Source organism: Periophthalmus magnuspinnatus, chromosome 20, assembly GCF_009829125.3.
Source record: "Periophthalmus magnuspinnatus isolate fPerMag1 chromosome 20, fPerMag1.2.pri, whole genome shotgun sequence".
Lineage (NCBI taxonomy): Eukaryota > Metazoa > Chordata > Actinopteri > Gobiiformes > Gobiidae > Periophthalmus > Periophthalmus magnuspinnatus.
In genome coordinates this window covers 23,564,031-24,519,030 of record NC_047145.1, presented here as the reverse complement: position 1 = coordinate 24,519,030, position 955,000 = coordinate 23,564,031, and the positions used below count along the sequence as shown (strand labels likewise).

Below are 955,000 nucleotides of genomic sequence, written 5' to 3'. Positions count from 1 at the left end.
CACAGCTGTTGTGCGATGGTGGTCCTTCTCGCTTCTCCGACCTTCAGTCTTTCCTCTGCGTCTCGTTCGATTAAAATGCTCTAATTATGCAGTCGGCACGCTGCTTTAAAGAACAAACTTTACTACAGAAACTGGTCAGGCTCCTTCGTTAAAGGCCCTATATTAGGCAAAATTGTCTCTTGTGAGTTTTAAGCTGTGTTATAATGACGTTCCTCCATCAAACACATATCCGGAGTTGTTTTGTTTCATTCACATATCTTTGAGTAATCGTGTTATTAGGCTGTATGCATTTCCAAAGCTCAAAATGCTCTGTTCCACCTTGTGATGTTATGAAGCAGCAGTTTTCAAGCTACTTTTTACTTTGTTTAATAGTTTGGCAATTCCAGGGCTAAGGAATTCTAATGAAGATGTAAGGAGTTTTTAAAAACATAGTGGAGCACTTCTGTATAATCACATGACATCAAAAGGTGGAACAGAATGTTTTCTGTTTGAGAAGAACACAACTTTAATATACAGGGTTTGTGTGTTAAACATGTGTGAATGAAACAAAACACAACTCCAGGTATGTGTTTGATGACGAAACAACATTATAACATAGATTAGAAAACGGCGTAATATGGGCCCTTTAAATCCCACTTATATTTTTTCTGCCTCTCAGCTCCTCAGCGTGTTTTCCAGCAGAGGGCGCTGGGGCCTTCCTCTCTGGCCCCTCCTCAGAGTCTCCATCCTCGTGTGGTTCTGAACCCTCAAATCCAGTCTCAAAACCAGGGCCCCGTCCAGTCCTCGGCCCAGTCCGAGGGCCAGGGGGACCCCCAGGACCCCTCCAAAGCACGGCCTCTGCTCCTGGAGGAACAGCCCCTCCTCCTCCAGGACCTGCTCGACCAGGAGAGGCAAGAGCAGCAGCAGCAGAAGCAGATGCAGGCGCTGATCAGACAGAAGGCCAGCACCGAGCAGCCATTTCCCAACATGGGTAAGACCATGAGCAGACAGAGCCCGTGCCAGATACAACCAGGACAGTGCCAGAGTGCCAGTGTGCCCAAGCTAGGACTGTAGTCGACTAAAGAAATTCTTGGTCGACTAAAGACATGTTCTGCCGATCGATGTCAACTGAAAAGGGGGCGTGGCAAAAGCTCTCAAAACTGACCCAAACTGCACTCACAAGACTTCAACTGCACGGGCGTTCATCCAAAAACAGCTATACAGAAACAATGTTACTTTATGCAAAAAGTACAATATATTCTAATGTAAATATATGAAGACTTGTGAATCATGAGTTTAATCTTCTTTTTTACATATAAATATTAAAAAATACCAAATTTTCAGCTAAATAACACCCTTACTCACTTTTTTTCTGCTGTTGTCTCAGATAAATTCTGATCTAAATAAAGTGATTAGTCAACTAATACGTCATCGTTCGATGGATGGATTAATAATCGACTAAACAACTAAAGGACTACAGCCGTAGCCAAATTCTAAACCCATCAGGTCAGAGTCGGTGTCCTATTTTTTCACCATTTGAAACCCATGGATACAATTGTCACAAGGAACAGTTTAAATTAGGCTAAAAACAAGAGATGATACGCTTGAGGTTAGCTGTGCACTGAAGGCAGTTTGAGCTGAAATGATCATAATGAGTCCGGTGAAGGTGTAGACTTTACAAATACAAAGGAGCACTTTTGAAACCACCTGATGACTTCATGCAGTGAAACCAAGCACGTGTTTAAGAAGCAAAACAGCCATGGGTATTTTTGTTTGATGGGGAAACAACATGATAACATGGTTAAAAGATTTAAAAAGTCAATTTAACAAAATACATTTATGTTCAGGACTACTCAAGACTATAATAAATGTTTTTGGACTAATCTGGACTAAACCAGGTCTAACTCATGACTAAACCAGGTCTTACAGTCCAAGTTTGAACCTTGTCATTGTGTATTGACAATGCTGTGTTTGGTCCCTCAGACTTTGACTCGATCTCGGACCCGATCATGAAGGCCAAAATGGTGGCTCTGAAGGGGATCAATAAGTTCATGTCCCAGGGTCCTCTGGGGCTGAACCCAATGGTGCGACTCCAACAGCAGCCTGCAGTGCCCAGCACTGCTCAGGAGGGGGCACCACCAACTCCCCTGCCAGGCTCACAGGTAAACACATTAATACTCCGCAACTAATCTCTACTGAAAACTAATGTCAAAAATAGATGGTAGATTCTCATTTGAGCAGGTACAAGATGCTACTAGTATTCAGTGTTCCTTTATACAGATCACACAGGCGAACAGTTGTACTATGATCCTTTGGCCCAATCAGTGCTGCCAACATGAAGAAGTGACTGATATTGAAGTGGGCCTAAACACCTAAACTGTCCACAACATTTCAAACAAAACTGCTAAACTGGGCAGTACCTGGAGGACTAAAGGGGAAATCTTTAACACTTTTAGAGCTAAGAATGATAAAAGTCACATTTTCTGTTTGTAGGATGGAGTACTGAATCCTCCGATGGTACGTCCAACTCCTCCAAACTTTGGCCCAGGTTTTGTCAGTAAGTATTTTTATACTACCACTTTTTTCTTTCACTCTTGGATATTGGCTCAAATAGAGCAAATAACCATTACAAGTTGGTTATTGTGAAGTTTGGTCACTCTTCATGAATGTGATCTAACTCCAGATGTATTCTTCTTCCCCTGTAGACGAGGGCCAGCGGCGACAGTACGAGGAGTGGTTAGGAGAGACTCAGAGATTGCTCCAAATGCAACAGCGCCTGCTGGAGGATCAGATTGCAACGCACCGTAAAACCAAGAAGGCTCTGTCGGCCAAACAACGAACAGCAAAGAGGGCAGGACGCCCCTTTGCTGAAGAGGATGCTGCTCAACTGCGTTATGTGACTGAACAGCAGGGGGCAGTGCAGAAGCAGCTGGAGCAGGTGAGGAAGCCTTGGTTTTAGCTTTAGTTTATCCTCTGAAATTAAAGGAAACCTGTCTGCTTCATTCATATAATTCTGTTTGTCCAGATTCGAAAGCAGCAGAAGGACCACTCTGAGCTGATCGAGGATTACAGATCTAAGCTTCAGCCGCGGTCATTGCAACCTCCCCCTGGAGCCCCCTTGATGCCCACCACTCCCAGTCCCGGGCCACTGGTCCCTCCGGGAGCTCCGGTCGGGCCTGGGCTGATGCAGCATCCTCCTTGTGTTCCTGGTTTGGGCCCTGGCACTCCAGGATGGGCCCCAACACAGGGCATGGGTCCTGGAGTGATGCCCCAAAGGATGCCCCCTCACATTCCTCCACAGATGGGCCCCCAGCCTCCAGCCCAGAGACCAGGGTTTAACACGGGGTCCAATGGCTCTGCAGACGCACCCACTCCTCATGTGAGCGTTGAAATATAATAAAAAGATGTGTTTCCTCTATAGCTGTTACTAGTTACTTTGTGCTAATATCTTTTTTCTGTGCTGCCATAGGTGAAGTTTGACGATAACAACCCGTTCAGTGAAGGTTTCCAGGAGAGAGAGCGGCGCGAGCGTTTGAGAGAGCAGCAGGAGAGGCAGAGAGTTCAGCTCATGCATGAGGTACAGACACAACAGGCCCCTTTATAACACACATATATCCTGCCTTTTATGAGACTGCAAAGGAGTCTGAAGGAGTACAGATATAACACACTCCCAGCTTGCTCTATTGGAGAGTCACGGTCAATGTGTCTGATATGAATGAAACTCATAAGAATGATGGCGATTATATCAGAGTGCACAGTGGGTAATATGTTTGGGGCTTGTATCCCCAGGTGGAGAGACACCGCGCTCTGCAACAGAGGATGGAGCTGGAGCAACAGGGTATGTTGGGACCTGGCCCCAGGCCGCCTCTCCTCTCCTCTAACCCACCCTCAGACGGCCTGTCTCAGATGCCCTTCTTCAGCTCAGAACTGCCCTCGGACTTCCTCCAGTCACCTCCCTCTCGACCACCTGCTCCACACCAGCAGACCTCTCACCACCCAGGCTTCCCCGGTGCACAGCTCCACCACCAGATGGAGCTGCAAAGCCGGGCCCGACCCCCCGGTCCCGGAGGCACTCCTGCCCAGCCTCAGTGCGGTCCGGGGGGGATGCCCCCCTCTCTCCCTGGAGCTCAACGCTTCGGCCACGACTCCTCGTCTTCCTCACCATCGACACCACGAGGCCCTGCCCCCATGCACCAGCTCTACTCTGACATTTTGCCTGACGACAAGCCCAAGAGCCGCAAGAAGGGAGAGGGAGGAGACAGGACTCCACTGTCGTCGCACTCTGATGACATCACAGCCCCTCCCACTCCTGCCCACTCTGACACGGCCTGCTCCACGCCCACTAGGCCTGGCGCTGACCAGTCAGAACTCTCCCTAGCTCCATCATCAGAGCTGGAGAGGCAGCTGTCAGTCACTGCTGCGGCAGAGGAGAGAGGCTCTATTCTGGGGAGGGACTCCCACAGAGGGCCCTTGTCTGCTGGAACTCGCCTGGAGGTCAAGGTCAGACCTCTTCATTGGCATTTCCTGCTGCCACAGTGTGGCACTGTTCTGCTTGTGACTCTCATGGTGGTTCTTTTTCAGGAGGAGCGTGTCGAGGGCGGAGCTTGTTCAGGCGGAGTAAAGATGGAGGACTCTGAGGCAGGAGACAGTGGTAAAGAGCTACTGCGACATTTACTAAAGGAGAAGTCCCCCTCTGCCACGCCTCCACCCTCCACTCCACACGGGGGCGCAGTCAGGCAGATGTCTGTTGACAGTGCGAGGTCCGAAGAAGAAGAAGGATATCCCAACAACTCGGTGAGAAACTTTTTCTACTATAATTTCTCTTACTCTGACTTTGAACTGGATTTGGTCTAAAATGGTTGTATCACCTGTGTTGTTGTAGGGGCGCCTGGACAGTCCTGGGGGTGACCTGGATAAAAAAGCTCGGTTTAAGAGACTGAACCGTCCAGAAAAGGAAAAATCTCAAACTAAATACAAGCGCAGGAAACGAGACGACGAGGACGTGATCCACTCCAACTCCACAGGGACAGACCCCATCATAACACACCTGCGTCAGGTAAGACATCTGAGCCTCTGCATCCTCTGCTCCATTTGATCCTCTCTTCTTCTCTGCATCTTCTGCTCCTCTGACGCTTTCCTCTTCTTTGCATCCTCTGCTCCATCTGACCTTCTCCTTTGCTCTGCATCCTCTGCTTCTCTGGCCCTCTCCTCTGCGTCCTCTGCTCCTCTGACTTCCTCCTCTGCTCTTCTGACCCTCTCCTTTGCATCCTCTGCTTCTTTAATTCTCTCCTCTGCTCCATCTGACCCTCTCCTCTCTGTTATATCATTGAGTTTCTGTCTTTTCCACAGCTGTCAGTTCTTCCGCTGATGGAGCCAGTGCTCAGGGTGGACCTCTCTCTCTTCCCCCCATATGGCAGCTCGTCTCTGGGCTCAGACTCCAGACTCTCAGGTTCCTTTGGAAATGCCTGTTTGGACGGAGTCACAGACTATTACTCACAGCTCATCTACAAGGTAAGCCAATCAGGGCTGTTTAAAGTGCATGTAATAGGATTGCATTTCTTATTTTGACTTAATCATAATTTTATAGTTTTACATTAATTTAACAAACTAAAGGTGTCATATTTTTATTTGTTAAATCTATATTGTGCAAGTCAGTTTTGCCCTTTGTTTACAATACGGTTTCTCAGTACAGAGCTGTACAGTGTTCTCTCATTTATCGCGTTGGTTACATTCCAAAAATAACCTGCGATAAACGAAATCCGAGAAGTAGAAAACTTTATTTTTTACAATTATTATATATATTTTAAGGCTGTAAAACCCCTCTCCACACACTTCATACACGTTTCTCGACAGGCATTAACATTTCTCTCTTGTTTAACACTCTAAAAGTTCAAACCTTCGTAGATTTTAAAAAATAAGCACAGTATTATAGAACAAAACCAAATACTATACTGTACTGTAAATAAAAATGACAGCTTTTAGAAATACTGCTACAAATACAATTTTAATGATCAACCTACGAGGTTGGACACATAAGAAAAGATTAATAGTGACTCACGCATATTTCACAGTTCCTCTGACCCCGCCTCTTCGTCCTGGTGTTGCTCTGCTGTAATGTCTCATAATGTTCTTTTTCCTGTAGTCACTGATCCACAAAGCTAAAGCAGACTCCATCTGCTCAATGGTTACAACCCTTTATGCATCCGTATTAAAACTTATTGCTGCTGTCGTCCTTATGTTATTTTCTTCCTTCTTTATGTTGAGTTCACATGTAAAGTCTCTCGTGGTTGCGTGTCTTGGCTGTCCTGCATTTCTGCAGTGTGTCTTCAAGCATCAGAGCAGTGCGAATCTGGCGTTGACATGGTGCGTCTTGAGCATTCAGGCATCAGACGCTCTATTCACGCTTCCAAAAGCTGAAAAAGCGGAACTTCTGCCGTTTGACAAAATTGCACAAAAAAAATCTGCGAAACAGTGAGACCGTGAAAAGTGAACCACAATATAGCAAGGGAACACTGTACCTGATTCTGTTTTAAAAATGTGAAACAGAACTAGTTCATTTTTAAGGGTTTGCAGTGGTCCAAAGTTATTCCTCACTTAACTTTACCATGTTGAATAATTAGGGTGCTCAGAATGCATAAGTTTATAAGCGCTTCTGAGATCAGTGTGAAGTTTTGCCGTGGAGGTAAAGGTAACAAGAACATTCTAACACGCTCATCATCATTATATACGTGTATATAATCAGGACATATTGTGTATATATATATTGTGTAATATACATATATATACAATATATCTGTACTGAGGTGAGACTTGTTTTCCTCAAATACATGAAAACAAATTTGGTACAGGCTCTTTTATGATATAAGTTATTGTGGATGTGTTACGATGTGTCCTGTTGGATTGAGTGCATGTGTGATTAAAACATCTATGTTTGCCTTTTTTAGCAGAACAACCTGAGTAACCCACCCACGCCCCCGGCATCTCTGCCCCCGACCCCTCCCCCTGTGGCCCGACAGAAACTCGTCAATGGCTTTGCCACGACTGAGGAGCTAAGCAGGAAGGAGCTCAGCGAGCAGGAGGGTATGGACACTATAGCACTGACACCACTGTTCTGCTACAGCAGATCAGATATAGTAGATTTGACAGGTTTTCATGAGTTTCTTATTCTTGGTTGTGGTGGATAGTTCCTGTGCTAAATATTTATTATACTTTAACAACACTTTAGTGGCTGTTTGTGAGAAAAAGATGTTCTGACAGTTTAAACCTTCATTTAACTAAATAAAGGTCTAAATTACACAATATCTATGATGATACTACCATATTAATTTTAAAAGATGGCACAAGTTTTGGTTCTTGTTTGCATTAGGGTTGTTAAGTAAGTTACGGAATTATGTCTATGCATGTATATGTCACATCTGTTGCCTGTGTCCAACCAAGAAGTAAAATTATAAAAGACTCTAAAATTAAAAAATAGAAAACAATTGTTTATATTTGTAATAAAATAGTGGATATAATGTAACTGTTTTAGTGAAATGAGTCTAAGCTGTCATATGCACTTTAATTTCTATATTTACATTTGATTTTATTCACAGTGAAAGCAGTTAAGCAGAAAGGGGAGGAGCTTCTGACTCTAACTCATGCCTCTAAAACGGTGGATGTCCCAGCCTCTCTGCCCACACCACCACACAACAACCAGGAGGAGATCCGGTAAGACCTGATTCAGTCCTTGTTGAGTCCTTGCTGAGTCCTTGAGAGGTTCGGTCTTGGCTCAGTCTTGGTTCAGTCTTTTGTTAGACCTGGTCCAGACCTGATCCAGATCTGGTTCAGGCACTTTTTTAGTGGTAGTTTAATGAATTAGTGAATTTGAATTGAATGTGAATGTGTGTGTCAGATGCCCTCCCTGTGTCTCCATGGGGTCTTATTCTGTAAAAAAGCTGCTGACCCTGTAGTTTAGATCTCTACAAACACGTTGTGAAATGCATGGGATTCTTGAATTAGTTTAAAGTTCAGATTTCAGTCTGTAAGATGTGAATGCTCCTGGACGAGTTTTGCAATACACTATGAACTGAATGGTGATCTTATAACACCTCATCTCAAATTGAATTCACAATGTAATATTCTAAAGTCACAGAGTACCACACTGAGCCTCTTTCTTTATTTTGCAGCGTCCAGTTTTTATCTGAGAGCCTGAGTCCAGAGGAGTATGTCCCCTCTTCATCTCCTGAGAGTGTAGCAGACGCAGAGATCAGCCGATACCCTGATCTGTCCTTCATCAAACTAGAGCCCCCCTCGCCCTGCCCCTCACCTACGGTTCCCATCATGCCCTGTGCCTGGGGCAAAGGTCAGATTCCAGTTACATGTTTTCAGTGGGATAAGATTATTCTGATTGCACAGGGAATTCATTGCATTTGTATTTAAGGCTTTAAATACAGGAAACATTTTTTTGAATTGCCCATTGAATATGGTACACTTCTGAAAAGAACTTTTTGTCTTTTGTTTAGCTCATTATTTTACATGATGTCAAATAGGGTTATCAAAAATATAAAAAAATCAGATACTAATCAATACTTAAGTATCGAAAATAGATATTTGACCAGGTATAGACACAAAAAAAAAAGTTGCATTCATAGGACAGAAATGAACCTTTCTTGAATAGCTTTAGAATGACCTTGAGCTGTATCACAACAAATATAAGACACATAGACTAGTATAGTCCTGTTAGCAACAGGTTTGATTGACAGCATTGCTAAGCTCCCCCTGCTAAATCAGCAGTGTGGGTGGGAAGGGATTTTACCTTCTACAGCCTGTGAAAGTAAACAGACAATGAAGTGATGGAGTTAGTTGATATTTCTATAAAACACTTAAATGCTGTGTACTTTTTAGGGTCAGCATTGAAACAGGAAGTGAAGTCAGAGCCGAACCTCCAGGCCCCGCCCTCCTGCTCCAACACCGACCTTGTGACCATCTCAGTCACTCTCAACCCTCTGGCAGCTCAGGTAAGAGCTGGTTTAGTCCTGGTTTAGTCCCGGGTGTAGACCTGGATTCAGACTCAGACTCAGACTCAGGTTTAGACCCGGGTTTAGACCCGGGTTTTGACCCGGGTTTTGACCCGGGTTTTGACCCGGGTTTAGACCCGGGTTTAGACCCGGGTTTGTCCTGTTACTTATCCTTCTGGCACCTTAGATGGACAGCTCTTGAGGTGATGTGTATTTGTGTTTGGTCCAAGTTTAGTCCTGGTTTAGTCCTGCTTTTGTGCTGGTATTGTCTCTAGTTCTGTCCAGTCCAGGTGAATTTTAAACCATGATAAGCTCCTCTCTCCTCCTCACCTGTTCCTCTTTCCTTATCTCTCTCTCCCACTGCCCTCCTTCTGTCTCCTCTACCTTGCCCCTCTACTCCCTCTTGCTTCTTTCTTTCTTCTCCTCCCTTTTTCTCCTCTCTTCTTTCTCTCCCTCTCACGCTCTTTCCCTCTTTCTCTCTCTCCTCAGAATGTCCCTGGCGTGATGGCTGCAATGGCTCAGTTGCTGCGTCTGCCTGTTCCTCTGGATTATCAGCTGCACAGAACCGGACCAGAGCGTAGCAATCTGGCCCTGCTCGCCGGGGTCCGAGTGCCCATGATGCAGGTGAGGGGAGGGCCTCTAAAACAAGGATACTATGGGAGGGCATTGACCCACAGGGATACAGGAGGATAAGAGGACATCTGGGACACTATATATTTGGGTGGGAGGATATCTGACACACAGGATGTAGAAGGACGGGAGGGCATCTGACACACAGGTGAATGACACATGTATTTTTCAGGGTCCTCCGGGCATCAGACCTCATCGGCCTCCAGCTCCTGCAAACAGCGGTCAGTTCTTTCTGAAAAAGCACAATGCATTGTATCAGTTTAACATATGACAGGTATTTTCATACTGAACTAAAAATCATGAAAACCTAAGTTCTAAAATATTCATTATTTAGGTTCAAAACAAAACAAAACTCAAACGATACAAGATCTGACAATTTGAACATTTACGACACCAACTAAAGATGTCATCTCATTTTATTTTTCATTTCAAATGTTTTTGTAATTTAGACAAGGCTTTGGTTGTTAGCTAACAGAACAGCCTTCTTATTCCACATATTTTTCCAACCAAATGTAATGCAGAGTCTAACAAATGATGCAATTCTCCTCAGTGAGGATGGAGTTGCACCCACAACCTCCTCCTCGGCCTCAGAGCTGCGGCTTCTGCAAGGTGCCTCTTGGAAATGGAGTGCGTGTGGTCAAACAGGTGAGCATTTCTGTTGTGCCTGTTCCTGTCCTGCTATTCTCTTACATGCTTTTAGTACCACTGTAGTGGATGTGTTTACATTCTGAGTATCTGCACTTGTAACAATGACAATTAATCTTTATTCTGAGCGAAAGGGGCTGATCTAAATGTGTTTTCAGGAGGGACAGTCCAGACCTCAAGGAGGCGCTCTCGTCTTCTGTTCCAGCTCCTGCTCGGCTCAGTACGCAGCTCATCCACAGACCAATGCAGCCAATAAGGTGAGACACAGATATATTGAGTAGCTCAATCACACGGAAGAAGCTCGGAGTAGAGCCCCTTCACCCTCTCTCCATATCTCCCTCGCTCACTCTCCCTCTGTCTCTTTCTCTTCTCAGCTGGCATCTCCTCCCAGTAAAACTCAGCACCGCTACACAAACAACATGTCTTCCATTGCGGTGCACACTCTGCCCCTGAGACCACCCTCCTCTGGCTCCGCCCCTTCTCCACCACTTGCTTTTCCCCCTGCCTCCGCCATCACCATGGAGACACGCCGTACCGACAGCCTCAAGGTGAGCTCTGCCCCTTCACTTTTTAGTGCTCTTTTAATCCTGGTTTAGTCCTGGTTTAGCCATTCTTTAGCCCTTCTTTAACCCTGGTTTTATCCTGGTTTAGTTCTTAATTAGTCTCTGGTTTAGTCCTTGGTTTAGTCCTGGTTTAGTCCTGGTTTAGTCCTTGGTTTAGTCCTGGTTTAGTCCTTGGTTTAGTCCTGGGTTTAATCCTGGTTTAGTCCTTGGTTTAATCCTGGTTTAGTCCTTGGTTTGTCTCTGGTTTAGTCCTTGGTTTAGTCCTTGGTTTAGTCCTTGGTTTAGTCCTTGGTTTGGTCCTTGGTTTAGTCCTTGGTTTAGTCCTTGGTTTGTCTCTGGTTTAATCCTGGTTTAATACTTGGTTATATTCTAGTTTTGCTCTGGTTTAGTCACAGTACATCCCTACTTTAACTGTGGGTTTTACTTATTCAAAGCTGTTTACTTTTGTCCTGATTTAGCTCTGTTTTTACCTAGTCATGCAAGAATGTGTTTTTTCCTTTTCCTTGAGAAATGTCCTTGATTGTTCCTGGTTAAAGTCTTAAAGTTAAATTATAAATTATAAATACAAGTTATGCTTTTACACCAATCAAGCAGCAATTTGTGAAGAAAAGTTGAAAAATATGTTGACAATTACAGGAAGTTCCACATTGATGTCATCACTGTGGGAGTGATCCAAGTTTGTCACATTTTTCTGATACTTAAAACATGATATGAACAAAATAAAGGTCTTTTATTTGGCAAATAATGATTCATATTGGTAGGTAACATTTATGGAATTCCCTCGAGTGATGTCACGATTTCCAGCCGGAAGTAAAATTTTAAACCTGAAAAATGGCAAACTGGGAAAAGATTTTTAAAATTTTTTGCAAAATCTTCAACTTAACTGTGTTTTAGTGAAATGAGCTGTCATATTTCAAAGTCAGCCTGACTTTAAATACTGCACAGATAAGAGAGTAAATGTGTTGATGGTTGGTGCTGGTCATTGGTGCAGGTGAAGGTTAAACTAAAGCCCAGACCCAGAGCTGTTCCTGGGGGAGAGGAGCCGAGACACGGGAAGAGATCCAAGACCTCCAGGTGGAGACGGTGGAGCCTCAGCATCACACTCAGCAGGTAAGACGGCCCCTACCCCCTCTGCAAAGCCCCTTTCCCCGCTGCAGATGAGAGAGACAGGTCCTCAGCATCTAATCTAATGCCTTCACCTGTCAATAATAATGAATTGTTAATTGCTATGGTAATGGTTGTAGTTTCATCATTCTGGAACCCATGGATAGGCAGCGTATTCAGCAGCTATTCAGCACATTGTAGAATTCCTTTAGTTTAACCTGAGTTGAAGGACAGGGCAGAATTCTCAGGTGAGTATGCTATGTAACTGTCAGATTACAGATGACCTGGTTTATGGTTCATTTCCCTGTAATTACTGGACCTATGTACATGGAACAAAACTGGCACAGAGTTCAACATCTTCTGTCAGTATAAATTAACAAATGTGAAATGTTAACGTTAACAAATTAACAAACATGATTTTTTTTCACTATTGCTTCAGAAATTGGTGTCATTATTCACCATCAAAGATGCTATTCAGGAGTCAGTAGGAGCAGTCAGGAGGAGCAGTGTGGTTTTCGTCCCGGTCGTGGAACACTGGACCAGCTCTATACTCTCCATCGGGTCCTCGAGGGTTCATGGGAGTTTGCCCAACCAGTCCACATGTGTTTTATGGATCTGGAGAAGGCATTCGACCGTGTCCCTTGTGGTGTCCTTTGGGGGGTGCTCCGGGAGTATGGGGTCCGGGGCTCTTTGCTAAGGGCTGTCCGGTCCCTGTATGACCGGAGCAGGAGCTGTGTTCGCATTGCCGGCAGTAAGTCAGACCTGTTCCTGGTGCATGTTGGACTCCGCCAGGGCTGCCCTTTGTCACCGGTTCTGTTCATTATATTTATGGACAGAATTTCTAGGCGCAGCCAGGGGCCGGAGGGGGTCTGGTTTGGGAACCACAGGATTTCATCTCTGCTGTTTGCAGATGATGTTGTCCTGATGGCTTCTTCGAGCCAGGACCTGCAGCAGGAACTAGGGCGGTTTGCAGCCGAGTGAAACGGCTGGGATGAGAATCAGCTCCTCCAAATCCGAGGCCATGGTTCTCGACCGGAAAAAGGTGGTTTGCCCTCTCCGGGTGGGTGGTGAGTCTCTGCCCCAAGTGGAGGAGTTCAAGTATCTCGGGGTCTTGTTCACGAGTGAGGGAAGGATGGAGCATGAGATTGACAGTTGGATTGGTGCAGCGTCTGCAGTGATGCGGTCGCTGTATCGGTCCGTTGTGGTGAAGAAGGAGCTGAGCCCAAAGACAAAGCTCTCGATTTACCGGTCAATCTACGTTCCTACCCTCACCTATGGTCATGAGCTCTGGGTAATGACCGAAAGGACAAGATCGCGGATACAAGCGGCTGAAATGGGTTTCCTCCGCAGAGTGGCTGGGTGCACCCTTAGGGATAGGGTGAGGAGCTCAGTCACACAGGAGGAGCTCGGAGTAGAGCCGCTGCTCCTACACGTTGAGAGGAGCAGCTGAGGTGGCTCGGGCATCTGCTCAGGATGCGTCCTGGACGCCTCCCTAGGGAGGTGTTCTGGGCATGTCCCACCGGGAGGAGGCCCCGGGGAAGACCCAGGACACGCTGGAGGGACTATGTCTCTCTGGCCTGGGAACGCCTTGGGATCCAACCGGAGAAGCTGGAGGACGTGTCTGGGGTGAGGGAAGTTTGGGAGTCCCTGCTTAGACTGCTGCCCCCGCGACCCGGCCCCGGATAAGCGGAAGAAAATGGATGGATGGATGGAGATGCTATTGTTGTCAGTTGAAAGGACTTTAAGCTACAAGATTTAAAAGACAAGTCTGTGGAGCCAATCCCAAACAAATTATAAGGTTCAGCATATGTGGATCATAAGTTTGGAGATTGACTCTCTCGTAGAGTTATACAGGCTCATGCTCTACATCTGAAATTATGGCGTCATCACATTCTAGCACGTGAATGCAGTGTATTGAATATTTATCCAAACTCAGTCGGTCCTTCCTGTAAGTGCTTGTATGGACTTGTTTTAACCTGGGCACCCTGCCTGATGTGTGTTTTTACCCAGAGGGCCATGTGTGCCCCCTGAGCCACTGTCGGAGGAGGACATCCAGACACTGGGGGCATGTCTTCGTGGCGATCCAACACCCAAAGACCTGCGACGCTGCTGCTTCTGTCAGCAGCATGGAGACGGCGTGACAGACGGCCCAGCTCGTCTCCTCAACCTAGACCTGGACCTATGGGTCAGTATGGAGATCTGTCGTGTGTGTGTGCGTGTGTGCGTGCGTGCGGGCGGGCGGCAAAGAAAAGTGGATATAGGAGTAGCATTTCATCCTCTGAACCGTTTGGACAAAGTTTGAGGAAGAAAAACATACAGAAAGGATGATGATGTGATGTCTTTTACAAAGCCATGTGCTTTTTATTTTCGCTTTTGATGAGCAGCCGTTGAATATAATTATAGCCTCAAGAGCACACTTTCTCATTGCGAAAGACACATGTTCCACAGACCCTTGGCCCTTATTATAGACTTAGTAAATGCATGAAATTAGTGGGATTTCCAGCCTGTATATGCACTTGTGAGTGAACGAGTGAACTCTGTTGATGCAGTGGAAAACCATTTGGTGCAGTCAGAGCGACTCTTTACATGGACACTCTATCAGCTCTGAACTTTTATTATACTTTTAATAGGCTAGTGGGTTAGCTCTTAACTCTGCACGTGTTTACGGTGCACATGCTCCATGGCATGGTCCTCTTCGGCACAAGGCAGGCAAGCGATAGTCAAGCAGGGAGCGGAGGATACAACACATAAGGACTCATCAATAGCATGTTAGGGGACTAAAATGGCACTACTGTGAGGAGCACTGCTTTATCCACAGACCCAGTCAAATAAATTATGTGTTAGTATCGTCAGAAGCCCATCCTCAGTATTGATACCACAGCATTTTAAGACACTACAGACGGTATAACTTGATACCAGTTATCGTCCTATCCCTATAGAGGACACATACAAGTGCTTTTCATTCTTAGTATATGGAATTCACTCATTGAGCTGCAGAGGCTACACTAGCACTGATGGATGATTGGCTGCAAGTTTTGGGGTTTTTGTGCAAGCCAAGTGTTTTTAGTTCTTTACATGTCACTTAAACTCCCATTTGACCCCGCCGCAGGTGCATCTGAACTGTGCGCTCTGGTCCAGTGAGGTGTACGAGACTCAGGCTGGAGCGCTGATCAACGTGGAGCTGGCCCTGAGGAGAGGCCTTACGCTGCGCTGTGCTCACTGCCAACAGACCGGAGCTACCAGTGGCTGCAACCGCCTCCGTTGCACCAACACCTACCACTTCACCTGTGCTATCCAGGCGCAGTGCACCTTCTTCAAGGTAAGGGCATGTGAGGCGTGGGGCGGCATCTGACACGCATAGGGATAATAGACAAGAAGCAGTTGTATAACTCACTCTCTCGTTCCAGGACAAAACAATGCTGTGTCATCTGCATAAGCCGCGCTCACTTGCCCTCAGCCCTTCGTCCTCACCCTATGACCCTGCTCTGACCTCTGACCCGTACGACTCTGAGCTGCGGTGCTTTGCAGTATTTCGGCGTGTGTACGTGCAGCGAGATGAGGCACGGCAAATTGCGGCTGTAGTTCAGCGGGGAGAGCGTCAGCACACGTTCAGAGTGGGCAGCCTCCTGTTCAGAGCGGTGGGACGTCTCCTTCCCTCACAGCTGCACGCTTTCCATAGCAACAGCGCCATCTACCCTGTTGGCTACCACGCCAACCGCCTGTACTGGAGCATGAGGCACAGACACAGGTAAGACTCAATTGTATCGGCTGTACTGGGGATCTCTGACTGTTAATGATCAAAGTTGATGAGAAAGTGTCTGTAATTGAGCATGTGGGGCCCAGTGGTACAGAGTTGTTACCATAGAAACATTGAGTAAGATTCAAAGTAGAGTTGGGCAGATTATCATTGATTTTTTAATTGATTATAACTGGTTATTTTTATTGGGATACAAATTTCAAAGTTCATTTTTGCCAATGTAACCCATCCTGTACCTAAGTGCTTTTGATGTAAAATTGAAGTAAAGTGGATGTTTGACTTTGTATTTTGCCTTGTGTGTACAGGAGGTGCAAGTACATGTGCTACATTGAAGAGAAAGACGCTCAGCCACTGTTTAAAATCAAAGTGGTGGAAAAGGGCCACGAGGACCTAGTTCTGACTGGATCCTCCCCCAAAGGTACACATGTGCACTAATACATGCCACACTATCTAATACACGCTGCACCAAGGACCAGAGCAGGGAGACTAGACTGGGGAGTAATCCAGGACCAGGTTACCTCCCCTGAGAGAATAGACCAATTCTCTTATTTCTGGCTGTAGTTTAGATACGTCCCTCTTGTCTCTGGCTGTAGTTGAATGTCAATATTGAGCAAAACTACACGGAGACAGTGTAATCTCCCTGTTGTTTGTGGTTATAGATTATTGTAGTTTGACTCTGTTCTCCCTCTGTTGCAGCAGTGTGGGAGCAGGTCCTGGAGCCCATTGCACAGATGAGAGCGTCCAGTGCAAGCCTCAAACTGTTTCCTGTTTATCTGAAAGGGGAGGAGCTCTTCGGGTTGACCACCTCTGCGGTCACACGCATCATCGAATCAGTACGTCTGCTTCTCCAGCACAGCACCCCCTATGTGGGGCAACGGCTCACATGACAACACCACAGTTTGTCTGTCAGATTGCAGATTTGTTGATCTGGTTTATGGTTAATATCTCTAATGACTGGGCCTATCCACAAAAACACAGTTTATTTTATCACAGTAACTTCAGAAAGTGGTGCCATTATTCAACCCCAAAGACGTGATTGTCGTCAGTTGAAAGGACTTTAAGCCATAATATTAATATGACAAGTTTTCTGAGCCAATCCCAAACAAATGAGAAGGTTCAACATTTGTGTTTCTGAAGTTTAGAGATTTCTTTCAAAAACAGTGAATCTCCCATAGAGGTGCGTAGACCCCCTGTGCAATATCTGAAATTATGACATGTTATTATTTATTTTATTCTTATTTTATTCTTATTTAAATGACTTTTTATTCTTATTCTTAAATTCTATCCTGTGGTTGTGGCATCGGTTAACTAAGAGAATTTCCCTTCGGGGATCAATAAAAGTGATTCTGATTCTGATTCTGATGCAAATTCTATAACATGAACCCGACCTCTACTTCAAATGAGTATCTAGTTTCAAGTATCCATTAGTATCTGGATATTTTTTGGACAACCATTTTGGACAACTGTGTACAAAACGCCATAATAGTTAAAAATGTATAAGCCTGGGCATAATTTATTATATTTTTGTTAATATAATCAAAATGACATTCCTGAGCCAAATGCTGCTACAGCCCTGTTTCTCTCTCCCCTCAGCTGCCCGGGGTAGAGGCCTGTGAGCAATACACCTTCAGATTCGGGAAAAACCCTCTGATGGAGTGGCCCCTCGCATTCAACCCGACCGGCTCTGCACGCTCCGAACCCAAAGCATCACAGGCCAAAAGGTACATGAATCTAACTCAGAACCTCCTCACTGATAGGAGACAGGATAACCTCTGTGCCACAATAACACAGGATATAACACAGGATAACCACATGTTTATCCTGGTTTATGGTTAATATCTCTGTATTCATCAGGCTGATCCACATGAAACTAAAATTGTCTCAAATCTCAGTGCGTGTGATGTTTTGACCCGGATGCCCTCCCTCTCCAGGCCAACTTTCCTGACCAGTGTGGCTCCGCGGTGCCAAGGCTCGGTGGGCTCCATCGTGGGGCTGGTCCCTGGGGTGCTGTCCCTGTCTCCAGGCGAGTCTGTGTCCAGTGGCCACCAGGGGCGCCACTCCAAGTCTGCCCAGTACAGACGCATGAAAGCAGAGTGGAAGAGCAACGTGTACCTGGCCCGATCACGCATCCAGGTGAGACTAGACCAGGTCTGAACCAGGTCTGAACCGAGACTTAAGACATTTAACTAGATTAAACCAGTGACAAAACCAGGACTTGAAACTGGATCAAAATAGCCTTAGTTCACTGCTGGTCCAGTTCTGATCCAGTCCTGGTCTAGTCCTGGTTCTGTGGTTTAAATAGGGTCTAAACTGGGTGTCTATGTGGTCTCTTTAGGGCTTGGGTCTGTACGCGGCTCGGGACATAGAAAAGTGCACCATGGTGATCGAATACATCGGGACCATCATCAGGAGCGAAGTGGCCAACCGCAAAGAACGCCTCTACGAATCCCAGGTACTGTGTCAGATGCCCTCCCTGTGTCTCCATGGGGTTTTATTCTGTGTAAAAGCTACTAGCCTTGTAGATCTCTTAAAAACATGTTGCATTAAATGCATGGGATTCGGATGGATTAGTTTAAAGTGCATATTTCAGTCTCTCAGATAAGTTAATGCTGTGTAAGTTGAGTTTGTCCCACTCAATAGTTTAAATCCTCATTCTTTTCTTTTAATTTTAGTATAGTGGTTTCCTTTAGTTGATAAAAATGTGTCTGTTTTAGAATCGTGGAGTTTATATGTTTCGCATTGACAACGACTTCGTGATCGACGCCACCATCACTGGAGGACCTGCCAGGTACCACCTACAGAACCAGGACTAAACCTAGATTTGACCTAGACCTAAACCAGGGACTAATCCCTATAGTTAAACCTGAGCTGGTGATGGGTCAGAATTCTCAGGTGGAATCTGTTGTGTAACTGTCAGATGCAGATGTGTTCACCTGGTTTATAGTTAATATCTTTGTAATTACTGGGCCTATCCACATGAAACAAAAACTAGCACAAAGTTCAACATCTAACCCTCTCAAAACAGCTTCAGAAAGTGGTGCCATTATTAAACACCAAAGACATGATTGTCATCAGTTCAAAGGACTTTAAGCCATAATATTAATATGACATTTGAGAAGCCAATTACAAACAAATGATAAGGTTCAACATTTATGGATCATAAGTTTGGAGATTTTTTTTTTTTCCCAAGCACAGTGACTCTTCCATAGACTTGTATTTAACTCTGTACATGTTTGCTCAGGTACATAAACCACTCGTGTTCTCCAAACTGCATCACTGAGGTGGTGAGCATCGAGAAGGAGAACAAGATTATCATCAGCTCCTGTCGACGCATCCAGAGAGGAGAGGAGGTACTACTACCATACTACTATAACTACTACTATTACTACCATTGTTATTACTACTTTTACTACTGTTACTACCACTGTTACTACTACTACTATTATAACTACTACTGCTGCTATTACATCCAGTGAGTTTTCTGACGCTGTAGAGTGACTAATGTATTTACAGTGACCCAACAGTTTACCAGGTTGTTCCACTTGGCAGTTTTTACTTTTTAATGTTGTTTTGGCTAATCTATCTCTGAGAGTTCTGCACTACTGCCACAAACATGGCAGATTTCCATAGTAACTGACATTTTTTGACGTTCCATCCCAAGCTACACCTTTGTATGAATAAGCGAACAGAGTGACTGGCTGCAGGTGCAGAATGTCAGCAGATTTACAGGAATACCACAAGACTGAACAAAATTATTCACTTTACATTCTGTGGTGGAAACCTACTATTGTCGCAGATGCCCTGAAGCAGACTAATGGCAGTGAGACTGCCAATTTGCACCAGCTGCTCCTCCAACCACCACCAATACTCATAGACACACGCAATATGGAATCTACTACTACTGCTCCTCTGTACTGATAATTGTACTAAACCTTGTGTGTATTTTCTTGTTGCAGTTGTGCTACGATTACAAGTTCGACTTTGAGGACGATCAACACAAAATCCCATGTCACTGTGGAGCCGTGAACTGTCGCAAGTGGATGAACTAAACGACCTCGCTCCTAACATGGACGCCTATAGAGCTATGTACAAACAGATTTACGCAGATTCATAGTAATAATATTATAGAGTCATATGGAGGGGGGCAGGGTCAGGGCTGATTGACAGCTCGGTGGGCGGGCTTTAAGAGGCTGGTCCTCTGTGTAAAATGTGTAAAAAGCAGCAGATGTAAAGTACGTTGACTGTGGTGCTTCTGAGGAGGAGCCAAAGCTGTACTAAACATTATTCTAACGGTGCATCTTTCCAGCGCCTCAGACGTCGCTAATCTGTAAAATAAGACGCGTTTTTGGTTTTTGTTTTGTATTTATTAATGAAGATATTTTCTAAGAATCGTGAAGGGTCTGGAGCCTGTAAATATGTGTACTATACAAATGAAAGACTTACTGATCAAGCTCATCCCCACCGGCCAATCAGAGGACAGATCCACCCACTGTACGTTCTTCTGCCCGGCAACGCGGCTCTGATTGGACAGAGTTTGGCTGCAGGAGCGTTGCTGTGGCAATTGTTTATTTTAGTTTTTGTTGTGATGCTGAGTCTTTGTAAATATGACGTTTCCTCCAGACTCCGCGTGATGTACAGTTCAACATGAAGCCTTTTGTTTTTTATTCTCAGAGTGTGACTATGACAATGTTTTGTTTTGGGGAATAATGGATCTGATTTAGAATCATTTACAGAAAATAAACTATTTTACATCCTGAACATGTCTGTCTGTTCAAAAACTGAAACTAATCTATGTAGAAATGCTTGGATTTCCCACTCCCCAGACACTTTCTCCACTGACAAGATCCTGAGTCCTCAGTCCAGACTGGAGTTGTCAAAAGTATCAAAAATCTGACACAAATTGATAAAATTAAAACTAGTACTGAAACTAGATACTTATTTGAGCAGGTATCAATACAATAAAAGTCATATTCACAGGACAGAAATGAACCTTTCCTGAATATTTTTAGAATGATCTTGAGCTGTATCTTTCATAAGTATAAGACACATAGACTAGTATACACCAAGGACCACGATGAACCTACTGGACACTGAGGGAGTACACAGTTATAAGAAACATGGGAATAGAACACAAAGTACTACCATTTAATGTGGAAAATCACATTCTGATGTCTAAAGAGTGTTTTTATCATTGTGATCAAGTCTATTCCTTAGTATTGAAATGGAGTTTGAAATTTTAGTATCGAGACACTAGTCCAGAGACACAGTCCACCAAACACTTTACCTTGATCATTAGCATAAGTTAATAAGCTCAAATGAATACATTTTGGTGCTGTGTGTGAAGACAAAGAGGACCCCAAAATGAACAAACACCTGTCCAGCTCTTGTGCTTCGGACGCGTCAAACTACACATTTCACTAAACTGCATTTAACATAATTATGTTTTTGATTAAGATGTTGCTTACTGCAGTTAGTATTCTTGAGTTTGACCATTTTTGGCCAACATTTATGTTGTTTATTTCCTGGTTTGACATGGGGCAGCACATGTGACATATGTAGAGGTCATTGCAGTTGTTATCAAGCACCATAATGTAAAAAAGAGCCAAAACACGGCACAATACAGTAATACATGGAGCCAAGTTCTAAATAATGATGTGTATTTTAAACCAGTACACATAGAATGCCAGACTTGCTTAGCTTATTTTAAACAGTAGCACAAGAAACATCCAACTCAAACCCAAATTAAAAGCAGAGACACATTTTAAATCAATCTTTATTTCTTCAGCATTAAAAGCAAAAAATCAAAATTATACCAACAGATAACAGTTAAAAACATGGATTTATCTGAGTAGAAGTCTGAACATCTCCCACCACCTCAACACTTGTCTGAAAAAGGTTTAGGGATAATTATGAACTGTGTTCACAGGAGCAGACAGGTGCAACATCAGACGGGTAAAAAGGCCGACAGGTGCAGCCCCAGAGACCTGATGTCGACAACGTGAACCTTAAAGCTCCTATATTACACAAAATTGACTCTTGTGAGCTTTAAACCCTGTTACAATGTTGTTACCTCCTCAAAAACAGACCTGGAGTTGTTTTTTTCATTCACACGTCTCCAAAGCTCAAAATGCACATTGTGAGTTTTTAGTTAACAGCTCCTTTACCTTTAGTTCAGTAGAGATTGGATCATTTAACGCTGGAAATGTCAAATAATTCCTCAGTGATTAGAGCAGTAGCCCCCCAACCTGAAGCTTAGAGGATTGATTCTCACTTGGACCAAGTTCTGGCATTGTGTCCCTGGGCAAGACACTTCAACCGCATTTTCTAGTATGAAAGTGGAGGGTGCGTGAGTGATTGCACCACTGGCTCACATGACATCACAAGGTGAAACACAGTGTTCTGTTTGAGAGAAGAACTCAGCCTTAATCTGCAGGGTTTGTGTGTTAAACGTGTGAATGAAACAAAACACAACTCCAGGTTTGTTTGTGATGAGGAAACATAACAGAGATCAGAAAACGGTGTAATATGGATACCTTAAACTTCTTCTCTAGAACACAAATCTCACAATGTTTATCCTAAAAATCCTGCACCCCTTGAACACATCGTCTTTAGACCCACGTTAGACCTGGGTTAGTCCTGGTCACACACTGCATTAAGACTCGTTTCAAGTTTCTGCCAGTGAACAAATTACACTGCCTATTTTAACTTATCTGTACCACCACCAGGTCATGTTATGTGTCAGATCTGTGAAGAGGCAATCCTGCTCACAGTAAGAATGCATGTTTTTCAAAGACTTGCATCAATAAAAACACCTGTAATTGAATAAGTCCGATTAATGCTGTACTGTGGAATATTCAGTCTGCTCAAAACGGAACCATCACTGACGCTGATACTGTCCCCTGTGGGAAGAAAATATATTAACTGGACTGAGAACAGCACCCTCTAGTGGGAGTTTTACGAAGTGTTGACTCTAATAAATTAAACCTTTTTGTTTTGCTCTTTGTCACCCATATTTACACCAGTGCTTCAGACAGTTCATTAAAAAAAAAAGAAAAGAAAAGCAAAACCAAATCTAGGCACAAAATCGTTTAAGTCATAACAAATGATTTTAAGTGAACACTATTCTAAAGCAAAAATGAAACTGCGAGTTTTAAACTGGAACTAAACACAGAATCCACTTTTCTGCTACTAAACTCTTTATGGTGTTTTAATGGCATTGTCTACTGTTCCTAGTCATTTTTTGGCAACTTTAGTTCAAACTAGGCCTCTGTAATTTCAGGTACTACATGACATCACACAGGACTGCCCTGTTAACCAGGTTTTCTGATCAGAAATACCGGACTGCAAGGGCGGAGTTTGAAGTGTGTTAGACCAATCACACTGTTCCTTATACCCCAGACCCCGCCCCTCCCTCTCACTCTCCCCTTTAGTCCTCCAGACCCCGCCCCTCACTCTCCCCTTTACACAGCCCAGTTCAGCAGCTCTATTTGAAATGTGGTTGTGAGCGGAGTTTAGGTGTTCAGTCCCACTGTAAATCCTGTTCAAGCCAAGGATCAGATTGTTATCATTTTGGACTTGCTCCATCGTGTCATATTAATCTTAAGTCCTTTCATCTGAAGTCACGCCTCTGGGGTTGAATAATGGCACCACTTTCTGAAGCTGTTGTGAGAGAAAACGCTGAACTTTGTCCCAGTTTGTTTCCCAGTTTAAGTCATGTGTGATCTGAAGTTATGGAGTGTAACAGTTGGGCTTAAATATGAATTTAAAGAGGGGGTATTCTGCAAAATCGACTTTGAGCTTTCTACCATGTTATGATGTCGTTCCCTCATCAAAAACATGAAGAGGTTTAATGTGTCATTCATGCATGTTTGAGTATTTTGGCGATTCAAACCCTCCTTACAGTTCACTAAGATTCTGTACAAGGCTCCACCCACAAACCTACGTCACCCATGCTCCCACATAACATAAATATACAAAAACATGATACAAAACTGTACACAGCAACTCGATAAACTTGATGCAATGTGCAGTAGTTTCATTATTGGGATGCACGCTTATTGTGTTGTTTTCAGCAAATACAGCCTTTTCAAAATAAAGGAAACATGATGATCTAAATATGTTCTGTGTTAGCAGTTAATACTCCATAAAAGTAAAATACCCCCTCTTTAAGTATGGGAACATTTTTATTAGAAATTTGGTTGCTAAATAAAACTTTGTACTTGTAAAAAATGAAAAACCAACAGTTACCAAACTTACACAGGGGTGAATTTAAACCAAAACACAGATGCAAAGACATTCAAAACTGGACGTGATGTAAGCGGTGGACCCACAGCGTTCAGAGAGTGAGTCCTCAGTGCCCACAGCGTCGCCCACAGTGAAATCAAACCCACCCCTCTCTGCTTGGCACCGGGCGAGAGTTCGAGAGGAGTGCTTGGTTTTGGCGCCCGCGTGGTCCTCAGTGGCGGGGGGCGGAGTCACTCATCTGAGCCCGCTGAGCGCTTCTGGTTTCGTTTCCGCGGTGATCGTCTTGGAGAAGCTTTGTCTGGGGGGGAAAAAAAAACCCAAAGTGGACATTTTGGAAAATGAGACGATTCAGAGTTATAAAGGTTTGAATTTTAACAAGAGAAAGATGGAAACAACTGGACATTCCCCGAATGACAAAACAGTCAGATGCCCTCCCCCTGTGTGTCAGATGCCCTCCCCGTGTGTCAGATGCCCTCCCTGTGTGTGTCAGATGCCTTCCCCCTGTGTGTCAGATGCCTTCCCCCTGTGTGTCAGATGTAAAAGCTGTTAACCCTGTAGCTTATACGTCTACAAACATGCTCTAAAATTTTCATCTCTCGGATGTTAATACTAATCAAGTCTCGTTTGTGAGATTGTCCAGTTTCCTCAGTGAAAGTGAAGCAGGCTCACCTCTGCGGCTCTGCACTGTGGACGCAGCAGCGGAGGAACAACAGAAGAAAAACAGAAGAAAAGAGTGAGAGAAGCACAAGAGAGCTGTCCCCACCAGGGGGCAGCAGGTCCTCACACACACAGAGGACCATCTACATCTCATAAGGACTAGGTCTGAGCCTGGATCCCGTCAGGAGTACCTCGATGAGGTTTTTTGTGCATGTTTTAGGTTGATAGAGGGTAGGGCTGTACCAATATAGATACTTTGACTTTAAGCGTCTGCCGATACCCGATATGCCAGAGTAGGAACTTTTGGCACTTAACTGTGTTTTAAGGAAGTGCCATGTCACTTTTTACATAAGAAATCCAATTGTGCTATGCAGCTCAAATAAATCTTTTAAATCACTACTGAACAGTTTTGTATGAATGAAAGTTCAAACATTTTGGGCCATGATCATCCTGTAAATAGCTTTATTACGTCCAATTAGGCCCAACCAGGAAACTGGACAGATATCGGACCCAGCCAGTTTACCACTATCAGCACCCATCTAATTAATACCAGTATCTGTGCATCCCTAACAGAGTAGATTATACAAACTCCACATTCTCGATGTGAGAATGCCAACTACTCTGCCAGTAGTATTTAAAGCTGCACTTTGTAACTTTTTTTAATCGCTTTTGTCTAGGATTTATACAATATTAAACTCACCAGTGTTTCAACGTATATCCTGAAAAACGTGTATTCTTTATTGTGGAGAGGTGAGCCTCGCTGACAGACATACGGACATAGCTAACCTGCTAGCAGTCGCGTCGCCAACAGGAAGTGACCATGGGTGCACTTACGGCTCCATCGTCTCTGGATCCAATTCACTCGCTATTGAAAAGCCGTTGCCCCTCTCTCTGTAACTGCTGTTGTCAGGCTCATCATTTTGGTTTTAAAATGTTCGTATTAACCTGCTCTACATGATCCTGGTATTTTTATTTTGCTATTTTGTCCTTAAAATCAAGATGTGAACCTCGCTGCCAAAACAGCAACTTGAGCAGGAGGGGACATGTAATTTCATTCACCTCACTCCTGAGTGGCTCTTTGGTTTCATGCTGGGATTTGCAAATATGGTCCCTGGTAGCAGATTAGCCGCTACAATAGTTAGCATCGGTGAGCTTCATTTTGGCAGGAGCCAAACACTGAGTGACGTCACACTCTTAACCCTTTAAGGACTGAGCACACTATAGACCAGTAAAGCTCGCATAGACTTATGTTAAAAGGAAGTATCAGAATGTACTGCATTTTTTCACACAACTACCTCTATTTTACATATCGATCCGTATTTTTTCTTTGGCGCATCAAATAAGTGACTGGGAAAATCCCCGCGGCGCCTGCTCTCTCATTTGTCACCTTCGAGGGACAGCGGAGGCAGATTACCGTAATGACGTAATGATACCTTAATGATATTTAAATGGCCTCATGCCTCTGCTTTGAGGTGCCGTTTGAATTTACATGACGCACAATTTGCTGCGGAGTGATGGTAATGGAAAGTCTGCAACCGCGCTCTAACAGTATGACAGCAGCCACCACTATAGGGTTAAGTCCACTTCTTTATCAAGTCGATAGATCTGACTCATAACTGGGCCATTACTTGCTTGTTCTAAATCCCAAACTGTGAAATATTCAAGGAAAAGCAGTAACATCTCCATGGAGACAAGGAGGCCTCTCCACCACCAAAAATGTTTCACAGTGTAACTTTAAGTACAGCAAATGACAGAGGGTTAAAGGGGTCAGAGTGACACTAGGGAGTGCTTTACTCACTGATCTGGTTGAGGGTCTCTTGGGGGATCCAGCTCAAGTCAACATCATTGTGAGTTGACGTTCCCATTTCCACTTTAGGAGCAGGACGCCTCCTCTGAGAGACAAGAATCAGACAAGATGAACTTTAATAACATTGTAACAGTGCTCCTGAGACAGCCGGGCTGTCAGAAGTATCAAACATCAGATAATCAATACTAAAACTAGTACTGAAATTAGAATCAATACTAAAAAAGTCCCACTGACAATTGTGGATAATTGTGAGAAATCATTAACGTGATCAGTGTCTTCATATAGATAATTATCATTTACCATTATTAATAATGTATAACTAAAGGCAAACTGAGCAAATTTGTTATTTCAGAAGAGCGTCTCAAACTGTAGCCCTTCGTTTGAAGCTGAGATCTACTTCATGGGCACTGAGTCAAAAAGGTTGGTGACCCCTGCATAGACTAGTACACACACATGGACCACTGTGAACCTACTGCACACTGAGGGAGTACACAGATATAACACACATGGAACAGAACACAAAGTACCAATATTTAATATTGAAAATCACATTCTATTGTCAAAATGTTTTCATCATGGTATCTGAATTGGTATTGAGTATAGAGTCTATTCCATAGTATCATCGTGACAATACTGGAGCCATAAACACAAGACCCATGTAAAAGATGCACATTTGAGGTTTTTAACCTTTTTAACTACTGTCGTTGAATTTAGATTGATTCCTGCATGTTTGAGTTATCAACAGGGAAAACTGTCTCCTGCTCTGAGTATCATCACAGTTGAGGATCTGAAAAGCCCCAACAGTTAAACAGTTTGTACCTTTCTGGACTCGAGCAGCTGATGCAGCCCAACGACCACCAACAACCCCAAACCCGACAGGAACACGTACATGAAGATCCTGCAGGAAGGCAAAGGTCGCTCATGTTTACATTTTAAACATTTACAATCTTTAGAACAACAACAATAATGATGATAATAATAATAATAAAAACTGCAAGCAGTGATAAAGGCCCTCGCCACCCCTTGCGACCGCGGGGTATATGTCACCGTGAAGATCCTGCCTTTTGTTCCTGCTTACATTGACCCTCCCCCCAAAATCAGCGACTGAGTAATACTACTCCATTCATTCCAATGGGACCATTTCTGACATTGTCACACCTGCACGGTTGGAAATTGAGGCATGTCTTCATTGGATTTTTTGTTCAGTATGATGAGAGGAATATGTGTACCAAATTTCAACATTCTATCCCAAACAAAATTTTTCATCTCAGTTAACCAAAACCCATGTATTTCTATGAGACATGTCAGACATTGCCATGGCAACACCTTTGCAAATAGAGGTATCTTCTCATTGGCTTTTTTGTTCAGCATGGCAATAGGGATGTCCATGCCAAATTTCAATTTTTTGTGACAAAGTAATTTTTTTTGAGTACCATTCAAAAGTTCAAGGGGGCGCTGTGGAGCAATGTAATATTTCACATATGTAAATTGTATATCATTTCGTTCAGATCAACAGTTTTAACAAAATGTATATTAATGCCGGGAAATGGGACACTGCATGTTTGAGTTACGCACCATTTAAAACTTAACAAAACTCTTTTCTTTGCAGGCTGGCCACACCCACATTTTATGACTGAAAAATTCAGGAGAGTCGCCTATATTCCCACATGGATCTAGTTCATTTTGACTAATTTGCAAGTTTCTTGAATGAAAATCCTTTTAATGAATCCCTTGCCGGGACGTTGTCCAAGGCTCAGGCCTAATAATAATAATAATAATAAAAATAATAATAATAATAAAAGAGTCTCACGTCTCTCCGTCGAGTCCGTCCTCCTTCTCGGTGATGGTCACAGTTTGGTTAAACACTGCGTCCTGAAACACGTTTCCCTAAAACAGAAAAGAAACCATGAAACTGTTCTGCTTTCATCTCCGTTGAGTTGTTACCGCTTTGCCTTAAATGTTCCACTGTAAAACATTAGATTTCTCTAGATGAAGACAAGCAGAGTCAGTTACGAGTCAGATCTGTGGTGAGGTGACCCTGCTGACTGAATGCATGTTTTCCAAGGTAGATTTACCATGGAAAATTTCAGGCAAAGCAAGAATATCCCCATGGAGACAACAAAGTGGCAGACCCTCCCCCTGAAAAGTTCCACAGTGCATCTTTAATGACTCACGTTGCTGTCCTTGTAGTTGAGGTTGACCACCAGACCAAAAGGGCGCCCCCCCATGGGCTCTGCGGGGATAAACGAGTACTCGAATGTGGCCTGACGGCTCGGAGGGACCACCGTGTTCAACTGAAGAGCCGTGAAGTTCTGAATGAAGAACTGATAATCCTGAAATGGAGAGATCAAACCATGAGGAGGAGGAAGAGGAGAGAGGGAGAGGAAAGAAGAGGAGGAGAAAGGGAGAAGAGAGAGGGAGATGAAGAGAGAAGAGGAGAGAGAGAAGGGAAAGGAGAGGAGAGCAGGAGACAGGGAGAGGGGAGGAGAGAGGGAGATGAGGGGAGAAGAGAGAGGGAGATGAAGAAAGAAGAGGAGGAGAGAGGGAGAGGAGAGAAAGGAGGAGAAAGGGAGAGGAGAGGGGGACAGGAGGAGGTGGTTACCTGAGGATAACGGAATGATGCGTCCAGAGACTCCACAATGAAATTTTCTGTCCCTTTGTTTGTGAAACCGAGTAGAAACTTCACAATGTCGTTGGCAGGAAAATCTGAAGAAACAAGAAAATACTATGAATAAAAACAGTGGAACAAGAGAAAAAAACCTGTCAGATGCCCTCCCATCCTCCTGTCCCCATGTGTGTCAGATGCCCTCCCATTCTTCAATACCTTCTCCTTTGACGAAGAGGATGGTGGTGTCTGCATTTGGAGAAGCCTTCATCTCCCCGACTAAAGCCTCTTCCTCCTCATCTTCCTTGTCTTCTGCCTGGAGAAAAAAAAAAAATATAATTTATACTTCCAAAATCCAAATCTGAATGTGTCCTCACCAGCTCTGCGTTTTCATCATCCTCCACTTCCGCCTCGTCATCTTCCTCATCCGCTGTGACATCATCAGTGACATCATCAACCACGTCTTCATCCATGTGTTCAGCCTCTTCATCCTCAGTCAGGTCCTGGGCCGACACCAACGGGTCTGAGGAGTATATATACATATCACCGCTTCATCTGCACTGTATCCATTCTCTTGATATTGATACTTTGCAGTGAAGTCACACTTGGGGTGTTCTACAAGTATCTCTATGGTGGAATGTTCAGCAGTTACCATGGACACATGCCCATATTAGCAAACACTGTCAGATAAATTTTAAGATCGTCTGAACAAACAACAAAAATACAAAATGGATTTAAACAGCACATTTTCAGAAGTCTGATCAATATGAGTGTTCATGGTCCTGATTTTCAACAAAAAAATTAGAGTGACTCACTGAAAAACTGTTGGCTAATGCTAGCAACGCATGTGACTGTAATTTAAATGTGAGAGACTTGTTTAAACACACAAATCCTCTCACCTGTTGTGACTGCAGCCAAGTCAGCTTTTTCTGGTTAGATTGTGTTAAAACACAGCTCAGATTAAAGTCCAACAGAGCTTCAGACAGAGCAGTGCCTACAGTTAGCCTCACACCCTCAGTGAATGTTGATGACATGAGCTGTAACGTATCAATATTTAGAACAGATTTATAATTATATAATAATTATAATTATAATTATATTGTACAAATCTGTATATTTGAGCCTTATATATTGTGTCTTTAACCATTTTTACTACTTTTATTATTTTGAATTTTACTACCAATTATAACCAGGGGGACCAGAGTGAAATAGAGACACCGGAACGAATTGAAACGAGACCGAAACGGACCGAACCAGGAGAACCAGACCAAACCAGGGGAACCAGACTGAAACCAGGAAGACCAGACCAAAACAGGGGGTCCGAACTGAACCGGACTGAACCAGGGGGAACAGGTGAAGGTAGACATGGGCAAACTATGGCCCTGGGGCCACACATGGCCCCAGGGCCACTAATCCGGCCCAACGAATGTGACTAGATATGAAAATAGCTAAGGGTAAAACATGTTCAATTTACCTTTTTAACAAGTTGTTGATCTTTTGGCACTTAATAAAAGTGAATTTGAGTTTTTATTCTGTGTTTATTAAACTAAAATTGAATAAATTAATTATTTAATTAATGCATATGTAAAAACGATTTTTGTAATGAGCCTGGCATATTCATACTTTGCTACATGTCACAGAACAAATCTATAATGATATATATATATCTCCTGGCCCCGGTCTCTGACAAATTTTAGAACTGATTGTGGCCTGTGTGTCAAAAAGTTTGCCCACCCCTGGGTTAAGGTCTAAACCAAAAATATAAATAAATTTAGGACCAACCCAGGACCATATCAGTACAAATCAATGGACTAAACCCAGGACTATAGGAGACTTAACTAGGAACTAAAGAAAATATTCTGCCGTCATGTTATGACTTTTAGCACAAGAAAGGCGACACTTAATCACACTTACATTACATTAAAATACTAACGAGTTACCAGGTGAATAGGGCATAATAAATGAATATCAAAAGACATTCTACAAAATAAAAACAGTTTATTCTGAATAGAAAAATCTGTGTCATATCGTTATAAAAAAAACTATTATACATTAGGAAGGCATCATCCCATGTTACCCCAGCACGTCCCCCGGTCTGATTTACACTCTAATAATAAGCCCTCAGGTGTAACTTTCTCCAGCACAGTGTTTCTCAGTGAACAGACAGATGTACGGAGGCTGGTCTTAGCTTAGCCGCTGATGCTAAGGACACGTCAGTGTAACACGCCGCGGGACTGAGGCGGTCCGGGGCCATGTGTTTGTGTTGGCTTGAGGACAGCGGGTATTTCTAAGAGTCTCATGGAAGTAATAATATGTCCGATGTGTTTAAAGTGTGTGTGGTAAAACGCCTTTCTGTAAAATGATCAGATCACAGCTGCAGGCACATGTCAAAGCTCGAGCGGCCTGTTCCAGCAACTAACAGCTAACAGCGCCTCCTCAGACACAATCACACCCGGTTAGGATAAGGGTTTTACGGGCTTAAAGGACTCACTTCGGACCAGAAGCGTCGCCGGGAAGGCCAGCAGCACCAGCAGCAGCAATTTGGGCCCAAATCTCCACATTTTCAGTGCGTTTTCAGGGCGTTTCATTAAGCGTGCAGCAGAATGTGCGCTTCCGCTACTGGACGGCTGCGCATGCGCACACACAGCTCTCTTTAGGGTTATTATGTGGAGTTTTATTTTGTAGAGTCTGCGCCATGAGGCTGCAGTGGCGCCACCTGCAGGCTCCAGACCGTGAGCACATCTGCACGGTTTATTCTTCCTCAAACCAAAATGTCTTTATGTGGAATTAAATAAATTCGATTCGAAAATCGATTAAATAAATTACTCAATTTATTTATATATTTATTATTCATATATTTATTCTGTTAGGTAGTTAAGTTGGTAGTATTGTTAAAATGCAGATTTCCGTTTGCTTCTCTCTGTCAGTAATACAGGGAGTTCTGGGATTTAGTCACTAATAGAAATGAGGTATGACATTTGTGAATTTACTTCGTGGATATTTCATGGCAAAGTACAATGTACTAAATAAGGAAAAGTAGCCCCTTAAAATTCTAAATTCCAAAAAGGAATCAAAAAAGTGAAATATTATAATAATTTTGTGGGATGGGGTTTGGAGCGTCCACTAGGCTCACTTTGGTACAGGGGGGCAGGTTGCTTATGCTCTTATGTTTAAATCAATAAATCCATCCATCCATTTTCTTCCGCTTTATCCGGGACCGGGTCGCGGAGGCAGCAGTTTCAGCAGGGAAGCCCAGACTTCCCTCTCCACACACACTTCCTCCAGCTCTTCCGGGAGGATCCCGAGGAGTTCCCAAGCCAGCCAAGAAACATAGTCCCTCCAGCGTGTCCTGGGTCTTCCCCGGGGCCTCCTCCCTGTGGGATGTGCCCGGAACACCTCCCTATGGAGGTATCCAGGGGGCATCCTGAACAGATGGACGAGCCACCTCAACTGGCTCCTCTCCACGTGGAGGAGCAGTGGCTCTACTCCGAGCTCCTCCCATGTGACTGAGCTCCTCACCCTATCTCTAAGGGAGCGCCCAGCCACCCTGCGGAGGAAACTCATTTCGGCCACTTGTATCCGCGATCTTGTCCTTTCGGTCATTACCCAGAGCTCATGGCCTCAGGTGAGGGTAGGAACGTAGATTGACAGGTAAATTGAGAGCTGGGTGGGGGTGTGTTAGTGTCTCTGTGATGGTCTGAGGGGGGTGTTCGTGCCCATGGGGAACTTGCACATCTGTGGAGGCTCCAATAATGTGACAGGTACATACAGGTTTTGAAGCATCATATCCTGCCATCCAAGCAACGTCAGGGACGTCCCTGTTTATTTCAGCAAGACAATGTCAAGCCACATTCTGCACGTGTTACAACTGTGTGGCTTTGTAGTAAAAGAGTGCAGTACCAGACTGGCCTGACTGCAGTCCAGACCTGTCTCCCACTGAAAATGTGTGGCACATTATGAAAAGCAAAATACAACAGAGACCCCGAACTGCTGAGCAACTGAAGTTGTACATTCAGCAAGAATGAGAAAGGATTCCTCCTGCAAAGCTTCAATAATTAGTGTCCTCAGTTCCCAAATGCTTATTGATTGTTGTTAAAAGGAAAGGTGATGTAACACAGCGGTAAACATGCCCCTGTCCAAGTTTTACTGGAATGTGTTGCAGGCATCAAATTAAAAATGAATTTTTGCATAAAAACAATAAAGTTTATCAGTTTGAACATTAAATATTATGTCTTTGTAGTTTATTCAGTTCAATATAGGCTGAAAAAAAATTGTAATTCATTGTAGTCTGTTTATTTTATTTGTCTTTTTTTTTTGTTTTACACAGCATCCCAACTTCACTGGAATTGGGGTTGTGTATGTGTGCATATGGAGCACATGGTCACAGCAGCCAAACTCCTCTTGCTGCACACAGTCTGAACCCGTCAGCCCAATAGTCTCTACGTCCACCACAGCGCTTTCCCAGTGCGGTCATTTACCAAACAAGGACAGCAAGTCCTGATGCATTAGTTTTAAACACACACGACCTGTACAACAAATCCAGATTGTAACTCCAGCAAAGTCCAAACCTTTAGGGATCCACGTTGTTGTCTTTTCTTTTAATCCAGTCTGGGGTTGTTCTTTTCTCTCTTCTTTTGCCAAAAATCCTCCACAAAATGGAAAAAGCGATATAAGCGTGTGGCATTCAGGTTTAGTTTACCCAGATTTCTTTAGCCAAACAGTTTATTGCAGAAACGATTTAATAAAGTAAAAATAGAAATGTATTTAAATACAAAAATGTGAACTTTTAGAATTTGTTTATTTTGATCTTCTCTCTGTTTAGGAATAGATCTACTTTTGCTCAGAGCAGATCCAACAGCCAATGGGCCTTCTGGCAGCTCCCTGACCCTTACGCAGAGGGTGCTATTGCACCCCCAGCACCCCTAGGTCCCACAGTTATGAATGGAATGGAAGTAAATGTTAAAAATAGATATATTTATTATACATATTTACCTGTTTACACACACTTTTCAGCTTTATATGAGAAACACAGAGGACAAGGTTCATCTAAAGAACACTTATTTTCATTAATCCACAGTCCTGAGTTTCTGGCAGAGGTCTGACTCTGAGTCAAGTGTACAAAAGGTGTGGACCAAGACTGAAGCTGCTCCTTGGCCTTTCTTTAGCACGGTGTCCACCAGGTATCGGGCTTTGTCTGCTCTGTGCCTCACTCTAATGCTCTCTGCTTCCTCAGGGTTCAGGATCTTCTCCTGAAGTTTGTCCAGGAGCTGGTTCAGCACCTCGTTAGACACATTCTTCACAAACTCTGACCGCAGCAACCGCAGCCTTGTAGTGGGATCGTACTGGGGACTCCAGTCTTCACTCATAGATGCCTCTGAAGATGTTGTCTCCCTCAGGAGAACTTTGTCTTGGGACAGAGCACCGCATGCTTCAGCACAGAAACATACCCAATCAGCTTCATTATACACTATACAGACACAATACAGATATGATTATGTCATCTGCTTTACTGTACTACATTTAAGTGTACATATTTACATACAAAGGGGCCTGAATCGTTGGATCTTATTTTTAAGCACTCTTCTCTGTTGTTGTAAAGTGCTCTATAAATAAACTTTAATTTAAAATTTTAAAGATTTCACTGACCTTTCAGATCCAACTCGTGTCTCCAGACCTCAGCCTCTGTCTCCTCTGTGTGGCGCTCTTCTCTCACTGAGATGGAGACTAAACCACAGTCTGGAGGCAGGCGCAGCTCAAAGGATGAGTGGAAGTTGGGCTCATGGTCCATATCAAAGGGCGCCCTCTGGAGGAGAGCAGTAGATTTCACTGCTGGTGTAAACTAAATTAACACTGGGTGTATACTGACTGCAGTGGGGGACCCATGCGGGTCCCACACACTTAGAGAGTCTGTAAAGTCAATGCGCCCTGTTACACCAACCTCTGACCTCTGCACCCTGCCACACTGACCTCGGAGCAGCGCCGGTCTGTGGAAAGAATTCAAAGAGTCTATTTTTTCGCTGACATCACAGCGATGATGGTGTGGTTTTCAGGTCATTAGATGTGTGTTATTGTGCGAAACCACCCTGCTTTGGTCAAACACACAGCAGTCGTCGTAGTTGGTGTAACAGGCAATTTATCTGCAAGTAACCGGCTCACAGTATGTGCCGTGCAAACCCAGCATAAAGCCAGTCTGAGCTGGACTCACCTTAGGCTGGATTTTCTCTGCCCTGGGACAGACCACAGTGTAGTGTTGGTCTATGACCAGTCTACATTTGGAAGGAGCATCAATGTACTGCGTGGTGCTGCGTTGTTTCTTCTCCACCTGAAACACATTGTTTATTAAGGAGTATTCCAGTGAAAGGGCTTGGGGACATATGTGTGTAATGTGCCTCAGGAGGTTGAGGGTTCAAACTCTGCTCTAGTATATGTTGCCACTGTGTTCTTGGGCCTAGCCTCTCCAGTGTGTGGCACTGGTTGTTTTTATAAGATTTTACTTTAGTGGTGGTTCTTCAGAAAGTTGGGGCCAAATTTGCAGAATGGCAGCCACATCTGTGCCAATCTGCTCCAGGGCAGCTGTGAGGCAGAAGTAACTTAGCAACACTACTGATCAATGAATAATGAACGCTACACACCTGGTCCACAGAGATGTTCCTGGGCAGGAGGAAAATATTGACTTTGAGTTTTTGTGGTGTGCAGAAGAGCAGCACCTGCCCACTGACCACCTTAGGTTTGTCGAAGAACTTCCACAAGAGCCCAAACACAGAGAGGCCAGAGACACAGATCACCACATGGCTCTGAGTGATCCGCTCTGGCTCCATCAGGCTCAGCCCACTGTCACTGATGTGCGCCACAGACAACTGGCTTTTAGACTGGTCCACTGCAAATATACAACAGAAAAAGTAAGGAAGAGGATGCAGAGGAGAGTCAGATGGAGCAAAGGATACAAATGAAAGGGTCAGAGGATGTAGAGGGTCAAATTGTGCAGAGGAGAGGGACAGATAATGCAGAGTATACAGAGCAGAAGGGTCAGACGGTGCAGAGGATACAGAGGAGAAGGGTCAGATGGGGCAGAGGATACAGAGGAGAAGGGTCAGATGCTGCAGAGGATACAGAGCAGAAGAGTCAGATGGGGCAGAGGATACAGAGGAGAAGGGTCAGATGGTGCAGAGGATACAGAGGAGAGGGTCAGATGGTGGAGAGGGTTAGAGGAGCAGAGGATGCAGAGGGTCAGCCCATGCAGAAGAGAGGGTCAGATGGTGCAGAGGAGTACCATGCTCTGGTTCACAGTGTGGCAGGTGCAGCTCACACATGGCCCGTTCTGAACACTCAATGTCATACAGAGGTCCTGCAGCAGTTCTGCCTGATGACTTCAGCAGCGCCTCATCCCATTGGATGATTTTGTACTGAAGCTCCGCCTCCTTTGTCACCACAAACACCAATCCAGTGGAAGAACAGCGGAAGGCCCCAGAGTCAGGACACCTGAACCTGGAGAGATCAGGAGTCTAACCCACAACCTCCTTACTGAGAGGACAGAGACAGCATAACCACTCTGCTACGACACTGTATACTTTTACCTGAAGGAAACATGCTCAGACTTCATTGACACTTCTGGGAGGAAAACAGTTGTTTCCTGCAGAGTTCAGACATCAGAACAATTTGTGTTGCATCCGAATGTTAAATGAGGACTATATATACCCTGTGGTGGGACGGTCCAGGCTCAGGCTCCTCGGGCACACTGATGGACATGCAGGAAGATGTGGAAGTTTCTGAGAATGCAGAGGAGTCACTCAAAACTACTCAAAGCTTCTCATGTAAAAGTTAAAAAAACAAAAACATAAGTTCTGGAACCTTCTATCCCACTTTAACCTTCAAAAGCCCATTTGAACATGCCAGTTTGCTGTACTCTAATGAAGAAATGTATTTCAACCGTTTGTATTCGCCTTGTCTTTTCGGCCATTACTCAAAGCTACAGGTGAGAGAAGGTCCGGAGATCTAAACCAGGACTAAACCAATACTTGACCATACTTGAGAGTTTCACTGTTTAATTTCCTAACTGCTGGATAAATCAACTATTTTACAAAACACTGAAAGTCGTGATTTTTGGCTCTACAAAATTAATTTAAGTGAGTGAAATGTCTGGAAAAGTCAATAAGACTCCAGTTTGAAGGTGCACTATGTATAAAAATAATGAAGACAATTCACCAGCCTGATCGCCAAGTTGTTAATGTTGTCATTTAAGTTGATAGAAAAGTAACAGTTTGGAGTCTGATTTTTACACCAATGCAAACATGTCCAATAGTATACATAATAATAACAGATTAAGTGATATAGTAGAGACTTACGTGAATTTGATATTAAAGATGCTGTGTACTTTATTGTACTGTAGAAGAAGCAGAAAAACAGAAGTTAACACTCTGAAATGTGTTTAAATGTGGAGTATGTTTATTTATCATATCAAACCTATCTTTGCCCACTTCAACTATCCCCTCCCACTCCAGGAAGCATTGGCCAATCATGAATCCTTGTTTATTTTACATTTTACTGTGAAACTAACTGAAATATGTTAGTGGAGCAATTATGGAAAAATTCCATTTTGTTTGTCAGGTTTAACTTGGTTACATTTTCAGTTCTGTCCCAGATTTTTCATAGGTTTAGAAAGTCCCCCTCATTGCACAATAATCCTCCAGCTAGGAACTTCTGACTAGGATCCTAGCTAAATACTCACAAGGGCACAGTGAAAGAGCCAAAGTGTCCAGCAGACGTCACATTTGTTTTCCGTAGGTCTAGTTCCCTTAGATGAAGTGAAGGATGGGCTCTCAGAGCAGAGACCAGGCGCAGACAGCTGAGGTTCGACAAACCACAGGACTTTAAACTAACCAAAATAAATACAAGACTTTGGTTTAAGGGCCAGAGAAGATTATCAAAAGAATCAAATCAAAGTGATCAAATGTCTGCTTCTTTGCTGAATTCAGGTTTATGTGCATATACAAAGACTTATCACTTTGTCATGCTCTCAAAGTGGATTTAACCAATCACAGAGAAATGTGAAGTAGATGCCTTTTTATAACCCTGGAGCCCTCAGGTCATTTGCTTTTTGTGGTGTTACTCTCTGTAAGATGCCAACAGACCAAAAAAGAGTCACACTTCTATGCTGAAGTGTGATCAAAACTTGTAATGCAATTTTGATGTTTTTGTATCTTTCGTTCTGTTGTCTGTTTTCAGTGTGTGTAGTAACTCAAACTGTTGTCGACTGTTTTTAAATTTCTTGTGAAAATGCACATCAGTACAATGAAGAACACTCAGACATAATATGTATACACAATAGAAGATATTTTCATGATTGGAAAGGAGCAGATGTGAAGAGTTAGTCTGCCCCTTTATTTAAACATTTAAACTATTTGATGATTTTCACTTACTCTCACCTGTGTAAACCATAATTCCCAATATGCATTTGACAGTTATCACTCAGCCGGACTGTGAATCTACAGTATGCCAACCCTGATACTAAAAACAGGCTCAAGGGTGAAAAGTATTTGTGTGGAGCAGTGGCTGACCTCAGAATTTCCAGTTCACACAGTGGGTTCTGTAGAAAATCACACAAATGCTCCACTCCAGGATCTTTTAGCTCAGGATTTTTACTTAGGTCCAAAACTCTGAGGTGGGAGGGGTTCAGCCGCAGGGCTGAGGCCAGAGCAGAACAGCTGGACTCAGTCAGACTGCACCGACTCAATCTGGTGCAAAACAGACAATAAAATTGTTCCATAAATCGTACATGAAATAATTATCTGAAAACAACCGTAGTATTTGAGAATCTTGGCTTAAATTTTGGAGACGTTTTAGAGACAGACCTCAGAGTTTGCAGCTCACAGTCTGGAGTCTGCAGAAATGAACAGAGGAGCTCCACTCCAGAGTCAAGCAGGACGTTGTCACTCAGGTCTAGGGCTCGCAGATGGGAGGGGCTCAGGGCTGAGGCCAGACTACAGCAGCTGACTTCTGATAGCCGGCAATATATCAGTCTGTGCCCAGAAATAAATACATTACATTTATGTTCAAGCAAATCATTCATTCATATATTCATACATACATACAGGTATCTTCATTAGATACCATATAATACAGTTATACTTTAATTTACTTTTTTAACTCGAGTGACCTAATAACCGTTATATTTGTGTACATTTTCAAATTTTCAATCACTTTGCATAAAATAATGTCTTGATCTGTATATAGATTTCTAACTGTGTTTAATGGGGATGTTTATGTTACCACAGGCCAGACGGTACAGAATAAAACATATGCCCAACAGTTACAATGCATCAGTTTTGATGCATGCAATTAATCCTCCAAGTTTCGTGCCAATTATTTACATGAACGCCCTCCACTGCCTGGACTCACTCTAATACAGTGACACACAGACATTCTTCCTGGCCTCTATCGTAGTCACAGCTGTCCTGAGCAGACTGATGGAAGTGAGGCTGCCACACTGTACCACCAACACACACATTCATTTATGTGGGTGAACAACTGTTTTGCTACTGGTGCCTCCCTGTGGTACCCCTGATATTCCTAGTGGACTCCCATCCAAGTACTAAGCAGACCTAGCCCTACTTAGCAAAAGAGATCTGATAAGATCAGGCTTTGACAAGGAACTACGGCCATATTACAATTTCAAGAATCATCAGTAGCTGATTATATAGAACAAATGTGAGTAACTTCAGAGAGAAATCACTGTAATTACACATATATCTTCTCTTCTTCTCTGCATCTGAAGGACAGTCATGAAGAAACAAGGTTTTGGTAGTAGTAACTGACCGTAGAATCTGTAGTGCACAGAGTGGATTGTGCAGAAAGTGGCAGAGCACCTCCACTGCAGAGTCCTGCAGCTCATTGTAGCTCAGATCCAGCTCTCGCAGATGGGAAGGGTTGGACTGGAGTGCAGAGGACAGGTCAGAGCAGCCGAGCGCAGAAAAACTACAGCAGCGCAACCTGAGCAGAACAAACCATAACAGCATTTATGTCATCCAGTTAAAATTACTTCAGGTTTATAAATCTGGATGTGAGTAGTTATGAACTGATTTAATTGCTTTTTGACCTAGAAGAAATTATTTGACTTATTCACTTCTTTCATTTTAAACAGAATTATCAAATAAGTATATCAAATGAACTGAGCACTTCCTAAGAGATGTATGTTGAGAGAGAAACAGAGTTAAGCCAACAAAGATCCAGCCCTGAGGGCCAAGTCTAGGGGCCAAGAAGCCACCAAGACAACCTTAGAAGCCCAGCTATGTCCCTGTCCGCTCCCCGACATTGAAATGTTCTTGCCTGTCCTGTCCTGTTTTGATCTGGGTGATGACAGGCAGGTTAACCAAGACTGAACAGTACAGATTTTTTGAATGATACAAGGGAATTCAACTTCAGATTTCAGAGATTTGAAATCACACATGATTATATATACACGATCTACGAACCACCAATGCGGTTTGTTGAAATCATAAATGCTTTTTAAGCATAATTTTATATGCATTTGTAAAAGGACCTCATGGAAAAAGATCTAATGGAAACTACCCCAATAGATTCTGTTTTCAAGTCATCTGAGCTTATAGTATATCCATGTTTGTACAAAAACTAATAAAACAATAATAACAACCTGAGGATCTGCAACCTGAAGTCTGGATTTTGCAGTAAGGAACTGAGATGTTCCATTCCCAAATCACGCAGGAAGTTGTCACTCAGATCCAACTCTTTCAAATGAAAAGGATTGAACCATAGGGCTGATGCCAATAAATAACAGCTGCACCATGTTAACATGCAGTCTTTTATTCTGAAAGCAGAATTGAAAGTGTTAATATGCAATAATAAGGCCTAAAAACTTACGCAGTTTTACAAACATAGCCAGGTATAACGAGGCCTTTTGTCTTCGTCCTGATCTGATCATTCAAATATATACTTACTTACCTTAAAACCTCCAGGGCACAATAAGCACTTTGCAGTCCCGTTAAAAGGCAATTTACTCCTGAGTCATTCAGGAAGTAGTTTTTACTGAGGTCCAATTCTTTTAACTTGGACAGGTTGAACTCCAAGGCTGAAGCCACCACTTCACAGTGAGTCTCTGTGAGTTCACATTCTGAAAGGCTGAAGAAAGTAAAAACAGTTGATGAGAAGGACGCTCTGTGTATGGTCCCAAATATGATCCAGTTGTCGTCCAGTATTTTTTAACATTGCTGATTCCTGTGTGTCCTTTTAGAAAACATAGTTGCCACAAAACTATATTGAAATTATTAGATTGGCAGGCTAAGGTTTAAAATCGTGATGCAGCTCTTAATAAACATTGTAAACACAGGGATAATTGCCAACTGAGACTTTAAACTAATCCAAGAATCCAATGCATTTTAGAGCATGTTTGTAGAGGTCTCAACTACAGGGTTAGCAGCTTTTACACAGAATAAGACCCCATGGAGAAACAGGGAGGGCATCTGACACACAGAGACATTTCAGAAAATGTTTGTAGAGGTCTAAGCTACAGGGTTACTCACTTTTACACAGAATAAGCCCTGAATAAGACCCTGTGTTCTCTGTAGAAGACTAAATTACCCAAGTAATTTGTGATCTGTTATTATACAAACCATTCAAATTGTGATTTGACAGCAATAATCTTGCAGTCCTGGGAACACCTCATAAAATCACTAGCATACTTACTTGGCCTTCTTGCAGTTCCTCACAGCTGGGATGAGTCTCCACCTTCCCTCCCGACTGGTGTTGTAGTTGTTGAGGTCCAGCTCCTCCAGGACCTGCTCAGACATCTGCAGCATGTAGGCCAGAGCCGAGCACTGGATCTCCGACAATCTCCGCTTCTCTGCCCCCTTGGTTTTCAGGAAGTCCTGGATCTGCTGGTGGACGGACTGGTCGTTCATCTCGGTCAGACAGTGGAAGATGTTGATGCTTCTGTCTGGAGACACGTCTTTCAGGTTCAGCTCCTTCAGGTTGTCAATGACCTTTTGGATGGTTTTTTGGTCAGTTTTGTTTGGACCCAAAAGAAGCATCAAAGATCTGTAGTTGGACTCCAGACTGAGGCCATGGAGGAAGCGCACAAAGAGGTCCAGTTGCCCTGTGGCTACTGTCAGGGAGATTCTCATAGCTCTGTCTAAGAATGCGTCCAGAGGTAAGTCTGTAGTGAATGAATGAAAGACACTGTCTGAGTCATAGCTCTCTGCATCCTCTACCTCATCATCATCATAACCATCTCCCACATTACTATATTCTTCATCATAGCTCTCTATATCCTCCTCATCATCCCCAGAACCATCTCCCACATTACTATATTCTTCATCATAGCTCTCTATATCCTCCTCATCATCCCCAGAACCATCTCCCACATTGCTATATTCTTCATCATAGCTCTCTACATCCACCTCATCATCGTCATCTTCATCATAAGCATCTTCCACATTGCTATATTCTTCATTATAGCTCTCTACATCCACCTCATCATCGTCATCTTCATCATAAGCATCTTCCACATTGCTATATTCTTCATTATAGCTCTCTACATCCACCTCATCATCGTCATCTTCATCATAAGCATCTCCCACATTGCTATAATCGTCATAGCTCTCTACATCCTCATCATCATCCTCAAAACCATCTCCCACATTGCTATATTCTTCGTCATAGCTCTCTACATCCTCCTCCTTTTGATCTTCCTCCTCCTCCACTTTTTGTTCCTTTTGTTTTTCCTCCCCTACTTTCTGTTCCTCCTTCACTTCCTGTCTCTCCTTTTGTTTTTCCTTCTCCACTTCCTGTTCCTCCTTTTGTTTTTCATCCTCCACATCCAGTCTCTCCTTTAGTTTTTCTCCCTTCACTTCCGATCCCTGCTTTTGTTTTTTCTCTTCCACTTCCTGTTCCTCCTTTTGTTTTTTATCTCCCACTTCCTGTTCCTCCTTTTGTTTTTTCTCTTCTACTTCCTGTTCCTCCTTTTGTTTTTTCTCTTCCACTTCCTGTTCCTTCTTTTGTTTTTTATCTCCCACTTCCTGTTCCCCCTTCTGTTTTTTCTCCTCCACTTGCTGTTCCTTCTTTTGTTTTTCCTCCTGTTGTTCATCCTCTACTTCCTGTTTTTCCTTTTGTTTCTCCTCCTCCATTTCCTGTTTCTCCTGTTTTTCCTCCATTTGCTGTTCCTTCTTTTGTTTTTCCTCCTCCACTCTCTGAGGAGGAACCTCTTGTTTTTCCTCCTCCACTTGCTGTTCCTCCTGTTGTTCATCATTTACTTCCTGTTTTTCCCTTTGTTTTTCCTCCTCCTGTTCCTCCTCTGACTCCTCCTTGTGCTCCCAATATTCCAGAAACTCCTCCAGCACGTAGGTCATGTTGTTGTTGAAGCAGTGGTAGATGTAGACTGCAGCCATAAACTCCTGCACACTGAAATGGACAAAGCTGTAAATCTTTTCATTGAAGATGACACTCTCTGGTTTGAAGATCTCAGAGCAGAGTCCGGAGCAGAGTGAGACCTGGCTCAGGTCCAGACCCACCTGCTCCAGGTCTTCTTGGTAGAACATGATGTTTCCTTGGTACAAATGCTCAAAGGCCAGTTGGCCCAGCTTCAGCAGCAGATCACAGTCGGCTGTGCTCAGCTCAAGAGCGCTACTTTCTGCTTTGTACTTCAAGTTCCTCTGCGTCTGCACCAACAGGAAATGAACATAGAGGTCTGTGAGCGTCTGGGGTAATGCTCCGCTCTGAGTGCGTCTCAACATGTGGTCCAGGACAGTGGCTGTGATCCAACAGAACACGGGGATCTGACACATGGTGTAGAGACAGCGAGAGCCTCTGATGTGGGACAGGACTGTTCTACACTGGTCTGCATCAGAGAACCTCCTCCTGAAGTACTGCGCCTTCTGCTGGTCAGTGAAGAACCCTCGCAACTCAGTGATGCGCTGAGCACACTCTGCTGGGATCTGACTGGCTGCAGCCGGGCGTGAGGTGATCCATATAAGGGCGTTAGGAAGCAGATCACCTCTGATGAGGTTGACCAGCAGTGGGCCAACCTCTGACCCCTGTGTGATCTCAGAGATGACTTCACAGCTGAAGTCCAGAGGGAAACGGCTCTCGTCCAGGCCGTCGAGGATGAACAGGACTTTACTGTGGAGTGGAATCTGAGCTGAGAGAGGGCGCAGGGAAGGGTGGAACACATGTATGAGTTCCAGCAGACTGTAGCACTCAATTTTGACCAGGTTCAGCTCCCTGAAGGACAGAGGCAGCACCAGGTCTAGGTCCTGGTTCTCTGAGCCCTGGGCCCAGTCCAGACTGAACTTTAGAACTGAGAATGTCTTCCCCACTCCAGCTACACCCAGAGTCAGCACCAGCCTGATGGGCTCCTGCTGCAGAGCCTCCTGCTGGTCTTCAAAGGGTAGTGGTTTGAAAATTTCTTGGCACTTAATGGGAGTTTCCTGGATGTGTTTATGGGAGTTGGCCTCCATCTGAGTGTACTCGTGCTGGGTCATCACCTCCTCACTCAGGCCCTCTGTGATGAACAGGTCTGTGTAAATCTGCTGCAGCTGAGTGGATCTCCCCATTTCTGTTCCTTCTGACACACTTGCACATTTTCTCTTCAGACTGTCTTTGTACTCAGCTAAAGCCTCTTGAAGACCTGGGAAGTGAAAACAGGTAAACATAACATATGTTGTGTTAAGATTAACACAACGTAAGATTAAATTCTGATATTCCATCCATCCATTTTCTTCCACTTTATCGAGAGCTGGACCGCAGAGGCAGCCATCTGAGCACTGATCACTGCAGATGCTCCATCAATTTGTCTGTCAATCTCAGGCTCCATTCTTCCCTCACTCGACCCCTCGACCCAAAATACTTAAACTCCGCACATCTGGAGAGGACATCATCTTTGTCTGGTCGAGAACCATGGTGTCGGATTTTATAAGTGCTCATTTTCATCCCAAATGCTCAAATCACCCCAGTACATGTTGCAGGTTCTGATTCAGAGAAGCATCACCTGCAAACAGCAGACATGAGATCCAATGGTTCCCCAACTGGACCCTGTCCAACCGCTGACTGCACCAAGAAATTCTGTCTATAAAAGCAATAGAACAGGTGATAAAGGGCAGTCCTGGCGAAGTCCAACATGCACTGGGAAAAGGTCTTACTGACTTACTGCTGTCAATGCGAACACAGCTCCTGCTCCGGTCAGGCCTGCCTGTTATTACTCTCTCCGATACAGTGAGGTGAACTGCGCCTAGTCTGATCCGTCACGTATGACCTGTTTGCATGAGAGACCCTATCAGGGGAATAATGCAACAGAGGCTCTGGGCTCCTAGGATCATTTGAGTATGCAAACTCCCACCACAGTAAGGTGGCAATTCTGGTGAAAAAGGGCACTGGGAACAGGTCTAACTTGCGAACACAGCTCCTGCCCCGGTCATACAGGGACAAGACAGCTCTGACCAATAGGCCCCGAATCTCATACTCCATACTAAGGCATTCGACCATGAGGGACCAGGTCAAATGCCTTCTCCAGATCCACAAAGCACATGTGGAATGGTTGGGCAAACAAGTTGCAACAATTTGGTCGGTGCACTGCACAGTATCCCTCCCAGGGACTCCAAGAAGACAGGGTACTCTGCACAGAGACCTGTCTCCAACCCGAAGGTGCAGCAATGCAACCCTCTCGTTCACCTCACACGAACTGAGGTGAAGAGCTATAAGCCCGCAACAGTGGTGTTCCACATCATGTGTTTGTGAACTGGGTCGCTAGGATCCGTCTCATCTCCTGCACAGTATGGTTCTCCCTGCTGGTGGTGAGCACACAGGAGGGTGGGCCCATGTTGTCCTTTTGGGCAGACCACCAGGCACTTGCATATGAGCATCAACCCCAGGTCTGGCTGCAGGGTGGTTATTAATGTCTCCAATAGAATATGGTGAATTGCGCCTAGTCACCCAGGACCTGTTTGCAATGGAAGACCCTACCAGGGCCATGGTGTCCCGGACAAGAGAGCAGATTTAGTGCTAACATAAATGGCTGTTTACAATTTCATTTAATGAAACTTCTAAATCCCAAAAGCTTGTTTCTATTCATTGCCAATGAAGGAAGCCCTCACGTTGGAAAATGATCATCAAACCAGGTGAACGACCACATGTATGAGCTATTGTGTGTAGGCTTACTTACTATAGAGACTGTGTGGACATCCTGCGTCATGCAAGAGAGTGTGGGCAGATAAAGGTTGGAGGTATGGCGGTCTCCATGGATAAAGTAGCCCGGGCTCAGGCTGCATTCAACAACATGAGGCAGCAACTTCAGGGCATTGACAGTGTTTGTTATGGTCTATTCTACCCTGCTCGGCTTCGCATCACCCACAAGGGAGTTAAGAAGAGGTTTGTTTCTGCAGAAGAAGCCAGGTCCTATTGGTAAATGCTCCTAAATGTATATCCTCCTTTTGATTTATTATTAAGTATCTATTTTGATAGATTATTAAGTAGCCTTTCATTTTTTTAATACTCATTCTATAATTTGACCTCAGGTTTAGGTGACCTAAACTGTATTTTTGACCCAACTTTAAATCAATCAAATCCCCATACCTTGACGCCATATGCTATGTCACAAGTATTCTCTGACTTTATGACACATGGTCTTGACTCTTGGAGATCCTCTAACCCATCTGATAAGTAATATTCATTATTTTCCGAGGTACAGGATGTTTATTCTAGGATTGATTATTATTTTATTGACAGTCTTAAATTCATCCGTAGTATATTTGGACTATGAGTATAACAATATCTGATTATGCAGCATTACTACAGTATTAGATTTTCAGTGTACGTCCCAGATGCCATGTCAACCTTGGTGGAAATTTAACTCTCTGTTTTTGGCAGATATGAGGTTTTGCGACTTTATTTCTAATTCAGTTGACGAGTTTCTTTTGTTTAACCAGAATGACACTAGAGATACTTAAATCCTATCTTATGGGACAAATAATTTATAACTGTAATTTATCTAAAAAATATCAAATTTTTGACTCAATGAGTGAACCACTGCTATTAGTGACATTGATCAAAGATATGCTGTGAGCCCAAATCCAGAACTGTTTAAACAGCAGGTAGATTTGAATGACTTCTGTCTACCAGTGAGGGAGAGCATTTGCTACTACAGAGTTGTGGTACATATTATGAATATGGTGACAAGTACAGCTGTCTTTTGGCCCAACAGTTACGATGTCAGAATAATTCACATATGATACGTAGTATTAATAACACATCAAGACACTGTTATTATAGACCCTATTGAAGTCATTTTATTTTTTCCACTTTACAAATCTGAATTTCCCGTCCCGTCACAGTCACCTCCAGTCTCTCTCTCTAAAACCTCCAAAATCAGGCCAGAAATCTAGGGGTAATGATGGACTCAGACTTGAACTTCAACAGCCACATCAAATCAATAACATCTGCAGATTTTTACCATCTAAAAACCAAAGCAAAAATCAAAGGTATACTGTCAAAACCAGACTTAGAGAGACTTATCCATGCATTTGTGTCTAGTAGGTTAGACTACTGTAACGGCCTGCTCACTGGCCTCTCCAAACGAGCATTAACACAGCTGCAGTACATCCAGAACACTGCTGCTCGGGTCCTGACTAGAACCAGGAAGTACTTCACACATGTGTCCTGTGCTCAGGTCTCTGGCTCCTGTGGCTCAGAGAATAGACTTTAAAGCAGCTCTGCTCCTGCACAAGTCTCTCCATGGACCAGCACCAAAGAACATCTAGAGCCACATGAACCATCTCACAGTCTGAGGACTTCAGGGACCGACCTCCTGCTGGTCCCAGAGTCAGGACTAAATATGGGGAATCAGCATTTCAGTTTTATGCAGCTAAAACCTGGAACAGTCTTCCTTAAGATGTGAGACAGGCCTTGACTTTGACAATGTTTAAATCCAGGCTCAAAACACTTGTTTAGCTGGGCATATGACTGAAAGGTTTTTATTCTGCACTTTTCTCCTTTTCCGTTTTTCAGTTTTTCCTATTTTATGATGATTTTTTATGTTTTGATTTGTTTTATTGTGGTTTTAGTGTGTTTCTTATTCTGTAAAGCTTTGAATTACTTTGTGTACAACTTGTGCTGTACAAATAAACTTGCCTTGCCTTGACTTGCCTAGAAGATCAAACAGTCAAAGTTAGATGTTCGTACCACTGTTTGGACAGGACTTCTCTGAGTGTGAAGTGATGCATTCTCCACAAAGCCAGTGTCCACAGCTGTGGGGGATGGCTTCCTCCAAATCACGCAGACAAAAGTCACATGTGGATGGTCGACTCCTCTTCTGCTGTCTGTGCACAAGACGAAGAATGCTAAATAGAGCCTCATAGGACTGTCAATGACTTTACATTTTGCTATTCACCTTGATTACAGTCACATATCAGATGTTACAAATTCTAGTCTTATGCCTTTATGCCCTAAGCATGTATAAATTAAGGCATAAAAAAGAAGTAGAAAATCTTTTATCATTTCTTTTGCCCTCCCATCATCCTGTATCTCTGGGATAATCTTGTTTCACTGAGACTAAGAAAGACGTCGAGAGGAGGCAGCTGAGGTGGCTCGGGCATCTGTCTGCCTCCTGGACTCCCCTGGGGAGGTGTTCCAGGCATATCCCAACATGCTGGAGGGACTATGTCTCTCGGCTGACCTGGGAACGCCTTGGGGTGCCACCGGAGGGGCTGGAGGATGTGTCTGGGGTGATGGATGTCTGGGAGTCCCTGCTTTGACTGCTGCCCCGTGACCCGACCCCAGATAAGCAGAAGAAGATGGATGACTAAGAAAGACATTGAAGCGTCCATGTTACGCTATTTTCTGATCTCTGTTATAATGTTGTTTCCTCATCACAAACAGACCTGGAGTTGTGTTTTGTTTCATTCACACATGTTTAACACACTAATCCTATATATTTAGGCTAAGTTCTGATCTCAAACTGAAAACACTCTGTTCCACCTTGTGATGTCATCATGTGGTAATACAGGAAGTGCTCCACTGCGTTTTTAAACTCCACACACCTTCACTAGAATCATTTGGATAATTTTAGCCCTGGAATTGCCGATCTCAACTGAACATAAGGTAAAATGTAGCTGTTAACTTGAAATCTACCACTTCATGACATCACAAGGCGGAACTGAGCATTTTGAGCTTGGGAAATGTAGACAGACTAATAAAAGGTAAAAGCAAAAGTAAAATCTGTCACAGATTTGATAGATTTAACTTTTGCTTTTACTGTGGATCAGACCTACATGACTGAGGGATTACACAGACAGACTAATAAAATGTTACTCATACACGTGTGAATGAAACAAAACACAACTCCAGGTATTTTTTTGAGAAGGTAACAACGTGGCTAAAAGCTCACAAGTCAGTTTTGAGTAATATAGGACTTTAAATAGAACACAAAAAGTACTACATGACAATTTTGGTAAATTAAAAGAAATCCTGGAGTCGATAGTCTGCTACAGGAAGGGCTTTTAGTAACAGGGTTTATATAGCACCGTTCAACCCATTTACTCCACAAAAGGTTCACACAATACTTATTTGTTGTTGTTAAAAACTATTGTTCGGAGAATCATTAAACAACAGTCTGAATATGAACTGCTCCAAACTGACCTTTGTGGAAATTCTTCAGGGCGTGGCCGCTTTTGAAAAGTGCCCGTTTCTTTAATCCCCTCCCGTTTTCTCTCAGTGTCAGTCATGTTTTCTTCTTCTACACTAAAACAAAGCACACAACACAAGCAGTCAGTGCCACGGTCTCTCCCTGTTCCAGCGATAGAGTCAAAAGAACAATGACTAGTACAGCACAGTTTATTGAACTGTGTATCAAACATCAAATAATAATCAATACTATCAACAGTATTGAAACTAGATACTCATATGAGCAGGTGTCTATACTAAAAAGTCACATTTACAGGACAGAAATGAACTTTTCCTGAAAATCTTTAGAATGATGTTAAGCTGTATCAGAACAAGTATAAGACAGACTAGTATACACACATGGACCACTATGAACCTACTAGACACTAAGAGATTACACAGAAACACACAAGGAATAGAAAAGAAAGTACGAACATTTAATATGGAAAATCACATTCTGTTGTCTAAATAAAGAGTTTGTTATTATCATTGTGGTATCAGAATCGGTCCTTAGTACTTCATAGACAGCAAAGCTAACTAGGGGCACTGCTCTGTTAGACTTTGTTTTAACACACCCTGACCATGAAGACCTGATTTGAACTACTGAACTAAAACAGGTGAGCAGATTTGTGCTGTTACAAAGTCTCTCTAAAATAATATTAGTTACTAGCTAGCTTGTAACTGTAATATTATTATAATATTAGTATTTATTTTCTCTTTAGTTTGCAAAACATGTTAAAAATAGCTTAGCATGGTGATGTGTGTGCATTAACACACACTGCCAACTGATGACTAATGATAAATAAATCAACTACTACAAACATTCCTATGCTCAGCTGATGAGTCTAGACCTGTCTAATCCAGGCAGTCCTTTAGTTTTAAGCCTCCTCTATGTAAAAATATATAGCCTATAATAATAATAATAATAATAATAATAATAATAATAATAATAATAATGAACCCATATGTAAATCTTACTCACGTTGTTAGTTTGGAGCCCTGCTACTCACAAAGTGTGATGGAGGGTCTTGCTCATGGGCGTAATGGCAACATTAGCGGGGATCAAATCGTCAAGCCCCAGGTGTTTCTTCAAGGGGCATATTTTTAGACTCAACACACCAAAGCTGAGCAGAAATGATTTCCACAAAACCATGATACTGCACCTGTGATGAGTGTTCTCTATCTGCACCTGTGACAAAGTTCAGGGCATTAAACATGCCATCAATTCCACAACGCAAATAACAACCCTGCAGCCACCTAGACACTTAGAGCTGACTCACTTTGCATCTGTAACTAACAAAACTCTCCCAAGAGATCGTCACCAGTCTGAGTTCATCTATATCAGAAGTATCAAACACATTTTCACCGAGGGCCACATCAGCAAAATGGCTACTCTCAACGGGCCAGATGTAAAATAAATAACTACTTTTTTAACTTGTTAATTAACTGTTTCTGTATTCATTACATATTCAAGTTACAAACATTGTATATGCATTTGCCTAGATGTAAAAATATGGCTGTGTAACTGTGTATCTCCTGATAAAAAGACATGTTAAGATCATCATACCTTTTAATTTACCCTGACGAGGGCCGCATAAAATGATGTGGAGGGCCACATTTCGCCCGCGGGCCTTGAGTTTGACACATGTGATCTACATGCTGCCTTGATGCGTTACCTGCGAAATTTCTAAAGTCGGTGCTCAACAGTTTGCTGTCACCACTTGCTTCCATAGTTAACATGTCACTTCATTCTGGAACATTCCCAAGAGCTTTGAAAACTTTGGTTATCAAGCCTCTCCTAAAGAAGAGCAGTCTTGATGCCACAATATTGAACAATTAGCGATCAATCTCAAATTTGCCGTGGAAGGGTATATCTAGTTACGACGGAGTATAAGGGTCACTTAAATTAAAAAAAAATATGCGGGTGCTAGTAGAAAAAGTCGTAATATTACGAGAAAAAAGTTGTATTTTTATGAGAGTATAGGCTGCTGTGCGTGAATGAGTGACCAGTGCGTTATACGTTATGAAGAATTTGGAGCATTTTGTTCAGATAAACTTTCAACTGGAGTTTACGCACAACGAAATACTGTGTCTTTTAGCCCACCATCACCACACTATCATCAATTTAAGTACTTTGAAGGGACACTGCCAGCATTTGAGTTTGTTTAGTCAGAGGAACCAGACAGATTTAGAAGAAATTTCTATATCTGAACAAAATGCTCCAAATTCTTCATAACGCACTGGTCACTCATTCACGCACAGCAGCCTATATTCTCATATAATTACGACTTTATTCTCGTAATATTACAACTTTTTTCTCGTAATAATATGACTTTTTCTGGCTTCGACTTTATTCTAATAAAATTACGACTTTAATGTCGAAATGCTACGACTTTATTCTCGTATTCTTGCCCGCATATTTTTATTTTATTTTAGTGACCCTTATACTCCGTCGTATATGGTGATAAAGCTTCTTTTGCATCACACATATATATCAAAACCTTGAATTCATACTGTATATCTGTTTGAATAGTGTTTCATGAAGTCACATGTTTGATTTGAACACTGTTTTTATACTGAATTCATATATTAATTTGAATACTGTTCAATGAAGGTACATATTGGCTTGAACACTGTTTTAATGCATTAGCACTGAATTCATGTATTCATTATAATAGTTCCCTTTAAAGGCAGCATTGTGTGTTCTGAATAATGGGAGGCAGTTGGGTGCTTTGAAGAAACAGACCAGTGCAGTCGGGGATGTTCGAGAGGTGAATGTGGCCGGAAGGAGGAACAAGGCGTCAACCTGCTCAACATAATATTTGCATATTCATGTTGTATTTTACCTTTGGGTCAAGGGAAAGGCAGGCAGTCAGAGCGCCTGGCTTCAGTCCTACATACGTAGGCTGTTAGGGACAACAGTCTGACCTCAGCTCTGTATTAGGATTGTATTTGTCAGCATTTTTGTGATTTGAACTGATCGAATCCAGTTGCCATTTTTGATAGAACATGCCCAACACCATTTTTGGGTAGTCCTTTCTCCAAATGAACAACTCCTTTGATGTTTTCCAGTCATGTTTTAGACCCCACCACAGCACTGTGACTGCTCTTATCAAGGTGACAAATAACATCTGCCTGAACACTGATGCAGGCAAAGTCTCAGTCTTGATCCTGTTAGATCTGAGTTCTGCCTTTGACACTGTGGATCATGGGGTCCTCTTACAGAGACTAGAGGACTGGGTGGGCATCTCTGGTACGGCACTAAACTGTTTCAGGTCCTATCTAGAAAACAGGGAGTACTTTGTTGAAATTGGAAAATGTGTCTCAGATAAAATGTTGACCTGTGGGGTGCCCCAGGGGTCAATCCTGGGACCCGTGTTGCTGCCTGTACATGCTGCCGTTAGGCCAGTTAATACGCAGCAATAATGTGTCCTACCACAACTCTGCAGATGACACTCAGATCTGTGTCTCACTGAAGGTGACCAGTGGATTCACTCACTGCATCCAACAGATCAGTGTGTGGATGCAAAACTTTCTCCAGTTAAACTCAGACAAGACTGAAGTCATCATCTTTGGCCACAGAAACAAAGAGAAAGTGTCAACAGTGACCTCCAGTCTCTCTCTCTTAAACCTTCAAATCAGGCTACAAATCTAGGGGCAATAATGGACTCAGACTTGAGGTTTAGCAGCCACATCAAATCAATAACATCTGCAGCTTTTTTACCATCTAAAAACCAAAGCAAAAATCAAAGGTATACTGTCAAAACCAGATTTAGAGAGACTTATCCATGCATTTGTCTCCAGTAGGTTAGACTACTGTAATGTCCTGCTCACTGGCCTCTCGAAACGAGCCTTAACACAGCTGCAGTACATCCAGAACACTGCTGCTCAGGTCCTGACTAGAACCAGGAAGTACTTGACACGTGTCCTGTGCTCAGGTCTCTGGCTCATGTGGCTCAGAGAATAGACTTTAAAGCAGCTCTGTGTGAACAAGTTTCTCCATGGACCAGCACCAAAGAACATCTCCCACATGAACCATCTCACAGTCTGAGGACTTCAGGGACCGACCTCCTGCTGGTCCCAGAGTCAGGACTAAACATGGAGAATCAGTGTTTCAGTTTTCTGCAGCTAAAACCTGGAACATTCATCCTTAAGATGTGAGACAGGCCTCTACTTTGACAATGTTTAAATCCAGGCTTCTTTTATAATGTAACTTTTATAATGATTATTTGTGATTATTTATGTTTTGATTTCTGTGATTTTAACGTCTTTCTTATTCCGTAAAGCACTTTGAATTACTTTGCGAACGAATTGTGCAATACAAATAAGCCTGCCTTTGAGTGTTCTCTGTCTGCACGTGTGATGAGTGTGATGAGTGTTCTCTGCACTCGTTTAGTGCTAAATTTCCATGTACTGTACTGTTTTTCTCAGAAACAAAATTACTACAGACAAAGCGATGGATTTCCGGTGTAGAAGTTGTATTTATGACTAAAGACAAGAGACAAAAATACAATAGCAAATTAGTGAATTTAAAACACGCAAATAAAAAACACGTCTTACCTAAAACAGAAGTACGGAATAGTACTCAACAAATCAGTGTGGGTTGGTCCGAGTCAGAGGATTTGTTTTTTCCTAAAATACCAGGAAGTTCTGTCCTGTCATGCAAAGAGCTGAACAGTGTCTGCTCACGGTGTGTCTATTTACCATAGACTTTTAGAAAAATTCAAATACTAAGAGTTCAAAGGAGGCTAACAGCTACATGCTAAATAATGCCCATAATGAGGCTATTTTAAATCCAAAAAGATGTTTAAAATGCAAGATTGTGTGTTTTAATAAATTCGCGGTTGACAAAGTAGTTTCAGAAACAGATTTTAAATAAACTTATAGGTCTTGTGATCAGTAGTTAAAATGTAGCTGATTAGCCTTAAAGCTTTCCAACTTTATGGTCAGTTATTTTAGTAAATTCTATGGGGAAAATGAAAGGTAAAGTTAGTTCCGGAGCGTCGGGGCGGTCTCTGCTCCGGGAGGATGGCTCTGATTCTGGTTGGTAAATTAATAACACCTGCAAAGCTTGTAGAAATACATTTTTAAAATGGTGTCTTAATGTAAAAGTTAAAAGGTAGCCTTAGTGATAAGTAACAATAATTTAAAAATAATAAGCATAATCTGTGGTAATTGTTACTGCTCTAACAAAGTACATTTATTTAAATTGACCATATACATATTTATGTAAATTAATCATAAATCACATTTTCTTACTAAATTTCAAAATGTGGCATTTTAATGGCACTAGAGGGACATGTTGGTCAGCTATCGACGTCATAATGAATAAATATTGTCTGTTCATATTTTATTCACAAAGGCTGACGTCTGAGAGTCCAGTCACGTGCCCAACATAGATGGTTTATGCGCTAATAACTCACACTGCGCAGCATCGGATTCTTCGCTTCAGAGATATCACAGTTTTATTTATTGTATTTGTTGGCGCTATACATTAATATATTGCACTGATCCTTGTCATAATTCGCCTCTTATTTTGGATATGATGCTATGGTTAGTCATTTGACACAGAGTGAGACCGCTTTCTCCTTTTAACGATCACCGCCCCCGTGAGATAAAAACAAGGCTCTGGGTGAGATGTCCATAGGCAAACACAGGAAGCTCAAAGTCCTTGGCATTTCGTCCGGGGGCGGGGCTTAGGATAAAAGTGGGTTGCTGTGGTTGCGAAAGAATTTTAAGTCCCGCCCCCGGACGAAATGCCGAGCTTTCAGCAAGTCCCCGACTCACTGACGCACTGACGCAGAGAGCAGAGTTTTAACGAACAAAGAAACCTTCAGAAGCCGTGACAGCTCTTCGTCCGGACTCCAGGTGATTTTAGAACCGAGAAACAACCCACACAAACCCACAAAACAGTGTTGTTTTTGTGATTTTTACGGCAAAAGATAACGAGTACTAACAGTGACGCTCGTGTCTAAGCTAGCACGCTGTTGTTAGCCACTGGCTCTCAACAACATGAGACTAAAACGATTGATATAACTATATATATACACGTGTATGTTGTTTAATTGGATCTGTGTTTAGTTATTTTAACACGCGTTTGAAACATTGAGTCTGTTGTGTTCAGCGTCACTTTTATTTTACTGTATCTAGTCTGAATATTTCATATTTTAGCCAAACGACAGTCCTGGTGTTATGTTGTTTTTGTTAGAAGTGGGAGGCTAGTATTTAAAGCTGTAGTCGACTTGGTCGTCTTGGCTGTCTTGGTCGACTAAAGGCGTGACTTTGTGAGGTTTAAGCCATGTTATAATGTTGTCACTTCCTCAAAAACTGGAGTTGTGTTTTTCATTCACACATGATAATAAAGGGTTACCTTTATTATTGGTCTGTATCCCCAAAGCTCTAAATTATTCAAATAATTCTAGTGAAGGTGTATGGAGTTTAAAAACACAGTGGAGCATTTCTTATTTTGCTCCATGACATCACAATGTTGAGTGCCTAAATATGCAGGGTTTGTTTGTTAAACATGTCTGAATGAAGCAAAACACTACGCCAGGTGTGTTTTTGATGAGAAAACAACATTATAACATAGATCAGAAAATAGCGCCATATATATCCTTTAATTGAAAGGGCGACATTACCCCACACCTGAGACTGTATAAAGTAGAATATATACACTCTGTCCGGCACTGTGTCCGGCACTGTGTCCGGCACTGTGTCCGGCACTCTGTCCGGCACTGTGTCCGGCACTCTGTCCGGCACTGACGAAAGTGCTCAAATATATTATATATATTATGATATTGCACAAAAACTACAGTCAGTCCCAAATTTCAGCTAACTCACTGCATACATCTCCTCCTGCTGTGGGCCATATAAACCTTTATAATCCAAATAAGATGATAAAGTTAGTTGACTAATGAAAAATGATTGTCTTATTGACTAAGAACATCAACTGCTTAGCTGCTCAAAAATGTGAGAGTGGCTAACTGAAAAACTGTTGGCTAATGCTAGCTACAGTGGCTTGCAAAAGTATTCATCCCTCTGGAACTTTTTCACATATTGTCACATCACAACCACAAATTTAAATACATTTTCTTAGCATTTTATGTGAATGAACAACACAAAATGGCACAATTTTTTTTTAAGTAAAAAACTTAAAAGTGCAGTGTGCAAAAGTATTTAGCCCCCCTTTTTCTTAAATGCAACCAATTGCTTTTAGAAGTTGCCTGATGATTTTGGAAAGATTGAATGTTGACCTAATTACTAAAAAGAGTCCACCTGTGTGTAGTCTTGTTCATTCTGTAAGTTTTGGTTTTAGCATTTATACTGAGACAAGAAGAGCACTCATCAGAGATGCAGCCAGGAGGCCCATGGTGACTCTGGAAGAGCTGCAGAGATCTACAGCTTAGGAGGGGGAATCTGTTCACAGGACAACTGTTGTTGTCATGCACTGCACAAATCTGGCCACTCTGGGAAGAGTGGCAAGAAGAAAGCCATTGTTGAAAACCATCCATAAGAAGTCTAATTTACAGTTCACTAGAAGTCATTTGGAGGACACAGCAAACATGTGGCAGAAGGTGCTCTGGTCTGCGCTACGTGTGGAGGAAAACTAACACTGCACATCACTCTGAACACACCATCCCCACTGTCAAACACGGTGGTGGCAGCATCAGGCTGTGGAGGTGCTTTTCTTCAGCTGGAACAGGGAAGCTGGTCAGAGTTGATGGGAAGATGGATGGGCAATCTTGGAAGAAAACCTGTTGGAGTCTGCAAAAGACTTGAGACTAGGGTGGAGGTTCACCTTCCAGCAGGGCAACGATCCTAAACATAAAGTCAAAGCAACAATGGAATGGTTTAGAGCAAAACATATTCATGTGTTAGAATGGCCCAGTCAAAGTCCAGACCTAATTGAGAATTTGTGGCAAGATCTGAAAACTGCAGGTCACAAACAGTCTCCATCAAATCTGACAGAGCTTTAACTGTTTTGCCAGGAAAAATTGGCAAAATTTTCAGTCTGTAGGTGTGCAAAGCTGGTGGAGACATGGCCCAAAAGACTTGCAGCTGTAATTGCAGCAAAAGGCAAAGTATTGACTTGGGGGGAATGAATACTTTTGCACACTGCACTTTTCAGTTTGTTTGTTTTTTATCTGGAAATGATGTATAATTGTCTTTCTACTTCACACGTATGTGCCATATTGTGATACTTATTCACATAAAATGCAAATTAAAAATATTTAAATTTGTGGTTGTGACTTGACAAAATTTGAAAGTTCCAGGGGGATGAATATTTTTGCAAGCCACTGTAGCTTGTGACTGTAGTTTTATGTGTGAGAGATTTGTTTAACTGCACAAATCAGCTCACCTGTTGTAGCTTCATCTTAAGCCATTTTTTCTGGTCAGATTGTGTTAAAGCAAAGTTCAGATTAAAGTCTAACAGAGCTTCAGACGGAGCATTGCCCACATTAGCTTCAAACCCCCAGGGAATGTTGATAACATCGGCTGCAAAGTATCAGAACAATCTAGTGATGTCACACCAACACTAAAATTTCAAAACCGATTTTGATACTAAGGAATACAATACTCGATATAGATACCATAGTGACAATTTAAAAAAAACACTCTTTAGACAATAGAATGGGATTTTCAACATTAAATGATACTACTTTCTTTTCTATTCCCATGTGGAATAGATCTCCGTGGACCAGGTAGGTTCTATAGTGGTTCATGGGCGTATACTAGTTTATGTAGTTTTATACTTGTTCTGATGTAGCTTAAGATCGTTCCAAAGCTATTCAGGAAAGGTTCATTTCTGTCCTGTGAATGTGATTTTTTTTTTTTTTTTTTTTTGTATTGCCTGCTCAAATGGGTATCTAGTTTCGATATAGGTTTCAGTATCAATTAGTATCTGAAATCCCGTTAGTGTTAAATACAGTGTCATGTAATCGCAGATGCCATGGCCGAGCAGAACATTGAAGCAAAACTCAAGATCCTCCTAAAGCAGCAGAAGATCCAACTGTGGAACCCCCCGTACACCCTGGACAACCGACCCAGCCCCGAGCACATGCAGGTGAGACCACTGACCCCAGTGTTTTCCATAGATTTCTTTCAGACTATGGTGGTACAAATACTATCTATATGAATAATGTTCTTTCACACAATTTGTGGAGTTTAAATGTCACTTATTGCCTTATTGCTCTTCCTGGATCCATTGACTCTGACTCTAGTTCACTTATTGAAAAGCTGTCGCCCCTCTTTCTGTAACTGCTGCTATCAGGCTTGCCATTTTGGTCTTAAAATGTTAGTATTAATCCACGCTGCATCATCCTAATGTTTTTATTTGGTTATTTTGTCCAACACTCCCTTAGTCCACTTCTTTATATAGTCTATGGTTTAACCCAGAGACGATGAAGTATCAGATTTTGATTGAGATTCAGTCATATCTAGCGCTCTGTGATCATTTTGGGTCTACAGCCAATCCTCTGTCAAGCATGTGGTTTGTACCTTGGAGGGGGAAATGAGTGGTTTTGTTTTGTGTTTGCGCTAATTAAAAGTAGCCTATGTATTGTTAGTGTTCAAAAAATGAATATTAAAAAGACATTAAATGGAAAAGTGGTGCTTTTTTGCCATAAGTCCTGGTGTAAAGTCATTGGCCTTACACATGTTTGAACTCGTTGGTCAGGAGCTGTCTGAGCAGTATGCCCCCCTGCTGGGCATCTCTGCATTGGAGGTAGGGGGCGCTCTGGAGTCGATTCGCGCACAGGCCGTGAACAGGGGCAAAGGAAACCAGATGTTCAGAGAAACCAGTGTGGCAACGCTAGAGCTGCTGCTCCCCCGAGATGCCAGCAAGGTACCAAACATGTACAATTACAATATCCCAATAGTCTAAACTGAGCTGGAGACAGGTCAGAATTCTCAGGTGGAATTTGCTCAAGATTGCAGATTTGTTGACATGGTTTTTGGTTAATATCTTTGTAATCACTGGGCCTATCCACAGGAAACAAAAACTTGCACAAAGTTCAACGTCTTCTCTGTCAAAATAAATAAACAAAATAAATTTTTTGCAGTAGCTTCAGAAAGTGGTGCCATTATACCCCAAAGACGTGATTGTTGTCAGTTGAAAGGACTTTAACATGAATACAAGTTTTTGGGGCCAGTCCCAAACAAATAATGAGAAGTTTCAACAAACGTGGCCCCTGCCCTCCATAAGATAGTAGAACACAAACTCAGCCTGTTAGAATATTGAGTATATCGACTATCAAATAAATTCTTTCCTGATCTCTCAATCTCATTTGAACTTTGATCTCTTCCTTTTGTGTCTCAGGATCCAAAGACGAAAACCTTCTTTCAGACCAAACTGGACGTGTCAGCGCAGGAGCTTGTGGACAGGTGGTGCTTTAAACCTGTTCTAATGTGACAAAATGTTCTGCGGTGTCCTTAAAAAAAAAAGAAGTTAAATATAGATCTTGTGTGTTGCAGAATCAGAGAAGATTATGGACTCAAATCCATCAAACTTATCCTCAATGGGAGAACTCTTAATGTGGGTAAGTGGTACTGAGCCAGGGACTTGAGCCGGATGTTTAACTAAGCCAATTTTATGACTTAGATAGCCAAGTCTCATACAACTTCTCTCTCAAGTGTAGAGAGGCTCCAGGCTTAGTCAATCTAACCACTTTGGCAAGAAACACAAATCGCAATAAAGATGAAAAATTAAGTGTAATTTTAAACTAGTTACACATTTATCTCGTTACACCTGGACCGCTGTATTGCGCGGTTAATGGTATCAACTAAAATAATTAATACATTTTTTTTTTTTTAAAGCAGACCTATTATGCAGTATTAAGTTTTCAGAGTTTTTAACCATGTTCCCCTCACCATTTACCCACCCCAAGTTGTACTTAGAGTGATTCATGCATGTCTGAGCAATCTTTAATCGCTTATTTTCAAGACACTATTTTGTCGATCAACTCCCATTTTCACGTCATTGGCGCTTTGTTGTGGTGGCATTTATGGCAACGTCAGCTCCCACTGTGCCCCACAGTTTTCTAACGCAGAGATCAGCAGACTTGTTTCTTTTAATAAGTTGTTTTAGATCATTATAGTGATTTCAGATACCCAGATTATAACAATCATCCTTGGGTATCATAGATTATAACTATAGAGTACAATATGTCTGCTTTAAAAGCTTTGAATGGACAGGGACTACAACTTCACAAGTGAACACTGTGGTAATGAGTGTGTTTGGGCCAGAGAATGGCCATTATGAAATGGTCTTATTGTTGAATTGTGTACTTGCATTGTGTAATTACTGTAAATTAGAGACTACAGTTATAATCTAAGGATGGGACAAGATCTCATGCCACAAGAGTCTCTTATGAGACAAAAAAGACATGAGGAAAATTATCTCAGGCGATTAAGATTTAGTGAGTTGGCTAGATATTTAGATGAGTTAGTTGAAGCTATAGTTCCAAAACAACAAAAATAATACCAAACTGACCTTTTGGAGCTTTCTATCATGTTATAACATTCCCTCATCAAAAACATGCCAGAAGAGGTTTTAGATTTCATCCAAGCATGTTTGAGTAACTTAGCTGTAAAATTTGTCCAGTGCCCCGCCCACAAGCCTACAATTCTCCGTAAATATACAAAAATATGATACAAGAAACTATACACTACAGCTGATGCAATGTGCTGTAGTTTTATTAGTGTAACACATGCCGATCGTGTTGTGATAGTGCTCAGAAGGAGGAGTGAGTTTTGTCTCAGAGCATCAAAAACAAACAAGTGAAACATAATAAAAATATTTATATATTGTTTTGAATGAATATAGCCTTTTCAAAACTATTTAAGGAAACTAAAGGCGATATAAAAATGTTATGTGTTAGCAGTTAATACTCCAAGAAGTAAAATACACCCTTTAAATAAAATTAATACATTCTGAGGCCAAAATGGTGAACTGGATTGCACAATTTATTTATTACAAATCATATCAAAATCTTGTCTTGTCTCTTTCTCGTGGACCCAGTCTCATATCTCGTGGGAAAACCCTACTATAACTAAAAAAAGCTACAATATGCATATTTCTGATTTCATTCACGTTCACCCCCACATTTGTCCTGACTTTAACCTGTTTCCAGTCCTGGTTTCAGTCCTGGTTTCAGTCCTGGTTTCAGTCCTGGTTTCAGTCCTGGTTTCAGTCCTGGTTTCAGTCCTGGTTTCAGTCCTGGTTTCAGTCCTGGTTTCAGTCCTGGTTTCAGTCCTGGTTTCAGTCCTGGTTTTGTCCTGTTTAGATCAACGTTTGGACGAGCAGGGCGTGAGGAACCACAGTAAGATGATGGTTCTTCGAGTGAGCGATGCTGAGGAACTCCAGAAACAACAGAATCAGAACCAGAGTCTGCAGAGAACTCACAAAGGCTTCCAGATCCTGTCCGAGAGAGGTACCAGATATCCTCCCAGCTTCCTATATCCCTTTGCGTGCGCATCAGATGCCATCCCATCCTCCTGTATCCGTCTATCAGAGTGTCATGTGATGTGTGTCATCACTGCCTTGTGTTTTCTAGAGGAGGACCTGGACTCAAAGCCTTTCCTGGAAATCGCAGACCAAAAAGGAAACCCTCTGAACATCCCTCACCAGGAGAAAAAGGTTTGTCATTATTTCAATTACTGACTCCTGCAGGCTCCTGTTGTGAATGTCGTTGTTTTCCAGGCTCTTATTTTGGCGATGGGCTTCCATGAAAAGGGGCGGTCCCTGATGAAGAGGAAGCAGTTTGACATCGCGTTGTGCCACCTGCTACAGGCCGACCAACAATTCAGGTGCAGTACAGTTCATCACATTAAGGAGAGCGTATTATGCAAAATTAACTTTGTAAAAATCTTTCTACCATGTTTAATGTTATCCCTCATCAAAAACATGTCTGAAGAGGTTTTCGATGTCATCTATGCATGTTTGAGTATTTTATTTTAGCGATCTCTCCTGGGCCCCTATCCAAACCCACCTTATGGTTAAGCATTCAGTCCAATGTGCTGCCCACAAGTCTATATCACCTATGACATACGCCTCACACATGACCATTTTCCATAAATATACAAAACAATACACTATAGACAAACTTCATTAGCGCAATGCACACCGAATGTGTTATGATGGCGCTCTAAAGGGGGAGTAACTTAGTGCAGGGAGCACAGGAAGGGGAGGACTCCGATCATCAAAAACTAAAGTGAAACTTTATTAAACATGTTACTACGTTGTTTTCGGTGAATATAGCATTGATAAAAAAACATGTTATGTGTTAAGTTAATGCCCCATAGAAGTGTAATACCCCCTTTTTAAACCAGGTCTAACCCGGTTCTTTTTGTGGGTCTTTGCAGTAAGTGTGGGTCGGCGCTGCTCAGCTCTGTGGATAATTTTGCAGTTCTGCAGTTGGACATCGTGTGGTGCTACCGTGCCCTGGAGGCTCTGTCCTGTTTAGAGGACGCGAAATCTAGACTGCAGCGCGCCGAGTCAAGTTTCCTCCAAGTGTACGGGGAGCAACAACAACGTCTGAGGATGATTAAGGTACTGCGCCAGGCGACTGCGCCACTTGCTGCACTTCTTCTCATTGAGCTGTCCAACCTACCCAAACTTGCGAGTTATAGGTCAACTTGTGAAGTTACGCCCGCATGAACGAATTTCAAACAAATGACGCACAACAGCACACATTGAGATGGACATTTTCTTGTGTTGATTTAATTTTATTTATTTTGTTTGTTTCCAGGGTAACACAGGTCGAGAGGAGGTTCTGTTCTTGCGTCTGTATCTGCTTCAGAGTCTGTTAGCCTATATCGAAGGCAATGACGCTCAGGCCAAACAACAGCTCTCAAAGGTAAGGACTGAGCCAGGACTGAAACGTGGACTGAAACCAGCCATAAAAACACAAGTTTTATAAATGCAAGATGAATATATAATGCCACTGTGGAACATTCTAGACAAAGCAATAACCTCTCCATCTGCATTATGCACCTTTAACTTCACCTTGATGAATTTGTAAGAGTCCACATATCAATCTGGGGTGAGCCAGGTTATCCCAGGTTAAAGGTTATATTTTTCAGTTGGGGGCAGGAGTCAATAGTGTCTCAATAAGGAGGATGGGAGGGCATCTGACACACAGGGATACGAAAGGATAGAAGGGTATCTGAGTATTTCTGTGCTTCAGGTGGAGGCTCTGTACAGACGTCTGAGTCCAGACACAGAGAAAATGGAGCAGCTCATGACTCTGGGCTTCACCGAGAGAGAAGCTCGACTGGGACTGAGAGCTTGTGAGGGAGATGTCCAAGAAGCAGCACTACACATCAGCAACCGGAGACAGGTCTGAACCGGGGGGACTGAACTGGAGACGGGACTGAACCGGGGCCGGACTGAACCGGATACTTTCTGTTCCAGGAGCGTGAGGAAATGAAGGCAAGGGAGCGTCAGAAGCGGCGTACTCGTCTTGAAGCTGTTACAGTTTTAACCGGTTTCGGCTTTAACCGAAAAGATGCAGCTCGAGCTCTGAACCAAACCAAAGGAAATGTAGATCAAGCCTACACTGTGAGTGACCTCCTCTGTACCATATATTTACTGTTCCTCCTCTATACCTCCTCTATAGACTGTATAAAAAGACACATATGCTTTTTTTTTCTCATGAAATCAGACTAAACGTTTCCCGTTTTAGACGCTTAGGATGACCAAAATTATTTCTAATACATCCACAGGTGTCAGAAGCTTCCAAAGACATCATCTGGGTTTTTTTCCAAATGATTTAAATGTGTAGTGTGTGTGATCTTACTGTATGTAAACTTCTAACTTCTAAATTGTCATAAAAAATCCTTCTCTCATTATTCTGGCATTTAGCAAATAGAAATAATTTTGGTAATCCTTGGCAAAGTTTATTCTGATTTTATGCCAGACAGTGAGGGAAAAAAAGCGTATTTGTCTTTTATATAGTGTATGTAAACTTTTGGTTTCAACTGCATACACTGTTCCTCCTCTGTACTATATATTCCTTGTGTTTTTCAGATTCTCTTAAACTCAAGTCAAATCACTGTGGCCACAAACAACAATTCTCTGGAGGCAGTGAGTCCAGACAAAGTGGAACAGGTTTGAACATTTTAATTTTAATTTCAATACATTTAAAATTTCATGTTGAATTACATGAAATAAAAAAAAAACTTTTTAAAAATGTATTTGTTAATGATCTTTTGTGGGAAAACTCTAATAAATATTGATTTTTGTGTCATTTTAATGTATATATTTCCCTGTTTCGTTGCAGCTCCTGTATCTGGGCTTTGAGAGGCAGCACTCTGAAACAGCGCTCAGACTCACTGATGGAGACGTTCAGGCCGCTGCACAGCTCTTACTGGAGAACCAGGGGGAGCTCCCTCCGGATCTCACCCAGGAATCAAGCTCCTCAGGCCCCACGCAAGAGGAAGCTGCCCCCTCCGCCTCCACCAGCACCTCCAGCACCTCCACAGGTAAGAGGCATATGACAGAGTAGAAGAACCAGAGGAGAGGGTCAGATGGAATAGAGGATGCAGAGGAGAGAGTCTTGCTTACTTTGGTTGTTTCTTCAGAGGATGATGAGGTGGTGAGCGAGGTGTTGGAGGACATCTCTCGACATGAGGAAGATTATCTGGACCTGACTCTGGAGGAGGAGAGTGAGCTCATCGCAACGCTGCAGTCCCACCTCAGCCGCCCCACGCAACTGCTTTAGATGCCACCCACTGCTTATGAAGGGCACTGCACCGTGACACATTTTGAAGGAGGCCTATTCTGCAAAATGGGATTTTCATAGCTTTTAACCATGTTATAGTTGTTTCCCCTCACCATTTACCCTCTCCAAGTTGTGTTTGGAGTGATTCGTGTATGTTTGAGCAATCATTAATCACTTTTTTAAAGACCGTATAGTTCCCATCAACCCTCATTTTCCCATTGCTCTGTAATTACTTCATTTTCCAATTATATTTTCTTAATCTGTGATACACATAGGATTTGGCAGCGTTTTGGTACAAAAAAAAATCCAGTGCTAGCAACTATCCATAGGAGGGTCCGACAGCATGCTGCGCTTTGTTGTGATCACAATTACGGTGATGTCTGCGTTTTTTTTATATTGCAATTTAAAACGTGCAAATTATAACATTATATTAATTTATGTCATTAATCAATTAATAACTTTGAAAAATATTGATTTAAAGATACAAACATGTACGAATCATTCCAAGCACAACTTTGGGTGAGTAAATTGTGAGGGTAAACAACTATAACAGGATTAAAAGCTCTTGGCAGACTAGGTCTGATTTAAAGGCACTGCACCATGACAGAACAAGTTAGTTCATTTTAAACTAACCAGCCCAGTTCTAACTGCATTCTTTGGGGTTTGTAAAGTTCATAAGAAATGCTTTATAATTAGAAGTAAACAGGTCTGAGACACGAAACACAGACAAAAGAAATGATACCGGTGACAGCTCCAAACAGCTGTCAAACGCAATAATAATGTATGCAAACGACACTGCTCTGTGTTACTGTGGCACAGTGATCATGTCTCCTCTCGGTGAGGAGGTTGTGAGTTGGACTCCAGGACTCAGACTGGAATGTGCATGTCCTCCCTGTGCTACCGTGGCAGTGAGTGGTTATCCTTTGTATTGTGTAAGTGCCATCTTTGATTATATTACATTTACAAAAAATTCATCTGTTTCATTTCTCTAGTTTTAAATTATTCCATATACAGTCATGTTTGTATGTGGGTAATGTGTCAGTTGTTCCTGTTTTGAAACGTTCTGTGTAGACCGTTTGATGTATTAAGTTTCTAAAAAAACAAAAATATTTTCTTTGTGAAGAAATCATCTTGTAAATGATATTTTCTGACTTTGAGTCAATAAAGACGTTGAGTTTTCATGAGTTGTTTGTGTCCTTGCATCTGCTTCTCTTAGTTTAATCACCTTCGTTCACCTTAGCTCCTTTTTGTTTTTTGTTTCATTTAATGTTCAAGGTGCCGCTGGTCTGTTTGAAGGATATCTCCGTGTTTCTATGCAGAGGGATATCTTTGTAAAGTGGAGAAGTGTGTACTGTATTCTGGTTCCTAGGCACAGTACCGTTTAGTGGGCTGCTTCCTGGTTTGAGCTACTTCACGCCGAGTTTTTCTGCGTGACGCCCGACACAGGAGTGAGACTACAGCTGCAGGCATGAATTGTTTTATATCCTGAAGATAGAAAATACAGAACTGTTTTTACAGTTTAGAATTAATGACTACACAATGTGATGGGGGTAGAGCAGAGGGAGAGAGGGTGGGGAGAGGAGAGAGAGGGTGGGGAGCAGAAGGAGAGACCAAGGAGCTGAAAGAGAGAGAGGGAGGGGAGCAGAGAGAGGCCCAGCTGAGAGAAGAGAGGAGCCAAAGCCACATGCCTGTTTGTGAACGGTCTGTTTGTGAACGGTCTGTGTGAGCCACGTCTGTCTCGGCTTGCACCAAACACCCCAAGTCTGGCTTTAGTTCACCTCTAGTCCTGGGTTTAGCCCTGAGTTTAGTCTGGCTTTAGTCTGGTTTACGTCCTGCTCTAGACCTGATTTTGACTGCTTTTAGGCCCATCTTTAGTCCTGGCTTAGTTTGGCTTTAGTTCTGGTCTCGATCTGAGTTCTGGATAACTCAGGGTTGTCCTGTGTCTGCAGGTTTACTTCAAGTTTAGACCTAGTTTAGATCTGTCTCTTCAGGGTTTATTAACACCACAATGAATGAAGCTGTCAAATCATTTACAAAATGCACACACACACATGCATGTATAGGTGAAGTGTCTCTGTCCACACACATACACCCCCCCCCACACACACACACACACCCCCACACACACCCCCACCCCCCCCCCCCACACACACACACGTACGTACAGGTGAAATGTCTCTGTCCACACACACACATGTACAGGTGAAGTGTCTCTGTCCTCACACACACATGTACAGGTGAAATGTCTCTGTCCACACACACACATGTACAGGTGAAATGTCTCTGTCCTCACACACACATGTACAGGTGAATTGTCTCTGTCCTCACACACACATGTACAGGTGAAATGTCTCTGTCCACACACACACATGTACAGGCGAAGTGTCTCTGTCCTCACACACACATGTACAGGGGAACTGTCTCTGTCCACACGCACACACATGTACAGGTGTCCTCACACACACACACACACACACACACGTACAGGTGAACTGTCTCTGTCCACACGCACACACATGTACAGGTGTCCTCACACACACACACCCACACACACACTCACATGTACAGGTGAAGTGTCTCTGTCCACACACACACATGTACAGGTGAAGTGTCTGTAAATGTCCTCTCTGGGGCCCTGGTTAAATGTTGGTAGCAGCAGTTTTCTTTGAGCTGGTTGGTGGCTCTTTGTTTCTGGCTCAAAGGGAATCGCCGACGCAGCGTGGCCCACAGAGGCGTCTCTTTTGTGGGGAAAGCTCTGCACCCCCCCGCATCCCCTCCGGCCGCTCCCCAGTGCTGTATAAATATCCACGTCCAACTTTTTACAGTGACACTGAGCGACCCACGGACACGCACCATGTCACAGTACTCTGGGAAGGTGAGTTTTTTCTACTTTTGTAATTGTGGAGAAGTATGTTACCTAGCAACCATGATGTTAACAAGGGCCAAAACTTGTCTAACTTACATAACATGATGAGTATGATTAGACTAATACAAATAAATGACAGCACCTTTATTCAGTTAAATGAAGGTGTCAAAGATGTTGATGTCATATTCAGATTCTTTTAACCTGTATTTTACAACTTGTGTTCTACTTTTCTTGCTGCAACTGATGTAAAACTATGATAAATATTTAGCACAGGAACTATCCACCAAACCACGGCAGAATTGGAAAAATATATGGCACTGTCAAATGCACTTTAGCCGCAGAAGGGCTCAAATTTAATTTGATAGGCTAACACTGTGGTCTAATGGTAATCAAAATACAATTTAAAGCTTCTATATTACATGGCTTTAAGCCATATTAGAATGTTGTTTACTCCTTAAAAACAGACCTGGAGGAGCACTTCCTGTATTACCTCATGATGACATCACAAGGTGGAACAGAGTGTTTTCTGTTTGAGAGAAGAACTCAGTCTAAATATGCAGGGCTTGTGTGTTAAACATGTGTGAATCAAACAAAACACAACTCCAGGTCTGTTTGTGATGAGGAAACAACATTATAACAAAGATCAGAAAATAGTGTAATATGGGCCCTTTAATTTTCTGACAAATGGTACCAGCCCTAAAGTACAAGGCCATAATAACAACAGTAGAAGTACTAAAGTACTACAGTGGTTTAGTCATAATTTGGACAATGTACACACAATATTGGTGCGACATATTTAAAAAAAATACCTCCAGTGGTCAGTGTGCTGAATTTGCATATAAATGGAATGGTACTTCTAGGAGTCCTGGTTTAGTCTTAGTTTAATTCTGGTTTGATCTTGGTTTAATCCTGTTTAGTCCTGGTTTTCTCCTGGTTTAGTCCTGGTTTAGTCCTGATTTAGTCCTGGTTTAATCCTGGTTTAGTCCTGGTTTAGTCCTGATTTAGTCCTGATTTAGTCCTGGTTTAGTCCTGGTTTAGGCCTGGTGTAATCCTGGTTTAGTCTTAGTTTAATTCTGGTTTAGTCTTGGTTTAGTTCTGGTTCTCTCCTGGTGTAGTCCTGGTTTAGTTCTGGTTTAGTCCTGGTTTAGTCCTGATTCTGTCCTGGTTCTGTCCTGGGTTAGTCCTGGTTTAGTTCTGGTTTAGTCCTTGTTTAGTCCTGGTTTAATCCTGGCTTAGTCCTGGTTTAGTCCTGGTTTAGTCCTGGTTTAATCCTGGTTTAGTCCTGGTTTAGTACTGGTTTAATCCATTCTTTACTGGTGTGTTGTTTTTTTAGATCACTTTTTACGAGGGGAAGTGCTTCACTGGGAGGAAGCTGGAGGTCAGAGGAGACTGTGACAACTTCCAGGACAGAGGATTCATGAACAGGTCTGTGACTGGCAGAGTGGTTAGCCTGTCTCCTCCTCAGAGTGAGGAGTTTGTGGGTTAGACTCCTGATCTCTGTGGAGTGTACATGTCCTCCCTGTGTTACTGATTGGTCCTGTCTCCTCCTCTCAGGGTGAACTCCATCCGTGTGGAGAGTGGGGCCTGGATCTGCTTTGACCACCCGGACTTTAGGGGACAGCAGTACATCCTGGAGCATGGAGAGTACCCCGAGTTTCAGCGCTGGAACTCCCACAATGACCACATGGGCTCCTGCAAACCCATTCGCATGGTACGCTTTAGGCTGGTTTAGTCCTGGTTTAGACTTGGTTTTGACCTGCTTAGGATCCTGGTCTAGTCCTGGCTCAGACTCTGATTTAGTCTTGACATACTCCTGGGTTACTCCTGGTTCAGACTCTGGTCCAGTCCTGCTTTAGTCCTGGTTAAGACCTCTTTTAGTCCTGGTTTAGTCCTGATTCAGACCTAGTTTAGTCCTGGTTTAATCCTGGTTTAGTCCTGGGTTAGTCCTGGTTTAGTTCTGGTTTAGTCCTGGTTTAGTCCTGGTTTAGTCCTGGTTTAGTCCTGGTTTAGTCCTGGTTTAGTCCTGCTTGTTCCTGTTTGCCACTGGTTGATTGTGTCCTCTCTGTAGCATGGGGAGCACTATCGCATTGAGATGTTCGAGGGCTGTAACTTCTCTGGTCAGTGTGTGGAGATCTGCGACGACTGCCCCTTCCTCCAGAGCCGTGGCTTCTCAAAGAACTGCATCAACTCTGTGCGCGTCTACGGCGACGGAGCGTAAGTGTACTAACATAATCTCTCACAGATCTATGATTCCATCTTCAGACCCAAAGCAAACATAAAGAAACAAAAGAGAACAATAGGAGGGCCATTAAGGGTTGAATAAGGTTGTTAAGGTTGAAACTGGAGGCACTAGCTGTTTACAGTTTCAGTGTAGTTAGTGTCCAGCAGCAATCTGACCAGAACTGAAGAAGAGATTTGGATGAGCAGCAAAACTTCTTCACTCTTACAATGATTTGTCCAATTGACAGATTTAAGTACACTATATACACAATATACTGTATGCGCAATAGTACACAACAGTACACTATACTTTACACATAATTGTACACACGAGTACACCATAATACAGAGCTAACAACTGACCTGCCAACACATGGTTATAGTACACACTTTTCCATTCATATTTCTTCTTAATTTCCATGACTATTGACATTATAGATTCTCTCTGCTGTGACATCACTTTGTGGGTGCATGTATGTCTATGGAGGAATGTTCAGCGGTTACTATGGGGATACAATGTGCACATTAGCAAACACTGCCTGAAGTTTTTAGATTGTCTGATGAAATACAAAAATGGATTTAAACAGCACATTTTCAGGAGCCTGTGATCAGTCCGAGCGTTCATGGTCCTGTTTAGGAGTTTATTTTACACTAAAATGTGAGCGTGACTAACTGAAAAACAGCTTGTGACTGTAATTTGAGAGGGACTTGTTTAACAGCACAAAACAGCTCATCTGTTGTAGTTCCCTCTATGTCAGTTCTTTCTGGTCAGATTGTGTTAAAATAAAGCTCAAATTAAAATCTAACTTGAGCAACAGAGATTCAACAGAACAGTGCCTAAAGTTAGCATTACACTCCCAGAGAATGTTGATGACATCAGCTGCAAAGTATCAGTATGACATAGTTGGTTGATCATTTTTGGTTGCTAAATTTCAGAGGAAATTTGAGAGAAAATATATTTGAAATGACACATGGTGTTGAATGGTGACCTGGCTGCAGACGCACAACAGCTGAGCAGAACGACATACACATAGACAACAGCAGAGTGAGGGAGAGTAGAGGGGAGGCGGCGTTGGGCACAGTGCTTAGTCTCTTCACTGTGAAATGAGATGCGAGACACTTCTTCAGTTCTGGTCTGATCACTGCTGGACACTGCCTTATGTCTATCTGAAGGAAGGAACTAACTACACTGAAACTGTAAACAGCTTTTGTTTACAGTTTTTGTATGTAGGGTAGGCTATTAGCTCCATACACAGCTGAAGATTTAGTGACACAAGTTATTTCATTTAAAAGTAACTCTCATATGATTTAACTACCTCTATTTCTCTGCAGCTGGGTGATCTAGATCTGGTTTAGTCCTAGTTTAATCATGGTGAACTCTGGCTTCATTCCTGGTTTAGTCCTTGTTTAGTCCTGGTTAAGTCCTGGTTTAGTCCTGGTTTAGTCCTGGTTTAGTCCTGGTTTAGTCCTGGTTCAGTCCTGAGTCATTTCTGGTGTAGTCCTGCTTTAGTCTTTGTGTAGTCCTGCTTTAGTCCTTGTGTAGTACTGGTTGTATAGTCCTGGTTCAGTCTTTGTTCAGTCCTGGTTCAGTCTCATGTCTGACCTTTGACCTCTCCACAGCTGGGTGATGTATGAGGAGCCAAACTTCCGTGGGCGCATGTACATCGTGGAGCGTGGCTGTTACTGCAGTCATAACGAGTGGCAAGCCCAGAACCCCAACATCCAGTCCATCCGTCGCGTCGTCAACTACTTCTGAGGCCCTGACCCTTCACCTCTGACCCCTCCTGACCCCGCTGACCTCTGAAACATGTCGCACAAATAAAACGGACTCCAAATATACTACAACTTTTCTATCAAACGCTTCTCTGTGTCTTCATTCACTCACTGTTTAGACATACACACACATATACACGTACACGCACACACACACCCCAACACGTACACACATACACACACCCACACATACACCCCCACACATACACACCCCCACACATACACACACACATACACACCAACACACACACACATATACACACACTCTGCAAGTAGGGTTGCCCACACAAATTCTACTATAGTCCTGTTTCACTCCTGATTTGGTTTAGTCCTGATTTAGTCTTGATTTAGTCCTTGTTTAGTCCTGGTTTAGTCCTGGTTTAGTCCTGGTTTGGTTTAGTTCTAGTTTAGACTTGGTTTAGTCCCGGATTAGTTCTGGTTTAGAATTGGTTTAGTCCTGGTTTAGACCATGGTTCAGTGATGAACCAATACATGGTTGTGAACCATTTTTTTTTTCCTAAAATTGGTTTACTGTATTGCAAACCAATAGAAGTGGGTTAATCCAGTTCAGTCAGGGCTGATACGCACAGTCTGTGGTTTAAACTGAGCTGTTGGAGCTGTGGAGCACATTTGGATTTGGCATTTAAAACATTTCATTTCTTTCTCTGTTTTTATTTTATTTTATTAACATTTAAAATAGGACATGATCTGTTTTACTCAAATACTAAATAATATATCCTAAATTCCCTCTGTAAATGTTTTGGCATCTAATATGGCATCAAACTGAAAAATACATGGGCATTTTTGCATTTTTACACATAAAAGGTCTTATTCTTTAACTATTCTTTTGTTTGTTAAAAAAACAGAAAACACCTTTGTTTTTTTCTACTCAAACGCAGTGCTTCGCCTTCATATAAAAAGTGCAATAATTAATTTGAAATTGTAATCAAATAAATCATTCAAATAAATGAATTATATTGACCCATTACGTAAGGTCTTGTGACCAATGAGAGGGCACGCTGATGCGGAAGTGTGCGTGTAAACAGAGAGGGTCTAGGCTAACGCTGCTAATGCTACCTCTGTACTCCCCTGCTCCTCCTCCTCCTCTGCCCCTCTTGGCTGGACTTTGCCCGCTCCCATGGCCGGTGTTGCCCTAAAAACCTTCGCTGCTCGGCGTTTGGTCCATTTGTCGCGGTAAGAATCCAGAAAAAGAGACTTTATAGGAGTTTGCTTGGTTCGACTGAGATTTAGGGCTTCGGACGCCGGGGCAGAGAGCGTCTTGGGCAGTCGGGGTGACTTTGGAGTTGGACAACACTCCTGGGCAAGGGAGGGCATCTGATCAGCGTATTACTGTTGTCTAAAGCCACTGACACGGTTATGGAGAGATTTTAGGCAATATTAGATCACCTGGTCCTTTGACAAAATAAAACCGCTATTAATATTTCAGTCAGTATCTTCCTTTGGCAGGACTTAGCAGAGTTCTAACACATTATAAACTCTGCACATTTCTTATATGAATGACATAATGATAAACATGATAAATACAGATACTTTATCGTGCTTGTGTATTCAGGTGAATGTAGTTTTCAGAAATGTAAATCTAATTTGTCACATAAAGTAATGCGTAAGTACAATGATCTTACGCTTGAAAACACTGTTATTGTAATCGTTCTGTATGTGACCTTTACCCTCCATTCTTTTTTCTAGTAACCCAACAATCAAACACGCAGCAAAGCCTGCTTACTCCAGTCCAGAAAGAATTTGAATCACAGTATAAAGATTTATTGGTACTCGATCTGATGCTCATTTTCGATCTTATCACTTTAATTTCTAAAAAAAAATGTTCTTCCTCCCAAATTCAATCAACTGTTGTAGGTAATTAAAATATTGTGTGATTATTTTACCTTTTAGAAATCACTTGGTTTTGTATCAAAAACTCGTTTGGTTTGGTAGTCAAAGACAGTGTTAGAAAGTAAACCCTTTTGTTCCCTTATGGTTGCTAATCTTGTTAAGATGTGTTTGTAATATAAGTGAAGGTAGATGCAACTAGATCATACAATTGGCTTTCAGATCTCTCTCTTTTTGAAGTGTATCACACCTTGTATTGTTTTACCTCCACATGTTACATGAGGTGATCCAGCTCATGGATGCCTCCAGAAGCTTGTCTGACCACACCTCAAGAGGCGTGTCACATCCTTACTTTCAAATGTGTGTCCTCTGGTCATCTCACACTATATAAACGTGGTGATTTTCATCATTTGGGTCCTGTCATTAAGGATAGATGCTGTTGGACCTATTTCTTGTAAGAAATAAACTTCGTCTTTGCTTCAACATTCATCAGAGCCGGCAAAAGGAGTCTTATTTCCGCAATACTGTGCACAAATATGTATTCTATAAATTACATTTTAGTTTCAGAATGAAACTGTGCTTCATTTATTGGTATTTTAACAAAAAACATTACAATGTCCTGCAGTGTGACTTTAAAACATTCTAGAGTCTCTTGTGTCAGGCAGTTTGTGAAGGTGCTTTCATAAAGTGACGCATATATACATCTTTCAGTAAAATTACACCTTTATCTCTATTTTAAACATAAAAATAGATATACAGTATAACAGTTTAATGCTGTAATCCAAAGGATGTCCTACAGTGTGACATGAAAAATCACATATTTAGAACCACACTTACACAAAAACCAGAGGGAACTCATCTGACATGTATGCAAGGGGGAGGGGTTAAGGGTTTAAGATACAGGTCAAGTGTGTTTTGCTAAAAAGGAATGGGAAAAAAAGTGTTGCACCCTCAAGTACCATATACAGTCTGATTTGAATAAATGAATACCTTACAAATTATTTCTTTTTTCTCCTCTCCATTAAAACCTACTGAAAAGATTTTGTGTTCAAGTGATCATATTTAACCCTTTGGCCACTGGGTGTTGGTGATTTTTGTAATATAATAATTGTTTATTCTGCCTGATTTGCAGATTTGCTCGTCCGTCTCTTGTTCCCTGTTTAAAGCTTCACACATCAGCGTCTCCTCTGAGGATGGGTAAGTTACATCAACTGATTTATTAAAAAGGGCGTAATATGCAAAATATTTTTTCCCCTCCTTTGGAGCTTTCTACCACGTTAAAATGTTGTTTCTCATCAAAAACATGCCTGAGGAGGAGAGTGACTTAGAATGGGGAGCAAAGGGAGAGGGGACCAAGAGTGTCAAAAACGAAACTGAAACATGTTAATATGTTGTTTTGGGCGAATATAGCATTTTCAAAACAATAAAAGGTGATGATGTGATGTGAAAACATGATAATCTAAATATGTGTTAAGAGTTCATAACCCATACAAGTAAAATACCCCCTCTTTAAATGTTTACTTACACAATAGCACGTTGTGAAAAATATGACAGTTTCATGGGTTTGTGCAGGAGCATCGGTAGAGCAGTTTGAGGAGGCCAAGTCCAAACTCTCGACTCTCAAGAACGACCCAGGAAATGAGGCCAAGCTGAAGATCTACGCTCTGTTCAAGCAGTCTACAGTGGGATGCTGCAGCACTGCCCGGCCTGGCATGTTAGACTTCATCAACAGAGCAAAGTGGGACGCGTGGAACGCCCTGGGAGACATCTCACAGGTCTGTGATTAAACCAGCCCTAAACCAGGTTTACACTGGGTCTACACTAGGTCTGAAACATAAACCAGGACATCTCACAGGTCTGAGACTAAACCTGGACTAAACCAGGTCTGAACCAGGACTGAACTAGGACTAAAGCAGGACATCTCACAGGTCTGGGTCTAAATCAGGTTTAAACCAGGGCATCTCACACGTCTGGCACTGAACCTGGTCTAAACTAGAACTAAACAGTTTCTGAACCAGGACTAAACCGGGTCTGAACCAGGACTAAACCGGGTCTGAACCAGGACTAAACCGGGTCTGAACCAGGACTAAACCGGGTCTGAACCAGGACTAAACTGGTTTCAACTGTAATTTTGGTCAATCAGGATTCACACCCAATTCAATTCAATTCATTTTATTTTTGTAACACCCAAAATCACAACAACAGTTGTCTCGAAGGGCGTTCATGTTTTGGTTGATGGGGGAAACCGGAGTACCCAGAGGAAACCCATCCAGACACGAGGAGAAACATGCAAAACTCCACATTGAAGTCCACCCAGAAGTTTACATACACTATAAAAAGACACATAAGCTTTTTTTCTCACTGTCTGACAAATCATAAGTTTGACAAATCATAAGTTTAAATACATTTCATAAGTATTTGGTACCATTGCCTTTACACGTATGATTTGGGTCAAGTGTTTTGGATATCCTTCTCACAATAGTTGGCAGGAATTTTTCCAAATTCGTAGGCCGCCTTGCTTGCACAGGTTTGCTCATACATTGTCAATAGGATTTACATCAGGGCTTTGTGATGGCCACTCCAAATGATTGACTTTGTTATCCTTAAGCCACTTTGTAAGCAGTTTGACCGTATGCTTCAGGTCTTTGTAAAACTAAAAGACCCATTTGTGCCCAAGCTTTAACTTCCTGACTGATGTGCATTTGCAAACTGTAATCTGGCTTTTTTGTTTCTTTTGGAGTATTGGATTCTTCCTGCAGAGTGGCCTTTCAGCCCATGTCTGTACATTACTCGTTTCACTGTGGATAATGACACACAGCTTCAGCAGCATCTTCACAAGGTCTTTTGCTTTTGTTCTTGGGTTGATCTGCACATTTCAGACCAAAGCACATTCATCTTTGGGACACCGAACCCATCTCCTTCCTGATGGCTGTACATTCCTATGGTGTTTATACTTGTGTATAATTGTTTGAACAGTTGAACATGGCACATTCAGGCATCTGGAAATTGCACTGAAGGATGAACCAGACATGTGCAAGTCCACAATTATCTTCCTGATATCTTGGCTGATTTCCTTTGACTTTGCCATGATGTTACATAACGAAGCAGTGTGTTTCAGGTGTACTTCAAATACATACACTTTTGTGTTTCTAATTAACTGAAATGTTGTCAATAAACCAATCAGAAGCTTCCAAAGACATGACATCATCACCTGTTTTTTTCCCCAACTTTTTAAATGCATAGTAATCTTACTGTATGTAAATGTTTGACTTTGAATTAACTAATGAAAAATTGTCCAAAAAATCCTAATTGACCTAAAACAGGAAAAGTTTAGCATAATTTCATGTCAGACAGTGGGGAAAAAAGCATATTTGTCTTTTTATATAACATATGCAAACTGTAAATGGCTAAAGTAAAACTAGACCATCCATCCATCCATTTTCTTCCGCTTATCCGTGGCCGGGTCGCGGGGGCAGCAGTCTAAGCAGGGACTCCCAGACTTCCCTCACCCCGGACACGTCCTCCAGCTCCTCCGGTGGGACCCCAAGGCGTTCCCAGGCCAGCCGAGAGACATAGTCCCTCCAGCGTGTCCTGGGTCTTCCCCGGGGCCTCCTCCCGGTGGGACATGCCCAGAACACCTCCCTAAGGAGGCGTCCAGGAGGCATCCTGAGCAGATGCCCGAGCCACCTCAGCTGGTTCCTCTCAATGTGTAGGAGCAGCGGCTCTACTCCGAGCTCCTCCCATGTGACCGAGCTCCTCACCCTATCCCTAAGGGTGCGCCCGGCCACTCTGCGGAGGAAGCCCATTTCAGCCGCTTGTATCCGCGATCTTGTCCTTTCGGTCATTACCCAGAGCTCATGACCATAGGTGAGGGTAGGAACGTAGATTGACCGGTAAATCTTCCCCACAACGGACCGATACAGCGACCGCATCACTGCAGACGCTGCACCGATCCGCCTGTCAATCTCCCGCTCCATCCTTCCCTCACTCGTGAACAAGACCCCGAGATACTTGAACTCCTCCACTTGGGGCAGAGACTCACCACCCACCCGGAGAGAGCAAACCACCTTTTTCCGGTCGAGAACCATGGCCTCGGATTTGGAGCAGCTGATTCTCATCCCAGCCGCTTCACACTCGGCTGCAAACCGCCCCAGTGCCTGCTGCAGGTCCTGGCTCGAAGAAGCCATCAGGACAACATCATCTGCAAACAGCAGAGATGAAATCCTGTGGTTCCCAAACCAGGCCCCCTCCGGCCCCTGGCTGCGCCTTGAAATTCTGTCCATAAATATAATGAACAGAACCGGTGACAAAGGGCAGCCCTGGCGGAGTCCAACATGCACCGGGAACAGGTCTGACTTACTGCCGGCAATGCGAACACAGCTCCTGCTCCGGTCATACAGGGACCGGACAGCCCTTAGCAAAGAGCCCCGGACCCCATACTCCCAGAGCACCCCCCAAAGGACACCACGAGGGACACGGTCGAATGCCTTCTCCAGATCCACAAAACACATGTGGACTGGTTGGGCATACTCCCATGAGCCCTCGAGGACCCGATGAAGAGTATAGAGCTGGTCCAGTGTTCCACGACCAGGACGAAAACCACACTGCTCCTCCTGAATCCGAGGTTCGACTATCGGTCAGATTCTCCTCTCCAGCACCCTGGAATAGACCTTACCGGGAAGGCTGAGGAGTGTGATTCCCCTGTAATTGGAACACACCCTCCGGTCCCCCTTCTTATACAGAGGGACCACCACCCCGGTCTGCCATTCCACAGGTACTGTCCCCGACCGCCACGCGATGTTGCAGAGACGTGTCAGCCAAGACAGCCCCACAACATCCAGAGACTTGAGGTATTCAGGACGGATCTCTTCCACCCCCGGAGCCTTGCCACCGAGGAGCTTGCCAACCACCTCAGTGACTTCAGCCAGGGTGATGGACGAGTCCGCCTCTGGGTCCCCAGTTTCTGCTTCCTCCTCGGAAGACGTGACAGTGGGATTGAGGAGATCCTCAAAGTATTCCTTCCACCGCCCGACAACATCCCCAGTCGAGGTCAGCAGCTCTCCACCCGCACTGTAAACAGTGTTGGTGAAGCACTGCTTCCCCCTCCTGAGGCGTCGGACGGTTTGCCAGAATCTCTTTGAGGCCGTCCGATAGTCCTTCTCCATGGCCTCCCCGAACTCCTCCCAACCCCGAGTTTTTGCCTCTGTGACTGCCCGAGCCGCGGCACGCTTGGCCCGCCGGTACTCATCAGCTGCCTCAGGAGTCCCACGAGCCAACAAGGCTCGATAGGACTCCTTCTTCAGCTTGACGGCATCCCTTACTTCCGGTGTCCACCACCGGGTTCGGGGATTGCCGCCGCGACAAGCACCACAGACCTTACGACCACAGCTACGAGCAGCCGCATCGACAATAGAGGTGGAGAACATGGCCCACTCGGAGTCCATGTCTCCAACCTCCCCCGGGATCAGGGAGAAGCTCTCCCGGAGGTGGGAGTTGAAGACCCCCCTGACAGAAGGCTCTGCCAGGCGTTCCCAGCAGACCCTCACTATGCGCTTGGGTCTGCCAGGTCTGTCCGGCTTCCTCCTCCGCCAGCGGATCCAACTCACCACCAGGTGGTGATCAGTTGACAGCTCAGCCCCTCTCTTCACCCGAGTGTCCAAGACACACGGTCGGAGGTCAGATGACACGACAACAAAGTCGATCATCGACCTCCGACCTAGAGTGTCCTGGTGCCACGTGCACCGATGGACACCCTTGTGCTCGAACATGGTGTTTGTTATGGACAAACTGTGAGATCGGGGAGGCCGTTCCTCCCAATCACGCCCCTCCAAGTGTCACTGTCGTTACCCACATGGGCGTTGAAGTCCCCCAGGAGAACAACGGAGTGAACCCCAACATGCAGCGGCTGAGCTGTGGGGCAATGAGCAAGCCCACACCAGCTCGCCGCCGCTCCCCGCGGGCAACGCCAGAGAAATGGAGAGTCCAACCCCTCTCAAGAAGTTGGGTTCCAGAGCCCGAGCTGTGCGTGGAGGTGAGGCCGACTATATCTAGCCGGTAACGCTCAACCTCCCGCACAAGCTCAGGCTCCTTCCCCCCCAGCGAGGTGACGTTCCACGTCCCCAGAGCTAGTCTCCATGTCCGGAGATCCGGTCGTCGAGGTCCCCGCCTTCGACTGCCGCCCGGATCTCTTTGCACCCGCCCCGCATGGCTCCTCCCGCAGGTGGTGGGTCCACGGGAGGACGGCCCCACGTCGTTCCTTCGGGCTGGGCCCAACCGGGCCCCGTGGGGAAAGGCCCGGCCACCAGGCGCTCGCTGCCGAGCACCCACCCCAGGCCTGGCTCCAGGGTGGGGCCCCGGTAACGCCAGTCCGGGCGACGTAACTGGCCTTGATCTTTTCCTTTTCATGGGAGCTTCTGAACCGCTCTTAGTCAGACCCGTCTCCCAGGACCTGTTTGCCATGGGTGACCCTACCAGGGGCATGAAGCCCCCGACAACATAGCTCCCGGGATCATTCGGGTGCTCAAACCCCTTCACCACGTTAAGGTGGCGGTTCGGGGAGGGGTAAAACTAGACCGTCTGTGTTTTTCCAGGAGGATGCCCGTCAGCAATACTGCGATCTGATTGGCTCTCTGGTGGCGGCTGAAGGAGGAAGTGCCACTTCTGTCGGCGCACAGCCTGCTGGGAGTTCGAGTTCACAGTACGAGACTCTTCTGGTGACTACAGAAAACAACATCACAACCATCAAACTGAACCGACCAACAAAGAAGAACGCCATCACTACAGAGGTACTTTGAACATGAGAACATGACTAGTCACGCTCTAGTCACGCTCTAGTCACGCTCTAGTCACGTGACCAGACCGGGACCAGACCGGGACCAGACCGGGACCAGAGCGGGACCAGACCGGGACCAGACCGGGACCAGACCGGGACTAGACCGGGACTAGACCGGGACTAGACCGGGACTAGACCGGGACTAGACCATATAACTCTTTCTCTGTCTCAGATGTACAATGAGATCATCGCTGCTCTGGAGCAGGCCTCCTCAGACTCCTCTGTGATCACTGTCATCACCGGTAAAACCCAATCTCTTATTTTAAACTCAACTTTACATTTAAGTTTAATTTGATTTTGGTCCCAGGAGCGGGAGACTTTTACTGCAGTGGCAACGACCTCACCAACTTTACCAAGATACCTGAGGGAGGACTGGAGCAGATGGCCAAGCAGGGAGGAGAGCTGCTCAGGTCTGGACAAAGACTGTGCCAGGACCATAGACTGTATATATAAATGGAATTGCTAACCAGTTAGCCACTGCATTTCAAATAGGAAGTGAGCATGGGTGCGCCTCCGGCTCCATCAAAATCCCAGCCTCTCTCTTGGTAACTGCTGCTGTCAGGCTCGTTATTTTAGTCTTAAAACATGATCATGGGGCTTTTATTTTTCTCTTTTGTCTTTAAATCAAGATATGAACATGCCTCTTTCAGCCCTCTTTCCTGCTAGCATTGGCAACAGTTTGGATTTAACGTGTTGCTAAGCGCCCGCCCCCTGCCAAATCAGTGATGCGATTGGAAGGGGGTGTTCAACAGCCTCGCTCCTGATTAGCTCTTTGGTTGCTATGATACTTGCAGTCGGAATTCCAAATATGGATCTTGGCTCCAAATTCTCCGCTATAACTGCTGGCCTTGATGAGCTTCATTTGGCTGGAGCTGAACGCTGTGGGTGACGCCGCTCACTTAGGCCACTTCATTATACAGTCTATGGCCAGGACTGAACCAGGTCTGGACCCAGGACTATCTCAGGTCTAACTTTTTGTTTCCATAGGCAGTACATAAAGACGTACATAGACTTCCCAAAGCCCCTGGTTGCTGTGGTGAATGGTCCTGCCGTTGGGGTGTCCGTGACAGTGTTGGCACTGTTCGACCTGGTCTACGCCACAGAGCGGGTACAAGGACCGTAGTCATGATGTGTTTATCAGAGGAGATCGGGTTTGTTCATCATTGTTTTGTTTTGAAGGCGACGTTTCACACTCCATTCAGTCAGCTGGGCCAGAGCGCAGAGGGCTGCTCCTCCTACACCTTCCCCAAAATGATGGGACACGCCAAAGTAAGTGCTCCTATTTTCTCTTCTCTGCTCCTCTGCTCCTGTCTGCTCCTCTGATTCTGCTCCTATCTGTTTCTATCTTTTGCTCTTCTGCTCCTCTGCTTTTCTGCTTTTCTGCTCCTCTGGCTCTGCTCCTCTCATGTTGTCCTCTGGTTGTAGGCCTGCGAGATGCTGCTCTTTAATAAGAAGCTGACTGCGGTTCAGGCCTGTGACTTGGGGCTTGTCACTGAGGTGTTTCCTGATTCCAGTTTTCAGAAGGAAGTTTGGACCCGACTCAAAGCCTATGCCCAGCTCCCCCCAAACGTGAGAAATACTATCACTACTATTATTATTACTACTACTATTACTACTAATATTATTCCAACTACATACTGTGGTTGGATCTGTGAGTTTGAATGATAAGGGGTTTTCACACATGTTAGAGCACCCTCTCTGGAGCGTTTCCCGTGGCACTAGATTTAGTTACATTTACTTCACTGTTGGATTGGTCCTTTTCATCATTCACACCAAACACAGTGCACTACTTGAGGTACATCAGCTGATCTCCATGGACACGCCCACTCCCTGGTGCGATACGTGGCCGTCGTCTCTTTGACCTGTGGTAAAAGTAGTGTTAATAGACTAGACTATGGTGGCCTTCCATTGTCTAAAACTCTCCTCTATAGTCCAAAAAGAACATGGACTAAACATTGGAATACAAAATCTCTTTTTTGTTCTCTTTGTTGCTCCTTGTCATTCACATAAAAAGTAAATACACTGTTCAAAAATACTTGGATATGAAATACAGGCAATAAGTGACATTTAAACTCCATAAAATACATGAAAGAAAATTATTAATATAGAAAGTATTTGTACGACCACAGTCTGAACCAGATCTGTGGGAAACACTGATGAGGACGCCTCCTGGTGGAGCAGAGTCAGAGGAGAAGCTCATTATAAGGTGATCCTCTTGCATCGTCGGACACGGCGTCTTCAGACACCGCGGTCTCAGACAGATTTAAACCTCTTTTATTGACCGAACACTGACAGTTTGAAGACACCCTTAGTCATATTGAAACTACATAATATTGAAAACATTATCTGTAAAAGTACAAATACATCTATAACAATATGAAGTGGAAACATCCTCTGTAAACTTCAAAATAACATGTTGCATATTTCTGTTACTGTCTCTGTCCCTGCCCCTTCAGTCCCTGTCCCTGTCCAAGCAGCTGATCCGCTCTACAGAGAGGGAGCTTCTCCACCGTGTGAACGACGCTGAGGTGGAGCGACTGACAGAGCGCTGGCTCTCAGATGAGTGCTTCAACGCCGTGATGAACTTCTTCCAGGGCAGGGCCAAGCTCTGAGACCAGAACATGGACTGAGACCAGGACTTGGACCAGGACTTGGACTAGGATCAGGACTCTAACTAGGACCAGGATTGGACCAGGCCAGCATTGGACTGGACTGGACTGGACTAGACCAAACCAGGACTGGACTTTGACCGGGACTTTGACCGGGACTTTGACCGGGACTTTGACCGGGACTTTGACCGGGACTTTGACCGGGACTTTGACCGGGACGTGGACCGGGACGTGGACCGGGACTTGGACCGGGACGTGGACCGGGACTTGGACCGGGACGTGGACCGGGACGTGGACCGGGACTTGGACCGGGACTTGGACCGGGACTTGGACCGGGACTGTCCCCCCTCTCTATCCAGTGAAATGAAAAACCAGTTTAATTGTGCTGAGTTTTTCTGTGTAAAATGAAGAACTTGTTTCTCAGTTTCACAAATGATCCTTTGGTGTGGCATCACTCTGGGAGTGTTCCACATGTATTGCTATGGTGAAATGTTTAGCAGTTACCATGGTGACACAATGCACATATTAGCAAACATAGCTTAAGATTGTATGAAAACTCAAGAAAAAATAGGAAAGTGATTTAAACAGCACATTTTCAGGAATTTCCAAGAACACTCAGCACATCTGAGTGTTCATGGTCCTGTTTAGGAGTTTGATTTTTCAAGAAAAAGGTGAGAGTGACTAACTGAAAACTGCTGGCTAATGCTAGCTATCTTTTGACTGTGATGTTATTTGAGAGAGACTTGTTTAAATCAAATCATCTCACCTTACTGTTAGCATCACACCCCCAGGGAATGTTGATGACATCAGCTGCAAACTATCAACCTTCTGATGTAATGACTTTGTTCCAAGGTTATGCACTGACATCATTTTATTTAAAACAATTACCTTCATCATTCAGACTGAGGTAGAACTTTGAGCAGCTCATCAGACAAAATGTGAGTCTTTGTGTTGGAAAAAAAAGAAATAGGACAAAAAAGACTCAAATCAGGAGAAAAAGGTTGAGTTGATCTGTGTCTGATCTCAAGTCTGTGTCAGTGATAAATGTGAGTGTGTCTACAGAGACTCTGTTGTTTCAATCTGGTTTTTTTTGGCTTGATTTTCTTTTTTCAGGAAAAAACTAAATATTTCAGAGTTGTAGACTTTTATATTTGTTCTTAATCTGTTGCAGCTCTTTCACATTTTAAATGTAGTATTTGGAACTTTTACAGAACAAAAGGGGGCTCATAATGTTGCCGCTCTCTGAAGTTCCAAATGTCATCTGTATCACCTCTGTACTGAAACTTTAATCTCACAAAAGCCTCGTTCTCAATGTTTACAGAGATTCTGTTTAATATTTCTGTAGAATTACAAATGGAAAAAGTTTGTAAAAGTGCCTAAACTCTGACGTCACATTTGTGTAATAAAATAAATATTTGGAAAGATTAAAATTGTTGTTTTAGTATCATCTGATTTTACGACTTACTGTTCCTGCTTATTACAGTGGCTCAAAAACATATATTTCTTTGGTAACCATTAATAAAACAGTACTTCTCAGAGTGTTTTTAGACTCCATCAGAGGAAGGTGGAGTAGCTAAACATTGTACTCAAGTAAGGGTTACCTCAAAAATATTACTAAGGCAGAAGTACAAGTGCATTATTATAAATTATAAAGAACAGACCCGTGTGGTCTGTGCAGACGTCCTTGTGGGAAGAGGACGCACAGCTTATCAGCTCATACACTTGAATAGTATCAGTTATAAATGATCATTTATGTCATTATTTCAAGAAAAAAACCCAAAAAAAAAACCATACAGTCCATTCATTTGTCTGGCTCCCCTCACTCATCGGGGTCAGTAGCAGCAGCAGCACATACTAATGTCATACACACTCAACTCAGCCCTTTGTCTCACAACAGGTGATGAATTTAAACGCATCACTGTTCACTCTACAGTGAGTTCACTCTGTGGAAAAGTAGGTTAGCACATGTATTTATTAAATGTATTTATTAAATGTATTTATAAGGGACTAAGACGATGGACTGACTCAATATCTCACTTGTTTGTTGAACTTTGATACGGGAACTCACAATAGTTGGCAGGAATTTTGGCCCATTCTTCCTGACAGAACTGGTGAAACTGAGCCAAGTTTGTAGGCCGCTTTGCTCGCATAGGTCTTTTCAGCTCTTCCCATACATTTTCAATAAGACTGAGGTCAAGGTTTTGTGATGGACACTCCAAACCATTGACTTTGTTATCCTTAAACCACTTTGTAACCAGTGCAGCAGTATGCTTTGAGTCATTGTCCTTTTGAAGGAGCGATTTGTGCCCAAGCTTTAAAAAAAGTCCTGTCCTGTCTAAGTCCTGTCTAACTGGGAAAGGTTTTGTTTGGATGTTTAACTCAAATGCAACTACAAAATGCCAGTAAATCTGACTCTAATAATGAGGTCATAGTTTAATGGGGTTTATTTTTTCTGTATGATCACACACTGGACTCGTGTGTTACATGTGAGTCTATGTTTATTTTGTATAAACCTGTTTGACTTTTTAAAATAAATTTGCAGTTTGTTAAAATATGTTATTAAAGTTGTAATATTTTTGTCTTTACCATTGCAAGTGTGAGATTTAAAATGTTCTAAAGAATCCTGCCTGAGAATTTATTTGCAACATGGTCATAATTTGAGCAAACAAAAATATACAGATAAATATAGCTAGAAAAAGAAAACAAAAAAAAAGTTCCATTCATTTGTTTCTGTTGAACAAAATTCTTCTCAAATCTTTATCAAAATCACTAAATCTGAAGCTTTATAAGATTTCAAAACCTGAAAACAGTTAAATACTTTTACTTTTTAATCTTTAATTACACTTTTAAACAGGTACTTTAATACTTTTACTTTTGTAATTTTTGTATTTTTACTTTTACTTCAGATTTTACCAATATCCTTCATAATAGTGACCAGTTGCACGGCTGCATGTCATTCAGGTTTGAACTGTAAAACAATAAAACACAAATAATAAATATTTATAGATTTATAGCTTTGACGAGCGTACCTTTCTGGACAGCTCGTCTTTTTCTGTTTGTAGCATCTTCACCAGCGTTGACGCTTGTTTTGTTGTCCCTCTGCTCGGCAGCCCTAGTTTTGCCGCTTGTGCTCTGGACTGTCCCTTCACGGCTGCAGACCTCTGGATCAGACCAGTCTTGTCGTTTCAGGGCAGCGATTGCAGTGTCCTGTTCTTTAAGTGTCCTGCTCATTGCTTCCATGTTCCTTTTGGCAAAGGTCAGTTCTTGTGTGAGCTGTGTTTTGTCCCTCAGTGCACTGTGAAAACGCTGTCTGATATTGTTATGTACACTGGTGACACTATCCAGCTCTTTCTCTTTCTTCTGGAGCTTCTTCTTGACGTTTTGCAATTCTAACTCCATTTTTGCAGTAATGTTTTTGGGGTTGCAAAGCTCCAGTTTCAGCTGCATGTTCTCCTGTCCTGAGTAGATGTACAGGTTTCTCAGTTGTTTATGAACACTGATTTGTGAAACCATCTCCTTCTCTTTCTCTTGGAGCAAAGCAGTGACTTTTTGAAACTCCAAGTGTGTCACATTTGTTTTTGTTGTGACCTTTTTGATCTTGTGAAGCTTCTTTTTCACCCCCATCTCCTGCAATGACTTGAGATGCTTGATACTTCTCTGGCAATGGGCATCAGTCTCTTGTTGCAGTTCTTTGTCCTTCTCTTGGTCAGTCCTCTCCTGAGTCTTGAGCCTGAGGTTCAGTGATTGGTTCATTTGGACCTGATTTGTCATTCAGGGGTACCTCGTTCAGGAGTACCTCATCCAGGGGTGCCTGGGCCAGACCTCTTTCCTCTGGGTTTGAGGAGTCGTGGATGGTAAGAGACTCCAGTTGGGTCTCCTTTACCTCTGTTGTTGTGGGACAGAGCAGATCCTCCAGGCTGAAGTCGTAGAGGTGGGTGTCGTCCTCAGATGTGCACAGGTACCAAGGCTTCATGGTGAAAGTCGTGGAGCAATCATTATTTAAAGGGCTCATACACCGCCTGGCCAAAAAAAGTCACCACCTGGATTTAAATAAGCAAATAGGTCCTCTCCTCCTGCAGTCGGTCAGGTCTAGGTTCAGCATCAGTCTGTGCTCAAAGAATGAGGTCAGCTGACACCTGAATATACTGAATGACCAGGTTATTCCATCAATGGATTTTTTTTCTTCCCTGATGACACGGGCATATTCCAAGATGACAATGCCAGGATTCATCAGGCTCAAATTGTGACAGAGTGGTTCAGGGAGACATCATTTTCACACATGGATTGTCCACCACAGAGTCCAGACCTTAACCCCACTGAGAATCTTTGGGATGTGCTGGAGAAGCTTTGTGCAGCGTCAAACTCTACCATCATCAATGAGGTGAAAAATTAATGCAACACTAGATGGAACTAAATCTTGTGACATTGCAGAAAATGAAACAATGACACAGCGAATGTGTGACATAATCAAAGCTAAAGGCAGAACAACCAAATATTAGAGTGTGTGACATTAGTGTGTGTGACCTTTTTTTTTTTGGCCAGGCAGTGTATTACTCAAGTAAGTACTGCGACACTGTACCATATAGTGCTCAAGTAAGAGTACTGTTACTTCAAACTAAATATTCATAAGTAGAAGTAAAAGTATGCTGCTAGAAAAGTACTCTGAAAAGGACACTTTCTTTAAAAAGTGAGTACACCTGTCTATCATGTTTCTGTGCTTTGGCCATTTGTCTGTAGTGTGTAGAGTGTATTGTGCTGTGTGTAGTGTGTATTGTGTAGAGTGTATTGTGCTGTGTGTAGTGTGTATTGTGTAGAGTGTATTGTGTAGTGTATAGTGTATCGAGTGTACTGTGCTGTGTGTGGTGTGTTGTGTGTGTGCTGTTGCTTAGTCACTCATCTGTCCAAAGCTCCAAGAGACGCTTAACTTTAACCCAGTCTCTGTGTGGATCTGCAAAGCCCACGGTGAGTACAATTTAAAACTCTACTAATATCAAACTAATATCAAACAAACCCTGATCGTGGGCAGATGTGACTTTCTGTTAGACCAGGACTAGTCTGGGTTTAGGGATTGTTTAGTCCTGCTTTACTCCTAGATTCTTTTAAACTGAGCTTTGTTTATTTATTCCTGGTTTAGTCCTGGTTTAATCCTGGTTTAGTTCTGGTTTTGTCCTGGTTTAATCCTAGTTTAGTTCTAGTTTAGTCTTGGTTTAGTTCTGGTTTTGTCCTGGTTTAATCCTGGTTTAGTTCTGGCTTAGTCTTGGTTTAGACTTGGTTTAGGCATAGATCAGCTATATTTTAGAGCTCAAAAATGAAAGAGCCACCCTCTTTTTCAAAACAAGGCACCTGTCCCAAAATGGACCAAACCGACCAATCAGAAAACAGGAATCAGGGGGACATCAACCAATCAGGAGAAGGGAACCTAGGGATCATCAACCAATCAGGAGAAGAAAACCCAGGGGACATCAGCCAATCAGGAGAAGGGAAGCTGGGGGACATCAAGCAATTAGGAGAGGGAAGCCAAGGAAATGCAGACAAATCAGAGGCCTCCACTCATGGTCAACAGGAAGTGGACGGTGCAGATGACAAACCCAGGCCTCAGACTCGGCTGCGAAAAGGTACTTTTAAAATGTGAACACTTTTAAAACTCCTTTGTGTTTTTAAACTGATGTGACCTCTGACTCCAGTGCGACATCGCCGAATCGGAGGCCAGAACCCCAGAGCCAATCAGGTGTCTTCTCCGACTGTGGCTCCACCCCCCACCACCGCGGTGAGTAACAGCAAAACAATCTAATAATACAGGTACAATCCAAACAAGTAGAACAATGTATAACAGTACATGCTTTTTCCAATTTTTAAAATAAATTATTTTTCAAAAGTGAAACACGGGAAAAGTCCTATATTATGTTAAATTGTCTCTTGTGAATTTTAAGTCATGTTATAGTGTTTCTGATTCACTAGAATCAGAGTGAAACCTTCATCGCTCTCTTAAAATGATAAAAAACTTACAGTTAAGGAAAAAACTCACATTCAGTAACTTTAAAAAAGGAAAGTGTAAACGTTTCCAGTGTTAGTGTTTGTGTTATGTTATGATGGAAGTGGAAAAACACTGACCTCCTCCACTCACAATATAACACATTTAAGTCTATGGAAAAATTATTCTTTTAGTAGTGGTAGTCATAGTAGTTGTACTAGTCGTAGTAGAAGTAGTAGAAGTAGTAGTTTATCTGTCCCGCCAGGACCACACACTTTGCCAAAACTTTACACAGACGAGTGAGTCTGGTAACATATCCTGCCTCCCCAATTCCAGTGTGATTGACAAGTGGATTAACCAATCAGAGAGATGCATGCTCCATTTCTGTAAAAAGCTAACAGTGTAATGTTAATGTTATGTTAAAAAATTAAACAAAAAAAAAAAACCCCACACAGATCAGATGACTGAGAAAAAAACTCAGAAACTGAGAGACAGCAGATTTCTGCAGAATCAACAATCAAAGCACCAAACTGTTATTTATGTCAGGTAAAAGGAGTGACAGGTTTAGTTCTGAATGAGACAGAGGAGATGTGTGAGAGCAGAGGACAGACATGTGATAAAATGAGCTGCTGAGGTTGGACCAGAGGACGGAGGTTTGTCTCTGTCTATGGTCCCATTACAGACCCTTCTGGATTCAAACAGAAGAAGAAGTAGCAGTAGCATTACTATTGTTATTATTCATAGTATTAATTGTGGTGTATGCTGCAGGTGTCAGAGAAGAGGGGGGTGCTCCTCTCAAACGAAGCCCAGAGGGAGCTCCTGAAGCAGGCTCGGGCCCTTAGAGATGAGCGCAGAGCTGCTCTGGACCCCCGACATAGACACCTCATCTCCTGCCTGTGTGAGGCCACTGAGCTGGGGGAGAGGGAGGTGGAGGAGGCCCTGGTGTCTGACAACAAGGTACAGCCCCCTGTAGAGTGGATCTAACCATTCATTATCTCTAAAACACCTGTAAAATGACCCCAGTTCAATCTGCGTCTGTGTCTTAAAGTGGACTTATTCTGCAAAATTAGCTTTTAACCATGTTAACCATGTCTACTCTCATTATAAGAGTGTGATCTACTCATTATAAGAGTGTGATCTACTCTCATTATAAGAGTGTGATCTACTCATTATAAGAGTGATCTACTGTCATTAGAGTGTGATCTACTCTCATTATAAGAGTGTGATCTATTCTCATTATAACAGTGTGATCTATTCTCATTATAAGAGTGATCTACTCTCATCATAAGAGTGGGATCTACTCTTATTATAAGAGTGTGACCTATTCTCATTATAAGAGTGATCTACTCTCATAAGAGTGTGATCTACTCTCATTATAAGAGTGATCTACTCTCATAAGAGTGTGATCTACTCTCATTATAAGAGTGTGATCTACTTTCATAAGAGTGTGATCTAATCCCATTGTAACAGTGTGATCTATTCTCATTATACGAGTGTGATCTAGTCTCATTATAAGAGTGTCATCTAGTCTCATTATAAGAGTGATCTACTCATCACAAGAGTGTGATGTATTCTCATTATAACAGTGTGTACTTTGGGGTATTTCTAATGACTTGCTTGGTTGTTATTTCCAGTTCTCAATGATAGAGGAGTTCTTTGGTACAAACGGCTCCAAGCGACTCATGTTCTTCTACCAGAACGCTACACCGGTAATAGCAACGCCAGTCCACCACACCAGGGGGCGCTACACACTTAGCTCAGGATGTGATATCAATGTCTATTTCTCAATATACCTCAGAAGTGGGACCAAATGCGTTGCTTTTGGATCATTTCTATTGACATCATGCTGTGACATCATGCTGGGGGTGTTCTACATGTATGTCTATGGCAGAATGTTCAGTAGTAACCCAATGCACACATTAGCAAACACTGCCAAAAAACTCCTGTTTAGGTGTTTGATTTTCAACAAAAACATGAGAGTGGCTAATGCTAGCTAGTCTGCGACTGTAATGCTATTAGACAGGGATCTATTTAACAGCACAAATCAGCTCACCTGTTGTAGTTCCAGCTAAGTCAAAGCGCAGATTAAAGTCTAACCTGAGTATCAAAGCCTCAGACAGAGCAGTGCATCAAGCTAGTTTAACCTCTCATGGAATATTGATGACCTCAGCTGCAAAGTATCAATTGTCTACTTTTTATCTCTCAGCTGTCTCCCACTATGGTCATAGATTTACTCTGCACTGAACAGTAAGAGAGTGGGGCCAAAATATACAGTTTTGTTTCTACAGTAACAACACATTTCATTAGAATGTTGAGTCCCATTTCCTCACTTCACAAACAGAACGTGATCAAAGTCATTTAGGTGTAATCTTTTTATTTTCTATTTGTTTCTGACTCTCACAGACCCCTTCATCGTCCCACTCCTCGTTTATGGACGTCGCTTCAGCCGCTACTCAGAAGAAACTTTTCATCACAACTGGGATGGAAGAGGTGAAGTAAAACAGGACTGAACCAGGATTAAACCAGAACTAAAACAGGACTAAACTAGGACTAAACCAGGACTGAACCAGGACTAAACCAGGACTAAACCAGGATTAAACCAGGACTGAACCAGGACTAAACCAGGACTAAACCAGGATTAAACCAGGACTGAACCAGGACTAAACCAGGACTGAACCAGGATTGAACCAGGATTAAACCAGGATTAAACCAGGATTAAACCAGGACTGAACCAGGACTGAACCAGGACTGAACCAGAACTAAACTATGGTGACATCAGCTCTCGTTGGGCACCGCAGTTTTCTAACACAGAAATCAGCTGACTTGTTCCTTTAAGTCATTTTAGATGAATATTGTGATTTAAAATGTCCAAATTATAACAAAATGATACACAGGTGTCATGGATTATAATTGTAGAGCTTTTGTTTATTCTGGTAGCCGCTGTTAGGTCTGTGCCTGTTTTTCATCAGAACCACTGAAAAAGCCATCACCCCATCCAACATGCACCAGGTAAGTCCTCCTCTAGACCTCCCCCCTTTGTACCCCCCTCTGTACCACACTGTCCCTCCTCTGTACCACGCTGTACCTCCTCTGTACCACGCTGTCCTTCCTTTGTACCACGCTGTCCCTCCTCTGTACCATGCTGTCCCTCCTCTGTACCACACTGTACCTCCTCTGTACCACACTGTCCCTCCTCTGTACCACACTCTTCCTCCTCTATACCATGTATTCTGTTCCATGTGACAGCACCCTCTTGTGTTTCAGGAGGTGAACTTCGGGATGCTGGACTGTTCTAATGGATCTCTGCTTGACAGTTTGCATACTCTCTTCTCTAATGTCATGGTCCCAGCGCTCAAGTGCCAGGAGGTGGGTCTAAACCATAGACTGTATATATGAATGGACATAGCCAGCCCACTAGTGTTCCATATATTTAGTGAGTATGGGTTCTGCTCCATCGACTCGTTCCACATGACCCGCTCTACATGACCCCGGGGTTTTTATTTCACTATTTTGTCCCTAAATCAAGATATGAACATTAATAACAGACCAACCAGGTGCCTGCTTTCCCTGAGGTCGCTAGCGCTAGCAACAGGTTTGAATGACAGTGTTGCATTTCCACCCGCACTTTGCCAAACCAGCAGTGCAGGGAGAAATACAACACTGTCATTCAAATCTGCTGGGACCTTACCTTTAACAGCTTCACTTCTGGTTGGCTCTTGGTTTTGCACTCGGATTTCCAAATATGGTCCCAGACACACCAAACCAGTGCCAGTGAAAAGGGCTTTAAATCTTTATGAATGTGTTTTGATTATGTTGTGGTTGTGTTTTCATTGTGCTTTGCTTGTGTTTTCATGTTTTCATTGTGTTTTCATTGTGCTGTGGTTGTGCTGTGGGCCTTTCTGTTCCAGTCTTGGGGCTGTGTGCAGGAACCCTCTTCGTCCCCTGCTGTTCAGAACTTCCTCTCCTCTCTGGACCACTTCCTGTACAGTCTGAACTCAGTGAGACTAAACCTGGACCAGAGATTTCATCTGCAGCAAGTGGAGCTCCCAGAGGCCATAGAGTGCCTCTACACGCCTGCAGACTACACCAGAGCTGGTACTAAGACTAAACCAGGACTAAACCAGGACTAAACCACAACTGAAACTGGACTAAACCAGGTCTGAACTATTGCAGTGACATCATGCTGGCAGTGTTCTACATCCATCTCTATGGTGGAATGTTCAGCAGTTGCCATGGAGACATAATGCTCACATTAGCAAACACTGCCAAACAACCCCCAAAAAAACCCAAATGGATTTTAACACATTTTCAGGAGCCTGATCAATCTGAGCGTTCATGGTCCTGTTTAGAAGTTTGATTTTTAACAAAAAGGTTAGCAGTTAGGATCATGATGCAAAGTATAAATTAATAATGAACAAAATTTTAAAAATCTGCTTTGATCAGATCCCTTTACTCCCTCTGTGTTCACTTCCTGTGTTTCAGCCAATAACAGCGACGTGGTGGAGTGTCTGGAGGGTGTGGTCTCGCTCTGGACCAATCAGATCCAACAGGTTTTGATTGACAGCGAACAACTGAGACGAGAGCCAGACGACGCCGGTCCAGCCACAGAACTGGAGCACTGGAAGAGACGCATGATCACCTTCAACAGGTACTAGACCGAGACTAAACCAGAACTAGACCAGGACTTAACAGGTATTAGGCCAAAACTAAATCAGGACTAAACGTGGACTAAACCAGGTCTAAACCAGGACTAAACTGGGTCTGTCTCTGCAGTCTGTTGGAGGAGGTGAAGCGTCCTCAGGTGAAGAAGACTCTGGGCGTTCTGCAGATCGCCAAGTCCAAAGTCCTGCGCCGCTGGAGGAAACTGGTAACATGTCATAACATGTGGTTTGTGTCATATGGGTCTGTGTGTCCTCCTCCTATATCCTTGAGTGTCAGATGCCCTTCCTGTGCGTCAGATGTCCTTCCTGCCCATTCTGTGCTCTGATTGGTTGTTTGTCTACAGGACGCTGACATCACAGTTGTAGCGAACGAGGCCAAAGACAACGTGAAATTTCTCTACACTCTGGAGCAAACCTTTGAGCCTCTGGGAAACCGCCCTCCGGTAACTCGCCCCTGACACGCCCCTGACTCGCCCCTGACTCGCCCCTATCTCACCCTCAAATACAGAAAAATCTGAGGGATAGAGTTTGATCCTCTCTCTCCCCTCTCCTGCCTCTGTCTCTCTTTTCTCTCGTCCTCCCCCTCTCTCTCCTCCCCTCTGTTCTCCTCCTTTCCCCTCTCCCCCACTCTGTCTTCTCCTCCTCCCTCTGTTTCTCAGAGCGGGGTGATGCAGCACTTGTCTTTGCTCATGTCCAGTCTGAAAATGCTCCACTCTGTGTCTCCGTTCTACAACACGCCTCAGAGGATGACGTCACTGCTGCTCAAAGTGACCAATCAGATGATCAACACCTGTCGCAGCTACCTGTGTGGGGGCGTGGCCAAAGTCTGGGACCACCCACGGTACCCACACTGCATCTATTGTTACTGTACTGTAGAAGCAGTAGTACTTGTAGTAGGAATTATTGTAGCAGGAGGTGTAGTAGTAGTAGTTCTAGTAGCTTTAGCACTAGTAGTAGATGTTGTAGTAATTTTAGTAATAGTTGTAGTATTAGTTCTAGTAGTAGTTGTAGTTGTAGCTGTAGTTGTAGTATTAACAGTTATAGTAACTGAAGTTGTAGTAGCTGTAGTAGTTGTAGTAGTAGTCGTTGTTGAAGTAGTAGTTGTATAGTAGTAGTTATAATAGTAGTAGGTGTAGTAAAACTAGTAGTAGTAGTTGTAGTAGTATTAGTGTTATAGTAGTTGTAGTAATTGTAATTCTAGTAGTTATAGTAATAGTTATAGTAATAGTAGTAGTTGTAGTAGTAGTAGTAGGTGTAGTAAAACTAGTAGTTGTAGTTATAGTAATAGTAGTAGTTGTAGTAGTAGTTATAGTTATAGTAGTAGATGTAGTAAAACTAGTAGTTGTAGTTATAGTAGTAGTAGTTATAGTAATAGTGGTAGTTGTAGTAGTTGTTGTAGTTATAGTAGTAGGTGTAGCAAAACTAGTAGTAGTAGCTGTAGTAGTAGTTGTACTAATTGGGTATTTGCAGGCCCGTGTTGTTGCAGAGGATCGCTGAGTGCTGTCAGCTGAACCGCGAGTATCAAAGGAGCTTCCACGTCGTCCGAGAGCAGCTCAAACAGAACCCAAAACAGCCACAGTTTCACTTCAGGTCAGAGCTAACACAGCAAACTACCACATGGGGGCGCCACTGCAGAGAATTGATACTTTGCAGTGAAAATGGGGGTGCTCTGCATGTATCTCCGCTTACTCCATTTGAGCATTGTACAAAACTTGGGATTTGGGTGTACACTGTTTTGTTTTTTTGTTTTTTTTTTATTATGTCTGCTCTGCTCAAATAAACAATATTCATTCATTCATCTCTGTGGTGGAATGTTCAGTAGCTAGCATGGTGTCACGATGCACACAGATTCAAGTCTACGTCCAGTAACTTCAGACAGAGTAGTGCCCCCGTTAGCATCACACCCCCAGGGAAGGTTGTTGACATCAGCTGCACAGTATCAATAGGCCCCTGTCCTCCATCTGAAGTTATGACATCAATGAATTTGAGAACGTGAACACAGTTAGTACTAGTAGCATTATACTGTGGTAGTGGTGGATGTATTTGTTATTGTAGTAGTAGTAGTAATAGTAGTAATAGTAGTAGCTGTAGTAATAGTAGTAGTAGTCGCGGTACAAGTTGTCTGTCCTGAATGGCTTTCCATCTGCAGTGAGCACTACATCTTTGGGAAGTTTGATGCGTTCTGTTGTCGTTTGGAGAAGATCTCTGGGATGGCATTGACGCTGGAAAATCTGTCAGCCCTCAAACACATTAAGGTCAAAGGTCAGATTTATCATAATTCTGTCTCTGCTCTGTGTCTCACCTCATGTTTCACTTCCAGGTCGAGGGAGTTGAGAAAATCTACTCCAACTACCAAACTATTGTGTTTACAACCAAGTCTAAAACCTATGACGTCCTGGACCATCGTAAACTAGAGGTCAGTCCAACAATGTCCTCACACACACATACAGGTGAAGTGTCCGTGTCCTCGCACACACACACATACAGGTGAAGTGTCCGTGTCCTTGCACACACACATGTACAAATGAAGTGTCCTCACACACACATACAGGTGAAGTGTCCATGTCCTCGCACACACACACACACACGTACAGGTGAAGCGTCCGTGTCCTCACACACACACATGTACAGGTGAAGCGTCCGTGTCCTCACACACACACATGTACAGGTGAAGTGTCCTCGCACACACACATGTACAGGTGAAGCGCCCGTGTCCTCACACACACACATGTACAGGTGAAGCGTCCGTGTCCTCACACACACACATGTACAGGTGAAGTGTCCTCACACACACACATGTACAGGTGAAGCGTCCGTGTCCTCACACACACACATGTACAGGTGAAGCGTCTGTGTCCTCACACACACACATGTACAGGTGAAGTGTCTCTCTTTCAGTTTGACAGTGATTACTCGGATTTCCAGTCCCAAATCCAGTCATTGTTCGTGTCTCTGGAGTCTCTGCTGGACTTCTGGTTTCAACAGTCTCTGTCTGTAAGTAACTGTCCCACCGCCCTAACCCAAGTTTGGACTAATCTGGTTCTAAGGAAAAGTGAACGAGGGATTAACTAGAACTGCGCCGCAGCTAAACAAAGACTATAAATAAAGACTATAAACCAGGTCTGAACCAGGAATAACCATGTGTAAATCAGGTCTAAATCCAGCCTTAACCCAGTCTAAACCTAATCTAAACCCGGTTTAATATTGGTTTAAACTCGGTCTAAACCCACTCTAAACCCGCTCTAAACCTGGTCTAAACCTGGTCTAACATTGGTTTAACATTGGTTTAAACCCAGTCTAACTTTGATCTAAACCCCAGTCTAAACCCCAGTCTAAACCTGGTCTAAGCCCATTCTAAACCCCAGTCTAAACCCCAGTCTAAACCCCAGTCTAAACCTGGTCTAAACCCTGTCTAAACCCGGTCTAAACCCAGTGTAAACCCTGTGTAAACCTGGTCTAACCCCAGTCTTAACCCAGTTTAAACCCGGTATAAACCCAGTCTAACCCCAGTCTAACCCCAGTCTTGCCCCAGTCTAATCCTGGTCTAACCCCGGTTTAAATCTAGTCTAACCATGATCTAAACCTGGTCTAACCCCAGTCTAAACCTGATCTAAATCCAGTCTAAACCTGGTTTAACCCTGGTTTAAACCCAGTCTAACCCTGTTCTAAACCTGGTCTAACCCCAGTCTAAATTCAGTCCAAACCTGGTCTAAACCCGGTCTAAACCTGGTCTGACCCCAGTCTAAATTCAGTCCAAACCCAGTCTAAACCTGGTCTAAACTCAATCTAAACCTGGTCTGATCCCAGTCTAAACCTGGTTTAAACCCGGTCTCTCCCTCTTGCAGGTGGAGCGGTTGTTGGGTCTCCTCTCTGAGTTTCAGTCGGTCTCTGGTTTGGAGCTGAGGCCGTTTTACCTCCAGGTGCTTCAGAAATACCACAAAGAACTGGAGCAGATCAAGAAGACCTACCAGAGGCAAAGAGAAGGCCCTCCGCTAGGACGCAACCTGCCCCCGGTAAAACAACCTGCCCCCAGACAACCTGCCCCTGGTAAAACAACCTGCCCCCCAGATGACCTGCCCCTCAGACAACCTGCCCCTGGTAAAACAACCTGCCCCTCAGAAAACCTACCCCAGTAAACCAGCTCCACACAACCTGCCCCCGGTAAACCGACCCCACACAACCTGCCCCCCGTGAACTAACCCCAGACAACCTGCCCCAAAACTTGCTGCTGGTAAACAAACCCTGATACAACCTGCCCCAGGCAACCTGCCCCTGGTAAACTAATCCTGATGCAACCTGCTCCAACAACCTGCCCCTCACAACCTGCCACACAGACAACCAGCCCCTTCACAACCTGCCCCCAGAAAAACTCACCCCGGTACACCCTGCCCCTGAGACAACTTTCCCTTGCCCCTCAGACAACCTGTCCCCAGTAAAACAACCTGGTCCTCCAAACAACCTGCCCACAGTATGCAACCTGCCCTATAAAAATGTTACAGATCTCACGGAGGAAATGAGTAATTGTCTTTGTAGTAACACATTGGTTTTCAGTGTGTTTTCAGACATCTTTGTGAATAATACATGGCGATCTAGAGTCCCTTCCTCAGAGGGATGTCCACAGTATTCATGCTGGTGGTCGTAGAACATATGAAGGTGGTAACGCTGTGTCTGCTGCAGGTGGCTGGGAGGGTCCTCTGGTGTCGACAGCTCTTCAATAAAATGGAGGCTCCAATGATGGTCCTGAAACCCAGACTGGACTTCCTCAAGGTCTGGTTGTGTACCAGGATTCAACCAGACCGAACCAGGATTAAACATGGACTAAACCAAAACTGAACCAGGACTAAACCAGATCTAAACATGGACCCAACCTCTCCCCCCAGACAACCTTTGTCTTTTTTAATAGGTTGTGTTTACGTTTTACAATGTGATGGTGTCATAATTTCAGATGTTGTGCAGGGTCCATATGTCTCTGTGGCTTAAAGTACTGAATTACACAAAACGTATTCTTGTGAGCTTTAAGCCATGTTTTAATCCTTTTACCTCCTTAAAAACATACCTGCAGTTATGTTTTGTTTCATTCACACATGTTTGAGTAACACTTTATTATTAGTCTATCTACATCTCCAAAGCTCAAAATGCTCTGTTCCACCTTGTGATGTCATGAAGTGGTAGTTTTCAAGTTAGGACCTTTTACCGTTACTTCAGCAGAGATTGGCAATTCCAGGGCTGAAATTATCCAGATGATTCTAGTGAAGGTGTGTGGAGTTTAAAAACACAGTGGAGCACTTCCTGTATTACCACATGATGACATCACAAGGTGGAACAGAGTGTTTTCAGTTTGAGAGAAGAACAAGAAGAAACAAAACACAAGTCCAGGTCTGTTTGTGATGAGGAAACAACATTAGAACAGAGAAAACACTGCACTTTTTGTCAGTTTTAGTTTAATGTGGTCACAGTGGTGTTCTGTTCGTGTTGTGTGTAGAGTCCAGAGTTGAGTCGTGTGGTGCAGCTCTACAACAGAACCGCCACAGCACTGATACAGTACGAGCTCCTCCACCTGCAGCACTGGAGCCAGGCAGTAGAGGGCGCTCCACTCCTGCTCAGAAACACACTGCTGCAACGACTGCAAAACCAGGTCTGGAACATGGATCTATTAAAATAACTGGATATAAAATAACTCTGGACCAGGACTAGACCAGAACTGGACCAGGACTGAACCAGGACTGGACCAAGACTCAATCAGGACTGGACCAGGTTTGAACCACGATTGAAACAGGACTGAACCAGGACTGAACCAGATCTGGACCAGGACTAACCTGTGTATATCTCAGGAATAACCCAGGTCTATCTCTGGACTAACCCTGGTTCTGTCCCAGGCTCTGGTGGTGAACCTGCACCCTGGGGTCCTGGAAGTGCTGGAGGAGGCTCAGTGGATGAAGAAGATGAAGGTGGAGGTGCCCAAACCTGTGGAGAAGATGATCTGCAGAGAGACGGAGATCCGAGCGCTGCACACCAGGTCCATCACTGTTTACAATAAGTGTACTTTATTAATGCAACCGTCGAGTGTGTTAGTGAGTATCAACCAGAACTGAGCCACAACTCAACTCACTAAACAAAGCTAATTAATCAGGTTTTAACTAGGTCTACACCAGATCTAAACCAGGTCTAAACCAAATCTAAAACAGATCTAAACCAGGTCTAAACGAAATCTAAACCAGATCTAAACAGGACTAAACCAGGTCTATATCAGGTCTATACCAGGTCTAAACTGGATCAAAACCAGGTCTAAATCAGGTCTAAAGCAGGTCTAAACCAGGTCCTTTCTAAATGTGGTTTAATCTAACTCATCTAGAGTATTGTATAATCCAGACTCACTTTCCTGCACACCAGGTCCATCATTGTGCATTCACTTTGACTCAGCACATCTCTATATTGATACCTGGTTTTATTATTATTTTTTTATTCTATAATTGAGAGGTGTGATACTAACTAAAGGCACTACATTGTCAGAAGCGCTATTAGACTTTAATCTGAGATTTATTTGAACACAATCTGAGCAGAAAGAACTGACTTCGTTTGAACTACAACAGATCTGTGCTGTTAAACAAGTATCTCTTTAGTTTCATTAATTACTCTTAGGAATTTATTCTCAAATCATTTACATTAGTACATCCTCAGTAACGATCTGTAGTCCAGAGTTGGTTTATGATTACCAAAGGTCATTACTTGTTTTGTTTAGATTTAATGACTATTTATCCATTGCTTTATCAGTTATCAGTATTATTAGTCTCACAGCTCATTATAATCTAAAGTATTATAAAAATGTTAGTGTCATCAGCAAAGAGAAATAATTTTAATGATTGTCATACATTAAGTGTATCATTTATGTAGACTTTTAAAAGCACGGGCCCCAACACTGACCCATGGGGGACAACACAAACAATCAGGACTGACTGATTCATTTTGTCAAATGCTTTTTTCAGATTAATAAAGATTCCAGCAGCATGCTTCTTTGGGTCCAGTGCTTTGGTGATTTCCTCTACTGCTTCAGTTATTGCAGTGGAAGTACTTCTTTTTGCTCTGAAGCCATATTGATTATTGTTTGAGCAAATGTTTTAGCTTCCTCCGAGGTCCCCTTTAGTTTAATGAAACATTTTACAGAAAGTTCAGAAGAGACAGTCTTCTGACCTGTGTCTCTGGTCTGGTCCTGTTCTTCAGACTGGTGGACCTCCTTCAGGACTTCGGCTCAGTTTTGGATCAGATGCCTCAGCTCCTGGTGCCTCTGCTCCAGCCCTTCATCTCTCAGGTGGACTCTGCTCTCTCCCCTGGACTCACCATTCTGAACTGGAACAGCCTCACTGCCAACGCCTGTGAGAACTAGGACTAGACCAGGACTGAACCAGGACTAGAAAAAGACTGAACCAGGACTAACCCAGGATCTAGCTGTGATTATGACAGGACTGAACCAGGACAATAACAGAACTGAACCAAGACTAAACCAGGACTAAACCAGGACTAAACCAGGACTAAACCAGGACTAAACCAGGACTAAACCAGGACTAAACCAGGACTATATCAGGACTGAACCAGGACAATAACACAACTGAATCAGGGCTAAAGCAGGACTAAACCTGGATGTTAACAGGACTGAAGCAGGACTATAATGGGACTGAACCATGTGTGAACCGGGGACTGAACCAGAACTAAACCAGAACTGAACCAAGGTTGAACCAGGACTGAACTGGGACTATAACAAGACTAAAACAGGATTGAACATGGTCTTTAGTTTGGTCTGACTGTAGTCCCTGTCTGTGTCTCAGTTGTGGACTCTGTGCAGCGCCCCCTGTTGGAGCTGAGGCAGGTGTGTAAATGTGTGAGTGACCTCCTGGAGTGTCGTATCGGGCGTCTGCTACAGCGCATGAGCACCTGCACGCTCCTGACCCTACCTGAGCACACACCCGAGCACTCACCTGTGACCCCAGAGGAACTACTGACCGCCACCGAGGAGGGACTGAAGGAGAGAGCCACGACACTCAGCTTGTAATCTAACCCACAACCTCCTCACTGAGAGGAGGAGACAAGATCATCACTCTACCACATATTACAGTATTGTTTGTTGTGTCCAGGCAGAGCCAACAGGTGGAGCGTTATGTTTATGAACTCATCGAGGAACTGAAGAGGAAGATGAAGTCGTCAGATGCTGTGAATCTAGAGGTAACCCAGAGATCCTCCAGAGATGTGCTCCTGACCAGGACCAGCATCCTGGATCAGGACTTGGATCCAGATTAAGACCTGACTGGACCATGTCTCAGGTCCTAAGCTCTGATTCTCATTTTTATCCATTCTTGTTCCTACCTCTCTCCCCTCCCTCTCTTTCTTTCTCCATCCCTCTCTCTTGTCCAGGATCCGTTCTCATGCCTTCAGCCTGACGCCAAACACAAAACACGCTGCACTTCCTGTTTGCCGTGCTGCTGCTTCACTCTGATTGGTCAGCTGTGCCACAGGAACACAGAGGCGCTCGTCAAAGGTGAATGTTTAAATTAAATAAATCTGATCAAATTTAAACCAGGACCTGCCCCAGTGTTGAATCAGACCTATTCAGCAAAATGGACTTTTCAGCTTTTAACCATGTTGTAGTTGTTTCCCCTAATCATTTACTCACCTGAAGTTGTATTTGGAGTGAATGTGAATGCTTGAATATCTTTAATTCCTTATTTTCAAGACGCTGTATTGCTGATCAACCGCCATTTTCACCTCCACTGGTACATGCCCACTGCTCTCTTCTTTCTTCCTTTTCCAATTTCTGCTTTGTTGTGACGATGTTTATGGTGATTTCGGGTCCCGTTGAGCACCGCAATTTTCAAATGCGGAAGTCTGCAGATTTGTTTATTTTTTAAACTTCCTTTAGATGAATATTGAGATTTAAAATGTCCAAATTATAACATAATGATCCACGGGTGACACAAGTACAATGTAATGAATGTTTTCCTGATCTGTCTCTTCTCCACAGCCACAAAACTCTCCCTAGACTCTCTGAGGGGGAGGCTGTTTGTGCACAAGCTCCACAGCGCCCCCTGTGCTCCGCCTCTGTTCAGGACAGACATAGAGCTGTGCATCCCCAACGTGGTGGTACGGCCCAGTCTGGACCAAATACAGGTACCTCTTGTCAGTCATGACCATAGTATAAAAAAGTGGACTAATGAATTAGTGAAACTTCATCCACAGTGATTGCTTGCAACCAAATAAAGCTCATCGAGGCTAATAGTTGTTGCAGCTAATCTGCAACCAGGGACCATATTTGCCCCCCCCCCCCCCCCCCCCCCTCACCTGCACCGCTGGTTTAGCAGGGAGCGGGTGCTTAGCAATGTGGCTGTCAATCAAGCTTATGCTAGTGGGGACGACCTCAGGGAAAGCAGGCACAGGACTGGTCTGTTAAGGTTGATGTTCATATCTTTGTTTAGGGACAAAATACAAAAATACAAACACAGGACCATGTAGAGCAGGTTAATATGAACATTTTAAGACCAAAATGACAAGTCTGACAGCAACAGCTACAAAGAGAGGGGTGAAGTTTTTACAATAGGAGTCAATTGCAATCAGAGCTTGAAGTAACCACTTAACGCCCATGCTCACTTCCTATTTGGAACGCAGTGGGCAGTCTGTTGTCCATTTATATACAGTTTATGGATGGTCTGGACCAAACACAGGGACCTCTCCTCAGTGTGGACCAAACACAGGGACCTCTCCTCAATCTGGACCAAACACAGGGACCTCTCCTCAGTGTGGACCAAACACAGGGACCTCTCCTCAATCTGGATCAAACACAGGGACCTCTCCTCAGTGTGGACCAAACACAGGGACCTCTCCTCAGTGTGGACCAAACACAGGGACCTCTCCTCAGTGTGGACCAAACACAGGGACCTCTCCTCAATCTGGATCAAACACAGGGACCTCTCCTCAATCTGGATCAAACACAGGGACCTCTCCTCAGTGTGGACCAAACACAGGGACCTCTCCTCAGTGTGGACCAAACATAGGGACCTCTCCTCAGTGTGGACCAAACACAGGGACCTCTCCTCAGTGTGGACCAAACACAGGGACCTCCCCTCAGTGTGAACCAAACACAGGGACCTCTCCTCAGTGTGGACCAAACACAGGGACCTCCCCTCCGTCTGGACCAAACACTGGTACCTCCTTCTCCTCAGGGATAGACTGCTCTGGGAGTGTGTGAGGACTCTATCTGAGTGCTGATGCAGATCTGACCCAGTACTCCTGAAATGTGTTGAAAGGATGGGTTACTGCAGAGGACGTCACAAACGTCCCTCTTAAACCTGGACAAAGTGTCTAATGTCCCGCCTCAGGGCCCAAGTGGCTATGCCGATGCTCAGTTGTTGTTTTTGTTGTTTGTCACTGTTGATGTTATTCCTTTTTCTGCCTCCAGAGCTCCGTGAACAGACTGGTGTCTCTACTCCTGTCCGCAACTAAAGACATCCCTCTGTGGACCTATGCCCACCTGCACCACCGACAGCAGCAGGTACACGCACAGACCCAGAGGTAGACCTGGGGTAGATCTGGATGAGTGCTGATTTAGACCTGGGTTAGACCTGGATGAGTACTGATTTAGACCTGACTAAGACCTGGATCAGAAGTTACTTTAATTTTTAGGTGGAGCAGGCCACAGCAGAAGATGTCCCTGTGATGCCTCCTGTTCTGAGGTCCATGGAGAAAGTGGTGTCAGAGCACAAAGACATCAGCAAGTAAGTCCTGCTTTAGTACTGGTTTAGTCTTTGTTTAGCCCTAGTTTAGTCCTGGTTTAGTCCTGGTTCAGTACTGGTTTAAACCAGTCTTAATTGAATCCTTGTTCAGTCCTCTTTAAGACATGATTCTAGTCATGGTTTAGTCCTGATTTATTTTTCTAGTTTAGTCCTGGTTTAGTGCTGGTTTAACCCTAGTTCAGTCCTGGTTTAGTTTTGGTTTAGACCTGGTTAACTCAGGATTTAGTTTTGTATAGTTTAGTGCTGATTTAGTCCTGCTTTAGTTCTGGTTTAGTCCTGTTTTAGAACTGTACAGTGAGATGTTTAACTAAAGCATACCGCCCTCTTGTGTCCCAGGTTGGTGCTGCAGTTGGGTGCAGCGGTCTCGTCACTCAGATCCTCCACAGCCGAGACTTTAAACGAACTCAAGCACTTCTCCTGCCTCTGGCTTCAGGTCTGTCTATGAGAACTGCACTGGCATCTAACCACAAACCCACCTAGCCACCAACCCCTGGCATCTAGCTACTAATCCCTACACAGCTAAAGATAAACAAGGACTGCCACAAATTTGAATCACTTCTTAAAGGTCCTATATTATGCAAAACTCACTCTTGCAAGCTGTAAATCACATTCTAATGCTGTTACCTCCTCAAAAACAGACCTGGAGTTGTGTTTTGTTTCATTCACACATGTTTGAGTAACACTTTATTATTAGTCTGTCTACATCTTCAAAGCTCAAAATGCTCCCTTCTGCCATATCATGCCAGAAAGAAGTTGTTTTCAACACCTTTTACCTTTAGTTCAGTAGAGATTGGCAGTTTCAGGGCTGAAATAATCCAAATGATACTAGTGAAGGGGTCGGAGTGCAGCACCTCCTTTATTCCTGACATCACAAGGTGAAACATAACGTTTTCTGTTTAAGGGCAAAACTCTGCCTAAATATGCAGGGCTTGTGTGTTAAACATGTGCGAATGAAACAAAACACAACTCCAGATCTGTTTGTGATGAGGAAACATTAGAGCAGAGATCAGAAAATAGAGTTATTACTCTATTTTCTGAAATAGAGTAATAGAGTAATAGAAAGAGAAATAGAAAATAGAGTTATTACTCTATTTTATGAGCCCTTTAAACTCTATCCAAGTCACTTGGTTCAAAAAATATTTTAGTATTAAATGAAGTTTGAGTTTGTTAAGCCTGAGTTTGTGTCCAGGATCCAGAGGAGCAGGTCCAGGTCTTCCTCGAGACTAGTCCGTCTCTGTACGAGTTCAGCGCTCAAATCCAGCATTACTCTGTGAGTCCTGGTTTAGTCCTGGTTTAGCCCTGGTTTAGTCCTGGTTCAGTCATGGTTTAGTCCTGCATTGGACTAGTCTTGATTTACTTATTGTTTAGTCCTCTTTAAGACATGATTTGAACCCTGTTTAGTCTTGATGTGGACCTAATTTAGTTCTGGTTTTGTCCTGATGTAGGCCTGTTTTAGTTCTGGTTCAGTCTTGGTGATTTAAAGACATTCATGTTTGTAATTATGGCCTCTCCAATAATGCTTTACTACAGGCACTAGAGTCCCAGATTGAGTCCCTCCCTGGCCTCTGGACCGTGGGCTGGTTAGTCCTGGACTCGGAACAGTTCAAACGGTCCCTGAAGTCCGAGTGCGCACAGTGGAAGCAAGCGTTTGGCTCCGCCCTAAACCACAAAGCGTCTGCACAGATGGACCAAGTCTTCTCATTCGTGGACACCATGATCAAACGGCTGCAGCGTCCAATTACGGACCTCGAGGATGTTCGCACTGCCATGGCAACGCTCAAAGAGGTATGCTCTTATTGGACAGCTTTTTAAAGTTGTTTTTATAAATGTTCATATTTATATTTGTATATCTAAACACGTTTCAGATCCGAGACGAGGAGATCCACATTGACGCCTCCATCGCTCCCATCGAAGAGTCCTTTTCTCTCCTCCACCAACACCAGCTGCACTTCAGCAACATAGAGAGGACTGACGCTCTGCAGTACCACTGGAGCCAGCTCCAGACCCTGGTGAGACCAGGACTGATACCAGGACTTATTCAGAACTGAACCTGGACTTAGACCAAGACTGAACCAGGACTGAGACCAGGACTGAATACAGAGAGGACAAACAGTCAGCAGTGCCACTATAACTAGCTCCAGACCCTGGTGAGACCAGGACTAAGACCAGGACTGAACCAGGCTTTAACCTGGACTGAACACAGAGAGGACAAACACTGCAGTACCAGTGAAGACAGCTCCAGGCCCAGGTAAGACCAGGGCTAAGGCCAAAACTGGACCAGGACTGAACCTGATCTGAACCAAGACTGAGACCAAGACTGAAATGAACCAGGACTGAACCAGGACTGAACCAGGACAGAACCAGGACTAAACCAGGACTGAACCAGGACTGAACCAGGATTAAACTAGGACTGAACCAGATCTAACCCTGGTCTGGTTGTCAGGTGGTCCAGACCCAGGACTCTCTGATCCAGATGGAGCCCAGAATGAAGGCCGAGCTGCTGACGTCAGTGCAGAGCTTCCAGAACAATCTCAACACCTTCTGCCAAGACTACAACCAATGGTAAAGCAGGACTAAACCAGGACTGAACCAGGACGAAACGAGGACTAAACCAGGACTGAACCAGGACGAAACAAGGACTAAACCAGGACTGAACCAGGACGAAATGAGGACTAAACCAGGACTGAACCAGGACGAAATGAGGACTAAACCACTAACCCTGTGCACTGGTCCCACAGTGGGCCTGGAGTGGAGGGTCTGGCCCCATCTGAAGCCTCTGACCGTCTGCAGAACTTTAACAGAAACATGGAGGAGCTGTGGAGCCGGTTCACCACATACTCTGGAGGAGAAGAGCTGTTTGGACTCACCGTCCACGGTAACAGGACCTGGGTGAGACCTGGGTTAGTCCTGGGTTAGTCCTGGGTTAATCCTGTGTTAGTCTTGGATTAAACCTGGGTTAGACTTGGGTTAGTCTTGGTTTAGACCTGGTTTAGACCTGGTTTAGACCTGGGTTAGATCTGTTTTAGACCTGGTTTAGACCTGGATGTAGTCCTGGTTTAGTCCTAGATTAGACCTGGTTTAGGCCTAGTTTTGTCTTGGTTTAGACCTGGGTTAGACCTGGATTAGACCTGTCTTTCCTCAGAGTACCCGGAGCTGCAGAGGATCCGCAGGGAGCTTTCTCTTCTCTCTAAACTCTACTCCCTGTACGACTGTGTGAGCGCCACCGTGAGGCAATACTATGAACTGCTCTGGACACAACTAGACATCGACAAAATCAACGCTGAGCTGCAGGACTTCCAGAACAGGTCTGGACTCAGCCAAGACTGAACCAGTTCTGAACCAGGGCTAAACCAGGACTAAACCAAGACTGAACCGGGACTGAGACAGGTCTAAAGCAGGACTAAAGCAGGACTAAACCAGGACTGAACCAGGTCTACACCAGGACTAAATCAGGACCTAGACAAGACTAAACCAAGTATAAATCAGGACTAAACCAGAACTAAACCAGGACTGACACAAGACTCAACCAGGACTTAACCATGACTAAATCAGGACTGAGCCAGAACTCTACCAGGACTGAACTAGATTGTGGATGGTGGTCAGATCTTATTTATTTAGTGTCTTGTGTCTTGTTCAGGATCAGGAAGCTGCCCAAAGCTCTGAAGGAGTGGCAGGCCTTTAAAGACCTGAAGAAAACCATTGATGACTTCACCGAGACATGTCCCCTGCTCTGCATGATGGCCAACAAGGTATGGTCCTTTTACACCTGGTTTGACCTGGTTTTACCCGGTTTAGACCTGGTTTAGCCCTGGTTCAGACCTGGTTCAGACCTGGTTCAGACCTGGTTCAGACCTGGTTCAGACCTGGTTCAGACCTGGTTCAGACCTGGTTCAGACCTGGTTCAGACCTGTTTGTCTCCTGTTTGTCTCCTGTTTGTGTGCAGGCCCTGCTGCCTCGTCACTGGGAGCTTCTCTCTGAAGTGACTGGTCACAGTTTCCAGATTCAGTCTGAGTCATTTAGTCTCAGAGACATCATGGAGGCTCCACTGCTGCAGCACAAAGACGACATCGAGGTGAGCATAGGTCCTGGTGTAGCCCTGGTTTAGTCCAAGTATAGTCCTAGTTTAGATCTGGCTTACTCCTGGTTTACAGGTACTTGTTTCTGGTGTTTCTGACTCTTCTCTGTCTCTGTAAGACATGTGAATGAGTGCGGTCTGGTTTAGTCCTGTTTACTTGTACTTATTAGGACATGTCTCCCTCTCTGTAGGACATATATGTGAACTGTTTGTCTCTCTCTGTAGGACATATGTGTGACCTGTCTCTCTGTAGGACATATGTGTGACCTGTTTGTCTCTGTCTGTAGGATATATGTATGACCTGTTTGTCTCTCTCTGTTGGACATATGTGTGACCTGTCTCTTTGTAGGACATATGTGTGACCTATCTCTTTGTAGGACATATGTGTGACCTATCTCTTTGTAGGACATATGTGTGACCTGTCTCTCTGTAGGACATATGTGTGACCTGTATCTTTGTAGGACATATGTGTGACCTGTCTCTCTGTAGGACATATGTGTGACCTGTATCTTTGTAGGACATATGTGTGACCTGTATCTTTGTAGGACATATGTGTGACCTGTCTCTCTGTAGGACATATGTGTGACTTGTTTGTCTCTTTCTGTAGGACATATGTGTGACGTGTTTGTCTCTGTCTGTAGGACATATGTGTGACTTGTCTCTCTGTAGAACACATATTTTTGACCTGTTTGTCTCTCTCTCTGTTGGACATATGTGTGACCTGTCTCTCTGTAGGACATATGTGTGACCTGTTTGTCTCTTTCTGTAGGACATATGTGTGACGTGTTTGTCTCTTTCTGTAGGACATATGTGTGACTTGTCTCTCTGTAGAACACATATTTGTGACCTGTTTGTCTCTCTCTGTTGGACATATGTGTGACCTGTCTCTCTGTAGGACATATGTGTGAGTGCGGTCAAACAGAAGGACATTGAGTCCAAACTTAAGGAGGTGCAGGACGAGTGGAGCGCTCACTGTCTGAGCTTCGCCCCCTTCAGGACCAGAGGGGAACTGCTGCTCAAAGGAAGTGACATCACTGAGAAGCTGTCCAACATGGAGGACAGCCTGATGGTGCTGACATCTCTGCTCAGCAACAGGTCAGTCTGACACCAAAGTGCAGTTAAAGCAGACACATGATGCTTGTGTCTGCTCTACAGTTATAATCTATGACACGTGTGGATCATTACGTTATAATCTGGACATTTTAAACCATACCCTGCTCTGCATGAAAAACAACTTAATAAAAGAAGCAAGTCTGCTAACTTCCGAGTTAGAAAACTGTGGTGCCTAGTGAGAGCTGATGTCGCTGTAAACATCATCATAACAAAGCGCCACATGCTGTCGGCACCTCCTATGGATAGCTGCACATCACACTAGTGAGCAGCATCTTTTTTCCTTTGTACCAAAATGAGTACAGTACACCATACTGCTGCATTGTGCTACGTGTCTCACTTTGGAACAACTGGAACAAAGTAATTACAGAGCAGGGGCGTGTACCGGTGACCATGAAAACGGGGTTGATTGGCAAAATGCCTTCAGTGCTCGTCTCCCTGTGCGCTCATCTCCCCCCTCCGCCCTGGTCCCTCCCCCCTCTGCCCCTCACTTTCTGAGTCTGAACTTGTAAAACCTACCCCACAAACTGCCCTCTCATTAGGTGATATAAAGCAAAACCTGAGTAAGATAAGAAAAGATAAAATAAGATATGCCTTTATTAGTCCCACAGTGGGGGAAATTCCAGTATTGCACGGCACAGTTAAAGAACAGAAGGAAAATGGTACATGCGATAAAACAAGATAATAGATAAATAGCTTAAAATAATTTAAAAAATAAACTTAAAAATAAACTAAAAATAGACTCTAATATAACAATGTGTGGTGTGTACATTTCCATCGCCTCCTTTCCACTTCGATCCCTTGTGCTTCATTGTAAATGTGAAATTATTACATCCCCACTGGCTCCATATGTCCCTGGGGTCCCTCACCTATGTCCCTGGGGCCCCTCTCTTGTGTCCCTGGGGCCTCTCTCCTTTCTCCCTGGGGCTCCTCTCCTGTGTCCCTGGGGTCCCACTCCTGTGTCGCTGGGGCCTCTCTCCTGTGTCCCTGGGGTCCCTCACCTATGTCCCTGGGGCCCCTCTCTTGTGTCCCTGGGGCCTCTCTCCTTTCTCCCTGGGGCTCCTCTCCTGTGTCCCTGGGGTCCCACTCCTGTGTCGCTGGGGCCTCTCTCCTGTGTCCCTGGGGCCTCTCTCCTGTGTCCCTGGGGTCCCTCACCTATGTCCTCTCTCCTTTGTCCCTGAGGCTCCTATCCTGTGTCCCTGGGGTCCCACTCCTGTGTCCCTGGGGCCTCTCTCCTATGTCCCTGGGGCCCATCACCTGTGTCCTTGGGGCCCCTCTCCTCTGTCCTTGGGGCCCCTCACTTGTGTCTTGTGTCAGGTACAACACTCCATTCAAGCCACAAATCCAGCTGTGGGTGCAGAAGTTGTCAGGCTCCGCAGAGATCCTGGAGAAGTGGCTCTGTGTCCAAAACCTCTGGATCTACCTGGAGGCCGTGTTTGTGGGAGGAGATATTGCCAAGCAGCTCCCTCAGGTCCTGCTCTAGACTGGCTTCAGTCCTGGTTTAATCCTGCTTTAGTCCTGCTTTAGTCCTGCTTTAGTCCTTGTTTAGTCCTCGTTTAGTCCCTGTTTAGTCCTCCTTTAGTCCTTTTTCAGTCCTAGTTCAGTCCTGCTTTAGTCCTGTTTTAGTCCTGTTTAGTCCTGCTTTAGTAATTTTTCAGTCCTGCTTTCGTCCTTTGCAGTCCTGCTTTAGTCCCGATTTAGTCCTGCTCTAGTCCTGCTTTAATCCTGACTTAGACCCGGTCTGGTCCCTCAGGAGGCGAAGAGGTTCCAGGTGATGGATAAAGCGTGGCAGAGGATCATGCAGCGAGCTCATGATATGCCAAACGTGGTGCAGTGCTGCGTGAGCGACGACACTCTCACTCAGGTACTCCTCAGGAGATCCATATATATCCATATACATAGTTTGCAGCTGATGTCATCAGCATTCCCTGGGGGTGTAATGCTAACTGTAGGCACTGCTCTGCCTAAGGGTTGTGAGACTTTGATCTGAACTTTTTTTTTAACACATTTGACCAGAAAGAGATGATTTAACTGGAACTAGAACAGGTGAGATGATCTGTGCTGTTAAAAAAAGTCTTTCACACAAAATTACAGTCCCAAGTTAGCTAGCATTAGCTAACAGGTTTTCCGTTAGTTGCTCTCACCTTATTCTTGAAAATCAAACTCCCAAACAGGACCATAATCACTCAGATTGATCACAGGCTCCTGTGCTGTTTAAATCCATTTTGTAGTTTTCAGACTACTTTTTTTGCAGTGTTTGCTAAAGTGTCATTCTGTCACCATGGTAATTGCTGAACATTCCGCCAAACACATGCATGTAGAACACCCCCACGGTGATGTCACTGCAAAGTATCAATAAGTGATTTTTAGGAGGTGAGCTAATCAGAGGAGAATTTTTGATACGTAAGGATGAAGTTAAACCTCCTGAAAAAGAGCGACCAACGGGCTTGCTGGAAATTCAAATGTTTAGCTGACAGTATATAAGCTAAACTTTTATGGTCAGTCCAAATCAGGAAAGGACGCCCAGCCCCCTCCAGCCAGTGGCCCCACTCCTCCAAGGCAAGCTTAACCGCCAACTGTTCTCTATCCCCCACATCGTAGTTGCTCTCTGCTGGTGTTAGGCAACGTAAAAAAAAAGGCATAGGGGTATAACCGATTGTGTGGGTCAAACCTTTGAGAGAGAACTGCTCCAACACCAGTGAGGCATCCTCCTCTTGTCGTAACGACTGACAGGGGGGGACCAAAGAGTCAGAACTCGGGGAAAAAGTTTAACAATGTTTATTTACAAAGTGCAAATGAAAAGTGCAAATTTCAAAGTGCAGATTAGATTAGATTGATCAGTGGGTTGAGAGCGAGTTGTTTGCTGTGGTTCAGGGATAGAGTCTGAGACGAGGTGAACAGTACCAGTAGTGAAGAGCAGGGTCGAAGGCAGAGGAGCTGAGTGGGTCCAGGGAGCGGGATCACAAGGGATACGCGGACCATCTGGCACTGAGTGTGAGGTCCTGGCTCCCTTTATCCTCCCCAGGTGCAGCAGAAGGGAGGGGGAAAATAGTGCAAAAAAGGGCAGGACAGACTGGGATCATGACACCTCTACAATGAACTGGAGAGAGGGATCAGGCTGACGTAAGACTGGGGCAGAGGTGAATAGATCCTTCAGTTTATCGAAGGCAGACTGGGCTTCTGGGGTCCAGCAGAACTGTTTGGAGGGAGAAGTGAGTTTAGTTAGTTTTAGGGGAGCAACAACACGGCTAAAGTCTCTGGTGAATCGAATGTAGAAGTTAGCAAACCCAATAACTGCAACTGTTTTCTGCCGGTGGATGTAGGCCACTCCGTCACCGCCTTTACTTTCTCAGGGTCGGCCTTCACATGTCCACATCTCACAATAAAACCCAGAAAACTGACCTTGTCTGCATAGAACTCACATTTCTCCGCCTTCATGTAGAGTTGGTTCTCCAGGAGCCTCTGGAGGACCTGGTGCACATGGTGCTGGAGTTCCAACTGGGTCTTTCAGAATATGGTCCAGATACACAAACACAAAAACATTATGGAAATCACGTAGAATGTTGTTGATTAGAGCTTGGAACATGGCTGGAGCATTGATAGGCATCACTAGGTACTCGAAGTGTCCCAGAGGAGTTTTGAAGGCTGTTTTCCATTCATCCCCTTCACTTATGCACAGCAGATGATAAGCTCCAGATAAGCAGATGGTGGTCATAATTGATAGTGAGGGCGATCGAAGAAGAGTTTAAACTCTCCCACAAACCCATCAAAAGTCACATGGTCTAACGCGATGTTAGAGAATTTAGCCTCTGCCCACTGGAGTGCTCTCCCTCTCAATAATCCACACATGTACCATATCTTTGCAGCGTCTGATGTAAAACAGGCTGTTGAAACATAGGAGCATTGAAAAAGAAATACCCGTGGTTGTCCCAGAGATGACAGCAGTGGCCGCGAGAGCTGAAGACGGAAGAGTGAGCAGAGCGGAAATCTGATTGGAGAGCTGGGTGGCTTGCTGAGACAGGGTGTGGTTGCATTCAGGCAGGGTCCGGATGGTTTGTCCGCTCGGTGTAGCGTTTAATCTGGTCCCGAGTCTGATTGGTCCATGTTGGCCATTCTGTCCTATCGACTGACAAGGGGACCAAAGACTCAGAATCGGGTGAAAGTGTAGTTTAATTTACATAGAGCAGCTCACCTGTAATAGTTGCCCGGCGGTCCGGAGTGGAATGTATTCAGGAAATGACCCAAAAGACAAGCTCTGATAGTGTAATGATATTTATTACAAAACAGAGTATATGCCAATCACAGACAGAGTCTGGGTATTTTCTGAGCCAAAGTGAGAAAGACCCAGAACAAAGAAACTCACCCATATTTATACCTTACAGATCTATAGAATGATAGGACAGCCCCTTGTCTGTTCAGGTATTTGACCCCAAGGCTTGACAATTACCATACAGTGCACCCATATATTACACCCAGTGTAAAATCATGACCTTTGCCCCCTCTGAGCCTAACTCTCTGGGCCTTAAACTTTAACAAAGAGGAGAGGAAATTCTTGGACCAGATAACAATTGGCAGGCCAGATACCACAAAAGTTTAAACAAGTTTATCTGCAGAGAAGGGAATACAAATGAAGGTTGATGGAGCGGACAGTTGAGAGCGGTGTCATATGCCGTAGTCTTTAAGTGGATCGTGGGTAGCAGGGTCAGAGGCTAGGAAGTGCGTATCGGTTGAGGGGAACTGGGTCGGAGGGTGAGATGTTCATACCGGTCGTGGAGAGCTGGGTCAGAGGCAGAGGCGCTGCGTAGTTTCAGGGAGGGGGATCTGACAAAGAGCAAAAGATAGCTGACACAGAAGGGAGGGGGAAAGACAGCACCAAAACACAAGGCAGACTAGGATATTTATTTATTTTATTTATTTATTTAAATGGGACAGTGCGTATTTATGAACCTATAAATGTAAATATGCCAGAATTAGCCCGAAGGCTATTTTACATCTGTAGTCCCTGGCAGGTTAGAGAGATAGAAACAACTTCAACAAGAAGTTCATACAATAGACATAAGAACAGATTGTCAATTACAATTCATAGGACAAACAGGGATGAAATAGCACAATGAAACACAATCATAACATACAACACTGACATGTACCTAGTAGCATAACATTAATGATCACAGTTCTGATTCCTCTTGAGCCATCGTTTCAGATTCATTTTAAATGTACTGAATGTCGTAGAGTCTCTTATTTGCAGCTAAGATGTTGTTCCAAATTTCTGTGCCCTTGACTGATAACACCTGCTGACTAAATGTAGTGCGTGTATAAGGTATTACACAGTCACCTCTGGTAAAGGCTCTTGTTACTCTACCACTAGTACTGGTTTTGGCCATAATGAACTCACCCAAGGGTGGTGGAGCGAGGCCATTTAAGACCTTATATACTGAACAGGCTAGTTTAAATTTTCTAAAATTTGCAAAACTTAAAATATTATATTTCTGAAGTATGAAACATTGATGAAAAGATAAAGATTTTCTATCAAATATTTTAAAAGTTTGACAGTTAACGTCCCACTGCAGAACATTTCCTCACATTAGAACAGGGTTAAAGCCCAACTGTGTTAGTCCTGGTTTAGTCCTGGTTTAGTCCTGGTTTAGACCTGGTCTACTCCTGGTTTAGTCCTGGTCTAGTCCTGGTCTAGTCCTGGTTTAGTCCTGGTTTAGTCCTGGTTTAGCCGTGCTTTAGCCCGTTTCTCTCCGCTCAGATGCTGCCTCACCTTTTGGAGCAGTTGGAGCTCTGTCAGAAGTCCCTCTCTGGATATTTGGAGAAGAAACGTCTGGTCTTCCCCAGGTTCTTCTTCGTGTCAGACCCAGCACTGCTCGAGATCCTGGGCCAGGCCTCAGACTCACACACCATCCAGGTATGGGAGGGCATCTGGCGCACAGAGAACAAATCTAATGCACAGGGAGTGCCTCTGACAGACTTGTTGTCCTCCATAGGGCCACCTGTTGAGCCTGTTTGATAATGTGAACCGCGTCATCTTCAATGAGAAAAACTACGATCAGATGTTGAGCTTTCAGTCTCAAGAAGGAGAGAGTGTGGAGCTGACCCAGCCTGTCATGGCTCAGGTACAAAAACCTGGTTTAGACTTGGACTAGACCTGTCTTAGACCTGGCTTAGACCTGGTTTAGTCTTGGTTTAGACCTGGTTTAGACCTGGTTTAGTTCTTGTTTAGACCTGGTTTAGACCTAGTTTAGACCTGGTTTAGTCTTGGTTTAATCCTGGTTTAGACCTGGTTTAGACCTGGTTTAGTCTCCTCCTGTAATTTTCACAGAAATTATAATTTGACAAATAGAATTATAAGAAAAACACTTTTATCTTGTTGAAATCATGTTTATATATATATATATACACACACACATATACTCTGCCCTACCAGATTAAGTAAAAATTAGAGTATCATGTATTTTGTCATAGGCACTTTAAACCAAAGACCTGCTGGTTTGTGGCTGTCTTAACCCAAACACATGCAAAGACAGTGGACTAACGGGTTTGTGCTTCAGGGGAACGTGGAGGTGTGGTTGGGTCAGCTACTGTCCGCTGTCAGACTGACCCTCCACAACATCATCCGCCACGCCCACGTCACCATCTCCGAGCCAGGACTCAAAATGGTGGACTTCCAGAGCCGCTTCCCCGCTCAGGTTGGATTGCTGGGAATTCAGATGATTTGGACCAGAGACGCAGAGAAGGCACTGCTTCTCAGCCGATCTGACAAGAAGGTACGGAGCAGAGCCAGAGGAGTAGAGCCAGAGGAGCAGAGTCAGAGGAGCAGAGTCAGAGGAGCAGAGCCAGAGGAGTAGAGCCAGAGGAGCAGAGTCAGAGGAGCAGAGTCAGAGGAGCAGAGTCAGAGGAGCAGAGCCAGAGGAGCAGAGCCAGAGGAGCCTTCCTGTTGTATAATTACATGTCATATTTCTCTGTGTGACTGGGGGCAGGTGATGGCGGTGACCAATCAGAAATTCTTGGACCTTCTGAACGAGTTGATCGACATGACGACTAAAGACCTGAGCAGAAACGAGAGGACCAAATACGAGACCCTGATCACCATCCACGTGCACCAGAGGGACATCTTTGATGAGCTGGTCTGTTCCTCATCATGCTCTGATTTTATTTTCAGAATTTTGTAAAAACAGGTCAGATAGACACAGTGTTCTCGGCATAATTGGGATTCCAAAACTACCATTAATTGTCAATTTAAGGCCTTCAGTCACATTTCTGGCCTTATTTTTATTTTTATTTTTTACAGTATTTCATTCATCTCTCTCTGGTCCTCTGCTTCATTCATTTCTCTTTGGTCTTCTTACTTCAGGTGCGTCTGAGCGTTCGTTCTGTGGCCGACTTCGAGTGGCAGAAACAGTCTCGTTTTTACTTCTCTGAGGAGAGTGACAGCTGCCTCATCCACATCACAGACATCCAATTCTGCTACTGCAACGAGTACCTGGGCTGCACCGACAGACTCGTCATCACACCCCTGACCGACAGGTAACACACCTGTCATCACCAGTCATCACATCCTGACAAGTAATGCACCTGTTATCACACCCCTCACAGACAGGTACACACCTGCCAGAATGCCCCTGACCAACAGGTAACAAACAACAAAAAACTGGTCAAACTGCATATAATTAATGCCTGTAGTACTGTCTTAAACATATAGAAGATGTAGAAGTACTGTCTTAAACATGTAGAAGTAACTATATTTGATCTGTATTTAGTCATGTTTTTATCAGCAGAGCCAAATGTCACATTATTCTCCTTATATTGTACTGAATAAATATGGACCTCTTGTGCCACCATAGTCTCAGTGTAGACTTGAGGGAAACACTGGTTCATGTCTAACCTGAACATGAAGTCTGTGATATCTGTTTAGTCTCCTGCTGGTCTGAGTGGAAGTTTTCAATTTAAGCGCCCCCTGTCTGTGTGCAGGTGCTACATTACTCTGTCTCAGGCTTTGGGCATGAGCTTGGGAGGAGCTCCTGCTGGTCCTGCTGGAACAGGTATAATATCATGTGTGTCAGATGCCTGCCATTCTCTTTGTGTCCCTCCCATTCTCCTGTATCTCTGTGTGTCGGATGCCCTCTCATCCTGTCAGATCCCTGTGTCAGATGACCTTCCTTCTCTATCTGTCCCTATGTGTGACAGAAGCCCTTTGATTTTCCCAGACCACTGTGTGTCAGATGCCCTCCCTGTGTGTCAGATGCCTTCCATTCTTTTTGTTTCCAGGTAAAACAGAGACGACCAAAGACATGGGCCGCTGTCTGGGGAAGTACGTGGTCGTCTTTAACTGCTCTGACCAGATGGATTACAGAGGCCTGGGCCGCATCTACAAAGGTCTGACTCAATCTTGGTTTAGTCCTGGTTCAGTCCTAGTTCAGTCCTGGTTCAGTCCTGGTCTGTTGCAGGTCTGGCTCAGTCCGGGGCGTGGGGATGCTTCGATGAGTTTAACCGCATTGAGCTGCCCGTGCTGTCGGTGGCAGCACAGCAGATCTACATCGTGTTGCAGTGTAAGAAGAATAAGAAGAAGACCTTTGTGTTTTCGGATGGAGACGAGGTCGAGATGGACCCCGCCTTCGGTATCTTCCTCACCATGGTAACCAGTCCTTCAGGTTTAGTCCTGGTTTAGTCCTGGTTTAGACTTGGTTTCATCCTGTTTTAGACTAGTGATGCACTGTTCCCCACACTGATATCGAATATCAGCAGCAATCCAGAAAAAAAAAAGCTTGATCTGATATCGGTTCCATGATTTCACTTAGCTCTAATAACAGCATGTCTCCAAACTGTTTGTACAAAGCTGTTCTGTAGTTCTTTCAGGATGGATAACAGCTGCATAACACAAATGGATCCATTTTGTAATAGGTTAATTGTATATATGCCAATTTGATTAGGGATCAGCAGATACTTGAAGCCAAAGTATCGATATCAGTATTGGAACTAACAAAGCTGTATCAGTTCATTCCTATTTCAGACCAATAGACTATATATATAAACCTACTAGCTGCGTTCCAAATAGGAAGTGAGCATGGATGCGCTTTGGCTCCAGTTCAAACTGTTGTCCCTCTCTGGTTGGCTTCATTTGGCGGGAGCCAAATGCTATGGGTGAGATCACACTCACTTAGTCCACTTCTGGGGTAGACCTGGTTTAGAGCCCAATTCACTGCAGTATTTCCGCAGCTTTTGCTTCAGTCTGAGCTAATCTCAGCTGAGCCTTAGTTTCATCCAGGCTTGTGCATCATTGGTCCATTTGTCTGTCCACTGTCACCACTGCAGACTGGTGTATTTTAGTGAAAACTCAACTTTTCTGATTGATTCTCATGTTGGTTGTGTCATTGTCGCTCCTCTCCCATCAGAACCCGGGATACGCCGGGCGGCAGGAGCTCCCAGAAAATCTGAAAATCCAGTTCCGGACCGTGGCCATGATGGTCCCGGACCGGGCCATCATCATGAGGGTCAAACTGGCCAGCGCCGGCTTCAGAGAGAACCAGAGCCTGAGCCGCAAGTTTTACACACTCTACAAGCTGTGTGAGGAGCAACTGTCCAAACAGGTACCACACTCGACAAACACACTAGAAGCAGGTACCACACTCTACAAACAGGTACCACACTCTACAAACAGGTACCACACTTTACAAACACCCTACAAACAGGTACCACACTCTACAAACAGGTACCACACTCTACAAAAAGGTACCACACTTTACAAACACCCTACAAACAGGTACCACACTCTACAAACACTCTACAAACAGGTACCACACAGGACAGACAGTGTGAGAAGCTGGGTCTAGGTCTAAGGTCTAATCTCAGGTGTGACACAGGTTGCAGGTTGCAGGTCTCACAGTGAGACAGGGACAAAAATCAAACTTGTCATACAAAAACGAGCTCACCTCAGCACACCTCACCAACTTGACTTTATATGAATTTAGTGTTTGTGTGAGAGATTGGCCACAGTTAAAGGATCATATTTCCTTCAAGCAGCTGTGGAGTGAATAAAGACACAGTGTGGAGCTTTATAATGTACATTACAAATGAACGGTCCTCTTGTGTGTGTGTGTGTGTGTCAGGTCCATTATGACTTCGGCCTGAGGAATATTTTGTCTGTCCTGAGGACTCTGGGCTCCGTGAAGAGAGCCAACCCCACAGAGCCAGAGAAGACTGTGGTCATGAGGGTGCTCAGGGACATGAACCTGTCCAAACTGGTGTGTACAATGAGACTGGACCAGGACTGAACTAAAACTAAAAGAGGACTAAACCAGGACTAAACTTGGACTAAACCAGCACTGGACCCGGACTGAACCGGGACTAAATAAGGACTAAACCAGGACTGGACCAGCACTAGACCAGTGATTTGTGTTTTTTTTTCAGGTGGATGAAGACGAGCCTCTTTTCATGAGTCTCATCAATGACCTGTTTCCTGGAATCGGTGAGTTTTTTATTCATATTTCTGACCTCTCTGTAACCTCTCTGTGACCTCTGTTTAACCCCTGTCATACATGTCTTCTCCAAACACCAGCCTCTTTGCATTGGTGTGATGTTAGCAAATGCTCATTTTTGACAATAGTTTATTTCAGATTAAGGTTAGATTTAGGAACAGGGTATTTGCTGAATTGAGAAAAAATGAGGTCATATCTCGATGACCTCTCTCTCACACCTCTCTTACCTGTGTGACCCCTACATGACCTCTGACCTGTGGAGCAGTGGTGGACAAAGCAGAGTACCCTGAGCTGCAGAGGGCGATCCAGGGCCAGTGTGAGCGCAGTGGGCTGGTGCCTCACAGCGCCTGGGTCCTCAAACTGGTGCAGCTTTATGAGACACAGAGAGTCCGGCACGGTAAACACACGACTACACTCCATAACGCCAGCTTTGATATTTAATGTGTTAAGACTCCAAGCTTTTAGCCATGTTATAAAGTTGTTACTTTCTCAAAAACAGACCTGGAGTTGTGTTTTGTTCCATTCTTATGTTTGAGTAATCCTGTATTATTAGTCTGTCTGCATCTCCAAAGCTCAGAATCTCCAAAGCTCTATTCCTCCTTGTGGAACAGTTGCTTTTTACCTTTAGCTCAATGGACATTTGTCTTTTGGTTTTGTATCATCTCCTCCTCCTCTCCTCCTCCTCTCCTCTCCTTAGGCATGATGGCTCTTGGTCCCAGTGGATCGGGAAAGTCGTGCTGTATCCGGACTTTGATGGGAGCGCTGGGAGAGTGTGGAGCTCCTCACAGAGAGATGAGGATGAATCCCAAAGCCATCACCGCGGCTCAGATGTTCGGGACTCTGGACCCGACCACCAACGACTGGACCGACGGCATCTTCTCTACTCTGTGGAGGAGAAGTCTCAGGGCCAAGAAGGTCTGAGAACTAGACCAGGATCTGGCCAGGACTAGAACAGGACTAAACCAGGACTAACCCAGGGCTGAACCAGGATTAGAGCAGGACTAGATTCTTTCTCATGTTGGTTGTGACATTCAAAACACAACAGAATCAGTGCATTCGATAGTTTCATATATTTTTCTAATTCTGTCTTGGTTTGGTGGATAGTACATGTGCTAAATATTTATCATAGTTTTACATCAGTTCAGTGGCAGTTGGTGGGAAAAACTTGAGAAGAAAAGTTGAAAATGACGGAAGTAAAACAGAATCTCTCCGCCTATGTCATCAACACAGAAAATGCCATCCAAAATGCAGAGACAGTTTAGGCTCACTTGTGTAAATTACATGAGCTTTGGCCCTTGTTTACATTCGGTTTGCTGGGTAGCAGTTGTGGAATTACCTCTATGTGCCGCAGACATATAATTGGCATTAGCATTTGTTGCTAATGCTGTCATCCACTTTTGGCTAGTTCAGGAAGATTTGAAACACGGGAGCCAGTCCCCTGTATTTTTTCCTACAGCTGTTAGCGTTAGCCTGCAAAAATCCCAAATTATGAATAATCCAGCGGGTGTCAACTGGTACTAACCATCGACCACACATAGGTCAGAGCCTCATTTGAGCGTTGAGTGTGTAAACCTTTTCATGTCATCTGAGCTAACGGCTAATTGACTTTCTGAACTTGCATGGCTCTAGTGACGCTAAACCTCCTCCTTTACATGTGACTGTGCAGAGCAGATAAATGACACAGTATTATGAAATAAACAGGTTATATTCTCTAATATGGGGACTGGCTTCACTATTTATCTGTATGTGAGGGAGAGTTTACTTTGATGTAAGTCTGGGATCATCGACGCCAAGTGATCGAGCTGTAGCAATGGACAAAGAGAGAGAGATAATTTGGCGTCTATCAATGTCTGTGATATCTGCTGTGTCAAACCAGGAAGTAACATGATAAACTTCACCAAAATTAGAAAACTAAATTATTTGTAAAAAATAAATAAATAAATGTAATTTTCTTTCTCTAACCTGTCATATGCACTACTAAGATAGAACCAGGACTGGCATAGAGCAACCAGGTCTGACCTTGACCTCTCCCTCAGGGCGAGCACATCTGGATCGTCCTGGACGGTCCGGTCGACGCCATCTGGATCGAAAACCTCAACTCGGTTTTGGACGACAACAAAACTCTGACACTGGCCAATGGAGACCGCATCCCCATGGCCCCCTGCTGCAAGGTCTGGACCAAACCAGGACCAAACCTAGACTGAACCAGAGCTAAACCAGGACTAAACCAGGGTGAAACCAGGACTAGACCAGGACTAAACCAGGACTGGACTACAACTAAACTAGGACTGAACCAGGACTAAACCAGGACTGAACTACAACTAAACCAGGACTAAACCAGGACTAAACCAGGACTAAACCAGGACTAAACCAGGACTAAACCAGGACTGAACTACAACTAAACCAGGAATAAATCAGGACTAAACCAGGACTAAACCAAGACTAAACCAGGACTAAACCAGGACTAATACAGGACTGAATAAGGTCTTTCTAATCCATCCAGTTTCTGTTTGTCTCCAGATTGTGTTTGAGCCCCATAACATTGACAACGCGTCCCCAGCCACAGTGTCTCGAAACGGGATGGTGTTCATGAGCGAGTCGGTGCTGGGCTGGAGGCCTCTGCTTCAGGCCTGGACCCAGACTCTGCCTGAAGCCCAGAGACAGGAGCTGGAGAGAAGCTTCTACGCCTGTTATCAGGTCTGACACAGCAAAATCTAACATACATGGAGTTAGTGAAACATGACTTTTGTGGACTTGAAATGCATTGATTCTAATGGTTTTGTTGGAACATGCTTCATAGGCTTGGAACATTGGCTTCTAGGATTTCCATGACCATTGTCACACTGAAAACCCAACACTAGTATACTAGCTGTAGTACCTTTGTGTGGTTCCAGGATGTGCTGGACTTTGTCTGGACCGCGGTCAGTCCAAAGATGCAGGTGCTGGAGTGTATGTACATCCACCAGACCATTGACCTGCTGCAGGTGCGACAGGACCACCCTGGACAGGGTCCGTGTTTAGACCACAGCCCTGTCCCTCCTCTATACCATATATTCACTATCCTCTGCACCATTCCTCCTCTGCACCACTCTTCCTCTGTGTTTCAGGGCCTGTTGATGTCAGTGGAGGAGAAACAGGTCTGTGCTGATCATCTGAGTCGTCTTTTCACGTTCGCCCTCATGTGGTCACTGGGGGCACTGCTGGAGCTGGAGGACAGAGCCAAGATGGAGAACTTCCTCAAGGTCTGAGCCATGTTTCATCTGAGAAATGTCTTCTTTAAAGAGGGGTGTTTTACTTCTCTGGAGTATTAACTGCTAACACATAACATCATATTTAGATGACTTGTATTATTTTGAAAATGCTATATTTGCTGAAAACATATTAACATGTATTATAAGTTTAATTTTTGACGCTCCAAGTCTCCCCTCCCTTTGCTCTCCACACTAAGACACTCCCCCTTCAGAGTGTTATTGTGAACCAGTGGGGTTAAAATACAAAATGAGGAGTAACACCACCTAGTTTTGGGTTAAAATAGACTAGAAGATGTTAAAATACCATGAATATACAAAAAGGTTCAAATGCTCTAAAATAAGGTGAGCAGTGTAAACAACCATAAGAATAAAACCACAATATCCCACTAATGAAACTACTGCACATCACATCGGGTTTGTCAAGCTGCTGTGTACAGTTTTGTACCATGTTTTTGTATTTTTATGGAGAATTGTGTGGGAGCCTGGGTGACATAGGCTTGTGGGTGGGGCCTTGCACAGAATCTTCAGCTAACTGTTTTTGAATGGGGCCAAGAACAAGTTGCTAAAATACTCAAACATGCATGGATGACGGGAACAATGTTATAACAAACGAAAGCTCAAAAAATCAAATACCCCTGTCCCCTTTAACATGTTGCTTATGTTCCACAGTAAAGATTTCTTCACTATTTCTGTTTTTTAGAGTCACTCTTCTGCTCTGGACCTGCCCCAGACTGAGCCGGACCAGACCATCTTTGAGTTTACAGTCAATCAGCAGGGCCAGTGGGAGCACTGGGCCAATAAGGTGTGTCAGATGCCCTCCCTCTTCCTGTATCCCTGTCTGTCAGATGTCCTCACATCCGCTTGCATCCCTGTGTCAGAACACCTCCCTGTTTGTCAGATGCCCTCCCATTGTATTTTCAGGTCCCAGAGTACGTCTACCCCAGAGACCAGGTGCCAGACTACAGCTCGATCCTCGTCCCAAACGTGGACAACGTGAGGACAGACTTCCTACTTCAGACCATCTCCAAACAGAAGAAGGCCGTGCTGCTGATCGGAGAGCAGGGGACCGCCAAGACCGTCATGATACAAGTGAGTCCTGTTAAAAGTCTAGGATAGTCCTGGTTTAGTCCTGGCTTAGTCCTGCTTTAGTCCTGGTTTAGTCCTGGTTTATTTAGATCTGGTTTAGTCCTTGTTTAGTTCTGGTTTAGCCCTGCTTTAAATTGGTTTAGTCTCAGTTTAGTCTTGCTTTAGTCCTGCTTCAGTCCTAGCTTAGTCCTGGTCCAGTCCTGGTTTAGTCCTGGTTTAGATCTGGTTTAATACTGGTATAATTCTACTTTACACATGGTTTAGCTCTGGTTCAGTCCTGCTTTAGCGGTTTAGTAATGGTTCAGTTCTGGTTCAATAGTAGATCAAATCTGGTTCAGTCCTGGTGTATTCCTGGTTTGTTCCTGGTTTAGTCCTGCTTTCTCTGTGGTGCGTTCAGGGGTACCTGGGGAAGATGGCCGCTGACTCTCACCTGTGGAAAACTCTGAGTTTCTCATCTGCGACGCTGCCGGTCATGTTCCAGCGCTCTGTTGAGAGCTACATTGACAAACGCATGGGCGCCACCTACGGGCCGCCTGCAGGACGCAGCATGAGCCTGTTCATAGATGACATCAACATGCCCATCATCAATGAGTGGGGCGACCAGGTACATAGGGGTTATACTCAACAGACAGGCCTGTTTACATGGGCTGCATGTTCTCTCTGTGTCTACGAGCTATTAAATATTCTATATTAATATATCATCTCCAAAGCTCAAAATGCTCTGCTCCACCTTTTGATGTCATGAAGTTGTAGTTTTCAAGTTTTACCTTTTGTTCTGTAGAGATCTCTATGGAAATTATCCAAATGCTTCTAGTGAAGGTTTATGGAGTTTAAAACAACAGCAACAACAGTGGAGCACTTTCTGTATTACCACATGACATCACAAGATGGAACAAAGTTTTTTCAGTTTGAGAGAAGAACCCTTTAAACCCTATATATATTTATTAGGTAATTGTTTTGGTCTCCTGTTGACTCCTCCTCCTCCTCTCAGATCACCAATGAGATCGTGCGTCAGCTGATGGAGCAGGAGGGGTTCTACAGCCTGGAGCGTCCCGGGGAGTTCATCCATGTGGTTGACGTACAGGTCTCTGTGCTACTGATACTTTGCAGTGACATCACACAAAGTATCTTGCAAAGGGCACATTTAAACATTTAAACAGCACATTTTCAGGAGCCTATCAATCCGAGCGTTCACGGTCCTGTCTAGGAGTCTGATTTTCAGCAAAAATGTGAGAGTGACTAATTGAAAAACTGTTTGCTAATGCTAGCTAGCTTGAGACGGTAATGTTATTTGACAGGGACTTGTGTAACAGCACAAATCAGATCACCTGTTGTAGTTCCAGCAAAGTCAATTCTTTTGTATCAAATTGTGTTAAAACAAAACAGATTAAAATCTAACAAAGCCTCAGAGACAGAGCAGACAGAGCAGTGCCTACAATTAGCATCACACCCCCAGGGAATGTTGATGACATCATCTGCAAAGTATCAGTATGAGTATGAGTGTCAATGGTGAGTCATGACATTTTGTTCTGTAAAAGCTCCAAACACTTAATCTAAAATGTGAAAGAGCTGCTACAGATTAAGAACAAATACAAAAGTCTACAACTCTGTGAAATATTTAGTTTTTTCCTGAAAAAAGAAAATCAAGCCAAACAAAGACAGTGATTGAAACAACAGAGACTCTGTAGACGCACTCACATTTATCACTGACACAGACTTATATCAAACGCAGATGAACTGAACCTTTCCCTCCTTAAATCACATGATTCTGAGTCTGTTTGTTGGCGAAATAATTATTCGGGGTGAGCTGAAGTGTCCTTTATCTCTTCCTATTGTTAGCTAACAAGCTAGCAAAGCTCTGCACAGCAAGAGCAGAGAAACTACTTTCAGTTTCCATTTTGCTGTATAAAGCTAATTTGAGCTAAAAACAATAGCTTCAAAATGTGGCCAAAAAAGCAAAGAAACACATTTTGCCTGTTCAGCTGCCCATAGATCTGCCTCAGTGCTGCTCACACAGAATGTTTAGGTTCATTTTTCACATAAAAACAATGTCACTGCATAACCTCTTTACTTACCATTGAACCACTGTGAACAACATATTTGCAGTTGTGTTCATTTACACATGCTAGAGTACCACAGCGGGGACTTTTTATTTACAATGTTCTCAGCTGGTGGGGGCCATGATTCACCCGGGCGGAGGTAGAAACGACATCCCACAGCGTCTGAAGAGGCAGTTCTCCATCTTTAACTGCACCCTCCCCTCCAACGCCTCCATCGACCGCATCTTCAGCACCCTGGCTCTGGGGTACTTCTGTCCAGAGAGGGGCTTCAGTCCTGGGGTGTGTGCCCTGGCCCCTGCCCTGGTGCCCACAACCAGACGAGTGTGGCAGGCCATCAAAGCCAAGGTACAAGTCACCAGCTACACGTGTTCATATTCCTCCCACTAGTTCAGACTCAAAAAGAACTGATTGTGACGAGATCAAATCTAGTTTTACTCATAGACTGTACAGAGAAGTAGACTAAGTGAGTAGGATGTCACCCACGACGCTCGGCTCCAGTCGAAGCTCATCGAGTATAGCAGTTTTTGGGGCCAGTGTGGAGCCCAGGTCCATATTTGGAATTTTGACCATGAATATCATAGCAACTAAATCAGCATCAAGGATGTGGAAGGTAACGCCCCTTCACACTTGCACCTCTGGTTTAGCAGGGAGCTGGCGCTTAACAACGCTGTCAATCAAACCAGTTGCTAACGCTGGCGGGCATGATCTTGAGGAAAGAAGGCCTGTCATAAATGTTCCTATCTTGGGACACAATAGTGAAAAAGAAACACCAGGATCATGTAGAGTGGGTCAATACAAACCTTTTCAAAAACAAAATAAAAATGTCAATATTGATTTCCTGAACATATCTTTGCTCCAAATGTTTTTACTGACAGGATTGGCTGTAGCAGTCGCTAAATCTGGTACAAATCATCTTTTCTTTTTTTTTTTTTTTTTTGTAAGATTAATGCATTTGTACATGGAATTGTTCCTGACAAATAAAGGATCACTGACCATTAGCCATAACTGATTCTTGATCTTAGTTAAAATGAGATGAATTCTGTCTCTACTTGGTGATGTCAAACCCAGGGCAGCTCTAGACTGACTGTTAAAAAGTTCCATGATAATGGCAAGGTAAGGCAAGGCAAGTTTATCTGTATAGAACAATTTGGGTAATTCAAAGTGCCTTACAGAATAAGAGAGAGATTAAAATAACAATACTACAAATCGAAACATAAGTAATCACAAATAATCATCATAAAATTAACATTAAGGGAGAAAAGTGCAGAATAAAACCCTTTCAGTTGTATGCACAGATAAACAGAACCGTTAGGAGCCTGGATTTAAACATTGTGAAAGTCGAGGCCTGTCTCACATCTTCAGGAAGAATGTTCCAGGTTTTAGCTGCACAAAACTGAAACTCTGATTCTCCACGTTTAGTCCTGACTCTGGGACCTCTGAAGTCCTCAGAGTGTGAGATGGTTCATGTGGCTCATGTGGGAGATGTTCTTTGGTGCTGGTCCATGGAGAGACTTGTTCACACAGAGCTGCTTTAAAGTCTATTCTCTGAGTCACAGGAGCCAGAGACCTGAGCCACAGGACACATGTGTGAAGTACTTCCTGCTTCTAGTCAAGACCTGAGCAGCAGTGTTCTGGATGTACTGCAGCTGTGTTAAGGCTCGTTTGGAGAGGCCAGTGAGCAGGACATTACAGTAGTCTAACCTACTGGAGACAAATGCATGGATAAGTCTCTCTAAATCTGGTTTTGACAGTATACCTTTGATTTTTGCTTTGGTTTTTAGATGGTAAAAATCTGCAGATGTTATTGATTTGATGTGGTTGTTGAAGTTCAACTCTGAGTCCATTATTACCCCTAAATTTCTAGCCTGATTTGGAGGTTTTAGCGAGAGGCTGGAGTTGATTACTGCTAATTCTTTAGTCTGTATTCTGTGATCTTTCAGATGCTGCCGTCTCCAGCCAAGTTCCACTACATCTTCAACCTGAGAGACCTGAGCCGAATATGGCAGGTACTGAACCAAGACTAGAGCAGGAGTTGTACGGGCCTAAACCAGGAACTAAACCAGGGACTGAACCAGGATTAATGAACCAGGGCCTAAAGCAGGGCCTAAAGCAGGGTCTAAAGCAGGACTAAACCAGGACTAAACCCGGACTAAGCCAGGACTAAACCCATAGTCTTGCTGTGTCTTAGGGGATGCTGACGGTACAGTCGGAGGTGTGTGTGAGCGAGGAACTGCTGTCGGCTCTGTTCCACCACGAAGTTTCCAGGGTCATCGCCGACAGGTTCACCGACCAATCGGACAGAAACGCCTTTAGTGACATCATCAGCAAGGTCAGAGTCTAACCCTCAGGAGACAGGATAACCACTGTAACACAGGGAGGACATGCACGCTCCACTCAGAGAGAGTGGAGTCTAACCCACAACCTCCTCACTCAGAGGATGATGCTTCATTCTTTTCTCAGATCACTGCTGAGGATCATGGGAAGGCTCTCACTGAGCATGCTCAGTGGAACAGCAGTTTTGTGGATTTCCTGCGTGAGGCTCCAGAGGCAACTGGAGATGAGCCAGAGGAGGTGGAACTAGAGGCGCCAAAAGTCAGTTGGAACGAGGACTTAACCAGGACTAAACCAGGACTAAACCAGGACTAAATCAGGACTGAACCAGGACTAAACCAGGAGTAGACCAGGATTGAACTAAGACAGAGCCAGGACTAAAACAGGACTAAACTAGGACTAAACTAGGGCTAAAGCAGGACTGAACCAGGACTGAACCAGGACTGAACCAGGTTTGAACCAGGACTTAACCAGGTCTGAACCAGGTCTGAGCCAGGACTAAACCAGGACTAAACCAGGACTGAGCCAGGACTAAACCAGTGTTAAATCTGTGTGTGATTTACAGCTGTATGAGCCAGTCTCGTCACTGGAGGCCTTAGCGGAGCGTCTGTCGTTCTTCCAGCTTCAGTACAACGAGGCGGTGAGGGGTGGGGCCATGGACCTCGTCTTCTTTAAGGTAAAACAGATCTGAAACCTAAAGAACATGGAAAGAACAAGAACAATAGTGAATATTCCACCCATGTATATATGAGTGTTCATGGTGAGAAAAAAAGGTGAGAGTGACTGAAAAACTGTTGGCTAATACTAGCTAGCTTGTGATTGTAATGTTTCTTGAGAGAGACTTGTTTAACAGCTCACTTCTTGTAGTTCCAGCTAAATCAGTTCTTTATGGTCACATTGTGTTAAACAAAGCTCAGATTAAAGTCTGAGCTTTGTTGAGATTCAGACAGAGCAGAGCCTTCAGATAACTTCACACCCCCAGGGAATTTTGGTGACAACGTATCAGTAATATCACCATGTCCTGGACCAAACTGAGACTTTACTTCACCATCTGTTTGTGTCTTTCCCTTTTAACGCTCCTGTCCCCTCGGAGGATGCGATGGTGCACCTGATGCGCGTGTCTCGGATCCTTCGTACGCCCCGGGGGAACGCTCTGCTCGTGGGGGTGGGGGGGTCAGGGAAGCAGAGTCTGACCCGCCTCGCCTCCTTCATTGCTGGGCACCAGACATTCCAGATCACCCTCACCAGGTAATAACCACACCTCAGGTCATGTGGGGGTTAGATGCACTCTCTCTCTGCTAATGTCTCTCTCTCTCTGCACCTGGTGCAGTTGCGACTGCAGTGTTAGAGGTGTTGTAGTGGTGTCACACTCACACTCACAGAGTGTGACACCACTGTTTATATAAATGGACATAGATAACCTTCTAGCAGCCGCATTCCATAGAAGATGATCCTGGGTGCACTTCTGGCTCCATCGATTCGCTCCAAAAGCCATTACCCCTCTCTCTGTAACTGCTGCTGTAAGACTCGTCATTTTGGTCTTAAAATGTTTGTATTAAACCGCTCTACATGATCTTGGGGTTTTTATTTAGCTATTTTGTCCCTAATTCAAGATATGAACATTAATGAGAGACAACTCACGAACCTTCTTTCCAGAGGTCACTTCTGCTAATGTTGTTGATTGACAGTGTTGCTAAGCACCTGCCTCCTGCTAAACCAGTGGTGCGGGCGGGAAAGGGTGTTAGCGTCAACAGCCTCACTCTTTATTTGCTATGATACTCATGGTTGGAATTCCAAATGGCTCCACATTTTCCCCAATAACTGCTATCCTCAGTTGGCTTCATTTGCCTGGAGTCGAACTGTGGGTGACGTCACCCCCCCTCAGTCCACTTCTTCATACAGTGTATGCTCACACACAGAGGTGTTCTTCTGTGATGTTGTGTCACCATCCTTGAAGCTGCATACTTGTTCAGGCCATAACCTGACAATCTCTCCTCAGGTCATACGGCTGCTCTAACCTCCTGGATGACTTTCGAACTCTGTACAGACTGAGCGGTCATCAGGGTCGAGGAGTTACCTTCCTCTTCACCGACAACGACATCAAGGACGAAGCATTTCTGGGTCAGAACCTCAGTGTTTCACTCTACAGTCTTCAATTAAGGATTAATCAATTAGACTTGGTCTCTGGCCTGGATCCTGGCTCAGACCTGGTCCCTGGTCTCAGGTCTCAGACCTGGTTTCAGACCTGGTCCCTGGTCTCTCGTCTCTGGTTTCTGGTCCCTGATCTCTGGTCTCTGGTTTCTGGTCTCTGGTCTCTGGTCTCTGGTTTCTGGTCTCTGGTCCCTGATCTCTGGTCTCTGGTTTCTGGTCTCTGGTTTCTGGTCTCTGGTCTCTGGTTTCTGGTCTCTGGTTTCTGGTCTCTGGTCCCTGATCTCTGGTCCCTGATCTCTGGTCTCTGGTTTCTGGTCTCTGGTTTCTGGTCTCTGGTCCCTGATCTCTGGTCTCTGATCTCTGGTCTCTGGTCTCTGGTCTCTGGTTTCTGGTCTCTGGTCTCTGGTCTCTGGTCTCTGGTCTCTGGTCTCTGGTCTCTGGTCTCTGGTCTCTGGTCTCTGGTCCCTGGTCCCTGATCTCTGGTCTCTGGTTTCTGGCCTCTGGTCTCTGGTCCCTGGTCTCTGGTTTCTGGTCTCTGGTCCCTGGTCCCGGGTCTCTGGTCTCGGTTTTGGTCTGGTCTCTGGTCTCTGGTCTCTGGTCCCTGGTCTCTGGTCCCTGGTCCCTGGTCTCTGGTCTCTGGTCCCTGGTCCCTGGTCTCTGGTCTCTGGTCTCTGGTCTCTGGTCTCTGGTCTCTGATCTCTGGTCTTTGGACTATGGCTCAGACCAGGTCTCTGGTCTGGACTTTGGTCTCTGGTCTCAGATCTGGTCTCTGTTTTTTACAGAGTACTTGAATAATGTTTTGGCGAGTGGGGAGGTGTCAAACCTTTTCCCTCGGGATGAACTCGATGACATCACTCAGGACCTGATCCCTGCCCTGAAGAAACACGCCCCCAAACGACCTCCAACCCCGGAGAACCTCTATGACTACTTCCTGTCCCGAGTCCGAGCCAACCTCCACGTGGTGCTCTGCTTCTCTCCCATCGGAGACAAGTTCAGGTCCAGGGCTCTGAAGGTAAACCTGGACTAAAGCAGGACTAAAGCAGGACTAAAGCAGGACTAAAGCAGGACTAAAGCAGGACTAAAGCAGGATTAAGCAAGGATTAAACCAGGACTGAACCAGAACTAAAGCAGGATTAAGCAAGGATTAAACGAGGACTGAACCAGAACTAAACCAGGACTGAACTGGGTCTAAACCTGGACTAACCCAGGACTAAATCAGGTCTAATCCGGGTCTCTGGCTCAGTTCCCAGGCCTGATCTCTGGCTGCACTGTGGACTGGTTCCATCGCTGGCCCAAAGACGCCCTGGTGGCTGTGTCCCGTCACTTCCTGTCTACGTACTCTGAACTGCGCTGCCCCCCACAGGTCAAAGAAAGTGTGGTCCTGTCCATGGGAACCTTCCAGGTACTTAACCAGAACTCAGCCAGGACTAAACAAGGACTTAAACAAGGACTAAACTAGAACTCAACCAGGATTTAACAAGGGCTTAAACAAGGATTAAACCCAAACTCAACCAAGACTAAACAAGTTCTTGAATATGCACTTACCGAGAACTAAACCAGTACTATACTAGACTGAACAGACGGACTGAAGATGTGTCAATGACTGAGAAATGTAAAGATGAAAGGGAGGGCATCTGACACAAAGGGATACAGTTAATTAATGAATTAACCACTGGATTTAGACAGAGCCTTTCAAGATGCCATAGAGCTTTACTGAGCATTATTCATTCACTCCACACTGTAGTGCTCAGTTAATATTGTAGCCACAGTTGCCATGGGACAGTCTGATGGAAATGAGGCTGCCAATTGGACCCTCTGACCACCACCAACACTCACACACACACCACATGCATACTAAGCAGTGTGGGTGAAGTGTCTTGGCTAGGGACACAACAACTAGAAGTTTTTGAAAGTGGCGTCCCACTGTGGCATCTTTTTTTTAATAAGCTGCTATGACTGGAGGATGGGAGGGCATCTGACACACTGATAGGGCATCTGACACAGTTATTTCTCTTGCAGGATGTGGTGGCTGAGAAATGCTCTGAATACTTTGAGCGTTTCCGGCGTCAGGTCTTCGTGACTCCTCGCTCCTTCCTCTCCTTCATCAACAGCTACAAACTCATCTACACAGAGAAGATCCTCCACGTGGGGACCCTCATCCAGCGCATGCACACCGGTCCTCCTCTGCTCCATCTGACCCTCTGCTCTTCTCTATCTGGTCCTCCTCTGCTCCTCTGACCCTTCCCTCTGTACCCTCTGCTCCTCTAACCCTCTCCTCTGCATCCTCTGCTCCATCGGACCCTCTGCTCTGCATCTTCTGACCCTCCCCTCTTCTCCATCCAGTCCTCCTCTTCTTCTCTGACCCTTCCTTCCGTGTCATCTGCTCCTCTAACCTTCTCCTCTGCTCCATCTGATCCTCTGCTCTTCTCCATCCAGTTCTCCTGTGCTTCTCTGACCTTCTCTTGTGCATCCTCTGCTTCTCTGACCCTGTCCTCTACTCCTCCTGGGTCTCCTATGGTTGACTCATCTCTTTTCCTCAGGTCTGAGTAAACTGTTAGAGGCTGAGCAGTCCGTCTCTGAACTCTCTGAGCAGCTGGTCCTAAAAGAGCAGGAGCTGGCCAGTGCCTCCCAGAGGGCAGACACAGTACTGCAGGAGGTCACAGAGAAGGCCCACGCTGCTGAGAAGGTCAGAGAAAGAAATGTATGGTGTTAAACATGGGGCATTATGCTAAATATTTTTTTAGCTGTCTACCATGTTATAATGTTGTTCTCTCATCAAAAACCTGCCTGAGGAGGTTTTAGATGTCATCCATGCATGTTTGAATATTTCAGTGATCTCTCCCAGGCCCTATTCAAACCCTCTTTACAGTTAGCTGTAAGATTCTGTGCAAGGCTCTCCCCACAAGCCTAGGTAACGGCATGTTCCCACACAATAAATCTCCATAAATATGAAAAAAACATGATACACTGTATACAGGGGTCCCTCGCTATATGCAATTTTTCATGCTTTTTTACAGTGTATGAGCGTGCATTGTGTCCTGCGTCCTGATTGGCTGTTGGACTGTAGACCATTGTCCATCAGTCTCCTCCGTGCCGTGTCTCCTGTACAGTACAGAATGTGTTCAGACAAATTTACATAAATGTTGGATCGCAGTGTGACTCTGAAGTGCTGTATGTTTGCAATTTGTTTGTTTTCAAAACCCACAATGTCGATGAAACGTTCTGCACCGACAAAGGCGCCTACGAAGGTTTGAACTTTGCGTTTAAACAAGAGAGAAATGTGAGAAAATGTTAATGCCTGTGTGAGAAAAGTGTATAAAGTGTGTGGTGAGGGGTTTTACAGCAAAAAACATATAGAATAATTGTAAAAAATAAAGCTGACTACTTTGCAGATTTTGCCTATTGCAGGTTATTTTTAGAACGTGACCCTCGCGATAAACAAGGGACCACTGTGCTACGACTTGACAACGTGGCAGAATGTACAATAATTTCATTAGTAAGATGCATGCTGATTAAGATTTAGTGCACAGAGCAAAGAGAGGGAGGGACTCAAGAGTGAAAAACAAAACTGAAATCAAAGCAATAAAAGGTAACATAGTGAACTAAATACGTTGTTCGTTATCACTGAATACCCCATAAAAGCAAAATACCTCCTCTTTAAAGTAATTTGAAAGCTCTCCACTGTTAAAATGCTCAAAACCATACAACAAGAGTCCAACATGCATTCACAGTCGGTCCATTGCTGTTGATGTGGTCTTTATAAACCCCACATGAATCCTGTGCTGCTCTGTGTTCCAGGTGAAGCAGCAGGTGCAGAAGGTGAAGGACAGAGCTCAGATGATTGTGGACGAGATCGAGGCTGATAAGTCCATCGCTGAGTCCAAACTGGAGGCGGCTAAACCTGCTCTGGAGGCAGCCGAGGCCGCGCTGCAGGTTACAGCTCTACTCTGTGTGTTAGTCTGGGCTCATAACCACCACATAACCACAGGGTCCTGAGTTCAAGTCCCCGAGTGTGCAGACTCTCTCAGTGTGGGGTTTACATGTCTCTTCACTTGTGCAATTTAGTTTTCTCTGGTTTCCGCCAGTTCTAGCTCAGGCATTGACGGTATCGATAAATGGACATAGCTAACATGCTAGCTGCTGCGTTCCAAACAGGAAGGGAGCATAGGCGCACTTCCGGCTCCATCGACTCTAACTCTGATTGACCTTTCCCTCTCTCTGTAACTGCTTCTGTCAGACTTGTCATTTTGGTTTTAAAATGCTCATATTAACCTGCTCTACATGATCCTGGTGGTTTCATTTCACGTTTTTGTCCCTAAATCAAGAAAGGGGTGATAATAACCAATGAGCTGGCACAGGTCTCCTGCCAGGTGACAGGTGCAGAGAGTTAACTCTGTTCTTCTTTGTCTCTTTGTTTGTCTCCTTTTTCATCTCCTTGTTCATATCCTTTTTTTGTCTACTTGTTTTATTCCTTGTTTGTCTCCTTGTCTCCCTGTTCATCTGCTTTTCTTCTTGTCTTCTTGTTTGCGTCCTTGTCTCCTTGTTCGTCTCCTTATTCGTCTCCTTATTCATCTCCTTGTTTGTCTCCTTATTCATCTCCTTGTTTGTCTCCTTGTTTATCTCCTTGTTTGTCTTCTTGTTTCCCCAGACGATCAAACCAGGCGACATTGCGACTGTTAGGAAGCTGCAGAAGCCTCCTCATTTGATCATGAGGATCATGGATGCCGTGCTGCTGCTGTTCCAGAGGAAGGTACGGCTCACCACAGGTCAGGGGTCAGGGCCGAGCTCCTGCCACACAAACAGTGTATCTACACTCAAAGCAGACTCATGTAAACAAAAGAAACACAATGTTGAAACACCTCCGCCAAATGTCGGGACCTCCGCCAAGGCACCATTCGTGTCTCTCAGATGTAGTGCCCAGACCAAGCTTCACATTCTAAAGCCCACTACACACTACAGGACTTTTGAGACAATTTTTAAATCTGAGATAAAAAGTGTGAGATGAGATTTTAAATCTTACGATCCTCGGAGCACAAAGACAACAATGAAAGCTAAAAGTAGTGAATGCTAGCACTGTCGCTTTCTGTCTCGAGTAAAGTGACTCGAATATTGCACTTACAGATTATATGCACGTCAAATTGTGTTATTGTTTTGCACAGACAGAAAGCTGTCTTTTGTTTATTATCGATGGAGCAGCCACCGATCCTTAGAACGTGGATTTATGTAAACATGAGACATGTGAGGAACTGCTCTCACCTTTTTCTCACTTTTTCCTTTTTAAAACAACACTTCAGAGTGGATTATTAGTGCTGGTTTGTAGACTGGGTGCCCAGGATTTGCAGAGAAAACACTAGGTTTTTTAATATAAGGACATGTCTGAACGCTACAGTTTAACATCAGTTTTACTGTGACTAATAAAGTCATCATTGTCCTTTCTGCTCTTTCTCGTGTTTTTGTCCTGCACTTCTGAGTCTGTCGATCTGAAGTCGGGGAGAAGGAAAACGTGGCCGAAATCCAGCAAATGATCCTGTAGTGTGTGGCAGCTTTAGGCTCTTTTATCCCACAATGACAGAGGGTAAAATGCATCACCTTTTATATTATCTTTGTATCTGTTTAAGAATCTGTGTGTTCCTCAGATTGACCCGGTGACCCCTGACCCCGAGCGCCCCTGTCCTCGTCCTTCCTGGGCTGAAGCCATGAAGCTGATGCAGAACGCTGGCTTCCTCAATTCACTGCTCAACTTCAGCAAGGTTATCACTGCACGACAGCATTTTTCAAACTTTTAGACACATATAATTTTTTAGAGTATTTTGGTCACATTTACTCTTGGAATGCAAACTGTTTTACTGATAAATATTTCATGAGAGTCTGAAAACTGTGTATTTAAAGGGCCCATATTACAATATTCTCTGATCTGTTCTAATGTTGTTTCCTCATCACAAACAGACCTGGAGTTGTGTTTTGTTTCATTCACACATGTTTAACACACAAACCCTGCAGAGTTCTTCTCTCAAACTGAAAACTAAACTCCATAAACCTTCACTAGAATCATTTGGATCATACTACTTCATGATATCACAAGGAAGAATGGAGCATTTTGAGTTTTAGAGATTAGACAGACTAATAATAAAGGGTTACTCAAACATGTGTGAATGAAACAAAACACTTTTAATCTGTTAATAAAGGTTAGAAAACAGAGCAGAGCTGAGTAAAGTCTAACAGGAAAAGCCCAGATCTGCACCAATTTGAGCCAACACCAACAGCAGCAGCTACTGTATTTAGCCTCATTTAAACTGCAGCTTTTGCCAACAGAGGGCGCAGGAACTATCTGAGTAGTGTAATTGGGGCTGAATGTGATGATGTCGTACTCTCAGAGGGGAAAGAAACAGATTTCCCTTTTGATTACGTTGTACTTTACCATGAAATATCCAAAAGGTAAATGCATAAATATTGAGCCTGATCCTTTCTATTAGTGACTAGACCCTAGACCAGACGAAGGTGTCCGAGGTATTTTAAGCCTGAACAAAGCTTCATAAAGGAGCTTTAAATAGTGTCAGGACTCTTTCACCCACATTCAGCTGTGGGGAAGTCCCTCCATTCAAACAGACCCTGCAGCTGTTCAGAGGGAGAGTGATGCTGACAGAGCCGATAATCCACAAAGACCCTGCAAATCCCGAGATCCCATCCAAGATCCAGACCAAGACCCAGGTCCTAGTCTGGTCTCAGCTGTAGGTCCACATTAAGAACAGGCCTGTCTCTGGAGTAGGGCCTATTCATAACTGCTGCATCTTTTACTGCCTTTTATGGAGATGTGCTCTGCTGCTTTGGGCCATAAACGGGGGGGCAGTGCCTTTATTAAACTTGCATTATTCATTCATTTATGATGTGGGCTCATGTACAGGGGGAAATTAGAATCTGGTGAATAACTTAAAGAGGGTATTATGAAAAATAGATTTTTTGAGCTTTCTACTAACATGCCTGAGGAGGTTTTAGATGTCATCCATGCGAGTATTTCTCTCAGGCCCTATTTGAACCCTCCTTAAAGGTTGGCAGTGTGATTTTGTGCAATGCTCCCCCCACAAACCTATGTCATCCATGCTCCCACAAGACAATTCTCCATAAATATACAAAAACATGATGCACAGAAGTAAAATACCCCTCTTTAAAGTTGCACTATGTAATTTTTCTGGTAGCTCACTTTATTTCCCTAGAATGTCCCTCACTATGGCATTAAACTTGTTTGTATTTTGGATTTTTTCAACTACTGTTGTTTTTATTATCGTTTGTCTAGTGGTGTGGCCTGCTTAGATAGGTTTAATGCTTCACTGTGGAACGTTCCAGATAAGCAAGTGGCAGACCCTCTGCTCTGAAAGTTACACAGTGCAGCTTTAATAAATATCTCTCACAGGATTCGATTACGGAGGAAATGGTGGAGCTTGTCGCCCCCTATCTGCAGATGGAGGATTACAACATGGACTCGGCCAAGAGAACCTGTGGTAACGTGGCGGGACTGTGCTCCTGGACTCAGGCCATGGTCGACTTCTACGCCATCAACAAGGAAGTGTTGCCATTGAAGGTGCAGTCCGGGTCTAGTCCTGGTTTAGTCCTGATTTAGTCTTGTCTTAACCCTCTCCTCTCCACAGTCTAACCTGGCTCTGTACATGTGTTTAATCCTAGTTTAGTTCTGGTTTAGTCCTGGTTTAATCCTAGTTTAGTTCTGGTTTAGTCCTGGTTTAGTCCTGGTTTAGTCCTAGTTTAGTTCTGATTTAGTCCTGGTTTAGTTCTGGTTTAGTTCTGGTTTAGTCTTGGTGTAGTTCTGGTTTAGTTCTGGTTTAGTCCTGGTTTAGTCCTGGTTTAGTCCTGGTTTAGTCCTGGTTTAGTTCTGATTTAGTCCTGGTTTAGTTCTGGTTTAGTTCTGGTTTAGTCTTGGTGTAGTTCTGGTGTAGTTCTGGTTTAGTCCTGGTTTAGTCCTGGTTTAGTCCTGGTTTAGTTCTTTTTTAGTCCTGGTTTAGTCCTGGTTTAGTCCTGGTTTAGTCCTGGTTTAGTCCTAGTTTAGTCCTGGTTTAGTCCTGGTTTAGTCCTGGTTTAGTCCTAGTTTAGTCCTGGTTTAGTTCTTTTTTAGTTCTGGTTTAGTCCTGGTTTAGTCCTGGTTTAGTCCTGGTTTAGACCTGGTTTAGTTCTTTTTTAGTTCTGGTTTCGTCCTGGTTTCGTCCTGGTTTAGTCCTGGTTTAGTCCTAGTTTAGTCCTGGTTTAGTTCTGGTTTCGTCCTGGTTTAGTCCTGGTTTAGTCCTGGTTTAGTCCTAGTTTAACCCTCTCCTCTCCACAGTCTAACTTGGCTCTGCAGGAGGCTCGGCTCCTCGCGGCTCAGGTTGAACTGGCCAAAGCTCAGGAGCAGCTTGACGCCAAACAGAAGGAGCTGGACCAAGTTCAGGTCAGGACACACATGCTGCTACGCGATTATCCAATCAGAGAGTAGAATGAGCCTCGCACAAGGCTCTCATTTGGGTTGCTACTTTCAATTCAGTTGAGGAAAAAAACATTTGTAGATTAGATTTTTGGAGATTTCTGATGAAGGAACCATAGAAGATTTAGATTAATGTTATAATCTGGTGTTTTGGTTAAATCCAGTTGTTTTAAACCTAAAATGTCTCTCTCTGATCTGAATGGTCATGAGCTAAACCCCAGCACCTACAGACAGTCATGACTCAGGGCTAGTGCAGCCTCTGCAGCTCAATGAGTGAATCTGGAGGTTCTGAGCTTTCACATGAGGCCTGTCCATATACTGTACTGAGAATGAGACACGCTGTATGTGTCGCAGGTTAAGGCTCTGGTCTGGTCTCTGTTCTCTCGTCTGGTGTCTTGTCTGGTTTTTGGTCTCTAATCTCTGGTCTCTGGTCTGGTCTTTGGTCTCTGTCTTTGATCTGGTCCCTGGCAATCCAGGTTCAGTTGTGATTGTTGGACCTTCTAGATCCCAGTTAGTAAAATAAAGTGTTTTTGTCCAAGGCTCTGTACGACGCAGCGATGAAAGAGAAGCAGGACCTAGAGGACGACGCTCAGAATTGCAGACGAAAAATGTCCAATGCCACTGCTCTCATCGATGGACTAGGAGGGGAGAAGGTACCGGTTTAGTTCTGGTTTAGTCCTGGTTTAGTCATGGTTTAGTCCTGGTTTAGTCCTGGTTCAGCCCTGGTTTAGTCCTGGTTCAGCCCTGGTTTAGTCCTGGTTCAGTCCTGGTTCAGTCCTGGTTCTGTCTCTCCAGGTGCGGTGGACCAGCTCGTGCTCTGGTCTTCAGGCTCAGATGGAGAGTCTTGTGGGAGACGTGCTTCTCTCCTCTGGGTTCCTGTCATACTCTGGGCCCTTTAACCAGGAGTACAGAGGTCTGCTGCAGGAACACTGGAAGAACCTTATGGAAGCACACCACATCCCCTTCAGCCAAGTGAGGACAAGGCTGATATGCAACTGGAAAATAGTTTTGGGCTTAAATTGAAAGGGAGGGACAGGTGTAGCATGTGACTATAGCCTGTATATATAAATGGATGTAGCTCACCCATAAGCCACTGCGTTCCAAACAGGAAGCTTTTGGCTGCATCAGTTCTGGCTTCAATTCGCTTTCTTTAAAAAAAACCGTCACCCCTCTCTCTGTAACTGCTGCTGTCAGAGTTGTTATTTTGGTCTCAAAATGTTCGTATTAACCTGCTCTACATGATCCTGGGTGCTTTATTTTGCTATTTTGACCATAAGTCAAGATATGAACATTAAAAACACTTCAATGTGCTGGCCTCTTTCGCCAAGGTCATCATGGTCGGGCTATCATAATTGCGATTGGAATTCCAAACATGGATTCTGGCTCCAAATTTGCCCCTGTAACTGCTAGCCTTGCCACTCCCTCAGTCTAATTTCTTTATACAGTCACGAGCAATACAGGATAAAAAGTTCAAAGTAAAGGAGCCTCCTACCAGACACAGAGCATGGGACGGTGTGAGAGGACGCAGGAGTCAGATGAAGTGAGGTGTCAGGCTTTGCTCGACTCTGTTCATAGCTTGCCATCTGACCTGGCCTGCATAAGAACAAGATCAAATCAATGGTCTCTGGTCTTTGGTTCATGGTCTCTGGTCTCTGGTCTCTGTTCTGGTCTAGTCTCTGGTGTCTGATGTCTTATACCTTGTCTCTCTTTAGGACATTGATGTCTCCTCTCTGCTGGTGGACACTGGGACCGTGGGGGAGTGGTCTCTTCAGGGACTTCCCACAGACGAGCTCTCCGTGCAGAACGGCATCATTGTGACTAAAGCCCCCCGTTTCCCTCTGCTCATCGACCCCCAGGGCCAAGGCAAGACATGGATCCAGAACCGCGAGAGAGAGCGCCTCCTACAGGTCAGAGCCATAAACTGTATAAACAAGTGGACTAAGTGAGCATGACATCACCCATAGCGTTTGATTCCAGCCAAATTAACCTCATTGAGGCTAGCAGTTATAGCGGCTAATCTAGAGCCAACTTCCACATTTGGAATTCCGACGACGTGTATCATAGCAACCAAAGAGCCAATCTGGAGCGAGGCTGTTGAAGGTGTTGTTTAAATCCAGGCTCAAAACAGTTCAGTTTAGCTGTGCATATGACTGAAAGGGTTTTATTCTGCACTTTTCTTCCTCTTCTTCCTTTGATGTTAATTTTATGATGATTATTTGTGATTATTTATGTTTTGATTTGTTATATTGTGATTTTAATGTGTTTCTTATTGTGTAAAGTACTTTGAATTACCTTGTGTATGAATTGTGCTGTACAAAAAAGACAAGCCTTGAAGGTAACACGTCTTCCCACAGGGCAGGTGCTTAGCAATGCTGTCAATCAAACCTGTTGCTAATTCAAGTTATTAATGTTCATATCTTGATTTAGGGGCAAAATAACGAAATTAAAAAGAGGATCATATAGAGCGGGTTAATATAAACATTTTAAGATCAAAATGATGAGCTTGACAGCAGTTACAGAGAGAGAGTTGACGTTTTTTCAATAGAAAGTGAATTGGAGTCAGAGCTGACGGAGCTGGAGGCGCGCCCATGGTATGCTTCTAGCATGTCATTCATACTTGAGTATTTTAACAACAAAACTCTACACTGCAACGTGACAAACCTGATGTGATGTGCAGTAGTTTCATTAGTGGGATGCACACTGTGTAGTAATAGAGCTCTGAAGGAGGAGTGACTTAGTGCAGGGAGCAAGCACTTTGTTTTCTGTGCAACGTAACATGATATCTATCAAATAAAAGGTAACATGGCGATTTATGTTATTTGCAGTTAATACTCCATAGAAGTAAAATGCCCCCTCTTTAAAGGGCTCATATTACACATTTTTTTTACCCATGTTCTAATGTTGTTTCCTCATCAGAAAAAATACCTGGAGTTGTATTTTATTCACACATGTTTAACACACAAACCCTGCGCATTCAGGCTGTGACATCACCTTGTGATGCCATGTGGTAATACAGGAAGTGCTCTACTGTGTTTTTAAACCATACACTTTCACTAGGATCATTTGATAATTTCAGCCCTGGAATTGCCAGTCTCTACTGAACTAAAGGTAAAAGGTCACTTCATGACATCTCAAGGTGGAAGCAGTTTGAGCTTTGGAGATGGAGACAGACTAATGATAAAATGTTACTCAAACATGTCTGAATGAAACAAAACTCAACTCCAGGTCTGTTTTTGAGGAGGTAACAGCATTAAAGCAGTAAAGTAGGAGCTTTAAACAAGCACACAGACACTCGGATCAGGATTCTTCTTTTCTAAGTCTTGTGGTCCTTGTACAGGTGACGTCTCTGAATCACAAGTACTTCCGCTCTCATCTGGAGGACTGCCTGTCTCTGGGGCGCCCCCTACTGCTTGAGGATGTGGGGCACGAGTTAGACCCGGTGCTGGACAACATCCTTGACAAGAACTTCATCAAGTCTGGCTCCTCCTTCAAAGTGAGTCCTGCCCTCCTTCTCAAAGGAGACCTATTCTGCAAAATGGACTTTTCAGAGCTTTTTACCATGTTGTAGTTGTTCCTCTTCTCATTCACCCTCTGAAGTTGAGTTTAGCCTGGCAGATCCAGACTGCAATCTCGTGTATTTATATTAATGGCATTGTATCATAGAACAATAAACATAAACTGTGCGCCGTTGAATGTTCTGCCTGTACTTTTGTTTATTTGTATCCCTGTGTCTCAGGTGAAGGTGGGGGACAAAGAGGTGGATGTCTTAAAGGGCTTCTGTCTCTACATCACCACCAAACTGTCAAACCCTGTGTTCAGTCCTGAGGTCAGTGCGCGTGTGGCTGTGGTCGACTTCACTGTGACTCAGAGAGGGCTCGAGGACCAGCTGTTGGGACGCGTCATCCTCATCGAAAAACAGGTAAAACCATAAATCGGAGCATAAAGGGAGTTAGACGTGAATAGACACCTAGAGTAACAAACATCTTGTGTGGTTGTAGTTACAAACAACTGGGAATTAAGGGAGTTTGGGAGTAGACTTTTTTATTTGTTATTAAATTGTAGCATCTCTTTCACATTTTAGAGGTGTTTTTATATAATGTTCCCACTCTGTCATCTGCATCACTTCTATAATCACAAGATGTTCGCCACAATTACCATGGCAACAGAATCCATGATCTCTGTAACTTTTCATACCTGGATGCGTTTCAGGAGCTGGAGGGGGAGCGGGTGAAGCTGATGGAGGAGGTGACCACAAACCGCAGGAGGATGCAGGAGCTAGAGGACAGTCTCCTGCTCAGGCTCAGCTCCACACAGGGCTCTCTGGTGGAGGACGAGTCACTGATAGAGGTGCTACAGGTCACCAAGACGACGGCCCACGAGGTAACAGTACTACTACTGCTACTACAACTAATACTGCAAGTACAAACCATGGCTCATGAAGTAACAGTACTGCTACTACAACTAATACTGCAAGTACAAACCATGGCTCATGAAGTAACAGTACTGCTACTACAACTAATACTGCAAGTACAAACCATGGCTCATGAAGTAACAGTACTGCTACTACAACTAATACTGCAAGTACAAACCATGGCTCATGAAGTAACAGTACTGCTACTACAACTAATGCTGCAAGTACAAACCATGGCTCATGAAGTAACAGTACTGCTACTACAACTAATACTCCAACCAAGACCTCGGCTCATGAGGTTACAGTACTACTATTGCTACTACAATTACTGCTAACTCACATGGCTCTTTCTATGAGTTTGCAAAAGATGAAATGTTTTATGTTTACACTAAGACGGTGTGTTGTGATTTCTGTCACAGTGTTTTTCTTGTATAATTCACTTTCTGAGGGAAAAACAAAATTATTTTCTGAGGAAAAAAAGTTTGGTAGTTAGGCTTTAAGGATGCACTGCTTAACTTGTTTGTATCTATGGAGATATTATTGCTTTGGGCTTGAACGTTCTACTACAATATGGCAATAAACATATGTATCTCCATGGAGATGTCACAAGGCCAAGTTACAGGTCAGATCTGTGTGTTTTCAATGGAATAAATGTTGGATAGATGTTTAATGCTATACTGTGTAACACTGTAGGTAAAGTAATAACATCTCCATGGAGACAAGCAGGTGACAGACCAGAAAAGTTAGGCCCTGTACCTTTAAATAGACAGATGGCATTGATAATTTGCAAGTTGTTGTTAAATCTAAAACCCACCCACTCTCAGTAAGGTGGCCGCTTCATTGTCCCTGACCTCTGACCTCTGCAGGTGAGTGAGAAGCTGTCCATCGCAGCTGAAACAGAGATGAAAATAAACCGGGCTCGTGAGGAGTACCGGCCTGTGGCCACCAGGGGCAGTATCCTGTACTTCCTGATCGTGGAGATGTCCATGGTGAACGTGATGTACCAGACGTCGCTCAGACAGTTCCTGGGACTGTTTGACTCATCCATGAAGAACTCCGGCCGCTCTCCAGTCACCTCCAAACGCATCACCAACATCATTCAGTACCTCACGCAGCATGTCAGTCAAACAACTACTGCCAAAGACATCATATTCAAGTGCTATTAAAGCAAAGTTTCTGCAAAATTGACTTTTCATGTTATAGCTGTTTCCTTCTCATAATAATCTTCTCCTGTATTTAAAGCGTAATTACTCTGTTTTAACCATTTTCACCTCCACCAGTACATGCCCACTGTGACGTACTTACTGTACTTCTGTTTTATTTTCTTAATCAATGACATGTGTCGGCACAAATCAGCAGACCGGTTTGTTTTATTAACTTGTTTTAGTTCAATATTATGATTTAAAATGTGCAAATTATAACATAATGATGTTGTGTCATAAATTATAACTATAGAGCAGACACAAGCACAACATGTCTTCTAAACCAAGTAATGACTCCAACAGTTCCCAGACCCATATTAAACTATTTTCTGATCTGTTATAATGTTTCCTCATCAAAATTGTGTTTTATTTCATTCACACACCCTGCATATTTAGCCTAAGATCTTTTCTTAAACAGAAAACACTCCACTGAACAACAGGGAAAACGTATCTGTTAACTTGAAAACTACCACTTCATGACATCACAAGGTGGAACAGAGCATTTGGAGCTTTGGAGATGTAGACAGACTAATAATAAAGTGTTACTCAAACATGTATGAATGAAACAAAACACAACTCCAGGTGTGTTTTTGATGAAGAAACAGCATTATAACATGGTTTAAAGCTCACAAGAGTCCATTTTTCGTAGTATATAGCAGCTTTAAACTATATTTGAAATAGATTTAATTTCCCTGTGTCTGTTTAGGTCTTCTGCTACACCTGCAGAGGTCTGTATGAGGAGCACACACTTCTCTTCACTCTGCTCCTCACTCTGAAGATCGACCTGCAGGCAAGAGCCATCTCCCAACAAGAGATCCTCACCTTCATCAAAGGTACAGAGCCAGAGGAGCAGAGCCAGAGGAGCAGAGTCAGAGGAGCAGAGTCAGAGGAGCAGAGTCAGAGGAGCAGAGTCAGAGGAGCAGAGTCAGAGGAGCAAAGTCAGAGGACCAGAGCCAGAGGACCAGAGCCAGAGGAGCAGAGTCAGAGGAGCAGAGTCAGAGGAGCAGAGTCAGAGGAGCAGAGTCAGAGGAGCAGAGTCAGAGGAGCAGAGTCAGAGGAGCAGAGCCAGAGGAGCAGAGTCAGAGGAGCAGAGCCAGAGGAGCACACAAGAACAGAAGAGGCAGAGGTGATATTTCTCATGTCTTTCAGGAGGAGCGTCTCTGGACCTGAACTCTGTGGAGCCTAAGCCCAAACGCTGGATCCTCGACCAGACCTGGTTAAACCTGGTGCAGCTCTCCAGCCTGCCACCCTTCTCCCACATCCTCCAACAGGTGAGGACGGACAGATGAGACTGGACAGGTGAGAGTGGACAGGTGAGAGCGGACAGGTGAGAGTGGACAGGTGAGAGTGGACAGGTGAGAACGGAGAGGTGAGAGTGGACAGGTGAGAATGGACAGGTGAGAATGGACAGGTGAGAATGGACAGGTGAGAACGGACAGGTGAGAGTGGACAGGTGAGAGTGGGAAACTGGGTGGGAAACAGTGTCTTGGTTTGAGCCCAGAGCTGCATTAAAGGGCCATATCACACTGTTTTCTGATCTCTGTTCTAATGTTGTTTCCTCATCACAAACAGACCTGGAGTTGTGTTTTGTTTCATTCACACATGTTTAACACACAAACCCTGCAGATTTAGGCTGAGTTCTTCTCTCAGACTGAAAACACTATGTTCCACCTTGTGATGTCATGTGGTGATACATAAACTGCTCCACAGTGTTTTTAAACTTCATACAACTTCATTAGAATAATTTACAGTTTTTCCACCATATTACCCAGCCTTACCTGGTGGACACTGATTGGGTGTGGTCAGTCCCTGGTGGAGTCTGATTCACTGGTTGGCTGTGCAGGTGAACCAGGGGGATCGCTGGTGGAGGGCCTGGTTCGACCAGCCTGCGCCTGAAGACGCTGCTCTGCCCGAGGGGTATGAGAGCCAACTGGACCCCTTCAGGAGACTACTTCTGGTGCGGAGCTGGTGCCCAGACCGCACCATCGCGCAGGTCTGTGGACTGAACCAGGAATAAAACAGGACTGAACCAGGACTGAACCAGGACTGAACCAGGACTGAACCAGGACTGAACCAGGACTGAATCAGGAGTAAATAGTGTGTGTTGTCCCAGGCGCGTCGGTACATCAGCTCCTCTCTGGGTTCCTCCTTCACTGAGGGTCTAGTCCTGGACCTGGAGGGTCTGTGGTCAGAGGCGGACTGCAGGACTCCTCTGGTGTGCCTGCTGTCGATGGGTTCTGACCCCACAGAGAACATCGAGAGACTCGCCAAGGCCAAGGTCTGGTTTGAATAAGACTCACCAGTATTCATCTGATAATTCATTTAAACCATGTTACCATGTTAGAACATTGTTACCTCATCATAAACATGAGGAGGTTTTAGATGTCATCCATGTATGTTTGAGTAATTTAGCAATCTCTCCCAGACCGTTCAAACCCTCCATACGGTTAGCTGTACAAAAACATAATATGCAAAAACTTGATACAGAACTGTACACTATAACTTGACAAACTTGATATGATGTGTGTAGTTTCATTAGCGGGATGCACACTGATTGTGTTGAGATAGCGCTCTGAAGAAAGAGTGAAGTATGAAATATCTTAAACATGTAAATACATTGTTTTCGGCAAATGTAGCATTTTCAAAACGATAAAAGGTAACATGGTAATCTAAATATGTTATGTGTTAGCAGTTAATGCCATATAGAATCAAAATATTGCCTCTTTACGCCTTGTTTCACCAAGCTGTCTTGTGTGTAGGGGGCAGCGTGCCGGCCTGTCTCCATGGGGCAGGGGCAGGAGGTGCACGCGCGCAGACTGTTAGCTCAGAGCTGCGCAGACGGAGGGTGGCTGCTCCTGCAGAACTGCCACCTGGGCCTGCACTTCCTGGAGGAGCTGCTGGAGAGCATCACCTGTGCACCAGAGAGGGAACTGCACCCAGGCTTTAGAGTCTGGATCACCACCGACGTCCACGACAAGTACAGACAAACACAGGACTGAACCAGGACTAAACCAGGACTAAAGCAGGAGTAAACCAGGAGTAAAACAAGACTAAACACGGACTGAACCATGACGAAACCAGGATGAATACTATGTACAGTTTGTGTTTGTCTGTTTGTCAGGTTTCCCATCACATTCCTTCAATCATCCATCAAGTTCACAAACGAGCCTCCTCTGGGTGAGTCCACTGCCCCTGTCCACAGCTGCAGATGGATGGCAGAGCCTGTGGGACTGTGACGGGCTATTGTGTTCAGGGATGAAGGCCAGTCTGAAAAATGTTGTTGTGTTCAGGGATGAAGGCTGGTCTGAAAAGGACTTTTGGGGGACTGACCCAGGAGCAGCTGGGTGTGAGTGACCTACCGCAGTGGAGACCTTTGCTGTATGCTGTGGCCTTCCTCCACACCACTGTGCAGGTCTGTTCTAGTGCTGCTTAAAGGTAACCTGCATCATCTTCAAAATAAAGATTAAGTAAAGATTGCTCAAACAAACACGAATCACTCCAAATACAACTTCGGGTGAGTAAATGGTGAGGAGAAACAATTATAACATAGATAAAAGCTCTAAAAAGCCAGGGTTCAGTCCTGGTTCAGTCCTGGTTCGGACCTGGTTCAGACCTTGTTCAGACCTTGTTCAGACCTTGTTCATTCATGGTTCAGTCCTGGTCTTAACTCTCTTTACATCAGGAGCGGCGTAAATTTGGAGCTCTGGGCTGGAATATTCCATATGAGTTTAACCAGGCTGACTTCACCTCCAGCCTCCAGTTTGTGCAGAACCTCCTGGACAACATGGACCTGAAGAGAGGAGTGGACTGGGCCTGTCTGAGATATATGCTGGGTCTGTATCCGGCTTTAAACCTGGTTTAGTCCTGGTTTATTCCTGGTTCCGTCTTGGTTTAGTCTTGGTTCAGTCCTGGTTTAGTCCTGCTTTAGTCCTGCCTTAGTCTTGGTTCAGTCCTGGTTTAGTCCTGGTTTAGTCTTGGTTCAGTCCTGGTTTAGTCCTGCTTTAGTCCTGCTTTAGTCCTGCCTTAGTCTTGGTTCAGTCCTGGTTTAGTCCTGGTTTAGTCCTGCTTTAGTCCTGCTTTAGTCCTGCTTTAGTCCTACTTTAGTCCTGCTTTAATCTTGGTCCAGTCCTGGTTTAGTCCTGCCTTAGTCTTGGTTCAGTCCTGGTTTAATCCTGGTTTAGTCTTGGTTCAGTCCTGGTTTAGTCCTGCTTTAGTCCTGCTTTAGTCCTGCCTTAGTCTTGGTTCAGTCTTGGTTTAGTCCTGGTTTAGTCTTGGCTCAGTCCTGGTTTAGTCCTGCTTTAGTGCTTTAGTCCTGCTTTAGTCCTGCCTTAGTCTTGGTTCAGTCTTGCGTTTCAGTCCTGGTTTAGTCCTGCCTTAGTCTTGGTCCAGTCCTGGTTTAGTCCTGGTTTAGTCCTGCTTTAGTCCTGCTTTAGTCCTGCCTTAGTCTTGGTTCAGTCCTGGTTTAGTCCTGCTTTAGTCCTGCTTTAGTCCTGCTTTAGTCCTGCTTTAGTCCTGCCTTAGTCTTGGTCCAGTCCTGGTTTAGTCCTGCCTTAGTCTTGGTTCAGTCCTGGTTTAGTCCTGCTTTAGTCCTGCTTTAGTCCTGCCTTAGTCTTGGTTCAGTCCTGGTTTAGTCCTGCTTTAGTCCTGCCTTAGTCTTGGTTCAGTCCTGCTTTAGTCTTGGTTCAGTCTTGCGTTTCAGTCCTGGTTTAGTCCTGCCTTAGTCTTGGTTCAGTCCTGCTTTAGTCCTGCTTTAGTCTTGGTTCAGTCTTGCGTTTACTGCTGGCTTAGTCCTGATTTAGTCCTGGTTTAGTCCTGGTTTAGTCCTGGTCTGACCCTCTCTCTCCAGGTGAGGTGCAGTATGGCGGCAGAGTGACTGATGACTTGGACAAGCGTCTGTTGAACACGTTCACTCATGTTTGGTTCAGTGAAAACCTCTTCACTGAAACGTTCTGCTTCTACAAAGGCTACACCCTCCCAGAGAAAGTCTCCAAAGTCCAGGAGATCCTACAGCATGTGGACGGACTGCCAGCGGTCGACTCCCCAGAGGTCAGAGTCAGAGGAGCAGACAGGAGTAGAACCAGAGGAGCAGAGGCAGAGGAGCAGAGACAGAGGAGCAGAGGCAGAGGAGCAGAGACAGAGGAGCAGAGGCAGAAGAGCAGAGGCAGAGGAGCAGAGGCAGAGGAGCAGAGACAGAGGAGCAGAGGCAGAAGAGCAGAGGCAGAGGAGCAGAGGCAGAGGAGCAGAGGCAGAGGAGCAGAGGCAGAGGAGCAGAGGCAGAGGAGCAGAGGCAGAGGAAAAGAGCCAGAGGAGCAGAGTCAGAGGAGCAGAGTCAGAGGAGCAGAGTCAGAGGAGCAGAGTCAGAGGAGCAGAGCCAGAGGAGCAGAGCCAGAGGAAAAGAGCCAGAGGAGCAGAGACAGAGGAGCAGAGTCAGAGGAGAGAGAGTGAAGAAACAGTATTGTTATAGCTATTACAACTGTAGTTAAATGTTGCAGGTTTTTGGGCTCCACCCGAACGCTGACATCACATACCAAACAAATTTGGCCAATCAGACGCTGAGCACAATCATAAACATCCAACCAAAGGACAGTGGGGGAGGGGCCGGAGAGACCAGGGAGAGCAGTGTGCAAAGACTGGCCAGCGAGATGCTGGAGAAGCTGCCACCTGACTACATCCCACATGAGGTGCTACTACTACTACTACTACTGTTACTGCTACTACTGCTGCTGCTCCTGCTACTACTACTATTACTGCTACTACTACTAATAATAATACTGCAACTAATTTTAGTCCTAGTTTAGTCCTGGTCTAGTCTTGGTTTAGACCTGGTTTAGTCCTGGTCTAGTCCTGGTCTAGTCCTGGTCTAGTCCTGGTCTAGTCTTGGTTTAGTCCTGGTTTAGTCCTGGTTTAGTCCTGGTTTAGTCCTGGTTTAGTCCTGGTTTAGTCCTGGTCTAGTCCTGGTCTAGTCCTGGTTTAGTCCTGGTTTAGTCCTGGTCTAGTCCTGGTCTATTCCTGGTTTAGTCCTGGTTTAGTTCTGGTCTAGTCCTGGTTTAGTCCTGGTTTAGTCCTGGTCTTGTCCTGGTCTTGTCCTGGTTTAGTCCTGGTCTTGTCTTGGTTTAGTCCTGGTCTTGTCCTGGTTTAGTCCTGGTCTTGTCCTGGTTTAGTCCTGGTTTAGTCCTGGTTTAGTCCTGGTCTTGTCCTGGTTTAGTCCTGGTTTAGTCCTGGTCTTGTCTTGGTTTAGTCCTGGTTTAGTCCTGGTTCAGTCCTGCATTTAACTTTTGTGCTGGTGGTTGCAGGTTCGATCCCAGCTCCAGAGGATGGGTCCTCTTCAGCCAATGAACATCTTCCTCAAACAGGAAGTGGACCGCATGCAGCGAATCATCAGCCGAGTTCGGAGCACACTCAGTGACCTGCAGCTCGCCATAGATGGTGAGCGGCATGTACCCCTGAACCAGAGGGTCTGTGGTTCTGAACATGCAGCCAGTTGCAAGTACTACATAGTGTCAGGGTCGGTCATGTCTGGTTTAGTCTAGCTGGATAACTCCCTCCCTCTTCCCTCTCTCCCCTCTCTTCCCCCCTTCTTCTTCCCTTACCCCTCTCTCCTTCTTCTCTCTTTCTCTCCCTCCTTCTTCCCTCTTTCTCTCTCCTTCTCTCCCTCTCGCTCTCACTCACTCCCTCTTCCCTCTCTCCCTCTCCCCTTCTCTTCCTCTCTCCCTCCCTCCGCCCTCTTTCTCTCTCTCCTTCTTCCCTCTTTCTCTCTCCTTCTCTCCCTTTCGCTCTCACTCCCTCCCTCTTCCCTCTCCCCCCCTCTTCTTCTCGTCCTCCCTCCCTTCCTACCTCCTTCTGCCCTCTCTCCCCTCTCTCCTTCCCTCTTCCTGTCCCTCCTCCTCTTCCTCAGGCTCCATAGTGATGTCGGAGGAGCTGCGTGATGCTCTGGACTGCCTGTTTGATGCCCGTGTCCCTGGGGCGTGGCTCAGGTTGAGTTGGGCGTCTGCGTCTCTGGGCTTCTGGTTCAGTGAGTTACTGGAGAGGAACCTTCAGCTCTGCTCGTGGATCAGCTCTGGACGTCCTCACACTTTCTGGCTCACAGGCTTCTTCAACCCACAGGTCAGGCTTTATATGGGCTCCAGCTAGGTACTCCTGACCAGGACTATGCTCAGGTCTGGCTATAGACTGTGTATATCTCTGTAAACTGCCAACCTGCTAGCCGCTGCATTCCAAATAGGAAGTGAGCGTGGGCCACGTCCAGCTCCATCAACTGGCTCCAATTCACTTTCTATTGAAAAACCTTGGCCCCTCTCTTTGTAACTGTGCTGTCAGACAGTGTTCGAAAATGTTTGTATCAACAAGCTCTGCATGATCCTAGTGTTTTTGTTTCACTGTTTTGTTGCTAAATCAAGGCAAAGTTTATTTGTATAGCAGAATTTACACACAAAGTAATTCAAAGTGCTTTACAGAATAAGAAAAAAAAATGACAATACAACAAATCAAAACAATCACAAATAATCACCATACAATTCACATTAAAAGAGAAAAGTGCAGAATAAAACCCTTTCAGTCGTATGCACAGCTAAACACAACCGTTTGAGCCTGGATTTAAACATTGTCAAAGCAGAGGCCTGTTTCACATCTTCAGGAAGAATGTTCCAGGTTTTAGCTGCAGAAAACTGAAATCCACTGCATCCACACACTGATCTGTTGGATGCAGTGGCAGAGTGAATCCACTGGTCCATATTCACCTGCTACAGTGAGACATAGACCTGAGTGTCATCTGCAGAGTTGTTTGCTGCATATATATATATATATATATATATATATATATATATATATATATATATATATATATATATATATATATATATATATATATATATATATATATATATATATATATATATATATATATATATATATATATGTAGATAGGTAGATAGGTAGATAGATAGATAGATAGATAGATAGATATAGATATATATATAGATATATATAGATATAAAAACTGATCTAACGGCAGCATGTAGAGATTGAACAACAGGGGTCCCAGGATTGACCCCTGGGGCACCCCACAGGTCAACATTTTATCTGAGACGCATTTTCCAATTTCAACAAAGTACTCCCTGTTTTCTAGATAGGACTTGAAACAGTTTAGTGCCAGAGATGCCCACCCAGTCCTCTAGTCTCTGTAAGAGGATCCCATGATCCACAGTGTCAAAGGCAGAACTCAGATCTAACAGGATCAAGACTGAGACTTTGCCTGCATCAGTGTTCAGGTGGATGATTTGTCACCTTGATAAGAGCAGTCACAGTGCTGTGGTGGCAAATGAGTGGTGACAACAAACTGTTGAGCACAGACTTTAGAAATTTAGTGGGTAACACATCGAGGCAGCGTGTAGATGAACTCAGTCTGGTGACGATCTCTTGGACAGTTTTGTCAGTTACAGGTGCAAAATGAGTCAGCTCTAAGTGACAGGGTCAGAGGTCGGCAACCCGCAGCTCTTTCAGCCTTATACTGCAGCTCTGCGTGGCTTGGGAAAATACATTTTAAGTATTTAATTGAAGTGTATTTTATTTGTGTTAGCTCTTTTTGTTGTAGTTTAAATTGGAAGTTTATTATGATCTTGAAATAGTATATAAAAAATACAAAATTATATTTTCTTATTTTTCGTTGCTCAAAATAAGCATCACACTTTTAACAATGTTAAAGACAAACACTGCTCACGCCTCACAGACACAGACACAGCTCACGGTCCTGCGTAAAGACACAGCCCTGATTTTCAGACGCTGTGCGCACAGGGGTCAGGAGCAGGAGAATCTTCCCTAATGACGCACTAATAAACTCGTTCGTAGATGTATCATGAAAATCCTGCTGGAAATCGCCACAGAAATCTATTTGATGTAGTAGCAAGTATATTATCTGCTCTTGTCTCCGCGATGACGTTTCACGTATAACACATCAGACACGACGCCCAAAAGTAGAGCCACAAGTGAGTGAAAATGAGCCAAAACAGCAGTCTTTGGAGAGCTTTTTAACAAATGGGAAAAGGTCAACTGAGGAGCCAAAAGAGGAGCCTACGACCTCCAAGAAAAAGAAAGATCAATTTAACAGACAATGCCTACTTAAAATCTGGGTTTGTCTCTACAGGTGACTCATGTGCAGAGTCTGCTCTGCGTAACATGCGGGAAAAGCAAATGAAGCAATGAAACCTTCAAAACTGCTTTGGCACATGTTGAATAAGCACCTGGGATTAAACGATACGCTTTTAGAGTTTTTTGAAAGAAACTGTGGAGCAGAGTAGACATAATCACATAATCAGCGCAGAGCTCACACTGATGCAGCGGTTTGGTGAGTTGTATTTTTTTATGCACTTAACTTATTTTTGCCATATTTATCTGCCACATGTAGAAGGCTTGTCTGCGTGTTAAAGGTTGCCGACCCCTGGCCTAGGTGGTTGCTGGGTTTTTATTTGTCTTGTGGAATTTATGGCATTTTTAATGCCCTGAACTTTGTCATTAAAGTCACTCCTCCTTCAGAGCGATACTGCACATCACATCAGGTTTGTCAAGTTGTAATGCCCAGTTTTGCATCATGTTTTTGTATATTTATGGAGACGTAGACTTGTGTATTGAGCAGAATGTTACAGTTAGAAGAGATCGCAAAATTACTCTGACATGCATGGATGAAATCTAAAACCTCTTCAAGTATGTTTTTGATGAGGGAACAATGTTATAACATGGTAGAAATCTCCAAAAAGTTAATTTTGCATAATACCGCCTCTTTAAATGGACCAGATGTGAGCCTGTTCCAGGTCAGGAGCATTATTCTGCCCATAGTTTAAGATTCTGGGACCTCTGTTCACTTTGTCCAGGGTTTTCTGACGGCGATGCGACAGGAGATGACCCGTCTGAACCAGGCCAAAGGTTGGGCTCTGGACTCTGTTGTGCTTAGTAATGATGTCACTAAACAAATGAAGGAGGATGTGTCAGCCTCTCCCCCTGAGGACGTGGGTGGAGTGTACATCTACGGCCTGTTCCTGGATGGCGCCGGGTGGGACCGACGCAGCGCCAAACTCACAGAGGCTGCAGCAAAGGTCTGTCTACTGGGGACACAGTACACGTAGGAGGATGGGAGGGCACCTGATACAGGGATACAGGAGGATGGGAGGGCAACTGACACAGGGATACAGGAGGATGGGAGGGCAACTGACACAGGGATACAGGAGGATGGGAGGGCATCTGACATACAGGGATATAGGAGAATGGGGCATCTGACATATCGGTGATATTTTAGAGTGATATAGTTGAGCCCTAACCTGTCTCCCATGATGCCACAGGTGCTGTTCACTCCTTTACCTGTGGTCCACGTCTACGCAGTCAACTCCAGTGACAGTTCCAAGATGGCCGACAACAGACGGTCTGTCAGCTCGTACTCGTGTCCTGTCTACAAGAAGCCACGCCGCACCGACCTCAACTACATCTTCTCCGTGAGTCTGCGCTCCACCCAGCCCCCCGAGCACTGGACCCTGAGGGGCACAGCACTGCTCTGCGACTGCAAATGAGGAGTCAGGATGGGGGAGCCAGATCATGATTTAAATTTTATCACGATTCATGTACACTTCATATTTTTTCTGCTCATTTGCTTCTTCTAAAAGGTCGTGCTTTACTGTGATTGGTTAAATCCAGCTATCATTTAGCCAGAGTTTACAGAGGCTGACCAACAGGAGAAAAGGGTGAGAAACAGTGTCTGTGTGTGAGCAGAGAGCTGCATTAAAGTGGATCACAACATGAGGATTTCACCAAAATAACAGATTGTCACAGCAATGAGATCACAGTTAGTTTTATCACCATATCGCCCGGCCCTAGAGGAGGGCACAGAGGATAGGAGGGTATAGGGGCTGGATCTGTACAGTGGGGATGGGGGCTGGGTTGGTACGAAAGCCGCCTCATTCCAAATTGGAAATTAGCATGGGACCCCTCTCTTTGTAACTGCTACAACAGTCTATGGTTGGTACAGAGGGTGGGAGGGTATGGGGTCTGGGTTGATACAGAGGGTCTAGCCACAGTCAGACTGCACCTGGACCTGCTGTACCTGGTCTAAGACTCTGGACTCTCCACAGCTCAGTGGTTAGACTCATTTAACATTTTTCATCTCAGTCAAACTTGATCCTGAACAACACTAAGTTTATTTTGATCAACTCCTGAATCGCTGCCAAAACTGTGACTTACATGATTTAACCAGAACTAAAGTGTATTTAGTAATATATGTGTAACAGTACTCTTACTTGAGTAATATTTGTATTGAAGTAACAGTACAGTATTACAGTAAAAGTTGTGGTTCCTCGCTCCACTGTGAGTAAGTCTAAAGTGACTTGAGCTTTATCTTGACAATATGAAATAAACATTTGTGTTTCTTACAGCTCCTTCAGATATGATTTAGTTTGGCTCATTTTTGTGTCTCTTTGAAAATAGCAGATTTTGTACATTATTATTTTGTCCTTTCAATTACATTCACTTCAAATTATAAATCAGATGTTACGTCCCAACAGTTTCTCTTTGAGTTACTCTTACTTTAGTACTTTTCCCAAATACTTTTGTACTCTTACTTTTCTTGGATCACTATTGTGTACTTGTACCTGAGTAATATTATTTTGAGGTAACGTTAGCCTTACTTGAGTAAAAGTTTGTGTACTCTACCCAACTCTGGTCATGACTAATGTTAATATTAAACCATTGGGCTATATCAGCTCTCACTGTGTAACTAAACCATGCTCCTATCAGCAAGTCTTTATATTCAAAAACCTTGTCTTCTTGCGTTTGTTACATATTTTAGTGGTTTTCTGGATTTATCACGACTCTTTCCACCCAAAAACAAATAAAAAAAAACAATCCAAAATGAATTCAACTTTATTTTTTCACCAGGACAAGCACAAACTGGCCATGCAGCACTCACGCTAACACCACCTCTAACGCCAACACCATCGCTAACACGCTAAAACACCACTGCTAACGCTGTCATCAGAGGTCATCAAAGGTCATTCAAAAACTGGGTGAGGTCAAAGTTCAGCCTCTCTTTGTTTCCAGGTGAAAAAGTCCCAAAGTTTTAATCAAACTCAAAATAAACTCAAAAGTGAAGACCACAGCCATCACCTCATCCAACACCAAAACAGCATCACAATTACAGACTTAGACTTCACATACTTTACTAATACTATTACTAAAGTAATAATAACACTAAGGACACTATACTATTACTACAGTATTAGTAATACTAATGATACTAATACTATTACTACAGTACTCACAGACATCTTGTGTGCTCTGCTCATTCTAGCTTCATGCTTTTCCTGAACTTTTGAAGAATTCTAACCCCAAGACACAAAATGTACTCTCCAACCTAAGAGCAGCGTTTCCACAGAATCCTGGGAATCTCTGCAAGTCCTAGTTTAGTCCTGGCAGAATCCGGCTTCAGTCCTGGTTCAATAAGTGTGGTTAAGGTACACTTTACTGCCCACGTAGAGAAATGTGTCCTCTGCATTGGACCCATTCTTCAGTGTCTCTGGGTTAAACCTGTCAGGAGCAGTGGGACCATCTCTAGATCTTGAGCTGGTCTTAGTCAGGACCATCTTAGTTGGAGGATTTGACCGATTGCATATGTTTTGGGTTGATGAGAGGAAACCCACACAGACATAGGGAGAACATGCACACACATGACTCCACACAGAAAGGCCCTGAAGTCCAACCTTGAACCTTCTTGCTGTGAGGACAGAATGTTAGTCTGGTCCAGTTCTGGTTCAGTCCTGGTCTACTCCTGGTTGAATACTGGTTTAGTTTATGACTCACTGTTGGAGAAGTGCAGAGGTTTGTTAGGTCTTGTGGTCAGAGGTTAGTTGGGTCATGGGTCTTGAGGTCAGAGGTCACTTGGGTCTTAGGGTCAGAGGTCAGTTGGGTCTGGAGGTCAGTTGGGTCTTGAGGTCAGAGGTCAGTTGGGTCTTAGGTCAGAGGTCAGTTGGGTCTTAGGTCAGAGGTCAGTTGGGTCTTGAGGTTAGAGGTCAGTTGGGTCTTAGGTCAGAGGTCAGTTGGGTCTTGAGGTCAGTTCATCAGGGGGAGTTGTATTTCTTTATGATACATTGGCACATGTTGTTCTGCTCCCTCAGACTCTATCACATTTTAAACACGTAACATTAGCACCGTTTTTGTAAATTTCTAAAATCATTCGTCTCTCTCCAAATAAAATGCGGCTCCTCCTTAAAGCACGTCTCCACAGCCCCATGATGATTTCACTTAAACAATTGCACAAAAGTCTCTCTTTAACTCCTCCACGTAACATTCCTGCTTCGGTGGGTGTATTTCACACTTTAATATTGTGAGTCCAAAACGACAAAACTCAAATGTGCATCGGACCAGGTTCATGAGAAGATGAACGTAAACCCTTTGTCCATAAATAAGACCATCTTGGTCCAGTCACTGTGTCTCTCCATCACTGCCAGTGAAAAGTCTGATCCACCAGAACCTCCAGAACTTTATCCCTCAGACAGCCCTAGTAAAACATCAGTATTGTCTGGCTTTGTTGTTGCTGCAGCCTGTTCCTCTTGCCTCGTAACCATTGGGTCTCCAGTTCTCGTCGGTAGTCCGTTTTACGACAGTTGTTTCATGTCGTAGATTGGGACTTCTGCCTCCTCTGCTTTGCCCTCTCCTGCGGCTGCCTCGGGGGTCCCTTTGCGGCCTTTAGGGGGAGCTACAGGCTGTGCGGTGTCGGCTGCCCCCTCTGCCCCCTCCTGACCCTCGGCTACGGTCCTCTCCTTCTTCAGGGTCAGTTTTTCCTTCAGCCTCTCTCCAGACTGTCGGATCTTCTCTCTCCTCTCCGCCGTCACGATTCGCTCGCCCAGCTTGTTGACCTTTGACCCCAGGTTCTCGCGGGTCTTGCTGAGGTTTTCTTTGGAGAAGGTGTGTTTGATGCTCTCGATGCGCGTCAGACCACTCTTCTTCATCCTGGCAGCAGCAGAGGAATCGGCCTCCTCCACCACCATGTACTCCTCATCCGACTCTGGTGGGAGGTCGAACTTATCCGGCTCCACGTGACGAGGAGGAGGAGCGGCTGCACCTCCCTCCACCGGCTCACTGCCGGCGGCAACCGACTTCAGCTCCTGATCGCCCTGAAAGACACAGAAGGAGAAAGATCATCTAACAAGTGTCTGCAACTTCTGACCCTAACCCTATCCTCCGCGTCCTCTGACCCTCTTCTCTACATTCTCTGCTCCATCTGGCCCTCGCCTCCGCATCCTCTGCTGCTCTGACCGTCTCCTCTGCATCCTCTACTTCATCTGACCCACTCCTCAGCTTCCTCTGCTCCATCTGGAGTGGGGGTAATGTGTTTGTCCCATAGACACAACAGCAGAGCCACAAGGATCGTTAAGCCTGGGCACCAGAAGTTCCTGGATCCTGGAGCACTATGCAGTACAGTAAATATAACTGTTTTTTTCAATACAATCTGACCATAAAGAACTGGCACTGCTGGAACTACAACAGGTGAACTAGTCTGTGTTAAACAAGTAAAATTACGGTCACAGCTGTCACTAGCATTAGCAAACAATGAAAATCAAACTCATAAACAGGACCATGAATGCTCATATTGATCACAGTCTCCTGAAAATGTGATGTTTAAATCCATTTTGTATTTTTTTCTTGAGTTTTTAGACCACATCTTAAAACTTTTTTGACAGTGTTTACTACTGTGTGCATTGTGTCTCTATGGTGACTGCTGAACATTCCATCATAGAGACACATGTAGAACACCTCCAGTGTGATGTCACCACTAAGTATCAATAATAGTTTAAGGGTTATAATGGTCATCGATTCTAAGTCTAATTTCCTGGACATTATAACTCCTTATTTGCAATTCCCAGAGCACTTACATGTTTTCATTTTTTCCAGATCATACCGGGACTAAACCTGGACTTTCCCTGGTGGTCAGATGTTGCTCTGGTTAAAGTAGCTGGGCTGTTAGCTGTTAGCCTGTTAGCTTAGTTACCCCATTGCCCTGGTAGCTCCATAAATACCCTGCAGCTGTTGGAGCATCTCAGCTAATCTTAACTGGAGCTCTCAGCGCAGAAGTCTCACGTTACATAGCTCTGAGTCCATGGGTGACCCGCATCACGCCAGAAACACGCCAGAAACATGCCAGGAACACGCCAAGAACACGCCTGGGAGCTGCGTTAAAGTAAGAACCAGGGCCTTCTGTCACAGCTAAACTCAGCTCTGAGGTCCATCTCAGAGAGGAGCACCAGAAAACCAGGATTGAACCAGGCGTAAACCCAGACTGAAGCAAGACTAAACCAGGACTGAACCAGGACTGAAGCAGAACTAAACCAGGACTGAAGCAGGACTGAAGCCGGACTGAAGCCGGACTGAAGCCGGACTGAAGCCGGACTGAATCAGGACTGAACCAGGACTGAAGCAGGGCTGAACCAGGACTAAACCAGGGCTGAACCAGGGCTGAACCAGGACTAAACCAGGACTAAACCAGGACTGAACCAGGACTGAACCAGGACTAAACCAGGACTAAACCGAGACTGAAGCAAGTCAAAACCAGAAGTGAAGTAGTACTGAAGCAGGAGTGAAGCTGGACTAAACAAGGACTCCCTTTTATGTGGAGTTTGCATGTTCTCCCTGTGCCTACATTGGTTCGCTCGATCTCTTTAAACATGAACCATATGCTCCTCTGGACCCTGTCAAAGTGGTTATGAATCAGCTTTAACAGTTTAGTAACATTTCATAATATAAGAGTGTTAAGTACTGGGTGATTTGGGACGTGCGATACACTGGCAGACAAAAAAGAGTGAAGGAAAACTAGGAAGCTTTGGAAAGGCAGAACTACACTTAGTGTAGTGCCTGGTTCTGTTCTTTTAAGCTGGATGCCCTTCCTCAAGACTCTAAGCTTCCGTTGACTATAAAACCCCAGGAGGCTCTGATGTAACAGAGGCTCAAAGGTCACAAATTACATCACCCAGACCTGATCAAGACCAAGAGGGGTCTATATTTGGAGTCCCCAAAAGGTTTGGTTAACAAAGACTTGGACCGAACTAGAACAAGGACTAAAGCAGGACTGAACCTGTGCTGAATCAGGACTAAACCAGAACAAAATCGGGACTGAACCAGGACTGTACCAAGACTAAACCAGAACTGAGTCAGACTGAACCAAGACTGACCCAGGACTGAACCAGCCACTGTGCAGTGAGAATAGATTATCATATTTTTGCCCAAACTGATCTGAGCCGTGGTGTTACCTTTCTGAGATGGAGCCGCTCCAGCTCCAAAATAACCACAACAGCTGCAGCCAAGGCCCAACAGTAAAACCGGGACTAAACCAGGACTAAAGAAAGACTAAACAAGGACTAAACCTGATCTAAATCAGGACTAAATCAGGATTAAATCAGAACCAAACCAGGACTGAAGAGAGACTAAACCAGGGCTAAACCAGGGCTAAAGCAGGACTGATTCAGACACATTTGCTCTCCAGAAGGTCTAATACCTTGCACTAAACAAGGTCTAATCTAAATATAACCAAAAGCAGATTTAAACATAGTTCTGTTAGGTCCCTGCCAGATCCAGACCAGGACTAAATCAGGTCTATATCTAGACTGAAACCAGCATCTATGGATTTATCGATTAAAAAGTGTTTTTAGGCACTGTCTATTATGTTTCTCTCCTTTGGTTTCAGTCCTTTTAAATACACCATAATCTGACCCCTGTTTGAATGCACTCTCTTTACCAAGGGGATGCTGTGTGAGCATTGCTGCTTAGTCCTCAAATTAAGACGTTTTTAGGCATTTCTGGTTTAGTTCTCTCCTCGACCTGGTTTAGATATGGTTTAGACCTGCCTTAGGCCTGGTTTAGACCTGCCTTAGGCCTGGTTTAGATCTGGTTTAGGCCTTGTTTAGACCTGCTTTAGTCCTGGTTTAGGCCTGTATAAGTCTTCTGTTTAGTACTCACTGACCTGGTAGATGACCACTCTGAACTTGTTCTTGGCGAGTAGGTCTCCTTGTGTGGCCTCCACCTTCTTGACCCTGAGGTTCTGGCTCTCCACTCGGACCCTCACATCCTTAATATGGCGGCTGACTTTGCGTGTCTTCTCGAGGAGACGTGTGACTGTGGCGCTGCTGTTGGCGTGCTCGTTGGTCAGTTTAATCACATCGCTCTGGATGCTCTTCACCGTGTTCTCCAGCTCCGTTTGACGCTCTTCCATCCGGCTCTGTGCCGCTTGCACACCATCCACCAGGGCGGCGATGCGCTCCAGCAGCACCATCACACCCCCCGCCTCATCACCGCCCGCAGCTTTGTCTGCCATCCCTGGTCACCGCCGAACGGCCCACGCCAAAGACCACTGACCCACCCCAAAGTCCCCTGACCCACGCCAACGACCGCCGCTCCACGCCAAAGATCACCACCCCACACGTCCAAGAGAGGAGCAGAGACAAGAGGGATAACACCAGGAGACTTCAGCCCGGCCAGAGGAGAGGTTTAAAGTAAATAAAAAGAAGACGTAACCAAATTGGACAGTTCAAGGATAAGAAAAAACTAAGATGTATATTTTAAATCCTTAAAAGTTAAAGCAGGACTGGAGACGAGAGGAGTAGATCCGACTTCAGGGGCAGAGGTCTGAAATGAGCTGAGGGAAAGTGACACCACACAGGCTCAGGAGAGGGTGGAGGGGGGTGATCATAGGGGGGCGGGACCTGAGGGGGGACAGTTTTAGTTCTGCTTCAGTCAATCCACACTTGGTGGTGCTAAGCTAATAGCCACAGCTGCCCTGGAACAGGCTGACCTCCACAAACACTCACACCACATTCATATAGGAAAGGTGGGTGAAGTGTCTTGCCTAAGGACAAAACGACAGAACTTGATCAAAGTGGAATCAATCCTCCGACAGTGGACGAGTGCTCTAACCTCTGAGCCTCTGTCAGCAGGTCTTCTCTGGGTGCTCAGGTCTAGTCTTGGTCTTAGTCTGGTCCTGATCTAGTCCTGCTCTGGTCTTGGTCTAATCCTGGTCTGGTCCTGGTTTGGTCCTGTTATAGTCCTGTTCTGGTCCTGGTGTAGTGTCCTCAGGTGCAGTCATAGGTGATATTTTACAGCTGATGTTGATGACAACTGAAGACGCTGCACTGCCTGAAGCTCTGTTACACAAGTTAGACTTTAATCTAAGCTTTATTTCAACACAGTTTGACCAAAAAGAACTGAATTAGCTGAAACTACAATAGGTGAGATGATATTTACTGTTAATCACGTCCCCCCAACATGTCTGAGCACAAAACCAAAGCCAATCAGGAGCGAGCAAGTGACCTCGGGAAAACCAGGGACCGGATTTGTCGATTATTAATGTTCATATCTGAATTTAAGGACAAAATACTGAAATAAAAACACCAGGATTGTGTAGAGTGGATTAATACAAACATTATACGGTCAGAATGACGAGCCTGACAGCAGCAGTTACAGAGAGAGGAATGACTGTTTTTCAGTAGAAGTCAGTTGCAACCAGAACTCAAAGGAACCACTTGGCCCACATGCTCACTTCCTATATGGAACATGGCAGCTAGCGGGTTAGCTATGTCCATTTATATCTACAGCCTATTGCTCTAACATGCACACTCCACTCAGAGAGATCAGGAGTCTAACCCACAACCTCTTCACTGAGAGGAGGGCTAACCACTCTGCCACAGTTGAAATGAGACTCACAATCACTGATTTAAAACAGGTTATAATTTAGTTTATTGATCTACAGCACTTAACGACACGTCATGCATCACGCACATCTACCGTAAACATGTGACCCGCCCCGTCGCCATGGCACCCGCCCCTGTCCGATAGCGGCACGGCGGCTACAGCTTATCGAGGTCTAGCTTCTCTACGCGGATAAAAACAGCCAAAGACATCATATCATACCAGCAGTTACAACCACGACCAGCAGGGGCAGCACTTACACAGTATACAAAAGAGTGCAAAAGTCTGGGTCTGTTTCATTATTAGAAAATCTTTCTCTGAACTCTCTGCTGATCTTTGTTTAGTCCCGGTTTAGTCCTGGTTTACACCTGGTTTATCCTAGTTTAAACCTGGGTTTGGCAGGGTTTATACCAGGTTTAAACTAAGAACTGATGTAGACCTGGTTTAGTCCCTTTTAATGAGGTTAATATGGTTAATATGGTTATATGGTTAATCAGTCCTTTTGTCCCTGGTTTAGTCCTGGTTTAGTCCAGTTTTAGAGTGAAGCCTGTGAGGCTTCGACCACTGGTTCTTAGACTCAGTCCTGGTCCTGGTCCAGTGGGAGACTGAGCACAGAGCCACATTGTACATTTGGGGGTCTGAATTTTACTTAAAGCTGCACTACGTAACTTTTTTCCTGGAGGGTTTACTTGTCTACTTGTCTCCAGGAAGATGTAATTCATTTGCCAGAAATGTTCCACAGTATGCATTAAACTTGTATATTTCCATGAAGACAAGCAAGTAACACCACCAGGCCAAATTACAGGTCAGATCTGTGGAAATCCGCTCACAATAAGAATGCAGGTTCTTCAAGATACTTCTGTAGTAATACAAACAGCAAGATACATCAGTTTAATGCCATACTCAAGAACATTAATGCCCAGGCTGTTGAACACTAGACCAGCTTGTGACCCTCTACCAGAAAAGTTTCACAGCACAGCTTTAAATTCAGTGTCTTTTTAGAAACCTCTGAAATGGTAAAGTTGTATTGCTTTGCTGCCCCCGCTGGTCACATCTGGCATCTTTAAATTAGCATTAGCTTCAGTCAAAAACACTTAAAACATTGCAATCCATTACCGGAATGGCATCTGTATCAGAAATCTTACAAAATCATAAAAAAGAGAATTCAAATGATAATTATTACAACCACATGGGTAACTGTACAGGTTAGCTCGTACCATAGTATTAATACACAGTAGAAAAGACAGCATTATTTTGGTTTTCGGTGCATTTTTCCCATAACAAATGTACAAAAACTTAAACTATAACCCCATGAGATGCAGAGTGTGAGTGAACGCTGGTCCCTGATTGGTCCAAACTCGAATACAAAGAAAAAAAACATCCATTCTCCATTGAGAAATAAATACAGTGGCTTATACGCTGCAAAAAGTTTAAATATTTACACAAGAATTCAGAACCTGGACACAAAGGGTTAAATATGGCATTTAAAAAGGAAAAAGTGGTGACGCAATCTAGACCTGGTTTAGTCCTGGTTTAGAACTAGTTTAGACCTGGCTTATACTTGGTTTAGTCCTCGTTTAGACCGGGTTTTGTCCTAGTGGTTTTGCCTTGGTTTAGTACTGATTTAGACCTTGTTTGGTCCTACTTTAGACCTGGCTTAGACTTGGTTTAGTCCTGGTTTAAACTAAGAACTGATGTAGACCTGACTTAGTCCTGGTGTAGTCCTTGTTTTGCATCTGGTTTAAGCTCAGAACTGATATAGACCTGGTTTAGATCTGGTTTGGTCCTAGTTTAGACCTGATTTAGACTTGGTTTAGTCCTGGCCTAGACCTTGTTTAAACTAAGAACTTATGTAGACTTAGTTTAGTCCCTTTTTATCCCTTGGTTAATCAGTGGTTTTGTCCCTGGTTTAGACCTGGTTTAGTCCGGGTTTGGTCAGTGGTTTTGATATGGTTAAGTCCTGGATGAATCCCTGGGTTCATCTCTGATTTAGAGCTGGTTTGGTCCTGGTTTAGTCCTGGTCTAGCCTTAGGTTAGAATAACCTTTAGCTGTAGCTGCACTGTTGTGAGTTGAAATGCGTTAGAAACAAGATGGCGGCGGTGGCGTCCTTGCTCTGCGTCTCATGGGTCAGATCCACAGTGCCCTAAACAAAAAAAACAGCAAATAAGGCCTCGAAGGAACCAATCAGAGGAGGGGAAGCAGGCACCGCGCGAGGTCAGTCTGTGGTCCAAAACACGAGTGTAAAAAACGTCACAGGGACAGGAAGTGACATCATCCGCAGGCAGGGCATTACATCATCCGCGACGAGGTGCCCGAGGGGAAATGGCCGAGGTGCTGCTTCTGTCGACGTCCACGTTTGGATTTGTTACACCGTCTGAAAAGAGATGGACTGAGGGTTAAAAGAATGGGAGGGCATCTGACATACAGGGACACAGGAGGAGTACGGGAGGGCATCTGACACACAGAGACACGGGAGGGCATCTGACACACAGAGACACGGGAGGGCATCTGACACACAGAGACACGGGAGGGCATCTGACACACAGAGACACGGGAGGGCATTTGACACATGGGAGGGCAGCCGAGACCGGAGAGGTATTGTGGGTGTGCAGCAGAGAAAATATGACTGTGAACTCGAACCTTTTCCAGAGATTTATAATTTAGTGCATTATCCATTCACTCCACACTCAGTGGTGGTGAGATACCATTGTAGCCACAGCTGCCCTGGGACAGACTGACATAAGCGAGGCTGGCAATCTGCGCCATCAGCCCCTCCAACCACCAACACACACCACATTCATACTAAGCCATAAGGGCGATGCTACATTCCTTTTGTCCTCTGAGGTCAGATTTTCAGAGTTCCGACTTGTAAATTTACACAGGTACACACTGCAATCTCGGAATTCCCACTTGGAATCTCATTTCAGAACCCCAAGCTGAGTTCCGATTTAGAAAATCAAACATGGCTGCTCCCTGTGTGCCGATAAAGTCTGATATCTGAGAGCTAAAATATAAATAATACTTGTGTTATATTGAGGCTTTAGATGCTCTGTACTGTCCACCTGCTCCTGTGACCCCTCACCTCTGCATTTATAAATGGGCTGTTACGCTCCGTGACGCTAATGAGGCGCAGCTGATGTCAACAAAAGCACAAATTCACTCTGAGACGGGATTTATAACTTATTTTTTATACGATTGTAATATCCATATCCACGTTAATACTTGAATATATTTTTCCCTCTGCAGATTTGAGCATTTTTTTCATTTTTGTTGCTAGTTTTAAGTCATTATTGTACATCAACGCTACAGGGCATTGTTTTTCTGATGTGGCCACTGGAACACAGAAAGTTCCAACCTCCGAGGAGAAACTGAACGCAGCATAAGGACATGAGGACAGAGTTTGCCACTGCGCCCTCCTGTGGTACCTGGTATTCTCACCAGTCTCCCATCCAAGTACTAACCAGGTCTGGACCTGCTTCTGAGATCTGAGGAGATCAGTCTTTGACAAGGAGTTTTGGCCAAATACAACTACATAGTCCATGATACTTTGCTTCGTGTCATTGAAGCCAGTATAAAAGGTGAAATGTTGAATCGTGATTGAATGCAGTGTCCCTCTGGTGGTACGTGAGGTCGCCAACACTCAAACTGCAAATATACCGGTGTATTTGTCTTCATTTGGGCTAATCGTTATCTAGAGCAACTTATCCATGGTTTTGTTTCACATTAGGCCTGGTTTAGGCTCATTAAAGCCCAGAGTTAAATCTGATGGTACTTGGTGTAAAATGTTTAAGAACCACTGATAAAGCAGGCATATTATGCTTGTGTGTGCTATATATTTATACCTGTATACTTACACCCGAGGATCATTTAAGATCATCATTTAAAATGTAAAACATCTTAATAAAACAAACAAGTCCGCTGACTTCCACATTAAAAAACTGCAGTGCCCAATAGGAGCTGACCCTGCCATAAACATCATCACAACAAAGCGCTGCATGCTGTCGGCACCTCCGAGGGATAGACGCACATCACACTAGAGCAGCACAAAATGAGAACACAATGCTGAATCCTACGTCTATCACCAACTAAGAAAATAAAACTGGAGATAGAAGTGCATAAATGACAGTGGGTGTTAGTTATAAGACACGTGTGGCACAGCCAGGGGAAACCTGTATTTTACATATAACCCAGTATTGGTGCATGTCACTTATGTCCATGTCATATGTCAGTGGTTCTATGTGAAGCCCCAGCTCTCTGCTGCCTCCCTGCGATCCACCCTCTGCTGGTCAGGAGTACATAGTTTGGTGGGGAGAGTACCTGGTGAAGCACATGACAACGGCCACGATGACAGCGATCTGCACGGCTCCAATGATGGCAGCGATCAGGACGTAGTGCAGCTTTTGGCCACTAGGGACGACGTAGAGAATGTTAAAGTCCAAGAGCTGATCGCACTGAGGCCCTCCATACGCCGCTTCACACCTGAAGAAGAAGAGACCGGAGTTAGGCCTGGTTTAGTCCTAATTTTAGTTCTGAGTTAGTCCTGGTTTAGTCTTTGTTTAGTCCTGCTTTAGCCCTGATTTAGTCTTTGTTTAGTCCTGCTTTAGTCCTGGTTTAGTCTTTGTTTAGTCCTACTTTAGCCCTGGTTTAGTCCTGGTTCAGCCCTGGTTTAGTCTTTGTTTAGTCCTACTTTAGCCCTGGTTTAGTCCTGCTTTAGCCCTGGTTTAGTCTTTGTTTAGTCCTGCTTTAGCCCTGGTTTAGTCTTAGTTCAGCCCTGGTTTAGGCTTTGTTTAGTCCTACTTTAGCCCTGGTTTAGTCCTAGTTCAGCCCTGGTTTAGTCTTTGTTTAGTCCTACTTTAGCCCTGGTTTAGTCCTGCTTTAGCCCTGGTTTAGTCTTTGTTTAGTCCTGCTTTAGTCCTGGTTTAGTCTTTGTTTAGTCCTACTTTAGCCCTGGTTTAGTCCTAGTTCAGCCCTGGTTTAGTCTTTGTTTAGTCCTGCTTTAGCCCTGGTTTACTTCTTACCTGCAGGTGGGCAGGTTGTGTCTCATCTCACATTGGCCGTGTTCACAGAACTGGGCGTAGTCTTCAGGACAGGGGGTGGGACTCTCAGCAAGCCCCTCCCCTTCACCAGGTTTAGATACAGCTAAAAAATAAATACATAAATAGAAATCAATAAAAAAAAAAACAATGAATAAAGGAAGATGGGAGGGCATCTGAAACACAGGAATATAACAGTACTTACCGTAAACATCTGGTTTGACCTTGGAGCTGTCTTCTTTTCTGTTTTTATCTGAAAAAAAAAAAAAAAAAAACTTTTATTGTGATGTAATGCACATACTGTCTAGTAGAGGGCTGCACTATCATGTTTTGGAACCAAGGAAAAACATTTGGGTTAGGCATCTGACACACAGCGACACAGGCACATGGGAGGGCATCTGGGTTAGACACACAGGGACATAGAAGGAGGACAGGAGGGCATCTCACGCAGATGGACATGGGAGGGCATCTGATTCAGACCTGAGCAGCGGCCCACGTGGCGTATGTCGATCTTGGTCTGTTTGAGGCATGAGGCTTCTCTGACGTGACACGGGGTCGGGTATGTCTCTCCATCACTGCCACACACTGGGTTGTCATTGTGTCCGTTACACACGATGTTACACATGCATCTGCAAAGAGACCGGGTTTAGACCTGGTTCAGTCCTGTTTCAGTCCTGGTTTAATCCTGGTTCAGTCCTGGTTTAATCCTGGTTTAGTCCTGGTTCAGTCCTGGTTCAGTCCTGGCTCAGCCCTGGTTTTGTTCTGATTTAGTCCTGGTTCGGTCCTGGTCTAGTCCTGCTTTTATCATTTTTTAGTCCTGGTCTAGTCTGGGTTTAGTCCTGGTTTAGTCCTGGTTTAGTCCTCACATCATGTCCTCTGAGTCTTCGTCACACTCTGCTCCGTATTTGCAGTTTCCACATTTAGAGACTTTTTTTCCACGGCCGGAGCCTTCGTCGTCTGTGGAATCAATAATGAAAATAAACATTACAGATTTTATTGAACAAAACCAAAAAACATTTATTTAAAATATTTTAAAGTCTAAAGTGTCTCACCTCCATCTGCAGATCCTGACCCTCCATCTGAGAAACACAGACACAGTTACAATTATAAAGTCTGGACTAAACCAGGACTATCCCCGGTCTAAACCCAGTCTCAGGTCTAACCTCGGTCTCAACCCAGTGTCAGGTCTAAACCACGGTCTAAACCCAGTCTCAGGTCTAACCTCGGTCTAAACCCAGTGTCAGGTCTAAACCCGGTCTGAACCCAGTCTCAGGTCTAAACCCAGTCTAAACCCAGTCTCAGGTCTAACCCCGGTCTAAACCCAGTCTCAGGTCTAAACCAGGTCTAAACCCACTCTCAGGTCTAAACCAGGTCTAAACCCAGTCTCAGGTCTAAACCCGGTCTAAACCCAGTCTCAGGTCTAAACCTGGTCTAAACCCAGTCTCAGGTCTAAACCAGGTCTAAACCCAGTCTCGGGTCTAAACCCGGTCTAAACCCAGTCTCGGGTCTAAACCCGGTCTAAACCCAGTCTCGGGTCTATACCAGGTCTAAACCCAGTCTCGGGTCTAAACCAGGTCTAAACCCAGGCTCGGGTCTAAACCAGGTCTAAACCCAGTCTCAGGTCTAACTCCGGTCTAAACCCAGTCTCAGGTCTAACTCCGGTCTAAGCCCACTCTCAGGTCTAACTCCGGTCTAAACCCACTCTCAGGTCTAAACCAGGTCTAAACCCAGTCTCAGGTCTAAACCCGGTCTAAACCCAGTCTCAGGTCTAACTCCGGTCTAAACCCAGTCTCAGGTCTAAACCCTGGTCTAAACCCAGTCTCAGGTCTAAACCAGGTCTAAGCCCAGTCTCAGGTCTAAACCAGGTCTAAACCCAGGCTCGGGTCTAAACCAGGTCTAAACCCACTCTCAGGTCTAACCCCGGTGACAGGTCTAAACCCAGTCTCAGGTCTAACCTCGGTCTAAACCCAGTCTCAGGTCTAAACCCCGGTCTAAACCCACTCTCAGGTCTAAACCAGGTCTAAACCAGGTCTAAACCCACTCTCAGGTCTAAACCAGGTCTAAACCCAGTCTTAGGTCTAAACCAGGTCTAAACCCAGTCTCAGGTCTAACTCCGGTCTAAACCCACTCTCAGGTCTAAACCAGGTCTAAACCAGGTCTAAACCCACTCTCAGGTCTAAACCAGGTCTAAACCCAGTCTCAGGTCTAAACCAGGTCTAAACCCAGTCTCAGGTCTAAACCAGGTCTAAACCCACTCTCAGGTCTAAACCAGGTCTAAACCCAGTCTCAGGTCTAAACCAGGTCTAAACCCAGTCTCAGGTCTAACCCCGGTCTAAACCCACTCTCAGGTCTAAACCAGGTCTAAACCCAGTCTCAGGTCTAAACCTGGTCTAAACCCAGTCTCAGGTCTAAACCCGGTCTAAACCCAGTCTCAGGTCTAAACCCGGTCTAAACCCAGTCTCAGGTCTAAACCCGGTCTAAACCCAGTCTCAGGTCTAACCCCGGTCTAAACCCAGTCTCAGGTCTGAACCAGGTCTAAACCCAGTCTCAGGTCTAAACCAGGTCTAAACCCAGTCTCAGGTCTAAACCAGGTCTAAACCCAGGCTCGGGTCTAAACCAGGTCTAAACCCAGTCTCAGGTCTAACTCTGGTCTAAACCCAGTCTCAGGTCTAACCCCGGTCTAAACCCAGTCTCAGGTCTAACTCCGGTCTAAACCCACTCTCAGGTCTAACTCCGGTCTAAACCCACTCTCAGGTCTAAACCAGGTCTAAACCCAGTCTCAGGTCTAACCCCGGTCTAAACCCAGTCTCAGGTCTAACTCCGGTCTAAACCCAGTCTCAGGTCTAAACCCCGGTCTAAACCCAGTCTCAGGTCTAAACCAGGTCTAAACCCAGTCTCAGGTCTAAACCAGGTCTAAACCCAGGCTCGGGTCTAAACCAGGTCTAAACCCACTCTCAGGTCTAACCCCGGTGACAGGTCTAAACCCAGTCTCAGGTCTAACCTCGGTCTAAACCCAGTCTCAGGTCTAAACCCCGGTCTAAACCCACTCTTAGGTCTAAACCAGGTCTAAACCCACTCTCAGGTCTAAACCAGGTCTAAACCCACTCTCAGGTCTAACCTCGGTCTAAACACACTCTCAGGTCTAAACCCAGTCTAAACCCAGTCTCAGGTCTAAACCAGGTCTAAACCCACTCTCAGGTCTAAACCAGGTCTAAACCCACTCTCAGGTCTAAACCAGGTCTAAACCCAGTCTCAGGTCTAATCCCGGTCTAAACCCAGTCTCAGGTCTAACTCCGGTCTAAACCCACTCTCAGGTCTAAACCAGGTCTAAACCCAGTCTCAGGTCTAAACTAGGTCTAAACCCACTCTCAGGTCTAAACCAGGTCTAAACCCACTCTCAGGTCTAACCTCGGTCTAAACCCAGTCTCAGGTCTAAACCAGGTCTAAACCCAGTCTCAGGTCTAAACCAGGTCTAAACCCACTCTCAGGTCTAAACCAGGTCAAAACCCAGTCTCGGGTCTAAACCAGGTCTAAACCCAGTCTCAGGTCTAAACCCAGTGTCAGGTCTAACCCCAGTCTCAGGTCTAAACCAGGTCTAACCCCAGTCTCAGGTCTAAACCCAGTGTCAGGTCCAAACCCGGTCTAAACCTGGTCTCACCTTGGTAGCAGGCTCCCTGGGACACTGCGGTGATGGCTCGTTGTTTTTTGCAGGCGGCACGTCGCAGGAAACACTCGTTCTGATACGTGTCGCCGTTGGAGCCGCACACCGGGACGTACTTTTTATGGCACTGAGGAGAGAGGCACGGTTACTACGGCAACAGAGCCATGTCACTATGACACTGTGCCCTGGGGCAGACTGACGCGGGTGTGGCTGCCGATCGGGAGGTAGCGTTGGTAGCATGTACGGGGTATGTGTGTGAGTATGTCTGTGTGTATATCTGTGTGTGTGTATGAAGGGGTGGGGTCTACTCACATGGAACTGACAGACACATTTGATCTCGGCTCCATTCTCACGACAGGTTCCTCCAAAACGACATGTCCCTGAGTCGCACACCCTCAGGTCACTCTTCTTCTGAGACAGGTCTGAAGAACAACAGGGTTACACCTGGTTTAGTTCCGGTTAAGTTCTAGTTTATACACAGTTAAGACATAGTTTAGTCTTGATTTAGTTTAGTTTCGGTTCAGGCCTGATTTATTTTTGGGTCAGTCCCGGTTTGTTAATAGCTGTAGTAAAGCTGTTGCAGCCAGAGGGCATTGTGGGTAACGCGGTCTTTAGACTTAGCTGTGGTATTCACTAATGAGAGACCCACCGCCTTGTAATTACACACCGTCGACCAATCAGAGCAAAAGAAGACAAGCAACTGCCTCAAACCAGCCAATCAGGAGGTAACAACAGTCAGACCAACCAATCAGAGCCCAGGAGGAAATGAGGACTATAAAAACTAACACAGACCTCAGATTTAAAGCACTAATCTGTCAATTTTCTTCCGGTGTGGTGGGTATGCAGGTGCTATATTCTCTGAGACATGCATTTGGGAAAAATACCAAACTGCAAAATGCTTCAAATCCAAAAAATGTATTAGACTCATCAAATTTGAGTTTACCCCTTGATCTAGAACTGGTTCAGTCCTGATTGGGTCCTGGCTGGTTCAGGTCTGATTTAGTTTTGGTTTAGTCCTGGTTTAGTCCTTGTTTAGGTCTGGTTCAGTTTTGGTTTAGTCCTGGTTCAGTCCTTGTTTAGTCCTGATTCAGTTCTATTCAGAGTGTTTTGTTGTGGTGCTTTAAATGTGAAGGTCGAGGTTTTAACAGTCGCCTCCGATCTCCATGGAAACACCCCTCGAGAATTACCACAAAACAACCAACCCCAAAGACTGGGTTTAGATTAGGTTTAGTCCTAATTTAGCCCTGGTCTACTTCTGGTTTAGATAAGGTTTAGTCCTGGTTAAGACAGGGTTTAGTCCTGGTTTAATCTTGGTTTAGACTGAGCTTAGATTAGGTTTAGTCCTGGTTAAGACTTGGTTTAGATTAGGTTTAGTTCTGCTTTAGACCGGGTTTAGTTTAGATTAGATTCAGTCCTGGTTTAGTTTAGGATTGTGTCTCTCTTTAAACAGTAGCAGTCTTGGCCCTGGTTCTGTCCCAGGTCCAGACCTGAGACAGGCCTCAGACTGGTTCTGCATCACAAACTAAGTGTAGCGGTGCAGTCCTGGTTTAGTCCTGTTGTATTAGGCCTGTTATTATAACACAGTCTATCCTGGGACAGTTCAGATCAGAAACTGGACTAACTCGTCTATATATAGACCCATACTGGACCAGATCTGAGCCAGGATCCTGGTCAAGAGTACTTCGCTGGAGAATTATTGTGTATGTTTTAGTTTGATGTGCTCGTGCACGTGGGTCCTGCTTGTGCATGTGTGCTCATGCCCGTGTGCTCGTGCACGTGGCTGTGGCTCTTGTCTGTAATTATCTCTAAATAGAGGCACTTGGGCAGAGGAGTGGTCACATCTGGAGCACAGGCTGCTCTCCAACTCCAACAAAGTCCTGGACCAGTCCTGGTTCAGTCCTGGTTTAGACCTGATCCTTTTGCTGTGGTTCTCTCTGTAGTGATCAGCATTAGTGACAAATCCTTGGTTAGGTCTGGTTTAGTCGCACAATTCACTTTAGTCTTGGTTTTAGTCTGCTTTAGTCCATATCTGCCTTGGTTTAGACCTGGTTAGGTCCACAATGTCCTGGTTTAGTCCTAGTGCCCTGGCTCAGTCCTGGTTTCAGACCTGGTTTGGGTGCAAAAGACTTCTGCAGAGTGAATAATAAATGAGAACCTGCTGTGTCCCTGAGCAGGACGCTGTAAACACTCAGGCTGTTCTGGATTTGTTCTGCTCTTGTTCTGGTTCAGTCCGTGAGACGCTGTTTCTCTGGTTATTACATGTAAATAGGTCTGTTATTAGAGCCCCAGTTCTGTTTCGGTTCAGAATAGCCCCTCTTAGTCTTTAGTCCTGGTCCTGATTTATAAGGTCTAGGTTCAGTGTGATGTTCCAAGCCCCGTCAGGTGCACAGTCCGGGTCTTACCTGTGCACTCCGAGGCCTTCCCGGGCCCACAGTCCTGTCCGCTGCGGGGAAAAGAGCTCCATGCGGCGGGTAGAAGCAGCAGCATCAGCCCGCAGGAGAGCCACGACCCTCGGAGCGGAGGAGCCATGATGGAGGTCGAGAAGAAGCGAAGGACGCGCGGAGAGGAGGGGCGAGCTGTGGATGAATGAGCCGAGGAGGCGCTGCTGAAAACGGAGCAGAAACACAGGAACACTCCGCTCCAATAAACGGTTGGGTCCCGGGAAATCAGGCGTCAAGCCCCAGCTACCAGTGAACCGGGAATCAGAGTGGAACAAAACCGAGGAGCGGCGCTCGGAGCTCGGTCAGGAAAACAAAGCCTGTGCGCAGGGCCTGGGGCTTCTGTCCGACCCCCACTCCCCCTGTTCTTCTCCCTGAGTCCGTGTGTGCTCAGCCGGACCCAGCGACCTCCATCCCCCACCGAGCCCCCTGTGTCCCCGTAACACTCCCAAAATCCACCGCGAGAAGCTCCGGAAGCACAGCGCGGCGAGGAGTGAACCCGAGCCGAGAGAGAGCGAGGGCGCGCCGGGGAGAGAGGCAGGGCGCGTCGGTGCGTCGGACGGTGCGCGGTGGGACTTTTTTTTGTCCTGTGCGTCTCCAGTGAAGCGCATCAACAAAGGGCCGTGTCACGTGACGGACAGGCCACGCCCACAGCGGAGACACAGAGCACAGCGGGAGGTCCGTGCGCGTGACACCACGGAATGAGCTTAATTCTCTTTATGTTAATGAGACTAATCAAGATCAACGCGAGAGAATGAGCCTAAACGTGCGCCAGACTGCAGCAGAAATCAGCCAGTCACTGTGGAACTGTCCATAAAGCTGCACTGTGGAACTTTTGTGGCTGAGGACTGCCACCTGCTTGTCTCCATGAAGACGTAATTAGAATATTTCACTGCTGTTTTAATTACTCAAAAAAAAAAACACCTTGGAAAAAAGCATTCTTACTGCAAGCTGGGCTACCTCTCCACTGATCTTACCTGTAACCTGGCCGGATGCTTGTCTCCATGGAGATAGATAAGTGCCATACAATAGAACTAAACATCAAAATAATAACATTTTCACGTAGACAAGTGTCAGACCCTTCAGCAGAAAAGTTACACAGTGTAGCTTTAACTTATCCTGGTTCAGTGCACAAATCTGCAGTTCAAAGGTCAAATGTGGGATTTATTTAAAGGGCCCATATTATGCTATTTTTAAATCTCTGTTATAATGTTGTTTCCTCATCATCACATCACAAACCCTGCACATGTAAAAAAAAAGTAAACACTCCACCTCATGATGTCATCACTCAATCAGCTCAACTACAACATCTGTGCTGTTAAAGTCTCTCAAATAACATTACAGTCACAGGCTAGCAACATTAGCCAACAGTTTTTCAGTGAGTCACTCTCACCTTTTTGTATAAAATCAAACTCATAAACAGGACCATCAACGCTCAGAAAATGTGCTGTTTAAATCCATTTAGTATTTTTTCTTGAGTTTTTAGACAATCTTAAAACATCTTTGGCAGTGTTTGCTAATGTGTTCATCATGTCACCATGGTAACTGCTGAACATTCAGCCATACACATAAATGTAGAGCACCCCCAGTGTGATGTCACTGCAAAGTATCAGTGCACTTACTCCCACCATCAGGAGGATCAGTGAAATTAAGAAAATCCCCTGAAAATGATGGACTTACAGAGTTAAACACTAGAGTTGTTTGTTTTGGGGCTTCATCAAAAAGCAGTTACTCCTTGTGTTGAAGGAATGTATCAATATAAGAAATGTCCACAGCCATGAAGCACAGGCTGTATCATAACAGCTTCTCTGGCCCTGTCACACACAGCCAGATTCAGGAATGAGGTCTATCCATCCATTTTCTTCCGCTTTATCCGGGGCCGGCTCGCGGAGACAGCAGCCTGACCAGGGAGGCCCAGTCTTCCCTCTCCACACACACGTCCTCCAGCTCTTCCAGGAGGATCCCAAGGCGTTCCCAGGCCAGCCGAGAGACATAGTCCCTCCAGGATGTCCTGAGTCTTCCCTGGGGCCTCCTCCCGGTGGGACATGCCCGGAACACCTCCCTAGGGAGGCGTCCAGGACGCATCTTGAGCAGATGCCCGAGCCACCTCAGCTACTCCTCTCAATGTGGAGGAGCAGCAGCTCTACTCTGAGCTGCTCCTGTGTGACCGAGCTTCTCACCCTATCTCTACGGGAGCCCCCAGCCACCCTGCGGAGGAAAACCATTTCAGCCGCTTGTATCCGCGATCTTGTCCTTTCAGTCATTACCCAGAGCTCTTGACCATAGATGAGGGTAGGAACGTAGATTGGCCGATAAATTCGCCTTCCGGCTCAGCTCCTTCTTCACCACAACGGACCGATACAGCGACCGCATCACTGCAGATGCTGCACCGATCCAACTGTCAATCTCATGCTCCATCCGTCCCTCACTCGTGAACAAGACCTCGAGATACTTGAACTCCTCCACTTGAGGCAGAGACTCTCCACCCACCCGGAGAGGGCAAACCACCTTTTTCCGGTCGAAAACCATGGCCTCGGATTTGGAGGAGCTGATTCTCATCCCAGCCACTTCACACTCGGCTGCAATACAATTCAGGAATGATGTGAAAAACTTTATTTCTGCTGAACTATTACACCAACAGAGACATTATAGCACACAGTCAAATAAAACACTGCTGTTAATTACAACTAATTAAATATATAACTAATCTAAATATTTGAAAGGCAAAATTCCATATCCACAAGATATTCTAAAAGAAAACTCCATATTTAGTCTTTTTGTTTTAGAGTTAAACACAAAAATAAAAAAAGCATCTGAACCATACACCACAGACTATGTACATCACCAATCAAATAGAACCTTTAGAACACATGTGTCAAACTCAAGGCCCGGGGGCCAAATGCGGCCCGCCACGTCATTTTATGTGGCCCTCGACAAGGTAAATTAAAACATATGTCTTAAAATATATATATATATATATATATATATATATATATATATATATATATATATATATATATATATATATATATAATAGTTTATCAGGAGATACACAGTTAGACAGTCATATTTTTTACATCCATGCAAATTTGAGGGCAACCATTTTGCTGATGTGGCCCTCGGTGAAATTGAGTTTGACACCCCTGGTTTACAATATCTTTATATAACACCATCCCTGTTCTTTGTTTTGGTGTGATTTAATTATTTTGTTGTATTGTGATTATTTATTTTTTTGTTTTCTTTGTCTTCTTGTAAACTGATTTAAATGCCTTAAAATGGATATGTATTCTGCCACTTGTTTTATCTTACATCTGACATGTCTCTTAAAAAAATAATAATAATAATAAATGTGTGTCTGTGTCCTCTGCCCAACAGTGAGTCTGTTTAAAACACAAATACACCATGAAATACATTGTTTTATGTTGTTTTAGGTCTGGATGACATGTACACTTTAGTCTCTCTGGGATAAACTAAACGTCTGCATCACAAAACAGACTCTTGTAGCATTAAGCCATTTTATAATGTTGTTGTTCACACATGTTTGAGTAACACTTTATTATTAGTCTATCTACATCTTCAAAGGTCAAAATGCTCTGTTCCACCTTGTGATGTCACGAAGTGGTAGTTTTCAAGTGAACAGCTCCTTTTACCTTTAGTTCATTAAAGACTGACAATTCCAGGTCTGAAATGATCCATATGATTCTAGTGAAGGTGTGTGGAGTTTAAAAACACAGTGGAGCACTTTCTGTATCACCACATGACATCACAAGGTGGAACAGAGTGTTTTCAGCCTAAACATGCGGGGTACAACTCCAGGTCTGAGCCAGAATCCCAGTCAGGAGTACCCCGCTGGAGGAGGTCTGTTCAGACTGTGGGGAACAGATGGTGATGAATCTTGTCTGGAACAAAAGGAGCCACACATCACTCTACCCTGACCCGCCCATGTGACAGCTCCCATAGAGACAGGGCTTAAGTCCAGAAGACACTATTATCAGAGCAGAGGAGCAGAGGAGCAGAGGAGGGCAGAGGAGAAGAGGAGAGGGTCAGAGGAGCAGAGGAGAGAGGCAGAGGAGCAGAGGAGAGAGGCAGAGGAGCAGAGGAGCAGAGGAGAGGGTTAGAGGAGCAGAGGAGCAGAGGAGAAGGTCAGAGGAGTAGAGCAGCAGAGGAGAAGAGGAGCAAAGGAGAGGGCCAGAGGAGCAGAGGAGGGGGGCAGAGGAGAAAAGGTTGCAGAGGAGAGAGTCAGAGGAGCAGTGGAGAGGGTCAGAGGAGCAGTGGAGGGGGGCAGAGGAGAAGAGGATGCAGAGGAGAGGGTCAGAGGAGCAGAGGAGAGGGTCAGAGGAGAGAGTCAGAGGAGCAGAGGAGACGGTCAGAGGAGAGGGTCAGAGGAGCAGAGGAGATGGTCAGAGGAGAGGGCCAAAGGAGCAGAGGAGACGGTCAGAGGAGAGGGTCAGAGGAGCAGAGGAGACAGTCAGAGGAGCAGAGGAGAGGGTCAGAGGAGCAGAGGAGACAGTCAGAGGAGCAGAGGAGAGGGTCAGAGGAGCAGAGGAGAGGGTCAGAGGAGCAGAGGAGAGGGTTAGAGGAGCAGAAGAGAGGGTCAGATGAGTAGAGGAGGAGTAGATGGTGAAGAGGAGGGGGTCAGAGGAGCAGAGGAGGGGGATGGTGAAGAACAGTGTAGATATTTGACCTGGAAACTGAATTATTTATTATTAAGGCCTATAGAGAGAAGCTGTGTTTCCAGTCTGTGTCCAACAGAGGGAGCTGTGGCTACATACAGCATACACTGCTGCTGTCAACAGACTCTGCTTTTGTAAAACAAAATATGAGTGACATGAACTCTCAGGTAACGGTTTAGACCTGCTTTAGTTCTAGTTCAGTTATAGTTTAGACCTGGTTTAGTCCTGGTTTAGGCTAGTCCTAGTTTAGTCCTGGTTATGTCCTGGTTTTGTCCTGGTTCAGTCTGGACTTGCTGCTCTGGGACAAGTTCAAACTTTTTTCTTTATCTTTTCATCAGTGACAAACGACCAACCAGACCACAGCACACTCCAAAAGAACCACTCCTAAAACCCAGGACTGAACCAGGACTAAACCAAGACTAAACCAGGACTGAACCGAACCTGAACCAGGACTGAACCAGGACTAAACCAAGACTAAACCAGGACTGAACCGAACCTGAACCAGGACTGAACCAGGACTAAACCAAGACTAAACCAGGACTGAACCAGGGCTGAACCAGGACTAAACCAAGACTAAACCAGGACTGAACCGAACCTGAACCAGGGCTGAACCAGGACTAAACCAGGACTAAACCAGGACTAAACCAGGACTGAACGAGGGCTAAACCAGGACTGAACCAGGACTGAACCAGGTTCAACCAAATCTTAACTGGGTCTGAGTCAGGCATTAAATAAGTCCTGATGTTAAATGCATCAATCATGTTTGTGAGTTTTCCACCTGGTGACAGGCTGTCAGTGGCTGTTAGAGACAAATGAGTGAATATTCCATTAACTTCATAAAACACTGTGATTTTTGCTTTGTTGACAAAATCAAAACAAAAGAAAAACACAAGAGCCTGAATTATGGATGTGCTTTTGGTCCAGCATTAAACACCCTCAGTTTAACACGCTTTCACATTTAAAGTCCCCAGTCTGAACTTCACCAAGTGCACCTGCCACCTATTCCCTGTGGTCAATATTTAGATGTTTTACATCAGTTAAGTGGCAGTTTGTGAAGAAAATTTAAAACAAAATGTTGTAAACTCCATCCAAAATGCAGACACTTTACGCACACAAAGACATTTCTCTGACTTTAAACCTTCACTCGGCCTAACCAAATAAAGGTGCTGCCGTTTGTTTGTATTAGTCTCATCATAACGGCATTACGTTATGGTTGCTAGGTAACAGTTATGGGATCACCGCTCTGAATGTCATAACTGCCCCTGTGTCCAACCAGGAAGTAAAATTATTAACTTCACTAAAACTGGAAAAATCTGGAGTCTAACTTTGTTCTAGAGAAATGAGACGTCACACCTGCCAGAGGCTTCACTCTCACATGATTCACTCCCACATGCTTCACTCCTGTATGCTTCACTGTGATGTGCTTCACTCCTGTATGCTTCACTGTGACATGCTTCACTCGTATATGGACTTTAAATGTGTTTATTTGTTGTGTTTCATGTTGTTTAAACAGACTTATATTTGACACACTGAACTGTTGTGATTTTGTCCTGGTGAAGTGTGGACTTAAACTCAGACCTGTCTCTAAAAGGACTTTTCAGAGCTTTAATCATGTCATCTCTAATCACTTATTTTCAAGACGCCATTTTGCCCTTGAACTCTTGTTTTCACCTTCCCCTGGCTCAAGCGCACTGTGACATACGCACGTCCTTCTCCAGTTTTATTGTCTTAATAGATGATACGTGTAGTATTCGTATAGTACTCGTAGTCATTTTGGTACAAATGCAGCTATCCATAGGGGGCGCCGACAGCGTGCGACACTTTGCTGTGATGATGTTTACAGTGACATCAGCTCCCACAGGACACCACAGTTTTCTAACGCACAAGTCAACCAACCTGTTTCTTTTATTAAGTCATTTTAGATCAATATTGTGATTTAAAATGTGCAAATTATAACATAAGGATCCACGAGTGTCAGAGATTATAATTATAGAGCACACACAATCACAATATGTCCACTTTAAAAACACAGAGGAGCACCACCTCATGATGTCATCAGGTGTATCAGAGTGTTGTGTGCAGAAGTGTGACTGACACTAAACACAACTCGAGGGATGTTTCTGAGGAGGGCACCACATTAGAACAGGGTTAAAGCCCCACTGCGGAACATTTCCTCACATTAGAACAGGGTTAAAGCTCCACCGTGGAACATTTCCTCACATTAGAACAGGGATAAAGAGAGAGAGAGAAAGAGAGAGGGGAGGGAGAGAGAGAGGGAGAGTGAGAAGAGAGAGTGGAGAGAGATAAGAGAGGGAGAGAGGGAAAGAGAGAGAAAGGGAAAGAGAGAGGGGGGAGAGAGAGAAAGACAGGGGGAGGGAGAGTGAGAAGAGAGAGGAGAGAAATAAGAGAGAAAGGGGGAGAGAGGGGAGGTGAGAAGAGAGAGAGAGGGGAGAGAGTAGAGAGGAAGAGTGAGAAGAGAGAGAAGGAGAGAGAGAGAGAGGAGAGAGGGAGAGTGAGAAGAGAGAGAAGGAGAGAGAGAGGAGTTGAGGATTAAGTCCCGGGCGGGCGCGGGGCAGAGGGCGGGTTCAGGGGCGGCTCTGAGGTGCGTTGTGTCTCTGCTCTGTCTCCGCTCCAGTCTCGCTGCACTTGTGCTCTCTCCTGACCCGCTGATGGAGCTCCGTCTGCGGCACTACACTCTGCCTCTGCCCGCGTCTGAGCGCCTCTGAGCCCGGCACATGGAGCGGACAGCCCGGTCCACCTGCAGAGCTGCGGTGCTGCTGCTGCTGCTCGCCCGCTGCTGCTGCGCGGAGTCCGACCGCAAAGGTGAGCCCGACCCGGTCCAGAAAGAGACCCAAGTTTGGACCTGCGTTAGTCCTGGTTCAGACCTGATACAAGAGTCCACTGTCAGGTTTACTTTAGTCTGATTGGTTTGAATTGACACATATTTTAGTCCAAAATTAGAGACCCTGTTTGATTCTGGTTCAGACCCAGTTTTAGTCCTTGTCTAGACCCAGTTTTAGTCCTGGTCTGGCCGGGTTCAGACGCGTGAGTGCGTGAGTGCGTGAGTTTGCAGTTGACAAAGTGGTTGGACTCGTTTTAGTGAGTTTCGAAATCGTGTCAAAATTCACTCACCGGATAATTAACAACAACAACACGCCAGAAAATCACGGAAACACACGGAAACATCCCGCCAGAGGGGCCCGGGAGTGTCACTATGAAATCACTACTCACAGCCATGACACGTGTGTTTAGAATGAGTTTAGAATATAATCAAGAAAAAAGACTAAAGATCGAAACAGAAGAAATGCAACTGAACCAGGACTGAACCAGGAATAAACCAGGTCTAAACCAGGACTGAACGAGGACTAAACCAGGACTAAACCGGGACTAAACCAGGACTGAACCAGGACTAAACCAGGACTAAGCCAGGACTAAACCAGGACTAAACCAGGACTGAACCAGGAATAAACCAGGTCTAAACCAGGACTGAACGAGGACTAAACCAGGACTAAACCGGGACTAAACCAGGACTAAACCAGGACTAAACCAGGACTGAACCAGGACTGAACCAGGACTGAACTAGAACTGAACGAGGACTAAAGTGACAGTCCTGGTCCTCTTTGGGTCACATTTGTAGACCTTTGGTGTGTTTGGTGTAGATTTTAGTCCAGCGTGGGTCTAAGGTCCAGGTCTGGGTCTGGGTCTCAGTACAAACATCAAAGTCCGAGTCTGGCTCTGGTCCAGGAACAACAGAACACAACCAGGATTTATCAGGATCCAGAGTGATTCTTTAGTTCTGAAATTCCCTCCATCTGTCTCAGTCTACGAGGCCCTAGGGAGATAGTCCTCAGTCGTGAGTTAGTCCTGGTTTGGTCCTGGTTTGGTCCTGGTTCAGTCCTGGTTTAGTCCTTGTTTAGACCTGGTTTAGTCCCTGTTTTGTTGGTCTGTGGGGGCGATTGTTTTGACTCTTACAGTGAATAACCTTGAAACTGTTTGTTTATGGCAAAGAGACTGATGGAACTAAACCAGTACTACATCTGGACTAAACTTGGACCAAACCAGGTCTAAACCCGCACCACTGTAGATCACTATCACAAGATTTATTTAGGCCTTTCTAATAATAATTACCAATGTCCGACTGACACACTGACCTTTTCTAACTGCACCAAGGACATTGTTCTAAGATATAGTAGATCTCACCAGAGCAGGCCCGCTGTGACAGGACTAAAACTGGATTAAACAGGACTAAAACAGGACCAAAGCAGGAGTAAAGCAGGATTAAACTAGGACTAAATCAAGACTAAAGCAGGACTAAAGATGGACTAAAGCAGGACTAAAACAAGACTAAAGCAGGACTAAAACAAGACTAAAGCAGGACTAAAACAAGACTAAAGCAGGACTAAAACAGGACTAAAGCAGGACTAAAGCAGGACTAAAGCTGGACTAAAACAAGACTAAAGCAGGACTAAAACAGGACTAAAGCAGGACTAAAGCAGGACTAAACTAGGACTAAAACAAGACTAAAGCAAGACTAAAGATGGACTAAAGCAGGATTAAACTAGGACTAAAACAAGACTAAAGCAGGACTAAAACAGGACTAAAGCAGGACTAAAGCAGGACTAAAGCTGGACTAAAACAAGACTAAAGCAGGACTAAAACAGGACTAAAGCAGGACTAAAGCAGGACTAAACTAGGACTAAAACAAGACTAAAGCAAGACTAAAGATGGACTAAAGCAGGATTAAACTAGGACTAAAACAAGACTAAAGCAGTACTAAAATAGGACTAAAACAAGACTAAAGCAGGACTAAAGTAGGACTAAACTAGGACTAAAACAAGACTAAAACAGGACTAAAGCAGGACTAAACTAGGACTAAAACAAGACTAAAGCAAGACTAAAGATGGACTAAAACAAGACTAAAGCAGGACTAAAGTAGGACTAAACTAGGACTAAAACAAGACTAAAACAAGACTAAAGTAGGACTAAACTAGGACTAAAACAAGACTAAAGCAGGACTAAAACATGACCAAAGCAGGACTAAAGCAGGACTAAAACAGGACTAAAGCAGGACTTAACAGATCTAAACCAGGTCTAAACCAGGTCTAAACCAAGTTTAAATCAAGTCTAAACCCATACTGCTGATGAAATCCCAGTTCCCAGAATGCCGTGCTGTTGTTGTTTGTCTGAAACAATCACTAGACTTCAATTTAGGAAAAATGTGTCAGAGTCAGCACCTTGGTCTGACCTGGGACACTCCGGACTGTCCAATAATACGGTTACTGTTTAAGTAGTTATACTACTAACACTACCTCTACTGCTATTACTACTATTGCTGCTGCTACTACTCATACTACTATTACGACTACTATGTTGCTACTACCTCTACTGCTACTAGTACTACTACTATCATAATTATGATATTTGAACAACTCTGGACTGTCAAATAATACAGATATAAGTATTTATATTATTCTAATAATACTAATACTACTAGTACTGCAGCTGCTACTATTGCCATGCCTACAACATTTGTAATAATGATAATTTACCATTTTGAAACTAATCTAAACCAAATTTACACCAGGACTAAATCAGGACTAAACCAGGACTAAACCAGGACTAAACCAAGACTAAACCAGGACTAAACCAGGACTAAACCAGGACTAAACCAGGACTGAAGCAGGCTTCTGTGGGATTTTCTCTTACGGAATTTCTGGAATGTGAACAGGACTTAACAAGATCCCAAATCCAAGTCCAGCACGTGGTCCAAGTCCACAACATGTATGCTAATGATCCATGTGCTCCTGTCACAGCGGCAGAGTGGTTATCCTGTCTCCTCTCAGTGAGGAGGCTGTGGGTTAGACTCTTGATGGTGATAACTCAGTGGCATTTCCGTTCTCATTGTCTCTGAGACCTTGAAAGAGTCACAGGGAAAAACAACACGTCTCTGCACGATTTTAGAAAAAAATCTAATTGTGATTGTGATTCGATTTGAGATAGTTGTTTAAGTGAGATTCTCAGGGCACACACAGAGAGGGCATCTACACACAGTCTTTGCATTACTGCGTCCTAGTGTACTCGTAGTTTGGTCTTGGTTCAGTCCTGGTTTAGTCCTGATTTAGTTCTAATTTAGTCCTGATTTTGTCCTGGTTTAGTCCTGGTTCAGTCCTTTGTTGATCTGTGGGTGATTGTTTTGACTTCGCGGAATAACCTTGACACTCTACTTTGAGATAGAGTCCAACATTGGAACTAAACGAGGACTCCACCAGTACTAAACAGAGAATTAAACCAGGACTAAACCAGGTCTCAGTCAGCACTAAACCAGGGTGAAACCAGCCTTTCCAAACTCTCCTATACCGTCCAATTCTACAGTCAGACACGCCCACCCTCTCTGCTATTGGTCAGCCTCTGTGTCTGAGTGAATGACAGCTGGATTTAACCAATCACAGTGAAGCGTGGACTCTCAGATGAAGGAGATAGTTGTAATTTTATCTCCTTCATAGAGTTCCAACAGGATGTTCTGTGTCTGCTGTTGTTTAGCCTGGAGTGACCTTTCCAATATGGCGTCAGGGTCAGGGGTCAATGGTCACTGTTGTTCCACCTGCAGCAGACTCTTTTTACAACAACAATAAAGCCAAAACACTTTCCCTTTAAGCAACACCTCTTCAAACATGTTCTGAAATGTCCCTGTGTGTCAGATGCTCTCCCTGTGTGTCCATGGGGTGTTATTCTGTGTAAAACTACTAACACCGTAGTAAGCGTCTACAAACGTGAAATGTATGTGTTGTGAAATGTATGTGTTTAAAGTTCAGATTTCTGTCTCTCTCAGATTTGACTGCTGCTAGACGGGTTTAACTGAATGTGGATTTTAGAACGCAAAGTACAAATCTAAATCGACGTAAGAGTAAAAACATTTTCAGACATTTTGAAGTTATTGTAATTTTCAGTCAGCAGTCTGAACTAGGCTAACAAAATTATCTGCTCATGTGGACGTGGACTTTAAATACGCAGAGGAGCTTCGTGACATCATGCACTGCGACTTAACCAGGACTAAACCAGGGCTAAACCAGGACTAAACCAGGACTAAACCAGGACTAAACCAGGACTTAACCAGGACTAAACCAGGACTAAACCAGGGCTAAACCAGGACTAAACCAGGACTTAACCAGGACTAAACCAGGACTAAACCAGGACTAAACCCTCTCAGAGAGTTAGTGCAGTTGGTGCGGAGACAAGAGGAGCAGGTTGGAGCGAGATAATACATGTCTTGAACCGCCTCAGATTCCACTAAAATAACTTCATTCACAAAACAGACATCAGGACTAAACCAGGACTAATCTAGGACTAAACCAGGTCTAAACCAGGACTAAACCAGGACTAAACCAGGACTAAACTAGGATTAAACTAGATCTAAACCAGGACTAAACCAGGAGTAAACAAGGACTAATTCAGGACTAAACAAGAACTAAACCAGGTCTAAACCAGGACTAAAAACAGTCTAAACCAGGATTAAACCAGCTGTAAACCAGGACTAAAACAGGGGGTTAACCAGGGACTAAACCAGGTCTAAACCAGGACGTCTCCCTGAGCTCACAGTCTGTTGGTTTACAGTCTTCTCAAGCCAGTTTCATTCTTGGCTCATAAAGTTATGATTAAACTTCTGAACCGATTTGGTAGATTCATTGTATTACTCCAGATCATTAAGTATTTAAAGCACAACATACTTCAGTCCTGTTTCACCCACATGTCCATCAAACACAAAATACATGTTTGAACGTCTGCAGGGGTTAGACCGAGCCGGTGCAGCCTCATTCCACTCTCTGACGTTAGACAGCACCAGGAAATACAGGGCTGAACCAGGTCTGAACCAGGACTAAACCAGGAAAAAATAGGACTAAACCACATCTGAATTAGGTTTGAACCAGGTCTGAACTAAGTCTGTTTGTAGAAGTCTTAACTACAGGGTTACCAGCTTTTACGCAGAATAAGACCCCATAGAGACACAGGGAGGGCATCTGACACACAGGGAGGGCATCTGACACACAGAGGACAAGAGACCATTCAAACAGATGAGTCTGTGCTGAGAGCAGAGGATTGTGGGAGATGTGGGCTTGAGTTGTGCAGTGTTCTGTGTTACCTCGCCTCCAGCAACCCCCCCCCCCCCCCCCACCCCCCCCACCCCAGGCTAAAGCAAGTTTGGAACAGACCTGGATCAGACCTAGATCAGACCTGGTTGAGATCTGAGTTAGTCCTGGTTGAGGCAGGGATTAAATGTGTGTTAAGTGCTTACATAGATTTGTATTGATTTACATTTAAAACATTTTCTGCTTGACTGTGTGGAAACAAGACAGGGTCAATGTGAAAGGGAATGTTACTGTGTGTGCTTTAGTCCTGGTTTAGTCCTGCTTTAGTCCTGGTTTAGGCCTGGTTTAGTCCTGCTTTAGTCCTGGTTTAGCCCTGGTTTAGTCCTGCTTTAGTCCTGGTTTAGCCCTGGTTTAGTCCTGCTTTAGTCCTGGTTTAGGCCTGGATTAGTCCTGGTTTAAGCCTGTTTTATTCCTGCTTTAGTCCTGGTTTAGGCCTGGTTTAGTCCTGGTTTAATCCCTGGTTTAGTCCTGGTTTAGTCCTGGTTTAATCCCTGGTTTAGTTCTGGTTTAGTCCTGGTTCAGTTCTGCTTTAGTCCTGGTTTAGTCCTGGTTTAGTCCTGGTTTAGGCCTGGTTTAGTCCTACTTTAGTCCTGCTTTAGTCCTGGTTTAGGCCTGGTTTAGTCCTGCTTTAGTCCTGGTTTAGGCCTGGTTTAGTCCTACTTTAGTCCTGGTTTAGGCCTGGTTTAGTCCTGCTTTAGGCCTGGATTAGTCCCGGTTTAGTCCTGCTTTAGTCCTGGTTTAGGCCTGGTTTAGTCCTGCTTTAGTCCTGGTTTAGGCCTGGTTTAGTCCTGCTTTAGTCCTGCTTTAGTCCTGGTTTAGTCCTGGTTTAGTCCTGCTTTAGTCCTGGTTTAGTCCTGCTTTAGTCCTGCTTTAGTCCTGCTTTAGTCCTGGTTTAGTCCTGGTTTAGTCCTGGTTTAGGACTGGTTTAGTCCTGGTTTAGTCCTCCTTTAGTCCTGCTTTAGTCCTGCTTTAGTCCTGGTTTAGTCCTGCTTTAGTCCTGGTTTAGTCCTGGTTTACTCCTGGTTTACTCCTGGTTTAGTCCTGGTTTAGTCCTGGTTTAGTCCTGGTTTACTCCTGGTTTACTCCTGGTTTAGTCCTGCTTCAGTCTTGCTTCAGTCCTAGTTAAGTCCTGGTTTTAGTCCACTTTTAGTCTCTGATCAGAAGGTTTCTCAGCTTTGTGCCACATTCCAACAACAGGACTGACTACAGTTTGAGACCAGGACTAGACCAGGACTAGACCAGAACTAAACCAGGACTAGACCAGAACTAGACCAGAACTAGACCAGAACTAGACCAGAACTAGGCCAGACCTAGACCAGGACTAGACCAGGACTAGACCAGGACTAGACCAGGACTAGACCAGAACTAAACCAGGACTAGACCAGAACTAGACCAGAACTAGACCAGAACTAGGCCAGAACTAGACCAGAACTAGACCAGGACTAGACCAGGACTAGACCAGGACTAGACCAGGACTAGACCAGTAATAGACCAGGATTGTGGGAGATGTAGTCTATACTACATACTATTATATTGTATTTCTCACCTGCTCAGGGACTATAGATGGAAACGAGCTTCAGCTATAATCTGGTGTAAAGCATCTTTAATGTTTTTGCACATTGTCCCTGTCAAATAAACTAATAAAGAAAGAAATACTGTACTTTTTGAGCTGCAGTGTGCCAGGGCAGCAGTAACCAGCTGAACCAGCTTGGGGACCGAGAGAACCACTACGCCAACCTGGTCCGGACGTTCTCCAACTGCACCACAGTCCTTGAAAACCTTGAGATCACCCACACCCTACCCCACCATGACCTCAGCTTCCTCGAGGTGAGTCTGGCTTTAGACTGGGTTTAGACCTGGTTTAGTTCTGCTTTAGACCTGGTTTAGTCCTAGTTTAGATCAGGTTCAGATGCGGTTTAGACCAGGTTTAGTCCTGGTTTAGTCCTGCTTTATTCCTGGTTTGGTCCTGGCTTATATTTTGTTTAGTCCTGATTTAGTTCTGGTTTAGTCCTGGTTTAGACTTGGTTTAGTCCTGGTTTAGACTTGATTTAGTTCTGGTTTAGTCCTGCTTTAGACTTGGTTTTGTCCTGGTTTAGACCTGGTTTAGTCTGTGTTTATAGTGAGGAGCTCATTCTGCATTCTGATTGGATGTGGGTTTGGTGCATTCAGGGACAGTGGGAGATGAAGGACACATCTAATCTCAACACAGCCCACACAGACTGAGCCAGGGTCACAGGGACTGAGGGACCGGAATTAGACCGGAACCAAGACTAAATCAGAACTAGACCAGGACTAGACCAGGACTAGACCATGACTAGACCAGGTTTAGACTAGGAATAGACCAGGATTAGACCAGGACTAGACCAGGATTAGACCAGGACTAGACCAGGACTAGACCAGGACTAGATTAGGAATAGACCAGGAATAGACCAGGAATAGACCTTGGACTTTAATATTTACTTCCAAAATGAGCCAACTCTGAGAAAAGTTTGTTTTGAGTATTTTGTATATTTATTCAAAGGCCCTGTACCTGATTTGTTTCCATGTATTTAACCCAAATGTGTGTGGCCCTGTACAGATGTATCATATAAGCAGCTCCTGAGGTCAAAATAAGTCCACTGTGTGCTGTCTGCATCTAATTATAAAAGGTTTTATTGGGAAAGAATCAGGAAGTGCTCTGTTTGCATGCTAGTTGTTAGCTTGGTCACTGAGAGTCATGTTTTTGTTTGTCCTGGAGGAGGGCCTCCTGCTCGTTTCCATGGAAATGGCTGTAATTCAAATCGATTGAAATTGAAAAAGGACTTTGTTGTGGTTGTTGCACACACACTCCATGAAAACAAGACGAGTGGTGCCATAGACTGAAGCACACAGAGATATGAGACGTGTGCAGTGTAAAGCATTCTACTTAAGTAAGAGAAAGGCTGGACTGGACTGGAGGACTTGTCTGGGGTGAGGGAAGTCTGGGAGTCTTAGACTGCTGTCCCCGCGACCCGGCCCCGGATAAGCAGAAGAAAATGGATGGATGGACACACAATCCAGCTCCGATATCAATTTTGATATTTTAGCTTTAAGAATCTGCCGATACCCGATATCAACGATACCAGTGTAGAGTCTGATAAAAGCTTTTTTTTTTTTTATTTAAACAAAAATAAGTCTAAACTGATCCAAATGGGTCATGTATCTGTTATTTCTCTCTCAAGTAGCCACAGAACAGCTTTGTGTAAATAAAAGTTCAAACATTATGAGACTATCTGGTAATAGACTAATAGTACGTCTTCATTATCAGCACTGTTTTCCGATACCAGTATCGTACATCTGTAGTTACTTCAAAATAATATTACTCAAGTACAAGTACAAAGTAGTGGTCCAAGACATTACTCAAGTAAGAATAACTGTTGGGATGTAACATTTGATCTATAATTTGAAATCAATATAATTTGAAGGACAAAACATTGAAGCACAAAATGTGGTATTTTTAAACAGACACAAAAATGAGACAAACTAAATCAAATCTGAAGGAGCTAACACAAATGTTCAAATCATTTCATATTGATACATAAAGCTCCTGTCACTTTTCACAGTGGGAAGAGGAACCACAACTTTTACTAAAGTACTGTACTGTTACACTCTACAATGTATTACTCAAGAGTACTGTAACTCTAAAATATTACTCAAGTAAGAGTAAAAGTATGCTGCTAGAAAAGTACAGTTTTTTTAAAAAAAAGTTATGCAAGAATTGCACGTCAGTAGGGCAAAAAAGTATTTATTCAGCCCCCAATTGTGCAAGTTCTTCCACTTAAAAAGATGAAAGACGTGTGTAATTTTCATCATCGATACACTTCAACTATGAGAGACAGAATGTGGGGAAAGAATCCAGGAAATCATATGGTAGGATTTTTAAGGAATTCATTGGTAAATTCCCCGGTAAAATAAGTATTTGGTCACCTACGAACAAGCAAGATTTCTGTCTCTGACAGACCTGTAACTTCTTTAAGAGGCTCCTCTGTCCTCCACTCGTTGCCTGTATTAATGGCTCCTGTTTGAACTCGTTATCAGTATAAAAGACGCCTGTCCACAACCTCGAACAGTCACACTCCAGACTCCACTATGGCCAGACCAAAGAGCCGTCAAAAGACACCACAAACAAAACTGTAGACCTGCACCAGGCCCCGAAGACTGAATCTGCAATAGGTAAGCAGCTCGGTGTGAAGAAATCAACTGTGGGAGCAATTATTAGAAAATGACCACTGATAATCTCCCTCAATCTGGGGCTCCACGCAAGATGTGGGGTCAAAATGACCACAAGAACAGTGAGCAAAGATCCCAGAACCACACGGGGGGAACTAGTGAATGACCTGCAGAGAGCTGGGACCAAAGTAACAAAGGCTACCATCAGTAACACTACAGCGCCAGGGACTCAAATCCTGTGTCCCCCTGCTTAAGCCAGGACATGTCCAGGCCCGTCTGATGTTTGCTAGAGGCATTTGGATGATCCAGAAGAGGATTTGGAGAATGTCATATGGTCAGATGAAACCAAAATACAACTTTTTGGCAAAAACTCAACTTGTTCTGTTTGGAGGAGAAAGAATGCTGAGCTGCATCCACTGTGAAGAATGAGGGTGGAAACATCATGCTTTAAGGCTGTTTTTCTGCAAAGGGACAAGGACGACTGATCCGTGTAAAGGAAAGAATGAATGGGACCATGTATCGTGACAGTTTGAGTGAAAACCTCCTTCCATCAGCAAGGGCACTGAAGATGAAATGTGGCTGGGTCTTCCAGCATGACAATGATCCCAAACACACCGCCTGGGCTTCGTAAGAAGCATTTCAAGGTCCTGGAGTGGCCTAGCCAGTGTCCAGATCTCAACCCCATAGAAAATCTTTGGAGGGAGTTGAAAGTCTGTGTTTGAGCTCGGTCATTGCCAACAAAGAGTATATAACAAAGTATTGAGATGAACAAATACTTATTTTCCATCATAATTTGCAAATAAATGATTTAAAAATCAGACAATGTGATTTTCTTGATTTTTTTTTTTTCATTCTGTCTCTCATAGTTGACTCATAGTGAACTTGCACAATTGGTGACTGACTAAATACTTTTTTGCCCCACTGTATAAGTGAGTAGTGCTCAGCTCTGAGTATAAAACATACGAGGAGTATTTAAACAGGCCCATAGACTTGTTATGTTGTGTTGTTCAAAAGTCTTATAGAAGTTGACACAAAAGTGGCATAAAACCTCCGGAGTATGGTTTTAACTTTATAGTTCCATGGAATCAGGCTGGCGACGGGCCACCTCCAAAAGTTACATACTGTGTCTTTTAAAGGGGAGCTATTATGCAAAATATGTCCCCTCTCTCGCTGTCCTGGTCTCAAATATGTCCCCTCCCTGTCTCTCTGTCTCTCTCTCTCTCTCTTTGTCTCTCTCTCTCTCTGTGTCTCTCTCTTTGTTTTTCTCTCTCTCTGTCTGTTTCTCTCTCTCTTTGTCTCTCTCTCTTTGTTTCTCTCTCTCTCTGTCTCTCTCTCGCTCTTTCTCCCTGTCTCACTCTCTCTCTGTCTCTCTTTGTTTTTCTCTCTCTCTGTCTGTTTCTCTCTCTCTTTGTCTCTCTCTTTGTTTTTCTCTCTGTTTCTCTCTTTCTTTGTTTCTCTCTCTCATTGTTTTTCTCTCTCTCTGTCTCGTTGTTTTTCTCTCTGTCTCTCTCTCTGTTTCTCTCTCTCTCTGTTTCTCTCTTTCTTTGTTTCTGTCTCGTTGTTTTTCTCTCTCTGTTTCTCTCTCTCTGTCTCTCTCTCCCGGAGCAGTCGATTGAGGAGGTCGGAGGTTACGTCCTGATCGCGATGAACGAGGTGTCCACGATCCCTCTGCCCCACCTGCGCCTCATCAGGGGACACTCTCTGTACGATGGACACTTCTCTCTCTTGGTGCTGTCCAACTACCACTTCAGCACAGAGACACAGACATACAGTAGCGGAGTGACCAGTCTGCAGCTCAGCAACCTCACAGGTGACGCAGAACCGGACTAGACCAGGACTAGACCATGACTGGACCAAGACTGAACCAGGATTAGACCGGGTCTACACTTGATGACAGAATATTGTAATTTCTCTGCTTTGAAACTTCAGCACTCTCAGTCAGTCTGGTCTGGACTCGGGCCTGGCTAACTGTAAGCACTGCTCTATCTAAGGCTTGAGTTTAATCTGGTCACGAGATTCAACATGGCGGCACGTTTAAAATGAAACTGCGTCAGATCTGAGCTGAAATCTGTGCCTCATGTTTTTAGTGATGATGAGTTAGTCCTGATTCTGGCTTTGGGCCAATTCTTTCTGTCATCGCCTCAGGACTTAGACCGCACCCTCCAGGTCTGACAGGCAACGGTTTAAAGCCTGGATTTTAACTACTTTACTTTTGTTTATGTTGGAAATGTGTCAAAGTCACTCCTCACGTCAAGTGAAAACAACCAGTCTGAAGTAAACTTGAACCAGAACTAAACCAGGTCTAAAACAGGACCGATCTAGGACTGAACCAGATCTAAACCAGGACTGAGCCATGACTGAACCATGACTGAACCACGACTGAGCCAGGAGCCGAGTGCACCAGCTGGTTCTAAGACTGGTCTTAACCCTACGTCCGACTTAAATCTGAAAGTTATGACCGGCCTATAGTTACGACTAGTGCAGCAGAGAGACTTAAGCCATCTGCACGCTACAGCCAGGTGTAACTTTTACACCCAGTGTGGAGCAGGGGTAAGCCCCAGGAGAACATGAGAAACAAGCGTGCAGCAGCTGATGGAGCAGTGAGCGGCAAGTGCCAAAGGCCACTGGAGCTGTGTCTGCCCCATACTCTCCCCCACCACTCTGCCCACTGCTCTGCCCACCGCTCTGCCCACTGCTCTGCCCACTGCTCTGCCCACTGCTCTGCCCACTGCTCTGCCCACTGCTCTGCCCACCGCTCTGCCCACTGCTCTGCCCACTGCTCTGCCCACCGCTCTGCCCACTGCTCTGCCTGGTGCTGTGTCTCTGATTCAGTGGGGCTGCTGTGACTCCCCCCACTCTCTTGTGTGTGTTCTCTTGTGTTTGTTCCCTTGTGTGTGTGTGTTCTCTTGTGTTTGTTCTCTTGTGTGTGCTCTCTTGTGTGTGTTCTCTTGTGTGTGTTCTCTTGTGTGTGTTCTTTTGTGTGTGCTCTCTTGTGTGTGCTCTCTTGTGTGTGTTCTCTTGTGTTTGTTCTCTTGTGTGTGTTCTCTTGTGTGTGTTCTTTTGTGTGTGCTCTCTTGTGTGTGTTCTCTTGTGTGTGTTCTCTTGTGTGTGTTCTGTTGTGTTTGTTCTCTTGTGTGTGCTCTCTTGTGTGTGCTCTCTTGTGTGTGTTCTCTTGTGTGTGTTCTCTTGTGTGTGCTCTCTTGTGTGTGTTCTCTTGTGTGTGTTCTCTTGTGTGTGTTCTGTTGTGTTTGTTCTCTTGTGTGTGCTCTCTTGTGTGTGTTCTCTTGTGTTTGTTCTCTTGTGTTTGTTCTCTTGTGTGTGTTCTCTTGTGTGTGCTCTCTTGTGTGTGTTCTCTTGTGTTTGTTCTCTTGTGTGTGCTCTCTTGTGTGTGTTCTGTTGTGTGTGTTCTGTTGTGTTTGTTCTCTTGTGTGTGCTCTCTTGTGTGTGTTCTCTTGTGTTTGTTCTCTTGTGTGTGCTCTCTTGTGTGTGTTCTCTTGTGTTTGTTCTCTTGTGTGTGCTCTCTTGTGTGTGTTCTGTTGTGTGTGTTCTGTTGTGTTTGTTCTCTTGTGTGTGCTCTCTTGTGTGTGTTCTCTTGTGTTTGTTCTCTTGTGTTTGTTCTCTTGTGTGTGTTCTCTTGTGTGTGCTCTCTTGTGTGTGTTCTCTTGTGTTTGTTCTCTTGTGTTTGTTCTCTTGTGTGTGCTCTCTTGTGTGTGTTCTCTTGTGTTTGTTCTCTTGTGTGTGCTCTCTTGTGTGTGTTCTCTTCTTGAACCAGAATTAAACCAGGACTAGAGTAGAACTGATCCTAAACATGTCTAACATGTTTGATTGTTTTTTTTCCCTTCAGAAATCTTGAACGGAGGAGTGAAGATTACCCACAATCCTCTGCTGTGTCATGTGGAGTCCATCAAATGGTGGGACATTCTAGACCAACACACCAACCCTTCCATGGTCTTCAAGAATGACTCGCACCCCAAGACCTGTGAGTCCGACTTCAGACCAGGTTTAGACCTGGTTTAGTCCTGCTTTAGTCCTGTTTGAATCCTGCTTTAGTCCTGCTTTAGTCCGGCTTTAGACCTGCTTTAGTCCTGCTTTAGTCCTGTTTGAGTCCTGCTTTAGTCCTGCTTTAGTCCTGTTTGAGTCCTGCTTTAGTCCTGCTTTAGTCCTGCTTTAGACCTCCTTTAGTCCTGCTTTAGTCCTGTTTGAGTCCTGCTTTAGACCTGCTTTAGTCCTGCTTTAGACCTGCTTTAGTCCTGCTTTAGTCCTGTTTGAGTCCTGCTTTAGACCTGCTTTAGTCCTGCTTTAGTCCTGTTTGAGTCCTGCTTTAGTCCTGTTTGAGTCCTGCTTTAGACCTGCTTTAGTCCTGCTTTAGTCCTGCTTTAGACCTGGTTTAGTCCTGTTTGAGTCCTGCTTTAGACCTGCTTTAGTCCTGCTTTAGACCTCCTTTAGTCTTGCTTTAGTCCTGTTTGAGTCCGGCTTTAGACCTGCTTTAGTCCTGCTTTAGACCTCCTTTAGTCCTGCTTTAGTCCTGTTTGAGTCCTGCTTTAGACCTCCTTTAGTCCTGCTTTAGTCCTGTTTGAGTCCTGCTTTAGACCTGCTTTAGTCCTGCTTTAGTCCTGTTTGAGTCCTGCTTTAGTCCTGTTTGAGTCCTGCTTTAGACCTGCTTTAGTCCTGCTTTAGTCCTGCTTTAGACCTGGTTTAGTCCTGTTTGAGTCCTGGTTTAGTCTTGAGTTAGTCCTACCATCCCTAGAGGAGGTAACTGTGTTTCTGACTCTCTGGTTTGTTTCAGGTCCTAAATGTGACGTGAGCTGTGTGAACGGATCCTGCTGGGGCCCAGGGCCACAGCACTGCCAGAAATGTAAACACACAACTACACTAACAATAGCTTTAGCTTTAGCCTTAACTTTAGCTTTGGCTTTAGTCTTAGTCTCAAGCCTGCTGTCCACTGCACATTTTTTCATCTGATAAGATTATTGGATGTCACTCTACACAAATTTAAATGGTACAATAGCACACAGTCGCACTGTGCGATGGTGCACACCATCAGCTGTGGTGACAAAAGTTTGTCTGAGCAAATATCAGGCTCCAGACTCAGTGTGGTAACATCTCCTTAATTCTACAGGTTAGCTGAGGCTAGCACTACATGCTAGCAGTGTTTCTGCATTTGTAAAAGTAAGTACATGAGAGGTCAAAGGAGAGAGATGGTCCCGTTCACGGTGGAGCTTCTGCTGTTACTGAGGAGTGCTTTTGCTGGTCACAAACACTGGTTGCAGACACAGTGAGAGGATGTTCACTCTGCACCAAGACAGCTCGTCTTTGGTTGTATGACAGTTTAGTCTGTCCTCACCTCACTGAGAGTTACCACCAATGATTTTTAGCCACAACTCAAGATTTTCTCCATGATCTGGAATCTTTCGCTGCAGATGGACAAAATCGTGCAGTGGCTTTGGTTTAGTTGTGTCATTTCCCCCCAAATGCAGTTCTGCCAAGACAAACGGGGAAAACAAATTGTGCTCCTTTACTTTAGGATTAGCTTTAGCCTCACACTTATATTTGTCTGTTCTCCTCAGCCACACTGCTACTATGTACTTTAGCTTTAGCATTAGCCTCACTCTTGCATCTCTCTCCTCAGTTACCCGGCTGCTGTGTGCAGACCAGTGCAGTCACCGTTGTCGGGGCCCCACACCAGGAGACTGCTGCCACGAGCACTGTGCTGCAGGCTGCACTGGGCCCCTGGCCTCAGACTGCCTCGTGAGTCCCACTCAGACACATTAATTCACACCGAGTTACTATGACTTACTCTAAATTACACCAAGTTACTCTTAAGTTACACCAAGTTACTATGAGTTACACTGAGTTACTTTGAGTTACATTGAGTTAGTCTTGAGTTAGACCGAGTTACTCTGAGTTACACGAGTTACACCAAGTTACTCTGAGCTACACTGAGTCAGTCTGAGTTACATGAGTTACACTGAGTCACACCAAGTTACACTGAGTTACACAAGTCACAGTGAGTTACTCTGAATTACTCTGAGTTATTCAGAGTTATTCTCTCTCCTCTCCCTCCCTCTCTCTTACCTCTCTCCTTCTCTCTCTCTTTCACCCCTCTCTCTCCTCCTCTCCCTGTCTCTCTTCAGGCGTGCCGTCTTTTTAACGATGAAGGCACCTGTCAGGACTCCTGTCCCCGCCCCATGATGTATGACTTCATCACCGGAGAGGTGGTCCCCAATCCTAAGGCCAAGTTCACCTTCGGGCCCACCTGTGTCAAAGCCTGCCCACGTGAGACTCGCTAACACTTGCAGCTTTAGTCCTGGTTTAGTCTTGGTTTAGTCTTTCTTTGGTCTAGTTTTAGTGACCTGACATTTACGGAGATTTTTCAGTAGAAGTCAACTTGAAGGAACCACTTTGCTCCCACGCTCACTTCCTATTTGGAACGCAGCAACTAGCGGACTAGCTATGTCCATTTATATATAGTCTATGTCCACACCCACACGTCTTTATTGTATAAGTGTAGGCTAGACAGGCAACCTGGTTTAGTCCTGGTTCAGTCCTAATTTAGTCCTGTTTTAGTCATGGATCGGTCCTGTTTTAGACCTATTTTAGACCTGTTTTAGTCCTGGTCTGGTCTCTAGTTCCCTCCTTTTGCAGATAACTATGTGGTGACTGATGGAGCGTGTGTGCGGAGCTGCCCCCCAGGCAAACACGAGGTTTTGGAGGAAGGAGTTCACCGCTGCAAGGACTGTGACGGCCCCTGCCCCAAAGGTACCAACAAGACCGGGCTAGTCCTGGTTCAGTCCTGAACTGGTTTGGTCCTGGTGAATTCATAGTTTATTTCTGGTTCAGTGCTGGTTCTGACCCTGCTATTATGTTCCAGCGTGTGATGGGATGGGAGTGGGAGCTCTCGTCAAGACACTGGCTGTAAATTCCACAAACATTGACTCGTTCAGAAACTGCACCAAGATAAATGGAGACATCTTCATCCTCCCTGCCACCTTCACCGGGTATCACCCTCCTCTTCACCCTCCTCTGACCCTCTCCTCTTCTCCTCTGATCCTCTCCTCTGTTCCCCTGACCTTCTCCTCTGCTCCTCTGACCCTCTCCTCCACTCTTCTGACCCTCTCCTCTGTTTGTCTGTCCCTCTTCTCTAACGCTCTTGTCTCCTTGCCTTGTAGTGACCCTCATTTTAAAATCCCTCCGATGGATCCGTCTAAACTGGAATACTTCCGGAATCTCAAAGAGATCACAGGTTGGTGGGCTTGTCGTCCTGTAGTTGATGCTGTGCTGTCGGTGGTTCAGTTCAGTCCTGGTTCAGTCCTGCTGTAGGTGGCGCTGTGCTGTAGCTGTGGTTCATGTTTGTTTTTTTCAGGGTTTCTGGGGATTATGATGTGGCCCAAGGACATGACGTCTCTGTCTGTGTTTGAGAATCTGGAGATCATCAGAGGACGCACCCTCCACCAGTGAGTACAGAGCAGACAGGAAAAGAACCAGAGGGGAAACAGGGAGGAGAGGGTCAGAGGAGGAGAGGAGAGGGTCAGAGGAGGAGAGGAGCAGAGGAGAGGGTCAGAGGAGGAGAGGAGGGTCAGAGGAGGAGAGGAGCAGAGGAGAGGGTCAGAGGAGCAGAGGAGGGGCAAAGGAGCAGAGGAGAGGGGCAGCGAAGGAGAGGGTTAGAGGAGCAGAGGATGCAGAAGAGAGGAGCAGAGGATGGAGAGGAGGAGCAGAGGATTCCTTGTTATCTCTCGTCTCTCTTAGGCAACACAGTCTGGTTGTGATGAATGCCAGGAACATTCGCTGGCTTGGGCTCCGCTCTCTGAAGGAGATCAGTCATGGTAAAGTCCTACTGCAGCACAACTCCGAGCTGTGCTATATCCAAACGGACCAGTGGATGGCGCTTTTTCGGACCAAAACACAGAGCATCAGAGTCAACTACAACGCTCCAGAAGAGTACTGCAGTGAGTCCGGCTTTAGTCCTGGTTTAGAAATGTTTAGTCCTGGTTTAGTGGTGGTTTAGTCCTGGTTCAGTCCTGGTTTAGTTCTGGTTCCATTTTGGTTCTGTCCTAGTTTAGTCCTGGGTTAGTCCTGGGTTAGTCCTGGGTTAGTCCTGGGTTAGTCCTGGGTTAGTCCTGGGTTAGTCCTGGGTTAGTCCTGGTTTAGTCCTGGTTTCGTTCTGGTTCAGTCCTGGTTTAGTCCTGGTGTGAGTGACAGCAGGATTCAACCAATCACAGTGAAGTGTGAATTTTCAGAAGACTTAAATTTTATTTACCCCTTAAAGTTAATAGGCACACAGAGTTTACACCAATCATCAAATCAAACGTTTCTACCTTGTTATAACATTCCCGCTCCTTCTTTAAGTCTGTAACATGCTTCAGTGAGAGACCTCTTTAAGTCTCCTCTGTTCCTGTGGTTGTAGTGCAGCAGAATGCCACATGTGACCCTCAGTGCTCCGAGCACGGCTGCTGGGGCCCGGGACCTTCTCTGTGTGTGTCCTGTCTGCACGTCGATCGTAGGGGGCGCTGTGTGGAGAGCTGCAATCTGCTGCAAGGGTAACACCTCCTGTAGTCCCGAAGATCTGGGTTACTCCCGGTTTACTCCTGGTTTAGCCCAGCTTTAGTCCAGATGTAATCCTGTTTTAGTCCAGGGTTAGTCCATGTGTAGTCCTGGTTTAAATCCCTCCTCTGCCCTCAGAGTTTATATATGTTTTTGTCTCTTGTTTTGTTTTGACACATTTTTCTCTAATCGAATCTCAAACAAAAGGTCCTCAGTGCTCAGGTCAGACAGTCAAACTCACAGCAGCCCATAAGAAGAGGGCTATGTGTAGTCCTGGTTTAGACTCAGTATAGTCCTGGTTTAGACTCAGTATAGTCCTGGTTTAGACTCAGTATAGTCCTGGTTTAGACCCAGTATAGTCCTGGTTTAGACTCAGTGTAGTCCTGGTTTAGACTCAGTGTAGTCCTGGTTTAGACCCAGTATAGTCCTGGTTTAGGCCCAAGATAGTCCTGGTTTAGGCCCAAGATAGTCCTGGTTTAGACCCAGTATAGTCCTGGTTTAGACTCAGTATAGTCCTGGTTTAGACTCAGTATAGTCCTGGTTTAGACCCAGTATAGTCCTGGTTTAGACCCAGTATAGTCCTGGTTTAGGCCCAAGATAGTCCTGGTTTAGACCCAAGATAGTCCTGGTTTAGACCCAGTGTAGTCCTGGTTTAGACCCAGTGTAGTCCTGGTTTAGACCCAGTGTAGTCCTGGTTTAGACCCAGTATAGTCCTGGTTTAGACTCAGTATAGTCCTGGTTTAGACCCAGTATAGTCCTGGTTTAGACTCAGTATAGTCCTGGTTTAGACTCAGTATAGTCCTGGTTTAGACTCTGTATAGTCTTGGTTTAGACTCAGTATAGTCCTGTTTAGACCCAGTATAGTCCTGGTTTAGACTCAGTATAGTCCTGGTTTAGACTCAGTATAGTCCTGGTTTAGACTCAGTATAGTCCTGTTTAGACCCAGTATAGTCCTGGTTTAGACTCAGTATAGTCCTGGTTTAGACTCAGTATAGTCCTGGTTTAGACTCAGTATAGTCCTGTTTAGACCCAGTATAGTCCTGGTTTAGACTCAGTATAGTCCTGGTTTAGACTCAGTATAGTCCTGTTTAGATCTGTTAGACCTGGTTTAGGCCATAGACTGTACACAGTGTATCTCTGGACATAGCTAACCTACTTGCCATGGAGTTCCAAATATGAAGTGAGCAGGGTGTGAGTCGCTGCTCTCTCTGTAACTGTTACTGCCAAACTCGTCATTTTAGTCTTAAAATGTCTGTATTAACCTGCTCTACATGATTCTGTTATTTTTATTTCGCTATTGTGTCTGTAAATCAAGATCTGAACATTAATAACAGACCAATCAGGTGTGTTTTACTTACCTGTATTTTACACCATTTAGTTTTTTACTTTTCTTCACAAACTGCCACTTAACTGATGTAAAACTATGATCGATATTAGAAAAGAATTAGATAAAAATGAAAACTTCACACCATCACACACTCTCCCCTCACCTATGGGGTATCTAATTGGAGTTTGCTGATTAATTGACCAGAACCATATCTGGTTTAAACTTGGTTTAGACCTGGTTTAGTCCTGGTTTAGACCTGCTTTAGTCCTGCTTTAGTCCTATTGTCTCACAAAGAATCAAACATTTATGTGTTTGTTTGTTTGTTTGTTTGTGGGTCAGGGAGCCGCGGGAGGTGGAGGTGGACGGCCACTGTTTCGAGTGTCACTCTGAGTGTGAGGTCCAGGACAGCGCCCCCACCTGCTCAGGATCGGTATGCGCACTGTCAACATGCTACACTGTGCAGACTTGGTTTAGACCTGGTTTATATCTGGTTCAGGCCTGGGTTAGTCCTGGTTTAGACCTTGATAAGACCTGGTTTAGACCTGGTATAGTCCTTGTTTAGACCCGGATTAGGCCTGGTTTAAACCTGGTTCAGACCTGGGTTAGTTCTGCTTTAGTTCTGGTTCAGATCTGCTTTAGTCCTGGTTCAGTCCTGGTTTAATCCTGGTTCAGTCCTGGGTTAGTTCTGCTTTAGTCCTGGTTCAGACCCGGTTTAGTCCTGGTTTCTTGCTCTGTCCCTAGTCTATCATTCACTCCTCTGTGTTTCTGGTGGTGCAGGGTGCAGACCAGTGCTTGCACTGTGCTCATGTCCAGGATGGGGCTCTTTGTGTGGGGCGGTGTCCTCAGGGCATCCCCCTTCAGGACAACCAGCTCCTCTGGAAGTACCCTGACTCCCAGCACAAGTGCCAGCCCTGCCACCTCAACTGCACCAAGGGGTAAGACAGACTTTACCCCCATATTAAAGGTTAAAGGCTCAGGGCTGATCATCTGTATGGAGGATAACGCCCACAAGAACTATCAGTGTATTTAAAATGCCCATACTACTCTGTTTTCTGATGTTAATGTTAATGTTATAATGTTGTTTCCTCAGCACAAATATACCTGAGTTGTGTTTTGTTTCATAAAGTAGGACCTTTAAAGGTGCAAATGTAACTTTTCCCATGGAAGGTAAGCCACTTGTTTGTCTCCATGGAGATGTTATTACTTTGCCTGGAATGTCCCACAGTATACTATTAAACATATCAATCTCCATGAAGGTGAGCAGGGGACGCCACCAAGCCAAATCAGATCTGTGGAGAGGCAATCCTGCTTACAGTTAGAATGCCTGTTTTTGAGCAACAAAACCTCCCGTAATGAAATAAACCCATACATATATAAGCACCATTTATATACTGTGGAATATGCAAGGCAAAGAACTCACATCTCCATGGAAACATGTGCACCAGAAAAGTTACATAGTGCTCCTAAAATCTGTTTCAGAAACTTTATAAAACTTTCAGCTAGACTTTGAACTGTGTTTTTGCATGACAACAGTGGTATAGACATGAGATACTAATTAAACTTGTAATATTGAATGGGAAATGTACTTCCAGACACTCAGCTTTGACTCCATCGAATTTTGACTTTTAAAATGTAGAAATTCTGCAGAAACTCTGATATTTCTTCTGATTCTCAGGTGCACCGGTCCAGGGCTGTCCAACTGTATCGAGTAAGTCTCAACATCTGATTAGTCCTGGTTTAGTCCTGGCTTAGTCCTGGTTCAGTCCTAATTCAGGCGTGGTTTAGACTATACCCCTCTGGGACAGAATATGGGCTGGTCAAGAACAGCACAAAAACACACAAGAAGAACACACTCACATCATTACAACCTGCAGCAGTAAAGCATCTGTGTGTTCATTTAAAATGAGCTTGTCATGTCTTACTGCTTCATTTTACCAGTAACCTTAGAGTGCACTATCAGACTTTGGTCAATTCATTTGTGAAATGTATTAGGCCTATTGCACAAACTAAATAGCTTTGCTGCTATAGTTAGTGAACAGAACTACCAAAGTAGGAACTTGGGAACTTGCTCCAGTGTTATGGTGGAACTTAAAACAATGAATCATTATTTGCATGTTTTATGCAGAAGTTTCATTGTGTTTGATTCTGCTGCGTAGGTTGGATTCTATTACATGTGCTGATGTGTGATTTGCTGTGTTTCTTACCTATTATTTTTTGTGAAAATATAATCTTTGAGTTCCAGGTAAAGGCAACACCCAATGAGAGAGGGATGTTCAAAATGATTTATTTACAAATATAGCAACACTTTTTTACCATGCAAAAGTACTTCACGTTTGTAATGAACTCATACGAGCTACAGTATGTGTGTCCTCATATTTTCAGTCCCGGTTCAGTCCCGGTTCAGTCCCGGTTCAGTCCCGGTTCAGTCCCGGTTCAGTCCCGGTTCAGTCCTGGTTCTGTCTCTTACAGTGAGTCCCGGCACTCAGTCCTGGCTGCTGCAGTAGTTGGGTCTCTTCTGGTTTTGGTCATCGTGTCGTTGGTGGTTTTTGTCTTTCTGCGACGACGAAAAATCACAAGGAAAAGGACAATGAGGAGGATCCTACAGGAGAGAGAGGTCAGAAGTCAAAGGTCATCTCCACACATATTGAACCTTCATTATTTGACTCCACAAACATTTTATATTAGTCTTAAAGTCCTTTCAACTGACGACAATCACCTTTTTGGGGTTGAAAACTGGCTTCACTTTCGGGAGCTGTTGTGAAAAAATTATTTCACTTTTGTTTATTTATACCAGTGGTTCTCAAATAGTGGGGCGCGCCCCCCTGGGGGGGCACGGTGAGATACCAGGGGGGCGCGCATGACTCCGCGTATGACACTGTAGTACTGTACGCAGCGCGTGCACAGCAAAGAGCAGGAGAGAGTGAACAGATCGTGACACAGGGCAGTGAACAAGAAACACTTTTGCTAAAGAGACACTATGGAAAACATTTTAACAGGGATGAAAAGAAAGGCGGAGATAGACGGAGGTAAAGTCACCCGAAAAATAAGACGAGGAAGTCTGATGAAGTGTATTTAGCACTTGGCTTCACCGTGACTCCAGTGGGACACGAGGACAGACCGGTGTCTGCTGTGTCTGAAAATGTTGGCAGCGGACAGTATGAAGCCAAATAAGTTAAGGCGCCACCTCATTACACCTCAGTCACGCTGATAAGACGCTGGAGTTTTTTCAGCATAAACGTGCCAAATATTGCCAACAATCATCCCGCTTTGTAAATGTCACTTAAAGCAGCAAGCACTGAGCATCATATAAGGTGGTGTACCAAATTGCTAAATTACTTGTTTTAATTTGATATTTATTTAATTTTAATGCATTATTTTGATATTTATTTAATTTTAATTTATTCATTTGATGTTTATTTAATTTTATTTTTTTATTTGATATTTAATTAAATTTCATTATATCATTTCATTTCATTTATTTTTTCGGGGGGGGGGGGGATGATAGAAAATAATTGAGAAGCACTGATTTATACTGACAGAGCAGATGCTGAAGTTTGTGCCAGTTTTTGTTTCATGTGGATAGACTGAGTAATTACATAGATATTAACCATAAACCAGTTTAAGAAATCTGTAATCTGACAGTTAAACAGACCTGACCTGTCTCTGTGTGTCCCTCAGCTCGTCGAGCCACTGACCCCTAGTGGCCAAGCACCGAACCAGGCCCTCCTCCGGATCCTGAAAGAGACCGAGCTTAAGAAAGTCCGTGTCCTGGGATCTGGGGCCTTTGGAACGGTCTACAAGGTAAACTGGATCAAACCAGGATCATAACTCATCTCTGGTCTGGTCTCTGGTCTGGTCTCTGGTCTGGTCTCTGGTCCGGTCTCTGGTCCGATCTTTGGTCTGATCTTTGGTCCGGTCTCTGGTCCGATCTTTGGTCTGGTCTCTGGTCCGATCTTTGGTCTGGTCTCTGGTCTGGTCTCTGGTCTGGTCTCTGGTCTGGTCTCAGGTCTGGTCTCAGGTCTGGTCTCTGGTCTGGTCTCTGGTCCGGTCTCTGGTCCGGTCTCTGGTCCGGTCTCTGGTCCGGTCTCTGGTCCGGTCTCTGGTCCGGTCTCTGGTCCGGTCTCTGGTCTGATCTTTGGTCTGGTCTCTGGTCTGGTCTCTGGTCTGGTCTTTGGTCTGGTCTCTGGTCTGGTCTCTGGTCTGGTCTCTGGTTTGGTCTCTAGTCTCTGGTCTCTGGTCTCTGGTCTCTGGTCTCTGGTCTCTGGTCTCTGGTCTCTGGTCTCTGGTCTCTGGTCTTGACTCTGGTCTTGTGTTGCAGGGGCTGTGGTTCCCAGAGGGTGAGCAGGTGAAGATCCGTGTGGCCATCAAAGTCCTGAGAGAAGCTACATCTCCCAAAGCCAACCAGGAAATCCTCGACGTAAGAATCAACCAACACGAGTCGAACCCACAACCTCATCCACACACTCCACTCACTCCCACTAACCCTTTGCTCTGATAGGAGGCGTATGTGATGGCCAGTGTGGAGCACCCTCACGTGGCCCGGCTCCTTGGGGTGGTGTTGGCATCGTCGGTGCAGCTCGTGACTCAGCTGATGCCCTTTGGGTGCCTCCTGGATTATGTTCGACAGCATCAGTACCTCATCGGACCACAGAGACTCCTCAACTGGTGTGTGCAGATAGCAAAGGTGAGGACTGAACCAGGACTGAACCAGAACTAAACCAGGACTGAACCAGGACTGAACCAGAACTAAACCAGGACTGAACCAGGACTGAACCAGAACTAAACCAGGACTGAACCAGGACTGAACTAGGACTGAAAAAGGACTGAACCAGGACTGAACCAGGACTAAACCAGGACTGAACCAGGACTAAACCAGGACTGAACCAGGACTAAACCAGGACTGAAACAGGACTGAACCAGGACTGAACCAGAACTAAACCAGGACTGAACCAGGACTGAACCAGGACTGAACCAGGACTAAACCAGGACTAAACCAGGACTGAACCAGGACTAAACCAGGACTGAACCAGGACTAAACCAGGACTGAAACAGGACTGAACCAGGACTGAAAAAGGACTGAACCAGGACTGAAAAAGGACTGAACCAGGACTGAACCAGGACTAAACCAGGACTGAACCACGATTGAACCAGGACTAAACCAGGACTAAACCAGGACTAAACCAGGACTAAACTGGCATATTCTTTATAATCCACAACTGCCCTGTCCTTTTCAATGTTTGTTTTTATCTGAATGCTTTTAACTGTATGTTCATAAATGTTGATTTTAACTGTCTGTAAATTGTATATTATATTGTATTGTAAGGTGACCTTGAGTGCCCAGAAAGGCGCCCTATAAATAAAATGTATTATTATATTATTAAACCAGGACTGAACCAGGACTAAACCAGGACTAAACCAGGACTAAACCAGGACTAAACCAGGACTAAACCGGGACTGAACCAGGACTGTTCATAAACTCTTTGTCTTTCACAGAACATTATTAATTGGCTGTTATGAGCCCGACTCTGGAGGAAAGGAGGTCTTGGTTTTTGTTTAATCCTGGTTTAGTTTTGATCGTCTGACCTCAAGGCTGAACCTTTTCCCATCGTTAAAATAAGAGAGGAGGATTTTATGTATTTTTTTACATTTTTTCTTGTAGTCCTTTGAGTCTTACAGGCACCAAAGGATTAGAAAGTAACACTCATTAAACAAACAAGAGCATTGCCGTTAAAGCCTGAACTAAACCAGAACTAAACCAGGACTGAACCAGGACTAAAAAAGGACTAAACCAGAATTAAAACAAGACTAAACCAGGACTGAACCGGGACTGAACCGGGACTGAACTGGGACTGAACCGGGACTGAACCAAGATTTAAAGCTACCATCTGTAAGTTTATTAGATTTTGATTATATTTTTACCAGTAGATGGCTGATGTGGACCCTAAAAATGCTTTCTGGACTGGACAAGATCTTTTCACTGCAGTCCCTCAGATTGGCCACTAGTCCAAACTCACGACAGGTCTAAGCCAGCAAAACTTTACCCAGATTTAATAACAGATCCATGCTTAATCATGTGTTAATCAAGACCAAACACATTTTTTCACATTTTTTAGTAACCAGGACCACAACAACTGGAACCAGATCTAAGATAGGATTGAACCAGGACTAAACTAATACTAAACCACTACAAAGCCAGATTCAAACCAGGACTAAACCAGAACTGAGCCAGGACTAAGGTCGGTCTAAACCAGGACTAGCCTGCCCTTGTGTGTCCCTGTATAATGTCTTGCTGTTTGTTAGGGCATGTCTTACCTGGAGGACAGACACCTGGTGCACAGAGACCTCGCTGCTCGAAATGTTTTGGTCAAATCGCCGAATCACGTTAAAATCACTGACTTCGGATTGGCCAAGCTCCTGACGGCCAATGAGAGCGAGTACCACGCGGATGGGGGCAAGGTACGGCGACAGAGAAGTCAGGTCATAAAGGTGATTTTGACGTTCCTTAATTCGTCCCTCTGTGTCTCTGTAGGTGCCCATAAAGTGGATGGCGCTGGAGTCCATCTTACAGTGGACCTACACCCACCAGAGCGACGTGTGGAGCTACGGTAGGACACTGTCAATTTGAATTAGTCACGTCCTGCAAAGGTGTAGACACTCAGAGAGAAACCAGATTACTCACATCAGACGGAACATGATCTGAGAACTTCAGAAATCAGATCATGATCTGATTTTGGTGTGCATGTGAACATAGTCATTGAGTTTCTGTGTTGTTTTATTAGAATTTGATGATATATTTAAAAGCTCCGTATCCGAAAAACAGATCTAGTTCATTTTAAACAGTTTGCAGTGGTCTTATTCGCACCGATGAGTTTATAAGCACTTTTCACAACTCTCAGAGACCAGAGCGGTGTTTTGACATGACAATAAAGCTAATGGCAACTAGCAAGTCAACAGTTCCTGATTTTTGTACAATAGAACACTTTATAATTAGATGCACACAGTACACAGCAGACTTTTTTTTACCTCAATATAATAGACCTGGGGCAAGACACATTTTGCTCAGATACTAGGGGAAAATCAAGTACAGTGCCTTTAATAATATAGTTAATATAATGATGTTTCTGTCTGTCTCAGGGGTGACGGTTTGGGAGCTGATGACCTTTGGGTCCAAACCATATGATGGGATCCCAGCATCTGAGATCTGCTCCGTGTTAGAGCGAGGAGAGAGACTGCCCCAACCCCCCATCTGTACGATAGACGTGTATATGATCATGGTCAAATGTGAGTCTGAACCAGGACTGAACGAAGACAGAACCAGGACTGAACCAGGACTGAACCAGGACTGAACCAGGACGGAACCAGGACTGAACCAAGACGGAACCAGCACTGAACCAGGACTAAACCAGGACTGAACCAGGACGGAACCAGGACTAAACCAGGACTGAACCAGGACTAAACCAGGATTGAACCATGACAGAACCAGGACTAAATCTGGTCTTCTATTTTCAGGTTGGATGATAGACCCGTCCAGTCGTCCTCATTTCAGAGAGCTGGTCGGAGAGTTCTCAGAGATGGCCCGAGATCCTCAAAGATACCTTGTCATACAGGTGAGACCTTAGTCCTGGTTTAGTCCTGCTTCAGTCCTGGTTTAGTCCTGGTTTAGTCCTCGGCCGTGTTTCACAAAGGATGTTCATTACACCATGGGTTTAAGAGTGAACTCAGAGTTAATCTCCCCTGAGACTGACTCAGAGATTTCTGTTGGAGCAGAGTTAGAAAACACTGCGAATAAACTTTGAGTCCTTTATAAAAGGATCCCAGATGTTCAATCCTGTGTAGCTTAGTGAGGTTTCATGTTAATGTGCACCTAGTCCATCTGTGACTGTCCTATCAGAGCTCTCCTTCAGGAGCAGAATCTGGTTAAACTCACAAATAAGACCTGCTCTGGACCAGGTTAGGTTCACAGAATGAGTTACCATGAAGACTTAGGTTGACTCTCTCTGAAACTAAAAATTCGGAGGTGAGTTCTTTTCAGTTTGGACTGAGTTTGGACTAAACAGGGCCCTGGTTTAATCCTGGTGTGTTGATATGACTGGTTCCTGTGTTTTCCTGTAGGGGGAGTGCCCGAGCCCCAGTGACAGCCGCTTCTTCAGTCGTCTCCTCAGCACAGACGATGAGGTTGATGCAGAGGAGTACCTGACGCCCTACCGAGAGGGCGGAACCGGGCTGATCCACGGTCACACCTGTGTCACCCCAACAATGGTAAGTATACACTGTTTAAATCATTTCAACAGGGCTTTAACCCTGTTGTAATATACCTGAGTTGTGTTTAGTTTCATTCACACATTTCAGTAATCCTGCAGATTTAGACACTTCTGTCAGTCTGCCACTGGGCAGCTGTGGCTACAGTAGTATCTTACCCGTGTGGAGTGAATGAATGACACTGTGTGGCCTCTGACAGACAGAGTGAGATATTGTTGTTGTTGTGTAGAATGGAGGCCCGAGGAGAATGAACAGTGGGGTGCTCCGTTACATCACAGACCCCACTCTGAGAGAAGTGGACCAGGAGGTGCCCGGACACGGTCAGAAACACTTTTATTTCATTTTTACTCTAACTCAGCAAAAATATGACTCTTTATAAACCCTTTTCCTCCTCAGAGTACATGAATCAGTCTATGGACCAGGCCAACGGAGGCCCCAAAGCTTCTGACGTCTTCAACCCCAACTACGAGGACCTGAGGCTGGGCTGGAGCGGCCCGAGTCTGGCCTGTACTCCGGAGGAACCAGCCGGAGCTCCAGAGTACCTCAACGCCCCACTGATCGCAGCCCGAGAGCACCCCAAAACAGCCCCAATGGCCACCAGAGACCACCCCAACACCACTCTGGACAACCCTGAATACATGAACCTGGATGAGAGCCAGGACCAGCCGGACTATATAAACCCGGACTACGTCAACTCGGACTATGTAAATCCAGACTATGTGAACCCGGAAATCAGGACCACCTCCACAGTTACCCACAATGCACTGTTCCTCCCAGCGGCAGAGAACCTAGAGTACATGGGGCTCGCTCCGGTTCGCTAGTAAAAATCCGGGACCACAGACCTGTTTCAGTCCTGGTTTAGTCTAGGGATTTAGACCCGGTTTGGCTTGCTTTAGATCCTGTTTGGTCCTGGTTTGGTCCTGGTTTAGACCTAGTTTAGTCCTAGTTTAGAGCTGGTTTGGTCTTCATTTGGTCCTGGGTTAGACTTGGTTTGATCCTAGTTTGGTCCTGGTTTGGTCTTGGTTTTCACTCTGTCTCACGTCACATATTTTCTGTAGAAACGGGAGGACATTTTTTATGAAGAATATTTTAATCCACATTCGTCCATTTTGTGTTTTTGTACAAATTGTTCAGAACTTTAAACCTTTTTTGTGAATATAAAACATTTAATTTGCATTTTGTTTTATTTTTATCATTGTAAGTCTTTGAAAATTTGGGACCACATTGGTAAAAATTCTCAGGGAATAGAATTGATCTTTTTAACTTTATATTTGAAAACTGGATCAGGTTTGGTATTAATTTAGATCTAGTTCTGGTTTAGACCTGGTTTAGACCTGGTTTGACCCTAGTTTAGTTAAAGTAGACCTACCCAAAAGTCAATTTTGCAGAGCTTAACCATGTTATAGTTGTTATATTTCTCATTTACCCTCTGAAGTTGTATTTGGAGTGATTCATGCACATTTGAGTAATCTTGAATTGCTTATTTTCAAAACGCCATTTTGCCGATCAACTCCTCTTTTCACCGCCACCAGTACACACCCACTGGGACGTGTGTTCTCCAATTTTATTTTCTATGCGTAAGATTCAGCAGCGTTGCGACTCACATAGTCATTTTGGTACAAAGGTAAAAACTCTGCTGCTCACTAGTGTGATGTGCAGCAGTTTATGGAAAAGACCGACAGCATGCGGCGCTTTGTTGTGATGAATATTGTGATAATGTATTAGATGAATATTGTGAATCTTGTGAAAATGACACAAGCATTTAGTCTAGTTCTGGTAAAGACCTGTCTAGCCCAGTTATGTCCTGGTTTAGTACCGTTGTAGTCCCTTATCTAGTTGTGGCTTAGTCCTCCTTTAGTCCTGTTTTAGACATGGTTTAGTCCATGTTTACATTACAAAACAAAAACTATTTCAGTATTAAAGCCAACATTTTTAGATGTTAAACTCTTAATCAAATTTGGCTGCCTGGATTCTGCCCCCCTCTTGTACATAATTGTAAATATTTGTACTAATACTTTGTGGTACTGCACAGTAAAAGTATTTTGTGAGTAACTTGAACATTCCTCAGGAGCTAATGTGGATCTGAGCCTGGTTTAGTCCTGTTTATTCTGAAGGCTGCTGTGAGTCTGGTCTGGTTCTGCTTTGGATCTGGTTTAGTCCTGGTTAAGTTCTGGGTTAGACCTGGTTGGTTTGAACATAATTAAGTTAAATTTATGGAGGAGAGAGTCAGGTGGCGCAGAGGATGCACAGGAGAGGGTCGGATGAAGCAGGGTATGGAGAGGAGAGGGTCAGAGGAGCAGGGCAGAAGGGCAGAGGAGAGGGTCAGAGGATGCAGAGGAGAGGGTCAGAGGATGCAGAGGAGAGGGTCAGAAGAGCAGAGGAGAGGGTCAGAGGATGTAAAGGTGAGGGTCAGATGTAGTCCTAAAGGTCAGTCCTGGTTTTGAGACTCACAGCAGCCTCTGCACTGTTGACTGTTGAATGTTTTGAATATTTGTGTAGCATTGTGTTTGTTCAAATGTGAATGTTATCCTGTTTACAGCCACTGTGTTTCATTGGACCCTGAACAAGGATGTGTCATTTCTATTGACAATCGCCCGCTCCTCAAAATCATTCTTAAGTCAAATAAATGGCTTTAAATCATTGTTGGTACTTTTGGTCAAATCTGGTGCCATTTTAAAATAAGAATGGAACTAATGGTGTTTCAGTAATTTCACACTTAAGCTGAGAGTACTAGTAGCCTATTTCAGGAATATTGCAGTAGAGGCAGTAATACATCCATCAGGGATACAGTTTCTAACCATGTAAAGATAATAACCGGACATTTAACTCATAGGCTAATATAGGTCTCTGATTATTTTCTATAATAAATACTGTAATAACCAGTTTGTGGAGTTTTATGTTATGTTTTGATATGAGTATAGAGCCCGGGATAGAACGTCAAAAAAGGTCCGTTACCATGGAAATCCGCCATGTTTGTGGCAGTAGTGCTAAAAGTCCATAGAGATATTAGACAAAACAACGTAAAAAGTAAACAAAAGTGTGGTGGAACAACCTGATAAACCGCCGGACCACTGCTGGTGAATATCTGTCTCTCGACAGTGTCACAAAACATGTGAATGACGGTGAAGTGTATTATTTAGCATCTACAAATCTCCACTGGTTTAACATTGGACTCACTGAACGCTCCATGTGGTGTGACGTCTCAGTGCCGGGCTCTATAGCGCCATCTGCTGGCCGCGGGGATAACGGGGGAAAACATCTGATGGACTTGGTTTTACTTTTCAAAATGAATTTACTGCTGTTTGATCCAAAGTAGCGCTCGTAAAATGCTTTGAGTCTGTGTAGTCGTTGTTGAGGAGTACACTTTTTTCTCCTGCTTGAATGATATTTTTAATTAACTTCAATTTAAAATATTAACAATATTTTAATTAAAATATTGTTAATATTGTAATTAAAATATTAACGACATTTTAATTAAATATATTAATTATATTTTTAATTAAACATATTAATAATATTTTTATTAACTTGTGTTAACTATGTAACAATATGAAATAATTTGAACATTTGTGTTTCTTATAGCTCCTTCAGATTTAGTTTGTCTCATTTTTTGTCTAATAATAGATTTTGTGCATTATTATTTTGTCCCTCCAATTACATTCACTTAAAATTATAAATGAAATGTTACGTCCGAAGTTACTCTCTTACTTGAGTACTTTTCCCAAAAAGCCTACTTTTGTACTCTTACTTGAGTCATTTCTTGGAGCATTACTTTGTTCTTCCACTTGAGTTTGTTCTTTACTTGTGTCCCATTTTCTGGCTACTCCGCCCTCCACAGTCAGATTTATCGCATTTATTAAGAAACATCTAGATGGAAAATCTCCAGATGTTTTCCCTGATCATTTCCGTTGTGACCAGGTCCACCCTCGCGCTGCCTTCCCGCAGATTAATCATTTCAGTTTAACAGTTTTATTGTGTAAAGCGGCTCCAGAAGTGCTCAAAGTCATCTAACTGTAGCTTTATAACCTCAGACGTAAACATGCGCTCGCCTCTGCTCCACATTAAACCCGGGTTTTCTCACTTTTCTTTGTTTTATCGTGTTTTTCTACAGCTCCGGAACAAAAGTCTCCAACTGAGACGCGGCACATCAAACGCACACATGGGTAACTATGGCAACCGGGGCGCGCTAACGCTAAGGCTAATCTCTAAGCTAACTCTGCTAACTGCTAATCGATTAAAAAACTATGTCCGTGAAAAATTACACAATATAACATAAATGAAAATTGGTTCAGGAATTATTTTGAGATGTAAGAAATATTTATACTTACTGGGTAGGTTTAGTTTTACATAATTTAAGCGTAAACTTTTTCAATCTAATTGCACCTGTTGCTACTTCCGTTCGTCAAGTTATACGTGTTTATGCACTTTTTGCCAAATGAAGTCAAGAACATTTAGTATATGATTGTATTTCGGTTAGACTATTTTTTGATGCTTTATATAGTTGGATTAGAATACATAATAGCATACCTATACTCAATAGATAACATAAAATGTTCAATACTTGGTTAATCGTTTTATACTTATTGTTATATACACAAACGGAGATTTCTTAACGTAAAGCCTCATTTTATTGTTTTCAGGAATGAACTCATGTCCCATGACTCTTTGAAACGACTTAAGTACAGCGTTGTTTTGAAAGGAAAAAAAAAACTGTTAACGTTGGATCTTGTCCGGTTTCTCTGTTTTGTTTTATTTATTTATTTTAGTGGATGCTGCTTGGATTATTTCATTATTGCCACTTTGATTACTTGGGAAAAAAGTTTGCGTTTAACTATTTATCGGAAAGTTAATAAAATTAATCCGATATATATTTAAAGTCACTTGTATTTACCGGTGTAATACAACATTATTTCGAGTCATTTTGTGTTGTTGTTGTTATTATTGTTGCAGCTGCCTGTGTTCGTCCACTAGATGGCGTTAGAGTCTTGGATTTGACCAGGTAAACCTCTGATTGATGAAACTCATACGGACATTAAAAACATTAAAACAAAATACGATCTTTTCTTCCAGTCCAAATTATTCCAATTTCCCGACCTTGTAAAATATTATACTGTAATTATATTATTCAAAACCTTCAACAAGTTATTGCAATGTAACGTGCAAAATTTGAGAGGCTATGGAAATGTTATACTACCACTCGTAAAAGATTTTGTGTGACTGTATGTGGGCTGAAACTGTGGAATGCTCTGGATTTACAACAAAAGCAATGCCAAAGTATTCATACATTTAAATTTTTATTTAAAGACATGGTCTGGCATGAATACAGAGAGGCCAGTTTAAATATTAAGTCATACTGCACTTTCTCTGTACCAGTGTTGGTTCTACTTTATGCTTATTGTTTCCTTACCATTGCTGTTTTCTTGTTCTTACCATTGTTGGTATATTTTTTCTTTCTGTTGCAATTTATAAATGTCTCATGTTACTGTTATGGCTTTCTTTACCATAAATCTTTATTTTGTATTGTTATGGATCTTTTTGACCTAACCTTCATAATACCATCTGTTGTTATATATGGGTGCGTCTAGCGGCCTCTAGCCACGTAAGTGTAGTATAAATGCCTTTAGAAATTCCACAACATAACTCGTAGTGACCTTTTTCTGCATCTACTGTCATGACTTGAATGAATCTATGTGTGTGTGTGTGTGTGTAATACATATTTATACATATATATGTACATGATATGTGTACATATATGTGTATATGTAATAGATATGTATATATGACATTTATGTTTGTATATATGGTACATATGTATGTATATAGGAAGCTTAAACAAAGTATTTCATTTATGTCCTAGTGGAAAATAGGGGTGGGATTTAATAAGTTTTCTTCATCCCACTCCTTTTTCGAGCTTAAATAAGAAAAAAATTGTAAAATGTGCATTAAGTGTACTTGATACATGTGCTCGAAATAAATAAATGAAATGAAAATCAATGAAAAATGAAATGAAAAAACAAATATCACGTGCAGTAGAAAAGTTAAAGAGAGCCATATGTTCATGTTCATATGGTCATTTTTCTTTCCTGTAGAGTTCTGGCTGGTCCCTTTGCCACCATGATCCTGGGAGATCTGGGAGCAGAGGTCATCAAAGTGGAGAAACCAGGTCTGACCCCTAAACCAAATCAGACCAAAGCTAGGACTAAAACAGGACTGAACAGGGGATACACTGACCCAAAAAACTAACTAGGGTGTTACCATGGACTAAACCTGGTCTAAATCAAGACTAAACTAGGACTAAACCAGGTCTAAACCAGGTCTAAACAAGAGCTAAACCTGGACTATCTCAGCCAGAACTAAACCAGGAGTAATACAAATCTAAAACAGGTTTAAACCAGTTCTAAACCAGGAATAAATCAGAACTAAACCAGGAGTCAACTATGTGTAAACCCTGATTTCTCTGCCCCAGGTTCAGGAGATGACACACGAGCCTGGGGTCCTCCGTTTGTGGGATCAGAGAGCGTTTACTTCCTCAGCATCAACAGGAACAAGAAGGTGCAGATCATGTGAAATAAAAACCTCCAAATGTCCAAAAACAAGAATCCAAACCACATGTGGTGATCTAATGCTGTGATTTCAGAGCATTGCCGTGGACATGAAGAACCCACAAGGAGCCAGAGTCATCAGAGAGGTACAGCACTGTCTGGTATTCATCACTGAGTCTACGTAAGAGTTTATTGGCTCTACAAAACATTTACATCTACCAAACAAAGATGATATCAGGTCTGAAACTAAGAAAAGAAGGAAACATCCAGAACAACGTCTAGACTTAAGCAGTTCTGAGCAGGTTTGCAGATATAGTTTATAGATTGTCTAGACCAGGCCTAAATGCCTAAATCGGCCTAAATTATAACTAAAAAGGTGAATGTAAGATAACAAAATGCAAGGTTATTTGTAATCAAATTCAAATTAGAATGGACATAATTAGCAAATCACAAGGCTGCTGTATATGGAGTACCATAATATCCTCCTAAAACAACAAAACCTTGTGTCTTATTGTGCATAAAAACTACTAACCCTGGAGTTTAGATCTGTACAAACATGCTCTGAAATGACCCTGTGTGTCAGATGCGTCTCCTTGGGGTCTTATTCTCCATTAAACTGTCAACCCTGAGGTTTAGATCTGTACAATCATGTTCTGATACGTGATTTTTGTATTATTTTGTCAGATTTTCATGTTTAAAATGTGAACTTTGAAGAATCCCATTATTAAAACAGATATCGCAAATTTAATCACAATCATAATGCTTGTCAGAAAAATCCCAATCAGATATCGTTCAGACCGATTGAAAAGTAAAGCCTCAATGAGAGAATGGCCAATATGTGTCTGATGTATTTAATCAATTGTTTTTAAGTTGGTGTGTGTGAGTGACGTCCTCGTGGAGAATTTTCTACCAGGGAAACTCTCAGAGATGGGACTGGGGCCTGAGCAGCTCCAAACAGAGAACCCACGGCTCATCTACTGCTCCATCACAGGTACTGGTTTAGAACTCGGTTAGACCTGGTTTAGACCTCGGTTAGACCTGGTTTAGACCTTTTTAGACCTGATGTACTCCTGGTACAGACCTCGGTTAGACCTGGGTTAAACCTGGTTTACACCTGGTTTAGACCTGGGTTAGACCTGTTGTAGACCTGATTTAGACCTGAGTTAGGCCTGATTTAGACCTGGTTTAGTCCTGATTTAGAGCTGTTTTAGACCAGGCTTAGACCTGATTTAGACCTGGTTTAGTCCTGATTTAGACTTGTTTTAGACCTGGGTTAGACCTGACTTAGACCTGGGTTAGACCTGTTTAAAACCTGGGTTAGACCTGATTTAGATCTGAGTTAGACCTGGTTTAGACCTGGTTTAGACCTGGTTTAGACCTGGTTTAGACCTGGGTTAGACCTGTTGTAGACCTGATTTAGACCTGAGTTAGGCCTGATTTAGACCTGGTTTAGTCCTGATTTAGAGCTGTTTTAGACCAGGCTTAGACCTGATTTAGACCTGGTTTAGTCCTGATTTAGACTTGTTTTAGACCTGGGTTAGACCTGACTTAGACCTAGGTTAGACCTGTTTAAAACCTGGGTTAGACCTGTTTAAAACCTGGGTTAGACCTGATTTAGACCTGATTTAGTCCTGATTTAGACCTGTTTTAGACCTGGGTTAGACCTGATTTAGTCCTGGTTTAGTCCTGATTTAGACTTGTTTTAGACCTGGGTTAGACCTGATTTAGACTTGAATTAGACCTGAGTTAGACCTGTTTTAGACCTGAGTTAGACCTGATTTAGACCTGGGTTAGACCTGTTTTAGACCTGTTTTAGACCTGGGTTAGACCTGATTTAGACCTGTTTTAGTCCTGATTTAGACCTGGTTTAGACCTGGATTAGACCTGATTTAGACCTGTTTTAGACCTGGGTATGACCTTATTTAGACCTTATTTAGACCTGCTTTAGACCTAGTTTAGACCTGGGGCAGACCTGGGGTACCAGGGAAACTGTCAGAGATGGGACTGGGACCTGAGCAGCTCCGAACAGAGACCCCACGGCTCATCTACTGCTCCATCACAGGTACTAGTTTAGACCTTGTTTAGACCTCGGTTAGACCTGGTTTAGAACTTTTTAAGACCTGATTTAGAGCTGATTTAGACCTGTTTAGGCCCGGTTTAGACCAAGGGTAGACCTGGGGTAGACTTAGGTTAGACCTGAGTTAGTCCATATGTAGACCTGGTTTGACCTTGGACAGAATTGGTTTAGTCCTGTCTTGGTCCTGGTCTGGGTAGACCTAGTTTAGATCTAGTTTAGTAGACCTGGGTTAGAATTAGTTCAGTCCAGTTGTTGACCTGGTTTAGACATGGTTTAGATGTGAGTAAGACGTGGGTTAGATGTGGTTTAGTCCAGTTTTAGACCTGATTAGACCTTGCATAGAAGTGGGTTTAGTCTTGTCTTAGTCCTGTGTGGACATATCTTACTTCTGGTTGTGTAGGCCTGAGTTAGGCCTGGGTTAGTTTGGTTTTAGTCCTGGGTTTAAGGTAGACTTGATAGACTGGTTTAGTCTATTTCTTAGAATTGAGTCAGATCTGGTTTAATCCTGATCCTTGTCCATATTAGGATGTATACTTGTCACACTCGTTTTTAGATCCATATTGGTTCTGTCCTGATCTGTCTGCACTCTGGGGCTGATGTGCTGGACTCAGCGTTGCTCCATAAACTTATGACTCATAAATAAACAGCAGAATTCCCAGACTTTCACTAAAGCTTTACTCATGTGTGGAGGAAGTGTCTGAGTCCCTCTGACCCTGGGACTGCCTTAGATCTAATTTAGTCCTGGTTTAGTCCTGGCTTAGTCTTGGTTTAGACATGGTTGACACCTGGTTTAGCCCTGGTTTAGACTGTGTTTATTCCTGATTTAGGTCTGGTTCAGTCCTGATTTAAACCTGCATTACTCATGTGTGGACTAAATATCTCATTCCTCATTTGACCCTGTGACTGCTTTAGTCCTGGTTTAGTCCTGGCTTAGTCTTGGTTTAGACATGGTTGACACCTGGTTTAGCCCTGGTTTAGACTGTGTTTATTCCTGATTTAGGTCTGGTTCAGTCCTGATTTAAACCTGCATTACTCATGTGTGGACTAAATATCTCATTCCTCATTTGACCCTGTGACTGCTTTAGTCCTGGTTTAGTCCTAGTTTAGGCCTGCTTTAGTTCTGGTTTAGTTCTGCTTTTGTCTTGGTTTCGTCCATATTTATCATTCATGTTCATTCTTCTGTAGATCTCCCCATCTTTAATCCTCGGTTGATTCCTCTGTAGTGTTATCTTAGTCCTGGTTTACCTCTTGTTTAGTCTTGGTCTGGTCTTGGTCTATTTTGAGTAATAAAAATAGTTAAAGGTCTCATTGCTGTGTCTGAGTCAGCCTTCATCCGCAGACCCTCAGATTTGTCATGTTCACAGGAAGTGACTTTACCTCCAGACCAGTGATGATGTTTAATGTGGTTCTGATGTACTTCTGATGTGGTTGACCGGGCCCACCTGGGTTAGTCGCTGCTTAGTCAAGTGTTGTTGTAGTCCTGGTTTGGTCCTTCTTTAGTCCTGGTTTGGTCCTTTTGATCAGTGTCCAGTGAGACATAAAAAAACATGACATCATCCAAAGTCTGGACCCACACAGTCACAGCTGATTCAAACACAGAAGTAACGTCTGTCTGTGTGAGTCTAGAGACTCATCCATATTATTTATTTATTCCTGGATTACACATGGTTTTAGTCCTGGTTTAGACCTGGTTTAGACCTGTTTAGTCCTGTTTTGGACATGTTTTGTCCCAGTTTAGACCTGTGTAGTCTGGGTTTAGCTCTCTTTAGTCCTGGTTTAGACCTGGTTTATACCTGTTTAGTCCTGTTTTAGACATGTTTTGTCACAGTTTAGACCTGTTTAGTCTGGATTTAGCTCTTTTTAGTCCAGGTTTAGACCTGGTTTAGACCTGTTTAGTCCTGTTTTAGACGTGTTTAGTCCCAGTAAAGCTTTAACTGTTTCCGTTTACTCCTAGTGTAGTCCTGATTTAGTCCCGATGTTGTCCTGGTTTAGTCCTGATGTAGTCCTGGTTTAGTCCTGATTAGTCCTAATTTAGTCCTGTTTAGCCATGTTTTAATCCTGATTTAGTCCTGGTTTAGTCCTGTTTTAATCTTGGTTTAGTTCTGGTTTGGTCCGATCACATTTCTTTCCTGCAATCCCCTTCTCTGCCTCTTGATGCCCCCACAGCCCTCTGCTCCCTGTTAGACTTAATCTGGTGCAGGTCTGTGGACTGGCCCTGGGTCACCGTGGTCCGAACTGAACCAGGACTGAACCGGGTCTGAACCAGGTTTTACAGCGATCTAATGGACATTCCCTCCACAAAACCAGAATTTGGGTCTGGTTTTGGTTTAGATAAGGGCTTTGATGTGGTTTAGGATGCACCTTCAGACATAAACCTGACCCAGACCAAAGACCAAACCAAAGACCAGACCAAAGACCAGACCAAAAACCAGACTAAAGACTAGACCAAAGACCTGTCCAGACAAAAGACCAGACCAAAGACCAGACCTAAGACCAGACCAAAGACCAGACCAGGACAGGTCCAGTATTAGAGAAAATGTTTATTTGTTTTGGACAAAGTAGAGAATGCCTCAGAAGTAGAGACTGTTCAACAACACTGCCCAGATCACTACGTCTGAATGTGGGATTACTCTGTCTCATTTGTGTTGGACCTTTATTCAACATGAAAAGTCCCACTAGATTTGAGATCTCATTTTCAGAGGAGTCCTGGCATCGACACACAGGGAATTCCGCTGTTTCCCGGTTAAGACCTGGTTTGGGTTTTTTAAAAAGAGTTTGCTGAAAATGTAACCAAAACATAATCAAAATTGTGTAAAAGCTGCAAACCCTGTAGTTCAGACCTCTACAAACATGTTCTGAAATTGATTGGGATTCTTGGTAGATTAGTTTAAAGTTGAGATTTCAGTCTCTCTCAAAGGTTAATCCTTCTGGGCATAAATTCATTTAAAACCAATCTAATCATTAAAGTCTGTGTTGTTGTAGGCTACGGTCAGACCGGCCCCTCATCTCTCAGCCCTGGATATGACTCTATTTTGTCTGCTGTGTCAGGAATGATGCACATCACCGGACCTGAGGTAACACCTGTATGTGCGTGTGTGTGTGTGTGTGTGTGTGGACAGAGACACTTCACCTGTAGGGGTGTGGGTGTGTGTGTGTGTGTGTGTGTATGGGGTGTGTGTGGGGTGTGTGTGGGTGTGTGTGAGTGAAGACAGGGACACTTCACCTGTACGTGTGTGTGTGTGCGTGCGTGCATGTGTGTGAGGACAGAGACATTTCACCTGTACATATGTGTGTGAGGACAGAGGCACTTCAGTGTGAGTGTGGACACTTCACCTCTACGTGTGTGCGTGCACGTGTGTGTGGACAGAGACTCTTCACTTGTGCGTGTGTGTGTGAGTGAAGACAGTGACACTTCACCTGTATGTGTGTGTGTGTGTGGATGGGGACACGTCACCTATACATGTGTGTGTGGACATTTGGACCTTACCTGTCTTCTGTCCCATGATGCTTTGCAGGGTGGGGAGCCGGTGCGTCCTGGTGTGGCAATGACAGATTTGGCGACTGGACTTTACGCTCACGGAGCCATTATGGCCGCCCTCCTCCAGAGACACAATACCGGGACAGGGACACACATTGACTGTAACCTCCTCTCCTCCCAAGTAAGACCTAGGACTAAACCAGAACTAAACCAGGACTGAACTAGGACTAAATAAGGACTGAACCAGGACTGAACCAGGACTAAACCAGGACTAAACCAGGACTAAACCAGGACTGAACTAGGACAAAACCAGGACTAAACCAGGACTAAACCAGGACTGAACCAGGACTAAACCAGGACTGGACTAGGACTGAACCAGGACTAAACCAGGACGGAACCAGGACTGAACTAGGACTAAATCAGGACTAAACTAGGACTAAACCAGGACTGAACCGGGACTGAACTAGGACTAAATCAGGACTAAACTAGGACTAAACCAGGACTGAACCAGGACTAAACCAGGACTGAACCAGGACTGAACCAGGACTGAACCAGGACTGAACCAGGACTAAACCAGGACTAAACCAGGACTAAACCAGGACTGAACCAGGACTGAACCAGGTCTAAACCAGGATTGAACCAGGTCTAAACCAGGACTGAACTATTTATTTATTTATTTGTTTATTTGATTGGGACAGTGCATGTTAATGAACATACATGACAAAAGCACGAATGTAAACACGCCGGATTGTAGCCATACGGCTAATTTCCATCCGTAGTCCCACGGGTCAGGGTCACAGGGATCAAAAATACAACAACAATATAATGTACATTAAACAATGATCAGGCCTCAAATACAATTTTCCAACCATACAGGCTGGAAAATTGTAGGACAAAACCAGGACTAAACCAGAACTAAACCAGGACTGAACTAGGACTAAATCAGGACTAAACTAGGACAAAACCAGGACTAAACCAGAACTAAACCAGGACTGAACTAGGACTAAATCAGGACTAAACTAGGACTGAACCAGGACTGAACCAGGACTGAACCAGGACTATACCAGGACTGAACTAGGACTAAACCAGGACTGAACTAGGACTAAACCAGGACTAAACCAGGACTGAACCAAGAGTGAACCAAGACTAAACCAACAATAAACCAGGTCTGTACTAGGACAGTGCCTGGACTAAACCAGAACTAAACCAAGACTAAACCAGGACTAGACCCAGGACTGATCCCAGACTAAACAAGGACTGAACTTAGTAAGACCCATGACTAAACCAGGACTAGCTCCACTCGTGCTGAGACTCAAAAGGAGACGGTGAAAGTTGCATCTGTGTCTTGTTTATTTGAGCTCTTCATCTTTGTGGTTTCATTTCCCACAATGCACCTCTCTACAGCTCACCACAAGCACTAGGACTAAACCAGGACCAGAGGAACACTAAACAGAGCTACATCCAGAGCAGGGATTTGAGATAGTCAGACAGTGTTCATTTACTTTGTAGCTCAGGTTAGGTCCAGATTTATTTTTAGACCTTGTGCAGTTCTGGTTTTGACTTGGTTCAGTCCTGGTTCAGTCCTGGTTCAGTCCTGGTTCAGTCCTGGTTTAGTCCTGATTCTGTCTTCGTTCCGTCCTGGTTTAGTCTTGGAGCAGGTCTATAGGATATCCTGATCCTCTGAGCAGACCAACAAACACGTTTTTGTGAATTAAATTATCTTGGTTCTTTTTAACAAGGCTCAATGATAAGAGACAGAGAGACAGAGACAGCAAGATAGAAACAGAGAGACAGAAACAGAGACAGAGAGACAGAAATAGAGAGACAGAAACAGAAACAGAGAGACAAAAACAGACAGAAACAGAGAGAGAGAAAGAGACAGAAACGGAGAGACAGAAGTATCCCTGTCCGCACACACACCTACAGGTGAAATGTCTCTGTCCACACACACATGCGCGCACCCCCCCCCCCCCCCCCCCCCACACACACACACACAGACATGTACAGTTGAAGTGTCTCTGTCCTCACACACATGGACAGGTGAAGTGTCTCTGTCCTCACACACATGGACAGGTGAAGTGTCTCTGTCCTCACACACACGGATAGGTGAAGTGTCTCTGTCCTCACACACACGGATAGGTGAAGTGTCTCTGTCCTCACACACATGGACAGGTGAAGTGTCTCTACATTGTTTTGGAGCGTGTGAAAGTGTGCGTTTCCAGGGTCGGTCAGAGGAGGCGCTGACAGCTGTGAGTGGGACGTCCCAGATGAGACGGAGAGTCCCATTAAAGTGAAGAGGAAGAGCAGAGAGGAGACGACAAGACGATTTACTCAGAGGACAGAAGAAAAGGGAGGGAAAGAGAGAGGGGAAGGAGAGAGAGAGAGAAGAGGATTTACACAAAGGAGGGAGAAAAAAGAAGGGAAAAGGAGAGGAGGGAGAGCAGGATAGAATATAAAACCAGAACATGTCTTTGTCATGAGAAACACTACAGACTCAGGACTGACCTATGCACATTGATATACTGTTGATCCCCCCCACAGACCCTGCCCACACTGACTCCGCCCACACTGGACCCACTAACAGTCATTGCCCATAGTCGTTGTAATGTGTGTGTATAACTTGCATATTGAGCCCGTGTGTGTGCGCAGGTATCCTGTCTGAGCCACATTGCTGCAAACTTCCTCAATTCTGGAAAAGAGGCCAAACGCTGGGGAACCGCCCATGAGAGCATTGTACCCTACCAGGTACTACGGTGCTACTAATACTACTACTATTAATACTGTACTACTAATACTGATAATACTATGACCATTACTACTCATACTAGTGGGGCACGGCCGATGAGAGCATCATACCAGGTACTGCTACAATACTACTTATAAAGCTTGCAACGGAAACATCAAAAATGTCCACCTTGTTTGTGGCAGTAGTGCAAAATGTTCATAGAGATAAATTTGTCAAAACAATGCCAAAAGTAAATACAGCGCGGTGGAACACCCTGATAAACTACTGGGTCACTGCTGGTAAATATGTTCATGGTCCAGTTTAGGAGTTTGATTTTACACAAAAAGGTGAGCGTGATTAACTGAACAACTGTTGGCTCATGCTAGCTAACTTGTGACTGTAATTATAAAATCCTGTTGTAATTCCAGCTAAGTCAGCTCTTTATGGTCAAAGCTCAGATTAAAGTTGAACTTTAGCAACAGATCTTCAGTGCCTACAGTTAGTTTCACAGCCCCAGGAAATGTTGATGACATCAGCTAAAAAGGTTTGGTTTAACATGTTACAAACCCAAGCTGTCTATTGATACTTTGCAGCTGATGCCATGAACATTCTCGATGCTAACTGGACACTCTCCTCTGTCTGAAGTGCAATTACTCAAGTTATAGACTTTAATTTTAATATAGTCTGACCATAAATAATTGAGTTAGTTGAAACTATAGCAGGTAAGCTGATTAATGCTGTTAAACAATACCAAAGAATCAATACCACGGGTAGTGAGAATTCCAACGCTAACTGCTGTGCATTAATTTTGCATAACGCACAAGTAGTCAGGCAATGGTTATATCACTGCTCTATATCACTACTCTCTGGCCATCACTGTAACAACGGGTAAACAAATGCTTTACGGTGTGTTTGACTAGTGATTGACCATGGTCAATTCCCTCATCAAAAAACTGCCTGAAGAGGTTTTAGATGTCATCCATGAATGTTTAAGTAATTTTGCGACCTCTCCCCTGGGCCTTATTTGAACCCTCCTTACAGTTAGCAGTAAGATTCTGTGCAGTGCGCTGCCCACAAGACTACATCACCCATGCTCCCACAAGACAATACTCCATAAATATACAAAAACATGATACAAAACCATACATAGCAACTTGACAAACCTGATGTGATGTGCAGTAGTTTCATTTGTGGGATGCAGAGGGGGGAGGGATTCAGAGCATCAAAATCAAAAGTGAAACCTAAAACATGTTAATGTGTTGTTTTTGGCAAATGTAGTATTTTGAAACCAAGAAAAGGTAATATGGTGATCTAAATATATTATGAGTTAGCAGTTAGTGCCCCATAGAAGTAAAATACCCCCTCTTTAAACAATCTGCAGCTGTACATTATGCAGTTTTACAATTTTAACACACGGCGCACTGCTGACTATTCTGATGGTTGGTCCTTTTAGTGGTCTCTTAATGTGTGTGGTTTTGTGAATGGTTCCTCTGGATGCTCTGTCTCACAGGCCTGTATTGATACTTTGCTGATGTCATCAACATTCTCTGAAGGTGTGATGGTAACTGTGGGCACTGCTCTATCTAAGGCTTGTTAAACTTTAAGCTGAGCTTTATTTCATCGCAATCTGACCAGAAAGCTTGTTTAGTTGGAACTAGAACAGGTTAGCTGATTTGTGCTGTTTAACATAAATCACACATAAGATTACAGTCCCAAGCTAGCTAGCAACAGTTTTTCAGTTAGCCACTGACCTAAACAGGACCATGAACGCTCAGATTAATCCCAGGCTCCTGAAAATGTGTTGTTTAAATGCATTTAGTATTTTTTTTCTTGAGTTTTCCGACAATATTAAAACTTGTTTGACAATATTTGCTAATGTGTGCATTGTGTCACCATGGTAACTGCTGAAAAGTCTGCCATAGATATACATGTAGAACACCCCCAGTGTGACATCACTGCAAAGTATGGATATTTGCTCTTGTCTTCTCTCCTCTGTCACTATGGAGCATGTTCTGTCAGGTGAAGTTCTGAGCTGAGCTGTGGGGCGCCTTTTACGTCATTCTTTCTCCATTACTGTCACTCACTCCCATTATCTCAGGAGCAGGAAGAAAGCTGCTGTCAATCAAACCTGCACTTATTCAAACAGGCACAAACTAAAGGCTACACAGCACCACTCAGGTCTGACAGGAAACTGAGACGAAAGATGTCCAGAAACAGGGCTGAACCAGGTCTAAACCAAGTCTAAACCACGACTAAGCCAGGACTGAACCAGGTCTAAACCAAGACTAAAGTAGGTCTGGAACCAGGACCAGTGCATTAGGACAAAATGGACACAAATGTTGTCTAATATTTAATCGTTGTTTTATAGTTTTAAATGTAAAAAGGTCAAATTCAAGTATTTTCTCAGCCGTCTGTTCTTACACTTTTGTAAACGGGCCAATGTCGATGGAGGCCTCTGACTAGATTCTGTTGCAAATAAAGTTACAGTTTATTCCATCATAAATCCCATATTACAGTGTTTCAGAGCAGAAACCACAAGCCCTCTCTTTATACCCCGCATCAGAGGACTGTGGGTAGAGTCCCGGGGGATTGTGGGTAATGCAGTCTGCGATGTCGCCTCCACCACAGCTCATAAACCACATCCACAGATAAGACATAACATGCTAGCTGCTAAGAATACCATGTCCCTGTGTGTCAGATGCCCTCCCTTGGTCTCCATGAGTTCTTATTCTGTGCAATAACATGTTCTGAAATGCGTGGGATTCTTGGATTTGTTGAGCAGTTCATATTTCTTTTGCATGTAAATGTAAAAAAGACCTAATTTGAGAGTCATCTTTTTAAAGCGGATCTCTGGTGTCCTTTCTGTTTACATATTTGTTGTGATTCACCCCATTTCCTCTGGCTCTCTCCATTCAATGTCACTCCATTCATCCTCCCTCCCATCCATACCAGTACCTCTCACACCCTAAATCCTGCTGCAGTCCTTGTTTAGTCCTGGTCTGGTCCTGCCTCTAGTCCTGGTTTGATCTTGGTTTAGTCCTGGTCTGGTCGTGGTCTGGTCCTGGGTTGATCCTGCTCTGGTCCTGCTCTGGTCCTGCTCTGGTCCTGCTCTGGTCCTGCTCTGGTCCTGCTCTGGTCCTGCTCTGGTCCTGCTCTGGTCCTGCTATGGTCCTGGTCTAGTCCTGGTCTAGTCCTGGTCTAGTCCTGGTCTAGTCCCGCTCTGGTCCCGCTCTGGTCCTGCTCTGGTCCTGCTCTGGTCCTGGTCTAGTCCTGGTCTAGTCCCGCTCTGGTCCCGCTCTGGTCCCGCTCTGGTCCCGCTCTGGTCCCGCTCTGGTCCCGCTCTGGTCCTGCTCTGGTCCTGCTCTGGTCCTGCTCTGGTCCTGCTCTGGTCCTGCTATGGTCCTGGTCTAGTCCTCCTCTGGTCCTCCTCTGGTTCTCCTCTGGTCCTCCTCTGGTCCTACTCTGGCCCTGGTCTGGTCCTGGTCTAGTCCTGGTTTAGTCAGGTCGGGGTCTTGTGGGAGCAGTGAGAGTTCGGTCTGTGAGTGTGGGGAGATGGCTCTGTCTCATTGGGTCTTATAAATGTCTTGTTCTTAAGCTGCGATTCACAGCTGGTCTCTGGAGCCTCGTTTGTCACGGACCCGACTCGGCTCTGTGGACTTTACTGTGGGGCTCTAACTCCAGTTTAATCATTCTACAATATATCCTGGCTAATACACATACCATCATACAAAATTAAACATGTTTAGTCTGTTTCAGATCATTTTGTAATTGTTTTTACTGAAGACTATTCACTGTTCTGTGAATGTGACTTTTATTGTATTGATATCTGCTCAAATAAGTATCTAGTTTCAATACTATTTTTAGTGATAGTTAGTATCTGAATTTTGATACTTTTGACATCCCTAGAACTTAACTACAACTTGTACAAATTTGTAATCTCTATCATAGATTTAAAAAATATTGATGCAGACATCTGTAATATCAGTTATCAGTCACAACAGGTTAGGCCTGTCACAATGACACATTCTGAAGTGCAATACATTAGTGAAGTAAATATAAATGATAAACAATAACACTGAAACCACCATAAGGCAGAATTATCCCTCAAAAAATATTGTTCAAAAATATGAACTGCAATAAATAAAGAACAGAATGCAACACTTTAAATGGTTTGTGTCTGTAACAAGTCATAGAAGTTCATAATTCAACCTTACATAACTCCCATCTTATACTGTAGAAAAATAAACAACATTTTCCTACTAGTACAAAGAAAAAGTACCCCAATGAATAGTGACTCTAAAAAATATTGTTCCACCTGTCATGTACTGAACAATAAGTCCATATAGTTTTTATGTGACAGGCCTAACAATAAGACAAATATCAGATTGTACCGGCTGAAACATTCCACATAAGCCTCCCCAGAATGTCCAGGGCCCAACACTGTTTAAAGAGTCCGTCTGTCACTGTTGGACAAGTGTACTCCTCCTAACCTCATTCTACTGTGATGTAAGACCTGTTTGAGACAGACTTGATCTCTGTTTAAACATAGAATCCATAGTTAACATAACCTTTGTAACTCTATGCTACAAGCACATGTTTTATTACAAATAATATAGTCAAACCTGATTTAATCACATAACAGTGTGTGACTTAGCTCCTTCCAACATATAAAAAGTCTCAGTAATTCCTGACATCAAAGAGGTATTATGCAAAATGTCCATTTTGCATTTTGGAGCTTTCTACCATGTTATAACTTTGTTCCCTCATCAAAAGCCCTCAAGAGGTTTTATATGTCATCTATGTTTGTTTGAGTAATCTAGTAATAGTTGTAATCTCTCATGGGTCCTGTTTGAACTCCTTATGGCTTAGCCAAGTTTACGTCACCCATTCTCTCACACGACAATTTTAAATAAGTATACAAAAGCATGATACAATGCAATACACTACAACTTCACAAACCTGATGTGCAGTAGTTTTATTAATGGGATGCACGTGCTCTGAAGGGGTAGTGACAGGAGCAAAGGGAGGGGATACACAGCATAAAAAAAGAACAAAAACGTATAAACTTATAAAATAAGCTAATACATTATTTTCAGTAAATGTAGCATTTTCACAAAAATAAAAGGAACATTGTCTAAATATGTTTTGTGTTAGCAGTTAATACCCCACAGAAGCAAAATACCTCCTCTTTAGAAAAGTGATTTAGTGATTCCTGTATATTGCCCTGTTCCTCTAAGCGCTTGAGTTGTCCCGGACACTCTGTCCCCTCTTTGGTGTAGCCACAGTCCCGGGGTGGCTCACAGTGCCTGTGATGTAATACAGATGTGAACTATAGACTGTATAAAGAAGTGGACTAAGGGAGCGTGAGGTCACCTATAGCGTTCGGCTCCGGTCAAATGAAGCTCATCGAGGCTAGCAGTTATAGGGGCCAATTTGGAACCAATTTTCATATTTGGAATTGTGACCGCGAGTATCATAGCAACCAAAGAGCCAATCCAAAGCGAAGCTGGTAACGCCCCTTCCTGGCCGCACCAGTGGTTTGGCACGGGGCAGGTGCCAATCAAACCTGTTGTTAACACTAGCGGGAGCTACCTCTGGGGAAGAAGGCATCTGATTGGTCTGCTATTAATGTTCATACCTTGATATACAGACACAATAGTGAAATAAAAATATCAGGATCATGTAGAGCGGGTTAATACAAACATTTTAAGTCCAAAATTACAAGTCTGACAGCAACAGTTACAGAGAAAGGGGCCACAGTTTTTCAATGTAAAGTGAATTGGAGCCAGAGTTAATGGAGCCGGAAGCGCGCCCATGATCACTGTTTGGAATGTGGTGGCTATCAGGTTACCTAGGTCAATCTACATATACAGTCTGTGATGTGAACATGTGTTTTTGTTGCAGGGGTTCAAGACCTCAGATGGACACATTGTGGTCGCCGCGGGAAACGACGTGCAGTTTGTCCGAGTTTGTCAGGTAAAGAGCAGACTGAGTAATTGTTGTTGTAGTACTAATAGTATAATTTTTCACTGGTTCTATGTAGTACATGTGCAGCAGCAGTAGCAGTAGTAGTAGTAGTAGTAGTAGTAATAGCTGTAACAGTAGCAACAGTAGTAGTAGCAGTAGCTGTAGCAGTTGTAGTAGTAGTAGTAGCTCGAACCAAGTTCTGTCGTTGTGTCCTTAGGCAAGACACTTCACCCACATTGCCTAGTATGAAAGTGGTGAGTGCGTGAATTATTAGTGGTCGGAGGGGCTGATGGTGCAGATTGGCAGCCTCTCTTCCGTCAGTCTGCCCCAGGATAGCAGTGGCTACAACAGTAGCTTCCCATCACCAAGTGTGGAAGTGAATGAATAATGACTATAGTGTAGAGCTTTGAGAGGCTTTGACAAGCCTGTAAAGCACATTACAAGTGTAAGGCAGTATTACAAGTGTAAGGTTAGTATTAGTAGTAGTAGTAGTAGCAGTAGAAGTAGCAGTTGTAGTAGTAGTAGTAGCAGTAGTAGTAGTAGCAGTAGCAGTTGTAATAACAGTCGCAGTTGCAGTAGTAGTAGTAGTAGTTGTAGCAGCAGTAGCAGTTGTATTAGTAGTTGCAGGAGTAGTAGTTTGACTGGTGTTGTGTGGTACAGGTGCTTGATCTGGAGGAGCTCACAGAAGAGGCCAAATATAAAACGAACAAACTCCGAGTTCAGAACAGGAAACAGTTGCTGTCTGTGCTGTCACAGAGGTAAGAGCAGGTGCATGTTTAAATCCTCATTGGTCTCAGATTGGTGGGTTTAATTCCTTTCTGGTCTCTGATTGGTGGGTTTAAATCCTCTGGTCTCCGATTGGTGGATTTAAATCTTACCTGGTTTCTGATTGGCGGGTTTAAATGATTCCTGCTCTCTCACTGGTGGGTTTAAATCCTCCCTGGTCTCATATTGTTGGGTGTGTCCGGGTATGTCCAGGTTTGCCCAGGAGACGACGTCTGATTGGCTGAGAAGGTTTGAGGGGTCAGGCGTTCCGGTCGGACCAATCAACAGCATCCAGCAGGTGTTCTCCGACCCTCAGGTGAGTGCAGACCCACTTGGACTCACACAAGTCTGCAGGATCCACCTATAAGTGAAACCAGATTAAACTTTTCCTGTTTTAGGTCAAGGGATTACTAAAGTTATTTCTATTTGCTAAATGCCAGAATAATGAGAGAATGAAAAAAGTAAAAAAATCAAAGTCATAAGTTTGTATACATTTCATCAGTATTTGGTACCATTGCCATTAATCTGTATGGATTGGCTCAAACGTTTTGGATATCCTTCCCCAAGCTTCTCACAATAGTTGGCAGGATTTTAGGCCCATAGCTTCTGATAGAAGTGGTGAAACTGAGCCAAGTTTGCCAAGTTTTGCCTTTTGAGGTCTACCCATAAATTTTCAATAGAACTCAGACCAGGGCTTTGTGATGGCACTCCAAAACACTGACTTTGTTATCCTTAATCCACTTTGTAACCAGTTTGGCCGTACTTGTCTTATTATACAATCGTGGACAAAATTGTTGGTACCCCTCTGTTAATGAAAGAAAAACTCACAATGGTCACAGAAATAAAAGTAATAATATATAAAAAATTCTATGAAATTTAACCAATGAAAATCAGACATTGCTTTTCAACAATGCTTCAACAGAATTACTTAAAAAAATAAACTCATGAAATAGGCCTGGACAAAAATGATGGCACCCCTAGAAAAGACTGAAAATAATGTGACCAAAGGGACATGTTAATCCAAAGTGTGTCACTAATTAACATCACAAGTGTCTACAATCTTGTAATCAGTCGGTGAACCCATATATAGGGCTACAGGTCGTCATTGTGCTGTTTGGTGACATGGTGAGTACCAAACTCAACATGGACCAGAGGAAGCAAAGGAAAGAGTTGTCTCTTCTTAGTAAGCAAATTATAGACAAGCATGTTAAAGGTAAAGGCTATAAGACCTTCTCCAAGCAGCTTGAGTTCAGTTCTTGTCACTACAGTTGCACATATTATTCAGAAATTTAAAGATCCATGGGACTGAAGCCAACCTCCCTGGACCTGGTCGCAGGAGGAAAATCGATGACAAATCAAAGAGACTGATAATACGAATGGTAACAAAAGAGCCCAGAAAAACTTCTAAAGAGATTAAAGGTGAACTTGAAGCTCAAGGAACATCAGTGTCAGATCACACCATCCGTCGTTGTTTGAGCCAAAGTCGGACTTAATGAGAGACGACCAAGGAGGAAACCATTGTTGAAAACAAATAATAAAAAAGCCAGATTGGAATTTGCCAAACTACATGTTGACAAGGCACAAAGCTTCTGGGAGAATGTCCTATGGACAGATGGGACAAAAATGGAACTTTTTGCCAAGGCACATCAGCTCTATGTCACAGATGGAAAAAGACGCATATCAAGAAAAGAACACTGTCCCTACTGTGAAACATGGAGGAGGCTCTGTTATGTTCTGGGGCTGCTTTGCTGCATCTGGCACAGGGTGTCTTGAATCTGTGCAGGGTACAATGAAATCTCAAGATTATCAAGTGATTCTAGAGAGAAATGTGCTGGCCAGTGTCAGAAAGCTTGGTCTCAGTCGCAGGTCATGGGTCTTGCAACAGGACAATGACCCAAAACACACAGCTAAAAACACCCAAGAGGCTCAGAGGAAAACACTGGACTATTCTAAAGTGGCCTTCTATGAGCCCTGACCTAAATCCTATTGAGCATCTTTGGAAGGAGCTGAAACATGCCGTCTGGAAAAGGCACCCTACAAACCTGAGACAACTGGAGGAGTTATTTCTGTGACCATTGTGAGTTTTTCTTTCATTAACCGACGAGTACCAACAATTTTGTCCACGTGTGCATAGTGTATGTAAACTTCTGGTTTCTGTCTGTCTGAAACTCTTACACAATTTAGACTTTAATCTGAGCTTTGCTTGAACACAATCTGATCAGAGAGAATGGTCGTAGTTGGAACTACAACAGGTGAGCTGATTTAAACAACTCTCTTGAGTTTTGAGACAGTCTTACAACTTTTTGAACAGAGTTCACCATGGTAACTGCTGAACATTCCACCATAGAGATACATGTAGAACACAGACAATGAGAAATTATAAACTATTGATACTTTGTAGTGACATCAGTTTATGTAAAAGTGTACAACATACAAACGCCTGGGTTTGTCCTCTGCTGTTTGAATGAAACTAACCACAACTGTTTCTGAAGAGGACACGAGGGCCCATAGTCCATAAAAATCTGTACAAGTACAGTTAGAGAGAACTGGTTTAATCCTGTCTTGATTCTTGTGTGGTCCTGGTTTAATCCTTGTTAAGTCTAGTCCAGGTTTAGTCTTGGTTTAGACCTAGTTTAGTCCTGGTTTAGTCCTGGTTTAGTCTTGGTTTAGACCTATTTAGTCCTCATGTATTCCTGGTTTAATAATGGATGCTTAGTCCTGGTTGAGTCCTATTTGAGTCTTGTAGTGTACATTCTATGTCCAGTACAATCATGTGTGTTTACTCAGAGGATCATGGGTAAAAATGGCGTCCTTTGGCAGTGACCACATGAGAGGAGCAGCTGGGAACACTTTCTCCACCATGTTTATGTTTACGCCTCAAATCTGAACAATTAAAACACACCAGAGGAGAGCACTGTGAGGACCTGGTTTAGGCCTGGTTCAGAACTGGTGTAGACCTGGTTTAGTCCTGGTTAAATCCCAGTTCAGACCTGGTTCAGACCTGGTTCAGACCTTTCTAAAGTGCATGTTTATGGTGTGTTTAAACCCTCCCTCTCCTGGTGTCAGCCCCATGTTGTATTTGCACAGCTCGTCTTGATCCAGGCCGGAGCTCTCTCTTCTCTGATCACACGTCCTTAAATCTCTGAGGAACACTCCTCTGTTTGGACTGAGCTCACAAATTACCTTTATGACTCTATAACCGTCAAACCGCTCACAAATACAGTTCAGCAGCTCTGATCGTATGGCTGTGTGCGGCCTGAGGGACCCCACACAGAGAGACACACAGGAGACCGCAAAACACCACCATAGACCAGGAATATCCAGCATGTCTGATTTATGAACCAACAACCAGACGGAAGTGTTTTTATACAAGACATGAAGGAGACACACTCCACTGGACCATAGAATCAGAGAACTATGTCCACACTCCCACACACACACACACACACACACACCCCTACAGGTGACGTACCCCTGTCCACACACACGTACAGGTAATGTGTCCCTGTCCACACACACACACACACTTACAGGTGATGTGTCCCTGTCCACACACACACACACACACGTACAGGTGATGTGTCCCTGTCCACACACACACAAGTACAGATGATGTGTCCCTGTCCACACACACACACATGTACAGGTGATGTGTTCCTGTCCACACACACACGTACAGATGAAGTGTCCATGTCCACCCATACACCCACACATGTACAGGTGACGTGTCCCTGTCCACACACAGAGCTTAGTAATGCTGTCAATCAAACCTGTAGCTAATGCTAGCAGGAGCAACCGCGGGGGAAGAAGGCACCTGATTCGTCTGTTATTATTGGTCATATCTTGATTTACAGACAAAATAGTGAAATAAAAATGTCAGGACCATGTAGAGCAGGTTAATACAAACATTTTAAGAAATGACGAGCCTGACGGCAGTAGTTACTGAGAGGGGTGACTGTTTTTCAATAGAAAGTGAATTGGAGGCGGATGAGTCAATGGAGCTGGAAGTACGCTCATGCTCACGTCCTGTGTGTCCTAGGTCACGGTGGCTAGCGCATTAGCTATGTCCATTTATATGGACACGCGTACATGTGTCCCTGTCCACACACACACACACACACACAGTTGAAGTGTCTCTGTACACATACACACAGTTGAAGTGTCTCTGTACACATACACACAGTTGAAGTGTCTCTGTACACATACACACAGTTGAAGTGTCTCTGTACACATACACACAGGTGAAGTGTCTCTGTCCGCTCACACACAAGTGCAGGTGAAGTGTCTCTGTACACACACACATGAGATCGCTCTAACCTTGAGTGTTGGAGAGTGATGTGTCCCTGGATGGACTGAGGGGAGTGGAAGGATTTAGGAAGATAAATTTAAATGGTTATGAAGTTCAGCAGGAGCTAAGTCCACTGTAAATCCTCTGCTCCTCTGACTCTGCTTCTCTACCTCTGCTCCTCTGGCTCTGCTCCTTTGCCTCTGCTCCTCTGGTTCTTCTCTTCTGGCTCTGCTCCTCTGGCTCTGCTCCTCTGACTCTGCTCCTCTGACTCTACTCCTCTGACTCTACTCCTCTGACTCTACTCTGACTCTGCCTCTGCTCCTCTGGTTCTTCTCTTCTGGCTCTGCTCCTCTGGCTCTGCTCCTCTAACTCTGCTCCTCTGGCTCTGCTCGTCTGGCTCTGCTCTTCTGCTTCTGCTCCTCTGGCTCCATCTGCTTGTCTGGCTCTTCTCTCCAAATGTGTCAGAAATGTGTCAGAATAGTTTGAGTAATTAGTTAGATGACCTTTTGTTTTATGTCACTTCGTTCTCAATGTGGAAATTTTAATTTCAGATAATTCTACTCTTCAGTTCAATGTCACTTTGACCCACTGAAACAGCAGGTCCTCCCTACTGAGACTACACCAGGTCTGAACTAGGACTAAACCAGGACTGATCCAGGACTGAACCAGGTCTGCTCTACACCAGGACTGACCCGGGACTGAACCGGGACAGAGGAAAAGAGAGGAGAGAGGGAAAGAGTAGAGGGAAGGAAAGAGAGGAGGGAGAAAAAGAGAACAGTAGAGAGAGAAGACAAAGGAAAGGGGAGAGAAAGAGGGAGAAAAAGTGAGAGGGAGGGAAAGAGGGATGGGAGGGGAGGGAGGGGAGGAGAGCTGGTAAGAAGAGAGGGGAAGAGCTGAGAGTGGCTGCAGCAGACTTCCTCCGGCACATCTGTGAAACCCACACATCTGGACTTAGGTGCTCAGGGGCTCCTCTGCCTCAGCCCTGTCCGAATGTGATGAAATGTTCCACAGTGGGGCTTTAACCATGGTTGAACCCAGAAATGTCCTCCTCAGAAACTGCCCTGGAGTTGTGTTTAGTTTCATTCACACGTGTTTCAGTAATCCTGCAGGTTTAGTGTGTTTCCCTCTGCACAGCTCAGAATACTCCACTCCACCTGGCTGATGTCATGAGGTGATGCTTCTCTGGGTTTTAAGCTTGTACACTTAAAGCTTGGTTATTTAACTTCTCTGGAGTATTCATTGCTAACACATAACATATTTAGATCACCATTAGATCTACCTTTTATTGTTTTGCAAAATTTGCCCCAAACAGTGTATTAATTTCATTTTTGTTTTTGACACTCAAAAGTCACTCCCCCTTCAGAGCGCTGTCACAGCACAATCAGCTGCATCCCACTAATGAAACTACTACACATCACATCAGGTTTGTCATGTTGCTGTGTAAAGTTTTGTATCATGTTTTTTGGGATATTTTACAGAGAATTGTCAAATGGGAGCATGAATGACGTAGTCTTGTGTTGCTTACAGCTAAGAGGGAGGGTTTGAATAGGGCCCAGCAGAGATTGCCAAAATACTGCATGCATGGATGACATCTAAAACCTCTCCATAACATGGTAGAAATCTATCAATTCCTCCTTCAGTGTCTCTGGGTTGAACCTGTCTGCAGCAGCATTTCCAGATCTTGGTCTAGTCTTGGTCTGGACTAACTTATCTGGAGGATTTGACTTATTATCCATTGGGTTGATGGTATATTGGAATATTTTATGTATTCAGCTGTTAATAGCCAATAGAAGTAAATACCCCCTCTTTAAGCTGTGTTAGAACAATACATCTTTTAAACAATAAACAAAATGTGGAATAATGATCTACATATCATAGTGTATTACAAAATCCACCCAAAGAGCGTCTCCCTGAAGAGAGTCTGTGGTGTAGGTCCGACCAGCCCCTCTCTTATATTAAAGTCCAGGTCTCTGCTCTGCTCTGAGGAGAGTGGCTCGGCCTGCTCTGTTCACCATGATCAGAGCCAAAGGTGTGACTCAAATCTCCATTCCTCATTCTCTCTGAGCTTCAAGGCATGCACAACTTTAAAGGACCTATATTACACTGTTTTCTGATCTGTGTTATAATCACAGTGTTTCATTCACACGTTTAACACCCTGCATATTTACACTGAGTTCTTCTCTCAAACAGAAAACACCTTGTGATGTAATGTTTTAATGCAGGAAGTGCTCCCCTGTGTTTTTAATCTCCATACACCTTCACTTGAAATCATTTGGATAATTTCAGTCCTGGAATTGCCAATCTCTATTAAACTAAAGGTATAAAAGGAGCTGTTGAAAACATCACAAGGTGGAACAGAGCATTTTGAGCTTTGGAGATGTTGACAGACTAATAAGAAAGTGTTACTCAAACAAGTGTGAATGAAACAAAACACAAAAGTGTGTTTTTGAGGAGTAACAGCATTATAACATGACTTAAAGCTACATTTTTTTGTAATACAGAACCTCTAACTTTCCTCCATCCAACAATGGCATCAACTTTCCTATGGTTTTCATCTTTTCATTTTACTTACACATGTTTAAATAATTCAGTTATATATTATCAAAAAGTCCAAAAGGTTAATGCTCCAACCAGCCTCAGACCGGAGAAGGGTTCAGGAGCATTTACACCTAATAGAGACTGAAAGAATCCCGTGTATTTCAGAACATGTTTGTAGAGGTCTAAACCACAGGGTTAGCAGCTTTTACACAGAATAAGACCCCATAGAGACACAAAGAGGGCATCTGACACACAGGGACGGGGTCTCCACTATGGGTGCAGTCCTTTATTCGCTAAGTCTATAAATAGTTTCTTAGCCGACTGATTGTATTGTTACAGTATATATGGACCAAAGCAGAGAGGAGAGTGACTTATATGGAGCTTTGGAGTGAGTTTGCCTGGCAGGTCCAGACTGATATGTGTCTGTATTTTTATACACAGGAATATCCGTCTGGTCCCCCTCCCCCTGTCACAGGTTAAGCCAGAACAAACATGACTGTCCAATCAGATTTCTTTATTTCAGTGATGCATGTGAAACAACAGAGCTCATTAGTCACCATCATTTACAAACAAAAAGACATTTTCCTCTGACGAGTTTAGAGTTTTGCTCATTGATTCTGTAGAAATCCTCCATCCTCCAATCCAAGCAGCTATATTTGTTTTGATACGGATGGACCATGCTTGTCCCTGATTGGCTAATCCACCTCTCAATCATGCACATGTGAACTCTGTGAGATTCATCGGTGATCAGGCTTACATCTTAGTAAAGTATTGATACTTTGCAGCTGATAGGCTCTGCTCTGTCTGAAGCTCTAGTACTCAAGCCTCTCTCAAATAACATTACAGTCACAAGTGTCACTAGCATTAGCCAGCAGTTTTTCAGTTAGTGACTCTCACCTTTTTGTTGAAAATCAAACTCCTAAAAAGACCTTGAACACTTGTTTTGATCACAGGCTTCTTCTTGAGTTTCCAGACTTTTAAAAAACTGGTCAGGTTGTGTTTGCCCATGTGTGTGTCTTGTTACTATGGTATCTGCTGGACATTCCACCGTAGACATACATGCAGAAGTATCAATTGGAGTAATGTGTATTCTGTATCCCATGCAAGCAGAGACTGGACAGTTTAATCTGCCAGTTCACTTCTAAAGATGCTGTTTACTTTCACTTCTCTGTTTACATCTTTGCACAAAATCCATAAAACATGTGAGTGCTCTCAGTGAATTGATGCACAGGGAATGTGTTTCTCTGTAGGATTTCCCAGACTGTCCCTGACCCTGGTCGTGAACCTGGACTGGGCTTTTGTTTTGGTCCCTGTCAAGTCCCTGAAACCGGATCTTTCTGTAGTCCTGGTTTAGTCCTGGACTCTCTCATTAATCATGGTTCTGACAGGCGCTGAAGTCCGGACTGAATCAAGACCTTGTCCATCAAACTCACATAAAGCAGACACCCAGAGACAGGACTGAAGCCTCGCTCTCATCCATGGAGCTGGGTTAAACCTGGTTTGGTCCTGGTGTAGTTCTGGTTTGGTCCTGTTTTGGTCTTGGTTTTCTCCTGGTTTAGTCCTGTGCTAGATCGGGTTTAGACATGGTTTAGTCTTGTGCTAGACCTGGTTTAGTCCTGGTTTGGTCCTGGTTTAACCCTGTTTTTTTGGAAACAGGAAATCCTTATTTGGACATGTCCTGTTTTTATCATCAATATTCTAATTCTCCATGCACAAAACGTTCTTATTAAAATCTGGAGCTGCACCTGCCTCGGAGCCTTGTAAAACCCTCTGAAGTCCGGGTGTAGACCTGGTCTTCGTCAGTCCCACCTCACAGTCCTCTTCAGACCTGGTTTAGTCCCCAAAATCTGGAACTTCAATGTTTTTTCCACCCCTCCAGCATCTGTGGCAGCCAAGTCACCTCAGGACAGCAAGGATTACTTTACAACAACAGAGACTAAACCAGGACTGAACAAGGACTAAATGAGCGCTGAACAAGGACTGAACCAGGATTGAACCAGGACTAAACCAGGACTATACCAGGACTGAACTAGAATTGAACCAGGACTAAACCAGGACTAAAGCTGGTCTAAACCAGGACTGAAACAGGAATAAATCAGGACTAAACCAAGTGAAAACCTTTTATGTTCCTTTGCACAATCTTCGTGCTTCAGCCTCATCCCTTAGTCTTAATGAAAGTGGATTATTTCAGTGTGGTGCATAGCTCCTGTCACAGTCACAGCTGCCCTGAGGCAGACTGACAGCACCAAGATAAAATATATGTTATAAGTGTTAAAAGTTTCAACAACACATGACAGCTTTAAGTTGAGGCCCTGGTCCAAGTCTCAGTCTTGGCTCAAGTCCTGGTTCAGTTCTGGTCTGGTCCTGCGTTTCCTCCCTGAGGCCTTTTAAACATGTTCACTCCTACACTTCTCCCATAAAACCTGCTTTTACATCTGACACTCATTCACGTCTCCTTTAGAATGCTCTAGTCCTGGTGTAGTCCTGGTCCAAGGCCTGGACAAGTCCTGGTTTAAGCCTGTCCCACTTAGTGGTTGTCGTCCAGCTCTGGTGTAATTCTGGTCCTGGTCTGGTCTCTTTCAGGTCTGGTTCTAATCTGGTTCTGGTTCTGCGTCTGGTCCTGGTCCCGTCTGGTCCTGGTCTGATCTTGGTCTGGCCCTGGTCTGGTCCTGGTCTAGGCCTGGCCTGGTCCTATTCTGGTCCTGGTCTGTTCTTGGCCTTGGTCTGGTCCTGGTCTAAGCCTGGCCTGGTCCTGTTCTGGCCCTGTCCTGGTCCTGGTCTGGTCCTGGTTCTGGTCCTGGTCTGGTCCTGGTCTGGTTCTGGTCTGGTCCTGGTCTGGTCCTGGTCTGGTGTGTTTGGGAGCCACTCTGTGGAATATTAAACATACAAATCAGTTCAAAGCTGCAGTATTTTCTGTTCCTCTTGTCTCCACTACAGGGCGACTGAATCGAGCACACTGTTCAGACCCCAAGCCCCGCTCCAGACCCTGGTCCGGTCTGAGCTGTGGATCTGGGCCAGGACTGGGGCTGAAAGGACTTGGGGGGGGTCTGTTTGTGTGTACACAGAGTCTGCTCATCAGGTGTCCTCCCAGTGGGACAAACAACAGCTCCTGTGACCCGGCCCAATCCTGGGTCGTCCCGGTCCCAGAGCCAAGTCCTGGTCCTGCGTCAGGACCACAGTCCAGTCCTGGGAAGTTTTGGTCCTGGTCCAAACAGGGATGAGTTCTAGTCCAGACCAGGGCTGAGTCCTGGTCCAGATCGGAGTTGAGTCCTGGTCCTGGTCCAGACCAGGCCTGAGTCCTGGTCCCGACTGGCATTGAATCCTGGTCTTGGGTCCAGACCGAGGCTGAGTCCTGGTCCAGACTGGCGTTGAATCCTGGTCTTGGGTCCAGACCGGGGCTGAGTCCTGGTCTTGGGTCCAGACCGGGGCTGAGTCCTGGTCCAGACTAGGGTTGAGTCCTGGTCTTGAGTCCAGACCGGGGCTGAGTCCTGGTCTTGGGTCCAGACCGGGGCTGAGTCCTGGTCTTGGGTCCAGACCGGGGCTGAGTCCTGGTTCCTCACCAGATCAAGGCTGAGTCCTGGTCCAGACCGAGGCTGAGTCCTGGTCCAGACCGGGGCTGAGTCCTGGTCTTGGGTCCAGACCGGGGCTGAGTCCTGGTCTTGGGTCCAGACCGGGGCTGAGTCCTGGTCTTGGGTCCAGACCGGGGCTGAGTCCTGGTCTTGGGTCCAGACCGGGGCTGAGTCCTGGTCTTGGGTCCAGACCGGGGCTGAGTCCTGGTCTTGGGTGTAGACCGGGGCTGAGTCCTGGTCCTACGACCAGACCAGGGCTGAGGCCTGGCCCTGCGTCCACACCGGGGCTGAGTTCTGGTCCAGACCAAGACTGAGTCCTGATCCAGTTACACCATTAAAAATCAAATCATTCAAATTTCAAGCCAGACTGATCCATGACTCAGGAATCTGAACCAGGACTAAACCAGGTCTACACCAGGACTAAAGCCGGACTAAAGTGGGTCTCGCTGTGACTCTCGCCGTGGCTCTTTGAAACCATCTCCCTTTTTGATGTCCCTGGGCAGTGAAAGCATATGTGGGCTTTTGCTCGTTATCTTTAGATCCTCGGATCCAAAAATAACCAGGTCCACATGGTCCGGTCCTGGTCTAGAACCGGTCTTTGTTGGGTCTTTGTCTACTGTCCCGTTAATGAGCGGAGCAGGGCAGAGCCATGGGAAAGTATGCAGCCGACCTCAGCCGCTGTGACCACATTCCACACAACAGAAGACTGTGGAAAGGACTGGATTTATCTTCAGTCAGATGCCCTCCCATCCCTGAGTGTCAGAAGCGCTCCCCTCCACCTGTGCCCCTGTGTGTCAGATGCCCTCCCATTCTCCTGTGCACTTTTGTGCCAGATGCCCTCCCAGTCTCCTGTACCCCTGTGTGTGTCAGATGCCCTCCCATTCTCCTGTACCCCTGTGTGTCAGATGCCCTTCCATTCTCAGATGGTTGGTTTTGGCTGATTAGGCCAGGTGGTGTTAGCTGCCTGTAGGTCACAACTGCAAGAGGATCTCTTAATGACTGAAACTAAAACCAGGACTAAACCAGGACTAAACCAGGCTTAAACCAGGACCAGATCAGGACCAGAGCCTGTCCTCTGTACTGTACCAAACATGTCTCCATTTCAAAGCTCTCTTTCTCACAAAACACTTCCAGAATACACATGTTCCTTGACAAATTATGGTCAGGGCGAAACACGATGCTAATGTGAGACGGGTTGGGCCTGGGCTGGTCCTGCTCTCTTTTCCTGGTCTTGGTCTAGTCCTGATCTGGCTTTTAGATCCCAGTCTGGTCCTAAGAAAACGGATGTGTGGAGGAGCAGACAGGAGCGCGCGGACGAGCTAAATGCTAATGTACAGGTGGAACTGTTTTAGAAAGAACAAGAAAATTACAACCAGAGCAGCTTCTGAATAAGACCGCTGTAGAGACTAAACCAGGACTAAACAAGGACTAAACAAGGACTGAACTAGGGTCTAAACCACATCTAAACCAGGACTGAACCAGGGTCCCCGGGATTGAACCAGGACTATACCTGGACTAAATCAGGTCTAAACCAGGACTGAACCAGGACAAAACCAGGACTAAACCAGGACTGAACTAGGACAAAACCAGGGTCTAAATCCGGAGTAAACCAGGGTCTATACCAGGACTAAACCAGGTCTAAACCAGGTCTATACTAGGACTGAGCCAGAGTCTAAACCAGGATTGAACCAAGACTATACCAGGACTAAACCAGGTCTAAATCAGGGTCCAAACCAGGGCTAAATCGGGGTCTAAACCAGGACAAAATCAGGACTAAACCTGGGCTGAACCAGCGACTAAGCCATGACTAAACCAGGACTAAACCAGGTCTAAACCAGGACCAAATAAGGACTTAACCTAAACCAACTAAACCAAGGAAACCTAACTTTAATCTCCTCTTGTCAGTGAGGAGATTGTGGGTTAGATTCCTGGGTTAGGGGCTGGGTCAGGGCCTTCTGCCTCATTAGTTGCATCATTAGTGTAATTGGACGGAAAATAAGCCTGGCTCAAAAGTAAACTTCTTCTTTTCATCATTTAAACCAAACCACAAAACTCTTCATCATGAGGTGCAGGCTCCATCCGGATCACAGGTCTGGTCCTGGTCTGGACTCGGTCTCGTCCTGGTCTTGGTCTGCACTCAGTCTGATCCTGGAATCGATCTGGAATCAGTCTGATCCCAGCTCTGGACTCGGTCTGGTCCTGGACTCGGTCTGATCCCAGGTCTGGACTCGGCTTGATCCTGGACTCAGTCTGGTCCTGGTTTTGGACTCAATCTGGACTCGGTCTGATCCCAGGTCTGGACTCGGCTTGATCCTGGACTCAGTCTGGTCCTGGTTTTGGACTCAATCTGGACTTGGTCTGATCCCAGGTCTGGACTCGGCCTGATCCTGGACTCGGTCTGGTCCTGGTCTTGGACTCAGTCTGTACTCGGTCTGATCCTGGTTTTGGTCTGGACTCGGTCTAGTTCTGGTCCTGGACTATTTTTAGCTTTTCTGATTCTTCATCAGTTGATTCTAACCTGCCCTCCATCTCTCCTCCTTCATCTCTCTCTCCTCCACTCTTATATTCTCTTTTTGATTCTTCTTTTTCCTTTTTCTCCCTCTCTCATCCATCAGGCCATACTCTGGTTTTGACCTCCGCTCTCATTCATCTCTCTCCTCCTTTCCCCCTCTCTTTGATTCTTTGCTCTTCTTTACTTTTTTCTTCTCTCTCTCCCCTCCTCTGTTCTCTCTTTCATCTCTTGCTCTCCTTCTCCGTCTCTCTATCCATCATGCTCACAGTTGTCTCTCTCTCCTCTCTGTCCCTCTTTCCTTCCTTCTCATCTGTTCTCTCTCTTCTCCTCCTCTCTTCTATCAGACTATGCTCTGGTCCTGACCTTGGCTCAAAGTTCTCTCCTCCTCTCTCTCTCCCCTCTCCTCCACTCTCTCATCTCCTCTGTTCTGTCTTTGATTCCTCTTGCACTCCTTCTCTGTCTCTTCTATCAGGGTGTGCTCTGGTCTTGACCTCCGCTCACACTGGTCTTTCTCTCTCTCTTCGCTGTCTTTTCCCTCCCTCTCCTCTCTCTCCTCCACTCTTCTCTCCCTCCCTGTCTTCCCGCTCTTCTCTTCCTTTGTTCTCTCTCTCTCTTCTCTCCCTCCCTGTCTTCCCTCTCTTCTCTTCCTCTGTTCTCTCCCTCTCTTCTCTCCCTCCCTGTCTTCCCTCCCTTCTCTTCCTCTGTTCTCTCCCTCTGTTCTCTCCCTCCCTGTCTTCCCTCTCTTCTCTTCCTCTTTTCTCTCCCTCTCTTCTCTCCCTCCCTGTCTTCCCCCTCTTCTCTTCCTCTGTTCTCTCCCTCTCTGTCTTCCCTCTCTTCTCTTCCTCTTTTCTCTCCCTCCCTGTCTTCCCTCTCTTCTCTCCCTCTCTTCTCTTCCTCTGTTCTCTCCTTGTCTTCTCTCCCTCCCTGTCTTCCCTCTCTTCTCTTCCTCTGTTCTCTCCCTGTCTTCCCTCTCTCTTGCATAAGTCCCTGGTGTGGGTGCGTTGAAACTCTTCAAATAGCCGTCTCACATGTGTCAGGCTTTGAACACTCAGAGGGAGCACAGTTTTGATGTGCTCAAATCAAACGCACTCAAACTCGGAGCTGTCAGCGCTGACTTCACCTGCACTCTCTCTCCCTCCTCTTTCTCTCTCTCACTCTCTCTCCCTCCTCTTTCTCCCACTCTCTCCCTCCTCTTTCTCTCTCCCTGTCTCTTCTCTCTCTTCCCTTTCTCTTGCTCTACCTCCTCTTTCTGTCTTTCCGTCTCTTCCCTTTCTCTCTCTCCCCCTCTTTCTATTGCTCTGTCTCTTCCCTCTCTTTCTCTCCCTCTTCTTCTCTCTCTCTTGTCATCTTTTCTCTCTCCCTCCTCATTCCCTCTCTCTCCCTCCTTTTTCACTCTCTTTCTCTCTCCTCTTTTATTCTCTCCCTCCTCTTCTCTCTCTCTCTGTCTAGTCATCTCTTCTCTCGCCCTCCTTTTTCCCTCTCTCTCTTTTCTCTTTCCTTTTCTCCATCCTTCTCTCTCTCTTCTCTTTCTCACTCTCTCTCTCCCTCCCCCTCACTCTCCTCTTCCCTCTCTCCCTCCTCTCTCTCTCTTCTTCCCCCTTTCCCTCCTCTTTCCTCTCTCCCTCCTCTTTCTCTCTCTCCTTCCTCTTTCTCTCGCTCGCTCCCTCCCTCTCCTCTTTCTTTCTCTCTCTCTCCCCCTCCTCTCCCCCTTATTCTCTCCCTCCTCTTTCTCTCTCTCCCTCTTCTCTCTCCCTCTCTCTCCCTCCTCTTCCCTCTCTCTCTCTCTGTCTCAAATCAAACGCGCTCAAACTTTGTGGCTGTCAGCGCTGGTTTTACCTGCTCTCTGACGATGACTCATGTGAACTCTTAAGGACAAATCTCACCAAACCAAACGTCAAAGTCTAATGTGCGCTCTGCTAAACTACTGATCACCGGAAACAGGACACGCACACAGAGCGAGAGAGAGGAGAGAAAAAGAGGAGAGGTGTGTGTGTGGGGGGCAGACTGACTCCTCTCCATCATAGAGAGGAGTCAGTCCTGGTTTTGTCCCGGTTTAGTCCGGCTTTGATCTTGGTCCAGTCCCGGTTTAGTATTGGTCCAGTCCTGGTTTAGTCTTGGTTTAATCTTGGTCCAGTCCCGGTTTAGATTTGGTCCTGTTCCAGTTTAGTCTTGGTTTAGTCTTGGTCCAGTCCTGGTTTAGTCTTGGTCCTGTCCCAGTTTAGTCTTTGTTTAGTCTTGGTCCTGTCCCAGTTTTGTCTTGGTTCAGTCCTGGTCTGCTCCTGTTCTCCCCTTGTTCTAAACTTCAGAGCGACACAGATGTGGTTCCTGTTAAACTCTGGATCAATCCAACCCCTGGTCTTAAACATGGCTGTCGATTCAAGTGAATGGGCTGAGTTTAATGGCGCATATAAATAGATTAGCCTTTAGTGGCTCGGTACATCAGGTGGCTCTCCTGCTCATCGATCATGCAGTGTAGTGATCTTCTCCCACACGAGCACATGTCACATGACGTGCGCATTATGTGCACATGACGCGCACAATCAAACCAATCTAACCAATCAGAGTGAGAGCAGCTAGAGCGGTGCTGAAGCAAGCCGAAGCTAATGATTAAAATGCTTTTTTTAAGACAACTGAAGACAACGTTTGTATAAGTATATGATCAGTAAATACATTGAAATTGACATAAAATCCAACCTTTGCGAATGCTAGCTCCAGTTCACTCTACATTAGAAAACTGGCCCCTCTCTGTAACTGCTGCTGTTAGGTTCATCATTTTGATCTTAAAATGTTTGTATTGACCCGCTCTACATGATCCTGGGGGTTTTATTTTGTTGTTGTGTCTGTAAATCAAGATATGAACGTTAATAACAAAGAAATCAGGCACCTTCTTTCCCCAAGATCGCTCTCGCTAGCATTAGCAACAGGTTTAGTTGACAGCATTGCTAAGCGCCTGCTCCCTGCTAAATCAGCGTTGTGGGCTAGAAGGGGAGTTAACTTCAACAGCCTCCCTTCAGGTTGACTCTTTGGTTGCTATGATACTCGTGATCGGAAAAATAATAAGAAAGTTGGTTCCAAATTGAGCCCTGTAACTGCTAGCCTCGATGAGCTTCATTTGGCAGGAGCCGAACACTATGGGTGATGTCATACTGACTTAGTCCACTTCTTTATACACTCTATGGTGGCCACTAAAGCAACTCACGACAGCTAGTAATACCCTGTCCAGTTATTTTAATGGATCCATGGATCAAACACAGCCACGCACTTCCTGTTCACTTCCTGATTGCTACTTCCTGATTGCTACTTCCTGCTTCTGATCTGCTCCGGTTCATTTAAGACTTCACTTTTACTGGGACTTACTTAGATCTGGTTCAGACTTGTTTAGACCTGCTTTAATTCTGGTTTAGTCCTGCTTTAGTCCTGGTTTAGTCCTGCTTTAATCCTGCTTTAGTCCCGGTTTAGCCCTGCCTTAGTCCTGCCTTAATCCTGGTTTATTCCTGCCTTAGTCCTGGTTTAGTCCTGGTTTAGTCCTGCTTTAGTCCCGGTTTAGCCCTGCCTTAGTCCTGCCTTAATCCTGGTTTATTCCTGCCTTAGTCCTGGTTTAGTCCTGGTTTAGTCCTGGTTTAGTCCTGGTTTAGTCCTACTTTAGTCTTGCTTTAGTCCTGCTTTTGCCCTGGTTTAGTCCTGCTTTAGTCCTGCTTTAGTCCTGGTTTAGTCCTGATTTAGACCTGGTTTAGTCCTGCTTTAGTCCTGCTTTAGTCCTGGTTTAGTCCTGATTTAGTCCTGCTTTAGTCCTGCTTTACTCCCGGTTTAGTCCTGCTTTAGTCCTGGTTTAGTCCTGCTTTAGTCCTGCTTTAGTCCTGCTTTAGTTCTGATTTAGTCCTGCTTTAGTTCTGATTTAGTCCTGCTTTAGTTCTGATTTAGTCCTGCTTTAGTTCTGATTTAGTCCTGCTTTAGTCCTGCTTTAGTCCTGCTTTAGTATCAAGACTGTAGTGGTCAGTATAAAGCAAACGTTCAAGGACATGCTCTTATGAAGCGACTTTTTGTAAAAATTAAGTCAGAGGAGCAGACAGGAGGGTCAGTGTTAGTGGTTCAGTCCTGATTCAGTTTCATTTCAGTTCTGGTTCAATCCCAGTTCAGTCCTGGTTTAGTCCTGATTCAGTCCTGAAGACGGCAGCAGACGGGAGCTGAGTGTCGTTGCAGTAGCCCAGTTTCTGAAGCATGTTGAAACATAAACAGAGAGTGAGAAATGAGAGAGAGAAGAGAGGGGGAAGAAAGAGGGAGGATGAAAAGTAAATGTAACACGGATGGACAGATGTGGAACTCAAATAAACCAAAGACGTGGAAACTACAGCTGTGCAGCCAAAAGTCTAGGTCTGTACGGAAGAGCGAGAAGAGAGGGGAAGGGAGAGAATAGGTGAGAGAGAGGAGAAGAGAGGGAGGATGGGAGAAAGAGGGAGGTTGAAATAGGAAATGGAGAGGGGGGGAGAGACAAACAGATCTGTACTGAAGAGAGAAAAGGGAGGAAGAAAAAGGATGGAAGGAGAGGAAAGAGAGAAACAGAGGGAGGAGGAGGAGAGACAAGCATTTGTACTGAAGAGAGAAAGAAAGGAAAGTTGGGTCTTTACCAGGACTGGACCAGGATTGATGTGCTGATGTGCCCATGAGCAAGACCCGCACGACTCTGAACCTTCATCTTTAAAGGGCCCAGATCACACTATTCCTGATCCATGTCCTAATGTTGTTTCCTCATCACAAACAGACCTGGACTTGTGTTTTGTTTCATTCACACATGTTTAACACACAGACCCTGCAGTTCTTCTCTCAAACTGAAAACACTCTGTTCCACCTTGTGATGTCATGTGGTGATACAGGAAGTGCTCCACTGTGTTTTTAAACTCCACACACCTTCACTAGAATCATTTGGATAATTTCAGCCCTAGAATTGCTGATCTCTACTGAACTAAAGGTAAAAGGAGCTGTGAACCTGAAAACTACCACTGAATGACATCACAAGGTGGAACAGAGCATTTTAAGCTTTCAAGACGTAGACAGACTAATAATAAAAAGTTACTCAAACATGTATGAATGAAGCAAAACACAATTCCAGGTATGTTTTTGAAGAGGTAACAGCATTAGAACACGACTTAAAGCTCAGCAGGAACTATTTTACATAATATAGGAGCTTTAATAAAACCACATGATAAGTAACACTAGGACTACACTAGAACTAAACCAGGACTGAGTGAGTGAGCATAAGACTAAGCAAGGACTCAACCAAGACTGACTCTTCTCTACCAGTGTCCAGGCTCTTAAACAAACCTGTCCCACTCTCCATTTGTCACAGCACAAGTTTATCCATTCCTACTGCCCATCCCACTTCTGCTTTATACCAGACCTGAGTCAGGATCCTGGTCAGGGGGACCTCGCTGGTCCCTACTCAGATCTAGTTATAATGCTGGGACTGGTGCAGCGGAACTTTGGACTGACAACTTTATTTTATTTCTGTTTCAGGTGAACCACAACGGCCTGATCCAAAACATGGAGCACCCCACGGCAGGATCTATCTGTGTCCCAGGTCAGAGGTCAGACCGGCTCTAGTCCCGGTCTAGTTCGGGTCTAGTCTTGGTTTAGTCCTATTTTAGTCCTGGTTTTGTCCAGGTCTAGTCCTGGTATAGTTCTGGTTTAGTCCCCGTTCAGTCCTGGTCCAGACCTGCAGGTGAGAGTTGGCCGTGCGTTCTGATTAAAGACATATTTGACTGTTACATAATGTTATTTTGTTCATGGCACAGACTGAGGCTCGTTAATGCACTGAAAGGAGCAGTCATGCAAAGAGCCGTGCCTGTGAGAGGGGTGTGCACGTCAGAGGGGCGTGAACGTGCAAGGGGTGTGCACGTGCGAAGGGCGTGCACGTGTCTGTGAGAGAACGCCTCATTAATGAGGAATGAGGATGTTGCCATAAATAACAGTTTGTCAAATACAGAGACACTCGACACAAAAGACCAGGACTAAACCGGGACTGAACTGGGACCCAACCAGGTCTAGAGCAGGTCTAGACTAAAGCCAAATCCGAGGTTAGGACTGGCACATTCTCACTTGCCCACCAACCAGAAGGTTACGTGCTCCAACTTCACCTGAGCACAAAGCCCTTCGGCAAGACACTTTCCCTTCCTCACATGTGTGATTGGTGTTGGATCCTGGTCTCTAGTGTCTAATCTGGTCCCCTGTCTAGTCTGGTCTCCGGTCTCTGGTCTCTAGTCAGGTCCTGCTCCGGTCTCTGGTCTCATCTCTGGACTCTGGTCTGTGGTCTGGTCTCTAGTCTCTGGTCTCTGGTCTCTGGTCTCTGGTCTCATCTCTGGACTCTGGTCTGTCGTCTCTAGTCTCTAGTCTCTGGTCTCTGGTCTCTAGTCTCTAGTCTCTAGTCTCTGGTCTCTGGTCTCTAGTCTCTGGTCTCTGGTCTCTGGTCTGGTCTCTGGTCTCTAGTCTCTGGTCTCTGGTCTCATCTCTGGTCTCTGGTCTCTGGTCTGGTCTCTGGTCTAATCTTTGGTCTCTGATTCGGTCTCTGGTCCGGTCTCTGGTCTGGTCTTTGTGGTGTGATTGTCTTTAGTTCGGGGGTAACGAAGCGTTGGGGACATTCTGTTCTGACTCATCCGGGTCATGGCTTAAAAATAACCTCGGACCCTCACTGTCAACAGGCTCCAGTTAGACCGGCTATGATCTTGCTCTGGTCCTGATCATTCCCTTTGATCAGGGCTGAACTCTGCAGCGCCCCCTAGACCTGCTCAGCTCAAAGAAAGTCATGTTTTATTAAAGACATCAGTTCATTCATCTTCACAAGACCAGGGACCAGACCAGGGACCAGACCAGAGACCAGGGCCCACAGAAAGCAGCACTAGGTCAAACAGCACTCACTGATTTAATACTTACTTACTACATTTAGCTAGATTCAAACTAGGACTAAATCAGAACTAAACCAGGACTAAACCAGGACTAAACCAGGACTAAACCAGCACTAAACCAGCACTAAACCAGAACTAAACCAGGACTAAACCAGGACTAAACCAGGACTAAACCAGCACTAAACCAGGACTAAACCAGCACTAAACCAGAACTAAACCAGGACTAAACCAGGACTAAACCAGGACTAAACCAGCACTAAACCAGAACTAAACCAGGACTAAACCAGGACTAAACAAGGGTTGAATCAGGACTAAACCTGGGTTAAAGCAGGTACTGGACCAGGACTGAAAAAAGACTAAACGAGGACTAAAGCAGGCCGCTGTTTATACCCATAACCTTTTGCTGTTTAGGCCCAGCAGTTCGGTTCAGCTCCTTCCTGCCTCTAAGTCCCGTCCCTCCTCCTCTGATTGGCCAGCACACAATCAGCGTCCTGACAGAAAGTCTGCACTACAGTGAACAGGAAGTGACATCACTACTCCAGAGCGGCGCCGTGGCCCAGAGTCCTGACGTCTGATTGGGCAAGAGCCAGAGGGACCACAGTCCATTAATAGCACTGGAAGAACAATAAGAAACCATGAAATACCACTTTAAATCCACCTTAAATCTGTCACCAAGCTCATCATGATTAGACAATTCCACCTTAAAAACAAGATGAAAAATGTAAACATTTTGTAGATTCAGAATAATGGATTTTATATTTGAAAGAAATAAGAGGAAAAACTTTGGAAATTTTCAAACAACCCCTACCATTGGATTATTATTGGTCAAATTAAACTGTCAATCATTTCCTTTTAAAGGGGCATAATAATACGTAACATTATCTAAAAACTCTTCAGGCATGTTTTTGATGAGGGAACAACATTATAAAATGATGAAAAGCTCAACAAATTGATTTTGCATAATACCCCCTCTTTACAAAGCACAACCAAACACTCCTCTGTGTATTTATCCTTTTGTTTGTGAATCGAGTCTAAATAAAAGTCTGAGTTTCAGACGCTGCAGTCTCACACAGGGTCACTCAGGTGCTCATTATTTCAGGTTGAAATCAGGTGAGGCATCAAAAGTACACGAGTCCTGGTTTGGACATGGTTCAGTTTCTGTTCTGGTCTGGTTCTGTTCCTGTTTAGTCCTGGTTCAGTCCAGTATTAGACCTGGCTCAGACCTGGTTTTCCTTTCCCTTTTTAACCTGAGTCCATTGAGGTTCTGTGCATTCATCAACATGTCAGCCCCAAAACTGGGTCCAAATCAGGTTCAGACCAGGTTCAGATTAGGTCTGAGGATCTGGGGTCAGACCGGGTTTAGTCCTGAGGAAGTCCTGACAAAGAGCACCCAGGAGACCCAGGACAGACCCAGAACTCAAACATGAAAGGTTATGTGGTCTACCTCTGTCTGATTGGCTGAGCTCAGACCAGAGTTTTACAACGGAGTCTGTGGATAAGAGCAGGACTAAAACTGGACTAAAACTGAAATAAATCAAGATTAAAACAGGACCACAACTGGACTAAAAGAGGACTCAATTGGGACTTAAAATGGACTAAAACAGGACTAAATCAGGATTAAAACTGCTCTAAACCAGGACCACAATTGGATTATAACTGGACTAAACTTCACTATACCAGGACTAAGCCAACTGAACAAGGACTAAACCAGGATTGAAACCAGATTTATAGAGGGTCCAGTGTGTGATGTAATGCCTTTGCCGACGGCTCTGCTTCAGCACATGTCCCTACGGCCGATACGTTTGGACCACATACAGTAAATATGTCCCTTTGACTGATACGATTGAGTCAGATATGATCTTTGTGGTCCTTACGGGTGATGCATTTGACAACTCTGACAGATAAACGCAGTAGGAAAACACGAGTCCCTACGGCTGATACAATCTGAGTCTCCACTGACAAAAGCAGAGAAAACATGAGTCCCTACGGCCGATACATTTCAACCAGGAGAACCAGATGTACATAACATAGTAATGAAATACAGAGTCCTTATAGCTGATACTTTTGGACCACAGACAGTATATACAGTGCCCCTAAGAGTGATACATTTGGACTATGTTATCTGTTATGTGATACTGTGTGGAGCTAAATCATTGGTCTCTCCGGGTTGTATGTTCAGACCTGGTGTAACAGATGTAGTGTAGTAAATACAGTGGTCTTGCAGTGTCTGTCCCTCCGGCTGATACATTCAGACTGGGTGTAACAGATGTATTGTAGTAAATACAGTGGCCCTTACAACTTAAACATTTCAGTGTCTGTCCCTCCGGCTAATGCATTCCCTGCTGTTACTGATGGACAGACAAGTGTGAGAGGTGTTTATGTTCCAGCCATTGAGACGACCCTCCGGAGCGTACAATATGACCTCCAGCGGGACCCAGCTCCTCTGGAAAAATGCATCACAACCAAGCGGAAGCACCAGGAAACGAGTGTGTCCGGAAAGAGTACAGCTGGAGAGGACATTACACAGGGATTCTACAAGGTTCGACGTAAGACCGGGTTTAGACCTGGACCAGTTCTGGTTCAGTACTGGATCAGCTCTGATTTAGTCCTTGTTTAGTCCTGGTTCACTCCTGGTTCAATCCTGGCTCAGTCCTGGTTCGGTCCTGGCTCAGTCTTGGTTTACGCCTGGTTTAGTCCTGATTCAGTTCTGCATTGGACCCATCCTTCAGTGTCTTTGGGTTACAGCTGCATTTGACCAACACTTATACAAAGAAAATGTACATACAATAATATTAAGCCCAGAAATATAATGTTTCAGCTTTTATATATTGAATAATTGGCCTGTACTTATAGTGACAGGTCTACGAGGAAGACACTAGTGACATCAGAACTCTGCTGTCATCTTCGTTCCTTTTACTGTCGCAATAAAAATCCTTTTGGATTTTCCTTTTGTGTTTTTGTGATGAAAATGATGAAAATCCTAAAGTGGATTCAGTGTCACGTTCTGAACAAGACTCAGGCCACGGAATGACGTCACAGTGTCAGCCAATCACATCGCTCCGTCAGGTCTGCCATTGTTTAGACTGACACTCACTGACCCCTCACCTCAATTAGGACCAAGAGTCCTCTCTGAACCAGGACTGAACCAGGACTGAAACATATTTGAGCCAGGCCTGAACAAGGACTAAACCAGGACTGAACCAGACTTAATCAGGTTGGAGTGTGCATGTCCTCCCTGTGTTACAGTGGCAGAGTGGTTATCCTGTCTCCTGCTTGCAGTGGGAGGTTGTGGGTTAGACTCTGGTGTCCTGATGCAGCATGAGTGCTGTTGGAGTCTGCAGAGTGAAACTTTAATGTCTTGTATAAACACATGCGTCTGAGCGGAGCACGTATGTTCCTGCGTGACCTCATTCTCTCTCATCAGACAAACTCAAAGTGAAGCTCGAGCTGCGGAAAACTTCATCAAATATGATCAGCTTTGATGTAAAGGGCTTTTCAGGACGCCAGAGTCCTTCTGAGGCTGCAAAAGAAACGCTCGCCGCTTTATATCGGGCTGGACCAGGAGCTGAAAGTTCATACAAAACTAACATTTTAATCAGACCTATTCTGCAAAATTAACTTTTCAGAGCTTTTATCCATGCAATAGCTGTTTCCTTCCACCATTTACTCAACTGAAGTTGTATTTTCAAGTCGCCATTTTGCCAATCAACGCCTGTTTTCACTGCCACTGGTACACACCCACTGTGACGTACTTACAGCTCTGAATCAGTGATATACGTAGAATTCTGAAATGTTGTGTAGTCATTTTAGTACAAATGAAAAAAAAAAAATCCACTACTCACTAGTGTAATGTGCAGTTATCCACAGAAGGTGCCAGCTTTTTATTGTGATGACATTTATGGCAGTGTAAGCTTCCATTGGACACTGCAGTTTTCTAACATGGAAGTCAGTGGACACATTTCTTTTATTAAGTCGTTTTAGATCAATATTGCAATCTCCAAATTATACCATAATCATCCATTTATTGTTTTTAGCTCTGCTTTAACCTCCCTCCAGTCTATGCGCCCTCTACTGGCAATAGGAGTTCTGGATTGGATTCCTCCAACCTGATTTTTACACATGTGCTTCATGTCTCACATCAGATTTAGACCAGACTCAGGCCAGATTCAGTCCAGATTTAGACCAGGTCAAACTGGTGAGAGACCAGCCCCACTGTAACGTACAGAGGTCATCCGGGGATAGGTCTACTGTCCCCACAAGACCTGGTTTAGTCCTGATGCAGTCCATGTTCAGTCGTGGTTCATTTGTATGTCCTAAACTAAATCTGATGTCTGTAAATGACCTTTAAAAAAACAAACAGTTCCTTCACACATCGCCTGACCGAAACCGGACTACAGGGTTTAGGGGTCTGGGTGATCCTGGACTTGTCCTGGTTTTTTAGATTTAGAAAAACTGTTCAGATATAAACTTACTTTTGGTGTAACGCTGAGTTCTGGGACTTCATTCGTATGGTTTACTGATGTAACTGCCCCAGATCTCAGCCCTGAAACCATCTTAGACCGACTTCAGAGGGGTCTAAATCTGGACCAGATCTGGGGCCCTCATGTGGACTACCACTGATCCTAGCCTGGACTAACCCTGATCCTAGCCTGGACTAACCCTGGTCTTGTTTTGGTTCTTTTTGTCAGTTTAATTGGGGTTTGTCCTCACTGAATAAAGCCTTTATGTTTCATTCATAACAAAATGTAAGCAGCCCCATAGAGTCAAAACTAAACCAGGTCTGGACCAGATCTGAACCAGGACTGAACCAGGACTGAACCAGGACTGAACCAGGACTGAACCAGGAGTGAACCAGCGCTGAACTAGGACTGAACCAGGACTACATCTGGACCAGGCCTGAGTCCAGACAGAGACAGCTGTAGTGAAGGCTCATGGGAGTTTGACTTGGACTGGCTCTGAGGCTCATTGATAAAAAAGACTCATGATGATGTCATCATGTAGGAAGGCTCTGATTGGACAGTTACATGTGATTATTTTGTCAAACATAGTAAAATGAACACATTAAAGAATGTGTTCATTTTACTATAATTTACTTTACCCAAAATCTGATGGCGCAGATTTTATTGGCACTGTGCCCTTGAGCAAGACTCTGCATATCTGTAAGTGTTTGTGTTGGCATAGATCTGCTGCCACTGTTTGTCCCGCCTGCCCCAGGACAGCTGTGCTTCAGTGAGAGTCCATGTGAGACGCTGTGTTTGCCATGGTCTCTGCTCATCTGTGAAAAGAGCAACAAGAATGTTTACTTTAGTCGTCCTGAGGTTGAACTGTGGAGAGAGAGAGAGAGAGAGAAAGAAATGAGAGAAAGAAGAGGAGAAGAGGAGCGAGAGAGAGAGAGGGAGAGATGAGAGAGATAGGAGAGGAGAGAGAAGGAGGGAGGGGGCGTTTGCTTTTTCCACTGTCTCCACATGACACAGGTCCCTGATGAGAGGAACAGAGCAGACGGAAGAGACAAAAGAGGGAGGGAGAAGGAGCAGAGGGGGAAGAAAAGGAAAGAGGGGAATGGTAGGAGAAAGGAGGAGGGGAAGGGGAAGAAAGGAAAGGGGTAACCATCTTTGTTTGGGTCAGAGGAATCGGGGATTCCCTCATTTTTTTCCACAGAAAACAAAACACATGCAATAAATCTGAACCAGACTGTGGGGTCAGACCGGACCGTCAGGGACTAAACCAGGACTAAATTAGGACTGAAACAGGCCAGGCCATCGGGGACTAAACCAGGGCTAAAGTAGGACTAAATTAGGACTAACCCAGGACTAAATTAGGACTAACCCAGGAATAAACCAGGGCTAAAGCAGGACTAAACTAGGACTAAACCAGGACTAAACAAGGACTAAATTAGGACTAACCCAGGACTAAACCAGGGCTAAATCAGGACTAAACTAGGACTAAACCAGGACTAAACCAGGGCTAAAGCAGGACTAAATTAGGACTAACCCAGGACTAAACAAGGACTAAAGCAGGACTAAACTAGGACTAAACCAGGACTAAATCAGAACTGAACTAGGAATAAACCAGGACTAAACCAGGACTGAATTAGGACTAAACCAGGTCTGACCCAGCCTGGGCCATGCAGGTAGCCCTGTCCAGGATCCTGGCTCAGACCTGCTCCACTGTTGTTTTTCTTCCATTGTCTCACCTCAGTGCTTCCGCTGTTTTAGGCCGCTCCCACTCGGATCTTGGACTTGGACTTTGGGCTGGACCTTGACCCAAACCTTGGTCCCAATCCCGGACTTGGTTCCAGACGGACTTCCTCTGGTCTCTGTCCTTTTGTGTGAGGTGTGTCTGTGCAGAACTGTAATACTGTTGTTTATAAGGGAGCAGATTTTAAAGGGCCTGTATCTGATTTTCCCCATGTATTTGAGCTAAATGTGTCTGGCCACAGTACAGATCTATTATATAAGAGCTTTTGAGGTCAAAATAAGTCCACTGTGTACTGTCTGCATCTAATTATAAAGGGTTTTACTGTTCAGGAGGTGTGTGTTAGCATGCTTGTTGTTAGTTTTACTGTCACAGCAAAAACTCCGCTCTGGTCTTCAAGAGTTGTGGAAAGTGTTTATAAACTCATTGCCGTGAATAATTAGGATGTTCAGAATGCATAAGGTCAGTGAGGAATAATTCAGAACCACTGCAAACTGGTTTAAATGAACTAATTCTGTTTTTCACATTTTTTAAATCAGGTACAGAGCTTTTAGGATTGTTGTGCATCTGGTTTAGTGTTGGTTTAGTTCTGGTTTAGTCCAAATTAAGCCAGTACTAAACAAGGACCTAACCAGTCAGAGGCCAGACACTGATCCAAACCGGATCTATATGACGCAGGGCTCCCTCAGGACCCACTCTTCCATTACCTTCATTATCCGCCCTCAGTTCAAGTCTAGGTCTGGTCTTAGTCCAAGATTAGAGTCCAAGACCAAGAGAGCGAGAGAGATAGGGAGGGGGACTTTATGAATGAACTGGGGCTAAACCAGGACCAAAATAGGACCAGAACAGAACTAATCTTCAGCTAAACCAGGACCAGAAAAGGACCAATCCAGAGTGAAACCAGGACTAAACCAGGACTATTCAGATTCAGATTCAGAAAACTTTATTGATCCCAGAGGGCAATTCATTTGCAGCATACTCCGAGCAGTTCTCGCTCTAACATACACGCAAACACACAGTGTGTCAGTCCAAGCACAATATAGGAACAATATACATAAAAACAACAGTGCAAAACTTCAAGAACCACTACCCTTGGAATTTAGCAATTTAATCGCTTTAATCGCAGGGACTAAACCAGAAATAAACCAGGACTAAACCAGAACTAAACCAGAAATAAACCAGGACTAAACTAGGACTAAGCCAGGACCAAAACAGGACTAAACTAGGACTAAACCAGGAACAAAACAGGACTAATTTAGGGTTAAACCAGGAATAAATCAAGACCACAACAGGAATAAATCAGGTCTGGACCAAAAGTTGGTCTGAATCAGGGTCTGGACCAGAACCAGGACTGCTACTACTACTGCACTAGAGGAAGCCGGAGGTGATAAGACCTGGTTTAGAGCCAGGACTTTGGGACCTGAGGGATTTGAGTCTAGACTGAAGCAGGTCCAGGATTACGACACATCTGGACTTCCTGTGGACTGGGTCTGGACCGGGTCTGGACCGGGCCTGGCTCAAGACTCGGCACTTCTCAGACTTTATGAGGATTTGAGAGTTTGGCCCTGGGCTCTGCAGCTGGAGCAGCAACAGTAGGACAAATAGTAACTCTTATTGTTATTGTAGTACTAATGATAGTATAAATATTTTAACTAAACTAGTCTAAACCAGGACTAAACTACTCTAAACCAGGACAAACCAGGACTAAACTAGAACTAAACCAGGACTAATTCGGGACTAAACCAAAACTAAACCAGGACTAAACCAGAACTAGACTAGGACTAAACCAGAACTAAACCAAGTCTAAACCAGGACTAAACCAGGATTAACTCGAGACTAAACCAGGATTTAACCAAGACTAAACCAGGACTAAAAAAGACTAAACCAGGACTAAACCAGGACTAAACTAGGACTAAACCAGGACTGAACCAGGACTAAACCAGGACTAAACCAAGTCTAAACTAGGACAGAACCAGGACTAAACCAGGATTTTACCAGGACTAAACCAGGTCTCAACCAGGACAGAACCAGGACTAAACCAGGACTAATTCGGGATTAAACCAGGATTTAACCAGGACTAAACCAAGTCTAAACCAGGACTAAACCAGGACTAAACCAGGTCTAAACCAGGACTAATTTGGGACTAAACCAGGAATAAGACAGGATTAACCAAGAATAAACCAGGACTAAAATAAGATTAAACCAGGGCTAGACCAGGACTAAACCAGGACTAAACAAAGTCTAAACTAGGATTAAACCAGGACTAAACTAGGATTAAACTAGGACAAAACCAAGTATAAACCAGTACTAAACCAGGACTAAACCAAGTCTAAACCAGGACAGAACCAGGACTAAACTCAGATTAACTCGGGACTAAACCAGGATTAAAAAAAAGACTAAACCAGGACTAAAACCAAGTCTAAACCAGGACCAAACCAGAACTAAACTAGTACTAAACCAGGTCTAAACCAGGACTAATTTGGGACTAAACCAGGAATAAGCCAGGATTAACCAAGACAAAACCAGGACTAAAATAAGATTAAATCAGGGCTAGACCAGGACTAAACCAGGACTAAACCAAGTCTAAACCAGGACTAAACCAGGTCTAAACCAGGACTAAACCAGGACTGGACCAGGAGTAAACTAGGAGTGGAGCTGCACACGTGTCTGGGTTATTTTAAACTTCACTCCTTCGTCATCAGGATTACCCTGGAAACACTTCGTCAGAGAAGACCCCAAATTGAACCCAGTCTGAACTGAGATTGTACCAGGTCTGAACCAGGTCTGAACCTAGACCCAGAGACCATGATGCATCTGCTCACCACTTATTGTCTGGGTCAAATGTCAGATACAGCTCATAGTCACATGACCACGTTCAAATCTAAACAAAGCTCATTCACATCATGGGGACCAAGGGGCTGAAAAATGAACAAGAGACACGGGATGGGAGGGAGAGCTCGAGAGAGTGGAGACAGACGGTGTTGCCGGGATGGGCTTGTATAAATGGGGCTTCTGGGTAATTAGAGGTGTGGTTGAGGTGAGCTGTGGAGACAAGCAGGAGGAGGTTGAGGGGTGGTCCTGCTCCTGAAACTCAGTGAATCATTTTCACTCCATATATCGACTCTCATGAGCTTTAAGTCATGTTACCTCATCAAGTTGGAGTTGTGTTTTATTTCATTCACGCATGTTTGAGTAGCACTTTATTATTAATCTGTAATATCTCCAAAGCTAAAAATGCTCTGTTCCACTTTGTGATGTCATGAAGTGGTAGTTTCAAGTTAACAGCTACTTTTTACCTTTAGTTCTTACACTGTCCTCACACATGTACAGGTGAAGTGTCCCCCGTCCTCACACGTGTACAGGTGAAGCGTCCCCGTCCTCACACGTGTACAGGTGAAGCGTCCCCGTCCTCACACGTGTACAGGTGAAGCGTCCCCGTCCTCACACGTGTACAGGTGAAGCGTCCCCGTCCTCACACGTGTACAGGTGAAGCGTCCCCGTCCTCACACATGTACAGGTGTGTATATAAATGTTGGACAGTCGTACTGGTCGTGGACAGTTTGACAGTAGTAAAGTTGGTGAAGTCCTCAGACATAAACACAGGAGCAGACAGATCACACATGAGTCAGAGCTGATTCAGAGCGTCTGGGCCTGAGGACACGACAAAACACCACGTCCAAAACCAAAGCATTTTAAGCTCTTCAGATTCACTTTAGTCCGAGGACAGTTTAAAGGGCCCGTATTACACTGTTCTCTGATCTGTTCTAATGCTGTTTCCTCAGCACAAACATATCTCAAGTTCTAGTTCAATGAGTTTCCTTTGGTCTTCCCTTAATTTATTTAAATAGATTCTTTTTTCAGACCAAGGTTTAGTTTGTTTTCATACCTGACAGTTTTGACTGCTTACTAGCGCTCTTCCTCAGAGTGGTCACGTGATGTTGCTGTGACGTGTCTGGTCAGCTGATTTGAATAGGTTTTGGTGCTGTCTTCCTGTCGTGGAGGCAGGAGGACAGCGCCATCTGCAGTCTGACTTCTTCAGGACAGTATCCCAGGTGCGTGAGCCGCTGGGTTAAGGAGGCAATTGAAATACGGAAAAGTGCCCACTGGACTTTAAACCGGGACGAGGGGGCCTTTTTACTCTCACACACCTGGAATGCTGTCCTGTTGTCATGTGGTAATACAGGAAGTGCTTCACTGTGTTTTTAAACTCCTTACACCTTCACTAGCTCTATTTTGAGCTTTGGAGATGTAAACAGACTAATAATGAAGTGTTACTCAAACGTGTGAATGAAACAAAACACAACTCCAGGTCTGTTTTTGAGGAGGTAACATTATAACATGACTTAAAGTTCACGAGACAATTTTGTGTAATGGGCCCTTTAAAGTTTGTCAGACAGTAAATGTGTGTCTCTTAAACACAGATTCACTAGAGACATTTAACCTGCCCCCAGCTCAGTCCAACACTACAGGGAGGGCATCTGACACAGGGATACAGGAGGATGGGAGGGCATCTGACACACAGGGGTACAGGAGGATGGGAGGGCATCTGACACATTTATCCAACCACATTAGAGACATGTGACTAGCCCCCAAGAGTCAGAGGGAGAGAGGAGGGAGGAGGAGAGTGAGACAGAGATGGAGGCGGGAGGAGAGTGAGGGGAGAGGAGAGACAGGGAGGGGGAAGATGAGATAGAGAGGGAGAGATGGAGGGAGAGAGGGGGAGGAGCTGGATAGATGGGGGAGGTGGAGTGGGAGGGAGGAGGGGTGTGTGTGGCGGAGGTCTAGACGCTCCATCTGAGTTCTCACAGATGGTGCACAGACACAGGTCAGAGACGCTCCAGGACACGCAGCAAAACAAACCCACGTGACTCAAACTTAGACCCAAGTCCAGACTAAAGTCCAGACCCAAGAACTTTATTTCAACACATTCTGACCATAAACAACTGACTTAGCTGAACTACAACAGGTGAGCTGATTTGTGCTGACAAGTCCCTCTCAAGTAACTTTACAGTCTCAAGCTAGCATTAGCATTCGCCAACAGTTTTTCAGTTAGTCACTCTCATTTTTTTGTGTAAAATTAAACTCCTAAACAGGACCATCAACACTCGGACTGATCACAGGCTTCTGAACATGTGCTGCTTAGATCCATTCTGAGTTTTTAGACTATTTTAACACTTTTTTGGCAGCCTGTTTGCTAATGTGTGCACTGTGTCTCTATGGTAACATTCCAACATTAGAGATACATGTAGATGACCCCCCTGCGGGATGTCACTGTAAAGTATAGGGCCCCGGAGAGATCGCTAAAATACTCCAACATTTGTGGATGACATCTAAAACTTCTTCAGGCATGTTTTGGATGAGAGAACAATGTTATAACATGGGAGAAAGCTCCAAAAAATTGATTTAGCAGAATACCCCCTCTTTAAAAAGCTGCTAACATGCACCAACCTCCTGCATTTTTTTCCCTCCAGGATCCTGGCTCACATCTGGCCCACTGCTCCTGACCACTTTAACACAGAGACTTAAGCAAACTGTGGTAGAAGTCCATGTGCTGTAGCCATACCATTGAGCCACAGACCCAGGGTGAGCACTGCTCCCCCAGATCACCCCAGGCGGCCATCTTGAATCTTTTCTTTTTTTTATCGACACACTTACGAGGTCCAGGAGCCACTGTTTAACACTCACGGCAGTAAAAGTGTTTGGACCATTCTACACAACATTCCTGAGCAGGTGAGAGAGAGGGAGGAGAGAGGGAGGGAGGGGTGAGAGGGTGGGAGGAGAGAGGGGGGAGTGAGAGAGGGGGAGGAGAGAGAGGGGGGGGGGTGAGAGGGGGGAGGAGAGAGGGGGGAGTGAGAGAGGGGGGGGGAGAGAGAGAGGGGGGAGGAGAGAGAGAGGGGGGAGGAGAGAGAGAGGGAGGAGAGAGAGAGGGGGGGAGGAGAGAGAGAGGGGGGGAGGAGAGAGAGAGGGGGGGAGGAGAGAGAGGGGGGGGGGAGGAGAGAGGGGGGAGTGTGGGGGGAGTGAGAGAGAGAAGGAGGGAGGAGTGAGAGAGGGGGAGGAGTGAGAGGGGGTGGAGAGACGGAAGGACGAGTGAGAGGGAGGGAGGAGAGAGATGGAGGGAAGAGTGAGGGGGGGAGGAGAGAGGGAAGGACAAGTGAGAGAGAGGGAGGGAGGTGGGGGAGGAGGGAGAGGAGAGAGTAGTGGTAGAGAGCAGGAGAGAGGAGTTGGAGGAGAGAGGGAGGGAGGGAGGAAGGAGAGAGGGGATGGGAGGAGTGAGAGAGGAGGAGAGGGAGGAAGGGAAGGAGAGAGAGCAGAAAGGAGGAATGAGAGGGCGGGGGAGAGGAAAGGAGGAGTGAGAGAGGGGGAGAGAGACAGGAAGGGAGAGGTTGGGATGGAGGAGTGAGAGAGAGGAAGGGAAGAGAGAGAAGGGGCGAGGGAGGGAGATGGGGAGGGAGAGTGGGGGAGGAGAGAGAGGAGAGAGTAGTGGGAGAGAGCAGGAGGGAGGAGTGAGAGAGAGTCGGAGGACAGAGGGAGGGAGGGAGGGAGGAAGGAGAGAGAGGAAGGAGAGGAGTGAGAGAGACGGGGGAGAGGAGTGGGGGGGGGGGTGTCAGATGCCCTCCCATCCTCCTGTATCCCTATGTGTCAGATGCCCTCCCTGTAGTGTTGGACTGAGCTGGGGGCAGGTCTAATGTCTCTAGTGAATCTGCAGATGTTGTAGTTGGATAAACACAGAGAGAATGGACCTCGTCACTGATGGAAATGATCAGGGAAAAAACATTTGTAGATTTGACTTTTATAGATTACTCATAAAAATATGATGTAATGTCTTGTATTTTAAAGGAAATAAAAAGGTGATCGTCAGCCCACCGTCTCACCTCGTCCTGACCAATCACAGGCCTGCTCCTCTGACTGACAGATCATTACTTTCTCCCACCTCTCGCTCAGGTGACGTCTAAGATCTGCCCAGTTTATGAATGAGTGAACCCAGCAACCTGTGAAGCCCTCTCCACCAATCAGAGCCCTCCGCGCAGCCCGCCTCAACTTATCACAGACCTCGGTTTGACGTGATGATGACAGATGATGAAGAGTGAGAGACTGGAGGTAATGATCAGGTTTAACTCTGTACTTGAAATGGTCTCAGTCTCCAGAACCACTGCACTCTTTAAAGGTCTATTCTGGTTTATTCATGTGTCAGTTATAATGTGCTTTAATGTCGCTGAGTGTGTGTAATCAAAACCATCAGCAGAGGCCGCAGCTGCTGGTGCACTAAATTCATGGTTTAGTCCTGGTTAAGTCCTGGCTCAGTTCTTGTCATAGCCTGTGTAAAGAAGTGGACTAAGTGAGTGTGACGTCATCCATATCGTTCAGCTCCTGCCAAATGAAGCTCACCAAGGCGAGCAGTTTTCAGGGCTAATTTAGAGCCGAGATCCAAATTTGGAAATCAAATCATAGCAACCAAAGAGCCAGTGAGGAGTGAGGCTGTTGAAGGTAACGCCCCCTCCTGCCTGCACCGCTGTTTTAGCAGGGGGCAGGCACTTATCAGCACTGTCAGTCAAACCTGTTGCTAACGCTTGCAGGAGCATCCTCAGGGAAAGAAGGCACATGATTGGTCTGTTATTAATGTTCATATCTTGATTTCGGGACAAAATAGAGAAATAAAAACACCAGGGCCATGTAGAGTGGATGAACATTTTAAGACCAGAATGACAAGCCTGACAGCAGCAGTTACACAGAGAGAGGCCACAGCTTTTCAGTAAAAAGGGAATTGGAGCCGGAAGTTACTGCTGCTAGGTGAAAGCACTACTCTGTCTCTGTTACTCAAGTTAGACTTTAATCTGAGCTTTGTTTTAACACAATCTGACCATAAACAACTGACAACTACACTACTAAACAACAACAGTTGAGCTGATTTGTGCTGGTAAACAAGTCCCTGTCAAATAACATTACAGTCACAAGCTAGCTAACATTAGCCAACAGTTTTCAGTTAGTCACTCTCACATTTTTGTTGAAAATCTAACTCCTAAATAGCACCATAAACACTAAATAATCTCCTGAAAATGTGCTGTTTAAATGCATTTTGTATTTTTTCTTTAAACTTTTTTGACTGTTTGCTACAGTGTGCATTGTGTCACCATGGTAACTGCTGAACATTCCACCAATAGCGCTACAGTGCCAGTATCAGTATCAGTATACACAGGGTCTGGTTTGTAGTGGGGCTACATAGTATATTGTGAAAGTATCGATATGACTGACCCAATAATCGATATCATCACATACTCACAACATATATCACAACACCAAGGCTGTGTTTGTCTGTTACGTTGTTATTTTGACAGTTTAACTAATAAACTAAAGCATACCATTTTTGTTTCATCATAACTGAAATGATTGAGTCAAAAAGTATATTCAAATACTGCAATAACATGGATATCGCAGTTCTAACCGTATAGAATATCGCAAAATTTTCCAATATCATACAGCCCTAGTTTATAGTTCTGGTTCAGTCCTGGTTCAGTCCTGGTTCAGTCCTGGTTCAGTCCTGGTTTAGTCCTGGTTCAGTCCTGGTTTAGTCCTGGTTCAGTCCTGGTTCAGTCCTGGTTCAGTCCTGGTTCAGTCCTGGTTCAGTCCTGTTTCAGTCCTTATCTGAAGTTTATTTCTGTGCACATTATAAAGAGGAAGTGAAGCTCCACAGACAGATGTAATTTTACCTTTAATCATCTTTATATTTATAGATGTTTATGAACACAGATCTCACCTGAACCAGCAATGAACCAAGACTGAACCAGGACTGAACAAGGACTGAACCAGGACTGAAAAAGGACTGAACCAGGACTGAACCAGGACTAAACCAGGACTGAACTAGGTCTATTAGCCATGATTAAATCAGGATGAGCCAGGACTGACCCAGGACTAAACCAAGACTGAGCCAGGTCTAAACCGGCCTGAACTAGGATTAAAACAAGACTGACCCAGGTCTATTAGACAGGTCCAAACCAGGACTGAGCCAGGACTAAACCAGGACTGAGCCATGTCTAAACCAGAACTGAGCCAGGTCTATTAACCAGGACTGAGCCAGGTCTAAACCAGGACTGAGCCAGGTCTAAATGGTGTCTGTCTTCAGTGCAGACTGGAGCAGACTTTGCATCACTGTTATGAAGCACATACAGTTTAATGATAAATGTATAAAGTTCTTCCTGTTCAGACTCATAATCACCACAGTTATGCCTCGATCACCACACACAGAAAACACCAGAGGCAAAGGTGTGCGGCAGTGGCTCAGAGCGAGCGCCCTGTAATGGGATGCTTAGTGGTTCGAATGAATGTGTGCTTGAGTCCTGCCCTGGCTTGAGTCCTTGAGTACCTTGAGTCCTGCCCCGGCTCCAGGCTCAGGACACATCCAAAAAAGCCACTGTGAGCCTTCTGTGTGTCCTCCTCTACTACAGGCGTCTCTCTCTGTCCCCTCTTTGTCTCCCTCTGCCTCCACCCCTCTCCTCCCTCTGTCTTTCTGTCCAACTTCCCTCTGGCCCCCTTGTTTCATCCTTCTCTATCCCTCTCTCTTCCTCCCTCTTTCTCTGTAACCCCTCTCTTTTCCTCTCTTCTCTCTCTTTATCCTCCACTCTCCCTCCACTCACTTTCTCCCCTGTCTTCCTTCTCTCCATCCTCTTACTTCCCCCCCTCTCCTCCTTCTCTTTTCTCCTCACCTTTTTTCTCTCTTCCTTTTTCCTCTCTCCCACTCGTCTCTCCCTCTCTCTATCCTCCCCTCTCTGCTCACTTCCTCTTCTTATTGCTCTCACTCACTCCCCAATTCCTCCTCTCTTCTCTCTCTTCCTCTGCTAATGTCCTGACTCCCCTCTTCTGTCCTCCTTCTCTCTTTTCCCTCCCGCCCTCTATCTGCTCTCCTCCCTCTCTCCTTCTCTCATTCAGGTGCGCTCCTCTGATGCCTCTAAACTTTTATGGAGCGTGAAGTGGAAAGCGTTGACTTTTCGACCCATGCTGTGGGCTGAAGCGTTCCCTGGACTCACGACCGAACAGAACCCAACGCTCCAGAGAAAAGAGACAAAATCTGGACTAAACAAGATCTAAACCCGGATTTCAGTAGGACTAAATCTTGACTAAACCAGGACTAAATCTGGACTAATCCAAGACTAATCCAAGGCTAATCCAGGACTAAAACAGGACTAAAACTGGACTAAAACCAGACTAAAACAAGTAAACCAAGTATCAGGAATAAAATAAAAAAAACTGAATAATCATTAAAACCTCTAAACCAGATCTAAACTGGAACAAGGACAAAACCAGGACTAAACCTGTACCAAACTTGAACTAAACCAGTCCTAAATTTAGACAAAATCAGTATGCTACTAAACCAGGACTAAACCAGGATCAAACATAAACTAAACCAGGATTAAACCAGTACTAAACTTGGACTAAATCAGGACTAAATTTAGCCATTTAAACCAAGACTTAACCAGTACAAATGAGCCAGGAGAGTGTTGAGTTTGAGCTTGAAAACCACATTTATTCAGATGTACAGACAGTGCTCCGGGGTCGCTCCACTACACCTCCAACGGCAGAATAACTTAAGTTAAATAATAAATAAAATACAATTATTATTAATATTATGAATATTATTATTATTACGGTTTGAGGCCCTTTAAAGACAAGAGTCTTTAATACTGTCAACAGATTGTAAACCAAACATCAGGACAAATAATGAATATATATGAGTCCATCCTTTTAAGTCCCCAGACTGTAGTGAAGAGCGTAACACTGTTCAGAACTTAGCTACAGATGCTAATGTGCGTGTAAGCTAATGTTTGTCTCTCTGTTGGCTAGCTTTGAGAGTGGAAGTGTGACATTTTGACCTTAAGATGAACACACACATAATCTTTTCAGGATTTGAACCATATAATGTAAAAGAATTTGACACAACTTTTGAGGAGGCGAAGTGTCTTGCCCAGTGACACAAGGGCAGTGCTTGTAGAGGGCAGGTGATTGACTAAACTTTGAACATTTGTGCTATTAATGTGCTACAGCTGCTAACATTAGCTGGGGCTTGTTTTTACTAAACTTCTAATGTGCTATTCTTGGTAATAAATGAGTGTAGCTTGTGCTAACTGTAATCATTTAGGTATAATTTTTAGGTATAGTTATCTTTTCATAGCTAATGGCTTTGTCTGGGCAAAATGACCATTTTACAGTCATTTATAGTCAGTATTTAATTTAATTTAATTTAGTTTTTAGCGATGGTTGGACGTGTAGCCGAACTCTTGCCTCTGCTCCTTTTTTCAAACATCTTTATGAATACTGTGTGCTGTTGGTGCGTCGTGACAAATCAAAGCTAAAAATCTAAAACGCTAAAACAGTCAGAAAATCCCCACCTGGAACATCTTTAGCCACTGCTCTGAAGTCAGTGATAAGGAGCGTGAACATGCCAAACGTTTAGGCCTTTGACTTTTCAGTCAGATTAGATCGGCTGATTTTCTTTGTGCCACTCGGGCGAGTTTGGTCCCATTTTAGTCCTGTCACATATTTTGGTGATTTGATGATTTTCTGGCTGTTTGCGTCATTTACACCAATGACAATATTAACGTATATTTCTATAGGGGGCATTCACGTTCTGAGATTTAAAATCACAGATGTTTTCCTTGGTATTTGGGCTCCTCACTTATGCTGTCTCTTGTGTCCGCCTGTGAGAGGGAAACACTATGACGGAGAAGAACTTTGTGCCAGTTTTTGTTTCATGTGGATAGGCCCAGTGATTACAGAAATATGAACCATAAACCAGGTCAGACATCTGCGTTTCCCAGCGCACGTGAACACAGCCTATGAAGTGAACCTTATTCTCGTCTTATGATGCACTGCATTGACTCGAGGCTAAACTTCGCTATAGTGCAAAAAATAACGTTTTGAACGTTTAAAAAACATAAAATCAAGAACAAAAAAATGCAAAAAACATGAAACATTGACAATAATAATAATTATAAATGTTTGGTTCGAGCAGCGGGGCCAACTTGTTCCATTCAAGTATCTGTCGTCAACAAAGTCGATAAAGTTTAAACATTTGAAGGAAACAAGTTGCATAGTTTCAGTTTCAGTTTTGGCGCCTCAGAGTCCGCGGCGCTCGTCTCATAAATAATACAACTATTTTACAGCCTTCAGTTTGTCCGTAACAAAAATATATTAGATCTGATTTATTTACGTTTTGTCCTCAGTCTCGTCCTGCTCTCGACGAGCAGGTTATGGTTCATCGAGGACGTTGCGTTTCCATGTCTTAGAGTCATGGCACAGTTTGTTTATCATTTAGGTAACACAGTTTACGAGCAGCCGCACTCATCCACAATCATGTTCTGGATGTCCTTCTTGATGATCTTCTGTTCCTCGTTGTAGTAGAGCATGGACATTGCACGTAGCCGTGTGGGCACACAGCAGGACCGCAGGTTCTGAAATGGGCTGTAGCCGCGCATGCGGTAGTGTCCGATCACCGTGGAGTGAAAGGACAGACTGGAGCCCGTTATGCTGGCCACATGCGAGGGGCAGTCGCCCTCGCAGTAGTTAGCGTGGTAGCCAGGGGGCGCTATGATCCAGTCGTTCCAGCCGATTTCCTTGAAGTTGACATAGAACTGGCGCTTGCAGCAGACTCGTACTTTCCCATCACATTCAAGCCCGCGTTTTTTACGTCTCTTTGAATCAGAGGGGTCGTCCTGTCGCACCACGGCCATTAGAAAGGGCCGGTGTGACTGTTCACGTGCACTAACTCTGGAGTCAGATGCTAGCACAATGCTAGCCCCGGCGTCGGCGCAGAGCGGACAGGACACGCGCACAGAGAGCGTGGAGCTGTCGGAGCCTCTGGAGAGCAGGCTCTGCACGGCGGCAGTCACAGGGAATGTGTGCCAGCCGCTGCGCCGCGTGTCCACATTCTTCTGGGCGAGCAGCACGTCGTCACTCTGAGCCTCGTTACGGAGGTGGCGGTGGCGTGGCTGGTACAAGCGGATGGTCACTTTGGCACGGCTGCGGTTGGACTTGGACAAACGCAGAAACAACCAAACATTAGCCTGCTCCACCAGAGACAGACCTGAGGCTTCAGCAGAGAGCACGAAGTTCACCGAGCCCCCAGGGCCTCCTACAGAGAGGAGAGAGACAGACAGGGGTTAGGAAAGGCAAAGGGAGCAAACATGTACAGACTGCTAAAATATCAAAAGTAATCATTTGTTCAATGGGAAAGAGAGGGAAAGAGAGAGAGACACAGAGAGGGAGAGACAGAGAGATGGGCAGAGTGAGAGAGCAGCTGTGGGCGTGCAGCACTTTAAATCTCCATTCACACCGATCAGACACGACTCCTCACACCACGAAATCACCACAATGTTTGGCCTGGACTCTCCCTCCTCTGCACCACTGTCCCTCCTCTGCATATTAGCCTGCTCCTTCCTCTGCCCCCCTCTCCCTCTGCACCACTGGCCCTCCTCTGTACCATATAGTTATTGTTCCTCCTCTGTACCACTCTCCTTCCTCATTTGAACTGATGAAATAATGAAATAAATAGGACAAAACTGGACCTTTATAGGAGTCTGCTGACCACATAATAATATTAAAGACATTTGTAGTTTGAAAATATTTGTCTCTGGTCTTTAGTCTCTGGTCTCCAGTCTCTGGTCTTTAGTATCTGGTCTCCAGTCTCTGGTCTTCAGTCTCTGGTCTCCAGTCTCTGGTCTTCAGTCTCTGGTCTCCAGTCTCTGGTCTCTAGTCTCTGGTCTTCAGTCTCTGGTCTTTAGTCTCTGGTCTCCAGTCTCTGGTCTCCAGTCTCTGGTCTCCAGTCTCTGGTCTCCAGTCTCTGGTCTTTAGTCTCTGGTCTTCAGTCTCTGGTCTTCAGTCTCTGGTCTCCAGTCTCTGGTCTTTAGTCTCTGGTCTCCAGTCTCTGGTCTTTAGTCTCTGGTCTCCAGTCTCTGGTCTTCCGTCTCTGGTCTGGCTCTGGTCCGGTCTCAGGTCTCCCCCGCACAGACAGTAACATGGTGACACGTTCAGGGACACTTTTAGCCTGGTTGTTCTCAGCTTTCTCAGAATAGAGCGTCTGACTCACAGTAAACAAACTCAGAACGTTTGGGACATTTCACTTTGACTCTGCAAATACTATCAACGTATTTATAGAATGACAAGCATGGGTGAAACCAGGACTACAGCAGGACTAAACCAGGTCTGAATCAGGACTAAACCAGGACTAAAGCTGGACCTGGTTTGGTCCTGGTTCAAAGCCTGTTTTGATTTACTGGATGGTCTAGGGCTCTTATTGTGGCAGTCCACACTTTGTGCTTTTATTGTGGTGGTGTTTAACTTAGGCTCATAAATCACACACCATGTCATAATACACCGCTGGGAATGCTGGGAAATGCGGTCCGAGGGATTAGACTGTTTAGACCAAATGTCCTCAGACTGAAGTAAAGTGTGTGGAACAGCAGTCAATCCAGGTGAACCACAGGCCAGGTTTAGACCAAGTGTGGATCGGGTTTAGCCCGGGTTTGGACCAGGTTTGGACCGTATCTAGACCAAAGTCCTGATTCAGTCCAGGTTTAGTTCTGGCACAGTCCTGTTTGGTCAGAGACACACCCTGTGGTTTTGAAGATTCTCAAACAAATGATTTTGTTGTTCACTGACAATGAACTAGGGACATAGCTACAACTGCCATTACTACAACCAGGACTGAATCACAGCTAAACCAGGACTGAACCAAAACTAAACCAGGACTGAACCAGGATTAAACCAGGACTGAACCAAAACTAAACCAGGACTGAACCAGGACTGAACCAGGACTGAACCAGGACTTCACCACGACTAAACCAGGACTAAACCAGGACTGAACCAGGACTGAACCAGGACTGAACCAGGACTGAACCAGGACTAAATGAGCAAAGAACAAGGACCAAACCAGGACCCACCCGGACCCTGCGGTTCCCCAGTTGTCTTATGAAGTCTATGGTCTGTTGGACTTTTTAAGTTGTCATTTTCTCTCAAGTGCCCACAAGCAAAGCATTTACACTGCCCCTTGAAACGTGGATTTGTGAAGAACTTTACCAGGACGAAACCTGGACTAAGCCAGGATTGAACCAGGACTAAACCTGGATTAAGACCAGACTGAACCCAGGACTGAACCCATAAGTATTTCTGTCTACAGTTTGGTATTCGAAATTGTGGTTCAGACCTGGTTCAGTCCTGGTTCAGTCCTGGTTCAGTCCTGGTTCAGTCCTGGCTCAGTCCTGGTGTAGTCCTGGTTTAGTCCTGATCCAGTCCTGGTTCAGTTCTAGGTGTGGTTCAGGGGGAGGGCTGGTGCTTGTTTCCAGATAAAGGCTCTGTCTCTGGGCTTTGATCCGCCCAAAGACCACAAAGATCCACACTCCCTACAAACGCAGTACTACTAATACTACTACTTCTGCTACTACTTATACTACTTACACTAGTATTACTGCAACTAAACCAAAGGCAATATTATTATCCTATCAGGGCTTAGTATGACTAAGCCAGAGCTAACCATGGACAATACTAGGTCTAGATCAGGACTAACCCAGAATTAAACCAAGATCAGAGAGTCTCAGAGGGACAAACAGTTGCTTGGAGTTTCTGTTGGGGTTGAGCCAATTGATTCCATTAGTTCCACACATCCCATAATACTCCCCTCCCTCCCTGTGATACAGATGTTACCGAGGGGCGCTTCCAAAATGTGGCTTTCTGCTATAGCAAGGAAGGAAGGAGAGGAAAAAGTGAGGCATCAGAGGAGAGGAGACAAGGAAGGAAGGAAGGAAGCAAGGAAGGAAGCAAGGAGGCATCAGGGGAGACAAGGGAGCATCAGAGGAGAAGAGGCAAGGAGGCATCAGAGGAGACAAGGAAACAAGGAGGAAGGAAGGAGGCATCAGGGGCGACCAGGAGGCATCAGAGGAGAGAAGGAGGCATCAGAGGAGACAAGGAGGCATCAGAGGAGACAAGGAGGCATCAGAGGAGAGGAGGCATCAAATTAGAGGAGGCAAAGAGGCATCAGAGGAGAGAAGGAGGCATCAGAGGAGAAAAGGAGGCATGAGAGGAGCAAAAGAGGCATCAGAGGAGAGAAGGAGGCATCAAAGGAGAGAAGGACACATCAGAGGAGAGAATGAGGCATCAGAGGAGAAAAGCAGGCATCAGAGGAGAGAAGGAGAGGAGACAAGGAGGTGAGGAGATAGCTAGGGAAATAGGATAAAACTACTCCAGATGAAACAATATCTGAACTAGGACTAAACCAGGATTAAACTAGGTCTAAACCTGAACAAAACCAGGACGAACTTAGAACTAAACCGGGCTTAAACCAGGAATAAACCCAGTCTAAATAAGGACTAGAACTGGTCTAACTCAGGACCTGTTGTGGTGGGTGTGAGAATGGTCCTTATTTTTGGCCAGGCGGTTTAAAGTGGCCGCCCCGTCACCATCAGGCGCTCGGACAAATACTCGGACACTGGGACTAATTGGACCTGACTGGGACTTCATTAGCGGCATTCCTGCAAAGTCCGTCCAGACCCCAGAAAAAACGGACTTTGTGGGGTCTATTCTGGTCCAGCTGGCACCAACCCGCTGTGAACCCAAACACACGGCACTACGCAGCAGACCTCCGGGAACCAGGGACTTAAGCAGACCTAAACCAGGTCTAAATCAGGACTAAAGCAAGGCTACACCAGGTGTAAAATAGGACTATATCAGGAATAAACCAGGACTAAACTTGAACTAAACCAGGACTAAACTGGGAGTAAACTGGTTCTAAACCAGGATTAAACCAGACTAAACCAGCACTAAAGTGGGACTAAACCAGGACTAACTCAGGACTGAACCAGGTCTAAACCAAGACTAAATCAGGACTGAACAAGATTAAACCAGGACTAAACCAGAACTGAACTAGGTTTAAATTGGACTAAAGTGGGACTAAACCAGGACTAAAGTGGGTCTTAAGTTGGACTAAGTCAGAAATGAGTCAGGAGTCAACCAGGTCTAAAGTTTAAGTACCACTTAACTAGGACGGCACTAGGCGTAAATGGGGACTAAACCAGAACTAGACCAGGACTAAGTGGGACTGACCTCTGCTTATTGAATAGCTGGTGTTGCAGTTAGTCATGTTTTGATTGGCCGATGCAGTATTTGTTTATCCAATCAGGAGGCACTTTTACATCTGTGAGACTAGACTCTAAAACCAGACCAAGACCAAGTTCAACTCCAGACTGAGCCACCACAAGTGAATATAGTCAAGAATACACAAGTCTGTAGTAGTAGTAGCAGCAGCAACATTTTTAATTGCAGTAGTGGTAGTAGCAGTAGTGGTGGTAGTAGTGGTATTAGTGGTAGAAGTAGTAGCAGTAGTAGCACTTGTATTTGTAGAAGTAGTAATAGTAGTAGTAGCAGCAGCAGTAGTTTTAGTTGTAGTAGTGGACATGGTAGTAGCAATAGGAGTTGTACTAGTATTAGTAGTAGTTGCAGTAGTAGAAGCAGTAGTTGCTGTTGTCATAGAAGTAGTAGTGGTAGTTGCAGTAGTAGTCATAGTAGTAGTAGTAGTTGTTGTAACAGTAGTAGCAGTAGTTGTAGTAGTAGTAGTAATAGTAGTAATGGCAGTAGCAGTAGTAGTAGTTGCAGTAGTAGTAGTGCTGGGTTACTGTGAATATTTTGTTGTTTTTGTGATGTTGGCTCAGCTCCATCTCCTCCTCCTCTTTCAGCTGATTCATTCAACACAACCACACGCCACAAGATTTATAATCCCAAGTACTAGAAGATACACGCTACAGCAGTACTACTACTACTACTACAACTACTAATACTACTGCAACTACTACTACTACAACAATACTAGGCCACATGAGTAGTGATGATACAAGAGGACAAAAAACTAGTGAGTAGTGACTAGCCACTAGTCAATTTTGGTTTAAGAAGAGATTTGGACTGTGGTAATGAATGTAAGCCTCTGAATGAACAGGGCTAATCTAGGTCTAAACCAGGGCTAAACCAGGACTAAACCAGGACTAAACCTGGTCTTAAACAGGATTAAGCCTGGTCTAAACCGGAACAAAGCCAGGAATAAAATAAGAATAAAGCAGGACTATATGGGACTAAGCAAAACAGGTGTATCAATAAAAGTAGTAGTAGTAGTAGCAGTAGTTTTAGCTGTAGTTGTGGACATAGTAGTAGTAGTAGTAGTAGTAGTAGTAGTAGTAGTAGTAGTAGTAGTAGTAGTAGTAGTAGTAGTAGTAGTAGTAGTCTGGTTGTAGTAGTAGTTGTAATATTTGTTCTGTTCTATTTGTGACTGCAATGACTCAAAGTGACACATCAACCTCCACACAGGCTTCCCCCACAGAGACTGGAACTAAACCAGGACTAAACCAGGACTAAACCAGGACTAAATCAGGACTTTACCAGGACTTTACCAGGACTTAACCAGTGGCAAATCAGGACTAACCCAAAACTGAGGCAGGATCTTGCTCAGAAGTAGCTCATCAGCAGCAGTGCGACCAGATCTTGGACTAGTCTTGGTCTGGACTGCCCTGGCTGGAGGATTTGATGTATTGTGCATGGGAAAACTGGACACAGGGAGAAGATGCAAACTCCACACAGACAAGTCACCGTGCCTCAAAATGTTGATGGAGGAATATATGATAGAGAGCTAACCACTCTGCCACACACAGGCTAACCACTCTGCCACACACAGGCTAACCACTCTGCCACACACAGTCTAACCAGTCCACACTGCCATAGCACTGACCTTCAGCAAAGGTGATGATCTCAGTGGTGTCCTGGCTCTCTGCGTCTTTTCCGCGGCGGGCCTCTTTGGCACCGCCCTCTTCGTCAATGGTCACGCTACCGTCCTCGGCGATGCGCCCCACGTGCAGTTTGCGGATGGCGTTTAACATGGCGGCGCGCGGCACAGGGCGGGTGATGTTGGGACGGTTCGACAGGTGCAGCATCGACAGGATGTGACGTTTGACCGCCTCCACCACATCCAGCCCGGGCCCCGCCCCCTGCCCCGCGGCAGAGTGCAGTGCTGCCAGGGCACAGGACGGGCACGCCGGCTCCGCCAGGGCAGGTGTCAGGGCAGGTGTCAGGGCAGGCTGTGCACCTGACGCCCCAAAGAGAAGCAAGAGGGAGCAGAGGCACAGCAGCATGGTCTGGTTTGAGCCTGGGTCTGAGTTTGGATCTGGAGAGGTCACACTTCTATGGACAAATATTCTGGATAAAGTTTGTGACAAAGTTCTTCTGCTCTTCTGTTCTTATTATGTTGAAGATTAAACGTGTGTCTGATTTAAAGTTTGGAGACTATTTCGTTTGAGCGTTTCAGTCAGATGTTTAAATGTTCAGTTTTGTGCTCTTGTGCCCTGATACCACACAAAACCATCCACTAAACATGAGAGTATTAAAATCTTACTTCTAATTGTCAAACTGTTGATGTGCAGCAGAAGAGGGAGACTGGTTTAAAAATATTGAATGAAATGACTCAAATTCACTTCAAAAACGTCTTCAAAAATGTTTCTGAATTGGAGATTGAAAATGGTTGCGTCTTGTGTAGCTTTGTGGTGGCAGATGGAGCCGAGTCTGGAGGCGGTTAAACTCTCGACTTGAATGAACCAAAATCAGACCAAAAAAAGAGAAAAACTCCAGCCACAAACGGGAAAATCAAACAGTCTGGAAAACTGTTAGTGAAAAAGTCCGGACTGCATCTGAGACTTGCTGAAAAATGAAACACAGATCATTCACAATCTCGTTTCTTGTGTGAAATTGAAAAAAATGTCTTTAAAATGAGTCTAAATGTAAAAAGTACAAATGATCTCTTTCCATTTTTTTCAGATGACCAAAAAATGTAAAATAAAGACACTGTAGTTTTAAAATGTGACAAATCTCTACTTCACCTGTTCATGAGTTTGGAAAATTGGCCTTAGATTTTTAAGTGCTGTCTCAAAATGTAGCAGATCTGTCCTTTCTCAGTCTTCAAAAATCACTCTTCGAACATTGTAGCTCTTAGTTGACAAAAATGTTTTTTTTTAATGCCAAAATGTTGAGTTTGGTCTTCTTTTCCTCTCTGTAAAAACTCTTCAGTTCAAAAAAGGAGAAGGAGAAGTTGTAGTTTTTTGTTGAGTGAAGTGCAGTTCTGAACCCCTCTCTGTGTCTGCTCTGGCTCCAGGCTTCGATCTTGGTCCGGTTCTCGTTCAAGTCCTGGTTCTAGGTCTAGTTCTAGGTCTGATTCTGGGTCTGGCCCGGCCGCTCTGCTGGCGCTGACTGAGGATCCCGGCACCAGTTGAGCGCTTTTAGGGAAAAGCAGGCGGAGCTTGTTCTAATCTTCCTCCCTCTCCTCTCCATCCTTCCTCCAGTCTCCTCTCTGCATAGACCTAGTTTAGTCCTATTTTACTCCTGGTCTAGTCCTGGTTTAGTCCCTGTTTAGTCCTGCTTTAGTCCTGTTTCAGTCCTAATTTATTCTTGGTTTAGTCCTGGTTTAGCCTTTATTTAGTCCTGGTTTAGTCCTGGTTTGGTCCTCGTTTAGTCTTGGTTCAGTCCAGGTTTAGTCCTGGTTTAGTCCTAGTTCAGTCCTGGTTTAGTCCTAGTTCAGTCTTGGTTTAGTCCTGGTTTAGTCCTGGTTCAGTCCTGATTCAGTCTTGGTTTAGTCCTGGTTTAATCCTGGTTCAGTCCTGGTTTATTCCTGGTTCAGTCCTGGTTCAGTCCTGGTTCAGTCCTGGTTTAGTCCTGGTTCAGTTCTGGTTCAGTTCTGGTTCAGTCCTGGTTCAGTTCTGGTTCAGTTCTGGTTCAGTTCTGGTTCAGTTCTGGTTTAGTCCTGGTTTAGTTCTAGTTTAGTCCCTGTTCAAACTCAAACTAGTTTCAGAGGGCTCTGGTGTAAATTGAAGTTTGACACGTTCAGTGATGCATCGATGAGGATTCTCCCTACTACACTTCCTCTTCTTCCCTCTCATCTCTCCTCTCTCTCTCTTTCCTCCCTCATTCCCTCTACCTCTCCTCCTCTTACCACTCTTTCCCTCTCCTCCTACCACTCCCTCTTTCCTCTCTTCTTTCATCCCTCTCTTTCCTCCCCGCTCTCCTCTCCTCTTTTTTTCTTCTCTCCTCCCTCTTTTTCCTCCTCTCTATCTCTCCTCCTTCTCCTCTCTCTTCCCCTCTCTCCCTCCTCTGTTCTCTCCTCTCTTTTGTCTCCCTCTCTCTTCTGTTCTCTCCTCCATTCTCTCTTGTCTCCCTCTCTATCTCCTCTGTTTAATCCTCTCCTCTCTCCCTCCTGTGTTTTCTTCTCTCTCTCTCTCCTCTGTTCTCTCCTCTCTTTCCTCTCCTCTTCTCTCTCTCTCCTGGTCGGTGGTTGGTGACGCGTTGCTGATATTTTTGTTGTTTCCTATGATCATGTTCTCTCACGTTTCCCACTGGCTCGCTGCCTTCTGTCCCTCCATCCCTCCACTCTCCCTCGCTCTCTTTTTCTCTTGTCTCTCTCTACCGCTCTCTACCTCCCTCCCTCTCCCTCGTTTATTTCAGTCCAGCGTGGATTCCCTGTGACGTTCTACTCCTCCGCTCTCTCCCTCTCTCTCTTTTTCTCTCTCAGTTTGATGTCATATTTTCAGATGGAGAAAGTCTGTGATTAGTCCTGGTTTAGTCCTGGTTTAGTCCTGGTTCAGTCCTGGTTCAGTCCTGGTTTAGTCCTGGCTTAGTCCTGGCTTAGTCCTGGCTTAGTCCTGGCTTAGTCCTGGCTTAGTCCTGGCTTAGTCCTGGCTTAGTTCTGGTTTAGTCCTGGTTTAGTCCTGGTTCAGTCCTGGTTTAGTCCTGGCTTAGTCCTGGTTTAGTCCTGGCTTAGTCCTGGCTTAGTTCTGGTTTAGTCCTGGCTTAGTCCTTAAACCGTACCATATATTAATCTTATTGTTTAAAGTCCTTTCACCTGACAATAATCATGTCTTCGAGGTGAAGCTACTGTGATAAAATCATTTCACTTTGGTTTATTTACACTGACGGAGCTGATGTTGAACTTTGTCTGATGTGGATGGTCCCAGTAATTCCAGAGATAGTAACCATAAACCAGGTGATTACACAGATATTACGCCCAGAGGACAAAGGCGACACCGACTCATGCTCGACTTTGCTCCTAAAAATAAAACATGTCTAATTTTAAAATGGTGATTTTTTTCAGAGGAATCACTCATCGCTCACACCGACGACTGTCAGCACAACACTCACGTTTTCTGACACCTGCTCTGCTTTAGTCCTGGTTCAGTCCTGTTGTAGTCATGGTACGGTACAGATTTAGTACAAGTTCAGTTCTCGTTCACTCTTGGTTCAGTCCTGGTTCAGTCTTGGTTCAGTCTTGGTTCAGTCCTGGTTCAGTCCTGGTTCAGTCCTGGTTCAGTCCCGGTTCAGTTCTGTTTTAGTCCTGGTTTAGTCCTGGTTTAGTCCTGGTCTCTGGTGAGTGGGTGTGAGTGTGATTCTTCGGACCTTCACACGCCACATGTCCCTGTGTGCCGCGTGATGTCACTGTGATGTCACCAGACGCAGAGTTATGATGTCATCAGAGAGACAGATCTGGAAATGACAAAAACAACATCAGTTTGCAGTTTTAATGAAAATTTGATCCGTGATGGAAACGACTACGACTATTGAACCAGAACTAGATCAAGCCTAAACCAGGACTAAAGCAGGACAAAATCAAGAATAAACCAGGACTAAAGCAAGACTGAATCAAGAATAAACCAAGACTAGATTAAACCAAGATTAAACCAAGACTAAACCAGACCTAAAGTAAGGCTAAACCAGGATTAAACCAGAGCTAAACCAGAAGTAAACCAGGACTAATCCAGGACTAAATCAGGACAAAACTAGGACTAAACCAGGACTCAAAATCTCATAACGCTCCTCAGAACAGAAGAGCTAAAGTGCAGTCTCATGGTGAGTTTTCATTGGAATTTCTCACATAAACATAAAGTTCTGCTCTGAATCATTTATTATTATTTATTATAAACAAATTGTTAGAGATCAGGAGTCTAACTCACAACCTCCTCACTGAGAGGAGACAGGATAACCTCTGTGCCACAGTAACACAGGGAGGACATGCACACTCTACTCAGAGAGCTCAGGAGTCTAACCCATAACCTCCTTCCTGAGAGGAGGAGACACACGTAAACTCGATGTCTGTAAATTGAATTATTAAACAGATTATATAATTGATTTTTCATTAATTTATGACACAATTCACATTTATCGCACTGTCATCAGGTCAGTCCCTCTAAAGTCTAGGTCAAGACTAAACCGAGACTAAAACAGGACTGTACCAGGTCTCTGGTCTGGTCTCTGGTCTCTGGTCTGGTCTCTGGTCTGGTCTCTGGTCTCTGGTCTCTGGTCTCTGGTCTCTGGTCTGGTCTGGTCTCTGGTCTGGTCTGGTCTCTGGTCTGGTCTCTGGTCTGGTCTCTGGTCTTTGGTGTCAAACAGTGATAAACAATATTAACTCTTCAGTAGTTAAATAAACACTCATTAGAGTTATTAAAGAAAGACCAGAGTTAAACGTCCCTCAAGAGAGTTTACACAGTAAAAAGTATATAACACAATTAAATAGATTTGTAATTCAAAATGAATGATAGAAGCTTAAAGCTGTGATGTTTTGAATATTTATTTTAATTTTTTGCCATGTACCTTATAATTACATTTGTATGTGCAATTTTTCAAAAGTATGTTTAAAAAGTCACAACCATGCAGAATGTTTCTACTTGAACGATAATAACTTTAAACTTGTAAATTTAGGCTAAACTAACTCACGTGGAAGGTGCCATTTCAAACCCTGGTAAACCCAAAGTGTTTACTACTTTAATAATTAGTTTTATCATGCTTGCAATTGGTTTCAATTGATTCCAAACATGAACCATAATGGTGTCTAAAGTTTACACTTTCTAGAGCTAAGCTAGCACATGTGGCTGGGCTAGTTTTTGTACAGGTTCACATCACAGGGAGCTCTGTGCTGGCAGTGAGTCTGCAGTAGAGACAGATGATCAAGTGGTGATTTTATGTGTTTTTTATTCTGTGGATTTAATTTGTTCTTATTGCTGCTGTTACAGTGATAGGCATTTATTACATAACCTAGATACACAGTATGATATAAAATACAATTTTAAATTTTAACTCTGTAATTTTACTGTTTCTTTTGTTGCAGATGCGGCCATGCTCATCCAATGAGGCCCGGAAGAAGAGTGTTTGGATGAGGCCTTGAAGAAGAGTGTTTGGATGAGGCCTTGAAGAAGAGTGTTTGGATGAGGCCTTGAAGAAGAGTGTTTGGATGAGGCCCGGAAGAAGAGTGTTTGGATGAGGCCCGGAAGAAGAGTGTTTGGATGAGGCCCGGAAGAAGAGTGTTTGGATGAGGCCCGGAAGAAGAGTGTTTGGATGAGGCCCGGAAGAAGAGTGTTTGGATGAGGCCCGGAAGAAGAGTGTTTGGATGAGGCCCGGAAGAAGAGTGTTTGGATGAGGCCTTGAAGAAGAGTGTTTGGATGAGGCCTTGAAGAAGAGTGTTTGGATGAGGCCTTGAAGAAGAGTGTTTGGATGAGGCCCAGAAGAAGAGTGTTTGGATGAGGCATTGAAGAAGAGTGTTTGGATGAGGCCCGGAAGAAGAGTGTTTGGATGAGGTCCAGAAGAAGAGTGTTTGGATGAGGCCTTGAAGAAGAGTGTTTGGATGAGGCCCAGAAGAAGAGTGTTTGGATGAGGCATTGAAGAAGAGTGTTTGGATGAGGCCCGGAAGAAGAGTGTTTGGATGAGGTCCAGAAGAAGAGTGTTTGGATGAGGCCTTGAAGAAGAGTGTTTGGATGAGGCCCGGAAGAAGAGTGTTTGGATGAGGCCCAGAAGAAGAGTGTTTGGATGAGGCCTTGAAGAAGAGTGTTTGGATGAGGCCCGGAAGAAGAGTGTTTGGATGAGGCCCGGAAGAAGAGTGTTTGGATGAGGCCCGGAAGAAGAGTGTTTGGATGAGGCCCGGAAGAAGAGTGTTTGGATGAGGCCTTGAAGAAGAGTGTTTGGATGAGGCATTGAAGAAGAGTGTTTGGATGAGGCCCTGAAGAAGAGTGTTTGGATGAGGCCCGGAAGAAGAGTGTTTGTATGAGGCCCGGAAGAAGAGTGTTTGGATGAGGCCCGGAAGAAGAGTGTTTGGATGAGGCCTTGAAGAAGAGTGTTTGGATGAGGCCTTGAAGAAGAGTGTTTGGATGAGGCGTTGAAGAAGAGTGTTTGGATGAGGCCTTGAAGAAGAGTGTTTGGATGAGGCCCAGAAGAAGAGTGTTTGGATGAGGCATTGAAGAAGAGTGTTTGGATGAGGCCCGGAAGAAGAGTGTTTGGATGAGGTCCAGAAGAAGAGTGTTTGGATGAGGCCTTGAAGAAGAGTGTTTGGATGAGGCCCGGAAGAAGAGTGTTTGGATGAGGCCCAGAAGAAGAGTGTTTGGATGAGGCCCTGAAGAAGAGTGTTTGGATGAGGCCCGGAAGAAGAGTGTTTGGATGAGGCATTGAAGAAGAGTGTTTGGATGAGGCCCGGAAGAAGAGTGTTTGGATGAGGCCCGGAAGAAGAGTGTTTGGATGAGGCCTTGAAGAAGAGTGTTTGAATGCTACCACAGTCGCTATCTGACTTTTTACTCCAAAAATATATCAAGTCTTTTTAAAGAGTGATGTATTTTATTTAAAAAATACACTTAAAGCTGCAACAACTGTCTCAGTTAAGATAATGAGTTATTAAAAGAATCGTGTACACATAGAATAAGCCATTATCTGGACTAAAAATAAACTAATCAACTACATGAATGATCTACTAAATCCTTGAGCTGAATGGTTTTAGCTTAACAAATATTTTGTGCTTTATTGAAAGCAAGAAATCGTTTTTTTGTTTCTGACTCTTTCCAGTGTTGAATTAACTCTGAAAAAATAAGTCTATCTCAAGAGTAAACTCAACGCTCTAGGGAACAGGACCATATGTTCACTAAAGCAGTGTTGAAAATAAGTCTTAAAGTGTTAAACCTACACTTTATGTTTTACTGTTTTGTCTAGTCTTTGGTCTGGTTTCAGATCCAGTCTCAGGTCCGGTCTCTGGACTAACATCGCGGCTCATTTACCCATAATGCCTCAATGGACCTAGACTTCGGACTATTAGCACAGAAAACATTTCAAGTCTCACAGGAATCGAACCGGCAACCAATGGACCATCCCCAGCCCATTGTGACTAAACTAGGGCTAAACCAGGACTAAACCAGGACTCAAAACCCTACAACGCTCCTCAGAACAGAAGAGCTAAAGTGCAGTCTCATGGTGAGTTTTCATCGGAATTTCTCACATAAACATAAAGTTCTGCTCTGAATCATTTATTATTATTTATTATAAACAAATTGTTAGAGATCAGGAGTCTAACTCACAACCTCCTCACTGAGAGGAGACAGGATAACCTCTGTGCCACAGTAACACAGGGAGGACATGCACACTCTACTCAGAGAGCTCAGGAGTCTAACCCATAACCTCCTTCCTGAGAGGAGGAGACACACGTAAACTCGATGTCTGTAAATTGAATTATTAAACAGATTATATAATTGATTTTTCATTAATTTATGACACAATTCACATTTATCGCACTGTCATCAGGTCAGTCCCTCTAAAGTCTAGGCCAAGACTAAACCGAGACTAAAACAGGACTGTACCAGGTCTCTGGTCTAAGGTTCAGTTTCAGGTCCAGACTCTGGACTAACATCGTGGCTCATATGCCTCAGTGGGCCTGCTGGTCTATTACCACTGAAAACATTTCACGTCTCACAGGAATCGAACCAGCAACAAACAAACCATGCCCATCCCACTGTGACTAAACCAGGACTAAAGCAGAACTAAACCAGGACTAAACCAGGACTAAAGCAGAACTAAACCAGGACTAATCCAGGACTCAAGCAGAACTAAACCAGGACTAATCCAGGACTAAAGCAGAACTAAACCAGGACTAAACCAGGACTAATCCAGGACTAAAGCAGAACTAAACCAGGACTAAAGCAGAGCTAAACCAGGACTAAACTAGGACTAAACCAGGACAATACCAGGACGATATCAGGATTAAACTTGGCTCGTCTGAATCTCTTCCTAAACACTTTACATTCTTTTGTTTCAGATCCTTTGTGAAGCTATGTCCCCGACTCACCCCTCCTCCTTCCCTCTATCACCCCCCCTCTCTCCCTCACTCTCCCACTCCCCCTCTCATGTCTCTCTTTCTTCTCATCTCTCTCCTCCTCCCTGCCTCTCTCCCTCTTTGTCTGCCCCCCCCTCCCTCTCTCTCTCTCTCTCAGATCTGGGGCGGTGGTGTTTAATGTAAATGAATTAACAAACCGTGTCCTGGGATGACTTAGAAAACTCAGAAAACTTCTAATCGTCCATTTGATGAAAAGAGCATGAGAGAGAGGGAGAGGAGGAGAGAGAGGGAGAAAAGAGGGAAAGGAAGAAAGGAGGAGAGAGTGCAAGAGAGACAAGAACACAAAAAAGGGAGATGAGGAGAACGGACGCACCTGAGGATGAGGGAGGGCAAAGCCACAGCTGCCCCAGGGCTGAATATAATGTATCTACCAATCTGTGCCCTCAGCCTCTCTGAACACCACATGTCTTGCCAAAAGACACAACAACAAGATGGACTGATCACTGGTCCAGTTCCAGTTCAGTCCTGGTCCAGTCCTGGTCCAGTCCCGGTCCAGTCCCGGTCCAGTCCTGGTCCAGTCCTGGTCCAGTCCTGCAGTCCTGCAGTCCTGGTCCAGTCCTGCAGTCCTGGTTCAGTCCTGGTTCAGTCCTGGTTCAGTCCTGGTCTAGTTCTGATCCAGTTTTAGTCTAGTCCTGGTTCAGTCCTGGTCCAATCCCGGTCCAGTCCTGGTCCAGTCCTGGTCCAGTCCTGGTCCAGTCCTGGTTCAGTCCTGGTCCAGTCCTGGTTCAGTCCTGGTTCAGAACCATGTCCTGGTCTGACTCAGCCTCAGATCCACTGTAGTCAATATTTCCTCAGGTTTTGGGGATTATCCGGATTCACAGAGGCTCAGGAAGAGAGAGGGAGGAGAGAGAGAGAAGGGAGAGAGGGGAAAGAGAAGAGAGAGAAAAAAAGACATGGGGAGAGAGGGGAGAGAGAGAAAAGACAGAGGGAGAGAGACAGGAGACAGAGCCCAGTTTATTTTCTGCTCAAATATCAAATAACCGACCTGAGATCCAAAGGTCAAATATGGATCTACACCAAAGAACTGTCCAAGGTTCACCTCAGGTCGACCATTGCCACAGCCCCCTGGGCAGACTGACCTCCACCCATCACACCTCATTCACAGATGAGAAGAGGAAGTGTCTGGCCAAACAGCACAACAACAGTACACAACATGGACAAAGGGGATTGAACCACCAACACACTTGAGGTAACGCCCAAAGACACAAGTAGGATTTGAACCATCAACTTTAACTGTACTATGTCACGACTTGCTTGTCTCTCTGGTGAAATGTTTAATGCCATACAGTGGGATATTTCAGTTGGTTCACGTCAGACCCTCCTTTAGAAAAGTGATATGATGCATCTTTAAAGTCAGGAGTAAGTGTCATTGAGGTGATTTCCAAACACATGTGTCATAATAGAGGTTGTACTACAGTCATGTTTTTATCATTAAGGATGCATGTTTGTCAAGGCCTTTTTGAGCTACATTTAATGCCATGCTGTGGAACATTCCAGGTTAAGCATGTGAGCATCAACAAGAAGGTAACAGCCTCCTTCCAGAAAAGTTACAGAGTGCAGCTTTAAACTTGTGCGTAAGTTGTAGAGTCCTTGTTCTGACTTTGTCATAAATCGTTGAAATGGTTTGAGGCCGGAGCCATTACGTGAGGCCATTACAGAAGAGAGAAGCATGTCACCTGAGGACAGAGAGGGAGGGCATCTGACACACAGGGATACAGTGGGGTGGTAGGGTATCTGATACAAAGGGAGACAGGGCAATGGGAGGGCATCTGACATAAAGCAACATGGGAGGATGGCAGGGCATCTGACCCACAGGGATACACGGGGGTGGGAGGGCATCAGACACACAGGGACACAGGAGGATGGGAAGGCATCTGGCGCACAGTGATACAGGGGGTGGGAGGGCATCTGACACACAGGGATAGAAGAGGATGGCAGGACATCTGAGTCTGAGGGAGTAAAGCTTCAGGATGATCCGCTTCTGTTGCACTGGTGCCATCTTCTGGACTGTTACTGTAAGTGCACTCACAGGAGAGAAAAAAGTTAGACTTGGAAAAAGTTATTTCCAAGTCATTCTAACTGAAATGGAAAACTCACAGTTTGCTGGAGAAGTGTGGTAACCTGAGCACTGCCCTCTGTTTCAGTTCACCTGGAGTCCGTTCATTGCTATTCACAAGTTGTTCCATGTCCCACTCTTTTCTGGGGAGTGTAACTGTTTCAGATGCCCCCGTACTGACTGCCCAGTGATCACTGGACCCTAGATGCCCTTCCCATGCCCTGATCCTGTTCTGTGGCTGTGGATCCCCTTCGCGCACCTGTCTGGTAGAACCCTATCCTGGATAAGCCCCCTTCCGTCTCTTAATCTTGAGTGGGCTCTGTCCCTACAGATGGATGAGCGTCTGTCCTGACACGTCTGCAGCCTGTCTGTCCATGGGAGTGGATCTCTCCTTCGAGACTCTCTTTTTCCACATTTTTTTTTTTTTTTTGGAGTTGTTCCTGTAGAAGGAGGGCCTGAGGACAGGGGGATGTTTTAGGACAGTTGTTCTTGCAGGTGGAGGGTCTGGGGACAGGGGGATGTTCTGGGACAGTTGTTCCTGCAGGTGGAGGGTCTGAGGACAGGGGGATGTTCTGGGACAGTTGTTCCTGCAGGTGGGTCTGAGGACAGGGGGGTGTTCTGGGACAGTTGTTCCTGCAGGTGGGTCTGAGGACAGGGGGATGTCCTGGGACAGTTGTTCTTGCAGGTGGGTCTGAGGACAGGGGGATGTTCTGGGACAGTTGTTCCTGCAGGTGGAGGGTCTGGGGACAGGGGGATGTTCTGGGACAGTTGTTCCTGCAGGTGGAGGGTCTGAGGACAGGGGGATGTTCTGGGACAGTTGTTCCTGCAGGTGGAGGGTCTGGGGACAGGGGGATTTTCTGGGACAGCTGTTCCTGCAGGTGGGTCTGAGGACAGGGGGATGTCCTAGGACAGTTGTTCGTGCAGGTGGAGGGTCTGAGGACAAGGGGATGTTCTGGGACAGTTGTTCCTACAGGTGGAGGGTCTGAGGACAGGGGGATGTTCTGGGACAGTTGTTCCTGCAGGTGGAGGGTCTGGGGACAGGGGGATTTTCTGGGACAGCTGTTCCTGCAGGTGGGTCTGAGGACAGGGGGATGTCCTAGGACAGTTGTTCCTGCAGGTGGAGGGTCTGAGGACAGGGGGATGTTCTGGGACAGGTGTTCCTGCAGGTGGGTCTGAGGACAGGGGGATGTCCAGGGACAGTTGTTCCTGCAGGTGGAGGGTCTGGGGACAGGGGGATGTCCAGGGACAGTTGTTCCTGCAGGTGGAGGGTCTGGGGACAGGGGGATGTTCTGGGACAGTTGTTCCTGCAGGTGGAGGGTCTGGGGACAGGGGGATGTTCTGGGACAGTTGTTCCTGCAGGTGGAGGGTCTGGGGACAGGGGGATGTCCAGGGACAGTTGTTCCTGCAGGTGGAGGGTCTGGGGACAGGGGGATGTTCTGGGACAGTTGTTCCTGCAGGTGGAGGGTCTGAGGACAGGGGGATGTTCTGGGACAGTTGTTCCTGCAGGTGGAGGATCTGGGGACAGGGGAATGTCCTAGGACAGTTGTTCCTGCAGGTGGAGGGTCTGGGGACAGGGGGATGTTCTGGGACAGTTGTTCCTGCAGGTGGAGGGTCTGGGGACAGGGGGATGTCCTGGGACAGTTGTTCCTGCAGGTGGAGGGTCTGGGGACAGGGGGATGTTCTGGGACAGTTGTTCCTGCAGGTGGAGGGTCTGGGGACAGGGGGATGTCCAGGGACAGTTGTTCCTGCAGGTGGAGGGTCTGGGGACAGGGGGATGTTCTGGGACAGTTGTTCCTGCAGGTGGAGGGTCTGAGGACAGGGGGATGTTCTGGGACAGTTGTTCCTGCAGGTGGAGGATCTGGGGACAGGGGGATGTCCTGGGACAGTTGTTCCTGCAGGTGGAGGGTCTGGGGACAGGGGGATGTTCTGGGACAGTTGTTCCTGCAGGTGGAGGGTCTGGGGACAGGGGGATGTTCTGGGAAAGTTGTTCCTGCAGGTGGAGGGTCTGGGGACAGGGGGATGTCCTAGGACAGTTGTTCCTGCAGGTGGAGAGTCTGGGGACAGGGGGATGTCCTGGGACACACTTTGTTTTCTGTTGTTAGTCTGTCACTGTTGGATCAGTGTCTGTTTCACTGTTGTTTCATTTTGTGTTAAATCACTGATCGTGTTAAACCTGAGATGCAGCTGCTGTTTTGATTTTGTGATCTATAAAAATAAATGAAATTAAATTAAAGGAAGTTATAATAGTAATCGTAACTTCTCGTACTAGTACTAGTACTAGTACTAGTACTAGTAGTAGTTGTTGCTGTTGTGACTCTTGTAAACCTTTAGCTGCATTGTAATGTTGTTCCCTCCTCAAAATGTTTTATTCACATGTTTGAGTAACACTTCAATATTAGTCTGTTACGTCTCTAGAGGTGGAACTGAGTCTTTTCTGTTTAGGAGAAGAACTCAGAAAAAATCTGCATCGTTTGTGTGTTAAACATGTGAGAATGAAACAAAACACAACTCCAGTTTGTGATGAGGAAACAGTAGGACAGAGATCCCAAAATTTAGGATTGAACAGAGTGAGGACGTGGGGTTTTGACTTTTAGTATTACATCCAACAGAGACGCTGCTCCTACACCGAGGACACAGATAGGACACTGACAGGACACTGAGAAGACAGACAGGACACTGAGACGACACTGAGAGGACACTGAGAGGACACAGACAGGGCACTGAGATGACACTGAGAGGACACTGAGAGGACACAGACAGGGCACTGAGATGACACTGAGAGGACACTGAGAGGACACAGACAGGGCCAGTCGGGTCTTTTGAACGGTTCCTTAACCTGAACGGTTGGAACTGAATCTTTGTCTTTCAAATGTCTATGCATTTTTATTCTTCTGAATAGTGAATGAGCACAGAAGAAGCTCAGTGACACGAGTGAGAGCTTTTAGCACAAACAGAATATATTTGGAATCTTAAGAACAGTTACATTTAAAATGATTGTTCGTATCATTCTGCACGTGTACGTTTTATTTGGATTGCGTCATTTCAAAGGGTAAACACTCTCCCACTCTCTGTTTGAACCATTTTAAACAAATCATAGCCTTGATCATTTCTCTCTGGTCATTAGTTTGTAGATAATGATGAGTTCTCACATTGGCTTCTGTTATATAATTAAATATGAAAAGAGTCAGTCTTTTGAACAGCTCTTTGAAGTGAAAAGATGCAAAAGATTCAGATCCCATAAGAGAGTCGAAAGTCCCAACACTAGCATTAGAGAGACAGTTGTTTGTCATACTGTCCTTAAAGACGGGTTCAGAAGGCTGCAAGAACTGATGCATTATGGGAAATATTTCAGTGATGATTTCAAAGCAGGAGACGCAGTCACGTTTTATGAGTTAAGTGAGTTCATATTCTGTGAGCTCTGTCCAATCAAAGCTGATTTTAAATGTTACTAATTATAATTACATGGCTAGAATTTGACAAGTAGTAAGTGCAGGTTTAAAAATCTACTCAAAAAAGTACAATTACACCTAAAAATCTCCTCAATTACAGCGCTGGATATGCTAGACCCCTGATGTTTGGCTTGGTGCACCAACATAACGCCATGATGCCAAAGCCCACTGCAGAAATGTTCCACAGTAAAAACTTGCACCATGTTCCAGTGCAGTCTCCTCATCACAAACATACTGAACTGTGTTTAGATTCACAAGTTTCAATAATCCTTGTGTTTTTTTCCCAGCTAAATCAGTTCTTTCTGGTCAGATTGTGTAAAAACAACCTCAGATTAAAGTCTAATTTGAGTAACAGATCTTCAGACAGAGCAGTGCCTACAGTTAGCTTCACACCCCCATGGAATGTTGATGACATCAGCGGCAAAGTGTCTATAATGTTTGTGTCAGTAGTGCAAAATGTCCACAGAGATATTTTAGCCCAAACAACGTCAAAAGTAACGAGAGCGCAGTGGAACAACCTGATTAAACCCTTGTGTCACTGATGTATTATTTAGCATCTTAAAATCTGATGTCATCTACATTCTCTGGGGGTGTGATTCTAACTGAAGGCTCTCCTCTATCTGAAGCTCTGTCACCCAAATTAGACTTTAATCTGAGCTTTTTTAAAAACCACAATCTGACCAGAAACAACTGACTCATCTGAACTACAACAGGTGACATATCTCTCTCAAATAATATTACAGTCATAAGCTAGTTAGCATTAGCCAACAGTTTTTTAGTCACTCTCACCTTTTTGTTGAAAATCAAACTCCTGAACAGGACCATGAACCATGAACTTTAAACTTTCTGACAGTGTTTGTTAATGTGTGCGTTGTGTCTCCATGGTAACTGCTGAACATCTTTGGGGATTATCAGTTACGTGTAAACTAAGGACCACAAGACCTGTATGTTTATTTAAAATCTGTTTCTGAAATGTTATAATCCGCTAAGTTAGTAAAACATTTTGCAGAATCTTGCATTTAAATGGTCAATTTGGACTTAAATATATATGAGAAACAGAGCAACACACAGAGCAACACACAGAGCAACACACAGAGCAACACACAGAGCGTACACACACACACAGCACAGAGTGATGTCACTGCAGACTCCTGTTTAACTGTTGTGGATTTGATTATCCGGGGCCTGCACAGCCCGGACCAGTTGTGCACTTCACGTTTACTGTGGCTCCATCTGCTGGTCAATGTTTTGTTGACTTCAGTAGAAATGCATAATTATTTTGATCTGACTCAAAACAGTCTTATGAAAAGGTAGATTCATGTCTGACATTGAGAATAAAAAACATTTAGGCTGCAGGCCGTGTACGGGAGGCAAAAACAACCTGTGGATATTAGTGAGCACAGAGCTGGTTTGCCTCCGCTTTGAATTCTGATTTTTCGAGAGGTGTAATGGGCTCGACACATGGGAGCGACTAACGACAGCGTGCAGCGACACTCATCGCAGAGGCTTTAAAATCGAACACACGGGCAGCAACAAACTGCAGTGACTAGCGGCAGCTTGTCACGTCGCGCTCTGTTCCAGAGCAGATCGAGCCTCCTACACGTCTGATTGGCTGTTTATTTGGAGGGAATTTTGAGGTTAATAGCGGTAGATGGGAAAAAGACGCTAAAATGAAATCTCGTAAAGTTTTGCTTCATTTGACTAAAATATTACAATTGGTTGCACTCTACAAAACTTAAAAAAAAAAAAAGCGATCCTGGGTCCACCCTATTCTGCAGCTAATTCCGTTTAATGTAAAAACCTTAAATAAATATATTGTTTAAATGTTGAATCAGTCTTTAATACATTTGGTTATTAGCCTCCATAAATTTATCTGAATTAACAAATTTGCGCATGTTAACTTACCTCTCATATTCACCCTGGCACCAACGAGTTCCCAGGCAGCTGCTTTTTTGATATATCTCGGTAGTCTCTTTGAGATGTCAAAAAGAATTGGGAAATCCGACACCGTGAGTATAATTTTCTCCTCCATGTTTCTGAAGTGGACAGTGCATTGGCTCGTCAATCAAACTCTCGCTGATTGGATGTTGTGCGACAGCGATAAAAGTAGAACATTTTTCAACTTTCATTAGTCGCGTCGCAGGCCCGCGTGTGCACGTCGACATGCACGAGCGCGAGGTTTTCACGTGCACGACTTTCACTTGTCGCGGAGGTGAGAGACACGAGCGATTTACACAGAGTCGCACAGAGACCATTGGAAATAAATGGAGAGCGAGCGACGTCGCTCCCCGTGTGTCGAGCCCATAAAGGATGGGAAAATTAATGAAAAATGTACTTCCAGAACCAGAGCGGACGATCACCGTTGAGCTCCACAGAATTCGTTTTGTTCACCTGGCCACTTGCCAACAGGTTTTATGCAAATTAACAAACCAAGAAAATACATTTTAGAGCTTTTTAGAGTTTTTTTTTTTTTTTTAACCAATATCCTGCGTTTGGCTTTCTGCTGTGGCCAATAACCGATATTTGCTGATGCCGATATGTTAAGGCCCAAATTTTATCTTAACTTGAAGTAAAGATCACAAATTAACTTCTCACTTTTGTAAAATGAAAAACAAATGTATTTTTCTGGAATACAAAACAATTAGTTTGTGAAGCGCACATCCATATAACTCTTCCATTTCCATTTTTACTCATTACTCTGTTCAAAAGGGCACACAGGGAATGATATCGGCACAAATCGACACCGGAACCGATGTATCACCCTTCTCTACACACTAGTGGTCCAGGAGAAGGCAGATGTTGGTGCAGGGTCAGTGCTCGGGCACCATTTTGTCTAAAAAGGTGAGTTTCTCTCCTTCACAGGGTAAGAGGAGGGAGGGGCGGGGCCAGAGAGCACCTTGTACCTCTGACACACATTTACCAAAAATGTCACTCCTCAGGTGACAGTCTCTTGGTTTGTTCTGTGTCTTGGGGGTCCAGAGTCCTGTCCCCTCCTCCACCTGCTCCCATGACCTCCACCCACCACATCCCCACCCTCTCCTGCATGTCAAAGCCTCTATGGACCCTGTGATATCAACACCACGTCCCCCTCCTCCCCCTCTCTAACAGCCCGTGACAGGTGACAGAGCCAAGCGTCTGTCACCTGTTGACCCGCCCCGCCCGTTCGACAGGAAGCAAATGGATCCCTTGGGTGTCACTCCAATCAGATACTCAACCGTGTGCATTTGTTTCTGTACTGACAACATCTGGATCCGCACTTTATTGTTAAACGTTTTTTCTCTCAGAATCTCAAAATGGTCAGTGATGATGATCACCTTGTTTCCGAACGCCTCCACAGACTGTGTTTCATCCAGGATTCCCGGGCCACATAATCGCATGTTTGAGGACAGAATACAAGTGGGAGATGGTGTCCCTGAACGTTTGGTTCTCTGAGTTCTGTGAAACTAAAAACAAGTCAGAGAGAAGATGGACGGGTAAATCCATTTGAAGGCAGATTAAGGTCAGCAGGAGTTTTTGAAAAGGCGTAAGTGCTTTCTTGTCATGCGACATCAGAGGCAGCAGATCAGTCAGAATGTCAGTGAACGTGGTGAACCTTGGCAGCCTGGTGAATATCGCACCTTGACCGTTGTCTGCAAAACACCCATCGCTGAACTTAACCACGGCCAGCTGTTGTTTTAGAGTACAGTTTTCCTCCAAAAGTCAGTTGATTTCGTCTCTCCTCATCACGTAAAGGTCGCACTCTTTAGGCTCTGGTTGGAGTTTCTCGTGAGATTCGGGAGTTTGTTGTAAACCTTTGCGTTGTAACTGCTCTCTAATCTCAGGGACACTGGGATGTGAACAGGCCTCCTCTGGTTCTAGTTCTTCCTTCAGGTGTAGCAGTCTCTGCGCACATTGCTGCTTGCATCTGCGTCGCTGCTCAAACCGCGCTGGGTTTGACCTCCTGTATCCCAAATGTAAAGATGACACCCAGTCCGGATAAGTCTCCATCATCTCATAAGAGGGTTGACCTACAGAGACAAGACAGACTCAAGATATACCCCGCGTCACCAAAACAGGCTACAGCTGAACTAACAGAGGACTAAACCAGGACTAAACTCTGAGTGACTTCATAACAGATATAATGCCCCTGATTGACACGTTTAATGTTAGAGGTGCCTTCATTTGTTCTGAAGGTGTTTGTCTGTTCAGCTCACAGGCCAAACTCAAAACTGCATTATAATAACACAGTGTACACAGGTACACACACGTTTCAGTCTTTTGGATCTTTCAAAAGGTTATTGCAAAAACAGCACATAAATATACTCATACTCTATACAGTCTATTTCAAAAGATGAAGTTTAAATCTGTGTGTGTATATATATATATATATATATATATATATATATATAATATACACACACACACATATATATATATATACATATATACACACACACACACACATATATATATACACACATATATACACACATGTGTATACACACACAAGTATATACACACAGGGCTCAGACCATGGCTAGGCTAAATCTTTCAAAGCTAACTTTTAGACACTTTGAGGATTAAAAAAATACTAAATACTAAAAACTTAAAAATGTTCATGTTGTGAAAATACAGAAAAATCCCTACAAAATCCGACCTATTTAAAGGTGTGGGTGGCTTTTTAGCCTAATCACAAGCAGTTTGAATTGAGTTGTGGAACTTAATTTCTCATTAATTTTTCCTCTAGACTTTCCAGAAAAAAAAACAAAAATAAAACACACACATATATAAATAACTTTTTTTTAAGATTAACTCCTGTCCTCCATGAGTTTAATGATTTCCAATAAAAAGATAAAAGATACATTTTACTTTAAAAGGTATCTTTAATTACCAAACATGTTAAAACAAAACAACTTTTGATCTGTAAAGTGCTGTTGAGGCTCAGGCTTCTTCAGAAGTATCAGGCCAGTAACAGTCCACAGAACTACTTCCTGTCTGTGAGGAATCTGAAACAGTCCAAAGTCCAGAAGATCCAGTGGTCCCTGTACCAGAGCGCCGCCTCACAGCGCCCCATCTAGGCCACAGTAGGGATGAAGTACTGCAGGGAGACGTCTTCATGGAGCAGGATCAGGTGCACGAGCCGCTGATGGACCAGGTCTGGAACACAAACAAGTGGTACGTTTGTTCTATGAGGAAAACTGTCAGTATTAAACAGTTTGTCCCTGTTCTAGAGGGAGTTATGAAACATTGCATCTCTGTTCTAGAGGGAGGTTTTAAACAGTGCGTCCTGTTTTAGAGGGAGATACTCACTGCACAGGGCCTTGGTGGGGTTGACCTGTTGACCCATCAGAAACTGCTGCAACCTCCGGACGTCCAGCCGAGCCTGAGCCATGGAATCACTGTCTCTTTGAGAGCCATCCTCCCCTACAACACAAAACACAACCCACCATCAACCCCTCCGTGTGTCAGATGCCCTCCCAGTGTGTCAGGTTCAGGTTCAAACCAGGACTTACCCCAAGGTGGGTTTCCCAGGTCTTTAAAGTGAGTTGTGACTGAGACCAGGTCTGTTTCTATCTTCAGGTTCATCTCTCCGCTCATGTTCGCCTCCAAAACCTGAGAAACAAAATGACTTTTTAATGATTTGTAAGTGGATTTAACTGATTATCTAAACCTTGTAACAGAGGAGCTCCTAAAAAGGCCACACCAGGAAGTTGGAGAGGTTCTTCATTCTGTCCACCACATTTTTAAGGGTTTTGAGCGGCGGCAGGTAGATACTGACCTGAGAGACAAAAGGACATATGATAAAAACACAATAATACATCAAGATGGGACCAGGACTGAACCAGGACTAAATCAGGGCTAAACCAGGACTGAACCAAGTCTAAAACTGAACTCACATCAAAGTTGGGCATGTGAGGTTCCTTAAATTCATGCCACAGTTTTCTGGGAATGACGTCGACCGGAACATCGTGCATGACCACTCGGCTCACAGTGGAGAGAGTTGGCTGCAGAAAAGAAAGAAATAATAACAAAGGAGCAGACAGGTGCAGACATTAGCAGACAGGAGCAGGGTCAGAGGAACAAACAGGAGAGGACAAGAGCATACAGGAGCAGAGTGGAGCAGATGTTTGGTGCTCACCAGGTCAGCGGCGATGGTCAGGCAGGGGCAGTGTTTCTTGGTGAGCTTGACCTTCAGGGCTTTGGCATTTTGAAGCGTCTTTAAAGCTCGCGCAAGGTTCTCTGGCACTACCTCTAGGCAGATCTCGTTATCTTCCTGTGTTACACCCTCCATTTGATACTCGTCAAAGAAGTTTGCCTGAAAAGGCAAGGTCATTAAACAGGATTGAACCAGGGACTGAACCAGGACTAAGCGTTTCCTCGTGTCCTGATTCAGACTTGGCTCAAGCCTAGTTTAGTACTGATGGAGACTTGGCTAAGTCCTAGTTTAGTCCTGGTTTAACTTTAATTCTGTGAGCTGGCATCTTAAACTCAGTTCAGAGTTAACCAGTGAAACAGATGGAGACAGGATTTGTAAAGCCAAAGTTTGAGTTTTTCTGTGTGCGCTCACGGGGGAAAGGGCTGTGTGCTGCATCATTTGACCAGTTTTATGCACATAACAGGTCATCTGCTGAATATCAAGATATAAAACCTGTTCAAACCAAAGGGGACCAAAGGAACAATCTTGTAAAGGACTGAAGAGCTGTGTGTAAGAACACCCCCTCTGGTGAATGCTGCGCTATTGAGCTGTGGTGAGTCAAACCTCCGTCTACTCGCTTGTGTTTCTAAGTGATTGAATTTCATACAGAGGGTTTATCACAGTGTATAACCACTGCTCAGCGCGTATAACCACTCACACTCAAACTATAGCACTGATCAGTAATTTGTTTATTTATTTGGATCCCATTAGCTGAAAGCAATCCAATCGGCTAGTCTTCCTGGGTTCACTGAAATACAAATATACATTGATTAAATTTGATCCTTCATTGCAATGAAATCATATTTCCTTAAAAATAATCACAGCTGAATTCAAGTTCATCTAAAGTACACATTATACAATTATCCTTTATAATTACAATTACAAATAATATGTGCAGAATGTTAAAAGGGAGACAGATCTGTTCAAACTCTTAACTCAGGCTCTTAACCTGCTCTAGACCAGGTGAGGTCTGCTGACTGTTACTATAGTGATCTAAGCACAGGTGAGCTCTGCTTCTGTCACAATAGTGACAAAGTATGAAAGCCGCCTGAACCGCCTTCGTGATCCAGGGTTTGAGCTTGACAACACATCTTAGCCATCTATTTTGCTACCTAGTATATCGCTCTGGTGTATGTGCAAGTGTGAACGCTCTGCAAGCCAGCACTAAACCAGGACTTAATCAGAACTAAACCAAGAGTGAACCAAGATTGAACAAGAATTGAACAAAAATTGAACAGAGACTGAACCAGGACTACTCCAGGACTAAACAAGAGCTAAACCAGTCCTAAAACTCAGTCTTACTCAAGACACAAACCTGGGCCAGTTCGCACCACATGCTGCTACTCCAGGACTAAACAAGAGCTAAACCAGTCCTAAAACTCAGTCTTACTCAGGACACAAACCTGGGCCAGTTCGCACCACATGCTGACGCCTCCATTGGCCACTTTCTCGGACAGAATAAAAAACAGATTATCTGGAGTCAGGCGCAGCACACAGGTCTTGGTGAGCTTTGAGATGGTCATGATCACCCCTGAACAGACAAGAAAATGCATTTAACAACACAAAACAAACCTGTCACTCACACTTTAATGTCAGTTATAAACTTTCACTTGTTTTCTTTTGAAACTTCCCTTGTTTACCAAACCAGGACTAATCCAAGACTGAACCAGAACTAAACAGAAATGAACCGGAACTAAGGTTAGAAATAAAGATACTTATCTGAAACAATAATTTTTTTCCTTCAAACTTTGCTTTCGTCAAAGAATCCTCCATTTGCAGCAATTACAACATTGCAGACCTTTGGCAGAAGCCCCTCACACAAGTTGGATTTGCTGGATGGGCACTTCTTGCGTACCATACGGTCAAGCTGCTCCCAAAACAGCTCAATGGGGTTTAGATCTGGTGATTGCGCTGGCCACTTCATTACAGATAGAATACCAGCTGCCTGCTTCTTCTTGAAATAGTTCTTGCACAATTTGGAGGTGTGCTTTGGGTCATTGTCCTGTTGTACGATGAAATTGGGTCCAATCAAGCACTGTCCACAGGGTGGCATGGCGTTGCAAAATGGAGTGATAGCCTTCCTTTTTCAAAATCCCTTTTACCCTGAACAAATCTCCCACCTTATCAGCACCAAAGCAACCCCAGACCATCACATTAGCCCCACCTTGCTTGACAGATGGCGTCAGGCACTCTTCCAGCATCTTTTAAGTTGTTCTGCCTCTCACAAATGTTTTCTGTGTGATTTGTCCATCCATAACACTTTTTTCCAATCTTCCTCTGTCCAATGTCTCTGTTCTTTTGCCCATATTAATCTTTTTCTTTTATTGCCCAGTCTCAGATATGGCTTTTTCTTTGCCACTCTGCCCTAATGGCCAGCATCCCGGAGTCACCTCTTCACTGTAGATGTTGACACTGTTTTTTGGGCGTTTTGCGGGTACAATTTTATGAAGCTACCAGTTGAGAACCTGTGAGGCATCTATTTCTCAAACTAGAGACTCTAATGTACTTATCTTCTTGCTCAGGTGTGCAGTGGGGCCTCCCACTCGTCTTTCTACTCTGGTTAGAACCTGTTTGTGCCGTTCTCTGAAGGGAGTAGTGCATACGGTTGTAGTTTCTTCCGTTTCAGTTTCTTCGCAATTTCCCACATGGAATAGCCTTCATTTCTAAGAACAAGAATAGACTGTCGAGTGTCACATGAAAGTTCTCTTTTTCTGGCCATTTTGAGCATTTAATCGACCCCACAAATGTGATGCTCCAGATACTCAACCTGTTCAAAGGAAGGTCAGTTTTAAAGCTTCTCTAACCAGCTAAACTATTTTCAGCTGTACTAACATGATTACACGAGGGTTTTCTAATCATCCATTAGCCTTCTGACACAATGAGCGAACACATTATACCATTAGAGCACTGGAGTGATATTTGCTGAAAATGGGCCTCTATACACCTATGTAGATATCATTTGCAGCTAGAAGAGTCATTTACCACATATATGTAATAATGTATAGAGTGTATTTCTGATTACCGGTAGTTTAAAGGTATCTTCATTGAAAAACGGACATTTCTAAGGGACCCCAAACTTTTCAACAGTAGTGTAGGCGTTACTATAATTGTGTAATGTAAACTTGATGTTTTTTTCGTTTGTTTTTTTACCCATAGCAAATAACACGCTCCCTTTATATCTGGTTGTTATAAATTTTTAAGTCCTTTAAACATTTAAATATCACTCTCTTATGTAAAAGCAAAGTCTAGCTCCTCGTTAGCTCTTCATTATATCGTCGCTTCTCGAGAAAAATCCACAAATTTCTCAGTTTTGCCGCAGTTTTAGCGCAGTTTTAGAACAAATGTGTGACTTACGGGTGAAGTGGTTTAAACAGGCCACGTCAATTATCTTTCCGCGGAACTTCATGTTACCATTTAGCTTGAATTATGCCCCTTTTACAAAGGTTTTATGAAAACTGAGAGTTTTGAAGCTAGGCGCGTTGTGCATGTTATTGTCCCAGCGCCTTAAGCTTCCGACGTGAAACGAGAGCATCAGACAATAGTTCCGCCACAGAACACTTGTTTAGTCTTCTTTTACGTGAAATAGATGACAACTTGTATAATTATACACTATAAATTTAGATATCAACCAAATCTCTATATGTTTAAATTATTTCTGTTCATATTTCTATATTTAAGATTTTTTTTTAACCACCCGTATCCACCACTAGATGGCGTCAGTTATTGCAAAAAGATATATATATATATATATATATATATATATATATATATATATATATATATATATATATATATATATATATATATATATATATATATATATATATATATATATATCTCGTTATTATGATTTTTGTGCTAAAAGCTCTCACTCGTGGCATACTCTGCTACTGTGTTGATTCTTGTGTTGGTACAGAATGACCCTCTTGAACCCCCCCGAGGCCCGCCTCTGTCTCTGGGGTCCACATGGATCTATTCAAATATCAGTTTCCTGTTTAAAGGTTGTATATTTTAATTTGTCTTTATTTATACAGGGGAAGCCCATTAAGGGCTGGACTGTGCCCTTTTCAGAAACCCGACTCATAAGACTTAAAAATTGAGCATTTATTTAAATAAATTAATTGATCCGCAACTACCTTTTCTAAAACTTTGGCAAGACAATGTCATTTAGATATTGGCTTGAAAATATTTACATTTTTAGTTGTTCCACTTTTCTGTAAATCCATGTGCTATTTTCTATAATTCTGGCGTAACTGCCATTTGAATTTATGTAAAATTGACTCTGAAGACCTGGAGTTGTGTTTTGTTTCATTCACACTTGTTTGAGTAACACTTTATTATTAGTCTGTCAACATCTCCAAAGTTCAAAATGCTCTGATCCACCTTGTGATGTCATGAAGTGGTAGTTTTCAAGTTAACAGCTCCTTTTACCTTTAGTTCAGTAGAGATTGGCTGACATGATCCAAATGATTCTAGAAATGAAGGTGTGTGGAGTTTAAAAAAACACAATGGAGCACTTCCTGTATTACCACATGACATCACAAGGTGGAACAGAGTGTTTTCAAGACAAGAACTCAGCCTAAATCTGCACGGTTTGTGTGTTAAACATGTGTGGGTGAAACAAAACACAACTCCAGGTCTGTTTGTGATGAGAAAAGAGTGTAATATGGGGCCTTTAATCTGCGTATTCATGAGTTTGGCCTGAGCTCAGATGAAGTGTGCAGGTGAGAGCCATGAGCGAACACGAGACTCACGGAACAGGGTCATTAAAGGGTCCATATTATGAAAGAAGGACTAGGATCAACCAAGGACTGAATCAGGACTGAACCGGGTCTGAACCAGGACTAGACCAGGACTAAAGCAGAACTACCCCTAATTTTGAAGTTTTTGGGGAGTAAAGTTTTTTATTGAATTAGAAATAAACAAGAACTAAAACAGGACTAAACAAGAACTGTTGTAGACCGCCTTAAACCAGGTCTAAATTTTGACTTTTAGAAAAAATGCTTTGACATTTAAAAAGATATGCCCTACATTTGTCCTACTGCATATTAAAAGTGTGGCCTATAAATACAAATACATAACTGATTCTATACATTTAAAGGTCCCAAATTACATTATTTTCTGATCTGTTCTAATGTTGTTTCCTCATCACAAACAGACCTGGAATTGTGTTTTGTTTCATTCTCACATGTTTCACACACAAACACAGCATTTTTAGTTTTTCTCGCAGAAAACTGAAAACACTCTGTTCCACCTTGTGATGTCATGTGGTGATACAGGAAGTGCTCCACTGTGTTTTTAAACTCCACACACCTTCACTAGAATCATTTGGATAATTAATGGAATCACCAATCTAAACTAAACTAAAGGTAAAAAGGAGCTCTTAACTTTAAAACTACCACTTCATGACATCACAAGGTGGAACAGAGTATTTTTCTTTAGAGATGTCTACAGACTAATAATAAAGTGTTACTCAAACATGTGTGAATGAAACAAAACACAACTCCAGGTCTGTATTTGAGGCAGTAACAACATAATAGCACGGCTTAAAGCTCACAAGAGTCACTTTGTGTGAGACAGGAGCTTTAAAATGCTCTGACAGTAGTTGTGGTGTTAGTCTAACAGTACAGGAGATGTGGTGAAGCTTTAATTGCTGAGGTGCAAAGACAGATGCAAGAAAGTAAAGCCAATGTTTATGTTTGTGTGATAAGACTAATAGAATCAGAGAGAGGGGGGTATGAAAGGGAGGAGGGAGAGAGAGAGTAAGAGGAGAGGTGGAAAGAGGGAGAGTAAAAGAGGGGTGCGTGGAGCCGAGAGCAGACTGAAGAGCGGAGGAGGAATGAAGACAAGCCTCTGCACGAAGAGCTGGAGGAACTGAACTCAGAGAGGAAATAAACCAGGACTAAACCAAGACTAAACCAGGACTAAACTAACACTAATCCAGAACTAATCCAGCACTGAAACAGGACTAAACCAGAACTAAACCAGAACTGAACCAGGGCTAAACCAAGACTAAACCAGGACTAATCCAGGACAGAACCAAGACTGAACCAGGTTGGAAATGGATCTAAACCAGGACTGAAGAGTTGCATCTGGACTTTCTGCAGAAGGATTTCCTCAGGATTTTAAACTTAAATGCATATTTACTTTTATGGGTTAAATTTTGGAGTTTGTGGGGAGCAGGATGTTTCCCATGAATCTGAGGTGAGTCTGACATTTTTATTAAAACCATTATACTGTGTATCAGATGCCCTCCCATCCTCCTGTATCCCTGTGTGTCAGATGCCCTCCCATCCTCCTGTATCCTGTGTGTCAGATGGAAATGATCAGGGAAAAAAAAACATTTGTTGATTTGATTTCTGGAGATTTCAGATAAAAGACAAGAGAATGAGACTGATTAAATTGTTTTGTTTTGTTGCAGATTCCATGGATGTCTCTCGGCTCAAAATGAGTCTAAATCTTGAATGATTTCCTGTTTTTTACACAAAGTGCTATAAAATGCCCAAGGACAGAGGTCTGTTCCTCACAGACTTAAAATGAGGAGACACATTTATCACCAAAACAAACCATTCTTAAATGAGCGGAACTGTGGCTTCAACATAACCACAGTGCACAAAACCAGGACTAAAGCAGGACTAAACCAGGATTAAACCAGGACTAAACCAGGACTAAACCAGGATTAAACCAGGACTAAACCAGGACTAAACCAGGATTAAACCAGGACTGAACCAGGACTAAACCAGGATTAAACCCGGACTGAACCAGGACTAAACCAGGAGTAAACTAGGACTAAACCAGGATTAAACCAGGACTGAACCAGGACTAAACCAGGACTAAACTAGGATTAAACCAGGACTGAACCTGGTTAAAACCACTGCTGCTGAACCAAACCGCCTCTGTCCTCACTGGAATAAATAATTATTGATTATTTTATCAAGATTTTTCTTCTCTCATCAGACTAAACCAATTCCAAACCAGGACTAAACTCAGGTTGAAACCAGGTTTAAACCAGGACTAAACCAGATCTAAACCACGACTAAACTAGGACTAAATCAGGTCTTAACCAGGACTAAACCAGGACTAAACAAGGTCAAAACCAGGACTAAATAAAGACTAAATCAAGACTAAACCAGGACAAAACTGGGACCAAATTTCTGGATCCGCACTGGAATTTCATAGAAGATTTTTATATTTTGTGTCAGCTCATTTTGATTTTTCCCAAATGCACACATTTTTAAAAAATTTTATTTTGATTTTTGACATTTGTACTGGACAGATCTTGTTTTTTGGATAGCACATATTTCCTTCTGTGCTCCGACATGGTGACCCCAGCCTCGGCTCGTGTCTCCCCCGCTCCCCTCACCTCGCTTGGGCTGCGTGTGGGCGACAGTCCCTGTGGAGGCTCCAGGGGCCGCGCTCTGCTCCGCTGGCTGAGATCGAGGCTCCTTTCTCGGGGAGGCTCTCTGCTCTTCGCCCTGCTCTGGTTCGGATCCTGGTTGGTCTTGAACGGTGTAGTCCTGGTCCACAGAAGGATCACGTCTGATTTCTGCTCCGATGAACACAGCCGAGAGATTCTACACAACCTGGTGAGGAAATGCCCCACAATGGAGCTTTATAATGCTATTTCCTGATCTTTTGTAGCATGTTGTTTCCTCATCAAAAACATACCTGGAGTTGTGAGGTAACAACAATATAACATGGTTAAAAGCTCACAAGAATTTTGCCTAATATAGAACCTTTAACACTGCTCTAATGTGATACAATGTTCCACAGTGGGGCTTTAACCCTGTTCTAATGTGTTTAAACCAGGTCTAAACTAAGTCTAATCCAGGTCTAAACAGCACCAGGAGTTGGCCAGTGCCATTTATGGTTCACAGTCACAAACAGGAAGCAGCGGAGCCTTATCTGGTTCCCACGGTGATGAAGATAAGACTGCATTACCCACGATGCCTCAGGAGATTACCCACGCCGCACTGGGGCTCTGACCTCTGCTGGTCCGGGTCAGGTCCGGTTTATCTGGACCACATTCCAGGAATATTCCCGAAGTCTAAGAACCTATGTCATCAAGAGAAAACACTTCAGACCAGATTATATCGATTTAGTCCTGGTTTAGTCCTGGTTTAGTCCTGGTTTAGTCCTGGTTTAGTCCTGGTTTAGTCCTGGTTTAGTCCTGGTTTAGTCCTGGTTTAGTCTAGATAAAGACATGATTTAGTCCGGATTTATTTCTGGTTTAGGCCCAGTTTAGTCCTGGTTTAGACTTGAGCACTTTTGTTAGTGAAAACTGTAAAACCAGAACTAAACCAGGACTGAGCCAGGTCTAAACTGTCAGATCCAGCTCTGAGTTCCAGTCTGGCTCTGGTCTCTGTATGGTCCTGCTTTAGTTTAGTCCTGTTTTTGTCCTCATTCAGTCCTTTTTTATTCCTGGTTCAGTCCCGCTTTAGTCCCAGTTTAGTTCTAGTTCTGGTTCAGGGCCAGGTCTGGTCTCGGTCTCTTGGTCTGTCTCAGCTCATTGGTCCTAAATGAAGCAGCTCTGACAGTTCTTCACTGTCTCTCTCTCTCCTTCTCTCCTCTACCCCCTTTACCTTTCCTTTCTCTCCTTTACTCTCCCTCTCTCTCTATCTCACTTCTCTCTCCCCCTTTTCTCCTTTCTCTGCCCCTCACTCTTCTCCCTATCCCTCCTTCCTTCTCTCCTCTCTCTAGTTATTCATCTCCGTCGTGTTTGGACTCGTCTTTGCTTCATTCTTTCATTTGGATCTCACTATTTTCACAGAAGAGTAGATCAAACATCATCAAAAACACGCCTGCCACAGTTACAGATGCCCTCCCTGTGTCAGATGCCCTCCCTGTGTCAGATGCCCTCCCTGTGTCAGATGCCCTCCCTGTGTCTCATGTGTTTAAAACATGAGCTGTGGCTGAGTTGTGACAAAAGAAAACACGGCACATTTCTGTACAACATTGTGTACATGTTTGAGGTATTTTGTGGTCCTGTTTCTGTGGCGATTCCACGGTTTCTCGTTGCCGTGTCGACTGCACAGAGCCGCGTTGTTTAGTTCAGAATGGACCAAGTGTGACGGGTCGTGTAGGAGGAACAACTTTCCCTTTTATTCTCACTCAGACAGGGTCAACGTCTCAGATGCCCTCCCATCCCCTATATTTGTGCGTGTCAGATGCCCTTCCGAAACAGAAACTTAAAACTATACTTCATGGAGACAGATAACTTTGATATCATACTGTGCAATATTATCGCCAACAGAACAACATTTCCCTTTCAGACAAGCAGCAGGAGTGTCAGGTTTGTGGAGATGCGAGCCCGCACACAGTAAGGACTCAAGTTTTTGTGTTTAGTGCAATAAAAACAACCAAAAACATGCTTTAATTTCCAGTCTGTTTCTGGGTAAAAAATGGTGGTTCATACTGTGCATAATAATCAAAGCCATCAATGACTGTAATAGAGCTGAAACATTATTACTGTCTATCATAGAGCTGAAACATTATTACTGTCTATAATAGAGCTGAAACATTATTACTGTCTATCATAGAGCTGAAACATTATTAATGTCTATCATAGAGCTGAAACATTATTACTGTCTATAATAGAGCTGAAACATTATTACTGTCTATCATAGAGCTGAAACATTATTACTGTCTATCATAGAGCTGAAACATTATTACTGACTATCATAGAGCTGAAACATTATTACTGTCTATAATAGAGCTGAAACATTATTACTGTCTATCATAGAGCTGAAACATTATTACTGTCTATCATAGAGCTGAAACATTATTACTGTCTATAATAGAGCTGAAACATTATTACTGTCTATCATAGAGCTGAAACATTATTAATGTCTATAATAGAGCTGAAACATTATTACTGTCTATCATAGAGCTGAAACATTATTAATGTCTATCATAGAGCTGAAACATTATTACTGTCTATAATAGAGCTGAAACATTATTACTGTCTATCATAGAGCTGAAACATTATTACTGTCTATAATAGAGCTGAAACATTATTACTGTCTATCATAGAGCTGAAACATTATTACTGTCTATAATAGAGCTGAAACATTATTACTGTCTATCATAGAGCTGAAACATTATTAATGTCTATCATAGAGCTGAAACATTATTACTGTCTATAATAGAGCTGAAACATTATTACTGTCTATAATAGAGCTGAAACATTATTACTGTCTATAATAGAGCTGAAACATTATTACTGTCTATCATAGAGCTGAAACATTATTACTGTCTATAATAGAGCTGAAACATTATTACTGTATCATAGAGCTGAAACATTATTACTGTCTATAATAGAGCTGAAACATTATTACTGTCTATCATAGAGCTGAAACATTATTACTGTCTATAATAGAGCTGAAACATTATTACTGTCTATAATAGAGCTGAAACATTATTAATGTCTATCATAGAGCTGAAACATTATTAATGTCTATCATAGAGCTGAAACATTATTACTGTCTATCATAGAGCTGAAACATTAATTTAATTTCATTTCTCTTGGACAGTGGTGTTAAATTTAAGTATTTTCTAATATTTATTTACCTTGATTTTTGCCTATTTCTATTCACTTAGTCCTGGTTTAGTCCTGGTTTAGTCCTGGTTTAGCCCTGGTTTAGCCCTGGTTTAGTCCTGGTTTAGTCCTAGTTTAGTCCTCGGCTAGTCCTGGTTTAGTCCTGGTTTAGTCCTAGTTTAGTCCTCGGCTAGTCCTGGTTTAGTCCTGGTTTAGTCCTAGTTTAGTCCTCGGCTAGTCCTGGTTTAGTCCTGGTTTAGTCCTGGCTTAGCCCTGGTTTAGTCCTGGTTTAGGCCTGGTTTAGTCCTGTTTTAGTTCTGGGCTAGTCCTGGTTTAGTCCTGGTTTAGTCCTGGTTTTGTCCTGGCTTAGCCCTAGTTTAGTCCTGGTTCAGTCCTGGTTTAGTCCTGGTTTAGCCCTGGTTTAGTCCTGGTTTAGCCCTGGTTTAGTCCTGGTTTAGTCCTGGTTTAGTCCTAGTTTAGTCCTCGGCTAGTCCTGGTTTAGTCCTCGGCTAGTCCTGGTTTAGTCCTGCTTTAGTCCTGGTTTAGGCCTAGTTTAGTCCTGGTTCAGTCCTGGTTTAGTCCAGCTTCAGTCCTGGTTTAGTCCTGGGTTAGTCATGGTTTAGTCCTGTGTTAGTCCTGGTTTAGTCCTGGTTTGGTCCTGGTTTAGTCCCGGTTTAGTCCTGGTTTAGTCCCGGTTTAGTCCTGGTTTAGTCCTGGGTTAGTCCTGGTTTAGTCCTGGTTTAGTCCTGGTTTAGTCCTGTGTTAGTCCTGGTTTAGTCCTGGTTTAGTCCTGGTTTAGTCCTATGTTAGTCCTGGTTTAGTCCTGGTTTAGTCCTGGTTTAGTCCTATGTTAGTCCTGGTTTAGTCCTATGTTAGTCCTGGTTTAGTCCCGGTTTAGTCCTGTTTTTGTCCCGGTTTAGTCCTGTTTTAGTCCCGGTTTAGTCCTGGGTTAGTCCTGGTTTAGTCCTGGTTTAGTCCTGGTTTAGTCCTGGTTTAGTCCTGTGTTAGTCCTGGTTTAGTCCTGGTTTAGTCCTAGTTTAGTCCTGGGTTAGTCCTGGTTTAGTCCTGTTTTAGTCCTGGTTTATTCCTGGTTTAGTCCTGGGTTAGTCCTGGTTTAGTCCTGGTTTAGTCCTGGTTTAGTCCTGTGTTAGTCCTGGTTTAGTCCTGGTTTAGTCCTAGTTTAGTCCTGGGTTAGTCCTGGTTTAGTCCTGGGTTAGTCCTGTTTTAGTCCTGGTTTATTCCTGGTTTAGTCCTGGTTTAGTCCTGGTTTAGTCCTGTGTTAGTCCTGGTTTAGTCCTGGTTTAGTCCTGGTTTAGTCCTGGTTTAGTCCTGTGTTAGTCCTGGTTTAGTCCTGTTTTAGTCCTGGTTTATTCCTGGTTTAGTCCTGGTTTAGTCCTGGTTTAGTCCTGGTTTAGTCCTGGTTTAGTCCTGTGTTAGTCCTGGTTTAGTCCTGGTTTAGTCCTAGTTTAGTCCTGGGTTAGTCCTGGTTTAGTCCTGGGTTAGTCCTGTTTTAGTCCTGGTTTATTCCTGGTTTAGTCCTGGTTTAGTCCTGGTTTAGTCCTGTGTTAGTCCTGGTTTAGTCCTGGTTTAGTCCTGGTTTAGTCCTGGTTTAGTCCTGGTTTAGTCCTGGTTTAGGTCTCTGTTGATCTGTGTAAAGTGTTAGCCCACAGGACAGATTGAATCCTGGTTTGATCTGATTCATGTTGTAGCCCCGAGGCCTGAATGTCAGTCTGGACTTGTCTCAGATCTCAGTGTTCAGTTTAAAAAGCAATGAGGAAAAGACCTGGTCTAGTCCTGGTTTAGTCTTGGTTTAGTCCTGGTCTGGTCATGTTCAGTCCAGGTCTAGTCCTGGTCTTTTGCTCGCTCCACTTGTCACTGTAAATTGAGCTATGATGGATTCAAAGACGTTCTTTGTGGAAGTCTGGACCCAGTTTGGACTAAACCAGGTTTTTGAGGGATCAGAGAGAGTCTGGTTTGAGTACTAATTTAGGTTTTATGGTGTGAGCTAGGCCTGGTTCGGTCCTGGTTTAGCCCTGGTTCAGTCCTAGTTTGGTCCTGTTCAAGTTCTTGTCCAGTCCTGGTTTAGTTCTAGTCCAATCCTGATCCAGTCCTAGTATAGTCCCGGTTCAGTCCTGGTCTAGTCCTGTTTGGTCCTGGGCTACTCCCAGTTCAGTCCTAGTCTAGTCTTGGTTCAGTCCTGATCCAGTTCTGGTTCTCTGGTCTGAATCGGTCTTTGTCCCCTGCTGACAGTGATGAATGACTGGAGTCCAGGATCAGGTCTAGTCTGGTTTAAATCCGGTTTTAGTTCTGTCCTTGGCTTTTGTTTGGATCAGGCTCATACTGGTGCTCAGCTTTGAAATTGACTTTAAAAACACAGAGAAGCTTCAATTTCACACTAGATGCCCTGCTTCATGCCCCAAGACACTCCTCCTCTGGACTTTAAAGTATTTTACTTTTATGGGACATGAACTATAACACATAACATATTTAAATCACCAAGTTGCCTCTTATTGTTTTGAAAATGCTATATTCACCCAAAACAATATATTAACATGTTTTGTTTTTGGCACTCTCTGCGCTAAGTCACTCCTCCTTCAGAGCTCTATCACAACACAATCAGCTGCATCCCACTAATGGAACTACTGCACATCACATCAGGTTTGTCAAGCTGCTGTGTACAGTTCTGTATCATGTTTTTGTATATTTATGGAGAATGTCGTGTGGGAGCATGGGTGATGTAGGTTTGTGGGTGAAGCCTTGTATAGACTCTGAAACTGTAAGGAGTTTCGAATCAGGCCTGGAAGAGCTCACAAAATTACTTAAACATGTATGGATGACATCTAAAACCTCTTCAGGCAGGTTTTTGATGAGGGAACAATGTTATAACATGGCAGAAAGTCGATTTGGCTGAAAATCCCTCTTTAAACCTGTCCCTCATCAGGACCCTCACAGAGTCCCTCCCCCTGATTAAACCTGAGACCGGTTATAGTCTGGGTCTAAGTGGTCCTGGGCTGGACTCGACGACAGATCGCTCCTCCCTCTGCACTTCCTGTTTCAGAGTCACATGATCCATTGCCACGGCAACAGCTCAGATCCGTTTTCACTGAAGATCCTTTGTCCCAGACCAAGACCAGGTGTCCAACAAGAGACTGGGGTTAGACCCGGTTTAGACCTGGTTTAGACCTGGTTTAGACCTGGTTTAGACCTGGGTGACTTGGTTTAGACCCGGTCTAAACCTGGTTTAGATCTGCTTCATTTCTGTCATTTTTCTAAACATTTGGTGTAAATCAGGGGTGTCCAAACTTTTCTCATTAAGGGCCACATATAAAAACACAGACAAAGCTGAGGGCCGATTGAGGGCCATGGACTGGTCGCGAATACAGTGAATACTTCAAATCTGTGTTAGACTGAACCAGGACCACCCCAGTACCAAACTAAAACAGGACTAAATCAGGACTAAACCAGGTCACAAAGTCGGTCTTTCCCACATCTGTCAGTCCGGATCAGGGTCTGGAGCAGTGTCTTGCCTTGGTCCTGGTTTGGTCTCTGGGTGTGTTAATCCTGTGTCTGTGTTGGAATGTGTCTAACAGGATTTATTCCCATAATCCCTGTGATCTGGACTATAGCTGAGACCAGACCAGAGACTAGACTAGAGACTAGAGACTAGAGACTAGAGACCAGACCTGAGACCAGACCAGAGACCAGACCCTTAGGCCTTTCTGTGTGGTGTTTGCATGTTCTCCCTGTGTCTGTGAGGGTTTCCTCCAGCCACTCCGATTTCCCCCATCAACCCAAAACATGCACAGTAGGTCAAATCTTCTAGCTAAGTTAGTCCTGACCAAAACTAGCTCAAGATCTGGAGATGGATCACACTGTTCCTCACAGGTTTAACCCAGAGACACTGAAGGACGGGTCAAATCCCCCTCTCTCTGTGCAGTGCATGGACTTCTCCTCAGGGCTGGTCTCTGGGGACGTGTGTTTGGACCTGTGTGTTCGGCAGACGCTCCAGTATCAGCGTTGTCTTTATTATGAGAACGGGAAGAAGGTTCTGGAGGCTCGATGGAGGAACCGCCCTGTGATCCTCAAGTCCAAACACGAGAACTTCACCTCCTATGAGCCGCTGTCCGCTTTGCAGGACCAGGTGAGACCAAGAACAGGTTTAGAGTTTAAACCAGTCTTGGGTTAAACCTGGGTTAAATATAGTTCAGATCTGGTTTAAACCTAGTTTAGACCACTTTAAACCGAGGTTGGACCTGGGGTTAGACCTGGGGTTAGACTGGGTTTAAATCTAGTCTAGTCCTCGCTTTGGCCTGATTTAGCCTTGGTTTAGATCTGGTTTAGGTCTGAGTTAGACCTAGTTTAGCTTTAGTTTAAACTTGGTTAGTCCTGTTTAGAACTGGTTTAGATTTAGTTTAGACCTGGTTTAGACCTAAGTTAGTCCTGTTATAAGCCTAGTTTAGATTTGACTTAGTTCTGGTTTAGACCCGGTTAAATCCTCGCTTAGTCCTGGTTTAATCTATTTTTATTTTATTGTAGAACGCAGCAGAAGAACTTTCTCCTCTAGACGTGGTTTACTATGCAACTCTGGAGGTGAGCGGCAGAGTGGTTATCCTGTCTCCTCTCAGTCAGGGGGTTGTGGCAGAGTGGTTAACCTGTTCTCTTTCAGGTCCGGAGCTCCTTGGGGCTGCTGGAGGAGGAGGAGGAGGATCTTGGAGATAGTGCTTTAAGTAATGGTTCTTTGTGGAGAGTTTGGGACCAGAGGGCAGATCGTAACCGGACTTACTCCAGAGCAGACCTGTCGTCTCTCTGGGCTCTTCTGCAGCAGGAGGAGTACACGTTTCTACGGTAACAAACCAATCAATCAATCAGTACTTTTATCATTTGTTATTAATTCAACTGAACTATGCAATTCAGCTGTTTGAGCTTAAAACAAACTGCTTCACTGCACATCCCCCCTTCTCCCTTCTCTCTCCCTTTTCACCCCATACTTCTTCTCTTTCCCCATCTCTCTTCCTCCTCCTTCTCTCTTTCCATTTTCTCCTCCCCTACTTTCCTCCCTTCCTCTCTCCCTTACCCTCCTCTTACCTCCTCTCCTCTTTCCTCTATCTCCCTCCCTATCTCCTCCTCTCCTCTCTTTCTTTTTGTCTTTTTTCTCCCCTTTTCTCTCTGCCCTCCTTCTTTCCATTCTCTCTCTCCTTCTGTCCTCCCTCTCTCCTTCTGTCCTCCTTCTCTCCTTCTGTCCTCCCTCTCTCCTTCTGTCCTCCCTCTCTCCCTCTCTCCTTCTGTCCTCCCTCTCTCCCTCTCTCCTTCTGTCCTCCCTCTCTCCTCCCTCTCTCCCTCTGTCCTCCCTCTCTCCTTCTGTCCTCCCTCTCTCCTTCTGTCCTCCCTCTCTCCTTCTGTCCTCCCTCTCTCCTTCTGTCCTCCCTCTCTCCCTCTCTCCTCCCTCTCTCCTTCTCTCCTCCCTCTCTCCTTCTGTCCTCCCTCTCTCCCTCTCTCCTTCTGTCTTCCCTCTCTCCCTCTCTCCTTTGCCCTCTCCTTCTGTCCTCCTTCTTTCCCTCTCTCCTTCTGTCCTCCCTCTCTCCCTCTCTCCTTCTGTCCTCCCTCTCTCCCTCTCTCCTTCTGTCCTCCCTCTCTCCTTTGCCCTCTCCTTCTGTCCTCCCTCTCCCTCTCTCCTTCTGTCCTCCCTCTCTCCTTCTGTCCTCCCTCTCTCCCTCTCTCCCTCTCTCCTTCTGTCCTCCCTCTCTCCCTCTGTCCTCCCTCTCTCCTTCTGTCCTCCCTCTCTCCCTCTCTCCTTCTGTCTTCCCTCTCTCCCTCTCTCCTTTGCCCTCTCCTTCTGTCCTCCTTCTTTCCCTCTCTCCTTCTGTCCTCCCTCTCTCCCTCTGTCCTCCCTCTCTCCCTCTCTCCTTCTGTCCTCCCTCTCTCCTTTGCCCTCTCCTTCTGTCCTCCCTCTCCCTCTCTCCTTCTGTCCTCCCTCTCTCCCTCTCTCCTTCTGTCCTCCCTCTCTCCTTCTGTCCTCCCTCTCTCCCTCTCTCCCTCTCTCCTTCTGTCCTCCCTCTCTCCCTCTGTCCTCCCTCTCTCCTTCTGTCCTCCCTCTCTCCCTCTCTCCTTCTGTCTTCCCTCTCTCCCTCTCTCCTTTGCCCTCTCCTTCTGTCCTCCTTCTTTCCCTCTCTCCTTCTGTCCTCCCTCTCTCCCTCTGTCCTCCCTCTCTCCCTCTCTCCTTCTGTCCTCCCTCTCTCCTTTGCCCTCTCCTTCTGTCCTCCCTCTCCCTCTCTCCTTCTGTCCTCCCTCTCTCCCTCTCTCCTTCTGTCCTCCCTCTCTCCCTCTCTCCTTCTGTCCTCCCTCTCTCCCTCTGTCCTCCCTCTCTCCCTCTCTCCCTCTCTCCTTCTGTCCTCCCTCTCTCCCTCTCTCCCTCTCTCCTCTCTGTGATTGAGTGGATGAATCATTCTGGATCTCGTTCATAAACACAGCTCCTGGTTCAGTGAAATATTTGTGGCGGCCATGTTGGAGCTGTGATTGGAAACTCAAACAGTTTAGAGTCACAGTGATGCTGCGTCTGGAGCCTCGTGGTTTACAAAGATGTGAGAAGCTACTGTTACACTGCTGTTTTACACGCACACAAGCCAGGGACGCACAACTGTGAACTACAAACACTTATTCTATATATTCACATATTCATTTTACATATCCTGTAAAATTGACTTTTCAGAGCTTCAAACCATGTTCTAGTTGTTTCCGTGTCCTTGTATTTGGAGTGATTCTGTGAGTACATTTTACTGTCCTGTATTCAGGTCGACATTGCTCCAGTCTGATCTTGACTTTTGGTGAAACACATAGGATTCTAGTGTGATCTGCAGATAGAGTTTCCATGATCAGGGAGAGGGGCACTTTGTTGTGATGATGTTTCCACTGACATCAGCTCCCATTGGGTGCTGCATTTTTCAAATCTGGAAGGCTTGTTTCTTTTATTAAGTTGTTTTAGTCAGTGTTGAAATTTAAAATCAAAAGTCAAAAATAAAACATGATGACATGATCCCAGGGTGTCACAGATAAATATACAGCTGACACAAGCACAGTATGTCTTCTTTATGTTTTTGAGGAGAAAATTACATTATAGCCTGTTTAAAGAGAAGAAAGACAGCTAGGACCTCTGACCCTAGAGCACCTGACCCTGTCATTCACCATTTTGAGTCAGAGCTGAATTTGCCTCACAATTCTACAACTAATACAGACACAAACAACTTGTAATGTACTATTTATTTGTGTTATTCTGAAAATATGTTTATTTGAAGTTAAATTTGAGTTAAAGCCAAATTCAATGGCTAAAAAGCTCGAGCAAACAGATATGGGCAGAGAAACATGGAGGCCAAAAACTTTCTTTGCAAACTCTCTGACCTCTGACATCTGACCCTGTAGGCTGCTCCAGGACCTGACCCCTCACATGGGTCGAGTCCCGGGCTCCTGTGACCTCTGACATCTGACCCTGTAGGTCGCTCAAGAACCTGACCCCTCACGTGGCTCGAGTCCTGGGCCCCTGTGACCTCTGACCTCTGACATCTGACCCTGTAGGTTGCTCCAGGACCTGACCCCACACGTGGCTCGAGTCCTGGGCTCCTGTGACCTCTGACCTCTGACCCTGTAGGTTGCTCCAGGACCTGACCCCTCACGTGGCTCGAGTCCTGGGCTCCTGTGACCTCTGACCTCTGACCCTGTAGGTTGCTCCAGGACCTGACCCCACACGTGGCTCGAGTCCTGGGCTCCTGTGACCTCTGACCTCTGACCCTGTAGGTTGCTCCAGGACCTGACCCCTCACGTGGCTCGAGTCCTGGGCTCCTGTGACCTCTGACCTCTGACCTCTGACCCTGTAGGTTGCTCCAGGACCTGACCCCTCACGTAGCTCGAGTCCTGGGCTCCTGTGGCCACTTCTATGCAGTGGAGTTCCTGTCTGCGGGACACGCCTGGGACCAAAACCTCTTCTCATTGGCCGACCAGCCTCAGCCCGCACTCCCATTAGCCCGTAACAGTGGGCGGGACCACAGGAAGCCGCTCCCTTTGGCACGTGGGGGAGGACGGGACCATCGGATCGCGCTCAGCTTTCTGGATCTGGTCTGGCACTTTGAACACGACTTCAGACACACTCTGCACCTGTGCGACGTCAAACCAGAGAACTTCGGCATCAGAGAAGATCTGACGGTAACAAGATTGTTATAGTCCTGGTTCAGTCCTGGTTCAGTCCTGGTTTAGTCCTGGTTCAGTCCTGGATCAGTCCTGGTTCAGTTCTGGTTCAGTCCTGGATCAGTCCTGGTTCAGTCCTGGTTCAGTTCTGGTTCAGTCCTGGTTCAGTCCTGGTTCAGTTCTGGTTTATCCTCTTGTAGGTCGTGGCTCTGGATGTGGACATGGCGTTCTTTGAGCCCAAGCTTCAGGAGCTTCTTGAGCAGAACTGTAGCTCAGATGAAGACTGCTCCTTCTTCGACTGCTGGTCCCGATGTGACCTCCACACGCTGCGGTGCGCCCCCCACAGGAGCAACAGCAACCTGCAGGTGAGCACGGCCTGGGCCAGTCTGGATTCAGTCCTGGTTTAGTCCCGGTTCAGTTTGGGTTTAGTTCTGGTTCAGTCCTGGTTTAGTTTGAATTTAGATCTACCATTAGGTAAGGGAAGGTGGGGACTAGGGGTCCCACTCTGGACGGGCACCAATGACCCAAGCCTCAGAAACACGTAATATTCCTTAAAGCAGAGACATTGTGCTTATGTCTGATCTACAGTTATAATCTGTGACACTCGTGGATCATTAACTTATGATTTGCACATTTTAAAATCACGATGTTGACCAAAAATTACTTAATAAAAAAAAAACAACTGACTTCCACGTTAGAAAACTGCAGTGTCCAATGTGAGCTGACGTCGCTGTAAACATCATCACAACAAAGCGCCGCAGCCTGTCCGCCCCTCGTACGGACACCTGCACATTACACAAGTGAGCAGCGGAGTTTTGTTGTTTTTACCAAAATGACTATGCAACGCTGCTGAATCTTACCTGTGTCACCGATTAAGAAAATAAAATTGGGGACGAAGTATGTCACAGTGGACGTGAAAACAGGGGTTGGTGTCTTGAAAATAAACGATTAAAGAGTCACTCCAAATACAACTTCGGGTTAGTAAATGGTGAAAGGAAACAACATGATCAAAATCTCTGAAAAGTCCATTTGAAAGTACAGTATGTCACTTTTGACAGTGGCATGTCACCTGACAGGTTCCATAGAAATAGAACGTTTTAGTAGATCATTTTTTGCCACACTGCAGAAGATTATAGCCAAATGAACAACGTTTCCGTGCAAACAAGCAAGTGATGACAAACCAGCGGTGAGGGCGGGCAGGGCGTTACCTTCAACAGCCTCTGGATTGGCTCTTTGGTTGCTATGATACTCCAAATTACTCCGAGATACTCCAATTCCAAAAATGGAACTTGGCTCCAAATTGGCTCCTATAACTGCCCATAACCTCGATGAGTTTCATTTGGCTGGAGCCGAACGCCGTGGGTGACGTCACACTCCCTCACTTCACGTCTTTATAGGGCTATGGTCAAAGCATTTCTCCTTTCACATGAAAAACCCTGAAGAATCCTAAGCACCAAACTGCAGCTTTTCTTTATACTTCCACAGTCACAGCACAAACAACACACATGAGTCTTGAACTGCAGAGGAGTCATCCAGCAAAAAGATTTTACCATTATAGAAAACAGTCCCAAGTTCAGTCCTGGTTCAGTCCTGGTTCAGTCCTGGTTCAGTCCTGGCTCAGTCCCCTCTTCCCTCTTCCCTCTTCCCTCTTCCGTTGGTCAAAATCACTCTGTTGCGTGTTTCTGAACAGTTTTGGTAATTGTTCAGGGCCAAAATGATCCCAAAGAATGTGGAATATTTCAGATAAAAATCTCGAGTGATTTCAGGGTAAGGGTCACGTTTCATTTCAGGCGACGACTTCAAAATCGGCCCAAAGGTTTTCCATCGACAGAAAACTTCAACAACTCTTAAATATCCCAGATGCCAAACTTCCCTGTTCTCTGCCGACGTTATCAGGAAGAAAAACTGTAGTCTATAATTATGAATACAACTTTTTTAGGCTCTTATTTTAAAAACATTTTAATTAAAGGAAGAAAAAAATTTATTCAGCACAAATTTCACCCAATTTTCAGGTTTCAATTCTTTAATTTAATCTTCTGGATTTTACAAGTTTGTTTATTTTCTTGTCTTTATTTTAAAAATGTTTCAGTCCTTGTGAAGCACATTCTCCAAATATCAAAAACAAACACAGCTCTTATTGTAAAAAAAAAAAAAAAAAAAGAACAGTTTGAAGAATCAGTCATCATAATATAATAATGTCTTAAACTCTTCAGCACCGACAGAAAAGACTAATTAAACTTAACCGTCTGAGGCCTTTGTTTCAATCCTCGTATGAAATATTAAAGTCTGAATTCAAATGTCCAGGATTTATTTATTTTTTGTAACATTTAAATATTTGTTTTGGCAAAAAACCCCAAAAAAAACCCCGAGGTATTTGAGCCACGGCGCTCGAGAGGGCGACGACTGAGACACGAGGCCCAGGGAAAAAGAGCAGAAATCTCACACCAACTCAAACCAAATGAGCAGATTTAGCAGATTTAATTCTCACAGTTATGTATTAATCACATTTATAACATGAGAAAATACAAAATGTCTTTATGTAAAAATTATAAAATGTAAACAGCATAAAACACGAGAATATTTATTTATGTTTTATTTATATTTTATAATTGAATAATTCATTATTGATATAAATAATCCAAGAAGATTAATAAACCTTTTCCATTTATTGTATCTTTAAACTTTAACATAGGGCTGGGTGATGTGGCCAAAAACATAAACTCTAGATTTTTTTCACACTGGAGGATTATAGTTTAAACTGATCTGAGTGAAGGTCAGAGCAGTGACTTGAAACAGGAGAAGTACATTTACATTCTGAGCATTTACATTCACATAGATGTGTAATCTCATTTCAGAAGTTTAAATTTGAGTGTTTGTTTTATAATGGCAGTCAGAAAGTCAGGATTAAACTTGTTTCATAATAATCCTCGATTTCACGATTTTGCAACTTTTCAAAATCTTGATTATTAAAAACACATGATGAATTCCCAGCCCTAGTTTAATATAATCTTTTCTTTTTCTTTTACTTGGGATCATTATAAATGTGACTCATTTCACTGAAACATAGTTGACATAATTAGATTTAAAGTTTGACTTAAAATCCTGTCTATTTTCTTTGTAGTTTTTATTTAGTTTTATTGTGGTGAAGTTTATCGTTTTACTGGCTGAACAGGTATTTTCTGTTCCTTAGCAACCATAATGTAAACAAGGGCCAAAACTAGTCTAAATTATATAATAGTTATGATTAAACTAATACATAAATGCACACCTTTATTTAGTTAAATGAAGGTTTAAACTGTCACAAAAGTGTCTTTGTGTAAAGTGTCTCTGCAGCGGGGATGAGTTTTCTGTGTTGACGACAGAGGCAGAGGGATTCAGTTTTACAAGAGCACTACTTGCTGTATTTTTGTACTTTTATCTCAACTTTTTCCCACAAACTGACACTTAACTGATGTAAAACTAAAATAAATATTTAGCAAAGGTACTATCCTACTGAACCAAGTCAGAATGAAAAGCATGAAAAGCTGTGATGTGCACTTTAAATAAAACCTGCACTGTGAAACTCAGAGACTGCGCTGGAACAAACGCTGGTTAGATTTGTAACTTACTGTTTAAAATGTCACCAAAATGATTCACTTATTTTGATTATTATTATCTCCAAATGTTTCACACTAATAAATATACAGTTTATTTGACTGTAAATAAATAACAGTGATGACATAATGATTGGAGCAATGACATCTTGAATACAATAGAATAAAGATTACTCAAACATGCACAAATCACTCTAAATACAACTTCAGAGGGTCACTGAGAAAGAAACGACTATAAAAGGTTTAAAATGAGGAGCGGGAATCCATTCAAATAAATAAACGAATTAATGGAACATCTGGAAAACATTTAGTGAGATTAAAACCCACCAAAATGAATCACGATCAATCTGATTATTTTCTTGATTATAAACAGTGTCTGTAGCCTGTATATTTTATGTCATAATGAAAGTTAAAGTAGGTTTACACATATTTAAACTGTAGTCTATTTAACATGAAGGCCTTGTCCTTGTGTCCAAATAAGATGGTCTGCTCTGCCTGTCACTCATAAAGCTACAGTGGGACATTCATAGAGGAGAGTAGGCTCATTTAACCTCCGTGTTTGACTCCCTGAACAACCCGTTTAACGACAGAGGAAGATCATTCAGTGTGAACACAAAGCGCGAGTCAAAATCCCAACAGAGATGGAGCACACGGCCCTGCAGCGAGCGTGCGGGGCCTGGGACAAGAGGAGCGGGAGCAGAGAGATACGCTCAAAGTCTGCTCACTGACACAAAGGGCAAATTCAGCCTTTTGAAATTGATTGAATGTGATTAAAAGGTAAAATTAATACAAATCGTTGACACGTTCATTTTCTCAGTTAAAAGCTCTGAGAAGTCCATTTTGTAAAATATGTGTCCTTTAAACTGTCCGTGGTCACAGTCGCTCACACACAGGGAATGAAAGAACAAATAAAATATCGCCGTGACGACAGCTGTGACGGACAGGTGTGTCACATGACCCCTCACCTGAGACTCACCTGGACCAGAACAAAGGCATTGGACCAATCAGCTGTCAGCACCTCAAAGTTTGGACCAATCATGAACAAAGAGGATGTGACAGACCATGAAAAGCGAAATTTGGACTTAAATGATTGAAAAAGGCTCTAAAAATCTATAAAAGAAGAAGTATGAAGGTCACCAACAGATCAGTGTGTGTCTGAAGCCATAGTCTTTGGCCACAGAAACTGTCAGCAGTCACCTCCAGTTTCTCTCTCTAAAAACTGCAAATCAGGCTAGAAATCTTGGGGTAATAATGGACTCAGACTTGAAGTTTAGCAGCCACATCAAATCAATAACATCTGCAGCTTTTTACCATCTAAAAACCAAAGCAAAAGTCAAAGGTAAACTGTCGAAACCAGACTTAGAGAGACTTATCCATGCATTTGTCTCCAGTAGGTTAGACGACTGTAACGTCCTGCTCACTGGAACTGAACCAGGAAGTACTTCACACATGTGTCCTGTGCTCAGGTCCCTGGCTCCTGTGGCTCAGAGAATAGACTTTAAAGCAGCTCTGTGTGAACAAGTCTCTCCATGGACCAGCACCAAAGAACATCTCCCAAATGAGCCACATGAACAATCTCACACTCTGAGGACTTCAGGGACTGACCTCCTGCTGGTCCCAGAGTCAGGACTAAATATGGGGAATCAGTGTTTCAGTTTTGTGCAGATAAAACCTGGAACATTCTTCCTGAAGATGTGAGACAGGCCTCTACTTTGACAATGTTTAAATCCAGGCTCCTAACGGTTCTGTTTATCTGAGCATACGACTGAAAGGGTTTTATTCTGCACTATTCTCTTTTGACTCTAATTTTATCATTTTTATTTATGTTTTTAATTGCTTGTGTTGTGATTTTAATGTCTTTCTTATCTGTAAAGCACTTTTAATGACCTTGATCTGCCTTGACTAAACACGGACTAATTCGGGATTAATCCAGAACTGAACCAGGACTAAACCTGGACAAAACCACAACTACACCAGGACTAAACCAAGACTGAACCTGGACTAACCACAGTTCTGCTGCAGTAAAAACATAGAGCAGTAATAAAATGTAAAATATAAAGTGTTTTGTGTTTCAGGCGATCTGTGAGAAGATCTTCAGGCCCTGGTTCTCTCCATCTCTGCTCGGGGCCAAAGCAGGACACCCCCTGCAGGTGAGACAATAGCAGCTGAGTACGTCCAGTGCTCTCCTGCCCAGTGGAGAGTGGAGCTGAAGCTAACAATTCAAAAGCTGCTTTTAAGAGAACTGAGCTGAGCAAAGGTTTATGACCTGACCTTTTTAAAAGCTGTAGGTGCCTGTCAGCCCCTGTCAGCTCTATGAGAAAAATCCCTTCTGGGCAGGAGGGACTTTATCGCTGCAGTACCAATGAGTGACCACTAATCCAACTCAAGACAGCTCTAAGATAGCTATAGCCTCGTTATTTTAATAGATCCACGTACAAGGGTCAAGGCATGGGGTCAGGGGTCAGTTCTGGGGTGCAGTCATCTGATCGAGTGGTGTGCTTCAGGTGGAGCTGCAGAGAGCTGTACAGGAGTGCTCCGAGACCCACTCTGCCCCAGACCAGAGACCAGACCAGAGACCAGACCAGAGACCAGACCAGAGACCAGACCAGAGACCAGACCAGAGACTGGGTCCAGACCAAAGACCAGCAGGCAGCAGAGATGTGCACCAGCGCCACGTGCACCAGCGCCTCGTGCACGCTCTTACACGTCTCGTGGAAGAGGGCGGAGCTTCAGCTGAGCATGGGGGTGGGACTTGGGAGGAAAGCCATGCCCACACCGCTCTGAACTTTTGAAAATATATTAAAGGAATAAACCAGGACCAGACCTGAGCCTGATCCCATCCAGGAGCACCTGGCTGGAGCCAGGATCAGGGACCTTGTTGCTGTTGAAGATGTTAACCACTCTGCCACATCAGCTGCGACGGAAACTCGACTGAATGTAAAGGTTTAAATGAATCAAATGGATTTGTATAAAAATGTATTTTGTAAAAAACTGAAAAAACAGAAAGTTGAACTCTGTTGACTGGACATATCCTTGGCGAAGGACACTCTGGACGACTGAGGGATTACACAGATATTTTGTAAAAACTGCCTCAAATGTTTTGGTCCAAACTGGAAAAATAAACAGGTTTTAGTTTTTCTCTGTTCAAATATTTATTCTGTAGAGTTCAGTCCTGGTTTAGTGTTAAGTTCCTCATATAAATCAAGTTTAGATCAGGCCTTACTTTGGCCCTGGTTTAGTCCCAGTATAGTCCCGGTTTATTCCTGGTTTAGTCATAGTTTAGCCGCGGTATAGTCATGATTTACTCCTGGTATAATCCTGATTTAGTCTGGTATAGTGCTGGTTCAGTCCAGGTTCAGTCCTGGTTCAGTCCTGGTTCAGTCCAGGTTCAGTCCTGGTTCAGTCCAGGTTCAGTCCTGGTTCAGTCCTGGTTCAGTCCTGGTTCAGTCCTGGTTCAGTCCTGGTTCAGTCCTGGTTCAGTCCAGGTTCAGTCCTGGTTCAGTCCTGGTTCAGTCCAGGTTCAGTCCTGGTTCATATCCTGTCTTCTCCACATGTGCATATGAGGTGCATTTGATTTGAGTAAACTCTTGTCTGTTGAAGGTGTGTTTGATTCGCTTGTGTTCTGACAGTTGCAGAGAAACAGCTGGGCCTCGTCTAAGTAATGTGAGACGGATCCGGATCATTAGGACCAGATTTGGACTGAGACCAAGACCGGAACTAAACGGGACTTGTACCACCTGCTCCAATGTCAAAACCACTCAGGGAATATCAGCATTTATCCAGAAACTACTACACAATGACTCTCTGTTACTCCTAATGTAACTATGTATGATGCTGTCAACAGAACTAAACCAGGACTAAACCAGGACTAAACCAGGACTGAACCAGGACTGAACCAGGACTGAACCAGGACTAAACCAGGACTACAGCAGAACTAAAAAAAGGACATATGCAGATCTCTACCAGGCTTGGTGTAGATCCACTGTAGGGATTTAGTTCTGCTGTAGTCCTGGTTTAGTTCTGCTGTAGTCCTGGTTTAGTCCTGTTGTAGTCCTGGTTTAGTTCCGCTGTAGTCCTAGTGTAGTCCTGGATTAGTTCCGCTGTAGTCCTGGATTAGTTCTGCTGTAGTCCTGGTTTAGTCCCGCTGTAGTCCTGGTTTAGTTCCGCTGTAGTCCTGGTGTATAGTATTTTGACGTTCCTTTGGTTCAGTCTGTGTAAGTTTAATAAATATTTGCTTCATTAGTCGAGCTGTGAACTGAAAAATGAGCCCCAGAGTCCAGAGTTGCGTCTGCACCTCGAGGTGAGCAGGGAGCACTTGGTTTGTGTTATAGACGTCTAAGAGGTGCATTTGATTATGTCAAATCAGCACTGAACCAGGTCTAAAACAAGACTAAAACATATCTACACTATGTCTAAACAAAAAATAAAACAGGTCTAAACCAGGACTATACCAGGGCTAAACCAGGTTTTAAGTAGGACTAAACCAGGTCTTAGCTAGGACTAAGAACACTACAGTCCTGTTTGGTCCTGTTGTGAATCCCTCCCGGATCCTGGTTTAGTGCAAACTCCTGATCCAAGACCCCACTTTAGTCTGTCTCCAGTGAAATCCAATACACACCATGAGACAGAGCCACACGCAGCTCTAACCTGAATATAAACTACACAGAGACCCAATCCGGTCCTAATCAAGTCCAGACCAGGACTGAACCAGGACTAAACCAGGACTAAACCAGGACTACAGCAGAACTAAAGCAGAACATATGCAGAGCTCAACCAGTCTTGGTTTAGTTCTGCTGTAGTCGTGGTAGTCCACACCATAAGGCACCCACACACAGCTCTAACCTGAATATAAACCCCACAGAGACCCGATCCGGTCCTAATCAAGTCCAGACTCTTGGACAAGCTTTCTGCAGGTCTGATCCAAGTCCCAACCTCATCATTTTTCAGTGGCTCTGGATCAAAACCAGGAGAATTCTGGTCCAAACATTAGCTCAACATGGAAATACATGTCCTCATCTATGCGGCAAAAAGACCTGGTTTAGACCTGATTTAGTCCTGGATTAGTCTTGCTTCAGTTCTGGTTTAGACCTGGTTTTAAACCTTGTTTTAGACCTTTTTTAGACCTGGTTTTAGACCTGGTTTTAGACCTGGTTTAGTCCTAGCGTAGTCCTGGTTTGGTTCTGGATTAGACCTTAGTCATGGTTTAATCCTGGTTTAACAGTTCAGTCATGACAGTCCTGGCCCAGTCCTGCTTCGGTTCTGGTTTAGTCCTGGTTCAGTCCAGGTTTAGTCCTGGTACAGTTCGTGTTTAGTCCTGGTTTTGAGAAGTGTTGGTGATATGTACTGAGAAGGTTACATTCTTAGACAGAATCCTTGCTCATGGGCACAGGGGCAGATTAACAGTTTGGAGCTTTCTACCATGTTATAATGTCGCTCCCTCATCAAAAATCTGCCTGAAGAAGTTTTAGATGTCATCCATGCATGTTTGAGTAATTTTAGTGATCTCTCCCGGGTCCTATTTGAACACTCCTTACGGCTAGTTATAAAATTCTGTCCAAGGCTCCGCCTACAAGCCTACATCACCCATGCTCCCACAGGACAATTCTCCATAAATATACAAAAGCATGATACAAAAATGTACACAGCAACTTGACAAATCTGATGTGATGTGCAGTAGTTTCATCAGTGGGATGCAGTTGATTGTGTTGTGGTAGAGCTCTGAATGGGGAGTGATTTAGCACAGAGAGCAAAGAGAGGGGAGACTCACAGCATCAAAAACAAAAGTGAAACTTATGAAACATGTTAATATGTTGTCACCCACCTCCAGAGGCACTCGGACAGCGCCATCTCGGTCTCTTTCAGTAGATAGCAGCTCTGAACGCCACACGAGGGAGTCTGAGGGGACAAATAAATGTGTCAGATGTCCTCCCACCCTCATGTATCCCTGTGTCAGATGCCCTCCCATCCTCCTGTATCCCTGTGTCAGATGCCCTCCCATCCTCCTGTATCGCTGTGTGTCAGATGCCCTCCCATCCTCCTGTATCGCTGTGTCAGATGCCCTCCCATCCTCCTGTATCGCTGTGTGTCAGATGCCCTCCCATCCTCCTGTATCGCTGTGTGTCAGATGCCCTCCCATCCTCCTGTATTGCTGTGTGTCAGATGCCCTCCCATCCTCCTGTATCGCTGTGTTTCAGATGCCCTCCCATCCTCCTGTATCGCTGTGTGTCAGATGCCCTCCCATCCTCCTGTATCGCTGTGTGTCAGATGCTCTTCTATCCTCCATGTTTTTTCTGCTTAGATGAATTACATAAAAAATATCCCTCTAAAATAACTGATTAAGTCAACAGTTAGATTCATAGATGATCTCTGTATTTGGTAACTTACTCTGCAGCTGAGCCACTGTCGTGTCCAGGTTCTGGACTCTGGTCTGGAGTCTCGGCTGGGCCAGCGAGATCCCAGTCTGGTCCTGGTTCAATGCACCCAATCAGATCGCACACACAACCCTTCAACAGCACAAGCAGCGCAATAGCTTGCATCCTGGTGAAGCCCTGGTTTAGACCTAGTTCCCTCCTAGTTCAGTCCGGCTTCAGTCCAGGTTCAGCACTGGTTTAGTCCTCGTTTTGTCCTGGTTTAGTCCTGGCTTAGACATAGTTGAGACCTGGTCATGTCCTGGTTCAGACCTGGTTTAGTCCTGGCTTTGACCTAATTCAGTCCTCATTCAGTCCGGGTTTAATCCTGGTTCAGTCCTGGCTTAAACCTAGTTCAGTCCTGGTTCAGTTCGGGTTAAGTCCTGGTTCAGTCCTGGTTTAGACCTGGTTCAGTGTTGATAACTTTCCTGTGAACTTGGGGAGATAGACACTGAGGTTTGAGGCATTGAAGCTTTGACACACTTTACACAGGTGAGACCATGACCTGACACTCTTTGAAGGAATGGTCCGATATTCTTTTTCATCTGGTATCGTCTTGCTTGTGTGGCTTCTGTGAAGTTTTCACCTCATTTATAAAGTGTTTAACATGTTGTCAGTGACATGTCATCTGAAACCCTGTGATATACATAAATACTGCCTTCATGTGGTCCTTGAGAACTTAGAAAAAAAAATTTTCGCGTTGAAAAATGCACATGAACATTTGCACAAGTTGGAAATACAACTCGGGAAGGACGTCCACACCTGAGCTCACCTGCTCTGTGCAGATGAACCAATTGGCCACATATATTTGAGCTCTTTGACTAAACGTTATTACATTTAGGGGTTAACTGTTAGTTATCCAGATCATAAGAGCAAAAGATCTGCACCACAAAGAGCCAAGACTACAACTGCTTAATTAAATCTTGGAATCCAGAGTTCTAGAGGACCACATGAATGCAGCAAAAATCCCACATATCATAAAGCGGTTTATTGCAGAGATAAATCTGTCCATGACAGAGGAGCTCTTTGTCTTTTTCAATAACACTCGTGTGAAATTGTATTTGTCTTGTTCCCAGAAGCTTTGGACATCCTAAAGCTGTGCAGCTGTTACTGATCGTCATATGGCAATATAAAATGGCGGAGCTTCTATTACGCCCATCTTTCCCCAAGATGAAGGAATATTCCCCAAACGCAGGTCAGGTTTCGGCACAGGTGCATGGGACACAGCTGCCGAGGAGGAGGAGGGACCCTAAAGCAGGACTCCAGCCGCAAAAACAGTTTCATATCTTCTGCTTTTAGACAAAGCAATTTCACATTCTACCAATATTAATAATAAATCAAAGATCAGTTGTGCAATGAATCGCTGTCTTTCAGATGACATCACAACATTCTATAAGCCAATAATATTTAATACAGATGGAAGCAGCTAAAATGAACCCTGTTATACCATCGTCAGTGAGAATTCTACTGCTAACTGCTGTGCTTTATTTCTGTATTTGTGCTTCAGATCCTAGAATGTGATGATGTCATACTCTCTGGTCCTGATTCAGTCTTTATTCAGTACTGTTCTTGGTCCTGATTCATCCCCGGTTTAGTCCTGGTTCATTCCCGGTTTGGTCCTGGTTTAGGCCTGGTTCAACCCTGCTTTAGTCTAGTTCTGTGTTGGTTTAATACTGGTTTAGTTCTGGTTCATTCCTGTCCCCTTGGGCATGTAATATTGTCCCAGTGTTTACGCTGCTCCTCAAACACCTCACAATAAGAAACCACGAGGAAGAAACGCATCACAGTATAACACAATGGAACCGCACGACAGACGAACAAAAGATGAAGAGAAGACGTGGAAATTGAGACACTATTTTAAACAACAGAATTTTTAGAAAGTGAAAATTTGTCAAAATCAGGAGTCAGATCAGGAAGAAAAAAGTACAACCATTTAATAAATAAACTTTAAGATGTATATTCATATAAATATGAAGTTGTAATTCAAATATCAATATCAATAAATAATGAGTAATAAATATATCAGTTTGAACAATCAACAAGCACAACACGCAAAAACAAAACAGTCCTTGGTTTAGTCCCAGTTTGGACTTAGTTTGGTCCTGTTCCAGTGCTGGTTTAGACCTGCTTCAGGCCTCTTTTAGTCCAGGTTTAAACCTGACATAGTTTGGGTTCAATCCCGGTATAGCCCTGTCATAGTCCTGTTGTGATCCTGGTCTGGATCTGATTCAGTCCTCGTTCAGTCCTGGTTTAGTCCTGCTTCAGTCCTCTTTTAGTCCTGGCTCAAACCTGACATAGTTTGGGTTCATTCCTGGTTTAGCCCTGTCATACTTCTGTTGTGATCCTGGCCTAGATCTGGCTGAGTCCTGGTTCAGTTCTGTTGTAGTCCTGGTCTAGACCCAGTTCAGCCCAGACTTGCCTGGGTCTTCAGTTCTCTGCTAAAAAGCCCATCACTTTGAGCATGAGCTGGTCTTTGGGCAGTTTGTTCTGGACGTTCAACCCTTGACCACGAAGCCACTGCAGCATCTTCACCGAACTGACCCGGGACAGCTGAAGGAAACAAGGAAACGAGGAGTTAGGAAGGAGGAGACAAATGAGGAGACAAGTAGAAAGGAGACAAAGAGAGAGAAGCCGCTGCAGCATCTTCAGTGAAAGCACTGTGGAGAGCTGAAGGAGACAAGGACAGAGGAGTTAGTAGAGAGGAGACAGGGAGAGAGGAGACAAGAGAGGAGACAAGGAGAGTGGACGTAGGAAAGAGGAGACAAGGAAAAAGGAGAAGCCACTGCTGCATCTTCATTGAACTGACCCGGGAAAGCTGAAGGAGACAAGGAAACAAGGAGTTAGAAGACAAGGAGACAAATGAGGAGAGAACAGGGCTGGACAGTGTTATGTAATAATTGAGGCAAGAGAGCACCAAGAATAAGATATTATCAACAAGTTAAACTAAAACAACTTTTCAAGAAGCTGATGTTTCGCTCACAAGTAGGAAGCTTCATCGTGGCTTGAGATGATGACTGTGACTCCTGCCTTTTTGGGAGCAAAACATCAAATTGTGAAAACTAAATTCAGTCGTTTTAGATTAACAGTTGTTTTTTTTAAATTATGATTATTGGCAAGAATGAATCAAATAAGTTTAACAGGTTAGGCCTGTTAGGCCTCCGAGAGTTTGTGCCCCCAGTCTGAGCGCTAAAACACTGCAGGCTTCACACGTTTGTGTCACAATGAACCCATGTTTCATGTTACTTAGATAATAGATAATACAACTTTGCTCCTTTGCTGAAATCACATAAGAAATACCCTAGAGGACAAAGCAAATATGAGGCAATTCGATGTAAAGTAAAGACTGGTGTGAAGATTGAGGAGTGTAAAATGCCTTCAGGGGCTTAAACCAAAACCAGTGTTACAAAATGCCTTAATTTCAGTGAACTTTCAATGAACAGGATCAGTACCAGCAGCAGCTGGAGGCACATGGCCAGTACAGCCCTGGGAGAGAGGAGACAATGAGAGGAGAAAACACAGGACAAAGAGAAAGGATTATTTTCAAAAGCACCTTCATTGGTTAAACCCTTACTTTTGTTTTAGTTTTGGGGTAGTACTGGTTTAGTCCTGATTTAGTCCTGATTTAGTTCTGTTTTAGTCCTGTGTTAGTCCTGTTTTAGCCCTGTTAGTCCTGGTTTAGTCCTGTTTTAGTCCTGGTTTAGCCCTGTTTTAGTCCTGTTTTAGTCCTGGTTTAGTTCTGTTTTAGTCCTGTGTTAGTCCTGGTTTAGTCCTGGTTTAGCCCTGTTTTAGTCCTGGTTTAGTCCTGTGTTAGTCCTGTTTTAGTCCCGGTTTAGTCCTGTGTTAGTCCTGGTTTAGTCCTGTTTTAGTCCAGTTTTAATCCTGGTTTAGTCCTGGTTTAGTCCTGTGTTAGTCCTGGTTTAGTCCTGGTTTAGTCCTGGTTTAGTCCTGGTTTAGTCCTGTTTTAGTTCTGGTTTAGTCCTGTTTTAATCCTGGTTTAGTCCTGGTTTAGTCCTGTGTTAGTCTTGGTTTAGTCCTGGTTTAGTCCTGGTTTAGTCCTGTTTTAGTTCTGGTTTAGTCCTGTGTTAGTCCTGTTTAAGTCCCGGTTTAGTCCTGTTTTAGTCCCGGTTTAGTCCTGTGTTAGTCCTGGTTTAGTCCTGTTTTAGTCCAGTTTTAATCCTGGTTTAGTCCTGTGTTAGTCTTGGTTTAGTCCTGGTTTAGTCCTGTTTTAGTCCAGTTTTAATCCTGGTTTAGTCCTGTGTTAGTCTTGGTTTAGTCCTGGTTTAGTCCTGTTTTAGTCCTGGTTTAGTCCTGTGTTAGTCCTGGTTTAGTCCTGGTTTAGCCCTGTTTTAGTCCTGGTTTAGTCCTGTTTTAGTTCTGGTTTAGTCCTGTTTTAGTCCCGGTTTAGTCCTGTGTTAGTCCTGGTTTAGTCCTGTTTTAGTCCAGTTTTAATCCTGGTTTAGTCCTGGTTTAGTCCTGTGTTAGTCTTGGTTTAGTCCTGTTTTAGTTCTGGTTTAGTCCTGTTTTAATCCTGGTTTAGTCCTGGTTTAGTCCTGTGTTAGTCTTGGTTTAGTCCTGGTTTAGTTCTGGTTTAGTCCTGTTTTAATCCTGGTTTAGTCCTGTGTTAGTCTTGGTTTAGTCCTGGTTTAGTCCTGGTTTAGTCCTGTTTTAGTTCTGGTTTAGTCCTGTGTTAGTCCTGTTTAAGTCCCGGTTTAGTCCTGTTTTAGTCCTGTGTTAGTCCTGTTTTAGTCCAGTTTTAATCCTGGTTTAGTCCTGTGTTAGTCTTGGTTTAGTCCTGGTTTAGTCCTGGTTTTGTCCTGTTTTAGTCCTGTTTTAGTCCTGGTTTAGTTCTGTTTTAGTCCTGTGTTAGTTCTGGTTTAGTCCTGGTTTAGCCCTGTTTTAGTGCTGGTTTAGTCCTGTTTTAGTTCTGGTTTAGTCCTGTGTTAGTCCTGTGTTAGTCCTGTTTAAGTCCCGGTTTAGTCCTGTTTTAGTCCCGGTTTAGTCCTGTGTTAGTCCTGGTTTAGTCCTGTTTTAGTCCAGTTTTAATCCTGGTTTAGTCCTGGTTTAGTCCTGTGTTAGTCCTGGTTTAGTCCTGGTTTAGTCCTGGTTTAGTCCTGTTTTAGTTCTGGTTTAGTCCTGTTTTAATCCTGGTTTAGTCCTGGTTTAGTCCTGTGTTAGTCTTGGTTTAGTCCTGGTTTAGTCCTGTTTTAGTTCTGGTTTAGTCCTGTGTTAGTCCTGTTTAAGTCCCGGTTTAGTCCTGTTTTAGTCCCGGTTTAGTCCTGTGTTAGTCCTGGTTTAGTCCTGTTTTAGTCCAGTTTTAATCCTGGTTTAGTCCTGTGTTAGTCTTGGTTTAGTCCTGGTTTAGTCCTGTTTTAGTCCAGTTTTAATCCTGGTTTAGTCCTGTGTTAGTCTTGGTTTAGTCCTGGTTTAGTCCTGTTTTAGTCCTGGTTTAGTCCTGTGTTAGTCCTGGTTTAGTCCTGGTTTAGCCCTGTTTTAGTCCTGGTTTAGTCCTGTTTTAGTTCTGGTTTAGTCCTGTTTTAGTCCCGGTTTAGTCCTGTGTTAGTCCTGTTTTAGTCCAGTTTTAATCCTGGTTTAGTCCTGGTTTAGTCCTGTGTTAGTCTTGGTTTAGTCCTGTTTTAGTTCTGGTTTAGTCCTGTTTTAATCCTGGTTTAGTCCTGGTTTAGTCCTGTGTTAGTCTTGGTTTAGTCCTGGTTTAGTCCTGGTTTAGTCCTGTTTTAGTTCTGGTTTAGTCCTGTGTTAGTCCTGTTTAAGTCCCGGTTTAGTCCTGTTTTAGTCCTGTGTTAGTCCTGTTTTAGTCCAGTTTTAATCCTGGTTTAGTCCTGTGTTAGTCTTGGTTTAGTCCTGGTTTAGTCCTGGTTTTGTCCTGTTTTAGTCCTGGTTTAGTTCTGTTTTAGTCCTGTGTTAGTTCTGGTTTAGTCCTGGTTTAGCCCTGTTTTAGTGCTGGTTTAGTCCTGTTTTAGTTCTGGTTTAGTCCTGTGTTAGTCCTGTGTTAGTCCTGTTTAAGTCCCGGTTTAGTCCTGTTTTAGTCCCGGTTTAGTCCTGTGTTAGTCCTGGTTTAGTCCTGTTTTAGTCCAGTTTTAATCCTGGTTTAGTCCTGTGTTAGTCTTGGTTTAGTCCTGGTTTAGTCCTGTTTTAGTTCTGGTTTAGTCCTGTTTTAATCCTGGTTTAGTCCTGTGTTAGTCTTGGTTTAGTCCTGGTTTAGTCCTGGTTTAGTCCTGTTTTAGTCCTGTTTTAGTTCTGGTTTAGTCCTGTTTTAATCCTGTGTTAGTCCTGGTTTAGTCCTGTGTTAGTCCTGGTTTAGTCCTGGCCCAGTCCCTTCCCCAGTATCTCTCTTTTGGACAGTTACATTCAGATTTATGTTGTTTTTACTTTGCTGTCTGGAGTTTTTCCTCCTCATTCATCTCAGTTCTGGGATTCCCATTGTTCCTCAGACGATTAATGTGCTCTCCAACACTTTTTAGTCCTTTATAAATCTCAAATATCGTGTTTAATCTGAGCAAACCCACACTAGCCTGTAACAAAACACTTTGAAAGACTCCATAAAGAACCACCATAAATCAGCACAAGAATTCAACGTCAAATATGAAACGTTTAAGAAACATTTACAGGAAAATTAGTCCTCTGTATCTGCCCCATCCCTTAGTGTCTCTGGGTCAAACCTGCCAGAGCTCCACAGACATATATCTACACCCTCCTATTAAAGGACGTGTACCTCATTTTTACTGTCTTAAAAAGGCCAAAAAAAATTTTTGTCCAAAATTGCTCCTCACTTACCTTATGCATTCAGGGCATCCTACTTAGCCCCTTGAATTCTCACATATACCCCATTTGAATCTGAACATTCCAGACCATACACTCCACATGCACCTCCTTCACGGCTCTGGCAGATTTGGGCTTTTCTTCAAGACTGAGCCAGGACTAAACCAGGACTAAACCAGGACTAAACCAGGACTAATCCAGGTCTAAAAAAGGTCTAAATCAGGGGTGGGAAAACTTTTTGACACATGGGCCACAGTGGGTTCTAAAATTTGACAGAGGGCCAGGATATATATATATATGTATATATTGCATTTGAGATTTGGCCTGTAACATGTAGCAAAGCATGAATATGCAAGGCTCATTGTACAAATTGTTTTCCATCCATCCATTTTCTTCCGCTTTTCCGGGACCGGGTCGCGGGGGCAGCAGTCTAAGCAGGGACTGCCAGACTTCTCTCACCACAGACACGTCCTCCAGCTCCTATGGTGGGACCCCAAGGTGTTCTCAGGCCAGCCGAGAGACATAGTCCCTCCAGCGTGTCCTGGTCTTCCCTGGGGTCTCCTCCCGGTGGGACATGCCCAGAACACCTCTCTAGGGAGGTGCCCTGGAGGCATCCTGGCTCAGCCAGCTGGCTCCTGTTGACGTGGAGGAGCAGCGGCTCTACTCTGATCTCCTCCCATGTGACCTAGCTCCTCACTCTATCTCTAAGGGAGCGCCCAGCCGCCCTGCGGAGGAAACCCATTTCGGCCACTTGTATCTGCGATCTTGTCCTTTCGGTCATTACCCAAAGCTCATGACCATAGGTCAAGGTAGGACCGTAGATTGACCAGTAAATTTTCTTTACCACAGACCGATACAGCGACCGCATTACTGCAGAAGCTGCACCGATCTGCCTGTCAATCTCTTGGGAATTGTTTTCCAAATGCATTAATTAAATTAATAATTAATTTATTAAATTTCAGTTAAGTAAAGCAGCAGAAAACCTCACATTCAGTTTTATCAAGTGCCAAAAGATCAACATCTTGTTGAAAAGGTAAATTGAACAAGGTTTATCCTTATCAATTTTAATATAATTTGGTCATGTTCGACGGGCCGGATTAATAAGGCCAACGGGCCGCGTGTGGCCCCAGGGCCGTAGTTTGCCCATGTCTGGTCTAAACCCATTCTAACCAAGGACGGAATCAGGACTACATCAGGTACTAAACCAGGACTAAACCAAGACTAAACCAGGACGAAACCAGGACTAAACCAGAAGTAAACTCCGACTAAACAGGGACTGAATCAGGACTGAACTAGCCCCTTTAATCTTCTAATAAACCCCATTTGGACCTGGTTGTTTCTGGCCATCTTCTCCACATCCACCTCCTTGGCGGCTCTGGCAGGTTTGGGTTTTTCTTCTCCCTAAAACAAACACAATAAAAACATTTAATGAGATGTTGGACTTTACGAGACTGCTCCCGTTTAGAGCCGTAAAATCTCTTAACATAAACCTCATAACAAACTCATAACAAACCCATGGAAACTATTTGAGCCTGGATCAAGTTCATACAACACTATAAGACAGAGTAGGACCTCAGGGGTCTAACCTAAACCCGGACTGAACCATAACTGAACCAGAACCGAACTAAGACTAAACCAGGACTAAACCAGAATGATACCAAGACTAAATCAGAACAAAACCAGGACTGAACCAGGACTGATCCAGTAAACCAGTGTTATTCTCACCTGGAGGTTTTTAGTCGCTTGCTCCTTAATGGTAACCTTGAGAGCAGATTTGGTCTTTAACTCGCCCTGTGCCTAAAAACATTTAATTTATTTTAATGTTTTATCAAATGTGTCCTCTGCACTTGACCCATCCTTAAAGCCACATTATGTAACTTTTTAGCTAAAGTAGACCAAAATAAAAGCATGGTTGTGTTTATTAGACTGAAAAACACATGTCCTTATTGTGGGCTTGCATCTCCACAAACCTGACTCCTGCTGTTTTCATGGAAATGTTGCCCCTTTAGCTGTATTCGTCTGCAGTATGACATTAAAAGTATCTATCTCCATGGAGAATGTTCCTCGGTAAGGTATTAACTTTCTATTTCAATGGAATCATGCAGGTGACATACCATCTCCAGAAATTTGTATAATGTAGCTTTTAAGCCTTAAGTGCAGTAAGCACATCTGAGCCAGGAGTACCTCGCTGGGGGGGGGGGGATTATTCTGCATGCTTTAGACAGAAAACCAGGAAAACCATAGACTGCATAAAGATGTGGAATAAGGGAGTATGACGTCACCCTTAAACCAGGACTAAACCAAGACTGAACAAGCACTGCTCAAATACATCAGGGAAATCAGTTACAGCTCCTTTAATCCTCACATAAACCCGAATTGGACCTGTTTGTTTCTGGCCATCTTCTCCACATCCACCTCCTTGGCGGCTGTGGCAGGTTTGGGCTTTTCTTCTCCCTAAAACAAACACAATAAAAATATTTAACGAGATGTTGGACTTTATGAGACTGCTCCCGTTTAGAGCAGTACTCATAACAAACCCATGGAAACTATTTGACAGGACTAAACCAAGACCAAACCAGGACTCCACAGGGTCTAAACCAGGTCTAAACTAGGTCAAGATCAGGACCAAACTAAGACCAAACCAGGAATGCATAGGGCCTGAACCAAAACAAAACCAAGACTGAACCAGAACTGAACCAGAACTGAACCAGAACTGAACCAGAACTGAACCAGAACTGAACCAGGACTAAAGATATAGATAATTCATAGATTAGTCAAATTTAAATGTTCAGGATCTGTCACCTTTCTGTTGCATTTGGGCGCTGTCTTCTCGATCTCCTCCAGGTTGAATTTCACGGCTGCTTTGGACTTTTTCTTTTCTTTTCCTGCCTTCCCCTCTGGAGTCACGATCAGCGCTGGTTTCATCTGTTTTTTGGGGCTGAATGTCCGAATCCGCTTCACATTGAAAGATTTCTTCACCCCTGATGAAATCTTGGGAACAAACATCGGAATGTGTTTGGAGTTCTGTGCGTTTGGAGTAGATGTATGCAAGAGTCTTTCTATGTTTTGCTTTTTTGCCTTCAGAAGTGCGACATTGACAAGCTGAGATGGGGGTTTGCTCCTAAAAATTGGGACAAATTTAGTTTTTTCTTGCTGGAACAGTCTGGGAGAAGATGGAGAGGAGGAATTTGCCTCAAAAACAGTGAAAAATGTGTTGACAGATGACGCTGGTTTAAAGACGTCTGAGAAGTTTAGTGTGGGATTGGAGCTAGAACGCTGGAAGGAGAAAGAATCAGAGGTGAAGGAGAGAGGAGGAGCTGGGGCAGGTTGTGACCCGAAAACGGGCCTCGTCAGACGGGGAAGAGTTGGAGGAGGCGGGGGCAGCTGGGTCAGCACCGGTTGGGACATGGACAAGTTACTCAGGTTTAAAGGACTCGAAATCTGGAAAGTAAAACAAAGAGGAATAAAAAAACAGGACTAGCAGGACTAAAGCAGGACTAAAACAAGACTAAACCAGGATAAATGCAGGACTAAACGAGGACTCAACCAGGACTAAACCAGGACCGAACCAGGACTAAACCAGGTACTGAACCAGGACTAAACCAGGACTTAGTTTCAGACCTGTCTCGATGCAGGGTTGAGTGTTGTTGTGGTAAAAGATGATTTTGTTGAGATTTTTGTTGGAAAACCACAAATTGCAGGAAGTGTTTCTCTGACATCAGTCATGAAACAGGAGAGTGCCCCCTCATGGTCCACACGGGGACAGCGCTGCACCGGAGACAAGCGAATACAGCACAGAGGATACCTGAAGACACATGTCCACACACACATGTACAGGTGAAGTGTCCCTGTCCACACACACACACACACACACCCCAACAGGTGAAGTGTCCCTGTCCACACACACACACACCCCCACACGTACAGGTGAAGTGTCCCTGTCCACACACACACACACACGTACAGGTGAAGTGTTCCTGTCCACACACACGCACACATGTACAGGTGAATTACGTGAATAGATTTTGTCCCACAAGTTTGAAGTAGACGCTGCAATAGACGGCCTGGTTCTCCTGTTGTTCTGGAAGCCTGTATCCATACTGAAACAGGAGACATATTACTACAGTTTATCACATTTTTGTAGACATTTGCGTCACTATAAATGTGAGCTAGTACCAGACTGTTCCAGTGACTTTGCAGCGCTCTGTAGGATTTGAACGGTCCGTCTTTGGGAAGTTTCCGGCTGATGGAAATAATCTGTCCTTTCTTCATACTAAAAACACAAAATGACTCAGTGATAGGTTATGTTTTGGTGAATAGTACCTGTAGTAAACATTTACCATAGTTTTAAATCAGTTAAGTGACAGTATGTGGGAAAAGAATTGAGAAGAAAAGTACAAAAATACAGGAAGTAGTGCTGAGTTGTAAAACAGAATCCCTCTGCTTATGTCATCAACACAGAAAATTCCATCCAAAATGCAGAAACAGTTTATGCACAAGGATAACATTTTCAACCTTCATTTAACTAAATAAATGTGTTTTTGTAAAATTGCAAATATAATGAGGCTTTCTAACCTGTCATATTCATAGTATTACTATCATAAACCAGGGATGTACATTTTATTGTTATGCATGTAATAGTATTCAGTTAGAAACTAAATCAGCTAAATATACACAAATAGTAAATAAGAAAAAAAAAATGCACAAGAAATTCTAGCTAAAAAACAAAGACGTTTCAAAGTGTAACTATGGCTCTATCTAGTGGCCACTGATGTTATGACAATAGAGAACAGAGAAATGGAGGCGTGAGACAGAAAGAGAAAAAGAGAGAGAGGGGGAGAGAGAATGAGAAAGAGGGAGAGAAAGAGAGAGAGAGAGAGAAAGCGTGAGTGAAGGAATGAGGGAGTGTAAATAGAGGTTATGCAGATGACATCGCAGCCTTTGGAACTTTATTATTGAGTGGCAAAGGGGAGTAATGACATTTTCTTCTGTAAATGCTCCAAACACTAATCCTAAAATGCAAAACAGCTGCTACAGTTTAACAAAAGTCTGCACCTCTGATCAATATTTAGTTTGGCTCTGAAACAAGAAAATCAAGTCAACAGTAAAAAAAAAAAACAGTAAAGAGTGAAACCACAGGGACTCTGCAGACACACTCACATTTATCACTGATACAGACTTGATTAACTAAACCTTTCTCGCCTTACATAACATGTTTCTGAGTCTGTGTGTTTTAGAAATAATTATTTTGGGGAGAAAACAAACAAAAATGAGGAGATACAAAGCAAAAAAACACATTTTGTCTGTTGTTCTTCCCATAGTTCTGCCTCAGTGTCACTCAGTCGTTGTATTACCTGGGCAGTACGTGGCACCAGATGGGTCCTCCCATGTGATGTGGGTCTAACACTGAGTCCGGGTCAGAACAGAACCTCTTTAGAACCAGAGGAGACAAACCAAAGTCCTCCAACTACACCATCACACAAACACAGCCGTTATTACTCGACTCTGTGAATAGCCAGAGACAAATACAAGATTAAAGTATCTGTGTTAAAAACGTGAAACTGCAGAACTAGCTCATTTTAAACGGTTTGCAGTGGTCCAAAGTTATCCCTCACTTACATTATGCATCCTAATTATTCACCACAAAGAGTTCATAAAGACATTTCACAACTCTAAGAGACCAGAACTGAGTTTTGCTGACATGGTAGGGTTGTCAAAAATATAACAAATCAGATATTAATCAATGCTCCTTTAGTATCATGGGAGCAGGTATCAATACTAAAAAAGTCCTATTCACAGGACAGAAATGAACCTTTCTTGAATATATTTAGAATGATGTTGAGCTGTATCAGAACAAGACAAGTATAAGACACATAGACTAGTATACACCAATGGGCCATTATGAACCTACTGGACACTGAGGGAGTACACAGATATAAGATACATGGGAGCAGAAAACAAAGTACTAGTATTTAATGTTGAAAATCACATTCTATTGTCTAACTAAAGAGTGTTTTTTATTATCATTGTGGTATCGGAATTGGTATAGAGTATCGAGTCTACTCCTTAGTGTCGAAATGTATTGTGGCAACACTATGTCACAGTAAATCTAATGACAACTAGCAGGTTAATTGTGCATTTCCTGATTCTTGGACAATCAACTGCTTTATAATTAGATGCAAATAGCACATAGTGGACTTATTTTGACCTCAACTTATTTAGTCCTGGTTGAGTCATGGCTTAGTCCTAGTTTAGTCCTGGTTGAGTCCTGATTGAGTCCTGGTTGAGTCCTGGTTGAGTCCTGGTTTAGTCCTTGGTTTATTCTGGTTTAATCCAGGTTTAGTCTCAGTTTAGTCCTGGTTTAGTCTCTGGTTAGACCTTGTTTCATTCCTAACTTAGAGAGGTTTGAGACATATTTTGTTCAAATACACAGCAAAAATCAGGCACAGTGCCTTTAAGTAAAGAAGAAGGTAACTAAATGAGTTGGAGAGAGAATTTCATTTTCTTTTACAGTGGTTAGAGGCAGTCTGATGGTGTTCGGCAGCAGACTCATGCACAGTTTTCCATCACTGGTGCTAAACTCCAAACCTGCAAAATATATCAAATGTTTTAAATGCTTATGAAGAAAAATGCATTAAAGCTTGTGTCTGCTCTATCGTTATAATCTATGACGTCTGTGGATCATTATGTTATCATTTGCACATTTTAAATCACAATATTGATCTAAAATGACTTAATAAAAGAAACAAGTGCGCTGACTTTCATGTTAAAAAACTGCAGCGCCCAATGGAAGCTGATGTCGCTGCAAACGTCATCACAACAACAGTCGGCCCCTCCAAAGGAGAACTGCACATCACACTAGTGAGTAGTAGATTTTTTTCGTGTTTACCAAAACGTACGCATATCAGTGACAACAAAGTAAGTGCGTCACAGTGGGCATGTACCGGTGGTGGTGAAAACAGGAGTAGATCAGCAAAATGGCATCTTGAAAATAAGCGATTAAAGATTGCTCAGACATGCACGAATCACTCCAAATACAACTTGGGGTGAGTAAATAACGAAACTACTATAACATGATTAAAAGCTCTGAAAAGTCCATTTTGAACAATAGGTCTGCTTTAACTGTAGTGTTAAATCTCAGTAGCAGCTACAGGATACGTTACTTCATTTGAATACTTACTGACAGCTGTGAGCCTCCCCTGCTCTGACAGAAAGTCTCTTCCTGCAAAACAGTCTTGGGTTAGTTCCTGGTTTAGTCCTGGTTCAGTCCTGAATCAGTCCTGATTTAGCTTTGTGTTAGTTCTGGTTCAGTACTTGTTTACTTCTGGTTCAGTCCTGGTTCAGCCCTGGTTCAGTTTCCGGTTAGACGTTGTTTTAGTCCTAGTTTAGTTTTGGTTTAGAGCCTCACCATTAACAAGGTAGAGTCCGGCCTTGTTCCAGTTTGGGGAGAGTCTGGAAATTAGAGAGAAGGAGAAACAGGACTGAAGAATCCCAGGATAAACCTGCTCTGCAAAATTCATCTGGAAAAACAAGCAGAAATCAGGAGAAATAAATACTAGTACTCCAAATTAAACAATAGTTCAGCCCAGGCTGAGTCCTGATTTAGTGCTGGTCTAGTCTTGGGTTAGTCCTGGTTTAGTCCTGGTTAAGTTCCGGTTCAGTCACATAGTTATTATTATTAACAACATTGTAATTAACATGTTTTAGGTTGATGAGTACCACTGAGAAAATTAAAAGAGTCCAGTATTTAACCTGGGACCTCTTGGTGTGAGATGAGAATTCTAACCACTCTGTCACAGGCACAGAGGCATTTACCTGAAGGCAGTGTTTCTGGACAAAGACTTGAAGAACTCCTGACCGGAAGAACTGGATCTGAATCAAGAAATATGTTAAAATACATTTAGATGTAAAGATTGTGCACATTAGTGCCTGATTTAGTCCTAGTTTAGATCTGCTATAGTCCTGAATAAGTCCTGGTTTAGTCTTTTCCTCCATGCTCTGTTGCTTCCTATTGTTCTCTTGTACAATAGCCGCTCATTCACTCTTAGTTAAGAGGTCATGACAACACATATTTGAGATTCCCAAAAAGGTCCCTCTGCTTTATTTAACCCAGCTTCACATCTGGTTTAGTCCTCACTTGGTCCTGTCTTAGTCCTGGTTTAGTTCAGGTTTAGTCCTGATTTAGTCCTGGTTTAGTCTTGCTTACTTACAGCCATAACTGCAGTGATCTCGTTAAAGGAGTCTAAGGCTGGAGCAGCCAAAACATCAGAGAAAAGAAGAACCAACTCCCTGAAAAATACAGTGGAGAGGGTCAGATGGAGCTGAAGAGAGGGTCAGATAGAGTAGAGGATGCAGTGAAGAGGTTCAGAGGAGAAGATGCAGAGGAGATGGTCAGAGGAGCAGAGGACACAGAGGACAGGGAGAGATGGAGCAGAGGATGTAAAGGAGAGGGTCAGAGAACGCAGAGACCTGCACGTTGTGATCTGTTTGGTGCGTGGCTCTTCGTAGTTGTCTTGTAGTGTCAAAGTGACACAGCACAGAGACTTCAGATTGGGGAGAGAGAGGAAAAACAGGCCTGGCTGCACTCCACTCATCCTTATAATTATAAATGTTCAAAAACAAAATATATTATGAATTCAAATAGTATTACTGCAACTCAAAGTCCTGTCAATCAAAAGAAACCAAAGCAATTGCCAACATTAATAAAAATGTGATGAGATTTATTAACTCAAGCAAATGAACAAGAAAGTTACAACTACTGCTAATTCCCACTAAACTATTTTTAGACAACTCAAATCAAAACTGTCCTATTTAAGGAAATTATGGCATATTAATAGTCCAAAAAGACTTAACTGTACTTACAATATGTTATTTTAAATCTTAAATAAATTATTGTAGAATATCTTTGTGGCTTACCTGTCTCTGCCCAAAAGCAGCTAATGCTAATCAGCGGCTAATGCTAACGAGAAGCTAAAGTATAAAATGAAGCTATTATTATTTTTATTTGGGTTTTTGACCGAAATATGTCCCCTTTTCATACCAATATTTACAAGAAAATGTACATAATTATTGCTTACTTTGGTAATTCTCCTCAATGAATAAAAAATACAGTATAGTCTTTAATAACCTTTAACAGCTTTGGCAACGATTTATTTATCAACAAAGATCTTCTATGATGTCTAAATGTATCACTCTGGCTCAATTAGTACAGTTTGTCAAAATAGATTTATATTTGGTCATATTGTGCTTTGACAATCTTATTTAGAAGCAGTGCAGATAGTTTTGTATCTACTTTAATTATCATTGTATGGTATGGTATTGGATGGTCCGGTATGCTTTTATCTGTACAGGCCAGTGCACAACAATACACTAACCAAGACAAAAGTCACAGGAGAGATGCTGGTGCCAGTTTATAACATGAATGTTCATTTACACCTGTAGATCCTGAGCAGGTTGGTGGAAATACTGGAAATATAGAGTCAATGTATGAAGATAAACTGACCATAAATAAATTAAATGGATATTACCTGGAAACGCATTGATCAAATTCTAATTCTAAAAACAACATACAGCCAAACACATAAGCACATACATTGATTCTTACCCACTGCCTCTTATAATCATATTTTTCCTAGTGTGGTTTGAATAGTATTAAAGCACAAAAATAATCTTGAGGTACTTGGGAAAATTTATAAACATCTGCGCTTTGTTAGTGGTTTAGAGGTGAAAGTTGAGAAAGGAGTGGAGCATCCTGTTAATTTGCCAATCTTGGACTTTGGAGTCTGGAAGCTTTCCCGCCACAGCAGCCAAAATACAAATACGTTATTTTAGCGACTTTTCCCAACTTCCCACTCGTTTTTCCCGAATAAAATAATTTCAGAGCGACAGTGGGTAAGTTGTCGGACACCCAAGGGCCGTGACAAAACTCCGTGTGGTGACAACACCCTGAAAAAAAATTCCCTGTTCGCGTGAGAAGCCTCTTTCCCGTGAACTTATCTGAACTCTGCGGTAAGTGACAACAGAATGGACCAATCAAGATCCAGAAAAAGGAACACGAGCCAATGAGAAAGCTGTAAAGGCTAAAGAGGCGGGCGCTAAGGCTCAGGGAGACAGATGTGCGTTTGGGAGGTTTTTAGTTAAAGTTAAAAGGAAAATGTCAGAATAAAAGCGTAGAATTTGGATCCTGAGTGTAGACTGTATGAGGGAACGACGATTCAGATTTAAATATATCATATATTTATTTATTTATTTATTTACTTATTTATTTATTATACATTTAATACATCAAAACTAATTAGGAGGTGATAAAAAGAGAGAATTGTTCAAAAAAATAAAAATAAAATAAAATAAAAATTTATCATAAGTAATAAATAATAATAATAATTACAAAAAGCACCAACAAGGCATTCTTATGGAAATCTTTACTTACAATGTTTTACCTAATTTGTACTTCACATAGACTGGGTACTGGTGTGCTGACCTCTTAGTCCCAATTCTTAGTTCAATTCAATCTTATCCATTTTATCCAATCTTGTCCACTGTCTGATCCATATAGGACCAACTGCTTATCCTCCGTCCCAACAAGTGTTTAGGCCTTGTGCTCCTTTAACAGGTCTAAACTGGTGTTCTGGTTCATGTAATTCTTATCAGTGTGGTATAAATATGCTGTATGTCCTGACATTGACACAGCTGAGGGTGAGACGATGCTCTGACAGGGACAGGAAGTTCTTTACAATTGTGCGCATGATTGCTTTAATAAATCAAACTCTTTGATTCAAGACAACTTCTCAGTTCATTTTATTCTTTAGTTGTTTTGCTTGTAAAAATTCCACCACAGCATCCAATCACATTATAAAGCAGTTCATATTGATAATAAAGTAAAGTTATATTTGTTAATTCATGTTCTGGACACTGCATAAGTACACAGTTCATACACTGCCATTTGAATTTATGTAAAACTGACTCTGCAGACCTGGAGTTGTGTTTTGTTTCATTCACACATGTTTGAGTAACACTTTATTAGTCTGTCTACGTCTCCAAAGCTCAAAATGTTCTGTTCCACCTTGTGATGTCATGAAGTGGTCATTTTCAACTTAACAGCTCCTTTTATCTTTAGTTCACTAGAGATTGGCAATTCCAGGACTGAAATTATCCAAATGAGTCTAGTGAAGGTGTATGGAGTTTAAAAACACAATGGAGCACTTCCTGTATCACCACATGACATCACAAGGTGGAATAGAATGTTTTCAAGACAAGAAATAAATAATATGCAGCATTTGTGTGTTAAACATGTGTGAATGAAATAAAATACAACACCAGGTCTGTTTGTGATGAGGAAACAACATTATAACATAGATTCGAACAAAGCATAATATGTGCTCTTTAAGACACACAGTGACTAAATGAAGAGGATAGATAATTGAAATACAAGTTGTTTTTAGATATGCCTGGATAAAATATGTAACAGTAAAAAGTAACTGGGAAAAGTACTATTTAAGTAAGAGTGTAGCTTAAAGAGTAACTGGCTGGACGTAACATCTGATTTATAATTTGATTTGAAGATTTGAAGGCCAAAATATTAAATAAAGCACAAAAAGCACTCTTTTTTAAAAAGATTTTTAAAGGAAAGACACAAAAATGAGCCAAACTAAACAGAAATGTTCAAATGAGTTCATATTGTCAACATGAAGCTTTTTTAAAAACTTTTATTCAAGTAAGAGTACTTCAATTTAAAAAAAATAAAATAAAATAAAAAAAAAAAAAACCCTCAAGTATCTTAAAAGTATGCTGCTGGAAAAGTACTCTGAAAAGTACAATTTCTTTAAAATATTACTTGAGTAAATGTAACTGAGGTCTACCCACCTCTGCCAAGATCAAACTTTTTTATTCTGACACATTTCCTCATGACAGTTCTCCCTCTGTGGGGTCACCTGTCCATGCTCTTATTCTGACACATTTCCTCAGGATAGTTCTCCCTCTGTGGGGTCACCTGTCCATGCTCTTATTCTGACACATTTCCTCATGACAGTTCTCCCTCTGTGGGGTCACCTGTCCATGCTCTTATTCTGACACATTTCCTCATGACAGTTCTCCCTCTGTGGGGTCACCTGTCCATGCTCTTATTCTGACACATTTCCTCAGGATAGTTCTCCCTCTGTGGGGTCACCTGTCCATGCTCTTATTCTGACACATTTCCTCAGGATAGTTCTCCCTCTGTGGGGTCATGTGTCCATGGTCTTATTGTGACAGTCCGCAGCGGAAGTTTGTGCACGCACGTGAGCTCACCTTGACGCTCGGGTGACGCTCGGGGCTGTGTCGGAGTGAACTGGGGTAAATGTCGGACACTTCTGCGCAGTCACGGCCTAAACCCGAGACAACCGGAGCATCAGACGGACAGCGGCACCTCGGACCACACGCAGCCGGTCTCACAGCGTCACAGATGGGCGAGAAGGACCAGAGCAGCCCCGGGGAGGTGAAGTACTACCGGCTCTCCGAGATCGAGCAACAGAACTCCTTCAAATCAACGTGGATCATCATTCACAACAAAGTTTACGATGTCACCAAGTTTCTGGAAGAGGTGAGGCTGCACTAGTGCGAAACAGACACGAAAATGACCTTTGACCCGCTCAAAGCTACTGAATTACAAGAGTTTGAGAGACTTCCGGGAAAACTTTCATCACTTTATCACAGTATTCAAAAGTTTGACTGTCCAGTGAAGTGGCTGTAGTGGTAGAAAGTAGTCAAACAATGTCAGTATTCACTAAGACCATCATTTTAACGCAATATTGTTCAGTCCTGGATCGGTCCTGGTTCAGTCCTGGTTCAGTCCTGGTTCAGTCCTGGTTCAGTCTTGGCTTAATCTTGGCTTATTTGCTCTTGTAGCCCTTACCTCTAGCTTATGCTACAAAAACATTGCACCAAACATGTATAAATATCAAGGTAGGCTGTAGGGTTGCAAATTTCCATGGGAATAGTTTAACAAGGGCTGTAGATCCTGGCTGTTTAGTCGATTCATCGGTCGATGGAGTCTTAATCATTCAAAAGTTTTATCAGCTGACTAATAGATTTATTTTGATGATAAGGATTTATATTGGACAGCAGGAGAAAGGACAAGAGAGTGAGTGAACTCCTGGTTCACTTGCAAATCCTCAACTCAATCAGCCTTTTTTATAAATACCTTGTTTCCTTGTACATCTGCATAAATAGTAGTTTTTGCATGACCTCCCATACAGGAGCATGAGGATCAAACTCAGGACAGACTTTTGGAGACTTGTCAAAAAGAAACAGAGGCTCTAGAACACACTACTACACACTAATTGCATTTCCATGACCCTATTTTAATGTGCATTTTGATGATTCACATACATCACGAGAGGTGGAAACGCCAAATATCACATTTAGAACCCTTTAGAAAGTATTGGGTTTGGTTAGTTTTAAAAGGCCCTCTTTAGTGTCTGAACACAAATGTTTAGATTATTTCCAACTGTCGACATGAAGCTTTTATCACTTGTAGATTTACTCTCAGAGGGAGGAGGAACAACAACTTTTACTCAAGAAAGAGTACTGTTACCCTGTACAATAATGACACTTTGCATCTAACTGTAGGTACTGCTCTGTCAGAGGCTTTGTCAGACTTTAATCTGAGCTTTATTTTAACACAGTCTGACCAGAAAGAATAGACTTGGCTGAACTACAACAGATGAGCTGGCTTTACTATTAAACAAGTCCCTCTCAAATAACATTTTGGTCACAAGCGTCTCTAGCATTAGCCAACAGTTTTCAGTTAGTCGCTCTCACCTTTTTGTGTAAAATCAAACACATCTGTACAAACATGTTCTGAAATGTGAATATTTTTGTCAGTTCTTCTGGACATGTTTAAAATGACAAAATTACGTATAGATATTTTTCCCTAATTGTTGTCCTACACACTTCTGAGCAGGCTTGTCAAAAGTATCGAAAATCAGATACTAATCGATACTAAACTCATTTTAGCAGGTAAAGTCAATGTGACCTTTCCTGAACATCTTTGGAATCATCTTGAACTGTATCTTTCATAAGTATAAGACACATAGACTGAGGGATAACAAAATTTAATGCTGAAAATCACATTCTGTTGTCTAAAGAGTGTTTTTATTATCATGGTGGTATTTGAATCAATATTGAGTACTGATTTTGATACTATTCAGTATCAAAATCAAGTTTGAAATTTTAGTATTGTGACAACACTATGTAAGACTGCAGTCTGGTGTCCTTAGACTGAGTGTAAGTGCAGGTGAACTTTTGTGTATATAGTGTTATGATAACTAGATAGACAAATAGATGTGGCTCTGGTTAAAACATTATCAAACACAGAAACCTTTGACCAAACCTCAGCCACTGGGCCCAAGTTCACCACTTCTCACCTAGTCCTATAACAAATACTACTATTACTACTACTGCACCTGATATTGCCAGGCTACTGCTGCTGCTGCTGCTGCTGCTGCTGCTGCTGCTACTGCTACTGCTACTGCTACTACTACTACTACTACTACTACTACTACTACTACTACTACTAATAATAATAATAATACTAATACTAATACTATTACTACTTCCATTACTACTGCTACAGTACAACTATAACTAATACAACAACTACTACTCCTGGCTCCTCTTCTGGTTTTCCCATCAGTGTTTTAAAAACATGATTGTGCAATCTTTCTCTTTTTCTCTCCATGTCTTGCTCTGTCTCTTTCCGTCTCTCTCCCTGTGTCTCTCCCTGTGTCTCTCCCTGTGTCTCTCCCTGTGTCTCTCCCTGTGTCTCTCCCTGTGTCTCTCCCTGTGTCTCTCTCTGTGTCTCTCTCTGTGTCTCTCTCTGTGTCTCTCTCTGTGTCTCTCTCTGTGTCTCTCTCTGTGTCTCTCTCTGTCCCTCTCTCTGTCTCTGTCCCTCTCTCTGTCTCTCTCTGTGTCCCTCTCTCTGTCTCTCTCTGTCTCTCTCTCTGTCTCTCTCTGTGTCTCTCTGTCCCTCTCTCTGTCTCTCTCTCATTGTGAAAGAGTTCATTTGAGGACACAGTGAATCATTACCACACTTCTCTTCTGACTTAAATCTGGACTAAACTAATGTCAGGCTCACCTGAGGCTCCTGTTGTGCTTTTGCTCTTTCTTTCTTTCTTTCTTTCTTTCTTTCTTTCTTTCTTTCTTTCTTTCTTTCTTTATTTTTATGCTGTGATATCTCATAGTTGAATAACCAACACATAATTGCAAAAAATGCAACTTAAAACCACCAACCATCAACACAAACATACAGTTTAGAGGCTGACCTGGTTTAGCCCTGGTTAAGTCCTGGTTTAGCCCTGGTTTAGTCCTGGTTTAGTCCTGGTTTAGCCCTGGTTTAGTCCTGGTTTAGCCCTGGTTTAGCCCTGGTTTAGCCCTGGTTTAGTCCTGGTTTGGCCCTGGTTTAGTCCTGGTTTAGTCCTGGTTTAGTCCTGGTTTAGTCCTGGTTTAGTCCTGGTTTAGTCCTGGTTTAGTCCTGGTTTAGTCCTGATTTAGTCCAATATATTCTCTCTTGTGTCATTTTGTTCCCTCTGCCTGTCCTTGCTGCTGCCCTCGTGTCCTTGAGCCAGGGTCCATCTTTATGTACAAATAACAAACTCCCTCTCCCTGTGTGTCAGATGCCCTCTCCCTGTGTGTCAGATGCCCTCTCCCTGTGTGTCAGATGCCCTCCCTCCATTTGTGTGTCAGATGCCCTCCCTCCATTTGTGTGTCAGATGCCCTCCCTCCATTTGTGTGTCAGATGCCCTCCCTCCATTTGTGTGTCAGATGCCCTCCCTGTGTGTGTCAGATGCCCTCCCTGTGTGTGTCTTATGCCCTCCCTGTGTGTGTCAGATGCCCTCCCTGTGTGTGTCTTATGCCCTCCCTGTGTGTGTCAGATGCCCTCCCTGTGTGTGTCAGATGCCCTCCCTGTGTCCCCATGGGAATTTAGCTTCTTGAGTAAATGGGGTGCTCTTGTTTGCAGCACCCGGGTGGAGAGGAGGTCCTAAGGGAGCAGGCAGGTGGAGATGCCACAGAGAGCTTTGAGGACGTGGGCCATTCAACCGACGCACGAGAGATGGCTAAAGACATGATCATCGGAGAACTGCACCCGGTAAGTCCTGTTTTAGACCTGCTTTAGACCTGGTTTCATGTTGGTTTAGTCCTGGTGTATTCCTGGTCTGGACCTGTAACACATTTGAATCCTACTTTGACACTTTTTGATGTTTTTGTTTGTTTCCAGGACGACTGGGAGAAGATTGTCAAACCTGAGGTGAGTCCAAAACCTGAGACCTTCAAAGACTCAGAGTCTGGACTTGTTTCCTTCTCTTTTACGCTCTCAGAGTTGTATTTGGAGTGATTTGTGTGTTTTTGTTGTGATGACGTTTACGGCAGTGTCAGCTCCCTTTGGGCACTGCAGTTTTCTAACGTGGACGTCAGGGGACTTGTTTCTTTTATTAAGTTGTTTTAGATCAATATTGTGATTTAAAATATCCAAATTCTAACATAATGATCCACAAAGACACAAGCACGACATGTCTGCTTTAAACTGTTCTCTTCTCTGACAGGACACAGTGGTGACCACCCTACATGATGAGCCCAGGTACAGTACATTAGGACTTAAAGTCGGACTAAACACCTGGACGACTAAAGAATGAGGGAGGAGGGGCGGGGTCTGGAGGACTAAAGGGGAGAGAGGGGGGAGGAGGGGGGGTCTGGGGGACTAAAGGGGAGAGAGGGGGGAGGAGGGGGGGTCTGGAGGACTAAAGGGGAGAGAGGGGGGAGGAGGGGGGATCTGGGGGACTAAAGGGGAGAGGGGGGGGGGGGGAGGGGGGGATCTGGGGGACTAAAGGGGAGAGAGGGGGGAGGAGGAGGGGTCTGGAGGACTAAAGGAGAGAGGGGGGAGGAGGGGGGTCTGGAGGACTAAATGGGAGAAAGGGGGGAGGAGGAGCTGGGGCCTGGAGGACTAAAGGGGAGAGAGGGGGGAGGTGGGGGGGTCTGGAGGACTAAATGGGAGAAAGGGGGGAGGAGGGGGGGTCTGGAGGACTAACCGGGGAAGAGGGGGGAGGAGGAGTGGGGTATGGTTGATGAGGAGCAGTGTGATTGGTCTAACAGGTATCCACACTTCAAACTCAATCAGGCCAGTTCTGTGTGACATCACGTAGTACTTGAAATTGCAGAGGCCAATGAGGGCACCTCAAATTTAAATACAAGCAAATTTTCCTAATTTGCACTAATCAGTTTCCACAACTGACTAAGACCAGTAGATAATGCAAATCAAACACCATATACACAGTAGTGGAAAAGTGGATTTAGTGTTTAGTTCCACTTTAAACACATGTTATTTACCCAGAAGGCAGCAGTGTCCTCCAGATCTGACCATGGGCTCAGCTGTCCACACTGTCGTTACCACGACTACACTTTAGTCTTGGTTCAGTTCTGGTTATACCTGCTTTAGTTCTTTTTTTAGACCTGGTTCAGTCCTTCTTCAGACCTGGCTTACACTTGGTTTAGTCTTGGTTTAGTCCTGATTTAGTCCTTTTTTTAAACATGGTTAAGACTTGCTTTCATAATTTTTAGTCCTGGTTTAGACATCCATAATTTGAGATTATTTTTGTAAATAACTCAAGGACAAACTGTTTAAAAATGTTTAAAAATCTTTTAGAAAAGAACCAGTGCCTCCCGCTGGAATTGAGAGTTCATTACAGCTGTCAGGTAGAAAATCTGACAGAAAAGAGTTGAGTCAGTGATACAATATTATCTTCTGGCTAACGACTTTGCTGTACTAGCCAACTGGAACCATCTCCAAACATGAAGGCCCTAAAGCTTTGATACATGTGTCCAGAGTGAGACCATCTGTGCTCAGGCGCAGCACGTTTCAGACATTTATGAATAAACTCTCCTCTAAACACAGAGCAGATCCATGCTTATCTTCAATACAGACAGACCTTTTAAGCCTCTGGTCTCCTGTTTAAAGAGGCAGTGTTCTACAAAAATATTTAAAACATTTTATTTTACCTTTCTACCATGTTGTTCCCTCATCAAAAACATCTGTCCTGGGCCCTGTACATGGTTTAGTCCTGGTCTGAGTCTCTCTTCTGTGTGTAGTTTCTGGTCTAATTGGCTGATCCCTCTGCTGGCGGCTGGAGTGGTGACAATGATGTACCGCATGTACTCCAGCGAGAGCCAGTGACATCATCACATCATCACCGTGACGACTGCATCCTCCTGACATCACCGTGACGGCCGCATCCCCCTGACAACATCGCTGTGACAACTGTATCCTCTTGACATCACAGTGGTTACCTCACCTGTCTGAAACAGCCAATCAGATTTGAGCAGCAGGCGATAACTGAACTCCAACCAATAAGATTAAGGCACTATTAATAAAGAGAATTTTACAAATTTCCAAATATATATTTAGTATGTTTTTAATACTGCTTTAGACCTGGTTTAGACCTTCTTTAGGTCTGTTTTAGACCTGGTTTAGACCTGGTTTAAACATGGTTTACTCCTGGTTTAGTCTTGTTTTAAACCTGGTTTGGTCTTGGTTTAGACCTGGCTTAGATATGGTTTTGTTCTGGTTTAGATCTTTAGAAAAAGACACATTTCATGAATTTGTTTTTGTGTGTGTGTGATGTCATAATTACATAATCAGTGACGTCACTGACTTGAACCAGCCAATCACGTTTGAGCCACGGATGGGCTGACCAACCAGAGCCAAGCCATATTCGTTCAAATATGTAGATTTTATATAAAATTATGTAATTTTTATTTTTTGTTTTACATGAATTATTTTAAATCTGCAGCATTCCTTTTATTAATGAAAAATAAAATCATATTTTTGAATCTTTGTGGTCTTGTTTAATTGGTTTTGGTTTAGTCCGGGTTTTGTCCATGTTTAGTCCTCATTTTGTCCTTGTTCATTCCTGGTTCAGTCCTGGTTCAGGCCTGCTTTAGTCCTTTCTTAGACCTGGTTCAGTCTTGGTTTGATTTTGCATAGTTTTGAAAGTATGTTTCTTTGAAAGTAACTAGAAAACTAGAAAGTATATATATATATATATATATATATATATATATATATATATATATATATATATATATATATATATATATATATATATATATATATATATATATATATATATATTATATATATTCAAAAAGAACTAGAGTCCCTGCTTGAGTTCAGGGTTCATTGCAGCTTTCAGGAACAAAAACACTGCTAATACTGGTTAACCATTACAGGTTAACCACTCTGCCACACAGGAAGGACCTGCATACTCCACTCAGAGATCAGGACTCTGACCCTCAGTCTCCTCACTGAGAGGAGGAGACAGGATACTTGTGGGAAAGTTTGAATCTAAGACTAAGTTGTATTGATGCAGTCGTTTTCTCCGAACACAGCTCACCACACTTGTGCTGTTATATAACCTAAACTCCACGTGGAAGGGTCGACCGTCAGACACAGGTGTAAACAAACAAATGGATGACGTCACTGTGACATCACTCCGCGAGTGACCAGAGGTCAAACCTTCAGCACAAACAGCAGCAGTTTACTGTACTGGCACCAGCGGCTCTGCTCCAGCTGTGTGCGCGCACAGATGTCCGGGGCTGTCCTCTTGCCTCTTCTCCCCGCGGTGCTGTGAATCTCGGTTGTACTCTAGGGTACGGGACTTAGTCCATGTATATTGTTGATTCAGCCTGCGCGGTGTCTGTAGGTCCGGATAATCACATCTGTATAAACGCGGCCCCTGGTCCAGGGTCCGTCAGGTTTTGATCTTGAACCTGATCCGCAGAGCGCGCGGGAGGTGACTAGGCCAGGATGTCCTGACGCACGCCGTGATGACGTCAGGGGGGAGTTTAACAGTCCGCGCAAGGGTCCCCACTCAGACGCAGGCACCTGTTGGAGCAGAGCCCATGTGCCGTAAGTACCTCTGCGCTGCAGGTGCCACTCTGGAGAGCCACGCGCCTCCAGAGCGCGCACGAGGTGGCAGTCTTTAAAGGAGCACGCGCCGGGACACTGAAGTGATGTCCCACCCGGAGCAGAGTGTCGAGTCCCGGGTCATGGGCCCCATGGACAACGGGCTCCCGGAGTCTGACGAGGAGCTGGACGCGGAGCAGGATGCGGCGCGGATGCGCTTCATGAGGGACCGGCGCAGGGCGCGCTCGCTGCCCGCGTGCACGGCGGCACTGCTCGGGGACGGTGGCGCACGTAAGCGCGTGCAGTTCGCGGACACGCTGGGACTGAGCCTCGCGGATGTGAAACACTTCAGTACCACGGATGAGCCGCTCGTGCCGCACGCGGTGCTCTCCCGACACCAGAGTTTCCAGGCGCCCGCGCCGCAGATGCACGCGCAGCCCATGCTCCTGCCGTGTTTCCCGGACCCCGTGGACGCGCAGCAGAGGCTGCACGAGCAGCGCGTGGCCCTGGAGAAAGTACAGGTGACGCAGTTCGAGGTGCGCGGACAGGTGCTCACGCGCACGGAAGACGCGCAAGCGGCAGTCTTCATCAGATACACCTTCAACGAGTGGCTGTCTCACGTGGATGCGCCTGCTGTGCGTGTACTCAACGGCCGCTACACTTTCTCTGTGCTCGTTCCGCCTCTGTGGAGCGCGAACGCGGTGCACTTCGCGCTGGGCCTGCGCAGCTCTGAGGGAGAGTTTTGGGACAACAACGGCGGGCGTAACTTCAGCCTGCGCTACGGATACGGCCGCCCGCAGGTGCATGCGCAAAGAGACACTTAAGGCGCGTGCACAGCAAAAGAACGAGAGCCCAAGACACCGTGCGTCATGACGCACGCATCTGTTCCACCTCACTCAGGACCGGGACTTTAATTTGCTCTTTAATGAAACATAATCCTGTCCCTAGACCGTCCTCCGGTACACCGGGTCTGAACTTGACCCTAGCGCTGTAAACGCGCCTCGTGCTCCGTTGGTCCCGCGCAAACTGATACATCAGAAATAAAACATTTACAATTTGATACATTTTGTTTTTATTGTTGAATTTGAGAAAAATGTTTCAAACATGTTTTATTAAAATGAGTTTAATCAGATCCTCCTCGGTACTCCTGTCTGTGTGTACTTCAGTGTACATGTGTGTACTACTGTACTCCTGTCCTGAGAGGGTTAGACCTGGGTTAGACCTGGTTTAGTCCTGGGTTAGTCCTGGGTTAGTCCTGGGTTGGACCGGGTTTAGTCCTGGGTTACTCCTGGGTTAGTCCTGGGTTACTCCTGGGTTAGTCCTGGGTTAGTTCTGGGTCAGTCCTTGGTTAGTTCTGGGTCAGTCCTGTGTTAGTTCTGTGTTAGTCCTGTGTTAGTCCTGTGTTAGTCCTGTGTTAGTGTCGGTTTTCTGTTCGGTTGCATCAAGAACAGATGCAGAGACACAGGGATCGTTCTGGAGATCTTTATTGATGGTTACAGCAATACAGTTGGGTTAAAGGCAGCACAGGGTGAGATTGTACCAGGGTCTAACAGAGTCACACAATCTCACAAAGTCTGAATAAGGTGATCTTGTACCAATTTTTTATATTTCTCGCACAGTGGGAGTTAACATTCAATAGATACGAAATTTAAAGCATAATTGAACAATGTGATTGAATCAGGAAGTCAAACAATGTGATTGCATCAGTATTCTACCCCAGAGGGGGGATGATATATGGCCACTGCTGTATGGAAAACAGAGCGTTTTACACCTTTGTAAGAATGTAAACAATATTACATTTATATAATGTCCACAATAGTCCTGTGTTAGTCCTGTGTTAGTCCTGGGCTAGTCCTGTGTGAGGTTCCAGTTCATGTCCAGGTCTTGGTCCAGAGTCCAGCCCAGATGTGAGTCCTGTTTGTTCAGTCAACACAGAAATCACATTTAAACAAACACTCACACATCTGTAACACGTCCACTGCATCTGCTCAAGGACCCCGGTCCTTGGTTAGACCTGATTTAGAACTGGTCTAGAGCCCTCCCATCCTCCTGTATCCCTGTGTGTCAGATGCCCTCCCATCCTCCTGTATCCCTGTGTCAGATGCCCTGCCTGTGTCTCAGATGCTCTTCCATACTCTTGTACCCCAACATGTCAGATGCCCTCCCATCCTCCTGTATTCCTGTGTATCAGATTCTGATGAAAATACTAGAGAATGAGACACATCGACTCTGCTTAAAGAAACTGTAGAAGAAGGAAGGAAGATTTAGATTTACGTTATAATTTATAACTGGTTAAATCCAGTTGTTTTAAACCTAAAATGCCTCTCTCTGATCTCAATGGTCACTACCTAAACCCCAGCACCTGCAGCCAATCAGGAGTCAGTGCTACTGCAGCCTCTGCAGCTCAGTGAGTGAATTCTGGAGGTTCTTTCACATGAGGCCTGTCCATAAACTAACAATGAGTCACACTTGTATTTGTCCACTATCTGCAGGTTAAGGCTCTGGTCTCTGGTCTGGTAACCCCGGTTCAGTTGGGACTGTAGTCCCTTTTTTAAAAAAAAAGCAAAGCTACATACAGCTCCTTTAACTCTAGTCCAGTGAATAATCAGTATTACTCAGGTCCTGGTCAAATCCTGGTTTAGTCTTGGTTTAGTCCTGGTTTGGTCCTGGTTTGGTCCTGGTTTGGTCCTGATTAGGTCTTAATTTAGTTTAAGTTTAATCCTGGTTTAAAATGAGGTTTTAAACCAGGATTAAACTTGGTTTAAGTTTAGGTCCTGGTTTAGTTTTGGTTTAGTCCTAGTTTAGTCTTGTTTTGGCCTTGGTTTAGTCTTGGTCTGTTATTTCATTATCCTGACCCATTGTCTGTGTTTCTGAACCTGTGTAATCAGTGGTCACTCTCACAGAGGGTGGGCCCCAGGTCTAAGGGTCTAAGGTCTTAGACTGGTACTGGATCAGATAAGTCCCCAATATGGTCCGGACTTTGAACCAAGAGACACATTTTTTCCTGTGAAATGTCTAAAAACGATGAAAACAACACCATCATTCTATAGAAAGATTTTAAAGGTCCTATATTACACAAAACTGTTCTAATGCTGTTCTAACATGGTTTAAAGAGTCAGTTTGGTGTAATATAGCATCTTTAAGTTATTTTGTATATTCATTTGAGTCATTTTGTTGAAAAACAGCAGAGGGGCATACAAGACAAAAATAGTTGCCAAGCTCAGTGAAAAGCAAATATTTATTTAACTTTAAACATGGTTCTGAAAATATCATCTTTGTGTCGCAACCACATCAAAGAACAAACAAGACAAAAGTCCACAGGGGGAGACGCCAACCATGAACATATCTGTAAGGTTTTAAAGCTCCCATATGACACAAAACTCAGACCAGTTTTTGTTTCATTCACACATGTTTGAGTAACACTTTATTATTAGTCTGTCTACATCTCCAAAGCTCAAAATGCTCTGTTCCACCTTGTGATGTCATGAAGTGGTAGTTTTCAAGTTAACAACTCCTTTTACCTTTAGTTCAGTAGAGACTGTCAATTCCAGGTCTGAAATGATTCAAATGATTCTACTGAAGGTGTATGAAGTTTAAAAACACAGTGGAGCACTTTCTGTATTACCACATGACATCACAAGGTGGAACAGAGTGTTTTCTGTTTGAGAGAAGAACTCAGCCTAAATATGCAGGGTTTGTGTGAATGAAACAAAACACAACTCCAGGTCTGTTTGTGATGAGGAAACAACATAAAACAGATAAGAAAACAGTGTAACATGGCCCTTTAAATGTGGATCTGTAGCTCACAATATTAACAAGAAACAAAAATACAAACTCATTAACACAAATGTGCACAGTAAATGAAACCTTTTGAATTCACTTGTCAGAAGTTATTGCTTTGCCTGGAATGTTCAGCAATATGGCCTTAAATTTATCAGTCTCCATGGAGACAAGGACATGACACCACTAGGCAAAGTTACTGGTTAGATCCCTGGAGAGGCACCCGCAGTATTTTTAAGCTATGAAAACGCTTCAGTAAATTAAATATGGATTTAATCTCCATGGAGACAAACAAGTCCTGATCATTAACTGGAAAAAGTACATACTGCATTTTTAAATAAACATGGTTTCAGGCATACAGGGATTCAGGATACAAGAAGTATTTCAAACTGAAATTTCCATCATTATGGCATCGTTGATGTGAGGATCAATGGAGCAGAGGGGAAGAGGAAAGGGTCAGGTGGAGCAGAGGAGAGGTTCAGAGGGTCAGAGGAGCAAAGGAGAGGGTCAGATGGAGCAGAGGAGCAAAGGAGGGGGTCAGATGGAGCAGAGGAGAAGGTCAGATTGCATTAATCTTATACATTGGGACACTGACAGATGGTGTTATTGTGAGCAGAGTCAGTTTAATACAGCGGACTCCATTTCCCATGATGCCATGGACCTCTCTCTGTAGGAGGCCTGTGATTGGCTGCAGTTTGTGCGATATCACGGGTTTGTTGGTTTCATTCCACAATGAGTTTTTGCGCTTTGTACAACTGTCCCACGGTAACCTGCAAAAAAACAAACACGTTTTTCAAATTCGGTTTCTGTTTGGTGGGACAGTACCTGTGCTTAATGTTTATCACAGTTTTACATCAGTTCAGCGGCAGTTTGTGGAAAAAGGTGAGAAGAAAAGTACAAAAATACAGGAAGTAGTGTGGAATTGTAAAACTGCAGGAGGAAGACATTTTTCTGACATTTTAAAACTTAATTTAACTAAATAAAGGTGCTGTCATTTATTTTAATTAGTTTAATCGTAACTATTGTGTAATTTATACTTTTGCCCTTGTTCACATTATGGTTGCTAGGTAACAGTTGAAACCATCTCGAGATGTATGTCCCGCTACAGTATTTAACCAGGAACTAAGCATTATAAACCACACTGTAGTCTTAAAACTGAGATTTTTTCTCACATTTTTGTGAACAAAATAATCTGTGACTGTTCCTGTAGTCTGCAGCAGGGGGCACTCTCTGACCACATTGCCTACTTTACACCTTCTCCTTTGATTGATCCTGAGTGTCTCCTGTCCACACACAGCAGCAGCCAATCAGAACACAGAGGAGGAGTTCTGATGTAAATATGCAATGGGGCCCAAATAAAGATCTACACCAGGTCTAAATCGGGACTAAAGAACGACTGAACCAGGACTAAAGCAGGACTAAACCAGGACTATACCAGATCCAAAACCATGACTGAACCACGACTACACTCGGAAAGACCAGAGACCAATAAACATAAATCAGAACTTAACCACTGTAGATCTTTATTGTCGGTTACATCAATACAGTTGGGTTAAAGACGTCCAGCAAAATTCAAAGCAGAGTTAAGTGAGTAGTGTCTGAAGCCTAGTCTAGTGGAATCTAGTGCAGTTTGTACCAGTGTTATATACTACTCCCAGAGTGGGGGTTACAAAATGAGGGTTACACATCAAGAAATTTAAAGCAAAGTCAAACAAGTTGAGTGTTTTATAACCCTCCCAGAGTGGGGGTCACACATTTCTAAGATAGAGAGGTGCTACAGATAAGAAAGCCTTAACCAAAATGACCAGAACATAGCTGTTATCTTCCCTTAGTGCAGTGCTTCTCAATTATTTTCTATCATGCCCCCCTATAAAGAAGAAAAAATTTCGTGCTAAATACGCTTCATCAGACTTCCTCGTCTTATTTTTCGGGTGATTTTACCTCCGTCTATATCCGCCTTTCTTTTCATCCCTGTTAAAATGTTTTCCATAGTGTCTCTTTAGCAAAAGTGTTTCTTGTTCACTGCCCTGTGTCACGATCTGTTCGCTCTCTCCTGCTCTTTGCTGTGCACGCGCTGCGTACAGTACTACAGTGTCATACGCGGAGTCATGCGCGCCCCCCCCCCGGTATCGCCCCACTATTTGAGAACCACTGCCATAGTGTGATATATGGCCCATATGGACATGGGAAACAGAACGTTTTGCACCTTTGTAAGAAAGTAAGCAATGTATTACACATTTGTATATTGTCCACACCATGGAAAAATGCCCAAGTCCAGCGTAAGTCCCAGTTCAAGTCCCGGTTCAAGTCCCGGTTCAAGTCCCGGTTCAAGTCCCGGTTCAAGTCCCGGTTCAAGTCCCGGTTCAAGTCCCGGTTCAAGTCCCGGTTCAAGTCCCGGTTCAAGTTCCGGTTCGGGGTCTAAGTCCTGGTCTAAGTCCCGTTTTAAGTTCAGGCTGAACTTCTGCAGGGAGTTCATTTTTAGTCCAGTGTCCCAGAGGAAATATGATGGATCACAGCTGCAGCATCTACTGTAATACTGTACTGAGGAGTGAGGACTAAACCAGGACTGAACCAGGTCTGAACCAGGACTGAACCAGGACTGAACCAGGACTGAACCAGGACTGAACCAGGACTGAACCAGGACTGAAACTGGTCTAAACCAGGACTGAACCAGATCTAAACCAGATTTAAACCAGGACTGAACCAGGATAAAAACAGATTTAGACCAGATTTAGACCAGGACTAAACCAGCACTAAACCAGGACTTAACCAAAACTAAGCACCCCATACCTGTCTCTGGATGAGCTGCAGATTCTGGTGGCCCTCCTCTAGTAGACTGTGGACCAGCTGTGGGTCTTGGACTGTCCGATTCTCCCTGAACGCATCACGCACCCGCCTCAGAGCGTATGTCCTGAAATCACACGCAGATAATACAAATGAGCCGGGACCTGACCGGGACCTGACCGGGACCTGACCGGGACCTGACCGGGACCTGACCGGGACCAGAGGATTCTTGTTTGTGGCCTCATTCTGCCATTGTCTGTCTGCATCCACTCCACTCAGATCTATTATTTACAATCAGACTTCAGTCCCTGGTTCAGTCCCTGGTTCAGTCCCTGGTTCAGTCCCTGGTGCAGTCCCTGGTGCAGTCCCTGGTGCAGTCCCTGGTGCAGTCCCTGGTGCAGTCCCTGGTGCAGTCCCTGGTGCAGTCCCTGGTTCAGTCCCTGGTTCAGTCCCTGGTTCAGTCCCTGGTTCAGTCCCTGGTTCAGTCCCTGGTTCAGTCCGTGGTCTGACTCTGGTACAAATAATGCTGTTGTTTTGACCTTGTGGTTTGGTCATTAGCAGCTCATTAGCATGACATGCTAACACTTTGAGCCCAAATTAAAACATGACAAATGTATTTTTCTGTGCCAATTTAGTTACACAAACAACCCGACCCCAAGAACAGGAACACCTTCAGTATCAAGACTGAACCCAAGAGGCAGGATCATAACTGTTCTTTAAAGGAGACATACCATGCTTTTTTCACTTCTGGTATTTAGAATTTTGTGTACTCTGCTAAATAAATTTTTTTGAGCTTTCTAACATATTATCATTTTGTTCCCTCATAAAAACATGCCGGATCCATGCATGTTAATCTACGAGCCTGTACAAGGCTTCACCTACAAGCCTACATCACCCATGCTTCCACAATTCTCCATAAATATACTGTGGTGGAAATTTAAGTATATTCATGTTTTGTCTTTAAATGCATTTGATCTGTGTCTGTCAGACCCAGACCAGACATTAACATGTGTGAAGCTCTGTCTCCATCCCACAGGAAACTCGCTGTTGTTCTACCTGTTTAAGTGTAAAAGTTCATTATTCAAAAGATCATTACTTTTCATTTAGAACTGTAATTTTTCTACAACAATAATAAAACATGATACAAAACTGTAAACAACAACTTGACAAACCTGATGCAATGTGCAGTAGTTTCATTAGTGGGATGCACGCTAATTATGTTGTGATAACGCTCTGAAGGGGGAGGTAGCGCAGAGAGCAAAGGGAGGTTATGTATTAGCAGTTAATACCCCCTTGAAGTAAAATACTCCTTCTTCAAACTATGACATAAGTACATAATTATTTTGCATGTTGTTCATTATAAATTAGTACCGTAAATTTCTGTCTATTGAGCACACCTGAATATAAGCCACACCAGGTAAATTTTAAAAGAAAATCTATTGCATTTGAATTATAAGCCGCATGTTACAAATATGTTGTAACATGAAATATTTACACAGAAAGACGGTACACTGAGGTTTTTTTTAGTTTTAATTTAAGCTTTTTTCAAACTGTGCCTGAAAATCGGCAGTACGGCATCAACACGCATCAACACGGGATGAACATATCTGCATATTTAGAAAATAAAACAGAACCGACATGGGCCATCTGCTTTTATTTCCTCTGAAAGCTTTTGTCGTCTTTTTACATTGACTAAGTTCTTCCAGCTGTCGCAACATTGCACCATCAATTCATGCCAAGCTTATGTTATGTTTCCTTCTTTGATGCCAACCTTACGTGCAGTGGCTCTATTTCCTTCTTTGATACCAAGCTTACGTGCAGTGAGAATTACTGGTTCAGTGACAATTACTGGTTCAGTGACAATTACTGGTTCAGCCTTGGTTTGGTCTTTGTTCGGTCCTGGTCCGGTCCTGGTTCAGTTCTGGTCTAGTCCTGGTCCTGTAGTGTGAGCATTTTGGAGGTTTTACTGACTGTGGATTCATCACTTTATGTCATCAGGAGCAGAGCACTGGACAAACACAGAGGCTCAAGTGGTACAGACTTATAACCTAAAAGTTGTTGACGGTACAATCACTCAATCCAAGGCATATTCCATCTCTGCGTCATTGGCCAAGACACTAAACACCAGAGTACACAAACATTGGGATGAGGGGGTTAAGTTATGTAACAGGTGAGTATGTAAAGTGCTTTGAGCCTGAATGCAGAAACGTACATATAACCCTGCGTCTGTGTCTTGTGATTTTTCTGCTAACAGTAAGATTGCGATTAAATTTACTATTTATTTTAATAATAGGATTCTGTTCAAAGTTCACATTTTAAACATGTCCAGAAAAATTGGCAAAAGACTGAAATATGAACTGACAAAGTAATACAAGAATCACATTTCAGAACATGTTTGTAGAGGTCTAAACTACAGGGTTAGCAGCTTTTATTCAAAATAAGACAAGAGGTTTTGTGGCTTGTGGAGGGAAAAAATGGGTCAATTCAAATAGATTCTGTTTCGATTGTGATTGATCTTAAAGCATTACTGTACAGTTTAATGTACCTTTTCAACATAAGAAGATGCTGTAGCCGTTTACTATTAGTACTTTATTTACATAGTAGTTTTAGCAAAGAAACCACCCCATTTTGAGCCAATTAATTTAACCACTTCATACACTAAAGCTGCAGTGGGGCAAGTCAACAGTAACAATTCAGCAGCTTAAATTCTAGTTTATCTGTTAAGAGAAAGGTTCATAGTGAAAGATCCGGACCTAAAACTGGACTCAATCATTATGACCACCATGAAAAACAACAAGACAACTATTAAATGAGTAAATTACACAAAAAGCCTACAAACGTGCACGTTCACATATTAACGTAACCTGGAGATGCAGGACAGCAATATGAAGTCTTGCATAAAATAATCTTTACTCATTAATTTAATGCTCAGTTTTTGTCGTTATGAAACTGTTCTCCACTGTGATGACGCAACACATCCTCTCAGCAAAACTCCTCCAAACTCAAACTTACACTCTTTATTTCAGCCTGACACTCCAGATATAAGTCTTTTAACGTGAACCCTGTCTCCTCTGACAATTCTAAGAAAATTCTTTAAACCGTGTACGTGTTTAGTCTACTTTTATAACACGTACGTCCTGACCACAATGTAAACACAGCGGCCACGTTAGCATGTTTAGCTTTAGTTAGCTTTTTACCCGCAGCTTTTAAACACCGCAAAACACTAACCGTGGGCCAGATTTATCAGATCTCACCTGTAGTTGTACGACGGGAACTTTCTGCTTTCCCGAAGAAGCATTTTGTACAAAGAAATGGCCTGAGAGCGTGACGAAGCTGCCATCACGCTGCTAACCTGCTGCTAACGATGCTATTCAGACAGGACCCCAGGCTGCGAAATTGTGCGTCCAACCAGCGCCTGTTAAAAAAATGTGATTTCAAACACGAAATATTCACTCTATTTTTATTTTACTTACAAATATAACTATATACGCATATAATAGATACAATTCTATATATTAAAAATTATTTATATGACTAGATAAAGCTCAAATTATCGTAAAACAACAAAGGCAAATTTGACTGCGCCCGCAACCATAGTGGAAACACCGCAGTGACAGGAGGTAAGTTCACCTTGTTCATTTTTCAATAACCTGTTAAATACTTTAATAATTTGATGTTTCTAAATAATACACATAAAGTGAGAGAATAGAGGAGCATTTCCGACACAATATACCTGTGTTTACAGAAGTTTTAGAGCCTGTGTTTGAAGAGAAATGACACTGTTTTGGGGCACATGTTAGCTGCATGCTAATATCGCCTGGGTTATTATGAAGTTATAAAATAGCATTACGAGGTTTTGGACATTTTTGGGACATTTTTATTATAATTTGAATTAAAATTTGGTGAAAGCAGACGTTTTTATTACGGCGTAAAAAAAACTTGTAGGAACATGGCTTCTAAAATGTGGAGATTAAGTTCAAAATATGTAATTACCAAGTTATGAAGTAGTGTTAAACTGAAACTCTTTTATGGATTGTGTGTTAAAAGAAAACAGCAACTTATTTGTAGTTTCTTATCAGATGAGATACTTGTGGAGCTTTGCAGATGTTTGCATTTGTGTATTAATTATGCATCTAGTTTTTATTACAGAGTGAGTCATTCATTTGTTCATTTGTCAACAGTGGTAGAAAGAGTACTGCACATTTGTACCCAAGTAAAAGTACAGTTATATGGCAAAAATGTACTCAATTACAAGTACTGCTTCCAAAATTGTACTTAAGTAAAAAATTAAAAAGTACACATGATGAATCATACTCACAGTACTAGTTAATTTTTAACAGATTTTTAGCTGCACAAGATTATTTTTCTCATGTGTGGTTGAGGCTTGAGGCAATTTTCTGTCACAAAATTCTGTCCCATTCATAATATTAAATTTGCTATTCCTCCAAAAGACAACCCAACAGTCTGAACTTCTGCAGCACACTAAACTGTATCTTAAATGGGATTTTTGAATATTTGTAAGAGCAAGTCAAACATGAGTAATCTTATTTGGAAGAAAGGCTCAACAATATGGGAAATATATATAATTTCAATATTGATACGGTTTAAATGAGATATAATGGCCAATCCAACAATGAATCAAATTTTAATATCAAATTCTATTTAAAAAAAAAATGTACTGCTGAGGTACGTTTGATTGATAGATTGATAGACATCCCTTAGACTTCCCATTGTCACTCCATCCTCTATTCTCCCTACATTTCCCTTTTCTCCTTCTTTCTCTCTCTCACTCTTTCTCTCTTGTTCTCCCTGTCTCTCTCCCCCTTTTCTCTCCCTGTCTCCCTCTCTCTCTCTCTCTCTCTTCCCCCTCTCCTCCTCCCCTATTTCTGTCCCTCCTCCCTCTCTCTCTTTCTCCGTGTGTAGGCTGTCTGTAAAGGTCAGATGTTCTTCCTGTTTATTGCGTCCTGTTGTTCCTAAAGGTCACTGAAGGTCAAAAACACACTTCATTCACGCTCAACTGAATCAGGACTAGACCAGGACAAGACCAGGACTGAACTAGGATTAAACCAGGATTAGACTACCATTGGTTTAGACCTGTTGTAGTCCTGGTTTAGTTCTTGTTTGCTCCTGGTTTAGTTTAGGGAAGTGGTTCTCAAACTTTTCATGTCAAGTAAGATAATATTTGACTTTCGGAGCATCACAAGATCTTAATAAGTTTCAGTTTCATTTTTGATGATCTCAGTCCCCGTTCCTTTGCTCTGCTCACTTCTTTCATAGCACTTTCACAACACAATCCTACTAATGGAACTACTGCACATCACATCAGGTTTGTCAAGTTGCTGTGTATGGTTTTGTATCATGTTTTTGTATATTTATGGAGAATTGTCCTGCTGGAGCATGGATAACGTAGGCTAGTAGGTGGAGCACTGCACAGAATCTTACTATTAAGTGAAAGGAGGGTTTGAATAGGGAGAGATGGCAAAAATGCTCAAACATGCATGGATGACATCTAAAACCTTTTCAGGCAGGTTTTTGATGAGAGAACAGCTTTATAACATGGCAGACACAGGTACACAAACGTCAATATAGCACAATAACTAATAACAAATACTCAAACTGCAAGACTCCAATGTATCACCATAGATACACACACCACATTTTGAGAGACTCAGTCCTGGTTTAGTCCTGGTTCAGGTCTGGTTCAGTCCTGATTCAGTCCTGATTCAGTCCTGATTTAGTCCTGATTCAGTACCTGGCCTACAGTGGGAGTTGGGGTTAATTTTAGACTGAGGAGTTGGAGTAGGTGGAGGTTATGTAAGCTCTGCTCTGAAGCTGAAACAACAACAAACAGACAACAGATTTTACAACATTCACAAGTACTCATGGAATTAATATTAACAAAACATTTAAATCAGACCTATTCTGCAAAATTGACTTTTCAGAGCTAATAGTTGTTTCCCCTCACCATTTACTCACCCGACGTTGTATTTGGAGCTATCTTTAATCGCTTATTTTCAACATGCGATTTTGCTGATCAACACAAGGAGCAGATGGAGCACAGGGAGGAGTGCTATGGGGAAAAACATACCAGGATTAAACAAGGGCTAAACAAGGGCTAAACCACGACTAAGCCAGGACTAAGCCAGGACTGAATCAGCACTAAACAAAGACTAAACCAGGACTGACCCAGGATAAACCAGAAATAAACCAAGACTAAATCAGGACTGAACCAGGACTGAACCAGGACTGAACCAGGACTGAACCAGGACTGAACCAGGACTGAACCAGGACAAAACCAGGACAAAACCAGGGCTAAACCAGGGCTAAACCAGGACTAAACCAGGACTAAACCAGGTCTGATTCAGGTCTTATCCAGGTCTAAACTACAGTGTTACTGGTGCTATTTTCATCCTGTTGGTTCCGGTATAATGCTGGGAGTCCTTCAGAGCAGATGGTCTCTCTGTGGGTCTCCAAATACCCCTCTGTTCCAGGGAAATCCTTTTGGCTCAAACAAGACCAAGGACCTGTTTAGTCCTCGTCTAGTCCTGGTTCAGACCTATTTAGAGTAGTTTTGTCTTGGTACTAAAATCTTAAACTCGATTTTGATACTAAAGAATAGACTCGATACTCAATACCGATTCTGATACCACAATGATAATAAAAAACTCTTATATCTGTGTACTCCCTCAGTGTCCAGTAGTTCATAGTGGTCCATGGTGTATACTAGTCTATGTGTCTTATACTTGTGAAAGACACAGCTCAACATCATTCTAAAGATATTCGGGAAGCGTTCATTTCTGTCCTGTGAATGTGACCTTTTTTTTAGTATTTAGATATTTGCGAACAATCAGTACCTAGTTCTGATACTAGTTTTAGTATCGATTAGTATCTGATTTTCGATACTTCACCTGAACATGTGTGTGTGGACAGGGACACTTTGGTGCAGTGTCCTCTGTTGCTGCAGTAAAAATGTACTGCAGATTTTTGGGTGAATTTGACAAATGTCTCAGCTCAAGGGACACTGCACCCTCTACTGTAGCAGAGTGGTTATCCTGCTTCCTCCCTCTCACCAGTAGGTTGTGGGTTAGACTCCTGACTTTCCAGACAAAAGGACAGAAAAGTGTCTCTTCTTTTGAGTTTGACCTTTACACCAAATGGAGTTGTGTCAGTTTGATTTATAATTCATTCTTCAAAATGGCTTCCAATATAACGGACCAAGAGTCCAGATGTGTCACTGTCCCAAAGGAGAGAGACCAGTCACCCACAACCTCAGGCTAACCACTACCACAGGAACGCTGCACTCAGAGAGTCTAACCCACAACCTCCTCACTGAGAGGAGGACACAGGATAACCAAGACTAGACCAGGACTAGACCAGGACTGAAGCAAGACCTAAGCAGGGCCGACGCAAGACCGAAGCAGGACTAGACCAGGACTGGCGTAAGACCGAAGCAGTAGACTATACCAGGACTACACCAAAACTACACCAGGACTAAAGCAGGACTAGACCAGTACTAAACCAGGAGGAGACAGTATAACTTTGCCAACGCAGTGAGAGGAGAAGAGGGCTAACCACTCTGCTGCTGTGTCTCAGGTTGATGGGCGGGTCGTGATGAGGTTACGTGGGTTTTTCCTCCCCTCCCTGAAGTCCCGCCCCTTTCTCTTCTGCTGTCCCACCTCATCCAGTCAGCAGTCGGCTCACCTGTCTGATGGCCCCACCCCCCAGCCTCTGACTGGCCAAGATGTGCAGGTGCAGGGGCAAAGTTTCCCTCGAGACGACTTCACGAATGTCACGCCCAAAATTTTAGAAAAAGTTGGAGTTAATTTGCATAATCAGAAGCACCACCCGCTATGGATCATCAAGGAGAGGATCAAAACTCACTTCTACAGGTGAAGACTACACTGGGGCTACACTGGGGCTACACCGGGGCTACACGGGGGCTTTGCTGGGGATTTGCCGGGGCTTTGCCGGGGCTACACTTGGACTTAAACAAGACTTGACAACAACTAAACTGGGACTAACCTGGGTCTTAAATGGGACATAACCAGGACTGGACCAGGACTAGACCAGGACCGAAGCAGAACCAAAGCAGGACCAAAGCAGGACCGAAGCATGACAGAAACAGGACCGAAGTAGAACTACACCAAAACTATACCAGGGCTAAAGAGGAGTGAACCAGGGCTGAACCAGGACTGAACCAGGACTAAACCAGGGTTAAATTGGTGAAAGCTGGACTAAAGACAGACTACAACAGGACTAAAGCAAGACTAAGGGCAAGACTGGACTAGCCCAGAACTAAACCAGGTCTTGTTTCAGTTCGTACATTGGCCGCTGGGGAAACCCTCTGTTTTCGGTCCATGATAATCTGAGTCCAGTGGTCTCTGTGCAGCAGAACTTTGACAGGTCAGAAAATAAAAACACATTTTGTAATTTATGTAGTTTTATATAATTTAAACATGTTCTGTGTTTTTTACAGTTTACTGATTCCTCCAGACCATCCCAGCAGAAAGAAAGGAGATAACTACTACATCAACAGGTGAGAGGAGCAGGGGACACAGAGGAGAGGGGCAGAGGAGCAGAGGAAGAGCAGAGGGTCAGAGGAGGAGATGATGCAGAGGAGGGGCAGAGGGTGCAGAAGATTCACAGGGTGCTTGTTTGGTTGTAGGACCATGATGCTGCGTGCTCACACGTCTGCCCACCAGAGGGAGCTGGTGAGCGCGGGCCTTGATGCGTTCCTATTGGCTGGAGATGTTTATCGCCGTGACGAGATCGACTCCTCCCACTACCCTGTGTTCCACCAGATGGAGGGGGTCCGGCTCTTCTCCAATCATGAGGTCCGACCGGGTTTAGACCGGGTGTAGTTCAGTTTTGGTTCAGTTCTGATTCAGTCCTGCTTTAGTCCTGGTTCAGATATGGTTCAGTCCTAGTTCAGTCCTGGTTAAGTCAGTGTTCAGTTTTGGTTCAGGTGTGGTTCAGGTCAGGTTCAGTCCTAGTTCAGTCCTAGTTCAGTCTTGATTTAGTCCTGCTTCAGTCCTGCTTCAGTCCTGCTTCAGTCCTGCTTCAGTCCTGCTTCAGTCCTGGTTTAGTCCTGGTTTAGTCCTGATTTATTTCTGGTTCAGTCCTAGTTCAGTCCAGGTTCATGTCTGCTTCAGTCCTGTTTCAGTCCTAGTTAAGTTCTGGTTCAGTCTCGGTTCAGGTCTGGTTCAGGACTGGTTTAGCGGTCACTGCATTAAATCCAATCGTAGCTTTACTTTTAAAAATAACTTAAGTCATGTTCTAGGATAGTACTGAGTCTGAATGCAGCATAACATTAAAGCCAGTAAATAACTCTTCTTTTAAAGGGCATATATTCTGTAAAAATCTAGTTTTATGGGCTCTCAACCGTCTTATAAATACAACTCAGAGTAAGCTTGAGTAATCCTGTAATAGTCTGTTTTTGAGGCTTGAGTGCTCAGAACTGTTTTCACCTATCCCCCATCTCCGCCCACTGCACTGTAGTTACTGCGATCATTCAAAAAAGTCAGATTCCAGGACAAACATGTGACATGATCTTATGTAACAATCATGTGCCTGTCAAATAAATGAACAAAATGCAAAGTACTCCAATTCCATTTCAACTCCAATTCACTCTAATGAAAAAAACATGCTGTTTTAACCCGCTCCTGGGGATTTTATTTTGTCATTATGAAAGTTGGTCTCTGGTCTGGTCTAGTCTAACCCCAGTCTTGGTTTCTGGTCTCAGCTCTTCTCGTCGGTGGACGGGGGTCAGTCCTTATCCCTATTTGAGTCTTGTGGACGCAGGACTCCTCAGAAGCAGGAGGTGCACTCTCTGGAGGCCGTCAAACTGGTTGAGTTCAACCTGAAGGACACGCTCACCTCCCTCATCCTGCAGCTGTTTGGCCCAGGTATGCCAGATGCCCTCTCACAGTCTGTCCTGTGTGTCAGATGCCCTCCCCTCTATGTGTCAGATGCCCAACCCATCCTCCTCTCTGTGTGTCAGATTGTGTCAGATGCCCTCCCAGCCTGTATTTCTGTGCACAGAGGTGGAGCTGCGTTGGGTGGATTGTTACTTTCCCTTCACTCACCCATCCTTCGAGTTGGAGGTTCGATTCCAGGGACAGTGGCTCGAGGTGCTGGGCTGTGGTGTGATGGAGCAACAACTACTGCACTCAGGTCAGAAAATACTACTACTGCATGTACTACAGCTACTGCTGATACTATTAATACTACTGCTAATGCTACTTTTGTATATTTTTTTTTCTTTAAAAAGATAGGGCATCTGACATAGAATTACAAGTTTGCATTTCTTTATTAGATTGTTGTTCCCTATTCAGATGGCAGACAGGGGGCAGTAGTGGACTACAATCGACACTATACCTGGCCCTAAGCAGGATTTAAGCAGGACTGAACCAGGACTGAAGCAGAACTGAGCCAGGACTTAAGCAGGACTGAACCAGGACTGAACTAGGACTTAAGCAGGACTTAAGCAGGACTGAACTAGGACTTAAGCAGGACTGAACTAGGACTGAGCCAGTACTTAAGCAGGACTTAAGCAGGACTTAAGCAGGACTTATTTTATTTTATTTATTTATTTATTTGATAGGGACAGCATATACTAATGAACATCTGTAAATATGCCAGATTATAGCAAAAAATACTAATTTCCATCTGTTGTCCCTAGGCAGGTACACAGACAACAAATGCAACATAGACATTACAAAAATACAATAAAAGCAGCTAAAGGTGCTCACAAACCTGGTTTTCCTTCAGCCACAATTTAAGGTGCAGTTTGAATGTGGACAGAGATGAGCATTCTCTTATTGTCAGAGGAAGACTATTCCAAATATGAGTCCCTTTAACAGAGAGCACGGTTTGTCCAAATTTAGTGCGTCTGTGTGGTACATCACAATCTCCTCGAGTCTCCCAGTCACAGTCTTTAATTTGATAAAGTCTTTCAGCGGAGGAGGAGCAAGTCCGTGTAGAACTTTAAATAGAAAACAAGCATTTTTAAACTGTATAAAATTATCAAAATTCTATATTTCTGTATATTCTATATTTCTATAGTTCTGAGCCAGAACTGTGCCAGGACTTAAGCAGGACCAAATTATTTTTGTAATATATTTGCCAAATATTTTGGCCTACATCGTATTTGTGTGTTATACATTTACCTTCTGGGTCTCTGTGTGTGACTTTGAGGTGGTCTCAAAATGTGAAGTCTCACATTTGTCTCACATTTGTCTAAATGACCATATCATACCCACAGATTTATGTAAAATGAGCTTCACTTTTGCAAAAGCCTGTGTCTCTAGAATATAAAATCATGTGTTGACATAGTTTATCTCTAAACAAGCCACAAACTTGCCATTTGAGGAAGTAAATATAAGCATCAAATATCAACCATATTTTTTATATCTGTCAAATACTGATATCTGGGGAAACCCTCCAACATCACTCATGCTGATATTGGAACCAATACAGTATATTGCTCATCCCTAAGGTGTAGTTGTTTCTACCACATTCGCTCTGCTATCTCCTGCCTTATTTTACATAAAAGCTGCTAAAACTGCAGTTTAGATCTCTGCAAACATGTTCTGAAATGTTCCTGTGTGTCAGATGCCCTCCCAGTGTCTTCATAGGGTCTTATTCTGTATTAAATGACTCTGTAGGTTAGGTCTGTACAAACATGTTCTGAACTGTGATTCTTCTGGACTTGAAGAGAATCCTACTTTTAATACATTTCTATATAATTGTAAAGCTTGTCAGAAAAATCACACTTAGATATTTTTCTCAAATAGCTCGGCCCTAGAGGAGGAGTTGGAGGTGTAGTTCCCAGTTTGACCTAGGGCTGTAATTGTAAATTTTCAGTATTTGAGTTTTGAAATCAGACACCAATCAATACTAAAACCTGTATTGAAACTAGATACTCATTTGAGTAGGTATTGATACTAAAAAAGTCACATTCACAGGACAGAAAGGAACCTTTCCTGAATATCTTTAGAATGATCTTGAGAATGATCAGAACAAGTATAAGACTAGTATACACACATGGACCACTATGAACTACTGGACACTGAGGGAGTACACAGATATAAGACACATAGGAATAGAAAACAAAGTACTACCATTTAATGTCTAAAGAGGTTTTGTTTAATCATCATGGTACTGGAATCGGTATTGAGTATCAAGTCTGTTCCTTAGTATCAAAATTGAGAAATTTTAGTATGATAACCCTATAATGAAAATATCAGTTAATCTATTTTTTGATCTATTTATGCACTAGCCCCTGTTAAATCAGGTCTAAACCAGGTCTAAGCCAGGTCTAAAGCAGCACTGTACCAGGACTGTACCAGGACTGAACCAGGACTGAACCAGGACCGAACCAGGACTGAACCAGGACTGAACCAGGACTAAACTAGGCCTGTAGTGCAGACAAAAGGAGTGTTGAGGGATTGATCCTTTATAGCGTGGAAAATTAGTTAGTGTGAATATGTAATGAGCGTGTGCTGACACATTAAAGGAAGGGGTGGGGCCACGGGGCAAGATCATGAATAATAATCAACATAGTGCTGATATCGGTTAATCGATATACCGTTCTGTCTATGAGGTGTGAGGGTGGTAGTAGACATTGCTGGTGGTCCTTGTCTTTTAAACTCTCTTGCTGATGTAATCCTAATAATGTGGTGGTCCCCCTCCCTCTCCCCTTCACTGCGGCAACCTCCGTCGCCATGGAGACCGCATCTCCATCGCACGGACCCGCCTTCTCCTGTCGCTATGGATTCTGTTTATTTAATTTTACAAAGACATTTTTTTTAAATCTGAAAATAATCTCATAGGGGATTGTCCAAGTGTCTTATAACCCCCCAAAAACCAAAAAAGGCCCATCCTATGGTCCCATAGTCCTGGTTCAGTCCTGATTTAGTCCTAATTTAGTCCTGGTTTAGACCTGGTTTTGTACCAATTTAGATCTTGTTTAGACCTGGTTTAGTCCTGGTTGAGTCCTGGCTTAGTCCTGGTTTAGACCTGTGGAGATTCCGTCTGCTCCTCTACATCCAGTCGTCATGACGTTGACCCCTGACCCCCAGTCTTCTGACCTCTGACCCCTGTCCCACTGACGGCTTCATCATCTGGCATTTATCAGAGAGTTTGGACATTCAAAGGCCAACAAGTCAAACAGGACTAAACCAGGACTAAACCAGGACTAAACCAGAACTAAACCAGAACTAAACCAGAACTAAACCAGAACTAAACCAGAACTAAACCAGAACTAAACCAGGACTAAACCGGGACTGAACCAGAACTAAACCAGAACTAAACCAGAACTAAACCAGAACTAAACCAGAACTAAACCAGGACTAAACCGGGACTGAACCAGGACTAAACCAGGACTAAAACAGGACTGAACCGGGTCTAAACTGTGGATTTTACTTGTCACATGAGGTTTAATTCTGTTTTGTAAGTGACTATAAATAAATTGTGTCACAGGTAGTGGATATAAGGCACCAGCTCACTCTGACCAGAGCAGAAGACGCCTCTTGGATGAGCGGTTAAACTTTTGTCTAGTTGACAAAATTAATTTAATCTCTACGTCTAATGCAGTTCCTTCTCCCACCTCCTCTCTCTCCTCTCCTCCTCTCTCTTTCTCTCTCTCTCTCCTCTCCTCTCTCTATCTCTCTTTGTCACTCCTCTCCTCTCTTTCCTCTTTCCCCTCTCCCTATCTCTCTCTCTCTCTCTCACTCCTCTTCCCCATCTCTATCTCGCTCTCACTCCTCTTCTTTCCTCTCTCTCTCTCCTCTCCCTCTCCCTCCCTCCCTCCCTCCCTTCTCTTACTTTCTCTCCCTTTCCATCCCTCCCTCTCCTTTCTCCTCTCCTCCCTTTCTTACCTCCTCTCCTCCCTCTCTACCTCTCTATTCCCTCTCTCCTCCATCCATCCTTCCCTATCTCACGCCTCCCTGTCCTTCTTTTCTTCTCCGTCTATGTCTCCTCTGTTCTTCCTCCCTCTCTCTCTCTCTCTCTTTTCCCTAGTCTCATGCATGCCTTCCTCTCTTCCTCTTTCTCTCCTCCCGTAAATCTGTCTCTCATCAGAATAACTTGTCTCAAACCAATTAGTCCAGCCGTCCTCTGCCTCATTAACTCTACACCAACACAAGACACGCCTGTAAACATTACACTTAAAGACCGGGACTAGAGCGGGACTGAACCAGGACTGAACCAGGACTGAACCAGGACTGAACCAGGACTGAACCAGGCCTGAACCAGGACTGAACCAGGACTGAACCAGGACTGAACCAGGCCTGAACCAGGACTGAACCAGGACTGAACCAGGACTGAACCAGGACTGAACCAGGACTATAGTGCAGACGGGAGTGGTGTTGAGTGATTGATCCGTTATTAGCACAGAAATCTCGTTAGTGTGAATATGTGATGACTGTGCCCCAACACATCAAAGGACAGGGCGGGGCCAAGGGACAAGATCATGAATAATGAATGAGCTCTGGGATTAGAGCCAGAGCCACCACCTGATCCCCTCCAAAACCAGTCAAAATCCGGACAAAATCCTGGTCCCGAGGGACACTGAGGTCCAAGGGGAGGGGCCTTACATGCTGTTAATGGGAATAAAACAAGATTAAATCAGGACTGAACCAATGGAACCAAGAGTGAACCCAGTCTACATCCTGGTCTAAACCCTGATCTCAACCCTGGACTAGAGCAGGTCCAGAGCAGGTCCAGAGCAGGTCCAGAGCAGGTCCAGAGCAGGTCCAGAGCAGGTCCAGAGCAGGTCCAGAGCAGGTCCAGAGCAGGTCTAGAGCAGGCCTCTTTATGAGCATACACAGATTGATTGCTTTGGTTTTTGCCTCTGTGTCTCTGGGGAAACCTCATTAAAACACGCTCAAATGTCCCAGAGGACCAGAGACTGGACCAACAAAGACCACACCAGGACTGGGGCTAGACCAGGAATAAACCAGGAATGGACCAGGACTAGGCCAGGGCTATAATCAGTCTGCAGATTCTGGAGAGTCAGAGCAGGGCGTGGGTCATTAATTTGCAGACGCAACAGTCAACAGAATTTACATATTAATTAAACCTACACTTTTATATATATTTTAAATTTATGACCAATATCACAACCAAATTATATAAAATATGCATGCAGTATTTTGATGTTTTAAGCTTATGACCCAGGGCTGGGCATATGACACAAAAAAATTTATCCCCCCCATATTGATCAATGATAATTTTGCATTCAATTTTATTTGGCCTTATTAAAAACAGGACTAAACCAAGATAACGCAGGACTGAACCAGTAATAAACTGGAACCAAACCAGGTCTAAACCACGTCTAAATCAGAACTAAACTGGGACTGAATTTAGACTGAATTAAGATTAAATCAGGACTGAACCAAGACTGAATCAGGTCTAAACAAGGTCTAAACAAGGTCTAAACGAGGTCTTAACCAGGAGTAAACCAGGAGTAAACCGGGACTAAAAACCAGGACTAAGCCAGGACTAAAGAAGGACTCTGTAGACAGTTGGTGAAATGCAGATCACGACTCTGTGGGTTTCCTCAGATCTATTTTTATCTGCTCCCTTTAATATTTATAACTCATCACGCTCTGAGTCTATCAATACAACAGACCGGGATTAGACAGGGTTTAGTCCTGGTTTAGTCCTGGTTTAGTCCTGGTTTAGTCCTGGTTTAGTCCTGGTTTAGTCCTGTGTCAGATGCCCTCCCATGCTCCTGTATTTTGTGTGTCAGATGCCCTCCTCTCATACAGGTGTATTGGAAGAATGTCTATGATTATATTGCAAATTACCTGGTTGACCTGGTTTATGCCTACTTTTACTGTTATTACCGGGCCTTTAAAGTCCAGTCATCTGGTACTAATTCAGGACTGAACCAGGTCTGAACCAGGTCTGAACCTGGTCGGAACCAGGACTGAACCTGGTCTGAACCTGGTCTGAACCTGGTCTGAACCTGGTCTGAACCTGGTCTGAACCTGGTCGGAACCAGGGCTGAACCAGGACTGAACCAGGATTGAACCAGGTCTGAACCAGGTCAGAACTTGGACTGAACCCGGACTAATCCAAGACTAACCCCGGGTTAAACCAGGCCAGCTGTAGCCCCATATTCCTCTGCATATTCATGAGTTCATTATGTCTGTGTCATGTTGAATGCACAGCTGTGTTTTTTCCGTGCTGTGTTCTGGACCCTGAATGCATCACTCCTGATTCACTGTATCTGAGCGTGTTTGAATGTAGTGCGTGGCGTTTAGGGCCCATATGGAAATATGACTAACAGAATCTGACATTAAAGAGCCACATAAGCATCACCATGTTACACCCACCATTTTGGACACAAATTGAATTTGATTTCTAAAATATCACCCAAAAAATTAAAAATATACATTTGTATATGTATATGTTCATGAACTAATGTTGAAAAACCTGTACTCACAAACTCGCCTCTCCGCAGACCTGATTCATAACTTTCTGTCTTTATCATCTGGAATTTAAAGTCAACAAGTCAAACCAGGACTGAACCAAGACTAAATCAGGACTGAAGCAGGAGCAGTGTTGAGTGATTGATCCGTTATTAGTTCAGGTTTTTACAATAAAACATGTCTGAATACATCTGTATAAATGTAAAATAGATAAGGTTAATGCAATACTGTGGAACATCCCAGACAAATAAATGTCACAGATACAAGCAGTGAAGGACCAGGAAAGTTATATAGTGTAGCTTTAACCCATAAAATTCCTGATTTGGTCTGATTAATTTTCTTTTCTAAATATTTAAATCTCTTGAAATGGTTTGCATTCAGATCATAGACAATATAAAGAAGTCACCCACAGCTCTCCACTCCAAATTAACTTAATCCAAGCTAGCACTTACAGTAGCTAAACTGGAGCCAGGATCCATATTTTGAAAACTGACCATGAGTATCATAGCAACCAAAAGGCCAATCTAGAGCGAGGCTGTGGAAGGTAACACTCCCTTTCCACATGCTCCGCAGGTTTAACAGGGAGCGGGCACTTAGCAACAAGGTTTGATTGTCAGATTGATTGACAGTGTTGAAAAGCTAACTAAAAGCTAGCTAAGAGTGACCGTGGGGAAAGAAGGCACCCGTTTTGTCTATATGTTGATTTACAAATGAAATGGTGAAATAAAAACACCAGTATTATGTAGAGCGGGTTAATATGAACATTTTAAGATCAAAATAATGAGCTTGACAGCAGTAGTTACAGAGAGAGGAGACACAGTTTTTCAATATAAAGTGAATTGGAGCCAATGGAGCCGAAAACGTGCCCAAGTTCACTTCCTGTTTGGAACACGTTGGCTAGCATGTTATGTCCATTTATATATACACTTTATGGCTCTTATTCTATAATACCATTACCCTAATCTCAGATGGAGGGCAGGGTCTGTAGAACTCTATTGGAGATTTACTGTTTTTGAAAGAAATCTCCAGAACCATATTTTTATTTGTTTGGGATGAGCTCCATAACATTATCATATTAATCATATGGTTTAAAGTCCTTTCAACTGACAAAAGTCACATCTTTGGATCATTTGACTTTTGTTTATTTACACTTGCAGAGAAGACGTTGAACGTTGTGTTTTTGTTTCATGTGGATAGGAAAAGTAATTACAGAGATATTAACCATAAACCAGGTCAACACATCTGCAATCGAACTTTGTGCTGATGTTACTGTGTGGTGTGTTCAGGCCCATTCCTCACAGCGTGGTGACTGTGTGGTGCGTTCAGGGGCTGTGCGTAAATGTCAAGTGTCTTTCAGCCTGTGTGATGTTTTACTCATGTGATGATGTGTTTGTGCAGCGTGAGTCAAACCTGAATGCATCACCACACCAACTGTCCCCATATACAAGAACTGGTCAGGATCTGGTTTAGTCCTGGTTTTGTTCTGGTTTAGTCCCTGGTTTAGACCTTGTTTAATCCTGGTTTATTCCTGATTTCCTTCTGGTTTAGTCCTGGTCTAGTTCTGGTTTAGTTCCAGATTTAATCCTGGTTTAGTCCTAATTTAGTCCTGTTTTAGGGCTGTTTTAATCCTGTTTTAATCCCTGATTTGGGCTCCAGCTCCCATCGGGCTGTGGCTCAGCTGTTGCCCAGGAATGAGGCTCCGTTCATGGGGAGTGTCCGGGAGTGTTACGGGGGGCTCTGGAGGAAGCGAGTGTAGGAGGAAGGATTGATTTTGTGTCGAGAAGTGGAGAGAAAAAGACAGGATCTACGGATGAGAGGATGAGAACTGACAAAGTGGAACCCGCAAGACAAATGAGCACAAGAGAAGGAGGGAGAGGGTGAGAGGGAGAGAGAGGAGGAGAGAGAGGGAGGGAGACAGAGTGAGAGAAGGAGGAGGAGCAGAAGAGAGAAGGAGGGAAAGTGTAGGAGACGGAGGAATGAGGGAGAAGGAGAGAAGAGAGGAGGTGAGAGAAAGAGACAAAGAGGAAGAGGGAAGGAGCGAGAGGAAGGAAAGAAGGGAAGTAGAGAGAGCAAGGACGTAGAGGAGGAAAGATAGGAGGGAGGGGAAAGATGAGGAGAGAGAGAGGGTGAAGAGAGGAGAGAAAGGGAATGAGAGGGAAGAGGAGGAGAGAATGAGTTATGGAGGAGACAAGGATTCATGAGAGTAGAGGATCATAAAAAGAATAGATTTTATATTAAACTGAAATAAGCTGCAACTTTTAACAATAACAAGTGATTTTTCTATTGGTTTGTATTCACTTTGGAAAGAAATCACACTGCAGTTTGTCTGACCAATATGACACATTTCCGTTTGTGAATAATTCCAGATTCACAGGGAGGGCACCTGACACACAGGGACAAGACCCCATGGAGACACAGGGAGGGCATCTGACACACAGGAGGAGGACAAGAGATTACTGGACTCTGAGACAAAGACGAGCCACTGCAGCGAGGCACCCAGCCAAGTCCCTCCTCTGGACCAATCACAGAACAGCAGTTAAATCCTCAGCCAATCAGAGCACTGGACCTGACTGTAGTTCATTACATCATTCACACACAACATTTGCATCCTATAAACCAGGATTTAACCAGATCTAAACCAGGACTAAACCAGGTCTAAACCAAGACTAATCATGGACTAAACCAGGACTAAACCAGGACTGAACCAGGCCTAAAGCAGGTCTAAACAAGGTGCTAAACCGGGGTTAAACGAGAACTCAGGCAGGACTAAACCAGGACTGAACCAGGATTGAACCAGGATTGAGCCAGGTCTAGACCAAGTCTAAACCAGGACTATAACAGCTCTAAAATGGGACTAAACCAGGACTAAACCAGGACTGAACCAAAGACTAAATCAGGACTAAACCAGTTGCTAACATTACTGCAGATTTCTACAACTATCCCTCCTCTGTGTGCGACCTGCCTGCTGCACAGCATTCTGGGTAAACAGTGTGACAAACAGAGGAGTGCATCGTGGGTAAACATCGTTAGCACAAATGGAGCTAAACAAGGCGCTAACAAAGAATAAACACACTCCTTATTATTACACAGGCTGTGCATAAGGCTGTGGGGTCATTTCAGTCCAAGTTTAATATATGAGCAGGTTTGGCTGCATTTATTTATGCTTCATATTTTACTTATTTTCACCTCAATTATGCCACATGTTGAGTTGAGTCAAGTCGAAAATGGCCAGGAGTGAACCAGGGACTAAACCAGGAACTAAACCAGGGACTAAACCAGGGACTAAACCAGGGACTAAACCAGGGACTAAACCAGGGACTAAACCAGGGACTAAACCAGGGACTAAACCAGGGACTAAACCAGGGACTAAACCAGGGACTAATGTACCACATTTATTGGACTATTGGAGAAGGACAAATTTAAAGAGTCAAGACTTAGGAGGAGGTATTCTACCATGTTATAACATTGTCACTTCATCAAAAACATGCCTGAGAACATTTTAGATGTCATCCATGCGCATTTGTGTTATCTAGTGACCTCTACTCTATTCAAACCCTCCTTACGGTTAGCCTATACAAGGCTCCGCCCACAAGCCTTTGTCACTCACGCTCCCACACGGCAGGTCTCCATAAATATACAAAATCATGATACAAAACAATATACTACATTCACAGACCTGATGTGCAGTAGCTTTCTTAGCAGGATACACACTGATTGTGTTGTGATAGAGCTCTGAAGGGGGAGTGAGAGCAAAGGGAGGGGAGACTCAGAGCATCAAAAACGAGTCAGTCATAAAACTTGTTAATATGTAGTTTTTGGCGAATACAGCATTTTTAAAAAGATAAATGTTAACATGTGTGATCAAAATTTTGTGTTAGCAGTTAATACCCCATAAAAGTGTTTTAAAAAATAAATAAATAAATAAATATTTGCTCTCTTGATTCTGATTGGCTCTCCTCTCTGTCCATCACAGCGGGGGCGGGACATAAGCTTGGCTGGGCTTTTGGATTGGGTCTGGAGCGTTTGGCCATGGTTCTGTTCAACATCCCCGACATCCGCCTGTTCTGGAGCCGAGACGAGCGCTTCCTCAAACAGTTCCGAGTGCACGACCTCCAGCAGCCAATCAGCTTCCAGGTGAAACTCAAACCAGCCAATGAGCTTCAAACCAGCCAGGATTAAAACCAGGGCTAAACCAGAACTAAACCAGAATTAGCTCGTCTTCACCCTCTCCACCTCTATATCTACCTCTTTCTCGACTTCTATCTCCTCCCTTTTACTACCTCTCTCCTTCTCTCCTCCACTCCTCCCATCCACTCCTCCCAGTCCTCTCTCTCACGCTATTTTCGCTCTCTCCTCCCTCTCTTCCTCTCCTCCTTCTCTCCACCTCTTTTTCGCTCTCTTCTCCTTCCTCTATCGCCTTCCCCTTTCTCTATCTTCCCTCTCTCTCTTCCTCTCTTGCTCTGTCTCTCCTCCCTCTTGCCCCTCCCTTGCCTCTCCTCTCTTCCCTCTCTCTCGTCCCCCTCTGCTCTGACTGGTCGTAGTACACATGTCTTCCTCCTCTCGAGTCTGTGACCCAGTTCTGGAGATCTGTTCTTGAATAAAACATGGAGGAGCTCAGACATCAGGAGGACATTTACTCGTGACAGGAGCATTCTGTGACAGGAGCGTTCTGCGACAGGAGAGTTCTGTGACAGGAGCGTTCTGCGACAGGAGTGTTCTGCGACAGGAGCGTTCTGCGACAGGAGCGTTCTGCGGCGGGCATTCTGCGACAGGCGTTCTGCGACGGGCGTTCTGTGACAAGAGCGTTCTGCGATAGAGGCGTTCTGCGACGAGAGCGTTCTGCGGCGGGCGTTCTGTGGCGGGCGTTCTGCAATAGGAGCGTCCTGCAACAGGAGCGTTCTGCGACAAGAGCATTCTGCGGCGAGCGTTCTGCAATAGGGCGTCCTGCGACAGGGGCATCCTGCAACAGGAGCGTCCTGCAACAGGAGCGTTCTGCGACAAGAGCGTTCTGCAGTGGGCGTTCTGCGATAGAGGCATTCTGCGGCAGAAGCGTCCTGCGATGGGCGTTCTGCGACAGGAGCGTTCTGCGGCAGGAGCGTTCTGCGACAGGAGCGTTCTGCAGCAGGAGCGTTCTGTGACAGGAGCATTCTGCGACAGGAGCGTTCTGCGACAGGAGCGTTCTGCGACAGGAGCGTTCTGCGACAGGAGCGTTCTGCGACAGGAGCGTTCTGCGACAGGAGCGTTCTGCAACAGGAGCATTATACGGCAGGAGCGCACCAGAGACTGACTATTTAAATCCTAATCTGCAAAATGGACTTTTTAGAGCTTTTAACCATGTTATAGTTATTTCCCTTTGCCGTTTAAACTTCCAAAATTGTATTTGGGGTGATTTGTGCATGTTTCAGAGCGTTCTGCGGTGGGCGTTCTGCGATAGAGGCGTTCTGCGGCAGAAGCATCCTGCGACGGGCGTTCTGCTATAGGGGCGTTCTGCGACAAGAGCGTTCTGCGGCAGGAGCGTTCTGCGGCAGGAGCGTTCTGCGGCAGGAGCATTCTGCGACAGGAGCGTTCTGCGACAGGCCTTCTGTGACCGGAGCGTTCTGCGACGGGCGTTCTGTGACATGAGCATTTTGCGACAGGAGCGTTCTGCGACCGGAACGTTCTGCGACAGGAGCGTTCTGCGACAGGAGCGTTCTGCGACAGGAGCGTTCTGCGACAGGAGCGTTCTGCGACATGAGCGTTCTGCGACATGAGCGTTCTGCGACATGAGCGTTCTGCGACATGAGCGTTCTGCGACAGGAGCGTTCTGCGACAGGCGTTCTGCGACATGAGCGTTCTGCGACATGAGCGTTCTGCGACAGGAGCGTTCTGCGACAGGAGCGTTCTGCGACAGGAGCGTTATACGGCAGGAGCGCACCAGAGACTGACTATTTAAATCCTAATCTGCAAAATGGACTTTTTAGAGCTTTTAACCATGTTATAGTTATTTCCCTTTGCCGTTTAAACTTCCAAAATTGTATTTGGGGTGATTTGTGCATGTTTCAGAGCGTTCTGCGGTGGGCGTTCTGCGATAGAGGCGTTCTGCGGCAGAAGCATCCTGCAACGGGCGTTCTGCTATAGGGGCGTTCTGCGACAAGAGCGTTCTGCGACAGGAGCGTTCTGCGGCAGGAGCGTTCTGCGACAGGAGCGTTCTGCGACAGGAGCGTTCTGCGACAGGAGCGTTCTGCGACAGGAGCGTTCTGCGACAGGAGCGTTCTGCGACAGGAGCGTTCTGCGACAGGAGCGTTCTGCGACAGGAGCGTTCTGCGACAGGAGCGTTCTGCAACAGGAGCATTATACGGCAGGAGCGTTCTGCGACAGGAGCGTTCTGCGACAGGAGCGTTCTGCAACAGGAGCATTATACGGCAGGAGCGCACCAGAGACTGACTATTTAAATCCTAATCTGCAAAATGGACTTTTTAGAGCTTTTAACCATGTTATAGTTATTTCCCTTTGCCGTTTAAACTTCCAAAATTGTATTTGGGGTGATTTGTGCATGTTTCAGTGCGTTCTGCGGTGGGCGTTCTGCGATAGAGGCGTTCTGCGGCAGAAGCATCCTGCGACGGGCGTTCTGCTATAGGGGCGTTCTGCGACAGGAGCGTTCTGCGGCAGGAGCGTTCTGCGACAGGAGCGTTCTGCGACAGGAGCGTTCTGCGACAGGAGCGTTCTGCGACAGGAGCGTTCTGCGACAGGCCTTCTGCGACCGGAGCGTTCTGCGACGGGCGTTCTGTGACATGAGCATTTTGCGACAGGAGCGTTCTGCGACAGGAGCGTTCTGCGACAGGAGCGTTCTGCGACAGGCCTTCTGTGACCGGAGCGTTCTGCGACGGGCGTTCTGTGACATGAGCATTTTGCGACAGGAGCGTTCTGCGACCGGGGCGTTCTGCGACAGGAGCGTTCTGCGACAGGAGCGTTCTGCGACAGGAGCGTTCTGCGACAGGAGCGTTCTGCGACAGGCGTTCTGTGACATGAGCGTTCTGCGACAGGAGCGTTCTGCGACAGGAGCGTTCTGTGACGGGCGTTCTGCGACGGGCGTTCTGCGACGGGCGTTCTGCGACAGGAGCGTTCTGCGACAGGAGCGTTCTGCGACAGGAGCGTTCTGCGACAGGAGCGTTCTGCGACAGGAGCGTTCTGCGACAGGAGCGTTATACGGCAGGAGCGCACCAGAGACTGACTATTTAAATCCTAATCTGCAAAATGGACTTTTTAGAGCTTTTAACCATGTTATAGTTATTTCCCTTTGCCGTTTAAACTTCCAAAATTGTATTTGGGGTGATTTGTGCATGTTTCAGAGCGTTCTGCGGTGGGCGTTCTGCGATAGAGGCGTTCTGCGGCAGAAGCATCCTGCAACGGGCGTTCTGCTATAGGGGCGTTCTGCGACAAGAGCGTTCTGCGACAGGAGCGTTCTGCGGCAGGAGCGTTCTGCGACAGGAGCGTTCTGCGACAGGAGCGTTCTGCGACAGGCCTTCTGTGACCGGAGCGTTCTGCGACGGGCGTTCTGTGACATGAGCATTTTGCGACCGGAGCGTTCTGCGACAGGAACGTTCTGCGACCGGAGCGTTCTGCGACAGGAGCGTTCTGCGACAGGAGCGTTCTGCGACAGGAGCGTTCTGCGACAGGCGTTCTGTTACATGAGCGTTCTGCGACAGGAGTGTTCTGCGACAGGAGCGTTCTGTGATGGGCGTTCTGTGACATGAGCGTTCTGTGACAGGAGCGTTCTGCGACAGGAGCGTTCTGCGACAGGAGCGTTCTGCGACAGGAGCATTATACGGCAGGAGCGCACCAGAGACTGACTATTTAAATCCTAATCTGCAAAATGGACTTTTTAGAGCTTTTAACCATGTTATAGTTATTTCCCTTTGCTGTTTAAACTTCCAAAATTGTATTTGGGGTGATTTGTGCATGTTTCAGTAATCTTTAATCTATTATTTTCAATCACCATTTTGCCGATCACCCCCGTTTTCACCCCGTGGTACACGCCCACTGTGACATATACAGTTTGTTCTCCAATTTTATTTTCTTAATTGATAACCATAGGCTTTGCCAATGTCTTATAGTCATTTTGGTACAAAAATCAGCTGTTTACATTTATGCTGACGTCAGCTCCCACTGGGCTGTTACACATTAATCATGTTATTACAGTGTTCATCATGATCTTACTCACACTTCTATTTAGATTCAATTCAATTCAATTCAATTCATTTATTTTTGTAACGCCCAAAATCACAACAACAGTTGTCTCGAAGGGCGTTCATGTTTTGGTTGATGGGGGAAACCGGAGTACCCGGAGGAAACCCATCCAGACACGGGGAGAAACATGAAAAACTCCACACAGAAAGGCCTGGTGACCCGGGGATCGAACCAACCTTCTTGCTGTGAGACATGAGTGATGGCACTCAGTCACCGTGCCGCCAAGACACAAAAAACAAAACAACAGGAAGAATCAGACACAACAAGAAAAATCAGACACAACAAGAAAAATCAGACACAACAAGAAAAATCAGACACAACAGGAAAAATCAGACACAACAGGAAAAATCAGACAACATAAGAAATCGGCCAGGAGACCAGACGAGGAGGAGGAGAGCCGGGCGAGGAGGAGGAGAGCCAGGCAAGGAGGAGGTCCAACTGTCATCGGGGCATCTGAAAGAGATACACTCCACAGGGGGAGTGGGACAGGGGACAACATGTGAATAGCATTGCTGATGAGAAAATAGGGCAAAGTAGAGGATAGTGCTCAGGTTGCCATACTTCCCCCAGCTAGTTACTCCTACTGCAGCTTATCTTATCCCGGGTTTTAATAACCCTAACTCCCTCACTAAGTAACCTGGTCATACGCTATACCGAAGAGGAAGGTTTTAAGCCTGGTCTTAAATACAGAGACTGTGGGGGCCTGTTTAACATCAGCAGGGAGTTGATTCCATAGCACAGGAGCTTGGTAACTGAATGCTCTCCCTCCCACTGTACTTTTGGACACTCTAGGAACCACTAATAGTCCTGCATTCTGAGAGCGAAGTGCTCTGTTTGGCTGGTACGGGACAATAGCATCTTGCAGATAGGATGGGGCCATACCGTTTAGGGCTTTGTATGTCAGGAGGAGGACTTTGAATTTGATTCTAAGCTCGACAGGAAGCCAGTGCAGATATTTTAGTACAGGACTGATGCGGTCTCTTCTTTTAGTTCCTGTTAGGACTCTGGCCGCTGCATTTTGGACCAACTGGAGGCTCCTTATAGTACTTTTGGGGCAGGCGGCAAGCAGGGAATTACAGTAATCAAGTCTGGAAGTAACAAATGCATGGATGAGTTTTTCAGCATCGTTTTTAGGTAAAATATTTCTAATTTTAGTTATATTTCGCAGGTGAAAGTATGCGGTTTTACAAGCTAGGTTTATATGGGCTGTGAATGAGAGATTTTGATCAAATAGGACTCCAAGATTTTTTACAGTAGGGCTAGAAGCTATATTCACATTGTCGAGTGAGAATATCTGGTCTGACAGAGAATCTCTTTGACCTTTGGGACCAACGACAATGACCTCTGTTTTTTCAGGATTTAAGAGCAGGTAATTCAAGGTCATCCAGGTTTTGATGTCCTTCACACAGGCACTGAGTTTATCTATTTGATCAGTCTGATTTGGTTTCATTGATAAGTACAGCTGAGTGTCATCAGCGTAGCAGTGAAAATTAATGCCATGTTTTCTGATAATGTTACCCAATGGCAACATATACAGAGTAAATAGGATTGGACCAAGCACAGATCCTTGTGGAACACCACAGGCTACTTTAGAACAGGGAGAGGTGCTCTGGTTTATACTAACAAACTGGTACCTATCTGATAGATAGGATTTAAACCATTTGAGGGCGGTCCCTCTGATTCCAATGTCACATTCTAACCTCTGCAGTAGAATGTTGTGATCAATGGTGTCAAACGCTGCACTGAGGTCCAGTAGGACCAGGACTGAAGCCAGCCCGTTATCAGCAGCTAGTAGTAAATCATTTGTTACTTTAAGCAGTGCAGTCTCTGTGCTGTGGTGAGCTCTGAATCCAGATTGAAATTTTTCAAATATATTATTGTCCTGCAGGTGGCGGCAGAGCTGTTTCACCACAACTCGTTCTAGATTGACTCGTGCATGTTTGAGTAATCCTGTATTGTCCTGCATTTAAGGCTGAGTGTTCAGAAAATGTCCATTTTCACCTATCCCCACCCACTACTCTGTACTACCCAAACATTCAGACACTGGGTCATACACGAAGAACAGTCCTAGTTTAGTCTATTTTACAACAGTTAGAAGGCAAGACTTCTTAGTTCTGCAATTTTGAACAGGAAGTCAAAAAACTTTTCATAAAGTTCAAGAAAGATTGTTGAAAAATGGCCGTTACCATGGAAATCTGCCATGTTTGTGGCAGTAGTGCAAAACTCTCATGGAGATATATTAGCCAAAACAAGGTTAAAAACTAAACAAAAGAGCAGAGGAACAACCCAATAAACTGTTGGGGCACTGCTGGTAAACACATGTGTCACTCTAGAGAGTCAGAAAACATGTGAATGAACATAAAGGCTAGTGTTTAGCATCTTAAAATCTCCATTGGTTTAACATTAGGCTCACGAACATTCAATTTGGTGTGACGTCACAGTCCTGAGCTCTATAAGACTTTAGATTTGTGATTTACAATGAAAAAATGTAATATAGTGATCTATGTATGTTTTAGTTTAAAGCTAACTACTCAAAAAAGCATCATGCATTTTTCTCTCCAACCACATGTTCTGATGATGTTTATCATAAAATGTTTTTGTTTTCTTCAGTGAGTAATTTTTAAATTACTAAGATTACTAAGTCAATTTCAATACTAAAAAAATAGAATCAATACTGGTTCTGATGACAGCATTACATGGTAGTATTTTCTTTTATATTCCCACATGTCTTATATCTGTGTAATCCCTCCGTGTCCAGTAGGTTCATAGTGGTCCATGGACGTATACTAGTCTATGTGTCTTATACTTGTTCTGATGCAGCTCAAGATCATTGTAAAGATATTCAGGAAAGGTTCATTTCTGTCCTGTGAATGTGACTTTTTTAGTATCGATACCTATTCAAATGAGTATCTAGTTTCACTATTAGTTTTAGTATCGATCATTATCTGATTTTCGATACAATTCAATTTGACAAACCTAGTCTGGTAAAGGCCGTATATAGATGTTTTGTGGCCTAAAGACAGTTTCGCAGGTGGAACATCTGGTCATGTGACTCGTGCTTTGGCTTTTGTTTATCTGATAATACACAGACCTCCAGAGGGACAAGAGGCGACAGCTCAGCTTCTGCCCAGGGTCAGAGCACTCCTCCTGTGTACAGTCTGGACCACACTTCCTTAAACAGTCTGGATCTATGTACATGCCTCCAGAGAGACTAGGGGCAACTGCTCAGCTCCTGCCCACAGTCAGTGCACTCCCCCCGGTAAAGTCCAGGCAGAGCTCCCTGTTACACTGAATCTATGTGCAAACCCCCACAGGGACCAGGGGTGACCGCTCAGCTCCTGCCTACAGTAAGTGCTCTCCTCCTGGGTAGAGTCTGAACCATGCTCCCTTTAACACTCTGGATCTATCTGCCGACCTCCAGAGGGACCAGGGGGCAGTGATTTTTCTTACCCAGGTTCAGTGAACTGCTGTTGGGTCGACTCTGGTCAGCGCTCACTTAAGTCAATCAATCACATTTTTGCACCCTTACTTACTGAGTCACTGAGTCGCGCTTTACCTGATTTTTACTGTCTGACCTCCAGAGGGTCCAGGGGACAGGAGCTCATCTCCTGCCCAGGGTCGGTGCACTCCTCCTGGGTAGACTTGGGGATGCAGTCTCTTCACCTCCCTGGATGTCAGTTGTATTGGCTTAAATGAGGCATGACACCCCGGTGCGTCGTCCTTCGCACAGAGACTTTAGTCCAAACACAGAGACAGGTGAATACATCAGACCACTCCTCATGGACACAACAATAGTCAGACCAGAGAGAGTCCTGGTTCAGTCCTGGGTCAGTCCTGGTTCAGTCCTGGGTCAGTCTTGGTTCAGCCCTGGGTCAGTCTTGGTTCAGCCCTGGGTCAGTCTTGGTTCAGCCCTGGGTCAGTCTTGGTTCAGCCCTGGGTCAGTCTTGGTTTAGTCCTGGTTTAGTCCTGGTTCAGTCCTGGTTCAGTCCTGGTTCAGTCCTGGTTCAGTCCTGGTTCAGTCCTGGTTCAGTCCTGGTTCAGTCCTCATTCTCTGTCTCCACAGCCTCTCAGCAAATTCCCTCCACTCCATAATGACATTTCCTTCTGGATTCCGGACTCTGGAACGTTCTCCCAAAACGACTTCTTTGACCTGGTGAGGACCATCGGAGGAGACCTGGTGGAGCAGGTCACTCTCGTCGACCAGTTCACCCACCCAAAGTAAGGCTTCCAGTCCTCCTGTATCCCTCTGTGTCAGATGCCCTCCCATCCTCCTGTATCCCTCTGTGTCAGATGCCCTCCCATCCTCCTGTATCCCTGTGTGTCAGATGCCCTCCCTTTGTACCTGATGTAATTTAAGTCTGTATTAATTATTGACGGTGCATTCAGGTTGAGTGTGACATAAACTCTGTAACGACACTCTTCGTCCACTTCGCATTCCTTCTCTCATCCTCTCCTTTTCTCCTCCCTCTTTCTATCTCCTCCCCTCTCTCCCTCCTCTTTTTCTCTCCCATCTTCTCCATCTCTGTCTCCTCTCTCCCTCTCTCCCCTTCTCCCTACCCCTCACCCCCCTTCCTTCCACTCTGTCACTTTTTCCCTCCTTCTCTCCTCCTCTGCTCCCTCCCTTCTCTCCTAACCTGTGGCGACAGATAACAGACCGTTGAATCTCTTTAAACTCTCCCCATCTCTCCCCTTCTCTCTCTCCTTCCCGCCCTTTTTCTCTCCCTCCTCCCTCCCTTCTAACCTGTGCTGACAGGTGACAGACTGTGAAATCTTTTTTAAACTCCAGCCTGAGCTCTCTTGACTATCCTGACTTCATAATAAAAGCCTACTGCAGCCTGACAACTCTTATTTTGAAGGATCTGTTTCATAATAAAAGCCTGATGCAGAGTGAATGCTCTTATTTTGAAGGATCTGGTTCATAATAAAAGCCTGATGCAGACTGAATGCTCTTATTTAATCCTGATGCAGACTGAATGCTCTTATTTTGATGGATCTGTTTCATAATAAAAGCTTGATGCAGACTGAATGCTCTTATTTTGAAGGATACGTTTTATATTAAAAGCCTGATGCAGACTGAAGGCTCTTATTTTGATGGATCTGTTTCATAATAAAAGCTTGATGCAGACTGAATGCTCTTATTTTGAAGGATACATTTCATAATAAAAGCCTGATGCAGACTGAAGGCTCTTATTTTGAAGGATGGGTTTATTTATCGGATTTATTTGTCTCATTTTGGAGCGATGATGAGACAAACTGCTCACGCCACAACTGCTTAAGTCAGAGTGGCGAAATATACAAATGCAAATGTGTACTACAAGAACAGACAGGAGAAAAATACTACGTCTGCTACAACTACTTCTGCTGCTGCTGCAAGTGTTACTACTACTATTATTGCTACTAATATTGCTGCTACGGCTACTGCGAGTGCTACTACTACTATTACTACTAATACTACTACTGCTGCTGCCACTACTACTGCAATTACTACTACTGTTGCCACTACTACCACTAATACTGTCACTACTACTACTACTACTACTACTACTACTACTACTACTACTACTACTACTACTACTACTACTACTACTACTACTACTACTACTACTACTACTACTACTACTACTACTACTACTACTACTACTACTTCTTGGTGCTACTACTACTGAGGCGGGTTTTAGGTCTATGGGGAAAGCTTACGGAGGAGGATAACTACACTGCCACTGTTTGTACCTGGTGGAGAAGAAGGAGGGATGACAAAGAGGAGAGGAGAGGAAGAGAGAGGAGGAGGAAAACAGGAGAAATTGAGGAGAGAGGAGGAGAGGGGGAGGGATAAAGTAGAAGAGTTAGAGCGGAGAACAAAAAGACAGAAGGGGGGAGGACAAGAGAGGAGGGGGATAAAGTAGAATAGTGGCAGAGGAGGGAAGAGGATAGAGGGGGAGGATAGAGGGAGATTGAAGAACGGGAGCTGGAGAGGAGGAGGTAAAGTAGGATAGAGGGAGAGTGAAGGACAGGAGAAGTGGAGGAGGAGAGTAATGGCAGAGGACGAGGAAGGAGAGGAGGATAGTGGCAGAGGAGAGGAGGACAGTGACAGACGAGAGGAGGTAGAGGAGGACAGCAGGGGGAGAGAGGGAGAGTGAAGGACAGGAGCTGGGGACATTTGGGGAAAAGGTGCATTGCAGCTTATCCTGCGTCACTCATCCTCTAGGCTCTTCCACCGGGGGCGCCCTTCCTCCTTTATCACTTTCTCAAACTCTCCTCTCTCCTCCTCCTCTCTTTTCCTCTCCTCTCTCATCCTCTTCCCTCCTTCCTCCTCTCCTTCTTTCTCATTCTGTCCTCCTGTCCTTTTCTCCTCCTCCTTTACTTTTCTCCCCCTCTACCCTCTCCATTTCTGCTCTTCTCTTCTCCTCTGACACTGTCTCAAACACTCCTCTCTTCTCTCCTCCCCGCTTGTCCTCTGCCCTTCCTCTCCTTTTCCTCTTTCTTTTTCTTTCTTTCTCAACTCCTCTTTTTTAACACTAAAATCTCAACTATCCATGCTAATCCAACCATCCCATGCATTTCAGAACATGTTTGTAGAGGTCTAAACTACAGGGTGAGCAGCTTTTACACAGAATAAGACTCCATGGACACACAGGGAGGGCATCTGACACACAGAGAGGGCATCTGACACACAGGGAGGGCATCTGACACACAGGGAGGGCATCTGACACACAGGGAGGGCATCTGACACACAGGGAGGGCATCTGGCACACAGGGTGGGGATCTTAATTCAGACAAGGTTTAGTCCTGGTTCAGTCCTGGTTTATATGTAATTATGAAGTGTATTTGGCGCAGTGCAGTGACTGTGATCATTGAACAGAAGGTCAGAGCTCCTGCTGCTGCCCTGTCCCCATCCAGAGGGATTCACAAAAATCCTGGTCCAGTCCTGGTTTAGTCCTGGTTCAGTCCCAGTTCAGTTCTAGTATAGTCCTGGTTTAGTCCTTGTTTTGTTCTGGTTCAGCCCTGATTCATCCTGGTTCTGACCTGGTTCTGACCTGATCTGGTCCTGATCTGGTCCTGATCTGGTCCTGATCTGGGACATAAATCTTGAGGATGACTTTGCTGCAGATTCGCTGACTCTGTTTTGGGGCGGAGCATCTCAAAAGTGACAAAACAAAATGAACTTTCAGCAAAAAAAAGAAAAATATATAAAACCATCAGTCTGAAGAGAGCGAGGGAGAGGAAGAGAGAGAGAGGGAGACGGGGAGAGAGAGGTGGAGAAAGAGAGGTGGAGAGAGGGAGAGAGAGGGGGGGGTGACCTGTTGGTGACATGGCGTTGTGCTTCACTGCTTTTTACATTTAGACCAAAAGAAACAGGATTATTCTGTTTGACTGAATCACATCAATAAGTCCATCAAACCAGGACCAGGACTATAACCGGACTTACTGAGGACAAGACCAGGACTAAAACAGGATTAATGAAGACCAGGACTGTAACTGGTTTACGAAGGATCGGACCAGGATCAGGACTATAACTGGACTAAAGAAGACCAGGATTATAACCGGACTAAATATAATGACGGTTCAGTGTTTTTATCTCTGAGCTAAAAATATTTAAAGATGAGAAATGCATCTAAAAATGGCTCACATTCAGAAAGTGTTACCTCTCTGTCCTAAATCAGGACTGAATCAGGACTAAACCAGGACTGAACCAGGACTGAAAAGGTCTAACCCAGGTCTAATCCAGGAGGAAACCAGGACTGAACCAGGTTAAACTAGGTCTAAATCGGGACTACACCAGGGCTACACCAGGACTACACCAGAATTACACTAGGACTACACCAGGACTACACTAGGACTAAAAGCAGGACTAAAACCAGGCCTAAACCAAGACAGAACTAGGACAGAACCAGATCTCTGCCACTCCACAGGCCCAAACAGAGGAGTTCTCACTGTTAGCTGTTAGCGTTGTTAGCTCGTGAATTTTTAATGTTTGTTTGTGACTCATTTTTCTGTCACTGATACACTCCGAATACACTGGACTGACACATCTGAAGTCCAGCTGTAGGCCAGATTTAGACTGGGTTTAGTCCTGGTTTAGACCTGGGTTAGACCTGGGTTAGACCTGGTCTGGTTAGGTTTTTTTTGGCAGCATTCACACAAAACTGGGACTTCACCTGGACTAGACTAAAGGAAGACCAGGACAATAACCAGGCTAAAGAAAGACCTAGTCCTGGTTTAGTTCTGGTTTAATCCTGATTTCACGCTGGTTTCAGTCCTGGTTTCAGTCCTGGTTTAGCCCTGGTTTAGCCCTGGTTTAGCCCTGGTTTAGCCCTGGTTTAGCACTGGTTTAGCCCTGGTTTAGTACTGGTTTAGTACTGGTTTAGTACTGGTTTAGTACTGGTTTAGTCTTGGTTTAGTACTGGTTTAGACCTATTTTAGTCTTGGTTAGCAGTACATATGAGATTTAAACCTCTTGGTCCAGACATGGGCAAACTACAGCCCAGGGGCCTTTGGGCTTATTAATTCGGCTGGCCGATTCGGCCCCTTTGTCAAATTTTAGAGCTCATTGTGGCCCGTGTGTCAAAAAGTTTGCCCACCCCTGTTTTGGTCCCACCCCTTTGCCGATACTCTCTTCTGATTTGACGGAGGTTTGATTGACACGTGTCTTGTCTTCTCAGGACAGGGAGGAGGAGCGAGTGTTACAGAATCGTTTACCGCCACATGGAGCGAACTTTGACCCAGGAAGAGGTCAGAACCACACACGAGCAGATCGAGAGAGCAGCCGAGAGTGACTTGGGGGTGCAGGGACGATATTGAAGTACTACTAATACTACTACTACTACTGCAACTACTCAACAACAGTGGATTTTCCATTTGGATATTTCCCATGATGTCGTCACTTCTGAACAAAATTGGAAAATTTTGGTCTTTACTATCAAATTTCAGAACTAACTTTTTATTTCTTAAATAGGGGGTATTATGCAGAATCTTTTTTTTTTTCTTTTTACCGTTCTACCATGTTATAACGTTCCCTCATCAAAAACATGAAGAGATTTTAAATGTCATCAATGCACATTCACCCATTTGCAAGGCTCCGCCCACAAGCCTACATCACCCATGCTCCACATGACAATACTCCATAAATATAAAAAATATGATACAAACTGTACACAGCAGCTTGACAAACCTGATGTGATGTGCAGGAGTTTCATTAGTGGGATGCAGCTGATTGTGTTGTGATAGAGCTCTGAAGGGGGAGTGGCTTAGGGAGCAAGGAGAGGGGGGACTCAAAGCGTCAAAAACATAAGTGAAACTTATAAAACATGTTAATATGTTAATACTTTGTTTTGGGTGAATGTAACATTTTCACAACAATAAAAGGCAACATGGTGATCTAAATGTGTTATGTGTTACAGTTAATGCTCCATAGACATGAAATACCCCCTCTTTAAGATATTTGAAAATACAGCAAATAAGTTGTAATGAATGTCTTGTGATATGGATGTTCCCACATTTGTATTGTTTCTGATGACATCTGGACTTTTCATAAAGAAATTGGAAATATATTTTGATGCTTTGTTTTGGTAAATAAAGATTTACTCTAAGTCACCGCCTCTCAAACTCTTTACACCAAGTTCCACCAAAGAAAAGATGTGGCTTTCTGAACATCACCAGATCTAAACCAGGTCTATAACAGGACTATTCCAGGTCTACAAGTGGACTACATTATTTCCACTGTAGTTCTATACAAGAAATGACTAAAGAAAGACCAGGACTATAACCGGAGCAGAGAAGACCAGGACTATAACCGGAATAAATATAACAATGCCTCAGTGTTTTTATCTCTGAGCTAAAAATATTTAAAGGTGAGAAATGTGTCTAAAAACAGCTCACATTCAGAAAGTGTTACCTTTCTGTCCTAAACCAGGTCCAAACCGGGTCTAAACCAGGACTAAACCAGGACTGAACTAAGACTATACCAGGACTAAAGCAAGAAAGCAAGACCCGAACAAGGACTAAACCAGGAGTAAACCAGGTCTAAACCAAGACTGATTCAGTCCTGGTTTAGTTTTTTTAGTTCTGGTTTAGACCCGGTTTAGTCCTGGTTCAGTCTTTTTTCAGTCCTGGTTTTGTTCTTGTTTAGCCCTTGTTTAGTCCTGGTTTAGCCCTTGTTTAGTCCTGGTTTAGTTCTTGTTTAGTCCTGGTTTACTATGATGTAATGTGGTTGGTCCTGATGCAGTCTCCATGGTAACTACCTCCTCTCTGGATCTGGGTCAGGTTCATCCAGTTCCTCTCAGAAAATCCTTCACTGCCTCTGGATTGAACCTGTCAGCAGCAGTGGGACCCATCTCCAGATCTTGGTCTAGTCTTGGTCAGGACTAACTTAACGGGAGGATTTGACCTATTGTCCATTGGGTTGGTGGGGGAAACCGAAGTGCTCAGAAGAAACCGACCCAAACTCAAGGACAACATGCAAACTCCACACAAAAAGGTCCAGGAGTGGAACCAGGGACCTTCTTGCTGTGAGACAAAAGTGCTAACCAATCGAACGGGGTGTGAAAAGCCTTAGACCCACATCTTTCCTTCTGTCTTGTGAGCTTTAAGCCGTGTTGTAATGTTTTGTCTCATTCACACATGTTTGAGTCACACTTTATTATTAGTCTGTCTTTATCTCCAAAGCTCAAAACGCTCTGTTCCACCTTGTGATGTCATGAAGTGGCAGTTTTCACGTTAACAGCTCCTTTTACGTTTAGTTCAGTAGAGTGAATATGGGCCCTTTAAAAATTGAATAACATGTAACACATTTCCAAAACACATGAGGTAAGGTTTTGGCGTCAGGACCAAGGACCAGATGGAACAGACCTGGACTGGGATCAGGACTGGACTCTGTGGGGTCCTGAGTGGAGGGGGAGGGGGGTATGTGCTAAGGTTAATGTGGCTTCTTTTTATTTCATTTTTACAGGAGGGGAGAGGAGAGAGAGAATAGGAGGAGGAGGAGACAGGGAAACAGGAGGAGAGGGGGGGGGTGGCTGAGAGGGATAGAAGGTGGAGAACGAAAAGAGATGGAGGAGAGAAAGAGAGGAGATGGAGTGATGCAGCAGATTCATCGACAGATTTCAAATGCAGTGTCAAAATGAGTCACACAAGAAATACTCATGAAAGAGGGCCAGCTTAGTCCTGGTTTAGACCTAGTTTAGACCTCGTTTGGTCCTGCTTTACTCCTGATTTACTCCTGGTTCAGTCCTGTAGTAGTAGTAGTAGTAGCAGCAGTGGTTGTCAGTACTACAACAGTGTGGTCTGCAGTACTCTCGTGTCTCTCTTATTGACTCTGGGGGTGTAGAGTTCTCATTGATCCAGGACTGGTGCCAGCTGGATCTAAACCAGGACCAGACCAGGACCAAGGACTCGCCAAGGTCAGAAGCAGAAAACAAGACCAGGATTGAACCAGGACTGAACCGGGACCAAACCAGGACTAAGACAGGACTGAACCAGGACTGAGCTAGAACTTCAGTGTGGGTCAGTCCAGTCAACTGAGATTTGACCTGATTTCCTCCACATAAATATTTAATACTCTCTGTCTCCAATAATATACCAGGACTGAACCAGGACTAAACCAGGTCTATGGTAGGTCTATACCAGTTCTAATCCTGGACTACACCAGGTCTAAACCAGGACCTGGTCTCTGGGGTCCTGCTGACAGACTGACTGATGCTCTTATTTCTGGTGTGAATGAGACAATCAGAGTGAGACCTCCCTGGGGCCTGGCCTATCTTTGCCCAAACAACATCACAGCCAGTTTTGTCCTTGTTCAGCTCTGGTTTAGACCAGGTTCAGTCCTGGGTTAGACCTTGGTTTTGTCCTGGTTCAGTCCTGTTTGGTCTTGGTTTAATCCCTGTTTTAGTCCTGGTTCAGTCCTGTTTTAGTCTTGGTTTAGGTCCCGGTTTAGTACCCCTCCTCCTCTCTTTATCCTCTTCTCAGCCTTGTTGTGTCTGCTCCTCTGGGTGCTCCTCTGGGTGCTCCTTCGGGTGCTCTCTCAGATGAAGGCTGCTTCTCATTAAACTTTCATCTTTTTAATAATTCATAAAAATCGACATAAACCTCATCCATCCACAGAGACCGGGTCTAAACCAGGTCTAACCCAGGACTAATCCAAGACTAAACCAGGAATAAACCAGGTCTAACCCAGGACTAAACCAGGACTAAACCAGGACTAATCCAAGTCTAAACCAGGAATAAACCAGGACTAAACCAGGTCTAACCCAGGACTAAACCAGGTCTAACCCAGGACTAATCCAAGACTAAACCAGGTCTAAACCAGGTCTGAACTAGGACTACATCAAACCCAGGACTGACCTCATCACAAACCACAAAAACACATGTTATTTTCAAACATTTTATTTTTGTTGAGGCAAACTCTTTAGTGTCATATTTTCTATATCGTCGTATCAATATTTCTGTTAAAACCATCTGCTCTAGAATCTTTAAAATCTTTAGAATCTTTAGAATCTATGATAAAGTCACAAATGCTTTAATACTGTACAGGTTATTCTCATCAGCCAACATCTGGAGTTCACTTTTTTAACAAATATTTTTATATTTTTCCCCAAAACAGAAAAAAACTCAAAAACCTTTTTTTTTTTTAGAACGAAAATAAAATAAAAATAACTTGCTTTTACAAATTTGAAGAAAATGATCCATCTCTATTTCACACAGTGTTCATTTCCTAATTTTTCTCTCCAATATTTAGAATTGTTTCTGTTGATAATGAACAAATTCACAGCTAAGATCAAGAGAAAACACTTAGTTCTTGTTTGTTCACCAGAGAAAAGTTTGGACTCGTCTCATTTCATGTTTTTTTTTTCTTCACGTTAACAATTTTCTACATTTTATACACAGAAGAAATATATGAAGCAAGAAAAAAATAAAAATAAAAAAAAATATATATATATATATATATATATGAAGCAAGATCTATGAAATTAGGTGTGAGTAAAGCAAAAAAAGTGAAATAACCCTACTAAATATTTGTTTATATTTGTTTATATTTGTCATTTGTGGACAGAGCTGTAAACCCGTGTCCTTCTCTCTCGGAGCCTCATGACGTCTCCTGACACGGTTTTCTCTTCACAGCTGAGCCACGTCACAGTCGAGAAATGACAAAAGTGCAAAGCTGGGTTCAAAGCAAAGGGGAAAGTCTATTTTTAAAAATCTAAAACAAGATGTGAGTTATTTCTGTTTTCTACATTCCTGGTGTGTCGTTCATAGTTTTGATGCCATCGGTGAGAATCTACAGTGTGGAACTAAAGAAGAAACAAACATGAAAACATGCGTCCAAACTTCTGCCTGTTCGTGTACAGATATACTCTAAAATTTGGCCAATTTTTTTTTTAATTTCTGGTTTAACTTATTCTTATTTTTTGCAAACAGCACGTAAATATTGTTGCAGCTCTAGGCTCATTTCCTCTTTAAAACATTTTACCAATTTACAATAATTAAAACAACATTTTCCAAAAACATAATTCTCATTCCTCAAAAACTGCTTCGAGTCAAATAAAAAACAAACTTATTTTAAACGGATTCTCATATTTCTCTGATGCTACGTTAATCAAACACAGACCTAAAGTTACTCTCTACAAAGGTTTTAATCGAGACGGAACTGAACGGGGCTAAAGCAGTCGCACTCCAGACTCATTTATATTTTGACTTTTATATTCTCTTGTCTCTGAAGCTACACTGGCCGTGAAGTCTTGTATTGCTGTTTCTTGTAAATCTAACGTTGTTGTTTTTTTGTTTTTTTTTTCGCGGCTAAGGGAGGATTCTGATGCGGCGGCAGGGAGGAAGAGCTAACAGAGCTAACAGGAGCCAACAGAGGCTAACAGGAGCCAACAGAGGCTAACTGTGGCTAATTAAGGCTAACAGGAGCCAACAGGCTAACTGAGGCTAACAGGAGTGTCATTCCCCAATTTGAGTCATTACCGGATCTGCGTCAGTCATGCTAGTAGTTAGCCTGACTCCAGTGTCACTCTTTGACTCCAGAAACAGTTGTGTGTTCTGTGTCAGCTGTGGCCTGAGTACATTTAAGTGAAGCAGAGATCGTAACAGATGTTTGATAAGGTTTATTTTAGATAAAGACGTAAAATTAAGCTGTCTCTCTCAGACTGATCTGTGTGGGCCCTGTCTCAGTTCTACACATCGATCTGGGATGGCTGAAACACGTGCTAAAAGAGGCTCAAGTGCATTCATCAGCATCGCCATTTTTGACTCAAACCAGGGAATCACAAGGAGCTAATGGGAGCTAACAGGAGCTAACGTTAGCGGCTGTGCTAATGTTCCTTCAGTCCAACGCTCACAACTGAACACGCAAACCTAAAACCAAAAAACAATGAGTTGAGGATCAAAGAAACTAGGCTTTTTTATTTCGCCCTGACCCACACTGTAGGATTACATTTATCACCTGTTGCAGCTCTTAAAAAGCTGATTCATTCTGTAACATGTAAAATAAATGTGTGCATGGTCCATATGCCCCTCATAAAACTGTGTAAACATGAGAGCTGTTTTGGACTAAATCATGTTAAACGTTCTGTGTTAAGTGCTTAAGTAGCTCAGAGAACATTCACTAAGTGCCTGTGGTCAGCGCTGTCCGGCCCTCCCCAATCTGCGGCGCTAGCTAACGTCTAATGTTTTGATCCATTTGTTTAACATAGAGTTCCAAAGCTACTGCAGTATTAGCCATACTTTATCCTATTTTCTTGGGTGCTTCTATGGGTTTTGTTAAGTTTTGTTTATAGAGCTACTGCACCATGTGACTACGTCTGACAGGGACGCCATATTAGCAGCAGTGAATGGTGCTGAGTTTTCTTCTTTTTGACAAAATCATAGACAATGATTTATCTTAAAACAAATCTGATTGAAGTATAGATCTGCACTAAATCTGACCTGGACATCTGATTTACTTTCTACCTTCTTACATCATGATAAAACAGCAAAAACTTTATGTGCAGATGTTGTAGCCGATGTAGCGGGCTAAAGCACGTCAGCAAATGTGATGTGCTCACTTAATCTGAATTTTATTTGAACACAATCTGACCAGAAAGAACTGACTTAGTTGGAACTACAACAGGTGAGCTGATTTGTGTGTTTAAACAAGTCTCTTACACATAAAATTACAGGCACAAGCTAGCTAGCATTAGCCAACAGTTTTCAGTTAGTCACTCTCACATTTTTGTGTAAAATCAAACTCCTAAACAGGACCATGAACACTCAGACTGATCACAGACTCCTGTGTTTAAATCCATTTGATATTCTTTTTAGTTTTCAGAGTTTAACATTTTTTGCTATTGTTTGCATTGTGTTCCCATAGTAACTGCTGAACTTTCCACAACAGAGATACATGTAGAACACCCTCAGCATGACGTCACTGCAAAGTATCAGTATCATCATTGTTTTAATCTCATGTAAAGTAACAGAGATTTAATCAAACTAAACACTGTGTTTTCTGACTCTGTGATGCTTCTACCTGCAGGGACCCAACAGTTTATCGAGCTGTTCCACGACTCTTTTGTTTACTTTTTAAACAATTTTGGCTAATGCATCTCTATGGATTTGTGATGTTTAATCCTGATTTCTGTAGCATTAGCGTCTGGTTTAGCACTGTTTTTCTCCCTCTGCAGACTCTTTAGGCTGTGAGCGGACTTCATGCAGAGCATCTTTCACACACTTTGAAAGACTCCAGCTCTCTTCCCCTTAGCTCCACCCCTGCTCCACCTAGCTCCGCCCCCACATATTGTGCCTCAGAATCCATCCCAGAGCAAAGGCCCGGCCACACCAATCGAACGCTACCAAACCGCAAAAACAACGGTAAGACGCAAAACGCTAAAACGCTGTAGCTAAAACGGCGGCGGCGGCGAGCACGGACATGCACGGGTCGGAGGTCAGAGGTCAAAGGTCATCCTGTTTTCTGGGGCTGCCACAGGGTCAGATATTGCAACAGAATACGGCTCCCAACAGTCGAGTCGCGGATCGGGTTATGGCTTAAACATGTAAGGTTTTATATTTTAAATGAAGTGTTCACGACTGGCAAAAGCAAAAACTCAAATTAATTAAAATAAAAATTTAAAAAAAGTTAGAGTTATTATGGTACTGATTTAAAAATGGTCAAATATTTGTACATTTATATGAGTAAAAGGTAACATGTGAAAAAGAGCAGATTTGGGGACGATTCTAACAGAAACATTTTTGCCCAAATTTTATATTATGCAAAATTTGGGCAGTTTTGATGATTGAAATATGTGTGATGACAGAAGGGCAGTACGTGCATGCTTCAGAGGGAAACTCGTCTTATATCAGTTATTGCATTTTATGAATACTTTATCCTTGGCAATAAAAACAAGACTCTTAAACATTTATACAATTAACAGAATTATTTAAAATACTTGTCAAAGAATTTAAGAGGGGCCATTTATGGCCAGATTCACTGAGACTTGGTTTAGTCCTGGATTAGTCCTGATTTAATCCTGCTTCGGTCCTGGTTCGGTCCTGGTTCTGTCCTGGTTTGGCCCTGGTTCGGTCCTGGTTCGGTCCTGGTTCAGTCCTGGTTCGGTCCTGGTTCGGTCTTGGTTCAGTCCTGGTTCGGTCCTGGTTCGGTCTTGGTTTGGTCCTGGTTCAGTCTTGGTCTAATCCTGGTTCAGTCCTGGTTCGGTCCTGGTTGTTTAAAATGGAGGTTGTGTACATTCATGTGCATGAGTTAGAGTTGTATAATAAGTGCTTTCATTGATTCTGATGCTAATCTCAAATAAACTGATGACAGGATTATTGCACAGATTTGAAACGGTAAATAAACCAAAACTTCATTGCTTCAGATTATTTTTAAATGTTTCCCTGTTGCAGCCCGATTCTTTTAGACCCAAAACGTAAACGCAGATCTAAAACTGGTGTGACCGAAGCCTTGAAAAACCAAATCTACAAAACAAAATCTACAGAAATCACAACAGAACAGAACAGGAGAAGGCTCTGTACACTGTTCACACGACGTCTGGCCTCGCTCAAGTCCTCCTGTTCAGAACGCAGGCGACTCCGGCTCTGCTTTGGACCAAAATTATCCAGGGACCAACCATTTGCAGTGACAAATCTGGTCCTCCATGTTTACTTTAGCACTGGATTCTACCGAGAGAGTCAGATGCCCTCCCTGTGTGTCAGATGCCCTCCCTGTGCCTCCATGGGGTGTTATTCTGTGTAAAAGCTGCTCACCCTGTAGTTTAGGCCTCTACAAACATGTTCTGAAATGCATGAGATTCTTGGATTAGTGTAAAGTTCAGATTTGAGTCTCTCAGATGACGACTCTCTCTGTAGAACACAATGAGTTTGGAGGCTAACCAGGTTTAAACCAGTGTTTTTTGTTTAAACCAAGACTAAAGCAAGTAGCACAGCCGTGGTGAGGGGGAGAGGATATGAAATCTGGCCAAAATAATTCACAAATGAAGGAATTTTAATGTTGAATTTTGTTTTGTAATTCAGATTGTTTGGAGTAGTTTAGTTTAAGGTCCTATATTAGACACACTGGACTCTCGTGAGCTTTAAGTCATGTTATAATGTTGATACCTCCTCAAAAACACACCTGGAGTTGTGTTTTGTTTCATTCACACATGTTTGAGCAACACTTTATTATTAGTCTGTTTACATCTCCAAAGCTCAAAATGCTCTGTTCCACCTTGTGATGTCACGAAGTGGTAGTTTTCAAGTTTCAGTAGAGATTGGCTGAATTCATCCAAATGATTATAGTGAAGGTGTGTGGAGTTTAAAAACACAGTGGAGCCTAAATGTGCCGGGTTTGTGAGTTAAACATGTGTGAATGAAACAAAACACAACTCCAGGTCTGTTTGTGATGAGGAAACAACATTAGAACACAGAAAATCAGATCAGAAAATAGTGTAATATGGGACATTTAAGTTCATTCTTCTGTCCAATGTTGAGGTTTTACCAGCAGAGCCTCAGGAGGTTTTGGTGACATTTGATGAAACAGAATCCACATTTCTCTTGTTGTCTTCTCGTTTCATGGCTCAGACCAGGAGCACCGCGAGCAGGGCGGCGCCGGTGGCGAGCAGCACCGTGTTGCCGTGGTGACGCCCCGCCCCGTTGCCCCCTGCACACAGTTCAAACAGACTCCCGCGGAAGTCCAGATTCCTCGATTCCTTCTTCAGCTTCTCCCACATCTCCGTCGCCCCCTCCTGGCAGTCGGTGAGAGCGGTCGCCGCACACGAGTGGAAGTTATCCCAGTACCTGCCACAAGGGGGAGCAACACACGATTAAACCAGAACTAAATTGGGATTTAAGTTGGACTAAACCAGAACTAAACCAGGACTAAATCAGGACTAAACAGGGACTAAAGCAGAACCAAACCAGAACTAAATCAGGACTAAACCAGGACTGAAACTGAATTAAAACTGAACTAAAACTACGACTAAAAATAGGACTAAACCAGGACATAAACTGGACAGAGCCAGGCCGAAACCAGAACTAAACCAGAACTGAAACAGGACAAAAAACATGAATTATGACTAAAGCTGGACTAAACCAGGGATTATACCAGCACTAAAACTGGACTAAAACTACGATCAAACCAGGACTAAACCAGGTCTGAACCAGGACAAAAACCATGAAACATGATTATAGACCAGGACTAAAACTGGACTAAAGCAGTGTGAGATGCCCTTCCTGTGTGTCAGATGCCCTCCCTCTATGGTGTCTCTGTTTGAATCACATGAGCTGGAGGATAAGGGGGGCCACTTCTGAGCTATGCCCCATCTGCGGCCCTCTCCCCTGGGCACGGCTCTGCTCCTCACCCCTCTCTCTGCAGTATAACCTGTGGTGCCTCTACAGCTTAAATGCATCTGAATGAGTCACTGTATTTGCCACTGTTCTGTCCCTCTGCTTTGGATGTGTTTATATGTGGGGCCCTTGGTAAAAAAAAAAAAAAAAGGTTTGGAACCCCAGTTTAATCTGACTTTTCGCTTAAGAAGATCCTGTTTACATTTAGTTTTTTGCACAAAATCCGAATACATTTGGATTAGTCAGGACTGAACCAGGACTGAAGCAGGACTGAACCAGGACTGAACCAGGACTAAACCAGGACTAAACCAGGACTGAACCAGGACTAAACCAGGACTGAATTAGTACTGAACCAGGACTGAACCAGGACTAAACAAGGACCCCCCTTCTTCTTGCAGAGTCCCAGAGGAGGGGCTCAGCTGTTCCACTCTTATTAAGCCCCCCTCCTCTGTGTGTCTCTGAACAGCTCTTTAATGAGTGGGTCCTCCTTCCTTCACCCCCCTTCCCCTGTCTGATGTAAATGTAATGAGAGGAGGAACAGGTCCAGGGGTGGGACAGGAGCATCTCTGCTATGGCTCTATGTACAAGTTTCCCTCCCTTTGCTCTCCGTGCTGAGTCACTCCCCCATCAGAACGCTATCACCCACAATCAGTTTGCATCTTACTAATGAAACTACTACACACCATGTCAGTAGCGAATCATGTTTTTGTATATTTATGGAGAATTGTCATGTGGGAGTATGGATGATGTAGGCTTGTGGGCAGAGCCTTGTACAGAATCTTATAGCTAATCCTCTTCAGGCAGGTTTTTGATGAGGGAACAACGTTATAACATGGCAGAAAGCTGAATTTTAATTTTGTATCGTATTCCCTTTTTAAAATAGAACAGATTATTATTATCATTATTATTATTAGTCTCTGTGTCTGTGTAATAATTCCGTCTCTGTGCACATCACAAGAAACCTGCACATTGCCTTTGTCTTTGTGCAGCTCTACAGCCTGAGGACTCACACAGCCTTTGGTGAAGCAGGTCAGAACTCCTCAGGGACACAGTGTAAATGTGATGAACACATCAGGAAGCAGGAGGAGGGTGTGTGTGTGTTTGTGTGCGTGTGTGTGGAAAAACTCATCAGATTAAAAAAGCGTAAAAAACACCAGGTTCCAAGGGTGTGGGCGGAGAGACGCCACAAGAATCTATCAGTTTAAAACACGTGTGTGGCATGCGTTCTACCATGTTACACAATTGTACCCTCAGAGTTTTTCGATGTTATCCATGCATGTTTGGAGAATCTAGTGATCTCTCCTGGATCCTATTCGAACCCTCCTTACGGTTAGGCGTAAGATTCTACAATAATACAAAACTGCACACAGTAACTTGCTAAACCTGATGTGATGTGCAGTAGTTTCATTAGCGGGAAGGGGAGGGGAAACTCGGTGTCAAAACGAAACTGAAACTTATAAAACATGTTAATATGTTGTTTTCAGCAAATATAGCTTCTTCTTTTTTTTGTTATGCGTTAACTGTTAATATCCCACAAAAGTAAAACACTCTCTCTTTAAAAAGTTATGCCTGTATGGGGTGGCTTTTCCCTGTTTCTTACTCTGCTGTTGTTGCTGAAAGAGGATTTAACCCTAAAGCTTATTGTATTCATGGATTTTGAAATAAATTTTGCATCTAGTGGTAATCTAGAACAAAAAATATTATACTTTTTGAATAGTGAAAAGTAATGCTGCAAGATTCATCACAGTCGAATCGAAACCGCAGTTGGACAGAATTAGCATATCTCAGGAGGCGGGGGTCTCTGTGTTCGAGGAGGGAGGGGGGGGGGGGGAGGGGGCGTGTCCATATCTGTGTGGGCGTGGCTGAGCGGGTGTTAATTGGACTGAAACAGGCCTGGGGTCAAAGGCTTCGCTGCACATTGGATTAGGCACCCGCCCAAATGTGACACCCACCACCGAGCAGACGGGTGGCACGCGACAGACGGAGGAGGAGGAGGACGGGGGGGAGGAGGAGGGTGGGGGGTAGAAAATGGATCTGTTGACATGAGACGCGAAAGAGCCATTGCCTCCTTCACAACACAATGATTTAAACTCAAGAGCCTGTCATTTAGCTGCACTAAAACGGCCCTGTATCTGATTTTGCCCTTGTGTTTGAGCTAAATGTGCTTGTCTCAGCGCAGATCTATTGTATACGAGCTCTTGAAGTTTGATATTTGAGTTGAGAAAAGTGGTTACAAACTCATCCTGGTGAATAATTAGGATGTTCAGAACGCATATGGTCACTGCGAAATAACTTTGGACCTCTGCAAAACGTTTAAAATGACCTAGTTCTGTTTTTCATGTTTTTAAGATGGTAAAAATCAGGCGCTGAGATGTTGTGAAAACTCAGATGTGTTGACCTGGGTTCTGTTCCTCTGGTTTCTGTTCATATCTCTGTAATGACTGAGCCTGTCCATATGAAATGTCTTCTCTGTGTGAATGAACTGAGAGGAAATGATTCTGCTGATCTGATTACAGCCACGACAAGTGCTGCCATTATTTAATTAGACTGAGAACACGCAGGAACGAGGGGAGGGTCAGAGGAGCAGAGGAGAGGGTCAGAGGAGCAGAGGAGAGGGACAGAGGAGAGGGACAGAGGAGCAAAGGAGAAGGTCAGAGGAACAGAAGAGAGGGTCATAGGAGCAGAAGAGAGGGTCAGAGGAGCAGAGGAGAGGGGCAGAGAAGCAGAGGAGAGGGACAGAGGAGAGGGACAGAGGAGCAAAGGAGAAGGTCAGAGGAACAGAAGAGAGGGTCATAGGAGCAGAAGAGAGGGTCAGAGGAGCAGAGGAGAGGGGCAGAGGAGCAGAGGAGAGGGTCAGAGGAGCAGAGGAGAGGGGCAGAGGAGCAGAGGAGAGGGGCAGAGGAGGAGAGGAGCAAAGGAGAAGGTCAGAGGAGCAGAGGAGAGTATCAGAGGGTCAGAGGAGCAGAGGATCAAAGGGGGAGCAGAGGAGTCTTACGAGCAGATGCGATGAAGGTTCTGCCGGTCGTCCAGATCTTGGGGGTAGTTGGCCATGTTGTCTCCAAGCTTCAGCAGACAGTCTGAGAAACCCCGAAACACCGAATCACAGTGCCCCGCCCCCATCACCGAGTGGACCAATGACACTGCAGCAAAACACACACAGATATCAGGATAAAATCAGGCCTAAATTTGATCTAAACCAGGCCTAAACCAGGTCTAATCCTGGGCTAAACCCTGTCAAATTCAGGTCTATACCCAGTCTAAACCTGGTCTAATCCAGGTCTAAATCCGGTCTAAACCCAGTCTAAACCCAGTCTAAACCCGGTTTAAACCTGGTCTAAACCCGGTATAAACCCAGTCTAAACCCGGTCTAAACCCAGTCTAAACCCGGTCTAAACCCAGTCTAAACCCGGTCTAAACCCAGTCTAAACCCGGTCTAAACCCAGTCTAAACCCGGTCTGTCAGGTTGATGTCTTGTTGGTCGCGCTGTGTTAGTTGCAGATTGACTCTGTGGTTTCCGCTCACATCCATCAGAGAGTCACCGAGCGGAACGTGCACAGGCCTGCCCTCGTGCATGCTCCTGAAACGTGCACACCCCTCACACACGGGGCCACGTGCACACTCCTCTTTCTCAAACACACACAGGGCCACATGCACGCTCCTGTCAGAGAGCAGGGGGTGAGGCTGACAGCATATGTTCAATCAATGAAAAACAAACTATTAACCAGCCTCAATCACAGCCGCAGAGTGGTTATCCACCCACTGGTTTAGTCCTGCATCAGGCCTGGTTTAGACCTGGTTTCGTCCAAGCTTAGTCCTACTTTTAGACTTGGTTCAGTCCTGGTTTTAGGCCCAGTCTCTTGTTGAAGCCGTAAAAGCTGAATGAATAAATAATGTGTCTCTAAACGGAACAAATGTGAAGTTTAAAGGTTTAAATGGAGAGCGAGAGGGGGAGGGCATCTGACACACAGCGATACAGGAGGATGGGAGGGCATCTGACACACGGTGATACAGGAGGATGGGAGGGCATCTGACACACAGCGATACAGGAGGATGGGAGGGCATCTGACATGGTAAATAGATAGAGCTGCAGATGCTGATTTAAAAATAGACTCAGATAAAAATGGGGGGGTCCTGAGTGAATAATTCAGGCATGTGCACGATCATACTCTCATGCACGCTCACGCACTGTCTTCATTATGCAACAGATAGAGAAGAGCTGCTTCAAGAAATTAGACAAAACCAGGACTAAAATCAGGAGGGAAACTAGGACTAAAACAGGACTAAAACAGGACTAAACCAGGACTGAAACAGGACTAAAACCAAGCCTAAATCCATCACTGAACCAGGACTACACCAGGACTAAACCAGGACTAAACCAGGACTGAAACAGGACTAAAACCAAGCCTAAATCCATCACTGAACCAGGACTAAACCAAGAATAAAACCAAGCCTAAAATCATCACTGAACCAGGACTAAAACCAGGACTAAACCCAGAAGTAAAACCAGGACTAAACCAGGATAAAACCAGGACTAAACCCAGAAGTAAAACCAGGACTAAATCAGGACGAAACCAGGATTAAAACCAAGACTAAAACCAGGACTAAACCAGGACTAAACCAGGAGTAAAACCAGGATTTAACCAGGATTAAACCCTGTGCCCGGATAAAGAAAAGGTAGCATCAGATGGAAGGGCATCAACCTGAAATGTCTTTAACTGAGGACTTGAGAGTTTTAAGAATACTGAAATTGAGATTTAACATTTAGGAAGATGAAAAAAGATGAAACGTAAATATGAAATCACCGTGTTGACTGGGACACGCGCCTTTACGCACAGGTTCGTTCATTTGTTTTTTGTTCAAATCGAACATAGGCCTTAAAGAAATGAATCTGGACTAAAAAATAGAGAAGGCCCATCACGTGATACGCGGGTGACGCACGGGGTCGCGGGTTCACGTCGTACATGAGGAACATTCTTGGTTGTTTTGCCTCGTGGCGTTTGTCCATTTTCTCCTCATCAAATATTAAAGACGTGCGGCGCGTGAGCCTCTGGAGCTGATCAATATCCGCCTCACTTTTCACAAATTACATCTGTAAATGGCTGTACGGTGTGCGCATGTGCAGGCCCATTCATAAACCCCACCGCGGCATATTACCCCTCATCTTTAACTTTATTTTACACATATTTTTGTCCCTGCTTTACGCGTAAATCTGAGTCTCCTCTCTCTCTGCTCGTTTTGAGGTCATTTACAGGTTCTCCTTTGGCCCACATTCTTCTAGCCATGGACTCAATTTAAGTTAACATATAAACCAAATATTAACTGCATTTTAAAGTCTTTATTGGGCATTATATTTCTTTAATTATTCACAAATTACAGTCAGTTTCATCCGGTTTTCTTGGCCCACAGGTTCTCACACACACACACCCACACACACACACACACACACACACACACACACACACACACACACACACACACACACACCAACACACCTCCTTGTAACTGAGACTTCCTCGTCACGTTGTTGAGAGTTGGGCTTTTACAATCTCTTAGAAATAAATAGGCCTAGAAAATAGCACTCACTACAGTTCAGTACAGCGGCCCATTGCACGTAACGTTTTACGCATTTGGCCCTGCGCTTTACCCTGCGTTAAACATGAGTTGTGACACGTTCTCTTTGTTTAACCCTGTGTTTTGCACGTGGATAATGTTTGGTTTATTTCTCGTGTGCGTCTCCGTGCGTCCTGTCCCCGCGCTGTGCCCTTGGTCTCTCCAGTTTCTCTCCTCTTTACGCCGCACTGCAGATCTGAATTTGGGCCATGCCTTTTCCCGCTTTCTCGACACCAAATGTTCACACAAATCTCCCCAAAATGTTTTTCATTTAATCTCGAAATGTAATCCGAACTAACGCTAAAACCAGACTCCACCATCTTTGACTTTTACGCGTAAAACGTTTGAAACGCGCCGATGATCATTCCATCTTTTCTTTTGTGGCTGAGCGCAGAGGAGCGGGAAGGGAGGGGGCGGAGGGGGCTTTCCCCTCGTGAGCGCGCACACCGGGCGAGCACGCGCACACACGGAGATTCTCACTTCGAGCACGCGCTTTGGCCCAGAATTAGAAAGAGGGAAAAAAAAGAAGAATCCAAATGATCTCAGCACTAGTCCAGGAGACAGGGAGAGGAGTGGGCGAAACGAATTATGACTGAAACGACATAGAAAAAAATGGTGGGAATTTGGAAGGTCAAAAAATTCAGTAAAAGCCTCCTCACACGTCTCTATCCAAATGTACGAATGCATCATTTTCATCGGCTTAGAATGTAATATTATTTACAAATGACATTTCAGAAATATTCAAAATCAGAACTAAACCAGGACTAAACAGGACTAAATCGCGACTAACTAGGACTAAACCAGGACAAAAGATTAAAATTAAACCAACCCTGTGTCTGGATAAAGAAAGGGTAGCGTCAGATGGAAGGGCATCCGACATAAACCTGAAATATCTTAAACTGAGTGGTTCATAATGTTATTAAGAATACTGACAATAGTAAGATTTAAAGTCTAAAGTTTAACCCACATGTAAAGATGGAATAACTGAGTTCACTGGGACACGCCTTTTACTATCACCAGTCCCTTTATCCTCCCGTTATGTCCAGAAAGTCCAGCGCCTTTTTTCTTTCGTTTAAGTGACACCAAACCCATCTTACATTTTTTGTGATTAATAATTCATTATTTTCGGCACACGCACGAGGACACAAGCGTGCGTCAAATCTGTCCAGTTCATAAATAAAACATTTCATCAATATTTGCCACCTCCAGTAGTATTATAATGATCCGCACAGAGGGGCTTTATTTATACACTGTAAATAGAGCTAAAAGTCACTCATTTGAAACTAAAGCAGGAACAATAGATAGAATGCTTTGTTCATTTTTCTCCCTTTTGGCTGGATCATTTTCTTCACACTGTTAATGATCGCCATAAAACATTTGATAATTTAGCCTATGACATAGTATATTTGTTATTATAAACTAAGCCCAGACACACTGAGCTCAAATATGAACACGGCTCATGTCACTCCTCCTCACGTGAGACTCGAGCCTTAAACGCGATGTTCTGTCTGTCCTCGCGCCTGTCCTCGCAGCGGACGCTCCATCAGAGCGCCTTTAGTACATTAAATATTCACCGGAGTAAAAGTGGCGTAAAAGCCCCGGATCGATGCACCGGGATCACATTACAGCGTGCGTAATGCGTGCGTAAAGCGCGCACGAGACATTACGCCCTGCTCACATCTTTGCTTTCCAGAGGCGTTTTGTATTTTTATTATCATCATAATTTTAATTCTAGATTATAAAACGACCTGTAAAACAAAACTGTCCAAATACTCAACCTGGCCCTGGCCCGTAATACTCGGTTATTACGAGGCCTCTTCTAATCTCGTCACTCTCTCTCTCTCTCTCGCTCTCTCTTTCTCGCTCTCTCTCACGCGCGCTCTCTTTCGCTTTCTTTAAACACGCGCATTTCTGTTTTTACAGCTCAAAGCAAAATATATTTGAGCCTTAACAATAAGTCCAAACGTTCGTTCGCTTATTATAAAATGTAAAATATTTGTTCTTTAAAACACGGTATGATTACAGTAAAAGGACAAATCTTGTGCTGTTTAAAAATATAAACGCCACAGTACGTTTGCTGTATAATTAGGTCATATAAAGGCCTTTCTTGTAGCCTACATTTTGGGTGTAAATGTTTAAATTGTGAAAAAGGCGCATAAATGTGAGGCTCGTGCTGCAGAAGGTCGTTCGCGCAGAACTCGGCTTTCTCCGTGAAACCCCGAAGGTACCGGACACTCACCGAGGTGCAGAGCTCCGACCAGCGCGAGGCCGAAGCACCGGGATCCTCCCATCCTCCTCCCGAGCCACAGAGTCGCTCCGGATCAGCGCCACATGCCACACAGCTCAGCCGCAAACAGGTGCCTCCCGCTCGGCTTGGCCCTGGCGCACGGCCCGCTCCTGCTCCAAATGAACCCCAGATTAGAACTCTTTCCCCCGGGGCTTGCTCTGCGGCGCTTCCCCTGCTCCGGTCCTGATGTAGTCCTGATGTAGTCCTGGTTTAGTCCTGATGTAGTCCTGGTTTAGTCCTGGTTTAGTCCCGCTCCGCACGGTTCTGCTCGTGCGTAAATCTGTGAGGTGCAGAGAAAGTGCTCTTCCCTCCGTCCCTCCCTCCCCCTCTCTCTCTCTCTCTTTGCGCGCACCCTCCTCTTTCCCGCCCTTTTAATTTATTATTTATGAAAAATTACGACACTGAGTTTTCCCCGCGGATCACGTGATGCAGCTCCTCTGTGGATCTCCTCACGCGGAGCTCTCCAAAACCACGCGCCAAATCTGTGAATGAACCCGCGCCGTGCGTCACTGTGGGTTAGTCCCGCGTGTTCAGTCATTTACTTTTATTTTATACTAGAAGACACAGCCAGTGTTCAGCCTCATTGTCTGGTGTTTTCCACAGAAATTTCCAAAAGTCAAATCCACAAATGTCTTTTTCCCTGATCATGTTTATCAGTGACGAGGTCCATTCTCTCTCTGTGTTTATCCAACCACAACATCTGCACATTCACTAGAGACATTAGACCTGCCCCCAGCTCAGTCCAACACTACAGGGAGGGCATCTGACACACAGGGATACAGGAGGATGGGAGGGCATCTGACACACAGGGATACAGGAGGATGGGAGGGCATCTGACACACTTAATTAAAGCCATCCTGGAGATTTATTTTATATCCCAAAACTATGACTTATCTGTGTGAAAGTGAACTCCCCACATATTTCATATTTAATTAAACTCTTGAATTCCCTCGGGGCCCAGAGCGGCACAGAGCGGAGGTTTAAGTCGGAAAAACGACGCTCTCATCGGTGTGATTCTCGCCTTCTCCGGCCTGGTGACCGGAGAGCCGCGTGTCCCAATGAATTTGAGGTGTGTGAAATAAAACAGGCTTCATTAGTGTTTCAGCTGTGGGTTTCAGCTGTGGGCGCAGAGGCGGTGCATGAGGCCTTCTGTTTTCATCTGATGACAATTGTCCCAAACCAGAAATGTGTTTAACGGGAACATGATTACTTAAGTTAGAAACGAATTATTTTATGAAACATTGCAAATTAAAACATATAGAAATAGAGCACGAGCGGTTTCCACATTAGCACGTGTTCATCCGGGCCTTTGAGACAGTAACAGCAGCAGAGAATCTTTCGTTTCAATTTGTACAGCGCCATGTCTCTCTCTGCTCTGAACCTCATTTGAAGATTTAGACAAAAATAAAAGTTACAAATCTGAGCTGACCAGTGAGCCATGTGGAGGGGGCGGGGTTTGTGCATGTGACGTAAACAAATGGGAGGAGCTACAGTGGTGACCTCAGATCTGCGGACGTGATGGAAGCCTTCGATGACGCGTTTGTGGGAGGACAGCGCCCTCTGCTGCAGCCTCTGGTCATTTTATTGATAAAAATGTTTTGTTTTCCTCATGATCCGGGTTTAAAGATGAGCTCTATTTATTCTGTTTACTTTGAGCCTTAAAGGTGCACCATGTAACTTTTTTGATGGAGGGGTTGCCACTTGCTTGTCACCACGGAGATGATATTGCTTTGCTTTGAGTGTTCCATAGTATGACATTAAACTTAAATCTTACATTGAATTGATACCTTGCAGCTGATGTCGTCAATATTCCTTGGGGTATGATGCTAACTGTAGGCACTACTCTGTCTGAAGCTCTGTTAGGCTTTAATCTGAGCTTTGTTTTAACACAATCTGGCCATAAACAACTGACTTAGCTGAACTACAACAGATGATCTGATTTGTGCTGTTAAACACCTCCCTCTCAAATAACATTACAATCACAAGCTGAGTAGTTTTACAGTTAGTCACTCTCACCTTCCCACCCTCTGGTGTCTGTCGCAGTGGCAGTCCCTGAACTCAGTGGTGGAGGGATGTAGTCAGGCTGAAGAAGGAGTCCTATCAGGTGCTGTTGGCTTGTGGGACTCCTGAGACAACTGACAGATACCGTCAGGTGAAGCAAGCTGCATCCAGTTCACTCATAGAGGCAAAAACCCACAGGTGGGAGGAGTTTGGGGAGGCTATGGAGGAGGACTATTGGTCGGCCTCAAAGAAATTCTAGCAAACAGTCCGACGCCTCTGTTTGACGGTGGTAGGAATACTTTTAGGATCTCCTCAGTCCCACTGTCATGTCTTCAAGGAGCCATCATCCTGGCTGAAGTCACTGAGGTGGCTGGCAAGCCCCTCGGCGGATGTTGTTGGGCTGTCTTAGCTGACATGTCTCTGCAACATCACGTGGTTTTCGGGGACAGAACCGCTGGACGGGCAGACCCGGGTGGTGGTCCCTCTGTTTAAGAAGGGGGGCCTTCCCAGGGGCCGGAGAGGGTCTGATTTGGGAACCCCAGGATTTCATCTCTGCTGTTTGCGGATGATGTTGTCCTGATGGCTTCATCGAGCCAGGACCTGCAGCAGGAACTGGGGCGGTTTGCAGCCGAGTGTGAAGTGGCTGGGATGAGAATCAGCTCCTCCAAATCCGAGGCCATGGTTCTCAACTGGAAAAAGGTGGCACCCTCTCCAGATGAGTAGTGAGTCTCTGACTCAAGTGGAGGAGTTCAAGTACCTCGGGGTCTTGTTCACGACTGAGGGAAGGATGGAGCGGGAGATTGACAGTTGGATCAGTGCAGTGTCTGCAGTGATGAGGTCACTGTATCGGTCCGTTGTGATAAAGAAGGAGCTGAGCCGGAAGGCAAAGCTCTTGATTTAGCGGTCAATTTACGTTCCTACTCTCACCTGAGCTTTGGGTAATGACTGAAAGGACAAGATCGCGGATACAAGCGGTCGAAATGGGTTTTCTCTGCAGGGCGGCTCGGCGCTTCCTTAGAGATAGGGTGAGGAGGTCAGTCACATGGGAGGAGCTCAGAGTAGAGCCGCTGCTCCTCCAGTTGAGGTGGCTCGGGCATCTGCTCCGGATGGCTCCTGAATGCCTCCCTAGGGAGGTGTTCCAGACATGTCCCACCGGGAGGAGGCCTCGGGGAAGACCCAGGACATGCTGGAGGGACTATGTCTCTCGGCTGGCCTGGGAACGCCTTGGGATCCTCCTTAAGAGCTGGAGGACGTGTGTGTGGAGAGGGAAGACTGGGCCTCCCTGCTCAGGCTACTGTCTCCGTGACCCGGCCCCTGATAAAGTGGAAGAAAATGGATGGAATGACTCTCAAACACCTAAAACAGGAGCATGAACGCTCGTACTGATCACAGGCTCTTGAAAATGTGTTCCATTTAGTATTGTTGTATTGTTTAGTATATTAAATGTTACACAGTACATCTTTAATTTTGCTGAAACGCTAATGCTGAGTTTGCAGTTGGTCTGGGTCTCAGTGATTAAAATTAATTTTTAGCATTTGACAAAAAATGTTTTAGTGACATCAGGTCAGAGCCCCAGGTCACAGGTCAGAGGTCAGTCTGACACAAAGCTGCTTCATCAACACATTATCAACTTCTCCTTTTCACAATTTAAACTTAAATCAGACCTGTTCTACAAAATGTGCTTTTCAGAGCTTTTAACTGTGTTACAGTTGTTTCCTCTCAACGTTTACTCACCTGAACTTTTGTTTGGAGTGATTCATGTTTGAGTAATCTTTAATTGCTTATTTTCAAAACATCATTGCTCCAATCAACTCCTGTTTTCACCCCCACCGGTACACGGCCACTGTGATGTACAGACTTTCTCCTTCAGTTTTATGTTCTTAATCTGTGATACTCGTATGATTTGCCAGCGGTGCGTAGTCATTTTCGTACAAATGCAAAAACTAGTGTGATGTGCAGTTATCCATAGAGGGCGCAGCATGCGGCGCTTAGTTGTGATGATGTTTACTGCGACGTCGGCTCACACTGGGCACCGCAGTTCTCTAACACAGAAGACAGTGGACTTGTTTCTTTTATTAAGTCGTTTTAGATGAATATTGTGATTTAAAATGTGCAAATTGTTAACAACATGATTCACAGGTGTCATAGATTATAACTATAGAGCAGAGACAAGTACAGTATGTCTGCTTTAAGTGCATGTGACAGGCTTCATGTTTATCTAATTCTGACTTGGTTGAGTGGGATAGTATCTGTTTTCAATATTTATCCCAACAGTTACATCAGTTAAGTGTCAGTTTGGGGAAAAAGTTGAGATAAAAGTGCAAACATACAGGAAGTGGCTCTTAGTTTTAAAACAGAATCCCTCTGAATATGTCATCAACACAAAACTGCAAAGACACAAGGAAGACATTTTTCTGACACTTTAGACCTTCATTTAACTAAATAAAGGTGCTGTCATTTATTTGTATTAGTCTAATCATAACTGTTGTGAAATTTAGATAACTTTTGGGCATGGTTTACATTATGGTTACTGGGGAACAGTCATGGAATTACCCTAGAAACCCTAAAATGTTTAACCTCATCATTATTTGTTTGGGATGGGCTCCATAAACCCATCATATTAATCTTATCGTTTAAAGTCCTTTCAACTCACAACAATCACGTCTTTGTGGTGGAAGAATTGCTCCACTTTCTGAAGCTGTTGTGAAAAAAATCATTTGACTTTTGTTTATTTAAACTGACAGAGAATGTTGAAATTTGTGTTTTTGTTTCATGTGGATAGACCCAGTAATTACAGAGATATGAACCATAAACCAGGTCAGCACATGTCTCGCTTTTGGAGTCGCTCTGACCTGAGCTGAAGTCGTGGTCACTCTGAGCAGACTTCCCTAAAACGACCACAGCATTTTCACCACATGTTTATGAAAAAACAGGAAGTGCCACAATATTTAAGACCTCCTCTGGACCGGACCTGGACTGGACTCAGGTCTAGACCAGAACTCAACCACATCCAGACTAGTTTACTCCTCTGAGACTCAGGCATCTCAACGGTAAGACATCACCTTAACTTTAACTTACTGCAGGACTTTTAAAGGTCCTATATGCACACAATGGATTCTTGTGAGCTTTAAGCCATGTTATACTGTGTTAATGTTTAAGTAATCATTTATTATTAGTCTGTTTACATCTCCAAAGCTCAAAATGCTCTGTTCCACCTTGTGATGTCATGAAGTGGTAGTTTTCAAAGCTTCTTTTACCTTTAATTCAGTAGAGATTGGCAATTTCAGGGCTGAAATTATCCAGATGTTTCTAGTGAAGGTGTGTGGAGTTTAAAAACCCAGTGGAGCACTTCCTGTATTACCACATGATGACATCACAAGGTGGAACAGAGTGTTTTCAGTTTGAGAGAAGAACTGCAGGGTTTGTGTGTTAAACATGTGTGAAAGAAACAAAACACAACTCCAGGTCTGTTTAAGGTGAAGAAATTACATTAGAACAGAGATCAGAAAATAGCATATTATGGGCCCTTTAAAGCTGCACTGTGTCACTTTTCTGGGGGCTCTGTCACCTGCTTGTTTCAATTGAGATTCATCACTTTGCCTGGAATGTCCCACAGTATGGCATTAAACTTGGATTTCCATAGAGATAAGCAGGTCACAGCACCAGTAACTGCCTGTAATTAAATAAACATGAAGATATGTGCACGGTGTATGTTGAAAGCCATACTGTGGAACATTTCAGAAAGAGCAACATCTCCCTGGAGACATGCAGGTGCCAAACCATTAGAAAAGTTATATAGTGCACCTATATATTGATATCTTGCAGCGACATCACACTGTGGGTGCTCTACATGTACCTCTATGGTGGAATGTTCAGAAAAAGTTTAAAATTTGTCTGAAAAGCACATTTTCAGGAACCTGTGATCAGTCCGAGTGTTCATGGTCCTGTTCAGGAGTTTGATTTTACACAAAAAGGTGAGAGTGACTAACTGTTAGCTAATGCTAGTTAGCACGAAACTGTAATGTTATTTAAAAGAGACTTATTTAACATCACAAATCAGCTCACCTGTTGGAGTTCAGCTAAGTCAGTTCTTTATGATCAGATTGCGTAAAAAAAAAAAGGAAAAAAAAACTCAGATTACAGTCTAACTCGAGTAACAGAACTTTCAGACAGAGCAGTGCCTATGGATAGCACCACAGGCAATGTTGATATCAGCTGCAAAGTATCAATTAGACTCCCCCAGAATTCAGAACTCAGTTTTTATCACGTGTTTCATTCGATTTTATATATTAAAAATATAATAATAAATGATTCTTTTTTATCTCTAAACTATGATTTGGGTTGACATGAAAAGTCTATATTTATTAATTTTAATACAAAAAACAAGTACAATCTTTTCTTTTTGAACTTTAGTCACAGATTTTTAACAATTTGCTTTTTACAGTTTAAAATTGTGAACTAAAACGTTGCTCTACAAGTGTTCAAATTCAAAATGTGAGAATCCTCCAGTCTTTGTTTGTTTGTGGAGTCTAAACACAAACACAGATCTGACCTGTTTATGGTTTAATTTCACAAATGAACAAAAGGAAAATGATTTTTTACTGTGGAAAAAGTGGAGATTTTTGAAATGATATTTTGAATTGTTTGTTTAATGCTTTGTTTATGTTTCAGGACAGAATCATGTCTCGTGAGATCTACAGCAAGGGACGCTTCAACCAACCGGTCAGACCTTTACATACTTTTTACTTTTGCATAGTTTATATTTTGAATGTATGTTTATATAAAAACACACATTGTAAACAGCTGTAGACTATAATCAAAGTGTCACTTTGTTGGATCAGGTGGACGCGACAAACCTTTTCGACAATGACAAACACATTCTTCCAGAGTTTGAGCCGTTTGACCACGCCGACGCCACGCCCCGAGCAAACCCAGGAAGTATGACCCAGTATGCACATGTGACATCACCAAAACATCATGTGAACAAAACATTATGGGGGGCTTATTACTGAAAATACACTGAAACACACGGTACATCCTAACTGTAAGGGGCCTGGGTAACTCTCTCTCTTGTCCCCTCTCTCCTTGTCTCTTGTCTCATTTGTCTCACCTTGCTCTCTTAGGTCCCCTGGTAGTGCAAGACGTAGACCTGAGTAAGTCGATGAACATTGCCAATCACCACACGGGGATGTACATCACAGAGACGCTCGTGGTTCGCCGTGGAGACCCCATCTTCCTGAAACTCACCTTCAACCGACCAGTCACAGCGCAGGACAACTTCCAGGTCCAATTCCGCATTGGTCAGTCAACATTTTCAAAAGTCTCATCCAGTTGTGTCCAGACTTTTTTCACACATGTTGAAACATATTTGAAGCATCAGGTTTATGAAGTTGTAGTGTACAGTTTTGTGTCATGTTTTTGTATATTTATGGAGGACTGTGATGTGGGAGCATGGGTGATGTAGGCTTATGGGCGGAGCACTGCACAGAATCTGACAGTTAACTGTAAGGAGAGTTCAAATAGGGCCCAGGAGAGATTGCTAAAATACTCAAACATGCATAGATGACATCTAAAACCTCTCCAGGCATTATAAGAGAAAGCTTAACAGTGGATTTAGCAAAATAGCCCTTTAATACAGCGGATCATTCAGATGGTGCATTTGACATAGTTTTAACAGAGCCACCGCAGCTTTAAGAGGGACTGGAACATTCATTTCAGGTCCATGTCACAATGTGATGTCATTGAGGTTTTAGTGGTAGAATTACTTAAATTTGCAGTAGAAACAACTGCCTATGAAGCTGTGCCTGATGTGGGCCGTAGTTTGGGCACTCATAATCTAATCCCTTACATTGCTTTTACGTTTGAGAGTAGGTTCTCATTTCAGAGGAAGCAGTTGCCTGGGAAATCCAGAATCTCTGCATGTTTTATATAGACTGATATCAGTCTGCCATGATCGTCCAATCAGATTGCTGTTTTTCAGTGACACATGTGAAATGAAGGAGCTCATTGGCCACCTATAATTTACAAACAAAATGATGAGTTTAGAACTTCACTCATCGAGCTTTGCTCATTGATTCTGCAGAATTCCGCCTGTTTTTTCAGTCTCCTGTGATATTTTTACATTTTTACATAATGATTTTTATATTAGTTTGGACTGGGGGGGACATATGTATGGCAGATCGGTAGTCGTATATTGTAATTGTTAATTGATATGTGTTTTTTAATGTGTGTTCACCTGCTCAGGGACTGCAGATGGAAAGTAGCAGTAGCTAAATCTGGTGCAAATCATCTTTTCCTTGTAAGATTAATGAATTTGTACATGGTCCCTGTCAAATAAAGAATAAAGAAAGAAAGAAGCAGCTAATCTACCTGTCAATCACGTCCATCTGAACTCTGGGAGATTCTCCAGTGACCAGACTCATATTGAAAAGGTGTGTGTTCTGACTCCAGCCCAACCAAAGGGAGCAGGGCCTTTAACTCCATGAGGTTTGTTTGAGATCCAGAACACACACTTCTTCAATACTGTCTGAAGATGTGAGACTGGTCCCTGGTGAACCTCCCCGAGTTCAGATGGGCATGTTTGTAAATTTTGTTTGTAAATCATAAGTGATCAATGAGCTCCTTCGTTTCACATGTGTCACTGAAAAAAAAAAATTGATTGGACGATCATATGTGACCTGGCTTGAGACGCAACGGAGAACGTGGAGACCAGACTGATATGAATGTGTTTAAAAACACTGAAATATCAGTCTGGATTTGCCAGGCATCCAGTATGTGGAAAAACAAAGAAAACAAAATGTTGTAAAATGCAGGAAGTAGCGCTGAGTTGTAAAACTATATCCCTCTGCCTATGACATCAACTCAAAACTCCATCCAAAATACAGAGGCAGTTTGTACACCTGGAAAGACATTTTTCTGACAGTTTAAACCTTCATTTAACTAAATAAAGTCATTTATTATCATTAGTCTAATCATAACAATGATGTATGTTAGACAAGTTTTGGCTCTTGTTTACATAATGTTTGGTCTGGAACAGTTATGAAAATAGCTCTATGTATGTCACATCTGTGTCCAACCAGCAAGTAAAATGATTTAAAAAAAAAAATCTATTCAAGATTTTTATTCAAATCTTGACTCTAATGATGTTAACTATGTTTTAGAGTGTGACCTGTGGACTTTAAGCCCTAATGTGACTTTATACTGGCTCCATAGGTGTGTTGTATTAAACTTGTGGTCTTTTTAACAGTTACACTTTTGTGACTGAATCATTTCACAAAGAAGACATTGAACTTTCTGCCAGTTTTTGTTTCATGTGGAGAGGCCCAGTATTTACAGAGATATTAAGCACAGACCAGGTCAACAAATCTGCATCTGCGACAGTTACACAACAAATTCTGTCTCTCCCTGCAGATGTGTAATTAAACAATTAGCTGTGTTTAGCTGCATTTAGCTGTATTTGGCTCATTAGCTTGGCTCCGAAGGACTCCAGCTCCCAGAATCCCACAGGTTTTACCCACAATCCCTCTGGTGTGCACAGATGTGAAGGACAGATGCGGAGCTGCACAAACATCTGGAGGAAACCAATCAAAGCTGAGAAAGAGACATCACTTAGACAGAGACTAGAGTATGTTTAGAGCCTTAGTTTAGACCTGGATTTAGCCATGGTTTAGTCTTGGTTTAGACCTGGTTTAGTCCTGGTTTAGACCTGGTTTAGTCCTGGTTTTGTCCTGGTTTAGTCTTGATTTAGTCCCGGTTTAGTCCTGGTTTTGACCTGGTTTAGTCCTGGTTTAGTCCTGGTTTTGTCCTGGTTTAGACCTGGTTTAATCTTGGTTTAGTTCTGGTTCAGTCCCTGCTTCAGTCCTGGTTATCAGTCATGTTCTGATTTAGTCTTGTTTCAGTCCTCTTTCTGTCCTTTTTCAGTCCTTTTTCAGTCTTGGTCCAGTCTCGGTTCAGTCACTGGTTCAGTCCTGGCTAAGTCCTGATTTAGTTTTCTTTCAGTCCTTTTTCAGTCCTGTTTCAGATCTGGTCCAGTCCTGGTCCAGTCCTGATCTAGTCCTGGTTCAGTCCTGGTTCAGTCTCAGCTCAGTCCTGGTTCAGTCCTGGTTCAGTCCCGGTTCAGTCCTGTTCTGTCTTACAGGAGCAAACCCAAACCCACTCCGTGATTCTCTGGTCTCAGTCTTGTTCTCGGGCCTGGTTGCATCTGGTCCCTGGGAGGCATCTGCGTCTGAACAGCAGGGGGCGCTTATGCTCCAAGTGACCCCGGCCCCGAACGCTGTGGTTGGTCGATACCGTGTGGTGGTGGCTGTGGCTCTGGCCAATGGACTCCAGTACACAGGACCTGAGTTACAGCCTAGCCTGTACCTGCTGTTCAACCCCTTCAACTCACGTAAGTCCTGCACCGAGTCAGACTTGGTTCAAACCGGGTTTAGACGGGGTTTAGACTTGGCTTAGATCTGGTCTAGACCTTGTTTATACCTACTTAAGGCCTGATTTAGACATTAGTTTAGACCGGATTTAGAACTAGTATAGACCTGGTTTAGACTTGGTTTAGAACTGGTTTAGTCCTCCTTTAGACAGGGTTTAGACATAGTTTAAAGCTGGTTTAGTCCTGTTTAGAATTAGTTTAGACCTGGTTTAGACCGGGTTTAGATTGGGGTTAGACCAGGTTTAGAACTAGTTTGGACCTGGTTGAGATCAGGATTGGACCAGTGTTTAGGTCTGGTTTAAGAAATGTTTCTGGCATTTTGTTAAGAAAGAAAACTAGTGGAGGATGAGAGGATATCTGACACACAGGGATACAGGAGTTTGGGAGGGCATCTGACACTCTTGTTGCTAGGTGACACTGCATTCCTGGAGTCCGGTCATGAGGAGTATGTCATGAACGACTCTGGAGTGATCTGGATTGGATCCCTCAACAGCGAATATCCCAGACCCTGGAACTACGGACAGGTACTGAACCAGGTCTAAACCAGGACTAAACCAGGACTAAACCAGGTCTAAACCAGGACTAAACCAGGACTAAACCAGGACTAAACCAGGACTAGCACAGGATTAAACCAGGACTAAAGCAGGACTGAACCAGGACTAAACCAGGAATAAACCAGGACTAAACCAGGACTAAACCAGGACTAAACCAGGACTAAACCAGGACTAAACCAGGACTGAACCAGGACTAAACCAGGACTAAACCAGGACTAAACCAGGAGTAAACCAGGACTAAACCAGGACTAAACCAGGATTAAACCAGGACTAAACCAGGACTAAACCAGGACTAAACCAGGACTAAAGCAGGACTGAACCAGGACTAAACCAGGACTAAACCAGGATTAAACCAGGACTAAAGCAGGACTAAACCAGGATTAAACCAGGACTAAAGCAGGACTAAAGCAGGACTAAACCAGCCCTAAACCAGGACTAAACCAGGACTAAACCAGGATTAAACCAGGACTAAATCAGGACTGAACCAGGACTGAACCAGGACTAAACCAGGACTAAACCAAGACTCAACCAGGACAAAAGCAGGACTGAACCAGGACTAAACCAAAACTGAATCATCCCAAATGGACCTAGGTTGCCAGAACCTTAACCTGCAGATAGAGGACACGTGTTTCTCATTGTCAGTATATGGACAGGCCATGTCTCATGTGAACCTCAGAAACTCCAGATTCACTCACTGAGCTGCAGAGGCTGCACTAGCACTGACTCATGATCGTCTGCAGGTGCTTTCAGATCAGAATGTCCTTTTAGGCTTAAAACAACTGGATTTCAGCATTAAAACTGTCAACCTAAATGAGAGAGTCATGTGAGGCTCATTCTGCTTTGTGACTGGATAATTATCTTGAACTAAAACACGAAATTACCACATAAATAAATGTGACCTCCTGTCCAGTGTTTTTGTAAGTAAGAATAAATCAGCATTAGAATAGTTCTCACTCAAAAATCTATTTGGTTTGAACCTGTTTACCTCAGATCTGGAGACACAGGTTTATGAAATTTTATCTGTACTGTGTCAATTCCTGATTCCTGGGGTGGGCACTTAGTACAAAGAATTTGTACTGCACCCAGTGCAACATTCTAAAGTATTTCAAGTATATTGTTATAGTGTTAGTACAGTGTATTGTGTACTTTATGTATCATTTTGAGCAGGGCATGCTGGATACTGTTACTATAGTATTACTACTTTTAAAGTATTGTGTACTTTGTGTATCAGTTTGAGCAGGGCGTGCTGGAGGCCTGTATCTACATCATGGACAAGTCTCAGCTCCCAATCTCCGACAGAGGAGACCCTGTGAAGGTCGTGAGGATGGCCTCTGCCATGGTGAGAACTAAACCAGCACTAATCAGGACTAATCCAGGACTAATCCAGGGCTAGATCAGGATTGGATCAGGATTAAACCAAGTTTATACCACGACTGAACCAGGACTAAGCCAGGACTGAACCAGAACTGAACCAGGACTGAACCAGGACTGAACCAGGTCTCTTGTGTGTAGATTAACTCTCAGGACGATAATGGTGTCCTGGTGGGTAACTGGAGTGAGGACTTCTCGATGGGGAAGTCTCCGATGTTTTGGACGGGTTCAGTCCAGATCCTGCAGCAGTACCACTCCACAGGGGTCCCAGTGTCATACGCCCAGTGCTGGGTCTATGCCGGAGTCCTCAACACCTGTGAGTCCTGCAGCCAATCACACGCCTCAACAGCTGTAAGTCCCACCCCACATGCCCCTGCAGCCAATCACAGGCTACAACACCCTTTAGTCTCGCCATTAATGCTCATGCAGTCTGTCACACGTCTTTTAATGTTTTAATACAAAATATGAAGCCGTCCTGGGTCTGATTTAGTCTTTTAGTTCTGGTTGTGGGTTGAAATCTCTCTCTCCACAGTTCTTTGGTGCTTGGGTCTGGGTTAGTCCTGGTTTAATTCTGATTTTGTCGTAACGGGTGAGTGTAGCGGACCAAAGGATGCAGACTCGGGGAATATTTACAGGATTTATTGTAAGAAAATAGGACAATGTACAACCAGTGGGTGATCCGGAGGTGAGCAGGTGAGCAGGAACACAGGACACAGGAACAGACCACATGAAGGGACGACAGGACGACAGGCAGACCAGACGGGCATAGGGCAGAGCAGGCAGGAGACATCCAGGACCGGAGCACGACAAGAACACAAGGGCGACAGGAATGCAGGCAGGAAAGACGTGACACAACAGGGTGAAGTGAACATGACAATGATCCCATGCTGAGTCTCTCCTCCCAGCTCCTTTTATGCCCAGCAGACATGTTGATTGCACTGATGGGCTGCAGGTGCGCGCGGGAGGAGCCAGGAGCCCAGCCCAGATCTGGCAGGTGAGGGAGGGAAGGAGCACGCAGGGAGGAAAACCAGGAGTGGACACTGCGGATCATGACAGATTTAGTCCTGAATTAAATCAGGTTTAGTCTTGGTTTAGACCTGTTTTAGTCATCCTGGTTTAGTCAGTTGTGGGATGAATTCCCTGTTCTTTTCACCCTTTCCTACACAGTTTTAATCTGCTTGGGTCTATGTTAGTCCTGGTTTAGTCCTGTTTTAGTCCTGGTTGTGGGATGAATTCCCTCTCTCTCCACAGTCATGAGGTGCTTGGGTTTAGCCTCTCGTGTGATCACTAACTTCTCGTCGGCTCACGACAATGATGGAAACCTGAAGACTGACCTGATCTTTACCTCAGACATGCAGCCAGACAGCAGGCACACCAGGGACTCTATATGGTGAGTCCTTGTCCTGGTTTAGACCTGGTTCAGTCCTGGTTTAGTTCTGGTTTAGACTTGGTTTAGTCCTGATTTATTCTTGGTTTAGTTCTGGTTTAGTCCTGGCTTAGTTCTATTTTAGTCCTGGTTTAGTCTTGGTTCAGTCCTGGTTTAATCCTGGTTCAGTTCAGACCTGGAGGAGTGCGCCGTCCTCCCTGTGCAGTAGCAGAGTCGTTAGCCTTTCTCTTGTAGGAACTATCACTGCTGGAATGAGGTGTACCTCAGGAGGATGGACATCCCCGAGGAGTTCAGCGGTTGGCAGGTCATCGACTCCACACCCCAGGAAACCAGCGATGGTAAGACCTTCACAATAAAACTCACCCTTCACAAGAAACACACACACACTGGGTTTCCATGTTCTTTAGGGACATTCATTGACTTCCATTTATTTCCTGGAGACTGATCCTAACGTTCACCAGAGGCACTACTTGCCTAACCTAAACCCTAACCTCTTTTGAGCTTTCTATAACATGGTTCCCTCATCAAAAAAAAAACCTGCCTGAAGAGATTTTAGATGTCATCCATGCATTTTTGAATATTTTAGTGATCTCTCTCGCCCTATTGATACTCACCCAATTTTCCATAAATATACAAAAACATGATACAAAACTGTACATAACAACTTGACAAACCTGATGTGATGTGCAGTATTTTCATTAGCGGGATGTATGCTGATTGTGTTGTGATAGAGCTCTGAGAGTGGGGAGAAAAGGGAAGAGGGACTCAGAGTGTCAAAAACAAAAGTGAAACTTTTAAAACATATTAATGCGTTGTTTTTGTCAAATATAGCATTTTCAAAACAATAAAAGGTAACATGGTGATCTAAGTATGTTACTAGTTAATACCAAGAAGTAAAATACCCCCTATTCAAACCTAAAACTTAACTTATTTTAACACAGATGTGAAGTTTAAACCATGTTATTGATCTAATAAGAAAGGATTTGATTTTAGTTCCAAAATGTGATAAAAACCCTTTCACAGTAAAACGCACACACTCTTTCACAGTAAAAGCTTCTAAAAGACTCTTTTGTTACAGGAAACTACCGCTGTGGCCCGGCGTCTGTCAAAGCCATCAAGATAGGCAAAGTCTGCTTCCCCTTTGACGGGCGGTTTATCTTCGCTGAGGTCAGACCAGGTCCAGCTAATGGGCTAAAAACATGCTAATAACTTGCTAATAACATGTTAATAACATGCTAACAACATGCTAATGACACACCAAAACCAAAAATAGAACTCATGACCACACATCCTGATACTGCGCTCAAGTACACACAAGGTAACATGCTAATAACATGCTAATAACACACCAAAAACAGAACACAAAAACACGCATCTGGGTACTGTGCTCAGGAACACACAAGCAAAACTCGTGGACACACATCTGAATATGGGTGAGAGGTGAGAGATAATAGGTACTTGTGACCAGGATCCTGGCTCTGATCTGGAGGAGGCTCCTGGTTCTTTGCATAGACTATATGTATATATATATATATATATATATATATATATATATATATATATATATATATATATATATATAAAGTGGACATTGTTAGCCAGCTAGCCACATTCCAAACTGGTTCCTCTGTTTCCAATTGACTTTCTATTGAAAAACTGTCGCCCCTCTCTCTGTAACTGCTGCTGTCAGGCTTGTCATTCTGAGCTTAAAATGTTCGTATTTGCCCGCTCTACATGATCCTGGTGTTTTTATTTCACTATTTTCTCCCTAAATCAAGATATAATTTTTGATAAGAAACCAACCAGGCACCTTCTTTGCCAGAGGTCGTTCCCGCTAGCGTTAGCAACAGGTTGATTGACAGCCTCGGATTAAGCGGGAGGTGGTGTGTAACTTCAACCACTTCATTCCCGATCGGATCGCTATATGCCGATTAGGTGCTATAACTGCTAGCCTCAATGAGCTTCATTGTGTTGCAATGCCATGGGTGACGTCACACTCCCTTAGTCCACTTATTTATACAGTCCCGAGATTATAACATGCACAAGTTTTCAAAAGTTTGCACAGGTGACAAAGAAATGGCTAATATCAAAGCAAATTTGCACTCATTAATGAATGTGTATGAAAGAAAGAATATTTGCATATCTGAAACTCAGTGTTTGTGTATGTGAATAATTTGGTATGGAAGTGTGTGTGTGTGTGTGTGTGTGTGTGTGAACTGAATGTTTTTAGAAATGTCGTATTTGAGGGTGAGATGTGTTGTATTCGATGTATGTACCATATGTTTACAGGTTTTTCATCCATCTACACCAAACTTATTTTTACTAAACATCAGCCTGTCCAGGGACAACACGTGGAAATTAGTATTTTTGCTATAACCTGGCACCAAACACCTTTCCAAATGGGTGTGTTTGTTATTCTCAGGTGAACAGTGATGTCCTGTACCACACTCGGGACAGATATGGAAAGCTGAGCCTTCAAAAAGTTGACAAGAAACTGATCGGACAGAAACTGGTCACAAAGTCCCCCCACGGGAACTACCAATTGGACATTACCTTGGAGTACAAATACAACGAGGGTAAGACCTGGTTTAGTCCTAGTTCAGTCCTGCTTTGGTCCTGCTTTAGTCCTGCTTTATTCTATTCATAGTTCTGTTACAGTCCTAATTTAGTCCTGGTTAAGACCTGGTTCAATCTTCGTTCAGTCCATGTTTCGTTAATGTTTAGTCCTAGTTTAGCCCTGTTCTAGTGATGTTTTACTCCTGCTTTAGTCCTGTTTCAGGCCTGTTTAAATTATGTTGTAATCCTGGTTCAGTTTGCTTTAATTCTGGTTTGCTCCATGTTCATTCCTGGTTTAGTCCTGGTTTAGTCCTGGTTTAGTCCTGGTTTAGACCTGGATTAGTCCTAGTTTAGTCCTGGTTTAGTCCTGGATTAGTCCCAGTTTAGTCCTGGATTAGTCCTGGTTTAGTCCTGGTTTAGTCCTGGTTTAGTCCTGGTTTAGTCCTGGTTTAGTCCTGGTTTAAACCTGTTTTAGTTCATGTTTAGTCTTGGTTTAGTCCATGCATAACCGTGGTTTAGTCCAGGTGTAGTCTTGGTTTAATCCATATTTAATCCTGACCTGGTTCTCTCTCAGACTCTGTTGAGGGACAGAGGGGAAATGAGGAGGCGCTGGCGACAGCAGAGAGTTTCGGCTGCAGCAGAGAGAACAGACAAGTCCTGCCCGCTTCAGTGAGTGTCATCATCAACGCCAAGAAGGTACGTTCAATCAGTACTATAGACTGTATAAAGTAGTGGTTTAACAAAGTGTGAGGTCACAGTGTTCGGCTCCAGTCAAATGAAGCTCATCCAGGCTAGCAGCTATAGCCATGTATAATCATACAACCCCAATTCCAATGAAGTTGGGACGCTGTGTAAAACGTTAAAAAAATACAGAATACAATGATTTGCAAATCTTTTTCAACCTATATTGAACTGAATAAACTACAAAAACATGATATTTAATGTTCAAACTGATAAACTTTATTAAATATTCACTCATTTTCAATTTGACATGTTCCAATAAAGCTGGGACAGGGGCAACAAAAGAATGGGAAAGTTGAGGAATGCTTAAAATCCACCTGTTTGGAACATTCCACAGGTGAACAGGTTCATTGGAAACAGGTGAGTGTCATGATTGGGTATAAAAGGAGCATTCCTGAAGAACTCAGTCATTCACAAGCAAGGATAGGGTGAGGTTCACCACTTTGTGAACTACTGCATGAGCAAACTTAAACTGCTGAGCAACTTAAGTTGTACATCAAGAAAAGGGGATGTAACACAGTGGTAAACATGCCCCTGTCCCAGCTTTATTGGAACGTGTTGCAAACATCAAATTGAAAATGACTGAATATTTGCATAAAAACAATAAAGTTTATCAGTTTGAACATTAAATATCATGTCTTTGTAGTTTATTCAGGTCAATATAGATTGAAAAGGATTTGTTTGCAAATCATTGTTTTCTGTATTTTTTCAAGTTTTACACAGCATCCCAACTTCATTGGAATTGGGGTTGGAGATACATGGCTATAGCGGCTAAGCTGGAGCCCAGTTCTTTATTTAGAATTTTGACCACAAGTTTCATAGCAACCAAAGACCCAATCGCGAGTCAGGGCTTTGAAGGTACACACCCACAGGTGGTTTGGCAGGGGGTGGGCACTTAGAGACAGGCCATCAAAGCTGTTAATCAAACAAGATTCAAGATTCAAGATTTCTTTATTTGTCTCCCTTAGGAGAAATTTTTCTTGGACCAATGGGCTGCTCACACCACAAAAAACAAACAAAACCATACCCAGGGTGCAGTACATCTCTCTCAACACACCATCACTAATTTCTACATCATTTATCATTTAACAGTTTCACTGAAACAGGTACAAATGAATGTTTATATCTGTTATATCTCCACTGTGGTACCCTGTACCTCCTCCCTGAACTCAATAGTTCATATTCAGGGTACAACACATGTGTCGGGTCAGAGAGAATGCTCCTGGTCTGTCTCCCCATGGCCTGTTTGTAAAGTTCTTGAGGGCTCAGAGGGACAGCACAGCCCATAATTTTCCCTGCTGTCCTCACCAAACCTGAAGAAGGCACCTGATTTATCTGTTATTAATGTTCATATCTTGATTTAAAGTGAAATAAATACCCCAGGATCATGTATAGCGGGTTAATACGAACACCAAAGACCAAAGACCAAAATGACTAGTCTGACAGCAGCAGTTACGGATAGAGGGGCAAATGTTTTTCCAATAGAAAGTGAATTGGAGCGCGAGTCGATGAAGCAAAATCGTGCACATGCTCACTTCCTGTTTGGAACATGGTGACTAGTAGGCTAGGTATGTCCAGAGATATATACAGGCTATGTATATACCATGTTTCTTATCTATCTCCTCAGGGGTATGTGGGTCGTCCTTTGGAGGCGCAACTGGACATTGTGAACCCATCAGGCTCCTTGCTGCAGACTCAGGTGCTGGTTTTTGTGGAGACCACTTACTACACAGGTGTGAGGTCACACGAGGTGCACAAGGAGAACTACAACCTGGACCTGCCCGCCAACTCCAGTAAGACCCATAATATACTCACAAAGAAAGGGCATCTGACACACAGGGAGGGCACCTGACACACAGGGACAAGACCCCATGGAGACACAGGGAGGACATCTGACACACAGGGAGGACATCTGACACACAAGGATAAACATCTATGGGAGGGCATCTGACATGTTCCTCTTGTTCCTCTCCAGCCCAGAAGATGACGTTGTCCGTGCCCCCTGAGGAGTACATGCCATTCCTGGGGTCACAACCCAACCTAAAGATCACAGTGTCCGTCAAACTTCCCCAGAACGAGATGGTGACTGAGTCTGCTGTCGTCAGTCTGGAGGTGTTATGGCTAAATATACAGGTGAGACCAGAGACCAGAGACCAGAGACCAGAGACCAGAGACCAGAGACCAGAGACCAGAGACCAGAGACCAGAGACCAGAGACCAGAGACCAGAGACCAGAGACCAGAGACCAGAGACCAGAGACCAGAGACCAGAGACCAGAGACCAGAGACCAGAGACCAGAGACCAGAGACCAGAGACCAGAGACCAGAGACCAGACCGGAGACCAGAGACCAGATCAGAGACTAGACCAGAGACTTTTGAAGAAGCTTTTGTGTTGCCTGTAATGTTCCACAGTATGGTATTGCAAATTTATTAAAACATTTCACAGAATGTTCATTTTAAATTTGCTTTTGTGGATTAAATTATTATTGATATAATCCAGCACATAGCTGGTTAACCTCCACAACAGCTTTAAACTCTAAATATCTGAATTTTCTATGGGAAAAAAGAATGAAAATGTACTTCCAAAATTGGAGTGGGCAGTCACTGTTGAGCTCCAGATTCACATTAAACACGAGTTAATTAACATTTGTTTTTTAATGTGTTATGGGAATGATGTAAAAGTGATTCTTACATATAACACACTCTCTGCTGCCCCCTGCAGGCATCCTCTCCAGTGTACATGGGACAGAAAGGCACCATCTCTGTGTCCTTCAACAACCAGCTGGACGTGCCTCTGATCCGGCCCACACTTGTACTGGAGGGCCCAGGACTGCTCCCCCTGAAGACCAAGGACTTTGAGTAAGATCTGTACATGTGTGTGTGTGTGTGTGTGTGTGGACAGGGACACTTCACCTGTACGTGTGTGTGTGTGTGTGTGTGTGGACAGGGACACTTCACCTGTACGTGTGTGTGTGGACAGAGACACTTCACCTGTACATGTGTGTGTGTGTGGACAGGGACGCTTCACCTGTACGTGTGTGTGTGGACAGGGACACTTCACCTGTACATATGTGAGAAGATTTTGGACATGTGTCTTTCAGAACGGTTGAACCCCGTGGTTTACTGAAGTGGGAGGTGGAGTTTTATCCTTATTCACTCGGACCCAAAACACTCTCTGCTGTGCTGCTCTCCAACAACTCCGCCATGGTGAGTCCTGGTTAAGTCCTGGTTAAGTCCTGGTTAAGTCCTGGTTTAGTCCTGGTTAAGACCTTGTTCTGTCCTATTGTAGACTTGGTTTTTAGACTTGGTTTAGTCCTGATTTAGCCCAGATTCAGACTTGGTTCTGTTCTGATTTAGTCCTGGTTTGGTTGAGTCTTGGTTCGGTTTAGACCCGGTTGAGTCCTAATTCAGTCCTGTTTTAGACCCAGTTTAGTCTTGGTTTGGATTAGACCTGATTCAGTCCTGGTTTCCATGTTTTATTTCAGGCCTGGGGATTCGTTGATGTGCAGGTGCTCTCTTCTTCTAACTGGTTGCCTCCGACTTTTGGCGTCAGTTCATTCAGACGCTCAGGTCGCTCAGAAGATGGGGCTTAGATCACACCATGACCTCTGATTCGCTCTTAGCTTCTGTCAATCATTATTCTTAATCAGTGTATTCTCTTATGAACACAAATTTAAAACAAAATACCTTTTTTGGAACTACAACAAAAATTCATATTAGTTTCCACCAAGAGTCCGTATCAGTTTTTACACCAAATGCCCTTCCCATCACAGCCACCTCACTGTGACTGTAGGAGGGACTGGAAGGAAGTGCCTTACCCAAAGACACATGTGTTCAGGCAGAGCTAGAACAGAATGTATTTTTACATTAATAATTCAGATTTACATTTTTAATAGTCCTGGTTCAGTCCTGGTTTAGTCCTGGTTTAGTTCTGGTTTAGTCCTGGTTCAGTCCTGGTTTAGTCCTGGTTTAGTCCGGGTTTAGTCCGGGTTCAGTCCTGGTTTCGTCCTGGTTTAGTTCTGGTTTAGTCCTGATTTAGTCCTGGTTTAGTCTGGGTTTAGTACGGGTTTAGTCCTTTACTCTTGGTTTAGTCCTGATCTAGTTCTGGTTTAGTCTGGGTTTAGTCCAGGTTTAGTCCTAGTTTAGTCCTGATTTAGTCCTTTAGTCCTGGTTTAGTCCTTTACTCCTGGTTTAGTCCTGGTTTAGTCCTGGTTTAGTCCTTTAGTCCTGGTTTAGCCCTTTAGTCCTGGTTTAGGCGTGGTTTAGTCCTTTAGTCCTGGTTTAGTCCTTTAGTCCTGGTTTAGTCCTGATTTAGTCCTTTAGTCCTGGTTTAGTCCTTTAGTCCTGGTTTAGTCCTTGTTTAGTCCTTTAGTCCTGGTTTAGTCCTTTAGTCCTTTAGTTCTGGTTTAGTCCTGATTTAGTCCTGGTTTAGTCTGGGTTTAGTACGGGTTTAGTCCTTTACTCTTGGTTTAGTCCTGATCTAGTTCTGGTTTAGTCTGGGTTTAGTCCAGGTTTAGTCCTAGTTTAGTCCTGATTTAGTCCTTTAGTCCTGGTTTAGTCCTTTACTCCTGGTTTAGTCCTGGTTTAGTCCTGGTTTAGTCCTTTAGTCCTGGTTTAGCCCTTTAGTCCTGGTTTAGGCGTGGTTTAGTCCTTTAGTCCTGGTTTAGTCCTTTAGTCCTGGTTTAGTCCTGATTTAGTCCTTTAGTCCTGGTTTAGTCCTTTAGTCCTGGTTTAGTCCTTGTTTAGTCCTTTAGTCCTGGTTTAGTCCTTTAGTCCTTTAGTCCTGGTTTAGTCCTTTAGTCCTGGTTTAGTCCTTTAGTCCTTTAGTCCTGGTTTAGTCCTGGTTTAGTCCTGGTTTAGTCCTGGTTTAGTCCTGGTTTAGTCCTGGTTTAGTCCTTTAGTCCCGGTTTAGTCCGGGTTTAGTCCTGATTTAGTTCTTTAGTCCTGGTTTAGTTTAGTGTTTAAATAGTCACAGACTAATAACTTCATCACATTTATAAAACTTGTATCTAAACATTTGTCTTGTTTTAAGTCATTTTAAAGATATAAATAAGAACCATAAAACATGTTCATTTTGATTTCTTCTAATGTGTTCAGTGATTCAACATGTATCTGATATCTCATTTGTGACTTTATGATTTAACCTAACGCTGGTCTTTGTACTAACAATAAAGCATCCACAAACCACTCTTTTGTGTGTCTGAGTGTTCTGTAACATTTTTATAAACAACATTCATATCTGTCCATATATTTATTTATATACACATTTTTAAATAATTATTTAACAGTGGCAAATGGTGTGGTTAAAAATAAAAATATGAATTTATTTATTCTGTAGACTTTATCCAAAAGTTAGTTCATTTTAAATACTGAATAATTTAAAGCCATAGTACATAACTTTAAAAAATATACTAATAAAAGCACGTTTTTTTTTTTTTTTTTTTCATTTTATTTGTGTTTATTGCACTGAAAATCATAAAACATACATCCTTTCTGTGGTACGCTTATTTCCATGGAAATGCTGTCCCTTTGGCTATAATATTCCGCAGTATGCCATAAAATCTCCATGGAGAATGTATGGCTTTAACTTTCTTTTTTCATGAAATCATGCAGGTGACGTGCCACCTACAGAAAGTTACATACTGTACCTTTAGTAATTAATAGCCTATAAATATTTATTCCACTTCATCTATGAACATTCTCAACATAACATACTCTTTCGGTCCAAATCTTTATTTTGTTGTTCATGAATCTTTTAATTACAGCAGTCAAGTTACAAATGAACAGGAAACATGAGCCAGATGTGGTTTACCTTCTAATTTGAATTTTGGCGTAACTCATTTCACCTTATTTCACCTTAAATACTGCAAAATTTAAGCAGATAAAACATATTAGGCTGAACTGTATAATTTCAGTTTTTCTGTCATCGTTTTATCATCATGTGATTTTGGAGTCACATGATTCTGAAAAAGCAAAACAGACCTATTTCCTTTTACTTTTCAAAATAAAGTATCCAACTCGCTTCAAACGTGTAAATGGTTTAAAATATCTAACTAGTTTCCATCAGTACGTATTTAAAAGTAGTTTAAAAGTCTATCATTACCTTACCCTAAATATATAAAGTGATAAATGTCCAAAGGTAGAGTCTGTGGTTTTATTTTGAAAGGCGCGGTTGATGTCGCTCCTGCACACTTCACTGCTGCTGCAGATTTCGGGACACATTTCACTCCAAACACGTGAGTTTGTCCCGTAAAAGTGTGGGACATGTCTGAGGATCATTACCTGGAGCTGAGCGAAAGCCCCGTCACCTTTGAGCACGCGTCCAGCGTCAACAACGTGTTCTTCGATGAAGCCAACAAACAGGTTAGCCTAGCATTAGCATTAGCATTAGCACAGCACTGGGTCTTCAGGAGGTAGTTTGAAAAGTTGCCTCATTATTAGTTTATATTATATTGTGATTTTGCGAGAAACGTGCTTATATATTGTGTTTCCCCATGGCACAAATATTATTTTATATGAATGATTTGATATATGTGACTTTATAAATGTGACATTTTCCCCATGTTTCATATTTAAGCATCCTCTCAGTACAGTATAGTTACTTTTTATGTTTTTTATGAGTCAGTCATATATGACTCTGGCACAGTTCTCATTTAATGTAGCTCAGTAGACCTAGCCAACAAACAGAAACTGTAAACAATAGGTGTGTTAGTTTCAGTGTAGTTAGGTCCTCCCTTCAGACAGATATAAGACAGTGTCCACAGTGATCTGACCAGAACTGAAGAAGCAGCTTGGATGAGCAGCCAAACATCTTCACTCTAAAACTTTTGTGTAGTTGACTGAATTGAATTTTTCTTTTTCTATGGATCATACCTGGACGACTGAGGGATTACGCAGATAATGGGAAACTGTATATATTTGACTTTGTTTGTTAAAGAGCTACTTAGAGCAGAAGTCCTTTGTTATTAATTCACACTTCTTTTAGGATTATATTGAACAATATGATTTGACTGAAATGACTTTAGTTTGTGTCGCATTTTATTGAATTTTCCTCTTATTACAGTAATTATTATGTATAAAATGAATACTTAACCTGATCAACACGTTTTCTTGTTATGGTGAAGTTTTATGAGATTAATTAGGATAAATTAGACAGTGTTTCTCATTAAAGTAGGAGGTTATGATGGCCTAAAAATAGACCTGTCATGATAACATATTTTGAAGTTTGATATATCGCTAATTAATGCCACTGACAACAACCCAAGAGCAGATTTAAACCACACAAACTGTTCTGAATGTAAAATACAGTGAAAAAAACACAAACTGCAATAAATAAAAGCACAATGACACACTTTACTACTTTGTAGTAATTTGTATCTGTAATGAGTCAAAATCAAATCAAAAAGACTTTATTTAACTCCAATGTCAAGAGTCAAGTTATTCATTCAACCTTCTACATCTTAAATCTTCTTGTCTAGCCAAAAAAATAACCAAAATTGTCCCAGCAGTGCAAAGAAAATATACTTGTTGACCCCCCAAAAATATTGTTCCATCTAACATGTATTGAACAACAAGTCGATATAGTGATTATCGTGACCGGACTACCTAAAAAGTCTAAAAATAACCTGGACTACTTTGGTATTTTGGCATAATGAAATTTCCCATTAATAGGAGGCTCTGGTGGACCCCATAGTTTAAGTCAATGTCGCTCAAACATTTCACACCAATACCACCAAAGAAAAGATTTGGCTTTCTGAGTAGCTCCAGCTCTAAGTCAGGTCCATAACAGGACTATTCCAGGTCTAATCTAGGGCTAAACCAGGTCTAAAAGTGGACTACATTATTTCCACTATAGTTCTAAACACAAATGAATGGCAAAAAAGTGGATAAAATGAACTGTATAAACATCAAACCTATAAACTGCAGAGCTGTCCCAGTACTACCTAATGGAGCTGGACCACAGTTTGAGAAACACCGGTCTAAAAATAACCTGGACTACACTGTCATAGTGAAATTAGACATTGTAGCTCATTCATAGACTTATAAAAGTGACGACACTGGTCAAAAATGGCTCCTTAAAGATTAAGTATAGTGACATACCCGAGAATTTCCTTAAGATAAAATTATGCAAATATAAATCATCTGTGGCATCATCATAGTCTCATAAAGTCTACGGAAATGCTGAATTAGTGTTTGGTTTTATGACTTAAGTTTATTTAAGAGATAGGTGGAAAACTATGACTGTGTTTCTATGACAACATATAGTTCTATTATATTGGAGATGACTATAAATAAAAATGAATATTGTTTATAGTATATTTTGTATTGTGTTAAGGAAAGCATTTGTGGATTTTCCTTTTCAAGATTTGTTTTGAAAATACCAGAGGATGTCTTACCCTCCATGTGGGAGTACTAATTACACACTAGTCTGTATCTGTATCACCTATAAATACTCAAATATCTGCCCCATACTAAATTAATGTCCATGTTTTAGTTAAGTTTATTTTCACTTTGTAAAAAAATATAAAATAAGATACTTTATGCAATAGAATGTGAAGGACGGTTACCAAAAACCCTCAGGGGCCTTAAAATGTGGTAACTGCCATATAAAATGCATAAGGCTCTAATAAAACTGTGCAAAATTCATGTGTAGCTTATGACAGATAAAATGCTTCAATACAAACAGAGTCAGAGAGAACGATTTCAATCCTGGAACTGACAAACTCTACTGAACTAAAGGTAAAAGGAGCTGTTAAATTGAAAACTACCACTTCATGACATCACAAGGTGGAACTGAGCATTTTGAGCTTTGGAGATGTAGACAGACTAATAGTGTTAATCAAACATGTGTGAATGAAACAAAACACAACTCCAGGTCTGTTTTTGAGGAGGTAGCAACATTATAATATGGCTTAAAACTCACAAGAGTCAGTTTTGTGCAATATAGGACCTTTAAACTGACATTGTGAAAAATTAGCTGAGACGCTAGTCCAGTCTAAATACCTGATAATGTTGAATCAGATTTTAATGTGTGTCTTTGTTGCAGGTTTTCGCAGTGCGTTCAGGTGGTGCCACAGGAGTGGTGGTAAAAGGTCCTGATGATAAAAGCAGCGTGGCTTTCAGGTACAGCTCAGAGAGTGTGACAGTACTATTGCCAACCTCTATTAAGCAACTAAATTAAAAGACAACCCAATTATTTATAGGCATAGATGAATTCATTATATTAATTATTTATTATTACTTATTTATTTATTTGTCCTTTGGTGAAGTTTTCACATTATTTATAAAGTATTTATTCATGTTGTCAGTGAAACAGCTCCTTGTCCACTGTCTGATCTGTCAGGACTTATTGATTTTAGCAACTCTACAAAAACCACCTAGACATTCCATTACACCGGAAGTGGTTGTGCATACTGGAACTAGCCAGATACCATTGTGCACAGAGCCAGTTTAGATGAATAAACAGCCTTTGTCCTGTCTTTTCTCACATTAAAGTACATGTGAGGTAACAACATTATAATATGGCTTAAAACTCACAAGAGTCAGTTTTGTGTAATTTAAACTGACATTGTGAAAAACCGGTACCTCATGTGATTTTTGTGCCACAGACTCTACATATGAATGGACATAGCTAACCTGCTAGCGGCCACAAATGAGGTGCCTTCTTTTTCCTGAGATTGCTAATTTCCCAGTTACCGCTAAACCAATGGTGGGAAAGGGTGTTACCTTCATCAGCCTCACTCCTGATTGGCTCTTTGGTTGCTATGTTACTCAGAATTCCACATATGGCTCCAAATTTGCTGCTATCACTGCTAGCCTCGATGAGCTTCATTTGGAGCTTTTTTATTTAGTCTATGGTATTACCATATGACATCACCAGGTAGAACAGTGTTTTCAGTTTGAGAAAAGAACTCAGCCTAAATATGCAGGGTTTGTGTGTTAAATATAGGTGAATGAAACAAAACTCCAGGTATGTTTGTGATGAGGAAACAACATTATAGAAACCCATTAAGAAACCCTTTAAAGTGAATATAATTATGTGACGTTTGTCTCTTCTTCTGCAGGATGGAGGACAAAGGGGAAGTCAAGTGCATCAAGTTTTCTCTTGGAAACAAGATCCTGGCTGTACAGAGGACCTCAAAGTCTGTGGTGAGTCCTGGACTAAGACGCGGACTAAGACGCGGACTAAGACGCGGACTAAGACGCGGACTAAGACGCGGACTAAGACGCGGACTAAGACGCGGACTAAGACGCGGACTAAGACGCGGACTAAGACGCGGACTAAGACGCGGACTAAGACGCGGACTAAGACGCGGACTAAGACGCGGACTAAGACGCGGACTAAGACGCGGACTAAGACGCGGACTAAGACGCGGACTAAGACGCGGACTAAGACGCGGACTAAGACGCGGACTAAGACGCGGACTAAGACGCGGACTAAGACGCGGACTGGTTTAAGTAAAGTGTGTTTTTCTGTAGGATTTCATAAACTTCATCCCAGATTACCCGCACACAGAGTTCTCTCAGGAGTGTAAGGTCAGGAAACACTGCCTGATTTTAACATTTTATATTTTATTTGTGAAAAGTTTAATGTAATTTTTTGATGAACAGCATTAAATATTTAGTTTTATTTTTCAGACAAAGAACGCAAGTGTGCTGGGCTTCTGTTGGACTAACTGGAATGAGGTCGTCTTTGTCACAGACCAGGGCATCGAGTATTACCAGGTACGAAAAACAAACGGTACTAAAGAAGGGCTGAGGGAGGATTGAGGCAGCTGCTGTAGACTCTCTCTCCTCCCCCTCTCCTCTCTCTTGCCCTCTTTCCCTCTCTCTCTTTTATTCACTCCTTTTCTCTCCCTCAGGTCTTCCCGGAAAAGCACAGTCTGGAGCTGCTGTAGTCTATTAGTCTCTCTCCCCCCCTCTCTCTCTCTCCTCTTTTATTCACTCCTTTTCTCTCCCTCAGGTCTTCCCAGAAAAGCACAGTCTGGAGCTTCTGTAGTCTATTAGTCTCTCTCCCCCTTTCTCTCTCTCTCGCTCTCCTCTTTTATTCACTCCTTTTCTTTCCCTCAGGTCTTCCCAGACAAGCGCAGTCTGAAGCTGCTGAAGTCACAGAGCATAAACGTGAACTGGTTTCAGTACTGCCCTGAGACCTCTGTGATTCTCCTGTCCTCTACTGTCCAGGGCAATGTACTGCAGCCGCTCACATTCAGGGTAAGCCCCAGTACACAGTGCCTCATATCAGTACCTTACAATGTGTTTTTTGTGTACCTTTTGTGCCTCTCTAATGCTTGTACTCAGGAGCTTTTTAAATGTGTTTATTTTTATCTGTTTCAGAACGGGACAATGTCTAAAATGTCCAAGTTTGAGATCGAGCTTCCTGTGGTCCCAAAACCGGCCAAACTCAGCCTGTCAGAGAGGGACGTCACCATGGCAACTATGTAAATATCATTAAATTTGCTAAATTTTGCTAAATTCACAGAACTAGTTAATTTTAAACAGCTTGTAGTGGTTCAATGTTATTCCTCACTTACTTTATGCATTCTGAACATCCTAATTACTCACCGCAATGAGTTTATAAGCGCAACAACAACTTGCAACCTGATTCTCGGACAGTACAACACTTTATTAATAATTAGATGCAGACATACACAGCTGACTTATTTTGATCTCTTAACAATATATTTGTGCAGGAGCAAGGCACATTTTGCTCAAATACACGGAGAAACCAGGTCCAGGGCCTCTAACATGTGTTTATTCAACAGTTATGGTCAGCTTTATGTGATGTACTTGAAGCACCACTCTCGCTCAGCCAACAGCCCCAGTGCAGAGGTCGTACTCTATCACCTGCCCAGGTAAGAACACACCTGCTCTGCTCCTCTGGCTCTGCTCCTCTGGCTCTGCTCCTCTGGCTCTGCTCCTCTGGCTCTGCTCCTCTGGCTCTGCTCCTCTGGCTCTGCTCCTCTGGCTCTGCTCCTCTGGCTCTGCTCCTCTGGTAAGAATATACAAGTTGTTTACTTGTCAACTCACCTGATATTTATCATAATCAGTACAATAGTGATTAGGTGAGTTATTGTGTGAGGCTCACAAAATCTTGTCATATTTCTCCATCTGCACTGAGATGGAGCAAAGCGGTCTGTAGTTCCATTTGACAGATATCTGCATTATCATATATAGTATCTTGTATTTGTATTTTCTAATCACAGGGAGGGTCAGTGAGGGCCCATGTCCTGAACCTGTTCACAACTCTCTTTAGTGCTGTGTATTTGATGTTTCCCCTGGTTTAACTGTAGACTAGATCAGGAGTTAATTTGTCATATTAGTTGTATATTTCTTATAGGGGTTTGAGGTTTGCACTTTAACCACTTCAACCTTATGGTTAAAAGAGACTAAACACAACAGGGCGTTTGGTTTGTAGGTTTATTGTCCAAGTATGCCATGGTTTCTGAAGCAAATAAATACTACATCAAATTAAGAACAGAGGTGTTGGTCTGAGGAGCAGCTCCATGTGCCTCCATGTTCAGCCTTAAGTAGTGCCAGCACACCTGAACTGTGTCAGTCAGGGACATTTTACAGTAATACAGTTTCTGATGTGTCCACTAGATGCCCCACTTAGGGAATTTGCAACAGGGAGGGTCAGTGTGACTCTTTACTGTCATTTGTCTGATAATAACTGTGTAACTGTACATTTGTCTTGTATGTGTGTGTTTTGTGTGTGTTGTTGTGCCACAGGGAGGATCTGTGTAAGAAGGCTGAATGTGGCTGTATGTTCTTTATCTGATATGACCTCTGGTTTAACTGGACACTTAAATATCTGTTATACATTTGTCTTATATATCTGTGTGTGTATTACCTGATTACAGGGAGGGTCAGTGTAAGAAGGCACACGTCCTCAAGCTAAACACCACGGGAAAGTTTGCTCTAAACGTCGCTGACAACCTGGTGGTGGTACATCACCAGAGCTCTCAGGTCTCACATCAACACGCACAAAAATATATATATACACTAAACATACACACACAAACACACACACTTTAAACACACACCACTTTAAACACACTTTAAACATACACACACAAACACACTTTAAACATACACACGCACACTTTAAACATACACACACACTTTAAACATACACACACACTTTAAACATGCACACGCACACTTTAAACATGCACACGCACACTTTAAACATACACACACACACACTTTAAACATACACACACAAACACACTTTAAACATACATACACTTTAAACATACACACACACACTTTAAACATACACACAAACACACTTTAAACACACACCACTTTAAACATACACACACAAACACACTTTAAACACACACACTTTAAACATACACACACACACTTTAAACATACACACGCACACTTTAAACATACATACACACACGCACACTTTAAACATACATACACACACACACACTTTAAACATACACACACACACACTTTAAACATACACACACACACACTTTAAACATACACACACACACACTTTAAACATACACACACACTTTAAACATGCACACGCACACTTTAAACATGTACATGCACACACTTTAAACATACACACACAAACACACTTTAAACACACACACTTTAAACATACACACACAAACACACTTTAAACACACACACTTTAAACATACACACACAAACACACTTTCAACACACACACTTTAAACATACACACACATACACACACACTTTAAACATACACACACAAACACACTTTAAACACACACACTTTAAACACACACACTTTAAACACACTCACACACTTTAAACATACACACACACACTTTAAACATACACACGCACACTTTAAACATACATACACACACTTTAAACATACACACACACACACACTTTAAACATACAAACACACTTTAAACATACACACACACTTTAAACATGCACACGCACACTTTAAACATGCACATGCACACACTTTAAACATACACACACAAGCACACTTTAAACACACACACTTTAAACATACACACCCTAACACACTTTAAACACACACACTTTAAACATACACACACACACTTTAAACATACACACTTTAAACACACACACTTTAAACACACTCACACACTTTAAACATACACACACAAACACTTTAAACATACACACACTTTAAACATACACACACTTTAAACATACACACACACACACACTTTAAACATACACACTTTCAACACACACACTTTAAACATACACACACAAACACACTTTCAACACACACACTTTAAACATACACACACACACACACTTTAAACATACACACACAAACACACTTTAAACACACACACTTTAAACACACTCACACACTTTAAACATACACCCACAAACACACCCCAAACACACACTTTATACATACACTTTAAACACACACAATTTAAACACACTCACACACTTTAAACATACACACGTTCATGCAGACCTACTGTTATTACACACAAATGTTGGGTTTGTGTGCTTGTTAGGGACATTCCACTGAGTTACATTTATTTCTTGATGAAACGTTTCACAGATTTCTTGTCTTTTCTCAGACGTCTTTGATTTTTGACATAAAGTTGAAGGAGCCGGACTGCGCCGTGACCCACCAGCCTGTACTGCCCGCGCGCTCCATCGCCCCCTACAGGATACCACTGTCTGGTAAGATTACCGGTGATTATTCATTCATTACTCTGTGGTGATACTTGCCCTGTGGCAGACTGACAGAAGTGAGGCTGTCAATTTGTGCCATCTGCCCCTCCCACCACCACTCACACACCACATTCATACACATGAAGTGTGTTGCCTAAGGACACAACAGTATGCACTAGTCATAGCTGTGATAAATCATAATGAATTAGATTTGTAGTCATATCTTCTTGTGTGTTTCCTCAGGTCCTTCGGTGGTGCCCTCTCAGCCTCCTGTGCTCTGTCAGCTTTGTATCCTTCACTCTAATACACACAAACTTTTAATGTGTTAAATGTCAATATATAGTCCTATTCTAAGTATTTACAAACCCTCAGTAAACATTAAACACGGAGTACTACAATACCAGGAGCAGATCAGAATATTGCAGTATAAGCAGGGGTACAGTACTAGGACAGTGTATCAGGAGCAGATGTGTTGTGACCTTTGACCTGCCTCAGACTCTTCATCGTGGAGTGTGTTTCAGCCCGACATCATCATCAGTGCCAGTGAAGGTACGTGTAATGTTCACTTTTAAAACCTGTTGTTGCATGTGGCCTGCAGGGGGTGCTGTTTCTTGCTCCGTCAGATTAGATCATGGACCTGACACATCTGTTCTAATAAAAAATAATAGAACATGTCTAACTCTGACATCTCACTGGTTTAGTGATTACTATTTATCCCCCACCATGCACCTGATATTTATAACCTGTAGTGTAGTTATATAATTATTATATTTCTATTTTATTTATTTATATATATATATATATATATATATATATATACACACACACACATACACACACCACCACACACCACAGGTATCCTAGAGGTGCGCCTCCGTGCCGCTGTTCACCTGTGCTATCATATTCATGTGTCTAACCTGTTTACCTGTGTTACTCTTGTATTATATTATACTACAGGTTATCTGTGGTACCTGGAGGTGCGTCTCCCTCCCACTGTGCACCTGCTCCAAGACAAAGGCAAACTTATGGACTTCCTCCTGAGACGCAGAGACTGTAAAAGGGTCATCCTGTCTGTGTGTCAACAGAGTAAGAAACAATATTTCTATGTAAATACATTGGTCCCTTGTTTATCGCGGGGGTTACGTTCTAAAAATAATCCGCAATAGACGAAATTTGTGAAGTATCAGCTTTATTTTTTAGAGTTGTTATATATGTTTTTTGCTGTAAAACCCCTCACCACACACTTTATACACTTTTCTCACACAGGTATTAACACTTTCTCACATTTCTTTCTTGTTTAAACTCTCTCAAAGTTCAAACCTTCGTAGGCGCCTTTGTCGGTGCAGAACGTTTCATCGACATTGTGGGTTTTGTCCGGGAGAAAACTTGCAAACATACAGCACTTCAGAGTCACACTGCGATCCAACATTTATGTAAATTTGTCTGAACACATTCTGTACTGTACAGGAGACACGGCACGGAGGAGACTGATGGACAATGGTCTACAGTCCAACAGCCAATCAGGACGCAGAACACAATGGTCTATAGTCCCTTAGCCAATCAGGACGCAGAACACAATGGTCTACAGTCCCTTAGCCACTCAGGACGCAGGACACAATGCACATTCATACACTGTAAAAAAAAAAAGCATGTAAAATTGCACAAATTAACATACAAATACTTCCACATGTAACAGTGGTTCTGTCAGCTCAGTATAGCTGTGTATATTTGTCTATTTCAGTGTAACTCTTAAACTAACAGTTGGCTCATGTGTGTTGCAGTTCTGGAGTCTGCAGAGAGGGGGAGCCTCCCCGTGGTGGCCACAGTGTTTGACAAACTGAACCAGGTGTACAAGGAGTACCTGGAGGCGGAGCAGAGCTATTCTCAGGTCGGAGGCAGAGCTTAATGTAACACTCTAATACTCAGATGCCTGAGGCTAAACTGATGCTATACTTCCTGTTTCAGGCGATGGAGTCAGGGGCGAGAGGAGGAAACGCAGCTCAGAAACGACCAATCAGAACGCAGGCTGTGATCGACCAATCAGACATGTACACACATGTGCTGTCTGCCTTCACTGAGAAGAAGGTGACGTTTGAATAAAGATGTTTTTTAAATAGTTTGATCGAATTTAAAATATTAAATATCTCTCTTCAGGACGTGTGTCATAAATTCACCATCGCCGTTCTCATGGAGTACATCCGCTCACTCAACCAGTGCCAGATCACTGTACAGGTCAGACTGACTCTGACTCTCTAAACTCTGACTCTCTAAACTCTGACTCATGTGCAGGTCAGTCTTTTGGATCTAGTCTTTTCTTGTTTCTTTCACTGATTTATGTTTAGTTTTTATTATTCAACAAAAATATGAACTTTGATCATACTTTTAATCATGATTACTTTTATTATTTAGCAGGTTAGCAAAATGAGTCAGCAAAAATATGACACTGATGAAGCTATGAACCAAATCAGCTTGTTATAAAACCCAACTTTTATCTTAAGGGGAGTTTAGAGACACACTGTGTATTGTTTTTCTTATATGTGTTTATTATTTCCATATTTCAACACCATATTATCTGTACAAGCTGCTGATAGAGGTGTTTATTGTCTTATTTTTGTCATATTTATGTTTTTATGTTTTTGTTCGTGTAATATTTCAGCACTATCTGTACGAGCTGGTGATCAAGACTCTGGTCCAACACGAGCTGTTCTACATGCTGCATCAGTTTCTCCAGTACCATGTCCTCAGTGACTCCAAACCTCTGGTACGCTACCTCCTAAACTACATAACACTGAGACCCCATACCTGTGGTAACCTAACCCTACACCTACCACCTAAACCTAGCCTAATCCTGGAAAAAATTACAATCTTAAAGAAAGGTTAAAAACTACTCTATCTATTTATCAATTTGAACACATTTTTACTGTGTTAAAATACCATTTGCCAATTGAAGTTATTTTACTTGAAATAAGAAAACAACAAGCATTTTCTCACTTGAAATGAGACAAAAGCTAGTACACTTGAGCTAAGAAAAAAATATGTGTATTTATATTTAGTATATATCACATTTCTCTCTTTCGCTCTGGTAAAATGTACATTAAACCACATTTGAACCCCAGATCTCTTGTGTCTCTGTCTCAGGCCTGTTTGCTCCTGTCTCTGGAGAGCACCTACCCCCCAGCTCACCAACTGTCTCTGGACATGCTCAAGGTAAGACAGGGGCTGAACATTTCTGCACTCTGCTGCAGGACACTGGGTCTGACTGCAGAACTGTGAATACAGTGTAATCCTCTGACTGTGCACTGGTTAAAAACACTGTAGGACATCTGGTTCAAAAGACGCTCTGGCCTCAGACGCTGAGTTACGTCTGTGATTCTGAGAGGACATTTTGTGAACCTGGCCTCTAACGAGGCGGGCCTTTAATTGGCAGCTGGATCTGAATTGTGTCACTGTCTCTTCAGCGTTTGTCGACGGCGAATGACGAGATTGTGGAGGTGCTCCTGTCCAAACAGCAGGTTCTCGGCGCACTCAGATTCATCCGCTCTGTCGGTACGAGGATTTTTATGATTCAAATAAGATACTAGAGCCTTTTTCTGTTTCACAGTGGGGGAAATGTCAGTGTTGCAAAGTACAAGAAAGGCGGGAGGGTAAAAAAATGAAAAAATAAAAGATAAATTATTATTTTAAAATGGGCAGCCCTTAAAGAGCCCATATCACACTGTTTTCTGATCTCTGTTCTAATGTTTTCTCATCACAAACAGACCTGGACTTGTGTTTTGTTTCATTCACACATGTCTAACACACAGACCCTGCAGATTTAGGCTAAGTTCTTCTCTCAAACTGTTCCACCTTTTGATGTCATGTGACTAATAATAAAGTGTTACTCAAACAGTGAATGAAGCAAAACAAACTCCAGTTGTTTTTTTTTGGGGAGGTGATAAAATTATGACATGGCTTAAAGCTCGTTCATGATAACGTGTAGTATTTTTATATTTTAACATATATTTTAACATATTTAACCTTCTCTCTCCAGGGGGCCATGATAACATCTCTGCTCGTAAGTTCCTGGACGCGGCTCTTCAGACCGGAGACCAGATGTTGTTTTACACAGTGTTCAGATCATTTCAACAACGCAACCAACGCCTGAGAGGGAGTCCAGTGTTCAACCCAGGTGTGGGAGGGCATCTGACACAGGGATACAGGAGGATGGGAGGGCATCTGACACAGGGATACAGGAGGATGGGAGGGCATCTGACTCATTTATGTTTGTGTTTTCAGGTGAACACTGTGAGGAACACGTGGCTCATTTTAAGAAGCTGTTTGGTGAACAGGCCTTAATGAAACCTGCAACTGTCTGATACTACAACTACTACTATGATTACTACTACTCCACTTACAGCTGCTACTACTGCTACTACTTTTACTGCTACTACTGCTACTGCTACCTGGACCAAAACCAAAATCTCCACCTGGTAAACCATAGGACCTGTTGTAATAAAAATACTTGTTAAATTATTGTTAAATATTTGAACAGAACATATTTTGACACTTTGTTCCAAGAGGATATGGACCAGAATGTTGCTAGGAGTGTTTCAGTTTGATGATGTACAGAATGAATGTAAGTGCTTTGTTTGTAAATATGTGTAAAATAAATCCATTGTTGTAAATACTCAGTGTACTGGGCTCTTGTTTGCACTGAGACTCTACAGTCAAACTGAATACATATGTGGTGTTTTTTAGTGAGATGGTGCACTTGGCCCTAGTAGCCACCAGGGGGCCACAAGCAGCACATGCTCTGCTCAGCCTTTGGTCTCTTGCAGGCATTTAAAGAGATACTATGTGACATTTACATGGGTGACAAATGGATTAATGGGGTGGCTTGAAAGATTTCACATTCAGTCCACATGGCTTTGTGACTTGGCTTTCCAAGTGCCACCAGATTTACACCAGGTCTACTCCAGAACTAAACCTACACCAGGACTAAACCAGGACTAAACCTACACCAGGACTAAACCTACACCAGGACTAGCCGCCTCAGTGCCTTAACCTCCTGAGACCTGGCGTCCTCATATGTGGACAACACGTTTTTGGCTTGTCTAGGCCACAGTGCAAATTATTAGATGAAGAATAACAGCATACAAGAACAGCAACAATGTAAATATATTATATATATATATTCATATTTTTAACAGTTTAGAATGTTTAGAATATTTTATTTTTTTTGTTTTTCTTCCTGCTCCTGTCTCTTCACATGAGACACATTGTTCCAAGAGGCACAATTGTTGTTTCACATTTTGTTTTTACATTCAGGGCAAATGTTGCCGTGTTCAGGGTCTTAATAGTTTTTGCAAATCATTATTCAAATGTTTTATCAAAATGAGTATAATGTCCACATATGATGACATTTGATTTACATAATTTTTTCTCAGAAACTACATAATGTAAAAAGATAATTCTTTGTATTTACACTCATCAGGTCCCAGTCAGGCCAAATAACAAAGAGAACTTAATAAAGCATGTCATGTAAGAGCCCGGGTCTCAGGAGGTTAAAACAGTGTGACGCACGCGGATCATTGTTTCATCCTTACATACAGTATTTCTGGAGTTTTTTTGGTAATGATGAATATAATTAAAGAATACTTGATCTAACTGGTTCTCAAGGTGCAGCTCAGGACAGGCTGAGCCGCTTTGTTTTGCGCTACATGCAGTTTGTGTCTGTTTTTTTTTTTTTGAAGTGACTGGTTTAGACAAAACATTTCACAAAATAAAAACATTTAAAAAATAAAATCATGACTCTGTTCCTTGATATGATTTTATTGCCGTCATAGATACAGAACAATCTGGAACACTGACAGGAAAATTCTGGAACAAATCAGGAAAAATCTAAATCAGTTTGAGACCTGCGTTAATGCTCTGAACCATATCACCTTAAATCCACCTTAAATCACAGTCAAGTGCTCATGTAGTGACAGTCCACCTTAAATCCATGTGTAGTTTATGATCAATGATTCTGAACCCTGAGAGCGAGTATAGATTTAAATCATAGATATACGAGGAGGAAAAAGACTTATTAAAGAAATTAGGGAAAAAAAAACATGCAAAAACAAAACAAAAACAAAAAAATAACAACTACACTCTAAACGCACTCTTGAACTGCACACGCTGCGATTCACAGTTTTTACAGAGGAACTTAAACGCACCACGACCCAATTAAAGCTTCAGAAATCAGTAAAACATGGCTTTTCACGATTCACACAAACACAAGACCAATAAATTATAAGTAAAAACAGTTTAACCAGGAACACTAAAGCTAACGGCTAATATGCTAACGGCTAATATACTAACATGCTAATGAGGACCGGTACTGGTTTAAAGAGGAGGAAAAAGGAGTTTGTGAACATTTTATCTGATACACTTTGAACACAGGAGACATTTTCAAACTAAGATATGTTTGTTAAAGAAATTACAAACAAATTTTCAACCGTTTCAAACCATTTTTAAAATTTTATAGAATATTTATTAAGCTTTAAACCTAAAGCTGAAGTATGGCTTTAACGTTCCAATTCTCCATGGAGTCAGACAGCTGCGAGGAATGTTGCACAGTGTCTCTTTAAAGATTTAAGCTAAAAGATTCAATGCAAATTTAACAGTATTTTGTCTTTAGGTTGTTCTAAATAAGCTCTTCCTTAAATGGTTTGTGTAGTAGTAGTAGTAGTAGTAGTAATAATAGCAGTCGTAGTCATCGTCCTAGTCGTATTAGAATTAGTAGCAGTAAAGTTGCAGTAGTAGTACTTTTATTTTCTATATAAATTAACCTCAAACCATTTGATGTTTAAAAATATTTGACATAAATATCAAAGTGATTTTTTTGCACAAACTAAACCCTTTTCCTCCCCAAGCATTTCAGATAGTTTAGAAAAGTTACAAGTTTAGTTTAGCCCTCTTGGATTCACTCTAAGGTTAAAGTTTAATGTTTGTAAAATGTGATTGTCATAAACGCCAAAAAAAAAAAAAAAAAAATTTGTGTTAGAGACAGAAATACAATGAGAATGATGTAAAACAGAATGAGACTGATGTAGAAGTATAAAGAGAAGGATTGAGCTGGTTTATGTGCTTCAATACTGAGGATGCAGACGCGACACAGACGCGACGCAGACGCGACATGTGAGGATTTGGCCGTTTGTAAAGACACAGATACAGATGTGTGCAAGTTTCATTTAAGGTTTGTTAAATTGTCAAAACTTTTAAAAACATTTTGGAAGCTCTCATTTCAACTGGAATTAATTATCTTTAGGTTTAATATGGCAAAATCCTTATAATAAATACTGCCCTATGGTAAAACCAGGACTAAACCAGAACTAAACCAGGTTTAAGTCATGACTAAACCTGCTCTTAATCTAAAATGGACCAAAATGGGTCAAAATGAGGTCTAAACCAAGACTGAACCAGGACTAAACCAGGACTAAACCAGGACTAAACACAGTCCAAACCTAAAGCAGGTCTAAACCGGGACAGAACTAGGACTACGTCTAAATCAGGCCTTTATTAGAACTGAACCAGGACTAAACCCGGTCTCATTGATATTAATACTTATTTTAATGATTTTTGATGATTTAACAAACCCAAACTTCACTTTTTGCTGGTGAATACAGAAATTAGACCTTTTTCATCATAAGGCATCATATAGAAGAGGAAAGCCCTTAAGTTTGAACTGAGTAGAAAAATATGATTAATACAAATGTTAGCTCTGTTAGCGCTGTTAGCTCCTTGGCAAATGGCTAGCATGTTAGCTTAGCCTCGAGCAGGAAGACGAAGGATTTTAAAGCTGAGGTAAACACTAAAATATGTTATGGTTAGGTTTGAAGTGAACACTTAGAAACGCTCTGTGCACACGCATTTGTTCGCTTTAAAATTGGTTAAACTAAATCATTTCCACCACCAAGAATATCACACAAAATTAAAATAAAATAGATTCTACGAGCGTCAAACCTGTACAAAATCAGCTCAGAATGATTGGAAAAAAAGAAGGACAAATCCACAAAATTATAGAGATTTTTCAGTTTGTTTTGGAGTTCGTTTTTAAAGTTTTTTCAAGTTCGAGTTTATTTCCAAAACCAGCAAAAAAAAGCAGCGTTCTCGACCAAAATATCCCAAAAGTCTGACATTTCCACTGCGATTTCCAGTTATAGAAGTCCTTGTGCTGGTGAAGAAACACTCTGTTGATTTAAATAGAATTACTCCAAGTTTCTGTTGAAATATTGATCAAAAATTCTCCAAAAAAATATTCTAGAACAAGAATTATTTAAATCATTTATTGCTGAAAATTCTGAGATTCCCGACACAAAAATAATGATAAAAGCTATAAAAATGCTGCTTCGCTGTAGTAGTTAAGGCACTTCAAGAAACGAGTCCAAAATGTCAAATCGGAGACGCTTTTTCGCAGAGTTCGTTGGATCAGTTTGGCACCGAAAACCTCCGTCACTACTCCCTTTAAAATGACAGGAAGAGGTTTTGTGATTAATATGTATTATTTCATTAGCAGAAAATAAACACCAACTTTTTACCATAGTGCTTTACTTATGGTTGTTCCAAAAAGACCTCGCTGACAATTTTGAATTTTGTTTTGGATATTTCATTAAGTTAGTGTCAAAATAGCACCACTTTTTTTTTTTACATAAACGCAAAAGTGCAAAGTGGTTTTTCATTTGGTCGTTTCTTTGACTCATGTCATTGTTTAAATCATAGGTCTTACAGGCAAAAGGGGTTACATTTTGCATAACAATGTTAAATTTCATATTTCAAATCAGAAATATGGTTTGGTAAATTCAAAAATCTAAAATGACTAATCTAACCTGCTAAATGCACAAACTCAGATTTCGTTTAATTCGGCTTTGGTTTTCTTTAGGTCCATTTCGTTTTAGAATCTTAAACATTTTTCAGATTCTAAAAGGAGTAGTGAGTGAGTTCAATGGCCCCCCTCTGAAGGCTCCAGAAGGGGGGTCTCCTCTGGCTGAACGTGCCCAGCCTCAGAGCTCTCTGCCTGGGCACCGTCGGCTGTGCTGCCCCCGGTATCTGGAGCACACTCTGGAGCTCCTGTGGGTACTTCTCCACGGCAGTTTTCTTCTTTCTGCTCATTCTGGGACTCTGTGTTGTCCTCAGCAGATTCTTTTGTGTTTGGGATATCAGCTCCATTTTCCAAACTTTTTTCAGAGTTTTCCAAAGTTTTATCAACATTTTCGGATGTTTTTTCCATAATTTCTGGAGCAGATTTCTCCTCAGAATCCTGCTCTCTGTCTGCGGTCTCTTCCTCTGCGTCCTCCTTGGCTTCTCCTTCGTTCTCTGTGGGCATGTATGTGGTTGGGGGCGTGCACATTGACTGTGGGGACGTGGCCAGGGGTGTGCATGAGTTTCCCTCCTCACTGATTTCCTCAGCAGATCTGGGTTCCTCATTGGGTTCCTCGTTGGGTTCTTCGGGGTTCTCCCGATTGGTTCCTGGTTCCTCGCTGGGTTCCTCACTGGGCTCCATCTCGTCGCTGGTTCTGGGCTTCAGGTGAATCCTCTGGTGTCGGACCAGACTGTGCTTCAGAGTAAAGGTCCTTTCACAGGTGGAGCACTGATATGGACGTTCTCCTGAGGAACACAGCAGCCATAAGAAACAGTAACCATAAACAGGTCAACAAATCTACAAATGTAACAGTTAAACAAACTCCACCACAGAATAATTCACTGTCTCAAAGCTAATGCAAACTTTTTATAAAAGCAAAAAATATAAAATAAATAACCCATTATAAGACAGAAGTGTCCTTTGGTGTGTAAAGTGTTTAACACTGTCCACTGAGCGGTCAGGATTTATTCATTTTAGCATGACACTGCAAAAAGCTCAAAGAGATACAATTGGACAGGAAGTAGTGACGCTAATACTGAGGTTTACATGGTGCCGTTGTGCACAGGGCCAATGGAACAATCACTGTTCCATTGGCCCATTTACTTCTGGAGGCCACCCCTGGCTCCAGAATTAAATTTCCCATTCATTTTTCTCATAGACTTTTTAAATTTGCTCTTTTGGACTTAAAACATCCGCATTATGGATAATGGTCAGCACATAGCTGGTTAGCATATAGCTGGTTATACTCCGCGATGCCTTTGAACTCGTAATATTTATTATCAAAATGTTTATGGGAAAATTTTATGAATTGACTTCTGGAACTGGAGCAGACCTCGAAGTGGGCAGGACTGTTGAGTCAGTTTGCAGAGATATTAACCATAAACAAGGTCAACAGATCTGTAATCTTACAGTAGCAAATTCCACCTGAGTATTCTCACCTGCAGAGTTTACATTAGCACCTGTGCCTGGTTCACCTTCATAATTGTAAAATCTCACACACACACACTGATATATTTATATAGATACACATATTGTAGTACCTGTGTGTGACCTCATGTGCCGGGTCAGGTCCTGTAGACTCCAGAATTTTTTTCCACACACATTGCAGATCTTTTTGCGTTTGTCAATTCGACTGTTGGCTCCTCCCTGGCCCCGCCCCTGGCCCCGCCCCTCATCACTCTTCGGCTCTGAGCTGCTCTCGTCATCACTCCGCCCCTCTCCTCTCTCTCTCTCCTCAAACTCTGAGTCAGCGCTCTCTAACTCGCTCTCCCCCCTTTCCTCTCTCTCCTCCTCTCTCTCCTCTGAGGCGCTGTCGGACATCTTCTCCTCCTCCTCTCCTCTCTCCTCCTCCTCCTCCTCTGTCCTTTCCTCCACCTGCCTTTCCTCAGTCACACTCGCCTGTTCTTCGTTGGTGTGTGCTTTCTCATGGCGAGTTAAAGTTGTGCTGTAGCGGAAACTCTTGTGGCAGACACGGCAGACATGTTTGAACTCGAGTTTAGATGAGCCTGTGTCAGAGTTAGCACTGTTAGCATTGTTAGCACCATTAGCGGAGTTAGCAGGGGGCTGTTGTTCGTTCTGCGAGGGGCCACTGGGGGCAGCACTGAGCTTAAAATCGATGAGTTTACGTCCGAAGTTTAGGTCCAGACTTTTGTTGCTGTGGTTGTCGTCGTCATCAGTGCTCTCCATCTGAAAAAAACACCAGAGGACATGTTTAGAATGAGGTATAATACAACTAGAGACGTCATTTGCTGTGGCAATTGAGGCGGCCATGTTGTAAAAGCAGCATAATTCTCATTGAAAATAATGTAAAAACGGCCAGAAAATGAATAGATTCAGGTGTTTAAATGGCTGTATATAATTGGACTATTTGTTCATGTTCTACCAAGTATTTAGGAGAAAATTGTAATTTTTGCCTGTTTGAGCAAAACATTACAGTGACATGGTCACTGGAGCTGGGTGTCTATTACTGTAGATTGCCATGGTGATGATCTCTAGTGGTGTACTGATACTAGAGGAATGACACATCCTGGTACCTTTGTGCCACTGTTCTGTCTGTCCGTGCTTCTGCTCTCTAGCACTTCCTGTGGTGGTGTTGATGGCTCACTCTGATTGGCTGAGACCTGCTCTGGCGAAGCTCCGTCTGAAAAACACAAAAACATGTCGAGATTTGATCACAGAGCTCAGACTGACGGAACTCAAAACCTCAAAACCTTCTTACACTGTGTTCAGACCACAGACTGTACAAAGAACTAGACTAAGCTTAGAGCTTGGTTGCAACCAAATGAAGCTCACTGAGACTAGCAGTTACAGCGAGCGGGAAACCCAAGAGCCAATCAGGAGCAAGGTGGTTGAAGATACACGCCCTCTCCTGCTCACAATGAACTCAATTGTCAATTAACTCTAGCGGGAACGATCTCGGGGAAAGAGGGCGCCTGATTGGCCTGTTACTAATATTCATATTTTGATTTAGGAAAAAAAAGCAAAAAAAACCCAGGATCATGTTGAGTGGGTTAATACAACCATTTTAAGACCAAAATGACGAGTCTGACAGCAGCAGTTACGGAGAGAGAGGTGACGTTTTTTCAATAGAAAGTGAACTGGAGTCGATTGAGCTGGAAGCGCACCCATGCTCACTTCCTGTTTGGAATGAGGCAGTTAGTATGTCCATTTATACATACAGTCTATAGTATGGAATCAGATTGTATGGGGGACACATCCAAAACTGTGTTAATGTTTTTCCAAGTGTCAAATGCAGAGGCTCCACGTAGAGGTGCTCGACATGATTTGACATCGTGTTTTGAACGTAGTATTAGAATCTTGCATAGTTTTAAAATCACTTCCTGTTTTACCTTGATTGGGGTTGTGCACGGGGTTTACTGCAGCAGGCTCCTCCCCTTGAGGCTCTGGTTGGACAGGAGGGGTGTTGAGGGTGGGGTTTGTATCTGGTTTTGGGTCAGATTCAGGAAGAACCGGCTCCGCTTCAGACTGAGACTCTAAATGAGAGGAAAATCTGTTTCAATGCTAGCTCGGTCCTGGCTCAGGCCCATTAGAGTTCTGTTTTAGACTCATAGTCCAGTTTCAGTCTTGGTCTAGTCCTGGCCCAGTCCTGGTCTAGCCCCATTATAGTCCAGTTCCGGTCCTGGTATAGTACCTGCGCTCTCATGTGAGCCCTCCTCCTCCTTCTTCACCAGGGCTCCATTCCGCCTTAGTGCACGGTTCGTAACTCCATGTTTGCGCAGTAGGTGGCGCTCACAGTTGGACTTGGTGGAGAAGAAGGCATCGCATTTTGGGCACGGGAACGGCTTCTGACCTGGAGGTTCAACAAACAGAAAATACAGAAAATACACTGACAAGAGTGTTTCTCAAACTGAGGTACATGCACCACTAGTATTACCATAGAATTTTTTAAAGAAGTGAATTTGGGAGTGTGACATATTGTTAAGCTCCAGTCAAATGAAACTCATTGAGGCTAGCAGTTAAAGAGGTGAATCTGGAGCAGAGTTCCATATTTGGACTTCCAACCAGTATCACACCAGTATGAGTTGTATATCTAGTGTCTCTCTCCTGAAATTGTTAATCCACGAATCCTTACAATTTTAAAAGCAGTTTCTAACATCTACACTAGTGCCTGAATACTTCGCTAAACCACCGAAGTTTCATTCAGCACCTATTGCTCCATACTTCGTGGATTAAGCCCCTCTATCTCTCGGTTCAGCCTGAACTAGCCTAGCCGACTAGCATCATGGCTAAACCTTCCTCCTCTTCTCTCGCTCTTCCCTGCCCTGGTTGCCATATGTGGAGTGATGACCCTGGTTTATTTGACGATGATAGGGACAGCTGCGTTAAGTGTAGTGTAGTGGCAGTCCTGCAGGCCAGGGTCTCAGAGTTAGAAACGTGGATCCGCTCATTGGAGGCTCTGACCCCGAGTTACAGTCAGGTAGCAGCAGAAGGGACCGCGGACCGCAGTAGCTTTAGCGTAGCTAGCAAGACTAGCCCCCCAGCGCAACCCGTGCAGCCGGGATCAGACCAGGACAGGTTTGTGACAGTTAGAAGAAAGCGTAGGACAGGCCAGGGACACAGGGCTGAGAATAGGACTGTAGCAGACCAGGGACACAGGGTTGAGAGTAGAGAGCTCCCCGTCCAGAACAGGTTTGCTCCCCTGAGCTGGACCCGGGACACTTCAGTCATAGGGAGCTCCATAGTCAGGGACGTGGAACTGCCTGCAGCTTCCACGCGGTGTTACCCTGGAGCCAGACTGGGTGACATCGAGGGGAATCTTAGGCTTTTAAAGAAAAGTAAGAATAGGTGCCGCCGGATCGTTATACACGCGGGGGGTAACAATACTCGGCGCGGTCAGTCAGAGGTGGTTAAGTTACAGATAGCTGCAGTCTGAATTGGCTAAGTCGATGTCGGAGTCCGTGTACTTCTCTGGCCCCCTCCCAACCTACACCAATTGTGAAATGTACAGCCGCTTTTCAGCAGTCAACCAGTGGTTGACCAATTGGTGCCCGCAGAATGGTGTCGTCTTCATAGATAATTGGAGGGCATTTGAGGGGAAGCCTAGGCTTATACGTAGAGATGGCATCCATCCCACGCAGGCTGGCTCCGCCCTGTTAGCTCAGAATATGATTGCTAGTCTAGATTGACCAGGTAAGACTAGCACGCAGAATAGCTCAGGGAAGCACAGTTATAGTGACGTTAGGGAGCAGTTTAGACCAGTGAGGCACAGCTCAGTCAGAGGGAACAGCTCCAAACAGACAGAGACTGTGTGTGCCCCACGTACAACGGCTCCATGGTACACGTTACAGCTCAGGACACTCAAACAACATGTAAGACGCACAGAGAAGCTTTGGCGCCGCTTGCGCTCTGAGCAGTCTCTGAAGGCATGGAAGCTCTGCCTGCTCACTTATAAGGCTGCTCTGCGGAAAGCCCGAACCAGATACTATTCAAATCTAATAGAAGTAAACAAAAATAACCCCAGATTTCTGTTCAGCACTGTAGCCAGGCTGACAAACTCCCACACTGCTAATGAGTCTCTTATCCCCTCGAACATTAGTTGTGATGACTTTCTTCAATTCTTTGATTACAAAATTACAACCATTAGAGACAAAATCAACAAAGCTACTCCAAAAATCAGTTCTGAGCTAATCCAGTCTGTAATACCAATATCCCACATAGATCCTCTAATATTAGATACATTTACTCCTGTTGATGAGGTGGAGATTACCTCAGCCATCATGTCGTCCAAACCATCAACCTGTTTGCTCGACCCTATTCCAATCAGACTCCTCAAAGAAGCCCTCCCCCTAATAATAGATTCCATCCATAACATAATAAATATGTCGTTAGGAAATGGCTACGTTCCTCAGTCCTTTAAGTATGCTGTGATTAAACCCCTTTTGAAAAAAACCTAACCTAAATCCTGATGAACTAGCCAACTACAGACCTATCTCTAATCTTCCCTTCCTCTCAAAAATTCTAGAACGAGTGGTGGTGAAACAGCTCTGCCGCCACCTGAAGGACAATAATATATTTGAAAATTTTCAATCTGGATTCAGAGCTCACCACACCACAGAGACCGCACTGCTTAAAGTAACAAATGACTTACTACTAGCTGCTGATAACGGGCTGGCTTCAGTCCTGGTCCTACTGGACCTCAGTGCAGCGTTTGACACCATTGATCACAACATTCTACTGCATAAGTTAGAATGTGACACTGGAATCAGAGGGACCGCCCTCAAATGGTTTAAATCCTATCCATCAGATAGGTACCAGTTTGTTTGTATAAATAGAGCACCTCTCCCTGTTCTAAAGTAGCCTGTGGTGTTCCTCAAGGATCTGTGCTTGGTCCAATCCTATTTACTCTTTATATGTTGCCATTGGGTAGCATTATCAGAAAACATGGCATTAATTTTCACTGCTATGCTGATGACACTCAGCTGTACTTATCAATGAAACCAAATCAGACTGATCAAATAGATAAACTCAGTGCCTGTGTGAAGGACATCAAAACCTGGATGACCTTGAATTACCTGCTCTTAAATCCTGAAAAAACAGAGGTCATTGTCGTTGGTCCCAAAGGTCAAAGAGATTCTCTGTCGGACCAGATAATCTCACTCGACAATGTGAGTATAGCTTCTGGCCCTACTGTAAAAAAATCTTGGAGTCCTATTTGATCAAAATCTCTCATTCACAGCCCATATAAACCTAGCTTGTAAAACCGCATAGTTTCACCTGCGAAATATAACTAAAATTAGAAATATTTTACCTAAAAACGATGCTGAAAAACTCATCCATGCATTTGTTACTTCCAGACTGTAATTCTCTGCTCGCCGCCTGCCCCAAAAGTACTATAAGGAGCCTCCAGTTGGTCCAAAATGCAGCGGCCAGAGTCCTAACAGGAACTAAAAGAAGAGACCGCATCAGTCCTGTACTAAAATATCTGCACTGGCTTCCTGTCGAGCTTAGAATCAAATTCAAAGTCCTCCTCCTGACATACAAAACCCTAAACGGTATGGCCCCATCCTATCTGCAAGATGCTATTGTCCCATACCAGCCAAACAGAGCACTCCGCTCTCAGAATGCAGGACTATTAGTGGTTCCTAGAGTGTCCAAAAGTACAGTGGGAGGGAGAGCATTCAGTTACCAAGCTCCTGTGCTATGGAATCAACTCCCTGCTGATGTTAAACAGGCCCCCACAGTCTCTGTATTTAAGACCAGGCTTAAAACCTTCCTCTTCAGTATAGCTTATGACCAGGTTACATAGTGAGGGAGTTAGGGACATTAAAACCCGGGATAAGACAGGCTGCAGTAGGAGATAACTAGCTGGGGGAAGTATGGCAACCTGAGTACTATCCTCTGCTTTGTCCTATTTTCTCATCAGCAATGCTATTCACATTTTGTCCCCTGTCCCACTCCCCCTGTGGAGTGTAACTCTTTCAGATGCCCCGATGACAGCTGGACCCTCTCCTCCTCCCCGCCTGGCCCTCCTCCACCCGCCTCCCTCTCCTCCTCGCCCGGCTCTCCTTCTCCTCGCCTGGCCGATTTTTCTTGTCTTGTCTGATTTTTCCTGCTGTTTGATTATCCTGTTTGTTTTTGTGTGTAGGCAACACGGTGGCTGAGTGGCAACACTCATGCCTCACAGCAAGAAGGTTTGGTTCGATCCCCGGGTCGCCCAGGCCTTTCTGTGTGGAGTTTTGCATGTTTCTCCCGTGTCTGGATGGGTTTCCTCCGGGTACTCCGGTTTCCCCCATCAACCAAAACATGAACGCCCTTCGAGACAACTGTTGTTGTGATTTTGGGCGTTACAAAAATAAAATGAATTGAATCACAGCAAGCAAAGAGCCACTCAGGAGCAAGGGTAGATAGGAAAATGGTTGTATTTACATGCTCTACATCATACTGGGGTTTTAAGGTCAGAATGACAAGCCTGACAGCAGCATTTACAAAAAGGCAACTGGTTTTCAATAGAAAGTGAATTGGAGCCAGAGTTGATGGAGGGTCCAAGTATGTTGCGGCCATTTGACCAAAATCAGAAAATGTCCATTTCCCATTATTTTAATTTGATTTTAAGCCAAAATTATATTTGCTTTTGCCATGTTTTCCTCATGGAGTGGCCCTCAAAGCCCCTTGGCAAGTGCTCAGAGAAGCTCATCACTTTCCAGACCCGGTGACTGGGTCTAGAAAGTGATGAGCAGGGGCAGGCCGAGATTGTGAATATGCTGTGTGCAGTCCCCTTGAGACCGAGCAGAGGCTGATCAGTACTCATCGACTGAGGTTGTTGAGAGAAAGGATCAAAAGTGTACACCACATGCTTGTTACCAAATCCCTGTGAGCTCCTCTTGTGTATGCTTGCCTATGTCCTACTGTCGTGTTGGACAGGAGCACTTGCGCACAACTCCAAAACTTGAACTCATAAACTTGTGAAGGTTGTAATAAAAACAAATATCCAAACAAATCCCATTGTGACAATGACGTAGCGGCATTAGCCAGCAGATTCAGTCCAGGGAATCCGGCCTCTCTCTGTTTGGAGTTGGCCAGTGTAGCCGATGAGGGCACTCTCTGGCCCTACTGTCAGAGAGGGAGTGCAGCGTTTGGTCTAGCGGTGATCCCCATTCTGATTCTGCCTGCTCTGTTTCAGGAGTAACAGGGCTGCAGAAAGACAGCGGATCCACAATCTCACACTGCCCAGATCCCCACACCCACACCAGTGGCTTTGCCTCGGTGCAGCACCTGATGCCTAGGCCCATGCACTTCACTGGGCACTTGGGAGCAGGGAAACATGGGCAAAAGCAAATACCCAATTTCCAAACAACTTCACCACAGGGACTCGCTATTTATTTTGGGTTTAAAACCAAAACAAATAACGTATTCTTTTCCAATTTTCTATTTTGTCTTGAGATTTTCCATTTCAAAACAAGAATCAAATGGCCATGACGTACACGGATCATGAAGCTGGAAACATGCCCATGCTCACTTCCCATTTGGTACATGGCTGCTAGCACAAGAAATGGTAGTAGAAGTAGTGGTAGAAGTGGTAGTAGTAGTAGTAGTAGTACCTGTATGAGTGAGCATGTGTCTCTGGAGGGAGGAGGCCCAGGGGAACACGCGGGGGCAGAAAGGGCAGGTCATTTTCTGGGCAGAGTTTGAGTAGGCGTTCTTTTTTCCTTTTGGAGCTTTGGGCTCTTCTTTAGGCTCTGACACTACAGTGTCCTCTGCAGGAGACACAGGGCATTACACCACAGGACAGGGACAGTCCAGAGCCAGTGACAAGTTCAGAAACATGAATGAAAATAACATGGATACTCTCAAAATGATCAGAGGAATGTATCTGTATAATTTAAAGATATCAGTTTGGAACACTTTGTGTACAAAGACGACTGTGACTCTCTACACTGTTTCGGTTGCCAGGTCTGTGTAGTATGTCTCCTTGTGTGTTGCCAGATTAGTACCTCTCTTTGCCCCGCTCTGGGCACTCTGTGTCCCCTGGGTGCTCTGTGCGCTCTGCAGATAGGGGCTAAACTTGTTAGCGTCTGTTGTAGCTAACATTTTCTCGACACTGGCGAATTCTCCGCTGGACTCCAGGTCGAGTGCCGCGGGGCCTTTAGGGGCAGGTTTCTTCCGAGGGCGCTTCCTGAAACAAACACGGGGTTTGGAGCCTGAACTGTACCTTTCAGATTACCGTATTACCATCTTAAATATGGCATATTACCTTCCTGATTGTGTTTTATTGTATCTTATTATTAAAACAAGTGTGAGAAACTCACCTGGCTGGATCCTCATCCTCTTGAGTTGCCTCTCTTTCTGGCTCCGCCCTCACCTCTGCACTTGCTACTTTAGCCACACCCCCTGGTGCTGCCGTTACTGTGCCAACTGCTTCCCGCCGCAGTAGGTCGGTCGCTGTGGAAACAGAGCTGATGATCTGAGCAATGGAGGCAAGTGGCGGCAGCTCGGACGCGGAGGTGGATGAAGGCTTCGGCAGCAGTGGCTTAAGACGCGCTGCCCGCAGGCAGGAAGGGGCGGGGCCTGCAGGGGAAGGGGCAGGGCCTGAGGGGGAGGGGGCAGGGCCTGAGGAGGACAGGAAGCAGGCCAGGACATTGGTGGCCATTTTGTCCTCTCTGCCGTCCATAGTCTTCTCCTGTTTAACATCAGGCTCGCGGCGCTGGCGTTTGCTCGGCACAGACAGGTCAATGGGCTCATCGCTGGCCCCACCTCCCTCAGAGAGCTCTATCTTCACGCCGCAGGCCGTGGAGCGAGACGCTTTGGCTGAAAAGTCCAGGGGCTGGTCTGATTCTGAGGGATAACCCGCCTCCAACTTCACGCTCTGGAGACCGTTCACTGCTCGGCTCTGGTTGGTGATGTTAGAATTAGCATTAGCATTAACAGTGATGTTAGCAACGGCAGCATTAGCACTGAGGTTAGCCGGGGGCAGAGTCTGGATGTGCTCCTCGATTTCTCTCTCCTGCACCTCGGGGTGCTGCTTGAGCAGGTGGTGAATACAGTTCCGTTTGGCGAGAAACGCTGCGCCACAGCGTCGGCACTCAAAAGGCTTCCTCTGGCAGCCATTGTGCGTGCGCAGGTGGATCTGTAACGCACGGTACGACTTTAAATCCTCCCCACAGAAGCGGCACAGTGTCTCAGCCTCCTGCAGGACAAAGGTATGAACAACAGACACCGGTCAGACACCAGAGAGATGCTAAAAACTAAAACTAAACAGATTAGAGTCCTCACCTCGGCCTGGGCCTTGGCGACAGTGGCTGCGGCAGCCGTGAGCGCAGCAGTGATGTTGTTGGTTGCTGTGGATGTCACATATTTGATGTTCTTCTCGATGTCCTTTCGGGAGGACTTGTTGTGTTTCTTGCGTAGGTGGCGCTCACAGTTAGCTTTGACGGTAAAGGGGTAGTGACAGACGCGGCACACGTACGGCCGCTCGCCGCTATGTGTGCGCAGGTGTCGGATCAGTGTGGCTTTGTCCGGAGCCACGTACTCACAGATGTTACACTGATGAGGCAGCACCCCAAGGTGCAGCACCCCGAGGTGCTGGCGCATGTGAGATTGCAGCAGAGCCGAGTACTGAAACGTCTGTGCACAGAAGCGACAGGGGAAGGGCCCAGTGGGCGGAGCTTTACGGCTCAGAGAGTCGTCTGGGGAGAGGGAGGTACTGTGAGGGGGGGACACAGAGGAGGGGGATAGGGAGGGAGACAGGGAGGGGGAGGGGGGGTCAGTCTGAGCAGAAAGACATTTAAAGAGAGGAGCAGGAGGAGGCAGAGACGGACTGATACAGCCCAGAGATGCAGGCTGAGGAGGGGGAGGGGTGGAGGCCAGACCACAGCGAGGGGCGGGAGGGGGGCGAGGCTTCAGAGGTGGCTTCTGTGACGATACACCTGAAGACAGAGAGACAAAGGGATGTTAACAACATCAATGAGGGAGACAGAGAGAGAAGAGTATGGTGAGGGACAGAGGAGAAAGGAAAGAGTAGAGACACTTGAAGAGGTTGTAAAATTAAGCTTTTAAATCTGACCTGTGGCTCCGCCCTTCAGGCTCAGAGCGATCTGATTGGGTGTTGCTGCTGCCACCTGCAGGATGTGCTGGAGACCTGCGAGGTCCATAAGGGGCGGAGCCTCTGAGCCTGTGGCCCCACCCTCAGACTGAAGCAGGAAGCCGGTCTGAAAAAGCGGCACGCCCAGAGCCAGCCCCAGAGACAGCGCCTCCGTGTGGACAGAGGAGGGGTCTACAGGAATGGTCTTTATGCTGTCAAGACGTGCCTGTACCAAGTCTGACTCCGAGGGGCCAACGGGGATCTGAGAGAGACACAAGAAACGTTTATATAGAAACTCTGCATTTTTATCTGGAATTGTCCATCTCTGCAGAACAAAAGGTAAAAGGTGTTAACTTGAAAATTACTACTTCATAACATCACGAGGTGGAACAGAGCATTTTCAGCTTTGGAGATGTACAACATTACAACATTATAACATGGCTTAAAGCTCACAAGAGAATATAGGTATAGTCCCATCTCTTGTGTTTTCAGGTCTGACCTTAGATGTTAGTTTGAGCCCCAGTGCTTCCAGAAAGCCCTCCTGCTCCTGGCTCTGGTCCTTGGTCTGGTCCTTGTCGATGGTCTGGTCCTGGTCTATGATCTGCTCCTGGTTCTGGTGGTTCTCCTTTTGGTTCTTGGAGGTTTTGGGTTCCTCTGATCTTGATTGGACGCTGGTGAGTTTGTGGGAGGAGCAGTCATGTAGGTCCAGAGCAGAGGAGAGAGGGAATGCTCGGTCGCACGAGTCACAGATGAAACGATGGAACTTGGAGATACAGCGACGCAGGTTTGTCTCACACCACACCTGAGAGAAGAGTAGACAGATGAGGCATAGAGAGAGGGAGAGAGAAAGGGGAAAGAGGGCAGAGGAGAGAGGAGAGAGAGACAAATATTATGAAAATGTATTTAACTTTTATGCAACCAGTTCATTATCATCTCTCTTGGTGACATCAGCTGACTCCACTGTCACCTCTGATTGGCCCTCCCTGTCCCTCCTCCCCTCTGATTGGCCATACCTGTGCAATGAGACTGAACTTGGCGCAGGAGAAATCGATAAAGGCGAGCTCGTTGAAGCCGGCAGGGATCGAGGGATTGTTTTGGATAAAGGGGCGGCCGTTCGGGTCCAGTGGGAGGAGCTTGTGCACCGCTGCGTTGTGCCTCAAGAGGCCACGATGAGTCCGGAACGTCAGACAGCACAAGTCACACCTGGAAAACAGAGGAAGAGTAAGACCAGGAGGAAGAGTGAGACCAGGTTCAGTCACCGGGACTGAACCGGGGACAGAACCGGGACTAGAACCAGGGCTAGAACCAGGGATTAAACCAGGACTGAACCGGGGACTAAACCGGAGACTAACAAGGATTGAAAAATTGTATTGTAAAGTAGGTGTGAGTGAATTTGTTACAGAGGAGGGGACAGAAGGATGATGTGGTGAGGTGCAGTTCCTCCATGTGTCCTCAGAGTGGTACTCTCCTCTTAAGCACAGAGCAGGTGGTTCAGAGCTAATCCAGGACTTTAGACTAACAGCCAATTCAGAGACAGATGGAGACACGTCCTTTAACACTATTAGACTGTAATTGTTACCATGGGATTAGGTTTGTATTTTATATTTTTATAAAAAATCTCTTAAAGTCAAATCCACAAATGTCTTTTTCCCTGATCATTTCCATCAGTGACGAGGTCCATTCTCTCGCTGTGTTTATCCAACCACAACATCTGCAGATTCACTAGAGACATTAGACCTGCCCCCAGCTCAGTCCAACACTACAGGGAGGGCATCTGACACACAGGGATATAGGAGGAGAGTGAGGACATTTTTCTTCTCTCCTCCATCCCCCTCTCCATCTCTCTCTTCTCTCCTCAGATCCTCTTAAGTCTCATTAAAGGATTTACAGCTAAATATTGTCCTCGCTCGTCCCATTCATCCTTTGCATCCCTCGCTCCTCTCCTCCTCCTCTCCTTCTCATCCCCTGTTCCTCTCCTCCCTCTCTCATCCTCTTTATACCGGAGAAGAAGCTGCCTCGCCTCTCCATAAATCTGATCTGTGACCGACCTGACCTGCTTGTGTCCATGGAGAGGGATTTTAAAGCAGACATACTGTGTTTGTGTGTCTCTATAGTTATAATCTTTGACACCTGTGGATCATTATGTTAGAATTTGCACATTTTAAAATCACTATTTCCATTTAAAACAAGTTAATAAAAGAAACAAGTCTGCTGACTACCGCTTTAGAAAACGGTGTAGCCCAATGGGAGCTGACGTTGGCGCAAACGTCATCACAACAAAGCGCCACATGCATGTCGTCGTATGGATAGCTGCACATCACATTAGTGAGCTGATTTTTATTTAATTTTTTTCATCCATTCCAAAATGACTACACCACGCTGCCGAATCCTACGTGTATCACCAATTAAGAAAATACAATTGGAGAACAAACTACGTACAGAGCAGTAGTCGTGTACCAGTGAGGGTGAAAAGAGGGGTTGTTCGAAATGGTGTGTCCATGTGTGTTTTGGTGTGTTTCTGTTGTGTTGTTAGCATGTTTTTTTTGCATGTTACTGTAGTGCAGTATCCAGATGTGTGTATATGTGTTTTTTGTATGTTCTTGTGCTTTTGTTCTGTTGTGTTCTTAGCCTGTTAGCTTTTCCGTACCTGAGTAGTGTGTGGGTTCGTGTCGATTTGTTTTTGTACCGTTTTGCTGTGTTATTAGCGTGTTTTTAGCTTGTATGTACCTTAGCGCAGTGTCCGGGTGTGTGTCCATGTGCGCGTCCAGCTCCAATCTGGACGTCAGGACTTTGAAGCAGATCGGGCAGGGCAGCTCTTCTTCTACTATTTTAGTGGGAGTCACAGAGTGTTCCACAGATGCCTCCTCCACCGTCTGCACAAACACGAGACAAGAAACACTCATAGTTGTTTTTATATTTGCTCATAGTTGTTTTTATATTTGCTTTTTATAATCTCTAATTTATGCAGAAGGATATGTGGAACACCAGTAAAATGCTATGTGACTTTAGTGGAATTCTTCACTCATCAGTAGTCCATCTCACACTAGGCTTGACACTGAAACTTTATCTCTCCTTCCTCCCTCCCTCCTCTCTTCTCGTGTCCTTACCTTCTTGTTAGGTGGCTCCTCTGTCTCCTCTCCTATCCTCTTCTTTACACTGGGGCGTCTCCTTTTGGAAGGGGAGGGAGAGGGGGGACTGATCAGTACCAGTCCACTCGCAGGGTCCTTCTCATGGATCTTCATATGTCTAAACAAAGACATGGAACAAATTATTACATTATCGCTAGGACTAAACCAGGGCTAATATGGAACTAAACCAGCACTAAATCATCGCTAAACCAGCAATAAAACAGAGTTAAACCAGAGCTAAACCAAGGCTAAACCAGGCCTAAAGGAGGACTAAACCAGGACTAAACTAGGGCTAAGCCAGGACCAAGTTGGAAGTAATAGTAATAATAGTTTATTGAATATTATATTACCATTATTACTACATCTACTACATGCAAAACTACTTAAAAATGTGTGCAGGCCTCATGTCTCTAATCTGCAGATGTCCCTATGTGTCAGATGCCCTCCCTGTAGTGTTGGACTGAGCTGGGGGCAGGTCTAATGTCTCTAGTGAATGTGCAGATGTTGTGGTTGGATAAACACAGCGAGAGAATGGACCTCGTCACTGATGGAAATGATCAGGGAAAAAGACATTTGTGGATTTGACTTTTTAACAAGTATATAAATAAAAATACCAGAGAATGTCACAGAATCCTGACTGCTCTGTCAGAGAGGGACACTACAAGCAGTAAAAGTAACAGAAGTAGTAATAGAACTGTGATGGCAGTAGTAGCAGTTGCAGTAGTAGTAGCTGTAGTTATAGCAGTAATATTGGTATTGTGATACTGTGATAAGAAGCAGGTCGTGAAGTGTATTTTTAGTTTGGAGGTGAAAGGTCAAACCCAAAACTGCCCTGGGGTCAGGTGACTGAGCCCCAGCCAATCAGGAGAGCGAACACACAGTGAATGGACCAATGAGAGTGTAGAACAGAGGCTGAGTCAGCACTGCCCACTCAAACAGCTGCTCTCACACCACACAGTACTGTTAGTGCTATACTTCAGTACTATAAAGTTACTGTGGAGAAATACATACATTTTTAATACTCCTTATTTTCACGTGAAAACATAAAATGACAGAACCTTTGTACTACATGTGTGAAACATCTCTGCTGCAAAACTCCAGGACACGCTCCACAGTAGTTTCTATAAATGTGTATTTATGTGACTGTATGTACGTCTCCTCCTGCAGTGTTCCTTTAAGACTCTGTGGTGATTCAACGTTAATGACACCGTCACATTAGTGCAAATTAGTCCTTTTATGGGCAAAGGAAACAGAGGAAGGATGAGCAGAGATCTGATTCGACAAACCCATTTCCTGAATGGTCAAAGCTGTGATCTAATTGGTGGAGAGAGTTCAGATCTTTTTGATGTTTCAGGGAAACAGGAAAAACCTCCACGCTCCACTGACGTCCACATAAACTCCACAAACCAGTCCAGGTCCTGGTCGGTAGTCCTTGTCCAGTAGTATTCCCGGTCCGGTAAGTCCCGGTCCGGTAAGTCCCGGTCCGGTAAGTCCCGGTCCGGTAAGTCCCGGTCTAGTTCTTGTCTGTTACCTGTGCATGTTGCCGTTGGTGGTAAAAGTCTGCCCGCACACAGAGCACTTGTACGGCCTCTCTCCGCTGTGCACCAACATGTGGCGGTCTAAACTGGAGGCGGAGCTTAGACACTTCCCACAGATGCTGCAGCTGTGGTCCGACGCCCCGGTGTCCGCGTTGTGCTGAAAGAACAAGATGCCCTACTATTAACATGTGAGACAGAGCGAGATGCCCTCCCTGTCATTCTCCAGTTTGAGCCAGAACCAAATTTGTGTCAAAATTCATTCTGCATCTAAAATAAACCTTATCAAACAACCTTTACAAACTCTGTTTCACTTAAATGTACTCAGGCCACAGCTGACACAGAACACACAACCGATTCTGGAGTCAAAGGGTGACACTAGAGTCAGGCTAACTACTAGCATGACTGACGCTGATCTGGTAAATGACTCAAACTGTTAAACCGGGGAGTGACACTGCCTTCAATGTGTGAGTCAGATGCCCTCCCAGTGTGTCAGGTTTCCCCAGATGCCCTCCCTGTGTGTTAGATTGCCTCAGATGCCCTCCCACCTGTCGAATGTGCATGGTGAGCTGGTGTTGGGTCTGGCAGTTCTTGTCACAGAGCGGACACACAAACGCATTGTCGTCTTTGGAGTCCTAAATTAAACAAACAAACAAATGAATGAATACATTAAACAGAGACACATTGGCAGCATTTGGCAGCATCGTGTGGTCATTATCGAACAAATGAAAAAAGATCTGCTGCTCCCTAGACTGGTCTGCATCTATCCGAGGGCATGACATTTACAGTGACATCAGCTCCCATTTGGCACTGCAGTTTTCTAATACGCAAGTCAGCAGACTTGCTTCTTTTATTACATTGTTTTAGATGACTATTGTAATTTAAAATGTCCAAATTTGAATCTATGACACTTGTAGATAATTATGTTATAACTATAGAGCAGACACAAGCGCGACAGGTGTGCTTTAATGTGTTATAAAAAGAACCCACTGTGTTGTCAGATATAAAATAAACACATTCAAATCAAACTTGAATTTTACTGATTATTAATGTAATGTTTATTTATTCATATGCACATTTGGATGCCAGATCCTACCACTAAAACAAATGTGTACTAAACCCAAAACCAATGAGGTGTCCTGATTTTAGGACAGGTATACAAGACAGACTGTAATGCTATTTTAAACCACAGGAGGCATATATTATAATGTTACTAATATTACCTTTGAGTGATGTAACGTTGATGATACTAAAATCTCCAATTCGACTTTGATACTAAGGAATAGACTTGACACTCGATACCCATTCCCATACCATGATTTAAAAAAAAACCTCTTTAGACAATAGAATGTGATTTTCAACATTAAATGGTAGTACTTTGTTTTCTATTCCCATGTGTCCTATATGTGTGTACTCCCTCAGTGTCCAGTAGTTCATAGTGGTCCATGTGTGTATACTAGTCTATGTGTCTTATACTTGTGAAAGATATAGATCAAGATCATTCTAAAGATATTCAGGAAAGGATCATTTCTGTCCTGTCAATGTGACTTTTTTTAGTATCAATACCTAGTCAAATGTTTTAACACAAGTCTAATCTAGTTTAGTATTTGATTTTAAATACTTTTGACAATAGTGATTAATTCTTCATAACAATAAAACTAATAACAATCCAGTGATAAAGGCCAACATGCACACACAGGTTTCATAATGATAAAAGCACACAGAGCGTTTGGGCTGACTCAGGGACAGAGAATTCCTCCGTCACAATGAAAGCAACACTTCCTGTTTCCTGTACGGGCAGGAAGTGATGACGCCAACGGGAATGTGGCCCCGCCGCGGGAAAAAGGAGAGCAAGAGAGAGAGAGGGAGAGAGGGAGGAATGTGAGGAGAGGAGTAACACAAGAGAGGGAAGAGCAAGAAATGGAGAGGAGGAGACAGAGAGAGAAGAGAGAGCAAGAAAGGGAGGGGAAGAGGAAGAAGGAGAGGAAAGGAGAAGAGGCAGAGGGGAGGAGGAGAGACAGAAGGAGTGAGAGGGGGAGGCAGGAAGAGGGAAATAGAAAAGAGAAAGAAAAAGGCATGAGAGGGAGAGGAGAACAGAAAGTAGTAGAGAGAGGAGTATAGAGAAGAGAATTCGACTTTGTCTAACCTGTGTGCGTCTCTGGTTCCTGCTAGGGGGCGCTCTCATGGCAGATGTAGGGGTTTTAGTGGGGGATGGACTGAAAGACAGAAAAGAGTAATTATTTATTCATTATTATTCATTTGGATTATGGAGACTGGATCTAAAGTCCTTGGTACTAGGGGTGGGACGAGAGATGGGGTCCAGGAGAACGAGTCGGGATTTAGAAATAATTAACAATAACCTTAGCACCCGTCACTATGAAATTGAAAGTGTTCTGTCTAAATATGTGAGCTACGTCTCTGATCAGTTGTAGCTAAAAGACAACTCCACACCAAGATACGCAACTTTCCAGCGCTTGAGTGAAGCCCTTTCATGCCTGTGTCAAATGTAAATCGTTATTATGTGAGCACAGTCTCATGGCACAAGTTCTCGTCTCATTCCTAGTTGTTACTGTAGTGGGTTAAGATGGTTTTAAAAGTGTTTTGTGATGTTTTTAGTTGGTTTTGTTGCATGTCCAACCTCGGCGAGGGTCCGGCTGAACTCGCAGATGCCGCACTCTCACAGGGCTCCTCCCCTTCTCCATTTATGGTCGACGATGACATCACCGATGACGACATCACCGCTGACATCATCTCGTTTATGGAGGACAAGTCTCCGGTCTCGGGTCTGGTCTCGGGTCTGGTCTCGGGTCTGGTCTCGGGTCTGGTCTCGGGTCTGGTCTCGGGTCTGGTCTCGGGTTCTGGTTCTGTCTCCATGGGTTCCTCTGATTCTCCATTTGATAATTCTTCTGGATTTGACAAACCATTCATAATTTCTGTGAAAAAAGTAAATTAAAACCAGGACTAAACCAGGGACTATTTTCGGGTCTAAACCAGGTCTAAACCAGGGACTAAACCAGGGACTAAACCAGGGACTAAACCAGGGACTAAACCAGGGACTAAACCAGGGACTAAACCAGGGACTAAACCAGGGACTAAACCAGGGACTAAACCAAGGATTAAACCAAGGATTAAACCAGGGATAAAGCAGTCAAAACCAGATCTAAAACAGAACTAAATCAGATCTAAAATAGGACAAAACCAGGGTCTAAACCAGGCCTAAACCAGGACTAAATCAGGATCTGTACCGTTGGGGGGCTCTTCTGGTTTCAGGTCTGTCAGGGCTGGACTCTCCTCTGGGTTCATCTCTCTCGGCTCCTCGCAGTTCTCCATCACTGAAAAATAAAATACATAATTATAGAAAAAAATTTGAAGTGTTTTGCCCATCAACACAACAACAGTGAGTTTTGCAGGATTCATACCAGTGACATGGCGGTTTGTGGGCAGATGCTTAGCCACTGTGCCACCACTGCCTACTATAATATACACATTTGAGTTTTCTTTCAAATAGGACACAATTTAAACATGTGGATTTGAAATATGTTTATCAGAGGATGAACACTGAGTGTTTGTCTTTCAGTCACATTTTCCTGCTCCTATAAAGTCACAAAATGGTGGAAAAAGTGTTTTGTTTTGTTTTTTTGGTCCCAGAGTCGAAGACAGAGGAGTTTAAACGAGAGATGGAGAGACAGGAAGTGGAGGTAAATGGGTACTTCCTGTTAGAGTGGCCCACAGGAAGTGCCTCTTGGACTCTTAACGGTTTAGTCCAGATCAAGACCGAGACCAGACCAAGCCCAGACCAAGTCCAGAACCAGTGTAAGTCCAGCCCGGGTCAAGATGAAATAACAGAGGGGTTTGTGCATGTTGTTGTAATGCCCCCCTGTGTCCACTAGGAGACCATGTGTTTGGCTCAAGACCAAACTAAATGAAAGGAGAGAGAGAGAGAGGGGGGGGGGGGGGGGAACAGAGAGATGGCAAGAGAGCGATAGCAAGAGAGAGATATAATGAGAGATATAGTGAGAGAGATATGAGGGAGAGAAAGAGGTCAGAGAAAGGGAGGAGAGAGGAGGACAGAAGACAGAGGGGGAGAAAAGGAGTGAGAGGAGGACAGCATGGTGATGCAGAGAGGGGTAGGAGAAAGAGAGGAAGAGGTCAGAGAGAGGGGGAGGAGAGAGAGCTAGGTCAGGAGGATGTAACAGGAGTCTGCTGCATCTGTTCAGAACCATCAGCCTCTCACAGAGAAAGGGGGGGTTAAGAGAGGGCAGAGAGGGGGGTAGGGTAGAGGAGAGGAAGAGAGAGAGAGGCAGGGCATAGAGAAAAAGAGAGGAAAGATGGGGGTTAAGAGAGGGCAGAGAGTGGGCAGGGGAGAGAATACAGAGAGAGGGAGGAGAAAGAGTGGGGACATGGGAGAAGAGAGGTAGAGGAAGAGAGGAGAGGGACGATGGGAGAGGTGGGGAGAGAAAGAGAAAGAGGAGGGGGAGAGGGTCTGCTAAACAAACAGACCTGATGATGATGTGTCACTAAATGTCACCCACTACCCCCATGTTCCTGTAGTGTTTAACTCAGGTGAACTTAAGGCTGAGTAGTATAGTCCTTTAAGTACCCAAGCGGTATAGCAGCAATAATGACAGTAGCAGTACTACTAGTAATAGGTCAGAGAAAGGGAGTACTAGTACTGGTAGTGGTACTAGTAGTAGTCCTAGCCGTCGTAGTAGCAGCAGTAATGATCACAGTAGTAGCAGTAGCAATAGTAATAGTAGTAAAAGTAGCAGTAGTAGTAACAGTAAAAGCAGTAATATCAGTAATAGTAATAGTCCTGTCAGTAGTAGTAGTAGTATCTGAGTCAAAGTGAGAACAGTGCCACCAGTGTCACCTGTGTCACTATAAAAACTAAACTCATCAGAGGCAAAGTCGTTACACTTCATGTTTTTACACTGAAGTCAACACTCTGTTTTTCCCTCCCTCTCTTTGAACCCGTAGTTTGAGCTTCTAAACTCCAGGAGGCGTTATAGAGTCCCCTGTGCTGTGAACATTCTGAACACAGCAGAGGTTAAGCAAGCTACAGAAACGTTTTTAGAATTAAAGCTACTTTGCTTAAGTTTTCTAGATGAGCGTATGCCACGTACCGGTCTCCATGGAGATGTTATAGCTTTGTGTGCAATGCTGATATTACACAAAAAATACCATCCCTGTAGAGCAGTATTTTACTTCTATGGGGTAGTAACTGCACATAACATCAACAGATTCCTTTTATTGTTTTGCCCCAAACACCACATTAACATGTTTTATAAGTTTCACTTTTGTTTTTGGCACTCTCTGTTTTCCATCCCTTTGCTCCCTTGCACTAAGTCACCCCCCCTTCAGAGCGCTACACTATCAGCATGTAACTAATGACACTACTGCACATCACATCAGGTTTGTGAAGTTGTACTGTATTGTTTTCTATCAACTTTTTGTATATTTACAGAGAATTAAGAGGGCTGTGTGGGAGCAATTGGATTTTTGAAAATGAAAGCAACACTACGAGATACTAAAAAATAAAAGTATGTGATGTAAGAGTTGAGAAATGACCAAAATACGGCCTAAAAAACATGAGCGATGGAGAAATGGAGCGATGGAGGGATGGAGGGATGGAGGTGAAGCGGCGACAGGAAGTGAAGCCATGCCACAGGAAGCAGCAGGATTTCAAAATAAAATGGCTCCAAATGTGAAAGGGGGAAATGAGAGCGGCTGATTGGACGATGGAGAGGCACACGAGCCAATCAGGGTCAGGGAAAGCGGCGGAGGGCGGGGCATAGTTACCTGTTGCTATAGTGACGCTGGGAGAGGGCAGGGTTTATCACACTGTGGAGAAAAAACCAGGGTCAGTCACAAAGCTAACACAGGCTAATGCACGAGCTAACACAGGAGCTAACAGAGGCTAAGGCTAACAACAGGTGAGTTCAACTGTGAGATTGCAGATTTGTTAACCTAGTTTATTATTAATATCTCTAATTACTGGCACAAAGTGAAACAAAAACTGGCACAAAAATTCGGCAACTACCCTGTCAGTTTAAATAAACAAAAGTCTAATGATTTTTTCACAACAGCTTCAGAAAGTGGAGCCATTTTTCAACCCCAAAGACGTGATTGTCGTCAGTTGAAAGGACTTTAAACCATAGGATTAATATGACAAGTTTGTGGAGCCGATCCCAAACAAATAATGAGAAGGTTCAACATTTGTGGATGAGAAGTTTGGAGAGAGTTATATACAGTGAAAACACAGACACAATTTTTTCTCCAAAATAAACTACAAAATAATTACAATAGGCGATAAACACAAAAACCCTAAAGCAAGATTATCCCTAAAACATGAGCACAAAACAAAAAGCAAAATTACACTTTTTGGTAGTTGGTTATCTGTAATGATCCATAGAAGATATTTGAGCTGCAGAGGGTTGAAAAAATAACATCTAGGAACAAAAAGGTTACTAAAAATTATATTATTTAACAATAAATCAATAATAAATATCAGTGGGAGGAGCAGACAGGAGCAGACAGGAGGAGACCCAGAGGAGCACAGACAGGAGCTTGTGTATCTGCAAACATTTCTCCACTTGGGACAGACAGTTCAACCACTGACCAGCAGGGGGCCACACACACACTCACTGTTTGTAAAAGGCTGATGGAGAGAACACGGATGTACACAGAGGAGAGAGGGGAGAGAGAGAAAGGTACACACATGGAGTACTGAGGAAGAGGTCATGTTTTTTGTATGGATGTTTGCATCTTCTGGGTGAGGAGGCACAGTATTCTACTGCAGTAGTAGTAGCAGTAATATTATGAGAGCACACAGGGAGAAGAAAAGTGAGAGGTGTGTGCAGCAGAACAGTATCAGTAGCTTTAACAGTAAGAGTAGTGTAAACTGGCTGATTACACATACGGGGAGGAGGAGAGTGAGAGTAGTAATAGTGTAGTAGTAACAGTAGTACTATAGAGTACACAGGGAGGAGGAGGAGAGTGAGAGAATGTGAGTTTGACAGGCACAGACACGTGTGGACAACAGGAGCCTGAGGAGAGCAAGAGAGCAACCTGCTCTGCTCTGTCACATCTGATAAGTATACGCTACAGTACTACAACTACAGCTACTACAACTACGACAACTACTACAAGTACTACAAGTACTATAACTACTGCTGCCAACCTGCTCTGTCCCATCTGATAAGTGTACACTATGATACTACAACAACTACAACTACTACCAACCTGCTCTGCTGTCACATCTCACTATAAATATACAGTAGAATACTACAGCACTATCACTACTGCTGCCTCTGTCTGTAACGCAGTACTGATATAAATACACAACACTACTGCATCAGGAGAAAAACTTGCTCTACTGTTACTCTCATTTTTACTCCTACATTATGATACTACTACACTAATACTGCTCCTGCTATGTCACAGTCAAATCAAATTCAGTATTAAATCACAAATGAGGCAAGATATTTAGATAATAGAAAGTTCTGTGCAAAGAGATTTAGACCTTTACAAACAGTCCCTGTGAATCAGCTTCCCCTCCCTGTGTGTCAGATGCCCTCCCTGTGAATCAGGTTCCCCTCCCTGTGTGTCAGATGCCCTCCCTGTGTGTCAGATGCCCTCCCTGTGTCTCCATGGGGTCTAACCCTGTCGTTTACACAAACATGTTCTGAAATGCATGTGATTCTTGGATGAGTTTAAAGTTCAGATTCTGTCTCTCTCAGATGTAAATTCTCCTGGACAGGTTTAAAATGTGAATGCTCTTAAAGTTGTTAAAACAGTTAAAGTCAATTGGATTTTTTTCCCAAACTGTGCAGCCCTAGTCCTGATATACTGCTGCTGTTGTGTCCTTAGGCAGGACACTTCGTCCCATCTGAGTGTGAGTTCTGCCCCGGGTTTCTCAGTAGAACAGAATCCTGCAGAACCAGCCCGACCACTCCATGCACCCGGCTGCGCTCTAATTGGATGTCTCACCTGTCAGTCATCACAGGCTGTACTCTGATAGGCCGGGAGAGCGTGAGAGCCCGCCCCCTGTGTCTGTGCTGAGTCAAACAAGTTTAAACTCGCTTCAGTAACAAGATCCAGAGCTCAACAGAGACCAGAGAGCGGGCCTAAACCGGGCCTAAACCGGGCCTAAACCGGGCCTAAACCGGGCCTAAACCGGGCCTAAACCGGGTCTAAACTAAGACCAGGACTAAACCACAACTAAACCAGGTCTAAACCAGGACTGAAACTAAGCCAAACTGCACCAGGATGAAACATGAAAACTGTCAAATACAACAGCTAAACCATATATGGGAGGGCATCTGACACATAGGGTTACTGGAGGATGGCAGGGCATCTGACTGACTGGTGGGCAGCAGCTGTCGGCCATGTTGATGTGAAACAGGTGGAGCAGACAGGAGCCCATTCACACGAGCTAACACACGCTAACACATGCTAACAGACGCTAACGCCACTGAAAGACTGTTTGTTCTGCCACACCAGATGTTAACGTCAAAAAGAGGAAAGAAGAAGCGAGAGGGAGGAGGGATGGATGGAGCAGGCAGAGGAGGGGAGAGGGAAAAGCAGGGAGGAAGGAAGGAGGGACTTTTTACTTCATGGAGGGAAGAAGAGGAGAGAAAAAGGAAAGAGAGAAAGGGGGAGGGGAAAGACAAGAGGTGGAGAGAGGGGGAAAGGATGGGAGGGAGGAGAGAGGGAATAAGAGGAGGGAAGGAGGAAAGAGAGAAAGAGGGAGGGGAAGAAGAAGCCAAGGGGAGGAGAGAGAATGGAAGGAGAGAGGAAAGAGAGAAGGAGAGAAGAGAGATGGAGGAGAGGAGAGATGGAGAAGAAAAAAGTGAGGAGTAGTAAAAGAGGAGAGGGGAGTAGGAGGAGAGATAGAGGAGGAGGATTGAGCGGGGGAGACAAAAAGAAAGTGGTTGGGGGAGGGAAGAGGAAGGAAGGGGAGAAAGAGGAGGAGAAAAAGAGAGGGGGAGCCGAGGAAGATAGGGAGAGAGGCAGGAAAGGTAAGGAGAGAAAAAAAGAGGGAAGAGAGGACAGAACGAGTATAAGCTGGTGATGAGTGTGCTGATGCTGCAAACTCAAAGTCTGATCTCACTTTTAGTTTTATTTTCTGGAGTGAGAATGAAAATATAAAAACTGTGAATTTAAAAACAGGAAGAGAAAGTGCTGAGTCACTGAGCTCACACGGATTTAAGGAACCACAGGGTTAGACTCAATGAGACCTGTGCTTAGGCCTGGTTTAGGCCTGCTTCAGTCTTGATCTAGTACTGGGTTAGTCCAAGTCCAGTCCTGGTCCAGTCCTGGTCCAGTCCTGGTCCAGTCCTGGTCCAGTCCTGGTCCAGTCCTGGTCCAGTCCTGGTCCAGTCCTGGTCCAGTCCTGGTCCAGTCCTGGTCCAGTCCTGCTTTTGGCCTAGTTGCTTTAGGTCCAGTCAAATCCTGGTTCAGTCCCGGTCCAGTCCTCGTCGAGTCCTGATCTAGACCTGATCCAGTCCTGCTCTGGTTCTGGTCAAGTCCTGGTTTGTTTCCATAGTAACCTTTTCGTGATGTTGATACACTGAATAATTTATGTCTAATCCCCTCAGACATAATACTTCAATAAAAATATTAATAAACATTAAATTGAATCTGGATTTTATATTCACTTACTTAAAGTAGGTGAATATAAAAGTATACATTTAACTTTATAAACTTTAAAATGTATAAAAGTGAAACTCACTGAGACCTGAAGTCCGTTGTCATGGTAACAGATGTTCAAACTTTAGCAAATACAAACCGAACCGACCAATGGAACGCAGCGTTGTATCGCCACAGAAACAGCAGCCTGGGCCATCAACAAACTAATAAATGAGTAAATAAATAATATCCCTAAGGAAGAGGTTTGAAGTCTGGAGGTTTTCTCACGGGATAATGAGAGAAATGAGAAGCGTGTGAGCCATCTCAGCAGCCAAGAGCTCATTTAAAAACTCATTTATTGAATAAGGAAATAAAGTGATCTCTGGACCTTTCTGTCATTTAACAGTACATTCAGATTTTGTGTGATACTTCAACCTCAACCAAAACATGTAGTCCCGGTCTAGGTCCCGGTCTAGGTCCCGGTCTAGGTCCCGGTCTAGGTCCCGGTCTAGGTCCCGGTCTAGGTCCCGGTCTAGGTCCCGGTCTAGGTCCCGGTCTAGGTCCCGGTCCCGGTCTAGGTCCCAGTTCAGGTCCTAGTTCAGGTCCCAGTTCAGGTCCCAGTTCAGGTCCCAGTTCAGGTCCCAGTTCAGGTCCCAGTTCAGGTCCCAGTTCAGGTCCCAGTTCAGGTCTCATTCAGACCTTGTTAAGACCTGGTTTAGTCCTGGTTTAATGATCTACAGAATGGAGTTGGTGTAAAGTCCAAGGACAGATCTCTGCATTTCTCCTCCTCTTTCTGATAAAACGACTACAAAGATTTAAACTGTATTTGCACTTTTTTTCATCTTAAGTTTAAAAATTTTAAATAAATATTATGAATCCTGACAGAAGTCTAAGAAAAGAAGAGGTTCTTATTGTGAAGGGCAGATGATTGACAGCGAGTTCATGAGCTCACAGCAGACAGGACTACAGCACACCGCCTCCTGCGAGGAGCTGGTTTGACTGACATCAGCATCTGAAATTCTTTTTACTCATTACCTTAAATATATATGCACAGGGCAAGGAGGCAAGGGGTGCATCCTAGCTCTTGCTTCCTTGACTCCTAAATACAAAAATAAATTTCACTAAACCATTTGAGGAGTCGGGAAGGTAAGTGAACAGGGCTGGGATGCACCCATCTTCATAGCTCCTTTAACCCCTCTCCTTCCCCTGCCTCCTTCCCCTGCCTCCTTCTCTCTCTGACAATTGACAAAACAAACATTAAAATAAAACGTGTAAAACTTCTCTGCAGCTCAGAATTACATCTACCCCCGATGCAAAGCACATCCCAATGTACAAATCACAAAGTCTTCAGCCATTCAAGTAAATGATGTGCCAAGGAAAGAGGAGAGAAAGAGGGAAAGAGACAAAGAGGGGAGAGAGAGAGGTGTAGGAGGAGGACGAGGACAATAGTTTTAGGTGTGGTCCAGGAGAGTTCAGTTTCATTCGTCTCCAGGCTCCTCTCTCTCCTCCCCCTCTTTTTCTCTATCTTTTAAAACTTTGTCAGTTTATTTTCCTTAATGTATGTTCTAAAAAAAAAAAGAAATCAAAACAAAGTCAAATAACAAATAGTGGCATGACAAAATGGAGGAGAGAGGAGAGGGGAGAAAGAGAGGAGGAGAGGAGGAGAGGGGGTGGGTGTTTGTGGCTTGGGGGAGAGCGAGAGGGAGGGAAAACAGACACACCCAAAGGTTAAACACTGACCCGCTGACCCGAGGAAACACCTGAGGAGAGAGAGGACTACAGCTCCCACAATGCAATGCAGCTGGAACTACAAGCCAACACCATTCAGATAGAGGAGCCAGTATCAAATCACAAATTTTTTTTTTTTTCCCCTGATCATTTCTATCATGATGAGTCCACTATTTTTATACTGCCACGGGATCAATGCTTTACAAATGCTTTTATTTTGGCGGGATTCTGTTTCCTCTCAGTCAGAGCTGAGGCTTTACCTGGATCACTGCTCAGAAAACGCTCGGATTATGACTCATGTAAACACGCTTACTCAGACCTGGCTTAGACCTGGCTTAGACCTGGTACAGTCCTGGTACAGTCCTGGTACAGTCCTGGTACAGTCTTGGTTCAGACCAGGTGGCTTTATTTTAAACAACTACATTTTCAGCCTGAATCTGCAGAACATTTTTAGAAGGATGCTGATCTTTCCTCTCCTCTTTCTCTCACTTAATCCTCCCCCCTCTTCTATCACTCCTCCTCCGCCCCCCTCCTTCTCTCCACTCTTCCATGTGTCTCTAAATGTCTTCGTAGCTTTAGTTTGTCCCTCCCCTTCCCACTCTCATCTCTTTTCCGTGCTCCCCTCTCTCCCCGTCTTCCCTCTCCTCCTCCTCCTCCTCCTCCTCCTCCCCCCTCTCCCCTACCACTTTCCTCTCCTCCATATGTCTCTAAATGTCTTGGTAGTTTTAGTGTCTTCTCTCTGAGGTGGAAACAGCTGACCAAACGGAGCCCTGACTCAGCACATGGACCAGAGGGAGGGTCCGGCCAGGTTCAGACCGGGTTCAGACCTGCTGTAGTCTTGGCTTAAAACGGGTCTAGACTGGGTTCAGACAGGGTTTAGACCTGCTGTAGCCCTGGTTCAGTCTTGGTTCAGTCCTGGTTCAGGGAGGACTGGAGGAGGGGGAGGTAAGGACCAGTTCAGCTGTTGAAAACATGTAAGAGGAGCATCTTCACTCCTCAGTCACTCACACAAGAAGTATTTAGCTCATCGAACCACATGGACTAAACCAAGGTATAAACCAGGGCTAAACCAGGACAGGATATGTATGTTGCAATGTACTTTGTAGTAAAAGTATAGTTTAGTAAGTTACCCAAGTTTTCCCTGTATAAATGAGTCTGATGGTGTAAACCGTGAACATACTGGAGCAGAGCCAAACATCAGGGAGAAATATCAAAATGTGACCAATACAGATACCTGAGCAGGGCCAGTATAAGTAATAGTTGTATTAGCAGTAGTATTAGTAGTAGTATTAGTAGAATTACAGTACTGGTGGAGGGGGTTGGGTGGAGGAATGCTGCAGAGTCAGATGCCTCCTGCTCCAAATTTGGGTGTGGTTCAGCAGATAACACCAACCACAGACTCCACACGTCACTGCAATACTGCACTAAATACTGCAAGAAAATACTACTACAGCAAGTACTACTAATGCAGCTATTAATGCTGTTGCTGCTACTACTACAACAACAACCACAGACTCCACAAATAGCTTTAATACTGCACTAAATACTACAAGCAACAACAACTACTGCTGCAACAAGTACTGCAAGAAGTACTGTTACTGCACATACCACCACTACTACTACTATAACCATAACTTCACATGCCACTAGAAATACTGCACGTAATACTATCAGTACTACTACACTACTGTACAATGAGTACTTCAACAAGTACTGCTACAACCACAAACTGCACACCTGACTATACTGCACTTAATACTACTAGTACTACTGCAAGTACTACTACCACACTGATCATTTGAGTATGTACAGTATATCCCACCACACCAACATCTGCAGATTCAATAAAGACAAGCTGCCCCCATCTCAGTCTGACACTACAGGGAAACAGGAGGATGGGAGGGCATCTGACACACGGATATCAGCTCAGAGCAGAAACACTGTTGGTTCTGTTTAAATAAAGCTTTTATTTACAGCAGGTCCAAAGTCCAAGAGAGTGAAGGAATTAACAGAAAGTGAGAGGGGAGGAGAGGAGAGAGGGAGAGGAAAGGAGAAAGGGATTGTGAACGGTGTAGGAGGAGGAGGAGGAGACATTCTTATCAAACACAAACAGGAAAACAAATGCTGCAGCTGATGGGGGAGTTAGCTTAGCATCTGAACCAGCCCTGCCAGATCTGTGTCACTAAAGTTTCTTCCCTCTTCTCTTCAGCAAGACCTGAAGAATGTACCAGGACTGAACCAGGACTGAACCAGGACTGAACCAGGACTGAACCAGAGCTTAAGTAGGGCTAAGCCAAGAAGTATGCACTCGAACTATACCAGGGCTGATCCAGAAGTGTCAAACCTTTGTCGTTCACACCTCTGCACCTTCAAAGCTAGATTTAAGGTCCTGGTTCAGTCCTGGTCAAACACTGTCTTATCACATTTAAGACAATTTTTGGTAGACTCAAATTCATATCATTCAAAGAAAGACAAATGAGGACAAATTTAAGAAGGACCATGTACAACAGAAGGATGGGAGAGGAGGAGAGAGAAGAGAGGAGAGAGAGGAGAGGAGGAGTGAAAGAAGTGAAGGGAGTAGAGCAGAAGACGGTCAGTGTGCTTTAATTTAAGTCCTGAAGACTCTTGTTGCGTCTGTAACGTAATCCAGGCTAAAAAAGGAGGGGCTAAAAATAAAACCGCACTCTGATTGGACGAGACGCTCAGGGTTAAACTGCACTGTGTCAGGGAGCAAGGCGCTAGGTGGGAGGAGCTAGGAGATGAAGAGGGAGGAGACGAGGAGGGTGGAGTTGAGGAGAGAGGAGATGAGGAGAGAGGAGACGAGGAGGGAGGAGACGAGCAGTGACAGCATCCTTCCGGTCTCTCTCTGGACCTGAAGTATGTAACCTAAATTTGGCTCAAGTTTGATCATCCAATGTTTTTTTTTTTTTATTTCAATTAATTAACATTTTAATTTTGTAAAAATATAATACACTTTTCTTGTTGGGGAAATATTCTGTTCTGAGCTTTAAACTCATCCTACAATCCCATCAGAACATGTTTGTAGAGGTTTAAACTACAGGGTTAGCAGAATAAAACCCCATAGAGACACAGGGAGGGCATCTGACACACGGGGAGGTCTGGCTGACATTACAGAATAAAATGTGTAATTTGAGAATAGTCAGACTTTAAATTGTGATTTAGGTTCCGCAGTCGTTAGGATCAAGTTAGATCGGGTTTAGATCGGGTTCAGACGCGTTGGGACTCAGAGCTGCTGCCTTCCACACTCGTCCAGATCACACTGTGGTGAGAAATGCCCCTCCACCAATCAGCACAAAGCTCTCACCTATCTGCGACAATCCCAGCCAATCAGAGCACAGCTGTCATACTCCATTCACTTTACATGTGTTTACAGGTGTCAATACGGGGAGGGCATCTGACACACAGGGAGGGAGAGGGAGGGCATCTGACACACAGGGAGGGAGAGGGAGGGCATCTGACTCACATCATGTAAACTTGTAGGACTGGAGTCAAAGGACTGAACCAGGACTGAACCAGGACTGGTCTTTTGTATAAGAGCTCATGTGCTGCAGAGGACCTCACACCTGTTCACACAAAACACAACTGGGACCATCCGAGACCAGACCACGTGGATCCTAACCGGTTTAGACTCACACAGGCTCAGTCTAGGTCTTATTTAGTCTTGGTTTAGACCTGCTTTAGTTCTGGTTTAGTCCGGGTAAAGCTCAGACTAAACCAGGACTAAAGTGGAGGTTGCAACAGTGTCCTGGTTTAGGGAGTGTAGAATTTCATGTAGGAATGTGAACGGCCCGTCTCCATCTTCACACAAACCATCTGAGCCAGACCAGGCAATACCCAGATCTCAACCAGGACTGGACTAGGTCTGGACCAGGATTTGAACCAGGAATACCTAGCTGGGATTCTATATTTAAAAGGTCCTATATTATGTAAAATTGACTCTTGTAGCTTTGAGCTGTTACCTCCTCAAAAACGGACCCGGAGTTGAGTTTTGTTTCATTCACACATGTTTGAGTAACACTTTATTATTAGTCTGTCTACATCTTCAAAGCTCAAAATGCTCTGTTCCACCTTGTGATGTCATGAGTTGGTAGTTTAAGCTAACAGCTCCTTTTTATCTTTAATTCAATAGAGATCCAAATGATTGTAGTGAAGGTGTGTGGAGTTTAAAAACACAGTGGAGCACTTCCTGTATTAACACATGATGACATCACAAGGTGGAACCAAGTGTTTTCTGTTTGAGAGAAGAACTAAATATGCAGAGTTTGTGTGTTAAACATGTGGGAATGAAACAAAACACAACTCCAGGTCTGTCTGATGAGGAAAGAGCATTATAACACGGATCAGAAAATAGTGTAATACGGGCCCTTTAAGGTTGATGGTGAAACCAGAGGAAACCCACAGACTACATACACATCAGGCACATGCAAACTCCAGTTTGAAATCAGACCAGAGTCGTCCTTGTTGAAAGGTGAGAGGTACTAACCACTCTGCCACTGTGCGGTCACCCTATTAAAGGGCCCATATTACACCATTTTCTGATCCATGTTATGTAGTAGTTTCCTCATCACCAACACACCTGGAGTTGTGTCTTGCTTCATTCACACATGTTTGACACACACACACTCTGCACATTTAGGCTGAGTTTCTTCTCAAACAGGAAATACTGTTCCACCTTGTGATGTCATGTGGTAATACAGAAAGTGTGCCAATCTGTCTTTAAACTCCATACACCTTCATTAGGTTGATTTCAGCTCTGGAAATGCCAATCTCTACAGAACTAAAGGTAAAAGAAGCTGTTAACTTGAAAACTACCACCTCATGACATCACAAGGTGGAACAGAGCATTTTGAGCTTTGGAGATGTCGACAGACTAATAATAAAGTGTTACTCAAACATGTGTGAATGAACAAAACACAACTCTAGGTATGTTTTTGGGGAAGTAACAGTATTCAACATGGCTTAAAGCTACAAGAGTCAATTTTACGTAATATAGGAGCTTTAAACAGATGACTCCCCACCCCCCACCCCCCCAGTCACCTGCTCCTGTCCTTCTCACTGCCCCTCACACATAAAACTATCTCTGTGCACGAGACATCCACCTGCTCCTCTGCTCCTGTCCAAGATACTGTACGACACACACACACACACACGTGCACAATACTCTACACACAACCACAAACACACTGTCCGACCACTGCCCAACAGATTGTGGAGTTACTTGCATGTGTATGTGACAAACACACAGCCACACATGTGCACAATACTCTTAACACACACACATCACTGTCCTCAAGCGTACATGTGGTTACATACACAACCAGAAACACACACGCAGAGACACATCTCCGCTCCACTCCATCAGAGACCACAAAGGCTACAAACACTAAACTTTCTTTAACATATTAAGAGAGCACTTGTATCTGTATGTGACAGTGTCTGGCACACAGCAGAAGTGCATTGTGGGAATTGCAGTATTTAGATGCTAATGCTCGTTTGTTTTGGGACAAAGAACAGGTTTGAATATTAAAAGAGTCAAAGTAAAGTTTGTGTTGGGCCCAAACAACCGCAGACACTCCACACAGGATTACTGCAGTACTAATGGAGTACTACTGCAGTATGAAGTACTTGATGACATCACTGATGAGTCGTACAATGATTAACTCAATCAGAGCCTGATGCAAATTCTAACCACAGAGAGGTTCACATCCATCACAGATTTCACCAACAACTTCATTCTCCATAAAAGCCTATTCTAATTTAAACTACTCAGAGATCGTGTCTAATGTGAGCATTCATTTAACCTTGTTTCATGCATGCCTTTAATTTCACCATATTGTATATTTTTAGCTATTATTTTTCAATTTTAAGTTGCACCATGTCACCATAGCATATATAGCTTGAGAATATGCTCACTGACACCGAGGCTTCTCTGATTCTGATTTGTGTTGCAAATTCAAGTTGAAGTATCTTTCCAAATATACAGAAGTGCTCCACTACAACTCCACATAAGACTGAATAACATAAAGCTTGGCCTTAAAACAGACATATTGTGCTTGTGTCTGCTCTATAGTTATAATCGATGGATCTGTGGGTCATTATGTTATAATTTGCACATTTTAAACTCCAATATTAATCTAAAACAACTTAATAAAAGAAACAAGTCTGCTGACTTCTAGATTAGAAAACTGCGGTGCCAAATGAGAGGAGTTGATCTGGAAAATGGTGTCTTGAAAATAAGTGATTAAATATTGCTCAAACATGAATCACTCCAATGAACAATTGTAATATGGTTAAAAGGTCTCACTGCTTTAACAAAAATAAAACATTTCATAGGATAGATTTGTCAGCAGTGATGCTCGAATCACATCTTAAGCACAGACAGTTCTTTCAACTCCAGACTGACTGATGTGGTATGGACCTGCTGGACTCTGGCTGGGACTAAAGACACAGCACGGGACATTATCAGATAACAGCGCCGTATAGTCAGATAAACTCAAGTCTTTTAGGTCACTGGAACTCAAATGTACTGTGTAAGAACAGGCAGTACACATGAATCAAGATGAGACATAAATTATGGCTTAATATGGGAGGAAAAACTGGAAAAGTTAGGTTCTAATGCAGAATAAATACCAAAAAGACGTATAAAGATTGATGAAGACTATTGTGACAGGCCCTACGGGTGCAGAGATGTTACATAAGACACAAGTGAAGAGTTGATTAACTTTTAACCAGAACGGCTGCACTATGGACCCGAGAACAGGACAGGACCAGCAGAGTCCCGCGGGGGAGACACAAGGGGGTAGAAACACGAGGGGGCAGAAACACGTTTGAACGGCAGCTCAGGCTTTAAGGGGCTCGCATTGTAATGCTGTCTCCTCATCAAAAAACAGATTTGTGTTTTGTTTCATTCACACCAACCACATATATTTAGATGGGAGTCCTTCTCTCAAACAGAAAACACTCTGTACAACCTTATAATTTCTCCCCTGGAATTGCCAAGAGCAAGAAAACTACCACTTCATGACATCACAAGGTGGAACAGAGCATTTTGAGCTTTGGAGATGTAGATAAAGTGTTACTGAAACATGTGTGAATGAAACAAAACACAACTCCAGGTGTGTTTTTGAGGAGGTTACAGCATTATAACATGGTTTAAAGCTCACATTAGTCCATTTTGCGTAATATAGAAGCTTTAATGTGGGGTTTTATTGGCATTATTCACATGTGGACTTGAGGGAAGATGGGGCTGTGGTTGTAAAACAGAGCAGAACTCTGGAGCACTTCCTCCAGTCCGAGTTCCAGCGCACACACACAGGCGTGTGCGCGGAGGAGCCTTAGCAACCATTATCTCCCGAGCACAAAACTGTCAAAAACATGACAAAAACACAGCTAAAGCCGCAGAAAAGTGAGCGAAAAGCCCGCACAGAGGCTCCAACAGGACGGGGTGCGGGGATGGGGCGAGACGAGCGCTTAAAATGGAAGTTGACTCCGCGGAGGATGTCGAAAGAGAGCAGAGTCAGCGGCAGGGAGGCGGTGGATGCAACAGGCGGCAGCGCGTCGATGCTGCGGAGGAGACTGCGGAAAAGTGCCTCAAACGCCAAGAAAAGTGGACAAACTGCGGCCAAACCGAGCTCAGGACGTCAGGAGAGGTCGCTCAGGCCTGGGACATGCCGTGTTACAGCGGTTTATTCGCGAACACGGCTCAGTTTCGAGCTAAAAATGTCTGAGCAAGGTCACGCCGCCGCGTCATGCTAGCGGCAGTTAGCATCTGCGGCCGGAAGCAGCCGCTCAAAGTAAAACTCTCGAAGCCAAAGTCAACAAAATAACACTTGACAGCGCTAAATACACACTTAAACTTATTTAAAAGTACTTTAGGTGAAAAAACACAGCCGAGACAGCTCCATTCATCAACTTTAATCACTTCAAGAGCGATCATCTGTCAAACAAACACGAGGCTGACACTGGTCCAGGTGATACAGGCAGCAGCTGTTAGCCACAAGCTAACGTCTAAAAAGTCGCTAAAATAAAACACCAAGCAAAGAAACTACACCATTAAATGTTCTATAACACTTTGAACCCCAATTCACCCGTAACAAGGCGATGAAACGGGAAACAATTTGATTATAAAACTAGAGACACAAGACACAGATATCATCATCAACAGGTCACAGTGATGAGTCGATGTGCACACAGAGTAATGCTAACACCGCTTAGCTGCGGGCTAACCTTTAAAATACCGAAACACAAACTTTAAACAATAAAATGTTTAACAATGTGTTTAAAAATTTGGCTAAATATACTGAGGCATAAGCGTTTAGAAATGTCACACGAAGTCGAGTTAAAGTTGCAAAAATACACAAATTTTATATTGAATTATCCAAAAGGCGTTTGTGTGTTTACTTATGTGATGTAAACAGAGTGCACACAGGCACACGAAGGATAATGCTGACTTTGTGTTGGTTTACTGCGTATAAAAACGTCTTGAAATGTGAAAAAGTCAACATAACGTGTCTAAAAGCAGATGTAAAGTTGTATAATTACTTTAAAAACACTTTATAGATGGTAAGAGCGATAATAAATTAAGAGAGTTGGTAGGTGAAGTTATCCAGAGCTGGTGCAGAGGGATGTACACAGATGCACAGACACAGGCCCTGGTCTCTGCAGGACAGACTTGAGCAACAGGTGCTGTTTATTGTGAAAGTGCCACCGGAAGAAGCGGACGCCGTTCTCCTGAGCACTTTACGCACGGGGCAGAGCGAGGCTCGGGCCAAAGTGCACCCGAGATACGGATGCTCCTGAGCGGCCGAGCACAGACTTTACCCCCGCTGTGGAGGCTCGTACCACCCTCTGGCTCCGGCTACGCTCCAACCTCAGCGATAACACACGCAAAACTAACGAATAAAGCCGAAAAAAGTGCACAATCACCGCGTAAGGATGAGTTTGTGAATGAGGAAGAAGCGAGGCTGAATTCCACCGCTTGGATGCAAAGTACAAGCAGAGCAGAAAACATCCCCCGCGCTGCGTTGCATAAGTCAAAGTTCCACAAAGTTGAACAAGACGCGACGACAAAAGCGCGTAAACTCTGAGAAAAGTTGTCCAAAGTGCGTGAAAAGTATTAAAAAGCGCAGAGGACTTACCGGGGTTGACTTTGTTGGGGTTGGGCTGCTTGCGCCGAGACATCGTGGCGAAGGGGGGATGATGGGGATGGAGCGGCAACAGCAGCGGGAGGAGGAGGGCCGTGGGCTGGGGAGAGCCCTCCGAAGCCCCGGCTCCGGTCGGATTCGGGAGGATGCTCGAGTGGAGAGATGGACCAAACCCCGACGAGGAAGAACCGCAGCGGGAGAGGAGGCTGCGGCGGAGAGGAGAGCAATCAAAATGGCGTTTCCTTCCGAAGGGATGTGCAAACTTGGACAAACTTTACTCCGACTCTCCCTCCTCCTCCTGCCTCCTCCCTCCTCGCTCGCCTCCTCCTGTTGCTTCCTTCGCTTCCTTCTCTCCTCTTCTTGAAAAAAACTCAGTGGCAGCGGACTCCGTGGTGATGAAAAGCGTGGACAAAGTACATTTACTCCTGTTTTCCGTAGTTTTGCGCTGAATTCCTGCGCCTGGCTCGGGCCTGCGCTGCACCGTGTCTCTCTCGCACTAAACCTGATAAGCAGGGCTCATCACGTGTTGTCTCAGTCTCCAAGGGGACGTGGCCACCAAGCATCTCTCTCCCTCCCTCACGCACCCCCCGCTTTCTACGCAGCTCCTCATCCTCTCCGAACGGCCCAACACATATTTATAACCCCACACAACTCAAAGCCACCCGCATCCGCACTTTTACCACACTTTTATCGACTTTACATCCAGCTTTTGCCCGTGATCACCTCTTAAACTCACGCATCCTTCACGCAAACACGCGTTCATCACTTTTCCCGTGTCTGGTTTATGTTCAGGACTCGCTTTTGACGCGCGTTTTCGTCTTACTGCGTGACTTTGGTGACTTTTACGCGGTTTAAAGGAGTTGAGTGGAACAGGTCGGTGCTGTTTAGCTTCTCCTCTGCTCACACATTGCAAAGGCACACGGGGATCTCGCGAGAGGTGTACGGACAGAGCGTGGATGGTTGAGATCTCGCGGGACTTGTGCGCAGAGAGGATGCTTCGGTTTCAGAGAACTTTGGACTCGTGTTTGGAGCCGATTCAGTGCGATTCAGCTCAAATGAACGACACTAAACCGGAAAATAACTCAATATGCTCAACTTTATATTTCAAATTCACGGTTCCCTCCGGCAAATGGGCTTAGTGTGAGGCGATAATCCACGGTGGGGGTCGAAACCACGAGCTGAGCATAAATCTTGGCGATATCTCTGTGCGTAAACGTGCACGCAGCGCTCAGACGTGTTAGATAAGTTGTCTTGTTCTTGCTGCGCGGTGGAGGCCCTGGACTTGTGGAGACCTGTGATGAAAACATGGCAGCTGGAGTGAAACTGACGGCCTCATGTTAAAGAAAGACACAAAATACAGAGCATATATCAAAATAAATATATACAACTGTACATCCAAATATAACACAAGATTAAGATGATTTTAAACTATATGTATTTAAATGAAACGTGTGGGGAGGGCATCTGACACATAGGGACAAAAGAGGATGGGAGTGCATCTGACACACACAGGGGTATAGGAGGATGGGAGGGCATCTGACATACAGGAGGATGGGAGGGCATCTGGCACATAGGGTCATGTGACAGGCCCCAGTGCATTGTGGGTGGACTCCCATGGTGCACTGGGGCAGACACAGACTAAATTTAACAAAGCACTGGTTTATTTTTGCAGCGTTCTCTGGACTGGCTCACAGCACAGGACCGACTTTAGGCTCAGACTTACACTGCGATAAAACTGGATCTAAACTGTCTGAAAACGATGTCATCTTTGGTTTAAATGAGACAAAGGAACTCCACAAACTGGTTATATTAATCTTATTGGCTTAAAGTCCTTTCAGCTGACAACCATCTGAAAGGACCATTCGGAGTGGAAGAATGGCTGCTCTTTCTGAAGCTGTTGTGAAAAAAATCATTTGACTTTTGTTTATTTAAACTGACAGAGAACGTTGAACTTTGTGTTTTTGTTTCATGTGGATAGACCCAGTAATTACAGAGATATGAACCATAAACCAGGTCCACACATCTGCATCTGACAGTTGGGACGTTAGGTGAACCCAGGCTGTCTCAAACTCTTTACACCAAGTTCCACCAAAGAAAAGATGTGGCTTTCTGAACACCACCAGATCTAAACCAGGTCTATAACAGGACTATTCCAGGTCTAATCTAGGACTAAACCAGGTCTAAAAGTGGACTACATCATTTCAATCGTAGTTCTAAACAAGAAATTACTAAACAGGACTAAAGAAGACCAGGACTATAACCAGACTCAAGAAAACCAGGACTATAACCGGACTTAAGAAGACCAGGACTATAACCGGACTAAAGGAGACCAGGACTATAACCCGACTAAAGGAGACCAGGACTATAACCCGACTAAATATAACGACGGTTCAGTGTTTTTATCTCTGAGCTAAAAATATTTAAAGGTGAGAAATGTGTCTAAAAACAGCTCACATTCAGAAAGTGTTACCTTTCTGTCCTAAACCAGGTCCAAACCGGGTCTAAACTAGGACTAAACCAGGACTAAACCAGGACTGAACCAGGACTGAACCAGGACTAACCTAAGTCTAAATCAGGACTAAGCTAGGACTAAACTAGAATTAAACCAGGACTAAACAAGGACCAAACCAGGACAGAACCAGAACTCTTTACATCTAGGACTAAACCAGGTCTAAAAGTGGACTAAATAATTTCCACTGTAGTTCTCAACAAAAATTACCCAAAGGAGGATAAAAAAGTGAATAAAATGAACCCACAAACTGAAGAGCTGTCCCAGTACCACCTGGACCACAGTATGAGACACACTGGGTTAATTTAACTGTTTGTACTTTCTCAACAAAAATAACGAGATCATAGTTTTGAATCGGGACAAGTATAAGACACATAGACTAGTATACACCCATGGACCACTATGAACTACTGAACACTGAGGGAGTACACTGATATAAGACACATAGGAATAGAAAACAAAGTACAACATTTATGTGGGACATCACAGTATATTGTCTAAAGAAAGAGAGATGTTATTATCATTGTGGTATTGGAATCGGTATCGAGTCTGTTGCTTAGTATCGAAATTAAAATGTTAGTATTGTGACTGGGCTGCTGTTTTCTCTCACATTTCCTCTCTGTGGCTCAAGCAGTACAGTCACCCTATAACCAGGAGGTTGCTCAGCCCAGTACATGCTGCTGCTGTGACTGCTCTCTGATTGGTTGATCCTGGTCACCTGACTCACACCTGTTTGAACTCATGGGTCACGTGACTCAGAGGAAAAGCACATGTTTCAGAACACACTCTTTCTCTGTCCTCCTCCCTCTCTCCCTGTCTTCACTATCTCTCTTCTCAGCCCTTCCCTTTCTCTCAACACTCCTCCTCCCTCTCTCTGCTTGTCTCTTTCTTCACCCCCGTCTCTCTCTATTCTGCCCCTCTTCCTCCTCTCTCCTCCTCCTTCTCTCTCCCATTGTTTCTTTCTCCTCTCTCTCTCTCTTCTCCCCTCCTCCCTCTCTCTCTCCTCTTGTCTCTCTCCTCTCTCTCACTTCCTCTCTCTCCTCCTCTCCCTCCTCCCTCTCTCTCTCTCTCTCCACTGTCTGCCCTCTCTCCTCCTCCCCATGTCTTTCTCCATGCACTCTTTTGTTCTTTCTTCTCACACATCCCTTTTCTCACCTCTTTTTCTCTATTCTCTGTTCCCCCTCCTGCCCTGTTCTGTTCTGTCCTCCTCTTTCTCTTTTTCTTTCCTTCCCCTGCTCTCTTCTCTCTTTCCCTTCCTCCTTTCTCCCCCTCTCTTTCTATCCTTCTCTCTTGCCCTGTTGACTTTCTCCATACAGTCTCTTGTTTTTTCTTCTCCTGCCTCTTTCTCTCTGCTTCTCTTCTCTCTCTCTCCACCGGTCGCTCTCAACTCCCTCTCTACCCCCCCCCCTCCTCTCTCACTCCTCCTCTTATCTCTTTCCTCTTCTCCTCTCTCTCTCCTCTTGTCTCTCTTTCTCTCTATCTCCTCTCTCTCCCATCCTCTTGTCTCTCTCCTCTTCTCCTTTCTTCCACTCTCTCTCCTCCTCCTCTCTCTCTCTTCTCCTCTCATCTCTCTCCTCTTCTCCTCTCTCTCTTCTTCTCTCTCCTCCTCTAGTCTCTCTCTTCTTCTCCTTTCTCTCTTCTCTCTCCTCCCCCGCTTTCTCTCCTCCTCTCTCCTCCCTTCTTTCTCTCCTTCTCTCTCCTCCTCTCGCTCTCTCCTCTTTTCTCTCTCCTCCTCTAGTCTCTCTCCTCTCCTCCTCCTCTCTCTCCTCTTCTCCTCTCTCCTCCCTTCTCTCTCTCCTCTCTCCTCCCTTCTCTCTCCCCTCTTCTCCTCTCTCTCCTCCTCTCTCTCCTCTTCTCCTCTCTCCTCCCTTCTCTCTCTCCTCTCTCCTCCCTTCTCTCTCCCCTCTTCTCCTCTCTCTCCTCCTCTCTCTCCTCCTCTCTCTCCTCTTCTCCTCTCTCCTCCCTTCTCTCTCTCCTCTTCTCCTCTCCTCTCTCCTCCCTTCTCTCTCTCCTCTTCTCCTCTCTCTCCTCTTCTCCTCTCTCTCCTCTTCTCCTCTCTCCTCCCTTCTCTCTCTCCTCTTCTCCTCTCTCTCCTCTCTCTCCTCTCTCTCCCCTCTCTCTCCTCTTCTCCTCTCTCTCCTCTTCTCCTCTCTCCTCCCTTCTCTCTCTCCTCTCTCTCCTCTCCCCTCCTCCTCTCTCTCCTCTTCTCCTCTCTCCTCCCTTCTCTCTCTCCTCTTCTCCTCTCTCTCCTCTTCTCCTCTCTCTCTCCTCTCTCTCCTCTTCTCCTCTCTCTCCTCTTTTCCTCTCTCTCTCCTCTCTCTCCTCTTCTCCTCTCTCTCCTCTCTCCTCCCTTCTCTCTCTCCTCTTCTCCTCTCTCTCCTCCTCTCTCTCCTCTTCTCCTCTCTCCTCCCTTCTCTCTCTCCTCTTCTCCTCTCTCTCCTCTCTCCTCCCTTCTCTCTCTCCTCTCTCTCCTCCCTTCTCTCTCTCCTCTCCCCTCCTCCTCTCTCTCCTCTCCCCTCCTCCTCTCTCTCCTCTTCTCCTCTCTCCTCTCTCTCCTCTTCTCCTCTCTCTCCTCCTCTCTCCTCTTCTCCTCTCTCTCTCCTCTCTCTCCTCCCTTCTCTCTCTCCTCTTCTCCTCTCTCTCTCCTCTCTCTCCTCTTCTCCTCTCTCTCTCCTCTCTCCTCCCTTCTCTCTCCTCTTCTCCTCTCTCTCTCTTGGTAAAAGTAGACCTCATGTTCATGGACAAATTGAAAGTTGTTGTCAAAATAAACAGAGCTTTTTATTATGCAGTACTATGTCAATGCAGTAGTACTATAGTAATAGGCCTAATGCAGTAGTACTATGGATGCCTAAAACGGATGAACAGATTATCTTTTTTTTTTTTTTTTTTAGATTTATCAAAACAAAATCAAGATTTGTAGAAACATTTGTGAGTTTAAACACATGCAAACTCCAAAGAACGAGCTTAGAATCAGAAAGTACTTTGGCATGCACTGAAGTATCTCGCTATTTAATTCTCTGGTTGTATTTTAGTGCTTTTGTGGTCGCTTCACTGGTGGTATTTAACTCTGTAAAATACTGTACTCATTGTGGTACTTTCGTAGTAGTTTCGCAGTACTCATGGTGGTATTTTAGCAGTATATTTGCAGTAGTTTTGAGTATTCCCAGTGGTATTTTTGCAATATTTGTCAGTATTTTCATAGTAGTTTTGCAGTACTTCTTGTGTTATTTGAGCAGTTTTGATTACTCATTGTGATACCCTTGCAGTAGTTACACATTACTCATGGTGGTACTTGAGCAGTAGATTTGCAGTAGTTTTGAGCACTTATGGTTGTGCTTTTGCAGTACTTTGATGCATGTGTTGCACTGGTGGTACTTTGGGGGGAGGGAGGAAGCCTGCGTCCTGGGGCAGAAACAACTGTTGGTCACAAATCACCCGTCTCCATGGAAATGGCCCCTCCCCCTGTTTCCTCCCGCAGCACAGAGGCATTATGGGAAATGGAGTCTGCTGCCACAAACAGGACTACTACAGTTTAGAGTTCAACTGAGTGAGGGCAGGTCCCATGTTTCTAGTTAAATGTACAGATGTGTCAGATGCCCTCCCATCCTCCTGCAATCCTATCCTCCTATGTCCCTGTAGTGTCACAATGAGATGGGGGCATATCAAATGTCTCTAGTTCATCTGCTGATGTCCCTGTGTGCCAGATGCCCTTCCATCCTCCCATATCCCTGACCCACCCTCCATTGTCTCTGGGTTAACCTGTCAAAATCACACCAGACCTGGTTAGGATCCTGGTCCAAACCCAGCTGGGCCCTCCTCCTCTCCTCCCCCTCCTCTCATGTTTGAACCGGAGGAATGTTCTCTGATCCTGGTCAGACCGGTTTGAGATGCTGAAGCCGTTTCCATGACGACCCTCCCCCCTCACCTGCGACTCACCTGTGTGGGGGAGGGGCGTGTGACATCGTCGCCTTAAAGACACAGACACAGATAAGGCCCGTCCACCTGGTTTGGACAATACGGCTCCAACTGAGAGTTCCATAAATGATAGACAATAGATTTATATAGAATTATAAAAGTGTATGATTTAACAGTTCAACAGTTTAGTAACATTTTTGTGCTTCAGAATTGTATCAGCCTGAGTGATCTACTGTGTCAAAAGATTCCCCTATAGATCACTATATTACGCAGAATGGACTCTTGTAGTTTTAAGTCATGTTCTAATGTTGTTCCCTCCTCAAAAACATGCCTGGAGTTTGTTTTGTTTTATTCACACATGTTTGAGTAACACTTTATTATTTTATTAATCTGTCTACATCTCCAAACCTCAAAATACTCTGTTCCACCTTGTGATGTCATGAAGTGAACATGTGTAAATAAACAAAACACAACTCCAGGTCTGTTTGTGATGAGGGAAACAGGATTACAACATAGATCAGAAAATGGTGTAATATGGAACCTTTAAGTCTGTTAAAGAATTCACTCTTTAACGTCACATTTTAAATCCAGTTTTATGCAGGATAAAGACTCTCACAAGGGGGCAGCAAAGAGTTATAAGTTGTTACAGTAATTGGACAAACTGTACTTCTGTAGATGTATTATTTTGAAATAACAGTACTCACGTAAAAAAGTATTTGGGGAAACTACGACACAAGTAACAAGTAATGTAAAGAGTAACTGTCGGGGCGTAACATCTGATTTATAATTTGAACTTAATTTAATGTGAACAACAGAACATTAAATAATGCACAAAATCTGATATTTTTGAAACAGACACAAAAATGAGACAAACGAAATCATATCTGAAGGAAACACAAATGTTCAAATCATTTCATAATGTCACTTGTAGACTTACTCACAGAGGGAAGAGGAACCACAACTTTCACTTAAGAGTACTGCTACGCTGTACAATATATTACTCAAGAGTTAAAGTATGGTGTTTGGAAACTAATCTGAGAAGTACACATTATTTGAAATATATAACTGAGTGTATAGAGTTATTTGACTACATTACTCTGTGTTTCATTACATCAGGTTTTGGCTGCTGTAGCTGTGTCCGGTCTGTCCTGTGCATTCTCTTGGCGTGTGGCTCCCTCTTGTGGCCGCAGCCTTTAGTGCGGTTCTCATATAAATTCCTAAACTCGTCAACTGTTGCTCTCCTCCGTTCACACGTAAAATCATCAAGCTTGGTTTGTTCGATTTAAAAAGTGACTTCTCACCTTTCAAGATACATGTTGTACTGAATAGAGGCTATGCAGTGACGCTATTTTATTTTAAAAATGCCCCTGAACATTCTGAGAGGCGCTGAGGCAGAACTATGAGCAGCTTAACAGACCAAATTTGTTTCTTTGGCCTCATTTTTGTCTATGGAGCTGTTGTTTTCGCCCCACCTGCACAACAGCATGTCCTCTATAAGGCCATGCTGTTGGGTTAGTATATTTGTTTTCAGAAGTCACTTCAAAAATTATTGTTCTATATTTGTTAAAATGATCAAGATGTGTCAAAACATTGCTGTCTTTATTATTAATATTATATATTTATTTGTAAAAATAATTGACCTTTTGTGAGTCACGTGAGCGTATGTTTTGCCCCGGAAGTTAAACAGAGAGAAAATAGTAGCCGCGAAAGTGAAAAGAAAAGACATGAGAGTTCAAAATACTTAACTACCGCTGGGAAAATGGCGAACACGGTAAACGTGATTTGTTTTTGTATTTATTTTAAGAGTTATATGTATCAGATTTTAGTTTTCACGGTGTTGAAGGTGTGGAAAATTTTGCAAAATTAAATTAAATATTGACACACATGATCATCAGTATGGAGCATGAAATCCTTTTTATGAAGAAAACCAGGGTAACCACAGCCTCCACTATTCACTCTGTTATTTCTGAAGTCACCAGTGATGACACAATACAGCACTCAGGCACAGGTAAATGGAAATGTACCTTTTTATTTTGAAGTCTGTATTGGACGCTAAAGAGGTCTGCTGTTCTTCTATAAAAGGCTCAACATCGTCATGTGTTTAGTGAAGAATCCTTTTATTGACATTTTCTACATTAGCACAACCACAGTCAAAAACTGTATGCCTCTGCTGTGTAGTACTGAGACTGGGCACACCTGGGCACACCTGGGCACACCTGGGCACACCTGGGCACACCTGGGCACACCTGGGCACACCTGGGCACACCTGGGCACACCTGGGCACACCTGGGCACACCTGGGCACACCTGGGCACACCTGGGCACACCTGGGCACACCTAACAGGAAATACAGTGACAGGTGGTGCAAACATATACACACGTGGACAAAATTGTTGGTACCCTTCGGTTAATGAAAGAAAAACTCAAAATGGTCACAGAAATAACTTGAATCTGACAAAAGTAATAATATATAAAAACCACAGTCAAAAACTGTATGCCTCTGCTGTGTAGTACTGAGACTGGGCACGACTGAGACTGGGCACGACTGGGCACGACTGGGCACGACTGGGCACGACTGGGCACGACTGGGCACAGAAATAACTTGAATCTGACAAAAGTAATAATATATAAAAATTCTATGAAATTTAAACACTAAAAGTCAGACATTACTTTTCAACAATGCTTCAACAGAATTATATGAAAAAATAAACTCATGAAATAGGCCTGGACAAAAATGATGGCACCCCTAGAAAAGACTGAAAATAATGTGACCAAAGGGACATGTTAATCCAAAGTGTGTCACTAATTAACATCACAGGTGTCTACAATCTTGTAATCAGTCGGTGAACCCATATATAGGGCTACAGGTCGTCATTGTGCCGTTTGGTGACATGGTGAGTACCAAACTCAACATGGACCAGAGGAAGCAAAGGAAAGAGTTGTCTCTTCTTAGAAAGCAAATTATAGACAAGCATGTTAAAGGTAAAGGCTATAAGACCTTCTCCAAGCAGCTTGAGTTCAGTTCTTGTCACTACAGTTGCACATATTATTCAGAAATTTAAGATCCATGGGACTGAAGCCAACGTCCCGAGACGTGGCCGCAGGAGGAAAATCGATGTCAAATCAAAGAGACGGATAATACGAATGGTAACAAAAGAGCCCAGAAAAACTTCTAAAGAGATTAAAGGTGAACTTGAAGCTCAAGGAACATCAGTGTCAGATCACACCATCCGTCGTTGTTTGAGCCAAAGTCGGACTTAATGAGAGACGACCAAGAAGGAAACCATTGTTGAAAACAAATCATAAAAAAAGCCAGATTGGAATTTGCCAAACTACATGTTGACAAGGCACAAAGCTTCTGGGAGAATGTCCTATGGACAGATGGGACAAAAATGGAACTTTTTGCCAAGGCACATCAGCTCTATGTCACAGATGGAAAAAGACGCATATCAAGAAAAGAACACTGTCCCTACTGTGAAACATGGAGGAGGCTCTGTTATGTTCTGGGGCTGCTTTGCTGCATCTGGCACAGGGTGTCTTGAATCTGTGCAGGGTACAATGAAATCTCAAGATTATCAAGTGATTCTAGAGAGAAATGTGCTGGCCAGTGTCAGAAAGCTTGGTCTCAGTCGCAGGTCATGGATCTTGCAACAGGACAATGACCCAAAACACGCAGCTAAAAACACCCAAGAGGCTCAGAGGAAAACACTGGACTATTCTAAAGTGGCCTTCTATGAGCCCTGACCTAAATCCTATTGAGCATCTTTGGAAGGAGCTGAAACATGCCGTCTGGAAAAGGCACCCTACAAACCTGAGACAACTGGAGTATTTTGGCCCACTCCTCATGAGCAACATGAGGAGTGGGACAAAATACCTGCTGAGAGGTGCAGAAGTCTCATTGACAGTTACAGGAATCATTTGATTCCTATGATTGCAACTAAATATTAACCTCCTGAGACTCGAGCTCTTACATGACATGCTTTATTAATTTCCCTTTTTATTTGGGCTGATTGGGACCTGATGAGTGTAAATACAAACAATTATCTTTTTACATTATGTAGTTTCTGAGAAAAATGCTGTAAATCAAATGTCATCATATGTGGATGTTTTAATTATTTTGATAAAACATTTGAGTAATGATTTGCAAAAAATATTAAGACCCTGAACACAGCAACATTTGTCCTGAATGTAAAAACAAAATGTGAAACATCAATTGTGCCTCTTAGAACAATGTGTCTCATGTGAAGAGCTGCTGACAGGAGCATGCCTTTGACAAAAAACAAAACTGTTCTTGTATGCTGTTATTCTTCTAAAAATTGTGGCCTAGATGACCCAAAATGTGTTGTCCACACAGACATTACTCTCACTGGTTAAATTTCATAGAATTTTTATTTATTACTTTTGTCAGATTCAAGTTATTTCTGTGACCATTGTGAGTTTTTCTTTAACCGAAGGGTACCAACAATTTTGACCACATGTATCTGTGCATGTGTGTGTGCAGGTGCTTTTAAAACGGCAAGATTTGAATGAAATTCCCCTCATAAATCTTAGGTTTATTTGCATTCAAAGACAGTTTAAGTGTATTTTTTTTCTAAAAAAAAACAATTGACACGCTACAAAGTGTTCCCATTGGGTTCCCCAGTATAAAGATAAATACATAAATAAATAGAAACAAATGACAAGGCCAATTTTTAATTGTCAAGATTATTTTTTGTGTTCTGTGCTGTTTTCCCCCCTGTGTTCTTGCCTGGAGCTGGGTGGAGATTCTGGCACCACCCACTACACACCTGCAGCCAATCTGCAATCAAGACTCCACCTCTGGAGTACAAAGGGGATGACGACTGTTGCAGAGGCTGCCGGATTGTTATGGTATTGTCTTGTGTTTCTACAAGTCATCCTCCAGTTTTCTCTTTGGTGTATTGTCTGTGATCCTGTGTCTTGGACCCACAGTGCACCTCAGCCTCCGACCCAGCTTCCTACTACCAGCCCCTCCAACCAGCATTCACATCCTCCTGTTTGCAATAAACTCTGTTAAACCTGTACCCTGACTCTGTATCTTTGATCCACCATTCATGCAGTACCTTACAGGTTCACATTGGTGACAGGGAGGCCACAATGAAGTTTCAACACCCTTGTTGCTTTCTATAATATCTGCGGTGACCAGGTCTACAAACTGATTGAAGATGTAAGAGGTTTGCTTACACCTTATTGAAACTTGTGTGAAAACTTGATGTGTTGTTTGTAGTTGTCTGAGATAGACCTGAGAATGCTGAAGGAGAGGATCAAGTGGTCGGCAATGAAAACTGTTGGAGCTCCTGCTGAACAGAGGTCTTTTTATTGAAGTGTCTTTCCATCAAAAAGCCCAGCTAATTTAATACTTATTTACACTATGGGACTATATTATAATGGAAGGGGAAAGGTAATGCTATGGTTATACTGTATAGTTGCTGTCCAACCTTCCTGCTTGGCAAATTTGCCTTTATAACAGTAAGTTCTTTTGTAACAAACTAATGCTCCTGCTCATATTAACAAATAGAAATGGGGTGGGTAACTGTTCTGTAGTCACACAAGGGTTAATATCTTGCATGATTTCATTCAGAGCCTTTCAAATATTAGTCCCTAACAGAGTCTTGCTGATAAATGAACCATGTTTATACACATTTATACCATAAAAACAATTGTGCCAATTGTGTTTATACCATCAAAAACAACTGGTTCGAGGCTGCTGGACTCAACACTCATGCTCCCTGAGCCCAGGTAATATAAAGACACCACAAACTCTAGATTTAAATGCACAACTTGCTAAATGACAATCCAGTTTGTTTTTTTTAGAATGCATCCTGTCTCATCACATTCACAGAACAGGATAGGCAAATATAAGCCTTAGCTTCTGCCTATTCCTTTTTTGGTTATTTATTTGATTGTGGATTTGATTCTATCAATTTTGTAAATTTACCAAAATAAACCATTCATTCATTCATTCTGATGACCTGCACAACAGCATGGCCTCTGTAGATGACAGTAGTATGTCAGTAGATTTGATTTCAGAAGTCAGTTCTATTAATTGCCATGGCAACAGTGGTAATTTTCATCACTCTGAAATACCGAGGATTTAAAAAAATGAATTCTCCAAAACAACACCAAGATGATCTTTTTTTTTTTATTTTTTGCATGGTGTGAACTCAACAAAATGTGCTGGTAAAAAGTTCCTCATCCACTAGAGTCCCTCAAAGTGAGACTCAAGAGTTTATATAATATTAAAGAGGCGGAATTTTTATTCTGTAGGGGATTAACCGCTAACATACTTAAATCAGCATGTTATCTTTCATCATTTTGAAAATGCCATATTTGCATATATACATGTTTCATAAGTTCCACTACTGAGTGCCCCCTCCATTTGCTCTCAGCGCTAAGTCACTCCCCCTTCAGAGCGCTATCACAACAGAATCAGCTGCATCCCACTAATGAAAGTAATGCACATCACATCAGATTTGTCAAGTTACTGTGAACAATTTTTGTCATGTTTTTGTATATTTATGGAGAATTGTCGTGTGGGAGCACATGTGGGCGGAGCCTTGTACAGACTCGTACTGCTAACCATAAGGACGGTTTGAAAAGGGAAAGGGAGAGATCACTAAAATAATAAACGTGCTTCAATAATATCAAAATTGTTTTTGATGAGCATAAACATGTTAAAAGAAAAAAAAAATGCTTTTGCAAAATACCTCCTCTTTAAGTTTTACCAAAAAGCACCTGTAAAATGACTTCATATGTCACATTTCATTCGACACCAAACAGGTAAACAATATTCATTTGAAATTCATTCATTTGACTTTTTGGCCGTTTGTTTTCCTGCTTTTTTCACCCACAAAACCTTTAAAAAAAATAGAGCTGAGACAACGGTCAGCCATTGGTCAGCCGGGCGGGCCATGTGACCTGTTGACTGGCTCTGATTGGCCTCTGATGAGGAAGTGCGCTTCCTTGTGCTGGTCGCTTGTTTGTAGTTTTTTTGTTGTGTTTGAGTTTTGTAGTTAATCGTCAGAGTCGGGTTTGAGCGGAGGATCATCCTCACTGTTCACAGGAAATGTTTTCTTTCCTCGTTTTTGGACATGATCCTCGTTCCTCTTCTCCAGAGCCACGATCTGAAACAAAAGGAGCACATTTTAATATAAACAGACACATAGCACTAAACCAGGATTAAAACCAGGACTATACCAGGTCTAAAGCAGGACTAAAGCAGGACTAAAGCAGGACTAAAGCAGGACTAAAGCAGGACTAAAGCAGGACTAAAGCAGGACTAAAGCAGGACTAAAGCAGGACTAAAGCAGGACTAAACTATGTCTAAACCAGGACTAAACTGCTCTGATTTGTAAGCATCCAAAATCCAGTGTAGTGAAGCAAAGCAAACAAGGCAAAAAACAATAGCTGCTAGTTCCAAAGTAGTGTAGACATTTTGAGCTGAAATAATCGGAATGTGTCTGGTGAAATGTACTTTAAAACACAGAGCAGCACCACCTGTGTAACACTGTATGAGCTGTGCAGAGGGGGTGCTAAATCTGCAGGATTATTGAAAACGTGTGAATGAAACAAAACACAACTCCAGGAATGTTTTTAAGGAGGACACTAAAAATAGGGTTAAAGCCTCACTCTGGAACATTTCCTCACATTAAAACAGTATTTAGTTTGTATTTTACCTGGCCCATGAAGTGTGCCTCATCCTCTGCTTCGACCGACAGCTCCAAACCTGAGACGGCGTTAAACAGGTCGAACTCACTGAGTGCGTCTGCCACACCTCTGCGACGGAAGAACTGAAACATAAAACAGAATCATATCAGAACAATATCACAATCAGGTTGAGATCTTGGTTTAGTCTGGCTTTAATTTCAGTCCTGTGTCATAGGGTGTGACCGATATTTCAGTTGGTCAATATTATTGGCACTTATACATATGGAGACATATCAGCTGTCTAAGCTTATGATATGTCTATTTTGTACAGACACAGACATGTCTTAATATGTGACGCTGCATAAATATTTATCTGTGGAGTAGTTTGTGATGTCGTACTGCACCGAAAGCATCCTAGAGTCACATGCTTCTGTTTACTCCAGTGTGCTTTGCTCCAAGTCTAGGCCTTCAAGACTGTCTGAGAGGCTGGATTGGATTTAAATGCTTTGAACCACCAACTCTACAATAAAAGTTAAGATAGGTGCAGATCACACCAGCAACAAAATAAGGCTTATTTGTATCAGTTTGGAGAAAAGAGAGGACTGTCATCATAGACTGAGCACACACTGAGCTGCTGTCAACATACTGGATTATAATCTTTTTACAATCGTTTTGAGTCTAAATGAAAAGGAATCTGTTTATGAAGATGTGAGATCTGAGAGGGGCCTCTGAGAAGTGACTGTTGGGAATGTGCCTGTTCTGAAGCTACTTTTCGTTCTTTTGCCTTGGTTATCACTTACTTAGCTACTGTGAGCTAGCACATGTAAACAGCCCGTTTACTCTCACAAACCTCGTGTAAAGTGACTATAGTGGCTGTATACATGTGACAGGACTGGCATTCATATGTAAATGAGCTGTGAATAGAAGTGTTGACATTTATATTGCACATTAACTACTGCTCCGTGCCAACGGCTCCTATATCATTTACTTCAATGGGATGTTAGTGTGTTGAAGAGTGTCATGCTAAAAAGGCCCATCTACTGTCTTTAAAATGACTGTAAAGAGGCAGAACAACACTGAATGTTTTAAGGTTTATAATGAGTTCAAGATTTATAATGTATTTTTACATCACTAAATATATCAGCCATCAACTCCCCCAATATCACCCCTATATCTGTATTGTATTGGTCCCCTGGTCCCGTCCCCTGGTCCCGTCCCATTTTTGGAGCATAATGGTTACCGTGGCGATGTTCCTACAGTCCCTGAAAAGGAACTCGAGTCCGTGAGGATGAGTGGGCTCCACAGACTGGCTCACATCGATCACCCAAACCTAAAAGCAAAAAGTAAGGACTTTAAACCACAAACGAGAGGCAACAAAGTCCTGATCTAAACCAAAACTTAAGATCTATGCATGTATGTCTGTACCTTTCCCTGGTGCCAGAGGAGGTTGTACTCGCTCAGATCTGCGTGCACCAGGTTACACTCCTCGTACATCGTCTTCATCATCTGCAAAAAACACAGGAAACAATAAATAACCCTCAAAACACAAGATAGTTTCAGAATAAAACAAGCCAAAGGACCTGAATGACATGACAGTAGAATGACCAGTACATATATAGCTCTCAACAGTAAGAAGGTTCTAATTAGTTTCAGTCTGTTTTTGTCCAGGGTTTTTCAAACACGTTTTTCCAGAATTTTCTGATGGGCGTGGCCTCTTGGCTGGACATGCACAAAGCACTGCCACTTTGAACATAAGTTGAGGTGACATAAAATATCTAGATTTGTGTCAATGACGACAATGATTTTTGTGAAAACTAAAATACAGAATATTTCTCCACTGGATACTGGAGTCCAATACTGGATTGGCAATAATCTAGTATTGGAACCCTATTAAAAGGGCCCATACTACACTCTATTCCACCTTGTGATGTCATGTGGTAATACAGGAAGCTCCACTGTGTTTTTACACTCCATGCATCCTCACTAGAATAAATTACACGATTTCAGCCCGTCAATTTCCAATCTCTACTGAACAAAAGGTAAAAGCAGGTGTTAACGTGAAAACCACTGCTTCATGACATCACAAGGTGGAGCAGAGTATATGGAGCTTTGGAGATGTAGACAGACTAATAATTAAGTGTTACTCAAACATGCGTCAATGAAACGAAACAGAACTCCAGGTCTGTTTTTGAGGAGATAACATTATAACATAGCTAATACCAGCTGGGTCTGATCCAGGACTATCCCCGAATTAAACTAGAATTTAACAGGTCCAAAGTAAACCAGGATTAAACTATCCATCCATCCATCCATCCATTTTCTTCCGCTTATCCAGAGCCGGATCGCGGGGGCAGCAGTGTAAGCAGGGACTCCCAGACTTCCCTCACCCCAGACATGTCCTCCAGCTCCTCCGGTGGGACCCCAAGGTGTTCCCAGGCCAGAGAGACATAGTCCCTCCAGCGTGTCCTGGGTCTTCCCCGGGGCCTCCTCCCGGTCGGACATGCCCAGAACAGGCGTCCAGGAGGCATCCTGAGCAGATGCCCGAGCCACCTCAGCTGGCTCCTCTCGACGTGTAGGAGCAGCGGCTCTACTCCGAGCTCCTCCCGTGTGACCGAGCTCCTCACCCTATCCCTAAGGGTGCGCCCGGCCACTCTGCGGAGGAAGCCCATTTCAGCCGCTTGTATCCGCGATTTTGTCCTTTCGGTCATTACCCAGAGCTCATGACCATAGGTGAGGGTAGGAACGTAGATTGACCGGTAAATCGAGAGCTTCGCCTTCCGGCTCAGCTCCTTCTTCACCACAACGGACCGATACAGCGACCGCATCACTGCAGACGCTGCACCGATCCAACTCTCAATCTCACGCTCCATCCTTCCCTCACTCGTGAACAAGACCCCGAGATACTTGAACTCCTCCACTTGGGGCAGAGACTCACCACCCACCCGGAGAGAGCAACCCACCTTTTTCCAGTCGAGAACCGTGGCCTCGGATTTGGAGGAGCTGATTCTCATCCCAGCCACTTCACTAGATTAAACTAGTACTAACAACCAGGCCTAAACTTGTAAACAAGTGAAAATATTTTAATATTTGAAAGGTGGTTTGGTCCCTTACATGCAGGACTTGGTGGTAGGCCTTCTTCATGTCGTCTTCGTTCAAAATGGCGTCTTTGAGTTTGGGCGCAGGAATGTGTTCTGCTCCAATGAACGACATAACCAGGATGTGCTTCTTCAGCAGCACCACCTCTGGGCATGGGACCTCTGCCCTCCTCAGTCTGAGACCAAGACATGACAGACATGTGTCTGATTACAACACATCCAACAGTTCAAGAATGACTTTTTTGTGATTCTGACTCTGTTTGGTGAATAGAATTTTACATCAGTTAAGTGGCAGATTGTGAAGAAAAGAACAAAAATACAGGAAGTAGCTCTGAGTTGTAAAACAAAACCTGTGTAATTTAGACAATTTTTGGTCCTGGAACATTGGTTAACATTATGGTTGCTAGGTAACATACGTCATATCTGTTACCCATGTCCAACCAGGAAAATTATAAAGTTCACCAAAGAAAAAAAAGGCAAAATTTGCAGTAAATGTAAGTCCTGAATGTAATGATCATAAATATGATCATATGATATATTTTAAAGAAAGATTAAACAAAAAAACTAAAGAGGTTTGAAAATCAGGATTCAGTTAGAGATCACATTTAAAACTGGTCCAGGAGCATTCACATCTGAGAGAGACTGAAATCTGAACTTTAAAACTCATCCAAGAATCCCATGCATTTCAGAACATTTTAAACTACAGGATTAGTAGCTCTGCAGAATAAGACCCCATAGAAACACAGAGAGGGCATCTGGTGCACAGGGACATTGGTTCCCTCCCCTCTCTCTTCCTTTGCTCTGATTGACTTGTGTCTCAGGTGTGGTGCTCCCCCCTCCCCCTCTTTCATCCTGTGCTCTGATTGGCCAGAGGAGCAGGTGTGTTGGTGTTGTACCTGGTGAGGTTGTGCATCTCCTTCTCGGCCCACAGACGGATCACCTTCCTGGGGTTGAGTTTGCTGAAGCGCTCCTTGAAGCGGTAATCATCTTTGATGTAACGGTCACGATTCTTAAACTCGTTCAGAGTCGTTTTAAACACCTTTAGCACCACCTCCGCCGGGACGGGCTCCTCCTCCAGGCTGTAGACAGGTTACATGGGTGAAACAGGTGCACATAACAAAAAAGTTCTCTCTCTCTGTGTGTGGGGGTGTGTGTGTGTGTGTAGCTAAACGAAATGTAAGACTTAAGATTTATTTTTGAAACTTAGTCCACTTTATTTTATTTTGACAAAGCCTAAAATCATGGCCAACACCAGAGATACTGAAATTAAGAAATTCATGACAAAATGATCCCCCATTTAAAAGTAAAAACTATCTTTGAAATATTTTCTATATTAGTGTAAACGGGATAAACAATTACACCGACATTTCCCTCCCTCATACAGTCGTACCTGCCCCTCTCACACACAGGTGTAGTCGTACCTGCCCCTCTCACACACAGGTGTAGTCGTACCTGCCCCTCTCACACACAGGTGTAGTCGTACCTGCCCCTCTCACACACAGGTGTAGTCGTACCTGCCCCTCTCACACACAGGTGTAGTCGTACCTGCCCCTCTCACACACAGGTGTAGTCGTACCTGCCCCTCTCACACACAGGTGTAGTCGTACCTGCCCCTCTCACACACAGGTGTAGTCGTACCTGCCCCCATTGGCGTGGAACACCACAGACTCTTTGCCGGTGCTGATGCAGCCGTTGATGTTCTCCAGGACTCCGGCATTCACCATCTTGTACATGAGCAGGCGCGTGCGAGGGTCCACCGCTTGCTCCTGTTTACACACATATCAGGGCATCAATACAAATATTCCATTAATTTAAAGGCCCTGTACCTGATGTATGTAGCAAAATGTGTCTTGCTCAGTACAGATATATTCTATAAACAGCGGGGTGTCATGCTAACTGTAAGCACTGCTCTGTTTGGGTTGTTGTTAGACTTTAATCTGAGTTGTATTTGAACACAATCTGACCGGAAAGAACTGACTTAGCTGAACTACAACAGGTAAGTAGATTTGTGCTGTTAAACAAGTCCCTCTCAAATAACATCACAGTCACAGACTGGCTAGCATTAGCATTAATCTCAGGCTCTGTTTTTCACCTTTTTAAGAAACTAAAAATCATCCTTTCATATTGTCAACATAAAGGTTTTGTGACTTGTGGATTTACTCACAGTGGGAAGAAAAACCACAAATTTTACTAAAGTAACAGCACTGTTACACTGTACAATATATTACTCAAGTAGGAGTAAAAGTATGGGGTGATAATATAAATCAGGGATCAGCAACCTTTAACACCCAAAGAGCCATTTGGACCCGGTTTCCATGGAAAAAAAACACTGGGAGCTAGAGGTAAGATCTTAAGCCCGAGCCCGAGCCCGACCCGAATTTCGGGCCGGGTCGGGCCTAAAATGTCAATCATTACGTTCGGGTCGGGTCGGGCTCGGGCTTCTCTCTACTTGACTTTTTAAAAATAAATATATGTTTATAAAAATGTATACTAAAACGATGTGTGGATACTAAACTTAGGAATACTTGTTATAAAAAAAATAATTTGGATAAAACAGAGAAGGCGCTGTAAGGGAATTGCTATTTAACTACTAAACAGGAGCCGCAGAGCCAGAGCATACTCTGCGCACGTGAACGCCCCCTCTTCCCCTCCGCAAGTCCGCATCTATTTTGACCTGGTATCCCTGATATGGAGCAGCAAGAAGTAAAGGATAAACTAAAGACAGGGGAACTGAAAAGGCAAACACGCACCGGCAAGAGTGAGGTGCGGAAATGCTTCAAATTGATTGTTGAAAATGCTACAGAAACTTGCGTTGGCTTCGCTGAATGTAGTAAATGTGGCGCTTTGCTTTCATACGAGAGCAAAAAGACTGGCACCTCGACGCTGAGCAGGCATTTAAACAGCTGTACTGGCAAAAGTGATGATCGTCAAACATCTATATTATCATTTGTCCCAAAGACCGCACCTCTTCGCGCTAAGCAGGCCATCACAGACAAGTGCGTGGACTTTTGCTGTCAGGACCTTAGACCATTTTCAGTAGTTAGTGGCGAAGGTTTTTTATTAGTAGGCTTATTTTTACGCATGTTTAACTTTGTTTGGTTCTTTATTTTTTTTATTTATCCTCACAAATAAAATATGAAATTTCGGGTTTGCTTCGGACTCGGGCCTGCAAATCAAGTTAATTGGTCGGGCTCGGCTGGGTCGGGCTTTAATACCCGCGGGCCTGGGTCGGGTCGGGCTGGATTTTTTAGGCCCGATCTTACCTCTACTGGGTGCTGCAAATATTTTTTGACATTTAAAATGGTAACAATAAGATAACACTGTATATATTGTTTGTCTTTTTTTTCACGCTTTATGTAAACAACTATAGTGTGTTTATGACAGGGGTCCCCAACCTTTTTTGCATCATGGACCGGAATAATTTTCACAGACCAGCCTTCTACTCGTGGCAGATAAATATAGCAAATATAGGTTAGTGCATACAAAAATACAGCTCACCACCCCGCTGAGGCAGTGGGAGCCCTGCACTTGTTTCTTTGTGATGAGGTGGTCCCATCGAGGAGTGATGGGAGACAATGACACCCGCATTGTGTTTCTTATGTCCACAAAGTAATTTCTTTCTAAAAACTCTAAAGCAGAAGTGTCAAACACATTTTCACCGAGGGCCACATTAGCAAAATGGCTGCTGTCAAAGGGCCAGATGTACTACTTTTTTAACTTGTTAATTAACTGTTTCTGTATTTATTACTTATTCAAATTACAAATATTGCATATGCATTTGCCTAGATGTAAAAATATGGCTGTGTAACTGCATATCTCCTGATAAAATTACATTTTAAGACCATCATAGCTTTTAATTTACCCTGTCGAGGGCCACATAAAATGATATGGAGGGCCACATTTGGTCCCCGGGCCTTGAGTTTGACACATTTGCTCTAAAGGCTTATCTTTTAATTCCAAGTGTTTAGTCTCCTGTGCCAAAGCAGTTTTGAAGGTTTCATTGCCTCATTTGCTTTTCCCGCATATTACACAGAGCAGACTCGGCGCGTGAGACTCACTTGTAGCTACAAACCCATATTAAGTAGGACTCCTGGTATTGTCTGTTAAATTGATCTTTCTTTTTCGTGGAGGCTCCTCTTCTGGCTCCTCAGTTGTCCTTTTCCCCTTTGCAAAAAAGCTCTCCAAAGACTTGTTTTTGGTTTCATTTTCACTAGCTTGTGGGTTTACTTTTGGGCAACTTGTCTGATACGTTACACATGATACATCATCGCGGAGACAAGAGCAGATCTAGCACAGATATAATATACTCGCCATTACATAAAATAGATTTCTGTTGTGATTTCCTATCAGGATTTTCATTACGGACAAGCTTATTAGTGTGTCATGAGGGACAGGCGAAAGTTACATCGGAGAAGATGCAGTTGCTGATAAATTTACTGTTTTTGCGCGTCCCGGTAGCAAATGCATAATGGACCAGAACTGGTCCCCGACCTGCTGGTTGGGGATCACTGGCTTATGAAATACATGAAGTGCTACAGAGACTTCTGCTCCTGACCCTCTGCGCAGCGTCAGCTTCAGGGCTGTGTCTTTACACAGGACTGTGAGCTGTGTCTGTGAGGCGTGAGCGGGGTTTGTTTTTAACATAGTTCCCTGAGTGTGGGGCTTATTTTGAGCAAAGAAAAATAATAAAATATAATTAAATGTTTATATTTCAAGATCACAACAATCTTCCACTTCAAACTACAATTTCAAAAAAAGAACTAACACAAATAAAATACACTTCAATTAAATACTTATAACTTATTTTCCCAAGCCACGTGGAGCTGCAGTATAATGATGATAGAGCCGCGGGTGCCGATATATAAATGTATAGATGTTGCAGATACGTACGGCGGTGGAATGCTCCTTCTTCTCGTGCACGCGGGCGCTGCGTCTCTGCTCACTGTGCACGTGCTGCTTCAGAGAGTTAAACACCTGATTGGACAACTTCAGGTCCATCCCCAAACCATCCCCCACCTGGACCTCAGGAGCAAACTGTAGAGAGAAGAGATGGAGAGGGTCAGAGGAGCTGAGGAGAGGGTGAGAGGAGCTGAGGAGAGGGTCAGAGAAGAGGAGGAGAGGTCAGAGAGAGGAGAGGAGGAGATGGTCAGAGAAGAGGAGAGGAGGAGATGGTCAGAGAAGAGGAGGAGAGGGTCAGAGAACAGGAGGAGAGGGTCAGAGGAGCTGAGGAGAGGGTCAGAGAAGAGGAGGAGAGGTCAGAGAGAGGAGAGGAGGAGATGGTCAGAGAAGAGGAGGAGAGGGTCAGAGAACAGGAGGAGAGGGTCAGAGGAGCTGAGGAGAGGGTCAGAGAAGAGGAGGAGAGGTCAGAGAGTGGAGAGGAGGAGATGGTCAGAGAAGAGGAGGAGAGGGTCAGAGGAGGAGAAGAGGGAGTAGATGGTGCAGAAGAGGAGTGTCTCACGTTGTCCATTCTGGCAGTGTTCTTGCGTCCACACACCACCTCGTCATGTTTTGTTGTGATGTTTTTGCCTTTTCCCACAAACCCTTTGCGAGAAGTCACCTGAGGCTTCTCTGCAACACATTCAACAACTATTTATTTTACCTTACACAACAGACACCATCATGTTTCTTGCCGTGTCCCAATTCAACGGTTGTACACTTCGAAGTACCATACGAAGGGCCCGGCCGACAAAGGGTGCCCCTCCATGTAGCCTTCATCAACCGCAAAGGCCGTGCCAAAATGGGACAGGCCTACGCCATGTAGGTCAACCGCTGTCTGTGCGCTCACATTACAAAGTCTAGCAACCGTGACAGCTGCTGACTAATAAGCTAAATGTTTAAAATGGACTCCGAGATAATTTAAGTTTTACTTTTAATTATTTATTATTTCATAGAAGAAGAGTCAAGGTATCATCACCGCAGGTGTTTATTTCTGAAGGAAGGAATTAATCTTTCCCTTTGAATATCAATAGGCAGATATAACGTTATAGGTGATTTCTTCCCAACTGTAGCTAGTATTACATAACTGAGAAAATATACCTTGTTTCTCCCGTAGAAAAAGTCACAAGCGGTACATGATTGGATACAGAAGTGCGTGAAGTCTGCATGAATGCACACTCCGTTTACGGCCGATCTCCATGGAAACGCAGGGCACATTTGTTGGCCACATTCGTGGGGTGCATGAAATGGGACAGGCCTTGTCGTGCCGGAAGTTACATAAGTGCCCTTCAAATGGAGCCGACGAAGTGTGAAACCTTTGAATTTGGACACATCTTCCTTCCAATGTAAGGAAAAACCTCGATGTTCAATACGGATTTTGACACCACAAGGACAAAGAAGCTGCTGTCTTTTTGTCAATTTCTATCAACAATATAATACAAAAATGTAACATTTGATAACTTGACCAAATGGTCCTAAAACGTTTCACACACAAAAAGACGCCATGGAGACACAGGGACAATTTGCCATTTGCAACAATTAATAGTTGCAGAAATTGTATAGTTAATGATAAATCCCTGATGTTCAGTTCCTCACCTGGCCTGTAGGGGTCATGCCTGGTGTCTTGCCAGTCGACCTCATCCTCAGAGCTGTCGCTGTCTTCATATGGGTGCACCTTTCGGTAATTCTCAAATGAAATGGATACTAGACAGGAAAAGAGGAGAGGGTCAGAGGAGCAGACGATGCAGATGAGAGGGTCAGAGGATGTAGATCAGAGAGTCAGAGGGTGTAGAGGGTCAAGGAAAGGGTCAGAGAAGCAGAGGAGCAGAGGATAAGCAGATGGAGCAGAGGATGCACACCTTTGCTGTCCCCATTGAACTTTCTCTCTTCTCTCTTGAGCTGGTCGTCAAACTCTCGGTCAAACTGCATCTGAAGCATCTGAGCCAACATCAGATCTGAGTCAGTGTCAGGGGCGTCCTCCAGGGGGAGTTCCAACACTGGGCTGAGGAGGAACAGGCCTTAATCATTTTAAAACAATGTACAGCAAAATTACATATATGTTTTACTAGAAATGATTCTGCTAAAATAGTTTTATTATGGTCTGGATCTGTATTAGAAATAGTATTGATACTTTGTAGTGACATCACACAGGGGGTGTTCTACGTGTATCTCTATGGTGGAATGTTAAGAGTTTCCATGGTTACATAATGCACACATTGGCAAACAAAAGTTTTAAAATTGTCTGAAAACTCAAGAAAAAAACACAACATGGATTTAAACAATACATTGTCAGGAGCCTGTGATCAATCCGAGCGTTCATGATCCTGTTTAAGAGTTTGATTTTCAACAAAAAGGTGAGAGTGACAGAAAAGCGTTTGGCTAATGCTAGTTAGCTTATGACTGTAATTTCATATGAGAGGGACTTGTTTAACACCACAAATCAGCTCTCCAGCTAAGTCAGTTCTTTGTGGTCAGATTGTGTTAAAACAAAACTCAGATTAAAGTCTAACAGAGCTTTAGACAGAGCAGTGCACTCCAGTTAGCATCAAACCACAGGGGATGCTGATGACATCAATAGAATCATATAGTAATAAAAAGAAACAACTTATTAAAACTTATTTTGAATGGGAAATTACATTTAATTGTCTACAAAGGTGTGTGTTTTATCATGATTGGAATACTAAATTTATTGTATTGTGATAAAAATTTGTTTTTGCAGACTTCTACTTTAACAATGTTTAAATCCAGGCTCAAAACGGTTTTGTTTTGCTGTATATATGACTAAAAGGTTTTTATTCAGCACTTTTCTCCTTTAATGATATTTTTTTGATTATTTGTGATCATTTATGTTTTGATTTGTTGTATTTTGATTTTAATTTTAATTCTTATTCTGTAAAACACTGTTTTTCAGTTTTTTGTTTATTTTTATTGTGTAGCAGTTCTGGTTAAGATCCTCCTGAATCATACTTACTCAGAGGGGTCACTGAAGAGGGCATTCTCTTCATCCAGTTGTTTGGCCAACTGTTCACTCATCACTTCAGAGAGTGAGCAGGCAGGGGGCGCTACAGAGACACAACCCCATGGGCTCTACAAAATACAAAGACTTTATTATGTCATTATCCAGTGTTTCTCACAGGTTTATACTACGCTACGGTGACACAAGCGATCCTCATTTGAAACATTTATTTAATACAATTTATGGACTATAAATGTCACTTAGTACTTCTGCTGATCCAAAAAGATTACAGTACTGACTTATTTGTTTCACATAGATAAGCCCAGTAATTACAAACATATGAACCATAGGTCAATAAATCTGCAATATAACAGTTAAACAGCAAATTCAACCTAAGAATTCTGTCTGTCCATCTGACTCAGGGAAAGTTTAAAGTGCCTACGACAGGTTTTTATGATTCTCTCATTTCAACCAAAGTTGATGGGATAAAACCTGTTATAAATATATACATTATAGTTTTACACAAATCAATACGCAATTTGTGAAGAAAAGTAAAAAAATATGTTGAAAATTACGGGAAGGGTTTGATTTTAGAGCACAGTGATGACATAACAATGGGAGAATTCTGTCCAACAGTTTGACAAAACTTACCCAACAAACACTTTTTATGACACTTGGCAGAATAAAGGTGTTTCGTTATATTTCTACTGGCCATATTGTGTTTTCTGTCTACATTAGAGGAATATCTAAATTGAATATGTCTCTGTGGTAGTCCAGACAAGTCCAGACAAGTCCCTTATGTCCACTCCTCTTCTCTCTGACGTCTCCATCTCCAGCCTTCAGACTCTTTATGATCTTAAATTAAACCTTAATAAACATTACTCAAACATAGTAACGGCGTCGTAAATGACGTCGTCACATCTCGTGGCACTGGAACAAAATAGATAGACGCAACTACAGATAAGTAACTAAATTAACTAAAGATAAGTCACTTACAAAGAGAGAACAGTGTTATATGTGTCGAATGTTTGAATTAAAAGGCGTTGTCAGAGTTAAACCATTTAAGACTCGGGTTTACAATAAATCCATTGCCTTATATATAAGATGTTAAGGCGGAAACATGAAGTGTCAGAGTTTGACAGTTGTATTTATAGACCTGCGCTAGGGCCATGTTTGAGCTGGAGCTAATGAGGCTAATGCTACTTTTATATCTTCACTTTAAATCACAATAAAATGTCTGTTTTAGAAGTGTAATGGTTCATGATCAGGACTTACCTTCGGAGCAGTGACTGTAGTTTGATCCATACTTGTAGTTGTATTTTTTTTGTAAGCGTTTGTTGAAAACTGAAGTAGTGGCTAGCCTCCGAGCTAAAGTTAGCGTTTGGCGAAGGTAGATTACGCGACACAAATCTCACTTTGGAAATGACAAACCGGAACTTTTCTGCGTGACACACACTAAACGCGGTAGTTCAGACTTAAGTTTGCGCAGTGTAACAGTCTACAAAACGAGGTAAGATGTTTTAGAGTGAGTTTAAAGGTCTAAAAGGAGGTAGAAATGTGAGATCTGCTTCAGCGACACTCCCACTGAGTAAGCGGAAATGCGTCATCACCATGCTTATCAGGTGGCCCCGCCCACCGCCTTAAATGTATTTTTTTATTTATTCATGTGTGAAAAACATCTAATTAACGAACCCAGAAGCAACAGTAACAATCAATATTTATAAAGAAAAGTTGGACAAATAACCTAACTCCTCACTTGTGTATTTATTCAATTAATACACGTATATATATATATATATATATATATATATATATATATATATATATATATATATATATATATATATATATATATATATATATATATATATATATATATATATATATATCTCCTGGTTTGAGCTTGAGTCCAAAGACCAGACTGAGACCAGACCGGGACCAGGAGGCGGGCCGTGCACCAGCTGCTGCCTGCGACTTTATGAAGCTGAGAACAATAACACAGAGACCGGAAACAGATGTCTATAACCATACAGGCCATATTTTATTTAACTGAAATTATGGCACCGAATCTCACTTATTTTAAATAACACTGATCTTGTGCATAAAACCAAAATATTCAATAAAGATGTGCTAGTATAGAAACGAATGGAAAGAAAAAATGTCACTTATGAATAGTGGTCAGAATTAACATGAGTCTTTACTTAAAATACATACTCTAATAGCAATATCATCGGAATTTTCAATATTTCTTCACTGTAGACTTTGGATACACAAAAATATCGGATTTGTGTCTGTTTTTGTTGCGTTTTGGTGTTTTTATTTAGTAGGAGCTGACCGGATATGCTGCGGTGTCGTGGCGGAAGTTTGATTCTCAGCATCCTTTCTCCTCAGCATCCTCCGTCCCTCTGCACTACGCAGCTCCGAGCCCCCCGCACCCACACGCCTCTATCTTGGCTTTAGAGCGTTTATCTTGGGCTAATTTCGTTTTTATTCGGTGTTTCGGGTCTTTTCTGGGGCTTTCTCCGATGGCCGGGCCCAGCAGCCTCAGCTCGCCCGGGAACAGAGCGTCAGACGCGGCCGCAGATGCAACGGTGAGTCCCCTCTTTTCACCCCCAAATCTCAAAAACAAATCCCAATCCTCAAATTATTTTATTATTGTGCTGAAAAATTTAACGGGAAATCGTATTATGGCAATATTATTAACCGTACGCAATTTATGATTTGGATTTGCTAGCATGTTTTTCACCTATGTGATGCTAAACCAGGTGTAAACCAGGACTAAACCAGGACCAAACCAGGACCAAACCAGGACCAAACCAGGACCAAACCAGGACCAAACCAGGACTAAACCAGGACCAAACCAGGACCAAACCAGGACTAAACCAGGACTAAACCAGGACCAAACCAGGACCAAACCAGGACTAAACCAGGACTAAACCAGGACCAAACCAGGACTAAACCAGGACTAAACCAGATGAAAACCAGGACTAAACCAGGACCAAACCAGGACTAAACCAGCACTAAACCAGGACCAAACCAGGACTAAACCAGGACTAAACCAGGACCAAACCAGGACCAAACCAGGACTAAACCCGGACTAAACCAGGTGTAAACCAGGACTAAACCAGATGTAAACCAGTACTAAACCAGGACCAAACCAGGACTAAACCAGGACTAAACCAGATGTAAACCAGGACTAAACCAGGACTAAACCACGTGTAAACCACGACTAAACCAGGACCAAACCAGGACTAAACCAGGACCAAACCAGGACCAAACCAGGACTAAACCAGGACCAAACCAGGATCAAACCAGGACCAAACCAGGACTAAACCAGGACTAAACCGGGACTAAACCAGGACTAAACCAGGACTAAACCGGGACCAAACCAGAACTACACCAGGACTAAACCAAATGTAAACCAGAACTAAACCAGGACTAAACCAGGAATAAACCAGGACTAAACCAGGTGTAAACCAAGACTGATGTAGTGCAATTCACAACCCTACTTAGATTAGACCTTAACATTGAATAATTGTCAGTTTTTATTTGTCCTAGCATTTGTTGTTAGCCTATACTAAAACATGCATTATTTTTGCTGCATATTACTTATTGAAAAATAATATAACGGTGGATATTAGATCAAATAATCAAACATTCACTTTCATCGCTAAACCAGGTCTAAACTAAGGCTAATCCAGGACTAAACAAGGTCTATAACAGGAGTAAATCGGGACTAAACCAGGTGTAAACTAAGGCTAAACCAGGACTAATCCAGGACTATATCAGGTCTAAACCCGGTCTGGACTGGTCTTGGTTGGACCCACAGGACAATGGGTCTCGTGGTACGTTTAAGGTCCTGGGGTGAATGTGGACGGGGTCTGTGTTATTGATTTCAGGACAAAGCCCGTGAACCCAGCACCTGGTTCCTCTGACCATCTGGACCCTAAAGTCACAGAAACATTAACATTAACCACAGAATAATACTCATGGAGATTTCGGTTAAAGATAAAAAACAAAACAGTGTTTGTATTCAGGTCTAAACCAGGGTTAAACCAGATCTAAACTAGGGCTAAACCAGGACTAAATCAAGACTAAACCAGGACAATAAACCAGGACTTAAACCAGGTATAAACCAGGACTGAAGAGTAAACCAGGACCATAAACCAGGATGATGTAACACAGACATAAACCAAGACTTAACCAGGACCAAACCAGGTTTAAACCAGGACTAAACCATGACTGAACCAAAACTAAACCAGGACTAAACAAGGACTAAACCAGGGCTGCTTCAGGACTAATCCACTACATTTGAACCATTGTAACTTTTTTATTTCTGTCTCTTTCCAGAATGCTACAGTGGACCGTCTTTTCTGTCTGTGATCCCAACGAGAAAAACTAAAACAAAAACAAAAACGAATGTACCAAACAACTATGTAGAAACAATGCTGGAAAATTTATAAAAATCCACAAATCTGGATGTATTTCACAATTTTGAATGTTCATTTCTGACACTGTAGAAATTGCTGGAAGAAACCAATGATTGTTTTCAAAGTTTTCAGCCATATTTAAATTATACTACAATAGAATACAATTTTACATCTTTTGAATTTTGATTGAATATTTCTAAACTAACGAATATTTAGAAGATTTGCTGATTTTTGAGAAAAACTTTGGAAAAATTTTCAAACTTTGGACTGCTATATAGTATTTTTGTTCGTTGGAGACGTTTGGATTGTAATATTTTTTTCATAATTTATTTTTTATTTTTGGACACTGGAAGAGCTATTCAAAATGAGTAAGCCTCACTCCGGTCTGAGTTCCGAGGCCACAGAAAAGGCACGACTTGAGCTGAACGAGAATCCAGACACGCTTCACCACGACATACAACAGGTGAGCTATCGTCCAATCAGGAGAGAGACACAGGTGAGTCATTGTCCAATCAGGAGAGAGACACAGAAGAGTTATTGTCCAATCAGGAGAGAGACACAGGAGAGTCATTGTCCAATCAGGAGAGGGACACAGACACAGGCACATTGTCTGAGCAGTTGCGGCTTAAGTATAAGTAGTGGTATTAGAGGCAGTAGAAGCAGTAGTACTTGTTGCAGCTGTAGTACTATTAGTAATAGTAGTAGATGTAGTAGTAGCAGTAGCTTTATCTGTAGTAGTAGTGATATTTTACACATTTGTGTCAACAGGTATGTGGGACATGATCTACAGCTGTGTAACAGTAGTAACAGTAGTATTAATACATCATACGCTTGTAAGAGTAGTAGTAGTAGCAGTAGTAATAGCAATAGCAATTGCAGTAGTAGTAAAAGCAGTAGAAGCAGCAGCAGCAGTAGAGGTAATTGCATGTATTTGTGTCCACAGGTATGGGACATGATCATGACTTGTTACAGCAGTAGTGGTGAAAGTAGTAAAGTAGTAATAGTCTTTATATATATATAAATTTGTGCGCACAGGTGCGGGACATGATTGTGACTCGCCCCGACATTGGCTTCCTCAGAACAGACGATGACTTCATCCTGCGCTTCCTCAGAGCGCGGAAATTCAACCAATCAGAGTCTTTCAGACTGCTGAGTCAATACTTCCTGTTCCGCCAGCAGCACCTGCACATCTTCCACAGCTTCAAGGTAAGAGCCATCAGACACACTGCCCCCTGCTGTCAGAGAGAGTAACAAACTCAACATGTTTTTTTCTTTTTTTGTTTTTACTTTATAAATTATAATGCATATTGTTATCATGAGTTTCTGGCTGCTGTATAAGAAAGGAGGTGAGGACCACAAAATAGTTTTCTGATGCTTTAATACACACACACACACAGAGCTCTGGCTCATCTGCCTACCTGCAATGACAGAGAGACTGAGTCTGCGTAATGGACAGTTTTTATACACTGGTGAAAGGCTTAAGTCAAACAAAATAATTAATACAAGGTCAGGCAACAACTGTAGATGTAAATGTGTGTTGTGTGTCTCTGTGTGTATGTCTCTGTCTCTGTGTCTCAGGTGGATGACCCAGGCATCAAGCGCGCGCTCATGGATGGGTTTCCCGGGGTCCTGGAGACGCCTGACCAACACGGACGAAAGATCCTGCTGCTGTTCGCCTCCAACTGGGACCAAAACAGGTCAGAAAAATGTGCACTATGAGTCAGCTCAATGCAAATGCAAGGAGCTAAATATCTTTACCCGTCCAGCCAAAACCACACAGTTTAACAAAATTTTACAAGGACAGGCGGATTAAATAAAGAAACACATGCTCAGTTCAGGTAAAAACATATATGGCGACTTGCATTAAAGCAGCCATATTGTGCTTGTGTCTGCTATATAGTTTAAATTTATGACACCTGTGGATCATTATGTTATAATTTGGACATTTTGAATCAAAATTTGTATCTAAAAAGAACTGACTTCCGCGTTATTAATGGTGGTGGTGCTCAATGGGAGCTAATGTCACCCCAAACGTCATCATAGCAAAGCGCTGTGTAGCTGTTGGTCCCTCCTATGGATAGCTGCACATCACAGATTTATTTTTTTATTATGTGTATCACAAACTAAGAATTCAATTTGAGAATGGAGTGACTATAGAGCAGCGGCCATGTACCGGTGGCAGTGAAAACGAGAATTGATCGGCAATACGGCGTCTTAAAAATAAGTGATTGGATGCAAAACATGCACTCCAAATAAAACTTCGAGAGCGTAAATGGTGAACACTATAACATGTTTAAAAGCTTTAAAAAGTCCATTTTGCAGAATAGATCTGATTTAAGATTTCAGCAGAATCAGCAAACACCAAATTGTTATTTAGGTAAAAGAAGTTGTAGATTTAGTTCTGGATGATACAAAGTTTTGGAAAATTAAATGTCTTCTTTACTTGAGAGACACGTGACACAAATGATCAACTGTGGTTGGGCCAGAGGAGATTCGTCACGCTCTGTGGTCCCATTACAGACCCTTCTGGATTCAAACAGGATGTAGAAGAGTAGAAGGGACTGGCTCCTCTGAGAATTAATGTCACTGTGTTTGCCAACCCTGTAGTTTAGACCTCTGTGTCCAAATGTCCCCTCTAGCCCCTACCCTCTCATTCACTCCATAGGCCTGCACTCTTTAGGGGACTCTATAGTGCCTCATTCACAGAGCAATTCAGACAATCAGATCATGTGACTGAGTGTCTGAGTGAAAAAAGTCTAAAGGCTGAACTCTGTTAAAAGTTGTTTTCTGTCATAAATAATGATCAGATTGCACTGGCACAAGTCTTTATGGACTATTAATAACCATACACATTTTTGTCAAACTCTAGAGCTCATGTAAACAGACTGGATCATCTTTTAACAGCTCAAGCTAAGCTAAGTGGCTAATGCTAACCTTTATTTCATAACGGTGTGTTTTATGGTAGTGTTTTATTCATAATCAGGATCAACAGTGCGATAAGCATTGCAAATTAACCTTGGCTATAAATGTTGTAGCATGTTACATGTCTAATGAACATACTTGTCCCTATCAAATAAATTAAATAAATAATTATATATATATATATATATATATATATATATATATATAACAACAACCAAAGCCGACCAAAGTGCTGTACAACATTAAAAACAAGATAAAAAACAATAAACATCATACAAATAGGTCAACAAAGCACATTACACCATTAAAATAGAGAAAGTGTCACAGGGCCACAGTTAAAAGCCTCTAAATAAGTAGGTTTTAAGTTTGGCAGGTCAGTGATGGAACGTAACTCAATGGGCAAAGAGTTCCAGAGTTTTGGACCAGCCACTGCAAAAGAACGATCGCCCCTCTGTTTGCCCCGGGACCGGGGGACCTCCAGCAGATGTTGCCCAGCAGATCGTAGAGCTCTGCTGGGTTGGTGAGAGGTCAAAATCTCACACAAGTAGGAAGGTGCAAGACCATTGACTGCATTAAAAACAAACAACAAACAAATATATATATATATATATATATATATATATATATATATATATATATATATATATATATATGCACAGCTGCTGAAGAATCCATGTAAAGTCTTATTGGAGCATTTTGGACACTGCTCTCTGATACATTTTGTAGTAAATCAGGGTTGTGGATGAGTTTGTACTGTATTCAAATGATATAATAAAACATTGCCTAAATTGGCCCTACATATCAGTCTAAAAAACTACTTCTGTTTGCTTCATTCAGTCATGTTGTGCTCAGTTAAAGACCTGTCGTGTCTGCTGTTGTTTTTCCAACTCTTGCAATGCATTGTGGGGTGTATTGACCGATCTAGTGACCACCTATGCCCACTACTTTTCAAGATACATTGGGGGAAATTTTGAGTGCGCTACATTTTCATGGGAAAGCCCATGGATTACTTGAATGTTAATATTTAGTGTTCTCCTCTCGGCTGTTCATGTTCCTGGATGGTTAAACCGTGTGCTTCGTGCTCTCTCCTCAGACACTCGTTCATGGACATCTTGAGGGCCATCCTTCTGTCTCTGGAGGTGCTGATTGAAAACCCCGAGCTGCAGGTGAACGGCTTCGTCCTCATCATTGACTGGAGCAACTTCTCCTTCAAACAGGCGTCAAAACTCACGCCCAATGTGCTGCGGCTCGCCATCGAAGGACTACAGGTAAAAAACAGAAGACATTCTCCACACCAAAACATCTGCAGATTCACTTAACATTCACAAGACATTTGACCTGCACACATCTCAGCATCTCAGGCTTCTGACACACAGAGATACAGGAGGATGGAAGGGCATCTGACACACAGAGATTCAGGAGGGTCCCCTCTGATGAGTATATGTACTTTTCTGTGTACTCCGTAGGACAGTTTCCCAGCGCGGTTCGGAGGCATCCATTTTGTGAACCAGCCATGGTACATCCAGGCCATGTACACCATCATCAAGCCCTTTCTGAAGGACAAGACACGCAAAAGGGTAACTCCTTATGTGAATGTTTTATTTATATCATTTTTGAGTAAAGTTTACAATGACTTTGAACACAATAGTAACTTGAATCATCTTCCAATGAAACACTCAACTCTCTGCAGCTCAAATGTTACTGTACTACATATATGACTACATAACTCTATGGGAGAATCACTGTTTTTAAACAACTTCTGATCAACTTCCCTTAGCTTCATTTGTTTGGGATTGACTCCACAAAGTTGTCATATTAATCTTATGGCTTAAAGTACTATAAACTCACAACAAACATGTCTTTAAAGTTGAATAATGGCTCGACTTTCTGAAGCCGTTGTGAAAACTTTGACCTTTGTGCCACTTTTTGTTTCACGTGGATAGGCCCAGTGATGACATAGATATTAACCGTAAACCAGGTCAACCCGTCTACAATCTGGCACTTACACAGAAAACTCCACCTGAGAGTTCTGACTTGTCTCCAGCTCAGGTTAAACTACAGGGAGTGTAGATGTGTGCTGATGCATGAGAAAAGTAGGTCTGTGAATGTGTAATGATTTACTCATGTTAAATGAGGATACAATGGAGGTTATGGCTTTATTGCTTTATTTCTTTCTTTATTCTTTATTTGTCAAGGACCAAATTCATTAATCTTACAAAAGAAAAGATGATTTGTATCAGATTTAGCTGCTGCTACTTTCCATGTGCAGTCCCTGGGCAGGTGAACACATAATAAAAATACACGTTTCATTACAGTTACATTGTAAGACTAACAGTTCATCATTAACTTTAGCAGTAAAATACAATACAATGTCCCCATGTCCAGTACAGTACGATTCCTACTGTCCACACACATATTAAAAATGATGGTTTTTACAGTGAAACAGAACAGTACAGATTAACTAGACTGATGTGGACACACTTGATAATCTAAAATGTGCTTTTTCAAGTTTCTAGTAAAATGATTAAGATCTGCAGACAGTTTCAGACTGTCTGGAGCTGATTCCACTGTCTGATGGTTTGAAAAGAAAGTGGCCAAAAGCTCAATGGCCTGTCCTTCACATGCAAAGAGCAAACAAAGAGTCTTGGAGTCACTCTGGATTGTAACGTGACTTTGAACAGCCACATTAAGAAAAATAGGTCCGCTTTTTATCACCTAAAAAAAGATAGTCCATGCATTTATTTCAAGTAGGTTGGACTGTTCACTGGTCTTACTAAGTCTTCCATCAGGCAGCTACAACTGATACAAAATGCTGTATCATTACATTGGATTCCTTTCTCTCATAGAATCATTTTCAAATTTCTTGTATTGATCCACAAATCTCTAAGAAGTCCAAAGTATGTGATGGACCTGTTAACTCCTTATGAGCCCCGTAGGCCCCTGAGATCAGCTGGGACCAGTCTCCTGCTAGTTCCTGCAGTTCAGACCAAACACAGTGGTGGTGTCTGTGCATCCCAAATGTGAAACTCTTGGAATAAGACGTAATATTTTTAAATCTAAATGAAAGACACATAGTTTTAATATTGCATATGGATAAAGCTATCCATGGATTCATAACTGTACTGACTTGAACATTTTAACCATAGACTGTCAATATAAATGGACATCGCTAACTGTCATGATCTTTTGTATTATGTGTGGATTATGTCAATTCATTTATATTTGAAGTGATTGTGATTTGAATTCTGTATAGCACTTTGAGTTGTCTGTCTGTGTGACAGATGCTCTACAGATAAAACTGACTTGACTTGACTTGAGTGTGCTGTTTCCTGTTTGTTCCTGTTTCAGATTTACCTCCATGGGAATAACCTGACATCTCTGCAGCAGCTGATCGGAGTGGAGTGTCTCCCCTCAGAGTTTGGGGGCTCTCTGCCTCCGTACGATGTGGGACTGTGGGCCCGGACTCTACTGGGACCAGACTACAGCGACGAGTCCGAGTACACACTGACATACGACGCCCTGCACGTCATCAACAGGTATGGCATTAGTCCATGGTTTTGTCCTGGTTTATTCAGTTGTTTAGTAATGGTTTTGTTGTGCTTTAGTCCTGGTTCAGTGTTGGTTTAGTCATTGTTTTATTCCTGGTTTAGACCTAGTATAGTCCTGGTTGAGCCCTGATTCAGTCCTGGTTCAGTCCTGGTTTAGTCTTGGTTCAGTCCTGATTTAGTCCCAATTTAGTCCCAGTTTAGTCCCACTTTAGTCTTGGTTCATAACCTGGTTTAGCCTTGGTTTAGTCCTGTTTATAACTTGGTTTAGGCCCAGTTTAGTCCTGATTTAGTCTTAGTTTATTTCTGGTTTATAACCTGGTCTTTTGTGTTCAGGTCTCAGTCTGTGGTGGAGCCTGGCACTCTGAAATCAGCCGACAGAGAAACCAGCACTCCACTCCTTGCTCTGGACTGAAACTACTACAGTATACTACAGAAATACTGCACTCAAACATTGCAAGTACTTCATAATTCCCCAAAGTACACACATGTACACGACACCAACTAGTGTACCTTTGTGTTGTCACATTTAGTCCAGAAATGAAAAGGCCCCACCTGGTTCAGTTATGGATCAGATCTGGTATAGTTCTGAGTTAGTCCTGGATTAGATCAGGTTTAGACCTGTTTAAAACCTGTTTAGGACCTGGTTTAGACCTGGTTTAGACCTAGTCCTAACTAAGTTTAGTTTTGTCCTGGTTTAGATCTGGTTTAGACTTGTATTAGACCCTGTTTAGTCCTCGTTTAGTTTTGGTTTAAACCTGGGAAAGCCCATGGTTTAGGCCTGGTTTAGTCCTGGTTTAGACTTTGTTTAAACCTGTTTTAATCCTGGTTCAGACTAGATTTAGACCTGGTTTAGACCTAGTTTATGCCTGTTTTTGCTCTGGTTCAGATTAGGTTTAGCCCTGGTTAAGCCTGGTTTACTTAAGTCCTGGTTTGGACCTGGTTTAGTCCTGCTTTATTCCATGGTTCAGACCTGCTTTAGAACTGGTACACCAAATACCTACTGAGGTATTGTTTTGAACACCAAAATGGAGTCTTGGGTCATTAAGGAGCATTTTTACTGACAGTTTTGCAGTACCTTTAGTTTTCTCGTTGATTCTCCCTTCACTCACTGCTGAGGTTTGGTCCAGTGCTGTCCACTTCAGCGCTGTCTGTATTATAATCCTTTAGTGTTCAAACGTCTGTCTCTGTTCAATCTGTGAATGAAACACGCGCACTGCTGTATAGTGTAATATAACTATGTAAAATCGAATGTGAACCTGAAATCTGCCCGGAAACACACTCACCCTTCACTCCGATTGGCTGAAAGCTGTCCATCATTTTACACACACACCTCAAACCACAGAAATATGTAATACTTCTGTAGAATTGTATAAAGCTAATGCTCCTATATTCTGCTCAATGTATTTTCGCTCTGTAAACCTGTTCTAATGTGATCAAATGTTACACGGTGGGACTTTAACTCTAACCTAATGTATTGTCCTCCTCAGAAACATCCCTGGAGTTTTGTTTCATTCACACACACACACACACACACACACACACAGAGTACAGTTAGCGTTACAGTAATCCTGTAATTCATCTTTCTTAAACACTCTCTTCCACCTCGTGATGTCATCAAGTGGAGTTTCAGGAAGTGCTCCTCTATGTTTTCAAAGTCCATAAAACCTTACTAGGTTCTGATCATTTTAGTTCAGACTGGAACATCAAGATCATCATCCATTTTGAAGTTAGAAGCTATTGTTTTTAGCCTCATTCAGTGTTACCATTGTGTTTGCACAGAAATCAGGGCTAAGTTACTTTCACTTGTTTTCAGTGTATGTTATTCAAACCTGTACATTGTGGAAAACTGTGTAGTTTAAAGTAGGGGGTATTTTTGAGCTTTCTACCATGTTATAGCATTGTTCCCTCATCAGAAACCTGTCTGAAGAGGTTTTAGATGTCATCCATGCATGTTTGAGTAATTAGCGATCTCTCCCGGGCCCTATTCAAACTCTCTTTACAGTTAGCTGTAACATTCTTCACCCATGCTCCCACATGATAATTCTCCATAAGACAAACTGGTGTGATGTGCAGTAGTTTCATTAGTGAGATGCACGCTGTCTGCAATGTGATAGTGATGTGAAGGCGGAGTGAGCAAAACAAAAGTGAAACTTATAAAACATAAGTTATTTTCAGCAAACATAGCATTTTCAAAACAATGAACAATATCATGCTGGTCTAAATATGTTATGTGTTAGCGGTTTATATCCCACAGAAGTAAAATACCCCCCCTTTAAACAGGCGGAATGCAGAATATAGGAGCTTTAAACTCATGTGAAAGTGTTAGAGAGGTTCACGTTTTGTCCCAGTATTAAACACTTTTGGGTGAATGATGCCAAATTTATGAAGATTGTTTGAAATGTATTTATTTATTTATTCATTGCTAAGATTGTATTTATTGTGAAAGTATTACACTGTAAAAACTAGAACAGAGTTGAGCCTTGGTTTGAGTCCACAGTCGGGGGCTAATGACTGGACGATTGTAATGTAAAAAATAAAACTTAAAAGTGTTTAGCCAGGTTTAGTTCTGTCCTGATCTTGGTTCAGTCCTGGTTCAGTCCTGGTTTAGAATAGTCCTGGTTTAATCCTGTTTCTGTCCTGATTTAGTCCTAGGTCCTGGTTTAAACTAGTCCTGTTTTAGTTTTGCTTCAGAGCTGTTTTAGTCCGGGTTGAGTCCTGGTTTAGTCCTAAATCCTGGTTTAGTTCTGGTTCAGTCCAGATTACAACACCTGTGGGTGAGTGGTCGTTATGATTTGGCTCAAACCAAGGCTTCTTCTGTCACACCTTCTTTATCGAATGTACAATAAACGTTTACAACACATTTTCATTTCTTTTCTCTTTGACAGGTTTATATATATATATAATATTTTATATATCTGCTGCAGTGTGTTTTCAGTTGTTCTAGTTCCAACTTCCATGGTTTAGACCCAGTTTAAACATCAGGTCTGGTTTAGTCCTTGGTCAGTCCTGGTTCTGTAAGTATGTTTGTTTCTGTAAGCGTCAAAGAGGACCATGAATCTGAAATGTACAGTCAGAAAGATTTATTGAGTCTCACACAGGTAAAGCTTCAGCATAGCTACAAGTCTCCAGAAAGGACAGAGGGAGAGCCCTGAGGAGTGTGTGTTTACAGTTTGTGTGTTCTATGTGTGTACTTACTGGTATTCACCGGCATCAACTTTAGCATTAGTACATCGGGATACAAGTGCAATAGTTAAGTGCACTAGTAAGTGTGGATACTTTGTGGCAGTAAATACTTTGAAAGTCCTGATTAATTAAACACAACTCAGGGCACATACAATGGAGTCACAAAATAATAGGAGTGAAGATGTTTGGCTGCTCACCCAAGTCTCTTCTTCAGCTCTGGTCAGATTACTGCGGGACACTGCCTTATATCTGTCTGAAGGGAGGAGCTAACTACACTGAAACTAGCACACCTATTGTTTACAGTTTGTTTGTAGGCTAGGTCTATTGAGCTACACTAAGTGAGAACTGTGCCTGAGTCATACTTAGCATAATCATTCAAGCTCCCAAGTCTCACACCTATTAGCATACTGGCTAGCTCTTTTGTTCTCTTTGTGTCTTTTGTGTCTGAGGAATTAGTTACAGATGAGGGAAAGGTGATGTTTAAGGCCCCCGTTCCTGTTCAAGGAAGGATTGTCTTTCCTAAGAAAAATAGCTTCTTTAACTCCTCTCTCAAACCATTTCTTTTCTCTGGCTCAGATCTGAACCTCACTATCTTCAAAGGAGTGGTTAGTGTCTTTGAGATGGAAATGGACAGCAGACTGGCGTCCTGAGCTGCTCTCGGCGGTGTTCGTACATTCTCTTGTGGAGTGGCTGTTAGGGTGAAGATATTTCTCAAACAAGATGCATTATCACAGTAATGTTTCTGTAAAGAGCTCAGGACTGTGACATCATTGTGGAGGAGCATTTGGCAAGAGGAGGAGCAGGAGCATGGGGAGGAGGAGCAGAAGGAGCATTTGTTAAAAATCAAACTCCTGAACAGGGCCATGAACGCTTGTATTGATCACAGGCTGGTGAAAACGTGGTGCTTAAATACATTTTGAGTTTATATATACTATATAAAAACACTTTTGTTAGTTAATGCTAATGTGTGCAACGTGTCTCCGTGGCAACTGCTGAACATTCCACCGTAGAGATACATGTAGAACACCCCCATCATGAAAGGGAGATGGAGCCACTGGGCCGGTTACAGGTGAGATCTGTGGAGTGACGACCCAGCTCACAGTAAGAATATATGTTTTTCATGCAACATAGATAAGGCTTGAGTCTTTCAGGGTCTTTTCTGCTTGTGTTTGGTGTACAGTACAGTGTGATTGTGCAAATGTACATAAACACAGATTTACCCTTTTATTACAAATATAAACATCTCAGACATAGGACAGACTGTGCAAAAGTAAATAAACAAATGTGGCTTCAATATGATTTTGACCTATGATCTTTGAGAAACAGCACAGGATACTTGGAATGCTCAACAGATTCAGATTAATGTGAAAACATGAACATGTAGTTTTAGTTAAGAACCAATGGCAACAGTGAAAAATCATCTTAAATGCATGGGATTTATGTGATTTATGCATTAGTTTATCTGTTCATATTTCAGTCCTCTTGTTGGATTTCAAATGTGCACTTTGGACTGAATCTTTATTTAAAAACAAACTCAAATCTACTTCAGAAAATAGCCCCCAGCATTGCACCTGTCATTATTCATGACAGAAAACAAAATGGCTTCCCAAAACCCCTCCTCCATAGTGTTTTTCTTTCCTGTACTGCGTCATGTAGTGTCATCTTCAGTAGTAAAGTCCAGTATTATTAAATGTTCTTCAAACTCTCTACAAAAATCCTTCAATTTCACCTCAAAAACAAACCCATCCATTTCAAACTTGGGTCGTATTGTAGCTTTGATATCAAAAAGCTGCGGTCTTGTTTGACAGTTTTGAGTAGAGTTTTTTGTTTTTGTTCAGATTGGGCTGAGGGTCTGTCGCTGGTACGGCGTGAGCTCAGGATGCCACACGTCAATGATGAAGATGAGACGAAAAGAGTCTGCATCCTGCCAAACCTCGTGTTCGAACGAGTCGTCAAAGATCAGGACCTTCCCCTCCTCCCACTCTCTGTAAACACACATACGGCAGAGTGGTTAGCCTCCTCTCAGTAACAAGGTTAGACTCAGACTGTATGTATAAAATGGACATAGCTAACCCACTAGCCACCAGGTTCTCTGTAACTGCTGCTGTCAGACTCGTCATTTTGGCCTTAAAATGTGAGGGTTTTATTTCACTATTTCGATATGAGCATTAATAACAGACAAATGAGCTGCCCTCTTTTGCCAGTTGTTCCCACTAGCATTATCAAAAAGTTGAGCGACAAGGTTGCTAAGGTAGGAAGGAGCATTACCTTCAACACCCTCGCTACAGATTGGCACCATGGTTGCTATGATACTCATGGTTGGAATTCCAAATATGGAACTCAGCTCTAAATTGGCCCCTATAACTGCTCTAGCCTCGATGAGCTTCCTTTGACTGGGAGACGTCACACTCACTTTGTCCACTTCTTTAGATTCCTAGTCACTGAGTGGAGTTTGCATGTCCTCCCTGTGTTAGTGTGTAGAGTGGTTATCCTCCCTCTCAGGGAGGTTGTGGATTAGATTCCTGGCATTACCTGATGGAGTCGGTGCAGCGGATGCGACATCCGGTCTTGGGGATGACCAGGCCAAGATGGAGGCGCAGTCTGCAGTTGGTGGGTCCAGTGTGGGGCCAAACATGAGTGCCAGGATGCATCACCGAGAACTTGATCTGAAACAACAGAACAATCTCCATTTTGTCTTAACAGCTCAGTATCAATATATAGCAAAATAATTGTTAAAGGTGCTGTACCTGATTTTTACAGTCTTAAAAACATGGAAAACAAGACTACTTAATTTTAAAGTGTTTGCAGTGGCACAGAGTTATTCTTCACTTACCTTATCGAGGTGAATAATTAGGATGCTCTGAATCCATGAGTATATAAGCACTTTTCACAACTCTCAGAGACCACCATTTTAACAGGCTTACAGCTTTGTGTCATATAGGGCCGTTAAGTTAGCCTGGTATATTTAGGATTTTTGTATTTTTGCATAATTATTGTCAATTGAATCCTCAGTTCTGACCTGTCCTCTCTTGCAGCCTGTGGCCTCTGGAAACTTCTCCATCAGACCACAGGTCTTTGGGACGTTCTGACAGGCGTTTCCAGTCTTCCTCCCTGAAATACAATTATAATAGAGACATATAAAATACACCATTACAAAATCATGACCTACTCAATTCAGTCCTGGTCCGGCCGCTGGTCCGGCCCTTGTCCAGTCTTGGTTCAGCTTGTACCTTGTTGCCACAGTGTGTATTGGCCCCACTCTCCGGTCTCTCTCAGGTTCTCTTCTTCAGGCAGGAACAGTCCGGACTTCTGATCCATCACAGCGAGAGCCTCGTCACGAATTGTCTTCCAGTTCCTCTCTAGAGTCTGACCACAGAGTAAAGCACAAAAGCTGTTCACCCTGTAGTTTAGACCTCTACAAACATGTTCTGAAATGTCCCTGTGTGTCAGACGCCCTCCCCTGTGTTCTCACCTTAACCAGGTCAGTATATCCGGTCTCTCGTGGGGTCCACCAGGGCTGAGCCTTCAGTCCCTCTACATTATACAGAGACCTCTGCCACACAGATGAGAAGTGCCCCTTCTGGTGGCCGCGCTCGTACCAGCGATGGGCCTCCTGCAGATGTAATATATAATTAGATTTATTATCAGAGTACACACATGCTGCAGAGAGAATTATACACTCAACACTCTACAGTGCAGCGGCACTCGGACTGACCTCTCTGAGTCCCACTCGCTGCAGGGCGTCTCCCAAATGGAAATAGAACCTTCCATCGTCTGTGCCCGGATCGCCAGACTCCAGACCCTCCTGAGGACATACAGGGACATCAGCATCCAGAGCAAGGAGCCTGGAGAGGGAGGAGGAGTCTGGGGAGAGGGAGGAGGAGTCTGGGGGGAGGGAGGAGGAGTTTGGGGAGAGGGAGAAAGTGTCCAGAGAGAGGAGTCTGGGGAGAGGGAGGAGGAGTCTGGGGAGAGGGAGGAGGAGTCTGGGGAGAGGGAGGAGGAGTCTGGGGAGAGGGAGGAGGAGTCTGGGGAGGGGGAGAAAGTGTCCAGGGAGAGGAGTGTGGAGTCTAAAGCCATGTCCCAATTCAACGGCTGCTACATGGAGGAGCACCCTTCGAAGGGCACTTCAAAGGGCAAAGGACGTTCTGAAAAGGGACAGGCGTACGGCATGGAGTATACGTCAACCGCTGTCTGTGCGCTTACATTACATCACCTAGCAACCGTGACGGCTGCTGACTAATGAACTAAACATTTAAAATTAACTCCAAAATAATTACGGTTTTATTTTTAATTATTATTTAATTGAGGAAGGTATCTGGGGAGAGGGAGGAGAAGTATCTGGTGAAAGAGAGGAAATGCCTGGGAAGAGGGAGGTGTCTGGGGAAGTCTCACCTGGAGGTATGGGATGCTCTCTGCGATCAGGTTTTCTGACTTCAGGATGAAGCCGTAGTGAACTTTGGCAAAACCATTGTCAGGGGCAACCGACAGAACCTGAACAAAGCAGAGTAGAAATCTTGGTTCAGTCCTGGTTTAGTCCTGGGTCAGTCCTGGGTCAGTCCTGGGTCGGTCCTGGGTCGGTCCTGGGTCGGTCCTGGGTCAGTCCTGGGTCAGTCCTGGGTCGGTCCTGGTCCGGTCCTGGGTCGGTCCTGGTCCGGTCCTGGGTCAGTCCTCTCTAACCTGTTCGTACACTGCCTTGGCTCCCTTGTTGTCACCCAGTAGGAGGTGGGAGACTCCGAGTTCATTTTTCAGGGAATAATCTTCAGGGAAAATCTCCACCAGTCTCTCCAAGGTCATCAAAGATCCACGAGTCCGACCTGGAAATACACAAAGTACCTCAGGACAGGGCTTAGCACTCCATGTCAGTCCAAGCTAACTTTTGTCATCTATTAAATACAGTTAACTAAAACCTTTATCTATATTTTGTTTTGACTAAAATACCCAGTTAGCAAACCTGTCCCAAAGCCCTAAACTTAACCAATCACCTCTTCATTAACATAACCTTGATCCTAACTCTAACCTTAACCTAATTGTGAAAAAATTATGTTGTTCCTTTGCAGTGATATCATGCAGGAAGTGTACTGAATGCTAATTTTCTAAGGCGGAATGTTTAGCAATTACCATGGTGACACAATGCACACATTAGTATTAACACTGTATAAGATTGAAAACTGAAGAAAAAATAGCAAATGGATTTAAATAACACATTTTCAGTAGACAGTGATCAATCTGAGCATTAAAAGTCCTGTTTAGGTTGATTTTCAACAAAAAGGTGAGATTGTTTTAAAATAAAGTTCAGATTAAAGTCTAAATTGAGTAACAGCGCTTCAGACAGAGCGGTGCGCCGGTTAGCATCACACCCCCAGGGAATGTTAATGACATCAGCTGCAAAGTATCAATAGTGAAAAATCAACATTTGCGAGCACAGCCACAGTTTCAAAGTGGCTGTTGTTTGGTGTAACTTCTTTTTGAAAAAAACAAAAAAAAGTTCTACCCGATGACTGATGATAACAGAACATAAAAGAAAAGCTGGATGTGTTTGTTCTAATTGTCTAGAATGAAGCTTTGCCAAAACACTGTTCTTTGAGGCTCGGCAGCACAGTTGAATAGAAACATATTTAAATGTACGATCCTCAAACATCTACTTAAGTTGTTGGGATAAAACCTGTTGTTAATATGAACAATAATTTTCAAGAAGCAATTTGTGAAGAAAAGTTGAAAAATATGTTGAAAATTATAGTAAGCAGAGAGCTCTATTTGAGAGTGTTCCACACTGATCACATTGGGTGAAATATGTCCAAAAGTTTGACACAAGAAACACACTTTTCTGATGCTTGAAACATGATTTCAACAAAATACAGTGGTCCCTTGTTTATCGTGGGGGTGACCTAAAAAGAACTAAAAAGAACCTGCAATAGGCGAAATCTGCTAAGTATCAGCTTTATTTTTTCCACACCAGTGGCACCACACACTTTATCCACTTTTCTCACACAGGCATTAACATTTTCTCACTTTTCTCTCTTGTTTAAACACTCTCAAAGTTCAAACCTTTGTATATTATATCCCTCTTCCTCACTGATTGCCGAGAAACACTTAAGGCCAAAGTGTTTCTAAATTTTGGGTTTTGTCGGGGAGAAAACTTGCAAACATACAGCACTTCAGAGTCACAGTGCGATCCAACATTTATGTAAATTTGGCTGAACACATTCTGTACTGAGAGTGATTGACAATTGTCTACAGTCCCTTAGCCAATCAGGACGCAGAACACAACGCACGCTCACTATACATTAATAAAAAAAACATGCAAAACAGCAAGGCCGTGAAAGATGAACTGCGTTATAGTGAGGGACACTATAGAGACATATAAAATACACCATTACAAAATCATGACCTAGTCAGTTCAGTCCTGGTCTGGCCCCTGGTTCAGTCCTGGTTCAGTCCAACTAACATTGTGTTTTAGTGAAATGAGAGGTCTAACCTGTTAAACACACCTCCTCTGACTGTGGTGTCAGACCTGTGTGGGAGGAGGTAGTGTCTGGGGAGAGGGAGGGCCTACCTAAGAACTGCTGTCTCTCTGCTCGTCTCTTCAGCGCCGCCTTGAGGAGATCTGGAGTAACATCAGGCAGCTCTGAAGCCTCTCTGTACGTGTTTATGGCCCTCTGCAACATCTCATTACTGCGACGCTTCTCTGCAACGTCATCCTCAGACTGAAAACACACAAAACACAAATATATGAGAAGAGCCACAGGAGCAGAGTCAGAGGAGCAGAGTCAGAGGAGCAGAGTCAGAGGAGCAGAGTCAGAGGAGCAGAGTCAGAGGAGCAGAGACAGAGGAGCAGAGTCAGAGGAGCAGAGTCAGAGGAGCAGAGTCAGAGGAGCAGAGTCAGAGGAGCAGAGTCAGAGGAGCAGAGTCAGAGGAGCAGAGTCAGAGGAGCAGAGTCAGAGGAGCAGAGACAGAGGAGCAGAGTCAGAGGAGCAGAGTCAGAGGAGCAGAGTCAGAGGGGTGTGCTGTAAATGTCACCTGGGCTTTTCCATATCTCACTCTGGGACTTTGTGGATATTTTTGAACCAGAGCCTCAAACGCCTGCAGCGCCTCCTCCACTTTACCCTCAAACGCACAAATAAACAAAGTCATTACAAAACAAAAACACAACAAATGAAATACACTTTTGTCTTTTATTCCCAGTCTCATTTAACCTTGAACAGCTAAGATGGATTCTCATGATATTTGTAATTCAACAAAATCATGAGAATCCATCTTGGCCAGCTCCTGTCGCAAGGTTAACTGAGTGAACGGACCAATCACAGAGCAGCATTGAGGGGAGGCGCCCAAGCAAACCAAAACAAACACCAACAGACAGACTTCTGCCTATTTTAGCGTCAAGACGGACTATTGTGTTTGTGAAAAATGTGCAGAAGGTCAGAGCTTGGTGCGTTTGTGGAGGAAAGATGTCTGTGCTTTTCTTTCGACTGGATATAACAAGTTTGACGAGTCAGATTCAAATAGTCGTCATGAAGTTCACCGTCAGTCATCTCAGACTGATGTGTAGAACTTATTTCAGAGTGACACACATATCATTTAGCATTTTACAGAACCTGGTCTCAAAAGTTTTGATACCTTTTTCCTTAGCTTTTCTGCTGCGTCGATCTCAGTTTTGATGCTTTTGTCAAATTTATTCAACAGTTTTGGTTTCTTCTTCTTAACTGTGAACAAAGAGCAGACTGATCATATTCGGACTGTCTTCATTTTAAATAAACCTTTCATAATTACCTTTCTCTTTTTCTTGAAGCGTACCTGCGGAAATAAAACAAAAACATAATTTAAAAAACATGAAGCAAATTAATTGGGCCATAAAACACTATTTTTTTTAATCTATGTTCTAATGTTTCCTCATCACAAACAGACCTGGAGTTGTGTTTTGTTTCATTCCCACATGTTTAACACACAAACCCTGCAGATTTAGGTTCTTCTCTCAAACAGAAAACACTCTGTTCCACCTTGTGATGTCATGTGGCAATACAGGTTGTGCTCCACTGTGTTTTTAACACTCCACACACCTTCACTAGAATCATTTGGATCATTTCAGCCCTGGAATTGCCGATCTCTATTGAACTAAATGTAAAAGGAGTTGTTAACTTGAAAACTACCACTTCAGGACATCACGAAGTGGAACAGAGCATTTTGAGCTTCGGAGATGTAGACAGATTTATAAACCAGGATTACCTAAACATAACGTAATAACATTATCAGATGGCTTCAAGCTCAAAAAAGTCTATTTTGCATAATATAGGAGCTTTAAAATGCAAATTAATATGGCCTTGTTTTAGTTTTAGGAAAGTTTCAGCCTTTAGATTGTGGTGAAACTGAGACTAGAATTATCATAAAAAGTATTTGTATTATAAGAGCATAATTTTTGTGGGGTATCCAGCAGAGGGAGCAGTTTATCTCGTATTCACAGACTAGTCATAAATACACTGCCTGGCAAAAAAAAAAAGTCACCACACCTTAACTAAGCAAATATGTTGGGGTTGCTGCAGTTGGTCAGGTCTAGGTTCAGCAACAGTCTGTGCTCAAAGAATGAGGTCAGCTGACACCTGAATATACTGAATGACCAGGTTATTCCATCAATGGATTTTTTCTTCCCTGATGTCACGGGCATATATGATGACAATGCCAGGATTCATCAGGCTCAAATTGTGACAGAGTGGTTCGGGAAGACATCATTTTCACACATGGATTGTCCACCACAGAGTCCAGACCTTAACCCCACTGAGAATCTTTGGGATGTGCTGGAGAAGCTTTGTGCAGTGTCAGACTCTAACATCATCAATGAGGTGAAAAATTAATGCAGCACTGGATGGAAATAAATCTTGTGACATTGCAGAAGCAAAATCAAAACAATGTCACAGTAAATGTGTGATGTAATCAAAGCAAAACGTAGAACAACCAAATATTACAGTGTGCAACCTTTTTTTTGGCCAGGCAGTGTAGATTGTGTATTTTTAAAAAATCGCAAAGGCTGCAGTTAATCTCTTATCCTCTGTGAGACCTAAATGTCCCTTTGTGTCAGATGCCCTCCCTGGGTGTCTCCATGGCATCTTATTCTGTGTAAAAGCTGCTAACCCTGTAGTTTGCACCTCTGCAAACATGTCCTGAAATGTCCCTGCATGGGGTCTTATGGTATTAAAGTAATCCATGAAACATGTTTGTAGAGGTCTAAACTTCATTGTTAGCAGCTTTGATGCTGTATTTTCTAACCGTCAGACTGGGAGGCAGTGGTCTCTTCGGTCTGCTCGGTTCTCTCACTCTGAGTTTCTGCTTCTGTTTTGGGCTCTCTCTCTTCCGTTGCTTCTGAAACCACAAATATTCTGATTACCCTCATCACATGTTTCATTAATACATTTTGCTGTCGTTGGGGCATTACTGGAGTTAAACACAAACACTTAAAAGTAGTCAGCAGTTTAGGTCACACTTTATAACTCTCCTCTTTTAATAGCATGAAAAACATGCACAAAGACCTCATTTTTAATAAACAAATTGTTTATTAAGAAAGATTTAGGCTTAGTAGCTACTTAAAGCCACAGTACGTAATGTTTAAGCCAAACATAGAAAGAATAAAATCATGTTTTTTCAGGTGTCCTTACTGTGAGAGGGCTCACATCTCCACAAACCTGACTCTTATTTGGTCTGGAGGAGGGCCTCCTCCTGCTTGTTTCCATGGAAATGTTGTTATGCTATAATATTCCACAGTTTGGCATAAAATATTTCTATGGAGAATGTTCCAAAGTATGGCTTTAACCTTCTATTTCCATGGAATGATACAGGTGACATGCCACCTCCAAAAAGTTACATATTGCACCTTTAATTAATACCCTAAGTCCTACCCCCTTATTTAAGTGGTCACTAAGCCTTGTACATTCATCATCCTTAATAAAAAATTTTTTTGTGAATGAAGACTCTTTTCATGTTTCAGTAAGGTTTTATTAATGTTTTATTAAGGATTTATTAACACTAATTAAGCTGTAGTTATTATAAAGCAATGCTGTAGTTGATTTACTTAATTCTTAGTTTTTCTGACAGTTCCTACCTGCTTCCTGTGTGACTTTGGAGCTGGTCAGATACTGTCCAGACTCCACTGAAACAAAAGACAAAACAATCAGAACTTAAATTACAAGTATTTTCAGTAAAACTAAAAGTAAAAACTCTTATTTACACTATTCTCAAACTTACAAACAGTTTCCTGTGGCTCAGGCTCTTTCACCAAAACTGCAAATATGAGAATATATTTTAGTACATGTCCTATATGTACATATTACTGTATATACATGTGAAAGTCCTACCACCTTCACATTTAATCTCACTTAACCTGAAAGCTCTGCGGTGTCTGCTGTTAAATATTAAAAGGTCCTGTACCCAATTTTTTCTCATGTATCTAAGTAAAATGTGTCCTGCCCCAGTACAAATATATTGAGCAGCTCAAGCAGCTCTTGAGGTCAAAATAAATCCACTGTGTACGGTCTGCATCTAAGTATAAAGCGCTTTATTGTCTGAGAATCAGGGAGTGCACAGTTAGCATGCTGCTTGTTGTTATCTTTACCATGATGGCAAAACTCTGCTCTGGTCTCTCAGAGTTGTGAAAAGTGCTTATAAACTCATCACAGTGAGTAATTAGAATGTTCTGAATGAATGAGGTGAGTGAGCCACTGCAAACTCTTTAAAATGAACTAGTTCTGTTTTCATGTTTTTAAGAAAGTAAAAATCTGGTACAGAGACTTAGTTACATTTATTAATATGTTCCTATGACTGCCAAAAGCACAGAAAATATTCTTGTACAAAAGAATGTGCAAAAGGAAAAGTACATTGATAAAAAGTGAAACTGACCTCCAGTTGAATCGATAGGAGCTGGTTTATCTTCTGAGACTAAAATGGATTTTAACAAAATAAAATGATCTACTTACATGTATATAATATGTTTTAAATCTTTGTTTAGGTTTTACTGACCGTGAGAGAATACACTCTCCCCTCGATTGTTATCTGCAACACAGAAATACAGAACTTAAACACACACAGAACAGACGGAGGATGGGAGTTGTAGTCCATGTCAGGTTGTAGTCCAGAGATTACTTTGATTAAGAGTCGAGAAAAGAAAATGACCTGGGATGAAACTGTCTTCAGGGTCGGGGAGAGCTACAGCGTCTAAAAAAAGAAAGACAAATTATAATACATAGACCAGGACTAAACCAGGACTAGACCAGGACTAGACCAACACTGACCTTGTATGTCAGACTCCACATCATTCTGGGATTCTGAGTCAAAGACACAAGAAACAGGGTTAAACACCAATCAGAGCTGAGCGTTCAGTATCACTTCAGCCAATCAGAGTGCAGCTTCTTTTAGCCAACAGTCCACAGTTTTGCACTCTTCTAATATTGTTAGATTCTATTAACCCTATCTATTATGCATAGGGTTAATAGATTTTGTCCCAGTCCCTCTTCAATTTCTCAATACCTCCACTGTAAATTCTGCCCGTTGAAAAGACAAGAGGAGAGAGATCACTTTGAATTGGCTCTCTATTCTCATTGGACATGATTGACAGCTGTGGAGACAAGGAGGCTGAGGACTGAACTGTTGATGCTCACCTGGCTCTTCCTGGGTCTGCTGGTCATGTGACTGTACCATCTCTGGGTCACGTGACTGTATGGGGTCTGTACCATGTGACTCCGCTGGCTCCTCCCTCTGCAGTTTCATCTCCAGTTCAGTTTCAGTCGCCTCTGTAGGTCTTGACCCTGGATACAAAACACTGCATAATATATGGGTGGAGGTGAACGAAGCCAGACACCCTGCCTGTGTATGAAGGAGTTAGTGATTGGGGACTCCCTAGAAACACGCCATTTGTGTGGTGAATGCTATGTAAATGATCTTTAGTCACTCCATGAGTCTAAACTAGGACTAAACCAGGGCTACAGCAGGTCTACACAAATAAAGGTGGGCCTATCCAGGTTTATTTTAGTGCCCTCCTCTCAGCAAATCCTTATTTATTCTTGTTTAGTTCTAATTCAATTGGACATGAACAATGTTTTCTTAGCTTACCATGCTCCATTGTGCTGACAAGTGCAGAGCAAGCAACAAACTGGTACAATGGTGTGGCAGATTGACTGGTTTAGTCCTGGTATTGTCCTGCTGGATCCAGTCCTGGTTCATTCCTGCTATAGTCTGGTTCAGTCTTGTTTTAGTCCGGACTCACCTGTCTGTTCCTCAGGTGTGGGGGGCTCAGCTGGTCTCTCTGCGCTCTTCAGTCCTGTTTCAAAACCGACCAATCAGAATCCTCACATGGAACACTTCTTCATTACCAGCCTATCACAACAGCTTTACATTGTGAACTTCAAGATAAAAGGGCCCCGTAGTTCAGAATGTGGTGTCCCACTCTCAAATGGAACAAGGGCATTTAAATAAGAAGAACATGTCTGAAACTGAAAATTCACATTGAAAAAACAATTGAAAAAACACAACTGCCTTATTGAAAGAAGTACTTATAACTGTTATTGAGTACATTTTTAGCCATGTAACTGTACCTTTACTTGAATACACATTTGCAGTAGTTTCTCCACTGCATCAGATAAAGCTAACTTTCGTTGTTTGGAGCTGATATTTGGTACTAGTATCAGTGTTGGTAAATTTATATAACATTTTGGTTAATGGGGCGAAAGTCATTCTTGGTCAAATATGAAAATGATAGAGAAAAAAATGCAACTGCTCTATTCATTTGAAAGAAAAATTGAGTTTTTCAGAATACTCAACTTGTTTCTAAAACGTGTAAATGTAGGACTATAGATTTACAAATACAGCAAAGCACATATTTTGAGGAAATTATAAAAAAGAGGCAGAAAAACAGACAGACTTTTCAGACGTGCAGTTGGTGTTTCACAGTTTACTCAAAATATCAACATTGTACAGAGGAATATTAAGGGTCTTATATTACACAGAATTGATTCATCTGAGCTTTTATCCATGTTCTAATGCTGTTACTGCCTCAAAAACAGACCTGGAATTGTGTTTTGCTTCATTCACACATGTTTGAGTAACTTCATTATTAGTCTGTTTACATCTCCAAAGCTCAACATGCTCTGTTCCACCTTGTGATGTCATGAAGCTGTATTTTTCAAGTTAACAGCTCCTTTTACCTTCAGTTCAGTAGAGATTGACAATTCCAGGCCTGAAATCATCCAAATGATTCTAGTGAAGGTGTTAAAACATATAACTTCCTGTTTTACCTCATGACATCACAGGGTGAAACAGTGTTTTCAGTCTGAGAGAACGCAGCCTAAATCTGCAGGGGTTGGGTGTTAAACATGTGTGAATGAAAAAAACTCAACTCCAGGTAAACAACATTATGACATAGATCAGAAAATGGAGTAATATGGGTCCTTAAAGTTTAAACCTGAAAATCACAAATCCAGCACCAACAGAACACATTTGCATGAATATTTACATCCGAGAGTGTGTTTTCTTTGCCCTAAACTAAAAACAACCAGACCAAAGACTAAGACGTGCTCAGATCTGAACAGTTTGTAGAGAGGTTGAATATTTATTGTGTAAACCTGGGTAAAGTTTCTCTAATCTTTGCAGTACTAGTTACCCTTTGAGCTGTAGAGGGTTTAATAATAACACACATGACACAGCTGAAACCAGAGGTTTACATACACTGTATAAAACTACACATACACTTTTTTTTCCTTTTTGTGTGACATGAAAACTTTTTCTGTTTTAGGTCAATTAGGATTAACAAAATTATTTCTATTTGCTAAATGCCAGAAAAAATGAGAAGAGGATTGTTTTTAGAAAATGTTTCATTACTTTCTTCAAAGTCAGAAGTACCATTGCCATTAACTTGTATAAATTGGGTCAACTCAACTTTCCTGCCAACTATTGTAAGAAGCTTGTGGAAAAATTTTGGCCCATTCCTCCTGACAGAACTGGTGTAACTTAGTTTGTAGGCTGTGTTGCTTGCACATGCTTTTTCAGGTCTGCCCATACATTTTCAATAGGATTAAGATCAGGGCTTTGTGATGGCCACTCCAAAACATTGACTTTGTTATCCTTAAGCCACTTTGTAACCAGTTTGGCCGTTTGCTTCAGGCCTTTGTCCATCTGGAAGACCCATTTACCCAAGCTTTAACTTTCTGGCTGATGTCTTTAGATGCTGCCACCCCTGTATTTCACAGTTGGGATGGTGTTCTCAGACTTGCAAGTTTCCTCCTTTTTCCCTCCAAACATAACAATTCTCATTATGGCCAAACAGTTCAATTTTAGTTTGGTCAAACCACAGGACATGTCTCCAAAACTTAAGGTCTTTCTTCCTGTGTGCATTTGCAAACTGTAATCTGGCATTTTATGTTTCTTTTAAAGTGATGGCTTCTTCTGCCATGTGGATACAGTCCTCGTTTCACTGTGGATAATGACACACATTTACCAGCTTCAGCAGCATCTTCACAAGAGACAAGGTCTTTTGCTTTTGTTCTTGGGTTGATCTGTACATTTCGGACCAAAGCTCGTTCATCTCTGGGACACAGAACCCGTCTCCTTCCTGATGCTGGACATTCCCATGGTCTTTATACAAACCCAATTCCAATGAAGTTGGGACGCTGTGTAAAACTTTAAAATATATAGATAGATATTTAATTTTCAAACTGATAAACTATTGTTTTTATGCAAATACTCATTTTCAAATTGATGCCTGTATCATGTTCCAATAAAGCTGAGACAGGGGCAACAAAAGAATGAGAAAGTTGAGGAATGCTTAAAATCCACCTGTTTGGAACATTCCACAGGTGAACTCTCCCCCACTGAAAATATATGGCACATTATGAAGAGCAAAATACAACAGAGACCCCGAACTGCTGAGCCACTGAAGCTGTACATTCATCAAGAATGAGAAAGGATTCCTCCTGCAAAGCTTCAACAATTAGTGTCCTCAGTTCCCAAACGCTTATTGATTGTTGTTAAAAGGAAAGGTGATGTGACACAGTGGTAAACATGCCCCTGTCCCAGCTTTATTGGAACGTGTTGCAAACATCAAATTGAAAATGAGTGAATATTTGAATAAAAACAATAAAGTTTATCAGTTTGAACATTAAATATCATGTCTTTGTAGTTTATTCAGTTCAATATAGGTGGAAAATGATTTGCAAATCATTGTATTGTGTATTTGTTTAAGTTTTACACAGCGACCCAACTTCATTTGAATTGGGGTTGTAATTGTGTATAATATTTGAACAGATGAACGTGGCACCTTCAGGCATCTGGAAATTGCACCAAGGAGGAAACAGACGTGCAAGTCCACAGTTCTCTTCCTGATATCTTGACTGATTTCCTTTGACTCTCCCGTAATGTTACACAAAGAAGCAGTGTGTTTCAGTTGTGCCTTCAAATACACCCACAGGTGTGTCTCTAATTAACTCAAATGTTATCAATAAACAGAAGTTTACAAAGACATGACATCATCATCTGGGTTTGTCCAAATTGTTTAAAGTAACAGTAATCTTACTGTATGCAAACTTCTGACTTTGAAGAAAGTAATGAAAAATAGTCATTCTCTCATTATTCTGGCATTTAGCAAATAGAAATCATTTTGGTAATCCTGATTGACCTAAAACAGGAAATGTTTAGTCTGATTTCATATCAGAAAAAAACATGTCAATTTATTCCATGTATGTAAACGACTTAAAGAAAGGGAAACACTGACTTTTTGGAGCTTTCTATCATGGTATAACCACATCAAAAACATGCCTGAATGAAAAAAAAAAAAATCTGCTGTTTCTAGTGTGATAGTGTGATACACTATAACTTCACAAACCTAATGCGATGTGCAGTTTCATTAGCGGGATGCATGCTGATTGAGTAGCTGAAAAAGTTCGTATGATTCCTTTAGAAAAGGCTTTACTGGGATTATCTCAGCATAAAGTGAGCATCAATATCATGTATTGTTCCATTTTCCTCATCACTATATCATACATTCTGGCATTGCTCTGACACTACTTAGACTTTATTTGTTTTAAAATGGCCGCCTTTGCTGGTACTTTTTCAACTTTCAACTGCTCCTGTGTGATTACCTTTTGAACCACTTGTTTTTTAGTTACTTCTTTCTCAGGTTGTTTTTCTAAAATGGCTGTCATCTCTCTGACAAGACGATCCTTCTCTGTTTGTCGTAATTTTACCATTTCACTTTTGGATTTGGAATGAACCATAACCACTGGTCCTTTGGCTACGATTTTCTCCCCTTTACCCAAAATGTCCGCCTTCTCTTGTTCCTTCACAGCTCCTTGCACCTGTTCAGATAGCTGTACTTTACTCACTGGTTTTGTTGCATTCTGTTTGTTTTGCCCAATCATCTTATTAACGATTTCTTTTCCTATTGGTTTCAAAATGTCCGCCTTTGTTTGGTCTTTTCCACCTTGATATAACTTCACCATTTGCTCCTGTTCCACCATCTTTTTCACCGTTTGTCCTTTAGCCAGTCCCAAAATGGCTGCTGTCCCTCGTTCATTTATGGCGTCTTGTCTTTTCCCCATTTGCCCCTGTCCAGTTGGCTCAATTTTAGTTTTACTCAGGAGTTTTGTTGAATTTGGTTTCTCTTGTACCATCACTGTTCTAACTCCTACAATAGTTTTACTTGGTTGTTCTTTAGAGGCTTCTTTCTTAGCAAGTCCCAATATGCCTGCCTTAATTTGTTCTCTTTCTTTCACCACTTGTGTCTCTCCTATGGTTGTTATTGTGGCTCCTACTTTAGCATCTCTCTCCTTATATGTAGTAAATTCTTTAGTCATTTCTTTCTGTGGTTTATTATTAATTACTTGTACTTTCTGATTTATCTCTTGTCCTACAATCATTTTAACCGGTTGTGCTTTAGTGACTTCTTTTTGAGCCTGTTTCAAAATGTCTGCCTTCGGTTGGCCTTTGTCAGGTTGTTGTGATTTCACTGCTTGTTGTGATTCTACGATCGTTTCAACCATTTGTTTTTTAACGTTATCTTTTGGAGCCAGTTTCAAAGCGTCCATCTTTGTTTGCTCCTTTACGCTTTGTAATTTTATCAGTGACTCTTGCTCTGCCTTTGTTTTAGCAATTTTATCAACATTCTGCTGTTCAGACATCCCTTTAGCGACTACTCTACCTGCCTGACCCAAAATGGCCGACTTCATTGATTTAATTTCAGCTCTAACCACTGGCTCCTTTGCTATGAACTTTTTAACCTCTTGTTCTTTAGCGACTACTCTACCTGCCTGACCCAAAATGGCTGAAGTTGCTTGTTTTGCTTCAGGCCTAGCCCCCGTGGCAGCTGCAGCCTGTTTCGGCTGTTCAGAAACACGTTGTGCAACTACACCACCTGCCTGACCCAAAATGGCTGACTTCTTTGGTATCGTTTCAGCTCTAACCAATGGCTCCTTTGCTACAATCTTTTTAGCCTCTAAATCAGCAACTACTCTCCCTGCCGGACCCAAAATGGCTGAAGTTGCTTGTTTTACTTCAGCCTTAGTCCCCGTGTCAGCTGCAGCCTGTTTCTGCTGTTCAGACACTCCTTTAGCAACTACTCCACCTGCTTGCCCCAAAATGGCCAACTTCATTGGTTTAGTTCCAGCTCCAACCACTGGCTCCTTTCCTACGATCTTTTTAATCTCTTCTCCTTTAGTGACTACTCTACCTGCCTGACCCAAAATGGCTGAAGTTGCTTGTTTTGCTTCAGGTCTAGTCCCCATGTCAGCTGCAGCCTGTTTCTGCTGTTCAGACACACGTTGAGCAGCTACACCACCTGCCTGACCCAAAATGGCCGACTTCATTGGTATTGTTTCAGCACTAACCACTGGCTCCTTTCCTACGATCTTTTTAACCTCTTGTTCTTTAGCGACTACACCACCTGCCTGACCCAAAATGGCCGACTTCATTGGTTTAATTTCAGCTCGAACCACTGGCTCCTTTGCTACGAACATTTTAACCTCTTGTTCTTTAGCAACTACTCTACCTGCCTGACCCAAAATGGCTGAAGTTGCTTGTTTTGCTTCAGGCCTAGCCCCCGTGGCAGCTGCAGCCTGTTTCTGCTGTTCAGACACACGTTGAGCAACTACACCACCTGCCTGACCCAAAATGGCCGGCTTCATCGGTATAGTTTCAGCTCTAACCACTGGTTCCTTTGCTACGAACTTTTTAACCTCTTGTTCTTTAGCAACTACTCTACCTGCCTGACCCAAAATGGCTGAAGTTGCTTGTTTTGCTTCAGGCCTAGCCCCTGTGGCAGCTGCAGCCTGTTTCTGCTGTTCAGACACACGTTGAGCAACTACACCACCTGCCTGACCCAAAATGGCCGGCTTCATCGGTATAGTTTCAGCTCTAACCACTGGTTCCTTTGCTACGAACTTTTTAACCTCTTGTTCTTTAGCAACTACTCTACCTGCCTGACCCAAAATGGCTGAAGTTGCTTGTTTTGCTTCAGGCCTAGCCCCTGTGGCAGCTGCAGCCTGTTTCTGCTGTTCAGACACACGTTGAGCAACTACACGACCTGCCTGACCCAAAATGGCCGGCTTCATCGGTATAGTTTCAGCTCTAACCACTGGCTCCTTTGCTAAAATCTTTTTAATCTCTTGTTCTTTATTGACTACTCTACCTGCCTGGCCCCAAATGTCTGGCGTTGCTTGTTTTGCTTCAGCCCTAGTCCTGGTTTCAGCTGAAGTATCTTTTACAAGACGTTCCTCATCCATTTGTGATTTCACCATCTGTCCTGGAGTGACTACTTTCTTTGCTTGTCCTAAAATATCCTCCTTTGGCTGTTGTAGTTTCATTTTTTCTTGTTGAATTTGTTCATTTACAGCTTTAGTCACAAGTTTAGTTGCATTCTGGTCCTTCACCAGTTGTTCTTGTCCTGTCAGCTTTTTAACCATTGGTGGTTTAACTACTTTCCCAGCCTGTCCTAAAAAGGACACCTTTGTTTGGACTGATTCAGTTTGTTGTAAAGTCACAGTTTTTCCTTGTTGAATTTGATCTTTTTTCAAATTCAGTTTGGTTGCATCGTGTTCTCTCACCAGTTGTTCTTGTCCTACCTTTTTAACCGTCGTTGTTTGAGCTACTATGTTCCCTGCCTGCTCTAAAATGGCCGCCTTAGTTTGCACTTTTTCAGTTTGTCCTGACGTCACTCTTTCTTGTTGAATTAGTGGTTTCTGCAGATTTACTTGGTTTGCCTTCTGTAACTTCATCACTTGCCCTTGTCCAACAATCGTTTTAAGCAGCGGTGCTTTTGTGACAATCCTCTCAGGTTGTCCTAAAATGGCTGCCTTCTGAGTTTGTAATTTTGACACTTCTGGTTCTGTTTGTTTATATTTCAGTTCTTCTTTAGTTACAATTGGTACCAGTTCTTCAATCTTTTTAACAGTCTGTGCTGGAGAAACTACCCTCTTTGCCTGACCCAAAATGGCCGCTCTAGTTTGTTCATTTTCAGCTTTAGGCACAAGTTTGGCTGCATTCTGTTCCTTTGTCACATGTCCTTGGTCTTGAGCTGTTTTTACCGTTGTGCTTTTAGTGACCGCGGCCTCTGCTGGTCTCAAAATGCCCGTTTTGTCTCGACCTTTTTCTGCTTGTTGTAATTTGACATCTTTGGTTGCATTCTGTTCCTTCACTTCTCTCTCTCCAATGATCTTTTTAACCATTTCTTTTTGTCTTGTTAGTCCATCTCCTTCTGCCATTTTCATCTTCAGTTTTTCATCTGTAAATGTAACCATTTTTTGTCCGATTTGACTCTGTGCTTCAGGAATCCTCAGTTTTGTCTCCAATACTTTCCCTGCTTTCCCTGCTTCTGATCCAGTCTTTTGAATCATCTTTTTAGGTTCCATTTCAGAATTCTCTTTTGCCAAAACTTCTTTCACAGCTATAACTTCAGATTCCTTTTCTGCTTCAGCCTTTTTAATTTGGTCTTGTTCGATCTTGTCCTTTTCCACTTTTTCCAATTGTTTTTTAGCCGCCAACTCTTTCTCAGCCTGCACTTTTTCTGCATCTGCTCTTTCTAATTTCGTCACCTGTTCAGTAGCTATTTTTTGTGTTGCTTCAGTGTGTTTATGTGGTAATTTTGCTCTGATTTGTTGCTCCATTTGTGCATTTTCTTTAGAAGTTGGCATTTTTAGAACTGGCCTTTGTTGAAGTCTTTCATTCTCAATTTTGTGCTGATCCATCAAATCCTGTGCGATCTTCTCCTCAGCCATCTCTTGTTTTTGTTTTTCAGATTTGAGCACTCTTTCACTTATCCGTTTTGCCATCTGTTCTTTAGTAGTTTCTCTCTCATCCTCTGCCTGTTTATTAATTTTCAGTTGTTCTCTCTCTCCTTTTTCAATTTCCACTTTTTTCTCTAACTCAATCTTCTCTTTTTTTATATCAGTTCCATTTTGTTTGTCACTTTTTTGTCGTTCAAGTGTCGCTTTTACTTTGGCTTCTATCTGAGGTTTTTTTATTCGTTCTTGCTCTAATTTAACCGATACCTCTCTCGCCATCATCTCCTCTTCCATCTGTTTTTTCAGTATTTCCTCTTGTTTTTTAGAAGCCAAACTGATTTCAATCCTGTCTTTTTCAGCTCTCTCCCTGGTCTCATGTTCCAATTTGATGTTTTGTTCTGTGCTTTCTTTTAGTTCAGCCTGTTTCACTTCAATTTTTTGACCAACTATCTTTTCTTTTTCTTGTTCTCTTTCAGCATCTATGTTCTTTGCCTCCTCTTTCGCCACGCGTTCCTTCTCCATTTTGTCACTCTGTCGTCTTTCCACCTGAACTTTAGCTTCCTTTTCCTTCAGTTCGGCAATTTTGTTTTTCTCCTCTGTCTCTTTCCCCCGTTTGTCTAGTTCCCTTTGTTTTTGTTCATCCTTTCTTTCCTTTTCAGCTGCAAACTTTCTCTCCTCCACAATAATTTTTGCTACCTGCTCTTTTATAATTTTGTGGTCAATCTGGTCCATTTTGATTGTATCTTTGGTCAAACTGCCTTTGATCTCTTGTTGAGTTTTGGCTCTTACGTCTGCTTTGATTGGCTTCTCCTCCTTTCCCTTAACGGTCCTCTCTTCTTCAGCGAGTTTCATTTTTATGAGCGATTCTGGCATTTTCAACTGTTTCTGTTGTAATGTGTCCTTTATTTGAGATGCTTGTTCTTTTTCAGCTTTCTCCTTTACCTCCGTCTCTTTAGTCAGCCGATCTTTTTCTTTTAGTTTAATTGATTCTCTCTCTTCATCAGCACGTTTTGATCTCATAATCTGTCCTTTTTCAGACACGGTCATCTTGATTTTGTCCTTAACTTTACCCATCTCCTTTTCTTGTGCTTTCATTTTTTCAGTTTCTTTGAACAGTTTTCCAACCTCTTCGTGCTCCACTCTCTTGAACGTCCCTTCTCTTGTGACTTGGCTTTGTCCTTTATCCATTTGGATCTTTCTCGTCTCTTCCCTGGTCCCATTATCCTTCTTCTCCTTTTCCATAGTGACAGTTTTTTGTTGCTTTTCTAGAAAATGTCGTCTAGTTTTCCCTTTCCCCGGGCTCTCAAATTTTTCATCAATTTCCTCTGGTATTTCTTCTCGTTGGATTGGCTTGTCGGCGGTTTGCTCCCTCTCTCCTCCCGTCCTCCTCCTCTCTCCTTGCCTCCCCTCTCCTCTTTCCCTCCTCTGCTCCTCCTTTTCGTCCTTTAGTGCCTCTCTGAACGCTGTCAGGAGGATTTCTGTGAGTCTCTTGGCTTCCATTGCTCGGTGCAGGTCTCGCAGCTCCTGTTTCAGAGCTGATCTGAGCCTCACGCCGCGGAGGGAGCGCTCTAAAGTTACAGAATAACTTTAAGGTCTTTAAAATTGTTTAAAATGGGTTTGTTAGTGCGATGGTTAGTGATGCACAGCAATAAGAACAGTGAGATACCAAGATGCCGATTACAACGGTTTAGCTTTTAGTTTGTATTTTGAACTGTTTTAAACTGCATTCCAGTTGTCCTCGGAGGTCGGATTCTGATCCTGAAACCTTGACCTGTTATAGGGTTTGAAGCGGGGATTACTTCAGACTGAGTTACACCTGGCCAATACAGTGGTCCCTCGTTTATCGTGGGGTCACGTTCTAAAAATAACCTGCAGTAGGTGAAATCCGCAAAGTAGTCAGCTTTATTTTTTACAATTATTCTATATATTTTGCAGCTGTAAAACCCCTCACCACACACTTCATACACTTTTCTCACACAGGCATTACCATTTTCTCACATTTCTCTCTTGTTTAATTAATTAATAGTGACTGCGTGTATTTCACAGTTCTTCTGACCGTGCCTCTTTGTCCTGGCGTCGCTTTACTGTAGTATCGATAGAACATTTATGTGAATTTAGCAGAACGCATTCTGTGCTGTACAGATGAGACGGCATGGAGGAGACTGATGGACATGGTCTACAGTCCCTTAGCCAATCAGGATGCAGAGCACAATGCATGTTCATACACTGTAAAAAAAAAAAAAATGCAAAATTGCACTAAAAAAATCCATGAAATAGCGAGACTGCAAAAGGTGAGGGACAACTGTATTTCGGTCAACTGCAGTTTGAAATACTGATTTATCTTTACAAATGTAGTTTCTATACGGATACTTGGTAAAACTATGTTTAAAGGTACAGTTTGTTACTTTCTGGAAGTGGCATGTCACCTGCATGATTCCAAGGAAAAAGAAAGTTAAAACTATACTTCGGAACATTCTCCATGGAGATCAATTTTATTATATTATTGCCAAATGAACAACATTTCCCTGGAAACAAGCAGGAGGCTTTCATCAAGGCCAAATAAGAGTCAGATTTGTGGCAAAGCAAGTCTGCTCACAGTAAGGACATGTTAATCCATATCCTCTCAGTTACTTGAACAAGTAATTCATTTTATACAAGTAACTGATTATTTTTATCAAATAAGATTTTCAACCAAATTTACCACATAGGGATGCACCAACAGATTGTAACTTTAATGTAGGCCTCAGAGCGTCTCATGTTTTTAGGTTTAAGTTAAATGCGTTTTATCAAAAACAAAAAAAAGAAAGAAAAAAAAAGTCCCTACACTGGCCTTAAGTATTTGCCGATGTCTAATATTATGATCCCAAAGTATAATATCGGTATTGAAGGAGAAAAAGCTGGATCGTGCATCCCCATTACTACGGCAGCCTTCACTAGCCCTGTTTAAATAGTGTGTATTTATTATTTGTTGTATTAATAAGTTATTAATTATTAGTTTAAGTAGAATCAAAATCCTGTACCAAACAAAATATACTTTTAAATGTTCAATCCAACTGAAAAGATCTGCTGCCTTCAGTCCTCACACAACACTCAATATTAGATATTAAATAATAATTTGAAATTATTATTTTTTAATGGTTACAATATCATTTTAAACATTGCACTAACCAATGCAAACATGACAGAATGCACAGGCCACAGCAGCCCTCACTCACACTATCATATTGTACCTGTAGAGTTGGGCCCTGGTCGCGTCTCGTCTAACACAGCAGACAAAAGCAGAATGAGAGACTGTGAGGCGTGGTCCGCAAACATGAGACACCTTTTTGTTTCAAATCTGTCACTGTTTCTCACTTTTATTCTCAATGAGACCCAGCCCAAGACATAAGAAAAAAGAACATGCTCAAAGTGAAATAAAGACGAGAGATTTTACACCAGAACTGTGTTCAGGCAAAAGATGTCACAGAGATCTTCAGTGAATAGAACCTAAAGCTGTGAACTGGACAATGTTCTTCAGGTTAACAGAATGTTCTGGTTCAGTCCTAGTTTAGTCCTGGTTTAGTCCTGGTCCAGTTTAGTCTTGGTCCAGTTCAGTCCTAGTTCAGTCCTAGTTCAGTCCTAGTTCAGTCCTAGTTCAGTACTAGTTCAGTCCTAGTTCAGTACTAGTTCAGTACTAGTTCAGTACTAGTTCAGTACTAGTTCAGTACTAGTTCAGTACTAGTTCAGTACTAGTTCAGTACTAGTTCAGTACTAGTTCAGTACTAGTTCAGTACTAGTTCAGTCTTACTTTATTACTAGTTTAGTCCTAGGTTAAGTCCTAGTTTAGTTCTGGTATTTATTGGGAAATATGAGTCTTGGGGTTCAGTTACTTGCTGACAAAATATAAATCGTTTACCAGTTGTTTAGTGAACAAAGGCATCTGAGAGTACATTTTCCTTGAATACTATCAGCAATGGTACTGACATGTGATACATCAAACTTAACCAGCTCCAAAGAGAGCAAGTAAAGCTGCTGGCAGCTCCCGAGATTCAAGTTGGACACTTTAAAGTCTAATTTAAGTTTAGACCTAGTCCGAATTCAGTCCTGATTTCGTTCTAGTCCTTTGCCCTGTTTTCCTGTGATTGGTCATTCCCCTGCTCTGATCTGATTGGCTCCTTGTCGTCAGGTAAACTTTGATCTTTTCCCTGGGTTTTATCATCGGCCGTCGTCACTACATCAATCAGGAAGCTGAAGAACCCGAACAGCCAATCAGAGCCCTCGTCCGACAAAACGCTAATCACTTCCTCCAATGATGACTCTGCGTTTCCCTCGCTGCTGCCATCTTTGTTCAGGCCTGACCCAGGATGAAGAAGGAGACAAGGGAAGGAGACGAGGGAAGGAGACGAGGGAAGGAGATGAGGGAAAGAGACGAGGGAAGGAGATGAGGGAAAGAGACGAGGGAAGGAGACGAGAGAAGGACACGAGGGAAGGACACGAGGGAAGGAGACGAGGGAAGGAGACGAGGGAAGGAGACGAGGGAAGATGTTGTGGGGAAAAATGGAGTAAAGTATAAAGAATGGGAAATGATATAACCAAAATTGACCAAATATGAAGAAAGAAAGAAAGAAAGAAAGAGGAAAGAGTGAGTAATGACGAAATACAAGTGTCACTTCCATAGACTGTATAAAGAAGTGGACTAAGAGAGTGTGACGTCACCCACAGTGTGACTCTAGTCACATGAAGCTCATCGAGACTACTGGTTATAGGGGCGAATTTGGAGCATAGTTCCAAATTTGGAATTCTGACTGCGACCATCATAGTACCCTGTAGCTAACGCCAGCAGAAACTACCTTGGGGAAAGAAGGCATCTGATTGGTTTGTTATTAAGGTTCCTATCTTGATTTACGGTCAAAATTCTGAAGTAAAAACCCCAAGATCATATAGAGCAGGTTAATACAAACATTTTAAAACCAAAATAATGAGTGTGCCAGCAGCAGTTACGGAGAATGGGGTGGAGCTTTTTCAATAGAAAGTGAATTGAAGCAGATGGAGCCAGAAGTACACCCACGATCACTTCCTGTTTGGAACCCAGTGACTAGCAGGTTAGCTATGTCCATTTATATCTACAGTTTATGGTCAATGTCTCACTGTCTATGGATCTATTGACCTTTGGCCCTGTCTCCTTTTGTGGTAGCAGTTCCGGTTAAGTAGGAATCCCATTCAATGGAGAATTTGAGAAACGTTTTGCAAAGTCTGATGTAAAGTCGGTTCATTTGTGTAAAATGGTCAGTGTTCATGTGACCCAACAATCACATGAACATGAGCCTCCGATTCTCTGGGAGGCTTTTGAGTGGCTCTGAAATCTGAATAGAACACATTTGCAGTCACGATCGGCCCTATGCAAAATAATACAACTGCAATGACAATGTTGCCGCCCGCAGCAACTTTTACCCAATAATAACCCGGATAAGACATGTCCCCTCTGCTCTGATGGGAGTTTGACTAGTGGCAATGCTGCAGTACTGCATAGAGTGAACTCATCATTTAATTTAGATAAGGATTTATATGAGACAACAGCAGAAAGGACAAGTGAGTGAGTTAGCTGAAGCTTTGGTATTGGTAGTTATTTTTGCATGAACTCCCATGGAGGTGCACTTGTGAGTGCAGTTTGGGTCAGATACATAGAGATACAGAATAGTGTTGAGAGCTTTTGCCACACCCTCTTTTTGGCTGACCAGTCGAATGGCAAGAAATGTCTTTTGTTCAACAAGAATTTATTTAGTCGACTACAGCCCTAGAAGTCTGCCTGTGTTGAGCTGACAGGGACCTACAGCTTTCACAAAGCTTGGATTTTAAATGGCGCCAAATGGGAGCTCTGTAAGATTTAACCTTCATACTGTTGTCAGGTCAAACAGGCCAGACAGGCCAGGTTTGGTCCTGCTTTGGTCCTGCTTTGGTCCTGCTTTGGTCCTGCTTTGGTCCTGCTTTGGTATTAGTTCAGGTTGCTTCAGTCACAGTTTCAGTCCTTATATTGGTGTTCCGTGATCTTAATTGACCAAACAGAAACAAAAGCTGAGTCTGTTTTTTGAAATATGAAAAACACTTCTATAAACCACGTCACTCCAAAGGAAAATGATTTAAAGGGCCAGATTACTCTGTTCTAATGTTTCCTCATCACAAACAGACCTGGAGTTGTGTTTTGTTTCATTCACACATGTTTAACATACAAACTCTGCATATTGAGGCCGTGTTCTTCTCTCAAACAGAAAACACTCTGTTCCACCTTGTGATGTCATCATGTGGTAATACAGGAAGTGCTCCAATGTGTTTTTAACTCCATACATCTTCAATAGAATCATTTGGATAATTTCAGATCTGGAATTGCAAATCTCTACTGAACTAAAAGTAAAAGGTAGCTGCTAATTTGAAAATTACCACTTCATGACATCACAAGGTGGAACAGAGCATTTTGAGCTTTGGAGATTTACAGACTAATAATAAAGTGTTAGTCAAACATGTGAATGAAACAAAACACAACTCCAGGTCTGTTTTTGAGGAGGTAACAGCATTATAACACGACTTAAAGCTCACAAGAGTCTGTTTTGTGTAATATAGGGCCTTTAAAAAAAAAACTCACCAAGCAGAACTTTGGCGTCCTCCAGGTCAAAGTCTCCATCTCCATCAGAATCATAGGCTGACAATTTACCTGAAGACAAACGCAATTTTTTTTTTTTACATTTTATGGTTTAGTTTTTAGCATCACAGCAAAAACAATAGAAATCACAATTAGATATGACCCATGTGGTTTAGAACATGCCTTACAATGAATGATGAGGAAAAATACTAAAACAAAAGTTACAAGAGATGGCCTCATATTTTGACTGCGTTCACACTTTCAACACAAGACACACCACAGATACATTGGGACTAAACCTGAACGAGACCAGAACTAAACCAAGTCTATCCCAGGACCAAACCAGGACCACACCAGGACCAAACCAGGACCAAACCAAAGTGTGAATGCAGCCTTAAAGAACTCAATAAGATGGTGGATATTTGAATGCCGTGTTAAAATGAGTCTTGTTTTTGTACCTTGTAAAACATTTGTAAAGTTTTGCCGGAACTCCTTCGCTCTGGCTGCCATCGGGGAAAATCAGACGAGATTAGAAACACAGAAGATGGAACTTCGATTTAACTTTGATTTTAAATTAAACATGACGCCAGATACAAGGTACACGTGTTCAAATCAAATATAGGTTTTACTGGTGACTATTCCAATGCTGATTTATTCTTTAGTACAAATACACTGGTCATGATGGCCAAGTTATTTATGTTATAATTTGGTGTTTTGGTTCAAGACGATTATCGAATCACAATCAGAATGAGCCTCACACGAGTCTCTCATGCCAGTTTCAGTGGTGAAATCAAATTAAACTTATAAATCCTCTGTAAACTGAATAGTCACTACCTAAACCCCAGCACTACATGAGGCACAGAGGACATAAAATATGTGATAGTGGTCTACTCTTCACCTCACCCTCAGGAACAAGTGCACGTGCTTGAGGCGTGCACGGGGGATTGTGAGAGTGACAAACTGTTGAGATATTGCTGAAATCATTATGAAATTCAGGACCGGTCTGTTTGTTTGAGCTCTGACAGACAGGAAGTGGCTCTGAGCCGCTTCCTTCTGATTCACCCTTATCTCCAACTCTTAAGCCGGGTGTGGAGGGAGGGCAAAGCAGAATGAATACTTTCAAAAACTTAAAATGTATTTGTGGAGGTCCAAAAAGCAGACAAATGTGAAAGGAGAAAGGGCTGTAAAATGACCAACGCAACAAAGAAAACAGCGGTGCCCAAAGTGAGCAGACGTCACCGTAAACATCATCACAACAAACCTGCAGGTGATGTGCAGCTATCCTCATGCAGAATTTTTTCATCTGTATCAAAATGACGACTGAATCTTATCACCAATTAAGAAAATAAAATTGGACAAAAGAATAAGTATGTCACAGTGGGCGTGTACCGGTGGAGGTGAAAACGGGGATCTGCAAACTGGCATCTTGAAATTAAGCAAATAAAGACTGATCGAATATGCACATGGTTAAAAGTACATTTTACAGAATAGGTCTGATTTAAGATATATATTTTGTTATTATCATAAACAATATACTTGATATTCAAATGACTGTTTTTAAATTAAGCCTATTCTCTATTATATTATTTTGTTGTTTGTCTTTTCAATATTTTTTTATTATAGACGATATACTCCATATTCTATTTCTGCATTTCTCCAAAACATGTGTGACATTATCAGATTTCAATATATTTAATCTACATCTCTCACCTCTATCATCTCTGCACGCACAAAGCATTTTTAAAGAAAATGTGTTCTTATTGATGCTTTCAGCTGACGTCGTCTACAATCCCTGGGGGTGTGATGCTAACTGTAGGTACTGCTCTGTCTGAAGCTCTGTTAGACTTTAATCTGATTTAGCTAGAACTGCAAGAGGTGAGCTCATTACAGTCACAAGGGAGCTAGCATTAGCCAACAGTTTTTCAGTCAACCTTTCTCACCTCTTTTTTGAAAATCGAACTCCTAAACAGGACCATGAATCCTTGTATTGATCGCAGGATCCTGAAAATGTGTTATTTAAATCAATTTTGTACTTTTTCTTGAGATTTTAGATTTCTTTTGGTTATTATTGCTATTGTGTGCATTGTATCACCATGGTAACTGCTGAACATTCCGTCATCATTGCAAAGTATGAATTGTGAAATGTTGAGGTTTTATTGAAACGACTCACCCAGAACGCTGTCATAGTCCACCACGTCGAAGTAGACCACCGCCATGGAGCTCCAGAGCCCAATCAGAGCTAGGACTACAACCAGACTGAACCAGGACCTGGCCGGACCAGAGGACTGACCTGCACCAGGGGAGGCATCTCCGGACTCAGACGAGCGGCCATTTTTACTGAAGGAGGACTTCACATCTACAACAGACAGACTTGGGTTAGACCTGCTTGTTTAAGACTATGTTTAGTCTCGGTAGAGACCTGGTTTAATCCCGGTATATACCCGGTATAGACCTGGTTTAGACCTGATTGCCTTGTGTTACTCAACATCCAAATACACGTCAGATGATAAATAACTGACTGGACTACAGACCTCCATTTTGCTTGTAGTCTTTGTGCAGAGTGCACAGGGGACAATGCAAAATGTCACAGTGACAGGAATAGAGTGACCTGACACACAGCTGCCACAGTCAACTCTCAATACTGCAGATCACACCACAGTACTACAGGATTATGCATGTTTATCAATGTGCACTCAATAAACTGACATGTTTAAAGTCACAAATATTTTACATTAAGTTCAAACATAAAGTAAAAATATTAATATTAATTAATTCATATTATATAGATTACTCATAAAGACCTGCAAAACTAATGCAAGAATCTCATGCATTTCAGAGCATGTTTGTAGAAGTCTAAACTACAGGATTAGTAACTTTTACACAGAATAAGACCCCATGTAAAAGTAGGGAGAGCCTCTGACACACAGGGAGGGCATCTGACACGCAATTAATTCTTAAGGAGGAGGGAGATGACACAAAGAACTGCAGACTTTGGGATTTAATCGTGAAAATTCAAATTATGATTTCTCCTTTAGGCTTTGTTCGAATGTTTTCAGATGTGCAGTGAAACTGCACATAACTATTTATAAACAGCCCTAAATGATAGAGAGGAGCTATTTTGTCTCTGAAGGCGTCACTGTGAAAATAAATACTTCCTGATCGCTTCCTGAATCACCTACCCACTTCCTGCCCAAGCAAAAACTGGACAAAAGGCTGCATCAGAGCGATCACAGATGGAACAATGTAAAAATGTCAATCTGGCATCAAAAACGTCTGAAGTCAGTTAACAGTGGAGGAACATAAAACCAGACAAAAGCAGTTTGAACTGAAGAGTGCGTGAGGAGTAATCCAGACATTTAACGTGAGAATTGTCCCAAATGTAAACGCAGTGTGCGGCTCTGAAGTGTCCACTCTGTCCACTGTCTCTGGACTCAAATAGACACGACCTTGACTGGAGGACGGTGGACTTAAAGAGACACTCACCCTGTTCACACAATGTAACCACACCAGAGACACACTGGAGACAAGTGTGGGCAAATCAAAGAACAACAATAGAAATGGCAATAGAACGAATGTGCCCCAGTTTAAGTCTCTGTACCTGATTTTTTACCATTTTAAAAACATCAAAAACTAGTTTATTTTAAACAGTTTGCACTAGTCCTGAGTTATTCCTCTTACCTTATACATTCAGAGCATCCTAAATATTCACCATGGTGAATTTATAAGTGCTTTTTTCAACTCAGAGACCAGAGCAGAGTTTTGTGGTCATGGTAATGCTAACAACAACTAGCATGCTGCCATGCAATTCCTGATTCTTCATCTGACAATAAAATGCTTCATGCACTGCACAGTACACAGTGAACATATTTTGCTTATACAGTATAGTAGTAAAGTGGCAAACCACATTTTGCTCAAACACATGGAGAAAATGGACATTTTGACACTGTCAAAACAATTTTAAGACTGAAAACTCAAGAAAAAATACAAAATTGATTTAAACATTTTTCAGGAGCCTGTGATCAGTCCAAGTGTTCATGATCCTGTTTAGGAGTTTGATTTTACACAAAAAGGTGAGAGTGACTCACTGAAAACTGTAATGTTATTTGAGAGGGACTTTCTTAACACTAAATGAGCTCATCTGTTGTAGTTCAGCTAAGTCAGCTCTTTATGGTCAGACTGTGTTCAAACAAAACTCAGATTAAACTCTAACAAGCCTCAGACAGAGGAGTGCTACAGTTAGCATCACACCCCCAGTGACTGTTGAAAGTATCAACAGAGTTACGCAGTATCATACTAGACCTACACCTTAATGGGGACACACCATCAGGCCTAGTAACAAGTGAGCTCTGTGGAGAGGTGAGCACACTTACAATAAGCATACATGATTAACATTTAATTTCAAGCTTGAAAAATACCTGCCACTGTGGAACATCCCAATTAAGACAACCCACCAGAAAATTTCCATAGTGCAGCTTTAATAATAGCTGGATGTTTGACAGAAGAAAAATTAAGATAATTTTCAAGTTCATCAAAGGCTATAAACACATGCCTCAATTGGACCAGTAGAATGGTGATCTCAGGCCTCAGACCCTGTAAAGGTCGGAAGAGCATCTGGTGGCTTAGAGAGACAAGGCTTCTCTGTACTTCTTCTGTCTTAAAGTAATGTCTATTTTCTGAATTTAAAAACAGAACTTCTCTGTCACACTGATCACAGTGGTGTTATCTGCTTCCTGTTTGCTCCATCTGCCCCTCACGCCAGACAGACACCATCATTTCTATTGATTAAGACTATGTTTAAGCCCAGTTTAGACCTGGTTTAGACCTGGTTTAGACCTGGTTTAGACCTGGTCTAGTCCATCATTCATAAATTGTAAATAACGGTGTGTGGAGACTGGGGACCTCAAGCTACGACAACGATTAAATATTTCTAATATAAAATGATATGTTGCTAATGGGGAAAGTCCAGGGAGGAATCATTGGATTTTAACCTATGAATAGTTACTTGTTTAATTAATTTCAAACTTTACGCTCACACTTAAAAAAATCTGTCACCACATTATCATGAGACCCATATGATTTTCACATTTGATCTTATTTTATCCCCTCTATAATATAAAACATACCATTATACAAATAACATAAGCTTTATCTTAACAATATTAATCACGCATAGAACATGTCAAGAGGAATCACGGAACTCTGGTTTAAAAAGCGACATTTTTACACTTGTACAATAAGGTACATGCCAAAAGAAGAAAAACAAAGATAATACATGAATACATTCATGACGTAACACTTCTCTGTTCAATTCGGCGGATTTTTACATTCATAAATTCATTTAGTTTGAATGCGTTTTTAGCAAATATCCCACGATGGCGCTACAGTGTGCGTCCGAGCAGCCACAGTAGAGCACAGGCATCTCCACAAAAATAACTCACTTTCACTATCAGACTCAACGCCGAATGAAAGGCAATGACATTTATAATAGTTACATATGTTTGTTATCTTTCTGCGTGCCTTTAAATCGGGAATAATTCAGAAATCGCCTTTGAATGCCTGAAAATGTAGGCGCGTCCTGTGAACACAGATGAGAACAGCATCTTTACCTCTTTTCCCTTGGCTTTTGGAGTTTCTTCGCTGCGTCATGTCTTTAATTCTTCAATAATGCCCGGAAATGTGTTTTACTGTGTCATAAATCCCTCTGAATGCTCCGTAAAGGCTGTAAAACCCGTAAAACTTTAGACAGATGACCGCAGAGAGACGCTGTTCTGCCACAAAACAAGCTCCGAGAAATCACGTCCTCACTGTGGAGCTGTAGCGCCTGACTGACAGCATTGTCGGCCAATCAGGAGACAGTGGTCAGTGAGAGGGGCGGGACTAGAGGCGGGACATGCACATTCTATCCAATTGGTTACTCGGAATTCCCGTTCACTTTTTAACGGGACAAAACGTGGCACGAGCTGAAGTTTTTTAAAAGATTTGGGCGTTGAATATTCACAAAATAATTAATTATTAATCTAAACCGATTGTTAAATTATAATTTTATAGAGCACTGAGGAGCTTTGATTTTTAAAGGACCTATGTTATACTATTTTCTGATCTCTGTTATAATGTTGTTTCCTCATCACAAACAGACCTGGAGTTGTGTTTTGTTTCATTCACACATGTTTAACACACAAACTCTGCATATTTAGCCTGAGTTCTTCTCTCAAACAGAAAACACATCACCTTGTGATGTCATGTGGTAATACAGGAAGTGCTCCACTGTGTTTTTAAATTCCATACACCTTCACTACAATCATTTGAATAATTTCAGCCCTGGAATTCTCACAAGGTGGAACAGAGCACTTTTAGCTTTACAGATGTCGACAGACTAATAATAAAGTCTTACTTAAACATGTGTGAATGAAACAAAACACAACTCCAGGTCTGTTTTTGAGGCAACGACATTATAATATGGCTTAAAGCTACAAGAGTCAGTTTTGCGTAGTATCTCACCTTTAATTATGTTGTTACACTATCATCTATGTTTATATTATGGCTGACTTAATTTTTATTTATTTATCACAAATTAATTCAAATATGGCTCTTAGTGCAGGTGCTTACTGCTTAGGACTTAGTGAGTCAGCACCGCCCTCTACCTGAACTGCCCTCTAAGCAACATCAGTGGCTATATTCACGTGCACACTAAAACCTGATAATAATCAGATTTCTAAAGATTATTTCAGTGACATGTGTCCACCTCTTTTGCTCTGACTCTGCATTGTGTTGTGGGTATTGAGGTAGAAATGACACAGGCTCAGCTCGAGTCCAGAGGGTTTACTCTTATTCAGGGATCCATCCACCCATTTTCCTCCACTTATCTGGGACCGTGTTGCAGGGGCTAAGACTGCTGCCCTCCCAGACTTTCCTCACCCCAGACATGTCCTCTAGCTTCTTTGGTGGGAGCCCAAGGCGTTCACAGACCAGCCGAGAGACATAGTCCCTCCAGCGTGTCCTGAATCTCTCGAGCCAGCTGGGTAGGAGCAACGGCTCTACTCCAAGCTCCTGTGTGACTGAGCTCCTCACCCTACTCTATGGGAGTGCTCAGCCACCCTGTGCAGGTTCAAGTCAGGGAGGCAGTTCTTCCTGATCACCCCTCTCCAGGTGCACTGTCTAGTACCCCTCCCAGCGACTTCAGGAAGGTACTCTGCACTGCTGTTTGACCCATAGGCCGACACAACAGTGTGAGACCTGTCCCCGACCCGAAGGCCCAGGGATGTGACCCTCTCACTGCCGCTCCCCTTTGGCAATGCCAGATAAATGGAGAGTCCAGCCCCTCTCAAGGAGTTGGATTCCAGAGCCCAAGCTGTGCGTGGAGGTGAGTTCGACTATATCTAGTCAGTAAAACTCAACCTCCTGCACAAGATCAGGCTCTTTCCCTCCCAGCGAGGTGACATTCCATATCCGCAGAGCTGGTCTGGAGATCCGGTCGCTGAGGCCCCCGCCTTAGACTGCCACCCAGATCTCTTTGAACCAACCCCAATTCAGGGATGTAGTGCCAAAATTATGGGCCCTGGATACATATTATCTTGGTGGGCCTGCACTACATGTTGTCTAATGAAAAACAACCCCCCTGGGGGGGCCCAGTCCAACGCCCCTGGTCTTGTTGCAAATATGAGGTGTTTTAACCAATATTTCTGCAAAAAAAAGTACAATTAAAGTAAATGAATAAAACATCCAGAAGAGTATGACAAAATAACAGCTTGATACAGTTAGATGATTAAAATTTAATTTACAATACAATTAACATATTTAAATACTGGTATGTAAAGAAAAGACATTAAAGAAGTCTAATCTTTACAAAGCAAGCAATGATGTCTTAGTGGGGACCCAAAATGAATGCGTCTTACATCAGCATAAAGTGCACAGCTCTGTTGCTAGGTGACACCACAGCACGCTCAGGTACACAGGTACATAATCAAACCAGAACAAAATAATACACATTCAATACAATATTTTGATTGACAACATAGTCCACAGTGTGATATGAGTGGCCAGAGGGACCATACAGGTCTGTCACAATAACATATTGTGAAGTTTGATGTATTGCTGACTTAAATATAGACAATAATACTGAAACTAATTTATGACACTCACACATTAACCCAAAAGCAAATTTAAACCACGAGAACTATTCAAAATCTACAATATATATTTTTTTAAACATGAGCTGCAATGATAAAAATGAGCAGAATGAAACACACATCTGTATTGAGTCATAGAAATATTGAGTCATAGAAATGATAAATTCAACCTACTGCCTTCTACAAACCTTATCACATAGCCAAAAAATAATCCCAAATTTCCCAGTAGTGCAAAGAAAAAGTCCCCATGATAAATACTGACCCACAAAACATATTGTTTCATCTTTCATATATTAAACAATAAGTTGATAAAGTTATTATCATGACAGGCCTAGGACCACGGTTAGAAAGAAAGCTGATTACTTTATTTTGGAGTTGTGTTTTGTTTCATTCACGCATATTTGAGTAATCCTTTATTAGTTCAGTAGAGATTGGAAATTCCAGATCTGAAATCATCCAAATGATTCTAGTGAAGATGTGAGGAGTTTTAAAACACAGTGGAGCACTTCCTGATTCACCACATGACATCACAAGGTGGAACAGAGTGTTTTCAGTTTGAGAGAAGAACTCAGCCTAAATATGCAGAGTCTGTGTGTTAAACATGTGTGAATGAAACAAAACTCCAGGTCTGTTTGTGATGGGGACACAACATTAGAACAGATCAGAGAATAGATGACGTACATGGCTTAAGTGAAGTGCTCTTTTTGGGTGTACTCCTCCTTCTCTGAAGCTGCTGCTCTGCTGTCTGCTGCAGAGAGAAAGAGAGAGAGAAAGGCAGTTTAGTTTCGACAAATACTGGAGATAAAGAAATAATGAAGCTCCGTGTGTCCGCTAGGGGGAGACATGCACTGACAATGAGGTGTCTGTATTTCCCGACAGTAATCTATACATTAAGTTGAACATGATTTACATTACTTAGGACAAATCAAAACAGTTAAATGTAAAAAAACAAAAAAAAAACCTAGCATCGACTGATTTTTTTGTTGTTGCAACATGCACGCGCCGCCCGGGGTTTTTCAAATAAGATCTGTACAGTGTTCATACGGACATGGGACAGAATCCTTCCTGGACAGTTTCCACCCCTGTACATTCATGTATTAACACACTGCTATATTTAGACAATTCAAAAGGTCTCCACAAGTATCCTAGGACGCACCGAGCAAAGAGAGAGACACTGATGGAGACATAAGAGTCATGTGATATTCAAACTACAGGCGAAGTGCTCTCTGTTTCACCCCAAAAAACTCAACATTTCGGTCTGTGCGCGCGCCTCATCCCGTGTCCCGGAGCAGCTGTTCTCGCAGGTTCAGGTCCCACGCCCAAAACTCGCGATATTTCCTCCCTCTCCCCTGTCCCCGTGCGCATACGGTGAGGTGCCTAGCGCTCAGTCTGGAGTTTGCCGCGCACCGCTCCACAGCGTCCCTCTCCAAACTTCACTTCTGTCCGGGTCCCAAGACACATCGCGGACACTTTCCTCTGGACCCCCCCTGTGGACACGTCTCTGTGGACACCTCTCTGTGAACACCTCTCTGTGGGATACAAACTCCGAGAGGAGCCGCTGTCCTGGAGCTCCAAACCTCCGGCAGCCGCAGCGGGACAACGCGCTGAGGCTGCCCGGGACATCACGCACCTTCCCCCGTATCTGTGCGTCGGACCCCCTCTGGAGCCTTGGATCTAAACATTTTTTCCTGATGGATTTGGAGTCGCGCGCTCCGTATCCCGCGTGCGTCCTCGGGTGACAACCGGACACGCACGAGCCTGGACCGCTTTTTCCGCACGAGCTCCACACGTGAGTAACGCTGGTTTTATTTTAGGAGTGTTTATGTCCTTCTTGTGTTCAAACGGAACCAAAGGCTTCAAACAGAAAGGCTTTAATCCCGAGCCTAACTCAGCTCTTTCTCATGTGCCACCGAAAACTTCACCAAACGCGTCAAACACTGCCTCCATCTTCTCTATGTCTAATTTCATCATGATATGAAATCCTGCTTGTATTATTATCAACAAAACCGGCATTTCATCAACTTTTCCTTGCTCCGGTATCACATTGTGGCACCATTACGCACGGACTGTAACTGTTTTTGTACTAATTTTAGAAACGCTATGATCAAAATGCGAATCATTTGAAATGGTCTGACCTCAGCGCAGCCGGCTCGTTATTGGCTCAATATAAATAACAACTTTAAACTCGAATAATTATCACATTCCGTCTTGGTTCGTCCCGCGGAGGTCAAATTCTCACCGCGTTACGCGCATTTCACGTCCAGAATAGTCGCTCTGAGCGCTCTGCTCCCAGGACCAGAGAATACTCCATGTACCGTGTTTACACCGCGCTCTGCTTCTATAGAGTCCAAACTCTGTGCGGACCACAATCAAACCATAATTTAACCAAAACTCTTACAATCTCACAAATGTACTTTACGGCGCCTTTTCCATCCCAGTTGTATATTTTACACACTATTTTCAATAGTCCTGCACTTTAATAAGAAATGACCCTGGACACACTGGACCCCGCTCCCAAACCAAGGTGAACCCAAGGTTCCAGTCCCTGCGCTCTCGTTTCATCTCCGCATCTCCAAAACGCATCGGCATCATTACGCACGCGTTATTTGCCATCTCCTGCGCGTGTGCCAATGGTGCCAGTGGTGCCAGTGGTGCCAGTGGTCACTGAACTGCGTAACGGACTCGGTTTTATGGGTGCGCTTTTTGGTCCGGCATGTGCGCTTTAGTGGCGGTGCCAAACGCACGGCTCACGTCCTCTTTAAACGTCTTTTATGAGGTTTTCTTCGCCTGTCGCTACAGAGATTTACGATCATTAGTTTAAAGACAGACGTGTTAAACAGACCGTAACCTGCGAATAGACACTCGAACTGCCATCCACATGAACGCAGCGTGCGCAGTAAACGCCTTTATGTCTAAACAGGTGCAAAGGGCCGCGAAAAAACATCGATTATAGAGTAACAGGAGCGCGGTGAAGAATAACTGCGTTTTTCAACTTAAGAAACGCGCCTGTCAATTAACGCGACGAGTCTGACGCTAAGAAAGTTCACTTAAACGAGGTCAGATGACGCACCGCTTTGTGCCCAAGTACATACGTGACAAAATATAACACGTCAGCGTTTGGAAGAAGAAAAACTATCGCTGTTCATAATCATAAATCACTTTAAACAAGGACGGCTGTTTAGAGCCTGGGCCTACAGTAATGAGCCAAATCAACCAATGAGGAGCAGAAGCGGTTCAGCTCTGTGGCCTCATTATTATTATTATTATTATTAAATAGACCTGTTTGTATAGAAATGACTGAATGTGGCGTTTGGACGGAACAAAAACATTCAAGTACAAAATTAAAGGAGAGGAGCGCAGATAAAAGGCCCTGTGCGCACACACTGCACCTGAACCTGTCACAACTGCGACATTTCACACTTTGCGTTTAGGAAACACAGGCATGCATTTAGTTTGAACCACGAGACAAAGATTTGCTTTTGTTATAAGGACAAAGATGCAGTTATTGTGTAGTTATCAGTCATATTTGGACTTTGGAGATTGAAATTCCTTTTAAAATGTGAATTTGAAACATCTAAAAACATGTGAGTGTTGTGTTTGTGCTGCAGGGCACAGCTGTATCTCTTTATACGATTTTAACTCAAATTATTTTTATTTTCATCTGCTAAAACTCAAAAAATGACCCTCTATCAATTATTTTTTATGTCAGATGCCCTCCCATTCCCCTGTATCCCTGTGTGTCAGATGCCCTCCCATCCTCCTATAACCATGTGTGTCAGATGCCCTCCCCTCCTCCTGTATCCCTCCAGATGCCCTCCCCTCCTCCTGTATCCCTCCAGATGCCCTCCCCCGCTCCTGTGTCCCTGCAGTGTTAGTGTTAGAGCTGTGTGCAGGTCAGATGTCTCTAGTGAAGCTGTAGATGTTGTGTTTGGATGAATGTAGTGGGAGAATGGAGCTTGTCACATTTGTGGATGTTGCTTTTTGAGATTTCTTAAGCTTACATGAGGCTGACTGACCTTTTGCTCTGAACATAACTGTTGTATCATTTTGTGTATTAAATATTGTGCTTGTTCCAAAGTGCTGAAGTGGTTTGACGTCTGAGCTGAGAAACATCTGTTCTTTTCTGTAGCATCTGCGTTTGTGTTTCCTCCGCTCTCTGCTCTCAGCACATGCAGGTCAGACTCTCCCCTGGTCTGAGCCTGAGTCCTCTGTGAAATGTCCTGTCAGAATTTTCTGCTCAAAGAAATATACTATCTCAATAGTTAAATCAGAAATATTCTGCAAAATGAACTTTTCAGAGCTTTAACCATTATAGTCATTTTGTCTCACTATTTACTCACCCCAAGTTGTATTTGGAGTGATTCATGTTGGAGCAGTCTTTAAGTACTTATTTTCAAGATGCCATTTTGCCGATCGGCACTCACCCACTCTGACATACCTACTTCGCTTTCCATTTATATTTCCTTAATTGGTGATCCAGATCAGGCAGCATCACGTAGCTGTTTCAAATGAAAAAAAATCCGCTGCTTGCTCATGTAATGTGCAGCTGTCCGTAGGAGGGGTGGACAGCGTGCGGCGTTTTGTTGTGATGACGTTTACAGCGATGTCAGCTCACATTGGACACCGCAGTTTTCTAACGTGGAAGTCAGCAGACTTTCTGTTATTAAGTCATTTTAGATAAATATTGTGAAAATAAAAAATGTGAAAATGATCCACAGTTGTCACAGATTAACTATAGAGCAGACACAAGCACAATATGTCTGCTTCAAAGTATGAAATGTAGTGTCCAGACCTGAGGCTGGTCCTGGTCAGAGGAGCGCTCTGTGCTACTGAGGACACTCTGGAGCTAACTGCAGGCTGTTGTACATTTAAGTTCACAAAGATCATTGTTTTCTCTCAGTAGACCGAGCATCAACACAGAAAATGCATTCCTGGCTCAGTCCCTGGTTTAGTCCTGATGAAGACCTGGTTTAGTCCCTGGTTTAGTTCTAGTTAAGATCAGGTTTAGTCCTGATATATGTCTAGTCCCTTTTAAGACCTGGCTCAGGCCCAGGCTTAGACCTGGTCCATTGTGGGTTTTATTCCATCATAATAGTTTCTAATTATATCACTGGACAAATAGGAAGTGCGGTCGGCTGCAGGTCCTTTCATAATAAAAGCCCTTTCAGAGTCAGTCTCTGATTTATTAAACAAACAGATCGAGTTTCGCAGCACGCTCCTTCCCTCAGGTTAGACAGCACACGTCTACATGGGCCTCAGGTTATACAGCAGAGGCCTGCATGGGCCTCAGGTTATACAGCAGAGGCCTGCATGGGCCTCAGGTTATACAGCAGAGGCCTGCATGGGCCTCAGGTTAGACTGGCACAGTTTCTGTGTTTCAGCTGAGTTTTGAAAGTCAACTGAAATTGTTAAAGATTTTGGTTATGTTTTGGTTATGTTTTTGTATGTTTTTGGTAATAATCCAGTGTATTGGTGCCTAGCCTGCACTTACATCACTCTGTTGTTGTAATGTCAGATTTTTCCTACCCGTGGAGGGAGTTGATCAGCAATATGGCGTCTTGAAGTGATTAAAGATTACTCAAACATGCACGAATCACTCCAAATACAACTTCAGAGAGTCAATGAGAAGGAAACTACTATAACATGATTAAAAGCTCTGAAAAGTACATTTTGCAGAGTAGTTCTCCTTTAAAAGTTTCTGTTGTGTTCTGGGCATGTTTATGTTGAGTTCTGGTTGTGTTCCAGTTGTGCGTCGACGAGTTCTGGTTGTGTTTCTGTTGAATTCTGGTTGAGTTCTGGTCGTGTTTCGGTTGAGTTCTGGTTGTGTTTTGGTTGAGTTCTGGTTGTGTTTTGGTTGAATTCTGGTCGTGTTTCGGTTAAGTTCTGGTTGGGTTCTTGTCGTGTTTTGGTTGAGTTCTGGTTGAGTTCTAGTTGAGTTCTGGTTGTGTTTTGGTTGAGTTCTGGTCGTGTTTCGGTTGAGTTTTGGTCATGTTCTGGTTGTGTTTTAGTTGAGTTCTGGTTGAGTTCTGGTTGTGTTTTAGTTGAGTTCTGGTTGAGTTCTGGTTGTGTTTTGGTTGAGTTCTGGTCGTGTTTCGGTTGAGTTCTGGTTGAGTTCTCGTCGTTGTCTTGGTTGAGTTCTGGTCGTGTTTCGGTTAAGTTCTGGTTGGGTCCTCGTTGTGTTTTGGTTGAGTTCTGGTCGTGTTTCAGGTGAGTTCTGGTTGTGTTTTGGTTGAGTTCTGGTCGTGTTTTGGTTGAGTTCTGGTTGTGTTTCTGTTATGTTTTGGTTGAGTTCTGGTCGTGTTTCGGTTAAGTTCTGGTTGGGTTCTCATCATGTTTTGGTTCTGTTCTGGTTGAGTTCTGGTCGTGTTTCGGTTGAGTTCTGGTCATGTTTTGGTTGAGTTCTGGTCGTGTTCTGGTTGAGTTCTGGTCATGTTTCCTTTGAGTTCTGGTCGTGTTTCGGTTAAGTTCTGGTTGGGTCCTCGTTGTGTTTTGGTTGAGTTCTGGTCGTGTTTCAGGTGAGTTCTGGTTGTGTTTTGGTTGAGTTCTGGTCGTGTTTTGGTTGAGTTCTGGTTGTGTTTCTGTTATGTTTTGGTTGAGTTCTGGTCGTGTTTCGGTTAAGTTCTGGTTGGGTTCTCATCATGTTTTGGTTCTGTTCTGGTTGAGTTCTGGTCGTGTTTCGGTTGAGTTCTGGTCATGTTTTGGTTGAGTTCTGGTCGTGTTCTGGTTGAGTTCTGGTCATGTTTCCTTTGAGTTCTGGTCGTGTTTCGGTTAAGTTCTGGTTGGGTCCTCGTTGTGTTTTGGTTGAGTTCTGGTCGTGTTTCAGGTGAGTTCTGGTTGTGTTTTGGTTGAGTTCTGGTCGTGTTTTGGTTGAGTTCTGGTTGTGTTTCTGTTATGTTTTGGTTGAGTTCTGGTCGTGTTTCGTTTAAGTTCTGGTTGGGTTCTCGTCGTGTTTTGGTTCTGTTCTGGTTGAGTTCTGGTCATGTTCTGGTTGAGTTCTGGTCATGTTTCGGTTGAGTTCTGGTCGTGTTCTGGTTGACTTCTTGTCTTGTTTCGGTTGAGTTCTGTTTGAGTTCTGGTTATGTTTTTGGTAATCCTCCTGTGTGCTGGGGCCCGGCTGCACTTGTACATCGCTCTGTTGTTGTTAAAGGTTGTGGGACATTAATGAACTGAAGCAGTGAGTCGTCTGTCACAGAAAGGTCACGACGCCGAGAAGGAGCTTCATCACAGACTCGTGTACACACACACGCACACACACCCCCACACACACACCCACACACACACACACACACACACATTTACTGTACAAAATAACATAGATGTTTACATGCATGGTCACACACACATACACACATTTACTGTACAGAATAACATAGATGTACACTTGCACGCACGCACGCACGCACACACACACAGTGAGAGACATGCACGTGCACAGAGGAGCTTCTGTGTATCCTAACACAATAACACAGATACATCTACTGTACATGTGCACACACACTGCACTGTACTAATAGAGAGGTGAAACAAGGACCAAACCAGGTCTAAACCAGGTCTGAACCAGGTCTAAACCAGGTCTGAACCAGGTCTGAACCAGGTCTAAACCAGGTCTAAACCAGGTCTAAACCAGAACTACAACAGAATGAAATCTTGCCTGAGTCGCCAGTTCTTTCTACATTCTGGTGTCATTCCGAACAAAATATAACTTCTTTTACCTGAGAGAAATCTGAGTTTGGCACTTCCATTGCTGAATCCTCTGTGTTGTTTTTCTCCTTTCTTTAACGTAAGTTGCTGGGTTTGTTTTTGACACAAACAGAGCATGGATCTCTCTGATTGTTTAATCTGCCTGTCAATTACAATACAACTCCTGACTCTTCTTTGTAAAGTTCTGTCAAAGCAGGGGGTTTTGGCTGGACAGGTAAAACTAAACAAAGACCTAAACCACAACATGTAACATAAAAGTGAGAGAAAATGTCTGAAACATTCAAATCTTGACATTTTGGATGCAAATCATTTCCAAGCTGAGTAAATGAGTAAAAGGTGATTTTAAAGCACAGAGTCTGAAAGGGAAGTCATCTGTTCAACGTGGAGCATTAGGTTCTGGTCACCTCCTGTACATCATGGGAATATGCTGTGGTGCTTTGTGGGGATTGTAGTTGTATCTACTCTGTAAAATACTGCTGTCTGTTCATCTGTCACAGTTCATTTAATCTCAGTCACAAATGCTTTTATTCTGAAAGGACCTGCTCATTTAACATTACAATATGGTATGTTTGGTTTAGAACTGGACTAAACCAGGACAAAACCAAGACTAAACCAGGACTAAACCAGGACTAAACCAGGACTAAACCAGAACTAAACGAGGACTAAACGAGGACTAAACCAGAACTAAACCAGAACTAAACCAGGACTAAACCAGAACTAAACCAGGACTAAACCTGGACTAAACCAGGACTATACCAGAACTAAACCAGGACTAAACCAGGGCTAAAACAAAACTAAACTTGGACTAAACCAGGACTAAACCAGGACTAAACCAGGACTAAACCAGAACTAAATCAGAACTAAACCAGGACTAAACCAGAACTAAACCTGGACTAAACCAGGACTATACCAGAACTAAACCAAGACTAAACCAGGGCTAAAACAAAACTAAACTTGGACTAAACCAGGACTAAACCAGAACTAAATCAGAACTAAACCAGGACTAAACCAGAACTAAACCTGGACTAAACCAGGACTATACCAGAACTAAACCAGGACTAAACCAGGGCTAAACCAGAACTAAACCTGGACTAAACCAGGACTATACCAGAACTAAACCAGGGCTAAACCAGAACTAAACTTGGACTAAACCAGGACTAAACCAGGACTAAACCAGGACTAAACCAGAACTAAACCAGGACTAAACCAGGACTAAACCAGAACTAAATCAGAACTAAACCAGGACTAAACCAGAACTAAACCTGGACTAAACCAGGACTATACCAGGACTAAACCAGGGCTAAACCAGAACTAAACCTGGACTAAACCAGGACTATACCAGAACTAAACCTGGACTAAACCAGGGCTAAACCAGAACTAAACCTGGACTAAACCAGGACTATACCAGAACTAAACCAGGACTAAACCAGGGCTAAACCAGAACTAAACTTGGACTAAACCAGGACTAAACCAGGACTAAACCAGGACTAAACCAGAACTAAACCAGGACTAAACCAGGACTAAACCAGAACTAAATCAGAACTAAACCAGGACTAAACCAGAACTAAACCTGGACTAAACCAGGACTATACCAGGACTAAACCAGGGCTAAACCAGAACTAAACCTGGACTAAACCAGGACTATACCAGAACTAAACCAGGACTAAACCAGGGCTATACCAGAACTAAACCTGGACTAAACCAGGACTGAACCAGGATTAAACCAGAACTAAACCTGGACTAAACCAGGGCTAAACCAGAACTAAACTTGGACTAAACCAGAACTAAACCTGGACTAAACCAGGACTGAACCAGGACTATACCAGAACTAAACCTGGACTAAACCAGGACTGAACCAGGACTGAACCAGGACCGGAACTAAAGGGTATTTAAACCACTGGCCTAAATGTTTAAAAGCGTTCTGCCCAAAGTTCCTGTTTGTTCCTGTCTCAAGTGCAGAGCTCACCTGGGACTGTCTCCGCGGTAACCATGAGCTCACCTGGTCGCCGCGGTGACAGCAGCACCTGAGTTTAGCAGAGGTGAATCTTAGGAAGCACAAGGTCTAAGACTGAAATCTGAACTTTAATCCAATCCAAGAATCTTATGCTTTTCAGAACATGTTTGTAGAGGTCTAAACTACAGGGTGAGCAGCTTTTACACAGAATAACCCCCCATGGAGCCACAGGGAGGGCATCTGACACACAGGGAAGTTTAGGTCTCTCAGGACAAGAGATTACCCATAGAACTATGACTGTGAGATTACGTTTTCTGGGGCACCAAAACCTGTATCTGTTTGAACATGTGTTTAGTTAAATGTCACCTATGATCTTTGGGGTCAGACCTGCTGTGTGTAGTGTGTGTGTGTGTGGTCCAGGCTCTACAGCGCCCCCTGGAGTGATGTCTCTGCTGGGAGGCTGATGGATGAGGTCAGCTCTGAGGACAGCAGCTCTCGGCACTTAAAGTTTTATGGCGGAATATTTCATTTAGTTTAGAAAAGGACTAGAGGCAATATGACCAATGAGCACAGTGCTCTTCCTCATATCAATAGAACATCATCTTAACCAAGCCAGGACTGAACCAGGACTGAACCAGGACTGAACCAGGACTGAACCAGGACTGAACCAGGACTGAACCAGTACTGAGCCAGGACCGAACCAGGACCAAACCAGGACCGAACCAGGACCAGGACCGAACCGGGACAAAACCAGAACAAAAACAGGACCGAACCAGGACCAAACCAGAACCGAACCAGGACCAAACCAGGACCGAACCAGGACTGAACCAGGACTGAACCAGGACCAAACCAGGACTAAACCAGGACCGAACCAGGATCGAACCAGGACCCAACCAGGACCAAACCAGGACCGAACCAGGACTGAACCAGGACCAAACCAGGACAAAAACAGGGCCGAACCAGGACCTAACCAGGACCGAACCAGGACAGAACCAGGACCAAACCAGGTCTAAAGCTGGACTAAACTAGGAATAAATCAGGACAGAACCAGGACTAAACCAGGACTAAACCAGGACTAAACCAGGACCAAACCAGGTCTTAACCAGGACACAGCTGCTGCTTCACAGCTCCAGAAATTTGAGCTCTTAGATGTTTCTTTATTGTTTTTTATGAAAATATTTACCAACTTCAGCTGTGAAGAGCTCCCAGTTGTCCTTGAAGGTCCCTGTGTGTCAGATGCCCTCCCTGTGTCTCCCTTATTTTTCCTGGTCCAGTCCTGGTTTAGTCTTGGTTCAGTCCTGGTTCAGTTTTGTCTGTAGTTTAGTTTTGTTTGTTCAGCAGGATGTTTCTGTCATAAATCGTGTTTGGGTTTGTGCATGAGTGTGTATGAGTGTGCACACGTTGAGTGTGCACGTGTGTGTGGCTGTGAATGTGCACGTGAGAGTGCACAGCAGCAGCAGGAGGGACGTCTTAACTGTGTTAGTCTGAAGGTGATAAATGTGGCCATGAACCAAAGTGTCATCTGCAACACAGCCCAGAACCAGGACTAAACCAGGACTAAACCAGGACTAAACCAGGACTAAAATCAGGACTAAACCAGGACTCAACCAGGACTCAACCAGGACTCAACCAGGACTAAACCAGGACTGAATCAGGACTAAACCAGGACTAAACTAGGACTCAACCAGGACTCAACCAGGACTCAACCAGGACTCAACCAGGACTAAACCAGCACTGAACCAGGACTGAACCAGGACTAAACCAGGACTGAACCAGGACTGAACCAGGACTAAACCAGGAATGAACCAGGAAGGAACCAGCACCGGATCAGGACCGAACCAGGACTAAACCTTCACTGAAAACAGCACTGGAATTGCCAAGTGAACTAAATGTAAAAGGAGATGTTAACTTGAAAACTACCACTTCATGACATCACAAGGTGAAACAGAGCATTTTGAGCTTTGGAGATGTTGACAGACTAATAATAAAGTTACTCAACGAGTGAATGAAACAAAACACAACTCCAGGTCTGTTTGTGTGTTTAGGTTGACATAATACAGCATTTGCTCTGAGAGCGGTGCTTGGGCGGTGTGAACCAGTCTTACTCTGGACCACAGTAAACGGCCACTCCTCGAGCACTTCAAACAGGAGGTCCTAGAGCAGCTCCACCCACACCACCGACTATGGGCTGACCTACGCAGTCCACGGTGACAGTAAAATTGCTTGAAATTTGGAAAAAGCGCTCCCATCATGTATATATGAATGAATGGGCACTGCACGGCTGCAGTTTGACACGTTCGCCTGACGAGGCAATTTGGATCAACTTAATATCAGCTGCGCGTCTCCTCCTGGCTCTTCGCAGGTGAGTCTGGGTCTGTCTGCTCAGGTGAGTCTGGGTCTGTCTGCTCAGGTGAGTCTGGGTCTGTCTGCACAGGTGAGTCTGGGTCTGTCTGCACAGGTGAGTCTGGGTCTGTCTGCACAGGTGAGTCTGGGTCTGTCTGCTCAGGTGAGTCTGGGTCTGTCTGCACAGGTGAGTCTGTCGGTGGGTTGTTTTCTCTGTTGTCACCAGTGTGTACAGTCCACACTGTATATTTAGCCACAGGTGAAACTGAGTGCGTGTGTATTCATGTGGCTTTGTCGTTGTCATAGAAATAAGGTCTTTGATCAGCTGATGGACTCACGTGGCTCATGTGTTTGGGGGGAATGATGCCAAGACCAACCCCAAAAGTAAAGTAAACAGAACATAATCTAGTGCCACTGGGGTCGCTCCACAGAGCCACTAACACGTGTGAAAATGACCTTAATGCTCATAAGAGCCAATTTAGCCTAAAACAGGACCTTAAAAATAATATCCTGCTCATGTGATAGTTGTAACAGTACTGTTACTTGAGTAATACATAGTACAGTATAACTGTACTCGTACTTATTTGAGGTATAGTTTCCCCAAATACTTTTTAATCTTGTTGCAGTAGTTGTAGTATCTTCAGTAGCAATTTCAGTATATGCAGTAGTAGTAGTATTTTCAGTAGCAGTAGTAGTACATATTGTTGTGCTGACGGAGGATGAGTCTTGACAGATCGATGATGTGTGTCGTAAACTGTCTCACACAAGGACACCGTCTGTGAACATGCACGGCAGAGCGTGCACGGGAGAGCATACACGGAAGAGTGTGCACGTTAGGTGTCTCAATTTGAAGTACCAAATTGATCAAATCCCAAAGACTTTGTTCATTATGCCGTCCCTGTGTGTCAGATGCCCTCCCTTATTCTGTGTAAAAGACTTGGTTTAGACCTAGTTTAGTCCTGGTTCAGTCCTGGGTTATTCCTGGTTTAGACCTGGTTTAGTCCTGGTTTAAACCTGTTTAAGACCTAATTTGTTCTTGGTCCTTTGGTCCTGCTTTATTCCCGGTTTAGTCTTCGGTTAGACCTGGTTTAGTCCTGGTTTAGTCTTCGGTTAGACCTGGTTTAGTCCTGGTTTATTCCTGGTTTAGTCCTGTTTTAGTCCTGGTTTAGACCTGGTTTAGTCCTGGTTTAGTCCTGGTTTAGTAGTGGTTTAGTCCCTCTGATTGCCTCTATCCCTGCGTGTAATGTGATTGGTACGGCCTTGGTTTGGTCATGTGACCTGGACAGACCATAATAAGCGGCTTGTCTGGCCTTGGTCGGGGTCACTACGTACGGCGCCCCCCGAGGGACAAATGTTTACTCTGCTCCTTAAATGGTCCTGTCTCTGTAACCCTAATGTGAGGAAATGTCTCGCAGTGGGGCTTTAACCCTGTTCTGTTGCAGTGTTCTTCTCATTGGCACTGGTACATTCCCACTGCTCTTAACCTTCTCCAGTTTTGTTTTCCTAATCAGTGACACACATAGGACTTGGCAGATGTGATGTGGTGATGTGATCTTGGTGATGTGCAGCTGTCCACAGGAGGCGCCGACAGCATGCGGCACTTTGTTGTGCCAAATGTGCTTTTTGGAGCTTTCCTCCATGTTATAACGTTGTTCCCTCATCAAAAACCTGCCTGTGGAGGTTTTAGATGTCATCCACGCATGTTTGAGTATTTTAGTGATCTCTCTCAGACCGTATTCGACCCATCCTTACGGTTAGCTGTATGAGCCTGTACAAGGCTCTGCCCCCAAGCCCACATCACCCATGCACCCACATGACAATGCCCCACAAATATACAAAAACATCATACAAACTGTACAGCAGCTTAACAAACCTGTTGTGATGTCCAGTAGTTTCATTTGTGGGATGCAGCTGATTGTGTTGTGATAGAGCTCTGAAGGGGGAGGGACTTAGAGCGGAGAGTAAAGGGAGGGGAGACCCAGAGCGTCAAAAAACGAAAATGGCCACTTATGTTGATGCTTTGCTTTGGGTGAATATAATTTGCAAAACAGTAAAAGGAAAAAGGGTGATTTAAACTTGTGTTAGCAATACCTCCTCTTTAAATGCTAAACGTCACATTTTTATACAGCGCTTTTCCACCTTCAAGTCACTCTAAGCACTTTACATCAAGAAACCACTCACCCATTCACACACACATTCACACAGTCACACCCACACACTCACATTCACACACTCACATTCACACACTCACACACCAGTGCACACAGACACTGAGGTGGGTTAAGTGTCTTGTCCAAGGACACAACAACAGCATTCATCTGTGTTGTTACGACCCAGCTTGTATAGGGTCGGGGAAGTAAAAAAAAAAATGCAAGATGGAAAAATGGTAGTGTAAGAAGTAATTTAATGAGCAGGGTTGTAGAAGGTAAACTAAACAAAAGGAGTCTAAAATACTTAAACAGAAGGTACTTGCACAGTTTAAATAAAGGAGTAACACAGGTAAAGTAACTAAGACACAAATTTTACAATAACATAACAAAATCAGCACAGACAGTCAAGAGTCACTGCCTCTGTAGTGACATGACAAAAGAGACACACAAAAACTTCATACCAGCCCCGAACAGGTGTGTGCTGAATCTTCTTAAATGGGGTGAGGCGGCTGCAGGTAGTCCCCCAATCACAGGCAAAGGGCTCACACACTCAGGATTACATGGGTAAAAAGAGACAGATTCAGGGACACGCACAAAACATAACAGACAAATACAAACAATGAAAGGAACTTAAAGTCATGTGGGACTGGAGTCACACCACCAACCTGTGGGTCAGTGGATCTGACCACTCGACCAATGATGTTCATGTTGAGACAGGATTAAACCCAAGATTGCGATTTAAAATGTCCAAAATATAACATAGTGATTCCCGGGTGTCATAGATTTGAACTTTTCCTGCAAACACAAGCACAATATGTCTGATTTAAACTGTGTGCAGTACCTTAGTTTAACCCTTTAAGGCCTGAGCACATTATAGACCTATTCTTTTTTAACCATAAAACTCATGTCATCATCGCACAACTACCTCTATTTTACATATCCATCTGTATTTTTCCTTTGATGCATTGAATAAAAACCCCCCCCCCCCAAAAAAAAACCCCAAAACAACGGCACCTGCGCTCTGATTGGTCAACTTCGAGGGACAATGTAAGCAGATTACCGTAATGACAGTAAAAATAATAGCCTCATGCCTCTGCTTTAAGATGCCGTTGGAATTTACATGAGAGCACTATTGGTTGTGCAGTTACAGTAATGGAAACTCCACAACCGCGAGTCTGTCAGCAACGATCCGCCACAATAAGGTCAATAACAGGGACTTTGTCTGGACGTCCAGGTGAAGTGGACATCAGACCACAGACTGTGTAAAGATGTGGACCCATAGAGTTCAGCTCCAGTCAAATGAAGCTCACCGAGGTTAGCGGTTACAGCGGCTAATCTGCAACCAGGGGCCATATTTGGAAATCCGAGCTCGAAACCAAAGAGCCAATAAGGAGCCACGCCTGTTGAAAGTACACACCCCCTCCCGTCATTTGGCACTGTGCAGGCGACAAACTGTGAAGATTGGTCTGTTATTAATGTTCGTATCTTGATTTAGGGACAAAATAGTGAAATAAAACACCAAGATCACGTAAAGCGGGTTAATACAAACATGTGTCACCACTTTAAGTCTCTCTTACCTGATTTTACTAATCTTAAAACATAAAAACCAGAACGAGCTTCATTTTAAACTATTTGCAGTGGTCCAAGGTTATTCCTAAGTTACCTTACACATTCAGAGCATCCTAATCATTCACCGCGATGAGTTTATAAGCACTTTTCACAGCTCTCAGCGCGGACTTTTGCAGTCACGGTAATGCTAACAACTACAGCTAGCATGCTAACACACACTTCCTGATTATTGGACATTAAAATGCTCCATAATTAGATGCAGACAGTACACAGTGAACTTACAGTATTTTGATCTCAAGAGCTGGTGATGCAACATGCGACTGAAACAAAACAACTCCAGGGATGTTTTTGAGGAGGACGCTACATTATAACAGGGTTAAAGCCCCACTGCAGGACATTTCCTCACATTAGAACAGTTTTACAAAGGAGAGACGCTTTAGGAGGATACAGGGGAGTTAAAGCCTGCTAAAGAGTTTGGCCTGAGCAGAAGTGGAGCAGACTGACGCTGACCTGGTTTAAAGCTTAATTTAAACCAACGGATTTATTTAGTCACAAACTCAGAGCATGACAAGACAAAACCTGATGCCCTCCCACCCTCCTGTGTCTCTGTGTCAGATGCCCTTCCTGTGTATGTCAGATGCCCTCCTTGTGTGTCAGATGCCCTCTCTCTGTGTCAGATGCCCTTCCTGTGTGTGTCAGATGCCCTCCCTCTGTGTCAGATGCCCTCCCGTATCTTGTATTGTGTCCATGTTGCCTTCAGGGACTCTTGTGTACGTCGTAAATAATAGATGTGTCTCATGAATAACTCACTGTGTCACTTCCTCCACACTGAGAGGGCTCACCCCTGACCCAGTCCAGATCCTTCTAAATCCAGTCTAAATCCAGTCTAAACCCAGTCTAAACCCGGTTTAAACCCAGTCTAAACCCGGTCTAAACCTGGTTTAATCCTAGTTCTAATCCGGGTTCTAGTCCAGCTCGAGCCTGGGCTGAAACTCTCATCAGGAGGACGACAGCTGAGGAACTAAAAATGCCCAGACTCTGAGCTGAAAAACACACAACAGAAATATAATCTCTGTTTGAATGTTTAAAGGCCCAGATTACACTATTCTCTGGTCTGTTTAATGTAGTTTCCTCATCACAAACAGACCTTGACTTGTGTTTTGTTTCTTTCACACATGTTTAACACACAAACCCTCCATATTTAGGATAGAGTTCTTCCCTGAAACAGAAAACACTCGGTTCCACCTTGTGATGTCATGTGGTGATACAGGAAGTGCTCCACTGTGTTTTTAACACTCCACACATCTTCACTAGAATCATTTGGATGATTTCAGGTCTGGAATTGCCCATCTCCTCTGAACTAAAGGTAAAATGAGCTGTTCACTTGAGAACTACCACTACATGACATCACAAGGTGGAACAGAGCATTTTGAGCATTTTTATCAACTAAATATGACATGAGAGGTTATCTCTGTGTGTGGCAGAGTGGTTAGCCCTGTGGCAGAGTGGTTAGCCTGTGGCAGAGTGGGTAGCCCTGTGGCAGAGTGGTTAGCCTGTGGCAGAGTGGTTAGCCTGTGGCAGAGTGGTTAGCCTGTGGCAGAGTGGTTAGCCCTGTGGCAGAGTGGTTAGCCCTGGTGTTATTAGCTCATGCTGTTGTTGTGGTGCTGTGATATTTGCAGCAGAAGCAGAAGCTTGACCCAGATATGTTTAATACACACATGATTTATAATGTCCTCAGCTCCTTCTCTTCAGTCTGAGACTCCAGAGCCCAGACTGTACAAAGACACAGTTCTGATGGGTGTGATTTACAGGCGATCAACCAATCACAGCAATGCATGGTCTGGATGTGTCAAAACAAACATGGTGACTTATGAGCAAATGCATTTTTTTTTTTTTTTAATCTTAAATACCACAGAGGGCAGGGAACCCTTTTTCTGCAGAAGCAACAGAAGCACTAGACTATCAGAGGTGACAGAGGCTCTAGAGCTGAATGACACGAGAATATTCAGAGGAGAGGCCTCAGAGCAGACTGGTCCTGGCCTGGGTCTGGTCTAACCCCGTCACACATTCTGAAGCATGATAGAATGCTGTAAAATACAACCCTAATTCCAATGAAGTTGGGACACTGTGTAAAACTTAAAAAAATACAGAATACAATGATGTGCAAATCCTTTTCAACCTATATTGAACTGAATAAACTACAAAGACATGATATTTAATGTTCAAACTGATAAACTTTATTGTTTTTATGCAAATATTCACTCATTTTCAATTTGATGCCTGCAACATGTCCCAATAAAGCTGAGACAGGGACAACAAAAGAATGGGAAAGTTGAGGAATGCTTAAAATCCATCTGTTTGGAACATTCCACAGGTGAACAGGTTCATTAGAAGCAGGTGAGTGTCATGATTGGATATAAAAGGAGCATCACCAAAGGGCTCAGTCATTCACAAGTAAGGATGGAGCGAGGTTCAACATTTTGTGAACAACTGCATGAGCAAATAGTCCAACATATTACGGTCCATAATATCATCAAAAGATTCAGAGAATCTGGAGAAATCTCTGCACATCAGCGGCAAGGCCCAAAACCAACATTGAATGCCCCTGACCTTTGACCCCTCAGGTGGTACTGTATTAAAAACAGACATGAATGTGTAAAGGATATTACCACATGGGAACACTTCAGGAAAACATTGTCAGTTAACACAGTTCGTTGCTACATCTCCAAGTGCAAGTTAAAACTGAACCATGCAAAGAGAAAGCCAAAAAACAACAACACCCAGAAACACCCGAGCTGGGCCCGAGCTCATCTCAGATGGACTGACACAAAGTGGAAATGTGTGCTGTGGTGTCCACATTTCAAATTGTTTTTGGAAATCATGGATGTCGTGTCCTGCGGGCCAAAGAGGAAAAGGATCATCCGGATTGTTATCAGCACAAAGTTCAAAAGCCTCTGTGATGATCTGGGGGTGTGTTAGTGTCTCTGTGATGGTCTGGGGGTGTGTTAGTGTCTCTGTGATGGTGTGGGGGTGTGTTAGTGCCTCTGTGATGGTCTGGGGGTGTGTTAGTGTCTCTGTGATGGTCTGGGGGTGTGTTAGTGTCTCTGTGATGGTCTGGGGGTGTGTTAGTGTCTCTGTGATGGTCTGGGGGTGTGTTAGTGTCTCTGTGATGGTCTGGGGGTGTGTTAGTGTCTCTGTGATGGTCTGGGGGTGTTCGTGCCCATGGGGAACTTGCACATCTGTGGAGGCTCCAATAATGTGACAGGTACATACAGGTTTTGAAGCATCATATCCTGCCATCCAAGCAACGTCAGGGACGTCCCTGTTTATTTCAGCAAGACAATGTCAAGCCACATTCTGCACGTGTTACAACAGTGTGGCTTCGTAGTAAAAGAGTGCAGTACTAGACTGGCCTGACTGCAGTCCAGACCTGTCTCCCACTGAAAATGTGTGGCACATTATGAAGAGCAAAATACAACAGAGACCCCGAACTGCTGAGCAACTGAAGTTGTACATTCAGCAAGAATGAGAAAGGATTCCTCCTGCAAAGCTTCAATAATTAGTGTCGTCATTTCCCAAACGCTTATCGATTGTTGTTAAAAGGAAAGGTGATGTAACACAGTGGTAAACATGCCCCTGTCCCAGCTTTATTGGAACGTGTTACAGGCATCAAATTAAAAATGAATTTTTGCATAAAAACAATAAAGTTTATCAGTTTGAACATTAAATATCATGTCTTTGTAGTTTATTCAGTTCAATATAGGTGGAAAAGGATTTGCAAATCATTGTATTGTGTATTTGTTTAAGTTTTACACAGCGACCCAACTTCATTTGAATTGGGGTTGTATAATCAATAAGTAAATATAGACACAAACGATAATACTGAAACCAGACCATAAAACAGAATGGTCCTGAAAGAGTATTCTAAGTGTACAATATTGTAAAAAACAAAACCATGAGCTGCTATAAATAAATAACACTTAAGTAGTTGGGTTGTGTTTGTAGAGTCACCGAAGTTCATAATTCAACCTTCCACAGCTCAAATGTTGTAAAGCAGAAAAAAATAAATAAATAAAAAATAAAATAAATACAAAAAATCCCCACGATAAATACTGACCCTAAAAAGAACACTTTCTCTGATCACTTAGCCATAAGTGGATATAGTGATTCTGTGACCGGCCTGGTCCCAGTGCACTGATGGAGTTCATAAAATAAAGAGAATCCATCTTAACTCCTGCTGGTGTGACTGGGCCCAGCCGCTGGAGACAGGGCTAATCACAGAGCAGCATTGTGGTGTGGGCGGAGCCAAAGGTGAGGTGCCCAAATAAACCAATGCAAAACAAATGCAGTGCTGCAGATGGACGTCTTATACGGACGACGATACGGATGATTTAGTTTGAAACGTGTCGAGTGAAGGGCCTTGTGCTTTTGTGGAGGAAAGACGTCTGTGCTTCTCTCTCAACTGGATTTAACCAAAGTCTGATTTCTGGGCTTGTTTCGCTCTTGTGATGCTTTGACCAATCAGGTTGGAGTATTGGGCCTGATAGGTCCTGATCTCTTTCGGCCGTTCCACATTGATAAACGTGTAGAAGTCACTTCAGAGTGACACAAATCAGTCTAACGTGAGCTCAGACCTGCTCCTGTCTCTGTCTCTGTGTATTTAAACTTTACTCTGTTCTAACCTGTTGGTCTGTGACGAGAGGAAAAAGTGTGTGTGAATATTTCATGTGTGTGTGTGAGTGCGTGCAGGGGAGTGACGAGCGTGCACGTGGTTTAGGGTATGCGTGTCTGTGTGTGTCTATATGTGTGAGCGTGTGTGTGGGGGGGTATGTGAGTGTGTGTGTCTGTGTGAATATTTGATGTGTGAAAGTGTGTCACTGCGGCCACCTGATGATGTCACAGAGAAACAGAGCCTAAAGGTGACTCCTACAAACCAGGACTAAACCAGGACTAAACCAGGACTAAACCAGGACTAAACCAGGACTAAACCAGGACTAAACCAGAACTGGAATAAGCACACACACCGTTGTCTCTCAGATAAGATGCCGGAGATTTTGTTCAAACACAGAAATACAAACTCATGATGGATGTAAACAGTGAGGCAGTGGACAGGAGCCTCAGTGTCTCTCTCTGTTTATTCTCTCTGTGGTCAGTGGACTTAGTGTCTCTCTCTCTCTGTTTATTCTCTCTGTGGTCAGTGGACTCAGTGTCTCACTCTCTCTCTGTTTATTCTCTCTGTGGTCAGTGGACTCAGTGTCTCTCTCTCTGTTTATTCTCTCTGTGGTCAGTGGACTCAGTGTCTCTCTCTGTTTATTCTCTCTGTGGTCAGTGGACTCAGTGTCTCTCTCTCTGTTTATTCTCTCTGTGGTCAGTGGACTCAGTGTCTCTCTCTCTCTCTGTTTATTCTCTCTGTGGTCAGTGGACTCAGTGTCTCTCTCTCTGTTTATTCTCTCTGTGGTCAGTGGACTCAGTGTCTCTCTCTCTGTTTATTCTGTCTGTGGTCAGTGGACTCAGTGTCTCTCTCTCTCTGTTTATTCTCTCTGTGGTCAGTGGACGCAGTGTCTCTCTCTCTGTTTATTCTCTCTGTGGTCAGTGGACTCAGTGTCTCTCTCTCTCTGTTTATTCTCTCTGTGGTCAGTGGACTCAGTGTCTCTCTCTCTCTGTTTATTCTCTCTGTGGTCAGTGGACTCAGTGTCTCTCTCTCTGTTTATTCTCTCTGTGGTCAGTGGACTCAGTGTCTCTCTCTCTGTTTATTCTCTCTGTGGTCAGTGGACTCAGTGTCTCTCTCTCTGTGGACACAATGCTTGTTCTGGACTGGGGCCAGAGGGACATGTCTTTCTATTCCTGACACTGCTCCGGTTTCACTACACAAACTTTCACTACTGCTATTGTACTATTACTAATACTGCTACTACTATTACTAGTACTACTAATACTATTACTGCTACTGCTATTACTGCTACTGCTACTATGTGTGTGTGTATGTGTGGGGTGTGTGTGTGTGTGTGTGTAGGGGTGTGTGGGTGTGTGTATGTGTGTGTATGTATGCGTGTGTGTATGTAGGTGTGTGTGTGTGTTTGGATGGTGGGTTTGATGGTGTAAAAGAAGTGATGGTGCAGTCTATTTCCTGGAGGCTCCATTGTTTAAGCTGTAACTCTGTTCTAATAAGACCCCAGGAGTCTAACCCACAACCTCCACTGAGAGAAGGAGACAGGATAACCAGGACTAAGCCTGGTCTAAACCTGGTCTAAACCAGGGCTAAACCAGGACTAAACCTGATCTAAACCAGGACTAAACCAGGTCTAAACCAGGTCTAAACCAGGACTAAACCAGGACTAAATCAGGACTAAACCAGGACTAAACAAGGACTAAACCAGGTCTAAACCAGGACTAAATCAGGAATAAATCAGGAATAAACTTGGACTAGGCCAGATCTAAACCAGGACTAAACCAGGACTAAACAAGGACTAAACCAAGACTGAACCAGGACTAAAGTGGGTCTAGACCGGTCTTTTTCTCGCTGTATATATTAGCGCCTGTTCTTTTGACTGGAGCAGAACTAAACTGCAGCAGAAGTGTGGCTCCAAAAATCACACTTTTTTTATGAAGCGCTGGATTCACACGTCTGAAAATGTCCAAAACCAAAACCAGTGTGAGCAGGTGAAATGTGTCCCCCGCCACCGCCACGTCTGGATCTGACACAGCAACGACAGGGATTAAACCAGCAACTAGGACTCACCGGGATACACCTGCTTTACACCTGCTTTAGACCCTAGATTAGACCGGGTTTAGACCTGGTTTAGACTCGAGATTAGACCGGGTTTAGACCTGGTTTAGACCCGAGATTAGACCGGGTTTAGACCTGGTTTAGACCCGAGATTAGACCGGGTTTAGACCTGGTTTAGACCCGAGTTTAGACCGGGTTTAGACTTGATTTAGACTTGGTTTAGACTTGGTTTAGACTTGGTTTAGACTTGGTTTAGACCTGGTTTAGACCTGGTTTAGACCTGGTTTAGTTTTGGTTTAGACCTGGTTTAGACCTGGTTTAGTGTTGGTTTAGACCTGGTTTAGTTTTGGTTTAGACCTGGTTTAATTTTGGTTTAGACCTGGTTTAGACCTGGTTTAGACCTGGTTTAGTTTTGGTTTAGACCTGGTTTAGTTTTGGTTTAGACCTGGTTTAGACCTGGTTTAGACCTGGTTTAGTGTTGGTTTAGACCTGGTTTAGACCTGGTTTAGACCTGGTTTAGTTTTGGTTTAGACCTGGTTTAGACCTGGTTTAGACCTGGTTTAGACCTGGTTTAGTTTTGGTTTAGACCTGGTTTAGACCTGGTTTAGACCTGGTTTAGACCTGGTTTAGACCTGGTTTAGTGTTGGTTTAGACCTGGTTTAGTTTTGGTTTAGACCTGGTTTAATTTTGGTTTAGACCTGGTTTAGACCTGGTTTAGACCTGGTTTAGTTTTGGTTTAGACCTGGTTTAGTTTTGGTTTAGACCTGGTTTAGACCTGGTTTAGACCTGGTTTAGTGTTGGTTTAGACCTGGTTTAGACCTGGTTTAGACCTGGTTTAGTTTTGGTTTAGACCTGGTTTAGACCTGGTTTAGACCTGGTTTAGACCTGGTTTAGACCTGGCATAGGGTAGGTCTAAAATACAAACAGAACACATAGAATTAGTGAGTCCTGTTTTTTGTTCAGATGAAAGAACAGGCTGAGATCTGGAGGAACAAAGTCCAACCTGACGCTCCTACAGTCACGTAGGACAGAGGAGACGAGGGGCGAGGACACGAGGAGAGAGGAGAGGAAGAGACGAGGAGAGAGGAGAGGGGAGAGGGGAGAGGGGAGAAGGAAAGAGGAGATGAGGTGATGAGGAGACAGAGAGGAGGAGAGATGGTCAGAAGCTGTGGATGCTGAAGGTTAGCCACATGTGTGTCTGTCTGCCCCAGGGCAGCTATGGCTGAGACGATTGTTATTTGTTCTGTGGTTTAGACATCCCTTCTGTTTGAGTTGGTTTCAGTGTTACTGCAGCTCTGAGTGAGTGACACTGAGCGACAGGTGGATTGGACCAATCACAGTGCAGTGTGCCCTGTCAGAGGAAGCAGACTGTGCAGTGAGAGTGTGGTTAAACATGAGCTCGTATTGATCAGAGACACAGGAGGAGGAGCTCTGGAGGATCGGACACCACAAAAATGTTGATCTTAAAAGAAGCCGCTCTGTGAGTCACAGCTTCGTGTAATCATGTATGACACAGATTATGAGATTATGTGGACATGTTTGATTTGACACATGTGTTTTTGATAAGAGGAGACTGTAGGAGTGTGTCACAGCCGCCCCGGGGCAGAGGGAGGCAGAGAGCCGGCCTCTTCAGCCAACGTCCGCTCTCACAATCAGTTTTACTGACGTGTCCATGATGAGAGGCTGTGTCATATATATTTATATCACTGTCTGAATATAATCTTGAATGTTATTCATATTGTTTTAGCTGAAGTGTCCATGATGAGAAGATGGCTGGCGCCTGTGTGTTTCCACTGGGACCTGAGAGCTTCCAGCTGTTCACCAGGGACTCACTGTGCGCCATCGAAGAACGAATCCGAGCCCAAGAGGAGAAGAGGAAGCACTACCAGGAGGTGAGGAGGAGAGAGGGGAGGACAGAGAGGAGCAGAGGAGGACAGAGAGGAGGAGAGGATGAGGAGAGAGAGGAGCAGGAGAGAGAGACAGAGGAGAGAGAGGAGGAGGAGAGAGAGGAGGAGAGAAGGAGAGGAGGAGAGAGGTGAGGACAGAGAGGAGGAGAGGAGAAGGAGAGAGGAGGAGATACACCACTTCCAGGAGATCAGAGAGAGAGAGGGGGGAGGAGAGACACCACAACCAGGTAAGAGAGAAGAGAGGGGGGAGGAGACACCGTTACTAATTGCTACAACTACTACAACTACTACAATTACTACTACTACTACTACTACTACTACTACTACTACTACTACTACTACTACTACTACTACTACTACTACTACTAATAATAATGTATTAGTCTTACATAGCGCTTTCAGTTACTCAAAGTACTTTTGGTGCATTATTCATTCACTTCACACCCGGTGGTGGCGGTGAGATACTATTGTAACTGCAGCTGCCCTGAGGCAGACTGACAGAAGTGAGTCTGACAATCTGCACCATCAGCCCCTCCGACCATCACCAACACACACACCACATTCACACTAGACAATGTAGGCAAAGTGTCTTGCCTTTTTCCGCTGTCGTCCCACTGTGACAGTCTCCCCTCTGCTGAGCCTCTGACATGTGACGAGATCAGGCTTTAACAGGGAGCTTTGGCCTCTTTAGACTTCTGCTTCAACATGTCCCTTTTATAGTGTGTTGAGATCCCTCTCTGACCTTTGACCCTGTATCTGGTCACATGACAGGACCTGGGGGATGTGGAGGAGCCTAAGCCCCGTCCGGACCTGGAGGCCGGGAAGACCCTGCCCCGGATCTTCTCCGAGATTCCAGCGCACCTGAAGGGGGTCCCCCTTGAGGATATCGACCCCTACTACAGGAACCAGCGGGTGAGCCAGATGCCCTCCCACCCTCCTGTATCCCTGTGTGTCAGATGCCCTCCCACCCTCCTGTATCCCTGTGTGTCAGATGCCCTCCCATCCTCTTATATCCCTGTGTATCAGATGCCCTCCCACCCTCCTGTATCCCTGTGTGTCAGATGCCCTCCCACCCTCTTATATCCCTGTGTGTCAGATGCCCTCCCACCCTCCTGTATCCCTGTGTGTCAGATGCCCTCCCATCCTCTTATATCCCTGTGTATCAGATGCCCTCCCACCCTCCTGTATCCCTGTGTGTCAGATGCCCTCCCACCCTCTTATATCCCTGTGTGTCAGATGCCCTCCCACCCTCCTGTATCCCTGTGTGTCAGATGCCCTCCCTTTGTTTTAGAAGTTCAAATGAGGTGATACTTGGTCTGAACCCAGTCTCCTCTGACCTGAGTCCGGGATGTTCTTAGACTTGTTTTGGTCCTGGTCCAGTTTTGGTCCTGGTTTAGTCTGGACCTGGGGGTAGGTGTTTGGGACAGTTCTGTGAGAGTCCACTGAAAACAAAGGCACCAGGGCGACTGAAGAAAAGCAGGACTTTACATTAGAAATGAAAATTCACAGAAAAAATAACATTTAGCACTTAAATAGTCATTTTTATGGATAAATCATTTTAAAGGTCTGCCTCCCCTCACCTGTGTCTGTGCACACCTCACATAAATATCTACATGTGCTTGAAAAAATTACTTGCACAGATGCCAAAAATAGGGGCAAAACGTGAGCATTCGGTTGCAGTTTGGAGCCCTGGAAGGTTTAAAAACACAGTGGAGCACTTCCTGTATTACCACATGATGACATCACAAGGTGGAACAGAGTGTTTTCTGTTTGAGAGAAGAACTCTCAAATATGCAGAGTGAGTTAAACATGTGTGAATGAAACAAAACACAACTCCAAGTCTGTTTGTGATGAAGAAACAACATTAGAATAGATCAGAGAATAGTGCAATATGAGCTATTCTGGACCATAAGTCACACTTTTTTTCATAGTTTGTTAAAAATATAAAATATACATTTTAAAATATATAATTTCACATCTTATTGTCACACTGACAGCTGTGCGAGGGCACTCTAGGCTTATGTACCAGTATCTACTGCTCCTGTACCATTGAAAATTTTAAATTTCAACATTACGGTAATTTAACAGACATCTGAGAAAGACTGAACAAAAATGCCCCTAAAAGAAAATCATATTCTGCTGAGTCTGATAACAGACACACAGAACAGTTAGTTGGGAGTTGTTCAGAAGTGACACCGAGGATGAAGAATTCAGTGGATTTAGTGATTTGGAGTAAGATCCAGAGTAAACTTGTTGCTTGTTTTTTCTGCTTTATTTATCTGATTAACTGTTAATATCTTACGTTAACAAACCAGACACGTGTTCAGTTCTGTCTTTGCTTCATGTGGCTGAATAAACATAAATGTGTTATGTTAGCGTGATGTACTGATATTCAGCCTGTTGTTCTATATTTTATTGTTATTTTTATAACTTGCCTTTAAATATAAAATGTTTGTTCTTGGTCTCGGATTTCATAAAATTAATTTAAACAAAAAATATGACTTATAGCCCAGTGCGACTTTTTTTTGTTTTTTCTTCATTATTATGCTTTTGGTGCAACATATAGTCCAGAAAATATGTATTTACCCCCAGTATACTGCCTCAGCCGCTCAGAGGGACATCTGGAGTGGCCTTGGTTCTGCTCTGGTCTTAGCCTCTGTCCAGTCTTGGTCCAGTCTTGATTCGGTCTTACTCTTGGTCTCAGTCTTAGCCTTGGTCCGGTCTTGATCTGAGCCTGGTCTGGGTCTGGACTTAATCCGGTCTCTGTGGGGGTTTTTTTTCCAGACGTTCATCGTGTTGAACAAGGGCAAAGCCATTTTCCGCTTCAGTGCCACGTCTGCCCTCTACCTGTTCAGCCCGTTCCACCCTGTGAGACGCCTGGCCATCCGCGTGCTGGTCCACTCATATCCTTTCACAATAAGAGTCTACAGAACAGGTAAACCTTTCACAACTAGAGCCTAAGCATCTGTGTGGTGGTCCACTCATATTCTTTCACAATAAGAGTCTACAAAACAGGTAGACCTTTCACAATAGGAGCCTGGACATCTGTGTGTTGGTCCACTCATATATTTTCACACTAAGAGAGTACAAGTAAATCTTTCACAATAAGAGTCTGAAAGACAGGTACGTCAGAAGCATGTCCTTTCACAATAAGAGTCTGTAGTACACATCCTGGTCTGCTCATGAGTGTGAGGGGAGTCCAGGGGGGAGGGGTGTGTGTGCGTGTGTGTGGGGGGGCTGTCAGCGGATCATAAACATCAGCAGTAAATTATATACAACAACCACATAACAGAGTCTAGGACTAAACCTGGACTAAACCAGGACTAAACCAGGACTAAAAGAGGACATTTGATCCTTGGCCTCTCTGGTCTGAGCTCCACTGGACACTTAGACCTGGGTTAGACATGGGTTAGTTCTGTTCAGCCCTGGTTAAAACCTGGGACCTAGACCTGGTTGAGTCTGGTCTCTGGTCATTTGTCTTGATTTAGTCCTAGTCTGGATTAGTATTGATCACCTTGTCAATAAACAACAGACAACACACTTAAGGCTCCACACCAATTAGTCATGGTTTATTCTTGGTTTAATTCTGGTTTTGTCCTGGTTTAGTCCTGGTTTAGTCCTGGTTCAGACCTGGTTCAGTCTTGGTTCAGTCCTGTTTTAGTCCTGTTTTAGTCCTGGTTTTGTCCTGGTTTAGTCCTAGTTTCTGCCCACAGTAGTCAGTTCTATTTTAATGTGCTGCTGTTACATTTTGTTCCAACTGTCTCTCATAAGAGTTTATTACGTGTTGCGTGTGCATGAGGCCCAAACAGTTAGTGTGTGAGCAGGAGGCAGGAGCGTGCATGTGGAGCCTGGAGCGTGCATGTGGAGCCAGGAGCGTGCATGTGGAGTCAGGAGTGTGCACGTGGAGCCAGGAGCGTGCATGTGGCTCTCATATCTACTGCTGTCAGAGTAGAGGTGTCTAAGTGCCGAAGTGTGGCATTGCTCCTGTCCACACAAGACCAGAGACCAGAGGAGCCAGGTCTAGTCTTATGCTAAGTCCTGGTTTAGTCCTGGTTTAGTCCTTCTTTGCTCCTGCTTTAGTCCAGGTTTAGTCCTGCTTTAGTCCTGGTTTAGTCCTGGTTTACACCTACTTTAGTCTTGCTTTACTCCTGGTTTAATCCTGATTTAGTCCTGCTTTATTCCTGCTTTAGTCCTGGTTTAGTCCTGGCTTAGTCCTGCTTTAGTCCTGGCTTAGTCCTGCTTTAGTCCTGGCTTAGTCCTGCTTTAGTCCTGGTTTATTTCTGGTTTAGTCCTGCTTTAGTTCTGGTTTAGTCCTGGTTTAGTCATGCTTTAGTTCTGGTTTAGTCCTGCTTTAGTCCTGCTTTAGTCTTAACTTAGTCCTGGCTTAGTCCAGTTTGTTGCTTGGTTTTGTGTTGCTGATTGGTGAGGGATGAACGCCGTCATCATCGTGTGTCTCCTCTGCAGCGACGTACTTTAGGCTCATTTTCACTGCTTCACTCCTCAGTGCACCCCCTCGGGTTGGTTACCGCGGTTACCTCCATGGTCGTCCACATGGCCTGGTGCTCGTGCACGTGTGTGAAGGCGCTGACGTGTCGCGGACTGAGCGTGCCCAGTGGAGGTGTTTGTAAGAGGCTCCTCAAACTGACGCATGATTGGCCGACAGCCCGGCGCCACTGGGACAGAACACTGCCTGATTGGACGAAAGCCGACATGTGACGCAGGTGTGAACAGGAAGATAAGAGCGGGACAGAGGCACAAAACAGGGACTAAAACAGGACCAGAACTAAAACTGCTGTAAAGCAGGAATAAATCAGGTCTAAACCAGGATTTAACCAGGACTTGACCAGGACTAAACCAGGAATGCTCCTCGTCTCCTTCTCTCTTTTTGTCCTCTCTCCTTTCCTCCTTTCCTACTCTCCTCCCCTTTCCTCTCCTCTTCCCTTTCCTCCTCTCCTCATCTTCTTCTCTCCTGTCTCCTTCTCTCATCTCCTCTTTCCTCCTCTCCTCTCTTCCTCTCCTCCCTCTTCTCCTCTTTTCCTGTCCTCCTCTCCTTTTTCTTCCTTTCCTCCCTCCCTTCTTCTCTCCTTTCCTCCTCTTCTTCCTCCTCTCTTCGCTCCTGTCCTCCCTCCTCTCTCTCCTCCTTACTCTTCTCTGCTCTCCACCAGTCTTTCTCTTCTCTCCTCCATCCTCTCCTCCCTCCACTTTTCTCCTTCTTCTTATCCTCTTCTCATCTAATTTCTCCTCTCCTCCTCTTCTTCCTCCTCTCTTTTCTCCTCGTCTCCTCCCTTCTCGCCTCCCATCTTTCCTTCTCTCCTTTTCTCATCTTCTCCCCTTCCTTTTCTCTCCTCTCCTGATCTCCTCCCTCCTCTTTTCTCCTTCTTCCTCTCCACCTCTCCTCCCGTCTTTCCCCCCCTTTTTCCTTCTCTCCTCTTTTCCTCCCTGTGTGAGTGACAGACGGGGGTGTAATTACAGCTTTGCCCTCAGCGTGTCCCTCTCAGGCCTCTGTACACCTGTCATTATCCCAGCGGAGCCCCGCCCACTCGCTCCACCTGACATCGCTTCACCTTTTTATGGTCACAACAACAGCTCCAAGGCCAGATTTGGAAAGATCCTCGTTTAGTCCTGGCTTAGTTCTGGTTTAGTCCAGGTTTAGTCCTGGTTTAGTTCTGGTTTAGTCCAGGTTTAGTCCTGGTTTAGTTCTGGTTTAGTCCAGGTTTAGTCCTGGTTTAGTCCTGGTTTAGCCCTGGTTTAGTCCTGGTCTAGGCTCCATGCGTGTTGTCATGTGGATTAGCCTGTATATGTAAATGGACGTAGCTAACCTGCTAGCCACCGCGATCCAAACAGGAAGTGATCATGGGCGTGTGTCTGGGTCCATTGACTCTGGCCACACTTACTCTAACAGGCAAATCAGGCACCTTCAGTCCTGCTAGCATTAGCAACAGGTTTGACTGACAGAGTTACTAAACGCTGCGGACAGGAAGAGGCATCACCTTCAGCAGCCTGGCTTCTGATTGGCTCTTTGGTTGCTATGATACTCACAGTCAAAATTCCAAAAATGGAACTTTTGTCACTATAACTAGTCTCAATGAGCTTCATTTTACTGGAGCTGAAGGCTGTGTGTGACATCACACTCACAGTCCACTTCACACAGTCCACTCCACACAGTCCACTCCACACAGTCCAGTCCACACAGTTCACTTCACACAGTCCACTTCACACAGTCCACTCCACACAGTCCACTCCACACAGTCCACTCCACACAGTCCACTCCACACAGTTCACTTCACACAGTCCACTTCACACAGTCTGGTCTGACATTGTCTGTGTGTCGGGGGTTTTAAGGTTGTCTCGCTCAAACCTCTTTGTTCAAGTCAGAGTCACTTACTCCGAGTCCAGTCTAAGTCCAAGTCCTCACTGTACGACTTTGACTCCAGTGTCACTATCTCCTCTAAGTATATGTACCCTCCTTACGTTTAGCAGTACGATCCTGTACAAGGCTCCGCCCACAAGTCCACATCACCCATGCTCCCACACTAATACTGCTACTGCACTGGAGTACAACATCTGTGCTAATATTTTCACAGTGTTTACGCTTATTGTAGTTTAACTCTTTTAACTCCTCTGCTTACATCTTAAATGCATGTATTTTTACTTTAAATAATTCATGTATTTCTCTATACATCTGTGAGTAATAGTACTGTGTATTTGTGTTTGTAATAGTACTGTATAGTTGTACTCCTTGACTGCAGTACGCTCTTCAGCCTCTTCATCATGTGCACTATTCTGACCAACTGCTGCTTCATGGCCATGTCTGACCCGGCCTACTGGACCAAGTACCTCGAGTGAGTACTGCAAATACTGCTGCTACTATTGCAAATAATACTACTAACACAACTACTTCCACTATTACTACAATGACTACTACTACCCCTTAGTACTAATAGTTACACTTGTACTGCTCTTAACAAAGCTCCACTCTGTGTCATTCTGCATTCACTCCACACTGAGATACTCCTGGAGCCACAGCTGCCCCGGGGCAGACTGACAGAAGTGAGGCTGTCAGTCTGCTCCATCAGCCTCTCCACCCCTCACACATTCATACACAGGCAGGTGGGTGAAGTGTCTTGCCCAAGGACACTAACTCAACTATCACTGGTTAAAGCTGGAATTGAACCGCTGACCTTTGGGCTGGTGCACAAGAGCTCTAACCTCTCAACCTACTGTTACTAATACTGCAACTGCAAATACTCTTCCTCCTCCTCCTCCTCTGACAAAGAGGACATTGTTTGTCTTTCTGCTCCTCCTCTTCCTCCTTCTCTTCCTGCTTCTCCTCCTCCTCCTTGTCTTCCTCCTCCTCCTCTCCCTCCTCCTGCTCCTCCTCCTTGTATTCCTCCTCTCCCTCCTCCTCCTTGTCTTCCTCCTCTTCCTCCTCCTCCCCCTCCTCCTGCTCCTCCTCCTTCTTCTCCTCCACCTCCTCTTCACTTAAGTTTACATATAGGTTCATCTGAAATGCTTGTCTTTTCCTCACCCTTGTTTCTTTCATGTATGTCTGAGTCATCTTTAATCGCTTATTTTCAAGACACCATTTTGCTGATCTATCCTTGTTTTCACTGCTCTCTACTCACTGCATTCTCCAGTGTTATTTTCTTAGTCGGTGATAGTCATAGGATCCAACAGCATCACAGTCATTTGGTTCAATAAAAAAAAAAAATTGCTTCTCGATAGTGTGATGTGCAGCTGTCCACAGGACGACACCACATGGCGCTGTGTTGTGATGATGTTTACAGTGATGTCAGCTCCCATTGGGCACTACAGTTTTCTAACGCAGAAGTCAGCAAACTTTCTATTATTAAGTCCTTTTTGATCAATATTGTGACTTAAAATGTGCAGATTGTAGCATAATAATCCATGAGTGTCATAGATTATAACGATAGAGCGCACACATGCACAATACAGTGGGGCAAAAAAGTATTTATTCAGCCCCCAATTGTGCAAGTTCTTCCACTTAAAAAGATAAAAGACGCCTGTAATTTTCATCATCGATACACTTCAACTATGAGAGACAGAATGTGGGGAAAGAATCCAGGAAATCATATGGTAGGATTTTTAAGGAATTCATTGGTAAATTCCCCGGTAAAATAAGTATTTGGTCACCTACGAACAAGCAAGATTTCTGTCTCTGACAGACCTGTAACTTCTTTAAGAGGCTCCTCTGTCCTCCACTCGTTGCCTGTATTAATGGCTCCTGTTTGAACTCGTTATCAGTATAAAAGACACCTGTCCACAACCTCGAACAGTCACACTCCAGACTCCACTATGGCCAAGACCAAAGAGCCGTCAAAAGACACCACAAACAAAACTGTAGACCTGCACCAGGCCCCGAAGACTGAATCTGCAATAGGTAAGCAGCTCGGTGTGAAGAAATCAACTGTGGGAGCAATTATTAGAAAATGACCACTGATAATCTCCCTCAATCTGGGGCTCCACGCAAGATGTGGGGTCAAAATGACCACAAGAACGGTGAGCAAAGATCCCAGAACCAGAACTAGTGAATGACCTGCAAAGAGCTGGGACCAAAGTAACAAAGGCTACCATCAGTAACACTACGGCGCCAGGGACTCAAATCCTGTGTCCCCCTGCTTAAGCCAGGACATGTCCAGACCCGTCTGATGTTTGCTAGAGGCATTTGGATGATCCAGAAGAGGATTTGGAGAATGTCATATGGTCAGATGAAACCAAAATACAACTTTTTGGTAAAAACTCAACTTGTTGTGTTTGGAGGAGAAAGAATGCTGAGTTACATCCAAAGAACACCATGCTGACTGTGAAGCATGAGGGTGGAAACATCATGCTTTAGGGCTGTTTTTCTGTAAAGGGACATGGACGACTGATCCGTGTAAAGGAAAGAATGTATGGGGCCATGTATCATGAGAGTTTGAGTGAAAACCTCCTTCCATCAGCAAGGGCACTGAAGATGAAACGTGGCTGGGTCTTCCAGCATGACAATGATCCCAAACACTCCGCCCAGGCAATGAAGGAGTGGCTTCGTAAGAAGCATTTCCAGGTCCTGGAGTGGCCTAACCAGTGTCCAGATCTCAACCCCACAGAAAATATTTGGAGGGAGTTGAAAGTCCGTGGTGCCCAGTGACAGCCCCAAACTACCACTGCTCTAGAGGAGATCTGCAGGAGGAATGGGTCGAACTACCAGCCACAGTGTGTAAAAACCTTGTGGAGACTTACAGAAAACATTTGACCTCTGTCACTGCCAACAAAGAGTATGTAACAAAGTATTGAGATGAACTTTTGTTACTGACCAAAGACAAATTTTCCACCATAATTGGCAAATCAATTCTTTAAAAATCAGACAATGTGATTTTCTGGATTTTTTTTAAAATTTATTCTGTCTCTCATAGTTGAAAATTGAAAAACTGATGAAAATTACAGGCCTCTCTCATCTTTTTAAGTGAGAGAACGTGCACAATTGGTGGCTGACTAAATACTTGTTTAACCCCACTGTATGTCTGCTTTAAGGTACAATGTGAAACACAGCCCAACCACAACTGAAAGTGACTGTTTCATTTGTTAGTCTAAAAACTGTAGAGATTGTATTTTGTGTACTGTAGTATAGATACTTTGCTGGGGGGGGGGGGGGGGGTTACATGTACCTATATGGTGGAATGTTCAGCAGGTACCATGGAGGCACAATGCACACATTACCAAACACTGTCAAATAAGATTTAAGATAGTCTGAAAACTCAAGAGAAAATACAAAATGGATTTTCAGGAGCCTGTGATCAGTACAACTGTCCATGGTCCTGTTTAGTTTGATTTTACACAAAAAGGTGAGAGTGACTCACTGAAAAACTGTTGGCTAATGCTAGCTAGCTTGGAGCTGTAATATTATTTGAGAAGGACTTGTTTAACAGCTTAAATCAGCTCACCTGTTGTAGTTCAGCCAAGTTAGTTGTTTATGGTCAGATTATGTTAAAATACAGCTCAGATTAAAGTCTAACTGGAGTAGCAGAGCTTCAGACATAGCAGTACCTCCAGTTAGCGTCACCCCCCGAGGGAATATTGATGACATGAGCTGTAAAGAATGAGTTGGTTGAATGATTTCCCTCGTTCTGACGCCCTGTATGTAAATGTTTGTGTCAGATACACGTTCACGGGGATCTACACCTTCGAGTCCCTGATAAAGATCCTGGCGCGAGGCTTCTGCGTCGGACCCTTCACCTTCCTCAGAGACCCATGGAACTGGCTCGACTTCAGCGTCATCGTCATGGCGTAAGTACCACACTGCAACATGTGCAAGAGAGGAGGAGGAGAGAGGAGGAGAGAAGAGGAGGAGGAGAGACAGAGGAGGAGGAGAGAGGAGGTGAGACAGAGGAGGAGGAGAGAGGAGGAGGTGAGACAGAGGAGGAGGAGAGAGGAGGAGGTGAGACAGAGGGGGAGGAGAGAGGAGGAGGTGAGACAGAGGAGGAGGAGAGAGGAGGAGGTGAGACAGAGGAGGAGGAGAGAGGAGGAGAGACAGAGGAGGAGGAGAGAGGAGGAGGTGAGACAGAGGAGGAGGAGAGAGGAGGAGAGACAGAGGAGGAGGAGAGACAGAGGAGGAGGAGAGAGGAGGTGAGATAGAGGAGGTGAGACAGAGGAGGAGGAGAGCAGAGGTGAGACAGAGGAGGAGAGACAGAAGAGGAGGAGAGAGGAGGAGGTGAGACAGAGGAGGAGAGACAGAAGAGGAGGAGAGAGGAGGAGGTGAGACAGAGGAGGAGAGACAGAAGAGGAGGAGAGAGGAGGAGGAGAGAGGAGGAGGTGAGGCAGAGGAGGAGGAGAGAGGAGGAGAGACAGAGGAGGAGGAGAGAGGAGGAGAGACAGAGGAGGAGGAGAGAGGAGGAGAGACAGAAGAGGAGGTGAGATAGAGGAGGTGAGACAGAGGAGGTGGAGAGCAGAGGTGAGACAGAGGAGGAGAGACAGAAGAGGAGGAGAGAGGAGGAGAAGAGAAGAGGAGAGAGGAGGAGAAGAGACAAGGAGAGAGAAGGAGGAGAGACAGAGGAGGAGGAGAAGAGAGGAGGAGAAACAGAGGAGGACAGACAGAGGAGGAGAGAGGACTAGGAGAGAGGGAAGGAGAGACAGAGGAGGAGGAGAGAGGAGGAGAAGAGAGAAGAAGAGAGGAGGAGAGACAGAGGAGGAGGGGAGAGGAGGAGAAACCGAGGTAGAGGAGAGAGGAGGAGGAGAGACAGAGGAAGAGAGATGAGGATGAGAGTCAAAGGAGGTGCGCTAGAGGAGCAGAGCCAGAGGAGCAGAGTCAGAGGAGCAGAGACAGAGGAGCAGAGACAGAGGAGCAGAGCCAGAGGAGCAGAGTCAGAGGAGCAGAGCCAGAGGAGCAGAGTCAGAGGAGCAGAGTCAGAGGAGCAGAGCCAGAGGAGCAGAGTCAGAGGAGCAGAGTCAGAGGAGCAGAGACAGAGGAGCAGAGACAGAGGAGCAGTTTAGTCCTGGTTTAAATCTAGTTTGGTCTTAGTTTAGTTTGTTACACCTAGACCTGGTTTGGATTGTGGGCGGGGCTGAGGGACATCTGCGGCTGTTATTGGTCAGTCATTAACAGGACGTTCTGAATGATGACCTCATGATCAGTCTCATCTGTCCCGGTTTAGTCCTGGTTTAGTCCAGGTTCGGGCTCATTTTAGTCCTCATGTAGACCTGCTTTGGACCAGTTCTAGTCCTGTTTTAGTCCTGGTCTTGTCGAGGTTTAGTTTTGATTGAAGTCCCAGTTGTGATAAGGTGCAAATATGAACACAGACAAAGTCTTGCTTTACTCCTGGTGTAGTTCTTGTGTAGTCCCCGGTTTAGACCTGGTTTAGAACTGGTTTAGTCCTGGTTTAATCCTGGTCTCATCCTGGTTCAGACCGGTCGACCCAAAGGACCCTCTCTATTTTCACTTTTAAAACAGTTTTTATTTTGTATACTTCCTGACGCTGCAGCGGCTCTGTCACTGGAACTCTGATAATCCGAGTTTAATCCCCTCAAAGTCAGACTCATAATCTGAGCCCAGCTGACACCACACTCTTATTGTGAAGGAGACACATACTCTTATTATGAAGGAGACACATACTCTTATTATGAAGGAGACACATACTCTTACTGTGAAGGAGACGCAGGCTTTTATTGTGAAGGAGACACAGGCTCTTATTGTGAACCAAACACAGGCTCTTATTGTGAAGGAGACACAAGATTTTATTGTGAAGGAAACACAGGCTGTTATTGTGAAGGAGACACAGGCTCTTATTGTGAAGGAAAAACAGATTCTTATTGTGAAGGATTAAACCAGCACTGATCCAGGACTTAACGCGGTCTAAACCAGGACTAAACCAGGATTAAACAGGACTAAACTAGGATTTAACTCAGTCTAAACCAGGACTAAACTCAGCTCTAAAAGTAGGACTAATCCATATCTAAACCAGGTCTAAACAAAGTCTTAATCAAGATTTAATCGGAAATAAACCAAGGCTATCCAGGAATAAACCAGGAATAAATGAGGACAAAACAGGGAATAAACCAGGAATGAACAAGGAAAAAACAGGGAATAAACCAGGAATAAACCAGGACAAAAGCAGGAATAAACCAAGAATGAACAAGGAAAAAACAGGGAATAAACCAGGAATAAACCAGGACAAAAGCAGGGATAAACCAGGAATGAACAAGGAAAAAACAGGGAATAAACCAGGAATAAACCAGGACAAAAGCAGGAATAAACCAGGAATGAACAAGGAAAAAACAGGGAATAAACCAGTAATAAACAAGGACAAAAGCAGGAATAAACCAGGAATAATCCAGGACAAAAGCAGGAATAAACCAGGAATAAACCGGGATAAAAGCAAGAATAAACTAGGAATAAACCGGGACAAAAGCAGGAATAAACCAGGAATAAACAAGGACAAAAGCAGGAATAAACCAGGAATAAACCAGGAATAAGTGAGGAAAAAACAGGGAATAAATCATGAATAAACAAGGACAAAAGTAGGAACAAACAAGGAATAAACCAGTACAAAATCAGGAATAAACCAGGACAAAAGCAGGAATAAACCAGGAATAAACCAGGACAGAAGCAGGAATAAACCAGGAATAAACCAGGAATAAACCAGGACAAAAGCAGGAATAAACCAGGAATAAACCAGGACAAAAGCAGGAATAAACCAGGAATAAACCAGGACAGAAGCAGGAATAAACCAGGAATAAACCAGGACAAAAGCAGGAATAAACCAGGAATAAACCAGGACAAAAGCAGGAATAAACCAGGACAAAAGCAGGAATAAACCAGGAATAAACCAGGACAAAAGCAGGAATAAACCAGGACAAAAGCAGGAATAAACCAGGCTTCTTCTGTTTGGTCCCTGTTGTTTTGAAGGTCGGCTGATTAGATAGAGATTGATTGTTGATTGATGTTCAGTGATGGATCAGGGCTCAGATCTGACAGTTACAATGGAACAAAAGGACCTGCTCCAGACCAAAGACCCAATATAAGAACCAGCAGAGACCCCAGTGACGCCACTCACCCCGCCATGAGCCTGATTTATGGTTAGTGTGGTATTTAAATTAAAGCAGACCTGCAAAATGGACTTTTTCATAGCTTTTAACCATGTTATAGTAGTTTTCTTCTCATTTACCAATTGAAGTTGTATTTGGAGTGATTCACGCCTTGGAGCCATTATTCAACCCCAAAGACGTGAATGTTGTGAATTGAAAGGACTTTAAACCATAAGATTAATATGACAAATTTGTGGATCCAATCCCAAACAAATAATGAGAAGGTTCAACATTTGTGGATCTGAAGTTTGGAGATTTCTTTAAAAACAGTGACTCTCCCATAGAGTTATATCAGCCCCTGCCCTCTATCACTCTGTAAAACGCTGTGAACAGATATAATGTAATGATATGGACAGTACTCTTTAGCGTGACCCTGGATGCACAGAGCCGTTAGCGCCTGGATCCTGTGGCGGCCATCTTGTCCTAATCATGTGACCTGTGGCTGCATTAGGATCCGGTTTCGTTTGATTTGATTTGAGTCGGTGCCGCGCGTCTGTCGCCCTCTCACATCAGTCCATCTGCAGCATCAGACCCTCCTCTGTATCCAAGGTTCAAAATGGACCTTTAAAATAATACAATAATAATAATAATGTAAATGTAATATGTCCAGAGAGCTCTCATCTCATAATGTTACAGCAGAAGCACTTTACATCTGCGAGAAAAGCTAAGTTTGAGACAAATCTTTGACAAGACTTTAGCCTCATCCTCGTTTCAACTTAGATCTGGGTTTAGATCTAGCTTAGTTCTTGTTTTGCGACAGTTTAGTCCTGGTTTAGTCCTGGTTTAATCCTGGTTTAGTCTTGGTTTAATCCTGGTTTAGTCCTTGTTTTAGTCCTGGTTTAGTCCTAGTTTAGTCCTGTCTTAATCCTGGTTGAGTCCTTGTTGAATCCTGGTTCAGTCCTGGTTCAGTCCTGGTTCAGTCCTGGTTCAGTCCCGGTTAAGTCCCTCAGTGTTCCTGTACTTGTGTTAGCAGGGGTCCTTGTTGAGAGCGGAGAAAGCATTTATTTGTATATTTTGGAGCTTTTTTGATCCGCAGCAGTGTCCTGTGCACGTGGCGCAGATTCAGCACTTCTCTTTTAGCCGTGATGTCAGGCCTATGGGATTTATAATGTGCTGGACCTGCCGGATCTGCGTCACTGCCGTCTGCACCAGGACACTCAAGGAGCTGGTCCATGTCATTATTACAGCCCCGCCTCAAGAAATTAACCAGGACGAAACCAGTACTGAACCAGGACTAAACCAGGATTCAACCAGGACCAGACCACGACTGAACTAACACTCAATCAGGATTAGACCAGGACTAAATCAGGACTGAAGCAGAACTAGACCAGGAATAAATCAAGAGCCTAGACCAGGACTGAACGAGGATGGCAGGGGCTTGTATAAATCTGTGGGAGATTCATTGTTTTTGGGCCTGAATAATGGTACCACTTTCTGAAGTTCTTGTTTATTTGTGCTGCCTTGGTTCAGTCCTGGTTCAGTCCTGGTTCAGTCCTGGTTTAGTCCTGGTTTAGTCCTGGTTAAGTCTTGGTTTGGTCTTGGTTTAGTCCTGGTTTAATCCTGGTTACGTCCTGGTTTAGTCTGGTTTTAGTCCTGGATTAGTCCTGGTTTAGTCCTGGTTAAGTCTTGGTGTAGTCTTGGTTTAGTACTGGTTTGGTTCAGTACTGGTTACGTCCTAGTTTAGTCCTAGTTTAGTCCTAGTTTAGTCCTGGTATAGGTCTAGTTTAGTCCTGGTTAATTTCTGATGTTATCCTGGTTTAACCCTGGTTTAGTCCTGGTTAATTTCTGGTTTAGTCCTGGTTTATTCCTGATTTGGTCCTAGTTTAGTCCTGGTTCAGGTCTTGGCACTTAGTTTTTATTTCTTTTGTTTAATTCTGATGTTTTTAACGGCCCCTGGGCTTGTTGTGCTGTTGTGTGTGTGCTGCCTGTGTGTGTCTCTGTATGTGGCGCCCCCTCCAGGCTGCTCACAGAGTTTATCAAAGTGGGTAACCTCCAGGCTCTGCGCACGTTTCGGGTCCTACGTGCGCTCAAAACCATCTCCGTCATCCCAGGTAAGAACCGGCCAATCACAGGACCGGAAACAGCCCCAGAACCCGCCTACTTGAACCTCCGGCAGCCAATCATTTTCCTCCATCTGTGTGTCATGTGATCAGTGTGTTACCGACCTGTGTTTTCTGCCCGGTAACAGTTCGACCAATCAGAGAATGAGGAGAGAGGGAAGAAGCAAATCAAGAAAAAGGCTCAAAATCACCATTTTTAGTCCTACAATGAAAATATTAACATAGTTTATGTTAAAGTCTTAATTTTAGTGTCTTAAAAAGGTGAAAGAGCTTTGCAGTGGTCAAGAATTATTCCTCACTTACTTTACACATTCAGAGAATCCTAATTATTCACCACGATGAGTTTATAAGCACTTTTCACAGTTCTCAGAGACCAGAGTAGAGTTTTGTCATGACGGTAATAACAACTAGCATGACAACACACGGTTCCTGATTATCAGACATTAAGCTGCTTTATAATTAGACGCAGACAGTACACAGAGGACTTATTTTGACCTCAAGAGCTGTTTATACAATATATCTGTACTGGGACAAGGCATTGGGTATAGGGCACTTAAGGTTTAGGTATATCTTTATTATTCCTGAAGAAAATTTGTCCTCTGCATTTGACCCATCCTACAGTGTCCCTGGGTTAAACCTGTCAGGAGCAGAGACCAGAACTGGAGGAAACCTAGAATGTTCTTGCTATTAGTGGAGAGAGCCCTTAGATTATTTGGAGGTCGGGACTGAAACTACAGCCTTGATCTTGTACAGCTCCTCTCCTCTCTCCTCATCTCCTCTCCTTGCCTCCTTGTCCCATTGTCCCCTGTCTCCTTGTTTCCTCACGTCGTCGTCTCCTCTGTCCTTGTCTTGTCTCCTTGTTGTAGATATGTCACAGAGTTTGTGGACCTCGGCAACGTCTCTGCGCTGCGCACGTTTCGGGTTCTGCGAGCGCTCAAAACCATCTCTGTCATCCCAGGTGAGAACACGACCATATATGGGTATGACAGGTGGAAACATGACCATATATGGGTATGACAGGTGGAAACATGACCATATATGGGTCTGACAGGTGGAAACATAGACTGTATAAATGGACATGGCTAACCCGCTAGCCACTGCGTTCCAAATGAGAAGTGAGCATAGGCACACTTCCAGTTCCATTGACTTCCCTCACCCCTCTCTCTCTAACTGCTGCTGTCAGACTCGTCATTCTGACCTAAAAATGTTCACGTTAACCGGCTCTACATGATCCTGGGGTTTTTATTTCAGTATTTCATATATAACTGCTAACATCGATGAGCTTGTTTTGGCTGCTGATGTCGCTCTGCCTCAGTCCACTTCTTTATACAGTCTATGGGTTGGAACAACGACCATATATGGGTCTGACCTGCAGAGGCTCCGCCCCCTTGTCAGGTGCACAGAGGAACCAATGCCCGGATCAGTTACAGGGATTTACCACTGGGCCACTCATTCTCATTTCTGATTGGATAATCTAAACACAACATGTAAAGAAAAAAAAAAAGTTTATGTTGTGTAATATTTTGTAATTGTTAATAGATTAGAATTAGAATTGTTAGCAGTAACTTTAATATTTGATTTGAGATGTGAAGAGACCAGAGCAGAGTTTTGTCGTCAACATAAAGCTAACAACAGCTAGCATACTAATGCGCACGTCCTGATTATTGGAGAAGAAAAGGCTTTATAATTAGATGCAGACAGTACACAGAGGACTTATTAACATCATTAACAAGCATCTTCCAAGTACTACCACACCACAAAATCAAGAAAAAAATACTATAACTGCTACTATTACTACTACTCCTACTACTGCTACTACTCCTACAGTCCTGCAGTATTTTTCCAGCTCAGTACTTTAAAGCTCTTTGTCAAACACTCCTGAGTTGATGTTTGCTAAAATGTGGAGTGTGTGAAAGCAGGTGTCACTCAGGTGTGGTCCTCTGTGGTCTCTCTGCTCGACACTCAGCGATACTCAGTGATACTCAGCAAAAACCAACACAAAAGTCACAAACAAACACAAATCAGACAGGAAAATGAGCTGTGAAAGTGCTACAGAGGAAGACAGGAAATGCTGAGGAGTAATAATATATACGACTTAAACCTGAGTCTCTGAAAATGCCACAGACACGCCAATATAATGTGTTTGTGTCAGAATAATGGACCAAGACCAGGTCTGATGTAGACCTGCTTTAGTCCTGCTTTAGATTTGGTTTAGACCTGGGTTAGACTTGGTTTAGTCCTGGTTTAGTCCTGGTTTAGACCTGGTTTAGTCCTGGTTTAGTCCTGGTTTAGTTCTGGTTTAGATTTGGTTTAGACTTAGTTTAGTTCTAATTTAGACCTGGTTTAGTTTTAGTTTAAACATGGTTTAGACCAGGTTTAGTCCAAGTTTAGATTTGGTTTAGACCTGTTCTGAAGTACTTGTACTCGGGTTTAGTGCTGGTTTAGATCAGGTTGAGTCCTGCTTTAGATCTGCTTTAGACGTGATTTAGACCTGGTTTAGTCCTGGTTTATACCTGGTTTAGTCCTGGTTTAGTTTTGGTTTCATCCTGGTTTAGTCCTTGTTTAGTCCTGGTTTAGACCCAGTTTAGTCCTGGTTTAGTCCTGCTTTAGTCCTGGTTTAGTCCTGGTTTAATCCTGGTTTAGACCTAGTTTGGTCCTGGTTTAGTCCTTGTTTAGTCCTGGTTTAGACCCAGTTTAGTCCTGGTTTAGTCCTGGTTTAGTCCTGGTTTAGTCCTGGTTTAGTCCTGGTTTAGTCCTGGTTTAATCCTGGTTTAGACCTAGTTTAGTCCTGGGTTAGACCCAGTTTAATCTTGGTCCATTATTACAGTTACATGTTTGCTGTGTCTTCCTTCTGTTCTCTCACTTTCTGTTTCCTTTTGATGTATTTTGTATTGAGTTTAATGGTTGGGGTGAAAATCTGAAAATATTTTTTTTACATGTAAAATGTAAAAGAAATTGTCATGTTTAGATATTCACCCAACAGTACAACATTTTACAACAGTCATAAAGATGTTAATGCTGCAGATGTTTGGTTGTGCTACGGTAAAAATATATTTCAAAAGGCCGCCATCTTTGAGAATGAAACAGCCCTGTCTCACAATCAGACCTTACAGTGCACATGACAGGTTTTTATTTGTTCCTAATTCTGACTATAGAGGGACAGGACCTGTGCCAAATATTTATCATAGTTTTAGACCAGTTAAGTGGCAGTTTGTGGAAAAAAATTGAGAAGTACAAAAATACAGAACGCAATGATGTGTTTGAGATAGTTGAGTTGAGGTAATTTATGCACACAAAGACACTTTAGACAGTTTAAACTTTCTTTAAACAGTTTAAACTTTCTTTTAACTTAATAAAGGTGTTGTCATTTATTTGCATTATTCTAACCATAGCTATTGTGTAATTTGGACATGTTTTGGCTCTTGTTTACATTATGGTTGCTAGGTAACAGTTACCTCTACACATGTCACATCTGCTGCCTGTGTCCAACCACGAAGTAACATTATAAACTTCACCAAAATGTAAAGACTAACCTGTCATATGCACTTTTAAGAGCCCACAGTATGTTGTTTCCTCATCACAAACAGACCTGAAGTTGTGTTTTGTTGAGTTCATCTCTCAAACAGAAAACACTCTGTTCCACCTTGTGATGTCATGTAGTGATACAGGAAGTGCTCCACTGTGTTTTTAAACTCCACACACTTCACTAGAATCATTTGGACATTTTCAGTCCTGGTATTTCCAATCTCTATTCAACTAAAGGTAAAAGGAGCCGTTAACTTTAAAACTACCACTTCATGACATCACAAGGTGGAACAGAGCATTTTGAGCTTTGGAGACGTAGACAAACTAATAATAAAGTGTTACTCAAACATGTGTGAATGAAACAAAACACAACTCCAGGTGTGTTTTTGAGGAGGTAACAGCGTTAGAAGAGTCAATTTGTCAGGACAATCTCTGAGGCTGAGTTCTTTTCAAAATTGTCTTTTTATTTCTAAAACTCCAACTTCAAAAATCTTCTCTATTCCATATTACATCACCTCTTCCTCTCTGCCCCTCTCTCTTCTTCTCTCTCCTCTCTCCCCCCTCATGTCTCTCCCTCTCTCTCTCCCCTCTCATGTCTCTCCCTCGTTCTCCCCTCTCTCCCTCCTTCTCTCTTCCTCTCTCCCCCTTGTATTTCCCTCTCTCTCGCCCTCATGTCTCTCCCTCTCTCTCTCCCCTCTCATGTCTCTCCCCCTCTCCCCCTCGTTCTCCCCTCTCTCTCCCTCCTTCTCTCTTCCTCTCTCCCCCTTGTATTTCCCTCTCTCTCACCCTCATGTCTCTCCCTCCCTCTCCCCTCTCATGTCTCTCCCCCTCTCTCCCTCTCCCTCCCTCTCCCTCCCTCTCCCTCCCTCTCCCTCCCTCTCTCCATCTCTCCCCCTCTGCCCCCCTCGCTCTCCCTCTCTCTCCCCCACTCCCCCTCTCTCCCTCTCTCCCTCCCCCTCATTTCTCTCCATCTCTTCCCCGCTCATGTCTCTCCCCCTCGGATGTCCCCCTCTCCCCCCTCTCCCCCTCTCTCCCCCTCTCTCCCCCTGTCCCGGCGCCCCCTGCTGTCCCAGGGCTGAAGACCATCGTGGGCGCTCTGATCCAGTCTGTGAAGAAGCTGGCTGATGTGATGATTCTCACAGTGTTCTGCCTCAGCGTCTTTGCTCTGATTGGTCTACAGCTCTTCATGGGAAACCTACGACAGGTAACTCCGCCCACTTTCACTCACACCTGTGCGACTCACACTGCAGACATGTTCACTGCCCCCTCTGAGGAACTAAGCAGCTTTAAGACTGGCCACTCATGTTTTTAGCCTCATTTGGCAAAAAAAAAAAAAAAAAAAAAAGGTTTTGCCTCATTGTTTGGAGTTAAACCTTCTATAAATCAGATCTCAACAAATCCTTCAGATCTGTCAAAACTTTGGACTGTGTGGAAAGATTAAGTCCCTATGGGAGAAAAATGCTGATGATTCAATAAAATGACATCTTTAAGTGTTTATCCTCTGCATTTGACCCATCCTTCATAGATATAATTGCACACATGTACCAGTGGGGAGCATTTGGGTGTAAAGTTTTGACCTTTTACCCTTGCTCTCCTCTTGACCCCTCCACAGAAGTGCGTCCGCTCCACAGCTCACTGCTTCCACACAAACGTGACGTCGGTGGGGTTACCTCATAACCTGCACCCCACTGACCTCATCTTGCCCCCTGGCATGGACCCCCGGCTGCTGCCCTCCATGGAAGGGCTCCCCCCGCTGGACGACTTCGACAATAGCACCACCGTCTTCTACTGCAACAACAAGACCTGGGCCTCACTCGAGAACTTCATCAACTCTGAAGGTCAGTGTAAAGACCAGGTTTAGACCTGCTTTAGTACTGGTTTAATCCTGGTTTAGGCCTTGTTTAGTCCTGGTTTAGTCCTGGTTTAGTGCTTGTTTAGTCCTAGTTTAGTCCTGGTTTAGTCCCGATTTAGTCCTTGTTTAGTCCTGGTTTAGGCCTGGTTTAATCCTGGTTTAGGCCTTGTTTAGTCCTGGTTTAGTCGTGGTTTAGTCGTGGTTTAGTCCTGGTTTAGTCCTGGTTTAGTCCTGGTTTCGTCCTTGTTTAGTCCTGGTTTAGGCCTTGTTTAGTCCTGGTTTAGTCGTGGTTTAGTCCTTGTTTAGTCATGGTTTAGTCCTGGTTTAGTCCTGGTTTAGGTCTTGTTTAGTCCTGATTTAGTCCTGGTTTAATCCTGGTTTAGTCCTTGTTTAGTCCTGGTTTAGTCCTGGTGTAGTCCTGGTTTAGTCCTTGTTTAGTCATGGTTTAGTCCTGGTTTAGTCCTTGTTTAGTCCTGGTTTAGTCCTGGTTTAGTGCTTGTTTAGTCCTAGTTTAGTCCTGGTTTAGTCCTGGTTTAGTCTTGGGTTAAATAAATTTAGACTTGAATTGGGTTTTCTCCTGGTTTGGTCCTGAGAAGGTCTAGCTTAGTCCAGGTGTAAATCTAGTTTAAGTCTGGTTTAGTCTTGGTCGTGGTTTAGTCTTGATATTTTCTTTATCATATTTATCAGGTACAATATTCTGACGAGGCTCCAAAACCCTCTGTATGAAAGTGTCTCTGCTGTCCACACTCCGGCCTGCGTGAGGACGGATGTATCACTTTTACAGGGTTCAGTGAAAAAATTATCGTCTTTTTGTTTATTTATTCTGACAGAGAAGACATTGAACTTTGTGCCAGTTTCAGTTTCATGTGGATAGGCCCAGTAATTACAGAGATATTAAGCATAAACCACATGTGCGTTTGGGCGTCATAACTGAGCCTGGTCTCTAAGTGGTTGCCGGTTGGATTCCCGGGGGGCGTGTTGTTTGTCTGTTTGTGAAATGTCCCTCGCAGGCCGCCGTATCGACCGCTAAAAGCTGAAACTGGAGCCGTGCAGATCAATGTCACGATAATACAACTCCCACAATGCATCACTGCTCCGGGCAATAAAGCACCACTTCCCAAACATGCAATAAACACAAGACCGGACCCAGGTCTAAACGAGGTCTAAAGCAGGACTAAACCCAGTCTAACCCAGGTTTGAACAAGGTCTGAACCAGGTATGAACCAGGTCTAAACCAGGTCTAAACCGGGGCTAAACTGGAGTTAAACCAGGTCTAAACTAAGACTAAACCAAGTCTAAAGCAGGACTAAACCTGATCTAACCCAGGTTTGAACAAGGTCTGAACCAGGACTAAACCTGGTTTAAACCAGGTCTGAACAAGGGTTAAACCAGGACTGAGCAGGACTAAAGCAGGATTAAACCAGGTCTAAACCAGGTCTAAACCAGGACTGAACCAGGACTTAAGCAGTTCCAAACCAGGGCTAAACTGGAGCTAAACCAGGTCTAAACCAAGACTAAACCAGTTCGAAACCAGAACTGAACCAGAACTGAAGCAGATTTAGCCCAGTTCTAAACCAGTTCTAAACCAGGGCTAAACCAGGGCTAAACCAGGACTAAACGGTGTGAGTGTAGCTCAGAATAACATAATCTGTAAATGGCCTTGTGTAAAGCTCCAGGCTCACTTAAGTCTGACTCTCTCGTGAGTCTGACTCTGTTTATGGAGATATGAATAAAAGATGATTCCAGAAAACCACAATGAAAAGACCCAACCTCAACTGCTCCCTACGGACCAAACCAGGGCTGTAACAGGGCCAAACCAAGACTAACTGGACCAAACCAGGACTGTAACAGGGCCAAACCAAGACTAACTGGACCAAACCAGGGCTGTAACAGGGCCAAAACAAGACTAACTGGACCAAACCAGGACTGTAACAGGGCCAAACCAAAACTAACTGGACCAAACCAGGACTGTAACAGGGCCAAACCAGGACTAACTGGATCAAAGCAGGACTTACTGGACTAACCAGGTAACAGCACTGAACCAGGACTTTAACTGGACTAAACCAGAACTAAACCAGGACTAAACCAGGGCTGAACCAGAACTAAACCAGGACTAAACCAGGACTAAACCAGGATTAAACCAAGACTAAACCAGGACTAAACAAGGACTAAACAAGGACTAAACCAGGTGTAAACCAGGACTACCACAGGACAGGCCAAACTGAAACCATAGACGTTTTAAATCTGTGATCTAACTTTACATTATGTTTTATTTTCAGAAAACTTCTACAAAGTGGAGGGAGCCAAAGACGCCTTAATCTGTGGCAACAGCAGCGATGCTGGGTAGGTCTCTGATACTTTACAATGTGAATGTAATCTGTGTAATTTACAATCATGCACACACACACACACACACCCACCCCTGCGTGCACACACACACACACCCCCACACACACACAATCTTAGCAGTACATTTAATCCATAGGAGTGTTTTCATACTTTGTGCAGATCTGCTGATGTGTGTGTGAAGGGCTGTGGTTCATCCTCAGGCTGACAGTGCTGGCGCTTTGGGATTTTGTGACTTATTTTGCAAAATATGGAGCTTTAGTTTCTGTAGAGCTCGGGACGTAGAAGTCTAATAGGATCTGAAGATGGTGTTGTGTTGTTTTCAGTGGCCTGTGCTCAAGACATTTTCTTTCTGCATTACTTCCTGAATACTGGCCTAGCACCGCCCACCCGTATGACGTCAGATCCGCGCTAGAGCAAAGCGAGTGCTCACAGTGGGGCTAGGCTACATTTTTAGGCGCTTTGTGGATTTAAGCATTTTTGTTAATCTTATGGAAATAAAGAGGTTGTTTGAATGCACAGAAAGTCATTCAAACTGTAAACTCACCCTCTGTTACATTGTGCTCTATGGAAGCACTTTCTACTTTCAATGTAAAGTGAATTGGAGCCAGAGTCGATGGAGCTGAATCGCGCCCAGGCTCACTTCCTGTTTGGAACGCGGCGGCTAGCGGGTTAGCCATGTCCATTTATATATACAGTCTGAATACTTTTGAATGGCCAATACATTTTATATTTAGCATCTCCATTGGTTTAACATTAGACTGAAAATTCCATGATGAGAGAAAAGACCAAAGTCTAGTCACAGTTCCTCAGTGATGTAGCTACAGAGGTAAGAGGTCAAAGGTCACAAGGCTGCGTTGTTTTGATCCTGGAGGTTAGGTCTGCTTTTGCCTGTATCTCCGAACTTATCTGTTCTATCCTGGTTTAGGATCTGATTTAGTCCTAGTTTAGTCCTGATTTAGTCCTGGTTTAGTCCTGGTTTAGTCCTGGTTTAGTCCAGGTTTAGTCCTGGTTTAGTCCTGGTTTAGTCCTGGTTTAGTCCTGGTTTAGTCCTTCTTCAGTCCTGGTTTAGTCCAGGTTTAGTCCTGGTTTAGTCCAGGTTTAGTCCTGGTTTAGTCTTGGTTTAGTCCTGGTTTAGTCCTGGTTCAGCCCTGGTTTAGTCCTGGTTTAGTCCTGGTTTAGTCCTTCTTCAGTCCTGGTTTAGTGCAGGTTTAGTCCTGGTTTAGTCCTGGTTTAGTCCTGGTTTAGTCCTTCTTCAGTCCTGGTTTAGTCCTGGTTTAGTCCTTCTTCAGTCCTGGTTTAGTCCTTCTTCAGTCCTGGTTTAGTCCTGGTTTAGTCCTGGTTTAGTCCTTCTTCAGTCCTGGTTTAGTCCTGGTTTAGTCCTGGTTTAGTCCTTCTTCAGTCCTGGTTTAGTCCTGGTTTAGTGCTGGTTTAGTCCTGGTTTAGTCCTTCTTCAGTCCTGGTTTAGTCCTGGTTCAGCCCTGGTTTAGTCCTGGTTTAGTCCTTCTTCAGTCCTGGTTTAGTCCAGGTTTAGTCCTGGTTTAGTCCTGGTTTAGTCCTTCTTCAGTCCTGATTTAGTCCTGGTTTAGTCCTGCTTTAGTCCTGCTTTAGTCCTGGTTTAGTCCTGGTTTAGTCCTGGTTTAGTCCTGGTTTAGTCCTGCTTTACTCCTGGTTTAGTCCTGGTTTAGTCCTGGTTTAGTCCTGCTTTAGTCCTGCTTTAGTCCTGGTTCAGCCCTGGTTTAGTCCTGGTTTAATCCTGCTTTAGTCCTAGTTTAGTCCTTCTTCAGTCCTGGTTTAGTCCTGGTTTAGTCCTGCTTTAGTCCTGGTTTAGTCCTGGTTTAGTTCTGGTTTAGTCCTTGTTTAGTCCTTCTTCAGTCCTGGTTTAGTCCTGGTTTAGTCCAGGTTTAGTCCTGGTTTAGTCCTGGTTTAGTCCTGGTTTAGTCCTTCTTCAGTCCTGGTTTAGTCCTGGTTTAGTCCTTCTTCAGTCCTGGTTTAGTCCTGCTTTAGTCCTGGTTTAGTCCTGGTTTAGTCCTTCTTCAGTCCTGGTTTAGTCCTGGTTTAGTCCTGGTTTAGTCCTGGTTTAGTCCTTCTTCAGTCCTGGTTTAGTCCTGGTTTAGTGCTGGTTTAGTCCTGGTTTAGTCCTTCTTCAGTCCTGGTTTAGTCCTGGTTCAGCCCTGGTTTAGTCCTGGTTTAGTCCTTCTTCAGTCCTGGTTTAGTCCAGGTTTAGTCCTGGTTTAGTCCTTCTTCAGTCCTGGTTTAGTCCTGGTTTAGTCCTGGTTTAGTCCTGCTTTAGTCCTGCTTTAGTCCTGGTTTAGTCCTGGTTTAGTCCTGCTTTACTCCTGGTTTAGTCCTGGTTTAGTCCTGGTTTAGTCCTGCTTTAGTCCTGGTTTAGTCTTGGTTTAGTCCTGCTTTAGTCCTGCTGTATTCCTGCTTTAGTCCTGGTTTAGTCCTGGTTTAGTCCTTCTTCAGTCCTGGTTTAGTCCTGGTTTAGTCCTGCTTTAGTCCTGGTTTAGTCCTGGTTTAGTCCTGGTTTAGTCCTGCTTTAGTCCTGCTTTAGTCCTGGTTTAGTCCTGGTTCAGCCCTGGTTTAGTCCTGGTTTAGTCCTGGTTTAGTCCTGGTTTAGTCCTTGTTTAGTCCTTCTTCAGTCCTGGTTTAGTCCTGGTTTAGTCCTGCTTTAGTCCTGGTTTAGTCTTGGTTTAGTCCTGCTTTAGTCCTGCTGTATTCCTGCTTTAGTCCTGCTTTAGTCCTGGTTTAGTCCTGGTTTAGTCCTGGTTTAGTCCTTCTTCAGTCCTGGTTTAGTCCTGGTTTAGTCCTGGTTTAGTCCTGCTTTAGTCCTGGTTTAGTCCTGGTTTAGTCCTTCTTCAGTCCTTCTTCAGTCCTGGTTTAGTCCTGGTTTAGTCCTGGTTTAGTCCTGCTTTAGTCCTGGTTTAGTCTTGGTTTAGTCCTGCTTTAGTCCTGCTTTAGTCCTGGTTTAGTCCTGGTTTAGTCCTGGTTTAGTCCTTCTTCAGTCCTGGTTTAGTCCTGGTTTAGTCCTGGTTTAGTCCTGGTTTAGTCCTGGTTTAGTCCTGCTTTAGTCCTGGTTTAGTCCTGGTTTAGTCCTTCTTCAGTCCTGGTTTAGTCCTGGTTTAGTCCTGGTTTAGTCCTGCTTTAGTCCTGGTTTAGTCTTGGTTTAGTCCTGCTTTAGTCCTGCTGTATTCCTGCTTTAGTCCTGCTTTAGTCCTGGTTTAGTCCTGGTTTAGTCCTGGTTTAGTCCTTCTTCAGTCCTGGTTTAGTCCTGGTTTAGTCCTGGTTTAGTCCTGCTGGTGCACATGTGTTCGGGCGGATGTGGTGATGATCCGTTTGCTTCACGCTTCGTTGCAGCCATTCGCCCCGAGGCAGTGCGTTATACTCACATGCACTTTCATACGTGCACTCTCATGTGTGCAGGCTAATACGTGCACACTCACATCGGGACAGACTCTGTAGTTTAGATCTCAGATGCCCTCCTTGTGTGTCAGATGCCCTCCCTGTGTCTCCATGTGGTCTTATTCTGTGTAAAAGCCGTTAATCCTGCTGCATGAGTTTAAACTTCAGATTTCAGTCTCTCTCACATGACCCTGAACGGTGTCGGTTTAACTCCTGTGTGACCTCTGACCCTGTCCTGACCTGGGACCTGTCTGTCAGCCTGCATCTGTTAGCGTGTTAGCGTGCTTCTGTCCTGTTAGCGTGTCTTTAGCATGTCATTGTTAGCGTGTTGTTAGCGTGTTTATGGAGGTGGGACTGGTCAGCAGATTCAGACTCTGGGCTGTCCACACCTTTGATACGCCTGTCAATCAAAAACTACTACTACTACTACTGCTACTACTGTTACTACTGCTACTACGAGTTGTGAAAGTGCTTATAAAGTCATTGTGGTGAATAATTAGCATGTTCTGAATGAAAAGGTAAGTGAGAGGTAACTCTGGACCAATGCAAACTGTTTAAAAAAATCAGGTACACAGACTTTAAGTTACCAACATCCACACAACGTCCACACTCCAATGACGATTTTTAAAAGTGCAACGTGACTTTGTGGTCCTGGTCTGGGTCTAGATCAGAGCGTTAGTACAACTAGATGCATGTTCTGGTCTAGTTCTGATAGGCCGTCCTCTGCTGCCTCTCTGAGTGTGTGTTAGTGAACAGAGACGACTCTTTACTCCTGAAGACTCTGGCTCCATATTGAGCCTCAGCGTGTGCAGCTCTGTCCTCAGCAGGGTCCATCTGTGAGCGTGCACGAGGGGCGTGCACGAAGAGACAGGTGCGGGGACAAGGACAACTTTTTTTTTTTTTTATTTCAAACCTATGCATAAAAAAAAATTGCCATCCTCTAGATCAAACCCTACATCAGGACTAAACCAGGACTAATCCAGGTCTAAACCAGGACTAAACCAGGTCTAAACCAGGTCTAAACTAGGACTAATCCAGGTCTAAACCAGGTCTAAACTAGGACTAATCCAGGTCTAAACCAGGTCTAAACCAGGTCTTTGTGTTGTGTTCATTTGGAGTGACAGGAGTTGTGGTCAGCGCTGACTCAAATCTGTGTTCTCTCAGACGTCAGGTGAAAGAACAAACGCTTTTATCAAATGCTGTAGAGACGCACTGGTGTAAGGCACAGAGGATAGACCGGGACTGGACCAAGACTAAACCAGGACTGATCCAGGACTGGACCAGGACTGATCCAGGATTTATCAAAAACGTCTTCAGTTTATTTTTGAAATAAACTAAACTATTTCTTGAAATAAATTAAAATAAAGCTTTGTACAAAAGTGAGAATAGAAAGAGAGAAGAGAGCGAGGGAGGTTGAGGGAGAAAGGGGGAGGGACGGAGGGAGAGAAAAGAGAGGGAGGTGACAGAGGGAGAGAGGGAGGGAAAAGAGAGGGAGGGTGAGGGAGGGTGAGAGGTCAGTGGCAGGTTAATGAGGAGTTAAAACGGAAGTTCATTAACAACATTCACTAATGACAAACTCCTGGAAAATGCAATGAATCCAGACCAAGACTGAACAGTACTGAACCAGGACTAAACCAGGACTAAACCAGGACTGAACCAGGACTGAACCAGGACTGAACCAGGACTAAACCAGGACTAAACCAGGACTGAACCAGGACTGAACCAGGACTGAACCAGGTCTAAACCAGGTCTAAACCAGGTCTAAACCAGGTCTAAACCAGGTCTAAACCAGGTCTAAACCAGGTCTAAACCAGGACTAAACCAGGTCAAAGGAGGCGGGGTTTGAGCAGAAGTCCAGATGAGGACTTTTGAAATGTTTTATTGTGTTTCCTGTCCGAGCGTTACATCAGACTGACCATAACGCTCCAATCAATGAGCTCTTAAAGACATTAGTATTATTATCTTTATAGAGGGTGGGCAGAGGGGGAGAGAGGAGAGAGACAGGGAGACAGGGGGAGAGGACAGAGAGAGAGAGAGAGAGACAGGGAGACAGGGGGAGAGGACAGAGAGAGAGAGAGAGAGAGACAGGGAGACAGGGGGAGAGGACAGAGAGAGAGAGAGAGACAGGGAGACAGGGGGAGAGGACAGAGAGAGAGAGAGAGAGACAGGGAGACAGGGGGAGAGGACAGAGAGAGAGAGAGAGACAGGGAGACAGGGGGAGAGGACAGAGAGAGAGAGAGACAGGGAGACAGGGGGAGAGGACAGAGAGAGAGAGGGAGACAGGGGGAGAGGACCGAGAGAGAGAGAGACAGGGAGACAGGGGGAGAGGACAGAGAGAGAGAGAGACAGGGAGACAGGACAGAGAGTGAGAGAGAGAGACAGGGGGAAAGGACAGAGAGAGAGAGACAGACAGGGAGACAGGGGGAAAGGGCAGAGAGAGAGAGACAGGGGGAGAGGACAGAGAGCGAGAGAGAGAGACAGGGGGAGAGGACAGAGAGAGAGAGGGAGACAGGGGGAGAGGACAGAGAGAGAGAGACAGGGAGACAGGGGGAAAGGACAGAGAGAGAGAGACAGGGAGACAGGACAGAGAGTGAGAGAGAGAGACAGGGGGAAAGGACAGAGAGAGAGAGAGAGAGAGACAGGGAGACAGGGGGAAAGGACATAGAGAGAGACAGGGGGAGAGGACAGAGAGCGAGAGAGGGAGACAGGGGGAGAGAAAAGAGAGAGAGAGACAGGGGGAGAGGACAGAGAGAGAGACAGGAAGATAGAGAGAGGGGGAAAGGACAGAGAAAGAGAGAGAGGGAGACAGGGGGAGAGGACAGAGAGAGAGAGAGAGAGAGAGACAGGGGGAGAGGACACAGAGAGAGAGACAAGGGGAGAGGACAGAGAGAGAGAGAGAGAGAGATGGGGGAGAGGACAGAGAGCGAGAGAGAGAGACAGGGGGAAAGGACAGAGAGCGAGAGAGAGAGACAGGGAGAGAGAGAGAGGGGGGAGAGGACAGAGAGAGCGATACGGGGGGAGAGGACAGAGAGAGAGAGGGAGACAGGGGGAGGGACAGAGAGAGAGACAGGGGTAGAGGACAGAGATTGAGAGAGAGAGACAGGGGGAGAGGACAGAGAGAGAGAGAGACAGGGGGATATAGAGATGGGGGAGAGGACAGGGAGAGAGAGGGAGACAGGGGGAGAGGACAGAGAGCGAGAGAGACAGGGGGAGAGGACAGAGAGCGAAAGAGAGAGACAGGGGGAGAGGACAGAGAGCGAAAGAGAGAGACAGGGAGATATAGAGACGGGGGAGAGGACAGAGAGAGAGAGAGGGAGACAGGGGGAGAGGACAGAGAGAGACAGGGAGACAGGGGAAAGGACACAAAGAGAGAGACAGGGGGAGAGGACAGAGAGAGACAGGGGGATAGGACCGAGAGAGAGGCAGGGAAACAGGGGGAGAGGACACAGAGAAAGAAAGAGACAGGGAGACAGTGGGAGAGGACAGAGAGAGGAGGAAAACATGTGAAGGGAGAGAGAGAGGTGGGAGACAGGTGATGAGAGAGAGAGGAGGGAGAAAGGTGGAGAGAGGGGGGAGACGGGAAGAGGGTGAGAGGCAGAGGGAGAGAAAGGTAAAGTGAGGGTGGAAGGACAGAAAGTATAAAGAAAAGAGAAGAGCGAGAGAGAAAGAGGAGAGATGGTGTTACAGACGGAGCATTGATTGTTGCTTTTAACACAGCGACTCATAGGAAACTTTCAGACTTATTTATCCGTCTGATTCACCTCAAGACTCAGTGTGAGCGTAAAGCCCCTGCCTCTGCCCTGCACCTGTCACACTGCACCCGTCACACTGCACCTGCCACACTGCACCTGTCGCACCTGTCACACTTGTCACACTGCACCTGTCACACTGCACCTGTCACACTTGTCACACTGCACCTGTCACACTGCACCTGTCACACTTGTCACACTGCACCTGTCACACTGCACCTGTCACACTTGTCACACTGCACCTGTCACACTGCACCTGTCACACTTGTCACACTGCACCTGTCACACTGCACCTGTCACACTTGCCACACTGCACCTGTCACACTGCACCTGTCACACTGCACCTGTCACACCTCTCACACTGCACCTGTCACACTGCACCTGTCCCTGAGTGTCTGTATCTCCTGCTGAACTGACCCAAATGTTCATAAACAGTATTTGTTACAGCAGACTAAAAGCTCCCGTACTTAATTTTTCCCCATGTATCGTCTTGTCCCAGTACAGATATACTGTATAAGCCGCTGTTGAGGTCAAAATAAGTCCTCTGTGTACTGCCTGCATCAAATTATAACATTTTATTGTCCAAGAATCTGTATTAGCATGCTAATTGTTTCTAACTTTACAGTCATGGCAAAACTCTGCTCTGTTCCGCTGTGAAAAGTGCTTATAAACTCATTGTGGTGAATGCTTAGGATGCTCTTAGTGTTTTTATGCATGTCCCCTGGACGATGTGACTCTACACGACGTGACCAGTTTAAATCGTACCACAGACACACAAACACACAATGTCACTGTAATCATACTGCTTAGCTGAGGCTAGCTCCAGGGACGTCTCTAGACCGTTTATACTGGGGCACGTGCCCCGGTATAAATGAGCTGTGCCTCAGTGTGGACAGACCCAGACCCTGCACTGTGCAGGAGACAAGAGCACATGAGGATCCCTGTCCTGGGACATATCACTATATAAACTCTGCTGTACAGAGGGACACATTATAGACTACACTTCTGTCATAGTGACAGAAGTGTGGCAGACGCATCAGATACAGCGGGTGCAGGTGGGTCGGGTGCAGGTGGGTCGGGTTCAAATGCACCTTGACTTTGTGTGGCACATCAGCACAATGAGCCTCACCTAAAACTTGAGGCACATTGTGTTCAATGTGATAAACCAGGGCTGTTGAGTTTCGCTCCCACAGAGGAGGCTCTATCCCTGAAGAGCAGCTTGATTCAGAGCTCCAAATGAAAAAAAGCAAGAGAAGAAAAAAAAGCACATAGTGTTCTGTAAACATGGAGCAGCCGTGTTATTGCTACAGTTTAAACACATCGTGACTATAAAAGTGATGCTCCAGCGGAAAGAACAGTGACAGATAGTGTACGTGTGCAGAGTGCACAGTCAGGGTCCTCACCTGGACTCCAGCGCACCTTCACACTGTGTCCGGTAGGCTCCATGCAGGCCTGCCCACTTCAGTCTCAAACTCCTAAAAGCTTCTGTGCTGTTTCCTGTGAGTGTGTTTGCAGTTTTACATGAATCCTAAAACCATGACCTGAACAGCACTACTATGTGTGACCTGGGTCCTACAGCACAGAGAGAGGAGACACGGAGCTGAGCTGTGAGCGGCAAAGCTCTCAATTTACAGGTCAATCTACGTTCCTACCCTCACCTATAGTCATGAGCTCTGGGTAATGACCGAAAGGACAAGATCGCGGATACAAGCGACCGAAATGGGTTTCCTCCGCAGGGCGGCTGGGCACTCCCTTAGAGATAGAGTGAGGAGCTCAGTCACACGGGAGGAGCTCGGAGTAGAGCCGCTGCTCCTCCACGTCGAGAGGAGCCAGTTGAGGTGGCATCTTTTCCGGTTGCCTCCTGGACGCCTCCCTAGGGAGATGTTCCGGGCACGTCCCATCGGGAGGAGGCCCCGGGGAAGACCCAGGGCACAGCTGGAGGCTGACCTGGGAATGCCTCAGGATCCTCCCCGAAGAGCTGGAGGAAGTGTGTGTGGAGAGGGAAGTCTGGGCCTCCCTGCTGAAACTGCTGCCTCCGCGACCCGGTCCCGGATAAAGCGGAAGAAAAAGGATGGATTTAGTAGCATGGAATAGTGCAGTTGTGTTTCTCACTGTATTTCAGATGGAGCAAGCAACATAAAATGTGAGTCCATGTGCCCTATAGGCTATGTTTTAGTCTTTAGTGTTGAACTCTGAACTCTGGAGGCTCTGTCCATAGCCAGTGTGAGGCTGCAGCTCACAGATAGGGGGCACTTGATGTGCCGAGGACAGGGGTGGAGAGAGTGGCAGCTGGGGGCTGGGACTCCACAGAGAATCAGACACAGGATTTGGACACAAATGATCAGTAGTTTATGGAAAACACAAGTTTAATAAGATTATCCTGTAGTTGTACCAATAAATAAACAGGTCAAAGGAGAGTCTCAGTTAGGCTGCTACATGCATTTATTCAGCTAAAATCCACCAAATTCAGGAATTTTTTGTGAAAACATTTCCTTAGGGGGGAGCCCCAGACCCTCTGTGTGAAAGAGGAGCACTACATCAGACTTTTGGAAAAGCATGGCCCCAGTATACCTGCAGGTCTAGTGACGTTCCTAGCTAGCGCTACATGCCAACAGTGTTTACACACTTGTAAAAGTGAGTAGATGAAAGGTTAAAGGGGAGAGATGGTCCTGTCCACATTGGAGCTCTTCTGCTTGTGTTTACTGCCATGTGTTTGACAGAGATGGTTTATAGACACAGTGAGAGGAGGGCTCACTCCGTTCCGCGAGGCTCACTCCGTTCCGCGAGGCTCACTCCGCTCCATGACTTCCACATATCACACAGGCTTGATAACAGCTGCAGCTCGTCTTTGGTTGTATGATGGCTCTAAGTTTGTTCTTTGTCTCGGTCTCACTCTGAGACCAAAGACCCTTCGTGGTCAGGAATCTTACAGCCGACTTATGGCAACAGAGGAATATCTCTGGACCTCTGTTTAAAATGAACTAGTTCTGTTTTTCAAGACAGGTGTCTTTACCTGCGCCTTTAAGTAACTGTACCTTCACCACCTATAGGGATGGGCTAGAAGTGAACTTTGACCTCTGAAACATTTACACCTCAAAATCACTGCTACAATTACAACAAAAATGTCAAATTAAAAACAAAACTTGTGTCTCATGTTTTGAGGATTGTCCATCAAAACCTCATTTACAAACTCTGCATCATGAAACAGGCCTGTGTCCTAAGCCTCGTGGATCATTATGTTTGTCATAATTTGCACATTTTAAATCTCAATATTGATCTAAAGCAACTTAATAAAAGAAACAAGCTGACTTCTGCGTTAGAAAACTGCGGCGTCCAATGGGAGCTGACATCGCCATAAACTTCATCACAACAAACAACAATAAAAAATAAAATTGGAAAAGGAAGTGCGTCTCACAGCGGCTGTGCACCGGTGGAGGTGAAAACACAAGTTGATCAGCAAAATGGCAATTAAATACTCAAACATGAACAAATCACTCTAAAAACAACTTCAGAGGGTCAATGACAAGAAAGTACTTAAACATGATTGAAAGCTCTGAAAAGTCCAGTTTGCTGAATCGGTGGGATTTAAATGCATGAGTTTGAACGTGCCGCAGTACTCACCACTGTGGACACGTTTGAGTTTGAGCTAAAAGTTTGTCCTGGTCTGAAGATGCTTTTAAACTCCTCAGCTCTCAGACAAATGCAGCCACAGTCAGCGTAACGACAGAATCCATCTTTATACGTTTAATGGGTCTGTCTTTTATAAAACTGTGTCTTTTAGTCCATTTAAAGTATCAGATATCACAAAAGTACTTTTGATCTGAGACTGGAGGATTCTACACATGTATCAGCAATGTGCCTGAACCAGGACTAAACCGGGACTAAACCGGGACTGAACCAGGACTAAACGAGGACTAAACCAGGACCAAACCAGGACTAATGCAGGATTAAACCAGGAATGAAAGAGGACTAAACCAGGACTAATGCAGGATTCAACCAGGACTTAACCAGGACTAAACCAGGACTAAACCGGGACTGAACCGGGACTAACCAGGACTAAACCAGGACTGAACCAGGACTAAACCATTTCTAAACCAGGACTACACCAGGACTAAATCAGGACTAAACTTGATCAGGACTAAACCAGGACTTAACTAGGTCTAAACCAGGTCTAAACCAGATCTAAACCAGGACTAAAACAGATCTAAAATCAGTTGCAACCCAATTTAAAGTTGCATTAAAATAGGTCTGAAATAAGCCTAAACCTGATCTAAATCAGGACTAAACTTGATCTATAGCCAGATCCAAAGCAGTTCTAAACCAGGTCTAAACCAGGACTAAACCAGGTCTAATTCCGGTCCTGTGCTGTGTTCACTGACTCGTGTCCATGTGGTAAACTTAATGTTCAGGGGCGTTTCTCATCAGCACTGACCTGCTTCTGCCTCTGTGATCCTCCCACAGGACTAAACCAGGACTACACCAGGACTAAACCAGGACTGAACCTGGACTGAACCAGGACTGAACCTGGACTGAACCAGGACTAAACCAGGACTGAACCTGGACTGAACCAGGACTAAACCAGGACTGAACCAGGACTAAACCAGGACTGAACCTGGACTGAACCAGGACTGAACCTGGACTGAACCAGGACTAAACCAGGACTGAACCTGGACTGAACCAGGACTAAACCAGGACTGAACCTGGACTGAACCAGAATTAAACCAGAACTAAACCAGAACTAAACCAGGTCTAAACCAGGTGTAATCCTGGCCTAATCCTGGTCTGAACCTGGTCTACATCCGGTCTAGTCCTCGGAGGGTAAACAGGAGCAGAGAGTGATTGAGAGCGTGGGAAGCGTCGCCCACGGAGACGGTCTCCGAGGCGACGCGACGGAGGAGGCTCACCTGAGACTCAACAATATCCAAGAACTGAACCAAGACAAAAACAGGACTGAACAGGAGTGAACCAGGACTGAACTGAGTCCTTGTTCAATCCTCTTTTAGCCAGGTTTTTGTCCTGGTTCAGTCCAGTTTCAGTTTTGGTTCAGTTCTGTTTCAGTCCTGGTTTAGTCCTGGTTTACTCCTGGCTTAGACTTTGTTTAGTCCTGGTTTAGTCCTGGTGTAGTCCTGGTTTAGTCCTGGTTTAGTCCTGGTTCAGTCCTGGTTTAGTCCTGGTTTACTCCTGGTGTAGTCCTGGTTTAGTCCTGGTTCAGTCCTGGTTTAGTCCTGATTTATTCCTGGTTTAGTCCTAGTTTAGACCTGGTTTACTCCTGATTTAGTCCTGGTTTAGTCCTGGTCCATCCGTCTCTCTCAGAGCTCTTTTGAAGCAGCTGTGTTGTGATTGGACGTCTCGTTGAAATGATTTTGTTATAAAAAGATAATCTCGTGATGATGTCGTCCTGATGGGGCTGATATCGTTAGTATTGACTGGTGTTCCCGCGGCGACGGCTGACTCAGCGGAGCGTCTCATTGGCCGGAGTGTTCCTGTAAGTTTGAGTGGTGGCGTGTGATTGGCCTGTGGACGATCATGCACTGTTAAGGAGGGAGAGCGGCAAAGTGATTAGCCTGACCCTCTCCTCTGCTCCTCTGACCCTCTCCTCTGCTCCTCTGACCCTCTCCTCTGCTCCTCTGACCCTCTCCTCTGCTCCTCTGACCCTCTCCTCTGCTCCTCTGCTCCTCTGCTCCTCTGCTCCTCTGCTCCTCTGACCCTCTCCTCTGCTCCTCTGACCCTCTCCTCTGCTCCTCTGACCCTCTCCTCTGCTCCTCTTCTCGTCTTCTCGTCTCCCCTGCGGTTGGTCTTGGGTCTGTTACATAAGTCTTACATAAACCTGAGGGGCTGAGGTCACTTTGCTGAGTCACCGTCTGGTTACCGGTTCAATTCCCCAGTGAACCACATCTCAGAACAGAACTCATTTCAATAAACTTTTCAAATGATTATTCTTCGGGTAACAGTCTGATAGAGAAACCTTTCATAACACAGTCCTGGTCCAGTCCTGGTCCAGTCCTGGTCCAGTCCTGGTCCAGTCCTGGTTTAGACCTTGTTTAGTCCTGGCTTAGTCCTGGGTTAGTCAATTTCTTTTTGTGAGCTGGGGCTATTTTCCAGTCATCACATGGGATTTTAGTTTGAGGATAGAAACTCCCTAAAGTGGTTAAGTGAATGCTTTATAACCAGAAGGTTAATGGTTTCATCCCCTGCTCAGACCAGTCAGCGGTGCATACTCTTGTGTCCTTGTGTCCTCTCGCTCTGTCTCTCTGTCTGTCTCTCAGGAGGTGTGCAGAGTGATATATATGTTTTATCCTGTCTCTCTGTCTGTCTCACAGGAAGTGTCCTGACGGCTTCGTGTGCCTGAAGTCCGGGAGGAATCCAAACTACGGCTATACAAGTTTCGACACCTTTGGGTGGGCCTTTCTGTCCCTGTTTAGACTCATGACACAAGACTACTGGGAAAACCTTTACCATCAAGTGAGTAACATTCACTACTACTACTAGTACTACTGCTACTAGTGCTACTACTACTGAGTTGTGAAAGTGCTTATAAAGTCATTGTGGTGAATAATTAGCATGTTCTGAATGGAAAGGTAAGTGAGGGGTAACTCTGGACCAATGCAAACTGTTTAAAAAAATCAGGTACACAGACTTTAAGTTACCAACATCCACACAACGTCCACACTCCAATGACGATTTTTAAAAGTGCAACGTGACTTTGTGGTCCTGGTCTGGGTCTAGATCAGAGCGTTAGTACAACTAGATGCATGTTCTGGTCTAGTTCTGATAGGCCGTCCTCTGCTGCCTCTCTGAGTGTGTGTTAGTGAACAGAGACGACTCTTTACTCCTGAAGACTCTGGCTCCATATTGAGCCTCAGCGTGTGCAGCTCTGCCCTACTACTACTATTACTACTACTACTACTACTACTACTTTAGTCATGGTTTAATCTTGGTTTAGTCCTGGTTCAGTCCTGGCTCAGTCCTGGTTCAGTCCTGGTTCAGTCCTGGTTCAATCGTGGTTCAGTCCTGGTTCAGTCCTGGTTTAGTCCTGGTTCAGTTCTGGTTCAGTCCTGGTTCAGTCCTGGTTCAGTCCTGGTTCAGTTCTGGTTCAGTCCTGGTTCAGTCCTGGTTCATTTCTGGTTTAGTCCTGGTTCAGTCCTGGTTTAGTCCTGGTTCAGTCCTGGTTCAGTCCTGGTTTAGTCCTGGTTCAGTTGTGGTTTAGTCCTGGTTCAGTCCTGGTTCAGTCCTGGTCTAGTCCTGGTTTAGTCCTGGTTCAGTCGTGGTTTAGTCCTGGTCTAGTCCTGGTTCAGTCCTGGTCTCGTCTGTGTTTCAGACGTTGCGCTCGGCTGGTAAGACGTACATGGTGTTCTTTGTGGTGGTCATCTTCCTGGGCTCGTTCTACCTGGTAAACCTGATTCTTGCGGTGGTTGCCATGGCGTACGAGGAGCAGAATCAAGCCACCATCTTGGAAGCCAACCAGAAGGAGCGCGAGTTTCAGGAGGCGATGGAGCGGCTCAAACAGGAGCAGCAGGTACAGCAGTACTGCTAATACTACTGCATATAGTACTAATACTAATACTAATACTGCTACTGCTACTACTGCTCCATATACTACTACCACTGCTTCTACGATTAGGCAGTGGAGCAGCAGGTGACCAAACCATAGCCTAAATTACTTGCGATTGACATTGATATTTTGCAGTGACATCACATTGGGGGTGTTCTGCCTGTATGACTATGCTAGAATGTTCCGCAGTTACCGTGGTGACACAATGCACACATTGAAAACTCAAGAAAAAATGACTGAAAAACTGTTGGCTTATGCTAGCTAGCTTATGACACTAATGTTAGCTTAGTTCAGCTAAATCAATTCTTTATGCTCAGATTGTTAACACAAAGTCTAACTTGAGTAACAGAGCTTCAGACAGAGTAGTGCCTACTGTTGCCATCACGCAAGTACTGCAAAGTAGCTATACTACTACTTCTACGACTAGGCAATGGAAAAGCAGGGCACCCAACTGTAGCCTACATTACTGGGACAATAGTACTGCTACTTCTAACCAAACAGTACACCCCAAACACTACCGTGCCATCACCTCGGGCCTGCTCTGTCGTGTTTCAGGCCGCGGCTCAGAAAGCCCTGGACTCCGACTCGGTGATGTCACGTGACCTTTCACCTTTCGCTCCTCCGCTGACCCCTGACCTCACAGCGGAGGAGCGGAGGCGGAGCCAAGCGCTAGTGGGCGTGGCCAACCTGGAAGCCAACCTATCAGAAGAGAGGCTGCTCACAGACTCCAAGGTAAGGCCTGGTTTAATCCTGGTTTAGTCCTGGTTTAGTCCTGGTTTAGTCCTGGTTTAGTTCTGGTTTAGTCCTATGTATTCCTGCTTTAGTCCTGGTCTAGTCCTGGTCTAGTCCTGGTTTAGTCCTGGTTTAGTCCTGGTCTAGTCCTGGTCTAGTCCTGGTCTAGTCCTGGTCTAGTCCTGGTTTAGTCCTGGTCTAGTCCTGGTCTAGTCCTGCTTTGATCCTGGTCTAGTCCTGGTTTAGCCCTGGTCTAGTCCTGGTCTAGTCCTGCTTTGATCCTGGTCTAGTCCTGGTTTAGCCCTGGTCTAGTCCTGGTCTAGTCCTGGTTTAGTCCTGGTTTAGTCCTGGTCTAGTCCTGGTCTAGTCCTGGTCTAGTCCTGGTTTAGTCCTGGTCTAGTCCTGGTCTAGTCCTGGTCTAGTCCTGCTTTGATCCTGGTCTAGTCCTGGTTTAGTCCTGGTTTAGTCCTGGTCTAGTCCTGGTCTAGTCCTGGTCTAGTCCTGGTTTAGTCCTGGTCTAGTCCTGGTCTAGTCTTGGTTTAGCCCTGGTCTACTCCTGGTTTAGTCCTGGTCTAGTCCTGGTCTAGTCCTGGTTTAGTCCTGGTTTAGTCCTGGTCTAGTCCTGGTCTAGTCTTGGTCTAGTCCTGGTCTACTCCTGGTTTAGTCCTGGTCTAGTCCTGGTTTAGTCCTGGTCTAGTCCTGGTCTAGTCCTGGTTTAGCCCTGGTCTACTCCTGGTTTAGTCCTGGTCTAGTCCTGGTCTTGACCCGCTCTCTCTTTGTTGCAGCCGCTCCATCCCCTCCTCTCTCGCTCGTTCTCGTCGCGCCGGTGCTCTCAGGTGTCCTCCATCTTTAACTTCGTGCTGAGAGGGCGTGGCTCTGAGGGCGAAATGGCCGACGACGAGTTCAGCGTCCCCGGTGACGTCCTGGAGGGGGCGCCTTCAAGGTTCACCTCCACAGGTGTGTACAGCCCCAGCGCCTACACCGGGGGCCAGTACAGCACCGCCGGACCTCTCACCTCCCTCCAACACTGGGCCAAAAGAAGAACCAGCACCTTCAGCACGCACAGCCGCACCTCACAGGTACGCCAGATGCCCTCCCATTCTCTGTGCCCCAGTGTGGTATGGACTCTAGATCAATGGGTATAATGAAGCCAGGGATCATGATTGTGTTGCCGTGGTAATTGCAGCAGCCATCTTGTAAGACCGGCATAATTCTGTTTGGAAAATACAATGGTCCCCCGCTATATCTCGGTTCACCTTTCGTGGTCTCGCTGTTTCTCAGATTTTTTTTTATTTTTGTGCAATTTTCATGCTTTTTTACAGTGTATGAGTGTGCATTGTGTTCTGCGTCCTGATTGGCTGTTGAACTGTAGACCATTGTCCATCAGTCTCCTCCGTGCCGTGTCTCCTGTACAGTACAGGATGTGTTCAGACAAATTTACATAAATGTTGGATCGCAGTGTGACTCTGAAGTGCTGTGTGTTTACAAGTTTTCTCCCGGACAAAACCCACAATGACGATGAAACGTTCTGCACCGACAAAGACGCCTACGAAGGTTTGAACTTTGAGTGAGTTTAAACGAGAGAGAAATGTGAGAAAGTGTTAATGCCTGTGTGAGAAAAGTGTATAAAGTGTGTGGTGAGGGGTTTTACAGCAAAAAACATATTGAATAATTGTAAAAAATAAAGCTGATACTTCGCAGATTTTGTCTATTGTGGGTTATTATTAGAACGTGACCCCCGCGATAAACGAGGGACCAATGTATCTGTAAAAACAGGGCCAGAAAATGCATTGATTAAAGTGTTTAAAGGTCTTACATTACACAGAATTGATTCTTGTGAACTTTAAGTCATGTTATAATGCTGTTACTTCCTCAAAAACACACCTGGAGTTTAGTTTTGTTTCATTCACACATGTTTGAGTAACACTTTATTATTAGTCTCTACATCTCCAAAGCTTAAAATGCTCTGTTCCACCCTGTGATGTCATGAAGTGGTAGTTTTCAAGTTAACAGCTATGTTTTACTTTTAGTTCAGTAGAGATTAGAAATTCCAGAGCTGAAATGATCCAAAATGATTCTAATGGAGGTGTATGGAGTTTAAAAACTTTACCACTAATTGCCAAATGACATCACGAGGTGGATCAGGTTTGTGTGGATGAAACAAAACACAACTCCCCCTGCGCTGATACATGGCTCATCTGGTCTCTCCACGCTTGTCACTGTAAAAGGAGAGTTCACAGTTCCTCCTCTCCTCAGGTTTTCTTCCCCACCCTAAACGTGAACGGTCGGCTCTTGGTGGGTTTGGAAAATGGCGTCTCGTCTCCTCCGCTGCCCGGGCAGGTCCCAGGGCAGGTGCCACCCTGCGCCATGGAGAAACTCAACGAGGAGAGCGTGAGTACAACTATGTGCAAAAACATGCTCTTGTAAATCATCAGACCAAAACATAACTGATACAAAATGTCCCTCTGCGCACATTCACACCTCTACAGATGTGTTTATCTGTGAGGTCTGAACCACAACACCTCAGTCACAGCTCTAGGGTTTACATTTAGAAAACCCTGTTCAGAACGAGAGTTTTATGCCAAATTGATTTTTTTTTTGTTTTCTACCATGTTATAACATTGTTCCCTCATCAAAAACCTACCTAAAGAGGTTTTAGATGTCATCCATACATGTTAGAGTAATCTAGCAGTCTCTCGCAGGCCCTATTGGAACTCTCCTTATGGTTAGCAGTACGAGTCTGTACAAGGCTCCGCCCACCAGCCTACATCACCCACGACAACTCTCCATAAATACACAAAAACATGATACAAAACTGTACACAGCAACTTGACAAATCTGATGTAATGTGCAGTAGTTTCACTAGTGGGATAGACGCTGATTGTGCTGTGATAGAGCTCTGAAGGGGGAGTGATTTAGTGTAAGGAGCAAAGGGAGGAGGGACAAAAGTGAAACTTAGAAAACATGTAAATATGTTGTTTCCGGTGAATATAGCATTTTCAAAACAAAATAAAAGGAAGCTTGGTGATCTAAATGCGTTATGTGTTAGCAGATAATACCCCGTAGAAGTAAAATACCTCCTTTAAATCAGAGAAAGACAGTTTTGCAGTTTTCCTGACGTATGTGTAACGTACGGCGCGTGTCTCTGTGCCTTATTCTGTGTAAAAGCCACTAACCCTGTTGTTTAGACCTCTGTAAACATGTTCTGAACTGTCCCTGTGTGTCAGATGCCCTCCCTGTGTCTCCATGAGTAAAAGCTGCTTGACCCTATAGTTTAACCCTCTACAAAAAATGTTCTGATGGGACGGCTGAGCGGGGCGTGGGTATAAATAGAAACAATGGTGGCCCCAGACTGTCAGACATGTGGAATATGAACAGGTCCATAACTGTAATAACTCTGCTGTGAAATCATCTGCCCCTCCCCCTCATCCCCCCTCGTCCCCCCTTAACAAAAACACTATAGCACATAGACACATCGGCACGGAGAAGTACCCTCTCAAACATATTTATAGATTTATATTCACATGGATCCAGTATGGAATAAGCCCAGGACTACAGTTTAAGTACAATGTATACCCCCACCCCGACCCCCTCCTCCCTCTCTCATGTCTGTCACACTTCTGTCCCTGTGACACGCCTCATATCAGAAACACACAGCCCCCTACCCCCTCCTCACACACACACACACACACACACACACACACACACTCACACACATGTTGGTTTTCATGCTCGTTTGGAACATTTCTTTAAAACGTCCATATGACTCTATTTTCTGATCTGTTCTAATGTTGTTTCCTCATCACAAACAGACCTGGATTAGTGTTTTGTTTTATTCACACATGTTTAACACGAACACAAACTTTATCTCAAACTGAAAACACTCTGTTCCACCTTGTGATGTCATCATGTGGTAATACAGGAAGTGCTCCACTGTGTTTTTAAACTCCACATACCTTCACTAGAATCATTTGGATCATCAGCGATCTCCTCTGAACTAAATGTAAATGTAGGTACATGTAGCTGTACCACTTCATGACATCACAAGGTGGAACAAAGCATTTTGAGCTTTAGAGATGTACAGACTAATAATAAAGTGTTACTCAAATGTGTGTGAATGAAACAAAACACAACTCCAGGTCTGTTTTTGATGAGGTAAAGCTCATAATAGTCAATATTTTAAATTTTTTAACTTTTTTGTAAAAAACCCCAAAACAAAACAAAAACACTAAAATAAAAGCATGTTTTTTTTCCATTTTTGTTGTGTTTATTGCACTGAAAATCATAAAGAGCATGTGTGCTTACTGCGAGTGGGCTTGCATCTCCACAAACCTGGCTCTTATTTGGCCTGGAGGAGGGCTTTCTGTTTGTTTCTTTGGCTATTGATATTTTGCTGCTGATTTCATCAAATTAGTTGAGCTACGACAGGTGAGCTGTCTCTCAAATAACATTACAGTCACAAGTGACGCTAGCATTAGCGTTAGTATTAGTATTAGCATTAGCCAACAGTTTTTCAGTGAGTCACTCTCACCTTTTTGTGTAAAATCAAACTCTCAAACAGGACCGTGAACGCTCAGACTGATCACAGGCTCCTGAACATGTGCTGCTTAAATTTATATTTTTTATCTTAAACCGTATCATAGTTATTGCGTGTGCATTGTGTCGCCAAGGTGACTGCTGAAAGTTCCATGACAGACAAATAGGCAGAACACCCCCGGCATGATGCCACAGCAAAGTATCAATAGCCTCCCACAGTAGGGCATAAAACTATTCTGTCTCCATGGAGAATGTTTCGAAGTTTAACTTTCTGTTTCCATGGAATCAGTCAGTCAGGTTACATACTGTGCTTTAATGTCCTGGTCTGGTCCACATGACTCTTACGTGTTTAAGCCGTGTTGTATGATGTTCAGGCACAGAGCTGCAGCTGTGTTTTGTGTCATTCACACAGACTCATACTTTTCACAAAGTTCACTCAATGACTCCTGAGCTTCCTGTTCTGGGGGCGGTGCTTATGTAACGTCTCAGGAGGGAAACGCCGGTCGACCAATCCCCTACAGGGTTCAGTCCAGGTGTGCATCATGGGAAAAAGAACAGTAAACAACAAACAAATGAGGAGGAGGAGAAGGAGAAAGAGGGAGAGAGAAAGACAGAGAGAGAGACGGACGGAGAGAGCGAGCAAGGGAGAAAGACAGAGTGAGGGAGAGAGAAAAAAAGACAGAGAGGGAGAGATGGTGGGAGAGAGAGAGTGAGGGAGAGAAAAAGACAGAGAGAGGGAGAGATGGTGAGAGAGAGAGTGAGGGAGAGAAAAAGAGAGAGGGAGAGACGTGGGAGAATGAAGGAAAGAGAGGGTGAAGGAAAGAGAGGTGAGAGAGGGGTGATAAACATCTACATACAGTGCAAATGTGAGTCATTCTGATCAGTATGGGCAGAATGACACCAGTGCACCCGGGGGGGTGTGGGTGGTGTCCTGCTCAAAGGCACGTGGGCATCAGACTCTGACGTCCACTCTGTGACCTATGGCCTGAGTGCGGCTTTAGGGATAAACTATACTGTGTCTCTGTTTCCTGTCAGAATGATTCACAGTGAAAAAGTCTCAGTTCTATATATTTGTTTGTCTGTTTGTCTGTCTATAGACAGACAGACATCTATCATGTCTCTTTCTCTTTGTCTGTCTGTGTATCATGTCTGTCTATAGATCTATCATATCTATTTATCTATCTCTCTAGTTATAAAGTGAATGTTTTCCAGGTCCCGACTTCGTCCACTGAGCTAAGCACGATGCTGCTGCCTCGACCCTCGTCCAATCACAGCTCAGAGAGACGGGGGCGGACCCTAAGTGCTGCAAGCTGTCTCACAGACGCCATGGAGGGTACGAACAGCCAATCAGAGTGCAGGAATGTGTTATACAGCCAATCAGAGTACAGGAATACTATCAAACAGCCAATCAGAGCACGACATTATTACCATACAGCCAATCAGAGCACAGGAAAAACAGCCAATGAGAGTGCAGGGTGCACTTTGCAGCCAATGATCAAAATACAGGGATTTACAGACAGCCAACCAGATTTAAAATTCTGCAGTCCCATGTGAGCTCTAACGAGCACCTGCTGCTTTAAAAGGGCGACAGGTGAATGAGCTCATTAAAAGCTCGGACTTTCATCTGGGGGCAGGACTTTAAACAGTGTTTTCTATTCACCTGAACTGCCAGGTCTAAGAAACAGACTTCTGACAAGACAAAGTGAATTTAGAGCTCGAATTAGAACAAAAACACATCCAGTTTTACTTTTACTTTCTGTTTTTACATCAGAGGCTCCATTTTCCCCAAACACAGTCCTGACAAACACAGACACAGTGTTAGTTGTTATTCTTCCAAATTTAGATTTTTGACAATATATTTTTTCACATGAGGTTAAGGTCAGGATTAGGATCAGGGTTGGGTTTAGGACCAGGTAAGTTTATGGTTTTGGGACTGACTGAGGTTTGGCAAAACTGAGCTGTGATGATTTAGACCAAAGAAAATGATAAAGATTTGTATTAAGTGAATTTAACGGATCACAAACATATACAAACATACTGTCAGAGTGACTGAACCTGAACATCTGCTGTAAGTGCATCTGCTCATTATGAAATGAACTCTCTATGGAAAATACAGCACGCAGCAGTGTGTTAGCTTTGACTGACGTGGAACGCTAAGTCCCACCCCCAGGTGAAATGCTAAGTATTTGGGCAGTCCTAACAGGTGAACATGTTGGACTGGTAACATTTTCATGTAATAGATATTATTTAAATAAATGCTTCTGTTCCTCTGGTGTTGCTCAGAGCTAGAAGAGACTCACGGCCGCCGCTGCCCCCCCTGCTGGTACGTGCTGGCACAGCGTTTCCTGGTGTGGGAGTGCTCCCCCTCCTGGCTGCGGCTGAAGGCGGCGGTTAATGTTATGGTAATGGACCCTTTTCTGGACCTGGCCATCACGGTCTGCATCGTCCTCAACACGCTGTTTATGGCCATGGAGCACTACCCTATGACGGACGAGTTCAACAGCATGCTGTCCATCGGAAACCTGGTAAGAACCAAACCGGGTCTAAACCGGGACTAAACCAGGTCTAAAGCAGATGTAAACCAGGTCTAAAGCAGGTCTAAACCAGGTCTAAAGCAGGAATGAACTGCGACTAAACCAAGTGTACACTGAGACTAGAACTAAAGCACTACCCTATGACTTCAACATGCTGTTTATCGGGAACATGGTAAGAACTAAACCAGGTCTAAAGCAGGTCTAAAGAAGTTCTAAACCATGGCTAAATCAGGGCTAATGCTGGTATAAACAAGGTCTAAACCAGGACTAAACCAGATATAAATCAGAATCATGTTTGATTTCCACATTATCTAATGTAAAACATGTAAAACAGACTAACAGCTTGAGGACTGTCCAGCTCAGGTCTGGAGACGGTCCATATTTAGCATCTTTTTCCTGGATGTTATATGCACTTATAATGACAGAAGCAGAGGAAGCACAGAGTTATATACATTTATATAGTATTAGTATTTCAGTTGATTTAAGTTTAGTAGACGCCCCGCCCATCTCTGTCTCCACACTCTACATACACTCCACACTATTTCCTACTTATCACTAAGTAGGGGTCACGACATTTTTAGTGGTGTCCAAATGTCCAGTGAGTGAAAATGTAGTGCACTCAAAACTTCCCACAATGCATCTTGAAAAGTAGTGGGCATAGGTGGTCACTAGATCGCTCAATATAGACCACAATGCATTGCGAGAGTTGGAAAAACACCACAGACAGTGACAGAGTTCTTTAAGTGGACACAACATGACTGAAGCAGAGTGCTGCTTTATCACACTGTTCATCCTGATTATGAATAAAACACTCTTAAATAAACGTTATGGTGTAAAGATGCTAGCATTAGCCACTTAGCTTAGCCTGAGCTGTTAAAAGATCAATAATTTCCACATATCAGAGAAAAAGCAAATGACCCAGTCTGTTTATATGAGATCCAGAGATTGACATGTGTGGTTATTATTAGTGCATAAAGACTTGTGTCAGTGCAATCTGATCATTATTTACGATAGAAATCAACTTTTATCAGAGTTTAGCCTTTAGACCTTTCTTCATCTAGACCCAGAGTTACGTGATCCAAGTGTAGTGTAGTGTCCGAATCTCGCTACACCTGAGTGGACTGACTATAGAGTCCAGTAAAGGGCGTATGAATGAGGGATTAGGGGCTAGAGGGGACATTCAGACTCAGCCTCTGTCTCTCTGTTTGTCTCTGTGTTTGTCTCTCTGTCTCTGTGTTTGTCTCTGTGTTTGTCTCCATCTCTGTGTTTGTCTCTCTGTCTCTATGTTTGTCTCTGTGTTTGCCTCCCTCTCTCTGTGTTTGTCTCTCTGTCTCTGTGTTTGCCTCTGTGTTTATCTCTGTCTCTGTGTGTTTGTCTCACTGTCTCTGTGTTTGTCTCCCTCTCTCTGTCTTTGTCTCCCTGTCTCTGTGTTTATCTCTCTATCTCTGTGTTTGTCTCTGTGTTTGTTTCCCTGTCTCTGTGTTTGTCTGTCTCTGTGTTTATCTCTCTGTTTCTGTGTTTGTCTCCCTTTCTCTGTGTTTGTCTCTCTGTCTCTGTGTTTGTCTCTCTGTCTCTGTGTTTGTCTCCCTGTCTTTGTGTTTGTCTCTCTGTCTCTGTGTTTGTCTCTCTGTCTCTGTGTTTGCCTCTGTTTGTCTCTGTCTCTGTGTTTGTCTCCCCGTCTCTGCTTTTGTCTCCCTGTATCCGCGTTTGTCTCTCTGTCTCTGTCTTTTCGCGCACGTATTTCATTTGTTGATGTTGTTTTGTGGCTGGGGGCGGGGCATTATTCATGGGGTTTCCTTTTCTGTACTTCCTGGAGGCGACTCTCGAAGCCGATTGGCCGATCTATGCTAATGCACACGCTAAAGGCTAACGCTAACAACTCACCTGAAGACGACAGGTGTCACGCTGCATTAGGAAAGAGAAGAGAGGGAGAGGAGAGGGTGAAGGAGAGGAAGAGCAATAGAGAAAGAGAGAGAAAAGTGAAGAGGAGGAGAGAGGAATTAATTCAGTCATAATTCAGTCCTGGTCCAGTCCTGGTCCAGTCCTGGTCCAGTCCTGGTCCAGTCCTAGTCCAGTCCTGGTCCAGTCTTGGTCCGGTCCTCAGTCCCTCTTTGCTCTGTGGCTCTGGCCCTGCAGCAGTGAGACTTCTTTGGTTCATCAGAGCTTGTTTCGAGCAGAGTGTCGTCTTAATGAAGTGCTTTTGTTTGGACCGAGGCTGCGTCCTCCAGATAAACTCCCACAATGCACTGCTCACTATGACCTTGCTCAGGGGCACGTGGGCACTGGACTCAAACCCACAACTAACCCGATGTGACGCTGAACTTACTGACTCCAGAGAAAAGACCAGAGTTAAAGCCGGACTCTAGACCTACAGCTATCAGCACGAAATATGTAAATATACAGATCAACTGTAATCTGACTGAGCGCGTAGCTGTGTGACCAGAGGGAGTCCTGGTTTAGTCCTGGTTTAGTCCTGGTTTAGTCCTGGTTTAATCCTGGTTTAGTCCTGGTTTAGTCCTTGTTTAGTCCGGGTTTAGTCCTGGTTTAGTCCTTATTTAGTCCTTGTTTAGTCCTGGTTTAGTCCTGGTTTAGTCCTGGTTTAGTCCTGGTTTAGTCCTGGTTTAATCCTGGTTTAATCCTGGTTTAGTCCTGGTTTAGTCCGGGTTTAGTCCTGGTTTAGTCCTTGTTTAGTCCTTGTTTAGTCCTGGTTTAATCCTGGTTTAGTCCTGGTTTAGTCCTGGTTCAGTCCTGGTTCAGTCCTGGTTTAATCCTGGTTTAGTCCTGGTTTAGTCCTTGTTTAGTCCGGGTTTAGTCCTGGTTTAGTCCTTATTTAGTCCTTGTTTAGTCCTGGTTTAGTCCTGGTTTAGTCCTGGTTTAGTCCTGGTTTAATCCTGGTTTAATCCTGGTTTAGTCCTGGTTTAGTCCGGGTTTAGTCCTTGTTTAGTCCTTGTTTAGTCCTGGTTTAATCCTGGTTTAGTCCTGGTTTAGTCCTGGTTCAGTCCTGGTTCAGTCCTGGTTTAATCCTGGTTTAGTCCTGGTTTAGTCCTGGTTCAGTCCTGGTTTAGTCCTGGTTTTGTCCTGGTTTAGTCCTGGTTCAGTCCTGTATGTAATAATACTAATAATACTGATGTTGCTGAGGAGTTTTGTCTGTGCTGACTCAGGGGCAAGAACAGCTGTTCCCCAAAACACACAAAGACTAAACACGCACAGGCACACCCACACACACACACACGCACACATGCACGTGCACACCCACATGCACACACACACATGCACGTGCACACTCTCACACACACACACACACACACACACACGGGCAGGCTCATTTGAGCTCACACACACACGTACACGCTCACACTGTGCTCAAACACCCACAAGAACCAAATTGTTTGAACTTTAAAGGAGATATTAAAGGAGACACATTCAGCAAAATGGACTTTTCAGAGTGAGGGTTATACTTGTTTCCTCCTTATTGACCCTCTGAAGTTGTATTTAGAGTGATTCATGCGTGCTTCCCCCTACCCCCCAGACACGCCCACTGCTATGTGCTTCAGTTTCCCCCATCAACCCAAAACATGCAACACAGATCAAACCCTCCAGCTGAGGACGTCCTGACCAAAACTAGACCAAGATCTGGAGATGAGTCCCACTGCTCCTGACAGGTTTAACCCAGAGACACCGAAGAATGGGTCAAATGCAGGTTTAACGCAGAGACACTGAAGGATGGGTCAAATACAGGTTTAACCCAGAGACACTGAAGGATGGGTCAAATGCAGAGGCCACATTTCCCTATGGGGACAATAAAAGTGCACCTGAAACTTAATCTTAAAGTCTCTGTACCTGATTTTTTGTGTCTTAAAGACGTAAAAAACAAAACCAGTTTATTTTAAACCATTTGCAGTGGTCCTGAATTATTCCTCACTTACATTATACATTCTGACCATTCTAATTATTCACCATGATGAGTTTATAAGCACTTTTCACAACTCTCAGAGACCAGAGCAGTGTTTTGTTGTCAAGGTCGTCAATGCTAACAACAACTAGCATGCTAACACCCGCTTCCTGATTATCGGACAATAAAACACTTTATGATTAGATGCAGACAACTGTTTATTCTGTATATCTGTACTGGGACAAGTCAAGACAGTCAAGTACAGGAGCAGTTTTATTACTTTAGACTCATCTTTACACCTCCTGTAGTTTGCTCGTCTGTGTACTTGTATTGACACTTTACAGCTGATGTCATCAACATTCTATTTGTGGGTGTGATGCTAACTGTAGGCACCGCTCTATCTGAGGCTTTGCTAGACTTCAATCAGAGTTTATTTTAACACAATCTGGCGATAAAGAAATGACTTAGTTGGAATTACAGCAGATGAGCTGATCTGTGCTATTAAACAAGTCCCTCTAAAATAACATTACAGTCACAAGCTTGCTAGCATTAGCATTAGCCAACAGTTTTTCAGTTAGTCACTCTCACATTTTTGTTGAAACTCCAAAACTGGACCATGACCATGAACTTTTTTGACAGTTTTTGCTAATGTGTGCATTGTGTCTCCATGGTAACTGCTGGACATTCCACCATAGAGACTCATATAGAATCCACCAGTGGGATGTCAGTGCAAAAATATTAATAATGTGTACCTGCTTCTTTAGGTTTTCTCTGGGATCTTCACGGCTGAGATGGTTTTGAAGATCATCGCGTTGGATCCGTACTTTTATTTCCAAACTGGGTGGAACATCTTTGACAGCATCATCGTCTGCCTCAGCCTCATGGAGCTCGGACTGTCCGACGTGGAGGGACTGAGTGTGCTCCGGTCCTTTAGACTGGTGAGTGTAAGACCAGGACTAGACCAGGACTAGACCAGGACTAGACCAGGACTAGATTCAGACTAAATCAGGACTAGACCAGGACTAGACCAGGACTAGACCAGGACTAGACCAGGACAACAGCTAGACTAGCACTAGGACTGAGACAGGTGAATGCTGGTTGAGACCTTAGTTTGTTCAGGGGTCAGACCAGGTGGTGCATGAGGCTCTCTGCAGTTTGAGTATTAGAGTTTAGTGACAAATCTACTCGTGTGTCTGTCCTTTGGGTTAATTATTTAGAACTGTTTTATTCTGGGTTTATTTCACCTGCGTGCGGTCAGGGCAATCAAGGCAAGCAGTGCTTGTCCAATAAATCTAAAATCATTGTGTGTCAAAAGTATAATTAAATTGTTTTGTAATATATCCAAATAATCCAGTTTCCCCTTCACTTCTGCCTGTTTGAAGCATGGTTAAAGTCACAGTGTCCTGTCACATGTCTGACCAGTGCACCACATGTGCGTCTCACATGTGTAGAGCTGTCACATATGCCTCATATTGTTTCCTGATGCATACTGATACTTTCATAGATACAGTAGTCCTGAAGGCTCAGCTGCATAAATGAGGAGCAGGACAAATCTGTGAAGAAACAAACAGCCCTGTTTGCAGAGTGTGGAATACTGTCCTGTATGTACAAATATGAATGAACTATGCAAGTCTAGGCTTCTCTAATGTGACTAATGTTAATATGTAAAATAAATTTACTCATTTGCTTTTAGTTTGAATAAAACGTGGTGTTGTATTGATGTCCACTCCAGCTTGAGGGTAAAAGTCATCGCTCGCTACTGGTTTATTCTCATTTCAAACCTGATTTAACCCTAATTTAAGCCTGACACAGTCCTGTTTAGATTTGATTCTACTCTGAAAGACAAATATTATGTTTGAGAACCGCTGCTCTACTGTGAGAAAACTCTAGTCACGAATAAGGTTATAAACTTCATAAACCTCATGTGTCTGCTCCTCTTTCCCACATGTCTTATACTTGTTCATGTTTCGTCCTGTTTCAGCTTCGTGTGTTTAAACTGGCTCGTTCTTGGCCCACTCTGAACACTCTGATAAAGATCATTGGAAACTCCATGGGCGCACTCGGGAATCTAACCCTCGTCCTCGCCATCATCGTCTTCATCTTCGCTGTGGTTGGGATGCAACTCTTTGGCAAAAACTACCAGGTAAATCTGCCCTTACACCACCCTGACCCCGCCATCCAGAGGGGGTTGAGGAGCCAGTAATTCTACAAGTAAGAGTAATGTTACTTCAGAATAATATTACTCAAGTAGAAGTAAAAGTATGTCGCTAGAAAAGTACTATATTTTCCTGACTGACCGGAGTATAAATTGTACCAGTGAAAAAATTCATAATAATGAAGAAAAAAACATTTATAAGCCACACTGGACTATAAGTTGCATTTTTTGTTGAAATTTAGTTTACAAAATTCCAGACCAAGAACAGACATTTTATCTTTAAAGGCAAGTTATAATAATAACAATACAATAGAGAGTACAGCACGCTAACCTAACACATTTATATCTATTCAGCCACATGAAGCATAGACAGAACTGAATACGTGTCTGGTTTGTTAATGTGAGATGTTAACAGTTAATCAGATAGGCTATGCTAACGTAACACATGTGGCTGGTCCACAAACACAAGAGACACGAGAGTTGTTTTCACTGATGTTTACTGTGGTCTTACTTCTTCATCACAGTTCACACCATAGAACGAGCAAACACATCAAATATAACATAAGCTCTGGCTCATTTCACATATACACACAAAACTGTAAATGAATGCATGGAAAATATACACACCACTTTGGCCTGTGAGTAAACAAACCGGTGAACCCAAAACTTAATATTTTACTTTTCAATTGTTTCCTAAATAGTGCTCTGTCGGATAAGACAGGTTCACATTAGTGTAAAAGGCTGAACCGGACAACAGGAAGTAGTTTTCGTGACCTTTAACTAGACTTAAGACAAACTAAACATTTACAATATTGTTCCAAATGAAAAATGTATCACCTTTATGGTCTTATGAATGAAGAGGAAATAAATAAGGGGAAAGTTAATTGAAATATATCAAAGAAAACAAGTCATACTGTCATACTGGTGCAAGCCTGAAGTGCCCTCGTGCTGCTGTCAGTGTGACATTACTGAAGATGTGAAATAATCTATTTTAATAATTTCACATATAAGTCACATCTGAGTATAACTCGCACCCCTGGACAAAATATGGAAAATGTGTGACTTATAGTCCAGAAAACACGGTACTCTGAAAAGTATTCATATAACTTTTTTTTTAAAGAGTTACTCAGATAAATGTAACAAAGTCCTCTGCTGCCCTCTCACCTGTGGGTATGTCAGAATTCACCAGAGAGTATTTGGAATGGTTTCTGGTTTAAAAAAGAAAGTGAAATCTAATCTAGTATTTGAATGAAAAATAGAGAATATAAGTAAGAACTGAACCTGAGCCTGAGTGTGAGAGTGAGCTTACGGGGTACTCAAGGCAGTGAATATCGTGATCCACGTCTCTACTCACTCAGGCCTGCATTTCCCTAAATCTAACTCTGTGTATAACCCCCATAGATTGTATAAATGGATATAGCTAACATGCTAGCCACTGTGTTCCAACCGTGAAGTCAGCATAGGTACAAAGTGGTCCCTTCATGCTCTGGTTGCAATTCACTTCCTATTAAAAAACGTCACCCCTCTCTCTCTGTTACTGCTGCTGTCAGACTTGTCATTTTGATCTAAAAATCTTCATATTAACCCACTCTACATTGTCCTGTTTTTTTTTATTTCACTATTTTGTCTCTAACTCAAGATATGAACATTAATAACAGACAAATCAGCCGCCTTTTTGCCCGAGGTAACTCCCGCTATCGCTAGCAACAGGTTTGATTGACAGCGTACCATCAACAATCTCGCTCCGGATTGGCTCTTTGGTTGCTATGATACTTGTGGTCCTAATTTCTAATCTAGAATCTGCTCCAAATTTGCCCCATAACCGCTAGCCTTGATTAGCTAACCATTTGGAGCTGAACGCTGTGGGTGACGTCACACTCACTCCACTTCTTTATGCAGCTTATGATATCACGGTCTCTCCTTGTGCCCCCTACAGGACTGTGTGTGTAAGATCTCCCGAGACTGCTCCCTCCCTCGCTGGCACATGAAGGATTTCTTTCACTCATTCCTGATCGTGTTCCGGGTTCTGTGTGGGGAGTGGATTGAGACCATGTGGGACTGTATGGAGGTCGCCGGCCAACCCCTCTGCATCCTGGTTTTTATGCTCGTCATGGTCATCGGAAACCTCGTGGTGAGTCCTGGTTTAGACCTCGTTTAGTCCTGGTTTAGTCCTAGTTAATTCCTGGTATAGACCTGGTTTAGACCTGGTTTAGTTCTGGTTTAGTCCTGATGTAGTCCTGGTTTAGTCCTAGGCTCATTATGAATTTGTCAAATCATAGTTCCTAGCTCCTAGTCCCTAACTCCTTTACCTTTGGATGTACATCACGGGGTCGACCATAAGAGTCCTAGGCAGCTTCAGCCGTGTTTAGAGAATCTGACCATCGTAACCAGCAGCAGGAACAACAGAGCAGTCACGTGACACTACAGCTGTCATTAAAAAAACTACAACACCCACAAGACACAAAACCATAAGTGCTTGGCTGATTTGACTGAGCATTTCGCCCTAACAGTGTCCTCATATGACTCCAGTGTTTGAACATGAGAAACTACACATCTGTGAAGTTTAAACATAAACCACCTCCCCCGTGTGGATGTGCACAAAGTACAGAACACTGTCCACACTCAGCATCAGCTTCAGCCTCTGTCCTCTCTTCTCTGTCCTCTGTCCTCTCTCCTCTCTTCTCTGTCCTCTCTCCTCTCTTCTCTGTCCTCTCTCCTCTGTCCTCTTTCCTCTGTCCCCTCTCCTCTCTCCTCTGTACTCTGTCTTCTGTCCTCTGTCTTTTCTCCTCTGTCCCTCTCTACATCTCCTCCCACTTACTCCCTCTTTCTTAGTCTGGCTGTTTCAGTTTAGTCTCTCCTCCTTATTGCTCCCCCTTTTCTCCTTCTCTCTCCCTTTTCACTCCTCCCTCTCTCCCTCCCTCGCTCTGTCCATCTCTGAGTCTGTTTCATGGCTGGTTTAGTCCTCTCTCTTCTCCCTGTCTCTTCTCCCTCTCTTCTCCCCCTCTCTTCTCTCCCTCCCTCGCTCTGTCCGCCTCTGAGTCTGTTTCACAGCTGGTTTAGTCCTCTCTCTTCTCCCTCTCTCCTCCCCCTCTCTTCTCTCCCTCCCTCGCTTGGTCCATGTCTGAGTCTGTTTCACAGCTGGTTTAGTCCTCTCTCTTCTCCCTCTCTCCTCCCCCTCTCTTCTCTCCCTCCCTCGCTCTGTCCATCTCTGAGTCTGTTTCATGGCTGGTTTAGTCCTCTCTCTTCTCCCTGTCTCTTCTCCCTCTCTTCTCCCCCTCTCTTCTCTCCCTCCCTCGCTCTGTCCGCCTCTGAGTCTGTTTCACAGCTGGTTTAGTCCTCTCTCTTCTCCCTCTCTCCTCCCCCTCTCTTCTCTCCCTCCCTCGCTTGGTCCATGTCTGAGTCTGTTTCACAGCTGGTTTAGTCCTCTCTCTTCTCCCTCTCTCTTCTCCCCCTCTCTTCTCTCCCTCGCTCTGTCCATTTCTGAGTCTGTTTCACGGCTGGTTTAGTCCTCTCTCTTCTCTCTCTCTTCTCGCCCTCTCTTCTCCCCCTCTCTTCTCTGTCCATCTCAGAGTCTGTTTCACGGCTGGTTTAGTCCTCTCTCTTCTCCCTGTCTCTTCTCCCTGTCTCTTCTCCCTCTCTCTTCTCCCTCTCTTCTCTCCCTCCCTCGCTCTGTCCATCTCTGAGTCTGTTTCACGGCTGGTTTAGTCCTCTCTCTTCTCCCTCTCTCTTCTCCCTCTCTTCTCTCCCTCCCTCGCTCTGTCCATCTCTGAGTCTGTTTCACGGCTGGTTTAGTCCATGATGTAAAGTCATAAGTAGAAAATGGTGGATCAATAACAGTCCATTTGGAGCATTACTCTGAACATTTCACAAACACATTACACTTATCAATACACATCACCACGGAAACCAGGTCTCAGGATCGCAACCGGTCTATGTCCAGGAGGGTCCTAACTCCTTGTTGTAACTTTTCTGGTAAGGAGTACGCCTCCTGCTCGTGTCCATGGAGATTTTATTGCTTAGAAATGATGTTCTGTGGTATAACATTAAACTTATATAATATACATTTACTCAGTTACAGATGGTTTGATAAAAACATACACTGAGCAGGCTCGACTCTCCGCAGATCTTATATGACCTGTGATTTGGACTGGTGCGGTCAAGTGCTTGTCTCCATGGAGATGGGGTTTAAGTTAAAGAGGGGCTATTTCACTTCTAACACATAACATATTTAGATCACCATGTTTGCTTTTATTGTTTTGAAAATGCTATATTCACCGGAAAGAACGGATTAACATGTTTTATAAGTCCTCCCTCTATTTGCTCTCATTGCTAAGTTGCTCCCCCTTCGGAGCACTATCAGAACACAATCAGCTGCATCCCACTAATGAAACTACTGCAATCACATCAGGTTTATCAAGCTGCTGTGTACAGTTCTGTATCATGTTTTTATATATTTATGGAGAATTGTCATGTTGGAGCGTGGGTGATAAAGGCTTGTGGGCGGAGCCTTGTACAGAATCTTACAGCTAACCATAAGGAGAGTTTGAGTAGGACCCGGGAGAGATCGTTCAAATACTCAAACATGCTCTTCAGGCAGGTTTTTGATGAGGGAATAATATTGTAACATGGGAGAACGCTCCAAAAGATAAATTTTGCATAATACCCCTCTTTTCTATTTGAGGTTAGGGTTTAGATTAGGCATATGGAGTATAAGTGAAAAAATGCAACAAAACCCCCCCCCCCCCCGCAGTTGTCAGGTTGTCACTGTGATAAGTCGCATCTGAGTATAAGTCGCACCCCCGGCCAAACTATGAAAAGAAAAAAAAGTGCAGTGTTTGTCGTCCAGAAAATACGGTATATATTGTATGTGTCTGTGTGTCTGTGTGTGGGTGGGGGTGTGTGTGTGTGTGTGTGTGAGCGTGCACATAGGAGGTCCTGTTTCTGGGTGAAGACAGAGCTGTTTTATTTAGTGCTCAGATTACCTGGATCACTTTACACCCCCCCCCCCCCTCTCTCCCTCCTCCCCCTCTCTCATACGCACACAGTGAACCTAAATATTCCATACACCACACACACACACACACACACACACACACACACACCCACACACACACACACACCCACACACACACAGGCTTAACAATGTAGCACTTTAAACCCATCCAGGAATCAGAACATGTTTGTAGAAGGGTTAGCAGCTTTTACACAGAATAAGACCCCATGGAGACACACAGGGAGGGCATCTGACACCTGATCAAGAGCCAGACCTGGTCCAGCTCTGGTTTAGTCCTGGTCCAGACCGGGGGAGTGCTGACCTTTCCTGTTAAAGACTTAGACTGTGCGCTCTGTGAGTTCAGAGCGGTTCTTTTGTGTCTGTCTATAACAGCGTTTACGTGGGCACCTGAGAATACCTCAGCGGGGGACGAGCGGGGGTGAGCGGGCGCGCTTTCTCTCACCTGGAGGAGGGGCAGGGGGGTGTCACCTGGAGGGATGGGGAGTGGGGGGTCGTCAGGTTACAGCGCTTAAACATTGAACACAAGATACACTTACACTGTTAAACTCAAGGAACTTTCAATGAGAGATGCAAGGTTAAACACGACAGCTCCCAAAGCCTCCTGTCCTCTGTCTCTGTGTGTCAGATGCCCTCCCCGTGCATCAGATGCCCTCCCTGTGTCTCCATGTGGTCTTATTCTGTGTAAAAGCTGCTCACCCTATAGATTAGACGTCTACAAAAATACATGTGATTCTTGGATTAGTTTAAAGTTCAGATTTCAGTCTTGCCTCAAACCCTGGACCATGCGCTCTATAATCAGATCATTTTCCTTCTTCAGTCTGATTCTGGCGCTATGGTTTAACCCCTTACACCTCTGCTGCTCTTACAAAGTGGAGGGTATTTCTCTGCCATATTTTTGCTCCAGTTTGCTCCTCTTTTCCTCCCTCCCTCTTTCTCTCTCTTGTATCCCAGTGTGAAATCGTCTCTGTGTGCGTTCTGTAGCAGGTGTATGTGCACGAGCATGTGTCATTGTGTGTGCGTATGTGGTGGCGAGCGTGCACGTTACAGCATGAGCGTGCTCGTGTGCTAACTCAGGGAAACTACAGGAGACTCTCGTTTGTCACATAAACTCACCATCTGGATCAGAGGAGCATAAATCTGCAGCCACACAGCGCACTCGCTCAGCCCTTCACCAACACACAAACAGATTAAGACAATTCGATTATATTTAAAGGCCCACGTTACACTGTCCTCTGCTCTGTGTTATAATGGTGTTTCCTCATCGCAAAACAAAAACAAAATGAAAAACAAAAGGTAAAAAGTAGCTGTTAACTTTAAAACTACCGCTTCATGACATCACGAGGTGGAACAGAGCATTTTGAGCTATGGAGATGTAAACTGACTAATAATAAAGTGTTACTCAAACATGTGTGAATGAAACAAAACACAACTCCAGGTCTGTTTATGAGGAGGTAACAGCGTTAGAACATGACTTAAAGCTCACGAGAGTCCATTTGTGTAATGCAAGAGCTTTAAATTCACATAAACAGGTTCTTATGTCATTGGACTGCATTTCCCAGACATCTTTGCACCTCACTGGTTTATGTCAGCAGGTGTCCATGAATCTTGTTTGTGTTCTTAACGAGGGGTATTATGCCATTCAACCATGTTATAATGTTGTTCCCTCATCAAAACCCTGCCCGACGAGGTTTTAAGTGTTATCCATGCACGTTTGAGTATTTTAGTTATCTCTCCGTATTCAGCTGTCAGATTCTGTACAAGGCTCCGCCCATAAGTCTACATTACCCATGCTCCCACATGACAATTCTTCATAAATATACAAAAACATGATACAAAACTGTACATGGGAACTTGATAAACCTGATGTGATGTGCAGGAGTTTCATTAGTGGGATAGACGCTGACTGTGCTCTGAAGGGGGATTGACTAAGCATAGGGAGCAAATGGAGGGGGAAATCAGAGCATCAAAAACTAAAGTGTTAATATGTTGTTTTTGGTGAATATAGGATTTTCAAAACAATAAAAGGCTAAATAAATATGTTATGTGCAGTTAATACTCCATTGTAGTAAAATATTCATTCTTTAAAGTCACAAACTGCTAAACTAAATCAGGACTAAAGCAGGTCTAAACTGGAACTAAACCAAAACCAAGACTAAACTAGGACTACACCAGACGAAAACAAGGACTATAACATGGCTCAACCTGGACTTAACCAGGTTCAAAACAGATCTCAACCAGGACTAAACCCGGTCTGAACCTGGTCTAAAGAAAGTCTACACTCTGTCTTTAAATGCATTTGTTTCTCCATCCCTGCTCTCAGCGTGTGGGGTTTCCCGCGCTCCAAAGCAGTGGTTTGTCCACTTTGATTTAAATAAAGACGACAGCTGTCACATGACTCAGTCTTGGTCTAGTCCTGGTTTAGTCCTGGTTTTTGCTAAGTAGGACTTTGGGGTTAGTTCAGTTCAAAGTTCTGGTCTTCAGTCTGGACTAAAACTTTACCGATCTGGTTTAATTCTGGTTCAGTCCGGGTTTAGTCTTGCTTTAGACCTGGTTCAGTCCTGTTTTAATTGTGGTTTAGTCGTGGTTTAGTTCTGGTTTAGTCCTGTACTCTGAGGTGAATGTGAGCAGTGCTTAAAGATCGGTTACACTTTACATTATTCACTACTGACCCACACATAGCTACAGTAGAACTAAACCAGGTCTAAACCAGGTCTAAACCAGGTCTAAACCAGGTCTAAACCAGGTCTAAACCAGGTCTAAACCAGGTCTAAACCAGGTCTAAACCAGGACTAAACAAGGACTGAACCAAGACTAAACCAGGACTAAACAAGGACTGAACCAGGACTAAACCAGGACTAAACAAGGACTGAACCAAGACTAAACCAGGACTAAACAAGGACTGAACCAGGACTAAACCAGTCTTTGCATAAAAATGTTCTATAGTCTTTAACAGTTAATAAAATAATCAGTTAATGGACAGTTGTGGACTCTCTGGACTCTGTGGACACTGTGGACTTTCTGGACTCTGGACTCTGTGGATTGTGGACCTTCTGGACTCTGTGGACTCTCTGGATTTTGTGGAATCTGTGGACTCTGTGGACTCTCTGGACTCTCTCAACTCTGTGGGCTGTCTGGACTTTATGGACTCTGTGGACTTTGGACTCTGGACTTTGTGGACTCTGGGGACTTTATGGACTCTGTGGATTTTGTGGACTGTTGACTCTGTGGACTGTGGACTCTGTGGATTGTTGACTTTGTGGACTCTGTGGACTTTGTGGACTCTGGACTCTGTTGACTCTGTGGACTGTGGACTCTGTGGATTGTTGACTTTGTGGACTCTGTGGACTTTGTGGACTCTGGACTCTGTTGACTCTGTGGACTGTGGACTCTGTGGATTGTTGACTCTGTGGACTCTGTGGACTATGAACTCGGTGAACTCTGTGGACTCTGTGGACTGTGGATTCTGTGGACTCTGGACTCTGTGGACTCTGTGGTCTGTGGAGTCTGTGGATTGTGGACTCTGTGGATTCTGTGGACTCTGTTGACTCTCTCGACTCTCTCGACTCTGTGGACTGTGGACTCTGTGGACCATGGACTCTGTGGACTCTGTGGACCGTGGACTCTCTGGACTCTGTGGACCGTGGACTCTGTGGACTCTGTGGACCGTGGACTCTCTGGACTCTGTGGACCGTGGACTCTGTGGACTCTGTGGACCGTGGACTCTCTGGACTCTGTGGACTGTGGACTCTGTGGACCGTGGACTCTGTGGACCGTGGACTCTGTGGACTGTGGACTCTGTGGACCGTGGACTCTTGACTCTCTGGCTCTGAGGCCTGTGGTCCAGAGCTGGTCAGATTCATTGATCTGTTTGTTATATAACTCCAACAAAGGCACACAAGTCAATACATGGTCAACAAGCTTCTGACCCTCCTCCCTCTGACCATCCCTCCCCCCTACTGATCCCTCCTTCCTCTGACTCTTCCCATATGTTACCCCGCCCACTATGACCCCTGTGACCTCTTACCTCAACTGCCCCTCCCCATCTGCCCCCCCTTCTGCCCCCTTCCCTATGTGATCTCATCAATTTTGACCCCCTCCGACCCCTCCCCTGTGTGACTCCGCCTTCTATGACCCCTCCCTTGTGTTACCCCTCCCCTTATGCCCCCTCTGACCCCGCCCCCTGCTAAAACTAAATCTGAACTGGTTTGAGACCTGGTCCTGGTCAGATCAGACCTGGTCTCAGTTTAAGTCTGAGTGAAAACAGATGGATGATGTCACAGCGGAGGTTCGACCAATCACATGAGCTCTTTCAATAAACTGCTACTGACCAATGAGAGCGGGCGCTGAGCCCACACAGGTCCATTCACAAAACCACAGCATACAGCGCCCCCTGCTGGGTTAGAGAGGCTCATATTACTTCATACAAACAAATAAAATATTCTGCTTTCACCCATCAACCAGAGGCTCACTGGTCTGAACCTCGCCCAGATATAGTAATGTTACCCTCATCTCTCTCCCTCTCTCCCTCTCTCCCTCTCTCCCTCTCTTCCTCTCTTCCTCTCCCTCTCTCCCTCTCTCTTCCTCTCTTCCTCTCTTCCTCTTTTCCTCTCTTCCTCTTTTCCTCTCTCCCTCTCTCAATCTCTCCCTCTCTCCCTCTCTTCCTCTCTCCCTCTCTTCCTCTCTCCCTCTCCTCCTCTCTTCCTCTCTCCCTCTCTTCCTCTCTTCCTCTCTCCCTCTCTTCCTCTCTCCCTCTCTCCCTCTCTTCCTCTCTCCCTCTCTTCCTCTCTCCCTCTCCTCCTCTCTCCCTCTCTTCCTCTCTCCCTCTCTTCCTCTCTCCTCTCTCCCTCTTCCTCGCTCCCTCTTTTCCTCTCTCCCTCTCTTCCTCTCTCCTCTCTCCCTCTTCCTCTCCTCCTCTCTTCCTCTCTCCCTCTCTTCCTCTCTCCCTCTCTCCCTCTTCCTCTCTCCCTCTCTCCCTCTCTTCCTCTCTCCCTCTCTCCTCTCTCCCTCTCTCCCTCTCTTCCTTTCTCCCTCTCTCCCTCTCTTCCTCTCTTCCTCTCTCCCTCTCTCTCCCTCTCTTCCTCTCTTCCTCTCTCCCTCTCTCCTCTCTTCCTCTCTCCCTCTCTCCCTCTCTTCCTCTCACATGTTGTTCTTTTGTTCCAGGTGTTAAACTTGTTCCTGGCGTTGCTCCTCTCCTCCTTCAGCTCTGATAACCTCTCAGCTCCAGACGACGATGGAGAAATGAACAACCTGCAGATTGCCATCAAACGTATCGGCACCGGAGTCAGCTGGTGTAAAGACCAGGTACTGCCCCTGTTAGATACCCCCCAGAGAGGTACTCCCCCAGACCAGGTACTGCCCCTGTTAGATACCCCCCCAGAGAGGTACTCCCCCAGACCAGGTACTGCTCCAGAGCAGGTCTTGTGTACCACGTGAGGAGAGTAGCTAAAGCAGAGCACAGGAGAAGTTTATTTACATCAGAACAAGAGCCAGTACTGCAGACATGACCCCTCAGCACGATGATCTAGTACAGTCCAGTCTGGCCGCGCTTATGTTGTAGGGAGTATTATACCTCTGATGACGTAGGCCGAGATAACCAGGCCTGAGGTAGTGACAGCCCTCAGAGCAGTCGTCCTGTTGTGTTGCAGGTGCTGGACTTCTTTAACGGGAATCTGAAGAAGAGGAGAGAGAAACGGAGAGAAGCTCAAATCCAGGCTCTGAAACTCAAGAGACTGAGCAGCATCCACACAGAGGCCAACGGAGGAGTTATAGGTACTACTACTACTACTACTACTACTGCTACTACTGCTACTACTACTACTGCTACTACTACTACTACTACTACTACTACTACTACTGCTACTACTGCTACTACTACTACTGCTACTACTACTACTACTACTACTACTACTACTACTGCTACTGCTACTACTTCTACTGCTACTACTTCTAATACTGCTATTACTACTACAGCTACTACTACTACTGCTACTGCTACTCGTGTGTGTTTTTGTTTGTGTGTGTGTTCGTGTGTGTTTTTGTTCATGTGCGTGTTCTTGTGTGTGTGTTCTTGTGTGTTTTTGTTTGTGTGCGTATTTGTGTGTGTTTTTGTTCATGTGCGTGTTCTTGTGTGTGTGTTCTTGTGTGTTTTTGTTCGTGTGCGTATTTGTGTGTGTGTTTTTGTTCATGTGCGTGTTCTTGTGTGTGTGTTCTTGTGTGTTTTTGTTCATGTGCGTGTTCGTGTGTGTGTGTGTGTGTGTGTGTTCTTGTGTGTTTTTGTTCATGTGTGTGTTCTTGTGTGTTTTTGTTCATGTGCGTGTTCTTGTGTGTGTGTGTGTTCTTGTGTGTTGTTGGTCGTGTTTGTGTTCTTGTGTTTTTTGTTTGTGTGTGCGTGTTTGTGTGTGTTCTTGTGTGTTTTTGTTCGTGTGTGTGTTCTTGTGTGTTTTTGTTCGTGTGTGTGTTCTTGTGTGTTTTTGTTCGTGTGTGTTTTTGTTTGTGTGTGTGTTCTTGTGTGTTTTTGTTTGTGTGGGCGTGTTTGTGTGTGTGTGTTCTTGTGTGTTTTTGTTCGTGTGTGTGTTCTTGTGTGTTTTTGTTTATGTGTGCGTGTTTGTGTGTGTGTTCTTGTGTTTTTTTGTTTGTGTGTGTGTGTTCATGTGTGTTGTGTGTTCTTGTGTGTTTTTGTTTGTGTGTGTTCTTGTGTTTTTTTGTTCGTGTGGGCGTGTTTGTGTGTGTGTTCTTATGTGTTTTTGTTCGTGTGTGTGTTCTTGTGTGTTTTTGTTTGTGTGTGTGTTCATGTGTGTGTGTTCTTGTGTTTTTTGTTTGTGTGTGCGTGTTTGTGTGTGTTCTTGTGTGTTTTTGTTCATGTGCGTGTTCATGTGTGTGTTCTTATGTTTTTTTGTTCGTGTGTGTGTTCTTGTGTGTTTTTGTTCGTGTGTGTGTTCTTGTGTGTTTTTGTTCGTATGTGTGTTCTTGTGTGTTTTTGTTCGTGTGTGTGTTCTTGTGTGTTTTTGTTCGTGTGTGTGTTCTTGTGTGTTTTTGTTCGTGTGTGTGTTCTTGTGTGTTTTTGTTCGTGTGTGTGTTCTTGTGTGTTTTTGTTCGTGTGTGTGTTCTTGTGTGTTTTTGTTCGTGTGTGTGTTCTTGTGTGTTTTTGTTCGTGTGTGTGTGTTCTTGGGTTTTTTGTTCATGTGGGCGTGTTTGTGTGTGTGTTCTTTTGTGTTTTTGTTCATGTGCGTGTTCATGTGTGTGTGTTCTTGTGTTTTTTTGTTTGTGTGTGTGTTTGTGTGTGTTCTTGTGTTTTTTTGTTTGTGTGTGCGTATTTATGTGTGTTCTTGTGTGTTTTTGTTCATGTGCGTGTTCATGTGTGTTCTTCTGTTTTTTTGTTCATGTGTGCGTGTTTGTGTGTGTTCTTGTGTGTTTTTGTTCATGTGTGTGTTCTTGTGTTTTTTTGTTTGTGTGTGCGTGTTTGTGTGTGTTCTTGTGTTTTTTTGTTTGTGTGTGCGTGTTTGTGTGTGTTCTTGTGTTTTTTTGTTCGTGTGTGCGTGTTTGTGTGTGTTCTTGTGTGTTTTTGTTCGTGTGTGTGTTCTTGTGTGTTTTTGTTCGTGTGTGTGTGTTCTTGTGTGTTTTTGTTCGTGTGTGTGTTCTTGTGTGTTTTTGTTCATGTGTGTGTTCTTGTGTTTTTTTGTTCGTGTGTGCGTGTTTGTGTGTGTTCTTGTGTGTTTTTGTTCGTGTGTGTGTTCTTGTGTTTTTTTGTTCGTGTGTGCGTGTTTGTGTGTGTTCTTGTGTGTTTTTGTTCGTGTGTGTGTTCTTGTGTGTTTTTGTTCGTGTGTGTGTTCTTGTGTGTTTTTGTTCGTGTGTGTGTGTTCTTGGGTTTTTTGTTCATGTGGGCGTGTTTGTGTGTGTGTGTTCTTTTGTGTTTTTGTTCATGTGCGTGTTCATGTGTGTGTGTTCTTGTGTTTTTTTGTTTGTGTGTGTGTTTGTGTGTGTTCTTGTGTTTTTTTGTTTGTGTGTGCGTATTTATGTGTGTTCTTGTGTGTTTTTGTTCATGTGCGTGTTCATGTGTGTTCTTCTGTTTTTTTGTTCATGTGTGCGTGTTTGTGTGTGTTCTTGTGTGTTTTTGTTCATGTGTGTGTTCTTGTGTTTTTTTGTTTGTGTGTGCGTGTTTGTGTGTGCGTGTTTGTGTGTGTTCTTGTGTTTTTTTGTTTGTGTGTGTTCTTGTGTGTTTTTGTTCATGTGCGTGTTCATGTGTGTGTGTGTTCTTGTGTTTTTTGTTTGTGTGTGCGTGTTTGTGTGTTTTTGTTCATGTGTGTGCGTGTTAATTTGTGTGCGTGCTCTCAGGTCGTCACGTGGAGAAGTACGTGGCCTCAGATGACAGCTACATGACCAACGCCTCCCTGACCCTCAGTGTGCCCATCGCCCCGGGAGAGTCCGACATCGAGTTCCCCGAAGAGGAGGAGGAGGAGGCCAGTGATGAAGAGCAGGAGCCCGACACGGTGAGAGAAACAGGCTAAAAACGCATCAAAAGCATGCTAAAAAGACACTAAAAACACGCTAAAAACATGCTAAAAACACTCTAAAACTACACCTAAACACAGAGGTGGAGATCGATGAAGAGCAGGAGCCCGAGAAACAGGCTAAAAACACGTCAAAAACATGCTAAAAATATGATGAAAACATGATAAAAGCATGCTAAAAATATGATGAAAACATGATAAAAGCATGCTAAAAACATGCCACAACAACATCCAAATACAGAGGAGGTGGAGGAGAAGAGCAACAAAGAGCAGGAGCCTCATTTCGGAACGGAGAAGCACTAAAAACATGACCCTACACCACAGTGAGTTTGGACCCAGTAGGGACTGTCTGTGTGAAGTTTTGCGTGTTCTCCCTGTGTATGGATGAATTTCTTCCCTTATCAAACTTAAACTCTGGGTATTTTACGACAATTCTCCATAAATATACAAAACATGATCCAAAGCTACACAGCAACTTCATAAACCTCATGTGCAGTAGTTTCATTAGCGGGACGATTGTGTTGTGATAGAGCTTTGAAAGAGGAGTGACTTAGAGCAGAGAGCAAAAGGAGGAGAGACTCCTCAGACTCCCCTTCAAAAACTAAAGTTAAACGTATAAAACATTTCAATACGCTGTTTTGGGTGAATATAGCATTTTAAAAACTCTTAAAGGTTGGGTCAGTTGCAGGTTTAACCCAGAGACCTTAAAGGGTCAAATGCAGAGGACCCATTTTTTATCTTCACCTTTGACCCGGGGACTTTATGGCTGTGCGGTGAGAGGCTAACCACTCTGCCACTGCCCTGTGTGTTTGTGTGAAACAGCTCCAGACTCTAACAGGAGCAGACAGAATGAGAGCTCGTCACCTCAGCCTCCACTCATCAGCAAAACACACATGCAACGCTCAGATGCCCTCCCAGACCCCTGTGTCCCTGTGTGTCAGATGCCCTCCTTGTGTGTCAGATGCCCTCCTTGTGTGTCAGGTGCCCTCCCTGTGTGTGTCAGATGCCCTCCCCTGTGTGTCAGATGCCCTCCCCGTGTGTCAGATGCCCTCCCCGTGTGTCAGATCCCCTCCCCGTGTGTCAGATGCCCTCCCCGTGTGTCAGATGCCCTCCCTGTGTGTCAGGTACCCTCCCTGTGTGTGTGTGTGTGTCAGATGCCCTCCCTGTGTGTGTGTCAGATGCCCTCCCCTGTGTGTCAGATGCCCTCCCCGTGTGTCAGATGCCCTCCCTGTGTGTCAGATGCCCTCCCTGTGTGTGTCAGATGCCCTCCCCGTGTGTCAGATGCCCTCCCTGTGTGTATGGTCACATATAGCTCTTCCCTAGGGTCAGTTCTTTGTCTGTGTTGAAAGGCGTCTCTCTCAGTTCCATGAGCGGCTCTTATATAACAGTGATGTGGATGTAAACATGTCACTCTGAGTTTAGCACAGACTAAAACACACTCACCAGTATTTTACCCACACAAACCTGTGCGACCACCGGCACTAAGAACTGTCCCTCTCACTCATTTTTACCACCCAAAACATCACAACTTCAGCCAACTTCAGCCTGTGCACACACACATCTTATCGTTTTATGGATTTTTGTTTTACCGTGGTTTAGTCCCGGTTTAGTCCTGGTTTAGTCCTTAATTTAGTCCTGCTTTAGTCCTGGTTCAGACCTGCTTTAATCCTGGTTTAATCCTGCTTTAGCCCTGCTTTAGTCCTGGTTTAATCTTTAATTTAGTCCTGGTTTAGTCCTGGTTTAGTCTTGGTTTAGTCCTGGTTTAGTCCTGGTTCAGTCCTGCTTTAGTCCTGGTTTAATCTTTAATTTAGTCCTGGTTTAGTCCTGGTTTAGTCTTGGTTTAGTCCTGCTTTAGCCCTGGTTTAGTCCTGGTTTAGTCCTGCTTTAATCTTTAATTTAGTCCTGCTTTAGTCCTGCTTTAGTCCTGCTTTAGTCTTGCTTTAGTCTTGCTTTAGTCCTGATTCAGACCTGCTTTAGTCCTGCTTTAGTCCTGGTTTAGTCCTGGTTCAGTCCTGCTTTAGTCCTGGTTTAATCCTGGTTTAGTCCTGGTTTAGTCCTGCTTTAGTCCTGCTTTAGTCCTGGTTTAATCCTGGTTTAGTCCTGGTTTAGTCCTGGTTTAGTCCTGCTTTAGTCCTGGTTTAGTCCTGGTTCAGTCCTGCTTTAGTCCTGGTTTAATCCTGGTTTAGTCCTGGTTTAGTCCTGCTTTAGTCCTGCTTTAGTCCTGGTTTAATCCTGGTTTAGTCCTGGTTTAGTCCTGCTTTAGTCCTGCTTTAGTCCTGGTTTAATCCTGGTTTAGTCCTGGTTTAGTTCTGCTTTAGTCCTGCTTTAGTCCTGGTTTAGTCCTGGTTTAGTCCTGGTTCAGTCCTGCTTTAGTCCTGGTTTAGTCCTGCTTTAGTCCTGGTTTAGTCCTCCTGGTTTAGTCCTGGTTTAGTCCTGGTTCAGTCCTGCTTTAGTCCTGGTTTAGTCCTGCTTTAGTCCTGGTTTAGTCCTGGTTCAGTCCTGCTTTAGTCCTGGTTTAGTCCTGCTTTAGTCCTGATTTAGTCCTGGTTTAGTCCTGGTTCAGTCCTGCTTTAATCTTTAATTTAGTTCTGGTTTAGTCCTGCTTTAGTCCTGGTTTAGTCCTGGTTCAGTCCTGCTTTAGTCCTGCTTTAGTCCTGGTTTAGTCCTGGTTTAGTCCTGGTTTAGTCCTGCTTTAGTCCTGATTTAGTCCTGGTTTAGTCCTGGTTCAGTCCTCCTTTAGTCCTGCTTTAGTCCTGGTTTAGTCCTGGTTCAGTCCTGCTTTAGTCCTGCTTTAGTCCTGCTTTAGTCCTGGTTCAGTCCTGGTTCAGTCCTGGTTCAGTCCAGCTTTAGTCCCTGTTATATTATCTCTGTCTAAAACGGTATCAGTTTTGCTGTTTATTACAAACATGTGATTTATGAAGAGTTTAAAACATGACGAAGCAAAATCCACAGTGACCCGGAATCAGAGCATGACTCAGCAATATACAGCCGCACAAGGACAGACACAAGTGTACTTAGAATAAGGTTTAAAGCAGACATATTGTGCTTGTGTGCGCTCTATAGTTATAATCTATGACACCCGTGGATCATTATGTTTTTGGACATTTTAACTCACAATATTCATCTAAAACCACTCAGAGAAAGTTTGCTGACTTCCGCGTTAGAAAATTGCGGTGCCCAGTGTGAGCTGACATCACTGTAAACATCATCACAACTAAGCGCCGCACGCCGTCGTCCTGTGGATAGCTGCACATCACACCAGCGAGGAGCCGATTAAGAAAATAAAATTTGAGAACCAGGTGTGTACGTCAAAGTGAGCGTGTACCGGTGAAAATGGGGATTGATCGGCAAAATGGCATCTTGAAAATATGCGATTAAAGATGACTCAGACATGAATCATTACAATTACAAGTCCAGAGGGTGAATGGTGCGGGGAAACAACTATAACATGATTAAAGCTCTGAAAAGCAGAATAGATCTTATTTAATATACTTTTGTAATACTATGCAATAATACTAACTGTACACCAGCCCTGACCCTCATGAAGACAGACCTGTATGTCCTAAGAATAATGTTTAAAGGCCCATATCACACTATTTTCTCATCTGATGTAACGTTTCCTCATCACAAACAGACCTCGAATTGTGTTTTGTTTCATTCACACATGTTTGAGCAACACTTTATCATTAATCTGTCTACATCTACCACCTTGTGATGTCATGAAGTGGTAGTTTTAAAGTTAACCAGGTCTGTTTTTGTGTAGTATACGATCTTTAATGTACTAATATAGCTCACACATAACATTTGTCCTGTTGCATGATGGGAAGTGAAGTGTAGTCCATATTCTGCAGCTGCACACAGACAAAACATCTGTGTGAACTCTTCTTTCATGTCCCAGCCTCATGTGACCCCTATGTGACCTCTGCCTGACCCCTGACCCCTGCTGCACATGTGAGGGCGTGGCAGCTGCAGCTTTGATTCTGCTGAACTTAAAAGAAGCAAATCCACCCGTCTGCTCCTCTGTCCCAGGATTAAAGCGGACATATAGTGTTTGTGTCTCCATACCTATAATCTATGACACCCGTGGATCATTATGTTATCATTTTATATATTTTTTATCGCAATAGTCATGCAAAACGACAACTGCGGGGCCCAATGGGAACTGACGTCGCTGTAAATGTCATCACAACAAAACGCTGCATGCTGTTGGCGCCCCCAGTGGAAAGGTTCGCATCACTGTAGGGAGCAGCGGGTTTTTTGTTTCTTTTGCACCAAAATGACTAAGCAACGCTGCCGAATACTACACACATCACTGATTAAGAAACTAAAACTGGAGAAGGATGTCAGTACAGTGCAGTGGGCGTGTACCGGAGGAGATGAAAACAGGAGTTGGTCGGAAAAGTGGCGTCTTGAAAATAAACAATAAAGATGACTCAAATATGCACAAGTCTCTCCAAATACAAGTTCAGGTGTGCAAATGTGAGAGAAAAAAAACAATAACATGGTTAAAAGGTCTGAAAAGTCCATTTTGGTCTTGTCTCCTCTCTATCTCTCTCTCTCCTCTCTTTTCTCTCACTTCTCTCCCCTCTGTCTCTCCCCTGTCTCCGCTCTTCCCTCTGTATTCTCTTATGTATATGTATATGTATATGTATATGTATATGTATATGTATATGTATATGTATATGTATATGTATATATTTGGAGGGCACATATGTGTTTATGTATGTCTTTGTCATAAAGTGCGGTGAGTGTTGGTCTGATCAGTCACACTTATGTAACGCTGTAACCTGCGACACAGCAGTGCGAGGATTAGACCAGCGCTCTGAGAAGCTGCTCAAACACAAGTGTGCACTCATAATGTTTATTTTATCCTCACATATGTGCTAATGCTTAATATTGATACTTTGCAGCGGATGCCATCAACATTCCCTGGGGGTGTGATGCTAACTGTAGGCACTGCACTGTCTGAAGCTTGTTAGACTTTAATCTGATATTTATTTTAACTTAATCTGACTGTAAAGAACTGACTTATCTGTACTACAAGAGGAGAGCTCAAATAACAGTACAGTCACAAGCCAGCTAGCGTTAGCCAACAGTTTTCAGATGATTTTCAAACTTTTTTGGCAATGTTTGTTAATGTTTTAAGAGTTTTGTGTCTACATGGGAACTGGTAAACATTTTGCCAATACACATACATGTAGAACACCCCAACGTGTATCAAGTATCAATACTGTTATCTACTGTAGACCTAATATGACTCCAAACCCTCACACAAATACAGTCACATCACTATGTAAACATACACACATATCACACACACATGCACAGAAAAACAACACAAACACTGTCACCTGGGCTCCAGATACACAGACACATAAATATATAGTGTCCCTCCCATGGACTCTATAAATAAATGGACATAGCTAACGCACCAGCCGCGTTCCAAATAGGAAGCGATCATGACTCTGGCTTCAAATCACTTTACATTGAAAACTCCCTCACCCCCTCTCTCTGTACCTGCTGCTGTCAGACTCGTCATTTTGGTTTTAAATGTTTGTATTAACCTGCTCTATATGATCCTGGGGTTTTTATTTCACTACTTTGTCAGTGAATCAAGATATGAACATTAATAACAGACAAATCAGGCACATTCTTCCCCAAGGTCGCTCCCGCTAATGTTAGCCTCAGGTTTGATTGACACTGTTGCTAAATGCTCGTTTCCTGCTAAACCAGCAGTGCAGGCGGGAAGGGGTGTTTCTTTCAGCAACCTCGTTCCAGATTGTTTTTTTGGTTACTATAAAAATTTTCCGGACTATAAGTCACACTTTTTTTCATAGTCTGTCCGGGGGTGTGATTTATACTCTGATGCAACTTATATGTGAAATTATTTAAATATATAATTTAAAATCTTCGTTACTGCATTTGGCGAATTGGGACAGGGCGTTCATTTACGCAGTTGTGAAGGTCGTTCTGTTTACGGAAAACTATAGCATGTGATACATCATCGTGTTCCGCTGCTCATTGGCTGTAAGGGGAAAATGTCACTAACTGTGTGTACTGTAATTGGTTGATTCTACAATGGGAGAGTGGGGCATAAACTTTCAGTCATCTATAGCACTGATTCGCTGTCTGGGGCTCCAGTAACCCACAACCCCCGCCTTATTGGCCAACATTGGTGTCAATCAGAAGCTAACGTGTGTGTTTAGCACTGATGAAGAAAGTTGGCACTGTCAGAAGTTTATTATGCCTGAAATCGACAAAAGAAATGCAAAGAAGTGATGGAGCAGATTTCATATTTGGAGTACTTTCCTGCAGCAGATTGGACATGGAGGATCTTATTTTGACATAATTTCTTGACTGGATTATATTCTCTGGACCTTTACGGAACAAATGAGCCCAACTTTGTGTGAATATTTTGAAGTTTGAGAGAACCAGAGCTGTCAAAGCTAAGTAAAGTCCAAATTTTTGACTTTTCTGTAAAAATATCTTTCCTGTCAGCACTGAGGTGATTGCAGGTGAAAATGGTTTGCATATCCAGAAAGATGAGAGCTTTCATTTGATGTGTAGATTGTTCGTGTGGGTGACGCTGTGTTCTGCAGCATCACATCAGCCTCCAGGGGGCGCCAGGTGAAGTCTGGACACACAACAGGAAAGGCTCTTCTAAGCCTCACCCTCACTCCACTCTGTTGTTTCGGCTGGTGTCAAAATTGGCCCTTCCCTCGAGATATTTGCTCTGGAATGTCTTTTACCACGTTTGGTGTAAAAAACTCTGTAGCATCTCCTTAGCTAGCTTATTGCAAGGTCTCCATGGATACAGGAAAAACAAACACATAATTTCACATAATTTAACAGTCCTTTACTTGTGCTTTTTGACCCCAGAAGCCTACGTCACCCCCACTTCCACACTCCATAAACATACAAACACATGATACAAAACACACTACAACTTCACAAACCTGATGTGATGTGCACTAGTTTCATGGATGCAGCTGATTGTGTTGTGATAGTGCTCTGAAGGGGGAGTGACTTAACGCGGGGAGCAAAGGGAGGGGAAACTCAGAGTGTCAGAAACTTATAAAACTTATAAAACATGTTAATATGTTGTTTTGGGCGATTATAGCACTTTCAAAACAATAAAAGGAAACATGATGATCTAAATATGTTACCCACTGACACCACAGACGTGAAATACCCCATCTTTAAATGAAATTACCATTTGATGCTTATTTTATATATTTCACCTATTGTTTATTGTTTATTTGTTGTTTTTTCACAGAAAGATGACATCAGCCTCTCAGAGGGCAGCACCGTGGACCTGAGGAAACCCGGAGAGGAGGAGGACGACTTCTCTGAACTGGAGCAAGAAGCAATGGACCCAGAAAACTGTTTCCCTGAAGGTACAGTCCTGCTCCTGTCTGCTCCTCTCAGCTCCTGTCTGCTCCTCTCAGCTCCAGTCTGCTCCTCTCAGCTCCAGTCAGCTCCTCTCAGCTCCAGTCAGCTCCTCTCAGCTCCAGTCAGCTCCTCTCAGCTCCAGTCAGCTCCTCTCTGCTCCTGTCTGCTCCTCTCAGCTCCAGTCAGCTCCTCTCAGCTCCAGTCAGCTCCTCTCTGCTCCTGTCTGCTCCTCTCTGCTCCTGTCTGCTCCTCTCTGCTCCTTTCTGCTCCTCTTTGCTCCTGTCAGCTCCTCTCTGCTCCTTTCTGCTCCTCTTTGGTCCTGTCTGCTCCTCTCTACTCCTCTTTGCCCCTGTCTACTCCTCTCTGCTCCTGTCTGCTCCTCTCTGCTCCTCTTTGCTCCTGTCAGCTCCTCTCTGCCCCTGTCTACTCCTCTCTGCTCCTGTCTGCTCCTCTCTGCTCCTCTTTGCTCCTGTCAGCTCCTCTTTGCCCCTGTCTGCTCCTCTCTGCTCCTCTCTGCTCCTCTCTGCTCCTCTCTGCTCCTCTCTGCTCCTGTCTGCTCCTCTCTGCTCCTGTCAGCTCCTCTCTGCTCCAGTCAGCTCCTCTTTGCTCCTGTCAGCTCCTCTCTGCTCCTGTCAGCTCCTCTCTGCTCCAGTCAGCTCCTCTATGCTCCTGTCTGCTCCTCTCTGCTCCAGTCAGCTCCTCTATGCTCCTGTCTGCTCCTCTCTGCTCCAGTCAGCTCCTCTTTGCTCCTGTCAGCTCCTCTCTGCTCCTGTCAGCTCCTCTCAGCTCCTCTCTGCTCCTGTCAGCTCCTGTGGCTCTGCTCCTGTCTGTGGCTCTGCTCCTCTGGCTCCTCTTTGTGCTCCTGTCTGTTCTCTCCTTGTTTCTTTTAGAGGTTGTTGGTTCAGTGGGAAATGGGGCCATATTTTCAGACGCAGCGTTTTGGGCGACACACACTCTGTCTTCAGTTCCTTCTCTACAATTGGTCCGCTCTGTAGTCAGGTGCTTGGTGGTTGGTCCGTTTGAATGCCTGCTGGCTCCTGATTGGTCGGTGGTGGTGTGTAGTGACCTGATTCTCTCATGTTTAGATAAATGTGTTGGCGGCAGGTGAGCGTTACACCTGCGCTAGCATCACTCAGCACTTCCTCACAAGAAACAGAACTAACTTAAAACGAATACAAGGATACTATCTCAGAGCAGCAGCTTTTACACAGAATACGATGGAGATGCAGGGAGGGCATCTGACACACAAGGAGGGCATCTGACACACAGGGAGGGCATCTGACACACAAGGAGGGCATCTGACACACAAGGAGGGCATCTGACACACAGGGAGGGCATCTGACACAAAGGAAGGGCATCTGACACAAAGGAAGGGCATCTGCAAGTATAAAGAAGATGAGGAATGAATGTAACTAAACCTGGTGTAAACCTGGTCTAAAGCAGGACTAAACCAGGTCTAAACTAGGTCTGAACAGGGACTAAAGCTTGTCTAAACCAGGTCTAAACCAGCTCTAAATTGCTTGCATCTCTCATGTAAAACAGCGTGTGTGCAGATTCCATATTTCTGTAGAAACACAGTTCTAATGTGGTCATTACTCAGAGTGTGAGGCCAGAATGTCCCACTTTTCCACTGGCCTCGAATGCACCGCACACACGTCACATAAGAAGTGCTGCGTTTGGGAAACACGGGCCTAACTGCTCTTATGTGTGTTTTATATGTGGATGTGGATGTGAGCAGTAGAATCACATCAGATCTGGGTTAAAATAGGTTACGGTTTGGTTAAGGTTAAAGTTGGGGCTTGGTTAAGTTCAGTAGTGTACAGTGACTATAGTGACTTTATGGCTAGGCAGCAGACATGGGGTGGATGCAATATTTATTCGATAACTTTTAATTATTTAAATCAACGCCACTTTTATACCAATTACATTGCAAATGAGAATATTTATTTTTACTGGCATTAAATGTATAAACACACTCCTGCACTCACACTCAACTCTCACAGATGCAAATCAAAACCACATCTTTTCTGAAGAAATGTCCTGCATTTCCCTGAAGAGCAGGAGCAAGAGCAGGTCCAGAACAGCCACATGTTCCTCCCTGTGTGTACTAGTCCTGTTATTCTGCTAATGCTCTCGCTCCATAAACAGGTCACAGACCAGACGTCTCCTGGACTGTGACTCCTAACTGCCCCAGCCGCTGTCACTCCACTGCTCTGTCCAGATCCTCCATTTCACACAAACTAGTCCTGAAACTAGTTCAGTGTGATTAAATGACTGTCTGTGTTTCTAACTAACATCTAATCACAGAAACATGAAGCTAAAAGAGTGAATTTAGACACTTGTGTTCAAAGTTGGAGTTGTGTTGTCATCTCTTGCTGCAAATGTGCACTCATTAGAAATCTCCTCCGACGACTGATTCCTCCAAGAGTTTAACATGGGATTTATCATGGGTTTATCAGGGGGTTTATCATGGGTTTATCATGGGTTTATCAGGGGGTTTATCATGGGTTTATCATGGGTTTATCAGGGGATTTATCATGGGTTTATCATGGGTTTATTATGGGTTTATCAAGGGATTTATCATTGGTTTATTAGGGGGTTTATCATGGGTTTATCAGGGGATTTATCATGGGTTTGTCATGGGTTTATCATGAGTTTATCATGGGTTTATCAGGGGATTTATCGTGGGTTTGTCATGGGTTTATCATGAGTTTATCATGGGTTTATCAGGGGGTTTATCAGGGGATTTATCATGGGTTTATCAGGGGATTTATCATGGGGTTTATCATGGGTTTATCTTGGGTTTATCATGGGTTTATCATGGATTTGTCATGGGTTTATCTTGGGTTTATCATGGGTTTATCATGGATTTGTCATGGGTTTATCATGGATTTGTCATGGGTTTATCAGGGGGTTTATCGTGGGTTTTTTCATGGGGTTTATCATGGGGTTTATCATGGGTTTATAATGGGGTTTATCATGGGTTTATCAGGGGGTTTATCAGGGGATTTATCATGGGTTTGTCATGGGTTTATCATGAGTTTATCATGGGTTTATCAGGGGGTTTATCGTGGTTTTTTTCATGGGGTTTATCATGGGTTTATCAGGGGGTTTATCATGTGTTTATTATGGGTTTATCAGGGAGTTTATCATGGGGTTTATCATGGGGTTTATCATGGGTTAATCATGGGTTTATCATGGGGTTTATTCAGCACAGTTTGAGCTGGCTGTGGGCCTCAGTACACATATTCAAGCCTATAAAACAGGGGTGGGCAAATGTTTTGACACACGGGCCACAACGGGTTCTAAAATTTGACATATAACATGTAGCAAAGCATACAGGCTCATTGTACAAATTGTTTTCCAAACGCAATAATTAAATTAATAATTAATAAAAATTTCAGTTAAATAAACACAGCAGAAAAACTCACATTCAGTTGTATCAAGTGCCAAAAGATCAACAACTTGTTGAAAAAGTTTGTTCTATTGTGATTTTAATATATTTTGTATTCTGTAAAGCATTTTTAATTACCTTGTGAACGAATTGTGCTATACAAATAAACTTGCCTTGCCTAATTTGAACAGTTTACCCTTACCTATTTTAATATAATTTGGTCACGTTCGGCAGGCCAGATAAATAATAATAATAATAAAGCCAAAGGGCCATGTGTGGCCGTAGTTTTGCCATGTCTGCTCTCGGCTGACTCTCTGGTTGTAAAGTGCATGTAGAGTGTGGAGTGGCATGGCCTCTGTAGCACAGTACAACAAGTTAATGAGACGTTCAGAGCCGCTGTCAATGCAGTCTGATCTGTGACCAGCAGGGAGTACTAAAGGGGATGATTTTAGACTTTATTGACAAAGCTTGCCTTGATGGCCTTGACCGCACACTGCTGCTTAAGGTTAGGGTTTAGGTTAAGGTGAGGCAAGTAGGGACTGAAGTTAAAGTTAGGATCAGAAACTTGGTTCCAGGTAGGCACCGACTAAAAAGTTCTGTGCCAACTTCATTCATTTGAGAGATGAGGCAATAAAAACTCCAACAGACCAATCTGATTTATTTAGCAGCAGCACACATGCTCACACGTCCAGACTGATCCCTGCACAAGCAGAAGTCAAAGTGCTGTGCACATCCACTCACTCTGCAGTGTTTGTGTAAAGATTAATCCAAACAGATAATATGAACCAAACTCCACCAAAAGAACCATTCAGGTATTGGTATCGAAAAGCAAGTATCATTTTGGAATCAAAAAAATTAAACGGTGCCCAGCCCTAAGGATTAGTCGCCAGGAAATTCCAGGTCTATGGAATGTCCCCAAAAGGCATGGAAACCCAACACAAAGTAGAAAAACACAAAGAGCGACTCATATTTATGTAATTTAATGAACTAAGAAGACAATAGTACAAGGAACTGGGACTAAACCCAGACTAAACCCAGACTAAAGTCCTGGTTCAGTTCAGTTTTGTCAGGAAGGGGGTCCTGCTTTAGTCCTGCTTTAGTCCTGCTTTAGTTCTGGTTTAGTCCTGGTTTAGTCCTGTTTAGTCCTGTTTAGTCCTGGTTTAGTCCTGTTTAGTCCTGGTTTAGTCCTGTTTAGTCCTGTTTAGTCCTGGTTTAGTCCTGGTTTAGTCCTGCTTTAGTCCTGTTTAGTCCTGCTTTAGTCCTCTTTAGTCCTGCTTTAGTCCTGTTTCAGTCCTGTTTAGTCCTGTTTAGTCCTGTTTAGTCCTGTTTAGTCCTGCTTCATTCCTGCTTCAGTCCTGCTTCATTCCTGCTTAAGTCTGTATATTATCTTGTATTCTATTGTGTAGGTGGTGGGGGGTTTTCCAGCTGTGGCCTGATTGTGTTTGTCAGAACAAATTGCTGACTCAGGCTAAAGCTAACGCTGAGGCTAACGCAGGTGTGCGCTCACCTGCTGCTAACGCTAACGCTAATCCATCTGCAGGTGAGAGAATCAGGTCACAGAACAGCCAATCAGAGGAGATGAGGAGACGAGCAGGCCAATCAGAGGAGAGGAGGAAAGGAACAGACCAATAAGAGGAGAGGGGGAGAGGAACAGACCAACCAGAGGCAAGGGGGAGAGGAAAAGACCAATTAAAGGAGAGGGGAGAAGAATAGACCAATCAGAGGAGAGGGGGAGAGAAACAGACTAATCATAAGAGAAGCGGAGAGGAACAGACCAATCAGAGGAGAGGGGTAGAGGAACAGACCAATCAGAGGAGAGGGGTAGAGGAACAGACCAATCAGAGGAGAGGGGTAGAGGAACAGACCAATCAGAGGAGAGAGGGAGAGGAACAGACCAATCAGATGAGAGGAGGAAAGGAACAGACCAATCAGAGGAGAGGAGGAGAGGAACAGACCAATCAGAGGAGAGGAGGAGAGGAACAGACCAATCAGAGGAGAGGAGGAGAGGAACAGACCAATCAGAGGAGAGGAGGAGAGGAACAGACCAATCAGAGCAGAGGAGGAGAGGAACAGACCAATCAGAGCAGAGGAAGAGAGGAACAGACCAATCAGAGGAGAGGAACAGACCAATCAGAGGAGAGGGGGGGAGAAACAGACCAATCACAGGAGAGAAACAGACCAATCAGAGGAGAGAGGGAGAGGAACAGACCAATCAGAGGAGAGAGGGAGAGGAACAGAGAAATCAGAGGAGAGAGGGAGAGGAACAGACCAATCAGAGGAGAGGAGGAGAGAAACAGACCAATCAGAGGAGAGAGGGAGAGGAACAGACCAATCAGAGGAGAAGGGGAGAGGAACAGACCAATCAGAGCAGAGGGGTAGAGGAACAGACCAATCAGATGAAAGGAGGAAAGGAACAGACCAATCAGAGGAGAGGAGGAGAGGAACAGACCAATCAGAGGAGAGGAGGAGAGCAGCAGACCAATCAGAGGAGAGGGGTAGAGAAACAGATCAATCAGAGGAGAGAGGGAGAGGAACAGACCAATCAGAAGAGAGGAGGAGAGGAACAGACCAATCAGAGCAGAGGGGGAGAGGATCAGACCAATCAGAGGAGAGGAGGAGAGCAACAGACCAATCAGAAGAGAGGAGGAGAGGAACAGACCAATCAGAGCAGAGGGGGAGAGGATCAGACCAATCAGAGCAGAGGAGGAGAGGAACAGACCAATCAGAGCAGAGGAGGAGAGGAACAGACCAATCAGAGGAGAGGAGGAGAGGAACAGACCAATCAGAGCAGAGGAGGAGAGGAACAGACCAATCAGAGCAGAGGAGGAGAGGAACAGACCAATCAGAGCAGAGGAGGAGAGGAACAGACCAATCAGAGGAGAGGAGGAGAGGAACAGACCAATCAGAGGAGAGGGGTAGAGAAACAGACCAATCAGAGCAGAGGGGGAGAGGAACAGACCAAACAGAGGAGAGGAGGAGAGGAACAGACCAATCAGAGCAGAGGAGGAGAGGAATAGACCAATCAGAGGAGAGGGGTAGAGAAACAGACCAATCAGAGCAGAGGGGGAGAGGAACAGACCAAACAGAGGAGAGGAGGAGGACTGTCTCTGTGTGCTTTAACACTGCAGACAGGAACCACAGGTACAGAAGAGATAAACCAAACCGTCCTGTCACAACCATCCTGGGGCAGAGTGACGCTGTGGCTGCTGTTCTGTGGCTCTGGCCTCTCCTCAGCTGTCCCAGCAGCAGCTGCCGCTCTGCTTTGATTGGTCCCTGAGGTTTGTGTTGCCGCTCTGTGATTGGTCGCTGTAGTCATTGTTCTGTGCTCTGATTGGAAGATGATTGATGAACATTGAGTTCCTGATTCAGCTGCGGCGCTCAGCGGGAAACTGCAGCAAAACGAACACGACCAAATGTATTCACAATTCATAAAACACCACACCACACAGTCACATGCCCTCTCTGTGTGTCAGATGCCCTCTCTGTGTGTCAGATGCCCTCCCTGTGTGTCAGATGCCCTCCCAGTGTCTCCATAAGGTCTGATTCTGTGTAAAAGCGGCTCACCCTGTAGTTTAGACCTCTACAAACATGTTGTGAAATACATGAGCTTTTCGGATGAGTTTAAAGTTCTCGTTCTGGGCGGGTTTACAACGTGCACTATTGAACAACATCTTCTTAACGGTGCAGAACTCATTTGAATAAATTTGGTTAAAACAGCAATTGAACATTTTTTAAACTGTTAAAGGTTAAAGACAGAGAAAAAGGAAGAGGACGAGGAGGATGGAGAGGAAGAGGAGGAGGGAGAGGAGGGGGCAGACTCAGAGGAGCAGAGCACCTGTCCCACTGACTGCTATTGTTTTGTATAACACAGTGTACATGTGTCTGAACAGAGAGACCGAGGAGGAGGAAACAGAGGAGATGGAGAGATGGAGAGAAGAGAGAGGAGGGGGAAACAGAAGAGAAGGAGAGATGGAGAGAGGAGGGGGAAACAGAGGAGAAGGAGAGAGGGAGAGAGGAGGGGGAAACAGAGGAGAAGGAGAGAGGGAGAGAGAGGGAAGGAGGACGGGGGCAGGAGAGGAGATGGAAGAGGCTATGAGGAAAGAGCCAGATAGATCAGAATGAAGAGAGGAGGGAGAAAAAGAGACAGTTAAGAGGAGAAGTGAGAGAGGAAAGAAAGGAAAAAAATGAGAGAGAGGGGGGAGAGACAGAAAGAGGAATGAGGAGAGTCCCCGTGAGTGCACAAGACAAAGGGAGGAAGAGAGGAAGGGGTAAGAGAGGAGATGAAAGATGCCATGGGGAGAGATAAAAAAGAAAGACAGAAAGAGGAGTGGGAGGGGCAAAGAGAGAGAAAGGTAGAAGGAGGGAAAGAGAGAGGGACAGTCCATATGAAGCAGAGAGAGAGAGATGGAAAGAGATAAGAGGAGAGGGGAAGGGCAGAGGAAGGGAAAGAGTGAGAGTCTACATGAGGGAGAGAGGGATCGAAAGGGAAAAGAGAGGAGGGAAGGAGAGAGAAAAATGAGAGAGGGGGGTCAGAGAGAAGGGATAGAGAGACAGAAGGACAGAGACAAAAAGAAGAGAGGAGACAGAAAAGAGGAGGGGGGTAGAGACACGGAGACGGGATATAGAGACCATTAGACAAAGAGAATGAGAGACAGAGAGAAGAGAAAGCGAGGATGTACAGTTTATGTTACACAATGAAAATGAGAGAGAAGCAGAAGAAGGAAAAGAGAGAGAGGAGAGAAAGAAAAGAGTGTAGATAGAGGGAAGAGGGAGGGATAGAAAGAGTGTAAATGAGACAAAGGAAAGATTGAAGATTGCAGAGCAGCTGCACCAAGTTCACTTCTTTTACTTTTATAATGAATGTAGATATGATCCAGATCAACCACACACACCACAAAAACACTAATCTACTGGGATGTGCTTAGATCTATGTGTCCCCGACTATTGATACTTTGCAGCTGATGTCATCAACATGCCCTGGCAATGTAATGCAAACTGTAGGTACTACTCTGTCTAAAGCTCTGTTAGACTTTAATTTGAGTTTTGCTTTAATACAATCTGACCAAGAACTGACTTAGCTGGATCTACAACAGGTGAGCTAATTTGTGCTGTCCCTCTTAAGTAATTTTACAGTCACAAGCTAGCATTAGCATTAGCAAACAGTTTTCAGTTAGTCGCTTTCAGCTTTTTGTTGAAAATCAAACTCCTAAACGACCATGAATGCTCAGATTAATCACATATTTCGTTTTTTGTTGTTTTTTTTTGTTTTGTTTTTTTTCAAACCATCTTTTATCTTTTTTATTTTTTGGCAGTGTTTTCTGTTGTGTGCATTGTGTTGCTATGGTAACCTGGTAATATTCCACCATAAAGATACATGTAGAACACCCCCAGCTCGATGTCACTGCAAAGTATCCATTACAATAAAGTGCAGATGGAAAACAGGTCCCGGTGCATTGAAATCATGCTCACAACCATAACATCACCAAAAGCATACAGGAGACACTGTACTTTACATTAGTAAGTGAGTAATGTCCCGTCCATTTGCTTTACTGCGTTTCCTGATCGTCTCATCTCTAATTGGTTCTAATGAAGTCTCCTGTTACCGTTACTGTGGAAACTAATGGGCTTTCCTTGTTAATTATGGAATGACTCTGACCAATCAGAGTCGGTCAGTAGGTCGGCCTCGCAAACAAGTGAAACTCTCCCGCTGCTGCGTTTGACCAATCATAGGGCAGCACTGAAGTTAGGGGTGGGGCCAGCGGTGAATTGCCCCAAATGAACCAAAACAAACATGGCCACCAACTCAATTTGAGCAGAAAAACTGAATATTTAGTGGCTGCTCCTGTCCTCTGCTCCTGCCCTCTGCTCCTGTCCTCTGCTCCTGTCCTCTGCTCCTGTCCTCTGCTACTGTCCTCTGCTCCTGCCCTCTGCTCCTGTCCTCTGCTCCTGTCCTCTGCTCCTGTCCTCTGCTCCTGTCCTCTGCTCCTGTCCTCTGCTCCTGTTGTCTACTCCTATTGTCTGCTCCTGTCCTCTGCTCCTGTTGTCTACTCCTATCTTCTGCTCCTGTCCTCTGTCCTCTGCTTCTGTCGTCTACTCCTATCGTCTGCTCCTGTCCTCTGTCCTCTGCTCCTGTCGTCTACTCCTATCGTCTACTCCTATCGTCTGCTCCTGTCCTCTGCTCCTGTCGTCTACTCCTGTCCTCTGCTCCTGTCCTCTGCTCCTGCCCTCTGCTCCTGTCGTCTACTCCTATCGTCTGCTCCTGTCCTCTGCTCCTGTCCTCTGCTCCTGTCCTCTGCTCCTGTTGTCTACTCCTATTGTCTGCTCCTGTCCTCTGCTCCTGTTGTCTACTCCTATCTTCTGCTCCTGTCCTCTGTCCTCTGCTTCTGTCGTCTACTCCTATCGTCTGCTCCTGTCCTCTGTCCTCTGCTCCTGTCGTCTACTCCTATCGTCTACTCCTATCGTCTGCTCCTGTCCTCTGCTCCTGTCGTCTACTCCTGTCCTCTGCTCCTGTCCTCTGCTCCTGCCCTCTGCTCCTGTCGTCTACTCCTATCGTCTGCTCCTGTCCTCTGCTCCTGTCCTTTGCACTTGTCCTCTGTCCTCTGCTCCTGTCGTGTGTTTTCTGGTGCTGTAGTCGACTAAAAAGTGGGCGTGTCAAAAGCTCTAAAAACTGTGACCCATCTCTGTGTATCTGACCCAAACTGCACTTACACGACGACACCTGCGGGAGAGTTCATGCACAACCTACTATTTATGCAGGAAAAAGTACTAGGAAACTGTATTAATAGAAAGACAGGATAAAGTTGTGAATCATAACTTTAATTGGCCTTTTGTCATGATGTCAGTTTTCCCTGTCCTCCCGTGCTCTCTCCCCCTCCCCTACCTGTGTGTCTGGAGCTGGGTGGAGTGCCTGACTCCTCCCGTGCACACCTGGGATGCATCAGCCTAATCACCACCACCTGCTGCTGAGTACAAGAAGGCTTGGCAGTCTACACTCGGTGCCAGACCGTCCGCGTGTAAAACGTGAATGTTTCTTGCTAAGCTTTGTTATATGGTACTTTCCGGCAAATGCTCATTTGGATTTATGCACCCTCCAGATTCCTGCCTCTACTCGCCCAGCTCCTGCCGCCACGTTCCAGTCCCGGTATCGCTTCCAGCTCGTCTTGTCTCCTGCTCGTCTCGTCTCCTGCTCGTCTCGTCTCCTGCTCGTCTCGTCTCCTGCTCGTCTCGTCTCCTGTCCGGTCCTGGTCTCTGGTTTGTCACCCGCTCCCCGCTCTGGTCTTCGTCTGCTCCGCCCGCCCTGGTACCGCACCTGCTTCTATCCCCGTCCTGGTCCTGTCCTGCCCGCCTCTACCTGCACCGCACCCGCCTGACCCGTCTCCCGCTCCCTGGTTCCTGTACCTGCTCTTGTGACCTGTTTAAAGACTGCATTTTCACCGTTGTAAATAAACACTGTTAAAACTGCTCTGGTCTGCATCCTTTGGTCCTATCCGCACCGTTACGACAGAACGGTCTGGCCTTGCTCTTGCTAAAAACCTCCCCCAGGTCGTGATATTCAGCAGGCACCGAGGACAGATTGGGGGTGTCTGGGGACGGATCAGCGACAGGAACGGACCTCCCGGCCGGAGGGAGGGCGGACCGAAGGCACTTGGCGTGGCAATCGGGACTCCAGCCCGAAACTCCGCCCCTGGCCCAATCGAAAACAGGGTTGTGGGCGCGTAGCCAGGGGTAACCAAGGACCAGAGGAGAAGCGGAGGAGGACAGGACATGAAACTGACGGTTCTCTTGGTGGTTGCCGGACAGAATCACGGTGACAGGTTCTGTGATGTGAGTGATGTGCCCCAGAAAACGTCCATTGAGCCCCTGGGCATTTAAGGGGCGTTCGAGGGGCTCCAGGTAGACCCCGAGCTGCTCCGCGACTTGGGCATCAATAAAGTCCCTCTCAGCCCCGGAGTCGATAAGGGCGGAAACGCATAAGGTCTCTGTGCGAACGCACAGGGTGGCGCTGAGCCGCAGTCTATTAGAAGAGTCCAGGATGTGTTGCTCGCCCACCAGTACTCCCAGTGCTACTGGTGGGCCCCCCCTTTTGGCCGAACTGGGCAAGTGACCTCCTGCCGGGTGCCCCACTACCATCTAGCAGGCTATATAACCTGTCTAAACCTGAACGCGAGTCAATGGAGGACTATATCCGTGGGTCCCTGGCTGCCGGAATCATCCGCCCGTCCACTTCACCCGTGGGAGCGGGGTTCTTCTTTGTGGCTAAGAAGGACAAATCCCTGCGGCCTTGCATTGATTACCGGGGTCTGAACAATATAACTGTAAAGAATAAATACCCGCTTCCCTTACTGGACTCGGCATTTACGCCCCTCCACGGTGCGACCATCTTCTCCAAGTTGGATTTGCGGAATGCGTACCACCTGGTGCGCATCAGGGAGGGAGACGAATGGAAGACGGCCTTCAAGACACCCCTGGGACATTTCGAATACTTGGTTATGCCCTTCGGTCTCACCAACGCCCCTGCCGTATTCCAAGCCCTCATCAACGATGTGCTCCGTGATTTCCTTAACCGATTCGTCTTTGTTTACTTGGATGACATCTTGATTTTCTCGCGGTCCCCCCAGGAGCATCATCAGCACGTTCGCCAGGTTCTCCAGCGCCTCCTCGAGAATAAACTGTTCGTGAAAGCTGAGAAATGCGAGTTTCACGCAGAGGAGGTCAGCTTTTTGGGCTTCATTGTGGGGCGGGGCCAAGTAAGAGCTGACCCTGAAAAGATCCAGGCTGTCACTGAGTGGCCCGTTCCTACCAGCCGGAGACAGCTCCAGAGATTTATCGGCTTTGCCAATTTTTATAGACGTTTCATCCGGGATTTTAGTAGGGTTATCTCGCCCTTAACTAAACTCACCTCTCCTGCTTTGCAGTTTGCCTGGTCTCCTGAGGCGCAGACAGCCTTCGAGAAGCTTAAGAGACTATTTACCTCCGCTCCCATCCTGCACCAGCCCGACCCTTCACGGCAATTCATCGTGGAGGTCGACGCCTCCGACTCGGGAGTGGGGGCCGTGCTTTCGCAGAGGTTCGACCCCCACAACCGCCTCTGTCCCTGCGCCTTCTTTTCCCGGCGATTGTCCTCGGCCGAGGTCAATTATGACGTGGGGGATCGGGAGCTCCTTGCCGTAAAGCTGGCCTTGGAGGAGTGGCGCCACTGGCTCGAAGGGGCGGAGCAACCATTCATCGTCTGGACCGACCATAAAAACTTGGAGTACATCCAGTCCGCCAGGCGCCTCAATCCCCGTCAAGCTCGTTGGTCCCTCTTCTTCAGCCGCTTCAACTTTCTCCTCACCTACCGCCCCGGATCTCGGAACGTCAAACCCGATGCCCTCTCCCGCCAGTTCGCCCTGGAGGATAGCCCGGTCACCGCAGAAACAATTATTCCCTCCTCGTGTGTGGTGGCCGCGGTCCATTGGGATATCGAGGACACCGTCCGAGAGGCCCAGACCAACGACCCCGACCCAGGTAACGGCCCTCCAGGTAAACTGTTTGTTCCCGATTCTGTCCGGTCTCAGGTGCTCCAGTGGGTCCATGCCTCCCGTTTCGCCTGCCATCCTGGTGCCGGTCGCTCTCTCTCCCTCCTCAGGAGACGCTTCTGGTGGCCCACGATGGACACAGACACCCGGGCTTATGTCGCCGCCTGCCAGGTATGTGCTCGGGCCAAGGCCTCCCACTCACCCCCTTCTGGTCTCTTGCATCCTCTCCCAGTTCCTCGTCGCCCTTGGTCCCACATCGCCTTGGACTTCGTGACGGGCCTTCCCCCTTCCCAGGGGAACACGGTGGTTCTCACCATTGTGGACCGCTTCTCCAAGGCCGCCCATTTCGTTGCCCTGCCTAAGCTCCCCACAGCCAAAGAAACTGCCGACCAGCTGACCAGTCATGTCTTCCGACTCCACGGCATCCCGGTGGACATCGTGTCCGACAGAGGGACCCAATTCACCTCTCAGGTATGGCGGTCTTTCTGCGACGGTTTGGGGGCCACGGTTAGCCTCACGTCCGGGTTCCATCCACAATCTAATGGGCAGACGGAGCGGGCCAACCAAGACCTGGAGTCGGCCCTACGGTGCACAGCCTCCGCCAACCCCGCGACCTGGAGTACTCACCTGCCCTGGATAGAGTATGCTCACAACTCCCTCGTGAGTTCCGCCACTGGTATGTCCCCCTTCGAGGCATCGCTGGGATATCAACCCCCTCTCTTTCCCACGGAGGAGAGGGACCTCGCCGTCCCGTCTGTTCAGCGCCATCTCCAGCGCTGTCGCCGGATCTGGAAGAAGGCCAGGGCGGCCCTTCTTCGGGCTGGAGCGCGCACTAAGGCGACGGCCGATCGCCACCGTGTCCCGGCGCCCGTATACCAACCTGGCCAGATGGTTTGGCTCTCCGCCAAGACGGTCCCGCTGAAGACGGACTCCCGTAAGCTGTCCCCCCGATTCCTGGGACCGTTTAAGATCATGAAGATCATAAATCCATCGGCGGTGCGCCTCCAGTTACCCCCGTCTCTCCGGATTCATCCGACCTTTCACGTCTCCCAGGTTAAACCAGTCCGGACCAGCGACCTGTGCCCTCCGGCCGATCCCCCACCGCCCGCCCGAGTCATTGACGGCCACCCGGCGTTCACCGTCCGCCGCCTGATTGACGTTCGTCGCCGTGGTAGGGGCCTCCAGTACCTCGTCGATTGGGAGGGTTACGGTCCGGAGGAGCGATCCTGGGTGCCCAGGGCACGCATTCTGGACCCCGACATGGTGAGAGACTTCCACCGCGCTCATCCTGACAAGCCTGGGGGTCCACCAGGAGGTGGACCTTAGGGGGGGGGTACTGTCATGATGTCAGTTTTCCCTGTCCTCCCGTGCTCTCTCCCCCTCCCCTACCTGTGTGTCTGGAGCTGGGTGGAGTGCCTGACTCCTCCCGTGCACACCTGGGATGCATCAGCCTAATCACCACCACCTGCTGCTGAGTACAAGAAGGCTTGGCAGTCTACACTCGGTGCCAGACCGTCCGCGTGTAAAACGTGAATGTTTCTTGCTAAGCTTTGTTATATGGTACTTTCCGGCAAATGCTCATTTGGATTTATGCACCCTCCAGATTCCTGCCTCTACTCGCCCAGCTCCTGCCGCCACGTTCCAGTCCCGGTATCGCTTCCAGCTCGTCTTGTCTCCTGCTCGTCTCGTCTCCTGCTCGTCTCGTCTCCTGCTCGTCTCGTCTCCTGCTCGTCTCGTCTCCTGTCCGGTCCTGGTCTCTGGTTTGTCACCCGCTCCCCGCTCTGGTCTTCGTCTGCTCCGCCCGCCCTGGTACCGCACCTGCTTCTATCCCCGTCCTGGTCCTGTCCTGCCCGCCTCTACCTGCACCGCACCCGCCTGACCCGTCTCCCGCTCCCTGGTTCCTGTACCTGCTCTTGTGACCTGTTTAAAGACTGCATTTTCACCGTTGTAAATAAACACTGTTAAAACTGCTCTGGTCTGCATCCTTTGGTCCTATCCGCACCGTTACGACACCTTTTTACACATAAATACACACAAATACCAAATCTTGTGCTCCCTCGCTCACGTCTCCTTTCTGCTGTTGTCTTACATAAATCCTTATCATCTGAACAAAATGATTAATTGACTAATACACATTTTGGTTGAATAAGACTCTTCATTACCTGATTTGGCACTGTTTGTCAAACTGTTCAGAGACCTTAGCCTAAGCGCTGAAGTTGCTATAGTGACCGTACTTTGGACAAGTCTCAGTTTTGACTCTTGAATATAAAGTGTTTTACTGATAAATAATTGCACTGCGTCTGTAAAAAAAAATCTGTATTTAAACTGTGAATAAAGGTTCAAAAACAGAGCAGAGCTGAGTAAAGGCTGAACACAGAGGATTTTGCTCAAATACCATCGTTTTTGTTTGACTTTGATATGAACTATGATAGATTAGACCACCAATTTCACCAAAACACAGTTAGGGAAGTCCATGATGTTGATTTCCATCCAGTGTTGCATTAATTTTTCACCTCATTGATGATGGTCGAGTCTGACGCTGCACAAAGCTTCTCCAGCACATCCCAAAGATTCTCAGTGGGGTTAAGGTCTGGACTCTGTTGTGGACAATCCATGTGTGAAAATGATGTCTCCCTGAACCACTCTGTCACAATTTGAGCCTGATGAATCCTGGCATTGTCATCTTGGAATATGCCCGTGCCATCAGGGAAGAAAAAATCCATTGATGGAATAACCTGGTCATTCAGTATATTCAGGTGTCAGCTGACCTCATTCTTTGAGCACAGACTGTTGCTGAACCTAGACCTGACCAACTGCAGCAACCCAGACAACAGAGCTCTTTCTGTAATTTTCAACATATTTTTCAACATTTCTCCACAAATTGCTTCTTGATTGGTGTAAAACTATAATTTATATGTACAACAGGTTTTATCACACCAAATTAAGTTAAAATGGTAGAAGCTCTGCAGTGTTTTCACGTTTCTGTTAGTCTGTAATTCTAGTTTTAGTGCGAGGTCTCTCCCTTCATGCTGTGAGTACTTTGTCACTCCATGGACCAGCACCAAAGTACATCTCACACATGTTAGAGCCACATGAACCATCTCACACTCTGAGGACTTCAGGGACCGGCCTCCTGTGGTCCCAGAGTCAGGACTAAACAGGGAGAATCAGTGTTTCAATTTTATGCAGCTGAAACCTGGAACAGTCTTTTAATGTCTTGTTTAATGTCTCTCTTATTCTGTAAAGCACTTTGAATTACTTTGTGTACCAATTGTGCTGTACAAATAAACTAAGCTTGTTATTTCTGGCTTTATAATGGAGGATGTGTGTGTGTATTACAGTATGTGTGCGTCGCTTCGGCTGCTGTGACATCGACACATCCTCAGGCCCGGGTCAGGTCTGGTTCAGACTCAGGAAGACATGTTATCAGATTGTGGAGCACAGCTGGTTTGAGACCTTCATCATCTTCATGATCCTGCTCAGCTCTGGAGCACTGGTACTACTGCACCTCACATGTACACACATATATATACACACACTGGTACTACTGCACCTCACATGTACACATATACATATACATACACTGGTACTACTGCACCTCACATGTACACATATACATATACATACACTGGTACTACTGCACCTCACATGTACACACACATATATATATACACACACTGGTACTACTGCACCTCACATGTACACACACATATATATATACACACACTGGTACTACTGCCCCTCACATGTACACATATATATATACACACATATATACATACACACACTGGTACTACTTCACCTCATACACATATACACACACACATACACCCCCCCCACACACACACACACATATATATATATATATATATATATATATATATATATATATATATATATATATATATACATACATACATACATACATACATACACACACACACACACACACACACACACACACACACACACCCCTATACGCGCACACACACATGTATACACACACATACAGTATATACAGTATACACGCACACATATACACACATATTTACAAAGAGCAGAGGAGGGTTCAGTCCTGTTATAGTCCTGTTTCAGTCCTGGTTCAGTCCTGGGTCAGACCTGGTTCTCTCTCCTCAGGCCTTTGAGGACATCTACATAGAGCAGAGGAGGGTGGTGAAGACGGTTTTGGAGTATGCTGATAAGATCTTCACGTACGTGTTTATCCTGGAGATGATCCTGAAGTGGCTCGCCTACGGCTTCAAGAAGTACTTCACCAACTACTGGTGCTGGCTCGACTTCCTCATCGTCGACGTGAGTCACCTCTGCTTTATCTGTGTGTGTGGAGCCCCTTATAGACCCCAGTCTCAGTCATTACCAGATCTGTGTCAGACATGCTAGTGGTTAGCCTGACTCTATTTTCATCCTTTGACTCAGAAACAGTTGTGTGTTCTCTTAGTTCAATCTTTAGTTTTGATAAGGTTTATTTTTAGATGCAGACTTGTAAAATGTTGTACCTTCTGTAATCCCTAAACCTATAAAATGTGACGGTTAGCTCCATGTTAGGGCTGCATAATGTATAGCAAAAATATCGATATCACAATATTTGCTGATGCAATAATCGATCACAACTAAATAAACATACTGCAAAAACACAAAGTTCTCCATTTGACAGAAGTGTGCTGTTTTTTGAGAGTAAAACGGACCAAAATACAAGATTGCATTTACTCCCAAAGTCCTGCTCTTGGTTTAGTCTCTGATGAGTTTTTACTAGTAAAAAATTAAAGCATTATTATATGGCATCTTTTTGTCATATCATGCAGACCTACTCCATGTTTCTCTCACTCATCTGTCTGCTCATGTATCTGTGCTGTATACAGTATACAGTATATTGTGTACTCTATACTGTGTACTGTATACAGTATACTGTGTACTGTATACAGTATACTGTGTACTGTATACAGTATACTGTGTACTGTATACAGTATACTGTGTACTGTATACTGTTTACTGTATACTGTGTACTGTATACAGTATACTGTGTACTGTATACTGTTTACTGTATACTGTGTACTGTTAACAGTATACTGTGTACTGAATACAGTATACTGTGTACTGAATACTGTCTACTGTGTACTGAATACTGTCTACTGTGTACTGTATACTGTACAGAGCTAGATTAGCCCCGCCCTAAAGGAGGAAGCAGACTAAGGGAAGTGAGGCCACAATCGGCCCCTCCCACCACCACCAACACTCACACACACAGCATGTTCATTCTAGGTCTGGTGGCTGAAGTGTCTTGCCTAAAGACACAGTGGGAATTGATCCCTTGGGTTATCCATCGCTCTGACTGTTGAGCCACTCACATTCATAATGTGAGCTGTTTCAGTCCTGGTTCAGTCCTGGTTCTAACCTGGTCTCTCTCAGTTGGCGGTCCTGGGGGACTCGTTCCAGGCCTTGAACCTTGTAGACCAGGTCTCGGCGGCCCGGGTTCTTAGGACTCTGCGGGCGCTGCGTCCACTCAGAGCCGCATCACGATTTGCTGGGATCAGGGTAAGACATGGAGCGACAGCCAATCACACATCAGCAGTGCCTGAGAGGGGTGGGGCCTAGCTGCTGCTGCTGCTGTAGACGCTCCATTTTACCCAGTCTTTGTTTCTTTAAGTCCAGGTTTAGTCCAGGTTTAGTCCTGGTTTAGTCCAGGTTTAGTCCTGGTTTAGTCCTGTTCCAGTCCTGGTTCGTCCACAGTCTGTATTATAAAACCATGTTTATTCTCCACAGAAGTCAGACCAGATTTGAGTATTTTCATAATTTATTTTCTTTTCACAGATAGAGCCGACTCCAGAGAAGAGCTTTTACATTTACATTGTGTTACAGTTGCCGCCGTTGTGCCCTCGGGCCAAACACCCCCCTCTCCTCTAGTGTGAATGTGAATGGTGCTGATGTAAAGAGCTTTGGTGGAGGACAAAAGTGCAGTATAAATGTGAAAGATGCTTTACAGTCTCAGTCCCACAGCCGATGTAGCCACAGCTGCCCTGGGGCAGACTGACACAGAGAGGCTGCAGATCTGCACCAACAGCCTCTTTAAAGGATGATGATTTTTGATGATTATCCAATCAGAAAGCAGAGTGAACCTCACATAAGCCTCTCATTTAGGTTGACAGTTTTAATGCTGAAATCCAGTTGTTTTAAGCCTAAAAGGACACTTTGATCTGAAAGGTCACGTCCTAAACCCCAGCACCTGCAGCCAATCGTGAGTCAGTGCTAGTGCAGCCTCTGCAGCTCAGTGAGTGAATCTGGAGTTTCTGAGGTTCACATGAGACATGGCCTGTCCATATAGTAACAAGAAGAAAAACATGTCTTCTATCTGCAGGACTTTAATGACTTTCTAAGTCTTGTGGGACCTGTGCGAGTCCCGAACCACTCTGCACGTGCAGTCGGTCTTCACTGAGCGGCACTAAGAGGCAGGTTTCATACTATTCCTTTAACTGTCCCTAGGAAAGGCAATTGACCCAACAATGAAATAATCAACTTCTCTCCTCCTTCTCTCCTCTTCTGAATGGGAGGATGGTTCATATGCAGAACATAAATAACCTTAATTTCTCCTGGTTTCTTACAGGAATCAGCTGGTCCCTCCTCACCTCAACTTTAACCCCTTTATCTCCCACCCTCAGGTCTCTACTGGATCAGTCCGGCCTGGTTTGGTCTGGTTCTAGACCATAACCTCTTGTCTCTCCTCCTCAGGTCTCTTTAGTGTCCCTGGTGGCCAACACTTTGGGATATTCGGATTTTGCGGCGATTAAATCCTTGAGGACTCTGCGAGCGCTGCGTCCGCTCAGAGCTCTGTCACGCTTCGAGGGAATGAGGGTAAGAGCCACACCAGGGGTACTCTGGAGTCCTGATGTAGACCAGGTTTAGTTCAGGTTTAGTCCTGGTCTACTCCTGATCTAGACCAGGTTTAGTCCATGTGAAAAAGTGTGAACGCTGCCTCACCCAGTGTTGAGAAACAGTATTAATCGTTTCATGTCAAACTAAGGCATAAAGAGTGTATCAGACCTTTGACAGAGGAGGAGTCTAGAGTTTGTGTCACAGCCATGGAGTGTATAATAAAAGTGGACTAAGGGAGTGTGCCTCCAAGCATCAGACCAAAGAGACAATCAGGAGCGAGGTTACTGAAAGTACACTGCTGGACGGCAGGGAGGGAAGGCTTAGCAATACTGTCAATCAAACCTGTTGCTAACACTAGCAGTAGCGACGGGAAAGTACTGGCACTGGATTGGTCTGTTATTAGTGTTCATATCTTGATTTAGGGACAAAATAGTGAAAATAAAACATCAGGATCATGTAGAGCAGAATGACAAGCCTCACAGCAGCAGTTCAGAGAGGGGTGACGGTTTTTCAATAGAAAGTGAATTGCGACTAGAGCTCAAAGGAACCACTTTGCTCCTATGCTCACTTCCTGTTTGGAAGATGGCGACTAGCATGTTATTTTTGTCCATTTATATATACAATCTATGTTTACAGTGTGACTGTTAAATATTATTACTATACACGTGTGTCTGTGTATGTCTATGTGTGTGTGTGTGTGTATGTGTGTGTGTATGTAGGGGTGTGTGTGTGTGTGTGTGTGTGTGTGTGTGTATGCCTGTCTCTGTGCATGTGTGTCTGTCTGTGTGTCCGTGTGTGTGTGTGTCTGTGTATATGTGTGTGTGTCTTGTGCACATTCTGATTCAGGTGAAATGTGTTGATTGTTTTGTGAATATTTTTGTATTTGTTAAATATCTGTTCCAGAGCTGGACCTGTTTTGTCTCTGTTTCTGTGCAGTATTTAAACCCACCTCAGTATTAAATATTATCTTACAATAGTTTCATATTTAAACTCTCACTGCACTTGGAGCATGCTGCTGTTAGCGATGCTGTTAGCACTGTTAGCATTGCTGTTCACACTGCTTTGCTATTGCTTTGTGCTAATGCTAATGCTAACACCATAACAACCAAATAGATTCAGTTTTGTAGTTTGGATCAGTGTTTCCCAAACCCTGTGAGTCATGTGACCACCGCACTGCAAAACAACTGTTATTATAAATGTATTAAACGTGGTTTATTGATACTTTATAGTGATGGGGGTCATAGACATATATGTCTCTGGCAGAATGTTCACCAGTTACTATGGTGACAAATGCACACATTAGCAATAACTACTAAAAACATTTTTAAATAGTCTGAAAGCTCAAGAAAAAATACAAAAGCCTTTGACCAGTCTGAGCATTCATAGTTCTGTTCAGGAGTTTGATTTTCAACAAAAAGATGAGAGGTGACTCACTGAAAAACTGTTGGTTAATGCTAGTTGGCTTGGAACTGTAATGTTATTTGAGAGATACTTGTTTAACAGCACAAATCAGCTCACCTGTTGTAGTTCCATCTAAGTCAGTTACACTTTCTGGTCAGATTGTGTTAATACAGAGCCTCAGACAGAGCAGTGCTACAGTTAGCATCACACACTCAGGGAATGCTGATGACATCAGCTGCAAAGTACCAATATTAAACATTGGTTTGTCCTGGCAGAACCACATTTAAATTCTTATCAAAAAAGATTCATTTTCAGTTGTTCTGTATTCATGTGAGGGAACCACAGTTTGGGAACCACTGCCTTAGATAAACTAAACACAAACCCCCAGGACCCACTTTAAAATCCAAATTTCAGACGACACCAGAAAGTCACATTTGTCCAAAACTCACCTGGACTTGTGTTTGGTCGGATGCTTGTTTCAGTCATTTCCTCATGTGCAGCAAAGCATCATGGTCTGTGTAGTCCCTCTGCTGACAGCTTGTCATTCCCCAGTTTCAGTCATTTGCTGAATTTGCGTCAATCATGCTAGTCATTAGCTTGATTTTATTTTCATTATTTTACTCCAGAAACTGTTAAAAATGTTATGTCAGTTGAAACCTTAGTTTAACATTCGTTTAAGTTAAATACAGTTCGCTAGAAACTTTCATAAAAATATTTTTAGAAAACTGCTGTATCACTGTGATCATAAAACACATTAACTATTCCACTCAGATGTTTCTCTGCCCTCATCTGTTTGTTTTGACTCAAATTGGTGAATGACAGAGCTGTTAGCTGTTTTAGCCTTTAGCGCTGTGGCAATGGTCTGTGTGTGACGCTGTCCCCCTTTTGTCCTGCAGGTGGTGGTGAACGCGCTGATTGGAGCCATCCCCTCCATCATGAACGTTCTCCTGGTGTGTCTGATCTTCTGGCTCATCTTCAGTATCATGGGCGTCAACCTCTTCGCAGGAAAGTACGGCCGCTGTGTGAATCGAACCGGTCACCTCTACGACGCAGGGCTCGTCAACAACAAATCCGACTGTCTCGAGCTCAATTCCACCAACTTCTACTGGACCAAGGTCAAGGTCAACTTCGACAATGTGGGAGCGGGCTACCTGGCTCTGCTGCAGGTGGTGAGTACTGGATTAGACCAAGACTAGGACTGAACTAGGACTAGACCAGGACTGGAATAGGACTAGACTACAACTTGACTAGGACTGAGGCAGGACTAGAACAACTAACCGGGTCCAAACTACGACCAAACTGACCCTGGGTTCAGACGGGGGTGTCAAAAACACGTTGAACGTCTCTAGTTCTACTCCTTTAGTTGTTCTCCTTTACATTTAAGGACAAACTGACGTGCATCCAGGGCGTCCTTTGCGGTCTGTGAGTGCCTTTGTATGTTTTGTTTTCCCTGTGTCTTTGTGAGCAATGCAGACCAGGTTGAGAGAGTGGCTTTAGTGTATTTATTACATAAAACCCATCAGCGGAGGTGATCAGCTCAGTGGTGGCATGTCTGGGCCCGTGACTAGCCTTTATGCTAGTGAGCCCAGCATAATGAAGTTGCCGCTAGTTTGTAGCCGATGTCTTTCTACTTTTTCCATATAATGATGTTGCTAAATCACTGGAGCGTAGTCTCTGATTGGTTGATGCTGTGCGTCAAATGCCAAAAGTTCAACTCTTGGCGTTTTCTACTCTGGCATCTGAAGCTTTGGATGAGCGAACAAAGCGTCCAATGCCTGAATGTTCAAGTCACACCACGTCAATGCCAGATTCGCACCACTCTGACGCCTGAAAACGTACCACAAAAACCCAGGGCGCCCAAGACGCGCGTCCACCATAGACTAGACAGACATAAACTGGATGTCCCTGACGCCTGTGTAAACGCACCATAAAACTAAAGCAGAGCCAGACCGGAACTAAACCAGGCTTAATACTTCAACAACATGGGCTACCTAGCTCTGCGAGTGATGAGTATTGGACCGGGACTAGACTAAAACCAGGACTGGATCGGGACTGTAACAGATGTAGGGCTAGGAATGGACTAGGGCTGGACTAGGACTGGGGCAGGACTAGACAGACTAAAGAAGAACCAAACCCACCAAGTGGTGAGTACAGAACCAGGACTAGACCAGGACTGGACCAGGACTGGACTTGGACCAGGACTGGACCAGGACTGGACCAAGACTAGATTGACTAAACCAGGACCAAACTACAGCTAACAATGTAGCAGCTGGATACTTAGTTCTGCTGTGGCCTGGGGACTGGAGCAGGACTTAGTGATGGGCGATATATCGGTTCCAGTATCAGCTGCACTGCTCCATTCTCCGTGTGCCCTTTATAAACAGACTAATGGAAATGAAATGAAATGAGTGTTTTATAACATGTTACACATTCTTTTATCCCAGCTAAATTAATTTAGTTTTTATTATTACAAAAGTGAAACTTAATTTGTGATCATTACTGTAACTTAAGATACATTTGTGGGCTTTACTAAGAATTTTGAAAAATAAATATCAGTATCAGCAGAGAAAATCGAGTCTGCCCATCCTTAAACCTGGACAAAACTAGGACTAAACCAGGGCTAGACCAGTGTTGGGAATAATGGAGTTACATTATAACGGTGTTACTAACTGCGTTTCACTAACGGAGTAATCTAACTAATTACTTTTCCCAGCGTCCTAACGCCGTTACCGTTACTGACTATAAAATGTGGCGCGTTACTTTTAATTCAGTTCACTCTTCTCTTCATCAGAGTCTCTCAGCCGAGGAGCTGCAACGCGGCTCGGGGTGAGATAAAAGGCTTGTTTGAGATGAGGCGGGCGCAGATACTATCGCCGTCAATCGGTGCGCGGTGCATGCCGGTTAGTTTTGTGTCCAAGATGCCACCGACTTGCGCTGACATAACCTGTGCGCCGGTAACGGGAAGTTTTTGAGCAAGGCGAGCGCAGCAGCTCTCCACCGCCAGCGGCCGCCTGCATGGACTACAAACGCGTAATGCATGATGGGAAATGATGTCCTGTCCACACGTGCATCGACAGCTGATTGGATGGATAGATAGATAAATAAAGGAATAGATACGTGCTAGAGGGATTGTGTGAATCTTTTACTGAATGTTAAAGAGTTGGATAAAGTTCAGTTTATGTTGAAATGAGAGTGATTAATATTTGAATACTGGGCAGAGAATCACAGTGTGTGGCCAGAAAAGCTTAAAGGTTTTGTCTTATTTTACATGGTTTACATTTGAATGCCTTAGTTTTGCAATACATTGCAATGATTTTTTTCAGTATTATAATGAAGAAAATATTTGAAGTACAGTTGTCTGAAATTGCGTGACATGTTGATTTATTTGCACTTCAAATAACATTTTTTATATATTTTTTTATTTTTTATACATTCTATAATTTACTTGTAAACAAATACAATATAGTGGCAATCTGTTAAAGTGAAATAAATGTTAAAGGTTCACATCTGTTGTGTTTTTATTGTTTTAACATAATAAGTAACGGCATAGTCACTTTGCCTAGTAACTAGTTACATCTCTCCCAAAAAGTAACTGAGTTACTACTACTAACTTTTTGGGAGAAGTAACTTGTTACTATAACTAATTACATTTTTGAAGTAAGATGCCCAACACTGGACTAAACCAGGATTAAACCAGGACTACACTAGGACTAGACCAGGACTAAACCAGGACTAAACAAGGACTAAACCAGGACTAAACCAGGACTAAACCAGGAAGGGACCAGGACTAAACCAGGACTAAACAAGGACTAAACCAGGACTAAACCAAGACTAAACCAGGACTAAACCAGGACTAAACCAGGACTTGGTGGGCAGACTCCTTCACCTGTACTTTAAGACTGTCAGTATTTTCTGAAGTGGTATTTTTAGCGTGGCCGTGTGGGCAGAAGAAAGTTCACGTGGCGCCGTGTCACTCAAGAAACTGAAAAGGCCAGACACAAAATGGAGGATAATGTGTTTGGGAGAGGAGAGAAAGAGCGGGAGAGCCGAGAGAGAGGGGGAGAGGGGGAGAGAGGGAGGTAGAGGAGAGGGAGGGGGGAGTAGGAGGAGGGGGAAAGAGTGGAGGGGGAGAGGGGAAGAGAAAGAGAGGGAACACAGAGAGGACAGGATGAGAGAGAGAGAGAGAGAAAGAGCTAAGAGAATAGAGAGGGGAGAGCTCCACAAATGCATCACAGAAAGCACGACCGAGGGACCGATGAGACCAGGGAAACTACAGAAGCCCACACAGTCTATAATGCCATCGTTATGTGCAAAAGATCAAATAAACAAACATACAGATGACTAAAGCACTCAGAGCTGGACTGACATTCTAAATAAACACGGTAAAACTTAAATAAACCCTTTTGACTCCGGTAAAGTCTAAATAAATGACAGATTTTCTTTTGTTTTTTCAGGCGACATTCAAAGGCTGGATGGAGATCATGTACGCTGCTGTGGACTCCAGAGCCGTGAGTACATTTACTACTACTGCAACTAATACTATAACTACTGCAACTAATACTACTACTACTGAAACTAGTACTACGCTAATGTAGTTCTTCAGCTAGTGACAGTGATGCTACGTCTGTTTCTGCTGAGCTTGTCATTTTGTTAAAGTTCCATGTTATAAAATGTCCTGTATATTTGTCGTCTATGAAAGAGATGAACTTGTGTTAAGTCCTAGTTTAGTCCTGGTTCAGTCCTGGTCTAGTCCTGGTCTAGTCCTGGTCTAGTCCTGGTCTAGTCCTGGTCTAGTCCTGGTTCAGTCCTGGTCTAGTCCTGGTCTAGTCCTGGTCTAGTCCTGGTCTAGTCCTGGTTCAGTCCTGGTCTAGTCCTGGTCTAGTCCTGGTCTAGTCCTGGTCTAGTCCTGGTTCAGTCCTGGTTTGTGTCTTTCAGGTGGAGGAGCAGCCCATAAAGGAGATAAACCTGTACATGTACCTATACTTTGTGGTCTTCATCATCTTTGGATCCTTCTTCACTTTAAACCTCTTCATCGGAGTCATCATCGACAACTTCAACCAACAAAAGAGAAAGATATGTATTTAAATATGTGTGAAATGAGAGGAGGAGGGAAGGAGGACAGAGGAGAGGAGGAAGAAAGGAGGAGTCTGGGGAGAGGAGGAGAGGGGTTGTCTAGGGAGTGGGCAGAGGTGTCTGAGGAGAGGGGGAAGCGTCCTGGGAGAGGGAGGTCCCCTGGTGCTGTATAATAACAGTTGTGTCTTGTGTCTGTACTTAGGAGGACAGGACATTTTTATGACCGAGGAGCAGAAGAAATATTATAACGCCATGAAGAAACTGGGCTCCAAGAAACCTCAGAAACCCATCCCCCGACCACTGGTAAGTCCTGGACCGGACCAGAACCAGACCAGAACCAGAGACCAGGACCAGAGACCAGAACCAGACTAGAACCAGACAGAAAACAGACAAGAACCAGACCAGAACCAGACCAGAACCAGACCAGAACCAGAGACCAGGACCAGAGACCAGAACCAGACCAGAACCAGACAGAAAACAGACAAGAACCAGACCAGAACCAGTCCAGAACCAGACAGGAACCAGACAAGAACCAAACCAGAACCAGACCAGAACCAGTCCAGAACCAGACCAGAACCAGTCCAGAACCAGACAGGAAACAGACAAGAACCAGACCAAAACCAGACCAGAACCAGTCCAGAACCAGACAGGAACCAGACCAGAACCAGACCAGAACCAGACCAGAAACAGTCCAGAACCAGTCCAGAACCAGACAGGAACCAGACCAGAACCAGACAGGAAACAGACAAGAACCAGACCAGAACCAGACCAGAATCAGTCCAGAACCAGACAAGAACCAAACCAGAACCAGACCAGAACCAGACAGAAAACAGATAAGAACCAGACCAGAACCAGACCAGAACCAGTCCAGAACCAGACAGGAACCAGACAAGAACCAAACCAGAACCAGACCAGAACCAGTCCAGAACCAGTCCAGAACCAGACCAGAACCAGTCCAGAACCAGACAGGAAACAGACAAGAACCAGACCAAAACCAGACCAGAACCAGTCCAGAACCAGACAGGAACCAGACCAGAACCAGACCAGAAACAGTCCAGAACCAGACAGGAACCAGACCAGAACCAAACAGGAAACAGACAAGAACCAGACCAGAACCAGACCAGAATCAGTCCAGAACCAGACAGGAACCAGACAAGAACCAGACCAGAACCAGACCAGAACCAGTCCAGAACCAGACCAGAACCAGTCCAGAACCAGACAGGAAACAGACAAGAACCAGACCAAAACCAGACCAGAACCAGTCCAGAACCAGACAGGAACCAGACCAGAACCAGACCAGAACCAGACCAGAACCAGACCAGAAACAGTCCAGAACCAGTCCAGAACCAGACAGGAACCAGACCAGAACCAGACAGGAAACAGACAAGAACCAGACCAGAACCAGACCAGAATCAGTCCAGAACCAGACAGGAACCAGACCAGAACCAGACAGGAAACAGACAAGAACCAGACCAGAACCAGACCAGAATCAGTCCAGAACCAGACAAGAACCAGACAGGAAACAGACAAGAACCAGACCAGAACCAGACAAGAACCAGACAAGAACCAGACCAGAACCAGTCCAAAACCAGACAGGAACCAGACAAGAACCAAACCAGAACCAGTCCAAAGCCAGACAGGAACCAGACAAGAACCAGACCAGAGCCAAAGACCAGAACCAGAACCTAACCAGACCATAAAAAGGCGAGAACATGATGCCAGAAGCAGGCCAGAACCAGACTAGAACCCAACCAAAACAAGAACTCAACCAGTACAGCAGAGTTAGGGTTTGTGCTTTGATCTGGTTTAGTCCTTTTTTATTCCTGGTTCAGTCCCAGTTTAGTCCAGGTTCAGTTTGGGTATAGTCCTGGTTTAGTCCTGGTTTAGTCCTGCTTTATTCCAGGTTCGGTCCTCGTTCAGTCCTGGTTTAGTCCTGATTCAGTCCAAGTTTAGTCCTGGTTTAGTCCTGGTTCAGTTTGGGTTTAGTCCTGGTTTAGTCCTTGTTTAGTCCTGGCTCAGTCCAAGTTTAGTCCTGGTTTAGTCCTGGTTCAGTTTGGGTTTAGTCCTGGTTTAGTCCTGGCTTAGTCCTGGTTTAGTCCTGGCTCAGTCCTGGTTCAGTCCTGGTTCAGTCCTGGTTCAGTCCTGGTCTAACCTCTCTACTCTCCTACAGAACTCTCTTGCGGGTGTGTGCTTTGACCTGGTGGGTAAACAGGCCTTTGACATCGTGATCATGGTCCTGATTCTTCTGAACATGATCACGATGATGGTGGAGACGGATGAGCAGCCGCAGCAGATGGAGAGGATCCTGTACTACATCAACCTGGGCTTCATCGTGGTCTTCACCATCGAGTGCATTCTGAAGATCCTGGCCCTGCGCTGTTACTACTTCACTGTGGGCTGGAACATCTTCGACTTTGTGGTGGTGATTCTGTCGATAGTGGGTAAGTCAAGCTTCAGACCTGGTTTAGACCGGGTTTAGACTGGATTTAGACCTTGTAAAGACTGGGTTTAGACCGGGTTTAGACTGGATTTAGACCTGGTAAAGACTGGGTTTAGACCGGGTTTAGACTGGATTTAGACCTGGTAAAGACTGGGTTTAGACCGGGTTTAGACTGGATTTAGACCTTGTACAGACTGGGTGTAGACCGGGTTTAGACTGGATTTAGACCTGGTAAAGACTGGGTTTAGACCGGGTTTAGACTGGATTTAGACCTGGTAAAGACTGGGTTTAGACCTGGTAAAGACTGGGTTTAGACCGGGTTTAGACTGGATTTAGACCTTGTACAGACTGGGTTTAGACCGGATTTAGATTAGATTTAGGCCGGGTTTAGACTGGATTTAGACCTGGTAAAGACTGGGTTTAGACCGGGTTTAGACTGGATTTAGACCTGGTAAAGACTGGGTTTAGACCGGGTTTAGATTCGATTTAGACCGGGTTTAGACTGGATTTAGACCTGGTAAAGACTGGGTTTAGACCGGGTTTAGACTGGATTTACACCTGGTAAAGACTAGGTTTAGACCGGGTTTAGACTGGATTTTGACCTGGTAAAGACTGGGTTTAGACCGGGTTTAGACTGGATTTTGACCTGGTAAAGACTGGGTTTAGACCGGGTTTAGACTGGATTTAGACCGGGTTTAGACTGGATTTAGACCTGGTAAAGACTGGGTTTAGACCGGGTTTAGATTAGATTTAGACCGGGTTTAGACTGGATTTAGACCTGGTAAAGACTGGGTTTAGACCGGGTTTAGACTGGATTTACACCTGGTAAAGACTAGGTTTAGACCGGGTTTAGACTGGATTTTGACCTGGTAAAGACTGGGTTTAGACCGGGTTTAGACTGGATTTAGACCTGATAAAGACTGGGTTTAGACCGGGTTTAGACTGGATTTAGGCCGGGTTTACACTGGTTTTAGACCTGGTAAAGACTGGGTTTAGACCGGGTTTAGACTGGATTTAGACCTGGTAAAGACTGGGTTTAGACCGGGTTTAGACTGGATTTAGACCTGGTAAAGACTGGGTTTAGACCGGGTTTTGACTGGATTTAGACCTGGTAAAGACTGGGTTTAGACCGGGTTTAGACCGGGTTTAGGCCGGGTTTAGACTGGTTTTAGACCTGGTAAAGACTAGGTTTATACCGGGTTTAGACTGGATTTAGACCTGGTAAAGACTGGGTTTAGACCGGGTTTAGACTGGATTTAGACCTTGTACAGACTGGGTTTAGACCGGGTTTAGATTAGATTTAGACCGGGTTTAGACTGGATTTAGACCTGGTAAAGACTGGGTTTAGACCGGGTTTAGACTGGATTTAGACCTGGTAAAGACTAGGTTTAGACCGGGTTTAGACTGGATTTTGACCTGGTAAAGACTGGGTTTAGACCGGGTTTAGACTGGATTTAGACCTGATAAAGACTGGGTTTAGACCGGGTTTAGACTGTATTTAGACCTTGTACAGACTGGGTTTAGACCGGGTTTAGACTGGATTTAGGCCGGGTTTAGACTGGTTTTAGACCTGGTAAAGACTAGGTTTAGACCGGGTTTAGACTGGATTTAGACCTGGTAAAGACTGGGTTTAGACCGGGTTTTGACTGGATTTAGACCTGGTAAAGACTGGGTTTAGACCGGGTTTAGACTGGGTTTAGGCCGGGTTTAGACTGGTTTTAGACCTGGTAAAGACTAGGTTTAGACCGGGTTTAGACTGGATTTAGACCTGGTAAAGACTGGGTTTAGACCGGGTTTAGACTGGATTTAGACCTGGTAAAGACTGGGTTTAGACCGGGTTTAGACTGGATTTAGACCTGGTAAAGACTGGGTTTAGACCGGGTTTAGACTGGATTTAGACCTGGTAAAGACTGGGTTTAGACCGGGTTTAGACTGGATTTAGACCTTGTACAGACTGGGTTTAGACCGGGTTTAGATTAGATTTAGGCCGGGTTTAGACAGGGTTTAGACAAGGTAAAGGCTTGGTTTAGACAGGGTTTAGATTGAGTTTAGACTGGATTTAGAGCTGATAAAAAATGGTTTTAGACTGGGTTTAGCCTGGATTTAGACCTGGTATAGACGTAGGTTTGACCTGTCTTAGACTGGGTTTAGCCTGGATTTAGACCTGGTATAGACGTAGGTTTGTCCTGTCTTAGACTGGGTTTAGACTTCCTTTAGTCCTGCTTTAGACCAGTTTGTCAGGACCTTAGCTGGAGGATTTTACCTATTGCTCATGTTTTGGGTTGTGCTGGTTTAGTCCTGGTATAGTCCTAGTTCAGCCCTGGTTAAGTCTTGGTTCAGTCCTGGTTTAGTACTGGTTTAGTCCTGGTTTGGTTTAGTCGTGGTCTCTGATTGTGTAGTGCTGCTGTCAGTCTGAGTGCAGGGTGATTTACTCCTCATGAGTCCCAGGGGGCAGCACTGATCACTGCAGTTACCTTCACCCTTCTGCTACCTCCCCCCTCCCCCTTTCACCCTGTTCCTTACATACCCCCCCCCCCCCCACACACACACACACACACACAGGTGTCCATCCCCTCCTCCCCTCATATTAGGTGTGACACAGCTTTGTATCTGTACGTCCATCAAACTCCTCTTCAAAGTCTTTGTACCTGATTTTTACTGACTTAAAAACATGAAAAACAGAACTAGTTTCACTTTAATTTGTTTGAGTGCCTATAAAAGTGCCTATAAACTCATCGTGGTGAATAACTATGATAGTCTGAATGTATAATGTAATTGAGGAATAATTTTGGACCAGAGAGAAGAGTTTTGCTGTCACAGTAAAAATAACAACTAGCATGATAACGCACACTTCCTGACAATAAAACACATTATTATTAGATGCAGACAGCACACAGTGGACTTTGACCTCAAGAGCTGCTTATACAATATATCTGTACTGGGGAAGGACATATTTTGCTGAAATCCATGGAAAAATCAGGTACAGGACTGTACCTGATTTTTCCATGGATTTTTCATTTTAGTCCTGGTTTAGTTCTGGTTTAGTCCTGGTTTAGTTCTGGTTTAGTCCTGGTTTAGTCCTGGTTTAGTTCTGGTTTAGTCCTGGATTAGTCCTGGTTTAGTTCTGGTTTAGTCCTGGATTAGTCCTGGTTTAGTCCTGGTTTAGTCCTGGTTTAGTTCTGGTTAAGTCCTTGTTTAGTCCTGGTTTAGTCCTGGTTTAGTCCTGGTTTAGTCCTGCCTTATCCAGACTCGTTAAACTATGAGGTCCTGTCGCCCTCTGGAGGACCAGAGAAAGTACTGCATGGCTCTTGCAATTCAAGTGGGTCTAAAACTAGACTTAACCAGGACTAAACCGGGTTCAAACTAAGCCTAAACCAGGACTAATCCACGTTTAAACCTGCACTAAACCTGGACTATACCTGGACTAAACCAGATTTAAGGAAAGCTCAAAATGGTGGGCTACTCCATAATGAAATGCCTGACTATTGTAAGAGTTGGTTTGATAAAAGTTTATAAAATGATAAAAATGTAAAAATGTGTTTGTTTCTGGTGCGAGGTGAGTCCAGCTGTGGTGAGGGACTGGACTGAGCTGTGATAGAGCTGTTGCATTGTGGGAAACGCAGTCTACAGCAGTAACTCATCTGTGACACGCAACTGAGTTATGAACCAATAAAGACATACATCAACTACAATCAGCCAGGGGGGGGTGTAAGAGAGGATGGGGGAGGGGAGTGAGAGACGAGAGGGGAGGGGGAGAGGGGCACAAGAGAGGAGGGGGGAGGGGCATAAGAGAAGAGGGGGCTAACCAAGTCCAGAGGGATGAGGAGGGAGGGGGGAATGAGGGAGGGAGGACGAAGGATGAAAGGGAGAGGGGGAGTAGTTTCCTGGAGCTGAGGAAAAAGGGATGAGGTTAAAAAAGCAGAGGAAGAAAAGAACCTTGACTTTTACCTAAACACATTTATTAAATCACTGAGATTCATAAACTGTACAACACCCTGGAGTTGTGTCCTTGGGCCAGACACCCTCCCTTTGTGTGAATGTGATGTGGTCGGAGAGGCTGATGGTGTAAAACTGGCAACCTCCTGTCTGTCTGTCCCAGGGCAGCTGTGGCTACAGAATAGTTTATATCTAACATCTAATATCATTAACCCCCCCCCCCCCCTCTCTCTCTCAGGCATTGTACTGGCCGACATCATAGAAAAGTACTTTGTCTCTCCGACCCTGTTCCGAGTGATCCGATTGGCTCGTATCGGCCGTATCCTGCGCCTGATCCGCGGTGCTAAAGGCATCCGCACGCTGCTCTTCGCCCTGATGATGTCACTTCCTGCCCTCTTCAACATCGGGCTCCTCCTCTTCCTCGTCATGTTCATCTACGCCATCTTTGGGATGGCCAATTTCGCCTACGTGAAGCGCCAGAACGGCATTGATGACATGTTTAACTTTGAGACCTTTGGGAACAGCATGCTGTGCCTGTTTCAGATCACCACCTCCGCGGGTTGGGACGGTCTCCTGGGGCCCATCCTCAACAACTCCCCCCAGGAGTGTAACCCCGACTTGCCCCACACCGGCACCACCGTGAGGGGCAACTGTGGTAACCCCTCTGTGGGCATCACCTTCTTCGTCACCTACATCATCATCAGCTTCCTCATTGTGGTCAACATGTACATCGCCATCATCCTGGAGAACTTCAGCGTGGCGACGGAGGAGAGCACGGAGCCGCTGAGCGAGGATGACTTTGAGATGTTTTATGAGGTGTGGGAAAAGTTTGACCCGGAGGCCACACAGTTCATCGAGTACTCCAAACTGTCCGACTTTGCTGACTCTCTGTCAGAGCCGCTGCGCATCGCCAAACCCAACAAGATCAAACTGATCTCCATGGACCTGCCCATGGTCAGCGGGGACAAGATCCACTGCTTGGACATCCTGTTCGCTTTCACCAAGCGCGTCCTGGGAGAGTCCGGAGAGATGGACGCTCTGAAGCAGCAGATGGAGGAGAAGTTTATGATGGCCAACCCCTCCAAGATCTCCTATGAACCCATCACCACCACACTGAGGCGCAAGCAGGAGGAGGTAAGAGGGAGGGCATCTGAGGCAGGGGAGGTGAGAGGGAGGGCATCTGATGCATAGGGAGGGCATCTGAAGAAGGAGGAGGTGAGACAGAGTGCATTTGAGGCACATGGAGGGCATCTGTCACACAGAGTGTGCATCTGAGGCACAGAGAGGACATCTTCTTAGGCAGGGAGGTCATCTGACACAGAGGGAGGGCATCTGAAGCAGGACGAGGTGTGAAGGAGGGCATCTGACTTAATGACAGCTTTAGATACAGTCGACATCACATCTGTGTCCCTGTACTTCTGTGGGAGTTATATTTGACCAATAGAGCTTCCCTGTTTAGATGGACCTGTTCTCCTTGTTCTGTGGAGGGCCTCAGGGCTCCATGTTGGCCCCTGTACTGTTCTTCACTGTGGAGGGCCTCAGGGCTTCATGTTGGCCTTTGTTCTGTTCTTCATTGTGGAGGGTCTCAGGGCTCCATGTTGGCCCCTGTGCTGTTCTTCACTGTGAAGGACCTCAGGGCTCCATGTTGGCCCCTGTGCTATTCTTCATTGTGGAGGGTCTCAGGGCTCCATGTTGGCCCCTGTGCTGTTCTTCAGTGTGGAGGGCCTCAGGGCTTCTTGTTGGCCCCTGTGCTGTTCTTCACTGTGGAGGGCCTCAGGGTTTCATGTTGGCCCCTGTGCTGTTCTTCACTGTGGAGGACCTCAGGGCTCCATGTTGGCCCCTGTGCTGTTCTTTACTGTGGAGGGCCTCAGGGTTTCATGTTGGCCCCTGTGCTGTTCTTCATTGTGGAGGGCCTCAGGGCTCCATGTTGGCCCCTGTGCTGTTCTCACTGGTTCTTTTGGGGTTTTTATAAACAGACCCAGTCTCGTTTACTGACCTGTCATTTAAATTTGAAAAACAGATGGACAGTGTGATGAAAGCACGTTTTATCTAAAGTGAATCCTTTACAAGCTCTAAAGGAAGTGTTTTTAACAGATCTAGAACACTCTATTGTAACAGGCAGTCTGCCCTCTGTTGCCCCCTACTGCTGCAGGTCAGCACATCACCTCAGTCCTGTCCTCTCATTTTCTGATTTATTTAGAATAGATTTTAAAATGTTACAGCCTCTAGAATAAGCTGTACTCCAATGTCTGCACCATCACAGATTGGCCTTTTTAAACCCAGGCTCAAACCTATAAGTAGGTTTGAGCCTGGGTTTAAAAAGGCCAGACTTGTTCAGACTTATTTAAAGGTCCTATATTATGCAAATCTGACTTTTGTGAGATTTAAACCATGTTATAATGTTACCTCCCCACAAACAGACCTCGAGTTATATTTCATTCATACGTTTGAGTAACACTCCAAAGCTCAAAATGCTCTGTTTGACCTTGTGATGTCATCAAGTGGTAGTTTCCAAGTTAACAGCTCCTTCTACCTTTTGTTGAGAAAAGATGAGCAATTCTAAATGATTGTGGTGAAGGTGTATGGACTTTAAACACAGTGGAGCACTTCCTGTATCACCACATGACATCACAAGGTGGAACAGAGAGTTTTCAGTTTGAGAGAAGAACTAGAAGCCTAAATCTGCAGGGTTTGTGTGTTAAACATGTCTGAAAGAAACAAAACACAACTCCAGGTCTGTTTGAGGTGAGAAACTACATTATAAAACAGATCAGAAAATAGTGTGATATGGGCCTTTCAAAGTGTCCTTTAACCAGCTGTATTGCAGTATTGCAGTGTTGCAGTATTGCAGTATTGCAGTAACTCTTTGTACAGTTGTATTATTTCACTGTTGAATGTGACACTTTAAAAATGTCTCGTCAGGTGTCGGCCACAGTGATCCAGCGCTGTTACCGCAGACACCTGGTGCGACGACAGGTGAAGGCCGCCTCCTACCTGTACCGACAGATCGCCACGCCCCATCACCAGACTATACCCGACGACGCCATCTTTGGGGAGGACGCGCCTGAGAGGGAGGGGCTCATCGCCGCCATGATGAGAGAGAACTACGCCGCCGGACTGTTCGCCATGGAGCGATCCGAAACGCTCTCCACAGGAATCATCTCGTCTCCGCCTTCGTATGACAGCGTGACCCGAGCCGCCAACGACCTGTCTGCACCTACCGCAAACACCCTGTCTGTCCCTGTCACGAACGACCTGCCCGCACCTGTCTGCAACCTGTCGGTACCTGCCACAAACACCCTGTCTGCTCCTGTCACGAACCTGTCAGAACCTGCCGCAGTGACTCAGGGCGGGACAGAGCGGCCGGAGCACAAAATGGAGGAGGCACACAAAATGGAGGACGTGTACAAAATAGACTGCGTGACGTCTTCTTCCTCAACGACGGTTGCTGCCTCCGTTGTCGCGGTAACGGAGAGAACGGCGGGAAATCAGGAAAGTGGACCTTAGTCACAGACAAACCCGATCGCAGAAATATACCTGAGTTTTACCTGAAATTAAAAAAATAAAATACAAAACATGTTTATAATTCCACATTTTCACAAACTCTAAATGAAAGATGTCAAAGGTTTAAGCTTTACGGTCCTCACACTCAAACTCAGACTAAATCAACTTCAAATTGTAATAACTTCCACTAAAAGCACATAACATTTACTGTAAACGATTCAGAATCTGACTCAGGAATCCATCGCAGACTCCCTTTAGAGAGAAAGTCCTCAAAATGTCTCCTCTGCAAAACCACGCTCAGATGTCTCCTGTTGATTGGCCGAGTTCATGCTTTAGAATGAGATGATGTCATAGTCTCAGAAGGAGGGCGGGGCCTATGTAATTCTGTGGGAGATTCACAGTTTTTAAAGAAATCTCCAAACTTCTGATCCACAAAAGTTGAACCGTATCTTTATTTGTTTGGGATCAACTCCACAAACTCATTGTATTAATCTTATGGTTTAAAATCCTTTCAACTCACAACAATCACGTCTTTGGGGTTGAATAATGGCTCCACTTTCTTTTAAACTGACTGAGAAGACGCTGAACTTTGTGCCAGTTTGTGTTTCATGTGGATAGGCCCAGTAATCACAGATATTAACCATAAACCAAACAAATCTGCAATCTGACAGTTACACAGAGAACTCCACCTGCAAATTCTGATTTTGTACTTTGCATCTGGCGGCCATTTTGTGAAGAGGCGGACATTTTGAGCAAACATTCCCATTCCACTGTACCTTCGAATCATTCAGCCACGAAAAACAGATCTAAGCAATAATAATTCAACAGTAAAAATGAGTAGAAACAATACAAATCTTTTCTTGCACAAACGAAGGGCTTCGACGCCTCAGGAGCACACTACCAATGCTGCAAATGAACTCGCGGTGTAAGCAATAAGCCATTTCAGGTTCAACACTAAACACTGAGGGATTCTATAGTTTGAAGGATCATTTCTGGGACGGTTTTATCACAAACGTCTTGAGCTAAGGCTGAGAAGTTGATTTATTTATGATGCTCGTCACATGATTTGGTTTTGGCCTGGTTCAGTTTTGGTAAAATTGGTTTTGGACTTGTCCTTCTTCACATCGTCCTCCTGCACAGCTCATCCTCGTGTTTTAAACATCTGTAGATTCTTCCAAAGGTAAAACTCAAATATTTCTGCAGATTTGGGACGTGATGAATCTGAAAACGCAAAAAAAATGAACCCAATTCCGGGAAAAGCCTGATTCTGATCGTGCACTGAATGTATGAATGAAACGATGTCAAATGTTTGTGGAAAAACAGGAACTTTTACTACCTTTAAACTGAATTCTGCTTCTGAAATGGCACATGAGGACCTCCAGAAAACGCCAGGAAATTCCAGAGAAAAAAAGTATGAAACTGCGGAAATAAACTTTTGAAATTCTGGTGTTTCGGATGGATTCTGAACTCTTTGGACTTTGGAGGAGACTTTTCCAAACATGTGGCTCTTGGAGGGAAATATCACAGTTGAAATCATCATCTTTTTAGGTTGGAGGGTCGTGCCTTCGCAAACGGACTTTAATACATTTAATATAATTATAATAATATGAACAATCTGCAGTGGTTTTAAAGCGCCCACACACCGAGTATCAGCGTCTCAGAGGCAAAAAGCACATTTAAAACCAAACCTTCTGCTGTAAACATGTAGGATGTGACACATTTATGGAGCTGTGTTAGACAGAGGAGCTCAGAGCAGCTCAGGTAGAGTAGACGGGTAGGAGCCGCTTTTCCAACCAAATAATACACAGTTACAGCAGTATTTAACAAATAACTCAATATAATCCACAACAATACCCAAGAAATGTAGTGTTGATCTAGTCCTGATCTAGTCCTGGTTCAGTCCCAGTTCAGACCTGGTCTAGTCCTGATTTAAACCAGGCTATTTATTTATTCATTTATTTATTTATTTATTTATTTATTTGATATGGACATAGCCATTACATTGGACAAACCAGATGCATTCTTTTAAGTGTTAAAACAAAAACACTCATTTTGAACACGTCTTCTAGTGCAGTTTAAGTCCTGGTTCAGTCCTGGTTCGGTCCTGGTTTAGTCCTGGTCTAGTCCAGTTTAAGTCCTGTTTTAGTCTTGGTTTAGTCCAGATGAAGTCCTGGTCCGGGTTTTGCCTGTGTGCGCTGTGTATTCTGTGTATGTGGCGTTTTGAGCTGCTGGGACACTTGGGGCTGGTTTTGGTGAGTTTGAGCAAAGTGTAAAAAACGCGTCACGTTTTCGTAGTAAAATTCTGTGGGTCTTTTTAGCGACAAATATTTTTTATATTTTTAGAGTTTAGTGAGCGGGCGAGCGAGGGGAGGAGAGAGAGCACCTTTTAGTTTCACTTTGGCACAGGGACAAGTCACTGTCATCTGTAATCTGTAATCTGTAATCTAATCTTAATCTAAGGTTTAGTCCAGGGGTAATCCAGGTTTATTCTTACAGTTCCAGATGTAGTCGGCTCTGGCCCTGGTGACACTGGGTCAGTTTGGACTGTGTCTGTTTGAATTTTGATCATTTTTGTTGAGGTTAATTTAATTTAATTCAGTGATGAAATCTCCTTCAATTAGATTAAAATTCAAAAGTTTAATTTATAAAACAGATTAAATTTTAAACATAAACTATCAAACTCTCAGTCCTGGTTCAGTCCTGGTTTAGTCCTGGTTCAGTCCTGGTTCAGTCCTGGTTCAGTCCTGGTTCAGTCCTGGTTTAGTCCTGGTTCAGTCCTGGTTCAGTCCTGGTTCAGTCCTGTTTTAAACCCGCTTTACTCCTGGACTATCCCACATGTTAAATGTCTGTTTTGTCCCCTCACATTGTGTTTGTTGGACCGCTTTTGGCCCGCGCTCCACCTGTTGGACAGCGCACAGTCACCACCTGTCACCACACGGGGGCGCTCTGTGACACATCCTCATCGTCCGTCTTTGATTTAAAAGCCATCGCCTGAATGACCAATCAGGAGCTTCGTTTGTGTCTGTCACAAATCATGTTATAGAGTTATAAGCAATGCATGTGACAAGATCAGCAACAACATTACGACAGGGAGGGCATCTGACACAATCTGACACACAGGCAGAGCATCTGACACACAGGGGCACTTCAGAACAAGTTTGTAGAAGTCTAATGGAGTTGTAGAAGTTTGCTTAAATTCTGGTCCAGTCTTGGTCCAATCCTGGTTTAATCCCAGTCTAGACTTGTTTTAATCCTGGTTTAGTCCTGGTTTAGTCCTGGTTTAGTCCTGGTTTACTCCTGTTCGAGTCCTACTTTAGTCCCAGTCTAGTCCTGGTCTAGTCCTGGTCTAGACTTTGAGGTTGTACTGTCTGTGTGATCCCTCAGTGGTGCAGGTCTGATCCATACTAAAGTTGTAAGGTGGTTGTAATGTTTTGGCTGATTTGTCTTTTTGAACATTTTCACTGTAAAAATCTGAAGGTAAAAAGACACTACTGCACTGGGACTGTTACAAATACTCAAAGTACTACAAAGTACTGCATTAGTACGGCATTAGTACTGCAGTCGGACCCATATCACAGTAACTGCAGGTTTCATAGTTTTACAGAAGTATCATTAAAACATGAACAAAAGTACCACGAGTCTGTGTGTATTTGTACTCAGAGTTTAAAGGTCCATGTGACTCTATTCTCTGCTCTAATGTTGTTACCTCCTCAAAAATAGACCTAGAGTTGTGTTTTGTTTCATTCACATGTTTAACACACAAACCTGCAGATTTAGGATGAGTTCTTCTTTTAAACAGAAAACACTCTGTTCCACCTTGTGATGTCATCATGTGGTAATACAGGACGTGCTCCACTGTGCCTTCACTAGAATCATTTGGAAAAATTCAGATGTGGAATTGCCAATCTCTACTGAACTAAAGGTAAAAGGAGCTGTGAACATGAAAACTACCACTTCATGACATCACAAAGTGGAACAGAGCATTTGGAGCTTTGGAGATGTACAGACTAATAATAAAGTGTGACTCAAACATGTGTGAATGAAACAAAACACAACTCCAGGTCTGTGTTTTTGAGGAGGTAACATTAGAACATGATTTAAATCTCACGAGAGTCATGTTGTGTAATATTAGGACCTTTAACTTTTATGTGTTCTTGTCACTCATTTTATATTTATTTTACTGCATGTTTTTACATATTTCACTCTCATTGTCACATATTTTATTTATTCATAAAAAAGCCATAAAAAAAACTTTGCACAAAGATGTTGAGCAATAACGATGCAATACAACGTCAGAGCAATAACTGAATGCTTTTATTGTGAAAATCCTCAATTAGAAGTACTCTTCCTGAATACCACAAGGAAATGTTCCAGAATGTCATTTTAAAGCTCCTGTGTTATGCAAATTGTTCTAATGCTGTTACTTCTTCAAAAACATACCTGGAGTTGTGTTTTGTTTCATTCACACATGTTTGAGTAACACTTTATTATTAGTCTGTACATCTCCAAAGCTCAAAATGCTCTGTTCCACCTTGTGATGTCATGAAGTGGTAGTTTTCAAGTTAACAGCTCCTTTTACCTTTAATTTAGTAAAGATTGGCAATTCTAGGACTGAAATGACCCACATGATCCTAATGTACGGAGTTTAAAAACACAGTGGAGCACTTCCTGTATTACCACATGACATCACAAAGTGGAACAGAGCATTCTGGGCTTTGGAGATGTACAGACTAATAATAAAGTGTTACTCAAACATGTGTGAATGAAACAAAACACAACTCCAGGTCTGTGTGTGATGAGGAAACATAAGAACATGGATCAGAAAATAGTGTAATATGGGCCCTTTAAACTTTGTAAATGTGTTTATACAGAGCGTCCAGCAGGGGGCGTGTGGACTGGAGTGAAGAGTATCTCACTCACACTGGAGTGGAGTGCCAGAGTGAAATCTGCAGCTCTCTGAAATGAGTTCTACACTTTTATTTGTCTGGAATGATCTGTATTTCTGATCAAATGGGCTGAAGTAAGTCACTCTGCACCGCCATGTTTGTTTTGGCTCCACCCACACCACAACGCTGCTCTGTGATTGGTCCAATCTCCAGGCACTGGAAATCATATTAGAACAGTGTTAAAGCACCACTGTGGAACATTTCCTCACATTTGAATAGAGTTAAAGCACCACTGTGGAAGATTTCCTCAAATTAGAACAGGTTTAAAGGCCCAATTCGGAACATTGCTTCACATCAGAACAGCTTTAAAGCCCCTCTGAGGAACAGTTCTTCACAGTAGAGCTGTGTTAGAGCCCCACTGCGGAACATTTCTTCACATTAGAACAGAGTAAGAGAGTAAAGACGGTTCAGGAAGCTGCAGGAGCGTGTACTTTGTACCACAGTGTTTCTGAAGAGCTCATATTTACAGTAATATTTAGTATTTATTGGTGTGTGTCTGACTCTCTCCTCTGAGCGCGTCCTTTATCGTCGATGTCATTCTCTTTAAACTCAAACGAAGCTTTTCAAATGAAATGATTCTTGTGCAGATTTGTTGTAGGATCTCAGTGGAGTTTAGAACTTTAGAGACAATTTAGAGTATTTAAGACTGAGACAAATATGGGCTGTTTACAAAGACGAGGAGACGAGGAGGGAGGAGATGAGTCCTGGTTTAGTCCTGGTTTAGTCCTGGTTTAGTCCTGGTTTAGTCCTGGTTTTCTCCTGGCTCAGTGATTAAATGTTTTATATTTATCTAAAACACAAATGTACAGTGTCCCCCAACACCAGATGACATCATACTGTTGAATGAAGTGTTCTGAGCCTCTCTCCTTGTCTCCTCACCTCCTCTCTCCTTCTCCTCTTCTCTCGTCTCTCCTTGTTTTCTGTCTCCTTGTCTCCTTCCTCCTTGTCTCCTCTCATTCCCTCTCTCCTTTTCTCCTCCTCTTCTCTCCTTTCTCCTTTTCTCCTGTAATCATCCCTCTCCTCATCTCCTCCCTCCTTGTCTCCTCCTCCTCTCTCCTTGTCTCCTCCTCCTCTCTCCTTGTCTCCTCTCTCCTTGTCTCCTCCTCCTCTCTCCTTGTCTCCTCCTCCTCTCTCCTCCCTTGTCTCCTCTCTCCTTGTCTCTTCCTCCTCTCTCCTCCTTCCTTGTCTCTTCTCTCCTTGTCTTCTCTCTCCTCTTCTCTCACCTCCTCTTCTCTCCTCATCTCCTCCCTCCTCGTGTCCTTGAGTGAAGGGCTGTTTCAGTAGCTGTAGTCCAGTCTGTGCCTGCTCTGCTCTTATTTTAATGTCAATTTAAATAAAATAAAAATATATTTGCTGGTTTTAATTTCACTCTTTCGTCCTCAGACTCATTCTTTTTTTCTGATTCCTGAAATGGACCCGTGCTCTTATTGTGAAAGATCCTGTGTTAATGGCCTGTACTTCCTGTCCCTAAAAAAATAAAAAATAAACAAATAAAACAATAAAACTTTTTTGAAGGTTTTACTGCAGTTCCACCTGTGTCCACAAGAGCGCGCCACATTCATTACATCCGTCAATAAAGTGTCTCCTACAAACTGTGCCAGTCCTGGTTTAGTCTAGGTTTAGTCTTGGTTTAGTGCTCTTTAGTGCTCAGGACTAAATCTGGGTCAACCAGGTTTAGACCTGCTTTAGCCTTGGTTTAGTCTTGGTTTAATCTTGGTTTAGTCCTGTTTTTGTCCTGGTTTAGTCCTGAGTTAGTCCTGGTTTAGTCTTGGTTTAGTCCTGGTTTAGTCCTGAGTTAGCCCTGGTTTAGACCTGGTTTAGTCCTGGTTTAGACCTGGTTTAGACCTGGTTTAGTCTTGGTTTAGCCCTGGTTTAGACCTGGTTTAGTCCTGGTTTAGACCTGGTTTAGTCCTGGTTTAGACCTAGTTTAGTCTTGGTTTAGTCCTGGTTTAGACCTGGTTTAGTCCTGGTTTAGACCTGGTTTAGTCTTGGTTTAGTCCTGGTCTTGGTCCAGTCCTAACATTGTTGTGGTGACAGTTTTATAGTTAAACTATCAGCCATTATAATAAGGTGGATCCTGGAGATTTAAAATAAATAAAACAATTAAACCTCCAAAACAGGAGTGACCTTTGACCTCCTGCACAGACCTGTGCTACAGCGCTCTCTGCTGGACACACCTCTGTACTTCAGCATAAGTCTGTGTAAATATTGAAAACACTATTCAGAAAGTGCAGATAAAACGCTTTATTGACAAACTGCAGAACTACAATAAAATACTTTCCCAGAATCCTCCACAAACAGCAGAAAAAGAGGTTCACTTTAAACAGGATAAACATCTTAAATAAATGTTCTTAAATAAATCTCACGTTTTTACAAAGTGACTTGAGTGACACAGGTTTGAAGTGTCCACGTTCAGCTCACAAATCAAACCACGATATAAGAGCCAGTGTTTACATCTCAAATACATTCAGTCTGACTTTGTCTATGAACCAGTCTCTGATCATGTCCAGACTGATTTCACACGGAGAACGTCACAGCCCGATCTCGTCACATCTCAGAAGAATGTCGTCAGAAGATGAGCAGAGTCAGACCTGGTTCTGGACTTGGATGGAGACCACTGGGAATATCAGCTGCAATAGTGGTGTGCAAAGACTGTTGTTGTGTCTTTAGGCAAGACACTACACCAAACATGATCATCAGATTTGCTCATTTCAGTGACACATGAAATGAAGCAGCTCATTGGCCATCTACGATTTATAAACATGACATTGCTTTGACCTCAGATGAAGAGTTTAGAGCTTCACTCATTGATTCAGCAGAAATCTGTCATGTTTTTCAGTCCCCTGTGAAATATTTGTCCTTCCTTTTTACTTTAAAAGCAGTCGTATGTGTTTTGATACGACTGGACTATGCTTGTGTCTGACTGGCTGATCTACCTGTTAATCACACCCATCCGAACACATGGAGGTTCAACAGTGACCAGACAAACATGTTTAGAAAGTATTGAACAAGTGTGGATTATATCAACCCCAGTATCAGATCCAACGATCAGGAACAAGGATCGGATCAGATCAATTTAAATATAAAATCGATAATCTCCTGAACTTAAAATGCTGCAGTTTCTGATATAAACATTTGGAGGATTTCTCTGTTCTGGCATTGGCTGGTTTCGATTATCTGTCGGCATTTTAAACCCAAGTATCGGATCATATCGATGCTGAAAAAGCTGCATCTCTAGTGTCTCTACCTTTGAACATAAAGATGATAAAGTGAAGCAATTTAAATGTGTGTAACTGTGGGGGGGTGGTCTGCCCAAATAAGGATAAAACCAAACGTGTCAGGACTCCGCCTCCTCCTGTCTGTCCTCCTCCACTTCCTGTCTGTCTGTTTGATTGACAGTTTCTTCCTCTGCCTCGTTTGTCTCCTCACATACCTCTTCATTCATTACCTTTCTCGTCTCCTCCTCTGTCTCCTCATTTCCAACCTCCTCAGTCCATTGATTCTCCTCTGTCGTCTCCTCCGATGCCTCCTCTGTTGCCACCTCAGCTGCTTCCTTATTCGTCTCCTCCTGAGTCTCCTCGTTTCCTTCCTTCTCAGTTCCACTGTTCTCATCCTCTCCTTGTACCTCCTCCATTGTCTCCTTGTTTGTTTCCTTTGTTTCCTCCTCAGTTGCCTCCTCGGTTGTCTCCTCAGTTGTATCCTCGGTTGTCTCCTCGGTTGTCTCCTTGGTTGCCTCCTCAGTTGCCTCCTCGGTTGCCTCCTCGGTTGTCTCCTCGGTTGCCTCCTCGGTTGTCTCCTCGGTTGCCTCCTTGGTTGCCTCCTCAGTTACCTCCTCAGTTGCCTCCTCGGTTGCCTCCTTTTGTGTTTCCTCCACTGTCTCCTTGTTTCCTCCCTCTTCAATCCCTTGGTTCTCCTCATCTCCTGATGCCTCCTCCTTTGTCTCCTCAATTGTCTCCTTATGTCCTTCCTCCCCCCCTTCACTTCCTTCCTTCTCTCCTTGCTCTTCTGTTCTGCTCTCCTCTGCCTCCTTGCTCTCTTCATTCGCCTCCTCCTCTCCTTCCGTAGCTCCTTCTATTGTCTCCTCGTCTCCCCTTGTGGCTCCTGCTTCGCTTGTTTCCTCGTCTCCTTCATTAGTTCCTTGTTTCGTCTCCTCTTCTCCTTCGTTAGTTCCTTGTTTTGATTCCTCGTCTCCTCGCTGAAGACCTGAGTCCAGATTTGGAGCCTGAGATGGAACACTTTCTTTTCGCCCCAAACCTTAAAAAACAAATAGTTAAACCATGATTAGACCAAGACGGAACAGGACTAAACTAGGACTAAACAAGACTAAACTAGAACTAAACAGGAGGAAACAGGACTAAACCAGGACCAAACCAGGACTAAACAGGACTAAACAGGACTAAACTAGGACTAAACAGGACTAAACCAGAACCAAACCAGGACTAAACTAGGACTAAACAGGACTAAACAGGACTAAACAGGACCAAACCTGGACTAAACAGGACTAAACAGGACTAAACAGGACTAAACCAGGACTAAACAGGACTAAGCCCGAACTAAACCAGGACTAACCTGCTGGGGTGAGGACCAGAGCCTGTAGAATATCAGACAGAGAAACGATGCCGACGATTTTGGAATCTTCGTCCACCACCACCAACCTGTGAACCTGAGAGAGAGAGTACGGTGTGGATCTGAACCAGGACTAAATCAGATTTAAACCAGGATTGAACCAGGACTGAATCAGGGTTGAACCAGGACTAAACCAGAAATGACCCAGGACTAACCCAGGATCAAATCAGAACTGAGTCAGAACTGAAGTGTTTAATCTACTTGTCTGTTATTGTTAAAAGTCCAGTGGGCATGGGACCACATTACCCATGATAATGTTAGGAGCCTCGTGCTGTTCACAGGTCATCTTGCTTAATCTTGTGTGTATGGGTATTGTGTGCGTTCATACAATCTAAGTATTGTTTGTAATTGGGTATGAATGTTTATTTTCATGTGTAATTTTCATCGTTTGATGTTATCACGGTTATACAGTGCAGGGCTCCATGTGCAAATACCTAACTGACCAACAATACGTCAGTTATGTCCATCCAGTGTCCGTCCTTTTGCAACAGATAATATTCTGCCCTGCATCTATTTGTAAATAGTGCATTCAGCCATTTTGTACAGTTTTGCCTATTCAGCCATTACTACATTTTTACAAACATTTAAGGATTACATAGAGCTTAATTTATAGAATTGGACCACCCACCTGTGTGTAGCATGCCATTTTTTCCCTATTCATTTCACTGAATAGTTCATTGGTGTTTCTGGTGTTTCTAATGTATATATACTTCTGTCTTTTCTTTTCACACACACACACACACACACCCCCACACACACCCACGCCCACATGTATGCACACACACACACACCCCAACACACCCCCACAAACACACACATACGCACACACGTATGCACGCACACACACACACACACACACCCACACACGTATGCACACACACACAAACACACCCCCACACACATACGCACACACGTATGCACGCACACACACACAAACACACCCCCACAAACACACACACATGCTGACACACATACGCACACACATATGCACACACACACAAACACACACACTCACACACACATACGCACACACGTATGCACGCACACACACACAAACACACCCGCACAAACACACACGCACACGCTCACACACACATACGCACACACGCTCACACACATACGCACACACACATACGCACACACGCTCACACACACATACAAACTAGCACACACAAATACCCATGTAATAAACTTAATTACCTTTATATCACCTGTTCCTCCTCTTAAATAAAAATCCCTATTCTGTACAAGTGTAGTTTTCTTGTTTGTTCTGACTGAGGATGGATCAGCGCATCAGCACATGCCAGACGCACACAGCACCTCAGTTATTGACCAGTGTGTGTTTCACTGTGGATTTTCTAACTTTCGTTTGGTGTATTCACTGATCCTGTTAAACCCTAAGAGGCAGCTGCTGTAGTGATTTTGGGTTTTACAAAAAATAAACTGGATTGAATTGAAACAGGACTGAACCAGGACTAAACCAGGACTGAACCAGGACTGAACCAGGACTGAACCAGGACTAAACCAGGACTGACCTCTGCCTTGACGATGCGGTCCACTATGACCTCCAGAGTCTCCAGTCTGTGACACTTTAGGACTCCTTCAAAATACTGAGAGCGGTGCTTGAGAGCCTGAGTCACTGTGATGTCCAGGTTGTTGTAAGTTTTCTCCGCCGCCAGGTTCTGTGAAAACATATGTTAACAATCAGCACTACTGTCACCACAATGTAAACATGGCACTAGTACATCCATTAAATAAGTACGATACAATAAATATATCGCAACAACACAAAGTTCTCCATTTGACATTTTTTTATTTAAATGAACTTCTTGTGCCAAAATGTTCACTAAAATATCGCAATAATATTGTTATCACAATAGAAAAAATCGAATATTGCATTGTTTGTCATATTGTGCAGCCCTTTCCAACTATTACCAAAGTGAACATGAGAATAATATAACCACCGCCAAGGTCTGTGAGATCACTCATTAGAAAAAAAACAAAAAACAGCAAACCCGATATGAGTATTCTCTGCAGGATGCAAGTCATTTTAACTGAAAAAAATTCCTGTACTCACAATGACATCAAATTTAGAGTAGATGTCCACCACTTTACCTGAAACAAAAGAAAACATGTTTTAAGTCTGGTTTAGTCCTGCTTCAGTTCTGGTTTAGTCCTAGTTAAGTCCTGGTTCAGTGCTGCTTTAGTCCCAATTTAGTCCTGGTTTAGGCCTGGTTTATTGCTAGTTCAGTCCTGGTCTAGTCCTAGTTTAATCCTAGTTTGGTCTTGGTCTAGTTTTGGTTCAGCTGTGGTTTAGTCCTGGTTTAGTCCTGGTTTAGTCTTGGTCTAGTTTTGGTTCAGTTGTGGTTCAGTCCTAGTTTAGTCCTGGTTCAGTCTTGGTCTAGTTTTGGTTCAGTTGTGGTTTCATCCTGGTTTAGTCCTCGTCCACTCCCGGTCCAGTACCGTTGTAGTCCACCACAGGCAGAGCAGAGACCCTCCTGTGGGTGAACAGGGACAGGGCGGTGTACAGGGGTGTGTCTGGGTGGATGTAGGCAATGTTGGAGTAGGTTCCCACACACAGCTCCTCCAGACTCTGTTTCATGAAGGACGGCATTGCCAACTCACACACCTGAGAGAATGAGAGAGAGAGAGAGAGCAAGAGAGAGAGAGGAGGAACAGATGAGGAGATAGAGTACTACTCCTATTGGTCATCAGAAGTGTCATGTGATGTTGCCGTGAAATTTCTTGTCTCTGATTTACACAGTCTTTGGCGCTGTCTTCCTTCTGGGAGAGGAAGAACCATACCGCCCTCTGCACTTCGACTTCTTCAGAACAGTATCCCAAGTGTGCGAAAGCATGAAAGCCCCCTCATCTTGTTTTAGTGTATTATGGAAACCTCTCCCAATTGATGTTTATTGTCCTCTGTCTCAGTAACTTTGGCTCCATCCCAAACTATAATGTGGTTCTCTCTTTTGCTGGAGTCTGAGATGGCAGTGAAAAGAAATGTCAGAGCAACATCACATCACATGACTAGAGACAGTGGTCCAAACATGTCGAGGTAAAAAAAACCCAAAACTGGTCTGTTAGATGAAAACAAAAAGTTATAGTATTATCAGTACTAGTATTAATACTCTCAGTACTTACAAACAGCTGTAAAAACTTGAGGATCCTCTTGTGTGTGAGGATGTAGAGGGCATTTCCACTGATGGGGTCGATCACAGGCAGACGGTGGATCTTATGCTTGATCAGAGAGTGGACTGCCTCAAACACACTGTAATATACAGGAGGGTTTAACAGGGACTGAACCAGGGCTAGACCAGGACTAAAGCATGACTAAACCAGGAGTAAAACCAGGACTGAATCAAGACTAAACCAGAGAGTGCACCGCCTCAAATACACTGTAATACAAGAGGATTTAACCAGGACTAAACCAGAACTGGACCAGCTCTGAACCACGATTGGACCTGGACTGAACCAGGACTGAACCAGGACTAGCGATTACAAAGGACTAAACCAGGACTGACCTTGCGTCTGGAGGAATGTGGACCAGAGGTTTAAATGTCTCTTGTAGGTAGAGCTCTGAAAAAAAGAATCATCATCAGGCCAAACGTAGTACTGCAGGCTTTAACACCACAGGTCTATGGGTAATGACTCAACAGTGCCCCCAGTACATTTTACCTCTCCATGTCTCGATCTTGTGCTCCTCCAGTTCATAGATTTGGACCTGAAAATAAAAAAAAATAAAATAAAACACAAAACCAAACAAATAAAATCACTTAAACACCCCTTAGAAGTAAAATACCTCCTGTATTTTACTTCTAAGGGGTGTATTTAGATCACCATGTTTCCTTTTATTGTTTTGAAAATGCTATATTCACCCAAAACAATGTATTAACATGTCTCCTCTCCCTTTGCTCTCCCAGCTAAGTGTCTCACCCTTCAGAACATCATTACAACAGAGTAGTAGTAGTAGTAGTAGTTTCATTAGCATGCATCCCGCTAATGAAACTACTGCATTAGGTTTGTCAAGTTGTTGTGTATCCTGCTTTTGTATATTCATGAAGAATTGTGTGTGAACATGGGGGATGTAGGCTTGATGGCGGAGCCTTGTACAGGATTGTACTGTTACCCATAAAGAGAGTTTGAATAGGGTTTGGGAGTTTGACATTACTCAAACATGCATGAACATCTAAACCCTCTTCAGGCAGGTTTTTGATGAGGGAACAACACATAGTAGAAAGCTACAAAAATTAATTTGGTAGAACTTCCTCTTTAAAACAAGATTTAAATGTTTTATTTGGGACTCACCATTGGAGATTTGTAATACCGGGTGAGAATGTTGATGAAATCTGTGATAGTTAACATCCCTGAGGACACAACAGAAACAACCAGTTTAGACAAGGTTCAGTCCTAGTTCAGTCCTGGTTTAGTCCTTTAAGACAAAGTTTGGTCTTGGTGAATTTTATATGCTTTAAAGCTAACATACATAATTATATTGGTCAACCCAGCCATCTTGCATTCTCACACTTCACCATTAGATGTTATCTATATTACTGCTGTCTGATAGTGTGTGTGACCATTCACACAGACAGTGGCTCACTCTTTTCTGTATCACTCGAGGAAAAACAAAAACTAAAACACAACTCTGCCCACACCAGTCCATCTTTCCCAGAATCAGGGAATAATTGGATGATTTAGCTCCATAAAATGCTTCTTTATAAAAGAAAAATAGACATTTATATAACTGTACAGTGTACCATTAAGATCCCCACAATCTCAGAATAATGAAGGTCAAAGTTATAAATAAATATATAGTGTGAAGTACATGTTTCTCACCGACAAAGCTCTGTTTCTTACTCTCCCAAAGAGGAGCTGCTCTGACACCATTCGCCACCAGAGCAAAGAACGCCTTCTTCACCTGAACACAGAGGAGACCTGCTGTAGACCTGGTTTAGACCTCATATAGTCGTGGTTTAGACCCATTGCAGTCCTGTTTCAGTCCAGTTATAGTCAAGTTTTCGTCCCAGCCCAGTATCCATTGTAGTCCAGTTTTAATCCAAGTCCAATATCAGTTTTAGTCCTGGTTTAAACCAGTTTTAGTCCTGGTCCAGTACCTGCAGCGTTGTGTCAAACACCACCAGTTTGGAGCTGGTGGGGACGATGTCGTAACATTTGTGGCACTTCATGAACCTCATGTAGATGTCTCTCTCAGAGTCTGAGTCTGAAAACAGAATAGAATGTAAAAAAAAAACAAAAAAACTCTAAAAATAAGAAATAAGAAAATAAGAAGTAGAAGATTCTACTATGAAGATACACCACCTCAGACTCTGACCCTAACACCCACAAAGTACACGGGACATTTAACAGCATAAAACATACTGTAAAAGTACACATGTATACAGTATTGCTCCTCACACAGGACTGAGTGCAGACAGCAGACACACAGAGTTTGTGGAGTTCTGTCTCATGATGTGAAGTCTGCAGCTATTGTTTTTAACCTTATTTACACTGCTTCACTCCTGTGTGATGCCACAGAGTGAGTCCTTGTGCCCTCTGCTAGAAACCATGCCATTTTATGTATTATTATTGTATTATTAGGACTGATGACTTATTTTTTCCACAAACATATAAGTTATTTTAATTTACTCTGTGTAGAATTCATTATGTGATGTACTAGCTGTTTTGGGTTGTGTGTCTGGTTGAGTGAATATATTTGACATTGGCAGCAAACATTTTCTGAAAGTCCAAAGTGAGTACAGTCTGTCCCGTGCGTGTATGATCCATGTTTGTGTGGCTGTCACAGATTTATACAGTGGTTGTTTATGCTGTTCGTTGTCAGTGATGGTGACGCAGCAGATCTGAAGATTATTTTCAAATTGATGACTGAGTGAAACCTGAGGCATTCTCACCGTCCTCAGGCTCCTCTGGCTCCTCTGGCTCTGCAGGCTCTGACACCTCCTCCATCTGCAAAACAAAGACAAAAAAACATGAGAATAAGCACATGAACAAGCTGTAGTTTTATCATGATACTACAACTTCAAAGTCCATTTCAATACTAAGGAATAAACTCAATAATCAATACTGATTCCAATACCACAATTATAAAAGAACTCTTAATTTAGACAATAGAATGTGATTTTCAACATTAAATGGAAGTACTTTCTTTTCTATTCACAAGTGGCCTTATATCTGCGTAATCCCTCAGAGTCCAGTAGGTTCATAGTGGTCCATGGGTGTATACTAGTCTATGTGTCTTATACTTGTGAAAGATACAGGTCAAGATCATTCATTCAGGAAAAGTTCATTTCTGTCCTGTAAATGAGATTTTTTTTAGCATCGAAACCTGTGCAAATGAGTATCTATTTCAATACTAATTTTAGTATTAATAAGTATCTAATTTTTGATACTTTTGCCAACCCTAATGCAAGCAGATGTAGTCTTTCATCTGTCATTTTTGTAATTTACATCACTTAATCTGCTTTCCTTCAGTAGGCCTATTATTTTTTTAAAAAGCCATATTTTTGAGGATTATGGTTATGATAATATAATTAAATAGGTCAAACCATTTTACAATATGCTCAGATAATTTCAGATAACTGATAGTTTACTTTGCATTAATGCTTGATTAGAAACAGCTTTACTTTAGTTATCATCAGCTCTGATTTAAGTCTAAGATGAGTTCTGTCTGAGTCCTGGTTTAGTCCTGATAATTTATTTATTATTTGATATTAGATCTGGTTTTACACAATTCCCATTTCTGTCATTGGCGTTAGTTAGAGTACTAGTTTAGCGCGGCTTTGGGCCGGTTTAGTCCTAGTTTGGTTGTGTTTTATTAGCCCGGTTCAGTCCCGGTTCAGTCCTGGTTCTGTCCCGGTCTGGGCTGGGTCTGGTGCTGATGCGGGTGATGCTGGCCTATTACCGCGCAGTCTCCGGTCATCTCCTTGCTCTGCTCCGATTCTGCTCCGGTTCTTCCTCCGGTTCCGTGGGTTCTATTCGGCTCCGGGGCGAGACACCGGTATGAGTCCAACCCTTGCGACTGTGCTCTCCTGCCCGGCGGATCGTGGAGCAGCTGTAGCCGGCCTGGGAACTCCTGTGCCCGGCTTCACAGTTCCAGTGTCCGCTCCCCGGGCCGAGTCCTCCGGAGCTAACGGCTAACGCAGCTCTTTCACAATAAAACCGCCGCACCTGCTCTAAACCGCACGTATTTATAACTAATAACAGCTTAAATATTTACACTATCTTTGTTTGAACACATATTTAAAAAGATATAAGTATTTAATGTCAAAATAAGGCCTAAAAACACGTATTTGTCCATTTTAAATCACTTCCTGTTTTGGCGTACTGACGTCAACTTTACGAAGACCCGAAAATCACCGAAAAATACCGACTTTATTTTTAATCCTTTTTATGGTGTTATGTTTTTTCATAATCACATGGTAAATTAATAATAAATCTTAACTATGTGATAAACTAACAAAAACTAAAAACAAACACATCCTCTTGTATAACTATGTGTTTTAAGATGTGATATAAATATCACGAATATGAAAGTATTCCTGAGTGAACGTAATGAATGGAGGTCTGTTATTAGGACGCGGTTACGTAACTGGGCCAAAGAATGAACCACAGGCCGCCCCACGAGCTCTCTGACAGTACAAGTGGAGTACAAGCAGTAGCAGCAGTATAGCAGCTTATTATAGTTATTATGATGATGATGATGATTATTATTATTAGTGGTAGTAGTAGTAGTAGTAGTAGTAGTAGTAGTAGTAGTAGTAGTAGTAGTAGTAGTAGAAGGCCTAGTAGCAAGTAGTAGTAGAAGGAGGAGTGGTGGTAGTTGTAGGAGTAGGAGTAGCCTAAATCTTAATGTAAGTAGGGAGGTGCAACAGTCAGAGGCTCATCCTTGACTGTTGCACCTCTGCCATTGTGCCCTTGGGCCTGGCTCCTGTGTGTGATGGTGTGGGTCAGATGTAGAGGCCTGAAAAAACCCCTCAAAGTCTCATTTAAAGGATTCTTAGAGTTGAAGCTGTAACGTGGGTCAGTTATGCTTTGGTCCTATTTTAGTTCTGGTCCAGTCCAGGATCAGTCCTGGTTTAACAGTAATTTATTCCAGGTTTAGTCCTGGTTTAGTCCTGGTTTAGTCCTAGTTTAGTCCTGGTTTATTCCAGGTTTAGTCCTGGTTTAGTCCTGGTTTAGTCCAGGTTTAGTCCAGGTTTAGTCCTGGTTTAGTCCTGGTTTAGCCCTGGTTCAGTCCTGTTTTAGTCCTGCTTTAGTCCTGGTTTAGTCCAGCTTTAGTCCTGGTTTAGCCCTGGTTTAGTCCTGGTTCAGTCCTGGTTTAGTCCAGCTTTATTCCTGGTTTAGTTCTGAGTTAGCCCTAGTTCACAGTTTGGTTCAGTTCATTAGTGAGATTTGTTACCTCATAGGTTATAATAATGTCTGTATATTTTAGGGGCAGTCACTGATGAGTTATGTATAAGTTATTGATTAGTTATGGATCACCTTGGAGACGCTCTGTGGAGGGGGCGTGCTCAACCTTTTTATGGGCGTGGTGTGTCGTGGCGGAGGGCGTGTCCATGTGACCGGAGGCGACGAATAGGAGCGCAGTCTGCCGGCGTCTCTACGGCGTGGCTCGCTCTGATAGGTCAGCAGAGGGAAAGGGGGAGGGGTCTGGGGAGGAGGGTGAGGAGAGGAGACACTGAGGGCTGAGGAGGCAAGGAGAGAGGAGACAAGGAGAGAGGACATGAGGAGGGTGGAGACAAGGAGACAAGGAGAGCGATGAGGAGAGAGGAGTTGAGGAATTGAGGAGACAAGGAGAGAGGATACGAGGATAGAGGAGAGGAGTATGTACAAAAGTGGTGTTTATCCCAGAGTTTTAAAAGTACAGAGTTGTGAGATATCGATGGTTTGTTTTCTGACCTCTGGGATGTCTCTTGAACAGTTTGATGCTGACGGAGGGAATCCCACTGAAACTCAGCCTGGAACACCAAATATTATAACTTTATTTTATTTAAGTCAGAACATTTTTAACCTGAAAACCACATACAACCTGTTTCTTATGAACTAGTGTATTTATTGATACTTAGCTGGAGTAGTTCTATGTGAGACTACTTCCATATAAGACTTGTTTATCACCACAAATCATTTCACCTGCTGTAATTCCATGTCCGTTTTTTATGGTCAGATTGTGTTAAAACAAAGATCGAATTAAACTCTATCTTGAGTAACAGCTTCAGACAGAGCAGTGCCTACTCTCCTCCTTCCTTGCGTCTTCCCTCCTTGTCTATAAACGCTGGATCATCTTTAAACCACATGCATTAAATCTGTTTCTTATGAACTATTATCCATTTAAGAATTCAACACAACAGCAGCATCTCACCTCCTCTCTCTCCTTGTCTCCTCCATCCATGTCTCCTCTCATCTTTCTTCTCCTCTTCTCATCTCCTCTTTCCTTTCCTTTCCTTCATGTGTTCTTGTCTCCTCTCTACTCTCCTTGTCTCCTCCCTTCTTTACTTCTCCTTACTCCTTATCGTTTCCTACCCATGCCCCTTCCTCCTCTGTGTCTCCCCTCTCATCAGTTCTTATCTCCTCCCTCCTTACCTTCTTCCCTCGTTTGCATGCTTCCTTCACTCCTCTCCTCTCTCATCTCCCCCATCCCTTGCTTCCTACTCCCTCCCTCGTCTCGTAGGGTCCTACCTGTTTTTGGCGGGTCGATGGAACAGATTGGACAGAGACTCTGCCTGAAATGTCAAAATAATCATTTTTAACTCATGTTTGTTTATCTCATATGTTCATAAAGTATTTCATAAAGTACTTGAAATACTGCATACCTTCCTGTTTCCATATTTATCTGTGTGCTCCATTTTGGGGACTTCAAAAACAACAACCTGAAATTACATTTTAAGAGACACAAATCAGAACAGTAAGAAAAAAATACTGCAACAACTACTACTACTATTGCAACTACTATTACTACTGTAACTACTACTGCAACTACTACTACTACTATTGCAACTACTATTACTACTGTAACTACTACTGCAACAACTACTACTACTATTGCAACTACTATTACTACTGTAACTACTACTGCAACAACTACTACTACTATTGCAACTACTACTACTACTATTGCAACTACTACTGCAACTACTACTACTACTACTAGTGTTACTGATGATAGTACTATTGTTACTGCATTCTGGTGCTGTTCTGTGTCTTGTGTGAACAGTAAACTCTTCTATCTCTTGTGTCAATCTCAATTGTGTTTATGTCTAAACATTCCCACAATGCAACAGGAAATAAAAGGAACACAGCCCCTCCCCCCCTGTGTGTGTGCTCTCTACTCCCTCTGTGGCTGACAGAGGTACTGCAAAAACAAACATTTTTAGGATAGTCTCATCCTCGTGTGTACTCTGTAAGTACATGGGACACAAATACTGCATGTACTGTCATTTTGAGTGGAGAATAGTTCCACTTTTCACCATCTGATTATTTTAGTCCATATTTCTGTTGTATCTGACTGTAAAGCTGGATTTAGTCCTGGTTTAGGGTCGAGGAGCAGATACTACTCAACAGAAGTATCAAAAATAGAGATTCACTTGAGCATTTATTAGAACAAAAATACATTAAAGACTCATATGACTCTATTTTCTGATTTTTGTTCTAATGTTTCCTCATCACAAACAGACCTGGAGTTGTGTTTTGTTTCATTCACTCATGTTTAACACACAGACTCTTCTCTCAACCTGAAAACACTCTGTTCCACTTTGTGATGTCATGTGGTGATACAGGAAGTACTTCACTATGTTTTTAAACAACGTTAGCTGTTAACTTGAAAACTACACTTCATGACATCACAAGGTGGAACAGAGCATTTTGAGCTTTGGAGATGTTACAGGCTAATAATGAAGTGTTACTCAAAAATGTGTGAATGAAGCAAAACACAACTCCAGGTCTGTTTATGAGGAGGTCACAATATCATAACATGGCATCCAGAATATGCCTTACTGACAACACTATCCTAGTTTAGTCCTGGTTTATTTCTCAAATTAGTCCTGGATTTGACCGGGTAAGATGAAGCCCTGGTTTAGTCCTGCTCTAGACCTGGTTTAGTCAAGCTTTAATTCTGGTTCAGTCCTTTTAGTTCTGCTTTAGTCCAGCTCTATTCCTGGTTCAGTCCCGCTGCAGCTTGTAACTGGACTCACACTAAACTTAAAGAATGAGCTAAAATCTGATTATATTTCAAAGCTAATCCTCTTTCCACAGTCCTGCATTTCCCTCCTGCTCACCAAGAAGTTTAGCTTTAAAAATGTGTAAAAAATAAAAAAAAAAGAATAATAAATGCTCTTACCTGCGCAGGTGAGAGTCCAGGTGAGGTCTGAGGTCTGGGTTCAAACTGTTTGACACTAAACTCCTCCTAAAACCTTCATCAGCAAAAACCCAGTGAAAAACAGAAAGAGGAGAGGTCTGATCCAAATCTGCTGCTGTAGCTGTACTTATACTGCAGTTTAAAGAGGCAGGACCAGTACACCGGCTGCACCTCCGCCAGAAGTACAAGAGATGGAACGAAACCAAGTAAAAGTAGTACTGTAGTTAAAGACTTTTACTTCTTTGTGGTATTAACTGTAACACATAACATATTTAGATCACCATGTGACCTTGTATTATTTTGAAAAATGCTATATTCACCCAAAACAACGTATTAACATGTTTAATAAGTTTCACTTTAGTTTATGACACTGAGTCTCCCCTCCTTTTGCTCTCTGTGCTAAGTCACTCTCCCTTCACAGCACAATCAGCTGCATCCCGAAAACTATCACACATCACATCAGTCAAGTTATTGTGTAGTTTTGTATCGTGTTTTTTTTATATTTATGGAGAATTGTCAGATGCCCTCCCTGTGTCTCCATGGGGTCTTCTTCTGCGTAAAAGCTGCTCACCCTGTAGATTAGTCTCAGATGTGCATGAATGGGTTTACAATGTGCACTTAACCCTAGTTGTATCATATCAGATTTGCATTAAGCAGGATTAAACTACAGTCCCCCATATGTATATTAAAAGTGCAATAACTCCTCTAGTAGTAGTAGCAGTAGTTAAATTAAAAGTAGCACTTGCAATAGTATTAATTAGCAGTAATAGAAGTATAGTGTTAATAGTTGCAAACAGAACTAGTGGCTGTTGTAAAAGTAGTAAAGTAAAAGACAAATATGTTACAATAAGTTCTAATGAAACAATGTTGGAACAAAAAGTCATTTAATACAAAATAAAATTGCATTTACAATTATCAAAATTATTTTAGAATCTTATTTTCTACATAATTTACAGAAACACAAAATGCATCCACAGAAAGTCTCTGCTCAGACTGGTCCATTTTGTTTTCCAAAACTGAACACAGAAATACTGGAAATAAAACAAACAAAAAAACAAAACACTACTGTGCACAATTTGGCACAGTGTGAGTGGTTAGCATTTCTGACTCACAGCAAAAAGGTTCCTGGTTCAATCCTAAACCACATGGGCTCAGATCTGGAGATGGGTCCCACTGCTCCTGACAGGTTTTACCCAGAGACACTGAGGGGTGGGGCAGATGGTGAGAACACATTTGCTTCTGAATTCAACTGAAACTTGTCTAGTTAATAAAATCATATAAGGATGGACCTTTCTGCTCCAGTCCAGTTAAGTCACTCCCAGCTGGACTAAAATTGATACTTTACATCTGATGTCATCAACATTCCCAGGGAGGGTGATGCTAACTGTAGGCACTGTACTGTTAAGCAAGTCCCTCTCAAATAGCATTACAATCACAGCATCAAAGCTAGCTAGCATTAGCCAGCAGTTTTTCAGTTAGTCACACCTTTTTGTTGAAAAGCAAATACCTAAACAAGAACATGATCACAGGCTCCTGAAAATGTGTGGTTTAAATCCATTTTGCTTTTAGGCATACATGTAGAACACCCCCAGTGTGATGCCACTGCAGAGAATCAATAGCAGACATCTTGGTTATGTGGTTTGAATCTTGTGTTCAGTCAGAGGTCCTCACTTCCACCTGTGTGAGCTCAGTGTGCTCCTCTAGAACGTGCACTGCTCCAGACAGCTCCACCTCCTCTGTGCTGACGTAATCGTGCTCCAATATCACCACCTCACCTGTCGCACCTGCCTGGACCACTCCCTCTAAAATCTCACCTGTCGCTTCCATCACAGTCATTTCTGCCGCTATCTCCACGCTCTGAGTATCTATGACATCCCTCCCCGCATCTCCAAAGTCATCCTCTCCTAATATCATCACCTCACCTGTCTCACCCGCTTGTATACCTGTCTCCTCAGCTGTCTCCTCCCCACCTGTACTGACCTCTCCAAACACCACCTTCTCAAGCACAACCATGTCCCTCCGCTCTCCTGCGACCAAAATACTGTTTGGGTGCACAGCTGAACTTTGCTCCTCCACAAGCCCCGCCCCCTCCTCTGCATGCTCCGCCCCCTCGCCTCTTCTCCCCTCTTCCTCCATGTTCATCTCTTGCTTAAACGTGGACTTGTCTCCATTAAACCCCTCTGCTCGATGATTTTGGTGATTTTCGGGCTCGTTTTCTTCGTCACTGAAAACAATGCGAGGCGTGTCATCATCCTGGTCCCACCCATATCTATGGCGAAGCCTCTGAATGTGGTCGCCGTGCATACGCCTCTTGTGCTGCTGCAGGTTACCGAGGCGACCAAAGCTCTGACTGCACCTGAGCCAAGATCAGAGACTTTTGGTTTAGTTCTGGTTTAGTCCTGGTTCAGTCCTGGTTCAGTCCTGGTTCAGTCCTGGTTCAGTCCCCGGTTCAGTCTCTCACCTGTCACAGCTGTACGGCCGCTCCCCTGAGTGCACCAGTAGATGGCGCTCTAGTTTGGACCTGAACTTCTGATCAGTGCCACAGATTGGGCAGATGTGTGTGGGTCTGGGGCGTCCATCAGGATGCACCCCCTCCACGTGGCGTTTAAGATGGCTGACGCGGCGGAAGGAGCGGGGGCAGAGGTCACAGGTGAAAGGACGCTCGTCTGAATGCACCGTCATGTGAGCGGAGAGCAGTGAGGGAAACCTGAAGGATCGACCACACACGGAGCAGGGGAAGGAGCAGGGCCGAGCGGGGGCCAGAGCACACGCCCCAGAGGACTGAGGCCGGAGGTGGAAATGTAACTGACGGAAGAAAGAGATATCTTGACATATTACACAAAACTGATTGAATTGAACTGAATTCGTGTAAGCTTCAAACCATGTTCTAATGCTGTTACCTCCTCAAAAACAGACCTGGAGTTGTGTTTTGTTTCCTTCACACATGTTTGAGTAACACTTTATTATTAGTCTGTTTACATCTCCAAAGCTCAAAATGCTCTATTCCACCTTGTGATGTCATGAAGTGGTAGTTTTCAAGTGAACGGCTCCTTTTACCTTCAGTAGAGACGAGCAATTCCAGGACTGAAATTATCCAAATGATTCTAGTGAAGGTGTATGGAGTTTAAAAACACAGTGTAGCACTTCCTGTATTACCACATGATGACATCATAAGGTGGAACAGAGTGTTTTCTGTTTGAGAGATGAACGCAGCCTAAATATACAAGGTGTTAAACATGTGAATGAAACAAAACACAACTCCAGGTCTGTTTGTGATGAGGAAACTACATTAGAACAGAAATCAGAGAATGGAGTCATATAAGCCTTTAATGTATTTCTGTTCTAATACCTGCTCAAGTGAATATTTTTGATACTTCTGTTGTTCAGTATCTCCTCCTCGACCCTAAACCAGGACTAAACATTAGAACATTGACGAGAGAATAGTATAACACTGGCACTTTAAAACATAATATTTTTGGTTGAAACTGTTTTATCGCTATGTCAACGGTTCTAATTTTTCAATGTTTGGACACCCATGGATAGACCAATCATTTAATAAAAATGAGGGCAGCTAAAATGACTATTGTTCAAATGCAGATTTGTGTTGTAATACAGTGAGTTCTTGGGTCTAGGCACTAATAGAAACGATCAGATTCAACATTTGTGGATTTACCTTTTGGATATTTCATGACAAAGAAAATGTACAATGTGATCAAAAGTAACATCATCAGTAACATCATGACATTCACATTCTATTTGATGAAGTCATAGTCTCAGATGGAGGGCAGGGGTCTATGTAACTTTTAATGAAATCTCCAAATTTCAGATCCACAAATGTTGAACTGTGTCTTTATTTGTTTGGGATCGGCTTCACAAACTTCATATTAATTTTATGGTTTACAAGTCTTTTCAACTCACACAATTTCGCCTTTGTGGTTGAATAATGGCACCTCTTTCTGAAGCTGTTGTGAGAAAATCATTTAACTTTTGTTTATTTATACCTGCAGAGAAGACATTAAACTTTGTGCCAGTTTTTGTCTCATGTAAATAGGACCAGTGATGACAAAGATATTATCCTTCAACCGGGTCAACATGTCTACAATCTGACAGTTACACAGCAAACTCCACCTGAGAGTTCTGACCCATCTCCAGCTCAGGTCAAACTGGAGGGACTGTTGTGATGTCACTTGTGGGTTTGTACCTGGTGTTGTTTGAGGGTCTGTGCTCGGAGGAAGCCTTTGCCACAGACATTACACTGAAACGGCTTCTCTCCAGAATGCGCCGCTCTGTGAACCTCCAATATGGCTGCCGAACGCATCCTCCTGCCACAGATGTCACACACCAGCCCTGAGCGATGAGAGGGGTGGTGAGGGAGGGCATCTGACACAATCTGACACACAGGGAGGTGCTCTTACCAGTCTTCTCTCCGTTCTTAGCCTCTTCCCTCACGTCTCCCCCGTCACCACCCTCTTCTCCCCCCTCTCTCTGTAGCTCCTCTCTCTGTAGCTCCTTCCCCTGCTGCAGCTCCGCCCCCCGCTGCAGCTCCGCCCCCCGGTGCATGGTGGCTCTATGCACCTGGAGCTGCTGTTTGCGGCTGAACTTGCGCCCGCACAGGTGACACAGGTTGTGGGCCGCTCACCTGTGTGCTTCTGCAGGTGGAGAGAGAGGAGGGACTTACAGGAGAAGCTCCGCCCACACATGTGACAGAGGAGCTGAGAGGGAGGCGGGGGAGAGGAGGACCCGTGTGGGTGGAGCTTCTTCAGGTGGTGCTCCAAGTCGTTCAATCCTGAGAGACACACACAGGTATTCATCACAGTGCGGGGGACTATTTCTGTATAGACACTCACATCATGGGGACCTGCTCCTACCTAAACCAGGACTAAACCAGGACTAAACCAGGACTAAACCAGGACTAAACCAGGACTAAACCAGGACTAAACCAGGTCTAAACCAGGTCTAAAACCAGGTCTAAATCAGGTCTAAACCAGGACTAAACCAGGACTAAACCAGGACTAAACCAGGTCTAAACCAGGACTAAACCAGGACTAAACCAGGACTAAACCAGGGGACTAAACCAGGACTAAACCAGGACTAAACCAGGACTAAACCAGGACTAAACCAGGACTAAACGTGTCAGGTCTGTGTCAGGTCTGTGTCAGGTCTGTGTCAGGTCTGTGTCAGGTCTGTGTCAGGTCTGTGTCAGGTCTAAAGCAGGTCTAAAGCAGGTCTAAAGCAGGTCTAAAGCAGGTCTAAAGCAGGTCTAAAGCAGGTCTAAAGCAGGTCTAAAGCAGGTCTAAAGCAGGTCTCACCTCATGTAGGCCTTGGGACACAGTGGGCACTGGCAGGGTTTGATTCCAGTGTGGATCTGTTCGTGCGTCTTGAGTCTGGAGCGATGGGTGAAGGTTTTCCCACAGGTGTGACAGAGCCATGTGATCGGAGGGGGCCGGAGCTTCACTCGGGGGGCGGGGCCGTTCGGGTGCATGATTCGCAAGTGATGCCGCAGGTTGTCTGAACCAGGAAGACAAAAACATTTTAATGTTTTGTATTGTTGTGCTTTAGATGATATCACAACATTCTATAGACCAACCAGACTTAATGCAGGCAGGGGCAATATATTATATCACCAAACAAATCTGCATTTGAACAATATTCAAATGCAGATTTTTGTTGTAATACAGTGAGTTATTGGGTCTAGTTACTAATATAAATGATCAGGTTCAACATTTGTAAATTTACCTCTTGGATATTTCATGATAAAGTACAGTGTAATCAATAGTAACTGTCTGTCCCATCTGAGATTATGACATCATCACATTCTAGAATCTGAAAACCACCAACTGAAACACACTTATTTTACATAAAATGGAGGTGCTTTTATGTTTTATTCCAAAGGTTATAAATCTCTATTACTCTACTAGTGAAAGAAATCTCTCCCCAAAATAGTGTTCAGCTTGAATACGGTCTAAAAAGTTGACTGATCTGCACAATTCTTCTTTAAGGCTTCAGTGGAAAACTATTTTCCCTTAGTATATTGACTGACAGAGAAGACATTGAACTTTGTGCTAGTTTTTGTTTCATGTGGATAGACCCAGTAATTACAGAGATATTAACCAGATGTGTACTTTCTTTAGTCTTTCTAAAGTCCTGATTCAGCCCCGGTTCAGTCCCCGGTTCAGTCCCCGGTTCAGTCCCCGGTTCAGTCCCCGGTTCAGTCCCCGGTTCAGTCCCCGGTTCAGTCCCCGGTTCAGACCCCGGTTCAGACCCCGGTTCAGTCCCCGGTTCAGTCCCCGGTTCAGTAGCAGACCTTTCCTGTTGAAGCGCAGAGGGCAGAACCTGCAGCTGTGTGGTTGCTTTCCACTATGGACCAGAGCATGTCGAGACAGACTGGACTTGGTCTTTAGGACTTTACCACAGACATCACAGACCACGCCCCCAGCAGACACAAGCCCCGCCTCCTCCTTCACATGCACTGCAGCATCATGGGAGACAAAGTTCTGAGGGGCCGCTGAAAAGAGACACATTCAAATCTCCTCCATAAACCAATGTAAAGCACACATTTGCAATACTGATGTCATTAAAGAGGGGGTATTACACTTCTGTGTGGTATTAACTGTTAACAGATACTTAGATCACCATGTTTCCTTTTATTGTTTTGAAAATGCTAAATTCAGCATAAACAACATATTGACATGATTTATAAGTTTCACTTTTGACGCTCTGAGTCTCCCCTCTACCTTTGCACTATCACAACACAATCAGCGTGCTGTTAATGAAACAGCACATCGCATCAGGTTTATTCAGTTTAGTGTATTGTTTTGTATCATGCTTTTGTATATGGAGAATTGTCGTGTGGGAGCATTGGTGATGCAGGCTTGCAGGCGGAGCCTTGTGCAAGATTGTACTATAAACTGTAAGGAGGGTCTGAACAGGGCCGGAAGAGATCGCTAGATTAGTCAAACATGCCAAACAGGCATAGATGACCAGTGTGATATCCCCTTTATAGTAAAAGCCAAAGTTAAATCTGTCAACTGGACAAAACATAGGAGTGAAGATGTTTCGCTGCTCATCCGAAGCTTTGGCTTTTACTATGGATCAGACCTGGATGACTGAGGAATTACACAGACATATCCCCTTGATCTCCATCTCTTACAGACAGCCATGTTACTATATCTGGGTACATAAGACAGCTTTGATAGTGTTGCCCTGTATGCTACATTACACTCTTATAACACAGGAGATTTAAACAGGAATGAGTGCCAGTTGAAAACATATTCTGTGTATACTAAGTGTTTTCTAAAGCATTTAAAGCTCTGTATAACGCACCTCTGTTTCGTAGAGTCCAGTTTGGATCATCTCTGGTTCTGCTCTCCTCCTCTGCAAATTTTAATACGCTCTCGTCCTCGTCTAGAAACAGTAAAGAATCATAAAGAAGTAAAGCAGCACTAAAGCAGGACTAAAGCAGGACTAAAGCAGGACTAAAGCAGGACTAAAGCAGGACTAAAGCAGGACTAAAGCAGGTCCAAATCAAAATTAACATTAAAACTAATGTTTCTTCACATGGTGGTTACAACATCACAACAGGTGACATAATAAGCAACATAAATATGCTTTTATAACTAGTTTGACTTCTCAGAAAATTTTGGTTTTCACCCACTTCCCTAAGTTGGTGTTTATTCTAATGGTTTAGACTCCAAATCATACATACATACATGTAGGATTTTAAAATGTTCTTGAGTGATTTTAAGAGGAAAAACACAGACAAAAATCTGTTGCTTGCCACATTGAACTGCCACTATCAGCTCTGCAGTTTCAAACAGGAAGTCGATGGACCCGTTATTATTATTAAGCCGGTTTGTAATGCCATTAACAATCAACAACATGTAACATGATGATCTACTTATGTTAGTTGTTTAGAAGTTACCCTTCAACATGACTCATCTTGTAGACTCGTACCAATAGATTTGGATACAGCTGTGTCCCTCCCGTCTTCTGCTCCTCTCCTTCTTTTCCGTTCTGGACTTTCTGGGGTCTCGTAATCCTGGTACCTCCGTGAAGGCCGGATCTCCCGGGTCCTAGTCCTGGTTTTAGCCCTGGTCTGGTCCTCGGTGTCTGATATAGTCCGGTTTTGATCTCCCTGGTTCTGGTCTTCTGCCTCTGGTCTAGTCCTGGTTTGATCTCCAGTCTCTGGTCTAGTTCTGGTCTGGTCCTGAGGCTCTGGTCTAGACCCGGTTTGGTCCCGGTTGAGTCTGGGTCTGCCTCTGGGTCTAGGTTTCTGATAGTGCTGCAGGAGGGTGCCCTCACCTGGTCCCTCTGCTCTCACACTCACACACTGAAGCATCAACGAAGGACCTGGGGAAAAAAAAAACCCAAAGAAGAGCCATTTTAATAATCACATGACAACTAGCATGCCAACACACACTTCCTGATTATCAGACAATAATACACTTTATAATTAGATGCAGACAGTACACAGAGGACTTATTTTGACCTCAAGAGCTGTTTATACTATATATGTGTACCGAGACAAGACTGATTTTGCTCAAATACATGAGAAAAATTAGCTGCATTGATTTATTTATTGTTTTTGATGCTTTGTTGTTGGTTAGACCTTTAGCAAAGTGTCTACACTTCAGTTACAATTAAACATCTAAGATTACACTGAACTATGTTCTAATGTTGTTTCCTCACCACAAACGGACCTGGAATTCTTTTTTCTTTCACTCACACATGTTTAACACACAAACCTGCATATTTAGGTCAAAGAGAAAACACTTTGTTCCACCTTGTGATGTCATGTGGTAATACAGGACATGCTCCACTGTGTTTTTAAACTCCATACACTTTCAATAGCATTGTTTGGATCATTTCAGTCCTGGAATTGCCTATATCTACTGAACTAAAGTTAAAAGGAGTTGTAACTTGAAAACTATCACTTTATGACATCACAAGGTGGAACAGAGCTTTCTGACTCAAACATATGAGAATGAAACAAACCACAACTTCAGGTACATTTTTGAGGAGGTAACTACATTATAATGGCTTAAAGCTCACAAGAGTTAATATTGTGTAATATCGGACCTTTAAAGTGACACCTGTTTTGGGTCTTACCTGAGAGGGCCTGTGTAATCAGATCCACTTGGACTCCAAACTCTGTGGTCTCAGTTCTGTCACATTGAACTCCGACCTCTTTATGACCCCTCTGACCTCTGAAGGATGACATCGCTTCACCTGGACCCAATCCCAAGACCTGGCCCAAGTCCTGGTACCAGTCTGGGTCTGGCGGCTCCCACTGCACCCCCACATCCTTCACTTTAAAATCCATCAAGACCTGGGGCAAGAGAACACGGTCTAAAGCAGGTCTAAACCAGGACTAAGTCAGGACTAAACTAGGCAGCAAACTAGGTATTGACCAGGACTAGACCAGGACTAAACTAGGACTAAAATAAATTTATGCGGGATTAAACCAGAACTAGAACAGGACTACACCGGGGCTAAATGAGGTCTAAACAGGGATTAAACTAAATCCACAATCCAAGTCTGATTAAACCAGGGCTAAACAAAGACCCGGTCCAAACCCAGGTCAAAACGAGAACTAAACGAGGACTTTAAAAGGACGTAATAAAACTAAATTAAGCATTAGTTCTGTTAAGTTTCAGATAGAATGACTCAACATGGTAAATAAGACGCCTGTCACAGTTTTCTCCTGCATATTATATTCAGGAGCTCTCTGACATGATGCACAAGAATCCTATATTAGCAAAATCAGACACAAACTGTTCTAAAATGAACTGTTTTGGGTTTTCTTCCCAAACTAATCCATGCTAACAGCTTTAGCGTGTTAGCTCCGCGGGCTTTTCCTTCACAAACTCACGGAATCTCATCTTAAAATAGCACTTTTTACCGTCAGGAGCTGAGCGTGGACGTATCCGGACCAAAAAATGTAGAAACAGTTAAAGTAAAGTGTAAAATAGAGACAAAAATAAAATAATAAAGCCGAAGTTTGATATCAGGACATGAGAACAGCACAGAGCGGAAGTGAGTGTTCTTCTGCGGCTCAGAGGAGCAGCGGAGGCGGCAGAGCTCACTGAGGACACCCCCTGCAGCCCGGAGGACACAAAACACAACCGTTTACACAATATTTTACTTCTTAGACTTTATTTAATGGTGAATCAATTCGAGAGAAGTAGTTGCTTACTAATAATCGTTCGTATGTCGTAGTAAATTTTTTTTTTTGTTCGGAAAAAGTTGTAAAGGTTAGCAAAATTATGAAAAAATCAACAAAACAATGGTTTAGCCATTAGGTAGTTAGTCAACCCAGGACTAAACTGGAACTAAACCAGGACCATTAAACTAAGACGTTGATACTTTGCAGTGACATCACACAGGGAGTGTTCTACCTATATATCTATGGCGGAATGTTCAGCAGTTACCATGGTGACACAATGCATTAGCAAAAAAAAAAAAAAAAAAAAAAAGTTTAATGGCTGTCTGAAAAGTTAAGAAAAGTATATTTTCAGGAGCCTTTGATCAATCCGTTCATGGCCCTGTTTCATTTTCAACAAAACCGTGAGAGTGACTGCAAAACAGTTGGCTAATGCTAGCTAGCTTGTGACTGTAATATTATTTGAGAGCTCATCTGTAGTGGTTCAGCTAAGTCAGTTCATTATGGTCAGATTGTGTTAAAGCAAAACCCCGCTTAAAGTCTAACAAGCCTCAGACAGAGCAGGGGCAGAGCCAGGGACGGAGCCAGTCTTTTATCATCTGGGCCGGCCAGGGCAAAGCCGACATGAATTATAGCAGGGGTCACCAACCCTGTGCCCGCGGGCGCCCTGTCGCCCCCAGGCCCCACATGAGTCGCCCGCAGACCGGTTCTAAAAATAGCACAACTCACTAATAAGCTGCATCTAAAATTTAATTTTATTCTGTTGTTATATTTTTTTTATCACCCTTGTGTTTATATAGATTTAAAAGTGGCAATATCTTAAACATATGTTCATTATACGTGAAGTTTAGATAAGTTAAGGTGAACTTTGACCTACTCACTTCAAAGGTCAGTATTGCGCGTGACAAAACCAATGCTCCGCTCTCGAGCGATGTGAGGATGCGCTGAATGCAGTTTCTTACTCCAAAACATGGTAGAAAATAAAGAGATCACTTTCACAACGATTTAAGACTGTAAAAGAAACCTGCGCGTATCTCATCTGTGGAGCGACTGTGGTGACGGCAAAGCGGCACAATGTGGAGGGACACTTCACTACCTCTCACAAAACTCCACACTAACTACCCACGGGGACGAGCGCTCCCCACGGGGACGCACACTATGGGCAGAACAAGCCCAGAGCTAAACGCAGCTTTGGGTAAACAACAGGCTTTAAAAATATGTAAGCTTATTTTTCTTTAACATTACATAATTGATAACTTTATGAAACATGGTGCAATGTCTATTATTTATATTTTTTTTAAAAAGGTTTGTCAATGGATAGTGAAAATGGGACACTTTTCCTGAGATGTAGTGATGTAAGTGTCATCTGGAAATTTAACAATTACTAAGATTAGTAAAGTTAAAGTGCTGAATACTGATATGTTTCCCTCCTTGCTCATTGTTGATAATTATTTTTGAGAAATCATTAATGTGATCAGTGTCTTGCAACATGATCAGTGTGTTCACATAGATGATTATCATTTATCATTATTAATAATGTATAACTAAAGGCAAACTGAGAAAATGTGTTATTTCAGAAGAGCGTCTCAAACTGGTAGCCCTTCGTATGACTCAGTGCCCATAAAGTAGCTCTCAGGTTAAAAAAGGTTGGTGACCCCTGCTTTAGAGTATAGCTTTCAAATTTAGACTTAGACTGGCCTCCTATCTGTCATTTTGTTAACTTCTTTGTATTCACATTTTGTAAATAACCACGCGGCCACTTGTGTAACCACCACTTTGATTTGTAAATAACATATTGTTTGTATTTGTTTATTCTTTCTCTTGTAGATAAACACATACACACACAAGCCCACTCTTTCTCACACATATACGCCCACACCCCAAGTAAGGACAATAAAGGAACGTACTACCCGTACCTGCCTGTGGACTCCCTCATTCTTCAGTCTCACCTGAACATACTTCACTGCTGTCCTGACCCGACACCCTGCAGTGATTGCTAGCCAGTGTTCAAGCTACTGCATATTACAGTCCTTATTACAATGTTGTTGTGGTTATATAGACCTCATATTCATGTTGTTCTATGATGGACAGGGGGACCAAAGATTCAGAACTTGGGTGAAAAGTTTAACAAGTTTTTTTACAGAGAATATAATGTAAATGAAGGTAGATGGATCAGACAGTTGTGAGCGGGGTTGTCTGCAGTAGTCTTTGAGCAGGTCGTAGGCACCGGGGTCAGAGGTGAGGTCACCTGTACTGGTTGAGGTGAACTGGGTCGGAGGGTGTGAGGTTTGTACCAGTTGTGGAGAGCTGGGTCGGAGGCAGAGGAGCTGGGCGGGTCCAGGGGGCGGGATCTGGCGAGAAACAAGAAACATCCAACTGAGTGCAAAGTAAAAAATGCAAAACAAGAGACTAAGCCAAGCAGTACCACAGTAGATACGCGGACGACCTGGCGCCGGGTGACCTCCCCAGATGCAGCTTGATTATGGAATGAGTTGCAGGTTTGTATGGGAGGACACATCACATTTCTATATTACAATCATCATGCCCCTTTAACCAAAATTATTAAAAAATTGCAGAAAATAAACATTGATTTATAAACATAAGCTCCTGTATTACGAATTAAAGTCACTTACGACATTGGTTCATCAGTCCTTAAGAGCAGATGCAACTGGATGCTCCCTCTAGCTGCAAGCCATGTCTTCCCTCTTTCTAATGGGCTAAAAAAACTGAACAGATAACTTACTGAATATTAAACAAGACAGTGGGGCTGTGTGCGAGGAAATCTCCGCTCACTCGGTCGTGCCGCTCAGCAGAGGGTCAGTGCCACTGTAGGTCAGTACGTACAGCTCTGTTAAACACTCAATCACTCACAAATAAGACCTTTATCCTGAACGATGTGATTTCCACTCAGGCGCTGGATTGTCTCATGCTCACGGAGACCTGGCTAAAACCAGGTGATAACAGCGCCTTCTCCTCCCTCCTCCCTCCCGGCTCCTCTTTCCTCAGTACAGTCCAGTGTCCAGTCGTGGTGGTGGCCTGGCTTCTGTTTTCAAACAACACTTGAACTGCCGTTTTCTTCCATCTAAAAACTACTGCAGCTTTGAGCTTCAGATATTTTTGGCCCAATTTGCATGTCCCCTACTGTGTGCTGTCATCTATTGCCCTCTGAAATATAATAAGTGTATGTTGTGTATAAGTGTATATTTTTAGTGTTTTTAGTTTTCAGAGTTACTTGCAGATTTACAGACACAATTTGACAGTTTGCTGATTTGTGGTGATTTCAATATCCATGTTTGCTGCCCATCCAGTCAGTTGGCCAAAGAGTTTCAGAGCCTTTTGATCTCTTTTGACGTGGCACAGTCAGTAAACGCCCCCACTCAGCACGGTCATACACTGGACCTGATCATCTCCCACAGACTGTCTGTATCCATCTCAGAAATAAGCAACATCTGCATTTCAGACCACCTCCCTGTCATATTTGAATTTACTCCAGCCGGTCACAGCCGAACCATCACATCCACCACAGCTGGAGAATTTGTTGCTGCCTTCAAGAACACCGCGCTTTATTCCCAGGACCCCTTTCCTCTGTGCCCAGAGGATTTTATCTCCTCCTTCCATTCCACCTGCTCAGGGATTTTTAACATCATTGCTCCTTTCAGGTGCATATCTGCCAGATCCAAACCAGACCCCTGGCTTAAAGACACCACCCGCGCCCTCAGGCGGCGCTGCAGACAGGCTGAGTGCAAGAGGAAGAAGGACAAGTTACATGTATCACTGGGTATACTGAGGGACAGTCTCACTGAGTATCAAAATGCGGTCAAAGCTGCTAAATGTCAGTATCTATCAAATGTTATTTCCACCAGCTGTAATCGCCCCAGAGTGCTATTCAGTACTATTGAGTCTGTTACAAATCCATCTAGTTATGTTCTCCAGCAACAAAGTCAACCTGTGATGATTTTCTTCATCATTTTGTTGACAAAGTAGCCTCTGCTAGACAGAGCATTAACAATATGTGTAACAGTTTTGACTTGTGCTCTTCTCCTGTACTCTCTGTGTTTAATATGTTTGAGCCAGTGTCACTGTCTCTGCTCTCTGAGGTGGTCCAGGGGTTGAGACCGACTAATTGTCCTATGGACATTATTCCATCCAAGGTACTTAAACAGGTTTTCAACACAGTGGGACCTTATCTCCTCTCATTCATAAACAGCTGCCTTAGCTCAGGTTCTGCACCAACTGTTTTCAAGCTGTGGTCAGACCTCTTCTAAAAAAAAACACAACCTTGATCCTGCTATTCTGACAAATTTTAGACCTGTGTCCCACTTGCTGTTCCTGTCCAAGGTTTTGGGAAAAAAAAAAAAAAAAATGTTTTCATACAGTTACATTCTTTTCTGGAAAACAGTCACATTTTTGAAAAATTCCAGTCTGGCTTCAGGACATGACACAGCACCAAATCTGCACTGCTCAAAGTGCAGAATGACATTCTTTTATCCCTTGATGCGAAAAAGCCTGTGCTGCTAGTTATGTTGGACCTTACTGCAGCGTTTGACACCGTGGACCATCCGGTCCTCCTAACACGTCTGGCCCAACAGGTCGGCCTTCAGGGACCTGTGCTGGACAGATAGAACATTCTCTGTTATGAGTGGAGACCTCTCCTCCTCAGCCCCTCTGATCTCTGGTGTGCCACAGGGATCCATTAGTTGTCCCTAATCTCTATGTGCAGCTCGCCTGCTCACTAACAGTCGGAAACATGACCACATCACCCCTGTCCTGTACTCCTTGTACTGGCTCCCATCCAGTTCAGAATTCATTTTAAAATTTTAATGTTTGTTTTTAATGCAGTCAATGGTCTTGCACCTTCCTACTTGTGTGAGATTTTGACCTCTCACCAACCCAGCAGAGCTCTACGATCTGCTGGGCAACATCTGCTGGAGGTCCCCCGGCCCCGGGGCAAACAGAGGGGCGATCGTTCTTTTGCAGTGGCCGGTCCAAAACTCTGGAACTCTTTGCCCATTGAGTTACGTTCCATCACTGACCTGCCAAACTTAAAACCTACTTATTTAGAGGCTTTTAACTGTGGCCCTGTGACACTTTCTTTATTTTAATGGTGTAATGTGCTTTGTTGACCTATTTTATGATGTCTATTGTTTTTTTATCTTGTTTTTAATGTTGTACAGCACTTTGGTCGGCTTTGGTTGTTGGAAGGTGCTATAGAAATGAAGTTTGATTGATTGATAAATAGACCTCATATTCATGTTGTTGTGGTTATTTTAGATCACTGAAAAAGGCTCTCATTTCCAGTGACATAAAAGATGAGTTCAGACCATAGACTGTATAAAGAAGTATATATATATATATATATATATATATATATATATATATATATATATATATATATATATATATATATATATATATATTTTTTTTTTTTATATTTTAGTTTATATATGCAGTCTATGGTTCAGACGTCCTGATAGTGTGTGAAGCCTGTGCTGAGGGCCACCTCAGCCTGTTGCTGTACAGCTCTGCTCAGAACGTCCCTCTGCTCTGCACCAGAGGCGTTTATAACAAGCACACTGAGTCCTACAGGGAGACCTGTTCAACTTACTCTATTTTGCATAATAATTCATTTAATTTCTAACAATCAGTCATCATAATTAAAAGCCAAACACTTAATTGCAATGATCTACAATGTTTGTTTTTTTAGAATAAAAACATGTCAGCAATAATACCAGCAAGTATTATGAAGAGAATGTAAAAATGAGTTTAAAACAGGGGGATTTAGAACATGATAAACATGATTGAATGAAGGCTTTTGTATTTTAAACACTGCCAGATCCTCAACCAGTCCTTATACTGCAACTGCAAAGATGCTTAAACAACATTCCACTAACCTAACTTTGAAGAAGTGAAAAATCGGAAATTTAAATTCCCCCCAGTTACATTCAAATTCAATTACACAAAATATTAAATGAGTGAACTTGGCCTACTGATAAAATTGAACTATATGTTCCTTTTTTTTTTTTTTTTTACTGAATCTGCATAAAGCCAAGATCATGTAGGGGGTGCTCCAGACCAAAAAATCCAGGGTAAATTTGTTGTCTCAGTCCAGCCCTGGGAGCTGGGGGAGGTGGACTACGCCCTTGTGCTGCTTGGATTTAAGGCTCTGAAGCTGCTTCTGTTTTTGTGTCTTGAAGGAGTTTGAAAAGTTACACTACTCAGTCTTAAGTTTTTCCTCAAGCAATTTGGAACCAACATGGACACTACTGGAAAGGTTATTCCTCTTTCTTCTCTTTACTGGGTCAAAATCAGTGGCGTGTATGCTTATTCTCACAGTGATGAAATGATACTTGTAAGGTATTGAGTGTAGCATTTTTCAAATAACATTTAGCTTAATAGCACACTTGAATGTCCACTTTGCTTACATATATTAAAAGTAATGAAGGATGATCATTTAAAAGTGCAAATAAGTGTTGGGAAATGGGTGAATTTCATTGTAATACATATATGACTGGGGCTGAGTGACCTCTGGTGTTTAAAAGAATGTGTACATGTATTCATATCATTCATGCCCAAGAGTTAAATTAAATCTACAATAGGCTACATACTTGAATTTAAAGTGTTGCATCTTCAGGTGATAAAATGTAATGCAGCTGTGGCTTGGAAGCCCAATGGGCCTTTGGTCATTGAAGAAATCGAGGTGGCTCCTCCACGGGCCGATGAGGTCCGCATTAAGGTGAGATAAGCATCTCCAAAGTTTGCATGTTTTAATGACATATCTCATATATTTGGCATTATGATGTGTAGATTGTGGCAACTTCACTGTGCCACTCAGACCTGTACCACCTGTACGAGGAAATGCCCAAAGATGGCTTCCCTGTTGTGGTTGGACATGAGGCCACTGGAATTGTGGAGAGTGTGGGTTCTGAAGTCACCGAATTCAAAAATGGTTAGATGTAAATGTTTTTCATATTTACAGATGTTTAGTTGTTTCACATGAATAAATAGTTTAACTATAACTATTCAGTTGTTTGGTACAATAATAATTGTCTCCACTTTAAAATAAGGCTTGGAAAGGCTATAAATGTGTTTACCACGGTGTTCACATTTATAAATGTTTGATTTAATTTGGTCATGATTCACAAACATGTGTAAATGATTTGAAGATGCACCTAAATGAACAGTTCTAAATCTTTTATAAATGAGTAAAACCACACTTGTCCATATTTGTAAAAGAATATTAGACATTTGTTCACGAGCATTATTAATTAATAATATAATATGATATATAATAATACAGTGATACAAATGACTTGTAGGTACGCCTTTAATATGCCTATTATAAAGAGTTACTTTTCTTTAAGTACATAAATGTTTCCTTTCACCAGGTGATAAGGTGATGCCTGTGTTTTTCACACAGTGCCGTGAATGTCACTTCTGTAAGAGTCCAAAGACAAACCATTGTGTGAAAGCCTGGTGAGCGTTTACAGCAGACGCTTGTTGTTTTACAGCTGGATCATTTACAGTCTGACTGCATGTGTGTCCATCATTTGTAGGATGTGTACAATAGACTTCAGGTTCAGCTGTAAAGGGAAAAAAATTCTTCAGTTGGGTGGGCTTGGTACTTTGGCAGAGTACACTGTGGTTCGACAAATTAACTTGGCCAAGATCCACCCTGACGCTCCTCTGGACAAAGTGTGTCTCATCGGCTGTGCGATTGGCACTGGATATGGATCTGCTGTTAACATAGCTCAGGTTAGAATATTTACTACAAACTATGTACTGAATGCCTCTCCCATACTCTCCTTTCACACTATAATGTCAATAAAGGCTAAAGGCTAAAAAAATTAAGATAAAAACTCTCAAGATCTATCAATTACATCATAGATAGTGAAGAATGTGGAGATGTTCTCAGATGGGGGCAACAGTATATTTTCCTGTTGATTACTTGGTATTTTCATGAGAAATATTTAAAAGGTTAGTTCACTAATGTTGTACCTGATCCTTTTTATTCATCACTAGACCCTAGAATTTTTATTTTTTATTTACAACAAAAATCAGCTTTTTAACAATATTAGTTTTAGCTGCCCTCCATCAGTATTAAGTAGCAGAATGTTGTGATGTCATTTGAGACCTAGGAACAAGCTCCCTTTGGTGTAAACTATATATCATTAAATGATGTCATGCACATTATTAATGTATTTATTTTGAAGTAGTGTTTTTGTTCCTGTGATAAAATGATGTAGGTAGAGGAGGGCTCCACCTGTGCTGTGTTTGGCCTGGGAGCTGTGGGTCTTGCTGCAGTTATGGGCTGTAAGGCGGCAGGAGCCAAGAGGATTATTGCTGTTGACACAAACCCCGAGAAGTTTGAGAAAGCCAAAATTTTTGGAGCCACTGACTTTGTGAACCCCAAAGATCACAGCAAACCCATCCACGACATTCTGGTTGAGATGACCGAAGGAGGAGTGGACTTCTCCCTGGAGTGTGTGGGGAATGCATCTGTCGTGGTGAGTAGTTACAAAGAATGTCAACTTCACTTTAAGCAAAAGGCACATAAACTGGCAGCAGGTGAATATGGACCAGCATATGGACTGGTTCACTCTGCCCCTGTATCCAACAGACAGAAGTCATCATCTTTGGCCACAGAAACAAAGAGAAAGTGTCAGCAGTCACCTTCAGTCTCTCTCTAAAACTTTCAAATCAGGCTGGATATAATGGTAATAACTGATTCAGATTTGACCTTTAAGAGCCACACCAAATCAATATGATCTGCAGCTTTTTACCATTTAAAAAAAACATAGCAAAATCAAAGGTTTACTGTCAAAACCAGACTTAGAGAGACTTATCCATGCATTTGTGTCCAGTAGATTAGACTACTGTAACGTCCTGCTCACTGGCCTCTGCAAACGAGCCTTAAGACAGAACAGTACATCCAGAACACTGCTGCTCAGGTCCTGACTAGAACCAGGAAGTACGAGCACATGTGTCCTGTGCTCAGGTCTCTGGCTCCTGTGGCTCAAAGAATGGACTTTAAAGCAGCTCTGTGTGAACAAGTCTCTCCATGGACCAGCACCAAAGAACATCTAGAGCCACATGAACCATCTCACACTCTGAGGACTAAACCAGGACTAAACCAGGACTAAACCAGGACTAAACCAGGACTAAACATGGAGTATCAGTGTTTCTGTTTTATGCAGCTGAAACGTGAAACAGTCTTCCTGAAAATGTGAGACAGGCCTCTGCTTTGACAATAGCTCCAAACAGTTTTGTTTAGCTGTGCATATGACTGAAAGTTTTTCCTGCACTCTTCTCTTTTAAAGGTAATTTTATGATGATTATTTATATTTTGATTTGTTTTAAAGTCTTTCTTATTCTGTAAAGCACTTTGAATTTCTTTGTGTCCTAATTGTGCTGTACAAATAAACTTGCCTTGCCATAAAAACCTTTACCACAAGATCCCTCTCAGAGACCAAAGTGGAATTTTGCTGTGACGGTAAAGCTAACAACAACTAGCATGCTACCATGCACTTGACAATTATCAGACATTATATGTTGTTCCTGGTTTAGTTTGGTCTAGTCTAGGTGAAGTCCTTCAGTCCCAATTTTAATGTGATGTTGTCGTAAAAACTGACAAGAGAACAAATTACGTGATTGGGCTGATGTAGAACCGGGGCAGAGGTGAACAGATCCTTCAGTTTATCGAAGGCAGACTGGGCTTCTGGAGTCCAGCAGAACTGTTTGGAGGGAGAGGTGAGTTTAGTGAGGGGAGCCACGACACGGCTAATGTCTCTGATAAAGCGTCGGTAGAAATTAGCAAACCCAATGAACCATTGTAACTGTTTCCTGTTGTTGGGTGTAGGCCACTTAGTTACCGCCTCGGCTTTCACCTGTCCACACCCCACAATGAACCCCAGAAAACTGACCTTGTTCGAGTGGAACTCGCACTTCTCCGCCTTCATGTAGAGTTTGTTCTCTAGTAGTCTCTGGAGGACCTGGCACACATGGTGCTGGGGCGACAGTGGCTCAGTGGTTAGAGTGTTGGTCCCCCAACCCAAAGGTCGGAGGATTGAGTCCCGCTCGGACCAAGTTCTGTCGTTGTGTCCTTAGGCAAGACACTTCACCCGCATTGCCTAGTATGAAAGTGGTGTGTGCTCGAATGATAGGTGGTGGTCGGAGGGGCTGATGGTGCAGATTGGCAGCCTCGCTTCCGTCAGTCTGCCCCAGGGCAGCAGTGGCTACAACAGTAGCTTCCCATCACCAAGTGTGGAAGTGAATGAATAATGACTATAGTGTAGAGCTTTGAGAGGCTTTGACAAGCCTGTAAAGCACATTACAAGTGTAAGGCATTACTATTATTATTATTGCTGATGTTCCTGTGGGGACATAGAAATATTGGAATGTACAAATCCAAATACACAAACACAAAACGATTGCAAAAGTCTAGATGGAAAGTTCTCTCCTGCTTTAGACCATTCAGCTGTGATGGTTGGTTCACTGTGGTTCTTGAAGGGTGTTGTCAGGTTACAGGTCTTGTAGTTAATGGAAAACAGTCTCTAAATGATAACACTTGTTTTATCACAATTCAATTTTGAAAAACTAAAACTAATTTTGTAATACCCCACCTTTAACACATTTATATATGTGTGTATATAAATGTGTCAGTTGTGGCTTAGTTGTCTTCTGCTACAAGAGAACACTTAAATTGCTGTTCTGAAAGAAACATTTTGTATATATATATATATATATATATATATATATATATATATATATATATATATATATATATATATATATATATATATATATATATATATATATATATATACAAAAGAAACATTTTGTGTGTGTGTATATATATATATATATACACACACAAAATGTTTCTTTTGTATATATATATATATACAAAAGAAACATTTTGTGTGTGTGTGTATATATATATATATATATATATATATATATATATATATACACAAAATGTTTCTTTCAGAACAGCAATTTAAGTGTTCTCTTGTAGCAGAAGACAACTAAGCCACAACGAAATTGTAGGCGCTTAGTTGTCAAGGATGGTCAAGTCAGTCAAGTCAGTTTGGATTTGTGATCACTATTAGCTTTGATTAGGCCTTCATTTTGTTTTTAAGAGAGCTCTTTAACATTTTGGGAATTTGTGAAAGAATTCAGTTTCTTCTTTCCAATTACAATTGAGGAGGGTTTTTGGTTCCAGCTGGACTTTTCTTAGGACATGCATGTCGTTAAACTCACTGCAATGATGAGGCAAAAAACACAAAATAAATACAACATGTTTCAAAAAGAAATATAAAGAAATGTAAAAAATGAGTGGATCAGTTGAAACTGCATCCTGTCATTTTCTTGTTGACACGGTTTACAATGGCTTACTGTTACACACATATTTTCTTATGTCGCATAATCCACACCACACAGTTTGACAGTTTGACTTTCTGTCCAGATCCTCTTGACGTTTTGCTCCACACATTTTAGATGTTTTGACATTCGTACCTTCCAATATCTTAGTTTCAGTGACTTAAAAGGATGAGCTGTCTGTCAACTATGTCCCAGAAGTGAGGAAATCAGGAGTGGGGGAGGGTTTGGATTGTATTAGCAGCATATTGTTAGGGCAGCATGGTGGTACACATATGGGATTTTAGAGCCAAAAAGACTGAAAAGTTGTGAGATGAATCAAAAATGGTATAGAATCAGAACTATGGCCATTTGGGTATGTTTAGTTAAGCATTTTGCATTTCCAAAATACATTCTCCTTTGATGTACCAGTCTTTGTAGATGTAGATTTCCTTTTCAAATGGAAAGAAGTCTGTATTTGAAAAACTCACCAAGTAAAAGTCGTTCGAATCAAGCGGTGGTGATCCAGGACAGAAACCATTGTCCCTCTATGTTCTTGTTTGAAAGACTCATGCATCAGGACAGAAACCAAAAGGAAGACAAAATCCCATCTTCACTGTGTTCTGGACGACCACTCGTGGATCCCACTCTTCTGACACCATTATTGTTGTGGAAAAATTACAGTTCTAGACGAAATGTAATCCATTTGCGAAGCTTGGTGAATTTTGAAATACAGAAAAAAAGGTTTATTGTTTGTTACAGCAGATACAGACAGGTCAGGGCCCAGGCCTGCCCTGGCCACAGACTGGTAACCTCCCGGCCTCAAATGCATTTAAAGACAACGAGCTTGAATTGTTGTTCAAATGTATAGCAGATATCAAGCTGTGGTTAGGACAAAATTTTCTGCATTTAAATGAAGAAAAAACAGAATATATTTTGTTTGGTGATTCTGCCCCCTTAAATCTTGGCTCACTGACCTCAAGGCTCAGACCAACTGCTAAAAATCTCGGGGTCATTCTTGACAACGCTTTTAAATTTGACAAACAAATTGACAGCGTGGTCAGAGCAAGCTTTTTTCAGCTACGTCTTTTAACAAAAGTTAAGCCATTTTTAAACCGCAATGACCTCGAGAAAACGATTCATGCTTTTATCAGCTCTAGAATAGATTATTGTAACTCACTTTATGTTGGTGTCTCTCAGTCGTCCCTGAGTCGCCTCCAACTTGTGCAAAATGCTGCAGCACGATTTTTAACCAACACATCCAGACGCCAACATATCACCCCAGTCCTTTATTCACTCCATTGGCTTCCTGTTACTTTTAGAGTTGATTTTAAAATTTTACTTTTTGTTTTTAAAGTTCTTAATGGCCTCGCCCCGCCCTATCTGGCTGAGCTGTTGGTGGTCCGAAATTCAAACCGGGCCTTGAGGTCATCGAATGAACTCCTTTTGGAAGTTCCAAAAACTAAATACAAACACTGGGGTGATCGGGCCTTCTCTGTTGCTGGGCCCAAACTTTGGAACAAACTGCCCCCTGATGTGCGCACCATTACTGACTTCGGTCTTTTTAAATCCAGGCTCAGAACATATTTATTCAGACTGGCCTTCAACACCTAGTAATGTTGTGACACATTATCATTATTTATATTTTGTTGTATCAATGTATTTTATTCTATTTTATTCTCCTATTTTACTGTTTTAGTATGATTTTAACTTGTTTTAATTTGATTTTACTGGGAAGCACTTTGGTCACTTTGAGTGTTGTAAAGTGCTCTACAAATAAATGTTGATTGATTGATGTTGATTGAATATACTTAAATGTCCACCACATGTTGCTCCATATATTGGAGAAATTATAGAGGTGACTGGAAGACAAGGGAGGAGGTCGATCGCGCAGTTGTATGGTCTGTGGGGAGGAAGAGACCACGCCTGACTTTTACTAAAAAGATCCCCTACGTCATAAAGGAGAGGTCCAGGTTGTCCGGAGGGTGACTGGAGTATGAGTTGCTGGAGACAGAGCAGATTGTGGGCGGTTCACATGGCAAAAGGGACTCCACTCCAACACTTTCCCTCTAGCCCAGTCAAGTATGGGGTTGTGAGTTACCACCCAGGGGTGAACCAGAATAAGTGGCATAGTGGGAGCAGAAATAATGTAGAAGTGCCTGGTTTTGTGCTGATTCCCGAACAAGACTAAAGTAACCAACTCGGTGATGTGTGTAACCCTGGTCAGTAGCCTCCCATGAAGAGCCAGGGCTGTGAATGGCAAGGCAAGTTTATTTGTATAGCACAATTCATACACAAAGTAATTCAAAGTGCTTTACAGAATAAGAAGGACATTAAAATCACACAAATAAAAACATAATAAAATGAACATTAAAACAGAAAAGTGCAGAATAAAACCCTTTCAGTCGTATGCACAGATAAACAGAACTGTTTTTAGCCTGGATTTAAACATTGTCAAAGTAGAGGCCTGTCTCACATCTTCAGGAAGAATGTTCCAAGTTTTAGCTGCAGAAAACTGAAACACTGATTCTCCATGTTTAGTCCTGACTCTGGGACCAGCAGGAGGTCGGTCCCTGAAGTCCTCCTCATGTGAGATGGTTCATGTGGCTCATGTGGGAGATGTTCTTTGGTGCTGATCCATGGAGAGACTTGTTCACACAGAGCTGCTTTAAAGTCTATTCTTTGAGCTACAGGAAGCCAGTGCAGAGACTTATGTCCTGTACTCAGGTTGGCTCTAACCCTAACCCCGACTGTTAGGCCACTTGCTGGTCTAGGAAGTCCTCTTCTGAGTGAATGTGGGCCAAGATGGCTAGGGTGACAGTTGTAAGCACAAGGTAGTGTCAAGCTGAAGTCTATTATGCCTCTTCTCTGGGATGTGTTGCTGACCCACCAGCACCCCCGTCCTACTGATGCGTGCCCCCTTTTGGCTGAACAGAGCAAGTTACAAGTTGCAAGCAAAACTCGATGGTGTTATCTGCTATGGACCAGGATCTCTGAACTAGACTTAACAGAGGCGGAAACTAGTTTAAACTCTCCCACAAACCAGTCAAAAGTCACATGGTCTAACGTAGTGTTAGAAAATGTTTTTTTTTTGGCAAAACTAAAGCCTCAAACATCTGTGAGGGTATCAAACCACATGTTTTATGTTGCTCTTAATCCAGCTGAAATACAGTGAGAAACTTTGCCATGATACTTGGTGCTACTGAATCCACAGCTGTTCTGTCTTAATCGTTTATGAGTCAAGCTCCATGAATATGAGCTGGACTTTCAAAAAATAAAAAGTGACTAAAAGCTTATATATATATGGAACATATAACATGAGGAACATATAACATGAGGAACATATAACATGAGGAACATATAACATGAGGAACATATAACATGAGGAACATATAACATGAGGAACATATAACATATGGAACACAGTACGGAGTGAATGTCTGCACAGTGTCATGTGACCAGCACAAATCCCATAGCACTCAGTTTAATAAAAATCACTGCTTTTACAAAAGAAAAGTATTCAGAAGTGTCTTTATCAAAGTCATTCAAATACATGAATAATGAAGACCAAGTAAATCATTTGTTATTTAGGCTGATCATTATGGGCTGAGTCACACCTGAAGAACACCAAGATCTGGACTCAGGACTTACAAAGTGTTTTATTATTTTCATCTGTTGACACTACCTCCCTCCAAACTAGTGGACTTTCCCTAGTGCTGTGTCTACTGTCGTCTTGACAACAGGAGTGTGCCCCATGATCAAATGACCCACCTGCACCCGACCCACCTGCACCCGCTGTATCTGACGTGTCTGCGAGTCATCACTATGACAGAAGTGTAGTCTATAATGTGTCCCTCTGTACAGCAGAGTTTATATAGTGATATGTCCCAGGACAGGGATCCTCATGTGTTCTTGTCTCCTGCACAGTGCAGGGTCTGGGTCTGTCCACACTGAGGCACAGCTCATTTATACCGGGGCACGTGCCCCAGTATAAACGGTCTAGAGACGTCCCTGGTTCACACCCCTGACTCAGCCTATGCCCTGTGCCACATCTTCTCTGGCTTTTAAAGAAATAGGGACATTAACTGGATATAATTAAATTGACATGGGAAGAAACTCTAAACTATCTTTTGGCTCTCCTCACTTTGTTTTTTCAGCTTAGACATTTAGACTGATCATTTTGCACATTTCTGACTCTGCAGGAAAGTGCTCTCCACTCCACAGTCCCGGCCTGGGGGGTGAGTGTGATTGTGGGTTACTCTCAGATTCAGAGGTTCACAGCTCGACCTGCGGACCTCATTTCTGGGCGCACATGGAAGGGGGCGCTGTATGGAGGTAAGTTTTGATTCTGATAATTATGTCACAGTTACTTCTTCTGAATACATTCTTTTTTGTTTTGTTTTAGGGTTTAAGGGTAAGGATGGGGTGATAGAGCTGGTCCAACGCTACATGGAAAAGAAGCTGATGGTGGATGAGTTTATTACACATAACATGGACTTGTGTCAGGTCATGGAAGCTGTTGAACTTATGAAGAAGGCAAAATGGTGAGTGTGTTTTCTCCAGTCTTTAATGCACAGGTTTGAGCTCACAGGGTAATGTGTCCAGGTATCCTAAATGTCATACCTTGACCCTCCCTCCAGTTAGATTACATTCTAATCTTTTCTGGATTTTTTCCCCTCAAAAATCTAGAGAAAGAGGAATGTGTTCCCCCAAAATGAGGGATCACGTTAAACCTAGAGCCAGTGGTTGTGCTCAAGCCTGTGCAATTCTTGTTCAACTGTCCAAAGCTGTGAACAGCAATGGTGACCATGAAACCCCAATATTTACATTTTTGTTGTTGAGTTATTTTTGTCATGACTTTTCAGCTTTAAGGCAGGAGGAAAGGCTGGTTTGTGTGTGAGGTGTGAGGGGTATGGGTAAAATGGGGAATAATATTTAACCAATATATACTTTGTTAAGAGCCTATTTTCTTGTGCCTGTTTTGTATTTGCTCCACAGCATCCGGGTCGTCATGAAGACCTCTCCTTCACCATTACTGACCAGATCTGACATCCTGAAGTCTGTTTAAAACCTTTAAAGACCTACCCCAGGATGAGAGTTAACCCAGTCTGCACTACAGAATGTTTCTAAAATGCTACACTATCACGTTTATAAAACGCTATGTTAGGTTGCTAAAGTGGATACATGTTTTCCTTTAATTCATTGCTCTGCAGATTTGGTCGGTGCTGCTCCAATGAAATGCTCACATGTGGCAATGGTAAATCTTTTTTAGGACGAATGAGGGCAAATGTTTGCCACGCAGAGCTGAGATGAGTTCTTCTTTTTCATGAAATACATTTGAAATAAAAGAATCACATAGCATTTTGTGGTACAATATTTGCTTTCTCTATTTTCAAATGAAATGTAACATTAACATGTATTATTATTATTATTATTATTATTATAATTATTATTATTATTATTATTATTTTGAGAGACACTGCTCCGTCTCCAGTGTTTGGCCTCATGTTGATGGCGGGATAAGGAGTGGTCTGTGGGCCGTGTGTGCCCTGAGTCAGCTGTACTTGGACACACTTGCACTATTCAAATCAGGGTCACAAAATATTTACTGCTATCAATGGAGAAAAATGAAGAAGTAACACAAAGGTGCTGCTGCTGCACACACACAAGCATTAAACTCACTCTGTGTAAATACAACTGAATATCAATGTTTTCACAGCCAAACAATTAAGAGTATGCGCAGTATAAGAGTATGTGCAGTATAAGAGTATGTGCAGTATAAGAGTATGTGCAGTATAAGAGTATGTGCAGTATAAGAGTATGTGCAGTATAAGAGTATATGCAGTATAAGAGTATGTGCAGTATAAGAGTATGTGCAGTATAAGAGTATGTGCAGTATAAGAGTATGTGCAGTATAAGAGTATATGCAGTATAAGAGTATGTGCAGTATAAGAGTATATGCAGTATAAGAGTATGTGCAGTATAAGAGTATGTGCAGTATAAGAGTATGTGCAGTATAAGAGTATGTGCAGTATAAGAGTATGTGCAGTATAAGAGTATGTGCAGTATAAGAGTATGTGCAGTATAAGAGTATATGCAGTATAAGAGTATGTGCAGTATAAGAGTATATGCAGTATAAGAGTATGTGCAGTATAAGAGTATGTGCAGTATAAGAGTATGTGCAGTATAAGGGTATATGCAGTATAAGAGTATGTGCAGTATAAGAGTATATGCAGTATAAGAGTATATGCAGTATAAGAGTATATGCAGTACTGTTGAACAGGATTCTAAATGTCTTTGGCTTTATTGAACATGTGGCTGTTAAATGTTTGTACATGATACTGTAATGGCTGCTGTTGTCCAGCTCTACACAGTCTGTGTAAATCGTGTGTAGTGGGTATATGTTTTTATTTGTAACATTAACCTGCCCGGGCCTACGGGCTGAACAGCAGTGAGAGCCTCTCCCAGGTCCCGGGGGAGGAGGGGACATGGATTCTCGTAGCTGTGGTCGTGAGGTCTGTGGTACTTGTCACGGCAGTGACCCCCAAACCCGGTGGTGGACACCAGAACTAAGAGTCAGGCTAAAGGAGTCCTCTTGAGTCTTGTGGACTTGTGGGACATGTGCAGTAGTTTCATGGCAGAAGGACACTTGTTGTGATGTGATGGCACTCTGAAGGGACAGTGACTTTTGACTCTTTTGACTTTTGACTTGTGTTAAAAACAAAAGTGAAACTTATAAAACATGTCAATAGGTTGGTTTTGGTGAATTTAGCATTTTCAAAACAATAAAATGAAACATGGTGATCTAAATGTGTTTGTTAGCTGTGCCCACAGAGGTGAGTTGTGGTTGTTCTGTCATTTTGTTCCCAATATATAATATATATTAAATAAAACAATGAGTGTTGCTCGCTCCTTTTACTGGTCCTGTCTCTCTCTGTGAGTTATGACAGAAAAATCACAGAGTTTTTGCAGTCATAAATGTCCGAGGACCTTACGTTGGTGTAGACCTTACTGTGCTCCGGCCTAATGCATTGTCTGTATTTGTCCACAAGAGGGAGCCACTCCTCTGTCTGTTTCGACCTGGGTGCAGTGCTCCAGTTTGTCCTCATGGTGGTGCTGCTGCTCTGTTTTCTCCTGTGTGAAAAGGCCTTTGTTCAGCGCTTGCTCCGACAGAGACACTGGAGCTTTCATGGACACAGCTGCTGCAGAGAGACAGAAAGAGACTGAGAGACAGACAGAGACAGACAGAGACTGAGAGACAGACAGAGACAGACAGAGACTGAGAGACAGACAGAGAAACAGACAGAGACAGACAGACAGACAGACAGAGACTGAGAGACAGAGAGACAGACAGACAGAGACAGTGAGACAGACAGAGACAGACAGAGATAGACAGAGACTGAGAGACAGACAGAGAGAGATAGAGACTGAGAGAGAGACAGACAGAAACAGGGAGATAGACAGAGACTGAGAGACAGACAGAGAGACAGACTGAGAGACAGAGACTGAGAGACAGCCAGAGACTGAGAGACAGACAGACAGACAGAGAGAGAGCCAGAAACTGAGAGAGAGACAGACAGAGATAGTGAGACAGACAGAGATAGACAGAGACTGAGAGACAGACAGAGACTGAGAGACAGACAGAGACTGAGAGACAGACAGAGAGAGAGAGACAGACAGAGAGAGAGACAGAGACTAAGAGAGAGACAGACAGAGACAGTGAGACAGTCTCTGTCTCTCAGTCTCTGTCTGTCTGTCTCTCAGACAGACAGACAGAGAGAGACAGAGACTGAGAGAGAGACAGACAGAGACAGACAGAGACTGAGAGACTGAGAGACAGACAGAGACTGAGAGACAGACAGAGACTGAGAGACAGACAGAGACAGACAGAGACTGAGAGAGAGACAGGCAGAGACAGTGAGACAGACAGAGACTGAGAGACAGAGAGAGAGACAGATAGAGACTGAGAGACAGACAGAGACAGAGAGACAGATGGAGAGTGAGAGACAGGCAGAGACAGAGAGAGAGACAGACAGAGACAGAGAGAGACAGAGACAGTGGAACAGACAGGGAAAGACAGACAGAGAGAGACACAGAGACAGTGAGACAGACACAGAGAGAGAGAGACAGAGAGAGGAGTGATAGAGAGAAGAGAGACAGGAGAGGTCCAAAGAGGCACTTCCACAAACACTCAGGACACATTTGACACTCCCCCACTCCTCATAAATTAATCCAAAACCAAAGATATTTATAACTTTATAATCTTGAATGAAAAAGTTTTCATTTCATTTTTTTTCCAGTTCATTTCAAGTTTGTGTAAATAACACATTTTTACTTTTAACCATGTTATAGTTGTCTCCTCTCACATTCACTCACCCCAAGTTGTGTTTGGAGTGATTCATGTTTGAGTAATCTTTAATCGCTTATTTTCAAGATGCCATTTTGCCGATCGACTCCTTTTTTCACCTCCATCAGTACACGCCCACTGTGACGTACACGCCCACTGTGACGTACACGCCCACTGTGATGTACACGCCCACTGTGACGTACACGCCCACTGTGACGTACAGTGAGGTACTATTATAAAGTGTCACCATAGTCCTGCACGGTTCCTCACAGTCAAATCCAAATCCCAGCTGGACTCAATGATTGAGGCTGTAATCTCTGAAGTTCCTTCACAAACAACCAAACTGTCATGTTTTATTTTGTGTTAAACTGCTCACCCTGTAGTTTAGATCTGTAGAAACATCATCTGATGTGATTCTTTATTTTATTTATATTTCAGTGTTTTTCTCAGTTTTTCTGGACATGTTTAAAATGTGAACTTTAAACAAAGCCCTTTTATTAAAACATAAATCAATCTCTACTGAACTAAAAGTAAAAGGAGCTGTTAACTTGAAAACTACCACTTCATGACATCACAAGGTGGAACAGAGCATTTTGAGCTTACAGAATAATAATAAAGTCTTACTTAAACATGTGTGAATGAAACAAAACACAACTTCAGGTCTGTTTTTGAGGAGGTAACAAGATTATAACCAGAGGAGCTCAGACGCACGTGCAGTCCTAGAACTCCAGATTCATCCCGTTGGATTCTGCTTTTTCCAAACTCTGACCACAAAAGCGCGGAGCAAGTCCTTTCCTTACCAAAGAAACATCTCACTATGAAAGACGTTGGCTCAACAGCCAAGAACACCCCAACTGAGCACCACACAGGAGCCGCAACTGGAGCGCGTGCAGTGTGAGCGCGTGCAGTGTGAGCGAGCCTAAAATGACATAAACCTCACAGGAGTCAAAAAACAAAAAACAAAAACAAAAAAATATATAAAAAGATACAGTGAAAGAGTGAAAACAAAAGTGATAGAAGAGAATATCTGATATTTTTTGTGTCTGGTTGTGAAAGTATCTGGATGATCACAAATGCATCACAGACAGATGGTTCTAGTCTTTTTTTTTTTTTTTTTTTTATCAGTTTGTGATGTTTCCGGTCTTGTCCCTGTCTCTGATCAAATGTGTTTTTATTTGTCTCTGAGTGAAAGTGTGAGTCCTGCGGCTGACCTCAGAGCATTCATTCTGTCTGAATCCAGTTAAAGTGAACCGCTCCAGCCCCAATCGATCCTCAACTCGATTTATGAGGCCAATAAACGGTGCATCCTGGGAAATGCAGTCCATTAGAGCCGCTGTAATGGACTACAATCAAGAGACTGACCCAGGACTCAAACAGGACCAGTACAGGACTAGACCAGGTCTGAACCAGGTCTAAACCCAGACCTAAGCAGGACTAAACAATATCCTAAACAGGGTCTTAACTAATAACTAATCCTGAATTTAACCTTGACAGGACTAAAACAGCTAACCTGGATTAGAATGAGACTAAATTAGGATTAATGCAGGACTGGACCAAACAAGGTCTTAAATGGGGTCCTAACTAGTAATTAAACCTGGACTTAACCTGGACAGGACAAGGCAAGGCAACTTTATTTGTACACCACAAGTTGTACACAAAGTAATTCAAAGTGCTTTACAGAATAAGAAAGACATTAACATCACACAAATCAAAACATACTCAAAAATAATATTAAAAAGAAACGTTTAGAATAAAACCCTTTCAGTCGTATGCACAGCTAAACAGAACTGTTTTGAGTCTGGATTTAAACATTGTCAAAGTAGAGGCCTGTCTCACATCTTCAGGAAGAATGTTCCAAGTTTTAGCTGCAGAAAATTGAAACTCTGAGTTTCCCTGTTTAGTTCTGGTTTAGTCCTGGTTTAGTCCTGGTTTAGTCCTGGTTTAGTCCTCAGACTGTGAGATGGTTCATGTGGCTCTAACATGGTGGAGATGTATTTTAATGCTGGTTCATGGAAAGACTTGTTCACACAGAGCTGCTTTATTAGATATTACTGATTTGATGTGGCTGTTAAAGTTCAAGTCTGAGTCCATTATTACCTCTAGTTTTCAAGCCTGATTTGAAGGTTTTAGAGAGAGACTGGAGGTGACTGTTGACACTTTCTCATTGTTTCTGTGGCCAAAGATGATGACTTGAGTCTTGTCTGAGTTTATCTGGAGAAAGTTGTTTCACATCCTCACACTGATCTGTTGATGCAGTGAGTGAATCCACTGGTCCATATTCACCTGCTGCAGTGAGACATAGATCTGAGTGTCATCTGCAGAGTTGTGGTAGGACACTTTATTGCTGTGTATTAACTGACCTAACAGCAGCATGTAGAGATTGAACAGCAGGTGTCCCGGACTGATTCAGCTAAAGACCTGGACTAAATCAGGACTAAACCAGGTATCTCAGTCATAACCAAACCTAGACTTAACCAGATCTAAAAGAGATCAGGAGAGAGGCTAGATCTGGTCTAAACCTGGTCCAAACCGGAACAGTTGGAAGCCTAACTTAGAACTAAAGCAGGTCTGAAGTAGCCTGTGGTTTTCTTTCCATTCTGCTGCTGGATTGTGGTGTGAACTACAATTACGCGCGGCTCACGGATCAATCACAGCGATAGGCTCATTAATAAAAGTGAATTATGGGTAATGTAGTACTGCCTGTGTCCGGCATTAGCGCGGTTTATGGACAGCGTAAAGTTAACGGAGCGACAAGCAATAAAAACCCTATTAATAAGCCGCGAAATGATACGGAACAAAATGCGTAATGTAAAGGAATAGTGCGATATTTCAGCACCAAACCTGGACCAAAGAGGACTAAACCAGGTCTGACCCAGGCCTAAATCAGGACTAAACCAGGTCTGAACCAGGCCTAAATCAGGACTAAACCAGGTCTGAACCAGGACTAAACCAGGACTGAATCAGGTCTGAACCAGGACTAAACCAGGACTAAACTAGGTCTGAACCAGGACTAAACCAGGTTTGAATCAGGTCTGAACCAGGACTAAACCAGAACTATACTAGGTCTGACCCAGGACTAAACCAGGACTAAACCAGGTCTGAATCAGGTCTGAACCAGGACTAAACCAGAACTAAACTAGGTCTGACCCAGGACTAAACCAGGACTAAACCAGGTCTGAATCAGGTCTGAACCAGGACTAAACCAGAACTAAACTAGGTCTGACCCAGGACTAAACCAGGACTAAACCAGGTCTGAACCAGGACTATACCAGCCGTCGGTCTTTACTAAACCAAGACTGTCTCTTAACCAGAATTTAACACAATAAAGCAGGGATAATATTGCACAAAGGCAGGTCTAAACCAGGTCTAAACCAGGTCTAAACCAGGTCTAAACCAGGTCTAAACCAGGTCTAAACCAGGTCTAAAGCCGGTCTAGGACTCGGGAGGTCCGTTATTAGGAGTTGTTGGTCAGTAGACGGTTAACGCGCTGCGCCTGGCTCTAATCACTGAAGAATGCTCTCTCTCTCCGCGGTTCTCGTTCACTCCCTGCGTCTCTCGACCGCGTGACGTCAGCGGCGCCGGGGCTCGGACTCGGAGCGGCGCGAGGAGAAGGAGGAGACCGTGAGAGAGGCGCGGAGAACCGGGAGCCAGAACCGCCGACACCCGGGGACTTTTCGGCACTTTTCGGTTCCTCTTCGGGGGAACTGCGCGCGCCATGGAGCGCTCGGGAACTTTACTTTTATTCCTCACGCACGCGCTCATGGGACTGCTGACGGGCACGCGCGCGGACAGCTTCAAAGGTAAGAGCCGAAAACACAACCCAAGTGTCAAACAAAAGAACCGGACTGACACCGGGACGTCCGCGCAGCTGTGGCCGGCTTTTGGGCGCTGTGGTCCGGCTGCGGTCAGCTCTAGGAGTCGGTTCAAGTTTCCAGTCCTCCGTCTCCCCTCTCCGCCTCTTTTCTGTCAGAGTCTGCAGAAACTAAAGTTCAGCGCCCGAGGGAAGGAGGCGAGGAGACACAGGAGGACGCAAGGAAACAGGGCTGAACCGGGGCCAAGCTGGGACTGAGCCGGGACTGAGGGTGCGCGGAGCTGTAGCCGAGTTTAAGGCTCTGTTACTGGGGACAGAGAGGGGGATGACTCGCTCCAAAATGTCTGCGCTCCTTAAAGTGGTCCAGTTTTGGTTCGGCTCCAGGTCTTAGTCGTACTTTAGTCCTGGTATAGTCCTGGTTTAGTTCTGGTTTAGACCTGGTTTAAACCTGGTTCATACTTTTATTAATATTCTCTGTTTTTAATTTGGCTTTGCGTAAACATATTTTAGGAGCATCAGAATCAGAACAACTGCGGACTTAAGAGACTAAATCGCGACTAGTCCAGGTTTAGTCTATCGGTCAGTCCTGGTTCAGTCCTGGTTTAGTCCTGGTTCAGTCCTGGGCCAGTCTTGGGCCAGTCCTGGTCCGGTCCTGGTTCAGTCCTGGTTTAGTTCCAGTTTTACTCGTCACATTTCTGAGCAGTGAGTCTTGTTCGGGGAGAGGGCGCGCGGAGGAGAAAAATACATCGCAACAGTTCTTCAGAACTGCGCGTCTCACGTTAGAAAAATGTAGAAATAATCCAAAAAACGACATCATTCTGTAGATCATCACGAGGCGCGGGGGCCAGTGTCACAGAGGACAGGTTAAAGGAAACCCTGAAATGTTAGGGATTTTCCAGCTGTTTAACACGTTTGAATTTTGTGTTTAATTAAAAATTTCACAAAAAATAAAAAAAATAAATAAAAAAAAATAAAAAAATAAAACAGAAATGATAAATATAGGAATAATTTCAAGAATAAAAGAGTATCTTGTGTCTGAAGCTCCAGCGCCAGATTCCTGATGAACAATAACCTGTGTAATACAGAGTCTATACATTTACATCTAAATGTTCCTTATATGAAACACACACACGCGCGCGCGCGCGCACACACACACACACACACACACACACACACACACACACACACACACACACACAACACACACACACTTTATATTCTCAAATATATTTTAAACATGTCTCGTCTTCTGTGAAATTGTAGATTTTAATTTGATGCAAAGATGTATTTCACAACATGTTTATAGAGGTTTAAACTACAGGGTGAGCAGCTTTTACACAGAATAACCCCCCATGGAGACACACAGGGAGGGCATCTGACACACAGGGAAGTTTAGAGAGGACAGAAAATTACCTCAACACTGCAGCAGACATCATTGAACATTTAAACTGCAATTTTGATATTAGTTTTGAATAAAATCATTTATAAGAGAAACAGGACTTAAACATTGTGTCTCTGTGCGTGTGTGTATGTGTGTATGTGTCTGTGTGTACGTGTATGTGTCTGTGTGTGTGTAAGCGGCCGAGCTCAAAAACATGAAATATTTGTGTTGTTTAAATGAGTGTTTGGTGGCAGACATACTTGAGCAGACCGTAGCACAGCGGTGTGTGAGCCTCATTCCCATCGCGTTTGTGGTTTAGTTTTTGATTTGTCTCACACACCACACACACATGCAGACCCTCACTTCTGTACTTACATAAATATTGTTGATATAATTATAATAAACCGGGTGTAAATTAATGAAATAATTGATTATAATTTAAAACAAATACTGTAACATAATTTCAAACCCATGTTGATGAACGGCTCCTCTGGCTCTGTGTGTGGAGCTCTCCTCTGGCTCTCCTCTGGCTCTCTTCTGGCTCTCCTCTGGCTCTGTGTGTGGAGCTCTCCTCTGGCTCTCCTCTGGCTCTCCTCTGGCTCTCCTCTGGCTCTCTTCTGGATCTCCTTTGGCTCTTCTTTGGCTCTGTGTGTGGAGCTCTCCTCTGGCTCTATGCTGCTCCTGAACATCATGTTCACACCAAAAACCAAAAACGTTTCTGCAGGAATTTGGCCTAAATATTATTTGCGTACTTTTGATTTCAGAGCATGTGTGTGTCTATGTGTGAATCATATCAGATATTTCTCATATATTTAGGATGTTTTAAACTGTGCTTTGCCATGGCAACATTTCACACAATTATTTATTCAACAGCCTAAATCTGCACTATCTGAGGACCAAACCAGGACTAAATCAGGACTAAACCCTAAAGCAGGACTAGACCAGGACCAGACCTGGTCTAAACCTGCTCTAAACAGTCTAAAGCAGGTCTAAAGGAGGACCAGCCCAGGTCTAAACGAGGACCAGCCCAAGGTCTAAAGGAGGTCTAAAGGAGGACCAGCCCAGGCCTAAAGCAGGTCTCGCTCTCCCTCTCTGATGTGATATAGTCTCATATTGAATGATCTCTCTCTGGTCGGTCTCTTATTGAGTTTTCTCTTGAGCGTTGGTCTGATTCACAGCTCTAAGTGTTTCTAAGTGTTTTAGAACTGATCAGTTGCACCTTTTACTCTCAAGGACACTTTCAAAATAAGAGTCTGACCCTCCTGACCAGCACCAGGCTCACAGTCTAGACCAGGGGTGGGAACATTAGAGATTTGGCCTGTAACATTTAGCAAATCATGAATATGCAAGGCTCATTGTACAAATTGTTTTCCGAATGCATTAATTAAATTAATACTTAATTTATAAAATTTCTGTTAAATAAACACAGCAGAAATATCCTAAAGAAAGCCATAACAACTCACATTGAGTTTTATCAAGTGCCAAAAGATCAACAACTTGTTGAACAGGTAAACTGAACTATTTTAATATACGTTCTTTGGGCCGGATTAATAAGGCCAAAGGGTTTGCCCATGTTTGGTCTAGACCAGGGGTCAATGACCTTTAACCCCCAAAGAGCCATTTGGACCCGGTTTTTAAAGAAAAATCTCTGGGCGCTGCAAGTACTTTTTGACATCTAAAATGAACATAACAGTGTATATATTGTTTTTTTTACCTTTACGCTTTGTATAAACAACTGTAGTGTGTTGCTTATGAAGTCCATGAAGTGCTACAGAGACTTCTGCTCCTGACCCTCTGCACAGCGTCTGCTTCAGGGCTGTGTCTTTACACAGGACTGTGAGCTGTGTGAGGCCTGAGCGCTGTTTGTTTTGTTTTGCTTATTTTGAGCTATGAAAAATAATAAAATGATATTTTTTTCTAATATTTCAAAATCACAAAAACGTTTGAGTATTTTAGCGATCTCTCTCTGTTCCCTGTACAGCAACTTGCAAACCTGATGTGATGTGCAGGAGTTTCATTAGTGGGATGCAAAGCTCTGAAGGGGAAGGGACTTTTCATGGAGAGCAAAGGGAGGGATATATATATATATATATATATATATATATATATATATATATATATATATATATATATATATATATATATATACATACACACACACACACACACACACACACACACACACACACACACACACACACACACACACACACACAAATATTAAAATACTTTGTTTTGGGTGAATATAGCACAAATGGTAAATGGTAACATGGTGATCTAAATATGTTATGTGTTACAGTTAATACCCCATAGAAATGAAATACCCCGTCTTTAAATGAAGAGAAACATATGGGAGGAAGTCAGGAGTCGAGAATGTAGTGTAGGAGTGAGGAGTTAGGAGTGAGGAGATAGTAGGTAGGAGAGGAGGTGGTGTACTGTCGGAGCAGGACTTGGGGCTGACTCAGATCTGACCTGGTCTAATCCTCTGTGGCCTCATTAGAACATCACAGTCCTCAGCTTTAAAACAATATACACCTATTTACAAGAGGACCTGGTCTAGACTGGGTTTAGTCCTGTTTCTGTCCTGATTCAGTCCTGGCTCAGTCCTGGTTCAGTCCTGATCTAGTCCTGCTTTAGTTCTGATTTTGTATTGACTGTTAAATGTGGGTTAAACAGACTCAGTTGGAGGCCCCTGAAGGCTGCGCTCATTAACACCTCGTCTCCTAACGAGGCTCCTCTCTCACCATTTTCTCTCTCCTTGCTTCCTCTCTCCTTGCCTCCTCTCTACTTGCTTCCTTTCTCCTTGCCTCCTTTTTCCTCGCTTTCTTTCTCCTAGTTCACATCCTCTCTCCTCGCTCGCTTCTGCTCTCCTCGCCTCCTCTCTCCTTGTCTCCGCTTTCCTCGCTTCCTTTCTCCTCATTCACATCGTCTCTCCTCACTTCTCTCCTTGTTTCCTTTCTCCTCGTTTCCCCTTTACTCACTTCTTCTCTCCTTGCCTCCTCTCTCCTTGTCTCCTCTTTCCTCGCTTCCTTTCTCCTGGTTCCCATCCTCTCTCCTCACTTCTCTCCTTGCCTCCCCTCTCACCATTTCCTCTCTCCTCACCTCCTCTCTCCTCACATCCTCTCATCCTCTCACTTTGCTTACCTACTACCTCCTTTCTCCTCATTTCCTCTTTCCTCATTTATTTCCTCTCTCTTCGCTTCTTTTCTCCTCGTTTCCTCTCTTCTCATTTCCTCTCTCCTCGCTTCCTCCCCTTCTCTCTCCTCGTGTTCTCTCTCTTCACTTCCTCTCTCCTCACCTCCTCTCTCCCTGTTTCCTCTCTCCTTGCCTCTTCTGTCCATGCTTCCTCTCTCTTTGTTTCCCTTTCCTCACTTCCTCTTTCCTTCTTCCTTCCAATTAGACTTGATCCATTTTTTGAAGCAAGACCTGCTTTTATGAAACCTAAAAGGAACAGAGCAACAGAGACCTAAACCAGGACTAAACCAGGACTAAACCAGGACTAAACCAGGACTAAACCAGGACTATACCAGGACTAAACCAGGACTAGAGTTGGACCTAAACAAGACTGACCCAGGACTCGAGCAGGACTAAAAAAGGACTTGGGCAGTTTTGGGGTAACAGGATTAAAGGGGCTATAATCCATCAGACGCTGTTTCAGGATTAAACAAAAACCTGCTGATTTAACTGTCTCTGGAAACAACTCATCCTCTGCCCCTCTGCCCCTCTTTTCTCCACTGACCCTCTGCTCCTCTGCCCCTCTTTTCTCCGCTGACCCTCTGCTCCTCTGACCCTCTGCTCCTCTTTTCTCCGCTGACCCTCTGCTCCTCTGCCCCTCTCCTCTGCTCTTCTGTTCCTCTGCTCCACTGCCCCTCTCCTGTTCGTTGAGCGCCGGGAGGGCATCTGACACTCTTGTTTTGAGTGGTATAGTCCAGATTAGTTGAGATTAGTGTTTGTAATGGACACAGGATTAGGCTAATCTCAGGATCTGCAGCCTCAGCTCCTCACACTACCACTGCACATTCATCCTAATCAGCTGCTTTTATTGTATGTCACTCAGACGTTTCTGGACATTGTGAAGTTTAGTCCGTCCTCTTCAGTTCATTGGCTGAACTGAACCGGAGCAAAGCATCATGGTCCATGTAGTTCAGTGAGTGATTTGTGTTTAGTTTATATATATATATCACATTAGAGATTTGGCCTGTAACATGTAGAAAAGCATGAATATGCAAGGCTCATTGTACAAAGTGTTTTCCAAATGCATTAATTAAACTAATAATTAATTTGTTAAATTTCAGTTAAATAAACACAGCAGAAAAACAGGGTTTACTCTTACCTATTTTAATATAATTTGGTCATGTTTGGCCGAATTAATAAGATCTAAGGACCATGTGTGGCCCCCGGGCCGTAGTTTGCCCACGTCTAGACTAAACCCGGACTTACCCAGGACTTAACCAGGGCTGAACCAGGGACTAAACGAGGTCTAAACCAGGACAAAACCAGGACTAAACCAGGACTGAACCAGGACTGAACCAGGACTGAACCAGGGACTAAACGAGGTCTAAACCAGGACTAAACCGGGACTGGTACGGGTCTGAGTGGGGTTCAGAGGAAGTGATCTGTCTGCTGCTGTCACTGTGGCATTTACTCTGCTCAGTAATAACACACAAAATATACACAAGTACAATACAGGAGAAAGAGTGTGTGTATGTGTGTGCAGGGGTGTGTGTGCATGTGTGTGTGTGTGTAAGTGTGTGTGTCTGACATTTAGCAGAAAAACCTCCGTCTTCATCAAAACTGTGAAGCAGCTTTTCATAAATATGTGTTTGTATAAAACAGAACCTCATTAGACCTGCTTCCTGGTTTAGTCCTGGTTCAGTCCTGGTTCAGTCCTGCTTTAGTCCTGCCTTAGACCCTGTTTAGTCCTGGGTTTGCCTGGATCCTGCCCCGGGCTCAGGTGGTTGCGTCAGAGTTAGGACCAGTGTGACTTTAAATATTTACTCTCTCTTTAAAACGTTACCAGAGTTTTTCTAAATAATGAGCCTATTTTCAGATTGAAAATGTGGTTTGGAAACATGAAAAATGTGAATAATGATGAGTTTACTATCGACCATCGGAAACTGTGAACAAACTCTCCCAATCCAAATGATCTGACTGCACAGCCTTCTGCAGAGTCTTTATATAGGAAAATACTGTACAAACATGTTCTGAAATGTCCCTGTGTGTCAGATGCCCTCCCTGTGTGTCAGATGCCCTCCCTGTGTGTCAGATGCCCTCCCTGTGTCTCCATGTTGTCACACACATTTTCTGAAATGCATGGGATGCTTGGATTAGTTTAAAGTTCAGACTTAATTCTCTGTCCAGTTCAGGTTAGTCTGGGTTTAGTCCTGGTCTAGTCCTTGTTCAGTCCTGGTCTAGTCCCGGTTCAGTCCTGGTCTAGTCCCGGTTCAGTCCTGGTCCTGGTCTTGCCTGGATCCTGCTCGAGGCTCTCTCTCAGTTGGAGCCTAATGCAGTTGTGCCTCAGGCTGCAGCCCCCCCTCCACACACACACTCAACTCTAGACCTGGTTCAGTCCCGGTTTGATCCTGTCCTGTTCAGTCCTGGTTCAGTCCTGGTTCAGTCCTGGTTCAGTCCTGGTTCAGTCCTGCTTTACTTCTGGTTCAGTCCTGGTTTAGTCCTGGTTTAGTCCTGGTTTGGTCCTGGTTTAGTCCTGGTTTAGTCCTGGTTTAGTCCTGGTTCAGTCCTGGTTCAGTCCTGGTTCAGTCCTGTTGTTACTTCATCTGTTATTTAAACTCATTCACTGTTCACTTTATGTTTATTTTAGGTGAACTCTAACATGGGCTTTTATCAAATCAAAATTGTTGCAGTAGTAGTATTTACAGTAGTATTATTTGCAGTAGTAGTATTTGCAGTAATAGTATTTACAGTAGTAGTATTTAAACTGTAGAGTTCTTGTGGTATTACTCATTGAAGGAACCTAGGTCCTCTGTCCTAGGTGACCTCACATTAATCCTGTGTGTGTGTGTGTGTGAGCGTGCACGTATGAGGTGTGAGCGTGCACGTGTGAGGTGTGAGCATGTAAGTGAGCGTGCGTGCGTGTGAGCGTGCGTGTGAGCTTGTCAGTGATATGGTCTAATCTTCATCCTAATCTCCATAAATAATCTGAACGTCTTAAAGGAACAGATGTCACCAAAACAATACAATTTTATCTGGATCAAACAAGGACTAAACCAGAACTAAAACAGGACTAAACAAGGACTAAACCAGGACTAAAACACGACTAAAGCAGGACTAAACCAGAACTAAAACAGGACTAAACAAGGACTAAACCAGAACTAAAACAGGACTAAACCAGGACTAAACCAGAACTAAAATAGGACTAAAGCAGGACTAAAGCAGGAATAAACCAGGACTAAAGCAGGACTAAACCAGGACTAAAGCAGGACTAAACAAGAGCAGATCCAAACTCAGGACTAGGGGTGTGCCAAAATATTGTCATCAGTAGCGCGTGAGGCTGTATTGATATATTGAGTAATATTATGGTGACATTATGATGATGTTATGGTGATGTTATGGTGATATTATGGTGATATTATGTTGATATTATTGTGATATTATGGTGACATTATGATGATGTTATGGTGATGTTATGGTGATATTATGATGATATTATGGTAATATTATTGTGATATTATGGTGACATTATGATGATGTTATGATGATGTTATGGTGATATTATGGTGATATTATGTTGATATTATTGTGATATTATGGTGACATTATGATGATGTTATGATGATGTTATGGTGATATTATGGTGATATTATGTTGATATTATGTTGATATTATTGTGATATTATGGTGACATTATGATGATGTTATGGTGATGTTATGGTGATATTATGGTGATATTATGGTAATATTATTGTGATATTATGGTGACATTATGATGATGTTATGATGATGTTATGGTGATATTATGGTGATATTATGGTGATATTATTGTGATATTATGGTGACATTATGATGATGTTATGATGATGTTATGGTGATATTATGGTAATATTATGGTAATATTATTGTGATATTATGGTGACATTATGATGATGTTATGGTGATGTTATGGTGATATTATGGTGATATTATGTTGATATTATGTTGATATTATTGTGATATTATGGTGACATTATGGTGACATTATGATGACGTTATGGTGATGTTATGGTGATATTATGGTAATATTATGGTAATATTATTGTGATATTATGGTGACATTATGATGATGTTATGATGATGTTATGATGATGTTATGGTGATGTTATGGTGATATTATAGCATATTGTATTATGTTATGGTATCATGAGCTGTGTATCTTATTGAATCGTGAGTGACCCTGTCATTCCAGACTTACTCAGGACCAGGACAGGTCTGATGAGAAGAGACAGAGTGAGGGTGTTGGCGTGCCTTTGGGCCTCACACTTTCCCTCCCTGTGCAGGGTGAGGGGGGTGTGAGGGGTGAGGGTGGGTGTGAGAGGGGGATGATAGTGGCAGCCACATCACTGTCAGTCTGCCCCAGGGCGACTCAGAGTGTGACTAACCACAACCTACTGCCCTATGAAATATTACATTTTACTATTATATGTAGGAGAGAAACCAGAAGGCTCCTTTTTGTCTACTCCTTGCTTTCCTTGTCTCCTTTATCCTTGTCTCCTCCTCTCCTCCTACCTCCTCCCCTGTCTCCCCCCGTCTCCTCCTCTTGCTCCCTCTCCTTTCTTCTCCTCTTAGTACCTCTCTCCTCATCTCCACCCTCTTCTGTACTCTCCTCTTCCCTCTCTTCTTGTCTCTGCTCCCTTCTTTCATCTTCTCCTTTCTCCTCTCTCTTTCTGCTCCTCCTCTCCTCTCTCCTCGTAGATCTGGTTCAGTCCTCGCCTTGGGCCTCAGTTTGGTCTCTCAGGTCTAAAGTCTAAAGCAGGATTTGGATTCTGAGTCTGTCCTGAGAGTCCTGGAGCTGAACACCTCCTAGTTCTTGTGGTTCTCCTAGTTCTGGGGCAGGTCTGGATCATCCACAGTTTATATAAATGGACATAGCTAATTCACTAACTGCCGTATTCAAAACAGGAAGTGAGCATGGCTGCACTTCTGGCTTCATCGACTCACTTTCTTCTTCTCTCTATTGAAAACTGTAACTGCTGCTGTCAGGTTCATCATTTTGGTCTTAACAGGTTTTTCTTAACCCGCTCTACATGATCCCAGGGTTTTTATTTCACTATTGTGTCTGTAAATCAAGATATGAACATTAATATCAGACAAAAATCAGATGCCTTCTTTCCCTGAGGTCACTCATATTAGCGTGGCTGTCAATCAACCCTGTTGCTAGCAGTGCCCGCTCCCTGCTAAATCAGTGGTGTAGCCGGAAAGGGACGTTTTACCTTTAACAGCCTCACTCTGGATTGGCTCTTTGGTTGCTATGATACTCGCAGTCGGAAGTCCAAATATGGAACTGGGCTCCAAATTCACCCCGATAACTGCTAACCTCGACGAGCTTCATTTGGAGCTGAACACTGTGGGCGACGTCACACTTCCTTAGTCCACTTCTTTACACACTCTATGGGCTGGACTTGGTTTTTAGTATGGTCTGGAGGGTCCTGGCGAGGGAGTGCCTTGACGGGGGTCTAGATCAGGTTTGGATCAGGTCTGGCGCAGGGTTTGCTCTTGTGCAGGTTTTATATCGGGTCTAGAAGGTCCTGGGGAGGGGGTGCCTTGGCGGGGGTCTGGTGCGAGGGTCTGTGCCTGGAGCGAGTCTCGTTATAAAAGCTGCTGTTTGAGAATAATTATTCCCAATTATCTTTAATGAGACTCATCACACTCTGCCCCCAGCATCAACACAACACCAGGCTAATACACACACGCACACACACACGCACACTCACATAACTCTGCCCTAGCATCAACACAACACCAGGCTAATACACACACACGCACACACACACACACACACACACACATGAACACTCACATAACTCTGCCCTAGCATCAACACAACACCAGGCTAATACACACACACACGCACACGCACATGCACACACAGACACACACATACACACGCGCAGACACATGCACAGACACACTCACACACGCGCACACACACATGTGCACGCTCACACATGTCTAACCACGTGCACGCTCACACGCTGCAGAAGCAGAGCAGATCTTTAAGACGAGACAAACTTTGTGGAACAAAACAAGAGGATTCTGAATCATCTGAGTTTGAGTTTAAACGGCTACTGAACTACATCTGAAAACATGGATTCTGTAAGTAAACCAATCAGAATTAACTCAGGAATAAATCTGCTCTAAACTAGAATTAAATCATTTCTAACCCAGAATTAAACCAGGACTGAATACAGGGCTCCAGACTGTGACCAAATTGGTGCTTTTGGCGCCTGTGCGAGTATTTTTTTCCGCCTCCCACACCCACAGCTGCACACACCCAGCTGACCAAGGCTGAGGTCAGGCCAGTCGGGCTGGGCTTGTGCGGGGCCAGTGTGGGGCCCGTGCGGAGCCTGTGTGGGGCCTGTGTGGGGCCAGTGTGGGGCCCGTGCGGAGCCTGTGTGGGGCCTGTGTGGGGCCAGTGTGGGGCCCGTGCGGAGCCTGTGTGGGGCCTGTGTGGGGCCAGTGTGGGGCCCGTGCGGAGCCTGTGTGGGACCTGTGTGGGGCCAGTGTGGGGCCTGTGTGGGGCCAGTGTGGGGCCTTTGTGGGGCCCGTGTGGGGTCAGTGTGGGGTCAATGTGGGGTCAGTATGGGGCCTGTGTGGGTTCAGTTTGGGGCCCCTGTGGGGCCTGTGTGGGGTCAGTGTGCCTACAGGAGCGGTCACAGCTGAGTGTGACCTGGGACATCTCTTGTATCTGTCCAGGACTTGGTTGAGGCTTAAATTCAACCATGTTTTTGTTCTAATATAAAGACACTCACATGCAATGCCGCGACATGCACTTCCTGCGTCACTTCTAATCACTGAAGTTTTTCAGCTGCTCAAAGAGGAGCTTTACTCAAACTAATGCGCACAGTAACCTTTGTAAACTCACTCCAGACTGTGTCCCTGCAGAGCACAGGGCAGCGACTGTAGTTTCAGTGAAGCTCAGGAGCTAAATGTGTTAGCATGAGGCAGTGAGTCTGTCCCATTCACACGATCTACAGCCTCTGTGTTTAAGATGATCCTCACATCGAAGGAGAGATCAGAATACACTGTTCCTCAGGCTGTGAGGAGCATTGTCCACCTGTAGTTTCTCTATAGGTGGATAGTGAGGAGACACTGGCAGTAATGTAGTCTGTTCTTATTCTAGTCTTTAGTAAACGTTATTTACTCAGTATATGGTTTTAAATCAAGCCCGGTCTGTTTTACAGATGACACTTGTTTCTTACATTAAACATCTATTAGCTGGCTACATTACAATTAAACATTACTAAAGTCAGGTCCAAACCAGGTCTGAACCAGGTCTAAACCCAGTCTAAACCAGGATTAAACCAGGTCTAAATCGAGTCTAAACCAGATCTAAACCAGGACTAAACCAGGACTAAATCAGGTCTAAACCAGATCTAAACCAGGACTAAACCAGGACTAAATCAGGTCTAAACCAGATCTAAACCAGGACTAAACCAGGACTAAGTCAGGTCTAAACCAGGCCTAAACCAGGACTTAACCAGGACTAAACCAGGCCTAAACCAGGCCTAAACCAGATCTAAACCAGGACTAAACAAGGACTAAATCAGGTCTAAACCAGGACTCCAGCAGGTGTCTTGAGCAGGTGTTGATGCGGTGCATAAGCAGGTGTGTTTTTGGACAGAACAGACGGAGCACATTTGACTAAAGAAACACAAACACAACACGTTTCCTCTCTCCTTGTCTCCTTGTCTCCTCATCTCCTCTCTCCTTGTCTCCTCTCTCCTTTCTTGTCTCCTCTCTCCTCATCTCCTCTCTCCTTCACTCCTTGTCTCCTCTCTCCTCATCTCGTTTCCTCTCTCCTTGTTTCTTCCCTCCTCTTCTTGTCCTCTCCTTTCTCCTCTTCTCTTCATCTCCTCTGTCCTTGTCTCCTCTCCTCCTCGTCTTCTCTTCTCATCTCCTCCCTGCATGTTTCCTTGTTTCCTCTGTCCTGTGTCCTTGCCCCAAGCTCTCTTCCCTCCTCCCGCTTCCTTCCTTGTTTCCTGTGTTCCTCCTCTCCTTGTCTCCTCTCCCCTCTTCTCTTTGTCTTCTTCTTTCCTTCCTTCCTCTCCTCCTTCCCTCCTCCCTCATTCCCTCTCCTCTTTTCTCTGGTTGCCTCCGGTTTATTTTTCAGGATAATTAGGAGCAATTAACAGAGTCTCAGAATGAAACCAGCCGCGGCCGGAAGCCAAACTCTCTACATCTGCACAAATATTCACCATAAAAACCTCCATAAGGACAAAAAGACCCCGAAAGGACCCCAAGTCTAGGTTTAGACCAGGTTTAGATCAGGTTTAGACCATGTTTGGACCCCACATAGACCCCACTAAAACCTCGTGAAGACCCAGATCTTATGCCTAAAACACAGGGGACTAAACCAGGACTAAACCAGGACTAAACCAGGACTAAACTAGAACTTAACTAAGACTACACCAGGACTAAAATGTGTATTGTTGCCATAAAAATACTAAAGGCCTAAAACATGGAAAGGTGACAAACGTGCGTTGTTGCCTGTGTAATCTGTACATGGTGTTGTGTATTCCTCAGTTAGCACAGTAGTAGTAGTATTTGCAGTACTATTCTGTGGTAATAGTATTTGCAGTACGGGTCTATAATCATTTCTTTAAATATATTTGAGGTGGTTTTTATGTGGATGCTCAAACCTCTGCTCCAGATGTCTGTTTCTCTTCTTCTCCCTGCCACGCTCTTTCCTATCACCCTCTTTTTCCCCCTCTCTCTCCTCTCCGTCTCTCCGCTCTCTCTCCCCTCTCTCTCGCTCCTCTCTCCCTCCTCTCTCCCTCCTCTCTCTCCCTCCTCGTCTCTCTGCTCTTTCTCTCTCTCTCCTCTCTCTCCCTTCCTGTCTCTTTTTGTCTCTCTCCTCTCCCTCTCTCTCCCACCCTGTCTCTCTCTCTCCCTCTCTCTCCTGTCTCCTCTCTCCTCTCCCTCCCCATCTCTCTCTCCTCTTTCCTCTCTCTCTCTCTCCCTGTCTCTCTCACTCCTCTCTCTTCCTCCCCATCTCTCTCACTCTCTCTCTCGCTCCTCTCTCTTTCTCTCTCTCTCTCTCCCTCTCACTCCTCTCTCTCCCTCCCCGTCTCTCTCCCTCTCTCTCCTCTCTCTCCTCTCCCTCTCTCTCCCTCCCCGTCTCTCTCTCTTTCTCTCTCGCTCCTCTCCTCACTCAGTGCAGGGGGTCTGGCAGAGTGGTTAGCCTCGTGTCCAGACCAGGATCCTGACGTCTTAAAGAGCAGTTGTCAGTGTCGTCTCTCGTCACATGACTCTGCCCCGGGGCATGCTGGGAGCTTCCCCTCGGCTGCTGTCTGGTCCAATCACATCTGAGTGCTAAAGGCTAAAGGCTAATGTAGCGCTGACAGGTGCAGAGCCTCGTCAGCGCCCCCCTCTGTCTGAGAGCGACACCTCTGACCCCAGGAGTCACACAGTCGTTGTTACATGTTCCACACATGATCCTCACGCTTCATTTAAATCAGGCCTGTTCTGTGAAACGGACGTTTCAGAGCTTCAACCATGTTATAGCTGTTTCTTCTCATTCACCCTCGGAAGTTGTATTTAGATTTGTGCATGATTGAGTAAGCTTTAATCGATTATTCTCAAAACACCATTTTGCAGATGAACTCCCGTTTTCAGTATCATCAGTACTCGCTTGCTGTGATGTACACGCCCACTGTGATGTACACGCCCACTGTGACGTCTGCACTTTGTTCTTTATACTCGTAGGATTCAGCAGCATCGTGTTCTCATTTTAGTATAAATGAAAAAAAAGCGCTGCTCTCTGGTAATGTGCAGCTCTCCACAGGACGACAGCATGCGGCGCTTTGTTGTGATGATGTTTACGGCGACATCAGCAGATTTTTAACGCAGAAGGCAGCAGACTTGTTTCTGTTATTAAATTGTTTTAGATGAATATTGAGATTTAAAATGTGAAAATTATATTACATAAAAATGATAACGTAATGATCCACGGCTGTCAGATTATAACTATAGAGACAGTCTGAATGCACCCAAAGACTGCATTTTTTAAAGTTCCTCCACAAATAACAAAATCTCCTGTGTTATTCTGCCTAAAAGCTGCTCACCCTGTTGTTTAGTTTAGGTGTTTAGGTTTTATGTGTTTACGGACGTGTTTAAAAAGAGAACTTTAAACAAAGAGCTTTATTAACATAAATGTGATGGTGATGGCCGGGCCTGGCTGCAGTGTGGCTGCTGTAGCTCCTCAGTCTGAGGGACACTGCTCCACAGGGGGCGCTCTTATCTCTCACAGTTTAGACCAGATGAGTCCCCGTCGGCTCTTTGGTCCACTTTGAGTCTTGGCTCTGTGCAGTCCTGGTCCTAGTCTGGTCCTCAGAGTCAGGGTCTGAGACGGTGGTCTCAGGATAATCCTGGTCTAATCCAGTCTCAGGCCAGACTTTAGCCTTTTACTCATCCTCAATCCAGAGTCCAGAGAGACAGAGGTTTGAGAACCAAGAGTCCTGGTTTAGTCCTGGTTTAGTCCTGGTTTAGTCCTGGTTTAGTCCTGGTTTAGTCCTGGGTTAGTCCTGGTTTAGTCCTGGTTTAGTCCTGGTTTAGTCCTGGTTTAGTCCTGGGTTAGTCCTGGTTTAGTCCTGGTTTAGTCCTGGGTTAGTCATGGTTCAAACCCAATCTAGATCTGTTTTAGTTATTACCGATTCAGACCTTGTTTTTTAACTGTTTATTTCTCCATTTTTCAGTCTAATTTTGCTGTGGATTTTCTCTTTCAAAATAAAAGTTTGGAATCTGGGAAAAGAGGGATTAGGAGACAAAAGGAGGAGAGGAGGAGAGATGGAGGAGACAAAAAGAGGAGAGGAGCAGAGAAAGGGGGAAGGAGGGAGGAGAAAAGGAGAGTGGGAAGGAGGGAGGAGAGGAGAAAGGAGTTGTAGTACAGTGACAGTACTGCAGCAGTATGAGAGCATGAGACAGTAGTTTGCACCAATGAGGCTGTGTACTGTGGTTTATGAGCAGTAGGAACAGTAGTACAGTAGTAGTACAGTAACTGTAGTACTGTAACAGTAGTACAGTAGTAGTAGGACAGTAGCAGTAGTACTGCAGTGTAGAGACAGTAGTTAGTATTGATGAGGCTGAGGCTCTGTATTGATCTGTAACATTAAGATTAATCACAGTTCAGTCTGAGGACCACACTTCTCTACAGTACAATACATACTAAAGTACAACTATATACTCACAGGTACTACTACTACTACTATTACACACTAAAGTACTACTATATACTGACAGGTAGTACTACTACTACTAATCCACACTAAAGTACTAACACGTCAGAGAAGTGAAAAGGCTGAGTGAGTCAGAGGTGTTCTTTTTAAAGCCTTTATTCCCACATGGTGAGTGTCTTTCATTTCGTGTTTGTGGAATCTGCTCTATGACATATTTAAGTCCCGGTCCAGTCCCGGTCCGGTCCCAGTCCAGTCCTGGACCAGTCCCGGTCCGGTCCCAGTCCAGTCCTGGACCAGTCCCGGTCCAGTCCCGGTCCTGTCCCGGTCCTCGTAGTGCAGGTCTGTAGCACACAGAGGATACGGGGGCGGCTCTAGTCTATATTCCACTGCTCTCTAGTGTGATGTGATGTTTACGGTGATGTCAGCTCACACTGGGTACTACAGTTTTCTAACGCAGAAGTCAGTGGACTTGTTTCTGTTATTAAGCTGCTTTAAATGAATATTGTGATTTTAAAATGTGTAAATTATAACTTAACGATCCACAGGTGTCATAGATTATAACTATAGAGAGACAAGCACAATATTGATTTAAACTGACTTAAAGCTCATGTGAGTGTTTTCTGTAAACTAGTGTCACAGATTCACTCAGTGGAAAGAACCATAACAAATATTTAGCCACAAAGGAGGGAGGGACACACCAACCCAATCCTCGTACCAAATATCAGTGCCCATCCACAAAGGTTTGCAGGATCAGATCAGCTTCCATATATCGGTTCAGCCGATATCCTGGTTGTGGATATAATTTGATGTAATAAAATTGACTGATATTTGCCCAGAAAGTCTCATAGTGTTTGATGTTGTATTTACACAAAGCTGTTCTGTCATTACTCCAGAGATAAATAACAGATACATAACACATTTGGATCAGTTTTTTTTGTTTTGTTTTAAGGAAATAAATGCTGTGTTCAGTCACATCAGGAATCACAGAGCAAATACTTAAAGCCATAATATCGACATCGGTATCGGAACTGAAAAAGCTGAATCAGTGCGTCCCAAATGAAGCTTTTAGAACAGTGTTACAGTCTGTAGGTAGGCCCGGCACAATAGTTACTCTGTCGGCTGATCAGTATTTGAACAACACACACTGTTGTGTGAAGCCTGTGATTCTTCAGAGGCTTCAGTCTGTGTCTCCATCAGCCCTCTGCTTCCTCTGTGATTCTTCAGTGATTCAGTCTGTGTCTCCGTCAGCCCTCTGCTTCCTCTGTGATTCTTCAGAGGCTTCAGTTTGTGTGTCCCTCAGCCCTCTGCTTCCTCTGTGATTCTTCAGTGATTCAGTCTGTGTCTCCGTCAGCGTTCTGCTTCCTTTGTGATTTTCTATGTTCAGACACCTCTGGTCTGGGAGGGTCCAGAGCTGAACAGGAAACAGGACGTACATCACGTCCTGTCTGTGTTCACCTCCTCAGACAAACTGTAGAAAAGCCCCTACGTTTATTTACATGGACAGAGAAGACGATGAACTTTGTGCCAGTTTTTGCTTCATGAGGATCGTTACAGAGATATTAAAGGTTCATATTCCTCTATTTTCTGATCTGTTCTAATGTTGTTTCCTCGCCACAAACAGACCTGTAGTTGTGTTTTGTTTCATTCACATGTTTACCACACAAACCTGCAGATTCAGGCTGAGTTCTTCTTTTAAACAGAAAACACTCCTTCCACCTTGTGATGTCATGTGGTAATACAGGACGTGCTCCACTGTGCCTTCACTAGAATTATTTGGACAAATTCAGATCTTGAATTGCCAATCTCTACTGAACTAAAGGTAAAAGGAGCTGTGAACTTGAAAACTACCATTTCATGACATCACAAAGTGGAACAGAGCATTTTGAGCTTTGGAGATGTACAGACTAATAATAAAGTGTTACTCAAACATGTGTGAATGAAACAAAACACAACTCCAAGTGTGTTTTTGTGGAGGAACAACATTATAACATGGTTTAAAGCTCAAGAGTCCATTTTTCTGTAATATGGGGCATTTAAACATAAACCAGGACACATCTGGGTTTGAGTTTCTTGGGTCAAGTTTAATCTGAAACATGATTATTAAGAGATTATAATTGTAATCCCACAGACACAGGAAGGATGTGGGGGTCTGAGGAGTCTTAAGGTGGAGCCGGGATTAAACCTCCAGGAACGACACACTTTCACTAATCTGAAAAACCAAAATACACAAATCTCACATCTCATCATGTCTGTAGACGAGTCCATTCTCCCGCTGTTCATCCAAAATGGCTCCAAGACAAATTGCAATCGAATCAAAATCACAATTTGAAGAAGCCCAAAGAGCAGATCACAAACACTGCAGTTTTTGAAGTCATTTCCTCCACAATCATCAAAATCTCTTATTCTGCATTAAAAGCTGCTAACCCTGTAGTTTAGAACTGTACAAACATGTTCTGAAATGCCTCTAAGTCAGTTCTTTATGGTCAGATTGTGTTAAACTAAAACTCAGATTAAAGTCTAACTGGAGTAACAAAGCTTCAGACAGAGCCGTGCCTCCAGTTAGCTTCACACCTCCAGGAAATATTGCTACAACGTATCAATATAAAGTAGTACTACAGTAAAACCCTCAGTCCTCACTCTCAGTCTTTTAATTTCTTTTTTTGTGGTGGAAACTCAGTAAAGGTCGTACGCTTGTGAAAGGTCAGAGGTCATGAACCCAACACACGCCTGTCGTCGCTGTAACTGGGCGACAGCGTCTCCACGGCAACAGCTGCAATAAACAGCTGACATTTGGAGACGACCTCACTTCCTGTCTATCTGCAGCCAAGATTACAGAGAAGAATATTAAACCAGGACTTAAGCAAGACTAAACAAGGTCTGGATCAAGGACTAAACCAGGACTGAACCAGGACTAGACCAGGACTAAACCAGATCTAAACCAGAACTACACCAGGACTAAACCAGATCTGAACCAGAACTACACCAGGACTAGACCAGGGCTAAACAAAATCTGAACCAGACCTAAACCAGGACTAAACCAGGACTGAACCTTGACTGAACCAAGACTGAACCAGGACTAGACCAGGACTAGACCAGGACTAAACCAGGACTAAACCAGGACTGAACCAGGACGGAACCAGGACTAGAACAGGACTAAATCAGGACTTGTGAATGTGGAGAAAAGTCCTGTGTATTCTCAGTGTAAAATGAGCGTTAAGAGTTTAAACTTGTGTAAATGTACCATGTCCTCCCTCTCACTGGAAAACATGAACATGTGGGTGTGCACATATGGGTGTGCATGTTTGGGTGTACACGTGTGGGTGTGCACGTTTGGGCTTTTTATGTGTGAATGAATCTTGTTTTGGTCAGTCCTGGTTTAGTCCTGGTTCAGTCCTGGTTCAGTCCTGGTTCAGTCCTGGTTCATTGTTTGAATAGCAGTGATTGGAATGTGACAGATCCAAAAGTGACACGAGGCATTTCCTGTCCAGACCTGCCCCTCACTCTACTATACATGACACACACACAAATATGTACACACACATAAACACACAACACATACACACATATGTGCACTTGAGAGCAACCGATTGAGCAGAATCCAGAGCAGCCGATGGTCGATGAGCCCCGCTGATATTTAGGGCTCATTTGGATTATTCTCCCCAGAAACCTCTCTCTCACTCTCTCTGTCTCTCTCTCTGTCTCTCTCTCTGTATATATATATATATATATATATATATATATATATATATATATATATATATATATATATATATATACACACACACACACATATATACATATATATATAAAAGAGACACTTTTTTCCTACTGTGACATGAAGTCAGACAGATTTTTTCCTGTTTTAGGTCAATTAGGATGAACAAAAATATTTGATGTCATGTCTTTGGAAGCTTCTGATTGGTTTATTGACAACATTTACACCTGTGGGTGTATTTGAAGGCACAACTGAAACACACTGCTTCTTTGTGTAACATCACGGGAGAGTCAAAGGAAATCAGTCAAAATATCAGACTTGCACAAGTCTGGTTCATCCTTGGTGCAATTTCCAGATGCCTGAAAGTGCCACGTTCATCTGTTCAAACAATTATACACACACGTATAAAGACCATGGGAATGTCCAGCATCACACCGCTCAGGAAGGAGACGGGTTCTGTGTCCCAGAGATGAACGAGCTTTGGTCCGAAATGTACAGATCAACCCAAGAACAAAAGCAAAAGACCTTGTCTCTTGTGAAGATGCTGCTGAAGCTGGTAAATGTGTGTCATTATCCACAGTGAAACGAGGACTGTATCCACACGGCAGAAGAAGCCCTCACTTTAAAGGAAACATAAAACGCCAGATTACAGTTTGCAAATGCACGCAGGAAGAAAGACCTTAAGTTTTGGAGACATGTCCTGTGGTTTGACCAAACTAAAATTGAACTGTTTGGCCATAATGAGAATTGTTATGTTTGGAGGGAAAAAGGAGGAAACTTTCAAGTCTGAGAACACCATCCCAACTGTGAAATACGGGGCATGGCAGCATCAGCCAGAAAGTTAAAGCTTGGATAAATGGGTCTTCCAGATGGACAAAGGCCTGAAGCATACGGCCAAACTGGTTACAAAGAGGCTTAAGGATAACAAAGTCAATGTTTTGGAGTGGCCATCACAAAGCCCTGATCTCAATCCTATTGAAAATGTATGGGCAGACCTGAAAAAGCATGTGCGAGCAACACAGGCTACAAACTAAGTTACACCAGTTCTGTCAGGAGGAATGGGCCAAAAACTCATTCATCAAAACACTTACCCAAGTCATACAATTTAATGGCAATGGTACCAAATACTAATGAAATGTATGTGAACTTCTGACTTTGAAGAAAGTAATGAAACATTTTCTAAAAATAATCCTCTTCTCATTTTTTCTGGCATTTAGCAAATATAAATAATTGTGTTAATCCTAATTGACCTAAAACAGAAAAAGTTTAGTCTGATTTCACTAAGAAAAAAAAAGTGTGTATGTGTGTATGTGTGTATATATATATATATATATATATATATATATATATATATATATATATATATATATATATATATATATATATATATATATATATATATATATATATATATATATATATAGTTTACACACACACACAATTGCATGTCCTTCCTGTGTTACAGTGGCAGAGTGGTTATCCTGTCTCCTCCCTCTCACCAGGAGGTTGTGGGTTAGACCTCTGATCTGAGTGGAGAGTGCCTGTGTTACAGTGGCAGAGTGGTTATCGTGGAGGTTGTGGGTTAGACTTCTGTCTCTCTCTCATTAACAGTATTATAGACTTAACAGCTCCAGTCTGCTTATCGACTGCACTTCTTCCTCACATGCACTCTCCCGCACACACACACTAATTCACGTGCACGCTCACAGACCCCCCCACAGAGACACTGGCTCCCGCTGGTTCATAAATCAGCCTGAGTTTAAATATTGATCTGGGTTTAACAGACTCCGACTCAGCGCTAGAGAAAGTGCTGCAGTTTGGATCCTGCTGTCCTCTGTGTGTGTGTGTGTGTGTGGGGGTGTGTGTGTGTGTGTGTGAGAGAGAGTGTGTATATGTCCTGTGTGTGTGTGTGAGGAATCGTGCACATGACAGGTGTGTGTGTCTGTGTATGTGTGTGAGGGATCGTGCACATATCGTTTGTGTATGTCTGTGCACTCTCCTCATGTATGTGCGCGCGTGTGTGTAGGTGTGTGTGTGCGTGTGTGTGTGAGAAGAGTGTGTGTGCGTACATGCGTGTGTGTGCGTGTGTGTGCATGTGCGTGGGGGTGTGCATGTGTGTGTGTGAGAAGAGTGTGTGTATGTGTGTGTGCGTGTATGCATATGTGTGTGTGTGTATGTGTGCGTGTGCGTGTGTGTGAGAGAAGAGTGTATGTATGTGTGTGTGTGTGTGTGTGTGTGTGTGTGAGCATGCATGAGGACCTGAGCACATGAGTGTTGAGCTGTGTCTGGACTCTGCCTCCTCTGGTTCATTTGTCACAGGTACAGTCACTCCAGTGTGGGTTTGTTTGTTTATTGTCTGGTTTGGTTGTGTTTGGTCAGGTCTGGAGAAGGGTCCATGTTGGTCCTCCTGACCAGGACCAGGCTCATATCCATACACTTTATAAAGAAGACTAAGAAAGTGTGACGTCATCCACAGCGTTCGGCTCCAAATAAAACTCATCAAGGCTAGCAGCTATAGGGGCGAATTTGGAGCTCCAGACTAATGACTGAGCTGGGTGCACCGGTGCGCCTAAGGTTTTCAGATCGCTTCCCCGTCTGATTTCTCTGTTGTTGATGTTCATATCTTGATTTAGGGACACAATAGTAAAATACAAACCCGAGGATCACGTAGAGTGGGTTAATACGAACATGGAAGCGCACCAATGCTTACTTCCTGTTTGGACACGTGGCTAGCATGTTAGCTACGTCCTCCTCAGTGATGGTTTTGCTGTTAAATGCCTGTTGTATGTTTTGTGGTTTGCAGCGTGCCTGGTGGGTCAGGGCCCAGACTGTCGGATCTCTCAGTCCAGAGACGATGACTTCGACTGGGATCAGGGCGAGAGCCGCAGCCCCTCCGGCCCCTGGGTCCCCTCAGGTAAGACAATAAGTACACACTATATACACACAACATGAACACTATTAAAAACATCATAAACCAGATATGAACCAGGTATAGTACTGATCCAGACTGCTTCAGATCTGGTCAAGTCCTGGTTCAGTTCTAATTCAGTCCTGGTCCAGACTTGTTTTAGTCCTGCTTCTGCCTGTGTATAATCCTGGTTTAGTCCTGTTTTAGTCCTGGTCCTGTCCTGGGTCAGACCTCATTTAGACCTGGTTTAGTCCTGGTTTGCACCTCGTTCAGTCCTGGTTTAGTCCTGTTTAGTGTCCTATCTTATCCTTCCTTAGATGCTTCCTTCACGCCTTATTTGCTCTCTTGTCTCCTATAACTCTGGGCTGCGTCCTGTTTACGGCATGTCTCCTTGTCTCCTCGCTTCACGCCTTATTTCCTCTCCTTATTTCCTCGGCCGTGTCCTATAACTCGTGCTAAGCGCCGCTCGTGTCCTCGCTGCCTGTCTCGTGCCTGATTGGCTGTTTGATTTAGTGACGGTGCGTTCTCATTCGTCAGCGGCTTCTTTTAAACCGGGCCATAACTCAGAGCACAAAGCGCCGTCCAATCAAAGAGCGCTAATTAAAGCCATCAGTTACAGCTAACGCACTACACTTCCCACGATGCACCTGTCAGCGCCTGTCTAATGGACTCCTGCCATGTACCGGCGCTCAGTACAAGGTCTGCGCATAATGGACTGTATAATACAGGACTAAACCAGGACTAAACCGGGACTAAACCAGGACTAAACCGGGACTAAACCGGGACTAAACCGGGACTAAACCCGGACCAAACCGGGACTAAACCGGGACTAGACCGGGACTAAACTGGGATTAAACCGGGACTAGACCGGGACTAAACCGGGACTAAACCGGGACTAGACCGAGACTAAACCGGGACTAGACCGGGACTAGACAGAGACTAAACCAGAACTAAACCGTGACTAAACCAGAACTAAACCAGGACTAAATCAGGACTAAACCGGGACTAAACCGGGACTAAACCGGGACTAAACCAGGACTAAACCGGGACTAGACCGGGACTAAACCGAGACTAAACTGGGACTAGACTAGGACTAAACCAGGACTAGACCGGAACTAGACCAAGACTAAACCGTGACTAAACCAGGACTAGACCGAGACTAATCCAGGACTAAACCGGGACTTAACCGGGACAAAACCAGGACCAGACAAGGGCTAAACCAGGACTAAACCAGGACTAGACCAGGACTAAACCAGGACTAAGCCAGGACTAAACCAGGACCAGACCACGACTAAACCAGAACTTAAGAGGACTGAACCAGGACTTGGCCAGGACTAGACCAGGACTAGACCAGGATTAGAACAGGACTATAGCAGGACTAAATCATGACTAGACTAAGACTAACCCAGTAGTAAATCAGGACTTGACCAGGACTAAACCATTGCCTAAAGAAGGACTAAAGGACTAGACTAAAACTAAAAGAGGACTAGAAAAGGGCTGGCCCAGAACTAAAAGAGAACTAAACCAGGACTAAACCAGGGCTGGACTAAGAGTAGACCAGGATTAAGTCAGGACCACACCAGGTCTAAACCAGGACTAAAAGAGTCCTAGACAACAACTAAAGTAGGACTATTAACAGGATTAAAAAGAGGACTAAAACAGCACTGAACCAGGACTGGACCAGGACTGAACCAGGACTGAACCAGGACTGAACCAGGACTGAACCAGGACTAAACCAGGACTGAACCAGGACTAAACCAGTACTGAACCAGGACTGAACCAGGACTAAACCAGGACTGAACCACAGTTGAACCAGGACTGAACCAGGACTGAACCAGGACTGAACCAGGACTGAACCAGGACTGAACCAGGACTAAACCAGGACTGAACCACAGTTGAACCAGGACTGAACCAGGACTGAACCAGGACTAAACCAGGACTGAACCAGGACTGAACCCGGTCTCTGAGCCTGTGACCTGCAGTTGAACTCTGTGATGTCTGTAAACTGCAGGTGAATGAGGGATATTTATTTGGGTCATTATTGTTAAAAGTACATGTCCCCGTGATACCAGATCTAAGCCCGGACTATAGTGGGTCTAAAGCGGGTCTAAAGACGGCTCCGGTCTAAACGAGGTCTGGACTCTGTGATAACCTCCCAGAATGCATCAGTGCAGAGAGATAAAGTCCCAGGATGCAATGGGGCTGGTGTGTTTGTGTTTGTGCAGCTGCAACCAGAGATTAGAACAGGTGAGAACGAGGGAGGGAAGTAAACGAGAGGATAGAGGGAGGAGGTGGGGAGAGGGAGGGAGGAGTAAGAGAGAGGAGAAAGAGAGGAGAGGGGGAGAAAGAGGGAGGGAGCAGAGAGAGGAGGGGCAGTGAAGAGGGGGAGTAGAACAGGTGAGAACAAGGAAGGGAAGTAAATGAGAGGACAGAGGGAGGAGGGGGAGAGGAGACCATGTGAGAAGGACGTAAAGAGGGGTATAAAACGAGAGGAGAGAGGGAGTGACACGAGGAGAGGAAACATAGAAGAGGAGGAGGGAGGGGGGATTAAAACAGGTGAGAACGAGGAAGGGAAGTAAACAAGTGGAAAGAGGGAGAGGAGTAAGGGAGAGGAGAGAGAGAGGAGAGAACAGGTGAGAGTTAGAGAGGGAAGTAAACGAGTTGAAAGAGCGAGAGTGGGGGATATAAACAACAGGAGAAAGGGAGAGGAGGGTATAAATAAGAGCAAGAAAGAAGAAAATGGAAAAGAAGGTTAGGTGAGAGAGGAGAGAGGTAAACAAAGGAACATAAATATGAGTGAGAAAGAGGAGAGAGAGAAGGCTGAGGAGGAAGAGAGAGAGTGAGAATAGAGAGAATGAGAGAGAGAGAGACTTAGGAGAGAGAGAGAGATTGAGCAGAAAGAGAGAAAGACTTAGGAGAGAGAGAAGAGAGAGACTGAGGACAAAGACTGTGGAGAAAGAGAGAGAGAGCGTGAGAGAGAGTGAGGACAGAGAGTGAGACTTAGAAAGAGAGGGAGGAGAGAAAGAGACTTAGGAGAGAGAGCAAGTGAAAGAGGAGTGTAGAGGAGGCGATAGTCTGAGTTTGTCTCTGGTCTCAGCTCAGACCTCTGCCCTTCACACTGAGCTCAGCCTAATGTCTTTACTCTGTGTGTGTGTATGAGTGGTGTGCACGTGAGAGAGCTGTGTGTGTGTGTGCATGTGAAAGGAGCGTGCACATGTCTGATCTGTCCTGTGTTTGTATGAGGGGCGTGCATGTGAGAGACGCTGTGTGTGTTCTTGCTTAGGCAAATTTTGGGGACTTTGACTGGGATACACAGCAGGAGGTCGGGGACATAAATCCAACTGGGGACAAGAATCAGCGTCTCCAATTAGACTCCATTGAAAATGGCATCTCCAAGCTCCAAAACGCTTTTTCCACTTAAAATCTCAACTGCGCCTAAAAGTAACTTTTTTGTGTTTATGTGTGTGCGCCTTCACTTCACTCGATTTGTTTATCACTCCACATTTACCCCTGGTGGTTGTGTGTGGAATTGCATGTGTCCCCAAATGGGGGTGTGTATCGGGTCATACCTGCTAGAAACTTACACAATTTACAATTTACACAATTACACAACTTACACAATTTACAATTTACTTACACAATTTTTTAAATACAAAGCCCCATTTCAAACCTTTAAACATTTTTCGTGTGTTATCAGTCCAGCCCTCAGTCTTAAATAGGTCTGCACCTCCCATTCTGTGGCATATGTCTGACCTGGAGTCGTGGACAGTGAACTTACCTCTTCAGGACAACTTCTGACTTCTGTTTTCTTGTAGTGTATTCAGTGACTAAAATTTGGTTCATTTCTTTAGTGACAAAATTTTCCTTTCTAACAATTATGTATACATATAATTGTTAGAAAGGAATGTGTGTGTATGTATATATATATATATATATATATATGATGCTTGTTTAACCTAATTTGGGGCCGCAGACCTCGATTGGTCAGAAACCATGTATAACATCACATTTCAGTGAAGATATTGTTTATTTTAGTACCGCAGTTTGTCAAAAACTTTTGAATTGTATACTTAAAATAACACAGTTTCTCATGATACATTGAGACATGATACATTATCACTAGACCTATTACTATATTATACGTTCAAACATCTCACAGTCCCAGCTCAATGCCCCAGCCCCCCAGCCCCGGGACCCCCCCAGCCCCGGGACCCCCCCAGCCCCGGGACCCCCAGCCCCAGGACCCCCCCAGCCCCCCCAGCCCCCCCAGCCCCGTGTTGATAGGCCTGTTGTGTTGCACGTGGCAGAGCAGGGGGCAGAGGGGCAGGGCTGAAAACAACGTCATTGGCACGAGGTTTGTTTCTCCTAATTAAACCTGGAGCTCACAACTGCAGTGTCAAGAAATACTGCACCATTTCAAGGTAAGAAAACTTTAGTTAATGTTTTCTTCAATTAAATTAAGGATAAAAAAATCTAATCTTTATTTGAACAGCATGTCATTGATTGAGGGGACTTTTTGTAGCTGCTTCTGCTTTGTTAGCAAACTTCAGTTTCACTCTCCATGTGTTTAATGTGGGCCTTTTAGCTAACACAACATACTGTAGACTAACACAACATACTGCACACTAACACAACATACTGTAGACTAACACAACATACTGTAGACTAACACAACATACTGTACGACAGGTATAGTGCGGAGAAAAATATGAAATAATAATGGTAATGGTAAAATGGAAAAATAATGCAAGGCAAACATGGATCTACATTTCATGATCCCCATTCAGACTGATGAACGATCTGTGTGTCCTTCAATCATCCAGGTTCCAGAGAAAAAGAAATTAAATTCAGACAACTGCACAAAAGCTAAGCTAGGCTAAGGTAGCTAAGATAAGCTATCTTCTTTAAGCTAAGCTAGCCTCTTTAGCCATGTGCTTTAAAGTTAGCTACATATTTAAAACCTTTTTGCATGTGTTGTTTTACAGGCTCAGGAACTTTATGTACTTACAATTTACATGACCAATGAAGATAAAACTATGTTTGTGTATTTATTTTGATGGCTACACTAGCCTACATGATATTACCTGAATAATGTGTATTTACTCAGTTACAATGTGCAGACATGGTGCATCTTGGTGTCTCTCTGTACTGGACAGGGCACTTCAGTGACTGTCCCTGATTAGTCCCCATATGAGTGTGTAGGTGTCCCCAAAAGTCCTTTTATATCAATATTATTAATGTTAATGGTTTGAAGAAACAGCTGTCCCCAGTTTGTCTCCATTCCAGTGTGTAGGTGTGTACTATGTCCCCAAAAGTCTTGATGAAAAATGGCAGTGTCATTATAGATTTTATTTTAATCAGTTTAAAGCAGGCTGATATCAGTGCATGAATAAATGTGTTCTCATTATGTTTCAGAGACGTTCCTCACTGATATTGTTAATGATGTGACCACAGACATCAACAAACCACAGGTGAGTCTCAGTGCTGAGTGCCAATAATAATAATTAAACCATGTCTGCCTTGATTGGGCCAGTCTACACATGTATAAATATTTCATATACAAATGGAAAAGCATTTGCTTGTTTCACTGTACATTTCCAACACATAAAAAATACATTTTTACTAGTGCACCAGTGACAAACTATGACTTTATTTGGGAATAATTATACAGTATGTGCCTATTCACATAATTCCTCTGATGAAGCATGTCTCTTTCTCTGCAGCAGATCAACACCTGACATGAGCCCACAGGTACAAAGACTAACATGAGGTAAGGCTTTGTTTTACAAAAAACTGAAGTGTTCTATTGTCCATTAAAGTGATATAGTCCAAATTTATCTCATAAATTCATGTGACGGACTGTCCCAAGTTTGCCTTCTTTCGAGCGTATGTGTGTACAGTTTGATAGGGACAAGTATTTACATTAGATGTGTAACATACTGCAACATTTATAGTCAAGGATAATTTGCCATGTCAACAAAAGTCTTGTCCTGTTAGTGCTTGTATTGTTAACTGGGACAGATTAACGACTGTCCCCAGTTGGTCCCCATTTGAATGTGTAGGTGTACACAATGTCCCCAAAAGTCTTGTCCTGTCTGTTCTACTATTGTTAACTGGGAAGTTAAACAACTGACCCCAGTTTGTCTCCATTTGCCTGATATTGTTAATGATGAGACCACAGACATCAACAAACCACAGCTGAGTCTCAATACTCAGTGCCAATAATAATCATTAAACAATGACTGCCTTGATTGGGCCAGTCTAGACATGTATACATATTTCATGATCAAATGAAATATCAATTTTGGCTTTTTCAAGACAATTTTTTTTTTTTTTTTTTACATAGCACTGTCCCTAGTGCTTTATTTGGGAATAGGTAAACAGTATGTATTATTTTAAACTTGGACTGATGAAATAACTGTCCTCACTTAGTTCCCATTTGAGTGTTTGGCATGTAGAAAGTCCCTAAAAGTTATATCAATATTATTAATGTTAGTTGTTTGAATAGACAGCTGTCCCCAGTTATTCCTCATTTGAGTGTGAAGGTGTGTACCATGTCCCTTCTGTAGTGTACCTCTGTAGTTTTATAGTCTCATTATTGAGCAGCAGTAAGAATTATTGAATTTATTTATTTATTTTCTTTCCAGACATCTTTGGAAAGGACTAGGCTCACTGCTGACTCTAGTAGATACAAGGTATACATTTATATTATACAACACAAACAGTCCTCGCTTGAGTCCGTTATCCTGGTGTGATTCGACTTTTGCATTGGACAGAGTCTCTGTTCCTGTAGTTTCACCCCTGACCGTTGATTGTTCCAGGTGGTTCACAGGTTTCATTACTACTGGCCACGCAGTACAGTGAGTACCTGCAGATCCAATGGTGACATGAAGGTTAGATTCAAACACAAACAAAGGCCAAAGGATAGTTAGTAGTTTAGTTAGTACCTTAAGACTACATTGCTTAAAACTTGCCTAAATCATGCTGAGCCACCATTGACGCTGAATGTACAGATGAGCCAGGGGTTCATATACTGAACATATATTGTAAGGCCTTTAGTCCACACTTTACACCGGAGAAAAGGTGTCTGTGAGCTCTCCCATAGTCAGCTTCCAGCCTATGGATCTACAGGCAGCCATCTTGTTTACCCTCAGAGGTGAGAGGTCAGGTCACAGGCCTCTAAAAGCAGCAGTGCATGTTGACCTGGTACAACCCTATCATTTTCAACAGGTTTAATAAACGTCTTGTTTCAGGTCTGACTGAAACTCCACTAAAGTGGAGCAACATCATGAAGACTGTATGTCTCATCATAAAGAAAGAGGAAACAACATCACTGAGAGCACGCACAGCAGAGGAGGAGACTCATACAAATATCTGAACAGACAAGTACAAATTCACCTAAATACTGGTCCCTGTGTGATTTAAGTCAGAGGTAAATCATCATTGTCATGTTCACAAACCACCATCTGAAATCAGGCTAATTCTAAACTCAAAAAGGATCACATTTAACTGATTATACCCACATGGATTTATGAAAAGACAATGAACAAGCACCTCTGCTTGAGGCTTTTGTTTTAGTTTAGTTTAAACTTTGCTATACAACAGCTGATGCCTAACTACCTCAGACCACTTGTGCACGGTTTCTTTATATGTTTTTACCAAACTGTTCTTCTGTTTGTGAATGACCTGCTCTCACATAAAGCTGTGTGCAGATGACTCCATTGGTTATAAATGCGTCTGATTAAAAATGTCAAGTGTTTGTCATTATTCTGAGCTTGGTTTATATAAATGATGGTTTGCATATGGTATTGGACTTTTGCATATTGTATAAGACAAATGAAATGAAGACCTCAAAGTGACATTTATAAGTTTATGTACACAGACGTCCTCAAAAGTGACATCAGAATTCTTCATCCCCATTGCGAAGGTTTAAATACTCATGGGACACAATCTGCTTAAAAGTCAAATCTGAGGTGGTTTTGTGAATCTGGAGAGTCAAATTGACAAAATGGCTCTGACGGAATTTCAGATTCAGAAAGGGCTGTCCCTGAAGGGAGGGGGGTGACCCCAAAAGTGTTCTAAGAGAGAGAGTGTGTGTGTGTGAGAGGGACGTGCACGTGTCTGATCTGTCCTGTGTGTGTGAGGAGCGTGCATGTGTGTGTGTGATATTTGTGTATTTACTGAGGTGATTCTTCTGAGCGCTCTGTTAATTGGAGCTAACGAGTTTATCAGCGTGACCACAGCGTCTCCTCTGAGCACGCTCCAAACAACCAGACCAAACCAGATCAAACCAGGACTGAAGCAGGACTAAAACAGTCCTGCGTCAGTCCCTGGTTTAATCCTGCAGTGCAGTGCAGTCCTGGTTCAGTCCTGGTTTAGTCCTGGTTCAGTCCTGGTTCAGTCCTGGTTCAGTCTTGGTTTAGTCCTCGTTCACTCCTGGTTTAGTCCTGGTTTAATTCTGGTTTAATCCTGGTTCAGTCCTGGTTCAGTCCTGGTTCAGTCCTGGTTCAGTCTTGGTTTAGTCCTCGTTCACTCCTGGTTTAGTCCTGGTTTAATTCTGGTTTAATCCTGGTTCAGTCCTGGTTCAGTCCTGGTTCAGTCCTGGTTCAGTCCTGGTTCAGTCCTGGTTCAGTCTTGGTTAAGTCCTCGTTCACTCCTGGTTTAGTCCTGGTTTAATTCTGGTTTAATCCTGGTTCAGTCCTGGTTCAGTCCTGGTTCAGTCTTGGTTTAGTCCTCGTTCAGTCCTGGTTCAGTCCTGGTGTAGTTCTGGTTTAATCCTTGTTTAGGCCTGGTTTAGTCCCGCTTCAGTCCTGGTCCTGTGTGTTTCTGGTTGTGTGAGATTAGGATTCTCTGGAGATCTGAGTCAAATAAAGGTCAAAGAGAAAATAAATTATACGGTAATTAAAAACAAACCGCAGTCTGTAAACAGGACTAAACCACGACTGAACCAAGATTAAACCAGGAGTAAACCAGGTCAAAACCAGGTCTAAACCTGTTTGGAGTATTTCTGTTCTAACCTACACTTCGTTTCTCCTCCTCAGGCTCCGCCCCCTTCCTGGTGGCCAACACTTCGGGCCGTCTGATTGGTCAGAGAGCTCAGGTGCTGTTACCTGTGCTGAAGGAGAATGACACCCACTGCATCAGCTTCAACTACTACAGTACTACTACTATGAATGTATACGTCACAGGTACTACTACTTCTAATGCTACAGTATTACTACTATGGACATATACATCACAGGTACTACTACTACTGCTATAGTATCACTTCTATGAATGCATACGGTACTGGGACTACTACTATTACAGTACTACTACTATGAACGTATACGGTAATGGTACTGCTACTACTACTACTACTACCACTACAATATTACTACTATGAATGTATAATGAAGAAAAAAACTTATATAAGTTGCACTGGACTATAAGTCACTTTTTTGGGAAATTTATTTTACAAAATCCGAGACCAAAAACAAACATTTTATCTTTAAAGGCAAGTTATAAAAATAACAATAAAATATAGAACAACAGGCTGAATATCAGTACAGCACGCTACTGTAACACATTTATATTTATTCAGCCACATGAAGCAAAGACAGAAATGAACACGTGTCTGGTTTGTTAACGTAAGATATTAACAGTTAATCAGATAAATAAAGCAGAAAAAACAAGCAACAAGTTTACTCTGGATCTCACTCCAAATCACTAAATCCACTGAATTCTTCATCCTCGGTGTCACTTCTGAACAACTCCCAACTAACTGTTCTGTGTGTCTGTTATCAGACTCAGCAGAATATGATTTTCTTTTAGGGGCATTTTTATTCAGTCTTTCTCAGATGTCTGTTAAATTACCGCAATGTTGAAATTTAAAATTTTCAATGGTACAGGAGCAGTAGATACTGGTACATAAGCCTAGAGTGCCCTCGCACAGCTGTCAGTGTGACAATAACCACTACTACTATATATTCAAATATATATATTATATATTTGAATAATTTCACATTTAAGTCACACTCCAAACAATGAAAAAAAGTGTGACTTATACTCCGGAAAACAGGGACGACTACATGTAGTTGCATCATATTATAGTGTAAAATGTGACTTTTGTTCTGGTTTATCACTGAAGGATGAACACTGTGCTGTTTGAACCACAAACTGTATGACACAAGTTCCACCATTTATTCCTTGGCTTTTAGGAAAGTAACTTTATTCTGAATCGGAGTACCACCAAATGAAAGAGGAACTGTACTGGAATACCTCTGGGCTGCAGGATACACATTTTTCTTTATGAAGATGTGAGTTCTGAGTTCAGATGTGCATTTTGTCTGGGGGTGGGGCTTACTGCTCTACTGCAGTCATGGTAACCCACTTTTAAACTGTGTTTTCTATTCACCTGAGCTGAAACAGATTTTTGACAAGACAAAGAATTTAGCCCTCAAATTATAACAAAACACATCCAGCTTTATTCACTGGTTTAGACTTTCTGTTGATGCATCAGAGGCTCCATGTTCCCCAAAAAACAGTGATGCCAAACAACAAACACAGTGTTAGTGGCTACGCTCACAAATGTTGGTTTTTGACAATATATTTTTTCACATGAAGTTAAGGTCAGGATTAGGATCAGGGCTGGGCTTAGGATGAGGTACGTTTATGGTTTTGGGACAGGTCTACTGACTGAGGTTTAGCAAAAATGAGCTGTAACTTTTTAGACCAAAGAAAACAATAAAACTTTCACATAAATACTGTCCATGTCACTGAACCATAATATTTGCTATAATCAAATAATACTGATGATGGAATGAACTCTCTCTATTGAACACAGCACGCAGCTTTGATTGACATGGAATGTTAAGCCCTGCTCCTGGACAAAATGCTGAGTTTTTAGTGAGTCCCGAAAAAAGAAGGGACAAAAATATCACAGGGGACTGAAAAACATCTGCGGAGACAATGAGTGAAGCTCAAAACGCAGTTCATCAGAGGTCAAAGAAACGTCACTTGTTACGTTGTTACTCATTTGTAAATGATGGTAAATGAGCTCCTTTGTTTCACACGTGTCACTGAAATGAAGTAATCTGATTGGACGGTTGCGTTTGGTTCTGGTTCGAAACGCAACAGAGGGAGACTGTTACCCTCTGTGTAAAAATACACATATTAGTCTGGACCTGCCTGAACTTGAATACACGTTCTCAAAATTAGTTTTTAATATGTATTTAGTTACTTCCCAACACTGCATATATGTCACAAGTAAATACTTGTGCTTTTCCTGTAGTACTGTGAACTGCGTTCTCAGTGTTTGCTTGTTGTGTACTCAGCATGTACTTGTGTACTTGTGTGTACTCAGAGAACTCCAGTCCTGTGGGGATCCCTGTGTTTAACTCGTCTGGACCATCCTTTCACTCCTGGAAACCTCTGGAGCTTGCCGTCTCCACCTTCTGGCCAAACTACTACCAGGTACGCAAATGTGTACTACTACTACTACTACTACTACTACTACTACTACTACTCGTACCAATACTGTACTACGCTATGGGTGTTCTACATGTCTATCTATGGTGGGATGTTCAGAGGTTACCGTGGAGACACAATGCACACATTATCAAACAATGGTCTGAAAACTCAGGAAAAAATGCAAAATGTATTTAAACACAGGAGCCTATGATCATCATGAGTGTTCATGGTCCTGTTTAAGAGTTTGATTTCAACAAAAAGGTGAGAGTGACTCACTGAAAAACTGTTGTAATGTTGTAATGTTATTTGAGAGGGACTTGTTTAACTGCACAAATTAGAGCTGCAGACAGAGCAGTACCTCTAGTTAGCTTCACACCCCCAGGGAATGTTGATGACATCAGCTGCAAAGTATCAATAGCTTCTGGTAGAATCTGTGAATCTATGTGTGACCTGGTTTATGGTTAATATCTCTGTCATTACTGTGCGCGCTCATTCCCAGAGTGAGTGGGACTTTAGCATGCACGGCACGGCACATTTATGTTTCCGAGTCCTGACCATGGATCTATAAAAATAACTGGGTAGGGTATTGCTAGCTTTTAGCTAGTTGGATTAGTGGCCACTCATTGGTACTACAACGAAAAAAATCCCTCCTGCACAGAAAGGATTTTTCTCGTAGAGTAATCACAAACAGCTCGTGTTCAGCTGATAGAGACAGACAGGGACAGACAGGGACAGACAGAGACAGACAGGGACAGACAGGGACAGACAGGGACTGACAGGGACTGACAGGGACTGACAGGGACTGACAGGGACAGACAGAGACAGACAGGGACTAACAGGGACAGACAGGGACAGACAGAGACAGACAGGGACAGACAGGGACTGACAGAGACAGACAGGGACAGACAGAGACAGACAGGGACAGACAGAGACAGACAGGGACAGACAGGGACAGACAGGGACTGACAGGGACTGACAGGGACAGACAGAGACAGACAGGGACAGACAGGGACTAACAGGGACAGACAGAGACAGACAGGGACAGACAGGGACAGACAGAGACAGACAGGGACAGGCAGGGACAGACAGGGACTGACAGGGACTGACAGAGACAGACAGGGACTGACAGGGACAGACAGGGACTGACAGAGACAGGGACTGACAGGGACAGACAGGGACTGACAGGGACTGACAGGGACTGACAGAGCACCTACAGCTTTCACAAAAGTCTATTTTTTTTTACCCACCATAAACTTTTTCTCAGCTCAAAATCTTTCTGTTTTTTTTTTATCGTTTTGGCTACACTCTCTGTCCGCTATAGCTAAGCTCAAGCTCTGATTGGTTAGAGTGGTCACATGGACATGAATGAGCACGTGAGCGATGTGAACGAGCCCAACTGTCATGAACGAGCCACAGGTTTAGAACATGGCTCAAAAGCTCCTGGAAACAGAAATGTCTTGGTTGGGTTGTGCAGATGTGAGCGCAGGCCATAGAATTCTGTGTATGACACGGTTCAAAATGTTTACTGTGGGTGCGCCCTCTGTCAGAATAAATGAACTAAAGCAAAATGATTTCAGAAAGACGTAATTATTGTCAGGTGAAAGGACTTTAAGCAAGTTTGTGGCATTAATTTGTAAGTGAATCTCCCATAGAGTTATATAAGCCCCGCCCTTCTTTGGATATTCCTGGTTTAGACCTGGTTCAGTCCTGGTCTAGTCCAGGTTTAGTCCTGGTTTAGTCCTGGTTCAGTCCAGGTTTTAAAGTGACTCTTGCAGATTTTCGTGGAGGTTTTTATAGATTTGATTTTCATTTGAGCGCTTCATGTGGAGATGCATTAGACCGAGCCCCTCACAGCTTAAAAGCTCCACCCCACTGACACACAGCTCTCCACTGACACAGGCAATCTGACTATTTAGACTAGGTTTAGACCTGGTTTAGTCCTCATCAGACCAGTTTAAACCTGGATAGACCTGGTTTACACCTGAAACACACCGTAAGAGGATTTTGTAGCTAAACAACAAGTGAGGTGCAATGCGCTGGAAGATGCCAGGCTCATTTCACTTGCGTGTAGTTTAGCAGATGTGAGTGTGCAGCGACCCCTGTGAGACCCATCCATCCATTTTCTTCCATTTGTCCGGGGCCGGGTCATGGGGGCAGCAGTCTCAGCAGGGACTCCCAGACGTCCCCTCACCCCAGACACGTCCTCCAGCTCCTCCAGTGGGACCCCAAATCGTTCCAAGGCCCCGCTCCACTCTCATTCCCGCCTCCCTGCTGCTCTCCCTTCCTCTCCCTTCCTCTCCCTTCCTCTCCCTTCCTCTCCCTTCCTCCCTGCTCCTCCCCACTCCTCCCTGCTCCGCTCCACTCTCTGCAGCGTGGTTCTTGTTTGCTTGTTCAGTGTGTTTTGGCCATTAGACCTGCGTAGGCCTGTGTACACCTGTGTAGGCCTTTGTAGGTCTGTAGGCTTGTGTAGACCTGTGTAGGTCTGTGTAGGCCTGTAGGCTTGTGTAGACCTGTGTAGGCCTTTGTAGGCTTATGTATGTCTGTAGGCTTGTGTAGACCTGTGTAGGTCTGTGTGGGCCTGTAGGCTTGTGTAGACCTGTGTAGGCCTGTGTAGGCTTATGTATGTCTGTAGGCTTGTGTAGACCTGTGTAGACCTGTGTAGGCCTGTGTAGGTCTGTAGACCTGTGTAGGTCTGTAGGCTTGTGTAGACCTGTGTAGGTCTGTGTAGACCTGTGTTGGTCTGTAGGCTTGTGTAGGCCTGTGTCGGTCTGTGTAGGCCTGTGCAGGCCTGCTTTAGATCTATTTAGACCTGGCTAGAGCTGGTCTTATATTGTTTATTAGTAGAATCAGTTCTGTAATAAATACGCGGTAAATAGTACATTTCAAACACTTCATCTGTTTAACTTTACAGTCTTTTTCAGTAACAAATGAAGGTCTGACAAATCCTGTTTAGATCTTGTTCCAAACCGGTTCAGCTGCTCTGGACTCTGCTTCACTTAAAAGCTCATATGACTCTATTCTCTGATCTGTTCTAATGTTGTTTCTTCATCACAAACAGACCTGGACTTGTGTTTTGTTTCATTCACACATGTTTAACACACAAACCCTGCAGATTTAGGCTGAGTTATTCCCTCAAACAGAAAACACTCTGTTCCACCTTGTGATGTCATCATGTGGTAATACAGGAAGTGCTCCACTGTGTTTTTAAACTCCACACACCTTCACTAGAATCATGTGATGATTTCATACCCTGGAATTGCCAATTTCTACTGAACAAAAGATAAGCTTCATGACATCAGAGCATTTTGAGCTTTGGAAATGTAGACAGACTAATAATAAAGTTACTCAAACATGTGTGAATGAAACAAAACTCAACTCCAGGTGTGTTTATGAGGAGGTAACAGCATTATAACATGACTTACAGCTCGTTTTGCGTAATATAGGACCTTTAAATGAACTAAGCTGATACATAACACAGATCTGTTTCTGGAGACAGAGTTAAACTAGAGTCAGGCTAACCACAGTTACGACTGACGCAGATTAAGTAATGACTCAAACATGGCGTTAGCATTTAGCCAGACATTTATCTGGGGTCAGTCAGACAGAAAGTCCCTCCTTCTGCCCCAGTTCCACTTCCTGTCATTCTTTTTCAGGTTCCTGTTTGAGATCCTTTGTCCTAGAAAAGTTTAGGCTGAAATTTACAAGAACGTTTTATGTGTCTACATTCAAACAAACCAAGTCTAAGTGGGGTCTGAACAAGGACTGAACCAAAGACTGGACCTGGACTGAACCGGGACTGCACCATGTCTGGACCAGGACTGGACTAGTACTAAACCAGAACTCAATCAGGACAAAAAGTGCTGTATAAAATGTGGTTGAGGACTCAAAGTTGGTCATACATGTTTCTTTACTGTGAATGTGTGTGCTCGTGTATGTGAGTGTGCCTGTGAGTGTGCGTGTGAGCATCCACATGCCTCATTAAGCCTGTGGTTGTCATGGTGACCCTAACGAACCTCACCTGTGCTCAACATTATGGGATGTGTGTAATTACTGAGGTTTGTGATTGGCTTTTGTTTCAATCAGGGCTTCTTCATAAGACTCTGCACGTGCTCAGTACAGCCCCCTCTTTAGCCTTGGTGCAGTCCTGGTTTAGTCCTGCTTTAGTCCATATTAAGTCCTCGTTTAGCCATGTTCCAGTCTTCATTTAAAGCTGCTTTAAACCACTTAATCCTGCTTTAGTCCCTGTTTTAGTCCCACACTGTAGTCCTGGTTTAATTATGTTTTAGTCCTGGTTTAGTCCTGGTTCAGTCCTGGTTCAGTCCTGGTTTAGTCCTGGTTTAGTCCTGGTTCAGTCCTGGTTTAGTCCTGGTTTAGTCCTGGTTTAGTCCCTGTCTCTGTACACGTACTAGTGCATCTCTTGGAGGATATACAAATGTTTGTTGTAGAGAGTCTGCTCTGAATCAAAAGCAGAGGCTTTCACTCCACCACACACACATGCAGCACACACACGTAACACACACACAGCACACATCTCACGCGGCGCATACACATCTACACACACACACAGCACACACACACACATATACACACACAGTAGCTGGGCGGGGGCAGGACTGTGTGTGTGTGTGTGAGAAGGGAGGGTGTGTTTACATGGGAGATGACAGCATCTCACATTAAACCTTCTGATCTAACTCCTTCCATCCATCTTTTATTTTAGTCTGGCTTGGTTTAGTCTGGTTCAGTTTAGTCGGCTTTGTTTTAGTCTGGTTTAGAGTTGGACTGATATTTGAGTTTGCAGATATATGGAGACGACACGTCCCAGTGTATTTTCTATAGGCCCTAATTCTCCAGCAGAGACTGACATTGAGTTTTTGTCCGGGCAGCTGCTGAAAGAATACACATAATAAATGATACTTTGCAGCTTCAGACTGGTGTTCCTCATGTGTGTCTATGGTGGAATGTTTAGCAGTTACCATGGTGACACAATGCACACATTAGCAAACACAAACACACTTGTGCTGTTAAACAAATCCCACTAAAATAACATTCACAAGCTAGCTAGCATTAGCCAGCAGTTTTTCAGTCACTCTCACCTTTTTGTTGAAATCAAACTCTTAAACAGGACCATGAACACTCGGACTGATCACAGGCCCCTGAAAATGTGCTGTTTAAATCACTTTTGTATTTTTCTTCAGTTTTCAGACTATTTTGAGACATATTTGACAGTGTTTAGTAATGTGTGCATTATGTCTCCATGGTAACTGTTGAACAATCCACCATAGAGAAACATGTAGAACACCCCCAGCATAATGTCACTGCAAAGTATCAAAGCACCCCCAGTGACGATGGAAGCCTCTTCCCCAGTATCAAAATTGCCTCTACATGTTGTCCCCGTAGACTATATATATAAATGGACATAGCTAACTCGCTAGCTGCTGCAGTCCAAACCAGGAAGTGAGCATGCACGTGATTCAGGCTCCAGCGACTTTAGCTCTAAGTCACTTTGCATTGGAAGATTGTCGCCCCTCTCTCTGTAACTGTTGCAGTGAGCCTCGTCATTTTGGTCTTAAAATGTTCGTATTAACCCGGTCTACATGATCCTGGTGTTTTTATTTCACTATTTTGGCTGTAAATCAATATATGAACAGGTTTGATTGACAGCTTTGCTAAGCACCCACTCCCTGCTAAACCAGTGGTGTGGGCATGAAGGGGCGTTACCTTCAAGAGCCTGGCTCCGGATTGGCTCTTTGGTTGCTATACTCGTGGTCAGAACTCGGCTCCAAATTGGCCCCTGTAACTGCTCTAGTCTCGATGAGATTTGACTGGAGTGGAACGCTGTTGGTGACGTCACACTCACTTAGTGCACTTCTTTATTCAGTCTATGATTGTCCCAAAAATATCAGCAGAACTTATCACCCTTCAGACCTACTCAGTCTGGTTGAGTCTAGTTTGGTCTGTTTGAGACTGGTTTAAGTCTGATTTGGACTGGTTGAGCCTGGTTTTAGTCTGGTTGAGTCTCGCTTTAATCTGGTTGAGTCTGGTTTGGACTGGTTGAGTCTGGCTTTAGTCTGGTTGAGTCTGGCTTTAATCTGATTGAGTCTGGTTGAGTCTGGTTGAATCTAGCTTTAGTCTAGTCGAGTCTTGTTGAGTCTGGTTTGGTCTGGTTGAGTCTGGATTGGTTTGGTTGAGTCTGGCTTGGTCTGGTTCAATCTAGCTTTAGTCTGGTTTGGACTGGTTGAGTCTGGCTTTAGCCTGGCTTGATTCTGGTTTGGACTGGTTTCTGGCTTTAGTCTGGTTGAGTCTGGTTTGGGCTGGTTGAGTCTGGCTTGGACTGGTTGAGTCAGGTTTGGACTGGTTGAGTCTGGCTTGGACTGGTTGAGTCTGGTTTGGACTGGTTGTGTCTGGTTTGGTCTGGTTGAGGCTGGTTTGGACCGGTTGAGTCTGGTTTTAGCCTGGTTGAGACTGGTTGAGTCTGGCTTGGACTGGTTGAGTCGGGCTTGGACTGGTTTCTGTCTTTAGCTTGGTTGAGTCTGGTTTGGACTAGTTTCTGGCTTTAGCCTGGTTTGATTCTGGTTTAGACTGGTTTCTGGCTTTAGCTTGGTTGAGTCTGGTTTGGACTGGTTTCTGGCTTTAGTCTTGTTGAGTTAGGTTTGGACTCGTTGAGTCTGGCTTTAGCCTGGTTAAGTCTGGTTTGGTCTGGTTGTTTCTTCTCTTTTAAACCCTTTGGAACAAAGATGACCCATTTTACAAATAATGTCAGAAAATGGCGTTTTTCCCAGAGACTTTGCGGAAAATTTCAAATATTAAGAGTGATCGCGGAGGCTAAGCTACGTGCTAAATAATATCCAGCACGGTCGTTTTAGGTCCAAAAAGCTCATTTAAAATGAAGGACTGGCAGTTTATAAGGAGATTTGGTTGTTTGTGGACGATATTATAATTGCAATTTTGCTAGTTGTGTGTTTTAGCTCCAGACAAGTCCTCACTCCTGCCCCAGACTCAAACCATGTCATTTGTTTTAATCAAATAAATCCATTTTGTGTTTATGTTCTGAGGAACTGTGATGATTTGCTCTGATAATCACTGTGACATGAGATCAGTGCTGTGACTGTGGATATTAATGATTGATTTTGTATTGAGTTTCATATCTGTCGGTTAGTAATTCCAGGAGGATCCAGAGGACACATGTATTTTATTTTGAAAGGACAGTGTATTGATTCTACAAATGTCTTTTATTTTGAAAGGACAGTGTATTGATTGTGAATTATGAAGTAATATTTCATAGTGTCACAGAGGCAGATATGTGACTGGTCCAGATTTATGACTTTCATTTATTTACTGAACCTGAGGAATCTGTGCAGAGGAAATACTTTCACTCCTGGGGTTATGGCAGTCCGGAGTTTTATTTTGAAATAAAGTGTGCCTTTTATTTTGAAATGCTACTCTATAAGTGTGTCTTTTGTTTTGAAATGCTACTCTATAAGTGTGTCTTTTGTTTTGAAATGCTACTCTATAAGTGTGTCTTTTATTTTGAAATGCTGCTCTATAAGTGTGTCTTTTGTTTTGAAATGCTGATACAAATTGTGTCTTTTATTTTGAAATGCTACTCTGTAAGTGTGTCTTTTGTTTTGAAATGCTACTCTTTAAGTGTGTCTTTTGTTTTGAAATGCTACTCTATAAGTGTGTCTTTTGTTTTGAAATGCTACTCTATAAGTGTGTCTTTTATTTTGAAATGCTGATGTAAACTGTGTGTTTTATTTTGAAGGTGATCCTGGAGGCAGTGAGCGGAGGGCAGAGAGGAGTTGTGGCTCTGAAAGACATTACTCTGCAAGGACACCAATGCAGTGAGTAGAAATACTACACATACTACAGCTACTACTGCCACTACCACCACTACTGATACTAGTACTACTACTACAACTACTGTGACTTGTATAGTCAGCCCACATTTTAACAAAACAAAGCTAGCACAGATTAGCCAGAGTAGTTTCCTGTTTATCCATAAAATTGTCTTGAAATGTAGAAAATGCCGATGATAAACAGGAAGTAGTTTTGTGTTTACTCTTAGCTACTTAGCTTTAGCTTTAGCAACATCTCACAGTTTATACATTTTTATTTTCTTAAATTTGTACCTGTTTACACCTAAATACACACAGTAAATGAGTCCAGACAGTTGCATTCATATTATTTAAATGTACAAGATGAACAGATTACAATATTCTGAAGACATTTGACATGGGCAGAAATGATACGGCACAGGCAGGGTCAGACTGTGGGACAGGTTGGGTTCACGAGTCCAAAAGTTCTGTAACTTAAGATGTCGCTCAAGATGGTACGTCATAAGTTTCCTCAAGAACAAGTCAACTGACCGACCTGAGGTGAAGAGGTCAGGGACATTGAACATGAGTTGAAGAGGTCAGGGGTCAGTTTGAAGAGTTTGTTTATGGCTCATGTTTAGTCTTTGACCTCATATGGGACGACTTTGACTCCTCTGTGATGACCTTTAGAGCCACATTACGGGATGTCCGAGAGTGTGAGTTTGGGATTGCCAAGACTTTTTGCTTGTTCATAATTTAAACATGTGTGAATGAAAGAAAACACAACTGCAGGTCTGTTTGTGATGAGGAAACAACACAGATAAAAACTGTGTAACACGGGCCCTTTAAGCTATGGCTGTTATCTTCTCAAATTGGCCGATCACATTTGTTGATTAGTGTTGTACCTCGTCATTCACAGACACTGAGGTCAGAGTCCTCCTCTCTCGCTCAAACTGAAGCTACAGGTCGCACAAATACTTAGAGTAATGAGCCCGCCCCCCGCTGTGTCCCGCGCTCTAATTGGATAACGAGGTTTGTAATCTGCGCTCTAATTGGATAAAAAGGTTTGTTTTGATTGAATTGGCCGAAGGTCAGAGTTTCAGTCAGAAGGACGCGCTTAAAACTCACAGAAATCACACTGGACCATGAGAGAACTGAACCAGGACTAAAGCAGGTCTAAACCAGGACCTAACCAGAACCCAACCAGGACTAAAGCAGACCTAAATCAGGACTGAATTAGGACTAAAGCAGGTCTAAACCAGGACTGAACCAGGGTTGAACCAGGAAGAAATTAGGGCTAAACCAGGACTAAACCAGGACTGAACCAGAGCTAAACCAGGACTGAACCAGGTCTAAACCAGGACTAAACCAGGACTGAACCAGAACTAAACCAAGACTGAACCAGAACTAAACCAGAACTGAACCAGGACTAATCCAGGACTAAACTAGGACTGAACCAGGATTAAAGTAGGACTGAACTATTTTAGGGCTAAACCAGGACTAAATGTAGATGTCGGGTGACATGAGAGTTTGAATTCCTCTCTCCCCTCATCATACTGTTGTGGTGTCCTTGGGCCCGACACTTCTGCTCCTTGTATATAGTTTATGTGTTTGTTTGTGCCTCATTTTACTCCTCATGTGTTGTTTTGTGTTGTTGTTGTTTACTGTCATGTTGTTTGTTTATTTGCAGTGGGCACACCTCACTTTCTGCACATTAAAGGAGTGGAGGTGAACGCAGGACAAACCGCCACGTTTCAGTGTACAGTCAACGGGAGACCCCAGCCCCAAGTACAGCTCTATCTGCAGGTAAAAGTACTACTACTACTACTACTACTACTACTACTACTACTACTACTACTATTACTGCTACTACAGCCCCAAGTACAGCTCTATCTGCAGGTAAAGCTGCTGCTGTGTGCCAGTGGTGCAGATGGGCAGCCTTGGTGCTGTCAGTCTGTCCCGGGGCAGTGTGTGGAGTGAGTCCACAGTGTGCAGCTTTGACAGGAGCAGTACAGTGATACGCCGGTATTATTATTAACCACAGTCTTTCTGCTCTTTCTCTCCAGGGCTCTGGGGGGCGCTGGGCCTCTGCATCTCAGATTAAACCGATAAATTCTCGGCGATTTTTGGCGAGTTTCGACGTCTTGAACACGACTAAAGCAGACTCCGGGACGTATCGCTGCCTCGGCCAATCAGAGCGGGGTGTGGGCGTATCCTCCTACGCCGAACTCACCGTCAAACGTGAGGCACTTTTATTATTATTTCAAATCAAAACATCCACAGAATCTGCTCTCACAGGTGTAAATGGTTTTATACAGAGAGCTTTGGGCGCTCACCTTTAAAGTACATCAGTTGCTTTGGAAAGGTAGAATAGGACCTTATTATTTCACTGTACTTTTGACTCTATATTCCTCTCATTTCTGTTTGGTCTGTTCACATTTTGAACATACTTTAAAATGATTCTATTCACTTTCAAACAAACATAAAATGGAGCTTGTCCTGAAGTTTTACAAACCTTAGACTTTTCTGTCCCGGTCTGTGGCTCTCCAAAGCCCTCCAGAGTGTGTGCTCCGGGCCCCTGCTTCTGTGGCGCAGGCCCACACCTTTGGTCATTTCAGGTTTGTGTTCTCAGAGCATTCCTGGAGATGTCTGGGGATTTTTAAATATTTCTGTGGCGGTGTTTTGGCGATTGGGGCCAGCGGGTGAGAGGAGGAGGAGACTGTCTCTGATGAAAAGAGTTTCAGTTTAACAAACCTCAACATCAGCCTCGTTAGGAACCAACTCAGAGCTCCTAACGAAGGAGGGAGGAGACAAGGTAGTAGGAGACAAGGAGAGAGGAGATGAGTGAAGAGAGAGGAGATGAGGAGAGGGGATGAGGAGAGAAGAGAGGAGGAGAGAAGAGAGGAGGCGAGGAGAGAGGAGACAAGGAGAAACGAGACAAGGAAAGAGGAGACGAGGAGAAAGGATAGGAGACGACAAGAGAGGAAGTAGACAAGGAGGTAGGAGACAAAGAGGAAGGAGATGAGGAGGTAGGAGAGGAGACCAGGAAGGAGGAGAGAAGGAGAGACCAGAGGAGTGGAGAGACAAAGAGTGAGGAGGTGAGGAAGAAGGGACTAAACCAGGACTGTGCGTGCGTGTGTGCATGTATGTGTGTGTGTGCGTGCATGTGTGTGTCGGGGTGTGTGGGTATGTGTATGCGTGTGTCTGTGCGTGTGTGTGTCTGTGCGTGTGTGTCTGGGTGTGTGTCTGCGTTTGTGTGTGCGCGTGTGTGTCTGTGTGGGGGTGAATATGTGTGTGTGTGTGTGTAAACCGTTTGTAGTGTGAGACGTTGGCGTGCTGGTTTTTAATGAGGTGTTTGTGGAGTAGTGATTCATCTTCACTCAGAGAGGATCTGTGTCTGAGACTCTGAGGCTCAGGCTCCAAACTCAACGATTAACACTTTTGTCCCACATGAAATACTTCATGTAAAATAGAAAATATAATGAGACAGAAAACTGACTCCAGCTCCGTCTGAGAGAAAGACACCACTCTACTCTCACCCCCAACTGAAACATGGAACAACCCTCCAGGATCCGGGTTCAGTCCTGGTTCAGTCCTGGTTCAGTCCTGGTTCAGTCCCGGTTCAGTCCCGGTTCAGTCCCGGTTCAGTCCCAGTTCAGTCCCGGTTCAGTCCCGGTTCAGTCCTGGTTCTCACAGTGGTACAGTGCAGCAGGTGTTTGGGGAGATAGTTATTGATCGTTGATTGATCGGTGAAAACAGAACGAGCCTGAGATTAAACTCATCAATATTCAGCTGCAAGACTCCTCACGTTTACACAGATTACACAGATTACACTGTTTACACTGTTTACTCAGGTCTACACACACTGAGGAATGGAGGACGGAGCACAGGGACACAAGCCTGCTTTAGTCCTGCTTTAGTCCTGCTTTAGTCCTGCTTTAGTCCTGCTTTAGTCCTGCTTTAGTCCTGCTTTAGTCCGGGTTTAGTCCTGGTCTAGTCCGGGTTTAGTCCTGGTCTAGTCTTGATTCAGTCTGGGTTTAGTCATTGTTCAGTCGTGGTTTAGTCCTGTTTTAGTCCTGGTTTAATCTTGGTTCAGTCTTGGTTTAGTCCTGGTTTAGTCCTGGTTTAGACCTGGTTTAGTCCTGGTTTTTGTCTTGTTTTCGTCCTGGTTTAGTCCTGGTTTAGACCTGGTTTAGTCCTGGTTTTTGTCTTGTTTTAGTCCTGGTTTAGTCCTGGTTTAGTCTTGTTTTAGTCCTGGTTTAGTCCTGGTTAAGTCCTGGTTTAGTCCTTGTTTAGTCTTGGTTTAGTCCTGGTTTAGTCCTGGTTAAGTCCTGGTTTAGTCTTGGTTTAGTCCTGGTTTAGTCCTGGTTTAGACCTGGTTTAGTGCTGCTTTAGTCCTGCTTTAGTCTGGGTTTAGTCCTGGTCTAGTCTTGATTCAGTCTGGGTTTAGTCCTGGTTAAGTCCTGGTTAAGTCCTGGTTTAGTCCTGGTTTAGTCTTGGTTTAGTCCTGGTTAAGTCCTGGTTTAGTCCTGGTTCAGACCCAGTCTTCGATCTGGGTCAGATCTGGGTCAGGGTGTGGGAGGAGGAATTGGAGCAGAGCCGCTGGGGATTGTGGGTAATGGGATAACGGTGCGCTGTGATTGGCTGAAGGTCACGAATATTAATTAACTCTGTAATACCCCTGAAGGCCACCAGGGGAGTTCACTGTGAGGAGCTCCTGTTTTTTTATTGTATTTAGTTTCATCTTAAAGTGCACGTGACAGGTTCATGTTTGTCTCATTCTGACCTGATGTGGTGGAAAACAGGTGAGATAAAAGTATAAAAATACAGGAAGTACAGACAGGTTCCGTACAAGGAAGGCATTTTATTATGGTTGCTAGGTGACAGTTATTACCTCTGCTGCTGTTGGTTTATTTTCCTGATTTGCCTTTGGTCCCTTTTGCCCCTCAGAGCCGCCCGTACCCATCGCACCCCCTCAGCTCACGGCCGTCGGCGCCACCTACCTGTGGATCCAGCTCAACGCCAACTCCATCAACGGAGACGGGCCGATCATAGAGAGGGAGGTGAGTACTGCAAATATACTGCAAATACTACACACTACTACACACTACTGCAGTACACATAAAAGAGTATGAGGGGGGAATGACCAGTTATAGTCTGAGGCGAGTACTAGAGAGGTCCCGGTCCAGTTATAGTCTGAGGCGAGTACTAGAGAGGTCCCGGTCCAGTTATAGTCTGAGGCGAGTACTAGAGAGGTCCCGGTCCAGTTATAGTCTGAGGCGAGTACTAGAGAGGTCCCGGTCCATTTATAGTCTGAGGCGAGTACTAGGGAGGTCCCGGTCCAGTTATAGTCTGAAGGGAGTACTAGAGAGGTCCCGGTCCAGTTATAGTCTGAGGCGAGTACTAGAGAGGTCCCGGTCCAGTTATAGTCTGAGGGGAGTACTAGAGAAGTGTATGTGTGTTTGTGTGTTTACTATGTGTGTTTGTGTGTTTACTATGTGTGTTTGTGTGTTTACTATGTGTGTTTGTGTGTTTACTATGTCTGTTTGTGTCTTTACTATGTGTGTTTGTGTGTTTACTATGTCCGTGAGAGTCGGGACAAAGTAGGTTTTGAAAATAAAATATTTTCAAAATCATTCTACACTTCTGAGAGTTCTATATCTCTGTAAAATTAAATGATAAAATCTAAATAAGAATATTTTTTCGACTAATGTTCAAATTATTTTCTGCATTTAAATTGTCAACTCCGTCAGACACAAGAACACATACACAAATACACAAAAACACACACAAACACAAAACCACACAAAACCACACAAAAAACACATACAAAAACACACAAATACACAGAAACACACACATACAAACACAAAAACACACTCAAACACAAAAACACACACACACAAAAACACAAACACACAAAAACACATAAAAACACACACACACACAAACACAAAAACACAAAAAACACAAGCACACGAAAACACACACAAACACAAAACACACAAACACACACACACACACCCCAACACACACAAAACATAGACAAACACACAAAAACACACACACATACACACCCCTACACACCCCTACACCCACACACCCCCACATTCACACACATACACACACACACATACACACACACAAAAACACACACAAAACATAGACAAAAACACATACAAAAACAGAAAAATACACACAAAAAAACACACTCACATACATACAAAACCACACACAAACACACAAAAGCAGTTCCTCCAGTAGCTTTTCTTCTTTTCTTCTTTTCTTCTTTCTTCTCTTGTTGATTTTACAGATTTGGCTGTGAGAGTGTTTGGAGTGTGTCACATGATGTGTGTACATAATATAAGTGATCATTTATCGTGCCATTTCAGGAGGTGAATAATGTGATATTCTTTTGCATGAGACATTTTTGTTAAAAAACAGGAGATGAAATGTTTCAACTGTGTCAGCCTAAAATGTCACCTCCATCACACATCCAGCTTGGCTTTATAAATGATGTTATTTATTCTGTATGAATGTGTTTATTTGATGTTTATTTCTCAGGTTCAGTACAGCACAGTGGGCGGCTCGCTCATTGACACTACTCCTGTGGACAAACCCACTCATAAAATTGGACACTTGGACCCCGACACAGAGTACGAGATCTCTGTGCTCCTCACACGACCACTAGAGGGCGGCACAGGGAGCCCGGGACCCGCCCTCAGGGCCAGGACCAAGTGTGCAGGTGAGTCCTGGCCAATCAGAGCGCCCCAAACACTCACCTGAACCAATCACAGAGCAGAGATACAACACTACACTCAAACAGGGCGGGGCCACATGTGCAGGTAAGAGCCAATCAGAGGAGAGCAAGGCACTAATGTGGGCCAATCACAGGGCAGAGACACAAGTGTATGGCCCAGTATATAGAGATGTGATGGAGTTTGATTCTGTGTCACTCAATGAAAATAAAAGCAGAGTGACAGAGTCTGAGCATCAGACGAGGAGAGAACCTCTCTGCTCTCTACTTGTCTCCTCTCTCCTTGTCTCCTCGCCTCCTATCTGCTCTCTCCTTGTCTCCTCGTCTCCTCTCTCCTAGTCTCCTTGCCTCCTCTCTCCTAGTCTTCTTGTCTCCTCTCTCCTTGTCTCCTCGTCTCCTCTTCTCTCTACACTCTTCCCTCTGCTTTTTCCTCTTTGCTCATCTCCTCGTTTCCTCTCTGCTCTCTCCTCATTTCCTCGTCTTCTCTCTCCTTGTCTCCTCTCTGCTTTCTCCTCGTCTCCTCGTCTTCTCTCTCCTCATCTCCTCTCTGCTCTCTCCTTGTCTCCTCATCTCCTCGTTTCCTCTCTGCTCTCTCCTCGTCTCCTTATCTCCTCGTTTCCTCTCTGCTCTCTCCTCATCTCCTCGTCTTCTCTCTCCTCGTCTCCTCTCTGCTCTCTCCTCATTTCCCCGTCTTCTCTCTACTCGTCTCCTCTCTGCTTTCTCCTCGTCTCCTCGTCTTCTCTCTCCTCATCTCCTCATTTCCTCTCTGCTCTCTCCTTGTCTCCTCATCTCCTCGTTTCCTCTCTGCTCATCTCCTCGTTTCCTCTCTGCTCTCTCCTCATGTCCTCGTCTTCTCTCTCCTCATCTCCTCTCTGCTCTCTCCTCGTCTCCTCGTTTCCTCTCTGCTCTCTCCTCGTCTCCTCGTCTCCTCATCTCCTCGTCTCCTCTCTGCTCTCTCCTCTTCTCCTCCTCTCCTCGTCTCCTCTCTGCTCTCTCCTCGTCTTCTCTCTCCTCATCTCCTCTCTGCTCTCTCCTTGTTTCCTCGTCTTCTCTCTCCTTGTCTCCTGGTCTCCTCTCTGCTCTCTCCTTGTCTCCTTGTCTTCTCTCTGCTCGTCTCCTCCTCTCCTCTCTGCTCGTCTCCTCTCTGCTCTCTCTTCGTCTTCTCTCTCCTCATCTTCTCGTCTCCTCTTTGCTCTCTCCTCGTCTCCTCTCTGCTCTCTCCTCGTCTCCTTTCTGCTCTCTCCTTGTCTTCTCTCTGCTCGTCTCCTTGTCTCCTCTCTGCTCTCTCCTTGTCTCCTTGTTTTCTCTCTCGTCGTCTCCTTGTCTCCTTGTCTCCTCGTCTTCTCTCTGCTCTCTCCTCATCTCCTCGTCTTCTCTCTCCTTGTCTCCTTGTTTTCTCTCTCCTCATCTCCTCTCTGCTCTCTCCTCGTCTCCTTGTCTTCTCTCTCCTTGTCTCATCTCTGCACTCTCGTCTCTGCTCTTTCCTCTTTGCTCGTCTCTCTGTCTCCTCTCTGCTCTGTCTTCGTTTCCTTGTGTCCTCGTCTCCTCGCTCCTTTCTGCTCTCTCCTCATCTCCTCTCTGCTCTCTTCTCTCTCCATGTCTCCTCCTTCCTCGCCTCCTCCGCTCCTCTCTTCTTGCTTCTTTGCCTCCTTGCCTCCTTGCTTCCTTGCCTGTGTATATTATTTGTTGTTGTTAGCGTTAGCTCCGTCGGGGGTTAATGCTGCAGTCATTAGCGTTGGCGACGTTAGCGCTCGGCTAATTACAAAATAATGGAACGCATCAAGCACTTTACCACCGGGAACAAGGAGCTAATGAGGAGACGAGAAGACGAGGAGGGAGGAGAGGAGACGAGGAGACGAGGAGACGAGGAGATGAGGAGAGGAGACCAGGGAACAAGGAGCAGATGAGGAGAGGAGGAGTGAGGAGAGGAGACTATGAGAGAGGAGACAAGGAGAAAGGAGAGGGGATGAGGAGAGGAGACTACGAGAGAGGAGACAAGGAGAGAGGAGAGGGGATGAGGAGAGGAGGAGAGGAGACTACGAGAGAGGAGACAAGGAGAGAGGAGAGGGGATGAGGAGAGGAGGAGAGGAGACTACGAGAGAGGAGACAAGGAGGGAGGAGAGGGGATCAAGAGAGGAGGAGAGTACACCAGGGAACAAGAAGCTGATGAGGAGATGAGGAGAGGAGGAGGGAGGAGAGGAGACAAGGAGAGGGGATGAGGAGAGGAGGAGAGGAGACTATGAGAGAGGAGACAAGGAGAGAGGAGAGGGGATGGGGAGAGGAGACTACGAGAGAGGAGACAAGGAGAGAGGAGAGGGGATCAAGAGAGGAGGAGAGTACACCAGGGAACAAGAAGCTGATGAGGAGATGAGGAGAGGAGGAGGGAGGAGAGGAGATGAGGAGACAAGGAGAGGATGAGAGGAGACTAGGGAACAAGGAGCTGATGAGGAGAGTAGCAGGGAGGAGAGGAGACTAGGAGAGAGGAGAGGATGAAAGGAGATCAGGGAACAAGGAGCTGCTGAGAAGAGGAGGAGTGAGGTGAGGAGGGAGGAAAGAAGGGGAGAGGACACAAGGAGAGGAGGAGAGGACACCAGGGAACAAGGAGCTGATGAGGAGACAAAGACTGGAGGAGATGAGGAAGGATTAGATGAGGAGATGAGGAGAGATGAGACAATAGAGAAGAGACAGGATGCGAGGACAGAGGGGACAAGGACAGAGGGAACAAGGAGGAGATGAGGAAGGAAAAAAGGAAGGAGGAGGAGACAAGGTGGCAGGGAGCTAATGATGAAAGGAGACGAGGAGAAGAGGAAGGAAGCAGGCAATGGAACAAGGAGGAGGAGGAGAGAGGAAGGAGTGAAGAGGAGCAGTTGTAGAGACAGAAATAAAGAGGACTGCAGAGAAGGAAGGAGGAGAGGAGATGACGATCTAGAGGCTAGGAGTTAGGGGTAGTGTCTAGGAGGCAGCAGAGGGAGCAGGTGTTGTTGATGGAATGTAATCGTTGCTGAGTTGCTCTGAGGCAAAACATTAAAATAAATCTGAAAAACATGAGACTAATAAGACCTGGTCGAGACCTGGTTTAGACCTGATTTAGACCTGGTTTAGTCCTAGTTTAGACCTGGTTTAGACCTGGTTTAGTCCTGGTTTAGACCTAGTTTACTCCTGGTTTAGTCTTCATTTAGCCCTGGTTTAGATCCAGTTTAGACTTGGTTTGGACGTCATTTAGTCCTGATTTAAACCTGGTTTAGACCCGGTTTAGATCTGGTTTTGGGCCTGGTTTGGACCTGGTTTGGACCTGGTTTAGACTTGGTTTATTCCTGGTTTAGACCTGGTTTAGACCGGGTTTAGATCTGGTTTGGACCTGGTTTAGACTTGGTTTATTCCTGGTTTAGACCCGGTTTAGATCTAGTTTTGGGCCTGGTTTCGTCCTGGTTTAGACCTGGTTTAGACCTGGTTTAGACCTGGTTTGGGCCTGGTTTAGACCTGGATTAGTCCTGGTTTAGATCTGGGTTACTTTGCTGTGAGCAGAGGAGGATGTTTGTCATATTTGTGCCTCTGAAATGAAACGCTGTGAGTTCCATTAAAAATACATGAGTCCTTAATCCTCTGACTCAGAGTTTAACCCGAGAAAATGGAAAAGTCAAACTCCTGTGTCACCTTCAGCGCTGTGGCAGAGTGGTTAGCCTCCTCTCAGTGAGGAGGTTGTGGGTTACACTCTTGATCTATCGAGTGGAGTGTGCATGTGCTCCCTGTGGCAGAGTGGTTATCCTCTCCTCCTCTCGTTAAGGAGGTTGTGGGATCTCTCTGAGTATATTTAGTTTCTTGGGGAAAATAGATGAATAATTGAAGGTGCAGCATTTGTCTGTTGTGTTTCTGTTTAAATTTTAATTTTCAATTATAACTTTATGAGTTTATATAAAAACTAAAGAGTCTCCCTCCTGTGGGACTGTATGTCCTCTGTGCTCAAACACTTAAAGCTCCATAACTGTGTCTGCTCCAATAGAAGACACAAACATGCACCACAACACATCTAAAATATACATTGTATATGGAATGATCCAGGGTTCATTTAATCTCAGGTTATAAACTAGTCAAATTCGGTTGATTTAAGAGGAACTGGGTTTGAAGAGAACATGGTATTGTGAAGTACTGCAGAGTCCTGACAGAGAGGAGCTGTTCCAGACATATAAACACATACATATTTAACACACTGTGGTGTGTGCCGCTCCCGTCCTACAGGGGGCAGAGTGTGAGGTCCATGTACTGCTCTTGCAGTGGCTCTTCTCTGCCTACAGGGGGCAGATGGTCTGGTGCGGTTTCTGTGAGTTTTTGTGGCCCTCGGATGATAAATGTCTCACGGTACAATACTCAATATTCGACTCACGATACAATAATATACGGCTCATGATATGATGATTCTACAGCACATTTCGGGCTGTTGTAGAAACACGGTATGACCAGTCCCACCGCACTAGGTGACTGGGAACCACATTTCACATTTTAAGAAGGCTCCATGCACACGGCCTAACTAATTTTACTATTTCACTATGAACCAATTCAGTTTGTGTCGCTCTAAGCTGTGGAGACACTGTATTGGACGACAGTGGTGAGAGAGGACAAAGTGCCTCCGCCCCTTTAAGAAAAGCTGTGTCGGTGCTAAAGCTAAACACTAGCACGTTCCTTCAGTCACAGGGCTGGAGTCTGGAGCAGACGGGGTTTATCGTGGGTATAAGAGCTTTATGCGTCCCTTACAGGAGGAGTGGCAAACTTGATTGTAAATCCACTCATCGGGCAGCGCTAAAACCACGAGGAGTTTGTCCTCAAGAACTTGTGCTCTGCCCATGGTGATGTTTCCACAAGCTCCTCCCACAGGATCTTAGCACAGGACAGAGTTAACACAATCATATATCCTCATAACTCATCTCTAAAACTAAATTCTACTTTTTCTAACGTGTGCACACATGTGTCTGTCACTCAGGCCTGGCTTTTGTTTAAGATCATTATTTTTCATGTACAACCCCAGTTGCATGTGTTATTGTGGGCCTATTATGGGCCTATTATGGGCCTATGTGCTATACTGCACACGCCACACCACGGTGCTGAGGCACGTGACGTCACCACAGGGGAAACCGCGACAGCTACAGCACATGTGATAATCAATATATCAGTCTCCTCTGCAACTTTGTCTAATCAGCACAACTTTTTTGCAACTAATCAGCCATTATCCGTCTCTGATCTGGCAACACGCTGAGACGTTAATGCAAACAGAAGTGTGAGGTGAGCGTGTGTGGGGTCACCTGCCTCTCCACGGTGCTCCTGCAGAAAGTCTCATTTTATTGTAAATAGATTAAAAAACACTTTAGCAAAAATGGCCCATGAGACAGAAGTTAATGTGAAAAGTCCCCATTTTAGCAATCAAAACAGTGGTCTAGGTCTGGTCTCTGGCCTGGTGTCCGGTCTCTGGTCTCTGTTCTCTTGTCTCTTGTCTCTGGTCTCGGTCTGGTCTCTGGTCTCTGGTCTGGTCTCTGGTCTCTGGTCTCTGGTCTGGTCTCTAGTCTCTGGTCTCTGATCTCTGGTCTGGTCTCTGGTTGGTCTTGGTCTTGGTCTGGTCTCTGGTCTCTGGTCTCTGGTCTCTTGTCTCTTGTCTCTAGTCTCTGGTCTGATCTCTGGTCTTTGGTTGTTCTTGGTCTGGTCTCTGGTCTCTGGTCTCTGGTCTCTGGTCTCTGGTCTCTTGTCTCTTGTCTCTTGTCTCTGGTCTCTGGTCTCTGGTCTCTGGTCTCTTGTCTCTTGTCTCTTGTCTCTTGTCTCTTGTCTCTAGTCTCTAGTCTCTAGTCTCTTGTCTCTTGTCTCTTGTCTCTGGTCTCTGGTCTCTTGTATCTTGTCTCTTGTCTCTGGTCTCTTGTCTCTTGTCTCTTGTCTCTAGTCTCTGGTCTCTGGTCTCTGGTCTCTGGTCTGGTCTCTATTCTCTTGTCTCTGGTCTGGTCTCTTGTCTCTAGTCTCTAGTCTCTAGTCTCTAGTCTCTTGTCTCTTGTCTCTTGTCTCTGGTCTCTGGTCTCTGGTCTCTTGTCTCTTGTCTCTGGTCTCTGGTCTCTGGTCTCTTGTCTCTTGTCTCTGGTCTCTGGTCTCTGGTCTCTTGTCTCTTGTCTCTGGTCTCTGGTCTCTTGTCTCTGGTCTCTGGTCTCTGGTCTCTGGTCTCTTGTCTCTTGTCTCTAGTTGGTCTTGGTCTGGTCTCTTGTCTCTGGTCTCTGGTCTCTTGTCTCTGGTCTCTGGTCTCTGGTCTCTTGTCTCTGGTCTCTGGTCTCTTGTCTCTTGTCTCTGGTCTCTGGTCTCTGGTCTCTGGTCTCTTGTCTCTTGTCTCTTGTCTCTGGTCTCTGGTCTCTTGTCTCTGGTCTCTGGTCTCTTGTCTCTTGTCTCTGGTTGGTCTTGGTCTGGTCTCTGGAGCGGTCTTTTGACAGAGACATTCAGACTACAAAAACACAAACTTTTATCTTTGTTTATTTATTTATTTCGACTGGCGACATCAGACCTGCTGCGTTTATTCATCTGTGAACTCATGAAATATGAACAAGGGATGCTTGTCACTCACACAGAGAGAGAGAAGAGAGGAGGAGGGAGGAGGGAGAGAGGAGAGGAGGAGAGTGGAAGAGGGGAAAAAGCAAAGGGAGGAGAGGAGATGAGACAAAGGAGAGACGGAGGAGAGACAGAGGGGGAGAGACAGACTGGAAGAGACAGATGAGAGACAAAGACAGAGGAGAGACAGAGGAGCGTGCAGTGACAGTGGCTCTGTGGAATGAGTCCTGGTCCCGGTCTCTGGTCTGGACTTGTCCTCAGGCTCGTGCTCGTCTGATTGGTTGGATTCTGGAGTCGTGAGGTCACTGATTGGTCCACGAGTTTGAACATGTTTCTGAGAAAAGCAACACAGAGAGACCACCAAGAGACTTAGACCTCGTTTAGACATGATTTAGACCTGGTTTCATGCCGGTTTAGCTATGATTTTGTCATGGTTCTGTCTTGTTTAGTCTTAGTTTAGTCCTGATTTAGTCCTGGTCTAGTCCCAGTCCTCATGTCATCTCTTCTCTGTTGAAATCAGGAAAAATAAAATGAGAGTCTATAAAAATCATTTTTATTCACACGCTGAGAGTCTGCAGCTGCCCTGAAGAGGCTGCAGGAGAACCAGGACTAAACCAGGACTGAACCAGGACTAAACCAGGACTGAACCAGGACTAAATCAGGACTGAACCAGGATTAAACCAGGACTAAACCAGGACTAAACCAGGACTAAACCAGGACTGAACCAGGACTAAACCAGGACTAAACCAGGACTGAACCAGGACTAAACTAGGACTGAACCAGGACTAAACCAGGACTAAACCAGGACTAAACCAGGACTGAAACAGGAGTAAACCAGGACTGAACCAGGACTAAACCAGGACTGAACCAGGATTAAACCAGGACTAAACCAGGACTGAACCAGGACTAAACCAGGACTAAACCAGAACTGAACCAGGACTAAACCAGGACTAAACCAGGACTAAACCAGGACTAAACCAGGACTGAACCAAGACTAAACCAGGACTGAACCAGGACTGAACCAGGACTAAACCAGGACTGAACCAGGACTAAACCAGGACTAAAACTGGACTAGATCAGGACTAGATCAGAACTGAACCAGGACTAAACCTTGACTAAACTGGGACTAGGTCAGGACTAAGCCTGGACTAGACCAGGACTGAACCAGGACTAGACCAGGACTAGACCAAGACTAGACCAGGACTAGACCAGGACTAGATCAGGACTAAACCAGGATTGAACCAGAATAGAAAGTACAGACACAGAAATGGAGGTTGTTTAAAGTGCTGTAGAGTTGTCACAAAATGTCCGCCGTGTCGTGTGATTCAAGTAAAAGCGTTTAATGGTTTTGTGCCGTAAATAAAAATAGAAACAAACGTTAAAACAGATGGAAATAAAAGTCTTTCTCCGACAGAGCGAAAAATCTGAGGCGCAAAAAGACGACGCTGAAATATTCATCTGTCCAGGTTTAAAAGGAATGAATGACTTTAATGGATGTCACAAACTGAGACTACAACCAGACCAGAGACCAGAGACCAGAGACCAGACCAGAGACCAGACCAGAGACCAGACCAGAGACCAGACCAGAGACCAGACCAGAGACCAGACCAGAGACCAGACCAGAGACCAGACCAGAGACCAGACCAGAGACCAGACCAGAGACCAGACTAGAGACCACAGACCAGAGACCAGACCAGAGACCAGACCAGAGACCAGACCAGAGACCAGAGACCAGAGACCAGAGACCAGAGACCAGAGACCAGAGACCAGACCAGAGACCAGAGACCAGAGACCAGAGACCAGAGACCAGACCAGAGACCAGACCAAAGACCAGACCAGAGACCAGAGACCAGACCAGAAACCAGACCAAAGACCAGACCAGAGACCAGACCAGAGACCAGACCAGAGACCACACCAGAGACCACACCAGAGACCACACCAGAGACCACACCAGAGACCATTGACCAGAGACCAGACTAGAGACCAGACTAGAGACCAGACTAGAGACCAGACCAGAGACCAGACCAGAGACCAGACCAGCACCAAGACCCCCCCTCCACTGCACTCAGAGATAGAGAGACCAGACTTAGGACCTCAGGAGACCTGGACTAAGGACTGGATTGGGGACAGGGTCTTTTAGACCCCCAAACCTGAGTGCCATTATTCCCTCCAGAAATATTATTTATTCATCACTAAATAATGCCACCGTAAGAGCTGCTCCAGACCTGTTTTAGTCCTGGTACAGGACGGTAGGGGTATAAGACGGTGCGGGATACTAGAGGGTGGGGGTATTAGAGGGTTTGGGGTACATCTATGCAGTTATGGAAGCCTGACAATATCTCTAGACTGACACACAAATGTCACACTTAGATCAGGACCGTAGACTGTGTAAAGACATGGACTAAAGGAGTGTGACGTCACCCATAGCTAGTGTTTATAGTGGCTAATCTGGGTCCAGTTCAATATTTGGAATTCTGACCATGAGTATCATAGCAACCAAAGAGCTAGTAAGGGGCGAGGTTGTTGAAAGTAATGCCCTGTCCCTCCTGCACCGCTGGTTTAGCAGAAAGCAGCTGCTTAGCAACGCTGTCTATCCAACCAGCTGCTAATGCTAGCAGGAGCGACCTCTGGAAAGAACGCACCTGACTGTTGTGTAATTAATGTCCATATCTTGATTTAAGGACAAAATAATACAATAAAAACCCAGGATCATGTAGAACAGGTTAATACAAACATTTTAAGACCAAAATGGCGAGCCTGACAGCAGCAGTTACAGAGAGAGGGGCGACTGAGTCCTTCCTGTTTGAAACGTGTTGGCTAGTAGGCTAACTATGCCCATTTATATATATGGTGTACAATCTGGACACCACCAGCCAAAGGAAGACCCTCTGCTGGGACTGGACCTGGAGTAAAGTTTGTGTAATGTTTAAATGAACAGTGCAGCGAATAACAAAAACTGGAGGTTAAGTATGTGGTGGCCATTTTAGTTTTAAACATTCAAGCATACTGGAATGGATGTCACTACTACAACCAGACCAGAGACCAGAGACCATAGACTGGAGACCAGAGACCAAAGACAGAGCAGAGACTCTTGTGTCCCTGCGTGTCCCCTGTCTCCTGTGTGTCTGTACAGCTGAGACATGAATAACTCTAACACATGCCACCACGCACTCCTCAACACATGCTCCAAAACACACTGCATGTTTTAACAAAGGCCCGAACAACTGCCCTGACAGCTGCTCCTGCCCTCTGTCAGCAAGAGGTCAACCCTGTGTGTGTCGGATGCCCTCCCTGTGTCATGTTCTGAATCGTTCCTGTACTAGTTTAAGTTCTTATGTCTCATTTTTGTGTGTTTGGTTCAGACCCGATGCACGGCCCTCGGAGACTACGCTTGGTCGAGGTTCAGTCCAAGGAGGTCACCATTCACTGGGAGCAGTTTGGGTACAACGTCACACGATGCCACTCCTACAACCTGACCCTGCAGTACCACTACAGGCCCACAGGCGGCGCACACAGGTGAGACTTTTCCTCCTGTATTCCTGTGTGTCAGATGCCGTCCCTCCTGTCCCTACATTTACAGTCACAGAGAACTCCGAGTACCCTAAACCTCAGAGACTCTGGGCCCAGTCTATAGCAGGTCAAAGGTCATAGAACAGGAGGCTACGAGGCGTTCAGGGGTGTCGTAAGTTAGCATAAGCATTAAAACTGTGCAGCTATACCACAAAGATAAGCTACATTTACATTTAGGGTGAGTATTTGATTTTCAGACATTGAAAGCAAAACTAAGGAACATTTTTACTTGTTTAAACACATTTGTAAGCCCCAGTGATGTTAAATACCTATATTCGGGTCTTTGAAGCGTCTGTTGGCAGGAACTGCAGGGGGAGCTCTATTGCTGAACGTTACTTAATTCCGCTTTAATGTAGCGGATCAAAACAAAACACGTGCTCAGTGGAGAGGCCATAGTTTAGCTTCTCTGCTGAACAAAGTGAGTGAGTAAGTGTCCAAACACGTCTAAGTCTAATATTTGCCTGTCTGTTTCTTACTCAGTGCACTTGAACGCCTCTCCTGGTCTGCTCCTATTCGGACTGCACTGTTACCTTCCACAGGTTTCAGAGTACACACAGAGTTTACCAGATGTGTTATTGGGATCTGGGAGAATCGAACCACAACACCTCAATCCTAGTTCCCATGTTTACATTAATTTGGAACAACAGCAGGACTAAATAATTTAAAGGTCTTATATGATGCAAAATTGACTCGTGTGAGCTTTAAGTCATGTTCTACTGCTGTTAGCTCCTCAAAAACACACCTGAAGTGTTCTAAATGATTCTAGTGAAGTTGTGTGGAGTTTAAAAACACAGTAGAAACAAAACACAACTCCAGGTCTGTTTGTGATGAGGAAACAACATTAGAACATAGATCATAAAATAGCATAATATGGGACCTTTAACTGTTGTAATGTCAAACTATAACCAGATGAAACACTGATTTGGATCTGTTTTATCGTGTTTTTTCTCTTGTTTCTCAGAGAGGTAGTGAAGGAGGAGGAGCGGGAGCAGCTGGTCTCTGATTCGCTGAGCTCTCTGCCGCAGTACACCCTCCGTAACCTTCCACCGTTCACCAACATCAGCCTAAAACTAGTCCTGAGCAACCCCGAGGGACGCAAGGAGAGTGAAGAGCTGAGGGTGCACACGGACCAGGACGGTATGGATAAAACCCGCTAAAAACACGCTAAAAACATACTAAGAACACACTGAGAACACGTTGTTATTGTTGTGTTGTTTTTGCACCAATATTGTCCAGTAAATTAAATCAATTTATTGACTAAAATGGGAAATTTAACCCATTTCTTTGAACTGATATCGGATCCATTAAAAAATTTCAATATTGGCGTCGATATCCGATACTTGTATCATATCGGTGGACACACGGATCAAGATGGTACACACATCACACACTAAAAATATGTAAAAAAAATGCACTAAGAACACAAAATTCTGCTAAATTCAATTGGAATGCAGTCCATTTATCAAAATATGTGTCCTTAAAGTTTAAACCAAACCTGTTCTGCAAAATTGACTTTTCAGAGCTTTAAACCTGTTATAGTTGTTTCCCCTCTTCCTTGACTCTCTGAAGTTGTATTTTGAGTGATTTGCAAATATTTGAGTCATCATTAATTGCTTATTTTCCAGACCCAATATTACCAATCCACTCTTGTTTTCATTGTCCCACATACATGCCCACTGTTCTGTATTTACTTCCTTCTCCAATTTTAGTTTCTTCATCGGTGATACATGTAGGATTCAGCAGAGTCACATAGTCCTTTTGGAACAAATGGAAAAAAAATCTGTCGCTCGTTAGTGTGATGTGCAGCTATCCACAGGAGGGGCCGACAGCTCTTTGTTCTGATGACTATGACGTTTACGACGACTCCCATAGGTCACCGCAATTTTCTAACGCAGAAGACAGCAGACTTGTTTGTTTTATTAAGTCGTTTTAGATTAATATTATGATTTTAAAATGTGGAAATTATAACATAATGATCCACGAGTGTCATAGATTATAACTATAGAGCACACAAACACAATATGTCTGCTTTGAGCTTTGTGCATTTACCAGTCAGTTAACCTGTGTGACCTCTCTTTGACTGCTGTGCGACCTCTCTTTGACCCCTGTTCTCTGCCTCTCAGTCCCTGGAGCAGTGCCTCTGGACTCCATCGTGGGCAGCAGCTATGAGCAGCACATCAGTCTGAGCTGGAGAGAGCCCACGCACAAGTACGGGATTATACGGCAATATGAGGTACAATACAACTCCCATCATGCACTCCTCTACTTTAACACCTGGAGATACAGGAAGATGGGAGGGCATCTGACATACAGAGACACAGAAGGATAACAAGGCATCTGACACATTTCTGTCATTGCAGATCTCATATAAGGCCCTGAGCTCCTTTGACACCGAGTTTGATCTGACCAATCAGAGTGGGCGTGTGTTCAAATCGGCCAATGAGACAAGCCACCTGTTCACGGGGCTGTTTCCTGGCTCCACCTACTCCTTCACAATAAGAGCCTCCACAATAAAAGGCTTCGGAGCGCCGGCCACAACGCAGGTCACCACCAGGATCTCAGGTAAACCAGGATTAAACTGGGACTAAACTGGGACTAAACACTAAACCGGGACTAAACCAGGATTAAACCAAGACTAAACTGGGACTAAACTGGGACTAAACCAGGACTAAACCAGGACTAAACTGGGACTAAACACTAAACCGGGACTAAACCGGGATTAAACCAAGACTAAACTGGGACTAAACTGGGACTAAACTGGGACTAAACCAGGACTAAACTGAGACTAAACCTGGACTAAACCAGGACTAAACTGGGACTAAACCAGGACTACACCAGGACTAAACTGGGACTAAACTGAGACTAAACCAGGACTAAACCGGGACTAAACCGAAGCTAAACTGGGACAAAACCGGGATTAAACTGGGACTACACCAGAGCTAAATTGGGACTACACTTGGACTAAACTGGGACTAAACCAGGAGTAAACTGAGACTAAACCAGGACTAAACCAGGACTAAACCGGGACTAAACCGGAGCTAAACTGGGACTAAACCGGGACTAAACTGGGACTAAACCGGGACTAAACTGGGACTAAACCGGAATTAAACAGGGACTAAACCGGAGCTAAACCGGAGCTAAACTGAGACTAAACCGGGACTAAACTGGGACTAAACTGGGACTAAACTGGGACTAAACTGGGACTAAACTGGGACTAAACCGGGACTAAACCAGGACTAAACCGGGACTAAACTGGGACTAAACTGGGACTAAACTGGGACTAAACTGGGATTAAACTGGGACTAAATCAGGTCTAAACCGCAACTATAATGGGACTAAAGTGGGTCTAAAATGGGACTAAACCGAGTCTGAACCAGGACTAAACCAGAACTAAACCAGGTGTAACAGGACTACACTCACTTCACTCAGGAGCATTCACATCTGAGAAATACTGAAATCTTAAAAACACAGTATAAGACCCCAGGCACCTGACACACAGGGAGGGCATCTGACACACAGTCTTTTATGCCTGATGTATTGGTTGTGTTATGTGTGCAGCTCCTCAGATGCCGGCGTATGATCAGGAGTCTCCTCTGAACCAGACCGAGTCCACAGTCACAGTCCTGCTGAGACCAGCCCAGAGCAGAGGGGCTCCAGTCAGGTAATACTGCTACTACTGCAAATACTACTACTACAACAAATACTGCTACTGTGAATACTGCTGCTGCTACTACTACTGCTTCTGCTACTTTGGTATTTCTACAGCTCAGAGCAGCGGGGTCCCAGTCAGGTAAATACATAGAGTGTGTAATAGAAGTGGACTAAGTGAGTGTGACGTCAGGCTAGGGGCGAGCGGTTATAGGGGCGGACCTAGAATTCCGACCACAAGTATCATAGCAACCAAAAAGCCAATCAGAAGTGAGGATGTTGAAGGTAATGCCCCTTTCCTTCCCCTCTGCTGGTTTAGTTGGAAGCAGGTGCTGAGAAACGCTGTTAATCAAACCTTTTGCTAACGCTAATGGGAGCAACCTCAGGGAAAGAAGGCGCCTGATTTGTCTGTGATTAATGTTCATATCTTCATATTCACTGACAAAATAGCAAAGTAAAAACCCCAGGATCATGTAAAGCAGGTTAGTATGAACATTTTAAGACCAAAATGACAAGTCAGACAGCAGCAGTTACAGAGAGAGGGGGGCAATGTTTTTTCAGTGAAAAGTGAATTGTAGCCAGAGTCGATGGAGCCAAATCGCATCCATGTTCACTTCCTGTATGGAACGTGATGGCAAGAAATATATGCAGTCTATGAGTAAATACTACAAATACAACTACTGCTGCTGAAGCTGCTACGGCCCAGAGCAGAGTGGCCTCTGTCCTTTACATACTACAAATACTTTGAATACTCTTAGTACTACCGGTATTTTTACTGGGTTGGAAATAAACAAATAGAGACATAGAGAAGTGCTGCTGTCATCTTTTAATGTTCAACGTTTTTCTCATAAAAAGTGAATGGGATCCATGCACTTCAATTATTCACAAGGACAGAGGAGAGGAGGAGAGAGGAGACAAAGAAAGAGGAGAGGACGGGAGAAGAGGAGACCAGGAGAGAGGAGAGGAAGAGAGTGGAGAGGGGAGGAGGGGAGGAGAGGAGGAGAGAGGAGATGGGAGAGGAGGGCAGGAGACAGGAGAGGAGACGAGGGGAGACGAGGAGACGAGGAGACGAGGAGACGAGGAGATGAGGAGATGAGGAGATGAGTACGTGGGAGAGGAGATGTTTTGGTGTTGTGTCTAAATCGCAGGGACATGGTTCAGACATGAACAATTTAGTCACACATCACACCTGAGACTGAACCAGGACTAAACAGGACTAAAACAGGATTAAAACAGGACTAAAACAGGACTAAAGCAGAACTAAACCAGGACTAAAGCAGGACTAAAACAGGACTAAAACAGGATTAAAACAGGACTAAAACAGGACTAAAGCAGAACTAAACCAGGACTAAACTAGGACTAAACCAGGACTAAGCCAGAACTAAAACAGGAGTTAAACAGAACTAAACCAGGACTAAACCAGGGCTAAAACAGGACTAAACCAGGACTAAACCAGGACTAAATCAAAACTAAACCAGGACTAAACCAGAACTAAAACAGGAGTAAAACAGAACTAAACCAGGACTAAACCAGGACTAAAACAGGACTAAAACAGGACTAAAACAGGTCTAAACCAGGACTAAACCAGGACTAAACCAGGACTAAACCAGAACTAAAACAGGAGTAAAACAGAACTAAACCAGGACTAAACCAGGACTAAAACAGGACTAAAACAGGACTAAAACAGGTCTAAACCAGGACTAAACCAGGACTAAACCAGGGGTAAACTAGGACTAAATCAGGACTAAAACAGGACTAAAGCAAAACTAAACCAGGACTAAAACAGGATTAAACCAGGATTAAAATAGAAGGTATTTGTCTGTGTGGGTGCATCTGTGAGAGTGTGTGGATGAGTGGTGATGGTGGTTGGAGGATTATCAGGCACTCTTGCGTCAGTCTGCCCCTGGGCAGCTGTGGCTGCAGAGGCTTATCCACAGGATGAATAAGACATGAGATTAAAGCCTTTTGGAGCCTGTACGCTGTAGAGTGTACACACAAAGTACAGTACTGTGTATGTATGGAACAGTAAATGTGTAGTACAGTCCTATGTACGAGAGTAAATGTGTAGTACAGTGCTGTGTGTGAGAGTAAATGTGTAGTACAGTGCTGTGTGTGAGTGTAAATGTGTAGTACAGTACTGTGTGTTAGAGTAAATGTGTAGTGCAGTACTGTGTATGAGTGTAAATGTGTAGTGCAGTACTGTGTATGAGTGTAAATGTGTAGTGCAGTACTGTGTGTGAGTGTAAATGTGTAGTGCAGTACTGTGTGTGAGTGTAAATGTGTAGTGCAGTACTGTGTGTGAGTGTAAATGTGTAGTGCAGTACTGTGTGTGAGTGTAAATGTGTAGTGCAGTACTGTGTATGAGTGTAAATGTGTAGTGCAGTACTGTGTGTAAGAGTCTAAATTTGCTGTGTGTCCTGTTCTCTCAGATCTGAGCTCTAGGCCACGCAACATTTACTCTACATCTGTCTCTATACAAACATGTGTCTCATTTACATATGAACAAACCTCTGTAGTCCTGCTTTAGTCCTGCTTTAGTTTTACTTTAGTCCTGCTTCATTTCTGGTTTAGTCCTTGTTCAGTCCTATCTTAGTCCTGTTTTCGTCCTGTTTTAGACCTGGTTCTGTCCTGGTTCTGTCCTGCTTTAGATCCGTTTTAGTCCTGTTTCTCCTCTCTGTAGGCCATAATCCTCTTGTGTAGATGTAATCGTCTTTATACCAAACGCTTGCGGCACCCTCGCTCAAACGCAGATCTGACGCGGCTCTTTGTTTTCAGCGTCTCTTCACGTTTTACGGCGACACACAAACTGAATCCAGAAACAAAGATGGCCGCCAGTGCATGGGGGGGCTTTATTTAACAAGGCTTTATTTTAAATGCAAAATATGTTACACACCACAACAGTGAGGACCTGGTTTAGTCCTCCTTTAGTCCTCCTTTAGTCCTCCTTTAGTCCTCCTTTAGTCCTCCTTCAGTCCTCCTTTAGTCCTCCTTTAGTCCTCCTTCAGTCCTACTTTAGTCCTCCTTTAGTCCTCCTTCAGTCCTCCTTTAGTCCTCCTTTAGTCCTCCTTCAGTCCTCCTTTAGTCCTCCTTCAGTCCTCCTTTAGTCCTCCTTTAGTCCTCCTTCAGTCCTCCTTTAGTCCTCCTTTAGTCCTCCTTCAGTCCTCCTTTAGTCCTCCTTTAGTCCTCCTTCAGTCCTCCTTTAGTCCTCCTTTAGTCCTCCTTCAGTCCTCCTTTAGTCCTCCTTTAGTCCTCCTTTAGTCCTCCTTCAGTCCTCCTTTAGTCCTCCTTTAGTCCTGCTTCAGTCCTCCGTTAGTCCTCCTTTAGTCCTCCTTTAGTCCTCCTTCAGTCCACCTTCAGTCCTCCTTTAGTCCTCCTTCAGTCCTCCTTTAGTCCTGCTTTAGTCTTGTTACAGTCCTGGTTTAGACCTGTTATAGACCTGGTCCTGTTTGGTGCTGCTGGCTCACATCTGTTGTGGTTTGAGAGAAAAACATAAAACGTGAAATAAAAATGTTCCTGAAGCATCTCCTCAGAGGAACATCTGTGAGTCCAAATCTGAGACACTTTTATGGTTTTAGAGTTTATCAGACGAGCTGTTAGCGACGCCGTGGTGGACACTGCTGCAATACACTGCTCACAAACAGTACACTGTGCTGGTTCAGTCCTGGTTTAGTCCTGGTTCAGTCCTGATTCAGACCTGGTTCAGTTCCTGATCTAGTCCTGGTTCAGTCCTGGTTCAGTCCCTGATCTAGTCCTGGTTCAGTCCTTGTATGTGTCTGTATTTGCCTGTTGTCTTTATACCCTGATTGTTTCATTAGATGTTTTTTTTCTTCTTCCAGCTCCTTTTCGAGCTTAAATAAGAAAAATATGTGAAATGTGCATTAAGTGAACTGGATACATGTGTTCATTAATCTGCTCAAATAATAAATCAATGAAAATGAATGAAGTCACAATTCAGTCCCTGGTCTGGATCTGGTCTAGGTCTGGGTCTGAGTCAGGTTAGGCTGCTGCATTATTCTGTGTGAGGTCACTTCCTGTTTCCTGTGCGGACAGGAAACACCAGCCGTGGTTTCCTCTGTTTGTTTGGCTTTGTCCTTGTCACTGCACAATCTGCGACATCAGTTTGACTCTCTGCAGATATTTGTGTGTTAGAAGTATTAGATCAATAAAAGATGGAAAGTGTTGTAAAGTTCCAGATTGGGGCTTTAAACCTCTCCGGCATCTCTCACCTCAAAAACAATTTCATTTGTGGAAGCTGCGGTGATGAGAGATGACCTGAAACTCTTCTACTGGAGTTAAGGAACTTCTGTTGTCATTATAGTCATGACAAAGGGTTTATATACATTTTTAAGTACATATTTTCCCAAACTATACGTAAGAAAAAAACATACGTTGCACTGGAGTCGCATTTTTTGAGGAAATTTATTTTACAAAATCCGAGACCAAGAACAAACATTTTATCTTTAAAGGCAAGTTATAAAAATAACAATAAAATATAGAACAACAGGCTGAATATCAGTACAGCACGCTAACCTAACACATTTATATTTATTCAGCCACATGAAGCAAAGACAGAACTGAACACGTGTCTGGTTTGTTAACGTAAGATATTAACAGTTAATCAGATAAATAAAGCAGAAAAAACAAGCAACAAGTTTACTCTGGGTCTCACTCCAAATCACTAAATCCACTGAATTCTTCATCCTCGGTGTCACTTCTGAACAAATCCCAACTAACTGTTCTGTGTGTCTGTTATCAGACTCAGCAGAATATGATTTTGTTTTAGAGGCATTTTTGTTCAGTCTTTCTCAGATTTAAATTATTGTAATATTGAAGTTTTAAATGTTCAATGGTACAGGAGTAGTACATACTGGTACAAGAGCGCCCCCACGAGGTTGTCAGTGTGACAATAAGATGTGAAATTATATATTTTAATAATTTCACATATAAGTCGAATCTGATTATAAGTAACAACCCTGGACAAACTATGAAAAAAGTGTGACTTATAGTTCGGAAAATATGGTAATTTACTTCACAAATACTGTTGATTCTGATACAGTACTGAGCATGTGCAGGAGAGCTCCCCATAGGCACTTAAAGCGGGGGTATTATGCAAAATAGATTTTTTGGAGCTTTCTACCATGGTATAATTTTGTGTATGAGTATTTTAGCTATTTCTCCTGGGCCTTACTTGAACACTCCATAGTTAGCAGTGTGAATCTGTACCTGGCTCCGCCCACAAGCCTACGTCACCCATGCTGCCACACAACAATTCTCCATAAATATACAAAAAATGATTCAAAACTGTACATAGCAACTTAACAAACTGATGTGATGTGCAGCAGTTTCATTAGCGGGATGCACAATGACTGTGTTGTGTCACGCTGAAGGGGGAGAGATTTAGTACAGAGAGCAAAGTGAGGGGAGACTCAGAGCGTCAAAAATAAAAATGAAACATGTTAATACGATGTTTTGGGCAAATATAGCATTTTCAAAACAATAAATGGTATGTAGATCTAAACAGGTTGTGTTACAGTTAATACCCCATAGAAGTGAAATACCCTTTTTTTAGTCAAACACCACACTGCTGCTGATGTGCAGTGTGACCATGTGATATGTCTCTGTCACGTTTGTTTAAATCTGTGTTTACTCTTTTGTTCACTTGTTTCTTCCTCTGTGTCTCTCTCTCTCTCAGTAAGTACCAGGTGGTGGTGGAGGAGGAGCGCCCCCGCAGGCAGAGGAGAGGCAGTGCAGAGATCCTGCGCTGTTACCCGATCCCCATCCACTTCAGTAATGCCTCCTCCCTCAACTCTCAGTACTACTTCAGTGCTGAGCTGAACCGGGCCGAACTGAGCCACAACACACCCTTCTGCATCGGTGAGGAGGTGGAGAGGAGGTGTTTTAGACCGGTTTTAAACCTGGTTTAGACTGGATTTAGACCAGGCTTAGACTGGGGTTAAACCGGGTTTAGACCAGGGTTTAATACTAGTTTAGTTTCAGTTTCAAGCCTGGTTTAGTCCAGGTTTAATCCTGGTTCAGACCTGGTTTAGTACTGGTTTAGTCCTAGTTCAGAACTACTTTAGTCTGGATTGTAGTACCATTAGTACTAGCACTTCACTGACTGCAGTATTTGTACTTTAGGAGATAATCGGACGTATAATGGATACTGGAACGTCCCTCTGCTCCCACACAAGAGCTACGGCATTTACTACCAGGCTGTCAGTACTGCCAATGGGGTAAGTACTAAGAATACTACAAATACTACAAATATTACCAATATTAGTACTGCCAACAGAGGAGTGAGGACTACATCAGGACTACAACAGGACTACATCAGGACTACAACAGGACTACAGCAGAACTATAGGAGGACTACAGGAGGACTACAGCAAGACTACAGGAAGACTACAGCAGAACTACAGCAGGACTACATCAGGACTACAAGAGGACTACATCAGGACTATAACAGGACTACATCAGGACTACAGCAGGGCTACAACAGGACTACAGGAAGACTATGTTAGGACTACAGCAGGACTACAGCAGGACTTTAAGAGGACTTGTGTTTTTTCTCTAAGATAAAAGCTGAAATGTGTTTCTCTAAAACCACAAAACCACAGAAGCTTTTACTCCAAACTCTTTTTAATAAAAGATGTTTTATAGAGACAGAATTTCTCAGGCAAACATGACATCTGACAGAAACACACGAGACATTTAAGACCAGCCAGACTCCAGACCAGGATCTTGGCCTCTCACGATGAGTACTTTATATTGACTCACTGCCCAGTATATGAGAGCTGGAACGATATATTTTGGGGCTCAATATTTACCATGTGTGTTTTTGTTGCAATAATGGGGAGATTTCTGCTACTTTTATGTTATACAGTAAAATCTGAGCTGTAGAGGAAGGAAAAAGTCACTTCCAGGACAAATTTTTGCTTCATTCTGCTATTTATTTATTTCAGCTCAGGCTTTTTACTGATACTGTATTTTAAAAAATGTTTTGTGTAATGTGTATTTTGTTTTCCAGGAGACAAAGATCGACTGTGTGCGAGTGGCCACTAAAGGTGAGTGACTATGTTTAAGGAGAGATCTTTCCTCTTTCCAAAGATTTTTCAGACTGGTTCATAAAGAATTTTTACATTTAAACATAATTATATGCTAGGATGTCATTTAAATACACAAAGTTACTGTACAGTACCACTTCAGGCCCATAGAAAGAGTTGTGTCGAGTACTACTGCTATAACACTACTTTTTCTGTACTAGTGCGTTTACTTCCTGTTACTGCAGTACTCTGGGCCTGAAGTACTCACTGCATGTACCAGTACTTTTACTGCAGTACTCTGGGCCTATAGTACTCACTGTATGTATCAGTACTTTCTTAAAGGTCCCATATTACGCTATTTTCTTATCCAAGGTCTAACGTTGTTTTCTCATCACAAACAGACCTGGAGTTGTGTTTTGTTTCATTCACATGTTTAACACACAAACCTGCAGATTTAGGGTTTAGTTCTTCTCTCAAACAGAAAACACTCTGTTCCACCTTGTGATGTCATGGGGTGATACAGGAAGTGCTCCACTGTGTTTTTGAACTCCATACACATTCATTTGGATAAATTCAGCCCTACAACCTGCAATCTCTACTGAAAATGTAAAAGGTAGCTGTTAGCTTGAAAACTACCACTCCATGACATCACAAGGTGGAACAGAGCATTTTGAGCTTTGGAGATGTAGAGAGACTAATAATAAAGTGCTACTCAAACATGTGTGAATGAAACAAAACACAGCTCCAGGTCTGTGTTTGGGGAGGTAACAGCATTATAACATGACTTAAACTCACACGAGACAGTTTTGTGTAATATAGGACCTTTAATAATTCCTATGTAATTAACCCTTTAATTTCAGGCTCGTGGCTCTGCTCTGGTCCCACTAGGACAAACATATTTATTATTTATAACTGTGACTTTCTATGTAACGCGATGGCTGCATTTGTTACACTCAGATACCTTCCCACCAAAGGGTTTCTGGTTAGAGTCTCAGATGGTTTGATCAGAGCAGAGTCACTTTTCTACTAACCTCTGCTTTTCTCTTTGTTTGTGTCTCTCCTCCCTCTCTTCCCTCTCCTCTTTTCTATTTTCTGTCTCTCTGCGTGTGCGTGTGCTTCCCTCCCTCCTCTGCTTCTCTATCTACCTCTTGTACTCCTCTTCTCCCCTTCTCCTCTCTCCTTCTCTCCTCTCCTCCTCTCTTTTCTTTCTGTGGTGTAGCGGCCATAATCGTCACTCAGCTCACGACGCCGTACGTTCGAGCGGCTCCGGCCTCCGGCGACAAGCAGCTGCCAGGTCAGAACCTCCAAAACAAAACCTCCAAACAGAACCAAAACAGAACCGAGACCAGAGACCAGAGACCAAACCAGAGACCAGAGACCAGACCAGAGACCAGACCAGAGACCAGACCAGAGACCAGAGACCAGAGACCAGAGACCAGAGACCAGAGACCAGAGACCAGAGACCAGAGATCAGACCAGAGACTAGAGACCAGACCAGAGACCAGAGACCAGAGACCAGAGACCAGAGACCAGAGACCAGAGACCAGACCAGAGACCAGACCAGAGACCAGACCAGAGACCAGACCAGAGACCAGTCCAGAGACCAGACCAGAGACCAGACCAGACCAGAGACCAGTCCAGAGACCAGACCAGAGACCAGAGACCAGAGACCAGAGACCAGAGACCAGAGACCAGAGACCAGAGACCAGAGACCAGAGACCAGAGACCAGAGACCAGAGACCAGAGACCAGACCAGAGACCAGAGACCAGACCAGAGACCAGACCAGAGACCAGTCCAGAGACCAGACCAGAGACCAGAGACCAGAGACCAGACCAGAGATCAGACCAGAGACTAGAGACCAGAGACCAGAGACCAGACCAGAGACTAGAGACCAGACCAGAGACCAGACCAGAGACCAGACCAGAGACTAGAGACCAGACGGGGACCAAATCATACCACCAAAAATACATCTAATATAATTGAGGCATAAGCAGCTGCCAGGTCAGAACCTACAAACCACTAAACCAAAACTAAATGTGTCCAGCCCATGTCCAGTCTGCAGATATTAACATCTGTGATACGAAACTGAAAGCTTTCTGTGCATGAAGAGGATTTTAGAATCATGATGAGGGAGAACTGTTATAATATGGTTAAAAGAGGAGTGTGTGTGTGTGTGTGTGCATAGATAGATGCGTGTGTGTGTGTGAGTGTGTAGGGGTGGGTGTGTGGGGGTGGGGGTGTGTGTGTGTGTGTATAAATGTGTGAGCATGTACAACTCTGTGTGTGTGAGTGTGTACAGAGCTGTGTGTATTCTTGTATTTGAGTTGTGTGTTTGCAGAAGTTTGAGCTGATCTAAGATGGAGGACGAGACATTGATCGATCTGCAGCACAAACATGTTCAGATCAATGAGTTTAGTCCAGGACTCTGCAAGGACACCAACAAATACTTTATACAGTCTGGAGCTCACCTGGAGCAGACCTGGAGCAGACCTGGAGCAGACCCTAGATTAGACCTGGTTTAGACCTGGTTTAGACCCTAGATTAGACCTGGTTTAGACCTGGTTTAGACCCTAGATTAGACCTGGTTACAACCCTTGTTTCGACCTGATTTTGACCTAGTTTAGACCTGGTGTAGTTCTGGGTTAGTCCTGGTTCAGTCTTGGCTTAGATCTGGTTCAGTCCTGGTTTAGACCTGGATCAGTCCTGGTGAAGAACTGTTTGTTTTGCATCAATAGCAGTAGTAATAGCAGTAGTAGTAGTAGAAGGAGTAATAGTAGCAGTAGTAGTAGTAATAGCAGTAGAAGTAGCAGTAGTATCAGTAGTAGTAGCAGTAGAAGTAGTATCGTAGTGGTCTGTCCCTGGTATATTCTCTGTAGACGGGGGGTCTCTGTGTTGAGGTTAAACTGAGTCCTATAAATATTCAGATGTAATTTTCTCTGTTTGTGACTGTGGCTGCCCACCACCCCCCACCACCCCTCAGCACACACACACACACACCCCCACACACACCCCTACACACACCCCCACCCACACACACCCCCACACACACACCCCATGCCCCCTTCCCCTTCCACTCACACATCCCCATTCACTCACGACAACTGTCTAAAACTGTCCTGATCACAACAGCTGAGCAGCTCCACCTCTCTATCCTCTTTTACTCCCCTCTCTGTCCCTCCGCTTCTACTCCTACTCTCCCTCCTCTCTCTCCTCTTCTGCTCCTACTCTCCCTTCTCTCTCCTCCTCCCTCCTTTTCTGCTCCTCTTGCCCCCTCCCTCCTAATCTCCTCCATCCTCTCTCTCTCTCTCTCTCTCATCCTCTCTCCTCTCCTCTTCTCCTCCCCCGCCCTCTCCTCCTCTCTCTTTCTCACTGTCCATCCTCTTCATTCATTAGGAGCTGCTTCAACTCTGTGTCACATGATGTACCCTACCCAAAGAGCCCCACCCAAAGACCCCACCCAAAAACAACACCCACAGATCCATCTCCACATAACCCTTCTGGGCTTCCATTATACCCCCACTGTAAACATGACTGCACCCTTCACCTGTCTGTAATCCTGTTTGTAATCTCACTCTTCTCCCATTACAAAGATACAAAGCTCTGCACATGGTGTTGCAGATTACACCTGGCTGTAGCCCCCCTCCTTTTTTTCTCCTCCTCCTCCTCCTCTTCTTCCTGCAAGGTCCCAACATCAGACCCCCCCCCCCCCCACCCATCAAAGGCTCGTGTCCCTCACTCCTCAATGTAATCCATTTGTTCTCCCATTATAAACCTACTGTTACCCCCCCATGTCCCCTCTCTCTCCTCGTATTAAACTCCCGTCTGCTGTGGTCGTATTAAATGTGTGGAGACGCCTCACTGCTCCTGACTCATGTCTCCTGTCACTAACACGCACCTCCAGACCCCCCCCCCCCCCCCCCCCACCATAAGAATCTATTATACACTACCCCCCCCCCCCCCCCCCCCATGTCTGCTGTCGCTATAATACGCATCTCCAGAGCCCCCCATAAACCACCCCAACACATTACTCCCACCATTATAGAATATATCCCCCCCATCCCCAGCCCTCCAAACAAGATCTAACCCAGGTGTAATTCAGGAGTCTTTAAATTTAAATTACAAATGAGCCTATGTAGATGTGAAACTGAAGCTAAACCAGGACTAACTCAAAAACTACTTAGGCGAAAGCAGGACTAAAGCAGGACTAAAGCAGGACTAAAGCAAGACTAAAGCAGGACTAAAGCAGGACTAAAGCAGGACTAAAGCAGGACTAAACCGCGACTAAACCAAGACTAATCCAGGACTAAACCAGGACTAAACCAGGACTAAATCTGGACTGAACCAGGACTAAACCAAGAATAATCCAGGACTAAATCAGGACTAAACCAGGACTAAACCAGGACTAAACCAGGACTAAATCTGGACTGAACAAGGACTAAACCAGGACTAAACCAAGACTAATCCAGGACTAAATCTGGACTGAACCAGGACTAAAGCAGGTCTTTGTGGTTGTGTGTCCCTGGGGCTTTAGAACACAGATGAGAAAATAGTCTCTCCTGTGTGTGTGGGTGTGTGTGTGTGTGTGTGTGTGTGTGTGTTAAGGAGTGTATGTGTGCATGTTCAGGTGTTGTGTCGGTGTGAGTCTGCATGTGTGTGTTGGCATGTGTGTTATGTGTGTATGTGTGTGTGTTACATGTCTGCATGTTGTGTGTGTTAGCATGTGTGCATGCGTGAGGGGAGACACCGATGAGATTGTTTCACTCTCTCTTATGTGAGTGTGCGCGTCCGTGTTGTGCGTGTGTGTGCGTGTGTGCATATGTGTTTTAAGGTGTGTGTGCGTGAGAGGAGGCACAGATGAGATTGTTTCGCTCTCTCTTGTGTGTGTATGCGTGTGTGTTTTAGGGTGTGTGTGTGGGGGTGTGTGTGTGTGTGTAAGGAGGCACAGATGAGATTGTTTCGCTCTCTCTTATGTGTGTGTGTGTGTGTGTGTGTGTGTGAGGGGAGGTACAGATGAGATTGTGTCTCTGAGATTGAGGCTCAAACTGAACTGAAACTATTTTCTTCAGTGAAATTAAATCCTGTGTTTGAGCCTCAGACTCTAATGGACACGGCCACTTTAATAGGTACAGCTGTGCACCTGCACGAGGACCCACTTTAGACCTCATTTAGACTTTGGGGTGTTATTGATTTAAAGTCATGGTATGTAACTTTTTTTTTTTTTTGCAAAAAAAACACCCCTAAAATAAAAGCATGTTTGTTTTTTGTTTGTTTGTTTGTTTTTTTTATTGTGGTTGTGTTTATTGCACTGAAAACATGCATCCATACTGTGAGTGGGCTCCATAGACCTGACTCTGGGCTTGCCTCTCCATAGACCTGACTCTTATTTGGCCTGGAGGAGGGTCTCCTCCTGCTTGTTTCCATAGAAATGTTGCCCCTGTGGCTGTGACCTTCCACAGTGTGGCAAAAAACATCTCTATCTCCTTGGAGAATGTTCCGTAGTATGGCTTGAACTTTCTATTTCCATGGAGACGTGCCTCCAAAAAGTCACACACTGTACCTTTACATAATGATCATGATGTTCCTAAACCAGGAGCAACACTCTGTATCCCCCCGTGTCAGATGCCCTTCCTGTGTGTCAGATGCCCTCCCTCACACAGGGGCTGATGTTTTGCAGGAGCAGTGACCCGCAGACCAGAGCCCGAGCACGAGACGCCCTCTGACCACACAGTGAAGATCGCCGGAGCCATCGCTGCCGTCCTCCTCTTCATCATCATCTCCCTCGGAGTGGTGCTGCTCATGAACAAGAGGTATGGCCCTATCCTGCAATCATTTACATGTATCATGGGACTGGAGAGGGATTGGAGCAGGACTGAGCCAGGACTGACCCAGGACTAAACCAGGACTAAACCAGGACTGAACCAGGACTGAACATGGACTAAAACAGGAGTAAACCAAGGCTAAACCTGGACTTAGAGTGCATTCACACTTGTACATAAACCACATTGAAATTAGGACTAAATTAAAATTAAATTTTGAAATAATCCCCGATTAAACCATTACTAATCAGTAATAGACCAGGACTAAACTAGGACTAGAATAGGACTACTTCTGGATTTATCTGGGCTCAAACCAGGATCCAATAAGGACAAGGGTGAACTCACACTGAGCCAGGACTAAACAGGACTAAACCAGGACTAAACCAGGTCTAAACCAGGACTAAACCAGGTCTAAACCAGGACTAAACCAGGTCTAAACCAGGTCTAAACCAGGACTAAACCAGGTCTAAACCAGGACTAAACCAGGTCTAAAACAGACTTAACCAGGACTGTAACAGGCCTACAGCAGGACTATACCAGATGTAATCCAGGTCTATAACCGGTCTAAACCCTTCGTGAGGGAGAGTGGATAATGGTGTTTTTGAGGCTTTAAAACGTTTAGAAAAAATCTGAAAATCCTTCGATGTTTTTCATAAAAGACTTAAAAGAACTCTGCTCTGCTTTGAGATACACGCCGCGTCTGTGTGAGGGAGAGCAGAGACGGGGGGCGGGGGCACAGAGAGGGGGAGGGAGAGATACACGGAGAGAGAGAGTAGGGGAGAGGAGAGATTCATGAAAAGAGAGAGGGGAAGGAAAAGAGAGAGGGGGAGAGAGATACAGGCTGTGAGAGAGAGGGAAGAGGGAGAGAAGAGGAGAGAGAGGGCGGAGGAGAGATGGGAGAGACAGAGTACGTGAGAGAAGGAGGAGAAATGAGCGATTGGAGGGAGAGAGATAGAGATGTGCTCCTGTATAGAGAAGAGGAAAGAGGGGGAGGAGAGAGAGAGGTTAGAGGAGGAGAGGAAACGAGTGACTAAGGAACAAAAGTCCAATCAGTGTCTGAGAGTTTAATGAGACATTTAACGGCTCTCATCTGTAACACACACACACACACACATGCACGCCCCTGCTCCCACGTGCACGCTCCTGCTCCACGTGCACGCCCTCACAGCCCGGAGCCTTTAGCCCGAGGCACAATAAACGCTCTTTCATCTCATCCCTTCATCTCCTGCTCTCTCCCTCTTTAAAAAGTACACACAGAGTACACACAAAGTACACACTCCCTTTTTACATGCACATCACACACACACATAAACACATACACACGCACACACACCCCAACACATACACACGCACACACACTTCTGTCACCAAACATTTATATGAGACATCACATGTACTTTTATTTATGTACAAATATTTCACCATCATATAACCTGAAAACTACTGCATATACTACCGCAGATATCGCACTATTACTACTGCTCCTAATCTTAAAGGGGAGGGTGGGTTTACTAATTGTACTTTTATGTTTTATACACACAGTCAAGTCGTTTTGTGATCAAAAACAGATTCTGAACAAAAGAAACATGAGACTCAACAACAGAATGTATTTTAACACTACTACTACTAATGCTACTTCTATTATGACTACTACTGCTACTACTAATAATACTATTTCTACTACTAATACTACTACTACTGCTGCTACTTTTACTACAAGTGCTGCTACTCGTAATTATACTACTGCTACTTCTACTGCTACTACTACTGCTCCTGAATCATTTATATGTGACCGTCACCATATGTATATAATAGCCTCATTACTGCACTAGTACCACTACTACTACTACTACTACTACAAATACTGCATCAAAAAGTCACTAATGAGGACAAATACTGGACCTGACATCACACGTGCACATTCTCTCACACACACGCACACATGTGCTTGCCCACACACGCACACGCACCCACACGTGCACACGCACCCACACGTGCACACGCACCCACACGTGAACACGCACCCACACGTGCACACGCACCACATCATAGGGCCATTAAAATGTGAAACTGTCAACAATCTCACAAGCACTTAGCTATAAAGCCTGAAATAAACAAAACTAACCAGGACTGAACCAGGACTGAACCAGGACTGAACCAGGACTGAACCAGGACTGAACCAGGACTAAACCAGGACTAAACCAGGACTAAACCATGACTAAACCAGGACTAAACCAGGACTAAACCAGGACTAAACCAGATCTAAACAGGGACTAAACCAGGACTTTTGGGGGGTTGGAAGTTCTTTATAGAAAATGCAGCTGCACAAGAGTGGCTCATTAAACTCTTCAATCTGACAAAATACATCTGTGTCTGGGGTCTCTCTTTATTTCTGCTTTAGTCCTGGCTCGGTCCCTGGTTAGACCCTGTTTAGACCTGATTTAGACCTGGTTTAGACCTGGTTTAGACCTGGTTCAGTCCTGGGTTAGACCTGGTTCAGACCTGGTTTAGACCTGGTTCAGTCCTGGTTTAGATCTGGTTTAGACCTATTTCAGACCTGGTTTAGTCCTCATTCAGTCCTGGTTTAGACCTTGTTCAGTCCTGTTTTAGACCTTGTTCAGACCTGGTTTAGACCTGGTTTAGACCTGGTTCAGTCCTGGTTTAGACCTGGTTCAGACCTGGTTTAGACCTGGTTCAGTCCTGGTTTAGTCCTCATTCAGTCCTGGTTTAGACCCAGTTTAATCCCTGGTTAGACCCATGTGTATAACATTGTAGTTGTAGTTAGTTTGCTGTCAGTTAATTTTGATGTATTTTTAATGTTTGAATAAAAGACGCTGAAACGATCATTTACATTTTAATCATACACGTGCGCGCTCACATGCATGCTCCCACACACACACACACACACACACACACACACACACACACACACACACACAAACACAGACGCTCTGTGCTGTTGGTCCGATGCTCTTTCTTCTCTAAACACCCCCTAAGCTGCGCTCACTGCCCCGACGCCCCCCTCCCTCTGTCAGCCTCCCTCTTTCTGTCAGCCCCCCACCCCACACACACACAGGGTGCACTGGGGCGCTGAGGCTCGTTAGTTGTGGCTAATCGTTCCTTTGTGCGTGTGTGAGCTGCAGCGCCCCCTCTGTCAGGCTCACAAAGAGCAGATTAGGTTTGAGAGCTTCAGATTAAACTGGATCGTCTCATCTTCTCTGCTCTGCTCTGTTTCCTCAGGCCTCAAACACCAGCTCTGAAAACTAAAGACTATAAATATGACACTACAAATACTACACACATGCTCACTCTAAATACGGTGCTGCAGCAGAGTGGTTAGCCCTCCAAGAAGTATCGTGGCTCAGATCTGGAGAATGGTCCAGCTAGGTCCTCTTGCCCAGTATCCAGGCAGGCAACCACAGATCTTTAGCACATATATACTGTAGTACTGTAGAACTGTAGTACTGTATATATCCTGATACTCTATCACAGACACTGAGAGAAAGAGACTCTGCTCCACTTCTCCATCAGTCTGCCCCAGGGCAGCTGTGGCACACAAACACTCACACGGGGGGAGGGGAAAGTGTCTTGCTCCAGGACACAGCAGAGTCACGCACCAAAACTGTGATTTTTGTCCTGGTTTACTTCTGGTTTAGACCTGTTATAGCCCTGCTTTAGTCCTAATGTAGTCCTGGTTTAGTCCTGATGCAGATCTGGTTTAGTCCTGTTCAGTCCTGGTTTAGTCCTGGTTTAGTCCTGGTTTAATCCTGGTTCAGTCCTGGTCTAGTCCTGATTTAGTCCTGGTCTAGTCCTGGTTTAGTCCTGGTTCAGTCCTGGTTTAGTCCTGGTCCAGTCCTGGTCTAGTCCTGGTCTAGTCCTGATTTAGTCCTGATTTAGTCCTGATTTAGTCCTGGCTTAGTCCTGATCTAGTCCTGTTCTAGTCCTGCTTTAGTCCTGGTTTAGTCCTGGTCTCTGGAGTAGAGGCTGTGTATTTTTACCTGCGGTGCGTTCAGGGTCAGGGTTAAACTCGCGGCGCTGTGTTCATGTTCAGTTCGACAAATGGATGTTTTTCAAAGGCTGAAAAACGCTCGCAGCTTTTAATGGACCCTCAGAAAAACACCAAAGGAAATCTGAGAAAAAACTCAGCCACCCACAGACTGAACCAGGACTAGACCAGGACTGAACCAGGACTGAACCAGGGCTGAACCAGGACTAGACCAGGACTGAACCAGGACTAGACCAGGACTAGACCAGGACTGAACCAGGACTAGACCAGGACTGAACCAGGACTGAACCAGGACTGAACCAGGACTGAACCAGGACTAGACCAGGACTGAACCAGGACTAGACCAGGACTGAACCAGGACTGAACCAGGACTGAACCAGGACTAGACCAGGACTGAACCAGGACTGAACCAGGACTGAACCAGGACTAGACCAGGATTAGACCAGGACTGAACCAGGACTGAACCAGGACTGAACCAGGACTGAACCAGGACTGAACCAGGACTGAACCAGGACTAGACCAGGACTGAACCAGGACTAGACCAGGACTGAACCAGGACTAGACCAGGACTGAACCAGGACTGAATCAGGACTAGACCAGGACTGAACCAGGACTAGACCAAGACTGAACCAGGGCTGAACCAGATCTAAACCACAACTAGACCAGGAGTGAACCAGGACTAAACCAGGTCTGAACCAGGACTAAACCAGGACTAAACAAAGACTAAACGGGGATTATAACAGTAATAAAACAGAATTAAATGAAGACTGAATCAAAAGTAAACCAGGGCTAAAGGAGGACTGATCCAGGACTAAACTGGGACTACAGCGGCATTGAACCTGATCTAGGACTAAATCAGCAATAGACCAGAACTGAACCAGGCCTAATACTGGACTATCCCAGTTCTCTCAGCGGTCTTCTGAAGGACAGCTTTTATAATGCCGTGGTTCTGATGTAAAGAGTTGAACTTTGGGAAAATTTATGGTATTAATTAAACTTTAGAGACCAGACTTTAGTGCGCCTCATTAAACCTGACCAGGATCCAAGTCCAGACCAAGATTGAAGTCCACACTCAGACCTGAGACCTGGACTCTGAGACCAATCTGTGGGGGTGCTAGAATTCACCCAGAGTGAATGGTTGAGTCCTGGTACAGTCCTGGTTCAGTCCTGGTTCAGTCCTGATTTAGACCTTGTTCAGTCTTGCTTTAGTCCTGGTCTAGTCCTGGTTTAGTCCTGGTTTAGACCCCTTGTTGACAGTGTGATTTTGATTGTAATGGACAGTGAAGTTTGAAGGAGAAACACTGAAAATCCACAAATGTGATGTGAGGCTCCAGGAGAATAAAGCAGTCACTATGGAAACGATCCAGAAAACATTTGTGGACTTGACTTTTGGAGAATGAGAGAGAACACTGTCTCTGCTCCATCAGGGAGAACGACATGTTCTACTGTCTGATACATAATCAGGTTTTAAATATTAAAGGTCCGATATTACACATGGACATGGAGTTGTGTTTTGTTTCATTCACACGTGTTTGAGTAAATCTTTATTATTAGTCTGTCTACATTTCCAAAGCTCAAATGCTCTGTTCCACCTTGTGATGTCATGAAGTGCAGTGTAATTTTCACATTAGCATCTTCGATTTACCTTTAGTTCAACAGAGATTTGCAATTCCAGGGTTGAAATGATCCAAATGATTCTAGTGAAGATGTGTAGAGTTAAAAAAACACACTGAAGCACTTCCTGTATTACCAGATGACATGACAAGGTGGAACAGAGTGTTTTTTGTTAAGTACTCTAAATATGCAGGATTTGTGTGTTAAACATGTGTGAATGAGAATAGTGTGATATGAGCACTTTAATATTTGTATATTTTTGTTGTTGCACCTTCTACAGATAAAGTGGTTTTCTGTTTCAGGAAACTGTCTCAGAAGAGAAAAGAAACACTGAGCTCCAGACAAGAGATGACCCTGATGGTGAACAGCTCGCACACACTCCCCACCACCAGCAGTGAAGGACACACGCTCAACGGGAGAGGTACTGCAAATATTACTACTACTACTACTACTACTGCTGCAAATACTAAAGCAGAGGTTGCCGAGAAGAGGGTCAGAGGAGCAGAGGAGAAGAGAGGGTCAGAGGATGTAGAGGAGTTGTACATTTATCATTATTTCATATTTCTCAGTTTTTCTGTGGCGCTGCGTCAGATTTTGAGGATTATTGAGATTGAAGTTTGAAGGTGAAGTGAGCAACAGCAAAACTGCCACGAGACAAACGAGAGAGAAGAAACCGGAGGAAAAAGATGGAAAGATGAAGGAGAGATAGAGAGATGAGAGAAAGAGAGAAAGAGAGGGGGAGGAGGAGAGGAGGAGGGGGTTGACCTTGCCTCGGGCTCCTGCTCCAGTTTACAGCTCTCCATAAAAAAAACCTGAAAAGTAGAAAAGAACGGAAGAATATTCAGAACGAGGAAACGAGGGGGAAGGAAGTAGGAAACGAGAGAGTAGGAGACGAGGAGAGGAGACCACCCACTTGATTAAAGGGCCTATATTACACACAATTGACTCTTGTGAGCTTTAAGCCATGTTATAATGCTGTTAGCGCATCAAAACAGACCTGGAGTCGTGTTTGGGATTCCAGGGCTGTAAATATCCATGTGATTCTAGTGAAGGTGTATTGACTTTAGAAACACATCACTCAGCCTAAATGTGCAGGGTTGTGTGTTAAACATGTGAATGAAACATGTTTGTGATAAGGAAACTACGTTATAACATAGATTAGAGAATAGTCAGTGCATACCTCCATGTATAAGAGGACTTCAGTTGTCGTATTTTAGTTTAAACCTGACTTAAAACTTAATTATTTTTTCCTCTTTCAGGCCTTTCGTCTCCTTCATCTTTCACTCTGAAGTCCAACACCATGAGCTCCATCCCCAACTCCTACTACACAGGTGAGGAGAAAAGGAGACAAGGTGGAAAGTGAGGAGGCAAGTGAGGAAATGAGGAGGCAAGTGAGGAGATGAGGAGGCAAGTGAGGAGACAAGGAAGAAAGTGAGCAGGAAAGTGAAGGGACAAGAAGGAAAATGAGGAGGGAGGTGAGGAGGCAAGTGAGCAGGCAAGTGAGGAGACAAGTGAGGTGATGAGGGGGCAAGTGAGGAGGCAAGGAGGCAAGTGAGGAGTCAAGTGAGGGGACAAGGAGACAAGTGAGGAGACAAGGAGGAAAGTGAGGAGACAAGGAGGAAAGTGAGGAGACAAGGAGGAAAGTGAGGAGACAAGGAGGAAAGTGAGGGGACAAGGAGGAAAGTGAGGAGACAAGTGAGGAGGGAAGTGAGGAGATGAGGAGGAAAGTGAGGGGACAAGGAGACAAGTGAGGAGACAAGGGGGCAATTGAGGAGGCAAGGAGGCAAGTGAGATGACAAGGAGGAAAGTGAGGAGGCAAGTGAGGAAATGAGGAGCCAAGTGAAGAAATGAGGAGGCAATTGAGGAAACAAGGAGGAAAGTGAGTAGGAAAGTGATGGGACAAGGAGGAAAATGAGGAGGCAAGTGAGGAGACAAGTGAGGTGATGAGGAGGAAAGTAAGGGGACAAGGAGGCAAGTGAGGAGACAAGTGGGGAAACAAGTGAGGAGACAAGTGAGGAGACAAGGGGAAAAGAGAGGAGGCAAGGAGGCAAGTGAGGAGTTAAGTGAAGCGACAAGGCAGCAAGTGAAGAGACAAGTGAGGAGACAAGGATAAAGGTGGAAGGAGGCAAGCAGAGCAGAGACAAGGAGCTCGGAGGTAGGAGAGGAGGAGACAGGAGAGGAGAGGAGGAGATAGGAGACAAGTGAGGAGGTAGAGGAGGAGACGGGTAAAGAGAGAAGGAGGGAGATAAGGAGGCATTGATGAAAGAATGAGGCAGGAGAGGAGAGCAGGAGACAGGAGACGAGAGAGGAGACATATGTCTGTGTAATCCCTCAGTCTCCACAGTAAAAGAAAAAATATAAAATCTGTCAACTTAACAAAAAGTTGTAGGAGTGAAGATATTTCACTGCTCATCCAAACCAGAACCGAAGAAGCAGTTTGGAGCGAAACTTTTTCACTCTTACAACGTTTTGTCCAGTTGACAGATTTTATATTTTTCTTTTACTAGAGGAAACATCGATACAAGGAGACAGGAGACAAGTGAGGAGAGGAGGAGACAGGAGACAAGAAGGTAGGAGGAAAGTGAGGAGATAGGAGAGGAGGAGACAGGGGAGGACACAAAGACATAAGGAAGTTGGAGACAGGGGAGGAGACAAGGAGAGATTGGAGGAGGTAGGAGAAGAGGAGTTAAGTGATAAGGAGACAAAGAGACTAAGGGTTAGGAGATAGGAGACAAGGAGATATGGAGACAAGTAAGGAGGTAGGAAAGAGGAAGGTGAGGAAGTTAGGAGGCAAGGAGGTAGGACACAGCTAAGGAGGTAGGACTGTATATATAAATGGACATAGTTAACCTGCTAAATGCCACATTCCAAACAGGAGGTGAGCATGGGCGCACTTCTGCTCTAGTGAATCTGACTCCAATTCACTTTCTATTAAAAATCCATCACCCCTCTCTCTGTAACTGCTGCTGTCAGACTTGTCATTCTAAAAATGTTGGTTTTAACCCACACTACATGATCCTGGGTTTTTTATTTCACAATTTTGTCTGTAAATCAAAATATTAACAGATAGTAACAGACAAATCAGGTGCCTTCTTTCCCCGAGGTCACTCCATTTAGTGTCAAGGAAAACAGCCTTTGCCTCTTGTGTTCATTATTTTCTGCTTAGATAAAGAATACTCTCAAAACAGAAATAAAGTCCATTTACTTAATTAAATACTTGAGCAATACTTGTACAAGGAGTCAGACTACCTGTTTACGCCTATATAATAAGTTTTATACGCACACTACAGTGGGAGGCTACAGTGGTTTTAGACTTTTTAGACTGACCACGCCTCTTGGCATGTTGCACAGTCCAATCAGACTGCGACGAGCATCCTCCCGGGGTGTGTCTGGGGAACATGACATCATCCCTATCAGGAGTTCTTGTCCTATTTAGTTATCTTGCCATTAGATAGATTGTAATATCATGTACTTGTCTTGACATATATCCACGAGTCCCACAGCTGTGATCTCAGTGCTCATCTTCACACAACTTTGGTACAAAAATCAACTATAGCAGTAGTTATATGAAATAGCTAAGCACAATCACTTAGCCTAACACTAGCTTTAGCAACAGGTTTGATTGACAGCGTTGCTAAGCGCCCGCACCGCTGGTTTAGGAGGACGTGGGAAAGAAAGGGGTGTTATCTTGAACAGCCTCACTCCGGATTGGCTCTTTGGTTGCTATGATACTTGAAGTCGAGAATTCCAAATGTGCAACTCGGCTCCAAATTAGCCCCCATAACTGCTAGCGTCAATGAGCTTCATCTGGCTAGATCTGGACGCCGTGGGTGATGTCACACTCCCTCTTATACAGTCTGTGGGTAGGACACAAGTGAGGTGTGTTGTGAGAGTGACTTGTGAGTGTGTTATGTGTGCGTTATTTCTGTTTAAATCTTCTAAAGTCATATTTTGTGTTTGGACCCAGTTGAAACTATAAAACTGATTGTAAAGTGAAGTTGATTCTAACTGTACTTTTCTCTCCTCTTTTCACTCGGCGCAGACCCTTTCGTCCCGACGGCCATTTTAGGTGAGACTCTTCTCCTTCTGTTTCCTCTCAGACAGGAAGTAGACAGGCGTAAACAGGAAGTGGACAGGAAGTAGGGACAGAGATGGAGAGATCCGCTTCATTCATCGTCTGCTGCTTTTCGCTCTGGCTTTTATTCTGTTACTTTCATTTATTATAGTTTTATTTTATCTTATTTTAGCTTTATTAATGTATTTTTATTATTTAACATTTATAAATTTTATTTAAACCTTCTTCTTGTTTTTTTGCATTGTGTTTACTTAAATTTTTGTTGCTAACTTTATTTTTGTGATGGGCCTCCTTCATCCACATCACATCAGCGTCGTGTCTCGTCTGTGAAACGCCGAAAACGGGGAAAAAAGTGTTTTTAAAGTAAAAGAATAAATTAAAGAGATTATTAGGCGCCTCCACTAACACTCGCCTCTGCACTAAGAGAGAGAGAGAACGCTCCTCTTCCTCTTCCTCTCCTCATTCTCTTCTTCCCCTCCTCCTCTCTTCACTCTTTCACACACACAGAGGAACAGAGAAAAACACAGGAACAAACCCAGAACCAAAATTAAACCTGGGACAACAACATAAGAGGCAAAAAAAAAAAACATCCTGAAAGTTTTGGCTAAAACCCACTGTGCAGTACTGAAATCTGATTATTTTATTATCATTTCATAAAACAAGAAAATACTATTTTCTTTTATTTAGTGTGTGTTTAAACTAGAGTCTTTTCAGTCCCACTCCTGCCGTCTCAAACTCTCCATCTTCCCAAACCTGCTGAAGATTTTATGAATGAAACTCTGCCTGATCCGTAGCACTATCCTGTTTAAAACCTGCCTGATCCTCTCCTCTCTTTTCAGCGCTAAAAAAACCCATTTTAATCCAATGTGACAGATTTAGACTCTCCCATCTTTAAATTGTGGAGAGTGTGTTTGAGTCCTGCCTGATCTGTAACAGTGTCCTCCTGTGTAAAACCTGCCTGATCCATAGCACTACCTCTCTCTATGAAACTTGCCTGATCCGTCTCTCCTCAGGGCTCAGTTCAGTTAGCCTTAGCGTCTTAGTGTAGTCACCTCAGCCTAGCCGTCTTAGCCTAGCCGACTTAGTTTAGTCGCCTTAGCCTAGCCACATTAGCCTAGCCACCTTAGCGCAGGTTTTGATGATGCTTCAGAGTTGTTGCTTATTTCCTGTCTCCTTTTTTCTTCTTCTTTTGTTGTTTCTCGGTAAAGTGCCCATAAATGGTAAGTGGGGGTGGGGTCTGTGTCACACCTGCGCATGCCTCGCTCTGATTGGTCCACACTCGTCCTCCATCTTGTTTGTTTGTTTTTGTTGTTTTAATTTTGGCGCCATCCCATGAGTTTGGCGGGAAAGTGTCAGCCAATCAGAACACAGGATCAGAGTCAGGTCAAAGACAAGGTTTGATTCAAGACTCCTTTTCACACAGGCCCCAGAGTCTTGGTTTAGATCTGGGTTAGCCCTGGTCTAGTACTGGTTTAGACGTATTTAATTGCTGGTTTAGTCCTGGTTTAAGTCCTGGCTTAAGTCCTGGCTTAAGTCTTGTTTTAGTCCTGGTTTAAGATGGTTTAGTCTGGTTTAGTCTGTTTTTTGTCCAGTTTTAGTTCTGGTTTAGTCCAGTTTTAGTCCTGGTTTAGTCTTGGTTTGGTTTAGTCACTGTTGTATAAAGTGTCAGTGTGAAAAGGAGGCGTTGTCCATCCTGTGTCATGTGCTGTGTCATGTGACCATTCATCTGTGCTGTGTCATTGTAAACATATTTTTATTTTAAATATGTTTTGAAAATGTTTAAATGTGTCTCATTGTATTGATTCCATGGATGTGTCCGAGCTTAGGCTGGGGTCATGTGATCCAAACCTGAGTCCAAATCTCAGGGTCATGAATAGTCGGCCATTTTGAATCCCGTGTCAAAGGTCACAGATGCAGCAGCTAATTTAGACTTTGTCATTTCCCAATTTTAGCCAGAGCTGAATTTGTGTCAAAAATGGATATGAGTAGATGCTTCTGCACAAACACACAAACATTTGTCATTTACTACGACACATTCACAGACAAACAACATGCAGGCTATCATGCTGTCTATGGGGCTTTTATTTCAATATTTTGTTGCTAAATTAAGATATGAACATTAATTACAGACCAATCAGCTGCCTTCTTTCACCGAAGTTGCTCCTACTAGCTTTGGCAATGAATTTGATTGACAGCGTTGCTAAGTGCCCGTGCCCTGCTAAACCAGCAGTGTGGGACGTTACCTTCAACAGCTTCACTCTGGATTGGCTTTTTGGTTGCTATGATACTTCCCGTTGGAATTCCAAGTATGGAACTGGGCCCTAGATTAGCTGCTATCACTGCTTACGTCGATGAGCGGTGGGTGACGTTGCACTCACTTCGTCCATTTCTTTATACAGTTGATGGTTTCAGCTGACAGAGAACATTTGAACTGTTTCTGGAGTAAAATCATGAAAATAAAGTCAAGCTAACCACTGACGCAAATTCAGCAAATGACTCAAATTGAGGAATGTCTTCTTTTCATTTTCATGTCTACAAACATGGCAGAATCTAATCCAAACGACACACAGGGGGTGCCATCTTAGCTCGGCATCCATGTGAGCAATCAGAATCAGACCTGGTTCAGACTTGGTTCAGTCTTGGTTTAGTCCTGGTTCAGACCTGGTTCAGTCCTGGTTCAGACCTGGTTCAGACCTGGTTCAGACCTGGTTCAGTCCTGGTTCAAACCTGGTTTAGACCTGGTTTAGACCTGTTTTTTCTCTTGCAGATGACTCTCACACTCAGAGTGAGACCTCGTCCTTGGTCCAGGCTCATTACAAACAGAGAGACCAGGACCAGACCCTGTACCAGACCGGGACTATCCACCCAGCGATCCGTGTGGCTGATCTGCTGCAGCACATCACGCAGATGAAGTGTGCAGAGGGCTATGGCTTCAAGGAGGAGTACGAGGTGAGACTCAACAAGGATTCTAACTAGACTAAAGCGGGGTCTGAGAGGGTCTGGGGGAGAGACCTGTTTTAGACTTGGTTTAGCTCCAGATGAAGTGTGCAGAGGGCTACAACTTCAAGGAGCAGTACAAGGTAAATCATAACTGGACCACAGGAGGGGTTTGAGGATCATAACCAAACCACAGGGAAGTCTGAGAGCGTCTGAGGGGGATGGGATCTGGTTTAGACCTGGTTAACTCCAAATGATCTGTACGAAGGGCTATGGCTTCAAGTGCGAGGTGGGTCTGGAAATTGTAACAGAACTACAGGGGATCTGAGGGGGCTGGAACCTGGCTTAGACATGGTCTAGCTCCAGATGAGGAGGAGCAGTAAGGAGCAGTACAAGGAGCAGTACAAGATAGATCATAACCGGACCACAGGAGGGGTTTGAGTATCATAACCAGACTACAAGGGGGTCTGACAGGGCTGGGACCTGGTTTAGACCAGTTTTACTTGCAAGTGTGCCAACCAGGTTTTAATCCCTATCTCAACCATATTAAAGAGATTTAAGTGTCTTTAGACTGTCTGGATAGATTATAAGAAGGTACCAGGTGGATTGTAATCGGTTTTGAGGGGTCTGAGTGGGTTCCAGGTGGATTGTAACTGGTTTTGAGGTCTGATCCATAATGCATGTGTCCTGAAGCAGTGCAGAGAGACGCCTCAGGGCTTTTCCATTAAAACTCTCTGCACACCTCACCACAGAACAGACCTCAGAAAGACCGGGTTTAGTCCTGGTTTAGTCCTGAGAAAGACTGGCTTTAGTTTTGAGAAAGACCGAGTTTAGTTCTGAGAAAAAAACGGGTTTGGTTCTGGTTTAGTCCTGGTTTAGTCCTGGTTTAGTCCTGGTTTAGTCCTGGTTTAGTCCTGGTTTAGATCTGGTTTAGTTCTGGTTTAGTCCTGGTTTAGTCCTGGTTTAGTCCTAGTTTAGTCATGGTTTTGTCCTGGTTTAGCCCAGGTTTAGTCCTGGTTTAGTCCTGGTTTAGTCCTGGTTTAGTCCTGGTTTAGTCCTGGTTTAGTTCTGGTTTAGTCCTGGTTTAGTCCTAGTTTAGTCATGGTTTTGTCCTGGTTTAGCCCAGGTTTAGTCCAGGTTTAGTCCTGGTTCAGTCATGATTTAGTCCTGATAAAGACCTGCTTTAGTCTTGGGTTAATACTGGTTTACTCATGAGAAAAAATGTTTATTCCTGGCTTAGCTTTGAGAAAGACCGTGCTCAGACCTGAACTGGACTTGGTTTAGTTTTGATTTAGTTTTGGCTTAGTCTATGACATGTGTCCTAACATGTGTCCTAACATGTGTCCTAACATGTGTCCTAACATACATCCTAAGATATGTCTTAAAGTGCGTCCTAAGATGTTTCCTTAAAATGTGTCCTAATATGTCTCCTAACCTGAGCTTATGTCCTTTTTTCCCTTTTTTGCTTCACTAACATCTTCAGCTCAATGAGGTAAGATTCTGCTCCTCTAACCCTCTCCTCTACTCCTCTGCCCCTCTCCTCTGCTCCTCTCCTCCTCTGCCCCTCTCCTCTGCTCCTCTGCCCCTCTCCTCTGCTCCTCTGGCCCTCTCCTCTGCTCCTCTGTTCCTCTCCTCTGCCCCTCTGCCCCTCTCCTCTGCTCCTCTGCCCCTCTCCTCTTCTCCTCTGCCCCTCTCCTCTGCTCCTCGAGTCTAAATCCTTAAGACAATTTCTTTTATTCTCATGTAAATTGTCAGAGGCAGATGATTGACAGCTCAGAAGAAGACATCAAACATTTTCAGAAAAGAACCAAAAGTCAAGGTCAAACTCCCACTCCAGGGGAATTATAATGGGGAAAACCAGGCCTGAACCGAGACTGAACCGGGACTAAACCAGGACTGAACAGTGATAAACCAGCACTAAAGCAGGTCTAAACCAGGACTGAACCTGTACTTAACCAGGACTGAACCAGGAATAAACAAGGACTAAACCTGAACTAAACTGGGACTGGCCCAGGACTGAAATAGGACTAAATCAGAACTGAACCACAATAAGGGAGGACATGCACACTCCACTCAGCGAGATCAGGAGTCTAACCCACAACCTCCTCACTGAGAGGAGAAAACAGATAACCACTGTGCCGCTGTAGTCCTGGTTGAGTTCTCGTTTGGTCCTGTTTTGCTCACAGTTTGAGTGACATGTCTTTGAAAACTGAAGCTTTAGATTTCTCATAAATTTATTCTGAGAAACGCGACATTTTTACATTTCTGAGACGTTCTGTTTCTAATTTAAACTCAGACAGAAGCTCCAGAAGCTTCCCCCAGGTTCAGCCAGGATCTGATCTGGTTTAGACCTGATCTAGTTCTGGTTTAGTCCTGTTTTAGTCCTGGTTTAGTCCAAGTTCAGTTTTGCATTAGTCCTGCTTCAGTCCTGGTTTAGTCCTGGTTTAGTCATGATTTAGTCCGGCTTTTGTCTTGGTTTAGTCCTGGTTCAGTTCTGGTTCAGTCCTGGTTTAGTCTTGTTTTAGTCCTCTGTTGGTCCTGAGTTAGTCCTCATTTAGTCCTGCTCTAGTCCTGATTTAGCCCTGGTTCAGTCCTGGTTCAGTCCTTGTTTATTTTTGGTCTAGTTCTTGTTCATTCCCGGTTTAGTCCTGGTTTAGTCCTCTTCTAGTCCTGGTTTATTCCTATTTTAGTTTTGTTTTGGTCCTGGGTTAGTCCTGGTTTAGTTCTGGTTTATTACCTCTATAACACAGTGTATTTTGGTGTCAGTGAGTCTGGAGCAAGTTTGATTCTAATTGGACTAAATCAGGTCCTCTGCTCCTACATTATTCACCACTGTCTCTAAGTCCTGGTTCAGTCCTGATATAGTCCTGGTCTAGCCCGGGTTTAGTCTATTCCTTGTTCAGTCTTGGTCTAGTCCTGGTTCAGTCCTGGTTTCGGGGCCAGAGAGAATATATTTTTGCTTGTTTTCAGTTAAACGTCTCAAATAATTTCCTACACTCAAAGCTAAATCCCCTCTCTCTCTCTCTCTCTCTCTCCCTCTCCCCTCTCTTTCTATCTCCTTCTCTCCTTCGATTGTTTATTTCAGTTTTGACTTGAGTAAATTAACTCCTCTCTTTCCCTCTGACTTTCTCTCCTCTCTCTTGCTCTCCTCCTCTCCTCTTCCCTCTTCCCCTCGCTCCTCATCTCTTTCCCTCTCTCCTCCTCTCCTCTCCTCCTCTTCCCTTTTTTTCTCGCGCTCCCTCTCTCTTCCTCTCCACTGCATTCCTCCTCTTTCTGTTGTTTCTTTGTCCGTGTCTGGAGTAAATAGTTCATGAATTGGCTGTTAGTGAAATGAAGCAGTGTCTCAGATCAGAGGCAGTTTGAGAGTCCTGTGTCTTAGTGCTTAGACTGAACACACATGCAGAGCTCTACTGAATGCCTCCCCCTGCTCTTCACCTCCTTCACCTCCTTCACCTCCTTCACCTGCACAATAAAACCCACACAAGAGCAGACATATTAGAGGCCACTGTCCTGGTTTAGTCCTCCTTTAGTCCTGTTATAGTCCTGGTTCAGTCCTGCTTTATTCTCCTTTAGTTCTTGGTTTAGACTTGGTTTAGTCCTGGTCTAGTCCTGGTTTAGCCCTGCTTTAGTCCTGGTTTAATCCTGGTTTAGTCCTGGTTTAGTCCTGGTTTAGTCCTGGTTTAGCCCTGCTTTAGTCCTGGTTTAGTCCTGGTTTAGTCCTGGTTTAGTCCTGGTTTAGTCCTTATTTTGTCCTGATTTAGTCCTGTCATATTTGTTCTTCAGTCCTGATTTAGTCCTTCTTTAGTCCGGTTATAGTCTTGATTCAGTCCACTTAAAGCTCTGGTTCAGTCGTGGTTTAATCCTGGTCTTAACCCTTCTCATCTGTTTGTTCCAGAGTTTCTTCGAGGGTCAGTCTGCTCCCTGGGACTCAGCCAAAAAGGACGAGAACCGAATGAAGAATCGCTACGGCAACATCATTGCCTGTAAGTCCTCCCTCCTACCGTTTGTATTCTACCTCCTAACTCCTATACCCTACCTTCTAACTCCTATGCCCTACCTCCTAACTCCTATGTCCTACCTCCTCACTCCTATGCCCTACCTTCCAACTCCTACTTTCTGTAGCCTACCTCCCAACCCCTAACCCCTAACTCCTCTCTCCTACCTCCTCTTTCCTACCTCCTATGTCCCACCTCCTGTGTCTCACCTTATATATCCTACTCCTATGGAATCATGAATGACATGTCAGGTCTTGAACCAGTGACCCAAAGGTTGAGGGGTATGTGAGTATTTAGGATGTTGAAGCTGTTAGTTTAATGTTGGTTTCCCTGCTCACAGTCAGCTTTAACTGGTGTCAGGTGTGAGGAACATGGCATGCTGGGTAATAAAACCTGCACAAGTCTCAAGCATGTTCTGAGTGGAGCCCTGATATCCAGTGTGAGAGTCCAATGTGTTACCCATAATGCATCAGGGCTCAGAGAACACTCACCTTTGACATTACAATGTTGTTTAAATATATCAGCCCTGATGAAGTTCTGATACAGCTCAAGATCACTCTAAAGCTATTCAGGAAACCTTCATTTCTGTCCTGTGGATGGGACTTTTTAGTATCGATACTCACAAACAATGAGTATCTAGTATCAATACTAGTTTTAGTATCGATTAGTATCTGGTTTTCAATGCTTTTGAAAACCCTACTGTGTAGATCTACATATATACAATATTACGATATACGAGTGAATTTAAGCAGTAAGCAGTTGTACCCCAGAGTGTACCCCAGAGACATCATGTTGGGAGTGTTCTACATGTACCTCTATGCTGGAAGATGACACAGTGTAAAAATTAGCAAACACAGCCGAAAAAAGGTTTTCAGAAAACTCAAGAAAAAAATACAAAATGCATTTAAAGAGCACATTTTCAGGAGCCTGTGATCAGTCCGAGTGTTCATGATCCTGTTTAAGAGTTTGATTTTCAACAAAATGGTGAGAGTGACTAACTGTTGGCTAATGCTAGCTAGCTTGTGACTGTAATGCTATTTGAGAGGAACTTGTTTAAGAGCTGAACTACAAAAGATGATCTGATTTGTGCTAAATCAGTTCTTTATGACCAGACTGTGTTAAAATGATCTCAGATTAAAGTCTAACAGAGCTTCAGACAGAGCAGTGCCTACAGTTTACATCACATCCCCAGGTAATGTAGATGACATCAGCTGCAAAGTATCAGTTCCAGAAATGCAGAATAAGGTGTTCTTTAGGGGGGCTATTGTATTGAAGTGAATGGTAACGTTTAGTTTAGTTTAATTCATAGCAGTAGAATGTGCTGACTTTGACTTGGGCTGAACATCAATATTTAGTTGATAACAACTAATAACCACGTCTTTCCTGAAGAAACGTCTTGTATTTCCCTGAAGCAGAGCAGGTCCAGAACAGCCACATGTTCCTCCACATGTGTAATAGTCCTGTTATTCTGCTAATGCTCTCGCTCCATAAACAGATGGCTCCTCTCCAGCAGCTGTCACTCCACTGTTTGGTCTGGACAACTGTCTCTGTGTGCTCAGTGACCAGTAGGGTGTACAAACACACTGTGACTTTAACCATGTTTCAAACAGGCAGAAGTGAAGGGAAAACTGTATTATTTGGATATATTTCAAAACAATTTAATTATACTTATGACACACGATGATTTTAGATTTTATTGGACAAGCACTGCTTGCCTTGATTGCCCTGACCGCACGCAGCTGGTTCATAGTTTGAATGAGTAACTCATGAATGACTGTATGAGTTACAGATGTGACATTATCAGCCCAAACACAAAGGAGGGTTTAACCCGAACAGTTTCACACTGTGTTCCTTCTGTCAGCTCTTTTTACAGCTTCTTCACAGTTGCTTGATTATACCATAAGCGCGTGTACTATAGACTGTATACATAAATGGACATAGTGGACCTGATAGCTACACCATTTCAAATGGTGAAATAAGTGAGTATGGATGTGCTTCAGCTCCATCAACTCTGGGTCCAATTCACTTTCTATTGAAAAAACGCCGCCCTTCTCTGCTGCTGCGAGGCTCATCATTTTTAACTAAAAATGTTCGCATTATCCCACTCCACATGATCCTGGGGTTTCATTTTGCTATTTTGACCCTAAATCAAGATAAAAACATGAATAACAGACCAATCAGGCACCTTCTTTCCCTGAGGTTGCGCCTACTAGCATTAGCAACAAGTTTGACTAAAGTGACCGCTTCCTTCTAAACCAGCGGTGCAATGAGCTTCACTTGGAGCTGAACACTGGGTGACGTCGCACTCTCTTAGTCCACTTCATTATACACTTCTGTGGTCTGTACTCATCTGGTATTATATTCTGCATTAGTATTATATGAATAAACCGTCTGTCTCCTATGTCCTACCCCCTTACAGGTGCCCTACCTCCTAGCTCCTTCCCCTTTCCTCTTCCCTCCCCCCTTGTGCCCTCCCCCTCTCCCCCTTTTCCTCCCCCTCCCTCCCCACTTTCTCTCTCCTCAGGCTGTGCTTATGCTAATGCTAACAGAGCTAAATGAGTTTGATGAGGTACGGTGGCCTGCGGGGATCATTAGATTTGTAGATTGGTCTTTGGTTCCTTCGAGAATCACAGAGTTTTTATTGTAAATTCTCTTTTCTCTCAAACGCCCTGAGCCTTTGCTGTTCTCATTAGGCTCATGTTTAAAACTGTTTATTCATCTGCTCTGACACCAAAGCATCATGGGATATGTTGTTTCTTCAGATTTGTTTGGCCTCCATTTGAATTCTTCTTCTGGTATTTTTGTACTTTTTTCACTGTCTCTTAACTGATATAAAACTCCATCCATCCATTTTCTCCCTCTTATCTGGGGCTGGGTCGGGGGGGGGGGCAGCAGTGTGAGCATTGACTCCCAGACTTCCCCCACCCCAGACATGTCCTCCAGCTCCTCCGGTGGGATGAGTTTTACGTGTGATGTAAAACTATGATAAATATTTAGTACAGGCACTATTCACCATGTGGAATAGAAAACCTGTCATATGCACTTGAAAGGTCCTATATTATGCAAAACTGTTCCACCTTATGATGTAGTGGTAGTTTTCAAGTTAACAGCTACATTTTACCTTTAATTCAGTAGAGTTTGGCAATTCTAGTGATTCTAGCGAAGGTCTATGGAGTTTAAAAACACATTGGAGCACTTCCTGTATTACCACATCACATCACAAGTTGGAACAGAGTGATTTCTGTTTGAGAGAAAGACTCAGGGTCCTTTGTGTGTTAAACGTGTGAATGAAACTAAACACAACTCCAGGTCTGTTTGTTCTGAGGAAACATCATTTGAATGAGAGAACAGTGTGATACGGGCCCTTTAAGGCGTTGTACATGTGAATGTCACAGATTCCCAGCCTCGACTGTTTAATGAATGTCTCTCCCCTGTCTCCCCCCGAGTCATAGCACTTGTCTCCTTGTGTTTCAGACGATCACTCCAGAGTCCGGCTCCAGTCCCAGGATGGAGACGGGTCGGACTACATCAACGCCAACTACGTCGACGTGAGTCCTGGTTCAGTTCTGGTTCAGTGATGGTTTAGTCCTGGTTCAGTCCTGATCCTGGTTTAGTGCTGGTTCGGTGCTACTTTGGGTCTAGAGTCCATCTTGTTTGCTCCCGCTGATTCCTTTGAGTCCACACAACATTCTGTAAAATAAACATTTGACTAGTGCTAACATGATGATCCACGTTCATTTATCAGCTACTGTGATTGGCTAAAAATCTTCTGAGAGCCCCTGAATGATATCGACAGGAGCCCTTCAGATTCATATGTGTAGAACTACTGTTTACTATATCAACTTATCATTTCATATATGAAAGCTGGAGCACTATGTTTTGTTGTAACACAGTTACATTTGTAGAGGGTTAAATAACTAACAATTTATTGTTTCATTTTGCTATTTATCTGTTGCAGCTCAGGCCTTTTAATGATCCCGTCTATTTCAAATGATTTACTGGGATTATTCTGCTTTATTTTTATTGTGTCAGTGGCATAAAGTAGTTTCAATATTATCATTTATCGCAATATTTCCGTGTAGTGATATATCTGTGTTATCGTGACAGGCCTATGTATAACTCAGAGCTGCACACATGAATCTGGAGTCAGGGTGTGTTCAGACTGTGGTGTCAGGGGCGTTGGGTGGTAAGTCTATGGTGATGAGCTCGTACAGCGTTTGCGACTTTGATGTGGTTCGTTTGAGCGTCATAACTTTGTGGTGCTTCAACTCATTTCAAGCGTCTGCCTCAGAATCTCCAGGATGTAGATGCTGTGGTCTGAACACAGCATTAGGTGAAGACCAAACACACATATATTCATACATACTAATGTCCAGCTATAAAAGACACAAGACAAAGACACATACGTTAAAGTTTTTATTTTATCCTAAATGTTTTAGCTTTAAACCATGTTATGGAGTTGTGTTTTGCCTCATCCACACATGTTTGAGTAACACTGTATTATTGTATCTTGTGATGTCATGAAGTTGTAGTTGTTGTTTTTTTTAATTCACATTTTTTATAGTATTTTAACATTTTACAGCCCTCCCACCCCTCTCGCCTCTCACCGGGTAAGCACAGGAACAGAAAAAAGTATATATACATACACACATACATCCCTATATATGCATACATATACACATACACACATATAAGTAAATAAAAAAATGCATAAAATAATAATAGCCGTAGCTAAGTATGATAACCATAATAAGTGCTAATATTAATGGAAAACAATAATACGAGCACAGAAGTTGACCATAAAGCAAAACACAAACCATACAGAATATGCAATAAAAAAAGAAAAGAAAAACATGAAGTTTAAGTTACATTTAAGTAACATGAAGTTGAAGTTAACATCTACCTTTTACCTTTAGTTCAATAGAGATTGGAAATTCCAGAGTTGAAATCATCCAAATGATGAATGATAGGTGAAGGTTTATGGAGTTTAAAAACACAGTGGAGCACTTCCTGTATCAACACATGACATCACAAGGTGGAACAGTGTTTTCTGTTTGAGAGAAGGACTCAGCCTAAATATGCAGAGTTTGTGTGTTAAACATGTGTGAATGAAACAAAACACAACTCGAGGTCTGTTAGTGATGAGGACACAACATTAAACAGATGAGTGTAATCTGTCCATTTAAGGAGACATAAACACTTTACTGTGTGACTTTACATTATAAATGGTTGTAACCCCACATGGATGCAGCTGGTGTCTGAGGTGCCTTTTCTTCTTGTTGCTCTCACATTTCTTCAGAGTTATTTTTTCACTCATTTTGTCCCCCCACCTCCACCTCTTCTCCTCCTCATCCTCCCACTACCTCGCTGCCCTCTCTCCTCTCCCTCGCTCCTTTCCCTCTCCTCCTCCTCTCTTTCTTCTCTCTCCCTCTCTGTAAGATGTTTCCTCTTAAGAGTTATTTTTCTCCTTCTCATCTTCCCTCTCTTTGCTCTCCTGCTCTCTCTTTTCCTCTCTCTCTCTCCCTCTCTTTCTGTCAGATGTTTCCTCATAGTTATTTTTTTCTCCTCTCACTCTCTCTTCCTTTCTGGCTGATGTTATTCTGTCCTCTCCCCCCTCTCTCTCTTTCTCTCCTTCTCTTTGTCAGATGTTAGTTCTCATCTCCCCTCTCTTGGCTCTTTCCCTCTCTCTCTCTATCTTTCTTTTAGATGTTAGTTATTTTCTTCTCTCCCCGCTCCTCCTCCCTCCTTCTCCCTCTTTCCTCTGTCCATCCTCTCTCTCTCCCCTCACCTCTTTCCCTCCTCTTTCTCTCTCTCTTTCTCTGTCAGATGTTTTCTTAGAGTTATTTTCTCTTCCTCTCTCCGTTCTTTCGCTCGTTTGCTGATGTTGTGACGGTCGCGGCAATGTTTCGGTAAAGGTCGCGTTGAAGCGGCGCGGGTCGATGGTTTCCACGGCGACGGGCCTCGTGTCCACTTCCTGTTTGTGATATTTTCAAAAAGAGCAGCTTTCAAAGATTCTCCCACAATCATCTGCAACTGCACAGGCTTTAATAAGACCTGTTAGACCAGGTTTAGACCGGATTTAGACTGGGTATAGACAGGGTTTACTCTCGATTTAGACTGGATTTAGACCAGGTTTAGACATGTCATAGAACAGGTTTAGACCGGGTGTAGACTGGATTTAAACCGGGTTTAGACCTGCTATAGACCATCTTTAGACTGGCTTAGATCTAGTTTAGGCCTGTTATAAATTGGATTTATACTGGGTTTATACTGGGTTTAGATCTGTTATAGACCGAGTTAGACCGGGTTTAGACTGGGTTTAGACTGACTTAAGTCCTACTTTAGACCAAGTTTAAACTTGGTTTAGTCCTGCTTTAGTCCTGGTTCAGACCAGGTTTAATCCCATTTAGACCAAGTTTTAAACCTGGTCTAGTCCTCGTTTAGTTCTGATTTTAACTGGGTTTAGACCTGGTTTCTTTCTGGTTTAGTCCTGGTTTAGTCTGGACCTAAAACAGGGACATGGGACTTGGATAATATTCTTGTACTAAACCTATTTTAGATTTTTAAAATTATTAGTTTACATTAAGAAACATTTGACAAAACTGAAATAACATTTTAAGACAAAAATTCAAAATTTTGTTGTTGTATATGAAAACTGGACCTTGTCTAGACTTGGTCCTAGTTTAGACCTGGTTTCAGTCCTTAGTCTGGTCTGTACATTGGCTGGTCTCAGTCAGGTCTATCTTTGGTCTGGTCTTGGTTCAGACCTGGTTTAGTTCTTGGTCTACAGCAAGTCTCAGCAGATAGAACACTATACTTTGTCTCCATCTGGTGGAGAAACTGGGAACTGCATTTAATAAACTTAAGAGGTCAAAGGTCATCAGCGTACAGAAATCATCTTTAAAGTTCATTAAACACATTGAATCTCCTGTCTGAAAAACATAGTTTCTTCAGTAAATTTGCCTTTTGATTATTTTGATGATTATTCATTCGTTTAAGTGTTCATAGCTCTTCTGTTTAAGCATGAACCTGTGTTAAACTGTGTGTTCTGTTTCAGGGCTACCACCGACCCAACCACTACATCGCCACACAAGGTAACACCACAACACCACAGGGGGCGCTGTCTCATACCCTGCTCTCTCTCCTTTCCTCTTTCTTCTCTCTCCTCTATATCTTTCTCGGTCTCTCTCTTTCTTGTATCTTGTTCTGGTTCTGACCTGGTTCTGTTCTGTGGTCTCAGGTCCGATGCAGGAGACAGTGTACAACCTCTCCTCTCTGTCCCTCTCTTTCTCTTTCTTTCCTTTATCCCTCTCTGTTCTGGTCTCTGGTTCTGATCCATTTCTTCTCTGGTTTCAGGTCCAATGCAGGAGACCGTGTATGATTTCTGGAGGATGGTATGGCAGGAGAACACAGCCGCCATCGTCATGGTGACAAACCTGGTGGAGGTGGGACGGGTGAGTCTGTGGCAGAGTGGTTAGTCCCAGTCCTAGTCTAGTCCTGGTTCAGTCCTGTTTTAGTACAAATATGGTCCTGCTCCAGTCCTGATCTAACAATGGTCCTGCTTTGGTCTTCCTTTAGTCCCGGTTTAGTGTTGGTCCTAGTCTAACTGGTCTTTCCCAAACGTGTCTAGTCCTGATCTAACCCCAGTCTCTTTGCTTAGGTGAAGTGCTGTAAGTACTGGCCTGATGACACAGAGATCTACGGAGACATGAAGGTGACTCTGATCGAGACCGAGCTTCTCTCTGAATACGTGATCAGGACCTTCGCCGTGGAGAAGGTACAGGACACAAGGAGGGCAGCTGACACATGGGGAGGGCGTCTGACACACGGGGAGGGCATCTGACACACAAGGAGTGCATCTGACACACGGGGAGGGCATCTGACACACGGGGAGGGCATCTGACACACAAGGAGTGCATCTGACATACGGGGAGGGCATCTGACACACAGGGAGGGCATCTGACACACGGGGACGGCATCTGACACACAAGGAGGGCATCTGACACACAAGGAGGGCATCTGACACACGGGGAGGGCATCTAATATATTGTGATAAAGAAGGCTGTGGGGCATCTGATTCTTCTCTTGTCTCAGAGGGGCGTGGCAGAGATCCGGGAGATCCGTCAGTTCCATTTCACGGGTTGGCCCGACCACGGCGTCCCGCTCCACGCCACCGGCCTCCTGGGCTTCATCAGGAGGGTCAAGACCAAAACTCCGCCCACCGCCGGCCCCACTGTGGTGCACTGCAGGTAAGACACACCCACCGCCAACCCAAACCAACCCAAACCCCACCCACCGCCAACCCTAGCTGCCACGTACCAAACAGGAAGTGAGCATGGTCGCACTTCCTGTTCCATAGACTCCAAAGGGCCCCAATTCACTTTCTATTGAGAAACTGCTGCCCTTTTCTCTGTAAATGTTGTTGCCAGGCTCGTCATTTTGGTTTTAAAATGTTCGTATTAACCCGCTCTATATGATCCTGGGGTTTTTACTTCTCTGTTGTGCATAAATCAAAATTAATAACAGACCATCCGGAGCCTTCTATTGCTGAGGTTTCTTCCGTTAGCGTTCGCAACAGGCTTGATTAACAGTGCTTAGCACATCCTGTCAAACCAGTGGTGTGGGCAGGAAGGGGCGTTACCTTCAACAGCCTTGCTACTGATTGGCTCTTTGGTTGCTCTGATACTCAGTTGAAATTCCAAACATGGAACTCGGCTCCAGATTTGCCCCTGCACCTGCGAGTCTGTGGGTGACATCTGACCCCCTTAGACCATTTCTGTTATAGGCCTGTTATAATCCTATTTTGGTCCTGGTTCTGACCCGGTTCTCTGCTCCTAAGTGCTGGCGCGGGTCGGACCGGGTGTTTCATTGTCATCGACATCATGCTGGACATGGCGGAGAGAGAGGGCGTGGTTGACATTTACAACTGTGTGAGAGAGCTGAGGGCCAGGAGAGTCAACATGGTCCAGACCGAGGTAAGACCAGAGACCAGACCAGAAACCAGACCAGAACCAAACCAGAAACCAGACCAGAGACCAGACCAGAGACCAGACCAGAGACTAGAGACCAGAGACCAGAGACCAGACCAGAACCAGAGACCAGAGACCAGACCAGAGACCAGACCAGTACCAGACCAGACCTGCTCCTTGTAATCCTCTCTCTGACCTGTAGTCCTTTTGTTCTAGGAGCAGTATGTTTTCATTCATGACGCCATCCTGGAGGCGTGTCTTTGTGGCGACACAGCAATTCCAGCCAATCAGCTTCGGTCTGTTTACTATGAGATGAATCGATTGGATCCACAGACCAACTCATGTCAGATCAAAGAGGAGTTTAGGGTCAGTCCTGGTTTAAACCTGATTTAATCAGGTTGAGATATGGTTTAGGCCTGGCTTAGACCTCATTTAGACCCAGTTTAGACTCAGTTTAGTCCTGGTTTAGGCCCAGTTTAGACCCCGTTAGAACAGGTTTAGAACTAGTTTAGAACAGGTTTAGACCTGATTAGACCTGAACTACTCTTGTCTTAGTTTTGACCAATTTAGACTCGATTTAGACCTGGTTTAGACACAGTTTAGACCTGATTTAGACTTGGTTTAGACTTGGTTTAGACCTGGTTTAGTCCTATTTTTGTCGTAGTTTTGACCAGTTTAGACTCGGTTTTAGACCTGGTTTAGACCTGATTTAGACCTGGTTTAGACTCGATTTAGACCTGGTTTAGACACAGTTTAGACCTGATTTAGACTTGGTTTAGACCTGGTTTAGACCTATTTTTGTCCTAGTTTTGAACAGTTTAGACTCGGTTTAGGCTTGGTTCAGTCCTGGTTTCGACCCGGTTTAGACCCAGTTATTTTTGTCGTAGTTTTGACCAGTTTAGACTCGGTTTTAGACCTGGTTTAGACCTGATTTAGACCTGGTTTAGACTCGATTTAGACCTGGTTTAGACACAGTTTAGACCTGATTTAGACTTGGTTTAGACCTGGTTTAGACCTATTTTTGTCCTAGTTTTGAACAGTTTAGACTCGGTTTAGGCTTGGTTCAGTCCTGGTTTCGACCCGGTTTAGACCCAGTTATCTCGTCTGTTCCAGACTTTGAACATGGTGACTCCGACGCTCCGTGTAGAGGACTGTAGTATTGCTCTTCTCCCTCGGAACCACGAGAAGAACCGTGTGATGGACGTCCTACCTCCAGACCGCTGCCTCCCGTTCCTCATCAGCCTGGACGGGGAGAGCTCCAACTACATCAACGCTGCACTCATGGACGTAAGGGGACCGAGTATACAGAAAATATACAAAATAACAAATCATAATGTTAGCGATGAGTAAACTTCAACTCATGGACGTGAGTAATGGCATTTTCACATTATTGATACTTTTCAGCTGATGTCATCAACATTCCCTGGGAGGTGATGCTAACTGTAGGCACTACTCTGTCTGAAGCTCTGTTAGTCTTTGGTCTGAGCTTTATCTTAACACAATCTGACCATAAAGAACTGACGTAGTTGGAACAACAACATGATTTATTAACAAGTCTCTCACACATAAAATTACAGTCACAAGCTAGCTAGCATTAGCCAACAGTCACTCTCACCTTTTTGTTGAAAATCAAACTCATCAACAGAACCATAAACACTTGTATTGATCACCGGCTCTTGAAAGTGTTAAAATGTTTAAATCCATTTTATATTTTGTCTTGAGTTTTTAAATATTTTTGACAATGGTTGCTAATGTGCACATTGTGTCACCATAGTAACATGTATGTCTATGTTGGAACATTCCAGAGCACCCATTCAAGAGCATTCACCATCTGAGAGATGTGGAATGCTCTTGAATGCTCTTTGGTTTTTAAATGTAAATCAAAATTAGATTTTTTTCCAAAATTGTTTTTATCTGTGAAGTTAAAAGTGTCTTTTTCTCCATGTTCCTCAGAGCTATAAGCAGCCGTCTGCGTTCATTGTGACACAGCACCCGCTCCCAAACACAGTTAAGGACTTCTGGAGACTAGTGCTGGACTACCATTGTACGTCTATAGTGATGCTAAACGATGTGGATCCGGCTCAGGTAAAATATAACACACAAAGATGACCAAACATGACAAAACTCAACCAAAACTCACGAAAAGTACACATAAAACAAAAGTTACAAATGTACACTGCCTGGCCAAAAAAAACTCTCCACCTGGATTTAACTAAGCAAATAGGTCCTCTCCTCCTGCAGTTGGCCAGGTCTAGGTTCAGCAATAGTCTGTGCTCAAAGAATGAGGTCAGCTGACACCTGAATATACTGAATGACCAGGTTATTCCATCAATGGATTTTTTCTTCCCTGATGACACGGGCAAGATGACAATGCCAGGATTCATCAGGCTCAAATTGTGACAGAGTGATTCAGGAGCATGAGACATCATTTTCACACATGGATTGTCCACCACAGAGTCCAGACCTTAACCCCGCTGAGAATCTTTGGGATGTGCTGGAGAAGCTTTGTGCAGCGTCAGACTCCACCATCATCAATGCAACATCTTGATGAAAAATTAATGCAACACTGGATGGAAATAAATCTTGTGACATTGCAGAAGGGAAATCGAAACAATGCCACAGCGAAGGTGTGCCGTAATGAAAGCTAAAGGCGGTCCAATAAAATATTCGAGTGTGTGACTTTGTTTTTTGGTGGTGACTTTTTTTTTGGCCAGGCAGTGTAACTATGGCTTTATGAATTCCAGATGAACACCAGAGGGCGGCACTGAAAGCAGTATTTGAAGCATCTGTGTATTTCTGTACAGTTGTGTCCTCAGTACTGGCCCGAGGACGATGTAGATCTCTGCAGATGTAGTTTATTGTGTAGTAGTACTGCAGTATTTGAAGTATCTGTGTATTTGTGTGTACTCACAGCTGTGTCCTCAGTACTGGCCCGAAGATGGCGTGGCTCGGCTCGGCTCTCTTCAGGTGGAGTTTGTTTCTGCAGATTTGGAGGAGGATGTCATCAGTCGCCTCTTCAGGATCTACAACACGGCACGGGTAAGACCAGCGCCACCTACAGGACACACACACCACAAGACACACACTACAGCTACAGGACACACACTACACCTACAGAACACACAAGAAACACACCTCAGGACACACACTACACCTACAGGACACTCACCTCAGGACACACACCTACAGGACACACACTACACCTCAGGGCACACACTACACCAACAGGATACACACCTCAGGACACACACCTCAGGACACACACCTCAGGACACACACTACACTTACAGGACACACACTACACCTACAGGATACACACCTCAGGACACACACCTCAGGAGACACACTACCAGCTAATACAGACCGTGGCAACATGATGGCTGAGTGGTTAGCACTTCCAGACCCTTTCTGTGTGAAGTTTACATGTTCTCCCTGTGTAATCCAGACACTGAATGTTCTGACCCTGCGCACTGGTTCTAGTTCTGACCCTGTTTTGACCCTCTCTCTGGTTCTAACCCTGTTCTCACTCCCTTGTCTCAGCCTCAGGACGGGTTCCGGATGGTGCAGCAGTTCCAGTTCTTGGGCTGGCCCGTGTACAGAGACACGCCCTCCTCCAAACGCTCCTTTCTCAAGCTAGCTGCGCTCGTCGACAAGTGGCAGGACGAGTATGACGGAGGAGAGGGGCGGACTGTAGTACACTGTCTGTGAGTAAAATACTACTATTAGTACTGCCACTACTATTACAACTAGTACTACTGCTACTCCTATGAATATGATGGAGCAGAGTGCAATTCCAGGCCCTTGCCCACAGTCCATTGTGAGTGAGTACAACTACTTTAACTGCTATTTCAGGAGGACAGGGTACACACATGTGCACCCCCTAGTGGGTGAGTGTTTGTGGTGGTGGACTGAAGAGCTGATGGAGCCTGTAGCCTCTCTTCTGTCAGTCTGCCCCAGGGCAGCTGTGTGCAGTGAATGAAGAATGCAGGAAACTGTGGCTTTGAGGGCTTATTAACACTGATGTATTTTTATTAAGAATGTCAATAATTCTGTGCTCCTCTGCCCTTCATCCTTCTCCCCCATCCCCAACAGTAATGGCGGTGGGCGCAGTGGAGTGTTCTGCTGTGTCAGTATTCTGTGTGAGATGTTGAGACGACAGAGAAGTGTGGACGTGTTCCACGCCACCAAGACTCTGAGGAACAACAAGCCCAACATGGTGGAGCTACTGGTACGAAAAGTTATACTGCAAATACTACAAATAACACTAGTGTTAAAACACCGCATACCTGTACTACTACTGCAAATACTATTGTTACTATTATTGTAAAAACAAGGCTGACATGGTGGGTCTACTGATACTACAATACTACTACTCAGACTACATGACATGTTCAGGACTATAGACTGTATATATAAACGGACATAGCTAACATGCTAGCCACTGCGTTCCAAACAGGAAGTGATCATGGGTGCTCTTCGGCTCCAACTACTGAACATTAATACCTGGGCTCCAGATGAGCTGCTATTGAGTTGTTAAGTGTGATGTCACTTATGTAAAAAAATAAAAATAAAAAATAAAAAAACAAGAAAACAAAATCTAGAAATCGGCTGCGAAGTTCCCAGTTGGACCTGGAAGTGACATCATCACTTAGTGCTTATGACAGGTTGGACTGCTCATTTCACCAAACACAGTATATTTAAGATTTTAAAACAAATCCCAGTTTAGCCATTTTTTAGGTTTCAATTGTATTTTTCAACTTTTGTTCTCAAATTGCGTCTTGACTGGTTAACTATAATTAATATTTACATAGAATTAAAGAATCACTAAAGCCTGTCATACAAACTTTAACAAGGTGGTAACTGCTAGCCTCGATGCTAGCCTCAATGAGCTCCATTTGGAGCCAAGCGTTGTGGGTGATGTCACACTCTCTCGTTCCTCTGACATACAGTCTGTGGTCTGACTGGACTCCTCTGGACAGGCCCCTCCTCTTCCTGGTTTTTACAGCGACTGTGTTTGTTTTCAGGAGCAGTACAAGTTCTGTTATGAAGTCGCTCTGGAGTATTTGAATTCAGCCTGAGACTACTCCACAAGAGGAGACATGGAGAAAGGAAAGGAGAGGAGGAGATGAAGAGGGCGGAGGGGAGACAAGAAGATGAGGAGACACTACTGACAAAAGGAAGAGAATCACTGAGTGTTCATGAAGCCATGCACTTCTCCCAAATAAACCAGGACAAACCTGGACTAAACCAGGAATAAAACAAGTCTAAACCTGGACTAAACCAGGATTAAACCAGGACTAAACCAGGACTAAACCAGGACTAAACCAGGACTAAACCAGGACTAAGCCAGGAATAAACCAGGAATAAAACAAGTCTAAACCTGGGCTAAACCAGGACTAAACCAGGATTTAACCGGGACTAAACCAGGATTAAACCAGGAATAAACCAGGACTAAACCAGGAATAAAACAAGTCTAAACCTGGGCTAAACCAGGACTAAACCAGGACTAAACCAGGACTAAACCAGGATTTAACCGGGACTAAACCAGGACTAAACCAAGTCTAAACAAAGATTAAACCAGGTCTAAACCAGGTCTAAACCAGGTCTAAACCTGGAGTAAACCTGGACTAAACTAGGTCCTGTTTTATTTGTAGAGTTGTTTGGTTTATTTTTTTATTTTCTTGCACTGCTCTTGTTGTTCTGTTGTTCTGATGTAAATGTGTACATATGACAGCACCCCCTGCTGTCGCTCACTGTCCTTCATGTTTTTGTATTTGAAGTATTTAAAGTATTTGAAGTATTTCAAACGGAGCTGGAGTCCTCACGTCGCCTCATGTTTAAAGCTTTTATATCAGTTTATTTCAATGTTGTCTTTTTTTTTTTTTGGACTGAAGCAAACACTGTAAAAACACTCACAGCATGATGTGTTTAAAATGTTTAAATCTGTTTTTGTGTCAAATGGACCAAACCATGTGCTAGATTTGATCATGTGTCTTCTCTTTGGCCTGAAACACAAACTCCAAATGCCTGAATCCACAAAAAAGTGTGTTTTTATTTGAACATGTGTTAAACCACTGAAAAGTCTTTTTGGAACTAGAATTTTAAAACGTCTCAATTTGAAGATTTGTTTCAATTTTAAATCCTTGTTTTGAATTTTTCATCAGAATGTTATGTCCATAATCTGTTTTGTTTTAAAGCTCCTGTTTCCTGCATTTGGGTTTTAAACAACTTTTGAACTCTGCAGATTTCCTCCAGTAGCTCCTATAGTAAAGTGTTTCCTGAGACTGACCCTAAACCCCCTGGGTCTCATCTTAAAGAGGGGCTGTTCTACCACTTTATGCAGCTTTCTACCATGTTCTCTCATCAAAAACCTGCCTGAAGAGGTTTTAGATGTCATCCATGCATGTTTGAGTATTTTAGTGATCTCTCCCAGGCCCTATTTGAACTCTCCTTATGTTTAGGTGTAAGCTTCTGTGCAGTGCTCCACCCACGAGCCTACGTCACCCATCCTCCCACATGACAACTCTCCATGAACATACAAAAACATGATACAAAACTGTACACTACAACTTGACAAACCTGATGTTAGTTTCATTAGTGGGATGCACAATGACTGTGTTGTGATAGTGTTCTGAAGGGGGAGTGACTTAGCAAAGGGGTAGGGGACTCAGAATTGTCAGAAATGAAAGTGAAACTGTCTTGTTTTCAGCGAATATAGCTTCTCTATAGCTCTAAACCCTAACCTTTTATTTCCTCATGGGACCTGTTTCGTTCAGTGGTTTAAACCGGCTTGCAGGACCGGAGGTGTTTGATTTCTGGTGTTTTAAATGTCCGTGTATTTGGCGGCGCTCACAGCTGATTGGCTGCTGCTGCGTCACATGACCTGTGCATACTGTACATATGACCACAGAGTATTTATTCCTGATGCATTCTGGGAGGTGTAGTTTTCCTTGGTGTCGTGTTTGAGGACAATCTGCTGCTCACTGTAAAAATTATTATTTAAAATGTCAATAAACTGAAAAACTGAAACACTGAACTAACTCCTGTGTTTTTACAGCTTACAGCTTGTGAGGAAGGGCATCCAACATCTGAAGATTTACTAAACACTAGAGATATAGGAGAATGGGAGGGCATCTGACACACAGGGATACAGGTGTGTGGGAGGGCATCTGACACACAGGGATACAGGAGGATGGGAGTGGATATGGGAGTGTGGGAGGGCATCTGGGGCAGGGCTGAGGCTGGTCCCAGTGAGACCAGAGTGAGAGAGGAGATGGGGTGTGCGAGGCTGGGTTAAACAGGTGAGAGTGAGGAGAGAGAGCAGACGGAGGAGGCGCGCTCAGGTCAGGCTCATGTTTTCTAATGATACAACATGGAACTTTTATCTGTTACTTTGATATGTTTTAATTATGTATTTGTGATCAATTGTTAAAATACTTTACATTTCTGAGTTTAGAATAAAACATTAATATTTAGTAGTAGCAGTAGAAGTAGTAACATTAGCTTTACATTATACTATTACATGAAGTCCTGATGGGTCTTTAGCTTTAGTAGTAGTTGTTGTAGTAGTTGCAGTAGTGGCATTAGTAGTAGTTGCAGTAGTGGTCGTAGCAGTATTAGTTGTATCATTAGCTGTAGTGTTTAAGTGTACAGTGTACAGTGTTAAATGAAGTCCTTGTGGGTCGTTAGCAGCTCGTTAGCGATGGTTGCCGTGGTAACCACACACATCAGTTAGATGCCTCCTCCTCTGGGACCTGAGCCTCTTTAGATCAAATTATTTTAAACTCTTTAAACCTGTCTCTGTCCCTGTGTCTCTGTGTGTGTCTTAAACATGTCTTTGATTACATAACTTGTAATTGTAAAAGTGTGTAGTTGTCAAAGTGTAATACTGTAGTGGTGTTTCTATCTCATTAGTGCGTCCTGTTTTCATGTTTTTGTGTTGACTTTTTCCTTCGGGACGTTCGTCTCAGAGCGATGCTTCGAAACTCAAACAAACTCCTGGGAAACACAACCACTCTGTGTTCTATATGTAGTTAAATACTTATACACTATATACATACATATGCTTAAAGTCTATGGAAAGTCATTAAAAACTTGTACTCAAATATTTGTATACTATATTCTATACATATGTACGTGTAATTATGGAAACAGCTTTACTCAAACTAACTGAAGTACATGTAAAGGCTTACTTTTAAATAAATACATAAAGTGTATGGAAACACACATAACATGAGACCTTATATCTATACTTTTAAATGCTGTACACAAACACACAATCTACAGAAACACATAAATACATACATGCCTTTATATATGCATTTTACATATGCAGTCTCTTCATTTGCAGGATGCTGATTGGTTCATGGATCTGAACTCAAACTGAGGCAAACAGGTGAGTGGCAGAGTGGTTACTTTCTTCTCAGTAAGAAGGTTGAGGGTTAGACTCTGCCCCCTCACCAGTGGGTTGCTGGTTCCAGGTCCTGATGGGGTGTCTCGGAGGGCAGACGGAGGAGGAACGTCTTGATGAAAAAGCAAAGCGTGAAGCAAATAAAAAAATTGAACGACAACTTCAGAAAGAAAGACAAGCTTATAAAGCCACACACAGACTGCTGCTGCTGGGTAAGACCAGGACTAAACTGAACCAGGACTGAACCAGGACTAGGCCAGGACAAGACCAGCACTGAACCAAGACTGAACAGGCCTAGACCAGGACTAGACCAGAACTGAACCAGTACTAAACCAGTACTAGACCAGGACTGAACTAGAACTAGACCAGGACTAGACCAGGACAAGACCAGGACTAAACCAGGCCTAGTCTTGTACTGAACCAGGACTGAACCAAAAGTAACCAGGACTAAAGCAGGACTGAGCTATGACTAAACCAGAGCCAAACAAGCTCCTTTGTTGCAGGAGCTGGTGAATCTGGGAAAAGCACTATCGTCAAACAGATGAGGATCCTTCACGTGGACGGCTTCAATGCAGAGTGAGACATTTCCTCCACAAACTATATTTAAACAAAATCATTTGACATCAGTTTATTTATACTGACAGAGAAGATGCTGAACTTTGAGACAGTTTTTGTTTCATATGGATAGACACAGTAATTATGAGAATTATGATATATTATATTAACCATAAAACAGTCCAGATCCTACCACACAGTCACAGTATACACAGTGGAAAGCTAGCGACACAGATCAGGCAGGACATAGTATTCTGCCCTCCCTAGACTCCTCTTTATATGCATTTATGAAGTTTGCTCCTCTGTCTGATCTAAGCATTTAGACTGGTCCTCTTAGTGTGAAAGGTCTGAGGCCATGAATAAAGCTCACTGTAGTCACAGATTCAATAACAACATGCACTGCTATGGTGCTGAGACAAGAAAAGCTAAGAGCCCAACTTTTACTTTCAGCATGTCGGTCCATGGGCCAAAAACATCTGAACCTGCCTGCGTAAAACGTGGGTCAGGGGTAAGTCTGTCTGATGGCAACTTGGACATTTGTTGTGTCATTTGCCCGTCCTTGCAGGTGACACATGTGTGTATGACACCAGACACAAGTCTTACCTCCAATTATCCATAATCCTGCTGAAAAATAGAGGGACTGGTGGGCAACTTGTTTGTAATAATGTCTGATTAATAGAATGGTAACATGGCTCTTTGGAATGATGAGAGGATGTTTTTCTTCAAAATCCAGGTCGGCTAAAGATGTGCGACCCACCCAGTCCATCTTTGTTTAGAAATGGGGTTAACTTTGAGTGGACTTTGTTTTTTGAGCTGGAGTTGAAGTTTCGCTTGCACACTGATATCAGTGTCACTTGTGTTGTTTTGTGGAGTTTTTGACATGTTTTTTGCTTTTTTGATTAGACTATAAACAGCTCAGATTGGAGAATTCCAAGTGGAAAATCTCTCAGATCTGTTAGCTAGTTTGCCTTTTGTGCTCAGTGTGGTGACTACAACACTCTTGATCTGTATCGGGTTGCACCAACTCAAAACCTGCCAGCACTAAGTGGCTGTGGTGAGGCTGAAGGACAGGTCCAGAAAACCAGTTGATGTTTTTGAGAACAGCAGCAGTGACTGGGTGGGTCCCATGGTCTGCAGAGTTTTCTTCAGCACTAATGAAGTGCCACTGGACTTTCTGATTATGGCAGCCCTGTTAGACACACAAACTTAGAAACAATGTGAAGTGTTATAAACACAAACACAATTTTACTATCAGTATGGAATGTCACTTTGTCGATGTCAGTTTCATCTTTGATAGTCTGCCATCTCAACCACAAACAAGTGCACACAGCACACTGTTCAAGATGTCAGATAGTGTGCACTGGGTGAAGAGCCAGCATGGATTTGAAGCCTATATGAGAGTCACAGTGTATGCCTTGTGTTTCTATACACAGAGGCTGTTTGGTCTGGGGATTTGTAACTGTTCTAGTTCTTTTGCTAGAGTTTCTTCACATTTTTCATTGCTTGTTTTTCACCTGGAAGCTCAGCTCATACTGCTCAAGTTAAAAGTTCTTGCATTATGCTCTTTCCTCCTAGAGCAACTGGTGCAGCGAATCCAAGGGGGTCAAACAGACTGTTAACTGTAGACATAACCTCTTTTTGTCTCAGGTTTTTCTTCTTGAGACACACAGAATGTGACTCCTGACCGAAACTTTTTTGTAGGGGCAACGGATCAGCACTGAGATCCAAATCTTTCAAATCTTTGGCTCTGTCTGATGAGGGAACACTTGCCTGACATCATTTCTGTTGGATGCCACTTTGTGTAGCCTAATGTTGTGATGTTTGACAGTGGGAAAAGATGTGAGCCCATCATCAAAGTAGAAGTTGGGAATGATAAACTCTTTTTCTTTTGGGGTTTACCTTTTCAAGTCCGGCACGTAGAGACAGTATATGGCGATGACTGATGACTGTTCCCATACACATGCACTGTCACCCTGAACTCGCTGATGGGTTTCTGTGGGTCATTACCCTCAAACCACAAAAACACAAGAATCACAGTGTTTCTCACATACTAAAACAGTAAAACATCTGTTGAACTTTGTCTGTGACAGCATTTGGTTCTTTGCAGAAATGGGTCAATTATTGTTCATGTCAGATCCACTGAAAAGTGTGTCATTTAGCGAGACTAGAGATGCATCGATACCACTTTGTCCAAAATGAGTACAAGTACTTTATTTTAGAGTACTTGCCGATACCAGACATTATTTTTACAGGGGTTCTATTACAGTGGTCTCATGCCTTTTTTCCACGCTCAGGTCCTCTGCCTGGGAGCTTGAGGGTTCTACAGTATCTTTGCTGTTCCTAGTACTGCACCTTTGTGGACTGAGATGTCTGATGTTTTTCCCAGGATCTGCTGTAGCCACTCCTCCAGTTTGGGGGTCACTGCCCTGAGTGCTCCGATGACCACAAGCACTACTGATGCCTTCACCTTCCAGGCCTTCTCCAGCTCTTTGAGCTGAGTATGTCTCTAGTTTCTTGCGGTCCTTTTTCCTGATGTACACATCACTTGGTACTGCAATGTCCACCACAACAGCCTTGGTCTGTTGTTTATCCACCACCCAATTCCCAATACATGCCAGCACCACTCACCCACATTAGGATGCTACTACATAAACACAAGCTCTGCACTGAGACCCTTTATGAACTATAAGAACCTTCCTAAATATTTTCATTTTTCATGTGACAGTCACATCAGATTACTGTCTGCACAGAGCCTCGTGCACAACTGAGAGGCGAACTGTGAGCATAAAATAAAACGCAATACAGTTAAGAGTGGTATCGGTTCTTGGTGTTGGCACCACATTGATGAGTACGAGTACAGATACCTGGTTTCAGACCAATACATGATAGTGTCAATAGTATTGGTGCAAATCTCAGATTTTCTTAAGAATGTCTGCTTAACTTCACATGCCACTTCATTTGAAGACCTGCTCTGAGGTACTCAGTGGACTGACGGCCAAGTCATCTGGCAGGCAAGTCTAGCTACAGTGGAACTGTGATCAGGTACAGGTATTACACTGGGAATAGTGGGCTGGATCCACTGAGCTGTTTTACTGTGTAGGGACTGTCATTTCCTGCTGCACTGTATTGAACTAGCATCTACTTGTAGCATTGGCTGAAAGCCTTGGCTTAGTGAGTGGTCGCTTAACTCAGTATAGTTTGTTTTGTTGTTCTTTCTGGTGGGTGGCAGCAGATATTTTGAGTCGAGGGGTGGCATGGTGCCTAGTTAGTACTTTTGTGGGTCTACGTCCTCCTGGATAAACGACTCTCAAGCTTGAGACTCAGCTATGGCTGCTGTGACCTTTCTCTGTGACTTGAGTAGGTGCAGATCTGCATTGAGTTCAGCTTTTTTCTTAAGTTGTTCTGCTTGCTCCTTTAATATTTTAGCTTTTTTTGTGCATATGACATTTGCACCTTAGTGACCTCTGCTTTTGCCCGAGCCGTGGCAGCAGCGATGGATACGCTGGAACCTTGGCTGATCCTGGTCCCCAGGTCTCCATAGTTTCTTCTAATGCCTGGTTTTGAGGAGTTGCCATGGTAATTGCTGTGGTATATTCTTGATGGAGGAATGCCTTTTTACTATTCTGCCTTCAATAGATGACTGTGTAGTTTGGCAAACAGCGAACAGACTTTAAATGAAGACAACGCTGAATGACTTTGGACCATGTTTATTGCTTCATTGGGTCAAACTTTTAAGTTTCTGCATGCAGGAAATAAAAGACAGTAAGTCATATTAAAACATGACTAACAAATGCTAGCACAGGTAAGCAGTAGCTAGGTGCTCAAATAAGCTGCTGCTAGCTATTCTAGAGGAATTTCTATTGTTATTCATAATCATTACCAATTAGCATAGGTACAAATGCAAAAGCATTTCAGCACTTTTTAACATGAACTGCAGTATAATCAAATCTGGACGGTGAACCCAAAATGTCATTGTATTGTTTTCAATAGCCTGTGCTTATTGGTGCATGGGCCCAAAAATAATTTTCTCTTCTGCATTACTTCTTCAATATGGGCTAGTGCCTCCAACCCTTGTAGTGTCAGAAATGTGCGACAGCTGCCAGAGTGGAGCTAGTGCAGGCTCAGAGTGCAGCTAGGGTAAATCTTGCAAAGCTAAGTTGTGAAAATAGAAAGAATCCCCCCAAAATCCAACCTTTGTGAAAGCTGTAGGTCCCTGTCTGCTCTATGGGAGAATTCTTTCTTCTTTCTAGGCCTAGGCTGCAGTACCTAGAGTGGCCACTAGGCGATCTTGCCCTGGGACAGAAGGGGAGTGACTTATCCACTTCTTATTACAGATCGATCCACGTTGCTGGCAGAGAGAACATGGCTGCTCCATTAACTTCTTTTACAAAAATAAAACACAGATGCGCTCACTAAAGAGCACCATCTGTCCTTAAAAGGGACAGCACACACAGGCCGTGTCCCAATTCACCAAAATGTCCTTAGATGCACCATTCGAAGTGTTCATCGAAGGGCATTACGTAATTTCCGGTGCGACAAGAGCTGTCCCATTTCAACGCACCCGACAAATGCGGACGACAATGTGCCCAGCGTTTCTAGGGAGATCGACCGTAGCCAAAGCGAGCATCCATGCAGACTTCGCGCACTGCTATATCCCATCATGCACCGCACCTACACAAAAAAGAGGAAAACGAAGTCCGCTGCGCAATACACGTTCAAATGTTTGTACTGGTTTACTTCATCTACAACAGTGTGACATGAAACTGTTAAATCTGAATAAAGATAAGTACAGGCCGTGTGTTTGATGATTAAAAGGGGAGTGTTACATTAAATAAAGGAATGTGCAGTTATTCCCAGACAATAAGAAGAATAACACATTATTATCATTAGAAATTATTATTGCAATAATGAGAATAATGTAAGAATGTTTGTTTTTGGTGTAAGCGCCAAAGACCAAGAGACTGGCACATAAAGTCAGAAGAGTTTAATGAGTTCCACACAGGTAATGTGAACAATGAAGCAACGGACTCTCAGGAAAGGACAGAAGAGAGTCCTGAGACGTGACTGTGACAGTTTTTATAGGGTCCCCCAATAATAAGATGAAATAAGCTGGCACACGGGATAAAAGGTAAACAGCGCCCTCTGCTGGTATGAAAGTAGTTTAGCCACAGATCAAATTAAACTTGGCCAAAATACCGAATCATTAAACTGCAATATTCCACTTTATGTACAACTAATCAGTGTTCTCTGGTTTATAGACTATGAATGTAAAAATTATATTGTTACGTCTGTCTCTTTTATTACGTTTTAACAAGGTGTGTTTAAGTTATGAAGTAGCAACAATTGGGAAAGAAAAATCATATCGAACCTTATATTTTCCTATTGATATTCAAAGGGAAACATTATTTCTGTTTAGATTGAATGTTGTAAGGAATTAAACGGCTGCGACAACACCTTGACTCTTCTTCTATTAAATAATAAATAATTAGAAATAACATACATATCGTATGTTACGCATGCGCAAAGACAGCGGTGGAAGTACGGTCAGTGGTGTAGGCCTGTCCCATTTCGGCAAGATGGCGGCTACACTGAGGAGTACACATTTTTGGGCGGGTACTTCGAATGGTGCTTCGAAGGGTATGCATTTGGTGAATTGGGACACGGCCACAGTCTGTACCTTAGACTGTATATATAAATGGACATGGCTAAGCTGCTAGCTGCAAACAGGAAGTAATCATGGCCGTGCTTCTGGCTCTATCAACCTTTGCCCTTCTCTCTGTAACTGCTGCTGTCAAACATCGTTTTGGTCTTAAAATGTTTGTATTAACCCGCTCTTCATGATCCTTTTTATTTAGCTATTTTGTTCATAAATCAAGATATGAACATTAATAACAGACAAATCTGATGCCTTCTTTCCCCAAGGTCGTTCCCACTAGCATTAGCAAGAGGTTGGATTTACAGCGTTGCTAAGCGCCTGCTCCCTGCTAAACCAGTGGTGCAATTTCAACAGCAGTGCTCCAGATTGGCTCTTTGGTTGCTTTGATACTCACAGTCAAAATTCCAAATAAGGAACTTGGTTCTAAATTTGCCCATATAATCGGTAGCCTTGGCAAGCTTCATTTGGCTGGAGTAGAATGCTATGGGTGACATCACACTCACTTCTATTGACCTTATTCTGCCTCGTCCACTTTTACCTCAAAATACTACTAAATCGCACTTTCTTTGTGGTGGCACTTATGGTTAAGTGGGAATCTCATTCATTTCAATGGAGATTTGAGAAAAGTTCTGCCACTAAAATATGGTATAAAGTATGTTTATTTGTGTAAAATGTTCAGTGTTCATATGACCAACAAGTCAACACTGCACTGACTCTCTGGAGGCTTTAAAACAGCTCTGTAGTCCCTATAGAACTTATTTGCTGTAAAGATCAACAGCCCCATGTAAAATAATATAACCCCAATGACAACAGCAGCGCCCACAGTGACTTTCAGAATAAGGTGAGCACAGACTGTGGTCTGTACACAGAGTTGCAGCCAGAGCCATGGATCAAGCATGGAGGACACAGTCTGTACACAGGGACACATTTAGCGATGCAGATCAGGTAGACACAGGACACTAACTGAAGCGGTGGTTTTGTTTCAGAGAGAAGCAGCAGAAGACTCAGGACATCCGTAAGAATGTGAAGGATGCCATTGTGGTATGTCCCGAAGAAATGCCCTGCAGTGGGGCTTTAACACTGTTAAGAGCAATCATACAAATGTAAAATATTATCATTAGTACAACAATTTAACCTGACCTTCTTCTCTACTCCTGGCTGCTCTTGTCCCACCTGTCAGACCATAATCACAGCCATGAGCTCGCTGGCACCGCCTGTGGCTCTGGGGAACCCTCAGAATCAGCACAGAGTCGACTACATCAAGAGCATCGCCCCCTTGTCTGATTTTGAGTACACAGAGGTGAGCCAGATGCCCTTTCATATTATGTGTCATATGTTCTCCCATCCTCCTATATCCCTGTGTGTCAGATGTCAGATGAACTTGTCTAATTTTAATCTTTTTATGAAACTGAGTACATAGAGACCATGATGCCTTGCTCTGTTAGCTTAGTGTGTCGTTAGTGTGTGATTAGCGTGTGTATTAGCATGCTCCACTAGCGGTAATGACCTCACTTGGGACTCACCTGTGATGTGTGATGTCAGCGGGGGCTCGTTAGCCCGCTCAGGGGGGCGCTCTGATTGGTCGACAGGAGATAAGACAGGCAGGAAGTTCATTAGACATTTAAACACACAGACAAATATTAAATATGTGTGAAGGCACAACTTAAAACATAAAATCTAAACATGTAAATATGCAAATAAACCTCTGATGACATGGACACTGTGGACATGGACACTGTGGACATGCTCACTGTGGACATGCACACTGTGGACATGCGCACTGTGGACGAACACACTGATGACATGCAGACTGTGGACACTGGACATGCAGACTGTGGACATGCAGACTGTGGACATGCAGACTGTGGACATGCACACTGTGGACATGCACACTTTGGACATGCACACTTTGGACATGCACACCGTCGACATACACACCGTCGACATACACACCATCGACATACACACTGTGGACAGACACACTGTGGACATACACACTGTGGACATACACACTGGACATACACACTCTGGACATACACACTGTGGACATACACACTGGACATACACACTAGACATACACACTGTGGACATACACACTGTGGACATACACACTGGACATACACACTGTCGACATACACACTGTGGACATACACACTGGACACTGTGGACACTTGTGGCTATGCTCACAAATGTTATTTTTTGACAATATATTATTCCACATTCAGGCCAAGGTTAGAGTTAGGTTTAGGAGAAGTGTATTTGGATCTGGTTGGTTAAAGTGTAGGGACAGGCGTGGGGACAGGTATAGGGACAGGCGTAGGGACATGTGTAAGGATGGGTGTAAGGATAGGTACAGGGACAGGTATAGGGGCAGGTATAGGGGCAGGTATAGGGACAGGTGTAGGGACAGGCTGAGGTCTCTGAGCTCTGGTAGGGTTTTGCAGGAGTTCTTCAAGCACACTCAGAGGCTGTGTAATAGTAGTGTTATAATCGTGTGTAGTATTTAAAAGTACTTTGTGTATTGCAGGAGTTCTTTGAACACACTCAAAGGCTGTGGGAGGACGAGGGAGTCAGGGCCTGTTTCGAACGCTCCAACGAATATCAGCTCATCGACTGTGCTCAATAGTAACTATAATACTAGTACTACTAAAACTATTACTACTGCCACTGCAACTACTACTACTACTACAGCTAATAAAAAATAGTACACATACTACAGTTGCTACTACTACTACTGTTATTCTAACACTTTTATTTTCTTCTACAGTTTCCTCGACCGACTGGACTCTGTCAGAAGAAAAGACTACACCCCCACAGACCAGGTAAACCTGAACCAGAACTAAACCAGGATTAAACCAGGACTGAACCGAGACTGAACCAGGACTGAACCAGGATTAAACCCAGTCTCTATTTGGTCCAGGACCTGTTGCGGTGCAGAGTACTGACCTCTGGGATCTTTGAGACTCGGTTCCAGGTCGACAAAGTCAACTTCCAGTGAGTTCAGTCAAGTTCCTGCAGTATTGCAGTAGTACTAATACTACTGTAGTGGTACTAATAGTATTGTAGTAGCAGTAACACTATTGTAGTAGTAGTAATAGTAGTATTGTATTTAAAGTAGTAAGTCCTTGTACTTTTTGGCAGCATGTTTGACGTCGGAGGACAGAGGGACGAGCGTCGGAAGTGGATTCAATGTTTTAATGGTGAGAAAATATCATCCCAGTGTGTTAGATTGTGTCAGATGCCCTCCCATGCCATTGTATTGTCTCAGATTGTGTCAGATGCCTCCTGTATTGTGTTAGATTCTGTCAGATGCTCTCCCATGCTCCTGTATTGTGCCAGATGCCCTGCCATGCTCCAATATTGCTTCAGATTGTGTCAGATGCCCTGTATAACTGTCTGCTGCTCCTCAGATGTGACACTGGTGTGTCAGATTGTGTCAGATGCCCTTCCTGTGTGTCAGATCCTTCCTCATGCTCCTGTATTATCCCAGATGCCCTCCTGTGATTCTGTATTGCATCAGATTGTGTCAGATGTCCTATATAACTGTCTGCTGCTCCTCAGATGTGACGGCCATCATTTTTGTTGCGGCGAGCAGCAGCTACAACATGGTGATCAGAGAAGACAACTCCACCAACCGCCTGAGAGAGAGCCTAGACCTGTTCAAGTCCATCTGGACCAACAGGTCTGGACCGGGGCTAGATCGGGACTAGACCGGGACTAGACCGGGACTAGTCCGGTACTAGACCGGTACTAGACCGAGACTAGACCGAGACTAAACTGAGACTAGACCGAGACTAGACTGGTACTAGACCGGGACTAGACCGGTACTAGACCGGGACTAGACCGGGACTAGACCGAGACTAGACCGAGACTAGACCGAGACTAGACCGAGACTAAACCGGGACTAGACCGAGACTAGACCGAGACTAGACCGAGACTAGACTGGTACTAGACTGGTACTAGACCGAGACTAGACCGAGACTAGACCGAGACTAAACCGGGACTAGACCGGGACTAGACCGGGACTAGACCGGGACTAGACTAGGACTAGACCGGGACTAGACTAGGACTCTGGGGGGAATCCGGTCTAAACCTGTTCTAACCCAGATCTCTCTGCAGGTTCCTGAAGACCATCTCCGTGATCTTGTTCTTGAACAAACAAGACGTTTTGGCTGAGAAGATTCTGGCGGGAAAATCCAAACTGGAGGATTATTTCCCCGAATACGAAAACTACACCGTCCCCCCCGACTGTAAGTGTGTGAGGGCATCTGAGGCAATCTGACTCACGGGCAGGGCGTCTGAAACACGGGGAGGGCATCTGAAACACGGCGAGGGCAGGGGGCGGGGTTAGTGTGGGTCTGCGTTCTGATTGGTGGTTTCTGTTGCAGCTGTTTCAGACGCTGACGAAGATCCAAAAGTGACACGAGCCAAATTCTTCATCAGGGACGAATTTCTGGTAAAAACTTCAAAAGTCCTGGTTTAGTCCTGTTTCAGACCAAGTTTGACCTCTGCCCTCTGCCCTCAGCGCATCAGCACGGCCAGTGGAGATGGGAAGCACTACTGTTACCCTCACTTCACCTGCGCTGTGGACACAGAGAACATCCGGAGGGTCTTCAACGACTGTCGAGACATTATACAGAGGATGCACCTGAGGCAGTACGAGCTCCTCTAGAACCAACACCCGAGACCAGGAACAAGACCAGACCAGAGACCAGAGACCAGAGACCAGAGACCAGAGACCAGAGACCAGAGACCAGAGACCAGAGACCAGAGACCAGAGACCAGAGACCAGAGACCAGAGACCAGAGACCAGAGACCAGAGACCAGAGACCAGAGACCAGAGACCAGACCAGAGACCAGAGACCAGAGACCAGACCAGAGACCAGAGACCAGAGACCAGACCAGAGACCAGACCACAGACCAGAACCATCAGAACTACAACCCAAAGTCAGGCCAGATTTGAAGTCTAGTCAAATCTACATATTTTGCAAATGTAACAGCAGTTGAAGCATGTTAGAGATGAAACCTGTAATATTTAAATTATCTAGTTTTAAAATAAAAACACATATCTTTGTTATTCATGTATTTATTGGTAAATTACTTTTCTATAAACTTATGTAAGAATGTTTGATATTTACACTTTTACAGCCTGTTTTCAAACCTGTTTAAACTGTATTGTTTTCTGTATAGGCTTTAGTCATGTGACCCTTGTCTACTTTCTGATTGGCTGTGAGCTGTACTTCATAATAAACCATTAGCACATGTGCAGTGTTGTTCCTTCAGTTCATTGGGTTTTCACAAAGACATTTTTCCTCATTGAACCTAAAATGGTTTAATCACAGACCTGGTTCAGTTTGAGACAGGGTTTAGTCTTGGTTAGTTTTCATGCAGTCTTCACACTGCTGTACTCTGGGGTTCACTTTAGGACCATAGCTTAATCAGTCTTATTGTGACTGCAGTATCATGGTTTGGGTCTAGGCAGTAAGGGGTTGGAGTGGTGGTGGTGGCATTTGTGTATGCAGCATGTGGAGGTTCGGTGAGTACTTTTATCATCCTGGGTTTTAGTGACTGCAGTATCTCTGTGTGGAGCACTGTGGGTTTGTAGAGTACTTTTATTTAGTGACTGCAGTATGTGTGTATGCAGAAAGAAGGGTTTGGGGCTGGGCGGGCCCAGCCTATAAGCGGACTAAGCAGTCACTTAGGGCCCCGAAGACACAAGAGGGCCCCCAATCTGGCAACTCCCCATAATATACATTGCATGTAGTACAGGCAGGGCAGCCCTATCCTTTAGTGGGCCCCAAGCAGAATTTCCCTTGGGGGTCCTCACCACATCAGCAACACCAACTGAGCTTAACTATTGATGGCACAAATCCCGCGTTGCATCTTAATACTGCGCGTACTCTACAGATGTATACTGTATACTGAACTGAGCTACCACTGCTCCAAGTAGTGGATCATTCATCAGTTATTCTTACATTTGTCCAAACAACTGTTCCAACAGTGCAGAGGCTTTAAAAACAAACGGAACGAAAGGTCGTATATTATCCAAAATTGACTCTTGTGAGCTTTAAGTCGTGTTATAATGTAACCTCATCAGAAACATACCGAGAGTTACATCTTGTTACATTCACACATTTGAGTACTCTACATCTATGTCTACATCTCCAAAGCTCAAAATGCTCTGTTCCACCTTGTGATGTCATGAAGCTACCTTTTATCTTGTGTTCAGTAGAAATTGGCAATTCTGGGGCTGAAATCATCCAAATGATTCTAATGAAGGTGTTTGGAGTTTAAAAACAGTGGAGCACTTCCTGTATTACCACATGACATCACAAGGTGGAATAGAGTGTTTTCTGTTTCACAGAAGAACTCAGTCTAAATCTGCAGGGTTTGTGTGTTAAACATGTGAATGAAACAAAACACAACTCCAGGTCTGTTTGTGATGAGTAAACAACATTATAACAGATCTGAATCTAGTGTCATATGGGGCCTTTAACACTAGGCCTAATTCAAATCATATGGTTACAAACACGACATTTAACTGTTATTAACAACAGCATTCAAAATACTGACCAGTCACTTGAACATTTGAAGGATGCTTCTTGCCAGAGCAGCTTGAGCTGAGATAAAGGCAGGTCTGAGCTGGAACATGGGCTGGAGGAGAGTGTGTGATATCTGCAAACACAAACCAAGCAGTCAGGATCTCTCCATGTGTCACCTAAGAACTTATATCACATAGTATATGTGATATGTGAGGCAGCATTTTTCACAGAGCAAAACCCAACTGGAAAATTCAGACGTAATGGCCCATCACAGAGCGTGAACCAGCGGCAGCAGCTACAGCAAGGCACCAATCCAATCGACAAATATGTCAGGTGAACGAGATACACCATTTGTCAGAGCACGTGGCATTGGGCATAAGACTGTCCCCATCGGAGGAACGAAGTTAAGTTGACTCAAGATGAAAATGTGGAAGAGTGTAACACCACCCTGTTTACTAAAGAAGCTGTGACTGACTCAGATCTTCCTAATGGAGTCTTCGGGCTCTCTCATCATTGACACAGCTTGTACACGTACTGTGTGTGATCAGACGTGGCTGGACAGTTACGTGAAGGATCTTACCAGAAGACAAATTAACAAACTGTTAAAACGGAATCTCCCAGCTGCCGACCATTTAGATTTGGAGATGGTCAAGTTGTGTACTCCAACAGAAAAGTGAAACTCCCAGCCAAAATAGGTCAAAAAAAGTGCCACATTGAAACTGAAGTAGTCCCTGCTGATATTCCTCTCTTATTGAGCAAAATGTCTCTGAAGAGAACAGGAACTGTCATGGAGAATGACAGTTATCATGTTCAAGCAGCCTGTGCCTCTAGAGCTCACTAGTTCAGACCACTACTGTGTGGACATTAGAGATGTAAATGCAGAAGTGAGCTGTAATGACGCTGATGTCCTGGTTGTTATTGCAGACATGTCCATAAAAGAAAAGCATAAAGTTCTTCTGAAACTTCACAAACAGTTTGGCCACGCCTCTGCAGAGAGGCTGCAGAAGCTCATACACAGCTCTGGAAATACTGATCAAGACCTGTCCTGTCATACTGCAAGAAATCATTTGTGACTGTGAAATATGTCAAAGATACAGCAGAACCAAACTCAAGCCTGCTGTCGGTTTGCCTTTAGCCTCAGCGTACAATGAGACAGTGGCAATGGATTTACATGAGTTGGAACCTGGGGCATGGTACCTTCACATCATCGACCACTTCACACACTTCAGCACTAGAAACATCGTGAGGATGGTCGGAGATTGTTAACTCTTTCATTCACTCGTGGATAAGCGTCCATGGAGCACCAAAAAGGATCTACACTGACAATGATGGAGAGTTCAACTATGAGGAGATATGAGACATGGCAGAAAACTTCAACATTGAGACAAAGACTACAGCAGGATACAATCCCTGGAGCAATGGTTTGTTGGAGAGACACAACATGACACTGACAGAGCTCCTCAAGAAGGTGAAAAGCGAAAATTGGTGTGGGTGGCAAATTGCCTTAGACTGAGCCCTTATGGCTAAGAACAGTATGATCAGTGTGCATGGTTACAGCCCACACCAGCTAGTATTTGGTCAAAACTCTAATCTTCCTTATGTTTTGGTTGAGTAGCTACCTGCTCTAGAGGGCACAACTATGAGCACCAGAGTAGGGCAGCACATAGTGGCACTACATGCCTCCAGGAGAGCTTTCACAGAGATGCTCAAAAAGAATAAGGAGGGCACTACGCAAACAGCTTAGGCCTACAGATGACAAGTATGAGACAGGAGACAGAGTGTACTATAAACGAGCAGACAGTACAGAGTGGAAAGGTCCAGGTGTAGTTATTGGTCAGGACGGGTCTGTGGTGTTTATCAGACATGTGGGAATCCTTGTACATGTACATCAGTCCAGGGTGAGTAAAGTGAATGCACAAGATGAGGAGAAACAGATAATGCACAATACTCCTGAAAACAGCTCAGAAAATAAAACCACAGTGACAGTTGATGTGCCAGAAAGTTCAGATGATGAACAAAGAGGAGAAGAAGAACAAATCAATGACAACAGTGAAAGTGAAGTGACAGAAAACCACAGACAAATTGATGTGACACCTCCTGAAACAGACAGTCATGTAACTTCTGATTGAAAACTAAAAACAGGGCAGAAGGTCACATTTACTAACAGAGAGGACGGTGTTCAGTACACTGCCAGAGTGTTTAGCAGAGCAGGGAAAGCCAAAGGGCAGTACAAAGATTGGTACAATGTGCAATATCTTGAGCCAGATGGTAGTGAGGGACAAAAGCAAGCATTAGACATGTGATGTGTTGATAACCTAGACAATGAGTCTGAACATGTAGACACTGATGTTCTTATTGCTAAAGATATTTCTTTTGAACGTGCTAAGCTGTAAGAAATGTTTTTGAGGAAGTCACAGATAGGGGTCAAAAACATGTATCTACTAGATGGGTCTGTACACTCAAGGCACGGCTTGCAGAAAGAGGTTTTGAAGAGTTAAACATTCAGAGTTTACAGATAGACTCTCCCACGTGTGCACTGTGAGTTGCTTAGATTGCTTTTAGCTGTTGCCAGTCAAAACAAGGGGAAGCTTCACTCTATGGACATTAAATCTGCCTTTTTGCAGGGTATGGAACTCTTGAGAGACATTTACATTCGACCCCCACCTGAAGTGGGTGTGGACAGTGTACTGTGGAAGCTAAAAAAAAATGTGCGCATGGAGTTGCAGATGCCTCCCTCTACTGGTACAACAAGGTTAAAGAAGGAAGAAGTAACTGATGCTGAACACTGATGGTAAAATGTCTCAGGTTGACCCTGCAGTGTTCTATTTCTTAATAAAACGAACGTTGCTTATCTATATTATTATTATTAGACACTAAACGCGACTCCGAGTTAAATATCTGGCATAGCAGCTTATGTCTTCTTCCAGCTCATGAGGGCGAAGGTCATTTGCAAAGAAACAACAGGAATTTTACACGTTTGTGTGGCTCCTGTAGCATCACCATCTCCTCCACTGAAAATGCATCGTATGTTTTCCACCTGTGATAAGAGACTGGCTCCTGAAGACCACAGTGTTTATTCTTCCTAGTGGTTTGAACATAACGTTACAATAAAACCAGTTTGAAATAACAAATACCTCGGAAATCCACCTGAGACCAACAAGCAGCCTTCCACATGTGAACAAATGATTAGCCTGGTGAGCTACAAGCTACAGCTAACTCACCTTTAGCATTTAAAGGTGGAAGATAACAACATAAAAACACAAAAGGGGCAATTATCACCTCCGCAATGAATCCACAAAGTCACAAGTGACTTGGTGCAGACAGACACACAAACAACACAAAGACAAACAGCGTTATTCAAAGCTAAAGCTAAAGTCAAACCACAACGTCACATCAACTTATACAATATTATGTATCATTATTTAAGTGCAGTTTTGACTTACTGCATCAACTGGACACACAGAAGGAAATGACCTCTATTAAATGGAGCCTTTCAGCAAATCCTTCACTAAAGTGGTGCAGGTTTGAGAAACATTCCTCAACTGGTGCCACAAAAAGTGTCCTGGGCTCGTTTCTAAGCACATTTCCCCAAAATAAACCTTATCCAAGTGTTTGGCAGAGGTTCTGTGACTGGAGGCTGCTGTAGAGACATGTTGGTTAATACAACCAACAATCAAACACCTACATTTATAAATCAGCATTTTCTTCACTATGTTGGGCTTGAAAAATCAGCGACAACAGATAAAAAAAATGTAACAGATGGAGAAAATGAAAACAGCGGATCTAAACCAGAACTGAAAGGTTCTAAAAAGATAAAAAGAAATGTTTGCAGCTGCTAAATAGTTTAAAATATCACTGCTTTTTGTTGTTTATGTGTTTACATTTATTTCTTTTTTTTTTAATCAACCAGATCGACCCCACAATATAGTACAATAATGGACGTGGTTTTGTCTATATCAATAATAATTTGACTATTTCCAGTTGCAGACGTGATCTAAACGTCCCTCTACTGCAGTACCACGGGCGACCAGTGTGCGGCAGCAACACGCCACGCGGCCACAGCGAGTAGCGCCGAAGGAGCGAGTTTTTACCAAGACAACCAGCTAGGAGGGAAAAGAGAGAGAAAACTGAAGAAAGTGACAAAACCAAACGGTTTGTAAAATGTCCACAGGCCAAAATCTGAGAGCTTTGGTGGAGGAGCGTCTGACTGCGGCTGCTGAAGACAAATGTGACTCGACTCTGAGCCCGAGAGTCGTTCTGTCCAGAGCCGGTAAGTCTAATGTGTCCAAGCCACATGTTAAAGCGTCTCTGTGACATGAGGAGAAAAAGCAAATGATAGAAACATCACGCCGTGTCTATATGAACAGAACTTGTAGAACGTTAGAGCTCGGGAAGTTAAAAACAACACAAATGTGCCGTACGTCCATAGACACGCATTAGCAACAACAATACAAGTATAAAAGAGCCGTGTAACAGCCCGATAAGCTGCTGCTAAACACAACCATCACATTATAGTATGTGAACACTTTTGAATGAACGCTAAGGTTTGTATTTAGCATCTTCAAACCTCCATTGGTTTAACATTAGGGGAACTGAATATTCTGTGTGACGACACAATCCTGATCTCAAAACGTTTGGATTTGGACTAAATGGACAACTTCACTGACAAACAATATGTATGTTTGTGTTTGTGTAATCGTCATCTTTGTTTGCCCATTGTCTCCTGCAGGTGTCCACATGTCCCCTCTGAGTCCTGGTCTCACTCTGAAAGAGGAAATCCCAGAGACTCCACAGATTAAAGAGGAACCAGAAGAAGAGCACATCAAACAGGAGGAAGAGGAGCTGCACATGTGAGTCCCATCACTTTCAACACGATTTATTATAAAATATGATCAGATTAGAAATACATCTGAATTCAGGGACATTTAAGAATAGCCAGAAGTATAAAGTGCTAATTGAATCCCATGTACAGGGTTAGCAGGTTTTATACATAAGAATACTTTATGTAGACACAGAGACTGATTTGTCCTCAGAGGACAATTGTTCTAAACTTTTTGTTTTTGATTTATGTAGATTTTATTTTATTTTCTTCAGGTCTGTCCCTGAGTCCAATGATGGCTGTGTGAAGACAGAAGAGTCCTCACTGCCTCAACGAAAAGAAACTGATCACAGAGAGGACACAGAGGGAGAGGACATCAGCTCACAGACACATGTCCACAGAGAGGACACACAGGTAGAGGACATCAGCACAGAGACACGTGTCCACCCCGAGACAGAGGGAGATACGGAGCACTTTTCTGACACTGACAGTGATGAAGACTGGTGTGCTCCAATCAGCTATTCAGCTGCACAGATGGAGACAGAGGCAGATGGAGACCACTACAACCAAGTCCAGATGAGAGCCAAAAGCACCACTGCACCAAACTCAGGTCTATCCCCCAAATACAAGTCTGCACCAGAGACCAGAGACACTGTGGACAATGGGGACGTGTCAGGAACAGCTGAAGGAGTTGCGGAGAAGAAACACCAATGCTCTGTTTGTAAAAAGAGATTTGGCTTAAAAAATAATTTAAAAAGACATTTTAGAGTTCACAGAAGAGAGAAACCTTACAGCTGCTCTGTCTGTGAGAAAACATTTACTCAAAAGAGTACACTCACAGATCACATGAGAACACACACAGGAGACAAACCTTACAGCTGTTCTGTCTGTGAGAAAGCATTTACTAAAAAGGGCACTCTCACAGACCACACGAGAACACACACAGGAGACAAACCTTACAGCTGTTCTATCTGTGAGAAAGCATTTACTCAAAAGAGTACTCTCACAAAACACATGAAAACACACACAGGAGACAAACCTTACAGCTGTTCTATCTGTGAGAAAGCATTTACTGTAAAGAATCATTTAAAAGACCACATGAGAACACACACCGGAGACAAACCTTACAGCTGTTCTGTCTGTGAGAAAGCATTTACTCAAAAGAGTACCCTCACAGACCACATGAGAACACACACAAGAGACAAACCTTACAGTTGTTCTGTCTGTGAGAAAGCATTTACTCTAAAGAGTACTCTCACCAGCCATATGAGAACACACACAGGAGACAAACCTTACAGCTGCTCTGTCTGTGAGAAAGCATTTACTAAAAAGAGTCATCTTACAGGCCACATGAGAACACACACGGGAGACAGGCCTTACAGCTGCTCTGTCTGTGAGAAAGCATTTACTAAAACGAGTCATCTCACAAAACACATCAGAATACACAAGAGACAAACCTTACAGGTGTCCCATCTGTGAGAAAGCATTTACTCTAAAGCAGGGGTCACAAACCTTTTTGAACCTGAGATCTACTTCCTACTTCTACTTCTATAGAGTACTCTCACTGACCACATGAGAACACACACAGGAGACAAACCTTACAGCTATTCTGTCTGTGAGAAACGATTTATCCAGAGCAGCGTTCTGATAAAACATATGAGAAGTCACACAGGAGAGAAGTAAGTTCAACAGAGCATGACACAAGGTTTTGGGCTCTGTTTGTGTTATAACAAAAGCCTGTTGTTTAAAATGAAGATGAGATTGTGTTATTGTTATAGTTATTACGTTATAGTACAATGTACTGTTAAGATAAAAAAAAAAAATTTGTGCTTAATATCTGTGTAATGACACTTTAAACTAAAGCAACTTAGTAATATTGTTATGTTTGTGGAGCCATGGTTGACCAGCAACTACATTTATGTATACTCTCTCACATGCCACACACTCAAAAACGTGCATGAAACTTTCCCCCTCTCTTAAAGTGAGGGGGAAATTGGGGTCCGGTGGGACCCCAAGGTGCTCCCAGGCCAGCTGAGAGACATAGTGCCTCCAGAGCAGAGGTGGGCAAACTTTTTGGGCAGTCTGTACATTGGCTGCCAGCCTCTGAGCCGTAGCCGCCCGTTTCTTCGTTGACTGCTTGCTAGTGTGGTTGGCGTGCTTCGTAGCAAAGTGACGGCTGACACTGTACTCTTTGAAAACTGTAAATTTCTTAGCATATTAGGCATACAGCCTTTGATCGGACTTCAGTGAAAAAATATTTTGTTGTCCACTCCGTATTAAACACTCAGCGCTCACTATCCACTATTCTTTTCTTTGATAAGCTATTTTTTGCTGAAGGGCTGATAAGAGAATAAAAGAGTAACACACGCAAACAAGGTTGATGTAGCTGAAGTGCGGCGTCTTTTTGGAAACGTTGGCATTACAGGGGAAAGGTAAACTGAACAAGGTTTACACTTACCTATTTTAATACAATTCGGTCACGTTCGGCCGGATTAATAAGCCCAAAGGGCCGTGTGTGGCCCCCGGGCCGTAGTTTGCCCAGCCCTGCTCCAGAGTGTCCTGGGTCTTCCCCGATGGGACATGCTCAGAACACCTCTCCAAGGAGGCGTCCAGGAGGTATCCTGAACAGATGCCACCTCAGCTCCTCTCGATGTGGAAGATCTACTCTGAGCTCCTCCCGTGTGACCGAGTTCTTCAGCCCGTCTCTAAGGACAAATGACACGCTGGAAGTTTTCATCTAGTCACACGTGGACAGAGGTGTAGAGCATCCAGAACATGTAAGTAAAAGTAACATTACTGCAAAATAATATTACTCAAGTAGAAGTACAAAGTAATAGTAAGAGTAGAAAAGTATTTGAGAAAACGACTACTCAAGTAAAAGTAACTGACAAAACATTAAATAAAGTACAAAATCTGGTATTTCAATGGACAGACACAAAAAAGACAAACTAAATCATATCTGAAGGAGCTGCAAGAAACTGTTGTGAAACTTCTAATAGTAAAACCTTTAAAAATATAAAATCAACAGAGAAGTTGTCTTGAATCAAAGAGTCTGGTTTATTGAATCGATTGTGCACAAGTGTCAAAGAGCTGTTGTCTCTAATAGTGTCGTCTCGCCCTCAGCTACAAATGAACATACAGTGAATTTATACCATCAGAACAAAAGTACCACTTTAGTTTAGTCCAAGTGACTCGAGGCCACTGGATGCAACAAACGACATAAACCCGTGCAAAACAAGAGATGGTGTTACAAAGGTTGGGTGAAAGAGATCCATAAGAATACAAGTAAAGATTTAGGGTAAACAAGGCCATAACAATCCCCCTCTTGATAATAATAAATCACATTTATTTTTAATCAATTCAAATCCTAAAAATGAACGATGAGAGGTCAGTCAGTTTCGATTACCACTAATCATCAATCAATCTCTATTTTATGCACATTGTGACTGATTTAACAAAATCACTACCTTTAGCCTTTAGCCTCCCGGTTGAGATCTAGTAACTTGAACCTCTCACAGAAGAAGTGTCATTTCCTCAGGAGATTGAAATTCCTTGCACATGTTGTAAGCTCCAGTGGTGTTTCTGTAGATCAGGAGAAGGTATGCACCATCTCTAGGTTTTAAAAAGAGGACCTGATGGGACCTGATAGCTGCGATCCATCCCAGCAAAAGTGAGATCTTTCCTTGGAATGGTCTTGTTTTATCAACACTTCATCCCAACATGCTCCCGTAGGGCAGAAGTGGAGATTTACAGGCAGCCAAGGAAGAGGAAGTCCTGGAATGTACAGGCAGTTGACTCCACAGGATTGGACCCCTGAGTGTGAGAGAGCCTTTGAAAAACTGAAGACAGTTCTCCTGGACTGTGTGGTCCTGGCCCACCTGGATTTTGAGAAACCTTTTATTCTCCACTGATGCCTCCACCGATGGTCTTGGAGCTGTCCTTTCTCAGGTGCCTGCAGGTGAAGAGAGGGCGAGACCAGTTGCTTTTGCCAGTAAGTCCCTGGCTGCAGCCAGGCTAAATACCCTGCTCACAGACTTGAGTTTCTGGCCCTTAAGTGGGCAGTTTGTGATAAATTCAGTCATTAGCTCAAAGGTCATCAGTTTACAATCTGGACTTATAATAATCCACTCACGTACATCTTCACCAAGCTGAAGCTGGATGCATGTGAACAACACTGGGTCTCCAAACTGGCTCTGTATAACTTTGACATCAAAGACGTCTCTGGCAGGCTGAATGTTGTAGTGGATGCACTGAGCAGGAAGCCTTTTGTCAAACCTTTGGCTGAGCGCCTCCTTTCTGAGCCTTATGTTGATCTGTTGAAGCAGACCTGTGAACTAATGGAAGAGTCTGTGCAGGGCACTTTCCATCTAACTTGTCAGCCCCAGTCATTGAACAGCCCACTCTCCACTGCAGTCAATATCTCTATGACAGAGGATGAGGTCTCTGCAGCTCTGTCAGCATCTGACGGTTGGGAGGTTGGATCCAGACACTGTGCCACTTCCCTGGCCATCTTGATGCAGTTGTTGGTTCAGACCATAGTCTGATTTCTGCATTGTCCAAGCCTGAGCTTCAGTCTCACCAAGAAAGTGATGCTGTGATGTCTAGAGTGGCCTTCTATGTGAAGAGGAAACAAAGGCCTTTCAGGTGTGAGCGTGCCCATGAGAGTCGGCAGACCCTGAGGATTTTGAAGCAGTGGGATGGGCTGGCAGTTCTGGATGGGATTCTGCACCACGTCACTAAAGATCTTTTGACCAAGCACGAACGCTTCCAGTTTGTTGTACCAGAGGCCCTGAAATCATCTGTGCTCTCTGGCTTCCATGACAATGGTGGGCACCAAGGGCAGCCACGCACTCTATCACTGGCTCGTCAGCATTTTCTTTTGAATGTACGCAACTATGTAAAACAGTGTCTACGATGTGTTCTCAGTAAGACCCCTGAACCATCTGCTAGAGCCCCACTCAGCCCCCACCTCATGAAACAACAGGATTTGCACCTTTCTACCTGATGTTTGGGAGAATTCCCCGATTACCGGTCGATCTCCTCTTCAAGAATGTTCTTCATTCTGCCATGATCCTGGCTCATGGAAACAGTGTTGTTGAACAGAAACACCAATCAGAACAGTACAATAAGCGTGTCAAAGTTTTACCTATGTCAGTTGGAGACCGTGTGCTCTTTGCAAATAAGGGTGTCAAAGGAAAGAGGAAGCTGTCAGACAAGTGGGAGGCAGTAGTTTATGATGTTGTCGCTGCTAAGCCAGACCTTCACATCTACAAGATCAGAGATTAAGCGGGTAATGAGAAGACTGTGCACTGCAACTTGCTCCTTCAGGTCATTTTCCTGCCACTGGATATTTTGCTGCTGCTGCTGGAGTCGCTTTTGCCCTAGAGGAGCATGAGGCATCCATGGTCATTGGAGAAGCTGAATCCTACCCTCCCAGTGCCCCCTCTGAGTCTGAATAAATCCAGTGTTGACCGCACCACATCATGGGTCCAGCATCAGTCGCCCAATAAAAGACCAGAAGCTGTGGTTGCTGGTGTTGCTTGGGATGTGCCCCTGATGAACCTCAAGTCACTGATTTGAATAACAACCTTACCACATAATTTGGTAGGATTGTCAAGCTGGTGTGTAGAATCTATGACTCAGTGAGAATCCCTGTTTGGCCCAGAGACAGTTCCTTACAATGAGCTAATGTTTTATTTTTTTATTGAACAGGTAAAATGAATGAATGAGTGAGTATAGTACATCCATCCATCTATCCATTTTCTTCCGCTTATCCGGAGCCGGGTCGCAGGGGCAGCAGTCTAAGCAGGGACTCCCAGACTTCCCTCACTCCGGACACGTCCTCCAGCTCCTCCGGTGGAACCCCAAGGTGTTCCCAGGCCAGCCGAGAGACATAGTCCCTCCAGTGTGTCCTGGGTCTTCCCCGGGGCCTCCTCCCGGTGGGACATGCCCAGAACACCTCCCTAGGGAGGCGTCCAGGAGGCATCCTGAGCAGATGCCCGAGCCACCTCAGCTGGTTCCTCTCAACGTGTAGGAGCAGCGGCTCTACTCCGAGCTCCTCCCGTGTGACCGAGCTCCTCACCCTATCCCTAAGGGTGCGCCCGGCCACTCTGCGGAGGAAGCCCATTTCAGCCGCTTGTATCTGCGACCTTGTCCTTTCGGTCATTGCGAACACAGCTCCTGCTCCGGTCATACAGGGACCGGACAGCCCTTAGCAAAGAGCCCCGGACCCCATACTCCCAGAGCACCCCCCAAAGGACACCACGAGGGACACGGTCGAATGCCAGATCCACAAAACACATGTGGACTGGTTGGGCATACTCCCATGAGCCCTCGAGGACCCGATGGAGAGTATAGAGCTGGTCCAGTGTTCCACGACCGGGATGAAAACCACACTGCTCCTCCTGAATCCGAGGTTCGACTATCGGTCAGATTCTCCTCTCCAGTACCCTGGAATAGACCTTACCAGGAAAGTACAGAAGTGTGATTCCCCTATAGTTGGAATACACCCTCCGGTCCCCCTTCTTATGCAGAGGGACCACCATCCTGGTCTGCCAGTCCAGTGGCACTGTCCCCGACCGCCACGCGATGTTGCAGAGGCGTGTCAGCCAAGACCAACAACATCCAGAGACTTGAGGTACTCAGGGGATCTCATCCACCCCTGAAGACCACAGTGTTTATTCTTCCTGGTGGTTTGAACATAACGTTACAATAAAACCAGTTTGAAATAACAAATACTTCCCAAATCCACCTGAGACCAACAAGCAGCCTGCTGCATGTAAACAAATGATTAGCCTGGTGAGCTACAAGCTACAGCTAACTCACCTTTAGCATTTAAAGGTGGAAGATAACAACATAAAAATACAAAAGGGGCAATTATCACCTCCGCAATGAATCCACAAAGTCACAAGTGACTTGGTGCAGACAGATACACAAACAACACAAAGACAAACAGCGTTATTCAAAGCTAAAGCTAAAGTCAAACCACAACGTCACATCAACTTATACAATATTATGTATCATTATTTAAGTGCAGTTTTGACTTACTGCATCAACTGGACACACAGAAGGAAATGACCTCTATTAAATGGAGCCTTTCAGCAAATCCTTCACTAAAGTGGTGCAGGTTTGAGAAACATTCCTCAACTGGTGCCACAAAAAGTGTCCTGGGCTCGTTTCTAAGCACATTTCCCCAAAATAAACCTTATCCAAGTGTTTGGCAGAGGTTCTGTGACTGGAGGCTGCTGTAGAGACGTGTTAGTTAATACAACCAACAATCGAACACCTACATTTATAAATCAGCATTTTCTTCACTATGTTGGGCTTGAAAAATCAAAGACAACAGATAAAAAAATGTAACAGATGGAGAAAATGAAAACAGCGGATCTAAACCAGAACTGAAAGGTTCTAAAAAGATAAAAAGAAATGTTTGCAGCTGCTAAATAGTATAAATCAGTGGTTCTTAACCTTGTTGGAGGTACTGAACCCCACCAGTTTCATATGCACATTCACCGAACCCTTGTTTTAAAAAAAAAAAAAAAAAAAAAAAAAATATATATATATATATATATATATATATATATATATATATATATATATATATATATATATATATATATATATGCTTTTTCAAATTCAAGACATATGTATGTTTTACTGGTGCACAAAATGAATTGTGCATTAACATCAGTGTGTTCAAAGAATAAAACCAATACAATGTATGAACTCACAACAAATTACATACACACCTTTTTACAAAGACATGACCTTTTTTATTCTATCACACTGAAATTATTTAAATTTTTTACCTTATGTATTTCAATAATGAACTTATTGTATTTGTGCTATTTATTATTTTTAACATTTTAACAGTACCCTTCACCTAATTTCCATCACCCTACAGGGTCGGCAACCTTTAACATGCAAAGAGCCATTTGGACCCACTGTCCATGGAAAATAAAACACTGGGAGCTGCAAATACTTTTTGACATCTATAATGAAGATAACACTGTGTATAATTATAATAATAATGTAACGGAATAATGTAGTTTTATTTTCACGGACAAGCCTTCTACACGTGGCAGATAAATATGGCAAAAATAGGTTAAGTGCATAAAAAATACAACTCACCAAACCGCTGCATCAGTGGGAGCCCTGCACTTGTGTCTTTGGGATGAGGTGGACCCATCGAGCAGTGATGAGAGACAATGACACCCACAGTGTGATTATGTCTAGTCTGCTCCACAGTTTCTTTTTAAAAAAACCCTCTAAAGGCTTATCGTTTAATCCCAGGTGCTTATTCTCCATGTGCCAAAACAGTTTTGAAGGTTTCATTGCCTCATTTGCTTTTCCCGCATGTTATGCAGAGCGGACTCTGCACGTGAGAGTCACCTGTAGAGACAAACCCAGATTTTACGTAGGACTCCTGGTGTTGTCTCTTAAATTTAGCTTCCTTTTTCTTGGAGTTCGTAGGCTCCTCTTCTGGCTCCTCAGTTGTCCTTTTCCCCTTTGTTAAAAAGCTCTCCACAGACTTTTGTTTTGGCTCATTTTCACTCGCTTGTGGCTCTACTTTTGGGCGACGTGTCTGAAACGTCATCGCGGAGACAAGAGCAGATCTATCACAGATATAATAAACTCGTCACTACATCAAATAGATTTCTGTGGTGATTTCCTCTCAGGATTTTCATTATATATCTATGGACGAGCTTATTTGCGCATCAGGAGGGACGGGCGACAGTTACATCTTCCTGCTCCTGACCCCTGTGCGCACAGCGTCTGAAAATCAGGGCTGTGTCTTTACGCAGGACCGTGAGCTGTGTGTGTCTGTGTGTGTGTGTGTGTGTGTGTCTGTGAGGCGTGAGCGGTGTTTGTTTTTCACATTGTTCCGCAAGTGTGACACTTATTTTGATCAACGAAAAATATTGTATTTTAATATTTCAAGATCACAATAATCTTCAAATTTAAACTGCAATAAAAAATAACTAACACAAATAAAATACACTTCAATTAAATACTTGAAATTAATTTTCCCTAGCCAGAGCCGCAGTATAAGGATGAAAGAGCCGCGGGTTGCCGACCCCTGCGCTAATGAATATTTACTGCAAATCAGTGACTGTTGCGTTTGAGACGAGGTCAGAAACGCGTGGCTTCACCTTGGCAAGTGCCTCTCATGTCATTTTCACAGCACATTTGTTGAATCGGGCCAACGTCTGGAGACGCTCGCAGTCTGTTAATCTGGACCTGCGCCGAACCCCTGAGACTGACTCACCGAACCCCTAGGGTTTGATCGAACCCAGGTTAAGAACCACTGGTCTAAATTGAGCTTTTAGGAGTTAATACAGATCCAGTATACCCAGGAAAAGATGTGTCTTCTGTGTCTAAAAATATTGCCAGTGGACAGCATGAAGCCAAATAAATGAAGACGTCACTTAAGGACATTACACCCCAGTCACGCTGAGAAGATGACAAGAGTTTTTTCAATGAAAACATGCTGAATATTGCCAACAATCAAATTGTTTTATTCATTTTTGTCTTGTTAATGCTTGTTAATGTAGCTGATCAATGAATTTATTATTGTTTATTGACTTGATTTAATAAATAAAATCGGCGGGTGAAATGTTTTCTTCTTCACGGTGGTGGTGGGGGTGGGGGCACTGATTTAGTATAATATGTGTTATGGTAGGCCACTGATATTTACACTCTTCAGCATCAGCACAAAACTCCAACAGAGGGTAATATTTAGTTTGGGCTTTATTTGAAGACTGAGTGGCCCCGTGTGGACTGTGTCTAAAATCACTGCTTTTTGTTGTTTATGTGTTTACATTTATTTCTTTTTTTAACCATCCATATCTACCCCACAATATAGTACAATAATGGACGTGGTTTTGTCTATATCAATAATAATTTGACTATTTCCAGTTGCAGACGTGATCTAAACGTCCCTCTACTGCAGTACCACGGGCGACCAGTGTGGGGCAGCAACACACCACGCGGCCACAGCGAGTAGCGCCGGAAGGAGCGAGTTTTTACCAAGACAACCAGCTAGGAGGGAAAAGAGAGAGAAAACAGAAGAAAGTGACCAAACCAAACGGTTTGTAAAATGTCCAGAGGCCAAAATCTGAGAGCTTTGGTGGAGGAGCGTCTGACTGCGGCTGCTGAAGACATATATGTGCTGTTTGAAAGAATCACAGCAGAATATGAGGAGGAACTGTGTCGCTGCAAACAGGAGAACGAGAGAAAGCAACGGCTCCTGGACTCGACTCTGAGCACGAGAGTCGTGCTAACCAGCGCCGGTAAGTCTAATGTGTCCAAGCCACGTGTTAAAGCGTCTCTGTGAAATGAGGAGAAAAAGCAAAGTCTATATGAACAGAACTTGTAGAACTTTAGAGCTCGGGAAGTTAAAAACAACACAAATGTGCCGTACGTCCATAGACACGCATTAGCAACAACAATACAAGTATAAAAGAGCCGTGTAACAGCCCGATAAGCTGCTGCTAAACACATCCATCACATTATAGTATGTGAACACTTTTGAATGAACGCTAAGGTTTGTATTTAGCATCTTCAAATCTCCATTGGTTTAACATTAGGGGAACTGAATATTCTGTGTGACGACACAATCCTGATCTCAAAACGTTTGGATTTGGACTAAATGGACAACTTCACTGACAAACAATATGTATGTTTATGTTTGTGTAATTGTCATCTTTGCCCATTGTCTCCTGCAGGTGTCCACATGTCCCCTCTGAGTCCTGGTCTCACTCTGAAAGAGGAAATCCCAGAGACTCCACAGATTAAAGAGGAACCAGAAGAAGAGCACATCAAACAGGAGGAAGAGGAGCTGCAAGTGTGAGCCCCATCACTTTCAACACAATTTATTATAAAATATGATCAGATTAGAAATACATCTGAATTCAGGGACATTTAAGAATAGCCAGAAGTATAAAGTGCTAATTGAATCCCATGTACAGGGTTAGCAGGTTTTATACATAAGAATACTTTATGTAGACACAGAGACTGACTTGTCCTCAGAGGACAATTGTTCCAAACTTTTTGTTTTTGATTTATGTAGATTTTATTTTATTTTCTTAAGGTCTGTCCCCAATGATGGCTGTGTGAAGACAGAAGAGTCCTCACTGCCTCAACGAAAAGAAACTGATCATAGAGAGGACACACAGGGAGAGGACATCAGCACAGAGACACATGTCCACAGAGAGGACACACAGGGAGAGGACATCAGCTCACAGACACGTGTCCACAGAGAGGACACACAGGGAGAGGACATCAACTCTGACACTGACATTGATGAAGACTGGTGTGCTCCAATCAGCTATTCAGCTGCACAGATGGAGACAGAGGCGGATGGAGACCACTACAACCAAGTCCAGATGAGAGCCAAAAGCACCACTGCACCAAACTCAGGTCTGTCCCCCAAATACAAGTCTGCACCAGAGACCAGAGCCACTGTGGACAATGGGGACGTGTCAGGAACAGCCGAAGGAGTTGCGGAGAAGAAACACCAATGCTCTGTTTGTAAAAAGAGATTTGGCTTCAAAAATAATTTAAAAAGACATTTTAGAGTTCACAGAAGAGAGAAACCTTACAGCTGCTCTGTCTGTGAGAAAACATTTACTCAAAAGAGTACACTCACAGACCACATGAGAACACACACAGGAGACAAACCTTACAGCTGTTCTATCTGTGAGAAAGCATTTACTCTAAAGAATCATTTAAAAGACCACATGAGAACACACACTGGAGACAAACCTTACAGCTGTTCTGTCTGTGAGAAAGCATTTACTCTAAAGAGTACTCTCACCAGCCATATGAGAACACACACAGGAGACAAACCTTACAGTTGTTCTGTCTGTGAGAAAGCTTTTACTCTAAAGAGTACTCTCACCAGCCATATGAGAACACACACAAGAGACAAACCTTACAGTTGTTCTGTCTGTGAGAAAGCATTTACTCTAAAGAGTACTCTCACCAGCCATATGAGAACACACACAGGAGACAAACCTTACAGCTGCTCTGTCTGTGAGAAAGCATTTACTAAAAAGAGTCATCTTACAGGCCACATGAGAACACACACAGGAGACAGGCCTTACAGCTGCTCTGTCTGTGAGAAAGCATTTACTAAAACGAGTTATCTCACAAAACACATCAGAATACACAAGAGACAAACCTTACAGGTGTCCCATCTGTGAGAAAGCATTTACTCTAAAGCAGGGGTCACAAACCTTTTTGAACCTGAGATCTACTTCCTGGGCACTGAGTCATACGAAGGGTTACCCAGTTTGATGCGCTCTTCAGAAATAACCCATTTTCTCAGTTTGCCTCTAATTTTACATTATTAATAAAGATTTATGATAATCATCTATGTGAAGACACTGATCACGTAAAAGATTTCTCACAATCAACAATGACAGCAAGGTGGGGAACAGACATCAGTATTCAGAACTTTAACTTTATTAATTTAGTTTTTGTTTTTTGTTTTTTTTTAAGGTGCAAACGAGTGGGTGAGAGAGTTACAGATTGAGTGATTATTTATGTTTTGATTTGTGTGATTTTAATGTCTTTCTTATTCTGTAAAGCACTTTGAATTACCTTGTGTTCGAATTGTGCTATACAAATAAACTTGCTTTGCCTTAATCAAAGTAATTGTTAAGTTTTCAGATGGCACTTGCATCACTACATCTCATAGGAAAAGTGTCCCATTTTCACCAGCCACTGACAAACCTTTTTAACAAAACATAAACTATGTTGCATAATGTTTCAAAAAGTTATCAATTATATAATGTTAAAGAAAAATCAACTTACATATTTTTAAATAAATCTCGTTTGCTTTTTGTGACTTTTTCGCTGGTGTCATGAAAAAGCCTGTTGTTACCCAAGCTGCCTTTAGCTCAGGGCTTGTTCTTCCCATAGTGTGCGTTGTGGGGGGCAGTTGGCGTGGAGCTTTGTTAGTTGTAATGTACTGTCCCTTCACATTGTGCCGCTTTGTCGTCGCCAGTCGCTCCGCAGATAAGACACACGCAGGTTTCTTTTATAGTTTTAAAATTCATTATGAAAGTAACATTTTCTTTTCCTGCCATGTTTTAGGGGTAAGAAACTGCATTCAGTGCATCCTCTCAGCGCTTGTGAGCGGAGCACTGGTTTCGTCACACGCACAATACTGACCTTTGAACTGAGTAGGTCAGAGTTCACCTTAACTTACCTAAAACTTAGCTTCACGTATAATGATCACATTTTTAAGATATTGCCATTTTTAAATCTATATAAATGCAAGGGTGATTAAAAAATAGCAACAGAATAAATTTAAATTTTGGGTTCAGCTCATTAGTGAGTTGTACGATCTTTAGAACCGGCCTGGGGGCGACTCATGTGGGGCTTGGGGGCGACATGGCGCCTGCGGGCACAGGGTTGGTGACCCCTGCCCTATAGAGTACTCTCACTGACCACATGAGAACACACACAGGAGACAAACCTTACTAATCTGTCTGTGAGAAACGATTTACCCAGAGCAGCGTTCTGATAAAACATATGAGAAGTCACACAGGAGAGAAGTAAGTTCAACAGAGCGTGACAGAAGGTTTTGGGCTCTGTTTGTGTTACAACAAAAGCCTGTTGTTTAAAATGAATATGAGATTGTGTTATTGTTATAGTTATTATGTTATAGTATAATGTACTGTTAAGATAAAAAAAAAAAAGTTTGTGCTTAATATCTGTGTAATGACAGTTTAAACTAAAGCAACTTAGGTAATATTGTTATGTTTGTGGAGCCATGGTTGACCAGCAACTACATTTATGTATACTCTCTCACATGCCACACACTCAAAAACGTGCATGAAACTTTCCCCCTCTCTTAAAGTGAGGGGGAAATTGGGGTCCGGTGGGACCCCAAGGTGCTCCCAGGCCAGCTGAGAGACATAGTGCCTCCAGACTCAGGACACTCTGGAGTCCAGAGTGTCCTGAGTCTTCCCCGATGGGACATGCTCAGAACACCTCTCCAAGGAGGCGTCCAGGAGGTATCCTGAACAGATGCCACCTCAGCTCCTCTCGATGTGGAAGATCTACTCTGAGCTCCTCCCGTGTGACCGAGTTCTTCAACGCTGGGTCTCCAAACTGGCTCTGTATAACTTTGACATCAAAGACGTCTCTGGCAGGCTGAATGTTGTAGTGGATGCACTGAGCAGGAAGCCTTTTGTCAAACCTTTGGCTGAGCGCCTCCTTTCTGAGCCTTATGTTGATCTGTTGAAGCAGACCTGTGAACTAATGGAAGAGTCTGTGCAGGGCACTTTCCATCTAACTTGTCAGCCCCAGTCATTGAACAGCCCACTTTCAACTGCAGTCAATATCTCTATGACAGAGGATGAGGTCTCTGCAGCTCTGTCAGCATCTGACGGTTGGGAGGTTGGATCCAGACACTGTGCCACTTCCCTGGCCATCTTGATGCAGTTGTTGGTTCAGACCATAGTCTGATTTCTGCATTGTCCAAGCCTGAGCTTCAGTCTCACCAAGAAAGCGATGCTGTGATGTCTAGAGTGGCCTTCTATGTGAAGAGGAAACAAAGGCCTTTCAGGTGTGAGCGTGCCCATGAGAGTCGGCAGACCCTGAGGATTTTGAAGCAGTGGGATGGGCTGGCAGTTCTGGATGGGATTCTGCACCACGTCACTAAAGATCTTTTGACCAAGCACGAACGCTTCCAGTTTGTTGTACCAGAGGCCCTGAAATCATCTGTGCTCTCTGGCTTCCATGACAATGGTGGGCACCAAGGGCAGCCACGCACTCTATCACTGGCTCGTCAGCATTTTCTTTTGAATGTACGCAACTATGTAAAACAGTGTCTACGATGTGTTCTCAGTAAGACCCCTGAACCATCTGCTAGAGCCCCACTAGAGAATATAAAGACCAGTTTACCAATGGAAATGGTGTGCATTGACTTTTGGTCTGCTGAGGACAGTAACAAGTCAGTGGATGTCCTTGTGGTTAAGGACCATTTTACTAAGTTGGCCCATGCGTTCCCCTGCTGTGATCAGTCCGCAAAGAGTGTGGCAAGGAGGCTTTGAAAGGGGTTCTTTTGTATCTATGGCTTTCCTCAGCTCAACCACTGCGACCAGTGTCCGAGCTTTGAGAGTGAATTGGTGGTAAAGTTGCTGGACATTAGGGAGTATGTTGAGATCTTTGCCCCCACGGACTAAGCAGAAGTGGCCACAGATGATTCAGGCGTTAACATTTGCATATAATTGCACACCTCATGAAACAACAGGATTTGCACCTTTCTACCTGATGTTTGGGAGAATTCCCCGATTACCGGTCGATCTCCTCTTCAAGAATGTTCTTCATTCTGCCATGATCCTGGCTCATGGAAACAGTGTTGTTGAACAGAAACACCAATCAGAACAGTACAATAAGCGTGTCAAAGTTTTACCTATGTCAGTTGGAGACCGTGTGCTCTTGGCAAATAAGGGTGTCAAAGGAAAGAGGAAGCTGTCAGACAAGTGGGAGGCAGTAGTTTATGATGTTGTCGCTGCTAAGCCAGACCTTCACATCTACAAGATCAGAGATTAAGCGGGTAATGAGAAGACTGTGCACTGCAACTTGCTCCTTCAGGTCATTTTCCTGCCACTGGATATTTTGCTGCTGCTGCTGGAGTCGCTTTTGCCCTAGAGGAGCATGAGGCATCCATGGTCATTGGAGAAGCTGAATCCTACCCTCCCAGTGCCCCCTCTGAGTCTGAATAAATCCAGTGTTGACCGCACCACATCATGGGTCCAGCATCAGTCGCCCAATAAAAGACCAGAAGCTGTGGTTGCTGGTGTTGCTTGGGATGTGCCCCTGATGAACCTCAAGTCACTGATTTGAATAACAACCTTACCACATAATTTGGTAGGATTGTCAAGCTGGTGTGTAGAATCTATGACTCAGTGAGAATCCCTGTTTGGCCCAGAGACAGTTCCTTACAATGAGCTAATGTTTTATTTTTATTGAACAGGTAAAATGAATGAATGAGTGAGTATAGTCATGAAGTTAAAACTAGTTTTGACATTCAGTTTCAGGGTTGAGTCTCCATTCTCTTTTATTATTTTTTTCCTTTTCCTTTCTTTCCTTATTATTTTCCATCCTTTCCTTTCTTCCTTTTTTCCTCCCTTCCTTTCTCCCCCTTTTCTTCTTTCCTTCTTCCTTTTCCTTCCCTCTCTTTTTCCCCTTCCTTTTCTCCCCCTTCTTTTCTTCTTTTTCTGCTTTTTTACCCTTTCTCTTTTTCTCTTTTCCCTTCTTCCTTTTTCCTTTTTCTTTGACTGAATAATTGGATAACCTTCCCACATCATTTCTGCCCCATACTCAAGCTGATACTGTTTGTGTGTGTGTGTGTGTGGGGGTGTGTGTGTGTGTGTGGGGGGGGGGCTCGTGATGTCTAGAGTGCATTGAAAGAAGGGCCTTTTGTGACTATTTCTCCCAAGGAAACCATCTCATCTGGCCCGTGTTTGAGTCTATAATAATTTGCTGTACTATATTGTGACGCATTAGAAACAGAAAATGATGGGGGCATAGTTAGTATTTGAGCAGCAGCTGCTTTTGTAGTATCAATACCATCAATATCAGCAACAACTGAAATTAAAATTACAATTATAATCGAAGGAGAAGAGAGAGGGAAACTTCTGTGGATAATAACTATTGCAGAAGGAAAAAAACATCAAAAAGGAAGGGGAGAAAAGTGTAGAGGTGATACATCTGACTATAGTACTGATAATTATTATTTGAAGTTAAAATATGAGAGAAAAACATTCCACATTTCAACAAAGTAGGGTTGATTGTTGTTCTTTATCGCAGTTGTTCTTTCTGTTGGAGATGTGTTCTATAATTGTGTTTGTCCAGTGTGTAATTCTTTTAGCTAAAGACAGGCATGTGAGCAGGGGATTTATATACTTGACAGGAATAGAGCTTTGTGTAAGATCCTCTAGTAGACATAGTGCTGGAGATGGTGAATTCTGCAGCCCATAATATCTGTGAGGGCGTTGGTGACAGTGATCCAGAGTGAATGTACTGGTGGACAGTCCCATGTGGCGCACACGTCGTCGGCTGTGGTATCTTCATTACATTGTGTGCAGATTGCTGTTTCTATCAAGCCCATTTTATGAAGTCTGTTTTGAGTGTAGTGATATCTATGGATAGTTTTGTGTTGTGTAAGTTGTGTATTGATATTTGTAGTCACGGAGAAGATGTTAGAGCAGATTTGACTCCAAAAGTCAGGGTTGGAAGTGAAATCTAAGTCCCTTTCCTTTGAAATCAGTTTACAGATTTTGGAGGTTATTTTCTTTGTGTTGGTGATATTAATGATTTCTTCAACAAATCATAGACAGTTGTAATGTGTTGATATCTAACTTTACTTGATGATGTGTTTTATTTGGTGGTATTGCAGAAATTGCTCTTTCCCATTCTTGTACCTATGCTGTAATTCATTGAAAGATAAATCTATGGTCTTTGAACAGGTGTTGTAGCTGAGTTATTCCCTTTTGTTGCCATTGAGAGTTATGAGTCGGGTTGTTGTGAATCAAAAAATCAGGATTTTGCCATAGTGGTGTATATTTGCAAAAGCTACGTGCAGACTTGGTGATTCTGAGGGTTTTCCACCAGGATGTCAGGGTAGTGCTGATGATGTTATAATGGGAAAAAAAGAGATTTCTTTATTTTGTGGGGAAGAAAGGGAAGATCTTGGATTGAGGTTGTGTTGCATATGTTTTGTTCAATTTCTAGCCAAGGTTTTTTGTTGTCATGTTGCTTAATCCATACATGTAAAAACTGTAGTTGTGCGGCAAGAAAGTAATGAAATAAATTTATTCCTCGAGGCCACTAAGTTCTTGAGCATTTTGTAATGTTGTTAACGCAATTCTGTTTTGTTTTTTTGTTGTTGTTTTTTTTGTTTGTTTTTTTCCAATAAAATTGACTAGCACATATGTTGAGTGTTTTACACCAGTTATCAGCGGGCATTGCAGAGATCACTGTAAATAGATAAGTTATCTGAGGTAAGGTCATCTTAATGGCTTCTATTCGGAGTCAAGCGTTGGAGATCTTCCTGAATCTTTTTTAACAGTGGAGTATAGTTCAGGTTGATCAGTTCTGACATCTTAGCAGAGATATTAATGCCAAGGTATTTTATATTGCCTATATGTAGAGATGGGTAATGATCAAGACTGGTAGATTCCCAAAAGTCTTTGGTAAGTGGGAGAACTATTGACTTAGACCAGTTTATAGTGTAATTTGATATTTTCCTGTAACTATTAATCATTCTAAATGTTTCTTGTAATGAATCTGAGGGGTGTTGAAGATGTAGTAGAAGATCATCAGCATAGAGGCTTAATTTGTGTTGTTTGTTATTGATGGTAATACCATATATATATTGCTATTTTGTCTTATTGATGCAGCTAGTGGCTCGATAAAGATGGTGAAGAGTGAGGGAGAGAGTGGGCATCCCTGTCTGGTTCCTTGATGGAGATTGAAGCTTGAGAAGGTGGTGATTATTGATGCCATTGGTGAACTGTATAATGTCTGTATCCAGTGGATGAACAACTCTCCAAAACCAAACCTATATACTGTGGCAATTAGGAATTTCGAGTTCACCCTGTCGAAGGCTTTTTCAGCATCTAGTTAGATAAGGATAGCTCTATTTTGTTTTTGTTGTGCATAATTTATGAGGTTAAAAAGTCTCCGCATATTGTCAGAGGCATGTCGGTTTTTGATAAATCCTGTCTGATCGAGATGTATTATTGTTGGGACAATTTTGTCCAGTCTCCTAGCAAAAAAGTGATACATTTATAAAACTTGTCCATGAACCACATGTGCATACAGTTTGTTTACGAGTGTGTACCTCACTGCACAGGCGTCAGAATATGAAACATTTAATGTTATTTGCGGATCAAGCATGTCGTTTTGGCTCATGTCTGCAGTTACTGTAGTTCATTTTGTTAATATCGTGTCTTTAGATGTGACAATGTCAATCATTTTTGATTGTAGTGCAGTTCACTTTACAAGAGCTTGTTTTCATTTACTGTACATTATGCACACTCACGTTGTTGATAGTATATTTGGTAGGTGAGAGCCAGAATGGAAGAAGTCCATCCAGGATTTAAGCCTGTGCGTCTCAGTATATACAGTACACCCTTCAAAATGCCATTAACCTGTTCAAAGCACAGCTTGGCCCATTACAGCCAAGAGGAATGGTACAGTAAGTTGACCTTTTGATTATGGTGCCAATTTATTGTTAAACAAATGCTAAAAGTTGCATTGTTCAATCAAATAAAAAATATGATAATGCACACGGTATCAATGAATACACTGCTTGGCCAAAAAAAAATGTCACCACCAAAAAAAAGTCACACACTGTAATATTTGGTTGTTCCGCCTTTAGCTTTAATTCCGTCACACATTCACTGTGACATTGTTTCGATAAGCTTATGCAATGTCACAAGATTTATTTCCATCCAGTGTTGCATTCATTTTTCACCTCATTGATGATGGTCGAGTCTGACGCTGCACAAAGCTTCTCCAGCACATCCCAAAGATTCTCAATGGGGTTAAGGTCTGGACTCTGTGGTGGACAATCCATGTGTGAAAATGATGTCTCCCTGAACCACTCTGTCACAATTTGAGCCTGATGAATCCTGGCATTGTCATCTTGGAATATGCCCGTGCCATCAGGGAAGAAAAAAATCCATTGATGGAATAACCTGGTCATTCAGTATATTCAGGTGTCAGCTGACCTCATTCTTTGAGCACAGACTGTTGCTGAACCTAGACCTGACCATCTGCTGCAACCACAACCTATTTGCTTAGTTAAATCCAGGTGTGAAGAGAGGGGCTGAGCTATCAACTGATCACCACCTGGTGGTGAGTTGGATCCGCTGGCGGAGGAGGAAGCTGGACAGACCTGGCAGGCCCAAGCGCATCGTGAGGGTCTGCTGGGAACGTCTGGCGGGGCCCTCTGTCAGAGGGGTCTTCTATCGAGCCTTGTTGGCTCGTGAGACTCCTGAGGCAGCTGATGAGTACAGGCGGGCCAAGCGTGTAGCGGCTCGGGCAGTCACAGAGGCAAAAACTCGGGGTTGGGAGGAGTTCGGGGAGGAAATGGAGGAGGACTATCGGACGGCCTCAAAGAGATTCTGGCAAACCATCCAACGCCTCAGGAGGGGGAAGCAGTGCTTCACCAACACTGTTTACAGTGCGGGTGGAGAGCTGCTGACCTCGACTGGGGATGTTGTCGGGCGGTGGAAGGAATACTTTGAGGATCTCCTCAATCCCACTGTCACGTCTTCCGAGGAGGAAGCAGAAACTGGGGACCCGGAGGCGGACTCATCCATCACCCTGGCTGAAGTCACTTAGGTGGTTGGCAAGCTCCTCGGTGGCAAGGCTCCGGGGGTGGATGAGATCCGTCCTGAGTACCTGAAGTCTCTGGATGTTGTGGGACTGTCTTGGCTGACACGTCTCTGCAACATCGCGTGGCGGTTGGGGACAGTACCTGTGGAATGGCAAACCGGGGTGGTGGTCCCTCTGTATAAGAAGGGGGACCGGAGGGTGCGTTCCAATTACAGGGGAATCACACTCCTCAGCCTTCCCGGTAAGGTCTATTCCAGGGTACTGGAGAGGAGAATCCGACCGATAGTTGAATCTCGGTTTCAGGTGGAGCAGTGTGGTTTTTATCCTGGTCGCGGAACACTGGACCAGCTCTATACTCTCCATCGGGTCCTTAAGGGTTCATGGGAGTTTGCCCAACCAGTCCACATGTGTTTTGTGGCTCTGGAGAAGGCATTTGCTTCTTTCTTTGCTAAGGGCTGTACGGTCCCTGTATGACTGGAGCAGGAGCTGTGTTCGCATTGCCGGCAGTAAGTCAGACCTGTCCCCGGTGCATGTTGGACTCCACCAGGGCTGCCCTTTGTCACCGGTTCTATTCATTATATTTATGGACAGAATTTCTAGGCGCAGCCAGGGGCCGGAGGGGGTCTGATTTGGGAACCACAGGATTTCATCTCTGCTGTTTGCAGATGATGTTGTCCTGATGGCTTCATCGAGCCAGGACCTGCAGCAGGCACTGGGGCAGTTTGCAGCCGAGGGTGAAGCGGCTGGGATGAGAATCAGCTCCTCCAAATCCGAGGCCATGGTTCTCGACTGGAAAAAGGTGGGTTTCCCTCTCCGGGTGGGTGGTGAGTCTCTGCCTCAAGTGGAGGAGTTCAAGTATCTCGGGGTCTTGTTCACGAGTGAGGGAAGGATGTAGCGTGAGATTGACAGGCGGATCGGTGCAGCGTCTGCAGTGATGCGGTCGCTGTATCGGTCCGTTGTGGGGATGAAGGAGCTGAGCCCAAAGGCAAAGCTCTCGATTTACCGGTCAATCTACGTTCCTACCCTCACCTATGGTCATGAGCTCTGGGTAATGACCGAAAGGACAAGGTCACAGATACAAGCGGCCGAAATGGGTTTCCTCTGCAGGGTGGCCGGGCGCACCCTTAGGGATAGGGTGAGGAGCTCGGTCACACGGGAGGAGCTCGGAGTACAGCCGCTGCTCCTCCACATCGAGAGGAACCAGTTGAGGTGGCTCGGGCATCTGCTCAGGATGCCTCCTGGACGCCTCCCTAGGGAGGTGTTCTGGGCATGTCCCACCGGGAGGAGGGAGACTATGTCTCTCGGCCCCGAGACTATGTCTCTCGGCTGGCCTGGGAACACGTTGGGATCCCACCGGAGGAGCTGGAGGATGTGTCCGGGGTGAGGGAAGTCTGGGAGTCCCTACTTAGACTGCTGCCCCCGCATCCCGACCCCGGATAAGTGGAAGAAAATGGATGGATGGATGGATGGATGGATGGAAATCCAGGTGGTGACTTTATATTTCTGGCAAGGCAGTGTATTTTGAAGTACTTTACACTACATTACACTTAACACTGCAAACACAGACATATACAAAAGTCTTTAAATAAGTATTGCACACTGTGTAGCTTCTTTTTACTACTTTATTCTCACTGCAAACACACGTAAAGAAAACTTTAAAAACAAAAATAAATTGAAATATAAGTATTGCACGCTGTATATATTGATTTTTTCTTTAGTCTCACTGCAAGCACACTCAAGACACAACAACAACAAATAGAATACATGAATAATTATTGCACACTGTATAATCAGTTCTATATGTGCTTCAGTCGTAAGTATTGTGCCTGTAGAAGTTTCGTGTCATGGTGCTGGGGATTGCTGGGTCAGAGTTTGTGTGGTTCTGCCATCTTCTGTCGTCCTCCAAACACACCAAGAGTTCCCCCGATGAAGAGGGGCAGTATGTGGGCTTCAGACCGGTGCTGGATTAAAGAGTGAAAGTAAAAGCAGAGATGACAGTTGCCTTGTCTGTACGGGGTGTTGAGTGGACAGACGAGGTGGAATGGGGATCTGTGGCATCTCCTGAACAAATGGAGGAAACTAGAAACACCTCTTCAAAGACCAGCTTCAGGATGTCGTCACCATAATCTGCATTAATGGACAATTATCTGATACGTTCAATAAACAGCAAAACAGTTATAAATATTCTATTTATAATGTGTCTGCGTTTATATTTTCTTTATTCTATTTTTAGAGTTGAGATGATATAATGGCAGGTTCAGTGAAACTCCTGGCATGTCTTCGGAAGGTGTCGTACTGAAATACTTTGATCCTCATTGCCCGGAAGATCTGAGAAAATGAAATAATGGAAAACATTACATTACTAGGCAAGTATTTATTGTAAAAGAATACTTTTGGAACTTTAACGAAGGAGCCACTATTGGTATATACACCCACTGATAGTTGTAAACTACCCGCTGATGTGCTTCCAAGAATAGGCTGGCTATTCCATTGTGAGACATTTCTGCTCCACGTACTGCTAATAGTCTCTATTCCTGAAGCTGACAGACTGGGCACACCTCAAACAGCTCCAGTAGGTATATATAACATTTTTGTATACAACTATTCTTTTAAAAGATTAGTAACTGGAGCTTTGACTTACCTCTCAGACACCTCTGACAAAATAGTCAGTGAATCTTCTGGATCATATGTATAATCCTGTGGATCTGATGGAACATGCATAGTTGAGCTGCCTTCTAAGGGGTCCTCTGCTATGACCCCTTCAAGATGGGGTCTTTTCAGCTTTTTTTATTGGTGTTATCTTTTCACAAATATCACCCAAGGTGTTGATGTGACTGTCTACACACAAAGTCAGCAGTGGATGTACCAACAGCATCTGTGCACTGTGGGGTTGTCTGAGTTCCTATGTATAAAAAAAACTAAGAAACACTGATATTAGCCTTAGAGTTCTTTCAGCCCAAGGTCTATAGTCCAAACTAACATAAAAAACAAACAAACATGGTATTATTAACCTATGTCCTGGCGTCCACATATGTGGAAAACACATTTTGGGTTGTCTAGGCCACAATACAGTTTTTTTCTCTCCAAGGTCCTGGTGTCCACATTTGAGGTCCTTATACTGCCACATTATAGTTTCGATTCAAGGTTCAAGATGGACTTTGTTAAAGGCACATATCTTCCTGCACCTGTCAGCAGCACTTCAAATGAGCCACATTTTCACAAGAGGCATAATTGTTGTTTCTCATTTTGTTTTTACATGTTGATGTGTTCAGGCATTTAATAAATAGTTTTGTCCAAATAATAAAGATAAATTAATAAAGCATGCCATGCAAGAGTGGGGTCCTAGGAGGTTAATGTCTTTACCTCTTTATAGTATCTGCATTTGGTATAAAAGTTTACATAGCTATACTCCTAAAATGAGGCTGGAGGGTTTTGACAGAGCTGTGTCCCTGTTGTGCATGTTGTTATTATTTCTGTGTGGCAGCCTGTTGTAGCAGACGATGGCTGCTGTGCACTGAAGTCACTAAACAACAATGACATGTTGATTGTGCAATATATAATCAATAAGCAATATTCCTTTAGTGGCCATTAGGTATTCTACTTTGCAGTGAGAAGTGTGGTATCTGGCCTCCACGGCAGAGGCTCGTGTGCCTTACAGCCCCTTTAAGATCTTAATGCATAGAGTTGTTTGGGTTCAGAGGCTCACATTCCTAACACTGAGATGTAATGTGTAGAACATGTGGGACTGTTTAAGTCTTTGGACATAGGATAGGAGTCAGGTCCTCCTGGTGGGACGTACCTGGAACATCTCCCTAGGGAGGCGTACAGGAGGCTTGCGAAATAGATGCCCGAGCCACCTCAACTGGCTCCTCTCGATGTGGAGGAGCAGCGGCTCTTCTCCGAGCTCCTCCTGTGTGACTGAGCTCCTCACCCTATCTCCAAGGAAGTGCCCAGCCACTCTACAGAGGACACTCATTTCAGCCGCTTGTATCCGCGATCTTGTCCTTTCGGTCATTACCCAGAGCTCATGACCATAGGTGAGGGTAGGAACGTAGATTGACCGGTAAATCGAGAGCTTTGCCTTCCGGCTCAGCTCCTTCTTCACCACAACGGACCGATACAGCGACCGCATCACTGCAGACGCTGCACCGATCCAACTGTCAATCTCACGCTCCATCCGTCCCTCACATGTGAACAAGACCCTGAGATACTTGAACTCCTCCACTTGAGGCAGAAACTCTCCACCCACCTGGAGAGGGAAAGCCACCTTTTTCAATTCAATTCAATTCAGTTCATTTATTTTTGTAACGCCCAAAATCACAACAACAGTTGTCTCGAAGGGCGTTCATGTTTTGGTTGATGGGGGAAACCGGAGTACCCGGAGGAAACCCATCCAGACACGGGGAGAAACATGAAAAACTCCACACAGAAAGGCCTGGGGACCCGGGGATCCAACCAAACCTTCTTGCTGTGCGGCATGAGTGCTGCCACTCAGCCACTGTGCTGCCTACACACAAAAACAAAGCAACAGGAAAAATCAGACAAAACAGGAAAAATCAGACAAAACAAGAAAAATCGGCCAGGCGAGGAGGAGGAAGACCAGACGAGGAGGAGGAGAGCCAGGCGAGGAGGAGGAGAGCCAGGCAAGGAGGAGGGCCAGGCGGGGAGGAGGAGAGGTTCCAGCTGTCATCGGGGCATCTGAAAGAGATACACTCCACAGGGGGAGTGGGACAGGGGACAACATGTGAATAGCATTGCTGATGAGAAAATAGGACAAAGCAGAGGATAGTGCTCAGGTTGCCATACTTCCCCCAGCTAGTTATCTCCTACTGCAGCTTATCTTATCCCAAGTTTTAATGTTCCTAACTCCCTCACTAAGTAACCTGGTCATATGCTATACCGAAGAGGAAGGATTTAAACCTGGTCTTAAATACAGAGACTGTGGGGGCCTGTTTAACATCAGCAGGGAGTTGGTTCCATAGCACAGGAGCTTGGTAACTGAATGCTCTCCCTCCCACTGTACTTTTGGACACTCTAGGAACCACTAATAGTCCTGCATTCTGAGAGCGGAGTGCTCTGTTTGGCTGGTACGGGACAATAGCATCTTGCAGATAGGATGGGGCCATACCGTTTAGGGCTTTGTATGTCAGGAGGAGGATTTTGAATTTGATTCTAAGCTCGACAGGAAGCCAGTGCAGATATTTTAGTACAGGACTGATGTGGTCTCTTCTTTTAGTTCCTGTTAGGACTCTGGCCGCTGCATTTTGGACCAACTGGAGGCTCCTTATAGTACTTTTGGGGCAGGCGGCGAGCAGAGAATTACAGTAATCAAGTCTGGAAGTAACAAATGCATGGATGAGTTTTTCAGCATCGTTTTTAGGTAAAATATTTCTAATTTTAGTTATATTTCGCAGGTGAAAGTATGCGGTTTTACAAGCTAGGTTTATATGGGCTGTGAATGAGAGATTTTGATCAAATAGGACTCCAAGATTTTTTACAGTAGGGCTAGAAGCTGTATTCACATTGTCGAGTGAGATTATCTGGTCCGACAGAGAATCTCTTTGACCTTTGGGACCAACGACAATGACCTCTGTTTTTTCAGGATTTAAGAGCAGGTAATTCAAGGTCATCCAGGTTTTGATGTCCTTCACACAGGCACTGAGTTTATCTATTTGATCAGTCTGATTTGGTTTCATTGATAAGTACAGCTGAGTGTCATCAGCATAGCAGTGAAAATTAATGCCATGTTTTCTGATAATGTTACCCAATGGCAACATATACAGAGTAAATAGGATTGGACCAAGCACAGATCCTTGTGGAACACCACAGGCTACTTTAGAACAGGGAGAGGTGCTCTGGTTTATACTAACAAACTGGTACCTATCTGATAGATAGGATTTAAACCATTTGAGGGCGGTCCCTCTGATTCCAATGTCACATTCTAACCTCTGCAGTAGAATGTTGTGATCAATGGTGTCAAACGCTGCACTGAGGTCCAGTAGGACCAGGACTGAAGCCAGCCCGTTATCAGCAGCTAGTAGTAAGTCATTTGTTACTTTAAGCAGTGCTGTGGTGAGCTCAGAATCCAGATTGAAATTTTTCAAATATATTATTGTCCTGCAGGTGGCGGCAGAGCTGTTTCACCACCACTCGTTCTAGAATTTTTGAGAGGAAGGGAAGATTAGAGATAGGTCTATAGTTGACTAGTTCATCAGGATTTAGGTTAGGTTTTTTCAAAAGGGGTTTAATCACAGCATACTTAAAGAACTGAGGAACGTAGCCATTTTCTAACGGCATATTTATTATATTATGGATGGAATCTATTATTAGGGGGAGGGCTTCTTTGAGGAGTCTGATTGGAATAGGGTCGAGCAAACAGGTGGATGGTTTGGACGACATGATGGCTGAGGTAATCTCCACCTCATCAACAGGAGTAAATTTATCTAATATTATTAGAGGATCCATGTGGGATATTGGTATTACAGACTGGATTTGCTCAGAGCTGATTTTTGGAGTAGCTTTGTTGATTTTGTCTCTAATGGCTGTAATTTTGTAATCGAAGAATTGAAGAAAGTCATCACAACTAATGTTCGAGGGGATAAGAGACTCATTAGCAGTGTGGGAGTTTGTCAGCCTGGCTACAGTGCTGAACAGAAATCTGGGGTTATTTTTGTTTACTTCTATTAGATTTGAATAGTATCTAGTTCGGGCTTTCCGCAGAGCGGCCTTATAAGTGAGCAGGCAGAGCTTCCATGCCTTCAGAGACTGCTCAGAGTGCGAGCGACGCCAAAGCTTCTCTGTGCATCTCACATGTTGTTTGAGTGTCCTGAGCTGTAACGTGTACCATGGAGCCGGAGGTCTTGGTTTAATGCTTTTCTGTTTTAGCGGAGCTACAACATCGAGAGCAGATTTTAAGGTGAGCATTGTTCTGTCAACCAATTGATCAGTGACAATTGGATTAAAACTATTGTCATTGTCACATGATATATCTTTCAGTAATGGCTCAATAATTTCTTTAAACTCTGTAACCGATTTATCTGATAATGTTCTTTTCATTGTAGTTTTTTTTTCTGTGGGGCTGGATAGTCTTTAGTTTTTCCGGTCGAGAACCATGGCCTCGGATTTGGAGGAGCTGATTCTCATCCCAGCCGCTTCACACTCGGCTGCAAACCGCCCCAGTGCCTGTTGCAGGTCCTGGCTTGATGAAGCCATCAGGACAACATCATCTGCAAACAGCAGAGATGAAATCCTGTGGTTCCTGAACCAGACCCCCTCCGGCCCCTGGCTGTGAACTGGTGACAAAGGGCAGCCCTGGCGGAGTCCAACATGCACCGGGAACAGGTTTGACTTACTGCCGGCAATGAACACAGCTCCTGCTCCGGTCATACAGGGACCGGACAGCCCTTAGCAAAGAGCCCCGGACCCCATACTCCCAGAGCACCGCCCAAAGGACACCACGAGGGACACAGTGGAATGCCTTCTCCAGATCCACAAAACACATGTGGACTGGTTGGACATACTCTCATGAGCCCTCAAGGACCCGATGGAGAGTATAGAGCTGGTCCAGTATTCCACGACCGGGATGAAAACCACACTGCTCCTCCTGAATCCGAGGTTCGACTATCGGTCAGATTCTCCTCTCCAGTACCCTGGAATAGACCTTACCGGGAAGGCTGAGGAGTGTGATTCCCCTGTAAATGGAACACACCCTCCAGTCCCCCTTCTTATACAGAGGGACCACCACCCCGGTCTGCCATTCCACAGGTACTGTCCCCAACCGCCATGCGATGTTGCAGAGACGTGTCAGCCAAGACAGCCCCACAACATCCAGAGATTTAAGATACTCAGGGGATCTCATCCACCCCTGAAGACCACAGTGTTTATTCTTCCTGGTGGTTTGAACATAACGTTACACAATAAAACTAGTTTGAAATAACAAATACTTCCCAAATCCACCTGAGACCAACAAGCAGCCTGCTGCATGTAAACAAATGATTAGCCTGGTGAGCTACAAGCTACAGCTAACTTACCTTTAGCATTTAAAGGTGGAAGATAACAACATAAAAACACAAAAGGGGCAATTATCACCTCCGCAATGAATCCACAAAGTCACAAGTGACTTGGTGCAGACAGATACACAAACAACACAAAGACAAACAGCGTTATTCAAAGCTAAAGCTAAAGTCAAACCACAACGTCACATCAACTTATACAATATTATGTATCATTATTTAAGTGCAGTTTTGACTTACTGCATCAACTGGACACACAGAAGGAAATGACCTCTATTAAATGGAGCCTTTCAGCAAATCCTTCACTAAAGTGGTGCAGGTTTGAGAAACATTCCTCAACTGGTGCCACAAAAAGTGTCCTGGGCTCGTTTCTAAGCACATTTCCCCAAAATAAACCTTATCCAAGTGTTTGGCAGAGGTTCTGTGACTGGAGGCTGCTGTAGAGACATGTTGGTTAATACAACCAACAATCGAATACCTACATTTATAAATCAGCATTTTCTTCACTATGTTGGGCTTGAAAAATCAGCGACAACAGATAAAAAAAAATGTAACAGATGGAGAAAATGAAAACAGCAGATCTAAACCAGAACTGAAAGGTTCTAAAAAGATAAAAAGAAATCTTTGCAGCTGCTGAATAGCAAACTCATTTTCACTGAGGGCCACATCAGCAAAATGGCCGCCATCAAGGGCCAGATGTGACTGTGCGGCAGGATAAATGTCACTAACTGTAAACAAATGTCATGTAAAATAAATGTAACTAATTTTAAACTTGTTAAATAACTGTTTCTGTATTTATTACTTATTCAAGTTGCAAATATTATGTATCTGTGTAACTCCGTGTAACTGTGAATTTCCTGATAAACTGACATTTTTAAAAGTGTGTATCTTGTCAGAACCTTTAGCATTGCTTCAAAAACAGCCTTTTTTAGCATTTTAATTATTGGACAATTTGTTGTTTTTCTTCAAGGCTGACTTTTTCATACTTAGTTCCGTGTTTAGTGTCAAAATGTCGACGTACATTGTACCGACCTCGCCTCATAACACAAAAAACATAAAGATTTTCTCCTTAAAGCACAAACTTGTATTCACCTTTAGCATCTTTCTTGAAACTGCCTTCCACGCCGACAATTTTCCTCTCCCTGAACTTTTTGGGATGATTGTTGGCAAATATTTCTCAGTGTCACTTGGGAAAATCTCATTAATTTATTGTCAATACACACATTAAAGCAGTATAGACTTATTTTAAAATGACAGCCAAGCCTTAATTTACCTTCTCGCGGGCCACATAAAATGACGTGGCGGGCCGCATTTGGCCCCCGGACCTTGAGTTTGACATATGTGGTTTACTGTGTCTAAAAATATTGCCAGTGGACAGCATGAAGCCAAATAAATGAAGACGTCACTTAAGGACATTACACCCCAGTCACGCTGAGAAGACGACAAGAGTTTTTTCAACGAAAACATGCTGAATATTGCTAACAATCAAATTGTTTTATTCATTTTTGTCTTGTTAATGCTTGTTAATGTAGCTGATCAATGAATTTATTATTGTTTATTGACTTGATTTAATAAATAAAATCGGGCGGGTGAAATGTTTTCTTCTTCATGGTGGTGGTGGTGGTGGGGGCACTGATTTAGTATAATATGTGTTATGGTAGGCCACTGATATTTACACTCTTCAGCATTAGCACAAAACTCCAACAGAGGGTAATATTTAGTTTGGGCTTTATTTGAAGACTGAGTGGCCCCGTGTGGACTGTGTCTAAAATCACTGCTTTTTGTTGTTTATGTGTTTACATTTATTTCTTTTTTTTAACCATCCATATCTACCCCACAATATAGTACAATAATGGACGTGGTTTTGTCTATATCAATAATAATTTGACTATTTCCAGTTGCAGACGTGATCTAAACGTCCCTCTACTGCAGTACCACGGGCGACCAGTGAGCGGCAGCAACGCGCCACGCGGTCACAGCGAGTAGCGCCGAAGGAGCGAGTTTTTACCAAGACAACCAGCTAGGAGGGAAAAGAGAGAGAAAACAGAAGAAAGTGACCAAACCAAACGGTTTGTAAAATGTCCAGAGGCCAAAATCTGAGAGCTTTGGTGGAGGAGCGTCTGACTGCAGCTGCTGAAGACAAATGTGACTCGACTCTGAGCCCGAGAGTCGTTCTGTCCAGAGCCGGTAAGTCTAATGTGTCCAAGCCACATGTTAAAGCGTCTCTGTGACATGAGGAGAAAAAGCAAATGATAGAAACATCACGCCGTGTCCATATGAACAGAACTTGTAGAACGTTAGAGCTCGGGAAGTTAAAAACAACACAAATGTGCCGTACGTCCATAGACACGCATTAGCAACAACAATACAAGTATAAAAGAGCCGTGCAACAGCCCGATAAGCTGCTGCTAAACACATCCATCACATTATAGTATGTGAACACTTTTGAATGAACGCTAAGGTTTGTATTTAGCATCTTCAAATCTCCATTGGTTTAACATTAGGGGAACTGAATATTCTGTGTGACGACACAATCCTGATCTCAAAACGTTTGGATTTGGACTAAATGGACAACTTCACTGACAAACAATACTTGTGTTTGTGTAATTGTCATCTTTGTTTGCCCATTGTCTCCTGCAGGTGTCCACATGTCCTCTCTGAGTCCTGGTCTCACTCTGAAAGAGGAAATCCCAGAGACTCCACAGATTAAAGAGGAACCAGAAGAAGAGCACATCAAACAGGAGGAAGAGGAGCTGCAAGTGTGAGTCCCATTACTTTCAACACGATTTATTATAAAATATGATCAGATTAGAAATACATCTGAATTCAGGGACATTTAAGAATAGCCAGAAGTATAAAGTGCTAATTGAATCCCATGTACAGGGTTAGCAGGTTTTATACATTAGAATACTTTATGTAGACACAGAGACTGACTTGTCCTCAGAGGGCACTTGTTCCAAACTTTTTGTTTTTGATTTATGTAGATTTTATTTTATTTTCTTCAGGTCTCTCCCTGAGTCCAATGATGGCTGTGTGAAAACAGAAGAGTCCTCACTGCCTCAACGAAAAGAAACTGATCACAGAGAGGACACACAGGGAGAGGACAGCAGCTCACAGACACATGGCCACAGAGAGGACACACAGGTAGAGGACATCAGCACAGAGACACGTGTCCACCCCGAGACAGAGGGAGACACGGAGTACTCTTCTGACAGTGATGACGACTGGCGTGCTCCAATCAGCTATTCAGCTGCACAGATGGAGACAGAAGCAGATGTGACATGTCTCTCAGAGAATGAGGGAGACACGGAGTACTCTTCTGACAGTGATAGTGATGACGACTGGCATGCTCCAATCGACTATTCAGCTGCACAGATGGAGACAGAGGCGGATGGAGACCACTACAACCAAGTCCAGATGAGAGCCAAAAGCATCACTGCACCAAACTCAGGTCTATCCCCCAAATACAAGTCTGCACTAGAGACCAGAGACACTGTGGACAATGGGGACGTGTCAGGAACAGCTGAAGGAGCTGCAGGGAAAAAACAGTCTGTTTGTAAAATGAAATTTGCCTTAAACAATTTTAAAAGACACTTTGGAGTTCACAGAGGAGACAAACCTTACGGCTGCTATGTCTGTGACAAAGCATTTACTAAAAAGAGCAATCTCACAGACCACATGAGAACACACACAGGAGACAAACCTTACAGTTGTTCTGTCTGTGAGAAAGCATTTACTCTAAAGAGTACTCTCACAAAACACATGAAAACGCACACAGGAGACAAACCTTATAGCTGTTCTGTTTGTGAGAAAGCATTTACTAAAAAGAGCACTCTCACAGACCACACGAGAACACACACAAGAGACAAACCTTACAGTTGCTCTGTCTGTGAAAAAGCATTTACTCTAAAGAGTACTCTCACTGACCACATGAGAACACACACAGGAGACAAACCTTATAGCTGTTCTGTCTGTGAGAAAGCATTTACTAAAAAGAGTACTCTCACAGACCACATGAGAACACACACAAGAGACAAACCTTACAGCTGTTCTATCTGTGAGAAAGCATTTACTCTAAAGGGTACTCTCACAGACCACATGAGAACACACACAGGGGACAAACCTTACAGTTGTTCTGTCTGTGAGAAAGCATTTACTCAAAAAAGTACTCTTACAAAACACATGAAAACACACACAGGAGACAAGCCTTACAGCTGCTCTGTCTGTGAGAAAGCATTTACTGTAAAAAATCATTTAAAAGACCACATGAGAACACACACCGGAGACAAACCTTACAGTTGTTCTGTTTGTGAGAAAGCATTTACTCAAAAGAGTACTCTCACAGATCACATGAGAATACACACAGGAGACAAACCTTACTGCTGTTCTGTCTGTGAGAAAGCATTTACTAAAAAGTGTACTCTCACAGACCACATGAGAACACACATAGGAGAAAAACCTTACAGCTGCTCTATCTGTAATAAACTATTTACCCAGAGCAGCGATCTGATGAAACATATGAAAAGTCACACAGTAGTATGACAACAAAAGCCTGTTGTTTAAAATGAAGATGAGATTGTGTTATTGTTATAGTTATTATGTTATAGTATAATGTACTGTTAAGATACGCCCATTGAGACAACTGTTGTGATTTTGGGTGATACAAAAATAAAAAGAATTGAATTGAATAAAAAAAAAAAAAAAAAGGTTTGTGCTTAATATCTGTGTAATTACTGATTGTCAGACGGGCCGGTCTGAGTATTTCACAATCTGCTCAGTTACTGGGATTTTCACGCACAACCATTTTTAGGGTTTACAAAGAATGGTGTGAAAAAGGGAAAAACATCCAGTATGCAGCAGTCCTGTGGACGAAAATGCCTTGTTGATGCTAGAGGTCAGGGGAGAATGGGCCGAGTGATTCAAGCTGATAGAAGAGCAATGTTGACTGAAATAACCACTCGTTACAACCGAGGAATGCAGCAAGGCATTTGTGAAGCCACAACATGCACAACCTTGAGGCGGATGGGCTACAACAGCAGAGGACCCCACCGGGTACCACTCAACTCCTCTACAAATAGGAAAAAGAGGCTACAATTTGCACGAGCTCACCAAAATTGGACAGTTGAAGACTGGAAAAATGTTGCCTGGTCTAATGAGTCTCGATTTCTGTTGAGACATTCAAATGGCAGAGTCAGAATTTGGCGTAAACAGAATGAGAAGATGGATCCATCATGCCTTGTTACCACTGTGCAGGCCGGTGGTGGTGGTGTAATGGTGTGGGGGATGTTTTCTTGGCACACTTTAGGTCCCTTAGTGCCAATTGGGCATCATTAAATGCCACGGGCTACCTGAACATTGTTTCTGACCATGTCCATCCCTTCATGACCACCATGTACCCATCCTCTGATGGCTACTTCCAGCAGGATAATGCACCATGTCATAAAGCTCCAGTCATTTCAAATTGGTTTCTTGAACATGACGATGAGTTCACTGTACTACAACGGCCCCCACAGTCACCAGATCTCAACCCGATAGAGCATCTTTGGGATGTGGTGGAACGGGAGCTTCATGCCCTGGATGTTCATCCCACAAATCTCCATCAACTGCAAGATGCTCCTATCAATATGGGACAACATTTGTAAAGAATGAATCAGCACCTTGTTGAATCAATGCCACGTAGAATTAAGGCAGTTCTGAAGGCGAAAGGGGGTCAAACACCGTATTAGTATGGTGTTCCTAATAATCCTTCAGGTGAGTGTATATTACATTAGAGATGGGCCTGTAACATGTGGCAAAGCATGAATATGCAAGGCTCATTGTACAAATTACTTTCCAAAAGCAATTTTTTAAAAACTTGACTTCCCAGAAAGGCTTGCTAGCTTTTGCTAATTTGAATGCCAGCAAAAAAACTTGCCTTGGTACTTCACTCTTGAATCACTGTTTGCCAGTGAAAAAAATGTTGCTGAGTCTCTAAATTGGCTGCCAGCCTCTGAGCCGTAGCCGCCCGTTTCTTCGTTGACTGCTTGCTAGTGTGGTTGGCGTGCTTCGTAGCAAAGTGACGGCTGACATTGTACTCTTTGAAAACTGTAAGTTTCTTAGCAGATTAGGCATACAGCCTTTGATCGGACTTCAGTGAAAAAATATTTTGTTGTCCACTCCGTATTAAACACTCAGCGCTCACTATCCACTTTTCTTTTCTTTGATAAGCTCATTTTTGCTGAAGGGCTGATAAGAGAATAAAAGAGTAACACACGTAAATAAGGTTGATGTAGCTGAAGTGTGGCATCTTTTGGGGAAACGTTGGCATTACAGGGGAAAGGTAAACTGAACAAGGTTTAGCCTTAACTATTTTAATACAATTTCGGCTGGAGTAATAAACCCAAAGGGCCGTGTGTGGCCCCCAGGCCGTAGTTTGACCATCCCTGCTCCAGAGTGTCCTGGGTCTTTCCCGGTGGGATATGCCTTCCCTATACAGACCCTTTACAGAATAAGAAGGACATTAAAATCACACAAATAAAAACATAATAAAATTAACATTAAAACAGAAAAGTGCAGAATAAAACCCTTTCAGTCATATGCACAGCTAAACAGAACTGTTCTGAGCCTGGATTTAAACATTGTCAAAGTCAAAGCCTGTCTCACATCTTCAGGAAGACTGTTCCAGGTTTTAGCTGCAGAAAACTGAAACACTGATTCTCCATGTTTAGTCCTGGTTTAGTCCCGGTTTAGTCCTGACTCTGGGACTAGCAGGAGGTCAGTCCCTGAAGTCCTCAGAGTGTGAGATGGTTCATGTGGCTCATGTGGGAGATGTACTTTGGTGCTGGTCCATGGAGAGACTTGTTCACACAGAGCTGCTTTAAAGTCTATTCTCTGAGCCACAGGAGCCAGAGACCTGAGCACAGGACACATGTGTGAAGTACTTCCTGGTTCTAGTCAGGACCAGAGCAGCAGTGTTCTGGATGTACTGTTCTGCCTTAAGGCTCGTTTGGAGAGGCCAGTGAGCAGGACGTTATAGTAGTCTAACCTACTGCAGACAAATGCATAAGTCTCTCTAAGTCTGGTTTTGACAGTTTACCTTTGATTTTTGCTATATTTTAGATGGTAAAAAGCGTTTAAGAGTCCATTATTACCTCTAGATTTCTAGCCTGATTTGAAGGTTTTAGAGAGAGACTGGAGGTCACTGTTGACACTTTCTCTGTGTTTCTGTGGCCAAAGATGATGACTTGAGTCTTGTCTGAGTTTATCTGGAGAAAGTTGTTTTGCATCCTCACACTGATCTGTTGATGCAGTGAATGAGTCCACTGGTCCATATTCACCTGCTGCAGTGAGACATAGATCTGAGTGTCATCTGCAGAGTTGTGGTAAGACACATTATGGCGGCACGGTGACTGAGTGCCATCACTCATGTCTCACAGCAAGAAGGTTGGTTCGATCCCCGGGTCACCAGGCCTTTCTGTGTGGAGTTTTTCATGTTTCTCCCCGTGTCTGGATGGGTTTCCTCCGGGTACTCCGGTTTCCCCCATCAACCAAAACATGAACGCCCTTCGAGACAACTGTTGTTGTGATTTTGGGCGTTACAAAAATAAATGAATTGAATTGAATTGAATTATTGCTGTGTATTAACTGGCCTAACGGCAGCATGTAGAGATTGAACAGCAGGGGTCCCAGGATTGACCCCTGAGGCACCCCACAAGTCAGGGACATTTTAACTGAGACACATTTTCCAATTTCAACAAAGTACTCCCTGTTTTCTAAATGGGACTTGAACCAGTTTAGTGCCGTACCACAGATGCCCTCCCAGTCCTCTAGTTTCTGTAGGAGGATCCCATGATCCACAGTGTCAAAGGCAGAACTCAGATCTAACAGGATCAAGACTGAGACTTTGCCTGCATCAGAGTTCAGGCGGATGTCATTTGTCACCTTGATAAGAGCAGTCTCAGTGCTGTGGTGGGTCTAAAACATCAAAGGAGTTGTTCATTTGGAGAAAGTTAATAAGCTGTTGGTAAACAACTTTTTCAAGGACTTTGGCTAGAAACAGCAATTTTGAGATTGGTCAGTAATTGTTCAATATTGTGGCATCAACACTGCTCTTCTTTAGGAGAGGCTTGATAACCGCAGTTTTCAAAGCGCTTGGGAATGTTCCAGATTGAAGTGACATATAAACTATGTGAGTGACTGGTGACAGCAAACTGTCAAGCACAGACTTTAGAAGTTTAGTAGGTAACACACCGAGGCAGCATGTAGATGAACTCTGGTGACGATCTCTTGGACAGTTTTGTCAGTTACAGGTGCAAAGTGAGTCAGCTCTAAGTGTCTAGGTAGCTGCAGGGGTTTTATTTGTGTTGTGGAATTGATGGCATTTTTAATTTCCTGAACCTTGTCATTAAATAATTCTGCAAACTCATTGCACTTAGATGTGGAAATTAGTTCTAACGGCAGTGGCGCTGGGGAGTTTGTTCATCTGTTTAGTGTTGGAAACAGGATACGAGAGTTGTTACTACAACTTCCAGTAATGTCAGAAAAATACCTCTCCCTTGTTCTACATAAACTGTGGTTGTACATGTGCATCTTTTCTCTGTAAATCTTATAATGAACCTGGAGCTGTGACTTACTCCATTCCCGCTCGGCCCTCTGGCACTGACCGAGTCATCATTCCTCCATGGCGCTTTCTGCTTTTCTTTAACCATTTTAACCTTCATCAGGGCAATGGTGTCCAGAACATTCAAAACACTCGAAGTCACAGAGTTCAACAAATAATCGACATTAGAACATAAGGCCTTTTCAAAGAATCATTTCCATGAACATTGCACCTGTTTTATCATTTATGTGTCTCCTTCGAACAAATGCAGGACCAGCCACTGGTTTGGGAATCACAGACAGTCAAAAAAGACATAGAAATGATCAGACAGAGCAACATCCACCACATTGACATTTGAAATATTTACTCCTTTTGTAATGAGCAGGTCCAGAGTGTGTCCTCTGTTGTGGGTGGGCTCACTGACATGCTGAGTCAGACCAAAGGTTTAAAGGACAGAACTGAGCTCTTTAGTGTTTCTGTCAAACACATTATCCACATGTACATTAAAATCACCTGTAATGACTAAACCATCAGAGTCCGTGCATACGACTGAAAGCATCTCAGTAAAATCTAAATATGACTGCGTAGACTATGTAGACTATGGAGGGGGATTGTATTTGCTTCATTTTAAAGGAAACATACTCAAAAAATGAAAACTCCCAAAATGACAACCTGTGAGTGACTAAATTATCTCTATAGCGATAGCAAAGTTGTCACAAACACATATCATTATTCATGCAAATCCAAACTAACACAAACTACATTCAATAGTTTATTTCACATGGTATGTTACTTACAATGGATATTTTTGGCTCAAGAAGCTAGTTTCATTGCTATGATAGAGGGCCTCCCCTAACATCTAAACATTGTTTTGAAACCAGAAACATGAGGCAGTCTGGTGCCATAAAGGCGATTATAATGTGCCATAATCACCATTATTAAAAAAATGCCACAAATGATCAATTGTGGACCTTTTTGTTCAAAATTTGCGATATTATAGTATATCATTCCATCCCTAATCTAAAGAATCTGCTCTCGTAAAATATCAATATCATAATTCATTTCATGGCTGTTTACAACCTCACTTTAGCCAACAGGGCTACATTATAATGCACCACCTATTTTGATACCGTTATTGTGTCTGACTTAAGATTCTTGATGTCTATACAAAAGCTTGTGACCGCATCTTTCTGTATTGTGTGTTAACTTGTAATTATATACTAACAAAGATGCATTTATAACCAGCTCAAAATAAATGGTTTAGTTTTAAAATTCGAGCCTAGTGCATGAAAGTTGTTCTTATAAAATGAAATCATCTGTGAAGTTTGCTCATGCGTTTTCAAGGCTATCTACATTCTTGTCTTCTATGAGAAAGAAATTAAGCAAAAATATAGTTTGCTTGGCTATTGTCATGATGCCTGCATTATCTGTCTCCCTGTGTTCTCTCCCCCTCCCCTACCTATCTGAACCTGGAGCTGGGCGGAGTTCCTAACTCCTCCCGCGCGCACCTGGAACGCATCAGCGCAATTACCTCGACCTGCTGCCGAGTATATGAGGGCAGCAGGTATATGAGGACACTCAGTGCCAGATCGTCTGTGTGTCCAACATTCCTGCTCCTGACTCTGCGCTCCAGCTCCAGTACACTCCACCCCTGGTCTTTGCCTCCTGTCTTGTCTTGGTCTCCGGCTTGCTTCCCGTCTCCTGCCCTGGCTCCCGCTCTTCGGGTTACCCCTGCTCGGTCTTCCCTGGTCTCGTTCCCGGTCCAGTCTTCGCTCCGGTCCTGGCTGTCTCCGTTCCTGCTCTTGGACTACCCCTGCTCGGTCTGCCCTGGTCCCGTTCCCGATCCTGTCCTAGTTCCGGTCCTGGCTTTCCCCGTTCCTGCTCTACATGACACTTTCCTGGCTCGCCTCCCGCTACCCGCTCTTTATGTGTGTTAAATGACATATTTAATGTTAGTTGCGGATCAAGCATGTCGTTTTGGCTCATGTCTGCAGTTACTGTAGTTCATTTTGTTAATATCGTGTCTTTAGGTGTGACAATGTCAATCATTTTTTATTGTAGTGCAGTTCACTTTACAAAAGCTTGTTTTCATTTACTGTACATTATACTCCCTGAACCACTCTTTAACAATTTGAGCCCCATGAATCCTGGCATTGTCATCTTGGAATATGCCCGTGTCATCAGGGAAGAAAAAATCCATTGATGGAATAACCTGGTCATTCAGTATATCCAGGTGTCAGCTGACCTCATTCTTTGAGCACAGACTGATGCTGAACCTAGACCTGAACAACTGCAGCAACACCAACCTGTTTGCTTAGTTAAATCCAGGTGGTGACTTTTTTTTTTTTTTTTTTTTTTTTTGGCAAGGCAGTGTATTTTGAAGTACTTTACACTACATTACACTTAACAAATGGAGGAAACTGGAAACACCTCTTCAAAGACCAGCTTCAGGATGTCATCAACATAATCTGCATTAAGGAAATGGGAGAAACTGATGATGCGAAATGCAGTTCTGTAGCATGTTGCGAAGAATCCAGTAACTAAAAAGAAAACCTACCTGAATGTGGTTCCCCTCTGGTTGCGGCACAACGTTTTGCAAGGCATCCACAATGAGGCTGGCCATCAGGGGTAGCAGAGGACTCTGAGGGTATTTGGTGAGGCAGAGGTTTTATTGGCATGTACTCTCCAGTCATGTCTCTAAGTATGTTAAATGCTGCAGGAGGAGTGTTGTTAGTAAGTTTCCTGAGCCTGAAGCAAGAGCAGCCTTAGAAAACTTTCATACCTCTGAGCCTCTTGAACTTGTTAGTATTGACTTTTGGTCTGCTGAAGATTCTGCTAAATGGTCCCTAGATGTGCTTGTTATCACTGATCACTTCACTAAAATGGCACATGTCTTCCTATGAACCAGTCAGCCAAAGCAGTCGCACATCAGCTATGGAACAGTTACTTTTGTATCTATGCATTTCCCAAACAGTTGCATTCAGGTCAGGGAGCCAACTTTGAAGGCGCTCTTATTGCGGAGTTGCTGAGCGTAGCTGGGGTACTAAAATCCCACACTACTCCTTATCACCCTATGGGTAACAGCTCGTGTGAAAGGATGAACCGCACCTTACGCAACATGATTTGAGTTTAGGACAAGAGTATGGGTGTCTGAGATACCATCTATGTCTGGCTACGTTGCAAATGCGGTGGGTTGTGATCTGCTGGAAGATACAGTCCCAAGTAATGCGCCAGAAGCTGCAGCAGTTCCTTGCCCAGACTTTGAGACTGTGTCAGCCCCTGACTCTGTCGTACCTGTTGAGCCTCCTGTGACTACAGTTGACACAGTTAATGACAGTAGATCTAGAGCTGGACGTTTGCTGAGACCAGTGACTAGACTTATTGAGATGATGCACCAGAAGCCTGCATCTGCCTTTTAAGTTAGAGTTGTGGGATTACAGTTTCCCATTTATATTTTTAGAATGTTGTCATTTTAGGTTTTGTCATTTGAAATTTATGACATGGGTCCATTTTATTTGGGCTATTCTGAGGTGTGTTACAGTTACATACTTATAGGGAATAAGAGTAGTTTTGTACTGGGTCTTTGTAACTGTATTAAGATTCAAAGGTTCCTCATCAGTGTGATGGGTTCTGTGGTATGTCAGTTTCCTGTGCATAAGAATAGCACTTTGTACTTTATTTTTGTTTGTACCTGTTTGCCTGTACTGATCCTTTTTTTGGTTTCTGTAATGGGACAAGGGGAATTCAGGATGGAGGAGTGTAACAGAGACTAAATGGTATTTGATTCCACTTGTCATTACGTTGAATTGGGCACATGTATTTTAATTGAGTAGCGCCCTCTTGTGGTGACTGGTAGTGATAAGTGCCCCTGGCTCCGTGAGCATGTTTCCAGTGAATGGGAGTTGGACACGAGGTCACTGACTTTAGCTGTTTTTATAAATTGTGTATTTCTTTTTAATTATTCATTATGTAATGACCGCCCAAGTGTAAACATTAATTATGAAATCTGGGACATTTATGAGCTAATATTTATACAACATATGAGTTATTACACAGTAATGGACTGTTACACATGTCTGTTGACTGACTGTTACACTTTTAGATGCTAATGTGACTTGTTTTCGATGTAGAGCCGTGGTTTCAGGACCAGTATATATGTTGATTGCACACATCAAACTACGAAGAACCGCACCGTGTACTGGCCATTTATTCACAACACAACGTAGATAAACTGCACGACAATCGAGGAACTACCCGTCTATATTCGTACATAGACGGGTAGTTCCTGCAACAGCGCTGCACTTGTGCACTTGGCTGTGCACAAGTGCAGCGCGGTGAAACCGCACGAGTATAAAGTGTAATTACACATCCACTACAGTAGGTGGCAGTTGCGCTCTCATTGTCAGGGTGTGCACAGGAAGGATTCACTCTATGGTGTAGGGTTTGTGCGCGAACACAGCAAAGAGCAGGAGACAGTGAACAGATCGTGAACAAAGCAGTGAACAAACCTCAAGGAAAAATATTTAACAGGGATGAAAAGAAAGGCAGAAATAGAGTGTGTCTTCTGTGTCTAAAAATATTGCCAGTGGACAGCATGAAGCCAAATAAATGAAGACGTCACTTAAGGACATTACACCCCAGTCACGCTGAGAAGATGACAAGAGTTTTTTCAATGAAAACATGCTGAATATTGCCAACAATCAAATTGTTTTATTCATTTTTGTCTTGTTAATGCTTGTTAATGAAGCTGATCAATGAATTTATTATTGTTTACTGACTTGATTTAATAAATAAAATCGGGCGGGTGAAATGTTTTCTTCTTCATGGTGGTGGTGGGGGTGGGGGCACTGATTTAGTATAATATGTGTTATGGTAGGCCACTGATATTTACACTCTTCAGCATCAGCACAAAACTCCAACAGAGGGTAATATTTAGTTTGGGCTTTATTTGAAGACTGAGTGGCCCCGTGTGGACTGTGTCTAAAATCACTGCTTTTTGTTGTTTATGTGTTTACATTTATTTATTTTTTTAACCATCCATATCTACCCCACAATATAGTACAATAATGGACGTGGTTTTGTCTATATCAATAATAATTTGACTATTTCCAGTTGATCTAAACGTCCCTCTACTGCAGTACCACGGGCGACCAGTGTGCGGCAGCAACACGCCACGCGGCCACAGCGAGTAGCGCCGAAGGAGCGAGTTTTTACCAAGACAACCAGCTAGGAGGGAAAAGAGAGAGAAAACAGAAGAAAGTGACCAAACCAAACGGTTTGTAAAATGTCCACAGGCCAAAATCTGAGAGCTTTGGTGGAGGAGCGTCTGACTGCGGCTGCTGAAGACAAATGTGACTCGACTCTGAGCCCGAGAGTCGTTCTGTCCAGAGCCGGTAAGTCTAATGTGTCCAAGCCACGTGTTAAAGCGTCTCTGTGAAATGAGGACAAAAAGCAAAGTCTATATGAACAGAACTTGTAGAACTTTAGAGCTCGGGAAGTTAAAAACAACACAAATGTGCCGTACGTCCATAGACACGCATTAGCAACAACAATACAAGTATAAAAGAGCCGTGTAACAGCCCGATAAGCTGCTGCTAAACACATCCATCACATTATAGTATGTGAACACTTTTGAATGAACGCTAAGGTTTGTATTTAGCATCTTCAAACATCCATTGGTTTAACATTAGGGGAACTGAATATTCTGTGTGACGACACAATCCTGATCTCAAAACGTTTGGATTTGGACTAAATGGACAACTTCATAACAAATAATATGTATGTTTGTGTTTGTGTAATTGTCATCTTTGTTTGCCCATTGTCTCCTGCAGGTGTCCACATGTCCCCTCTTAGTCCTGGTCTCACTCTGAAAGAAGAAATCCCAGAGGCTCCACAGATTAAAGAGGAACCAGAAGAAGAGCACATCAAACAGGAGGAAGAGGAGCTGCACATGTGAGTCCCATCACTTTCAACACGATTTATTATAAAATATGATCAGATTAGAAATACATCTGAATTCAGGGACATTTAAGAATAGCCAGAAGTATAAAGTGCTAATTGAATCCCATGTACAGGGTTAGCAGGTTTTATACATAAAGTATTCTTATGTAGACACAGAGACTGACTTGTCCTCAGAGGACAATTGTTCTAAACTTTTTGTTTTTGATTTATGTAGATTTTATTTTATTTTCTTCAGGTCTGTCCCTGAGTCCAATGATGGCTGTGTGAAGACAGAAGAGTCCTCACTGCCTCAACGAAAAGAAACTGATCACAGAGAGGACACACAGGGAGAGGACAGCAGCTCACAGACACATGTCCACAGAGAGGACACACAGGGAGAGGACATCAGCTCACAGACACATGTCCACCCCGAGACTGAGGGAGATACGGAGCACTTTTCTGACACTGACAGTGGTGAAGACTGGTGTGCTCCAATTGACTATTCAGCTGCACAGATGGAGACAGAGGCGGATGGAGACCACTACAACCAAGTCCAGATGAGAGCCAAAAGCACCACTGCACCAAACTCAGGTCTGTCCCCCAAATACAAGTCTGCACCAGAGACCAGAGACACTGTGGACAATGGGGACGTGTTAGGAACAGCTGAAGGAGCTGCAAGGAAGAAACACCAGTGCTTGGTTTGTAAAACGAGATTTGGCTTAAACAATTTTAAAAGACACTTTAGAGTTCACAGAAGAGAGAGACCTTACAGCTGTTCAGTCTGTGACAAAGCATTTACTAAAAAGAGTAATCTCACAGACCACATGAGAACACACACGGGAGACAAACCTTACAGTTGTTCTGTTTGTGAAAAAGCATTTACTCTAAAAAGTACTCTTACAAAACATGTGAAAACACACACAGGAGACAAACCTTACAGCTGTTCTGTCTGTGAGAAAGCATTTACTCGAAAGAGTACTCTCATAGACCACATAAGAACACACACAAGAGACAAACCTTACAGTTGCTCTGTCTGTGAGAAAGCATTTACTCTAAAGAGTACTCTCACAAAACACATGAAAACACACACAGGAGACAAACTTTACAGCTGTTCTGTCTGTGAGAAAGCATTTACTCGAAAGAGTACTCTCATAGACCACATAAGAACACACACAAGAGACAAACCTTACAGTTGCTCTGTCTGTGAGAAAGCATTTACTCTAAAGAGTACTCTCACAGATCACATGAGAACACACACAGGAGACAAACCTTACAGCTGTTCTGTCTGTGAGAAAGCATTTACTAAAAAGAGTCATCTCACAAAACATATCAGAACACACAAGAGACAAACCTTACAGCTGTCCTGTCCGTAATAAACGACTTACCCAGAGCAGCATTCTGATAAAACAGAAGTCACACAGCAGAGAAATAGGTTCAACAGAGCATGACAAGGTTTTGGGCTATGTTTGTGTTACAACAAAAGCCCGTTGTTTAAAGATGAGATTGTGTTATTGTTATAGTATAATGTACTGTTAAGATTAAAAAAATAAATAAATGCCTACCCACTTTAAACTAAAGCAATTTAGGTAATATTGTGATGTGAAGCCATAGTTGACCAACAGCTACATTTTTAGTTAGAAATGTATACAGTTTATATCCATTATATTCTTTTTCTTTTTCTCTCTGTCCCCCTCTCTCTTTTTCACCTGACACACACTCAAAATGTGCATGAAACTTTCACCTCTCTTAAAGAGAGGATAATTCTATGGAGTATTAACTGCTAACACATGACATATTTACATCACCATGTTACTTTTTATCCATCCATTTTCTCCCGCTGATCCGGTGGCAGAGTCTCGGGGGCAGCAGTCTAAACAGGGACGTCCACACTTCCCTCACCCCAGACACTTTCTCCAGCTCTTCCGGTGGGACCCCAAGGCGCTCCCAGGCCAATTGAGAGACATAGTTCCTCCAGAGCAGGGGTGTGCAAACTTTTCGACACATGGCCACAATGGGTTCTAAAATTGTACAGAGGGGCAAGGATATATGTATGTATATATTACATTAGAGATGGGCCTGTAACATGTGGCAAAGCATGAATATGCAAGACTCATTGTACAAATTATTTTCCAAATACATTCTTTGAAAAGGCGACTTCCCAGAAAGGCTTGCTAGCTTTTGCTAATTTGAATGCCAGCAAAAAAAAAAAAAAACTTGCCTTGGTACTTCACTCTTGAATCACTGTTTGCCAGTGAAAAAAATGTTGCTGAGTCTCTAAATTGGCTGCCAGCCTCTGAGCCGTAGCCGCCCGTTTCTTCGTTGACTGCTTGCTAGTGTGGTTGGCGTGCTTCGTAGCAAAGTGACGGCTGACATTGTACTCTTTGAAAACTGTAAGTTTCTTAGCATATTAGGCATACAGCCTTTGATCGGACTTCAGTGAAAAAATATTTTGTTGTCCACTCCGTATTAAACACTCAGCGCTCACTATCCACTTTTCTTTTCTTTGATAAGCTAATTTTTGCTGAAGGGCTGATAAGAGAATAAAAGAGTAACACACGCAAACAAGGTTGATGTAGCTTTTGGGGAAACGTTGGCATTACAGGGGAAAGGTAAACTGAACAAGGTTTAGCCTTAACTATTTTAATACAATTTGGTCACGTTCGGCCGGAGTAATAAGCCCAAAGGGCCGTGTGTGGCCCCCGGGCCGTAGTTTGCCCAGCCCTGCTCCAGAGTGTCCTGGGTCTTCCCCGGTGGGACATGCTCAGAACACCTCTCCAAGGAGGCGTCCAGGAGGTATCCTGAACAGATGCCACCTCAGCTCCTCTCGATGTGGAAGATCTACTCTGAGCTCCTCCCGTGTGACCGAGTTCTTCAGCCCGTCTCTAAGGACAAATGACACGCTGGAAGTTTTCATCTAGTCACACGTGGACAGAGGTGTAGAGCATCCAGAACATGTAAGTAAAAGTAACATTACTGCAAAATAATATTACTCAAGTAGAAGTACAAAGTAATAGTAAGAGTAGAAAAGTATTTGAGAAAACGACTACTCAAGTAAAAGTAACTGACAAAACATTAAATAAAGTACAAAATCTGGTATTTCAATGGACAGACACAAAAAAAGACAAACTAAATCATATCTGAAGGAGCTGCAAGAAACTGTTGTGAAATTTCTAATAGTAAAACCTTTAAAAATATAAAATCAACAGAGAAGTTGTCTTGAATCAAAGAGTCTGGTTTATTGAATCGATTGTGCACAAGTGTCAAAGAGCTGTTGTCCCTAATAGTGTCGTCTCGCCCTCAGCTACAAATGAACATACAGTGAATTTATACCATCAGAACAAAAGTACCACTTTAGTCTAGTCCAAGTGACTCGAGGCCACTGGATGCAACAAACGACATAAACCCGTGCAAAACAAGAGATGGTGTTACAAAGGTTGGGTGAAAGAGATCCATAAGAATACAAGTAAAGATTTAGGGTAAACAAGGCCATAACAATCCCCCTCTTGATAATAATAAATCACATTTATTTTTAATCAATTCAAATCTTAAAAATGAACAATGAGAGGTCAATCAGTTTCGATTACCACTAGGCCTCTGCACCCGATCAGTGGGTGCGGGGCTGTGGGGTCGTGCACGAGGAGGTCTCCCTCGTGGCTTGTGTTCGCTGGAACCCACCAGTGTTGAGACCTGCCAAAGGGCCTGGCCCGTTATCAGTGTTGGGACAGTGTTAGAGCAGCGTGTCCCTTCACCGGCCGTAGTGGTGGGGGCAGTGTTAGAGCCCACCCCTTGTAGCTCGAGAACAGAGGAGGGAGCAGCGTCCAAGCGTACCCCTCGTGTAGAAGCACAGGTGGGGGTAGAGTTTAAGTGTACCCCTTGTTGCTCGAGAGCGGTGGTGCAGTTGGAGCGATTCATCCTCCCTTAACCAACGCTCACAAGCAGAAACGACTCTAGTGGGCCCAGAAATACATGAAGACACATTTTCAAACAGTCTTGTTCACTGATGAGTGCAGTGCCCTGGATGGTCCAGATGGATGGAGTGGTGGACGGCCACCATGTCCCAAGTAGGGATGGTATTAAAATTTAGACTCACGATTATTTTGACCAAAATAATCACAATTAATGATATTATCACAATAATTATTAAACAGAGGTTTACAGTTTTAAAAACTGTCACTAAAACATCGATTACTGTACAGTTTGCACGTGTCTGATCACCTTTGTTTTTTTGCTGCAAGTGAAATTAACAATAAATGAATAATAAATGTGTCAATTATATAACTCTTCACTATAAAAAAACATGAACCAACCCGAAAAAGCCTCTAGAAAAAGGATTTGATAAAGGATATGCTGCATCGCAGCCACCAGCTGTGCAAAATGCTGTTTAGCTAGAGTTAATCTAGCGATAGCAAAGTCGACACAAACACACATCATTATTCATACAAATCCAAACTAACACAAACTACATTCAGTAGTTTATTTCACATGGTATGTTACTTACAATGGATATTTTCAGCTCAACTTTGTCAGACAAAGCAGAACGGTCTCGTATATGTGCATGCAAGTTGCCGGTGTTTGCTGTCGGAGCCGTATCTCTTTTTCGGCAGGCTCTGCAGATTGGTGGCTCATCTCGCTGATCTTGTGTTTCAAAGCCAAAATAATTCCACACGTCAGACTTCACCTTCTTGAATGGAGGATATAAATGTGTGGCATCATCCGGATGCAGATCCACTGCCCACGAGCCGCGACGTGACTGAGGGCGATGAAGAACCACCCCCAATTCAGAACAGGCACAGGAGCTAGTTTCATTGCTATGATAGAGGGCCTCCCCTAACATCTAAACATTGTTTTGAAGCCTGAAACATGAGGCAGTTTGGTGCCATAAAGGCGATTATAATGTGCCATAATCACCATTATTAAAAAATGCCACAAGCGATCAATTGCGGACATTTTTGATTGAAATTAGCTATATTATCATATATCGTCCCATCCCTAGTTTAAACAACTTGCTCTTGTAAAAACATCAATATCATAAATCATTTTACAACCTCACTTTAGCCAACAGGGCCACATTATAATGCACCACCTATTTTGATACCGTTATTGTGTCTGACTTAAGATTCTTGATGTCTATACAAAAGCTTGTGACCGCATCTTTCTGTATTGTGTGTTATACAGCCGGTAATAAGTATACATCTGTAGAATACGCACAGTATCAAGATGCAATGTGGGATTTGTGCCATCAATAGTTGAGTTCGGTTGGTGTTGCTGATGTGGTGAGGACCCTCAAGGTGAAGTCTGCTTAGGGCCCACTAAAGGCTAAGACCGGCCCTGGTTGGGAGGGAGTACTTTTATTTGCAGGGTCTTTTGCAGGGTCTTCTATTTATTGTAACTTGTGTGAGGCGCATGCGCACTGGCCTCCTCCGCGTGTATTGCTGTTTGGCCCGCTGCCTGCGCGCTGCCGCTGCTCGTCCTCGTCCACTTTAAACCTGGTTTAACCTGATCCAGCGCCGACCTGGACCGGACCGAGCCGTGCCACGGTAAGCCCCCGGTCTGTCCCGGTGCTCGCGCTCTCCGATGCGGTGCCGGGCCCGCGCTCCCTCCTCGGCCCCGCTGCAGTGCTCGGCCCCGGTCTGCGCGCACTCGAGGCTCCGGGCCGCGGCTCGTCCGTGCGCCCGGGCCCGCGCCTGTCCCCGGTCTGCTGCTCGCTCCCTCCGCGCACTGAGGCTCCGTGCACTGAAGCTCCGCGCACTGAGGCTCCGTGTTCCGCGCTCTCCGCCGGGGCAGTGCGCTCCGGGGACGCTCCAGCGCCATGTTCGGTCCCTTCTTCCTTCGCGGAGCTTTAACGCCATTTTGTGCCCTTCTTTAGCCACAGTTAGCCTTCAGTTCTGCACAAATAAGGCCTTATACACATCTCTGCAGATATGTCCATCTCATCCAAACCGAACCACGACCCTCAGCACAGTTTTACACTAAATCTGAATTATGCATTCATAAATGTACCAAATCCAAGCTTAAGTCAAAGCGAAGCTCGTGCACAGAACCAGGACCAAACTCCGCCATTTCAACAAAAAAAATGAATTCTCCAAAATACAGCACAGAACACAACTAAAACACAGTTTGTACAAATGTGACTATAGTTTGGAGTATTTTAAAATTTCTGTCGCTCTTTATTTGAATAATGTATCCCATTGTCCGTTTTACAGTCACATAATTGTGTTTTTTCAATGAACAGCGTTAGCATAACTTTTAGCCTGTTTAGCTCCTAAGGCTAAAAACACGGCGCTGTGTTCAGACTAAACTCCTGTGAACTCCTCTGTCTGCGCCCGGACACAGCTCTACGGGCTCTAAACTCACTTATTAAACTGTGTTTTTGTGTTAAATCCTCGTTTGTCCAGTGGAAGGACGTTTAGTCCTGTCTGCGCCGCGCTAACTTTACGGCTGCTGTCATCCTCTGCTCCTGTCACATTTACACATTTACGCATTTACGCACAGATTTGGGTCATTTACCGCTGATGTTTAACTGAAATACGTTTTTATGTCGCGTTTTCTGGGCATTTAGGCCCAAAGCTGCGGCAGATGACGAGTACGTCATGACGCACCAAACACAAAGCTCCAGTGGATATTTCCATAAATCCAGACGCGCACATGAGCTGGAGTCAGACTGTTCCCTCTGATGCCTGGTGCTGGTCCTGGTCCTGGCCCAAACAAGTCTGTTCACAAACATTTAAACCTTGGTAAAATAAACGCACAGAAGGACAAAGGCAGGCAGTTTGACCCGTCTGTCTGCTCCTAAATCCGGCTCGTCCGTGCGCCCTGAGCCGGTCCTCTTTGCGCTCTGGCCCGGTTCAGCTCGTTTCAGCCCGGTTGGAACACGCTCCGAGCCGCAGGGTCTCTGGAGGTCCGATCTCTGGTCCAGACCCCGGTGCGAGTTTGAAAGATCCACATGCACGCGCACTAGAGCGCGTGTCCGCGGGGGTCTGAGGTGCGCGCGGCTGGGTGTGCACGCAGCTCCTGGACCGTGCACGAGACAGAGCGGAGTTTGTGCCTTTGAGCCAAACAGCAGAGAACCAGCGACTTTACGTTTAGTGAAATAATGAACAAGATCGAAATAATAATTATCAATAAATCAGATATTTTTAAACAAATGCCATTTATGAATGTGTTTATTTACAGCGGGTTCATTGTGACAAGTAAAAATAAATCACTACATAATTGTCATATGTTTAAAAAATATATATTTGTAAATTAGAATAAAATTTATTTCCGTTTCAGTTATACAGTAAAGTACAATTGTGACAGTATAGTAGTTTGAAGAGTTTGTACTCAGATTTGAATCAATAAAAAACACGAGGTCAACAATGATACCAAGAGTTAGGGTCAGTTAACAATAAAGTACAACTTTTTTTTTCTCATAAATGAGTAAAAAGTGTACGGCAAAAGCCAAACTTTGTGACCAAAATCAGACGGGTAGATACTGCCTTCATCTGATTATAAGACGTTTTTGTCATGTGAGTACTACTGGTATGTCTAAGCCTCTGTGAGGGAGTATGTGAATAGATTTGAATTCATAGTTTACAGTTGATGTCATCAACATTCTCTAGTGGTTTGAAGCTAACTTGAGGCACTGCTCTATCTGATTGCTATTTTAAGACCATAAAGAACAGACCTAGCTGAGCTATTACAGGTGAGCTGCTTTACTGTTCAACAAGTCCCTCTCAAATAACATTACTGTCACAAACTAGCTAACATTAGCCAACAGTTTTTCAGTTAGTCACTCTCACCTTTTTGTGTAAAATCAATCTCCTAAACAGGACCATGAACACTCGGATTGATCACAGGCTCCTGAAAATGTGTTGTTTAAATCACTTTTGTATTTTCTCTTGAGTTTTCAAAATATTTAAACTTTTTGGACAGTGTTTGCTAATGTGTGCGTTGTGTCACCATGGTAACTACTGAACATTCCACCGTAGAGGTACATGTAGAACACATGTAAAACACCTCCAGCATGATGGCACTGCAAAGTACTACGTATTTGCAGCTGTGTTGCCATGGTGATGAGCTGCTGTTGCATCTAATGCTGCTTTTATTCTGGTACAGATGTGTGAGACGGTGAAATATGTGGATGAGGAGCACAAGAGCGTGTTTCTGAAGCTCCTCAATGAGCAGCGCCTGGAGGGAGAGCACTGTGACATTGCTGTGGTGGTGGAGGATGTCAAGTTCAGAGCTCACCGGTGTGTGCTGGCAGCGTGCTCCAACTACTTTAAGAAACTCTTCAAGAAACACGAGGTATGGAGTCTAACCCACAACCTCTGTGTTGTGTATTCAGTGTTTTATATTGTACTTTATCACCAAAGAAAGTTCCTAGTTTGTGAGTTGTGTTCACTGACAATGGCAATAAAAGTCTTCTGATTCTGAGCAACATACTCAGACCCTAAACCACAAGCTCCTCACTGAGAGGAGGATACAGAATAACCACTCTGTCACAGTAATACAAGGAGGACCGCACACTCCACTCAGAGAGATCAGGAGTCTAACCCACAACCTCCTCCTTGAAAGGAGACAGGATAACCACTCTGCCACTGTGTTTGCAGGTGGATAACTCATCAGTGATTGAAATAGACTTCATTCGCTCAGACATCTTTGAGGAGGTGTTGAACTACATGTACACGGCTCGAATCAGCGTCAAGAAGAAAGATGTTAACCTAATGATGTCATCAGGACAGATCCTCGGCATCCGTTTCTTAGACAAGCTCTGTTCTCAGGTATCTCCCCTTTAACCCTGTACCCTTTAATGCTCACACTGCCAGAGCTATTATCCCCTGTCTTCAGATCTTCTGTTTTTTTGGGGGGGTTTTTGGCATGTTTCAACGCCTTAACACTTTGATCAAAAATGACACTTGATAACCTCTTTATGATTATCAGAAGTTTCTGTTTTCTACTATTACTTTTCACATGTGTCATCCTTATAGTTGTTTTTTTTTTTTTTAATATTCATTTAAATCAAATATTCTGATTTCTCATTGACTTACTCGGCACTTCTGCAGTATGTAGAATTAACCACAAGATGGAGCCAAAGTGTCTCTTACTTACACTTCTACGTAAGTGAAAGCACTACTCTGTCTAAAGCTGTTACTCAAGTTAGACTTAATCTGAGCTGAACACTATCAGAACAGAAAGAGCTGGTGTAGTTGGAAGTATCTCACACATAAAATTTTAATCACAAGTTAGTTAGCCTAGTACAGGTACAATCCCACCAAACCAAGTCAAAACTAAACAAACGTAAAAAACTATGTTCCTGATTTTTGTTTTTCAGAAACGTGACGTCTCAGAAGAAAAGGACAAGTTTCCATACGACATTGTGAAGTTGGCGCTCCCGCCAGAGGCCCAGCTGCCCCCTGACGCAGAGGTACTCCCACAGACTGTAAATATGTATGGACATAGCTAACCTGCTACCTGACACGTTCCAAACAGGAAGTGAGCATTGGTGCAATTTGTCTTCATTGACTCTGGATCCAGTTAACTTTCTATTGAAAAAACATTGCCCCTCTCTCTGTAACTGCTGCTGTCAGGCTTGTCATTTTGGTCTTAAAATATTTGTTTTAACCCACTCTAGATGATATTTCACAATTTTGTCCCTGATTTCAAGATATGAACATTAATAACAGAGCACTCAGGAGCTATAATGGCTAGCCTCAATGAGCTTCATTTGGAGCCAAACCCTGTTGGCGACGTCACACTTCCTTAGTCCACGTCTTTACACAGTCTATAGGTCCTCCCCACATATCTCCAGCTAGGTACTACTGACCGTGATTCTAACCAGATTTGGAGGAGGGTCCAGCTAGCAGCAATTATGGCACAACTAATTCATAATAGTAACACATGTAAAATAAGTACATAAAACATCTGAATTGAAGATTTGAAATTGAAAGACATAGTACATAAAAAACACAAAATAACTTGTCTTTTACTCAACAGTAAGTTTGAAACCTGTATGATTGACAGGTGCTGGGGGATCATGATGACCCACCCTCTGATGACCTCGTAGAGTCCTCGTCCAATCAGGAGCTGGATAAATCCCCCACTGCAGCTTTAAGAGTCCAAGAGGCTATACTGAAAGAGCTCGCTAACGAGGACGTGCACAAGGTAAAGCTATAGCTATACAAGAGCAGAGCCCGAGGAGCAGACAGGAGCAGCGTGTGTGTATGTGTCTGAGTTGTAATGCTGGCATGTGTCCTCCAGGTGGCATGTTACGACCAAGACGTGGACATGGAGGGCGGGGCCAAAGAGCTGGAGGCAGACTCAGGGACTCAGACTTTGGGCTTTGGGGGGGACCTCGGGGGGGTGAAGGACGAGCAGCCCGCCTGGAGCAGTGACATGAAGCTGGAGTACCTGCTGTACGGAGCCAGGGATGCACTGAGCTGCCACGTCTGTGGAAAGGGGTTTCTCGATGAGAACAAGCTCCGGTGAGAACGCAGGGGGCAGGGCTGCTGTCTTGAGACTGTAAGAGCTGGTGTAACAGGGAGTGACATAAACATATGAAACAGTTGACAAAAGATCTTGTCATTGCTCGATTTAGTGCATTTTTTATTATACTTTTTTAAACGTTTAGTCACACGTGTGTCCCAAAGGACGGTATTAGAGTTTTCTGTTTTTACAGAAGTCTGTCAGTCAGCCTTTACTCAGCTCTGCTCTGTTTCCTAACCTTTTTTTAACGGTTTAAACACAGATTTTTCACAGACCCTGAGCAAGTATTTGTCAGTAAAACAGTTTATACTCAAGAGTCAATTTGATCCAACCTATCTCAAAACTGTACAAAGTATGGTTACTATAGCAATTTCAGCGCCAAAGTATGGGAATGCTCAGTTTGACAAACCAGCCAAATTGGGTAATGACAGAGCTGCAGGATTAAGTTCAATGGGCACTATATCCCATTTCTTTATGTCTGATACATCTATGTCATCTACCTGTACAGAAAACACCGGTCATACACCGGTCATACACCGGTCATACACCGGTCATACACCGGTCATACACCGGTCATACACCGGTCATACACCGGTCATACACCTGTCATACACCTGTCATACACCTGTCATACACCTGTCATACACCTGTCATACACCTGTCATTATACCTGTCATTATACCTGTCATTATACCTGTCAGTGCCAAATATGGTAATGACAGAGCTGCAGGATTAAGTTCAGTGGTCACTTCTTTATGTCTGATACACACCGGTTGCAACCTGTCTGCGCCTGTCTATCATCTGTCTTTCACCCATCTCTCACCTGCCTCATCTGTCTGTCCTGTCACACCCGTCTCACCTGTCTGTATGTTTCAGGAAACATGAGAAGCTTCACTCTGCAGAACGACCGTTTGGCTGTGAGATCTGCACCAAGGCCTTCACCACACACGCACACCTCAAAGGTACACATACCCCTGTACAGAATACACCTGCCATACACCTGTCATACACCTGCCATACACCTGTACAGAATACACCTGTGATGCACCTGTCATACACCTGCCATACACCTGTACAGAATGCACCTGTCATACACCTGCCATACACCTGTACAGAATACACCTGTCATACACCCATCATACACCTGCCATACACCTGCCATACACCCGTCATACACCCGTCATACACCTGTCATACACTTGTACCCCTAAACTCTACAGCCACACCTGAGCCTTACAGATACAGGTGCCTGAGATCTGGACTAAAATACACCTGCAGTCACTGATGGGAAGAATATTTTGAAAATGTATTTATTTACAGAATACTGAACACCTGCATTTAAATGTATTCCATTACATGGGCCAATCAGAGTACTTTATTCTGAATACTGGACTACTGTATTCTGGATACTGGAGTACTTTATTTTGAATACTGGAGTACTATATTCTGAATACTTAGAATATTTGCACACAGACTTACATTTAAATTATAGAGTAAAAATGCAACATTATGTCTTCATGTCTGAATCACAGTTTGTTCTGCTTTTATTAATCACTAATGAGAGGAAAGATCTCGCATGGTTCACTACACGAGCAGCGTTTTCTATTTTTCTCACTAATATTTTGCAGTTTGAACCCTAAATTGTGTGATTAAGTACTGGAATGTATTCCTTTGATTTTAGAAAAGTAACTTTATTCTGAATACTACCAAATGAGAAAATAACCAGAATACAGTTACGCAAAATGAGTCTTCTGAATACATATTCTCGGTACGTCCTTCAGTTACATTTAAATACACCTGTACTCCTAACCCTCGCCCCACACACACACACCCACACAGACTTTAATCCCAGTAAAAATCAAACAGAAAGTGAAACATCTGATAAGCTGTGCATGTGTGATTCTGACCTGTTCTGTTCCTGGTTTAGTCCTGGTTCTGACTTGGTTTCTGACTCTGTCCCCAGAGCACTTAAAGATCCACACTGGCTTTAAGCCATACAGATGTGACGTTTGTGGGAAGTCATTTATTCGAGCTCCAGACCTGAAGAAACATGAGAGAGTCCACAGCAACGAGAGGCCCTTTGCCTGCCAAATGTGTGACAAGGTAGTCCTGATGTAGACCTGATGTAGACCTGGTGTAGTCCTGATGTAGACCTGGTGTAGTCCTGCTTTAGACCTGCTTTAGACCTGGTTTAGACCTGGTTTAGTCTTGGTTTAGTTCTGCTCTAGTCCTGGTTTAGACCTGGTCTGACTCTGATTCTTTTCAGGCATTCAAACATAAGTCTCATCTGAAGGATCACGAGCGACGACACAGAGGAGAGAAACCCTTCGTCTGTAATTCTTGCTCCAAGGCCTTCGCCAAGGTACAACGACTACAGTACTATGAATATTACCAGTACTATAAATACTACCAGTACTATAGTGCTATACATACTACCAGTACTATACTGCCAGTAGCATAGCACTATGATACTGGAAGTGACAGTCAGACATTAGTTTACTTGCAGTATATTTATATAATTGACACATTCACGTGTCTGTACAGGCGTCTGACCTGAAGCGTCACGAAAACAACATGCACAGCGACAGGAAACTGTCTGTTCATGGAGACGAACTACAAGCCGCCGCCTTAGCCGCCGAGGAGTCCCAACTCGAACAACATCTGGAGAGTATCGCCTGCTCCTGAGACCAGAGACGAGAGACCAGAGACGAGAGACCAGAGACACCAGAGACACCAGAGACACCAGAGACACCAGAGACACCAGAGACACCAGAGACACCAGAGACACCAGAGACACCAGAGACACCAGAGACACCAGAGACACCAGAGACACCAGAGAGACCAGAGAGACCAGACCTCCATGGGCAGTCTGCTTTGACTCTGCCCCTTCACTTTTTTAATTTTCATCAAAATGATAAACAAAACTGAACTGAACAAACTGTTTATTATAAATGAAGATTGAAACTTGGACCTGGTTTAGTCCTGGTTTAGTCCTGGTTTAGTCCTGGTTTAGTCCTGGTTTAGTCCTGGTTTAGTCCTGGTTTAGTCCTGGTTTAGTCCTGGTTTAGTCCTGGTTTAGTCCTGATTTAGTTTTAAATTCTTTATAAAAAATGTTACACTAAATTATGTTCAAACTTTGACAGAAGTGTTGTTTTCTGTTTCTGTTAGAGCTGTAACTTTGTGACTGTGATTTTTGTAAATAAAATTTCAGATATTGTAAATAGTAATTAAAAAATGTGTTTTAAGCTCCACCTCTTTGTGTTTTAATCAGAATCAGAAGACTTTTATTGCCATAGTCTGTGAACACAGTTCACAAACTAGGAACTTGCTTCGGTGAAAAAGTGCAACATAAACACACTGAATAAATACAAATACAAATAAGGGCATGCACAAAGTTAAAAAGATATGCTTAAAAAAATCAAATGAAATACTTAAAGGGAGAAAATATATACAACAGCAGCATCAGAACAACAGTGCAAACATGACTTATTAAAGTGACCAGTGTTATAAAGTGTCCAGTTTAGTGCAGATATCATAAAGCGTTCATGAGACAAACGGCTGAGGGGAAGAAACTGTTCTTATGGCGAGAGGTTCTGGTCCCAATGGACCGTAGCCTCCTGCCAGAGGGAAGTGGCTCAAATAGTCCATGTCCAGGGTGAGAGGTGTCAGCTGCTATACGGCCTGCTCGCCCCCGAGTCCTGGAGACGTACAGGTCCTGTATAGATGGAAGGCTGCAGCCAATCACCTTCTCAGCAGAGCGCACAATGCGCTTCAGTATCTGTCTGTCCCTGGCCGTGGCCCCAGCGAACCACACAGTGATGGAGGAGGTGAGGATGGACTCAATGATGGAAGTGTAAAACTGCACCATCATCTGGACTGGCAGCTTGAGTTTCCTCAGCTGCCGCAGGTGGAACATCCTCTGCTGGGCTCAAACCCTGGCCTCTGCTTAAGCTCCACCTCTTGTGTTTAGGACATGATGTGAGATTTTAACTTTTTATTTACTGATTGATTCTTAGGTTTTATATTTTATAAAGACAACTTTCCATAACAGTTCTGTGGCTAGCACTCATGCTTCATGGCAAAAAGATGCTTGGCTCGATCTCCTGGTCGCCCAGGCCTTTCTATGTAGAGTTTGCATGTTCTCCCTGTGTCTGTGTGCAGTTTGCATGTTCTCTCTGTCTGTGTGGAGTTTGTATGTTCTCTCTGTGTCTGTGTGGAGTTTGTATGTTCTCCCTGTGTCTGTGTGGAGTTTGTATGTTCTCTCTGTGTCTGTGTGGAGTTTGTATGTTCTCCCTGTGTCTGTGTGGAGTTTGTATGTTCTCTCTGTGTGTGCAGTTTGTAAGTTCTCTCTGTGTCTGTGTGGAGTTTGCATGTTCTCTCTGTGTCTATGTGGAGTTTGCATGTTCTATCTATGTCTGGCTGGGTTTCCCCTGGGTACTCCGGTTTCCCCCATCAACCCAAAACATGCACAGTAGATCAAATCCTCCAGTTGAGGTCGTCCTGACCCCTCTCCAGCTCAAGATCTGGAGAGGGGTCCCTGAGCGCAGCACTGTGAGGCTCGCTGATCCTGAGAAGCTGTGCCAGCTGCAATGAAGGATGGGTCAAATGCAAAATACAAATTTCACCCAAAATGAAAAAAAAAATGAAAAAAAAAACCAACAGGCTTTTATTTAGTCTCTTGTTTGGCCAAAAACACTGGGGTTTTAAATTAGAGCCTAAATGGATTTCTATATAAAATGTACTGTAAAAAATACAGACTTTGAATCAAAAAGTATCTTCCTGTGTACACCTTAAAAACACACAAACTCAGCCCTGATCATCATCTCAATCTCATTCAAATTCAGATTAAATTAAAATTAAATTAAAATAATTTTTTGAAAATCTGTCTTTTCTCTTGTGGCCTATTGGTGGGGCCAAGTTAAAATTTACTTAAAGATTTTGATTTATTTTGAATTAAATATTTAAAATCTGTTTCACACATGTTTGTTGCTCCTCTCTCCTTTGCTCTCTCTCCCTCTTTTCTCTCTCCTCTTTCTCTCTCTGCTCTCTCCCTCCTCTGCTCTCTCTCTCCTCTACTCTCTCCCTCCTCTGCTCCCTCTCCTCTGCTCTCTTTCTCTCTTCTACTCTCACCCTCCTCTGCTTTCTCACCCTCTTCTCTCTCTCTCTGCTCTCTCCTTCTCTCCTCAGCTCTCCCTCTTCTTTCTCTCCTTAACTCTCTCTTCCTCTTCTCTCTCTCTCCGCTCTCTTCCCCTCCCTTCCTCTTCCTCCCTTTCCCTCTCTCTCTCTCTCTTTCTCACCCTCTTCCTCCCTCCCCCTTTTTCTCCTCTCTCTCCCTCTTTTCCTTTCCCACCCTCTTCTATTCTCCCCTCCTCTTGTTTCTTCTCCTCCCTCTCTATCCCTTCTTCCCTCCTCCCTCACTTCCTCTCCTAGTTCCCTTGCTGCAGTCCTTGGCTCATCGTCGCCTTGTTTCCGTGGTAACAGCGATATTCGACTGTTTCACTCCCACAAACAACACATAAACCATCACCGGATTTAAACCGGACCTAAACCGGACCAGAGACCAGACCAGAGACCGGAACATGGATCATCCGAGACCAGATTTAGACCAGGATCTGGGTCTAGACCGGGAATTGAGTCTTGCAGGATTTGAAGAGGATTCCCCCAGAAAACCCTGAGGACACTGCACCAACAGAACCACGACTGAGAACTAGGACTAAACCAAGACTGAACCAGGACTAACCCAGGACTAAACCAGGACTAAACCAAGACTGAACAAGAACTAAACCAGGACTAAATCAGGATTAAACCAGGACTGAACCAGGACTGAACCAGGTCTGAATCAGGTCTACACCAGGACTAAAGCAGGACAAAACCAGCACTAAACCAGGCCTGACCAGGACAAAACCCAGACTATAGCACGACTAAAGGAAGACAAAACTAGGTGCCAACCAGGACTAAAGCAGGACTGAACCAAGGCTGAACCAGGACTGAGCAGGGTCCATGATGAGGAGGCTGCAGTGGGATGGAGGCTCTCTGAGGGTAAGTGACTAGGGGCCGTAGAGGGGACAGGGGCTCTGGTCTCATGAGGAGAGTGGGGCTGCTCCTAAAATACAGCTGTTTCACTGGTTTTGGATCAGATGTGGGATCAGTCCGGCTCCTCTGGGTCTGATCCTTTAACAGTAATGATGATACTTTTTAAGACACCCAAAGTCACTTCACAGTTTCCTGCACTACTCCCTTCACACTTTGTAGTGACACTCCTGTAGCCACAGGTGCCCTGGGGCAGACTGACAGAAATAATGTGATGTCACTTTGTTCTTACAGCTCCAGGTGTAACAAACTTCTTATGAACTGTTCCTCTGCTGCAGATCGGGGGCTGAGTCCAGGTGAGCCTGGGGGCGGAGTCACCTGTCAGGGGGCGGCGTCACCTGCAAGGGAGTGGAACCTGCCGGTGACCTGTTGCCGTGACGATGATAGCAACAGGAGGACTGCTGCGAATCAACGCACGCCGCCAAGACTCACTCCGTTCCAAACCCCGAGTCAAACCCAAGAAGCCCCGAAAGAAGAGGTACTAAAGATTGGATTTAGACCTGGTTTAGATCTAGTTTTGACCGGGGCCTATAACCTATTCTTACTGTCCTGATAGAGGAGCAGCTGTGATAAAGCTCTGCTTTCATCTGTTCACACTGGATAAACAACTAAAAGATTTTTTTTTACAGATGTGTCACAGTAAAAACTGTTTATTATTTAAAAGGAGCAGTCCATGATTAACACTGTAATGCTCTCAGCTGGTTCAACATAAAAAGGAGTCATTTTTAATCATTATTTGAGTAATTACCAAAAATATTTTAGCCAGGACACCTCAAAGGGTCACCAAAAGTTCACTAAATGACTGTAAAAGTGGATTGTTATATTTATAATGTTCTGAGGGAGGGCGCCCAGACCCCCACAACTTCAACAGTTTGCACAAAGACACAAATGTTATTCAGCTGGACACCCCTGAGTCTACATGTGGTCCAGTCAGAACACTGCACCCATTGAAGGCTCTGATGAACAAGCTACATTACCCCTCCTACTAATGTGTTTAGTGCAATTGTAGTCCTCAATCGTCCATGTTTTATTCCTGTTTAGTCCAGTTGCATTCCTCTTCCAGTCCTGGTTTAATCCTGTTTTATTCCATGTTTAGTCCTGTTTTAGTCACGTTGCAGTCCAGTACGTTGCAGTTTAGTTCTGGTTTAGTTCAGTTGTAGTTCTGGTTTAACCGACTTGTAGTCCTGGTTTAGTCCTGGTTTAGTCCTGGTTTAGTCCTGTTGTAGTTCAGGTTTAGTCCAGGTTTAGTCTTGGTTTAGTCCTGGTTAAGTCCTGGTTTAGTCCTGGTTTAGTCCATTTGTAGTCTAGCTGTAGTTGTCCATGTTTATTGGCCTGATTCAGTCCTTGTTTTGGTCCAGGTACAGTGGATTAGTCCTTGTTCAGTCCTGTTGTGGTCCGTGTTTAGTCCTGGTTTTGTCCTATTGTAGTCTTTTTGTATTACTGGTTTAGTCCTGGTTTAATCCTAATTTAATTCAGTTGTAGTCCTTAGTCGTCCATGTTTGTAGTCTCATTCACCCATGCCACCCTGTAGGAGACAGGAGGTGGTGGTGGTCCCTGGGCGGATCCAGGTCTGCTCGGTCTCGGGTCTGGTGGCGGTCCTCGGGCTCCTGATCCTGATGGTGGGTGGAGTCCTAGCGGCTGTTGGGTACTGCCCCCAGGACCTGCTATTCAAGGAGCGACCATCAGGGGGCGTAAACAACTCCTCTGCAGCCACACAGGTCAGTCATATGCCCTCTCACCCTCTCCCTGTGTGTTGGATGCCCTACCATTTCTTATGTTTTTGTTTCAGGTGGAACTCGTTGAAGGGTTCAACTCCTCTCACAACTCCTCACTCAGCCTCATTCAGGCCCTTCTGCAAAGGTTAGTCCCGGTTTAGTCCTGGTTCAGTTCTGGTTTTGTTCTAGTGTTAGACCTGGTTTAGTCTGGGTTTAGTCCGGGTTTAGTCCGGGTTTAGTCCGGGTTTAGTCCGGGTTTAGTAATCATTTAGTCTTGGTTTAGTCCAGGCTAAGTCCTGTTTTTTCTGGTTTACTCTTGGTTCAGGCCTGGGTCAGTCCTGATTCAGTCCTGGTTGAGACCTGGTTTAGTCCTGGTTAGTCCTGTTTCAGTTTTGGTTTAGTCCTGGTCTAATCTCGGTTTAGTCCTGGGTTAGTCCTTGTTCACTTCTGGTTTAATCCCAATTCAGTCCTGGTTTATTCCTGGTTCATTCTTGGTTTAGTCCAGGTTTAGTCTAGGTTCAATGCTGGTTAAGTCCTGGTTTAGACCTGGTTTAGTCCTGGTTAGTCCTGGTTCATCCTTGGTTTAGTCCTGGTTCAATCCTGATTTAGTACTGTTTTAGTCCTAGGTTTGTTCTAGGTTAGTCCTGGTTTACCCTGGGTTAGTCTGGGTTTAGTCCTTGTTCAGCCTTTTTTTTGTCCAGGTTCAGTCCTGGTTTAGCCTTGGTTTAGTCCTGGTTTAGTCCTGGTCTAGTTTTGGTTTAGTCCTGGTTTAGACCTGGTTTGGTCCTTGTTTAGTCCTGGTTTAGTCCTGGTTTAGACCTGGATTAATCTTGTTTTAGTCCTGGGTCAGTCCTGGTTCAGTCTTGGTTTAGTCCTGGTTTAGTCCTGGTCTAGTTTTGGTTTAGTCCTGGTTTAGACCTGGTTTGGTCCTTGTTTAGTCCTGGTTTAGTCCTGGTTTAGACCTGGATTAATCTTGTTTTAGTCCTGGGTCAGTCCTGGTTCAGTCTTGGTTTAGTCCTAGTTTAGTGTTTTAGTTTCTTCTCTTGTTCTGCAGTGATAAGTACTGAATGAATTGTGGTTGGTTTATTTATTTGAGTACTGACTTGGTTCTGACCCGGTTCTGGTCTGGTTCTGGCCTGGTTCTATCCTGGTTCTGTGCAGGTTCCTGGACTCAGACCGGCTCAAGGTTTTCGGGCCTCTGGTGATGGGCGTCGGCATCTTCTTGTTCCTTTGTGCTAACGCTGTCCTGCATGAGAACCGCGACAAGAAAACCAAAGTCATCAAGCTACAAGATATATACTCCACTGTGATAGACCTGCACCAGACCAGAGACCGAACCAGAGACCGGACCGGGGACCAGACCAGAGACCCAACCAGAGACCAGACTAGAGACCGTACCGAAGACTGGACCAGAAGCCAGACCAGAATCCTGTCCCAAAAACTTGCCCAGTCTCCAGACCAGAGCCGGCAAAACCACAACACCACAGCAGAACTATGGGAGAGAGTGAACGGAGACATTCACAGTGACACAAAATGGCCACCTAGGAAAGGTGGTAGCGTTAAGGAAAAGAGAGAGGAGATAAGGGAGCAAGGATGTCAGGAGGGAGGTGGCAAGGAGGGAAGAGACAAGGAGGGAGGAAACGAAGGAGCTCAAGCAAAGTGGTGGACGAGGAGAGGATGCAGCTTGAAGGAGAGAGGAGACAACGAGACAGGAGGCAAGGGAGCGCAAACAAAATGGTGGACAAGGAAAGGAGGAAGTGTGAGGGAGAGAAGAGAGGAGACAAGGGAGCAAGGAGGTAAGGACGGAGAAGAGAAGGAGCTAGGAAATGAGGAGAGAGAAAACAAAGGAACCCAGTCAAAGTGGTGGACAAGAAGAGGATGCAGTCTAAAGGAGAGAGGAGACAAGGAGATAGGAGGCAAGGAGATAGGATATGAAGGAGCGTTGACAAAATGGTGGACAAGGAAAGGAGGTAGTGTGAGGGAGAGGAGGGAGGAGACTACTGAGCAAGGAGGCAAGTGGAAAGGAGCCGAGGACAAAGGAGACAAGGAGAGAGGAGACAAGGAGAGAGGAGACAAGGGAGCTCAAACAAAGTGGTGGAGGAGAGGAGGGAGCATGAGGGAAGGGCGGGAGGGACAGAGAGAGAGGGAGGTGTTCAGTGTCTTCCACGAGCAGTGGGTGGGCGGGGCCTGTATGGGACGCTCTCTCGGGTACTCTTTGCCACATGGCTTCAGTCTCCACCGTGTGCCGTCCCAAAAATGCCAAAGACCAATCACAGATGGCGAGATGAAAGTGACCAATCAGAGCGCAGAACAGGAGCTGGACACGGCCAATGAAAGCGTAGAACTGGAGCTGGACACCTCCTTCTCTCTGATTGGCTCGCGCTCCTTCTCCTGCTCTCTGATTGGCTCCCAGAGGCCACTGCTGATGATGTCACGCTCCTCGCTCAGCCCCACCGCCCATGCCAACCCATTGTCCAATCAGAGGCGAGGCAGCATGCTCAGCCACGCCCCCTGCATGTCCCCGGCCAATCGCAGGAGCAGCTGCATCTGAGACCCACCCACCGGCAGAGTGGTTAGCCCTGTGGTTAGCCTGTATGTGGCAGAGTGGTTAGCCCTGTGGAAGAGTGGTTAGCCTTTGTGTGGCAGAGTGGTTATCCCTGTGGCAGAATGGTTAGCCCTGTGGTTAGCTTGTGTGTGGCAGAGTGGTTAGCCCTGTGGCAGAGTGGTTAGCCCTGTGGTTAGCTTGTGTGTGGCAGAGTGGTTAGCCCTGTGGTTAGCTTGTGTGTGGCAGAGTGGTTAGCCCTGTGGCAGAGTGGTTAGCCTGTGTGTGGCAGAGTGGTTAGCCTGTGTATGTCAGAGTGGCTAGCCCTGTGGCAGAGTGGTTAGCCCTCTGTCTGTGGGTGGACTTGGTCTTCCTTTAGACTCACTGTGATCTAAACCTCTGCACTTTCACTAAAATCTCAAAAGTCATTTTCAAATTTTATGCAAAAATCTGTCAACTTTTACTTTGAAATGTGAATTGTTCTCTGTCCCAGATTATTTTTGCATGTGGTGGTTTTATGTCACCTTTCTCACTGTAAAAGGTTTTAATCTAAGATGGAGGACACAAGGATGAAAATTTTGCACCGTTGCCATAGCAATTAACAATACAGAACAAAATATTATATTGTTTGAAGGATGACATGTCCTCAAAATAGCCCCCATAAACAGGAAGTTGAAACCCAAGAATCGGTTGCATTCCCAGTCTAGAATGTGATGGTGTCATATTCTCAGAGGGGAGGGGCCTATAGGGTTGTTTCGTGTGATGTCACTTCCGGGTCCAAGGTGCATCAGCTGACTGAAAATATATTAATGATAAAAATTCCTTGCACTTGTAATGTGCTTTACAGACTGATCAAAGCCTTAGCGTTAGTGACACACACTAGTAATCTTATGTTATGATAGAGTATTACTACATTATTTATATATTTGATACAGTTTGTGGTTAAACATATGCTTTTAATGAACAAAAACAAAGCTACAAATCTGTAAAGTTTCTGGTTGGACCCGAAAGTGACATCATCACGTAACAATTCTATATAACTCTATGAGAGCTTCACTGCTTTTAAAGAAATCTCCAAACTTCAGATCCATAAATGCTGAACCTTCTCATTATTTATTTGGGATTGGCTCAACAAACTTGTTATATTAATCCTATGGTTTAAAGTCCTCACATCTTTGGGGATGAATAATGGCACAATTTTATGAACCTGTTATGAAAAAATCATTTGACTTTTGTTTATTTACACTGACAGAGAAGATGTTGAAATTTGAGGTTTTTGTTTCATGTGGATACGCCCAGTGATGACAGAGGTTAAAGAGGAGCTTCATGCACAACACCTGCTGATATGTACCAGTGGGAGGCAGTGTTTGAGCCAAATCTGCAGGAAACAAGTGTGAATGAGACAAAACAAGGTTAAAACCCCACTGCTGAACATTTCACCACAATATCACAATTAGAACAGATTTAAAGTATATGCACCTGCTTTTTACTGTCTTAAAAACATAAAAACAGAACTAGTTCATTTTCACAGTTCGGTCCAAAGTTATTCCTCACTTGTGCATTCAGAGCATCCTAATTATTCACCATGATGAGTTTATAAGCACTTTCACAACCAGAGGAACTACCATGGTACCCACACACTTTCTGATTGTCAGACAATAAAATCTGCTTATAAAATATATCAGCACTGGGGCAAGAGACATTTTACTCAAATACCTGGGAAAAATCAAGTGCAGGCCCTTTAAAGCCCTACTGCAGGACATTTCGTCAGAACTACAGACTACAGCAGAGTATTGTCTGAGCTCCTGTCCTCCATCTTGGATCTTTGACTTTTCAGTTGCTCAGAATGTGAAGGTTTTGTACTTCTGTTTGTTTATCTGTAAATATGTAAATGAACCCAAACTCCATGTGAAAGAAGCACAGAAGAACCCAGAGCACAACGTCCTGTCCTCTTGAAAATAAACCAGATGCCCCGCCACAAGAAGAGCCTCAAACATCTGCTGCACATTTTTATTAAACGCTTTTGTCATAAAACACTTTTCAGACTCTGTATTTACATCACTGATCTCAGAGACATTTTTTACACATATTTCAGTGAACCGCAGAATTTACGCACATTTAATAATTTAAACCAAATAAAAACAAACACTTTCAGATTTTTTCACACTTCACAAATCAGTTTTATTCACTGCTGCACAATCGTCTAATTTAGAATTTTCGTTTTAAATAAATAAATAGTTATTTTGTATGTTCTGTTTAAAACATGTTTGAAATGATGCAGTTTTCATCGAAACATTTGAAACTTTAAAATACAACAAAAACAAAAGATAACAATAAAACCACAAAAACATCTGAGGATCTGAGGAGGCCCCAAATTCTGAGGCCCTGCCCCTAGACCAGGATCAGACCACGACCAGGACAGGACCAGACCAGGTCTAGACCAGGGCCAGACCAGACCCAGGCCAGGCTCATGTCTGAGGGGTGAGTGTTAAAGTCCAACACCACACAGCAGGGGGCGCGGAAAGGAGAGGGTAAAGCCCCAATCTGGAACTTTTCTCTGCTTTTGTTGTGTTATTGTTCTTATACTTTGAAAATACATTTATTTACTGGTGAATCTTCACTCACAGATGGTTAAACTTGTGTTTGAACTGATCCTGCAGCGCCATCAGTAGTGTCAATACGACCTCTTCCCTCTGTGATCTGGTGTTCATTGTCTGACCTTTGACCTCTGCCCCACATGGTGTAATGTGGTGTTCAGTTACAGCAGCAGATTCAGATCTTCCTCAGACAAGTTACCCCTCTACTCCTCGTCCCTGTGGTTACCGTGGTGATCAGTAGAAGCGCCTGCAGTTGCTGTGGTAATCAGTAGTCGTCATAGCGATAGCTGCCGTAGCCATAGCGATAGTCGTAGGCGTCACGCTCTGTTTTGGCGGGAAGAGCGTCTGAGGGAAACGACAGTGACTTGATGACGCCTGATTCATCGCTCAGTTTGACCTCGGCCGAGTAGGAGGGGCCAGCGCTGCTCTCATCCAATAAGGAGGCAAGGCTGGGCTTCGGGGGCGGGACACAGGAAGTGAAGGGCGACAGGGCAGGCTTTGGGCACGGCTGGTACGACACCTGCAGTATGTAGTATAGTATTAGCAGTAGTGGTAGTAGTAATAATAGGATTTGGGCTTATTGTAATATTTATAGTAGCAGCAAAAAGGGTTATAGTAGTAATATTAGCAGTAGCAGTAGTAGTAACAGTAGGTTTACAGGCTATAGTCATAGTAGTAGCAGCTTAGGAATTATAGTAGTAGTAGTAGTAGTAGTAGTAAATACCTTAGTTGTGGTGGTTATTATGGTCTGAAGAGCTGCGGGGGAGCCAGGGCCATTGCCAGGGAAACGGCAAGGATAGTCGCTATGGTAGCAGTGGTTCCAGGAAGTGGGCGTGGCCTTGGCCTGGGGGTCGTAGGTTGTGGAGGAGGAAGAGGAGAGAGGAGCTGAGGAAGAAGATGCCCCCAGAACTGGAGTCATCATTCTGTAAGAGAAGGACACATAGATGCGAGATTCAATGCTAATGCTATCATCCGGTCTTTTCCTATAGCAGTTATTGTTAGCCTGCAAAACTCACAGCTTATGAATAGTCGAGAGGATGTTAGCTAGTACAACTCAGTTCTGGCCCAATAAAGAATTCTCCTACAGAGCATAATGCAACAGAGAGTCAGTGTACCTGACCTCTGACCTCAGAGCACAGTATAACAGAGGGTTAATGTTAGCATACCTGACCTCTGACCATAGAGCATAATGCCTTGTTTTTTATTGGAAAATAAAACTACCTGTGTTTGACAGAACATCCACAGATTTCACAAAGGTCAGATTTTCTAGGATTTATTTTCACAACATGAACTTCAAGGTGGAAAAAAAAGTTAGCTTTGTAAGCTTGAGCTAAGCCCTGCTCTGAGCACATGCTAGCCATGCTCTAGCAGCTGTCGCTCTGATTGGTTGTTTCTGTTGTTTCTGTTGTCACATGGTGGGCAGGGCTAACACGTATCAAGGAAGTAATATGAAAGAAAATAATGTGTGGGGATTTTGTGTCAGTGTAACCTGGCTCATGCCAGACTGATACGTGTGTCACTCTGAATTGAGTTCTACACATTATTGATCTGGGATGACTCTCGCTGGCCACTGAAAACAACCCAACGCCATCTTCTTCAGATCTTATTATACGTCTGTAGAGAAGGGGCATTATCTTCAACACCGTCATTCCTGATTGGCTCTTTGGTTGCTATGATATGGGCACTCCGATTTCCAAAAATGGAGCTGGACTGACAAATAAAACAAACAATAACAGAACAGAAATAGACTGTGGGACTGAACCTGGGGCTTACCTGGGGTCACATAGGTCAGGGGTCGCGTGTGCAGGGGGGTAGTTTGGGGGCGAGATGTAACTCTGCAGCTCATATCCGTGGCGACCAACGTAGAGCCTGGGATTGGCCGGTTTGTGCAGCGGGGGCGGGGCCTCTCCAAGTGCATTGTGGGAGCTGTAGTAGGGCTCGGCGGCAAAGGGGGGATACGTCTGTGGGTACGTCTGTGGATACGGCTGCTCCAGCGAATCAACACAGGGCAGGAGGGCGGGGCCAGGGAGCTGTGGGCCGATCACAGAGGGATTGGATCACATGATTAGTGTAAAATGTCAAACAGAGCAGAACAGAAACATTTACTCTATATGTATTTACCTTTGTGTACACGAGCCTCCTCTTGTGCTCTGCGTTAGTACTATTTGTAGTATTAGAAATGTACCTGTGTGTCCATGATCCTCCTCTTGTATGGAGAATGTAGTATTAGTAGTAGTAGTAGTAGTAGTAGTAGTATTAGTATCTGTGTGTCCATGATCTTCCTCTTGTACTATGTATTTAAAGTATTTGTATGCTCATGAACCTCCTCTTGTATGGAGGATGTAGTACGAGTAGTAGTATTTGTGACATTTAAAGTACCTGTGTGTCTATGATCCTCCTCTTGTGTGGAGAATGTAATATTAGTAGTAATAATATTAGTAGTAGTAGTAGTAGTAGTATATTATTTGTATGTCCATGACCCTTCTCTCGTATTGGGGGTATAATATTAGTTATATTGGTATTTACAGTATTTTTAGTAATATTAATAAAGTACCTGTGTGTCCATGATCCTCCTCTTTAGTCCAAATGGAGGAGAGTTAACCCTTCGTTTGACGGAGCTGCGTCGAGCCTCGGTCTCAGACTTGGACTCAGGTCTGGGGTGATCATGGACCCCTTTGGCCTGGAACAGAGACCGGGTCAGAACTAGGACTAGGGCTGGACTAAAACGGGACTAAAACTAGACCAGACCAGGTCAGAAGTGGGCCATTTCCAGGACTAAATATGAAATAATATTTATGTGGTAAGACGACTGACTGAGCTCCCTAAGGAGGTGTTCCTGGCACGTCCCACCGGGAGGAGACCCCAGGGAAGACACAGCACACGCTGGAGGGACTATGTCTCCCGGCTGGCCTTGGGAGGACGTGTCTGCGGTGGGGGAAGTTTGGGAGTCCCTGCTTAGACTGCTGCCCCCGCGACCCGGCCCCGGATAAGCGGAAGAAAATGGATGGATGGATCTGTGTTACAGGTGCAGTCTGGTGGATTATATAAGCGCTCCTTTTCTTATTGCTCCCCCTTTTGCCCACAGGCAGCTCTGTCCATGCCCAGGTAAAGTCCTAATCACTTACTCTTCATTCATGAAAATATCCAAATTCCTAAATCATCGCTTGTTTTAGTGCTGCCGTATGACTGCAGCTCGGCACCGCTTCACTTTCACCACACGCTGAACTTCGTAGCGCGTTCACGTGCGCCCTCGTCTTTGGCGACAGGTAATTAATATCCACTACTCCTGTCCATTCACAAAATTGTCCAAATTAAAGTCCATGTTTCATGTAGATTATCTGCTCGGCTGTAACATTGCACCTTGGACCAAGTGCGCGTCGCTGTGTGTTTCATCTGCTGTGACAGGTAATGCCGTGGGACCTCTTCATTCATAAAATCCCCAAATTCTTACGCATCTGTCCCTTGTAGTCCCGCTGCTCGGCTGTACTCGCTGTACTAGGTCCATTACGCACAGTGGTGGGTTTTCATCAGTAGAAAAAGTTTGCATTGTGCGAAGAACAACACGAGACATCTTACGTTTCATCATTTCAAACTTCATAAAGTGAACTGCGTAAAGCGGACTCCCAGCCATCAAACCTGGGACTGTGTGCTCACCTCACTCCATTTGCAGGATGTGTGCCTTCTTAGTTTGGTTAAGTTCCATTGAGCTGTAGGACTAACGTTAACTCCCCATTCATGTTATGTGTCATCAGTGGTCTTTTGCCTTTGCCTCACCTTTGCTTTGTTCTGTCTTTACTTTGTTTTGTTCTCCTTCGTCTCTTGTTGTCTTGTTTTGTGTGGCTTCATCCTTTGTTTCGTTTCGCCCTGTTTTGCTCAATTTACATTAATTTGATCCACGGTGAAATCAACTCCTTTTAGTGGCGCTGTTCTGGGCAGAGTTTGGACTGGTGCACCTGAGCTCTGTGCGTCGTGCTGGACTTTGCCCTGTACATGGTCTGACAGGCGGGGGTCTTGGGCTGGATAAACTTTTAATGAACTGATTGTGTATGGGTGTTTATGGATGAGATTTTATATATTGTAGTTATTGTTAAAGAAAAACACTGCTTTCTTTAATATGTAAAATAAACATGATATAAATTAAGTGGAACCTGCCTCTTTTATTTTGATATGCTTACCTGTGCGCCTTATACTTAGGTTCTAGTCCTCAAATTAGATTTGGTTTTTTATTATCCCAAATTGTTAACCCCTCGATTGCCACAAACTAATATGAACTAAACCTAGACAAAGTCGGGTCTAAACAAGGACTAACCCTGATCTAAACCAGATCTAAACCAGGTCCAACCCAGGACTGTCTCAGACCTGGAAGAAGATGGCTCTCCCGTCGACTCTCCAGAAGTTGGTGACCGGGTACCCGCTGTGCCCACGACAGGGCACCAGCTCCAGAGGGGCTGAGCATAAAGGGCACAACTTCTCTGTAGGGAAATATGAAGCAAAATATTAAATATAGAAATATAATCAGATCTATACAAGAGAACACAGGAGTTAAACATGTTAAAAGATAAAGGGCAGTTGTTATTCTGGTTTAGTCCTAATTTAGTTTAGTTATGGTCCTGGAGCCAAGTGCACCAGCTGGTTGTAAGACTGGTCCTAACTCTATGACTTAAACCTGACAGTCAGGACTAGTGCACCAGCCAGACTGAAGCCCTTCTTAGGCCTGGGACACACTGCTCACAGGTCGCCCTATGGCAGTAACTACTAACGCGATAAACTGCACGATTTTTCAGATGCATTAAAAGTGACTATTCACTTTTAATGCATCTGAAAAAAACAGGGGGGAGGCCACACTGCCTTGTTAGGTGCTCGTATGGCGCACGTTGTGTGCTGGTAAAAATCACAAAATAGAATCCAACCTATTTTGACTCTATGCAGCGTCTATGGAAGATAATTTGTTCTATCAGATTTTTAATTTCTCACTTTGAGTTTTTAAAAACTCTGAAACATGTTTATTATTTTTTTATTCTGAATTCTAGTTGCTGAAATTTCAGTATACATTTTCAATGTATTTAAAAAGTCAAAATAAACTTTTAATCTTTTAGCTCTTCAGCCTCAAATTCAACAGTCAAAATTCAGAGTGTAAAATCCACAGTGAATATTTTCACAGTAAAGATCCCAGATGCTCAGACCTAAGCAATCGATCCTAAATGAGTCACTCTAGCTTAGTAACAGCCTAGAAACGCTGTAGGGGACGATCTGATTGGTCAGAATCAGCCTCATCAAAACAAAAGTAGTTATATCTTCCTCACCATCAAAATACATCAAAATACATGGAAGTCTGTTTTTGATTGGGTGCATTTGTCATCAGCACAACATATTCCTGGGGCAGTTATGTGTCATTTGAAGTCCAGGTTCAGAGAGACAGAAATTTGTGCTTTGAAGTTTACTTTTGAAATTGTGTCGTTTAGCCTAGTTAGCTAGATCTTTTCACTATAAACCTGATAAAAGTGGCTAATCGCTCCTCTTCAGGTCCAAACATCTTTCCCAACATCTTTGACAAACACAGAGCCAATGCCGCAGACGTCCTGCTGGAGCTGGTGGTGTGGCTGTGGTTTGGCGAGGTTTGAGGCTGACCTATGCAGTGTGTTTATGGCTTTACTCTGCTGCTGGCTCCCGGGCCATGGCGCAGATGGTTTAGTCCTGGTTTAGTCCTGGTCCTTGTGTAGTACAGTTATAGTACTGGTTTAGTCCTGATCTAGTTCTGGTTTTGTCTTGGTCTAGTCCTGGTCTAGTCTTGGTCTAGTCTTGGTCTAGTCCTGGTCTAGTCCTGGTCTAGTCTTGGTCTAGTCCTGGTCTAGTCCTGGTCTAGTCCTGGTCTAGTCCTGGTCTAGTCCTGGTCTTACTCTGTTGCTTGCCCCGGGCCTTGTCGCATATGGCAGGTCTGAGCTGGAGTCTGGACCCGTCTGGACTGGAGCAGGTCCTGGAGCAGAGCACAACCCCGAGGCAGGACTTCTTCAGGATCTGACAGTTGTGGTTGTTCGTGTTGCGCATGGCCCACCCCGACAGGTGGCGCTGTGCATTCTTATCCTCCGCTGCAGCACACAAAGTGTCAGATGCAATTCCCATGTGTCAGATGCAATTCCCATGTGTCAGATGCCCTCCAGGTGTGTCAGATGCCCTCCCTCCCTTTGTGTCAGATGCCCTCCCTCTGTGTGTCAGACGCCCTCCCTCCATGTATGTCAAATGTCGTCTGTGTGTCTTATTGTGTCAGATGCCCTCTCATCCTCTATCCCTAAGTGTCAGATGCCCTCCCCATGTGTCAGATTGCCTCAGATGCCCTCCCCATGTGTCAGATTGCCTCAGATGCCCTCCCCATGTGTCAGATTGCCTCAGATGCCCTCCCCATGTGTCAGATTGCCTCAGATGCCCTCCCCATGTGTCAGATTGCCCCTGCTCAGATACTCCCTGCTCACCACTGTAAATATATCGCACATATCCGTCGGTCCACTCCTGAAATGGGTCAAACTGCTTCAGATCCTGCAAAGACATAGGGTCAGAGGTCAGAGAAACAGGGTTCAGAGCATCAGAGGTCAAACTCCAGAGGCTGCAGTGCTGGCAGTGACCACAGGGAGGTGCTGAGAGTTAACTTTTTAAGACTTTTTAAATGTCTGTGTTCTGTGACTTCTTTTAGACAAATAGACAAATTAAAAAAAATAAAATATGAATGAAAATCTAAAGTGAGAGTTTAAAATCAGCTTTGAACAAAAATGACTCTGTGAAAGTGAAGACCTGATTATGTAATGGTGCCTCTTTGGGATAAGTGCCTAAAGTTATAAATAAATAAATATGATACAACTGTACAATAAAAACTTTACTCCTGGTTTAGTCCTGGTTCTGTCCTGGTTTAGTCTTGGTTTAGTACTGGTTTAGACCTGGTTTAAACATGATTTAGACCTAATTTAGTCCTAGTTTAGACCTGGTTTAGACCTGTTTTAGACCTGGTTTAGGCTTGGTTTAGGCCTGGTTTAGGCCTGGGTTAGTCCTGGTTTACTCCTTCTTTAGTCCCAGTCCTGGTCTAGTGCTGATGTGGTGTAAATGTTCTGTGGTGTTTTGATGTGAAACAGTCAAAACCTGTTTTTAGTTTAACTGTAAATAAAACATGCTGAGTCTGACAGAGTCCACTCAGCACTTTAGACCAGGAAGCCAAGCTTGAACCAGAGCCAGACGAGGACTATACCAGTACTGAACCAGGCCTAAACCAGGACGAGACCAGGACTGAACCAGGACTGAACTGTGACTAAATCAGGACTTAACATGGAATCCTGGTGTGGTCCTGGTCCAAGTCCAGACCTGTTTGACTGTGAGTCTCTGTCATGTCTTTGATGTTTTTTTGTTTTGTTTTTGTTTTCTTTTGGGTTTTTTTCTTATAAAGTTTTGGTGATTGGTTTCTGTGATAAACTGATGAGTCCTGTCCTGTTTACTCTGACGAGATCAGATCAGATCCAAGAGATAGTCCAGGTTTAGTTCAGGTATAGTCTAGAGCCAAGAGATAGTCCAGGTTTAGTTCAGGTATAGTCCAGAGCCAAGAGATAGTCCAGGTTTAGTTCAGGTATAGTCCAGAGCCAAGAGATAGTCCAGGTTTAGTTCAGGTATAGTTCAGACCCAAGAAATAGTCCATTTTTTTTCAGATCCAAAATATAGGGTAGGTTTAGTCCAGGTATAGTCCAGATCCAAGAGACGGTCCAGCTATAGCCCATATATAGTCCAGATCCAAACCAGATCCAAGAGATAGTCCAGGTCCAAGCATAAGTTCATGTTGTGGAGTATTGCATCCCCTGCAGAGTCTGAGCCAGGACACCTGCAGTTCATTGTCGTTCTCTGTGGCCCTCTCATCCAGCGGTCACAGAGTTTGTCCTTCTGTAACATCATCACTTTCCTTGGGCACTCGCCTCGCAGACGCGCTCATTTTATCTCAGCCAGCTCATCTCCTTCTTAGCTCCTATTTAAACTCCTTGTGTGGAAACATGGTCAGAATGAGCCGATACTACTGCACTGTTGAGTCTTCAAGTCACCGGATCCCAAACTGATGGGAAATAAACTTCTGCTGCCTCAGCCCTGCAAAATCTGATACCTCAGACTTCTAGAGTCAAATACCTCAGATCTCCAAAGTCTAATACTTCAGACCTTCAGAGTCTCCTGCCTCTCAGCACAACTCTAGGACTGGTTAGGACAACACATAGATCCAAGTCATAGTCCAGGTATAGTTTGGGTTTAGTCCAGGTATAGTCCAGGTATAATCTGGGTATAGTCCAGGTCTAGTTCAGATATAGTCCAGATATAGTCCAAGTATAGTCCAGATTGTGAAGATTATTTAACAGTGTTTCCACTGAAACAGTTAAAATAGAGCCGAGCCAAAATACAAAATAAATATTCAGAATAAGTCTCAGCTGTCTGTTTGGAAAATGTGTGAAGATTTGAGCAAACTGCACAAATCTGGTCTGGACCTGGACTGAGGACAACTCTCAGCATTCATGTTTTTGTTTTTTGTTTTGTTTTTTAGTTTAATCATACTGTTAAAAACAAAATGTAAACAGTTGAAACATTTAAAGATGCAGGACCAGAAAAAGAACTTCAAAATATATTAAATACAATGTATTATTCATCTGATTTAAATCTGTTCAAAATAAACGTGAGGCGTGAGAGTCTGGATGTCTCTGTGTGAAGGGCTAGCAGGACGAGATTTATGACATTATGAGATTTATTTCATGATTCTGTCTGGTGCTTCCCTGTGCTCCCCTCACTCCCATCGCTCACCCGGCTCCCTTGTGCTCACCCAGGTCCCTATGCTCAAACGGCTCCCCACCCTCATTCGGCTCATCGAGCTCATCCGGCTCCCAGCGCTTTCTGCTCTCGGCTCCGCTGACTTACACTTCAAATTAAAATTTTATTTATTAAAATATTACAATATAAAGTCTAATTTAATTAAATATAAAAACCTGCTGTGATGTGATGAAACTCAAATATAAAACACTGAGATAAACTTTGTGCTCTGAAATCAATCTAACTCTGACAAAAAAGCAGTCATTAAAAAAAAATCTGTCCTGAAAAATGAATTTAAAAAAAAACATGTTTTAGGTGAAAATGCAGCTTTTATACTTTTATCTGTATGTGTTTAGAGCAATAACAAACCTTTAAAATATGTGTTTGGGGAATATGAAATGACTACATTTTGGTAAAATCTTAATGAACCTTCAGTTGAATAACTGAAAAGTGTTTAAATGATTTGTGAGCAGATTCAGACTTAAACAAACCAGAGTTTAGTCTAGTTCATGTTAAACAATGTGACTCAGAGGACGTTTCATGAGTTTGACTCAATATAAATAACAGGTTTATGATGACATAATATTATTCATTATTATGACTGAACACATTCTTTTGAGTTTGGTTCAAACAAACACATTTTATTAGTTTAGAAATAAAATGTGTTTGATTCAAATATTCAGAAAGTTCTTTCTCTTCACATGTGTTTCCGTGGAGACAGCTGTGGAAACTAAAGTAAAAGTACTACTAGTATTCTGTTATATTGAACATATTTGCTCTATTAGTTGTTTGTGTGTGTGTATGTTTGAAGCAATTTTGTTGTTTATAAATGATGTGCACATTACATTTTTTTAATGTATTTATTGTAATAGCTGAGGTACTTTGGGACCATTTTCATACTGCAGTAGTAGTAGTATTTATAGTAGCATGAATGCATATGTATCTGAAGGAGTTTGGGGTTGTTGGTGTTTTCAAACTGCAGTAGTAGTAATAGTAGTAGTATTTATAATGGTAGTATCGTAATAGTACCTGAGGTAGTTTTGGGTCGTTGATGTCCCAGCTCAGCTTCATCCCAACAGAGCAAACACACTCCTCCTCCTCCCCCGCAGACATGGTCCAGAACCAGACCAAGACCAGGTCTAGTCCAGGTCCAGACTTTCAGGACCTTACAGAACCTGGTTTAGTTCTGCTGCTGTCACTGAAGTCCAGATAAAAACGGGTCAGATCCTGGTTCAGTCCTGGTCCAGTTCTATTTCAGCGTCTTGGAGCAGGTGAAGTGTCCTCTGGTGCTCTGAATCTTAAACGTGAAACTGACAGTGAAGTCCAGAGACGTCAAACACAGTTTATTTTATTTTCTTGAATTTTAAATCTAAAGTTTGTTTGTTCTTATTTAGGCCCAGGTCTGGTCCTGTTTCTGTCCCGGTCCAGTTTACTCCAAAATATATTTTTTTAAAATCATAATTCTGTCCTTCTCAGTTTAGAATCCAAAAGCATCACTGCTCCTCTGTAACCAGGTCTGACTCAGTCCTGGTTCAGTCCCGGTGCTGCTGTGGTCCTGATCTGATCCTGCTTTAGTCCTGCTTCAGTCCCAGTTTAGTCCTACTTTAGTTCCGTTATTGCCCTGCTTTAGTCCCGCTTTAGTCCTGGTCCGTTCTGCGTGTGGGAGGCGTGTGGACTCAGGTGAGACTGAACAGGTGATAGACAGATTCAGAGAGAAGAGCCAGAGGGCGGGGCTTCGACTGTGACATCATAGCAACATGTATCAATCACAAACAGGGGGCGAAACTGACACGGATGATGTCACCAATTCATGTGTCAATCACAAACAAACAACAGTATAAACACAGAGGGGAGGGGCAAAGGGACAGAACCAGACCAATACCAGTCCAGGACTAGACCAGGATCAGACTAGGACCAGACCAGGACCAGTCCAGGACCAGACCAGGACCAGGAGCAGTTCAGGACTAGACCAGGACCGGGACTAGGAACAGACCAGGACCAGATCAGGACCAGACTAGACTAAGACTAGACCAGGACTAGACCAGAAAAAGACCAGAAAAAGACCAGGACTAGACCAGATGTTTGTCCCAATAAGGCAGATCCCCACGATGTGAGTGCGCCCAGTCTCTGGTCACTTTAACCGGGCATCAGGTGTTTCAGAACACAAAACACTGCTCCAGACAAGATGGGGAAGGAGGTGGGGGCGTGGGCGTAATTGAACGAGAAAGAGGGATGGGGGGGAGGGTATGTGCATTAGGGAGATGCACTTTACATCAAAACACAAAATGTTTTTGTGACAAACATAACTATTTACATCACAACAACCACTGCACGGTCTGGCCCTGGTCTAATCTTGGTTCAGTCCTTGTTTAGACCTGGTTCAGTCTGGTTCAGTCTTCGCTCTCATCTTGGCTGTAGTTCTGGTCTAGTCCTGGTTTAGTCTTGGTCTTGTTCTGGCCTAGTCCTGGTCCAGTCCTGTTCTAGTCCTGTAGTCCTTTATCTTGGTCTAGACCTGTGGAACCGGTTTACTTCTGGTTCATTGTCTGTTCTCAGAATCTCAGATCTACAGAATCTCAGAGTGTATTTGTGTGTAGTGCTGCATAGTACAACGGAGTACCTTGAGTAAACACAGTACTGTGAGTATGTGGTAGTGCAGTACTGTGTGTACCTGTAGTACCTGCACAATACCCGTATAGTACCTGTAGTTCTTGAGCGGCTGAGATGAAAGCATGCTCATGTGGGTATCTTCTGTTTTTTGGTCTGTTCTATGTAGTTGTAGTGCTGTAGTATGGTGTGTAGCTGTAGCACATAGTACTGTAGTAGTAACAGTAGTATCTGCAGTACCTGCAATACTTGAGCAGCTGAGATGAAAGCTTGCACTAAAGGTGCATTATGTACTTTAGTCTATTCTATGTAGTATTAAGTAGTACTGCAGTATTGTGTGGGCGTACCTGGAGTATGCAGTACATATATAGTACCTGTAAAGTACCCATAGTACTTGAGCGGCTGAGATAAAAGCGTGCGCATGAGGGCGTCTTACGTAAACTGCTTTTGCTTCAGTGGCAAAGGTAAAAACACATCTTTGTGTAAAAACTTTAAACAAGAATCTGCTCCAGTGAACAGGGACTCACAACATCTCCAGCAGCTCAGCCTCACAACAGCTCAAACTGCTCAGAAGACACAAATCTGAATGTCTGAAATCTGCTCCAGTGAACAGGGACTCACAACAGCTCCAACAGAAACATCTAAACATGTGAGAACTGCTCCAAGTGCTTAAACTCACAACATCTCCCATAGATTCTCACATGTGAAACCAGCACTGACGGCTCAGAGGAGAAATATCTGAATGTCATGAATTAAACCAAAAAAATCAAACCGAACTGAATCTAAACCCTAACCCTAAACCCTAACCTAAACTCTGCCCTCAACCTTAACCCAAAACTTAACCTTAACCAAAACCCTGACTTAAGCTCTAATCTAAACTCTAACCTAAACTTTAACCTTAACCCTAATCATAACTAAACTCTAACCTAAAACCTAACCTTAATCCAAAC

General features: G+C 43.8%; 37 protein-coding genes and 2 long non-coding RNA genes across 65 annotated transcripts in view; 24 read left to right on the top strand and 15 right to left on the bottom strand.

Moving 5' to 3' along the window:
- The window catches only part of LOC117388511 (histone-lysine N-methyltransferase 2C-like), a 74,555-nt gene extending 54,123 nt beyond the window's left edge, over window positions 1-20,432 (top strand). For 7 of the 10 annotated variants that reach the window (XM_055230156.1, XM_055230158.1, XM_055230161.1 and 4 more), the window contains 31 exons: window positions 659-970; window positions 1,963-2,141; window positions 2,473-2,536; window positions 2,685-2,917; window positions 3,005-3,358; window positions 3,449-3,556; window positions 3,769-4,479; window positions 4,561-4,773; window positions 4,862-5,035; window positions 5,329-5,490; window positions 6,924-7,059; window positions 7,572-7,686; window positions 8,145-8,320; window positions 8,863-8,975; window positions 9,465-9,599; window positions 9,778-9,826; window positions 10,156-10,250; window positions 10,409-10,507; window positions 10,625-10,798; window positions 11,805-11,923; window positions 13,928-14,102; window positions 15,027-15,236; window positions 15,325-15,665; window positions 15,980-16,092; window positions 16,371-16,507; window positions 17,268-17,395; window positions 17,606-17,807; window positions 18,010-18,126; window positions 18,389-18,462; window positions 18,916-19,024; window positions 19,631-20,432. In XM_055230156.1, the coding sequence (XP_055086131.1) occupies window positions 659-970; window positions 1,963-2,141; window positions 2,473-2,536; window positions 2,685-2,917; window positions 3,005-3,358; window positions 3,449-3,556; window positions 3,769-4,479; window positions 4,561-4,773; window positions 4,862-5,035; window positions 5,329-5,490; window positions 6,924-7,059; window positions 7,572-7,686; window positions 8,145-8,320; window positions 8,863-8,975; window positions 9,465-9,599; window positions 9,778-9,826; window positions 10,156-10,250; window positions 10,409-10,507; window positions 10,625-10,798; window positions 11,805-11,923; window positions 13,928-14,102; window positions 15,027-15,236; window positions 15,325-15,665; window positions 15,980-16,092; window positions 16,371-16,507; window positions 17,268-17,395; window positions 17,606-17,807; window positions 18,010-18,126; window positions 18,389-18,462; window positions 18,916-19,024; window positions 19,631-19,723 (5,420 nt within the window). In that variant the 3' untranslated portion in view covers window positions 19,724-20,432. The remainder of the gene's footprint in view (window positions 1-658; window positions 971-1,962; window positions 2,142-2,472; window positions 2,537-2,684; window positions 2,918-3,004; window positions 3,359-3,448; window positions 3,557-3,768; window positions 4,480-4,560; window positions 4,774-4,861; window positions 5,036-5,328; window positions 5,491-6,923; window positions 7,060-7,571; window positions 7,687-8,144; window positions 8,321-8,862; window positions 8,976-9,464; window positions 9,600-9,777; window positions 9,827-10,155; window positions 10,251-10,408; window positions 10,508-10,624; window positions 10,799-11,804; window positions 11,924-13,927; window positions 14,103-15,026; window positions 15,237-15,324; window positions 15,666-15,979; window positions 16,093-16,370; window positions 16,508-17,267; window positions 17,396-17,605; window positions 17,808-18,009; window positions 18,127-18,388; window positions 18,463-18,915; window positions 19,025-19,630) is intronic. The other 3 variants (XM_055230155.1, XM_055230154.1, XM_055230160.1) reach the window with 3 other exon arrangements.
- A 3,485-nt stretch (window positions 20,433-23,917) lies between these two features.
- ssr1 (signal sequence receptor, alpha) lies at window positions 23,918-31,635 on the bottom strand. Its single transcript, XM_033986076.2, has 9 exons — window positions 31,479-31,635; window positions 29,365-29,510; window positions 29,207-29,303; window positions 28,985-29,088; window positions 28,557-28,715; window positions 28,193-28,269; window positions 27,202-27,280; window positions 26,374-26,467; window positions 23,918-24,216 (listed from the first exon to the last, which is right to left on the bottom strand). The coding sequence occupies exons 1-9, from the start codon at window positions 31,573-31,575 to the stop codon at window positions 24,149-24,151; spliced, it is 921 nt and encodes a 306-aa protein (XP_033841967.1). The 5' UTR covers window positions 31,576-31,635; the 3' UTR covers window positions 23,918-24,148.
- On the bottom strand, window positions 25,089-54,323 carry LOC117388156 (NACHT, LRR and PYD domains-containing protein 12-like). The gene is made up of 21 exons (XM_055230189.1): window positions 54,206-54,323; window positions 49,622-49,723; window positions 48,660-48,785; window positions 48,167-48,303; window positions 43,317-44,621; window positions 41,684-42,176; window positions 40,943-41,119; window positions 40,635-40,808; window positions 39,800-39,973; window positions 38,836-39,003; window positions 38,542-38,718; window positions 37,713-37,859; window positions 37,330-37,367; window positions 36,683-36,753; window positions 36,562-36,617; window positions 36,258-36,472; window positions 35,620-35,864; window positions 35,193-35,309; window positions 34,634-34,790; window positions 33,994-34,415; window positions 25,089-25,100 (listed from the first exon to the last, which is right to left on the bottom strand). The coding sequence occupies exons 2-20, from the start codon at window positions 49,705-49,707 to the stop codon at window positions 34,054-34,056; spliced, it is 4,425 nt and encodes a 1,474-aa protein (XP_055086164.1). The 5' UTR covers window positions 49,708-49,723; window positions 54,206-54,323; the 3' UTR covers window positions 25,089-25,100; window positions 33,994-34,053.
- A 965-nt stretch (window positions 54,324-55,288) lies between these two features.
- On the top strand, window positions 55,289-66,550 carry nub1 (negative regulator of ubiquitin-like proteins 1). Its single transcript, XM_033985955.2, has 15 exons — window positions 55,289-55,513; window positions 58,591-58,709; window positions 59,322-59,489; window positions 59,964-60,028; window positions 60,119-60,183; window positions 61,930-62,076; window positions 62,200-62,282; window positions 62,346-62,452; window positions 63,008-63,194; window positions 63,394-63,501; window positions 63,832-63,984; window positions 64,059-64,205; window positions 64,674-64,754; window positions 64,927-65,128; window positions 65,228-66,550. The coding sequence occupies exons 2-15, from the start codon at window positions 58,596-58,598 to the stop codon at window positions 65,365-65,367; spliced, it is 1,767 nt and encodes a 588-aa protein (XP_033841846.1). The 5' UTR covers window positions 55,289-55,513; window positions 58,591-58,595; the 3' UTR covers window positions 65,368-66,550.
- A 1,648-nt stretch (window positions 66,551-68,198) lies between these two features.
- LOC117388411 (gamma-crystallin N-B) lies at window positions 68,199-72,311 on the top strand. The gene is made up of 5 exons (XM_033985956.2): window positions 68,199-68,242; window positions 69,567-69,658; window positions 69,788-69,944; window positions 70,302-70,447; window positions 72,074-72,311. Exons 1-5 carry the CDS (start codon window positions 68,222-68,224, stop codon window positions 72,207-72,209), a joined length of 552 nt encoding a protein of 183 aa, XP_033841847.1. The 5' UTR covers window positions 68,199-68,221; the 3' UTR covers window positions 72,210-72,311.
- Window positions 72,312-73,258: 947 nt separating this feature from the next.
- Window positions 73,259-85,860, top strand: eci2 (enoyl-CoA delta isomerase 2). Its single transcript, XM_033986090.2, has 10 exons — window positions 73,259-73,420; window positions 75,207-75,271; window positions 75,647-75,849; window positions 80,665-80,859; window positions 81,079-81,148; window positions 81,214-81,316; window positions 81,894-82,014; window positions 82,086-82,175; window positions 82,332-82,475; window positions 83,363-85,860. Exons 1-10 carry the CDS (start codon window positions 73,365-73,367, stop codon window positions 83,516-83,518), a joined length of 1,203 nt encoding a protein of 400 aa, XP_033841981.1. The 5' UTR covers window positions 73,259-73,364; the 3' UTR covers window positions 83,519-85,860.
- A 3,008-nt stretch (window positions 85,861-88,868) lies between these two features.
- Window positions 88,869-156,384, top strand: dnah5l (dynein, axonemal, heavy chain 5 like). Its single transcript, XM_055230317.1, has 97 exons — window positions 88,869-89,130; window positions 89,200-89,282; window positions 90,255-90,443; window positions 91,121-91,195; window positions 91,890-91,976; window positions 92,424-92,495; window positions 92,751-92,852; window positions 93,395-93,581; window positions 93,969-94,134; window positions 94,260-94,353; window positions 94,492-94,590; window positions 94,807-94,988; window positions 95,618-95,737; window positions 96,297-96,402; window positions 96,468-96,563; window positions 97,046-97,141; window positions 97,993-98,160; window positions 98,825-98,914; window positions 99,630-99,782; window positions 100,024-100,163; window positions 101,366-101,517; window positions 101,968-102,187; window positions 102,274-102,361; window positions 102,551-102,674; window positions 103,158-103,303; window positions 104,589-104,681; window positions 104,813-104,904; window positions 105,259-105,355; window positions 106,112-106,192; window positions 106,453-106,707; window positions 106,788-106,931; window positions 107,366-107,484; window positions 107,661-107,797; window positions 108,065-108,227; window positions 108,560-108,671; window positions 108,866-108,994; window positions 109,893-110,092; window positions 111,425-111,578; window positions 111,861-111,971; window positions 115,863-116,018; window positions 116,098-116,226; window positions 116,662-116,877; window positions 117,091-117,237; window positions 117,465-117,637; window positions 118,082-118,152; window positions 118,379-118,486; window positions 118,558-118,745; window positions 119,503-119,697; window positions 120,217-120,351; window positions 120,518-120,575; window positions 120,851-120,982; window positions 121,283-121,500; window positions 122,622-122,756; window positions 123,106-123,282; window positions 123,480-123,569; window positions 123,693-123,827; window positions 124,537-124,638; window positions 124,758-124,925; window positions 125,320-125,526; window positions 125,914-126,006; window positions 127,091-127,327; window positions 128,923-128,988; window positions 129,171-129,311; window positions 129,443-129,574; window positions 129,879-129,989; window positions 130,407-130,561; window positions 131,313-131,434; window positions 132,247-132,476; window positions 132,708-132,866; window positions 133,484-133,640; window positions 134,005-134,150; window positions 135,263-135,397; window positions 136,113-136,214; window positions 137,101-137,214; window positions 138,873-139,040; window positions 139,791-139,895; window positions 140,468-140,581; window positions 140,724-140,900; window positions 141,641-141,835; window positions 143,266-143,421; window positions 143,665-143,847; window positions 144,138-144,308; window positions 145,206-145,457; window positions 146,248-146,374; window positions 146,691-146,812; window positions 147,385-147,534; window positions 147,655-147,819; window positions 148,301-148,518; window positions 148,663-148,718; window positions 148,832-148,953; window positions 149,224-149,374; window positions 150,388-150,587; window positions 151,034-151,222; window positions 151,835-151,967; window positions 152,437-152,645; window positions 155,405-155,626; window positions 155,870-156,384. Exons 1-97 carry the CDS (start codon window positions 88,869-88,871, stop codon window positions 156,092-156,094), a joined length of 14,034 nt encoding a protein of 4,677 aa, XP_055086292.1. The 3' UTR covers window positions 156,095-156,384.
- A 1,274-nt stretch (window positions 156,385-157,658) lies between these two features.
- cavin4b (caveolae associated protein 4b) lies at window positions 157,659-163,213 on the bottom strand. Its single transcript, XM_033986093.2, has 2 exons — window positions 162,529-163,213; window positions 157,659-159,688 (listed from the first exon to the last, which is right to left on the bottom strand). Exons 1-2 carry the CDS (start codon window positions 162,877-162,879, stop codon window positions 159,170-159,172), a joined length of 870 nt encoding a protein of 289 aa, XP_033841984.1. The 5' UTR covers window positions 162,880-163,213; the 3' UTR covers window positions 157,659-159,169.
- A 1,073-nt stretch (window positions 163,214-164,286) lies between these two features.
- On the bottom strand, window positions 164,287-175,980 carry LOC117388295 (tomoregulin-1-like). 5 transcript variants are annotated; one of them, XR_008649154.1, is made up of 11 exons: window positions 175,347-175,980; window positions 173,257-173,366; window positions 172,942-173,071; window positions 170,336-170,362; window positions 170,150-170,240; window positions 169,764-169,912; window positions 169,489-169,536; window positions 169,269-169,389; window positions 168,568-168,729; window positions 166,108-166,624; window positions 164,287-164,688 (listed from the first exon to the last, which is right to left on the bottom strand). XR_008649154.1 is itself a non-coding variant. In XM_033985809.2 (10 exons), exons 1-10 carry the CDS (start codon window positions 175,471-175,473, stop codon window positions 166,540-166,542), a joined length of 1,050 nt encoding a protein of 349 aa, XP_033841700.1. In that variant the 5' UTR covers window positions 175,474-175,980; the 3' UTR covers window positions 166,057-166,539. The 5 variants fall into 5 exon arrangements, 1 of the variants encoding a protein (XP_033841700.1); XR_008649155.1 differs by lacking the exon at window positions 164,287-164,688 and adding an exon at window positions 164,736-164,757 and having other exon boundaries at window positions 166,165-166,624; XR_008649152.1 differs by lacking the exon at window positions 164,287-164,688 and adding an exon at window positions 165,785-166,046 and having other exon boundaries at window positions 166,080-166,624.
- Window positions 175,981-182,701: 6,721 nt separating this feature from the next.
- LOC117388154 (melanoma receptor tyrosine-protein kinase-like) lies at window positions 182,702-213,162 on the top strand. The gene is made up of 27 exons (XM_055230175.1): window positions 182,702-182,878; window positions 189,875-190,026; window positions 193,996-194,197; window positions 196,232-196,366; window positions 197,174-197,242; window positions 198,017-198,135; window positions 198,522-198,663; window positions 199,033-199,146; window positions 199,259-199,385; window positions 199,557-199,630; window positions 199,751-199,841; window positions 200,134-200,333; window positions 200,792-200,924; window positions 202,595-202,685; window positions 203,033-203,190; window positions 203,931-203,963; window positions 204,725-204,869; window positions 205,934-206,056; window positions 206,574-206,672; window positions 206,754-206,939; window positions 208,556-208,711; window positions 208,785-208,860; window positions 209,390-209,536; window positions 209,765-209,862; window positions 210,368-210,514; window positions 210,744-210,834; window positions 210,911-213,162. The coding sequence occupies exons 1-27, from the start codon at window positions 182,791-182,793 to the stop codon at window positions 211,333-211,335; spliced, it is 3,621 nt and encodes a 1,206-aa protein (XP_055086150.1). The 5' UTR covers window positions 182,702-182,790; the 3' UTR covers window positions 211,336-213,162.
- A 1,344-nt stretch (window positions 213,163-214,506) lies between these two features.
- sugct (succinyl-CoA:glutarate-CoA transferase) lies at window positions 214,507-252,936 on the top strand. The gene is made up of 14 exons (XM_033985834.2): window positions 214,507-214,677; window positions 215,465-215,513; window positions 216,604-216,677; window positions 216,981-217,066; window positions 217,152-217,202; window positions 217,927-218,047; window positions 222,116-222,207; window positions 222,649-222,792; window positions 225,261-225,356; window positions 231,241-231,312; window positions 231,964-232,061; window positions 232,282-232,384; window positions 250,487-250,550; window positions 252,283-252,936. The coding sequence occupies exons 1-14, from the start codon at window positions 214,554-214,556 to the stop codon at window positions 252,444-252,446; spliced, it is 1,338 nt and encodes a 445-aa protein (XP_033841725.1). The 5' UTR covers window positions 214,507-214,553; the 3' UTR covers window positions 252,447-252,936.
- Window positions 252,937-259,983: 7,047 nt separating this feature from the next.
- LOC129457242 (uncharacterized) lies at window positions 259,984-407,013 on the top strand. The gene is made up of 3 exons (XR_008649157.1): window positions 259,984-260,020; window positions 260,615-260,669; window positions 406,939-407,013. It is a non-coding gene; the product is annotated as an uncharacterized LOC129457242 (long non-coding RNA).
- Window positions 268,614-277,763, bottom strand: inhbaa (inhibin subunit beta Aa). Its single transcript, XM_033985626.2, has 2 exons — window positions 276,818-277,763; window positions 268,614-271,186 (listed from the first exon to the last, which is right to left on the bottom strand). The coding sequence occupies exons 1-2, from the start codon at window positions 277,215-277,217 to the stop codon at window positions 270,381-270,383; spliced, it is 1,206 nt and encodes a 401-aa protein (XP_033841517.1). The 5' UTR covers window positions 277,218-277,763; the 3' UTR covers window positions 268,614-270,380.
- On the bottom strand, window positions 295,767-304,428 carry hus1 (HUS1 checkpoint clamp component). 2 transcript variants are annotated; one of them, XM_055230187.1, is made up of 8 exons: window positions 304,306-304,428; window positions 298,346-298,473; window positions 296,886-297,062; window positions 296,644-296,751; window positions 296,451-296,525; window positions 296,260-296,359; window positions 296,057-296,170; window positions 295,767-295,903 (listed from the first exon to the last, which is right to left on the bottom strand). In XM_055230187.1, exons 2-8 carry the CDS (start codon window positions 298,463-298,465, stop codon window positions 295,821-295,823), a joined length of 777 nt encoding a protein of 258 aa, XP_055086162.1. In that variant the 5' UTR covers window positions 298,466-298,473; window positions 304,306-304,428; the 3' UTR covers window positions 295,767-295,820. The 2 variants fall into 2 exon arrangements, with proteins under 2 accessions (XP_055086162.1, XP_033841703.1); XM_033985812.2 differs by lacking the exon at window positions 304,306-304,428 and adding an exon at window positions 300,297-300,433 and having other exon boundaries at window positions 295,768-295,903.
- On the top strand, window positions 302,761-322,382 carry dipk1c (divergent protein kinase domain 1C). 2 transcript variants are annotated; one of them, XM_033985625.2, is made up of 9 exons: window positions 302,761-303,146; window positions 303,364-304,528; window positions 311,417-311,620; window positions 312,016-312,069; window positions 312,146-312,324; window positions 315,345-315,669; window positions 315,852-316,016; window positions 321,320-321,394; window positions 321,749-322,382. In XM_033985625.2, exons 2-9 carry the CDS (start codon window positions 304,262-304,264, stop codon window positions 322,034-322,036), a joined length of 1,557 nt encoding a protein of 518 aa, XP_033841516.1. In that variant the 5' UTR covers window positions 302,761-303,146; window positions 303,364-304,261; the 3' UTR covers window positions 322,037-322,382. The 2 variants fall into 2 exon arrangements, with proteins under 2 accessions (XP_033841516.1, XP_055086152.1); XM_055230177.1 differs by having other exon boundaries at window positions 321,305-321,394.
- Window positions 344,681-351,290, top strand: LOC117388311 (cytochrome b5). Its single transcript, XM_033985826.2, has 5 exons — window positions 344,681-345,005; window positions 348,423-348,551; window positions 348,681-348,710; window positions 349,006-349,040; window positions 350,546-351,290. Exons 1-5 carry the CDS (start codon window positions 344,763-344,765, stop codon window positions 350,628-350,630), a joined length of 522 nt encoding a protein of 173 aa, XP_033841717.1. The 5' UTR covers window positions 344,681-344,762; the 3' UTR covers window positions 350,631-351,290.
- On the top strand, window positions 352,222-353,370 carry ppp1r3g (protein phosphatase 1 regulatory subunit 3G). Its single transcript, XM_033985801.2, has one exon. The coding sequence runs from the start codon at window positions 352,469-352,471 to the stop codon at window positions 353,183-353,185; it is 717 nt and encodes a 238-aa protein (XP_033841692.1). The 5' UTR covers window positions 352,222-352,468; the 3' UTR covers window positions 353,186-353,370.
- Window positions 355,582-362,301, bottom strand: LOC117388368 (LYR motif-containing protein 4A). Its single transcript, XM_033985896.2, has 3 exons — window positions 362,180-362,301; window positions 358,932-359,052; window positions 355,582-356,911 (listed from the first exon to the last, which is right to left on the bottom strand). The coding sequence occupies exons 1-3, from the start codon at window positions 362,263-362,265 to the stop codon at window positions 356,864-356,866; spliced, it is 255 nt and encodes an 84-aa protein (XP_033841787.1). The 5' UTR covers window positions 362,266-362,301; the 3' UTR covers window positions 355,582-356,863.
- On the top strand, window positions 362,516-393,181 carry fars2 (phenylalanyl-tRNA synthetase 2, mitochondrial). 2 transcript variants are annotated; one of them, XM_055230179.1, is made up of 10 exons: window positions 362,516-362,545; window positions 366,519-366,814; window positions 367,242-367,328; window positions 367,402-367,461; window positions 367,591-367,759; window positions 368,668-368,830; window positions 368,967-369,098; window positions 379,338-379,498; window positions 387,654-387,808; window positions 392,251-393,181. In XM_055230179.1, the coding sequence occupies exons 2-10, from the start codon at window positions 366,537-366,539 to the stop codon at window positions 392,387-392,389; spliced, it is 1,344 nt and encodes a 447-aa protein (XP_055086154.1). In that variant the 5' UTR covers window positions 362,516-362,545; window positions 366,519-366,536; the 3' UTR covers window positions 392,390-393,181. The 2 variants fall into 2 exon arrangements, with proteins under 2 accessions (XP_055086154.1, XP_033841680.1); XM_033985789.2 differs by lacking the exon at window positions 362,516-362,545 and adding an exon at window positions 364,065-364,251 and having other exon boundaries at window positions 392,251-393,107.
- nrn1a (neuritin 1a) lies at window positions 397,154-410,403 on the bottom strand. Its single transcript, XM_033985623.2, has 3 exons — window positions 410,247-410,403; window positions 405,393-405,537; window positions 397,154-401,848 (listed from the first exon to the last, which is right to left on the bottom strand). The coding sequence occupies exons 1-3, from the start codon at window positions 410,296-410,298 to the stop codon at window positions 401,629-401,631; spliced, it is 417 nt and encodes a 138-aa protein (XP_033841514.2). The 5' UTR covers window positions 410,299-410,403; the 3' UTR covers window positions 397,154-401,628.
- Window positions 410,404-413,275: 2,872 nt separating this feature from the next.
- LOC117388148 (coagulation factor XIII A chain-like) lies at window positions 413,276-431,176 on the top strand. The gene is made up of 18 exons (XM_055230316.1): window positions 413,276-413,320; window positions 416,967-417,017; window positions 417,137-417,233; window positions 417,419-417,595; window positions 420,433-420,681; window positions 421,132-421,244; window positions 422,506-422,613; window positions 422,787-422,961; window positions 423,897-424,035; window positions 424,267-424,370; window positions 425,111-425,199; window positions 426,455-426,608; window positions 427,163-427,284; window positions 428,957-429,122; window positions 429,305-429,462; window positions 430,051-430,187; window positions 430,430-430,535; window positions 431,102-431,176. The coding sequence occupies exons 1-18, from the start codon at window positions 413,276-413,278 to the stop codon at window positions 431,174-431,176; spliced, it is 2,265 nt and encodes a 754-aa protein (XP_055086291.1).
- Window positions 431,177-433,492: 2,316 nt separating this feature from the next.
- rmc1 (regulator of MON1-CCZ1) lies at window positions 433,493-446,662 on the top strand. Its single transcript, XM_033985559.2, has 21 exons — window positions 433,493-433,691; window positions 436,375-436,451; window positions 437,393-437,477; window positions 437,808-437,864; window positions 437,967-438,053; window positions 438,399-438,539; window positions 438,663-438,766; window positions 439,091-439,180; window positions 440,189-440,294; window positions 441,905-442,010; window positions 442,245-442,289; window positions 442,497-442,550; window positions 442,959-443,087; window positions 443,783-443,889; window positions 443,967-444,086; window positions 444,156-444,233; window positions 444,658-444,762; window positions 445,140-445,208; window positions 445,460-445,547; window positions 446,032-446,169; window positions 446,277-446,662. Exons 1-21 carry the CDS (start codon window positions 433,593-433,595, stop codon window positions 446,354-446,356), a joined length of 1,965 nt encoding a protein of 654 aa, XP_033841450.1. The 5' UTR covers window positions 433,493-433,592; the 3' UTR covers window positions 446,357-446,662.
- A 1,130-nt stretch (window positions 446,663-447,792) lies between these two features.
- rreb1a (ras responsive element binding protein 1a) lies at window positions 447,793-488,111 on the bottom strand. Of its 3 annotated transcripts, XM_055230172.1 has the most exons (21): window positions 487,601-488,111; window positions 472,884-472,925; window positions 470,330-470,416; window positions 469,723-470,017; window positions 469,231-469,300; window positions 467,633-467,719; window positions 467,081-467,244; window positions 465,529-465,667; window positions 465,149-465,294; window positions 463,435-463,624; window positions 462,921-463,223; window positions 462,404-462,683; window positions 461,614-462,266; window positions 460,650-461,527; window positions 460,335-460,516; window positions 459,942-460,097; window positions 454,535-454,693; window positions 454,233-454,376; window positions 453,417-453,523; window positions 452,424-453,069; window positions 447,793-451,628 (listed from the first exon to the last, which is right to left on the bottom strand). In XM_055230172.1, exons 3-21 carry the CDS (start codon window positions 470,412-470,414, stop codon window positions 450,964-450,966), a joined length of 5,349 nt encoding a protein of 1,782 aa, XP_055086147.1. In that variant the 5' UTR covers window positions 470,415-470,416; window positions 472,884-472,925; window positions 487,601-488,111; the 3' UTR covers window positions 447,793-450,963. The 3 variants fall into 3 exon arrangements, with proteins under 3 accessions (XP_055086147.1, XP_033841512.2, XP_055086146.1); XM_033985621.2 differs by lacking the exon at window positions 472,884-472,925; XM_055230171.1 differs by lacking the exon at window positions 472,884-472,925 and having other exon boundaries at window positions 469,723-469,990.
- An 11,237-nt stretch (window positions 488,112-499,348) lies between these two features.
- On the bottom strand, window positions 499,349-514,285 carry riok3 (RIO kinase 3 (yeast)). Its single transcript, XM_033985988.2, has 13 exons — window positions 513,956-514,285; window positions 512,696-512,811; window positions 511,584-511,726; window positions 511,321-511,428; window positions 510,248-510,357; window positions 509,680-509,823; window positions 506,428-506,555; window positions 505,686-505,868; window positions 504,806-504,965; window positions 503,120-503,200; window positions 502,935-503,024; window positions 501,724-501,837; window positions 499,349-501,171 (listed from the first exon to the last, which is right to left on the bottom strand). The coding sequence occupies exons 1-13, from the start codon at window positions 513,983-513,985 to the stop codon at window positions 501,061-501,063; spliced, it is 1,518 nt and encodes a 505-aa protein (XP_033841879.1). The 5' UTR covers window positions 513,986-514,285; the 3' UTR covers window positions 499,349-501,060.
- Window positions 514,286-515,029: 744 nt separating this feature from the next.
- On the top strand, window positions 515,030-526,441 carry clvs2 (clavesin 2). Its single transcript, XM_033985944.2, has 8 exons — window positions 515,030-515,271; window positions 517,031-517,573; window positions 518,146-518,316; window positions 518,689-518,807; window positions 521,126-521,300; window positions 521,499-521,609; window positions 523,381-523,568; window positions 523,914-526,441. Exons 2-8 carry the CDS (start codon window positions 517,475-517,477, stop codon window positions 523,990-523,992), a joined length of 942 nt encoding a protein of 313 aa, XP_033841835.1. The 5' UTR covers window positions 515,030-515,271; window positions 517,031-517,474; the 3' UTR covers window positions 523,993-526,441.
- A 1,524-nt stretch (window positions 526,442-527,965) lies between these two features.
- Window positions 527,966-559,446, bottom strand: unm_hu7910 (un-named hu7910). Of its 8 annotated transcripts, none has more exons than XM_055230166.1 (26): window positions 559,223-559,415; window positions 555,787-555,972; window positions 554,075-554,119; window positions 553,620-553,688; window positions 550,234-550,263; window positions 539,005-539,058; window positions 538,400-538,546; window positions 538,034-538,066; window positions 537,915-537,956; window positions 537,762-537,794; window positions 537,642-537,680; window positions 536,991-537,026; window positions 536,848-536,895; window positions 536,019-536,111; window positions 534,531-534,554; window positions 534,378-534,463; window positions 533,781-533,867; window positions 533,317-533,467; window positions 531,441-531,577; window positions 531,156-531,254; window positions 530,479-530,568; window positions 530,236-530,376; window positions 529,994-530,129; window positions 529,783-529,874; window positions 529,296-529,429; window positions 527,966-528,748 (listed from the first exon to the last, which is right to left on the bottom strand). In XM_055230166.1, the coding sequence occupies exons 1-26, from the start codon at window positions 559,260-559,262 to the stop codon at window positions 528,598-528,600; spliced, it is 2,223 nt and encodes a 740-aa protein (XP_055086141.1). In that variant the 5' UTR covers window positions 559,263-559,415; the 3' UTR covers window positions 527,966-528,597. The 8 variants fall into 8 exon arrangements, with proteins under 8 accessions (XP_055086141.1, XP_055086143.1, XP_055086144.1 ...); XM_055230167.1 differs by having other exon boundaries at window positions 528,052-528,748; window positions 536,019-536,108; XM_055230168.1 differs by lacking the exon at window positions 550,234-550,263 and having other exon boundaries at window positions 559,223-559,446.
- A 3,942-nt stretch (window positions 559,447-563,388) lies between these two features.
- On the top strand, window positions 563,389-695,398 carry LOC117388146 (sodium channel protein type 4 subunit alpha B-like). The gene is made up of 35 exons (XM_055230170.1): window positions 563,389-563,531; window positions 585,934-586,078; window positions 586,865-587,005; window positions 588,878-588,996; window positions 592,846-592,935; window positions 596,249-596,377; window positions 602,598-602,689; window positions 606,330-606,460; window positions 606,869-606,921; window positions 607,030-607,094; window positions 609,388-609,451; window positions 622,929-623,070; window positions 623,927-624,124; window positions 624,716-624,892; window positions 625,678-625,971; window positions 627,149-627,283; window positions 630,641-630,761; window positions 631,712-631,953; window positions 636,619-636,792; window positions 637,836-637,997; window positions 639,946-640,140; window positions 648,184-648,324; window positions 648,669-648,792; window positions 651,355-651,509; window positions 658,807-658,927; window positions 675,176-675,330; window positions 675,972-676,145; window positions 678,576-678,698; window positions 681,017-681,289; window positions 684,575-684,628; window positions 685,056-685,193; window positions 685,392-685,496; window positions 687,364-687,634; window positions 691,808-692,703; window positions 694,492-695,398. The coding sequence occupies exons 2-35, from the start codon at window positions 585,956-585,958 to the stop codon at window positions 695,074-695,076; spliced, it is 6,162 nt and encodes a 2,053-aa protein (XP_055086145.1). The 5' UTR covers window positions 563,389-563,531; window positions 585,934-585,955; the 3' UTR covers window positions 695,077-695,398.
- A 6,851-nt stretch (window positions 695,399-702,249) lies between these two features.
- On the bottom strand, window positions 702,250-716,018 carry LOC117388263 (5'-AMP-activated protein kinase subunit gamma-2-like). Its single transcript, XM_033985771.2, has 17 exons — window positions 715,996-716,018; window positions 714,473-714,529; window positions 714,339-714,382; window positions 713,562-713,620; window positions 713,145-713,347; window positions 710,555-710,609; window positions 709,760-709,866; window positions 709,482-709,563; window positions 708,954-709,012; window positions 708,324-708,369; window positions 708,170-708,224; window positions 707,790-707,916; window positions 707,109-707,274; window positions 706,723-706,760; window positions 706,181-706,327; window positions 704,589-704,682; window positions 702,250-704,273 (listed from the first exon to the last, which is right to left on the bottom strand). Exons 2-17 carry the CDS (start codon window positions 714,503-714,505, stop codon window positions 703,357-703,359), a joined length of 2,232 nt encoding a protein of 743 aa, XP_033841662.2. The 5' UTR covers window positions 714,506-714,529; window positions 715,996-716,018; the 3' UTR covers window positions 702,250-703,356.
- A 1,626-nt stretch (window positions 716,019-717,644) lies between these two features.
- On the bottom strand, window positions 717,645-720,580 carry LOC129457240 (zinc finger protein 92 homolog). The gene is made up of 4 exons (XM_055230180.1): window positions 720,429-720,580; window positions 720,215-720,360; window positions 718,475-718,818; window positions 717,645-718,369 (listed from the first exon to the last, which is right to left on the bottom strand). Exons 1-4 carry the CDS (start codon window positions 720,571-720,573, stop codon window positions 717,667-717,669), a joined length of 1,338 nt encoding a protein of 445 aa, XP_055086155.1. The 5' UTR covers window positions 720,574-720,580; the 3' UTR covers window positions 717,645-717,666.
- A 128-nt stretch (window positions 720,581-720,708) lies between these two features.
- LOC117388145 (zinc finger and BTB domain-containing protein 24-like) lies at window positions 720,709-726,036 on the bottom strand. The gene is made up of 7 exons (XM_055230182.1): window positions 725,915-726,036; window positions 725,122-725,341; window positions 723,967-724,362; window positions 723,337-723,417; window positions 722,318-722,518; window positions 721,316-721,521; window positions 720,709-720,791 (listed from the first exon to the last, which is right to left on the bottom strand). The coding sequence occupies exons 2-6, from the start codon at window positions 725,333-725,335 to the stop codon at window positions 721,319-721,321; spliced, it is 1,095 nt and encodes a 364-aa protein (XP_055086157.1). The 5' UTR covers window positions 725,336-725,341; window positions 725,915-726,036; the 3' UTR covers window positions 720,709-720,791; window positions 721,316-721,318.
- Window positions 726,037-732,428: 6,392 nt separating this feature from the next.
- Window positions 732,429-742,091, top strand: LOC117388035 (alcohol dehydrogenase 1-like). Its single transcript, XM_055230184.1, has 8 exons — window positions 732,429-732,446; window positions 732,807-732,908; window positions 732,980-733,121; window positions 733,561-733,648; window positions 733,684-733,927; window positions 734,419-734,679; window positions 741,733-741,865; window positions 741,936-742,091. Exons 1-8 carry the CDS (start codon window positions 732,429-732,431, stop codon window positions 742,076-742,078), a joined length of 1,131 nt encoding a protein of 376 aa, XP_055086159.1. The 3' UTR covers window positions 742,079-742,091.
- A 7,375-nt stretch (window positions 742,092-749,466) lies between these two features.
- On the top strand, window positions 749,467-857,367 carry LOC117388029 (receptor-type tyrosine-protein phosphatase mu-like). 2 transcript variants are annotated; one of them, XM_055230173.1, is made up of 37 exons: window positions 749,467-749,677; window positions 771,978-772,088; window positions 781,124-781,270; window positions 783,427-783,536; window positions 791,296-791,374; window positions 793,038-793,153; window positions 793,414-793,588; window positions 796,298-796,410; window positions 797,912-798,092; window positions 808,034-808,187; window positions 809,203-809,378; window positions 810,365-810,474; window positions 810,602-810,803; window positions 811,800-811,902; window positions 817,582-817,763; window positions 818,028-818,122; window positions 818,917-818,953; window positions 820,152-820,226; window positions 824,608-824,740; window positions 830,672-830,790; window positions 831,629-831,700; window positions 834,412-834,438; window positions 837,212-837,393; window positions 841,277-841,364; window positions 844,851-844,924; window positions 848,434-848,470; window positions 848,733-848,830; window positions 849,037-849,153; window positions 849,471-849,625; window positions 850,216-850,351; window positions 850,562-850,711; window positions 851,459-851,632; window positions 852,299-852,430; window positions 853,259-853,384; window positions 853,886-854,049; window positions 854,438-854,573; window positions 855,370-857,367. In XM_055230173.1, the coding sequence occupies exons 1-37, from the start codon at window positions 749,593-749,595 to the stop codon at window positions 855,421-855,423; spliced, it is 4,425 nt and encodes a 1,474-aa protein (XP_055086148.1). In that variant the 5' UTR covers window positions 749,467-749,592; the 3' UTR covers window positions 855,424-857,367. The 2 variants fall into 2 exon arrangements, with proteins under 2 accessions (XP_055086148.1, XP_055086149.1); XM_055230174.1 differs by lacking the exon at window positions 820,152-820,226.
- Window positions 857,368-857,664: 297 nt separating this feature from the next.
- On the top strand, window positions 857,665-869,651 carry LOC117388025 (guanine nucleotide-binding protein G(olf) subunit alpha-like). Its single transcript, XM_055230183.1, has 15 exons — window positions 857,665-857,688; window positions 858,696-858,740; window positions 858,826-858,967; window positions 859,259-859,331; window positions 863,108-863,112; window positions 865,955-866,007; window positions 866,147-866,266; window positions 867,494-867,591; window positions 867,734-867,788; window positions 867,887-867,960; window positions 868,108-868,166; window positions 868,528-868,648; window positions 869,086-869,216; window positions 869,355-869,422; window positions 869,492-869,651. The coding sequence occupies exons 3-15, from the start codon at window positions 858,832-858,834 to the stop codon at window positions 869,636-869,638; spliced, it is 1,140 nt and encodes a 379-aa protein (XP_055086158.1). The 5' UTR covers window positions 857,665-857,688; window positions 858,696-858,740; window positions 858,826-858,831; the 3' UTR covers window positions 869,639-869,651.
- Window positions 869,652-875,575: 5,924 nt separating this feature from the next.
- Window positions 875,576-878,170, top strand: LOC129457239 (zinc finger protein 135-like). Its single transcript, XM_055230178.1, has 3 exons — window positions 875,576-875,778; window positions 876,238-876,358; window positions 876,603-878,170. Exons 1-3 carry the CDS (start codon window positions 875,670-875,672, stop codon window positions 877,804-877,806), a joined length of 1,434 nt encoding a protein of 477 aa, XP_055086153.1. The 5' UTR covers window positions 875,576-875,669; the 3' UTR covers window positions 877,807-878,170.
- A 9,119-nt stretch (window positions 878,171-887,289) lies between these two features.
- LOC117388144 (zinc finger protein 121-like) lies at window positions 887,290-891,527 on the top strand. The gene is made up of 5 exons (XM_055230315.1): window positions 887,290-887,306; window positions 887,420-888,529; window positions 890,198-890,354; window positions 890,826-891,380; window positions 891,429-891,527. The coding sequence occupies exons 1-5, from the start codon at window positions 887,290-887,292 to the stop codon at window positions 891,525-891,527; spliced, it is 1,938 nt and encodes a 645-aa protein (XP_055086290.1).
- A 27,041-nt stretch (window positions 891,528-918,568) lies between these two features.
- On the top strand, window positions 918,569-920,754 carry LOC129457260 (zinc finger protein 391-like). Its single transcript, XM_055230314.1, has 3 exons — window positions 918,569-918,677; window positions 919,116-919,236; window positions 919,481-920,754. Exons 1-3 carry the CDS (start codon window positions 918,569-918,571, stop codon window positions 920,595-920,597), a joined length of 1,347 nt encoding a protein of 448 aa, XP_055086289.1. The 3' UTR covers window positions 920,598-920,754.
- Window positions 920,755-924,302: 3,548 nt separating this feature from the next.
- LOC117388023 (zinc finger and BTB domain-containing protein 14-like) lies at window positions 924,303-932,938 on the top strand. The gene is made up of 10 exons (XM_033985469.2): window positions 924,303-924,761; window positions 927,322-927,510; window positions 927,816-927,986; window positions 928,538-928,630; window positions 929,227-929,367; window positions 929,464-929,687; window positions 930,565-930,650; window positions 931,652-931,791; window positions 931,955-932,050; window positions 932,233-932,938. Exons 2-10 carry the CDS (start codon window positions 927,322-927,324, stop codon window positions 932,371-932,373), a joined length of 1,281 nt encoding a protein of 426 aa, XP_033841360.1. The 5' UTR covers window positions 924,303-924,761; the 3' UTR covers window positions 932,374-932,938.
- Window positions 932,939-935,637: 2,699 nt separating this feature from the next.
- Window positions 935,638-937,382, top strand: LOC129457241 (uncharacterized). Its single transcript, XR_008649156.1, has 3 exons — window positions 935,638-935,727; window positions 936,057-936,256; window positions 937,310-937,382. It is a non-coding gene; the product is annotated as an uncharacterized LOC129457241 (long non-coding RNA).
- A 4,650-nt stretch (window positions 937,383-942,032) lies between these two features.
- Window positions 942,033-953,134, bottom strand: gcm2 (glial cells missing transcription factor 2). Its single transcript, XM_055230181.1, has 8 exons — window positions 952,476-953,134; window positions 949,100-949,163; window positions 948,530-948,718; window positions 946,992-947,104; window positions 945,187-945,312; window positions 944,406-944,662; window positions 943,357-943,555; window positions 942,033-943,152 (listed from the first exon to the last, which is right to left on the bottom strand). Exons 1-8 carry the CDS (start codon window positions 952,557-952,559, stop codon window positions 942,898-942,900), a joined length of 1,287 nt encoding a protein of 428 aa, XP_055086156.1. The 5' UTR covers window positions 952,560-953,134; the 3' UTR covers window positions 942,033-942,897.
- Window positions 953,135-955,000: the final 1,866 nt, after the last annotated feature.

Excerpts from the sequence above, each read along its gene's own strand:
- LOC117388154 (XM_055230175.1), top strand. The coding sequence starts at position 182,791 with ATGGAGCGGACAGCCCGGTCCACCTGCAGAGCTGCGGTGCTGCTGCTG. Across the intron at positions 196,367-197,173 it reads TGACTCGCACCCCAAGACCT|GTCCTAAATGTGACGTGAGC; the intron begins GTGAGTCCGACT and ends GGTTTGTTTCAG. Across the intron at positions 206,940-208,555 it reads GGTGTGTGCAGATAGCAAAG|GGCATGTCTTACCTGGAGGA; the intron begins GTGAGGACTGAA and ends GCTGTTTGTTAG.
- eci2 (XM_033986090.2), top strand. The coding sequence starts at position 73,365 with ATGGCCGGTGTTGCCCTAAAAACCTTCGCTGCTCGGCGTTTGGTCCAT. Across the intron at positions 82,015-82,085 it reads TGGTCTACGCCACAGAGCGG|GCGACGTTTCACACTCCATT; the intron begins GTACAAGGACCG and ends TTTGTTTTGAAG. Across the intron at positions 82,176-82,331 it reads AAATGATGGGACACGCCAAA|GCCTGCGAGATGCTGCTCTT; the intron begins GTAAGTGCTCCT and ends CTCTGGTTGTAG.
- LOC117388156 (XM_055230189.1), bottom strand. The coding sequence starts at position 49,707 with ATGACTGACACTGAGAGAAAACGGGAGGGGATTAAAGAAACGGGCACT. Across the intron at positions 35,865-36,257 it reads ACACTGTGAACCAGAGCATG|TGGACCAGTCTAAAAGCCAG; the intron begins GTACTCCTCTGC and ends GTATATTTGCAG. Across the intron at positions 34,416-34,633 it reads ACACGAGTTGGATCTGAAAG|CATGCGGTGCTCTGTCCCAA; the intron begins GTCAGTGAAATC and ends TCTGTGCTGAAG.
- LOC117388029 (XM_055230173.1), top strand. The coding sequence starts at position 749,593 with ATGGAGCGCTCGGGAACTTTACTTTTATTCCTCACGCACGCGCTCATG. Across the intron at positions 793,154-793,413 it reads AAGTACAGCTCTATCTGCAG|GGCTCTGGGGGGCGCTGGGC; the intron begins GTAAAAGTACTA and ends CTTTCTCTCCAG. Across the intron at positions 796,411-797,911 it reads GGCCGATCATAGAGAGGGAG|GTTCAGTACAGCACAGTGGG; the intron begins GTGAGTACTGCA and ends TTTATTTCTCAG.
- LOC129457239 (XM_055230178.1), top strand. The coding sequence starts at position 875,670 with ATGTCCACAGGCCAAAATCTGAGAGCTTTGGTGGAGGAGCGTCTGACT. Across the intron at positions 875,779-876,237 it reads AGTCGTTCTGTCCAGAGCCG|GTGTCCACATGTCCCCTCTG; the intron begins GTAAGTCTAATG and ends TGTCTCCTGCAG. Across the intron at positions 876,359-876,602 it reads GAGGAAGAGGAGCTGCACAT|GTCTGTCCCTGAGTCCAATG; the intron begins GTGAGTCCCATC and ends TATTTTCTTCAG.
- LOC117388295 (XM_033985809.2), bottom strand. The coding sequence starts at position 175,473 with ATGGCTCCTCCGCTCCGAGGGTCGTGGCTCTCCTGCGGGCTGATGCTG. Across the intron at positions 169,913-170,149 it reads GAAGACTCAGAGGACATGAT|ATGCATGTGTAACATCGTGT; the intron begins GTGAGGACTAAA and ends GTCTCTTTGCAG. Across the intron at positions 169,390-169,488 it reads GGTCAAACCAGATGTTTACG|CTGTATCTAAACCTGGTGAA; the intron begins GTAAGTACTGTT and ends TTTATTTTTTAG.
- nrn1a (XM_033985623.2), bottom strand. The coding sequence starts at position 410,298 with ATGGGAGGATCCCGGTGCTTCGGCCTCGCGCTGGTCGGAGCTCTGCAC. Across the intron at positions 405,538-410,246 it reads GGTCGGAGCTCTGCACCTCG|TGTCATTGGTCCACTCGGTG; the intron begins GTGAGTGTCCGG and ends GTTTTGCTGCAG. Across the intron at positions 401,849-405,392 it reads AACCTTCATCGCATCTGCTC|GTACTGGGATAACTTCCACT; the intron begins GTAAGACTCCTC and ends CCCTTGTGGCAG.
- LOC117388411 (XM_033985956.2), top strand. The coding sequence starts at position 68,222 with ATGTCACAGTACTCTGGGAAG. Across the intron at positions 69,659-69,787 it reads GACAGAGGATTCATGAACAG|GGTGAACTCCATCCGTGTGG; the intron begins GTCTGTGACTGG and ends TCCTCCTCTCAG. Across the intron at positions 70,448-72,073 it reads CGCGTCTACGGCGACGGAGC|CTGGGTGATGTATGAGGAGC; the intron begins GTAAGTGTACTA and ends ACCTCTCCACAG.
- LOC117388368 (XM_033985896.2), bottom strand. The coding sequence starts at position 362,265 with ATGGCAGCTTCGTCACGCTCTCAGGCCATTTCTTTGTACAAAATGCTT. Across the intron at positions 359,053-362,179 it reads TTCCCGTCGTACAACTACAG|GACATACGCTCTGAGGCGGG; the intron begins GTGAGATCTGAT and ends GTGTGATTTCAG. Across the intron at positions 356,912-358,931 it reads TGCAGCTCATCCAGAGACAG|GTTACCGTGGGACAGTTGTA; the intron begins GTATGGGGTGCT and ends GTTTTTTTGCAG.
- LOC117388311 (XM_033985826.2), top strand. The coding sequence starts at position 344,763 with ATGTCGGACACTTCTGCGCAGTCACGGCCTAAACCCGAGACAACCGGA. Across the intron at positions 348,711-349,005 it reads AGAAGATTGTCAAACCTGAG|GACACAGTGGTGACCACCCT; the intron begins GTGAGTCCAAAA and ends CTTCTCTGACAG. Across the intron at positions 349,041-350,545 it reads ACCCTACATGATGAGCCCAG|TTTCTGGTCTAATTGGCTGA; the intron begins GTACAGTACATT and ends TTCTGTGTGTAG.
- nub1 (XM_033985955.2), top strand. The coding sequence starts at position 58,596 with ATGGCCGAGCAGAACATTGAAGCAAAACTCAAGATCCTCCTAAAGCAG. Across the intron at positions 62,077-62,199 it reads CCAGATCCTGTCCGAGAGAG|AGGAGGACCTGGACTCAAAG; the intron begins GTACCAGATATC and ends TGTGTTTTCTAG. Across the intron at positions 63,502-63,831 it reads CCAAACAACAGCTCTCAAAG|GTGGAGGCTCTGTACAGACG; the intron begins GTAAGGACTGAG and ends TCTGTGCTTCAG.
- gcm2 (XM_055230181.1), bottom strand. The coding sequence starts at position 952,559 with ATGTCTGCGGGGGAGGAGGAGGAGTGTGTTTGCTCTGTTGGGATGAAG. Across the intron at positions 947,105-948,529 it reads GGCCCGGGGCAAGCAACAGA|AGAAGTTGTGCCCTTTATGC; the intron begins GTAAGACCAGGA and ends ATTTCCCTACAG. Across the intron at positions 945,313-946,991 it reads GGAGAGCCATCTTCTTCCAG|GCCAAAGGGGTCCATGATCA; the intron begins GTCTGAGACAGT and ends TCTCTGTTCCAG.
- LOC117388025 (XM_055230183.1), top strand. The coding sequence starts at position 858,832 with ATGGGGTGTCTCGGAGGGCAGACGGAGGAGGAACGTCTTGATGAAAAA. Across the intron at positions 866,008-866,146 it reads ATGTGAAGGATGCCATTGTG|ACCATAATCACAGCCATGAG; the intron begins GTATGTCCCGAA and ends CCCACCTGTCAG. Across the intron at positions 868,167-868,527 it reads GTGGATTCAATGTTTTAATG|ATGTGACGGCCATCATTTTT; the intron begins GTGAGAAAATAT and ends GCTGCTCCTCAG.
- LOC117388148 (XM_055230316.1), top strand. The coding sequence starts at position 413,276 with ATGGGTTTTCTCTGCAGGGCGGCTCGGCGCTTCCTTAGAGATAGG. Across the intron at positions 426,609-427,162 it reads GGAGTACAAATACAACGAGG|ACTCTGTTGAGGGACAGAGG; the intron begins GTAAGACCTGGT and ends GTTCTCTCTCAG. Across the intron at positions 427,285-428,956 it reads TCATCATCAACGCCAAGAAG|GGGTATGTGGGTCGTCCTTT; the intron begins GTACGTTCAATC and ends CTATCTCCTCAG.
- hus1 (XM_033985812.2), bottom strand. The coding sequence starts at position 300,348 with ATGAAGTTCCGCGGAAAGATAATTGACGTGGCCTGTTTAAACCACTTC. Across the intron at positions 298,474-300,296 it reads CTGTTTAAACCACTTCACCC|GGGTGATCATGACCATCTCA; the intron begins GTAAGTCACACA and ends TTGTCTGTTCAG. Across the intron at positions 296,526-296,643 it reads CTCACATGCCCAACTTTGAT|GTCAGTATCTACCTGCCGCC; the intron begins GTGAGTTCAGTT and ends TTTGTCTCTCAG.
- dipk1c (XM_055230177.1), top strand. The coding sequence starts at position 304,262 with ATGGTGACCCCAGCCTCGGCTCGTGTCTCCCCCGCTCCCCTCACCTCG. Across the intron at positions 304,529-311,416 it reads GAGAGATTCTACACAACCTG|TGCATGGACTTCTCCTCAGG; the intron begins GTGAGGAAATGC and ends CTCTCTGTGCAG. Across the intron at positions 311,621-312,015 it reads TGTCCGCTTTGCAGGACCAG|AACGCAGCAGAAGAACTTTC; the intron begins GTGAGACCAAGA and ends ATTTTATTGTAG.
- inhbaa (XM_033985626.2), bottom strand. The coding sequence starts at position 277,217 with ATGCTGCTGTGCCTCTGCTCCCTCTTGCTTCTCTTTGGGGCGTCAGGT. Across the intron at positions 271,187-276,817 it reads GATCATCACCTTTGCTGAAG|GAGGCCCTGGGGGCTCGGTG; the intron begins GTCAGTGCTATG and ends TCCTCTCTGTAG.
- LOC117388023 (XM_033985469.2), top strand. The coding sequence starts at position 927,322 with ATGTGTGAGACGGTGAAATATGTGGATGAGGAGCACAAGAGCGTGTTT. Across the intron at positions 927,511-927,815 it reads AACTCTTCAAGAAACACGAG|GTGGATAACTCATCAGTGAT; the intron begins GTATGGAGTCTA and ends CTGTGTTTGCAG. Across the intron at positions 930,651-931,651 it reads CACACACGCACACCTCAAAG|AGCACTTAAAGATCCACACT; the intron begins GTACACATACCC and ends CTCTGTCCCCAG.
- LOC117388145 (XM_055230182.1), bottom strand. The coding sequence starts at position 725,335 with ATGGATTTTAAAGTGAAGGATGTGGGGGTGCAGTGGGAGCCGCCAGAC. Across the intron at positions 724,363-725,121 it reads GATTACACAGGCCCTCTCAG|GTCCTTCGTTGATGCTTCAG; the intron begins GTAAGACCCAAA and ends TTTTTTCCCCAG. Across the intron at positions 721,522-722,317 it reads TCTGCGCTTCAACAGGAAAG|ACAACCTGCGGCATCACTTG; the intron begins GTCTGCTACTGA and ends TTCCTGGTTCAG.
- LOC117388146 (XM_055230170.1), top strand. The coding sequence starts at position 585,956 with ATGGCTGGCGCCTGTGTGTTTCCACTGGGACCTGAGAGCTTCCAGCTG. Across the intron at positions 606,461-606,868 it reads TCATGGGAAACCTACGACAG|AAGTGCGTCCGCTCCACAGC; the intron begins GTAACTCCGCCC and ends ACCCCTCCACAG. Across the intron at positions 606,922-607,029 it reads ACAAACGTGACGTCGGTGGG|CACCACCGTCTTCTACTGCA; the intron begins GTTACCTCATAA and ends CTTCGACAATAG.
- sugct (XM_033985834.2), top strand. The coding sequence starts at position 214,554 with ATGCGCTCGCCTCTGCTCCACATTAAACCCGGGTTTTCTCACTTTTCT. Across the intron at positions 214,678-215,464 it reads CACATCAAACGCACACATGG|CTGCCTGTGTTCGTCCACTA; the intron begins GTAACTATGGCA and ends TTATTGTTGCAG. Across the intron at positions 232,385-250,486 it reads AGGTGTTCTCCGACCCTCAG|GTGAACCACAACGGCCTGAT; the intron begins GTGAGTGCAGAC and ends TTTCTGTTTCAG.
- LOC117388035 (XM_055230184.1), top strand. Across the intron at positions 732,909-732,979 it reads CCGATGAGGTCCGCATTAAG|ATTGTGGCAACTTCACTGTG; the intron begins GTGAGATAAGCA and ends TATGATGTGTAG. Across the intron at positions 733,928-734,418 it reads CTGCTGTTAACATAGCTCAG|GTAGAGGAGGGCTCCACCTG; the intron begins GTTAGAATATTT and ends AAAATGATGTAG.
- rmc1 (XM_033985559.2), top strand. The coding sequence starts at position 433,593 with ATGTCTGAGGATCATTACCTGGAGCTGAGCGAAAGCCCCGTCACCTTT. Across the intron at positions 436,452-437,392 it reads AAAAGCAGCGTGGCTTTCAG|GATGGAGGACAAAGGGGAAG; the intron begins GTACAGCTCAGA and ends CTTCTTCTGCAG. Across the intron at positions 443,088-443,782 it reads CCTGTCTGTGTGTCAACAGA|TTCTGGAGTCTGCAGAGAGG; the intron begins GTAAGAAACAAT and ends TGTGTGTTGCAG.
- unm_hu7910 (XM_055230162.1), bottom strand. The coding sequence starts at position 559,262 with ATGACGCAGCGAAGAAACTCCAAAAGCCAAGGGAAAAGAG. Across the intron at positions 553,689-554,074 it reads CTTTACAAATGTTTTACAAG|GTAAATTGTCAGCCTATGAT; the intron begins GTACAAAAACAA and ends GTTTGTCTTCAG. Across the intron at positions 550,264-553,619 it reads GGACGCCAAAGTTCTGCTTG|ACGAGACGCGACCAGGGCCC; the intron begins GTGAGTTTTTTT and ends CTGCTGTGTTAG.
- LOC129457260 (XM_055230314.1), top strand. The coding sequence starts at position 918,569 with ATGTCCACAGGCCAAAATCTGAGAGCTTTGGTGGAGGAGCGTCTGACT. Across the intron at positions 918,678-919,115 it reads AGTCGTTCTGTCCAGAGCCG|GTGTCCACATGTCCCCTCTT; the intron begins GTAAGTCTAATG and ends TGTCTCCTGCAG. Across the intron at positions 919,237-919,480 it reads GAGGAAGAGGAGCTGCACAT|GTCTGTCCCTGAGTCCAATG; the intron begins GTGAGTCCCATC and ends TATTTTCTTCAG.
- cavin4b (XM_033986093.2), bottom strand. The coding sequence starts at position 162,879 with ATGGCAGACAAAGCTGCGGGCGGTGATGAGGCGGGGGGTGTGATGGTG. Across the intron at positions 159,689-162,528 it reads TCAGAGTGGTCATCTACCAG|GGCGATCAGGAGCTGAAGTC; the intron begins GTCAGTGAGTAC and ends TGTGTCTTTCAG.
- ssr1 (XM_033986076.2), bottom strand. The coding sequence starts at position 31,575 with ATGAAACGCCCTGAAAACGCACTGAAAATGTGGAGATTTGGGCCCAAA. Across the intron at positions 29,511-31,478 it reads GGCGACGCTTCTGGTCCGAA|ACCCGTTGGTGTCGGCCCAG; the intron begins GTGAGTCCTTTA and ends TATACTCCTCAG. Across the intron at positions 28,270-28,556 it reads TCAACTACAAGGACAGCAAC|GGAAACGTGTTTCAGGACGC; the intron begins GTGAGTCATTAA and ends TTTCTGTTTTAG.
- ppp1r3g (XM_033985801.2), top strand. The coding sequence starts at position 352,469 with ATGTCCCACCCGGAGCAGAGTGTCGAGTCCCGGGTCATGGGCCCCATG.
- rreb1a (XM_033985621.2), bottom strand. The coding sequence starts at position 487,643 with ATGTCTCGGCGCAAGCAGCCCAACCCCAACAAAGTCAACCCCG. Across the intron at positions 453,070-453,416 it reads GACAGAACAGTGGCACAAAG|ATGGAGAGCACTGATGACGA; the intron begins GTACCAGGATGT and ends TGTTTTTTTCAG. Across the intron at positions 451,629-452,423 it reads GCACATGAGGTCACACACAG|GAGAACGTCCATATCAGTGC; the intron begins GTACTACAATAT and ends TGTGTTCCTCAG.
- riok3 (XM_033985988.2), bottom strand. The coding sequence starts at position 513,985 with ATGGATCAAACTACAGTCACTGCTCCGAAG. Across the intron at positions 511,429-511,583 it reads GTTCAATGGGGACAGCAAAG|TATCCATTTCATTTGAGAAT; the intron begins GTGTGCATCCTC and ends TTTCCTGTCTAG. Across the intron at positions 506,556-509,679 it reads AGAAGGAGCATTCCACCGCC|GAGCAAGCGGTGGACCCTCG; the intron begins GTACGTATCTGC and ends GTGTGTAAACAG.
- dnah5l (XM_055230317.1), top strand. The coding sequence starts at position 88,869 with ATGGACCAAACCGACCAATCAGAAAACAGGAATCAGGGGGACATCAAC. Across the intron at positions 97,142-97,992 it reads GGTTTCAACAGTCTCTGTCT|GTGGAGCGGTTGTTGGGTCT; the intron begins GTAAGTAACTGT and ends TCCCTCTTGCAG. Across the intron at positions 105,356-106,111 it reads TCTCCTGCCTCTGGCTTCAG|GATCCAGAGGAGCAGGTCCA; the intron begins GTCTGTCTATGA and ends GTTTGTGTCCAG.
- clvs2 (XM_033985944.2), top strand. The coding sequence starts at position 517,475 with ATGAGTAAGCCTCACTCCGGTCTGAGTTCCGAGGCCACAGAAAAGGCA. Across the intron at positions 517,574-518,145 it reads TTCACCACGACATACAACAG|GTGCGGGACATGATTGTGAC; the intron begins GTGAGCTATCGT and ends TTGTGCGCACAG. Across the intron at positions 518,808-521,125 it reads TCCAACTGGGACCAAAACAG|ACACTCGTTCATGGACATCT; the intron begins GTCAGAAAAATG and ends CTCTCTCCTCAG.
- fars2 (XM_055230179.1), top strand. The coding sequence starts at position 366,537 with ATGAGGTTACGTGGGTTTTTCCTCCCCTCCCTGAAGTCCCGCCCCTTT. Across the intron at positions 366,815-367,241 it reads ATCAAAACTCACTTCTACAG|TTCGTACATTGGCCGCTGGG; the intron begins GTGAAGACTACA and ends GTCTTGTTTCAG. Across the intron at positions 379,499-387,653 it reads AGCAGCCAATCAGCTTCCAG|CCTCTCAGCAAATTCCCTCC; the intron begins GTGAAACTCAAA and ends CTGTCTCCACAG.
- LOC117388263 (XM_033985771.2), bottom strand. The coding sequence starts at position 714,505 with ATGGAGCACACAGATAAATATGGAAACAGGAAG. Across the intron at positions 708,370-708,953 it reads GGTATTACAAATCTCCAATG|GTCCAAATCTATGAACTGGA; the intron begins GTGAGTCCCAAA and ends TTTTATTTTCAG. Across the intron at positions 704,274-704,588 it reads TCTGGTCCTCACCCCAGCAG|GTTTGGGGCGAAAAGAAAGT; the intron begins GTTAGTCCTGGT and ends TTGTTTTTTAAG.
- LOC129457240 (XM_055230180.1), bottom strand. The coding sequence starts at position 720,573 with ATGCACCGGGGGGCGGAGCTGCAGCGGGGGGCGGAGCTGCAGCAGGGG. Across the intron at positions 720,361-720,428 it reads TAAGAACGGAGAGAAGACTG|GGCTGGTGTGTGACATCTGT; the intron begins GTAAGAGCACCT and ends CTCATCGCTCAG. Across the intron at positions 718,370-718,474 it reads CGGCCGTACAGCTGTGACAG|GTGCAGTCAGAGCTTTGGTC; the intron begins GTGAGAGACTGA and ends ATCTTGGCTCAG.
- LOC117388144 (XM_055230315.1), top strand. Across the intron at positions 890,355-890,825 it reads TCCAAGGAGGCGTCCAGGAG|CCTGAGCTTCAGTCTCACCA; the intron begins GTATCCTGAACA and ends GCATTGTCCAAG. Across the intron at positions 891,381-891,428 it reads ATCAGTCCGCAAAGAGTGTG|CTCAACCACTGCGACCAGTG; the intron begins GCAAGGAGGCTT and ends GGCTTTCCTCAG.